This window comes from Lactuca virosa, chromosome 2, assembly GCF_052849685.1.
Source record: "Lactuca virosa cultivar CGN04683 chromosome 2, Lactuca_virosa_CGN04683_v6, whole genome shotgun sequence".
Taxonomy (NCBI): domain Eukaryota; kingdom Viridiplantae; phylum Streptophyta; class Magnoliopsida; order Asterales; family Asteraceae; genus Lactuca; species Lactuca virosa.
Window position 1 is genome coordinate 167942921 of NC_136427.1, and position 1153433 is coordinate 169096353.

Genomic DNA, 1153433 nt, shown 5'->3' on the forward strand with positions numbered 1-1153433 from the left:
CGGCCGACTGGGGAGTAGCGAGTACTCGGGAGTACTCGGGGAGTACTCGGATTCGGTAATTCATGTAGAAATATTTTTTGGAAAATTATATATGTCAAAATCATAAGTTAAAATCATAATTTGATTGAAATATATAACCACAATTAGATACATGTGAATACATAAAAATTGAAATACATATAATTGTCTCACTACGTGGATAATTACTGAAAATTTAAGATATATATGTAGTAATAATCACATGTTTGTGTTAAATAATAAATCATTAAGTGCATTATACATATTAATCTTGAACTTCTTGATTTTTTTCTCTTTTTATGACAATTTTGACCCTTTGACCGAGTTTGACCGATTTTGACCGAGTTGGCCGAGTTTGACCGAGTTTGTCTGATTTTTGACCGAGTTTGACCGATTTTTGGCCGATTTTGACTAAATCCGAGTTTTTTGGCCGAGTTGACATTACTCGCCTCGGTGGAGGGCCAATTCCGAGTAATCGGCCGAGTACTCGGCCGCTTTTGCAACACTGCTTCTAAGATTTCAAAGTATGTTCAAACTTTTAGGATTAAGATAACATCAATTTAATTTCCACGTACTTGAAATCTTTCAGTATTTTGTAATAAAATTGTTTGTAAAATTAAAATTTTGAGTTCGACACACCCAAGTTGGACAAAAATGGTGAGTACTTTAAGTAATTGTTTATTTTAAGAATTTTGTATTTGTGTGATGCGATTCGGATCATAGTTATCAGTTATCACTCGCTTTTTCAAGTCTTACACATAAGGGAGGAGGGAGTCATTCCCTCCCAACCCACCGAATCCACTGCCACATCACTTTTTCTCTTTTGATTTTCTTCATCTTTCCGAACCCACAACACACGGAAATCATATCTTTTTGAACCCACTCAACCCACTCAATTAAAAAAAATACAAAACAATCAAATGTAAAATCTTAATTAGCAATAGAGTTATCGGCGGTACCATACCGCTTTAACGAGTGGATTGATTGGTTTCACTAACCCACTTCATCATCTCTTTCTACTTTTTCTTTCTTATTTTCTCTTGTACCATGTGTTTTAAAACTTGTATCTTAGTTGTTTTGTATTTTTTTTAATTGAGTGGGTTGAGTGGGTTCAAAAAGATAGGATTTACGTGTGTTGTGGGTTCGGAAAGATGAAGAAAAATAAAAGAGAAAAAGTGATGTGGCAGTGGGTTGGGAGGGAACGACTCCCTCCACCCTAATACGCAATCAAAATTATATAGATGATATAATTAATGGGGCTTTTGGTCAAACAAAAAAGTCATTGTAATAATATCAACACAAAAAATGAAAAATAAGAAAAAAATTAAAATTAGCATATTGGGCAGGGGCTGCGCGAACGCAAGCCCCCTCTGTCACATATTATGATGTAGGGTCGACCTTAAAGCAGCGCCCTTTCAAAGTGAAATGAAAGTCATTACTGTAGGCCATGGTCCATCTTGACCAACCATTGACCCCATCCAGGTAAGTATCTGAACCAATAGCCTCGCTCCCTTTTTATATACCTCCTTCTCCTTTTCCATTTATTCCTTCTGTCGATGTGGGAGCACACCAAAGTGCATCTCAACATTCAAATTCTGAAAATCTCATTGGCTTCTACACCTTACTTATAATAGCTTGCCGAAACGCATTAATACTTCAAACCATGATACATTATACTTTTCATTTAATAAAAAATTATAAGCTTTGATAAACACGACAAGTTTTTCTTTTATAAAGCGTAATATAAGCCAAAATAATGATAGGTTGTGTATATCCTAGGACCTAGGGACTATAATTTTAAGTTCTTTTTTGTAAATGAGAATCCTTTTTCTATTTTTTCATTTGGAGAGGTCAGTAATCTGTGATTTCAACACATCATTGGAAGCATACAAAAGAAAACATTGAACTAGTATGAGATGGGTATGGAATGAGCCATTGAACTTGGAGCATAGACTCTTTGACGTTTGATGAGTGTGTACTTAGTTGAGTCCATGCAATAAGAAATTTTAAGATATTAATCAAATTTTCAAATATATAAGTCGATACTTGATTGAAAACAAAATTGTGTGAATAGTGAGTTGTTTTCTTACAACCAAATTTTCACTTATTTGTAAATATTAAAACTGTAAAATAAAAATTGAAATAATTTACAATTAATGGAAGGTATTGACGTCTTTTGGCTTTGCTATTGAAGTGATATGCTCGTCTTATGTTATTATATTGTGTTGAATGGTGGTACCTTCCCTCTTTTATTGTAGACATGTATGAAAGTAAGCAAACTTCCATGTACACCTCTCGTCCTCTCCTCTCCAGTTCTATAACTAGGCTTCCTGGAAGGCAAAAAAGAGTAAAAAAAAAAGTAATTAAAGGCCCACTTTAGGCTTATGTCTATCATGAACAAGTGAAGTTGAATAATAGTAAATTATCATTTTATCTTTCTCTTTACAGGTGATGTTGAATAAAAATATGACTTTATTTTTGAACGGAATGAGGGTAAGGGTTTGTTTCTTTTGGAATTAATGAGCTTAATGGGTTAAATTGTTAATATGGACAACTATATATAATATATAGTTGTTTTCTTCTTTACTTAATCCTAAGATAATGACTTGATGAGGGGAGTGGAAAAAAACATGGCTTAATGTATTTAGACATTAACCTTTTCCCTAGTTTTCCTTTATTTTTTCTTCCATAATGGTTTTTGATCCTTCTGACCCTGTTCTTGATCCAATGTGGAGACTGGGTATGTTCGTTATACCCTTCATGAATCGTTTAGGAATAACCAATTCAAGGGGTGGTTGGAGTATGGTGGGGGGGGGGGGGGGGGGACTATAACCAATCCAGGTATGGAGTTATGAAGGTGTGGCCATAGCGCATATTGTGTTTTTTGGGTTGTGTTTTTTGGCAGCTATCTGGCATTGGGTGTATTGGGATCTAAAAATATTTTCTGATAAACGTACAGGAAAACCTTCTTTGGATTTGCCCAAGATATTTGGAATACATTTATTTATTGCAGGTGTGGCTTGCTTTGGTTTTAGTGCATACGTAACAGGTTTGTATGGTCCTGGCATATGGGTGTCCGATCCTTATGGACTAACAGGAAAAGTACAAGGTGTAAATCCATTGTGGGGCGTGGAGGGTTTTGATCCTTTTGTTCCGGGAGGAATAGTCTCTCTTCATATTGCGGCAACATGTTGTCGTCATAATTGATGAATATTATGCAATTTGTATTTTTATGTATTGCTAAATGCTCATTTGGGTTTATTTAGACGATTAATTCAGTTAAAAAATCAACAAACTTTATGCACACAACACTTTATATGGACAAAAGAAACAAATCTTATGTATATGACACACTTTATCTAGACAAAATAAACAAAAATTATGTATACAACATTTTATCTAGACAAACATCATTACCCATTCAGCTACTTTATCCATGCATAACTTAGTACGGAAAAAATGAACAACCCCAAAATTGACCAAATTGATTTGGAATTAAAATAACACTTTTGGAGTAGATGTAAGTAAATGATTGTTTTACCTTTCTATATATAAATGATGTTAAATAAAAAACAACATTTTGTATGGAAACCGTTATAAAATAACATTGTGAATGCCAAGGTGTTGAAAACGCTCAAGACACTTACCTAGTAGTGTAAGCCTCGCGTAGCGTGGTGACTGAATTAAGTGTGGTGAAAAAAGCATCATATCGGGCTAGATGTATCGTGTCAGGGTTTGGATCTACTTACCATATCATTCATGTATCTACCATATATGTTAACTAGATAAACTTTCTAGAGTTATTTCAATGATGAGGATGATGGCACGTCTTTTGCACATACATAAAAAATCCATCCCATCTCACATTTTTTTGCTGGAAAATTACACATTTTGTCCTACTAACATCGGTCTCGGTCGTAATATTATATAAGATTTTAGGGGTATTTGAGTATGATTTGTGTGTCGATGGATAAAAACGTTTAGGGCATCAAGGTTATTTAACTAGATGATATAATCATTATATTTTGTTTATTTAGATCTTCGTTTGCTTTTGTATGTATAAAAATGTTTATCCAGATCTTGAAATTTCTAGCCGTAGAAGATAATTAGGGAGGAGGAGGGGATTGTAAGAGACAATTGGGGAAATGGTTGTTGATTGATACTTAAAAATGGTTCATGGAACTAAGAAAACGACAAATAAGACAAATAAGTAGAAAAATGGTAATTTTACACTTATTTGATGAGTGATATGTAACAAAATTAGATCAAAGAACTTGCAAGACAAATAAACTATTTGTATCAAATTTTTTAAAGACAAAACTTCATACATGGTCCATATGGTTTCATAATATATGGGATATAGTCCCTAACTTTATAAAACCGCATAGAAGGTCTACGTGGTTTTCAATTTCTATCGTGGTTGGTCCCTCATCCATCTAAAAAGACTTATTTACCCTTTTTAATTTATTTTATCTTTTTCTTTTTGATTAATTAGAATTTATATTAATTATTATATAATTATTTAAAAAGAAAATGCTTATAACTTATTACCACAATTGTAAACCACCACTACAACCATCGTCCACCACCATTACCACCCCAATCCACCACCAGCAACACCACCGCCCACCACTACCACTCGTACCCAACACCAATTAAGATGGAAAGATATCATACCTAGGGCTCCCATAATAACAAAAATAATTTTCAGATGTAAATCGTTCAAGAAACACAACATAAATGAACACTAGTACAAAAATGACCTACGGTCACACTTTTCGAAAAACGGCTTGTCACACTTTTTATTAAAAGTGTGGCCAAAGGTCACTAACAAAATTTAGAGACTGTTTTTGGATACATTTAAATTAATTTGTGTGACCATTGTATAGATAATCAAAACTTTAACCACACTTAATTATACCAAATGTGACAAATATTAGTCACACTCGAACATTGAGGCCATAGGTCACAATCAGCCACATGTATCGATTAAAAATTGACATACCTTTTTTATACGAGACAATAGATAAACATAGTGTGACATGAGGCAATTGTATGTGTGTCAATAACTTGGTGCCTTTTTTGTTACAAACAGAAAAAGTAGCTAAAAGGTGATACATATGGTCACACTAAATATTTGTATGTCCATGGGGCGGTTCTGTACTAGTTGTACTTAGTAAACGCAAGAAAACAAGTTAGTATTGGTTGTTTATGGTCATGTACCTTTTATTTTGTGTGTCAAAATATGATGAATTGGCTCTAAGAAGAAACAAATATTGTGAGTGTATGTAGCATTTAGTTATGATTACAATTATTATATGTGTCTATATGTAAATATACTTATAAAAGAACAATAATGCCTTATGGGTATAATTATGGGTCGTTCATTGAATATGTTACTATAATTATGTAATGTTCATTCTGGTTGTACTATTGTATTTGTAAGTTTAAAGAATAGTCTTCATAAAACGAAAATTTGTTGTTGTAAAACTGAAACTGTTTCCTGGTTAAGTTATTATACAAAAAAATGACAATTTTAGACATTTTGGACGACTGGTAAATTTGACCATATTTTTTTTTATATCATTTGGCAGAATTGAAAATGAACAAAAAGGTCAATCATGCCATTTTACAAAAGTACATTGCTTTATTTGCATTTAAAGGGATGTATACATAAATGAAAGAAATTGATTGGTACTTTTGTAAAGTTACCTTAACATAAACAATTTCTGAAAAAACCAAAAAAATGAATAAAATCAAAAACAAATAATAATATAGTTGTATTGGATGGTGGAGTTTCGGTAACAACCATAAGAAAGGACCAAATTGCCCTTTTGTCATGTATTCTTTTAATTGCACCATATCATACACCATTAAAAAATGAAAAGAATACAACTTTCTTTAACAGAAAAGTATGATAAATAAATGAAAAGAATACAACTTTGTCTAACATTACATAACGAAAGTACATTGTTATCATATGCAGTTTATGTTATAACATGTCATCCACTATTACAGTAACAAACTAAAAAAATTAACTTTGTTTTATAACAGTATTACAACAGAAAAGTTTGATGGTATAATATGGTAAAAAGAGATTAAGGAAAGTATATCGTCATTTTTTGTCATTTGAGTAAAAAATTAAGTGTGTTATAACAGTATCAAACATGATTTGACAGCAATGTATGCTTGAAATAGTACAATTAAAAGAATATAAACATTAACTAAAATATTATAAGTATATATATATGATATATCTAATTAACACCACTTTTTAAACTCAAATAAATTATAAGGGTAATATTGTCAATTTGGGACAGAAAACCCATCGTGAGTAGTTACTAGCATGCACACTGAAGAAAACTTCCAAGAAACATTTTCTTATTCTCCACGTAAGTAAATATCCTTTTTCTAACAATCGAGAGCCAAACACAAAGTTCTGCATGCATCCGTCAAGACCTGCATCGAAATGATTTATCTTTACTCTATTGAAACATTGTTACTTATTACAAGTAAATACTTTAAAATGAATGTGTTGTTATCATTGACCAAAACCAATAAAACTAACTTTTACAATCAAAATGAAATTAAGGGTCTACGAGGTTATATGTATGTGTTTTGAAATTATCTTAAAACAAGATACTCCTTAGAATCCCTACACGACATAACTATTATTGGTATGTACTTGACCCGAGAGTAACATGGTCCATTTGGGTTGATCGTTACTATGCCAGGTGTCACACCCCCAAACCAGACGGCGGAAACGCCCGGGGGTGGAGGACTTCATTTGTAGTATCACAACACATGTAATATAGTAATCATAGTACAAACAACCATTGTATTAAAAAGTATAAATATTTACATGTGTTTCACTTTGTATACTGAAACCAAAAAGTTATACAAAAGATAAAGACAAAACATAAACTGCTCCATCTTCAAAAGCTCGGGTGTACCTGTCTACGGGTTCCCTGAGAATACAAGTAGTTTGAAAAGAGAGTATCAACATAAAGTTGAGTAAGTGCATAAGTATTTATGTTTTGTAAGAATGTTTTCTGTTTCTTGAATATGTAAACTGTTTCTAGAAAATCCTATATTTTCTGTTGTATATGAAAAGTAGTTGTATATGTATAAAACTGTTCTGTTTGTAAACCAATGTTCTGTATCTTGTAAACTGTATCGTGTAAACTGTATTGTGTAACTGTATCTTGTAAAATGTATCTTGTAAACTGTATCATGTAAACTGTATTGTGTAACTGTATCTTGTAAACTGTATCTAGTAAACTAGTACTTTGAAAATGTACTTAAGTTTAGGTAATTATACACTAACGTATTATTAATACCCTTTTAATGAGTTATTATAACCATACTAACTAGATGGCCTGACCCAACGCTATGTATGCGTTGAAAGTTGATGATAACAATTGTCACTCACAGGCGTATATGCCTGACTGTAGCTAGCAGTCCGAGTGCGGGGTTGTTAATCCCAATATAGATCTATGCACACATTGTTTCGATCCCCTGCTGGAGACTCTGGTTATAATATAAGGACTTTACTGTATCGTTTAAAATGAATTAAACTAATTGTATTCTTTGACTCATAAAAGCGTATAACGTTACATGTATAACAGTTATGAAATCCCAATCATTATGAAATGAATGATTGATAGTATATCCTTGAATTAGTATTCTTAACATGTATTTGAATGAATGAATACACTTGAATAGTTTTGAATTAAACCTTTAGTTTTGTAAAACAATGTACTCTAGTATGCTAGTGTCGTGAATTAATGTTCTGTGTATCATAAATTATACCTATTATAATTTATATGTATTTTCTGAATTGATAACGAGTATTCATGTATGGGATCCTTTGCTCAACATGTACAAAGGGTAATTGAATCTAATTGAATAAACTTTTATACTTGTATACATATACAAATATATATAACTAAATTTTAAATGACACTTGGACAAACAACTGATACTTGTGATCCCACATCCAAACAAGGAAAAGGAACCAAAGTGGGTTGTCAGTCCTAAGTCTTTTAAACCTTATTTATATAAATATATGTACACTAGTATGATTTTTGGGGAAAAATATAAGTTTATAAAACATTTAAAAGAAGTTTCATATTTGGAAATCCATTTTTGTGACTTGATGTCTTTTTGAAATAACCACTTAAAACCACTTGATTTGATAAGATGTTTGAAACCATTTGTTTTGATAATTGTATTCCATTTGAAATCATTTGTTATAACACAATATCTTTGTGTTATACTTGTATTCCCCCCCCCCTTTAAAACAGTAAAAACTATGAAAATGTGGGGGTATGAACTCACCTGTTGTAAGTTACTCAAATGTAAGATTGGTGTAGGATGCTAAGTGTCAAGTGAAGACTTGAGCACACACTGATCCTATTGAACATATATGACACATATATGTTTATAATTAGTGAATAAACAACTAATCATGAAAGGTGACACCCTATTAGACTAGGAAACTCTAGGTTTTAAGTACTACAATCACATATGATTGCATACTAAGGGTGTATGGCCATTCTAATGAGTTTACGGCCAACATGTAAGTCTTATATGAGTTTACGGCCTAGGGTTTTACGGCCCTATGAGTTTACGGCCGTAAACTCATAGTATCTTGTACCATTTTGTGATTTAAAGTCCTAGGTTCTTCCTTGAGGTGTTCTAGACTTAGTTCCAAGGCTTAGTAAGAGGTTTAGGGTTCATTTACACCCTTAATTAGGGTTTACGGCCCAAGGAGATTGCCTTGGCCGTAAACACCTTTTGATCTTGATTTCTTTATGTTTTAAAGTAGTATAATCAGTAAGTATTACACAAAGGAAGGTACTCAAGGGTTTAGAAGCCTTTAGGAGTGTTTAAAGTCAACATATGCTTCATTATATGGGTTTACGGCCAAGGGAGATTGCCTAGGCCGTAAACTCCCTTTGTTCTTGTCAATTGGATGATTCCTAAGTGTTCTTCATGTATTTCGTGTATATAGCAAACTTAGGAGAGAGTACTTACAATATAGAAGCTTGATAGGGTGATTAAAGTCCAAAAACACTAGTGTGTGTTCTTGGTGTTCTTGGTGAAATGAAGAACACTTGAAAATCTAGCAAAATGGAATGATTTCATGGATGAAATCATGTATAATCACTAGATAAGGAGATGTAACAACAATTCAAGTGAAAGAATTCTTACATTTTTGGAAGATCAAAGTGAAGATCTTATGATACTTGAGAGAGAATATTGGGTGTTCTTGACTAGAAATGGAAGAAATGGAGAAAAGTGATGTAAACTCATGCTTATGGCATGGGTTTACGGCCTACACATGAGTTTACGGCCCAACCATGTGTTGGCCGTAAACTCCTCTTAATGAGTTAAGAGTTTGATTAAGGCACAATGGACTCAAGTAGATACTTCCTAATACCCGATTCTTGAATACACTAGGTTTAGAACACTTAAACAGACTCTAAACAATGCTAAAAGATAGCAGAAACAAGTTTGTCTTTGATTGAATTGACTGCAAGTACAAGATATAAATTTCGGGTTGTCACATCAGGTAGGGGTGTTGGTACGGGTTTAGGACCAAATTGGGTGTATAATAGGTGTATGGGTTACAGGTGGTCGGTTGGTGATCCGGGTTGATCATTACTATGTCACGTAAGGGTGTTGGTACGGGTTTAGGACCAAAATGGGTGTATAATAGGTGTATGGGTTACAGGTTGTCGGTTAGTGGTCCGAGTTGATTATTACTATGTCATGTAGGGGTGTTGGTACGGGTTTAGGACCAAATTGGGTGTATAATAGTTGTATGGGTTTCAGGTGGTCGGTTGGTGGTCCGGGTTGATCATTACTATGTCAGTTTGGGGTGTTGGTACGGGTTTAGGACCAAAATGGGTGTATAATAGGTGTATGGGTTACAGGTGGTCGGTTAGTGGTCCGGGTTGATCATTACTATGTCAGGTAGGGGTGTTGGTACGAGTTTAGGACCAAATTGGGTGTATTATAGGTGTATGGGTTACTGGTGGTCGGTTGGTGGTCCGGGTTGATCATTACTATGTCACGTAGGGGTGTTGGTATGGGTTTAGGACCAAAATGGGTGTATAATAGGTGTATGGGTTACAGGTGGTCGGTTGGTGGTCCGGGTTGATCATTACTATGTCGGGTAGGGGTGTTGGTACGGGTTTAAGACCAAATTGGGTGTATAATAGCTGTATGGGTTACAGGTAGTCGGTTGGTGGTCCGGGTTGATCATTACTATGTCAGGTAGGGGTGTTGGTACGAGCTTAGGACCAAAATGGTTGTATAATAGGTGTATGGGTTTTAGGTGGTCAGTTGGTGGTCCGGGTTGATCATTACTACGTCAGGTAGGGGTGTTGGTATGGGTTTAGGACAAAATTGGGTGTATAATAGGTGTATGGGTTTTTTTTTCTAACTTAATATAAAATAAAATAAAAAATCTTAACAAAGTTGTCACACCCCCAAACCATATGGCGGAAACGTCCGGGGGCTTGGTGTGACTTGACCTTTGTAGTATTATTAAATAGTATATAATTGAAACATAACATCATCATCATCACACATGTAATATAACAACATACATTATTTACATCGAGTATTGTGTTTTGAATATTACATGCCCAAAATAGTTAATGTATGATGAAACAAAATATACAAATATCCATTAATTCGTTCCGCCCAACCTGCTCAACGGTTTCCTGAGAATACATGTTAATTTAAAAAGTCAACATAAAAATGTTGGTGACTTCATAAGCATGTTTGAGAAATGATTTGTCTAATTTTATAACCACCAGAAAATCCTATATTTTCTGAAAACAATTTAGTATGTTTGTGTCCGATCTTGTATTAATGCGTGTGTGTTATTGTTTACTAGAATGCAAAAAGATAATGTAAAGAGAATGCCCCCAGACAACCCGATGTTGTCTGTAAAAGAGAATGTAAAGAGAATGCCCCCAGACAACCCGACATTGTCTGTAAAACAGAATGTAAAGATAATGCCCCCAGACAACCCGATGTTGTCTGTAAAAGAGAATGCCGGTATATCAACCCCCAAGGTTGAGTACCGGTGCGAGTATGTTCCGGAGTAATCCAATGAGAAAAGAGAATGGTCTCCCGTAAATTTATAACGTTAATTTCTCTAAGTGAGTCGTTATAACCATACTAGATACTGACAATTTCGTTTGTCTTGGCGTTTATGGGTGCCGATGGAATAAGGTAAGGTTTTCGTCACCCTAGACTGGTTTAGTCTAACTGTAGCGAACAGCTCAGGTGTGGGGTGTCATCACCGTATAGATCTATACACAAACCCCCGTTCTCCCTCCAACAGACTCTGGTTATAACTACAGGCTACAATCGTACACTCAATAGGTGTCAACCGACACGTCTCACTAGATCCTTAATCAAATTTACACGAAGAGAAACATATAAAGCACATTCCAGGCCAAATGAACATGTAAGTGAACGACTAAGGCCCACTAAACATGTAAATCATTTCTAGGTTCATAAGGAATGAGATTATATAACCTGGGCCCAAAATATATGTAAAAGGACAACTAAGGCCCATTTCACATGTATGATATTTACAGGCGCAATAAGCACGCAAGGAGTATCCAAGGTTCGTCGAGCATGTAAATGGGTCAACAGGGCCCAATAAAGATGTAATGAATATTCAGGACCTATCAAGCATATAAATGGGTCACTAAGGCCCAATAACATGAGAATGGCAGAATTAGCCCGTTTGTTATTTTATTGCTTGTTTTAGTTCAATTATTTACCAAAATGACATAAAAGGCCCACTTTTTGTAAAAATAACATTTTTAACTCACTTTTGTCAAAAATATCATTTTTGGCTTGATCTTTATAAAAATGTGCATTTTCGGCCCATTATAGATAATTCCATCTTTTGGGCCCAAATTTTAATAAATTCACATTTTTAGTCCCTTTTATCAAAAATTTACATTTTTGGCACAACATTGTTGAAAATGACATTTAAGCCCATAAAAGTACAAAAGTACATATTTTTGGCCCAAAGTCGTGAGAAGTCCAAATATGGCCCATTTTTTAAAATGTTTACATTTTTAGTCCTTGTAGGGTCTCAAATATTGCAACTAACCATGTTTAGCAAAAATAACCCTTTTTGACCCCTAATAACCGTGAGTTGCGTAATTAAGACCCATCTTTTGTGAAAATTGGCATTTTTGGCCCATTAAAACCGTAAAGGCCCATATAGAAGCCCATTTGTGAAAATCTGCACTTCTGGCCCCTTTAAGACCATAAATATCATAAAGATCCATTTTAATTTAAAAATGACTCTTTTGGTCCTCTCAAAACCGTGAGTTACATAAGAACCTCACTTTTTGTTTATTTGGTCAAAAATGGCCCGTTATACGATATTGGTTAGTTTTCACATATTTTTAGCATGTTTAATCCTTTCCACCACATAGTATGTCACATAAGATGGTTTAGTTTACAAACATCACCAAATATAGTAGATATTTCGAGTTTGGTAAAGATCTAGCATGTTTTCATAACCTAAACACAACATATAACATGAAAACACACATATGCATGCATAAACACATAGATATACACAAAACAACTTGTATTCTACCCAAAAACATAGTGAAAACCGAAAATAGGGGGTATGAACTCACTTTGGTTTGTTGTTCTCGGTTTGATGAAGAGTTTGAAGGAGATTTCGGCCCTAGATGTTTCCTTGAGGAGATTTTTGAGATCTATGAAGTTCTAAGAGCATGGATCATGAAATGATGTGGGTTAGGAAGAGATTTCTAGAGTAAACTTGAATCAAAAGTTATAGAGTTTCACAATAACTTACCAAGGTTGTATGAGTTTTGATGGAGGGCTCTTGATGTACCCTTAAAACTCACGAGAGTTAGGAGGATGGAGGAGAGGAGTTCTTGTTCTAGAGGGGAAAGGATGAGAGAATCTTGAGTTTGAAATGAAGAGTGATGGTGGGGAGGTCCTTATGGCTGAGAATTTGAAGAGAAGAAAGGGAGAGAGAAAAACCTTGCATAGAAGTATGGGATTTACCTTGTTGTATGGTGGTTATTGTGCATGGATTACTACCATGCAACATTGAGGTGTCAAGATTTCAATCCCCTTATCATCTCTTCTTTTCTTCCTTTTTTTCTTTTATATCACAAAACCGAGAAGGGAAAAGGAATGAAAGAGTTTGGGCCTTTTCTTGATTTGGTTCGAGATTATGAGGCCCATAATAAAGGTTCTCGGCCCATTGGGCCATTCTTGAGGGTTCACGGCCCAAAGGTGGTGAAAGGGTGGGGTTTACGACCCAACTATCATGAGAAGATGGGTTCACGACCCATCATGGTTCATTAGAATAGTTCACGACCCATCATGGCCCATGATAAATAAGTGAGTTGTTTTAGACCCAACATGGCCCAATTGCTATGGTTTGACGAATGTGGGCCCAACTAGAGCCCAAATGGGTTTCATTGGCCCAAAATCATCAACTAAGAGTTTTTCTGGCCCATTAGGCCTAATAAGAGGATCCTAGTCCATAATAAACTTGAACCGTGATTTTTAGGGTTTCAGACCCATAGTTTAGTATATGAGATGTATTGTATTAGGTTTTGAACTTCCCTCAGAAGTTTTGATTCAAATGGATGATTTTGATTGAGCATAGAGTATGATATCCACTTAGATTACAAGTCTTACAATAGTTGATGGTTACATGAAAACATAATTTCCTAGCTAAAAATGCTAGTTGTGACATCATCCATCCGTTAGAGGGAATTTCGTCCCGAAATTCTTTTGAAAGGTAGGATCATAAACGAGAGAATAAGTGAGGGTACTTTTGCTTCATCTGGTCTTCGCGTTCCCATGTGAATTCTGGTCCACGCTTAGCGTTCCATCGTACCTTCACAATCGGAATGCGACTCTGTTTAGTACGCTTCACTTCCCTATCCATTATCTTGACCGGTTCTTCGACGAACAGGAGATTCACGTTTATTTCGATATCTTCTAGAGGAATGAAAAGGGTTTTATCTGTTTAGAACTTTTTCAAGTTCGAGATGTGGAACACAGGGTGTACGTTGCTGAGCTCCGAAGGTAGCTGCAGCTTATAAGCCACCGGACCAATTCGGGCAAGAATCTCGAACGACCCGATGTATCGCGGATTTAGTTTTCCTCGTTTCCCAAAACGGATCATTCCTTTCCAGGGAGAGACCTTTAATAGTATCGATCTCCGACTTGGAATTCCAGAGGTTTTCGTCGTTTGTCAGCGCAACTCTTTTGTCGATCACGTGACGCTTGAAGTCGGGCTTTGATTTGGATTATCTTCTCTGTAGTTTCCCGAATGATTTATGGCCCTGTAAGAGTGCTGCTCGATGATTGCCCTCTTGCCAGCTGTGTATCACCCACCTCAGCCCAGCAGAGAGGCGATCTGTATTTACGACCATACAAGGCCTCAAAAGGAGCAACCTTTATGCTTGTGTGATAGTTGTTGTTGTATGAGAATTCAATCAAGGGCAAGTGAGTATCCCATGACTTGCTGAAATCGATCATACGGGCTCGGAGCATGTTTTTGAGTGTTTAGATGCTTCGTTCGCTTTGGCCATCGGTTTGAGGGTGGTAAGCAGTGCTCATGTCTAGTTGTGTCCCCATATCCTTCTGGAGTGACTGCCAAAACCGTGAAGTAAATCTACTATCACGATCCGAGATAATAGATATTGGCACTCCGTGAAGTGTCACAATCTCTTTGATATAAATTCGTGTTAATCTTTCCATCTTGTACGATTATTTTATTGGCAGGAAATGAGCGGATCTAGTTAACCTATCGACAATCACCTAAATAGCATCCAATCTGTCTGTTGTCTTAGGTAATTTGGTTATGAAGTCCATAGTAATCCTTTCCCATTTCCACTCAGGTATCACTAGTTGTTGTAATAATCCCGAGGGCTTTTGATACTCCACTTTCACTTCGGCGCAAGTGAGACACTTGCCCACGTAAGTGGCGATCTCTGCCTTCATATTTGGCCACCAATAATGTTGCTTAATATCCAGGTACATCTTATCCGAACCTGGATGGACGGAATGTCGCATTCTATGAGCCTCGTTCATGACTATCTCTCTGAATCCCCCAAGTTTAGGGACCCATATTCTATTCATGAAGTAGTAAGTTCCGTCCTCCCTGGCTTCAAAGTTTTTATCCATCCCATGCAGTGTTTCATTTGTAGCGTTCTCCGACTTCAATGCATCTGATTGGGATCCCTTGATCTGTGAGGTTAGGTGGGAGTGGATGGTTATTGATAATATCTTCAACCGGCGACCTGAGTATTCTTTCCTGCTCAGGGCATCAGCTACCACATTAGCCTTTCCTGGGTGGTACTTGTTGGGTTTTGAGCATTCTAACACTCATATGGTGTACATGCAACCCTATAAACCTTGGATCTATGTTTTCTGTATTATACATGCAAATATTAACTATTCCAAGGTTTCATCCTAACTAGCATATTATGAAGCACCTATACTACAAAGTTCTAGTTAGATGACATACCTTTTGATGTAGCTTGATGTCTTCAAGCTTTAAGAGCTTAGCCCCAATAGTATGGAAGCCTCAAATGGAATCACAAATCACCAAAACACCTTGGAAGAACTTGAGAGAATATGTATGCACACTAAAATCGGCCCACTCTTATTTTCACACACTTGTGCCAATTTTGTGAGCCAAGGACCCCTTTATATATTATGGAGGATTAGGGTTACATCCATGTAAACCCTAATACCCATGACCTTTCATTTACATAGGATCCATGGGTTAAAAGCTCCATGGACCATCCATGAAAGCTTAGCCCAACCTAAATGAACTTGGCCCATTCCATATATATAAGAGTCCATATTTAATTAGTTCTTTTTGATAACTTAATTAATTCTAAATTAATTCTTGATCAATACTAATTAAATAATATGATTCCATATTAATATATTAGAACTTATAATATATTAATATAAATCATAAATATACTATTCTCAAAAGACTATCCATATAAATTGTGTCGGTGAAGTGCAACCCAAATGGACCATGCCGGGTCGGGTCAAGTACATACCAAATATAGTTATGGACTTAGACATTAATCCAACAGTCTCCCACTTGGATAAGTCTAAAACTATTATTGAGTATGACTTCAAAACCTAACTGGCAATCGTAGCTCTTAAAGCCGCTGTCGAACTCTGACCTTGTCAATGACTTGTCCATTAGATAAGGGATCATATATTCATCCATTCTAGATATCAATGGACTGAGACATGGATTATAATCATTCTCTCTGTCTATTTGTTGTTTCCCGATTTTCGATTTATGATGACTGACTGATTGAACAAATCAAATCAGTCCTGGCTTGGCCAAGCACTCACATGTGTCATCGCTAAATCATCGAGGGTCCCACATATATCGCTTTTATCCCGAAGGTAAAAGGAATGGATAAACTTCGACTCATATGGCTTGTTCTACTACTTGTTGAATCATACACAAAGGCACGTTTTATAACATCGAGTTACCAAATGCGTTTTCGTGAAATCAATGTATAACCAACTCATAGTAACAACTCATATCTCTAGGTTTGAAGAATATAAGATATTATCGTCTCATGATCACTCGTGATAAAATCCATGAAGTGATTCAAATGAGCGCGGGTTGAATCCAATACTCAGAACTTATGAGCACTCATGAGTGTTGTAGCACGACTTTGTCCACCAACTTGGACCTCTACAAACCAACCCATGACAGTCTTGATTCATATCTACTTCCAACATATGACCGACTGTGGATGGTTTGAATAACTTAATCATTCAGGAAGAGCGACTTAGTTATTCTGGAAGTCAAAACATGCAAAGTGAAACACAAGAATAAATGAATCAAATATGGTATCAAACCCTATGAATATAAATAAACACTTTTATTTATCACCATACTGATTACTCATTATTCATTGCTTCGGTTTTATCAACTTTATACTTGAATTAAAAACACTAGTTGTCCCATGCTCCAAGCATGTACACTATGTTTTTCTTAAACAATAGCTTTGCCATGCACCAAGTATGCACTCTATGTTTGTCTATGATCCTTACTTTGTGAAATAAACCAATTGAACATAATTTCAATGATTCTAATTTCACACTCCCAAATCCTTATCGAAAAATGTGAGAATTTCAAATTCCTATCATTTATCGAAATCTGTTTAGATTTTAAACTTATATGCACTGACCCTCTTGTAATGAATGTGTACAAAGTCACAAAACTTGTCAACAATCATTACAGGGCATTCCAATGAAGATCAACTTCATGGAAATTAAGTCTCATATTCAAAGTACATAGCTTTGAACATGCTTCTTGCATTAAGTTTTTCTAATCTTACACAGATAACTTCCACCTATGGAGACAACTCCATATTCCCATTTTGACTACCCCTTCTGAACAAGAGTTGCCTCTTTTCAGATTAGGTCAATATGGTCCTTCCAAAGTTAACACTATACTTCCAACTGTCCTTGACCAACCAATCTTTGGTAAAGCCTTAGATTGTCCTCGACAATTTCTTAATCACTTTAGTCATATCCAGTTCTAGATATTTTCCTCTTAATGCCCCCGGGCATTTGGAAAATTTAGAAAGGATGAATATTATAGCACATGCAATCGTTCCTGTACCCAAAGCAAATGGGACACGATTCATAATGTCTCACGTAAAGACATGATTCTAGACCAGTCTTTTGCTACAATATTTTTTATTTGCCATGTTCTCAAGATTTGACTATGAACAGGGATGCCGTAATCATAATCGAATTTTGAGAACGCAATATATAGAATTTCCTTAAGTTGAACCAATCCAACATGAAATTCATATATATATATATATATATATATATATATATATATATATATATATATATATATATATATATATTCTTGACTAAAGATGATTAAAATCTCAATCTAAGCTTAAAATCTCACTCTAAGCCTTTTAGAATTGACATGAAGTATAATATCCTCTCCCTTAATTATAGCAAAACAACTTTTTCAACCCCTGCAACCTCACGAATTGAAATTTTGTTTTCTATAATTAACATTGCTAACTTGCAATACTTATCATAATTATCATGCTCCCACTAACATGATGCTTATTAGCATAACACTCATGCTCCCACTAGCTTTGACATGTATCCAGAAAACAGCTGGACTTCTAGAAGTCAATACTTTATTGACTTTCTTACCAAAGTTTAGATTTCTGATACTAGATTGCTTTGATAAGACTTTATCAAAATCATAAACCTTATTTTAGACAGCTCACAGGTGTGTCTAAACAATTTCAGAACTATGAAAAGGGATGTCGTAATCATAGTCTCAATTGTTTAGATTTTTGCCATTTCTCATAAGTCCATGTCAGTGTGTCGGATAACCATGCACGCTCCACTTAACGACTTTGAGAATGCAAAGATTACAATTGCTATCTTACTTAAAATCTACTTGGTGCAAGTGTTTCCTCACCATCATTTTCATGAATAGGAGAGAAACCTTATGACCCTTAGATTTTATGGTGTATGTGTTCTTATCCATGTGAATTTGTCAAAACCATAATCACAAGACTAGGTTAGTGACAAATCCTAACTCATATGGATTGAACTTATGCAATCTTAACCTCTTGCCACCTGGCAGCACAAGGGCCTGCCATTGCTTCCATGTAGTTATGCAAACAATTGAGAACATGTAGAACTCAAATGTTATAGCCAACTTAAATGGAATGGGCACATAAATGTCAACACGATAGGTTATAAACCTCTAGTTGTGTGCTAGTGATGAAATACAGGTTTTATTCTTGATTAGTTCTTGAAACCATTTCAGGATCTTTTAGACTCCCACTGTCTTCTTGACCAATAAGACTTTCTTGCCAAATATTCAAGAAGTAGTGTGGATTCTTAATCAAGACAAACACTTCACACAATTGGCCTTAGTTGGTCTTTGTTTTATCCAAAACATCACAACTTACCAATTTCAAATGTACAAGAGTAGAAAACTTTTACTCTTACATTTGACAAGTGTTATAAACCTTCTTTAAGATGTGTCACTCAAATTACAACCTTGGAGTATGTCTCTAAGATTTGTTTTGGAACGAAGTATGACTCATCTTCTTGATTTGACCACTTCAACAATTCATGACTTTTCTTCTTAGCTATCAGAATGCACTTAGAGGATGAATTGTGATATGGTCTCATAATCTTTAAGATGACCATTAAACATGATACTAAAGTACTCTCCCATATTTTCAGATTTGAGAAACTTTTATTCTTCTGCCTAATTTGATTCTTCTTATTCGTTCTGCTATACATTGGAACTTTTCCAATGTCTCAGACTTATACTTAAGCTTGTAAGTATAACCATATTTACTAAAATTTAGTAAATCATGACGAGTAGTCTCATCGATCTTTTGTGGTGGACTCTGATCAGTGCACAAGGATGTGTACTTGATCCCTTAGTCCTTCACTTGACTCACATATACATGTGAACAAGGAACTAGTCTTAAATTTTCCAAAAATGAAACTTCTCATTCATCATACTATACAACTTGCATGATTCCAAGTTTCGGTCCAATTGAAACTTGGGTGATGAGAATCTTTCCTTACTTGGTAAATTTAGACACTACCACAAATGAAAGAATCAAATTCATTTTTCCAATGTTGCTAGAAACATACAAACATCAAGTTTTCATAAATGCCATTGCAAGGAGATATAAAATAAAGTAAAACTTTTATTTATTTATAAAAATACGGAAAAACTTTTCCTTATAATGCAACTTGAAATGAAAACTATGCTATTACATGTTTCCTAGCAATCTATCATAACTCCTAAGAAGTAGCTCAAGAATCCGATCTTCAACCAAGCGATAGAAATCCATATTCGCGATCAGATTCAACATACTCTTTTCTTTAAGTTTCCTTCCCTTTTCTTGATCCTACTAAATATCAAAATGCAACCGAGTCACATTTTGTATTAAGAATCATCAACTGGTAACTTAATAGAGTTAGATAGTGGACCTACCTGAAGCAGAGTCAAACTGTTTATTCTTCTTTCTTTCAGGTAGCTTGGGCAGCTTCGTTTCCAATGCCCCTTTTCTTCACACTGAAAACATATAGACTCTTTGGGAATGGTACAAAAGGCTATTCCAGACTTAGACTTTCACTTTACCTTCCGGTCAACCGGGTTGACCAAGGCCGAGCCCTTTCCATTGGGAAGAGAAAGCTTTTCTGGACTTCCAATGTTACCATTGTCCATGTCCATGGAAGTTTGAGAAATAGACCTTCCATCCATATTTGCTTGACTATTGCACCAAATCATTTCTGATTCAGCAACAATAAGAAAATAAGAAAGATCCATTAGGGTCATGTCGTGATCTGTCACATAGTTGTCTTTCTATATGACTCAGGAAGTGACTGAAACACCCAGTCAATAGCCAACTTCCTTAGGACAACGACACCCAACATTCTCAACCTGTCACTGTGTGACTTCAGTCCTAAGACATGAGTGCACACAAGACTTCCAATTTGATGTTTTATTGTGAGTAGGGATTGAGTGATCTTGAACTTTTCAAGTCTTTAAGCTTGTGGGTCAGGGAGAATAATTGGAGGAGGTGGAGAAAGAGAAGTATGACTTCCATGAGCCAAACTCAGGAAGTCATATTCATTAGGAAAGCTTGGTTTGGGAAGATCATTGTTGTCTAAACCAGACATCAACAATGGGAGAAATTCACGTAAAGTTGATTTAAGTCCTTAATATAACACCCAATATGATATATTAAGGCTAGGACCCAACAAACTATTTTATAACTTGGAAGAGGGATGCCGTAATCCAAGCTATAAAATATTTGAAGGTAGGTGAATGGCGATTCACCAATTTCCACCAAGATAAACGAAATGTATTATTAGGTTTTAATTGGTTTTGAAACTCCTAGATTCTTTTGAGATTCATTGAACTTTTCAATGGCATGTTTCAATCTCGAGTGTGCCCTTCAGGTTTTGTGACTGGGATGCCGAGGATCACAAAACAAGGTGTGAAGTAACCATGCAAATATACTTGGTACCCTTAATATTTACCCCTCAATCGATGTGCCGGTTAACCACACACGCTCCAACGATACTATGATAAACCTTAAGTTACCATTTGCCTACCTTGTTAAGTCCAGGTTAGTGTGCCGGTTAACCACACACGCTCCACTAACAGCTTAAACAAAGTGCAAAGTGTAATTTCATGGATTAGCACCTTATTCACATTTTCCTAAGTAACTAAGATTGAGAATTTATAAGTGTTTAGTTACTTAGTATTTATCATTATACTTATAATGAAGGGAGAATTATAGTCCTTGTCCTACCTGTTCGGCTAACGACCCTCCACCGGTCAAGGAAGCGGTGAGTGAGAGTGGACACCCATTAAACTGCCATTTTATAGGCAGTAACCTTATACCCCCCTTATAGACCGGCTTCGTGAATGAGACCTACTAATGGTAAGACGAATTGCTCTTATACATATAATATATTAAACTTTTAATATTATAATAGTATAAGGGTGTATTTTAGACATTTAAAATACTTGGTGGTTTAATCTATTAATTAAACTAGACTTTTAATTTAATTAAACTCAAACCATATATTTATGGATTTAATAATACTCTTTTAATTAAACGCTTTAATTAACTATTAATAAAGTCCATAAGAGTTAATTTGAACTATTCAACAAAACATCATAATTCCAATTATTAAACTCAAAATTAAAACCATTTAATTAATTGTTTAAGTTATGAACCCAAGAGTTTTAGAATTCAATTCTTTTTTTCATAAAAAACTTTTCTCAAATTCCAAACTTGAGGGTAAGTTTTGTAATTCTTGAAAACCTTTGGATTCCATAACTTATGAAATTAATGGTGTTTTATGATGAAACTTTCCATGTTCCATAACTTAAGAACAAGTTATGGAATTCTTTAAAACATTAATACCAAATTTTGTAACTCCATAAAAACTTTGAATCAATTTTTTTTAAAAAAAAAACCTTTCATATCCATAACTTATGGAAGTTTCAAAAACCCTTAAGATCACACCTTTAAAAAAAACTTTTGATCTCCAAAATTTTATGACAAAATATGTAACTCCTGTTTTAGATCAAACTTTTAAAACTAATAAAATAATCATATCATTTTATCTTTTACTAAATTTGACCTAATTCAACTCATATAACAAATGATTCAAATTTTACAAATAATTCGTTTTTCACAAAACAAGTAATTATCTTAAAATTTGACAAACGTCATGTTTTTTTTTCCTTTTTTTTTTCAACTTGAAAATAAAACATTTGCATCAATATAACAGAAAACAACCTGGCTCTGATACCACTGTTGGGTTTTGAGCATTCTAACACTCCTATGGTGTACATGCAACCCTATAAACCTTGGATCTATGTTTTCTCTATTATACATGCAAATATTAACTATTCCAAGGTTTCATCCTAACTAGCATATTATGAAGCACCTATACTACAAAGTTCTAGTTAGATGACATACCTTTTGATGTAGCTTGATGTCTTCAAGCTTTAAGAGCTTAGCCCCAATAGTGTGGAAGCCTCAAATGGAATCACAAATCACCAAAACACCTTGGAAGAACTTGAGAGAATATGTATGCACACTAAAATCGGCCCACTCTTATTTCACACACTTGTGCCAATTTTGTGAGCCAAGGACCCCTTTATATATTATGGAGGATTAGGGTTACATCCATGTAAACCCTAATACCCATGACCTTTCATTTACATAGGATCCATGGGTTAAAAGCTCCATGGACCATCCATGAAAGCTTAGCCCAACCTAAATGAACTTGGCCCATTCCATATATATAAGAGTCCATATTTAATTAGTTCTTTTTGATCACTTAATTAATTCTAAATTAATTCTTGATCAATACTAATTAAATAATATGATTCCATATTAATATATTAGAACTTATAATATATTAATATAAATCATAAATATACTATTCTCAAAAGACTATCCATATAAATTGTGCCGGTGAAGTGCAACCCAAATGGACCATGCCGGGTCGGGTCAAGTACATACCAAATATAGTTATGGACTTAGACATTAATCCAACAGTACTTGATCTCGCATTCGTAATCATTTAACAGCTCAACCCACCTTCGTTGCCTCATGTTCAACTCCTTTTGGTTTAGAATGTGCTGGAGGCTTTTGTGATCAGTGAAGATGGTGTATTTTGTACCGTAGAGGTAGTGCCTCCAAATCTTTAGGGCGAAGACCACAGCTCCCAGCTCGAGATCATGGGTGGTGTAATTTACTTCATGCGTCTTTAATTTCCTGGATGCGTAAGCTATCACCTTTCCACGCTGCAAAGGACACAGCCTAAACCTTGGTTCGAAGCATCGTAATAGACCACGAAGTCTTCAGTTCCCTCTAGTAAGGATAGCACTGGTGCACTACAGAGGGCTTTCTTCAAGGTTTGGAAGTCAACTTCTTGCTTTTCCGTCCAGTTGAATGATACACCTTTTTGTGTCAAGGTGGTGAGGGGTTTGGCTATCTCGGAAAAATTCTGGATAAACCTTCGGTAGTAGCCCGCGAGACCCAAGAATTGTCGGATTTATGTTGGTGTCTTCGGGATCGCCTAGCCTTCAATGGCCTTGATCTTGGAAGGATCTACGTGAATCCCTTCCTCGCTGACTACGTGACCCAAAAAGTTTACACTGCGAATCCAAACTCACATTTGGAGAGTTTTGCATATAATTTCTCAGCTCTTAGAGTTTCCAAGATTTGATGGAGGTGTTGACCATGCTCATCTTCGCTTCGGGAGTATATAAGAATATCGTCGATGAAGACGATCACGAAATTATCAAGGAATGGGCGGCAGACTCGATTCATGATGTCCATAAATGCTGCGGGGGCATTTGTTAGACCGAAGGGCATCATAACAAATTCGTAATGACCGTATCGAGTTCGGAAAGCAGTTTTTGGTTCTGTTGAGGTTGAGATCTGCAATATCGCGTGGTATGACCCTTTCTGTTGCAACTTGTGCAATGCATCTCCCTTCATTCCCCATGGTGGTGTAAACTGCATTTGTTACACTTAGGGAGGGTTCCTGGGTATTGTCTGGTAGTAGTTGGTGTAGACGAGGCTGGAGCATGTGGTGGTGTGGTAACCTGGGCAGTAGCAGTGTGGATTGCTACTGTTTGTTGCTTCTTTGTTGACTATTGGGTTTGTCGCCCTTTTCGCTTGTTGTTCTTGCCTTTCTTGTTATCACCTTCCTTCTTGACTTCTGTTTCTCCTGCTTTGGCACGTTTATTGTTTCCATGGTCGTATAACTTCTTGGCTAGTCTCTTAGCACTGTCATATGTTTCCGGGTTCGCTGCGATTACATTCCCTTGAATTGGAGAGGTCAATCCCCAGATGAATCTTTCAATCTTCTTCCCTTCGGACGTGATCATCCCTGCACACAAGAGTGACAACTCACTAAACCTCGAGATGTATGCATCAATGTCGGAGTTTTGGACTGTGAGATTCCACAGTTTTTGCTCCATCTTCTGGATTTCTCCCCTTGGACAGTACTCGGCCATCAGCGTCTCCTTAAGCTCTTCCCATGACATAACATTTGCCACAGGGAGTGTCATGGCCTCCACGTGACCATTCCATAAAGAGAGAGCTTGATCGACGAATGTGCAAGCTGCAAACTTCACCTTGCACTCCTCAGGACATCCGCATATCTCGAATACCGATTCCACCTTTTCTATCCACCTTTTCAGAGTTATCACGCCTCCCGCCCCGTTGAAGGTTCGAGGCTTGGCGTTTGTGAAGTGTTTGTAGGTACATGTTCTTGTGGGTCCTTGGTTCATCCCCTGGTTTGAACTTCCAGCCCCTTGCCCGTTACCTCCACCGTTGTTCCCGTGGTGAATATGATCCAGTGCTGCTGTAACTGCAGCTGAAACTGCTGCTTGAAATGCAGCTGAGTCCATTTCTGGTGGAGGCGGTGGTGGTGGTGTTGCGTTGCGGTTTCTGCGTATCGGTCTTTGAGGCATCTTTCTGTCATGGAACGGAAAGATGTTGAGTATCCAGTGTATTCTAGTTTCACGATTTCTTGATTATAGACAGTGTCGGTGATTTGGTTGTGTGTAAGTAAGTAAGTGCATGCAATCAACATGTAGTAAAAGTAATAGAACACATAGCAGATAAGAACATCATGAGAAATATATAGTCGTTTTCATTAATGATAAACTTTTGAGTACATGAAAATTTGCCTACATAAGGCATACAATACATGAAATGACATAAAATCCGATAGAGTAACGACACAATGAGTAGTGTAATCACTTAATCATGTAGTCGATAGTACATAGAGTAGTACATAAAAGAAAATCATAATGGTAGTAGGTAGCAGATGAACGGGTACTAGCTGCGACGAGAAGGGTCTGCTGGTGCTGACGACGAGGTAGATGCACCCTGAAGTCTGGCCAGGTGGTGCTCGGTGGCCCGAAGCCAGGCTTCCAATGCTATCTGCCGCGCCTGGTAGTCCCTGACTACCTCATGTGTCATCCTTTCCGCACGCTCAACCGCGACTCTCATGGCAACCATTTGGCCAATGGTTGCCTGCGCCTGCTCGCCGATGTCGCGTGTCCTCCTCATTATCACAGGCAGGGCTCGGTCGGTAGGTCCACCATGACTCAAGTCGTAGTAGTCCCGGTTCATACCAAATGGAGGTCGTACCCCTTGCTGGCGGCTCCACCTCCAGATCTCGTGTGCCCTTGGGGGCGTAGGACCATTGGGGTACATCCTGTATGGGGGCACCCTGGCCAAGTATGGATGATTGATGACTTCGGACTCCGCGTCCGGGTCATCCGCGTCGCTGCCATCAGCCTCCTCTTCATCTGAGTCAGCTACCGGTTCTGCGGGTCCTCCTATAGGCTCTTCCTCTGGCTCCAACCATCCATCATTCCCCTAGTTGGGGAAGTAGGGATCTCCTGGATGGTGGAATCCGGCCATAGTGTCTACACGAGGGGTGAGAAACGTGTAAAGAAAGTATGTAGATAGCATTCCAAAATACTCCTATGGTATTTTTAATTGTTTAAGTTTAAGTTCCTTAGAGTTTTTGGATATGAGGTAAGCTTCTAGATTTATTTCCCACCATGATTACTCCCAAACACATGTTGGTCATATTTTGAATAAATATAGTTGATCAGGCTATATTTATCCCCAATATGACTACATAATTGTCCGGGTTTAACCACGGTGTTCAATTTCCTCCAGAGGCTTTTAGTGTTATGGTATTAATGCACACCTAGGTATTATATTTTTTATTTTTTTTCAGAGTGTTTTAGTCCCATTGTATTTATAGTTGCATATCTTGTATGATTAGATATGCCAGTTCACTATAAACAATGCTCTGATACCAATCTGTCACACCCCCGAACCAGACGGCAGAAACGTCCGGGGGCTTGGTGTGACTTCACCTTTGTAGTATCATCACATAGTATATAATTGAAACATAACATCATCATCATCAAACATGTAATATAACAACATACATTGTTTACATCGAGTATTGTGTTTTGAATATTAACATGCCCAAAATAGTTAATGTATGATGAAACAAAATATTCAAATATCCATTAATTCGTTCCGCCCAACCTGCTCAACGGTTTCCTGAGAATACAAGTTAATTTAAAAAGTCAACATAAAAATGTTGGTGAGTTCATAAGCATGTTTGAGAAATGATTTGTCTAATTTTATAACCACCAGAAAATCCTATATTTTCATAAAACAATTTAGTATGTTTGTGTCCGATCTTGTATTAATGCATGTGTGTTATTGTTTACTAGAATGCAAAAAGATAATGAAGAGAATGCCCCCAGACAACCCGATGTTGTCTGTAAAAGAGAATGTAAAGAGAATGCCCCCAGACAAACCGATGTTGTCTGTAAAAGAGAATGTAAAGAGAATGCCCCCAGACAACCCGATGTTGTCAGTAAAAGAGAATGCCGGTATATCAACCCCCAAGGTTGAGTACCGGCGCGAGTATGTTCCCGAGTAATCCAATGAGAAAAGAGAATGGTCTCCCGTAAATTTATAACGTTAATTCCTCTAAGTGAGTCGTTATAACCATACTAGATAATGACAATTTCGCTTGTCTTGGCGTTTATGGACACCGATTGAATAAGGTAAGGTTTTCGTCACCCTAGAATGGTTTAGTCTAACTGTAGCGAACAACTCAGGTGTGGGGTGTCATCCTCGTATAGATCTATACACAAGCCCCCGCTCTCCCTCCAAGAGACTCTGGTTATAACTACAGGCTACGATCGTACACTCAATAGGTGTCAACCGACACGTCTCACTAGATCCTTAATCAAATTTACGCGAAGAGAAACATATAAAGCACATTCCAGGCCCAATGAAAATGTAAGTGAACGACTAAGGCCCACTAACCATGTAAATCATTTCTAGGCTCATAAGGAATGAGATTATATAACCTGGGCCCAAAATATATGTCAAATGACAACTAAGGCCCATTTCACATGTATGATATTTACAGGCCCAATAAGCACGCAAGGAGTATCCAAGGTCCGTTGAGCATGTAAATGGGTCAACAAGGCCCAATAAACATGTAAAGAGTATTGAGGACCTATCAAGCATATAAATGGGTCACTAAGGCCCAATAACATGAGAATGACAGAATTAGCCCGTTTGTTATTTTATTTCTTGTTTTAGTTCAATTATTTACCAAAATGACATAAAAGTCCCACTTTTTGAAAAAATAATATTTTTAACCCACTTTTGTCAAAAATATTATTTTTGGCTTGATCTTTATAAAAATGTGCATTTTCGGCCCATTATAGATAATTCCATCTTTTGGGCCCAAATTTTAATAAATTTACATTTTCAGTCCCTCTTATAAAAAATTACATTTTTGGCACAACTTTGTTGAAAATGACATTTAATCCCATAAAAGTCCAAAAGTACATATTTTTGGCCCAAAGCCGTGAGAAGTCTAAATATGGCCCATTTATGAAAATGTTTACATTTTTAGTCCTTGTAGGGTCTCAAATATTGCAACTAACCATGTTTAGCAAAAATAACCCTTTTTGACCCTTAATAACCGTGAGTTGCATAATTAAGACCCATCTTTTGTGAAAATTGGCATTTTTGGCCCATTAAAACCGTAAAGGCCCATATAGAAGCCCATTTATGAAAATTTGCACTTTTGGCCCCTTTTAGACCATGAATATCATAAAGATCCATTTTTGATTTAAAAATGACTTTTTTGGTCCTCTCAAACCGTGAGTTACATAAGAACCTCACTTTTTGTTTATTTTGTCAAAAATGGCCATTTATACGATTTTGGTTAGTTTTTACATATTTTTAGCATGTTTAATCCTTTCCACCACATAGTATGTCACATAAGATCGTTTAGTTTACAAACATAACCAAATATAGTAGATATTTCGAGTTTGGTAAAGATCTAGCATGTTTTCATAACATAAAAACAACATATAACATGAAAACACACATATGCATGCATAAACACATAGATCTACACAAAACAACTTGCATTCTCCCCCAAAACATAGTGAATATCAGAAATAGGGGGTATGAACTCACTTTGGGTTGTTGTTCTCGGTTTGATGAAGAGTTTGAAGGAGATTTCGGCCCTAGATGTTTCCTTGAGGAGATTTTCGAGATCTATGAAGTTCTAAGAGCATGGATCATGAAATGATGTGGGTTAGGAAGAGATTTCTAGAGTAAACTTGAATCAAAAGTTATAGAGTTTCACAATAACTTACCAAGGTTGTATGAGTTTTGATGGAGAGCTCTTGATGTACCCTTAAAACTCACGAGAGTTAGGAGGATGGAGGAGAGGAGTTCTTGTGCTAGAGAGGAAAGGATGAGAGAATCTTTAGTTTGAAATGAAGAGTGATGGTGGGGAGGTCCTTATGGCTGAGAATTTGAAGAGAAGAAAGGGAGAGAGAAAAACCTTGCATAGAAGTATGGGATTTACCTTGTTGTATGGTGGTTATTGTGCATGGATTACTACCATGCAACATTGAGGTGTCAAGATTTCAATCCTCTTATCATCTCTTCTTTTCTTCCTTTTTTTCTTTTATATCACAAAACCGAGAAGGGAAAAGGAATGAAAGAGTTTGGGCCTTTTCTTGATTTGGTTCGAGATTATGAGGCCCATAATAAAGGTTCTCGGCCCATTGGGCCCTTCTTGAGGGTTCACGGCCAAAAGGTGGTGAAAGGGTGGGGTTTACGACCCAACTATCATGAGAAGATGGGTTCACGACCCATCATGGTTCATTAGAATAGTTCACGACCCATCATGGCTCATGATAAATAAGTGAGTTGTTTTAGACCCAACATGGCCTAATTGATATGGTTTGACGAATGTGGGCCCAACTAGAGCCCAAATGGGTTTCATTGGCCCAAAATCATCAACTCAGAGTTTTTCTGGCCCATTAGGCCTAATAAGAGGATCCTAGTCCATAATAAACTTGAACCGTGATTTTTAGGGTTTCAGACCCATAGTTTAGTATATGAGATGTATTGTATTAGGTTTTGAACTTCCCTCAGAAGTTTTGATTCAAATGGATGATTTTGATTGAGCATAGAGTATGATATCCACTTAGATTACAAGTCTTACAATAGTTGATGGTTACATGAAAACATAATTTCCTAGCTAAAAATGCTAGTTGTGACAAAAGTGTTTACACGGAAGAATAAATGTTAGTAAGGTACGTGTGTAATATAATTGGGTAAATCAATGGTTTATATATTTAGGGCATATAAATGATTATGAAAAATTAGTAAGCTAACTAGACCTTGTTCTTATTTTCGTTTTATTATACTATTTTCCCATTGTATATATATAATTAAATGTTAAATATTTTTTATTTCCAATAGTCATATAGTTGTATCCTAACATAAAATTGTTAATATACAAGGACCAAATATGTAATATTTCTATTAATATCAAATAACTCGTAATAATGTTTCAAAAGCTAGAACATGTTTCCAAACCACGATTTATGCTTCTCATCGCGTGGGATCACTATCAGATCAAAATTTGGAAAACATTTGAATTCGTCAAACGAAATTACGCAAATGATGGGAGGCAAACATTTTTTCCATATTGTTTTTGGGCTCCAAATCAAGGCGGGAACTCGTAATGTATCTCACCGCCAAAACTATGAAGATCAATCCATCAGATCAAGGAAATTCTGGTAAATTTGGTAACAACCCTCAATTTAGGACGTACTAACATTGTAATATTTAAAGGACCTTGATTTTTTTCCACCATTCTATCATTTTTCTCTAGGTTATATACCGATTGGACTATAATTCTGTTCATCAATCGCCAACATTCATCACGCATTCTACTGTAAGTATATTGTTTGTGTATGGTGTCAATGTTATTGATTGTACTGATTAGGGGATTATACATAAAACAGAAAATTTTCATTCTTCATATTACTCTCCTTGTTGCACACCAAGTGTTCGATGAAATGCGTTTGTGAAAATTTGTCTGTAATATAATTTACTCATACCTTTTCATTAAACATATAAATAATCAAACTTATTTCCTATGTTTCATGTCAACAGAAGAATCATGGAGGCGAACAAGGAACAACATGAGGATATGCCCGACTATGATATGGAATATGAGCAAGATGATGGAACCCAAGTTTATGATCCGGACACAGAAGATGGTGAAAAAAAGGGCATTGACTACAATAGCCATTCATATTTGGAAGAAGAAATCCAAAACACAATTCCTACAAGGTCAAATAGGAAGAGGGGCATGACTCGATTGCCAAAGCTGAAGACTGAGTATGTCAATTCTGGTGGTAGAAAAAAATGTGTCAAGTTTGATGAATTCGTTAAGTTTACAAGGAAGAATAATGCAGTGTTTGTTAGTTATTTGGGAGATCTTGTCCGCGAGAAGGTGGGATTAAGTGCTCTTTGCTGGAAGAAAGTAAAACCGGCAGTGAAGGAGAAACTATGGGAAGAGATTACAGTAAATATTTTTTACTTTTTTTTAATTGCATCTCATATTTTATTAACAAATCATGTATTAAATACTAACATATTCATTATTTTTTTCATTTTAGCGCTTTTTTGAAGTTGATGAAACTGGAAAACAATTTGTGATAATAGGCTTGGTATTCTTCTACGGAACTTCAGAAGGAAATTGTATGCAGATTACATCATGCCACATCTAGGCAATCCCAAAAGCTTGCAAAAATCCTCGTTCATTATCGTGCACTAATTACTAAAAAAGAGGATTGGAACAAATTCATGACATATACGCAATATGAAGAGTTTAACGCTACAATTTTTTTTTCCAAAACTTCTTCATTTATTTATCATAAACTTACCAAAAAGTGTTTGACAAATCTTTTTTTTACAGGTTGTGTCACAAAGGACTATCAAAGCGTGAAAGATGTCAAAGTATGCTCATCGGATGGGACGAGGGGGGTATACTACTCTTAGGCGGAAGTTGGTAAGATTGATCTTTAGCTATATGATCCTATTATATTAACTTCATAGCATTGTAGTTAACAGGATTTTGCTTTATATTGTTTACAATTTATTTTTTTTATCAAGATTGAAGAGAAAGTAATTTCAAAGGAAGAAATTCCCCCAAGGTCAATTATGTGGTGTAAAGGACGTGAAAGTAAAGGAGAATTTAAGGATGAAGATGTTAAAATCATGGTGGATAAACTAGTAACTTCACTAAACTTTTTTATTACTTTTACTGTAAATATTTTAATCAATTTTATTAGGACAATAATTATTAATATTTTGTGTGCTAGATGGAACATGGAAAGCAGATAAAAGGACAAGTAAATGTTGAACCAGGCACAGATGCCATGACCTTAGTTTTTGGCAAGGAAAAGGGCGGATTTTTAAAGGGTGTCGGCACGGGAGTCACTTACAACAAATATTTCAATGTTCGTTGCAGCAAAGGATCATATAAGGAGGAAATTAAATATCTTAAAGTTGCACTGCAGAATGGAAAACTTGAGCTTGAGAAAAAAGATGTTGAACTCAAGGCTTTGTCTATAAAGGTTAATGAACAAGATCAAACACTAAAGCTAGTTTTGGCTCATCTTAATGCAAAAGGAGCTGACTTACCAAATCTGTCTTATACAATTGTAAGTCATATTATTAACAACATCTATTGTCAATGTTACTTGTAAATTGCATTTGTTATATACATTTTCCCACTTTCTTTATATTTGCTAGGGTATTTCAAGTGACAAGATTATTGAAAGTAGTGAAACTCCTGTTAGTCTCAAAACCAAGGAACCATCAGAACTTGTAACACCAGTATGTTATCATCTTATAAGATCATCATTGTTATATTTTTTTGGGTACTAATTTCTGCTTTTCACTTGGGACTTTAACTTATTTAGGTAATTGCAAAACCCACCAAGAAATCAGTTCTAACCAAATCTGCAACTGCAACTCCCGATACACAATTGCTTTCCATGAAATCTGCAACACTAGTATATACTAACTTTACAGTTTTCAATTTTTTAATTTATCTTTTATATTAAAATATAATTTTAGATATATGTCGTAAATCTTTATATTAGGTAAATACAAAACCCACCAGAAAAGCTGTCGAGTCTAAGACTACCACTATTAGTCTTGAGATACCAACAGTTGCACCAAATAAACCCCTTCACCAAGTCAGTGTTTTTTTTCATGCTGAATATACATTTTTGTCTTTTTTTTCTGATTCTAATATTACTTCTCATTGTAGCCAATCAAGTGTAGTCTATCATATCCGTATAAAAGGAACATCGTTGCTCGTGGTACCATTCACTTATCATCAGAAAGACAATTCATTCATGGAGTTCCTCTACAAAATGATTGCTATAAAGTTTCCATTGATGAATTGGTAAAAAAAGATGCATTTCTACCCCATAAAACTGGAGAATTCACAACAGTTGAGGACGCATTTAAAAGTTTTGTTCCATGGCCAAAATACCTTGTGCAAGCCGATTCAAAGGTTTGTTTATGTTAACTTCTTTGTGCATTACACTTTTTTTCTTCGTAAACTTGTATACTAAGTTTTTAATAAACTCATTTTTTTTGTTTCAATGTTGTTGGTATAGGTACCAGATATTATATCACATGAAGACCATCAACTTCAAAACTCAATGAAAAGGAAACCAACTTACATATCATCTGATACCCTTCTCAAGAACACAATTAGCAATACTAATAAGATGAATGTCTAGTTATTTCTAGGTTTTGGTTTGTGATGTGTTTGCTTTTTTACCATAATTTAAATACTTTCAATTAGTACAATTTTCTTTTTTTGGTATTTTAATTAGGAATACATAAATGTTGGGAGGGAATTAGGATTAGAACAAGCTCCGTTTTGAGAAATCACAACTCCCTTGACTTGAGAAATCATAAAAGAAATGAGATTATATTTAAATGTTATGCCTAAGAAATCACAATTCCCTGACACTTGACCTTTCTTTTGATAATAATTATTAAGAGCAAAACTGCAATGATCCTTGACTGTAGTAGGATTAGAACCATAACACCGTGATTTTCACCCAATTTTTTTATTTAAAACATTTATTTAACCAAAATACGTTAGCGGAAGTCTTATTTTGAATTTTATGAAAACATCACCAATTTTACTTTACTACCAAAAATAAACCTTCATCAAAATCAAAGTTCATAAAACCAACTCAAAACAAGTTCTCAAAAACCAAGTGTAATGAAAACTCAACGACGTGACCAAATTGATATCATTACTAAAAATAAACTAAATATAACTACACAAGGTTCCTCATCGTCACAAGGCCATCACTCTATTCTACATGTACCAATTTAACGCAAACAACAAGCAAATAAACAAGTGTCAGCATACGCTAAGTGAGTTAATCATAAGTACGATGTTATGGAATGTACATATCCCAAATGGGTCAAACAAAACATCATATAAACATGCATCCAATCAATCACATAGCATGGCATCAAATATATCCCATAATTAACACAATAATGCTCAAACAATATCATTATTCTTTAGAGATTTTACATTTAGTTACTCTTCATTAATCATCTTTGTAAATAGTTATTACTTCATCGGTAACAATTACTTTCTTCTTAATCACCTTTGTAATTGTTGTTATAACACATCATATTTATGGGTCTATATATTCATCAATGACTCCAAGGTAAGCATCTCGTTCCCTACTAACATGACCGACACAACCCAACACACTAAGTGAGGCCCGACTCTCAACCGTAACATTGCCCCCGGTTGTTGTTGCATTCGCTACTCCGACATTGCGTATACAAGTACACATGTTGTTGTTAAGGATCTATACAAGTGGTGCCAATTCCATCATGTTACACATCCTAAATCCCATGTGGTGTTTTCGCAAATGTTCCATCAATCGTCAACACTACTCCAGTCCTAGAAACCATGAACCATGCCCCGAGTGGTTCTAGAAAAAACACTCGGTGACAGTGTTGGTTTAAGCTCTTATCCTATAGATATCTTTCAACCTACTAGGTCATAATATAATCCTAATAGGGTACACACCTACGTCTAGGTTGCTACCCTCGTCCCTTTAAGTGCATTCCCCTTTTTAATTAATAAGTTATTAATCCGATAGATAAGGAAATTACACATCTAACCTCCCTAAGTAATCATGCATAATTATTATCGTCTTTTGAGAGCATATTACTTCTCAAGTTGTTCATTATGTAGATATATGAATTGGTTATTACAAGTTATCCATTTTAAATCAACATACAATATCATCCACATATAATCATTGCATCATCATGACATATCACATCACTAGCATGCTTGTTCTAAACATCATAAACAAATATTTCCAATAGATTATATCATGCATACATCACATACAAATAACACAAAACCGTCTTTTTATCATGGACCTAACACACATCTCACGTTAAAAACAAGAATGTCGCATATAATGCATCCTAAATTCTCATATACAGAAAAAGAACCACCATTACCAGTAGCATATTATACAAAATAGGGATACATGCAACATATATAACGTAGGTTTATTCCAATCCATCTAAGATATGGAATTCCCTAACGAAGTACTTAAATTCCACTAATATTAACTCACATTTGTCAAAAATCTCCATTTCCACACTTCAAATCTTGAAAGTACTTGAGGTATCACGATCCACCTAATACAACACAAAAAAGTATATTAATAGATGCTTTCAAGGTTAAAAATGGTTATTCTGTATCCTAAACATATAGACGAATTACTAGACTAAAGTTTCAGATTTTGACCTAAAAAAGCAGCATGTTCAAGGCCATCTTAACACAACCAAATCCTACAAAAGTTACAATCTTTTTCCATTTTCCAGTAGCTTAGACTTTTAGCTTTCCATTGACTAATTGTTCAGATTTTCCATTTTGTTGAGTCGTATCTAGAGATGAGAATCACAAATGAATACCATTTGAATCATATAGAGTTCAAAATTGAGCATTGTTAAACTCTCCACCACTATCACATTAAAATGTTTGAATGCCAAAACCTCACCACTAACCACAAATGCAGTTAATCCATTTTCAAAACCGCTTGGTGCGGTTATTTTTGCGGTGCGGTTTTTTTCTGGTTATTAACCGCATGGATTTGGTGCGGTTATTTTGTGTGGTTTTTACCGTAGTTTAGAGTTCAAACGGTTTTAAGAGTTCAAACATATTACTTTGAATAATAAAAAAACCATAAATTATAAGACAATTAACTTAAATCACAAACAACTAATATCTTAAAAACATCAAATCACTAGTAATTAACAATAAACATCTTAAAATTGTCAAATTTCACCATTTTCCAAAGTTAAACATAATAAAAGATCAACACTTTTGTCTTCTAGAATTTTATCGTTCTTTTCATCCATGAAACTTGTCTTATTTTTAATTTTTAATATATTAATAATTAATAAAAAAAATTGTATATAATATATGCAGTGCGGTGCGGTTTTTAAAAACTTATAACCGCACCGAACCACAAAATTGCGGTTTTTGAAAAACAAAAAATCACACCATCGGTTTTTATTGTGGTTGCGGTTTTTGCGGTTAATTTTAGTTGCGATGCGGTTTTTGCTCACCCCTACATCCATAGAAAATGAGAGGACTGGTCAAGGAACAAAACATAGTATTTAAAACTACTAACACTTAATAACAATGAAGTCCGTATATCCAAGTGAATTATTTGAAACAGAAAAGACGCAATAGTATTAGATAAAGTAACATGCACGCTAATATGTTTTCCTTACTTACACACTTCGACGAAAACTAGAGACTTTTGAGTTGTTACATGGAATCAAAATATTATTAAGTGGATGTTGAAAAACTTGATGATTAGGATGTCTAAATCATTGATGCCAAAGAGACAAGAGTAATGTTACATGAGGTAGTAACATAAATTTTAGATCTATCACTAACCAATACCTAAGGAGTAATATAATGATTATTACTACTATAATTGAGTATACATGCACCAAAATGAAGATGAGAAATGACATATGAATCCTGTACCACATGTAGTTGTTTGGATCATCAAACGACATGGAGTTGCACATTTTTATAAGACAAGTAGCCAAATATTGAGACTCTTGTTGCAATGTGTGACAACCCGAAACTTTTTCCGTTTCTGTTATACGATTTCCGTTAATAAAATTTGAATTTTATTAATTTTCCGTCAAACTTCTTGATTTAGAAAATCATCTAGTTTTATATATTTAAATTTATATATGGGAATTGGAACCAAATCACGCGAAAACCCGAATGTCTCGAAAAATCAAACAATTTCTGGCCTTAGTGAGTTTACGGCCGTAAACCCGTGTACGGCTGTACACTCGTTTACGGCCAGCGTCGGGTGGACCCCCACCACCGACCACGAAAACCCCCTATAAATACATGTCCCTACCCTTCATTTAGACTTTTCTGGCCAAAAACTCTCTCCTCCTCTCTCTAGACTCTTGACCGTAAACACCAAAACCCCCCCCCCTTATTCTTCTGGAAATCATAGAGAATCACCATTGGGAGTCGTTTCGGAGCATTTGGAACGCCTTTTCATCGAAATCCAACGCCACTGTTCTTGAGTTTACGGTCGTACACACTTCATATCTTCAAATCTTAAAAAGTCGTAAACCCGTTTACGGCCGTACACTCATCGAATCTTCAAAGACCGTAAACCTCAGTTCACGGCCGTAAACTCTTCACGGCCGTAAACCCTGTTCACGGCTGTAAACCCCATTCACGGCCGTACACACTTTTTAAGTGGAGCATTTGGCTCAAAAACCCGTTTTCCTCGATTCAATCAAGTCCCAGTAATATTCCTTAACCGAACACAAGTGTTTTTCTAACACTTTACTTAACGAAATAGCTAATTTAGATGCATATATGTATTTATTGATATTAGGATTCCGTTAAGCTCCACGTACAACGACCCGAGGATCTTCGTTTCCAGTCGACGTTTTCACACATCAACTGTGAGTTCATACCCCTACACTTCTATGATTTTTAATGCTTTCGGGGGGGGGGGGGGTATAAGTCAAACACAAATGATTTTAACAAGTTTAAAACTTATGCAATTGATACAGTCAAGCAATTTCCACGTTTTATAAAATATTTAGTATTTAGATAATTTATCCCTATTGTACTATGTTGAGCATAAGGTACACTTTTATCTTGGAAACCTAATTGCATAATTTTCAGAACAATTTACAAATCAAGTACACAACATTTCAAGCAAACTATAATGGGTATAGTTTGGGGAAATTCAATACACATCTTTTACCGAATTCAAATTACATACATGGGTAAACATATAAACTATGACAGATTTAGTTTATGATATACATTACTACAAGAGTACAACATTTAATAATTATTTAAGATTATTACCTTATACAGTATACAACAGATTCAAATACAAGAGAACAACACAGAACCACACATAAACTAGTTAATATAGGATTGTGAGACAACACTTCAATTGCACCCTTCGGGGTATATGTTAAATCCTATCATAGTATAACCAGAGTCTCCTGGAGGGATAGCGTGAGATTTGTGAATAGATCTATTTGGGACTGACAATCCCACACCTGAATTGCTAGCTACAGTTAGGCAGGCATGCCTGGGGTGACAAATGTCATTTAACCGACACTTGAAGAACGCCGTAAAGGTCACTAGGTCATATCAAACATGGTTATAAAACTCACCATAGTATAAACTAACCATTTGTTTACGGGATTTCATTTTTCATTAGTTTTATTTTAAATAATGATACTACTATACATACTGGTGATAGCCAGGGTTTACATACAGAACATATTATACAAAGGTTTTTGTACAAGAATACACTCATACTACGGTTGATAGTAATTTGAATACAAACTAACGTTTTTCTATACTACAACAGAATACAGTAACAAACACATATGTTAGAAAATATCGGATTTTGTTGCAAAACATACAAACATTTTACAGACTCAAAGATTGGTTTTCTCTACAAAAACATGCTTATGAACTCACCAGCTTTATGTTGATACTCTTTTCAAAATTGCTTGTATTCTCAGGAAATCAGTAGACAGGTACCTCGGCAGACTTTTGAGAAGACGGAACGTATAGAGTCACGTCTTTCTATTTTGATTTTACTTTTGATATATATACAAGATGTGTTTCAAACAGATGTAAAAACCTTTTTCATATATGTATTCAATGTTTGGTGGTGTTTACTATGATTACTATGATACAATTGTTGTGATACTATACATGACGTCATCCACCCCCGAACGTTTCCGCCGTTCCGGTTTGGGGGTGTGACAGATTGGTATCAGAGCTCTTGTTTATAGTGAACTAAGTATACCGAACCTTACATGGTATACAGCTATAAACACTAAGGGGCTGAAGCGCTCTGAACTAAAAGTATACTTTTAATATATAAGTATTTTATAAGAAGTATACAAGTATACATACGTACCAAAAACAGTAACATAATTAGATCAAAACAAAAGTATTTGGATGTTGGACACTGCGGTTAAACCTGGTCAGTTATGTAATCATGTCTAGGGTCAATATAGCCTGATCAACTATATTTATTCGAGACATGACCAACATATGCTTGGGAGTGACTGTGGTGTTGCAGCAAGCCTAAAACTTACCAAGTATATATACATCAGGTATCGATAGAACAAAACATACAACTTAAAATACTATAGGAGTATTTTAGCTAGAGCCAAATACAATATAGAGATTCATTCCAAGGGTTGCTACATATTTCTTCTTAGTGATAGTTTACTTGCATTAGTAACCCTTCTCTATTTATCGCTTCGTAGAACACTTTATCTATCAGGCTGAGATATATTCTTGTGTTATATCTCTTGATTCTAAAATTCTAGAGGACTTATCATCCTCATTTTCTTCATTCTTTTTAGAACAAGATGCCTCCCAGAAAGAGACCCAACAGGAAGAACAACGACCCTCCACCGCCACCACCTCTACAGGTCGATCATGCCATGTTCCAGGCAGTAGTTACAGCCGCCATGACTGCAGCAATGGCGCAAATCAATCAGGGCAGCTCTGGTGGATCAGGAGGTGGACCAGATCCCCAAAATCTTAGTGGAGGCCAGGGACACCAGAATGAGTGTTCCTATAAAGACTTCATGAATGCCAAACCCAAATCCTTCAACGGGAATGGAGGAGTCATTTCCCTAACCCGATGGTTCGAGAAGATCGAATCCATTTTCAAAATTTGTGCTTGTTCGGAAGAAAACAAGGTGAAGTTCGCTGCCTGCACCTTCACCGACAGAGCACTAACCTGGTCGAATGGTCGTGTCAAATCCCTAACCCTGCCGGTAGCAAATTCCATGGGTTGGGATAACCTAAAGGAACTCATGCTTGCTGAATACTGCCCAAGGGGCGAGATGCAGAAGTTGGATCATGAGCTCTGGAACCTGAAGATGAAGGGTTCCAACATTGCTTCCTACACAGCTAGATTCTGCGATCTGGCTCTCCTCTGTCCGGGAATGGTCACCCCGGAAAGCAAGAAAATTGAAAGATACATTTGGGGATTGACACCCCCAACTCAAGGAAATGTATTGGCTGCTATGCTTACCACCTTCGACAGCGCCAAGTGTCTGGCGCAGACCCTGATAGATCAGGGGGTTGATTTGGATAAGGTAACAGCCGCTCCCGAACCACCGAAGGAGAGTGGTGGGAAAAAGAAATTCTGGAACAAACGCAAGGGCCAATCTTCGCAGGAGCCCTCCAAGAAACAACAAACAGTGGCAGTCCACGCTGCTACTACTCCTGCTGCAGTTCCCACTACTCCAACAACCCCCAGCCGCTATGCTGGAAACCTACCCCTATGCAGCAAGTGCAACTACCATCATCATGGACAATGTCGGGAGATGTTGTGCAACAGCTGTGGTAAGAAGGGACACACGGCTCGATACTGCAAGGCACCAGTCCAACCAACCAATCAGACTCCTGGAGCAGGCACCGGTCAAGCCTGTTATGGCTGTTGAGAGGTTGGGCACTTCAAAAGAAATTGCCCCAAGGCAACAACAGCTGGAAACACAGGGAGGGTGCTAACTATGGGCCAGGAGGAAGCAGTCGTTGATCCTACTATTGTTACGGGTACGTTCCTCCTTGACAACTCTTATGCATGCATTCTTTTCGATTCTGGTGCGGAGAGGAGTTTTGTTAGTCATGCATTCAAACATCTACTCAAGTGTAAATCGCAACCTTTAACTGAAACATTTACCGTCGAGATGTCTAACGGAAAGAAAGAGAGCACTAACGACATATTCATAGGCTGTACCCTTACCCTAAGCGATCATTCCTTCCCCATCGATCTTATGCCAGTTTCTATAAAAAGCTTTGATGTTATCATTAGTATGAATTGGTTGAGCCCCAATCGTGCCGATATCCTTTGTTACGAAAAAGCCATCCGTCTCAATCTACCCTCAAGCGAAGCTCTCAGTTTACGGTGATAAACTCAGCTCAAACCTTCGTATCATTTCCTACATTCCAGCCCAGAAATATCTGCGAAAGGAATGTCATGCATTCCTAGCCCAAGTCATTAACGAAAAACAGGAAGTTAAGGACCTCGAGAGCATCCCCGAAGTCTGCAACTTTCCTAATGTCTTCCCCGAAGATCTTCCAGGAATCCCTCCCGAACGCCAAGTCGAAATCCGTATCGACTTAATCCCCGAAGTTACTCCCGTAGCTAAATCCCCATATCGTCTAGCGCCGGCAGAAATGCAAGAGTTATCCAGTCAGCTCAATGAGCTGCTCAGCAAAGGATTCATAAGGCCAAGTTCCTCACCCTGGGGAGCCCCGATCTTATTCGTGAAAAAGAAAGATGGATCCTTCCGAATGTGCATAGATTATCGAGAACTGAACAAGCTGACCATCAAGAACCGTTATCCCTTGCCCAGAATCGATGATCTCTTCAATCAACTTCAGGGATCCAGTTACTTCTCAAAAATAGACCTAAGATCAGGGTACCATCAGTTGCGAGTTCATGAGAAAGATGTTCCCAAGACAGGATTCCGAACTCGTTATGGACACTACGAGTTTGTAGTAATGCTCTTTGGTCTAACCAACACACCGGCGGTATTCGTGGATCTGATGAATCGGGTGTGCTGCCCTTTCCTCGACAAGTTCGTAATCGTGTTCATTGACAATATACTGGTCTACTCTCGGAGTGAGGAGGATCATAGATGGCACTTGAGACAGGTGCTAGAAACACTAAGGGCGGAGAAACTTTACGCAAAGTTTTCAAAGTGCGAATTCTGGATCAGAAAAGTAACCTTCCTTGGTCACGTGGTTAGCGAGGAAGGCATACATGTGGACCCTTCCAAGATCAAAGCGATCGAGAATTGGTCAGCACCGAAGACGCCCATAGAAATCCGTCAATTCTTGGGTCTCGCTGGCTATTATCGCAGGTTTATCCAAAATTTCTCCAAAATTGCTAAGCCTTTAACCACCCTGACATAGAAAGGTGTAACCTTTAATTGCGGAGAAAAGCAAGACACTGCGTTTCAAACATTGAAGCAGACCCTATGCAGCGCACCTATCTTGTCCCTGCCCGAAGGGACGGAAGACTTCGTTGTCTACTGTGATGCATCCAATCAGGGCCAAGGCTGTGTGCTCATGCATCGAGGAAAGGTTATCGCCTATGCCTCGAGGCAGTTGAAAACACACGAAGTCAATTACACAACTCACGATCTAGAGTTGGGAGCAGTAGTTTTCGCGTTAAAGATCTGGAGACATTATCTCTATGGAACCAAGTGCACTGTCTTCACCGACCATAAGAGCTTACATCATATCTTCGACCAGAAAGAGTTAAACATGAGACAGCGGCGATGGGTAGAGCTACTCAGTGATTACGAGTGTGAAATACGCTACCATCCCGGCGAGGCCAATGTGGTAGTGGATGCCCTCAGCCGAAAGGAGTATTCAGGTCGTAGAGTGAAGGCACTGACAATGACCATCCATTCCCAATTATCTGCACAAATCAGAGAGGCTCAACTGAAGCCTTAAAACCAGAGAACATGCCGGATGAAGCATTGAGAGGAATGGGAAAGAACTTAGAGGTCAAGGGAGATGGAGTTTACTATTTCATGAACCGGATCTGGACCCCAAAGTACGGTGGGTACAGGGAGGTTGTCATGAACGAAGCTCACAAGACTAGATACTCCGTTCACCCAGGTTCAGATAAGATGTATCTGGATCTCAAACAACTCTATTGGTGGCCGAACATGAAAGCAGAGATCGCTACCTTCGTGGGCAAGTGCCTGACTTGCACCAAGGTGAAGGTAGAATATCAAAAGCCCTCAGGTTTACTCCAACAACCAGAAATACCTGAGTGGAAGTGGGAAATGATTACAATGGATTTCATCACAAAATTACCCAAGTCTCCGAGTGGGCACGACACCATCTGGGTAATTGTTGACCGACTGATTAAATCCGCCCACTTCCCGCCAATCAAAGAAAACTTCAAAATGGAGAGACTCACACGAATCTACATCCAAGAGATAGTTCGTCTGCATGGTGTGCCTGTGTCCATTATCTCCGATCGAGATAGCAGGTTTACCTCGAGATTTTGGCAGTCACTGCAGAAAGCTCTTGGAACTAAGCTGGATACGAGCACAGCTTACCATCCACAGACAGATGGGCAGAGTGAGAGGACCATTCAAATATTGGAAGATATGTTGAGAGCTTGCGACATCGACTTTGGCATGTCGTGGGACACTTATCTACCCTTGGTCGAATTTTCCTATAACAACAGCTACCATACCAGCATCAAGGTTGCGCCGTTTGTAGCCATGTATGGCCGTAAGTACAGATCCCCTCTGTGTTGGGCTGAGGTGGGCGACACGCAACTAGTCAAGGGTCAAGTCCCTGATAGTACTCTCACAGGCCCAGAAATCATCAGAGAGACTACTGAAAAGATCGTACAAATCCGGGAACGATTAAAAGCTTCAAGAGATAGACAAAAGAGCTACGCCGATAAGAGACGAAAACCCTTGGAATTTCAGGTTGGTGACCGTGTTCTTTTGAAGGTCTCACCCTGGAAAGGCATGATACGCTTCGGAAAGCGTGGAAAGCTGAATCCAAGATACATTGGGCCATTCGAGATCCTCGCTAGGATCGGTCCCGTAGCATACAAACTTCGTCTACCCCGAGAACTTAGCAACGTACATCCCGTCTTCCACGTGTCGAACCTAAAGAAGTGTCTGTCCCATGAGACACTTGTGATTCCCCTCAACGAGATCGAACTAAACGAGAGCTTACACTTCGTATAGGAACCCGTAGAAATCATGGATCGGGAAGTCAAACGAACGAAACAAAGTCGCATACCGATAGTGAAGGTCCGCTGGAATGCCAAGCGAGGACCTGAATTCACTTGGGAACGCGAAGACTCAATGAAACAGAAGTATCCCCATCTCTTCTCGAGCCCATGATTTGTATTCTATGTTTGAATTTTGGGACGAAATTCCCTCTAACGGGGGGATGATGTGACAAACCGAAACTTTTTCCGTTTCTATTATACGATTTCCGTTAATAAAATTTGAATTTTATTAATTTTCCGTCAAACTTCTTGATTTATAAAATCATCTAGTTTTATATATTTAAATTTATATATGCGAATCGGAACCAAATCACGCGAAAACCCGAATCTCTCGAAAAATCAAACAATTTCCGGCCTAAGAGAGTTTACGGCCGTAAACCCGTGTACGATCGTACACTCGTTTACGGCCAGCGTCGGGTGGACCCCCACCACCGACCACGAAAACCCCCTATAAATACATGTCCCTACCCTTCATTTAGACTTTTCTGGCCGAAAACTCTCTCCTTCTCTCTCTATACTCTTGACCGTAAACACCAAAAACCCCCTTATTCTTCTGGAAAAGAGAATCACCATTGGGAGTCGTTTCAGAGCATTTGGAATGCCTTTTCATCGAAATCCAACGCCACTGTTCTTGAGTTTACGGCCGTACACACTTCATATCTTCAAATCTTCAAAAACCGTAAACCCGTTTACGGCCGTACACTCATCGAATCTTCAAAGACCGTAAACCCCAGTTCACGGCCGTAAACTCTTCACGACCGTAAACCCTGTTCACGGTCGTAAACCCCATTCACGGCCGTACACACTTTTTAAGTGGAGCATTTAGCTGAAAAACCCGTTTTCCACGATTCAATCAAGTCCCGGTAACATTCCTTAACCGAACACAAGTGTTTTTCTAACACTTTACTTAACGAAATAGCTAATTTAGATGCATATATGTATTTATTGATATTAGGATTCTGTTAAGCTCCACGTACAACGACCCGAGGATCTTCGTTTCCAGTCGACGTTTTCACACATCAACTATGAGTTCATACCCCTACACTTCTATGATTTTTAATGTTTTCAGGGGGGATACAAGCCAAACACAAATGATTTTAACAAGTTTAAAACTTATGCAATTGATACAGTCAAACAATTTCCACGTTTTATAAAATATTTAGTATTTAGATATTTTATCCCTATTGTACTATGTTGAGCATAAGGGACACTTTTATCTTGGAAACCTAATTGCATAATTTTCAGAACAATTTACAAATCAAGTACATAACATTTCAAGCAAACTATAATGGGTATAGTTTGGGGGAATTCAATACACAGCTTTTACCGAATTCAAATTACATACATGGGTAAACATATAAACTTTGACAGATTTAGTTTATGATATACATTACTACAAGAGTACAACATTTAATAATTATTTAAGTATAATTATTACCTTATACAGTATACAACGGATTCAAATACAAGAGAACAACACAGAACCACATGTAAACTAGTTAATATAGGATTGTGAGACAACACTTCAATTGTACCCTTTGGGGTACAGGTTAAATCCTATCATAGTATAACCAGAGTCTCCTGGAGTGAGAGCGTGAGATTTGTGAATAGATCTATTCAGGACTGACAATCCCACACCGGAACTGCTAGCTACAGTTAGGCAGGCATGCCTGGGGTGACAAATGTCATTTAACCGACACTTGAAGAACGTCGTAAAGGTCACTAGGTCATATCAAGCATGGTTATACAACTCACCATAGTATAAACTAACCATTTGTTTATGGGATTTCATTTTTCATTAGTTTTATTTTAAATAATGATACTACTATACATACTGGTGATAGGCAGGGTTTACATACAGAACATATTATACAAAGGTTTTTGTACAAGAATACACTCATACTACGGTTGATAGTAATTGGAATACAAACTAACGTTTTTCTATACTACAACAGAATACAGTAACAAACACATATGTTAGAAAATATTGGATTTTCTTGGAAAACAAACAAACATTTTACAGACTCAAAGATAGGTTTTCTCTACAAAAACATGCTTATGAACTCACCAGTTTTATGCTGATACTTTTTTCAAAATTGCTTGTATTCTCAGGAAATCAGTAGACAGGTACCTCGGCAGACTTTTGAAAAGACGGAGCGTATAGAGTCACGTCTTTCTATTTTGATTTTACTTTTGATATATATACAAGATGTGTTTCAAACAGATGTAAAAACCTTTTTCATATATGTATTCAATGTTTGGTGGTGTTTACTATGATTACTATGATACAATTGTTTTGTAACTATACATGACGTCATCCACCCCCGAACGTTTCCGCCGTTCTGGTTTGGGGGTGTGACACAATGTACTATTGAGCTAGGTCCAAAAGGAGAAGCAGTAGATTAGGATGAGTAGTTCTATCATATCCCGTGTTGGTTGGGCTGAAAACCAAGAGGAAAAGGTGTGTCTGATGGTTGACACATACGTCGAGCCACTAGTTTGTAGGCAGGACTAACAACGTGGGAGGCAACAAGTCTACTGAGGATGGAAACAACACCATACGTGGTGCGATAGAGATGGGTTACTGACCCATGGATTGTGGCGAAGACTCAACAGTTTGAGAAAAAATGGGATAAATTGAGAGGGTGCCACCTATATCCCCATCCAATGAGGGTCGTCGGCCAACAGCGAGGGCAAGAGAGAAGGAAAGTATAAATTTGAAGAAGGTAGAGATTTACTTCTCTTATACTTTGTTATATATATATATATATATATATATATATATATATATATATATATATATATATATATATATTAAATTCATGGGATAAGTATGACTATTGAATAATATATGTAGATATTACATTCATGGGATAAGTATGACATGGGTCTACATACATAAATAGAAATTAGGCTCAATACACTTTACATAGTAAATAATACACTAACATCCCCACATGCCACTTCAGTTAGCTTCACGAATTCTTAGGCCTCACATGTTACTATTTCTGTTGGTGCAAGAATATTCTCGCATCACTGACTCACTGTCCTAGTTACCGACCTCCTACAAGGTCTAAAATTCTAGTGGATACCAAATATTGCGACAACCTTCACTCACCTCAAGGATTCCATGGCTAACGTTCTGATGCTCTATCTTCCTGACTTTACCAAATGGGTTGACATCAAGGCTAATGCCTCGGGCTCGACCATTGGAGTCGTGTTATTCAAAGGGAACCATCTAAGTGCTTATTTAAACAAGAAAACAACCCTCGTATTATCGTTTTGTTTGCTTATGCCCGAGAGCTCTATATTATCATTGATTCCATTCGTAAATGGTGTCAGTACCTACTTAATCATTGCTTCTGAGTGTACGATAAAACTATAGTCTTTTTCATTCGCTTACAAATGGTAGACAAGCACATGACCACTATAAATGGATCTTAAAACTAATCGGTTAAGACTTTGATATCCTCTACAAGCAGGGCCGACCCCGAGATTTAGGAGACCCTGTGCGATTTAACAAAAAATAGTCCCTAAAATTTGAAAGATCTTAAATTTAAGCAAAAAAATTATAAATTTTAATTTTCTATTGCAAATACATAAAATTAAAATTCCATTCAAAATAATACAAAAAAGTTGGATTCTACTTGACAACAACCATCCTCCTGATATTCGTTGAAATAAACTTTTCAATAATATCTTCATAAGTAACTTTATCCAACATGTTATGCCCAATCGTCATCAAAGCCAATCCATTAAGTCGTTCTTGAGTCATTGTAGATCTTAAGTAGGACTTTAAAATCTTCAATTTTGAAAACTCCGTTGTATAGATGCAACATTAATAGGAATATTCAACATTATTCTATACGCATTAGATGTAATAGGCAAACAACCAACACGTTTTAAAAAAATTAGAATATCAATTGTTGTCATTTTTTCCTCAGGCAAGAGATTTTAAAGTAATTTTAACTCAACATATAAGTCATTTCCATCAATATCTGATTGTTCATCATTTCTGAGTGAAGTTTCAAGAAACTTACAACAAGACTTTAAGGTTATATCATCTAATGAAACTATTTTTTCTGGATTAAACAAAAAATTAAATATTTTATCATATTGTTGATATTGTTCAAGCCGTGTAGTTAAAGAAGTAATTGCTTGATCAACAATATAATTAAAATATTTAACCCTAAATTTCTCTTGGGCGGATTGTGAAAAACTACAAGTAGTATCGTTTGGAATCTCATCAAAATGTTTTTTTATTTTAGGTTCATGTTTTTGTAAAACATTTAAAAAACATTTTTCTCTATATTTCTTAAAAAACGAAATCATCCCCTTTATTTTTTCCATAGCAACATCAATAAGCATATCTTTTGATTGTAATTGTTTGCTAATTAAATTATCAATATTTAACATTTCATACCAAATTACTAATTCCAATATAAACTCAAAGTTGCCAAGTTCATTTTTGCTAAAGATTTAGATTCGCTTGTTATTTTTGGATCATTATCGTTTTTGGCTACTTGAAGTAAAGTTTTTTGTATATCAAAATTTTGAAATCTTGTACTTTAACACTATCAACACGACTCTCCCAACGAGTGGTTGACAATGATTTAGGAGTTAACCCTTTTCACATTATCTTTTAAAAATTTTCATCTCTTAGCTGAATATGCAAAATTGTATAGATACGTTGTATTCTTCCAAAAAAACTTTAGCTTTATCACAATTATTAGCCATATCACACAATGTTAAGTTCAAACTATGACAACCACAATGAGTATATATCTAAAAGTTTTTTTTGCACTCCTTGATGTTTTTGTTTAATATATGATCCATTATTATAATCTTGTCCACGTACACTATTAATGTCATGATCAAGCAAATTCAATTTATTTGTAAAACATCAAAAAGTCATTGGCCAGTTGTATCGTTTACATCTAAAAACCCTAAAAAACGATTCTTCCACGCAAACAACATTTGACAAGACATCCACATATCTTAAAATAATAGCCAATTGCTCTTGGTGACTTATATCGGGAGTACAATCAAGTATTATAGAAAAATATTTTCTTTATTTTTTATCTTTTTAATAATCATAGACTTAATTTCTGAAGAAATCAAACGTATTAATTCATTTTGTATCCTATGCCCAAGATAATGTTTATGAACACCAATTTCATTTGTAATACGTTGTATATGGTCATAAGAAACCATATCAAATTCAGCCAACATTTCAAATAAGCCTAAGAAATTTCCATTGTTATCTTCATACAATTTCTCATTAGTACGACGAAAAGCTAGATTATGTTTAGCAAGAAATTTCAGAACAGAGATAATTCTCAACAAAACTTGTCTCCAATGAACCTTTTCTTTTTCTAATTGTTTTTTGTCGCATTATCAATAGTTTGATTTTTTTGTAATCTTAAACGCAAATTATACCAAGTATTTATATTTTTAACATGTTACATACTAGTTTCATGCTCTTTAATTCTAGTGTTAAGATGTATCCAATCCCTAAAACCTTCATTTTCTAATTGGTCATTTTCACACCCTTTCTGAAATATTTTACAACAAATACAAAAAAATTATCAATTTTTTTAGAATAAATAAGCCAGTCTCTATCACATTTTCTCCTCATTTGGTAAACTTTTAGTATAATATGTTGCAGAAAGTCTTCTTAAATATTTATCTTTATGACCTTTTATAATGAATAAATCTCTTTTAGGACCTTTCAATGCTAAAATATTTATCAAGTTAGAATCAAGATCATCCTAATTTCTTGGATCAAATATATCAAAAGTGTGAAAATCAACATTAGGATTATCATTAACATCAACATTATCATTAACATTATCATTAACATCAACATCAACATTATCATTAACATTATCATTAACATCAACATCAACATTATCATTAACATTATCATTAACATCAACATCAACATTATCATTATGATTAACATCAACATTATCATTATGATTAACATCAACACCAACATTATCATTATCATCAAGATTAGCTTCATTAACCGTTTGTGTTTCATTTTCCGAAAAGTTTTGTGTTTTTTTTTGTTATAAACTTATCCATAGATTCCGCTTGAGTTTTATTATCTTCTTATATTTTTTGTTTCTTCTTATGTTTTTCAAATCCAGATGCATATTTTTTTTATTCTAGGAGGCATCGTAAATTATAGAAATGAAAGATATGACCTCATTTGCAACTTGCGATTTGTAGATTTCTTCTTGGTTCAAAATTTCCACACTTCAAATCACCAAGAGAAGGAATCAAAACTACAAAAAAATCAGAATCCAAATCAGAAATCAAATATCACATAAAAAATAATAATAATAAAGAAATCACATCAGATAAGAAAAGAACAAGTGTATCATTATCAAGGAAAAAAAGAACAATGATATCATCTCAGAAATCTATAAATTACCTTATGATTTTCGACACTTCAAATCAGAAAACAATGTTATGCTTATAAAAAAATCAGAAAATCTGCAATATGAGATCAAAATTGTAACATCCCAAAATAAGGTATGTGATGTATTCTTGAATCTTTTCGTAAAGTGTCAAAATTAGTCCTTAAAAATGAAAAGTTGGCAAGCGTAGTACGTGGGGTGTACGCATGGGTACGCGCAGTGTACTCATGCGCCATGCATAATCGCGAAGGACCACCTAGTACGCTGGGCGTACTCATGGGTACGTTGGACGTACTAGGCTCATATGTAAAACCCTAATTTTGAGTTAGTCCCTATATAAAGAACATTATGGTCTCATTCTAGCCATCCTTATCAGCCTCCAACCCTCTCTAAAACCCTAATCTCGTGTGTGTGCCTTGTGTGGGTCTTTTTGCAAGTTTTAAGTATTTCTTGGCCCTTGCAGTTGAAGAAGGAGGTTAGAGAAGAAGTTGCTAGCAAGCTTAGAGATCCAGAAACTTCCCACCTTTGTGCATCATTTTCAGGTATAAAGCTTATACCTTGACTAGTGTTCTTCTAGATCTCCTTAGTTTAAGATCTATGAGCTTAAGTCCCCAAAATTTGGACCTTTTTGAGTTCGAGACACTCCAGAGAGTTTAAGTTGTCCTTTCATGCATCTTAAGGCACTTAGATTGGTAAAAATGCTTGCTTGATCTTTTCATTAAACTCATACACAAGTAATGTGGTTTGGAATGAATGAAATGATGTTTTAGCCTCTCATAGCCATGCAAAGGCTTAAAGCCCACGACTTTTTGGATTAAGGGATTCTAAATAAGTTAGATTTGTAGTTGGGAAGATTGTCTTAACGGGCTAAGACATCAAAATGGTGGATTTGATGGTTCATGGAGTACGTCGTGCGTACTCCTAGCTACGCGCAGCGTAGCTTGGCTCGACCCCGTTGCACGCTAATCTTGTTGTACGCCTAGCGTTAGGAGTGGTACGCCCATTGTACTCGCTGGGTGTTGACTTTCTGTTGACTTTCGTTGACATTGACCTTTGGTCAAATTTTGGGGTATTGGGGCTGAGGGAAGAGAAAAAATAGTCATTTTTGACCTTAGTGGATTTAACCTTGGATTTTGGACTCGTGAGTAGTTGTAGACCTTAATTATAAATTAGGGTTAATTATTTTGTTCACTAGGCGGAGTCTAGATCCGGCAGTTCGGGTGCTAGGTTTTTCGTGTCATCAGTATCAGGTGAGTCTCCTCACTCATTCTCACTAGTGTGGTAGAATAGTTGTATCTGAGATGATCAGTTGGGTCTTGCTGCTTTTACTATGTATTGTTGATTATATGTGATTGAGACTGCTAATAGTCTCTAGGGTGGCTGATAACCCATCGGGCATGCTGTTAGCTCATTGGGACTGCTGATAGTTCCCTGAATTGTTGATAATCCATAGTTGTTTATTTTATGTTGTGTTGTTCGTGGTAGTTTGGGGAACTCAGTAAGCTTTATGCTTATAGTTGTTGATTATATGTGGCACGTACTTCTGAGGACCGTGGGAAACCGAAGGTCTGATTGTACACACTCGCTGAGATGTTTGCTACTGGGACGGATGTGAAGTCTTATATTGTGGAAATGAATGTTTTGAATAATTATGTATTGTAAACTTGTTTTGTGAAATCCTGATTTTGGTAACTTAAAAATGAAAATTTTGGTTTGAAATTTGAAGTGTTACAATTTGGTATCAAAGCCCTGGTTTGAGGGATTTAGATGAACCTATGGGTGATTCCAAACGCTAAATAAGGATCTGAACATTTTAAGAACTTAATAAAGAAATGAAGACTTTTACAGGAGAAAAGCCCAAAGAAGCAGTGTGTACAATCAACCGGCGCTCGAGTGGCAGTTTTCCAAAATTCCTCAATTTATATTTTTAGTAATGTAGTGCAGATATGTTTATATTATGAGGTGATGGAATCGCATGCTAGCTAAAGGTAGGATAAGGGATCTTGCAGAATTAGGATGAAATGTTGCCTGATTGTAATGCCTTAGCCTAGGAGTTCATTCTTGTGAGATTGAACCTGTCCTTACTATTTTCTTGTGTATGCTACATAGTTGTGTATGGTTAGGATTTTAGAGCCTTAGAATGCCTAATTTAGCCTTTCTTCCTGTTCCTTGTTTGGTTATGGATTTGAGGAAGAATCATTTATTCAAATGTCCATTCAGTCTCGTACTATATACAATTGGCATGCACAAAGCAAATGGCGAGGACAGTAGAGGTCTCAGGAGGCGGAGCAGTACTGGGAAGCATTCTAGAGTTAGTGTTTAGATGCTTAGTAATGGTACCAAGGAACCTACATGACAAGTTCTTAATTGATGTGAGGAAGTGGAGTCATTGTGACTTAGGGTCTTGAGGGTGTGGCTCGAGAAAAATACAGGTTAGTGTGGAAGGTAGTATTAGGCCCACACTACTGGAAACAGTGGGTCTGTACGTGGCTCGAGGAAAAACCTAAAGGGACTAAATAGCTTGTAGGGATGTGATTGTTGGTAATTGCGTTTTAGCTTGTTGCTGATAATTTTTATTGTGTGTTTGAGTATTGTGGTTACTCGAGGTTCAAGCTCCAATGACCTCGATAGGGCGAGTGCTAGTGATGATGAGATCCGCAGGATCGTTGCCGCAGAGGTGGCCGCGGTAATCAGAGAGCCTATCTCGGAGATGTTTGGGTATGTTAAGACCATACTGATTAAGACCTTTGATAAGTGTTATGCCGTTGTCACTGAGGTTGTTGCTGCCGCAACCACCGGAATTCTCGCTGCTACGAGACCGTAGGGGGGTGATTCGTTGTGGTATTGGGAGGTCACCAACACGAAGCCACCCGAGTTTGATGGGACCCAGGATCCGATTGCCGCTATGAGATGGATCTTTGATGTTGAGGGATGTTTCTATACCTTCTCCTGCCCAGAGAATTTGAGGGTTCGATTCGCATTAAACCTGCTTCGCTTGGGAGTGAAGGACTGGTGAAAGTTTGTGACAGCTGACTACACGCCTGCAGAGCATGTTGCGATGACTAGGGAGAGGTTTAATATGATGTTCAGGGATAAGTTTGTACCCGCAGTTGATCGAGAAAGGTTAGTCCAAGAGTTCCTGTCTCTCAAGCAGAAGACAGAGACGGTGACTGAGATCACTAGGATGTTTCATGAGAGGGCATTGTTTTGCCCTGGGCAGGTATCGACAGAGCAGGCTCGTGTGCCCCGGTATTTGAGTGTTATGAGGAGGGATATCAGGGAGTTTGTGGCAAATACCATGTATAAGACAATGGTTGAGCCGCAGACCAATGTCAGGAGGAGAGAGATCGAGCTGGAGACTCAGGCTAGGGAGGAAAGGGAGGCCCAGGGGAAAGACATGAGGCGAGTGCAGTTGCAGACGATGATTAAGAGGGCTAAGACCGCTTATCAGAGAGTTGGAGGCCAGAAGGGCCGCACTTGCGGGAAGTGCGACAAGGTTCACGAGGGACCATGTCGGTCCGGGTCGGCTTGCTACCTATGTGGCAAGGAGGGGAATATGGCTAGGGAATTCCCCAATGGATTTTGAGTTTGTTTCAGCTGCAACCAGACGGGCCACATGAAGGCCAATTGTCCACAGCTTTCATCCAGGGTTGTTCAGACTCCCGTCCCAGCGACACTACGTATCACTGACGGCTGGCAGGGAAACGTCGCGACACCGAGAGCTCGGGGCAGAGCATTTCAGTTGACAACATAGGAGGCTCGTGCAGCTCCAGATGTCGTTGCTGGTATGTGTTCTTCTCTCTCTCTCTCTCTCTCTCTCTCTATATATATATATATATATATATATATATATATATATATATATATATATATATATGTTGATTTATTTCTTTGTTGCTTATATTGTCGATTGTATAGGTACGTTCCTTGTGAACTCTGTGCCTGCGCTTCTGCTGTTTGACTCGGGTGCGAGTCGATCTTTTGTGTCATCATCTTTTAGTCACAGTTTTAGTATTCCACGAGAGACCTTGAGCAGGCCCTTGAGAGTCTCGATACCTGATGAGCGCCATGTTTCAGCTACTGATGTCTACCGGGGTTGTGTGTTAGAGATCTTAGATGTTGGATATCCAATATAACTTGTCCCTATCTCAATAGGGGATGTTTGTGTAATCGTAGGTATGGATTTTTGAGCTGGTATGGGCTCTGATTGACTACGGGCATCACTTACTGATAGTCTGGGATGCTAGTAGGGGAGTGTTGACTATCTATGGCGATGGTACTAGATCGGGATCAGCCTTCTTTTTTTGTCGCCGGGGCAAGACAGAGTTTACAACATGCGTGTTTGGGTTTTATGGCATATGTAGTATATAATCGGGTTGAGGAGAAGGGATCAACTTCTGTTTTTGATGTTCAGGTGGTATGTGATTTTCCTGATGTTTTTTCTCGAGGAGTTACCGGGTGTACCTCCTATGAGGCAGGTGGAGTTCCGGATCGATCTGATTCTGGGTGCGGTGCCGATCGCCAAGGCACCGTACCATCTTGCACCTCCTGAGATGCAGGAATTATCCTCTCAACTGCAGGAGATGTTGGGTAAAGGGTTCATTAAACCGAGCAGTTCTCCGTGGGGAGCCGCTATCCTTTTCGTCAAGAAGAAGGATGGTTCGCACCGAATGTGCATTGATTATCGGGAATTGAACAAGCTGATGGTAAAGAACCGTTACCATTTGTCGAGGATAGATGATCTATTTGACCAGCTTCAGGGGGCATCTTGGTTTTCGAAGATAGATCCCGACTATCATCAGACGAGGGTACGAGAGGAAGATATTCAGAAGACGGCCTTTCGAACTCGTTATGAGCGTTACGAGTTTGTGGTGATGCCTTTTGGGATCACCAACGCACCAGCAATGTTCATGGACCTCATGAACTGGGTGTGTAGGCCCATGTTGGATTGATCAATGATCGTTTTTATCGATGACATTGTGGTATATTTGAAGACTAGGGAACAACATGAGGAGCATCTTCGAGAGATTCTTGGGGTTTTGAGGATGGAGAGGCTTTATGCCAAATTCTCCAAGTGTGATTTCTGGTTGCGAGAGGTTCAGTTCTTGGGGCACCTCTTCAACCAGAATGACATTTTGGTCGATCCAGCCAAAATCGAGGCGGTGATGTAGTGGGAGGTTCCGAGATCTCCATCTGAGATTTAGAGCTTCCTTGGTTTGGCAGGTTATTATCGGATGTTCATTAGAGACTTCTCCAAGATTGTTGTTCCTCTCACTAAGTTGACCAGGAAGGATGTTGCCTTTAGTTAGGGGCCTGAGCAGCAGGCATCATTCGAGACTCTTCGCCAAAGGTTGTGTGAAGCCACAGTGCTTGCTCTCTCGGAAGGAGTTGATGATTTTGTAGTCTATTGTGATGCATCCATTGCGGGATTGGTGTTGGGCTTATTAGTATTGTGTCAAATATGTTTTGTATAGGTTTATTTATCTCGAGATGGGCCTATGCATTCTTGTGTTTTTGCTTATCGTCTAGCCTATATATATTGCATGCATGTATTATTAGGGTTAACTTTTTGGTCGCCCTACCTAGCTCTTATAGAGAAGTTCTCTCATTGAACTCTTCTAGAGTTATTATAATCAAAGCATTCAGCACTATTTTGATCCTTGTTCTTGTCATTTAATTGACGTTATTTACTATAGAATCTACCGATCTTTGTTTTTATTCTTACAATTGGTATCAGAGCGGCAGATAGTGTAACACATTCACTACTCTTCTGACGAGTTTTTGCTAGGGTTTATCATTTTTCTTGGATCTGTTCTTGGTGTATCAATCACATCAATTGGTTGTAGGCTCCAGATCTAGATCTCTAGTTTTTACCTAGATCTCGATTCGCGTTTTACACATCTGATTCTATATCTGTTTAAGTGAATTCTTGACACCATGCATAATGAAGATCCTCATACTCTTTCTTTCAATCTCTCTAGTAGTATTGGATCTACTACAAGGATTCCAATCCTCTTCCCGCGGGATTATGAAGTCTTGGCATTGTACTTTGAAGTCTATGTTCTTGGTATTGAAGAACATGGTGCTATGATATGGCAGGCAATGACTCAAGAGACATTCTCGCATACAGGCACAAGAAGAGTAATCAAGACTTTAGCTCACTACAATGCGCTCATTATTGAACAAACAAATGCTCCACAATTTGAAAAAGATAAGCTCATGTGCATCATAAAGGCGATGAGAATCATACGGTTTGCTCTACCTCCATACACTTTTCTCATCGTAAGTTCATATACTACTATTAAGGAAATATGGGATAGGCTAAAGGAACTCTATTCGAGTGACGCTGATTTGGAACACTCTGTGGAAACACTGCTCTTATCAGAGTTAGGAGCGTTTGCACAAAAATCTGATGAAAAACTAGATCAAACGTTCAATCGATTTAATCATTTGTTAAGCAGGATGCTGAAACACAATCTCAGGCGTGAAGTGATTGAGCAAAAAGTCACGTTCATGAATGGTTTGAGATTCTAGTGGAAAGCCATTGTCTCCATTGTGAAGGCACAAGAACAGTTCAAGAGCTACTCATTGGCAAAGCTTGTGGGAATTCCGAGATCCAATGAAGACGAAGTAGGTGAAGATTGTTTCTGGCATGGGATCCCTAACATTGGTTGCGAAGGCAGCTGAAGATGATTAGGAATTTGATATCTCAGATAGTGAGATCTCTAATGAAGAGAAGGCTTTGTTAGTTTCCAACCCTAAGAAGTTCTTCAAGAAAAACTTCTCTCGTTACAGGAACAAGTATAGGCATGTTGGTAATTCCAGTTTCGAGAAGGCTAGAGATGAGAGTTTCAAGAACTCTCAAAATTATGAAGAGAAAAATGAGAAGAAGCTTCTGGGTGATTCTAGATATGATTGCAATTATTGTCATGGCAAAAACCACTTGACAAAGGAATGCATGCTCAAGAGGTTGAATGAGAAGAAAGAGAAGGAGAAGGATGAAGCCTACTATCTTCAGAAGATAGAAGATCTTAGGAAGAAGAGTGCAAAGTCGACACTTATCATTTAGGAAGGAAGTGATGAAGATGGAAGAGTTGAGGTATGGTCTACGGACTCTGAAGATGATGAGGTCAGGAAAACCACACATGGTGGGTGCTTTGTGGTAAATTCAGAAGAGCAGGTTTATAAGAGCAGTTGTCTGATGATTCAAAACAACCTTTCAGAACAAAGAGGTTATGCTACCGATGGGTGTCAGGTTTCTGAAAACTGTTTTTCTATGAAGCATGTTTCATAACAAGTGAAAGAATGTGAGAAGGTGATCGATAAGGTACACTCTATACTCAAATATATTAATATTTCCTGTTACCCGTTATGAATCAGAACTGGACGATTTAAATTATACTATTTCTAACTTTAGTGATAGTTTAAAAAGAACTCGTCTAAGTAATGCTAATCTAAATGATCAACTCCAAGTCCTTTCACAATGTCCCAAAAGGTCTTCCTTAGTTAATGGGCCCAAAGTCCATATCCAAAATCATTAATGGGCCTCATGGCCCAATTAAAGCTCAGTCATAACATCCATGGCCCAAAATAGATAAACGGGCCCACTAACCCCAAAACATGACCAGGCCCAATGACTAATTGAGGCCCAAAAGCTCAAAGGCCCAAAACAAATCCAAGTCCAACTGATGTGCGTACGCCCGACGTACCAGACCGGTACGCGTAGCGTACTGAGTCCTTGAGCAGTACGTGCGACGTACACTAACTTACGCCCATCGTACAAACAGATTAAGCACTTCCTTCCACTAAGTGATTAATACTCGATGTTCTAACGTCCAAAACCATATCTGAGCTCATTAAGACGTCCTAGGGCATAAAGTTGGCAACTTTATGCCCTTGCATGCTCTATAGGACTGAAAAACTTCATTCTTCACATTAGGACTTCATATAAGGTTCCAAACTCTTGCATGGAGTCTAGATACTCTCCAAGCTAGCACCTTTATGCATCTAGCATGCTCACGAGGCTCAAATCTGACCATTTCAACCTCTGGAGTTGCTCAACTCTCAACAGAAGGTCCAAAACAAACAAAAGGGACCATAAAGAAAACCCTAACTAGATCTAAAGAATAAAAAGGCAAGATCAAAGCTTTATACCTCCAGAAGCTCCTCAAGGTGAACTAGATATAGATTCTTGAAGCCCATTGCCACTCCAAGCGTGCTTGACAACTTCTTCTTCTTGAATGGACACTAAAATGGTCACAAATGCACTCCTTAAGCTCAAAACACACTCTCAAATGGTATTAGGGTTCAGAGACGTTTGAAGGTGAAAGAGGTTGATTAGGGTGAGGATCAAATAAGATAAGGATGCTTATATAGGTCTCAAGTCTGGAAATTAGGGTTTGGAGATCCGTCACGTACGCCCAGCGTACGTGTTGTCCCTCCGCGATCATTCTTGCAAAGTGCGCTAAGTGTACCCATGAGTACGCCCAACATACTTAAGGGGCTGATTATGCAACATTTAAAATTTTCAAGGGCTTCCAAGGTAATACCTGATTTGGAGTGTTACAGTGAGTTTCCCCCAAAATACCAACCCAATACAAAACCAGAGTAATAATCATAAACAGCATGCATAAGAGCCTTCAGTCTGACTGGAACGCCCCATTGGCCTGCAGTCTATCTGGTATGCTCACAGAACCTGCAACATGACTGGTACGCCACACTGGGACTTCAGCCTATCTGAAACGTGCTCCGGGCCTTCGGGCTGACTGGTACGCCCCACTGGCCTCAGCCTATCCGGGACGCCATGGGTCTGTTGGCCTTCAGCACAAAGCAGGACCGCCTCAACCCACCCACTAACACACATCATATATAACATATCAAATACTAGCTAGCATGCACAGACAGCCACATAGATCTAGCAGATCACTACTATAGCATCATCCTATAAACTAGGATACATATTTAGCATATCAATGCACATAGCATCATACAATAAACCAGGATTCAATCCAAAGGGTCGGCCTTGGTGCCTTAGACCCTGTTATTATAGTGAGGATAACTCACCTCACACTGTTGAAATCACACAGAAAGTCTCTGGCTGCTAGCTCACAAAAATCCCCACACTAACACAACGTAAAATCATCCAATCAAGACTGGGATTACAATCCAAGCTGATAGTCCAAAATTAGGGTAAACGGCTACTTTACCCTTTTTCCTTAGTTGGGCTAAGACCCAGGCCCAAATCTTGATCCAAAAGGCCCAACCATTAATTAACCATCCAAGGCCCATTATAGGCCAAATTTTCCAAATTGGACCCAACTCCATCTTGGGCTTTTCCCTAAGGCCCAATCCTTCACTTGACCCAAAACATCAACACTCAGATGGCCCAAGGAGTACCCAAGCATCTAAGCCCAAAAAGGTGGCCCAAACTCGAAGCCCAAAACCGTAAAGCCCACAGACTGAGTACGCGGGGCGTACTCAGTTGTACGCTGAGCATACACGCATAGGGGTTTGTATGCTGCGTGTATTGGCTTGTACGCCCAGCGTACTCCTCTGTTAAGCCAAAAGTCCTATTAAGCACTTAATACCTTAAGATAAGGTACCAAAACGTAGATCTGACTTCCATGAGCTAAAATAACACGTAAAGTTGCTTACTCTACATTAATGCATGGCTACATGAAGCTATTTAGCTTAGCAATGACTTAAAGAATGGATTAATGCATGAAAGGTGACCAAAACCCCATAAAGTTGGCACCTTTGTGCCAAGGAAACCTCTAACAAGGTTAGATCTAGAGAAATGATCCATCAAGTCGACCCAAACCATAAATCCATGAAAGAAAGGGACCAAAGTGAACCAAATCAACCTATAAAGGAAACTAGTCATTAACAAGTCAAGGTTTGATCTTTATACATTGAGAAGCTTGCAATTTGATGAAGATTTATTGATCTCAAATCTCATACCAAGCTATGAACTTTACTCTCTTATTGATTCTTCAAATATGGACCCAAAACACACAAATTTCACTTTAAAAGCTCAAAGACGCTAAATGGAGGCTAAGGGGACGATTAGGGTTTTATGGAGGTTGAGGGACACATGATGAGGCCAACCCTAAAAGGTTAAGGATGAATATATAGGGTGCAATACCCTACATTAAGGTTTCTGGAAGATCCACGTACGCCCAACGTACCATAGAATACACCCAGCGTACGCACCCGCTTGCCCCGATTCATCACTAGCAAGTACACTGAGCATACCAAGTGGTACGCCCCATGTACCAGCTTAAGGGCCAAAAGCACACAACTCGATAGATGAAGGGGCAAAATCATACTTACCAAAAATCGGGGTGGTACATCCATGGTGGTGTATTATAGGCAATCAATATAACCGACCAAGTACTGTAAGTACTATTAAAGTTTTCGAATGGATTAAAGCCATCAACATCCAAACCTGGATGAACTTTTCTAGATTTTTTGGAAAACTCTAAATATCTCAAATAAAAATCTTCCCATGACTTCCGATCAACTGGATGACACATCATACCATCCGTTGAGCGTCCAATGTTATGCCAACTCATATCTTTAGTTGTGATATTGGAGCTATACATTTTTTGAAGCCTTGGAGTCAAAGGAAAACCGCAACACTTTTTGTGGTACTTTCTTCCCCTTTGTGGATGCGTCCACCCATCTAATATCCTTACAAATCGAGAAATTTTGCATGGAATCATTCTCCTTCCAAAACAAAGCACAATCAATTTTGCAAGCGTGGATGGATTGATATCCCTGGCCCTATCTTTTTCAACTTCTTCATAGTGTGAGGTTGGAATCTTTCTCTTTGGGAAAGCAACTCTTAGTAACTCTACAAGTTAGTCAAAAAAACTATTTGTCCATCTATTGATCACTTTAATATACAACAACTTTTCCTTAAATTTTAGGGAAGACATTTCATTACAATCATGGCATAACTCGGTATTGAGCTCCTCAAACAAAACATCAAATTTTGGGTCTATACCTCATCCCTCCTCATCTATATTTTCTTTATTTGTATTTTGTTTCTCCATAACATCATCAATTACATCAAACATGTCATTAGCTACTGGAGTGCTTATTCTTGGAGTGGAATTATAGCCTAAATCCGAAGTAACATGTTTCTCACCATGATGATCTCACATAATATATTATTCTAGAAACCCACGGTCATGTATGTGGGCATAAAATGTAGGCAAAACAGTCGTTACATATTTACACACTTTTTGCACTGGCAACGTACTTTGCCTTCATAGTTGACGTGTTTCTCAGCAATCTTCATAAAGTTGTTAAGACCTTTCAAGAATTTTGATGACATTTGGTTCTTCTCTCTAATCCAATTATTATCGTTCGTCATTATTGTTTCATAATTAAAAATTACCTTGTATACATGTTATTGAAAGTTATATTGTATTTGGGCTATAAACATACGTTAGAGTTTAAAGTTTACTCTACGAGAAGTAAAAATCATATGAAATGGATAAGAGTATTCACAAGTATATAAAGAAATATATACACGAGAAGTAAAAATCAGACGAAATGGATAGAGCATTCACAAGGGTAGGCTTCTAAACCCATTTTTTTGTATCATATCTCATATGTAGATGTGTATTGCATGATTATTTGTTTGAAAAAAATTCGGCAACATTTACCCTTTGCTCCCAAGTATATAAAGAAATATATACCCGAGGAGCAAAAAGAAAATGACAAGAAATTTTTCTTAAATAAACAATCATGCAATACATATTCACATCCTAAATGAGATAAAGTATTCAAAAAACTGTCATAAAATGGGGATAACCCGAAATTAATTTCTAAATCAATTTTGGGCGAGTATTTGTAGGATTTTGATGATTATAAAGAAGAGACTTAAACTAAAAATCAATGATTCAACATGTTTTCATACTTTTGTTAATATAGCATCATACTTTTGTTTATTTTCTATTATAGCATCGTACTTTTTATATTATATCACCTAATATTATGTTTAAATAATGTACCGTTTAATTTTATTTTCTTATTAAATTCATCCTTTTATTAATTAAAGTAATACCTTTGGAGTTAGGTTTCTTTAATAGCATCACATTTTTATTAGATTCTACATAATGACATTATACTTATATATATATATATATATATATATATATATATATATATATATATATATATATATATATATATATATATATATATATATATATATATTAATTTTTTTTGTTATAAATATGAATAAGAAGTGAAAATAGAATGCTTTAATAAACAAACTAATAAAAGTATGTTTCTATTAATAACCTTATCCAATTAGGTTTTCTTTAATAACAATGTACTTTTATCAGTTTTTTTGCTAAAGCTTTCTATTTTCATTTTTATATTATTTATAACATCTTATTTTAGTTTTTTTTCTATTAAAGCATTATACTTTAAATATTTTTTATATTTTCTATTATAACAATTTACTTTTGTTTTATTATTATTATTATAACATTATACTTCAAAAACTCATATTACATATTTAAGTTAAAGTCATAATGATTACAATTAAGTCATTAAAATATTAAGCACCTTCAAACCATATTATCATGAAAATAAAAAGATATTAAACACTTACCTATTAAGCACTTTACAATATAATCCAATAAGTGTTCACTTACAAAACAAATTAAACACTTATCATGAAAATAGAAACACATTAAGCACTTTATCAATTTAACACTTTATCAATTAATCACTAAGCACTTATCATGAAATTAAATAAAAACACTTTAAACACTTATCAATTAAACACTTTATCACTTCATCTTCTTTATCACTTCATCTTATATGTACTCAAACTAGTAAACCTACACAACTAACACAATCATACATATTATACATTTTATACATCCAAAACAACCACTCAACATCAACAATTACTTAATCAAAGATTCTAAATACATAAAAACATCACCTAATCGAGGACAAAACTAAAATAAAAATATAGAAATCTTACATTCTTCTTGCTATGGTGCCCGGATTCCGGTGGCTGGCTGTAGACGGTGGTCCTCTGGTGGTGGCTGGTGGTCACTGGAAAAAACCCCAAAGAAAAAAAAACTTGAAAATCACAAAACCTTACTTGTGGTCGGCGGTGAAGGAGAATGGTTGGAACTCGATGTTGTCGTCAGTGGTCCTCTGGTGACTGGCTTACCGGAAAACAAAGCAAAAAAAAAAAACAGCAAAATCTCAAAATCGAAACGAAAAAAAATGAAATTGGAAAATAGAAGTGACCTAGAAGTTACCTTCGGTTGGCGGTGAAGGAGAGTGATCGGAAGGGTCATTTGTGTAGAGTTCCCCGGTAGAGAGATCGAGAGAGAATGAGTGTGGGTGTGCAACTACTAATGAGGGTCGACTGACTTGTTCCTTGAGATTAAACCCTATGTCGACAACATGTCGTCGGCATAGGGTTAAAGTAAACGGCGTCATATCCTACTTCTCGTAAATAAATAAAAAATGTCGTTTTCTTTTTTCTGCAACATGAATTATAAATAAATAGAAATTATATTTTCCGTAACTTATGCTGATGACATGTCGATGACATAGGTTTTGAGAAAACCAAGTAACCCATTTCGTTCCCGCCTAAGCTATGATGACGACATGTCGGCGACATAGAGACCCAGGTCAAACAAATTTGGTCAACCCTATACCAACGACATGTCGTCGGTATAGCATACGTTGTAGCGACAACATGTTTCGTTGGCATAGATGTCTTCGACACATGGGTCTTTTCTTGTAGTGTTCGTACCACAGATGATGAAGCTATATGGGTGAACTTGCAAAAATGCATTGCAACTATCCTATCCTTAGTATTCCTAGTTGTTGAGAGCCGGCCCAAAAGGAACCAGATTTTGCCAGCCCGCTACCAGAATTAGCTCAACGATATTTGGATAAATCAAAGGGGTGTTGGCGTATTGCTGTCTAGTCTTCATCCCTCCTGAATTCGTGTTTCATGGCCATCATCTTGCTATTTCCTAGGATAGTTGCTTAAAATTAGGATGTACGATTTGTTTAGTTTTCTTTTAAAACCTTGTTTCATGACCATCATCTTGATGTATCAGATAATTTGATCCATGCGTTCTCATCTTCTTCCTTCTGTGGATCTGACAAAACAACTCAAAAGTGAAAGAAGGATCGGTAGTTGCTTCATATTTGTTCCAAGTCCAAAGTGGTTCGAAGTACCACTGTACAAATTACAATTTACTTCATTACATAATTTATTTTTCATATAGATTGATACATAACACTTGCTTAAAACTGCATATTAGCCCACAAGTCTCAACCCTCCTAAATCCTATGTAACAGAAAAATTATGTTGATTGATTATGTGGAACATTTTTTGCCACATGAGTCCCACTTCTGCACATCAAAATGCGATTATAGACTATCATAATTCGTGTACAAAGAAGTATTAAAAGGCCGTTGATTACATTAATTTAAATTAATAAACATACACTATCAACTAGAATCAAGAAGATAATGCTATTGGCAATGTAGATTTATTTTGTTCGTTACAAAATAAAGAAGACAAAAAATTTGAACTTAAGTATTGGGTAGGGGCTGCGCGAACGCAAGCCCCCTCTGTCACAAATTATGATGTAGGCTCGACCACTTGGGCCGACCTTAAAGCAGCGCCCTTTCAAAGTGCAATAAAAGTCACTACTCTAGGCCATGGTCCATCTTGACCAACCATTGACCCCATCCAGGTAAGTATCTGACCCAATAGCCTCGTTCCCTTTTTATACACCTCCTTCTCCTTTTCCATTTATTCCTTCTGTCGATGTGGGAGCACACCAAAGTGCATCTCAACATTCAAATTCTGAAAATCTCATTGGCTTCTACACCTTTACTTATAACAACAGCTTGCCGAAACGCATTAATACTTCAAACCATGATACATTATACTTTTCATTTAATAAAAAATTTATAAGCTTTGATAAACACGACAAGTTTTTCTTTTATAAAGCCTAATATAAGCCAAAATAATGATAGGTTGTGTATATCCTAGGGACTGTAATTTTAAGTTTTTCTGTAAATGAGAATCTTTTTTCTATTTTCTCATTTGGAGAGGTCAGTAATCTGTGACACGTCATTGAAAGCATACAAATGAAAACATTGAACTAATATGAGATGAGTATGGAATGAGCCATTGAACTTGGAGCATAGACTCTTTGACGTTTGATGAGTGTGTACTTAGTTGAGTCCATGCAATAAGAAAATTTAAGATATTAACCAAATTCTCAAAAACATAAGTCGATACTTGATTGAAAACAAGATTGTGTAATAGTGAGTTGTTTTCTTACAACCAAATTTTCACTTATTTGTAAATATTAAAACTGTCAAATAAAAATGGAAATTATTTACAATTTATGGAAGGTACTGACGTCTTTTGGCTTTGCTATTGAACTGATATGCTCGTCTTAAGTTATCATATTTTGTTGAATGGTCGTGCCTTCCCTCTTTGCTTGTAGACATGCATGAAAGTAAGCAAACTTCCATGTACACCTCTCCTCTCCAATTATATAAATAGGCAAAAAAGAGTAAAAAAAGTAATTAAAGGACCACTTTACGCTCATGTCTATCATGTACAAGTGAAGCTGAATAACATTAAATTATCGTTTAACCCTTCTCTTTACAAGTGATGTTCAATAAAAATGTGACTTCATTTTTGGACCGGATGAAGGTAAGGGTTTATTTCTTTTGGAATTAATGAACTTAATGAGTTAAATATTTAATATGGACAACTATATATAGTTGTTTTCTTTTTTACTTAATCCTAAGATAATGACTTGATGGGTTAAGTGGTAAAAAACATGGCTTAATGTATTAAGACATTAACCTTTTACCTAGTTTTCCTTCATTTTTTCTTCCATGTTGTCCTGTCATAATCGATGAATATTATGCTATTTGTTTTTTTAATGTATTGGTAAATGCTCATTTAGGTTTATTTAGACGATTAATTCAGTTAGAAAATAAACAAACTTTATGCATACAAAACTTTATCTACAAAAAAGAAACAAATCTTATGTATATGACACTTTATCTAGACAAAAGAAACAAATTATGTATACAACATTTTATCTAGACATACATCATTACCCATTAAGCTACTTTATCCATGCACAACTTCATACAGAAAAAATAAACACCCCCAAATTGATTTGGAATGAAAATAACACTTTTGAAGTAGATATGAGTAATGACTATTTTACCCTTCTATATATAAATGATGTTAAATAAAAAACAACCTTTTGTATGGAAACCGTTATAAAATGACATTGTGAATGCCAAGGTGTTGAAAACGCTCAACACACTTACCCAGTAGCGTAAGCCTCGCGTAGCATGGTGACTAAATTGAGTGTGATGAAAAAAGCATCATATTGGGTTAGATGTATCGTGCTTGGGTTTGGATCTACACACCATATCATTCATGTATCTACCATATCCGTTAACTAGATAATCTTTCTAGAGTTATTTCAATCAGTGTTGTAAAACTCGCCGAGTTGGCCGATTACTCGGCCGAGTACTCCCTACCCGACCCCTTACCGAGGCGAGTTACAGAATCTGAGTACTCCCCGATCGGCCCCTTACTGAAGTGAGCAATGTTGTAAAACTCAACCAACTTGGTGATTAATTTGTATAATATACATAATGATTTATTATTTAACACACACACATGTGATTATTACTACATATATATCATAAATTTTCAGTAATTATTCACGAAGTGAGACCATTGTGCGTTTTTCAGTTTTTGTGTATTCACATGTATCCAATTTTGTTATATCTTTCAATCAACTTGTGATTTTAACTTATCATTTTGACATATATAACTTCCCTAAAAATATTTCTACATGAAGTACCGAATCCGAGTACTCCCGAGTATTCGCTACTCGGCAGTCGGCCGAACAGGTACCGAGTAGCGAGTTCTACAACCTTGATTTCAATGACGAGGATAATGACAAGTCTTTTGCACAGACATAAAAAATTCATTCCTCATTTTGGCTTGTCACGTTGTGACCACCCTATGGTCACATCGTGACACTCGATTTTCCCCAAAAACCAAGTTTTTGACTCCTTAATGCCCTAAACCGAACTATTCTAGAAAACGAGTGTTACAGATCTCCCCCGTTTAAATTAGATTTCATCCCCAAAATCATTCCTTACAACTTACTCTGTCACACCAAACGACCCAACTTCCTTAATTCTGATTAGACTGAGAAGTTATCTCATACAAACGACCACTATCTAACATTGCTATCAAAGCCCAATATTAGCAGAGATCACATAACTTGACGAAGAACAAACCTTAACACTCTGCCCTCAACCAACAAAATAAAATTCACTTGCTCTACCCGAAAACTGAAAATCCTATACTATGTCTGACTTCCAGGCAGACATAACCATCTTATACCACATCCATAATAACTCCACTCTAAAACCCAAACCGAATGAATCCTTCCCACCCTGAATTATCACGATGATAACTAGAAAACAAATAACCTGACCATTCACTGATGTCGATAACCTTGAACCTTAAAACAAAGGTGAATCCCACCACAAGTCTCAACCGTTGGTGCCAAATAAATACATAACTCATATCCTGATAACCAAAAAATCGCATATTCAATATATCCGAGATCCCCTGATTCCACGTTGGCCTTCTAATAAACTAGGATGCAGAATCCTTAGTCGTTTGTCGAGACTGAAAATCTCACGCACGGTTGCACATTAAGACTCCGCCTAAGAGTCTAACTGATAAAGGCTACCCTAGCCTATCTGCCACAAGGATCCAACCCGCTGGTCACGAAGCTTCCTTACTCCAAACTTGCTCTAGCACCCCAACCATGCCAGACACTATTGGTTCCCACGCTCATGAGGCATATACTTACTGATTCACGATACACTGTGACGCCATTTAATCCACTTCAACGCTAAGATCAAAAAACAACATGATCTTGCCAACGTTCCATCACTTTCTTGTAGAGTTACCAGCAATACGACATGCCCTGAGCATAACCTCAGATGTCTAAATGGTCCGCTCACCCAAGATAACATATCCAATCAAGCCTTGCCCACGAGTCTCACCCCAGGTAGCATAACTGAATGGGCCTCACCCACGGGTCTCATCCAAGCTAGCATAGCCAAACGGGCCTCGCCCTTAATTGGGAGCTATACTTGTCTGACTATCTGTATTGTCTTAACAATCCTCCTACCTGAACAAGGAGCAGCTAAATAACAACAATGAGCCTGAATGAACCCGAATGAAGGTTGTGATCCCCTCACAGTCTTACAACCATTCCCACAACGGCCATACTCATCCTAGCGGATACTACGAGCCAACTGTAACACTCCAAAAATCCAAGGAAATTTAAATTTTTCAAAATCAACCATTCATCAACATTGTTTACAAAAATAGTCATTTTTTTCAAAAGCATTATTTCAAATCAGAGTTTTTACCTAAGACCGAGTAACATAAAATAGGAAGTTGTGTACGATCACGCCTTTGCCTTCCCATAATCCTCTAAAGTACCTGAAACGATAAAATAAAACTGTAAGCCAAAGCTTAGTGAGTTCCCCCAAAGTACCAGCACACCACATAACAAACATGCATATAATATGAGCATCCAGCCTGGCTGGACTGCCTCGCAGGGCCTACAACCTATCTGGACCGCTCTACGAGCTTTCGACATGACTGGAACGCCTCGTAGGGCCTACAAAATATCCGGACCGCTCCACGGGCCGCCGGCCTGACTAGACTACCTCGTAGGGCCTACAGCCTATCCGGACGTCCCCGTGTGTCTTGGCCTACAGCACAAAGCAGGACCGCCTCAACCCAACACAACATGTCGGCATATGAAACAAATAAGCATAAACACAAAACCAATAAATGCAGATAATCATACGGTTCTACTGAACAGACACAAACTATCATATCACTATCCTGACCAAAATGAATAAATAGTCTAGTGAGACGACATTGGGACGACATTGACTCCATAACTTTAAAAAATTCATAATCACCATTAAGAACATATTAGGAAGTGTTCGTAACAAGATTTTGACAACCATTAATCATCAAAAAACACCAAGGTCACTGGAGGTTGATCACATATAATCACTAGAACTGAGAGTAGAAAGGAACATGATCAATGATATCAATTGGAAAACAATTCACTTCCAAATTTACACCAATTCAACAAGAAATTGGAAGAAGAACACAATAAGAGGAGAAATCAAGATTTTTACCAGTTGAGTGATTGAATTACACACTCTAAATGCACTCCAAAGTCGACGAGTTCTCCCTCTCTTTCCTAGCGGTCGACGATTACAACCACAAGCCCAAGGAAAGAATCGATTGATTTTTTTCTTTATTACTTCCTTATCGCCGCAATTGCAAAAGGACAACCCATAATCGATTGAGAAGCCTCTAGAGTCGAACGCGATGAACAAAACAGACGATGCCTTCAAGTCCATTAACACATTGATTAAAATTATGGAGGTTATGATTTAATTTTGCAATTAGGTCCCTCAAGTGTCATTGGTAAATTCCAGACACCCCAAACCCTAATAAGATAACAATTGAAGTTTCCTTTAATAACACTTTGGCCCCTCAATTCCTATTAAACCTTTTACTAACCAGAAATTATCTTAAATATCCCCAAATTAAATATATTGGTCATTATTTTAGGTATAATTTATCACCTTTTTTTATTTTAATTCATTAAAATTTATAATAATAAAACCGAAATCGACGATTACAACCACAAGCCCAAGGAAAGAATCGATTGATTTTTTTCTTTATTACTTCCTTATCGCCGCAATTGCAAAAGGACAACCCATAATCGATTGAGAAGCCTCTAGAGTCGAACGCGATGAACAAAACAGACGATGCCTTCAAGTCCATTAACACATTGATTAAAATTATGGAGGTTATGATTTAATTTTGCAATTAGGTCCCTCAAGTGTCATTGGTAAATTCCAGACACCCCAAACCCTAATAAGATAACAATTGAAGTTTCCTTTAATAACACTTTGGCCCCTCAATTCCTATTAAACCTTTTACTAACCAGAAATTATCTTAAATATCCCCAAATTAAATATATTGGTCATTATTTTAGGTATAATTTATCACCTTTTTTATTTTAATTCATTAAAATTTATAATAATAAAACCGAAATCGCCAACGAAAATTAATATCCAAGTAACGGAAACTAACATCGTTAACGAAAGGATTTTTGGGTCGTTACAAGAACAAGCCCCATTTTGAGATATTTATGAGCACAGTCAGTGCCATGTCCACAAGCATAATCAATGTTCTTTTGAAGAAATGTGTCACTCAGTGCAGTGTTGCATACATGATAAGCTGCATTTGTTTTTGTAAAAGAAAAATAGACATGAAATATATCAAATTAGGGTTCAAACTGAAAATCTAACAGGAATCCAATCGAGAGAAAAAAGAGCACAAAATCTCATTTGAAGGAAGGAAGCAAACTAGAGAAATACCGAAAACTAAAGTTGAATGATGCAATCCTCGAGGAAGATGATTGGGGAGGTTGCAGTGTCGGTTGGGGGAGTCAGATCGTCGGAGATGACACCAACATCACCTATGGGGGAGCCGCATCAATAGGAAAGTCGACTGAAGCTAGAAGATGGTTTTTAGATTAAGAAAGAGAAATGGGAGAGAAATAGAAGTGGAAGGGTTGGTGTGGAAGATCAAAGAGATGGCGGCGGTGGATAGAGAGAAGAAGATGGGAGATAGAGAATGAATTGTGATGGTGGTGTCAGATGGAAGAAGAAGGGTAAGGGGATGCTATTATTTTTTTTTTCTAATTTATAATTATTTTTTCTTAAGAAAAACATAAAATAAATTAAAAAGGGTATAAAAGTCTTTTTAGGTGGGTCAGGGACCAACCACGATAGAAATTGAAAAGCATAGGGACCTTCTATGATGTTTTTTTAAAGTTAGGGACTATATCCCAAATTTTGGGAAATCACATGGACCATTTATGAAGTTTTGTCTTTTTTAAATTTGGATTGAAACTAAGAAAATATGCCAACCATGGTCATCTATGTAATTTACTTTTATTTTGTCACATTAATCAACATATAAAACTGGTTTGAAGAGTAGACTACATTTTTAGTTCCTATGGTTGTAACATCCGCATTTTCAACCCAAATTTTTTATTTTTATTTATTAAAATATATCAGCGTATAGTTACATTATGTGGAAACATGTTGCGAATGTTCTTGTGTACAATCTAACCTTGCCCTTCTCACAAATCATTTGAAGTACATGAAAAACATTTATGATCAACTGGGTAAGCACGAAGCTTAGTGAGACCCCCCAAAATACCATATACCACAATACATATATCGGGCCCCGCCCACTAAGCATATAAACGGGCCCCGCCCAAACTACTTAATGGCCCCGCCCAACCTACTTATAAATGGGCCCCGTCCAACCTACTTAATGGGCCCCGCCCGATCTACATGATGGGCACGCCCGACATACATACATAATGGGCCCTGTCCAACATACACACATAAAGACTCACTTTTAGGCTCTACTATAGGCACATAGAGGCTACACTTTCTACTATACTAGCTTCGAACACACTAACATTAAGCACATAGAGACTATATTATCGACTTTATATCCTATCTGTCACACCCCCAAACCAAGGATGGCGGAAACGTCCGGGGGTGGAGGACTTCATGTATAGTATCATAACAACAATTGTAATAGTAATTGAAGCAAAAACAACCAACATATATATAATTGAAAAAGTTACATCATTGTATGAATTACATGTTTACGAATCAATTACAATATGTTGACAAAATTATGAAATAGTAGACGCCTTAGCATCCCATCCTCAAAAGCACTTGATTACCTGTTTAATGATTTCCTGAGAATACAAGTTGTTTGAAAAAGTGTCAACACAAAGGTTGGTGAGTTCATAAGCTTTTGTTTGGTATTATTAAAAGCCTTTCGTTTGTAAAAGTAGTATTTGTGTTAGAAAATCCAATATTTTCCTTAATGTGTAAATGTAGTGTTAAAACCCAAAGACCGAAATGTACAAGTAATTTGTCATATTTATAGTAAAACAATGCAAGTTTAAATCGACATAAACTCGTTAAATTTTAATGAAGTTCCCGTAAATTCCAATGTTTATTAATACTTTATGTGAGTTTATTATAACCATACTATGACCAAGGTTGCCTAAAACGACGTTCTTCAGGCGTCGGAAATGTTATGACATTTGTCACCCCAGACCTATCGGTCTAACTGTTGCATGCAGTTTAGGTGTGGGTTTGTCAAACCCAATATAGATCTATACACAAGTATCACGCTCTCCCTCAAGGAGACTCTGGTTACAATACAGGACTTAATGGTAATTTGAAGTAAATGTCTCACAAAGTCATTAACGGAATTACGTGTTATGAAAACTTGGTACCGTATGGCCGTACCTTGCTTAATGAAAATATCCTTTGTATAAATGTACCCTTTTTAAATGTATGTTTTATGTAATGTATCATAAACTATACCTATTATAGTTTATCAACCAAGGGTAGTACGTAGCAATGTATGCAAACTATATTCAAAATAGTTTATTAAATGTTTGAATGTATCGATTGTACTTTGATTATAATCACTTGTTATTCTTTATATTTTATATGACCAAATCCATTTGTAAACTGATGTGTGTCTAAATATTAAGATAAAATGTCATATATTGCAATAACATATAATCACATAAAGATATACACCTTGCTCAACATGTTACAAGGTGAAATGAAATTAACAGCAACTTTTCGTTGAAAACAGTTTCTGTTACTGTTCTTAGAAAATTTATAGAAAAATCATCAAAGCTCTAAATCCAAATCCGAAAATTTTGAGAGTTTGGAATATGAGTCTAGTTTGTTCGTAAATTTTATCATGATTTTTAGTGATCTCTAACAGAGGTGAAAATGTTCATAATCACAGACTGGTCCGGGTTTGCCTCTGAAATGACAGACAGTTTTGTAAAAATCACCATAAATTGTAGAAAAATCATATGGAGATGTGCAAGTAGCCATTTTAAAGCTAAGAGTTTGAACTACTTGCACCTGGAACAGTTTTGAAAACTAAAATATTTAAGTTGACCAAAACAGTCCGTGATTAACGTCCATCTTTTCTGATGTAATCTGTTAGAAAACGTTTAATTGTGTTCTTGATGATTTTACTTGTATTCCCCCCTTAAAACTTAAGAAAAACATGTAAATGTAGGGGTATGAACTCACCTTATGTGGTTTCAGTAGATGAAAGTGAGAGAGAGGAAGTGTTCAACCCAAGAACACTAAGAAGATGTCTTGATGATTCGAGAATCTAACACCGAATAAGATGGAACTTGTGTAAGATATCAATGATTTGAGTAGAATGGAGTTTAATAATTATGTGAATGATGAAGATACTTACTAATTGAAGAAAGAAATCCCTGGAGAAAGCCTTGAAGTTCTTGAAGTTGAGAGAAAAGATGAGAGAATTTTGGAGAGTGTTCTTGGTTGCTAAGTGTAGAATGAAAGAGTTTTATGGAGAATGAGGAGAGAGGATCAATCCTCCAGCTCTTACAACGTGGGAAGAGCTGGAGATTGGGTGTAAAGGTCCACTAAGGAGACAAGGGGTAGTGGGAAAGAGTGGCTAATCATAGAGTGAGGTGGTGGTGGTTTGCTTTTGCCATAAATTAAGGAAAAGCAAATATTCCCTCAATAATTAGTTCAACCACTAATTCTTTTAATATATTTTATAAAACCCTGGAGATTTATATATTTTGGGGCCTTAGTTTATAAAATAAAGTTTTGGGTGAAAATCCCACGTTAAAATAATGAAAAACGGAGTTAAAACGAAGTCGTAGTCGAAAAACCGGTAAAAAGGGGCCGTCTGCGAGACCTCTCGCATGGGGGCCGAAGATGCGAGGCTTCGGACTGCTGGCTTCGGTCCTAGTCTCGTGAGAAGCCTCGGCTTCGGATCAGAGGCCTTGGATGCGAGGCTTCGGTCCTGAAGCTTTGGTTTCGGGTCCTTAAAGCTATTTTACTCGTTTTTACCCCGTTTCAAGCGGTTTTTGACCCGGTTAAGGGTCGAGATGACCCAAATGATTACAAAAAGTTAAAGTAACTTTTGAGAGAGATTTCAAATAGAAAGAGATAGAGTGAAAACGATTTAGAGAGGTTTCGTTTGTGATTAATTTGAGTGTCCGGCTTCACAACGCAAGGTTCGTAAACCCCGTTAAACCGTATTTTAGTGTCGTACACAATCCCGATGATTGTGCAATAGTGTTTTATCGCTTTGGTTCGTTGTTTAGCACTGTTAAGGCTAAGGAAAATCAAACACATGAACTTTCCAAATGATGATTTCTCATTAAAATAGCGAATTGTATAGTGATTACATAACGTAAACCCTAACATACAAGGGTTATTGGAGTTGACCGGTTTGACTTGTTGACTTTGTTTGACTTTGAATTGACCGAAATTTGACGGTTGTCACATCATCCCCCCGTTAGAAGGAATTTCGTCCCGAAATTTTCATTTTGACTGGGATTTCAAGAGTTTGGGAAGAGATGTGGATACTTTTGTTTCATCTGATCCTCGCGTTCCCAGGTGAATTCGGGTCCTCGTTTAGCGTTCCAACGGACCTTCACGATGGGAATACGACTTTGTTTCGTTCGTTTGATTTCCCGATCCATGATTTCGACTGGTTCCTCCACGAAGTGGAGATTTTCGTTAACTTTGATTTCGTCGAGTGGTATTACAAGTGTCTCATCAGACAAACACTTCTTTAGGTTTGATACGTGAAATGTGGGATGTACTTTGTCGAGTTCCTGAGGTAATCGAAGTTTGTATGCTACTGGCCCAATCCTAGCAAGGATTTCGAATGGCCCGATGTACCTTGGATTTAGTTTCCCGCGTTTGCCGAATCGTATCATTCCTTTCCAAGGGGAAACTTTTAGTAGTACTCTATCACCCACCTAGAATTCCAAGGGTTTGCGTCGTTTGTCTGCGTAACTCTTTTGCCGATCGCGAGACGCTTTCAGTCTTTCTCGAATTTGAACGATCTTTTCTATGGTTTCCCTTATGATTTCAGGGCCAGTGAGGGTGCTATTAGAGACTTGCCCTCTAGCTAGCTGTGCATCCCCCACCTCAGCCCAACACAGGGGTGATCTGCATTTGCGACCGTAAAGAGCTTCGAATGGAGCGACTTTGATGCTAGTATGATAGCTGTTATTGTAGGAGAATTCGATAAGCGGTAGATGGGTATACCATGCTTTACCGAAGTCTATCACACAAGCTCTTAACATGTCTTCCAACGTTTGAATGGTTCGTTCGCTCTGTCCGTCGGTTTGTGGGTGGTAGGCCGTACTCATGTCAAGCCTAGTTCCCAATGATTTTTGTAGAGACTGCCAAAACCGTGAGGTAAATCTACTATCTCTATCGGAGATAATGGATATCGGCACACCATGGAGTCGTACAATCTCTCTGATGTACGTTCTAGTCAGCTTCTCCATCTTGTCGGTTTCTTTTATCGGTAGGAAGTGTGCTGATTTGGTCAATCTGTCTACGATTACCCATATGGTGTCAAGCCCGCCCGATGTCTTAGGCAGCTTGGTTATGAAGTCCATGGTTATTCGTTCCCACTTCCACTCGGGTATATCCGGCTGTTGTAATAGCCCGGATGGTTTCTGGTATTCGATTTTGACCTTAGCGCAAGTCAGGCACTTGCTCACATAGGTAGCAATCTCAGCTTTCATGTTCGGCCACCAGTATAATTTCTTGAGGTCTAGATACATCTTATCCGACCCGGGATGGATGGAGTATCGAGTCTTGTGTGCTTCATTCATGACGACATCTCGGAGTCCACCGAACTTCGGTGTCCAAATCCGGTTCATGATATAACATGCTCCATCATCCTTGACTTCTAAGTTTTTATCCATTCCCCTTAATGTCTCTCCTGCCACCTTTTCTGGTTTCGAAGCTTCCAGTTGAGCTTCCTTGATTTGTATGGTCAGGTGGGAATGGATTGTCATTGTTAAGGATTTTACTCAGCGGCCCGAGTACTCCTTCCTGCTTAGAGCATCGGCCACTACATTGGCCTTGCCCGGATGATAACGAATTTCGCACTCGTAGTCATTCAACAACTCTACCCATCTCCTCTGTCGCATGTTGAGCTCTTTCTGATTGAGGATATGCTGAAGACTTTTGTGATCAGTGAAGATAGTGCATTTCGTGCCGTAGAGGTAGTGTCTCCAGATCTTCAAAGCGAATACCACTGCTCCTAATTCCAGGTCGTGCGTAGTATAATTAACCTCGTGCGTCTTAAGCTGTCTTGATGCATACACGATAACCTTCCCTCTCTGCATGAGCACACATCCGAGGCCTTGATTCGAAGCATCATAGTACGCTACGAAGTCCTCGGTTCCCTCTGGGAGAGACAAGATCGGTGCGCTGCATAGGGCTTGTTTTAACGTTTGGAAAGCAGTTTCTTGTTTATTTTCCCACTTGAATATCACACCTTTCTGCGTCAAGGTGGTGAGTGGTTTCGCAATCCTGGAGAAGTTTTGTATAAATCTTCGGTAGTAGCCAGCAAGCCCAAGGAATTGTCGAATTTCGGTTGGCGTCTTGGGTGCTGACCAATTCTCGATTGCCTTGATCTTGGAGGGATCCACATGTATGCCTTTCTCACTTACCACATGTCCAAGGAAATCCACTTCTCTAATCCAGAATTCACACTTAGAGAACTTAGCATAAAGCTTCTCCGCTCTTAGTGTCTCTAGCACTTGGCGTAGATGTAGGCGATGCTCTTCTTCGCTTCGCGAGTAGATCAAGATATCGTCGATGAATACGATTACAAACTTGTCTAGGTAGGGTCGACACACTCTATTCATTAGGTCCATGAATACCGCAGGTGCGTTTGTTAAACCGAAGGACATCACCACAAACTCGTAGTGCCCATAGCGAGTTCTGAATGCAGTTTTGGGAATATCTTCTTCTTGAACTCGTAGCTGATGGTAACCTGACCTTAGGTCGATCTTTGAGAAGAAATTTGCTCCTTGGAGTTGGTTGAAAAGGTCGTCGATTCGGGGTAGAGGATATCGGTTTTTGATGGTGAGTTTGTTTAGTTCCCGATAGTCGATGCACATGCGAAAGGATCCGTCCTTCTTCTTTACAAAAAGGACTGGTGCTCCCCAAGGTGAGAAGCTTGGTCTGATGAACCCTTTGCTCAAAAGCTCGTTCAACTGACTGCACAACTCTTGCATTTCTGATGGTGCGAGGCGGTATGGAGCTCTGGCTACGGGGGTAGCTCCGGGTATTAAGTCAATTCTGAAATCGACTTGTCGTGCGAGTGGTACACCAGGAAGATCTTCTGGGAACACATCCGGGAAGTTACACACTTCGGGGATGTCTTTGATGTCTTTCACATCCTGTTGCTTGTCTACTACGTGGGCTAAGAAGGCATGGTACTCCTTCCGGAGATACTTTTGGGCTTTGATGCATGAGATGATTTGTAAATTCGCACTAGGTTTGTCACCATAGATGAGAAGGGTTTCGTCATTTGGTAGATTGAGGCGAACGGCCCTTTCGTAACATAGAATGTCGGCACGGTGAGGAACTAACCAATCCATCCCGATGATTACGTCGAAGCTTTTTATGGTGACCGGCATCAGGTCAATTTTAAATGTATGGTTGTCTAGAGTGAGAGTACACTCTGAGTATATATCGCTAGTGCGTTCTACTTTCCCATTTGCCATTTCTACTACATAAGTATCCTTTAGTGATTGGGGATTTTGTTCAAGTAATTGTTTATATTGGTGGCTCACGAAACTCCTCTCCGCTCCACTATCGAATAGTACGCATGCATAAGAGTTATTGAGGAGAAACGTACCGGTAACCACTGTGGGATCCTCGACTGCTTCCCCATGTCCTATTGCCAGGACTCTTCCTACTCCACCAGCATTAGGGGCTTGTGCTTTGGGGCAGTTTCTTTTGAAGTGACCTGCGTCTCCACAGTTGTAGCAGGTTCGGGTTGCCCCCGTACTGGCGACTTGGTTGATTGGTCGAGCCGGCGCTTTACAGAAACGAGCAGTGTGCCCCTTCCTGTCGCAGTTGTTACAGTGCATCTCCCTACAAGCACCATTGTGGTGAAAGTTGCACTTGTTGCACTTAGGTAGGGTTCCCGCATATGGCTTCGGTGGTGCTGGAGTGGTAGCAGTAGTGGCAGCATTAGTGGCAGCATGGACAGCAACAATTTGTTGCTTATTAGCGGGATCCTGTGCTGGTTGGCTCTTCTTTTCGTTCCAGAACTTCCTTTTGTTGTTTCCCCCTTTTGATTTATCAGTGGTGGTGGTTGTAGTATTATGACCGGCTCGGTGGTCAACAAGTTGTTGTGCCAGCTCCCTGGCACTGTCAAAAGTAGTTGGCCTTGAAGCCAGGACACTACTTTGCACTTGGAGAGACAGTCCCCAAAGGTATCGCTCCACCTTTTTCTCCTCCGGAGTAACCATTGTTGGGCAGAGGAGAGCCAATTCATTGAATCGGGTGGTGTAGGTTTCAAGGTCGGAGCCCGTCATCCTGAGGTTCCAAAGTTCTTGTTCCAGCTTTTGAATTTCACCTCTCGGGCAGTACTCCTTCATCATCAACGTTTTTAGTTCTGCCCAGGTTATGGAGCTAGCCACTTCGAGAGTAAGTGACTTAATCCGGCAGTTCCACCAAGTAAGGGCCCGGCCGGTGAAAGTGAAGGCTGCGAACTTAACTTTGCTCGCTTCGGGGCAAGAGCACACCTGAAAGACTACTTCGGTCTTTTCAAACCATTGCATCAAAGTGATGACTCCCCCGCTCCCATTGAAGTTGTCGGGTTTGCCATTGGTGAAGTCTTTATATGAACACTCTCTTGCACGCCACGTACTGTCTCCGTGGTTAGAGTTTGTAGCACCCGATCCAGAACCACCCGCTCCGTTTGTCCCTATCTGCAACATTGCGGCCGCTACGGCTGCTGTTACTGCAGCCTGGAACATCGCAGGATCAAACTGTGGAGGCAGCGGCGGAGGAGGTGTTGCTGTGTTGCTGGAAGGTCTTGGTCTTCTCCTTGGCGGCATGGTTCTGTCATAAGTCGTAAACCAATGTACTTTTAGTAAAAGTGTTTTTATAGGAAGAGAAATCTTTTATACATAAAGTATATTATTACGTTGTTTTCCGGTATGTTTACGATACATACGATTTTATACTTTTAATTGACCCACATTGGGTTATGAGGTAAAATGAAAGTATAAAATATTTTATTTGAGTTTCCTTGTTTCCAAGTATATGACTGTTTGTAAAAGTTTCACATATACTAATTTAGTCGGGACATAATTAATATATTATATTTTAAAATGATCTTTATCGGTTACTTAATTAGTTGCAAAGTGCATACCAGTCATATGTGATTAAGATATAATAGTCCTTCGAATAGATGACCCTAACTCCAAGACCACAACCAAACAAGGACAGGAAGTGAAACAAAGATACATAAATTCTAAGTCTATAGCATCTTAGTTACATATGACCTTAGCGCATCCACTTAGCAGCTATTGATCTATAAATAAAGACCTATTTAATTCTCAGATAATTTATTATAGTAACACAAAATACTCCTATAGTATTTGTAAATGTTTAGTTTTGAGTTCTTAAAGTATCCTTTGTAGTCTGTTATTAGGTTTGTTAGATTTGTTGTCCATCCTGACTATCCCCCGGTATATGCAAGTCAATTCCCGGACAGATATAGTTGATCAGGCTATATCCTTCCCAGATTTAATCCACATATACTAAGGCATACTCAAAATGTTCAACTCTTCTTCTTTTGCTTTATGTTTTCGCTAGTTATGATACCATGCGAGCATGTAATGTATGTATGTATACTTTAATCAAGAAAATCATTTATTTTCTAAGAGTATATTTATTTGAAAAATGCACAAATCAGAGACTATTAGTCCCAATTGTGTTTATAGTTTGTATATCTTATTTGGTTTGATATACTTAATTCACTATAAACTGTGCTCTGATACCAATCTGTCACACCCCCAAACCAAGGATGGCGGAAACGTCCGGGGGTGGAGGACTTCATGTATAGTATCATAACAACAATTGTAATAGTAATTGAAGCAAACACAACCAACATATATATAATTGAAAAAGTTACATCATTGTATGAATTACATGTTTACGAATCAATTACAATATGTTGACAAAATTATGAAATAGTAGACGCCTTAGCGTCCCATCCTCAAAATCACTTGATTACCTGTTTAATGATTTCCTGAGAATACAAGTTGTTTGAAAAAGTGTCAACACAAAGGTTGGTGAGTTCATAAGCTTTTGTTTGGTATTATTAAAAGCCTTTCGTTTGTAAAAGTAGTATTTGTGTTAGAAAATCCAATATTTTCCTTAATGTGTAAATGTAGTGTTAAAACCCAAAGACCGAAATGTACAAGTAATTTGTCATATTTATAGTAAAACAATGCAAGTTTAAATCGACATAAACTCGTTAAATTTTAATGAAGTTCCCGTAAATTCCAATGGTTATTAATACTTTATGTGAGTTTATTATAACCATACTATGACCAAGGTTGCCTAAAACGACGTTCTTCAGACGTCGGAAATGTTATGACATTTGTCACCCCAGACCTATCGGTCTAACTGTTGCATGCAGTTTAGGTGTGGGTTTGTCAAACCCAATATAGATCTATACACAAGTATCACGCTCTCCCTCAAGGAGTCTCTGGTTACAATACAGGACTTAATGGTAATTTGAAGTAAATGTCTCACAAAGTCATTAACGGAATTACGTGTTATGAAAACTTGGTACCGTATGGCCGTACCTTGCTTAATGAAAATATCCTTTGTATAAATGTACCCTTTTTAAATGTATGTTTTATGTAATGTATCATAAACTATACCTATTATAGTTTATCAACCAAGGGTAGTACGTAGTAATGTATGCAAACTATATTCAAAATAGTTTATTAAATGTTTGAATGTATCGATTGTACTTTGATTATAATCACTTGTTATTCTTTATATTTTATATGACCAAATCCATTTGTAAACTGATGTGTGTCTAAATATTAAAATAAAATGTCATATATTGCAATAGCATATAATCACATAAAGATATACACCTTGCTCAACATGTTACAAGGTGAAATGAAATTAACAGCAACTTTTCGTTGAAAACAGTTTCTGTTACTGTTCTTAGAAAATTTATAGAAAAATCATCAAAGCTCTAAATCCAAATCCGCAAATTTTGAGAGTTTGGAATATGAGTCTAGTTTGTTCGTAAATTTTATCATGATTTTTAGTGATCTCTAACAGAGGTGAAAATGTTCATAATCACAGACTGGTCCGGGTTTGCCTCTGAAATGACAGACAGTTTTGTAAAAATCACCATAAATTGTAGAAAAATCATATGGAGATGTGCAAGTAGCCATTTTAAAGCTAAGAGTTTGAACTACTTGCACCTGGAACAGTTTTGAAAACTAAAATATTTAAGTTGACCAAAACAGTCCGTGATTAACGTCCATCTTTTCTGATGTAATCTGTTAGAAAACGTTTAATTGTGTTCTTGATGATTTTACTTGTATTCCCCCCTTAAAACTTAAGAAAAACATGTAAATGTAGGGGTATGAACTCACCTTATGTGGTTTCAGTAGATGAAAGTGAGAGAGAGGAAGTGTTCAACCCAAGAACACTAAGAAGATGTCTTGATGATTCGAGAATCTAACACCGAATAAGATGGAACTTGTGTAAGATATCAATGATTTGAGTAGAATGGAGTTTAATAATTATGTGAATGATGAAGATACTTACTAATTGAAGAAAGAAATCCCTGGAGAAAGCCTTGAAGTTCTTGAAGTTGAGAGAAAAGATGAGAGAATTTTGGAGAGTGTTCTTGGTTGCTAAGTGTAGAATGAAAGAGTTTTATGGAGAATGAGGAGAGAGGATCAATCCTCCAGCTCTTAGAACGTGGGAAGAGCTGGAGATTGGGTGTAAAGGTCCACTAAGGAGACAAGGGGTAGTGGGAAAGAGTGGCTAATCATAGAGTGAGGTGGTGGTGGTTTGCTTTTGCCATAAATTAAGGAAAAGCAAATATTCCCTCAATAATTAGTTCAACCACTAATTCTTTTAATATATTTTATAAAAACCCTGGAGATTTATATATTTTGGGGCCTTAGTTTATAAAATAAAGTTTTGGGTGAAAATCCCACGTTAAAATAATGAAAAACGGAGTTAAAACGAAGTCGTAGTCGAAAAACCGGTAAAAAGGGGCCGTCTGCGAGACCTCTCGCATGGGGGCCGAAGATGCGAGGCTTCGGACTTCTGGCTTCGGTCTGCTGGCTTCGGTCCTAGTCTCGTGAGAAGCCTCGGCTTCGGATCAGAGGCCTCGGATGCGAGGCTTCGGTCCTGAAGCTTTGGTTTCGGGTCCTTAAAGCTATTTTACTCGTTTTTACCCCGTTTCAAGCGGTTTTTGACCCGGTTAAGGGTCGAGATGACCCAAATGATTACAAAAAGTTAAAGTAACTTTTGAGAGAGATTTGGGAGAGATTTCAAATAGAAAGAGATAGAGTGAAAACGATTTAGAGAGGTTTCGTTTGTGATTAATTTGAGTGTCCGGCTTCACAACGCAAGGTTCGTAAACCCCATTAAACCGTATTTTAGTGTCGTACACAATCCCGATGATTGTGCAATAGTGTTTTATCGCTTTGGTTCGTTGTTTAGCACTGTTAAGGCTAAGGAAAATCAAACACATGAACTTTCCAAATGATGATTTCTCATTAAAATAGCGAATTGTATAGTGATTACATAACGTAAACCCTAACATACAAGGGTTATTGGAGTTGACCGGTTTGACTTGTTGACTTTGTTTGACTTTGAATTGACCGAAATTTGACGGTTGTCACACTAACACGCATAGATATGTTTTGTAATACATAGTATAGTGAGGTAACTCACCTAGACAATTACTCTGACGATTGACAATTATCCGGGTGACCCAAATGGCGATCCAACTGGCACGTGACGCGCCTAACAATATTAACCTATAAAACTATGACTTATTAATCTCTAAATCTTTCATTAATCCCAATAAATACTAAAAGTTCTATGATTCATCCTCTGCTGTGAGAATGAATCCCTTATTCGTGAAGGTACGAACCTAGATGGTTCTCTTGGCTATCTGAGACGTACCTGGGAGTTTGGAAAATTCCTAAATCCTATCAGACGCTTGGAAGGAAAGACCAACCCTTCATTGAGAAGCAAGAAACTCATAGCCTATGGGTAATCTAATAGAAGACTTCATTTTTATCTTACCCACTCAACTAACAACCTTCGCCTATTCACGCTGCAACTCTCTTGGACCTAGACGTTGAAATTGAAAGTCGAACTACTTTTTGCACTTTCTTCTTAAGGGTCGGTTCTCCCCTACTTAGTTTCGACATATCATCTGCTTCTACTCGTAACTAGTCGAAGCCTAAGCCGTACCTGCCTACGTGATTTTGTGACTCCTTTTGAATTTGAAGAAACTCATGATTATCATATCCAATGAATTTCAATATTCTTATCAAAGTACTACTAATTGTGCCTACCGTAAGGGGCCTTCTTACATGGCACAACCAAAACATGATAAGGTTGTGATAAGCATAATGTTGTATACGAATGCAATAATGCACACGTATGTCTAAATGGTATAAGGGGGTATTACTAAAGTAGTCGAACTACTAGCAACAACAACAATTGCTGAATTCACTCTATCCTTCTCGTTTCTCCGGGATAATCTCATTTTCGTGTTACAATTCCCCTCTTACTTCTTGCGACTAAAGTCAGTACTATATTGAACGAGGTTCTCAGAGCCAACTCGCTTATGCAATTCTACATTATTCGGACTTGATCTTTTATGGCTACTTGGGCCCAAACTTAGAGTCACTCTCCTAGACATCACCATACCATAGGTGATTATGTAGACAACACAAACAAATTCATTGTGTTAGCTACACTATTTGCCTAACTACTAGTGTCTTAGTTACGTTGTGACTTTTTGAGACAACCGTCAAAATTTGAGACAGATCTAGATTTAGATAAACTTAGTTGCACGTATAGGCACGACACATACTAGACTTTGTAACTAGAAGCTAAGTTATAACCTACTAGAAACTTGGAAACAAGTAGAATTGAAAAATAATGTACTTAGATTTCATATTGGTATGTAAATTCTACAACTACTTAACTGTAATGACTATCCATATTCGGGTCATTCCTTGAATGGACATCTTTGCATGAATCATGTAGACACATCATTCACTTGACCTAGAAGTAAAAATTAGGTCAAAGTCTCATAGAAACTTAAGCCAAAGTTGAAAACTAGGACTAATATACTTGATTCCTCAATTTCACTTGAATCTCGGAATCACTACATAGAATGTCAATAATCTGATTTCAATCAAACTGTGTAACTTTCTACCAAATATAATTATTTATTTTGAGAAATTTGATTTTTTTTCAAATATTAAACTCAATTCATTATGGTGTTAACCAATTTTATTTGGTTCAAAACAATCCAAGACATTCTACATCCATTGTGATATTCCAAAATGCCTAAACTTTATAACAAGTGTCAAAATTTTATAAAATAAATGCAAGTTTTATAAAATTTAAACTTTCCCCAAAACTTTATATAAAACATATTTAATTATTTACATATATCATGAGATCTAAATTATATTATGAACAATAATTTATAAACATTAGCTTAGGAGCCAAAATGTCATAAAATTCAATACAAGATTTTATATTTTATAAACATAACCCCCAAACCTTATAAATTATATAAATAAAATAATGAATGCTAGAAAATACTAATTCTCTCTTCAAAATCAGGTTCACATCTCTTCCCCCAAGTCACTTCTTCCCTAACCCTAATCATTTTACTCATTCCCTCACTCCACCTCTTTACTTCTCTCTCTAAAAACGTTTCTCTCACTTGTCTCTAGAAAATCGGAATTTAGATGCAGAATAATTGGGAGAGATTTTGAAATTCAATTCTTCATGAGTTCATAAGCATCGCTGCATTTTTGTGGATGATTTTGGTGGAGTATAACCCCAAAGAGATGACGAGAGAGATGAGCTATCCAGAGAGATATAATCTCTCTTTTCTTCTCTCTAAAACCATCATTATTTCCCTATATGAACTAGCTCCAAAACCCACGAAATTTCCAACAAATATCCCTCATTTTACTGAAGAATGTTCATCATTTGAAGTTGATCTTCATGGTAAAATCAATTTACTTACATTTTGTTCACCTTTTTTTCAAAAATATCAAGTTGTCTTGCATTTTTCTTCTCCATAAACACTTTTCTTTGAGATTATTCACATGCATGTTCATGCATGTCGAATTTGATGATGATGGTGGTAGGATTTCACCTAAAAACAACATGCATGTTGTTAGAAGGTGAAATCCAATGATCAAAACCTAAATCAAATCCATCAACTTGAGTTTTACAAGTTTTAAAGATCCAAAACCACACGATTTCAAGTTTTTCATTTAGAAACATCATTTTGAACAAAATAAGTTAATTAATGGTCTTCAAATCATAATGCATGTGACGAACATCAAGCTTAAAGGCTTGATTATCAAAGTATGTTGTTAAAAAGCTTTCAAATATGTCATAAAAGATTTATTCACAAATAAATACCTAAATCTTCTTTTCTGCTCAAATCCGATTTTTCCCAGAATCCAGACAACAAAACAAGATGATCTGGAAATTTTCAGAAAATAAATCATTTTTCTCAATTTATTGTTATTTTTGCAAGAAAATAGAGCAATAATTCATATAAAATACTTTTTTGGTCAATAAATTCTGGTAAATTTCGGATATCACCTATGCACTAAGTAAAGACTTTTCATGAAGTTTCATGCATTTCTAAGGCAGTTTTCTATTGATTTCTAATTTATTTATTTTTTAAGAGAAATAAATAGAAAAACAACGTTATGAATGTCAAAAGCCACATTTCATAATTTTAGCATTCTCTAGACGTCATAAAGACCCCATGAAAAGTTTTCCAGATTTTTCCAAGACAATTTCTTATTTTTCCCGATTTAATGAATGTTTAAAGGATTAAATTGATGAAAAATAGCTACACTTATAAAAAATTTATGAAACTGCATCAAAATATCTTACATTACATATAAATCATAAATAAAAAGTTTAGTGAATTTTACCTACTGTTTAATAATTTTTCACGAATTAATGTTTATTTAAATGAATAAAACAAAGAAAAATAGTTAAACTGTTTGGAAACCTACTTTTATTATTTTTTCCAAATTATATGGGGAATTTTCTTAACTGATTGATATTTTTCATGAATTTATATCTATCTACATAATTAAATATTGGAAAAATGGTTATACATATCTAAAATCCATGAAAACTTATCTGGAAACCTTTTAATACCTTTAGAACCAAAATCCGAAGTTTGGTAATTTTTAGTAATTGTTTAGTATTTTTCATGATTTTATGATTATTCAAGAAATTAAAATGATGAAAAATAGTTAGACAAATCGAAAATTCAAGAAAATTTATATTGGGATATTTAACTTCAGTTAGAATTAAAATACAAAGTTTGGAAAATTTTGGAACTAAATTGATTTAGTTTTTGAATAATTAATCATTGAAACACCACCTAAAATGTTAAATTTTAACATTTCAATAATGGGGATTTCCACTTGAATTTGTTATACAACAAATTCATTCATAGAAATCTAAATTTCATAGAAAAATATTTGTAACTTATCAATATCAAAATTTTGACATAATATTGGCGTAATTCTATTGTAGAAGTTAAGTATGCTAGTGTTAGATTTCGATTAGAGACTCATTAGTGTGTAACATCGTTGTAGGAACCAATAGTGGTACAAGTGGAGCGTAGTTCAAGGCACCATTTGCATTATCTCAAGGCATTGTGAGTATTCACGCCTTCCCCTATTTTCGGGTTTTATGTTTTGGGGTGGAAAAGCATGTCCGAAAAACTATTTATTGTTCGTTGTATTTAAATTGATTTGTATCAAACTTGATTGCTATATTTTGTTATGTATGTCTATGCAAATTGAAACATGAGGCCTTATCGTCTTAAGTCCCTTCCGTTACACTTTACTCTAACCATTAACTCTTTGAGCCAATGGTCATTATGGATCGCGCTATTAGGAATTGACAACTCCTCACTCGCCCGATTGCTTGAGTGCATGATACCATATTAATCTATGGAACGATAAGCATAGATCTTGATAGGGCATCAGTCATAGGCTTGGTTATGAACTCATTTTTTGCTCATATACATACAAACTTGTTACTTATTATAGCAATAAACTTTTTTTCTCATTATAACAACGAACTTTTGTTACTAGAAACTTATTTACTTGTCTTAGCAATGAACTTGTTTGCTCCTTGTATGTAACATACCAATTTTCAAGGCCAAAAATTTCATTTTTAATTAAGTAACTTGTAAAATAGTTTACCAAAAACATTGCCAATGTTATATCAATTTATAAAACCATAACAACGTGTCTCAAAACCATATCAGCAATAGTAATAAAAATCAGAGTACAATCCCAGAAAACTCAATGCGGAAATCATGTGTGTGTGTAATGCGCTGCTACACCGCCGGCTCCTTCCCCTTAGACGAAGAGGTACTTGAAACCAAAACTAAAAACCGTAAGCACAAAGCTTAGTGAGTTCCCCCATCATACCTATACCAAATAATGCATAATCCTCGGTATCTTTCAACCGGTAGCTGTCAGGCATAGCCGGGAGCTGGACTCCCCCTAGGTATCTTTCAACCGGTAACTGGGAACTAACCTCCCCTTCGGTATCTTTCAACCGGTAACTGGGAACTAACCTCCCATTCGGTATCTTTCAACCGGTAACCGGGGCCTATTTCACCCCTACTACTGCTAACACATATTAAACATAATAATAATATCAAGCACATTAATCATATCAAGCACAGTAAGCATAGCACATATCAATCCTAGATAATTATCACAAAGACAATTATCTATCCAACACCCTCACTTGTGGGCCGACATTGTGGCCGTAGACCCACCCCTACTAGAAGGAAACTCACCTCGAAGTCGTGCAGTGTCTGCACTGATCTCGGTGTGGAAATCGACTCTCCCCGACTCCTCAATCCCTACACGACAACTCTTCTAAGTTATCAACTCATACTCGTAACCCTTACAAGGTTAACTCAATTAAAGTCAAAGTCAAAGTCAATCCATGGTCAAAGTCAACTTTTGTTCAAAGTCAACATCTGGTTGACTCGACTCGCCGATTTGTCCCGTCAACTCGTCGAGTCCCCATATCCACAAAAGCCATAATCCCGTCCCTACTCGTCGAGTCTGGCAAGAGATCGACGAGTTCGCCTTCAACAACACATCGGACAATCTTCAACCGACTCGCCGAGTTCGTCCTTGAACTCGCCGAGTTCATCTTCATCCATACCAAGATGTTTAGCTTATGGCTCGCCGAGTTCCCTTTGAACTCGCCGAGTCCGTCTTCATGTGGCTAGGACATTGCCTTGAACTCGTCGAGTCTGTTCATCCACTCGCCGAGTCCTATGATTCCCAGGTCCCTAGTGAACCTAAACAACTGGGGGAACCTTCGATCTTAACAACTGGTCCATAACAGAAAGGATTTGGTGGAAAATACACACTGACTCGCCGAGTCCCAAGAACGACTCACCAAGTCCCTCTATGTCCAAAACTATACAGTCGATTATAATGGGTCTTAACGCGTCAAAACCATAGATCTGGCCTCCTAGGGTCCATTTTATACGTAAAGCTTCAAACTTGATGTACATGCATGGGGCCTTTGGCTCAAAAAGCCATAAAAGGAGGTCTAAAAGATGCATGGGTCTCTCCTAGCCATAAAGTTGGCACCTTTATGCCATGAGAACCCTCCAAAGTCCAATATCTGAAGCCATATCTCCACATTACACCCTACAACCCGAAAATGGATTAGAAATGCCCTAAAGGTACCAAAATCCAAGCCCTAAGTTGATTAAGCACATGGAAAGTCAAGATTGAAGCTTTTTACCTTAAATGAGCTGGAATTGGAACACAATCTCTGGACCTTCTAGCTTCAACTTGAACTCCCAAGTTCCTTCCTTCTTCTCAAGCTTCACAGCCTCCAAAAATGCACAAAAAAAGGCTTAAGAGCACTCAAACAAGGCTAGGGTTTCAGTTTAAGGTATTCTGGAAGTGTGAGGGACGATGGAGGCTGATATGGGAGGAGATAAGTTGTTTAAATAGGGTGCAAACCCTATATATTAGGGTTTTGTCCAGACAGCTCCTACTCGTCGAGTCGGTCTTCCGACTCGTCGAGTAGGTCACTTAAACCCCAGATCAACAGTCGAGTCTACTCGACGAGTTGGGCCTCCAACTCGCGGAGTCCCAGCGTAAATTTCAACATTTCTTGAATTTAAATACGTTCCAGGAATCGGGTGTTACAAATCTCACCCACTTATTTTAGACTTCATCCTCGAAGTCTGTTGCTGAATCTGGAAAAAGCTCGGGGTAGTGCTCGCTCATCTCGTCCTCCGGCTCCCTGGTCCATTCCGAGCCCTTGCGGTGCTGCCACTGTACCTTTACCTGCTCCACTCTCTTGTTCCTCAGATCCTTCGACTTCCTGTCAAGGATCGCCACTGGCCGCTCGATGTAGTTCAGGCTGTCATCCACCTGAATATCCTCTAAGGGTACCACTGCCGAATCGTTCACCAGACACTTCTGCAACTGGGAGACGTGAAAAGTGTTATGAATCTGACTGAGTTCGGCTGGCAGGTCCAGCCTATATGCCACCTTGCCCACTCGGGCTACAACCCTGAAAGGTCCAATATACCTGGGGCCCAGCTTGCCCCGCTTCCTGAATCGAATGACGCCCTTCCAAGGTGACACTTTCAGGAGTACCATATCCCCGACCTGGAACTCCAGGTCTGATTGACGCTTGTCGGCATAAATTTTCTGCCGACTCTGAGCAGTTTGAAGCCTGCTCCGAACCTGCTGGATCCTCTCTGTAGTCTTGAGTACCACTTCGGTACTCCCCATGACCCTCTGACCAACCTCACCCCAACATATCGGGGTCCTGCACTTCCTCCCATACAACATCTCGAAAGGAGGACAATCAATACTCGCATGATAGCTGTTATTATAGGAGAACTCAACCAAAGGAAGGTAAGTATCCCAACTACCTCCGAAGTCTAAAACACATGCCCGCAGCATGTCCTCCAGAGTCTGGATGGTCCGCTCACTCTGACCATCCGTTTGCGGGTGAAAAGCAGTGCTGAAATGCAGACGAGTACCCAACTCGTCGTGAAACTTCTTCCAGAATCTGGAAGTAAACCGCACGTCTCGATCCGAAATCACAGAGACTGGCACTCCGTGCCGAGCTACTACCTCTCGAATGTAGATATCGACCAACTTCTCGGCCAAGATGCTCTCCTGGATCGGTATGAAATGGGCACTCTTGGTTAACCGATCCACGATGACCCAAATCGAATCCACTCCCCGTGCAGTCCTGGGAAGCTTTGTGATAAAATCCATAGTAATATCTTCCCATTTCCACATGGGAATGTCCAACGGCTGCATCTTGCCGTGCGGCCTCTAGTGCTCGGCCTTGACCTTCCTGCAGGTCAGGCATCTCTCAACAAACCAGGCAACGTCCCTCTTCATGCAGGGCCACCAATAATCAGGACGAAGATCCCTGTACATCTCCGTCGCCCCGGGATGAATAGAAAACCTGGATTTGTGCACCTCCTCCATCAATACCTGGCGCACACCCCCATGATATGGGACCCACACTCTATGGTGTAGCATCAACAGTCCACGACTGTCATAATCAAAGGAGGAAACCTGACCCACAATACGCTCGCTCTTACGGTGTTCTTCCTTCATGGCCTCCTGTTGGGCCTCCCGAATCCGCTCCAACAGCGGAGTCACAACCGTCTGTTGGATTAGTGTCTAAGTCCATAACTACATTTGGTATGTACTTGACCCGACCCGGCATGGTCCATTTGGTTGCATGGCATCAGAACATTTGGATAGACCGTTTTATGAGAAGAGGACATTTGTGACATATTAATATATTATAAGTTCTAATATATTAATATGATATCATGTTATTTAATTAGTATTGATCAAGAATTAATTTGGACTTAATTTAGTGATCAAAAAGAGACTAATTAAATATATGGGGATTGATTGTGTATTTTTTCCATTCTTATATATGTGGGCTTATGATCCATGATTCCTTATGTTGGGTTTAACTCATGTGGTGACCCATGGATACTCCATGGAGGTTAAAACCCATGGAGCATAAGGAATGGGTAAAGTCATGAGTTACATGGTGTAACCCTAATGTGCACACTATATAAGGACCCCTTTAGCTCAAGAAATTCGCACTAGTGATATAAAGAGGATGGCTAGCCGATTTGAGCAGGAGTGTCTTCTTTTCATGGTTATTCCAAGTGTTGATGATGTTGTGTGAACCATTTGAGGTGTCACACTTGGGGCACTCGACTCTTAAGCATCAAGGAATCAAGCTACATAAAAAGGTATGTCTTCTAACTTGTTTTATTACCTAAGTATCAAAGATTGTATGCTAGATAGGGTAATACCTTGGAATAATCATATTTGCATGTATAATAGAGAAAACATAGAAGGTATTTAGGGTTGCATGTACACTTAGGAGTGTTAGAATGCTCAAAACCCAACAGTGGTATCAGAGCCCAGGTTTGTTTTCAATTATACTTGATGCAAAGTGCTGAAAAATGCTGAAAAAATCGATTTTCGGGCTGTCTGGGCACTGGACTCGCCGAGTCCATGAGGAAACTCATCCTACTCGTCGAGTAGGTTCATACACTCGACGAGTAGGACCCCCCGACAGCATATTTTCGAGTTTTTTGGCTGGAATTGGACTAGGAACATTACCCTAAGCTGTTTTTCAACTTATAAACCTGTTTTTGATGTGGTAATGTTCATGCTAATCCAATTTCAAAGATAATTGTCAATAGATTCATATTTTGTATTAAGTTTTATGGTTAGGCTAATTACATTAAAAAGTTTGATTAAATTATCTTGTTCTTTTGAGTTGCTTAGATTAATAGGAAAAGTTATGTGAAATTGTTGTTTTCAATCCAAATTAATCTAAGAGTTGATTCTAAAATGTGTTTTTGTAACTTGTCCTCAAGTTATATGAAAAGTCACATTTAAGATTCATAAAACTCATAAATATTTCCATAGGTTATGAATAAAGAAAAGTCATATTCTTTTAATAGTTTAAAGTCTTCCATAACTTGTCCTCAAGTTATGGAACTTGAAGAGTTTTTTGAATTAAAACTACTTTAAACACATAAGTTATGGAATTGAAAAGTTTTTAAATAGTTCAAAACTTGCCCTCAAGTTTTGGAATTTGAAAAGTTTTCTTTCATGAATACTTTAATTCCAAATTAAGCCCTTAGGATTTTAAAAGTTAAAATTCAACCCTTATACTTTATAATATTATAAGTTAATAATATATATATATATATATATATATATATATATATATATATATATATATATATATATATATATATGTATGTATAAGAGCAAGTCGTCTTACCATTACCAGGCCTTATTCACGAAGCCGGTCTATAAGGGGAGTATAAGGTTACTGCCTATAAAATGGTAGTTTAATGGGTGTCCACTCTCACCCACCGCTTCCTTGACTGGTGGAGGGTCGTTAGCCGAACGGGTAGGACAAGGACTATAATTCTCCCTTCATTAAAAGTATTAATGATAAATACTAAGTAACTAAACTCTTATTAATACCCAATCTTAGTTACTTATGAAAATGTGAATAAGGTGCTAACCCATGAAATTACACTTTGCACTTTGCTTAAGTTGGTTAGTGGAGCGCGTGTGGTTAACCGGCACACTAGCTTGATTTAACAAGGTAGGCAAAGGGTTTCTTAAAGTTTATCATAGGCCGGTGGAGCATGTGTGGTTAACCGGCACATCGGTTGAGTGATAAACATTTAAAAGTACCAAGTAATTTGCATGGTTACTTCACACCTTGTTTTGTGATCCTCGACATCCCAGTCACAAAACCTGAAGGGCACAATCGAGATTGAAACATGCCATTGAACAGTTCAATGAATCTCAAAAGATCTAGGAGTTTCAAATCCAATTAAAACCTAATAAATTATTTCGTTTTTCATGGTGGAAATTGGTGAATCGTCATTCACCTACCTTCAAATATTCTATAGCTTGGATTACGGCATCCCTCTTCCAAGTTATAAAATATTGTGTTGGGTCCTAGCCTTAATATTTCATATTGGGTGTTATATTAAGGACTTTAAATCAACTATCTTGAATTTCTCCCAAAAGATGTCTAGCTCAGACATCTATGATCTTCCCAAATCTCTTACTTCCTCCACCTCCTCCAATTATTCTCCCTAACCCACAAGTTCAAGGTCACTCAAGCCCTATTGGCAAGCAAGGTCTATGTGTGCTCACATCTTGGAGATGAAGTCACATATTGACAAGCCGGGAGAGTTGGGTGTCAAATTCTTAAGAAAGTCGGATGTTCAATCACTTTCTAAGTCACATAGTTAGTTCCTTTAGGACTACTATGAAACAGACTATGACATGACCCTTAATGATCTTATCTATTTGCTTTGTGCTGCTGAATCATAAATGATTTGCGGACTGATAGAGCAAATTTGATTAGAAGATCAACTTCCCAAACTTCCATGGATTTTGAAAATGGTAACATTAGATATCCAGTAAAAGCTTTCTCTTCCCAATGGAAAGGGATCGGCCATAGTCAACTCGGTTGAACAAATGGTAAAGAGAATGGCTAAGTCTGAGATAGTCCTACCAAAGGGTCCAAATGTGTCGATTGCCAAAGGAAGGGGCATTGATTACGAAGCTGCCTATTTACCTAAAAGATCATAAGGTTGATCAAGTCAAGAAGTTTGACTCTATTTCAGGTAAAGTCCACTATCTAACTCTGTTAAGTTTATATTATGAGATTCTTATTACATGATGTGACTGGGTCACATGTTGATGGTTTAAGAATCAAAGAAAAGTGAAGAAACTTAAAGGAAGCATATGCTGATTCTGATCGCGAAGATGAATCTCAATCGCATGGTTCAGTGATCAGAATTATGAGCTGTTGCTCAGGAGTTATGATATATTGCTTAGGAATAGATAACAACAAGTTTTTCATATGCTTTTGCACTGTAAGGATAAGTTTTCCGTAAAGTTTTAAAATTAAAGGATTTTTTGATTTTATTTATTCTAAGTATCCTTACAATGGCATTTGTGAAAAATTGTTGCTTATATGATTCCAATGATAGAAATATTGGAAAATGGATTTGTTTCTTCCATTTGTGGTAGTGTCTAAATTTACCAAATAAGGAAAGATTCTCATCACCCAAGGTTTCAGTTGGATAGAAACTTGCAAATCATGCAAGTTGTATAGTATGATGAATGAGAATTTTCATCTTTGGAAAATTAAGATTAATTCCTTGTTCACATGTATATGTGAGTCAAGTGAAGGACTAAGGGATCGAGTACACATTCTGGTGCACCGGTCAAGTCCACCACAAAAGATCGATAAGACTATTCGTCATGATTTACTAAAGTTTAGTAAATATGGTTATACTTACAAGTTTAAGTATAATTCTGTAGCATTGGAAAAGTTTCGATGTATGGCAGAACGAATTGAGAAGAATCAAATTTGGCAGAAAGATAAAAGTTTCTCAAATCTGAAAAGATGGGAGAGTACTTTAGTATTAGGTTTTGTGATCATCTTAATGATTTAGAAATCATATCACAATTAGTCCTCAAAGGAAATCTTAGTGCATTCTTATGGCTAAGAATAGGAGTCATGAATTGTTGAAATGGTTAAATTAAGAAGATGAGTCATACTTCGTTCCAAAACAAGTCTTAGAGTCATACTCCAAGACTGTAAGTTGGGTGACATATCTTAAAGAAAGGTTTAAAACACTTGTCAAATGTAAGAGTAAAAGTGTCATACTCTTGTACATTTGATATTGGTAAGTTGTGATGTTTTGGATAAAACAAAGACCAACTAAGGCCAATTGTGTGAAGTGTTTGTCTTGATAAAGAATCCGTACCATCTCTTGAATATTTGGCAAGATAGTTTTATATGTCAAGAGGACAGTGGGAGTCTAGAAGATTCTGAAGGTATTTCAAGAACTAATCAAGAATAAAAACCTGTATTTCATCACTAGCACACGACTAGAGGTTTATAACCTATTGTGTTGACATTTCTGTGCCCAATCCAGTAAAGTTGGCTATACATTTGAGTTCTACATGTTCTCAATTGTTTGCATAACTACTTGGAAGCAATGGCAGGCCCTGTACTGCCAGGTGGCGAGAAGTTAAGATTGCACAAGTTCAATCCATATGAGTTTGGATTTGTCACTAACCTAGTCTTGTGATTATGGTTTTGACAAATTCACGTGGATAAGAACACATACACCATAAAATCTAAGGGTCATAAGGTTTCTCTACGATTCATGAAAATGATGTTGAGGAAACACTTCCACCAAGTAGATTTTAAGTAAGATAGAAATTGTGATCTTTGCATTCTCAAAGTCGTTAGTGGAGCTTGCGTGGATAAACGACACACTAACATGGACTTATGAGAAATGACAAAAGTCTAAACAATCGAGACTATGATTACGACATCCCTTTTCATAGTTCTAAAATTGTTTAGACACACCTGTGAGCTATCTAAGATAAGGTGTATGATTTTGATAAAGTCTTATTAAAGCAATCTCGTATCAGAAATCTGAACTTTGGTAAGAAAGTCAATAAAGTATTGATTTCTAGAAGTCCATCTGATTTCTGAGTACATGTCAAAGCTAGTGGGAGCATAAGTGTTATGCTAATAATCGTCATGTTAGTGGGAGCATGATAATTATGATAAGTATTGCAAGTTAACAATGTTAATTATAGAAAACAAAAGTTTCAATTGAAAAAAAAAGTTGTTTTGCTATAATTAAGGGAGAGGAAATTGTACTTTATTTCAATTCTAAAAGCTTAGATTGAGGTTTTTTAATCATCTTTAGTCAAGGATATATATATGAAGGATATATATATGAATTTTGTGTTGGAATGGCTCAACATAAGGAAATTCTATATATGAGTCCATTATTTGCGTTCTAAAATTCGATTATGATTACGGCATCCCTTTTCATAATCCGAATTACGAGAACTTGGAAAATAGACATAGAAATATGATAGCAAAAAGACTGGTCTAGTATCATGTCTTTATGTGAGACATCATGAATCGTGTCCCATATGCTTCAGATATATGATCGATTGCATGTGTTATAATATTCATCCTTTCTAAATTTTCAAAATGCTCTGGGCATTAAGGAGAAAAAAAAATCTAGAATTGGATATGACTAAAATGATTAAGCAATTATCGAGAACAATCTAAGGTTTACCAAAGATTGGTTGCTCAGGGACAGTTGGAAGTATAGTGTTAAATTTTGGAAGGGCCATATTGACATACTCTGAAAGGAGGCAACTCTTGTTCAGAAGTGACAGTCAAAATGGGAATATGGAAATGTTTCATAGTTGGAAGTTATTCAATCTGTGTGAGATTAGAAAAAAAAAACTTATTGCAAGAAGGATGTTTTCATGGAGCTGATCTCCATTGGAATACTCTGGAATATCTGTTGACAAGTCTTTGTGACTTTGTGCATAATCATTATAAGAGGATCAATGCATATAAGTTTAAAATCTAATAGATTTCGGTAAATGATAGGAATTTGGAATTCTTACATTTTCGATAAGGATTTGGGAGTGTGAAAAGAGGATCATTGAAATTATGTTCAATCGATCTAGTTCACAAAGTAAAGATCATAGACAAACATAGAGTGCTTACTTGGTGTATGGCAAAGCTATTGTTTAGAAAAACATAGTGTACATGCTTGGAGCATGGGACAACTAGTGTTTTTAATTCAAGTATAAAGTTGATAAAACTGAAACAATGAATAATGAGCAATCAGTATGGTGATAAATAAAAAGTGTTCTACTTATATTCATAGGTTTTAATACCATACTAGATTTAATTATTCTTGTGTTTCATTTTTGCATGTTTTGACTTCCAGAATAAACTAGGTCATTCTTCCCGAATGACTAAGTTATTCAAACCATCCACAGTCGGTCATATGTTGGAAGTAGATATGAATCAAGACTGTCATGAGTTGGCTTGTAGATGTCTAAGATGTTGGACATAGCAAAGAGGTGCTACAACACTCATGAGTGCTCATAAGTTCTGAGTATTGGATTCAACCTGCGCTCATTTGAATCACTTCATGGATTTTATCACGAGTGATCATGAGACGATAATATCTTATATTCTTCAAACCTAGAGATATGAGTTGTTACTATGAGTTGGATATACATTGATTGCGCGAAAACGCATTGGTAACTCGATGTTATAAAACGTGCTTTTGTGTATGATTTAACAAGTAGTAGAACAAGCCATATGAGTCGAAGTTTATCCATTCCTTTTACCTTCGGGATAAAAGCGATATCTGTGGGCCCCTCGATGATTTAGTGATGACAGATGTAAGTGCTCGGCCGGGCCGGGCCTGGACTGATTTGATTTGTTCAATTAGTCAGTCGTCATAAATCGGAAATCGGAAAACAACAAATGGACAGAGAGAATGATTTATAATCCATGTCTCAGTCCATATGATATCTAGAATGGAGGAATATATGATCCCTTATCTAATGGACAAGTCATTGACGAGATAAGAGTTCAGTTACAACGTCAGAGTTCGACAGCGACTTAAAGAGCTACAATTGCCAGTCGGTTCTTGAAGTCATACTCAATAATAGTTTTAGACTTATCCAAGTGGGAGACTGTTGGATTAGTGTCTAAGTCCATAACTATATTTGGTATGTACTTGACCCGACCCGACATGGTCCATTTGGGTTGCATGACATCAAAACATTTGGATAGACCGTTTTATGAGAAGAGGACATTTGTGACATATTAATATATTATAAGTTCTAATATATTAATATGAAATCATGTTCTTTAATTAGTATTGATCAAGAATTAATTTGGACTTAATTTAGTGATAAAAAAGAGACTAATTAAATATATGGGGATTGATTGTGTAAATCATTCATTCTTATATATGTGGGCTTATGATCCATGATTCCTTATGTTGGGTTTAACCCATATGGTGACCCATGGATACTCCATGGAGGTTAAAACCCATGGAGCATAAGGAATGGGTAAAGTCATGAGTTACATGGTGTAACCCTAATGTGCACACTATATAAGGACTCATTTAGCTCAGGAAATTGGCACTAGTGATATAAAGAGGAGGGCTAGCCGATTTGAGCAGGAGTGTATTCTTTTCATGGTTATTCCAAGTGTTGATGATGTTGTGTGAACCATTTGAGGTGTCACACTTGGGGAACTCGACTCTTAAGCATCAAGGAATCAAGCTACAAAAAAAGGTATGTCTTCTCACTTGTTTTATTACCCAAGTATCAAAGATTGTATGCTAGATAGGGTAATACCTTGGAATAATCATATTTGCATGTATAATAGAGAAAACATAGATCCAAGGTATTTAGGGTTGCATGTACACTTAGGAGTGTTAGAATGCTCAAAACCCAATACCGTCATCCTCATACAGATATCTTTGATCGGCGCTGCCTTGCGGCTAAGTGCGTCGGCCACGACATTGGCCTTCCCCGAGTGGTAGAGGATCTAGAAATCAAAATCCTTTACTACATCAAGCCACCGATACTGTCTCATATTCAGATTTGGCTGATCCATGAGATACCTCAGGCTCTTGTGGTCTGTGTAAATGGTACAACGAACCCCATAGAGGTAATGACGCCAAATTTTGAGGGCGAAAACAACAGCCCCCACCTCCAAATCATGGTTCGGATAGTTCACCTCGTGAGGCTTCAGCTGCCTCGAAGCGTAAGCGATAACATGCCCTCTCTGCATCAATACCGCACCCAAACCCGAGATGGACGCATCGCAATATACTACAAAATCCTCCATGCCCTCCGGCAGGGCTAAGATTGGCGTCTCGCACAATCTCTGTCTCAACGTCTCAAATGCGGCCTGCTGCTCAGGCACCAGTGAAAGACCACGACTTTCCTCGTCAGCCGGGTTAGGGGCACGACTATCTTGGAGAAGTCCTGAATGAATCTCCGATAATAGCCTGCCAGCCCCAGAAAGCTCTGAATCTCAGATGGAGACCTCGGAACCTCCCACCTCATCACGGCCTCTACCTTGGCCGGGTCAACCGAAATCTCATTCTGGTTGACAAGGTACCCAAGAAACTGCACCTCGCGCAACCAGAACTCGCACTTGGAGAACTTAGCATACAAGTTCTCCCTCCTTAAAGTATCAAAAACCTCCCGCAAGTGCTCCTCATGCTGCTCCTGCATCTTGGAATAAACCAAGATGTCGTCAATGAAAACGATCACAGACCTATCCAACATCGGCTGACACACGCGGTTCATGAGATCCATGAACGCGGCAGGAGCATTGGTGAGCCCAAAAGGCATCAACACTAACTCATAGTGACCATATCGCGTCCGAAAAGCAGTTTCTGCACATCCTCTTCTCTGACCCTCATCTGATGATAACCTGAACGCAAGTCAATCTTGGAGAACCAAGATGGTCCCTGTAGCTGGTCAAAGAGGTCATCAATCATCGAGAGTGGGTAACGGTTCTTCACCATTACCTTATTCAGCTCCCGATAATCTATACACATCCGGTGTGACCCGTCCTTCTTCTTCACAAATAAAATCGGGGCTCCCCAGGGTGAACTGCTTTTTTTAATGAATCCCTTGTCTAACAGCTCCTGTAGCTGTGTAGACAACTCCTGCATCTCAGGAGGAGCCAACCGATATGGTGCCTTGGCTATCGGAGCCGCACTAGGAACTAAGTCGATCCCGAACTCTCGTACCACTGGCACAATGCCCACCGTCGCCTTACCCGCCTCCCGGGTATCCATAAAATATTCGACATATCCTGTGCAACCCTGCTGGAGGTAGCGCCTAGCCCTCGCTGCTGAACATAAGGCTGGTCCTCGCTGTGGCCTCTCGCCCTGAACCACCAGCTCTCCCCCACTTGGGGTCCTGATCCGCACCAACTACTGCGTGCAGTCGATCACCTCCCCATTGGGGCTTAGCCAATCCATGCCTATAATAACCTTGTTCCCCCGTAAAGGTATGGGAACCAAGTCTACCAGGTAGCGCTCCTCGAACAATCTCAAAACACAATCCCTGAAAACCGTTGATGCTCGCACTGACCGGTCGTCCGCAATCTCGACCTCTGGAGGGCAATCCAACATGCCCGAGGACTCAGGAAACCTCTTGCTAAGCGCAAGAGAGACAAACGATCGGGTAGCACCCGAATCAAACAACACCTGAACTGGAATACCGTTCACATGGAACGATCTTGAACAGAGCACATAACATAACATAACATATCAAAATCACAACGACATAATATAAAAGTTTAGAGAGAAGAAATCATACCCGTCACCACATCGGGTGTGGCGCGTGCCTCTTCGGCTGTCAACTGAAATGCTCGGCTCCGCACCACTGGAGCCTCTGCCTTGACCTTCCGGCCATTCGCAACTCGTGTTGTCGCTGGAGTCGGCGCCACCACCGGCGCTGCTGCTGATGCTGCTGACAACCTAGGGCAGTTGGCCTTTTTATGGCCCCTCTGATTGGAATGGAAGCAAATCAGGTCTGATGTCTGAACTGTGGGGGCGGGGGCAGTACAATCCCTACCAAAGTGCCCCGTCTTGCCACACTTGTAGCAGCCTGATCCCGACCCAGTGCGACAAACTCCCTCATGTGACCTACCGCATTTCCCGCAGCGGTCCCGACCCTGCTGGCCCTTCGACCTAGCGTCGAATCCCTTGGGTTTCTTCCCTGAAACCCCAACAACCTGTCCCGTCTCTGCTTTCCTCTTCCTGAGGTGCTCTAAATCAATCTCCCGCTCCCTTGCCCTGGCAATCATGGAATCCAGAGTCAGGCAAGCAGAATAGCTGACATGCTCCCTAATGTCAGCCCTCAACATATCATGATAGCGGGTCTTCCGCATCTCCCCATCCCCTGTGTACTGAGGTACCAACAAGGCCCTCTCCCGAAACTTGGCGGTGATCTCCGCCACAGTCTCAGTAGTCTGCCTCATATCAAGAAACTCTCTGGCCAACTGCTGAAGCTCCACAGTCGGCGCAAACTCAGCCCTGGACCTGGTCACAAAATCTGACCAAGTCATAGCCTCAATGGCTGGGGCCCCCAGTGAATCACTCACTAACTCCCACCAATCTCTGGCTCGATCCCTCAAACAACCCGCAACAAAGCGGACCTTCGACCCCTCCGGGCAGAAGCTCGTCAACTGTGCAGACTCGATGTCTGCAATCCATCTCCTGGCCACAATGGGGTCCTTCACCCCATGAAAGTCTGGCGCACCACTCCCCCGGAAGTCCTTGAAGGACAGAGTGCGCGTACCAGACTGGCTGGACGCCACGTCACTCCTGAATGCTCGTAGGCGATCCTCCATCAGCTCAACAATCCCCTCCTTGATCGACCCGAAAATGATAGGAGTCGACTCAAGGATACCTCTAGTGATCTCAGACGCGATGAACTCGCGTAAACCGTCATCAACCTGCTCGGATCCCGCACCCGAGCCCGACCCTGATCCTGACCCAGATCCTGCTCCATGTCGCGTAATCGCCATACTGAAAATAAACACATAAACTTCAGGATCATACATATCCTCGAGAGGTATCGCACACTCTCCAAGTTTCTCGGTTCTGTCTCATCCTTCCTTGATTCGAGTACGGATCCTCTGCTTCCAGTAGTACGGGCCCATACTACCTTCCACATATATTCGTACTTTCCTCAAGAACTGCCTTGACTTCACCAAGTCCCTTTCTACTAATACAACTTCCCAACTAAGCTCATCCTAGGCTTTCCTAGGACACCCTCCGACCTACTCTCCGCCATCAGCTGCACTAGGAGTCCCTACCACCTTTCCCTAACTAGCTTGCAAATACTGTTACATATTCGCCTACCAGTTAGTTAAAGCTAGCCAGAACCCTTATAGCACAAAGCAAGCAGCATTCGTGCATTGAGTAACCAAATCAAGCATAACCTAATCAGGCTTTCATACTTTTGAATAACAGCCCTAGCATACAGCTCAATAAGCTCATACAACAGGCACATAAGGCATCTTTCCTAGATCCTTAGTTCTATTCTAGCATACAGTTCTCAGAATCATATAACATGCATACAAGGTGTCTTCCTAGATCCTTAGCCCTAATCTAGCATGCAGTTCTCAGAATCATATAACAGTAACAAGCATACAAGGCATCTTCCTAGATCCTTAGCCCTAATCTAACATGCAGTTCTCATATTCATATCATATAACATAACGTAACAAGTATGTGTATCTTGGCGAAAACTTACTTGAGTTCGGCCGGTCGCACGCATCACACACCTCGTTCTTTCTCAAAATTCTTTAACTTAGATTTTTAGAAAACTATTTTCTTGTAAAAATCCTTCAAGTCCTCGATTTGAGTCCAGACACCCCCGAAGGGGTGTCCGAATCCTTCAAACCATGGCTCTGATACCAACTTGTAACATCCCAATTTTCAAGGCCAAAAATTTCATTTTTAATTAAGTAACTTGTAAAATAGTTTACCAAAAACATTGCCAATGTTATATCAATTTATAAAACCGTAACAACGTGTCTCAAAACCATATCATCAATAGTAATAAAAATCAGAGTACAATCCCATAAAACTCAATGCGGAAATCATGTGTGTGTGTAATGCGCTGCTACACCGCCGACTCCTTCCCCTTAGACGAAGAGGTACTTGAAACCAAAACCAAAAACCGTAAGCACAAAGCTTAGTGAGTTCCCCCATCATACCTATGCCAAATAATGCATAATCCTCGGTATCTTTCAACCGGTAACTGTCAGGCATAGCCGGGAGCTGGACTCCCCTTCGGTATCTTTCAACCGGTAACTGGGAACTAACCTCCCCTTCAGTATCTTTCAACCAGTAACTGGGAACTAACCTCCCCTTTGGTATCTTTCAACCGGTAACCGGGGACTATTTCACCCCTACTACTGCTAACACATATTAAGCATAATAATCATATCAAGCACAGTAAGCATATCACATATCAATCCTAGATAATTATCACAAAGACAATCATCTATCCAACACCCTCACTTGTGGGCCGACATTGTGGCCGTAGACCCACCCCTACTAGAAGGAAACTCACCTCGAAGTCGTGCAGCGTCTGCACTGATCTCGGTGTGGAAATCGACTCTCCCCGACTCCTCAATCCCTACACGACAACTCTTCTAAGTTATCAACTCATACTCGTAACCCTTACAAGGGTAACTCAATCCAAGTCAAAGTCAAAGTCAATCCATGGTCAAAGTCAACATCTGGTTGACTCGACTCGCCGATTTGGCCCGTCAACTCGTCGAGTCCCCATATCCACAAAAGCCATAATCCCGTCCCTACTCGTCGAGTCTAGCAAGAGCTCGACGAGTTCGTCTTCAACAACACATCGGACAATCTTCAACCGACTCGCCGAGTTCGTCCTTGAACTCGCCGAGTTCATCTTCATCCATACCAAGATGTTTAGCCTATGGCTCGCCGAGTTCCCTTTGAACTCGCCGAGTCCGTCTTCATGTGGCTGGGACATTGCCTTGAACTCGCCGAGTCTGTTCATCCACTCGCCGAGTCCTATGATTCCCAGGTCCCTAGTGAACCTAAACAACTGGGGGAACCTTCGATCTTAACAACTGGTCCATAACAGAAAGGATTTGGTGGAAAATACACCTCGACTCACCGAGTCCCAAGAACGACTCGCCGAGTCCCTCTATGTCCAAAACTATACAGTCGATTATAATGGGTCTTAAGGCGTCAAAACCATAGATCTGGCATCCTAGGGTCCATTTTATACGTAAAGCTTCAAACTTGATGTACATGCATGGGGCCTTTGGCGCAAAAAGCCATAAAAGGAGGTCTAAAAGATGTATGGGTCTCTCTTGGCCATAAAGTTGGCACCTTTATGCCATGAGAACCCTCCAAAGTCCAAGATCTGAAGCCATATCTCCACATTACACCCCACAACCCAAAAATGGCTTAGAAATCCCCTAAAGGTACCAAAATCCAAGCCCTAAGTTGATTAAACACATGGAAAGTCAAGATTAAAGCTTTTTACCTTAAATGAGTTGGAAATGGAACACAATCTCTGGACCTTCTAGCTTCAACTTGAACTCCCAAGCTCCTTCCTTTTTCTCAAGCTTCACAACCTCCAAAAATGCACAAAAAAAAGGCTTAAAAGCACTCAAACAAGGCTAGGGTTTCAGTTTAAGGTCTTCTGGAAGTGTGAGGGACGATGGAGGCTGATATGGGAGGAGATAAGTTGTTTAAATAGGGTGCAAACCCTGAATATTAGGATTTTTTCCAGACAGCTCCTACTCGTCGAGTCGGTCTTCCGACTTGTCGAGTAGGTCACTTAAACCCCCGATCAACAGTCGAGTCTACTCGACTAGTTGGGCCTCCAACTCGCCGAGTCCCAGAGTAAATTTCAACATTTCTTGAATTTAAATACGTACCAGGAATTAGGTGTTATATTGTAGCAATGAACTTGTTTGCTCCTTGTAGCAATGAACTTGATTGCTCATTATAGCAATGAAACCTGTTTACTCGTTTTAGTAACGAACTTTATTTCCCATGAGAATATGAACATTGCATCTCATTTGGGCAACATACTTTATCTCTCACGATGAAAACAAACTTTGTTTATGCAAACTTATTTACTCATTTTTGCAATATACTTTTATTGATGGAAACTTCTATCAACACTTTGATTACGATTCATGAAACCAATATTATTTTTAACTTGTGAACTCACCAACTATTTCGGTAGTTGACCGCTCATTTTACGTGCTTATTCAGGAATCATCTAGTAATAGGCACCTAGAGACACATCACTTGTAGGAGCATTTGCATGTGTTGTATTTCAAATACATTGTAATTTATTGTGAAAAGTTGTTCAAACTCATTGTAAATTGTAATGCTTTTTAATACTATGGTTGGTGTTGTCTTTATCTTTTGCTATGAAACCATTTGTACTGTCACGCTCCGTTTTTCCGCTTTAGCGGGGTGTGCCACTTTTCATGAGCCAAGTGTGAGTGTTATGCTTCGAGTAGTATAGACCACTGCTACCTTTCACACTTACTCATACTTGTCCCAAAAATTGTCTGTCAGTTTCCAAGTCACTTCCAATACTACACACGATGACCACTAAACATATATATGTATGTGTCCCATCAGTACATACAACAGGTTTTCCTAGACTCCACTAGGACTTTTCATCTTTACAGATGGCCTACCTTTAGAATATATGCCCTATCGAGCATATATTAAACTTCCTAGACTCTCATTCTAAGATTCTTTTCCACTTCATTTTACTATTAGCTAAGGGAGAACTTCTACTAATATTAACTAATTATCGGACGAATATGATTACATGCCTCTAAAATCAAATAGTTTGTCGACTGAATCACTAAAAGATCAGACACTACGACGGTTCGACTCATACGAGAGTTGGACAATAACGCCAAATCAAGCAATCTAAAACTATTTAATTCTAGGAGCATGGAACCTAACATATTTTTCAAATATCTAATTAATATTAATATAGGTTCTTACTGTTGAGAGAAAAACTTGAGACACTTGAACAAACGTTAGAACAAGTACAGTTGCGGAATAGTTTATCTCAAAGGATCTAAAAGCTCAACAATAATAAAGAGTTAACGAGTTAGATAGTTAGAGAGTTAGTTGCGGAAATGTAAGGAATATAAATGACAGCAGGTGATATATCAAGTATACACATAAGTTGATTCATAACATGGAATGCATTCAGACCAAGTTAGTAAGTGAGATCGAACTTAGTGATTAAGTCACTAATGACTTGCTCCGAAGAGTAATAATATTCAGTAATGTTCTAGTGAACTTTGAGGGTAAGGAGAGATTTAAGGTGCGTAATCAGATAGAGATGAGAGATATATTTGATAGCATAGAAGTTGTGATAGATTGTAGAAGATGTAGAAAAGTTGTATTGAATCAGAAAGATTAAGTCCTTTAAATAGAGACTCATGAGTTACATTGATCAAATCTCTAAGAGTAGCCATGCAAGGCATACCGGACAATAGAGAGTATTACAATAAAAGTAAAGTAATCTAGTAAGTGAGAGTGACTTCGATTGATGATGACTTCGGGTGCGGTTGCTGAAGGAGACCTGACTGCGGATTCTAGAGAGCTGCGGTAGCTGAAGTTCAAGAGGGTCACTTTTATGATTCAACAATTTCCCCCTAAGTGACCTCTTTTGTTGGATAAGGTGTCTAAGTCCATAACTATTTCTGGTATGTACTTGACCCGACCCGACATGGTCCATTTGGGTTGCATGGCACCATGCAATTGGATAAACTAAAATGAGAGAAATAACACTTATGGTTTATTAATATATTATAAGTTCTAATATATTAATAATATTATTTAATTAGTTTGATCAAGAATTAATTAAGTGATCAAAAGATAACTAATTAAATATATGGGTAGATTATGTAAATCTTCCATATCTTATATAGTGGGCTAAGAGGCTCCATGGATTATCAAGTTGGGTTCCACCCATAGGATGCTCCATGGATGCTCCATGGGAGTTACAAACCCATGGGTCATGGAAATGAAGAGTCATGACACATTAGGGTTTACATGGTGTAACCCTAGATGTGCCAACACTATATAAGAAACCCATTCTCCACCAAAATTGGCTACACAATAAGAAACAAGAGGGCTAGAGCCGATTTTGCAAGTGTAAGATTCTCTCAAAGTTTACTCCTTTGCATTTGGTGTTGTGTGAAGCATTTGATGCATCACACTTGGGGTGCTAGGCTCACAAGGTTTCAAGGATCATAATCAACAACAAGGTAAGTTATTCTATCTTTCATGCAAGTTAAAAATGTTCCCCATGTATGCTAGATAGGAATATAACCTTGGAATTCAACTTTGCATGATTATTAGACAAACATAGATCCAAGGTTATTAGGGTTGCATGTACACTTAGGAAGTGTTAGAATGCTCAAAACCCCATCAGTGGTATCAGAGCCTAGGTTTGTTTGTTGTTTTTTTTGGTGTGCAAACAGCTTGAAAAAAAATCGTTTTTCTGTTTTCTGCTCGTATGAAAGTTTGCACATTTGTTGCTGGAAATGGACTAGAAACATTACCCTAAACTGTTTTGATGTTTTAAAGCTTGTTTTAGATGGTGTAATGTTTATGCTAATCCATTTACAATGGCAATTATTAAAATTACAAGTTTTTTTTAAGTGTAATTTTTGATTCTTGAAAGTGTTCATATTCATGTTCTTGAACTTATGAAGATTAGATGATCATAGGAATTGTTTGTAACCTTCATGGTAGTTTAATTCATGATCATAATGTGTTTTAATGGAGTTCATAACTTGTCCTCAAGTTATGGAAAACCAAAAGTCTCACTTTTATTAAAGCCATTAAAAGAACACAAGAGTTATAAAAATGAAGAGTCTTCATTTTTATTACTCAATTAATTCATAATTTATAAGAAATGAAAAGTTTTGGAAGTTTACAAAACTTGCCCTCAAGTTTTGGAACATGTAAAGTCTTGATTAAAACTTTAGTTCCAACCCTTAGAATTTTAAAAGTTAAAATTCAACCCTTATACTTTATAATATTATAAGTTACTAATATATATATGTATAACGTCAAGTCGTCTTACCGCTAGTACGCCTCATTCACGAAGCCGGTCTATAAGGGGGGTATAAGGTTGTTGCCTATAAAATGGCAACTTAATGGGTGTCCACTCTCACCCACCGCTTCCTTGATCGGTGGAGGGTCGTTAGCCGAACGGGTAGGACAAGGACTTATAAATTCTCATTAAAAGTATGATGAATATTATAAAGTAACTAAATGCTTTTATTAAATTCCCAATCTTAGTTACTTTAGGAAAATGTGAATAAGGTGCTAATCCATGAAATTACACTTTACACTTTGTTTAAGTCGTTAGTGGAGCTCGTGTGGTTAACCGGCACACTAACTTGGACTTAACAAGGTAGGTAAAGGGTGACTTAAAGTTTATTATAGGTCGGTGGAGCTCGTGTGGTTAACCGGCACATCGATTGAGTAATAAACATTGAGTGTACCAAGTGATTTGCATGGTTACTTCACACCTCGTTTTGTGATCCTCGGTATCCCAGTCACAAAACTTGGAGGGCACACTCGAGATTGAAACATGCCTTTGAAAAGTTCATTGAATCTCAAAAGAATCTAGGAATTTATAAGAACCAATTAAAAACCTAATATCTATATTTCGTTTTTCATGGTGGAAATTGGTGAATCGTCATTCACCTACCTTTCAAATATGTTATAGCTTGGATTACGGCATACCTCTTATAAGTTATAATATATTGTGATTGGATCCTAGCCTTAATATTACATTTGGGTGTTTTATTAAGGACTCTCTTAATATCTAAACTAATCTTGTTCTCTTCTTTCAGATGTCTTCAAACAATGCTGCTTCTGGCTCTAATCCTAATGGCTCCTTTACCCTTATGAACTTGTATGGGAAAGTCACTTTTGATTGATCCAACTTCAATGAATGGATCAGAAACATCAGGATGATTACCCGCTACGAGGACAAAGAATATGTCCTTGACAAGGAGCTTAAGGAGATTGATGAGACCACTGCAACTCCCCAGGAGATCGCTGACTTCCGGGCACATGAAAGGGATGCTACAAAAGTGGCATGCATCATGTTGGCCACCATGACAGCGGAACTCCAAAAGTCCTATGAGGACTTCTACCCTTTTGAAATGCACCAAGATCTGATGGAAAGATACCATCAAAGTGCACGACAAGAGAGGTATGAAATCATATGCTCTATCATAACAACCATGATGAAGGACGGGGAATCCGTCACGAGCCACATGCAGAAAATGCAAAGGTATGTGGATCGGTTGCTGAAGCTTAATGTGAACTTCCCTGAGGAGCTTGCAATAGATATCATTTTGCACTCCTTACCATCGTGCTATGATCAATTCCGCATGACATATCACATGAATAAGGAAGAGGTCACACTCAGCAAACTTCAGGGACTCCTCAAGACCGCAGAAACAGGTCTTAAGGGTAAGTCGGTTGTTAACACTCCTACTCCAAACTCCGCCCCGGTTTTGGCAATCGGGAAAGGTAGAGGGAAGAAGAGGAAGAGCTCTTCGAAGGGTACCAAGGCTAGGACCCTTGATGGCTCTTCTTCAAGTGGAACCAAGAAAGGTTTTGTCACTCCTTCTTCTGACCCTAAAGAGGCTGAATGTTTCTATTGCCATGAAAAGTCACATTAGAAGCGGAACTGCCCAAAGTACCAACAAGATGTGAAGGATGGGAAAGTTAAACCCAACCATGCAGGTATTTACACTATCTTATCTAATAACTCACCCCATTCTAACTCTTGGGTCCTTGATACCGGTTGTGGTATTCATATCTGTTCTGATTTGCAGGGACTAAGAAGAAGTGAGAATGTGGAGCTTGGAAGAATAAACTTAATCATGGGGAATAGGAAAGCTTTACCTGTCACCAAGATTGGAGTTTATACTTTATCGCTAAGTAGTGGGTTTAGTTTAGATTTGAATAAATGTTGTTATTCGCCAGAAATGGCAAGAAATATTATTTCCTTTCATGCATTGTATAAACAAGGTTTCACCTTTTCATTTGATAATGAAGTTGATTCGATTAATGCTTTCTTTAATAATGTTCTTTATTTTAAAGCATTACCTTGTGATGGTGTGTATGAAACTGTATCTGTAGTTGATAACTTAGGAAATAATGTATTGTGTATTGATTCTGTTAATGATAATAACTTGGATAAAGCATCATTATGACATTGTCGTCTTGGACATATAAGCAAGAAACGCATAGGCCAATTCCAAAAGGATGGAGTATTGGAGTCATTTGACCTAAAGTCAGATGATAGTTGCGAATCATGCTTACTTGGAAAAATGACAAAGTCACCCTTCACAGGTTCTTGTGAGAGGGGTGAAGGTTTGTTGGATCTTATACACACGGATGTGTGTGGGCCCTTCAAACATGCCACAAGGGATGCTAATCGTTATTATTTGACTTTTACTGATGATTACAGTAGATATGGATATGTCTACTTAATCACGCATAAGTCAGAGACTTTTGAGAGGTTTAAAGAGTTTAAACAGGAAGTCGAGAATAAATTAGGCAGGAACATTAAGATGCTTCGATCCGATCGAGGTGGTGAGTATCTTAGTTCAGAGTTCCTCGACTATCTTAGGGAATGTGGGATTGTCTCACAATTGACACCTCCCAGGACACCACAGTTGAATGGTGTAGCTGAGAGGCGTAATCGAACCTTGTTGGATATGGTTCGTTCCATGATGAGTCGAGCTTCGCTACCAATCTCATTTTGGGGGTATGCCTTAGAGACTGCCGCCCATATCCTTAATCTAGTTCCCACAAAGAAAGTTGCCAAAACTCCTCATGAGATGTGGACTGGTAAAGTACCCAAACTAGACCACATTAAGATTTGGGGTTGCGAGGCTTTCGTGAGACGCGAGACTCATGATAAGCTCGAACCTCGAAGTGAGAGGTGTATTTTCATTGGCTACCCACATAAATCCTTTGGTTACCTCTTCTACAGACATAGTGAGAATGTGGTCTTTATAGCTAGGAGGGCTTTCTTTCGAGAGAGAGAGTTCATAAGCCAAGGAGACAGTGGGAGGCAAGTTGACCTTGAAGAAATTCAAGAGTCAAGTGGTGAAGGAACTTCAAACCCTAGTACTCAACTTGAGGAGGAAACTCCTGTTGAGCCAATTGACAAGTCTGTACCTCTGAGGCGTTCCACAAGGGTTAGGAATGCACCTGAGAATTACTATGGATTCCATATTACTGCGGAAGGTGATACACTTATCAGTGATGAGACACTGATAGGTTTGGATGAACCTAACAGTTACGCGGAAGCCATGGCAGGCCCTGAGTCAGCCAAGTGGAAAGAGGCAATAGACTGCGAGATACAGTCCATGTATGACAATCAAGTTTGGAACTTGGTTGAGAATATACAAGGTCGTAAGACTATAGGGTGCAAATGGATCTTCAAGAAGAAGACCGACATGGATGGTAATGTACACACTTATAAGGCACGACTGGTTGCAAAGGGTTTCTCACAAACTCCGGGAGTTGATTATGATGAGACCTTTTCTCCAGTGGCCAAGATTAAGTCTATTAGGGTTCTATTAGCCATAGCTGCATTTCATGACTATGAAATATGGCAAATGGATGTCAAAACCGCTTTCCTTAATGGAAAGTTGGCTGAGGATGTTTACATGAGTCAGCCAGAGGGTTTTGTCAATACAGAGTACCCTAATAAAGTGTGTAAGCTTGAGAAATCCATTTATGGGTTAAAGCAAGCACCTCGCAGATGGAATCTTTGCTTTGATGAGAAAGTCAAAGAATTTGGCTTTTCTAGGAGTGAAGATGAATCTGGTGTATATGTCAAGGCTAGTGGGAGTATAGTTAGCTTTTTGGTATTGTATGTGGATGACATACTACTCATAGGAAATGACATCCCAACTCTGCAGGAAGTTAAGTCCTGGCTTAGGAAGTGTTTCTCTATGAAGGACCTAGGAGAAGCTGCCTATATTCTAGGGATAAGGATCTTGAGAGACCAGAGTAAAAGACTAATTGGACTTAGTCAGAGTACCTACTTGGATAAGGTGCTGAAGAGATTCGGCATGCAGGAATCCAAGAAAGGAGAGTTACCCATCCAGAGTAACGCCAGATTGAGTAAGACACAAAGCCCTAGTACTGAGGCTGAGATAGCAGAAATGAGTCGAATACCTTATGCTTCGGCTGTAGGATCGATCATGTATGCTATGACGTGTACTCGACCTGATGTAGCCTTTTCTTTGAGCATGGTTAGCAGGTATCAGGGGAACCCTGGCAAGGCACACTGGACTGCGGTAAAGAATATCCTCAAGTACCTACGGAGGACTAAGGACTGGGTCCTTACCCTCGGTGGGAGTGAAGACTTGAGAGTTGTAGGGTATAGTGATGCTAGCTTTCAGACTGATAGGGATAATTTCCGCTCTCAGTCAGGCTGGGTCTTTACCTTAAATGGAGGAGCAATTTCTTGGAAGAGTTCCAAGCAAGAGACAGTGGCTGATTCAACTTGCGAATCAGAGTATATAGCAGCTAGCGAGGCAGCAAAGGAGGTGATATGGCTGAAGAACTTCATTGGAGACCTTGGAGTTGTACCAGCTATTAAAGAGCCAATGGAAATTTTCTGTGATAGTGAAAGTGCAGTTGCCTTAGCCAAGGAACCAAGGGATCACGGGAGATCCAGACACATCGACAGAAAATACCATTTCATCAGACATCGAATAGAAGAAGGACTCCTCGTGGCAAAGAGGGTATCATCAGATGAGAATCCAGCAGATCCCCTCACGAAGGGACTGACTCGGGTTAAGCATCTCCAGCATGCTCGGAGCATAGGGCTGAAGGATGATATTAGATTTAGTAGTTAGATAACCTTGAAATTTGTAAAGTGTAATTGACATTAGATGATGAATAAAAGGTGTTTTATTTATGAGTAAAGTGTTGCTATCTCTTGTCGATCGTTTACTATATTTCTTTTGCATGTTTTGACTTCCAGAATAATTATGTTTGGTATATCATATTATTCGAACCTCCACAGTAGGTCATATGTCAGAAGTAGGTATGAATCAAGACTGTCATGATTGGTTGCAGAGGTCTAAGTTGTTGGACATGGCTACAACACTCATGAGTGCTCATAAGTTCTGAGCATTGGACTCAACCCACGCTCACTGGAATCACTTCATGGAATTTATCTCGAGTGATCGTGAGACGGTAATATCATATAAGTCTTCAAACCTAGATATATGATTTGTTACTTATGAGTTGGTTATGCATTGATTGTACGAAAACCCATTGGTAACTCGATGTTATAAAACGTGCTCTTGTGTATAATTCAATGAGTAGTAGAACAAACATATGAGTTGAAGTTTATCTGTTCCTTCTTGGATTAGAAGCTGATATCTGGGCCCCTCGATGATTTTGTTTTGACCTATGTACCGGGCCCGGTCAGAACTAAGTTGATGTGTTCAATTGAGTTCTATGTCAAACAAATCGGAAATCGGGAAACAAACTGCTGGACACAAAGTAAGACACTGTTCCATGTATTTGTCCGGCTGATATCTAGAATAGAGGATTATATGATCACTTATCTTAAATGGCGTATCATCGTCTTCTCAGTTCCGAGAGACCTTGAAAGAGCTACGATTGCCGATCGGTTCCTGAAGTATTGCAGTTATAGTTATTAGACTTATCCAAGTGGGAGACTGTTGGATAAGGTGTCTAAGTCCATAACTATTTCTGGTATGTACTTGACCCGACCCGACATGGTCCATTTGGGTTGCATGGCACCATGCAATTGGATAAACTAAAATGAGAGAAATAACACTTATGGTTTATTAATATATTATAAGTTCTAATATATTAATAATATTATTTAATTAGTTTGATCAAGAATTAATTTAGAATTAATTAAGTGATCAAAAGATAACTAATTAAATATATGGGTAGATTATGTAAATCTTCCATATCTTATATAGTGGGCTAAGAGGCTCCATGGATTATCAAGTTGGGTTCCACCCATAGGATGCTCCATGGATGCTCCATGGGAGTTACAAACCCATGGGTCATGGAAATGAAGAGTCATGACACATTAGAGTTTACATGGTGTAACCCTAGATGTGTCAACACTATATAAGAAACCCATTCTCCACCAAAATTGGCTACACAATAAGAAACAAGAGGGCTAGAGCCGATTTTGCAAGTGTAAGATTCTCTCAAAGTTTACTCCTTTGCATTTGGTGTTGTGTGAAGCATTTGAGGCATCACACTTGGGGTGCTAGGCTCACAAGGTTTCAAGGATCATAATCAACAACAAGGTAAGTTATTCTATCTTTCATTCAAGTTAAAAATGTTCCCCATGTATGCTAGATAGGAATATAACCTTGGAATTCAACTTTGCATGATTATTAGACAAACATAGATCCAAGGTTATTAGGGTTGCATGTACACTTAGGAAGTGTTAGAATGCTCAAAACCCCATCATCTTTAACTTCTCTTCAGTTATCAAGTTTTAGGAACTTGATCAGAATCCACCAAAACTTTCTGATATTCTCCAACCATGTGATCCTTCTTAAAATTTCGAACTTGACTTCGGCAGTCGTGTGGTTTGATCTTTCAACTGCGGTTCGACAAATTTCAAGCTGCTTCCTTGTGAGGCGATTCATGGCAGTCATAGGAATGAAGTATTTGATTTTATCGACCTTCCTTTTGAAAATGACTCCGAGCTCAGGGAAGTTTGTTGCACCTAGGGATCTTTCTTGATAACCTTCGGTAGGCATCGGTGCAGGATCGAGTGGTGGTAGATCGAACTTTTTAGAAATTGTAGGGTAGATGTCTGCATCAATCTTTGCAAAGTCACAGACAGTTTCCCTCAGAAATGTGCTCGCCCTTTCAAGTGTTATCTTCATCTTCGGATACTTCTCGCTTTTGTTTTTGAACACCTTTGCTATCAGGAGGACTTCTTCTGGATTCATACATGGGAAGTCAGCTTGGGTGCGGACATAGTCCTGATTCCTTCTTGTAAGAGTGTATTGACTGAAGTGAGCTTTCATGAATTTACGAGGCTTAAAGTTCTTGACTGCGGATGGTCTATCATTAGACCAGATTTTCTCTATGGAAGAAGCATGCTTGGCATAGAAACGGTTAAGTCTTTCGAATTCCATAGGCAGTCTCTTGTGATCGGGTAGGCTACGGTCAAACTGCTCAAATACAGTGAAGTACTTGGCATTTGGGGATATTGGAACATCCCAGTAACCATCAGAAGGGGGTTCAGCAGAGGTAAGGTAGGGTTTGTAGTCATCATCCAGCAGTCTTCGGTGAGGATTGATCCAAGAATTGACTAAGGATTCATCCATGGTAATGTCGAATCCGTTCTCTCTCCAGATGAGTTCATCAAACTTGGCTGCTTTCCAATCTGCTTTCTTCTGTTTCGTAGTGGGAGAGTCGTCGGAGTGCTCGGATGACATATTGGATGCAAGATTCTTGAAGTGAGGAGGAGTCTTCGGTCGCTCAGTAGAAGTTTCTTGAGTTATTTTCTGTTGCGGTGGAGACTGACGCGGTGGTGTTTGATGAGTAGATGGTTGCGGTGAGGGAATTTTTTCAGTTATGATGGGGGGGGGGGGCTTCGATGATGAGAGACGCTGTTTGAGTGATGGTCTTCATCACTTCCCCCTCTTGAGGAATGCAACACTGGAGCATCCTCAAGCCATTGTTTGAGACCATCAACTTTGGCACATACCTCCTGGAATTGAGCTTTAAGAACATCAGCCAGTTGCTGATTGTTTGGGATGGCAGTGTTGAAAAGGAGTCGATGAATCTCCTTTGTGAGTTGAAGAATCTCCGGGCCATGAAAATTTGACGATAAAGATCGTTGAAGTCTGTTGATTGTGGATTGAAGGACTGAGATGGCGGACTCATAAGCAGTGTGAGTTTCTGCTATCAGCTTTTGGGAGTGAGTAGATTGGTCCGTAATGGCTGCTTGTAAGTCTGCCTTGATTGCGGATACCTCAGAGATGAGGCGCTCCGCAATAGCCATGAAGTGCTTGTGATCAGCTTGGCGACTTGTATCCAGGGATCGGATTCCCATTTCAACTTTCAGGGAAATGCGCTCAGCAACCAGTCTTTCACGGGTTTCCAATCTTTCAATTCGTTCAATTAAGGACTGCGGTCCTGGAATGTCTTCAGGTTGCGGTCGAGTGGGCTTGACCGCAGCTAGGATCTGGTCGACTTTGGCTTGCAGACTCATAAATTCTTTTCTAGTCACAACATTCTTCTTCTTCTTCTTCTTCTTCTCTTTGGGCTTGGAGGTTGAATGGTGAGAGCCACTAGATTCTTCTTCTTCATCAAACATCATCAAATCATCATCAGAAGGTTTAGGTTGATTTATCTCATTGAGATCGAAATCGTCGAATCCGAAGGTAGGACCAGAGCTAACTTCAATTGCGGTTCCCTCTTCTTGAGAATCTCGAACAGTTGGAGTGGGAGTTGGAGGGAGCTTAGATGTACCTTCACCACCATGAGTGGACTGAGCCTTGCGGATTGTCTCAGCCATTTCGGTCATCCACTCTTGTACTTTGAGAATGGTGGCTACGGTATTAGCATTGTTGATTGCGTCCGCCCAACTCTTGGCTACAGATTGGATCTCCTGTTGTTTTTGTTGAAGTTGCTTGATTTGCTGATCCTTTATTGCTTGAAATGCCCTACGGAAAGCGGCATATTTTTTGACATCGGAGTCAGGAAGGCGTGACTGCAGTAGCTGCGATGCGGTGCCAAGGAGGTAAGCTAGCCGCGGTTCGAAATGCAGTGGAGCGCTTGCGGTCCGGCGCTGTGGTCCGAGGGAAGACTTCGGTCAGAAGTAAGAAGCGATCCGAACCGAGGGCAACTGAGGGTTTTTTGGCTGCGGTTCTAAGGCTACTGACCGAGGCTGCGGATAGGGACATTGAGGACCTCAGATCAAAGGCTGAGAAGGGTTGCGGGTAGGCTTATAAGGGGACTCCGATAGGCAGTTTTTGGCTGCGGTCCGGGGGGCTGAGAAGGGCTGAACAGGTGACGAAAAATGCTATTTTTTCATGAAAAATGGTACCGCAAAGGCCATTTATTCATATTTTAATAAGGGAATCTTTTTATAAAGCATTTTAAGTCAACATGTGGTCTTGGGAAGGCAAAAGGAAGAGTGTGCAGGGGGTTTTTAAGGACAAAAGGTGATGGGAAAGGACAATGTCACATGGTTTTTTGTCTTTTTGAGGGAGCAAATAGTGGAATACTCTTTACCCAAAAGAGTAAAAAGGACAAAGTGCTTTATGCAAACAACAACTTACGTCCATATTTCTTCAAATTAAGATTCACAGCAAGAATAAAGAGGAATAAAAGCTTCATACCTCAAGAAGATTTTCAAGTTGCTGGGTAAAAAAAGAGCACCACTTCAAAGAAAATAAGCCCATTAATTGTGTCTTCTCATCCAAGAATAAAAGAACTTCTGGAGCAAATTCTTCAACAATTTGGAGACCACAAAATTAATTTCTTCTCCCATTTCTTCAACAGCAAAAATAATAAACTTTTAAGAACATCTTCTTCCAGCAATAAATAGAACGAGCAGCAGCAACAATAATTTATTTTACTAAGATAGAATCACCCAGAAAATAGAACTAAGAACGAACTTCATAAAAAAAATTCCGGTAAGAAACCCGAAATTTTTTTCTTGCAGAAACACGGAAAAATCACAAGATAATCACCGAACGGGAGTCGTTCCCTTGAAATAATCGTGAGATCTTCAAGGTACGGCTCTGATACCAATTGTAGAGACCCATTTTTTATAACGAACGGTGAGTGCGGAAGAAGGATATCTCGAGATTAATCGTGTTTTTGGAAGTATGAACACGAAGAACATATTATGAGTTCGTTGAAGAAGACTAAGAACAAGAGAGAATAATAATAATATTCATGAAGATCATGGTGGGAGAGAAACTCTCCCTGGGTGGGAGAACCCACCAACTTTCTCTATCTAGAGATTACATTGTGAGAAAAGTGTAACTCTAAGAAAACTAAATGAGCTAGCTAAAATAATAAATAACCAACTCTCCCTTTATATAGGAGGGAGAGTATTTACACCATAAATACATAAAGGGAAAATACAACCTAATAAACACTCATTATTTGTGGAGCATTTCCATGCACCAACAATACCGGAGTGTAATGTAACCAGGAGTCATTCGAATCATCACCGTCAAATCCTTGGAAACGCACCGAGGTGTCCCTCGGGTCCACGAATCCTTGCACATTAGTGCTCACCGTGCCTAAACCACCTGTAAAAGATGTAAGCAGAGTAGGATTTCCTGAGCTTCCTCGGTCTCCTTGACCAGTGGTCAAGTTTGGCCTCGGCTCAGTTCTGGCAAAGGCTGAAGAAGTGCCTTGCGGTTGGGAAGGTGTTTGTAGTGTTTGGGTTACAGACAAAAATATGGAGTTCAACTCCTCAGGAGAAAAGAAGTGTAGACGAGAAGCCCTAGAGACCTTAGGGCGAGAACCAGTTCCATCCCCTTGGGAGTGAGATGGGGGTGAGTCTCCACGTTGAGATGAAACAGACTCACTTTCTAAGTCTGAGTGGAATTCGATAGTGGTATTGAATGGGTTTGCGGCTACCCCAAGGACTACCGGAGCCTTTTGAGAGGCTTCAGTATCAGTCCGGTCACGCATTTGGCCTGTGGGATTGGTTTTTCTTTTCTTAAGGATGGAGATGGGTTGTGCATCATCAGAATCACTTTCAGAGGGATAGTGAGGTTGATGTTCGGATGATTCGTCATCTGAGGGCACAGTTGGGGTGATTTTTCTTTTCTTTGAGGGTTCAGTTAGTTTGGGAGTATCTTTCTTCTTTGGGGTTCTTTGTTTCTTGGAGACGTTGCGGGGGCCTTGATGGGCTGAGGCTAACTTCTTTCGTCTTTGAGATAAATTGGATAGAGTGGTGGAGGATGGGACTGTGGTACTACCAGGGATGGTGAGTGCGGTTGTGGCTTGTAGAGGCGGGGTAGAAAGGTATGGGCTAATACCTTCCGTAGCCTCTATATGGTCTGTGACTTCAGGGGTTTCAATACCAAGAGTAGATAGAATATGGGTAGCCGTCGGATGGGTCCAAAAATAGATTGATCAGTAGAGGGATTGTACCTTTTCAGATCTTTGGTGATGAAGAGATTGGTGTCGTTGCCCATGCTAAGTCCTGCATCTGCATGAAGATCTGAGATGCATAGTGACCAGAACCTAGCAAAAGTGAGTTCGGTAGGGCTTTCTCTTGGACTTTCTTTGGGAATGTACTGCAGGAAGTCATCCCATAGTATTTGACCGTAGTTAACGTCGTGGCCAGTGAAGATACTCCATACCAGCTCCAAAAGTTTGAGACCCATATTATCAGTGCCTCCGGTTCGGCCTGACAGACTACGGATGACAAAGTGACAAACGAATTGCCACACCGCAGGCAGCTGATTTTTCTTGAACTTGCCTATTCCTTTGATTTTCTTCTGATAACCCATTTGGTAGAGGGCAGAAAGGATGTCCGCCATGCTTGGAGTGAAAACCTTGGTTGAAGGATGAACAAGCAGATTGATGGCAGTGAGGAATTTGTCCTTGGTCAGAATGACCAAAGAATCATTCACCAAATTGAGATGCACCTCTTGAAGATTTTCGAGGGGTCAATATGCAGAAAAGGTGCATTTGAATAGAGTTGAGATGGGAACCACATCTATGAATGAATCGAAGGGGCCAAACAGGGGGTGATTGTTCAGGAACTTGATCATTAGCTTGATCGGAGCATTATAGGAGGAATGCTCTTCAAACACAACCCTAAAATTTCTTGAAGCAATCGTAGGCATTTGGTTTCTTGTTGCAGAATCAGAGCCAGTTGGGTTTGCAGAGGCAGAGGCTTTGGAGAGTTTCTTCGAAACGCCGAATTTCACCATTTTTGAGAGTTTGAGGAAGGTTGCAGAAACAGAGTGCAAGAAAGATGGAGAGTAAGTTCGATGTTCAGAAAGCGTAAACTTTTCTTGGGGAAGAAGATGAGGTTTTATAGTGGGGGTTTTGGAACGGTAATTGATTTTTACCCTAGGTGAAATAAGATAAGGTAAAAACGTTTGGATGTTTTTTTTCTTGGATTGGGAGATGAAATCTCAGCCACAGATTAATAAGAGGTTTTAATATATTTTTCGAGATTTACCAAAAAGGGTTGGCATTTAATGAAGTGTCAGTCAAAAAATGTCACGTCTGAAGAACGTGTGGTGAGGGTGGGTTTAATCCGTTGTGTAAAGGGGAAGGTGTAACGGATTGGACGTGTTGGGGGTATTGGAAGGGACAGCTTAAATGATTTGTTTATGGAAAAACGTTCTTTTTGTCATCATACCTAAAATAGGTCTGACACAAGGTTTATTCAAAAAGGGAAATGGGACAGTTACACAAAGAATGTTTTTTTAATGATTTTCTTATTTAATGAAGGATCACTAAATAGCACACCATGAATCAAGAATTAATGAAATAGTTTAGAAAACAATCAATGTGGTTGCGGATTGAGATTTCATTGCGGATGGATCATTTGTCATTGCGGATGATTGGATGACTACAGTAGAAGAACTGAGGAGAACACTTGAAAAAAAATTAGTAACAACAAACAATAAGGACCATTGAGAGATAAATATGATATATGGTTGCGGTACATAGATTGCGGTACACATGATATACCAAAACCATCTATAATAAGTAACTTCAGTTAGGACCGCAACAGAGACCAAGGATGGTCTGCGGTACCAATCAATTCAAAAAGAATTGTGGGTCCGGATTCTTCATTCCTAACATTTGTAAGAAAATGTTGAGTTTTGTAGAGTCAAGTGCCTTTGTGAATATATCAGAAATCTCTTCATGAGTATGGACAAAAATAAGTTCAATGTTACCTTTCAGAATGTGGTCTTTGATGAAGTGATACCGTAGTTCAATATGCTTTGTCTTGGAGTGCTGAATTGGATTGTGAGAAATCGCTATAGCACTTTCAGAGTCACAGTAAATTGGTATCCGCAGCATTCTGTATCCATAGTCCATAAGTTGTGGTTTTCATCCATAAGACTTGTGAACAACAGCGGGTTGCGGCCACATATTCAGCTTCTGCAGTAGACAATGATACACAACTTTGTTTCCTTGATGACCAGCTGATGAGTCTTCCACCCAGAAATTGACATCCACCGGAGGTGCTTTTTCGATCTAGTCTGCATCCGGCATGATCCGCATCAGTGAATGCCTGTAGGCTGAAATCATTCCCTGTGGGGTACCATAAGCCAAGAGTCTTGCTACCCTTTAAGTATCTTAAAATCTGCTTGGATGCGGTCATGTGTGACATTTTTGGGTCAGCCTGGTACCTTGCGCATACACCTGTTGCAAAAACAATGTCTGGTCGGCTTGCGGTGAGGTACATCAATGAGCCAATGATACCTCTATAAGTCTTGTGATCCACGGATTCGCCAGAGGGATCAGCAAATATCTTATATCCGAAGGCCATAGGGACCTTAGCCGAAGAACAGTTGTCCATTGAATATTTCTTTAATAGTTCAGTGGTGTATTTCTCCTGATGAATGAATATCCCTTGAGGGACTTGTTTCACTTGAAGTCCTAGAAAGAAGTTAATCTCTCTATTCATGCTCATTTGGAATTTGTTGGTCATGAGCTTAGCGAATTCATCCACCATTATTTGATCAGTTGGACCGAAGATGATATCATCCACATATATTTGTACAAGCATAAGGTGATCACCATTTGCTTTTCTAAATAAAGTGGGATCAATCACTGCTCTTTTGTATCCGGACGAGACAAGAAATTCAGAGAGAGTCTCGTACTACGCTCTTGGGGTTTGCTTTAGACCATAGACTGCTTTTTCAAGCTTGTAGCAGTGGTCTGGGAATTCAAGACTTTCAAAGCCCGGAGGTTGCTGAAGATAAACCTCCTCTTTTAATTCACCGTTAAGAAAAGCACTTTTCACATCCATTTGATGAACCTTGATGTTCTTGTGAGCTGCGTATGCTAGGAAGATTCGGATGGCTTCCATTCGTGCTACCGGAGCATACGTTTCATCATAGTCAATACCTTCAAGTTGACTATATCCCTTGGCAACTAGCCTTGCCTTGTTTCTGACGACCGCACCAGATTCATCCAACTTATTCTTGTACACCCATCTAGTACCAACAATGGTGTGACCTTTAGGCTTCGGAACGAGCTGCCATACTTTGTTTCTTTTGAATTCTTCTAGCTCTTCTTGCATTGCGGATATCCAGTCTAGTTCTAGTAATGCTTCTTTGATCGTTCGGGGCTCAACCAAGGACATAAATGTTGCGTAGTGACAATGATCAGATAAGTCCTTGGAAGATCGAGTCTGGATACCTGCAGATGGGTTGCCGATGATTTGACCTGGTGGGTGGTCCTTCGTCCATACGTGTAGACGGGGTTGCAGATAATCAGCAGCTGCGATAGAGGGAACATCTTCAATATCTGAAGATTCTGTGGTTGGAGATGGCAGTTCCCCCTGGACTTGATAACATTCTGCTGAATTGTCTTGAACTGGGAAGGTGGGTTCAGAGTTTGCTTGGGCAGATGGAGAAGGTTCCCCCTGGATTGCGGATGGGAGTGTGATAATCCTCGAGTCTGTTCTTGTGTCAATGTTCTCTATGATTTCATCATCCGAGTCCGAAGAAACGTTTGATGGTTGAAAGTCTCTGCAGATAGGGATCGGAGCTACATCTTCTAGTACTGGAACCTCGATGGTTGTTGTATGGTCCGGAGTTGAGTTTTCCCCCTCAACCGGCGAGGTGGAAGTATTTATTGATACCTCATCGGACGGTGTAGGACCAGATACGTCAGCATGCTGCTGTTGAGCTTCCGGGGACACAAGAACTTCGGATAACTTGGTTGTTTCTACAGGGTCGAAGAGATCGTCATAGTTTACTTCAACTAGGTTGAGTGGACCCGAAAAGGAAGGAATATCACTTTCTAGGATTGCTGTGGTTTCGGTTGATGGAGCAGTGTTGCGGATGTGATAGCCATCGAATTTCACATCGAAGCTTTCAATTATCAGCCTTGTGCGTCTAATGAGAACCCTATAAGCAACTTTGTTAGTGGAGTAGCCAAGGAATATGCCTTCATCAGACTTCGGTGCGAATTTGTTGAGGTGATCTCTGTTGTTGATTACGAAATATCTACACCCGAATATATGAAAGAATCGGACATTTGGCTTGCGGTTGTTAAGGCCCTCATACGGTGTTTTGCTGAGACGTTTGCACACAATGCTTCGGTTCTGTACAAAACAAGTTGTGGCCACTGATTCGGCCCAGAAGTAGAGAGGAAGGTGTGCGAAGTTGAGCATAAATCTGACAACTTCTACTAGAGTGCGGTTCCTTCGCTCTACTACCCTATTTTGTTGCGGTGTGTAAGGAGCTGAGAAGTTGTGAGTGATGCCCTTTGAAACCAAGAAACTATTTAGAAGATGATTAGTAAACTCGGTTCCATTATCACTTCGGATACGTCGTACTGGTAACTTGATCTGAATTTCAATTTTCTTGATGAAATTGATCATGATCTGCGGAGTTTCTGATTTGAGTCTTAAGAAATAGACCCAGGTGAACCGTGTGAAGTCATCGACTATAACCAGTATATATTTCTTGTGATGGAGACTGGCTACGGTAGATGGACCGCAGAGATCAATGTGTAAAAGTTCTAATGGTTCAGAAATTGAGGAGTCAATCACCATGGGGTGAATTGCTTTGGATTGCTTTCCACATTCACATGCAGGACAGAGAGTATCATTGCTGAACTTGAGGATTGGAAGACCTCTGACTAGTTCTCCGGTGACCAAATTGTTGATGTATCTGAAGTTGAGATGAGCTAGCTTGCGGTGCCATAGCCAACTGACTTCGGATACTGCTTTGGATAGGAAGCATAATTACGGTTTGCCTATGATCAGAGATACATCCAGAGGATACATAGTACCTTCGGATCGGGACTTGATCAGACATGTGCTCCTATCACTTGTCATTACATAGCAAAATTGGTCATCAAATTCAACTCGATGGCCTGCCTTACATAGTTGACCAACACTGATGAGATTGTGTTTAAGGCCTTCTACATAAGCTACCTTTTGAATAGAGAAGTTTCCCGTAGTAAGAACACCATAACCTCGGATTATCCCATTCCCATTGTTGCCGAATGTGACATTTCCACCATTGCAAATTGGCCTGAAATCCCGAAGGTATTCTAACCTTCCGGTCATGTGCAAGGAGCAGGCACTGTCAATTAACCATTCTTCTTCTTGTTCCTCCTTGCACAAAGCCTGAGAATTACACGGTTAGTTTAGGCATCCAAACTAGTTTGGAGCCTGGACCAAAAGCTGAGTTTCTAAGTGATGCATGAACTGAGGTTGCAGGGACTGGTTTCGTGTCAACTTTTAATCCTAGTCCTGGGTGTTTGTATTTTTTGGAGTGTTGCGGTTTTTGGAAAAGTTACAAGGTTTCTGAAAGGAATTAGATTTGACATGAGATGAACCGTTTTGACAACTACACTGACATTGACATGCTGAAATCTTGTCTTTTGTTCTGACACTTGGTTTGGTCAACGGTCTAAAGGATGAAGTAGACTTGTGACCGGTTCGAGGTTGGTAATCTCTGACATTTGTGCTGTTGGAATTTGAAAAAGTTTGTTTCGAAAGGATTTAGCACGTGTGGACTCTTTGGACCTTTTTGTTGGATTTGGTAAAATGCCCTTCCACTTGTTAAAACTTTGATGTGATTTTAAAAGTGTTGGAGTGGGTAAAATACCCTTCCATTTCGGATCATCTGAGGAATAGATTTGAAAACCATTGCTTCGAAAAGACCTTACACCTTTTTGGGTTGTGTCAGATGAGTTAGGAATGACGGTTGAAACTGTACATTCCTTTTTGCATGTTTTCTTGATGGGAGAGTTTTTTGAAAAATAGTGAGAGAAAACAAACTTTTCTGGACTCTTAGATTTTGGAAATCTGATATGTCTTTTGTTTTTAGAAAAGTTTTGTCGATTTGTGCCTCGGGATCGAATTTCCTCTTTGAAAGCCTTTTTTGCTAAAGTTTTTGGAGAACCGCAGTCATTAGTGTTCAGATGCGGTTTCCTGGAAGCCTTTGAAATTTTTTGAAAACGAGGACTTGATTCATCCGAACTTGAAGATTCAGGGTTTTGAGAGCATTGATCCACTTCAAATTTTTCTATGGGTAATTCATGATGAATTGGCTGAAGAGTCACATAGCCTTTTATTGATGGCTGCGGTAAGGATGATTTGACTACGACAGTAAGTCTGAGTTGGGACTACAATGGGACTTTTGTGGGACTTCTGTGGCTCATGACTATAGTAAGAGACACTGCGGTCTGAGGGCAGAGATGGGAAGTCCTGTGAGACTTCGGGACCCTCTATGACAATTTCTTCATCAACAACTGATGAGGTCTGAGAATTTGGATATATTGTGCCACAGATAGGGATTTGATCACATGTGTGACCCGAAACCTCAGGCACGATTTCCTCTATGACACAGTTATTACTTAGATTATGAAGTCTACCGAAGTGTGTTCTGATATCTTTGGGAAAGGTCTTGTCATTGACTGGAAAATGAAATTCTCGGTCCGGAGGGACATACAGTCGATCTTTGTTGAACCGGGGTGAGGAATCCTTTGCGGTAGGATATCCATTGGACCAACCCCATTTGTATGTATTGTCCACAGTTCCATTATTCACCAAATTTTCAATAGCTTCACTTTCATTGAACAATTTTTCTATTAAAAGATTTAAGCGTACAATCTCACTCTGAGCTAAATCTCTTTGGTTCAAAGCTATCTCTAGTTGTGTTTCACTTAACATTCTTGCATCTTTTTCTAACTCTAAGTCTTTTTCTAACATAGCCATTTTGAGTCTTTTGTTGTCCAGTCGTCCTCTTACATGAAACATCTCTTGGGACGCTATGTTCTTCTCATCTAAGGCTTTGTTATAGTCTGTAAGGACGGCAACACATGTGTCATTAAGATTGTCTATGAATGGTTGACAGTCATGCATGCTATAGTTTAGAGTTTGAATCATGAGTTTTACCTGTTCGACGATGCTTAGTTTTCCATCCTTTGCCATGTAGCAGTAGTTCTTTTCCAGCTTTGTAGACTCATCATCATCCGTAGTTGCCAGCATGCAAATTTTGCCTTTTCCTTTGACATTGCTGATGGCTTCCTCTTCATCTCCGGATGACCAAACTTGATGGTCTCTTTTGACATGGGTTACGTATGCCCTAGCCTTTTCTTTTTCTTCCAATTCTTGAGCCATTCTAAGGTAGAATGCTCTGTCTTTCACTACATTTTCCTTGCAATCTCTTGCAAAATGATTCTCTTTGTTGCACTTGTGACAAATCACAACATCATTTTTGTCTTCTGAGGGAGTACCGGAGTCAGAGGTTTGAATGGATTGCGGTGCCTCCTTTGGTTGAGTATTTTGAGTTTGCGGTGGTGGATGAGAACTTTTGGGATATCGTGAATGGTTGTTCTGCGGGTTGAATGAAGGTTGATTCTGTGCTTGCGCTATAAGAGCAAGTGGTCCTCCGAAGTCAGCACAGTCTTTGAGTACGGTTGATTCTTGTGCTTGCAGTTCCCCGTAGAGCTTGTAGAGGGACAAAGAATGAATCTTTCTATCCCCTTGGAGTATCATCTTAGCAGTAGTCCAATGTCTTCCCAAACCGTTGAGAAACTGAAGGTTTGTTTCATGGTTGCTGCGGATGGTGCCAGCATTTGATAACTTGGTGACTATCAGATTGAACCTTTTAAAGGAGTCTTCTAAACTTTCGCCAGTATGAGCTTTGAAATTGTTGAACTCATTGAGTGCAGTTGTAAGCTTCTTGTCTTGAGCTTGTTCTGAGCCTTCGTACAAATTCTTGAGAACTTCTCAGATCACTTTTGCTGATTTGCAGTTTATGATAATGTCGAAGTTGTCAGGAGCAACTCCACAAGAGATTTCATAAAAAACAACATCATCATTTTCCATTTTATCGAGATCATCTTTGGTGGGACGGTTCATGACTGGTTGTCCTCCTCCTAGTCTGGCGGTGGCGCCATCGGTTTGAACTGGTGTAAGAACAGGGTCATGTGGTCCTTCTTCTACGGATCGCTATACATCTCTACCAAGTCTCCTTAAGTATCTTTCCATTCTCTGAGACCAGTGATGATATTCATTTGCAACCAGTATTGGGGCTCGATTCGAACCACCAACACTGTTGGAGACATTCAGAGATAATGCTTGTGCCATTTTTCCTTGTTTTTTAAGTTTTTTTTTAAGAAATGAGCTTCAGCGGTATAGAAGGCCCTTTGAAAATCAGAGTTTTGTTTTCAAAAAGCAACCACTATGGCTCTGATACCAATTGTTGAGACCCATTTTTATATGAACGGTAGATGCGGAAGTAAGATATCTCGAGATTAATCGTGTTTTTGTAAGTATGAACACGAAGAACATATTATGAGTTCATGGAAAAAGACTAAGAACAAAGAGAGATAATAATATTAATGCATAAAGAACATGGTGGGAAAGAAACTCTCCCTGGGTGGGAGAACCCACCACTTCTCTCTCTCTCTCTAGATTACATTGTGAGAAAAGTAATCTCTAATCTAAGAAAAAATGAGCTAGCTAAAATAAGAAATGACCAACTCTCCCTTTATATAAGAGGGAGAGTATTTACACCATAAATACAATAAAGGGAAAATACAACCTAACTATCACTCATTATTTGTAGAGCATTTCCATGGTGATTATCTGCAACCATGTGACATTGTCCTTTCCCATCACCTTTTGTCCCGTAAAAACCCACCTGCACGCTCCTCATTTTTGCCTTCCCAAGACCCACTTTTGACTTAGAATGCTTTATAAAAAGATTCCCTCATTAAAATATGAATAAATGGCCTTTGCGGTACCATTTTTCATGGAAAAATAACATTTTTCGTCATATATTTAGCCCTTCTCGGAGCCCAGAACTGCAGCCAAAAACTGCCTACCCGAGTCTCCTAAGAAGTCTCTCAGCATCCCTTCTCAGCCACTGATCTGAAGCCATACCCGCAGCCTCTTGGTCCGTAGCCATGAGACCGCAGCCCCTTCCCTGCTGACCGAAGTCCATCCTTGAATGCTGATAGAAGATCTCGGACCGCAGCCTCGGACCGAAGCTCGGATCCGCAGGCTCTCGCCACTTCTCGCCGGACCGTAGCTGCTATCCACAATTCGGACCGCAAGCACTCGCACCGCAGCTGGCCTCCTTGCACCGCAGTCAGCACCATTCGCACCTAGTCTAGACCCACAACCAGACCACCTCACCGCACCCACCTCCACCCGCAACCTCCTTTCCCTCCCAGCAGACTTCGGATCTCCATCCTTCTCCACCCTCCTTCAGCCCTTCCCCCCTCCTTCCTCCCTTCCCTTCTTCCTTCTTCCTCCTCCCCTCCCTCCTTATTTCCTCCCCTCTCATCAGCCCCCCCCCCCCCCCCCCCCTCCTTTTTTTTAACCCTCTTATTTTTTTTAAACTTCATTTTTTTTTATTATTCAGCCTTTTTTTAACGACAATTTTTTTTATTCAGTCAATTTTTTTTAACACCAATTTTTTTTAACGCCAATTATTTATTATTCAGCTAATTATTTTTTTTAACACCAATTTTTTTTACACCAGTTTTTTTTATTTAGCCAATTTTTTTTATTAAAACCAATTTTTTTTATTACACCAATTATTTTTTTAACACCAATTTTTGCCACAACCAAACCTTGGATTGTCACGTTGGTTCATTTCATGCCGGTTATTATTGAAAGAATACTCCTACCGCAGTCGGACTTCATATTATTTTTTGTGATGCTTGCACTGCAACGACGATTGATCAACAAAGTTGTTTCGCATTCTTCACTTTATGGGATTTTATGACTTGTCACTCTTGATTTTTGGTTGACGAATCATGTATCTTGAGCATGTGGACTTTACTCTCTATTGAAGACCACTTCAAGTGTTCCGGCACCGCAATTTGGATATTTGGATATATTTTTGGCACAACAGATTATTCTCAGCACAGCTTCAGCAACTATGTCACCCGCCTCCTCATGACGGCAAGAGTATCTCTTTTACTCTTTCTCGTTTCTTATCTAGACCCTTCATACATATAGGGAGAGCTTCTCTATTAGCTCTCGGCATTGCTAGACCATGTTTTTGGACTCACAATATTTTTATCCAGACTTCATTTTATGGATGCTTCACATTTTTAGCAGGTTATTCTTTGAAGAATTTCGGTGTATTATGATTCGAGAACTCGAGATGTTTTTCAGACTTTTTGAAGCCGAAGTGTTTCTTTTATTGGATCTTCTACTTGCTCATGGTGACCTCCTTCTTCGGGTGATTATGACTGGTTTGAAGATTTGGATCTTATTTTTTCTCCTTCATTGGTTGTGCTTTGAAGCCGAAGACCTTCATTATTAGAGATTCATGGCCAGTTTCAGACTTCACAGACACTTCAGAGTTTCAGAGACATTTCAGCACTTGATTTCATTTTATTACCACACTTGCTAGTCGGATTACTGTATTATAGCCTTGTATCACTTATTGGATCAGTCATAATTTGTAAGCATTTAGGGAGAGAATGTTAGAGCATGGAAATGCTCTACAAATAATGAGTGATAGTTAGGTTGTATTTTCCCTTTATTGTATTTATGGTGTAAATACTCTCCCTCCTATATAAAGGGAGAGTTGGTCATTTCTTATTTTAGCTAGCTCATTTTTTCTTATATTAGAGATTACTTTTCTCACAATGTAATCTAGAGAGAGAGAGAAGTGGCGAGTTCTCCCACCCAGGGAGAGTTTCTTTCCCACCATGTTCTTCATGCATTAATATTATTATCTCTCTTTGTTCTTAGTCTTTTTCCATGAACTTAGAATATGTTCTTCGTGTTCATACTTACAAAAACACGATTAATCTCGAGATATCTTACTTCCGCATCCACCGTTCGTATAAAAATGGGTCTCTACACTTGCTAACAATTAACAAGCAAATCTCTAAGTTCTAAGGCATCTTAAGTATCAGGAAATTCTATTTAGTAGTTCCTGAAAAGATCCCTAGCCTACATACTGGTATACACTTCTAACATTTTACATATCAACAATCATAACATATATGAATATTTTGGGAATCACTTTCCTTACGAGGTTTGGCTGACTGTAAGTATCACATTCTTTCGTTTTTGTATTATTCTTTTTTATGAAAAGATTTATTAATTACTCAGATCCTCAGTTTGAATCTTGAATCACACGAGTGTTCATCCAATTCTATCAAACCAGGGCTCTGATACCAACTTGTAACATCCCCATTTTCAACCCAAAATTTTCATTTTTATTTATTAAAATCTATCAAAGTATAATTACATTATGCAGAAACAAGTTGCGAATGCGCGTATGTACAGTTGAACCTTGCCCTTCTCATGAATTATTTAAAGTACCTGAAAAACATTTATAATCAACTGGGTAAACACGAAACTTAGTGAGTTCCCCAGAATATCATATACCACAATACATATATCGGGCCCCGCCCAAACTACCTAATGGACCTCGACCAACCTACTTATAAATAGGACCCATCCAAACTACCTAATGGGCCCCATCTAACCTACAAAATGGGCCATGTCCGATCTACATGACGGGCCCTACCCGACATACATATATAATGGGTCCCGCCCAACATATACACATAAAGACTACGCTTTTAGGCTCTACTACTACAGGAACATAGAGGCTATACATTCTACTATACTAGCTTGGAACACACTAACATTGAGAACATAGAGAATATACTATCGGCTTTATATCTTAACACACATGGATATGTATTGTAATACACAATATAGTGAGGTAACTCACCTGGACAATTACTCCGATGATTGATAGTTATCTGGGTGATCTTGTTGGCGATCCAACTGACGGGTAACACGTCTAAAAGTATTAACCTATAATACCATGTCTTATTAATCTCTATGAAGATCTGGTAACGAAAGCTAGATCTTTCATTAATCCCAATCAATATTGAGAGTTCTATCAAATAAGGACCAACCAGACATGACAGTTGGGAGGCAGGACTATTTCAGCATATAGCCTTTCTAAAATCTAATAACCAAGCCAACATTAGCATTCTAGACACATCTCCCGTAATTAGATCAATCAACATTATAACTGGAACTGCTGATAAATCTTATTTATATATCCATTACAACGACTATGAATATAAATATAAGTTACACTTAAATCGTAGTAAGTGTAGCCTAACTTACAGAGAGTTTGTAGCGAAAACTGGAAAAGTCACGGCTAGAACTTCAACCTGAACACTTCCTCTCGAAGACTCCAGAGATTTGCCAACATATTCTAGATACTACAATTTTTTGGACCGAAAGAGAGGAAATTCGAGAGAGAGAGAGAGAGAGAGAGAGTGTGTATGGAGGGTGCGGAGAAGTGAATGGGGGGGGGGTGCAATGTTATTTATAGACGTATTTGACCATGCACACCACACTCTTAAGGGGACGTCTCTCCAACCGTTTTGTGCCATGTGCCATCTTCTCTGTAGTTCGCGTTGACACCTTCTAGAAGCCCACGCCGCACAATACACAAATTTTGTAATTTCCGTAACTTCTTCATACGAGCTCCATTTTCGACGTTCTTTATATCCACATGTAGCTATCGAAGGGATCTGCAAATTTCATTTAGTCTCTATTGGCTAATTCTCAATTTATATTTAAAATTATATTTTATAGGCTTAGACTGTTAAAGTCATAAAAATCATAACTCTTTCATACGATATCTGTTCTTGACTGTCTTTATATCGACAAATAAGTATTGAAATGATCTTCAACTCTCGTTTAGATTGTTTTTCCTAACAATCAACCGATCGTAATTTTAGTTTTTGTGTCGTACTCTGTTGTGCTGAAACTTCTAAAAATCATAACTTTCTCCTACGAAGTCAGATTTAGCCGTTCTCTATATGAACGCTCTCGGTTTTGTGATTATTACGACTTCCGTCAAGACCATTTATCCTAAATAGTCATCTATCAAAAACGTCAATTTACGTAACTGGTTGTTTATTATCGTAAGACGAAAATGGGGTGTTACAATGGTTTACACCTTCCAATAGGTTTAGTCCTAGTTATTAAAAACTGATGTTAATGGTCATCATGGTTGCACCAAATGGACTTTTTTCTAGTGGTATTAATAGTTTACGGATTGGTGCCCCTCTGCCAAATGTTAAGGGTTCAAGTCTTGCTTGAGACGAGAGGTTTATAATAAGAGTGGTATAGTGGGTGTGTGTGTAGTCGTTCTAAAAAATAGTCATCATGGTTGCAAAATCTATGAGCTTTGGTCCCTTAGTCGATTATTATGCATATCCATCCATTATGTACATGTAACATGAACACTTTACCCTTAATTTTAATCTTTATATTAGAGTAAATTATATATTTGGTCCCTATGGTTTACAATCGAATTCGATTTTAGTCTAAATTTTACCATTCTACCCCTTTTGTATTTTTTATTATGTTTATTTTAATTAATAAATTGATGACCCCACCTACCCCACCCTACCAACCCTCACCACCATTACCCTACCAATCACCACCACCACTAATGCAAACACTAGTGATCCATTATATTACCCCTACCACCACTACTTGCTGTTTCCAGAAAGACAAACCAACCGCCATCATTTAATACCGATATCACCACCTCACCCCACCATCCTACTGTCAGAAGAGAACCATCCACCATCGACATCATCATCATTTTTGTCACCATAACCACAAACCACCACACTACCATCACCACTGAAACCATCTAACCCGTCGATCATCAATACTATCATCACCATACAATGGAAATCCCTAAATCAAAAATTAGAATTAACAATGAAAAATAAGAAATAGACTAAGAGATGGTCATCACCTATAGAGTAAAAAGATATTGTATGATGGTGGTGTTGGACAACAACAAATACGATAGGCTAGAGAGATCTAGTGATGGAGGAGGAGGTTATTGTTAGAGGTAGCATGAGGTGGGAGAGACAAAGTAGATCTGATATGTTCTAACGTTAGAGACCGAAAGTATCAGGTAGCACTAGAGAGAGAGTGGTTGATAGTGGTTCCTCACTTGAGATGGATATGACATTGTTGGTGGATGGGGGCTAAAGAAGGGGAGAGGTGAGGCATAAATGGAGGGCAGGGTGGTATTCGGTTGTTGCAGGAGACATATAGGAAAAGGGAGAATGTGGTTGAAGGTTGTCTCCAACGGGATGGGCACGATAGAAGAAGAGAGAACCATAGTGAAGGACTAAAGATGAAGGTGATATTGATGGGCTAGAGGCCTTTTGGGTTTCTTTATTTTTTATGGAAATTGTCCCTTAAGGTATAGGAAAGTACAAATTAATCCCATTTACTTTATAACTTTTTTTAAATTTGGTTTGAGGAAATCCTACCATTTTACACCCATTTAATGGAGACCCTTCGTGATAATATCCACAAGGACCACCAATGCAACTTTAGAAACCACATAGACGAGCCATGTCGAAAAAAATCAAAAGTTGGATTGAAAGTGCAAATCGATAGATACCACATGGACCAAAAGTTTAATTTACTCTTTATATTTTGTCGTTTTATTGATTTAAGGACCTTTCTTTGTAAATTAGGGAAAGTAGTAGCTTCCCCTGTCAAATACAAGGCTAAAATGGCAGCTCCCTCTAATCGGACCCCCTATCTTTTTGGCACTGATGACAGATCCAAGGAAGTCCACCATATCTGCTTCCATCCCCTGCTCTGGCAAGCACCATCTCCTCTTCATTTACAGATCCATCGCATCCTCTATTTTTCTCCCACTAATGCTAAACATTTATCGCTGTTATTTTCCTCTAATCATCGCTAAACCTTTGTCGCCTTACCTTCTTTTAACACGACCACTTACAATTTAGATCGACATAGAGGAAGAGGGGAGGGGTTGATTCTTGATTGTGGCAGTGACGGTGGCTTGTTGCACACAAAGAGTGTGCGGGGAAGGGTTATAGGTTTCTTAACAGTAATGAACTCTAGCGTAAATTATTAGGAAATACAAACCAATCTAGGAAAAGATGCAATGATAATATACAACTAACAACAATGCAATAAATTATGAAGAACAACATATTAATCAATTTTATCAAGTATTAGGCTCAAGATGAAACTTTGAACTAGCATATTAGGCAGGGGCTACGGGTGTGCAAGTCGTCACTACCACAAATTATGATGTAATCTTAACCACTTGGGCCGACCATATCATAACATATCTCCAGAGTGCAATGAAAGTTACTAACCTAGTCTGTAATCCATCTTGACCACCCACTCAACCCATCCAGGTAAGTACGTTTACCAATTGCCTCATTTTTCTTTTATAATACTTCCACCGCCTTTATCTTTTTCCTTGAAGTGATGTAGGATCCCATTACATTGTATATTCCCACACAAGCTCCTTCCATTCCACACCTTTGGGTGGTGTTTGGATCATATAATGCTTATGAAGGAACCAAAATCTATGAAAGAATTGGAAACTGTTGGGAATTATAATCCAATTTCATATTCCATTTGGTTGGCAGAAAATGGAACTAGAATAATGTAAAATGACAAAACTGTTTTTCTTCTTTTGTTTGCTTAATTTTAATTTATTTTATAACTCATATGTCAAGCTATATTATATAAATTATAAAAATAGTAAATGATGGTTATGGTGGTGGTGCAGAGGTGGTGGATGACAGTGGTGGTGGTGGTTGGGGTGGTGGTGGCAGTGGTGGTGTTGGTGAGTGGTGGGTAGTGGAGGTAGTGGTAGTTGTAGTTGTGGGTGACAGTGGTGGTAGTTACAGTAGTGGGAAGTGATAGAGGAGATGGTGGTGGGTGATAGTGAAGGTGGTGAGTGGTGGTGATCGGTGGGGATGGTGGTTGCGGTGGTGGTGGTGGCTGTGGCGGTGGTGATAGTTGCGGTGGTGGAGATGGTAGCAGAGGTGGTGGGGGGTTTTGGGTAGTGATGCTGGTGGTGGAGGAAGTGGTGGCAGTGGTTGGTGGTGGTGGAGGTGGTGGTGGGTGGTAGCTAGGGAGGTGGTGTTGGTGAAAACGGCAGAGGTGGTGGCAATGGTGCTGATCTTGGTGAAGCATTTTCATATGGGTTGTGCTATAAGTACCCCTTAACCAAATTTATCCTCCCTAACACAATCTAATCAATTTTTTGACATTTGATTTGACATCATTGTTTTGTTTATTTTCTTTTTCTGACATTTGATTTGACATGATTAGACTTTATATATATATATATATATATATATATATAATAATAATAATAATAATAATAAAATAAAAAAGAATTAAAAAGTGATTTTATATAGTTGTTCGAATTTATAATGTCGTCCGATTTATAAAATGTTGTTCGAAATTTATAATAATAATAATAATATTATTATTATTATTAAAATATAAATAAAAAATAATTAAAAACCGATTTTATATAGCCGTTCGAATTTTATAACGTCGTCCGAATTTATAATGTCGTCCGAATTATAAAACATTTGCTTGAAATTTATAATAATAATAATATTAATATTAAAATATAATAATAATAATAATAATAATAATAATAATAATAATAATAAAAAATAAAAATAAATTAAAAACAACAAAAAGACAAAATAGGAAAAAAAGAAAAAAAAACAACAAAAGACAAAAAATCAAATCAGGGGTGAAATTGGAAAAAGATGGGGTACTTATAGAAAACCCCTATAATATGTAACTAGTTGTGAGACCCATGTATTACATGAGTTAATTTTTTTTTAAAGTTAAATATAAATGTCAAAATATTTAAAAACTTTTAATTTATAAGAAAAATAATGAATTATTATAATGGAAATGTTTTTTATCTTTTAAATTTAAACAAATAATTTAAATAAATAAAAGAAACTAATGAGCTTTAAATTTAGGAATTTTGAAATTAAAAGGTAAAGTTCATTAATGAAATTGATATCCATTTATTACTACATTTATTGCAATTATTACATTAAAATATTATGTAAAATTTAATAAAATAAAAAATCTCATAAAATGACATGTGGAAAAAAATAATTCAAAATAACCACAAAATGACATTTGACAAATTGAATGAGAGTGTGACAAGTGGCAAAAAAACATTCATTTATTAGAAAGGATGCTAAACATAAAAAGGATAACATGGTGATTTGATATTTCCTTCTTGAATTGCATTTTAATACCATCTTTATTGATGGGATGAATTTCCATCTATCAATGAAAAGTTCACCTAATTTAGGAATTAATCTTTATAAAATCTTGAACCAACACGGAAATGTGGTGGTGTAATTGGAGTTCAATTACAAAGGATTTCTTGCTAACCAAAGACCATCTTGCTATCAAAACATCAAACATGATGCATTGACATTTTCTTTTTAAATACTTCACATATCAGTTCCTTAAAATGTTCTTTGTCTCTAATAAATAGATACAATATTCTTTTATAAATATAGTTATAAGCCATAGAACACAATAAATCAAACTCAAAACAAAGAAATATAGTTAGGGAGAATTCCGTTTATATCCTTATAAACTTTCATAATTATGCTTGTAAAACTTCAAATTACATGTATATTCGTATAAAACCTATAAACTCACTCACACACACACACACACACACACACATATATATATATATATATATATATATATATATATATATATATATATATATATATACCTAAATACTTAATTTAATCATATTTAATATATTTAGAAATTAAAAACAATATCTTTAAATTAGATTAGAACTAATTACTAACATACTTATTTGAAATCCCTCCCACAAGATCGGAGGATGCGTGTGGGAAACTCCCCTCACTTTTCCCCTGCCACGTCACCCTTTCCCCCCCAACTTTCCTTTCCCTCACCACAAGTCAGGGAGTGTGCGAGAAACTTCCTTCACTTTTTGTTTTTTGTTTTTTTTAAAATAAAACTAATTGATTTTGATGATTTATAATTTTTTTTAAAATAAATAATAAACATAAAATTTAATTAAAAATAAAAACCAATTCATTAATTAAAAACAACATTAAAAGATACATTAAAATAAGCAATATTAAAAATTAAAAAAAAAACTACTAGAAAGCAACAAATATTAAAAAACCACAACCTAGAAAACATAATTAATATTCGAATTAAAAAAAACAAAATACGTCACTCGGAATTACCGTCCTCGGCATCGACCTCATCATCATTGACGTTCTCATCAACGTCATTATTGTCATCGAAATTCTCACTCTCGAAGAACATATCCGAATCGTCATCTGCTTCGTCAAACAAATCATTGTTCAAATACTCTGTCGGCGGCTGAATATGATCCCTGTAAACGTGCTCCACCAAATCAGCACGAAGGGGGTGCTAAATGTAGCGATTGTGTACTTCTCTTATATTTGCCCTATACTCTTGCGTACCAACAACCACTCCTTCGACATTTGGCAAAACTTTGTTTTCGTTGTATCGGCATATCTCTCTTCCATCTTTTTCAAGAATCATACTATGCAATATGATGCATGCATACATTACGTGTTGCAACCTTCTTACTTCATATGACCATGCCCCGACTGCTAGTACTTGCCAACGCCTCTTAAGTACACCAAATGTTCGCTCCACGTCCTTCCTAGTTGACTCTTGCGCCTCTTTAAACTTTTTTATTTTTGCGTCGTTAGGATATGTAAACGATTTCACAAAAAACAGATATGGGAGGATATATACAGTCAGTAAGATAGTACCTACGCTTATATGCTACCCCATTTACTTGAAAAGGTACATCGTGCGACTTTCCAAGGTATATATCATTGAATACCGACAACTGGTTTAGAACATTGATGTCGTTGTTTGCACCAGTTGGACCAAAGAATGCATGTCATATCCAAAGATCATGTGATGTGATTGCCTCTAGAACGATCGTCGGCTCTCTGTGGTCGCCTTGCATGTACTGACCATGCCATGCATTGGGGCATAATGACCAACCCCAATGCATGTAATTGATACTACCTAGCATTCCTGGGAACCCATGCTTACCTTCATGCACAGTGTACAATTGATGGACATCGTTGATAGTTGGTTTGCACAAATATCGTTGCCCGTAAACCAAAGTAATAGCTTCACAGAACTTGTACACACACTCCGACACGGTACGCTCAGACATCCTAAAATACTCGTCCCATTTGTCTGCGCCCATGCCGTATGCTAACTGACGAATTACGGTCGTGCATTTTTGAATTGGAGAGAAACTTTTTTTTCCCTCTCGCATCTAGTTTCCATTGAAATATGGAAACGACCTTCCATATTGCCAACAATACGTAAGAAAAGCTCCTTCCTCATCCGGAAGTGACGTCGAAACTTTTCATCGTACACGACGTCATCTGCAAAGTAGTATTCTATAAGACGATTGTGTTCGGCTTCACGATTTCTACACAATTGCAGGTTTTTTGTTTTAGGTCCTGGACGTGATGTTTGGTCTCGTCAGTTTTGTAAGTACGCAACAGTCTTCGCCATGATGGAACCGATAAACATTGCATCCTCTAGAGCCATTGAATCGGATGATGAAGATGATGACATTATGTGTTAGTGTTTTTTTGGAGAGAGTATGAAGAAATGGGTTAAAAATAATGTTGGGGTAGGGTGGTATCTATAATGGGGGAAAGAAAAAAATTATATATATATATATATATATATATATATATATATATATATTTCTAGCCGTTGCAATAAAATAATAATAATAATAATAATAATAATAAAAATTCAGCCAATCACAAGAAGAGAGAGGGTACGACAACCCCTCCCCCACCTCCTCCCCACACCACCATTCCTGCACCGACGGTGGGGTGTTCTGGTGAGCGGGAAGAGCTCCCACACTCCTTCCCTCGCCCACACCGTCCGATCTAATCATGATTTTTTGTCACTTCATATTGTACATAATCGATTAGAAAAATCCAATGATTGTATATACTAATTGCTTGGTAAACAATATATTTTATCTCCTATATAGGAGACCTGCATTATTCTCTTCTAAACAATTTTGTTCTTTCTCTAGTTCTTCATTTATATGTAAATCATGGAAAAACTAATTTCAATGTGGGAATCAATATTTTGTAAGGATTTATTAAGCAAATAGGTGGATAATAGCAATGTGGGAGAAGGGTAATAGTGTAATGTTACAACTTAATTATTATGTTTGTAACACCCTAAATCTAGTATGACTTGAAACCCTCAAGAATTTACATTTCAGCATAATTGGTCCTTTAAGTACGTTGGCCGTACTTAAGTGTACGCTTAGCGTACTATGCATGGTTGGTCGCGGAGGAGCTGGACGTACGCTGGGCGTACCAGCAGTACACTGGGCGTACGTGCCAGGGGTCCAAAACCCTAATTTTCGGACATGAGGCCTATTTAAGCGACCTTAAGTCCCTTGGATTTAACCCTAGAGAGCCTCCACAGCTTTAGAACGTCCTTACACTCCAGAGAAACTTGTGAGACCATTTTTGAGATTTAAAGAGTGCATTTGTGGCCCTTTTAGTGTTCATTCCAAGAAGAAGAGGACGCTAAACAAGCTTGGTTCGAGTTGGTGCTTCAAGAATCTGCATATTGGTAATCTTGCAAAGCTCCTGGAGGTAAAAAGCTTGCACCTTTCCACTTAAGTCTCTAGATCTAGCTAGGGTTTTCTAGATTTGTTCCTTTTGTGGATTTTGGACCTCCATTTGTGAGTTTAGCAACTCCAGAAGATGGGAATGACAGATCTGAGGTCCCTTGGTCCCTTAATGTCATAAAAATGGAGTCTTGGTGGGGTTTTGGACCTCATGCATGGGTTAAGAGCCTTGGAAAGGTCTTAATGGGGGTGTTGGGTGCATATATGGCATGCAAGGGCATAAAGTTGCCAACTTTATGCCTTAGGACGTCTTATTCAGCTTAGATATGACTTTTGGACGTAAAGGAATTGTGTATTAAGCACTTAATGGAGAAAGTGCTTAACCTGGTTGTACGCTGGGCATAACCCAGTGTACGCCACGCGTAGTCCCCAAGACCCCAGTACGCTGCGCGTACGCATCACAGTTGGGCTCAAATCTGTTTTGGGCCTTTGAGCTATTTGGGCCTCGTTTGATTATTGGGCATGGTGTATTCTGGGAATTATGAGTCATATCATCTGTTATGGGCCATGGACATATTGATTGGGCTTTATTGGGCCAAGAGGCCCATTAAGAATTTTGGACTTTGACCATAGGCCCATTAACAAGGGATGGATAGTTGGGCCTTATGGAAGGGTTTGGAGTTTGGGTTTCCCTTGGTTAATTAAAGTCCTAACATTGTTAATATTATTATTCCGCACGGGAGGTTTCAGACCATTAGGAGAACAACTTTTGTATTCAGCAGGCAGATGTGAGTCTTCTCACCATATCCATGGGGCTAAGGCACCAAGGTCGACCCATTATGTGAGTAGGATTTATGTATTAGTCATTTTGTGATTTGATATGATATGTGATGGTGTGTTTTGGATGTAAGAGCATGTGGGGTATCCCATGACAGTCCTAGGTAAAGACCATGTGGGGTAGCCCATGACATTGGATGTAAGACCATGTGGGGTAGCCCATGGCAGTCCTAGGTAAAGACCATGTGGGGTAGCCCATGGCATTGGATGTAAGACCATGTGGGGTAGCCCATGGCAGTCCTAGGTAAAGACCATGTGGGGTAGCCCATGACATTCTTACATGTTTTATGTATGCATGGCTTATGTGATATGTGCGTAGCTTTAATTAGCTAACAGGATATACGTATGTGTATTGTATGTGGTATGCTCTGGGGAACTCACTAAGCATTTCGCTTACAGGTTGATGATTTGTTTCAGGTATATCTGAGCCCAAGGGCAAGGGCAAGGCATGATGACGCATCGTGCATTCTATCTCTCTTTCACTGATATGTTTTTGGGGACACTCTGATGATTTAAAAAAGTTGTAATGAATACTGATTTGAAAACAATTATGTTGGGATTTCATGGTTTATGCAAATGTGTTTTATTAATTTAAAAATGAAAATTTCTTTGAAAAAAAATTTGGTCGTTACAATGTTAATAACAATATATCAATATAAAGAGGTTGTTTCTTTTAATATATTAAATATGATTAAATTAAGTAGTTGGGTATATGTATATATGTGAGTTTATAAGTTTTATAAGGATATATATGTAATTTAAATTTTACAAGGATATAGACGTAATTATGAAAGTTTATAAGGATATAAATGAATTTTTGTCTGACCATTTCCTTCTATTAATCAGATTTTTGGCTTTGACTGGTGAAAAATATTGACTAATGTAATTTAACTTTTCTATTTAATGTATATTTTATAACGTGTCAATACCTAATTGAAGACAAAGTGGTGTGAATGATAAAGATCAAAGAGTTGTTCTCCAACAATCTTTTATCATCATGAATTTGATATTACAACTAAAAAATCGAGATGGGACATAAACTCTTTCTTCATAGACTGGGTGTTAGGATCAATGTCTTAAAACCATAATTAGAGGTTGTTTGGTAAATCACGTTAAATGTTGAATTGAATGGTTTCAACCTCTTAATTGATAAGAGAGGATAATGTTGCTTAACCGTTTAGAGGCAGTTCCAAAGCTTCTAATTCGTTTGAAGGTCGTTCTAAAGTCTAAGGTATTATTTTGGCATGTATTCATATTAGGTTCATTAGAAGTAATAGAGTAGATAGCTTGGAAATTAAGAAGACTTTTATTTTGGGAATCACTTTAACTATGGTCGTGATGATTGTAAACAAATTCATCTTTAATTTGGTTGGCCTAGGTATCCAATTCCCACTCAATGTATATACACTTAATAAAAATCTTTTGACGAACAAAGTTAATGTAACCTTGAAAAAACTTTGTACTTTCTCCCCCTTGACTGCCCACTTTATCTTAGCTTTTTGACGAAGGTCCTTGGAACCTTTGTTATCCAATTCCTCTAGTTTCTTTCTAGCCGAAAACAAGTATTCAACGTCTATTGATCATTTCAATCTCCTCTTTCTAAAGCATCTTTGTAACATCCCAAATTTCAAACCATTTTTTTTGTCATTTTAAGAATAGAATATAATGTCAAACTTCGTTCCCAAGAGTAATATAAAAGCCCTTTTTGTTTAATCAGTGTAAAACATACTTTCCAAAACAGAGTAGTATCATAGAATCAACTGAAGTCTAATTCATAAATCAACAGCGATGTGCGTGCGGTACAATCAAGTTGATTATTTCTTCTAACAATAAAATTGCATTCTTGGAAAACATTCAATCCATAACTGTAAGCATAAAGCTTAATGAGTTCCCCAATATACCACATATACATTACACATATAATGAATACATATAGGGCTCATAGTCAACACCTCAGTGGGCCTATGGGGTCATAACCATCACCCTAAAGACATGTTAAACTTCCAGACGACTCATAGTCAGCACTTATGTAGGCCTATAGGCACAAGATCATCATCCTAAAGACATGTTAAACTTCCAACCACCATCAGCTCATAGTTAATACCTCAGTAGGCCTATAGGCACATGACCATCATCACAAAGACTTCTTATATTTCTAACTACCATCCTAATGGGCCTGAAGGTTTTCAGCCAACTTCCCCTAGGATTAACACATACCAAGGAAATAGATTAATCAGCCTAAACACACAGTCGTGCCCTAATAGTACCCATACAACCTATTACACTAGACATACAATGTCATATACAATATAGTGAAAAAAGTCACCTGGATCTAGCAACAAAGTCTCAACAACAATCTCTTCAAACAAAACAGCTAGCACAAACCACCAAAACATCAATCCGAGACCAATCCTTAGATAAATACTTAAATCCATCAAAGTTTGACCAAAATTCAAGCCGACCAAAAGGTCAACGGTAACGGTCAACGGTTAGGCGTGTCGTAACAATTACTTGACGCATCGTGCTTCACAAAACAACAAAATAGTCGTGTTTGGTTCAAAAGGTATGCCCCGACACATTTTATATAGTATCAAAATATTGGTTAATGGACTTTTTTTTATTGTTTCTTAATTTGATTTAATGCCAAAAAACATGAATAAAAACGTAAATTCCAACATATTTCTAATTTTTACCCACAATTATTTTAACCGCATAAATGCATTCTTGTGCAATGCGTTATAATTAGTTCTAAATGACAAATGATAGAGGAGTATGTGAGCATATCTCCTAAATAGGGGAATATGTGACTTCACGACCCATTAACCCTGAGTTTAAACTATAAGTAACTTTATAAATCAATCATAGTGGAATAATTAGAAAGTTATAACTTACAAATTGCTCTACTCTAAATTTTAATGGGAGTTTTAAAGTTATTATTACCATTACAGATTAATAGTAATTCTCATGAAAATACTATCTAGTTGTTATATGTTTTAATCAAAACAAAACCCCTCATTACTAATTATAATCTTTTAAAGCAATTGCAACCTTTATTTTTAATGTGCTATAAGGTGTATATAACGCATTTTTTCCAGGTTGGCTGTGGTTTAGGTGGAATGCTTAGTCCTTTTGTGGTCTGAATACAGGTATATAATATTTATACATTTTATGGGGATTGACTTAATTCTATACAGATCATAACATTAATTTATTACAGGAATGCCTTATCTACAAAAACATGTCAAAGGACCAAAGTGGCTTTTACAAGTTAAATATTTTTCCATTTAAGCCTTATTTACAAAAACATGTCAAAGGACCAAAGTGGCTTTTACAAATTAAATATTTTTCCTTTTAAATTTTCTTTATGGAAATGTACGTGTTATGAGTCTAACTCGTTTTAAAATTCTATTTCATGTTTTGCCTTTTTGGAATGGAATTAACCATTCCAGAAGGAACGTGATTCCTTCCGTTTTGTTAATTTGAGGTGCTATTTTTTCATCTTGGCATGAAATAAAAAATTATAATATTATACATATTTATTTGAGCAAGTCTTAAGATATTAATTTTCTTTTCATATTTTTTCCTCAATTTAAATTTAAATAACAATTCTATTTTCTAAATAACTAGAAAATACATCTTTCATTATAATCTTATAAGCGTTTTAATGAACTCCTATTTTGTTCAATACTAGGTGTGAGAGCTGTATACTATACGGGTTGTTTAAAACAAAATATTATATACGAAGGAGTAAACGGAAAGTTTATTTATATTTGAAATTTGAAATAAGTGAAAATTATGAGAAAAAATTAAAAATAAATAAACGTGTGAAAAATAAATAAATTAAAATTACGTGTTTAGTTGTCAGACCCGTGTACTAAACAAGTTAATTATAACAAAATGTTAAATACGAAGGTTTAAAATGTAATTTATTAGAAATTGAAATTGAAACTGAAATTTAAAATTTGAAATTTGAAATTAATATAGTTATTATGGTATATTTAATTTATGGAAACTAAATTAATGATATATTGAAGAATAAAAAATAAGGTAAATGACAAATGACAAGTGACAACCGGATAATATATATCTCTAAATTACCACAAATTGACATTTGACAAATTAAAGGAAATAATGACATGTGACAAAATTATTTTCATTTATTATGGAAACTAGTTGTGAGACCTATGTATTACATGAGTTAATTAAAATAAGGTTAATTACAAAGGTCAAAATATTTGAAAACTTTGAATTTATAAGAAAATAAGAAAAATAATGAATTATTATAATAGAAATGTTTTTTATCTATTAAATTTAAATAAATAAATTAGAAGCTAATGAGCTTTAATTTTGAGAATTTTGAAATTAAAATGTAAGTTCATTAATAAAATTGATATCTATTTATTACTACAGTTATTGCAATTATTACATTGAAATATTATATAAAATTTTATAAAATAAAAAAACTCATAAAATAACATGTAGAAAAAAAATTAATTCAGAATAACCATAAAATGACATTTGACAAATTGAATGAGAGTGTGACAAGTGGCAAAAAAAAAAACCTTAATTTAGTAGAGATAATTTTATTTTTGTAAATAAAAGTTGCATTAATCATAATTAAATAATGTATTAGACTATTGTATTTACATTAATCTTAATTAAACTTCACATTCCTTTTACATATAATACATAAACTCCATATCATTATGGATTGTAATCACCCATTCCATGATTCCATTACCTTGTCCTTGTCATGCCATTCCATTCCATCATTCCATCCAACCAAGTTGGCTGATCTATTTAATTTTACAGGATATGGGCTTCCAAATTTCACACAACTGAGTGCGACGTCATATTATGCTGCATCAAGTGCTTGCCACTATGGTATTTTATTAATTACAAGATACATTGAAGACATTTATATGACACGTCCACAACAACAATGGCTTTGGTGATTCCAGCCTTTCTGTTGTAAAACATGATCCGTTTTGGCCCTTCTAGTGTAGATATATATGATATTGTTTTTGAACTGGAATTTGGACGCTTATAGTTCTATAATAATTGAATAATGGAACTGAAATACAAAAACATGTTAAATGTATTCAATATTTTACATGTTTAATCATGGACAATTAAGCCTGAATTAATTTTGGTTTTTAATAACTATAATGTATCAAAGCACCTCATATTATTTCTAAACGAGTGTAATCAACCATTACTTAGGATATAACTGACCCCACAATCAAAGAAAATTCAGAAATAAGATATTGACAACCCCGGATTTATCCGAAAAAATGCGGATTTTTGGATATACCCGTTTAATCTTCAAAAAATCAATTTTTTTTTTTTGAAAAATATGATCATATAGCTACGTTTACCTCTAACTGATAGGACCCCCAAAAGACCATTTTGACCATTTTCCTCCTCTACAGGTAGTATAAATAGGTGCTGTTTTATTTAGTTTCAACACATTGTTATTTTTATAAATAACGCTTACTATTCTTAACCTTAGCATATATAGTTCAATACATATCGACGGAAGGCAAACGGGCAAAAAAAAAATTCTTAACAATTTTTCGCAATATCAAAGTTTCGACTTCTTTCTCTAATTTTGAGACTGAGATGTCATTTTTCACAAGCTTCCTCTTCTGTTCACATCGGTAGTACTGGTGTAACTTCAAAAAATTATACGAATGATGTGGTGGAGCCGGTTCGTTGATTTTAATGTTCTGTACGAAGAGTAATTAGGATCCCTAATATATATTTTTTATATATATAAGCAGAATTTAAATACTACGATAAGATTCGACATCTAACAGACCATCATTAATTATATTAGTGACTAATATTAAAAAGAGAAAAACTATTCATTTACAAATAAGCAACGACTGATAACCGAAAGAACCGAATGATTCTAAAACTTTTTTTGCGACAAACTAAGTCCCTTGCTAATTCCGTCACTAAGTCCCTCGACTGATTCCAGAAAGTGCTTCCATTCGACCACTTCGACAAGTCATGACTTACGAAAATTATCTTAACAAAGCTTCAGCAATATTATACTTCTGTAAGTCGTACTATCTTATACAAGCAAATAATAGCATCATCAACAGACTCATAGCACACATAAAGCCTATTTTAGATAACATGTTTTTAATATCTGTAGTGTTCCACCAACTATTAATATAGTGTGTCCGACTAAAACATTGCTCCAGAGTTTCATTTAAGGAGAGAAATGAAGGGAAGTGGAAAGATTGGTAAAAAATCATTGGTCCTGAGTTTAGTTATTGGAAGGAGGAGAATAGAAACGAAATTGTCCTTCCAAATCGCGAGAAATTGGAAAAAAATGAAAGAATGATCATCCATTTTCTTTTTGTTTCTCTCATTTTATTTTCTTTCCTTTTATCCCCTTAAAATTGAAAGGTTTATTAATTACTATTTATGACACCTCTAATGCTAAGCAAGCAAATTCTTGTTTTTTTTGTCACCACACAGATGAAACACCATTAGGAACGAAGTACGCCACACCTACTAGATATAATTAAGATTGTTTCATGTTTGAAAGTAATTTACGAACAAAAAAAATATTGTGTAAAACCTTTTCATGATTTGTTATCAGAAAAGGTCGGAGACATTGCAATCCTGGGGAATGGGATGCACTCAAAGATTTCTGCAATATGTTATACTTTTGAAAGAAACAAGAATCTAAAAAAGATTATTTATTACCATAAAAGTATACAAATTGTCATCTAGTGACATGATTTAATATCGGGAAAATACCGGCTATAATCAAATTTTGGAGGGTAATTTCAAATTTTAGACATGAAAAATGATATTTCCGGGTATAGACATGCATTCCGCGGAGAACCCTCTGTGGACCTCCGCGAAACAATGAAATCTCCGCGAAACGTAGAATGGTGTACTTTTTTATTCATTAAATATTAGTCCGCATAGATATCTCCGCGGAGACATTAGGCCCTCTGCGGAGGGATTGGTTTGGTTGTTCATTTAATCATCCACAGAGGAGGTTAAGAGGGGCTCCGCGGAGGCCTTAAAATCTCCGCGGAATGGGTGGTTGCAAGGCTATTAGCGACGGTTTTATTGTGATATAAACAATATTTTTTTTTTCATTTTTTTTGATCTATTTGCAATATTAGATCGGTTTTAGTGTTAGAAATTTGTTTTCAAATAAAATATGAGTTTTGTTATTTTATGTACGGGGGGTTTTGGCAGATGAGTAATGAGATTAACACCTACGTCAAACCAAAGTTTAACAACTTAGGTTTACTGCTTCCGCCAAATATTGATCGTTGAATATTGTTTGATTTGGTTAAAAGTAAGGCTAATGCGTTCAATAGTAATATATCATTTTCATTTCAACACCCGGTTCATGGGTATGTTATGAATATTGTAGACGAACCAGATGTTCATCAACTTAGAAATGTAATGTCTGAAACGAAGGAGATTGTACATTTGTATTTGGAGGTGTTTGAGGGATGGGTCGAACAGACAGAAGCGGTTGACAAGATTTTACCATACAATGTTGAAAACATTGTATCTGATAATGTTGAAGAGTGTCCACAAGAAGAAATTGTGGCAGTGAATACGGTGGAAGAAGAAAATTTATATGAGTTAGGAAGACTGCGTGACAAAACTTTGTCAGACGATGAAGAGTCAAATGAAGGCTGGTCAGAAGATGAGTTTACACATGGAAAAAAAGCTTCATACATCTTTTACGGTATGCCTCCCATACCTCATTGTCCTGATCCTATTGTTGAACCTGTACCATTTTACAGTTTAGGTCCCAATGATGATATGTTCGTTCGTCAAACGTAACAAACAACAACTAATATTTGCTTTGAGTCTTAAAGCAACCAGAGAAAAGTTTCAGTTTAAGACCAAACATTCTAACAAAAACCGTTACGAGGTATATTGTGAAATTGAGAACTGTACTTGGCGTTTATATGCAAAACGCATTGATCCGACTGATGAATTTGAAATCAGGACTTTCAATAACGTGCACACATGTTCGTCATTACAGATACACCTAAATCATAAGCACGGAAATAAAAAAGTGATGAGTAATATATTGCATGAGATTATGGGGAAAACTCGTTCTAAGGTTTGGAGGCCTAATGAAATATCAAGGGATTTGAATGCTTTGCTGGAAATCAGTGTAAGTTACAAACAAGCTTGGCGTGCAAAACAATATGCTATGGAACTGTTGTTGGGATCCTCTGAAGAATGTTTTTCCAAACTTCCTATTTATTTTCACAATTTGAAGAGGCATAATCCCGGTAAGTGGCCTATATACAAACAGATTCTGAAGATTGTTTCGAGTTTTGTTTTTATGCCATTGGGCGCACGGTAAATACAAAAAACTTGTTGTTATTTAATATATACTTATTTGTAAAAAAATGTAGAGTGTTTTTGTGTTCCATTTTAATATATTGTAGATACGAGCGTTCAAACGTCTTTGTCGTAAAGTCATAATTATTGATGGTGCCCATTTGAAGGGGAGTTTCAAGGGAACCATAATGCATGCAGTAGCTATGGATGAGAACAGCCAGATAGTGCCCCTTGCGCACAGAATATGCAAAAAAGAGAGTGGTCTTACTTGGACATGGTTTCTTGAAAAGTTGTATGAAAGCGTTGGTGATTGTCAAGATTTGACCTTTGTAACTGATAGGGCCGATGCAATTCGGGTTAGTATTGAAAATGTTTCCCCACACGCTTATCATGGTGTGTGTGCTTGTCATCTATTAGGAAACACAGTACACCGGTTTGGGAAAAATGATAAAACAAAAGTGTTGTTTTGGAGGCTTGTGAGAGCTTACAAAAGAAATGTATTTAAAGATTTGTGGTATAGATTTAGTTCTACTAGGCCACAAATAGCGGCGTAACTAAGTGAAATTCTACGTGCTAAATGGACTAGAGCATATTCCCCATCAAAACGGTACGATTATATGACCTCGAATAGTGCATAGTCCATGAATGCTTTATCTGTAGATGCAAGGAAGATGCCTATAATACCCCTTCTTGAGTTCTTCCGTCGTCTTTCACAGGAATGGTGTAACAAGCGTCGCATCGATGGAGGTATGGCTTTAATTTGGACTTTAATTATGTCGAATAATAAGTTAATTTATATATATATATATATATATATATATATATATATATATATATATATATATATATATATATATATATATATATATATATATATATATATATATATATATTGTTTACAGGGAAACATTCAACAGTGCTAACAGAGTGGGCTGAAAAAGTAGTCAGCAAAAATGAAGAGCGTATGACAGGATGGTCTGTTTCAGGTGTTTCAGATGTAATATATCAAGTGCATGATTTCAAACATGGTGGCATAGTTGATCTGAGGCAAGAGACTTGTACATGCAAATATTGGGAAGGAACTGGTTTGCCTTGTGGTCATGTCGTAATGGTCTTAAAGCACTTGAAAAAAACTAACTTTGGACATCTGGATATAGACGCTTACAAAATGGAAACGTACTGAAGTACGTATGAGGAGGTGGTTTACCCCCTTCCAGAACTGTGTGATTGGGAGATTCCTACTGAGATGATGGTTGTTAAACCCCCGATAATAGATACACGTCAAGCTGGTAAACTGAAAAATAGAAATCGTATCCCGTCACAAGGTGAGGAACCTAAAGTAAGAAGGTGTAGTAGATGTGATAGTACAACACATAACGCAACGACTTGTCCAGCATTGGTCCCAATGAAGCAAAAGAAGCCTAGTAAAAGTAGCGCAACGTCAAGTAGTAAGACAAAAGGGAAAGGGACGCAAGGGACACAAGGGACTCACGAGACGCATGGGACACAAGAGACACGCTAGACGCAAGGGACAGAAAGAGAAGACTATTGTTCAATGTTTGATTTGAATGATTGATGTTGTATGTATAATTAAGTATGTTATGTTTTGGAAGATGTTATTTGTGTACTTTGAAATGGTGTGGTTACTTTAAAGATTATGGGTAATATTATGATTATATTAGGGCATCATTACTAGTAGAGTAATAACTAAAACTCGAAGAGAATACATATAACAAACCAAAAACACATAATAAACGTACAACGACAGTAATTAACTTAAGGGAATTGCAATGGATACTTATCTTTCTCCATTGTTATATAGTCGTCCCTAATTCTTATTTTATCTTCAAAACGGTCCTTTTGCCGCCCAAGATCTATCATTTCAGCATCCTTCTCAGCAAGCCATTTTTCAGTCATTTTGATAGTCTTCTTAGTCTTTTTTATCCATTCCTCACGATCTTTGATTTTTTTTTATTAATCTGCATCCTTTCTTCAACCTCTTTGCACTATGCCGCAATGAAGTCACGATGTTCAGTGAGAGCCCGAGATGAGTCTTTATCTTTTTTTTGTTTTTCAGCCCATTGTAATTGTTGCAAATTATCATCAGACATATAGGGCTCTCTCATGTTTGGTGATGGGGCAAGAAAATGGTCGATTGGATCACAATAGTAACAATCAAGTTCGTTGCACGAGCAAATATAGAAATTTGAAGATGAACTCATATTAAAATTCAAAATAATTTGTAAATCTTTACCAAAAATTCAACGATCATCCATGACAATATATAGACCCTTCAACTCCGCAGAGAGTTGCTTGTCAGTCCTCATAGCTATTTGTCAGTCTGCAGAGCTGTTTTGTCAGTCCGCAGAGCTGTTTGTCAGTCCGTAGATGTGACAACCGTCAAATTTCGGTCAAGTCAAAGTCAAACAAAGTCAACAAGTCAAACCAGTCAACTCCAATAACCCTTGTATGTTAGGGTTTACGTTATGTAATCACTATACAATTCGCTATTTTAATGAGAAATCATCATTTGGAAAGTTCATGTGTTTGATTTTCCTTAGCCTTAACAGTGCTAAACAATGAACCAAAACGATAAAACATTATTGCACACTCATCGGGAGTGTGTACGACACTAAAACACGGTTTAACGGGGTTTACGAACCTTGCGTTATGAAGCCGGACACTCAAATTAATCACAAACGAAACCTCTCTAAATCGTTTTCACTCTATCTCTTTCTATTTGAAATCTCTCCCAAATCTCTCTTAAAAGTTCCCATAACTTTTTGGAATCATTCGGGTCATCCCGACCCTTAACCGGGTCAAAAACCACTTGAAACGGGGTAAAAACGGGTAAAATAGCCTTAAGGACCCAAAACGGAAACTTCAGGACCGAAGCCTCTCATCCGAGGCCTCGGATCCGAAGCCTCTCATCAGGACCGAAGCTGAAGCCTCTCAGGAGACCGAATCCGAAGCCATCAGACAGCAGCCTCGCATGCGAGGGTCCGAAGTCTCGGCCCCCATCCGAGAGGTCTCGCAGACGGCCCCTTTTTACCGGTTTTTCGACTACGACTTCGTTTTAACTCCGTTTTTCATTATTTTAACGTGGGATTTTCACCCAAAACTTTATTTTATAAACTAAGGCCCCAAAATATATAAATCTCCAGGGTTTTTATAAAAATATATTAAAAGAATTAGTGGTTGAACTAATTATTGAGGGAATATTTGCTTTTCCTTAATTTATGGCAAAAGCAAACCACCACCACCTCACTCTATGATTAGCCACTCTTTCCCACTACCCCTTGTCACCTTAGTGGACCTTTACACCCAATCTCCAGCTCTTCCCACGTTCTAAGAGCTGGAGAATTGGTCATCTCTCCTCATTCTCATTAACTTCTTTCATTCTACACTTAGCAACCAAAGAACACTCTCTAAAATTCTCTCATCTTTTCTCTCAACTTCAAGAACTTCAAGGCTTTCTCCAGGGATTTCTTTCTTCAATTAGTAAGTATCTTCATCATTCATATAATTATTACACTCCATTCTACTCAAATCATTGATATCTTACACAAATTCCATCTTATTCGGTGTTAGATTCTCGAATCATCAAGACATCTTCTTAGTGTTCTTGGGTTGAACACTTCCTCTCTCTTACTTTCATCTACTGAAACCACATAGGGTGAGTTCATACCCCTACATTTACATGTTTTTCTTAAGTTTTAAGGGGGGAATACAAGTAAAATCATCAAGAACACAATTAAACTTTTTCTATTAGATTACATCAAAAAAGATGAACTTCGATCACAGACTGTTTTGGTCAACTTAAATATTTTAGTTTTCAAAACTGTTCCAGGTGCAAGTAGTTCAAACTCTTAGCTTTAAAATGGCTACTTGCACATCTCCATATGATTTTTCTACAATTTATGGTGATTTTTACAAAACTGCCTATCATTTCAGAGGCAAACCCGGACCAGTCTGTGATTATGAACATTTTCACCTCTGTTAGAGATCACTAAAAATCATGATAAAATTTACGAACAAACTAGACTCATATTCCAAACTCTCAGAATTTGTGGATTTGGATTTGGAGCTTTGATGATTTTTGTATAAATTTTCTAAGAACAGTAACAGAAACTGTATACAATAAAAAGTTGCTGTCAATTTCATTTCACCTTGTAACATGTTGAGCAAGGTGTATATCTTTATGTGATTATATGTTATTGCAATATATGACATTTTATCTTAATATTTAGACACACATCAGTTTACAAATGGATTTGGACATATAAAATATAAAGAATAACAAGTGATTATAATCAAAGTACAACCGATACATTCAAACATTTAATAAACTATTTTGAATATAGTTTGCATACATTACTACGTACTACCCTTGGTTGATAAACTATAATAGGTATATTTTATGAAACATTACATAACACATACATTTAAAAAGGGTACATTTATACAAAGGATATTTTCATTAAGCAAGGTACGGCCATACGGTACCAAGTTTTCATAACACGTAATTCCGTTAATGACTTCTGTGAGACATTACATGACACATACATTTAAAAAGGGTACATTTATACAAAGGATATTTTCATTAAGCAAGGTACGGCCATACGGTACCAAGTTTTCATAACACGTAATTCCGTTAATGACTTTGTGAGACATTTACTTCAAATTACCATTAAGTCCTGTATTGTAACCAGAGTCTCCTTGAGGGAGAGCGTGATAGTTGTGTATAGATCTATATTGGGTTTGACAAACCCACACCTAAACTGCATGCAACAGTTAGACCGATAGGTCTGGGGTGACAAATGTCATAACATTTCCGACGCCTGAAGAACGTCGTTTTAGGCAACCTTGGTCATAGTATGGTTATAATAAACTCACATAAAGTATTAATAAACATTGGAATTTACGGGAACTTCATTAAAATTTAACGAGTTTATGTCGATTTAAACTTGCATTGTTTTACTATAAATATGACAAATTACTTGTACATTTTGGTCTTTGGGTTTTAAGACTACATTTACACATTAAGGAAAATACTGGATTTTCTAACACAAATACTACTTTTACAAACGAAAGGCTTTTAATAATACCAAACAAAAGCTTATGAACTCACCAACCCTTGTGTTGACACTTTTTCAAACAACTTGTATTCTCAGGAAATCATTAAACAGGTAACCAAGTGCATTTGAGGATGGGATGCTAAGGCGTCTACTATTTCATATTTTGTCAACATAATGTAATTGATTCGTAAACATGTAATTCATACAATGATGTAACTTTTTCAATTATATATATGTTGGTTGGGTTTGCTTGAATTACTATTACAATTGTTGTTATGATACTATACATGAAGTCCTCCACCCCCGGACGTTTCCGCCATCCTTGGTTTGGGGGTGTGACAGATTGGTATCAGAGCACAGTTTATAGTGAATTAAGTATATCAAACCACATAAGATATACAAACTATAAACACAATTGGGACTAATAGTCTCTGATTTGTGCATTTTTCAAATAAATATACTTTTAGAAAATGAATGGTTTCTTATTAAAAGTATAAATACATGCATACATGCTCACATAGTGTCATAACTAGAAGAACATAAAGTAAAAGAAGAGGAGTTGTACATTATGGGTATGCCTTGGTATATGTAAATCAAGTCTGGGAAGGATATAGCCTGATCAACTATATCTGTCCGAGGAGTGACTTGCATATACTGGGGGATAGTCATAATGGGCAACAAATCTAACAACCTAACTACACCCTACAGGGAATACTTTAAGAATCGAATCTAAACACCTAAAAATACTATAGGAGTATTTGGTGATACTATAACCAACTTATGTGAAAACTAAAGACCTCTATTAGTAGGCCTATGATAACTGAGTGCATACGCCAAGGTTATACATAATTAAAGATATTATAGACTCAGAATCTATGACTATTGCTCTACTTCCTGTTCCTTGTTTAGTTGTGGACTTAGAGTAGAGTCATTTATTCGAAAGTCTATTCTATCTCGAATTATGTATAACTGATATGCACTACGTGATTATAGACGTAATTAATAAGGATCACCCCTATAAGTAATTATAAGATTAGGCGTCTATTAATTATCTCTTCTACCCCTATTCTCGCACGAGCAACATGATGTGTAAATTTTAACGCCCGTACAAAACCTACTTCTACCCACTACCATAACTCCGTCTCCAAGACGTTAACAGAAACACCAAGAATAGTTCACTAAAGTGCGAAATTATACATGTGTATATAAATGGTAAGGATATTTACTAAAAGGTTTATCAATGAAATAGGCATGCATTTTATTTCATTGAATCTCACTACATGGTATTACAAACAAGTTACAACTGGTAACTCTAAGATTCTTTAGGTGTACCTCGAAGTTATGTGTAATTAAGGAATGATTGACCTAGAAATGGTGAGTCCGCCTTAGGACCTGTTCCTTGTTTGGTTGTGGACTTAGGGTAGACTCATTAGGATCAACAGTCTAATAAAATTTTAATTACACATAACTGGGGGCATGTCAAGTGAATCTTAGGGGTGGATCAGACATGGAACAAATCACAAGATTATAATCAAGTTATTCCTACTAAATTCATAAGTCTATTTATATAGACCTCTGGTATAGAGTCGTCGGCGTAGTCGTGTCGGCAATCTAGAATATGGCTAATACAAACTATAATACCCAAATTATATAAAATTTTCTGCATTAAAAATCAATAGACAAATACATAAAATGAAACTAAAAAGGGTATCAAACTATCAAGAGAAAAACACATACAATGTAGATTAAAATCCACTAATTATAACAAAATGGCTAAGGATTGTTAAGTCCTCTCTTCTTATAAATAGCTTTGAAGCAAGCTTGCCTAAGCTTCTTTGTTCTTTCTGTCAATTCCATACCTGGCAATTTCTCCATCATCTTCTTGTGCACTTCTAACGTCTCTATCTCCTCCTTTAATCCCAACTCCTAATTTTTTTTTAAAAGGTAGATGCAATATATTTTTCATGTGAGTTCACAAAATTTACAATGAGTTAAGTTTATATAAATATAAATCAGGAAATCGTAGTAAATCAATTGATTTGATATGGCATATGCCTAGGACCTATGTTTAGTTATAAAGAAACTAACAATTAAAATTTTAGAAAATACCAAAACTACTTTGGTTACCAAGTGCATGAGTAATGTATAGAAGGTTATTATCATAATTTACCTTGGCATTTTCAATGAGGGATTGAAGGCTCTTAAGTTTTCTATGAGGCCATCTGTTTATGTTTAGCTCTCTGCATCTTTTCTTCAACACTGTTAAACTTATCCTTAGTTCCTTTGCTGCTATGATTATTGGCATCTCAAAGTACTTCTCTATCTCTTCAAACTCCAATGGTCTCAATCTCTTTGCCACCTTCCGGCCACCGTGATCAGTGGTGGCAGCACTAGAACTACATGTAGCCTCACCACCGGATTTACAGTCTTCACTGAAACTAACCAATGGTAAATTACCATCCTCCCAACAATCCCATAAGCTTATATCTTCAAGGGGATCAAGATCGTGAAACTCATTTCTAGAAATGATGTTTTGATCTTTGTTAAGTACTGTGGAAACGTTCTGATCGAGCACTTCATGTAATTTTTCCGACAACTCGTAATCATGATGGTTGAGCATGTCACCACTGCAAAAATGAAAAAAAAAACTCAAGATAATCAAATCCAACACGATGAAAGACTCTTTTTGATCACTACAAATCCAAACCATGTTTTGATCAATGTCGACAAAATCACTTTTCTGTGCGTAAGATGGTGTAATGAGTGACGTTTATAGATACCTGAAAAGATCTTGATGATCAAAGTACTGAAACCAATCGAGGTCATCTATGGGGTTTTGATGATCTGCAGGTGGATCCATTTGTGAGGGAGAAGTTAAAAGTCGCGGTAAGAATGTGATGATTTATATAAGTAAAGTGGGAGAAGTAATTAATAGCAAATTGTTGGGAATGCAACAAAACAAGTTAAGCACTTCTGAAAAAAAACTTGATAAATGATTTCGGTAACACTCGCGGAATAATAACTAGTGAAAATTACAAATGAAATGGAATATATATAGTCTATGATGTTATGGTTATTGTGTATCTAACAAATGAAGAGAAAATGAACATATATATATATTCTTTGAGCCGTAACCTTCTTCTTCAATTCACACACATATACGGATATGTTGCTGCAAATTATGACTTGTGTGCCTCATGCATTTAATGCATCACATGCCTACTGCATATTCTTGACTTTGAAGCTACGTACCAGTTTCCAATTTCCCCAGTAGCACAGTTTTCATTAGAAAGTACTCCAAGTCTTCACACATGAACCAGTTAGAAAGTACTCCAAGTCTTCACACATGAACCAGTTAGAAAGTACTCCAAGTCTTCACACATGCAAATTATGACTTGTGTGTCGCTATAGGTATGTCGTTGGCTCTTGTTAAAAACCTATAGCGACAACAAGTCATCGTAATAGATTAAACCTGTGGTGACAACAAGTCATCGTAATAGATTAAACCTGTGGTGACGACAAGTCGTCGCTATAGGTAACTAATAAAACTTTATTTTTTTTACCCCGAGAATATGATTGACAAAATCTATCCGACGAGACCCTCGTGATACCTCTTGACGAAATTGAAATCAACGAGAGTCTCCCCTTCGTGGAAGAACCGGTAGAAATCATGGATCGAGAGATCAAAGAACAAAGCAAAGTCGTATTCCTATTGTGAAGGTCCGCTGGAACGTTAAACGAGGACCCGAATTCACCTGGGAACGTGAGGATCAGATGAAACAAAAGTATCCACATCTCTTCCCAAACTCTTGAAATCCCAGTCAAAATGAAAATTTCGGGACGAAATTCCTTCTAACGGGGGGATGATGTGACAACCGTCAAATTTCGGTCAAGTCAAAGTCAAACAAAGTCAACAAGTCAAACCGGTCAACTCCAATAACCCTTGTATGTTAGGGTTTACGTTATGTAATCACTATACAATTCGCTATTTTAATGAGAAATCATCATTTGGAAAGTTCATGTGTTTGATTTTCCTTAGCCTTAACAGTGCTAAACAACGAACCAAAACGATAAAACATTATTGCACACTCATCGGGAGTGTGTACGACACTAAAACACGGTTTAACGGGGTTTACGAACCTTGCGTTATGAAGCCGGACACTCAAATTAATCACAAACGAAACCTCTCTAAATCGTTTTCACTCTATCTCTTTCTATTTGAAATCTCTCCCAAATCTCTCTTAAAAGTTCCCATAACTTTTTGGAATCATTCGGGTCATCCCGACCCTTAACCGGGTCAAAAACCACTTGAAACGGGGTAAAAACGGGTAAAATAGCCTTAAGGACCCAAAACGGAAACTTCAGGACCGAAGCCTCTCATCCGAGGCCTCGGATCCGAAGCCTCTCATCAGGACCGAAGCTGAAGCCTCTCAGGAGACCGAATCCGAAGCCATCAGACAGCAGCCTCGCATGCGAGGGTCCGAAGTCTCGGCCCCCATCCGAGAGGTCTCGCAGACGGCCCCTTTTTACCGGTTTTTCGACTACGACTTCGTTTTAACTCCGTTTTTCATTATTTTAACGTGGGATTTTCACCCAAAACTTTATTTTATAAACTAAGGCCCCAAAATATATAAATCTCCAGGGTTTTTATAAAAATATATTAAAAGAATTAGTGGTTGAACTAATTATTGAGGGAATATTTGCTTTTCCTTAATTTATGGCAAAAGCAAACCACCACCACCTCACTCTATGATTAGCCACTCTTTCCCACTACCCCTTGTCACCTTAGTGGACCTTTACACCCAATCTCCAGCTCTTCCCACGTTCTAAGAGCTGGAGAATTGGTCATCTCTCCTCATTCTCATTAACTTCTTTCATTCTACACTTAGCAACCAAAGAACACTCTCTAAAATTCTCTCATCTTTTCTCTCAACTTCAAGAACTTCAAGGCTTTCTCCAGGGATTTCTTTCTTCAATTAGTAAGTATCTTCATCATTCATATAATTATTACACTCCATTCTACTCAAATCATTGATATCTTACACAAATTCCATCTTATTCGGTGTTAGATTCTCGAATCATCAAGACATCTTCTTAGTGTTCTTGGGTTGAACACTTCCTCTCTCTTACTTTCATCTACTGAAACCACATAGGGTGAGTTCATACCCCTACATTTACATGTTTTTCTTAAGTTTTAAGGGGGGAATACAAGTAAAATCATCAAGAACACAATTAAACTTTTTCTATTAGATTACATCAGAAAAGATGAACTTCGATCACGGACTGTTTTGGTCAACTTAAATATTTTAGTTTTCAAAACTGTTCCAGGTTCAAGTAGTTCAAACTCTTAGCTTTAAAATGGCTACTTGCACATCTCCATATGATTTTTCTACAATTTATGGTGATTTTTACAAAACTGCTTATCATTTCAGAGGCAAACCCGAACCAGTCTGTGATTATGAACATTTTCACCTCTGTTAGAGATCACTAAAAATCATGATAAAATTTACGAACAAACTAGACTCATATTCCAAACTCTCAGAATTTATGGATTTGGATTTGGAGCTTTGATGATTTTTCTATAAATTTTCTAAGAACAGTAACAGAAACTGTATACAATAAAAAGTTGCTGTCAATTTCATTTCACCTTGTAACATGTTGAGCAAGGTGTATATCTTTATGTGATTATATGTTATTGCAATATATGACATTTTATCTTAATATTTAGACACACATCAGTTTACAAATGGATTTGGACATATAAAATATAAAGAATAACAAGTGATAAAATCAAAGTACAACCGATACATTCAAACATTTAATAAACTATTTTGAATATAGTTTGCATACATTACTACGTACTACCCTTGGTTGATAAACTATAATAGGTATACTTTATGAAACATTACATAACACATACATTTAAAAAGGGTACATTTATACAAAGGATATTTTCATTAAGCAAGGTACGGCCATACGGTACCAAGTTTTCATAACACGTAATTCCGTTAATGACTTCTGTGAGACATTACATGACACATACATTTAAAAAGGGTACATTTATACAAAGGATATTTTCATTAAGCAAGGTACGGCCATACGGTACCAAGTTTTCATAACACGTAATTCCATTAATGACTTTGTGAGACATTTACTTCAAATTACCATTAAGTCCTGTATTGTAACCAGAGTCTCCTTGAGGGAGAGCGTGATAGTTGTGTATAGATCTATATTGGGTTTGACAAACCCACACCTAAACTGCATGCAACAGTTAGACCGATAGGTCTGGGGTGACAAATGTCATAACATTTCCGACGCCTGAAGAACGTCGTTTTAGGCAACCTTGGTCATAGTATGGTTATAATAAACTCACATAAAGTATTAATAAACATTGGAATTTACGGGAACTTCATTAAAATTTAACGAGTTTATGTCGATTTAAACTTGCATTGTTTTACTATAAATATGACAAATTACTTGTACATTTCGGTCTTTGGGTTTTAAGACTACATTTACACATTAAGGAAAATACTGGATTTTCTAACACAAATACTACTTTTACAAACGAAAGGCTTTTAATAATACCAAACAAAAGCTTATGAACTCACCAACCCTTGTGTTGACACTTTTTCAAACAACTTGTATTCTCAGGAAATCATTAAACAGGTAACCAAGTGCATTTGAGGATGGGATGCTAAGGCGTCTACTATTTCATATTTTGTCAACATAATGTAATTGATTCGTAAACATGTAATTCATACAATGATGTAACTTTTTCAATTATATATATGTTGGTTGGGTTTGCTTGAATTACTATTACAATTGTTGTTATGATACTATACATGAAGTCCTCCACCCCCGGACGTTTCCGCCATCCTTGGTTTGGGGGTGTGACAGATTGGTATCAGAGCACAGTTTATAGTGAATTAAGTATATCAAACCACATAAGATATACAAACTATAAACACAATTGGGACTAATAGTCTCTGATTTGTGCATTTTTCAAATAAATATACTTTTAGAAAATGAATGGTTTCTTATTAAAAGTATAAATACATGCATACATGCTCACATAGTGTCATAACTAGAAGAACATAAAGTAAAAGAAGAGGAGTTGTACATTATGGGTATGCCTTGGTATATGTAAATCAAGTCTGGGAAGGATATAGCCTGATCAACTATATCTGTCCAAGGAGTGACTTGCATATACTGGGGGATAGTCATAATGGGCAACAAATCTAACAACCTAACTACACCCTACAGGGAATACTTTAAGAATCGAATCTAAACACCTAAAAATACTATAGGAGTATTTGGTGATACTATAACCAACTTATGTGAAAACTAAAGACCTCTATTAGTAGGCCTATGATAACTGAGTGCATACGCCAAGGTTATACATAATTAAAGATATTATAGACTCAGAATCTATGACTATTGCTCTACTTCCTGTTCCTTGTTTAGTTGTGGACTTAGAGTAGAGTCATTTATTCGAAAGTCTATTCTATCTCGAATTATGTATAACTGATATGCACTACGTGATTATAGACGTAATTAATAAGGATCACCCCTATAAGTAATTATAGGATTAGGCGTCTATTAATTATCTCTTCTACCCCTATTCTCGCACGAGCAACATGATGTGTAAATTTTAACGCCCGTACAAAACCTACTTCTACCCACTACCATAACTCCGTCTCCAAGACGTTAACAGAAACACCAAGAATAGTTCACTAAAGTGCGAAATTATACATGTGTATATAAATGGTAAGGATATTTACTAAAAGGTTTATCAATGAAATAGGCATGCATTTTATTTCATTGAATCTCACTACATGGCATTACAAACAAGTTACAACTGGTAACTCTAAGATTCTTTAGGTGTACCTCGAAGTTATGTGTAATTAAGGAATGATTGACCTAGAAATGGTGAGTCCGCCTTAGGACCTGTTCCTTGTTTGGTTGTGGACTTAGGGTAGACTCATTAGGATCAACAGTCTAATAAAATTTTAATTACACATAACTGGGGGCATGTCAAGTGAATCTTAGGGGTGGATCAGACATGGAACAAATCACAAGATTATAATCAAGTTATTCCTACTAAATTCATAAGTCTATTTATATAGACCTCTGGTATAGAGTCGTCGGCGTAGTCGTGTCGGCAATCTAGAATATGGCTAATACAAACTATAATACCCAAATTATATAAAATTTTCTGCATTAAAAATCAATAGACAAATACATAAAATGAAACTAAAAAGGGTATCAAACTATCAAGAGAAAAACACATACAATGTAGATTAAAATCCACTAATTATAACAAAATGGCTAAGGATTGTTAAGTCCTCTCTTCTTATAAATAGCTTTGAAGCAAGCTTGCCTAAGCTTCTTTGTTCTTTCTGTCAATTCCATACCTGGCAATTTCTCCATCATCTTCTTGTGCACTTCTAACGTCTCTATCTCCTCCTTTAATCCCAACTCCTAATTTTTTTTTAAAAGGTAGATGCAATATATTTTTCATGTGAGTTCACAAAATTTACAATGAGTTAAGTTTATATAAATATAAATCAGGAAATCGTAGTAAATCAATTGATTTGATGTGGCATATGCCTAGGACCTATGTTTAGTTATAAAGAAACTAACAATTAAAATTTTAGAAAATACCAAAACTACTTTGGTTACCAAGTGCATGAGTAATGTATAGAAGGTTATTATCATAATTTACCTTGGCATTTTCAATGAGGGATTGAAGGCTCTTAAGTTTTCTATGAGGCCATCTGTTTATGTTTAGCTCTCTGCATCTTTTCTTCAACACTGTTAAACTTATCCCTAGTTCCTTTGCTGCTATGATTATCGGCATCTCAAAGTACTTCTCTATCTCTTCAAACTCCAATGGTCTCAATCTCTTTGCCACCTTCCGGCCACCGTGATCAGTGGTGGCAGCACTAGAACTACATGTAGCCTCACCACCGGATTTACAGTCTTCACTGAAACTAACCAATGGTAAATTACCATCCTCCCAACAATCCCATAAGCTTATATCTTCAAGGGGATCAAGATCGTGAAACTCATTTCTAGAAATGATGTTTTGATCTTTGTTAAGTACTGTGGAAACGTTCTGATCGAGCACTTCATGCAATTTTTCCGACAACTCGTAATCATGATGGTTGAGCATGTCACCACTGCAAAAAAAAAAAAACTCAAGATAATCAAATCCAACACGATGAAAGACTCTTTTTGATCACTACAAATCCAAACCATGTTTTGATCAATGTCGACAAAATCACTTTTCTGTGCGTAAGATGGTGTAATGAGTGACGTTTATAGATACCTGAAAAGATCTTGATGATCAAAGTACTGAAACCAATCGAGGTCATCTATGGGGTTTTGATGATCTGCAGGTGGATCCATTTGTGAGGGAGAAGTTAAAAGTCGCGGTAAGAATGTGATGATTTATATAAGTAAAGTGGGAGAAGTAATTAATAGCAAATTGTTGGGAATGCAACAAAACAAGTTAAGCACTTCTGAAAAAAAAATTGATAAATGATTTCGGTAACACTCGCGGAATATAAACTAGTGAAAATTACAAATGAAATGGAATATATATAGTCTATGATGTTATGGTTATTGTGTATCTAACAAATGAAGAGAAAATGAATATATATATATATTCTTTGAGCCGTAACCTTCTTCTTCAATTCACACACATATACGGATATGTTGCTGCAAATTATGACTTGTGTGCCTCATGCATTTAATGCATCACATGCCTACTGTATATTCTTGACTTTGAAGCTACGTACCAGTTTCCAATTTCCCCAGTAGCACAGTTTTCATTAGAAAGTACTCCAAGTCTTCACACATGAACCAGTTAGAAAGTACTCCAAGTCTTCACACATGAACCAGTTAGAAAGTACTCCAAGTCTTCACACATGCAAATTATGACTTGTGTGTCGCTATAGGTATGTCGTTGGCTCTTGTTAAAAACCTATAGCGACAACAAGTCATCGTAATAGATTAAACCTGTGGTGACAACAAGTCATCGTAATAGATTAAACCTGTGGTGACGACAAGTCGTCGCTATAGGTAACTAATAAAACTTTATTTTTTTTACCCCGAGAATATGATTGACAAAATCTATCCGACGAGACCCTCGTGATACCTCTTGACGAAATTGAAATCAACGAGAGTCTCCCCTTCGTGGAAGAACCGATAGAAATCATGGATCGAGAGATCAAAGAACAAAGCAAAGTCGTATTCCTATTGTGAAGGTCCGCTGGAACGTTAAACGAGGACCCGAATTCACCTGGGAACGTGAGGATCAGATGAAACAAAAGTATCCACATCTCTTCCCAAACTCTTGAAATCCCAGTCAAAATGAAAATTTCGGGACGAAATTCCTTCTAACGGGGGGATGATGTGACAACCGTCAAATTTCGGTCAAGTCAAAGTCAAACAAAGTCAACAAGTCAAACCGGTCAACTCCAATAACCCTTGTATGTTAGGGTTTACGTTATGTAATCACTATACAATTCGCTATTTTAATGAGAAATCATCATTTGGAAAGTTCATGTGTTTGATTTTCCTTAGCCTTAACAGTGCTAAACAACGAACCAAAACGATAAAACATTATTGCACACTCATCGGGAGTGTGTACGACACTAAAACACGGTTTAACGGGGTTTACGAACCTTGCGTTATGAAGCCGGACACTAAAATTAATCACAAACGAAACCTCTCTAAATCGTTTTCACTCTATCTCTTTCTATTTGAAATCTCTCCCAAATCTCTCTTAAAAGTTCCCATAACTTTTTGGAATCATTCGGGTCATCCCGACCCTTAACCGGGTCAAAAACCACTTGAAACGGGGTAAAAACGGGTAAAATAGCCTTAAGGACCCAAAACGGAAACTTCAGGACCGAAGCCTCTCATCCGAGGCCTCGGATCCGAAGCCTCTCATCAGGACCGAAGCTGAAGCCTCTCAGGAGACCGAATCCGAAGCCATCAGACAGCAGCCTCGCATGCGAGGGTCCGAAGTCTCGGCCCCCATCCGAGAGGTCTCGCAGACGGCCCCTTTTTACCGGTTTTTCGACTACGACTTCGTTTTAACTCCGTTTTTCATTATTTTAACGTGGGATTTTCACCCAAAACTTTATTTTATAAACTAAGGCCCCAAAATATATAAATCTCCAGGGTTTTTATAAAAATATATTAAAAGAATTAGTGGTTGAACTAATTATTGAGGGAATATTTGCTTTTCCTTAATTTATGGCAAAAGCAAACCACCACCACCTCACTCTATGATTAGCCACTCTTTCCCACTACCCCTTGTCACCTTAGTGGACCTTTACACCCAATCTCCAGCTCTTCCCACGTTCTAAGAGCTGGAGAATTGGTCATCTCTCCTCATTCTCATTAACTTCTTTCATTCTACACTTAGCAACCAAAGAACACTCTCTAAAATTCTCTCATCTTTTCTCTCAACTTCAAGAACTTCAAGGCTTTCTCCAGGGATTTCTTTCTTCAATTAGTAAGTATCTTCATCATTCATATAATTATTACACTCCATTCTACTCAAATCATTGATATCTTACACAAATTCCATCTTATTCGGTGTTAGATTCTCGAATCATCAAGACATCTTCTTAGTGTTCTTGGGTTGAACAATTCCTCTCTCTTACTTTCATCTACTGAAACCACATAGGGTGAGTTCATACCCTTACATTTACATGTTTTTCTTAAGTTTTAAGGGGGGAATACAAGTAAAATCATCAAGAACACAATTAAACTTTTTCTATTAGATTACATCAGAAAAGATGAACTTCGATCACGGACTGTTTTGGTCAACTTAAATATTTTAGTTTTCAAAACTGTTCTAGGTGCAAGTAGTTCAAACTCTTAGCTTTAAAATGGCTACTTGCACATCTCCATATGATTTTTCTACAATTTATGGTGATTTTTACAAAACTGCCTATCATTTCAGAGGCAAACCCGGACCAGTCTGTGATTATGAACATTTTCACTTCTGTTAGAGATCACTAAAAATCATGATAAAATTTACGAACAAACTAGACTCATATTCCAAACTCTCAGAATTTGTGGATTTGGATTTGGAGCTTTGATGATTTTTGTATAAATTTTCTAAGAACAGTAACAGAAACTGTATACAATAAAAAGTTGCTGTCAATTTCATTTCACCTTGTAACATGTTGAGCAAGGTGTATATCTTTATGTGATTATATGTTATTGCAATATATGACATTTTATCTTAATATTTAGACACACATCAGTTTACAAATGGATTTGGACATATAAAATATAAAGAATAACAAGTGATTATAATCAAAGTACAACCGATACATTCAAACATTTAATAAACTATTTTGAATATAGTTTGCATACATTACTACGTACTACCCTTGGTTGATAAACTATAATAGGTATACTTTATGAAACATTACATAACACATACATTTAAAAAGGGTACATTTATACAAAGGATATTTTCATTAAGCAAGGTACGGCCATACGGTACCAAGTTTTCATAACACGTAATTCCGTTAATGACTTCTGTGAGACATTACATGACACATACATTTAAAAAGGGTACATTTATACAAAGGATATTTTCATTAAGCAAGGTACGGCCATACGGTACCAAGTTTTCATAACACGTAATTCCGTTAATGACTTTGTGAGACATTTACTTCAAATTACCATTAAGTCATGTATTGTAACCAGAGTCTCCTTGAGGGAGAGCGTGATAGTTGTGTATAGATCTATATTGGGTTTGACAAACCCACACCTAAACTGCATGCAACAGTTAGACCGATAGGTCTGGGGTGACAAATGTCATAACATTTCCGACGCCTGAAGAACGTCGTTTTAGGCAACCTTGGTCATAGTATGGTTATAATAAACTCATATAAAGTATTAATAAACATTGGAATTTACGGGAACTTCATTAAAATTTAACGAGTTTATGTCGATTTAAACTTGCATTGTTTTACTATAAATATGACAAATTACTTGTACATTTCGGTCTTTGGGTTTTAAGACTACATTTAGACATTAAGGAAAATATTGGATTTTCTAACACAAATACTACTTTTACAAACGAAAGGCTTTTAATAATACCAAACAAAAGCTTATGAACTCACCAACCCTTGTGTTGACACTTTTTCAAACAACTTGTATTCTCAGGAAATCATTAAACAGGTAACCAAGTGCATTTGAGGATAGGACGCTAAGGCGTCTACTATTTCATATTTTGTCAACATAATGTAATTGATTCGTAAACATGTAATTCATACAATGATGTAACTTTTTCAATTATATATATGTTGGTTGGGTTTGCTTGAATTACTATTACAATTGTTGTTATGATACTATACATGAAGTCCTCCACCCCCGGACGTTTCCGCCATCCTTGGTTTGGGGGTGTGACAGTAGAGCTGTTTGTTAGTCCACATAGTTGTTTATGAATTCGCTGTCATCCATACATTATAATTATTTATTAAAAGGTAAAAATTATTTATTAAAAACTAAACAACGCCAACGGACCAAAACTAAGGTTAACATAGAACTGAATACAAACAAATATTCGTTGTCATTCATACATTACAGTTCAAGTAAATTGTCGTGGAGGTAAGACGACAACACTTTCAACTGGTGTTTCCCAATGCATAAGGATTGGAATAGGATTGACTGTCTCAGTTTGAAAACCATTTCGATACACCGCGATACTTAACTTCAAATTGACCATTTGATGGATTTCTTCAATTTCAAGCCTTTGTAGTGATGCTATAGCATGCTCACAAGGTATACCGCATTTTTGCCATTTCCCGTAACTACAAATACCACGGTCTGATTGCACGGATTCGATGGTTAAATACTTACTCACTTCATATCTGCCGCCAATAATATGCCTAACCCTACAACCATCAGAGTGAATAAATCTTTTTTGAAGCACCTTAAGTGTATAAGGGGTTAGAAGACCATGAAAATCCCCTGTGAAATTAACTAAATCATAAAATAAAAATTATGATGTCATAATGTATAATAACATATCATTTGACCATTTAAATGATGTCATAAAGTATAATTACCTCCGAATGCAGCATGTTGAACATACACTCCATGCATCGAGTCATGGATCATTTGAATGATTGTTGTTATTGGTAACTCATGCCTATTTGTTCTTATCCAATTGACAACATCGGGAGTGTCAATGAATTTAACATTGAAATGTACTTTTGGGAAAAAAAGCCCGTACCCATTTTGCAATGGGAATATTTTCAAGCCACTCAAGATCATTCCCATTCACCTCATTTTGTAAGTTGTTTAAACATGCATAAAAATCAGACATATTATACGTATTACAAGTCTTCCAAAACAACTGGTCTACAACTGTATTGCTTCCGGTGGAAGCGCGTGTTTTCTCAGCTATATTTTTACAACAATAGCCATGATATGAATCAGGGTAGACTCTCTGAACTGCAAATTCTATGGAATCAGATATATGGCTTATGAAACCAACTTCCGTATTGTCACCTAAACATTCTTTAAGTCTTCTCATGAACCATAACCATGACTCGTCACAGTTTATGGTTACCAAAGCAAACGCTATGAGAAGGGGTTCATGATTTCCATCTAAAGCAACCGCAATGTACATGGATGTTATGTATGTCACAATTAGAGGTACGTGACCAACGAATATGCTTGGTATCATAGACATGAGAAACGTACGAATCTGCAAGTAAAGATAATAATATTAGCTATATAAGAACTTCAAATAACAAAATATTTAGTATGAAGGATTACATACCACGCATCCCTGTGCCACAAAACAAAATTGGAAACGACTGTACAAATCTTTCTTAATGCACGTGCATGTGTTAGGATTGGTTCTTTGCATATTATGAAAAAAATTTGGTAGGTTGGAGAAACGTTTTTTGAATACCTCATTGACTGAACTCATTTTCACAACTTTCGACACCTTCCAAAAATGAAAATGGTTGTCCAATTTTAAAAGGAATCTGTATTCATTATTCCGCAGAACTGTTTAGGCAATCCGCAGAAATGACTTTTCAGTCCGCATAAGTTACTGAATTGGCAGTCCGCGTAAGTAAATGAGTTGCCAGTCTGTGTAACTGACTTGACAGTATGCATAACTGACTTGTCAGTCCGCATAGCTGACTTGATAGTCCGCGTAACTGACTTGTCAGTCCTCATAGATTACTTGATAGTCTGCATAGCTGACGTGTTAGTCCGCATAGCTGAATTGGCAATCTGCATAACTGATTTGTCAGTCCGCATAACTGACTTGTTAGTCCGCATAGCTGAATTGGCAGTCCGCGTAACCTATCTTGTTATATAATATAACTTGTATCTATATGAAATTCACATCTTTTATCCACAAAAGCGATCCTTTCACAAAATGGCGTCCAATGTTCCAACTTCTTCTAATGCAGCAAATCCGTCAAATGCGTCAGCTGCAATAAATGGTACATCTCCATGGACGACAACAGAGGTGTTGGTCATAACATGTTGCTGAATTACCGTTTACGAGGGTCTACCAGTAATGGCTCCCCTTATTTGCCTTTTTGGTGATGAATGGTCCCACCTAATAACTTTGTTCAACTATGAGGTGGGACAAGGACAAGAACGGCTAAAACCCGATATTGTTAGTAAATGGATGGATTTAAAGACTAAAGTCACATGGTTCAATCGTTGCTACAATTATGAGAAAATGCGACGCTCTAATGCAGACAATGAAGAACTTTTTGAAGACGTGAACGGATATTACCTGTGCGATTTTGATGGAAATGATTTCGAGTATACAGATGTTTGGAATCTCGTTAAAAATAAACCTTTTTTCATGTAGATGACTCTTTTATTTGTAATGTTTTATGTTATTTGTAATGTTATTTTTTCTGTTATTTGTTAGTAAATGGATGAACTCAATGTTTTTTGTTTCAATGTATCGTAATATTTGTTGGTGCATTATGTTTCAAAAATTAAAGGATAAATAACATAATAAAAACGCAAATAAAAACTCAACCATATTACATATAAATAAAGCCATACAACCGCAATACAAACCGCAATACTAGTTAAAAATACAGGAGATTTTTCAAAATATTCCAAGGGGCTTCATAGTCAAAACTCTCTCCGTTGCTAATGGATTTGTATTCTTCTTTAGCCGCCTCCACGATGTCTTCCTCAGTATCATTCACACGTGGGTCATCAATCTTCTTATAAAGATCGTTGAATAACACAACTTCTGTTTTTAATTCATACCATTTTGCTGCTATATCAAGCGTGTTGCGATGGTTTTCTAAGGTGGTTTCAGCATCAGTATTGAAGGTATTGGCTAAAATGACCCAAAACATTGTATCATCCAAACTGCTGTTCTCGTAGACATTAATATATACACGAGTTAGAAGCAAATACTCCTCAACGGTCCATGGGTTTGAACCCATTGTAAAAGATACAAAGTAGATGAAGTGATATAGATTTGATGAAATGATAGACATTTTTGAGTCATTTTATAGTAAAACAACTGTCCGCGGAAGTGAATTGGGAGTCCATGAAACAAATATAATAACAAAAATAAATAAAACACATATTTGTATTAAACAAAATTACTAAAAACAGGTATTTCATTTAATATATACAAAGTTCCTAAAATCAAGTTATATAGTATCCCAAATAAAATTTGTCATCCTATTTCTGTAGAGAAATCCCGCATCTCTACGTGGCTTATCAATCTTCACCGGTACCCCTGAAAAAATCATTTCCATAAACATGCATACGAATACTCCACAATCCCCTCTATTTAAAATATATTCCTGCTGTGGCGCGTCTATAGTATCAACAAACTGAATAGTTGCCTTGGCTTTGTGTCCATCGGGGAAATCGTTCCAGTATTAAATCACATCTAGCTCTGAGATAATACTATCCTTAAAACTTGTGAATCCTCCATCAGTCAAGTACTTTGAGAAGTAATTCATAGATCGTGCTAAATCATAAATCTGTACTTTCCAGGTATTTAAATGTAGCACTGCCAAAAACCAATGGGCACCAAGAACGTTTATAGGGAATAGAACCTGCAAACAAAAAAATTTAAATACTCATAAATTTAGTAATATTATATATATATAAATAAATAATTATTAATGTATACTTTCCAGGTATTTAAATGTAGGACTAACCATATCCACAACCTTCCATTTAGGATAACCTACAACACCATTTGCTACATTCCTAAAAAAATGATTTTCCGGATTGCAAATTGAGTTCTTGAGGGTATATCGTCCACCTTGCGTTCGCCAGCCGTCTTTCCATGAGCAAGGCACTTCATATCGCAATATGCTGTATATTTTAAGATAAAAATGTTACAACTATTTATATAAATTATCGTCGAAAAATAATTAAAATTTAATGAATATTACCGAAGAAATTAACCACCCACAGTCAGTAACTGCAAGTAACCTCGACCAAAACTCCACATCCAGTGGGAGTATATGCAGCCTGTCTTTAGTGTTGAGGTTGGAAGATATCATATTCCATTCTTTCCAAAAACTCAATGTACTAGCAACATGAAGACTCTCCAACAGGAGATGATTTGAAACGTCATTACTCTCTTCATTCACAATGTCTTCGTTTGCTTTTTCAGGACTCTCCACTGCTTTTTCTCTTTGTTTTGGTGATTTTCTTCAATTTTGGTGTGGATTGCATCTAAAAAATTAACATGTTAAATAATTATCAATAACATAATATTTTATAAATACACCAAATTTAAAATATGAGTTTTGTACCACTGTGAACGGCGTCCGCTGATACCATGCAACACCCCTCTTTCGTTGCAGCCTAACAATAGGAGTCACTGTTTTTTTGTGATGTTCACCCACGTCCGGTGACGGCTCAACATGCATAGGTGTACGCGCAACTTCCCCCTCCAAACCATGAGTAGATATATCATCATAGTCCAAATGTGTACCATGGTAAAATGGTTCTTCCTCCTCTTCATTTACCATCTCCTCCTCTTCTCCAAACCCTGTATGTGGTTCATCTTTTTTCTGTAATACACGGTCTACTTTAGAAGTTAAGTCAGCCACAACGCCTAGTAGACGCTTCACTAATGCCTTTGTGTTCGTCTTCTTCTTATTCTTCTTATTTACCGACCTTTTTGATGTGTCGCTTGACATATAAGTTCTTTCTACTACAGGCTGTTGCGAGGAAGAAGCATTTGTGGCAGATTCAGTCGAATATGTTTCTGACTTGTACTTCTTTCTTCGAGGAGGCGAGACAACAATAGGTGGACTATCTGGGACCGGATAATGTTGCCGTGGGGGAGACTCTTCATGGTTAAGAGTCCAATTGATGTAGCGAATATAAAACGACAACATCAGCTCCGTTGGGTTTGCCACGACAGAAATAGGTTGGTTGTTAGGCTGCAAAAATCAGATTGTTAGTTTAACATGAAAAAACATTGGAATTTGTAATTATATATAATCCTTAATATAAAAAGCATACCACATACACATTGATTATTCGACGACATTGAAGCCAAGATAACAGTGTTTTACTTCTCCACGACCTCATCCGTGGCAATTCTGTCGGCATGCGTAAATAAAACTGGGTTGCCTCTGGGAACGTCTCCAAAATCCATATCTATGGAAAAAAGGTAAATATCATGCTATTATAATATAAAAATGAAAATACAACGGTATTATATACTACAAACCGAAGTTCAATGTTATTATCGTATAAAAAATAAAAGTATGATAACTATTTAAATTCATTACAAACTAACCTTAAACGGAAACATAAAACCGACAACGGTATACTTGTGTACTTTCTTGGATTCGGGATTGGCCTGCTTGAATAGTTTTTCTATTTTCTCAAACATTCCACGCATCAAGCCCGAAGTATAGGTCTAGAAATACGTACCCCGTGCAAACCTGCAATTTTCAATTTATTTATTATAATAATTATTATTGTATTTATACACAATATGTAAATGTAATACCTGTTCCAATCATCTATATTATCAGCAAGCTTGTATACTGCCGTGGGAATGTCCGTTTTAACGTCTCGTCGTCCGTGGAGACCTTTCAACATAAAAACAAGTTGGATAAGCATTACATCATCTTCATCCTGAAATGACAAATAATTCGGAGACATAATGTAATCTTCTAAATCTTTCAGTCGCAAACGTGCATCAGAAATGTCTGGGAACAACCGAGCACGAAGATTTGAATTTGACCGACCTTTTTTTCATGGAGTAAATCCACATAAGGACCAACTTTTAAACCACAAATCAGAATATATTCAGTTTCACCAAAATCCAACTGAATCCCCTCTATCTCAAAAAGAAACCTCCTCATTTCAAACACTTGTTGAGACCTTACTTCATGCAACATCATCAAATGCACAAGTAAGGGGTCACCATGTGAGATATGCATTCCTAAGAATTTTCCAAATGGCGAAGCTTCAAATAACAGTCGTTGTGATTGTGTAGGCGCGGAAAATAATCTTTAATGATCGTACCCACCACGCCTTTTAAGGTTAAATCTGCTTTTTGATTGAGATCATCGTGCTACAAAAATATACATTTAATTTCATATAAAACGTTAGTAATTGAAAATAAAAAACAAGGTTTCAAAATTACTTTTCTAATTCTGTTTATGAAATAAATAGCAACATACTTTTTATATAATAATAAATACCTCATATGAAAGGGCAATTTTTTTTTGGAAAAAGCTATATTTTCACGTCATTCCGCGGAGGCTAGAGGTCATTCTGCGGAGACCCTTCTACGGAGTGACCTACATCTCCGCAGAGACTCAATTTTTGGGTGTTTAACTCATTCCGCGGAGAGATACATCATTCTGTGGAGGATCCGCTGCGGAATGACGCACCTCTCCGCGTAATGGATCTTCCCAAAATCGACTCTCTGTTAATCCTAACATCTACAAAATCCCAAATCTAAATCTGTATATATATTCATGGTAATCAATCGGATTTTCGTAAGATTTGAATCATAAATACGACATTACTCAAAAGAGGGGAATGTGAGAAATACCCGTGAGCCGTATCCATCGGCAAAAATATCGGGGAAATTGCGATCCATCGGTGCCGACTTTACTGTTTCACGTCAATTACGCCGGAAAATGACGTCATTTGATGTCGTTGTCGCCGGGATTGAAGTCGTCGCCAGAAAAAGATCGAAATACACGGTGGGGGACCAAAGAGGGGACCGATACGGAGAGACGTTCAAAGTCGAAGAGGAATCGGGGACCAGTAGGGGACCAAAGAGGGGGAACCGTTTTTGTCAAAGAGGAGAGGGTGAAATTACGAAAGTACCCCTCTCCGCGGAGGAATCTTCATTCTGTGAAGGTCCACAGAGGGTCCTTCGCGGAATGTATGTCTATACCCGGAAATGTCCCTTTTCATGTCTCAAATTTGAAATTACCCCCCAAAATTTGATTATAGTCGGTATTTTCCCTTTAATATCGCTACCCAAATGAACCTTACGGTTTTAATATATATATATATATATATATATATATATATATATATATATATATATATATATATATATATATATATATATATATATATATATATATATATATATACTAGGCGAATGCCCGCGCGTTGCGCATAAACACTTATATAGTTGAAGTTTATACAAATATATGTTTTTTTAAATATAACAATAAAATTATTGTTAAATATGATATAATAATTCGTATACTAAATTGATATAATATATTTATTATTTTAAATTATATCAATTTAGTATACAAATTATTATATAATATTTAACAACGTTATTGTTATATTTAAATTATATTATAATATATACATCTATTATAACTGCATAATCTCAATCGTTTGATTGACTTCTACCCGCGAGTTACACATAAATAAAATTAAATGTAATATATGGTTTAATGTTATTTATAGTTGTTGTAATTGTTAATTAATTTATTAAAATTTATTTGCTTAATGTTTTAATTTCTATCATTATAATTATTTAAAAGATCAAACATTGTTTTTTTGATTTTAAACGTAACAATATACTCATTCATATAGAGTTATTTTTGACCATTGTTATTGTAAGTTATTTTAAGCTACTTATTTGAAAACTTTTAACGATTATAAAAATATTTTTAGGAAATAATTGAGATTACAATTTAGTTTTTGCATTTATCACTATAATTGATCACTTTTAACTATTTACAAAATATTATTTGGTTTTTTAAGTGGAACTGAAAGTTACATTTAGTTGACACTGTAATGTTATATTTAAATTAACAATTTAAGTATTTTCTCCAAACTGTTAAAAAGTTGTAGCTTTAAACTGATAATGGTTTACATACAACAACATTTTAAATCTAATAAATTAAGTATAATATGTTAAAAGTTAAAGACATAACTTTATAAGTATGAGTAAATATATTATTTTAAAATTGAAATTTAGTTTATTTATGATTACATTTTAGGTTTGATATTGATTTAACCTTATTAACCAACTTATAATCATTATTAGAAAGATACAACAATTTATCACTTTTAGCTATTTACAAAATATTTTTTTGGGTTATTTAAGTTAAACTAAAATTTATATTTAAGTTGACCCTGTATTGTTTTATTTAAATTAATAATTTAAGTATTTTATAGAAATTGTTCCAAAATTATATCTTTAAAATGATAATGGTTTACATCCAACAATATATTAAAACTAATAAATTAAGTATAATATGTTAAAAGTTAAAAAACATAACTTTATAACTAGAAGTAAAAATATTATTTTAATATTGAAATTTAGTTTATATATGATTACACTTTAGGTTTGATATTTATTTAACCTTATTAACCAACTTATAATTATTATTAGGAAGAAATTGAAAAGTCATGGGAGTTTCAAATGAGTGTGGTGAAAGGAAAAATGTTTCCTTTATAAGTATACTAGACGAATTCCCGCGCGTTGAGCGACGCAGGTTAAAAATATATTGTTAGAATATAGTTTTCAGACACCTTTTAGTTAATTCGATTCATCAATTTAGGTTCTTTTATTATTATTATATTTAATGTTTTCCTTTTAACTATGTTAAAAAATATATATTGAATTTTTTTTAAACATTATTTGATATTTTACTTTAGGTTTTAAATTTTACACTAAATTTTTAAGCTTATTTGATATATTAATGTATGTTATTTATTTAACTATATATTGAAGTTAACAAATTAAGTATATCATATTGATAAGTCACAAATTCTTCCATTTATGATAATGTTTACAACTAAAAGCATATTTAGGTTAATAAATTAAGCATATTGTATGGAAATATGAAAAGTGGGGAGTTTCAAATGAATGTGGTGAAAGAAAAAATGTTTCCTTTATAATATAGTATGATATGATATGATGATTATAATTTTAATTTTTAAGTCATTATGATATATACAATTATTTGATAATTTTATAAAGCGTTTAAAACTGTGTAAATTATATATCAAACGTATGATAATCTATATATAACGGGTAACAAAATATATGAACAAAATATGAACTACAACTTTTAGTAACATAAAAATACAAAAACATCTATTATAACATTTGTATTAAAATACAAAAACACTAAAACATTTATTAACTTTTCATATTTAAATCACAAATCTCTTCAAATACATTAATGTTTTTTGATGAGTTAAAACTCTTTTAGATCGATAAGATTCTCAACAAATAAAACAGAAAGCCAACCAAAGAACAAACACACAATGAATCAAACGGATGTCGAGTGATTAAAACAACAACACCTCAGAAGAGCTCGATGAAGAACTTCTACTTTAGAGGTGTGTTAGGGTTACAATACTTGTTAAACAAAATAATCAAGAAGCGTAACTAATGTGATGCATGCATGCACCATAAATACTAAACCTTAAATTCAAACACATGGTTGGACAGGCCCAAACCGTGAATATATTGTACTATACTACCGAAGCCAATGGTGCAACCCATAGACTCAACAATCTCCCCCTTTGCGCCAATTGAGGCGAGAGATCACTTCGGTTGAGTAACGGTGGTTTTCTTCATAGTCTTGAAGAGCTTGGGTATGATGGCAAGAAGAGTTTGGCGAAAATTAATATTGTAACGACGTAATTTTACAAAACAATTTTTCATTTTTAAATCATACTTTCAATCACATGAAAAATCACAAAACATAATGTATCACTATGTCATAACAAAGCATGTCCCCAGAATCTGAATAACATAAACTCCATAAGTGTGTACGGATCATGCCGGCGCCTTCCCGCGATCCTCGCTAGTACCTGAAACACATAACACAACAACTGTAAGCATAAATGCTTAGCGAGTTCCCCAAAATACCACATACCACACATATGCCTTTCCAGGCCATAACTCTGTAGGATCTTTCGATCCATGTGTCTCAGGGACTTCCGTCCCAAATCCCGGTAGACCTTCTGGTCCTACCCGTATGGACCTTCCGGTCCGTAACCTCTTGACCTTCCGGTCCATATCATCTTGACCTTCCGGTCCATACCATACATAACATACATAGCACATACATATCACATAACCGCATATAGCATATACATCTCATAGCATACAAGACCTTCCGGTCACACATAAGTACCCTTCCAGGTACAGTATAGTGAGAAGACTCACCTCGGGTAACTCGGTAATCTCGAACTCGGTAAAATCTGCCCTAGCCTCCGCCTAATCACACGGAATAAGCACTCTAATCAATACAACTCTCAAGGCTAGACTGTTCCCTCTCTTAGCACTCTCAGAAGGGTAAAAGACCATTTTACCCCTCTCATGGCTCAAAGACCCAAATGTTAACCAAACCCTAAAAGTCAACAAAAGCCAACTCTCAGGGTTACGCTGCGCGTACCGAACCTGTACGCTGGGCGTACCCGACGACCTCACAGAAACGGGGTGCACGACCCCTTACGCCGCGCGTACTGGGATTACGCCCCGCGTAACTCCCAGTTTCAGACTCTAAGCTCTTGAGGTCTTAAACAGTTAAGTCCCACGTCTAACTTCTAGATCTGACCATTTCTAAACCTCTTAATCCATAAAGTTGGTGACTTTAAGCCTGTGCATGGGTGGACAAGTCACTAACACCCATAACATTCCATTTCCCAACTCTAGAAAGCTCATAATTCAAGCATGACCTCATAACAACGACCAAGATGGAATTTTTATGGATCTATAACACAAATATCACTGAAATGGGACATATCTAGGTCCATGGAGTACATTACACTCATAAAGTCTCCACCTTTGGGACTTTTAACCCTAGAAATGGTCCATGCAACATTAAACCAAATAAAGAGGAAAGTTTTGAACTTTATACCTCTAGATGAAGCTCCTTTCTCTGAAGATCTCAGATCCAAACTTGCACTTCAAGCCCTAGCCTCCACAAGCTCTTCTCCTTCTTCTTCACTAACACACCAAGACACTTTTAGCTCCAAAATACACACACTCAAGCTAAGGACGATGGAAGGCTCTCTCTTAGGGTTTCAATCTCTGATATGGAGGCTGAGAAATGAGCCTTAGCATCCTTTAAATAGTGCACAAGCCAAACATTTAGGGTTTGCATCTGGACCCGTTACGCCCAGCGTAACCCTGGGTACGCCCAGCGTACCCAGGCGAGGCCGCGTCCAACTTAAGAGCATGAGTACGCGCAGCGTACTCATTTGCTACAAGAACTCTCTCAAGGGACCAATCTTGACAACTTGACAAAATGGAAGGGTTAAATAGCTTTACCTGAATTTCGGGATGTTACAATTCTCCCCCACTAGAACCAGACTTCGCCCTCGAAGTCTCATACCGAAAACAACTCCGAATGCTGCTCCCGCATCTCTGACTCCGTCTCCCAAGTCAGCTCGGACCCCCTCCGATGCTGCCATTGGACCTGAACCAGAGGCACCTCCTTGTTCCTCAGAACCTTGATCTTCCGATCCCGGATCGCGATTGGTCTCTCAGCATAATTCAGGCTCGCATTCACCTGAATATCCTCCGGCGGTACCACCGTCGACTCGTCGGCTATACACTTCCTCAACTGAGACACGTGGAAGGTATCATGAATCTAACTCAACTCCGTAGGTAGCTCCAACCGATATGTTACCTTGCCCACCCTGAACGGACCGATGTACCGGGGCCCCAGCTTGCCCCTCTTCCTGAATCGGATCACTCCTTTCCAAGGGGACACTTTCAAGAGTACGAAGTCCCCCAGCTGGAACTCCAGCTCGGATCGTCGCCGATCCGCATAACTCTTCTGACGACTCTGAGCCGTCAGTAACCTCTGTCTAACCTGCTGTATTTGCTCTGTCGTCTGCAGCACTATCTCAGTGCTACCCATCACACGCTGTCCTACCTCTCCCCAATAAATGGGAGTCCGACACCTCCTCCCATACAACAACTCGAAGGGAGTCATACCAATACTAGAATGGTGGCTGTTGTTGTAGGAAAACTCAGCCAACGGAAAGTACGTGTCACAACTTCCTCCGAAGTCCAACACACATGCTCGAAGCATGTCCTCGAGCGTCTGAATCGTCCGCTCACTCTTTCCGTCCGTCTGGGGGTGGTAAGCGGTACTGAAGTGCAATCTCGTGCCTAACTCCTCGTGGAACTTCTTCCAGAACCTGGAAGTGAAACGTACATCTCGATCTGACACAATCGAGATCGGTACTCCATGACGCGATACTACCTCCCTCACATACAACTCTGCCAACCTCTCAGCAGAAAAGTTCTCACTGATAGCAAGAAAATGCGCGCTCTTCGTCAGCCGGTCGACGATCACCCAAATTGCATCGACACCCCTCGCGGTCCTCGGCAATTTGGTGATGAAATCCATGGAAATCTGTTCCCACTTCCACTGGGGAACCTCAAGCGGCTGCAACTTGCCATGCGGACGCTGGTGCTCGGCCTTAACCTTGCGACAGGTCAAGCACCTCTCGACAAACCACGCGACATCCCTCTTCATACAAGGCCACCAATAATCTTTCTTTAGGTCCAAAAACATCTTCGTGACCCAGGGATGGATCGAGAACCTCGATCTATGCGCCTCCTCCATCAGAATGGTACGTGCCCCGCCTGCATGCGGCACCCAAATTCGACCCTGAAAGGTCATCATTCCTCGACTATCGGTAACGAACTCGGACACCTGCCCGATCACCCGCTCCCTCTTGCGGTTCTCCGGTATCACGGCCTCTGCCTGGGCCTCCCGAATGGTGTCCAACACCGGGGTCATCACTGTCAATCTCATACAAGTGCCTCGAATCGGGGCACTCTCCGCCCTACGGCTCAGCGCATCAGCTACAACATTAGCTTTGCCCGGGTGGTACAGGATCTCACAATCGTAATCCTTTACCACATCCAACCATCTCCTCTGGCGCATATTCAGGTTGGGCTGATCCATCAGATACTTCAAACTCTTATGGTCCGTGTATATGGTACACCGAACCCCGTACAAATAGTGACGCCAGATCTTGAGGGCGAACACCACTGCCCCCAACTCCAGATCGTGGGTGGGATACCTCGTCTCATGAGGCTTCAGCTGCCTCGATGCATACGCTATCACATGCCCTCTCTGCATAAGCACCGCACCCAACCCCGATATCGATGCGTCACAATACACCACAAAATCCTCCATCCTTTCCGGGAGGGCTAACACAGGGGATTCGCATAACTTCTGGCGAAGTGTCTCAAACGAGGTCTGCTGCTCTGGACCCCATGAAAAAGCAACACCCTTCCAGGTCAACCTGGTGAGAGGCACGACAATCTTGGAGAAATCTCTGATAAATCTCCGATAGTAGCCGGCCAATCCCAGAAAACTCCTGATCTCGGTGGGAGATCTCGGCACCTCCCAACTCATAACCGCCTCAATCTTGGTTGGATCGACCAAAATCCCATCGTGGTTGACGAGATGCCCCAAGAACTGGACCTCCCGTAACCAGAACTCGCACTTGGAGAATTTGGCATAAAGCCTCTCCGTCCTCAATACACCGAGAATCTCTCTCAGATGCTTCTCGTGCTGCTCTCTAGATCTCGAATACACCAGTATATCGTCGATGAACACGATCACCGAACGATCCAACATCGGTCTACACACCCTGTTCATGAGATCCATGAACGCTGCCGGTGCATTGGTGAGCCCGAAAGGCATCACCACGAACTCGTAATGCCCATAACGAGTCCTGAACGCCGTCTTCTGGATATCCTCATCACGCACTCTCATCTGATGATATCCAGACCTCAGATCAATCTTGGAGAACCAAGACGCTCCCTGCAACTGATCGAACAAATCGTCGATCCTCGGTAATGGGTAACGGTTCTTGACCGTCAACTTGTTCAACTCCCGATAATCAATACACATCCGGTGTGAACCATCCTTTTTCTTGACAAAAAGGATCGGCGCTCCCCATGGCGAGCTACTCGGTCGAATAAACCCCTTTCCCAGCAGCTCCTGAAGCTGGGAGGATAACTCCTGCATCTCTGGCGGCGCAAGGCGATAAGACGCCTTGGCGATAGGCGCTTCCCCCGGAACCAAATCAATGCGGAACTCTACCTGCCTCTCGGGAGGCACACCCGGCAACTCCTCGGGAAAAACATCCGGGAACTCACGTACTATCGGAACGTCATCCATCGAACTTGGCCTCCCAGCGGCCTCTCGTGTGTCCATCACATAGGCTACAAACCCGCTGCAGCCCTGCTGCAAACTCTGTCTCGCTCTGGCGGCTGAACAAAACGCCGACCCACATCGGGTACCCTCGCCGTACACCGTAAGTACTCCCCCACTGGGGTCTCGTATCGTCACCAACTGTCGCTCGCAGTCTATGACAGCCCCAAATCGGCTCAACCAATCCATGCCCACTATGACACATACGTCCCCCATCGCTATCGGGAACTCAACACCGAAGATCTCGAGTACACATCCTCGAATCACATCCGTAGCATACACCGCTCGCTCGTCAGCTATGGAAACTCGTAAAGGTCATCTCAACGCCTCTCGTCGGCTACTGATGTGTCGACTAAACGCTATCGACACAAATGATCGACTCGCACCCGAGTCAAATAACACTAAGGCAGGTACATAACTCACAAGAAAAGTACCTACGCATATCATAATATAAGCACAATATCTCATCTCAGCATAAATAAATAAAGAATACGTACCAGCCACAACATCGGGCGCTGCGCGGACCTCCTCCGCTGTCAACTGGAAAGCTGTCCGACGAGCCTTCGGTGCCTCGGCCTTCGCTGGCCGAATCTCGGTAGCCCTAGCAGCAGGTGCAGATACCTGTGCTGATCCCTGATGTAGCTGCGGGCACTCGGCCTTCCGATGGCCAGTCTGGTTGCAATGAAAGCAAACCATGAACCCCTTGGGGCAATCCTTGGCGATATGCCCCTCCTTGTCACATTTGTAGCAAGCAACCGATCGACAGACCCCATCATGTCCCTTGCCGCACTTCACACAAGTGCGGCCCTTCTGGCCTCCAGATCTCGTATCAGCGGACTTTGTCCGCTTGGCTGCCGGCTGAGACTGTGCCGGCCGCCGATCCATCCTCTAAGACTCGGCTTCCTCCCTGGCCTATGTCTCCAACTCAATCTCCCTCTTCCGGGCATTTGCCTGAAGCTCAGCAAATGTCCGGTAAGTCGAGTTCGACACGAACTCCCGTATATCCCTCCTTAAAACGCCCAAATACCGGCTCATGCATGCCTGCTCAGTAGACACCTGCTCAGGGCAGAACATCGCCCTCTCGTGAAACTTCCTGGTAACCACAGTAACCGAATCAGTACCCTGCTTGAGGGTCAAGAACTCCTGAACCAACCGTTCCCTCTCCACAGGGGGAACATACTCATCTCTGAACATGGTGGTGAACCTCTCCCAGGTCACCACTGAAATCTCTGCAAGAGTGAAGCTCGCCGTCACGAACTTTCACCAATCCTTCGCTCCCAAGCGAAGCTGGTTCAACACGAACCGTACCCTCAGATGCTCCGGACATGAACACGTGTAGAAGCATCCCTCGATATTAGAAATCCATATCATCGCAGCGATCGGATCCTGCGTCCCGTCAAACTCTGGTGGCTTCGTGTTGCTGAACTCCCAAAGCAACAACGAGTCACCTCCCTGAGGTCTGGCAGCAGCCACTGCTGCAGTAGCCGCAGCAGCCGCAGCCTCAGTCACCGCTGCGTAACGCTCATCAAAAGTCTCAATCAATATGGTCTTGATAGACCCAAACATCTCCGGAATCTCGGCCCGAATCGCCGCCTCCACCGCATCGTGGATCATCTGACGAAGCTCCTCGTCACTCACGCCGCTCGGCTCAGGTCTGTGGCGTGTCCCAACCATACTGCCTCTGAAATACAACATAATAATATCAGAGACTCGCTCGAGCGTACTCGCACTCGATAACTCAACCCTACTTGTTCTCTAGTACCCAAAGGATTCTTACTTAGAGTGCGCACTGCTCCGGTGTCTTCAGTAGTACGGGCCCTATACTACCGTCCACACCGCATCAGTATTCACCCTAAGTCCTCCTCCTTGGATCCCAGATCACGAGTACTCTATATCTCGCTGGCATAGGCTACCCTTTGGTAGACCTCTCATCAGCTCCACACTGCTACCTACTCGCTCTCAAGCATCACATAGCAGCAAAATCCTTCCTAGGCTAAGGCATCACAAAATCAGGCCACTCTAGTCCTAATATGAATACCTAGCCAACTCTAGCATGCATATCATATCATAACATATCTCATAACACATAATGTAAGGGTATTTTGGGAAATCACCGTTCGGGCGCTGGCTGATCGTACACACTGCTTCCTTCCGCCTTTCTCAAAGTCTTTTGCTCTTTTAGAAAAATTGTTTAGTTTATGAAAAACTTTCTCAATTCCTCAGTTTGAGTTCAGGTTCATCCGAAGATGCACCCGAATCCCTCAAACCAAGGCTCTGATACCAACTTGTAACGACCTAATTTTCAAAACAATTTTTCAGTTTTAAATCATACTTTCAATCACATGAAAAATCACAAAACATAATGTATCACTGTGTCATAACAAAGCATGTCCCCAGAATCTCAATAACATAAACTCCATAAGTGTGTACGGATCATGCCGGCGCCTTCCCGCGATCCTCGCTAGTACCTGAAACACATAACACAACAACTGTAAGCATAAATGGTTAGTGAGTTCCCCAAAATACCACATACCACACATACGCCTTTCTAGGCCATAACTCTGTAGGATCTTTCGATCCATGTGTCTCAGGGACTTCCGTCCCAAATCCCGGTAGACCTTCCGGTCCTACCCGTATCGACCTTCCGGTCCGTAACCTCTTGACCTTCCGGTCCATATCATCTTGACCTTCCGGTCCATACCATACATAACATACTTAGCACATACATATCACATAACCGCATATAACACATACATCTCATAGCATACAAGACCTTCCGGTCACACATAAGTACCCTTCCAGGTACAGTATAGTGAGAAGACTCACCTCGGGTAACTCGGTAATCTCGAACTCGGTAAAATCTGCTCTAGCCTCCGCCTAATCACACAGAATAAGCACTCTAATCAATACAACTCTCAAGGCTAGACTGTTCCCTCTCTTAGCACTCTCAGAAGGGTAAAAGACCATTTTAGCCCTCTCATGGCTCAAAGACCCAAATGTTGACCAAACCCTAAAAGTCAACAAAAGCCAACTCTCCGGGTTACGCTGCGCGTACCGAACCTGTACGCTGGGCGTACCCAGCGACCTCACAGAAACGGGGTGCGCGACCCCTTACGCCGCACGTACTGGGATTACGCCGCGCGTAACTCCCAGTTTCAGACTCTAAGCTCTTGAGGTCTTAAACAGTTAAGTCCCACGTCCAACTTCTAGATCTGACCATTTCTAAACCTCTTAATCCATAAAGTTGGTGACTTTAAGCCTGTGCATGGCTGGACAAGTCACTAACACCCATAACATTCCATTTCCCAACTCTAGAAAGCTCATAATTCAAGCATGACCTCATAACAACGACCAAGATGGAATTTTTATGGATCTATAACACAAATATCATTGAAATGGGACAGATCTAGGTCCATGGAGTACATTACACTCATAAAGTCTCCACCTTTGGGACTTTTAACCCTAGAATGCAACATTAAACCAAATAAAGAGGAAAGTTTTGAACTTTATACCTCTAGATGAAGCTCCTTTCTCTGAAGATCTCAGATCCAAACTTGCACTTCAAGCCCTAGCCTCCACAAGCTCTTCTCCTTCTTCTTCACTAACACACCAAGACACTTTTAGCTCCAAAATACACACACTCAAGCTAAGGACGATGGAAGGCTCTCTCTTAGGGTTTCACTCTCTGATATGGAGGCTGAGAAATGAGCCTTAGCATCCTTTAAATAGTGCACAAGCCAAACATTTAGGGTTTTCATGTGGACCCGTTACGCCCAGCGTAACCCTGGGTACGCCCAGTGTACCCAGGCGAGTCCGCGCCCAAATTAAGCGCATGAGTACGCGCAGCGTACTCCCCAGTACGCCCAACATACTCATTTGCTACAAGAACTCTCTCAAGGGACCAATCTTGACAACTTGACAAAATGGAAGGGTTAAATAGCTTTACCTGAATTTCGGGATGTTACAAATATACCACCGAAGCATATCTGAAAACATCTTCTTATCAGCTGCACTGTTCTGATTGCACCTGTATATGATATCGAGAATATGCTCCAAGCAAGAAGTGGAGAACAAGTGTTTGTCAACAAGAGCGAACATGCATTTTTGACCTTCGCCCCTGATGAACATGACTGTATGAAACAGTGGGTCGATTTTACCCTTCATCATCAAGTTGATGTCGCTTGCCTTCCCAATTGGCTTGATAGTGGGCTTCTTTCTTAAGGCAGAGGCGATTTCCTAATCCATCTTTGCGACTTCAAGAATATAACACACCAGCATTCGCTTGATGTGATCTATGATAGGCTCATACTCTTTTTGATTAGTCAGAAAAAATATTGTTCAGGAGAATCCAGTCATGAGGATTCCAATTTGGCAAATCAGCTAGGGAGATCATGTGAACCGAACTGTCTGAGCCTCGGGTCACTTTGAATTTGATATTGATAAACTTCCTTGCCGAAGTGGGTTTCAACACCTTGACTGTTGTGATCTTCTATTTACTCCAAGTCAGGTATTGAGGTTGAGAGAACGTAAGATAGTACTCGATTAGGTCTCGATCAACCTTCGGGTCAGGAGAGGGGATGGCAACTGTTGACTCAAAACAATGAAATGAACGCCTTTCGGGTGATTGGCATATCAAATTGAGAATCCTTGGAATTCTCAAGATCAAAAGAAAGGACCGGTTTGAGCCAATATGTACTTGGAGATTCAATTACCTCCTTCAGAAGTTTTTCCATCGTCCACAGAGGGAACATAGATTTCCTTCGTTCTAAAACCTCGTTCGCTTCTTTTTGTTTCCTTTCCCTTTCAGCTTCGTCACTTGCTTTACGAAGCTTTTCCTCAAGCTCTCGATCAGTTCGCTTGATTTTGAGGTCTTAGAATTTGGAACCTTTTTCTTCTGTTTCAGCCACATCATCTATTTCATCCTCATCATTATCACCAATTTTATTCTTTCTATTGTCCTTCATACTGCTCGAAGCTTCATTACCCTTCGGTTCAACATTGACTTTCGGTTGGGTGATGGGTTTGCTTTTTGGAGGTTGTTGTGATTGACCCTGGGTGACATTTTCTCCCCCTCGTTTTGGAGGGACAACGGAATCCGGAACACCTTCAATCCTTCTTAGAATGTCTAGAGCAGATCTCAACTTCTCAGCCAAGTGGCGTCGAACCGAGATAGTAAGGACCGAGTCATGTGCGTCCAAAAGATGTAAGAGAATGGAATGCACATCACCAACAGAAGTTTTGACCACTGCTCACTCTGACTTGATTTCTTCAATGTCCTTGGTCGACATCTTAAGCTTCAAGTTCTGAGTTTTAAGCTGAGCAGTTCGACGATCCAGCTCATCCATTATCTTGTTTTCCACAGCTAGTTCGGCTTCGAGTTGAGTAAGACGGTCATCAACCGATGTGTGAAGCTCGGTGTTGACAGATTGGATAGCTTGGCGTGCCTCCTCAAAGTGTTTCTTTTCAGCCTGAAGCGAGCAGGTAAGATTATCAACAAAAGCATTCACCATTTGAGCATTCTTCTGAGCTGCAGCCTGAAGAGAATCAAGAAAAACTTGAGCATCAGAAATTAGTTTTTCGACTTTTGCGGTCGCTTGCTTGCAATCTTTTGTGGATTCTTCAATTGCACTAGAAGCTTTCTGGTATGAGGAAGTGGAAGCATCTATAGCTTTGACAACATTAGAAATGGAAGTGTCATGCTCCTTAACGAAAGTTTCCAACAGAGCCTTGATTGAAGCTTCAGAGTACGCCCCACTTGGAGTAGAAGAGGAAGAAGAAAGCAATTGGTCAAGCTTGTCATTCAGATCCTTTAAATGCCTCTTCGTGATAGGAGCGTCATCACCATCATCATCGCTTTGAACACGATATGGGCTTAAATATACAGAATCAAATTCCATTTCTGCTCCGCCAAGAACAGTGTTCGATGCGTGTGAGGGAGGTGGAGATAAAGGTTTTTAGGTAATTGGGGGTTCAGATTCAGAAGTAGGTGCCCCCGTATCAGATACGTTGACACGAACGTGAGGTTCGTTTGTAGTAGTAGTAGTTGTGGTAACTTCGGTGAATAAAGGGGTTGGAATTGGAATTGAGGTTGTAGTGGGAGATGAGATGGGAGGTGGGCACAGAGCAATGGTAATAGGAACCGATTGTGTAGGAGAAGGAGGAGGTGAGTTTCGGTTACCTTCATGATTTGGTGAGGGTGGAGGCGAAATACCTTGAAGCGAACTCTCGTTTTGAGAAACGTCACCATCACTAGACTCTGGTTCGGGCTGTGGATCAGATGGAACATATTCAGAATCACTGGAAGAAGGAGCCTTCGGCTTGTATGCCTTCTTCTTGGTCTTGCGTTTCTTTGGAGCAGAAGGAGCTTCTTGTTCAGACTTTCGCTTCTTGGGAGTAGAAACTTTAGAGGATTGACCTTCCTTCTCCCCTTTTCTTTTAGGCTTCTTGCCTCTTTTAGCTGGTTTATCTGCTGCGTCTAGGGAGCTTTGCATTTCGGGAGTTAGCTGCCTTGGCCCTGAAGGAGGTAGCTTCTTGTACTCAGTTATCACTTTGATTTCACCGGAAACACACCTGTACATGGATTCCGGAACCGAACCAATGAACATAAACTTCGATGGATCAGAAACTATTATCTTCGTCGTGTGGAAGGTAGCAATAGACGACATTAATGAGTCCGCCATTGTTGGAATTTTAAGCTTCTCCATCGCCAATTGAGTAACAAGAGTCCAAAACCTAGAACAAGAGATTTCAGAATAGCGTGAAGTGGAACTAAGACTTTGAACCAGTTGAGACCATAAGATAGACCCAAAGTCCATGTTGACCCCAGTGTACAGACCGTAGAGAAGGGTCATGAACGCCTTGCTCGCCCCATCTGAACCTGCAACCCGCACCGATAAACCTTTGAAGAGTAGTGTAAAAAGACCATTCCACTGAGGAGGAAGGCATGATTTCTTGAACTTTGTGACAGTGGTGAGAATCTCAGTGTACCCCATATCATAGAACATTGTGAATAGTTGGGTGTTGGTAATGGAATCAGGGTTGATCATGGAGTCGTCGATAGCAATCCTTAGCAACAAACAAAACCTAGTCTTTGAAATCGACGCCTTTTGATTGAAGATCTCAAAGAAAATTCTCTCCCTGACTTTATCGTAGACAACAGTTGAGTAGACCTGAGAAAGTAGCGACATGGGAACATACTCCACCTTGGTTAGGGCAACTACAAGTGGTGAATATTTGAGGCATTCAACCACTTGCAGTATGTAGGGATCATACTGGAAAGGTGAGAGATCAATGATGAGGTTTTGATTCGGTTCAATGATGAGAAGAGAGGACTGAGCACTGTGTTCATAAATAGAAGAGGAATCCGCCATTGTTGAACCTTGAAGAAAAAGATGAACAGTAGAGAGAGAATTCGATGTATAGTGCTTGAGAGGATTTGTAAGTGGTAATATGGGACACGGGGTGTGAGAAAACCTTATATACCATTTCCAGGAGAGAGAAAGAATCCGTAGTAATGATGTTACGATCTTCTGAATCGGCACCTGAAAAAGTGCGATTTGACAGTTGTGTTTCCCTAGGGAGACGTCATCAGGCGTGATGTTAAGAACCGTTTCAAATTCACGCGCCCGTTGAAAATCTTATCCAATGACTCGATTTGAAATCTTATGTCGTTACCGCCTCTTCAACTTCGAAAACTTTTCAAATTCCTTTTCAAACAGTGACAAACCCTTTCGCTTCATATAAGGCTGGCAATGTTCGCGCCTTAACATAGTGTACCACCATAGCATTTACAATCGAAACAATAAATCTGAAAAATTGCCATTAGTACCACAAACAAGAATTGGGAAAATCATAAAGATCTTCGTGCAAGAGTGTGCCAATAGAAAAGAAATAAAGCAAAGTATTTGGGGGATTTAAGTGATGTCTATTTAGACACGAAACTATGGATCTCGGGCACGAATCGTTTCCTTCAAAGTCAAGAGAGATTTAGAAGTGTCTATGTGGTTTCCCGTTGAACTACGATCAAATATTTATTAAGAAACATTGAAAGACATCTTTTCAAATTTAAGCTATAAGGGGTGGCTTAGCTTCAACCGAACTTCAGTACTTTACATAAGACCGAAAGTTGGATGAAGTACTTGTGAGACCAGTGTAGCCTATTAAACAAGTGGGTTAGATAATATATTCAGTGACTTGGTGATATTTGTAGAAATCTCAAAAACAAAAATAAACTGGATCTTATGGGATGAAATGCCTTGGTGTCAGACAGTTTCATAAAGATCGAACAAAAATTAAAAAGAGATTTCTTGGTACCTTCCACTAAAGTGGTTTCGTTAATATGTGGGTGAAAACTAGAACATTTGATTGTTCACTGTCAATTCGTTATAGGTATTGGATTTTGTGTTTCACTTAGCACGTGGTAAAACGAAGCTAAGATCATTAACACAAATGTTGTGTAACCATAAACCTCAGTGGTAAATTCTGAGAGTCTCAAGGGTTACGATTATGAACCGAAATGAGATGGAGAAAAGTGATAAGGAGGTTAAAGAACCGAAAGTACCTCTGCTATATAGTAAGGACCGAGCAGACAAGTCTTAACTCAATGTGAGACGAGTAAGGTAGCTCATGACATAAGTGATTTTATCAGCCTGATTGGGAAGAATTGATTTGTGTATATCAAATCATTAAGGCTTCACTTGAAGTCTTTGAGGCTTTGGTCAACATACAGGAGCATGCTTCTAGGGACACTAAGCTAGTACAAAGATAAAGAAATGTATACCTGTCCCAGCTCCACCATTTGAATGATTCATGATACCTTTCAGTGATATTTTTGGAATTTTTGATTTTGATAAAAAGCAACAAGAACAACAAAAAGAAATATTTTTGGATTTTATGAAATTTTCTGAGAAAGAAATAAAAACAGAAAAGAAAATATTTTTGAGTTTTATGAATTTTCTGAAAAAGAAATAAAAACAGAAAGGAAAATATTTTTGAGTTTTATGAATTTTCTGAAAAAGAAATAAAAACAGAAAGGAAAATATTTTTGAGTTTTATGAAAAGAAATGAATTAAGAAAAGATATACATAGTGTACAAAGTATACAACCGAAACCTCACCTAAAAGTAGTGAAGCGAAATGGACCGAGCGTTCGGTTCAGTTCGGTTCCCGAAAAATCAGGAGCTGAAATAGACCAAGCGTTCGCTCTATTTCGCGTTCGGTCCATTTCAGTTCCTGAAAAATCTGGAGCCGAAATAGACCGAGCGTTCGCTCTATTTCGGTTGTTCAATTTTAATGAGGCTAAAGTAGTTTCGGTACTGATTCAGCTTCCATCATTCCTAAGCCTTGGAGTATTTTATTAAAACTTACTTCAGGTAAGGCTTTCGTAAAGATGTCAGCTAGTTGATCAGTAGATGTAACAAAGTGGATTTCCACATTCCTATCTTCAACATGATCTTTAATGAAGTGGTATCTCAGTGCTATATGTTTTGTTTTGGAGTGTTGCACTGGATTGTGACATATTCGAATAGCGCTTTCTGAGTCACAATAAAGTGGAATCTTCTTCATGTTTAGGCCATAGTCTCTAAGTTGGCTTTGTATCCAAATGACCTGTGAAGTACAAGAGGCAGCCGCAATATACTCAGCTTCGGCTGTAGAAAGAGACACACATGTTTGCTTCTTGGATTTCCAGCTAACGAGTTTTCCATCAAGGAATTGACACCCGCCAGTTGTGCTCTTTCGGTCTAAACCACATCCTCCAAGATCAGCATCAGAGAATGCTTAAACGAAAAATCCTGATTTAGCAGGATACCATAGACCAAGAGATGAGGTTCGCTTCATAAATCTGAAGATGTTCTTAACAACCACCATATGAGGTTCGCGTGGATTAGCTTGGAACCTAGCACAATAATAAACAGAAAACATAATGTATGGTCTACTAGCTGTTAGATACATTAGAGACCCTATCATTTGCCGATAGAGGGTCATATCAACAGCCGGTGTCTCCAAAGATGGGGTTAACTTCGTTCCAAATGCCATAGGAACCTTTACTTTGGAATCTCCCATCATGCCAAACTTAGCCGGTCGGGTCTTTGTGTAAGCCTACTGATTGATGAATATGCCTTCGGGTCCCTGTCTAATATTCAAGCCAAGGAAAAAGTTAATTGGACCCATTGAGCTCATCTCAAACTTAGTCTCCATCAACTTCCTGAATTCAGCTGTTAGGCTGGGATTCGTGGAACCAAAGATGATGTCATCGACATAAATTTGGACGATCATTAAGTGGTCACCCTCTTTATTGCAAAAGAAGGTTGGGTTAACCGAACCTTGTTTAAACTTTGACATTTTTAGGAATCGAGTAAGGGTTTCATACCAGGCTCTAGGAGCTTGCTTCAAACCATAGACGACTTTATCCAGAATATAGCAATGATCAGGATACCTTTCATTCATGAAACCTGGTGGTTGCTCAACATATACAGTCTCCTCTAGTTCTCCATTCAGGAAGGCACACTTGACGTCCATTTGAAATACTTCCAAGTTTTTATGTGCAGCATATGCCAGAAAGATTCGCACTGATTCTAACCTTGCTATAGGAGCGAAGGTTTCTTCGTAATCTATACCTTCTTCCTGACAATATCCCTTAATAACCAGCCTTGCCTTGTTGCGAATTACGTTCCCTTCTTTATCCATCTTGTTCCTGAATACCCATTTCAATCCAACCACAGATGCATCCTTTGGTGTAGGGATCAGTCTCCAGACTCGATTTTGCTCAAACTCATTGAGTTCGTCTTTCATGGCCTGTACCCAATCGGAGTAATCAAGTGCATTATTCACTGTTTTCGGCTCAATCTTGGAAACAAACGAATTAAACATGCAAAATTCTACTTGAGAGAATAAAGCAGTTTGCTTCGCTTTCAGTTGAGAACGTGTGAGAACTCCCTCAGATGATTCGCCAATTACTTGAGTTTTTGGATGATCGCGTGTCCATTTAACGAGTGGAGGATAAGCTGGATCATAAGCAAGATCCAATTCAGCATTTATTTCTTCTTCGAATTCTGATTGAGAATCTTCGTCATTTGTATTGTTATTCTCCCCCTCGAATGACGAAACTAACTCAACATCCGGTTCAAAATTCTCCCCCTCGATTGAAATTTGATGGGTTATTATTGGAGATGGATTCTCCCCCTGGAATGGCAAATCAGGTCGCCTTGGTGTAGATGAACCCTACCCCTGGAATGTAGAACATCTATGAGTAGGATCGCTCGAACTTTGGGGTTCGCCTTGATCTTGAGGTGCGCTTGAGCTGTGAGGTTCGCTTTGATCTCGAGGTTCGTCTGAGCTTTGAGGTTCGCTTGGACCTGGCTGTTTGGTTGGTCCTTGATGTTCGCTTTCTATTTCTTTTGCTGCTTCATCGATAATTTTCTTCAAGTTGTTGATCTTGTTGTCAGCTGCCTTTGTCTCAGAATGAATTGCTCTCTCTGGTTCATCAAAGAGCAACACGTATTCTTCAAATAGATTGGAAACTGAAACCGAGACTTGTTCGGATTTTGGAAAGATTTCCTTCGTTGGTCCTTTGCTTGATTGAAGTTTCTTCACGTAATCATCATCAAAGGTGACATAGTAGGTTTCTTCAATTTTATTTGAACTTTTATTCAGAACCCTATATGCCTTGGAGGTCAGAGAGTAGCCCAGAAAGATCCCTTCATCCGCCTTCACATCAAACTTGTTTCGGTTTTCTTTAGAATTGAAAATAAAGCACCGTGAACCGAACACATGGAAGAACTTGACATTTGGCTTGCGATTATTCAAAATTTCATATGGTGTTATTGAAAATCGCTTGTTGAGGAAGGTTCGGTTCTGGGTATAGCAGGCAGCTGCAATTGCATCAGCCCAGAAGTACAGAGGTAGGGAAGCGAAACTGAGCATGGTTCGGGCCACTTCACACAACGAACGGTTTCGCCTTTCAACTACGCCATTTTGTTGTGGAGTATAGGGAGTAGAGAAGTTGTGAGACACTCCCTTTTCGGTAAGAAATTCTTCAAACTCTTGGTTTTTGAATTACAGCCCATTGTTACTTCGGACATTTCTAACCACCTTTCGCAGTTGAAGCTCCACTTGCTTAATAAAGTTCTTGAGCTTTGGTGTCGCCTCTGATTTCTGTTTAAGAAAGAAAACCCAGGTGAAGCGTGAAAAGTCATCAACTATAACTAGAATGTACTTATTACCACCAATGCTTTCTATGGTCGAAGGACCACATAGATCGATGCGAAGAAGCTCAAGAGGTTCGATGATCTTTGTGTTGACAATTGTGGGATGACTCTTTCAGCTTTGCTTTCCGATCTCGCATGCTGCACACAAGTGTTCTTTATCAAATTTGAGAAGTGGAAGTCCTCGTACATGATCACCGATAACCAGCTTGTTGATATCCTTAAAGTTGAGATGTGACAGCCTTCGGTGCCATAGCCAACTTTCGTTAGAGTGTGCTTTCGTTAAGAGGCATACAACTGGCTTTCCTCGAATTGGGTTAAGATTTAGAGGATACATTTCCCCTTTTCTCTTGGATTTTAACAGGACAGACTTCATCTTCTTTTCAACAATCTCCGAACCTTCAAGCCAGTTCCCACAACCAGTTGAGAGACACTGATGAGATTGTGCTGCAATCCCTCTACATATGCTACTTTACGGATTGAGAAATATCCATTTGTGATCATTCCATAGCCTTTTATTGTGCCATATGAGTTGTTACCATATTTGACACATCCACCATCTTTTAGAGCCCGAAACTCCCTCAACTCTTCCCTTCTTCCTGTCATGTGATGAGAGCAGCCACTATCTATGTACCATTCGTCGTCGAACTGCTCGTCACTGATAACCTGCAAAAATCAAGCAGATTTAGGAACCCAAAGTTTCTTGGGTCCACGTGAGCCTTTTACAGAACAGGGAATAGCAATTGAAAGATCAACCATATAAGTTCTTTTTATTAGAGTGGTTTCGTCTTTCCTTTTGATGGTAAAGACCTCGAGTTTGTTTAAATCAGGTTGAGGATTTTTATTTTGAATCTTAACGAACTTGTTTTGGTGTTTCCTAGGGTTAGCTGACGTCTTCTTTGTTTGCGTTTTGTCTTCAGAGACGAGCTTCCCTTTTCCCTTGTTATCCTTGACATCCTTGTTAGGATTCTGCTTTGGTCGAGAAGGAGGAGTATGAGATTTAGAACCGAAGTTGGGCTTTCGGTTCTTGTCACCACTTGATCTGGGAACGAAACTGCTTTTTCGGTTCTTGTCGATGCAAGATTTGGGACCGAAACTGGTATTTCGGTTCGCTTGACTGCAGGATTGGCAGTGAGTGCATGGATCAGAATTATACTTTGATCCTGCTTTCGCCTTGAGATTTGACGCCTTTTCTGTGCGAACATAATTGGAGTTTTGGGAGTTCCAAAAACTGCTTCCTTTCATTAAAATTCTTTTGATATCTTCTGTTCCGCTGGCGTTTTTGTTCAGCAAGGTGCTGTTGAGACTTGTGTATGTTCGCCCTTGGCTTCGGTCTTTCAGCATGAGTTTCGCTCTTTAATGAAGAGGTTTTGCTTGCAGCTTTCATGAGTTCGCTTGGAATTTCTTTAGTACCACTTGTGCTTGGTACATCAAAGCTTGTAGGCTTGTTGAGTGGTTCTGCCACGTATCTGCCTTTAACCCTCCATGAGGTTCTCTCTGATAAACCGACAGTCTCATCTGCATTGTCGATTGGAGCAGACCAAAAATAATTATCACAACCGCCTGTGTTATCTTCGTTTACTATGGCTGTAAGTTCGGCTGTGTGTTTCTGAGTAACCCCTGACGTGGTGTATACCTGATTTGGTACAGTTTGCACCTTTTGATAAACCACTGCCTTCGGTTTCAGAACTTTGGATTTATCTTGGGACATTCGAGCGAACTCAACCGAATTCTCAGATATAAGACCTTTGGTAGGTTCGGTTTCGCTTTTGATATATTCTGAACAGTCAACCACATCCTCTACATAAATTTCACTCATATCACTGTCCTCGTCAAATTCATAAGTGTTTTCAACGTTTATTTTGTTTTCTGAACTTAACTTGTCATTCAATGAGTCAAATTTCTGCATGGTTTCGATCTTTATTTTCAATTTATCATTCTCGTCCAAATGATTTTTAAGCATGTCCTTATGGTCTTTGGACTTGATAAAGGACTCGATTTTGTCCAGACCAACCTTGTAGGCGTCAGAGATTTTATCTAAAGAAACAATAGATTCACACTTATAACCATCAATATCAAATTCGTCCTCCTTTAACTCCAGGAAGGGCAAAATCATTTTGTGAATCTTTTTGCTGATTTCACAGTCTAAATGCAATTGAGTAATATTAGTATATAAACGTTTAGCAATCAAGCAAAAAATGTTTCTTTGATTCATAAGCTTCAAGTTATCACGTTGCAAATAAATAACTTCATCTCTCGTCCTAACTAACTCTAACTCCGTCTTCTCTATCCACATCCTTCGCTCCTCATTCGTAGATGTCACCTTGCTAATTTGATCGGTTAGGTTAGCATTTGTGAAGCGTGTTTGCATTAGACTACCACTTAAACTAGAAAATTTGAATTTCAAATCGTTTAATTCCTTTTCATATTTTGTTACAGGTATTTTAAGTGATTCGAGAATGGATTGTACCTTCTTGATCAACTGATCACAGTCGTTGATCCTCCCGCTCACAGGTTTGGCAGCAAAACGCTTATCTTCCTTCTGATTCGCCTCATCATACTCGCCTTCGGTTGTGTAGCCCCCTCATTTGTGACACTCCAGCTGTCACCATCAAGCATCTCCCAGCAAACTCAGTACTTTGTTCTTTCGCCACAAATGCCTTGCCATGCGTGGGTTTACGTACTTCTTCATCTTCAGAGTCTGTAGACCAGACCTCTACGCCACCGAACTCATCATCAACAACGTTCTCCTGCACAATCAAAGCATTCATAGAACTGTTAGAGGCTTTCTTCTTCTTTATCTCCTCCAGCTTGTGCATATGGTATGCTTCATCATCTTCACCCTCCTTCTTCTCCGATAGCTTTCTTAACATGCAATCTTTGGCAAAATGGTTTTTGCCATGGCAGAAGTTGCAATCGTATCCGGAGTCTCCTACCAGTTTGCTCTCCTTCTTCTCTTCTTCTTTCTGAGGATTATTTTTGATTTCCTCTTTCGCCTTTTCTGAAGTGTAGCTTCCCTGCCAGTTTCGGTTCTTGACAACAGGGAACTTTTTGCGAGCAAACCGCTTCGGGTTGGAAACCATCATTGCATACTCTTCGCTTGTCAGATCACATTCAGACATTTCTGACTCTTCTTCATCTTCTGCCACATTCTTCGCCTTAGAGAGAAGGGCCAAGGATCCCATACTAGGCACCACTTTCGCTTCCTTTGTCACAACACTTTCATGAGACTTGAGAATACCCACCATCTTCGCCAATGAATAGGTTTTAAACTGCTCGTGAGCCTTCACAGTTGATACCATAGCCATCCATTCGGGTCTTAAACCATTCAAAAATGTGACCTTCTGTTCGATCACTTCTCTTCCAATACCGTGCTTGATCATCTTTCTCAAAAGATGGTTGAAACGATCGAATGCCTGAATAAGCTTTTCATCTGGCTTTTGTTGGAAAGCACCGAACTCAGAGAGTAATAGAGTTTGGATAGAATGCTCTAGGTCTTTATCAGTGGAATACAGCTCTTTAAGTCTATCCCAGATCTCTTTTGTCGTGGTGCATGGGCTTACCAAACGAAAAGTATCGAACTGTAAAGCAAATCAGATCATTCTCATGGCTTTAACACTACAAAACAACTTATCTTTTTCGTCTTGAGTAATCTTCTCCACATCAGTTAAGAGTTTGTTGTACTCCTTTTGAGTCTTAATAGTTCTATTTGTTCCAGAATGAACAAAAAGACCCAATGTTATTGCTTCCCAGATAAGAAACCATTGTCTTCGGAACCAACGACGTAGTCCTCAAAGTGATGCGTCCAGACTTCATAATCTTGAGTGTATAGAATCAGGATTCTGGTTGTGGATCCAATACTGTTGGAGATATTGATCGGATTAGTTTGTGAATCATCGTGAGACATGATGACCTTTTTCAGAATGTTTGTCAAGAATCAGACTTGTAAAGATTAAATAGGGTAATATTGAGATCTATGAACAACGTCAATGAAAGAATGACGGCTCAACAGATCCAATAAAAGCGGAAACCCTAAGAAAACTCTTCAAACATAAGAGATGCGTATGATTTACAGAGCCTCCTGCTCTGATACCAATTGATGAGTTAAAACTCTTTTAGATCGATAAGATTCTCAACAAATAAAACAGAAAGCCAACCAAAGAACAAACACACAATGAATCAAACGGATGTCGAATGATTAAAACAACAACACCTTAGAAGAGCTCGATGAAGAACTTCTACTTTAGAGGTGTGCTAGGGTTACAGTACTTGTTAAACAAAATAATCAGGAAGCGTAACTAATGTGATGCATGCATGCACCATAAATACTAAACCCTAAAATCAAACACACGGTTGGACAGACCCAAACCGTGAATATATTGGACTGTACTACCGAAGCCCAATGGCGCACCCATAGACTCAACATTTTTAATGAGCAAAACTTTACAACCTTATAAAAGAAAGGAAAATAAAAAGTTATTAGTGATTACTAATTAATAATCATAAGTTAAAAACTCTTGAGTTGTAACTAATAAATATACATAAATTAGAAAACTCTTGAGTTGTAGTGTGAGTTTCAAATGAATACGGTACTTGTAAATGTGTATTTATTATTATTATTATTATTATTATATTCATCTAAATAATTTGTTTTGATGCATCATTTTAATCCCTTCAATTATTAAACATAAAGATATTTAATTATAAATTTATAACATACATAGGTGCATATATATGTTAAACAAATCACATATAATATATATTTTCGTAAATGTCATATGTAATTCTTGTCGTAGTAATATGGATAAATTACTTTAATATGAAGAACATATCATAATAAGTCATCATAATTACATATCAAATGTTCAAAATTATGTTATCTTTTAAATATTGGCTTGTAAATATGTTGTGTAGGATAACCCAACAAAAAAATAATAGAAAATAAACATAATCAAAATAGAAAAACTACAATCAAATAAATAAGAACATTGGGTGGTTGAATATATAAATAAAAATGTTACATAAATATACGTTTAAATCAAAAGAAAAAACTAACATTCGTCTACTTTGCTCAAACAAAAAAAAACCTATATCCGTTTTCTGAATCTTCTTTCTTTATTTTACACCATTCAACCATAGAAACTTGATGACGATTCTTCACTAACCTGCAATCAAAATGTTTTTCTTGAAAAAGAAGAATGAGAAAGATATTCGAAGCAAAACATTGATGTTTGGAGAGTTACATTCAAGATTGAGTAATACATACAAATCACATATAAAAATCAAATGAGAAATTGAATATAAAGAAAGAATAGAAAAGCTTCATTTGTTTTGGTTGAAAGAAAAATTCATATTACAATTACCATCGTTGCGACATAGCCAATTTCTTCAAATCATCATATTTGGATCGTGAATGCTTCAACTATATGAAAACTTTTGAATCATAATATCTTCAACCAAATGACGACTTTTTGTAAGAAAAATTTACTAATATAACTACATATATAATGAAGGTGAAAGGGTGTGGAGGTTTCAAATGCATGAGGTGTTGAACTTATAGAGTGTGTGATTTTCTTAGAATGAGATTATGTGTGATTAATTACTTTGAAGTTGAAAGGGTGTGGGAGTTTCAAATGCATGAGGTGTTGGCAAATTTTTATGGGGGTTTCAAATGCATGAGATTCAAGTAAAAATGCTAGCTTTATAAGTATGTATGATGATGATATAGATATAGATATAGATATAGATATAGACTAGGGAAGTCTTAAGGCCGTCCTAAGGATGGCCCAATATGGTCATAGATAATATAGAAATGTAACTAGAAATAAAGTTAACATGTGTAATCTATATATTTTGGTAAGAAATATATAAATAAATAATTTATAAAATACTCATTTAACAAATAATTTATAAAATTATATTACATATATATTTTGAAACTTAAATGACAAAAAATTTGGGAACAAAATCCAAGTTTTAGAACTTCAGAGAATCGAATCACTGAGAACACAAAAAGGGATGAAAGCTCCACTGTAAATGCACTCCAACTCTATCATGTCCTCATCTTTTTTCTTATGCCACCTAAATACAACATCAATCATCGAGAATGGCCATTGTAAATAAGCTTTGCTACCAAAATCATATGAACTCTCTCACATTGTTCTATCCTTACGATTTGAGGAAGAAAAGAAATAAAGAATGCCAACCACATTCAATGTATATTTGATGAAAACTTATATTTCATAAATTGATTTGTTTGCAGACATAAACAAACCAAACAAAGATTTAAGAAAATTGTTTTTAAGAGTTCTTTAATGAGCTTATTTATTTCATTAGAATACCATAAATGCAACTAAAAACATAATCAATACCTGTTAAAAACGTCATTTATTTTGTTAAAAATAATATAAATGAAACAAAAAGATATAACCAACACTTGTTAATGAACTTGTTTATTTCATTCCAAAGAGGCACATAAGAATCCCGATGGAGGATTTTCTATTCACTGAATATCAAAAAAGAAAACGAAATTGGTACATGGTAGGATCACAACCATCACAAATGGCCAATCTGGGCTCCCTGCAACTATCCAAAACAACCCCACAACACAAACTCTTTAATAATGAAGTTAGTATTGGTTGTATCCATACCGGGTAATCGAAATTATTCCCTCCAAAATGTCATAAGAAACCACATCATTTCAACATTTAATTTCAGTTGTGCACAATGAATAAGATTTTATTTCAAAGGTAATAAATGCCCTTGTAAACAAAAGGGTAAAATAGGCAGTTACAGTAAGATGGTTCATTCGGTCCAAAAAAAAGAACATGTTTGAATTTATACCTGCCAAAAGAAATTGCTTTTTCCCATTGTAGTCATCAAGAATAAACGAAATCTTTCAAAGTTAATTGTAAATGCCCTAATAAACAAAAATAGTAAAATCTTCAATTTTTCGCAGTTAGATGGTTCAGTCGCTCCATAAAAAAGAAATAGAATTTTGGACATATAAGAAAACCTGATTTTTTTCCCATTTAGTCATCAAGAATGAATTTTTTTCTTTCATAGTTACATATAAACGCCCTTGTAAATAGAAGGGTAAAATAGCATTTACTCGAACTCATAATTGTTCATTCGGTCGAAAAAAGAAACATACTATTGAGTGTTGAACATATAATTATGAAGCGAAACCTATTTTCCCCATTTACTCACCAAGAATGAACACGTATTTTCATAGGTTACTTATAAATTCCCAAGTAAACGCAAAGGTAAAACAGCCTTTTACTCGTATTCAAAAAGTTCATCCAGTCCAAAAAACAAACTTAATGTATAAAACACTTACTCTAGAAAAAATTTCTTTATCCACTAAGCAAATAATCCACTATAAAGAAAAATTTCACATGCCTGGATATGACTTGCAACATTTTCCCTAGTAATTCCACCCATATTTGTCAAATTAAGAATCCTTTTAGCCACATCTTCTGCATAACTTCCACCAAAAAAATCAAATTTTAGTCATTTTTATACACACCCGACATGTAAAATTAGTTAATAACGAAAATGGACTCACTCTCAATCACCCATATAATTAAAAGCAACAACAAACTTTCTATGAAGATCAATCTACCAAACAACACGAGGCTTCTTTTGAGCCTATGGATCATCACTTTCAAATTAAGAATCCATTTTCAGTTCCTTGATCTGATTTATCATGATCGTTGTTTGAATTTTACTTTGGCTTTGATTTTGATTTTGACTCGCCTAATCACATGTTGCATTATGTTCCTTAACTACTCAACGTGAACTGGCTTCACTAAATAATCACAAGCACCACGAGTAATCAATTTCGTTATACGCTTTGGGACACTGTTTTCTAATAACACTGAAAAGACATTTTGAAAAACTTCAAATTTACGAGAATACCCTTGCTGAAAAAAAAACATTTTATTATATTTAACAATATGATTATCTTTTTGCACAGTAGCACAAAATGATCACCAATTTGTTTCATTGCGAATGTAAAATTGGTTTCTGGAAGGTCGTTCCAACCACAAAAAAACCCATAAAATTGAAAGTGAAAATTTCATTTTGAAAACAAAAAAATACAATATCGAAATTAATATTGTGAAATTGTTTTATAATAACAAAATTGTTCATCTGATAGTGAAATTATTCATATAGTTGGAAAATTGTTGATAGTTGAGACCAACGAGTTCTACAAGGTTGAGACCATCCATGTCTATCATATAAACATCACTAATGATCAATTTGAATATGTTTATGTTTTCCCTTAGCATCTACAATGCCGTTATCGCTTAATATGTGGTTGCAACTGTGAAAAAAAGTTCAAAACGAATTGATTGTTAACATATAAAGAAATTTTAAGGTCAATGAATTGAAACCCCATTAGGAAGGTCAATTTTAAGCAATTCAATTTGAAGCACAAAAAGTTGGGAAAAAACACAAACCTTGATCTTTGCATTTTCTTAGAAGTCCATCTGATAACTTTAAGCAAGTTTTTGTCAACAAAAAGAACTCCAATACCAATGTGAAACCTGTCAAATTCATTACTAACGAACATCACTGAGAATTAGTTCAAACAATTCTAGCTAACGTTAAACATGGTAGGAGCATAGGATCTAAACAATTCTAGAGATAGATGTGTACTATGAAATTTGAAAACCTGAAATTAGGCTTCAATCCAAGTATAACACAATCAAACAAAAACCCCCACCTGAAACTTTGATATAGAGTTCAAAAGTTACTAAAACACTGAAGCAGGGTCCAGCAGAATAGAAAACATGGCCAATGGTTATGAAGAACCGATCCTCAGAGAACTCGATTTATGATGACCTATCCACGATAAAGAAAACACGTCTAAGTCATGATAAAAATCTAAGGGATTGATAATTATAGCAAAATGATAATGTTTTCTTATTTTGATTACTGTGGTGGACTATGGTTTTCAAATCTTACCAGCAAAAGGAATAAATATTGCAATTGAAAAAAGAATCAAGAAATCACATCTTGAAGGAAACTTAAAAAATAGATACAAACCTAATCTCCAACGATTCCTCATCACTGAAACAAATCAAAAGAATGAGGTTGACGTTTTACATCCAATTCCTGCATTTTATACGAAAAACATCAATTAAAAACCAAAATACACAACTAAGTAAATCAATAAAATAAAATTTTCAACCACCATCGTTACACTCGTCCTTCTTCACCACTGATATGTCGTGCGATTGTGGAGATGATGAGGGTCGATGGTGATGGTGGTGGTCCGTGTATGTGGCAGTGGCGATGACCCTTTAGGGTTTTCCTGATATATATATATATATATATATATATATATATATATATATATATATATATATATATATATATATATATATATATAGAGAGAGAGAGAGAGAGAGAGAGAGAGAGAAGAAGAAGAAGAAGAAGAAGAAGAAGAGAGTGTGGATTTTTTTGGAGATGTCAACTGGAAGAAGAAAGGGGAAGCGGTGGTATGGGGATTGGGGAGACTTATGGGAGTAAACGAAGAAGTAGAGTACAGATGTCCCTCCAGACTTCTTCAACATTAACGACTAAGCTTCAAAAATAAAGAAAATGAAAAAAAATAGAAAATGAGAAAACAAGAGAGAGAGAGAGAGAGAGAGGTAAGTTTAATTGAGAAAATAAAAAATATTGAGAATGGGGGAATCATTCTCAACCACTCATTTATTTTTGCCGCAAAAGTCTCTATCGTACCGGCGGAAATGGGAAAGGAATACACGTGTGTTTTTCAACAAAACATGTTTCCTTAAACTATACTAATCATTACCTTAATATATATACAAAAACATAACTTTTTTCGTTTTTTTTTTTAATTTTTAAGGAGATATTTTTATCGAAAAATGATTTTAAATATATAAAAATTCATAATTTTTTATTCTCTATAAATAGACATCCATATTGATCTAGTTTTAAGATAAAATAAAAAATTTGTTTTTTTATAGTTTCAACTATTGTTATTCATAAGTGAATAAAAATGCATCGGATTTTTTACTATAGTACATTCGTTATTCACTTATGAATAATTCACTTATGAATAAAAAGTATGATTAATTTTTTACAGTTTAAATATCATTCATATATGGATATAACATATAATAAAACTCTTTACAGTTATATCAACTCTTGTCACATGTTATATTCACATATGAATAAAACGTGTGTTAGCTTTCCTTCCAAGTTATATTCATATATGAAGAACACATTTATCATAATTTTGTTACACTTCATTTGTTATTCATATATGAATAAGTAGCTCAAAATTTCAAAACACTACGTTTTTTTATTAACATACTACTTATTCGTATATAAATAACGAATGAACTGTAACAAAAATCTGATAACTGTTTTATTCATATATGAATATAACATACAACAAAAATTAATACACGTTTTATTCATATATAAATATAACATGTGACGAAAGATGATGTAAAAAAATATATTTTAGGTAAGAAAACTTTATTACGTGTTATATTCATATATGAACGATACTTAAAATGTAAAAAAGTTAAGCATACGTTTTATTCATAAGTGAATAACGAATGTACTGTAATACTCCCTCCGTCCCAAAATTATTGTCCACAAACAAAAAACACACAGATTAAGAAAGTATTAATTACCACTAACTTTATACAATAAAATGACAGTTTTATCCTTACTTTGCATTTAATGTTCCATTAAATGATTAGTTGGTTAAGTGATAATGAGGAGGTAATTTGGTAAAAATGTTATTTATTTTTATAAGTGGACTATTATTTTGGGACAAACCAAAAAGGAAAGATGGACTATAATTTTGGGACGGAGGGAGTAAAAATATGATGTATTTTTTATTCACTTATGAATAACGAGAGCTGAAACTTTAAAAAAATTAAATTTTCTTATTTTATCTTAAAACTATATCAATATGTATGTCTATTTATAGATAATAAAAAATTATGAATTTTGATATATTTAAATATTTTTCGATAAAAATAGTTTTCTAAAACTAAAAAATTAAAAAAAAGCATGTTTTTGTGTATATTAAGGTAATGATTAACATAGTTTAAGGAAACATGTTTGGTTGGAAAACACATGTGTATCCGTGACCCATTTTCGCCCATACACCTAAGTATTTTGCGGCAAAATAAATGTGTGACTGAGAATGATTCCCCTATTCTCAACCTTTTTTTTCTCAATTGAACCCTCCTCTCTCTCTCTCTCCCCCCCCTCTCTCTCTCTCTCTCTATATATATATATATATATATATATATATATATATATATATATATATATATATATATATATATATATATATATATATATATATATATATATAGGTAAAAGATCAAATGAGAACCACTAAAGCTTAAGAACCATTTCATTAAGGGTATTGTTGTCTATTTAACATAAACAATACAAAAACACACAAAAGCTTCATTTTAAAATCAGATCTATCTTTTCAAATGACAAATCTTTTCAAACTCTCTAACCCTTTTTTAAGAACACACATTCCCTATTACCACCACCACCACCTACTGCCGCCGACAACAGAGAACCACCGTCGGAAGACCGCCTTCACCCCTCTCCACTCTTGTTGTTCTACCACCGCCTCCGCCAATCTCGATGTCTAACTTTATGTTTTTACGGAAGCCTTCAAATATGCGATTTTTTGGCGGCCTCTAGATCTGCGATTTTCCGGCAGCCTTCAGATGTTCGATTTTCCTACCGATGTTGCACTAGATCTTCCAGATCCGTGATTTTTTGACCGCCGCCACCTCCTACGTCTCTCGATTCTGCTCTGCGACGATGACGAACAACAACACGTCCTCGTATCAGGTCTGATGCTAGTTGCTCTGGTGAAACACAACGAACTCGCATCCATCTCTTTATGCATGATCTCTGGTGACAAGCCACTAGATATGTATAAGATCTGATATGTTTTAGTTCTAACATCAAGGAACGCCACCATTACCTTGAACCGCCACCACCACTGATGTCCCGCTGCTCCGGTTAAGCTCTTTCAGGTTACCTGCAGTTCTTTTTATCTGGTATTCAGTTGCACACCACCAGATCTGCATCATATCTGATGTGTTTGATGTATTAGGTGTGGATATGGTGGTTATTATGTAGTTCCTGGTGGTTGACGGTGGTTCCACCAGCAGATCTGATTTGTTGCACCTTCTCCTCCTCTTATATTCCTCATGTAGTTTTTCTCTATCATCGCTGTCGCACGATACCAGATCTACATAGATCTGATCAGATCTGTAATTTAGATGTGATTTTATAAAGTCTTTTGTTTTCTAACAAGTTTCCTCGCCTCAAATCGTCTGAAAAGCCACCAAATGTCATCAACCTCTTAGATCTAAAGCTAAAGACGCACCAATTTATCAGATGTAGTTAGATCTGGTTGTTCTTGGTGTATTTCCAGGCATAAATTTGGCGTTTATGGAGCATTTCATAGTGTCCAACGTTGGTTCCACCACTGCATCAGATCTATTCCACAACCACCGCCTCATTCTCTTTATTATCTTTTTTATCTGATATGTACACTGGTGCTGGTGTTTTGATAAAGAAGTTCTGGAAATAATGTGCACATAAGGTGTTTGATGAAAAACAATATTCGAAGAGTCTAAGGAACATGAAAATCGCAGATCTGTAAATCACCCCAGATCTGGAAACAATGTGCACACAAGGTGTTTGATGAAATGCCTCAACGAGATCTGTACGTTTTAAGTTATGAATAAGTGTTTAAAATTTTGTGTTAAGTTATGAACTAGTCTCTGGGATGTGTATTATAGTATGAATTATGATTTTTTGATGCATTAATTTCTGAATTAGTGTCTAAGATATTGAGTTAAGATTTGAATTAATGTCTAAAATGTTGTATTAAACTGCGACTTCTGATTTTTTTTATTCAGATATGAATTTTATACCTGTAAATGAGTTATGAATGTAGTGTATTTAACAACGAATATGTGTTTTTATGTATTAATTTGTAAATATGTAAGTTGTTAAGTTGTAAACGTGTATTTTTTTATACACTAAGTTGTGAATTAGTGTCTGAAATATTGAACTAATTTGTGCATTTTTTTTTCTGAAATATTGAATTAAGTTGTGAATTAGTGTCTGAAATATTAAATTAAGTTGTGAATTAGTGTCTGAAATGTTGAATTAAACTGTGATTTCTAATTTTTTTTAATCTATATCTGATGCTTTTTAGGGAATGATGTTGGCGGTGTTGACATTTACGCTTGGTGGTGGTGATGGTTGATGGCAACGTATGGTAGTTGGCGATGTTGATGCTGCTGGTGGTGGTAGAGTAATGATATGTTCTATTTCTCACTCATCTTCTTCGATGATTTCAGATAAGTTATCCTCTTTTATGATTCATGTATATATTTTTCTTTTGATGTTTCCTTATGAAATATGAAATAATTTATGTATGTATTAAATTATAAATGAGCTGTTTGTACACTTGAATATGAGATTATACTTGTAAATAGCTTTTGAATGTGTTGTATTATACTGTGAATATGTTATGTTAAGCTATAAATTTATTTACAGCTTAGTATAATAAATTCACAATTTAATGGACAAAAATGCATCCAGATATAAACGTATAGCTTTTAGTTTTAAGTTAAAGAATGTAGTTATGCATATATATTTTGTGTGTATTAAAGTATGAACTATTGTATTAAGCTATGAATTTTGTGTATTAAACTGGTAAATAATTATATTAAGCTGTGAATTGACTTTATTAAGCAGTGAATTTTTTATGAATTTTGTTTTTGCTTCTGAAATATGAGAAGAAAGAATCATTATACACGTAAATGCTTTTCTTTAATTTTAAATAAATTATAAAAAAAAATTGTGAATATTGTGTAAATTAAACTTTGAAAAAACACCAACCTCTAGATCTAAAGGTAAAAATATAAGTTTTAAGTTAAGAATATAACATTTTTATGTACTAAAATTTTAATTTATAATATTAAGCTTTAAATTTTATATATTAAACGATAATTGACTATATTAAGTTGTGAATTAATTGCATGTTGTTGTGATTTTTCTATAATTTTTGTGTTAAAATATGAATGATTTATGTAAGAATTTTTGTATTAATTTCTTGTGAATATATTTATTTTTTGTGTTGTATAAGTATGTAAGAATGCATTAGTTTTTAAAATCATTTTGCATTAAATTCAAAATAAGTGAATTAATCAGTTTATTAAACTATGAATGTAGTATTTAACATGTCTTTATGACCGACAATTATGACATACATACATGACATTTATTTTTGACATACATTTACGATTGACTTTGAATGTCATAATTCATAACATTTTTGTAAACATGACAGACATTTACGACTTCAAATTACATGTTCTATACACCATGATTTTTGACATAGTTTTTATGACATACTTTGTATGTCATGGTTTTACATTTTTTATTATATATATATATATATATATATATATATATATATATATATATATATATATATATATATATATATATTCTACCAAACCTTAATCAAACTAAATTACAAATTTATTGTCTAAATTACATGAACTATAGTGTTAAATTCAAAAATACGTTCCGAATTCAGTAAAAAGTAATTGTCAAATACATATCACTTGTAAATAAAGTTTATGATACAAGTATCCCATTTTTCACGCATCCTATCAAGCTCGACATCTGTATATTCATTCTTCCCCCAAAACTGAGACACAAATTAACATTTTAGCAAATAAGCTATTAAACAATTATATATGTAAATATTCTAAAAGACTTCAAGTCCATCAATTAATTATTGGATTTACTTACTTCATTATTCAACACTTCAAGTCCTTCATCAACAACAATTTTCATGAAATTATGAACTTAAGAACATAATACCCACATTGCGTATAACTAGGCTGTCACACCCCAAAACCGGAACGGCGGAAACGTTCGGGGGTGGAGGACGTCATGTTTAGTATCACAAGACATGCATCATAGTAATCAAAGTAATAAACAGCCATTTCATTAGAAAGAAAGTGTTTACAAAGTATGTGGTTCACATAACATAGACTACAAAGTAAATAACAAAATAAGACATGAAGCTATACTGCTCCATCTTCTGAATCCCAGTGCGCATACATGTCTACTGGTCTCCTGAGAATACAAGTTATTTTGAAAGAGTAGATCAGCATTTAAGATGGTGAGTTCATAAGATTTTAGTGATGTAAGTAAGCTGTAAGAAAGTTGTAGTAAGTTGTAAGTTCTGTTTAGAAAAGTTCGCCTGTTCCTCCAGAAAATCCTATATTTCCTGCTTTGATGAAAGATAAGTAAAAAATGACTCTACAATCCTTTCTATGAGTACTAAATGGATACAACTTATATAAAACCCCGAGTAAACAAACAATTAGTTGTGTGTACCTGCCCTAAGTCCACAACCAAACAAGGAACAGGAAATGAGGCGGAAGGCACACCTCCCATTGTTTGTTAGATCATCGTTGTATATAACCCTGGCGTATTCACTTGGTACTCACGGAGTTAACTGTAATAGTTCCTTTATATTTGATGAAGAGATTCTTTAAGAAAACCCTTATTTCTTTTAGTAAAATAGTAACCACAGTGATTCCTTCTATAATCACTTACTTTATACTAGCTATATATAATCTAATATCGAACAGATAGTTAATTGTGTGAATCTGCCCTAAGCCCACAACCAAACAAGGAACAGGAAATGAAGCGGAAAGAACACATCCAACTACCTATCGGGTTTTAATTATATATAACCCTGATGTATAAACTAAGGTATTATAGAATTAACCACCATGGTCCTTTAAGTTATACTGGTTTAATAAAATGGATTAAACCCTTTACTGGTTAAGTTTCTAGTTTTGAATACCAAATGTTCTATTTGAAAAGTATGTTTTGTACTAGAAAACTGTGCATTGAATTAGTGTCCTATAACCTGACCCATACTTAGTACCCCTTATGATTACTTGGTGTATACAGAATATATATATAGCTAAGATCGAATAGATAGTTGGCTGGGTGAATCTGCTCTAAGCCCACAACCAAACAAGGAACAGGAAATGAAGCGGAAATCACACATCCTACTACCTGTCAGATCCGATTAATATATATCCCTGGTGTATAAACTAAGGAATCATAAAGTTAGCATTATAGGCCCCTCTCTACTGAATGTACTAGACTCGACTGTTCTGTTTGTAGTTTGAAAAGATGTAAGCTTTCCCTAGTTTATAACTATCTTAACTCGAAAATAGTTTGCATTAACTTTCAAGTGGAACTGTCACAATATGAAAGTAATGGGAAAAATGAAAGTATACATTTGTCTTTTAAATTGACATACTGAAGTACTTGTTCATGTTACTAGTATGCTATGAGCTTGGTATATATTCATTTGTTTTATTTATTAATATCTGGTACTTTGTAGATGTACCCCTTTATAAATAAATCCGGTACTTTGTAGATGTACCCCATATATATATATATATATATATATATATATATATATATATATATATATATATATATATATATATATATATATATAGATATAGATATATGTATAAATCATGGCATATTGTAGATGCACCATATACATATAACCATTATACTACTTTTATTATCACCTTTTGTTTAGAACAATGAGTTAGTGATACGTTCCCTTCCTAGGTTAAGGGGAATCCTTAGTATAATTAATTTAATCATGATTTGTTCTTCTGTTATAGTATCTTAGTATGTTCTCTTTGTATAGTGTATAGTATGTCTCTCTGTTGTATTGTATCTACCTCCCTGTTTCTTTTTATAGTATGATCTAACATCTAGTATGAACTGAACCCCTAAACTATACCTACTATAGTTTACTAGCATGTTTACTTGAACTGTTATTGAAAAGACTCATTTATCTACTAAGTTATGATTGTACTTTAAAAACGGTGTTTTATTAACTATAAAGTAACATAACTTAAAAAGAGTTTTTGAAATGTTTTGATCACTTATAAAAGACATAAGTAATCTTTTGAAAGATGTTTATAACAAACATTTACACAATTATCATTGTGTTCAACTTGTATTCCCCCCCACCCCCTTAAAAGCATTCAAAACAGTTTAAAAGATTGATTATAGGGGTATGAACTCACCTTATGTGGGTGATTCAATCGAATATGTGCGTAAGGATGAGAAGTTCCACGAATGAATTCCCAAGACACAAACGAGTCCTAATGCAATATAATGGCATATAATGGCATGAATTTAGTGTTTTAAACAACTAACATGCTAGGAAACACCCTTAGGGACTTGGACTAAGTGTTAGAATCACATGTGATTCATCAAAGGGATGTTTATGGCCACCAATTGGTGTTTACGGCCATGGGTTTACGGCCATGGAGTTTACGACCGTAAACTCATGGTAAAATGTGCACAAGAGGGTGATTGAATGATAGGGAAACTTGTGGGACTATGGCTCAACAGGAGAATGAGCAAAACTAACCTTTTGGAAGGTTTTGAGGTGTTTACCGCCACACCAAGTGTGTACGGCCGTGAACACTCCAAATGGTGTCATTTGGGTCTTAAAGAAAAGGGGTTTCAAAGGTTCAAGTGTTCTAATGGATAGCAAGTGTCTAGAAGTGTTTAAGGCTCAAGACATGACCAAAACAAGGGTTTACGGCCATAACCAAGAGTTTACGGCCGTAAACTCTTGAATTTTATGAGATTGATGATGTTTCAAGACTATGATCTAGTGTTTAACTTGTCTAACTAGATGATAGATGGAATACTCACACTTTTGAGGGCCTTTGAGGAGTTTTTGGCCACCAAGAACAAGTGTGTGTTCTTGGTGTTCTTGGTGAAAGATGATGATTATGGAGATCTAGACAAAAGAGTTGATTTTTGTGGATGAAATCAAAGGATGTTACATGATTAAGAAGAATAACAACTCAAAGATGGAAGAACACTTATGTTTTTGAAGATCTAGGATGAAAGGCTTGATGATACTTGAGAGAGAATGGATGTTATTGACTTGAAAGTGTAAGAATGAAAGAAAAGTGAAGGAAATAAGAGTTAAGGGGGGAGTTTACGGCCAACCTTGAGTTTATGGCCGTAAACTCATGTGTTATGGCCGTGAACTACTTTTGGTGGTGTTTAAGGCTTGAATGTTGTACAGTGACTCTAGCAGGTACTTCCTAACACTCATTCCTTGAATGTACTAGGCTTAGAACACTCAAACAGACTCTAAACAGTGCTAAAAGATAGCAAGAGCGAGTCTGACTTAAGGTTGATTGTACTGACTTTACAAGGCAAAAATTTTCGGGTTGTCACATCATCCCCCTGTTAAAGGGAATTTCGTCCCGAAATTAGCTTTCTTAGCAGTACTACTGGGGTTGTGCTCCTCTGATTGGCGGAATACCCACTCGTAGACCTGGAAACTTTGCCCTAATGTTCATGATGAGATTCATACTTGGTCCATCTATCATTACCTCGTATATACAAGTCGTATATAATTAGGATTAGTAAGACGATCGGATGTGCGACTCTGGCCCAGGTCCACAACCAAACAAGGAACATGAGATAAGGCGGAAGCACACATACTAAATCTGCGTAATCATAATCATATACCACCCTCGTGTATACACTGAATAATGATAGGTGGGCTGTATTCGTCCTTAGCCTCTGTGCTTGAACTTGGTCTGCTGGACGAGTGGTATTTCGTGAAGGTCTGCGGAACATACGGCGGCAAGGCTTCGGAGGGCAAAGTACTCTTCGCATGAGTACTTCGGGGTTTAGAATACGAGGGACAAAACTGAGGTCTAGGACGGACTGTCGTTACGAATGACGAAGGTTTCGTGAATTTGACGGTCGAGGCGATAGAAATATATGAACTTAGTATGGTGAGGGCCACGCCAATTCATGATGAATGATAGCAACGGACTCTTTACTGAACAAAGGTTTGGCCGATTTGAAAGAAACGTTTGTTATATGATGATGTACCCCTAGTGTTTTCGACAATGTACTCTTTGTATACTTTCTAGTGGTTTCTGTTTTCCCCTTGATGATACACGACACGAAACGAAATTGGGACGAAATCGAAATTCGAATTCGTGTTCGTGTTGTTTAAAAAAAACGACGTCGTGTCGTGTCGTGTTCGTGTTTGAAATTAGAAACGATAACAACACGACTAAAACACGATATATACACGACTATAACACGGTATTAAAACGAAATGAAACATGCTATAAAACGATACTAAAACGATAATAGCACGATAATTTCATTTTACACTATTGAATAATAGGTATTTAATAAAAAAATCATAATAGGTATTTAAATTTATGCATTAAACTAATTAAACAATAAAGGATTCAAGACCTAGGCTAGGCCTTTCCATCGACTTCTTTGAAAACCATACAGACTCTTAGAAATTCTAATTGGCGTTTTCCATTTCCCCATTCTCAATACTCAGTAGAACCATAAACCATTGATGGCAGTGTTATTTTCAAACCATACTCAATCGATTCGATTAAAGGATTCTCCAGTTCATTATTGGTTTTTAAACTACCATCTCTCAACCACAAGTCGACAATCGGCAATCGCAAAACCCAAATGCTCTAGCTGTTTCCTGTTCTTGCTTCTCAAACACAACCGCTTACTAAACAAATTTCGCTTTTGGTTCAGCCGTTCAGACAATCGCAATCGACTCATATACTTGCTGTATTGGTTCTCAAATCTCAACCACAATCGACGCAAGAAAGATAATTTTTTTCATGTGGCGTTAATTTCTTGATTGTTGGATTGATAATTCTTGATTGATTTTGTGATAAGGAGAAACTGTATACATATTTTCTCTTGATTACTTCTTATATTACTCCATATTTGCTTCTGAGATACCTGATTTTACTTATACTTCTAGTCTTCTTGATAAGAAATTGACATGAAGAGGGCAAAGCTTGATAAAACACATAATAAGAAAAAGGCAAAGCTTGATAAAACAGATACACATTCTGCTGCTGTAGCTCCTCAGGTATTTCATTATTTTTTTTAACTTTTCCCCATATAAATTATATAATTTCTGAAAACAGACCCTCCTTTTTTATTTCATGATGTTGAACTTGAAGAAGAAGCTGATGACATTGATGTTGTGGAGGTAGATGTTAAAGTAGAGGGTGAAGAAGATCATGTAAAAATGGAAAGGGAAAGGTGGTCTGAGGTATGGAAGTATTATACCAGACTTCCAATTGGTATAGATGGTAGGGAAATGGCTGAATGTGATAGGTGCAAAAAAAGATACATTTGTGAAACAAAAAATGGGACAGGTAGCTTGAGAAATCACATTCCAAAGTGTCCAAGAAGGGACAACAGTGACATAACACAATTCATTTTTGCAAAATCAGGTGGTTCCATTTCAATAAATTCCACAGTTTTTAAACCCGAAAGATTTCGTGAACTTATTAGTGAAGCTATTGTCAAGCTCAAGCACGACCTTCCCTTTAAGTTTGTAGAGTATGAGGGAATTAGAGAAATATTTAGTTGCTTAAATGAAAAAGTTACCACAATTACTAGAAACACTGCTAAAGAAGATGTGCTGAATTTGTTTAAAAGAGAAAAAGGAAAACTCAAGAAATTGTTTGAGTTACTTCCTGGTCGGATTTCATTAACTGCTGATTTGTGGTCTTCTATTAACACAGACAGTTTATTGTGTGTTAATTCTCACTTTATTGATGAGGAGTGGAAGTTGCAAAAAAGAATTTTGAACTTTCAATATATGCCACCTCCACATAATGACGTATGTTTAACTGAAACAATATCTACTTTATTGCCCAATTGGGGGATTGATAAAAAGTTGTTTACAATCACGTTAGATAATGCTGCAAGTAATGATACTTTTGTCAATCTCCTAAAAGGTCAATTATGTAATGAAGGTGCACTTCATAGTAACGGGGATTATTTTCATGTTCGATGTTGTGCTCACGTGTTGAATTCAGTTGTGCAAGATGGCTTGAAGGATATTGATGAAGGGATTGTCAAAATTAGAGAATCTATCAAGTACGTGAAGGGATCCTCGATAAGGAAAAGAAACTTTCTGAATTGTGTGAAACAGGTTAATTTGAATCCAAAAAAAGGCTTGCGACAAGATGTTCCAACTAGATGGAATGCTACTTTTCTTATGATTGAAAGTGCTCTTTTTTATCGTCGTGCTTTTTTCCGTTTAGCACTAAGTGATTCTAATTACTTAGATTGTCCAAGTAATGAAGAATGGGGTAAATTAGAAAAGATTGTCAAATTTTTGGAAGTATGTTATGAAGTCACATGCATTTTTTCTGGAAATAAGTATTGCACAACAAACTTATATTTTCCTTTGGTTTCCACGGTTGAAAGAACTTTAAAAGAAGAAATAGAAAGTTCGGATACGTTTATGAAGATAATGGCTTGCAAAATGTATGAGAAGTTCTCTAAATATTGGTCCGAGTATAATCCAATTTTGGCCATGGCTGCAGTTTTGGATGCACGTTATAAAATGCAATATGTTGAGTTTACTTACAAAAAATTCTATGGAAGCAATTTTCGTGAGCATAGTTATTGTATTCGGGAGAAGTTACATGATCTATTTGGTGAATACGTTATTGAATCACCCATGTCTTATAGAGCATCAACCGTTTCAACAAGTGATTAAAGTAAGAAGTTAGTAAAAGCACGAGAGAAATGCTACAAGTAAGAAGTTGTTTTCAGTAATTAATTGTTTTTTATAATTAGTTTATTTCATAAGTTTTTTAATTTATACTAATTAATTTTCTGTTTTTATAGGAGTTCACAGTGTATGAAACTAAGGACTTTGCTTTGTCTCAAAAATTACAATTAGAGATGTATCTAGATGAACCAAGAAGTGACATAACTGAAGATATAAATGTACTTTCTTTTTGGAAAACTCATCAATATCGTTATCCGGAACTTGCTTCCATGGCTCGAGATATTTTGAGCATCCACGTCTCCACGGTTGCATCCGAATCAGCATTTAGTAATGGTGGTCGTGTTCTTGATCAATATCGTAGTTCGTTGAAACATGAAAATGTTGAAGCTCTAATTTGTGCAAAAGATTGGTTGTTTGGGATTAAAGGTAATTTGTATTCTTCTTGAAACATTTGTATAAAGTATTTAATATTTTTTAATATGTTTTTAATATTGTTTGTAGGTGATGAAGAGTTATGTTTACAAGATCTTACAGAAGATGTTATGAAGTTGGATAGCAATGCCAATGGTACACATGAAGAAATGGAGTCACAAGCTTGAAGACATTTAGCAATATGTTATGACGTTTTATGTTATTTTCTGTCACTAAATGCGTATTTATTATGTTTAATTTAACTTTTTTGCAAGAACTATGAATGACATTATGGAATTGTTTTTTTTTTGGTAAATTATTTCGTGTTATCGGTTTTTTCGTGTTTTCGTGTTTTTTATTTTTTCGTGTTCGTGTTAACGAAAACAAACACGACATCGTTTCGTGTCGTGTTCGGGTTGAGGAAAAATAATTCGTGTCGTGTCGTGTTAGATAAAAACACGGAACGACTGCCCGATTTGCCACCCCTATATAATTAGGATTAGTAAGACGGTCGGATGTGCGACTCTGCCCCAGGTCCACAACCAAACAAGGAACATGAGATAGGGCGGAAGCACACATACTAAATCTGCGTAATCATAATCATATACCACCCTCGCGTATACACTAAATAGTGATAGGTGGGCTGTATTCGTCCTTAGCCTCTGTGCTTGAACTTGGTCTGCTGGATGAGTGGTATTTCGTTAAGGTCTGCGGAACATACGTCGGCAAGGCTTCGGAGGGCAAAGTACTCTTCGCATGAGTACTTCGGGGTTTAGAATACGAAGGACAAAACTGAGGTCTAGGTCGGACTGTCGTTACGAATGACGAAGGTTTCGTGAATTTGACGGTCGAGACGATAGAAACATATGAACTTAGTATGGTGAGGGCCATGCCAATTCATGACGAATGATAGCAACAGACTCTTTACTGAACAAAGGTTTGGCCGATTTGAAGGAAACGTTTGTTATATGATGATGTACCCCTAGTGTTTTCGACAATGTACTATTTGTATACTTTCTAGTGCTTTCTGTTTTCCCCTTGATGATAACACTTCTACGTATTGTACCGCAATGAGCGAGTACGTACAATGAATGTCCTTTGATAACTAGTGTTGACACTTTATACTACGATCCTCCTTGGTACCACTATGATCGCCTGTCATATACAAGTTATGAATAATTAAGATGAATAAGACGGTCAACTGAGTAACTCTGCCTCAAATCCACAACCAAACAAGGAACAGGAATTAAGGCGGAATCACTCACTCTAAGTCTGCAAAATCTTAGTTATGCACAACCCTGATGTACATACTAAGCCATCGTAGCTTCTCTGAATGGATCTTTTAGTTCTCTTGAATACTGTGACTTATTCCGATAAGTGAGTTATTATAATTACTTTTAGGTTTTTTCCCCATGTTTTAATCTTATATAAATATAAATTAATTTTTAAAGTAATTACTATTTCGAAAACGTACCAAAACTTCAAAAGCGGGGTTCCTCGTTGTTCCCTTATGTCTTGTCGTTAGATTCCTCCATTTTCTCCGTTACCTCCCTCTGTTGGGCAGTCTCTCTTGGCATGCCCCGTTTCACCACATGCATGGCATACCTATACTATACCGGCATCGGTGGTTGAAGTGATGTGCTGAGTCGGAGCTCCACAGAAACGAGCTCGTTCGTCTTTCCTCTCTGTTGGGCAATCCCTCTTAAAGTGTCCAGATTTGCCGCACTTGTAACAAGCCTGGTTTTCTTGGGGAATTGGACGTGCCGGCGTCCTGCAGAAACTGGAAAGGTGCCCTTTCCTATTGCAGTTGGTACACTGTATCACCCGGCAAGCTCCGTGGTGGTGGTAAGTGCATTTGTCGCACCTTGGGAGACTCCCATCATATTGTTTGATGGAGGTTGTAGTGGCAAATGAAGTGCCAGATGTTATGACTTTTATTGTGACCGCAGGGGTAGTCACGGGCTGTCGCCTCTGGGTAAAACCTTGAGTCGACTTGTTCTTCTGTCTATCCCAGTATTTTCGCTTCTTGCTCTTAGGCTTGTGGTCTGGGGTGTCCTTGTCAGCAGCCACGCGTGGGTTCCCTTGATTACTATTGTGATTAGCATAACTAGCACCGTTTCCGCATCCGCTAGCGTTATTAGTATTGAACTGTGCCAAAACGGCTGTCACAGCAGCTGTGACTGCAGCCTGAAAAGTAGCGGAGTCTATTTGTAGAATTGGTGCTTCGCCTATTGGTTGGTTCCCTCCTTGTGAAGACATGAATCTGTTGCATGGCGAGGAATGATCTCGTGAGTCTAAAGCAGTGGATATAAGCCAAAAGCTGAAAGACAAGGTTATCCTACTTCTGAGTGTATCGGGTCCTGACTTCCACAGGGTTCTGGAAACAATTCATAAAAGAGTCTATACCAAATAAACTTTATGAATTAGAAATGGTTATCCTCGAATAAATATCTGTGACCTGAATAACTGTTACCAGTTGCATGTAAAGAAAATAATCCTAACACATAATGTGAGCAGTGTTTCCACTAACTCATTAAGTTCTACAAGATTATTATTTATTAGTGTGACGCATAAGACGTTTTGGTTACTTCGGTTGATCCTTCTTTGAAAACTTCTCAGGAACTTGCTCTTGTTCCTCCTTGACTCTTCTGTTGACCGCTATGAGGAAGTGGTTACATCTATCTGGGTTTGTCGTGCGAGAATGGAAGTGTCTAAAGAATCTATGAGATTTAAGTGAAACATTATGGGGTGATCCTTACAGAGTTCTCCTATAATTTCACAATGAATACAAGTTGTATATAATTTAAGATTAAATAGACCTTCGAATAAGTGATCCTACTCCAAAACCACAACCAAACAAGGAACAGGTAGTGAAGCGTAGATCACAAATTCTAAGTCTATAAAATCTCAATTATATAAAACCTTGGGAGTATACATTGCAAGATTATAGACCTTCTGTAAGGGTCTTTTAAGTTATCACATAAGTTATTTATATAGTGCCTAAAATACTCTTATATTATTTTAATGTAATGAACTTGGTATGTTTTAAACTTGTTATCGTTTTAGAGTATCATAAAATACTCCCATAGTATCTTATCCTTATGTTCTGATCTAGAATTCCCTTGAATAGAGTTAGGTAAGTTTTAAGACTGTTGCAACACCACATCACTCCCAAACACATGTCGGTCACATCTCGAATGAATATAGTTGATCAGGCTATATTGATCCTAGCTGTGATTACATAACTGTCCAGGTTTGACCGCATTGTTCAACCTTTAAATACTTATGTTCTGTTCTTCTTGTGATACTTGTTCTAGTATGTATATATGTATAAGCATGTATGTATACTTTTATAAGGTATTGTTATATATTTAAAATATATTATTATCCAGAGCACTTCGGCCCCATTGTATTTATAGTTGTATATATTTTATCGGTTGATATACTTAGTTCACTATAAACAATGCTCTGATACCAATCTGTCACACCCCAAAACCGGAACGACGGAGACGTTCGGGGGTGGAGGACGTCATGTTTAGTATCACAAGACATGCATCATAGTAATAAAAGAAATAAACAGCCATTTCATTAGAAAGAAAGTGTTTACAAAGTATGTGGTTCACATAACATAGACTACAAAGTAAATAACAAAATAAGACATGAAACTATACTTCTCCATCTTCTGAATCCCAGTGCGCGTACCTGTCTACTGGTCTCCTGAGAATACAAGTTATTTTGAAAGAGTAGATCAGCATTTAAGCTGGTGAGTTCATAAGATTTTAGTGATGTAAGTAAGTTGTAAGAAAGTTGTAGTAAGTTGTAAGTTCTGTTTAGAAAAGTTCGCCTGTTCCTCCAGAAAATCCTATATTTCCTGCTTTGATGAAAGATAAGTAAAAATGACTCTATAATCCTTTCTATGAGTACTAAATGGATACAAGTTATATAAAACCCCGAGTAAACAAACAATCGGTTGTGTGTATCTGCCCTAAGTCCACAACCAAACAAGGAACAGGAAATGAAGCGGAAGGCACACCTCCCATTGATTGTTAGATCATCGTTGTATATAACCCTGTCGTATTCATTTGGTACTCACGGAGTTAACTGTAATAGTTCCTTTATATTTGATGAAGACATTCTTTAAGAAAACCCTTATTTCTTTTAGTAAAATAGTAACCACAGTGATTCCTTCTATAACCACTTAGTTTATACTAGCTATATATAATCTAATATCGAACAGATAGTTAATTGTGTGAATCTGCCCTAAGCCCATAACCAAACAAGGAACAAGAAATGAAGCGGAAAGCACACATCCAACTACCTATCGGTTATTAATTATATATAACCCTGATGTATAAACTAAGGTATTATAGAATTAATGTCACACCCCCAGCCATCTGCGGAAACACCGGCTAGTGTAACGTCATTCTTCGTATCACAGTTATATAACATACATTGAACAGTACTAAGAAAATACATACCTTTATTGATAATTGAAAGTTACATAACTATTTTTCTAAAACCTATTACATAATATCCGACTATGGCATTCTTCTTAATGAACAGAAAGGTAATAGTAAAACTTCTTCTGTTCGAATACATACCTGCTTTTCAAGTTCCTGAAAACACATGCATTTTAAAATACGTCAACATAAAGTTGGTGAGTCCACAAGTTTTGACTCCATAAAATAATACATTTTCCACGTTCAAAAGTATAGTTTTGAAAGTATCATTTTGATTCTCCAACGTTTAGTATATATATCCTAGGTATAATGGTCTACTTACCAAATAAATATATACCTATAAGTCTCATATTTTATAAATATAAATGTTTGTAATTCCATACAAACGAAAGTTGCTACGTATAAATCTTATTTCAATTCTATACGAATATGTGTGTTAGGTATAATTATTTACTTAATATACAAGTAGTACCTAGGGTATAAGTAGGGGGAAACTTATACTTAACATTAATACTTGTATACGACAAAGTATAATGTTTCTAACAATTTGCTACCTTGAGCCTGTAACCGCTGCTATGACATAATACCTCTGATAAAACCCACTCATGATTTCCATGAGGAAAACCCACTCATGATTTACATGAGGACAACCCACTCATGATTTACATGAGGAAAACCCACTCATGATTTCCATGAGGAACACCACACGCTTCATCGACGCCAGAACAATAACAAGTAAAAGGATAGTTCGTCACTTGCTTAAGGTTGACTGTAGCTAACAGTCACAAGTGGGGTGGTCAACCCGTATACTAATTATACACGACTTCCTCGCTCACACGGGATTAACAGTTACAGTTCAGAGGATTTCCGCTAAGATCCCCAATCTTAGTTGATGAATACAATTACTCATGTAGACTTCGACGACTTCCTATAGCTCTAACAACAAAAGCATCTTCATGTCTAAAACCCTAAGTTACTAGACTATGCTTTTAAACATTACTCCTAACTTCATAACATTTAGGTAGTATAACAGCTATATCTTGAAGTAAAACTAGGTTTTATCTTGACCTAAAACCAATAATAACAACATATAGCTTCCTAGTTTTATCTTGACATAAAACTATCAATAACAATATATAACATACTAAGTTTTATCTTGACATAAAACTAAGAATAACAACATATAACATACCAAGTTTTAACTTGACCTAAAACCAATAATAGCCACATACTTTATAACTTAACATATAGAACTTCCGAATATAACTTCGGAACTATATCGCACACAACATATATATAGAATCCTAAGTATAACTCAAGATCTACATTAGTAAAATAACATGCCGACAGGTTGATAGTAGTTGTATATATTCAAAATATTATATTTAGAACAACTATACCCCGACTATTATAACTATATACTATCATATAGACATAATAATAAATTGTATATAATATTTAGCATGCGTTTTCCCCCAAAATATTAGAAAGTGGGGCCGTGAAACTCACCCTAGTAGCGTGATTTTATGTAATCTAAGCAAAAACAGTCAGCGTACAAGGTCGTCGGGGCTCGGGATGCAAAATGGCTTCAGCAAAGGAGAGAGGAGAAAGAAGTTTAGGTGTAAGAATGGCTGATGTTGGACCTGCTATTTATAGTAGGGATTTTGGACCCCCACGTCGTGGGTTTTATAAGGCCTACGTCGTGACTTAAGATCTTATCCCCGTAGACTTGCCATTTGCGTCCCTAGCTTCGGAAGGTGGCCATGTGACACATCACGTCGTGGGATATCTTTGCTCATGTCGTGAGTTTGGATCTTATCCCCTCGAAGCCTCGTCACACACCTTCTAGATTCCGAGATTGGATAAATGACTCCTCACATCGTGAGTTTTGTGCTCACGTCATGAACTCAGTCATATTAGGGTTTCTGACAGCTGAATCTTTGGAAGGTCGTAACTTTCACATACGAACTCCGTTTTTGACGTTCCTTATGTGCACGCGTAGGTATTTACAAGTACTACAACTCTCTTTTAGACTCCAATAGCTAATTCTATGTCTATTTTAAATTTCTCTTATTATAGAGATTTATAGTGTTCGGTTTATCATAACTTCTTCATGCGAAGTCAGATTCAGACATTCTCTATATTTTTGGAATCGTATGGACCTATATTTTGAGTTGTATCATATATTTGTATTAGAATTTATCATGAACTACATAGCACTCTTATCACATTACTAGTTTAACAGAATCATATTACATGATTGGTATAATCACATGTGATTGTCTATGGACCTATTTTGACTAGTGTTACATTCTCCCCCCGTTAGAATAATTTCGTCCCGAAATTTATCTTATGGATGGGGTTTCGTCAAACAGTTGGGGGTATTTTTCTTTCATTTGTTCTTCATGTTCCCAAGTAAATTCAGGTCCTCGTAAAGAGTTCCATCAAACTTTTACTGTGTGAATACGACTTTGCTTTAATCGTTTGACTTCTCGATCCATGATCTCAACAGGTTCTTCTACAAAGTTGAGTTTCGTATTGACTTGTATCTCTTCGAGAGGTATAACAAGGGTGTCATCGGAAAGACATCTTTTGAGATTTTATACGTGAAAAACATCGTGCACATTACTTAGCTCTTGAGGCAACTTAAGTTGGTATGCGACATAACCAACTCTTGCTAGAATTTCAAAAGGTCCTATATACCGTGGGTTTAGTTTTCCTCGTTTTCCGAATCGAATTACGCCTTTCCAAGGAGAGACCTTCAACATTACTTTATCTCCAACTTGGAATTCTAAAGGCTTACGTCTTACGTCAGCATAGCTTTTTTGACGATCACGCGCAGCCTTTAATTGATCCTTAATTTGCATGATCTTTTCAGTTGTCTCATGGATTATTTCTGGTCCAGTATGTAAGGTATCGTCTGTACGTTCTCTGGCCATCTGTGTATCTCCAACTTTTGCCCAACATACTGGGGAACGACATTTTCGTCCATAAAGAGCCTCAAACGGTGCAGCCTTGATGCTGGTGTGATGACTATTGTTGTAGGAAAACTCAATTAACAGTAAATGAGTATCCCACGCATTTCCAAAGTCTATTACAAAGGCTCAGAGCATATCTTCTAAAGTCTGAATGGTTCTCTCACTCTGACCATCAGTCTGTGGATGGTAAGCTGTACTCATATCTAGACGTGTTCCTAAGCATTTTTGTAGAGATTGCCAAAATCGTGAAGTGAATCTATTATCTCGGTCAGAAATAATAGAATTTGGAACTCCATGCAATCTGACAATTTCCTTAAGATAAACTCTAGTCAGCTTCTCCATTTTGTCGTTCTCCTTAATTGGTAAGAAATGGGCGGACTTAGTCAACCTATCGACTATTACCCAAATAGTGTCGAACCCACTAGGAGTTTTAGGTAACTTAGTGATGAAGTCCATTGATATCTGCTCCCATTTCCATTCAGGTATTTCCGGTTGTTGAAGCAAACCTGAAGGCTTTTGATGTTCTGCCTTTACTCTAGAACAAGTAAAACATTTGCTCACATAAGTAGCAATTTCTGCCTTCATGTTTGGCCACCAATAATGTACCTTTAAATATAAGTACATTTTGTCAGAGCCTGGATGTACGGAATATCTGGACTTGTGGGCTTCTTCTAAGACCAAGTCCCTGACTCCACCGAACTTAGGCGTCCAAATTCGGTTCATAAAGTGCCGCGTTCCGTCATCTCTTTGTATAAGTTGCTTTTCCATTCCCCGCAAAGCTTCGTTCTTGATGTTTTCTTATTTTAGAGCCTCAAGTTGAGCTTCTCTAATTTGTGCGGTAAAGTTAGAATGGATAGTTATAGTTAATGCTCGTCCCCGTCGGGTTTTAATATACTCTTTCCGGCTCAAGGCATCTGCTACCACATTTGCCTTTCCGGGATGATAACGAATCTCACATTCGTAATCATTCAATAATCCGACCCATCTTCGTTGTCTCATATTAAGATCTTTTTGGTTGAAGATGTGCTAGAGACTCTTGTGGTCGGTAAAAATAGTACACTTAATACCGTATAAGTAATGTCTCCAAATTTTTAGTGCAAAAATTACAGCTCCCAATTCAAGATCATGGGTAGTGTAGTTATTCTCATGCACCTTAAGTTGTCGTGATGCATAGGCGATAACTTTTCCGCTTTGCATCAACACACATCCCAATCCTTGATTTGATGCATCGCAGTATACAACGAAATCTTCTGTTCCATCTGGAAGGGATAGGATTGGTGCACTACACAACATTTGCTTAAGTTTCTGAAAAGCAGCTTCTTGTTTGTCTTCCCAGTTGAACTTTGTATCCTTCTGGGTTAGTGTTGTAAGTGGCTTGGCTATTTTGGAGAAATTCTCTATGAATCTATGGTAATAGCCAGCAAGTCCTAGGAATTGACGCACCTCTGTTGGTGTCTTTGGTGCTTCCCAATTCCTGATTGCTTCAACTCTGGATGGGTCAACATGAATTCCTTCGTTGCTAACTACATGACCTAAAAATTGTACTTCTCTAATCCAAAACTCACATTTGGAGAATTTAGCATACAACTTTTCTTTTCTTAGTAGTTCCAAGATTATTTGCAGGTGTTGACCATGTTCTTCCTTGGTTCGTGAATATATCAATATATCATCGATAAATACAATCACAAATTTATCCAGGTATGGTTTGCAAACACGATTCATGAGATCCATAAACACTGCTGGGGCATTGGTCAATCCAAAAGACATAACTAAGAACTCATAATGACCATAACGAATTCTAAATGCTGTTTTTGGAATGTCGTCTTCTTTTACTTTGAGTTGATGGTATCCTGATCTGAGATCTATCTTTGAGTAGTAGCTGGATCCTTGCAGTTGATCGAAAAGATCATCAATTCTCGGAAGCGGATAACGATTCTTGATCGTTAGCTTGTTCAGCTCCCGATAATCAATAAACATTCGAAAGGATCCGTCCTTCTTCTTGACAAACAAGATTGGTGCTCCCCAAGGTGAAAAACTTGGTCGGATAAAGCCTTTGTCAAGAAGTTATTGTAGTTGGATAGACAATTCTTGTATTTCAGATGGAGTCAACCGATAAGGAGATTTCGCTACTGGTGCTGCTCCTGGAATTAAGTCGATTCGAAACTCGACTTGACGTACGGGAGGTTTACCAGGTAGATCTTCAGCAAACACGTCAGGGAAATCACATACTTGAGGTATGTCCTTGATTTCTTTTGTCTTTCTCTTCCTATCTACAATGTGGGCTAAGAATGCACTACATTTCTTATGTAGATATTTCTGGGTCTTAGTACAAGAGATGGCTTTGAGGTTCTTCCCAGATTTATCACCATATATAATCAGGGCTTTGCCGTTTGGTAAGGGTAGTCGTATGGCTTTCTCATGACATAGAATTTTGGCGCAGTGTGAAGATAACTAATCCATGCCAATTATGACATCAAAACTACCGATAGGCATTGGCATGAGTTTGACGTGAAAAAGGTAGTTATTAAGAGTTAACAGACAGTTTTCTAGGATTTCATGTGTTTTCTCAGTTTGACCGTTAGCAATTTCTACTTCATAGATTTCTTTTAATTTACTAGACTCATGACTTAACAATTTTCTAAATGTCGGAGTTATAAAACTTCGATCTGCTCCAGAGTCGAAGAGTATAGTAGCATATAAATTATCTATGAGAAACGTACCAGATACGACCGAAGGGTCCTGGATAGCTTCTCTGCTTCCTATCACGAACGCCCTGCCACACCCTATGCCTCCTTGACTCCTTAACTTTGGACATTCTTTCTTGATATGTCCAACCTCTCCACACTCATAACACTTTCTTCCTTCACCATGGCCTGCTCCAGTATTTGTTCCCTGATTCACTGTTGCAGGGGTTGTGCTCCTGCAGTGACTAGTAGTATGTCGCTTCTTCTTGCACTTCGTGCAGACAAAACAGTCACCTGGATGATGACGGTTGCACTCATTTCACCATGAAGATTTTGATTGCGTAGGTACTGCTGTCGTGGCTGCATAATTGATTGCCACTTCTTGTCTTTTCTCAGATGATTGTTTGGGATTCTTCCTATTAAACTTGCGCTTGTTTGTTCCAGATTTCGGAGACTCAGCCTTTGAGACCACCTCTGTTCCTTGGATCTCTGTGAGGGTTAGCTGATGAGCTATTCTCTTGGTGCTGTCATAGGTCGTAGGCTTTGATGCGACCACCAGGCCTTTGATTTGCGATGCTAAACCCCAGATATATCGCTCAATCTTCTTATATTCAGGGGTTACAAGTGCTGGACACATTACTGCAAGATCATTAAATCTAGCGGTATAAGCTTTTATCTCTGAACCCTTCATGGTTAGGGTCCACTGTTCTTGTTCCAGTTTATGTGTCTCCTCCCTAGGACAATACTCCTCCACTAGCATCATTTTTAGCTTCTCCCCTTTCATGGAATTTGCAGTATCAATTCCCATTGTATTCACATGGTTGTTCCACCATGTGAGTGCTGCATCAGCGAAAGTACATGCTGCAAATCGTACTTTACAATCATCTGGACAGAAGCTTATTTGAAAGACAGACTCTGTCTTTTCTATCCACCTCGTCAAATTAACTACCCCTTCATTTCCATGAAAGCTTTTTGGCCTGCAATTCATAAAATCTTTGTAGGTACACGTTCTAGCGGTCCCTACATGGTCTTCATTTCTAACTCCATCTCTTGTGACATTAGATAGAGCCGCAACAATTCTTTGAGCTATGATTTCTTCCAGTTGTGTTGTACCTATTGGGGGGTTTGGTTCTGATGGTTGTTGTGGTGCTGATGGTTGGTTAGGGTTTAGCCGATTACTCCTTCTAGGCATTTTGTTTTAGTTCCTAAAATAATAAGAATTTTATAAGTTTTGTTAATTATTTAATACACAAGTACTAAATACTTCAATTATTCTTCGAAGTGTAAAACATAATGGACAACACAATGATTACTGTAATATATGCTTCATATACCAGCGGTTACATCAGTTTATTTAGGTTTATAAGAGAAAAGTTTCTATAAACATTGCAAAATTTGCAAGGTTTTCTACATCCTTGCTATAAACTTTCCTCTTTTCGCCTTAACTAGTCTGATTTCTCTATTTACACAACCACTAGTTTTAGCTTATCTACCAGAAACCTAAATGATGACCTAGCACGTCAGTGACATTAACCACTTGCTCCTCAAGTGCTTGAGTTCTCTGCTCAAGACTTCCCGTGCGTTCTTCATTTCTTGAGGTTTGATTGTAGAGTTCTAACTCTGCAATCCTTGCATCGTGAGTAATCATGTCGTTATAGGCGAAATTTATACGATGATGGACATCCATCACCGATTCCTGATCTCGCATCCTTTGTCCTTCTAGCCTTCCTACTCTTCCAGAGAGATGAGTAGCCCTTCCTTCTACAATTTCCATCTTATCTTCAGTTTTCACACTTTTCTCAAACAATTGAGATAAAGTGTTATCTTCAGAAGAATGTGGGAGATGTGGTGGAGATGATTGACCAGTCTCATACATCTTGGCAGCTCTTTCTTCCGCCACCCACCTATCAACGGTTTGTGCGATCCGTGCAGGTTCATCTTGAAATCTATGACTTCCTGAAGATGTCGCCTTCTGACTCTTCTTAATATTTTTCCATATCGGTATGGATTTACATGCCGTGCATTTCATTTTTACTCCTCCTGGAACTTTACGGTAAAGAGTGTTCAGTGGTGGTAAAGATGATGCCACCGACTCTGTCTCCTCCATGGATTCGCTTTCTTCCATTGGTTCACTCTCTTCCCATTCGTTGGAGGGTAAAGGTGCTCCATCGTCAGAAGGTATTGGATGAAAGGTGGTTGGATTTATAGGGTAGTAAGGATCGCCTACCATCATGGGGAATGAAACTTCCTCTTTTTCATCCGTATCCTTGATGATTATCCATTCTCGTGAATGTGCCATGTCGAATTCCTATACGTTTTGGATCACCAAGAGTTTTAGTCTATCAAATATTACTCCCAAATTAAATAGTTCATATGATCTGATCATAATAAAACGTAGTTGCGCACCTACACCTAATTGTGATAGGATATACACACATATAAACTTTAGTTGGAATATTTGATCTAAATCCTTGAGATCAAAAACATTCCGGGTATTAAGGTGTATTCTCATCGCGGGTCTGAGTCTTTATATATATATGACTCTATATTCTTATTTATTGTATTCACGCTTTAACTATTATTTGTTAGTTCAGGTCTATCTGATAAGGCTCCGGCCAGTTAGGACAGTCGAAAGGGCAAGATCATTTTAGCATATAGCCGTTCTGGAATCCAACAACCCAAATCGACATGTCTATCCTTGACACCTCTCCCGTAAGTAGTCCTTCAGTAGAATAATTAATAATACTTTTTATTGTAGGCTAAGGGATATACCTAAACCTAATAGAGTAAGCCCTAAACTATAGCCGTGCTTTCCTAAGAAAGTACTAGTTCACTATAGTTAATAGCTCTGATACCAATTTCTGTCACACCCCCAGCCATCGGCGGAAACACCGGGTAGGGTAACGTCATTCTTCGTATCACAGTTATATAACATACATTGAACATTACTAAGAAAATACATACCTTTACTGATAATTGAAAGTTACATAACTATTTTTCTAAAACCTATTACATAATATCCGACTATGACATTCTTCTTAATGAACAGAAAGGTAATAGTAAAACTTCTTCTGTTCGAATACATACATGCCTTTCAAGTTCCTGAAAACACATGCATTTTTAAAATACGTCAACATAAAGTTGGTGAGTCCACAGGTTTTGACTCCATAAAATAATACATTTTCCACGTTCAAAAGTGTAGTTTTGAAAGTATCATTTTGACTCTCCAACGTTTAGTACATATATCCTAGGTATAATGGTTTACTTACCAAATAAATATATACCTATAAGTCTCATATTTTATAAATATAAATGTTTGTAATTCCATACAAACGAAAGTTGCTACGTATAAATCTTATTTCAATTCTATACAAATATGTGTGTTAGGTATAATTATTTACTTAATATACAAGTAGTACCTAGGGTATAAGTAGGGGGAAACTTATACTTAACATTAATACTTGTATACGACAAAGTATAATGTTTCTAACAATTTGCTACCATGAGCCTGTAACCGCTGCTATGACATAATACCTATGATAAAACCCACTCATGATTTCTATGAGGAAAACCCACTCATGATTTACATGAGGACAACCTACTCATGATTTACATGAGGAAAACCCACTCATGATTTCCATGAGGAACACCACACGCTTCATCGACGCCAGAACAATAACAAGTAAAAGGATAGTTCGTCACTTGCTTAAGGTTGACTGTAGCTAACAGTCACAAGTGGGGTGGTCAACCCGTATACTAATTATACACGACTTCCTCGCTCACACGGGATTAACAGTTACAGTTCAGAGGATTTCCGCTAAGATCCCCAATCTTAGTTGATGAATACAATTACTCGTGTAGACTTCGACGACTTCCTATAGCTCTAACAACAAAAGCATCTTCATGTCTAAAACCCTAAGTTACTAGACTATGCTTTTAAACATTACTCCTAACTTCATAACATTTAGGCAGTATAACAGCTATATCTTGAAGTAAAACCAGGTTTTATCTTGACCTAAAACCAATAATAACAACATATAGCTTCCTAGTTTTATCTTGACATAAAACGATCAATAACAATATATAACATACTAAGTTTTATCTTGACATAAAACTAAAAATAGCAACATATAACATACCAAGTTTTATCTTGACATAAAACTAATAATAGCCACATACTTTATAACTTAACATATAGAACTTCCGAATATAACTTCGGAACTATATCGCACACAACATATATATAGAATCCTAAGTATAACTCAAGATCTACATTAGTAAAATAACATGCCGACAGGTTGATAATAGTTGTATATATTCAAAATATTATATTTAGAACAACTATACCCTGACTATTATAACTATATACTATCATATAGACATAATAATAACGTGTATATAATATTTAGCATGCGTTTTCCCCCGAAATATTAGAAAGTGGGGCCGTAAAACTCACCCTAGTAGCGTGATTTTATGTAATCTAAGCAAAAACGGTCAGCGTACAAGGTCGTCGGGGCTCGGGATGGAAAATGGCTTCAGCAAAGGAGAGAGGAGAAAGAATTTAGGTGTAAGAACGGCTGAAGTCGGACCTGCTATTTATAGTAGGGATTTTGGACCCCCACGTCGTGGGCTTTATAAGGCCCATGTCGTGACTTAATATCTTATCCCCGAAGACTTGCCATTTGCATCCCTAGCTTCGGAAGGTGGCCATGTGACTCATCACGCCGTGGGATATCTTTGCTCACGTAGTGAGTTTGGATCTTATCCCCTCGCAGCCTCGTCACACACCTTCTAGATTCCGAGATTGGATAAATGACTCCTCACGTCATGAGTTTTGTGCCCACATCGTGAACTCAGTCATATTAGGGTTTCTAACAGCTGAATCTTCGGAAGGTCGTAACTTTCACATACGAACTCTGTTTTTGATGTTCTTTATATGCACGCGTAGGTATTTACAAGTACTACATCTCGCTTTTAGACTCCAATAGCTAATTCTAAGTCTGTTTTAAATTCCTCTTATTATAGAGATTTATAGTGTTCGGTTTATCATAACTTCTTCATGCGAAGTCAGATTCAGACATTCTCTATATTTTTGGAATCGTATGGACGTATATTTTGAGTTGTATCATATATTTGTATTAGAATTTATCATGAACTACATATAACTCTTATCACATTACTAGTTTAACAGAATCACATTACATGATTGGTATAATCACATGTGATTGTCTATGGACCTATTTTGACTAGTGTTACAATTAACCACCTAAGGTCCTTTAAGTTATACTGGTTTAATAAAATGGATTAAACCCTTTACTGGTTAAGTTTCTAGTTTTGAATACCAAATGTTCTATTTGAAAAGTATGTTTTGTACTAGAAAACTGTGCATTGAATTAGTGTCCTATGACCTGACCCATACCTGGTACCCCTTATGATTACTTGGTGTATACAGAATATATATATATATATATATATATATATATATATATATATATATATATATATATATATATATATATATATATATATATATATATATATAGCTAAGATCGACTAGATGGTAGGCTGGGTGAATCTGCACACATCTTACTACCTGTCGGATCCGATTAATATATATCCATGGTGTATAAACTAAGGAATCATAAATTTAGCATTATAGGCCCCTCTCTACTGAATGTACTAGACTCGACTGTTCTGTTTGTAGTTTGAAAAGATGTAAGTTTTCCCTAGTTTATAACTATCTTAACTCGAAAATAGTTTGCATTAACTTTCAAGTGGAACTGTCACAATATGAAAGTAATGGGAAAAATGAAAGTATACAGTTGTCTTTTAAATTGACATACTGAAGTACTTATTCATGTTACTAGTATGCTATGAGCTTGGTATATATTCATTTGTTTTATTTATTAATATCCGATACTTTGTAGATGTACCCCATATATATAAATCATGGCATATTGTAGATGCACCATATATATATATATATATATATATATATATATATATATATATATATATATATATATATATATATATATATATATAACCGTTATACTACTTTTATTATCACCTTTTGTTTAGAACAATGAGTTAGTGATATGTTCCCTTCCTAGGTTACCGGGAATCGTTAGTATGATTAATTTAATCATGATTTGTTCTTCTGTTATAGTATCTTAGTATATTCTCTTTGTATAGTGTATAGTATGTCTCTCTGTTGTATTGTATCTACCTCCCTGTTTCTCTTTATAGTATGATCTAGCATCTAGTATGAACTGAACCCCTAAAGTATACCTACTATAGTTTACTAGCATGTTTACTTGAACTGTTATTGAAAAGACTCATTTATCTACTAAGTTATGATTATACTTTAAAAACGGAGTTTTATTAACTATAAAGTAACATAACTTATAAAGAGTTTTTGAAATGTTTTAATCACTTATAAAAGACATAAGCAATCTTTTGAAAGATGTTTATAACAAACATTTACACAATTATCATTGTGTTCAACTTGTATTCCCCCCCCCCTTAAAAGCATTTAAAACAGTTTAAAAGATTGATTATAGGGGTATGCACTCACCTTATGTGGGTGATTCAATCGAATATGCGCGTAAGGATGAGAAGTTCCACGAATGAATTCCCGAGACACAAACGAGTCCTAATGACATATAATGGCATGAATTTAGTGTTTTAAACAACAAACATGCTAGGAAACACCCTTAGGGACTTGGACTAAGTGTTAGAATCACATGTGATTCATCAAAGGGATGTTTATGGCCACCAATTGGTGTTTACGGCCATGGGTTTACGGCCATGGAGTTTACGGCCGTAAACTCATGGTAAAATGTGCACAAGAGGGTGATTGAATGATAGGGAAACTTGTGGGACTATGGCTCAACAGGAGGATGAGCAAAACTAACCTTTTGGAAGGTTTTGAGGTGTTTACGGCCATACCAAGTGTGTACGGCCGTGAACACTCCAAATGGTGTCATTTTAGGTCTTAAAGAAAAGGGGTTTCAAAGGTTCAAGTGTTCTAGTGGATAGCAAGTGCCTAGAAGTGTTTAAGGCTCAAGAGATGACCAAAACAAGGGTTTACGACCATTACCAAGAGTTTACCGCCGTAAACTCTTGAAGTTTATGAGATTGATGATGTTTCAAGACTATGATCTAGTGTTTAACTTGTCTAACTAGATGATAGATGAAATACTCACACTTTTGAGGGCCTTTGAGGAGTTTTTGGCCACCAAGAACAAGTGTGTGTTCTTGGTGTTCTTGGTGAAAGATGATGATTATGGAGATCTAGACAAAAGAGTTGATTTTTGTAGATGAAATCAAAGGATGTTACATGTGATGGGTTTTTAGCATTTTAACACTCCTATGGTGTACATGCAACCCTAGAAACCTTGGATCTATGTTTGACTTAGATACATGCAAATAATTATTTTTCCAAGGTTCTTATCCTAACTAGCATGGCATGGGGTACTTGAATCAAATAAAACTAGTAGAATTACTTACCTTGTAGTAGTAGTTGATTGCTTGGAGTTTGAGAGCCTAGCACCAATAATGTGGATGCCTCAAATGGAAGTCACAAATCACCACAAACTTGGACACTTGAGAGAATAGTCACAAACTTCTTGAAATCGGCCCTCTTAGTTTACACACATCAACTAGTGCAATTTCAAGAACCAAAGCCTCCTTTATATAGTGTGGTGGATTAGGGTTACATCCATGTAAACCCTAATACCCATGTCTTTTCATTTACATGAGATCCATGGGTTAAAGCTCCATGGAGTATCCATGGACTTTCCATGCAAGCCTAGCCCATTCCAAATAAGCATTAGCCCACACTATATAAATACAAGAGCCCATATTTAATTAGTCATACTTTTGATCTCTAAATTAATTCTAAATTAATTATAGATCAACACTAATTAAATAATATGATTTTATATTAATATATTAGAACTTATAATATATTAATAAATCATAACTTATACTATTCTCAAAAGATTATCCGTAAATTGTTCGGGTGAAGTGCAACCCAAATGGACCATGCCGGGTCGGGTCAAGTACATACCAAATATAGTTATGGACTTAGACACTATCTCCAACAGTCTCCCACTTGGATAAGTCTAATAACTATAGTTGCAAGTATGACTTCAGGAACCGATCAGCAATCGTAGCTCTTAAAACTCTGTTGAACTATGAAGCGCCATTTTAGATAAGTGATCATATAATCCTCTGTTCTAGATATCAGCCGGACAAATACATGGAACATGGTCTTGCTTGTTGTCCAACATTTGTTTCCCGATTTCTGATTTGTTTGACATAGAACTTAACTGAACACATCAATTTAGTTCTGACCGGGCCCGGTACATAGGTCAAAACAAAATCATCGAGGGGCCCAGATATCGCTTCTAATCCTAGAAGGAACAGATAAACTTCGACTCATATGTTTGCTCTACTACTTGTTGAACTACACACAAAGGCATGGTTTATAACATCGAGTTACCAATACGTTTTCATGCAATCAATGCATAACCAACTCGTAGGCAACAAATCATATCTCTAGGTTTGAAGACTGATATGATATTACTGTCTCACGATCACTCGAGATAAATTCCATGAAGTGATACAAGTGAGCGTGGGTTGAATCCAATACTCAGAACTTATGAGCACTCATGAGTGCTGTAGCCCCGCTTTGTCTAACATCTTAGACCTCTACAAGCCAACCCATGACAGTCTTGATTCATATCTACTTCCAACATATGACCGACTGTGGAGAGTTTGAATAATATGATATAAACCATAACATAATTATTCTGGAAGTCAAAACATGCAAAAAGAAATAATAGTAAACGATTGACAAGAGATAGCAACACTTTACTCATAAATAACAGCTTTTATTTATCATCAAATGTCAATTACATTTTACAAATTTCAGGATTATCTAACTACTAAAACTAATATCATCCTTCAGCCCTATGCTCCGAGCATGCTGGAGATGCTTAGCCCGAGTCAGTCCCTTCGTGAGGGGATCTACTGGGTTCTCATCTGATGATACCCTCTTTGCCACGAGGATTCTTTCTTCTATTCGATGTCTAATGAAGTGATATTTCTGTCAATGTGTCTGGATCTCCCATGATCTCTTGGTTCCTTGGCTAAGGCAACCGCACTATTGATGTCAAAAAAAATCTCCATTGGCTCCTTTATAGATGGTACAACTCCAAGGTCTCCGATGAAGTTCTTTAGCCATATAGCCTCCTTTGCTGCCTCGCTTGCTGCTATATACTCTGATTCACAAGTGGAATCAGCCACTGTCTCCTGCTTGGAACTTTTCCAAGTAATTGCCCCTCCGTTTAGAGTAAAGACCCAGCCCGGCTGAGAGCGGAAATTATCCCCGTCAGTTAGAAAGCTAGCATCACTGAACCCTACAACTCTCAAGTCCTCACTGCCACTGAGGGTAAGGACCCAGTCCTTAGTCCTCCGTAGGTACTTGAGGATATTCTTTACCGCAGTCCAGTGTGCCTTGCCAAGGTTCCCCTGATACCTGCTAACCATGCTCAAAGCAAAGGCTACATCAGGTCGAGTACACGTCATAGCATACATGATCGATCCTACAGCTCAAGCATAAGGTATTCGACTCATTTCTGCTATCTCAGCCTCAGTACTAAGGCTTTGTGTCTTACTCAATCTGGCGTTACTCTGGATGGGTAACTCTCCTTTCTTGGAGTTATGCATGTTGAACCTTTTCAACACTTTGTCAACATAGGTGCTTTGACTAAGTCCAATTAGTCTTTTACTCCTGTTTCTGAAAATCCTTATCCTTAGGATATAGGCAGCTTCTCCAAGGTCCTTCATAGCGAAACACTTCCCAATCCAGGACTTTACTTCCTGCAGGGTTGGGATGTCATTTCCTATGAGTAGTATGTCATCCACATACAGTACCAAAAAGCTGACTATACTCCCACTAGCCTTGATATAGACACAAGATTCATCTTCACTCCTTGAAAAGCCAAATTCTTTGACTTTCTCATCAAAGCAAAGATTCCATCTGCGAGGTGCCTGTTTTAATCCATAAATGGATTTCTCGAGCTTACACACTCTACTGGGGTACTCTGTACTGACAAAACCCTCTGGCTGAACCATGTAAACATCTTCAGCCAACTTTCCATTAAGGAAAGCGGTTTTGACATCCATTTGCCATATTTCATAATCATGAAATGCAACAATGGCTAACAGAACCCTAATAGACTTAATCTTGGCCACTGGTGAAAAGGTCTCATCATAATCAACTCCCGGAGTTTGAGAATAACCCTTTGCAACCAGTCGTGCCTTATAAGTGTGTACATTACCATCCATGTCGGTCTTCTTCTTGAAGATCCATTTGCACCCAACTATCTTACGATCAGGTACATTGTCAACCAAGTTCCAAACTTGATTGTCATACATGGATTGTATCTCGCTATCCATAGCCTCTTTCCATTTAGCAGCCTCAGGGCCTGACATGGCTTCCGTGTAGCTGTTAGGCTCATCCAGATTTACCAGTGTGTTTTCACTGATAAGTGTCTCACCTTCTGCAGTAATATGAAAACCATAATAATGCTCAGGTGCATTCCTAACTCTGGTGGAACGCCTCAGAGGTATAGATTCTTCAGTCGGCTCAACAGGAGTTTCCTCCTCAGGTTGAGGGCTAGGGTTTGAGGTTCCTTCACCACTTGACTCTTGAATTTCCTCAAGGTCAATTTGCCTCCCACTGTCTCCTTGGCTCATGAATTCTCTCTCTCGAAAGAATCCTCTTCTTGCTACAAAGACCACATTATCACTGGGTCTGTAGAAGATGTAACCAAAGGATTTCTGTGGGTAGCCGATGAAAATACACCTTTCGCTTCGGGGTTCGAGCTTATCGTGAGTCTCGCGTCTCACGAAAGCCTCGCAACCCCAAATCTTGATGTGGTCTAGATTGGGAACTTTTCCAGTCCACACCTCATGAGGTGTTTTGGCAACCTTCTTTGTAGGGACTAGATTAAGGATATGGGTGGCAGTCTCTAAGGCATACCCCCAAAATGAGATTGGTAGCGAAGCTCGACTCATCATGGAATGAACCATGTCCAACAAGGTCCGATTGCGCCTCTCAGCTACACCACTCAACTGTGGTGTCCTAGGAGGTGTCAATTGTGAGACAATCCCACATTCCTTAAGATAGTCAAGGAACTCAGTACTAAGATACTCACCACCACGATCGGATCGAAGCATCTTAATGTTCCTGCCCAACTGATTCTCCACTTCTTGCTTAAACTCTTTGAATTTCTCAAAGGTTTCTGACTTATGCTTGATTAGGTAGACATATCCATATCTACTAAAATCATCAGTAAAAGTCACATAGAACCGATTAGCATCTCTTGTGGCGGTTCTGAAGGGTCCACACACATCCGTGTGTATGAGGTCCAACAAACCTTCACCCCTAGCACAAGTGCCAGTAAAAGGTGACTTTGTCATTCTACCAAGCAAACAAGATTCACAACTATCATCCGACTTTAGGTCAAATGACTCCAAGACTCCGTCCTTTTGGAGTTGGCCTATGCGTTTCTTGCTTACATGTCCAAGACGACAATGCCATAAGGATGCTTTATCTAAGCTAGTGGAAGAGTTAATACACAATACATTATTTCCTAGATTATCTACAACAGATACAGTTTCATACACGCCATCACAAGGTAATGCTTTAAAATAAAGAACATTATTAAAGAAAGCATCAATACTACCATTATTATTATCAAAATAAAAGGTAAAACCTTGTTTATACAATGCATGAAAGGAAATAATATTTCTTGCCATTTCTGGCGAATAATAACATTTATTCAAATCTAATGTAAACCCACTATTTAGCACTAAGGAATAAACTCCTATCTTGGTGACAGGTGAAGCTTTCCTGTTTCCCATGATCAAGTTTATCTTTCCCTGCTCCACATTCTCACTTTTTTTTAGTCCCTGCAAATCACAACATATGTGAATACCACAACCTGTATCAAGGACCCAAGACTTAGAATGAGGTGAGTTATTAGACAATATAGTGTATATACCTGCATGGTTGGGTTTTACTTTCCCATCCTTCAAATCTTGCTGGTACTTTGGGCAGTTTCGCTTCCAGTGCGACTTTTCATGGCAATAGAAGCATTCAGCCTCATTAGGGTTAGCAGAAGGAGTGACAAAACCTTTCTTGGTTTTGCTTGAAGAGGAGCCTTCAAGGGTCTTACCCTTGGTACCCTTAGAAGGGTTCTTTCTCTTCTTCCCTTTGCCATGCCCGATTCCCAAGACATTGGCCGCAGTTGGAGTAGGAGTAGGAGTAGTAACAACCGACTTACCCTTTAGACCACTTTCGGCGGTCTTTAAGAGTCCTTGAAGTTTGCTGAGGGTGACTTCTTCCTTGTTCATGTGATATGTCATGCAGAATTGATCATAACACGATGGCAAGGAGTGCAAAATGATGTCTATTGCTAACTCCTCAGGGAAGTTCACATTCAGCTTCAGTAAACGGTCCACATACCTTTGCATTTTCTGCATGTGGCCCGTGATGGGTTCACCATCCTTCATTCGGGTTGTTATCATGGAGGAGATTATTTCATATCGCTCTTGACGAGCACTTTGATGGTAGCGGTCCATCAAGTCCTGGTGCATCTCAAAAGGATAATAGTGCTCATAGGACTTTTGGAGCTCGGCTGTCATGGTGGCCATCACGATGCATGCCACTTTTGTAGCATCTCTTTCATGTACCTCATATTCAGCAAGCTCTTCAGGAGTAGTAGTTGGCTCGGGTACCTTCAGCTCCTTGTCGAGAACATATTCTTTGTTCTCATACCGAGTGACCATCCTGATGTTTCTGATCCAATCTGTAAAGTTGGACCCATCAAAGATGACTCTCCCACAAAGATTCATGAGAGAGAAGGAGCTAGTAGGGTTTGAGCCAGAAGCATTGTTATTGGAAGACATCTGAAAAGAAGAGGGAATAGATTAGATTAGAATAGAGATAGTCCTTAACAAAACACCCAAATGTAATATTAAGGCTAGAACCCAACACAATATTTTATAACTTAGAAGAGGGACGCCGTAATCTAAGCTATAAGATATTTGAAGGTAGGTGAATGACGATTCACCAATTTCCACCATGAAAAACGAAATATTTAATTAGGTTTTTAATTGGTTTAGAAACTCCTAGATTCTTTGAGATTCATTGAACTTTCTTTAATGGCATGTTTCAATCTCGAGTGTGCCCTTCAAGTTTTGTGACTGGGATGCCGAGGATCACAAAACAAGGTGTGAAGTAACCATGCAAATTACTTGGTACCCTTAATGTATTACCCCTCAATCGATGTGCCGGTTAACCACACACGCTCCATCGATACTATGATAAACATTAAGTCACCCTTTACCTACCTTGTTAAGTTCAAGTTAGTGTGCCGGTTAACCACACACGCTCCACTAACGACTTAAACAAAGTGTAAAGTGTAATTTCATGGATTAGCACCTTATTCACATTTTCCTAAAATAACTAAGATTGGGAATTCAATAAAGTTTAGTTACTTTAGTATTATCATTATACTTTTAATGAGAATTTATAAGTCCTTGTCCTACCCGTTCGGCTAACGACCCTCCACCGATCAAGGAAGCGGTGGGTGAGAGTGGACACCCATTAAGTTGCCATTTTATAGGCAACAACCTTATACCCCCCTTATAGACCGGCTTCGTGAATGAGGCGTACTAGAGGTAAGACGACTTGATCTTATACATATATAAATATTATTAAACTTATAATATTATAAAGTATAAGGGTTGAATTTTAACTTTTAAAATTCTAGGGGTTGGAACTAAAGTTTTTTAATATGACTTTACATGTTCCAAAACTTGAGGGCAAGTTTTGTAAACTTTCAAAACTTTTCATTTCTCATAACTTATGAGTTAATGGTTATTAAAAATGAAGACTCTTCATTTTTTGTAACCTATGTGTTCTTTTAATGGTTATTTATAAATGTGACTTTTGGTTATCCATAACTTAAGAACTAGTTATGGACTCCATTAAAACACATAAAGATCAAGAATTAATCTAATCAATTATTAGCACATAATTTCTATGATCTTCTAAACTCATATGTTTATGAATGTTCATATCAAAAATTTCAAGAATCGTAAGTACATATACAAAACTTGAAATTTTGATACGAGCTTTTGAACAAAACTACGATTTTCAAGTTTTTTTTTTTTTTTTTTTTTGCATCGAGTATCAAATAAACAAACCAGGCTCTGATACCACTGATGGGTTTTCAGCATTCTAACACTCCTATGGTGTACATGCAACCCTAGAAACATTGGATCTATGTTTGACTAAGATACATGCAAATAATTATTTTTCCAAGGTTCTTATCCTAACTAGCATGGCATGGGGTACTTGAATCAAATAAAACTAGTAGAATTACTTACCTTGTAGTAGTAGTTGATTGCTTGGAGTTTGAGAGCCTAGCACCAATAATGTGGATGCCTCAAATGGAAGTCAGAAATCACCACAAACTTGGACACTTGAGAGAATAGTCACAAACTTCTTGAAATCGGCCCTCTTAGTTTACACACATCAACTAGTGCAATTTCAAGAACCAAAGCCTCCTTTATATAGTGTGGTCGATTAGGGTTACATCCATGTAAACCCTAATACCCATATCTTTTCATTTCCATGAGATCCATGGGTTAAAGCTCCATGGAGTATCCATGGACTTTCCATGCAAGCTTAGCCCATTCCAAATAAGCATTAGCCCACACTATATAAATACAAGAGCCCATATTTAATTAGTCATACTTTTGATCTCTAAATTAATTCTAAATTAATTATAGATCAACACTAATTAAATAATATGATTTTATATTAATATATTAGAACTTATAATATATTAATAAATCATAACTTATACTATTCTCAAAAGATTATTCGTAAATTGTTCGGGTGAAGTGCAACCCAAATGGACCATGCCGGGTCGGGTCAAGTACATACCAAATATAGTTATGGACTTAGACACTATCTCCAACAACATGATTAAGAAGAATAACAACTCAAAGATGGAAGAACACTTACGTTTTTGAAGATCTAGGATGAAAGGCGTGATGATACTTGAGAGAGAATGGATGTTCTTGACTTGAAAGTGTAAGAATGAAAGAAAAGTGAAGGAAATGAGACTTAAGGGGGGAGTTTACGGCCAACCTTGAGTTTACGACCGTAAACTCATGTGTTATGGCCATGAACTCCTTTTGGTGGTGTTCAAGGCTTGAATGCTGTACAGTGACTCTAGCAGGTACTTCCTAACACTCATTCCTTGAATGTACTAGGCTTAGAACACTCAAACAGACTCTAAACAGTGCTAAAAGATAGCAAGAACGAGTCTGACTTAAGGTTGATTGTACTGACTTTACAAGGCGAAAATTTTCGGGTTGTCACATAGGCTGAAAGGGACACTGTACAACTAGATAATAAACTGATCAATATAAAACAATAATATATTAGGCAAATCCAATTGAAGTTAAAGTTGTAGTTTGTGCTAACGATAACATTTATCATGTTGACATTTACCTTTTTCTTTGATCCACTTTGTCTTGCGTGCAAAGAGAAAACTGTACAAAAAATTGGATGAAATATATCAAAGAAAATAATTTAATGTTTAAATAATTTATATTACTTACGCTTCAATCATCCACTTCAAGTATGTATCAACATCAAGTATCAACATTAAGGGGCCTTAGAGAACCAAGGTAATAAAATGTTGTTTGCATGTCTAGTACTGCTAGCACCCAATGACGACTGTAAACCCAAAAACCAAATAAACTTCGGAAAATAATTTAGAAAGAAGCATAAATGCAAGAAATTATAAAGTACATTATGGTAATGGAATATTAAATACAAGAAATGACAGCTTACATTCTATTTATTTATGCTAAAGGAAACTTAAATGCAAGAAATAGCAAATTACATTGGTATTTCTTTCACTTGGGGACATATAAGGACTTGTGTAATAAAAATAAGTAAGTTATGTTTTTCTAAAGTCAAATCAATTAAAGTTTGCTGCTATTTCTTGCAATTTAACAAAAAGAAGGCCTAAAGGCATGAAATAGGAACTTCTATTTATTTACTGTAAAGGAAGCTTAAATGTAAGAAACAACAAAGTATATTGCTATTTCCTGCACTTGGGACATAAAAGGACTAGTGTAATAAAAAGAGTAAATTGTCCTTTTTTCCAAAGTCGAATAAACTAAAGTATGTTGCGATGTATTCCATAGTAGATTTATGTTATAACATCATACTATTTTTTTCATTCTATTTAGATTAATTCAATCAAATGGATATTTTACAAATTTACCCATTGGAAAAAGAAAAGGTAAACATGAACTAAGAATTATAGAAGAATAATAAACATATAGAAAAAGTTGTAGAGCCTATATCACTCCAATGAAAATGTGAAATCATAGATGTAACCAATCTGTGTTGTAACAAGTTCTTGCATAGACTATAAATAATCTATTACTCAAAATGAAAAAAAGGAATAATCATTTGAAAAATTACAGCAAACTCACCGATAATAGCTACTTTAAAAATCAGTGGTTTAACAAATTAAGAAAGATCATTGCCAATCTACAAATGGACAAAAAAAGAACAAATCAAGAACACATCATGTGAGATTCAAAACTATATAAAAACAATTGAACTTAAAACTGAAATATTCATTAAATACCTTCCAAAAGCCTCCGCATCAAAACCTGTAATTAAAAAAACACTATAATCTTTTAATAGAAACTTGAATTAATAGTATCAAATTTAGTATATGCATGTTATTGTACACACCTTCCACCAACACTAAGATGTAAAGCCCTTAAAAGCCATGATTTAGGTTTGTAAAGCTCCCCTGCCCAGTATATTTGGAATCTGAAGGGAAAAAATGGAACTAGCATCAGTGGATTCATCCAAGAGAAGAAGATACCTAAAAAGGAACAAGCAAATATATTATAAAAAGCTGGAAGTAAAAGGTGATCAAATTATTTATGGGTAATTACTAAGCAAGATAGATTAAACATAGGTTATCATATTTATTTTTTCATTAAGTCATTTCTATAAGAGTGGAATACATAATGGTTAAATGCAAGAAATCCCAAAGTACTTTTTTTGTTATCTTTATTATATATAGCATCATACTTTCATTTTTTTCCATTACAAAATTATAGTATGAAAAATCTACCCAATTATAGTAATGATATCAAAATATGAAACATTTTTAGTGCTATGATTGGATAAATTTCTCAAAGTATAATGCCTTAATAAGTTAAATTTGAAAGTACAATGCTATAATTGGTTAGATTTCTATAATGCCTTAATAAGAAAATGATTGAAAGTGCATTGGTGTAGTAGAAAGAGAAATAGGAATAAGATGCTATAATTAACAAAGAAAATTATGTCGCCTTTTTACACTTAAACCTACAAATAAAAACCTTTTTTTGACTGAATATTAGTAAATGACCGTTTATCTTCTCATATAAGGCTATAATTATTCTTACCAACCTCATAAACTGTCACACCCCCAAACCAGAACGGCGGAAACGTTCGGGGGCGGAGGACGTCATGTACAATATCATAACAATGCACAATAGTAAAACAAGCAACAACATCATCCATTACATTAATAATATAGTTATTACAAGTGTGTTCTGTGTAAAGTTTGTAAGACACCAAAAATATGTAATCAAAATAAAGACGAGTCTTGAATATGCTCCGTCTTCTTAAAACCTGGTTATCTGTACCTGTCTACTGGTGACCTGAGAATACAAGTTATTTTGAAAGAGTAGATCAGCATTTAAGCTGGTGAGTTAATAAGTATTTTTGTGTCAAATGTTTGCATTAGTTTTATGAAAATGTTTGTAAGTGTTTTGATGTAAATGTTGGTATACTTCCTAGAAAATCCTATATTTTCTACTAAAATGGAAAGTAGTCTTCTACCAAGACCCGACTGTTTTGTATGTTTGTTCTCTCGTAAAAATGAATGTTTTCCCAAGTTTATGACTATCTTTACTAGAAAATAGTTTGCATTACTCGATGTGAGAATATCACTATATGAATGTAATGGAAAAATGAAGATGTAGAGTGGTGTTGTATAAAATAACTACTAAAGTACTAACTACCCTAAAACCAATTAGTTAAATTAAGGTAAAATGTGATGAGGTTATAACCATTCTTGATTGACTAGTATAAAACATGACGATCTAAAGACATCGAAAAGACTCAATTACTTAAATTAAGGTAAAATATGATCCTTCCTGTTCTAGTTATAGTATGTTTGTTCCTTTCTGTTCTAGTTATAGTATGTATGTTCCTTTCTGTTCTAGTTATAGTATGTATGTTCCTTTCTGTTCTAGTTATAGTATGTAAGAATTGACTCATGTATGAATTGACTCATGTAAGTTTCACTGTTCTAGAAGTAGTAAGTAGTAATCCTCTAAACTATACCTATTATAGTTTACTAGTATGATTGTTTGACTGTTACTGATTTATAGAAAAGACTCAATTACTCACCAAGAAACTAAGTTAAGTATAATCTTTAAAAGTGGGTTTAATATTGATATATGTATTTAATAAGTATAACTATGATTTAACCGACATTCTGACTAGTGATCCTATGCCAAGCCCACAACCAACCAAGGAACAGGAGTCAAGGTATCTAGCAATAGTCCTAAGTCTGTTAAAGCATACTTATATGTAAATAGATAGACAAATATGATTTGATATAAAAGAAGATTATATAAGCTTTAAAAGAGTTTTAACAAGTTTTGAGTATAAGAAATCCTTTTGGATGATTTTCTCACATGTAAATGATTAACACAATTTCATTGTGTTCTACTTGTATCCGGCCCCCGAAAAGCATTTAAAAGCATTTTAAAAGTGTAGTTGTAGGGGTATGAACTCACCTGTAGTGAGTGATTTGAATGAAAGATCGATATAGGATGCTAAGTATGCCAAAGTGAAGTCTCAAGCACAAACGGATTCTACTAAGCATATAATAACACATATATGTATACAATTAGTGTATATAACAACTAACATGTAAGGGAAACAACCTTAGGAACTAGGAAACACTTTCAATGAAGTGTTAGAATCACAAATGAATGGTTGAAAGGTGTTCAAGACCAAACAAGGAGGGTTCACAGCCCTTGGTTTATCACAACCCTATGAACACTTGATGTGTTCACGACCCTATGATGACGATAAGGAGGGTTCACGGCCAAATGATGAAGGTTCACGGCCTATGTGGTGTTCACGGCCAAGAACACTTGAAGTGTTCACGACCCATGCTTGAATCTATGAAGGGTTCACGACCCTATGAAGGGTTCACGGCCGTGAACTCTTGAAGATCTTGCAAATAAGTGTTGTATCAAGGGTGGACTGAAGTGTTACAAAGGGACAACTAGAATAGGGATGAGATACTTACGTTTTTGAGGCCTCTAGAAGTGATCACGGTTGAAGATAGTTGAGATAGAAAGGAGGTGTTCACGGCTGGAAGGGAAGAAGTGAAGAGAAAAATGGCTAACACTTCAATATATATGGGAAGAGTGGTTCACGGCCCAAGGATGGGTTCACGGTCATGAACCTCTTTTGAAGATGTTTCCAGCTCGAATGAAATCCACTTATCTCTTGCTAAGACTTCCTAACACACAATCCCTAAGTGTACAAGGCTTGGAACTCATAAAATGACACTTATCAAGGCTAAAAAGTAACAGAAACAAGTCTGACTTTTGATTGATTGAATTGAGTTTACAAGATAGAAATTTCGGTTTGTCACATTATCCCCCTGTTAAAGTGAATTTTGTCCCGAAATTAGAGTTTAAGAAAATACAGATAGAATCAGGGAAAATATGAGGATATTTAAGTTCATTTGATCCTCCCGCTCCCAAGTGAATTCGGGTCCCCGCTTTGCATTCCAGTAAACCTTCACTATCGGGATACGACTTTGCGTCGTTTGCTTGACCTCCCGGTCCATGATTTCTACTGGTTCTTCCACCAAGTTGAGGCTCTCATTGATCTCGATTTCATCAAGTGGGATAACAAGAGTCTCATCGGATAGGAACTTTTTCAGGTTCGAAACGTGGAAGGTAGGGTGTACGTTACTAAGTTCTTGAGGTAGTTTGAGTTTGTAAGCTACAGGGCCAATCCTAACGAGAATCTCAAAAGGCCCTATGTACCTTGGATTTAGCTTCCCACGCTTTCTGAAGCGTATCAAGCCCTTCCAGGGTGGCACCTTCAATAGAACACGGTCACCAACCTGGAATTCTAGCGGTCTCTAGAGGCTTTCAATCGTTCACGAATCTGAACAATCTTCTCTGTTATTTCTCGAATGATTTCCGGACCTGTGAGAGTGTTGTCAGGAACTCGTCCTTTAGCTAACTGCGTGTCACCCACCTCAGCCCAACACAGAGGGGATCTGCACTTCCGGCCATAGAGGGCTTCAAATGGAGCTGCCTTTATGCTTGTGTGATAATTGTGATTGTAGGAGAACTCGACAAGGGGTAAGTAAGTATCCAATGCCTTTCCAAAGTCAATCACACTGGCTCGCAACATATCTTCTAGGGTCTGGATGGTCCTCTGACTTTGTCCGTTGGTTTGCGGATGGTAGGTTGTGCTCATGTCCAGCCTAGTTCCTAGAGACTTTTGTAGCGACTGCCAGAATCTTGAAGTGAATCTACTGTCTCTATCAAAGATAATAGATATGGGAACACCATGCAGTCGTATAATCTCCCAAATGTAAGTTCTTATTAGTTTCTCCATCTTGTCGGTTTCTTTGATAGGCAGGAAGTGTGCGGACTTAGTTAACCTGTCTACGATCACCCAAATGGCATCGAGACCACCCGTTGTCTTGGGCAATTTGGTTATGAAGTCCATTGTGATCCGCTCCCACTTCCATTCAGGTATTTCCGGTTGTTGTAGTAAACCTGAGGGTTTTTCGGTATTCGACCTTAACCGTGGCGCAAGTAAGACACTTACTCACGAAGGTAGCAATCTCTACCTTCATGTTAGGCCACCCGTATAACTTTTTGAGATCCAGATACATCTTATCTGAACCTGGGTGGACGGAATATCGAGTATTGTGCGCTTCGTTCATGACCACGTCTTTGAAACCACCGAGCTTCAGTGTCCAGATCCGATCCATGAGGTACAAGGCTCCGCCACCCTTGACTTCTAAGTTCTTATCTATCCCTCTAAGGGATTCACCCTCCACATTTTCAAGCTTCAAGGCTTCTAGCTGAGCCTCCTTAATGTGTGTGGACAGATGTGAATGGATCGTCATAGTCAATGCTTTGACTCTACAACCAGAGTATTCTTTCTGACTTAGAGCGTTAGCTACTACGTTGGCTTTACCGGGATGATAACGAATTTCGCATTCGTAGTCATTGAGTAGCTCGACCCACCGTCGTTGTCTCATGTTGAGCTCCTTCTGGTCAAATATATGTTGAAGGCTTTTGTGGTCTGTAAAAGTCGCGTACTTCTAGGATGTTCTTTATGTATTTCGCCTCTTGGCTCACATCAACCACATGAGAAAGGAATGCATGACATTCCTTCCGTAAGTACTTCTGGGCTTGTATACTTGAGATGATTCTAAGGTTCGTGCCTGGTTTGTTGCCATAGATAACTAGGGTTTTGTTAGACGGTAGATGAAGACGAACGACCTTCTCAAAACACATGATGTCAACACGAAGAAGACTCAACCAATCCATGCCGATAATGACATCGGAACTTTTAATTGAGACAAGCATGAGGTCGATTGGAAATGAATGGCTATCTAGAGATAGGGTACATCCTACGTATATCTAGCTAGTGCTCTCAGTCTTTCCTTAGCCATTTCTACGGTGAACGGTTCTTTAAGTGCTCGTGGTTTTTTTTAAGTAAGTGTTTAAAGTTTTGGTTCACAAAGCTCCTCTCCGCTCCACTATCAAATAGTATGCATGCAAAAGAGTTATCGAGGAGAAACGTACCAGTGACCACTGTAGGGTCTGCTACCGCTTCCTCATGGCCTATTGCCAAAACCCTTCCCACTCCGCCAGCGTTCCCTGCCTTCAGGCAGTTCCTTTTGTAGTGACCAACCTCACCACACCCATAGCATGCATGGCCCACTCCAACGCCAGGGACCTGGGTGATTGGCCTAGCCGGAGCTTTGCAGAAACGGGCAGTGTGCCCCTTCCGGTTGCAGTTTGTACACTGCATTTCACAGCAGGGTCCGTTGTGGTGGAAGTTGCACTTGTTTCACTTTAGCAAGCTCCCAACATACTGTTTCGCTGACGCGGAGGCAACAGGTGCTGCCGCGGCATTAACAGCCACATTCTGCTGCTTCTTGGCAGAGTTCTGCACTGCGTTGCTCTTCTTCTTATCCCAAAACTTCCGCTTGTTGTCGGATGTTTTGGCTAGTTCTGGGCAGCAAGGGTTGTTGTTGGTGTGCGGACTCCATGATCGATGAGCTGCTGTGCCAATCGCTTGGCACTGTCGAAGGTAGTGGGGTTTGAAGCTAGCATATTCCCCTGAATTGGAGGCACCAGCCCCAAATGTAGCTCTCGATCTTCTTTCCCTCAGTGGGGACTATTCCCGGACATAGAGCCACCAGATCGCTGAACCTGGCAGTGTAGGCTACTATGTCGGAGCCCTTCATGGTTAGGCTCCAGAGATCCTGTTCAAGTTTCCGAACTTCGCCCCTTGGGCAGTACTCCTCTATCATCAGCTCCTTCAGAGCTTCCCAGCCCATCACATTAGCCACTACGAGAGTAAGTGACTTGACATGGCTATTCCACCATGTGAGGGCTCTGTCCGAGAAGGTGCAGGCAGCAAATTTTACTTTGCTTCCTTCCGGACAGGAGCAGATCTCAAAGACCGACTCAGTTTTCTCGAACCATTACGATAGAGCAATGATTCCTCCAATCCCGTTAAAGATTAGGGGTTTGCAGTTGGTGAAGTCTTTGTACAAACACTCTATAGAGCGCCTGTGAGCATCACCTTGAGTGGAGTTAAACACTCGATCCTCTCCCGCTAGTACCGCTGACATTGAATTGAGCTAAGGCTGTCGTAACAGCCGCAACCACTGCAGCTTGGAGAGGTGCTGGATCATATTATGGGGGAGGTAGTGTCACACCCCCAAACCTGAATGGCGGAAACATTCGGGGGCGGATGACTTCACGTAGTATCATAACAGTTGAATATTTGTAAGGAAAGTAAACCCAACCATCATAAATATAATAAAAAGTTACATTGTTGCATGTAATACATGTTTCAAAAGAATATTACAAATATGAGGATTTAAAATGTTTTGATAACAGACGCCTTAGCGTTCCTTCTCCAAAAGCTAATGGTTACCTGTATTACTGATTCCCTGAGAAATACAAGTAATTTTGAAAAAGTGTCAACAATTAAGTTGGTGAGTTCATAAGCGTTTTTGTACTAAATTTGTATGTATTTCGGTAAAAATAACTGAACGTGTTTTCCAGAAAGTCCAATATTTTCTATGTATGTGTGATCGTTTGAAAAAATTCCAAAGGCTGGAATGCAATAATATCTTTCATGCTAAAATGGTGAAAGTGGTTTTACACATATATAATGTAATTACTGAATGCATTTAAGAGTCTCGTAAATCAAAATATTTCGATATTCCATGTGAGATTTATAACCATGCTATTGACCCAGACTGCCTGTAACAACGTTCTTCAGGCGTTGCAGTGTTATGACGTTTTTCACCCCAGACCTGCCGGTCTAACTGTAGCTAACAGTTTAGGTGCGGGATTGTCAATCCCGTATAGATCTATACACAAATATCACGCTCTCCCTATAAGAGATTATGGTTTATAATACATGACTTGAAATGCGTACTTGAGAGTACGGTGAAGCCGGATGTCTCACAAAACTTAGTATCAATAGATTTACGGAATGAAAAGTCCACATTTCTTGTAAACAAAAGTGTTTCCTTTTTACAGTGTTTATGTAAAGATGTTATGAATAACTCGTAAACTATACCCATTATAGTTTTTCAAAAGCGTGTTCCATTTGGTGATAAAAACTCGATGTAATACCAACTTTGCATGTAAAGTGTAACGTTGGTATTAATGTTGTTTAACATTTATAAACAAAATGTAGGTAAAGTATTTGAAGCCACATATAACGATGAGTATTTTAACATAAGTTTTTCTCGTGTTTCACTTGTATTTCCCCCCTAAAACATGAAAAAGACGTGAAAAGGTAGGGATATGAACTCACTTGGAAAGTGTGGTGATTTGAAGAAAACAAGATTTTCTCGGGCGGCACTTCGACCGGAAAGTGGTGAATTTTTCGGGAATCTCAGAGCTTTGGGCCTTCGTCGGGACTTGGATACGGAACTGGGGCGTCAGGGTAATCTCGGGATAGTAGAAGTATGAAATTAGGGAGAGAAATTGAGGAATGAGCAATTAAAAGTCAGAAGTCTCGCATGCTATTTATAGGAGGGCTGCCAGGCTTCGTACGCTGGGCGTAATCCGAAGTATGCGGGGCGTACCCTCGTACGCGGGGCGTACGTCAGCGATGACGTCTCCGGTCGCCGGTCTTCGGATGGGACGGTAGTAGAGGCATAGGGGCGACGTGGCCGATCCGAGGCCTTGCATTGGGTACGCTGGGCGTACTCCGAAGTACGCTGGGCGTAACCCTTCGGATAAGCCTCGAAGTGTGTGCCCAAAACTTCAAAAATGCGTAACTTTTGCATACGGTCTCCGTTTTTGACGTTATTTATATCCACGTGTAGGTGAGAATATACTCTACAAATTTCGTTTAGACTCTGTCGGCTAGTTTTGAATTAAATTTTTAATATTATATTTTTAACAGGCCGGGACAGGATAAATCCGTTAAAAATTCATAACTTCTTCATCCGAGGTCCGTTTTCGTCTATCTTTTTACCGTTGTACTACTATTATCGAGATCTTCAATTCTCATTTAGTTTGCGTCGGCTAAAAATTGCTCGATCTCTATTTCGAGTTTTTTAGCTGTCTACTGCTATATCCGACACTTATAAAAATCATAACTTCCTCATACGAAGTCAGATTTGGGCGTTCTTTTTATACACGCTCACGGTTTAACATAATCTACGACTTTCGTTTTGATACTTAAGGCTAAAAAGTATTTTATTGAAATTTCAGTTTTTACGCTTAACAGTGTTTTACCGGTTGTGTCGCGGATTTTCGATTGGTCATAACTTCTTCGTTATAACTCGGATTTGAGTGTTCTTTATATTTCTGAAAAACTTGACACAATATCTAACACTTTCTGTATCCCAATTGAGACTTTAGAACGCTTCATTTTTGACGCTATTTTTATTAATTTAAAATAGTTTATAATATTTGACTTTTTGAACATTACATTGACTCGACATATCGGGTTGTCACATCATCCCCCCGTTAGAGGGAATTTTGTCTCGAAATTTATTCTACATTAAGTATTTAATGACTAGGGAAAAGATGCGGGTATTTTTGTTTCATTTGATCTTCGCGCTCCCAGGTGTATTCAAGTCCTCGCTTGGCATTCCAACGGACCTTCACAATGGGTATGCGACTTTGTTTTGTTCTTTTTAATTTCCCGATCCATGATTTCTACAGGCTATTCCACGAAGTGGAGACTCTCGTTGATTTCAATTTCGTCCAGAGGGATGACGAGGGTCTCATCGGATAAACACTTCTTTAGGTTCGACACATGAAAGGTAGGGTGTACGTTATTGAGTTCCTGCGTTAATCGAAGTTTGTATGCCACCGGGCCGATCCTGGAAAGGATCTCGAAGGGTCCGATATACCTTGGGTTTAGTTTCCCACGCTTTCCGAAACGTATTAATCCCTTCCAGGGTGAGACTTTCAAGAGCACCCGGTCCCCAACCTGGAATTCCAAGGTTTTCCGTCTTTTATCCGCATAACTCTTTTGTCTGTCTCTTGAAGCATTTAGTCGTTCTCGGATTTGGACAATCTTCTCGGTAGTTTCTGTGACACCAGTCAAGTTTTGGTCAAAAATAAATTGATCAATAATCGTAATTGGGATGAACCAAGTGATAGAGTTTGTAACAAGGTTTCCAAAAACATAAAGAACACTGAAATCCGAGTTATAACGAAGAAGTTATGACCAATCGAAAATTTGCGGAAAAACTGGCAAAACACTGTTCAGTGTAAAAAGTGAATTTTCGATAAAAGGATTTTTAGCCTTAACAATCTAAATGAAAGTTGTAGAATATGTTAAACCGAGAACGTTCATAAAAAGAACGTAAAAATCCGACTTCGTATGAGGAAGTTATGATTTTTCGAAGTTTCGGTTTAGCAGTAGACAGCTAAAAATTCGAAATGTAAATCGATCGATATTTAACCGATGCAACTTAAACGAGAATCGAAGGTCTCATCAAAAGTAGCACAACGGTAAAAAGACAGACGAAAACGGACGTCGGATGAAGAAGTTATGAATTTTTAACGGATTCCCGTCTCGGTCTGTTTAAAATAATAATATTAAAAATAAAGTCAAAATCAGCCGACGAAGACTAAATGAAAGTCGTAGAGTATGATTTTACCTACGCGTGCATATAAAGAACGCCAAAAACGGAGCTCGTATGCGAATGTTATGATTTTCGCAAGTTTTTGGCACAAAAATCAAGAAAATATGGAAAACCGGGCAAATTCGCATGAGTCACCTCGGACACGTCACCTCGCATGCGAGGCCTCCACGTGTTCGCTTCTCATTGGACCGCAGCCTCACGTGTCGTCTCCTGATTGGTCCGAAGTCGTCACCTTCTTTCCCCATTGGACCGAACTTCGGTCCACTTAGAAGAGGCCACCTGTCCGAAGTCACGTGCCTCGCACATGGTCCGAAGCCACCGCCTCGCCACAGGGTCCAAGCCTCGCACGTGTACACTCCGCATGTCCGATGCGTGTCCTACTAACTCCTCGCGCTCGCCAGGTGGCTGCTGACTCCTCTTCTCGGACCGCACCCTCGCACCCCTATATAAAGGGTGCGAGACTCCTCGGCTAAGAGGACTTTTTCACCCCATTTTTCACCCAATTTCACATTTTCACCCCCTCGACTTTCTCACGACCCCCCAAGGCCCCGATATCGTGTCTAAAGCCCGAAGCAAGCCTCAGAGCCCCGTAATTCTTGAGAAGTCATCCTCTCTCCTGTCGAAACTCTGCTCGGTTTGAGCCGGTTTTTCGTCAAACAAACTATTTCCAGGAAACGAAACGCTGCCCGAATCACCGCCTATCAAAGTGAGTTCATACCCCTATAATTTACCTTTTCAATGGTTTTTAAATACTTTTTAGGGGGGGGGGGGAATACAAGTTTAACACAATATTAAATTGTGTTAATAACTGTATGTGATAATAATAACACAAAATGATTCCGTATGCTTTTAAGAATTATCAAATACTTCCAAAATAACGTGAAGCCATGTTAAATCTTTAAAGTCATGTAAAAACTCCGTTAAATTCTTTGAAAAATGTTTTATAAGCTATTTCAAAGTATAAATGCCAAAATCATGTTTATATATGTATAAATATATAAATAAGATTTGAAGGGCTTAGGACTAATGAATTATCCTATATCCTTTTCCTTGTTTGGATGTGGAATTAGGGTTGTATTGTTTGTCCGAAGGTCGTTTCCTTCTTAATTATATATATATTATACATATATGAGTACCAAAGGTTACTCCTTTTGGTATCTTCACCTTTGTATCAGGCTGAGCAAAGGTGTTCATCCATGAGAAACCATGCTAATCAGATAGAACATATAAATTATAATAGGTATAATTTATCATTCAAAACTAAAGATACAAGTATGAATTACAACTGTATACTTTCCAAGGAAATTACCAAAATTCATTCAACTATACCAAGATATGTATAATACCTTTAATATACGAATAACATATTAAAGAAGTAAAGATACATCATACCTAGTTTGCATTAACAGAGGTACAATACAGAGTACCAGGGTTAGCAAACACGTGGTAATGTCGGGTTTGCATTAACAAAGGTATGATATACAAAGTACCAGAGTTAGCAATCATGAGTAATAATACATCATACCGGGTTTGCATTAACAAAGGTACAATATACAAAGTACCAGAGTTAGCAATCACGGGTAATAATACATTCTGCCGGGTTGGCATTAGCAAAGGTACTATACAGAGTACCCGAGTTAGCAAACTCGAGGTAATAATACATCTTACCGGGTTTGCATTAACCAAGGGTACGATACAAAGTACCAGAGTTAGCATTCATCGGGTAATAACAATAATACATCGGAAATCTCGTTGAAACAATAAATTTGTGAGACCCTTCACGATGTGCTTATCTAAGTACGACCTTTTTAAGTCCTGAACTATTAGCCAGAATCTCTTGTAGGGAGAGCGTGAATTTGTGTATAGATCTATATGGGACTGACAATCCCGCACCTTTACTGTTCGCTACAGTTTGGCCGGCAGGCCTAGGGTGTCAAATATCATACCTTTCCGACGCCTGAAGAACGTCGCTGCAGGCATTTCCGTCATATTAGTATGGTTGATAGGACTCACATGGATAAAACAACGAGTGAATTACAAAGTAATATACTTCTCTTATAACAGTAAGAAAAGTTAATTACATCTCGACCAGATATACCTTCAGTAGCTTTTACTTACAATAAGAGCTATGTATCATGAAATCAAGTATTGTACTTCTGGTTTTGAACATTTAAAACCACAAGGCAGTATTATGAATAATAGAATACTCTCCATGATTAATACTAAGGTTGTTACTGTAGAATCGATATAACTAAGAACACTTTTACAAATGAAACGGTTTATGGGATTAAACCACTTTTACAAATGAAACGGTTTATGAGATTAAACCACTTATACAAAGGAAACGGTTTATGGGATTAAACCACTTATTAAATGAAACTTAGTCATTCAATCATTGTAAACTAGTATAACATAAAAGACCTTTAGTGGTTAATTCTATAATTCCTTAGTTATTACATCAGAGTTGTACATAAGTAATGTCCGATTGACAGTGAAATGTGTGACTTCCGTCTTACTTCCTGTTCCTTGTTTGGTTGTGGGCTTAGGGCAGATACACCCATTTAACTGTCAATTCAATATTATGTTATGTATAATCAGTATAAACTAGGTAATTACAGAGGGAAACTATTGAGGTTATCAGTTAATCACCTCAGGAAATATGGGATTTCCTGGAGAAACCAGTGAACTTATTCAAAGAACTTAGGGTATACTTAACAGAACTAAAATACTTATGAACTCACCAGCTTAAATGCTGATCTACTCTTTCCAAATCACTTGTATTCTCAGGAATCCAGTAGACAAGTACACTCCTGAAGCTTTTGAGAAGACTACCTAGTACCGTACCGCAACTCTTGTCTTCTGTTGTACCTACTTTAGTGTTTGAATATGTAATGTTTGAACACTTATGTAAAACTTATACTTATTAATGCAATGGTTGTTTGTACTTTGATTACTATATTGCATGTGTTGTGATACTTACCTAAAGTCCTCCGCCCTCGAACGTTTCCGCCATTCTGGTTTGGGGGTGCGACAGATTGGTATCAGAGCAGTGTTTATAGTGAACTCAGTGTATCAGTCATAAAAGATATACAAGTATAAACCCATTGGGATAAAAACACTCTGACCAAGAGTTATAATTTAAAAATATATCAATATTTTATAAAAGTATAAGTACATGCAGAGTACATATACCAGAATGAGTATCACAAGAAGAACAAAACTAAAAGTATTTAGATGTTGGACATTGCAGTTAAACCTAGACAGTGATATAATCATATCTGGGATCAATATAGCCTGATCAACTATATTCATCCAAGATATGACCACCATGTGTTTAGGGGAGTGATTGTAGTGTTGCAACTGGTCTAAAACTTACCTAAGTACCAGAAGAATTCTAGAACCAAACATAAAGACTAAAATACTATGGGAGTATTTTAGGATGCTATAACAAGAAAACTGGGAACTTGTTAAGTTCTTGTATCTAGGAGTCCAAGAATCAAACTCATAACTAAAATAACATGGAGGTATGTTTCATACCTTTGGGAAAATGTTAAAAAGATCTGTTCTGATAGGTCTATAATTACTAAGTGGATACGTTAAGGTTATATATAGCCGAGATTTTATAGACTTAGAATATGTGATTTTCACTCTACTTCCTTCTCCTTGTTTGGATGTGGTTTTAGAGTAGGATTACTTATTCAAGGTCTATTTGATCTGGATTATATATAATCGGTACCCACCATGTGATTATAGAAGGACCAGAAAGAATCACCTTCGTAAAAATTTTCTCATAGATTCTTTAGACATTCCCATTCTCGTATAAACCCGTTAGATAAACATAGTTACTCCAGCAATCAATAGAAGAGTCAAGGAGGATCCAACATAATTTCATTAGGGGAATCCCAAGAAAGAAACATATGTGAAGTACATAAACTATAGAAATCATTTAGTGCCTTTACCCTATTAAGGACACCAATGAGATATTCGCATGAACTTACAAGATTCAAAATCTTCATTACGAAGTAATGGGGGTCAGTGTCAGAATCGGAAGTAAGATAGCTCGGGAATTAAATATACCTATAGAGGAGAAGGATACCCTATAGATACCAGGAGAGAACAAATCATTACCACCCAGAATAGAACAAAGGGAAACCACGCATGATTCATGTGAAGTGTTCGAGCACCTTTTCATCTAAGTAATAACTTGTAAATCGGTTCAACCTAGTGAGTTAGTGATTTCGTTACTCACATTTGGTTTGGAGCTTATCCTCTTTTCCTGTCACAGCTAATAACAATAAATCAGATCACGAAATCTTAATTGATTGTGATTACTTCTCAAATTCATAAGTCTATTTTATATAGACACCGTTATGAATTGTTTTCGAATATTTTCGAAAATTGGGAAACGATATCCACCAAACGAAGGTAACTTAGTTCGGATGATACCCGGTTCCTAACCATTCTAGAAACTTAACTATGTTCCTTACCAGGACTGCATCATAGGGATGCAGGTCCAATCATTGAGAACAATATAACAAAACAAAAGATTAATACATAGATACAAATGGTTAGAATACATCTAAAGACACGATAGTCGCTCACGAACTCATTTTCTTATCATGTAACAGAATCATGCCACCAAATAAGTGTAACCAACCCACCAGCGAAACACCAATCCTTCAGATAGATGCGGCTACGTTTCAAGCTGCGGTCACATCAGATGTAGCAGCTGTCATGGCACACCTTAATGCTAACAATACAAATGTTAGTAATAATGCTATCGGTAACCCCGATCGTGGTGATGGCCAAGTACAGCAACGAGCACCTACTTGTAAGAACACCTCGAACCTTAAGCCTAATATCCTTAAACGAAAGTTCGAGAACAAGGAAGGGAGTTGTTCAACTCAAGAACCTAGCAGAGGACAACGAACTGGGGCAGTCGATACCCCCATCAGCCCTGTTATTCTAGCACCAACCAAGCCGTACTTAGGAAACCTCCCACACTGCAGCAAGTGCAACTACCATCATCATGGAGTTTGCCGAGAGCTGCATTGCAATAGATGCAACATGAACCGGCATACCGCCCGCATATGTAGAACTCCGGTCGAGTTCATCACTTCAACTGCCAATGCTGGAACCATTCCCATATGTCACCTTTGTGGCAAAATAGGACATTACAAAAGGGATTGTCCAACAGAGAAGAACGACGGGGGAGCAGGAGGATTTTGATCCCAATACATGGGAAAACATCAAAGAACCTTGCTATATTTTGGTACGCTTCCAAACCCCGATAATTATCTATAATTACATATATAAAAAATTTGAAACCCTAACAGGTAAGCTACGATAACTTAGTATATACATAAGGGTCATTTATAATTAAGATTTGTAGACTTAGAGTGAGTAATCCCGCCTCATTTCCTGTTCCTTGTTTGGTTGTGGATTTAGGGCAGGGTTGCTCAGTCAAAAGTCTTACCAATCTTAATTATACATGACTTGTATACACCAAGCGATTATAGAGAGACCTAGTAAAGATCGTTTCATGAAAGTTCATAATTTCAAATTATCAGGACCCTCGTATTGGTAGTACCCGCCAAATTCGAATCAAAAGGGGTTCGTAGTGATAATAACAGAATAAAACCAGAAGCACGGAAAACTTAGGTACATAGGATATCATCCTAGTAATCATTCGTCCCAGAACGACTTAATATCTATTTCGTCGAGAAAATTCTGACATCCCCATTCGACATGGTTTGGCCTGGCCCTTACCATGTGAAAATTCTTATGCTGTATAAGAGAACTTTTTCCTTAATCAGCCGTAAGATGAAATTATTCCAATCCATAACGCAAAACCCTTAGGTTGTCTCTCATTTCAAAACTTCAGAAGTACTCATGCGAAGAGTACCCCGCCATTCTAGCCTACTCAGTAGACAGGAAACTTCAAACGAAAAGCACCGAAGTAGTCTTGGAAGTCAGTAACTACCGAAGTACCTCAATAGATCTCATAGGAAAATCATCGAACCATAGGTTAAGTTCAAGAATAGAGACTAAGAACTCATTGAGTTAATCTATCGCTACTAAGTGTATACACGAGAGTGGTATATACGTTAGACTTAACAAGATTAAGGATGTGTGATTCCGCCCTATCTCCTATTCCTTGTTTGGTTGTGGACCTGAGGGAGAGTCACCTATCCGAACGTTTTGTGAAATCTAGATTATATACGACTTGTATACACGAGGTTATGGTGGATGAGCCAAGTATGAGTCTAATCATGAACTTCAGAGCAAAAGCCAGCATCATGTATTCTACCAGGTAGAATTCAACATGAGACCACGACAGTGGGTCGAGCTACTAAATGACTACGAATTTGAAATTCATTATCATCTCGACAAAGCCAATATAGTAGCTGACACCCTAAGTCGGAAAGATTACCCAGGTCATAGTGCCACTCACGGACTATGATAACCCTTTCAAATCTCTCCACACAAAGTAAGGAGGCTCAACAGGAAGCCTTGAAACCTGAAAATGTGGTAAGTAGAGAAGATAACTAGAACGTGTCAGTGTACGGTATGCCAATATCTGTTATCTCCACTAAGATAATAGAATCATCTCCCAGTTCAGGCCGTCACTCAAAAACCTCTAGGAACCAGAGTAGTCATGATTCTATGGGATCGGCTATGGTAAAGAATGGGATATCCATTTACCAATTAGTCGAGTCCTTTATCACGCTAGCATTCAAGTTGCTCTATTCGAAACCTTCTGCAGTCAAAAGTGCAGATTCTATCTGCACTGGACTAAAGTAGGTAATACGCAACTAGCTAGAGATCCAATTTCCACACAGCACCCTTGTTGATCTGGAATTCATCCGAGAAACTACCAAAAACAAAATACGAATCAGGAAGCGCCATAAAGCTTCCAAAGTTAACCAGAGAAGCTATGGCTTCGATAAAAGAAAACCCTTGGAATTCCAGGATTGATGACCTTGTCATGTGAAGGTCTCACTCAGGAAGGACAAGATGCGCTTGAGAAAGCGTGAAATACAAAACTCAAAGTACGTAGGACCATTTGAGGTTCTTACCAGAATCGGTCTTGTACTTTTAAACTTAAACTACCACCAAAAACTTAATAACATTCATCCCATCTTTCACATATCTAATCTAAAGAGGTGTCTACCCGCTGAAACACTTGTTATTTCACTCGATGAAATCAAGTTAAATAAAAGTCTACACTCTGTAGTAGAACCAATGAAAACCATGGATGGGGAAATCAAAATAACCAAGCAAAGTCTTATCCCGTTAGTGAAGGTTCGCTGGACTACAAACCAGGGACCTGAATTCACTGGGGAAAGGAAAGATTAGACCTAGTCCATGAGTATCACTTTAGACTTAATTTCGGGATGAAATTCCCTCTAACGGGGGGATAATTTGACACCAGTCAAGTTTTGGTCAAAAATAAATTGATCAATAATCGTAATTGGGATGAACCAAGTGGTAGAGTTTGTAAAAAGGTTTCCAAAAACATAAAGAACACTGAAATCCGAGTTATAACGAAGAAGTTATGACCAATCAAAAATCCGCGGAAAAACCGGCAAAACACTGTTCAGTGTGAAAAGTGAATTTTCGATAAAAGGCTTTTTAGCCTTAACAATCTAAATGAAAGTTGTAGAATATGTTAAACCGAGAACATTCATAAAAAGAACGTAAAAATCCGACTTCGTATGAGGAAGTTATGATTTTTCGAAGTTTCGGTTTAGCAGTAGACAGCTAAAAATTCGAAATGTAAATCGATCGATATTTAGCCGACGCAACTTAAATGAGAATCGAAGGTCTCGTCAAAAGTAGCACAATGGTAAAAAGACAGACGAAAACGGACGTCGGATGAAGAAGTTATGAATTTTTAACGGATTCCCGTCCCGGTCTGTTTAAAATAATAATATTAAAAATAAATCAAAATCAGCCGACGAAGTCTAAACAAAAGTCGTAGAGTATGATTTTACCTACGCGTGCATATAAAGAACGCCAAAAACGGAGCTCGTATGCGAAAGTTATGATTTTCGCAAGTTTTTGGGACAAAAATCAAGAAAATGTGGAAAACCGGGCAAATTCGCATGAGTCACCTCGGACACGTCACCTCGCATGCGAGGCCTCCACGTGTTCGCTTCTCAGTGGACCGCAGCCTCGCGTGTCATCTCCTGAATGGTCCGAAGTCGTCACCTTCTTTCCCCATTGGACCGAACTTCGGTCCACTTAGAAGAGGCCACCTGTCCGAAGTCACGTGCCTCGCACATGGTCCGAAGCCACCGCCTCGCCACTGGGTCCGAGCCTCGCACGTGTACACTCCGCATGTCCGACGCGTGTCCTGTTGACTCCTCGCCCTCGCCAGGTGGCTGCTGACTCCTCTTCTCGGACCGCACCCTCGCACCCCTATATAAAGGGTGCGAGACTCCTCGGCTAAGAGGACTTTTTCACCCCATTTTTCACCCAATTTCACATTTTCACCCCCTCGACTTTCTCACGAACCCCCAAGGCCCCGGTATCGTGTCTAAAGCCCGAAGCAAGGCCCAAAGCCCCGTAATTCTCGAGAAGTCATCCTCTCTCCTGTCGAAAATATGCCCGGTTTGAGCCGGTTTTTCATCAAACAAACTATTTCCGGGAAACGAAACGCTGCCCGAATCACCGCCTATCAAAGTGAGTTCATACCCCTATAATTTACATTTTCAATGGTTTTTAAATACTTTTTAGGGGGGGAATACAAGTTTAACACAATATTAAATTGTGTTAATAACTGTATGTGATAATAATCACACAAAATGATTCTGTATGCTTTTAAGAATTATCAAATACTTCCAAAATAACGTGAAGCCATGTTAAATCTTTAAAGTCATGTAAAAACTCCGTTAAATTCTTTGAAAAATGTTTTATAAGCTATTTCAAAGTATAAATGCCAAAATCATGTTTATATATGTATAAATATATAAATAAGATTTGAAGGGCTTAGGACTAATGAATTATACTATATCTTTTTCCTTGTTTGGATGTGGAATTAGGGTTGTATTGTTTGTCCGAAGGTCGTTTCCTTCTTAATTATATATATATTATACATATATGAGTACCAAAGGTTACTCCTTTTGGTATCTTCACCTTTGTATCAGGCTGAGCAAAGGTGTTCATCCATGAGAAACCATGCTAATCAGATAGAACATATAAATTATAATAGGTATAATTTATCATTCAAAACTAAAGATACAAGTATGAATTACAACTGTATACTTTCCAAGGGAATTACCAAAATTCATTCAACTATACCAAGATATGTATAATACCTTTAATATACGAATAACATATTAAAGAAGTAAAGATACATCATACCTAGTTTGCATTAACAGAGGTACAATACAGAGTACCAGGGTTAGCAAACACGTGGTAATGTCGGGTTTGCATTAACAAAGGTATGATATACAAAGTACCAGAGTTAGCAATCACGAGTAATAATACATCATACCGGGTTTGCATTAACAAAGGTACAATATACAGAGTACCAGAGTTAGCAATCACGGGTAATAATACATTCTGTCGGGTTGGCATTAGCAAAGGTACTATACAGAGTACCCGAGTTAGCAAACTCGAGGTAATAATACATCTTACCGGGTTTGCATTAACCAAGGGTACGATACAAAGTACCAGAGTTAGCATTCATCGGGTAATAACAATAATACATCGGAAATCTCGTTGAAACAATAAATTTGTGAGACCCTTCATGGTGTGCTTATCTAAGTACGACCTTTTTAAGTGCTGAACTATTAGCCAGAATCTCTTGTAGGGAGAGCGTGAATTTGTGTATAGATCTATATGGGACTGACAATCCCGCACCTTTACTGTTCGCTACAGTTTGGCCGGCAGGCCTAGGGTGTCAAATATCATACCGTTCCGACGCCTGAAGAACGTCGCTGCAGGCATTTCCGTCATATTATTATGGTTGATACGACTCACATGGATAAAACAACGAGTGAATTACAAAGTAATATACATCTCTTATAACAGTAAGAAAAGTTAATTACATCCCGACCAGATATACCTTCAGTAGCTTTTACTTATAGTAAGAGCTATGTATAATGAAATCAAGTATTGTACTTGTGGTTTTGAACATTTAAAACCACAAGGCAGTATTATGAATAATAGAATACTCTCCATGATTAATACTAAGCTTGTTACTGTAGAACATATATAACTAAGAACACTTTTACAAATGAAACGGTTTATGGGATTAAACCACTTTTACAAATGAAACGGTTTATGGGATTAAACCACTTATACAAAGGAAACGGTTTATGGGATTAAACCACTTATCAAATGAAACTTAGTCATTCAATCTTTGTAAACTAGTATAACATAAAAGACCTTTAGTGGTTAATTCTATAATTCCTTAGTTATTACATCAGAGTTGTACATAAGTAATGTCCGATTGACAGTGAAATGTGTGACTTCCGTCTTACTTCCTGTTCCTTGTTTGGTTGTGGACTTAGGGCAGATACACCCATTTAACTGTCAATTCAATATTATGTTATGTATAATCAGTATAAACTAGGTAATTACAGAGGGAAACTATTGAGGTTATCAGTTAATCACCTCAGGAAATATGGGATTTCCTGGAGAAACCAGTGAACTTATTCAAAGAACTTAGGGTATACTTAACAGAACTAAAATACTTATGAACTCACCAGCTTAAATGCTGATCTACTCTTTCCAAATCACTTGTATTCTCAGTAATCCAGTAGACAGGTACACTCCCGAAGCTTTTGAGAAGACTATCTAGTACCGTACCGCAACTCTTGTCTTCTGCTATACCTACTTTAGTGTTTGAATATGTAATGTTTGAACACTTATGTAAAACTTATACTTATTAATGCAATGGTTGTTTGTACTTTGATTACTATATTGCATGTGTTGTGATACTTACCTAAAGTCCTCCGCCCTCGAATGTTTCCGCCGTTCTGGTTTGGGGGTGCGACAGTTTCCCTTATGATTTCCGGGCCAATGAGAGTGCTATCGGGTACTTCACCTCTAGCAAGTTGCGTGTCACCCACTTTAGCCCAACACAGAGGTGATCTGCCCTTGCGGCCATAGAGGGCTTCGAATGGGGCAACCTTGATGCTAGTGTGGTAGCTATTGTTGTACGAGAACTCGACCAATGGTAAATGGGTATCCCAAGCTTTACCAAAATCGATCACACAAGCTCTTAGCATATCTTCCAAGGTCTGAATGGCTCTCTCACTCTGACCTTCGGTCTGTGGGTGGTAGGCAGTACTCATGTCTAGCTTCGTTCCTAGAGATTTTTGTAGTGACTGCCAGAACCTCGAGGTGAATCTATTATCTCGGTCCGAGATAATGGATATTGGTACACCATGCAGTGGTACAATCTCCCTGATGTATGTTCTAGTTAGTTTCTCCAACTTATCCGTTTCCTTTATTGGTAGGAAGTGTGCGGATTTGGTTAGCCCGTCGACGATCACCCAGATGGTGTCAAGTCCACCCGCTGTCTTGGGTAACTTGGTTATGAAATCCATGGTTATCCGCTCCCACTTCCACTCAGGTATTTCGGGTTGTTGCAATAATCCCGAGGGATTTTGGTACTCTACCTTGACAATGGCACAAGTCAAACATTTGCCTACATAGGTAGCAATTTCGGCTTTCATGTTTGGCCACCAATACAATTTCTTGAGGTCCAGATACATCTTATCTGAACCGGGATGTACGGAGTATCGAGTCTTATGGGCTTCATTCATGACAACATCTCTGAATCCGCCAAACTTCGGCGTCCAGATCCGATTCATGAAGTAACGAACTCCGTCATCCTTGACTTCAAGATTCTTATCCATTCCTCTTAAGGCTTCATTCGCCACATTTTCGGATTTCAAGGCTTCTATTTGAGCTTCCTTGATTTGTGTGGACAGGTGTGAATGGATCGTCATGGTTAAAGATTTCACTCGGCGGCCCGAGTATTCCTTTCGGCTGAGGGCATCAGCTACTACATTAGCTTTCCTCAGATGATAACGAATTTCACATTCGTAATCGTTTAGTAGTTCTACCTACCGTCTTTGTCTCATGTTGAGTTCCTTTTGATTGAGGATGTGTTGAAGGCTTTTATGATCGGTGAAGATTGTACATTTTGTGCCGTAGAGATAGTGCCTCCAGATCTTTAGAGCGAAAACGACTGCTCCTAGTTCGTGATCGTGCGTGGTATAGTTGACCTCGTGCTTCTTGAGTTGTCTCGAGGCGTATGCGATGACCTTCCCTCGTTGCATTAGGACACATCCAAGTCCCTGGTTTGACGCATCACAGTAGACCACAAAGTCTTCTGTTCCTTCTGGCAAAGATAATATAGGTGCGCTGCATAGGGCTCGCTTTAGTGTTTGGAATGCAACGTCTTGTTTTTCTCCCCAGCTGAAGGTTACACCCTTCTGAGTCAGGGTGGTAAGTGGCTTAGCAATCTTCGAGAAGTTTTGTATGAACCTCCGGTAATACCCGGCAAGGCCCAAGAATTGTCGGATTTCCGTTGGAGTCCTTGGAGTTATCCAGTTCTTGATTGCTTTGATTTTGGAAGGGTCCACGTGTATCCCCTCCTTGCTAACCACGTGACCTAGGAAATCTACTTTCCGAATCCAAAATTCACACTTTGAGAATTTCGTGTATAGCTTCTCTGTCCTTAATGTTTCCAAGACCTGTCGAAGGTGTTGGCTATGTTCCTCCTTGCTCCTTGAATAGATGAGTATATCATCTATGAAAACGATCACAAATTTGTTCAGGAAAGGACGACATACTCGGTTCATCAAGTCCATGAACACCGCCGGCGCATTTGTCAATCCAAAGGGCATCACTACAAACTCGTAGTGATGATAGCGAGTTCGGAATGCCGTTTTGGGAATGTCTCCTTCCAGGACTCGCAGCTGGTGATACCCAGATCTTAAATCGATCTTTGAGAAGTAGCTCGCTCCTTGTAGTTGGTCGAACAGATCGGCTATGCACGGTAAGGGATATCGGTTCTTGATCGTGAGTTTGTTCAGTTTCCGGTAATCGATGCACATTCGAAAAGATCCGTCCTTCTTCTTTACGAACAGTACCAATGCTCCCCAAGGTGAGAAGCTCAGTCTGATGAATCCTTTGCTTAGAAGCTCATTCAGCTGGCTGGATAATTCCTGCATTTCTACCGGTGCTAGACAGTACGGCGATTTTTCTACCGGGGTAGCTCCGGGAATCAAGTCGATTCTGAACTCGACTTGACGTTCTGGTGGGATTCCTGGAAGATCTTCAGGGAAAACGTCAGGGAAATTGCAGACTTCCGGAATGTCTTGAATGTCTATCACTTCTCGTTTCTTGTCTACCACGTGGGCTAGGAAGGCATGATATTCTTTGCTCAGGTATTTTCGAGCTTTAACGCAAGAGATGATTTGTAAATTGGTACCGGGTTTGTCACAATAAATGACAAGAGTTTCGCCACTTGGCAGATTTAGGTGAACAGCCCTTTCATGACACAGAATATCGGCATGGTGAAGGCTTAACCAGTCCATACCGATGATGACATCGAAGCTTCTTATGGTGATCGGCATTAGATCGATTTGTAAAAAGTGCTCATTTAGAGCTAGTGTGCAGCCTACATACAAATCGTTTGTGCTTTCTGTTTTACCGTTTGCCATTTCTACTGTAAATATCTTATTGAGTGCTTGGGGTTTTTGATTAAGTGTTTGAATTTATGACTCACGAAACTTCTCTCCGCACCACAGTCAAAGAGTATGCATGCATAAATGTCGTTGAGGAGAAACGTACCCGTAACCACTGTGGGATCGACTATTGCCTCTTTCTTCCCTATTGCCAGCACTCTTCCTACGCCGCCATCATTCTTTGCCTTAGGGCAATCCCTCTTGTAGTGCCCAGTTTCCCCACACCCATAACATGCCTGGCTCACTCCAGCACCAGGAACTTGGGTGATTGGTCGCGCCGGTGCTTTACAGAAACGGGCAGTGTGCCCTTTCCTGTCGTAGTTTTTGCAGTGCATCTCTCGGCAATTCCCGTTGTGATGGTAATTGCATTTGCTGCACTTTGGTAGGTTCCCAGCATATTGTTTTACCGGCGTAGGGGTAACAGGGACAACAGTGGGGGCAGTAGCGGCATGGACCGCCACTATTTGTTTCTTTGAAGGTTCTTGCGAATTTTGACCTTTCCTCTTGTTCCAAAACTTCTTCTTGTTGTTGTTGTTGTTGGCATTGTTGTTATTGTTGTTGCTTCCTTTGGTTGGTTTTGGGAAGACGGTCGTGACATCTTGGCAGACCCCATGATCAACGAGGGACTGTGCCAGTTGTTTGGCACTATCGAACGTCGTGGGTTTGGAAGCTAGCACACTTCCTCGAAGCTGGGGTGACAACCCCCAAATATACCTTTCCACCTTCTTGCTTTCTAGGGTCATCATCCCTGGGAAAAGTATCGTCAAGTCACTGAACCTATTCGTATAGGTTGTGATGTCCGAGCCCACCATTGTCAGGCCCCAAAGCTCCTATTCAAGCTTCTGGATCTCGCCCCTTGGCCTGTACTCTCGCAGTAGCATTTGCTTCAGGTTCTCCCAACCCATGGAGTTTGCCACCACCAGAGTTAGTGACTTGACGTGGCCATTCCACCACGTTAGGGCTCGTTGGGAGAAAGTACAGGCAGCAAATTTTACTTTGCTCTCTTCGGGGCATGAGCAGATTTCGAATACGGCTTCCGTTTTCTCTATCCATTGGGATAGAGCCATTACTCCCCCGGTTCCATTGAAGGGGATGGGTTTGCTGTTCGAGAAGTCCTTGTAAGTACATTCCCCAGAACGACCCTGGTTTTGGCCATTAGTAGAGGTATTTTTTCCTCCTCCTGATCCGTTGTTACTCATTTGTGCCATTGTTGCGGTAACGACAGCCGTTACAGCAGCCTGAAAAGTAGCAGCATCCATCGATGGAGGTGGTGGAGGTGGTGTTGGTGCTCCTGTAGTATTGAAGCGTCGGGGATTCCTTCTTGGCGGCATGATTCTGCCATAAGTTAAGAGACGAATTTTTGATAAGTCTTCAGAAATGATTATGGAAAGTCTTAGTATTATATGTTTTGTGTTCTGAACATTACTGAAATTTGTAAGTTAATGGAAACTCACAATAATAAGTGTATGATTTCCTTAGTATTTTAAGAATTTAATGGAATACTCAAAGAAATAATAAATGCGTGTCAATCTCATTGATATTAATATTTGATACAACGATCAGGAAAATTTGACCTTATATAGGTCTAGGGTACATCAATGAAAATGGGAAAATTTGACAGCATTCGGGCCCCCGAATTGTGCACTCACAATCCGTCGGGTTTACATTTAAAAAGAAAGAGTAACACCAACACTTAGTCGATAAGTATATATACATAGCGCCAATAGTACGCGCTCTACTCCGAGCGGGTGGCACGCTGCGGACCATGGTATGTGGTTGTGGAAGTCTGAGCTCGGGCTACTTGGCGTTCAGCCTCGATGATGCGCCTCTCCATTGCTGCTTGGCTTTTACGGAACTCCCTTACGTCGGCTCTAGCAGCAGTAATGTCCTTCTGAAGGGAAAAGGTGTGCTCTATTGTCCGCTCGTGTTCTTCGTCCAGACGACGAAGACATACCGCAGTGACAGCAGCGGTGGCCCCGATGTCCAAGATTTGGCTGGCATTCACTCTTGCTTGCTCGCCTTGGTTGGCAATGCGACGAACCATGACAGGAGTGCCCTGTCAGCCGAACCCCCGTTGCTGAGGTTATAAAAGCCTCGTGCCATGCCGTAGGGTGGGCGTTACCCTTATTCCCTGCTCTATCGCTTCAGATCCACAGCCCAGCGGGGCGCCGGGCCCTGAAAGTTCCTTTGGGGATTTGCTGCTCCTTGGGGAGGATTGTAGATCTCTGGTTCCGAGTCAGTGCTCCCACCATCTCCTCCCTCTTCTGAATCTTCATCTGGGTCTTCCTCGGGATCCTTTTCGGAATCCTCTTCTGGCCCTTCCTCGGGAATCTCTTCGGGATCTTCCTCTGGGTCCTCCTCGATCCAGCCTCCATTACCCTGATTAGGGTAGTAGGGATCCCCGGGAATGTGAAATCCTGCCATTTCGTCTGATCGAGAATAGAGGTACGAGAATTATATATAAAACTTGGGAGTAAAAAGGTAATTTTTGATAAGTAAAATTTTTATTTATTTGACGATTCCTAATTTTAACTAAATATCGAGGTTCGCACGATTATTATAGTTCTTATGGTTTTATAAAATACTCCTATAGTATTTCAAATCTGTAAGTTTGATTCTTGTATTTTCTTTTGGTAAGTTTTTGACTTGTTGCTCACTACGACCATTCCTCGACATACATTGGTCACATCCAGGATAAATATAGTTGATCAGGCTATATTTATTCTCGATCTGATTACACACCCCGAGGCCTAATCGTAGCATCACAACTTGCGTTAGTACTTTTGTAAAATTTTAGCTATGATACGAGACCGATGCATGCGTGTACTTATACTTTTATAAAAATAAATATATATATCATTTTAATTTATTAAAAGTATAGTTTGTGAAAACGTTTTGTCAGAGGGTTTTACTCCCTTTGCATTTATAGTTTGTATATCTTATGTGGTTCGATATACTTAGTTCACTATAAACAACGCTCTGATACCAATCTGTCACACCCCCAAACCTGAATGGCGGAAACATTCGGGGGCGGATGACTTCACGTAGTATCATAACAGTTGAATATTTGTAAAGAAAGTAAACCCAATCATCATAAATATAATAAAAAGTTACATTGTTGCATGTAATACATGTTTCAAAAGAATATTACAAATATGATGATTTAAAATGTTTTGATAACAGATGCCTTAGCGTTCCTTCTCCAAAAGCTGATGGTTACCTGTATTACTGATTCCCTGAGAAATACAAGTAATTTTGAAAAAGTGTCAACAATTAAGTTGGTGAGTTCATAAGCGTTTTTGTACTAAAATTTGTATATCTTTCGGTAAAAATAACTGAACGTCTTTTCCAGAAAATCCAATATTTTCTATGTATGTGTGATAGTTTGAATAAGTTCCAAAGGCTGGAATGCAATAGTATCTTTCATGCTACAATGGTGAAAGTGGTTTTACACATATATAATGTAATTACTGATTGCATTTAAGAGTCTCGTAAATCAAAATATTTCGATATTCCATGTGAGATTTATAACCATGCTATTGACCTAAACTGCCTGTAACAACATTCTTCAGGCGTTGCAGTGTTATGACGTTTGTCACCCCAGACCTGCCGGTCTAACTGTAGCTAACAGTTTAGGTGCGAGATTGTCAATCCCGTATAGATCTATACACAAATATCACGCTCTCCTTACAAGAGATTATGGTTTATAATACATGACTTGAAATGCGTACTTGAGAGTACGGTGAAGCCGGATGTCTCACAAAACTTAGTATCAATAGATTTACGGAATGAAAAGTCCACATTTCTTGTAAACAAAAGTGTTTCCTTTTTACAGTGTTTATGTAAAGATGTTATGAATAACTCGTAAACTATACCCATTATAGTTTTTCAAAAGCGTGTTCCATTTGGTGATAAAAACTCGATGTAATACCAACTTTGCATGTAAAGTGTAACGTTGGTATTAATGTTGTTTAACATTTATAAACAAAATGTAGGTAAAGTATTTGAAGCCACATATAACGATGCGTATTTTAACATAAGTTTTTCTCGTGTTTCACTTGTATTTCCCCACTAAAACATGAAAAAGACGTGAAAATGTAGGGGTATGAACTCACTTGGAAAGTGTGGTGATCTGAAGAAAACAAGATTTTCTCGGGCGGCACTTCGACCGGAAAGTGGTGAATTTGTTCGGGAATCTCGGAGCTTTGGATCTTCGTCGGGACTTGGATACGGAACCGCGGCGTCGGGGTAGTCACGGGATAATAGAAGTATGAAATTTTGGAGAGAAATTTAGGAATGAGCAAGTAAAAGTCGGAAGTCTCGCATGCTATTTATAGGAGGGCTGCCAGGCTTCGTACGCTGGGCGTAATCCGAAGTACGCGGGGCGTACCCTCGTACGCGGAGCGTACGTCAGCGATGACATCTCCGGTCGCCGGTCTTCAGATGGGATGGTAGTAGAGGCATAGGGGCGACGTGGCCGATCCGAGGCCTTGCATTGGGTACGTTGGGCATACTCCGAAGTACGCTGGGCGTAACCCTTCGGATAAGCCTCGAAGTGTGTGCCCAAAACTTCAAAAATGCGTAACTTTTGCATACGATCTCCGTTTTTGATGTTCTTTATATCCACACGTAGGTGATAATATAATCACAACTTTCGTTTAGACTCCATCGGCTAATTTTGAATTAAATTTTTAATATTATTTTTTTAACAGGCCGGGACAAGATAAATCCGTTAAAAATTCATAACTTCTTCATCCGATGTCCGTTTTCGTCTGTCTTTTTACCGTTGTACTACTATTGTCGAGATCTTCAATTCTCGTTTAGGTTGCGTCGGCTAAAAATCGCTCGATCTCTATTTCAAGTTTTTTAGCTGTCTACTGCTATATCCGAAACTTATAAAAATAATAACTTCCTCATACGAAGTCAGATTTGGGCGTTCTTTTTATACACGCTCACGGTTTAACATAATCTACGACTTTCGTTTAGATACTTAAGGCTAAAAAGTATTTTATTGAAATTTCACTTTTTACGCTTAACTATGTTTTACCGGTTGTGTCGCGGATTTTCGATTGGTCATAACTTCTTCGTTATAACTCAGATTTGAGTGTTCTTTATATTTCTGAAAACCTTGACACAATATCTAACACTTCATGTATCCCAATTGAGACTTTAGAACACTTCATTTTTGACGCTATTTTTATTGATTTAAAATAGTTTATAATATTTGACTTTTTAAACATTACATTGACTCGAAATATCGGGTTGTCACAGGTAGTGGTGGTTGAGTTGGAGTTATCAGAGTATTGCATCTCGTTGATCGACGGGGAGGCATCTTTCAACTGATAGTTTACAAAGATGAAGATAATAGTAAGCATTCAATAGTGAGAATAACGAGAGTGATCCATGAACTAAATCACCATAGTTCAACTAATAGATGAGAGAGTGATTGCAATAGAGATCTACCAATAGAAGGATGAAAGTATTTGGACAAAGATTTCCCCAGGAGATTAGATGTCTGTCAATATCATTGGTATTAAAGATGTGATAAGTTCGGGAAAATTGACCTTAGAGTAGGTCTTACATCATACTAGAATTGAGAAAATTTTGACAGCACAAAGACCTAACAGACTGAAAGTTCAAGGTCTTAACATAAGCAGGCGATTAATACTAGAGTCTATACATAGACCTAAGCTATATCCAAAAGAGAGAGTAGAGTAGGCTCTACTCGCGAGGAGGGTTGTTCTGGTTGCTACTTGATTCAGCCCTGGATTCAACCAGCTGCTGTTCCGTTTCTCATGCACGCCTTTGCAGTGCCACCTGGTTCTTACGAAGATCCCTAAATTCGAATTGGCAGGCATTTAGCTTTACCTTTAGGGCGTCAGTGCGATTCCTCTCTAAGTTCTGGTCATCGGTCAGATGATGGAGACGAACTGTGTTGATTCCGGAGTTAGCACGAATCTCCATGACTTGGTCGAAGTTTGCTCTTCCCTGCTCAGCATTGCGAGCAACACGACGCCCCAAGATAGGGAGGACTCTGTCTGCTGAGCCTCCCTCATTCAGATTGTAGAAGCTTCGGTCGCCATTGTAGGGAGGTGGTCGTCCATGCTCGTGGCCCTACCTTCCCAAGTTCACCACCCACAGAGGCGTCGAGCCTTGAAAAGCCGGACGAGGGTTAGGATTTTGAGCAACTTGGGGTGGATCATAGACCTCGGGCTCTGAGTCCGAGTCTTCCTGGATTTCCTCTTCGTTCTCTTCATCAGATGCTTCCTCGAGGTCTTCTACTGCTGGGACCACCGGGTTCTTTTCTTCAGGTTCTGCTTCAAGCCATCCACCGTGCCCTTGATCGGGAAAGTACGGGTCGCCAGGGTGATGGAATCCAGCCATGTTATCTAAGCGAGAAAAGGGATCTAAGAAACATACAATAGACGTACTACTTAAGATAATTATAGGATGATCCTTACCACTTACTTCAACATTTGTGTAGTGCATACCAGTCATATGTAACCAAGATAGAATAGACCTTTGAATAAGTGACCCTAAATCTAAGTCCACAACCAAACAAGGAACAAGAAGTAAAGAAAAGATCACAGATTCTAAGTCTATGACACCTTAGTCACATATAACCTTAGCGTATCCACTCAGCAACTATTGACCTACTAGTAAAGACCTTTTAGTTTTCACACAAGTAGTTATAGTATCACAAAATACTCCTATAGTATTTTAAGTTTATGTTATGTTCTAGAGTTTTCATTGTAGTAATGTTGGTAAGTTTTTAGACTTGCTACAACACCACAACCATTCCTAGGCACATGCTAATCACTTCTCGGATATATATAGTTGATCAGGTTATATCATTCCCAGACCTGTTTATATGTCCCCAATCCTACTTGTGGTGTCCAACAACCATAATACTATTGTTCTGTTCTAGTATGATACTGATCCTAGTATGAATACAGGTATGTATACTTTAGTAAAATATTTTATTATTTAAAAAGTATAAACTCTTGGTCAGAGTGTTTTAATCCCGATGTGTTTATAGTTGTATATCTTTTATGGGTTGATTTACTCAATTCACTATAAACAAAGCTCTGATACCAATCTGTCACACCCCCAAACCAGAACGACGGAAATGTTGGGGGGCGGAGGACGTCATGTACAGTATGATAACAATGTACAATAGTAAAACAAGAAACAACATCATCCATTGCATTAATAATATAGTTAATACAAGTGTGTTCTGTGTAAAGTTTGTAAGACACCAAAAATATGTAATCAAAATAAAGACGAGTCTTGAATATGCTCCGTCTTCTCAAAACCTGGTCATCTGTACCTGTCTACTGGTGACCTGATAATACAAGTTATTTTGAAAGAGTAGATCAACATTTAAGCTGGTGAGTTCATAAGTATTTTTGTGTCAAATGTTTGCATTAGTTTTATGAAAATGTTTGTAAGTGTTTTGATGTAAATGTTGGTATACTTCTTAGAAAATCCTATATTTTCTACTAAAATGGAAAGTAGTCTTCTACCAAGACCCGACTGTTTTGTATGTTTGTTCTCTCATAAAAATGAATGTTTTCACAAGTTTATGACTATCTTTACTAGAAAATAGTTTGCATTACTCGATGTGAGAATATCACTATATAAATGTAATGGAAAAATGAAGATGTACAGTAGTGTTGTATAAAATAACTACTGAAGTACTAACTACCTTAAAACCAATTAGTTAAATTAAGGTAAAATGTGATGAGGTTATAACCATGCTTGATTGACTAGTATAAAACACGACGATCTAAAGACATCGAAATGGTATGACATTTGTCACCCGTAGACCTGCAGGTCCCACTATAGCTAGCAGCAAGGTGTAGGATGGTCAATCCCATATAGATCTATACACAAACTCACGCTCTCCCTCCAGGAAACTCTGGTTACAAAATGTGGCACAAACAATATATTGCTATGCCATGAAGTTGTGGCTCACATTATTGTTATCTTGTTCTTGTTCTAGTATGTATGATCCTTCCTGTTCTAGTTATAGTATGTATGTTCCTTTCTGTTCTAGTTATAGTATGTATGTTCCTTTCTGTTCTAGTTATAGTATGTATGTTCCTTTCTGTTCTTGTTATAGTATGTAAGAACTGACTCATGTAAGTTTCATTGTTCTAGAATTAGTAAGTAGTAATCCTCTAAACTATACCTATTATAGTTTACTAGTATGATTGTTTGACTGTTACTGATTTATAGAAAAGACTCAATTACTCACCAAGCAACTAAGTTAAGTATAATCCTTAAAAGTGGGTTTAATATTGATATATGTATTTAATAAGTATAACTATGATTTAACCGACATTCGGACTAGTGATCATACCCCAAGCCCACAACCAAACAAGGAACATGAGTCAAGGTATCTACCAATAGTCCTAAGTCTGTTAAAGCATGCTTATACGTAAATAGATAGAAGGATATGATTTGATATAAAAGAAGTTTATAAAAGCTTTAAAAGAGTTTTAACAAGTTTTGAGTATAAGAAATCCTTTTGGATGTTGTTTTTCACATGTAAATGGTTAACACAATTTCATTGTGTTCTACTTGTATCCCCCTAAAAGCATTTAAAGCATTTTAAAAGTGTAGTTGTAGGGGTATGAACTCACCTGTAGTGAGTGATTTGAATGAAAGATCGATATAGGATGCTAAGTATGCCAAGTGAAGTCTCGAGCACAAACAGATCCTATTAAGCATATAATAACACATATATGTATAAAATTAGTGTATATAACAACTAACGTGTAAGGGAAACAACCTTAGGAACTAGGAAACACTTTCAATGAAGTGATAGAATCACAAATGAATGGTTGAAAGGTGTTCACGGCCAAACAAAGAGGGTTCACGACCCTTGGGTTGATCACGACCCTATGAACACTTAATGTGTTCACGGCCCTATGATGAAGATAAGGAGGGTTCACGGCCAAATGATGAAGGTTCACGGCCTATGTGGTGTTCACGGCCAAGAACACTTGAAGTGTTCACGGCCCATGTTTGAATCTATGAAGGGTTCACGGCCCTATGAAGGGTTCACGACCATGAACTCTTGAAGATCTTGCAAAGAAGTGTTATATGAAGGGTGGACTCAAGTGTTTCAAAGGGACAACTAGAAGAGGGATTAGATACTTATGTTTTTGAGGCCTTTAGAAGTGATCACGGTTGAAGATAGTTAAGAGAGAAAGGAGGTTTTCACGGCTGGAAGGGAAGAAGTGAAGAGGAAAATGGCTAAAACTTCAATATATAGGGGAAGAGTGGTTCACGGCCCAAGGATGGGTTCACGGCCGTGAACCTCTTTTGAAGATGTTTCCGGCTCAAATGAAATCCACTTATCTCTTGCTAACACTTCCTAACACACAATCCCTAAGTGTACAAGGCTTGGAACTCATAAAATGACCCTTAACATGGCTAAAAGGTAACATAAACAATTCTGACTTTTGATTGATTGAATTGACTTTACAAGATAGAAATTTCGGGTTGTCACATAAACTCAATTTCACATATCTTTAATCAATCAAGATACGAGTAAACGACCATTTTACCCTTTGAATTCATAAAGATATCTCCCTTGCTTAACCCATCTTGACATAACTTATACATTAAGTGAAACAGAATTACTCATATACATTAAGTCATTAAGTCAAAATAAAACCTAATATGACAATATTTGGTTCTGGGAAATCATTCCCAAAACTTTCACTGACCTTATTAAGATCGCCTTGGAAAAATGTTGCATTGTGTAGACCATTTAACATAGCATTCTAACGAGCAGCAAAAACAGTTTCAACAACTACTTCATAACCATAAACATGTTTTACCCTGAAATAACAAATCCAAATTTTAAAAACAAAAACATATTTAACAATGTTGATACAAATTACTATAGAGTAGTAAAATAATTAGTTATAGTTCAAAGGATAAACGCAATGTTCCTAAGATCAATGTGCTTTTACATATACTAGAGGCTTAAAAACCAACCTAAAAACCCCAGTGCATGCAATATTATTCACCTAAACAACAATAGATATTAATATTAAAGAATTTGGTTTGTTAATAATAAACAAAGTTGAAGCTAATTATTTTCCAAATTCCAATAATAACCCTTAACAACTAGGCAAATTGAATTACCTGCACAAGCAATCCAACTCCTAGTCTAGTCTCGATATCAAGTATTATACTAGGGTTTCCATCCCAATTCATTTCCAACTCCATATTTATTCCTTCACCCCCATCTTCAATAATAGAAACTCCTAAACAATATAAACAATTGATAATTAAAATTCAAGAATATGTGGAATCTTCTTACTATGAAAGGATAAATGCAAATGGTAATACTATCAATTAGCCGAACCTGTAAACCAGGGGGCCACCGTGCCGGGGGTAAACTTGGAAAATGACAAAAAGGACAACACCATTGGTCTGTATTGTTCAAGAGTTGGCTCCAAATTAGCCTTTATAAGCTCAGATGAACAATAGAAACTCCTAAACAATATAAACAATTGCTAATTAAAATTCAAGAATATGTGGAATCTTCTTACTATGAAAGGATCAATGCAAATGGTAATACTATCAATTAGCCTAACCTGTAAACTGGGGGGCCACCGTGCCAGGGGTAAACTTGGAAAATGACAAAGAGGACAACACCACTGGTCTGTATTGTTCACGATTTGGCTCCAAATTAGCCTTTATAAGCTCAGATGCTGGCTACAAGACAATCCAAAAACACATGATAAGCATATTACCATAATGATGGTGAATAGAGGGGTTTAAAATTTAAAACTGACCTCATCAACATAGGGCCAGCTCTTTGTAAGATGAGCATTAAGACAGGTCAACTGGAAGATTAAACAGAATAATCAGTCCCTAAAGAAGATAAAAATAAAGTGGAGGGAAAGTACATAAGCAGGAAATACTAAAACTGTAAGAAAAAAAATCACTTTCGTTTATTTGAAGTGTAATAAATCAGTTTACCCACATGTTGCTTCTGATTTCAGTTTATACTAACCCACAGACAAAAGAAATACTAAAGTTGTAAGAATCGAACAACACAACTTGCATCCGTCATTTCGTTCTTCATCTTCCCCTATCAAATACCAAAACCCAAAAAATAAACCTAAACATCCAAAAATATTTCTGTCTTACCGATTTCAGCCAAGAACACTGAAACATCCCAAAAATACGGTCCAAAAAATTCGTTTAAAAATCATTTAAGAGAATCATAATTTATCAACATCACGATAAAGTAATAAGTTATGTATCTCAATCATCATAATAAAATAATGCATTAAAATCATGTCTTAAAATATCAGAGTCTAAACATCCCAGACTGAAATTTGTGGTGTGTGCCATGCAGTCATCCCGAGCTCTTCCCTTTGCTAACGGAAGTACCTGAAACCAAAATTGAATATTGTAAGCACGAAGATTAGTGAGTCTCCCGAAACTACCGTATACCATACATATAATCACATAATAATATACATTGGGCCTTGCCAGCTACATCGGGCCCCGCCCGACATCAGACAGAAGTCTGACATCGACCCCGCCCGGCATCGGACCGAAGTCCGGCATCGGGCTTCGCCCGACATCGGACCTAAGTCCGGTATACATATATCATATCAACAAGCATATAATATAAACACATAGCATAAACATATAAACATTCCTCGGGCTTGCCCCGACATCGGACCGAAGCCCAGTACACATAAACATAACATATATGCTAAACATTTCTCGGGCTTGCCCCGACATCGGACCGAAGTCCAGAAACATATGAACGAACACATGCAAGAATCACGAAGACATCAAGAATACAAACATTCCTCGGGCTTGCCCCGGCATCGGACCAAAGTCCGAAAACATATGAACTACATCGGGCTAACCCCGACATCACTAACATACATAAACGGGCCGACCTTGGTGCCTTTGACCCGTTCCTACTGGAAGAGGACCCACCTCTCAAGCTGGCTGCTGAAATCTCGAGTGAGGAATCTCTAATGGATGCTCCAACGACTCCCCGACTATCATTATCACAATAATCACTTGATCAAAAACTAAGAATCCTTCTAAGGGTAAAATGACCATTTTACGTCTGGTTAAAGTCAATAATCTGGTCAAAGTCAACCTTCTGGGTTGACCCAACTCGCCGAGTTGCTCCCTCAACTCGCCGAGTCCTAGAATCCTGAAATTGTGATCTAACTCGTTGAGTCACCCCCCTGACTAGCCGAGTTCCCTGGCTACTCATAGTCGCGATTTAGCGAATCAACTCGTCGAGTCCCTTCATAGACTCGTCGAGTTCTACCTTAAGCTGAAACGAGACAACCCGACTCAACTCGTCGAGTTCCTCTTTCGACTGGACGAGTTCCTCTATTAGTTTGGGCCATCTTAACTTATTAAGCCTCTACTCTCCAGATCCAAGGTCCATACATTATCCAGATACTGGAAATGCCTTTTTAAGGGTAAAGTTTACAACTTTACCCTCTAATAATCCTTATTAATAGGTTTAGCTAAAACCCTAGTTCTTTTAGGACATAGATCTTTTTCCAAAAGCTTTACTACTCCAACCCAAAGTATGAAAACCAACATCCAGGTCCTAGACACCAAAAGTATACATAAAGTCTCAGACTTTCCTTCCATGCATGGCCTTTTGGGCTTAAAGAGGCCAAACCATCACCTTAGATCTTGCATGGGGGCTTCAATGGCATAAAGTTTGCACCTTTATGCCTTAACAACCCTTAATGATCCCAGATCTGAAAGGATCCTTGCTTGGGACTTCCATGTCCCAAGGGTCAAGCTTCTTGAACCAAAACCCTCAAAAAGTGGAAATATGGAGATCTAATGAACTAATAGACAAGTTAGAGACTTGATTACCAGAAAGTGAAGGGAATGAGATGTTGCTTCTGGATCTACAATCTTCTCTTGGAGTCCTCTAACTTCTTTTTCTTCTTCTACAAGCTTCAAATCACACAAAATCACTCAAAAATGGCTCACACACTCACATAAAGCTCTAGGGTTTCGTGGATTAGGGTTTGGGACTTGGAGGCTGGAAATGAGGCCATAAGGTGGGGATTAAGTTGCTTAATTAGGGTGCAAATACCCGGAATTAGGGTTTCATGCTGGCAGACCTACTCGCCGAGTTGAAGGTCTCAACTCGTCGAGTAGATGGCTTAAAACCCGCGTTCAAAACTCGTTTATACTCGACGAGTCTCGGGGTTCCAACTCGTCGAGTAACTCTACTAAAAAGAATATATTGTAAATAAATGTGTACCAGAAACCAGGCATTACAAACACAAGAACACTTTCTTCTTGTTCTAGGGTATACCTACAAATAGAAACAACAACATCACATTTTTGTTTCCTTCCCTGTCGAACTAAAACCAAACATCAAACGCGTACACAAGTATTCTTCATCTTCATTCTGTCGATTCAAGGAACCCAAACACCCACTTAGGTTATATCTACTACTGTTAAACAATAAAGTCAATCCAAAAACCCCATTGATTTCCATCAAAATTAACAAAAAAAAAAGAAGAGAAAAAGAAAGAACGAAGGAGCTGCAGAAGCAACCCCATACAATTACCTGTCTCTTCTTGAACCACCGCAAATTCGTTCTTCTTCTTATATCGAGCACCGCTGCCAAAACCCCCATCGGAGCTTCTGTTTCCGATTGCCTTGCTCCATCAGGACAAATGTCCTCCTTCCTGTCGACCAAACGCCTCTTCATCTTCGTGACCGACCCAAGGACCGAGAGCTCCTTTTCCCTCCCTTCTCACTCCCGTTCACCAACCCCACAGCAACGTCACTGCTTCTGCCCACGTCTTTCTTCGGTGTAGTCAACCACCAGAGCTCGACACTCGAGTGTGATGGGTCTAAAATCACCAGACGAGAAAGAGAAGGCCTCACTGCCTTCGTATCTTCTCCCTCTTCGCGATCGTTTAGGGCTTCCGGATTAGCCGCTGCGAGCCTTCGCTCTCCTCTCTTCCCCGGTCGAGCCAGATGCCGATAATGGCCTCTGACGACGACCTCCCTACTGATTGTTAAAGAACCATCGAACCCCTCCCATTTTTTTCGTGTTTCCTTCGTGTTTTCCTCCTCACTATGATCGTTCATAAGCTCGTCCGTTTGTATGCCCCTTTTCTTTCCTGATCGTTGAAGTCAAGGGAAATTAAAAGCCCTAAATTTTCCTTAGTTTACTCTTTTAAACAAATACAGTCCCTCCACAAGATTTCGTTTTATAATAGCCCTAAAATCATTTTGCATTTATAAAATGAGCAAAATACACCCTCACTTGATCAAGTTATACAAAATGAGTATCGATCAAAGTGAAACGAGTAACGTGGCAAACAGAGGAAAAATAGGGAAGTGAGTCAGCTGTGCCGGTTGAACCAAAAGTGAAAATAATGTAAACAATATAAAACAGAGACAAATTATAGCAACAGAGCAAAATTAGGTGATCAAAATATCAACAACTAAAAAGCAGGGACAAATTATGGCAAGGGAGCAAAGTAATGTGGTCAAAATATGAAACACAATAAAACAAGGACAAATTATAGCAACCGAGCAAAATAAGGTGATCAAAATATCAAAAACCAAAAAACATGGACAAATTATGGAAGGAAGCAAAGTAATGTGTCAAAATATGAAAGAAAAGAGGTAAATTGTTCTTAATTGTGTTAGGAATTAAAGTAATATACTAATATATATATATAATGTTTTTTTGTGTATCCTATTAACTCATAAAAAACAAATCAATTCATACATTAAAATGCTCCTTGTTTCTTTTTTATTTAAAATTTAACAAATTAACCTACGACATAAATTTATGACAAACAGCTTTGTCCATCATAGACCATTTATATTTTATGAAATATGACAGACTTTAATGACATACATTTTTATGTCTGTCTTAAAACTGTTGTACGTCGTAATTCATCTGTTAAGGAAAGTATTTTTTCTAGTGGTGACACTCTTGCTTTTATGATTACTAAGACTTTCATTTAGATTACTTAGGTTAAAAGCAACCGATATAAGATTCACTTTTTATGATACCCATAGCCGTGTTAGTTTAATCACGAAACTTTGAAGAAGCATAACTTCTTCATACGAAGTTGGATTTCAACACTCCTTATATCCACGAGATATTCATTATGACTACTACATCTTTAGCTAATATTATTTACTATATCTTAAACGACTAGCCTGAATTTGTAGCGGTTATATTGAAACATTTTAAACATAAAATCATAAGCAGAAAGCTTAGTGAGTTACCCCAAAATAACACATACAATACATAACATCAGACCCTGCCCATCCAACTAACAAACCTCACCCATATAATCTGCCTACCCACATAACGAGCCCCACCTAACGTAACGGGCCCCACCCAACATAACGTTCCCCACCCAAAACAACGGGTCCCGCCCAACACACATGTAAGAGTCACAAAGATAATCTAGCATCCTACATAATATAGTGAGAAAACTGACCTCACACTCGAATCAGATCAACCACAACTTGAATTGACAAGAAATTAGTGCTACAACCCACCTATGTAAATATTCAAGGTTGAATCTAGGGTTTGAAACCTTATAAATGGAAATGAAGAAGATGATGATTGTGTACTAAAATCGAGTTAAAATAAGTGTTTATGAGCTTGATTAGTATGGTTTGACAAACATTTGAGCAAAGAATGGCCGATTTAGGATTTTGTCCAAAATATGATTTTTTGGCTAAAAATTACAAGTGATGTATTAATGGATTAAGATATGTATGAAAGGCTTAATGTATGTATATGGTCTAGGTGGTAGCAGGGAAGGATTTGAAGCCTCCCAAAAGAAGCTTTGGAAGAGGTGCAAGTAGGTTGCTATTATTCAACCTAAGGTGAGTTTATACTTCTCTTTGAGAGTATGTTTATGTGTTAAAGAGCATGTGTAAGCATGTAATTGTGTGGATGCAATTAACGATCACATCATTGTTAGATTTTATATGTTTCACAACTTATGTTATGTTTTGTGATGTGTATGTTATGCATGGAATAAGTAGAGTAAGGGATCCCTATGAGAGTATGTTAGATTATGCACGAAAATAAAGATGATGATGATGACCGGTGGCTCACCACTTGGTGTATGTGCACATGTTTGGTCAGTTATGTGACAAACATATTATGTTATGTATGATTATGTTGTTTATGTTTATGTATAACTCACCAGACTTATAGTTTAACAGCTACTGTTTCCATGTGTTTAGCAGGTTCTAGTAGCAAGCATTATAGAAGGAGAACTTAGAACCATCAAGGAATATGGTATAGGCATTTGTTTTTCGCATTTATCCTTGTTTGCATTGTTATGGTTATGATATGAAATTGGTAACACTCGTAAATGTTTTGCTAAGAAGAATTTTAAAGCTTTTGAAACTCTAGTTTTTGGTATGATCTACGTATACTATGATTTTATTCCCAATATTTAAGTATTAAATGTTTCTAAAAAGTACGGGTTGTGACAGTTTGTATAAGAGCCATAGTTGAAGCAAATTAGCTTGAACTGTCCCTACCTAGGCTTAAACTATGTGAGAAAAAGAAAGAATCAAAGTGTTTTAGAGCCTTTTTATTTAATACTTATATGAAATTTAATTGTTATATTACATGAATCAGCTTATTCATGTTAATTCGTTTATGGTTGAGAATGGTTCGTACTACAAGCATAATAGATCCGCAAGAGGGAAAAAGGATGCCTATATGGAATCCACAGCAAGTCACTATGGAAGCTATTAAGAGGCTTCTTGATTAGTTGAAAGAAGAGAACTACCAAGAGATGAATCAATTGTTGGATGCTCGTCTAGGAGCACCCAGACAACCGCCATAGATTGCTGAGGTCGCACCGTCTGCTGCATGTACACCATCTGTTATGGGTGCACCGTTTGTTATATGTTCACCATTTGTTATCAATGTGTAGTCTACTATCCACATGTCTAGAAGTCAAGGGTACTCTCTTATTGCGCACCATCCATCCCAATCAAATAAGAAGAGGGGATGCTCTTTCAGGGCATTCATGGAGTTCAAGCCAAGTGAGTATGATGAGAGTCGTGACCCGAAGATGACTATGAATTTAATCGTAGAAAGAAACTGAATTCTTAGTGCTAGTGGATATTGAGATAATCAGGCAGTTACTATGATGCTCAAGTACTATGCGATCAAGCCCTTATTTGGCGGGAGAGGGTATGCCAGACAATGAGAGATGATGCTAAAGAAAATATGTCTTAGAATGAGTTTATGCAATGGATAAAAGGATAAGTATTTTGCTTCTTATAGCATTGAGAAGATGGTTGATGAATTCTTTTACTTGAAGAAAGGAGACCTATCTGTGGAAGAGTACACGAAAGACTTTTCGGATAGAATGTTGTTTATTGGTGATGTTCTTCCAACTACGAGGGGTCGCATTAGCCTCTTTGTAAAAGGGCTACCTGCTGAGTATGAGGTTGAGGTGAATAAGGCTGACACCCTAGACGATGCTATTTTGGTAGCTCAAAATATTAAGGACATGATTATAAGTAAGGCACGGGAAAAGCAAAGGGTTGGGGAAAAGAGATCTCAAGTTGATCAAGGTATTTCAAGAAGAAGATTCGAGGGTATAGCGGGAATTCAAAGAAATGGGAGACTCCTACTTGCAAGAAATGTGGAAAGATGCATTAAGGAGAGTGTAAGTTAGGAAGGAAGGCATGGTATAAGTGTGTTGATCCCAACCACAAGTCTTTTGAGTGCAAGAAAGAGGTTCGTGATGTGAAGTGCTAGTCATGTCATGAAAAAGGCCATATTAGCACAACTTGCCCGAAGAGGAAAAGTGAAGTGGTAACCCATAATGCTAGGAAGAAGGTGGAGCCCACAAAAGTCAAAGCTTGTGTGTTTTAGTTGATTGTCGAGGAAGCGAATGAAGCTCAAGCGGTGGTGTCAACAGTATAATACTTGTAAACTATTTGTATGCAAGTGTTTTATTTGATTCGAGTACGGATTATTCTTTTGTGTCTCATAAGTTTATAAATAAATTTAGTAGACCTCTAGTGCCCTTCGAAGAAACTTATGTGATAGAGGTAGCATCCGGAGAGAATGTTATTATAAGTCACAGTTATCATGGTTATATCATAAAGACAGACATGCAGAAGTTTGATATTCTTTTATTGCCAATTTGTGTTAGAGGGTTTGATGTGATTCTCGTTATGGATTTTATTGAGAAGAACCATGACAAGATCGCTTGTAATAGTAAGTTAGTGTCGGTGGAAGCACCAAGCGCAAGAAAGATAATTATATACGGGAAGAGGAACCGGCATATGCAAAGTGTAACCACAACAATTAAAGCTCATAAGTGCGTAAGAAAAGGTTGCGGGTAGATTTTGGAATATGTGGTAGATTCAAGGAAAGAAAAGTAGAAGTTGGAGGATGTGAAAGTGGCTAGAAATTTCATGATTGTTTTTCCCGATAATCTGGAATGCTTTCCCTACCATGAAAAATGGAATTTAGCATTGATTTAATTCATGGTGCTAGCCTGATTACCAAACCTCCTTATCGCCTAGATCCTTCAGAAATACAAGAGTTGATGTATCAACTTCAAGAGTTATTTTATAAAGGTTTCATCCGAACGAATTCTTCACCGTGGGGTGCTTCGGTGTTGCTCGTAAAGAAGAAGGATGGTTTTATGCGGATGTTATAGATTACCGAGAGCCAGTGTTGCAGAAATCGGCCTTGGAGGCCGATTAATCGGCGATTAATCGCTTGGCGGCCTCGAACCGATTACGATTAGGTTGCTTGGCGGAAATTGGTCAAAATCGGTCAAACTCGGGCTTGGCGGTCCTCGGCGGTCATAGGCGGGAAATATTTAAAAAATTCAAAAAAAATAATTTTCAAATATTACACCAAAATTTTAAAATTTTAAATTTTTAAGCTTTCAAATTTTAAAATATTATACTAAAATTTTTAAAATTTTAAAATTTTAAAATTTAAAATTTCCAAATACTTAATTTTTTAGGAAATATTAATTTTTTAAATAATTTTATTAATAATTTAGGGTCCCCGATTAATCCCCGCCGAGTCTGATTAATCGCTTATTGCCAGTCGACCGCCAAGCTACCGCCGAACGATTTTTATAACCTTGACGAGAGCTCAACAAGGTTACCATAAAGAATTAGTACCCGTTGCCAAGAATACATGATCTTTTTAACCAATTGCAAGGATCGAGTTATTTTTCAAAGAATGATCTCCATATTGGGTATCATCAAGTGCGGGTGAAGGGAAGTGATAAGGAAACATTTAGAACCCATTATGGTCATTATGAATTCCTATTGATGTCATTTGGTCTTACTAATGCTCCTGTTATATTCGTGGATCTCATGAATCAAGTTTGTAGACATTTCCTTGATAATTCGATTATCATCTTCATTGATTCCATTCCTATCTATTAGAAGACCGAAGAAGAGCATGAGAAGAATCTCCATGAAGTGTTGCAAGTTTTGAAAGATGAAAAGTTGTATGACAAGTTTTTGACATGTGAATTTTGGCTTCGAGATGTTCAATTCCTTGGGAACATTGTGTCTAGTTCCAGAATCGTGGTAGATCCCTCAAAGGACGCCTACAGATTTCATTGTTTTATGGTTTTTGCCGAATACTACCTTCGTTTCATTCAAGATTTCTCTCGTATTGCTAGTTCCCCCACCAAGTTGGTAAGAAAGGAAGTGAAGCTTGTTTGGGACAAGATCAAGAAGAAGCATTTGAGATGTTGAAAAAGAAGTTATGCGAAGCTCTGATGTTAGGTTTTCCAGATGGGACTGAAGATTTTGTGGTGTATAGTGATGCGTTGGCTAAAGGTCTTGGTTTGTGTTTTGATGCCGCATGATAAGGTAATTGCCTATGCTTCTAGGCAATTGAATGAGGCCGAGACGAGGCATTATTTGTATGACACGCAGTGCAATACTCTTTGCTTTGATGATTTGGAGGCATTATTTGTATGGCATGCAGTGCTCTAAATTTTTCTTAGAAGATTTGGAGGCATTATTTTTTATGGCATACAATGAAATACATTGATCATAAGAGTCTTCAACATCTTTTTTCGTAAAAATATTTGAATATGAGGCAACAAAGTTGGTTAGAGTTGATCAGTGATTATGATTGTTATATTATTTATCATGCCGACAAAGCGACCGTGGTAGCGGATGCGTTGAGCTGAAACGCGCCAAAAGTTCGTGTAAAATGAAGATCTATGAGAATTGATATATTGTCCACTTTTTGGAGCAAGTTAGATTGGACCAAGCGGATGCGTTGAAGCCCAAAAATGTCACAGAAGAAAAGTTGCAGAAAAGTATAGAGTTTATAGAGAATGTTCGAGGGTTGAAGACGTTCAAGAATAGAATATGGGTCCCTGCCTTTGGAGATTCTCGAAAGATGATTTTAGAGGAAGCTCATAAGTCCTAGTATTCCATTCATTTAGTAAGTATGAAAAATTATCAAGATTTGACATTGATGTATTGGTGGCCAGTATGAAGACAAAAGTTTCTGAGTTCATATCTGAATGTTTGACTTGTGCTCAAGTCAAGTTTGAGCACAAAGCTCCGTATGTGAAATCAGAGTCTCTTCATATTTCAGCCGGAAAGTGGGACGAGATCAAGATGGATTTTATTATAGGATTGCCGAACACGAGTCGAGGTTATTGTTTGGGCCAAGATCCTTAACCCTATTTAGGATCCCAGATCTTCAAGATCTTCTAGGATCCTGGACCCTATTCAAGATCCTGACCATTGTTATTATTATTTCCTAATACTTCTAGCGAATATATTTCTATTTCTTTTTCTCACATGTGTAGAAATGGTCAACATAAGACTCATCCTCAATGAGGAATCACTTCAACTAGGCTTAAGACCCGAGAATACCAAGTCAAACAACATGCACATACTCATTCAAGTGTATCCCAAAAATATCAGACTTATTATTATATAGTATAGACTATAAATACACCTTTAATACACACACTACATACATAATTAGCTCTGTTACTACATTTGTATTCGTATTACCATCACTACTACTATAATTTCACATTCAAATCAATAAAAACAACAAGGCAGGTGATCATTATCACCTCCCAAGGTTTTATGTTAGACACCCTATAAAGGATCAATGGCTTTCCTTGTAACTCACTTTTCTTACTTTGATCATTATTCGATACTCGGATTACCTTAAACACCATAGACTTTCATTCAATTTGGTTAAATAATACTTGATTAATTTTTGACCAAAACAATTTGGCGCCCACTGTGGGGCCGTAGGGTTCACAATCATCCAAGAATAAAGTCTACCAAAACAATCTTATCATATTCCTCTGTACCTCCCATTTCCTCTAAAATCCTTCCACCACCTCCAACCGGAGCTCCAAAAAAGACCCCTGAGACACCGAAGAATAACACATCTCTGGTCACTACCGAAGGATTTCAGGATCCTCCTGTAGTGATTTCCAACAATGAGCTCTTTGCTATGACGAAGAGACTGGAATGGCAAATTATTCATCAGCAGGTGAACAACAGGACGTTGCTCAAGGAAATATTGAGAATGAGGGAAGATACACATAAACCCCAAGAAGCAGCACCCTCGATCTTGCAGCCCAAGATCCTGAATTTTGACAATACAAGATCCTTAGGAAACCACCAGGAAATAGGTCATCAACACCGTCGCCTGCTCCCATCTGAGGTGCAACTCCAAAAGAGCGAGCCAATGTGATCCAGGATCCCGACGAAACCTTCATCACTCCCAATAATAAGGATTCTGGTAACTTCGTGAATAATAAACTTTTAATACTAACTCTATGGACCTTGATGCAGGAATGAGCCAGATCATCGTCGAGGAACTTCAGTTGTTAAGGAAGATGATCTCAAGTGTGCCCGGAGTAGTCCAACCTATACCAGAAGTATCCCCCACGAGCCACATGCTCTCAAGATTTTCTCCTGCGATAGCTGATACTGAAGTCCCGAAGCGCTTCCAAACTCCCAACATGAAGCCTTACGATGGAACTACGGATCCAGAAGAAGTTGTGGCACAATATAGAGAAAGAATGGAGATCAACCCCATTCCTACACATTTGAAGGTAGCTTTCCTATGCAAGGGCTTCACTTCGACCCTCATATGATTAGCCTTAAAATAGCTTCTTGTAGCAGAACATTCAAAAAAATCACTAGTGATCTTTACTGGGTAGTTCAGGATCCTAAGGAATCCCTTAGGGATTTTGTAAACATGTATGGTAGGGAGGCTCTGAGTATCCCCAAAATCGATATGGAAACTTCCGTAGAAATCTTCAAAAATAGGCTTAAAGAAGGACTCTCCTTTCTACGAAGATCTTTTAATGACTCCATGCAAAAGAATAGACGAAGTAAGAAACAGAGCACTAAGGTTCATAAGGATCGAAGAAGACAAGGAGATCCAAAAGAAGAGCAAGTCACCAAACTCATATGATAACTCCAATAAGAAGGCCGACACCTCAACCCAAAGATCCTATTAGTCGAAACAGTATTCCAAACATGATCATCATAGGGTTAATTTCCTTGATTATGTAGGAGAAGAAGAAGAATTTCCCAAAATCTATTGCTTTTCTATGGATATTTCAGGTTTAATACTTGTTATGCAAAATCATGGCGACAAAGCTATTGGGTTTTGTGTACTATAACACTCCTATGGTGCACATACAACCCTAATAGCTTTGGATCTAAGTTTTCTCTAGTTATACATGCAAAAATATTATCCAAAGCATGAAGCCTATCTAGCATACAAATATGGTACATGAATCATAAAAATTGGTTAGAAGAATACCTCTTATTTATAACTTGTAGTTGTTGGCCTTTCAAGAGCTTAGCACCTCAAGTGTGATGCCTCAAACAAGTCACAAACACCAGGAACAAATGGAGAATAATGAGAGAGGTTATGGAGCACACAAAATCGTCCATCTCATAGAATGATCCACCATTGGTCCGATTTTTGGCTTTAGTGGGTTACATATATAGTGTAGAATTCCAAGAGTTATATGTAACCCTAATTCTTACACTTAGGCTTATGATCCATAACTTATTTGGACTAATAATTTATGGACTTTAACATAAGCTTAGCCCATTACAAATTAATCATGGATCATTAGCCCAAACCATATGTCTCACTGATTTACATAATCAGTCCCCGTTAATTTAATTAGTCTTTTTTTATCACTAAATTAATTCCAAATTAATTCTTGATCAATACTAATTAAATAATATAATTTCTCAATTAATATATTATACTTATAATATATTAATAAATCACAAATAACCTCTTACTGAAATATCCATCCTGTCAAATTGTTCTAGTGAATGCAACCTGAAACGGACCATGCTACTATCGAGTCAAGTACATACTAATTATAGTTATGGGCTTAGACACCTAATCCAACAGTCTCCCACTTGGATAAGTCTAATAACTATTATTGCAAGTACGACTCCAAAATCCGATTAGCAAATTGTAGCTCTTAAAAGCCGTTGTCAAACTCTGACGCATCCATTAGATAAGGGATCATATATTCCTCCATTCTAGATATCATATGAACTGAGACATGGATTACGACCATTCTCTCTGTTCATGTGTTGTTTCCCGATTTCCAATTTATGACGACTGACTAATTGAACAAATCAAATCAGTCCAGGCTTGGCCAAGCGCTTAGGGTTGTCATCACTAAATCATCGAGGGGCCCACAAATATCGCTTTTATCCCTCTTAGGGTAAAAGGATCAGATAAACTTCAACTCATATGCTTGCTCTATTTACTCCTCAAATCACACACAACAATATATTTTATAACACCAAGTTATTGGTGCGTTTAGATATCATCAATGTGCAACCGACTTGTAAAATGCAACTCATATCTCTCTGTTTCAAGAATATAAGATATTATCGTCTCACATCACCCGTGATAAAATCCATGAAGTGATTCAGATGAGCGTGGGTTTAATCCAATACTCAAATCTTATTACAGGAGTACTCATGAACACTATAGTAAACTTGTGCTATGTCTAAGACTTTAGACAATCAACATACGAATTCATGACAGTATTACCTCATTACCTACTTCCAAAGTATGATTCACTGTGGATGTTTGAATAATCTTATTATTCAGGAAGTCAAACTATGCGAAGTGAAACACAAGAATAATCGAATCCAATATGGTCTCAAAACTTTTGAATATAAATAAAACACCTTTTATTTAATCACCATATCGATTACACATTATTCATTGTATAATGTTTGGACTGCTCAACTTAATACTTGAATTAAAACAATAGTCATCCCATGCTCCAAGAATGCACACTATGTTTACCTATGGTCCTTACTTTGTGAAATAGATCAATCCTAAACATTTCCAATGACACCCATTTCACAATTCCAAATCCTTATCGTAAGTGTAAGAATACCAAGTCCTTGCCACTTACTGTAATCTGTTAGATTCTAAGCTTATATGCAGTGATCCTTATGTAACGACTATGTACACAAGTCACATAGACTTTTCCAATTACACAAATTTCCCTTGGAGATTGTTACAAGACAATTCCATAGATAGGAAGTCTTATATTCAAAGCACATTCCTTTGAACATCCTTCTTGCATAAAAGTTTCTAACTTACTCATAGATTCTTGATATCCAACTCCCATTATGGAAACTTTTCCATAATTGCCATATGACTATCCATTCTAGATAGAATCCTATCTATTCAGAATTATATCAATATGGTCCATTCATTACTATACTTCCAACTATCCTTAAGCAGCCAATCCTTAGCGAACCTTAGATCGTCCTTGACAGTTGTCTAATAACTTTAGTCATATCCGGTTCTAGTCATTTTTCCCTCTTAATTCCCTAGGCATTTGGAAAATTCATAACACATGAATATTATAGCATATGCAATCGATCCTATATCCGAGGCAATGGGATATGATTCATAATGTCTTACATAAATACATGATCCTTAACCAGTCTCTTGCTATAATATTTCCATATAGAATTTTCAATGTTGAATCATTTCAACATGATATTCATCTATACTCATGACTAAGTTTGATTAAAACTTCAATTTAACTTTTAGATTCGAAATAAAGTATAAGTATCCTCTCCCTTATTATAGTGAAACAACTTTTCAACCTTTGCAATTTTGCAAATTAGAACTTTGTTTCCTATAAATAGTATTGCTAACTCGCAACACTTCACATTATAATCATGCTCCCACTATCATGATAATTATATTCTTACCAGCATAACACTTATGCTCCCACTAGCTTTGACATGTACCCAGAAATCAGCTAAACTTCTAGAAATAAATACTTATTGACTTTCTTACCAAAGTTCAGATTTTCGATACGAGATGCTTCGATAAGACTTTATCTAAGCTCATACACCTTTTGTTATAAAGCTCATATGTGTGTATAAACTATTCAGAACCTACATAAATAAGTTCCAAATGTTCGGATTATTTTCCATTTCTCACAATTCGAACTCTGAAGAGGGATGCCGTAATCATAATCGAATTTGAGAATGCAATTAACACAACTGCTCTCTTAAAATCTTCTTAGTGAAAGTGTTTCCTCACAATCATTTTCATGAAGTGAAGAGAAACCTTGTGTCACTTAGATTTTGTGGTGTATATGTTCCTATCCATGTGAATTTTTCATTATCATAAGACAAGGTCTATGACAAATTCAAAGTCATATGGACTGAACTTGTTCAATCTTAATTTCTTGCCACTTGGCAGCACACGGGCCTACCATGTCTTCCAAGTTGTTGAGCAGATCACCCCTGCTGATCAATGAACTTTCACTGATCAAGGTGCTTTGCCTTATGCAAACAATTGAGAACTCATAGAACTCACATGCATAGTCAACTTTAACTGGAATAGGCACAAAAACAAGAATATGTCAACACGATAGGTTACAAACCTCAAGTCGTGTGCTAGTGATAAACAATAGGTTTATTCTTGATTAGTTCTTGAAACCTTTTGTCACACCCCCAAACCAGACGGCGGAAACATACGGGGGTGGAGGACTTCATTTGTAGTATCACAACATATGCATTATAGTAATCAGAGTACAAACAACCATTGTATTTAAAAAGTATAAGTATTTACATGTGTTTCATCATTATATGCTGAAACCAAATAGTTATACAAACGAAGAAGACAAGACATAAATAGCTGCATCTTCTCAAAAGCACTGGGAGTACCTATCTACTGGATCCCTGAGAATACAAGTAATTTGAAAAGAGAGTATCAGCATAAAGTTTAGTGAGTGCATAAGTATTTATGTTTGAATGAATATTTTCTGTTTCTTGAATATGTAAACTGTTCCAGAAAATCCTATATTTTCTGCTGTATATGAAAAGTAGTTTTAATTACATAAAACCTTTCTGTTTGTAAACCAATGTTCTGTATTTGTATTCCTTTTGTAAACTTGTAACTGAGAGTGTGTTTGGTTTCATCAACTGTTATTGTAAACTGTAATGTAATACTCTAAATTGTATCTTGTAAACTAGTACATTGAAAATGTACTTAAGTTTAGTTTATTATACATTAACGTATTGTTAATATCTCTTATATGAGTTATTATAACCATACTAACTAGATGGCCTGACCCAACGCTATGAATGCATTGAAAGTTGTTGATAACAATTGTCACTTGTAGGCGTGTATGCCTGACTGTAGCTAGCAATCTGAGTGCGGGGTTGTTAATCCCAATATAGATCTATACACACATTGTTTCAATCCCCGACTGGAGATTCTGGTTATAATGTCAAGACTTTAACTATGTTGTTTAAATGAATTAAACAACCTGTATGAAATGACTCATAAAAAGCATATAAACATTACATGTATAATACTTATGAAAACCCAATCATTCTGAAATAAATGATTGACAATATGTTCTTGAATTAGTATTCTTAACATGTATTTGAAAGATGTATATCCTTGATTAGTTTTGAATCAAACCTTTGTTCTTGTAAAACAATGTACTTTAGTATACTTGAATCGTGAATTAATGTTCTGTGAATCATAAATTATACCTATTATAATTTATATGTACTTTCTGAATTGATACCGAGTATTCATGAATGCAACACCTTGCTCAACATGTTACAAAGGGTATTTGAACTTAATGAACTAACTTTTATACGTGTATAGATATACAAATATATATAAGTAAAATTTAAATGACACTCGGACAAATAACTGATACTTATAATCCCACATCCAAACAAGGAAAAGGAACGAAAGTGGGTTATCAGTCCTAAGCCTTTTAAATCTTATTTATATAAATACATATATATACAAGTATGACGTCTGGGAGAAATATAAGTTTATAAAAACATTTAAAAGAAGTTTGATAATTTGAAATACATTTTGGTGACTTGATGTCATTTTGATACAACCATTGAAAACCATTTGATTTGATGATAACTGAAATCCATTTTGATAAGATATTTGAAACCATTTGTTTATAACACAAAATCTTTGTGTTAGACTTGTATTCCCCCCCCCCCCCCTTAAAATAGTAAAAACTATGAAAATATGGGGGTATGAACTCACATGTAGTGAGTGATTCGAGTGAAAGGTCGATATAGGATGCTAAGTGTCAAGTGAAGTCTTGAGCACAAACGGACGCTATTAAGCATATAATGATATACATATGGATATAATTAGTGCATATAACAACTAATTATGATAGGAAACCACTTTAGGGACTAGGAAACACTTGAATTGAAGTGTTACAATCACATGTGATTGCTTTAAAGGGGTTTACGGCCACATAAGGGGGTGTACGGCCAAAATGTGTACGGCCAATGTGGTGTACGACCATTGGGTGTACGGTCATGGAGTGTACGGACATAGAGTGTACGGTCATGGAGTGTATGACCATAGAGTGTACGGTCATGGAGTGTACGGTCATAGAGTGTATGGTCATGGAGTGTACGGCCGTACACTCATGGATGAAACATGCAAAAACGGGTGTTTGATCCATGGGGAAACTAGTGTGTCAAATGTACAACAAGAAGATGGACAAAGTTCTCATTTTGGAAGGTCTTGGGGTGTGTACGGCCAATGACCTATGAAGGGTTCACGGCTGTACTCCCTTCAAGATCATGAAGGGATGTTGAAACATGATGAATTAAGGCTTGGATCTATTGGTCTCTCAAGTCTAACAAGGTACATGAAGAATCACTTACCACTTTTGAAGATTAGAAGGAGTGTTCTTGATTGTAGTTGAGAGAGAATGGATGTTCTTGAGGTGAAAGTGTGAGAAAGTGTGAAAGAATGAGGGAATAGCTTATATATGGGTTTGGGTTCACGGTAACCTTGGGTGTACGGCCGTACACTCATGTGTACGGCCGTACACTCATGTGTACGGCCGTACACTCCTCTTGAAGGAGTGTTTGGCCCGAATGCAATACGAAGAACTTAAGTTAACTCATACCTAAACCCAAACCTTGAATGCACTAGGCTTAGAACACTGAAACAGACCCTAAACAATGCTAAAAGATAGCAGAAACCAGTCTGACTGAGATTGAATTGAAGGACTGTATAAGATAGAAATTTCGGGTTGTCACACCTTTCAAGATATTTAAGACTCCCACTGACTTCTTGACATATAAGATTCTCTTGTCAAGAAACAATCCTTGACAAATAAATATTCAAGAGTTAGTGCGGATTCTTATCAAGGAAAAACACTTCATGCAATTGGTGTTAGTTGGTCTTTGTCTTATCCAAGACATCACAACTACCAATTACAAATGTGCAAGAGCAAGAACCATTTATACTCCACATTTTATGAGGTTTTATAAACCTACTTAAGATATGTCACTCAAGGAACTATCTTGGAGTATGACTCTAAGACTTGAATTTGGAACGAAGTATGACTCATCCTTTTGATCTAACCTTTTTAACAATTCCCGATACCTCTTCTTAGCCATAAAATTGTACTAAGGTGTCCTTAGAGGATAAATTGTGATGTGGTTCTATAATCATAAGGATGATCATAAAACATGATACTAAAGTACTCTCCTTTCCTTTCAGATTGGAGAAACTTTTATCTTTCTGCCTAATTGATCTTCTTATTCGTTCTGCTATACATTGAAACTTTTTCAATGATTCAGAATTATACTTAATCTTGTAAGCATAATCATATTCACTAAACTTTTAGTAAATTACGGCGAATAGTCTTATTGTTCTTTGTGGTGGACCTGACCAGTGCACAACCAAGTGTACCCGATCCCCTAGTCCTTCACTTGACTCACATATACATGAGAACAAGGAATTAGTCCAAATTTCTCAAAGACGAAAGTTCTCATCCATCATACAATACAAGTTGCATGATTTCAAGTTTCTGTCCAATTGAAACTTTGGTGATGAGATCATTTCCTTATTTGGTAAATTTTGACACTACCACAAACGAGAGAATCAAATCCATTTTCCAATATTGCTAAAAATAGATAAACACCAATTTTCACAAATGCCATTGCAAGGAGATATAAAATAAGATAAAATCAAAATTTTCTTTATTTATAAAGTGCGGAAAAACTTTTCTTACAATGCAAGTACATATGAAAACTATGTTACTACATATTTCTAAGCAATTTATCATAACTCCTAAGCAACAGCTCAAAAACCGATCATCGAACCATGCGATCGAAATCCATCTCTTCGCGATCAGACTAAGCATGCTCTTTCTTTAAGTTTCCTTTCTCTTCTTCGATCCTACAAAACATCAAAATGCAATCTTATCACATCATGTATTGAGAATCTATAAATAGGAACTTAATAGAGTTATATAGTGGACTTACCTGAAGTAGAATCATACAATTTGATTTTACCCTCTCTTAGATCTTTCAGGTAGTCAGGGCAGCTTCGCTTCCAATATCCTTTCAAACGACAATAGAAACAAGTGGACTCTTTGGCATTTGCACATGGAACTATCTCACAACTAGCTTTTCTCTTATGGTCAAATATTTTGACCATAGCCAATTCCCTTCCCATAGGAGAAGGGATTTTTTCTGGACTATCTATGTCATTGCCTATGTCCATGACAGCTTGGGAAGTAGATCTTCCAATCAAATTTGCTTGACCAGTGCGCCAAATCATTGCAGATTCATCAATAATTAGCAAATAGGCAAGATCGATAAGGGTCACTTCATGATCTGTGATATAGTAGTCTTTAACAAACTGACTATACGACCGGAAAGTGACTGAAGAACCCAGTCAATAGCCAGCTTCCTTGGGAAGACGACACCCAACATTCCCAGCCTGTGAATGTGTGACTTGATGTCCAAGACAAGTACACACACAGACCTTCCATCTTGGTGTTTGCTAGCCAATAGGGCTTGAGTAACTTTGAACTTTTCAAGTCGATGAAGACGTGGGTTAGGGGGAATAATTGGAGGAGGTGGAGGAAGTGAAGTATAATATTGTGGAATATCATCTTCATGTGGAAAGCTTTTTCCAACAGGATAAGGCAGACCATAGTTGTCAACACTAGACATCTATGAGGGGAGAAATTCAAGTTAGTTGATTTAAGTCCTTAATATAACACCAAAATGAAATATTAAGGCTAGGACCCAACACAATATTCTACAATTCAGAAGAGGGATGCCGTAAGCCAATTGTAAAATATTTGAAGGTAGGTAATGACGATTTACCAATTTCCACCATGAAAAATGAAATTGAATATTAGGTTTTAAATGAATTGAAATTCCTAGATACTTTTGAGATTCATTGAACTCTTTCAATGGCATGTTTAATCTCGATTATGCCCTTCAAGTTTTTGACTGGGATGCCGAGGATCACAAACAAGGTGTGAATAACCATGCAAATTATCTTGGTACTCTCGAAGTAATTTATCGCCTAATCAATGTTCCGGTTAACCACACACACTCCATTGATCTATGAAAACTACGAGCTACCCATTGCCATCCTTCATTAGTCCCATATTAGTGTGACGGTTAACCACACACGCTCCACTAACGACTAATAAGGTGTAATGTGCAATTTCATGGGTTAGCATGAAATTCACATTTTTCCTAAGTAACTAAGATTGGGAATTTATAAGGGTTTAGTTACTTTATAATTCATTATACTTTTAATGAGGATTTAAATGTCCTGTCAAAACCCATTCGGCTAACGACCCTCCACCAGTCAAGGAAACGGTGGGTGAGAGTGGACACCCATTAAACCACCATTTATAGGCAGTAACCTTATACCCCCCTTATAGACCGGCTTCGTGAATGAGGCCTATTAACGGCAAAACTGACCTTTTACTTATGCATATATAATATATTAAACTTTTAATCTTATATAGTATAAGGGTGTATTTTAAACTTTTAAAATACTTTGTGGTTTAATCTATTAATTAAACTATACTCTTAATTTAATTAAAATTGAACCATATGATTATGGATTTATTAATCTCTTTTAATTAAACATTTAATTAATTTAATGAAATCCATAAGAGGTAATTTGAAATATTCAAAAGATATGAAGGTTCTAAACATAAAATACAAAAATTAAAACTATTTAATTAATTTTAAGTTATGAACCCAAGAGTTGCACTTATTGAAAACTTTTCAATGTTCCATAAATGTGACTTTTCAACTTTCAAAACTTGAGGGCAATTTTTGAACTCTTGAAAACCTTTTGAGTTCCAAACTTTATGACAAGATTTGTAACTCCATAAAAAACTTTTGAGTTCCAGAACATAATGGCAAGTTTTGTAACTCCTAAAAACAATTAGATCAAATTTTAAAAGCAATAAAATAATCATAATTTTATCTTTTATAAATTTGACTTAATGCAACTCTTAAAGCAAGATAACTTAAAATAAAAATATTACAAACAATTAGCTTATCATATAAACTAGTAATAATTTCAAATTTTGACAATTTATCTTTTAATTGGATGGGACAATCATTACCATATCAGAAAAAACAGATTTTATGATACAAAACAGTTTAAGGTAATGATCCAAATCCCATTCTGGCCAAAAAACCCGAAAATCTGCCAACAGACTGCTGAACTCGTCGAGTCGGATAATAGACTCGTCGAGTTCACCCTGGCAGAGTGTAGAATTTCATTTTTTTCAGCTTTGAACAATTCACTAATGCATTTATATAACATAAAACTACCCATGGCTCTGATACCACTGTTGGGTTTTGTGTACTATAACACTCCTATGGTGCACATACAACCCTAATATCTTTGGATCTAAGTTTTCTCTAGTTATACATGAAACAAAATTATCCAAAGCATGAAGCCTATATAGCATACAAATATGGTACATGAATCAAAAAAATTGGTTAGAAGAATACCTCTTATTTGTAGCTTGTAGTTGTTGCCCTTTCAAGAGCCTAGCACCTCAAGTGTGATGCCTCAAACAGTCACAAATACCATGAACAAATAGAGAATAATGAGAGAGGTTATGGAGCACACAAAATCTTCCATCTCATAGAATGATCCACCCTTGGTCCGATTTTTGGCTTTAGTGTGTTACATATATAGTGTAGAATTCCAAGAGTTATATGTAACCCTAATTCTTACACTTAGGCTTATGATCCATAACTTATTTGGACTAATAATTTATGGACTTTCACATAAGCTTAGCCCATTACAAATTAATCATGGATCATTAGCCCAAACCATATGTCTCACTGATTTACATAATCAGTCCCCGTTAATTTAATTAGTCTCTTTTGATCAATAAATTAATTCCAAATTAATTCTTGATCAATACTAATTAAATGAATATGATTTCTAAATTAATATATTATAATTATAATATATTAATAAATCACAAATAACCTCTTACTGAAATATCCATCCTGTCAAATTGTTCTGGTGAAGGCAACCCAAAATGGACCATGCTACTATCGGGTCAAGTACATACCAATTATAGTTATGGGCTTAGACACCTAATCCAACAAAAGAGAGATGGCCAAGAAAGGGAGAAAAGTCCACCGGCTGGAAAGATAAGTCCAAGTGGTGTCCATACGACGAAGAGTTTGTTCATGTTACAGAATATTGCATAACCCTCTGGAAGGAGATCAGTTACCTCATAGGCAAGGGATATCTCAAAGTGATCCTTGGGAGAAGAAAAGAAAGATCCAAAGAAAGGGATCAGGATTATCATAAGATCCTAGAAAAACCAGGATTCGCTCCTATAGATGCCAAGGTAATCAATATTATCTCTGGAGGTTCTGACCTTTGTGGCACCTCTTATTCTGCAGCAAAAACGGATGCAAAGTGTCGAAAACGAAGAAAGAAGCAAGGCATTAAAAGAATACGTTAATCACAAACGAGGAGGAGATCACCTTCAACGAAACAGATAGAGCGGACGTCCAAGATACCCATCATGATGGATTAGCAATCACTCTTTACATCGCCAACCACTTTGTCAGAAGGATCCTGGTCGATGGAGGATCCTCAGTCAACATTATACTCCTGGATGCTTTAAAAAGAATGAACATCCCAGAGTCTGAAATAGCCAAAAGATCCTCAGTGCTAATAGGATTCAGTGGCGAAACAAAGCATACGGTCGGCAAAATAAAGCTGCCTATCTACATAGATGGGGTAAACTATATGCAATTTTTTTAAGTAATTGGTACATTATATGCCTAAAATGTTATATAAGGTAGACCGTGGATCCACGACATCAAGGTGGTCCCATCAACATACCATCAATGTGTGACGATGCCCACTCCATGGGGGACATTGAAGATCATAGGTGATCAACAAGAATCCAAGGAGTGCTACAACACCTCGATGAAGACTTCCACAGTCCCACAACAAGCATAGCAATTAAAGCAAAGGGCATAACATGTACTAGAAGCCGAAGAACATGATACAAAAGAAGTGCCCCTAGTCCTTAAGGATCTAGATATGAAAGTACTCATAGGATCCTCAATGCCAAGAAATATACAAAAGAAGGAAAACCTTCGCATGGAAACATGAAGACATGACAGGTATAGAAAAAAATATTATAACTCACAAACTTATCATTGATCCTTCTTTCAGACCCATGTATCAAAAAAGAAGGAAATATGCACCCAAGGGGAACCAGATCATCCAAAAAGAAGTGAAAAAACTTCTTAAGATGGGGATGATCAAGGAAGCCAAGTTCCCAAGGTGGCTAATCAACGTGGTCATCATATAAAAGAAGAATGGTAAATGGCGAGAATGTGTGGACTATATGAATATTAACAAGGCTTTCCCTAAGGATCCTTTCCCCTACCACACATAGATTCCATGATAGATGCTACGACTATCCATGAGTTATTAACATTCATGGATGCATCACCAGGGTTCCAAAAAATTTAAATGGAACCATCTGACCAAGATGATACTACATTCATAACCCCAACAAGTATATATTGCTATGCCCTTTGGTCTTACAAATGTAGGTGTAACATACAAAAGGCTAGTTAACTGGATTTTTAAGTACAAACTAGGGACACCATGGAAGTCTACATCGATGACATGGTGTTCAAGTCAAAGGAAGTTGAAGATCACATCAAGCATCTTGAAGAAGCTTTGAACAGACTAGACAAATACAACATGAAGCTGAATCCAGTCTAATACGATTTTGGAATGAGATTAGGCAAGTTCCTTGGGTACATGGTAACTAAAAGAGGAATAGAAGCAAGTTTGGAAAAAATAAAGGCCATCATTGATTTAAGATCCCCATCCTTGACAAAGGATATTCAAAGGCTAACATGAAGAGCAACAACCCTAAACAAGTTTACCTCAAGATCCTCTGAGAGGTGTAAACATTTCTCTGAAATCTTGAAGAATAACAAAAGGATTGAATGGACTAAAGAGCACAAATATGATTTTCAAGAACTTAAAAAATTATTTAAGTTCAACACCCTTATTGGAGAAATCATTAGATGAGGAACCTCTCCTTCTCTACATTTGAATGTCCTCTAATGTTGTAAGTGCGGTTTTAGCCAATGATCTGAAAAGGGATAAATGCCCCATCTACTATGTAAGTAAAAGCCTCTTGGATCCTAAGACCAGGTACTCCCGCCTTGAAAAACTAATACTTGCATTAGTAACTGCTTCCACGAAATTAGGACACTATTTTGAAACACATACTATACATGTAATAACTAATTACCCCATTAAAAATGTTATGAAAAAACCAGAGATGTCTAAAATGATGACAAAGTCGTCCATGAAGCTAAGAACATATGACATCAAATATGAACCAAGATCGGCAATAAAATCACAAGCAATAGCAGACTTTGTGGATGATTTCAGTGTAGATCCAGAACCTGAAGCAAAATTGGAAAGCGAGGAATTCCAATGGGAAGATGGACGCTCTTCACAAAAGGGGCATCCAACCTAAAAGGAACCGACCTTGGGATCATACTAAAATCGCCACATGGAGACATCCTACCCCATACACTCAGTTGTGAATTCAAGGCAACCAACAATAAGGCTGAATACGAAGCACTGATCATGGGATTACAATTGGCCAAAGATCTTCATATCAAGGATCTTCAGGTATTTGTTGATTCATTATTACTAACTAATAATTTTAATGGACTCTATGCAGTTAAAGGACAAAAACTAGAACTATACCTCTAGATCCTCAAAAACATCCTTCGAATTTGAAGCTTTTAGCCTAAGTCAAGTTCCTTGAGAACAAAACACTGAGGCAGGCGCATTGACCAACCTAGCATCTTCCCTCAGAATCCCACAAGAAATCATGATCCTGACATCCAGGATCCCCCGCAAAGCTTAATATGCTAGATCCAACCCATTGTGGACTGTCTCCAGAATGCCACGATTCCAAAAGAAGACAAAAGTGATAGAGCATCCCGGATGACGGTCTCATAATTTGTGATGATTCAAGGGAAATTATACAATAAATCCATGGATGTTCCATACTTTAGATGCTTGGAGAGTCAAGAAGCTACCTAAGTACTAAAGGATATACACGAAGGATATTGTACCAATCATGTTGGTTGCAGATCCTTATGCTCCAACGTTTTAAGGACGAGGTACTACTGGCCAACAATGAAGAAAGATGCCTTCTTACACGCATAAATATGTGATGCTTATCAAAGGCATAAAAACATCCGTCATCACCCAGCAAAACCTGTACATCCTATCATCTCCTCTTGGTCATTCATGAAATGGGGAATGGTTATAGTTGGCAAGTTACCAAAAGCTTCTGGTGAAAAGGTCTTCATGCTAGTAACGACAGACTATTTCTAAGAAAGGATAGAGGCTGTAGCCTTTCTTCAAATACAAGACAAGGAGGTAGTCTCATTTATCGAATGTAATATCCTGACCATGTTCGGGATCACTTTCGAGATCATATGTGACAATGGATCCTAATTATTAAGCAAAAGTACTAGAGGCTTTTGCACGATTTGGGGAATTATATTGATAACTTCCACTCCTGTTCATTCTCAAGCTAATGATCAACCTGAATCCAACATCAAAATCATAATCAACAATTTGAAGAAAAGATTAGACAAAAAGAAAGGAAGATGGGCAGAGGAACTCCCTTTCCTCCTATGGGCAGATAGGACCACTTAAAAAACAGCCACTGGCCAAAATCCGTACCCCTTGGTGTTTGGAACAAAAGTCATGATCCTAACATAAGTGGTGATCCCAACGACAAGATATCATTTACAAGATCAATAGAACAATGATGGGATCCTAGCCTAGGATCTTAACACTATCGATGAACTAATGGATCTTGCTAGGATCCGCATTGTTGCTCATCAACAAAGGATCGCTAAAGAATACAATAAGAACATTTAAGTAAGAAGATTCCAAATAGGTGACTTGGTCCTTAGGAAGACAATCCAAAATACCAAGGATCCCAATGTAGGTAAATTAGCACATAAATGGGAAGCACCATATCTCATCGATTCAGAAGCAGGAAAGCATGCATATTGGTTGGCTACCCTAGAAGGAAATTGTTGGGAATAAAACCCTAATTGAGATTTGATGAACAAGATGCGGAAAATAAGAACAAACAAAAATATGAAGATTATGTCGAATGATCACTCGATTTAATAAATTATGAGGAACAGATTACACTTTAAGAATAAGAATCTAACTCTACAAGAAACCTCACAACATGGCAGCTATATTTTGTCTCATTCTTAACCCTAAGTATGAATAATACATGACTATTTATAGGGAAAAGACAAGTATTGGGCTTTTAACCTACACTTCATCAAGGGGGCCCATTGCCATCATCCATGGAGTACTTTGAAACCCTACAAAAATGTCTTGCCAAGATCCTAGAATGCTATACATCTAAAAGTATACTTCATGTAAGTTGTATTAATAATTTTCCAACAAGCCCAAGTTACACACTCTTTACCTGTTACTTTTATCCAATTCTTTCATTTATTTTTTCAAAGACCATTACTGACTTAAGCATCGAAGGGGAGTTAGCTAAGCTAAAGCCCACCCCAATCTAATGTTTGCAATGTGCTGGAAACCAAGGATCCTAATAACCATGAATAGAGACTGATCATCTCTCATATGATTAAGGGTACATAATACTCTCTAAGGTTTAAAGAGTTAATAAACTCTTTCATACAAGTTAAGGTTTCTACACCTCACTTGGACACACAATATCTAACTATGGGATATGAATAAGGGAATCATTTCACACTTTAGTGACTTGGCTACCCTTTTATTTCTGAACATATGTTAAGAACTTAATGTTTAAATCTAAGGTTTATAACATTATCATCTTATCTTACAAGTTCCGATTTTCCCCAATTATTATGGGATTTTTCCCAGTTATTATCTAAATATGGATTTTCTCTAGTTATTATGGGATTTTACCTAGTTATTATCTAAAGTGGGATTTTCCTCAGTTATTTTGGGACTTCCCCAGTAGGGACCTTCCCTAGTGATTTTCTAAATAGTATCTTTCCCAGTGGGAAACCAAAGTTAGGATCTTCAAAGATCTCCTAACATGGATCTATCTCTGCGTAAACTCCAAAGATCATATAGAACTAAACGGATCATAACTGAAGACTTCTCCTAAGGCAAGAGGCTATAAAGCCTATAGATCACTAGGTTCTATCTATGCTTATTTCTTAAGAACTATTTCCCTATATTATAACTGAAGGTTAATATGTATAAGTATCCTAACCGCTCTAAAATATTTAGCAAATAATTAACTATTACAGATCATTAAGATCCCAAGAGTTCTTGTGGAACCTGAACTCTTTAGGATCCTAACCATCTGAAGATCCTCAAAAATGCTACTGCTACAATCAAATCAAACACGTAAGCAAAGACATATAAATGTCAACATCCAAATGCATAAAAGAAAGGGTTGCCCATCAACACCACAAAAATATATTGTTTATGTTAGGGACAAGAACCTCGACCCAATTTAGGATCCCGAATATTCACGATCTTTTAGGATCCCCACCCATTCTTAAGATCTTGACCATTATTTTTTTTATTTCCTAAGACCCCTAACGGTCATATTTCTATTTCTTTTTCTCACATGTGTAGAAATGGTCAATATGAGACTTATTCTCAATGAAGAATCGTTTCAACTAGGATTAAGACTCAGGAATACCAAGTCAAGCAACGTGCGTAAGCTCATTCAAGAGAATCCCAGAAATATCAGACTTATTGTTATTTAGTCTAGAATATAAATATGCCTGTGTTACACACACTACACATACGATTAGATCTTCTATTACATTTGTTTATGTATTTCCTTCAACATTTATCAAATCTCACATTTGAATCAATAAAAACAACAAGGCATGTGATCATTATCACCTCCCAGGGTATGATGTTGAAGATCCTAAAAAGGATCAATGGCTTTCCTTGTAACTCACTTGTTTTACTTTGATTACAATTCGATATTTACATCAACTTAAACACCACAACCTCTCATACAATTTGGTTGAATAATACATGATTAATTTTTAACCAAAACAATTTGGCACCTACCATGGGGATGTGGTGTTCACAATCATCCAAGAATCATGTCTACCCAAGCAATCTTATTCTCTTCCTCTATTCCTCCCATTTCCTCTAAAAGCCTTCCACCACCTCCAAGCGGAGACCCTAAGAAGACTTCTGAGGCACCAAAGAAAAACACCTCTCCGATCACTACCCAAGGATTTCAGGATCCTCCTATAGTGATTTCCAACAATGAGATCTTCCATATGATGAAGAGACTGGAATGACAAGTTACTCAGCAATAGGAGGGCAACATGACGATGTTAAAGGAAATAGAAAAATGAGGATAGAGATACATAAATCCCAAGAAGCAGAACCCTTGAACTTGCACCCCAATATCCTGAACTTAGACAATACATCATCCTCAAGAAACCGCCGAAAGATAGGATCCTCAGCACCAACACCTGCTCCTACTTCGGGCACTACTCTTAAGGAGCGAGCCCATGTGAGCCAGGATCCCGATGAAACCTTCTTCACTCCCAACAACAAGGATTCAAGTAACTTCATGAATAATTCTACTTTTAATACTAACTCTATGGACCTTGATGTAGGAATGAGCCCGATCATGGCCAAGGAACTTTAACAATTAAGGCAGGTGATCTCAAGTGTACCAGGAGTGGTCCAACCAATACCAAAAGTATCCGCCACGAACCACATGATCTCAACATTTGCTCATGTGATAGCTTATACTGAAGTCCCAAAACACTTCCAAAGTCCCAACATGAAGCCTTACGGTGGAACCACGGACCCCGAAGAACATGTGGCACCATACAGGGAAAGAATGGAGATCATCCCCATTCCCATATATTTTAAGGAAGTTTGTCTATGCAAGGGTTCTGGTTCAATCCTAACAGGATTATCCTTAAAATGGCTTCTTAACATTCCTCCTTACTCTATTACTTCATTTTCTCACTTAGTTAATCTTTTTAACAATCAATTTTCTTGTAGCAGAACATTCGAAAAGATACTTTACCGGGTAGTTCAGGATCCTAAGGAATCTTTTAGAGATTTTGTGATCTGGTTTGGTAGGGAGGCTCTGTGTATCCCCGACATCGATATGGCCACTGTCGTAGAAGCCTTAAAAATGCGCTTAATTAAGGAATCTTCTTTCTACCAAGACCATGTAATGACTCCATGCAAAAGAATGGATGATATAAGAAACATAACACTAAGGTTCATAAGGCTCGGAGAAGATAAGGAGATCCAAAATAGGAGAAACCCACCACACTCATACGATAACCCAAATAGGAAGTCTGATTCCTCGGTCGAAAGATCCTATAATTTCAAACCATATTGCAAACCCGATCATCATAGGATTAATGCTCTTGAAGATATAGGGAGGAAGAATAATTTCCCAAGATCACTAACTATTCCTTTTTTGTGGATGTTTCAGGTTTAATATTTTCTACGCATGATCTTGGCGACAAAGTGAGATGGCTAAGAAAGGGAGAAAAGTCCACCACCTAGAAAGATAAGTCAAAATGGCATGCATAGCACGAGGACTTTAGTCATATTACAGAAGATTGCATATCCCTCAGGAAGGAGATCAATTACCTACTCAACAAAGGATAACTCAAAGAGATCCTAGGAAGGATAAGAGAAGGATCCAAAGAAAAAGGATCAAGATCCTCATAAGATCCTAGAGAAACCATGATCCCCTCCTGTGGATGCCATGGTAAAGAATGTTATCTCTAGAGGATCTGACATTTGTGGTATCTCTTATTCTGCATTAAAAAAGCATGCAAAGTGTCGAAAACAGAGAAAGAAGTAAGGCCTCAAAAGAATACGTCAATAAAAAATGAGGAGGAGATCACCTTCGAGGAAACAGATAGAGCGGACAACCAAGATAACCACCATGATGGATTAGTGATCACTCTTTAAATCCCTAACAATTTTGTCGGAAGGATCCTTTTCGATGGAGGATCCTCACTCAACATTATACTCCTGGATGCTTTAAAAATAATGAACATCCCAAAGTCCAAAATAGTCAAAAGATCCTCAGTGCTAGTAGGATTCAGTGGCAAAACAAAGCATACGCTCGGCAAAATAAAGGTTCCTATCTACATAGAGGGGTTAAATTCTATGAAACGGTTTTGTGTAATTGATAACTTATCCTCATATAGCGTTATATTATGAAGGCCCTGGATCCATGACATGAAGGTGGTCCCTTCAATATGACATCAATGTGTGAAGATGCCCACCCCACAGGGGACATTGAAGATCATACGTGACCAACAAGAATCCAAGGAGCGCTACAAGACCTCGATGAAGACTTCCACAGTCCCACGACAACCATAGCAATTAAAGCAAAGAGCACGAAATATACTAGAATCCGGAGAACATGATACCTTAAGGATCCCGATATGAAAATAATCATAGGATCCTCACTTCGAAAAAACAAATAAGAAGATATAATAAGGTTCCTGAAAGAAAGAAAGAATACCTTCGTGTGGAAACATGAAGACATGACATGTATAGAAAAAATATTATAACTCATAAACTTAACATTGATCCTTCTTTCAGACCCATACATCAAAAAAGAAGGAAGTTTGCACCCGAAAGGAATCAAATCATCCAAGAAGAATTAGAAAAACTTCTTAAAACATGGATGATCAAGGAGGTCAAGTACCCAAGATGGCTAGCCAACGTGGTCGTCGTACAAAAGAAGAATGGTAAATGGAAAGTATGTGTGGAATACACAGAGCTTAACAAGGCTTTCCCTAAGGATCCTTTCCCCCTGCCACACATAGATTCAATGATAGATACTAAGCCTGGACATGAACTATTAACATTCATGGATTCATCAGCAGGGTTCCAACAAATTCATATGGAACCATTTGACCAGGTGAATACCGCATTCATAACCCCAACAGGTATATATAGTTATACTGATATTCCCTTTGGTCTTAAACATGCAGGTGCAACATACAAAAGGCTAGTTAACTGGCTATTCAATGATAAATTGGGGGACACTTTGGAAGTCGACATCGATAAAATGGTGGTCAAGTCAAAGAAAGCTGACACAACTAGCATTTTTGGATAGGAAATTTCGTCCTCATGTAAACAACGACTATTGTGAGACTTGTGCTAACACACTAAAGTTTACATTATGATTCCTAATGAGCCATGTATTGTTATAATGCAAATATCTCTACGTATCTCAAATCTCTCCCAAATCTCTCTATGTACCTCAAATCTCTCTCTAATCTTCCCATGAAGTTTTCTTAGTCGAAAACAACACAAAACGAAAGGAGAAATTGAAAGAGCAAGCTCATTTCGGAACCTCCTGCTCTGCTTTGGAATTACCTTGATCCAGAAACCCCCCACTTCGGAACCATCAGAAATGGCTCCGGAACTAATGTGCTTCAGAACTCAGCATGCCCCGGACAATCTCGCTCCGGACGAACTACTGATCCGAAACTGCTGACTTCGGAAGGTCTCACATCACTCCGGAAGGACAAGCCACCGAGCCATCTCGCACCAGAACCTTTCGCATCTCGGAAGAAGCCACTCCGGAATCTAAGAAGAGCTTCGGAACGCCTGGTTGACTCCGGAACCTCTTGAACTCACTCCAGAACTCCCTAAGCACTTCGGACCCTTGCAGATTCCGGACCTACTCTCCGGATTTTAGACCATTTCGGACTATTTCTTCACTGTAAAGGATTTTGACATCGGGAATCCCACCAAACTCGTATTTTTCATTACTTAGACCCCTTAAACCTTTATTTTAGGCCAAGCTTGAGTATTTAAAACATATTTACACAAAATAATATTTAGTATTTATAAAAGTAATATATTATATCATAAAGTGATAAGGAGGTTTGACTTTATGATTTGATGTAATCTTTCATTCCCCATGCATTCACGGATCCTCATAATTTATCCAGCAAGCAAACATGGTTTAACTCACAGTTCTCCAAGCACACATCAAATCAAATTCACTTCTTTTATTTAAAAGAAGAACTCCTTTTTGCTAATCCTCACTCTTACCTCATTTCACTCCCTGGAGATTTCATACTTCCTGAAAAAGCCTTTCCTCACCCCATTTAACAACTAAACCAAACTCCTCTCAAGAACAAGTGGATTCTCCCAATAATCTTTATCTGCAAGGTGGTTCTTGGAAATTAGGTGAGCTATTTCGAAATGTCCTAGTATTCCTACATATTCTTTTGTTAAAATCATCTCATTTACACACAAGGTCCTATTCTAACCTCCTTAGACTAATCTAGTCTTCAAGGAGTTCAACAAGGGCATTCTAGTGCTTAGGATCAAGATCTCTTCACTACACTTCAAAAACCCCACAAAACCAACTCAAGGTGAGCTTCATACCCCTATCTTTTGAGTTTTCAATGTTTTTGGGGGAGGATACAAGTCAAAGGTCTTGTGAAATAATCTAATATTTGTTTGTCTATATTTTTATGTTGTGATCTATGTGTTTAAACTCATGAAACTCCTTATAGAAGTCCAAAATTCGAGATTTTGGTGAAGTCCTTAGAACTTAAACTATATTTCACTAACTATTGTTGAATTGAAGTAAAAAAATAGTATTTATATGAATTATCATTCATATAATCTTACACCAAAAGTCACAAGGATTGCTCAAGGAAATTGTTTAAACAAAAGGTTGGAACTAATATTTTGAAAATATTGATATCTTGGGCTATTTTCGGCCATATATATATATATATATATATATATATATATATATATATATATATATATATATATATATATATATATATATATATATATATATATATATATATATATATATGAATTTTTGAACATGAAATAGATTTGACGAATCATTGAACATCTAAATTTCTAAAGGACCAAAAATGGAATTTTTGGATAAACAAGGGCCTTTTTGAATGTTTCATAAATATAAAGCCATAATGAACATTTTAGAAGAAACGGGCCATTCTCAACAATGCACCTAGTTTTGAATTACTCATGACACCTTTAACTAATATTGAGTCATTTTTGATAATTATGATTCAAAGTAGATTAATTTCAATAAACGAAAACGATAGATCTAGTCAACGAGTACAACTATCATTATTTATCTAATAAATAATGGATTTCAATGATTTGCTCAAAAATTTATTAGTATTCTAGTCAGACGAATCTCAAAAGAACCTAAATATAAATATATTAGTGTACGTCTAAAGTTCTGTAAGGAGTTATAGCCAGAGTCTCCTAGAGGGAGAGTGGGAATTTGTGTATAGATCTATAGGGGGTTGATACCCTGCACCTTCGTTGTTCGCCACAGCTAGACCAGCCAGTCTAGGGTGACAAATGTCTTTAAACAAACGCGGGCGCCTGCGAAACGCCAAGACAAGTCTCCGTCATATTAGTATGGTTATAACGACTCACTAAAATATGTTATTGTATTTAGAAATGTATGTAAGGAAAACCTCATAAATAAAATTTGCACATTGTGTTCACTGCCCCTATGCTTGGTAGTGATGGTCCGCATTTGTTGTGATTGACCATCCACTCAACTTGTGCGGAATGTCCACAATCGCCTGTTGATGTTTCACACCTCTCCAGTCTTAGGGTTTTAAGATCACCATTTGTATATAAGAAAATATAGGATTTTCTGGGGAAAAACGATTTTATACGATTTCGAAAAGGATAAACTAAAACGCACATTCAATTATACTTGATAAGAAAACAAGATTTACAACTATTTCCCTTTTAGAAAATAGGGGATTTTCTGGAAACTATTTGCTATTACTACTCAAAAGAACTACTCCCAAATACAACTCACCTTTATAACTTATATTGCTTTCCAAAAATCACTCCTTATAATGATGAATGAAAAGTAATGACATGCATGCATATACCCATGATTTCAAAGCAAGACTTCAAACGATTTTATAGAAAATATCGAATTTTCTAAAAGTACAACGAGAACGATTCTAAACAAGTGTAAAACTATTTTATACAAAAATTCTTATGAACTCACCAACTTTTTAGTTGACGCTTTTCAAAACGACTTGTATTCTCAGGGATCTAGTAAGCAGATAAAAGGGACGCGGATGCAGGACTATTTTGCTGCACTTTGGAATTTATTTACTTATGTCTCTTTTGTATAATTTGATGGACAAATACAATATGTAAACAATGTAAGTTTGTTATCTCAATGTATAATGTTTGGATTTGCTCTGTTTCATTTATATTCAATTGTTATGATACTGCACAATGAAGTCACACGCCTCCAGACGTTTTCGCCGTCTGGTCCGGGGGTGTGACAGATTGGTATCAGAGCATTGTTTATAGTGAACTAGTATATCAAGACATACAAGATATACAACTATAAATACAATGGGACTAAAACACTCTGACTAAGAATATATTTTTCAAATATCAGTATAAATATATACCTACATGCATACGTTCTAGGAGCAGTGTCATAATAAGTATGTTATAAGAGTAGTGATGAGTTGAACACTACTTGTGACAACCCGAAATTTCTTTCGTTCAAACTGTTAAAAATAAATCAATTCAGAATTTATTTCTGCTCTTGTCAGCATTATCTCGGGTCTAATTAAATATTTTGAACTCAGTACAATCAATTTTTGGGTTCAAAAACGAGGTTTTCTAAGTCAAAGCATAGCATCCGGGCCAAACACCCCTTCGAGAGGAGTGTACGGCCGCAAACTCGAGTTTACGGCCGTACACCCCCACCCCCACCCCTTGGCCGAAAACTCACCCCTATATAAGGGATGAGTGGCCTTCATTTCACACTTTACACATCTCATAAGCTTTCTCTCTCTACTCTCTCTCTATAATTTTCGAGTTTTGCTCAAGGATCTTCAAAATGTAAGTGATTCTTCACTTCTATTGTGTTTCAATCCCTTTTCTAGTGATGAATCCATGTTTCATCTCATAAATTTCATCTTTTTCTAGATTTTCTCTCTCACCAAGAACACCAAGAACACACACTAGTTCTTGGTGGCTAAAAACCTCATTCCAAGCCTCTTACAGTAAGTAACTACTCCCTATGCTTGTTATCTACGAGAAATCATTGATTATCACCTAAAAATCGACCCAAATCATGAACAAGAAATGGTTTTACGGCCGTACACCCTTCAATGGCCATAAACTCCATTTTTGGTCGATTATTGGCCTTTAAACCCTACTTTGAACCGTGCATAAGGCTTAGAACATTTCCAAGAGGCTAGAAAGGACCCTGAAACACCAAAAATCACACTTCTCACCAAGTGTTTACGGCCGTAAACTCATGGGCCGTAAACCCATGGGTCGTAAACCCATGGACCGCAAACACTTGGGCCGCAAACTCATGGACCGTAAACTCCTGATTACGGCCGCAAACTCTCCATTTTCAATCACGTGTGATTCTAACACTTAGTTTCAAGTGTTTCCTAGTCCCTAAGGTGGTATCCTTCCATAACAAATAATGTTATGTCCTCATCTAATACATATATGTGTTACCATATGTTAATAGGATCCACTTGCGTACGAACATCAGTTGACACTCAGCATCCACACCGACCTTACGCTCGAATCTTTTGAACTGTGAGTTCATACCCCTACGCTTTTCCGTATTTTCCATGTTTTCAGGGGGAATACAAGCAAAAGTACAGGGAAACTTGTGCTCAAAACATATTATTTTGCTTAAGATAACTATATGTTTAGAATGCTTTTAACACATAAAACAGTTTTACCAAAGGATTAAGAAATCAACTCGTAGAAACAGTTTTCAAAACTAAAGCAACGAATTCCTGAATCATATCGTAAAATGTGTTATTTTATAAAGGATTCATACAAATCTTAAACAGGATTATCAGTATTATCACATACAAATTGTTATTCTAAAGTTGGAGACACGTCCTTGGTAACACCCCCACAGAAACTGGGTGTAGGATTAGCACTTATAACCAGAATCTCTTGTAGGAAGAACGTGACTATTGTGTATAGATCTATATGGGACTGACAATCCCGCACCTCGTTGCTAGCTACAGTCGGACCGGCAGGTCTACGGGTGACAAAGTCATAAAAAGATATTGGCCCCGTTACGTGTCATATCAAGTCTATGACACTCACAACCTAGATAACAGTAACTTACATTTGTAATAATGAAACAAGTGAACTAACCTCAAAGTAATAACCGATTTGATTACTAGAGGGGATTAATAACACCCTTAGGATTAGTTCACCACTTATTTATTAGTTTTACTTATGTAATAAGGCTAATACACCTCACAGGGAACAAACAAGGTTTTTCAAGAAAGCTACGTCTAACGATACAAGTATGGTAGATACTTGTACATCTCAGACAAGAACAGATAACCAACTATCAACTTTTAGGGAAAATATAGGATTTTTCCGGGATAACTCAACCTTTCATAAACGGACTGTTTAACAAATAACTAATGGATAATCAAACATCTTTCATAAGAAAATACAGGATGTTCTTGGGAAACACTTTTCAAATGATCATAGAAACATTTTTCACCAGAACTAAATACTTATGAACTCACCAGCTTTATGCTGATACTCTTTCAAACTGCTTGTATTCTCAAGGCAGCAATAGACAAGTACTTTTATCAACTTTTGGAGAAGACAGAGCATTTAGAGTCACGTCTACTCTTATGTACAAACTATGTTTGCAAACAGATGTAAATAATCATATTGTAATGTAGTGGTTGTGTTTACTTTGATTACTATGACACAACTGTTGTGATACTAAGCATGACGTCACCCGACTCTGAACGTTTCTGCCGTTATTTCTGACGGTTCGGGGGTGTGACAGATTGGTATCAGAGCTATTGTTTATAGTGAACTAAGTATACCGAACCTTACATGGTATACAACTATAAACACTAAAAGGGGTTGAAGTGCTCTGAACTAAAAGTATACTTTTAAAATATAAGTATTTTTACAAAAGTATACAAGTGTACCTACATACCAGAAACAGTATCATGAGTAGAACAAAAAAAAAGTATTTGGATGTTGAACACTGCGATTAAACTTGGGCAGTTATGTAATCATGTCTAGGGTCAATATAGCCTGATCAACTATATTCATTCGAGACATGACCAACATGTGCTTGGGAGTGACTGTGGTGTTGCAGCAGGCCTAAAACTTACCAAGTACCCATACAACAAGATGTCAGTAGAACAAAACAGACACCTTAAAATACTATAGGAGTATTTTACTAGAGTCAAATTCATTGCAGAAACTCACTTCCAAGTGTTGCTACTCATTCCTTTTAGTGATAACTTAATTGTATTGGTAGCTTTACCTTGTTATCGCTTAGTAGAACACTCTAGCTATCATCTAGAGATATACCTTGTTTCATATCTCTTGATTCAAAAGTCTGAGGGGTTTGTCATTTTCTTCTTCCTGATATAGTACAAGATGCCTCCATAGAAAAGACCTAACAGAAAGAGCAACAATCCTCCAACAGATCCAGCTCCTCCACCTCCTCAGTTCGATCCCGCCATGTTTCAGGCAGCTGTTACTGCTGCTGTGGCTGCTGCGATGTCACAGATAAATCCTGGTGGATCTGGCAGGCCGGGAGGTGGTACTCATCCCCAAATTCATGAAGGTAGTCAGGGACACCAGAAGGAGTACTCCTATAATGATTTCATGAACGCAAAACCCACATCTTTCGAAGGAAATGGAGGTATTATTGCCCTGACTCGATGGTTCGAGAAGATCGAGTCCATTTTCGAAATTTGTTCATGTTCTGAAGCGAACAAGGTGAAATTCGCTGCTTGCACTTTCACCAACAGAGCGTTGACCTGGTGGAATGGTCGGGTCAAATCTTTAACCCTGCCAATAGCAAATGCTATGGGTTGGGAGAGCTTGAAGGAGCTCATGCTAGCTGAGTACTACCCACGAGACGAAATACAGAAACTGAAGCACGAACTCTGGAACCTAAAGATGAAGGGTTCCGACATTGCTGCTTACACTTCTAGGTTTGAAGATCAAGCACTTCTTTGCCCGGGTATGGTCACCCCGGAAAGCAAAAAGATTGAGAGATACATTTGGGGACTGACACAACCAACCAAAGGAAATGTCTTGGCTGCTCGACCAGCTACATTTGATAGCGCCAAGTGTCTGGCGCAAACTCTGATCGATCATGGAGTCGATCTTGATGAAGTGACAGCCACTCTTGAACCAGCTAAAGGAAGTGGTGATAAAAGAAAGTTCTGGAAGCAACAAAAGGGTCAGTCTTCGCAGGAGCCCTCCAAGAAACAACAAACTGTGGCAGTCCACGCTGCTACTACTCTTGCTACAGTCCCCATTACTCCAGCAAACCCCAGTCGCTATGCTGGGAAATTACCTCTGTGCAACAAGTGCAACTACCACCATCAGGGACAGTGTCGAGAAATGTCATGCACCAGCTGTGGCAAAAAGGGACACACAACTCGAGTTTGCAAAACACCAGTCCAACCAACCAATCAGGCATCAGGAGCAGGCATTGGTCAAGCTTGTTACGGTTGTGGTGAGGTCGGACACTACAAGAGAAACTGCCCCAATACAGCAACAGGTGACAACACAGGAAGGGTGCTGGCAATGGGCCAGGAGGAAGCAGTCGTTGATCCCACAGTTGTTTCGGGTACGTTCCTTCTCAACAACTCTTATGCATGCATTCTTTTCGATTATGGTGCTGAGAGAAGTTTTGTTAGCCAGACATTCAAACATCTTCTCAAACATAAACCCCAACCTCTAACCGAAACATTTACCGTCGATATGGCTAACGGTGAGAAAGAGAGCACTAACGACATATTCGTAGGCTGTACCCTTACCCTAAACGATCATTCTTTTCCGATCGATCTTATGCCAGTTTCCATAAAAAGCTTCGATGTCATCATCGGCATGGATTGGTTGAGCCCCAATCGTGCTGATATCCTTTGTTACGAAAAAGCTATCCGTCTCAATCTTCCTTCTGGTGAAACCCTCATGATTTATGGCGATAAACTCAGCTCGAACCTCTGCATCATCTCGTTCATCAAAGCCCAAAAACTTCTACGAAAGGAGTGCCATGCATTCCTTGCCCACGTCATAAATGAGAAACAGGAAGTTAAAGACATCAAGAGCATCCCCGAAGTCTGCAACTTTCCTGATGTCTTTCCCGAAGAACTTCCGGGAATTCCTCCTGAGCGTCAAGTCGAGTTTCGCAGCGACTTAATCCCCGGAGCTACCCCCGTAGCTAAATCCCCATACCGCTTAGCGCCAGCTGAAATGCAGGAGTTATCCAGTCAGCTCAATGAGTTGCTCAGCAAAGGATTCATAAAACCGAGTTCCTCACCCTGGGGAGCCCTGATCTTGTTCGTGAAAAAGAAGGATGGATCCTTTCGGATGTGTATTGATTATCGAGAACTGAACAAGCTCATTGTCAAAAACCGTTACCCCCTTCCTCGAATCGACGACCTCTTCGATCAACTTCAAGGAGCCAGCTACTTCTCCAAAATAGACCTAAGATCAGGTTACCATCAGCTGCGAGTCCATGAGAGCGATGTTCCTAAGACAACATTTCGGACTCGGTATGGTCACTATGAATTTGTAGTAATGCCCTTCGGTCTAACCAACGCACCGGCAGTATTCATGAGCCTGATGAATCGGGTGTGTCATCCTTTCCTGGACAAGTTCGTCATCGTGTTCATCAACGACATACTTGTCTATTCCAGGAGCGAGGAAGATCACAAACAACACTTGAGATTAGTGCTAGAAACTCGAAGGGAGGAGAAGCTTTACGCGAAATTCTCCAAGTGCGAATTCTGGATTCGAAAAGTAACCTTCCTAGGTCACGTGGTAAGCGATGAAGGCATACACGTGGATCCCTCAAAAATCAAAGCGATAGATGTGACAACCCAAAATTCCTAACTTGTACATTCTTCATTTTTATCAAAGTTAGCCTCGTTTTTGCTATTTTGTAATGAAGTTTTGGGTCTTTATGGATGTTTTAGGCTTAATATAACCTTGATATGAGTCATAGGAAGGGTGAGAATGTGTGTAGCATCACTAAATCAGGCCAAACACACCCATCAAGGTGTGTGCGGCCACACACCCGAGTGTGCGGCCAGCCAGCCGCACACAACCGACCGCACACCCTCCCAGCCTCACACTCTAGCCTATATAAAGGACCCTAAGTCAACCTTACACCCTTTTCCCACTCCTTCAAAGCTGGAACATTTTCTCTTAAGGGTCCTTCAAGTTTTCTTCTCCAATCAGCAATACAAGTAAGTAAACATCCTTAGATCATTACTACAACACATTAGAAAGCCTTTTCCTCGAGTTTGATCCATGAAATCATCATTCTAGATGATCTTCATGTGTGTACGGCCGCACACACATCATGTGTGACCGCACACACATCTTTTGGTTCTAAAATGGGCTTAAACACTCATCCAAGCATAGCATTGACCAAAACACCTTCTTAGGATCATCACAAAACCTTGGAAAATCGATTTGGACACATTTCTATGGGAGTGTACGGCCGCACATAGGCCTGTCCGCACACCCCTGGCTGCACACACACAATGTGCAACCGCACACACCCTTTTAATGGTCCAAACTGGCAACAAACGCCCATTCCGGCTAAGAAATGGTCAAAACACCTTCACTAGAACATTCCTAAGGCTTGGAAACACGTTTTTGACACACTTCATAGTGAGTGTACGGCCGCACACAGGCTTGGCCGCACACTCTGGCCGCACACACACAAAACCCATGCTTTTGTGGCCTTACACTCCAATATAGGGCCATACACCCCTTATGTGCAACCATATGAGTTGGTAACACTTAGTTTTAAGTGTTTTTATGTCCTTAAGGCATGTCCCTATCACCATCAGTGGTTATATACATTAATGTATTCATATATGTGTTATTACATGAAAATAGGATTCGTTTGTGCTCAAGATATCAATTGACACCCGGTGATCCTATATCGACCTTTCATACGAGTTACTCACTGCAGGTGAGTTCATACCCCCTTAATCAACCTTTGAAATGATATTAAATGCTTTTATGGGGGGGGGGGGAATACAAGTTGAAATATTCTAGTTATTGCTTTAATCACATGTGATTAATGACTAGAACAAACAGAAAGATTTACTACTACTTTCAAGTTACTATCAAAATTATGGTTTTCAAGCGTTTTAAAACCTTGTATTAAAGTTTTAGATACTAAAACTGTTTCCAAAACTCTTTTAAATTTGCAATGTTTTCGAACTCATATCTACACTAATATATTTATATAAGTAAGACTTGAAGGACTTAGGACTGATAGCTCACCCTATTTCCTGTTCCTTGTTTGGTTGTGGACTTAGGGTATCTTGTTATTTGTCCGAATGTCGTTGAAATCTTAGTTATATATCACGTATATATGTGTTGGATATAAAAACTTTCACTTCAGTTCAGCACCTTTGTGTAGCAAAGGCATACCCACAACATTACTATTTAACTATAATAGGTATAGTTAAGGTTTTACTACTCACTGCTACTATTACAACGACACATACAAGAGCCAGTACGGTTATGAGTCAAAACACACTATATACTATACAAGAGAACATACTATACACTATACAAGAGAACATACTATACACTATACAAGAGAAAACATTACTCCACTATGACATACTACATAAACATTTGAATACTATAAACAGAATGTGACATACTACCTCTCGATACGACACTTTATTGTGCTATCACCTTGTAACCAGAGTCTCCTGGAGGGAGAGCGGGCATTATGTGTATAGATCTATACGGGACAGACACTCCCACATCCCGACTGCTAGCTACAGTCCCAGCCGAAAGGCCAAGGGGTGACAAAATGTTACCTCACTACATATGACCTGGTGGGTCATCAGTTATTCAGCCGTCGATCAACATGGTTACATACGAGTTCACATTCAAACCTTTAATTAACCAATTAAGAATTAAAGGCAAAATAGACTTTTCGAGGCGTATTGTTCATTTAATACCACCTGGAGTCTACATGTTACTACTTTAGACTCCCCGAGGTGTATTGTACATTTAGTACTACCTGGAGTCTGTATTTCATTACACTGTGATTTTGTCACATACACGTTTAAATAAACTATATTTTTTTTATAATGATAGTTTCACTGAGGAAAAACTCTTACTCTACATAAGGAACAAATACACAAACAATCGGGTCTTGGTAGAAGAATACATTTTTACTGGAAAATATAGGATTTTCTAGGGAGTATACTATTTACAAACATTTGAAATCAGTCACTACATTAAGTTATTACAAACATTTTCATACAAGCAATGACACTAAATACTTATGAACTCACTAGCTTTATGCTGATAAACTCTTTCAAAATAACTTGTATTCTCAGGTCATCAGTAGACAGGTACAGATGAAGCTTTTGAGAAGATGGAGCACATACAAGACTCATCTTTTCTTTTGATTATACTTTTGAGTGCCTTACAAACTGTACAGAACACGCTTGTATTATAATTATTATATTAATGCAATGGATGTTGTTGCTTGTCTTTACTATTATGCATTGTTATGATACTGTACATGACGTCCTCCACCCCAGAACGTTTCCGACGTTCCGGTTTTGGGGTGTGATCGTTTGGTATCAGAGCATTGTTTATAGTGAATCGAGTATATCAACCCATAAAAGATATACAAACTATAAACGCAACGGGATTAAAACACTCTGACCAAGAATATATATTTTTAAATAATAAAATATTTAACTAAGTATATATATATACATCTATTCATACCAGGGTCAGTATCATACTAGAACAGAACAAAGGTATTATGATTGTTGAACAACACAATTAGGCTTAGAGACATATAGTCAAACCTAGGGGGGATATAGCCTGATCAACTATATTTTCCGAGGAGTGACTAGCATGTGCCTAAGAATGATTGTGGTGTTGCAACAAGTCTAAAAACTTACCAACACTACTACAACAAGAACCTTAGAACAGAACTTAAACCTAAAATACTATAGGAGTATTTTGTGTTACTATAATTACCAATGTGCCAACTAAAAAGGATCTTCATTAGCACGTCTATTAACTATTCTTTTCCCCATTCTCGCGTAGATAACATGGCTGGCTTCCATCTCCCTGGCGATCCGTATAATCCCAACCAAGGCATTGGTGGATGGCTTGATGATGAGCCAGAAGATGATCACCCAATCCCTTTGGATGATCACCTCGCAGAATGCTTTTCGGAGGGCTCCGACTCCGAACCAGAGGTCAACAACCTACCCCAAGAATTTCCAATTCCAAACCTCAACCCCCGTCTGACATTTCAAGGTCCCACTCCCTTGTGGGCAACAACCTTGAATCGATGGAGTGATGAGCAAGATCAGCCCTTACCTTTCAACGGAGACCGAAGCTTTTACAACATAAGCGAGGGAAGCCCAGCTGACCGAGTCCTGCCCATTGTGGTCCGCAGGATTGCTCAGAATGTCGAGCAAGGTCATGCAGCCATCGACCGAGTAATGGAAGTTGACGCAAACTCTGGCCTTAACACAGTCCGCATTCGCTGACTCGAAGAGGCTATGGATAGGACCAGGAGAACCAATGAGACTCTGTAGCAACAGTTACCTGCATCCCGAGCTGAAGTCAATGAACTCCGAGTGCGTCAGAGGGCGCATGAGCGATATCTTCAGGAAGTTGTACGTCAACTGGCAGATCTGAGGGTTCGCCCGAGGGATACCCGCCGCCGGTAGAAGATGTCGATTCATCTTTCTCTTTTGATTAAGGAATAGCCTTTCTTTTCCATTCCCTATGGAGCACTTGTCTGTAAACATTTCTAACTTTGAAAGTACTCCAACTAGACTTCTAAGCTGCCAACATTTTCCTTTATGGTTTGATGTAAGACCTACTGTTAGGTCATTTTTCCCGAACTCATTTTACATCATTAATACCAGTAATATTGGCAGTCATCTAATCTATGGGAAAGTCTTTACCTTTGTGATTCCCTACTCTATTGTTATACCTCTATCTGATAGTTAGACTATGGTGATTTAGTCTATGAAACACTCTCATCATACTTACAATTGATTCTTACTATTATCATCATCTCCATCCACTTTCAGTAAAAGATGCCGCCTCGCCCTCGTCCGACCAAGGGCAGACCTGCAAATCAAACTCCACCACCACCACCCCCTCCGCAGTTCGATGCGGTGATGTTTCTGGCAGCTGTGACCGCAGCGGTGACCGCCGCCATGGACCAAGTAAACTCTGGTGGTGTTAGTGGAACAGGGACTGGCACAAACTCCAGCCATGGTGAAATCCATCCACGTGCACGGGAGTGCACCTATAAAGACTTCATCAGCTGTAAACCTGTGTACTTCAATGGAACCGGAGGGATCATTCCACTGTCCCAATGGATCGAGAGAACATAAGCAATCTTCAAGATGTGCTCATGCCCTGAAGAAAGCAAAATAAATTTCGTGGCTTGCACCTTCACCGAAAGGGCCCTGACGTGGTGGAATGGCCATGTCAAATCACTCTCACTGGTAACAGCCAACGCCATTGGTTGGGATACACTAAAGGACCTTATGACAAGGGAGTACTGCCCGAGGGGCGAAATTCAGAAGCTCGAGGAGGAACTGTGGAACCTCAAAATGAAGGGTTCCGACAAAGTGGCTTATACAGCCAGGTTCTGCGACCTGGTGACCCTATGTCCCAACATGGTCCCCACCGAAAGCAGGAAAATTGAAAGATACATCTGGGGTCTGGTAACCCCATATCGAGGGAACGTTCCAGCATCACACCCTGCGACCTTTGATAGTGCCAAGGAATTGGCCCAAAGGCTCATCGATCATGAGGTTCCTTCTTTTCCAACAACGACTGCAACTACTGCCCAGCACCAACCGACGCGACCGACAACAAAAGGAAGCGTTGGGACCGAAAGAAGGGCAGATCAAATCAACCCTCTTCCAAGAAACAACAGACGGTGGCTGTCCATGCTGCCACCACCCCCGTTGCCCCTGTACCAGCTAAACCATATGCAGGGAACCTACCCAAGTGCACCAAGTGCTCCTTCCATCATAACGGCCCCTGCCGGGAAATGCACTGCACTAATTGCGAGCCGAAGGGCCATACCGCTCGGTTTTGCAGAGCACCACCCAAACCCATCACCCAGGTTCCCGGTGCAGGAGTGAGTCAAGCCTGCTACGAGTGCGGCGAGACAGGGCACTTCAAAAGAAACTGTCCGAAAGCTGGGAATGCGGGAGGAGCAGGAAGACTACTTGCTATTGGCCACAATGAAGCCGTGGCAGACCCCACAGTAGTCACGGGTACGTTCCTTCTCGATAACTCTTATGCTTGTATCCTATTCGATAGTGGGGCAGAAAGGAGCTTCGTAAACCAAAAATTTAAACACTTACTTAAACAATCACCGCAAACACTAAAAGAAACCTTCGTCGTACAAATGGATAACGGCAAGATAGAGAGTTCTAACGAGATTTACATAGGTTGTACCCTCACGCTAGATAACTATTCATTCCCGATCGACCTCATACCCGTATCGATCAAGAGTTTCGATGTCATTGTGGGCATGGACTGCTTAAGTCTCCATCGTGCCGATATTTTGTGCTTCGAAAAAGCAGTCCGCCTGAACTTGCCGAATAACGAAACCTTGTTGATCTACGGAGACAAACCCAGTACGAGCCTTCGTATCATCTCGAGTATTAAAGCCCAAAAGTACCTGCGTAAGAAATATCGTGCATTCCTGGCGCACGTTGTCGATACCAACCGGAAAACGAAAGACCTAAAAGACCTCCTCGTAGTGCGCGAATTTCCAGACATCTTTCCGGAAGAACTACCAGGATTACCCCCGCAGCGTCAAGTCGAGTTCCGAATCGACTTAGTGCCAGGAGCTACCCCCGTAGCCAAATCACCCTATCGTCTAGCACCTGCTGAGATGCAAGAACTGTCCGGTCAACTTAACGAACTGCTCAGGAAGGGCTTTATAAGACCAAGCTTCTCACCCTGGGGAGCACCAGTCTTGTTCGTAAAGAAGAAAGACGGATCGTTCCGTATGTGCATCGATTACAGGGAGCTCAACAAGGTTACAGTTAAGAATCGTTACCCTCTTTCTCGCATAGACGATTTATTCGACCAGCTGCAAGGGGCGAGCTACTTTTCTAAGATTGATCTAAGATCCGGGTATCACCAGTTACGAGTGCTTGAGGAGGATGTTCCGAAGACAGCCTTCCGAACTCGTTACGGACACTACGAGTTCGTGGTGATGCCATTCGAATTGACCAATACCCCCGCAGTATTCATGGACTTGATGAATAGGGTATGTCATCCTTACTTGGATCAGTTCGTCATCGTCTTCATCGATGATATACTTATCTACTCTCGAAGTGAGGAGGAGCATAGTGATCATCTGCGACAAGTCCTAGGAACCCTACGATCGGAGAAGCTCTATGCGAAATTCTCTAAATGCGAATTTTGGATCCGAAGTGTCGAATTCTTAGGACATGTGGTTAGCGAAGAAGGAATCCATGTGGACCCTTCCAAAATTAAAGCCATCGAGAACTGGTCAGCACCGAAGACGCCTACAGAAATACGTCAATTTCTAGGCCTCGCTGGCTACTACCGCAGGTTCATTCATAACTTCTCTCGAATTGTGAAACCCCTTACTACATTGACCCAGAAAGGCGTGGCCTTTGACTGGGAAGAGAAACAAGAGAAGGCGTTCGAAACGCTGAAGCGAGCCTTATGCACCGCACCAATACTATCCCTCCCTGAAGGGATGGAAGACTTCGTCGTATATTGCGATGCATCCAGTCAGGGAATCGGCTGTGTTCTGATGCAACGAGGTAAGGTCATCGCCTACGCCTCAAGACAGCTGAAGACACACGAGGTCAACTACACCACACACGATCTCAAATTAGGAGCGGTTGTATTCTCCCTAAAAATCTGGAGACACTACCTGTATGGTACAAAGAGCACTATCCTCACAGACCACAAAAGCCTACAACACATATTCAATCAGAAGGAGCTCAATATGAGACAACGACGATGGGTAGAGCTACTCAATGACTACGAATGCGAAATTCTTTATCACCCGGGTAAAGCCAACGTGGTAGCAGACGCCCTAAGTCGGAAAGAATATTATGGTCGAAGAGTCAAGTCATTAACAATGACTATCCATTCGCATCTATCCGCACAAATTAAGGAGGCTCAGTTCGAAGCCTTGAAAGCTGAAAATGTGGCGGGAGAATCCCTGCGTGGAATGGATAAGAACTTGGAAGTCAAGGGTGACGGAGCCTTATATCTCATGGACCAGATCTGGACACCGAGACACGGTGGCTTCAGAGACTTGGTCATGAAGGAATCACACAACACTCGATATTCCGTCCACCCAGGTTCAGATAAGATGTATCTGGATCTTAAAAAGCTATACTGGTGGCCTAACATGAAAGCAGAAATTGCTACCTTCGTGAGTAAATGCCTTACTTGCGCCAAGGTCAAGGTCGGATACCAGAAACCATCAGGTTTACTTCAGCAACCGGAGATACCTGAGTGGAAGTGGGAGCGGATCGCTATGGACTTCATAACCAAGCTACCCAAGACAACGGGTGGGCTTGATACCATTTGGGTCATCGTCGACAGATTGACCAAGTCCGTGCGCTTTCTACCCATCAAAGAGACCGACAAGATTGAGAAGCTCACAAGAACATACATTAGGGAAATAGTACGACTGCATGGTGTCCCTATATCCATTATCTCCGATAGAGATAGTAGATTCACTTCAAGGTTCTGGCAGTCACTACAAGACTCCTTAGGAACGAGGCTGGATATGAGCACAACCTACCATCCACAGACCGACGGGAAAAGTGAGAGAACTATCCAAACCTTGGAGGACATGTTGCGAGCCTGTGTGATCGACTTTGGAAAGGCATGGGATGCTCATTTACCCCTTGTCGAGTTTTCCTACAACAACAGTTATCACACGAGCATAAAGGCTGCTCCCTTTGAAGCCCTCTATGGCCGGAAGTGCAGATCCCCTCTGTGCTGGGCCGAGGTGGGTGACACCCAGTTAGCTAGAGGACGAGTACCTGATAGCACTCTCACACGTCCGGAGATCATTCGGGAAACGACAGAGAAGATCGTTCAGATTCGTGAACGATTGAAAGCCTCTAGAGACCGACAGAAAAGCTACGCAGACAAACGAAGGAAACCTTTGGAATTCCAGGTGGGAGACCGAGTCCTTTTGAAAGTCTCACCCTGGAAGGGCTTGATACGATTCGGGAAGCGTGGAAAGCTAAATCCAAGATACATAGGGCCTTTCGAGATTCTCGCCAGAATCAGCCATGTAGCTTAGAAACTCAACCTTCCCCATGAGCTTAGTAACGTACATCCGACCTTCCACGTTTCGAACTTGAAAAAGTGCTTATCCGACGAGACTCTTGTGATCCCACTCGATGAGATCGATATCAACGAGAGCCTCAACTTCGTGGAAGAACCAGTAGAGATCCTGGACCGAGAGGTCAAACGAACCAAACAAAGCCGTATCCCGATCGTGAAGGTTCGCTGTAACGCCAAGCGAGGACCGGAATTCACTTGGGAGCGCGAGGATCAAATGAAGCTTAAATATCCTCATCTTTTTACTTAGTTATTTGTAATAACTTAGTTGCTTGAACTCTAATTTCGGGACGAAATTCCCTCTAACGGGGGGATGATGTGACAACCCGAAATTTCTAACTTGTACATTCTTCATTTCTATCAAAGTTAGCCTCGTTTTTGCTATTTTGTAATGAAGTTTTGGGTCTTTATGGATGTTTTAGGCTTAATATAACCTTGATATGAGTCATAGGAAGGGTGAGAATGTGTGTAGCATCACTAAATCGGGCCAAACACACCCAGCAAGGTGTGTGCGGCCGCACACCCGAGTGTGCGGCCAGACAGCCACACACAGCCGACCGTACACCCTCCCAGCCTCACACTCTAGCCTATATAAAGGACCCTAAGTCAACCTTACACCCTTTTCCCACTCCTTCAAAGCTGGAACATTTTCTCTTAAGGTTCCTTCAAGTTTTCTTCTCCAATCGGCAATACAAGTAAGTAACATCCTTAGATCATTACTACAACCAAATTAGAAAGCCTTTTCCTCGAGTTTGATCCATGAAATCATCATTCTAGATGATCTTCATGTGTGTACGGCCGCACACACATCATGTGTGACCGCACACACATCTTTTGGTCCTAAAATGGGCTTAAACACTCATCCAAGCATAGCATCGACCAAAACACCTTCTTAGGATCGTCACAAAACCTTGGAAAATCGATTTGGACACATTTCTATGGGAGTGTACGGCCGCACACAGGCCTGGCCGCACACACACAATGTGCAACCGTACACACCCTTTTAGGGGTCCAAGCTGGCAACAAACTCCCATTTCGGCTAAGATATGGTCAAAACACCTTCACTAGAATATTCCTAAGGCTTGGAAACACGTTTTTGACACACTTCATAGTGAGTGTACCGCCGTACACAGGCTTGGCCGCACACTCTAGCCGCACACACACAAAACCCATGCTTTTGTGGCCTTACACTCCAATATAGGGCCATACACCCCTTATGTGCAACCATATGAGTTGGTAACACTTAATTTTAAGTGTTTTTATGTCCTTAAGGCATGTCCCTATCACCATTAGTGGTTATATACATTAATGTATTCATATATGTGTTATTACATGAAAATAGGATTCGTTTGTGCTCAAGACATCAATTGACACCCGGTGATCCTATATCGACCTTTCATACGAGTTACTCACTGCAGGTGAGTTCATACCCCCTTAATCAACCTTTGAAATGATTTTAAATGCTTTTATGGGGGGGGGGGGGAATACAAGTTGAAATATTCTAGTTATTGCTTTAATCACATGTGATTAATGACTAGAACAAACAGAAAGATTTACTACTACTTTCAAGTTACTATCAAAATTATGGTTTTCAAGCGTTTTAAAACCTTGTATAAAACTTTTAGATACTAAAACTGTTTCCAAAACTCTTTTAAATTTGCAATGTTTTCGAACTCATATCTACACTAATATATTTATATAAGTAAGACTTGAAGGACTTAGGACTGATAGCTCACCCTATTTCGTGTTCCTTGTTTGGTTGTGGTCTTAGGGTATCCTGTTATTTGTCCGAATGTCGTTGAAATCTTAGTTATATATCACGTATATATGTGTTGGATATAAAAACGTTCACTTCAGTTCAGCACCTTTGTGTAGCAAAGGCATACCCACAACATTACTATTTAACTATAATAGGTATAGTTAAGGTTTTACTACTCACTGCTACTATTACAACGACACATACAAGAGCCAGTACGGTTATGAGTCAAAATACACTATATACTATACAAGAGAACATACTATACACTATACAAGAGAACATACTATACACTAGTACAGAGAAAACATTACTCCACTATGAAATACTACATAAACATTTGAATACTATAAACAGAACGTGACATACTACCTCTCGATATGACACTTTATTGTGCTATCACCTTGTAACCAGAGTCTCCTGGAGGGAGAGCGGGCATTATGTGTATAGATCTATACGGGACAGACACTCCCACATCCCGACTGCTAGCTTCAGTCCCAGCCGAAAGGCCAAGGGGTGACAAAATGTTACCTCACTACATATGACCTGGAGGGTCATCAGTTATTCAGCCGTCGATCAACATGGTTACATACGAGTTCACATTCAAACCTTTAATTAACCAATTAAGAATTAAAGGCAAAATAGACTTTTCGAGGCGTGTTGTTCATTTAATACCACCTGGAGTCTACATGTTACTACTTTAGACTCCCCGAGGTGTACTGTACATTTAGTACTACTTGGAGTCTGTATATCATTACACTGTGATTTTGTCACATACAAGTTTAAATAAACTATATTTTTTTTATAATGATAGTTTCACTAAGGAAAAACTCTTACTCTACATAAGGAACAAATACACAAACAATCGGGTCTTGGTAGAAGATTACATTTTTACTGGAAAATATAGGATATTCTAGGGAGTATACTATTTACAAACATTTGAAATCAGTTGCTACATTAAGTTATTACAAACATTTTCATACAAGCAATGACACTAAATACTTATGAACTCACCAGCTTTATGCTGATAAACTCTTTCAAAATAACTTGTATTCTCAGGTCATTAGTAGACAGGTACAGATGACGCTTTTGAGAAGATGGAGCACATACAAGACTCATCTTTTCTTTTGATTATACTTTTGAGTGTCTTACAAACTATACAGAACACGCTTGTATTACAATTATTATATTAATGCAATGGATGTTGTTGCTTGTCTTTACTATTATGCATTGTTATGATATTGTACATGACGTCCTCCACCCCAGAACGTTTCCGCCGTTCCGGTTTTGGGGTGTGACAATAGAGAACTGGTCAGCACCGAAGACGCCCACAGAAATTCGTCAATTCTTGGGTCTCGCTGGCTATTATCGCAGATTTATCCAGAATTTTTCCAAAATTGCCAAACCCTTAACCACTCTGACTCAGAAAGGCGTACATTTCTATTGGAGTGAAAAGCAAGACACTGCGTTCCAAACGTTGAAGCGGGCCCTATGCAGCGCACCTATCTTGTCACTGCCCGAAGGGTCGGAGGACTTCGTGGTCTACTGTGATGCATCCAATCAGGGCTTAGGATGTGTGCTCATGTAGCGAGGAAAAGTTATTGCTTATGCCTCGAGACAGCTGAAAGCACACGAGGTCAACTACACAACGCACGACCTGGAATTGGGAGCAGTGGTCTTCACATTGAAGATATGGAGACATTACCTCTACGGAACGAAGTGCACTATCTTCACTGACCATAAGAGCCTACATCATATTTTCGATCAGAAGGAGTTGAACATGAGACAACGGTGATGGGTTGAGCTACTCAGCGATTACGAGTGTGAAATACGCTACCATCCCTGCAAGGCAAATGTGGTGGCGGATGCTCTTAGCCGAAAAGAGTACACAGGTCGCAGTACGAAAGCACTAACTATGACTATCCATTCCCACTTATCCGCACAAATCAGAGAGGCTCAGCTGGAAGCCCTAAAACCAACGAACGTGACGGATGAAGCCTTGAGAGGAATGGATAAGAACCTAGAGATCAAGGGAGACGGAGTCTATTATTTCATGGACCGGATCTGGACCCCAAGGTTCGGTGGTTACAGAGAGGTTATCATGAACGAAGCTCACAAGACTAGATACTCAGTTCATCCAGGTTCGGACAAGATGTACCTTGATCTCAAGAAACTGTACTGGTGGCCAAACATGAAAGCAGAGATCGCTACCTTTGTGGGCAAGTGTTTGACTTGCGCCAAAGTGAAGATCGAATATTAGAAGCCCTCAGGTTTGCTTCAGCAACCGGAGATACCTGAGTGGAAGTGGGAGAGGATTACTATGGATTTTATCACCAAATTACCCAAATCTCCGAGTGGGTACGACACCATCTGGGTAATAGTCGACCGACTGACTAAATCTGCCCACTTCCTGCCGATCAAGGAAAACTTCAAAATGGAGAGACTCACACGAATCTATATCCAAGAGATAGTCCGACTGCACGGTGTGCCAGTGTCCATTATCTCCGATCGAGATAGCAGGTTCACCTCGAGATTTTGGCAGTCCCTACAGAAAGCTCTTGGAACTAAGCTGGATATGAGCACAGCTTACCATCCTCAAACAGATGGGCAGAGTGAGAGAACCATCCAGACTTTGGAAGACATGTTGAGAGCATGTGTCATCGACTTCGGTAAGTCGTGGGACACCCATTTGCCCTTGGTCGAGTTTTCCTACAACAACAGTTACCATACCAGCATCAAGGTTGCGCCATTCAAAGCCCTCTATGGCCGCAAGTGCAGATCCCCTCTGTGCTGGGCTGAGGTGGGCGACACGCAGTTAGCCAAGGGGCAAGTCCCTGAAAACACTCTCACTGGTCCAGAAATCATCCGCGAAACCACAGAAAAGATCATACAAATCAGAGAACGACTGAAAGCCTCACGAGACCGACAAAAGAACTACGCCGATAAACGACGAAAACCCTTAGAGTTCCAGATTGGAAAGCTAGAAAGGCATGATACGCTTTGGTAAGCGTGGAAAGCTAAATCTAAGATACATAGGACCCTTTGAGATCTTCGCTAGGATCGGTCCCGTAGCCTACAAACTTCGCCTACCCCGAGAACTTAACAACATTCATCCTGTCTTCCACGTTTCGAATCTTAAGAAATGCTTATCCGACGAAACCCTTGTGGTCCCTCTCGATGAGATTGAAATCAACGAGAACCTAAACTTCGTGGAAGAACCGGTCGAAATCATGGATAGAGAAATCAAACGAACGAAACAAAGTCGCATCCCGATAGTGAAGGTTCGCTGGAATGCCAAGCGGGGGCCTGAATTCACTTGGGAGCGCGAAGATCAGATGAAACAGAAGTATCCGCATCTCTTTCCTAATTCATGATTTGTATTCTATGTTCGAATTTCGGGACAAAATTCCCTCTAACGGGGGGATGATGTGACAACCCGAAATTTCTTTCGTTCAAACTGTTAAAAATAAATCAATTCAAAATTTATTTCTGCTCTTGTCAGCATTATCTCGGGTCTAATTAAATATTTTGAACTCAGTACAATCAATTTTTGGGTTCAAAAACGAGGTTTTCTAAGTGAAAGCATAGCATCCAGGCCAAACACCCCTTCAAGAGGAGTGTACGGCCGCAAACTCGAGTTTACGGCCGTACACCCCCACCCCACCCCTTGGCCGAAAACTCACCCCTATATAAGGGATGATTGGCCTTCATTTCACACTTTACACATCTCATAAGCTTTCTCTCTCTACTCTCTCTCTACAATTTTCGAGTTTTGCTCAAGGATCTTCAAAATGTAAGTGATTCTTCACTTCTATTGTGTTTCAATCCCTTTTCTAGTGATGAATCCATGTTTCATCTCATAAATTTCATCTTTTTCTAGATTTTCTCTCTCACCAAGAACACCAAGAACACACACTAGTTCTTGGTGGCTAAAAACCTCATTCCAAGCCTCTTACAGTAAGTAACTACTCCCTACGCTTGTTATCTACTAGAAATCATTGATTATCACCTAAAAATCGACCCAAATCATGAACATGAAATGGGTTTACGGCCGTACACCCTTCAATGGCCGTAAACTCCATTTTTGGTCCATTATTGGCCTTTAAACCCTACTTTGAGCCGTGCATAAGGCTTAGAACATTTCCAAGAGGCTAGAAAGGACCCTGGAACACCAAAAATCACACTTCTCACCAAGTGTTTACGTCCGTAAACTCATGGGCCGTAAACCCATGGGCCGTAAACCCATGGACCGCAAACACTTGGGCCGCAAACTCATGGACTGTAAACTCCTGATTAAGGCCGCAAACTCCCCATTTTTAATCACGTGTGATTCTAACACTTAGTTTCAAGTGTTTCCTAGTCCCTAAGGTGGTTTCCTTCCATAACAAATAATGTTATGTCCTCATCTAATACATATATGTGTTACCATATGTTAATAGGATCCACTTGCATACGAAACATCAGTTGACACTCAACATCCACACCGACCTTACGCTCGAATCTTTCGAACTGTGAGTTCATACCCATACGCTTTTCTGAATTTTCCATGTTTTCAGGGGGGGAATACAAGCAAAAGTACAGGGAAACTTGTGCTCAAAACATATTATTTTGCTTAAGATAACTATATGTTTAGAATGCTTTGAACACAGAAAATAGTTTTACCAAACGATTAAGAAATCAACTCGTAGAAACATTTTTCAAAACTAAAGCAACGAATTCCTGAATCATATCGTAAAATGTGTTATTTTATAAAGGATTCATACAAATCTTAAAAAGGATTATCAGTATTATCACATACAAATTGTTAGTCTAAAGTTGGAGACACGTCCTTGGTAACACCCCCACAGAAACTGGGTGTAGGATTAGCACTTGTAACCAGAATCTCTTGTACGGAGAACGTGACTATTGTGTATAGATCTATACGGGACTCACAATCCCGCACCTCCCTGCTAGCTACAGTCGGACCGGCAGGTCTACGGGTGACAAAGTCATAAAAAGATATTGGCCCCGTTACGTGCCATATCAAGTCTAAGTACGGTTATGACACTCACAGCCTAGATAACAGTAACTTACATTTGTAATAATGAAACAAGTGAACTAACCTCAAAGTAATAACCGATTTGATTACTGGAGGGTATTAATAACACCCTTAGGATTAGTTCACCACTTATGTATTAGTTTTATTTATGTAATAAGGCTAATACACCTCACAGGGAACAAACAAGGTTTTTCAAGAAAGCTACGTCTAACGATACAAGTATGGTAGATACTTGTACATCTCAGACAAGAACACATAACCAACTATCAACTTTTAGGGAAAATATAGGATTTTTCCAGGATAACTCAACCTTTCTTAAACGGACTGTTGAACAAATAACTAATGGATAATCAAACATCTTTCATAAGAAAATACAGGATTTTCTTGAGAAACACTTTTCAAAGGATCATAGAAACATTTTTCACCAGAACTAAATACTTATGAACTCACCAACTTTATGCTGATACTCTTTCAAACTGCTTGTATTCTCAGGGCAGCAATAGACAGGTACTTTTATCAACTTTTGGAGAAGACGGAGCATTTGGAGTCACGTCTTTTACTTTTGTTATATACTATTATGTACAAACTATGTTTTCAAACAGATGTAAATAATCATATTGTAATGTAATGGTTGTGTTTACTTTGGTTACTATGATACAACTGTTGTGATACTACGCATGACGTCACCCGCCTCCGAACGTTTCCGCCGTTATTTCTGACTGTTCGGGGGTGTGACACTACGGGTAGGCCCCGGGATATGTAATTAGACTTTGAATAAATGTAGCATGATCACTACATTTATCTGAAGTGTAACTAGCATATGCTGGGAAATAGTCGTAGTACATACCAAAGGAAGTCCAGAATCAAACCTAAACAAATAAAATACTATAGGAGTATTTTAGGAACCCATAGAACCTCCCACACCCAAATCCCCCTACGTAGCCCTCATGCCTCCAGGATCCCACAGACAACACAGTTGAAATTTGTAACACCGTAATTTTTTTCAAACAAATTTTTCATTCTAAAATCGCATACTTTTCATAGCATATTGTATAGAAATCTCGTTTATTCAAATTACAAAACACAACTCCATTAGTAATCCAAGATCCTCAAAACATAACTCTCTCTCTGGTGTGTACAATCAAGCCGGTGCCTTCCCGATATCCTCTGAGATACCTGAGACACATAACACATAACACGGTAAGCACGAAGCTTAGTGAGTTCCCCAGAATACCACATATAACACATATTAGCCACTCGAGGCTATAACTCTGTGGGCCCCCTGGCCCTAACTCTGTGGACCCTCTGGTCCTGACTCTGTGGACCTTCCGGTCCTAACTCTGTAAACTCTGGAATACACATAGCATAAATCACATAGAAATAATGCAGTACAACACATCACATACATAGCATATAAGATACTCTGTCACATAACTCTATTACCACTCAAGGTAAATTATAGTGAGAAGACTCACCTCGCATGATGTCGGATACCCTCTCGTGCTCGATAATCCGACCTAGCCTCCTCCTATCAAAATGATAACATCTCTAATCAAAATCCTCTCATGTTCTCATCCCTAATAATGGGTACAAGACCATTCTTCCCCTCTCTGACCTCTCTTGAATCAGCTTGACCAAAACCCCAAGGTCAACTGAAGTCAACTCTAGTCAACGGTCAAACTTTGACCAGACTCGTCGAGTGCACTCGAGTGACTCGGCGAGTCCGTGCGTGTCCTCTGAATCCTCAAAAGCCTTAATCGACTCGTCGAGTTAACCTTTCACTCGACGGGTTACCACTGGTCACGAATCGCAGGGCAACCCGACTCGACTCGTCGAGTCCCCATACGGACTCGGCGAGTTCCCTCCATGGCAACACTCAAAAGACCTTCTGATGTCAGATCTGTTTCTCTAACTTATAGATCTGACCTTCTTACACCCAATAATCACGTAAAGGTTCAATCTTTAAGCTCATTAAACCCTCTTATGCCCTTATATGAAGAAATACCTCCTAAAATGGCAACCTAGATCCATAACCCCAAAGGGACTGCATAAAGCTGGAAGATTGGGACTCTCTAGACCTCTTAAGGTCCAGATCTAAAGCTTATTCCACATTGGAACCTCATATGCATCATATACAATCCAAGAAAGGGTAAAGAAAACCCTAGATTCAAGGATTTTACACAAAAACAGAAGGAAGGGGCGAAATACTACCTCAAAATGGAGATCCTTGCTTAGATGTCTCAGCATAATAACCTCCTTTGGTACTTCAAGCTGAATCCCTTCGCTTCATTTGAAAAACCACACCAAAATTACTTGATTTCATCATAAGAACTCTTCCTTGGTTCCAATGGCGATTTAGGGTTTCTCACAGGAGATATGAGGCGCACCCAATGTCATAAGTTCCTTTAAATAGGCTCCACCCCCGGAACTTAGGGTTTTCTCTGCCCAGTACCTACTCGGCGAGTCCATCCTTGGACTCGTCGAGTCCGCTCATTAAATCCATGCGGCAATATCGACTCGACTCGGCGAGTTGGTCCCTCAACTCGTCGAGTCCCTCCTCAAATCTCAAGATTAACATACACAATCATGTCCCTGGAAATCTGGTCATTACAATTCTCCCCCACTTGAATCAGATTTTGCCCTCGAAATCGCTCCTCCTCCACATATAGATCTAATTCAATAACCAAACAACACCATCGAAAGGGTCTCATACCACACAACTATCTTCCTCTCTGGGCACCTGAATCCAAATAGGAACTCCTCCCTAGAAAAGGACAGACCCATTTGCCACTATGCTACCCCTTCTGACTCTCAAGCATCTGGAACTCTAGTAGCCTGACACACAGCCAGACCGCCCTCTCCAGTTGTCACCACGTTATTCGCTCCTCAAATAACAAACCCCGATAGCTCACTGCCCCTCTGATTCTCTAGTGGGAACCGATAAAACAAGTCCATGCCCAGAACTGGCTACCGATCACTCGTCCCAGACATGATAAACAATCCAGATCATAAACCAAGGAGTGGAAGGATCACATCACACCAGGGACTCATCCACTGTACTGCAATCACAACCCTTCTGAACAACGAACCCTCAACATCCTGTCCTCAGACACGAACAATGACTATGCTTGTTAAGAAGCGTCCCCCGACATCTGACAAATATAAACCTCAACTCCCTTCTCAATATCCTTTTCAAGACTGAGCACCAGGTCATCTCCCGATCCAGCAATTGAACCTCCAAAGGTTACCTATTGCGTGTACCAAGATGCCTCACTGACTTCCTAATCAATGCAACTATCTCTGCCCTGTGTGACACACAAGTCACGAAGTTCGCTTCACCTCAAGCGAATACGAAATTCGACTCACTCTCGACCTCTGCCGTCTACTGCTCATTAGTTCCATGCGTTTTGCGGTTTTATCATACCAACGAGTTGACCCACTCAGGTCTAAGACACCAGATGGAACCAATACCCCCTTCCAAAGGAATTCATATCTGAATATGGAATCTCATTTTGCCTACTCAATACACCACTAGGATCGAACTCAACTCGAGAGTCTGGTCCGTCACAGAGTTGGAATCACTCATCCCAACGAACCACTCAACTCATGACTCATGACCTGCAACCCATGCGTTCCCCACTTATCCACTTCCCTTTGGTTGCGACAACCACTACTCATTTCAGAATATAAGGACTCCCGACAAATATGGAGACCCCAGTCTCTTTCCTGATCTAGCCCCCAGGCTCCCAAATACTCAACCCAGATAAGGCTACTCAAGCCTAATAACTCTCCTGCGTCATGCTCTGATCAACAAATAACGCGGCTCCCTGCCGCACCGTGACACCCTCTTACTGACTAGTGGGTACTACGGCTCCCCGCAGTATCACAACACCCCCTCGCTGACTAGTCAGTACTACGGCACCCCGCAGTATCACAACACCCTCTCGCTGACTAGTGAGTACTACGGCTCCCCGTAGTATCACAACACCCTCTCGCTGACTAGTGAGTACTACGGCTCCCCGCAGTATCACAACACCCTCTCGCTGACTATTGAGTACTACGGCTCCCCGCAGTATCACAACACCCTCTCGCTGACTAGTGAGTACTACGGCTCCCCGCAGTATCACAACACCCTCTCGCTGACTAGTGAGTACTACGGCTCCCCGCAGTATCACAACACCCTCTCGCTGGCTAGTGAGTACTACGGCTCCCCGCAGTCTCACAACAACCTCTCACTGAATAGTGAGTACTACAGCTCCCCACAGTATTACAACACCCTCTCGCTGGCTAGTGAGTACTACGGCTCCCCGCAGTATCACAACACCATCTCGCTGACTCATTGAAACTGCAGCTCCCCGCAGTCTTACCGCACTTACTCTTACCACTTCACAATCTCATCCTCAGGTTGACACCATACTGCGATCATTAACTCATGCTCTGCAGCCCAGCATAGATTGGTACACACACACACCCATCCGGGCTAAGCATCACTACTTCGGACGACCACCGTCGTGACAAAACCTCTTTTTCTCGCTGCGATTCGCATTCTCAAATAAATCTATTTGATGCCAATTAGTTGAAGGGCCCCCACCGGAACCATAGACACTTGATACACCACTCGTCATCTCAAACTCAAACTCAAAATAATCCGAGATTTTAGGACATTAAACTCGGATACCCCAGAATATCATCACAACGCCTCGCAGTGTCTTGACTCTACCACTGATCTCATACTCATGGCATCATACTCAGATACCGTATTGCTTCCTTGGAACCTCGCAACCGGTCTTTCTCTCGTGCCACTTGTAATCCCGGAATACTCCATCTCCCAATTTAAAACACGGAGAAATTGCCAACGACTCAGAACACGAGTTGGCAATCCGAAACTTCCTTCTCTATTGCTCAACACTCATGCAGGAATACTCATAATGACCCTGAAGTTGGTTGCCCAATCAACTTCTTCCCTTCCCATACTGCATATAATAGCTCATATTCTGAACCAGAAATTCTCAACCGCCGAACTAACCTCACAAGCCAACCACCTCGAATTCACCATTTTAGCCTTGAAGGATTCCTAACCACCATAAGGTCTCCGACCAACGGCCACTTGCCGTGGAGACACTCATCCTTTCTCAAACACATACCACATGCACTATCTCACTCTGCACCTCTCATTGACCACCAATAACCCTGGTCTCAGGAATCCGTACCGTAGGCCTCTCTATCCAGTTCTCTAATCGCTCTTGAACAAATCTCTTATCTCCTCAAAAGTACCCGGTTCTCCTCCATTCAGGGTTCGAACCATCACCAATTGGTTCACCAACAATCTATCCCACAGACTGTTTTTACCGATCACATCGCTCCTACTCTTGGAAGGTGATACATAATGCTCGATGATCTCCCCGATGGAGGTCAAGCAATTCCAAATACCCCGAATCTCCGATGAAATCCTCAGAAACTTCTCATCATGACTTCCTCTAGTCATTCAGAATCTCGTACCATCCCACTACCGGACATCTCAACTGTCCAGTCGCAACCCTGACTCTCAGTCTGAAAATAACGAACTAACATATTCCTCATCCTTGACTCTTCAACCAACGTTCCATCACGTGGGTTGTAATAAGAGTGGAGTCCTCATTACCACACTCAATACTCATCATAGACAATAAGAGCCACCGCTCCAATATCCTCTTCTTGATCGTCTGCCGCTGCAGCTAATACATGCCCTACTATGCTCAAATAGGGTTTATCCTTGTCCTTAATCATCTCAGTCCCCGCTGACAACCTGCTCATGCTCTAACATTACCTCTCGGCAGACATAGTGCCCAAAATACTCTGATGAAAGATCGTAACCAAAGCTACCCCACAGGGCTCACCCCCAACCTTGGAAACCGAAAATCTCAATACCTCTCCTGTTTCTCACAGGAACATAAATAACACCGCTCAGGTCACAGAAAATGACATCTCCACCATCGGCTGATTGCTCAACTCATGTCGTAATCCTCCATAACCGCCATCTCTACTTATTCTTGAGTCTTGCGACTCCAAATGGCATCTCACCAACAATCCCTCGGAGCTAACTCAATTTCCCTTTTAAGGGATGCTTCACTAAAACTCGTTCATCATGGCCCTCTAGCCCCATACTCTTTCACCTCTGACCTCAGTCTAACCATACACCACGGAATAACTGGTAGAACCAATGACACTAACTGCCACGGGTTATGGTACTCAAACCATGTGGCCACCTCTCGATCTGCTATGAATCATGGTACCCGAACCATGTTATCTCTTCTTAATCTGCTACGAATCATGGTACCCGAACCATGTTATCTCTTCTCAATCTGCTACAAATCATGGTACTCGAACCATGACACCACCTCTCGATCTGCTACAAATCATGGTACACGAACCATGAAATCACCTCTCGATCTGCTACAAATCATGGTACACGAACCATGAAATCGCCTCTCGATCTGCTGCAAATCATGGTAATCGAACCATGGAATCACCTCTTGATCTGCTACAAATCATGGTACACGAACCATGAAATCGCCTCTCGATCTGCTGCTTAAAACCTCCGGAATGTTCCCTGTATCGAGTATGGGTCCTCTACTTTCAGTAGTACGGGCCCATACTACCTGCCACATCTACCCATACTTTCCACACGTACCATCCTCGAGTTCCTAAGTAGCTGCTCGACCTTCTCAATCACCAACCCCGTCATGCGTGTTCGCTCCTCTGCGAAATATCTTACTCTGTCAGCGTACTCATCTGACTAGGGTCACCCTTTCCTTGGCTCTTCCTAGGTTCTCACGCTTCTCCGCCATCAGCTGTTGAAGAACTCCTTATGATGCCAACCATCTACCTCCTGAATATCGTCATATTCACTTAGTAGTTGACTCTCATCATCAAGAGTTCCATAAAGCATGAAGCAAGCAGCATTCGGGCATCGAATAATCTCTACTAATATGTAAAACCACTCTAGGTCATTACCCACTTGCTCTCCTCATACTCTAAGGATACCACCGAACCCAAGCAACTTTACCCCACGCGGGCATCTAACTACCCTCTCAGCGGACTCCACAATTGCTCATCTAGGTATCTCTCCTAAATTACTCCTCTACTCAAATCCCTCTCTAAAAAGATTCCTGCTGGATACTCTTACTCAGCACATACTCGAAAACACATCACAAATAACAGTAACTCCTAGGCTAAGGCATCACAAATCAGGCCACTCTAGTCCTAACATATGAAATTGATGGGTTTGAGCCATAAGAACTTTCCTATGTGCACATGCAAACCCTAATTGCTTGGATCTAGGTTTCTCTAATTGAACATGCATTGAATCCAAGACTTGCAATACTAGATCTAATGTAATATATTGAATCTAATCATATGAAATCAGATCTGAAAGAATACCTTGAATTACTTGCTTGATACTTCTTCTTCTTGGAGCTTAGAGTCACAATTGTCACTCCTCTAATGGCTTACAAACACCAACTAGCAAGAAGATGATCTTGAGAGAGAGGGAGGAGGGATAGAAATCGGCCCTAGGGTTCCTTGGCTTGCAAGAGTGCTGATTTCTTCACCCCAAGGGTTCTATTTATACCATGAGCTATTAGGGTTTCTCCTTTAACCCTAATTGAATGACTTAGGCCCTAAGCAATCCAAGATCCTTCTAGATACAAGGCTTGGACGAAATTAAGGTTCCCAAGCCCCTAAATTTCGTTCACCCTAATATCCATAAGGATACATAGCCCAAAATACAACTATCACACATTTGACAGTTTATGCCCTTTATTCAATTAACCTCTCTAAGTCACCAAATTAATTCTTAATTAATATATGACTTATATTAATCAAATAATATTATTATTTCCTCAATATATTATTCTCATAATATATTAATAATATTTCTTCTCTCTTAACAAATCATCCTGTCAAGTTGCTATGGTGAAGGCAACCCAAAAGGACCATGCATAACCGGGTCAAGTACTTACCAAATATAGTTATAGCCTTAGACACTAATCCAACAGTCTCCCACTTGGATAAGTCTAGTAACTATATATGCAAATATAATCCGATTAGCAATCATAGCTCTCAAAGACGCTGTCAACTCTGATCTTATCAGTATCCTGTCCTTTAGATAAGGGATCGTATAATCCTCTGTTCTAGATATCGTGCGGACATTTACATGGAACATGGTCATACTTATTGTCCTACAATTTTTTTCTCGATCTCAGATTTACTTGACATAGAACTTAATCGAACACATCAATTTAGTTCTGATCGGGCCCGGCACACAAGTCAAATCAAATCATCGAGGGGCCCTGATATCGCTTTTACCCTCTTAGGATAAAAGGAACAGATAAACTTCGACTTATATGCATTTATTATCCACTAATCAAATTACATACAACAATACGTTTTATAACATCAAGTTACTGATGCGTTTGTGTATTATCAATGCATAACCAATTAACAAACAATAAACCATATATCTTGGTTTTAAGACTATATGACATTACCATCTTGTGATCACTCGTGATAAATTCCATGAAGTGATTCCAACAAGTGCGGGTTTATTCCAATGCTCAAATCAAGTTCATAAGCACTCATGAACGTTGTAGCAAACCTTTGCTATGTCTAATACACTTTAGACAATCTACACACCAATTCATGACAGTCTTCATTCATATCTACTTCCAACATATGAACGACTGTGGACTATTCGAATAATTCGATTATTATCAAATAATTAATTACTCAGGAAGTCAAAACATGCAAAATGAAACAATAGTTAAACAATTAACATAAGACAGTAGCTTTACTTATAAATAATACTCCTTTATTTAATCATCAAATGTCAATTACATTTATCTATTACACGTTTCCAAACTATCTAATCTAAACTAATATCGTCCTTCAGCCCAATGCTCCTAGCGTGCTGCAAATGCTTAACCCTGCTGAGTCCCTTCATAAGCGGATCTGCTGGGTTATCCTCTGACGATACCCTCTTTACCACGAGGTGTCCTTCTTCTGCTCGATGTCTAATAAAATGATATTTTATGTCGATATGTCGAGATCTACCATGATCCCTCGGTTCCTTGGTCAAGGCAACCGCTCCTTCATTATCACAGAAGATTTCCATAGGCTCCTTTATGGTAGGCACAACTCCAAGATCACCAATGAAGTTCTTCAACCACATAGCCTCCTTTGACGCTTCACTCGCTGCAATGTACTCTGATTCGCACGTTGAATCAGCTACTGTTTCTTGCTTGGAACTTTTCCAAGTCACTGCTCCTCCATTGAGGGTAAAGACCCAGCCCGACTGCGAACGGTAGTTGTCCCTGTCGGTTTGAAAACTGGCATCACTATACCCTCGCACCTTTAAGTCATCACTCCCTCCGAGGACTAAAAACCATTCCTTGGTCCTCCGAAGGTACTTAAGTATATTCTTGACCGCAATCCAATGAGCTCTGCCCGGGTTCCCTTGATATCTACTGACCATGCTCAAAGCAAAGGCCACATCAGGGCGAGTACAAGTCATAGCGTACATGATTGAGCCAACTGCGGAAGCATAGGGTATTCGGCTCATCTCAGCTATCTCGGCTTTTGTACTCGGGCTTTGAGTCTTACTCAATTTGGCATTACTCTGTATCGGTAGTTCTCCCTTTTTCGAGTTTTCCATACTAAAACGTTTTAGTACCTTATCCAAGTAAGTATTCTGACTAAGTCCTATTAGTCTCTTACTTCGTTCTCTCACTATCCTTATTCCTAAAATATAGGAAGCCTCTCCGAGGTCCTTCATAGCGAAACACTTCCCGAGCCAGGACTTAACCTCCTGCAGAGTCGGGACGTTGTTTCCTATGAGCAGTATGTCATCGACATACAAAACGAGAAAGCTAACTATACTCCCACTGGCCTTGACATATACACATGATTCATCTTCACTTCGTACAAATCCAAACTCTTTGACTTTCTCATCGAAGCAAAGATTCCATCTGCGAGACGCTTGCTTAAGCCCATAAATGGACTTCTCAAGCTTACACACTCTATTGGGATGCTTTGGATCGACAAAACCCTCTGGCTGAGCCATGTAAACATCCTCAGCCAACTTCCCATTAAGGAAAGCGGTTTTTACATCCATTTGCCATATTTCATAGTCATGAAATGCAGCAATGGCTATCATCACCCTAATAGATTTTATCTTCGCAACTGGTGAGAAGGTTTCGTCGTAGTCAACTCCAGGAGTCTGAGTGAAACCCTTCGCAACCAATCGCGCCTTATAAGTGTGCACGTTCCCATCCACGTCGGTCTTCTTCTTGAAGATCCACTTGCATCCGATCGTCTTACGACCTGGTACATTGTCAACCAAATTCCAAACTTGGTTGTCATACATGGACTGAATCTCACTGTCCATCGCCTCTTTCCATTTTACAGACTCTGGGCCTGCCATGGCTTCCTTATAGCTATTAGGTTCATCTAGATTTATTAGTGTACCATTACTAATATACGTGTCCCCTTCGGTAGTAATATGAAAACCATAAAACTGGGGACGAACTCTAACTCTTTCGGAACGTCTAAGAGGTAAGGACTCGTCAATTGGTTCAACCGGATTTTTCTCCTCGGGTTGAGCGCCAGCGTTAGAGGTTCCTTCATCGCTCGACTCTTGAATCTCTTCAAGATCGACTTGCCTCCCACTGTCTCCTTGGCTTATGAGTTCCCGCTCTCGGAAAACCCCTCTCCTTGCAACGAAGACAACATTGTCACTCGGCCTATATAAGAGATATCCAAAGGATTTCTGTGGGTAGCCGATGAATATACATCGCTCACTACGAGGTTCGAGCTTGTCGTGAGTTTCTCGTCTTACGAAAACTTCACAGCCCCAAACCTTAATATGTTCCAACGAGGGAGCTTTCCCTGTCCACATCTCGTGAGGTGTTTTGGCAACCTTCTTTGTGGGTACTAAATTAAGGATATGGGCGGCAGTCTCTAAGGCATACCCCCAGAATGAGATAGGTAGTGAAGCACGACTCATCATGGAACGAACCATGTCTAGCAAGGTTCGATTACGCCTCTCAGCTACACCATTCAATTGTGGTGTCCTAGGTGGCGTCAATTGTGAAACTATTCCACATTCCTTGAGGTAGTCGTGGAATTCAAGACTTAGGTACTCTCCACCTCGATCAGATCGAAGCATCTTGATTTTCCTGCCCAATTGATTCTCCACTTCTTGTTTAAACTCTTTGAACTTTTCAAAAGTTTCTGACTTGTGCTTGATTAAGTAGATATACCCATATCTGCTATAATCATCTGTGAAAGTCACATAGAAGCGATTTGCATCCCTGGTGGTGGATCTAAAGGGTCCACATACATCTGTATGTATGAGATCCAATAAACCCTCACCCCTCGCACAAGTGCCAGTGAAGGGTGACTTGGTCATCTTTCCAAGTAAACAAGATTCGCACGTGTCATCTTCCCTAAGATCGAACGACTCCAACACTCCATCCTTTTGGAGTTTGGCTATGCGCTTCTTGTTGACATGTCCAAGACGACAATGCCACAAGGATGCTTTATCCATACCATTGGAAGAATCCATACACAACACATCATTTCCTAGGTTATCTACAACCATAACAGTTTCATAAATTCCATTACAAGGCATTGCTTCAAAATATAAAACACCATTTAGATAAGCATAAATCGAACCATTCTCATTATTAAACGAATATCTAAATCCTTGTCTAAATAAACCATGAAAAGAAATGATGTTTCTTGCCATATCTGGCGAGTAGCAACAATTATTTAAATCTAAATTCAAACCATTCCTAAGCTCTAAAGAATACACTCCAATCTTGGTGACAGGCGACGTTCTTCTGTTTCCCATGATCAGATTTATTCTTCCAAGCTCCACATCCCTATTTCTTCCTAGTCCCTGCAAATCAGAACAAATGTGGTAACCACACCCTGTATCAAGAACCCAAGAAATAGCATGAGATGAATCATTAGATTTAATTGTGTAAATACCTGCGAAAGATGGCTAGATCTTCCCATCCTTGATGGCTTGCAGATATTCCGGGCAGCTTCTCTTCCAATGCCCTATTTTGTGGCAATGGTGGCACTCTGCCTCCTTTGGGTTTGGGTTGGGCTTAGCAGGATCAACCTTGGTCCCACTAGAAGAGGAACCATTTTGGGACTTTCCTTTGTGGTGGTTCTTTGAAAAAGCCTTCCTCTTCTTGTCCCTTCCCTGTCCAATAGCCAAAACAGGAGCAACGGGTGGATTGGGAGTTGGTGCAACAGACTTGTCCTTGAGGTTGCTCTCAGCAGTCCTCAGGAGCCCTTGGAGTTTGCTTAGGGTGACCTCTTCCTTGTTCATATGGTAGGTCATCCTAAATTGGTTGTAGCATGAGGGCAAGGAGTGAAGAACAATGTCGATAGCCAAATCTTCCCCAAAGTTGACATTCAACTTGCGAAGACGATCAACATACCTTAGCATCTTTTGCAAGTGCACAGTAAGAGACTCTCCACTTCCCATTTTAGCAGTAATCATATTCGTTATGATTTCATAGCGCTCTTGCCTCGCACTTTGGTGATACCTCTCCATCAAGTCTAGATGCATCTCATAATGATACATGTCCTCATAGGACTTTTGGAATTCTGAGTTCATTGTGGCTATCATGATGCAATGGACCTTCGTTGCATCACGCTCATGGTTCTCAAAGACAGCCATTTCTTCAGGAGTAGCAGTTTCTGGATTGATCTTTTCGAGCTTCTCATCGAGAACATACTCTTTGTCCTCGTAACGCGCGATTGTGCGAATGTATCTTATCCATTCGCTAAAGTTCGTTCCATCGAATGTCACTTTTTGACAAAGGCTCATTAGAGGAAATGAGCTAGCAGCTGCGTTGTTTGCGTTAGACATCTACAAATAGAAAGAACAAAGTTTGATTAGATTAAGTCCCTAATTAACACCCAAAAAGAAAATTAGGGCTAGGACCCAACAACATTATTTACACATTAGAAAAGGGATGCCGTAATCCAACATGCAAATAATTTGGAGGTAAGTGAATGACGATTCACTAATTCTTCATCATGAAAAACATAAGCTTTAAGTTTTAAATGTATTGAGAATTCCTAGATTTCATTGAGATTCATTGAACCTTTCAATGACATGTTTAAATCTCGATATGCCCCTCTCGTTTGTGACTGGGATGCCGAGGATCACAAAGTGGGTGTGAATAACCATGCAAATGTACAAGGTGCCCCCACTGTTACAGTTACCTATTCAATGAGCTGGTTAACCACACACGCTCCATTGAACTATAACAAACAATGAGTCACCCTTTGCCACCTTTGCTTAGAACCCAATTAATGTGCCGGTTAACCACACGCGCTCCATTAATGTCTTAGCGAGGGTACAAAGTGTAATTTCATGGGATTGCATCAATTCACTTTTCCTAAAGTAACTAAGATTGGGAATTTTATAAAACATGTTTAGTTACTTTATATAGATTCATTATACTTATTAATGAGAGGAGGTTTGCCCTATCCTACCCGTTCGGCTAACGACCCTCCACCAGTCAAGCAAGCAGTGGGTGTGAATGTACACCCATTAAGCGCCATTTTATAGGCAGCAACCTTATACCCACCTTATAGACCGGCTTCGTGAATGAGGCCTACTAACGGTAAGACTAGCATTGTAAATCATACATATATATATATATATATATATATATATATATATATATATTAAGCTTGTAATAATATAATAGTATAGGGTTGAATTTTAAACTTGTAAAATTCTAGGGATTTGAAATTTAAAATTATCCAAATTAAACTTTTAATCACAAAATTTAAAATTTCAAAGCTTGAGGACAAGTCTTGAACTTTTTCAAAGCATAAGGATCAAATAGCAAATAATATAAATCATCTAATTAGATTATCTCAATTTGATCTTATTTAATGTTACTTGCAAAACAATTTACCAATTCAATTCAAATAATCAACAATTATCATATAAGGAAATTATTATTCAACTAATTGGTAATTATCTTTTGTTAGGTCAAGAATATACTCATATATATGATTAAAATCGGATTTTAATGACCCAAAATAGTTAAGGCAAGTATCCTCAAGTAAAACAGCAAGAAATCCCGAAATTTCCTCCTTCTAACGCTCGAACTCGCCGAGTACCTCTATGGACTCGCCGAGTACCTCTATGGACTCGCCGAGTCCACAGTGGAACTCGCCGAGTACAGCAGTCAGAATCACAAAATCGAATTTTTTCAAGCAACAAGCAATCAACCAATGCATCAATTCAATAGAAATCAATCAAAGCTCTGATACCACTGATGGGTTTGAGCCATAAGAACTTTCCTATGTGCACATGCAAACCCTAATTGCTTGGATCTAGGTTTCTCTAATTGAACATGCATTGAATCCAAGACTTGCAATACTAGATCTAATGTAATATATTGAATCTAATCATATGAAATCAGATCTGAAAGAATACCTTGAATTACTTGCTTGATACTTCTTCTTCTTGGAGCTTAGAGTCACAATTGTCACTCCTCTAATGGCTTACAAACACCAACTAGCAAGAAGATGATCTTGAGAGAGAGGGAGGAGGGATAGAAATCGGCCCTAGGGTTCCTTGGCTTGCAAGAGTGCTGATTTCTTCACCCCAAGGGTTCTATTTATACCTTGAGCTATTAGGGTTTCTCCTTTAACCCTAATTGAATGACTTAGGCCCTAAGCAATCCAAGATCCTTCTAGATACAAGGCTTAGACGAAATTAAGGTTCCCAAGCCCCTAAATTTCGTTCACCCTAATATCCATAAGGATACATAGCCCAAAATACAACTATCACACATTTGACAGTTTATGCCCTTTATTCAATTAACCTCTCTAAGTCACCAAATTAATTCTTAATTAATATATGACTTATATTAATCAAATAATATTATTATTTCCTCAATATATTATTCTCATAATATATTAATAATATTTCTTCTCTCTTAACAAATCATCCTGTCAAGTTGCTATGGTGAAGGCAACCCAAAAGGACCATGCATAACCGGGTCAAGTACTTACCAAATATAGTTATAGCCTTAGACACTAATCCAACAGAAATACCTAGCCTATCTCTAGCATCCATAATATCTCATAACATATCTCATAAATATCTCATAATACAACGTAAGGGTATTTTGGGAAATAACCGTTTGGGCTCTGGCTGATTGTACATATTGTTCCAACTCGTATTCTTTTAGAAACTCTTGCTCGCTTTAGAAAAATCATTTCTTTGAAAATTTTTCTCAAATCCTCAGTTTGAGTCCAGATTTACCCGAAGGTGCATCTGAATCCCTCAAACCAAGGCTCTGATACCAACTTGTAACACCGTAATTTTTTTCAAACAAATTTTTCATTCTGAAATCGCATACTTTTCATTGCATATTGTATAGAAATCTCGTTTATTCAAATTACAAAACACAACTCCATTAGTAATCCAGGATCCTCAAAACATAACTCTCTCTCTGGTGTGTACAATCAAGCCGGTGCCTTCCCGAGATCCTCTGAGATACCTGAAACACATAACACATAACACGGTAAGCACGAAGCTTAGTGACTTCCCCAGAATACCACATATAACACATATTAGCCACTCGAGGCTATAACTCTGTGGGCCCCCTGGCCCTAACTCTGTGGACCTTCCGGTCCTAACTCTGTAAACTCTGGATTACACACAGCATAAATCACATAGAAATAATGCAGTGCAACACATCACATACATAGCATATAAGATACTCTGTCACATAACTCTATTACCACTCAAGGTAAAGTATAGTGAGAGGACTCACCTCGCATGATGTCGGATACCCTCTCGTGCTCGATAATCCGACCTAGCCTCCTCCTATCAAAATGATAACATTTCTAATCAAAATCCTCTCATGTTCTCATCCCTAATAATGGGTACAAGACCATTCTTCCCCTCTCTGACCTCTCTTGAATCAGCTTGACCAAAACCCCAAGGTCAATTGAAGTCAACTCTAGTCAACGGTCAAACTTTGACCAGACTCGTCGAGTGCACTCGAGTGACTCGGCGAGTCCGTGCGTGTCCTCTGAATCCTCAAAAGCCTCAATCGACTCGTCGAGTTAACCTTTCACTCGACGGGTTACCACTGGTCACGAATCGCGGGGCAACCCGACTCGACTCGTCGAGTCCCCATACGGACTCGGCGAGTTCCCTCCATGGCAACACTCAAAAGACCTTCTGAGGTCAGATCTGTTTCTCTAACTTATAGATCTAACCTTCTTACACCCAATAATCACGTAAAGGTTCAATCTTTAAGCTCATGCAACCCTCTTATGCCCTTATATGAAGAAATAGCTCCTAAAATGGCAACCTAGATCCATAACCCCAAAGGGACTGCATAAAGCTGGAAGATTGGGATTCTCTGGACCTCTTAAGGTCCAGATCTAAAGCTTATTCCACATTGGAACCTCATATGCATCATATACAATCCAAGAAAGGGTAAAGAAAACCCTAGATTCAAGGATTTTACACAAAAACAGAAGGAAGGGGCGAAATACTACCTCAAAATGGAGATCCTTGCTTAGATGTCTCAGCATAACAACCTCCTTTGGTCCTTCAAGCTGAATCCCTTCACTTCATTTGAAAACCCACACCAAAATTACTTGATTTCATCATAAGAACTCTTCCTTGGCTCCAATGGCGATTTAGGGTTTCTCAGAGGAGATATGAGGCGCACCCAAGGTCATAAGTTCCTTTAAATAGGCTCCAACCCCGGAACTTAGGGTTTTCTCTGCCCAGTACCTACTCGGCGAGTCCATCCTTGGACTCGTCGTGTCCGCTCATTAAATCCACGCGACAATCTCGACTTGACTCAGCGAGTTGGTCCCTCAACTCGTCGAGTCCTTCCTCAAATCTCAAGATTAACATAGACAATCATGTCCCTGGAAATCCAGTCATTACAAAATTCCTCACCAAGACCTCTACTAAGCTCCGACAATAACCGACGGGTGGGTTGAGGAGAGTCTAGAGTGAATTTTAAAGAACACCAAGTAATGGACTAAGAAGGGGGAGGACTCTGGTAAAGGGTCAGACAAGGATGAAGACACTGGAGAAATTCTTAGCAAATCATACCCTATCAAAGGTAGACAGGAAACCTTCCACCTCTTCCTCCCAACATACGTAAACACCCAATGTAAATACTCCTGGAGTAGACATACCTAGTAATAAAATATAGCCCATGCAAATATCCTTTAAAAGCTATAATCGAGCCATCCAGACCTTATTTACCTTTCTATGTTCATAACTCAATCTAAACTCTGATTAAGTTTCTTATACTCAATCGATAACAACTACATTTGGTATCCGAGCAGGATTCATATAGTTGATCTCAGATTTTCTCTAGTTTTCACAAGTTTTTGAGTCTCGTTCTAGATTCAAAATTTCCACACTTTTGATTCTGAAAATCTTTTCAGATCATTTGTATTGATTCGATTTTGTTCTTTGTTTGTTAATCGAGTGTTCTGTGTTTGTTCACTGGAAATTTCATCCATCAGATCTTAAATTTATGAAGCTTTTCTCAAATCTCGTCTGTACAACAATGGCTAACTTTAATATGAACACAATGACAGGGTTTTCTCATCTTTTGGGGTCTTCAACTAAATTTCCTATGTTAATTCCCGAGTACTATGAACAATGGGATGACAGGATGGAGGATTATCTCACAGGGATAGATGAAGATTTATGGAGGTGTGTTAAGAGCGATAATTTTCGTCTGTCGATGCTTTCTGAAATCGGTAATGCTGGTTCTTCAACAGATGTTGCTACTCAAACTGCAAAGTTTAAAGCTAATGATAAGAGATGTATGCGTGATTTGCGAGGTGCTCTTCCACCTGTTGTGTATAACTATGTTCGTGGATGTTTTTCTGCTAAAGAAATTTGGGACACATTGAAGGAGAAGTAACAAGGAAGTGAGAAAACGAAAAGAGTATCGTTAAAAAATGTTTGCTTGAATTAGGTGAATTCAAACATAATGAAGCTGAGAATATTGAGCTTTACTACGATCGTCTGAATGAATTAATCTTCAAGTGCAACATATATGGTGTTAATAGGTCGAAAATGGAGTACAACTTGACTTTCCTAATGGGGCTTCGTAAGGTGTGACGCAATGTTAGTTTGATGATAAAAACACAACAATGTTTCGAAAACTTTTCTCTCAATGATCTTTACAATAAGTTGAAGGCTCATGAATGTGAAGTCAACGAGATTGCTGAGGAAAGAAAAATAAGTTTGGGAGGTCCTCTAGCATTGATGTCGAAGGTGACAAATAGAGAGACTGGGATTGAATCAACTGAGATTGAAGGTTCGGAAGATTAAGGCCTTATTGTCAATTCTAATGACGAAGTTGTGGCTTTCTATTCAAACAATAAGGTGAAGAAGTTTTACAATAAGCCATTTAATTCGAATTCTAAAACAAATGAGTTGAAAGGAAGTTCATTTGTGAAGAGTGTGTGAGAGGAGAAGAAAAAGGAGAAGAAGGAAGTTAAGTCTGAGGATGCAGAGAAGGAGAAAAAGCTTAAGGGTGACTCTGGATTTGATTTCCATTATTGCAATGGTGCGAATCACATGTCAAGTGATTGTATGTTAAGGAAAAGAGATGAGAAGAAGAATAGGGTGAAAGACGAAGCATACTATGTGGAGAGCCTTGAAGAGGTAAGAGCAAAGTCGAAAGGCATGTCTTTGGTGGCAAAAGGGAGTGGTGATGAGGAAGGCACATATTAGATCTGGTCATCTGGATCAGACGATGAGGAGATGTGAATTCCAACACATGGTGCTATGTATGCCAACTTCGAAGAGGAAAGTGTAGAAGAAGAGGTGGTGACTGGCACATGCTTCGTCACTACTATTGTTGACAAGTCTCCTATGACTTCTAAGGTACGTCCTCTTCTCGAATCCTTTGAAATTCCTTTTTGTTCATATGATGATGTTTTGTCTGATTTCGATAATACGCTTTCTTGCTTCCATGACATGCTTAATTCTATTAGTAGTGACGCTGAAAAATCCAAATCATTACTAATAGATTGTCAGAAAAGACTGGAGTCGTAGAGCAGTAGAATAGATAATATAGAAATACAATTGACAAATATTATGTGTGACGGAGATAGTCTTCGTACTGATAATTGTATTTTGCTAAAACAGAGAAATATATATTGTAATTCTGCTAAGCGCCTTTATGGCAAATTGAATGCTTTGCATCATTCGTCAGACATTAACAAAGAACAACATAGGAAGCTTTTTCCCTTTTTAGCTTTCGAAAGGGAGAAAATTGATTCGACTTTCTATGACTGTGAGAGAAAAATATCTGAGTTTGACAAGGTCCCAAATGATTCATATTCATATGTTATAGTTAAAATTGATGAATGTTTAGATGCAAATGATCTTGTTGATGTTGTGAATAAGACCTTGACCACAAACGAACAAATGTAAATTTTGAAAAGAACTGAGAATTCGACATCTGACTCTCAAACCAATTATGCTGATATCGAAGATGATTCTGATAATATCAGTGAAATTGAGGAGGAGGAAGTTGTTGACTGTTCAAAGTTATCTGTCATTAATGTCACTTCAATCAACAAGGGTAAAGAAAAATGTGATGAATCTTTGGTTAAGAATAACACTAACCAACCCTTAACTTCGAAATTTCATGATCCTGACCATGTGACTGTCGAAGATAGTCAAACCGATAGTGAAAATGATGAAAATGTTTCTAAGGAATCAGATATTCCAAGGGTTGTTGTTGATAAGGTGTATGAGGAAACAGAGAAATTTCAAAACGTAATGAAGGAAAAAAAGTCCTCATTATCTTGAGTCGAACTCTGTTGTGTATCCAAACTTCAAATGCACAGATGAAGTTGTCTTTCCAAATCAATTGTTTGTTACGACAGGGAATGGAGAAAAGGTCAACCCTGAGATCAACAAAATTGTTATTGAAGACAACAAAGCATTTTCGAAAGAAGGGTTTTTCTCAAATCAAAGCACGGTCGAAAACAATCTTAACAAAAACTCATCTGTTTTTCAAAGGCAAAAATCAAAAAGAGTTTAGGAGGTTAAGAAGGAAAAAGTGAATCATGATCAACCCTCAAATAAATATATTTTGTTTTATGAACAAATTCAAAATATTTCAAAATATGAAGGAATTTCGATGACAAAAGCAAGGAAAAAGGTTTATTGGCAAAATTTTGAATCATGAAAGAAACAAATGTCTTGTTATCCAAATCATCTGAAAACAAAATGGTTGCACAAGTTAAGACTTCTTTTCATAATAAGTCTTTTGTTTAGAAAAAACCCACTCAAAAACAAAAAGATGTTTAAAAAAGTCAATTTAACATTCAAAAGCCAATTCAAAAACCGAATGTTCAAAAGTCAAGAAATGAAAATTTTTTCAAAAACAAATAACAAAAGACTTACGTTCCTAATCAACAAAATGCAAGGTTTTCACAAAATAGTTTTCATGGAAATGATTTATCTTAAAAATTAACAAAGATATTTCACTCAAGCTCAAAATCAAAAGAACGTTTTCTAACACACAACAAGTTTTTAATCGAACAAGTGTCGGTTATAATAAACTTTTTCAAAACCGTTACAAATCATATGTTAAACCAACGTTTCCAAATAGAAATTTTGAAAAGTTAAAAGTCAATGGGAAACGAAATGAACCTTTTAAACCCACTCAACCTCAGTTTCCAAATCCAGTATCGAAGCAACTAGTTAAAGCATCGTTTGTCAAAGGGAAATCTGATGTGAAGAACATTAATCACTGGCTTGAAGGAAAAGGAAAGTTTTATCAATCAGGAAAATTTTCATGAGAGGAGATTACGTATGCTTATGAAAGCAACTTAAATGAGTCTCAAACTGGAAGTTCTTCATCACAAGAATCGAATTCATCGGTTCAAAAGTGAAGAGCTATTCTGAAACCAAGGGTTGAGGTTAAACGAACCACTGAAGAAAAAGGAAAAGTCAGTGTTGATTCTAAACCTATCGATGATTTCATTTCGATTCCTACGTCTGTTGAAGTTGACTTAATTGATAGTTTGAAATCAAAAGTTCGTAATTGGGTTTTATGATCTTCGTTTCATAATGCATTTTCGTCTAATCACCAAGGACCCAAAAAGCCTTGGGGACCTAAAATTTTCCACTGATTGCAGGTTTTATGTAACGATAAATACGATGAAAATTGGTATATTAATAGTGATTACTCTCGTCACATGACTAGTAGGAAGGAGAATTTGAGAGATTTTCGAAGCCTGGAAAATGTTGGAGTAGTGAAGTTTGGGAATAACAATAAATGCAAAGTCAAGGGATATGGAAAAGTTACGAATGGAAAATTCACGGTTAATCGAGTGGCATATGTTGAAGGACTTCAACGTAACTTGATAAGTGTTTCATAACTTGTTGTGGGCACTAGAAATCAAGTAGTCTTTGACAAAGAACGAAGTGTCATTTCGAATAAAGAATCCAAAGAAGTGTTACTCAAATAAAAAAGAAAAGGAGATATGTTCAACCTGGATATCAAACCAATCATTGCTATTCCCTTGGTATGCTTGTTTTCGAAGGCCTCTTCTGATCTAAGCTGGTTATGGCATCGAAGACTCTCTCACTTGATTTTCAAATATCTAAAAAAATTCATGGTAAATGATCTTGTTAGTTTTGGATTAGGTGTCTAAGCCCATAACTATAATCGGTATATACTTGAATTGATAGTAGCACAGTCCTTTTAGGTTGCCTTCGCTCTAGCAACTTGACAGATGACTTTTGGAGAGAGAGGTTGAATTTATTATTTGGAATAATAAATTGATATAAATGATTTATTAATGTATTATGGGAATAATATATTAATTAGAAATCATGTTGTATAATTAATATTTAATTAGAAATTAATTTTGAATTAATTTTGGGATTAAAAGAATTAATTAAAAATACTGGGGTTGTTTTGCAACTTACTGATAGTTGTGAATTTGGGCTATTGGACCCCTTAAGAAGGAGTGGAAAAAAATTATAGGGAGTCCCTATAAGTTTTTGTCCATGGCTCTTTGCTAAGGAGTCCATGGGTTGCTTAGGCCTTAAGCTATGAATTAGGGTTTCCTCCAGCAAACGCTAGCTTTGGGACTAAGCAATCAACAACTATATAAAGACCCAACCCCTTAGAATTTCGGACCCCATGCTATCTAACCCTAGTAGAGCAGAAATTTTGGTGCTATCTCCTCCTCTCTCCTCTCATCCTCTTGCAAAGAGTGTTTGTAAGCCGTTAGAAGTGTCATATTTGAGGCACTTGCTCTCAAGAGTTCAAGATCATCAAGGTATTGTTGTTATTGCTACATAACAATAAACGTATGGATCTAAACCCTAATTTTGTATATACTTCGAAATTTGTGTTAACTTCCTAGGGTTTCTCTTTTGTATTCAAGTTTGCATGTTCAACTAGTGAAAACCTAGATCCAAAGCATTAGGGTTGCATGAACACATAGGATTTGTTGTTATGCTCAAAACCCATCAGTGGTATCAGAGACTACGATTAGTTTGGTGTTGAATGTGATGCAATTGTGAATTGTCCAAAGGAGAAGGGAACAGAATCGTCATTTTGTTCATCGAACTTGACGAGTTGGCATCAACTCGACAAGTGCATTGCCTAGACTCGACGAGTTGAGCTGTCAGATCCCAGATTTTCGGCTTTGACAAATCTTTCATGGATTGATTAGGATAATTACCTTAAATTCGTTTTAATGGTTTAAAATTGAAAATATTTAATCAGTAATCTTGTATCCTTATCATGAATTCATGATTGGGTTAAATTTTTGATAAAGATAAAATTAATTTGTTAATTTAATTATTAAAAAAAATTAACCTAGTATTTTTGAAAAGTCTTAAAATATACCCTTGGTTTCGAAATTTAAAATTTAAATTGAATAGTTTAATTTTGGAAATTCTAAAATTTTGAACCGTAGTATTTTAAATGTTAAAATACACCCTTATATATATATATATATATATATATATATATATATATATATATATATATATATATATATATATATATATATATATATATATATATATATATATATATATATATATATATATATATAGTAAAATTAAAAGTTATTATTTATATATATGGATAAGAAAAGGTCAGTATTACCATAGTAGGCCTCATTCACTAAGCCAATCTATAAAGGGGTTATATGGAAACTGCCTATAAAATGGCGGTTGAATGGGTGTCCACTCTCACCCACCGCTTCCTTGATTGGTGGAGGGTCGTTAGCTGAACGGGTTTGATAGGACACTAAATTCTCATTAATAAGTATAATGAAATAAATAAAGTAACTAAATGTTTTCATAATATTCCCAATCTTAGTTACTTTAGGAAAATGTGAATTTGATGCTAATCCATGAAATTGCACATGCACTTTATAAAGTCGTTAGTGGAGCGTGTGTGGTTAACCGGCACACTAATATGGACTAATAAAGGGTGGCAATGGGTAGCTCGTAAATTATCATTGATCAATGGAGCTTGTGTGGTTAACCGACACATTGATTAGGTGATAAATGACATCGAGAGTACCAAGCTAATTTGCATGGTTATTCACACCTTGTTTGTGATCCTCGGTATTCCAATCACAAATGGAAAGATCATAATCGAGATTAAACATGCCATTGAATAGTTCAATGAATCTCAAAAGATCTAGGAATTTCATTTAAAACTTAATTCATTCAAAATTCGTTTTTCATGGTGAAATTGGTAAATCGTTATTTACCTACCTTCAAATAATTTACAATTGGATTACAACATCCATCTTCTAAATTGTGAATTATTGTGTTGGGTCCTAGCCATATTATTTCATTTGGGTGTCATATTAAGGATTTCCTTATCTAATCAAAACTTGTCCTTCTTCAGATGTCTACCTCAGACAACGCTTCTAGTTCCTCCAACAACAACAACGACAACAACTCCTCAAACACCTTCTTGCTCTTGAGAATCTGTTCGAAGGTCACATTCAATGGCTCCAACTTTAATGATTGGATGCGCAACATTAGGATGGCCTTGCAGTTCGAGGACAAGGAATATGTTCTTGACAAATTTGCTTTAATGTATCAATCAGATTCACTTAATGGTGCGGAATCCCAATCAAGTGAATGATGCAAGATAGAATAGAGAAGAAGAACAAGAACACGATGAATCTTCAATGCACACAATAATATTCAATAATAATCCAGTACACAAGATTCACACACACACATACACACACACGTTCTCTCTCTTTTCTCTCTCTGAAACACGTTCCTTGTATGTGGCAGCCCCTAATTCACGTTCCACCCTCTTCTACCTTCACTCCTCTCTTCCTTACACACCCCTACGAAACACTATTTATACATATGGACCCAAAGTACAAAGCCCAAACCGAAAACCCAATAGCCTGAGGTCCAAACAACAAATAAACTCATGGGGATTTCGGCCCTAGACCAAAAGCTATATTAGTCCTAGAAAAGAAAAGTATAAACCATAAATTTAGACCTAACAATATGAATCTAAAGCTACTCCTCAAGAAATAACTTAGTATAGGGCCTACTGCAAAGATGCTACCAAAGTGTCATGCATCATGGTGGCAACTATGACTCCTGAGCTACAGCGGTTTTATGAGGACTATTGGCCTTATAAGATATGTGAGGACTTGATGGAGAAGTACCATCAAAGAGCTCATCGATAAAGGTATGAGATAGTAAAGTCATTCATAACCAGCAAGATGAAGGACGGAGAGTCCGTCATGACCCACCTATAGCGCATGCAACGCTATGTGGACCGTTTGCTGAAACTCAACCTGAATTTCAATGAGGAATTGGCTATTGAAAAAAGTCTTGCACTCATTTCCTTATTGTTATGATCAGTTCATCATGACATATCATCTGGACAAGGAGGAAACCACATTGAGCCAGCTTCAAAGCCTGCTGAGAACCGCTGAGAGTGGAATGTAGGGAAAATGTATTACCTCCACTCCTACTGCTGCTGCTCCAGTCCTGGCAATTGGGCAAGGGAAAGGGAAAAAGAGGAAAGCTCCCTCGAAGAAGAATTGGAAGGGAAAGTCCCAAGAAGGGTCTTCTAGTAGTGGACCCAAAGGAAAATCTAGTACTGACGCCCCTCCCGCCTCGGATCCAAAGGAGGCAACATGCTTCTACTGCCAAGAGAAGGGGTATTGGAAAAGAAGTTGTCCCAAATACCTGTAGGATATTAACTTGGCAGGTATTTACACTATTCTATCTAAAAACTCATCACATTCTAATTCTTGGTTCCTTGATACATGGTGTGGTTTTCACATTTGCTCCGACTTGTAGTGACTAAAAGAAAGTAGGGATGTGAAGCATGGGAAGATGAACCTGATAATGGGCAATAGGAGATCGTCACCTGTTACCAAGATCAGCGTTTATTCAGAAGTACTTAATAGTGGGTTTTGTTGAGACTTAAAGAATTGTTGCTACTCGTCAGAAATGACGAGGAATATTATTTCTTTTCATGGTTTGTACACACAAGGTTTTAGATATTCTTTTAATAATGAGAATGGTTCTATCAATGCTTATTATAATGGTGTATTTTATTTTGAAGCATTACCTTGTGATGGTGTATATGAAACTGTGATGGTTGTAGGCAATTTAGGAAATAGTGTATTGCAAATTGATTCGTCTAATGCTTTAGATAAAGCATGCTTGTGGCATTGTCATCTTGGACATGTCAATAAGAAACACATTTCCCAACTCCAAAAGGATGGAGTGTTGGAATCATTTGACTTAAGGTCAAATGATAAATGCGAATCTTGTTTGCTTGGAAAGATGACTAAGTCACCTTTCACTGGTTCTTGTGATAGAGGTGAAGGATTGTTGGATCTCATACACAATGATGTGTGTGGGCCCTTTGGATCCACCACATGGGATGCAAATCGATTCTATGTGACTTTTACTGATGATTATAGCAGATATGGCTATATCTACTTAATCAAGCATAAGTCGGAAACCTTTGAAAAGTTCATAGAGTTCAAGCAAGAAGTCAAGAATCAATTGGGCAGGAAGATAAAGATGCTTAGATCTGATAGAGGCGGTGAGTATCTTAGTATCGAGTTCCACGACTACCTCAAGGAATATGGAATTGTTTCACAATTGACACCTCCTAGGACACAACAACTTAATGGTGTGGCTGAGAGGCGTAATCAGGACTTGTTGGACATGGTTCGTTCCATGATGAGTAGAGCTTCACTTCCAATATCATTCTGGGGGTATGCCTTAGAGACTACAACCAATATTCTAAATCTAGTCCCAACAAAGAAGGTTGCCAAAACACCTCACGAGATGTGGACAGGGAAGATTTCCTCATTGGCACATATCAAGGTTTGGGGTTGTGAAGCTTTTGTTAGGCAAGAAACTCACGACAAGCTTGAATCTCGAAGTGATCGATGTATCTTCATTGGCAACCCACATAAGTCCTTTGGATACTTGTTCTTCAGACCTAGTGAGAAATTGGTCTTCTTAGCACGAAGGGGAGTCTTTCGGGAGAGAGAACTCATATGCAAAGAGGACAGTGGGACTATAATTGATCTTGAAGAAATTCAAGAGTCAAGCGATGAAGGAACCTCTAACACTAGCACTCAACCTGAGGAAGAAATTCTTGCTGAACCTATTGACGAGTCATTACCTCTTAGAGGTTCCAGTCGAGTTAGAATGACACCTGAGTTTTATGGTTTCCATATAACTACAGATGGTGATACGTTTATCAGTGATAGTACACTGATAAATTTGGATGCCAAGTGGAAAGAGGCAATGGACAACAAGATCAAGTCCATGTATGAAAACCAAGTTTGGAATTTGGTTGATAATATACCAGGTCGTAATACAGTTGGGTGCAAATGGATCTTCAAGAAGAAGACTGACATGGATGGAAAGGTACACACCTTCAAGGGTCGACTGGTTGCGAAGGACTCAAACCCCAGGGGTTGACTATGATGAGACATTCTCACCAGTGGCTAAGATTAAATCTATTAGCGTTATGTTATCCATAGTTGCGTTTCATGATTATGAAATTTGGCAGATGGATGTCAAAACTGCTTTCCTTAATGGACAGTTGGCTGAGGATGTTTACATGAGTCGGCAAGAGGGTTTTGTGGATGCTAAGTACCCAAATAGAGTGTGTAAGCTTGAGAAATCAATTTATGGATTGAAAAAGCTTCTCGCAGATGGAATATTTGCTTCGACGAGAAAGTCAAAGAGTTTGGTTTCTCTAGGAGTGAAGATGAGTCATGTGTATATGTCAAAGCTAGTAAGAGTATAGTCATCTTTCTAGTATTGTATGTTCATGACATACTACTCATAGGAAACTACGTTCCAACCTTGCAGGAGGTTCAATTCTGGCTTGGAAAGTGTTTCGCTATGAAGGATCTGGGAGAGGCTGCTTATATTCTGGGAAAAATGATTTTAAGGAATAGGAGTAGATGACTAATTGGACTTAGTCAAAGTACTTACTTGGATAAGGTGCTAAAGCATTTTAGCATGGAAAATTCCAAGAAAGGATAGTTACCTATCCAGAGCAATACCAAACTGAGTAAGACTCAGAGTCTGAGTACCGATGCAGAGATAGCAGAGATGAGTCGAGTTCCATATACTTCCGCCGTTGGATCGATCATGTATGTTATGACATGTACTCACCCTGATGTGGCTTTTCCTTTGAGCATGGTTAGTCGATATCAGGGAAACCCGGGTAAGGCTCACTAGCTAGCGGTTAAGAACATTCTTAAGTATCCGCGAAGAACTAAGGATTGGGTCCTTGTACTTGGTGGCAGTGATGACTTAAGAGTTAATGGGTATTGTGATGCCAACTTTCAGACAGACATGGACAACTTCCGTTCTCAATCTGGTTGAGTGTTTACCCTTAACGGAGGAGCAGTGACTTGGAAAAGTTCCAAGCAGGAGACCGTAGCTGATTCTACATGTGAATCAGAATATATAGCTGCGAGCGAAGCGTCAAAGGAGGCTATATGGTTGAAGAACTTCATTGGAGCCCTTGGAGTTGTACCAGCCATTAAGGAGCCGATGGAAATTTTCTGTGATAATGAAGGATCGGTTGCCTTGACAAAGGAACCAAGGGATCATGGGAGATCTAGACATATCGATAGAAAATACCATTTCATCATACATCGCGTAGAAGAAGGACCCCCCCCCCCCTCGTTAAGAGGGTATCATCAGAAGAGAATCATGCAGATCCCCTCACAAAGGGTCTGAGTAGGGTCAAGCACGTTCAGCATGCGAGGAGCATTGGTCTGAAGGATGATATTAGTTTTAGTGATTAGATAGATATTTAGAAAATTGTAAAAATATAAATGTAATTGACATTTGATGATTAAATAATGGAGAATTATGTATGAGTATTGTTTGCTATCTTTTGTCAATTGTTTATCATTGTTTTTCTCTTTCGCATGTTTTACTTCCCGAATAATTGGATTATTCAAAATATCCACAATCGATCATACTTTGGAAGTAAGTAATGAATTAAGACTATCATGAATCATGTTGTAGATTGTCTAAGTGTTTAGACATAGCAATGGTTTGCTGCAATGTTAATGAGTACTTTTGAAATGGGGATATTAGTATTCAATTAAACTCACACTCATAGAATTACTTCATGGAATTTATCACGAGTATTTATGAGACGATAATATCGTATAATCGTTAAAGCAATATATATGAGTTGTTGTTTACGAATTGGTTGTGCATTGATAATACGTAAAGGCATCAGTAACTTGGTGTTATAAAATGTATTGTTGTGTACAATTTTATGAGTAAATAGTACAAGCATATAATTCAAAGTTTATCTGTTCCTTTTACCCTAAGGGGAAAAGCGATATCTTGGGCCCCTCGATGATTTGGTGTTGACTTATATGTCAGGCCCGGTCAGGACTGAATTGATGTGTTCAATTAAGTTCTCTGTCATTACAAATCAGAAATCGAGAAACAGACTGTTGGACAATGAGAATGATTATGTTCCATATCATTTATCCACATGATATCTTGTAGAACGGAGGATTATATCATCCCTTATCTTAAGGACACGTAACTGACTAGGTCAGAGTTCGACAACGGCGTTTGAGAGCTACAATGTGCTGGTCAATTTTTGAAGTTGTACTTGTAATTATAGTTATTAGACTTATCCAAGTGGGAGATTTTTGGATTAGGTTTCTAAGCCCATAAGTATAATTGGTATATACTTGAATTGATAGTAGCACAGTCCTTTTGGGTTGCCTTCACTCTAGCAACTTTACAGAATGACTTTTGGAGTGAGAGGTTGAATTTATTATTTTGAATAATAAATTGATATAAATGATTTATTAATGTATTATGGGAATAATATATTAATTAGAAATCATGTTGTTTAATTAATATTGAATCAGAAATTAATTTGGAATTAATTTTGGGATTAAAGGAATTAATTGAAAATACAGGGGTTGTTTTGCAACTTATTGATAGTTGTGAATTTTGGCTACTGGACCCCATAAGAAGGAGTGGACGAAAATTATAGGGAGGCCCTATAATTCTTTGTCCAAGGCTCTTTGATAAGGATTCCATGGGCTGCTTAGGCCCTAAGCTGGGAATTAGGGTTTTCTCCAGCAAACCCTAGCTTTGGGACTAAGCAACGAACATCTATATAAAGATCCAACCCCTTATAATTTCGGCCCCCATACGATCTAACCCTAGTAGAGCCAAAATTCTGGTGCTATCTCCTCCTTTCTCCTCTCATCCTCTTGCAAAGAGTGTTTGTAAGCCATTAAAGGTGTCACATTTGAGGCACTTGCTCTCAAGAGTTCAAGATCATCAAGGTTTTACTGTTATTTCTACATAACAATAAAGGTATGCATCTATATTTGCTTGCATGTGTATGTGTTGTATGATATGTGTGTTAAATGTTGTGAAGTTCATGCTAAGAGTCCATGAACTTGAGATTGTTGGTTGAATCTCAAGTTGTTGGACTTAGTTAACTAGATATGTGGTAAAAATGAAAACTAGTTTCTAAAGAAAATATGTTTCATTTGATGCATGAAAAATATCACAAGGATTAATCCAAGAAAATGTTAAACAAATTTTTGGCATGAAAACTTGGAAAATGGTAAAAATATGAAGTTTCACTAATAATGGGCTATTTTCGGCCATAAAGACAACCATGGGCCATTTTTGAACACTTTTGTAAAAGTGGGCCGAAATGGGCTTTATAGTAAATATGGGCCTTTTTGAACACTTTTGTAAAAATGGGCCTAAATGAATATTTTAGTAAAAATGGGCCATTTTGACAATTTCGGTATTATTGGACCATTTTCGACATTCTTGGTAATAATGGGCCATTATTGACATTTTAGATAATATTGGGCCACTTTTGGCATTTTAATAAAATTCGGGCCTTTATTGACAAGTTTGGTAAAATTAGGCTATTTATGACTACAACGATGAAGATGAATTATTTTTGACACTTATTGTAAAATGGGCTATTTTTGTCACTTATAATTTATAGGTCGAAAATACACTCTATTAGCATTATTTATAACGTTCAATAATGGAATTCAATATTCGCGTAAATTTCCGTTAAGGCTCTTGTGAGACGCTCCTTCACTCGTACCTATCTAGTGTACATAGTAAGACATGTAGTTAGAACCAGAGTCTCCTGGAGGGAGAGTGAGATATTGTGTATAGATCTATACGGGGTGGACACCCCCACACCTGAGTTGCTCGCTACAGCTTGACAGGCCAGTCTAGGGTGACAATTATCTTTAGAAACTGACGCCTGAAGAACGTCAAGACAGTCGCTCTCGTCATATTAGTATGGTTGTAACGGCCCACATAGAGAATAACAACATTATATTAAAATTTACGCAATACATATACTTTACTCACGTTACGAAGTACGAATCTATGCGTCGACTATTTTTCATCAAATTTCACTACTCGGGTCTTAGGGTTTAAGAACATATTTTTTCGTATAAAAGAAAATACAGGATTTTCTGGGAATCACTCTCTATACATTTTCAAACAAGATAAACAAGGGATATACATGCATTTATACATGATTTGAAACGAGACTTACAAACTATTTTTACAAGAAAATATTGGATTTTATGGAAGTTTACAAACTATTACAAAGTTTTCTCACAAACATGCTTATAAACTCACCAACATTCTATGTTGACGCTTTTCAAAACGACTTGTATTCTCAGGAACTCAATAAGCAAGTGGACAGCTAAGGAGATTTGGATATTTGTTGTATTTTTGAATTATCATACATTATGTTATTTTGGGATGTATCTCATAAACAAATACAATGATGTAAACCATGTATGCTGATATTGTAATGTATGATGATGATGGTTTCTCTGTTTCATTTATATACAATTGTTATGATATTACAAGATGAAGTCACCCGCCCCCGGACGTTTCCGCCGTCCCAGTTCGGGGGTGTGACATCTTCTCATATCGAGTTAAGAGTTACATGCTTGGTCCATATATAGCAGATGTACACTTCGTTTCTTAACCAATCTTTTTCATCAACATATTTCTTCATGATTCACACACATCACTTGCATATCCTCGACATCTCTGGTGAAATCCAACCAGAATGAAGATATCGCACAAGTCTGTGTTCATGATTCTTATTCATGAGACTGTGATGTCGATGAAACCCAACATTTCTAACTCATAAAGGAATTGACGGTGAACATTGTTCAAGTTTTTAATGAAACATTTGTTTATGTACCAAACTTTGATATTCAAAATCATATTCTTTCGTTATGTGTGATCTTAATAAAATGATCAAAATCCAAGATATTTTTAACACACAAGATCCAGGAAATCATCATTTTTCTTTGAATATGATTTCAGTCTGAATATCTTCTTGAAATCTCGTTACTTGATAATTTTTCCAACACCACTTGTCACTGACTACACTGGTTATACAAGTAATTTTGCCCCTTGTAGTCACACTTATGTTAAGTCGTGATATTGGACAAGATTGTGCCAACCAACGAAGCATTATACAAAAGAAGCCCTTCGATACTCCTCTATGAGTATTCGATTGTAATTCATGGGATACCATACAAGCTGTTTGACATCTCTCTTGATGAAGAACGAAGTGATCTTTGCCTAGGATCTTACTGATTTTATGTCAGATGTTATTTGACATCACATAACCAATTTTTGTTTTATTATTTTTGTTCTCATCTCATTCTTTGGTACACTGATGCACACATTGAAATCCTTGAGGTTATAGAACTTAACCAACTCAGGATGATGATTTTGAACACTTTGGCATATGACTTTGCTTCTCAACCCAAAAGCAAAAGAGCCCAACCTCCATTTCGAAGGTTCACGGACAGTTCTTATTTTCTTAGGGAATACGGAACGACTGTTTGATGTGACGGTTTGGTTGCTTCACGGTTTTCAAGGAAAAAGTGTACATCACTTTCAGACGTGCAGACCTTTACAGCTACAGGCCTAATCTTCAAGGAAACACGTGGCATGATTTTAATGACTAACCGCTTCAACTTCAAACTTGGGGTTTACGTATAAAAGGGTTTGGGATCATCTTATTCGAACTTTATGTGATCAGAATGAACATTTTCCCCAATTCTCTTTCCTTTTATTTATGCTATTCTCAAATCTTCAAGCCCTAACAATTGCACTACCAACATGAATGTTCATCCTTCTCAAACAACAGATGATGCCACATCACAACCTCTGATGAAGATCCAAAGTACCAACTACAAAGTTCAGCCAGATGTTAGGAAGTATCCAGAAGAGTTGAAGATGCTAATTGTGGCGTTGAATCACTCGGTGTTATCTACAGTGATGTCGTCTTCCTTTTCTGTACCGATGACATGGTTATCACTTGTTGGGTCAACTTCTGTTTTTAACAAGACGACCAAGGTGGTTACCTTTCAACTTACCAACGAGAAGAAGTACAAGTTATCCAAGAAGCAATTTGCCCAAATCTTGAACATCCCTAGCGCTGAACCTTTCTATGCGGTTATGAATGAATGGGTTGTTCATATGTTCAAAGAGATGGGTCATCAACCACCTCTTATCAGAATGAGTGATTTCAAGAAATCATCCCTCCCATGTATCTGGAATTTCCTCTTTGGAATTTTTCTTCGATGCTTGACTGGTCGAATTGTTGGGTTGGATAAGGCAAAGCTCGAGGTGTATGTTATGGTTGTTGGGTTGTACTATGATCTACAAGTCGATTATGCAACTTAATTGTGGAAGGAGTTTGGAAATAGTATTGCTAACACTAATGTTGTGAATGGTGTATCTTGTGCTCGTTATTGGAGTCTGATCTTGAAGTATGTGTATGAAAAAGAAGGTATCATGGTTCCAGAAGATGATCCAACGGCTGATTTTGTGTTGTATCAACATCCCAAGGAAGTGGAGGATGATCGTGCGGTTTTCCCAAATGTTGCAAGGTTCCCAAATGTTGCAAGGATCCCAGATACGATGCTTCGAAAGGTTGATCCAGCTGATCCAGTTCTTGTGGCGTATCTACAAACAATCAACCCTTCTATTGAAACAGGTGTTCTACTGGCAAAAGGAATTGCAGGAACTTCAAAAAGGGGCAAAAATTAAAAGAAGGATATCAAGTCTAGTCCATCGAAGCCTACTCATGTTCCTACATCGAATAAGGTTAGTCCATCGAAGCCTGATCCTGTTACTATTCAAAAGGATGTTGTTAAGCCTGTCCACGAAGAATCTTCTAAACCAGCAAAGGAGGTTGTACCTTCGAAAACTGGTGTTCTCAAGAAGTTGAAGAAAATGGCACATAGGCCTCGTCATTCTCCTGAAAGGCAGCCTATTTTCGAACCTGATCCTGAGCCATCTATTTCTTCTCCTAAAGAGACTTTTGTATCAAAGCTTAAGAAAATTCACAAACCTTAGATCAATCGAAAGGGGGTGATTATTAGGGAAATTCCTGCTCCTGTTTCTCCATCTTCAAAGAAACGAAGAGCTAGAGATATGGTGAAGAAAATCCACAAAAAGCGAAAGCAAGTGGATGATAATATGGATGAGGTTGTTGCTGAGACAGAGTTTGAAGATAGTGGTAAGTCTCAATCTCCACTTCGTTATGATAATATTGGCTTCGAATCATTTCAGAGGGGCCCCCCTTTTATGTCGCATGTCGAGGCGACAGGAAGTTCTGGTGGCAATGTGGAAACATCTAATGTAGACACAACCACTAATCTGAATGATCATTCTCTTTTATCCGTCCCTGAGCAGACTTCGGACATACCACCCAAAGTTTCCATTGCCAAGTCCAATAAGGAGGAGGTTCGAACTTCAGGAATCACTGTGGACATATCTAATATCGACACAAATGTCAACATGGGTGACGGGGTGTCAACACACGAAGCCCATAGTACTTCGAATGTTACAACTTCTTATGTTCCTGTATCAATACTTGTTTCTTCTACATTCAAAACCACTACCATTGATACCACCATTTTATTCACCCATTTCTGCAACCTTACCTCAGTCGACCACTTCACCCATTTATCAACAAGTTCTCAATCACCCAATCACCTCTTTGTTTCCTTCCGAATCCACTGAAGGACCAAAATCCATTCTTGATGACAACACAGAAGATGATGATGTTTGTGTGTCGTTTGCTGACATATAATTCGATCCGGAAGAGGAGAACATTCCCGATCACATGCTTATGTATGGTAAGAAATTTAAGATCCTCAATTGAAAGCTTAATTCGTTGTTACAACTTGAAGCAGATGTTGGAAATCGAAATAGTGTTTCTGGGATCGAAGTCGATGTCATGCTTAAAGCTCAGGAACTTCGGTTGAAAGACATGATGGATCGAATGGATAAGAATAATGAAATGCTTGTGAAGTCTTAGTCTGAATCCTTTAATAACGAAGTAAAAGATTTGCGAGCCATTGCCAAAGAACGCCATCTTTTATTCATTGAAGTTGTTCAAAAAATTAAGGAGGATGTGAATTTCAAAATTGAAGAGCTTCGTCAAGAAATGACGAAGGAGGTTGTTGAGGTTGATCAGAACTATTCTAATCTTCATAAAAAGGTTGATATAGTTGCTGATGCAATTAAGGAGATTGTTGAGCTTACTAATTATCTTGTTACTAAAGTTGATTGAAGTCTGAAACTGATTCCAAGGAGTTTGTTCATCTGCTAGAGTTATTGGAAGGCTTGAAGGAGCTGATTTCGAAACTTGCTGTTCCTACTACTTCTTCAGTTTCTCAAGAATCGTTATCACAACTGTTCTCTAAGTTGGAGTCTCATCTAAAGGCTGATCTTGATCCTCTCATGAAATTTTTTAATTTAATGCCCACGGTTGCCCCACATGTTTCCACAGGGGTGTAAAGGGGAGAAAAGGGTGTTGGTGCATCAAAGTATTCAGATCAAGGCAAAGTTGTTGGTAAAGTAATAAGCACACAAATTCCCACTTCATTTCCAGTGTCTACAACAAATACTTCGACAACCATGACTTCGAAGCCTTTATCTAAAGGTGTTGTTATTGGTTCACCTGTTGGTGGATCAAGTTTGAAGCCACCTCAGTCAACAGAAGAAATGAAAGGAAAAGGAAATGGTATTATGACTCAACCAACTGCAGAGGAGAAGAAAATGGCTTTAGAAAAAGAAATAGAGAAGCAAAGACAGATTCAAAGCGTCTTAAAGCAAAGGCAGGGTGATCCTCCTAGTCTCGAAAAGGGTGATCCTACAAAGCCTTACTGTTACGAGGACATAGAAGCATCAATTTTCAGTGGAGTTATGCATGAATTCAATAAATTTCCTACAAAGAGCTTTGATATCGAAAACTCTGATTTTAATCAGCTGGACTTTCCTATCAACGAGATGATGTTCATTTATGCCCAATATCAAATAGTTGATAAGTTTGAAGATAAGGAAGAATTTAAAAGAATGAAGCTTAGATTCCATGTTGTTCTTGGAAAAAGAGAAGAAGAGATTTGGTCTTTGGTAAAGATAGTAAAAGTTCTGAATATCTCAAAGGATGTACTATTCGAAGGGGTACTACAAAATTTTAGATTTCATGTTGTTCGAGCCAACAATGTTGCTTTCGATTTTTCAGTAGCAGATTTTCCATTAATGAATCTCAATGATCTAGGATCTTGAAATGTACAGATGTTTCGAAGCTTCAGTTGAACAACAAAGAAGATTTTCTACATGGGTTTGCTCACATAAATATGTTGTTCGATAATTACTATGATTTTCTTGCAATGACAGATGTGGAGCTTGCACTTGCAATAGAAAAACAAATCACGGTTCCACAGTCCTTGTTGAATAAAGTTTGGGATTTGAAGAATTACGATGATGGTGAAATTTGTCTGAAATCCGTGGGAATTGTTTCTGTTAGGAAGAATAAGAACAACAAAAATACAAAGTTCTTATTCAGTGTTGAATATGTGGAAAGATATATGAACTCTCAATATACGAATCTGCTTGTTCGTATAAATAACTGCAAGAAAAATACTGAATGGGACAAAGCTAAAGTTCGAAAAACAATCCTTTGGTACATGGAGGTTAGAAGAATTCTTCATCAAGCAACCAAGATGCTAATGACTTAGGATTCGACACTGCTCACAAAGGGGGAGAATGTTGTGATCGAAATTAGTTGTGAGGTGTCAAAGTTTCCTTATTTATGTATTAGTGTCGAATTCTGTTTGTATGTTTGCATAAGAGCGCATCTTAGTGTCGAAGCGTTAGTGTATAAGCCCTTGTGTATTTTGTGTATGCTTCTGTAATCCCTATAAATAAGTGATAGGTACTAGTGTTAGAGTAACTTTTGAGCCTTTGCGACTTTACTCTAAAACTTTCTTTGTATCTTTCAGAAGCTATAATCGAGCCATCCAGATCTTATTTACCTTTCTGTGTTCATAATTCAATCTAAACTCTGATTACGTTTCTTATACTCGGTCGATAACAACTTCAAGGTATTCGTTGATTCCTTTTTCTTAACTAATCATTTTAATCGATCATATGCACTAAAAGGCGAAATACTAGCAGTATACCTCCAGATCCTCAAAAAACTAGCCTCCGAATTCGAATATTTTAGCCAAAGTCAAGTTCCCATAGAAGAAAACGGCATGGCAGACGCGTTGGCCAGCCTAGGATCTCCCCTCAGGATCCTGCCAGAAATCAGGATCCTTATAACCCATATATTGATCTCAGTGATAGAATATCCCTTCATCAAACCGAACAATCCCAACGGCCATGATCAAACAACCAACGTAGCAACAATCGAAGATCCAGATCTCCAATCGCTTCCTTAATATCCTAATCATCAGGATCCCGACATCCAGAATCCTCCGCAAAACTCAAGATCCTGGGTCCAGCCCACGATGGAATATCTCGAAAATGGCATGATTCCAAGAGAAGGGAAAACTGATAGAGCATTCTGGATGAGGGTCTCATGCTTTGTGATAATCCATAGGAATTTATACAGGAAATCCATGTTTGGTCCTTAATTGAGATGCTTGGAAAGTCTTGAGGCTACCGATGTACAAAAACTTACATGAAGGAGATTATGGTAATCATGCCGGGGGTAGATCTTTATGCTCCAATGTGTTAAGAATTTGGTACTACTGGATAACAAAGAAGAAAGATGCCTTAATATACGCACAAAGATGTCATGCTTGTCAAAGGCATAACAACATCCTTCATCAACCTACAGAACCATTACATTCTATCATTTCCCCTTCGTCATTCATGAAATGGGGTATGGATATAGTTGGCAAGCTACCAAAAGCTCCTGTTGAAAATGTATTCATGTTAGTAATGATAGACTACTTTTCGAAATGGATAGAGGCTAAAGCCTTTGTTCAAATACTAGACAATGAAGAAGTCTCGTTTATCAAACGTAATATCTTAACATGATTCGGGATCCCTGCTGAGATCATATGTGACAATGAATCCCAATTCATAAGAAAAAGGACTAGAGACTTTTTCATGAGTTGGGGAATTAAAATGATAATGTCAACTCCTGTTCATCCTCAAGTTAATGATTAGTCAACAATCTGAAGAAATAGTTACACGAGAGGAAAGGAAGGTGGATAGAAGAAGTCTATTTCGTCCTATGGGCGGATATGACCACTTTAAAAACAACCACTGGCCAAAATCTATACTCATTGGTGTTTAGAATAGAAGTCATGATCCCTACTGAAGTAGTGATCCCAAAGACAAGATACCAATTGCATGATCAAGAGAACCACAATAGGATCCTAACCCAGGATCTTGACACTATCGATGAACTCAGGGATCTTGCTAGGATTTGCATTGTTGCTCATCAACAAAAGATCACTAAAGCATACAATAAGAAAATTAAAATATGAAGATTCCAAATAGGTGACTTGATCCTTAGGAAGACATTCTAAAATACCAAGGATCCCAATGTAGGAAAATTGGTGTCTAAATAGGAAGGACCATATCTCATTGATTCAAAAGAAGGAAAGGGGACATATTGGCTAGCTACCCTTGAAGGAAACATCTTGCCAAGATCCTGGAATGCTATACATCTAAAAGCCTACTTCATGTAATTTGTTTTAATCATTTTCCAACAAACTCAAGGTACATACTCTCTACCTGTTACTTTAATATGATTCTTTTATTTCATTTTTCAAAAGCCATTATTGATTTAAGCATCGGAGGGGCGTTAGCTTGCATGCTAATGTTTGCAACGTGCGGGAATCTAAACATCCTAATAACCATGAATAGAGACTGATAATCTCTCATAAAATTAAAGGTCCTTAATCCCCTCTAATTTTTAAAGAGTTAATAACCTCTTTCAATGGATATAAGGTTTCTACACCTTGCTTGGACACACGATATCTAGCTATGGGATGTGAATAAGGAGATCATTTCACACTTTAGTGACGTGGAAACCCTCTTAGTTCTGAACATATGTTAAGATCCTAAAGCTTAAATATAAGGATTATAACATTATCATATTATCCTATGTTAGGATCCTCCCCACTAAAATCCTAAGGTTTATAACATTATCATGTTATCTTATGATTTGGGATTTTCCCCAGTTAGTATGAGATTTCCCCCTGTTATTATTTGAAGTGGGATTTTCCCCAGCTATTATGGGATTTTCCCTAGTTATTATTTGAAGTGGCATTTTCCCCATCTATTATGGGATTTTACCCAGTTATTATTTGACGTGGGATTTTCCCCAGTTATAATGGGATTTTTCCTTAATTGTTACTTAAAGTGGGATCTTCCCCAGTAGGGATCGTCTATGGTTGTTTGCTAAAGAAATATTTCTCTCAGTTGAAAAGGAAAGTAAGGATCTTCAAAGATCTCTTAATAAGGATAGTTCCTTATGCATACTCTAAAGATCATATGGGATCATAACTCACGAATTTTCTTAAATTAGAAGATTGGCAAACTTAAAGATCGCCAGATTCTGTCTATCTTTAAAGCTTCCTACGAAGGGTTTATTCTCATGAAGATCTTAACTATTTTAAGATCCCAAATCAATAACTAATTATTTCTAGTTATTTGGATCTTTAGAGTTCTTGTAATACATGAACATTTTGGGATCCTGATTGCATAAGGATCCTAACTGCTCTAAAATATTTGATAGATATTTAACTGTTGCAGATTGTTAAGAATCCTAACCATCTGAAGATCCTCAGAAATCCTATTGCTGAAATCACATCAAACATGCAAGTAAGGAGAAATTTGAAGAAACTATAACATAAAGTTAAAAAGGGGTTTGCCATAAACACCACAAAAATATTTTGCTTACAAACAAATATGTAAAATTATTTTTACTAATCAAACCTAACATCAGGTTTGATCACCCCTAACTGGGGCTTTCTCTGTCTTCTTCTTCTCTTCCTCATCCTTCTTTTTCTTCTCTCCTTCTTCTCATTCTCTCACTTCTCCTACAGGATCTTGACAAGTATTGACAGGCCTACCAGTGTATTTAGATAGAACCTTACACCACCTAGTTACGTCCCAGGATCCTGCGTGCTTGATATCCTCAGCCAATTTGATTTTTGCTTCCCAAACCAACTCATCGGCACTACTCCTGGCCTTAGCTATCACCTCTTTGACCTTCTCCGTATGTTTCTCTTCTCTTTCTTCCTTCTCCTTGACTAGTTTCTCCACCCTCTGTAAAAGATCCTTGTTGACTACCTCTTATTCTCTCAAAGCTTGCTCTATCTGGTTGAGCTTAGCCTTGAGATCCTTGAATGAATGGGAGATATGATCAACCACTTATAAGAAGAAACGGTTAGAAAACTGAGGACGGGTATAATGATACTATAGGGGTACTTACATATTGCAAGAAGGAGAGCAGATTTTTCAACGTTTCATCCACCTCGAGATTCTCTAGGTTGAAGACTTCAACTGATTTCCTTTTTCGGGATCCTGGAGTCTTGATAGATAAATCTACAGGAGCCTTCTTGGAAAGGAGAGATGATTTTTCTTTCTTGGCCACCAATTGGTCACTGGACATGGCAGAATCAAGGTCGACATGGGTAAAACGTTCACCATACGATTAGATGTGAATCTTAAAGAATAGCAGGAAATTTTTTGTCAGTTCAGGATCCTTCTTATGAAATGAATTAAAATCTAGGATCCTTACTTGTAGCCATGGGGATAATGGTAGTTAAACTTTTTTGGTCGCTAGGATGATCAAGCTTGAATGTTCTTTCAATCTCAGGCACAGCGAGAAAATCCTCAATCCTATTTCGGTATATTCGGCAGGAGGAATAAGCTCTTGAAACTTGAAAGTTGCAAAAAATCAAACAAACTAAGAAGTGTGAATGCCAGGATCCTGAGCGTAAAAATATGAAACCCTACCCTTTTTAACCTAAGACTGTGGCAAGTGACTTCCATCGGGAATGGAGTCGCATTTCACGAAGAAGTATTTTCTTTTCCAAGACTCATCGTTATGCTTGGATTTTAGAATGAGGGGTCTTTTGTCAATTTTGACTTTCAACAAGAAACGAGAGTTCCCACAGGTCGAAAGGTCATAGACGTAAGATGGTTCATTCAAACCAATACTGAGATCCATGGAGCGGTTCAATCGCTCGATACAGTAGAGGATCCACCAAACTGCTGGAATGACTTGAAGATACGAGATTTTGGTAATCTCGAAGAATTCAGAAATAATCCCAGGAAAGGGGTAAGAAATACCTAGGGTGAAAGGGCATTCGGGAAAACAGACCCAAGATGATGGAATGAAATCCGATTGAATCCTTGCATCGAAAGCTCTAAAAAGGCAACAGCAGGAAAAGCCCCAACCGGTTTCAGGGCTTCGATATTGTTCTCATTGAAAGTACAAGTTTCCTAGCAAGACAAGGCCTTTTGATCGATAAAATCGGCATCAGGAATGGTGATGACGTTTGTACGAGAGCGAGTTACCTTTTTACCCATGAATAAAGATAAGGAAAGAAAAGAAGGAAAGCAATGAGGATGGTACCTTCAATAGTATTCGATGAAGGTCTAGAGGGAGCTAAGAGAGTAAGGTGAAAAAAAAGAATAAATATTCTATTTATACATGAATCATGGAAAGGTGGAAGGATGATTTAGCAGATTACTTCAACGGCTAGAACTTCAGAATCTTTATTTCTTTAACTTCATTTTAAATTATACCTTTAAATATTTTAAATTAAACCTGATGTTCCACATGTATAATTTTGTGGCATTTGTTAGCGCCAAGATCCTCAACCCTATTTAGGATCCCAAATCTTCAAGATCTTTCAGGATCCTGACCATTATTATTTTTATTTCCTAACACCCCCTAACAGTTATATTGTCACACCTCAAAACCAAGAACGGCGGAAACTTTCTGGGGCGGAGGATGTCATGTATACTATCACAACAATGCAAAGTAGTAAACAAGCCACAACATCATCTATTGCATTAATAGTATAATTTTAATTACAAGCGTGTTCTTGCATAGTATAAAACAACATAATGAAATAAAAAATGATTCTTGACTGCTCCGTCTTCACAAAACCTGGTCGTCGTACCTGTCTATTGGTGACCTGAGAATACAAGTTATTTTGAAAGCGTAGATCAGCATAAAGTTGGTGAATTCATAAGTATTTAATGTCATTATTTATATAAGTATCAATGAAAAGGTTTGTAAGTAAAAGTGTAAACGTTTGAACTTCCTAGAAAATCCCATATTTCCTACTAGTATAAAAAGTAGTCTTCTACCAAGACCCGAATGAAAGTAAGTAAATAGTCTTCTAACGAGACTCGCTCAACGTAAGTAAGTAAGTAGTCTTCTCACGAGACCCGCTGTAAGTAAGTAGTCTTCTCACGAGACCCGCTATAAGTAAGTAGTCTTCTCACGAGACCCGCTGAAAGTAAGTAATAATGTGATTGATGGTCCCCATACTAAAAGTTCTCCTTAGAAGAGATTCTGGAAATTAAAGGTGACTTCCGCAACGAATCGCTAGGTCGAAATCCACATTTATATTACGTAAACATATATATACCCAAAACTATACCTATAATATCTTACTAGAAATATATGAACGTATACCTTTGCTACCCAAAGGTACTAAACTGACTGACTAGAACTTTTATGTCTATATATGTATACATAATATATAACTAATATTTAGATGACCTTCGGACAAATAACTGGATACCCTAAGTCCACAACCAAACAAGGAACAGAAAATAAGGCGGGTTAGCAGTCCTAAGTCCTTTAAACATTACTTATATAACTATACATATATAGGCATGCTTTTAACAATTGTACTAGAAATAGTAAATAGTATCTCCTAACTATGCCTATTATAGTTACCTGTAAGGTATGTGAATAACCGAAAGTATGCCTTTGCTACCCAAAGGTACTGAACTGACTGATAGAACTTTTATGTCTATATATGTATACATAATATATAACTAATATTTAGATGACCTTCAGACAAATAACTGGATACCCTAAGTCCACAACCAAACAAGGAACAGGAAATAAGGCGGGTTAGCAGTCCTAAGTCCTTTAAACATTACTTATATAACTATACATATATAGGCATGCTTTTAACAATATAAAAGTATAAAATAAGTTTTGGTAAAATCCTTGAAAAGTTTAATAAATAAGAAATCGATGACTTGATGTCAGTTTATAAAATGATTCGAAAGCAGTTTGTTTGATAAGAACATTTTAAAGTGTAAGAAATCATTTAGAAGTAGTTTACTTGGTAAAACAGCTAAAAGTGTAGTAAATCTATAGTTTGATAGTTATTAATCACATGTGATTGATATGATAACTATCATGATTCAACTTGTATTGCCCCCCCCCCATAAAAGCATTTAAAAACATTTAAAAAGGTTAATTAAGGGGTATGAACTCACCTGTAGTGAGTGGATCGGATGGAAGTGTCGGACAAGTGCTAGGTGTCAAGTGAAGACTTGAACACACACAAAGATCCTAGTTAACATATAATGAAACACATATGTATATAATTAGTCATTTAACAACTAATTAACCAAGTTAAGACACCCTAGGACATGGAAACACTTTGATTCAAGTGCTATAGGTATCGAAGGGTTGTATCTAAAGGTTGTATGGCATGGTATTGGAGTTTATGGCCCAAGGACCACTCCTTATGGAGTTTACGGCCTAAGGTCAATTCCCCCATGAGTTTACGGCCGTAAACTCATGGTACTAAGTGCCATTGGGTGTTTTGAGGTCTTATAAGTCAAGATTGAGCATCCAATGATCAAGTCCAAGCCTTAGGAAGCATTAGGGGCACAAAATCACCCCTTTGTAGAGTTTACGACCTAAGGACGATTTACTTATGAAGTTTACGGCCGTAAACTTCATGTGGACATGTTTTCTTTGATGTTTAAGGTCTTTAACACTTCAAGGATGTGATCTAGGCTAGGTTCTAGGCATAAGGAAGGAAATTAGGGCAACATTGCACCCTTATAGGGAGTTTATGGCCTTGGGAGATCCTTGGCCGTAAACTCTCATTCATCCATTGATTCCTGATGTTTCTAAGGCCTAAACATGTTAGACCTAGTGTACAACGAGTTAGAACAAGAGTACTTACGATCTAGGGGCTTGAATGGTCGGTTTTGACCAGGAACACTAGTGTGTGTTCTTGGTGTTCTTGGTGAAACTTGAAGATCTACACAAATGGAATGATTTCACGGATGAAATCATGTAAGATCACTAGATCAAGTAAGATATCAACTAGTTAGGACAAGAAACTTACGAGTTTTGAAGATCGAGGACGAAGATCGGGGTGATAGTTGAGAGGATTTCAGCCAAGGGAAAGGAAGGAATGAACAAATGGCCAACATTTCACCATATAAGATGAGTTTACGGCCCACATGGAGTTTACGGCCGTAAACTCCATTGTGGTGGCCGTGAACTCATGGTTAATGTGTTTTAGGCTTGTTCTTTGTGCTATAGCTTCAGCAGATAAACCCCGACACTTATCCCTTAAGTGTACAAGGCTCAGAACATTTAAACAGGTTCCAAATTGTGCTAAAAGTTAGCAGGAATGAGTTTGACTTTCAATGAAGTGTTTGACTGTACAGGATAGAAAATTTCGGGTTGTCACATCATCCCCCCGTTAGAGGGAATTTCGTCCCGAAATTCAGATTCGAAAGTGAATACTCCTGAATCATGAAAAGAATAGGTTCTTCTGTTCCATTTGCATCTCCTGTCCTGATCGATGGGAAGTTCTAAGTTTGGCTTCTAAGTTTATCTGTATGGTAGCATAATTACTCGTTGTCTGGAGACAGTCTCCGTCCTGAAATTCATTTTAGAACTCATACATGGTTCATCAATCACCGCCTCGGGTATACGAGTCGTATATAATTAAGATTGAAAAGGTAGTCGAATAAATGATTCTTCTCTAAGCTCACATCCAAACAAGGAAAAGAAGTTAAAGTGGAATCATCAATTCTAAACCTGTAGAATCTTGATTATGTACCACCCTAGCGTATACTTTCCTCCGTGATAGGTTCACCGTATGGGCCTTTGCATTGAACTTGACGTACTGTACGAGTAGTTATTCGGAGAGGTTTGCTGACGTTACTTCGGGAAGGCTATGAATCATAAGGTACTCTGTGCATGAGCACCTTGGAGTTCTGGAACGACGGCTTCGCTAGAGTGTCGATTACAAGAAAAGGATTTTCACTTGAAACTGGCACTGTGAGGATCAAATCGACTCAAGTTAAATGACGATGTCGAACTACTCGAAATTTCAAGCGTTAGACTGGATCAAAAGGTGTTACAAAACAATACGGTGCAATCTATGAAAGAGTTTTCGGTACTTTAGTTTCAGCTATGCTATTACAGCTGTGAACAAAGTATACCGCAAAAAGCCAGTACAGGCAGCACGAGAGTCCCTAACACTGATGGGATCTCGCAAAAGATAAGACTCTAGTTGCACTAGTTTTTAAAAGTTTAGGAGTCTAACATAAACGCTACTGAACATAATAGATTTTTAACGTGAGTCCGGAGTAGTCTCTCCTGCGGCGGTGATCGTTAGCATCCTTCCGTCTGTGCCAGCATTCGCTGTCCCCGGGCAGTTTCTTTTGTAGTGACCCACCTCGCCACAACCGTAGCAAGCCTCGCCCACACCAGCGTTGGGTACTTGGTTGATCGGTCTTGCTGAATTCTTGCAGTAACGGATGGTGTGTCCCTTTTTGTTGCAGTTTAAGCACTGCATTTCCGGACAAGGTCCATGATGGTGATAGTTGCATTTGTTGCACTTTGGGAGATTACCAGCATAAGGCTTTGCTGGTAATGGGTTAGCAGAGACTATTGTAGGTACTGTAGCAGCATTGACTGTAACTAGTTGTTGTTTCCTTGAGGATTCTTGTGAGGACTCGTCTTTCCTCTTGTTCCAACCTTGCTTCCTGTTGTTGTTTCTTTTTTGTTGATCTTGTACAGCAATTATTGAGTTCTGATAGTTTCCGTGGTCAATAATAGATTGTGCTAGTTCTTTGGCACCATCGAAAGTATCAGACCTTGATGCTAACACACTTGACTGAATTTGGGGAGACAGTCCCCAAATATACCTCTCTATTTTCTTGCCCTCAGGAGCAACCATATCCGGGCACAGAATTGCCAGATCACAGAATCTACTCATATAGGCTGATATATCAGTACCAACCATTCTAAGATTCCAGAGTTCCTGCTCGAGTTTTTGTATTTCTCCTCGTGGACAGTACTCTCTCATCAGCATGATTTTTAAGTTCTCCCAGCTTATCGAATTTGCCACTATTAGATTCAGTGCCTTAACGTGGCCATTGCACCATTTAAAGCTCTTTCTGAAAAGGTACAAGTAGCAAACTTGACCTTGTTGTTCTCTAGGCAGGCGCAGATCTCAAAGACTGCTTCTGTCTTTTCTATCCATTGTCTTAATATCATAACCCCTCCAGTTCCATTAAAATTCAGGGATTTGGCATTCGTAAAATCTTTATAGGTGCACTCTCGTGGGTGCCCATGACTCTCGCCATGGTTTGAAGGAAATACCCCAATCCCCAAACCAGTAGCGCCAGAAGTATTGATATGTGTCATGGCAGCCGCTACAGCCGCCGTGACTGCTGCTTGGAACATAGCAGTATCGAACTGAGGAGGTGGTGGTGGTGGGGGTGGTATCGGTGCTTCAGTACCATTGTTACTTCTTGGATTTCTTCTAGGAGGCATCTTTCAACTATAAGTTGAAAATAATCGGAAAATGATAAGAATCCAATAGTACAGAAAATGAATGTGTCCTCTGAACTAAATCGCCATAGTTCAACAACAAGAGATAGTATGAATGGTATTGGGTTCTAATGATAGAAGAATGAAAGTATTTGGACAAGGATTGTCGGGAACCAATCCAACTGTCAAAATCATTGATATTTAAGATGTAATTATAAAGACTTTAAGCCTACCACAGAAGGTGAGTAGTGTATTCACCAACTCACTAGTAAATTGGGCTCTTAATTATTAACGTGACGCGCATGGTTTTCTGCCACTTCGTATGACTCGCGAGTGGTATCCTCTGTTCTCTGTCCTATTCCTGACGAAAGCAATCTGATGTCCACTTATATCCCTTTGGTATCTTTTGGCATCCTACTAGCTTCGTACTCTTTTTTTGTTCCCTTCTCGAAGTTCTCTCTGTTGACTATTTTAGTGAGGTGGTGTCTCTAGTCAAGTTATCGGTGCGAGAATGGGAATGTCTAGAGAATCTATGAGAATACTCAATCTATTTCTAGTACAAATTTTAACTTGAGATCCTTATTGAATCTTTCTATAATCACATAGGGTATACAAATTATATATAACTCGGATCTAATAGTCATTTGAATATGTGATACTACTCCAAATCCACATCCAGACAAGGAAAAGGAAGTGAAGCGAAATCACACATTCTAAGTCTATGAGATCTTTATTATATATAACTCTAGGATGTATACACTTTGCCATTATAGACCGATCAGTAAGGGTCTTTTAATTCCCATATAATTATTTACAGTTATTGAAGATACTCCTATAGTATCTCTGTTTTGGGTTTGGTTCTTAGGTTTCTTGTTACTGTACACTTTTAGTATTGTTATTGGGTAGTATCTCAAAATACTCAGATAGTATTTTACTTTATGTTTTGTTCTAAAGACTCCTTTGGACCTAGTATTTGGTAAGTTTTAGGTTTGTCGCAACACCACTATCATCCCCGAACACACGTTCACCATATCTCAAATAAATATAGTTGATCAGGCTATATTCATTCCAGATATGATTACATAACTGCCTAGTTTTGACTGTTGTGCCCAACAATTAAATACTTTTGTTATGTTCTAGTATGATACTGTATACTTTTAGTTAAGTATTTTAGTACTTAAAGGTATAAAATCTTGGTTAGAGTATTTTAATCCCATTGTATTTATAGTCTGTATATCTTTTATGGGTTGATATACTCAATTCACTATAAACAATGCTCTGATACCAATCTGTCACACCCCAAAACCAAGAACGGTGGAAACGTTCTGGGGCGGAGGACGTCATGTATAGTATCACAACAATGCAAAGTAGTAAACAAGCAACAACATCATCCATTGCATTAATAGTATAATTTTAATTACAAGCGTGTTCTTTCATAGTATAAAACAACATAATGAATAATCAAAATAAAAGACGAGTCTTGACTGCTCCGTCTTCACAAAACCTGGTCGTCGTACCTGTCTATTGGTGACCTGAGAATACAAGTTATTTTGAAAGCGTAGATCAGCATAAAGCTGGTGAATTCATAAGTATTTAATGTCATTATTTATATAAGTATCAATGAAAAGGTTTGTAAGTAAAAGTGTAAACGTTTGAACTTCCTAGAAAATCCCATATTTCCTACTAGTATAAAAAGTAGTCTTCTACCAAGACCCGAATGAAAGTAAGTAAATAGTCTTCTAACGGGACTCGCTGAAAGTAAGTAAGTAAGTAGTCTTCTCACGAGACCCGCTGTAAGTAAGTAATAATGTGATTGATGGTCCCCATACTAAAAGTTCTCCTTAGAAGAGATTCTGGAAATTAAAGGTGACTTCCGCAACGAATCGCTAGGTCGAAATCCACATTTATATTACGTAAACATATATATACCCAAAACTATACCTATAATAGCTTACTAGAAATATATGAACGTATACCTTTGCTATCCAAAGGTACTGAACTGACTGACTAGAACTTTTATGTCTATATATGTATACATAATATATAACTAATATTTAGACGACCTTCGGACAAATAACTGGATACCCTAAGTCCACAACCAAACAAGGAACAGGAAATAAGGCGGGTTAGCAGTCCTAAGTCTTTTAAACATTACTTATATAACTATACATATATAGGCATGCTTTTAACAATTATACTAGAAATAGTAAATAGTATCTCCTAACTATGCCTATTATAGTTACCTGTAAGTTATGTGAATAACCGAAAGTATGCCTTTGCTACCCAAAGGTACTGAACTGACTGATAGAACTTTTATGTCTATATACGTATACATAATATATAACTAATATTTAGACGACCTTCGGACAAATAACTGGATACCCTAAGTCCACAACCAAACAAGGAACAGGAAATAAGGCGGGTTAGCAGTCCTAAGTCCTTTAAACATTACTTATATAACTATACATATATAGGCATGCTTTTAACAATATAAAAGTATAAAAGAAGTTTTGGTAAAACCCTTGAAAAGTTTAATAAATAAGAAAACGATGACTTGATGTCAGTTTATAAAATGATTCGAAAGCAGTTTGTTTGATAAGAACATTTTAAAGTGTAAGAAATCATTTAGAAGTAGTTTACTTGGTAAAACAGCTAAAAGTGTAGTAAATCTATAGTTTGATAGTTATTAATCACATGTGATTGATATGATAACTATCATGATTCAACTTGTATTCCCCCCCCCCCCATAAAAGCATTTAAAAACATTTAAAAAGGTTAATTAAGGGGTATGAACTCACATGTAGTGAGTGGATCTGATGGAAGTGTCGGACAAGTGCTAGGTGTCAAGTGAAGACTTGAACACACACACAGATCCTAGTTAACATATAATGAAACACATATGTATCCAATTAGTCATTTAACAACTAATTAACCAAGTTAAGACACCCTAGGACATGGAAACACTTTGATTCAAGTGCTATAGGTACCGAAGGGTTGCATCTAAAGGTTGTATGACATGGTATTGGAGTTTATGGCCCAAGGACCACTCCTTATGGAGTTTACGGCCTAAGGTCAATTCCCCCATGAGTTTACGGCTGTAAACTCATGGTAGTAAGTGTCATTGGGTGTTTTGAGGTCTTATAAGTCAAGATTGAGCATCCAATGATCAAGTCCAAGCCTTAGGAAGCATTAGGGGCACAATATCACCCCTTTGTAGAGTTTACGGCCTACGGACCATTTCCTTATGAGTTTACGGCCGTAAACTCCATGTGGACATGTTTTCTTTGATGTTTAAGGTCTTTAACACTTCAAGGATGTGATCTAGGCTAGGTTCTAGGCATAAGGAAGGAAATTAGGGCAACATTGCACCCTTATAGGGAGTTTACGGCCTTGGGAGATCCTTGGCCGTAAACTCTCATTCATCCATTGATTCCTGATGTTTCTAAGGCCTAAACATGTTAGACCTAGTGTACAACGAGTTAGAACAAGATTACTTACGATCTAGGGGCTTGAATGGTCGGTTTTGACCAAGAACACTAGTGTGTGTTCTTGGTGTTCTTGGTGAAACTTGAAGATCTACACAAATGGAATGATTTCACAGATGAAATCATGTAAGATCACTAGATCAAGTAATATATCAACTAGTTAGGACAAGAAACTTACGAGTTTTGAAGATCATGGACGAAGATCGGGGTGATAGTTGAGAGGATTTCGGCCAAGGGAAAGGAAGGAATGAACAAATGGCCAACATTTCACCATATAAGGTGAGTTTATGGCCCACATGGAGTTTACGGCCGTAAACTCCATTGTGGTGGTCGTGAACTCATGGTTAATGTGTTTTAGGCTTGTTCTTTGTGCTATAGCTTCAGCAGATAAACCCCGACAGTTATCCCTTAAGTGTACAAAGCTCAGAACATTTAAACAGGTTCCAAATTGTGCTAAAAGTTAGCAGGAATGAGTTTGACTTTCAATGAAGTGTTTGACTGTACAGGATAGAAAATTTCGGGTTGTCACATATATTTCTATTTCTTTTTCTCACATGTGTAGAAATGGTCAATATTAGACTTATTCTCAACGAAGAATCCTTTAAACCAGGCTCAATACTCAGGAATACCAAATCAAACAACGTGCATAAGCTCATTCAAGAGGATCCCGAAAATATCAAACTTATTGTTATTTAGCCTAGGATATAAATATACTTATATTACACACACTACATAGACCATTAGTTCTTCTATTACATTTGTATCCGTATTGCTTTCAACATTTCTATAATCTCACATTTGAATCAATAAAAACAGCAAGGAAGGTGATCATTATCATCTCCTAAGGTTTTATGCCAGAGATCCTAAAAAGGATCAAGAGCTTTGCATGTAACTCACTTGTCTTACTTTGATTATTGTTCGATATTTACATCAACTTAAACACCACGACCTCTCATACAATTTGTTTGAATAATACTTGATTAATTTTTTACCAAAATAATTTACAGACAAGATGTTCAATTGTTTTTACTAATCAAAATTAACATTAGGCTTGATCATGATCCTATGTGCTTGATATCCTTTGCAAACTTGATTTTTGCTTCCCAAACTACCTCGGTTGCACAACTCCTGGCCTCAACTATCACCTCTTTGATCTCTGGCGAATGCTCCTCTTCCCTTTCTACCTTCTCCTTGACCAGTTTCTCCACCCTCTGTAAAATATCCTTGTTGGTCACCTATTGTTCTCTCAAATCTTATTCCGCATGGCTGAGCTTGGGCTTGAGAATTGATATCCTCGGAGGAATGAGAGATTTGATCAACCACCTGTAATATACAACGATAAGAAAACTAAAGGAAAATATAAGAAACTACAAGGGTACTTATAGATTGAGAGAATGAGAGCAACTTCTTCTATGCTTCGTCTACCCCAAGATTCTCCAAGTTGAAAACTTTAGCTGATTTCCTTTTCTAGATGTTGGATTACTGACAAACAAATCTATGGGAGCTTTCTAGGAAAAAAGAGAGGAGTTTTCTTTCTTGACCACCAATTGGTCACTGGACAAGGCAGAATCAAGGTCGGCAAGGGTAAAACATGCACCAGAACAAATAGATTTGAATCCTAAGCACAACAAAAACGTTTTATCAGTTCAGGATCCTTCATAAGAAATGAAATAAAATTGAGGACCCTTACCAGTAGCCATGGGGATAATGAACTTTCTTGGTACCTAGGATGATCGAGCTTGAATGTTATATTAATCTCGGCTAGGGAAAGGAAATTCTCAATCCTATCTTCAGTGTCTTCAGCAGGGGGAACAAGCTCTTCAAACTTGAAAGCTACCAAAAAAAAAAGTCAGAAATGTGAACGCCAGGATCCTTAGCATAAAAATATCGTATCTAAAGTGTGAACTCCTTGAATGTTCTATTAATCTCGGGTAGGGAAAGGAAATTTCTTGCATAAAGTGTGAACTCCATTCGCATGTAGAATTGGGGGGGGGGGGGCAATTGTTAAGGCCAAGATCCTCAACCCTATTCAGGATCTTGGATCTTCAAGATCTTCCAGAATCCTACCCATTGTTATTATTATTTCCTAATACTTCTAACATATATATTTCTATTTCTTTTTCTCACATGTGTAGAAATCGTCAACATAATACTCATTCTCAACAAGGAATCGCTTCAACCATGCTTAAAGCCCAGGAATACCAAGTCAAACAACATGCACATACTCATTCAAGAAGATCCCGAAAATATCAGACTTATTGTTATTTACTCTACACTATAAATACACCTATAATACACACACTACGGATAGAATTAGCTCTACTATTACATTTGTATTCGTATCACCATCACCACTACTGTAATTTCACATTCAAATCAATAAAAACAATAAGGCAGGTGATCATTATCACCTCCCAAGGTTTTATGTCGGGGATCCTATAAAGCATCAAGGGCTTTCCTTATAACTCACTTATCTTACTTTGGTTATTATTCGATACTTGCATTACCTTAAACACCACAGCCTCTCATACAATTTGGTTGAATAATACCCGATCAATTTTTGACCAAAACAGTTATGATCCAATATTCTATGTTGATGAGGTAATAAGATGGCATGGAGTTCCATTGTCGATAGTGTTGGATCATGATCCAAGATTTACCTCAAAGTTTTGGCATGCATTACAAGAAGAGTTGGGGTCAAAAATTCTCATGAGTACATCGAACTATCCCCAAACCAATGGGCAAAGTGAGCGAACTATTCAAATAGTGGAGGATATGTTAAGGGCTTCGTCTATCGATTTTAGTGGTAAATAGGATGATCACTTTCCATTGGTAGAGTTTGCTTTCAATAATAGTTTACATTCGAGTATTGGAATGCCCCCGTATGAAGCTTTTTATGTAAGAAGGTGTATGACACCTTTATGTTGGCTAGATGTGGGTGAAAAGAAGCTTACGTGACTAGAATTAGTGAGGATCACCAATGAGAAGATTAAGATTGTTCAAGCTCACATGAAAGCGGCTCAAGATTGACAAAGAAGCTATGTGGATTTGAAAAACAAGCCTTTTGAGATGAAATCCTGCGATTCAGTTATGTTGAAAATATTACCTTGGAAGGGAGTAATGTGTTTCAAGAAGGAAGGGAAATTGAGTTCCAAGTATATTGGCTCGTTCAAGAGAAAAACAGATCTCAAGCTTTTAAGTTAGATTTACTCCTAGAACTTAGAGGTATACATGACGTGTTTCATGTGTGCTATTTGAAAATATATTTTGGAAAAAGAAGAAGAAATTATTTCATTAGATGATGTAAGAGTTGATGCTTCAAACTGATTGACTGATGAGCCGGAAGCGATACTCGGGTATCATACAAGAAAGTTGAAGAATAAAGAAATCAATCTCGTGCTTGTTAATTTGAAACACTCTAGGATCGGATGAAACGTGATAAATGAAAGAAGACATGAAAAGAAGGTTTCCTCAATTAGCACTTGATAAGATTCCAAGGACGAAATCTTCTTAAGGGGGATGGAATGTAAAAACTGATATTTTTAAGTTAATATAATGTGTAGTAGAATTTCATTTGGATTCTAATGACATTATGGTCCTTTTTATGTTGTTATGACGTGTGAAATGTTTCGGATATTTTTTGTGCATTTTTCATGTGTTATAAAGCTTTTAGAATGTGTTATGTTGGTTTAGAATATAATGGAATTGGTAAATGGAAGTTTGGAATGGAAAAGAATTAAAAAGGAATGAAATTAAGGAATCCAGTGCCATCACGATGCGGTATAGGGATCTTTGTGGTGTGGAGATCAAGGCGGTGATTTGGTTCATTTCTCCATCGTAAGTCATAGGCAATGTATTTTGATCCATGGTACGACGTATGGGTGCCGCGACGTAGCAGGAAAAGCACATTGCTATTCAGATTAGTTTCCATGACGTGGAAAAATGGAAAATGACGACGTCATTTAACCCTCTGTGGCCCGGTGAAGTTTGTCCGCGACACCATTTCGAACATATTTAAATCCGGACTTATGGTTCATTTGTTCAAAAATCAATATACTTTCTTGGACATCATTGTTTCCGATGATGTCAAGGTTCAAGAGAGTTCAAGTGGCTATTTTTCTTGTTAGAGGCAAGGTAAGAGCATCTCAAACCCTTGTAGTGTTTGTTTTCTCCATTTTCAATCATTTGAAGGTTTTAATGGTGAAATTTGGATTTAGGGTTTTGATGCTAGATTCTTCCAAGTAATCTTGCTAATAATGTGTGACTAAGTGTCTAGAAACTTAATCCATGGTTTGTATGAAGTTTTGATGGTTAAAATTCATGATTTGATTATAGGGTTTAAAATCCTAGAAATGGAAATAAAGAAGATGACGATTATGTAGTATAATCCAGTTAAGATAAGTGTTTATGAGCTTGATTAGTATAGTTTGACAAACATTTGAGGAAAGAATTCTCAAGTTAGGTTGTTGTCCAAAATATGATTTTTTGGCTAAAAATAACAAGTGACGTCTTAATGGATTAAGGCATGTATGAAAGGCTTAAGTATGTATATGGTCTAGGTTGTAGCGAGGAAGGATTTATAGCCTCCAAAGTGAAGTCTTGGAAGAGTTACGAATAGGTTTCTATTCTTCAACCTAAGGTGAGTTTATACTTCTCTTTTAGAGTATGTTTATGTCTTAAAGAACATGTGTAAACATGTAATTATAGGGATGTAATTAGCAATTACATTACTGTTAGATTTTGATATATTAGGTAACTTGTGTTATGTTGTATGACGTGTATGTTAAGCATGAAAAGAGTAGAGTAAGGGATCCCTAGGAGAGCATGTTAGATTATGCATAAAAACAAAGATGATGATGATGACCGGTGGTTGACCACTCTATCTATGTGTAGATTCTTGGTAACTTATGTGACAAACAGATAGTGTTATGTATGATTATGTTGTTTACGTTTATGTATAACTCACCAGAATTATAGTATGAAATATATTGTTTTCATATGTTTAGTAGGGTCTGGTAGCAAGCATTAGAGAGTGTGGACTTAGAAGCACCAAGGATTATGGACTAGACTTTTGTTTTCAACATTTATCGTTGTTTGCTTAGTTATGGTTATGATATGAAATTGGTAACACCCATAAATGTTTTGCTAGGAAAACTTTTAAAGCTTTTGAAACTCTGGTTTTTGGAATCATTTATGTAAACTATAATATTATTCCCAATATTTGAAATATTAAATGTTTTTAAAAAGTACGGGTCGTTACAATATTCATCTGTGAATCTTTAATTATATAATCGCATGTGCATATCTCATGATAAAACCACATGTGAATATGAAATGATATAGTCAAATGTGAATCTTACAGGATATACACCTATGTTGATATGCACATGATATAATCATATGTGAATCTTCCATAATATAATCAAACGTGAATATCACATGGTATATTCAAAAGTCAAATTTTCATGATATAATCACATCTGAATATCACACGATATAATCACATGTGATTAGCACATCATATAATCAGACGTGAATCTCACATGTGAATATTTCATTATATAATCATAGGTGAAACTTAAATGATATAACCATATGTGAACTTCACATTCATGATAAAATCACATATGAATATCATATCATATAATCAAATGTGATTCTTATATTGCAAGGTCAAGCCTTATGATCTGATGAGTCACAATACTGTCACATACTGACCACCAACACCAACGGCAACATCGACACAAGGCTTGAAGTACCATTGTCAGCGTGTAACAATTTGCACTGTTGTATTTCTGTTGTATGTAATTATAGTATTATATTGTATTTTAGATAACTGATCTGATATGTTAGTGACAACGATAAATTTGCATATTTAGAATAGATTAGAATCGATACCTTGATTGAAGGGATGCACTATAATTGATTAGTAAATAATCACGTATTAGTGTAAAAACCTAATGAGGTCTTTGTGACAGGTTTGTTCCAATTGCTTTGTGCACCCATTCTCCTGGTGAGAACTTTTCTTAGTCAAAAACCATATTGGTGATAATCTTTTTGTTCTTTTGTTCTTCATTATATATTATTTGTATCCGTTCAAACAAACCTTCAAGTGGTATCAGAGTGGGTTTTTTGATACATTCAAGTAAACATGTCCTCTTCATCACATTAAATTCAAAAGTCCTCTGGTACAAACAAAATTCCTTTGTTCGATGAACACAGTTTCTCCATGTGGAAAGCAAAAGCCTTAGTTGTTCTTGAAACCATGGACTATACATGCTTGACATTGTCAATAATGGACCACATGTTCCAATGTATCAATCTATGATTGATAATGTGGCCACTCGTGAAAAAAAAAACCGAAACTAAAGTCCAGTTGTGGTGAAGAAGATAAGAGGCTCGTAAGTCTAGATGTAAAAGCAAGGGATGCTACAGGAAACTCCCTTCCTTATCACATCTACAACTTTATTTAGAATTGTGATTCCGCTCAAGATATGATGGTGATGCTTACCGTAGCATACAAATGCATTATTGAAGTCCAGGAAACTACCATCAACAACCTAAACCGGAGATATGAGCATTTTTTTGCTCAACAAGGTGATACATAGACTCAAAAGTTTAATAGGTTTAACTGTTGGTGAATGATAGGCACAAGTTAGGCACTATTAAGCATTCAACTCAGTTAGTGTTGATGTTCTTAGACTCCTTGGATAAATGTTGGGAACATCATGTTGATGTTCTAAAAAATAGTGAGAAAATCAACTCAATGGACCTTAATTCACTTTTTGGATATTTGCGGAACTACAAGGAAACTAAGGATCTTCATAAAGACATCTTGAAGGACAGCATCAAAGAAAAATATTTGGCTCTAGTTTCTATAAAAGAGACATTTGGACATGTAAGTGACTCCGATTCATCGGATCAAGGTGAATGTCAAGATATATATCCAACTGAGCTGTTTACCAGCACTACTCTCATTGTTAAGCACTATGAAGAAAGCAGAACAAATGGATCCAGAAGATTCCAGTTCAAGGGAAATAGCTCAACGATAAAGAATGTGTATGAAAGAAAGGATGAAGGTAAGTGCTTTAAGTGTGGAAGCCCTGATCATTTTTTCAGTGAATGCAAAGAAAAAAGAGAGACTCAAAGCAACGATAGCTATGAGGCTTTATACAAAAAGCGGATGGAATATTTGGAAAAAGAAAACATCTCTCTCCCAAAAGCCTTTATTCTCAAACAGAAGAGATCAGAGAAATAGGATGAGGAAGAAGAATCCTACAAATATGAAGGACCAAAAAAATAGTGTATGATGACCCTCATCAACTAAGCTCATCCTAAAGAAAATGGTAGCAACCTCAACAAGTTTTGATGCTGGTCATCCTTAAGCTGAAAAGGATTCAATGATCCCTAACGTTCTTTTTATGTTTTCGTGAACTACCTTCACTTATTTTAATTATGTCTTTTGTTGAACAATTAATGCTTTACGCTTTTCGTATTTTTGTTGCTTTGCTTTCGTTAAAAGAAAGAATAACATGAAAACACAAGTACTATTATTTTCTTTTGTTTTCAAAGTAGTATACATTGCTTTCTTATTTCTCAATGTAATTTTTACTAGTGTTTCCTTCCCTTTTTACTTTTTAAATCTCAAGACTTCTCGTGTCTTGCATTTCAAGCTAACCTAGAAGAAATACCAGCTCAGCAACTGTAATTGTCAATTTGTAGATGGTGACGAGTGATTGTTGCAATGAGGTTTCCCACTTGACACTGAATTTGAAAACTTTGTGGTATTGAAATATGTTGTAATTGATCTAAGTGTCACCCCAATTTGCTTCATCTGATGCAACAGGGGATGTGAAGGAAAAAAATGCATTAAGTCTTCTTCTTTTTGATGATGCCTCTTTCTCCCTTCATCCCTTGTCATGGACGTGAGCAGTAATGAGTCTTACTTTCATCTACTGGCTCATTTTCCATTAAAACCTCAAGTATGTTTCTGTTGATTTCAATAACTCAATGGTTAGAAAGATTTGAGCCACTTAACTCAGTAGTCACAAAGACTGTGTTTCTCCCCCCCCCCCCCCTCATGGTATTGATCTTGAAGCTTGAAAATTTCTCAGGATTATCCTTTCTTCTAAGGATAAGTACTCTTCTTCTTTCATGACTTGTTTTGAAATTTCTACGTATAATCTGAGATGCTAACAATTCTTCCTATATAATCGTCTTTCAGATGGCAGGTGTATTGAAAAGAGGAACTACTTTTATAAGCATTCATTTGAAAAGATCTTCATATCAAATTTTATGATTCTTCTAAAAAAGTTGCATCTGGATCTTGATGATTCCCCTAAAAAAGCTGCACATTTCCTTTTTGAATTATTCTTCTTTGACTATTTTGTTTGCACTTATCTGTTTTCCTATTTTGTCATGTACCATGTTTCTTGAATTAATTGTGAAAGTTAATTCTAGTCTGAAATTGTACTCTATGATAGAAGGATTAAACCATCTTTTGTTGACGAGTCACTCACTGTCAATGATTCACGCTGATTTCACCTCAGCATGATTAAGATATCCTATTTCTTTCCTACAAGTCTTCTTTAAAGAACTTGATGACTCGCTATGAAATACCACACACTAATGAAAGTTTGATCTTTTGTGCCGATGGTTAGACTATGTACCAGAGTTCATCACACGCACCAACCAATTCTTACCCTACTTTCTTCTTTATGGTTTTATTATTCAACGTATGATACCATACCCTGATGAGAACTTGATAATTTTTCTGACGATGGTTAGACTATGTACCGTAGTTTATCATACACAACAACCCATTCTTACCCTACTTTCTTCTATAAAAGTTTTATGATCCAAGGTATGATACCAGACGCTGATGAGAACTTCACAAATCTGTGTCGATCGGTATATCATGTTTCGTGATGTATTACACGCACCTACCCACTGTCGCCCTAAAAACCATTCATAAAAGAAGTTAATGATTCACTTTATTTTCCATACACTGATAAAACTTCGACACTCTATGTCGATGGATACATTTAAAAACAAATGTGTATTACACGCATCATTCCATTCTTGTCCTTATTCTTTAAATAAAAAAGTTCATGATTCAGTGTCTCAAGCCAAAAGCTGATGAGACCTCGCAATACTATATCAATGATTTGTAGTAAAATCACATGCTATTAGGAGACATCACAATCCAGTCTATCTTTCTGCCGCATCTCACGATACGCAGACTGTTTTCGTTGCCACTTATGTTACTTTGATTTCCCCTCGTAAGTCATAAATGTTGATTCTACTGATGCCGAAAAGGTGGAGAACTATAGTTGGTTGCTTTTACTTTGCTTTTACTTCTAAGGGGGAGATTTCTCATCTCAGGCGGAGCTGAAGCTAGATGCAAGTTTTTTAAGTTTTTCAAAATTATGTTTTGACACCATAAGATAGGGCAAATTGTAAGGTCAAGCCTTATGATATGATAAGTCAAAATACTCTCACACATTGACCACCAGTGCCAGTGCCAACGACAGCATCAACACAAGGCTTAAAGTACCAACATCAGTGTGTGGCGATTTGTACAATTCTATTTCTGTTGTATATAATTATAGTATTATATTGTATTTTGGATAACTGATCTGATATCTTGGTCATAAGGATCAGTTTGCATATTTATAATAGATTAGAATTAATCTCTTTATTGAAGAGATTCTCTAGAATAGATTAGTATATAATCACGTATTAGGATAACACCCTAATGAGGTCTTTATGACGGCTTTGTGCCAATTGCTTTGTGTACCCGTTCTTTTGGTAAAAAATCATATTTGTGACAATCTTTTTATTCTTTTATTCTTTATTATATCTTGTTTGTGTCTGATCCAACAAACCTTCATATATGATATAATCACATATGAATCTTTTATTATATAATCACACGTAAATCTTAAATGATATAATCACATGTGAATTTTGAATTTCATATTTATATATTTTATGATAAAATCACATGTGGAAATCCCATTATATAATCACAAATGAATCTTAAATGATATACTCACATGTCTATCTTACATGATATATACATATGCATTTTGTGTGTGTTCTTGCATTAATCAATGTTTTTTTTTTAATTTTCTTGTAAATTTAGAAGAATTTGTGGAAAATATTAAAGAAGTGAAAAATATAAATTGAAGAAAATATGACAATTTTGACACGAAGAAATGAGAACACTTTGTAATTCTATAGCATTTTTTATTTTTTATATTTTATTTTGTATCAAATAAAATACTTGTACTATTGTGTTTATAGATTATTAAATAAAAATGTATTTTTTTTATGTTTTACTTACGTATATTGTGTGTGTCTATATATATATATATATATATATATATATATATATATATATATATATATATATATATATATATATATATATATATACACACACACTTGAAAAATATGCATTGGAAACGTTGATTTTTTTTAAATTATATATTTTTTCTTTTTAAAAATTGTTCCATTTTTTAAATAAATTACTGCTTATTAAAAAAAATTACTTCTTTTAAAAAAAACACAAAAAAATTACAGTTTTAAAAAACATTCATATTTTCTATAAAAAAAACTAAGAATTGGCATTTTTATAAAATTTGAAAGATATTCTTTAAAAAAAATCCAAAAATTATATTTATTATGTTAGTTTTTAGGCATTTTTATTAATATTTCCAATAACACAAAAAATTAAAAATTAAATGATATTTGTAAGATGACAATAATGTCTTTAATGGTTTAATTTTTATCGAACGTTTCACTTTCAGTTCTTGCGTACTCATGAATATAAATGGATCTCAACCATCTATATATATATATATATATATATATATATATATATATATATATATATATATATATATATATATATATATATATAGACACACACACAAATTAGATGTATGTTCGCGCAAAGCAGCGGCGATAAATAAATTTTTTGGTCAATAGTTTTTTACAAGTAAATAATTATTAAATTTTCTTATTAGTTATTATGTAATAAAAAATTATCACTTTTAAATAAAATATTTTTGTTCATACCTTTTAATTATATTGTCTGTTTATATTATTTATGTAAATTAATTAATATTTGTGTCTAGTTTATGAAATATAAATTAATTTAAATACATGATTTTAGTATTTTAAATTTTTTATTTTTCTCAAAATTTAATTTTTCAATTACTTTCCTTAATTCAAGTTTTTAATTTTTGGAAAGTATTAATGAATTATTTTTGCTTAATTGATTTGTAGAAAAAAGTTTGTAACTTATGCCTCTTAAAATTCAGGATATGACTAATATGATTATATATATATATATATATATATATATATATATATATATATATATATATATATATATATATATATTAAGGTTGTAAAAGTCGGTAGACGGGAGTCAGACGGTCGACTAAGGTTAAGCGTCTAATCAGTCTAGGCGGGGATTAATCGGCGTCTAGGTAGAGACCAATAACTGAATTAGAATTTATTTCTTCAAAAATTAAATATTACTTATATCTTAACAAAATTAATAAATATAATAAATGTTTATAAGTATTTCCTTATTTTAATATAATAGATACAATCTATTCAAAAATTATTTATGTATTAAGAAATAAATATTTGAAATGTTAAAAATTGAAAATTGAAATATTGAAATTTAGGAGTATTATTTGAAATTTAAAACATTTAACTTTTCAAATTTTAGAATTTTAAATTTTTTTGGTGTAATATTTAAAACTTTTAAAAATTGAAAATTATGGACGTCTATGCCACCTAGACCGATGTTTGACCGTCTCCGCCTAATTTGACGGCTTAGCAAAAATCGTAAGCAGTTGATGTCCGCTTAACGCTTATGCGCCGCCTAATCCACCGTCTAGCCCGCCATTTACAACATTATATATATATATATATATATATATATATATATATATATATATATATATATATATATATATATATATATATATAATGTTGTAAATGGCGGGCTAGACGGTGGATTAGGCGGCGCATAAGCGTTAAGCGGACATCAACTGCTTACGATTTTTGCTAAGCCGTCAAATTAGGCGGAGAATGTCAAACATCGGTCATTCATTGACTATAAATCAGATTTCTTTAATGTAAATATTTATTAATTTATGATCATTAATCATTAATATTATTAGGCTAAAGGTTATGATAATGTTTTTTTTGCCTATTAAAATATAATGCCACATAAGCATCATATAAGCTTTTGCAATTCCTATCATTTTCTGCCTATATGCCTATGAGTGGTGTGTGGTGACATCTTTACCTATCAAAAAATACAATACTTAGATATGCAATTTATTTTACATGATGCATAAGTATTTCAATATTTATATCACAACTTTTCAGCCGTAGTACCAAAGTAATGTGCAAATAAAAATTAGAGTAAATTATAGAAATGGTCTTTATATTTTGGTCACATTCTAGTTTTGGTACCTAACCTTAAAAATTGATAATTTGCATCAATATGGTTTATAAATATTACAGTTTTGTTCTTTGCTTAATATAAAAACACTAACTTATCCTATCTTTTTGTTTCTCATTTTCTTTTAACAATTTATTATTATTATTATTATTATTATATAACAATTTTATTTGTTCTTTATTTTAATAGAATTTGTATAGATTTCTTATTAAATTATTTTTATTTTGTTAAATTAATGATATATATATATATATATATATATATATATATATATATATATATATATATATATATATATTATTCGAATATACGATTTCATCTATTTTTTTTACGTATTGTTCATTCTTGTTATATAACATTTTTTTCATGTTTTACTCGAATAAAAAAATTAAAATACAACCCCGGATAACTATCAAACATCAAATATAATTATTTAATGTTATTTTTTATGTGTTTTTCGTTTATATCATTCGTTTACTTGCTTTACTTTTTTTTTTATTCAGCTTTTAGAGGTTTTATTGTTACTTTTTAAATGAATAATCTTAAATATTATGATAAACAATTTTCATACTGTCATAAAAACTATCGAAATAACAACTATAATTTATCAATTATTTGTTAAAAGAATAATCTTAAGTAAAATCTACCTCTTCTTAATACCCATTAACTTTATATTGTCTGAATAAAAAAAATGTAAAGCACATAAAGTATATATATAATCTCAAAAAAAATCTACAGCTTGTTAATACCAATTAAGTAACACTAAAACCTCTTAAATCTGAATAAAAAAAAAAGCAAAGTAAAGCTCATAAACGAATGATGTAGACGAAAAACACATAAAAAACAATATTAAATAATTATATTTGATTTTTGATAGTTATCCGGGGTTCTATTTTAATTTGTTTATTCGAGCAAAACATTAAAAAAAACGTTATATAATGTGAACGAACAAAACGTAAAATTAATATTAAATCGTATATTCGAATAAGACGTCAAAAATATTAAAAGATTTTTTAAACCACAAAAAATAAAGATAAATAAATAAAGCTAAGAATAAATAATAGTAAGATATATATATATATATATATATATATATATATATATATATATATATATATATATATATATATATATATATATATATATATATATATATATATATATATATATATACTAGCCGTTTACCCGCGCCAAGCGCTAGGTGCAAATATTTTATTCAGAAATTAATTTGTAGAAATGATTATTTATTTTGTACAAATTGTTTACTGAAGCTAAACAACAGACGACGAATAGTTTACTTTTATCGAATGTTTTCGTTCCGGATATTAGTTTCCGTTTTTATCAAACGGCTAAAAGTTTCATTTCAAAAATAGTTTCTCTTTCGAAAAAATATCATATTACAACGAATACGCAGTTTTCTTTTAGCAATTAGTTTCCAACCTACATCAATAAGGTATGCCATCAAAATGAAAATATGTGTGTGTGATGAATAAGGTATGCGATCAGTAAGCAATGTATTAAAAAAAAAGATAATTGTATTAAAACGCTTCAAAATGAAAATATGTGTCAATTCTTTGATTTTTTTCTTAAACAATTTTAAGTAATATCCGGTAGTATAACAAATACAAACTATAATTCCAAAAAAAAACACCGACTTTTACTCCAAAGAGCCCACTATAGCCTTTATTCTAATTTAACAAAAAAATCTCTTATTAAATCCCAAGTTCTATTACTTCATTCCCAATACATTTTACTACCCTTTCATCACTTGTTAAAAGAAAGAGTAACACAAGGTACAACTTCATATATAAAAGCCACTTAACAATTTGATTTTATTTTTGCCAATTAAAACGCATCCTCCGTTCGAAGTGTTATAAAAAAAAGATAGTCACGCCCTTCAATCCACTTACTTTTGAATTGTGGAACATAGAAGGCAAAATAGTTAGAACTTGAATTGACTGTCACCTCCAACCAATTTATGCAAAAGGTAATTTAAAAATAATATTAATAAACACCTACAATTTAAGAACATTACAAATAATCAATTTATCATTAAAGTGATTAAGATATAATATATAAACTAAGTTAGTTTTATGAAATTATGAATCGATGTAACAAAGAGTTGAGGCCACAAAACTAACTGGGATGTTGTAATACACCTGAAGCCTCCAAACATCTTGAAATTCCATCTAACAACTAAAATCAAAATCAACCAAAATTATCCCCAAATTCACCATTTAACCGTTAAAATCAAAATCAACCAAACCATATTCCAGAACATTATTCAATAAAACTCAAAAGAATCCAAACCAAACTGGCATAAGCCAAGCCAACATTCTCATCAAATGAAGAACTTCATCTGAGAATTTAACTATATTAGGGAAAAGAATAAAGACACTTATGATTTACCAGTCAAACCTTAACATTTGAACCAAAAATTGATGAAAAAATCTTATCAACAAAGGGAACAATTTAAAATTAATTATAATTTTGATTGTCTAATTATTTAGATGGTTGGAACAATCATAAAAACATTGCCTTTTTCATTACTTTCCTTACATGTAGTTTTTGTCTCATGCATGTCGCACCTATATATGTTGCTATGCAAGACAAAATACATCTCTCTAGACAGCAAAAAAAGAATAAAAACTCATCTCTAAAGTTTTCAAGTATAAACATACACATCTAAGCCAAAATATACAATGTACTTTAATTGCAAGAAATACAAATGTAGTCTATTAAGGTAAAATCTACCAAATTTTATCATATTACACTGAAATTTTTAGTGGCTACATTTATTAAAAAAAAGACATCAATAGATTTCAAGCTGGATAGTATTCAGGACATCATCACTAAAGAAAAATAAGCAAAGACGTGTTGAATCACAATATAGATCCGCTGTAATCTTACTACATCTTGGCAACGTACATCCCCCAACTCTAAACCACCATTCCCTACTCATACCTGGTGCACTTCAGTTTTTCGAGTCTGCAAACCAACAAAATTATATCTAGAAACAATCAAGATCATGGAAAAAAATAGATATTAACATGCAGAATACACAAGATACCTGACAGATTTAGGCATATGAAAGTTTGGTTGCACAAAATTCTAATGAATGTATTAGGCAATTTGAATTTGATTGAACTTCAAATATAAACCCATTTGAACCACAAAATTCAGACATTATAAAGGTATAAATAGAATGAGATGTTGACCTGACAGTGTTTTCAGGATATGAAATAGGCTACAAAGAACACATACCATGAAAAATGTGGATTTGCCAGATCCATTTGCTTTAAATGACTACTTTGGTTAACCAAAGAGTCATCGATGGCACTTACTCCCTGTCCCTACAACATCAAATACATATAAAATCAAATGAGATGAAGCAATGATGAATATCAAATAATTCAGAATCCCCTTTCTAGTGGCTAAACCAACATCAAATAAATACAAATAAATATAAAAACATGAATGAACAATATGAAAATGGGTAAGCTTCTTAATTAGAGCAAGAGAAGCAGGTGTAAATCTTCAAATTGCCTACACAACATGAGAAGGGATTAGCTTCTTAACATCAATGGTTGATGAACTTTCTAGATTCGCACGACCTAAAAATCAAACTAAAAATAGTAAATACTAAAATAGTGAGGAAATCTGACCGAAATCAAACTTCAATAACTACAATCTGGACAAATGTTAAAAATCTATGGAGGTCTAATGTAAAAATCAAAATTTTGTTCTTGTCAACTTTGAATCCCCTTTCATTTTTTCTTACCACCATCATCAAGTTGGTCCCATTTGTGTGCATGAAATTTGTAACAACTTAGGTTTGTAAGCCATTGCTGAAATCAAAAACTCATTCAAACTTGTAATATTATAGAACCAAAAATAGTAAGCGTTAAAACAAAAACTGAAATCAAACTTGTAATAGTAAGCGTTTACATATCTTTCGGCTTCCCCTCCCAGAATTCATAGTTGCTCAAAATAAATATCATCTCATATTATCAAATACATATACACATCAACATATGGTAAAATCGAAAATCAAAAGGAAAAAGAGACATTAAATGAAATGGTGGAAGGCAGAGTGCGATAGTGATGGCTAATCAACCTAAGTCGATGATTTTGATAGGAGGCAGTGGGGTTGAGAGAGAATAGGGATTAGAAAGTGATAATTCTTTCAAACTTCAAATGAGGGTTGAAAGATGTCATCCTCTACAAGGAGAAGGGGGTTCCAAAAAAATTGAAATCAAAATTGAATATGATACCCGGTAATCAAAAGAGTTTTGATATCTGATATTAGAGACTACATTTGATTTGAATCTAGATGACTTACCTATTTGGCATACATGGAGATCTCGATATATTTTTCATCCACTTCTTAACAGATGAATGACCATCTACTTCGTTCACAAGTGTTTCTGCAGATTCAAACCTATATTGATCTTGCACCACCTAGTTAAAAGATCATGTAAATATGTGTATGTCTTAAAGGAATTTCATCGAACAGTTGGTGGGCAACGGCTAAGCATTCCTTTTTCTCCTCAAAAACACGCACACACACATACAAAGTAGCATATGAGTAAAGGCCTAAGTAATATGTTTTTTGTAAAAGGAAACCGACAAATAGAATAAGAAGCAAGTCACTTTATTTTTTGCTTGGATCCATTTTTACCTTTTTCATCCTCAAGGAAAGCGTAAGAACAGTGAGGTCGACTATGGCTCCAAAAGCAACATTGAAGGTAAATCTCAAAGCTCATCGATGCCCCATGCAACAAAGAATGTTGAACAAAATAATTCGAGATTTTCATTTAATAGAAACCAAAATCCAGTAGAAAAGTTGACTGGACAAAGAAAAATGGTTTGGATGTAAATGGTGGTCTCTATAGAGATTATAAGATTATGAATCACAATAAAAAGAAAAATCGATGGAGAATAAAAATCAAAAGAAAAATCGTTACCAAAATTAAAATCTGGGTTTTCCTTCCTTATTAGGCTTCAATCAATCTGGGTTATTGTTCTTTTCCAAGCACCAAATTGGAGTTTCACTCGATACTTCATTGAGGCGTGTATATCCAATAACGATGAGAGAGGAGATGTTGTTATGTACAGTATAGTTGGTGTTGACAGATTCATATGGCTGAAAATGGGAATACCAATTCAAAGGCCACATGACTTTTTCAATTGTTTGAACAAAATAAGATCGATGGCTTTTTAATGCATAAAGTTATTGTACATGTTGCATTTGGTCATGTACCTCTTAACAGATGAATGACCATCTACTTCGTTCATAAGTGTTTCTGCAGATTCAAACCTATATTGATCTTGCACCACCTAGTTAAAAGATCATGTAAATATGTGTATGTCTTAAAGGAATTTCATCGAACAGTTGGTGGGCAACGGCTAAGTATTCCTTTTTCTCCTCAAAAACACGCACACACACATACAAGGTAGCATATGAGTAAAGGCCTAAGTAATATGTTTTTTGTAAAAGGAAACCGACAAATAGAATAAGAAGCAAGTCACTTTATTTTTTGCTTGGATCCATTTTTACCTTTGTCATCCTCAAGGAAAGCGTGAGAACAGTGAGGTTGACTATGGCTCCAAAAGCAACATTGAAGGTAAATCTCAGAGCTCATCGATGCCCCATGCAACAAAGAATGTTGAACAAAATAATTCGAGATTTTCATTTAAGAGAAACCAAAATCCAGTACAAAAGTTGACTGGACAAAGAAAAATGGTTTGGATGTAAATGGTGGTCTCTATAGAGATTATAAGATTATGAATCACAATAAAAAGAAAAATCGATGGAGAATAAAAATCAAAAGAAAAATCGTTACCAAAATTAAAATCTGGGTTTTCCTTCCTTATCAGGCTTCAATCAATCTGGGTTATTGTTCTTTTCCAAGCACCAAATTGGAGTTTCACTCGATACTTCATAGAGGCGTGTATATCCAATAACGATGAGAGAGGAGATGTTGTTATGTACAGTATAGTTGGTGTTGACAGATTCATATGGCTGAAAATGAGGAATACCAATTCAAAGGCCACATGACTTTTTCAATTGTTTGAACAAAATAAGATCGATGGCTTTTTAATGCATAAAGTTATTGTATATGTTGCATTTGGTCATGTACCTCTTAAAATTCAGCCTATGACCAAATTTGCATAATAAGTAATAAAGATATATATATATATATATATATATATATATATATATATATATATATATATATATATATAGACACACACACACACATAGAGGGAAAGAGAGAGATAGGTTCAAATGTGGATTGACATTTATTGTGCGGACGTGTGGACAATGTTATTCCGTGAGAATAACAAAGAAAATATATTGTTTGATAATGTGAATACGTTCAATCTTACATAACTATTGTCATTATCACATATTCTCATTAATTAAATCGTCTATAAGGTTATTATAGACTTTTTTTTATTCTCATTATGTCAGAATGTTTATTGAGTCGTATTCTGTAAAAATGAAAATGAGTAAAAAAATGATACGTGAGAACAAAAATGAATAAGAATTAATGAGAATGCAAGAAAATGACTATAGTTGTGATGTTGAACGTATTCACATTACTAAACAACCTATTCTCTTAGTAATTCTAATAGAATAGCGTTGTCCACACGTCCGCATAATAGTTGTCCATCCACATTATAACCTAGCTGATGTGAATTATGACAATTGATTTGGCATGCGGAATTAAAGAACACACAAACAACACATGGTGATTTGGGTGTTTAAGAGATGCATTCGATTATGAAAGGTGTTTACAAAAAAGGATCTAGATCTAAATCTACATAATTAACACACACTAACACTCTCAATGTTACATCTCTCAAGCACACCTCTATAAGTGGTATGAACCCACCTTATATAGAGGTGCTTACATGGTTCTCTCTCTCTCTCTCTCTTTTTTTTTTCTCTCTCTCTCTATCTCTCTATCTATCTATCTCTCATGTCACAAGGCTACTTTACCACATGCAGGTGGGTCTGCAAAAGTCAAACCATTTACAAAGTCATACATGGATAACTTTGTACCCAACATTATCCCCCTCAAAGTTAGGAATGGATGACTCGCTTCAAATCTTCCAAACTCGAGCAACTTCACGAACCGAGCCTCAAACGTGACACATGTAGAGATAAACATCAAACCTTCAATTCTTCCATGATTCTTCAATTTGGGTTCTAGAATGTGAGACCATACGAACCGAGCATCAATGGATAATTAGGAGTTTCTAAATTTCCAAATAATCACCCTAAAGTTGAGCATAAAAGCACACCCCAAAAATCATCAATAAGTCCAAACCCATCATGAACCGAAATCACTTCCGAATCTACAATCGAGTCATTTCATAAACTTCAAATACTCGAGGTCACTTCGGTCTTCAAGTTCAAATAATATGAAAAATTCAACTTTCAAATTTCCATATCTAAATCTCTCTCCCTTTTTATAATCAAAAAATGATTATACAACCAAAAAGGCAATGAGAAAGTGCTCAATTCGGAAATTTTCCATCCAAAACTCCCCCTTAACATATGGCATAAACATTTTTCTTCAATCCGGAAAATCCAAAAAATCTTCAATTTTCAGCTTCGTTTACGAACCGCCTTTGACAAAATTTCATAAATTTGGGTAGAAATTGTCAATTTCAAAATTGTGCAGCGACCCGGTGCCCCCAACATAGCCAAAAATGCGAAACTCCCCCCCCCCCTTATTTGCGAAACTGGGTAGAAAGCGTCAATTCACATTAACTGCAGGGGCCTGTTTCAAAAATTATCCCATTTCTAAAAATTTTAGCCCAATGTCGAAGTTGGGTGAATTCTGCCAAATCTTCAAAACTTCAGGGACCGACTTCGAAACTTCTGCACAATTCTTCAAACTGTCGAAAATTAAGTCCTTATTTCGAAATGGTTATAAACTGACAAACCATCAAAATTTAAGGACCAATTTCGAAACTTTCCATTATCTTCTTCAATTCGTTACCAGTAGTCGACCATTGACTCAAAAATGTTCGACCTTCGCTTTTCAAACAAAAATCTTCGACCTTCCCAATTTGTTATCAAACTTTCGAAACATTTTAACCCAATTCATCAAAACCTTCGAAATTCGCCACATAGTCTCGACTCCAAAATCTTTGAAAGTATGTACTCAAGAAATAGCCAAACCATTTGTTAACAAAACCTTCGAAATCACGTCCCACAACTATCGACATCGAAAGTCCCAGTTCCAAAATCATCGACATCTATTCACTGTGAAACTTTCGAAATCAAGACACCAAAATCCGATTACCACACCTTCGTTATCAATCTCGTTCTTATGTCGACTCCAATACACCATCTGTTCCTGATGTCGACTCCACATAGCTTTCGACTCAACCAAAGCTGATTTCAGTCAAAATCAATCCTTAACTCATTAGCCGACATACGATTCCAGTTAAATTCGACCTTCGATTGTGAGTGAGAGACTTTTGACTAATAACGAAACCATCTACTTGCGATTCTTCATTCCGATTAAGAATCATACAGTCAAACAGTGAGAAATTGATTCCATTCAAACGTTTTTGACTTTTAGGTTGACTATTCTTCAAGCACAAACTCACTTTTCTTCTCGATTCACATTCGATTTCCAAATCAAGATCAAAACGAAAATCAATTACCACAACATAGATACTTCACTTCCCTCGATTCGAAACAAGTTTCAATCGATTCAGATTGATGACAATTGACAATCGATTTCGAATTCAGAGACTGACTCCGAGCAATAATGTTTGACTTTCAATCGACTCAAACAAAATAAAACAAAATCAAAATCCATTATTGACACCAAGTCGAGTTCGACTATTAGACGTCAACAACTTTTGACTCAAAATCGATTAACACAAACTTGATTCTGTGATTAATTGTCAAACTCCAATCAACATTATTAGGATGCGAACGAAACTATATCAAAGACGTTCGATTTTCAAACAACTCTAATGAATATTTGACACAGATGAAATCGAAATAGATTATAGACCACATCGAAAACTAATTTGATTTAAATTTCCGATCCAGTCAGTGAATAAGAACGAACGTCGGATGTTATTTGGGGCTCAAAATGATAAAACATGAACAATATTTGAATTTTGATTTTGGGCTCAAGATATGGATCAGTGAATTAGAGTCGAACCAAAAGGTTTGGGCTCAATATGAATTCGAATATGAACAGTATCAAATCCTAAAAGTGAATCAAAATGATTTTTGGATAAATCTTGATTTTTCAATTGAATCAAATCGAACAAACGAATATGAGATTGGATCGGACTTTGATCAACGAAAAATTTTATTGGATCATAACAAATAGGTTTTTCAAAAAAAAAAATTGATCCAATGAGTCAAAATGATCAAAAATTCAAGAACGTATGCACAAATCAAAGAGATTTAGAGAGATCATCGAGAGACTCACCATAAACGTTCCAATTGTGATGATTGTTTCCAAATCGAGAACCGTTTCTTCAAAAATTACTTCAATCTTCGAAGACCCGCTCTGATACCAATTGATGTGAATTATGAGCATTGATTTGGCATGCGGAATTAAAGAACACACAAAGAACATGGTGATTTGGGTGTTTAAGAGATGCATTCGATTATGAAAAGTGTTTACAAAAACGGATCTAGATCTAAATCTACATAATTAACACACACTAACACTTTCAATGTTATATCTCTCAAGCACACCTCTACAAGTGGTATGAACCCACCTTATATAGAGGTGTTTACATGTTTCTCAATGTCTCTCTCTTTTTTCTCTCTCTCTCTCTCTCTCTATATATATATATATATATATATATATATATATATATATATATATATATATATATATATCATGTCACAAGGCTATTTTACCACATACAAGTGGGTCTACAAAAGTCAAACCATTTACAAAGTCATACATGGATAACTTTGTACCCATCACTATATATATATAGGCTTAGGTTCTATGGAAAACAAAAAACCCTAAAAATCATAAAAATGCATAAAAAAATACTTAGAGATTACAAATATTTTTTTTGATTTTATATTATAAAATATCGCAACTTTTTTTACATTTTCGCTGAATTTTTTTTTGAAAAAAAACCAAAAAAAAATCGATTTTTAGCGAAAATGTTAAAAAAGTTGCAATTTTTATATATAAAAAGTCAAAAAAAGATTTGTGATCTCTAAGTATTTTTTTATACATTTTTAGGGTTTTTTAGGGTTTGTTTGTTTTCCATATAACAGTTCTATATATATATATATATATATATATATATATATATATATATATATATATATATATATATATATATATAATTTAGATAATTAACTTAAAAAAATAAAAATAATTTTATAAGAAATCTATATAAATTCTATTAAAATAAAGAACAAATAAAATTGTAATAATAATAATAATAATAATAATAATAATAATAATAATAATTTGTTAAAAGAAAATGAAAAATGAAAAGGAAAGGTAAGTTAGTCTTTTTCTATGAAGCAAGGACCAAAACTGCAATATTTATAAAACATTGGTATGCAACCTATCAATTTTTGAACTTTGGAACCAAAATTACAAATCTTACTAAAACACAGGGACAATTTCTGTCATTTACTCTAAAAAAGTTATCAATGGCAGAGAAACTAGTCATGCCACCGGCAAACTAATCCATATCAGCCCGTTGACACCCTGCATACATGTCAACTAGAAACTTGTTTAAAGTACTTGACGGCCCAAATCAGTTATAATATGATGATATTAACATTAAGTTCAACCCTAAGTCGGTTATAATATGTTGTATATTTTGCAAGGTTCTAAATAACATAAGGCGTGACTTGGCAGCAATCTCAAGCCTCAAGCTTTTCCGAGCCTTGGCGAGCCACGTCGTTTGTAAAGCGTGACTTAAGGCGGCAATTTTGTATATATGAGTCAAGGCGGCGTTTTGGTAAAGCTTGGCGGCACATACAAGCCTTGGAGCCATGACGAGCTTTTTAGAACCTTGATATTTTGTCATATCGAAATCTTGATCTTTGTCGGTGATCTGCTTCATTAATCACAAGTATTTTCCGCTTCTTGTATTTTAGGTTGTTTTACTACCATAAATGCTTGTTTTATTGATATATCTTTTTGTGACTTGTTGAACATGTTAATCGATGACATATAAAAAAAGGCAGGCATGTGTGTATTGAATAGTAAGTGGTAGTATGAAGCTTTTTATAGGAGGTGTAGGACCAATGTCAGGGGTGTTTTTGAGTCGTAAATAGGGATGGTGGTCCTCTTCATAATGTATGCACTCTTCATTCGTCTTTATTGTTCCCTCTTTTTTTTGTACATTTATCAGTCTCATTATGGCATTCTACTTGTGGACCTATTCCTTAAATTCTATTTTATGGATAATTAAATGACATTAAAAATTACCATCTTTAGAAACACACCCACTTGGACCCAAGGTTACTTCAACCATAATAATTGACATGTCTATAACGCTATATCAAAAGAAATGTTGACTATTCCTTAATTTATTGATATAAATGATTAATTAATGACAAAATAATAAAATGATGGAATAATTTAATATAATTTTTTTAGAATACGAGGAATGTATTAAAAAAACTAGCAAAAAGTTAATATAAACAGGTACGAAGCAAAGAAAGATACATAGGGTTGAAGAACTAACCAACTCACTTCATTATATATTTTTCATTTATTATAAATAAGGACAATGATTGAGAAACAATGTTGTAAAAAAGTTCTTTTCATTGGTTATTTGTTCCAAACAACAAGTTGTTCCAAATAATAAAAAAACATAGTAAAAATTAGTACATCAAATGTTTCTTTTTAACATAGGTAATTTTTGAGTTGTGCGTCTAAAGAATCCAATCTAAAATGGAGTTGGGAAAAAAATCAATCAAGATCCCCCCATCTAGTTCCATATGAAAACATATTTTTTCGTAAAAATTTAATGATTAGTATTTCTATTAACATTTTTCTAGTTTTTATTAATAATTATGAGTGCAACATCATCACACATATGCATAGCGACAAATATGCAGAGTTTGTTAAGGTAGTTAGTTAGTAGTGGTTATTAGAAGTTAGTTTCTTCTTTTTATTAGATTAACTGTCATTAGATCCTCTTGTATATAAGCTTTTGTAATCTGTTTTGTTAATCATTCAATGAAGATCATTTCTCTTTCTTCAATTCAATGAAGATCATTTCTCTTTCTTCAATTCAAGATGGCATCAGAGCTCTTTCTTCATTGATTTCTGAAAGATCCCCTTCTCTAAACTTTACAATATTATTACTCCAAAGATGCTACATGCATATTCATAATATAATTTACAAAAGTCTGGATACAAACCAACTATTTAGATTTTTACAAAGTTTTATATATTACATAATTTCCCAGGAATTTATATACTAAGTACAAAAGTGATTATATTAACTATTCTACACCTTCTTACAGTACATGACTATTCTGGATATTTATCACCAGTAATAGTTAAACACTGAAATAGATAAGCGGGTGACGCTTAGTGAGTTCAAATACAGTTACAATTTAACGCTATGTCATATATATATATATATATATATATATATATATATATATATATATATATATATATATATATATATATATATATATATATATGACAGGAGCAAAGAGGGACAAAGAATAACAAAGACATATGTGTATCATATGACAGGCTTTCCATATCAACCAATGATTTGATTCAAAGATTTACGATCAATGAGATACAACAATTTCAACATGATATACATTAATAAGACTTCAGCCCAAGTGGCACAGAAAATAAACGATTTCTGATTATCATTTTGCTAGAATATACAGGCTTTCAGCCCTACGTAGCCCGATGCCAATACCAAAAGTGATACGAGTCATGCTCTACATGGCTAAAGACACAAAGCCAATACCAGAAGTGATACGAGACATGCTCTACATGGCCAAATGCATAAATCCAATACCGGGATAATACGAGATATGCTCTACATGGCCAAAGGCTCAAAGCCAATACCAAAAGTGATACGAGACATGCTCTACATGATCAACGCTATAAATCCAGAATAACACAGGAAAGCACATTGAACATATAACACATAACATATAATTGTCCCTATATTGAACTCACCGTGAAATAACCGAATGATAAAATGATAATTTGGGCATCACTTCGTTTCTAAAAATGACTTTCTTTGACGAAACCGGAGATTTTAGTTGAAAACCGGGCTATGTGTGGGCAGAGTTTCGACTGAAAATATTATTTTCTCGGGGTCTTCGGTGTGCCGGGACTTGCTTCGGGTGTTGGGGTAGTTCCCTAGGCTTCGGGGGGTGTTAGGGTAATTTGAGAGAGAGTAGAGGGTGAAAGAGAGTGAAAATTGTAAACAAAATTCGGAAGGCTCGCTTTCTATTTATAGTATCCGAAGTCCAGCATTACGTTGGGCGTACTGCATAGCGGTGCTCTACGTTGAGCGTAATCTAGTACGCGGCGCGTAGGTGAGATGTGGCTTCTAATCGGAACCCGGGCCTCGGATATGGCACAGTTAGGACACGCGTCCATCATGCGAAGGCGTTAGGTGGCTAATACGTGTCTTCGTAGTACGCTGGGCGTACGTACGAAGTACGCTGGGCATACTTCTCCGGTCCAGCCTCGTAATTTGTGCCATAAACTTCAAAATTTCATATCTTTGGCATACGAGCTCCGTTTTTGACGTTCTTTATATCCACGCGTAGGTGAGATTATAGTCTACAACTTTCGTTTAGATTCCATTGGCTAATTTTGACTTTATTTTTAATATTATATTTTTAACAGGCCGGGACAGGAGAAGTCCGTTAAAAATTCATAACTTCTTCATCCGGCGTCCGTTTCTGTCTGTCTTTTTACCGTTGTACTACTATTGACGAGACCTTTGATTCTCATTTAAGTTGTGTCGACTAAAAATCACTCGATCTTTATTTCGAGTTTCGGGCTGTGTACTCTGTGCCGAATCTTAGAAAAATCATAACTGCCTCATACGAAGTAAGATTTGGACGTTCTTTTTATGAAAATTCTCAGTTTAACGAATACTACGACTTTCATTTAGATCACTAAAGAGAAAAATTAGTTTATTGAAAACTCACTTTTTACGTCATATGGCGTCGTGCCGGTTCTGTCGCGAAACTTCAATAAGTCATAACTTCTTCGTTATAACTCGGATTTCAGTGAGGTTTTCGCCTAAATGTTTATAACGAGATAATCTACAACTTTCAATAACGTTATTTTTACTTATTTCCAACTTTATATTTTTCTTAATTTCAATAGTTGACTTTTGATCAGAATCTCATAAGACTTCCAATATTTCCCGAATGATTCTAAACATAGTTTTACTTCAAATATCATAAAACTATCTTGTTAGAACTCAACGCTCAAAATCATATAATATTCAATAATATTCACTAACAAGCTTACAAAATACGATAATTACACTAGGTTAATAACGTGTATGTTGCAATTTCTTTGTCGATTCTTCTGTTCTCGATAATTTGATTTTCATATTTTCCTTCATTCCATTTGCTCGATCCTTTGTTTCTAAATGGTTGAGTCATATAGCAACAATCAGTTCAATCAGAATCATATCAATCATTTAGATTTATTTTATCCTTGTCTATTTGATCATCCTGGCATGCTTCTCATGTCAAAATTCTTTGATGGACCAAATTACAACTCCTAGAGCAAATCTATGCTTATTGAACTTTCAGATAAGAACAAATTTGGTTTTGTTAATAGAAATATCAAGAAACCATATTAGGATCAACCAAACTTCGATTTATGGCAAGGTGCAACAATATGGTGACATCAAGGCTTCTTAATGTCTTATCCTGTGATATCGTTGAATCTATCTTCTATTTTTCCACATCTCATGAAATCTGGACTTATCTTGATGATCGTTTTAGAAAATCAAATGGAGCCAATATTTATCAGTTACTGTAGGGTTTCAAAGTACTCCATGGATGATGGCAATGGGCCCCCTTGATGAAGTGTAGGTTAAAAGCCCAAGACTTGTCTTTTCCCTATAAATAGTCATGTATTATTCATAATTAGGGTTAAGAGTGAGGCAAAATGTAGCCGCCACGTTGTGAGGTTTCTTGTAGAGTTAGATTCTTATTCTTAAAGTGTAATCTGTTCCACATAATTGAATAAATCGAGTGATCATTCGACATAATCTTCATATTTGTGTTTGTTCTTATTTTCCGCATCTTCCCCAAAAGATCCAATTTCTTTTTGTTTTTGAGATTTCTATTACTTCTTTCGTCACTATAAATTGTATCCCACCTACTTGTTCAACAGACCACATCGGTCTCACAAGTATTTCTACCAACGATCGATCTTATGTTAAGTATTGATGTTCGGTTGAAGATAAGCTACCCTTAGCCTACAAATTAAAAGAAGCCTTTCAATGTTTCTCTACAAACACTTGATCGTTATTTCTCGGGAACCCACACAAGCACTTCAAGTCTCTCTTGACTTTGAAGGAAGCGATTCTTGCCCGGAATCCCCTGCTTTATGTCTTCTAATAGACATCACTCACATCCAATACACATTTTGCTTTATTTCTTTATCTTTTGTCACCCGATTGCACGAAATTTTTTATTTTCCAACATTCTGGTTGTAGTTGGTTCGGTTTTTGTTTATCTTTTGGAGCGAAGCTGAATTTCAAACAACGAATTGAGGATAAGATTTTAAGCACGTGAATTTGAACGGTTACTAAAACCACGCGTGCTAACATATACCTGGGAGAAACCAACCTGTCGCATCGCGCTTTTTCAGGCGATGTTTCAGTGATCTCATCATTATGATGACGATTCTTTCTCTCTCTTGGCAACGGTATATAAAGGGGTTCTAATTACATTTGTCTCTTTCACCTACAACAAATTCTCTATATCTCACGTCGATTAAGCGTTCTTAGATTTCATTATTCTCGATTTTTGTTTGGATCGCCAGTCGCTTTGTTCTTGTTCTTGTGTTTTGTTCTTAACGTCGATTTTGTTTAACGATTGATAATGATTTTTCTGAAAGTGAACCATCCTTTGTTATCATCGACTAAGATATGGATCCAGAATTGTTCTTCGATGTTATTGGGTATTCTTGTTGATAAATTGTTTTTTTTTTTGAATCGATGATGAACAAACAAAGAACAGATGGAGTTTGTACTGTTTTTTGAATGAATGTGATGTTTAATCTAGAAATCCATCTGAAATTGTGTTGAGGAAAATATATTTTGTTGTTTGGCGTTAATTGTTGTCGATGGTCAATGCCAAAAGTCAAAATTGGAATTATGGATTTTTTTTGAACGGTGTTCTCCTCTGTGATTATGATTGGAAAGCAGTCGGGTTTGTTCAAATGAATGTAAAACGACGTTGAGGTTACAATTGGCTTCTCCGAATTTCAAACCAATGGTTTCACAATTACGTGCTTCACAGATTGTATGGTATCGTATATGAAATAGGTCTCGATTTTGATCTCGCAATTGATCTTAACTTTGCTTGCGTCGATGTTGACTGGGTCTCACAAGCAATTTCCTTCTCGCAAGATTTTCGTAATTAGAACATACGGCTTTCGGAATTGGTACTCATTCAGAATCGGAATTGAACATATTGCTCGGAATTGGAACTCGGGTCTTGCAATCGGAACTTAAATCAATAGGATCATTTGTTCAGAACTTGCTCTCGGAATTTGATCAAATCTCCAATCTTGGAAATTGATCTCAAGTGGATTGGCATGATTCGGAACGAGAGGGTTGCTCGGAATCGGAAAAGTTGATTGGAATTATTTGGCATTCGACACTATCAACAAATTTTCTTTTCGGAATCGGAGTTCTTGTTTGACGAATCGATGTTGCTGTTTGCTTTTATTCGTTCCAATTGGGAAGATGACTGCAATTTACACATTTGGTCCCTGTAACTTTACCATCATGGCGGTTTTAATTTAATTTCCAGAATTTGTTACAAATCAAAGGGAAAATGATGCAAAATTTCTATTTAAGTCCATGACTTTCAGCAAATGACAGTTTATGCCCAAGATTCATAATTGTTTGCAAATTTAAGGGCTGATGAACATACTTGGGTTTTTAATGCACATATTTTTTTGTGAATAGTAATTTATGGATTCCAACAAGTCTTGGCGGTTCGAAAGGTCGTTTTTCGCGATAACGTCAAATTTTTTCGACTATTTCGGATTTTAAACTTCATTATTTATTCCATTTTGTCGTGGGGGAGCATAGTAATTATTTATCCATTCAAGATCATTCTCATGACCATTTGAAGGCTTTATAATCAAGTTTTTGATTATATCGGGGGAGAATTTGGTATGGCCATTCGAAATTGGATTTGTGACTTTTCAAATTTGAAGATTTTTGATAAAGCTTGTGGTAGAATTATGAAGGTAGCTTTTACAGTAGCAGTTCTTCATCGAGCTCTTCTAAAGCTTTTGCAGAGAAGTATCTTTTACAGTAGCAGTTCTTCATCGAGCTCTTCTGAGGACTTGTTATATCTCCGACTTCTATTACTTTCTCGATCAAGTGGCGTTATGAAGCTTAAAATTTAGGTTGTTACATGATAATTTTTGGTGGCTTATATCATTAACTTATTTGAAGATCATTGTGATTTGGATGGGGAGCTCTTCAAAGACAAGACGTGATTTGGTTTCTTTGTTCGGAAATGGGTTTTTATGGCGGGTTTGGTTTTCATGAAGATTTTTTGGGATTACATTCGAAAATGAAGTTTAAAGACATTACTTCAGTGCTTGATTTATATATCCTAGAGCCCGTGTTTGAAGACTATTAAAGAATCAAGATTTGTGGATTGCTTCATCTATTCCTCGTTGCAAGATCTTTTTATTTGCTAGATGCTTGTTTTGGAAGTTAAAGCATTGTCATATATTCCGTACTTTGAGGGGGAGATTGTAGGGTTTCAAAGTACTCCATGGATGATGGCAATGGGCCCCCTTGATGAAGTGTAGGTTAAAAGCCCAAGACTTGTCTTTTCCCTATAAATAGTCATGTATTATTCATAATTAGGGTTAAGAGTGAGGCAAAATGTAGCCGCCACGTTGTGAGGTTTCTTGTAGAGTTAGATTCTTATTCTTAAAGTGTAATCTGTTCCTCATAATTGAATAAATCGAGTGATCATTCGACATAATCTTCATATTTGTGTTTGTTCTTATTTTCCGCATCTTGTTCATCAAATCACAATTAGGGTTTTATTCCCAATAGTTACAAAAGGAAATTTCAGATGTTTTACTAGGAGCAAGTGATCTTGCATCATATTACAAAAAAATGATGCAATTATGGGATGATTTAACTTCGTTAACTTCATTTCCTTCATGTTTGTGTGGAGCTGCTCACAAGATTCAAGAATTTGAACGAAACCAAAGGTTGATCAAATTTCTAATGCGGCTGAACCATGATTATACAAACGTAAAGGGGAATATTCCCATGATGACACCCTTACTTACATTGGCTCAAACATATGCTCTCTCGATTCAAGACGAGAAGCAGCGTGAGGTACAATCTACTTCTGTGTTCGTATTTGAATCTTCTTCTATGCATGCTAAAAATGGAAATAGAGGAAATTATTCTAAGAAAAATTAGGAAAAAACTAAGAATTTGGTGTGCACTCATTGTAAAAAGACAAGACATATTGCCAATAAATGCTATCGAATCGTTGGATTTCCAAAAGATTTCAAGTTTACAAGAGGAAGAACTATTGCTGCAAATGCTAATGAAGCAAACACTGAATTCAAAAATGAAAATTTTTTAATTGAATCCGATGAAAAATTAATATCAATAAGTTAGTGGACAGTGTCAACAATTAATGTCCATGATGAATGTTGTTAAAAATGGTGGAAGCAATTCAAGTGGTGGAAACAATTCAAATGATATAAATGAATCTCTAGATATTGATAATTCCTCTAATACTAATATTGCTCGTAATTTCTTTTCCTCATATAAGGCTCCAAATAATTGTCATATTCTAACCACTTTCAATGCTAGCTGGATTAGAATTAGGAGATAGAAACATATGTGTTGTAACATCTAAAATTTTCAGGAATTCATTTTTGACCCTAGTTTGTGATTTGGTTGCAAAATTGGTCCCTAAAGGCATTTTCGTAAAATTTGGGCGCAGCATGGGTATGCTGGGTGTACACCTTGGTACGCTGGGCGTACCTGGCCCGGTACCTGTATGTTGGGCGTACGTTGGTACGCAGGGCGTACACAGTATTGGACCAAAACCTAATATTTAGGGTTTATGCATTATTTAAGCATCGTTATAGCCCAAAAACCTTTCTTCTTATCAACCTCCACTCCTAGAATCGACCTACCTTGCTAAACATAGCTTATTTTCAATATTTTGAGCTTTTGAGTGAGTTGTGAGCTTTCTTGCTTGTGAAGGAGGATCATCAAGGAGGTGACTTTTCTCTCAAGACTTTGGATCAAACACTTTCTCTCCTTTGTGTACCATTTGGTGGTATAAAGCTCCAAACTTGGCTTATGTTTCTTTAGATCTTAGTTAAGCCTTGATTTTCATCCTTTTGTCCCAAAACCAAGAGCTTTGTGATCATGAGGTACTCCAAAGCCTTTAAGTTTTCCTTTCAGATGTTCTAGGATACTCTAAGTCATAAAAATGCAACCTTGGATCTTGGTTTGTCCCCATGCATGAGTATCATTGTTAAAAAGGATGGAGGAAGTTAGGTTTATATTGTTGGGCACTTTATAGCCATGTAAAAACATAAAGTTTGCAACTTTATGGCCTTAGAGGTCTTATTAAGCTCAAATCTGAAGTTTGGACATAAAGTCTTAAGGCATTAAGACCTTAATGATAGTTTTGTTTCAAGGTGTAATGCACCATGACCGCGTTCCTTTTCCCTTCAGACTTGTACGCAGGGTGTAGAATATTGTACACGGGGCATAAGGCCCGGTTCCAGAAATGGGCCATTCTTTGGGCCTCAAATCGTTAGGCTTTTCTTGTTGGGCTTGGACCATAGCTTTTATGGTATTGATTCACTTCTGGATTTGGGCCCATGTTAGACTTTGGATAACCTTTGTGGTTTGGGCCTAGGATTTTTGGGCTAAATGAAAAAGGGTAAATTGTCCCTTTTACCGTGGATGTTGGACAAGTTAAGTAGATTTTCAGTTATGCTTTATGTCCCAATTATTAATTGGGGCTTTGTTTGTTTAGTTAGCCCGTGGATTTTTCCGGTCCTGTAGCCCGAGCATTTATCTGATTTTTCAGCAGTTGAGGTGAGTTTTCTCATTATATCCATGGTTCGAAGGTACCAATGTCGGCCCATTACTTGTTATGTGGAATGCTAGTTGTCTATGTGATGCTTGTATGAAAGACCAGGATTTGGCCCTCAGTAATTGTATGAAAGACCAGGATCTGGCCCCTATAAATTGAATGAAAGACCACGATCTGGCACTTGGCACTCGCATGTAAGACCGGGTTTTGGTCCTCGGCATTGCAAGGAAAAACCATGGGGTAGCTTTATGCTTTGATGGGTTACGAACGAAACAAACAACAAAAAAACTATATGCTTACAGTTTATGTTTATGGTTTTAGGTACTTCCAGTTCAAAAGGGAAGGGCCCGGCGTGATGGCACAACATCCTCCCATCATGAATTCCACATTTGATATATTTGTACTCTGATGTTTTGGATATTACGACTTAGTGTTAATTTTGAACAATTAATGAATGATTTGATAAGCTTTTAAAAGAAAATTTTTATTACTGTTTTTGGGTCGTTACACGTGTCATGATTAATTTTTATTGTTTCACATTCGTAAGCTTGATAAACCTCAATCAATCACTCTTCCAAATGGTCATTGAACACATGATTTTGAAACTTGAAAAAAATCCATTATTTATAATGTGATTCTAAATAATATGTTGCATGTTCCTTTGTTTCATTATAATCTACTATCTATTGGAAGATTATGCAAACAATTCAATTCGTTTGTTGTACTCTCATATCAATATTGTTTCTTGATACATGACCCCTCTCTGAAGTGGTCTCTAATTCTTGGTAAACATCAAGTTGGACATTATATTTTTCAATAAAGATCTCAAGGGAGTATCACCACTGCATTGTCTGTTGTTTCAGAGTCAAGAACTTCTAGGTCTTTTTTTTCTTTGGTGAGTCTCTTTGTAATGTTATGTTTACCGATGATATTGTTTCTTTGTTGCACAAACATCTTGGACATTTACCTTTGGGTAAACTCAAAACATTGAGTTTCATGGATAAACATCTTTGTTTTGGTGATCTTGCTTGTGATGTTTTTCCAAATGCTAGACAACACAAGCTCCTTTTAAGCAAAGTTTCATTCACACTTTTGCTCCTTTTGAATTGATCCATATATACACACTGGGACACAATAATTCCAAGACTTATGTTGTTCAATCCTATTTTATGACATTGGTTTCCGATTTCACAAGATCCACCTAGACTTATCTCTTGAGACTCAATTCGATAAGAAAGTAAAAACAATAAGATTTGACAATGCTTTTGAACTAGGTTCAAGCAAAGAAGGATTTCTTTTCATACAGGAAAAGGGGATTATACATCAAAAAACATACAGAAACTGCCCACAATAGAATGGTTTAGTGGAACGTAAGCATAAACATCTATTGGAGACTTCCAGAGCTCTTTTTTTTTTCAATCTAATATTCCCATTAAATTTTAGGGTGATTGCCTTCTGACTGCCACCTATCTAATCAACAATTCCATCAAGAATTTTGAAGGGAAAAACTCCATTTTCTCTATTATATGGAACATATCCCAAATATTCATATTTGAAGGCATTTGGGTGCTTATGTTTTGCTAAGACTCTTAAGGAGAATATGGATAAGTTCAAACCAAGAGCTAATCCTTATGTCTTTATAGGATATGCTTTAGGTAAAAATACCTATAAACTCTATGATTTAACTACACACAAGATAGTTATTTTAAGAGATATTAATTTCCATGTAAATGTATTTCCATACCAGTCAAAAAGCATGGATCAAAATTTTGTTTCCACTTTTACCCCTCAAGATCATTTTGGTTATTGTGAAGATGATATTTTGAACTCAAATTCAAATCCTTTTTTATCTTCAAATCAATCATCATCTCCTTTTAGTTCTCCAAATCAGTCACTAAATTCTATTCCAAACACAAATCAGCCATCGGCGTTTATACCAAATAAAAATGAACCACCTAATATTAGAAGATCCGAAAGAACTCATCATGTTCCAACAAAATTTCAAGATTACATTTTTGGTAGCATTGTTGATGAATGCAATCCTACTATAACAGATGTCTTATCATCTGATTCAGTTTGATTTACTTCTCTCAATGCTAAAAGTAAAGGCCTTATTAAGCATGTTGATATTCTATTTGAACCTTCAAGTTATGAAGAGGCTGTTAATCTATAAGAATGGAGTGATGCAATGGATAAGGAATTTGAGGCATTACAAGCTAACAACACTTGGATTATTACAAATATTCCTAAGGGCAAGAAACCAATCAATTACAGGTGTGTAGACAAGATTAAATACAAGGAAAATGGAGAAGTAGAAAGATATAAAGGAAGACTTTTTGTTAAAGGATACACTTAAAAAGTTGGCATTAACTATACTGAAATGTTCTCATCAGTCGTGAAAATGAAAACTATTTGTCCCTTGATTTCCATTGCAGTGAAACATGACTGGAAAATGCATCAACCGGATGTGAATAATGCATTTCTGCATGGAGAAATAGATGAAGATGTATACATGTAATTTCCATCTGGACTTGTTGTTGAAAAACCCAATCAAGTATGCAAACTTCAAAAATCCTTGTATGGATTAAAACAGACATCTAGACAATGGTATGCCAAGTTGTCATCCGCCCTAAAATATAAAGGTTATAAAAACTCAAAGAATCATTACTCTCTATTTTATAAGTCCATGGGAACAGTTGTTACATATGTTGATGTGTATGTTGATGACATCATGGTAACTGGTAATAATAATGAAGAAATTCCTCAATTAAAAATGTTTCATGATGAAATATTCAAGATTAAAGATCTGGGTTTCCTTAATTTCTTTCTAGGAATTAATGTTCTTTATTCACTTGATGGAGTTGTTCTAACTAAAAGGAAGTTTGCACAATATTTGTTGAAAGAATTCAATTGCAATGGAAAAGTAGTTTACCCTCATCCTTCAGGTGCAAAATTAACCGTTAATGAAGGAATGCTTGTTTCTGATCAAGAAAGTTATAGAAGAATTGTAGGAAAACTAAATTTCCTTACAAACACCATACCAAATATTTCTTTTACTGTCCAACACTTAGTCAATTTATGGCTGATCCTAGAGTTCCACATATGGAAACAACTCTACATACTCTATAATATATCAATAACAATCCTGATCAAGGTTTGTTTTTTTTTAATAAAAGGGATGATTTTACCCTTCAAGCATATTACGATTCTAACTGGGCAGCATGTATTCATTCAAGAAGGAGTCTGAGTGGATTCTTCATTATGATTGGTGGAAGTCCTATTTCTGGGAAATTCAAGAAATAAGTAACAATTTCTTTAAGTTTAGTAGAAGCAGAATATAGAAGTATGCGAAGAGTTACAACTGAAATGGCCTAGTTACCATGATTACTTCATGAAATGTTTGTGCTAAATGTAACTCCAATTCTAATTAAATGTGATAATCAAGTTGCAACATACATTGCTAAGAATCCATTCTTTCATGGATGTATAAAGCATGTGGACCTGGATTGTCATGATGTTCGAGAAAAAAATACAAGAGGGCTTGATTTATTTGCATCATATTCTAAAAAGCTTACAACTTTTTGATTTGTTGCCACACCCCCGACCGAGGCGGCAGAACATGCCGGATGATGTGACTAATGTTTATGGATCACATGTAATCTGGATATATAGCACAAGTACAACATTAAACAAAACAACATTTGTATTCCATCATTAAGTTTGAATGCAATGTTCTTACAGATAATAATAATACACGAATTGCCTTAATAGGTAGATAGACATAACAAAAACTAGTTAACTAGATTGCATGAAATCCATGATTATCTATCGTCTGAAATGCTTGAATTACTGGTTCCCTAAGAATACATGTAGTTTTAAGGGTCAACACAAGGTTAGTGAGAGTTACAGGTTTTCTACTAACAACAGTATGATACTTTTAAAAAGTCTAAAAAGTATTTTCTTTGTAAGCATAACCATACTTAAAACAGTGTTTGTAAATAAGCTTTGAAAAACAAAATGTATCTTTGCATAAGTAAATCCATACTTAAATAGTTTTGAAAGCAACAAAGCCCGTGGTTTGTAGTAAAAGAGAGAGATTCTAGTTAATATTTTTAGTTATTCCTATAACCGAGTTGTATGACTGAAGGTACCCCCCTACAATGCTTCATTGTACATCATAGTAACGATAGTAGATACTGATCACCCGCTTTGGCTGATCAGTCGAGGTTGTAGCTAGCAACTGCATGTAGGGATGTCAACCCCGTATAGATCTATACATACGTATCTTACTCCAAAGATTTATGGTTATAGTAGTGTGGGTATGCTAAGTTTTTAGACTTGGCTAATAAATATATTTTCAGTAAAAATCTATTAACTAAGGTATATGATTAGCTCTCAGCCATAACTTATAAGTGGATAAGTTACTAGGTATAATGAATTGTATAAGGTTTATAGAAGTCGTGTATAGTTGGTATGCATTTATAGTATGAGGTACTCGCTTTTATAACGAAGTATGTCTCAAGAAATGTTTATGTATAAACTTTATAAATGTTCATGCCTAGCTTGAATCGTTAGAAATACTACAAAGTTTTTATGAAATGAAATGTCACATAAAGTCATAGAGTTTTGTAGTAAAAGGCATATGTTATTTTTATTAGTTGTATCATTTAAACAACATAACATACGTAAATATTGAGATTTAAAACTAGTTTATGTGTTCATAACATATAAATGTTAAACCAATAACTTAAAAACTATAAAAGAGGGGTCGTACCACTCACCTTAAACATATAAAAGAGGGTTCATAACGCTCATTTGCATAAACTAGCACAAGTAAGCACATATATTCTCCGCCAAAGCATATAAAAATATAAAAGAGGGGTCGTAACACTCAACTTAAAGTGTAACAACCCAAATTTCCAATAAAAATTTTCATTTTAAATAACCAAGAAATTTCCAAAAGATATAAAAATTTCCAAACATATTTGTTTTCAAAATTCATAACATCAGATAAATTATTCATAAAATCAGAGTGTCCTAAATGAAACGCCAGAGAGTGCATTCCGCGCCATCACGTCGGGACCTTGCCCTTGACCCGGAAGTACCTAAAACAACCAACAAACTGTAAGCTAATGCTTAGTGAGTTCTCCAGAGCATACCCCACATAATCCACATAATCACATAAACCATATTAGCTATATCAGCTACATATACCACATAAGCCATGCATACAATCATATAAGGATGCCGTGGAAACCCTCAAAGGTCTTACTCCAGGATGTCGTGGGCTCCCCCCAAGGTCTTATATCTACATGACATGGGCTCCCCCTATAGTCTTTACCTGGAATTCCATGGGCTTCCCCCCCCACCCCCATAGTCTGATATCCAACTACCACGGGCTCCCCCCAGGGTCTTCCATGTAAATGACACAGAGTCAACAAGCATACCACATATCACAGAAACATAACTATCATACTAGATAACACATATATACCCATATAGTGATGCTGTGGAATCCCTCCAGGGTCTTACTCCAGGATGTCATGGGCTCCCCCAAGGTCTTATACATACATGCCATGGGCTCCCCCATGGTCTTTACCTGGAATGCCATGGGATCCCCCCGTGGTCTGATATCCAATTGCCATGGGCTCCCCCCGGGTACTTCCATATCTAACCAATTAAGGTACTAACACTCCTGTATACATACATACTAGGCATATCAATAATGATTCCTCAATAATCATCACAACTAACTGAATGGGTCGGCCTTGGTGCCTTCGACCCATTGGTATGGTGAGGAAACTCACCTCTCAAGAAATGATGACCGGTAAAATCAAGTCCCAGCTCACAGCTTCGAACTCAACTGCCTACAACCACCATGTAACTACTTCATCAGAATCCCGAAATACCAAAGACACCCTCAAAGTCAAACTTGGTCAACCATGGTCAAAGTCAAGGTCAACAGTCAAGGTCAACAATCCATGTTGACCCAACTCGTCGAGTGCATCTAGCAACTCGTCGAGCTCCTTCAGTCTTCAGAAAACCGAAAAAACCCTAGCCAACTCGTCGAGTCATCCCCACAACTTGCTGAGTTCGCTCAGCAATCAGAAAGGTCGGGGGACCACGATCCAACTCGCCGAGTTGGATAAGCAACCCGTCGAGTTTTCCTAGTCTTAACTCATTCACTCACTTTCAAGCGAGTCTAATGCCTCCAAACCATAAATTTGGTCCCCTAGGGCTAAGATACCATGTAAAGTTCCTAACTTTACGTCCATTCATGGTATCAAGAGGCTAAAAACACTAAAAATAAGATTCATAAGAGACCTAGGGCATGGAAGAGGCCAATACTTGATAAAGATGGCAACTTTAAGTCTCAAAAGGCCATGAAATGTCTAGATCTTAAGTCATAACTTCAAGACATGATCAGATCCAAGAATGACTCCAAAATAAGCTACTAAAGGCCATAAAATTCTTAATGAAGAGATCTATCAAATAAATGGTCAACGTATCGACTTTATACCTTAATATGGCTGCCACAACAGAGGAATTCCCGGATCCAAAGCTTCTCCCTTCAACTAAGAAACATCAAACTTCAAGCTCTTTCAAGAATGCACCAAAAATCACTCTCCAAGCTCATACACACACAAAATGAGAGAACAAGCATGAACTAGGGTTTCTTTGGACAAAGGGGGTGGTGAGGGAGGCTAGCAATGAGGCTTAAGGCATTTAAATAGGGTGCAACCCCTAAAAATTAGGGTTTTCCTTTCCAGCATCTACTCGTAGAGTTGGTGCCTTCCAACTCGTCGAGTAGACCCTAAATCCCGCGTCCATAACGATCCCTACACAAACAGTTGGAGCTCCCCAATTCGTCGAGTTCCAGCCCAAAACCCTAAAGTGTTGAGAAATAAATGATACCTGAATCAAGAGTTACATAAAGTGTGATTTGTCGGTTAATTTCGAGAAACTTGGCGTGAGAACCGCAAACTTCACGCTTTCAAATTGAATCGTCGGGACTACTTTTGTTACCTATTTAACCAAAGGGGGAAATTTTGGTATAAGTTAATAAGTATGGCATTGTTTTGTAACATAACTAAACTACAAGGTTGATTTGTTAAAGTAAATAAATGAATGGAACCGATTTTGTTAACCATTTCCAAATGAGGGACTGAAATGCTTTATTTTAAACCCAATATTGAGATTTGGACTTGTTTTGTCAAGAATTTGCTTGGAGGGGTTGTTGTAAATAAATAAATAAAAATCAATGTTTGAGAGTTGGGACTTATTTTGTTAAGAAATACCAAAGGAGGGGCCATTGTATTTAATTTAAATCAAGGTTTGGGAGGATGAGAGTTGTTTTTCAATCTATTTCAAAAGGAGGGGTATTTGTAATTAAATTAAAATGAAGTTTGAGACTTCATTCCTTCACCTTCTGTGCTTTTTCTTTGGCGATTGCATGCAGAACAAAAAAAGAAATCGAGTCTTCGACCTTTGATGGGTTACAAACGAAACAACCAAAAAAAAAATATTGATGGTGGTTGATACTCATGGTGGCAGTAGGCAGTGGTGGCGGTTGGACAACAACATAGGGAGTGGTCGGCAGTAGGATGGCGAAGTTGTGATGCAGCCTCCTGAAGCCTTTGTTCGTTGACTGTGATCGGTGGGGGAGGTAGTAGTGGGTCGAAGGATGTGTTTGGGGTGGTGGTTTGGTAGTGGCTTTATGGTGGTGGAAAGGTGGTGTTGTGCTAGTTATTTTGCAACTCAAGAAGGAGGAGTGTAGAGGGGAGGTAAAGCTGGTGAGTTTTGACGAAAATGAAGAAGTTTTGCCTTCTATTTATAGCCTATTGAAGACATGCATCTTGTGGAAGCTCATACATACAATACACCGTATACTTGTACCTTGAAGGAGAAGTGTGTGTGAGCAAGGAAGAATTAGAAGGGAAGAAGTAAGGTGGTGTAGAGGTATGGCTAGTCACGTGGGCATGAGCAAACAAAAAGAAATCATATTTTAGCCTCTTCCAAACTCATGTGGGCCCCATAATGATGTCATAATCCCACTAATTGCCCAAAACAATCATTGTTTGATGTATTGAGATCCCAACGTCGAATAATTTTTCCGAAAGTTTCATTTGATAGAGCCAACTTTAAGGATTCCATAAACCCGAATGGATTAATTTTTTGAGTTGTAGAACTCCGGGAAATGGCGTTTAAAGTTTCGCGTCTAAATGGCTTGAAACGCTCGATTTTTTGATATTTGCAAATATTTTTTCTAATAATGTTTCGAGTATTAAATTAAATATTAGACCACAGCCTGAGTAGAAAACTACTCTTGGAATTTAATTCGGAGGTGTGCAAGTGCCTCAACATATCGATTCGGTTTTAGCAGTTTAAAGAAAATCAATGTTTTAGTGGTTTGTTTTCTTATAATTGTCATATCTTTTGCATACAAACTCCGTTTTGGACTTTCTTTATATTTTTAGAAACAGGGGAACATGTACTATGAGATTAAAATGTTTTTTTTTTCTCAAAACTACATAATACGAATTTTCAGTTTATCAGACGCATTAACTAGGGTTGCAGTTTGAACTATTTGATTCGTTTGCCAGTTTTCACTTTTGGAAGTAAGATACCATCTGGTATCTTATAATAGTAGGAATGGCATTATTTATTTTTCAAAAGATGCACTAAAACTCAATGAGTCAAATTACAAAGAGATTTACTATGGCTTGACTGTCAACAATATTTGACCTAAATTCCGGGATGTCATATTACATCCCCGTTAAGGTAATTTCGTCCCGAAATTATTAAGTTCTAGGCTACTTTGTTCTACTATCATTTCGTTCAACTAGTGGTGGGAGCACCACTGAAGAGTTGTGGGTACTTTTGTCTCATCTGATCCTCATGTTCTCAAGTAAACTCCAACCCTCTACGAGAGTTCCATCAGACTTTTACCATAGGTATGCAAATTTGTTTGAGGTTTTTGATTTCTCGATCCATGATCTCTACCGGTTCCTCCACGAAGTGAAGATTATTTTTGACCTCGATCTCATCGAGTGGAATGACGAGCTTCTCATCAGAGAGACAATTCTTAATATTACACACATGGAAGGTATCTTGGACTTTGCTAGGTTCTTGAGGTAATTTAAGCTAGTAAGGCACCAGAACAACCCTTGGTAGGATTTCGAAAGGTCCGATGTAACAGGGGTTTATTTTACCTTGTTTTCCAAATCTAATGACACCCTTCCATGGTGAAATCTTTACCAGGACACGACCTCCCACTTTAAATTCTAGTGGTTTGCGTCTTATGTCAACATATATTTTCTGTCGACTACGTGCGACCTATAATCGTTCCTTTATCTGAACGATCTTCTTTGCTGTTATAAAATCTTTGTATGGCTTAGACGGAGGTTGAAACTCTATGTCCCCTAGGAGATCCGGATCGAGACCTTGGTGTGGATTGATTCATATATTTACTCAATTATGGGAGAAGGGTATTGATATCCAGTCCCTCTTTCCTGTCAGGGTTGGTGATGGGAACCATACAAATTTTTTGCAGGATTTATGGACTGGAGAGGCCCCTCTTGCCGGAAATTTTCATAGAATTTTTGCTCTGGATACTATTAGACAAGCTATAGTTAGAGATCGTCTGACCTTGGGTGAGATCCTGTTACTTTAAGACGTAGTCCTAGAGGTGGTATTGAGTAGGAGTAGTGGGATGCTTTTATTTCACTTTTGCAGGATTTTCAATTGCAATCGATTCCTGATAGATTTGGTTGTTCTATAGATGTTTCAGATACTTTTTCTATTTCCTCTGCTTATTTGTTCTTAGATGGGAGTATGCTTCACTCTGGAGGTGGTGAGACTTGATGGAATAATTGGGTTCACATAAAGATCAACATTCTTTTATGGAGGATTTAGTTACTCAGTATTCCTACTAGAGAGAGACTATCTTATAGGGGAATCTTAGTGGACTCGATTTTATGCCCTATATGTTCCCGTTCGGTGGAATCTTTTGATCACCACTTTGAAAAATGTACTGAGTTGATGGAGATTTGGACGCGCATTGCTATATGGCGGGGAATTCATATTCCGACTCAGATTAACTTTCACACCCTTATTAAGTGGCCAAATTATGTTGCTTTGAGAAAGGGTCAACGAAAGGCCTTTGATGCTGTGGTTATGACATCTTTCTGGTGCATGTGGAATTTTTGTAATTCGACAGTTTTTGGAATGGTTATGCCTAGGAAATCCATGCTTTCGATAATATTGTTTATAGATCCTTCTTTTGGATTTCTAATAGGTGTAGTAAAGCCAAGATTAGTTGGAGCTTTTGGCTTCATAATCCGACTTCTGCCACTTTTTTATTGTCATGATTTCTTTCTAGCATCTTGCTAGTTTTTTAATAAAATATTCCACCGTTCCAAAAACAAAAAAACTATTGAAGGTCGATTAACTCTTATTAAAATTGTATTGGACAACCTCTCTAATTATTATATATTGTTTAGATCCCATGATGTAGTTTTTATATTACTTTAATCCATTTGGGGTAGATTCTTTTGGGGAGAGTATGGTAAAAGAAAAGAAAATCAACCGGATAAAGTGGGAAAATGGTAATGACATCAAACTGTAATGGTGGTTTGAGAGTTAGAAGTTTATTTGCTTTTAAATATGCCCTTCTGAAGCACTTAAGACGAACATAGGATATGTTGTTTTAAGGAGGTCTAAAGGAAGATCTTAGTATTAAGTGTTACACCATGATATTTTTCAAACAAATCGAGAGGATTCTTGCTCTCAATATGCCTATGTATTTGTTATGAATGTAGGTGAGGTTAATTAGCGTACTTCCAAGTAGAGCACATACACAGTCTAGTATAAAGTTGATGTATGTAGGAAACTCAAGAAGCACCCTGAATGAGGAATTTCATTGCAACATTGAAGATCCATTGGAGATATATTGTGAAAATACTAAAGATATAACGATAGAAAAGGATGCGAGAGTAACTATAAAATCAAGACACAAAGCAGGGAGGCTATCAAGACTAAGAAGGTTGTAATCATTAATGTTCACATATATCATAATTTAGTATACCCGTTCATGAAGGCTATGTCGGCAACTAAGCATGAGAGTCATATCACATTGATGAAAATATAGACATAGATCGGAAATGATCGGACTGAATGGTAATAAAGAACAATAAGAACAATCTATTTTCTTAAGAATTTTCACAAATTCATTCATAAACTTTATTAAATCTCAAAACTACCTAATTCTACGACGATTATCTGATTATAATAATCTATAAACCCTAATTTGACCCCTAATTAGGGTAGAAATCATCTAATATAAAAACAATATAAATTCAAAAGATTTTATCAATCAAAAGACAAATCCCAATAAAGATAAATCTTAACAAAAAAAACGTATAATAACATATTATTAATAAAAATAAATCTTCAAACTAATGTTGAGATTCCCTGCATCATTGTCTCCCTCTTGAAAAAGACTCGTCATCGAGTCTTGGTCTCTAATTCCACTTACCCGTGGCTTCCAAAGGGAAGCAACTCCCACACTTTAAAATGAGCATAAATGTGGCAAGTAGAAAAACACTCTCAATCAAAGATGTTTCGGGTATACATATTAATTGCTTCAATTATTTCTTTAGTAGCCATTGGAAGAAAATCGTGTTTATAAATAATATAAAACCTAAAAACACTTTATGGAGATTATTGCCACTGGTTTCAATAATCACAAACTTTGGTGATAATATTTGATTTTGAATACCAACTTCTTCTTCAAACGTTTCACCTCTGTCTTTGGTGTTGTAGACAGGTTCCGTATCATAAATGAAATCGGTGTCATAGAAAAGACAACTCTCATCTTCATCCTTCTTGTCCTCAAAGAGTGGGTCAGATTCAGACAAACTTGAGAGGTATAACTCTAATCCCACTATGAAACGTCCGATTTTCACATCTTTTTTTTTCAATTTTAATTAAGGTAAAAGACCATTTTCATAAAATCCAAGTGAAGAAAACTCATTGGTTTGAAATACAATTATATGAAAACCGGAATAATATTAGTTAAATGTGGAACGCCAATGCTACTGATGAATATGTACAGTCACACCTTTGGCTTTTCATGACCATTAGAAGTAACTGAAAAACATTAAATCCACAACAGTAAACCAAAACTTAATGAGTTACCCCAAAATACCACACAACGCAATATACATCTAAGCATACACGTATCACCATTTAGTCCATGACTGGTCTGCCTGTCACACATGCACATATCGGCCTTCATACCACGACTAGTCCACCTATCACACATATACACATCGACCTTCTGTCCATGTATGGTCTGCCTCTATACTACAACGATAGATCTTGAAATAAATGCATAACTTTACGTAATTAGAGATAAGATACACAGTCGAATAGATAATACTACTCTAGAGCCACAACCAAAGAAGGAACATGCAAGCAAGCCTAAATCAAGAGTTCTCAAGATATCTTACATAATTACCTACAACTCTATGACATTTACCACAACGATCGCTAGCCTAATGATACTCAAACCAACATACCACTACTCCTATATCCTATCATACAAGGATATACACTAAAACACATAGTATAATGGTGAAACAAACCTGAATAGAAGACCCAAGGAAGCACACCAACACCCTTACTCCATGCACCGATCACTCCCGCGAACTGACTAGCACCAAACAAAACCAAATTAACCAATAACCCAAGTCATGCAAGTTTCACCCAAAGTGAAACTAGTCAAAAGTCGAAAAAATTCAACGGTCAACAAAGTCAATGGTCACCACGATGTGGAGACATCTTCGCCACATCTTGGGCATTCCTGTACAAAATAGTCGACATATAAGACACCACCACGTCGTGGCAAGCCGTTGGCCATGTCGTGGTTTCTGGCATATTACATTTTCTTCATTAAGAGCATTATCCTTAAAGATATAAGCTCATAAATTTAGATCTAGACCTTTTTAATGACTTAATGGATAAAGTTTCCAACTTTATCCATTGGGACTTCATCACAAGGAAAGATCTATAACCCTAAGTCCATTAACCCCGTAATAAGACCAAAACTTGTGCATGGACAGAAGCTAACTCCAAACATGAACCCTTTCTCATTTCTCAGAAACCTAATGACCATTAGAGAGCCATCAACAAGCTCTGGTGTTCCTCAAACTCCCAAAGCATCCAAGAAAGGGACGAATATCCTCTCAAATGAACTCAAATTTGAAAGAATAAGAATAAGGGTCAAGGTATGGACTTTATACCTCAAATAACTCTGAAATCAGAAGAGGATGATGGTTCCAAGCGAACTCCTTGCTTCTTTGCACCAATATGAAATTCCTTCTTCCTCAAGCTTCACCAAAATCCCAAGAATAAGCTCTAAATTAATAAAACAAGCTCTCAAACATGCATGAAGGCTAGGGTTTCGTGTTTAAAGGTTGGAGGCAAAGAAGGATGCCCTAATTCATGAGCTAAAACATTTAAATATGGAGAAAACCCTAAAAATCATGGGCTTGGGCTACAACAACTTCCACATCGTAGCCTCCCTCTTGCCGCGTCATGAAGGCCATCAGATACGCATTCCTTATAATTGGCATACCATGTTGTGGTCCTCCATACACCACATCGTGGCATAAGTATTTTCCAAAAAATCTTACCTTCGTTCCCTTTAAATCCTCAACTGATTCAATCTAGAAATCGGGTATTACAACTCTCTCCCACTTAAATTAGATTTCGTTCTCGAAATCTGTACTTACGAATTACTCATTAAATACTCGCAATCCCATTGTTATTTTCTATAAGTCGACTACCTTCTACATAAGTTGACACTATTCCACTTTCTATGATTTGGGATTAGCAATAAAAGATCCCCGAGCACATGCACAACTCCATTTTTGAATAATACATGTAAAGGTCGAATTTCCATCCCACTGTGGCTCTAGAAAAATACTTAAAACAAACGACCATTTTCCAAAATAGGTGCCAACTAAACCCTTAACGAGTACACACAGCCTACCGACGAAATGAATACCCGACATATCAACAATCATCTAGGAAAACTACTCTGTATCCATAATTCGAAGAGTATTGAAGCGTTCCTGAATTCCAGGAAGACAAGGCCTCCCTCACACATCAACCATTCCCTAATTGCCGCACTGAGTCATTCACACTTTGACTTCTAACATGCCTAACGACCGTTTTGACAAAGTACAACGATCCTAACGTCACTTAAAAATCCTCTCTAACGACTCTCGGGCATAACCTGGTCCATCAGCGACTAACGACTCTTGCGATTCCCCCGATCCGTCTACTATTACGACTCTCATGCTCACCCCGATCCATCAACCATAACGAGTCTTGGGCTCACACCGATCCGTCAACCACAATAACTCTCGAGGAAGTTTACTACCCATCAGGCCGTTGACTCGTGACTCGAACCTCCAGTTATTAATCAAATAAGAACAAACAAAGAGATCATTATAACTATCCTAAACTAAGATTCCTAACATTTCGAGACTCTAAACATGACAAATCTGTGACAACCCGATATTTCGAATCAGTGTAATGTTCGAAAAGCCAAATATTATAAACTATTTTGAATCAATAAAAAAATTAGCGTAAAAAACGAAGTGTTCTAAAGTCTCATTTGGATTGAATAAAATGCTAGTTATATTGTCAAGGTTTCCAAATATATAAAGAACACCCAAATCCGAGTTATAACGAAGAAGTTATGACCAATCAAAGATTAGTAACAAAACCGGTAAAACGCTGTTAAGCGTGAAAAGTGAAACTTCAATAAAATACTTTTTAGCCTTAGATATCTGAATGAAAGTCGTAGATTATGTTAAACCATGAGCATACATAAAAAGAACGCCCAAATCTGACTTCGTATGAGGAAGTAATGATTTTTCTAAAGTTTCAAAAGAGCAGTAGATAGCTAAAAACTCGAAATAAAGATTGAGCGATTTTTAGCCGACACAACCTAAACGAGAATTGAAGGTCTCGACAATAGTAGTACAACGGTAAAAAGACAGACGAAAACGGACGTCGGATGAAGAAGTTATGGATTTTTAACGGAATTATCCTGTCCCGGCCTATTTCAAATATAATATTAAAAATTAAATTCAAAATTAGCCGACGGAGTCTAAATGAAAGTTGTAGAGTATATTCTCACCTACGCGTGGATATAAAGAACATCGAAATCGGAGCTCGTATGCGAGAGATATGAATTTCTGAAGTTCGAGGCACGCACACCAACCTTATCCGAAACTCACGACGTGAGCAAGAGACTCACGACGTGAGCAAGAGACTCACGACGTGAGTCTATGACTGATGTGTGCCAGAACTAGACCACCAGGCGTTGCGTCTACAGACCAGACTCACGACGTGAACTATCCCATGTTCACGACGTGAATCCCGAGAATGCACCCTATAAATAGCATGCGTGGGTTCCGGGCAAAGTTGCTCATTTTCTCTCTTTCTCTCACGTTTCTATCTCGTTTTGCGTGCAAGTAATATCCCGAAGTCCCGGTTTCATATCTAAGCCCCGACGAAGGTCCGAAGCTCCGAGATTCCCGAAAAACTCTCCACTTTCCGGTCGAGGTGCCGCCCGAGAAAATATCGTTTTCTTCAAATCACGCACTTTCCCGGTGAGTTCATACCCCTACATTTTTACGTTTTCTTTAGTTTTCAGGGGGGGGGGGAATACAAGTTCAAAATACCAAAGTTATCTAATACATGTTTAAGAGTTTTCCTACACCTTGTAACATGCTGAGCAAGGTGTGTATACGGTTTACACTTATCATTTCAAATGTCGATTTGTGGAAATACAATGACTTGCATAAAAAGGTTTCATCCAAACACACACAACACTTTTTTATAAACTATAATAGGTATAGTTTGAGCACTTCGTTAGACATAGAAACAATTACTCAATCGACTCACAAAACAAATATTTCATCGCACGCTACGTGATCTTGTATTAGTTAAACTCGCGAGACATTCTCCTTCGGGGTACTACTAAGCACCACAGAAAAGTCCTGTAGTTATAATCAGAATCTCCGGGAGGGAGAACGTGATAGTTGTGTATAGATCTATACTGGGTCTGACAAACCCGCACCTAAGCTGCTTGCAACAGCTAGACCGGCAGGTCTGGGGTGACAAGTGTCATAACTTTCCGACGCCTGAAGAACGTCGTATTCAAGTTCATCTAGTCTTTAGTATGACTATAACATCCCGCATGGAATCTTAACACAGCATACAAATCACGGAAATTCTAAGGTTTTATACAAAGGAGTTTTATTTAAATATAAAACTCACGCATGAGTATGACGACTTACTTACACCTACTAGGCCTTGTTTCAATTCAGTTTACAACAAATCTTTTAGAAAATATTCGATTTTCTGGAAACAAACGTGTAACAAACGTTAAGAAAACAACATTTATTTTTATAAAATACTTACGAACTCACCAACTTTATGTTGATACTCTCTTTTCAAAACAACTTGTATTCTCAGGTAATCAGTAATACAAGTAACTGCAAGATTTCTGAAGTCAAGACGCTAAGGTGTAGATTCTTTTGCTACATTTTGTCATCATATGTAATTTAATTGGAAACATGTAATTTTTGGAACATGTATTTTGGAAACAATGTAATCCTTTAAATTATATCTATGATGGTTGTGTTTTACTTTCTTCACTATGGTTATGATACTGAGCATGACGTCACCCGCCCCCGAACGTTTCCGCCGTTCTGGTTTGGGGGTGTGACAGATTGGTATCAGAGCTTTGTTTATAGTGAACTAAGTATATCGAACCACGGATGATATACAAAATATAAATACAACGGGACAAAAATTCTCTGACGTAGCTTTTCAAAAATACTTTAAAAAAATAAGAATTTATGTTTTCATAAAAGTATTCGCACAATCGCACATTCAGTATCATAATGGCAATAACATAAAAGTATCAAGACAAGTTGGACACCATGGTCCAGCTTCGGGGTATGTAGTCAAATGTTGTATGAATATAGCCTGATCAACTATATTCAGCCAAGATAGGACCAACGTATGCCGAAGAAGGATCATGGTGAGCAACAAGTCTGCAACTTACCAACATTTTTTTTTTCCAAGAATCAAACTTAAAAATACTATAGGAGTATTTTAACACAAAAAGCCTTAATCACAACTTCTTGTTCCCAAGGTTTCTCGTGACATTCCTCCTTACCCCCATTCTCGTACAGGTACAATGGCAGGATTTCATTTGCCAGGTGATCCCTACTTTCCCAACCAAGGGAATGTCGGTTGGATTGTGGAAGACCCAGAGGAAGATTCCGAAGAGGAACCCATGGAGGATGAGGAACCCGTGGAGGATGAAGAACCCATGGAAGAGGAAGAATCCGTAGACGGTGAAGAGGAAGAAGACTCAGATGGAACCGACTCCGAACCCAAAGTTTACAATCCACACCCTGCCCCTAATCCTCCGCGACACTTACAGGGCCCGACGCCCCGATGGGCCGAAACAATACATCGATGGAGCCGAGAACAAGGTCAACGACCTCCGTATGGCATGCAACGAGGCTTCTACGATCTCAACAGAGGAGGGTCAGCCGACCGAGCTCTCCCTGTCATAATTCACCGTGTCGCACGTCACGAAGAGCAAACAAGAGTTAACACCCAACATCTCATGGAAGTTGGTGCTACCAGCCAAGTCAACTCCGTTCGCATTCGCCGATTAGACGACGACCACGATCGGACTCGAGACCGTACCGAGCTTCTTCGACGGGAAATGGCTGCAACCCGAACCGAAGTGCAAGAACTCCAAGAGCACCGAGCCACCCTAGAGGGACGTCTAGATGAAGCAGAGCGCCAAGCGGTGGAATCGAGGGCCGAGATGAGGAACCTCGTGTCTACACTTCGTGATCCTCAGAACTTCAACCACTACAAGTAGTGCTTGCAGTATTCGCCCCAGTTTAATTTAGTTTTGCAGATAAATATTACTTTCTAGTATTTTAAGTTCAATCTCGCGATTTAAGTGTTTACACTTCCGGGATCAGTTAGGCGGCCAAAATTTTCCGTACATTGATGTAGCATAGACCCCTAGTAGGGTCAAATTTTCCCAAGTATTGTATACTAAGTTATATCAATGATATTGGCACGCTATTTACTTTATTAACACTACTCCAATTTCATAACATGGGCTATTTTCAGATAAAAATTTATTGGTGACCAACCTATGATCGCCCGAGGTATAAAATCAAAGTTGTATGTAATTAGGGCCATGTCGACCTAGAAATGATGGTTCCGCCTTGGATCCTGTTCCTTGTTTGGTTGTGGGCCTAAGGCAGACCCATCAGATTCGAAAGTTTATTTAATCTTAATTACATGTGAATATTATACATCAAGTGATTGTGGGTTGGGTCCGGTATGGATACTATCACAGACATTGCATAAGACTCAATACTACCGAAATTCATAAAGTCTATATTTCATTGTTTATAGACTTCTAGTATGAATGCATTCTTACAACATTCTTACAAGTCGGAATCATGATGCATACAAAGAACTAATAATGTTTAGTTTAACACTCGACTTGTATCAAAGACTTATTGTCTTTCCATTCTTGATTTTGTCAGAAAATGCCACCTCGTAGAAACCCTAGGCGCGACGACGCAGCTGAAACTGCACCACCCCCCCCCACCACCTCCTCAGTTCGACCCAGCCATGTTCTAGGCTACGGTGGCGGCCGTAGTGGCAACCGTGATAGCCCAAATTAACCCCAGTAATTCAGGAGGTACAGGCAGTGGTGCCTCAAATTCTAATAACGGGGACGGCCAGGGACGCTCGAGAGAGTGTACCTACAAAGACTTTACTAACGCCAAGCCCAAAACCTTCAACGGAAATGGAGGTGTCATAGCGTTGCTACAATGGTTCGAGAAAACCGAGACCATTTTCGAAATATGCGCATGCCCTAAAGCAAGCAAGGTCAAATTTGCTTCATGCACATTCTCCGAAAGAGCCCTCACCTGGTGGAAGGGTCACGTCAAGGCACTAACACTCACGGTGGCTAATGCTATAACATGGGAAGATCTGAAAACCATGTTAATGAAGGAGTACTGCCCCAGGGATGAGATACAGAAGCTGGAAGAAGAATTTTGGGGTCTTAAAATGACAGGCTCTGACATCCTGTCGTACACCTCAAGGTTCAGCGATCTAGCCATGCTGTGTCCCGGGATGGTTCCCACTGAAAGCAAGAAGGTGGAAAGATATGTATGGGGACTGTCTCAACAACTCCAAGGACACGTGTTGGCCTCAAATCCAACCACTTTCGACAGTGGCAAGGAACTGGCACAACAACTCATCGACCATAACGCCAGTCATGGCACTGTAACGACCACCTCCGAGCAAGAAAAATGGGGAAAAAACAAGAGGAAGTTCTGGGATAAGAAGAAGGGCCAACCTGCCCAAGACTCAGCCAAGAAGCAACAAGTGGTTGCTGTGCACGCTGCCACGACCCCTACCAACCGTAATCCAATAAGGCAATACGCCGGAAACTTACCCAAGTGCAACAAATGCAACTACCACCACAACGGTGCATGTCGTGAAATGCATTGCACCAACTGTAACAAGATGGGGCACACCGCCCGATTCTGTAGAACTCCAGCCCAACCAAATGCACAAGCTGCCAACACCGGAGCAAGCCGAACCTGCTATGGATGTGGAGAAGCAGGACACCTCAAACGTAACTGCCCGAAGGCAAGAAACCCCAACCCCGGCGAAATGGGCAGAGTTCTGGCGATAGGTCATGAGGAAGCCATCGCAGATCCAACTGTGGTTACCGGTACGTTCCTCCTCAACAATACATACGCATGTATTCTTTTCGATGGTGGCGCGGAGAAAAGCTTCGTGAGCCACCAATTTAAACGCTTGCTTAATCAAACACCACAAACACTAAAAGACACATTCACCGTAGAAATGGGTAACGGAAAAACAGAGAACAATAACGACATTTACATCTGGTGTACCCTCACCTTAAACAATCATTCCTTCCAAATAGACCTTATGCCGATCACCATAAAAAGTTTTGATGTTATCATTGGCATGGATTGGTTATGCCCTCACCATGCTGAAATCCTATGTCACGAAAAGGCCGTTCGCCTTAATCTGCCAATTGGCGAAACTCTAATCGTCTATGGCGACAAACCTAGCTCAAACTTTCAGATCATCTCCTGTCTCAAGGTCGAAAGTATCTCTGCAAGGAGTGCCACGCCTTCCTAGCCCACGTCGTAAATAAGAGTGAAGGAATGAAAGACATCAAGGACATTCCGGAGGTCTGCAATTTCCCCGATGTATTCCCGGAAGACCTTCCAGGAGTGCCCCCTCCTCGACAAGTCGAATTCCGAATCGACTTAATTCCCGGAGCTACCCCCGTAGCCAAATCGCCATACCGTCTAGCCCTAGCCGAAATACAGGAACTGTCCAGTCAACTGAACGAACTACTGAGCAAAGGCTTCATTAGACCAAGCTTCTCGCCTTGGGGAGCACCGGTTTTGTTCATCAATAAGAAGGAAGGATCGTTCCGCATGTGAATTGACTATCGCGAATTAAACAAACTCACCATCAAAAACCAATATCCTTTGCCTCGAATCGATGACCTCTTCGACCAACTACAAGGAGCGAGTTTCTTCTCGAAGATTGACCTTAGATCTGGGTACCATCAGCTACGAGTTCAAGAGGAGGATATTCCCAAGACAGCTTTCAAAACGCGCTATGGTCACTACGAATTTGTAGTGATGCCTTTCGGCTTAACCAATGCACCCGCAGCATTTATGGATTTGATGAACCGAGTGTGTCGACCTTACTTAGACAAGTTCGTGATTGTTTTCATCGATGCTATACTAGTCTACTCCCGAAGTAAGGAAGAACACAGCCAACATTTACGTCAAGTCCTAGAGACACTGAGGGCGGAGAGACTGTACGCAAAGTTCTCAAAGTGTGAGTTCTGGATTCGAGAGGTGAATTTCCTGGGACATGTAGTCAGCAAGGAAGGAATCCATGTGGACCCTTTAAAGATCAAGGCGATTGAAAGTTGGGCAGCACCAAGAACACCCACAGAGATCTGAAAATTTTTAGGACTCGCCGGTTACTATCGAAGGTTCATTCAAAACTTCTCCAAAATCGCAAAACCACTCACCGCCCTGACCCAAAAAGGAGTGACATTCGTCTGGGGAGATAAGCAAGAGGCTGCATTCCAAACACTAAAACGAACTCTATGCAGTGCTTCGATGTTGTCCCTAACAGATGGAACCGAAGACTTTGTGGTTTACTGTGATACTTCAAACCAAGGTCTAGGGTGTGTGTTAATGCAATGAGGAAAGGTCATTGCCTACGCCTCAAGACAACCGAAGACGCATGAGGTAAACTACACGACGCACGACCTTGAATTAGGAGCAGTAGTTTTCGCCCTAAAAATCTGGAGGCATTACCTTTACGGCACTAAGTGTACCATCTTCACCGATCACAAAAGCCTCCAGCATATCCTCAATCAGAAGGAACTCAACATGAGACAAAGGCGATGGGTGGAATTACTAAACGATTACGAATGCGAGATTCGTTATCACCCCGGAAAGGCCAACGTGGTTGCAGACGCTTTAAGCAGAAAGGAGTACTCGGGCCGCCGAGTAAAGGCATTAACCATGACCATCCACTCACACCTGTCCGCACAAATCAAGGAAGCTCAGGAAGAAGCCTTGAAGCCAGAAAACGTGACGGGTGAAGCATTGAGAGGAATGGACAAAAATCTTGAAGTCATGGATGACGGAGTTCGTTGTCTCATGAACCGGATCTGGACACCAAAATTTGGTGGATTCAGGGACGTTATCATGAATGAAGCTCATAAAACTCGCTAGTCTGTGCACCCCGGCTCAGACAAGATGTACTTAGACCTCAAGAAGTTATATTGGTGGCCGAACATGAAAGCCGAAATAGCCACCTTTGTGGGCAAGTGCCTCACTTGCGCCAAGGTTAAGGTAGAATATCAAAAGCCCTCAGGACTACTACAACAACCAGAGATACCCGAGTGGAAGTGGGAGCGGATTACAATGGATTTCATTACCAAGTTACCTAAGACCACGGGTGGACTTGACACCATTTGGGTAATCGTCGACAGATTGACCAAATCCGTACACTTCCTACCAATAAAGGAAACAGACAAAATGGAGAAGCTGACAAGGATCTACATTAGAGAAATAGTGCGCCTTCACGGAGTACCGATATCCATTATCTCCGACAGAGATAGTAGGTTCACGTCACGATTCTGGCAGTCACTACAGAAAGCTATGGGAACTAGGCTGGACATGAGTACAACTTACCACCCACAGACTGACGGTCAGAGTGAAAGAACCATTCAGACGTTAGAGGACATGCTAAGAGCTTGCGTGATAGACTTTGGAAAAGCTTGGGATACTTATCTGCCCCTTATTGAGTTTTCCTACAATAATAGCTATCATACTAGCATCAAAGTTGCTCCGTTCGAAGCCCTCTATGGCCGTAAGTGCAGGTCACCCCTGTGCTGGGCTGAGGTGGGAGATATGCAACTAGCCAAAGGACAAGTCCCTAACAGCGCACTCACTGGCCCGAAGATCATCAGGGAAACAACCGAAAAGATCGTCCAGATTCGAGTTGGGGATCGTGTACTTCTGAAGGTATCACCTTGGAAGGGGCTCATACGTTTCGGAAAACATGGGAAAGTAAATCCAAGGTACATCGGACCATTCGAAATCCTCGCCAGGATTGGTCCGGTGGCATACAAACTATGATTACTATAGGAACTCAATCACATTCATCCTACCTTTCATGTGTCAAACCTGAAGAAATGTTTGTCTGATGAGACCCTTGTCGTTCCCTTGGAAGAAATTGAGATCAACGAGAACCTCCAGTTCGTAGAGGAACCTGTTGAAATCATGGACCGAGAAGTGAAGTCGACGAAACAAAGCCGCATCCCCATCGTAAAGGTCAGGTGGAACGCCAAACGAGGACCTGAATACACCTGGGAACGCGAGGATCAGATGAAACATAAGTACCCGCATCTTTTTCCTAGTCCATTAGCTCTGTCTTAGATTAAAATTTCGGGACGAAATTCCCTCTAACGGGGGGATGATGTGACAACCCGATATTTCGAATTAGTGTAATGTTCGAAAAGCCAAATATTATAAACTATTTTGAATCAATAAAAAAAATTAGCGTAAAAAACGAAGTGTTCTAAAGTCTCATTTGGATTGCATAAAATGCTAGTTATATTGTCAAGGTTTCCAAATATATAAAGAACACCCAAATCCAAGTTATAACGAAGAAGTTATGACCAATCAAAGATTAGTAACAAAACCGGTAAAACGCTGTTAAGCGTGAAAAGTGAAACTTCAATAAAATAATTTTTAGCCTTAGATATCTGAACGAAAGTCGTAGATTATGTTAAACCATGAGCATACATAAAAAGAACGCCCAAATCTGACTTCGTATGAGGAAGTTATGATTTTTCTAAAGTTTCAGAACAACAGTAGACAACTAAAAACTCGAAATAAAGATCGGGCGATTTTTAGCCGACGCAACCTAAACGAGAATTGAAGGTCTCGACAATAGTAGTACAACGGTAAAAAGACAGACGAAAACGGACGTCGGATGAAGAAGTTATGGATTTTTAACGGAATTATCCTGTCCCGGCCTATTTAAAATATAATATTAAAAATTAAATTCAAAACTAGCCGACGGAGTCTAAATGAAAGTTGTAGAGTATATTCTCACCTACGCGTGGATATAAAGAACGTCGAAATCGGAGCTTGTATGCGAGAGATATGAATTTCTGAAGTTCGAGGCACGCACACCAACCTTATCCGAAACTCACGACGTGAGCAAGAGACTCACGACGTGAGTCTATGACTGATGTGTGCCAGAACTAGACCACCAGGCGTCGCGTATACAGACCAGACTCTCGACGTGAACTATACCATGTTCACGACGTGAATCCCGAGAATGCACCCTATAAATAGCATGCGAGGGTTCTGGGCAAAGTTGCTCATTTTCTCTCTTTCTCTCACGTTTCTACCTCGTTTTGCGTGCAAGTAATATCCCGAAGTCCCGGTTTCATATCTAAGCCCCGACGAAGGTCCAAAGCTCCGAGATTCCCGAAAAACTCGCCACTTTCCGGTCGAGGTGCCGCCCGAGAATATCTCGTTTTCTTCAAATCACGCACTTTCCCGGTGAGTTCATACCCCTACATTTTTACGTTTTCTTTAGTTTTCAGGGGGGGGGGGGGAATACAAGTTCAAAATACCAAAGTTATCTAATACATGTTTAAGATTTTTCCTACACCTTGTAACATGCTGAGCAAGGTGTGTATACGGTTTACACTTATCATTTCAAATGTCGATTTGTGGAAATACAATGACTTGCATAAAAAGGTTTCATCCAAACACACACAACACTTTTTGATAAACTATAATAGGTATAGTTTGAGCACTTCGTTAGACAAAGAAACAGTAACTCAATCGACTTACAAAACAAATATTTCATCGCACGCTACGTGATCTTGTATTAGTTAAACTCGCGAGACATTCTCCTTCGGGGTACTACTAAGCACCACAGAAAAGTCCTATAGTTATAATCAGAATCTCCAGGAGGGAGAACGTGATAGTTGTGTATAGATCTATACCGGGTCTGACAAACCCACACCTAAGCTGCTTGCAACAGCTAGACCGGCAGGTCTGGGGTGACGAGTGTCATAACTTTCCGAAGCCTGAAGAACGTCGTATTCAAGGCCATCTAGTATTTATTATGATTATAACATCTCGCATGGAATCTTAACACAACATACAAATCACGGAAATTCTAAGGTTTTATACAAAGGAGTTTTATTTAAATATAGAACTCACGCATAAGTATGACGACTTACTTACACCTACTAGGCCTTGTTTCAATTCAGTTTACAACAAATCTTTTAGAAAATATTGGATTTTCTGGAAACAAACATGTAACAAACGTTAAGGAAACAACATCTATTTTTATAAAATACTTACGAACTCACCAGCTTTATGCTGGTACTCTCTTTTCAAAACAACTTGTATTCTCAGGTAATCAGTAATACAGGTAACTGCAAGATTTTTGAAGTCAAGACGCTAAGGCGTAGATTCTTTTGCTACATTTTGTCATCATATGTAATTTAATTGGAAACATGTAATTTTTGGAACATGTATTTTGGAAACAATGTAATCCTTTAAATTATATCTATGATGGTTGTGTTTTACTTTCTTCACTATGGTTATGATACTGAGCATGACGTCATCCGCCCCCGAATGTTTCCGCCGTTCTGGTTTGGGGGTGTGACAAAATCCTTACGGAACTACCTACGCAACCTAAAACTAAGGCCATCAAGAAGAAAATTTTATCAATTGGAAACGAACCTGACGTAGAACTCTCAAGATTAAGAAATCGAAAAAAATCTTTAACTAGAGATTATGCGACCTTGTCCTCCGGTTGTCTAAAGCGGTGGCTGAGATCATTGAGGGGTGGTTCTAAGTGCTTTAGGAAGACCTGCGAGGTCACAACAGGGGAAAACTGTTAGCCATTCTCCGAGAGGAGCTCTCGGAAAAATGCTCTGACGGTCAAGTTAGTGACTGAACTAAGAGTGTATGCTTTGAGCTGAGGAAGAACGACTTACTATTTGACGTGGCGGAGGAGGCCTTTTATACCGAGACCTCTTGCGAAAACATACATAGGACAAGGTCCTCAGATCCAACAGGATCAGGCATCCTGATTGGTTAATCGTGCTCCTCGTTGTGGCAGAGCTAACGATTGGTTCATGTAGTAACAATCTGAGCATACTCCTTGTCGCCTGGAGCTTTTGGGTTTGTCGTGGAGTGGAAGGCTCCCGCTGAGGGCTGAGCCTTCCACGTGGGTGTGCAACTCTATAGGGACGTCCGCAGGTTCAAGACTTCATTGGGGCGGCTACACTGGAAATAGCTTGGCCTAGCTGCCTGCCTTGAGGCTCCTTTAGCATGTCTGAGAGCAACTTATAGCGCATGCTAGGGGTCATGTTATCAACTCCCCTAGTCCAGTAGTTATAGCGTTTTCTAGGCTAGCTATGGCTTTTTGGAATTAACTGCCTATACACACGTCAAGTTGGGGTTTGAGTGATGCCTCGATTTTTCCAGCAATGTGATTGCCCACTATGCCAGGCGGTTACATAATCTATCAACGATTTTGAATATCCTACCCTCCGTATTTCATTATAACCGAGAATCTATTCCTTTTCTACTTACGCTTCCTACTTTGCTCTTTTCTTTCTTCTTTGACTTTCTCTTCTTGTTTTCTTTTCCTCTTCATGGTCAATCATACTGGCATTGTTCCTTCCATCACAAATTTTGAGCTTCCACAAGACACTTATGGTTTCACTCCGACAGACAGAGTGGAGTTTCCGGTTGTAGACTCTGTGATCTTATCTCCTCCTCTGGGGAAGGCCGGTGTTAAACTGAAAACCTTTAGCGTAGGTCTTCGTCTTCCTCTAACCGATTTCCAGGAAGAGTTGCTTCAGAAGAAAGGTTGAAATATTCAGATGCTTAATTTGAACACCCTCAACAAGATGGTGGCATTTCAGATGGTCTTTCGGGCCAATGGTGTCCTTTCGGACTACTTCGTCTTCAAGTTCTTCTTCCGATTCAATGCCACCAGTGACAAGTTCACCTTCTTCGTCCGTCGTGGTTGCCACGTCTTAGTTCCTGATAGCAAAAATCCAAAGAACTTGCAAGACAAATGGTTGTGGGTTAACCAGGAGCGTGTTGGTGGGGGGTAGTACCAGGCGAACAACTTTTTCGATGTGACTCCTAAGATGTTTCCACATCACCAGGCAACCGCTAAACTTCTGAACACAATCCAGATTATTCTTGTAGAATACTCGGAGGTCCTCCTTGCCGGTGTCAGAATGAGTCATTTGTGGCACTCTCGGAGGAAGATGCCTGCCTTTTACACTGTTGTCGACAGTAAGCATTTCTAATTTCATTCTCTTCTTCTTATTTCCCCCACCCTCCTTATTTTTTTGAAACAACTGCGAAGCCGATCTCCACGATGCTCTCCTGGATCCTCATCGTGCCGACCACCTAGGTGCTCCTCCTATTATGATGACACAGCCGCTGAGCGGTTCATCCGTGACCGATGGTGAGCAGACTCTTAACATTCTGCCGACCACTGTTGTTGTGCCACCCTCTCCTACTGAAGTGGTAGAGGATAGCAAGGATGGGATAATATCAAGCATCCGGATGTCCAGGGCTAAACGGAAAGCAGTCTTGGCTATGGGAAAGGCTTCTTCTGATGTTGGTACTGCCAACATTGGTCGGCACGTTCAACAGAGGCGAGGTATCGCTCGTATGTTGGACTCAATCTCCTCTGATCCGGGGGGAGGCGGATTGTGGTGATCCCTGATGACGATATGCAATAGTCCGATGGGAATCAAGGGGCGTTAAAACATCCCGTCGTTCAAGCGAAGAGTGCTTCGAATGCTACCCCCAAGCCTTCTTCTTCTGGAGGTTTTTTAGGTGTCTCGTGTCATTCGACTCCTCCATGGGAGGTCTCACAGGGTCTCGTAGGCCCTAGCACGGAATCTTTGCCAAAGTGGAATCTTTGCAACGAATCTAGGTTATCTGTTTGTGCCAACGCTTTAGAGTTTTCCCGCCACGCTTTTCCTCCAGCTGTTGCCGCTGATATGGATGTCATTGCCAATGTTGCCCTTTCTCATAACATGCAATATGCTTTTCCTATGAATAGGAAGTGATATTCTCCCATTTATGTAAGAACCCATATGAGAGATTAGTCTAGTGAGAGAAATATTGCAAGACCCACTTTGTAATTAATTTCTAGACTAATGAGAGCTTAAACCGTTTTATTTACTCCGTATGTTCTTGATATTGTTTGATTCACATCATCATCATTATTCCGCATTCGTCATCTATCTCGGGATCTTACATGTGGTATCAGAGCGGGTTCTTGAAGTTTTCAAGAAATTGATCAATGATGACATTTTTTATTTGGTGAATCATTAATCAAACTTCATGTTGTAATATTTCCTTCTTTGAGAGTGTTTTTCGTTCTAGAAATCGAATTAATTCTTTGATCTTGATTCAAATTCAATTTTCACTCTCAAAAATTCATGTGATTGTAGCTTTCTCTCTTTAAAATTTCATTCGAAATCACTTTCTCTCTCAAGCAATATTCAAGTTCTTGTGATCTTTTCATTTTTGGATTTGAAATGAATGAAGCAATTTGAGAAAAATGGTTTCTATCGGAAGGAGGTCATCCATATTCATACACTTTTGGAGAACTTCTCTATTCTTTGGTTACTGACTATCTTTAATCATATTCACTCATTTCTTGTGGTGAAAAAGATGAATGTTGAAACATGATTGGTTATCCTCTAGATCATGATAATCATAAAGTCTTGCTCATTCGTTTGGTTGCAACTTATCATGAGAGAAGAAGGAAGAAAAAAGAAGATGAAATCATCAGAGGAATTCGTTGTGATGTTTGCACATATGGTTTCAATGAACTTGCATTTTACCCGGATGTTCCTGAAGATCATAAAGATAATCTTGAAGAAGTTCAACATGTTCATGATGTTATTGAGGTTCAAGACCAGGAAATTCAAAGTAACTCTCATGAAGTGGTAAAAAAATTTTGTTCGATTGGAGTTTAAACCAAAGATTTTTTTTATGCTTGTGATTCATTTGAAGGAATGGTGCCTTATAGAAAGCCTTTAATCCAAGATGCTCAAATGTATCAAACTCCAAAGGAAATGATTCAAAGTTGCCAAGTTCAAGATGTGAAGAATGAGGTTGTTTTTTGTTTCAAATCTTCAAGATCCAATAAGATGAAGAAGAAGAAAAAGAAGAAGATCAAAGTCAAGAAAAATTGGTTACCCAAAAAAATGTCATCAAATGTTGGTTTGATGTCGAAATATGTGATGAAAATTTGAGTTCCTAATCCAAAATCATCGAATGTTGCTATGGTATCGAATTTTAAAGCCAAAATTGTTGAAGTTTCACAAATTCAACATGATGATGAAATTAGATCTTGGAAAAAATGAGAAGAAGCATCTTGGGTGGTACAATGTGCAATTTGGAAATTTATTAGTTCCAAACAAATAGCATACAAGTTCATATCATTCTCATGGATATGATGGTGGATCTTCGACGTCCGATTCATGTATTTCAAATTGGAAAAGAATTTTCAAAGAATTTTAACAAATTTTCAAACGGATTCTGAGAAAAACATGTTAATTTCGAAACCTCGTTTATTTAAGAACCAATAATGAAATGAAGGTGATGTCAATTGAGCCCCAAAAATCGATTCTAGATTACTGTTCATCGATCAATTCTTTTGAAGCCCAAAATTGATTATTTTACTGCTCATCACTTTCAATATGGGGTCTGATTACGAGTAAGTGAGCAATATTGATTGCTAATTTCTAGAATCAATATCAATTTAGCAAAGGTCGTATTTCACCGGATCGTAATTCATCGCAACTCATCTGATTTCTCAATTGATTTGCAAAGGGCTCCGATAATTAGAAGATATCATAAATTTCGATGATCGGTTGGAATCTATGAAATCGCACTGATTTCTATTGGGTTTACACTTGGGAAGAAGAAATCGATAGTGTATCAAGTGAAAGTAGATTGGATTTGAGTAACTGAAGCTGATTGAAATTTCGAATGATTGAAATCGATTTTCTTTTTGTGTGCTCGTATAAGTGTTCTTATTGTGAGGTTGTACTCAAATCTGGGTATTGATGTTGGTTCAATAGTTAAAGGGCAATTAATTGACAAGTTGATTTTTGATTTTGATTTTAAAGGTTCGACATTGATCATTTGGGTTTGTCGATGATTTAAGTCACTATGATCAATGAAAAGTGAATATTCAAACTTCGATCTTGATTATCTGAAAACAATGAAGAATATACAAATGGCATTGATTTCATTAACTAGTTTTCGATACAAGGAGGATTACAAAGTTGTACAAAATTGATTAGGTCCCGTGTGTTTGTATCGACTAGTCGTATTGACAGGTTTCAATTGCAAGTGTATTCGATATTGAATCTTACTTTTCGAGTGAGTGAGCGGGAGATTCGATGTGATGAAATTGGACTCCTGATCTACTGGATTTTGAGAACTCGATACGAGTAGTCATCTATGGAGTTTCTTTTATCGATAGAAAGGATTGAATGGTGTTTCGACTGTGAATGATCGAGTTAGAGTCGAAAAACAAGGTTGTGGAATCGAAAGCGATCATATTTGAGTCAAAAATCAATTCTTGAATCGAAAGTTTGATTGTGAGAAACGAAAGTCAGGTTTTGTGTTCCTTCATCAAATGCTGTGATTTTGAGTGTGAAATGTTTGAAATCGAGTATATCAGTCGAAAGGTGTGTTTTCGATTGTGAATGATTTATTGATGATAGTCGAAAGTCATTTTTCGATTGTTGTTTGCAAAGAGCTTGGGAAAATGATCATATTAGAATCAAACCAAGTATGGAATTGAAAGTTTAAGGATGAGTGTCGAAAGTTGTTATCTTGGGATCAAAAGTTTTTTTTGAGAGTTTGGTCTCGAAAGTCGATTCGAGTCGAGAGTATGAACTTTCGATAGCCGCGTTCAATGGAATTGGGGTAGAAGATGGACCTTTTTTGCATATGGTCCCTCCTCTTTCAATGTTTTGATAGTTTATACCCAGTTTCGAATCAGGGGTGTATTTTTGTGAAGTGGGAAGTTTTTTCTAATACGGTCCCTGAAGTTTATGCATATATGACACTTTACACCCATTTTCGCAGATGGGGTAAAGTTTCGCATCTGGAATGAATTCAGAAGTTGATTCTTCGCAATTGGTCCCTGAAGTACTTGCTAAAATTGCTATTTGTACCAAATTTCTGATTTTCTTGCAACTCTCGCCCAAAAGTCAAAATATTCACAACTTTTGAAAATTTTCTCTTGGCTTTTTGTGTTTTTTTTGGTGCAATATCTTTCGTGGTTTATGAACAATGTGTGTTGATTTTCAAGTCCGAGAAGTCAAATATTTGAAGACATCAATGTATTTTTTGTATTTTATCGGATTGAAGAGTTTCATTTTTGTCACACATCGAGGGGGAGTTTCATATGGATTATTCCTCGAGCGTTTCTCATACCCTTTTGGCATTTTATAATCATTTGTTGATTATAAAAAGGAGCAGAAAATTGAAATGGATATTAGAAAGGATATTCATCTCAAATCAGATTTGAAGACCGGTGTTACTTCGAGGGGGAGTTGGTCTTGATCGCTTGGTGCTCGTTTGGATATTGAAGCCAGGACATCCAACCCTAACTTTGAGGGGGATAATGCTATGGTGGAAAGTTCTCCTTGGATGTGATGTAGGCTTACCCTCTTAGGATTGTGTAATAGGTTGGGCTTTTCCTATAAATAGGAAGTGAGATGCTTAAACCGTTTATTTAAGAACCCATATGAGAGATTAATCTAGTCAGAGATATATTGGAAGACCTACTTTTTAATTACTTTCTAGACTAATGAAGCTTAAACTGTTTTATTTACTCCTTGTGTTCTTAATATTGTTTGATTCACATAATCATTACTATTCCTCATTCGTCATCAATCTCGGGATCCTACAACATTGCAGCTCAAGCCATGTTTTATCCGGTGGCTGGTTCACGACGTATTCTGCGACTTGATGAGTTGGAGTTCATCCGAGCTAGTTTCGTTGCCCGTGAGTTAGACTACAAACTTCAAATTGCAGAGCTCAAGAAGGAAATCCTCAACTTCAACCAGAAGTATGACCTATTGACTTTAGAGAAAGCGGTTGTTGAAGAGATTCAAGTTTCGTTGGATGCTAAGGTGGATTCCTTTGTGCAGGCCAATTAAGGGTTAATGATTCAGAATGAGAGCCTTGAATGGAATGTTGTTGATTCGGACAAGCTGGTTGAGGAAACCCGTCGGGATCGTAATTGGCTTTTGTAGGTGGCGTTTGTGCGCGTCATGGACAAGTTGATTGAGCACCTAGAGTTTACTAGTGGAATTAGCCGAATTCGTCATGCTGCTTTCATTGTTGGGGAAGAGTCTGGTTGTGCTGGGTTGAAGCTGGAAATAGACTCTAGAACTAATAACCCTAAATCCAGTGATTCTCGATCCAGCCAAACCACAGGGTTGGATGATGCACCGCTTAGCTTTTCCATCCTTGACTATGCTGCTCTTCTTGGATTGGGCCAGCTTGACATGGATGGGATAAGGAGACTTTGTCTGTTTGATGATGTTAATGAACCCATGGGTGACCCTGCAGGTAAAGACGATGCTGGCGGCGATGGTGCGAGTATTGGTGGTGGTATTATGCAAAATGTTGGAGAGAATGTTGGCAACGATGAGGAGGTTGGTCGTGGCGGCGAGGGAGCTGGTGATTTGTGAGGTACTTTGTATCGTTGTCCAACCCTTCAGGGTGAAAAACATTGATGAAGCTTTTTATTTCACTTCATTTTTTTGTATGATTTAGGCACTCTGTGGCATGGGCTCTTTTAGGACCTGTGTGGCCATGAATGTAATGACTTATATATTTTAGTAATTTATAGGGTACTCGTGGTTGCATGCTCTTAATGTTTTTCCTTATCTGCTTGTCTTTATTTTTTTGGCTTCTTTGCTAGATGTTTCCCTTAACTGACTAGATGCCTTTCTTGTTACGTGGAACCTCTTTTGGCTTTATGAAATGCATGCTAAACAACTTGGGCGTCTGTTGCCTCATTCTCTTTTACTTTGATTGTTGCACTAAGTATTGTGGTGGTTGTTATATCAGATTTTAAGATGTGCTTAGTTATATAGTTTACCAAGAATACGCTTGGCTTAAGTGTTAGTCGTGCAGATGATATTTTGCTTGTGAAGTGTATACACTATGTATTTAAATGCATAAGGGCTATTTTAAGCCTTTTGAAATAAATATATTAAGTGTTTTGCATTGCAATGAGCGTATTGAGCCATTTTGAAATGAAATATACTAAGTATTTTAAGTTTTATTGAGTACATTCAGCGCTTCTGATAATGAAATACACTAAGTATTTTAAGTTGTAATGAGTACATTGAGCTCCTCTAATAACAAAATACACTAAGTATTTGAGAGGTGCACTAAGCCTGGAATATACTAAGTATTTTCAATTAGCCTGGGTGATGATTCCAGCTAGTATGTCATTTCAAAGTCATTGTTATCCCCCTTGAATGTGGGTACTTCTATGCTCTTTCCCTCTGGATGGGGACATTTTTCATTGCTTCTTTTGGGTGGGTGCTGGCCCGTAATGGATTCTTCTTGGTGGGAACTAAATATGGAACTTCTTGAGGTTCCTAGCATTGCATGTTCTTGGAATCGGCCTTCCTTCAATTATCTCGAGTGTGTAGGGCCCATTTCCGTGTGCTTCAATTATTTTGTATGGTCCTTCCCACGTGGGACCTAGCTTCCCCTGTGGTTGAGCATGGCTCACATCGTTCCTCAATGGGGTCTAGGTTCTGTCTTAGCTCCTCATCATTGTTTTTTCTCTTGGAAGTGCATGGTGCGTGGTGAGCCGATCATCAGTTATGTTGGTAGCATCACTTCTATTCCGTAGGCCAGGCTGAACGGGGTCTCTTTCATGCTTGTCCTAGGGGTCGTACTGTATGACCAGAGTACTCCTGGGGGTTCCTCTAACCAATTTCATTTGGCCTTTCCTAGCCACTTCTTTATCCCATTTACGAGTGTCCTGTTGGACACTTCCATCTGCCCATTAGCCTGGGGGTGTGCTACCGATGTGAATCATTTCTATATCACTTTTTCGGCACACCAACTTCTGAATGGATTTTATGCAAATTGTAATCCATTATCGCTTTCCAGTACTTTGGGTGTTCCGAATCTCTTGATGATGTTCTTCCATAGGAACTTAATCATCTCCTTTCCTGCTATGCACACTAATGGCTTGACATCAATCCATTGAGTGAAGTAGTCCACTACGACCACTAGGAACTTCACCCTTCCAAGGGCCTCTGGGAACGACCCCATAATGTCGATTCCCCACTTGTAAAAGGGCCAATGGTTGGAGATACTTGTTAAGGGTTCCAAGGGAGTTCCTTGCACTTGTGAGTAGTTTTGGCATTCCACGCATGTTCGTATCAACGTTGTTGCGTCTCGGTGGATGTAGGGAAAGTAAATACCCATTTTAGGTATTTTCCCTATGAGAGTTCTTGCTACCTCGTGTGCATCAGCCGGCCTAGCGTGCATTTCGTGAAGCGCCTTCATGCTGCTAGGTTCGCCTACACATCTTAGCCATGGGGTCATGAATCCCTTCCGATATAGAATTCCCCTGACCATCGTCTATTGTGGGGCTTTAATCCTGATTTTACTGGCTTCTACGTGATCATCCAGAAAGATGTCGTGTTGTAAATAATCGACGATTGGCCGTCATCCAGTTGGGTTGTGCCGGGGATAGGGAATGCACATGAAGTTCCTCTATGCTCATTTCTTTGAGAACTTTGACCCAAACCTCTTCGGAAAGGTGGCCGAAACACGTTGGCGCGAGTTTGCTAAGAGCATCTGCCCTTATATTCTCACTTCGTGGTATTTGCCTGATGGTGAAGCTCATGAACGTTTTTACTAGCCTCTGGACAACTCTCACGTATTTCTCCATTCGCTTATCACTTGTTTCAAATTCTCCGCTGACTGGGTTTGCTGCTAATCTTGAATCTATTATTGCTGTTAGTTTGTTTACTCCCATCTTCCTTGCTAGCTGTAGGCTGGCTAGCAAGGCTTCATAATCAGCCTCGATGTTGGAGGTGTTAAAGTCGAATCAGAGTGCGTAGGTAACCTCTTCTCCTCCTGGGCTTGTTAGGATTAGGCCTGCTTCCAATCCCTCTTTACTAGACTCTCCGTCTGTGTATAAGGTCCAACCTTGGTTCTCCGTTTAGCCAAACATATCCTTTTTGTCTTCTCCTTTGGCGATTGTTTCTATTTCATCTAGTATCTCGAGTAGGAAGTCCACTAGCACTTGGCCTTTGATGTTTGTGCGTGAGGGTAGCTAATATTATGCTCTCCCAATTCGATTTCCCATTTTGCTAAACTCCCTGACATCTCTGGCTTAAGAATCAATTGCTTGATTGGGCAACTAGTTACTACCTCTACTTGGTGTGCCAAAAAGTATCGTCTTAGGCGCCGTGCTACATAGATGAGGGCTAACACAAGCTTCTCCAAGATGGGGTAGTTTACCTTTGGACCTTGTAAGGCCGGGCTTACGAATTAAACCGACAACAGTCTCCATCTTTCTCTCTCTCTACCACCAATACAGACGAGATTGCTTCCTTTGAAGCCAATAGGTATATTTGCATTGTTTCACCGGGATCAGGGCTAAGCTTGTCCAAAGCTTCTTTTAATTGCTGGAGCGTTGACTCTGCTACTGGTGTCCACTGGAAATTGTTTTTTTATGCATCCTGTTAGGAAGTAAAGCAGATAACTAGGAAAACTATAAGCACGCAAGGCATAACATTTACGTGGTTCGGTCAAGGTGACCTACATCCACTGGTAGGAGGGAAGTATTCTTATTTTAGAGCTCTCTAATAGAGGTTACAAGTACAATTACACAGAGATTCGCCTATCACTCTAGAATTCAAGATACAAAATGACCTGGCATGCATCCCTATTTATACTTGAGGAATCAGACCTAAAATCCTAATGAGCTAAGCCCATTGGACCATAAGCCTACGAATGGTGAAAACTAATCATATATTGCCGTACAACATCTTCTGGAACATTTTTCCATGTCATACAACCCATGAGCATCAACAACACACATGATAGAGCACCTTGTGCCATAGTGGAGCACCATAATGTACACGTTGCACATCATGAACACTAATGGCCAAACATACATCATGGTGGTACAAAATGGTGTAATCCTTGAGCAATACCAATGTCTGAACATCCTTGAACGATCTTGAGCATCATAGAGGACTTCATGCCATACTTGGCTCATCAGGGACCAAGATGGTCCATCTTGCGCCATGATGGCACAACAAGTATATGGATGGCACAAGCAACTTTAAGTGTGGCACAATAACTTCTAGTTTGGAGCAACATCACCCTATTGGCACAACAATAACATGCATGGCGCAACAAGTCCGTGCTTGGCGCAACAACATAGTCCATAGTGCAACAGGAGTACCCAATGGCACAAGAGGGACACCCCATGGCGCAATAGGGAGTAGCTTGGCGCAAGAAGGAGTGCCCTTAGCGCAACAACATCATTCTTGGTCCAAACCTTCAACAGATGGCACAACAAGGTCCCCTTGTTGCTCCATATCACTCCCAAGTGCTCCAAACATCTTCCGAACCCCTTTTTGTATGATCCGTTCCATTGGCACTTGATCCGTTCCTTTTTAAGACGATCCATTCCTTTCTCTGATGAACCGTTCCTTTGTCACATGCTCCATGAATTCCAAGTGCTCCACTGAGTTCCAAGTGCTCCAAATGCTCCATGAACATGATCCAATTGCTCCATGAATATGATCGAAAATGCTCGAGTCACATTTAACAATCTCCACCATGACTTGAGGATCCTCTGAACTCCACCTCGAACAAGAACTTACTCTCCCTTCCTGACATTCGTTGTTACCTTTAAGTATCACAAGATCCACTTTAAATCTTCCCTAAATTCCTCATAAACCTACGAACCCCACTATCTGCATGAGCCAAATCAGGTCTGGTACAGACCATAGCATACATGAGACTTCCAACAATAGTTGAGCATGGAACCCTACTCTTGTACTTTCTTTCCGTAACACCTGACTTCTGGTATGCCTTTTATTCAATTATTCTTGTGTTTTTCTCTGGGACTCGACCAGTTGGAGGCCCAACTCGTCGAGTAGAGTCGGGACCCGCGGACAGTTTAAGTAATCTACTCGACGAGTCGGGAGACTGACTCGGCGAGTAGGTGCTGTTGAGTGAAACCCTAAATCTGAGGGTTTGCACCCTATTTAAGCGCCTTAACTCAGCCTCCATTGCCCTTATCACTCCCAGAAAGCTGTGTAACGAAACCCTAGCCGTTTTTGTGTGCTCTAAGGCCATTTTGGTGCTTTTGGGTGGTTTGTGAAGCTTGGAAGGAAGGAAGAAGCTTGGGAATTCGAGTTGAGGCTTGTGGATCCAGAGATCTCATTCCATCTTCAGCTTAATCAAGGTAAAATGCCCCTATTTTGGTCTTCCATTTGGTTATTCATCCTTAGGGCTTAGTTTTTGGGTGCATCTAGGGCTTTCCAAGCCATTTTTGGATTTGTGAAGTGTTTCATGGAGTTCTACTTTCAGATCTGAGTCATTGGAGGGGTCTCATGGTATAAAGGTGCCAACTCTATTGCCATGAGAGCTCCATTCATATTGTAAAGCACGTTTTATGGATTTTTGAGCTAAAGAATCCATGTATGTGCACCAAGTTTGGAACTTTACGTATGAAATGGACATTAGGGAGCCAGATCTATGGTTTTGATGAGTTAAGACCCATTTAAATCGACTGTATAGTAATGGTCATGGAGGGACTCGAAGATTCGCTCTTGGGACTCGGGGAGTCGCGGTGTAACGACCACAAAATCCTTTCCGTGGAGGGAACAGTTGTTAGGAAGGAAAGGTCCCGTAGATGTTTAGTCATAAAAGGGACCTGGGAATCATGGGACTCGACGAGTGGATGAACAGACTCGGCGAGTCCAAGGCAATCTCCCAATCTTTGAAGATGGACTCGACGATTTGTTCATACAACTAGGCGAGTCATAGACTGGACACATTTTTATGAGGGAGATGAACTCGACGAGTTCAAGGAGGAACTCGACGAGTCAGATGAAGATGGTCCCGATGTTTTGAATGAAGGAGAACCCGCCAAGTTCTTACTGGACTCGACGAGTGGAGTCCGGGTAGGATCGGGTTAGTGGAGTGTGGACTCGACGAGTTGGTAGACCAACTCGGCGAGTCAGGTCAACTGGGTGTTGACTTTGACCAATTTTGACTTTGCTTGGTTTAGTGTTGACCCCGGTTAGGGTTGTTTGTTCTGTTTGATGACTTGAGGGTTGTCGTGTAGGGATTGAGGGGTCGAGGAGAGCCGACCTTCATGCTGAGGACAGTTCAGACACTACACGACATCGAGGTGAGTTACCTTCCAGTAGAAGTGGGTCTAAGGCACCAAGTCCGGCCCACTAGTAGTTGTTTAGCTGAGATGATTGTCTTTGTGATAAGTTTCTGGTCTGCTATTGCTTGATATGCGAGTATGCTAGTTAGATTGATATGTGACTAAGCTAGTTTGCTATGTTATGCGAGATAGTATCAGTAGGAGGGGACTAGTCCCTGAATCGGTCGTTAGGACCAATGGGTAGGTCGGACACCCCAGATATGTCTGACAGCATGATTGAGATATGATATCATGTGTTAGCAGTAGGGGGTGAAATAGACCCCGTGTTCGGTTAAAAGACCGGAGGGTAGGTCGGCACCCCGGAATAGCTTGACATGGGTAGGTCAGCACCCCAGAATAGCCTGACATGGGTAGGTCAGCACCCCAGAATGGCTCGACATGGGTAGGTCAGCACCCCCTAACTAGTAAACAGATATGCCTGAATTGGTTACTCAATGCACAAATGCCTGAATTGGTTACTCAATGCACAAATGCACAAATGCTGCTTGCTTGAATTGGTTACTCAATGCATAAATGCTTCTTGCTTTGTGCTATAAGGGTTCTGGCTAACTTTAACTAACTAGTAAACAGATATGTAACAGTATTCGCAAGCTAGTTAGGGAAGGAAGTAGGAACTCCTAGTGCAGCTGATGGCGGAGAGTAGGTCGGAGGGTGCCCTAGGAAAGCCTAGGACGAGATTAGTGGAAAAAGGTATCGGTAAAGGGACTTGGTGAAGTTGAAGCAATCCTTGAGGAAAGTACGGATAGATGTGGAAGGCAGTATGGGGCCGTACTACTGGAAGCATAGGATCCGTACTCGAGTCAGGGAGGGCCGAGATGGAACCATGAAACTTGGAGAGTGTGCGAGACCTCTCGAGAGCATGTATGATCCTGATGTTTATGTGTTTATTTGCATTATGGCAATCACACGACATGGAGCGGGAGGTTCAAGATCAGGATTAGGATCAGGCTCGGGTGCAGGATCCGAGCAGGTTAATGACGGGCTACATGAGTTCATCGCTTCTGAGATCACGAGAGGCATCCTTGAGTCGACCCCAGTTATTTTTGGGTTGATCAAGGAGGGGATTGTTGAGCTGATAGAGGATCGCCTCCGGGCATTTAGGAGTGATCTGGCTTCTAGCCAGGCGGGTACACGCACACTGTCCTTCAAGGACTTCAGAGGGAGTGGTGCACCGGATTTTCATGGGGTGAAGGACCCCATTGCTGCTAGGAGATGGATCGCAGACATTGAGTCTGTGCAGTTGACGAGCTTCTGCCCGGAAGGGTCGAAGGTCCGCTTTGCGGCATGATGTTTGAGAGACAGAGCTAGAGATTGGTGTGAGTCGGCTAGTGACTCGTTGGGAGCCCCAGCCATCGAGTTTGCGCCGGCTGTGGAGCTAGAGATTGGTGGGAGTCGGCTATGACTTGGTCAAATTTCGTGACCAGATTCAGGGCTGAGTTTGCACCGGCTGTGGAGCTTCAGCAGCTGGTCAGGGAATTTTTGGATATGAGGCAGACGACTGAGATAGTGGCGGAGATCACCGCCAAGTTCAAGGAGAGGGCCCTGTTGGTAACCCAGTATGCGGGGGCTGAGGAGATGCGGAAGACCCGCTACCATGATATGTTGAGGGCTAATATTCGGGAGCATGTTAGCTATTCAGCCTGCCCGACCCTGGAGTCCGTGATTTCCAGGGCGCGGGAGAGGGAGCTCGATTTGGAGCATGTCAGGAAGAGGAAAGCAGAGTCTGAGCAGGTTACAGGGGTTTCGGGGAAGAAACCCAAGGGATCCGACGTTAGGTCGAAGGGCCAGCCGGGCCAGAGCCGCTGCAGGAAATGCGGCAGGCCGCATGAGGGAGCTTGTAGAGCGGGATCATCCGGCTGCTACAAGTGCGGCAAGACAGGGCACTTTGTCAGAGATTGTACTGCCCCCGCCCCCACAGTGCATATGTCAGACCTGATTTGCTTCCATTGCAATCAGAGGGGCCATAAGAAGGCCAACTGCCCTAGATCGACAGCAGTGTCAGCAGCAGCGCCAACGGTGGCGCCGACTCCAGTGACAACGCTGGTTTCAGATGGCCGAAAGGGCAAGGCAGAGGCTCCGGTGGTGCGGAGCTGAGCATTTCAGTTGACAGCCGAGGAGGCGTGCGCTGCACCCGATGTGGTGACGGGTACGATTTCTTTCTTTTGCTTTTATGATATGACGATGTGATTTTGATATGTTATGTATGTGCTCTGTTTAGGATCGTTCCATGTGAACGGTATCGCAGTTCAGGTATTGTTCGATTTGGGTGCTACCCGATCGTTTGTCTCTCTTGCGCTTGGCAAGAAGTTTCCTGAGTCTTCGGGTATGTTGGATTGCCCTCTAGAGCTCGAGATTGCGGACGACCGGTCAGTGCGAGCATCAGAGGTCTACCGAGATGGTGTTTTGCGGTTGTTCGAGGAGCGTTACCTGGTAGACCTGGTTCCCATACCTTTGCGGGGGAACAAGGTTATTGTTGGTATTGATTGGTTAAGCCCCAATGGGGCAGTGATCGACTTCGCGCAGCAGTTGATGCAGATCTGGACCCCAAGTGGGGGAGAGCTGGTGATTCAGGGCGAGAAGCCACAACGAGGACCAACTTTATGTTCAGCAGCGAGAGCTAGGCGCTACATTCAGCAGGGTTACGCAGGATTTGTCGCCTATGTTATGGATACCCGGGAGGCGGGTAAGGCGACAGTGGGCGATGTGCCAGTAGTGCGAGAGTTCGCGGATGTATTCCCCGAGGAGTTGCCTGGGATACCTCCGGAGTGGCAGGTAGAGTTCAGGATCGACCTAGTCCCTGGTGCGGCTCCGATAGCCAAGGCACCGTATCGGTTGGCTCCTCCTGAGATGCAGAAGTTGTCTACACAGTTGCAGGAGTTGTTAGACAAGGGATTCATTAGACCGAGCAGTTCACCCTGGGGAGCCCCGATTCTGTTTGTGAAAAAGAAGGACGGGTCGCATCGAATGTGTATAGATTATAGGGAGCTGAGTAAGGTAACGGTGAAGAACCGTTACCCGCTTCTGAGGATTGATGACCTCTTTGACCAGCTACAGGGAGCATCTTGGTTCTCCAATATTGATTGGCGTTCAGGGTATCATCAGATGAGGGTCAGAGAGGAGGATATGCAGAAGACTGCGTTTCGGACGCGTTATGGCCACTATGAGTTCGTGGTGATACCTTTCGGGCTCACCAATGCTCCTGCCGCGTTCTTGGATCTCATGAACCGTGTGTGCAGACCGATGTTAGATCGGTCCGTGATAGTTTTCATCGATGACATCTTGGTTTATTCCAAGACGCGAGAGCAGCATGAGGAGCACTTGCGAGAGGTTTTGGGTACTTTGCGGAGGGAGAGCTTGTATGCTAAGTTCTCCAAATGTGAGTTCTAGTTGCGCGAGGTGCAGTTTCTTGGGCACCTTTTCAACCAGGACGGGATATCGGTTGATCCAGCCAAGGTTGAGGCCGTGATGAGGTGGGAGGTTCTGAGGTCTCCATCTGAGATTCGGAGCTTCCTGGGATTGGCAGGCTACTATCGGAGATTCATTTAGGACTTCTCCAAGATAGCCATGCCCCTGACCAGGCTGACAAGGAAAGTCGTGGTCTTTCATTGGGGGCCTGAGCAGCAAGCTACGTTTGAGACATTGAGACAGAGATTGTGCGAGGTGCCAATCTTAGCCCTGCCGGAGGGCATGGAGGATTTTGTTGTATACTGCGACGCGTCCATCTCAGTTTTGGGCGCGGTATTGATGCTAAGGGGTCGTGTTATTGCTTACGCTTCGAGGCAGTTGAAGCCTCACGAGGCGAATTATCCGACGCATGATTTGGAGTTGGGGGCTGTTGTTTTCGCCCTCAAGATTTGGAGTCATTACCTCTATGGGGTTCGCTGTACCATTAACACGGACCACAAGAGTCTGAGGTATCTCATGGACCAGCCAAATCTGAATATGAGGCAGCGTCGGTGGCTTGATGTGGTAAAGGATTATGATTGTGAGATCCTTTACCACCCGGGGAAGGCCAATGTTGTGGCCGATGCGCTTAGCCGCAAGGCAGCGCTGATCAGGGATATTGTATGAGGATGACAGTTCTGACTCCACTGTTGGAGCAGATTCGAGAGGCCCAGCAGGAGGCCATGAAGGAGGAACATCGGAAGAGCGAGCAAATTGTGGGTCAGATTTCCTCCTTTGACTATGATAGTCGGGGATTGTTGACTCTTCACCGTAGGGTGTGGGTCCCTTATCATGCGGGTGTGTGCCAGGTATTGATGGCAGAGGCGCACAAATCTAGGTTCTCTATCCATCCCGGGGCGACGAAGATGTACAGGGATCTTCATCTCGATTATTGGTGGCCCTGTCTTAAGAGGGACATAGCCTGGGTCGTGGAGAGGTGTCTGACCTGCAGGAAGGTCAAGGTTGAGCACCAGAGACCTCACGACAAGGTCCAGCCGTTGGATATCCTGCTGTGGAAGTGGGAGGATATTACGATGGACTTCATTACGAAGCTTCCTACGACCGCGCACGGAGTGGATTCGATTTGGGTCATCGTTGACCGATTGACCAAGAAGGCCCATTTTATTCCAATTCAGGATAGTATTTCGGCTGAAAAGTTAGCCGACATCTACATCAGAGAGGTAGTGGCGCGGCATGGGGTGCCAGTTTCAGTGATTTCAGACAGGGATGTGCGGTTCACTTCCAGATTTTGGAAGATCTTTCACGACGAGCTGGGTACTCGTCTGCATTTTAGCACCCCTTTTCACCCGCAGACGGATGGTCAGAGTGAGCAGACCATCCAAACTTTGGAAGATATGCTGCGGGCGTGTGTTTTAGACTTCGGATGTAGTTGGGATACTTACCTTCCGTTGGCAGAGTTCTCCTATAACAATAGTTATCATGCGAGCATCGACCGTCCTCCTTTCGAGATGTTGTATGGGAGGAAGTGCAGGACCCCGATATGCTGGGGAGAGGTTGGAGAGAGGGTTATGGGGAGTACCGAAGTGGTACTCAAGACTACGGAGAGGATCCAGCAGGTTCGGAGCAGGCTCCAGACTGCTCAGAGTCGGCAGAAAAGTTGTGCCGACAAGCGTCGGTCAGACCTGGAGTTCCAGGTCGGGGATATGGTGCTCTTGAATGTGTCGCCATGGAAGGGCGTCATTCGATTCAGGAAGCGGGGCAAGTTAGCCCCCATGTATATTGGACCCTTCAGGGTTGTAGCCCGGGTGGGCAAGGTGGCATATAGGCTGGACCTGCCAGCCGAACTCAGTCAGATTCATAGCACTTTCCACGTCTCCCAGCTGCGGAAGTGACTGGTGGACGATTCGGCAGTGGTACCTTTGGAGGTTATTCAGGTTGATGACAACCTGAACTATATCGAGCGGCCAGTGGCGATCCTTGAGAGGAAGTCAAGGGATCTGAGGAACAAGAAAGTGGAGCTGGTTAAGGTGCAGTGGCAGCACCACAAGGGCTCAGAATGGACCTGGGAGCCGGAGGATGAGATGAGGGAGCATTACCCCGGGCTTTTTCAGGACCGAGCAGCAGACTTCGAGGATGAAGTCTAAGATAAGTGGGGGAGATTTGTAACACCTGATTCCTGGTATGCCTTTTATTCAAGTATTCTTATGTTTTTCTCTGAGACTCGACGAGTTGGAGGCCCAACTCGTCGAGTAGAGTCGGGACCCGCGGACAGTTTAAGTAATCTACTCGAGGAGTCGGGAGACTGACTCGGCGAGTAGGTGCTGTTGAGTGAAACCCTAAATCTGAGGGTTTGGACCCTATTTAAACGCCTTAACTCAGCCTCCATTGCCCTTATCACTCCCAGAAAGCTATGTAACGAAACCCTAGCCGTTTTTGTGTGCTCTAAGGCCATTTTGGTGCTTTTGGGTGGTTTGTGAAGCTTGGAAGGAAGGAAGAATCTTGGGAATTCGATTTGGGGCTTGTGGATCCAGAGATCTCATTCCATCTTCAGCTTAATCAAGGTAAAATGCCCATGTTTTGGTCTTCCATTTGGTTATTCATCCTTAGGGCTTAGATTTTGGGTGCATCTAGGGCTTTCCAAGCCATTTTCGGATTTGTGAAGTGTTTCATGGAGTTCTACTTTCAGATCTGAGTCATTGGAGGGGTCTCATGGCATAAAGGTGCCAACTCTATGGCCATGAGAGCTCCATGCACATTGTAAAGCACATTTTATGGCTTTTTGAGCTAAAGACCCCATGCATGTGCACCAAGTTTGGAACTTTACGTATGAAATGGACATTAGGGGATAGATCTATGGTTTTGATGAGTTAAGACCCATTTAAATCGACAATATATTAATGTTCATGGAGGGACTCGACGAGTCGCTCTTGGGACTCGGCGAGTCGCGGTGTAATGACCACCAAATCCTTTCTGTGTAGGGAACAGTTGTTAGGAAGGAAAGGTCCCATAGATTTTTAGTCATAAAAGGGACTTGGGAATCATGGGAATCGACGAGTGGATGAACAGACTCGGCAAGTCAAAGGGAATCTCCCAATCTTTGAAGATGGACTCGACGGGTTGTTCATACAACTCGGCGAGTCATAGAATGGACACATTTTTATGAGGGAGATGAACCTGACGTGTTCAAGGAGGAACTCGACGAGTCGGATGAAGATGGTCCCGATGTTTTGAATGAAGGAGAACCCGCCGAGTTCTTGTTATACTCGACGAGTGGAGTCCGGGTAGGATCGGGTTAGTTGAGTATGGACTCAACGAGTTGGTAGACCAACTCGGCGAGTCAGGTCAACAGGGTGTTGACTTTGACCAATGTTGACTTTGCTTGGTTTTAGTGTTGACCCCAGTTAGGGTTGTTTGTTCTGTTTGATGACTTGAGGGTTGTCGTGTAGGGATTGAGGGGTCGAGGAGAGCCGACCTTCATGCTGAGGACAGTTCAGACACTACACGACATCGAGGTGAGTTACCTTCCAGTAGAAGTGGGTCTAAGGCACCAAGTCCGGCCCACTAGTAGTTGTTTAGCTGAGATGATTGTCTTTGTGATAAGTTTCTGGTCTGCTATTGCTTGATATGCGAGTATGCTAGTTAGATTGATATGTGACTAAGCTAGTTTGCTATGTTATGCGAGATAGTATCAGTAGGAGGGGACTAGTCCCCGAATCGGTCGTTAGGACCACTGGGTAGGTTGGACACCCCAAATATGTCTGACATCATGATTGAGATATGATATTATGTGTTAGCAGTAGGGGGTGAAATAGTCCCCATGTTCGGTTAAAAGACCGGAGGGTAGGTCGGCACCCCAAAATAGCTTGACATGGGTATGTCAGCACCCCATAATTGCTTGACATGGGTAGGTCAGCACCCCAGAATAGCTCAACATGGGTAGGTCAGCACCCCAGAATGGCTTGACATGGGTAGGTCAGCACCCCAGAATGGCTTGACATGGGTAGGACGGGCGCCCCAGAATTGCGTGGAAGTATGTATGTTATGTGATTATATGGGATGTGGTATGATGGGGGAACTCACTAAGCTTTGTGCTTACAGTTTTAGTTTTGGTTTCAGGTACCTCTTCGTCTAAGGGGAAGGAGTCGGCGGTGTAGCAGCGCATCACACACACACATGGTTTCCGTAGGGACTTTTCTGCGAATGTACTATGATTTATTTTACTTATGACGATATGACTTCCAGACACATTGTTAAGTTTCTTTTTACAAATGACATGGCATGGGAAATGTTTTGGTAAACTATGTTGTGAATTACTTAATTTAAAATGAAATTTTTGGATTTGAAATTTGGGATGTTACAAGTTGGTATCAGAGCCCTGGTTTGAGGGATTCGGACACACCCTCGGGTGTGTCTGGACTCAAACCGAGGGATTAAAAGATTTTTTTTAGAAAATGATTTTCAAAATCTGAGTCAAAGGGTTTTGGAGAAAGAACAAGGTGTGTGATGCATGCAACCGGCCGAGCTCAAGTAAGTTTTCCCCAAGATACCCATACTTGTTATGATAAGTTATATGATATATGAATCTAAGAAACTACATGCTAGATTAGGGCTAAGGATCTAGGAGGATGCCTTGTATGCCTGATATATATGATTTTGAGAACTGCATGCTAGATTAGGGCTAAGGATCTAGGAAGGATGCCTTATATGCCAGTTGTATTAGCTGTATGCTAGGACTGTTTAGTCAGCAGTAGGATGGCCTGTATAGGTTATGCCTAAATTGGTTACTCAATGGACAAATGCTGCTTTCTTTGTGCTATAAGGGTTCTGGCTAACTTTAACTAACTAGTAAACAGATATGTAACAGTATTCACAAGCTAGTTAGGGAAGGAAGTAGGAACTCCTAGTGCAGCTGATGGCGGAGAGTAGGTCGGAGGGTGCCCTAGGAGAGCCTAGGACGAGATTAGTGGAAAAAGGTATCGGTAAAAGGACTTGGTGAAGTTGAAACAATCCTTGAGGAAAGTACGGATAGATGTGGAAGGTAGTATGGGCCCGTACTACTGGAAGCAGAGGATCCGTACTCGAGTCAGGGAGGGCCTAGATGGAACCAAGAAACTTGGAGAGTGTGCGAGACCTCTCGAGAGCATGTATGATCCTGATGTTTATGTGTTTATTTGCAGTATGGCAATCACACGACATGGAACGGGAGGTTCAGGATCAGGATCAGGATCAGGCTCGAGTGCAGGATCCGAGCAGGTTGATGACGGGCTACACGAGTTCATCGCGTCTGAGATCACGAGAGGCATCCTTGAGTCGACCCCAGTTATTATCGGGTCGATCAAGGAGGGGATTGTTGAGCTGATGGAGGATCGCCTCCGAGCATTTAGGAGTGATCTGGCTTCTAGCCAGGCGGGTACGCGCACACTGTCCTTCAAGGACTTTAGAGGGAGTGGTGCGCCGGATTTTCATGAGGTGAAGGACCCCATTGCTGCCAGGAGATGGATCGCAGACATTGAGTCTGCGCAGTTGACGAGCTTCTGCCCGGAAGGGTCGAAGGTCCGCTTTGCGGTGGGATGTTTTAGAGACAGAGCTAGAGATTGGTGGGATATGGTTAGTGACTCGTTCGAAGCCCCAGCCGTTGAGGCTATGACTTGGTCATACTTCGTGACCAGATTCAGGACTGAGGCTGCGCCGGCTGTGGAGCTTCAGCAGCTGGCCAGGGAGTTTTTGGATATGAGGCAGACGACTGAGACAGTGGCGGAGATCACCGCCAAGTGCAGGGAGAGGGCCCTGTTGGTATCCCAATATGCGGGGCATGAGGAGATGCGGAAGACCTGCTACTATGATATGTTGAGGGCTGATATTTGGGAGCATGTTAGCTATTCAGCCTGCCCGACCCTAGAGTCCATGATTTCCAGGGCGCGGGAGAGGGAGCTCGATTTGGGGCATGTCAGGAAGAGAAAAGCAGAGTATGAGTAGGTTACAGGGGTTTCGGGGAAGAAACCCAAGGGATCCGACGTTAGGTCGAAGGGCCAGCCGGGCCAGAGCCGCTGCAGGAAATGCGGCAGGCCGCATGAGGGAGCTTGTAGAGCGGGATCATCCGGCTGCTACAAGTGCGGCAAGACATGGCACTTTGTCAGAGATTGTACTGCCCCCGCCCCCACAGTGCATATGTCAGACCTGATTTGCTTCCATTGCAATCAGAGGGGCCATAAGAAGGCCAACTGCCCTAGATTGATAGCAGCGTCAGCAGTAGCGCCAGCGGTGGCGCCGACTCCAGTTACAACGCGGGTTACAGATGGCCGGAAGGCCAAGGCAGAGGCTCCGGTGGTGCGGAGCCGAGCATTTCAGTTGACAGCCGAGGAGGCGCGCGCTGCACCCGATGTGGTGACGGGTACAATTTCTTTCTTATGCTTTTAAGATATGATGATGTGATTTTGATATGTTATGTATGTGCTCTGTTTAGGATCGTTTCATGTAAATGGTATCCTAGTTCAGGTATTGTTCGATTCGGGTGCTACCCGATCGTTTGTCTCTCTTGGGCTTGGCAAGAAGTTTCCTGAGTCTTCGGGCATGTTGGATTGCCCTCTAGAGGTCGAGATTGCGGACGATCGGTCAGTGCGAGCATCAGAGGTCTACCGAGATTGTGTTTTGCGGTTGTTCAAGGAGCGTTACCAGGTAGACCTAGTTCCCATACCTTTGCGGGGGAACAAGGTTATTGTTGGTATGGATTGGTTGAGCCCCAATGGGGCGGTGATCGACTGCGCGCAGCAGTTGGTGCAGATCAGAACCCCAAGTGGGGGAGAGCTGGTGATTCAGGGCGAGAAGCCACAGCGAGGACCAGCTTTATATTCAGCAGCGAGAGCTAGGCGCTACATTCAGCAGGGTTGCGCAGGATTTGTCGCCTACGTTATGGATACCCGGGAGGCGGGTAAGGCGACAGTGGGCGATGTTCCAGTAGTGCGAGAGTTCACGGATGTATTCCCCGAGGAGTTGCCTAGGATACCTCCGGAGCGGCAGGTAGAGTTCAGGATCGGCCTAGTCCCTGGTGCGGCTCTGATAGCCAAGGAACCGTATCGGTTGGTTCGTCCTGAGATGCAGGAGTTGTCTACACAGTTGCAGGAGCTGTTAGACAAGGGATTCATTAGACCGAGCAGTTCACCCTGGGGAGCCCCGATTCTGTTCGTGAAAAAGAAGGACGGGTCGCATCGGATGTGTACAGCCTTTGCTTCTGATACAAGCTATTCATCAGCGAGTTGTTTTGGTATTTGTTACAAAGTTTATCCCAGAGCCCAGAAGCTGTTGTTTGATCCACAACCTCCCTCGATACTTTTTTTGTTAAGCTCAATAGTGTGGCACTATGTGCCTTCGTTAGAATGTCCGCCTTCTTCTCATCCGCCATGTCCTTTGGCAGTTTTTCCTCTTCTTCCAGTGCCGCTGCACACCCTTGTTGAACCAGAAGAGCCTTCAGCTTCACCTTCCATAATGTGAAATCATTTGAACCATTGAATTTCTACGAATCAAACTTGTGAGTAGACATCTTCAATCACAAGAATACAAACCACAACTCTGATACCACTTGCTAGGAAGTAAAGCGGATAACTAGCAAAACTATGAGCACACAAATCATAGTATTTACAGGGTTCGGTCAAGGTGACCTACGCCCACGGGTAGGAGGGTAGTATTCTTATTTTAGAGATCTCAAACAGAGGTTATAAGTACAATTACACAGAGATTCTCCTATCACTCTATAATTCAAGACACAAAATGACCTAGCATGCATTGGTATTTATAGTTGAGCGATCAGACCTAAAACCCTAATGGGCCAAGCCCATTGGCCCATAAGACCATGAATAGTGACAACCAATAATATTCCACCATGCAGTATCTTCTGGAACATTCTTCCATGTCATACAACCCATCAGCATCAACAACACACATGATGGAGCACCTTGTGCCATAGTGGAGCGTCATGATGTACAAGTGGCACATAATGAACACTAATCCCCCAACATCCCTCATGGTGGTACAACATGGTGTGATCCTTGATTAATACCAACTTCTGAGCATCCTTGAACGATCTTGAGCATCATAGAGGACTTCATAGCATATTTGGCTCATCAAGGACTAAGATGGTCCATCTTGCACCATGATGACGCAACAAGTGTATGGATGGTGAAAGTGGCTTCAAGTATGGCACAAGAACTTCTAGGTTGGAGCAACATCACCATCTTGGTGCAACAATAACATGCATGGTGCAACAAGGTCGTGCTTGGCACAACAACATACTCCATGGCACAACAGGAGTACCCCATGGCGCAAGAGGTATTCCCCATGGCAGAAGATGGATACTCATGCGCAAGAGGGAGTAGCTTCGTGCAAGAAAGAGAAACCATGGAACGTCAACATCCTTCTTGGCCCAACCCTTCAACAGTTTGTTTCTCCATAAATCTCGTAAGTGCTCCAAACCTATTCCAGGTGCTGCAAAACCCCTTTTGTATGATCCGTTCCTTTGGCACTTGATCCATTCCTTTGTCAGACGATCCATTCCTTTCTTAGATGATTTGTTCCTTTGTCACATGCTCTATGAATCCCAACTTCTCCATTGCGTTGCAAGTGCTCCAAATGCTCCATGAGCATGATCCAAATTCTCCATGAATATGATCCAAAATGCTCGAGTCACATTTAGCACACCCTTTGAGCATTTGGAAAAGTGGCATTGCTTTTTTATGCTGATTTGGAGATGAACCGACTTGGCGCGGTCAGTTTGCCATTTAAACCTTGGTCACCCATTAAGGTTTGTGGAGATGACACCTATATCAATTTGTGCACCTTAATGGAGTTCGGTTGGATCCCTTAGTAATTTCCATTCCTCTGCTCCAAAGGTGCACTTCTCTAGGTTCAGTTTCATTTTGACCCTCTCTAGCGTCCTGAGTGTCTCTTCCACGTCTTCCAACAATCTTCCTTCGTTTGGGATTTCTATGAAATTTCGTCTACATTCACCTCAATATGCTTTCCAATATTCTTTGTGAAAAGTGAGTCGACGAGCTGCTGGTATGTTGCCCCTGTGTTCTTTAGGCCGAACGACATTTTCTGGTAGCGGAATGCCCCGTGGTCCGTGTAAAAGGCAGTCTTGTCCTCATCGCCCTTTGTCATCAAGATTTGATAATACCCCTTGTATACGTTTAAAAATCATTTCAGTTTGAACCCTTGTAATGACTCCACCTACTGGTCGATTTCTGGTAGGAGTAGCAGACTTTGGGGCAGGCCTTAATTAGATTGGAATAATCGACGCATATAATCCACATGCCATCATGCTTCTTGACCTTGAACGGGTTTGCAATCCATGTCGGGTGATAAGACTAAAATCCTTATAGATCGAATAGATTCTGAACAAGTATAATATGACCACGAAGTGAAGTAAGAACACATAATGAATCAACAAAGTGTCGAATGATTAAAAGTCACGCCTCAGATGAACTCGATGAAAAATTTCAACTGTAGAGGCGTGCTAGGGTTTACAAAGTAAAAGATCAGAGTTCCCAAAATACGATGCATGCATGCACCTTAAATACTCAAACCCTAGAATTCATAACGAGTGGACAGGCCCAAGTCGATAATACAAATATTTAACTAATAAGCCCAATGACGCAACACAAAATACCCAACAATTTCTCCTTTGCGTCAATTGAGGCCCAAACCCTTCAGGCTTGGATTCGCTTCTGCACATCATACACCTTCGGAATCATAGCATAAATTGCTTGGCAAACTTTAATGTACCATACAACCATATCTGAGAAGCACTTGATATCATCTTTGTTGTTGCCTTCGAACTTTCTCACCTACTCCAAAATGTACTCAAGGAAGGTTGTGGTGTAGAGATGCTTATCAGAAAGATAGAAGCATCTTTTGCGAAATTCTACTCCAGTTCGTTCCCTAGCAGAATAAACCTCAAACCAATCTCCACTGTAAAGTTTCCCTGGCTTCAACTTTTCAAAATCCTTAGGAGCTTCCTTAAGAACAACAAAAGGCTTCTTTCGCAGGATACCAACAACTTCAACATCCATCTCCCCAATCTCCTGAATATAGGACTTTATCATGTGCTTGAGATGAGACATGACAGGTTCATATTTTTCTTTGTCCTTCAGCAATATATTGTAAAGAATGAACCAGTCATATGGGTTAAGGCATGGAAGATCTACGAGAGTAAACTCGTAGCATTGGCTGGCTGAACCTCTTGCCACTTTAAACTTTGCATTCAGAAAGCTATCATTCTCAATCGGCCCTGTAACCTTTACACCGGTAATTTTGCTCAATGACCAGGCTTTTGGAGTGTTGGCCACTTTAACATATGATCAACTCCGCTGTCAGTGAATGGAGTGTTGGCCACTTTAACAAAAGAATGAAATCTGAAGGCTTTTGGAGTAATTGGCATATCCAGTAGTGAGTCTCGTGTGTTTTGAAGATCAAACGAAACTACTGGTTCTAACCAATACTGGCTTGGAATATCAACAACATCGCGCCGGATTCGCTTCAGGGTCCATTTGGGGAATAAGAGCTTTTTGCTCTGATGAGTAGTCGGTGCTTCTTTCTTAGCCCTTTCTTTTTCTTCAGCTTCACGGATGATTCACTGGTGCTCATCCAGTTCAGCTTCACGGAATTTTCATTTTTTTAAGTTCTTCTTCAGTCGGCTCTTCTTCGTCTTCATTATCAATTATTGGGTCGTCACGGAACAACTTTTCCTTGCCTTTGGGTTCATTCTTGACAATAGGCTTGATAGGAGCTTTAGGTCCTTCTTTTCTTGATCCACCAGCCACACTTTCTCCCCCTTGTTTCGGATGAAAGGATTGATGAGAAACACCTTCAAGGCGGTGAAGCATGGCGAAGACTGGCCTTAACTTTTCTGCCAGATGCTTACGCATGGTGATGGTGATCATGGAGTCCCTGGTCTCAATGATATCTGAGAGCATGCCAGTAACATCAGTTATACAACTTCGAATGACTACCTTCTCAGATAACAGAGCATGGACCTGCTTCTCCGAAGCTTCGATTTTGGTGCTTAACACCTTGGCTTCTTCTGACTTGAGAGTGAGAGAGTCTGTGAGGATACTCTCCTTTACTAGTTCGTCTTTAAGCTGAAAAAGCTGAGACGAGATAGTGGCTTGAAATGATTCATGGTCAGTTTTAAGACCAGTACGAATCTCTTGGAGTTGCGTCTTCTCGGCCTTGAAGAGAGAGCCCGGACTCTTCAATGCTTCATTTGCTGATGTGGTGTTGGAATTGAAAATGGTTTGGAAGTTCTCCATGAAAGAGTTAGTTTCTTCAATTAGTTTATCGACTTTTTCGGTCGTTGACTTTCAAACCTAAGCAGAATCAGCGACAACTTTATTTGATGTTGCAACAGTAGCAGAGTGTTGCTTCATGTTTCGCTCAAAGAGAGAGTCAACAGCTGCTTTGGCGTATGCATTGATAGAGGAAGCTTTGTTAGAGAGAATTAGTTGGTCAATCTTTTCATGTAGGGACCGGAGTTGCCCTTTCGTGACTTGCACCTCGTCTTCATTCTCAGTCCGGATTTGGAAGGGACTGTAAGTAAAACCCCCAAGATCTTCATCTTCGTCATCACAAAAGACCATGTTTGGGTCATTCAGGTTAAGAGGGGAAATGGGAGGTGAAACATGAGTGGAGAAACCTGAAGTTTGAGCCCCCGTATTAGATACGTTGACCGAAACGAAAGGTGGGATGGAAATAGGAATGCTTGTTTGTTTTTGAGAAGAAACTGGTGGTGGTTGAGATGAAATTGGGGGGTGGGCAAGGAGCGATGGTAATAGGAATATTTTTGTGAGTAGGAGAAGGAGGTCGAGTTAGAACATAATCGTTTAAAGGTACCTCTTTTTGTGGAGAAGATGGAGGCGAATCACCACGAAGCGAACCCGCAGATTGAGAACTTTTTCTTTTGCTTGATTCTACTTCAGCTGGATTAGAAGGAACGTACTCAGTATCGCTTGTTGAAGATGAGTTGGGCTTCAGTGTCATCTTTCTAAGCTTTCGCCTTTTTGGAGCCGAAGGAGCTGCACCTTGAGTCTTTCGCTTCTTAGGGGTTGGAGCTTGAGAAGATTGACCTTCTTGAACCCCTTTCTTCTTATCTCCCTTCTTGCATCCCTTTTTGGGTTTATCAGCTTCATCTAAGGAGCGTTGCATCTCATAAGTAAGCTCCCTAGGAGCCGAAACAGGTTGCTTCTTGTACTCAATGATAATTTTTCTAGCCCCAGAAACACATCTATACATAGTCTCCGGAATAGACCCCACAGATAAAAACTTCGAATTATCAGTGATAATAATCTTCGTAGTGTGGAAGGTGGAAATCAACGACATTCATTAGTCTGCCATCACCGGAACATTGAACTTTTCCATTTCGCGCTGCACCACAATCGTCCAGAAACGTGCGCAAGAGATCTCGTTGTGTCGAGACGACGAATTCATACTCTGCTCTAATTGAGCCCAAAGAACGGACCCATAATCAAGGTTCATCCCATGGTAGAGGCCATAGAGGATTGTCATGAAAGATTTGCTAGCACAGTCGGATCCAGTTACTCTCTCAGAGAAAGCCTTGAAGAGAAGACTAAATAGAACATTCCATTGGGGTGGAAGACATGACTTCTTGAACTTGGTGATAGTGGTGAGAAGATCAGTATACCCCATTTGGTAGAACATGTCGAAGATCTGGGCAGTAGTAATAGACTCCAGATTCACCAATGAATCGACATACTTTAGCCCTAGAAGAGAGAAAAACCTAGACTTTGAGACCGAGTGTTTCTTATCAAGAACTTCAAAGATGATCTTTTCCTCCTCCTTGGCATACTTAGCAGATGAGAAGGCCTTCGACAATAGTGACATTGGAACACATTCAACCTTGGTTAAGGCAATAACCAAAGGTGAGTACTTCAAGCACTCGACAATGGGAAGCATGAATGTGTCATATTTGAACGGAGCCAAGTCGAGGATCAAGTTCTGGTTGGGCTTGATGGTGAGGAAAGAGGACTGAGCAGTGTGTTCTTGAACATATGATGAATCGGCCATTGTTGCAGGTTTGTGAAGAAGAAGATGATGAATCAGCCGAAGGAGAAATCGCCTTTAGGTTTCTTAAGAGTATTGAGAGTGGTAAAGAGAAATAAGGGATTTGTGAAAGCCCTTTATACGATTTACCAGGAGAGAGAAAGATCTTTGATGACGTTTGCGTTATTTTCTCTGATGTGACGCCTGGAAAAGCGTGATGTGACAACTGTTACTCCAAAAAAGGTGTCAGGCGGCGTGATGATAGGAACCGTTTCAAATTCATGCTTCTTGTGGTTTGAAATATTATCCATTCCTCCACCTCTTCATATTTTGACCTAACGATTCATATTCCAATTACATAATCTGAGCACCTTTTGCCTTTTGAAATACAAGACCACCATAGCATCGAGAAGCGAAACTGTGAATCTGAAAAACACCATAAGTACCACGAACTAGATTTTTGGAAAATCATAATGATCTTCATGGAAGACATTGCCAAAGAAAAAGAAATAAAGCAAAGTATATCTGTGAGATTTAGTGATGTCATATATGACACGAAACTGAGGATCCCGGGCACAAGTCTCTTCCTTTAATGTCAAGAGAGGCTGAGAAGTGTCTATGAGGTTTCCCGTTGAAGTACGATCAAATGTTTGTTAAGAAACATTGAAAGGCATCTTTTTAAATTCAGGCTTGTGAGGTGGCTTTCGCTTCAACCAAACTACGAACTTGATATAAGACTGAAAGTTGGATGAAGTACTTGTGTGGCTAGTGTAGCCTATAACATCAAGTAGGTTGGATAATTTTTCAGTGACTTGGTAAAATATTAGAAATCTCAAAAACAAAAAACGAAACAGGATTTGGGAAGAAATGTCTTAATTTTAGAAAATTTCATAAAGATTTCGCAAAAATAAAAGAGATTCCGTGAAACAACAAACAAAAGTGGTCATCGTTTGTGTGTTGGTGAAAAACTAGAACATTCAATTGTTCATCGTCAATTCATTAAAGGTGGTTGATTGTGGGTTTCACTTAGCACGTGGTAAGCGAAACTAAGATCATCAACACAGATGTTGTGTAACCGTAAACCTCAGTGGTAAATGCTGAGAGTCTCAAGGGTCACGTTTATGAAACGAAATTGATGGAGAAAAGTGTTGAGGTAGTATAAGAAACGAAAGTACCTCTGCTATGCGAAAGTGACCAAGCAGATAACTCTTAACTCAATGTGAGAAGAGTAAGGTAGCTCATGACTTAAGTGAATTTAGCAACCTGATTGGGAAGAAACGATTTGTATATATCGAATCGATAAGGATTCACTTTAGAGTCGTTGAGGCTTTAGACAACATGTTGCATCATGCATCTAGGGACACCTAGCTAGTATAAAGATGAAGAAATTATACCTGCCTCATAACGCGAATTGAGATCAGCAGCAAATAAGCACCTTTGTGAACAACTCAGTCATATAGTAATATTCGGTTTCTAGATTTTGTGAAAAGTAAAAAGAAGTTAAAAAGTAAAGATAAACACAAAGAATAAAAATATTTTTGTATTTTTGAGTTTCTAAATAAAACAAAAGGAAAATATTTTTGTATTTTTGATTTTCGAAATAAAACAAAAGGAAAATATTTTTGTATTTTATTTTTCTGAAAAATAATTAAAAAACAGAAAGAAAAATCTTTTTGGATATTCTGAAAATAAATAAAAACATAAAATATGCGAAACAAACTTTTAGAATGCATAATATGCAAAAGATACAGGAGTTCCAAACCACGAGTAAGAAGTGAAATCACTAACCAACCGTTCGCTTATAAAGAATGAGTGAAGCGAATAGGAGCGAGGGTTCGTTCCATTTCGTGTCCCGAAAAAATATGAAACGAAATAGAGCGAACGTTCCCCTCATTTCTCTTGATAAAAACTTATGGAGAGAAAGCGAAAGTGACACTCATGGAAGCGAAGGGGGTTTCGGAACTGATTCAGCTTCCATCATTCCAAGGCCTTGGAGTGTTCTATTAAAGGTTGCTTCAGGCAAGGATTTCGTGAATATGTCAGCTAATTGATCAGTGGATCGAACAAAATGAATTTCGCCATTACCATCTTCCACATGATCCTTGGTGAAGTGATACATCAGTGCGATGTGTTTCATTTTTGAGTGTTGCACTGGGTTGTGACATATACGAATTGCGCTTTCAGAGTCACAGTAAAGTGGGATTCACTTAATGTTCGGGCTGTAGTCTCTTACTGACTTTGAATCTATATAACATGTGAAGCACATGACGCTGCAGCGATGTACTCAGCTTCGGCTGTGGATTAGAATTCGTATGTTTGTTTCTTAGACTGTCAGCTGACGAGTTTGCCATCGAGAAATTGACATCCGCCAGTAGTGCTTTTTCTATCCAATCCACATCCTCCAAGATCAGCGTCTGAGAATGCTTGAATGAAGAACCCTGATTTCGTTGGATACCATATACCAAAAGATGAGGTTCGCTTCAGGTATCTAAAGATGTTCTTGACAGCCACCATGTGAGGTTTGTGTGGATTTGCTTGAAACCTGGCACAGTAACAAACGGAAAACATAATATCTGGTCTACTAGCTGTTAGATACATCAATGAGCCTATCATTTGACGATAGAGAGTCATATCAGCAGCCGATTTTTCCATAGATGGTGTTAGCTTCGTTGTGAATGTCATTGGAACCTTCACTCTCGATTCTCCCATCATTCCAAACTTGGATAGTAAGGTCTTTGTGTAAGCTTCCTGATTTATGAAAATGCCTTCTGGTCCCTGTCTTATATTTAGTCCAAGGAAAAAGTTAATTGGACCCATGGAACTCATCTCAAATTTGGTCTCCATCAACTTTACGAATTCAACTGTTAAGTTACGATTCGTAGAGCCGAAGATGATGTCAGCGACATAAATTTGGACGATCATTAAGTGGTCACCCTCTTTCTTGCGAAAGAAGGTTGGGTCAACCGAACCTTGTTTAAATTTGGAAATTTTAAGAAAGCGAGTTAGAGTTTCATACCAGGCCCTTGGCGCTTGCTTTAAACCGTAAACTAGCTTGTCCAAAATATAGCAGTGATTGGGATACTTCTCGTTCACAAAACCCGGTGGTTGTTCAACGTATACGATTTCTTCTAATTCTCCGTTTAAGAATGCGCACTTGACGTCCTTCTGAAATACCTCAAAGTTTTTGTGTGCTGTGTATGCTAAGAAGATTCGAACGGATTCTAACCTTGCTACTGGAGCAAAAGTCTCTTCATATTCGATCCCTTCTTCCTGAAAATATCCTTTCACTACAACCCTCACCCTGTTTCTTACTACATTGCCTTCTTTATTCATCTTATTGCGAAATACCCACTTTAGAACAACTACAGATGCATCCGGTGGTGTGGGAATCAATCTCCAAACCTTGTTTTGTTCGAACTCATTGAGTTCGTCTTGCATAGCCTGTACCCAATCAGAATGATCAGGTGTAGTTTTAACGGTTTTTGGTTCTATCTTGGAGACGAACGAATTAAACATACAGTATTCCACTTGAGAGAATAAAGCAGTTTGCTTCGCTTTTAGTTGAGAGCGTGTAAGAACTCCCGCAGACGATTCACCAATAACTTGTGCTTTCGGATTATCGTTGGTCCATTTTGTCAGTGGATGGTAGTTTGGATCATAGGAAGGATCCAGTTCAGCATTTACTTCTTCGAATTCTGATTGAACGTCCAAATCATCATTCTTATTGTGATTCTCCCCCTCGAATGATGAAACGATTTCAACATCAGGTTTAGAATTCTCCCCCTCTAGTAGACTTTCGTGGGTCATGGTTGGAGATGGGTTCTCCCCCTAGAAAGGCGAATCAGGTTTAGAGAATGAAGACGAACCCTCCCCTTACAATGGTGTGCTATCTTGTGGAGGTTCGTGTGGACTCTGAGGTTCGCTTTCCATTTCTTAAGAAGCATCATCAATTATCTTTTTCAGTTCGTCTACTTTGTTATCAGCTGCTCTTGCTTCAGAAGTGATGGCTTTCTCTGGCTCATCAAAAAGTAGCATGTACTCTTCATACAGATTGGAGAGTGGAACAGTAACTTGACCTGTCTTAGGAAAACTTTTCTCCAATTGACCTTCGCTTGATTGAATTTTCATCATGTAATTGTCGTGAAACATGACATAATAGGTTTCTTTTATTTTCTTTGAGCGTTTATTTAGAACCCTATGTGCCTTGGAGGTTAGCAAATATCCGAAAAAGATACCTTCATCTGCTTTCACATCAAATTTGTTTCGGTTTTCTTTGGAATTAAAGATGAAACACCTGGAACCAAAGACATGGGCAAAATTGACATTAGGTTTACGATTATTAATGATTTGATATGGAGCAAGAGAGAATCGCTTATTTAGGATGGATCAATTCTGGGTAAAACAAGTAGTCGCAATGGCATCGGCCCAGAAATATAGAGGTCGACAAGCGAAACTGAGCATGGTTCTTGCAGCTTCACATAAGGAACGGTTTCGCCTTTCAACTACACCATTCTGTTGTGGAGTATAGGGAGCAGAGAAGTTGTGTGTTACTCCCTTTTCAGCTAGAAATTCTTCAAACTCCTTGTTTTTGAATTCCAGCCCATTGTCGCTTCTAACATTACGAACCAACTTTCGCAGTTGAATCTCCACTTGCTTTATAAAGTTCTTGAGCTTGGGAGTTGCATCAGATTTCTATCTAAGAAAATACACCCAAGAGAAACGAGAAAAATCATCAACAATTACAAGAATATACTTACTACCACCGACACTTTCGATTGCAGAAGGTCCACAAAGATCGATGTGTAGAAGTTCAAGAGGTTCGATGATTTTCGTGTTTACAAGAGTTGGATTTTTTCGACTTTGCTTCCCCATTTCACATGCGGTGCATAGATGATCCTTATCAAACTTTAAGAGAGGAAGCCCTCGCACATGATCACCAAGAACAAGCTTATTGATGTCTTTGAAGTTGAGGTGTAAAAGTCTTCTGTGCCACAGCCAACTATCATCCAAGCGAGATTTTGTTAGAAGGCATATAGCAGGTTTCCCTCGTATTTGATTTAAGTTCAATGAATACATTTCGCCTTTTCGCTGCGACTTGAACATAACTGCTTTCGTTTCCTTTTCTATTATTTCTGATCCTTCAGCATCAAAGGATACCTTCAAGCCAGTCCCCACAATTAATTATGAAACACTAATTAGGTTGTGTTGCAATCCTTCCACATAGGCCACCTTTCGGATTGAAAAATCTCCATTTGTAATCATCTCGTAGCCTTTAATTGTTCCAAAGGAGTTATTCCCATACTTTACACATCCACCATCTTTGAGAGCCCGAAACTCTCTCAGCTCTTCCTTCCTTCCTGTCATGTGACGTGAGCAGCCACTATCAATGTACAATTCATTGTCGAACTGCTCGTCATGTATAACCTGCAAACAAATTAAGCAGATTTAGGAACCCAAAGTTGCTTGGGTCCTTGTGAGCCTTTTAGAGAAAGCGGAAAAATAATGGAGCGATCAACCATATAAGTTCATTTAATCAGGGTGGTTTCATCCTTTCTATTTATTGTGAAAATTTTGATTTCCGTCTTATCAGAGTTAGTCTGTTTTTGCTTAATTTGATTTTTGACGAGATCTTTGTTATCTTTCCTAGGGTTAGTTGTCGACTTCTTAGTTTGTACTTCAGAACTTGGGATCAACTTTCCCTTTCCTTTGACATCCTTGATAGAAGCTTTCATTGGTTGAGAATGGTGAGAATTGGGTTTGTCAACAAACTTCTTAGAAGATGATGATTTGTGAGTGAAACTCCCATTTTGTTTTTGTACACCACACGAATGACAGTGTGAACACTGTTTGGGATTTGCTTGCGAACTTGCTTTCGCTTTTTGATTGGAAGCTTTTTCTTTGCGAATGTAGTTACAGTTTTGGGATTGCCAAAACTACTTCCTTTCGTTGAGATTCTTCTGATATCTCTGATTCCTCCGACGTTTTTGCTCTGCAAGTTTCTTAGAGGATTTGTGAATAATCACCTTTGGTTTCGCTTTACTTTCTTGAGTTTTGTTCTTTACTGACGGAGATTTGCTTGTCTCCTTTGCGGGTTCGCTTTGAACTTCCTTTGTACCACTTGTACTAGCCTTCTCAAAACTTGATGGCTTGTTGATTGGTTCAGCCACATATCTGCCTTTAATTCTCCAGGAGGTTCTTCCAGACAGACCCTTCGTTTCGTCTGCATTATCAATTGGTGCGGACCAAAAGAATTCATCACAACCATCTTTGTTGTCTTCATTAAAGATGGACGTTAGTTCGATGGTTTGTTTTTGTTTAGTCCACTAGTGGCAAACACTTGATTTGGTACAGTTTGGACCTTTGGAAAAATAGTTGCTTTTGCTTTTAGTGTTTTTGGTTGATTTTGAGAAATCCGAGCGAATTAAATTGAATTTTCAGAGATAAGGACTTTTACAGGTTCAGGTTCGTTCTTAACAAATTCGGGACAATCAACCTCATCCTCTACAGATATTTCACTCATGTCACTGTCCTCATCAAATTCAGATGTACTTTCAATATTGATTTTGTTTTCTGAACTCAACTTAGAACTCAATGAGTCAAATTTCTGTACGGTTTCGGTCTTTATTTTCAACCTGTCATTTTCATCAATTAAGTTTTTCAGCATGTCCTTGTGGTCTTTCGATTTATGAAGGATTCAATTTTATCCAGACCAATTCTATAAGCATCAGAGGTTTCATCTGAAGAGACGATAGATTCACATTTGTAACAATCAGCATCAATCTCGTCTTCCTTTAATTCAAGGAAAGGCAAGATCATTTTGTGAATCTTTTTCCTAATTTCACAATCTAAATGCAACTGAGTAATATTAGTATAAAGTCGTTTATGAATTAAACAAAAAATATTCCTTTGTTTCAAAAGCATTAAATTATCACGCTGCAAATAAATATGTTCGTCCCTAAATCTAGACATCTCTGACTCTTTCTTTTCTATCAAAATCCTTCGCTCGTCACTCGTGGATGATATCCTTCTGATTTGATCAGTTAGGTTAGAAATCGTCAGACGAGTTTGTTTTAAGCTACCACTAAAACTAGAAAAGGTAAATTTTAGATCATTTAATTCTATTTCATAGTTAGATATGGGTATTTTAAGAGATTCGAGAATGGAATTTACCTTCTTGATCAGTTGATCACATTCATTGATATGCTCACAGACTGGTTTTTCTGCAAAGCACTTATCTTCTCTTCTCTCTTTCATTTCCTCATATCCATCATCAGTTGTGTAGCCTCTCATCTGTGACACGCCGTTTGTCACCATCAGACACCTTCCAGCGAACTCCGATCCATCTTCTTTCGCAACAAATTCCTTGCCATGTGTGGGCTTGCGAACTTCCTCATCCTCCGAATCAGTAGACCAAATCTCTACTCCTCCAAACTCATTCTCAGCTGTATTTTCCTGCACAATTAAAGCAGGCATTGAGTTATTAGTAGACTTCTACTTCTTGATCTCTTCCAGCTTACGCAAGTGGTAAGCCACATCATCCTCTCCTTCTTTCTTCTCATTTAGCCTCCTCAGCATGCATTCCTTAGCCAATGATTTTTTCCTTGACAATAGTTGCAGTCATAGCCTGATTCACCAACCAGCTTGCTTTCCTGCTTCTCTTCGTCCTTTTGAGGAGTGCTTTTGTTCTCCTTTTTCCCTTTTCTCGGAGCTGTAACTTCCCTGCCGGTTTCGATTCATTGTAGTAGGGAATTTCTTTCTTGCAAACCGCTTGGGGTTTGAGACCATCAAAGCATATTCTTCGCTCGTCAAATCATTATCAGAGAGATCAGTCTCTGGTTCTTCCTCTGCAACACCCTTGCCCTTCGAAATGAGAGCTAAGCACCCCATATCGGATACAACTTTCATTTCTTTCGTCACTACACTTTCATGTGACTTAAGAAATCCAACTAGTTTGGCCAATGAATAACTCTTGAACTGTTCGTGTGCTTTAATAGTTGAGACTACTGCCATCCATTCAGGTCTAAGTCAATTCATGAATGTGACCTTCTACTCGATCACCTCTCATCCTACTCCATGCTTAATCATCTTACTGTGAAGATGATTGTATCGTTAAACGTCTGGCTAAAATTCTCTTCTGGCTTTTGTTTGAAGTCACCAAACTCTAAAATCAGGAGTGTTTGGGTGGAATGTTCGGGATCCTCATCTATGGAATAAAGCTCTTTAAGCCTGTCCCAAATATCTTTCGCATTGTCACAAGAACTCACCAAGGGGAATGTACCGGACTGTAGAGCGAACCTGATAACCCTTATTGCTTTAATATTGCTGATGAGTTTGTCTTTCTCATCCTGAGGAACCTCCTTCATATCAAAGAGTAACTGGTTGTATTCCTTCTGAGTTTTAATGGTTCTTTTGGTTTCAGAGTGAACAAAAGGACCCACAGCAATAGCTTCCCAGATCAAACACCCATTATCTTCTGAGCCAAGAACATAGTCTTCAAAATGAAGAGCCCATACTTCATACTCGTGACGATATAGAATCATAATCCGTGTGGTTGATCCTATGCTGTTTGAGATGTTGATTGGATTGGTTTGAGAATCGTCGTGCGACATGTTGACTTGATTTTCGTACCTGTTAAGAATCAGACTTGTAAGATCGTATTAGGGTTATATCAAGATCTTGGAGTGGAATCAACAAAGTAATGACGGCTCCAACATATTCGATAATAGCGAAAACCCTAATGATTTCTTCAAACAGAAGAGATGCATATAATTTACACAGTCTCCTACTCTGATACCAATTGATAAGACTAAAATCCTTATAGATCGAATAGATTCTGAACAAGTATAATATGAACACGAAGTGAAGTAAGAACACAGAATGAATCAACAAAGTGTCGAATGATTAAAAGTCACTCCTCAGATGAACTCGATGAAGAATTTCAACTATAGAGGCGTGCTAGGGTTTACAAAGTAAAAGATCAGAGTTCCCAAAATACGATGCATGCATGCACCTTAAATACTCTAACCCTAGAATTAATAACGAGTGGACAGGCCCAACTCGATAATACAAATATTTAACTAATAAGCCCAATGACACATCACAGAATACCCAACATCGGGAAGATTACTTCGCGAAGTATCCAAACCTTGGTCAACTTGGCTACATCGACATTGATCGCTTTGTTCCTGTCTCCTCCTTGGACACGTTTATTCTGTTTCACCTCCTTGGTCCCTTTCTTTATCATTAGCTTATGTTTTATGACCTTGCTCTTAACTCCTACCATGTTTGTGGGTGTCCATGCGAATAAATGTTTGCATTTGCTCAATAGGTCAATCAGTTCCTGTCTTATTGTTGGAGGGAGGTTAGCTCCTATGTTGACTGGTTGGTCCTTGTGTTCCATATTGACAATCACCCTTCCACTACGCAACTTTAACCGTGGATTTTTGGCCTTTTTTCATGATTTCCTTTGGATGCATGATCTCATAGCATTGTAATTCTTTTGGTGGTGTGGCAAGGAGTTTCCATGGTCCTTCTATCATGCCGAATTTCACTACTCTGTGTATGGTGGACGATATTGTTCCGAACCTAAACATAGTTGTTTGTCGCGGTATAATGTTGTGTTCTTATGGGTGTTGTATGAGGACGAATTCGATGAGATCCTTCTTCCGCCTTGTCTTATCGTGGCTAGTTAGTGTGAACGATAAGTGGATAGTGCCTAGGGGCCACAGGCCGTGCCCCATAAATCCTGTCAGCTGTCCCGTCGTAGGCTTAAGACCCTCATTCCATCTGTTTGGAAGGAGACTGAAACAATGTTCGTACATGATGTTCCTTGAGCTTCCAGTGTCCACATACACGCTATAGGTAATGGTCAAGATTTCTCTGTCGTCCCCTGGCCTTCCTCTCTTTTCCTGTATGGTCAAGATTTCTTGGGGAGGTCATTTACATTCGTGCCATCCTTGGCATTCTCAGTGTCAAATTTGGCACAGAGGCTTCGTGTGATCTCTATCAGGTTCCCTTTTATTGTTTCTTTTCCATCTCTCGCTTTAAAACTGAGTAGTTGATGGTATCATTAGTCTTTTTCTTGTGGTGTTCGCAGTAGCGTCCTTTTGCCCCTTTCCCACCTGTCTATCAACGACAACATATATGTCCGATCGTCACCCTCTTCTTTCGTCTGGCGAGAATGGCCTGAAGCGCCCCTGTGGGCGCCTTGTTCGTCCAAAGTGTTTGCTTCCTCCTTGACTCTCTTGATGGTAGGTAGGTTGATGATGTAGTTTTGTGGTTGGGGTGGTCAGGAAATTGAGGTATGTTTGCTTTGCTGCCTCTCCTTCCTCCTGCCTTAGGTAGTGTTATGCCTTCTCATTCAACTCGGCTCATGTTTGGGGCTTCTTTCTCACGAGTTTCTGAGATAGGGGTACGGGAAGAAGACCTCATGTGAAAGCTCCTTCTATTAGCCCTTCATCGTGTCTTGGAACATCTAAGGTGGCGTTGGTGAATATCATAAATTATTCTCTCACCATCTCCCCTACTTTTGTTACAACGAATAATGGAGTGCGAGTCTCCCTTGTACTTCCATAGTTGGATAAAGTTCGTCAAGAAAAGATACTTCGGTTGGCCAAAGTTGTAAATGCTTCCTGGGCGGAGTGTCTTAAACCACGTTCCTACGTTACCATCAAACATTATTGGGAAATACGTGCACCAGAACCGTTCATCTAGATTTAGGAAGATCATAGTCCATTCGTACGTATCAATATGGCTTCTTGGGTCTATAGTCTCATTGTATATTTGGAGGTGTGGTAACTTTGCAGTATTTGGAATTTCGTAGTCTAATAGCTCCTTTGCGAAAGGGGATGTCACAGTTCTAGATAGGCCGTCTTGCTTTGGGATCTGAAGGATGTGATTGGTATTGAACTATTGGGTGGTGAGGTATGGTTACACCAACACGTTGTTTTACGCTGAAAAATGTGTTGGAGATGGGCAATAGAAGCTTTTAGGTTGAAATGGTAAGGTAAGTGGAAGATTTGTTGCAAATGGGTGGCCTCTTGTCAATGGCTTGGTTGTCATTAACGGTTGGTACATTAAAAGCAATTGATTTGATGTGAACAATGAAAGTTGTTTTAATGGCGTAGAGAGTGGCATGGTTGTTGTACACGAGATTTCATGGGGGTTAGTAGTTTGTTTGTCGGCGGTTTGGTTTACTAGCGGGGTGGCATTTGCACGAATGTCAATGCTTCACCGGTGACTTGTACTATCAGCGACGTCGTGCTACTGAGAATTGACGTCGCTTGATGCTTGTGGAACAAAAGGTTTGTGGCAGCGTTATGGCAGAGGGTATCGGCTCTTCCATTGTTGCTCTACAAAGCTCGCTTATCGGGGTGTTGATCATCATTGGGCCAACGGACTGCGATGCAGTGGTCACGGTGGTTGTCGACTGACATGATGAGGTGATGGGAGTGATGTCTGGTTCTAATGGTATCATGGATCTGATTTGACTTCTGAGCATTTCGCAAGATTTGTCGGTGTTTTCAGTCTTCATCTTCTAGGTTGATGATTTATGGTTTTTAGTTATCATTTGAAACACCGGACGGCGCCAAATGATGCAACCTTGTCCTCCAGTTGACTGAAGCGATGGCTCTAATCACTGAGGGGTGGTTCTGAGTGCTCCGGGAAGACCTGCGAGGTCACAACTTGGGAAAAGCATCGCCATTCTCCAGGAGGAGCTCCTAGAAAACCGCTCTGAAGGTCAAGTTAGTGACTGAACTGTGAGCTTATGGTTTGAGCTATGGGAGAACAGCTTACTGTTTGAGGTGGCGGAGGAGGCCTTTTCTACTGAGACCGCCTGCAAGTCCGTACGTGGGACAAGGTCGCCAGATCCGATAGGATCAGACGCACTGATTAGTTAATCGAGATACTCGTTGTGCCAGATCTAACGATTGGTTCAGGTAGTAAATCTTTGAGCGTACTCGTTATCTCTCAGAGCCGTTGGGTTTGCCGTGGAGTGGAAGGCGCCCACTGAGGGCTGAGTCTTCCATGCATGTGCCCGACTCTACATGGACACCTGCGGGTGCAAGACTTCATCGAGGCGGCTACGGTGATGTAGCTTGGCCTAGTGGTCCGCCTTGAGGTGCCTTTAGCGCGACTGAACACAACTTCTAGCCCAAGCTAGGGGCATGTTATCATGAGCGGTCTGGCTGAAGAATGGAACATCGTCCGAAGTTCTCCCGCCATGAAACTTCCACTCTCCCCCACTTGGAATATATAAATCATCTGAACATAATTGACATGAAACTAAAGCTCCAAATCGACCTAGTTAGAATACTACCATTCCCTTCTTAAGAAATAAACAAAAATGAAATAACATCGTCCTTCAGATAATCCAACTCATGCTCAAAACCTTCATCAGATAAGAACAAGTAGAGATGCTGTAATATATGTGTTCCATGTATTAATTTTCAACTCTTAAGTTTTTGTATGTTATTTGGCCTTTCCACGACGTGACATTAGAGTGCCACAACATGGCGATCAATTAATGAAGAATACGCATCCGTGCTTAGGCACGGCGTGGCGTTGTGTGACCATGATGTGGTATCCGTGTTGGGCCTAAACCCCTAATTTCAGGGTTGGTGTCCTATTTCAGGACATTAACTCCTAGTGTTGCCTCATTTGGCAGCCTCCACCCTCTGAAAATGAATTCTAATCCAAACTGTCGACCTCTTTTTGTGTTTGATAGCTTGAACTCCATTTTCGTGAAGACTGAAGGAAGAAGGAGCTTTTGAGTGTTTCTTGTGTATGTGTGTGTGATTCCAGCTTAAATCCGACATCTACATCACACTTCTGCATCTTTAGAGGTATAAAGTCTCTACCTTGATCATTAGTTATCTGGATCCAATTGTAGATCATTTTATATGTTTTTAGCCCCAGATCTTCCTGTTCTTGGAGTTTGAGTGATCTCCAGAACCTTTGAAGTGCATTCATAGCTTCTAGACATTGGGTTTGGTTGTAATGTTGGCTTGCATGGGTTGTTGAGTGAACCCATGCCTTGGTGTTGTCATTAAGATCTTAGGAATGAAGATCTTGACTTGTTAGCATGTCCTAATGTATAAATTTGGAAACTTTAATCATCAAGACCTTGGGGCATTTCAGATATGAGTGTCAGATCTATTGGGTTTGATGTAGAGCATCTTAATCCATTAAGTTGTAGATGCCCAGTGCCCAACGATGAGGCTATCACTTTCCACGCCGTGGCGACTGGTGTTTCACTAACTTTCTCATTTGGATGACGCCACGACGTGGACAATGATGGCCACGACATGAGTTTTGACTGATGGCCAAATGTTTTGGTCTTGAAGTCCCACGACGTGGCCTATGGGTGGCCACGACGTGGATGTCTGTCAAGGTGATTTTGACCGTTGACTTTGGAATATGGTTGATTTTTGGCCAATTTAGAGGATTAAGGGTGTAGACTGAGTGAGTACTTCTATTGTTACTAAGTGTTACGTAGTACTAGTCTTCACTGTGTAAGAGCTGACTTGTTTGAGATGCTATATGTGAGGTGAGTCTTCTCACTATATTACCTTTGTAGTAGTGTATGCATGCTGATCAGCTTGGTCTTACTTGTTGATGTGGTTGCGGTAATTGTGTTGCTGGTATATCTTTGGAGGCTGTGAGGCCATTGGACTATTGATAGTCCCAAAGGTTGTTGATAACCCCTAAAATGTATTGTTAATCCACGGGGTTGTTGATAACCCGTAATTGTGTACTTGTTGAGTTGTATGTAATATTTTGGGAACTCACTAAGCTTCGTGCTTATAGGTGTGGATTAAATGTGTTTCAGGTACTTCAGATGATCACAGGAAGGCGAAGGCTTGACTGTACACTCTGGCTTGCAGATTATATGATTTTTTGTATTTTGATACACTGATTTGGGATTACTGTATTGGATTTACCTAATATTTTTATGACTCAGTTTTTATAATATTTTATGTTTTCTCTATTTAACAATGAAAATTTTCATGGTAAAAATCATTATGTTACAAGTTGGTATCAGAGCCTTGGTTTGAGTGATTTGGATGAACATTCTTGGGATTCCAGACTCAAACTATGGATATGAGAGTTTTATAAAACCTTTTACTAAATAAAGGAGATTTAAAGAAGAACACAGGAAGCAAAGTGTAAAGTTTGTCGGAGCCCAAAGAAGTGATCTCCAAAAATATTTATAATTATATCGTATGTTGTATTAGAGTTGTTATTGTAGCTGGTAGAAATGCATGTTAGATGATAGGCTAAGGATCCTTCAGGACTTGCAATATAGGGTTTCCTGATTGTGTGATGCCTTATAGCCTAGGCGATTCTTGTGAGTGTTTTGCTAGGGTTGAAATTGAGATTACTAATTGCTTCGTATGTACTGCATGATTGTACATAATTAGGCCTTTATAGGCTTAGAATGCCTGGTTTAGCCTTATTTCATGTTCCTTTTTTCGTTTTGGATTTTGAAAGAAAATAAAATGATCAGTAGATTCTATATTATGAAATGAATCATTGATATGGAACGATAATGATTGAAAATAAGTTGAACTCCATTAATCTCAACAATAGAACAATTCGTGCGATCAAAACTATTCTTTATATGTTGGAAGAAAACGTTACAAAAGTTGTTTTATAAAAGACAAATACATACGCTATACATAGACAGCAATTTCAAAAAAATACATGCCCATTTTGGAATTGCAACAACACAAAATTCCGAAAACTACCATTTGACACAACATAAAAATATGAATTAACAATCTCCCAAATTGTGTCAAATCGTAATGAAGCCTTCTTTATTGCCTTTGAGCGTCGAAAATCTTCGGCATAATCTTCAGAAGGGTTGCCCGGAAAGATACATACCAACGAATCATGTCCGAAACACAATTGACATCAGCAGCTGAGTTGGTCATGTTCGCGTCGACCCTTATAAGAATGGATTTCAGAGCACTTGTAGAGTACAAATGCTTATCGCTCAAAAAGAACATGTAATTCTTAATTTCATCTCCCTCATTCATTTTGTATACGATGCTCCAGTGCTTTTTGCCTAAGAGTCCTCCCTTTAGTTGTTGGATGTCTGCTGATTGATCAAATGACTTCAAGATTGGTCTCTTTTTAGAACAAAAGCTATTTCAACATCCATCTTCGCAATCCACATAATATAACACTTAATCATCCTTTTCAAGTGTTCATAGATGGGCTCATGTTTCTTTATATTTTTCGCAACAATGTAAAATAACGAGATCCAATCATAGAGGTTCATAAATGGCAGATCAGCCAAAGTGAACACGTAAATAACATGATTGGAACTTTGAAATCCTTTGAATTGAACATTCAGAAAGTCTTCTGTTTGAACCGTAAAACAAACCTTCAGTCCCATGATTCTTTTAAGACTCCATGAATCGTGTTGCGGTTTCGCATATTTCAAATAAAATGAAAAGAACTTTTGCTTTACAGCCTTGTTGGAGATCAAGTATTTCTCTATCTTTTCAAAGCATCGGAAGAGAAACGCCCTTGGAGTGACGGGGAAATCCAACTGAAACTCTACATTGTTCTTTATGTCAAAGGAGGTTGTTGGTTTCATGGGCCCGTCTGATATGCATCTCCTCCTTGTTGTGAAGAAGCCCCACTTCTCAAAACACCCTTAATTTCATTAAGCATTGCGAAGACGGGCTTGAGCTTTTCGGAAAAAATATGACCCACATAGTCTGTGAATGGAGCATCTCAGGAGTCAAATATTTGCATCAAACGTTGGTTGATTTCGAAGTTGTGTCCTTAAACCAAAAGCTTTTCTTCTTCAAGCTTCACAATATTGGGCGAAGCATTTTTCAGTTGTTCTAGGAGAACCTTTGTTTTCTGAGTCTGTTTATCCAAGGCATCCATAATTTTATTCCCCGCCGCCAAATCATTCTGTAATCTAAGAATTCTTTCAGAGAAGGATGTATGAAGATCAGCGTTGTCTTTTTGAATACCAAACCGAAGAGTAGAAAGAGCCTCTTTTTCTGTTTGTAATGAAGTTCGAAATCCTTCAATCACCTTGTTCATATCGGCTACATTCTTTTAAGAAGAAGTTCGGAAGTCAGTCATGAACTCCTTGACTTCCTGTTCCAATTTTTGGACTTTTTCTATAGCTTCGGAGATTTTTTGTTTAGAAACTTGATTAGCCTTGGTTGTTTCTTCAAGCACTTTTGCATTGGTTGATGTAAGCATTTCCACAGTGGCTTTATGCGTTGTCAACATATATTCCCATTTGGATGAAGAAAAGGCGTTTGAATACTCCAGAACGGAATCAAGCTTTTCATTCAGTTGCTTGAACTGACCTTTTGTTATCGGATCGTCGTCATCGTCACTATTGATATTTACAGTTAATGGTTGGAAAACGAAGTAAACAATTGGTTCTTGATCATCTTCGAACATGATATCAACATCATCATGGAAAGCAGGAAAAAAGGAAGAGGGTTCCGATAATACACCAATATTGGCATTTGGCCCCACATCAGATGTGTTACCAGGGATGCCTGAAGTCCTAATCTCCTCCGAAACGGATTTGATAATAGGACCTTCTGGTGGAGTAGAGACAGTTGATATTGTAGGTATGGTTGAGTCTGTGAAAATTGCTAAGGAAATTAGGAATAAGATTCAAGGAAGAGATGTTTCAACAGAACTCGTTTGTGGTAGAGCAGAAATGGATGATATCATAATTGATGAGGTGATGGTGGTTGATTGAATGGAGGTGGAGGTGGAGGAGTGGTGAGATTCATAAATGGATTCTTTATGATAGATTCAAAAATATCAGGTTCCGAAGTATTAGCTGAATTATCTACATCGTTTCAGAAAGTGTTTTCCTCCTGAACTTCTGTCACAATTCTTTCCTCGGATTCATCTTGAAGCACCGGAGATGGAGACTTTGGTTTCGGAACCGTCTTCTTTGATTTCTTTGTTACTTTGATACCATCGGAAGGAGCAACCTTGGCCTTCCTTTTACCTCTGCGTTTCGGTTTGTCACCTTCATCAATGATTTTATTTAATTTCTCAGGGATGGGACAAACACCAGAATAGGGTCATTTAGGATAATCCCTAATAATGGTGTTGTCTAGCGGAACTTTCTCCAACAAGGCTTCCAAAATAGATCCAACGAATCCAAACTTCTTGGGATCCGACATGAGAAATGTAGTGGTTTGAAGCGTTGGAATTTCAGCCATAAGAGAACCTTGCATCTGAGGAACCCTGTAGTGAATAAGGGCTCTTTTGACAATGATCGACCAGAAGCGAGCACATGAGATTTCAATATGACGAGTAGAGGAACTGGTGCTTTGAACACGTTGAGCCTAAATTATAGACCCAAAATCCATGTTGGCACCATGGCATAACCCATAGATCAATGTGTAGAAGAGCTTGGTTGCACTGTCAGAACCTGAAACCCTTTCTGACAGACTTTTGAATAGGAGAGTAAATAATCCATTCCACATTGGAGGTAAGAATGATTTCCTGAACTTCGATAGTAAGGAGATATCACCAGTGTAGCCTATTTGAAAGAACATCCATATCAAGTATGTGGCAGGAATTGATTCAGGATCAACACTAACTTCAGTCGTAACAAGCCCTAGAATTTGCAGAAATTAGGTTTCGTGATCGAGGTTTTGTGGTTCGAAACTTCAAAAATAATCACATCTATAGCCTTTTGTAGATCACAGTGGATAAAGCTTTGGCAAGATGAACGAGAGGAACATCTTCAGACATTGTTAGAGCCTTCATCAATCGTGAGAAATTTAAACACTCGATTAAAGGTCTGATCAGAGTGTTGTAGCGAGAAGCATCAAGGTCAATCATAAGATTCTGGTTGGGTTTGACATTCAACATGATCATAGAAGTGGATTGATCGGCAACGAAACGTTCTCTGAGGAAGCCGTGGAAGATTGAAGAAGAAGATGAACAGTGAATGGCTTTGATTTTGCTTGAAAATTCATGAGCAGTGTTTGTGGTGGGAGAAAATAAACCGTTTGAAATCCTTATATATCAAAGAGGATGAGTGGAGAGAGAAACCACCGTTTCACGTTCCCATAGCATCGAAAAATCAACCAATAAAAATTTGCAAGCTCATCAATCTGCTGTCAAATACCATTATAACAGACACACGTATGTCAGGTAAATTCAAAAGTCGCGCCATGATTTGAATTTTCCAATACCATGGCAATGTCTTTTCAGAATCACCATTTTCGGAATTATCATGTTCGGAATCATCGATCTACCCTCCAACTTTGCATAAGCTAGAATAGTATCTATTGGAATTACGACCAATATCCATTTTTTAGAAATCAAATGCTTAATCGGAAAAGAAACTAGACTTTGTAAAATCACAAGGGTTTTAGTGCAAGAGTGTGCCAAAGAAAAAGAATTAAGCAAATTTAAATTGTAGGTTTTGTGATATCAAAAAATTTTGATATGAAAAGCAGGTGGATCCCGGGCAACGATGTCCTCCTTCTAAGTCAAGAGAGACTCTAAAGTTCTTGTGTGGTTTCCCGTTGAATTACGATCATGAGTTTGTTGAGAAACTATGAAAGGCATCTTTTATAAGGCTTGAAGGGAGGTTCAGTGTCAAACAGATTCCGAAACTTAACATAAGTCCGAAGATATGATGAAAGAAGTACTTGTTTGACCTGTGTAGCCATAAAAACAAGTAAGCTTTGGATATTCTTTGAAGTAAATTGGCATTTCGGAAAATGTTCATTAAGAAATATAAAAAAAACCTGGATCTTTTGGGAAGAAATGAATTAGGTCAAGAATATTTCAATAAGATCACCAAAAGGAAAAATAAGATTTCGAACATTCAAAGGTACAAACCAAAAGGTTTTATTCATCAATTCAGTTGGTACATAAATAGAACAATAAATTGTTCACTGTCAATACATTGGGTACAAAATCTAGAACAATAAATTGTTCACCGTCAATTCAGAAAAGGTATTCCGAGTTTTGGGTTTCACACGAAATCATGGTGATAACAATTTCAAGATCATAAACGTAGATGTTTTGTAACCTAAACCTCAGTGGTAAATCTGAGATTCTTAAGGGTTACGATGCAAAATAATAGATTGGGAGTTGAATGGTTGGGAGTTTCCTAAAAATCAAGTTAGCAATGATTTTGCGATCAATTACTAGAGCTTTTGTAGTCCTATACTGAAACTAGTTGTGTTCCAATAATCAAGGGACTACGTGGAAGTTGTGATAAGATATGGTAGAAAGAAGTTATGATACCAATTGTCAATTCGTTGTTGCAGACTAAAATACATGAATGAATTTCAATGCTTTGAAAAGAAAATACTTTTGATGTTTTTGATTTTTCAGATTACTACAATGATGAAAATATTTTTGAGATTTTTGAATTTCTGAAAAAGTAAATACAAAAACGAATAAAATATTTTTGGAATTTTGATTTTCTGAAAAGAATAAGATAAAAAAAATATTTTTGGATTTTTTCTTTTCTGAAAAAATTTACAAAGATAGTAGATTCTGAAATCTGAATGAACAGTTACTTCAGACCTACTCCGAGGATCGGAACAAGTCGAAAATGAACAATTGATTCTGATAGCTTTCGAAGATCGTAGCTATTCGAAAGTGAACAATTAATTCCAATAGCTTCCGAAGATCAGAACCATTCAAAATGCTATAGTAACATGGACGATTACGATGTTGATTTTTGGGAACAGAGTCAGCTTCAATCATTCCTAATCCTTGTAAAATCTGATTGAATGATACTTCTTGTAAGGCCTTTGTGGAGATATCTACTAACTGATTTGATGATTGGACAAAGTGAACTCCCACATTCCCATTTTAGCCATGGTCCTTAATAAAGTGATATCGAAGTGCTATATGCTTTCTCTTGGAGTGTTGCATTGGATTGTGACCTATTCGTATGGTGCTTTCAGAATCACAACATAATGGAATTTGTTTCATATTGATTCCGTAGTCTCTTAGTTGATTCTGAATCCAAACCACTTGTGATGTACATGATGCTGCTGCAATATATTCTGCCTCATATGTAGATAAGGATACACATGTTTGCTTCTTAGATTGTCAGCTTACAAGCTTGCATCCGGAAACTGACATCCACCTGATGTGCTTTTTTGATCAAGGCCACAGCCCCCTAAGTCAACATCGAAATATGCTTGGCCAAAGAATCCTGAATTGGAAGGATACAATAAACCATGGGAAGTAGTTTGTTTTAGATATCAGAATATGTTCTTTACCGCCAACATATGAGGTTCTCAAGGATTCGCTTGAATCCTGGCATAGTAAAAAATAACAAACATTATGCCAGCACGATTGGATGTCAGATATAATAAAGATCAGATCATTAGAAGAAACAATGTAATATCCGCTTCTGGTTTGCCTAATGAAGGAGTGAGTTTTGTTCCGAACGCCATAGGAACTTTGAACTTTGAGTCACCCATCATTCTGAATTTGGCCAGCAAAGTCTTCGTGAAAGCTTCTTGATTGATGAATATTCCCTCCGAACTCTGTGTTATATTTAAACCAAGGAAAAAATTAATTGGACCCATAAAACTCATTTCAAATTTTGTCTCCATCAATTTTCGGAAATCAACAGTTAAACAGGGATTAGTGGATCCAAAAATAATTTCATCGACATAAATTTGAACTATCATAAAATCGTCACCCTCCTTCTTCAGAAAGAAGGTAGGATCAACAGAACCTTGTTTGAATTTAGGCTGTTTTAGAAAACGAGTTAGTGTTTCATACCATGCCCTTGGAGCTTGTTTAAGACCATATGTAACTTTGTCCATAATATAACAGTGATTCGGAAATTTTTCATTCACAAAAACTGGAGGTTGTTCAACCTAGACTCTTTTTTTTCAAGTTCTCCATTCAGAAATGCACACTTCACATCCATTTGATATACTTCAGAGTTTTTATGAGCATCGTAGGCGAGAAATATGCAAACTGATTCAAGTCTAGTCACAAGTGCAAACGGTTCTTCGTAATCGATGCCTTCTTCTTGATAATATCCTCTGACTACTAGACGTGCTTTATTGCGAATAACATTCTCTTCTTTATCCATCTTGATTCTGAATACCCATTTCATACAAACCACATATGCATTTTTTGGAGTGGGAACCAATCTCCACACTTTGTTCCGATCAAATTCATTAAGTTCTTCTTGCATTGCTTGAACCCAATCTGCATGAGCAAGAGCAATTTCAATGGTTTTTGGTTAAATTTTTGAAAAAAAAAGAAATAAACCTGCAGAATTCCAATTTAGAAAATAATGCAGATTGCTTCTCTTTTTGTTGAGCACGTGTGAGAACCCCTGAAAAAGTTTCTCCAATCACTTGAGATCGAAGATGATCTTTAGTCCATTTTGTTAGTGGTGGAAAGTTCTGATCGTAGACCAGATCAATTTCAACAACGATTTCTTCAAATTCAGATTGAGCATTCGATTCATTATTTTCATTATTCTCCCCGTAGAAATTTTCATTTGAACCATCATTCAGATCTGAGCTCTCCCCCTGGAGTTGAAAATCTGGATCAATATTCAGATCTGAGCTCTCCCCCATGGATTGGAACATCATGAGGTTCTGATGGAGTTGGTATTTTAGGTGCATTCGGAATAGGTTGCTCGTTACGAGTCTATATTTTATCCATCTTGCTTCTAAATACCCATTTCATCTACAATCTTTAGTAATTCATCCTCATGATTATCCTTAGCTTTTGATTATGAGGAAATTGCCCTTTCAGGTTCACCAAACAAATTTTGAAAATCCTCATATTGATTCATAAGAGGAATAGTCTAAGAATTTGTGGATGGGAAGATTTCTTTAGTTTGATAATCACCCTTTTGATATTTCTTCATGTAATTGTCATCAAACATAACGTAATACCTTTCTTCAATATTTTTTGATCTCTTGTTAAGAATACGATATGCCTTTGATGTTAATGAATATCCCAAAAAGATTCGTTCATCAGCTTTCACATCAAATATGTTCCGATGTTTTTTGGAATTAAATAAAAAGCACCTGACTCCAAACACATGAAAGAATTTAACAATAGGCTTACTTTTGTTCAGAATTTCAGAAAGAGTGATCTGAAAACGTTTGTTAATATAAGAGCGATTCTAAGTAAAACAAGCAGTTTCAATAGCGTCAGCCCATAAATACAGAGTAAGATTCGCAAACGATAGCATTGTCCTTGCAGCCTCACAGAGAGAATGATTTTGTCTTTGAACTACACCATTCTGATGTGGAGTGTAAGGTGTAGAAAAATTGTGAGAAATTACTTTGCTTGTTAAGAATTCTTCAAATGAATAATTTTTGAATTTTGAACCGTTAACATTTCGAATTTTCCGAACTGGCTTTCACAATTATAGCTCAACTTGTTTGATGAAATCAATTAGCTTTTGAGTTGCTTCAGATTTATGTTTAAGAAAGAATACCCAAGTAAATCGAGAAAAAACATCAATAATAACCAAAATATATTAGTTACTGCCAATGCTTTCCATAGGTGAAGGACCACAAAGATCAATATCGATTAATTCCAATGCTTCAATGATCTTGGTATTCATTATGGAAGAATGACTATTTCTGCTTTGTTTTCCGAGCTCACAATCAGCACGTAAGTGTTCCTTTTCAAATTTTGGAAGATGAAGCCCTCGAACTAGATCACCAACAACAAGTTTGTTGATATCTTTTAATGTCCGATACTCTCTTAATACAGATTTCCTTCCTGTCATGTGATGAGAACAACTGTTATCAATATCTCATTCCGAATAATACTGCTCGTTACGCCTAACCTGCAAAATTTAAAAATGTTTAGGAACTCATACGAATTTGGGCCCATGTGAGAATTGTTGGATTAGGTGTCTAACCCTATAACTATAATTGGTATGTACTTGAATTGATAGTAGCATAGTCCTTTTGGGCTGCCCTCAAGACTAGCAAGTAGACATGATGATTTTGGAGAAAGATGTTGATTTATTATTTGGTTAATTAAATGAAATAAATAATTTATTATTATATTTTGAGAATAATATATTAGTTAGAAATAGTACTATTTAATCAGAAATTAATTAGAATTAATTTTAGGATTAAGAGAATTAATTAAAAGTGCAGGGACTAAATTGTAATTGTTCAACAATTGAGCAAGATCCAATCTAGAACCCTCCATAGGCTATGGACGATTTTGACAAGCCTTAGGGTTTCTAGAATAGTCTTTATTGGTTAATCAGTAAAGTGGATAATTACCCGGTTTAAGATAATCTTGGATTTGGGCTTAGATAGGGTTTCCTGATTACACTATAAATAGGGATGATAACCTATGATTTTCGGCAACTTGTTCTTGAAGAGCACCAACCGAAAATTTCAACCTCCCTCCTCCTTCTTAATCATTCTTCTATTTCTAGTGTTGGGTGTAAGCCATTAAAGGTGTGACAATTGTGACATTGGTTCTAAAAGTCTCAACAACATTAAGGATTTGGATTGTTATTGCTATATAACAATCAAAGGTACGTTTTGTAACCCGAATTATGCAATTTTGATTATATACCAGTGTTCTAGGGTTTCTACATTGTTTTTCACATTGTATGTTCAATTAGAGAAAACGTAGATCATATTAGGGTTACATGCACACATAGGATTGTTTGTTATGCTTAAAACCCATCAGTGGTATCAGAGCGTAGGTTTAGTAAACCTATGCTCTGATACATGAACAAGGAGGAGAAAGCAAAATTTTCATTCTGTTCATCAAACACGCCGTGGTGTTCTTCCAACAAGGCGTGTTGAACTGCGAAATCGACCAAACACGGCGTGGTGATTGCTCACCACAGCGTGTTTTGCTGTCATTTCCTAAAAATTTGATTTTTCAATTATCTCATGGATTGATTAGGATAATTACCTTAATATTGTTTTAATTGGATAAAACTGAATATTTTTAAAATGTAATTTGATATCCTAATCTTGAATTAATGAATGGTTTTATTTTTAATTTAATTAATTGAATATTAATTTTGAAATTTTAAAATACAACCTTGTATTTTTGAAAAAGTTTTAAAAGTACACCCTTATATTATATGTAACATTAAAAGTCTAATACTGCTATATATATAAGACAAGTCATTCGAACCGCTAGTACGCCTCATTCACGAAGCCGATATATAAGGGGGGTATAAGGAAATTGTCTATAAAATGGCGATTAAATGGCTGTCCACTCTCACCCACCGCTTCTTTAATTGGTGGAGGGTCGTTAGCGGAACGGGTTTGAGAGTTCACTTAATCATCATTAATAAGTATAATTATCTATAAAGTAACTAAATACAATTTTTTAAAATCCCCAATCTTAGTTACTTTAAGGAATAACGTGAAATTGTATACTAATCCATTAAATTTCATATTGTAATTTGTAGGTTGTTAGTGGAGCGTGTGTGGTTAACTGGCACACTAATAGGGACTAATAAAGAGTGGCAATGGGTATCTCGTAAATTATCATTGATTAATGGAGCCCGTGTGGCTAACCGACACATTAAAATGAGATGGTAAATGACATCGTCTAGTGGTTTGATTTATTGAGTAATGAAACGAGATCAAAATTGACAAGAATTAAGAACACTGAGAGTAAATTAGATCTGGTTTTAGTTCATATATGCTTTCAAGATACAGAGAGAGTTTACACAGAATTGTGGAAAAAGTTCTATCTAGTCTAAGTATCATTCCCTATTTATAGGAAACAGAAAGCAAACAAAAAATACAAAGGACTTCGACATTACAGATTCGAAACTAACATTGCCTTTGTAAATAACATTACAAAACTTTCCACACCTTACAACTAAACTTCTACCCTTACAATCTCCCCCTTTGTAAGCAGTGTCGAAATCAAGTTGTCAAAACTTGAGCAACCAAATGTAATGTTCTTCGAATCTCCGCATACCAGATCATGACCATCTTCAACTCTGCCTTATCCCCTTCATTGTTCTTCTTACAACTGTTCATACGCACAATTAAGTTTATATAGTGAGCAGTTGTGTATTTTTCAACATCAATTGATTGAAATAAGAACTTTTTTTGTTTTCCCTTCATGCTCTTTCCCACGAAAACAACTCCAAAAGGCTTCAGGCATATTTCACCATCGACATACTGCTTCAAATCAGCTTGACTCTTCAACACTGATTGTGGAACAATGATTTCCTTTCCTATTGACAATGCTAATTCAACATCAGTCAATGCTTGACAATCATAGTAATTATCTATGAAAATCTTGATATGGCCCAATCCCAGATGTAACACTTCTTTACTTGTTCCTTGGAGTTTCGAAGCATCCATGTCTTTGAGTATGTTTGCGACTTGAATCAGATCATTCAAATTAAGGGAAAATCAGCAATCGAAAAGTCAAGAGAAACATTGTTTGCCCTCACAACATGGTATCAAAAATTTTGAAGCATATTTTCGAACATCACATCCTTTGTTATGCTTATCACTCGAACAATCTTCACAAGTGACCATAACTCCTCCTGATCTTTTCCCAACATAGCATGAAATCTCAGCTTCATATGGATAAAATCATCTTTATCGTTGAATTGATCAACAATCTTGTACTGAGCAGTAAGAAACATCATTTCATTGATTGGAAAATCAAGTTGATTCATATCAGACTTCTCGATAGAATAACCTTTCCTTGGCTTCTTCTCGAACTCATGCATCTCATTGTAAGCAAATCTGGCTTCAATATTCTCATAACTGTGTAACTTCTTTGGATCACCTTTGTCCATTGTAGGAGGATCATTTTTATGAAGTATCAAAATACTCTGAATTTGACGCTGCTTCTCTATTTCCGCTTCAATTTCAGCTTTTCTTTCTTCCTTAGACTTTTCTATAACAAGCCCTTTTCCTTTCCCTTTATCTGTTTCATTTTGTTTGGGTTTCGTAGAACTCCCTTCACCAGTAGACCCAATTACAATGGCTTTAGCAATTGGCCTTGTAGTAACTGTAGTTGCCATCACCAGTTCAGCCTTCAAAAATATTGGTTTTGTTGTAGGAACTTGAATTTTGAAAACCTTTACAACAACCTTTGTTTCTTCATTCATTTTCCCAGAAATACTTTCTCCTTTACCAACTCCTTTCTTTTCTCCCCCTTGCACCCCTGTGATAACATGCGGGGCATTCGTTGGTAAGAGAGTGACAAACTGAGACAATGGAGCCAACATGTTTTGAATTGCAGTCTCGAATGAAAAAAACTTCTGATTTAAAAACTTAGGAGTTAAGAGAGATGAAGAGCCAGACTTCGAAATAAGCTCCTTCAATTCTACAAGCATGGTATTAAGTTTACCAAAACTGGTAACATCTGCAGTTGCTTTCTTATCAAACTTTGGAACAAAAGATTGATCTGTTTGGACAAACATAGTAACACCAGTTGAAATAATATCGACTTTCTCAAGGATAGAAGAATACTTTTTGTCCAACTCACTGAGCTCTGTAGACACACTCACTTTCATCTCTTCAAGCTTTTGATTCACATTTTCACGAACTGTTTTTACATCTTGCACAAAAAGAACATGATGTTCCTTGGCAACATTTTTCAAATCCTTGAGCTCCTCATTAAAAGTCGAAGACATAGACTTCACTCTCAACTCATTATTTTGATCCATAAGATCAAGCTTCTCTTGAATTCTAGATTCTGAATCTTGTATCAACACATTCAAATTATTCAGAAGATGTAGCTCTTATGCTTTGACCATAACATCTACTTCAATACCAAAAATAGAATTCCTACCTCTGCATCTGCTTGTGATTGCAACAAAGAGTTAAGCTTTCTGTTGAGAATCTTGAACTGTTTCCCCGACATAAGCATATGGTATGGAATGTTTTATTCTTCAAAATCAAATTCTAAATCAGCAAATGATCCTCCAAATCCTCCATCATCAGTATCATCATCATTCATTGGTTTGGGTGGTTCAGTAGATTGAGACGAAAATAGAGATGTAATGGATTAACTCATGACTAAAGCAAAATTAGGTGAATGTGTGGTTGTAGAAACAGTGGTGACAAATGGTGGTAAATAAGTAATGGTAGTGATGACTGAGGTTTCGAAAATACCTTGAGTAGAAACTGGATTTTCATTGTTCGAGACTCCTTCACCCATATTGACATTTACATATGTATTAGATACGTGTGTAAAAATGCCCGAGGTTCGAACCTCCTCATAAGATGATTCGGTTAATGAAACCTCGGGTGTTGTGACCAAAATCTCCTCAGGAGTTGAGACTTTTATAAATTCACCAAGAATAGTAGATGTGTCCACTAGAGAAGTTTTCACAGAGCTACTTGAAATTCCTATCTCCTCGGTATTCGACTTGACAAGAGATTTCTTCTTAGATGAAACATCACCCATTGGTGTTTCTGGAACTTCTTTCTCTTCCATAGAATCTTCCTGAAGAATCAACTTTCTCTTCTTACTCTTCTTTGAAATATGCTTAGCAACGTCCTCATCCCTTCGCTTCTCTGAGGATTGAGAAACAAGAACAGGAACATCACGAATAACAAGACCTTTCCGTGTAACATGTGGCTTTCGAACCAATGAAGGAGAAAATCTAGAAGATCTTTCAGGAGAATTTCGTGATCTATGAGCTTTCTTTTTGAGACGCTTGAATACACCAGTTTTCGAAGGAACAATTTCCTTTGATGGTGCAGCAGTTGCAGGCTCAACACTTTTCTCTAACTTTTTTTTGAAACTTTAATCACTACTCCAGCCTTCTTCTTTTGTGATTGATCAACTTTTTCTTCAGGAACATCAACAATTATCTTTTGTTTTTGAGATTTCTTCGAAGAACCTTCATCACGTTTTGCCAACAAAACACCAGTTCCATCATTTGTGTTTATAGTGAGCAAATAAGCCTCCAACACTGGATTCGAAGGATCAACCTTCTTGAGCATCCCATCTGGAATCCTAGTAATTATAGGAAAGATACTCACATCATCTTCAATCGTCTTTGGATAATGATACTTCACGAATTCTGCTTTAGGCTCATCAGTAGGCACCAAAATACTTTCCTTTTCATAAGCATATTGAAGAATTAAACTCCAATACCTTGCACATGAAACCCCATCTACTGCATTCATGTTTTCAACACTCTTCAAAAATTCTTTCCATATCTTAGTCGCATAGTCAACATGTAGATCATAGTAAATGCCTGCGACCATAGCATACACTTCCATTCGTCCTTTGTCTAAACCAACACTTCGACTTTTGAGGCATCGAAGGTAAATCCCAAAAAGAAAATTCCATATAATGGGAAGACCGGAATTCTTGAATTCACTCATCTTTAAGAGAGTAGGTTGATAACCCATCTCATTGAACATGTGTAACACTTGTTCATAAGTGACTTTGTAGAAAGGTGGAGAATTAGGGATTTCAAGGATCTTGTCAAACAACTTCTTGGTAAGACGAAACTTCTTATCAGTGATCAGATTGAAGGTCACGGTATCCATCGTCTTGCTGTATGAGGCAGTAGAACCAACCATGGACAACCAAGACATTGGTACTTCAAACGAACTGAAGATCGCAGTCGATAAAACGGAATGTTTCAAAGCAACGATGAGCATCTTGAGTTCTTCAGGGTACACAGTGACATCACCATCCACTTGATAATTGGTACTCTGGATCTTCATGATGGGTTGAGAAGATGCGTAGTCAGTAGTGTTGGATTGAAGAGCAGCCATGATTAGGGTTTGTTTGAAAGCGTTGAAGAACAAAGAGATAAAGAGAGCATGGATCGTATTGAGAATTTTTAGTTTCGCGTAAAATTTGAATGCAGACCCAATTGCCCCTTTTATATGTATCCCTATTTTGAATTTCAAACGGTCACCATCAATAAACAAAACACGTGTCCCTTGAAAATCGCACCACTAGCCGTCATACACGTCATGTCAGAAAAAATAATTAGAACAATTTCCATGAAACGCACACAGTTACCAAGCCGTCACTTCAAAAGTATTTTCGTCTATTCTGATGGATAAGAACAAAACCTTCAAAATGGAGGTAGGGCTCTTTCGCTTTTGGGTTTGAAAACAAAGTCATGTGCCAGACGTTTGAAATCATCAGCCTTAGTTGGTAATACTCAGAACCTCAAGGATTTCGTGAGTGCAGTGTGCCAAAGAAAAAGATAAGAAGCAAAGTAAGAAAAATACGGATCTGTGATGTCAGAAATATAATTTCGTCATAAAAGTAGATAAATCTCGGGTTACTTCGCTAATCATCAAGAGAGATGATCATCAGCTTGTGTGGTTTCCCGTGAATTACAATCGGATACTTATTGAGAAGTGTCAAATGCTTCTTATAATATGGCTTCAAGGGTGGTTTAAAATTTTGTTACAAAGAACACTCAACATAAGTATGACAAGTTATAAACGAAACTACTTGTTTGACCAGTGTAGTCAGTGACAAGTAAGCTTTGAAAAGTTTGTGTTGAGAGAAAAACTTTGAGACACACTTGAACAAACGTTAGAACAAGTATAGTTGCGGAAGAGTTAATCTCGAAGGATCTAAAAGCTCAACAATAATATTAATAAGTTAGAGTTAGAGAGTTAGAGAGTTAGTTGCGGAATAGAAAAGAAATGGAAATGACAACAATTGTTATATCAAGTATACACATAAGTTGATTCATAACAAGGAATGCATTCAAGCCAAGTTAATAAGTGAGATCAAACTTAGTGATTAAGTCACACAAGACTTGCTCCGAAGAGAGATTGTAATCAGTTATATTCTAGTAAGATTTGTGAGTAAGAAGAGATGAGTAATTAGAGATAGAAAAGATAACTTCAGAAATGTGTATTCAGAATGATAGATCCGTAATGAATACAAGAGAATGAGCTCCATTTATAGAGACTCAAGGAGTTACATTAGATTCACTCTCTAAGAGTAGCCATGCAAGGAATACTGGACAATAGAGAGTATTACAGAAAGACAAAATAAACTAAGTAAAGAGTGACTGCGGTTGGCTTTGATGACTTCGGATGCTGAAGAGGGAGCTTGACTGCGGTAGCTTGTTGACTGCGGTAGCTGAAGTTTAAGAGGGTCACTTTTCATGATTCAACAATTTCCCCCTAAGTGACCTCTTTAACTTTTTGTTCAGCTATCAAGTTTAAGAAACTTAATCAGGATCCACCAAAACTTCCTGATGTTTTCCAACCAAGTGATTCTCCTTAAAATCTCGAACTTGACTTCGGCAGTTATATGCTTTGATCTTTCGACTGTGGTTCGGCAGATTTCAAGTTGCTTCCTGGTGAGGCGATTCATGGCAGTCATAGGAATAAAGTATTTGACTTTATCAGTCTTCCTGTTGAAAATGACTCCGAGTTCAGGGAAGTTGGTTGCACCTAAGGATCTTTCTTCATAGCCTTTGGTAGGCATCGGTGCAGGATCGAGTGGTGGTAGATCAAACTTCTTGGCAATGGTGGGGTAAATGTCTACGTCGATTTTAGCAAAATCACAGATAGTCTCTTTCAAAAACATACTAGCTCTTTCAAGAGCTATCTTCATCTTCGGGTGTTTCTCCGACTTGTTCTGGAACACCTTTGCTATGAGAAAGACTTCTTCAGGATTCATGCAGGGGAAGTCAGCTTGGGTGCGGACATAGTCGTGTTCCCTTCTAGTGAGACTGTATTGGATGAAGTCAGCCTTCATGAACTTCCGAGGCTTGTAGTTTTTGACTGCGGATGATCTTTTTTTAGAACAGATTTTCTCAATGGGAGAGGAATGCTTAGCATAAAAATGGTTAAGTCTCTCGAACTCCATTAGCAGTCATTTGTGGTCTGGAAGGCTGCGGTCAAATGGCTCAAATACTGTGAAGTATTTAGCATTTGGGGAGATTGGAACATCCCAGTAGCCATCCGAGGGGGGTTCAACATATGTGAGGTATGGTTTGTAGTCATCATCCAGCAGTCTGCAGTGAGGATTCATCCATGATAGTGTCAAAGCCGCATTCTCTCCATATAAGCTAAGCAAGTTTAGCTGCTTTCCAATCTTTTTTTCTTTGGGTAGTGGCAGGAGAGTCGTTTGAGCTTGGAGAGGACATGTGCTCCACTAGGTTTTTGAAGTGAGGGGGAGTCTCTGGTTTCTCAGGAGTGATCTCTTTTTGCGGTGGAGTGTTATGAGGTGGAGTATGATGAGATGGTTGCGGTGTAGGAATTTTTTCTGTAATGATGGGGGGACTTTGATGTTGTGAGATGGAGTGATTGGAGTGATGGACTTCTTCTTCACTTCGCCCTCTTGATGAATGCAACCCAGGAGCTTCCTCAAGCCATTTTCGAAGGCCATCAACCTTGGCAAAAACTTCTTGGAATTGAGCTTTGAGGGCATCTGCTAGTTGTTGATTGTTGGGGATGGTGGAGTTGAAGAGCAGCCTGTGAATTTCCTTGGTGAGTTGAAGGATTTCTATTCCATGGAAGTTGGTTGACAGAGATCGTTACAGGCGGTTGATTGTAGCTTGAAGGACTGAGATAGTGGACTCATAGGCAATGTGAGTCTCAGCTATCAGCTTTTGAGATTGGGTGGCTTGATCCGCAATGGCTGCTTGGAGATCTTTCTTGATTGCGGTCACCTCATAGATGAGGCATTCCGCAGCAGCCATGAAGTCCTTGTGATCTGCTTGTCGATTGTTGTCAAGGGACCGGATTCCTATTTCAACTTTGAGGGAGATGCGCTCAGCAGCCAATCTCTCACGATTTTCTAAGCGCTCTATCTGTTCGATCAATGACTGCAGTCCGGGGGTGTCTTCTGGTTGCTGTTGAGTTGGCTTGACCGCAGCAAGAATTTGATCAACCTTTTCTTGCAGGCGTAAAAATTCTTTCCGTGTGACAGCATTCTTCTTCTTTTTCTTCTTTTCTTTGGGCTTAGAAGTGGAATGGTGAGAGCCACTGGATTCATCTTCTTCATCGAACATCATAAGATCATCATCAGAGGGAGAGGGCTTGTTTACCTCTTGTAGATCAACATCATCAAGACCGAAGGTGGGAGCAAAGCTGACTTCAACTGCGGTTTCTTCGTCTTGTGATTCTTGGACAGTGGGAGTTGGAGGGACTTTGGAAGCATTTTGATCAGCAGTTGCTTCTTGAGTCTTGCGGAGAGTTTCTGCCATCTCAGATATCCAGTTTTGAACTTTCAATATGGTGGCTACGGTATTGGCATTGTTAATTGCATCTGCCCAATACTTAGCCACAGCTTGGATTTCTTGTTCCTTCTGCTGCTGTTGCTTGATTTGTTGATCTTTGCGTGCTTGGAATGCCCTACGGAAAGCGGCATACTTCTGGATGTCGGCTTCAGATACCGGAGTGTAGTTTAACCATGAGTCATTCGAGTCTTCACCGTCAAATCCTTTGTATCGCACCGAAGTGTCCTTCAGGTCCACGGATCCTTGCACATTAGTGCTCACCGTGCCTAAACCACTTGTTACTGATGTAAGAAGAGTAGGATTTCCTGAGCTTCCTCGGTCTCCTTGACCCGTAGTCAAGTTTGGCCTCGGCTCAGTTCCGGCAAGGGCGGAAGAAGTGTCATGCGGTTGCGAAGGTGTTTGAAGTGTAGGGGTTACGTTCTAGAGGATGGAGTTCAACTCCTCAGGTGAAAAAAAATGCAGTCGGGAAGCCCTGGAGACCTTAGGGCGAGAACCATTGTTATCCTCTTGGGATTGAACTGGGGGGGGGGGGGGGAGTCTCCACGAGGTGTTGAAACAGACTCACTTTCTGAGCTTGAGTGGTATTCGATGGTGGTGTTGAATGGGTATGCGGCCACCCCAAGTACTACCGGAGCCTTTTGAGAGGCTGAGGTATCAGTCCGGTCACGCATATGGCCAGTGGGATTGGTTTTTCTTTTCTTAAGGATGGAAATTGGTTACGCATCCTCATCAGAGTCACTGTCATGTGTGGGTGCGGATGATTTGGTTTTGCGTTTCTTTGAGGGTGCGGATGGTTTGGGAGCATCTTTCTTAGGGGTTCTTTGCTTCTTGGAGATGTTGCGGTGGCCTTGACGGGTTGAGGCCAGTTTATTTCTTCTTTGAGAAAGATTTGAAAGAGTAGTGGATGAAGGGACTGCGGTACTTCCAGGGGTAATGATTGCGGATGGGGTCTGAAGAGGCGGGGTAGGAAGGTATGGGGCAATACCTTCCATAGCCTCAATATGATCTGAGACATCAGCAGTCTCAAGACCAAGAGTGGTGAGAATGTGGGTTGGAAGTCTGCGAATCCGTCCAAAAATAGATTGATCAGATGATTGATTGTACCTTTTGAGATCCTTGGTGACAAAGAAGTTGATGTCGTTGCCCATGCTGATCCCTGCATCCGCATGGAGGTCTGAAATGCAAAGGGACCAGAACCTTGCAAAAGTGAGTTCGGTTGGGTTCTCCCTTGGGTTCTCCTTGGGAATGTATTGCAGAAAGTCGTCCCATAGAATCTGACCGTATTTCACGTCATGACCTGTGAAGATACTCCACACCAGCTCTAGAAGTTTGAGTCCCATATTATCTGTCCCTCCGGTTCTGCCGGATAGACTGCGGATGACGAAATGGCAAACGAATTGCCAGACCGCAGGCAGTTGGTTTTTCTTGAATTCCCCAATCCCTTTAATCTTTTTCTGATATCCCATTTGGTAAAGTGCAGAAGTGATGTCCGCCATGGATTGTGTGAAAATTTTGATGGAAGGATGAACAAGGAGGTTAATGGCAGAAAGGAACTTTTCTTTGGATAGAATGACCAAAGAATCGTTAACCAGGTTAAGATGTACTTCTTGTGGATTTTCGAGTGGTCGATAGGCTGAAAAGGCACATTTGAATAGGGTTGGGAGTGGGACAACGTCTGTGAAAGCATCGAAGGGGCCAAACAGGGGGTGATTTTTTAGAAACTTGATCATCAGCTTGATCGGAGCATTGTAGGATGAATGATCTTCGAACACGGCTCTGAAGTTGCTTGAAGCAATCGAAGGTGTGAGATGACGTGAAGCAGAGTCTGAACCAGTAGGGTTCACTGATCCAGATGCCTTGGATTTTTTCTTGGATACACCGGATTTCACCATTGTAGGAGTTTGAGAGAAAGTGTAGAAAACAGAGTATGATAATGGAGAAAGGATTCAATGTTCAGAGAGCGTAAACTGTGCTTGGGGAAGAAGAAAGGTTTTTATAGGGGCTTATAGGAGCGGGAAACATTTTTTTTATTTATTTACCCTAGGTGAAAAAAAGATAGGGTAAAAAAAAATTGGGGGTTCTTTTGATTTTGGAAGATGAAATCTCAGCCACACATGATGAAACGGTTTAAATTTTTTTTGGATTTTACCAAAAAGGGATTTGCATTTAATGAAAAGTCAGACGTACATCATCACGTCAGGTGATCGTATGGTGAGGGGAAAAGAAGTTGTAACGGATGGGACGTGCTGGGTAAGAGGAAAAGACAGATTAAGGATGTGTTTATGGAAAAACGTTCTTTTTGTCATCATACCTAAAATAGGTCTGACACAAGGTTTATTCAAAAATAGAATGAGACAGTTTCTTAAGGAATGTTTTTATTTAATGTTTTATTTAATGAAGGATCATTAAATAACACACCATGAATCAACGATTAATGAAACAGTTGAGAAATTATTAATGTGATTACGGATGGAAACTTCATTACAGATGGTTCCTTTGCTATTGCGGATGGATCATTCATTGCGGATGGGTAGATGTATGACTGCAGTAGAAGAAACTGAGGAGACCACTTTGTACAAGAAGTTAGTAACAACAAACAATAAGGACCACTGAAAGATAAATATGATATATGGTTGCGGTACATAGACTGCGGTACACAGGATATACCAAAACTATCTATCATAAGTAACTTCAGTTAGGACCGCAACAGAGACCAAGGATGGTCTGCGGTACCTATCAATTCAAGAAGAATTGTGGGTCCGGATTCATCATTCCTAACATTTGTAAGAAAGTGTTGAGCTTGGTAGAGTCAAGTGCTTTTGTGAATACATCAGCAATCTCTTCATGAGTATGGACAAATATGAGTTCAATGTTACCTTTCAGGATGTGGTCTTTGATGAAGTGATACCGTAGTTCAATATGTTTGGTCTTGGAGTGCTGAATAGGATTATGAGAAATCGCTATAGCACTTTCAGAGTCACAGTAAATTGGTATCCGCAACATTCTGTATCCGTAGTCCATAAGATGTGTCTTCATCCATAGGACTTGTGAACAACAGCTGGCTGCGGCCACATATCCAGCCTCTGCGGTAGACAGAGATACACAACTTTGTTTCCTTGATGACCAGCTGACGAGTCTTCCACCCAGAAATTGACATCCACCTGAGGTGCTTTTTCGATCTAGTCTGCATCCGGCATGATCCGCATCTGTGAATGCTTGAAGGCTGAAATCATTGCCTGCGGGGTACCATAATCCAAGAGACTTGCTTCCTTTCAGGTACCGTATACACCTGTTGCAAAGACAATGTCTGGCCTGAGGGATCAGCAGAGATCTTATATCCGAAGGCCATGGGGACCTTAGCCGAAGAACAGTTGTCCATAGAATATTTCTTTAACAGTTCAGTGGTGTATTTCTCTTGATGAATGAATATCCTTGCGGAACTTGTTTCACTTGAAGTCCTAGAAAGAAGTTAATCTCTCTATTCATGCTCATTTTGAACTTGTTAGTCATGAACTTAGCAAATTCATCCACCATTCCTTGATCAGTCGATCCGAAGATGATATCATCCACATATATTTGTACAAGCATAAGGTGGTCACCATTTGCTTTTCTAAATAAAGTGGGATCAATCACTCCTCTTTTGTATCCGGACGAGACAAGAAATTCAGAGAGAGTCTCGTACCATGCTCTTGGGGCTTGCTTCAGAGCCTGGAGGTTGCTGAAGATAAACCTCTTCTTTTAATTCCCCATTGAGAAATGCACTCTTAACGTCCATTTGGTGTACCTTGACGTTCTTGTGGGCTGCGTATGCTAAGAAGATTCAGATGGCTTCCATTCGTGCCACCGGAGCATACGTTTCATCATAGTCAACACCTTGAAGTTGACTGTAGCCCTTTACAACTAATCTTGCCTTGTTTCTGACTACCGCACCAGATTCATCCAGCTTGTTTTTGAATACCCATCTAGTACCAACAATGGTGTGACCATGTGGCTTCGGGATGAGCTTCCACACTTTGTTCCTTTTGAATTCTTCTAGTTCTTCTTGCATTGCGGATATCCAATCAGGTTCTAGTAATGCTTCTTTGATCGAACGGGGCTCGACTGAGGACATAAATGCTGCATAGTGACAATGATCAGATAAGTCCTTGGAAGATCGAGTTTGGATACCTGTGGATGGGTTGCCAATGATTTGACCTGCTGGGTGGTCCTTCGTCCATACGTGTAGACGGGGTTGTAGATGATCAGCAGCTGCGGTAGAGGGAATATCTTCAATATTAGAAGATTCTTCGGTTGGAGATGGCAGTTCCCCCTGGACTTGAGAACATCCTGCAGAATCATCTTGGTTTGTTGGAACGAGAATGGAATTTTCTTGAGCAGTTGGAAGAGCTTCCCCCTGGATTGCTGATGGGAGTTCCTCTGGAACCTGAGAAGGTTCCCCCTGGACTGCGGATGGAAGAGTGATAATTCTAGAGTCTGTTCTTGTGTCGATGTTTTCTATGTTTTCATCATCCGATTCGGAAGAAACGATGGATGGTAATGATTCTCTACGGATGGGAACTTGAGCTGTATCAAGTATGGAACCTCGATGGTTGTTGCTTGATCCGGAGTAGAGCTTTCCCCCTCAACCGGAAAGGTGAAAGTATTGAGAGATGCTACTTCGGATAGTGAAGGACCAGATACATCAGCGTGCTGCTGTTGAGCTTCTTGAGACACAAGAACTTCGGATAACTTGGCTGTTTCTACAGGGTCGAAGAGATCGTCATAATTGACTTCAATAGGATTTAATGGACCCGAAGTGGTAGGAATATCACTTTCTAGGATTGCTGTGGTTTCAGTGGATGGAGGGGCGTTACGGATGTGAGAATCATCAAATTTCACATCGAAACTTTCAATTATTAGCCTTGTACGTCTGATGAGGACCCTGTAAGCAACTTTGTTAGTGGAATAGCCGAGGAAGATGCCTTCATCAGACTTCGGTGCAAACTTGCTAAGATGATCACGGTTGTTGATCACAAAACGTCTACACCCAAAGATATGAAAGAAGCAGACATTTGGCTTTCTGTTGTTAAGGCCCTCATATGATGTTTTGTTGAGACGTTTGCACACAATGCTTCGATTTTGAACAAAGCATGCGGTGGCTACAGCTTCAGCCCAGAAGTAGAGAAGAAGGTGTGCGAAGTTGAGCATGGATCTGGCTGCTTCTACTAGAGTGTGATTCCTTCTCTCTACTACCCCATTTTGTTATGGTGTGTAGGGAGCTGAGAAGTTGTGAGTGATACCCTTGGACACCACGAAACTGTTGAGGAGATGATTAGTAAACTCGGTTCCATTATCACTACGGATGCGTCGTACTGGCAGCTTTATCTGAAGTTCTATTTCCTTGATGAAATTGATGAGAATCTGCGGTGTTTCTGACTTGAGTCTGAGGAAGAAAACCCATGTGAAGCGTATGAAGTCATCTACTATAACCAGTATGTACTTCTTCTGATGGAGACTGGCTACGGTTGATGGACCACAGAGATCAATGTGAAGGAGCTCTAGTGGTTCAGAAATTGAAGAGTCAATCACCATGGGGTGACTTGCTTTGGATTTATTCCCACATTCACATGCAGGGCAGAGAGTATCATTGCTGAACTTGAGAATAGGGAGTCCTCTGACTAGTTCTCCAGTGAGCAAATTGTTGATGTATCTGAAGTTGAGATGAGCTAGCTTGCGGTGCCATAGCCAGCTGACTTCAGATACTGCTTTGGATAGGAAACATAATTGCGGTTTGCCTACGATCAGAGAGACATCCAGAGGATACATAGTACCTTCGGATCGTGATTTGATCAAACATGTGCTCCTATCACTTGTCATTACATAACAAAATTGATCATCAAATTCAACTCGATGGCCTGCCTTACATAGTTGGCCAACACTGATGAGATTGTGTTTAAGGCTTTCTACATAAGCAACCTTTTGAATAGAGAATTTCCCCATAGTGAGAACACCGTAACCTCGGATGATCCCATTCGCATTGTTGCCGAATATAACATTTCCACCGTTTCAAATTGGCCTGAAATCCCGAAGGTATTCTAACCTTCCGGTCATGTGCAAGGAGCAGGCATTGTCGATTAACCATTCTTCTTCTTGTTCCTCCTTGCACAAAGCCTGAGAATTACACGGTTAGTTTAGGCATCCAAACTAGTTTGGAGCCTGGGACAACAGATGAGTTTCTGAATGATGCATGGACCGAGGTTGCAGGGACAGGTTTCTTGTCAACTTTTAATCCTAGTCCTAGGTGTTTGTGTAGTTTTGGAGTGTTGTGTGTGTTTGAAAAGTTACGAGGTTTCTGACTCCCACTAGATTTGACATAGGATGAATCTTTTTGGCAACTACATTGACATTTGCAGGTTGAGATTTTGTCTTTTGTTTTGACATTACGTTTGGTCAGCGGTTTAAAGGATGAGTTGGGCTTGTGACCGGTCCGAGGTTGAAAAGATCTGACATGAGTGTTGTTTGGTTTCTGAAAAGTTTGTTTTAAAAAAGGTTTAGCACGCGTAGATCTTTGTGTTCTTTTTGTTGGATTTGGTAGAATACCCTTCCACTTGTTAAAATTTTGATGTGACTTTAAAAGTGTTGGAGTGGGTAAAATACCCTTCCATTTCGGATCATCTGAGGAATAGATTTGAAAACCATTGTTTCGAAAAGACTTTACACCATTTTGGGTTGTGTCAGATGAAATAGGAATGACTGTAGAAACTGTACATTCCTTTTTGTATGTTTTTTTGATGGGAGAGTTTTTCAAAAAGTAGTGTGAGAAAACAAATTTTTCTGGACTTTTGGACTTTTGAAATCTGACATGCTTCTTGTTTTTCGAAAAAATTTGTCTATTTGTGCCTCGGGAGCGAATTTCCTCTTTGAAAGCCTTCTTTGCTAAAGTTTTTGGAGAACCCCAGTCCTTGATGTTCAACTACGGTTTCCTGGAATTCTTAGAAAAACTTTGAAAACGTGGGCTTGATTCATCCGAACTTGAAGATTCAGGGGTTTGAGAGCATTGACCTACTTCAATGTTTTCTATGGGTAATTCATGATGAATTGGCTGAAGAGTCACAGTTCCTTTTACTGATGACTGCGGTAGTGATGATTTGACTATTGCAGAGTAAGTCTGAGTTGGGACTTCAGTGGGACTTTTGTGGGACTTTTGACTACAGTGTGAGACACTGCGGTCTGAGGACAGAGATGGAAAGTCTTTCGAGACTTCGGGGCCCTCAATGACAATTTCTTCATCAACTACGGATGAGGTTTGAGAATTTGGGTAAATGGTGCCACAGATAGGAATTTGATCACATGTGTGACCCGAAACCTCAGGCACAATTTCCTTAATGACACAATTATTGCTTAGATTATGCAGTCTACCGAAGTGAGTATTGATGTCTTCGGGGAAGGTCTTGTTATTGACTGGGAAATGAAATTCTCGGTCTGGAGGGACATACAGTCTCTCTTTGTTGAACCGGGGTGAGGAACCCATTGCGGTAGGATATCCATTTGACCAACCCCAATTGTATGTATTGTCTACGGTTCCATTGTTTACCAAATTTTCAATAGCTTCACTTTCATTGAACAATTTTTCGATTAAGAGATTTAGGCGTACAATTTCTCTCTGAGCTAAATCTCTCTGGTTCAAAGTTATCTCTAATTGTGTTTCACTCAACATTCTTGCATCTTTTTCTAACTCTAAGTCCTTTTCTAACATAGCCATTTTGAGTCTTTTGTTATCTAGTCGTCCTCTCACATGGAACATCTCCTGGGATGCAATGTTCTTCTCATCTAAGGCTTTGTTATAGTCTGTAAGGACGGAAGCACATGTGTCATTAAGATCAACTATGTAAGGTTGACAGTCATGCATGCTATAGTTTAGAGTTTGGATAATGAGTTTTACCTGTTCGACGATGCTTAGAGTTCCATCCTTTGCCATGTAGCAGTAGTTCTTGTCCAGCTTCGTAGACCCATCATCATCTGCAGTTGCCAGCATGCAGATTTTCCCTTTTCCTTTGACACTACTGATGGCTTCATCTTCGTCTCCGGATGACCAAACCTGATGGTCTCTTTTGACATGGGCTACGTATGCCCTTGCCTTTTCCTTATCTTCCAACTCTTGAGCCATTCTAAGGTAGAATGCTCTGTCTTTTACTACATTGGCCTTACAATCTCTAGCAAAATGATTCTCTTTGTTGCATTTGTGGCAAATTACAACATCAGTCTTGTCTTCTGAGAGAGTACCGGAGTCAGTGGTTTGAGTAGACTGCGGTGTCTCCTTTGGTTGAGTATTTTGAGATTGCGGTGGTGGATGAGAACTTTTGGGATATCGAGAATGGTTATTCTGGGGACTAAAGTTACGGTTGAATGGAGGTTTGTTGAACTGTTGATTCTTGCGGAAGGAAGGAGGTGGTAGACGGTTGAAATGTTGGCTAAACATAGCAATAGCCTTCTGAAATTCTTCCTCATCGTCATACTCTGAGTCAGCTTCGTATGTCTGCGGTCGTGTGTCATACGAGGGAGAGTAAGATTGATTATGAGGAGCTTGTGCTATGAGAGCAAGTGGTCCTCCGAAGTCAGCACAGTCTTTGAGTACGGTCGATTCTTATGCTTGCAGTTCTCCATAGAGCTTGTAGAGTGACAAAGAATGAATCTTTCTATCGCCTTGGACTATAATCTTAGCCGTAGTCCAATGTCTTCCCAAACCATTAAGAAACTGAAGATTTGTTTCATGGTTACTGCGGATGGTGCCCGCATTGGACAACTTGGTGACTATCAGGTTAAACCTTTTAAAGGAGTCTTCCAAGCTTTCGCCAGTATGAGCTTTGAAGTTGTTGAACTCATTGAGTGCGGTAGTAAGCTTCTTGTCTTGTGCTTGTTCTGAGCCTTCGTATAAATTCTTGAGAACTTCCTAGATCTCTTTTGCTGATTTGCAATTTATGATAATATCGAAGTTGTCAGAAGCAACTCCACAGGAGATTTCATACAAAGCAACAGCATCATTTTCCATTTTATCGAGATCATCCTTGGTGGGATGGTTCATGATTGGTTGACCTCCTCCTAGTCTGGTTGTAGCGCCGTTAGTTTGGACTGGTGTAAGGACTGGGACATGTGGTCCTTCTTCTACGGATCACCATACATCTCTACCAAGTCTCCTTAAGTATCTTTCCATTCTTTGGGACCAGTGATGATATTCATTTGCTACCAGTATTGGGGCTCGATTAGAACCACCAACACTGTTGGAAACATTCAGAGATAACGATTTTGCCATATTTTTTGAAGTTTTTTTTGTTTTAAGAAATGAGCTTTAGTGGTATAGAAGGCCCTTTGAAAATCAGAGTTCCGTTTTCAAAAAGCAACCACTATGGCTCTGATACCAATTGTTGAGAGAAAAACTTTGAGACACACTTGAACAAACGTTAGAACAAGTATAGTTGCGGAAGAGTTAATCTCGAAGGATCTAAAAGCTCAACAATAATATTAATAAGTTAGAGTTAGAGAGTTAGAGAGTTAGTTGCGGAATAGAAAAGAAATGGAAATGACAACAATTGTTATATCAAGTATACACATAAGTTGATTCATAACGAGGAATGCATTCAAGCCAAGTTAATAAGTGAGATCAAACTTAGTGATTAAGTCACACAAGACTTTCTCCGAAGAGAGATTGTAATCAGTTATATTCTAGTAAGATTTGTGAGTAAGAAGAGATGAGTAATTAGAGATAGAAAAGATAACTTCAGAGATGTGTATTCAAAATGATAGATCCGTAATGAATACAAGAGAATGAGCTCTATTTATAGAGACTCAAGGAGTTACATTAGATTCACTCTCTAAGAGTAGCCATGCAAGGAATACTGGACAATAGAGAGTATTACAGAAAGACAAAATAAACTAAGTAAAGAGTGACTGCGGTTGGCTTTGATGACTTCGGATGCTGAAGAGGGAGCTTGACTGCGGTATCTGAAGTTTAAGAGGGTCGCTTTTCATGATTCAACAGTTTATCAAGTAATGAAGGTTGAGAATGATAGTCAAACATAAATCATATTCTTGAAACCAAATTTTGACCTATATCTTGTTGGGAAACAAATGTCGTGGGTTTCGAACATTTTATCAAGATTACTATTCAAGAAAAGAGTATGATTTTGAGTATCGAATATAGGTACTGAAACAAATGTTTCGTCATTTCTGGAACAAAGTTCTCCGCCAATTCTTTAAAATGGTTCGACATTTAGGGTTTCACTTTCATCACGGTCTCATGATGTTAGATCATAAACACAAAACTTTGATATGTCTAGATCCTGATTGGTTTTTACAAGAGATCTCTTGGACATATGTCATTGTGTGTGAGTGTGCAAGAATTTTGGGATAAAAAAGATTTGATAAAAGAAACAAGTGTACCTCTGCGTTGATTTGACCTCGCAGTAAACTTTTAACTCATTTGAGAAGAGTAAGGTAGCTCAAGGACTAATGTGAAGATAGCCTGATTGGGAACAAATTTTCGTGATGAAAACTTCATTAAGCCTTTGAAAACACACATTGAGTCAAAAGAGGCTTAGGTCAACATGCTGCAGCATGCTTCTAGGGACAACCTAACTAGTGCAAAGTTTTTCAAAAAATATACCTGACCTAGAACTACAAGCCTGAACCATGGATGTTCTTTGCCAAAAGTTGCATTAAGAAAATGAAATACAAACACCAAAAACAAGAAAATCTTTTTGTAGTTTTTTATTTTTCGAAATTTAAAATAAAAAACAAAAGTAAAATCTTTTTGTTCTTTTTGATTTTTCGAAAATGAAAGACAAAACAAAATGAAAATCTTGTTGGTATTTTTGGATTTTTCGAAACAAACAACAAAAAAAAATATTTTTGGTATTTTTGGATTTTTCGACATGAAAGTAACAAACAAAACAAAATTTTGTACAAAAATCACAAAAATTTGTGATTAAGTGGTGTGTACATAATGTGGAAATCGAAGGGTGTCGAAGCGCTGAACATGAACAGTAACCTCTGAATGACATGCTATCTTCTCTGTACGACCATTCAACACCTCTGAATCGACACTCATGCACCTTTCTTTTGTCATTCTTTCGAAATCAATCCAGGAACTGAATTGCCTTCAATCATTCCTAGACCTCCCAAAATTCTCACGAATGATTTTTCATCCAATGGATTTGTGAAAATATCAGCAAGTTGATCAGTGGTTTTCACAAAGTGAACTTTGATATTGCCATCCTCAACATGATCTTTTAAAAAGTGATAGCGAAGAGCAATGTGCTTGGTTTTTTAATGTTGCACAGGATTGTGACAAATACGTATGGCACTTTGTGAATCACAATACAACGAAATTTTCTTCATGTTGATTGCATAATCACGAGTTGGCTTTGAATCCATATGATTTTGTGAAGTGCAAGCTACAGCAACAACATAGTCTGCTTCTGCTGTGGAAATCGAAACACATGTTTGCTTTTTCTATTGCCAGCTTACTAACTTGATTTCCAGTGCCCACAACAAGTTGCGAAACATTAATCAAATTATGTTGAAGACCTTCGACATAAGCAAATCGGTTTACAGTAAACTTACCATTTGTGACTTTACCATATCCCTTGACTTGACACTTTTGATTGTTACCAAACTTCACAACATCAGCATTTTCCAAACTTCGATAATCACTTAAATTATCTTTCCTTCCAGTCATGTGACGCGAGCAACCACTATCGATATACCATTTTTCATCATATTGCTCGTCACATAAAACCTGCAATCAGTGGAAAATTTTAGGTACCCAAGGTTGTTTGGGTCCTTTGTGATTAGTTTGAAACACATTGTGAAATGAAGATCCTAAAATCCAATTATGAACTTTAGATTTAACACTATCAATTAAGTCCACTTCATTTGGTAAAGGTTCAAAAATATAATATTTTGAAAGTTTAGGACTTTCACTTACTTTCACCTTTGTCGTCTCAGATTGTGGCTTTGTTGCCTTTTCTTTCGAAACAGGGTGCCATGCCTTAATTGAAGATGTCGAGTCTTTCGATGATGAACTAACATTCGACATTTCGTTCAAATACTTTTCATAAGCATTTTTGATTTGTTGTTGAGAGTATTTTCCTGTTTGATAAGACTTCCCTTTGCCTTCAAGCCAATGATCGATATTTTGCACATTTGATCTAGCCTTGGTATATGAAACTTTGAAAGCTTGTTTTGCTGAGGGATTGGGAAAATTTGGTGGTTGTGGTGTGAATTTGACATTTCGTTTTGAATGAACTTTATCAAATTTTTGTGTTTCAACCTTTGACTCAAAACACTGTTGAGACTTCTTCAAGGAGAATGAATTGGTTTTAGATGAAAATGATTTTGAAAAACCATTATTGAAAAACGTTGTTTGATTATTAGAATTAGACTTCTTCAAACATGAAGAATTTGGCGAATTTGAAAATTTCTTTTCATGAAGTGTTTGACTATGATTTTGAGACAAAAACTTTGTTTCTTGATTTTTGATTTTTGATTTTCGAAAAGTCATTATGTGATGTTGATTGAGACAAATGCTTTTTAGACAGAGCGGGATTTTTCTTTATATCTGAACTTGATAAAGACATTGTCTTAACCTTTTCAGACATTTTCTATTCAGTTGTTTTCATTTTCAAATCGTTTTGTTTCATTCGAGACTCAATAATTTGCCAAAATATTTTCTTTCGTGCTTGTCTCTTTGAAATTCCATTCTCTTTCGAAAAAATTTCAATTTGATCTTTAAATTCTTTCGAATTTATTTTCACATTCTGTGAGTTAACTTCCAATTACATTTCAACTTCGTTCGACATTTTTGATTTTTCAACCCATGTTCGTTGAGGTTTTTGTCTGTGAAAAGTATATGAATTCTTTGTTAGAGTATTTTCGACAATGCTTTGATTAGAGAAAAAACCTTCTTTTGAAGTTTGCTTATTATTTTCTTCTACCAATTTGTTAAATTCAGGCTTGATGTTATCAACATTCCGAATAGTAACAAATACTTGATTTGGAAAGATGAGATCATCAGAGCACTTGAAATTTGGATAGACTAGCGTATTTGTTTCGAGATAATGAGCACCTTTTTCTTCCAACACTTTGTCGAATTTTTCTGTTTCTCCAAACACTTGATCAACAACAACTCTCGGAATTTTATTTTCTTTCGAAACATCAGTTGTTGAGGTTGTGCCTTTCGAAATTTCATTATTATCCTCCTCGTCATCACTACTATCAGTTTGACTATCTTTGACACTTACATGATCAAAATCACAAACTTGCGAAGTGGAGGCTTGATCAGTGTCAGTCTTAGCTAACGAATCATTATATTTTTCTTTTCCTTTACTTAAAGATGTGACATTAATGACATACAACTGAGAACAATCGACATCTTCAATTTCAATGATTTCGCTAAAAATTATCAGAATTATCTTCAATATCAGCAAAATTAGTTTGATTGTCAGATTTCGAATTCTCAGTTCTTTTCAAAATTTTAAATTGTTCGTTATTGGTTAAGGTGTCATTCATAATGTCAACAAATTCATTAGAATCCAAACATTCATCAATTTTCACAATTCCATATTTATATCTATTATCTGGAACTTTATCAAAATCTGAAATATTCATCTCACAATCATAAGAAGTTGCATCTACTTTTTCTCTTTCGAAAGCTAAAAATGGTAGAAGCTTCCTATGTTGTTCTCTACTAATTTCAGACGAATGATGTAATTCAGTTAATTTTCCATAGTCTCTTAACAGAATTACAATATATGTTCCTCTGTTTCAATAGAATCTTATTGTCAGTGCTAAGATTATCTCTATCTACCATAATATTTGTTATCTGCAACTCTAAACAATATATCTTAGTCTTCTTTGTATCCAGGATTCTTTGAGTTTCTAGTAACTGAGTACTAGCTTTCTTAGCTTCATTGCTAGCAAAAATAACAAGATTATTCACATAAGTAACAGAAGCATCAAACTCAGTTAATACAGAATCATATGCAGATGAAGGAATGTTAAAGGATTGAAGTAGAGAACGTACCTTCACATTTATTGGTGCATTATCTCCTGACTTCGAAACAAAGCGTCTGCCTATTACATCCTCTTCTTCGACATCCTCATACTTTTCATACATGGCGCCATGGGCTGGATTTCTTATATCTTCGTCATCTAACCCCGATGACCATATCTGATACTTTCCCTCATCTTCATCTTCTCCTCTAGCCACAAGTGAAAGATTTTTCGACTTTTTCTTGACCTCCTCCAGCTTCTCAGAGTAATAAGCTTCATCCTTCACTTTATTCTTCTTTTCTTCTTTCTTTCTCATCATACAATCATTAGCCATGTGGTTTGCTCCATGACAATCTATCCCTGAATCACCCTTCAGCTTCTTCTCTTGTTTCGAATCCTCAGCCTTTACCTCTTTCTTCTCTAACCTCTTCTCCTCACTAACCTTCCCAGAATAACTTCCCTTCGTTTCTCCAGACTTCATATTCGCATTAAATGGCTTCTTGTAAAACTTCTTTACCTTGTTGTTGGAGTAAAATGCAACTGCTTCATCGTCCGAGTTGACAATAAGACCTTCTTCCTCAGAACCCTCGTTCTCAGCAAATTCTTGGGATCCAACATGAGAAATGTAGTGGTTTGAAGCGTTGGAATTTCAGCCATAAGAGAACCTTGCATCTGAGGAACCTTGTAGTGAATAAGGGCTCTTTTGACAACGATCGACCAGAAGCGAGCACATGAAATTTCAATATGACGAGTAGAGGAACTGGTGCTTTGAACACGGTGAGCCTAAATTATAGACCTAAAATCCAAGTTGGCACCACGGTATAACCCATAGATCAATGTGTAGAAGAGCTTGGTTGCACTGTCAAAACCTGAAACCCTTTCTAACAGACTTTTGAATAGGAGAGTAAATAATCTATTCCACATTGGAGGTAAGAACGATTTCCTGAACTTCAATAGTAAGGAGATATCACCAGTGTAGCCCATTTGCAAGAATATCTTGATCAAGTATGTGCCCGGAATTGATTCAGGATCAACACTAACTTCAGGCATAACAAGCCTTTTGAATGGGAGAGTAAATAATCCATTCCACATTAGAGGTAAGACTGATTTCGTGATTGAGGTTTTGTGGTTCGAAACTTCAAAAATAATCACAACTTTAGCCTTTTGTAGATCATAGTGGATAAAGCTTTGGCAAGATGAACGAGAGGAACATCTTCAGACATTGTTATAACCTTCATCAATAGTGAGAAATTTAAACACTCGATTAAAGGTCTGATCATAGTGTTGTAGCGAGAAGCATCAAGGTCAATGATAAGAATCTGGTTGGGTTTGACATTCAACATGATCATAGAAGCGGATTGATCGGCAAACGAAACATTCTCTGAGGAAGTCGTGGAAGAGTGAAGAAGAAGATGAATAGTGAATGGCTTTGATTTTGCTTGAAAATTCATGAGCAGTGTTTGTGGTGAGAGAAAATAAATTGTTTGAAATCCTTATATATCAAAGAGGATGAGTGGAGAGAGAAACCACCGTTTCACGTTCCCATAGCGTCGAAAAATCAGCCAATAAAAATTTGCCAGCTCATCAATCTGCTATCAAATACTATTATAACAGACACGCGGATGTCAGGTAAATTCAAAAGTCGTGCCATGATTTGAATTTTCCAATACCATGACAATGTCTTTTCAGAATCACCATTTTCGGAATTATCATGTTCGGAATCATCGATCTACCCTCCAGCTTTGCATAAGCTAGAATAGTATCTATTGGAATTATGACCAAGATCTATTTTTTAGAAATCAAATGCTTAATCGGAATAGAAATTAGACTTTGTAAAATTACAAGGATTTTAGTGCAAGAGTGTGCCAAAGAAAAAGAATTAAGAAAATTTAAATTGTAGCTTTTGTGATATCAAAAATTTTTGATATGAAAAGCAGGTGGATCCCGGGCAACGATATCCTCCTTCTAAGTTAAGAGAGAATATGAAGTTCTTGTGTGGTTTCCTGTTGAATTACGATCATGAGTTTGTTGAGAAACTATGAAAGGCATCTTTTATAAGGCTTGAAGGGAGGTTCAGTGTCAAACAGATTCCGAAACTTAACATAAGTCCGAAGATCTGATGAAAGAAGTACTTGTTTGACCTGTGTAGCCATAAAACAAGTAAGCTTTGGATATTCTTTGAAGTAAATTGGCATTTCGGAAAATGTTCATTCAGAAATATCAAAAAAAAAACTTGGATCTTTTGGGAAGAAATGACTTAGGTCAAGAATATTTCATTAAGATCACCAAAAGGAAAAATGAGATTTCGAACATTCAAAGGTACAAACGAAAAGGTTTTATCCGTCAATTCTGTTGGTACATAAATAGAACAATATATTATTCACTGTCAATACATTGGGTACAAAATCTAGAACAATAAATTGTTCACCGTCAATTCAGAAAAGGTATTTCGAGTTTTAGGATTCACTCGAAATCATAGTGATAACAATTTCAAGATCATAAACGCAGATGTTTTGTAACCTAAACCTCAGTGGTAAACCTGAGAGTCTTAAGGTTTACGATGCAAAATAACAGATTGGGAGTTGAATGGTTGGAAGTTTCTCGAAAATCATGTTAGCAATGATTTTGCGATCAATTACTAGACTTTTTGTAGTCCTATACCGAAACTAGTTGTGTTCCAATAATCAAGGGACTACGCGGAAGTTGAGATAACATATGGTAGAAAGAAGTTATGATACCAATTGTCAATTCCATGTTGCAGACTAAAATTCATGAATGAATTTCAATTCTTTGAAAAGAAAACATTTTTGATGTTTTTGATTTTTTAGATTACTACAATGATGAAAATATTTTTGAGATTTTTTGAATTTCTGAAAAAGTAAATACAAAAACGAATAAAATATTTTTGGAATTTTGATTTTTTGAAAAGAATAGGATAAAAAAATATTTTTGGATTTTCTCTTTTCTGAAAAAATTTACAAAGATAGTAGATTCTGAAATCTAAATGAACAGTTACTTTCGACCTATTCCGAGGATCTGAACAAGTCGGAAATGAACAGTTGATTCTGATAGCTTTCGAAGATCGTAACCATTCGAAAGTGAACAATTAATTCTGATAGCATCCGAAGATCAAAACCATTCAAAATGCTATAGTAACATGGACGGTTACGATGTTGATTTCATAACAGAGTCAGCTTCAATCATTCCTAACCCTTGTAAAATCTGCTTGAATGATACTTCTTGTAAGGCCTTTGTGGAGATATCTACTAATTGATTTGATGATTGGACAAAGTGAACTCCCACATTCTCATTTTAGACATGGTCCTTAATAAAGTGATATCGAAGTGCTATATGCTTTCTCTTGGAGTGTTGCACTGGATTGTGACCTATTCGTATGGTGCTTTCGGAATCACAACATAATAAAATTTGTTTCATATTGATTTTGTAGTCTCTTAGTTTATTATGAATACAAACAACTTGTGATGTACATGATGCTGCTGCAATATATTCTGCCTCATATGTAGATAAGGATACACATGTTTTCTTCTTAGATTGCCAGGCTTACAAGCTTGCATCCGGAAACTGACATCCACCTAATGTGCTTTTCCGATCAAGGCCACAGCCCCTAAGTCAACATCAAAATATGCTTGCACAAAGAATCCTGAATTGCTTGCACAACATATGAGGTTCTCGAGGATTCGCTTGAATCCTGGCACAGTAACAAACAACAAACATTATGCCAGGACGATTGGATGTCAAATATAATAAAGATCAGATCATTAGAAGAAACAATGTAATATCCGTTTCTGGTTTTCCTAATGAAGGAGCGAGTTTTGTTCCGAACGCCATAGGAACTTTGAACTTTGAGTCACCCATTATTCTGAATTTGGCCAGCAAAGTCTTCGTGAAAGCTTCTTGAGTGATGATTATTACCTCCGAACTCTGTCTTATATTTAAATCAAGGAAAAAATTAATTGGACCCATAAATCATTTCAAATTTTGTCTCTATCAATTTTCGGAATTCAGCAGTTAAAAAGGGATTAGTGGATCCAAAAATAATATCATCGACATAAATTTGAACTATCATTAAATGGTTACCCTCCTTCTTCGGAAAGAAGGTAGGATCAACATAACCTTGTTTGAATTTAGACTGTTTTAGAAAACGAGTTAGTGTTTCATACCATGCCCTTGGAGCTTGTTTAAGACCATATGCAACTTTGTCCAGAATATAACAGTGATTCGGAAATTTTTCATTCACAAAAACTGGAGGTTGTTCAACGTAGACTCTTTTTTTCAAGTTCTCCATTCATAAATGCACACTTTACATCCATTTGATATACTTCATAGTTTTTTATGAGCATCATAGGCGATAAATATGCAAACTGATTCAAGTCTAGTCATAGGTGCAAACGGTTCTTCGTAATCGATGCCTTCTTCTTGATAATAACCTCTGACTACTATACGTGCTTTATTGAGAATAACATTCTCTTCTTTATCCATCTTGTTTCTGAATACCCATTTCATACCAACCACAGATGCATTTTTTGGAGTGGGAACCAATCTCCACACTTTGTTCCGATCAAATTCATTAAGTTCTTCTTGCATTGCTTGAACCAAATCTGCATGAGCAAGAGCAATTTTAACGGTTTTAGGTTCAATTTTTGAAATAATAGAATTAAACATGCAAAATTCCAAGATTGCTTCTCTTTTTGTTGAGAACATGTGAGAACCCCTGAAAAAGTTTCTCCAATCACTTGAGATCGAAGATGATCTTTAGTCCATTTTGTCAGTGGTGGAAAGTTCTGATCGTAGACCAGATCAATTTCAACAATGATTTCTTCAAATTCAGATTGAGCATTCGATTCATTAATTTCATTATTATCCCCCTAGAAATTTTCATTTGAACCAACATTCAGATCTGAGCTCTCCCCCTGGAGTTGAAAATCTGGATCAATATTTGGAGTTGTAAATCTGGATCAATATTCAGATCTGAGCTCTCCCCCAAGGATTGGAACATCATGAGGTTCTGATGGAGTTGGTATTTTAGGTGCATTCGGAATAGGTTGCTCGTTACGAGTCTGTATTTTATCCATATTGTTTCTGAATCCCCATTTCAACTACAATATTTAGTAACTCATCCTCATGATTATCCTTAGCTTTGAATTTTGAGGAAATTACCCTTTCAGGTTCACCAAACAAATTTTGAAAATCTTCATATAGATTCATTAGAGGAATAGTCTTAGAATTTGTGGATGGGAAGATTTCTTAAGTTTGATAATCGCCCTTTTGATATTTCTTCATGTAATTGTCATCAAACGTAACGTAATACCTTTCTTCACTCTTTTTTGATCTCTTGTTAAGAATACGATATGCCTTTGATATTAATGAATATCCCAAAAAGATTCGTTCATCAGCTTTCACATCAAATATGTTCCGATGTTTTTTGGAATTAAATAAAAGGCACCTGACTCCAAACACATGAAAGAATTTAACAATAGGCTTACTATTGTTCAGAATTTCATAAGGAATGATCTGAAAACGTTTGTTAATATAAGAGCGATTCTGAGTAAAACAAGCAGTTCCAATAGCGTCAGCCCAAAAATACAGAGTAAGATTCGCAAACGGTAGCATTGTCCTTGCAGCCTCACAGAGAGAATGATTTCGTCTTTCAACTACACCATTCTGATGTGGAGTGTAAGGTGTATAGAAATTGTGAGAAATTACTTTGCTTGTTAAGAATTCTTCAAATGCATAATTTTTGAATTTTGAACAGTTATCATTTCAAATTTTCCGAACTAGCTTTCACAATTATAGCTCAACTTGTTTGATGAAATCAATTAGCTTTTGAGTTGCTTCAGATTTATGTTTAAGAAAGAATACCCAAGTAAATCGAGAAAAACCATCAATAATAACCAAAATGTATTAGTTATCGCTAATGCTTTTGATAGGTGAAGGACCACAAAGATCAATATGCATTAATTCCAATGGTTCAATGATCTTGGTATTAATTATGGAAGAATGACTATTTCTGCTTTGTTTTCCGAGCTCACAATCAGCACGTAAGTGTTCCTTTTCAAATTTTGGAAGAGGAATCCCTCGAACTAGATCACCAATAACAAGTTTGTTGATATCCTTGAAGTTCAAATGAGAAAGCCTTTTGTGCCCCAACCAACTATCATCCGAAGACGCTTTCACAAGGAGAGAAATAGATGGTTTCCCTTGAATCAGATTTAGATTGAGAGGATACATTTCTCCTTTCCTGCTTGACTTCAGAAGAACTACTTTAGATTCCTTTTGAATGATTTCTGAACATTCTTCATCAAAAGATACTTTGACACCTGTACCTATAACCAATTGAGAAACGTTAATTAGATTGTGGTGCAAACCTTCAACGTAAGCTACCTTCCAAATTGTGAATTCTCCATTAGTTATCATGCCATATCCCTTTATTTCTCTAGTGCCATTGTTTCTATATTTCACTTTTCCTCCATCTTTCAATGTCCGATACTCTCTTAATACAGATTTCCTTCCTGTAATGTGATGAGAACAACTGTTATTAATATATCTTTTCGAATAATATTGTTCGTTGCGCATAACCTGCAAAATTTAAAAACGTTTAGGAACGCATACCAATTTTGGCCCACGTGAGAATTGTTGGATTAGGTGTCTAAGCCCATAACTATAATTTGTATATACTTGAATTGATAGTAGCATAGTCCTTTTGGGCTGCCCTCAAGACTAGCAAGTAGACATGATGATTTTGGAGGAAGATGTTGATTTATTATTTGGTTAATAAAATGAAATAAATAATTTATTATTATATTTTGAGAATAATATATTAATTAGAAATAGTAATATTTAATAAGAAATTAATTAGAATTAATATTGGGATTAAGAGAATTAATTAAAAGTGCAGCGACTAAATTGTAATTGTTCAATAATTGAGCAAGAGCCAATCTAGAACCCTCCATAGGCTATGGATGATTTTGATAAGCCTTAGGGTTTCTAGAATAGTCTTTATTGGTTAATCAGGAAAGTGGATAATTACCCAGTTTAAGATAATCTTGGATTTGGGCTTAGCTAGGGTTTCTTGACTACGCTATAAATAGGGATGATAACCTATGATTTTCGGCAACTTGTTCTTGAAGAGCACCAGCTGAAAATTTCAACCTCCCTCCTCCTTCTCAATCATTCTTCTATTGCTAGTTTTGGGTGTAAGTCATTAGAGGTGTGACAATTGCGACATTGGTTCTCAAAGTCTCAACAACATTTAGGATTTGGATTGTTATTGCTATATAACAATCAAAGGTATGTTTTATAACCCTAATTATGGAATTTTGATTATATACCAGTGTTCTAGGGTTTCTACATTGTTTTTCACATTGTATGTTCAATTAGAGAAAACGTAGATCATATTAGGGTTACATGCACACATAGGATTGTTTGTTATGCTCAAAACCCATCAGTGGTATCAGAGCGTAGGTTTAGTAAACCTACGCTCTAATACTTGAACAAGGAGGAGAAAATAAAATTGTCATTATGTTCATCAAACACGTCGTGGTGTTCTTCCAACACGGCGTGTTGACCTGCGAAATCGACCCAACACGGCGTGGTTATTGCTCACCACGGCGTGTTGTGCTGTCATTTCCTAAAAATTCGATTTTTCAATTATCTCATGGATTGATTAGGATACTTACCTTAATATTGTTTTAATTGGATAAAACTGAATATTTTTAAAATGTAATTTGATATCCTAATCTTGAATTAATGAATGGTTTTATTTTTAATTTAATTAATTGAATATTAATTTTGAAATTTTAAAATACAACCTTTTATTTTTGTAAAAGTTTTAAAAGTACACCCTTATATTATATGTAACATTAAAAGTCTAATATTGATATATATAAGACAAGTCAGTCGAACCGCTAGTACGCCTCATTCACGAAGCCGATATATAAGGGGGGTATAAGGAAATTGTCTATAAAATAGCGATTAAATGGGTGTCCACTCTCACCCACCGCTTCTTTAATTGGTAGAGGGTCGTTAGCGGAACAGGTTTGAGAGGTCACTTAATCATCATTAATAAGTATAATTATCTATAAAGTAACTAAATATAATTTTATAAAATCCCCAATCTTAGTTACTTTAAGGAAAACGTGAAATTGTATGCTAATCCATGAAAATTCACATTGTACTTTGTAGGTTGTTAGTGGAGCGTGTGTGGTTAACCGGAACACTAATAGGGACTAATAAAGAGTGGCAATGGGTATCTCGTCAATTATCATTGATTAATGGAGCACGTGTGGCTAACCGACACATTAAAATGAGATGGTAAATGACATCGTGTAGTGGTTTGATTTATCGAGTAATGAAACAAGATCAAAATTGACAAGAAGTAAGAACACCGAGAGTAAATTAGATCTGGTTTTAGTTCATATATGCTTTCAAGATACAGAGACAGTTTTGACAGAATTGTGGAAAAAGTTCTATTTAGTCTAAGTATCATTCCCTATTTATAGGAAACAGGAAGCAAACAAAAAATACAAAGGACTTCGATATTACAGATTCGAAACTAACATTGCCTTTGTAAATAACATTACAAAACTTTTGACACCTTACAACTAAACTTCGACCCTTACAATCTCCCCCTTTGTAAGCAGTGTCGAAATCAAGTTATCAAAACTTGAACAACCAAATGTAATGTTCTTCGAATCTCCGCATACCAGATCATGACCATCTTCAACTCTACCTTATCCCCTTCATTGTTCTTCTTACAACTGTTCATACGCACAATTAAGTTTATATAGTGAGCAGTTATGTATTTTTCAACATCACTTGATTGAAATAAGAACTTTGTTTATTTTCCCTTCTTGCTCTTTCCCACGAAAACAACTCCAAAAGGCTTCAGGCATATTTCACCATCAACATACTACTTTAAATCAGCTTGACTCTTCAACACTGATTGTGGAACAGTGATTTCCTTTCCTATTGACAATGCTAATTCAACATCAGTCAATGCTAGACAATCATAGTAATTGTCTATGAAAAGCTTGATATGGCCCAATCCCAGATGTAACACTTCTTTACTTGTTCCTTGGAGTTTCGAAGCATCCATGTCTTTGAGTATGTTTGCAACTTGAATCAGATCATTCAAGTTCATTAAGGGAAAATCAGCAATCGAAAAGTCAAGAGCAACATTGTTTGCCCTCACAACATGGTATCAAAAAATTTGAAGCATATTTTCGAACAGCACATCCTTTGTTATGCTTATCACTCGAATAATCTTCACAAGTGACCATACCTCCTCCTGATCTTTTCCCAACATAGCATGAAATCTCAGCTTCATATGGATAAAATCATCTTTATCCTTGAATTGATCAACAATCTTGTACTGAGCAGTAAGAAACATCATTTCATTGATTGGAAAATCACGTTGATTCATATCAGACTTCTCAATAACCTTTCCTTGGCTTCTTCTCGAACTCATGCATCTCATTGTAAGCAACTCTGGCTTCAATATTCTCATAATTGTGTAACTTCTTTGGATCACCTTTGTCCATTGTAGAAGGATCATTTTTACGAAGCATCAAAATACTCTGAATTTGACGCTGCTTCTCTATTTCCGCTTCAATTTCAGCTTTTCTTTCTTCCTTAGACTTTTCTATAACATGCCCTTTTTCTTTCCCTTTATCTGTTTCATTTTGTTTGGGTTTCGAAGAACTCCCTTCACCAGTAGACCCAATTACAATGGCTTTAGCAATTGGCCTTGTAGTAACTGTAGTTGCCATCACCGGTTCAGCCTTCGAAAATATTGGTTTTGTTGTAGGAACTTGAGTTTTGAAAACTTTTCCAACAACCTTTGTTTCTTCATTCGTTTTCCCAGAAACACTTTCTCCTTTACCAACACCTTTCTTTTCTCCCCCTTGCACCCCTGTGATAACAGGCGGGGCATTCGTTGGTAAGAGAGTGACAAACTGAGACAATGGAGCCAACACGTTTTGAATTGCAGTCTCGAATGAACAAAACTTCTGATTTAAAAACTTAGGAGTTAAGAGAGATGAAGAGCCAGACTTCGAAATAAGCTCCTTCAATTCTTCAAGCATGGTATTTAGCTTACCAAAACTGGTAACATCAGCAGTTGCTTTCTCATCAAACTTTAGAACAAAAGATTGATCTGTTTGGGCAAACATAGTAACACCAGCTACAATAATATCAACTTTCTCAAGGATAGAAGAATACTTTTTATCCAACTCATTGAGCTCTGTAGACATACTCACTTTCATCTCTTCAAGCTTTTGATTCACATTTTCACGAACTGTTTTTACATCTTGTAGAAAAAGAACATGACGTTCCTTGGAAACACGTTTCAAATCCTTAAGCTCCTCATTAAAATTCGAAGACATAGACTTCACTCTCAACTCATTATTTTGATCCATAAGATCAAGCTTCTCTTTAATTCTAGATTTTGAATCTTGTATCAACACATTCAATTTATTCAGAAGACGAAGCTCTTGTGCTCTGACCATAACATCTACTTCAATACCAAAAATAGAATTCCTACCTCTGCATCTGCTTGTGATTGCAACAAAGAGTTAAGCTTTCTGTTGAGAATCTTGAACTGTTTCCCCGACATAAGCATATGGTCTGGAATGTTTTCTTCTTCAGAATCAAATTCTAAATCAGCAAATGATCCTCCAAATCCTCCATCATCAGTATCATCATCATTCATTGGTTTGGGTGGTTCAATAGATTGAGACGAAAATAGAGAAGTAATGGATTGATTCATGACTAAATCAAAAGTAGGTGAATGTGTGGTTGTAGAAACAGTGGTGACAAATGGTGGTAAAGAAGTATTGGTAGTGATGACTGAGGTTTCGAAAATACCTTGAGTAGAGACTGGATTTTCATTGTTCGAGACTCCTTCACCCATATTGACATTTACATACGTATTAAGTACGTGTGTAAAAGTGCTTGAGGTTCGAACCTCCTCATAAGATGATTCAGTTAACGAAACCTAGGGTGTTGTGACCAAAATCTCCTCAGGAGTTGAGACTTTTATAGATTCACCAAGAATAGTAGATGTGTCCACTAGAGAAGTTTTCACAGAGCTACTTGAAATTCCTATCTCCTCGGTATTCGACTTGACAGGAGATTTCTTCTTAGATGAAACATCACCCATTGGTGTTTCAGGAACTTCTTCCTCTTCCATGTAATCTTCCTGAAGAATCAACTTTCTCTTATTACTCTTCTTTGAAATATGCTTAGCAACATCCTCATCGCTTCGCTTCTTTGAGGATTGAGAAACAGGAACAGGAACTTCACGAATAACAAGACCTTTCCGTGTAACATGTGCTTTTCGAACCAATGAAGGAAAAAAGTTAGAAGATCTTTCAGGAGAATTTCGTCATCTATGAGCTTTCTTTTTTAGACGCTTGAATACACCAGTTTTCGAAGGAACAATTTCCTTTGAAGGTGCAGCAGTTTCAGGCTCAACACTTTTCTCTGACTTTTTTGAAACTTTAATCACTACTCCAGCCTTCTTCTTTTGTGATTGATCAACTTTTTCTTCAGGAACATCAGCAGTTGTCTTTTGTTTTCGAGTTTTCTTTGAAGAACCTTCATCACGTTTTGCCAACAAAACACCAGTTCCATCATTCGTGTTTATAGTGAGCAAATAAGCCTCCAACACTGGATTCGAAGGATCAACCTTCTTGAGCATCCCATTTGGAATCCTAGTAATTGTAGGAAAGATACTCACATCATCTTCAACCGTCTTTGGATAATGATACTTCACGAATTCTGCTTTAGCCTCATCAGCAAGCACCAAAATACTTTCCTTTTCATAAGCATATTGAAGAATTAAACTCCAATACCTTGCACATGAAACCCCATCTACTGCATTCGTGTTTTCAACACTCTTCAAAATTTATTTCCATATCTTAGTCGCATAGTCAATAGGTAGATCATAGTAAATGCCTGCGACCATAGCATACACCTCCATTCGTCCTTTGTCTAAACCAACACTTCAACCTGTGAGGCATCGAAGGTAAATCCCAAAAATAAACTTACATATACTGGGAAGACCGGACTTCTTGAATTCACTCATCTTTAAGAGAGTATGTTGATAACCCGTCTCATTTAACATATGTAACACTTGTTCATTAGTGACTTTGTAGAAAGGTGGAGAATTAGGGATTTCAAGGATCTTGTCAAACAACTTCTTGGTAAGGCGAAACTTCTTATTAGTGATCAGATTGATGGTCGCAGTATCCATCGTCTTGCTGTATCAGGCAGTAGAACCAGCCATGGACAACCAAGACATTGGTACTTCAAACGAACTGAACATCACAGTCGATAAAACGGAATGTTTCAAAGCAACGATGATCATCTTGAGTTCTTCATGGTACACAGTAACATCACCATCCACTTGATAATTGGTACTCTGGATCTTCATGATGGGTTGAGAAGATGCGTCGTCAGTAGTGTTGGATTGAAGAGCAACCATGATTAGGGTTTGTTTGAAAGCGTTGAAGAACAAAGAGATAAAGAGAGCATGGATCGTATTGAGAATTTTTAGTACGCGTAAAATTAGAATGAAGACCCAATTGCCCCTTTTATATGTATCCCTATTTTGAATTTCAAACGGTCAGCATCAATAAACAAAACACGTGTCCCTTGAAAATCGCACCACTAGCCGTCATACACGCCATGTCAGAAAAAATGATTAGAACAGTTTCCGAGAAACGCGCACAGTTACCAAACCGTCACTTCAAAATTATTTTTGTCTGTTCTGATGGATAATAACAAAACCTTCAAAATGGAGGTAGGGCTCTTTCGGTTTTGGGTTTGAAAACAAAGTCATGTTCCAGACTTTCGAAATCATCAGCCTGAGTTGGTGATACTCAGAACCTCAAGGATTTCGTGAGTGTAGTGTGCCAAAGAAAAAGATAAGAAGCAAAGTAAGAAAAATATGGATCTGTGATGTCAAAAATATAATTTCGACATAAAAGTAGATAAATCTCGGGCAAAGATTACTTCGTTAATCATCAAGAGAGATGATCATCAGCTTGTGTGGTTTCCCATGAATTACAATCGAATACTTATTGAGAAGTATCAAAGGGCTTCTTATAATATGGCTTCAAGGGTGGTTTAAAATTTCGTTACAAAGCACACTCAACATAAGTATGACAAGTTGTAAACGAAACTACTTGTTTAACCAGTGTAGTCAGTGACAAGTAAGCTTTGAAAAGTTTATCACGTAATGAAGGTTGAGAATGATACTCAAACAGAAATCATATTCTTGAAACCAAATTTAGACCTATATCTTGTTGGGAAACAAATGTCGTGGGTTTCGAACATTTTTTCAAGATTACTATTCAAGAAAAGAGTATGATTTTGAGTATCGAATATAGGTACTGAAACAAATGTTTCATCATTTCTGGAACAAAGTTCCCCGTCAATTCTTTAAAATGGTTCGACATTTAGGGTTTCACTTTCATCACGGTCTCATGATGTTAGATCATAAACACAAACTTTTGATATGTCTAGATCCTAATTGGTTTTTACCAGAGATGTCTTGGACATATGTCATTGTGTGTGAGTGTGTAAGAATTTTGGGATAAAAAAGATTTGATAAAAGAAACAAGTGTACCTCTGCGTTGATTTGACCACGCAGTAAACTCTTAACTCATTTGAGAAGAGTAAGGTAGCTCAAGGACTAATGTGAAGATAGCCTGATTGGGAACAAATTTTCGTGATGAAAACTTCATTAAGCCTTTGAAAACACACATTGAGTCAAAAGAGGCTTAGGTCAACATGATGCAGCATGCTTCTAGGGACAACCTAACTAGTGCAAAGTTTTTCGAAAAATATACCAGACCTAGAACTACAAGCATGAACCATGGATGATCTTTTCCAAAAGTTGCATTAAGAAAATGAAATACAAACACTAAAAACAAGAAAATCTTTTTGTAGTTTTTTTTTCCGAAATTTAAAAGAAAAAACAAAAGTAAAATATTTTTGTTCTTTTTTATTTTTCGAAATTGAAAGACAAAACAAAATGAAAATCTTTTTGGTATTTTTGGATTTTTCGAAACAAACAACAAAAAAAAATATTTTTGGTATTTTTAGATTTTTCGACATGAAAGTAACAAACAAACAAAATTTTGTACAAAACTCAAAAAAAATTTTGTTTAAGCGGTGTGTACATAATGTGGAAATCGAAGGGTGTCAAAGCGCTGAATGTGAATAGTAACCTCTGAATGACATGCTATCTTCTCTGTACGACCATTCAACACCTCTGAATCGACACTCATGCACCTTTCATTTGTCATTCTTTCGAAATCAATCCAGGAACTGAATTGCCTTCAATCATTCCTAGACCTCCCAAAATTCTCACGAATGATTTTTCATCCAATGGATTTGTGAAAATATCAGCAAGGTGATCAGTGGTTTTCACAAAGTGAACTTCGATATTGCCATCCTCAACATGATCTTTTCTATAGTGATAGCGAAGAGCAATGTGCTTGGTTTTTGAATGTTGCACAGGATATTGAAAATGTGTATGGCACTTTGTGAATCACAATACAATGGAATTTTCTTCATGTTGATTGCATAATCACGAGTTGGCTTTGAATCCATATGATTTTGTGAAGTGCAAGCTGCAACAACAACATACTCTGCTTCTGCTGTGGAAATAGAAACACATGTTTGCTTTTTCGATTGCCAACTTACTAACTTGATTTCCAGTGCCCAAAACAAGTTGCGAAACACTAATCAAATTATGTTGAAGACCTTCGACATAAGCAACTCGAGTTTACAGTAAACTTACCATTTGTGACTTTACCATATCCCTTGACTTGACACTTTTGATTGTTACCAAACTTCACAACACCAGCATTTTCCAAACTTCGATAATCACGTAAATTCTCTTTCCTTCCAGTCATGTGATGCGAGCAACCACTATCGATATACGATTTTTCATCATATTGCTCATCACATAAAACCTGCAATCATTGGAAAATTTTAGGTACCCAAGGCTGTTTGGGTCCTTTGTGATTAGTTTGAAACACATTGTGAAATGAAGATTCTAAAATCCAATTATGAACTTTAGATTTAACACTATCAATTAGGTTCACTTCATTTGCTAAAGGTTCAGAAATATAATATTTCAAAAGTTTAGGACTTTCACTGACTTTCACCTTTGTCTTCTCAGATTGTGGCTTTGTTGCCTTTTCTATCAAAACAGGGTGCCATGCCTTAACTGAAGATGTCGAGTCTTTCGATGATGAACTGACATTCGACATTTCGTGCAAATACTTTTCATAAGCATTTTTGATTTGTTGTTGAGAGTATTTTCCTGTTTGATAAGACTTCCCTTTGCCTTCAAGCCAATGATCGATATTTTGCACATTTGATCTACCCTTGGTATATGAAACTTTGAAAGCATGTTTTGCTGGAGGATTGGGAAAATTTGGTGGTTGTGGTGTGAATTTGAATTTTCGTTTTGAGTGAACTTTATCAAACTTTTGTGTTTCAACCTTTGACTCAAAACACTGTTGAGACTTCTTCAAGGAGAATGAATTGGCTTTAGATGGAAATGATTTTGAAAAACCATTATTGAAAAACCTTGTTTGATTATTAGAATTAGACTTCTTCAAAGATGACAAATTTGGCAAATTTGAAAATTTCTTTTCATGAAGTGTTTGACTATGATTTTGAGACAAAAACTTTGTTTCTTGATTTTTGATTTTCGAAAAGTCATTATGTGATGTTGATTAAGACAAATGCTTTTTAGACAGAGCGTGATTTTTCTTTATATCTGAACTCGATAAAGACATTGTCTTAACCTTTTCAGACATTTTATTTTCAGTTGTTTTCTTTTACAAATCGTTTTGTGTCTTTCGAGACTCAACAATTTGCCAAAAGATTTTCTTTCGTGCTTGTCTCTTTGAAATTCCATTCTCTTTCGAAAAATTTTCAATTTGATCTTTAAATTCTTTCGAATTTATTTTCACATTCTGTGAGTCAACTTCCACTTGCATTTTAACTTCATTCGACATTTTTGATTTTTCAACCCATGTTCGTTGAGGTTTTTGTATGCGAAAAGTATATGATTTCTTTGTTAGAGTATTTTCGACAATGCTTTGATTAGAGAAAAAACCTTCTTTCGAAGTTCGATTATTATTTTCTTCTACCAATTTGTTAAATTCAGGCTTGATGTTATCAACATTCCCAATAGTAACAAATACTTGAGTTGGAAAGATGACATCATCAGAGCACATGAAATATGGATAGACTAGCGTATTTGTTTCGAGATAATGAGCACCTTTTTCTTCCAACACTTTGTTGAATTTTTCTGTTTCTCCAAATACCTGATCAGCAACAACACTTGGAATTTTATTTTCTTTCGAAACATCAGTTGTTGAGGTTGTGCCTTTCGAAATTTCATTATCATCCTCCTCATCATCACTACTGTCAGTTTGACTATCTTTGACACTTACATGATCAAAATCACAAACTTTCGAAGTGGAGGCTTGATCAGTGTCAGTCTTAGCTAACGAGTCATTATATTTTTCTTTTCCTTTACTCAAAGATGTGACATTAACGACATACAACTAAGAACAATCGACATCTTCAATTTCACTGATTTCGCTAAAATTATCCGAATTATCTTCAACATCAGCAAAATTAGTTTGATTGTCAGATTTCGAATTCTCAGTTATTTTCAAAATTTTAAACTGTTCGTTTTGGTTTAGGGTTTCATTCACAATGTTAACTAATTCATTAGAATCCAAACATTCATCAATTTTCACAATTCCATATTTATATCTATTATCTGGAACTTTATCAAAATCTGAAATATCCATCTCACAATCATAAGAAGTTGCATCTACTTTTTCTCTTTCGAAAGCTAAAAATGGTAGAAGCTTCCTATGTTGTTCTCTACTAAGTTCAGACGAATGATGTAATTCAGTTAATTTTCCATTGAGTCTCTTAACAAAATTACAATATATGTTCCTCTGTTTCCATAGAATCTTATTGTCAGTGCTAAGATTATCTCTATCTACCATAATATTTGTTATCTGCAACTCTAAATAATCTATCTTAGTCTTCGTTGTATCCAGGATTCTTTGAGTTTCTAGTAACTGAGTACTAGCTTTCTTAGCTTCATTGCTAGCAGAAATAACAAGATTATTCACATAAGTAACAGAAGCATCAAACTCAGTTAATACAGAATCATATGCAGATGAAGGAATGTTAAAGGAATGAAGTAGAGAACGTACCTTCGCAGTTATTGGTGCATTATCTTTTGACTTCGAAACAAAGCATCTGCCTGTTACATTCTCTTCTTCGACATCCTCATACTTTTCATACATGACCCCATGGGTTGGATTTCTCATCTCTTCGTCATCTGACCCCGATGAACATATCTAATACTTTCCCTCATCTTCATCTTCTCCTCTAACCACAAGTGAAAGATTTTTCGACTTTTTCTTGACCTCCTCCAGCTTCTCAAAGTAATAAGCTTCATCCTTCACTTTATTCTTCTTTTCTTCTTTCTTTGTCATCATACAGTCATTAGCCATGTGGTTTGCTCCATGACAATAATGACAATCTATCCATGAATCACCCTTCAGCTTCTTCTCTTGTTTCGAATCCTTAGCCTTTACCTCTTTCTTATCTAACCTCTTCTCCTCACTAACCTTCCCAGAATAACTTCCCTTCGTTTCTCCAGACTTCATCTTCACATTAAATGGCTTCTTGTAAAACTTCTTTATCTTCTTGTTGGAGTAAAATGCAACTGCTTCATCATCCGAGTTGACAATAAGACCTTCTTCCTCAGAACCCTCTTTCTCAGCAACTTCCTTCTCACTTTCTCTACCACTAATCTTCGATACCAGAGCTAAAGGACCACCCAGACTGATCCTTGACTCTTCTGCCAGTTCATTCACTTCTGTTTCATGAGTTTTTAGCTGGTTGTAAACATCATTCAAGGTAGAAAAATCTAAGCCATGTTGTGTCTTAATCATCAAACTTACACTCCTCCATTCTTTGCGAAGACCCATAACAAAAGTAATGTTGTATTCCATGTTAGTCCTTTTGATTCCATACCTTGTGCACTTGTAGACAAGCTCGTTCAGACGATCGTAATACATTTCAGTCGTTTCTCCATCTTTCTACTTAAATTCTCGTAATTCAGTTAGACATTGTTTGACCGAGCTAATTTTGGTCTTCTCACTCCCCTGGTACTTTTCCTTCAACGTATTCTAGAGCTCTTTTGAAGTTTTGCAAGTGCGAACATGATTATACACCATAGGAGGAAGAGCATCACGAAGCTCTGTCATGCATTTCTTCTCATAATTCTTCAACCTATCATTTTGTTTAGTGACACTTAGATTTGATGAAGAAGTGCCCATGCTTTCAACAGAAGAAGGTGGAATTACATCATTAGTAATGCATTTCCATAGCTCTTCATCTATGCCATTCAAGTAATCCTCCATTCGATCAGCCCATTGATCGTAATACTCTGGAATAAGCATTGGAATCTTCATAGACGACCCAAGGAGATGAGAATACGATGTCATCGTGTTCATGTTAAAATTCGCCATGGATGTACGGACGAATTTTCAGAAAAACTTCAGAAAATTTGAGAATTAATGGGTGAATTGAACAGAAAGAACAAGAAGACCACTCGATTAAACAAACTAGTTGCAAAATCGAATCACAACTGAAGATCAAGGATGATTTTCAGTATCATAGGTGCGGAAATTTTTGAATCCAATATGAGACTCAAAATACGATTGATATAGAATGAAAATCAGATCATTGCAATATGATTCCTACTCTGATACCAATTGTAGTGGTTTGATTTATCGAGTAATGAAACGAGATCAAAATTGACAAGAAGTAAGAACACCGAGAGTAAATAAGATGTGGTTTTAGTTTATATATGCTTTCCAGATACAGAGAGAGTTTAGATAGAATCGTGGAAAAAGTTCTATCTAGTCTAAGTATCATTCCCTATTTATAGGAAACAGAAAGCAAACAAAAAATACAAAGGACTTCGACATTACAGATTCGAAACTAACATTGCCTTTGTATATAACATTACAAAACTTTCGACACCTTACAACTAAACTTCGACCCTTACACATCGAGAGTACCAAGCTAATTTTTCATGGTTATTCACATATTGTTTGTGATCCTCGGTATCCCAGTCACAAATAGAAGAGCATAATCGAGATTAAACATACCATTCAAAATTTCAACGGTTCTCGAAAGATCTAGGAATTTCATTTAAAACTAATTTCGTTAAAATTTTGTTTTCGATGGTGAAATTGGTAAATCGTCATTTACATACCTTTATATAATTTGCAATTAGATTACGACATCCTTTTTCTAAGTTGTAAGTTATTTAGTTGGATCCTAGCCTTGATATTTCATTTGGGTGTTATATTGAGGATTGTTCTTACCTAACTAAAATTTTCCTTTCTACTCTTTCAGATGTCAACTCCTACCGATGCTTTTGGTTCCTCCTCCAACAACAACAACAACTTCTCTCTATTGAACATTTGCGCAAAGTTTCAATTGGATGGCACCAGCTACAATGATTGGATGCACAATATTGATATGGCGCTTCATTTTGAGGATAAAGAGTATGTTCTCGAGAAACCGCTCTATGAGATCGATGAAACGAAGGCCACTCCTGAAGAAGTAGCTGCCTATAAGAAACACTACAACGATTCAAAAAAAGTTGCTTGCGTCATCGTGGCTACAGTGACTCCAGAAATGTAGAGACATTATGAGGATTACTGGTTGTACGAGATGAACAAGGACCTGATGAAAAAGTACCATAAGCGAGCTTGTCAAGAAAATTATGAGGTGGGAAAGTCCCTCATGGCGTTCAAGATGAAGAATGGTGAGTCTGTAAGCAACCATATTTCAAGAATGCAACGATATGTGGATAGGCTCACCAAGATGAACGTGAATTTTGATGAAGAGTTGGCAATCTACATAGTGTTGAACTATCTGCCAAATTGTTATGATCAATTCATATTGACCTATCATTTGAACAACAACAAAACTACTTTATCACAATTGCACAACCTCCTGCGAACAGCTAGAGCGGGAATGAAGGGAAAAGGTGTTGCCTCTACTCCTACTGCTGCTCCTGTTCTGGCCATTGGTCAAGGGAAAGGGAAAAAGAGGAAAGGTCCTCCCAAGCTGAACTGGAAGGGAAAGTCCCAAGCTGGGTCGTCTAGTAATGGACCCAAAGGAAAGTCCAGTTCCGATGCGCTCCTTGTTTTCGATCCAAAGGAGGCCACTTGCTTTTACTTAAATTACAAGGGGCATTAGAAACGAAGTTGCCCGAAATACTTGCAAGATATCAAGGATGGTAAGGTGAAGCCAACCTCGGCAGGTATTTACACTATTTTATCTAATAACTCTTCATATTCTCATTCTTCGGTCCTTGATACAGGATGTGGGTTTCACATTTGTTATGATTTGCATGGGCTAAGAAGAAGTGAGAATATGGAGCATGGAAGGATGTACTTGATCATGGGGAATTGGAGATCTTCACCTGTTACCAAGATTGGAGTTTCTAGCTTAGTGCATAATAGTTGGTTAGGGTTAGATTTATTAAATTGTTGCTACTCGTCAGAGATGACACGAAACATCATTTCATTTCATGATTTATTTAAACAAGGTTTTAGATATTCTTTTTATGACAAGAATGGTTCTGTTTCTATTTATAAAAATGGTGTGTTTTATTTTGAAGCCTTACCTTGTGATGGTGTGTATGAAACTGTGATGATTGTAGACTATTTAGGAAATAGTGTTTTCCATATTTATTCTTCTAACGGTATAGAGAAAGCATGCTTGTGGCATTGTCGTCTTGGACATGTTAACAAGAAACACATGGCCCAACTCTAAAAGGATAGAGTGTTGGAATCATTTTACCTAAGGTCAGATAATACATGTGAGTCTTGTTTGCTAGGTAAGATGACAAAATCACCTTTTACTGGTTCTTATGAAAGAGGTGAAGGATTGTTGGATCTCATACAAACAGATGTGTGTGGGCCCTTTAGATCCACCACAAGGGATGCAAATAGATTCTATGTGACTTTTACTGATGATTATAGCAGATATTGTTATATCTACTTAATAAAGCATAAGTCAGAAACCTTTGAATAGTTTAAAGAGTTTAAACAATAAGTCGAGAATCAATTACGCAGGAAGATAAAGAGGCCTAGATCTGATAGAGGCAGTGAGTATCTTAGTATCGAGTTCCACGACTACCTCTAGGAATGTGGAATAGTTTCACAATTGACTCCTCCTAGAACACCACAACTTAATGGTGTGGCTGAGAGGCGTAATCGGACCTTGTTGGACATGGTTTGTTCCATGATGATTCGAGCTCCACTTCCAATCTCCTTCTGGGGGTATGCCTTAGAGATTGCCGCCCACATTCTTAATCTTGTCCCAACAAAGAAGGGTGCCAAAACACCTCACGAGATGTGGACAGAGAATGTTTCCTTATTATCACATACCAAGGTTTGGGGTTGTGAAGCTTTCGTTAGACAAGAGACTCACGACAAGCTTGAACCTTGAAGTGAGAGATGTATTTTCCTCGGCAACCCACAAAAGTCTTTTGGATAATTGTTCTACAAACCTAATGACAATGTGGTCTTCGTAGCATAAAGGGGAGTATTTCACGAGAGAGAGCTCATATGCAAAGAGGACAGTGGGAGTACCATTGATCTTAATGAAATTCAAGAGTCAAACGATGAAGGAACTTCTGAAAATACTAGCGCTCAACCTGAGGAAGAAATTCCAGTTGAACCAATTGACGAGTCGTTACCTCTTAGGTGTTCTAGTAGAGTTAGCGTTCCGCCTGTGTTGTATGGTTTCCATATAACGACAAAAGGCGATACATTTATCAGTGATAGTATACTGGTAGTTTTGTATGAACTCGCTAACTAGAAGAAAGTAATGGCGGGCCCTGAGGTTGCCAAGTGGAAAGAGGCAACGGACAACGAGATCAAGTCCATGTATGAAAACCAAGTTTGGAATTTGGTTAACAATGTACCAGGTCATAAGATAGTTGGGTGCAAATAGATCTTCAAGAAGAAGACCGACATGGATGGAAAGGAACACACTTTCAAAGCTCGACTGGTAGCGAAGGGCTTTACTTAAACCCCAGGGGTTGACTATGAGACCTTCTCACCAGTAGCTAAGATTAAATCTATTAGGGTGATGCTAGCCATAGTTGCATTTCATGACTATGAAATCTGGCAGATGGATGTCAAAACTGCTTTCCTTAATGGGAAGTTAGTTCAAGATGTTTACATAAGTCAACTAGAGGGTTTTTTGGATGCAAAGTACCCCAATAGAGTGTGTAAGCTTGAGAAATCAATCTTTCGATTGAAACAAGTTTCTCACAGATGGAATCTTTGCTTTGACGAGAAAGTAAAAGAGTTTGTTTTCTCTAAAGTGAGGATGAATCTTGTGTATATGTCAAAGATAGTGGGAGTATAGTGACCTTCCTGTTTTTGTATGTTGATGACATACTTCTTATATGAAACGACGTTCCAACTTTGCAAGAGGTTAAGTTTTGGCTTGGAAAGTGTTTCGCTATGAAAGATCTAGGAGAGGCTGCTTATATTCTGGGGATAAGGATTTTGAGAGATAGGAGTAAAAGACTAATAGGACTTAGTAAAAGTACATACTTGGATAAGGTACTAAAACATTTTAGTATGGAGAATTCCAAGAATGGACAATTGCCAATACAGAGCAATGCCAAACTGAGTAAGCCTCAATGTCCGAGTACCGATGTAGAGATAGCAGAAATGAGTAGAGTTCCATATGCTTCCGTCGTTGGATCCATTATTTATGCTATGACGTGTACTCGCCCTGATGTCGCTTTCTCTTTGAGCATAGTTAGTCGTTATCAAGGGAATCCAAGTAGAGCTCATTAGATAGCGGTCAAGAATATTCATAAGTATCTACGAAGAACTAAGGGTTGGGTCCCTATGCTTGGTGGAAGTGATAACTTAAGAGTAACTGGGTATAGTGATGCCAGTTTTCAAACAAACAGAGACAAATTTGGTTCTCAATCTAGTTGGGTGTTTACCCTTAATGTAGGAGTGGTAACCTGGAAAAGTTGCAAACAAGAAAGGGTGGCTGATTCTACCTGTGAATCATAGTACATAGCAGCAAGAGAAGCATCGAAGGAGGCTATATGGTTGAAGAACTTCATCAGAGACCTTGGAGTTGTTCCATCCATCAACGAGCCAATGAAGATTTTCTGTGATAATGAAGGAGCGGTTGCCTTGACAAAGGAACCATGATATCATGGCAGATCGAGACATATCGATTTAATCAGACATAGAGTAGAAGAAGGACACCTCGTCGTAAAGAGGGTATCATCAGAAGATAATCCTGCAGATCCCCTCACAAAGGGTTTGAGTAGGGTTAAGCACTTTCAACATGCAAGGAGCATTGAACTGAAAGATGATATTAGTTTTAGTAGTCAGATAGATATTTAGAAACTTGTAACAAAGTAAATGTAACTGACATTTGATGATTAAGGAATGGAGATTTATTTATGAGTATTGTTTACTATCTTTTGTCAATTGTTTATTATTGTGATTCAATTTTGCATGTTTTTCTTCCAAAATAATTGGATTATTTAAACATCCATAGTCGATCATACTTTTGGAAGTAAGTAGTGAATCAGGATTGTCATGAATTGGATTGTAGATTTTCTAAAGGGTTTAGACATAGCAATGTGTTGGTGCATGGAAATGCTCCACAAATAATGAGTGTTTATTAGGTTGTATTTTCCCTTTATTGTATTTATGGTGTAAATACTCTCCCTCCTATATAAAGGGAGAGTTGGTCATTTCTTACTTTAGCTAGCTCACTTTTTCTTAGATTATAGATTACTTTTCTCACAATGTAATCTTTAGAGAGAGAAAAAGTTGGTGGGTTCTCCCACCCAGGGAGAGTTTCTCTCACACCATGTTCTTCATGCAATATTATGATTATTCTCTCTTGTTCTTGGTCTCTTTTTATGAACTCATAATATGTTCTTCGTGTTCATACTTCCAAAAACACGATTAATCTCGAGATATCTTTCTTCCGCATCCACCGTTCGTTATAAAAATGGGTCTCATCAATTGTTATCAGAGCCGTACCTTGAAGATCTCACGATTATTTGAAGGGAACGACTCCCGTTCGGTGATTATCTTGTGATTTTTCCGTGTTTCTGCAAGAAAAAAATTTCGGGTTTCTTACCGGAAATTTTTTTATGAGTTCGTTCTTAGCTCTATTTTCTGGGTGATTCTATCTTAATAAATAAATTGTTGCTGCTGCTGCTCGTTCTATTTATTGCTGGAAGAAGATGTTCTTAAAAGTTTATTATTTTTGCTATTGAAGAAATGAAGAAAAATGGGAAGAGAAATTAATTTTGTGGTCTCCAAATTGTTGAATAATTTGCTCCAGAAGTTCTTTTATTCTTGGATGAGAAGACACAATTAATGGGCTTATTTTCTTTGAAGTGGTGCTCTTTTTTTTACCCAGCAGCTTGAAAATCTTCTTGAGGTATGAAGCTTTTATTCCTCTTTATTCTTGCTATGAATCTTAATTTGAAGAAATATGGACGTAAGTTGTTGTTTGCATAAAGCACTTTGTCCTTTTTACTCTTTTGGGTAAAGAGTTTTCCACTATTTGCTCCCTCAAAAAGACAAAAACCATGTGACATTGTCCAATCCCATCACCTTTTGTCCCTAAAAACCCCCTGCACACTCTTCTTTTTGCCTTCCCAAGACCCACCTTTGACTTAGAATGCTTTATAAAAAGATTCCATTATTAAAATATGAATAAATGGCCTTTGGGGTACCATTTTTCATGAAAAAATAGCATTTTTCGTCACCTGTTCAGCCCTTCTCAGCCCCCCGGACCGCAGCCAAAAACTGCCTACCGGAGTCCCCTTAGAAGCCTACCCGCAACCCTTCTCAGCCTTTGATTCGAGGTCCTCAATGTCCCTATCCGCAGCCTCGGTCAGCAGCCCTAGAACCGCAACCAAAAAACCCTCAGTTGCCCTCGGTTCGGATCGCTTCTTACTTCTGACCGAAGTCTTCCCTCGGACCGTAGCCTCGGACCGCAGCGCCGGACCGCAAGCTAGCTTACCTCCTTGGCACCACATCGCAGCTACTGCAGTCACGCCTTCCATGCGTCCGCACCCAAGTCAGTCCATCCGCGACCAGCTCCCTCGTCCGCACCGCAATGACCCTCCCACCGCAACCACCTCCCACCGCAACCACCTCCCACCCAAGCCACCCTCTCTCATCCGCAACCAACCTGGACCCGCGACCAGCTCCCCATCCGCACCCAACCCTTTACAACCCGTAACCAGACCACTCCACCCGCAACCCTCCTGACTTCGGCCCCTCCCTCCTCCTTCGCCCAGACCTCCCCCCTCTCTCCTTCTTCCTTCAGCCCCTCCCTCCTCCTCCTCCCCCCTTCTTTCCACCTTCTTTTTCCTCCCCTCCCTCCTCCTCCTCCCCCCTCATTTCCACCTTCTTTTTCCTCCCCTCCCCTCCTTTTTTCCCCTTTTTTTAAAAAACGCTCTTTTTTTTTCTCAAGATTTTTTTTATTTAGATTTTTTTTTCTACATTATTTTTTTTTTCAATTAATTTTTTTTTCAGCCAATTTTTTTAGCCAATTATTATTTTTTTACACCAATTATTTTTATTTAGCCATTTTTTTTATTAAAACCAATTATTTTTTTATTACACCAATTATTTTTTTAACACCAATTTTTGCCACAACCGAACTTTGGATTGTCACATTGGTTCATTTCATGCCGGTTATTATTGGAAGAATATTCCTACCGCAGTCGGACTTCATATTATTTTTTTGTGATGCTTGCACCGCAAAGGCGATTGATCAACAAAGTTGTTTCGCATTCTTCACATTATGGGATTTTATGACTTGTCGCTCTTGATTTTTGGTTGACGAATCATGTATCTTGAGCATGTGGACTTTATTCTCTATTGAAGACCACTTCAAGTGTTCACCGCAGTTTGGATATTTTGATATATTTTTGGCACAACAGATTATTCTCAGCACAGCTTCAGCAACTATGCCACCCGCCTCCTCATGACCGCAAGAGTATCTCTTTTACTCTGTCTCGTTTCTTATCGAGACCATTCATACATCTAGGGAGAGCTTCTCTATTAGCTCTTGGTATCCGACACTCTCCATCCGATGATTTGTTAATTTTTGATATCCGGTCATTGGTTATCAAAAATAGGGAGAGAATATCATCCGGATTTGGTTATTATGATTGTTTGAGTTTGGATTTTTTGAAGACTTCTGAAGACGATTATTTATCTAGTGATGCGACGTGGCACTTATTTTTGGTCTTTACGGATCAAATTTTTGGCATTACTCGATGTTTTCCGATTCAAATTATTTATTATTCGGACTCTACCACAGGATGATTTTGTGATCGCATCCGGTTCAGATCTTATGGTTTCACGAGTTTGGATTTGTGATATGTTGAAGACGAAGATTATTTTGGCGATGTGACGTGGCACTTATTTTTGGTCCTTGGATCAAATTTTCGGCATTGCTAGACCATGTTTTTGGACTCACATTATTTTTATCCGGACTTCATTTTATGGATGCTTCACATTTTTAGCAGGTTATTCTTTGAAGAATTTCGGTGTATTATGATTCGAGAACTCGAGATGTTTTTCAGATATTTGAAGCCGAAGTGTTTCTTTTATTGGATCTTCTACTTGCTCATGGTGACCTCCTTCTTCGGGTGATTATGACTGGTTTGAAGATTTGGATCTTATTTTTTTCTGCTTCATTGGTTGTGCTTTGAAGCCGAAGACCTTCATTGTTAGAGATTCATGGCCAGTTTCAGACTTCACAGACACTTCAGAGTTTCAGAGACATTTCAGCACTTGATTTCATTTTATTACCACACTTGCTAGTCGGATTACTGTATTATAGCCTTGTATCACTTATTGGATCTCTCATCATTTGTAAGCATTTAGGGAGAGAATGTTGGTGTATGGAAATGCTCCACAAATAATGAGTGTTTATTAGGTTGTATTTTCCCTTTATTGTATTTATGGTGTAAATACTCTCCCTCCTATATAAAGGGAGAGTTGGTCATTTCTTACTTTAGCTAGCTCACTTTTTCTTAGATTATAGATTACTTTTCTCACAATGTATTCTTTAGAGAGAGAAAAAGTTGGTGGGTTCTCCCACCCAGGGAGAGTTTCTCTCCCACCATGTTCTTCATGCAATATTATGATTATTCTCTCTTGTTCTTGGTCTCTTTTTATGAACTCATAATATGTTCTTCGTGTTCATACTTCCAAAAACACGATTAATCTCGAGATATCTTTCTTCCGCATCCACCGTTCGTTATAAAAATGGGTCTGTACACAATGGTTTGCTGCAAAATTCATGAGTACTTTGAAATAGAGATTTAAGTATTAGATTAACCCACGCTCAGAAAATTACTTCATGGAGTTTATCATAACTAATTCTAAGACGATAATATCTTATAATCTTTAAACGGAGATATATGAGTTGTTGTTTACAAATTGGTTGTGCATTGATAATGCGTAAATGCATCAGTAACTTGATGTTATAAAACATATTGTTGTGAATGATTTGATGAGTAAATAGTGCAAGCATATAAGTCAATGTTTAAAAAGTTCCTTTTTGCCTTTAAGTTTGGGCCCCTCGATGATTTGTTGTTGACTTATAGTGTCGGGCCCAGCCCGGACTAAATTGATGTGTTCGATTAGTAGTTCTTTGTCATTACAAATCAGAAATGGGGAAATAAAGTATTGGATAGTGAGATTGATTTTGTTCCATGTCATTTGTCAGCATGATATCTTGCAGAACGGAGGATTATATGATCACTTATCTTAGGACACGTAACTGACTAGGTTAGAGTTCGACAACAACTTTGAGAGCTACAATTTGCTGATCGATTTAAAAGGATATACTGGCAACTATAGTTATTAGACATATCCAAGTGGGAGACTACTGGATTAGGTGTCTAAGCCCATAACTATAATTGATATATATACTTGAATTGATAGTAGCACAATCCTTTTGGGTTGCCCTCAAGACTAGCAACTAGACATGATGATTTTGGAGAAGGAGGTTTATTTACTATATGCTTAATTAATTGAAATAAATAATTTGTTAATATATTATGAGAATAATATATTAATTAGAAATAGTAATATTTAATTAATATTTAATCAGAAATTAATTAAAATTAATTTTGGGATTAAAAGAATTAACTAAAAGTGTAGGGACTGAATTGTAATTGTTCAATAGTTGAGCAAGAGGCAATCCAGAACCCTCCATAGGCTATGGACGGTTTTGACAAGTCTTAGGATTTCTAGAATAGACTTTATTGGATAATTAGGAAAGTGGACAATTACCCGGTTTAAGATAATCTTGGATTTGGGCGTATCTAGGGTTTCCTGACTGCGCTATAAATAGGGATGATACCCTATCATTTTCGGCCACTTGTTCTTGAAGAGCACCAGCTGAAAATTTCAACCTCCCTCCTCCTTCTCAATCATTCTTCTATTGCTAGTGTTGGGTGTGAGCCATTAGAGGTGTGACAATTGTGACACTTGTTCTCAAAGTCTCAACAACATTAAGGATTTGGATTGTTATTGCTAAATAAAAATCAAAGGTATGTTTTGTTGTGACAACCCGCTATTTTGTCTCTTATAAAAGTCAAAATATCAAATTGAAGTCAAGTTTATTAATTAATTAATTTAATAAGTTTAAATTAATGTTTTTGATACATAAAAAACAGTTAGTAAAAATATTGTAGAAATAAGAAGTAGAAACCCATGGAAAACCGAGGATTCTCGCATGACCGAAAACCCTCGCAGCATTCTTCTTCTTTCTTTTCTTGGACCGCAAACCGAAGGAAGCAAACTATGTTTTCGGCTGCAAACTCCTAGGACTGCAAACCGTTTGCATCCGAGAACCTCGGACCGCAAACGTAGTAGAAAACCACCCCGGAGGGTTTCCTCCTCGGTTTCAGCAGCCTTATCTTCTCGATTAGTGTTCACAACCGAAAACCCTTCCTCGGTTTGTGTTTACATCCGAAAACCCACCAATATATATACATGATGTCCAAATATTTCATTCAGTCTTACACACTTCAACCGAAAATCACACTTTTCCCTCAAGGATCTTCAACCAAAGCCTCCCCTCTCCTCTCAAGAACATGCGAAGCCTCTTATTTTCTTGAATCATCATACGAAAATCACTTAATTCTTATTAGAATCTTACAAGTATCAACTATTGATCTTGTTTTCATTACAAAAACACCTTCCAATCCCCTTATTTTGGGACGAAAACACCAAAATACATAAGATTTCACGAAGAACACGGAATTCTAAGAATTATTGTAAGTCTTTTTACAATAATTAAGTGTTGTCTAACACTTTAAACTTCATTAGATTATCTAATTTATACTTGATTTTATGTTAATATAAATTAGGATACGGTCTTTATCACGAGTTTTAACTTGTGGATTTAGCACCGTTACACTATTTCGCTTTATTTCATTTTCCTTGTTTGGATGTCAGCTTAGGGTAGAGTTATTTGTCCGAATGTCGTTTCAATTTTAATTATATATATATATATATATATATATATATATATATATATATATATATATATATATTAATTTTTTGTACTCTATTAATAAACATCAACACCGATTAAAAAAAAAAACCTCGAACAGTGTAGATTCACATTGTGAATCTAAACTGTAAATATTTCAATTTTTAATATTCACAATATGAAAAATATCGAACAGTTCAGATTGACATTGTGAATCTGAATTACTATTATGCACACTGTGAATCTGAGAAGGTTCACAAAAAAAAAAAATAATAACTCGATCAGTGTAGATTCACACTGTGAATCTAAACTGTAAATATTTCAAATTTAAACATTCACAATGTGAAAAAGCTCCGATCAGTTCAGATTAACACTGTGAATCTGACATATTATTATGCACACTGTGAATCTGAGGAGGTTCACAATGTGAATCTGAACAGTTTTACAATATGAATCTGAACAGGTTCACAATGTGAATCTGAACTGAAATATCGTTTTTTTTAAACATGAATATGAATCTATGTTTAAAAAGTACAAAAAATATGAATTTTGATATATTTATTACTTTTTTTTCTATAAAAAATAAACTTTAACTTTTTTCATTAAAGAAAATGAAGTGAGTTTTTTTCGAAAAAAAAAAGTTCGTTTTTTATATATCATCATGCATCTCTATGGAAAGAGGACGAAAAATCGTGAACAACTGTATATTCGGTTTTTTTTTTTTTTGATAAAAAACATGGCATAAAAAAAATTTAAACGAAAAAAAGTGGTGGGTTTTTTGTAAAGGGTGGATTTTTTGGTATAATCTAGTGTGTGTGCGTCCAATGTAAAAGTGTACATCTATTTCCTTGGCCGTTGATCGTTATGATTTCCGACGCTCACGATTGGTTCCTTGGTTCCTTGGTTAATTATGGTTCTCTATTGAACCTCACCCTATATATATATATATATATATATATATATATATATATATATATATATATATATATATATATATATATATATATATATATATATATATATATGAATATAAAAGTTATTTCAATCAAATTTATTACCCTTTGTAACATGCCGAGCAAAGGGGGTACTTTCATGAATATTAACATATCAAACATAACACACACATAAATTATAATATGTATAATTTATGGAACTTTAGTACTATTTTTACTAATCAGTTATACAAAGTTTAACGGCACACTCTCGTATAAATACTTTACATTCAAGTATACTAGAAAAGGATCATACTATCAGTCTATTTATTTCATAATGACTTTTTATCATTATTATATATGTAATCGTCAATATGCTTTTTGTGAGACAATGTTCAGTTGCATATTCATTTAGGAAAAACTATTAAAGTCCTGATGATTATAACTAAAATCTCCAGACAGAGAGCGAGACAAATGTGTACAGATCTATACGGGATTGACAATCTCGCACTCAGACAGCTTGCTACAGTTGGGTTGGTATGCCTATGAGTGACAAATGTCGTTAACGGTTCCGACGCCTACAAAGCGTCATATCAGGCCATCTAGTCATAGTATGGTTATAATAACTCACAAAAAGATATGAAAAAATACGATCAGTGTATAATTTATTAAACCAAAGAGTACGAATACAAAGTACTGGTTTTACAATAATACGATTTACAGTATTACATTACAATTTACAATTACAACTGGTGGATCCAGGCATACTCACTTTTATAGGGTTTTCAAAGAGTACAATTACAGAACTTGGAAAACATAAACAATACAAAAAACATTCTTTTTACGGTTTTATGGTATTAAAACTACTTTTCAGTTATATTAGAAAATATTGGATTTTCTGGAACAATAAACATGATTACTATTTCAAGAAACAAACAGCAAACTTCTAAACATAAATACTTATGCACTCACCAACTTAAATGTTGATACTCTCTTTTCAAAACACTTGTATTCTCAGGGATAGAGTAGACAGGTTCATCCCCAGGACAATAGAAGAAGATGGAGCAGTATAGAGTCAGGTCTTCTATCTTTTTATATATAATTTTTGATGTCATATATATAATGACTTGAATACATATGTAAAACTTATACATTATTAATACAATGGTTGTTGTACTTTGATTACTATGATGCATGTGTTGTGATACTTAACATGAAGTAATCCACCCCCGGACGTTTCCGCCGCTCCGGTTTGGGGGTGTGATATTTGTAACCCTAATTATGCAATTTTGATTATATACTAGTGTTCTAGGGTTTCTACATTGTTGTTCATATTGTACGTTCAATTAGAGAAAACGTATATGATATTTAGGGTTGCATGCACACATAGGATTGTTTGTTATGCTCAAAACCCATCAAATTTCGTTTGAACGGGAAAATCTTTGTTTTTGTCAACCCAAAATGATTTTCTTATCAATGTATTGTTCATCCCTTTTTTAATTTTAAAAACTTCAATTTTGTTGTCACAAAGATTTATTTCAACAAAATCGGATTTTCTTTGAATACTTTCTTTGTATTTTGAAGCCATCTTTTCCGAAAACTCATTTTCTTCCTTTTCAACTTCGTTTAGTATTCTTCGAGAGTAATTTCTGGATCCGAAACAACTTTGTTTTCAACATTAAAATCTTTTGATCTAGCAACCGGTTTTGAAAATTGTGACTTTGGTGAATAACTCGATTTCAGTTTCGGAATTTGAGATGAATCATTATTTTGATTATAAGATCTTGATGAATTGACAGAACTTTGATTTGAATTCATTCAAGTTTTCTTCAAAAATTGTTTTCTTCAAAAATTGTTTTCTTTTAATCAAATTATTTTTGTATCTCGCATTCATTTTTCTTTTCTTTGCAATTATTTCCTCAACAGATTTTCGATTATTTTCTTTAGGTTTTTCTTTTCTAATTGGTATTTCATTATTTTCCAATGAAGTTTCACTTGAAACTTCTTTTGTACCACTTGGTCCAGCCACATCATAACAATAGTTCACATGATTTAATGATTCAGAAAAGTGTTTTCCTTTTGATTTACAGGAGGTCATTTCTGAGAGACCTTTCGTTTCATCAGCATTATCAATTGGCTTTGACCAAAAATATTCATCACACCCTTTTGCATTATCAAGACCAACCATGGATGTTAATTCAGAAGTGTCATTTTTGTCCAGTCCTTTTTTTACAAAAACTTGATTTGGTGTTTTCTGAATTCTTGGAAAAACTGTTGCTTCTTCTTTCAAAATCTATGAACCCCTTATTTTCAACAATTTGAACAAATTCAGTTGAATTTTTAGAAACTAAATTTTTATTTGGTTCATCAAGATTTTTCATAAAAGTGGAACAATCAATTTCGTCTTTTACGGATATTTCACTCATTTCGCTTTCATCAAATTCAGAAATATTCTTAGAATTAAGAGTATTATACAAATTCAATTTTTTGCATAATAAGTTATATTTCTGCATAGCACTCATTTTCATTTCTTTTTTATCTTCTTTGGTTAAGATATCTTTCAACATGTTTTTATGTTCTTTGGACTTAATATATTCTTCAATTTTATCAATTCCAACTCTGTAAGAATCAGAAACATCATCTAAAGACACAATTGATTCACATTTATAACATTCAGCATCAATCTCATCTTCTTTCGGTTCAAGAAAAGGAAAAATCATCTTATGCAAGCCCTTACCTATTTCGCAATCTAAATGAAGCTAAGTTATATTGAAGTACAAATGTTTAGCAATTAAATAGAAAATATTTTGTTTTTTCAAAAGTACTCTATTATCTCTCTTAAGCAAAATAACATCATCTCTAGATCTATTCAGATAAACTTCGAAGGCTTCTATTCTTATCTGTCTCTCCTCATTCTTAAATGTTATCCTGTTCAGATTATCATTCAGATTAGAATCATAACGTGATGTAAAAATATTAAGAGATTTAAGAATAGAGTGTACCTTTTCGACAACCCTCTCACATTCACTCACTTGCTCATTGATTGATTTCATAGTAAAACAGCTAACTGAAGATTTTCCACCATCAGTGGCGTATTCTTTCCCTTCTGAAATGCTATTATGAACCATCAGACACTTTCCTGCATAACCTTGCATTTCAGATTTCACCATGAGGCACTCACCACGAGCAGGTTTCCTTCATCATCTTCTAAGTCAGTGGACCACACTTCCACTTTTCCATCACCACTATCCTCTTGTACCATCAGCACATATTTCACAGTTGTTGTATTTTTCTTTCAGAGTTGTTCGATTTTCTGAGTGTAGTAAGCTTCATCTTTATCCTTCTCCTTCTTCTCATGTTGTTTACGTAGCATTCACTCTTTTGCGAAATGATTCTTTCCATGACAATAGTTGCAGTCCTATCCAGAATCACCTAGCAACATCTTCACTTTCTTCTCATCGTCATTCTGAGAATTTTTATAACTCTACTCTCTTGTCTTCTCGTAATTGGATTTGCCTTGCTTATACTTGTTTCGGAAACGAGAAAAATTCTTCTTAAAGAATTTCTTTTGGTTAGACACCATTAGTGCTTTATCTTCCTTAAAGAGATCATCATCGCAAATGTCAGATTTGGAATCATCAGCAACTGACTTCTTTTTCTTATCAACTTTAGCAACCAACACCAACGATCCAACACCAAAGACTAGCTTCGCTTCTTTTGTGACTTCATATTCATGTGATTTCATAATTCCCACCAGTTTTGCCGGGGAATAGTTTTTTTAACTATTCATGAGCCTTAATAGTAGAAACTATTGATTTCCATTCAGATCTGAGACCGTTTATGAATGTTACTTGTTCTTTAATAACTTTTCATTGAAGCTTGTATTTAAGCATTCTGCTCAACAAGCGATTAAAGCGATTGACAGTTTGTTCTAGATTCTCATCTGGTCTCTGCACAAAGGATCCAAACTCTGACAAAAGTGTCGGTTGCAGAGAATGTTCCAAGTCGTCATCACCATAATATAATTCCTTCATTCTGTCCTAGATTCCTTTTGCAGTGTCGTATGAATTGACAAGACAAAAAGTATCAGGGGGGAGAGCAAATCAAATGATTCTCATTGCCTTCAAATTACACAGTAGCTTGTCCTTCTCATCATTTGGAATTTCTGTATTTTTAGCAATGATTGCATCATAGTTATCCTGAGTTTTGACTTCTTGTCTGGTACCTGAATACATTTATGTTTCAACCGTCATTGCGTGCCAAATGCTAGATCCATGTGTTTCAAATCCAATCACATAATATTCTAAATGAAGAGCCCAAACTTCGTAATCTTCAGGAAAAAGGATAGGAATCCTTGTTGTTGTTCCAATACTACTAGGAAGATTGAATGAAAGAGAGTGAAGATCATCCTTAGGCATTTTAGTGAGAATTCAATGAAACAGAACATAGAATCAGATGTGTAAGCTTGACTTGAGTTAAAGTGAAAACGAGAGATTTAGATCTGAGATCTATAATAAATTTGCAACGAAGAGATTGCAAAATGCAGAAATGATTGAGATAACAAAAAAAAATATGAGAAAACTTGAAAACCCTCAATGACAGCCTCAACTTGACAGAAGAAAAGTGATTAGATTACACTATCTCTTGCTCTGATACCAATTGAAAGAAAATAAAATGATCGATAGATTCTATATTATGAAATGAATCATTGATATGGAACGATAATGATTGAAAAGAAGTTGAACTCCATTAATCTCAGCAACAGAACAGTTCGTGTGATCGGAACTATTCTTTCTATGTTGGAAGAAAACGTTACAAAAGTTGTTTTATAAAAGACAAATACATAAGCTATATATAGACCAAGAAAGACAGCAATTCCGAAAATAGACATGCCCATTTTAGAATTGGAACAACACAAAACTCTGAAAATTACCATTTGACACAACATAAAAATATGACTTAACAGATTTGAGGCGAAATCTCTTATTCGAATGTCTATAGAGTTTGAGTTATGTACAATTGGTTTGGGTGGAGCCATTGACAAGGTTAGCAGAGACTTCTCACAGGTCGAAGCTTTAGCCGAGTAGGGACCAAGGATGAGTGTCTAGAGTGTAGATGCGGATCCTTGAGCATGTAGGTGTATGTGTTCTCTTTATGTGAGGGATAGTGTTTTGTGGTTCGGGACCTTAAGAGGAGAGATAAGTCAACTATGGATAGGTGTGGGAGGTATTATGGGCCCATACTACTGAAAGCACATGATCCATATATGTTTTAGAAGGAATATCAGGGGAGTGAGTAGTTGATCGAGTTATGTGTTCGTATGTATTTATAGTATGGTTTTGATTTTTTTCCCTTGTGTATTTCAGTATCATGTTCACCCAAGGTTCAAGCTCCGGTCATCCGGAGAGGCAGGGTATCAATGATGATGAAATTCTTAGGATCATTATTGCGGAGGTGGACGCAGCAGTTTGGGAAGCTAACCCGATGGTATTTGGGTCTATCAAGACCGTGATGACAGAGATGTTTGACGAGCGCTACGTTGTTGTCACTAAGGTTGTTGTTGTTGCATTCACCGCAACTGTTTCCACTGCGAAGTCCAATGGAGGTGATTCGATGCAGTATCGAGAGTTCAACAACATGAAGCCCCAGGATTTTCATGGAGTACATGATCCGATTGATGTGATGAGATGGATCAATGACGTTGAGGGTTGTTTCTATACCTATTCCTATCCGGATGATTTAAGGATTCGCTTTGCGTCGAACCTACTTTTCTTAGGAACTACGAAATGGTGGAAGTTTGTGACTGCTGATTTATCACCTTCAGAGAAAGCTACAATTACTTGGGATCGGTTTGTTGAGATGTTTCGAGAGGAGTATGTTCCTTTGGTGGAGAGCGAGCTATTGGCATAGGATGACCTGTCGCTTTGGTAGATGACAGAGATGGTGACCAGGATCACCTAAATGTTCTATGAGAGAGCTATGTTTTGTCTAGAGTATACATCTACTGAGTTGGCACGAATGACCCCGATACTTAAGCATGGTCAAGAAGGATATCAGAGAGTTCATGACTCATTTCCAGTATCGTACATTGGTTGAGCTACAACCCAATTTCAGAAGGAGGGAGATTGTGAAGGAGATGCAGGTGAGAGAGGTCGAGGTGGATACACAAATAAGAGATAGGAAGTCATTATTGTCACAAACGAAGGCTAAGTAGGCACAAACAACTGATTGGAGAGTAGGAGGTATTTGATGGATCAACCCAATTTGAACATGAGGTGGCGGAGATGGCTTGACGTAGTGAAGGACTATGACTGTGAGATTTTGTACCATCTAGGTAAGGCAAACATGGTGTCTGATGCACTGAGTCACAGGGTGGTTAGTACTCCGATTCGAGATGTATGTCTGAGGATGATAGTAGTGACTCTACTATTGGAGATTATAAGGGTTGCTCAGATGGAGGCCATCATGGTGGAAAATCAGAAGAGTGAGCTAGTACTTGGTCAGATGTCAACTTTTGATTATGATATTCAAGGATTGATGACACTTCATGGCAGGATCTGGGTGCCTTATTCAGATGGGACCCGACCGATTTTTATGAATGATTCACACATGATTCTCTATCCACCCAGGTGCGACAAAGATGTATCATGATTTGAGATGCAATTATTAGTGGCCTTGTATGAAGAGGGATATAGCCTAGTTTTTGGAGCAGTGTCTGACCTGCCAGAAAGTGAAGGCTGGGCATCAGTGCCCTCAGGACAAATTACAGCCATGGGAGGATCTGCTATGGTAATGGAAGCAGATCACCCTAGATTTCATCACAAAGTTACCTAGGACTGCAAAGGGTTTGGATGCTATCTGGGTGATTCTTGATCGATTGACCAAGATTGCTTACTTTCTAGCCATATAGGAGAGCTCGTCGGCTGAAAATTTATCGGACATTTATTTTCGCGAGGTGATTGCTCGTAATGGGGGTGACTTACTTGATTGTTTCAAATAGGGACTTTCGTTTCTCTTCCACATTTTGGAAGAGGTTCCATGAGGAGTTGGGTACGTAGTTGGAAGAAGTTCTGATTGATAGCTAGGGTGGGTAAGGTAGCCTACCATTTGGACTTACCGGGAGAGCTCAGTCAGATTCATAAAACCTTCTATATATCACAGTTGTGGAAGTGTGTGGCAGACGAGACCATTGTAGTACCTTGGATGATATAAAGGTGGATGACCGCCTAAATTATGTTGAGCGGCCGATAGCAATTACCAACAGGAAAAAAAAGGCCTAACGAAACAAGGTAGTGAAACTAGTAAAGGTTTAGTTCCAGCATCGAAGGGGCTCCGAGTGGACTTGGGAGCCCGAGGAAGATATGCGCGAGCATTACACGTATCTATTCACAACTGAGGACTTCTAGGGAGAAGTCTGATTCTATTAGTTTTCAAGTCTTAAACTATTATGTGTTATTTGGCCTGACCACAACGTGGAATTAGAGTGCCACAGCATAGCGATCAGTTAATGAAGAGCGTGCATTCGTGCTTGGCCACAATGTGGCATTGTGTGGCCACAACATGGTAGTTGTTTTGGGCGTAAAAACCTAATATCAAGGTTGGTGCCCTATTTAAGGACACTAACTCCTAGGGTTACCTCATTTGGCAGCCTCTACCCTCTTTAAAAGAATTTCCATCCAAACCATCACCCTCTTTTTGTGGTTGAGAGCTTGAAATCCGTTTTAGTGAAGTTTGAAGAAAGAAGGAGCATTTGAGTGTTGCTTGTATGTGTATGTGTGTGTGATTCCAACTTAGATATGGCATCTACATCTCATTTATGCATCTTTGGAGGTAGAAAGTCTCTACATTGATCATTAGTTCTCTTGATCTAGTTCTAGATCATTTTACAAGTTATTAGCCCCAAACCTTCTTTTTCTTGGAGTTTGAGTGAACTCCAGAACCTTTGAAGTGTATTGATAGCTTCTAGACCTTGGGGTTGGTTGCAAAGTTGGCTTGCATGGGTTGTGGAATGAACCCATGCCTTGGTATTGTCATTAAGATCTTAGGAATGCAGATCTTGACTTATTAGCATCTCCTAATGGATAAAGTTTGAAACGTTATCCATCAAGAGCTTGTGGGGTTTCAAATATGAGTGTTAGAGCTATTGGGGTTGAGGTATAGCATCTTAATCCATTAAGTCGTAGATACCAAGTTCCCAACGGCGTGGCTATTAGTTGTCATGGCATGGTAACTAGTGTTTCCATGACTTTCTCTTGTGGATGACGCCAAGACGTGGCCAATAATGGCCACAACATGAGTTTTGACTGGTGACTGAATGTATTGGTCTAGGAGTGCCACGTCTTGGTCTGTGGGTGGCCATGATGTGGATGCATGTCTAGTTGAATTTGACCATTGACTTTGGAATATGGTTGATTTTTGGTCAATTTAGAGGATTTAGGGTGTAGACTGAGCGAGTACTTTTATTGCTGGTAGGTGTTACGTAGTACTATTCTGTGTGAGAACTGTCTTGTTTGAGATGGTATCTGTGAGTTGAGTCTTCTCATTATACTACTTGTATAGTAGTGTATGCATGCTGATCAGCTTGGTCTTACTTGTTATTGTGTTTGCTGTAACTGTGTTGTTGATATCTCTTGGGCAGCAATGAGGCTATTGGACTACTGATAGTCCCCAAGGTTGCTGATAACCCCTAAAATGTACTGTTAATCCATAGGTTTTCTGATAACCCTTAATTGTTTACTTGTTGAGTTGTATATAATATTTTGGGAACTCACTAAGCTTCGTCCTTACAGGTGTGGATTAAATGTGTTTTGGGTACTTTAGATGATCGCAATAAGGCGAATGCTTGACTGTACACTCTGGCTTGCCAATTTTATGGTTTTCCGCATTTTGATACTATGATTTGGGATCATTGAATTAGATTTACCATAGATTTTTATGTCTCGGTTTTTATAATATTAGATGTTTTCTCTTTTTAGAAATGAAACTTTTCGTGGTAAAAATAAATATGTTTGAAGTTGGTATCAGAGCCTTGGTTTCGGGGATTTGGATTAACATTCATGGGATTCCAGATAGAAACTAAGGATATGAGAGTTTTATAAAACCTTTTACTAAATAATGGATATTTAGAGAAGAATAGAGGTAGCAAAGTGTACATTCAGCCGGAGCCCAAAGAAGTGATCTCCCAAACGATTTATAAATATATCGTATGTTGTATTAGAGTTGTTATTAGATGTGGTAGAAATGCAAGGTAGCTGACAGGCTAAAGATCCTTCAGGACTTGCAAGATAGGGTTTCCTGATTATATGATGCCTTATAGCCTAGGAGATTCTTGTGAATGTTTTGTTAAGGTTGAAACTAAGATTACTAATTGCTTCGTGTGTACTGCATGATTGTACATAATTACGATTTTCAGGCTTTGAATACTTGGTTTATCCATATTTGTTGTTCCTTGTTTGGTTGTGAATTTGAGGTGGAATCTCCTATTCAAATGTCTATAGAGTTAGCATATACTTATCACAGGTCGACGTTGTAGTTGAGTAGGGACCTAACATGAGTGTCTAGAGTATAGATCCGGCTCCTTGAGCACATAGGTGTATGTTTTATCTTTTGGTGAGGGGGATTGTTTTGTGGTTCGTGACCTTGAGAAGAGAGATAAGTCAACTATGGATAGGTGTGGAAGGTAGTATGGGCCCGTACTACTGAAATCACATGATCCATATGTGTTTTAGAAGGAATATCAGGGGACCGAGTAGGTTATCGAGTTATGTGTTCGTATGTATTTATAGTCTGCTTCTGATTTTTTTCCTTTGTGTATTTCAGTATGGTGTTCACCCAAGGTTCATGCTCCAGCGACCCGGAGAGGCAGGGTATCAGTGATGATGAGATCCGTAGGATCATTGTTGCGGAGGTGCCCGCAACGGTTAGGGAATCTATCCAGGAGGTATTGGGGTCTATGAACACCATGATGACACAGATGTTTGACGAGAGCTACGTAGTTTTCAGTGTGGTTGTTGTTGTTGTAGCCACTGCAATTGTCGTCGTTGCAAAGTCCTATGGGGGTGATTCGATGCAGTATCGGGAGTTTAACAACATGAAGCCCCCGAAGTTTGATGGACTACATGATCTGATTGATGCAATGGCGTGGATCAATGATGTTGATGGGTCTTTCTATACCTGTTCCTGTCCGGATGATTTGAGGGTTCGCTTTGTGTTGAACCTACATTGCTTAGGAGCGAAGGACTGGTGAAAGTTTGTGATTGTTGATTTATCACCTACGGAGAAAGCCGCAATTACTTGGGATCGTTTTGTTCATATGATTTAAGAGTAGTATGTTCCTTTGGTGGAGAGGGAGTGATTGGCTTACGAGTACTCGTCGCTCCGGTAGATAAAAGAGATGGTGAGCGAGATCACCCAGATGTTCCATGAGAGAGCTATTTTTTTATACATTATACATCTACTAAGATGGTGCGGATGACCCGATACTTGAGTATACTCCAGAAGGATATCAGAGATTGGTTGAGATGCAAACCAATACTAGAAGGAGGGAGATTGAGAAGGAGTTGCATGTGAGAGAGGTTGACGTGGATACACAGAGAAGAATAAGGACACCAGTACAGTCCCAACCGGCAACTAAGCAGGAAAAGCCCATTGATTCGAGAGCAGGAGGTATCTGATGGATTAACCCAATTTGAACATTGGGCAGTGGAGATGGCTTGACGTAGTGAAGGACTATAACTGTGAGATCTTGTACCATCCTGGTAAAGCTAACGTGTTCGCCGATGCGTTGAGTCGAAGGGCAGTTAGTACTCTAATTCGGGGTATATGTATGAGGATGACAGTAGTTAATCTAGTATTGGAGACTATCAGGGTTTCTCAGATGGAGGTTATTAGGGTGGAAAATCAGAAGAGTGATCAAGTAATTGGTCAGATGTCAGCTTTTGATTATGATAGTCAAGGATTGTTGACACTTCATGGTAGGACTTGGGTGCCTTATTCAGATGGGACCACACAAATTTTGATGGATAAGGCACACATGATTCTCTATCTACCCAGGTTGGACAAGTATGTATCATGATTTGAGACACAATTATTGGTGGCCTTGTATGAAGAGGGATTTAGCCTGGTTTGTGGAATGGTGTCTGACCTATCGGAAGGTCAAGGCTCAGCATTAGCGTCATCATGGGATATTGCAGCCATTGGAGGTTCCATTGTGGAAATGGGAGCAGATCACCATGGATTTCATCACAAAGTTACCTAGGATTGCAAAGGTTTTGGATGCTATCTTTATGATTGTTGATCGATTGACCAATATTGCTCACTTTCTAGCCATACAGGAGAGCTCGTTGGCTGAAAAGTTTGCCGACATTTATGTTTGCAAGGTAACTGATCGCAATGTGGTGACTACTTCGATTGTTTCAGATCATGATGTCTGTTTCTCCTCCAGATTTTGGAAGACGTTCCGTGAGGTGTTCGGTACCCAGTTACACCTTAGCACCAACTACCGTTCACAGACGGACGGACAGAACGAGTGGATGATCCAGAGAGTGCTCAAGACGATGAAGCTTATTCAGCAGGTTAGGAAGAGACTTCAGATAAACCTAATTTTCCAGAAAAGCTACACCGACCAACGATGATCTATGATGAAATTTCAAGTCCGGGTTATGGTACTTCTGAAGGTGCCGCCTTGGAAAGGTGTCATCCAATTTAGAAAGCGGGGCAAGCTGGGACCCTAGTTTATTGGTCCTTTCCGAGTGATAGCTAGGGTGGGCAAGGTAGCCTACCATTTGGATTTTCCAGAAGAGCTCAGTCAGATTCATAGCACCTTCCATGTATCCCAGTTGCGGAAGTGTGTGGCAAACGAGACCATTGTAGTACCCTTAGACGATATAAAGGTGGATGACTAATTAAATAATATTGAGCAGCCAACAGCGATTACCGACAGGAAAATGAAGGGCTTGTAAAACAAGGTAGTAAATGTAGTCAAGATTTAGTGGCAGCATCGAAAGGGCTCTGAGTGGACTTGGGATCCCGAGGAGGAGATGCACGAGCATTACCCCGATCTTTTCACAACTGAGGGCTTCGATGGAGAATCCTGATTCTAGCGGGGGGGGGGGGGGATTGTTACTTCCGTGTTCCAGGTGTTATTTTTCAAGTCTTAAACTATTATATGTTACATTTTCCCAAGCCATGGTGTGACATTAGAGTGCCACAACGTGGTGATGTGTTAATGAGGAACGCACATCCATGCTTGCCACAACATGGCAGCTGTTTTGGGCCTAAAACCGTAATCTTGGGGTTGGTTCCCTATTTAAGGACACTAACTCCTAGGGTTGCCTCATTCGGCAGCCTCCACCCTCTTAAAACAAATTCCCATCCAAACCATAGCCTCATTTTTGTGTTTGAGAGCTTTAACTCCATTTTTGTCAAGGTTGAAGGAAAAAGGAGCTTTTGAGTGTTGTTTGTGTGTGTGATTCCAGCTTAGATCCTGCATCTACATCTCATTTATGCATCTTTTGGAGGTATAAAGTCTCTACCTTGATCATTAGTTCTCTAGATCAAGTTCTAGGTCATTTTATGAGTTTTTAGCCCCAAATCTTCTTGTTCTTGAAGTTTGAGTGAACACAATAACCTTTGAAGTGCATTGATAGCTTCTGGACCTTGGGGTTGGTTATAAAGTTTGCTTTCATGGGTTATTGAGTGAACCTATGCCTTGGTGTGGTCATTAATAACTAATGGATCAAGGTCTTAGCATGTCCTAAAGGATAAAGTTGGAAACTTTTCCATCAAGACCTTGTGTGGTTTAACATGTGAGTGTTAGAGTTGTTGGGGTTGAGGTATAGTAGCTAAATCCATTAAGTTGTGAATGCCTGGTGCCCACGAGGTAGCCATCAGCTGCCATGATGTGGAGACTAGTGTTTCCACGACTTTCTCCTTTGGACGACGCCACGACGTAACCAATGGTGGCCATGGCGTGGGTTTTAACTGATAGCTGACTTTTTTGGTCTTCCACAACGTATCTTAGAGGTGGCCATGACGTGGAGGCCTGTCAAATTGACTTTGACCATTGACTTTCGACTAGAGTTGACTTTTTGGTCAATTTTGAGAATTTAGTGTGTAGACTGAGTGAGTACTATAGTTGTTGCTAGGTGTTATGTAGTACCAGGATTCACTGTGTAAGAGTTGTGTTGTTTGTACTACAGTCTGTTAGGTGAGTCTTCTCACTATATTACCTGTGTAGTAGTGTATGCATGCTGACCAACTGGGTCTTACTTGTTAATGTGTTTGTTGTAACTGTGTTGTTGATATCTCGTAGAAAGTTGAGAGTGCACGACACTACTTTTAGTCCCTAGAGTTAATGATAACCCCTGAAATGTGTTGTTAATCCACATGGTGTCTGATAACCTGTAATTGTTTACTTGCTAAGACGTATGTAGTATTTCGGGAACTCACTAAGGTTCGTGCTTACACTTGTGGATTAAATGTGTTCCAGGTACTTCAGATGATCGCGGGAAGGCAAAGGCTTGATTGTACACTCTGGCTTGCAGATTTTATGATTTTATGCATTTTGATACTCTGATTTGTGATGACTATATTGAATTTATGTGGGACTATTATGACTCGGTTTTATAATATTGGATGTTTTCTTTATATAAAAATAAAAATTTTTGTGGTAAAAATCAGTGTGTTACAGATGTCAAATTAAATGTTCTGAGACTATGTCACCTGATCATTACTGTCTACCAAGAACCTAGTATCACCTCAAACAAAAATACATACATAATACAACAATCACCCTGAAGGAAGACTTACAAAAGGAAAACCCAATACATAAATGAAAAATAAAATAAATTGAAACATATCTACAATCCTCATAGTTACCACTCTGTAATCCTCTACAACAAGCTGGTAGGCTCTCCCTTCAACCCTAGGCACCTAATCTCTCCACTGACATCCATCTGGCATCTGCCATGAAAAAGGTGTAGGTTTTTGCACAGCACCGACAATGAGAAAGAGACAATGGGCCTTGATATGGACCACTTGATCGCAATGAAAAAAAAAGTTGTGCACTCTGCCTGTGATCCCTGCCGAAATGCCACTCCCTTCCACATTTGTAGCATGTAAAAGATTGGCACACTCCATCATGAAACTTGTCACACTTACCGCACCCGAAACTCTTATTCTCTGTTGCACCTGATCTCGAGTCATCAGACTAGAACCATTTGGCCACCGATTGCAACTGCACTGAAACTGGCCTCTACTCCTCCCTCTGGATCTTTATCTCAATCTCTCTCTTCATGGAATTCAACTATAATTTAGTGAAGGTCTGATATTGGGTGTACGCCACGAACTCTCTAATGTCTTTCTTAAGTATAGTCAAGTAACGGGTCATCTACACATGATCCGAGGATGCATACTCAAAGCAGAATAAATCCCTCTCATGAAGCATCTTGGTAATCTCGGTCACAAACTCTGTCGCCTTCTTAAGTGTCAGATACTCCAATGGAAACCTCTTTCTCTCCACAAATGGAACATACATCATCCATGACATCTCGAAAAACTTCTACCAATTTATTGTGGTTGGCCCGGCATGCAAAAAGGTATGATTCGCAAACTTTATCCAATCCTCCACTCCCCAACAAAAAAGGTTCAACACAAACTTCACTTTCTGGACATCCGGACATGAACAGGTATAAAAACATCCCTCTTCTGATATTCACACCTTCATGGTTCAGCTTGTTCTACAGTCCTGTTGTAGCTTCCCTCTTCTTACTAACCTTCATTCAACACTGGTTCATCAACTGGTGTAATGACTTCTCTCCTATTTCCTTGAACTCCCGAAAGAATGGAGTCTATGCTCCTATCTGTCCTGCGACGATCTGTGCCCAAAAGGCTCCGAGTCGCTCATCCAAAAGCTCCATAATCCCATCCTTGATGGTACCAAGATTCACAGGGGTAACCTCCATAATACCCCGAGTAATCTCTGATGTGGTAAACTCACGCAACCTCTCATCAATTGGTTCGGTACAAGAACCCGAACACGATCTAGAAGCTCCTCCTTGAGTTCTCACAATACTCAACTAAAATACAAACATACAAACGATCAACATAAACTCGAGGAAACTTTCACTCTATAGGCCCCTTAGAATTATTGAGACCGTCCTTTATTTGATTGTAGATCCTATGCTTTCAGTAGTATGAGCCCAATAATTCTTTCCACACCTATATGTACTTTCCTTACGAACTATCCAAAATCCGCTAAGTCATCCCACTAAAACCATATACACAATCCCTATGCTAAACATGATACATATCCCACTACGACATTCCCCAGGCTCTCTTAAGAATTCTCAACTCGACCGCCTCTACAATACTAAGAATCTCAACCAACACCGTTGTTTTCCTTGTGCATGCAAATTGTACACAAAATGGGATCACATAGACCGTCAAATGATTATTCTACCCTAAGTCCACAACCAAACAAGGAACAGGAAATAAGGCTAAACTGGTCATTCTAGGGCTATACGAAACTATTCTTATACAATTTTTAAAACATACACTGATAAATTAAATCCTGAGTAACAAATAGCATCCAATCCTAATAGGGTAAAAGGCATCACACAACTCAGGTGATTCTAACATACGACTCCTGAAGGTATCCTTAGCCCTACTCTAGCATGCAATTCACATATCAGACATAGTAATCATAACATATGGGTATGGGTATTTTGGGAACCACTTACTTGAGCTCGGCTGATTGTAAGCATCAGACCCCTTTTCCTTTGTAAAAAACTCATTTTAAAAAATTCATTTTTTCTTTTTGAAAAGATTATCAATTCCTCAGTTTCAGTTCTGAGACACCTGAAAGTGTTCCTGAATCCGGCAAACCAAGCCTCTGATACCAAATTGTAACATCCCAAATACAGAGGTAAAAGTTTTCAATTTAAAAATCATCAATCAATACAATCGGTTCAAAAAAATCCACCACAAAACAGTATATCACAATCATCCGAGTAAAATGGGAATCAATGCGAAAACATAAGGGAGGATGTTATGTGATCACGCCAACCCCTTCCCTTTCGTACCGGAAGTACCTGAAACCATTAACAATAAACTGTAAGAACAAATCTTAGTGCGTTCCTCGAAAACCACATATCATATATATAGTTGGGCACATCCTTGGGGTATATTCCAACCCAATCATACAGTAATAGGCCCAGCCCTGAGGTATGTTTCAACCCGAACATGCAATAATGGGCCTAGGCATGTGGTATATTTCAACCCAAACATACAATCATGGGGCCAACCCTAGGGTATATTTCAACCTAATCATACATGCAAGAGTCACAAAGAGAACTAGCCTCCAACATAACACAATCTAGTGGGTTGGCATTGGTGCCTTCGACCAACAAGTACATCGAGAAGACTTACTTAGCTAATGCATTCAAAACTCAACGACTTGAAAAACAAGAGACAGGTGCTAAGTGCCACCTATATAGCCACAAAATATAAATACATAGGCCAACTTTCTAAAACTAGAAATTAGACTAAAAGTCAATGAGTCAAGAGTCAACCCTTAAAGTCAACGGTCAAAACTAAGATCAAAATTACCAATAGTAGTCCTTTACACTGTGGTCTTCCTTGGTCACGTTGTTAGCACAAAGTGAGAACTTAGTTGATGACTCCCCAATTACCACGACGTGACAGCCTACGACCAGGCTGTGGGGACGGGTCTAAACAACTCAAGGAGCTTAAATCGTTTTATTCTGATTTGAAGAGCTCCAAACCTCAGATCTGATCCTTTCCAACGTCTTAATATATAAAGTTTCCAACTTTATCCCTTAAGATATACCTTTAGGTATGTATCTCAATTCTAAAGACCAAAAAGGCAACTTAATGCTTAGGACTAGACCATTAAGCACTTAATCAATGAAATCTTCAAACCAAAACTTCCAGAAACACTTTACGGGTCCTTTTGAACTCTGAAAATGTAAACTTTATGGACATGCATAATCCATGCATGTCTTTCCCATATTTAGGTCAAAGATGAACTAAAAACCTAACTTCAAGTAAAGGCTCCATATCACTATCATTTCTGAGATCTATGAGATATAATGCTCTCGGGGCATAGATAAACCACAAAGTTGAAACTTTATCACTTCAATCCACTCAAACCACCTCAAAGGGACAATAATATGCCATAAAACCTAGATCTATGAAGAAATACAATAAAAGGTGGAAACTTTAGGACTTACAAATGGTCTAGAAGATGCACACAAGAGAATGGGAGGTTTGCTTCCTGAATAAATGCACTAACTCTTCTTCTTCTTCCTTCAATGCCACCAATAACTTTTAAAAGTGAGCACAAAGGCTTACAAGAGGATTAGGGTTTGCAATGGAGTAGTTTGAGGGTGATAGCGGCTGGGGGCGGAGGAAATCCTAGCCTTAACTTCCTTTAAATAGGGCTTAAAGTCCGAAGATAATCATTAGGCTAGCACGACACGCCTTTGGCCGTAGCAGTGTTTCGATATTTACTTGCCTTTTTCGAATTGTAGGATACTCATTAGTCATTAAATGTTATTTTATCTTATTAAAATTTGAACTTTAAGACTATATAAGTATAAAACCCTAATTCGAAAATCGGGGACGTAATAAAAGGAAACTAATATTATTTAACTATAAGATAATTAAGATAATAATTTATCCTTAAAATATTTAATACAAATTTATTAAATATTTATTTAAAATATAAACATTAAATCTAAATTGGTTTAAAGGAGTAATTAGTTAAAGTTAAATTAAGATAATTAAATTTAAACCTTACACAGAAGTATATATATATATATATATATATATATATATATATATATATATATATATATATATATATATATATATATAAGAGTTAATATACAATGTGTAATACATAAATGTCAGTCGAATCAAGAGTAAACCTCATTCATGACGCCACACAATAATAGAGGTATAAGGAAACAACCTATAAAATGACTGTTGAATGGGTGTCATTTTCACCCACCTCTTATTTGATAGGAAGATAATCATATTAAAATTATTATTTATAAGAACTAGAACATTCTACAAAATACCATTCTAGTTACTTTAGGAAAAATGTGAAGTTGTATGCTAATGCATGAAAATGCACATTGTTTCTTTGTAAGTCATTAATGCAGAGTGTGTGGTTAACCGACACACAAATTTGGGACTACAACGATGAAATGATGGTACAAAATTGACATTTATGGTTCTTGATGGAGTGTGTATGGTTAACCGACATGTCAATGTGAGATCATAAATGACATCAGTGTTGTCACATGGGTTTGCATGGTTATCCACATCTTGTTTGTGATTCTCAGCATCCCAGTCACAAATTGAAGAGCATAATCTGATATTGAACATGTTATTGAATAGTTCAATGAATCTTGAAAGATCTAGGAATTTTATAGAGATTGGAACTAGTATAGTGCTTTACCCACCTAAAATAAATTCGAAATTTCATTATGACATCCCTTTTCTTATTTTGAATTGTATTTTTTGGATCCTAGCCTTTAACGTTAAATTCAGTTAAAATACTAAGGACTGAATCAACTAACCAAAATCTTTATCTCTTATTATAGATGTCTGTAAAAGGCGATCTTTCTCTTCCTTCTAGACCAACGCATAATTTTACTATATTGTCAATTCTATCAAAAGACAAGCTTATTGGTCAAAACTACATGGACTGGATCCATAATTTGAAGATGACACTTCGCTATGAGAACAAAGAGTATGCTCTCGAGAAATATGTTCATGAAATTGATGAAGCAACTGCTACTATTGAGGAAATTGAGGAACATAAACAACACATTGACAATGTCACTAAGGTCGATTGCATTATGATTGCAACCATGGCTAATGATATGCAAAAGTGCTACGAGGACTATTGTCCATACAAAATGAACTTGAATCTTGCTTAAATTTTCCACAAGAAAGCGAGACAACGACAATTATAAAGTCGTCAAAGCCATTATGGATTGCAAATTGAAAGAAGGGGATCTATTTGTGCTCATGTGCAAAAGATGTAGAGGCACGTTGAGAGACTAGTGAAGCTCAATGTGAATTTTGACAAGAAGCTTGCCATTGATATGGTTCTCAACTCCTTCCCAAGTAGTTATGAACAGTTTATCCTAAGTTACCATTTAAACAAAACCTGAAAGGACATTGATTGAGCTCCATAATCTATTGCAAATTGTTGAAGCTGGAATGAAGAAGTCTCATTCAAACAATTCTACAAGTTCCCCTGTCATGGCTATTCATCAAGTCAATGGAAGAAAAGGAAGGCTTATTCCTAACCCAAATGGAAACAGAAAGCCCACATGTAAGAGACTAGTGGTGGATCAAAGGGAAAATTCAACATTGATGCTCCTCCTATCAGTGATCTGAAAGAAGCCGTGTGGTTTCATTATGGCCATAAGGACATTGGAAGAGAAGCTTCCCCATGTACCTGCACGATGTGAGAGAAGCTAAGGCTAAGGTGACTGGCTCTACACCTGGTATGTACTCTATAGAAATCATTAACACTAATATTTCAAATTCTTGGATTCTAGATACATGATGTGGTTTCCATATTTTTTTCTCATATGCAAGGACTTAGGGAAAGTGAAGAGGTCGAGCATGGGAAGCTAAACCTAATCATGGGGAATAGGAATACATCAGCTGTTACCAGGATTAGGACTTATGAACTTGTCTCTGATAGTGTTAGGGTTGATTTGTTGTTCATCAGAAATGACAAGAATCATAATTTCTTTTCACGTTTTATTTAGACAAGGCTATCGTTTTGTGCTTGGAAATAATGATAGTGTGATTATGGTGTATAAAAATGGTGTTTTTATTTTAAAAGTTTATCCTTGTAATGTCTTGTATGAAACTATTATGGTGTGATTCTGGTGTATAAAAATGGCGTTTTGTGCATGGTTTGTTCCATGATGAGCTGTGCTTCACTCCTAATATCATTATGGGGGTATGACTTACAGACAGCCAACCATATCCTCAATCTTTTTCCTACCAAGAACATTACCAAAACTCTTCATAAATATGGACAAAGAAACCTCCATCGCTTAGACATATCAACGTAGGCGTTTTGAGGCTCTTGTTAGGCTCGAGAGCCAAGACAAATTGGAACCTACAGCTGAGAGGTATATTTTTATTGGTCATCCACATAAGTGTTTTGGATACTTGTTCTACAGACCTTCTAATAATGTAGTCTTTGTAGCTCGAGGAGGAGTATTTTATGAGAGATAGATATCATATCCAAAGAGTACAATGTGAGTACAACTAATCTTGAAGAAGTTCAAGACTCATCCAATAAAGGAACCTAAGATGAAACTAGCTCTCAACCTAAGGATGAACCTTTTAAGCCCATTGACAACTTGTTACTTCTTTGTCGATTTAGAAGAGTTAGTATGTCACCCGAGTTTTATGGTTTCCATATAAAAACGGATGGGGACACATTTATCAGTGCTAACACATGGATAAATTTGGATAAGATGTCTCACTACAAGGAAGCAATGGCACGCGTTGAGGCTACTAAATGGAATGAGGCAACGGATAGTAAGATCCAATCCATGTACGATAACTAAGTATGGACTTTGGTTGATCATATGCCTGCTCGAAAGATAGTAGGTTGTAAATGGAACTTCAAGAAGAAGATCAACATGGATGATAATATACATACTTTCAAAGGATGGTTGGTTGCAAAGGGCTTTACTCAAACCCAAGGGGCTGACTATGATGAGAACTTTTCACTAGTTTCTAAGATCACATCAATGAGAGTAATGCTTGCCATAGTACCTATTCATGATTCTAGAATATGGAAAATGGATGTTAAAACTACTTTCCCTAATGGGAAACTAACCGAGAATGATTACATTGCTCAACTATAAGGTTTTGAACATGCCAAATTCCCTAATAAAGTGTGCAAGCTTGAGAAGTCTATCTATGGACTTAAACAAGCATCGCGCAGCTGGAATCTTTGCTTCCAAGAAAAGGTTAAAGATTTTTGATTTTGTAGAAGTGAGAATGAGTCTTGCATGTATATCAAAGCTTGTGGGAATGTAGTGACCTTTCTAGTTTTAGATGTTGCTGACATACTCCTTATAGGAAACAACGTTCCAACGTTGCAAGAGGTGAAGTATTGGTTTCAAAAATGTTTCTCTATGAAGGATCAAGGTGATGCAACGTAGATCCTTGGGATAAGGATTTACAAAGATAGACAGAGGCGTTTCCTTAGGATTAGCCAGAGTACCTACTTGGATAAAATATTGAAAGGGTTCTAAATGGTGAATTCCAAGAAAGGGGATTTACCCATGCATCATACTGTAAAATTGAGCAAGACTCAATGTTCCGGTAGTGATAAGGAAATATATGAAATGAGTTGAGTCCCATATTCTTTGGCTATAGGATCAATGATGTATGTTATGTCATGTACTTGAACTGATGTGTCTACAACAATGAAAAATATACTCAACTATTTGCGAAAAGAAAAACATGTGATCTTAGGTTTTGGTGGCAAGGATGAACTTAAAGTGAGTCGTCATAGTGACGTTAGTTTTCAAACAGATCGGGATGATGGTTATTTGCAATCTAATTTGGATACTTCTATTGAATAGTTGATCACTAACTTATAAGAGTTCCAAGCAGCAAATGGTGGCTGATTATACTTGTGAATCAGAGTACATCACAATAAGCAAGGCATCAAAGGAAACGACATGGTTAAAGAATTCCAGTTGATACCTTGGAGTTGTTTCATCAATCCAATAGCCCAAGGACATTTTCTGCGTCAAAAAAGGTGTTGTTTCTTTGACTAAAAAACCAACGGGTCATGGGAGATCAATTCACATTGAAAGAAAATACCATTATCTTTGACATCAAGTTGAAGAAGGAAAACTTGTAGTGAATCGTGTATCATCAAAGGAGAATCCTCTTGATCCTCTAACAAAGGGTTTAAGCATGATCAAGCACTTCCAGCATGCTAGGAGCATTGGCCTAAGAGATGATATTAGATTTTAGATTTTAGTAGTTAGTTGATACTTTTGAAACAATGTAAAACAATAAATTGTAATTGAATGGTGATTAATTAATAGAGATTTATTTATATTCAAAGAGTGTAATACCATAGTCAATTAATTTATTCTTTTGTTTCACTTTGCATGTTTTACTTCCTTAATATTAATTTATTTGAAATACCGTAGCCAATCATGATCTACGGAGTAAGTATTGATTTAAGAATGTCATGGAATATTTGTAGATTATGTATCGTGATTGGATCTTTTATATAGATTGCTGCAATATTTATGAGTACTTAGAAAATAGGGATTTTAACTATTGGTTAAACATGCATTTAGATATTACATCATGGATTCAATCATGTGTAATTCGAAGATGATAATATCTTCTATTCTTTAAACAGAGATATATAAGTCATAGCTTGTAAGTTTGTTGTGTATTGGTTTTGCATTAACGCATCCGTAACTGGATGTCATCAAATGTAATTCCATGCATGACATGGTATGTAAAAGGTATTATTGTATAGTGAAAGTTTATTAGTTCCTTTTTCCTATTAAGGAAAAGCAATATCCTTAAGCCCCTCGATGATTTAGTGTTCACATTGTAGTGTTGGGCCCAAACAAGACTAAATTGATGTGTTTAATTTCTAGTCTAATGACATCATCACAAATCAGGAAATCAAAAAACAGTTGATTGCACCGTAATATGGATTTCCATCCATGTGTTGTGTCCATATGATATCGTGTAGAACGAAAGGGATATCTAATCACTTATCTGAGGGTTGACGTCTTATTTAATCAAAGTTGGGTTGTGTCTTTGGAAAGCACCATTTACTGGTTTTTCAAAGACTTATACTTGCAAATGTAATTAGCGACTTATCCAAATGGGAGACTATGGGATTAAGTGTCTAAGGTCTTAACTAAATTGGTATAATCTTAGTGCTAACAAGTAAAGTCCTTTCTGGGTTTCCCTCATAACCACGAAATGGCTTGGATTGATATTAAGAGAGAGAGAGAGAGAGAGAGAGAGAGAGCGAGAAAGAGAGAGAGAGATAAGTGGTTGTTAATACAAGAAAGTGGCCCTCGGTAGCTAAGAAAGGACCCAAAGACCAAAATCCTTTGTGAACCAGGGAGGAGAATGCCGAAGACTGTTAACCATCAGTGGAACCCGAAAACGAGAAGAAAAGACACGAAGATATATTTTAAACATGAAGACTGAAAAAGAAACGAGTTACTTTAACTGAATATGCGTGTAAACCTTGTATTATCCGGTGTACCTTTTAGAGTGACCGAAGTCAGTAGCTTTTTAATAATATATTATTTCTTTGTAATTTTGGATCTCTATAAATAGAGTGTCCCTCTTCATGTTTATGTACCAATTCCAGATCTTATCAATGCAAGATATATTCCTCTCAATACTATCTAAGTTATCTGATTGATACTTTATCGTAGTCCCTTTTCACTTAAGTTGTTCATTATTTACTAACTTGTGTTTGAATGCAAACCATGTTACAATTTAACTAAGTGTCTACTTGTGTATGCTTATTGATATAAATTGTTGCTATTTGTAACACCAGTCAATTTTAGATCAAAATTAAACTTTTCTAAAATATTAATTGGGATGAATAAAGTAGTAGATATCGTAGCAAGGTTTTCGGAAATATAAAGAACACTAAAATCCGAGTTATAACGAAGAAGTTATGACCAATCGAAGATCCACGCCACATCCGGTAAAACACTGTTAAGCGCAAAACGCAAAATTTCAATAAAATACTTTTAAGCCTTAGGTATCTAAATGAAAGTTGTATATATCATTAAACCGTTAACGTACATAAAATGAACGTCCAAATCTGGCTTCGTATGAGGAAGTTATGATTTTTCTAAGTTTCTGATATAGCAGTAGACAGCTAAAAACTCGAAATAGAGATCGAGCGACTTTTGGCCGACACAATCTAAATGAGAATAGAAGATCTCGACAATAGTAGTACAACGGTAAAAAGACAAACGAAAACGGACGTCGGATGAAGAATTTGTGAATTTTTAACGGACTTTTCCTGTCCCGGCCTGTTAAAAATATAATATTAAAAATAAATTCAAAACTAGCCGACGGAGTCTAAATGAAAGTTGTAGAGCATAATCTCACCTACGCGTAGATATAAATAGCGTCAAAAACGGAACTCGTATGCGAAAGATATGAATTTATGAAGTTCGGGGCACAAACTTCCACATATGTCAGAATTCACGTCGTGAGTACTGAGTTCACGACGTGAACAGGTTGATTGACCCTTCCAGAGCAAGTTGACAGATGACGCAAGCCATGAGCGAATCGGGACCAAACATACGATGTGAGTTATGCAAAACTCACGATGTGAGATTTGAAATTTAGGCTATATATAGAAATCGAAGCCTTCGGACTGTGGTTGCTAAAATCCATCCTCTCTCCTACTTCTACACACTGTTAAGCCCCTCTAAACCACCCCGAAGCCCTGGTAACACTCCTAGCACACGACGCGAGTCTCGACGCCCTGAAGTCCCCGAGAAAAACATTATTTCCAGTCTAAGTGCTTCCCGCGTGAAGCTCGTTTCTTCACCAGAAACCCGCAGTTACGTTAAGAAAGATCTCTCCTAGAAACGAAACGCTGTCCAAAACACCCTTATCAAGTGAGTTCATACCCCTAAACTTTTCCAAACTTTTTATATGTTTTATAGGGGGAGAATACAAGTATAACATAAGGAAACTTGTGTTATAAACTGTTGATTATGTTTTTCTCATACTTTACGTATTTATTACATGAAAATATCGACTTCGGTTAATAAACATCATTATCAAACTTGTAAACTTCTAAATGTTGTTAATAACAAGGTACCATTATACGAATAATATGCATACAAACTATGATAGGTATAGTTGTATGGAAATTACAGGTTAGTTCACTTAAAAAGGAAAAACGATATAAAAACAAGCATATAAATTGTGATAAGTATAATTTATGAGTCAATCCATTCTTTCTATCGTAGAAATTTATAAATAAAAATTTTTATTTTTATTTACTAAAAGGTTTTTCAACATATTACTTGTGAACTCGTTGTTAGCAAATCATATGTGAGACAACGGCTTTGTTTAGTATCAAACGAAAGTCCCCCACTTATAGCCAGAGTCTCGTGGAGGGAGAACGTGAATTTGTGTATAGATCTATACGGGACTGACGATTCCGCACCCTGACTGTTAGCTACAGTCTCTGGGGTGACAAATGCCAACATCGATACTGACGTCTAGTATGGTTATAAGAACTCGCACGTGGAAACAATGACTCATGCACGTAGTAATACACAACTCAATCAAGCTCAAGGGATAATAATTATATGATTACTTCGTATTTACTTCAGAGTTATATATGGTTTTTATTCGATAAACAGTGGAATGTGTGACTTCCGCCTCATTTTCTGTTCCTCATTTGGTTGTGGGCTTAGGGCAGAATCACCCAATCGACTGTCTGTTCAGATCTTAGTTATATATAACTTGTAGGTACTAAGTAATCATGTTAGTGTATTATCAAGACCTTCAGAATTCAGGGTAATCACATCTTCAACTAGTTTTACTTAATAATAAAACTACAAATTATCGAACTAAGTATGACATATTTACTTATGCTTTTCAGTCTTGATTTATAATAGATTGAACTCGATTTATGGAAAATATAGGATTTTCCGGGATTAACGTTATCACTTTCCAAATACATAGTATTACAAATTCATTCTTAGGGAAAATATAGGATTTTCCGGGTTTAATACATTTATTTTAGACACAACGAATCTTAACTCATTTCATAGGAAATATAGGATTTTCTGGAGTAATACACGAACTTTATCTAAGAACAATGAGCTTACTTTTTAAAACAAAATACTTATGAACTCACCAACTTAAATGTTGATACACTTTCCAAATCACTTGTATTCTCAAGGAACAAATAAACAGGTACTCGTACAAGTTTCGAGAAGACGGAGCATAGTAGCTTCAAGTCTTTGTTTTGGTTATCTACTTTTGAAATCAAACAATCTATGTTATGTATACAATGTAAACACCTTATTATCAATACAATGGCTATTGTTTCTTGGATTACTATTTTACATTTGTTTTGATACTGTACATGACGTCCTCCGCCCTCGAATGTTTCCGCCATTCAGGTTTGGAGGTGTGACACTATTACATCCCTTACTTTTCCGCAATCTAAATTTTATTGTTGAGCTAACAAAAGGTTCATTGAGATTAATTCACATTTCTGCAATATATTATCTCGTTATTAAGTTCTTTTCTCAACAATTGGTATCAGAGCCAGAGTGGTTGCCTTTTAACAACATTCAAAAATCGAAGCTTTTTCTTAAAAAAAAAAAAAAAACCTCTGATTCAAAAGGCCTTCTTTATTACTAAAGCTCATTAAAACAAGGAAAATGGGCACAAGATTAATTTTAAAGCTTTTCAAACGGTGTTGGAGGTTCTAATAGAGCTACAATACTTGTTGCAAGTGAATGTCATCGTTTGTTCCAAAGAATGGAAAGATATTTAAGGAGACTAGGAAGAGATGTTTGAAGATCTGTAGAGAAAGGACCTCATGTCCCCATTCTCACTCCCATTGCTGCTGGTGGTGCTCAGGCAAGACTCATAGGTGGTCCGACAGCCATGAACAGACCTTCCAACAATGATCTCGATAAGATGGAGAAAGATGAAATTGCCTTCTATGAAATTTCATGTGGCGTCCCTCCAGACAACTTTGATATCATCATCAACTGTACATCTGCCAAAGAAATTTGGGAGGTACTCAAAAATCTCTACCAAGGTTCTGAACAAGCACAAGACAAAAATCTCACCATTGCTCTCAACGAGTTCACCAACTTCAGAGCACTACCTGGTTAAAATCTTGATGTCTCCTTTAAGAGATTTAACCTCATGGTCACTAAACTCTCAAATGTTGGTACCATCAAAAGCAACCATGTAACGAATCCGCAGTTGCTAAATGGGTGCGGAAGACAATGGATGACTAAAAAAATGATAGTTCAAAGAGATAGGAAGATCCAGACTCTTTCTCTGTTCAAACTCTATGGTGAACTTCAGGCTCAAGAATCCACAATCTTGAAAGAATGTGCAGATATGGGTGGATCACTTGCTCTAATGGCTCAAGCTCCACTGCAGTATCCCTATCCAGAAGGGTCATCATATCAACATCCATATGACAATTCACTGCAGTCATATGAGCCACATATGGAACTAGATGATGGGGAAGATTTCCAAAATGCCCTAGCCCTCCTCAGTCAACAGTTCAATCGAATCCCACCACCCACTTTTCGCATAAATCAACAGTTCACTAGACCACCTTTCAAAAGAAATTACAACCCGCTGAACAACTATCAACGATACCCTAGAAATCCTCATCACCAACATCAGCCTCGGAACACACCTCTAATGATTTTGAATCACAAAGAAATTCCGCAAACAAACAAAACACTAAACTCCGGTACTAATACCGAAGACAACAAAGATGGAGTTCTTGTATGCCACAAATGTCACAAGGAAAATCCCTTTGCAAGATAAGGAGAAGGAAAAAAGGAAAGCATGTGTAGCTCAAGTTCGTAGGGATCATCAGGTTTGGTCTTCGGGTGATGAAGATGAGGAGCCTGAAAACAAAAAAAAAAGAGAAAATATACGCATGGTTGCAGCAAGTGAAGAAGATGGCTCAACCAACCTGAAGAAAAACTATTGGTACATGGCAAGGGAAGGGACCTTCAGCATCGTTGAACATATCAAACTTTTGATTCAATCTGATAACTATAGCATGCATGATTGTGAATCTCACCTAGAAATACTTGTTGGGTTTTGAGCATTCTAACACTCCTACGGTATACATGCAACCCTATAAACCTTGGATCTATGTTTTCTCTATTATACATGCAAATATTCAATATTCCAAGGTTTCATCCTAACTAGCATAATAAGAAGTAACTATAATACAAGAATCTAGTAGAATGACATACCTTTTGATGTAGTAGCTTGATTCCATGGAGCTTAAGATCCTAGTGCCTCAAGTGTGACACCTCAAATGGTTCACACAATACCACCAACAACTTGGAATAACTTGAATGAGAAGTTCTTATGCTCAAATCGGCTAGCCCTCATGTGTACACACCTTAGTACCAATTTCTTGAGCCATGGGGTCCTTATATATTGTGGCTACTAGGGTTACACCATGTAACTCATGTCTTTCCATATTCTTCATGCTCCATGGGTTAAAATCTCCATGGAGTATCCATGGGTTACTCCATGGGTTTAACCCAACATGAAGAAATATGGATCATAAGCCCACATATATAAGAATGAATGATTTATACAATCAATCCCCATATATTTAATTAGTCTCCTTTTAATCACAAAATTAATTCCAAATTAATTCTTGATCAATACTAATTAAATAATATGATTTCATATTAATATATTAGAACTTATAATATATTAACAAATCATAAATATCCTTTTTCTCACAAAAGTCTATCCAAATTGTTCTGATTCCATGCAACCCAAATGGACCACGCCAAATCGGGTCAAGTACATACCAATTATAGTTATGGGATTAGACACCAATCCAACAGTCTCCCACTGGGATAAGTCTAAAACTATTATTGCGTATGACTCCAAAACCCGAGTAGCAATCGTAGCTCTTAAAAGCCGCTGTCGAACTCTGAACAAATCAATGACGCGTCCATTAGATAAGGGATCATATATTCCTCCATTCTAGATATCATATGGACTGAGAAATGGATTATAATCATTCTCTCTGTCCGTTGTTTGTTTCCCGATTTCTGATTTATGACGACTGACTAATTGAACAAATCAAATCAGTCCAGGCTTGGCCAAGCACTTAGGGGTGTCATCACTAAATCATCGAGGGGCCCACATATATCGCTTTTATCCCTTTATGGGTACAAGGAATGGATAAACTTCAACTCATATCCTTGTTCTACTACTTGTTGAATCATACACAAAGGCATGTTTTATAACATCGAGTTACCAATGCGTTTTTGTACAATCAATGTATAACCAACACATAGGCAACAACTCATATCTCTAGGTTTGAAGAATATAAGATATTATCGTATCATGATCACTCGTGATAAAATCAATGAAATGAGTCAAATGAGCGTGGGTTTAATCCAATACTCAGAACTTATGAGCACTCATGAATGTTGTAGCAACTCTTGCTATGTCTAATACCTTGGACATCTACAAACCATCTTCATGACAGTTTTGCATTAATACCTACTTCCAACATGGTCTCAGAACTTATGAATATAAATAGAACACCTTTTATTTATCACCATATGGATTACACATTATTCAATGCATACTGTTTCAATTATCAACTTGATACTTGAATTAAAACAATAGTTGTCCCATGCTCCAAGCATGTACACTATGTTTTCTAAACACTAGTCATGCCATACACCAAGTATGTACACTATGTTTTTCCAAACATTAGTTATGCCATACACCAAGTTTGCACACTAAGTTTGTCTATGATCTTTACTTTGTGGAATAGATCGATTGAACATAATTCCAATGATTCTTATTTCACAATCCCAAATCCTTACCGCAAATGCAAGAATTCCAAATTCCTGCCATGTACCAAAATCTTGTTAGATTTTATACTTATATGCACTGATCCTCTTGTAATGATTATGCACAAAGTCACAAAGACTTGTCAACAGTGATTACAAAGTATTCCAATGGAGATCATTCCATGGAAACGAAGTCTCAAATTTAAAGTACATTGCTTTGAACATCCTTCTTGCATATAGTTTCCTAATCTTACACATATTTAATGAATAACTTCCACCTATGGGAATATTTCCATATTCTCATTTTGACTATCACTTCTGAACAAGAGTTGCCTATTTTTAGAATATGTCAATATGATCCTCTCCAAAAATTCACACCATACTTCCAACTGTCCTTGAGCAACCAATCTTTGGTAAACCTTAGATTGTCCTCGATAATTGCTTAATCAAATTAGTCATATCCAGTTCTAGTACTTTTTCCCTCTTAATGCTCTAGGCATTTTGAAAATTTAGAACAGATGAATATTATAGCAAATGCAATCGACCATATATCTGAAGCACATGGGACATGATTCATGATGTCTCACATAAAGACATGATACTAGACCAGTCTTTTGCTATAATATTTCTATTTCTATTTGCCATGTTCTCATAATTCAAATTATGAAAAGGGATGCCTTAATCACAATCGAATTTTTGAACACAAATAATGTTCCCATATATAGAAGTTCCTTATGTTGAACCATTCCAACATAACATTCCTATATATACTTGACTAAATTTGATTAAAATCTCACGATCTAAGCTTTTAGAATTGAAATGAAGTATAATTTCATCTCCCTTAATTATAGCAAAACAACTTTTTCCCAATTGAAACTTTTTGTTTTCTATAATTAACATTGCCAACTTTCAACACTTATTATAATTATCATATTCCCACTTGCATGATGATTATTAGCATAACACTTATGCTCCCACTACCTTTGACATGTACTCAGAAATCAGCTGGACTTCTAGAAATCAATACTTTATTGACTTTCTTACCAAAGTTCAGATTTCTGATACGAGATGCTTTGATAAAACTTTATCAAAATCATACACCTATCCTTAGATAGCACACATGTGTGTCTAAACAATTTCAGAACTATGAAAAGGGATGTCGTAATCATAGTCTCAATTGTTTTAGACCTTTGCCATTCCTCACAAGTGCATGTTAGTGTGTCGGTTAACTACACACGCTCCACTAACGACTTTGAGAATGCAAATATCACAATTGCTATGTACTTAAAATCTACTTAGTGAAAGCGTTTCCTCACCATCATTTTCATGAATCGGAGAGAAACCTTATACACTTAGATTTTATGGTGTATGTGTTCCTATCCATGTGAATTTGTCAAAACCATAATCACAAGACAAGGTTAGTAACAAATCAAAACACATATGGATTGAACTTGTGCAATCTTAAATTCTTGCCACCTGGCAGCACCAGGGCCTGCCATTGCTTCCAAGTTTTTATGCAACCAATTGATAACTCTCAGAACTCAAATGCAAAGCCAACTTTAACTAGAATAGGCACAAAAATAGGAATATGTCAACACAATAGGTTATAATCCTCAAGTCGTGTGCTAGTGATAAACTATAGGTTTTATTCTTGATTAGATCTTGAAACTCTTTCAGGATCTTTTACACTCCCATTGTCCTCTTGACATATAAGACTCTCTTGCCAAGTACCATGCCTTGTCAAACAAATATTCAAGAGATAGTGCGGATTCTTATCAAGACAAACACTTCAAACAATTGGCCTAAGTTGGTCTCTGTTTTATCCAAAACATCACAACTTACCAATTTCAAATGTACAAAAGTAGGACACATTTTACTCTTACATTTGACTAGTGTTAATAAACCTTCTTTAAGATATGTCACTCAAGTTACAATCTTGGAGTATGACTCTAAGAATTGTTTTGGAACCAAGTATGACTCATCTTTAGATTTAACCAATTCAACAATTCACGATTCCTCTTCTTAGTCAAACATATGCACTAAGATGTCCGTAGAGAATCAATTGTGATATGGTTTCATAATCATTAAGATGATCATAAACATGATACTAAAGTACTCTCCCATCTTTTCATATTTGAGAAACTTTTTATCTTTCTGCCTAATTTGATTCTTCTCATTCGTTCTGCCATACACTAAAACTTTTTCCAATGTTACAGAATTATACTTAAACTTGTAAGTATAACCATATTTACTGAACTTCAGTAAGTCATGACGAATAATCTTATCGATCTTTGTGATGGACTTGACCAGTGCACAAGAATGTGTACTCGATCCCTTAGTCCTTCACTTGACTCACTTATACATGTGAACAAGGAACTAGTTTTAATTTTCCAAAGATGAAAATTCTCATTCATCATACAATACAACTTGCATAATTTCAAGTTTCTATCCAACTGAAACTTGGTTGATGAGAATCTTTCCTTATTTGGTAAATTTAGACACTACCACAAATGAAAGAATCAAATCCATTTTCCGATATTGCTATTAACAGAATCATATAAGCAATAATGTTTCACAAATGCCATTGTAAGGATACTTAAAATAAATAAAAACGAAACTTTTCTTTTATTCAAAACTTGCGGAAAAACTTATCCATACAATGCAAATGCATATGAAAAACTATGTTGTTATCTATTCCTCAGCAATTTATCGCAACTTTTAAGAAACAGCTCAAAAATGCTGATCACTGAACCATGCGATCGAAATCCATCTTCGCGATCAGAATCAGCTTACTCTTCTTTAAGCTTCCTCTCTTTTCTTTGATTCTTAAAACTTCAACATGTGACCCAGTCACATCATGTAATAAGAATCTCAAAATAGGAACTTAATAGAGTTAGATAGTGGACTTACCTGAAGTAGAGTCAAACTTTTTGACTTGACCAACCTTATGATCTTTCAGGTAAATAGGGAAGCTTCGCAACCAATGCCCCTTCCTTTGGAAATAGGAACATATGGACTCTTTGGGAATGGTTCACGGGACTATCTTGGACTCAGCCTTTCTCTTTACCATTTGGTCAACCGAGTTGACTATGGCCGATCCCTTTCCATTGGGAAGAGAAAGGTTTTCTGATTTCCAATGTTACTATCATCAATGTCCATGGAAGTTTGGGAAGTGGATCTTCTAATCAACTTTGTTTTACCTGTGCTCCAAATCATTGTTGATTCAGCAGCACCTAGAAAATAGAGAAAATTGTTAAGGTTCGTGTCATAGTCTGTTTCATAGTACTCCCAAAGGAAACTCACTATGTGACTTAGAAAGTGATTGAACAACCAACTTTCTCAAGACCTTGACACCCAACTCTCCCGGCTTGTCAATATGTGACTTCATCTCCAAGATGTAAGCACACATAGACCTTGCTTGCCAATAGGGCTTGAGTGACCTTGAACTATTCAAGAACTTGTGGGCTAGGGAGAATAATTGGAGGAGGTGGAGGAAGAGAAGTATGATTTCCATGAACCAACCATGGAACATCATCTTCATTAGGAAAGCTTGTTCCTAGGGATTTGGGAAGATCACAGTTGTCTGAATCATACATCTATAATGGGAGATATTCAAGTTAGATGATTTAAGTCCTTAATATAACACCTAATATGAAATATTAAGGCTAGGACCCAACACAACATTTTATAACTTGGAAGAGGGATGCCGTAATCCAAGTTATAAACTATTTGAAGGTAGGAGAACGATGATTCACCAATTTCCACCATGAAAAACGAAATAATTTATTAGGTTTTAATTGGATTTGAAACTCCTAGATCTTTTGAGATTCATTGAACTTTCCAATGACATGTATCAATCTCGATTGTTCCCTCTCAAGTTTTGTGACTGGGATGTCGAGGATCACAAAACAAGGTGTGAATAACCATGCAAATATACCTGGTACCCTTAATATTTATCACTTAATCGATGTGCCGGTTAACCACACGCGCTCCACCGATCCTATGATAAACATTAAGTTACCCTTTTCCTACCTTGTTAAATCCAGGTTAGTGTGCCGGTTAACCACACACGCTCCACTAACGATTTAAGCAAAGTGCAAAGTGTAATTTCATGGGTTAGCACCAAATTCACATTTTCCTAAAGTAACTAAGATTGGGAATATATAAAAGGTTTAGTTACTTTATATTTATCATTATACTTATAATGATGGGAGAATTATAGTCCTTGTCCTACCCGTTCGGCTAACGACCCTCCACCAGTCAACGAAGCGGTGGGTGAGAGTGGACACCCATTAAACTGCCATTTTATAGGTAGTAACCTTATACCCCCCTTATAGACCGGCTTCGTGAATGAGGCCTACTAACGGTAAAACTGACTTTGTTCTTATACATATATATATTATTAACTTATAATACTATAAAGTATAAGGGTTAAATTTTAACTTTTAAAATTCTAAGGGTTTAACTTGGAATTAAAGTATTCATGAGGGAAAACTTTACAAATTCCAAAAATTGAGGGCAAGTTTTGAACTATTCAAAAACTTTTGGATTTTCATAACTTATGAATTTAATTAAGGTTTTAAAAACTTTAATGAAGAGACTCTTGAACATCCATAACTTGAGGACAAGTTATGGAGTTCATAAAACAAAAAGACTCTTTAATTTTGTAACCTATGCATTTTAATGAATCTTTAAAAGAAATGAATTTTGGTAATCCACAACTTGAAGACAAATTATGGACTCCATTAAAATACATTTAGATCAAGAATTAACTAACAAGTAATTTGCAAATAATTCCTATGATCTACCAAAACTCATAAGTGTATGAACAACCATATCAACAATTTCAAGAATTACATAAACACACATAAAACTTGAAATTTTGATAACAAACTTGAAATTGGTTTACGATAATCATTACCACATCAAAAACAGGTTTATAAGTCCAAAACATTTTAAGGTAATGATTCTAGGCCAATTCCAGCCTTAAAACTCGAAGATATGTTGTCAGGGGGTCCAACTCGTCGAGTGCAAGAACCAACTCGACGAGTTGGATGAATTTAGGCATGGACTCGTCGAGTCCCTTAATGGACTCGGGGAGTCAGCTGACCGGACAGCATATAAAATTCGATTTTCAGCAATTTGCATCAAGTATAAAAGAAAACAAGCCTAGACTCTGATACAACTATTGGGTTTTGAGCATTATAACACTGCTATGGTGTACATGCAACCCTATAAACCTTGGATCTATGTTTTCTCTATTATACATGCCAATATTCAACAGTCCAAGGTTTCATCCTAACTAGCATAATAAGAAGTAACTATACTACAAGAATCTAGTATAATGACATACCCTTTGATGTAGTAGCTTGATTCCATGGAGCTTAAGATCCTAGTGCCTCAAGTGTGACACCTCAAATGGTTCACACAACACCACCAACAACTTGGAATAACTTGAGTGAGAAGCTCTTATGCTCAAATTGGCTAGCCCTCATGTGTACACACCTTAGTACCAATTTCTTGAGCCATGGGGTCCTTATATATTGTGGATATTAGGGTTACACCATGTAACTCATGTCTTTCCATATTCTTCATGATCCATGGGTTAAAACTGTTGGGTTTTATACAAACAATCCTATGTGTGCATGCAACCCTAGAGTTGGATCTATGTTTTTGCTATTAGTTATACAACTTTATGAACACAAAAGAACCCTAGCATGCATCTACTATTTTCAAAATTGACATAGGAGAATAGAATACATACCTTTTGTTGTTATGTAGTAATAACAACTAGTTCCTTGAATTTCCTTAGCTCTTGAAAGCAAGTACCACAAGTGTAGTACCTCTAATGGCTCAAAAACACACTTTGAGTGAGAGGATGAATATGAGAGAGAGGAGGAAAGGTACTAAGCTCCAAAATGCGGCCCTAGTAGGGTTTTCCCAAGGGGTGGGTCGAATTCTAGTACCTTAGGGTGCTATTTATACTTGAGGCTAGCTAGGGTTTCAAGGTGGAAACCCTAATCCCTTAGCTTAGGGCCTAAGCAAGTCCATGGACTCCTTTCCTAAAGCCCTTGGACGAAAACTCCTAGGTCCTTCTAGGATTTTCGTTCAAGCCTTAATAAAGGTGATCCAATAGCCCAAAGTCTCAACTATCAAATAATTACAAAACAGCCCCTGTACTTTTAATTAATTCCTTTAATCCCAAAATTAATTCCTAATTAATTTCTGATTAAATACTAATTAATAATATGATTCCAAATTAATATATTATTCATATAATATAATAAATAAATCATATTTATGCCCTAATCAACCTCTCTCCTCAACTGTCATCCTATCTAGTCACCCGTGTGAAGGCAACCCAAAAGGACCATGCTCACAATCGGGTCAAGTACATACCAAAATAGTTATAGACTTAGACACTAATCCAACAGTCTCCCACTTGGATAAGTCTAATAACTATTCTGCGTATGACTTCAGAACCTGATCAGCAATCGTAGCTTCCAAAAGTCGCTGTCAACTCTGATCTTATCAGATACGTGTGTCCTTTAGATAAGGGATCATATAATCCTCCATTCTACAAGATATCGTATAGACATGAGACATGGATTGAAATCGTTCTCTCAGTCTATGTACCGTTTCCCGATTTCTGATTTATGACGACTGACTAATTGAACAAATCAAATCAGTCCTGGCCCGGCCGAGCACTTTCCTTTGTCATTACTAAATCATCGAGGGGCCCACATATATCGCTTTTATCCCACCTTGGGTAAAAGGAATGGATAAACTTTGACTCAAATGCTTGCTTGCACCTACTAATCGAATCACACACAACAATAAGTTTTATAACACCAAGTTACTGATGTGTTTACTTATCATCAATGTGCAACCGACCAGCAAATAACATCTCACACGTCTCGGTTTCAAGAATATACAATGTTATCGACTCACCAATCACTCGTGATAAAACCATGAAGTGATTCAAGTGAGCGTGGGTTTTAATCCAATACTTTAATCTTATCAAAGCACTCATGAACTCTGCAGCAAACTTGTGCTATGTCTAAACACTTTAGACAATCTACAGACAGATTCATGACAGTCTTCCTTCATACCTACTTCCAACGTATGACCGACTGTGGAGGTTCGAATAACCTAGTTATTCTGGAAGTCAAAACATGAAAAATGAAACGCAATAATAATATTAATCCTATATGGTCCCAAAACTTTTTGAGCGTAAATAAAAACACTTTTATTTAAACACCATATTGATTACTCATTATTCATTGCTTACTGTTTCAGAAAATCAACTTATTACTCGAATTATAACCACAATTGTCCCATGCTCCAAGCATACACACTTTGGTTTCCTATGGTCCATACTTTGTGAAAAAGATCAATTGAAAACTTTTCCAATGAAACTCATTTCACAATCCCCAATCCTTATTATTAGTATAAGAATACCAAATTCTTGCCACTTTTAGAATATGTCAGATTCTAACATTTTATGCAATGATTCTTTCATAATGTCATAGCACAAAAGTCACCAAGACCCGGCTAATGAAATTACAAGGTATTCTATCGGAAATTGTTACAAGACAATTCCATAGACGTGAAGTCTCACATTCAAAGTACATTCCTTTGAACATGCTTCTCGCATAAAAGTTTCTAATCTAGACATATTTCTTAATATCCAACTCCCATTAATGGAAACATTTCCATATTTGCCATATGACAACTCATTCTTAATAGAATCTTATCTATTCATAATAATGTCAATATATTCCATCCAGTACTATACTTCCAACTACTCACAAGCGACAAATCCTCAGTGAACCTCAGATCGTCCTTTGATAGTTGTTTAATTATTTTAGTCAAAACCAGTTCTAGTCCCTTTTCCCTCTTAATGTCCTAGACATTTGGAAAATTTTAGAATGGTCAAATATTATAGCATATGCAATCGATCCTATACCCGAAGCGTATTGGACACGATGCATAATGTCTCACATAAAGACATGATACTTCATCATCCTTCTGTCATAATATTTTATGTGCCCTATTCCCACAATTCGAACTATGAAGAGGGATGTCGTAATCATAATCGAATTTTGAGAATGCACTATGTATCCTTGACTAAATTTATTAACATTTCTCGATCTAAGCTTTAGAATTTTGAAACGAAGTATAATATTCTCTCCCTTATTTATAGCAAAACAATTTTTCAACCCTTGCAACTTTGCAAAATGAATCTTTGTTTTCTATAATTAATATTGCTAACTTGCAATACTTACCATAATAATCATGCTCCCACTAACATGACGATTATTTTCTTACCAGCATAACACTTATGCTCCCACTAGCTTTGACATGTATTCATAAAACAGTTGAACTTCTAGAAAACAATGCTTATTGAATTCCTTAAGTTCATATTTCTAATACCTAATGCTTTCATAAGCCTTTATCTAAGCTTTTAAGCTCATACACCTTTGCCTTAGATAGCTCACATGTGTGTCTAAATAATTCAGCATTTATGTTACTATGTCCCAAATGTTCAGATCAATTGCCAAATCTCACAATTCGAACTATGAAAAGGAATGCCGTAATCATAATCGAATTTGAGAATAGAATTTTCACAATTGCTATCCTCTTAAAATCTCTCTTAGTGAAAGCATTTCCTCACAATCATTTTCATGAAGGAGGAAAACCTTATGACACTTAGATTTTATGATGTATGTGTTCCTATCCATGTGAATTTGTCAAAACGAAAGTTTGCGACAAATCCAAAACCATATGGACTGAACTTGTTCAATCTTGATTTCTTGCCTTATGGTAACATGAATGCCCACCATGTCTTCCAAGCAACTCACCCTTTCATATCAATGTACTTTTCATTGATCAAGGTGCTTTGTCTTTATGCATTCAAATGAGAACTCATAGAACTCACACGCATAATTAACTTAATTGGAATGGCACAGAAAAAGAGTATGTCATCCACGATAGGCTTTAAACCTCAAGTCGTGTGCTAGTGATGATCAACTAGGTTTACTCTTGATTTGTTCTTGAAACTTTTCAAGACCATTAAGACTCCCACTGACTCCTTGACATATAAGATTCTCTTGTCAAGAACCATTTCTTGACAAACAAATATTCAAGAGTTAGCGTAGCCTTTTGTCAAGTTTAACACTTCACACAATTGGTCCTGGTTGGTCTTTGTCTTATCCAAGACATCACAACTTACCAATTTCAAATGTGCAAGAATAAGAAAACTTTTCGAAATTCCACATTTGTCGAGTGTTATAAACCTACTTAAGACTTGTCACTCATGTCAGAATCTTGACTCTAAGACTTGATATTGGAACGAAGTATGATTGACTTCTTGATTTAACCATTTCTATAATTCTTGATTCCTCTTCTTAGACATGCAATTGCACTAAGACTCACTTAGAGGATCAATTGAGATATGGTTCTTAATCATTAAGACTTATCATAAAACACAATAAAAGGTACTCTCCCTTCTTCTTAGAATAGAGAAACTTTTATCTTTCTGCCTACTTGATTCTTCTTATTCGTTCTGCTATTGATTGAAACTCTTTCAATCAACTCAGAATTATACTTAATCTTATAAGTATAATCATATTTACTAACCTTTAGTAAATCATGATGAATATCTTTATCACTCTTGTGGTGGACTTGATCAACGCACAACCTAATGTACTCGATCTCCTGGTCCTTCTCTTGACACTTTGCCAAAGAATTAGTCTAATTTCCAAAATATGAAGTTTCTCATTCATCACGCAACCAAGTTGTATGATTCCAAGTTTCTGTCCAATTGAAACTTGGGTGATGAGAATCTTCCTTTATTTGGCAAATCCTCAACAATTCACAAATAACATAATCAAGAATCACATCCAATTCAACATTGCTAAAATTAGAAATACATAAACATCCATTTTCACATATGCCATTGCAAGGATAAATAAATAGGACGAAATCAAAATTCATTTTATTGCGGAAAAACTTGTCCTTACAATGCAATTCAAATGAAAACTATGCTATTTCAATTTCTAAGCAATCTATTCTAACTCTAAAGTAGTAGCTCAAAAATCCGATCTTCAAGCAATGCGATCGAAATCCATTTCTTCACGATCAGATTCAGCTTACTTCTTCCCTTAAGCTTCCTCTCTTTTCTTCGATCCTACAAAACATCAAAATGTAATCTTATCACATCATGTATTGAAAATCAAAGAATAGGAACTTATAGAGTTAGTTATTGGATTTTACCTGAAGTAGAGCCATACGTCTTGACTCTCCCATCTCTTAGATCTCTCAGGTAAACAGGGCAGCTTCGTCTCCAATGCCCATTCTCTTGGCAGTAGAAGCAGATGGACTCTTTTGGAATGGCACAAGGAACTATCTCAGAATTTACCTTTTCTGGATTTCCAATGTCACTATTTTCAATGTCCATTGAAGTTTGGGAGTTTGATTTGCCAGACAAATTTGATCGATTAGCATGCCAAATCAGTTCTGATTCAGCAGCTATAAGCAAATAGGTCAAATCAATGAGGGTCACGTCATGGTCCATCATATAGTACTCTGTAACGAACTCACTATATGATTCAGGAAGTGACTAAAGAACCCAGTCAACAGCCAACATTTCTGAGATATCAACACCCATCATCCTTAACCTATCAATGTGTGACTTCGTCTCTAAGATGTGTGCACACACAGGTTTCCCATCTTCGTGTTTACTTGCCAATAGGGCTTGAGTGAGCTTGAACTTTTCAAGCCTTTGAACTTGTGGGTTAGGGAGAATAATTGGAGGAGGTTGAGGAAGTGAAGCATGACTCTCATTTCCTTGATCGTATCGTGGAACGTCATCTTCATTTGGAAAGCTTGTTCCAAGGGACTTGGGAAGACCATTGTAATATTTAGACATCTACAAAACGGGAGAAAATTCAAGTTAGTTGATAAGAATCCTTGATGTAACACCCAAATGAAACATCAAGGCTAGGATCCAACACAACATTCTACAACCTAGAAGAGGGATGCCGTAATCTAGTTGCAGAATATTTGAAGGTAGGTAAATGACGATTTACCAATTCCCACCATGAAAAACGAAAAAGAAATTTAAGTTTTAAATGAATTGAAACTCCTAGATCTTTTGAGATTCATTGAACTTTTCAATAGCATGTTTAATCTCGATTATGCCCTTCTATTTGTGACTGGGATGCCGAGGATCACAAACAAGGTGTGAATAACCATACGAATCACGTGGTGCACCCATTTGCTACTATCACCAAATCAATGTGCCGGTTAGCCACACACGCTCCATTGATCTATGATAAACATCGAGCCACCCTTCGTCATCAATGTCAATCCCAAATTAGTGTGCCGGTTAGCCACACACGCTCCACTAACGTTTGACAAGGGTACGAAGTGTAATTCCATGGATTAGCATACAAATTCACATTTTGCCCTAAAGTAACTAGAATTTGGGAATTTGTAAAAGCATGTAGTTACTTTGTACTTCATTATACTTATAATTGAAGGTTTCGTCCTATCCTACCCGTTCGGCTAACGACCCTCCACTAGTCAAGAGTGCGGTGGGTAAGAGTGGATACCCATTCAATCGCCATTTTATAGGCAATTTCCTTAAACACCCCTGATAGACCATCTTCGTGAATGAGGCCTACTAACGGTAAGACTGACTGTTTACTTATACATATATAATATTAGACTTTTAATGTCATATATATATAGTATAGAGTGTATTTTACACTTTTAAAATACTAGGTGGTTTTATTAACTTTCTCTTTTAATTAACTTAACAAAACCATAAGGGTGTAATTTGAACTTTTTCAAAATACGAGGGTTTTAGAATTTAACATTTCAAAATTATACTTTTAATCAACTTTTTAATTCCAAAACTTGAGGGCAAGTTTTGAACTTTTCAAAACAATTAGGTTTAAAAAATTTTCGAAAAATTAAAATCTTTTAATCTTAAATATTAAAATTTGATTTAATAATTATCCAAAATTAAAAAATTAATTTGAATTATTAAATCTTGGAGGATATCTATTAAATTAAACAATTAATTTAACCTAATCTCTTAAATCCCCTAAAATTCGAAATTATGGGATTGGATAATTCAAAATCTTTAATTACCAAATTTAAACACTTAAAAGATAATTACAAGATATGGCATTATCTAAATCCCTAAAAATTAGGATCTAATCTTGGGGAGGAGGCCAATTTCGAAATCCTAGGGTTGGATAACCCTAGAATTCGAAATCTTGGAGGCTAAGGAAAGGATTTTGGGAAACCCTAACCAAATTTCGAAATTTAGGGTTTATGAACCCTAATTTCGAAAATCATTCCTTTAGGGTTTATTGGCTATAAACCCTAATATGTCAAATTCATACTTTTGTATAGAATCTAATTGAAAACAAAAACCAATGTCTCTGATACCACTGTTGGGTTTTATACAAACAATCCTATGTGTGCATGCAACCCTAGAGTTGGATCTATGTTTTCGCTATTAGTTATACAATTTTATGAACACAAAAGAACCCTAGCATGTATCTACTATTTTCGAAATTGACATAGGAGAATAGAATACATACCTTTTGTTGTTATGTAGTAATAACAACTAGTTCCTTGAATTTCCTTAGCTCTTGAAAGCAAGTACCACAAGTGTAGTACCTCTAATGGCTCACAAACACACTTTGAGTGAGAGGATGAATTGAAGAGAGAGAGGAGGAAAGGTACTACGCTCCAAAATTCGGCCCTAGTAGGGTTTTCCCAAGGGGTGGGTCGAATTCTAGTACCTTAGGGTGCTATTTATGCTTGAGGCTAGCTAGGGTTTCAAGGTGGAAACCCTAATCCCTTAGCTTAGGGCCTCAGCAAGTCCATGGACTCCTTTCCTTAAGCCCTTGGACGAAAACTCCTAGATCCTTCTAGGATTTTCGTTCAAGCCTTAATAAAGGTGATCCAATAGCCCAAAGTCTCAACTATCAAATAATTACAAAACAGCCCCTGTACTTTTAATTAATTCCTTTAATCCCAAAATTAATTCCTAATTAATTTCTGATTAAATACTAATTAATAATATGATTCCAAATTAATATATTATTCATATAATATATAATAAATAAATCATATTTATGCCCTAATCAACCTCTCTCCTCAACTGTCATGCTGTCTAGTCACCCGTGTGAAGGCAACCCAAAAGGACCATGCTCACAATCGGGTCAAGTACATACCAAAATAGTTATGGACTTAGACACTAATCCAACAAAAACCTCCATGGAGTATCCATGGGTTACTCCATGGGTTTAGCCCAACATGAAGAACTATGGATCATTAGCCCACATATATAAGAATGAATGATTTACACAATCAATCCACATATATTTAATTAGTCTCCTTTTAATCACAAAATTAATTCCAAATTAATTCTTGATCAATACTAATTAAATAATATTATTTCATATTAATATATTAGAACTTATAATATATTAACAAATCATAAATATCATTTTCTCACAAAAGTCTATCCAAATTGTTCCGATGCCATGCAACCCAAATGGACCATGCCAAATCGGGTCAAGTACATACCAATTATAGTTATGGGCTTAGACACTAATCCAACAAGACTTAATGAAACTTGTGTTTCCGTCCTTATAGGCTACAAAAAAGCTTTAGATGAAAACCACATAGCAACCCAAGAGCTGTATCACTTGAGAGGAAGACTAGAAGACAAGAAGCTTAATGTCACAATGTTAGAAAAAGACTTGTTAGAAAAGGATGTTAGGTTACTTAGTGAGACTCGGTTATAAACTGCTTTCAATCAACGTGATTTAGCTAGCAAGGAAATTGTACGTCTGAATCAATTAATTGAAAACTTGTTTAATGAAAGTGAGGCTATGGAAAATTTAGTTATCAATGGGACTATTGATAACACATATAATTGGGGATGGTCAAATGGCTACTCTACAAAAAAGAAATCTCCTCCTCGGTTTGATGCTGAACATCCATACGTTCCACCAGACCAGACCTTTCATTACCCAATCAATGACAAGACCTTTCTCGAAGACATTTGATGTCACTTAGGTAAACTCTATGACCTCAGTAACAACTATGTGATTGAGGAGATACGTCTAGAATCCTCGGGAAACTCAGAAAGTTTTTTGTTTATCATTGGTACGATTAGTTCCGATTCCCAGTCCAGTTCCGGAATGGACGAGGAAATTGTTGTGGAAAGTTCTGAATCATTCTAAACCTCTTTTGTTGATGAAGAAATAATTTTAGAAGGAACATCTCACCCCTCCAAGACAAGTCACAACAAGGACTTACCTCTGACCTACTCTACGGTACTTCAATCCTCATTATCAACAAATGTTATCCTGTACACCCCAGTCAAGTGCACATCGACTCTTCGGTCTCTCCCACATGAACTTGACATTAAGAAATTTGATTTTAGACAGTTATCCCAAAATCATGAACTCTATAGTTTCAATGACTCAACACCTAGGTCTCTGTCTAGATCAAATAACCTTAAAAGTCCCCAAGTAAATGCTTCCGACGTTGTCACACAAAAACTTGAGGCAAAAATGGCTCTAAAAAATGAAGTCAGATCCCGACTTTATAGGCGGGAAGCTGAGTCAAAAGTTAAATCTTTCGAAACTCGGGCCAAATTTTCAAATGAAAGGAATTTGGACAAATCCACCAGTGCAAAATCTTTACAAAATAACACTACAGTCGATCGATCTTGTCAAAAAGCATGTAAAGTGTCTAAATCTTTCAAAACCAATAACACTGTACCCACCCAAAACAAGGTCAAGTCTTTTTCACAAACTTCCTTAAATGAATAAAAAATGAAGGGTAGTTTTCACACTCCACACTTTTCAAAATCCAATCAATCCATCAGGAAGTCAACACCTATATTCAGGTCCCTTAGCAATCCTTCTTCAAATCTAAAGGATTCTTTAGTAACTCACAGGCTAAGGACAAGGTAAAAGGAGCAAACATCCCATACAAATACATCACCCTCCAGACCTTTGACTAAGTCCATTATGTGGGTCAATGAATAGAAACTCACTTGTCACACCCCAAAACCGGAACGGCGGAAACGTTCGGGGGTGGAGGACGTCATGTACAGTATCACAACAATGCAAAGTAGTAAAAAAGAAACAACATCATCCATCGCATTAATAATATAATTTAATACAAGTGTGTTCCGTCAAGTTAAATAGACACCAAAAACATAAGTCAAAATAAAAGATGAGTCTTGAACGAGCTCCATCTTCTTAAAACCTGGCACCGGTACCTGTCTACTGGTGACCTGAGAATACAAGTTATTTTGAAAGAGTTTATCAGCTTTAAAGCTGGTGAGATCATAAGTATTTTAGTGTCTGTATTTGTATGAAAGTATTTGTAAGTATGTGATGTGTAAGTTTGTAAAAGTTTGTAATTGTTTGAACTCTCCTAGAAAACCCTATGTTTCCTACTAAAAGTAGCCTTCTACCAAGGCATCGAGTGTTTGTGTGTGTGTCTCTTGTAAGAGTATGTATTTTCCCAAATCCGACTATCATTAACCAAAAATATAGTTTTTACATTACTGTTTATTGTGTGAAGATCACAAAGTGAATGCAAATGGGAAAATGAAATAGTACTGTAGTGTTGTATTAAGTAACTACTGCTGTACTAACTCCTTAAACCAATTGTTATTTAAAGTACCATGTGATCGACCTGTACCATACTACCGACTATAAACACGACGATGTAAGACGTCGAAAGAAATGACGTTTGGCACCCGTAGACTTGCAAGTCCCACTGTAGCGAGCAGCAAGGTGTAGGATAGTCAATCCAATATAGATCTATACACAAACTCAACGCTCTCCACTTAAGGAGATTCTGGATACAAAACGAGCCATGACAGGTGATGCCATCCCCCGTTACGTGGCTCACATAACTGTATTATTGCACTTGTATATGTATTGTATGTACTAGCTGTATTGTATGTTCTTTCTCTGTCTAGTACGTATGTATGTTCTCTCTGTATGGTATTGTATGTTCTCTCTGTATGGTATTGTATGTTCTCTCTGTATGGTATTGACTCATGTATGAACTGACTATTTGTATGTTTCACTGTTCTAGTAATAGTATTAGTATCTCCCTAAACTATACCTATTATAGCTTACTAGTAATGTTGTTTGAATGTATGAACATGTGTGTATACCTTTGCTACCCAAAGGTATTGAATAGAAAAAAGTAACCTTTTATATCTGTACACATATACATGATATATGACTAGGATTCAAACGACCTTCGGACAAACAACCGATACCCTAAGTCCACAACCAAACAAGGAACAGGAGGTAAGGTGAGCTATCAGTCCTAAGTCCTTTAAATCCTACTTATATAACTATATCTATATAGATACACATTTAACAGAATATAAGTTTAAAAGAGTTTAATAAAAGTATTTGACATGTAAAAGAGTTTAATAAAACAGTTTGAAGTAGTTTGTTTGATAACACAATTTGAAAAGTAAGAAATCCACTTGTTTGGTAGTTATTAATCACATGTGATTGATATAATAACTATAATAGATCAATTTGTATTCCCCCCCCCCATAAAAGCATTTAAAATAATTTAAAAGGTTGATTTAGGGGTATGAACTCACCTGTAGTGAGTGGTTTGGATGAACGGATGCTATAGGATGCTAAGTGTCAAGTGAAAACTTGAACACACACAAGGATCCTAGTTAACATATAATAACACATATATGTATCCAATTAGTCATTAAACAACTAATTAACCAAGTTAAGACACCCTAGCACATGAAAAACACTTGATTTAAGTGATATAAGTACTAAGGATTGCATCTAAGGGTTGTAGGACCTTGCAATTGAGTTTAGGGTCCAAGGGGACACTCTTTTGGAGTTTACGGTTTTGTGACCAACTCCCTTGGAGTTTACGGTCGTAAACCCATGAGTTTACGGCCGTAAACTCATGGTACTTCTACCATTTTGTGTTTTGAAGTCTTAAAGGTCATAAGGAAGCATCCTAACTTCATGTCTAAGCCTTAGGAAGTGATTGGGGCAACATTTCACCCCTTTGTAGAGTTTACGGCCCATGGACCACTTCTCCATGAGTTTACGGCCGTAAACTCTAGTGGTTCATGGTCTTTTTGATGTTTAAGGTCCTAATCACTTCAAGGATATGATCTAGACTAGTATCCAAGGCTTGCTAAGGGACTAGGGCACACAATGGCCCATTCATTAGGGTTTACGGTCCAAGAACATGTTGGACCGTAAACACCTTTGATCTTGTGTTTATTTATGTTTTCTAGTTGATTAAGAAGTGTAACAAGTCTTATAACACACTAGGGTATGAGTACTTACAATAGATAAGCTTGAAAGGGTGTTAAAAGTCCAAGAACACTAGTGTGTGTTCTTGGTGTTCTTGGTGAAACTAAGAACACTTGAAGATCTACACAAATGGAATGATTTCACGGATGAAATCATGTAAGATCGCTAGATTAAGTAAGATATCAACTAATTAGGGCAAGAAACACTTACAAAGTTGAAGATCAAGAGGGAAAATCGGATGATACTTGAGAGGATTTGAGTTCTAGTTCTTGAAAGTGTGAAAAAAATGAGTAAAATGACTAAGTGTCATATATATACTCTTTGGAGTTTACGGCCGTAAACTCCAAACTCTTGGAGTTTTGAGACCTTACTGATGCACAGTAAACCCTAGAGCATCCTCTCTCCAGTTATCTCCTGAAGTACTAAGCTTTAAAACACACAAACTGACTCTACACAGCTCAAAAGTTAGCAGAAACAATTCTGACTTCTATTGAAGTGAATGGTTGTACAAAATAGAAATTTCGGGTTGTCACATCACCTTTGGCTTCTATCCATCGGCAAAAAGGACACATGAAATCCCAACTTGAAATGTCACAAGAACGTGAAACATCATGGACACAAACACATGTGGAGAGAAAAATCTCTTCATCACTCCCATAACAAAGCATATCAAGTCACCATCCACATGCATACACTTGATAGCAATGTTTCCTATGTTACTACGGGCCCTAAACTTGTTTGGCTGCCTAAATTAATCAACTGACTATGTAGGCTATGTGTGAGGAGTACCATGAAGAAGAATGGTTAATTGATATTACCTACTCCTTGCACATGACGGGAAGGATAGACTACCTTCGTGACTTTAGGCCAGTCATTGGTGGCAGACAAGTCATCTTCGGGAATAATGCAAATGGGATAATAAGGGGATATGGTGTGTTAACTACGGGAAGCTTCCTCATTCAACGAGTAGCTTACGTAGAGGGATTAAAACACAATTTCGTCAGTGTTGGTCAATTGTGTAAAGCTGGTCATCGGGTAGAATTTGACAACCAGTTTGTTATATCATGACAAATGTTAGAGATAAGTGTTTGATCAAGTCCAAAGCCAAAGGAACAATGTACCCACTAGACATCCCTTTAATCACTGACAAACCACAACTATGCTTCTTGTCAAAGGAAGTTTCCATGGTAAGTTGGATGTGGCATCGGAATCTTGCACATCTAAACTTTAGATACATTAACAATTTAGTGACCGGAGAGCTGTTTCGAGGACTGCCAATTCTGAAATTCAACAATGATACTCAGTGTCCATCACGTGAGTGTGGTAAACAAGCCAAAGGAAGTCATCCTCTGATAATTGATTCATCAATTGTTGAACCTCTGGAGCTCCTTCATATAGACCTCTGCGGTCCTTCAACTGTAGCCCGTCTTCATCATAAAAAATACATTATGTTTATAGTTGTTGACTACACTCGTTTTACTTGGGTCTTCTTTCTAAAACTGAAGTTAGACACACCGTAGACTCTAATCAATTTCATCAAAGAGATAGAGCTACAAATCAAGCTTTTAGTTAGAACTAATCAACTTCTGAATAGCTTTTTAGTATCCAAAGGAATCAGCCATAACTTCTCAACACCATACACACCGCAGCATAATGGAGTAGTGAAGAGGAGGAAGAGAGCGTTGGTTAAAGCTGCTAGATCAATGCTCAAATTTTCTAACTCACCTCTCTATTTTTGGGCCGAAGCAGTGGAAATAACATGTTTTGTTCAGAATCGAAGTATCATTTGCAACCGTCTCAACAAAACACCATATGAAGGTTTGAACAACAGAAAACCCAATGTACATTTCTTTCATATTTTTGGTTGCAAGTGTTTCGTGATCAATAATAAGGATCATCACAACAAATTTGCACCAAAATCTGATGAAGGCATCTTTTTGGGTTATTCAACAAATAAGGTTGCATATCGTGTTCTTATCAGGAGAACAAGACTAATAGTTGAAAGCTTCATTGTCAAATTCGATGACTATTATATATCCGCAACACTGCTCCCATTAAAGAAACGAAGTTCATCATGGAGAAATACATAACACCTTCATCAGAACCCTTAAACATAGTTGAAGTTAACTATGACGATCTCTTTGAACTCCCAGAAACTGCACATCTTTCAGAGATACCGGTGTCTCGGGTAGCACAATAATAACACTCAGAAGTATATGGACCAACCATTTCTGAAGGAACTTCATTCAATACTTTCATCTCGCCGGTTGAGGGGGAAAGCTCAAATCCTTTGGAAATCGCAACCATCGACGTTCCAGTACTTGAGGATGCTTCTCCGATACCCATCTACTAAGTGACTAATCAATCAACTGTCTCTGAAGATTCTGAGGATGAAGAAGTGGAAAACAGTTATGTTGAAGGGAATCCAAGAATAGTAAAGCACTCATCGGTTCAGGGGGAACCATCATCAGTCCAGGGGGAACCTTCATCTTCAGCTTCTGAATTAATCCCAACAGTTCATGACTTATCTGCGAGATGTTCACAAACTGATGGGGAACAACCTTTAACGAATAGACCTGAAGCCTCCTATGAAATAGAGGACATTCCCTCTAATGCAGCTGTTGAACATCACCAATCTCTCTTACATGTCTGGATAAAAGATCACCTACCTGGCCAAATCATCGGAAATCCATCTGTAGGTATATAAACTCGTTCTTATTCAGATTTAACTAATAATTGTCACTATGCAACTTTTATGTCATCAACCAAACCCAGACCCACAAAAGAGGCACTTCTGGAGCATGATTGGATTGTTGCAATGCAAGAGGAACTGGCAGAGTTTGAAAGAAACAAGGTTTGGAAACTTGAACGGAAGCCGAAAAGACATACTATAGTTGGAAACCGATGGGTCTACAAGAAACAATTTGATGAATCAGGTGTTGTGATCCGCAACAAAGCCCGATTGGTAACCAAAGGGTATAGTCAACTAGAAGGAGTTGATTAAGATGAAACATATGCTCCGGAAGCAATGATGGAAGCCATAGGCATCTTTCTCGTGTATGCGGCACATAAAAACGTCAAAGTTCATCCAATGGACGTAAAAAATTTCTTTCCTCAATGGAAAATTGAAAGAAGAGGTGTATTTACAGCAACCTCTAGGCTTCGAAAATTTAGATTTTCCAAACCATTGCTATAAGCTGGAGAAAGTTGTCTATGGTTTAAAAAAAACACCAAGAGCTTGGTATGAAACTCTTTCAGAGTTTCTTGTCAACTCCAGGTATAAACGAGGTGATTAAGGAATGGTGGATGACTTTGCTAGGCTCATGACCAACAAATTCCAAATGACCATGAATAGAGAGATTATTTTCTTTCTAGGTCTTCAGGTCCCTCAAGGAATTTTCATTTATCAAGAAAAGTATACCATTGAACTGCTGAAGAAATTCCCAATTGACAACTGCTCCTTGGCAAAGGTTCCCATGGCCTTCAGATACAAGATCTCAGCTGACCCTACCGGAGAGTTAATTGATCAAAAGATATATCGAGGAATGATCGGTTCCTTGATGTATCTCACTGCAAGTAGACCAGTTATTGTCTTCGCCACAAGTGTATGTGCTAGATACCAGGAGGATCCAAAAGTATCACACTTGACTGCAGTTAAGCAGATATTCAGATATCTCAAAGGGAGTAAGGCCTTAGGTCTTTGGTATCCAGCGGGAAATGACTTCAGTCTACAAGATTTCACTGATGCAGACCATGCAGGGTGCAGACTCGGTAGAAAAATCACCTCGAGAGGATGTAAATTTCTAGGTGGAAGATTAATGAGTTGGTCCTCAAGGAAACAAAATTGTGTCTCACTTTCCACTGCAGAGGCTGAATATGTTACCGCAACCAGTTGCTGCTCTCAGGTCCTCTGGATGAAAACACAGCTCATGGATTACGAGCATAGGATGCTACGGGTACCCATCTATTGTGATTCCGAGAGTGCAATAGCCATTTCACACAATCTTATTCATAACTCAAAGACGAAACACATCAAATTACGGTATCACTTCATCAAGGATCATATCCTCAAAGGTAATATTGAACTAATCTTTGTTCCATGTCACGAGAAAATAGTTGATGTCTTCACAAAAGCACTTGACTCCATAAAACTTAATGGCTTTTTAAAAATGTTAGGAATGATGAATTCAGACCCTCAGTTCTTCTTGAAAGGATAAAAACCGAAGATCTCTTAATCTTTAGGTGTAATTAAATCTGCTTCTTTTCTTTTTAAATTAAAAACTCAAAAAATAATAAAACCTCTTGAAGCATTTTTATTTACTTTATCTATTTAATTTCTAGAATAACAGATGTAGTACAAACTTCATAAGTTGCTCCTCAGTATGCTCTGTATACCGAAGATCATTTATGATCTATGTAATCCTTGGGTCTCCTTATTATTTGTAGCTCTAACCTTGTGATCAAGTTGTTTTTCAGTAACCACTTCCTGCAGACTCACTCAACAACCCGAAGTTATCTCTCATCAGACCTATAAAAGTTACTTATGTGCTATTTAGTGAATCTGAAGCATCAAATCTTTCAAAACAAAATGTTTTATTCTTCTTCATTAAATTTTTCGCACATGTAAATAGGTTGCTCTTCAAAAGACTTTTCTCAACCATGTCTATTTTTGGCTAAAAAGATAAACAATTTAATTTCCCTTAAAATAAATCTTTTTCGAAAACCTTTTACTCAACCAATCCCATCAAGCAACCGTTGGGGTCACATCCATTCCTCTCCTCTATTTTATTCAACAGAGAAACGGTTTTCACCCCACGATGGTCCGACACATCATCACGCACCTACAACTGCATTAAATGCTCTCTTTTTTGGGAAAAAATCTTAATTTAAATTAAACTGAAAAATGGTAAAAACCCAAAAGTTTTTTTACCAGCTGTCATTAAATTGATGTTAATCCTTTTTGGATTCCGAACGTATAAAAATCATTTTCTCTTCCAAAGAAAACTTACGCTTTCTGAACTCTCAAGACGATCATCACTCTCTTCATCTTCTTGCAAAAACCCTTTCTAGCAGGGTCTTCAAATCGTTTTCAGCTAATCATGGTGAAATCAGGTGCTTCTAAGAAACAATCTAAGCCTTTCGGCTCTGCGAAACCAACTAGTTTCGGTTCAACCATCGAGAATATCAGTCCTTCCATTGCTACAAGCAGTTACAGGGGAATCTTCGATGATCATGATAGTTACAATGACTCCATCAAGCTCATGATCAGATATCTTCTAACTCATCTAATGTTCAGCGCTGTCGACTCATTCACAGAAGCGTTTCCCCAGGCAATCCAGTTGAAATGTGCTTTTTCTGCATTCAGACCTCTAGATAAATTTCATGAAGTTCATCTCAGAATGATCAATGATTCTTTGGTTGTTCTAACCAAATAGAAGTTCTTGGAAGCCATTAATCTTCGAATTCCTCCATCCACTGAGTTCTGTACACCTAGCAACAATGACATCTTTGCTACTCTGTACCAATTGGGGTACCAATCCAAGCTGAAGGGGATTACTGAATTAAAAAATGGGAAGTTACCATCTGTTTGGCAATATGTTTGCCATTATGTTATCTGTTGTTTATCTGGAAGAATCGGTGGAACGGATAACATGGGTAAGCCACTCCTGGACATTGTATGGAGCATCTTCACGGGAAATGCGGTGAACTACGGAAACATCCTTTGGGATGATTTCCGTCAGTATGTCAGCAAGGGGACCACAAAGGAAGGAATTATGGAGCTCATTGCGGCAAGATACTGGTCCCTGTGCCTGATTTATTTACACAAGGATGCACAACTCAACCTCGGCAACGACACCAATCTCTTCTCCTGTAGAGATCTAAAAAGGTACACTCCTTCTAAAGTCCAATAACTCTTTGGTCAAATTAGACACCTTCCAATGCACATATTAGAGTCTATTAGACAAAGTGACCTTCAGGTAGCTGATCATATCCATGCTACTAGCGGTATTTCCCCATACCGCTCTACCCCGCTTAGCCCCACACAATTAACTGAGGTACAAGTCGTGCAGCCCAAGCCAAAAAGGTTCAAATCCCTGGCTATCAAGAAAACACCTTCAAATGTAGTAACAAAGGGTGTGAGTGCTTCCAAGAAAAGGAAGGTCTCCATTGAATAGTCGATTCCCCATTTACAACCATCTCCCACCAAAGCACTTGATCAACCCGTAAATGCAGTTAATGACAGTTAGATTGAGCCCCCGGAATCAGGAGATGTTTTCAGGAGAAAGAAGCTGAAACTCACCCCTCCCCACATCAAAAGTGTTACAAGGAAAATATTTGAGTCTCTGGAAAGACTCTGATAGCCATTGGAGTCCATGCTGACTCACCCGCGGCAACCTCATCCGTCCACTCAGATACAGTAATCATATCAGTTTCATCTGAACATGGAGACATAAGCAATCTCGATTCCAAGTGAATCTGGATGTCGTTAATAAAGCTCTCCAGGGCCTCGCGTCCGCACTTTGTAACCCGCGAGGAGCTTAACCCCATTTTATTGAGTATCACACATACACTGCAAACACATGTCGCACATCAGGATCCTTTTTTAGAGACCCTTGCCAGAACAGGGTCGAGGCCATACTTGGTTTTAGACCAAGGAGACCAAGGAAGCCCTGGAAATCCTTCGCCATCGAAATTACGACAAAACGGCATAGGAGTGGGGAGCACCATTATGTCATGATCCATTGACCCGAAGGACACCTCGGTGTGAAAAGGAATTGACGGTTATGCTTCGGATGATAGCTGGTCTCGGTACCGACCAACCACAGAATCAGGGTTACGGAAATTTGAAGCCTTTAAAAGGGAAATCCATGCCCGCAAATCAAAGAAAATTCAATAACAACAACAAAAGGAGGATTCTTTTCTCTAAGTTGCCAAAAATTGGGCCACAGCAATCAAGAATGCAAAGACTGTGCACGACATCCTGAAAGCTCAGGAATGGATGTCCAATAAGGAACAAATAGTTCTCAAGTTCAGGCCATGGAAGCCAATGTATTTGGATCCAAGCCTCCTCCCTCCAGCACTGAAGTGCATGATTCAAATGAGGGGTGAATGGAGATTGAGATAAGTACAAAACCAATTTTTTGGTGGGATGATGAAAATCATGACGAAGTCCAACAACCTCGTCACTCTGACAACTTCATTATGGTTCTTGATGATGAAGAATCAAGTGGGCTGCACCATTCCACCTCAAAGCCAAAGCAGAAGATGAAGAAGAAGATGGAAATATCAAGGAAAACATTCCTTGATCTACAATCCAGAGTTGATCAAATCCTAGTTGCAACCACATTAGCAACCTCACAGACAATCACAGACTCATCTTATCGGACACTGGCTGACCTAGTAATTCGTCATCTTGACAACCAAAGAACAGCTGATCATCGAGAATTCATCTCAAAAGTCGAAGCACTTATCAAAGAGGTGAATGATCTCAAGAATGAACTTCAGGAAACTCTGCTCGATCAAGAAAACAAGTCTCAACAGCTCATCAATGAGACTCATACTACATATGAAACGAGATATTCGGTTCTACATGCCACCAATAAAGGATTGTGGCGATCTCTCCGAGGAAAGGAAAGTGTTGATGAAAGTATTCTACTTACCAAGGGGATTTATCAAAATCTCTTCAATCCCGACATGCCAACCAACAAAGAATTAGGTGCTCAGATGGCAACCCAATTCAATGGAACCTTCAAGAACCTTGATGAGCTAAAAGAATGGTTTAAGGAGCAGATGGAGCCTGCTTCCTCAAAAGGGGGAAGTGATCCTAATCAGGGGATAAGGATTGAAACTATTTCATCCTCAGGATCATCAAAGTCAAAATCTCCCTCTGTAAACAAGACCAAACTCCTCATCGACATCTATCTCCATCAGAACATATCAAAGAACCAACTCCTCCCAAAATCCAACTTCTCCTCGGCATACAACACCACCACATTCTCCTCGGTATATAACACCACCAATGTCTCCTCGGCCTTCAAATCGTCCTAACTTGAAACATTTAGAGGAAGATGTATCATCGATTCAGTCCACTGAGTCCCCAGCCACAGTTGAAAGAAAACAAGACTGGAGAGCTGCAAAATTTGCAGATGATATATGGATAGCCCAAGGTTTCGATACTACCTTTGATGAAACCCTGATCAACTCTTGGGTGAATCCTACCTATAGACTTCTGGATTCAGACTATATTTCATGCCTCATTTATGCGGAACCTCCTCAAGATGGGTACTGGGATATTCTTATCTCACCCAACTCAAAGTACTTCCCGGTCTTCAAATCTTCTGAGCTTACCATCCCTGATGAACGGAGACTACCTATGGAATTCAAAAGGTTGAATCTGTTTCATTTCAGACATGGTGACAAATTTGAAAACATTTGGTTGAATGACAGACCGGAGGCAGTGAAAACCTACAAAGCTAGGAAGTTTATGAAGAGTGAATTCTTCCAATACACCTTATCTCGTAAAGGGTGCGACTACATAAGAACACTGGCAGATTTTGTGTTCATGAATCCAAAAGAAATCTTTTTAATAGCCCGAGTATTCCAATTAAAGGCTGAGAAGTACCTGAATATGAAGATTCCATACGAAAGAGCATGTGAGTTTCTAAAAGCCTTAGTATGTGACTTTAGGAAAATAGATGCTAAAATCCATCCAGTACTTGCTCATAAATTTGACTTCCCTCCATTCGAAAAAGTTCCAACAATCACTGAGGGATTTCAAAATGAACCTCGGGGAAACAAATTTTCCGAAGCTTGGGATTGTTTACAAGAAGTCCTAATCGAGTCCGAAGTTCTTCATCCTAACCACTGCTATTCATCGTCTAACCCAGAAACAACTGGAAATCACCACGACTGTGGTTCAGAAATCCAAATACACCACTAATGATGTACAATTTGAAATAAAAAGAAGAATCAAATGGCTCTATGAAGTTAGGAATTTGGTGGATTCTCATCAAATATCTCAAACTTAACAATTGAATAATTTAGCTGCGAGGTCACTTTGGGGGAAATTGTGGATATAAGAAAGTGACCCTCGGCAGGTAAGAAAGGACCTGAAGACCAAAAGCCTTTGTGGACCGGAGAGGAGAATGCCGAAGACTGTTAACCATCAGTGAAACCCGAAGATGAGAAGAAAACACTCGAAGATTTCTTTTGAACATAATGACTGAAAAACAAACAAGTTACTTTAACTAACTATGTGTGTAAACCTTGTATTATCCGGTGTACCTTTTATATTCACCAAAGTCAATAGCTTTGTAATACTATATTATTTCTTTGTAACTTTTGGACCTCTATAAATAGAGTGTCCGTCTTCATGTTTATGTACCAATTCCAGATCTTATCAATATAAGATATCTTCATCTCAATACTATCTAAGTTAGCTGATTGATACTTTATCCGAGTCACTTTTCACTTAAGTTGTTTATCATTTACTAACTTGTGTTTGAATGCAAACCATGTTACGATTCAACTAAGTGTCTACTTGTTTATGATTATTAATATAACTTGTTGCTATTTACATTCCTTACTTTTCTCCAATCTAACTTTTATTGTTGAGCTAACAAAAGATCCATTGAGATTAACTTACATTTTCGCAACATATTATCTCGTTATTAAGGTCTTCTCTTAACAGTGATTTATTAATATATTATATGATTAATATATTAATTAGAAATAGTTAATAATAATTAAGAATTCATCAAAATTAATTGAAATTAATTAAAGGGTGTGATGATTAAATTGCAATTGTTTAATAGTTGAGCAAGGAAGGCGGTTCTAGATCCTTCCTTGCTATGGAAGGTTTCAAAGTATGTCCAGAAGAGTTCTGAATCAAATTAAAATACTATTATTTTAATATTAAAATATAGGGTTTCAGGGTTATCTTGCATCAATATAAAGGGTCATAAACATTTGAAAAAGCAACCCCTCATCCCTACGTAAGCATAAATCAGATTTCTTGTAACAACGTAAATTTCAAAACAATTTTTCACTTTTAAAGATATAATTTCATTCATAAATATTCTCAAATCTCAATGTATCACATATCAAATCCATAAAAACACATCCCAAGATCAAAATGTATAAAACTTCAATAGTGTGTACGGATCATGCCGGCGCCTTCCCGCGATCCTCGCTAGTACCTGAAACACATAACACAGCTACTGTAAGCATAAATGCTTAGTGAGTTCCCCAATATACCACATACAACACATACGCCTTTCCAGGCCATAACTCTGTAGGATCTTCCGATCCAAGTGTCTCAGGGGACTTCCGTCCCGAATCCCGGTAGACCTTCCGGTCCTACCCGCATCGAACTTCCGGTCCGTAACCTCCTGACCTTCCGGTCCTTATCATACATAACATACATAACACATACATATCACATAACAGCATATAGCACATACATCTCATAGCATACAAGACCTTCCGGTCACACATAGGTACCACTCTAGGTACAGTATAGTGAGAAGACTCACCTCGAGTAACTCGGTAAATCTCGAACTCGGTAAAATCTGGTCTAGCCCCCGCCTAATCACATAGAATAAGCACTCTAATTAATACAATCCTCAAGGCTAGACTAATCCCTCTCTTAGTACTCTCGGAAGGGTAAAAGACCATTTTACCCCTCTCATGGCCCAAAGACCCTAACATTGACCAAACCCTAAAAGTCAACAAAAGTCAACTCTAGTCAACGGTCAACTTTGACCAGACTCGCCGAGTGCACTCCGGCGACTCGGCGAGTCCACGCGGGTCCCCTGAATCCTTCTAAGCCTCACTTGGCACGTCGAGTCCCTCCTCTACTCGCCGGGTTACTCTGCAACGAATCGCGGGGCAACCCCGACTCGACTCGTCGAGTCCACTTATGGACTCGGCGAGTTGCTCCCATAACAACTCTCAAATGAACTTCTGAGGTCAGATCTGCTTCTCTAAACTATAGATCTGACTGCTCCACGACCAATAACCACGTAAAGGTCGAAACTTGACTCACATGCAATGCACCCAAGGCTTTCCTTGGTGAAATGGCTTCTAAAATGGCAACCTAGTCTCCTTTCCTCCATAAACCAACATAAAGCAGAATGGGGAAGGCTCTCTGGACCTCTATGGGTCCAGATCCGAGGTCTAACACAGCAAGGGACCATTAGCTCAACTTTTCAAGCCCTAAAAGGTTATAGAAAACCCTAGGTCGTAGATCTTAACCCAAAACAGAAAGGAAGTTCGATTTGATACCTCAATAGTGTAGATCTGAACTTGAAAACCCTGGATCCACAGCTCCCTTGACCTCCTCTTGCTGGAAACAACTTCTCCTTTGCTAAATCACACCAAAATCGATCAATATGGCCTTATCACTCTCTCAACTTGCTCAAGCTCTCAAAGGGCACTCTCTCAGGACAGGTAGCCACACAAGAGGGCTATAAGGTCCTTGAAATAGGGCTCAGGCCCGGGGATTTAGGGTTTCAACCTACAGCGTGGACTCGTCGAGTCCCCCCTTTCTGACTCGTCGACTCCGCTCATTAATCCAGTTAGCAAACGCGATCCTACTCGACGCGTCTGAGCGTCTACTCGCCGAGTCCCTCCATAAAACTCAAGATAAATAATTAAAATAAGATAGTTGGGAATCCGGATGTTACAATTCTCCCCCACTAGAATCAGACTTCGCCCACGAAGTCTCATTCTACAAACAGCTCTGGGTGTAGCTTCCGCATCTCCGCCTTCGGCTCCCAAGTCAGCTCGGACCCTTTTCGATGCTGCCACTTAACCAGGACCAGTGGCACTTCCTTGTTTCTCAAAACCTTGATCTTCCGATCCACCACCGCGACTGGCCTCTCAACATAATTCAGGCTCGCATCCACCTGAATATCCTCCAAAGGTACCACCGCCGACTCGTCGGCTATACACTTTCTCAACTGGGATACGTGGAAGGTATCATGTATCTGACTCAACTCCGCAGGTAGCTCCAACCGGTATGCTACTCTGCCCACCCTCGCGGTCACCCTAAACGGCCCAATATATAGGGGCCCCAGTTTGCCCCTCTTCCTAAACCGAATCACTCCTTTCCAAGGAGACACCTTCAGGAGTACGAGATCTCCAACCTGAAACTCGATCTCGGATCGTCGCCTATCCGCGTAACTCTTCTGGCGACTCTGAGCTATCAACAACCTCTGCCTGACCTGCTGTATCTGCTCTGTCGTCTGAAGCACTATCTCAGTGCTGCCCATCACTCGCTGCCTTACCTCTCCCCAACATATGGGAGTCCGACACCTCCTCCCATACAACAACTAGAAGGGAGGCATACCGATGCTCGGATGGTGACTGTTGTTATAGGAAAACTCAGCCAACGGTAAATACGTGTCCCAACTCCCCCCGAAGTCCAACACACATGCCCGAAGCATGTCCTCGACCGTCTGAATCGTTCACTCGCTCTGACCGTCCGTCTGTGGGTGGTATGCAGTACTGAAATGCAGCCTCGTACCCAACTCCTCATGGAATTTCTTCCAGAACCTGGAAGTGAAACGCACATCTCGATCCGACACGATCGAGATCGGTACTCCATGCCTCGATACCACCTCTCTCACATACAACTCTGCTAGCCTTTCAGCAGAAGAGCTCTCACTGATAGCAAGGAAATGAGCGCTCTTCGTCAACCGGTCAACGATCACCCAAATTGCATCGACACCTCTCGTAGTCCTCGGCAATTTGGTGATAAAATCCATGGAAATCTGTTCCCACTTCCACTGGGGAATCTCAAGTGGCTGCAACTTGCCATGCGGCCGCTGGTGCTCGGCCTTGACCCTGCGACAGGTCAATCATGTCTCCACAAACCACGCAACATCGCTCTTCATACAGGGCCACCAATAGTCTCTCTTCAGGTCCAAATACATCTTAGTGGTCCCGAGATGGATCGAAACCCTCGATCTGTGCGCCTCCTCCATCAGAATGGTACGTGACCCGCCCTCAAATGGCACCCAAATCCGACCCTGAAAGATCATGAGCCCTCGGCTATCGGCAACGAACTCAGACACCTGCCCGATTACCCGCTCTGTCTTGCGGTTCTCCGGCTTCATGGCCTCTACCTGAGCCTCCCGAATGGTGTCCAACACCGGAGTCATCACCGTCAACCTCAAACAAACATCACGTATCGGGGCACTCTCCTTCCTACGACTCACGGCATCGGCTACAACGTTAGCCTTGCCCGGGTGGTACAGGATCTCACACTCATAATCCTTTACCACATCCAACCATCTCCTCTAGCGCATATTCAGGTTGGGCTGATCTGCGACATCCCCTAATTTCTCGGCCAGAAAAGACCGATTTAATTTATGCTTTTAAAATAATTTCAGAGTAATCATTTGATTAAAAGTGTTGTGGAATTTGTTCCGAGATAAACATGATAACTATGTTATCAAATCATTTCCGAAGAAATGAATTTTATTCACATAAACCATTGGGATGTCATTGTCGATACAAAAACATAAGCATAAAAAAAACTTACATTCATTTAAACTAGTGATCTACTTCTCTTTTAATCTCTCGGTGTAAAGCAACATCGTATCAATACCTATGATACAAATAAACTGAGTGGGTCAGGCTTGGGAGCCTGGTGAGCATATAGGGTTTTCAACCCACAATAAATAATAAACTTATTAAGTTCTCAGTCAATAATAAATTTATTAATTTCATCAACCCAAAAATAACCCTAATTACTCATTCCCATTATCCTCACTTTACGTCCCTAAAACAACTATCACAAGGGACCTAGCCTAAGGATTATCACTAGGGGTGACAACATTGCTTTGGGGGTTCCTCAGCAAGTTATGTCAAATAAAACAAACATCGGGGTGACAACATTGCTTTCCCTCAGCAAGTTATGTCAAATAAGACATCCTAACATAAAACAACCAACAAGTTAACAACATTGCTTTCCTTCAGCAATTTATGTCAAATAGGCACGAAGTCACATCGTCGTCATGTGCTAGTCCATAGCTCTTATTCATCGATGGTATTTCCCACGGGAGTCCCCCCCCCCCCCCCGCAATACATGTCAATGGGTTTTCCATATACTAAGTCCATAGCTCTTATTTATCGACGGTATTTCCCACGGGAGTTTTCCCCGCAATACATGTCAATGGGTTTTCCATACAGCTGATGAACATACTTAAGGGGTTTCCCCAGCCTTACATGCCCTAAAGGCACTCATGAGGGGAATAGAGTACAGCGAATGAACACTTAAGTCCATTAACACCTACAGGTTACGAGCCTGCTAGTGTGCCACAAACCACCAAAACAGTCGATGGTTGTCATCCATACTCTGCTGAATGACGGGGGTTTTAGAGTACAACAAATGAACACTCAAGTCCATTAACACCTACAGGTTACGAGCCTGCTAGTGTTCCACAGACCATAAAAATTCTCCATGGTTGTCATCCATACTCTGCTGAATGACGGGGGTTTTAGAGTACAGCGAATGAACACTCAAGTCCATTAACACCTACAGGTTACGAGCCTGCTAGTGTTCCACAGACCATCAAAACAGTCCATGGTTGTCATCCATACTCTGCTGAATGACGGGGGTTTTAGAGTACAGCGAATGAACACTCAAGTCCATTAACACCTACAGGTTGCGAGCCTGCTAGTGTTCCGCAGACCGTCTAGAACAGTCCATGGTTGTCATCCCTACTCTGCTGAATGACGGGGGTCAACGTTGGGTAAGGGCTTTTCTCATATTGCACCACTCACGCCAACATCTGGGTAAAAGCTTTTCCCATATTTCACCACTCACTCTCAACTCATGATCTATATCACTGATCATCTCATCTATCCAACTCACCTTTCATCACACACCCACTATTTAACTCATGATCTATATCACTAACTCATGAAGCTCGTCCGATCACTTCATAAAAGAACAAAGACTCCAAAGCTCTTCCAAATAAAAGTATAGGGAAAATACTGATAAAGTACTCCCGTACGCTCCCGTACCCCGACACGTAATAGTGTCAAAAGGAAGAACTAATGGATGAACACATAGTTCAAAAATACCTAATGAACATATAGTTCAAGAACACTTTATGAACATATAGTTCAAACATACGTACCGATTACAAGTCTACTAACGTTCCACTGGACTATCTAAAATAGTCTGTGACCGTTGTTTATACTCTGCTAGATGACTAGATCATCTTAAACATCGATACCCCTCATCACTCTTATTTCATCACACATCATCTAATTCATCTACCCATGTTTTACCCAACATATTTGTAGATAAAAATATATATACAGTTTAAAACTTGTATAAAACATCAATTCAACAGTCACCTCAAATAAACAATTAATATATTACACATAGCACGTATTTTAAGGTAAATACTTCATATCTATGTGTAAGGTGAAAGTGACTATACACTCACCTGATTTAATGAAAATCGGGCAGCAATTCGTTTCCTAAAACGATCGTTTCTAATAAAACCGGGAGTTTTATTGAGAAACCGGGCTCTGCGAAAGGTCGGGATTCAAAACCGAAAAGATAAATTTTCCGGACCTTCAGGCACTCCGGGATGTGTTCCGGGCGTTGGAAATGATCTCGGGGCATCGGGGGAGGTCAAAATAAGCAAAATATTGAAAAAGGGGCCAAAATTGCCAATTTTCCAACTTTAGCCGGGAGGGTTCGCACCCTCTTATTTATAGTGTCCGAAGCTGCTGATCCAAAGGCTGAGAAGCCTCCACGCGTCAGCAGATCCGAAGAGGGCAGATGGCTTCGCACGTGGCCTGCGCATGCTAGGGCCTCGCTGGCGTCTTCTTATTGGACCGAAGCATGGGTCCGACGAGGGAAGCTCGTGGCTTCTGCGAGGGTTCGGACACAAGGAAAAGAGGGCACGCGTCGGATGACTTAGCCACATTCCGGACAGGTGGCACATGCGAGGCGAAGACACGTGGCCGAAGTCCACGTGTGCGAAAATTCCCGGTTTTGGCATTATTCCTCGATTTTCGCGCCAAAACTTCTAAAATCCATAACTTTCGCATACGAGCTCCGTTTATGACGTTCTTTATATGCACGCGTAGGTAAAATTACGCTCTACAACTTTCGTTTAGACTTCGTCGGCTAATTTTGAATTTAATTTTTATATTATTATTTTTAACAGACCAGGACAGGAAATCCGTTAAAAATTCATAACTTCTTCATCCGACGTCCGTTTTCGTCAGACTTTTTACCGTTGTGCTACTATTTACGAGACCTTAGATTCTCATTTAGGTTGTGTCGGCTAAAAATCACTCGATCTAAAATTCGAGTTTTTAGCTGTCTACTGCTAAATTGAAACTTCGAAAAATCATAACTTCCTCATACGAAGTCAGATTTGGGCGTTCTTTTTATACCTACTCTCGGTTTAACGAACACTACAAGTTTCGTTTAGATCACTAAGGCTAAAAAGTAGTTTATCAAAAACTCACTTTTTACGACATTCGGCCCCGTGCCTGTTTTGTCGCGAAACTTCGACAGGTCATAACTTCTTCGTTATAACTCGGATTTCGGCATTCTTTATATATCTGTAATCCTTGTCACGCCCACTACAAGTTTCTTAATAGATATCGGCTTTATCTAATATTTAGTTTTGACGCTCATTTTTATTCTTAATTAATTAAACCCTAATAATTAAGCATAAAACACATAATTCACATAAAATTTACATAATTCCTTTTCATTTCTTTTAAATGAGTTACAAAGGTTAACCTAGACCATTATGTCAATATTAATGCCTAGCCTAGAAACACGGGCGTTACAACTCTCTCCCCCTTAGAATGATTCCGTCCCCGGAATCACACATCAGCAAACAAATACGGGTAGCGACTCCTCATGTCACTCTCCGTTTCCCAGGTGAGATTTGGCCCATTCGTATGCTTCCAACGCACAAGCACTAAATCGACCATTTTTATATCACAACTTCCTACTCTTACGGTCAACGATTGCCTCAGGTTCTTTAATCAACCTCTTGTTTTCATCCAACCTTAATTTAGAAATAGGAATTATGTCGGGCACATCTCCCGTAAATTTTCTTAAATAACACACACGAAAGGTGTTATGAATACCCTCCAGTTCTTCCGTTAATTCTAGCTTGTAAGCTTGATTCTCGATTCTCTGAAGAACTTTAAATGGTCCAATAAACCTTGGACTCAATTTTCCCCTCTTACCAAATCTTATAAGTCCCTTCCACGGCGAGACTTTAAGTAGAACCGAATCTCCAACTTCGAATGATATCGGTTGTTTTTTCTTGTTAGCATAGCTCTTTTGAGCAACTAACCTCCTTTCCCTAATCACTTTCAACTTTTCAGCAGTCTGATGGACTATTTCAAGTCCCATAAACTGCTTTTCCCCAGCTTCCAGCCAACAAGACAGCATTCGACACTTTTCCCCATACAAAGCGTGATAAGGTGCCATCTTGATGCTTAAGTGGAAACTATTACTATAGGAAAATTCTACTAGAGGTAAGTGTTTACGCCAGTTACCTTGGAATTCTAGGGTACATGCTCTCAGCATATCCTCCAATGTTTGAATTGTTTATTCGCTCTTACCATCGGTTTGTGGGTGGTAAGCTGTATTCAAACACAACTTGGTACCCAATTCCGCTTATAGACTCCTCCAAAACCTTGAGGTAAAACGGCTGTCACGATCGGATACAATCGTTAACGGAACACCGTGAAACCTCACAATTTCCTTCACGTAAGAATTCACAAGTTTATCCATAGACCATTTCTCGTTGGCTGCTATGAAATGTGCACTCTTAGTGAAGCGATCAACGACCACCTAAATCATGTCGTGACCGTTCCTTGTTCTGGGCAGTTTAGTCACAAAATCCATGGTGATGTCTTCCCATTTGCCCATAGGTATAGGCAAAGGTTCTAAACTCCCATACGGTTTCTGATGTTGTGCCTTAACCCTAGCACAAGTTACACACTCGGCCACATACTTAGCAACATCGAGCTTCATCGTCAGCCACTAGTAATAGGGTTTTAGATCCCTATACATTTTCGTACTGCCGGGATGAATCGAGTACATGGTCTTGTAAGCTTCTTCCATCAGAAGATCTCTTACTCCTCCCATCTTAGGTACCCAAATCCTATCTTTGAATACCTTCAATCTTTGACTGTTTGTATCAAACACTAACATTTTTCCCAAACGTTCCTTCTTTCGGTCATTTTTCTCTAAAGCTTCCTCTTGCGCTTTCTTTATACTTTCCACAATTGTCAAGACAACTTCAATTCTCAACGCTCTTGGCCTTTTCTTTTCAAGATTTACCTTCCGACTGAGAGCATCAACAACAACATCTGCTTTACCAGGGTGGTAAAGTATCTAACAGTCGTAGTCCTTGAGTAACTCTAGCCAGCGCCGTTGCCTCATGTTCAATTCCATCTGATTAAAGAGATATTAAAGACTCTTATAATCAGTGAAAAGTTTGCATTTAGTACCATAAAGATAGTGCCTCCCTATCGTTAAGGCGGATACTACCACTGTCAACTCCCGATCATGAGTGGGGTAGTTATTTTCATGCTCCTTCAATTGCCTCAATGCATATGCTATCACTTCATCCCTTTGGGTCAGAATACAACCTAACCCAACTTCTTTAACAACGAACCCGATACTTCTATTGATCGTTTTGATCATCCTTTACTTCGATTTGACTTAAGTCAACTGCTACATCAAACTTGGTTCTCTAAACCACATAACAAACTCAATGTAGTCGGACTCAATTTGATATGACCTCTAAGGTCGGAATAACAATCATCTTCTTAGTCATTACCGAAATGATGGTAACGACAGAATAGAATAAGACGGAATCAATTACTAGTTCCTTGGTAACCTTATGACTTTCCCTGATCCAAGTGTGAGTCATGTGCTTCCAGTAGTATAGATCTCTACTACTATTCACACCTACTCATACTCATCCCAAGTACTGTCTCGCAGTCCCCAAATCCTAAAATCACAAAACAATTTAACACATACGAATGTGTCCAATTAATCACAAAATTTTCCTAGACTCTACTAGGACTTCTTCCATGCGTATCTTCAGTCGTCAATTCTACTTCAACTTGGTTGGTGATGGAAATTCCAAATGATGGGACAACTTCAGGAATTACACCAATCGTTCCATCATCCTGTCAATCGAAGGTGTACTTAAGACGTACCATACTCCTCTAAACGTTTCATTATTTTATCAAACATATTCTAAGACAAGATACCACCCTTACGATATCTTCTGATAGGTATCATTCACTATCATAAGCTTTTCATTTCCTCCATCTACTCAATTCTCTACGCGTCTTCACCATAACGTTTTGTACACCCAATCAGACGTTCGGTGTACCGGGCGAGAATTTAAGATAGGAAAGCTTTATTTACGATAAACGTATAAATCTCCTTATCACTTCGAAACATTTACATGTTAGTTCTAATATTGTAATCATACGCATAGAATCCTACACACATAAGGTTTCCAGATCCGGTCGGCAACAGACCATAGATCCGAACAAATAATAGCATATAAGGCACCCTTATAGCTATAACATAAAATATTTAACACATAAAACATTTTAGGCATCTTTCCTAAAATAAACTTATGCTCGTGCCTAAATTATGGTAGACACTCATCTCACAATCATCACTTAGCATTCTAAGTTTAAGTCTAGAAATCCTACAATTTCTTAGTTCGCTTAAACTAATGCTCTGATACCAACTGTGACATCCATTAATTTCTCGGCCAGAAAAGACCGATTTAATTTATGCTTTTAAAATAATTTCAGAGTAATCATTTGATTAAAAGTGTTGTGGAATTTGTTCCCAGATAAACATGATAACTATGTTATCAAATCATTTCCGAAGAAATGAATTTTATTCACTTAAACCATTGGGATGTCATTGTCAATACAAAAACATAAGCATAAAAAAAACTTACATTCATTTACACTAGTGATCTACTTCTCTTTTAATCTCTCGGTGTAAAGCAACTTCGTATCAATACCTGTGATACAAATAAACTGAGTGGGTCAGGCTTGGAAGCCTGGTGAGCATATAGGGTTTTCAACCCACAATAAATAATAAACTTATTAAGTTCTCAGTCAATAATAAATTTATTAATTTCATCAACCCAAAAATAACCCTAATTACCCATTCCTATTATCCTCACTTTACGTCCCTAAAACAACTATCACAAGGGACCTAGCCTAAGGATTATCACTAGGGGTGACAACATTGCTTTGGGGGTTCCTCAGCAAATTATGTCAAATAAAACAAACATCGGGGTGACAACATTGCTTTCCCTCAGCAAGTTATGTCAAACAAGACATCCTAACATAAAACAACCAACAAGTTAACAACATTGCTTTCCTTCAGCAATTTATGTCAAATAGGCACGAAGTCACATCGTCACCATGTGCTAGTCCATAGCTCTTATTCATCGACGGTATTTCCCACGGGAGTTCCCCCCCTCCCCCCCCCCCCCCCCCCCCGCAATACATGTCAATGGGTTTTCCATATACTAAGTCCATAGCTCTTATTTATCGACGGTATTTCCCACGGGAGTTTTCCCCGCAATACATGTCAATGGGTTTTCCATACAGCTGATGAACATACTTAAGGGGTTTCCCCAGCCTTACATGCCCTAAAGGCACTCATGAGGGGAATAGAGTACAGCGAATGAACACTTAAGTCCATTAACACCTACAGGTTACGAGCCTGCTAGTGTGCCACAGACCACCAAAACAGTCCATGGTTGTCATCCATACTCTGCTGAATGACGGGGGTTTTAGAGTACAGCGAATGAACACTCAAGTCCATTAACACCTTCAGGTTACGAGCCTGCTAGTGTTCCACAGACCATAAAAATTGTCCATGGTTGTCATCCATACTCTGCTGAATGACGGGGGTTTTAGAGTACAGCGAATGAACACTCAAATCCATTAACACCTACAGGTTACGAGCCTGCTAGTGTTCGACAGACCATCAAAATAGTCCATGGTTTTCATCCATACTCTGCTGAATGACGGGGGTTTTAGAGTACAGCGAATGAACACTCAAGTCCATTAACACCTACAGGTTGCGAGCCTGCTAGTGTTCCGCAGACCGTCTAGAACAGTCCATGGTTGTCATCCCTACTCTGCTGAATGACGGGGGTCAACGTTGGGTAAGGGCTTTTCTCATATTGCACCACCCACGCCAACATCTGGGTAAAAGCTTTTCCCATATTTCACCACTCACTCTCAACTCATGATCTATATCACTGATCATCTCATCTATCCAACTCACCTTTCATCACACACCCACTATTTAACTCATGATCTATATCACTAACTCATGAAGCTCGTCCGATCACTTCATAAAAGAACAAAGACTCCACAGCTCTTCCAAATAAAAGTATAGGGAAAATACTGATAAAGTACTCCCGTACGCTCCCGTACCCCGACACGTAATAGTGTCAAAAGGAAGCACTAATGGATGAACACATAGTTCAAAAATACCTAATGAACATATAGTTCAAGAACACTTTATGAACATATAGTTCAAACATACGTACCGATTACAAGTCTACTAACGTTCCACTGGACTATCTAAAATAGTCTGTGGCCGTTGTTTATACTCTGCAAGATGACTAGATCATCTTAAACATCGATACCTCTCATCACTCTTATTTCATCACACATCATCTAATTCATCTACCCATGTTTTACCCAACATATTTGTAGATAAAAATATATATACAGTTTAAAACTTGTATAAAACATCAATTCAACAGTCACCTCAAATAAACAATTAATATATTTACACATAGCACGTATTTTAAGGTAAATACTTTACATCTATGTGTCAGGTAAAAGTGACTATACACTTACCTGATTTAATGAAAATCGGGCAGCAATTCGTTTCCTAAAACGATCGTTTCTAATAAAACCAGGAGTTTTATTGAGAAACCGGGCTCTGCGAAAGGTCGGGCTTCAAAACCAAAAAGATAAATTTTCCGGGCGTTGGAAATGATCTCGGGGCATCGGGGGAGGTAAAAATAACCAAAATATTGAAAAAGGGGCCAAAATTGCCAATTTTCCAACTTTAGCCGGGAGGGTTTGCACCCTCCTATTTATAGTGTCCGAAGCTGCTGATCCAAGGGCTGAGAAGCCTCCACGCGTCAGCAGATCCGAAGCGGGCAGATGGCTTCGCACGTGGCCTGCGCATGCGAGGGCCTCGCTGGCGTCTTCTTAGTGGACCGAAGCCTGGGTCCGACGAGGGAAGCTCGTGGCTTCTGCGAGGGTTCGGACACAAGGAAAAGAGGGCACGCGTCGGATGACTCAGCAACATTCCGGACAGGTGGCACATGCGAGGCGAAGACACGTGGCCGAAGTCCACGTGTGCGAAAATTCCCGGTTTTGCCATTATTGCTCGATTTTCGCGCCAAAACTTCTAAAATCCATAACTTTCGCATACTAGCTCCGTTTTTTACGTTCTTTATATGCACGCGTAGGTAAAATTACGCTCTACAACTTCCGTTTTGATTTTGTCGGCTAATTTTGAATTTAATTTTTATATTTTTATTTTTAACAGACCGGGACAGGAAATCCGTTAAAAATTCATAACTTCTTCATCCGACGTCCGTTTTCGTCAAACTTTTTACCGTTGTGCTACTATTTATGAGACCTTTGATTCTCGTTTAGGTTGTGTAGGCTAAAAATCACTCGATCTAAAATGTGTGACAACCCGATATTTCGAATCAATGTAATGACCTAAAAAGTCAAGAACTGTAATCTCTTTTGATATAATGAAATTAACGTCAAAAATAAAATGTTCAAAAGTCTCTATTGGGTTGCTTAGAATGATAGTTATCATGTCAAGGTTTTCAGAAATATAAAGAACACTAAAATCCGAGTTATAACGAAGAAGTTATGACCAACCTAAGATTCACAGCAAAAACCGCCAACACGGTTAAACGTAAAACGAAAAATTTCAATAAAATACTTATTAGCCTTAGGTATCTAAATAAAATTCGTAGATATCATTAAACCATGAACATACATAAAAAAAGAACGCCTAAATCTGACTTCGTATGAGGAAGTTATGATTTTTCGAAGTTTCGGGATAGTAGTAGACAACTAAAATCTCGAAATAGGAATCGAGAGCCTTTTGGCCAAAGCAACCTAAATAAGAATCGAAGATCTCAACAATAGTAGTACAACGGTAAAAAGTCTGACGAAAACGGACATCGGATGAAGAAATTACGGATTTTTAACGGACTTTTCGTGTCCCGACCTATTAAAATTATATAATTAAAAATAAATCAAAACTAGCCAACGAAGTCTAAATAAAAGTTGTAGAGTATATTTTCACCTACGCATGCATATAAAGAACGTCAAAATCGGAGCTCGTATGCGAAAGTTACGGATTTTACAAGTTCGAGGTGCACAAGCCAAGACGATTTACGCCCAGCGTACCCTCGTACGCCCAACGTACTCGGATGCTAGGCTCCGGATCGTCCACGTCGCCCCTCTACGCCTCTACGCCCCTGTCCCATCCGAAGTCCGTCAGTCGATGATGCGGTCATGCATGACGTCCGGTACGCCCCGCGTAACCTCGTACGCCCAGCGTACCGAGGGTCTTCAGCCCCTATAAAAGGGATGCGAGGGTTCCGGGCATAAGTGCTCATATCCTCTCTTTCTCTTGCGTTTTTACTCCGTTTTGCGTGCAAGAAATATCCCGAAGCCCCGGTTTTTCTACCCAAACCCCGAAGAAAGGTTTTACACTCCCGAGATTCCCTAGAATCCCGAGAAATCCGCTTTCTCCTGTCAAAGTTCTGCTCGGTTTTCGTCTCACTTTCTTCAATCTATCAGGTGAGTTCATACCCCTATAATTACGTTTTCAAAATCTTTGTAAATGCTTTTATACACTTTTAAGGGGGGGGGGGGATACAAGTAAACACACGATTATCCTCGTGTGAATAACATAAATCTTTTTCTATACTTTTTGTTATAATCAATCATATGTGATTTATAACTATCATACGAAAACATTCTCATACAACATATCATAATAACACTTGTCTTTTTGGAATGAAATATGTTGTTATATAACCATCAAACACTTTATTTGTATATTGAAAATAAATGTTCAATAATGTTATGCTTTCATACAAAGTCGACATTACACTAGGGTTTATCATACAAACGAATCACACTTTTGGCAAAACTATAATAGGTATAGTTTACAAGGAAATAATGAGATTTTATATACTATAAATTCTAAATCAAGGAAATACTTTCATATACAAGAACGAATGGACTTTTCATACGTAAATCTATTTGATACTAAGTTTTGTCAGACATTCGACTTCACGTACTTTCAAGTATGCAGTTAAAGTCCTGTATTATGTACCATAATCTCTTGTAGGGAGAGCGTGATACTTGTGTATAGATCTATACGGGATTGACAATCTCGCACCTAAACTGCTAGCTACAGTTAGACCGGCAGGTCTGGGGTGACAAATGTCATAACATTCCAACGCCTGAAGAACGTTGTTACAGGCAGTCTGGGTCAATAGTATGGTTATAAAACTCACATGGAGTATTAAGAACACGTTGATTTACGGGGTTACCAAATGCCTTAGCGATTTTATACATACACAAATCTACCATTTTAGGCATGAAAAACACTATTGGAACTTTTAAACTACCACACACATATGGACAAATATTAGATTTCTAAAAGCAAACATTCAAAACAGTCGAGTCTTGGTGGAAGACAACTTTTATACTAGTAGGAAATATGGGATTTTCTATGAGTTTTCAAACATCTGCAAACAATTTCATTCAAACTTATACAAACATTGTCATTAAATACTTATGAACTCACCAACTTAAATGCTGATCTACTCTTTCAAATCTACTTGTATTTCTCAGGGATTCAGTAATACATGTAAACTGCAGCTTTTGGAGAAGTGATGCTAAGACGTCAGTTTTAAAAACTAAGTTTTGTCATCATATTGTAATTTGTTTTTGAAACAAGTATCATACAACAATGTAACTTTTAAATTATATATATGATGGTTGTGTTTACTTTCTTTACTTTGTATTCAACTGTTACGATACTACATGAAGTCATCCGCCCTCGAACGATTCCGTCGTTCTGGTTTGGGGGTGTGACAGATTGGTATCAGAGCATTGTTTATAGTGAACTAAGTATATCAAACCACATAAGATATACAACCTATAAATGCATAGGGGACTAAAACTCTCTGACAAAACATTTTTACACCTAAACCGCGTTTCATGTAGCTTGAATTACTTGGGTCATAAAAGCACAAGTACATGCATACAAAGAGTCATTTTCATAGTAGAACTATACAAGAGATATTAAGACAAGTTGGACACTACGACTAGGCCTCGGAATATGTAATCAGATTTGGGACGAATATAGCCTCATCAACTATATTTATCCGAGATCGGACTAATGTATGTCGAGGAATGGTCGTAGTGAGCAACAAGTCAAAACTTACCAAAATGACACTAATATCAAACATACAAACTTAAATACTATAGGAGTATTTGGTAAATACAAAAGTTTAAACTTACATGTTTAGATTCATATGTTCTTAACATTTCTAGACAATTCTCATACCTCTATTCTCGTACAGACACAATGGCTGGATTCTATCCACCAGGGGATCCCTACTACCCGAATCAGGGCAATGGAGGATGGATAGAGGAGGACCCCAAAGAGGATGAGGAACCTATAGAGTTGGAGGAAGAAGATGACTCTGGAACAGACTCAGAACCAGAAGTAATCAACCCACCAGTCGCTCAACCTCCCGCAGTTAGGAGAAACTTTCAGGGACCAACTCCCGTTTGGGGAAGTCACCTTCACCATTGGAGCCAACAACAAGGATTACGTCCTCCCTAAGGCATGTGTCGGGACTTCTATGACGTAAGGAATGGAGGTTCTGCCGACCGAGCACTCCCAGTCATGGTGGGCAAACTAGCCAACCAGTCCTATCAATCCGGGGTTCAAGCTAACCGGCTTCGTGAAGTCAACATGGAAGTACAAGTTCACACTTCCGACCTCCGTCGACTAGACAGGTTGCAGGATGACGCCCAACTCCGCACCGACGCACTCCAAGCACAACTGATTGCAGCCCTCTCTGAGATAAGGGAACAGCAAGCCGCCTTCGATAGGCGTCTTATGAAAGAAAAGCAATCAGACACGGAGTCGAGCTCCAAGTGCAACCTACGTCGCAAGTAGTACTTGCCCAAATCCCAAAATTTTGTTATAGAATAGGAACTCGGCTAAATGTCTTACTTTTCTTTAAACTTCTGTATCGGAGACCCTTAGAGGGGTCGAAATTTTCCTAAATTCAAATGTAACCCAACGTATGTTTAATATATATGAAGAAATTCCTTGGTGTATTAATTCTTTGAATACCACTCAGATTCATAAGTTTATCAACCACTATGCAAATTTTTATTATGAGTCAAGCTCAAAACCTTGGGTAGGTCAGCCAAATTCATAGATTGATAAACATAGCAAATTTATTTACACACAACTTCCAATCATTAAAAGACTTATGTTCTTCATTCTATTTCTCTAAACAGAACGATGCCACCCCGTAGATCTACACGTCGTGTCAACAACACAACACCTCCACCACCACCACCTCCATTAACGGATAACGCCACCTTGATAGCTGCTGTAACAGCTGCAGTAACAGCAGCAATGGCCCAGATGAGTAATAATGGGTCCGGAGGGGGAGTAAACAGCTCTACAAATGGCCAACGTCAGGGTCGTTCAGGGGATTGCACCTTCAAGGACTTCACCAATAGCAAGCCCATGACTTTTAACGGATCCGGAGGGATAATGGCTCTATCACAATGGATAGAGAAAACAGAAGCGGTTTTTGAGATCTGTGCATGTCTGGAAGTGAGCAAGGTAACATTTGTTGCTTGTACATTCTCCGAGAGAGCTCTGACGTGGTGGAATGGCCATGTCAAGTCACTAACTCTGGTAGTGGCAAATTCTATCTGCTGGGAGAATCTAAAGCAAATGTTAATGCAAGAGTATTGTCCAAGGGGCGAAGTACAAAAGCTAGAACAGGAACTTTGGGGCCTTACTATGGTAGGCTCGGACATCACAACCTAAACCAATAGGTTTAGTGATTTGGCAATCCTTTGCCCAGGGATGGTTGCTCTAGAGAGCAAGAAGATCGAAAGATACATCTGGGGACTGTCACCCCAGATTCAAGGAAGTGTACTAGCTTCCAAACCAGTCACTTTCGATAGCGCCAAACAGTTGGCACAAGCTCTTGTTGACCATGGAATCTGTCAAGGCTTCGCAACTGTTGTTCCGGAGCAAACCATAGGAAACAACAACAACAACAACAACAGTACCAACAACAACAGCAAGAAGAAATTTTGGAACAAGAGGAAGAGTCAGTTTTCACAGGAATCTCCCAAGAAACAACAAATAGTGGCAGTCCATGCCGCTACTACCCCTACTGCTGCTCCTATTACCCCTACACCAGCGAAGCAATATGCTGGGAACCTACCGAAATGCAGCAAATGCAATTTTCATCACAACGGAAATTGTCGGGAGATGCACTGCAACAACTGCAACAAGAAAGGGCACACTGCCTGTTTCTATAAGGCACCAACACGACCAATCACCCAAGTCCCTGGAGTCGGTGTGGGCCAGATATGTTATGGGTGTGGTGAGGCTGGACACTACAAGAGAGACTGCCCTAAGGCAAGGAATGTTGGCGGCATAGGAAGAGTGCTGGCAATAGGGCAGAACGAAGCAATAGCTGATCCCACGGTGGTTACATGTACGTTTCTCCTCAATAACGCTTATGCATGCATACTCTTTGATTGTAGTGCGGAGAGGAGTTTCGTGAGTCATAAATTCGAACACATACTAAAACAGGACCCTCAATGACTCAATAAGATATTTACAGTAGAAATGGCAAATGGTAGAACAGAAAGCACAAACGATATGTACATAGGCTGCACACTAACTCTAAACGAACATTCATTTCAAATCGATCTAATGTCGATCACTATAAAGACCTTTGATGTCATCGTCGGTATGGATTGGTTAAGCCTACACCATGCCGATATACTTTGTCACGAAAGGGTCGTTCGCCTAAATCTGCCAAACGGAGAAACTCTTGTCATTTATGGTGACAAACCCGGTACAAATTTACGAATCATCCTTGCGTCAAAGCCCAGAAATACCTGCGTAAGGAGTACCATGCCTTATTAGCCCACATGGTAGATAAGGAAAAGGAAGCAAAAGATCTCAAAGACATTCCAGAAGTCTGCGATTTTCCCGATGTCTTCCCTGAAGATCTTCCAGGAGTCCCACCAGAACGACAAGTCGAGTTCAGAATCGATTTAATCCCCGGAGCTACCCCAGTAGCTAAGTCGCCATATCGTCTAGCGCCAGCTGAGATGCAAGAATTATCCAGCCAATTAAATGAACTACTCGACAAAGGATTCATCAGACCGAGCATCTCACCTTGGGGAGCGCCAGTCCTGTTCGTAAAGAAGAAAGATGGATCTTTCCGCATGTGCATCGATTACCGGGAGCTCAACAAGCTCACTATCAAGAACCGATATCCCCTACCATGTATCGACGACTTGTTCGACCAACTCCAAGGAGCGAGTTATTTCTCGAAGATCGATTTGAGATCCGGGTATCATCAGCTGCGAGTCTTGGAAGGAGATGTCCCCAAGACAGCCTTTCGAACTCGTTATGGTCACTACGAGTTTGTAGTGATGCCCTTTGGATTAACAAATGCACCGGCAGTGTTCATGGACTTAATGAACCGAGTGTGTCGTTCATTCCTGGACAAATTTGTGATCGTGTTCATAGACGATATACTCATTTATTCAAAATGTAAAGAGGAACATGGTCAACACCTCCGACAAATCTTAGAAACTCTGAGGAAAGAAAAGTTGTATGCAAAATTTGCAAAGTGTGAATTTTGGATTCGGAAAGTAGATTTCCTAGGTCATGTGGTTAGCAAATATGGGATACACGTGGACCCTTCCAAAATTAAGGCAATCGAGAACTGGTCAGCTCCCAAAACCCCAACGGAAATCCGGCAATTCCTGGGTCTTGCTGGCTATTACCGAAGATTTATACAAAACTTCTCGAAGATCGCTAAACCACTTACCACCTTAACCCAGAAAGGAGTGACTTTCAATTGGGAAGAAAGACAAGACGCTGCATTCCAAACACTGAAGAAAGCACTATGCAGCGCACCCATATTGTCCTTGCGAGAAGGAACAGAAGACTTCGTGGTCTACTGTGATGCATCTAATCAAGGTCTTGGATGTGTTCTAATGCAACGAGGAAAGGTCATCGCCTACGCCTCGAGACAACTCAAGACGCACAAGGTCAACTACACTACACACGACCTCGAACTAGGAGCAGTCGTTTTCGCCTTAAAGATTTGGAGACACTATCTCTATGGCACAAAATGCACAATCTTTGCCGATCACAAGAGCCTTCAACACATCCTCAATCAAAAGCAACTCAACATGAGGCAAAGACGATGGGTTGAATTGTTGAATGACTACGAATGTGAAATTCGTTATCATCCAGGAAAAGCGAATGTGGTAGCTGATGGTCTTAGTCGAAAGGAATACTCGGGCTGCCGACTGAAATCCTTAACCATGACGGTCCATTCACACCTGTCCACACAAATCAAGGAGGCTCAGAGGGAAGCCTTGAAAACAGAGAATGTGACGGGTGAAGCCTTAAGGGGAATGGATAAGAATCTTGAACTAAAGGGCGACGAAGTTCGCTACTTCATGGATCGGATCTGGACACCGAGGTTTGGTGGATTCAGAGACGTGGTCATGAATGAGGCTCATAAGACTCGATACTCCGTGCATCCAGGTTCGGACAAGATCTATCAGGACCTCAAGAAACTGTACTAGTGGCCGAACATGAAAGCAAAGGTCGCTACCTATGTGGGCAAGTGTCTGACTTGCGCCAAAGTCAAGGTAGAGTACCAAAAGCCATCAGGATTACTACAACAACCCGAAATACCCGAGTGGAAGTGGGAACGAATAACCATGGATTTCATAACCAAATTACCCAAGACAGCAGGTGGGCTAGACACCATCTGGGTAATTGTCGATAGATTAACAAAATCCGCACACTTCCTACCCATAAAGTAAACCGATAAGATAGAGAAGCTAGCTCGAACTTACATCCGAGAGATTGTACGACTGCATGGTGTACCAATATCCATTATCTCCGACAGAGATAGTAGGTTCACCTCTCGATTTTGGCAGTCGCTGCAAAAATCTCTTGGAACAAAACTAGACATGAGTACCGCTTACCATCCACAAACCGATGGTCAAAGTGAGAGGACCATACAAACCTTGGAAGATATGCTAAGAGCCTGTGTAATCGATTTTGGTAAAGCCTGGGATACCCATTTACCACTAGTCGAATTCTCATACAACAATAGCTATCACTCCAGCATTAAAGTTGCTCCATTCGAAGCCCTCTATGGCCGCAAGTGCAGATCACCACGGTGCTGGGCTGAAGTGGGTGACACGCAACTAGCCAAGGGACAAGTACCCGACAGCGCTCTCACAGGCCCGGAAATCATAAGAGAAACAACTGAGAAGATTGTTCAGATTCGGGAACGACTAAAGGCTTCAAGAGACAGACAAAAGAGTTATGCGGACAAAAGACGGAAGCCCTTGGAATTTCAGGTCGGGGACCGATTTCTATTAAAGGTCTCGCCCTGGACAGGGTTAATACGTTTCGGAAAACGTGGGAAACTAAACCCAAGGTATATCGGACCATTCGAGATCCTTGCAAGGATCGGTCCGGTAGCATACAAACTTCGACTACCGCAGGAACTCAATAACGTACATCCTACCTTTCACGTGTCAAACTTGAAGAAATGTTTGTCCGATGAGACCCTCATCATCCCCCTAGACGAAATCGAAATCAACGAGAGTCTCCACTTTATAGAGGAACCAATTGAGATCATGGATAGGGAAATTAAAAGAACAAAACAAAGTCGCATACCCATTGTGAAGGTCCGCTGGATTGCAAAGCGGGGACCTGAATATACTTGGGAGCGCGAAGATCAGATGAAACAAAAGTACCCGCATCTTTTTCCCTAGTCCATAAATATTTACCTTACATTTAATTTCGGGACGAAATTCCCTCTAACGGGGGGATGATGTGACAACCCGATATTTCGAATCAATGTAATGACCTAAAAAGTCAAGAACTGTAATCTCTTTTGATATAATGAAATTAACGTCAAAAATAAAATGTTCAAAAGTCTCTATTGGGTTGCTTAGAATGATAGTTATCATGTCAAGGTTTTCAGAAATATAAAGAACACTAAAATCCGAGTTATAACGAAGAAGTTATGACCAACCTAAGATTCACAGCAAAAACCGCCAACACGGTTAAACGTAAAACGAAAAATTTCAATAAAATACTTATTAGCCTTAGGTATCTAAATAAAAGTCGTGGATATCATTAAACCATGAACATACATAAAAAAAGAACGCCCAAATCTGACTTCGTATGAGCAAGTTATGATTTTTCGAAGTTTCGGGATAGCAGTAGACAACTAAAATCTCGAAATAGGAATCGAGAGCCTTTTGGCCAAAGCAACCTAAATGAGAATCGAAGATCTCAACAATAGTAGTACAACGGTAAAAAGTCTGACGAAAACGGACATCGGATGAAGAAATTACGGATTTTTAACGGACTTTTCGTGTCCCGACCTATTAAAATTATATAATTAAAAATAAATTCAAAACTAGCCAACGAAGTCTAAATAAAATTTGTAGAGTATATTTTCACCTACGCGTGCATATAAAGAACGTCAAAATCGGAGCTCGTATGCGAAAGTTACGGATTTTACAAGTTCGAGGTGCACAAGCCGAGACGATTTACGCCCAGCGTACCCTCGTACGCCCAACGTACTCGGATGCTAGGCTCCGGATCGTCCACGTCGCCCCTCTACGCCTCTATGCCCCTGTCCCGTCCGAAGTCCGGCAGTCGATGATGCGATCATGCATGACGTCCGGTACGCCCCGCGTAACCTCGTATGCCCAGCGTACCGAGGGTCTTCAGCCCCTATAAAAGGGATGCGAGGGTTCCGGGCATAAGTGCTCATTTCCTCTCTTTCTCTTGCGTTTTTACTCCGTTTTGCGTGCAAGAAATATCCCGGAGCCCCGGTTTTCCTACCCAAACCCCGAAGAAAGGTTTTACACTCCCGAGATTCCCGAGAATCCGGAGAAATCCGCTTTCTCCTGTCAAAGTTCTGCTCGGTTTTCGTCTCACTTTCTTCAATCTATCAGGTGAGTTCATATCCCTATAATTACGTTTTCAAATGCTTTTTAAATGCTTTTATACACTTTTAATGGGGGGGGATACAAGTAAACACACGATTATCCTCGTGTGAATAACATAAATCTTTTTCTATACTTTTTGTTATAATCAATCATATGTGATTGATAACTATCATACGAAAACATTCTCATACAACATATCATAATAACACTTGTCTTTTTGGAATGAAATATGTTGTTATATAACTATCAAACACTTTATTTGTATATTGAAAATAAATGTTCAATAATGTTATGCTTTCATACAAAGTCGACATTACACTAGGGTTTATCATACAAACGAATCACACTTTTGGCAAAACTATAATAGGTATAGTTTACAAGGAAATAATGAGATTTTATATACTATAAGTTCTAAATCAAGGAAATACTTTCATATACAAGAACGAATGGACTTTTCATACGTAAATCTATTTGATACTAAGTTTTGTCAGACATTTAACTTCACGTACTTTCAAGTATGCAGTTAAAGTCCTGTATTATGTACCATAATCTCTTGTAGGGAGAGCGTGATAATTGTGTATAGATCTATACGGGATTGACAATCCCGCACCTAAACTGCTAGCTACAGTTAGACCGGCAGGTCTGGGGTGACAAACGTCATAACATTCCAACGCCTGAAGAACGTTGTTACAGGCAGTCTGGGTCAATAGTATGGTTATAAAACTCACATGGAGTATTAAGAACACGTTAATTTACGGGGTTACCAAATGCCTTAGCGATTTTATACATACACAAATCTACCATTTAGGCATGAAAAACACTATTGCAATTCAGTTTTGGAACTTTTAAACCACCACACACTTATGGACAAATATTAGATTTCTAAAAGCAAACATTCAAAACAGTCGAGTCTTGGTAGAAGACCACTTTTATACTAGTAGGAAATATGGGATTTTCTATGAGTTTTCAAACATCTACAAACAATTTCATTCAAACTTATACAAACATTGTCATTAAATACTTATGAACTCACCAGCTTAAATGCTGATCTACTCTTTCAAATCTACTTGTATTTCTCAGGGATTCAGTAATACAGGTAAACTTCAGCTTTTGGAGAAGTGATGCTAAGACGTCAGTTTTAAAAACTCATTTTTGTCATCATAATGTAATTTGTTTTTGAAACAAGTATCATACAACAATGTAACTTTTAAATTATATATATGATGGTTGTGTTTACTTTCTTTACTTTGTATTCAACTGTTACGATACTACATGAAGTCATCCGCCCTCGAACGATTCCGCCGTTCTAGTTTGGGGGTGGGACAGTATGCTAGATAGGGTAATACCTTGGAATATTAGCATTTGCATGTATATTAGAGAAAACATAGATACAAGGTATTTAGGGTTGCATGTACACCATAGGAGTGTTAGAATGCTCATAACCTAACAGTGGTATCAGAGACAGGTTTGTTTTCGATTATACTTGATGCAAACTGATTTTTCGAAGCCAAGAATCTGTCAGGACCTGAAACTCGACGAGTTCTGGAGGAAAACTCGACGAGTTCATGTATTAGAGCATGAACTCAACGAGTTCCATGAAGAACTCGACGAGTTTGTGTCCCAAAATGCATATCTTCGTGCTTTTTGGCTGGAATTGGACTAGGAACATTACCAAAAGCTGTTTTTGGACTTGTAAACCTATTTTTGATGTGGTAATGTTCATACTAATCCAATTTCAAAGATAATTGTCAGTAGATTCATGTTTTGTATTAGTTTAAGTGTTATTCTAATTACATGAAAAAGTTTGATTCCAATTACCTTGTTCATATGAGTTGCTTAGATTAATAGAAAAGGTTGATTGATTATGTGTCTTTGATCCATTTTAATCTAAGAATTGATTCTAAAATGTGTTTGTGTAACTTGTCCTCAAGTTACATGAAAAGTCACATTAAAGTTTCTTAAAACTCATAAAAGTTGGCAATGGTTACAAAATGAAGAGTCTTGTCCTCATTAAATGGATTTATGACTCCATAACTTGTCCTCAAGTTATGGAGGTTCAAGAGTCACTTCATTAAATCATTAAAATGTGTAACCTTAATTAGTTCCATAAGTTACAAAAAAAAAAGAGTTACATTCTTTAATAGTTTAAAATCTTCCATAACTTGTCCCCAAGTTATGGAACTTGAAGAGTTTTTTAATTAAAACTACTTTAAACACATAAGTTATGGAATTAATTAGTTTTGAATATTTTCGAAAGTTGCCCTCAAGTTTTGGAATTTGAAAAGTTTTCTCTTATGAATACTTTAATTCCAAGTTAAGCCCTTAGAATTTTAAAAGTTAAAATTCAACCCTTATACTTTATAATATTATAAGTTAATAATATTATATATATATATATATATATATATATATATATATATATATATATATATATATATATATATATATATATGTATAAGAGCAAGTAAGTGTTACCATTAGTAGGCCTCATTCACGAAGCCGGTCTATAAGGGGGGTATAAGGTTACTGCCTATAAAATGGCAGTTTAATGGGTGTCCACTCTCACCCACTGCTTCCTTGACTGGTGGAGGGTCGTTAGCCGAACGGTTAGGACAAAGACTATAAGTTCTCCCTTCATTAAAAGTATTAATGATAAATACTAAGTAACTAAACACTTATAAATTCCCAATCTTAGTTACTTAGGAAAATGTGAATAAGGTGCTAATCCATGAAATTACACTTTGCACTTTGTTTAAGTCGTTAGTGGAGCGTGTGTGGTTAACCGGCACACTAACCTGGACTTAACAAGGTAGGCAAAGGGTAACTTAATGTTTATCATAGTATCAATGGAGCGTGTGTGGTTAACCGGCACATTGATTGAGGGGTAAACACTTAAGGGTACCAAGTAATTTGCATGGTTACTTCACACCTTGGTTTGTGATCCTCGGCATCCCAGTCACAAAACCTGAAGGGCACACTCGAGATTGAAACATGTCATTGAAAAGTTCAATGAATCTCAAAAGATCTAGGAGTTTCAAATCCAATTAAAACCTAATAATACATTTCGTTTATCTTGGTGGAAATTGGTGAATCGTCATTCACCTACCTTCAAATATTTTATAGCTTGGATTACGGCATCCCTCTTCTAAGTTATAAAATAGTTTGTTGGGTCCTAGCCTTAATATTTCATATTGGGTGTCATATTAAGGACTTTAGATCAACTATCCAAAATATCTCCCAAAAGATGTCTAAGTTCAGACATCTATGATCTTCCCAAATCTCTTGGAACTTTACTTCTTTCACCTCCTCCAGTTATTCTCCCTAACCCACAAGTTCTTGAACAGCTTAAGGTCACTCAATCCCTATTGGCAAGCAAGGTCTATGTGTGATCACATCTTGGAGATGAAGTTAAGTATTCACAAGCCGGGAGAGTTGGGTGTCAAAGTCTAGAGGAAGTGGATGTTCGATCACCTTCTAAGTCACATAGTGAATTCCTTTGGGACTCCTATGAAATAGAATATGACAAGACCCTTAATGATCTTAACTATTTGCTTGGTGCTGCTAAATCAGAAATGATTTGGTGTACTAGTAAAGCAAATTTGATTAGGAGATCAACTTCCCAAAAACTTTATGGACAGGGACAATAATGACACAGGAAATCCAGAAAAGCATTCTCTTCCCAATGGAAAGGGATTGGCCATAGTCAACTTGGTTGACCAAATGGTAAAGAGAAAGGCTAAGTCTGAGATAGTCCCATGTACTATTACCTAAGGGTCCATATGTTTCTATTGCCAAAGGGAGGGGCTTTGGTTACGAAGCTGCTAAACTTACCTAAGGATGGTAAAGTCAATAAGTTTGACTTTATTTCAGGTAAAGTCCATTGTCTAACTCTATTAAGTTCCTACTTGGAGATTCTTATTACATGATGTGACTGGGTCACATGTTGATGTTATAAGAATCAAAGAAAAGATAGAAAGCTTAAAGGAAGTATATGCTGATTCTGATCGCGAAGATGGACTTCGATCGCATCAGAATTTTTGAGCTGTTACTTAGGAGTTATGACACATTGCTTAGGAATAGATAACAACAAGGTTTTCATATGGATTGTAAGGATGAGTTTTTCCGCAAATTTTTTAAAATAAAAGGAAATTGTTTATTTTATTTATTTTAAGTATCCTTACAATGGCATTTGTGGAAAAAAAGATTTGTTGCTTATATGATTCCATTGCTAGTAATATAGGAAAATGGTTTTGATTCTTTCATTTGTGGTAGTGTCTAAATTTACCAAATAAGGAAAGTTTCTCATCACCCAAGTTTAAATTGGACCGAAACTTAGAATCATGCAAGTTGTATAGTATGATGAATGAGAATTTTCATCTTTGGAAAATTAAGACTAATTCCTTATTCACATGTATATATTAGTCAAGGGAAGGACAAAGGGATCGGGTACACTTGGGTGTGTGATGGTCAGGTCCACCACAAAGAATATTCGTCATGATTTACTAAAGCTTAGTAAATATGGTTATACTTACAAGTTTAAGTATAATTCTGAAAACATTGAAAATACTTCAATGTATGGCAGAACGAATGAGAAGAATCAAATTTGACAGAAAGATAAAAGTTTCTCAAATCTGAAAAGATGGGAGAGTACTTTAGTATCATGTTTATGATCATCTTAATGATTAAGATACCATATCACAGTTGATCCTCTAAGGTCATCTTAGTTCATTTTTTTTTACTAAGAAGAGGAGTCATGAATTGTTGAAATGGTTAAATCAAAAAGATGAGTCATACTTCGTTCCAAAAAAATTCTTAGAGTCATACTCCAAGATTCTAACTTGAGTGACATATCTTAAAGAGGGTTTATTAACACTAGTCAAATGTAAGAGTAAAAGGTTATCTACTCTTGTACATTTGAAATTGGTAAGTTGTGATGTTTTGGATAAAACATAGACCAACTTAGACCAATTGTGTGAAGTGTTTGTCTTGATAAAGAATCTGCACTATCTCTTGTATATTTGGCAAGTGAGTCTTATATGTCAAGAGGACAGTGGGAGTCCTAAAGCTCTTGAAAGTTTCAAGACCTAATCAAGAATAAAAACCTGGAATTCTTCACTAGCACATAACTTGAGGTGTATAACATATCGTGTTGACATTTCTGTGCCTATTCAAGTCGACTTTGCATAGTAGTTCTGAGAGTTCTCAATTGGTTGCATAGCTACTTGGAAGCTATGGCAGGCCCTTGTGTAGCCAGGTGGCAAGAACTTAAGATTGCACAAGTTCAATCCATATGAGTTTGGATTTGTCACTAACCTTGTCTTGTGATTATGGTTTTGACAAATTCATATGGGTAGGAACTCATACACCATAAAAATCTAAGTGTCATAAGGTTTCTCTCCGATTCATGAAAATGATGGTGAGGAAACACTTTCACTGAGTAGATTTTTAAGTAGAGTACACTAACATGGACTTATGAGAAATAGCAAAGGTCTAACCAATTGAGACTATGATTACAACATCCCTTTTCATAGTTCTTAAATTGTTTAGACACACTAGTGGGCTATCTACAATAAGGTGTATGATTTTGATAAAGTCTTATCAAAGCAATCTAGTATCAGAAATTTGAACTTTGGTAAGAAAGTCAATAAAGTATTGATTTCTAGAAGTCCACTAATTTCTGAATACATGTCAAAACTAGTGGGAGCATAAGTATTATGCTGATAATCATCATGTTAGTGGGAGCATGATAATTATGATAAGTATTGCAAGTTAGCAATGTTAATTATAGAAAACAAAAGTTCAACTCGTGAGGTTGCAAGGGTTGAAAAAGTTGTTTTGCTATAATTAAGGGAGAGGAAATTATACTTCATTTCAATTCTAAAAGGCTTAGATTGAGATTTTAATCATTTTAGTCAAGAATATATATATGAATTTCATGTTGGATTGGTTCAACTTAAAGAAATTCTATATATTGCGTTCTCAAAATTCGGTTATGATTACGGCATTCCTCTTCATATTCAAATTTTGAAAACATGGCAAACAAAAATTATTGTAGTAAAAGACTGGTCTAGAATCATGTCTTTATGTGAGACATCATGAATCGTGTCCCGTTTGCTTTGGGTACAAGATCGATTGCATGTGCTATAATATTTATCCTTTCTAAATTTTCCAAATGCCTTGGGGCATTAAGGGGAAAAAAAGGTCTAGAATTGGATATGACTAAAGTGATTAAGCAATTGTCGAGGACAATCGAAGGTTTTACCAAAGATTGGTTGCTCAGGGACAGTTGGAAGTATACTCTTAATATTGGAAGGACCATATTGACATATTCTGGAAAAGAGACAACTCTTGTTCAGAAGTAGTAGTCAAAATAGGAATATGGAGTTGTCTCCATAGGTGGAAGTTATATGTGTAAGATTAGAAAACTTAATGCAAGAAGGATATTCAAAGCAATGTGCTTTGAGACTTCGTCTCCATGGAATTGATCTCCATTGGAATAACCTGTAATGACTGATGACAAGTCTTTGTGACTTTGTACATATTCATTACAAGAGGGTCTGTGCATATAAGTTTAAAATGTAAACAGATTTTGGTAAATGTTAGGAATTTGGAATTCTTACATTTTTCGATAAGGATTTGGGAGTGTGAAAAGAGAATCATTGAAAGTACGTTCAATCGATCTATTTCACAAAGTAAGGATCATAGACAAACATATAGTGCATACTAGATGTATTGCAAAGCTATTGCTTAGAAAACATAGTGTACATGCTTGGAGCATGGGACAACTAGTGTTTTCTAAATTCAAGTATAAAGTTGATAAAACTGAAACAATGAATAATGAGTAATCAGTATGGTGATAAATAAAAAGTGTTTTATTTATATTCATAGTTTAATACTATATTAGATTCATTTATTCTTGTGTTTCATCTTGCATGTTTTGACTTCGAGAATCAATTAGGTTATTCTTCCTGAATGACTAAGTTATTCAAACCATCCACAGTCGGTCATATGTTGGAAGTAGATATGAATCAAGACTGTCATGGGTTGGCTTGTAGAGGTCCAAGTTGGTGGACAAAGTGGTGCTAAAACACTCATGAGTGCTCATAAGTTCTGAGTATTGGATTCAACCGGCGCTCATTTGAATCACTTCATGGATTTTATCACGAGTGATCATGAGACGATAATATCTTATATTCTTAAAACCTAGAGATATGAGTTGTTACTATGAGTTGGTTATACATTGATTGCACGAAAACGCATTGGTAACTCGATGTTATAAAACGTGCCTTTGTGTATGATTCAACAAGTAGTAGAACAAGCCATATGAGTCGAAGTTTATCCATTCCTTTTACCTTCGGGATAAAAGCGATATCTGTGGGCCCCTCGATGATTTTGCGATGACACATATGAGTGCTTGGCCAAGCGAGGACTGATTTGATCTGTTCAATCAGTCAGTCGTCATAAATCGGAAATCGGGAAACAACAAATAGACAGAGAGAATGATTTACAATCCATGTCTCAGTCCATATGATATCTAGAATGGAGGAATATTTGATCACTTATCTAATGGACAAGTCATTGACAAAGGTCAGAGATTATCGGCAAGGTCAGAGTTCGACGGAGGCTTTTGAGAGCTACGATTGCCAGTTGGTTCTTGAAGTCATACACAATAATAGTTTTAGACTTATCCAAGTGGGAGACTGTTGCATTAGTGTCTAAGTCCATAACTATATTTGGTATGTACTTGACCCGACCAGGCATGGTCCATTTGGGTTGCATGGCATCATGCACTTGGATAGACTAAATGAGAGAAATAAGACACTTATGGTTATTAATATATTATAAGTTCTAATATATTAATAATAAGAATAATAATATTTAATTAGTATGGATCAAGAATTAATTTAGAATTAATTATGTGATCAAAAGAAGACTAATTAAATATATGGGTTCATTGTGTAAATCATCCCATAACTTATATAGTGGGCCAAAGCTCCATGGATAATCAAGTTGGGTTAAACCCATAGGATGCTCCATGGAGGTTACTTAACCCATGGGTCATGGAAATGAAAGGTCATGACAATTAGGGTTTACATGTTGTAACCCTAATTGTAACATACTATATAAGCATCATATTATTCACCAAAATCGGCCACTAGTGTGTGTAAAAAAAGGGCTAGCCGATTTCTTGAAGTGTGGATTTCTCTCTAAGTTATTCCAAGAGAATTTGATGTTGTGTGAGCCATTTGAGGTGTCATATTTGAGGCACTAGGCACTCAAGCCCCATGGAGTCTAGCTACACTACAAAAGGTATGTATTCTATCTATATTATTACCCAAGTATCTATGATTGTATGCTAGATAGGGTAATAACTTGGAATATTAGCATTTGCAAGTATATTAGAGAAAACATAGATCCAAGGTATTTAGGGTTGCATGTACACCATAGGAGTGTTAGAATGCTCATAACCCAACATGTATATGGTACACCGGACCCCATACAGATAGTGATGCCAGATCTTGAGGGCGAACACCATAGCCCCCAACTCCAGATCATGAGTAGGATACCTCGCCTCATGAGGCTTCAGCTGCCTCGATGCGTATGCTATCACATGCCCTCTCTGCATAAGTACTGCACCCAACCCTGATATCGATGCGTCACAATACACCACAAAATCCTCCATCCCTTCCGGGAGGGCTAACATCGGGGCTTCGCATAATCTCCGGCGAAGTGTCTCAAACGAGGTCTGCTGCTCCTGGCCCCACGAAAAAGCAACACCCTTCCGGGTCAACCTGGTGAGAGGCACGACGATCTTGGAGAAATCCTTGATAAATCTCTGATAGTAGCCGGCCAACCCCAGAAAACTCCTGATCTCGGTGGGGAATTTCGGCACCTCCCAACTCATCACGGCCTCAATCTTGGTCGGATCGACCAATATCTCATTCTGGTTAACGAGATTCCCCAAGAACTGGACCTCTCGTAGCCAGAAATCGCACTTGGAGAATTTGGCGTAAAGCCTCTCCGACCTCAATACTCCGAGGATCTCTCTCAAATGCTCCTCATGCTGCTCTCTGGATCTCGAATACACCAGTATATCGTCGATGAATACAATCACCGAACGATCCAACATCGGTCTGCACACCCTGTTCATGAGATCCATGAACGTTGCCGGTGCATTGGTGAGCCCAAAAGGCATCACCACGAACTCGTAATGCCCATAACGAGTCCTGAATGCCGTCTTCTGGATATCCTCATCTCGCACCCTCATCTGGTGATATCCAGACCTCAAACCTATCTTGGAGAACCAAGATGCTCCCTGTAACTGATCTAACAGATCATCAATCATCGGCAGTGGGTAACGGTTCTTGACCGTTAGCTTGTTCAACTCCCGGTAGTCAATGCACATCCGGTGTGAACCATCCTTTTTCTTGACAAAAAGGATCGGCGCTCCCCAAGGTGAGCTACTCGGCCTGATAAATCCTTTCCCCAACAGCTCCTGAAGCTTTGAGGACAACTCCTGCATCTCTGGTGGCGCAAGGCGATAGGGCGCCTTGGCGATAGGTGCCGCTCCTGGAACCAAATCGATGCGAAACTCCACTTGCCTCTCGGGAGGCACACCCGGCAACTCCTCGGGGAAAACATCCCAAAACTCACGCACTATCGGAACATCATCAACCGAACTCGGCCTCCCCACGGCCCCCCGTGTATCCATCACATAAGCTACAAACCCAATGCAGCCCTGCTGTAGACTCTGTCTCGCTCTAGCTGCCGAACAGAACGCTGACCCAGATCGGGTACCCTCGCCGTATACCGTAAGTACTCCCCCACTAGGGTCTCGTATCGTCACCAACTGTCGCTCGCAGTCTATAACAGCCCCAAATCGGCTCAACCAATCCATGCCCACTATGACACACACGTCCCCCATCGCAATCGGGACTAGATCTATCAGGAACTCAACACCGAATATCTCGAGTACACATCCTCGAATCACGTCTGTAGCACACACCGCTCGCTTGTCAGCTATGGAAACTCGTAGAGGTCGATTCAACGCCTCCCCCTGGATACTGATGTGCTGACTAAACGCTAAAGACACAAATGACCGACTCGCACCCGATTCAAATAACACCAAAGCAGGTACAGAACTCACAAGAAAAGTACCTACGCATATCATAATATAAGCACAATATCCCAAACTCAGCATAAATAAATGAAAGAATACATACCAGCCACAACATCGGGCGCTACGCGGACCTCCTCCGCTGTCAACTGGAAAGCTCTCCCGCGAGCCTTCGGTGCCTCGGCCTTCATCGGCCGAACCTCAGTGGCTCGCACGGCGGCAGGGGCCTGTTGTGCTCCATGTGCTGTCCCCCGCAGCTGCGGACACTCGGCCTTCCGATGGCCTGTCTGGTTGCAATGAAAGCAAACCATGAACCCCTTGGGGAAATCCTTGGCAATATGCCCCTCCTTGCCACATTTGTAGCAAGCACCCGATCGACACATCCCGTCATGTCCCTTGCCACACTTCCCGGAAGTGCGGCCCTTCTGGCCTCCAGATCTCGAATCAGTGGGCTTTCCCTGCTTGGCTGCCGGCTGAGACTGTGCCGGCCCCCGATCCATCCCCTGAGACTCGGCCTCCTCCCTGGCCTGAGTCTCCAACTCAATCTCCCTCTTCCGGGCATTTGCCTGGAGCTCAGCAAATGTCCGGTAGGTCGAGTTCGATACGAACTCCCGAATATCCCTCCTCAGAACGTTCAAATACCGGCTCATGCGTGCCTGCTCGGTAGACACCTGCTCAGGGCAGAACATCGCCCTCTCATGAAACCTCCTAGTGATCACAGTAACAGAATTAGTGCCCTGCTTGAGGGACAAGAACTCCTGAGCCAGCCGCTCCCTCTCCACCGGGGGAACATACTCGTCTCTGAACATGGTGGTGAACCTCTCCCAAGTCACCTCTGAAATCTCTGCAAGAGTGAAGCTCGTCGTCACGAACTTCCACCAGTCCTTCGCTCCCAAGCGAAGCTGGTTCAGCGCGAACCGTACCATCATATGCTCCGGACATGAACACGTATAGAAACATCCCTCAATATCAGCAATCCATCTCATCGCAGCGATCGGATCCTGCATCCCGTCAAACTCTGGTGGCTTCGTGTTGCTGAACTCTCGGTACAGCAACGAGTCACCTCCCTGTGGCCTGGCAGCAGCGACGGCTGCGGTGGCCGCTGCAACAGCAGCATCAGTAAGAGCGGCGTATCGCTCATCAAAAGTCTCGATCAACGTGGTCTTGATAGACCCGAACATCTCTGGTATCTCAGCTCGGGTGGCCGCAACCACCTCCTCATGAATCAATCGGCGGATCTCCTCGTCACTGACACTGCTGCTCTCAGGTGTCTGGCGTGTCCCCACCATGATGTATCTCTGAAATACAACATAAAATATCAGAGACCCGCTCGATTATACTCGCACTCGATAACTCAACCCTACTTGTTCCCTGGTACCCAAAAGATTCTTACTTAGACTGTGCACTGATCCGGTGTCTCCAGTAGTACAGGCCCTATACTACCGACCACACCGCATCAACATTCACCTCAAGTCCTCCTCCTTGGATCCCAGATTACAAGTACTCTACATCTCATAGGCTACCCTTCGGTAGACCTCTCATAAGCTCCTCACTGCTACCTACTCACTCTCAAGTATCTCATAGAAGAAGAAATCTCCCTAGGCTAAGGCATCACAAATCAGGCCACTCTAGTCCTAATATGAGTACTTAGCCTACTCTAGCATGCATAGCATATCACATAATATCTCATAACACATAATGTAAGGGTATTTTGGGAAATCACTGTTCAGGCGCTGGCTGATCGTACACACTGCTCCGTTCTACCTTTCTCAAAATCTTTTATTCTCTTAGAAAAATTGCTTCTTTTATGAAAAGTTTCCTCAAATCCTCAGTTTGAGTTCATATACGCCCGAAGGTGCATCCGAATCCCTCAAACCAAGGCTCTGATACCAACTTGTAACAACGTAAATTTCAAAACAATTTTTCACTTTTAAAGATATAATTTCATTCATAAATATTCTCAAATCTCAATGTATCACATATCAAATCCATAAAAACACATCCCAAGATCAAAATGTATAAAACTCCAATAGTGTGTACGGATCATGCCGGCGCCTTCCCGCGATCCTTGCTAGTACCTGAAACACATAACACATCAACTGTAAGCATAAATGCTTAGTGAGTTCCCCAATATACCACATACAACACATATGCCTTTCCAGGCCATAACTCTGTAGGATCTTCCGATCCACGTGTCTCAGGGGACTTCCGTCCCGAATCCCGGTAGACCTTCCGGTCCTACCCGCATCGACCTTCCGGTCCGTAACCTCCTGACCTTCCGGTCCATGTCCTCTTGACCTTCCGGTCCTTATCATACATAACATACATAACACATACATATCACATAACAACATATAGCACATACATCTCATAGCATACAAGACCTTCCGGTCACACATAGGTACCACTCTAGGTACAGTATAGTGAGAAGACTCACCTCGGGTAACTCGGTAAATCTCGAAGTCGGTAAAATCCGGTCTAGCCCCCGCCTAATCACATGGAATAAGCACTCTAATTAATACAATCCTCAAGGCTAGACTAATCCCTCTCTTAGTACTCTCAGAAGGGTAAAAGACCATTTTACCCCTCTCATGGCCCAAAGACCCTAACATTGACCAAACCCTAAAAGTCAACTCTAGTCAACGGTCAACTTTGACCAGACTCGCCGAGTGCACTCCGGCGACTCGGCGAGTCCACGCGGGTCCCCTGAATCCTTCTAAGCCTCACTTGGCACGTCGAGTCCCTCCTCTACTCGTCGGGTTACTCCGCAACGAATCGCGGGGCAACCCCGACTCGACTTGTCGAGTCCACTTATGGACTCGACGAGTTGCTCCCATAACAACTCTCAAATGACCTTCTGAGGTCAGATCTGCTTCTCTAAACTATAGATCTGACTTCTCCATGACCAATAACCACATAAAGGTCGAAACTTGACTCACATGCAATGCACCCAAGGCTTTCCTTGGTGAAATTGATTCTAAAATGGCAACCTAGTCTCCTTCCCTCCATAAACCAACATAAAGCAGAATGGGGAAGGCTCTCTGGACCTCTACGGGTCCAGATCCGAGGTCTAACACAGCAAGGGACCATTAACTCAACTTTTCAAGCCCTAAAAGGTTATAGAAAACCCTAGGTCGTAGATCTTAACCCAAAACAGAAAGGAAGTTCGATTTGATACCTCAATAGTGTAGATCTGAACTTGAAAACCCTGGATCCACAGCTCCCTTGACCTCCTCTTGCTGGAAACAACTTCTCCTTTGCTAAATCACACCAAAATCGATCAATATGGCCTTATCACTCTCTCAACTTGCTCAAGCTCTCAAGGGGCACTCTCTCAGGACAGGTAGCCGCACAAGAGGGCTATAAGGTCCTTTAAATAGGGCTCAGGCCCGGGGATTTAGGGTTTCAACCTACAGCATGGACTCGTCGAGTCCCCCCTTTCCGACTCGTCGAGTCCGCTCATTAATCCAGTCAGTAAACGCGATCCTACTCGGTGAGTCTGAGCGTCTACTCGTCGAGTCCCTCCATAAAACTCAAGATAAATAATTAAAATAAGATACCTGGGAATCTGGATGTTACATTTCTCCCTCTACTTCTCTCCATAATATCGGTCCTAGGGTTTTGGGTGTGACATATTAGAGGCTACCACATTACTGGAGCTAGTCTTTCCAAGGAGATCTACAATAGAGTTTCTTGTGTCAATTGTTTGTTGCTAAAGGTATGATTATAACCTAAGTAAATTTTAATTTTAATAGGTTAGATGTTGTTTAATAAAGTATGTTGTTATAACTAAAGAAAATTTCAAAGATTTTTATGTTACATGTACCCCTAAGTGTTTATGATTAAAATTTAATGTGCAAATCTTTTTGTTGTAAACTAGAAAACCTATCACCTTTCTAATTCTCTTTCTCTTTCTCTTTCTATTTCTCTTTCTCTCTCTCTCTCTCTCTCTCTCTCTCTTGTTTCTAAGTTGAAAAACACATCCCTCTCTTTACTTTTGTGTCTGCACTTTTGGTATCCATAGGAAGCAGAAGGTGTTGTATTGTTACTTGGATCATAGTCTTGGGTGCTACTACATTAGAGTGATTCTCCTCTGTGCTCTAACTCATCTAAGAGAAGAAGAAACCATCTCATACACTTCATAATGTAAAGGTATACTCGATTCATGTACTTTTTGTATGTCATGTTGCTAAAAGTTTTCTATAAAAATATCCTTTGTGTTTTATGATGATCATATGTTTCTCTTCTTCCGATTCTATCTGTATGAAAGTCATCATAAACCAACAGTAACCCACACGATGAGGTTGTCTTAGTTTCTTAATATGGTTTACTCAACATTATAGGTTTATAAATGATATTTTGATTTGAATTTCATTATACATTATTTAGATCATCTGCAACAACATATATTACTTTTTACAATGAATCATGGTTTTACACCACGGCACGTGCCAAGGCGTGCCATGATGTGAGGCAAGGTGTAGCCATCTCGAAAATGTCCAAGACGGATTTGTTAATCTTAGAGCCCAAATAACATGTTAAGGTGCTTTTTATCGCATTATGACATAAGTTTTTTTGGAGGTGCGATTTTATTTTTCTGATTAGGCATGAAACAGATGAGTGTTTGTTAACTTTTTCATATTAAGTGTGATATAAAACTTCTAAAAACTTGATGTATTTCATATAATTATATAAATATGTGATTTACCGATTTTAATGTATATACAGTTTCCATGTATTGAAAAACATCATAACTTGAGGCTTGACATTGTCGCTACGTTACACCTCATGTCATTTTAAGCCTAGATATTAATAATAGTCTCTTTGTCATTTATATTCTTATTGACCAAAATCGTTGTTACTAGGAAAATATTCATGTTGAAATAAAAAGGGAGATGAAAGTCGTTATAAATTTATCTTTTTGAATTAACATAACATTTATACAAGTTTATGTATCTATTTGATTGAAATTATCATATAACTGTTGTTCATATATATATATATATATATATATATATATATATATATATATATATATATAGTACACACAATATACATAAATAAAAGTTGAATCATTAAAAAATTATATAGTAAAGAATGAACTGTTATTGTACGTTACATTTTTCATTTCATAAACAACTGAGCAAACAAATCAAATAGAAGCTTGTTTGATGAAAGAGAATACAAATCAGAGATCTAAACAATCTGATCATGATGTAAACCAACAACATACAAACAAAGAAAATGTTTATGAATGTCATCATAGAGAGTTTGAAGGATATCAAACAACTTAGGGATTGTATGGTAGTTGTTAATTGAATTAGTTTTTATTGAGTCAATGCCTGACTAAGTTAGACGCATCCACAAATCTGTTTGAGTAAGCGGCCTCTAAGAGGAGTTTAGAGGCTTGTAATTGTGATATCAAACAGTCTGAATTTGACTGAGCTAGACCCGAACATATCCTCTTACCAGACCAAGTAAGAAATATATCAAAGAACACCCTTACTTTGACATACTCGGTGATACATAAGTATCACTATATTCATCATTGACTATTTATAATGACATAGTAGTGGAGAAGCAAAAGAAATGCGATGACTCTATCCGATATTGATTTTATGCTGAGAGTAAATATAAATAGTCAACATTTTACCACTTATTGTGAACTCATGAGCATAATTTATGGTATTCTTTTAATAAATTAGATATAAATTTAAACCACGAATTATATAAATATTACTAATGGGTAATGACTTATAAGGGTAACTATGTTTCAAATTGTTTTAAAAACTTATCGGATTTAATCTATTACTACATTGGAAACAACAAAATAACCCTACGTGTATCTAGCAATCAATGCACACTGGTTGTAAAGTGGAAACAAAAGAATAACCCTATGTGTACATGCACAGTAAAGGATCTACATTTCAATCTATTATTGCAACTAGGAAGAAATACATAATAGCATAACTATTTTGTAGCTAGAGTCTTTCTAACTTATGATTTTATCCTTACCACCTTGATTAGATGGTAGGACCCATAGTAGGAATCCCTGTAATGGAATCACATCCAAGATTCTAAAGGGAAGTTAGCGAAAAATCAAGCCAAGGAGCAAGGAGAATGAAAATCCCTAGCACCATATTTATAACCCTAGATCCTTATCCATGTTTCATCTCCCATCCCATGTGGGATGGAGTGAATTTCAAATCTCCTTTATCGTTAAGGGTTCAGGAACATTCTAATTAGTCAATATTTTATTAATTAAAACCGTTTAATTAATTTTAAAATAATTTCCAATTAGATTTACATTTAATAATCACCAAATCAGATAAATACTTATACTGCATAAGGTCTCAAATTTAAACCAAACCAAACTAAGTGTGCTCAAGCCAATTTATTTGAAAATCTAATGCCTTTGACTTTATCTGATTGGAAGACTTGGTAAGCAAAATTGGCTTAAGGAATGGATCGGCAAGATTACCTTCCAATATGACTCAATTGAATATGAAGTCTTTATACTCGAACAACTATCAATGTGATCATACTTAACAGAGTAACTGTCATGTGAGCTTGTGTGACTTGGAATCCATACTTGATAAATTTGCACTAATTTTCACAAAGAAACTCCAAAATAACCATCCATGATTAAGTTTCAACACCGATGTCACTAGTTTTCTTTGCAATTTAACAAACTTCAATATACTCTAAGTTTGTTGTTAAATACACTATGGTGTATTACTTAGTACTCTATTGTTAAATCTACTATGGTGTATTACTTGGTACTCATTCAAGCTAATACTTCACGATTCAATAAAAGCACAAATCATGATTGCAAACAGAATTGTCTTTATTAGTGTGCAACATAACATCAATGTAACCTTTACATTGATCTCTTCCATACTAACAAGAGCATATCCTATATCCTACTAGGACACTTGGGAATGCTCTTAATTTCGATTCATTGATTCTCACCAAATTGATCTAATCTGACATGTCATGCTCAAGGAATACGAGTCATCAGGTCTACAACATGTCAGGCAATATATGATCCATCCTATAGCAGAAGCATGTAGGACTTGACTCATTTTCCGTAGCTCCATAGTAGAACTAGGATATTAGTATTTCTTAATGTCATGCCATGCATTATTAAGAAAAAACTCTTTTAGAGTTTTGCATCTTGAGTTTCCTCAAGATTTTATGTTCTTTCGATTAATACAATGAATCACTTAGATCTATAGATGTTATTCTGTCTGAAACCGACTTGAATCAGACCGGAAACTACTAAATCGAAAATTGAATAAGCCTTAAACTAAGAACCGGGAACTGAACCAAATAGCTTAATCGGTCCTTATTCAGTTTGGTTCACTTTTATTAATAAATATGGTATCTAAAACGGTGTTTGGATTGTAACCGGACCAGAACTGAATAAATTGAAAATTGAATAAGCCTTATACTAAGAATCAACAATCGAACAGAATAGCTTAATCGGTCCTTATTCGGTTTGGTTCCAACTCGGTTTTTCAATCCAAACGCCCATCCCTACTTAGGTCATTATCAATAGACCCTTATATTTAGTATGTGTGTTGCTCTCCCATGCGTTTCAAAGCGAAACAATTACCAAACCAAGCCAAGTTGTTACACTTGTTAGGTTAGAAAATTGTTTCATATGAATTGTATATTATACATTACAAGGGTTACAACAGCGCTCCCAGTAGCATTGACATATATATATATATATATATATATATATATATATATATATATATATATATATATATATATATATATATATATATATATATGGCTTATCTACATTTATCAGAATTCAAACTCTTGAATTCTACCATTCAAACAAAGATTCCAATCGCTCCCACTTCTTTGACATATGTATGGCTCATCTTTGTTTCTCGAAATTTAAACTCCTAGAATTCACTCATTGAAGCAAAGATAACAATTTGTGAGATTCTCGATTTAGTGCATAAATGAACTTCGTAATCTTAGACATCCTTCACAATGTAACGACGTAAATTTTCAAACCAAAATTTTCAATTTAAAACACATATATCGCAATAATAAAATTCCAAAATGTCACAAAGTCAAATCATCAATTCTCATAATTAAAACAGTATGTATCAAACTCCAGGATCCTCTAAAACATAACTCAATCTCTGATGTGTGTACAATCAAGCCGGCGCCCTCCCGCGATCCAAATAAGAACCTGAAACACATAACACGTAACACGGTAAGCACGAAGCTTAGTGAGTTCCCCAAAATACCACATACAACACATATTAGCCACTCGAGGCTATAACTTTGTGGACCCTCTGGTCCTAACTCTGTGGACCCTCTGGTCCTAACTCGGTGGACCTTCCGGTCATAACACTGTAAATTCTGAAACACACATAGCATAAATCACATAGAAATAATGCAGTATATCACATCATATAAATAGCATACAAGGTACTCTGTCACACAACTCTAATTACCACTCTAGGTAAAGTATAGTGAGAAGACTCACCTCGGATGATGAACAACCCCTATAAACGCAACTGCTACGCACTGGCCTCTAACTCTGTGCCAAATCCACAATTAACCCAATTAGGAACTAAGTCCAGACTCTCACTCATTAGGTCTAAAGGAAGACCACTAACCGGCCCATTAATAGCCTAAAACCCATTGGGCCCACCAAGGCCCAATAATAAATGGGCTCTCCCGAGGCCCAACTCTCAAGTCCAAGAGGCAAGCCTAACTCAAGGGCCCAAGGCACATATAAATATTCCTCTGCTCCAAATCTCTAGCACAACAAGCCCAGACTCTAGGCCCAACAATTAAGGCCCAATATAAGACTTAGCCCAAAAAGTCCACAGTGGGGTTACGCGGGGCGTACCTCCCTTGGTACGCTCAGCGTACTCCAGTGTACACGAATCCTGATCGGGGACACAACCTAGTACGCGGGGCGTACTAGATTTACGCTCAACGTACGCCCATATTTAATTTTTCTACTCTTTTGGTCTTAATCAGTTTAGACCTTGACTCATATCACAGATCTGGACTCCCTAAAGGCTCTTACTCCATAAAGTCAATGACTTTAAGCCTTTGCATGGCTGAAAAGGTCACAAACACCCAAAACTCTCATTCTCTTGTCTCAATATGCTCCTAACTCATGCATGGCTCGATTTCAACATCCAAGACCTGATTTTTATGAATCCTCTCCACTAGAAACACTTAAAGGGACATATAATAGGCTCTAGAGTTCAACAACCCATAAAGCTTCAAGCTTTGGGACAAAAAACTCTAAAATGGACCCATAACAAAAACTAGCACAACAATAACCAAGTTTCAAACTTGATACCTCTGGAAGATGCACCAACAAGAGAAAAACATAGATCCAAAAGCTAGATGCTCAAGCTATTCTCTTTCAAAGCTCCTTCTTCTTCAAAAGCCAAACATAACAAGTCACCACCCCCACTAGATCCACATGAGAAAACCATCAAGATTCAAACTTTATGCTTTCTGGAGCTAGATCAACATGATTAGGGATTGGATCTACAAGCTCCAAGCCAAGCAATGCTTCCTCAAGGAACTCCTTCTTCCACAAATATGCACCAAAAACTCACTAAATCACCAAAATGCTCAAGAATCACTCAAATGGAGGCTTAGGATCGATTTCTAGGGTTTAGAGGGATGGAGTCTGAAGATATTAGGGTTAGGTTATAAGATAAGGAGCTTAAACAGGGTCCAAGACCCTAAAATAGGATTCAGGTCTGATTAGTGTACGCGCAGCGTACATATGGTACGCCCAGCATACTCCAAAGAACATTCGCGACTACCCTTGGTCAGTACGCCCAGCATACTCCAAAGTACGCCCAGCGTACTTGCTTCTGCACTAGTACGCCCAGCGTACGCTTTGTGTACGCCCAGCATACTCGGCTAAGCCTGCAACCACAAAACGTCTGAAGGCCATAACTTCTTCGTTATAAATCCGTTTTCGACGATCCTTATATCCATGAAAAGGTAACGAGAAGCCCTACACTTCTATCAACTTTATTCCTCCTGAAGCCTACTCGAACTCAGATCCAAAATTCATGAAAAGCCTGCACCAGCACCTTTAACAATACATTTGGGCTCTAAAGCACACACCGAACTCTTTTATCACACAACCTACCTTACCCATATCCCAAAAAGGCCTAAACCTTTATCCTTCAAAGCCTCAAAGCCTTCTCATACTCGGATTAAGGCCTACGGGCCCTAAATCAGAAAACAATCTGGAACAGGATGTTACAATTCTCCCCCACTTAAATTAGATTTCTCCCTCGAAATCGTTCTTTTTCTTCGCATAGATCGAAACAAATAACCCGAGATGCACAACCGGAAAATCTCTTAAAATTCAACGATCCTTTTCTAAATACATCCGAAACCAAATAGAAATTCCCAAGCCGAAGAAGGACGGACCCCTTTTTCCCGTGGAGGTATCTGCTCTAACTCTCCCGAACTGGAAAACTATAGTGGTCTGTCTCCCCGTCAGGCCGCCCATGCACAATATCACCCTGAAAATCGATCATCGAATAACAGACTCGGATAAAACACTCCCAACTTCGAGTACCAGGTCAGCTCCCGACCCAACGGTTGAACCTCCAACGACTACCCCTTGCACACCCAATAAAATGACTTTACAACCCTCCTGTTCACAATAGCTATCTCATCTCATCACGACACGCAAGTCACGTACTTCGCTTTTACCCCAAGAGAATACTACAACTTATCTGAAATCGTCTCTCCTTCGACCTTTGTCGTCTACCAACCACTGATTCCATGCGTTTCACGGTCCTTCCCATACCGACGAACTTACTCACTCTGGTCTAATACATCTGATGGAGAACAATACTTCTCAAAATGAACCCATCTACGAATCTGAAACCTCATCTTGCCTACTAAACACACGGACGAATCTAGACTCAAGCTCTAGAGTCGGATTCAACAACAGAATTGGACCCACTCAATTCCAATCTTGTACTCAACTCATGTCCCAAGATTCGCAATTCATGCGCACACCACTTCTCCTATTCACTTCGGTTGCGACAACCACAACTCGATTCAGAACATAACGATTCCCGGCAAAAATGGAGACCCCAGCCTTGCCCCTGGTTCGACCACCAAGCTCCCAAAAACTCAATATAAGGGTTACCCAAGCCAAAAACTCTTCTGCGTCATGCTCTGGTCAGAGGGTACTTCATCATAACACCCTCTCGCTGGCTAGTGAGTACTACGGCTCCCCGCAGCATCACAACAACCTCCTGCTGACTAGTGAGTACTACGGCTCCCTATAGCATCACAACAACCTCTCACTGACTAGTGAGTACTACGGCTCCCCACAACATCACAACAACCTTTCGCTGACTAGTGAGTACTACGGCTCCCCGCAGCATCACAACAACCTCTCACTGATTAGTGAATACTACGGCTTCCCGCAGCATCACAACAACCTTTCGCTGACTAGTGAGTACTACGGCTCCCCGCAGCATCACAACAACCTCTCACTGACTAGTGAATACTACGGCTCCCCGCAGCATCACAACAACCTTTCACTGACTAGTGAGTACTACGGCTCCCGTAGCATCACAACACCCTACTGCGTCCACTAACTCATGCTCCGCGGACCAACATCGATAGGTGCTCACACTTATCCAAATTATGCATCATAATTTCTGACGGCAACCGTCACGACCAAACCCCTTTTCGCTGCAATCCATATCCTTAAATAACGCCATTAGCCGAAGGGCTCCCACTGGAACCATAGATACTTGATACACCACTTGCCGTCTGAAACTCAAAACCCAAAATAATCCGAAATCCAAGGCATTAACTCGGATACCTCGGTACACCATCATAGAACGTTACGATGTCTTGCCTCAGCCACTGGTCTCCTACCTACGACATCATACTCTGATACGCAACATATCCCCGTAGAGTTCCTTTCATCACTGATCTTCCTGTCACGCAACTCGAAATTTCATAATATTCCAATTCTCAATTAAAACACGGTAAATGGTCAATGACTCAGAAAATGTTGACGACCATCCGAAACTCCCTCCTATAATGGTCAGAACTCATGCAAGCATACCCATAACGACCCGAAAGTTGGTTGCCTAATCAACTCCTGTCCTTCCCAACTGTATATACCTTGCTCTGCACCTCGCCTCGACCACCAATAACACTGGTCTCATGAATCCGTTCCGCGGGTCTCTATATCCAGTTCTCTAACCGCTCTTGAACAAATTTCTGATCCCCTCAATAAAATACCCGGTTCTCCCCCACTTAGGGTTCGACCCATCACCGATTGCCGCATTAACAATATATCCCACAGACTGTTTCTACCAGTAACATCGCACCTACTCTTGGAAGGTGCTACGCAATGCTCGATGATCTCCCCGCTAGAGACCAAGCAACTCCAAATACCCCGAATCTCAGATGAAATCTTCAGAAACTTCTCATCACGACTGCCTCTGGTCGTTCAGAATCTCATACCATCCCATTACCGGACATCTCAACTGCCCAAAAGTAAGCCTGACTCTTGATCTGGAAATAATGAACTTTCATACTCCTCATCCTCGACTCCTCAACCAACGTTCCATCACGTGAATTATAATAAGAGCGGAGACCTCATTACCATACTCGATACTCATCATAGACAATAAGAGCCACCACCCCGATATACTCGTCTTGATCGTTCGATGCTGCAGCTAATACATGCCCTACTATACTCAAATAGGGTGTATCCTTGTCCTTGACCATCTCAGTCCCCACTGACAACCTGCTCATGCTACATCATTATCTCGCGGCAGACATACTGCCAAATACTCTGGTGGAAGATCGCCACCAATACGGAAATAGCACAACTCTGGTCACAGAAAGTGACATCTCCTCTATCGTCCGATTGCTCAACTCAGACCGTACTCCTCCATATATCACCATTTTCTACTCATCCCTGAGTCTTGCGACTCCAACTGGCATCTTACCAAACATCCCTCGGAAACTAACTTGATTTCCCACTCAAGGTATGGTCCATCGAAACTCATTCAACATGGCCCTCTGGCCCCATACTCTTTCACGTCTGATCTCAGTCTGACCTACCACATCGGAATAACTGGTAATCCAGAAGCACTAACCGTCACGAGTCTTGGTACTCAAACCATGTGACCACCTCTCGAGCTGCTATGAATCATGGTACCCGAACCATGTTATCTCCTCTTAATCTGCTACAAATCATGGTACCCGAACCATGTTCTCTTTTCTCAATCCGCTACGAATCATGGTACTCGAACCATGACATCACTTCTCAATCTGCTACAAAGCATGGTACTCGAACCATGACATCACTTCTCAATCTGCTACAAAGCATGGTACTCAAACCATGACATCACCTCTCAATATGCTACTTAGAACCTCCGGAATACTCCCTGCATCGAGTAAGGGTCCTCTGCTTTTAGTAGTACGGGCCCATGACATCACCCCCTAGGCTCTTCCTAGGTCCTCACACTTCTCCACCATCAGCTGCTGAAGAACTCCTAATGATGCCAGCCTTCTACCTCCTGAATATCGTCATATTCACTTGGTAGTGACTCCCATCATCGAGAGTTCCACAAAGCACGAAGCAAGCAGCATTCGGGCATCGAATAATCTCTACTAACACGTAAAAACCCCTCTAGGCTATTATCCTACTTTCTCTCCTCATACTCGTAGGATATCACCGAACTCAAGCAACTTCACCCCCACGCAGGCATCCGACTACCCTCTCGGTAGACTCCACAAATGATCATCTAGGTATCCCTCCTAGATTACTCCTCTACTCAAATCTCTCTCTAAAAGGATTCCTGCCGGATACTCTTACTCAGCACATACTCGAAAGCACATCACAGATAACAGCAATTCCTAGGATAAGGCATCACAAATCAGGCCACTTTAGTCCTAAAATATGAAATACCTAGCCTATCTCTAGCATGCGTAATATCTCATAACATATCTCATAATCCAAAACTAAGGGTATTTTGGGAAATCACCGTTCGGGCTCTGGCTGATTGTACACACTACTCTTTCTCGTCTTCTCTTAAAAACTCTTGTTTGCTTTTAGAAAAATCATTTTCTTGAAAATTTTTCTCAAATCCTCAGTTTGAGTCCAGATTTACCCGAAGGTGCATCCGAATCCCTCAAACCAAGGCTCTGATACTAACTTGTAACGACGTAAATTTTCAAACCAAATTTTTCAATTTAAAACACATATCTCGCAATAATAAAATTCCAAAATGTCACAAAGTCAAATCATCAATTCTCATAATTAAAACAGTATGTATCAAACTCCAGGATCCTCTAAAACATAACTCAATCTCTGATGTGTGTATAATCAAGCCGACGCCCTCCTGCGATCCAAATAAGAACCTGAAACACATAACATGTAACACGGTAAGCACGAAGCTTAGTGAGTTCCCCAAAATACCACATACAGCACATATTAGCCACTCGAGGCTATAACTCTGTGGACCCTCTGGTCCTAACTCTGTGGACCTTCCAGTTCTAACTCTGTAAACTCTGAAACACACATAGCATAAATCACATAGAAATAATGCAGTGTATCACATCATATAAATAGCATACAAGGTACTCTGTCACACAACTCTAATTACCACTCTAGGTAAAGTATAGTGAGAAGACTCACCTAAGATGATGAACAGCCCCTATAAATGTTGCTGCTACGCACCGGCCTCAACTCTGTGCCAAATCCACAATTAACCCATTTAGGAACAAAGTCCAGACTCTCACTCATTAGGTCTAAAGGAAGATCACTAACCGGCCCATTAATAGCCTAAAACCCATTGGGCCCACCAAGGCCCAATAATAAATGGGCTCTCCCGAGGCCCAACTCTCAAGTGCAAGAGGCAAGCCCAACTAAAGGGCCCAAGGCACATATACATATTCCTCTGGTTCAAATCTCTAGCACAACAAGCCCAAACTCTAGGCCCAACACTTAAGGCCCAATATAAGACTTAGCCCAAAAAGTCCACAATGGGGTTACGCGGGGCGTACCTCCCTTGGTACACTCAGCGTACTCCAGCGTACACGAATCTTGATCGGGGACACCAACCTAGTACGCGGGGCGTACTAGATTTACGCTCAGCGTACGCCCATATTTACTTTTTCTACTCTTTTGGTCTTAATCAGTTAAGACCTTGACTCATATCACAGATCTGGACTCCCTAAAGGCTCTTACTCCATAAAGTCAATGACTTTAAGTCTTTGCATGGCTGAAAAGGTCACAAACACATAAAACTCTCATTCTCTTGTCTAAAAAATGCTCCTAACTCATGCATGGCTCGATTTCAACATCCAAGACCTGATTTTTATGAATCATCTCCACTAGAAACACTTAAAGGGACATATAATAGGCTCTAGAGTTCAACAACTCATAAAGCTTCAAGCTTTGGGACCAAAAACCCTAAAATGGACCCATAACAAAAACTAGCACAACAATAAGCAAGTTTCAAACTTGATACATCTGGAAGATGCACCAACAAGAGAAGAACATAGATCCAAAAGCTAGATGCTCAAGCTATTCTCTTTCAAAGCTCCTTCTTCTTCAAAAGCCAAACATAACAAGTCACCACCCCCACTAGATCCACATGAGAAAACCATCAAGATTCAAACTTTATGCTTTCTGGAGCTAGATCAACATGATTAGGGATTGGATCTACAAGCTCCAAGCCAAGCAATGCTTCCTCAAGGAACTCCTTCTTCCATAAATATGCACCAAAAACTCACTAAATCACCAAAATGCTCAAGAGTCACTCAAATGGAGGCTTAGGATCGATTTCTAGGGTTTGGAGGGATGGAGGCTGAAGATATTAGGGTTAGGTTATGAGATAAGGAGCTTAAATAGGGTCCAAGACCCTAAAATAGGGTTCAGGTCAGATTAGCTAACGCCCAGCGTACATATAGTACGCCCAGCGTACTCCAAAGAACATTCGCGACTAACCCTGGTCAGTACGTCCAGCGTACTCCAAAGTACGCCCAACGTACTTGCTTCTGCACTAGTACGCCCAGTGTACGCTTTGTGTACGCCCAGCGTACTCGGCTAAGCCTGCAACCACAAAACTTCTGAAGGTCATAACTTCTTGGTTATAAATCCGTTTCCGACGATCCTTATATCCATGAAAAGGTAACGAGAAGCCCTACACTTCTATCAACTTTATCCCTCCTGAAGCCCACTCGAACTCAGATCCAAAATTCATGAAAAGCCTGCACCAGCGCCTTTAACAATACATTTGGGCTCTAAAGCACACACCGAACTCTTTTATCACACAACCTACCTTACCCATATCCCAAAAATGCCTAAACCTTTATCCTTCAAAGCCTCAAAGCCTTCTCATACTCGGATTAAGGCCCACGGGCCCTAAATCACAAAACAATCTGGAAGAGGATGTTACACACAACCTAGCTTGGTTAGAATATGTGTTTATTCTCTATTCAAGCTTGTTTCTTTTTGAAGATCCACTTATGCCTAACAGTTAAGACTAAGTGATTGATCAACCAAGTTTCAACATACATGGATTGAATCTTGCTCTCCATGTCCTCCTTGCATCTTGCAACCATTAGGGCCTACCGAAGCTTTCGATAGCTGGTATACTTTAATTGATATCTACTAGTGACCCATTTACCTCAGTAATATAGTATCTATATAACTAGGTGTATGGTGTCGTCTGTAAAGTTTATAAGGAAGAGGTGGATATATATCAATTTCCTCAATAGCTATTTCAATATCGAATTGAATGATAAGGCCAACTTTGGGTTTTTAGATGGTTGACTCTTTAATCTTATTAAGATCAGTATGGCTCCTACTAGCTCTTTTGGATATCAGCTCCCTTTATTGGAATATTGCCCTTCGAGCAACAAACATTTTGTTCTCAGAAGGTTTATATTATCCAAATTCATCTTGGGATAACCAATGAGATAACACATCTTTATTCTAGGTTCTAGATTGTTAAGAGCTTCACGAAGAGTGTAAGCCTCCTAATTTTAGACTTCTATATTTTCCAATCGAGGATCAACCCTGATCCACATCTCATTGAGTGTCCTGAAAACCTTCTTAGTTGGTGCAACACTAAGGAATATTGAAAAACTATTCATGGTACCATTCACGAACTATTTATAAGCATCGCACAACTCATCAAGTACCAAATCAAACAATGATTTTTTCCACTATCCAACTAAAACTATTTGTGGAAGTGTTTTGGGTAGAGATAGCTCATGAAACTCTTTCAAAAATGTTGGGTTTATATTCAAAATAGTCCAATTATAAACACAAAATTAGATGTAATTGGCATTATAAGCATTTTTGTTTGAATAAACTAAAACTATTTTATCTCCACCAAGGATCATTTTTCAAGAACTTAGAAAGATTAAAAAACCAAAGAAGAAGAAAGTATAACAAAATTTAAAGACTTTGGTTCCTTTTGGCAATTAGGAAGTTGATAAAGATGGATTTAAGCTATAAATTAAGCTCTCTATAATGTATCCACCAAGCAAGCTTTGCACCGTCAAAATATGCTAGTAAACACTTGTTATAAAGTTGTTCTTAAGCTTTAACACATATACCAAATAAGTGCTTAAAAAGAAGCAACTTTATGGACCAAGAAGATGCAACAAAATTTTCAAGACGTGAGAGGGAGGAAGCCCTCTCATTCTTGGATTTGTAGAGAGAAAGGAGAAGTCTTTTGTGCCAAAAACTAGCTCTAACTTTTGCTAATATGCCTTTCTTTATAAATGCAAGTGTATGAAAAATCCAAGACACAAAATCAAAATTATAAAGTAAGGTATGATCTTCTTACAAGCATGCGAACATCTATTAAACAATAATAAAATAAATCCGATACATTATCCCCCATGATGAGTGAAAGAGACAAAACTCAATTTCTCATCACTTTATCTTTAACTAGTTAGTTACATTCCAAGTATACGATTACTCAAAGTGACCAAATCTTTGTACATAACTTAAATAATTATACCATATGATATATATTAACAGTTTTGTTCTCTTTATTATTATTTCCTATAAATAATAATTCTCAATGTATTGGTAAAACGTTGTTTACTAAAATAATGTTTTTCCAATTAAATACAAGTGTTGATATTTACTAATAATCAATTTATACTAATAAATAATCAATTAGTGGTAACTTGATATAAGGTGTGACCCTATAGGATCATATGTTATTAGAAATATCATTCTATAATGAATCTTAGGCATACAAGATCTTTCAATCTCCAACTTGCACAGGACTCATCACAGATTGATATTGATAGTGGTGACCCTCTAACAAAATTTCATTTCCCCTAATAACATATGAAGAAGAATGATATTCATCAACATCCAATTCACAAAAGGTGAAAGCTTCAATTATGGTAAGTTTATCAGTTATACCTTTGTTACATACATCTTGTTAAACATGAGACTTGGATCACAATCAATCTTATTTGGTATTCAACTTTGGGTATCATGATAGATGTCTAACTCTCAACACATAAGAGAAAAAAATCCCATCTTGACTACACAAGCCTCTTGCATAGTTCACACCATACTTGAAAATGGATTTTACAACTACCCGTTTAAGGATCAACATTTGACCATAACTAAGTGCAACACTCCTTACACTTAAGTCCTACTATGTATCTCAGGTTTTAAGGATACAAAGATAGTACCATTTAATCAATTATCGCTCATAATTGTGATCTATGAGATTATTTTCATGTGGGTGCGTTCAATACTAGTTCTCTGATAAGTACCTATGAAACTTAGTTACAACCACTTACTTACTTTCATCTGGTGAGAGTCAACCAATCTAATTCATATTACTTCATAATTTCTCCCATAATTATAACTGACTATGAACTTGTAGAGTAATAAGACTATCCATGGGTTAAACATGTTAATATAGAAGTCAACGAGTATAGATGTGATGATCATATCCCAATATATCAATACAATATAATCGTTGTTGTCTTAATGTTTCAATATTCAAATCAAAATCCCATTTATAGAAGAATGAAGTCCTATAGCTGAAGTGTGAGCACTCATACTTAGCTTAAAAGGAAGGACTGTATTAGTGTGTGTGACTAAATTTAATTTCTATGAATTCGCGAATATTATTATCTCCATATTTGACTTTACTCTAAGTATAGTTAAATATCTTGAAGAATATGATTGGTTCTCTCACATGATATAGAGTCTCTTATATTGATTAAGTATACTCTTGAAACCACAAAAATATTTCAAGTTTAACCCTGAATGGAAGGACTCAACCTAGTGTTTTAATGATCTAGTTCATACAATCATAATTCATTTCACCTTCTGAAGTAGCAATATATTCTTATTTAGTAGATTGTACGATTATGTTTTGCTTGGACCTCATTCCTACAAAACTTACTCTTCATTCTATAATGAAGTCATAATCCAATTATAATTCATAATTATATATATATATATATATATATATATATATATATATATATATATGTTTTGAAGTTAGCTCCTTGTGTAGCTCTTAACATAAAGATATTCTTCTAAACTGAATATCTCATAAATATTCTCTTAGTTCTTCTTAGTGTTTTAATGATCTAGTTCATACAATCATAATTCATTTCACCTTCTGAAGTAGCAATATATTCTTATTTAGTAGATTGTACGATTATGTTTTGCTTGGACCTCATTCCTACAAAACTTACTCTTCATTCTATAATGAAGTCATAATCCAATTATAATTCATAATTATATATATATATATATATATATATATATATATATATATATATATATATATATATATATATATGTTTTGAAGTTAGCTCCTTGTGTAGCTCTTAACATAAAGATATTCTTCTAAACTGAATATCTCATAAATATTCTCTTAGTTCTTCTTAGGTACTCTTAGAATATTCTTATGGTCATCCGGTTACTTACCCATGTATCCAATTGGTATCTTATGATATGTTCACCAGATAATCATGTACCTAGCCTTGTGTATAATATGACATAAATGATGGATTCATTTGCCAATAAAACTGAATATAAATCATTTTATCTAGCTTAAACCTATTTGTTAGGTCCTTTTTAAGGCGAGCTCAAAATGCTGCCAAGTGACAATGTCAAGAATCCTCGAAAGGAATCTTCTATCTTGATCTCTTTCAAGATATTGTCAACATATGCATAAAGACTTTAAAACTTTGTTATCCATCTTTATCTATCTCTATAGATTTTACATTCCAAGAATATATATTGTCATTCCTAAGTCTTTCATTCTAGAAATACATTCTGAGTCAAGGTGAAAACGCTCGGCATGGTCAGAATGTAAATTCTCATGATTAAGTATGTCTCAATCATACAAGATTAGGAATATCACTATTGCTCCCACTAGTTCTTAGTATAACAAAAATGTCACTTTCATTTTGATATAAAAGTACACCTTGTATGCATATATTAAAATGATGATTCCAACCTTGAGATGTTTGCCTTATATCCATAAGTGGATCTTAATCCCTATACATTTTGTTAGGATAACATGGATTAAGAAAACCTCGAGCATAATCTATATAGATATCTTCAAGTAGATGTCTACTAAGAAAAGCAGTCTTTCTTGAAATCTATTAGCTATATCTCATATTAAGAATACGAATTTATAGTAAATAATATCCTTGTTGAGCTAATCATAACAGCTTGTAAAAATGTTTGATCATAGTCAATTTCCTGAGTATGATAAAGACCATAGCCAATTACACGAGTATGAAAAAATCCTTTATGACAAGTCTTGCTAAATGTGTATAAATATTCATGTATTTATTCTTTTTAAAATAATCTCGTACTCCTTTTAGCCTTGCTATATGGTGGAAGATTAATCAAGCCCATACTCGATTATTATACATGGATTACATCTTAATTTTCATGACTCAAAGTCATTAAACAGATTTAAGATATGATATTGCATTTGGTAGATGATGGATTTTCCAGAAACCATTAAGAGAACTCATCAATGGAAGATTCAACATTTCTCAATTCATAGATGATTTCTACCACTAATGCGAATATTTTCTGTTTATGAGTAGCTATGATTCATGTTTAATAAATTGTTGTTAAAACTAGTGCCAACTGTTACAATATCAAGGTATTTTTCTTGAGCTACTCCAAGTTCCATATGCCTCCCACTTGCTTTTTCATTAGAAGTTTGTTTTCTGCTAACCCGACATTCAGAGGAATAAGAGAAATTATTCTTGGTAGGTTTGTATATATAACAATCCAAAAAACCTTCTAGAGTATTTTTCAAATATGTATGTAGTAGATCTTAGGGTTATAAGCTTTAGTATGATATATGATTTAAATCATAAAACATTAAATGAGATAAGGATGAAGCCTTTCCATGTTGAATCTTATTAAAAGTGTTTTATCTACTTATTAGTTGGTAATTTTATTCGAAGTAAGTAATAGTGATTAAGGTATAATCCCAAAAAGAATAAAGAAGGATAATTTCCACCGATTAGAAAGTAAACTTTAGCCAATAAGGTTTAATTCATCCATTATTGTCACTAACGCTTTAGATGGTTCTACTGGTTTATATCTCAACTTTATACATTTGAGAAATTCAACAAAGATTTCATAATTATGTTATAACATGTAAAATATAATAATAACTACTATAGTTGTTAATACCTTTGATTGGTATCTTACATTAAATCTTAGACATTCACTAGAAATAAAATCATACATCACACCGTATAGTTCCTTAATAATTATTTTTTCTATAGATTTGTGAAAATATCATTAGTAATATTTTATATATAAATAAGATCCACATATGTCAAATAAACTGCTTTATTTTCCTTCAAAGATCCCTTTCATGAAGTTGGAGTATACGTATTTCACTTGTATAATAAGGATAACAATGTTTTAGATAACCTTGATTCAAAACAAGTTCAAGTCAAAAGTGTTTACATATAGAACTTGTTATTTAGAAAACTTTGATATTTACTTGATAATTCTATTATGAGATCTAGTCTCATAAATAAAACTTAATCATTTCAGAATATGAATATTATCGTTATGAAAAATGATTTAAGTAAAAACCATTTCATGAAACATTGTATAAGAAATTTGAATCATAAGACCATAGGCCAAACATTTGGGGAAAAAGATTTGTCTTTTGAACCTATGAATATTAGCAATGGCTCGATATTAATGATCAAATTATCTTCTCTATGTTTTCTTACTTTATTTTAGTCACGACACATTCTTGCAAATGTCAATACTTAATCTAAAATATTAGAAGTAATATTCCGATGGTATTAAGGATTGATATATTTGATTGAAGACTAAACATTTGAGAGAACAAGTTGTCTTTTGATCCTATGGATAGTACATCGGCTCGTAATCCATTTTCAATTTATTTTCTCTATATTTCAGTCTTTTACTTTCCTTAAGATATATTGGGAATTTATGATTTATTGGCCCTTCTCTTGTTTTGGAAACGAATACACAATCAGAACATGTCTCAAAATAAGCCTTCCTATTCTCCTTCGCGTTTGGGGTCGGATTAGGTATGCCAACACTAATCTCATTTTTAACCATCGGCAACTGGCTTTCTTCTTCTTGACATTTCTATTCATGATATTAAATATATGGGAGTAGTCGAAGTTGGAGTTTCTACGATTGGTCATGTTGGTTCCTAAAGGAAACCTTAACATGCCATATAACTCCTCCATGGGCAAGTCAAAATTATTTGTATCAAAATCAGAGTGAACTGATCATATGTACCTGTCATCTAGTTTACTAACCCTAGCCAACTCCTAACTCAATGAAATTTCATTTTACTTCAAAATGTCAGTATACAATGTACACTTGATAAGTACTCTTTCTAATACATTAGAATGCAATGGTTGGAGAAACATGAAGAGAGATTTATCAAATGCACGATCTTTCTTTTCGTTTATGAGAACTATTCTCAAACTACGAATTTGGACAAGATTTATCATCCTAATAGCTTATCATTTCAGAGGTTTTATTGTAGTAGATTCTAGTGGATACGATTATAGGAATCATTCAATATAAATTTCCATTATAGTTTGTTTTATTAATCTTTAAAAAATAATTACCCTAAATAAAATTATTTAACAAGGCTAGGATCCATATTTGGTTGTATGATATTTAAAGGGTTGTTGTAAACACAACACAAATTTATTTAGGTAGGCACTACTAATTGCCAATTAAAATCATTATGAAATTCCCAAATTTTTGAGATTCATTCACTACCAACGGCATGCTAATCTTGGATTATGCTCATCTTAAATCATATGATGGGGTCACCACGGATCATAGAATAGATGGTGAATTAACCATGCAAAAATTTGTGGTGCTCAGGTCAAGTGACAGTTCAGATTCGCAAGTTCCAACTCATTCTCAACTACTCTCTTATATTGATGTCCCAGTTAACCACACGAGTTGCATCAATAGATCATAAAGAAAATGTGCATATTTGATGGGTACATAATATTTTGTTTATTAATAAGCAATAGTTTTTTTTATAATTTTAAAGACGGGGTGAGGGTAATAAGCAAGAGCCTTTAAAAACCGACCTCATTAAGGCTCAACAATTCCTCCTTAAACCACTCTTATAGCATTAGAGTTGGTGAGCCTAGTTTTGGTTTGACTGATAACTATTTAATTAAAAATTTAAGAACACAACTTGTAATGATCTCATACATATATATATATATATATATATATATATATATATTTTAAATTTAGTTTCATATTATTAATTCTAATTATCATGCGAGGACCCATGCTAATAAGTAATATTAATATTCAAATTTATAAATTACAAACTATAAACAATATTTAAAACAATTAAAAGTTTAAATTTTAAATACTATTTAAATAACATTTTGTATCTTTGCCAATTTCGTTTTATGGGTTTGTGCTTATGTAAACTCTAGCTTATGGCACAAGGAAAAACAAAAACAATAATTTCGCACCTAAAAACGTAAAATTAAAAAACCATAATCTAAACAAACAATATTCAAAATTATTTGAATAATAGTGCAAGTAATCATGAACCTAACTCTGATGTCACTGATGAGTTTTCTAGCGATCAATACACACTACTTAAGCAGCGGAAACAACAAAATAACCTTATGTGTACATACACCCTAAAAGGTCTAGGTTTCAATCTATTAGTGCAACTACTAAGAAAGATATAATAATATACCTCTTTTATAGCTATAGACTTTCTGGCTTGCGATCTTGTCCTTACCACCTTACTTGGATAAGAGGACTTATAATCGGAATCTCTTTATTGGAATCACATCCAAGACTCTAAAGAGTAGAACCTAAAATTACTAGGATAATGATTGATCTCAACAAACCTAAAAGGATTTGGAAATCGTCCCATAGAAGGAAAGAAGTGAATTTAGCGAAAAAAACAACCCAATGAGCAAGGAGAATGAGAATCCCTAACACCCTATTTAAATCTTTAGATCCTTATCCAAAGTTCATCTCCCATGCCATGTGGGATAGAGTGAATTTCAAATTTCATCTCTCATCTAATTGGGATGGAGTGAATTTCAAATTTTCTTTTATCATTAAGGGTTCTGGAACATTCCAATTAGTCAATCTTTAACTAATTAATTTTCAACCCATTTTATTAATTAAAACATTTTAATTGATTTGAAAATAACTTCCGATTGATTTATTAAACTATAAAAACAATAAAAACTTATTTTTTTGTTTATTTATTTTTCTCAAATAGGTCATGGAGGCAACCAAAAAAATCTTGTTATTATTAGAAATATTATCAATAGTTAATCACCTTCTATATTATTTCCAACAAAAACATCATCCAAGTTTGGTATGTTAAAAAAACATCATCCAAGTAATGTCTTTGTACAAAAAAACACAAACGAACTACACACATTGTTAAAATGTCACCTTACGGTAACCGATATTTGTAGGTGATGGCACGATAAAAAATAACTAAGAGAAAAAAACAAGGGAAAATGATTAAGGATGGTAACTATTTTTGAAAATCGTTTAAAAATATCATCCACGTTTTGTTTGTTCAAAAAACATTATCCATGTAACATTTTTGTACAAAAGACGCCAACAAAGTATATGTTTTGTTCAAATGTTAACAAATGGTAACCGACTCCCTGTTTATTGACGACATTTCATAATATTTGGTGGCATGACATTAACTGAAATATATATATATATATATATATATATATATATATATATATATATATATATATATATATATATATATATATATATATATATTCCACTTTTATACATCGATTTAGGACTTCTTCATGAACGAACAACCTCTTTTCCTATGATAATTTCTTCTTTCACTAAATCGATGATCTCAAACTCAAGCTCGTACATTTCAAAGACAAAGAAGAAGAAGTCATTCGTTTATGTAATGTCTTTGTATAGAAGAAGAAGAAGTTAATAATTGATATATATTCATCCTTTATACATCAACTACACACCATCCATGTAATGTCTTTATACAAAAGAAGAAATCATTCATTCATTCAATTAAAGTGATGTCACCAAATATTATACCATTTCACCAATAAAAGGGTACTTGTTTACCGGTGGTTAACATTTAACCAATATATATAGTTCGTTGGTATTTTTTGTGCAAAAAAATTACTTGGATGATGTTTATGAACATACTAAATCTTTGATAATGCTTTTTGAACAATTTTGAAACATTTTTACCATCATGAGTCATTTCTCTTAATTATTTTTTATTGGTAATATTTTGCCCCTACAAATGTCGGTTACCATAATGTGATATTTAAATAGACTCTGCAATTTGTTGGTGTTTTTTTTGTACTAACACCTTACTTGGATAGTATTTTTTAAACAAAACAAACTTAAATAATGTTTTTTATACGATTTTCAAGCAAAATTACTATAGTTCAGCAAGAGCTTTTACTTGGGAAACTGTAGGTGTCCATACAACGTCAAAGTTTGTGGTTGTTTTTAGATAAAAGATAAAACAAAAAATTATTATAAGTATATAATAGACTTTTATATAATCATTTTACGAATAACACTACGTTATTGATTTTCGTTTTAGTTATATTTTTTAATCGTTTTAAACATCTTATATAGAAAAGAAATTCAACAGTTTAAGGAAACTTTTGACAGCCAAAAGTGCTTTTATAGAAACAACTTTTTGCATAGATTTCTAGGTTTCATCATTGATTTTGTGTTTTTACTAGGAAGGATTGTTCTCCACATCTCATTATTTCTTTTCATATAAAGCAATATAATAATATAACTCAATTTACTTTTAATTTCGTTTTAGATAGCGTATTTTTTTCTACGTTATTTACAACAATTCTAGGTGTTTTTTTTTTTTTTTAAAATACAACATATTCTTAAACTACTCCTAAATCCACCTATGTTTAAGACAAGACTTGAACACTTAATCTCAATGAAGGAGGGCAACACATGATAACGCTGGGCTAGAAGCCCTCTGGTAATTATAGGTGGTTTGATCTTTAAATATAACCTAATATAATAAATAAACCATAAAAAGCATTATGGATAAATGATATTCAGAGGGATGTTGAATAACAAAATAAAAAGATCATTAAAACGAGATTTTTTTTTCTTTTTAGATTATGTTGATATTATACGTAAAGAATACATTGCCACAATAATAGTTTACCAAAAGATAAATCATTATTATTGTTAGCATAATAAATCTATTAGATCCGTTTTTGGTTTGGGGCTTTATAGGTAGACCTTTAGCCAGATTTTAACCTAATTAGGCCATAGCGTGCACCCAATACCACATACCGTGGTAGAGTGCGGTATACCGGAAACACTGCGCCACAAATGTGGTTGCCTTGCCGCATGATACACTTTTGCCGCACCCAATTCTCTTTTTTTGCCCGTTGAAATGTTGTTGTCGGCTGTTTATCAATTTTCCTATAAAATTAACACTCATTTCTCATTTCAAAATCACCAACAAACACAAAACTCTCTTTAGACTTACAAAATTTGTTATATTGTGTTGCGGGAACCGGGGTTTATCAGAGACGTCATGTGCACAACACTTGCATATTTGCAAGAAAATGAAGTCGAAAGTTCGTGCCCAAAAAAAAGAAATCATTCTTTACGAATAAATTGTGAAGCCGGCCACAACAAACTTGGGAACGGCTTCATTGCCGATGATGCAGTGTACGCGGAAAAATTCAGGTGTTGGTTCCAAATGAGTAATGTATTATTTTTACGTATTGTTGATGATATACGAAATCGATTTCCATATTTTCGACAGCAGATTTATGGAAGAGGTAAGCAAGGTTTCTCCACAATTCAAAAATGTACAACTGCAATTCGTCAACTAGCATTCGACATGAGACCGGACTCATGGGATGAGTATTTAAGGATGTCAAAGCGAACGACGCGGATTGTGTATACAAGTTTACTAAAGTTGTGATTATCCTCTATCGCAGTAACTGTGACATTCCTAATTTTAGAAAAGACCGTTTTATTTATATTTATATTAAAATAGAGTTTGTTTATAGATGCATAATTTGTCCCATAAAAAGTATTTTCGAGGAATAGTCTTTCATTGATTATTATAAACTTTGGGATGTTATAACTGATACAAGAAACATAAGCACAAATAATTATTATAGGCCTTATAATAACTAATTGCACTAATGGCCTATACTCCTTGAATCTCTCAGTGGATTATATCTTCGTACTAATACATGTGATACAAAGACACTGAGTGGGTCAGGCTTGGGAGCCTGGTGAGTAGATAGGGTTTCCAACCCACAATATTATTATTATATTGTTTTAAGTACTGTTGTAAAAATCCTGAATAGGTCCCGATTAGTCTCTGATTAAACCCTAGGCGCTACTTGACCGACTAAAGGGCGCATAACGATTAATCTCTGCATATATAATGAATGAAACAATATACAACGATAAAATTTAAACACTTTGAAGAAGTTCTTTCTTAATAGAAACTATTTGAGGTATAATTAGTGTTGTATTAATCATATTAACCTATTTTGTTATGATATTAGTGGTATTTACGAACTTTGACATGATATTAGTGATACTTAATTTTTTAAAATTCAACAAATTAGGAATTAACGGTCCCTGATTAATCTCCGTCTAGCCGATTAATCCCTTAACCCCATCGACTAGTTAACGTCGAGCGTTTTTACAACCTTGATTTTAAATAGATATAACACAACAAACAAACTAATTCTGATTACCCATTCTCGTTATTCTGACTCTTCGATCCTAAAATGATAATCTCAAGGGACCTATCCTAGAGGATCTTTGTAACAACGAGTAGACAACATTGCCTCGAGGATTCCTTAGCAATAGATGTTAGTAAAGCAACCATGATAGGGATAGAGTACTCGAATGAACCTACAATCCATGCTCCCGGATAGTATGATTCATTAATACCTACAAATTGCGAGTCTATTAATGTTCAACTGGACTGTGTAGAAGAGTTCGTGGTTGTCATCAATACTCTGCTTGATGACTGCTCTTAGTTGGGCATGGTCTCTCACCATTATCTCTGGTATGGTCTATCACCACTATTCTATCTCTGGCATGGTCTCTCACTACTATTTTCTCCGGTATGGTCTCTTATCAATATTTTATCTCTAGCATGGTCTCTCACCATTATGTTATCTCTTTTCTCTCTCTACCTTTTTTACCCCGATACAACATAAGTATTATATATATATATATATATATATATATATATATATATATATATATATATATATATATATTATTACGAGTAAAATCAGTATCTCATTTAGCATAGATATCGGGAACACAATTATTAACCACACAGGGCATCTAAAGAAAATTAAACACTTGGTATCTATTGGTAAGCTGAAAGTAATTATGCACTCACTAGTTAAAGTGGATGGCCGGAAAGTTGGACAGCGCTTCGCTTCAGCACTTAGCCTTTCCTTCGATGTGACCTAGATATGATTTATACCAAGTATTAGTCTAATATTCTTGGTGACTAATGATAGTCTAGATTCTTCACTAATCCCAATGTCTATATTAAGTATATCAAGTCATGAACAACAAAGTAGGATAATATCAGAGGTAGCATCCCTTTGGTATGTAGAGTATACTGTTTCGAAATCCCACTTTAAACACCTCATTAACTCCAGCCTTGACAACATCCCTATAAGTAGATCAATCAGTATAATGACTTTGAATTACTGATAAATCTTATTTATAAGCACCATACCCAACACATGAGTCGATTGTTAGTTAGGGATGCTTTATAGATCAGAAAATAGGTTCATAATAACATTTATGACTTATAAATATAAATTACACTAAGATAAAGTTGAGTGTAATTTAACTTACAGAGATTTCCTACAAAAAAAGTCTTGAAATTGCATTAACAGAACTCCGCCCTGCTAGTTACTAGATGGCGGGCTCTCATGGACCTTAAGGCTTCACTAGATACCTAAAACTAAGGGAAAATGAGGATAGAATCGAAGGAATTCGAGAGAAACAAGAGAGAGAGAGAGAGAGAGAGAGAGATTGAGGAAATTTGTGGAAATGTTCTGAATCTCGACTTCTATTTATACACGAAAAAAGAAGGTGCACGCCGCACACCCTCTCTCGGCGTGCCGCACAAGTTGTCGGGTGGCGTGGCCTTATCCTTACCTTGCATATGTCGCAATTGTTGGATTAATGTCTAAGTCCATAACTATATTTGGTATGTACTTGACCCGACCCGGCATGGTCCATTTGGGTTGCACTTCACCGGCACAATTTATATGGATAGTCTTTTGAGAATAGTATATTTATGATTTATATTAATATATTATAAGTTCTAATATATTAATATGGAATCATATTATTTAATTAGTATTGATCAAGAATTAATTTAGAATTAATTAAGTGATCAAAAAGAACTAATTAAATATGGACTCTTATGTATATGGAATGGGCCAAGTTCATTTAGGTTGGGCTAAGCTTTCATGGATGGTCCATGGAGATTTTAACCCATGGATCCTATGTAAATGAAAGGTCATGGGTATTAGGGTTTACATGGATGTAACCCTAATCCTCCATAATATATAAAGGGGTCCTTGGCTCATAAAATTGGAACAAGTGTGTGAAAATAAGAGTGGGCCGATTTTAGTGTGCATACATATTCTCTCAAGTTCTTCCAAGGTGTTTTGGTGATTTGTGATTCCATTTGAGGCTTCCACACTATTGGGGCTAAGCTCTTAAAGCTTGAAGACATCAAGCTACATCAAAAGGTATGTCATCTAACTAGAACTTTGTAGTATAGGTGCTTCATAATATGCTAGTTAGGATGAAACCTAGGAATAGTTAATATTTGCATGTATAATAGAGAAAACATAGATCCAAGGTTTATAGGGTTGCATGTACACCATAGGAGTGTTAGAATGCTCAAAACCCAACAGTGGTATCAGAGCCATGGGTTGTTTTCTGTTATATTGATGCAAACGTTTATTTTCAAGTTGGAAAAAAAAGGAAAAAAAAAAACATGACGTTTGTCAAATTTTAAGATAGTTACTTGTTTTGTGAAAAACGAATTGTCACACCCCCAAACCAAGGATGGCGGAAACGTCCGGGGGTGGAGGACATCATGTATAGTATCATAACAACAATTGTAATAGTAATTCAAGCAAACACAACCAACATATATATAATTGAAAAAGTTACATCATTATATGAATTACATGTTTACGAATCAATTACAATATGTTGACAAAATATGAAATAGTAGACGCCTTAGCGTCCCATCCTCAAAAGCACTTGATTACCTGTTTAATGATTTCCTGAGAATACAAGTTGTTTGAAAAAGTGTCAACACAAAGGTTGGTGAGTTCATAAGCTTTTGTTTGGTATTATTAAAAGCCTTTCGTTTGTAAAAGTAGTATTTGTATTAGAAAATCCAATATTTTCCTTAATGTGTAAATGTAGTCTTAAAACCCAAAGACCGAAATGTACAAGTAATTTGTCATATTTATAGTAAAACAATGCAAGTTTAAATCGACATAAACTCGTTAAATTTTAATGAAGTTCCCGTAAATTCCAATGTTTATTAATACTTTATGTGAGTTTATTATAACCATACTATGACCAAGGTTGCCTAAAACGACGTTCTTCAGGCGTCGGAAATGTTATGACATTTGTCACCCCAGACCTATCGGTCTAACTGTTGCATGCAGTTTAGGTGTGGGTTTGTCAAACCCAATATAGATCTATACACAAGTATCACGCTCTCCCTCAAGGAGACTCTGGTTACAATACAGGACTTAATGGTAATTTGAAGTAAATGTCTCACAAAGTCATTAACGGAATTACATGTTATGAAAACTTGGTACCGTATGGCCGTACCTTGCTTAATGAAAATATCCTTTGTATAAATGTACCCTTTTTAAATGTATGTGTTATGTAATGTATCATAAACTATACCTATTATAGTTTATCAACCAAGGGTAGTACGTAGTAATGTATGCAAACTATATTCAAAATAGTTTATTAAATGTTTGAATGTATTGATTGTACTTTGATTATAATCACTTGTTATTCTTTATATTTTATGTGTCCAAATCCATTTGTAAACTGATGTGTGTCTAAATATTAAGATAAAATGTCATATATTGCAATAACATATAATCACATAAAGATATACACCTTGCTCAACATGTTACAAGGTGAAATGAAATTAACAGCAACTTTTCGTTGAAAACAGTTTCTGTTACTGTTCTTAGAAAATTTATAAAAAAATCATCAAAGCTCTAAATCCAAATCCGCAAATTTTGAGAGTTTGGAATATGAGTCTAGTTTGTTCGTAAATTTTATCATGATTTTTAGTGATCTCTAACAGAGGTGAAAATATTCATAATCACATACTGGTCCGGGTTTGCCTCTGAAATGACAGGCAGTTTTGTAAAAATCACCATAAATTGTAGAAAAATCATATGGAGATGTGCAAGTAGCCATTTTAAAGCTAAGAGTTTGAACTACTTGCACCTGGAACAGTTTTGAAAACTAAAATATTTAAGTTGACCAAAACAGTCCGTGACTAAAGCCCATCTTTTCTGATGTAATCTGTTAGAAAAAGTTTAATTGTGTTCTTGATGATTTTACTTGTATTCCCCCCTTAAAACTTAAGAAAAACATGTAAATGTAGGGGTATGAACTCACCTTATGTGGTTTCAGTAGATGAAAGTGAGAGAGAGGAAGTGTTCAACCCAAGAACACTAAGAAGATGTCTTGATGATTCGAGAATCTAACACCGAATAAGATGGAACTTGTGTAAGATATCAATGATTTGAGTAGAATGGAGTTTAATAATTATGTGAATGATGAAGATACTTACTAATTGAAGAAAGAAATCCCTGGAGAAAGCCTTGAAGTTCTTGAAGTTGAGAGAAAAGATGAGAGAATTTTGGAGAGTGTTCTTGGTTGCTAAGTGTAGAATGAAAGAGTTTTATGGAGAATGAGGAGAGAGGATCAATCCTCCAGCTCTTAGAACGTGGGAAGAGCTGGAGATTGGGTGTAAAGGTCCACTAAGGAGACAAGGGGTAGTGGGAAAGAGTGGCTAATCATAGAGTGAGGTGGTGGTGGTTTGCTTTTGCCATAAATTAAGGAAAAACAAATATTCCCTCAATAATTAGTTCAACCACTAATTCTTTTAATATATTTTATAAAAACCCTGGAGATTTATATATTTTGGGGCCTTAGTTTATAAAATAAAGTTTTGGGTGAAAATCCCACGTTAAAATAATGAAAAACGGAGTTAAAACGAAGTCGTAGTCGAAAACCGGGAAAAAAGGCTGAATCTGCGAAGTTGCTCGGTCCTGGGCCGAGGTTCGGACCTGAGGCTTCGGACCTGAGGCTTCGGTGCGAGGCTTCGGTCCTGAGCACTTCGGATGCGAGGCTTCGGTCCGAGGCTTCGGTCCTGAGCACTTCGGATGCGAGGCTTCGGTCCTGAAGCTTCGGTTTTGGGTCCTTAAAGCTATTTTACCCGTTTTTACCCCGTTTCAAGTGGTTTTTGACCCGGTTAAGGGTCATGATGACCCGAATGATTACAAAAAGTTAAAGGAACTTTTGAGAGAGATTTGGGAGAGATTTCTAATAGAGAGAGATTGAGTGAAAGAGATTGAGAGAGAGTTCTTTTGAGACCTTTTTGAGTGTTTGGCTTTGAAACGCAAGGTCCGTAAACCCCGTTAAGCCATGATTTAGTGTCCTACACAATCCCGATGATTGTGCAATAGTGTTTTATCGCTTTGGTTCGTTGTTTAGCACTGTTAAGGCTAAGGAAAATCAAACACATGAACTTTCCAAATGATGATTTCTCATTAAAATAGCGAATTGTATAGTGATTACATAATGTAAACCCTAACATACAAGGGTTATTGGAGTTGACTGGTTTGACTTGTTGACTTTGTTTGACTTTGAATTGACCGAAATTTGACGGTTGTCACATCATCCCCCCGTTAGAAGGAATTTCGTCCCGAAATTTTCATTTTGACTGGGATTTCAAGAGTTTGGGAAGAGATGTGGATACTTTTGTTTCATCTGATCCTCGCGTTCCCAGGTGAATTCGGGTCCTCGTTTAGCGTTCCAACGGACCTTCACGATGGGAATACGACTTTGTTTCGTTCGTTTGATTTCCCGATCCATGATTTCGACTGGTTCCTCCACGAAGTGGAGATTTTCGTTAACTTCGATTTCGTCGAGTGGTATTACGAGTGTCTCATCAGACAAACACTTCTTTAGGTTCGACACGTGAAATGTGGGATGTACTTTGTCGAGTTCCTGAGGTAATCGAAGTTTGTATGCTACTGGCCCAATCCTAGCAAGGATTTCGAATGGCCCGATGTACCTTGGATTTAGTTTCCCGCGTTTGCCGAATCGTATCATTCCTTTCCAAGGGGAAACTTTTAGTAGTACTCTATCACCCACCTGGAATTCCAAGGGTTTGCGTCGTTTGTCTGCGTAACTCTTTTGCCGATCGCGAGACGCTTTCAGTCTTTCTCGAATTTGAACGATCTTTTCTGTGGTTTCCCTTATGATTTCAGGGCCAGTGAGGGTGCTATTAGAGACTTGCCCTCTAGCTAGCTGTGCATCCCCCACCTCAGCCCAACACAGGGGTGATCTGCATTTGCGACCGTAAAGAGCTTCGAATGGAGCGACTTTGATGCTAGTATGATAGCTGTTATTGTAGGAGAATTCGATAAGCGGTAGATGGGTATCCCATGCTTTACCGAAGTCTATCACACAAGCTCTTAACATGTCCTCCAACGTTTGAATGGTTCGTTCGCTCTGTCCGTCGGTTTGTGGGTGGTAGGCCGTACTCATGTCAAGCCTAGTTCCCAATGATTTTTGTAGAGACTGCCAAAACCGTGAGGTAAATCTACTATCTCTATCGGAGATAATGGATATCGGCACACCATGGAGTCGTACAATCTCTCTGATGTACGTTCTAGTCAGCTTCTCCATCTTGTCGGTTTCTTTTATTGGTAGGAAGTGTGCTGATTTGGTCAATCTGTCTACGATTACCCATATTGTGTCAAGCCCGCCCGATGTCTTAGGCAGCTTGGTTATGAAGTCCATGGTTATTCGTTCCCACTTCCACTCAGGTATATCCGGCTGTTGTAATAGCCCGGATGGTTTCTGGTATTCGATTTTGACCTTAGCGCAAGTCAGGCACTTGCTCACATAGGTAGCAATCTCAGCTTTCATGTTCGGCCACCAGTATAATTTCTTGAGGTCCAGATACATCTTATCCGACCCGGGATGGATGGAGTATCGAGTCTTGTGTGCTTCATTCATGACAACATCTCGGAGTCCACCGAACTTCGGTGTCCAAATCTGGTTCATGATATAACGTGCTCCATCATCCTTGACTTCTAAGTTTTTATCCATTCCCCTTAATGTCTCTCCTGCCACCTTTTCTGGTTTCAAAGCTTCCAGTTGAGCTTCCTTAATTTGTATGGTCAGGTGGGAATGGATTGTCATTGTTAAGGATTTTACTCGGCGGCCCGAGTACTCCTTCCTGCTTAGAGCATCGGCCACTACATTGGCCTTGCCCGGATGATAACGAATTTCGCACTCGTAGTCATTCAGCAACTCTACCCATCTCCTCTGTCGCATGTTGAGCTCTTTCTGATTGAGGATATGCTGAAGACTTTTGTGATCAGTGAAGATAGTGCATTTCGTGCCGTAGAGGTAGTGTCTCCAGATCTTCAAAGCGAATACCACTGCTCCTAATTCCAGGTCGTGCATAGTATAATTAACCTCGTGCGTCTTAAGCTGTCTTGATGCATACGCGATAACCTTCCCTCTCTGCATGAGCACACATCCGAGGCCTTGATTCGAAGCATCACAGTACACTACGAAGTCCTCGGTTCCCTCTGGGAGAGACAAGATCGGTGCGCTGCATAGGGCTTGTTTTAACGTTTGGAAAGCAGTTTCTTGTTTATTTTCCCACTTGAATATCACACCTTTCTGCGTCAAGGTGGTGAGTGGTTTCGCAATCTTGGAGAAGTTTTGTATAAATCTTCGGTAGTAGCCAGCAAGCCCAAGGAATTGTCGAATTTCGGTTGGCGTCTTGGGTGCTGACCAATTCTCGATTGCCTTGATCTTGGAGGGATCCACATGTATGCCTTTCTCACTTACCACATGTCCAAGGAAATCCACTTCTCTAATCCAGAATTCACACTTAGAGAACTTAGCATAAAGCTTCTCCGCTCTTAGTGTCTCTAGCACTTGGCGTAGATGTAGGCGATGCTCTTCTTCGCTTCGCGAGTAGATCAAGATATCGTCGATGAATACGATTACAAACTTGTCTAGATAGGGTCGACATACTCTATTCATTAGGTCCATGAATACCGCAGGTGCGTTTGTTAAACCGAAGGACATCACCACAAACTCGTAGTGCCCATAGCGAGTTCTGAATGCAGTTTTGGGAATATCTTCTTCTTGAACTCGTAGCTGATGGTAACCTGACCTTAGGTCGATCTTTGAGAAGAAATTTGCTCCTTGGAGTTGGTCGAAAAGGTCGTCGATTCGGGGTAGAGGATATCGGTTCTTGATGGTGAGTTTGTTTAGTTCCCGATAGTCGATGCACATGTGAAAGGATCCGTCCTTCTTCTTTACAAAAAGGACTGGTGCTCCCCAAGGTGAGAAGCTTGGTCTGATGAACCCTTTGCTCAAAAGCTCGTTCAACTGACTGGACAACTCTTGCATTTCTGATGGTGCGAGGCGGTATGGAGCTCTGGCTACGGGGGTAGCTCCGGGTATTAAGTCAATTCTGAAATCGACTTGTCGTGCGAGTGGTACACCAGGAAGATCTTCTGGGAACACATCCGGGAAGTTACACACTTCGGGGATGTCTTTGATGTCTTTCACGTCTTGTTTCTTGTCTACTACATGGGCTAAGAAGGCGTGGTACTCCTTCCGGAGATACTTTTGGGCTTTGATGCATGAGATGATTTGTAAATTCGCACTAGGTTTGTCACCATAGATGAGAAGGGTTTCGTCATTTGGTAGATTGAGGCGAACGGCCCTTTCGTAACATAGAATGTCGGCACGGTGAGGAACTAACCAATCCATCCCGATGATTACGTCGAAGCTTTTTATGGTGACTGGCATCAGGTCAATTTTAAATGTATGGTTGTCTAGAGTGAGAGTACACTCTGAGTATATATCGCTAGTGCGTTCTACTTTCCCATTTGCCATTTCTACTACATAAGTATCCTTTAGTGATTGGGGATTTTGTTCAAGTAATTGTTTATATTGGTGGCTCACAAAACTCCTCTCCGCTCCACTATCGAATAGTACACATGCATAAGAGTTATTGAGGAGAAACGTACCGGTAACCACCGTGGGATCCTCGACTGCTTCCCCATGTCCTATTGCCAGGACTCTTCCTACTCCACCAGCATTAGGGGCTTGTGCTTTGGGGCAGTTTCTTTTGAAGTGACCTGCGTCTCCACAGTTGTAGCAGGTTCGGGTTGCCCCCGTACTGGCGACTTGGTTGATTGGTCGAGCCGGCGCTTTACAGAAACGAGCAGTGTGCCCCTTCCTGTCGCAGTTGTTACAGTGCATCTCCCTACAAGCACCATTGTGGTGAAAGTTGCACTTGTTGCACTTAGGTAAGGTTCCCGCATATGGCTTCGGTGGTGCTGGAGTGGTAGCAGTAGTGGCAGCATTAGTGGCAGCATGGACAGCAACAATTTGTTGCTTATTAGCGGGGTCCTGTGCTGGTTGGCTCTTCTTTTCGTTCCAGAACTTCCTTTTGTTGTTTCCCCCTTTTGATTTATCAGTGGTGGTGGTTGTAGTATTATGACCGGCTCGGTGGTCAACAAGTTGTTGTGCCAGCTCCCTGGCACTGTCAAAAGTAGTTGGCCTTGAAACCAGGACACTACTTTGCACTTGGAGAGACAGTCCCCAAAGGTATCGCTCCACCTTTTTCTCCTCCGGAGTAACCATTGTTGGGCAGAGGAGAGCCAATTCATTGAATCGGGTGGTGTAGGTTTCAAGGTCGGAGCCCGTCATCCTGAGGTTCCAAAGTTCTTGTTCCAGCTTTTGAATCTCACCTCTTGGGCAGTACTCCTTCATCATCAACGTTTTTAGTTCTGCCCAGGTTATGGAGCTAGCCACATCGAGAGTAAGTGAATTAATCCGGCAGTTCCACCAAGTAAGGGCCCGGCCGGTGAAAGTGAAGGCTGCGAACTTAACTTTGCTCGCTTCGGGGCAAGAGCACACCTGAAAGACTAGTTCGGTCTTTTCAAACCATTGCATCAAAGTGATGACTCCCCTACTCCCATTGAAGTTGTCGGGTTTGCCATTGGTGAAGTCTTTGTATGAACACTCTCTTGCACGCCACGTACTGTCTCCGTGGTTAGAGTTTGTAGCCCCCGATCCAGAACCACCAGCTCCGTTTGTCCTTATCTGCGACATTGCGGCCGCTATGGCTGCTGTTACTGCAGCCTGGAACATCGCAGGATCAAACTGTGGAGGCAGCGGCGGAGGAGGTGTTGCTGTGTTGCTGGAAGGTCTTGGTCTTCTCCTTGGCGGCATGGTTCTGTCATAAGTCGTAAACCAATGTACTTTTAGTAAAAGTGTATTTATAGGAAGAGAAATCTTTTATACATAAAGTATATTATTACGTTGTTTTCCGGTATGTTTACGATACATACGATTTTATACTTTTAATTGACCCAATACATTGGGTTATGAGGTAAAATGAAAGTATAAAATATTTTATTTGAGTTTCCTTGTTTCCAAGTATATGACTGTTTGTAGAAGTTTCACATATACTAATTTAGTCGGGACATAATTAATATATTATATTTTAAAATGATCTTTATCGGTTACTTAATTAGTTGCAAAGTGCATACCAGTCATATGTGATTAAGATATAATAGTCCTTCGAATAGATGACCCTAACTCCAAGACCACAACCAAACAAGGACAGGAAGTGAAACAAAGATACATAAATTCTAAGTCTATAGCATCTTAGTTACATATGACCTTAGCGCATCCACTTAGCAGCTATTGATCTATAAATAAAGACCTATTTAATTCTCAGATAATTTATTATAGTAACACAAAATACTCCTATAGTATTTGTAAATGTTTAGTTTTGAGTTCTTCAAGTATCCTTTGTAGTCTGTTATTAGGTTTGTTAGATTTGTTGTCCATCCTGACCATCCCCCGGTATATGCAAGTCAATTCCCGGACAGATATAGTTGATCAGGCTATATCCTTCCTAGATTTAATCCACATATACTAAGGCATACTCAAAATGTTCAACTCTTCTTCTTTTGCTTTATGTTTTCGCTAGTTATGATACCATGCGAGCATGTAATGTATGTATGTATACTTTAATCAAGAAAATCATTTATTTTCTAAGAGTATATTTATTTGAAAAATGCACAAATCAGAGACTATTAGTCCCAATTGTGTTTATAGTTTGTATATCTTATGTGGTTTGATAAACTTAATTCACTATAAACTGTGCTCTGATACCAATCTGTCACACCCCCAAACCAAGGATGGCGGAAACGTCCGGGGGTGGAGGACTTCATGTATAGTATCATAACAACAATTGTAATAGTAATTCAAGCAAACACAACCAACATATATATAATTGAAAAAGTTACATCATTGTATGAATTACATGTTTACGAATCAATTACAATATGTTGACAAAATATGAAATAGTAGACGCCTTAGCGTCCCATCCTCAAAAGCACTTGATTACCTGTTTAATGATTTCCTGAGAATACAAGTTGTTTGAAAAAGTGTCAACACAAAGGTTGGTGAGTTCATAAGCTTTTGTTTGGTATTATTAAAAGCCTTTCGTTTGTAAAAGTAGTATTTGTATTAGAAAATCCAATATTTTCCTTAATGTGTAAATGTAGTCTTAAAACCCAAAGACCGAAATGTACAAGTAATTTGTCATATTTATAGTAAAACAATGCAAGTTTAAATCGACATAAACTCGTTAAATTTTAATGAAGTTCCCGTAAATTCCAATGTTTATTAATACTTTATGTGAGTTTATTATAACCATACTATGACCAAGGTTGCCTAAAACGACGTTCTTCAGGCGTCGGAAATGTTATGACATTTGTCACCCCAGACCTATCGGTCTAACTGTTGCATGCAGTTTAGGTGTGGGTTTGTCAAACCCAATATAGATCTATACACAAGTATCACGCTCTCCCTCAAGGAGACTCTGGTTACAATACAGGGCTTAATGGTAATTTGAAGTAAATGTCTCACAAAGTCATTAACGGAATTACGTGTTATGAAAACTTGGTACCGTATGGCCGTACCTTGCTTAATGAAAATATCCTTTGTATAAATGTACCCTTTTTAAATGTATGTGTTATGTAATGTATCATAAACTATACCTATTATAGTTTATCAACCACGGGTAGTACGTAGTAATGTATGCAAACTATATTCAAAATAGTTTATTAAATGTTTGAATGTATCGATTGTACTTTGATTATAATCACTTGTTATTCTTTATATTTTATGTGTCCAAATCCATTTGTAAACTGATGTGTGTCTAAATATTAAGATAAAATGTCATATATTGCAATAACATATAATCACATAAAGATATACACCTTGCTCAACATGTTACAAGGTGAAATGAAATTAACAGCAACTTTTCGTTGAAAACAGTTTCTGTTACTGTTCTTAGAAAATTTATAAAAAAATCATCAAAGCTCTAAATCCAAATCCGCAAATTTTGAGAGTTTGGAATATGAGTCTAGTTTGTTCGTAAATTTTATCATGATTTTTAGTGATCTCTAACAGAGGTGAAAATGTTTATAATCACAGACTGGTCCGGGTTTGCCTCTGAAATGACAGGCAGTTTTGTAAAAATCACCATAAATTGTAGAAAAATCATATGGAGATGTGCATGTAGCCATTTTAAAGCTAAGAGTTTGAACTACTTGCACCTGGAACAGTTTTGAAAACTAAAATATTTAAGTTGACCAAAACAGTCCGTGACTAAAGCCCATCTTTTCTGATGTAATCTGTTAGAAAAAGTTTAATTGTGTTCTTGATGATTTTACTTGTATTCCCCCCTTAAAACTTAAGAAAAACATGTAAATGTAGGGGTATGAACTCACCTTATGTGGTTTCAGTAGATGAAAGTGAGAGAGAGGAAGTGTTCAACCCAAGAACACTAAGAAGATGTCTTGATGATTCGAGAATCTAACACCGAATAAGATGGAACTTGTGTAAGATATCAATGATTTGAGTAGAATGGAGTTTAATAATTATGTGAATGATGAAGATACTTACTAATTGAAGAAATAAATCCCTGGAGAAAGCCTTGAAGTTCTTGAAGTTGAGAGAAAAGATAAGAGAATTTTGGAGAGTGTTCTTGGTTGCTAAGTGTAGAATGAAAGAGTTTTATGGAGAATGAGGAGAGAGGATCAATCCTCCAGCTCTTAGAACGTGGGAAGAACTGGAGATTGGGTGTAAAGGTCCACTAAGGAGACAAGGGGTAGTGGGAAAGAGTGGCTAATCATAGAGTGAGGTGGTGGTGGTTTGCTTTTGCCATAAATTAAGGAAAAACAAATATTCCCTCAATAATTAGTTCAACCACTAATTCTTTTAATATATTTTATAAAAACCCTGGAGATTTATATATTTTGGGGCCTTAGTTTATAAAATAAAGTTTTGGGTGAAAATCCCACGTTAAAATAATGAAAAACGGAGTTAAAACGAAGTCGTAGTCGAAAACCGGGAAAAAAGGCTGAATCTGCGAAGTTGCTCGGTCCTGGGCCGAGGTTCGGACCTGAGGCTTCGGACCTGAGGCTTCGGTGCGAGGCTTCGGTCCTGAGCACTTCAGATGCGAGGCTTCGGTCCGAGGCTTCGGTCCTGAGCACTTCGGATGCGAGGCTTCGGTCCTGAAGCTTCGGTTTTGGGTCCTTAAGGCTATTTTACCCGTTTTTACCCCGTTTCAAGTGGTTTTTGACCCGGTTAAGGGTCGTGATGCCCCGAATGATTACAAAAAGTTAAAGGAACTTTTGAGAGAGATTTGGGAGAGATTTCTAATAGAGAGAGATTGAGTGAAAGAGATTGAGAGAGAGTTCTTTTGAGACCTTTTTGAGTGTTTGGCTTTGAAACGCAAGGTCCGTAAACCCCGTTAAGCCATGATTTAGTGTCCTACACAATCCCGATGATTGTGCAATAGTGTTTTATAGCTTTGGTTCGTTGTTTAGCACTGTTAAGGCTAAGGAAAATCAAACACATGAACTTTCCAAATGATGATTTCTCATTAAAATAGCGAATTGTATAGTGATTACATAACGTAAACCCTAACATACAAGGGTTATTGGAGTTGACCGGTTTGACTTGTTGACTTTGTTTGACTTTGAATTGACCGAAATTTGACGGTTGTCACACGAATTATCTGTAAAATTTGAATCATTTGTTATATGGGTTGAATTAGGTCAAATTTAGTAAAAGATAAAATGATATGATTATTTTATTAGTTTTAAAAGTTTGATTTAAATGTTTTAAGGAGTTACATATTTTGTCATAAAATTTTGGAGCTCAAAAGTTTTTTTTAAAGTTGTGATCTTAAGGGTTTTTGAAACTTCCATAAGTTATGGATATGAAAGTTCTTTTTTTAAAAAAAAAATAATTGATTCAAAGTTTTTATGGAGTTACAAAATTTGGTGTTAATGTTTTAAAGAATTCCATAACTTGTTCTTAAGTTATGGAACATGGAAAGTTTCATCATAAAACACCATTAATTCCATAAGTTATGGAATCCAAAGGTTTTCAAGAATTACAAAACTTGCCCTCAAGTTTTGGAATTTGAGAAAAGTTTTTTATGAAAAAAAGAATTGAATTCTAAAACTCTTGGGTTCATAACTTAAACAATTAATTAAATGGTTTTAATTTTGAGTTTAATAATTGAAATTATGATGTTTTGTTGAATAGTTCAAATTAACTCTTATGGACTTTATTAATAGTTAATTAAAGCGTTTAATTAAAAGAGTATTATTAATCCATAAATATATGGTTTGAGTTTAATTAAATTAAAAGTCTAGTTTAATTAATAGATTAAACCACCAAGTATTTTAAATGTCTAAAATACACCCTTATACTATTATAATATTAAAAGTTTAATATATTATATGTATAAGATCAAGTCGTCTTACCATTAGTAGGCCTCATTCACGAAGCCGGTCTATAAGGGGGGTATAAGGTTACTGCCTATAAAATGGCAGTTTAATGGGTGTCCACTCTCACTCACCGCTTCCTTGACCGGTGGAGGGTCGTTAGCCGAACAGGTCGGACAAAGACTATAATTCTCCCTTCATTAAAAGTATTAATGATAAATACTAAGTAACTAAACCTTTTATTAATTCACAATCTTAGTTACTTAGGAAAATGTGAATAAGGTGCTAATCCATGAAATTACACTTTCCACTTTGTTTAAACCGTTAGTGGAGCGTGTGTGGTTAACCGGCACACTAACCTGGATTTAACAAAGTAGGCAAAGGGTAACTTAATATTTATCATAGTATCGGTGGAGCTCGTGTGGTTAACCGGCACATCGATTGAGGGGTAAATATTAAGGGTACCAAGTATATTTGCATGGTTACTTCACACCTTGTTTTGTGATCCTCGGCATCCCAGTCACAAAACCTGAAAGGCACACTCGAGATTGAAACATGCCATTGAAAAGTTCAATGAATCTCAAAATATCTAGGAGTTCAAATCCAAGTAAAAAACCTAATTAAATTATTTCGTTTTTCATGGTGGAAATTGGTAAATCGTCATTTACCTACCTTCAACTATTTTATAACTCGGATTATGGCATCCCTCTTCCAGTTATAAATAGGTTGTTGGATCCTAGCCTTAATATTTCATATTGGGTGTTATATTAAGGACTTTAAATCAACTATCTTGAATATCTCCCAAAATATGTCGAGTTCAGACATCTATGATCTTCCCAAATCTCTTGGAACTTTACTTCCTCCACCTCCTCCAATTATTCTCCCTAACCCACAAGTTCAAGGTCACTCAAGCCCTAATGGCAAGCAAGGTCTATGTGTGATCACATCTTAGAGATGAAGTCACATATTGACAAGCCGTGAGAGTTGGGTTTCAAAGTCTTGAGAAAGTTGGATGTTCAATCACTTTCTAAGTCACATAGTGAGTTCCTTTGGGACTACTATGATACATACTATGACATGAACCTTAATGATCATATCTATTTGCTTGGTGCTGCTGAATCAACAATAATTTGGAACGATAGTGAAGCAAATTTGATTAGAATATCAACTTCCCAAAAACTTTATGGACAGTGACAATGGTGACACTGGAAATCCAGAAAAAGCATTCACTTCCCAATGGAAAGGGATTGGCCATAGTCAACCCGGTTGACCAAATGGTAAAGAGAAAGGCTAAGTCTGAGATAGTCCCATTACCAAAGGGTCCATATGTTTATTTTGCCAAAGGAAGGGGCGTTGATTGCAAAGCTGCCAAATTTACTGTAAGGATGTTAAAGTCAATAAGTTTGACTCTACATCAGGTAGAGCCCATTATCTAACTCTGTTAAGTTCTATTCTGAGATCCTCATTACATGATGTGACTGGGTCACATGTTGATGTTTTAAGAATCAAAGAATAGAGAGAAATCTCAAAGGAAGTATATGCTGATTCTGATCGCGAAGGTGGATTTCGATCGCATCAGAATTTTGAGCAGTTGCTTAAGAAGTTATGATATATTGCTAAGGAATAGATAACAACAATTTTCCATGATGAATGAGAACTTTCAAGCATTGGAAAATCAAGACTAATTACTTGTTCACATGGATGTGTGAGTCAAGTGAAGGACTAAAGGGATCGAGTACACATTCTTGTGCACTGGTCATGTCCACCACAAAGCTCGTTAAGACTATTTGATTTACTAAAGTTTAGTAAATATGGTTATACTTACAAGTTTAAGTATAATTCTGAAACATTGGAAAAGTCTCAATGTATGGCAGAACGAATGGGAAGAATCAAATTAGGCAGAAAGATAAAAGTTTCTCAAATCTGAAAAGATGGGAGAGTACTTTAGTATCATGTTTGTGATCATCTTAATGATTTAGAAATCATATCACAATTAGTCCTCTAAAGGTCTTCTTAGTGCATTCTTATGACTAAGAAGAGGAGTCATGAATTGTTGAAATGGTTAGATCAGGAAGATGAGTCATACTTCGTTCCAAAACAATTCTTAGAGTCATACTCTAAGATTGTAACTTGAGTGACATATCTTAAAGAAAGGTTTAAAACACTTGTCAAATGTAAGAGTAAAAGTGTCCTACTCTTGTACATTTGAAATTGGTAAGTTGTGATGTTTTGGATAAAACAAAGACCAACTAAGGCCAATTGTGTGAAGTGTTTGTCTTGATAAAGAATCGGCAACATCTCTTGAATATTTGGCAAGATAGTCTTATATGTCAAGAGGATAGTGGGAGCATAAGTGTTATGCTAATAATCATCATGTAAGTGGGAGCATGATAATTATTGTTAGTGTTGCAAGTTAGCACTGTTAATTATAGAAAACAAAAGTTTCAATTCTTGAGGCTGCAGGGATTGAAAAAGTTGTTTTGCTATAATTAAGGGAGAGGATATACTTCATTTTAGTTCTAAAGGCTTAGATTGAGACCTTAATCATCTTTAGTCAAGAATATATATATGAATTTCATGTTGGATTGGTTCAACTTAAGGAAATTCTATATATTGCGTTCTCAAAATTCGATTATGATTACGACATCCCTCTTCATAGTCAAATTTTGAAAACATGGCAAATAAAAATATTGTAGCAAAAGACTGGTCTATAATCATGTCTTTATGTGAGACATCATGAATCGTGTACCATTTGCTTTGGGTACAGGATCGATTGCATGTGCTATAATATTTGTCATTTCTAAATTTTTCCAAATGCACAGAGGCATTAAGAAGGGAAAAGGTCTAGAATTGGATATGACTAAAATGATTAAGCAATTGTCGAGGACAATCTGAGGTTTACCAAAGATTGGTTGCTCAGGGACAGTTGGAAGTATAATGCTAATTTTGGAAGGACCATATTGACATATTCTGAAAAGAGGCATCTCTTATTCAGAAGTGATAGTCAAAATGAGAATATGGAGTTGTCTCCATAGGTGGAAGTTATCTGTGTAAGATTACAAAACTTAATGCAAGAAGCATGTCCAAAGCAATGTACTTTGAATATGAGACTTAGTTTCCATGGAGTTGATCTCCATTGGAATACCTTATAATGGCTGTTGATAAGTCTTTGTGACTTTGTACATATTCATTACAGGAGGGTCAGTGCATATAAGTTTAAAATCAAAACAGATTTCGATAAATGATAGGAATTTGAAATTCTCACATTTTTCGATAAGGATTTGGGAGTGTGAAATTAGAATCATTGAAATTATGTTCAATTGGTTTATTTCACAAAGTAAGGATCATAGACAAACATAGAGTGCATACTTGGTGTATGGCAAAGCTATTGTTTAAGAAAAACATAGTGTACATGCTTGGAGCATGGGACAACTAGTGTTTTTAATTCAAGTATAAAGTTGATAAAACCGAAACAATGAATAATGAGTAATCAGTATGGTGATAAATAAAAGTGTTTATTTATATTCATAGGGTTTGATACCATATTTGATTCATTTATTCTTGTCTTTCACTTTGCATGTTTTGACTTCCAGAATAACTAAGTCGCTCTTCCTGAATGATTAAGTTATTCAAACCATCCACAGTTGGTCATATGTTGGAAGTAGATATGAATCAAGACTGTCATGGGTTGGTTTGTAGAGGTCCAAGTTGGTGGACAAAGTGGTGCTACAACACTCATGAGTGCTCATAAGTTCTGAGTATTGGATTCAAACCACGCTCATTTGAATCACTTCATGGATTTTATCACGAGTGATCATGAGACGATAATATCTTATATTCTTAAAACCTAGAGATATGAGTTGGTTATACATTGATTGCACGAAAACGCATTGGTAACTCGATGTTATAAAACGTGCCTTTGTGTATGATTCAACAAGTAGTAGAACAAGCCATATGAGTTGAAGTTTATCCATTCCTTTTACCTTCGGGATAAAAGCGATATCTGTGGGCCTCTCGATGATTTAGCGATGACACATGTGAGTGCTTGGCCAAGCCAGGACTGATTTGATTTGTTCAATCAGTCAGTCCTCATAAATCGAAAATCGGGAAACAATAAATGGACAGAGAGAATGATTATAATCCATGTCTCAGTCCATATGATATCTATAATGGAGGAATATATGATCCCTTATCTAATGGACAAGTCATTGACAAGGTCAGAGTTCGACAGCGGCTTTAAGAGCTACGATTGGCAGTTAGGTTTTGAAGTCATACTCAATAATAGTTTTAGACTTATCCAAGTGGGAGACTGTTGGATTAATGTCTAAGTCCATAACTATATTTGGTATGTACTTGACCCGACCCGGCATGTTCCATTTGGGTTGCACTTCACCGGCATAATTTATATAGATAGTCTTTTGAGAATAGTATATTTATGATTTATATTAATATATTATAAGTTCTAGTATATTAATATGGAATCATATTATTTAATTAGTATTGATCAAGAATTAATTTAGAATTAATTAAGTGATAAAAAAGAACTAATTAAATATGGACTCTTATATATATGGAATGGGCCAAGTTCATTTAGGTTGGGCTAAGCTTTCATGGATGGTCCATGGAGCTTTTAACCCATGGATCCTATGTAAATGAAAGGTCATGGGTATTAGGGTTTACATGGATGTAACCCTAATCCTCCATAATATATAAAGGGGTCCTTGGCTCATAAAATTGGAACAAGTGTGTGAAAATAAGAGTGGGCCGATTTTAGTGTGCATACATATTCTCTCAAGTTCTTCCAAGGTGTTTTGGTGATTTTTGATTCCATTTGAGGCTTCCACACTATTGGGGCTAAGCTCTTAAAGCTTGAAGACATCAAGCTACATCAAAAGGTATGTCATCTAACTAGAACTTTGTAGTATAGGTGCTTCATAATATGCTAGTTAGGATGAAACCTTGGAATAGTTAATATTTGCATGTATAATAGAGAAAACATAGATCCAAGGTTTATAGGGTTGCATGTACACCATAGGAGTGTTAGAATGCTCAAAACCCAACAGCAATCTCGTAGGTTGTCCGATGTGCGTAGCGCCTTCTATCTGTGCACACGAAAAATTCTAAATTCTTTAAAATATCATATCTTCTTTATACGAGCTCCGTTTTCGACGCGTTTTAAATCCACGTATAAGTATCGGTAAGATCTACAACTTTCATTTAGACTCTGTCGGCTAGTTTTGAATTTATTTTTAAAGTTATATTTTTAAACGGCTTAGACTGTTAAAGTTCGTTAGAAATTCATAACTCTCTCATATGATATACGTTCTCGACTGTCTTTATATCGACGAATATGTAATGATAGACCTTCAACTCTCAATTAAATTGTTTTTCATAAAAATAAATTAAATGAGTTTCAGTGTCGCATACTGTTGTGATAAAACTTCTAAAAATCATATCTTCCTCTAAAGAAGTCAGATTTGGAAATCTCTATATACACGCTCTCGGTTTTACGACTACTACGAATTTCGTTTAGATTACTAAGGCTAATAAGTAATCTATCGCTAATTCGCAAATTTATGTCGCGCATAGCCATATCGGTTTAATCACGAAAGTTCAAATAAATATAACTTCTTCATATGAAGTCAGATTTTTGAGTTTCTTTATATGTACGCAATACTTGTCACATATACAATAACTTTGGTTAAGATTATTTATCCTAAATAATCTTCTATCAAAAAGTCATTTTCAATGCTTATTATATCTTAATTGCCTAGCCCGAATCTGCGGATGTTACAGTAACTATGTACGCAATCTTACAATTAACAACATCCAACAACTATATACAACACATTAAAACAAGCATGGGTTCCCGAGAATGCTTGATAATATTGATTGTATTCATTGGGGGTGGTTAATGTGCCATAATGTGTGGCACGGTCAGTTTATGAGAGGTGATCAAAAGTAACCATAAATAAATTTATAAGTAGTGGCGTAGAATGACCTTTGGATATGGCATGTATTTTTTGGTTCAGCGGGTACCAACAACGACATCAATGTTCTAGACCAATCGCTGATATTCAATGACATCTACCTTGGGTCGTCATACAAGCGTGTGTATTACCTTACTGATGGAATATATCCCGCGTTAGCAGTATCTGTGAAATCATTCACTTGTCCAAATGAAGAAAAGCAATTAAAGTTTAAGATGACACAAGTATCTGCTAGGAAGGATATCGAGCACACAATCGATGTCTTAAAGAGATGCTGGCAGATACTCGCAATACTGGCACGATGTATGGAGCGCATACGAATAAGTAGCATGATGCATGCATGTATCATATTGCATAATATGATTTTAGAATATGGGGGAAAGCAATTTGCTGCTAAAACGATAATGAACATTTACAAATGTCGAAGGAGTTCGTATTGGTTCGGAGGCGTACATGGAAAACAAAGTAGAAGTATACAACCGTGTTGTACACCACAACCTTCGCGTTGATTTGGTGGAACACATCTTCAATGCTCGAACGAATCACGTTGTCGACTATTTTGTTGAAGACGAGTTGTTCGATGATACAAATGACGAATCAAAAATGTTTGAAGGAAATTCAGACGAGAATTTTGATGATGTGTCCAGCGACGATGATTAGATGTTGCATATTATTCAACTATGTTTCGATAATGTTTTTTTTAATTTGGTATTTATTTTGTTTAATTAACATATTATTTTCATGTTATTATTTTTAACTAATTACATTATATTCAATTAAAAAAGAAATTAAAGTGTGGTATTATACCCACTAGTTTTCTAATGTGAGGAAAAAAAATGATGTAGCAGTGCAAAATTATTGGATAGGGGTTATAACACCTACCAACCTTAGATTTTCTATATATATATATATATATATATATATATATATATATATATATATATATATATATATATATATATATAAAATCTTTTACTTTCATTGTAACTTTACTCTTTTGTCTTTCAGTAATGAAAATCTAGCAGTATTTTTTTATTAGTTGATATGGTATCAGAGTTATATTTAATTCGTTGTTTTTTGATTGTTGGGGGTGACTTGTACGTGAGGCTGTGGAATTATGTGTATTATTTTTGGATCTGTTTTTGTATGCCGTTTAGTTTTTTTTGTTTGATTTATCCATTTTTCAAAAGGTTGTGATTGTTGTTGTTTCGTCCATTTTATTGTTTAGTGATATCTCACTGTTGCCGCGAAAATACATTTTTCGTCGATTTCTCGCTCCGATTATTATAATCGTCTCACGAATTTTGAACAAAGAGTAGTTTACAAAAATTGTTTAATGGTTGCTAGCAATATGGCTCCAATAGATGATTCTCTTCATTCCATTAGTATTCAACTCTATGGCAAGAACTATGCCTACTGGAGTTATGTTATGAAAAAAAAAATTGTGAGTGAATAATATATAGGGAATTTTGACATGTACAAAGAGCAAACCAACAGATGAGAAGGCTGCAAGTTATGCAACCTTATTAGACTTGTGGGAGACTGATAACTCAAAGATTATCACTTGGATTAACAATATATGTAATGTGGTCTATTGGTACATAGTTGGAAAAGTATGACACAACAAAAGAAGTTTAGGATCACTTAGGTAGACTATACATACAATTTAATTTATAAAACTGTATCAGTTATAGTTTGATATTCGAGCCCTCCAACAGAACAATCTAAGTATTTAATAGTTTTATGCATCTATCTCTGATCAGTGGGATTAGTAGGCTCTTACTGAAAATGTTGATCTAAAATCCTTCTAGCCTTACATTTCCAAAAGGGATGAGCAACAATTGGTTCAGTTTTTGATGGATTTACGTTCTGATTTTGAAGGCTTAGCAAATCTATCTTGCATCGCATCCCTCTTCCTATTGTTGATTCAGTTGTTAATGAATTGATTGTTGAAGAAAATTGCATCAATTCTCAAGTTGACAAATGGTATAAGACAGCCTCTACTCCAACTATCTTTTCCATTTCATAACAACCTTAGAACTCAAATCATAATTTTCCTAAAGTTGCATTTGATGACTGTACCTTCTGCAAAAAGAAAAACCTTTGGAAGTCTCAATGTCCCTTGTTGTTGAGCAAGGGAAATCAGCAGCAACAACAAACCAAACCACCTAGACAGTTTCAGGCTCTACAACAAAACAAGTCTTCTAGAAAGTTTCATCTACACCACTTATTCCTACCATTTCGTCCACCATAGTAAATTAATAAATCAATCTTCTCTCTCTAAAATTCATCCTATTCAATTACCAGGTTTGAGGGCAACCCAAAAGGACTGTGCTACTATCAATTCAAGTTTATACCAATTATAGTTATAGGCTTAGACACCTAATCCAACAGTCTACCACTTGGATAAGTCTAATAACTATAATTGCCAGTATAACTTCTAAATCGATCAGCAAATTGTAGCTTCCAAAAGTCGTTGTCGAACTCTGACCCAGTCAGCTACGTGTCCTAAGATAAGTGATAAAATATTCCTCCGTTCTACAAGATATCGTATGGACATGAGACATGGATTAATATCTATGTCCAAGATTTTTTTTCCCGATTTCTGATTTATGACGACTGAAATTAGACTACGAATTGAACACATCAATTCAGTCCAGGCTTAGCCAAGCACTTCAGATGTCGACATCAAATCATCGAGCGGCCTACATATATCGTTTTCCCGTTAGGACAAAAGGAATGGATAAACTTCGACTTATATGCTTGCACTATTTACCCATCAAATCACGCACAACAATATGTTTTATAACATCAAGTTACTGATGCACTTACGTATTATCAATGCACAACTGACTTGTAAACAACAACTCATATATATCGGTTTCAAGAATATAAGATATTATCGTCTCAGAATTACTCGTGATAAAAATCCATGAAGTAATTCTCTGAGCGTGGGTTTATCCAATACTCAAAATCCCCATTTTGTAAGTACTCATGAGCATCGCAGCAAAACCATTGCTATGTCTAAAACCTTAGACAATCTACAATTCAATTCATATCAGTCCTAATTCGCTACTTACTTCCAAAAGTACGAACGACTGTGGATGTTTGAATAATCCAATTATTCGGGAAGTAAAACATGCGAAGTGAAACACAATAATAACCTAATTAACTATGGTCTCAAAACTATTGAATATAAATAAAACTCTTATTATTTAATCACCATATTAATTAGACCTTATTCATTGTATAATGTTTCGAGTAATCAACTAAACACTTGAGTTAAACATCAGTCATGCCATGTTATAAACATGCATACTATGTCTCTCTATGGTCCTTCCTTTGTGAACAGATCAACTGGACACTATTACAACGATGCTCATTTCACTAATCCAAATTCTTGTCGCTACTAGAATGTGTTAGAGGTCAACCTTACATGCAATGATCTTTTGTAATGTAGAGGCTTCAAAGTCACAGAGACTTTGCCAACAATATTACAAAATGTTCCATTGAAACTTTGTTACTTGAAACAATTTCGTGGTAACGAAGTCTCAAACTCAAGATACAATTCTTGAACACCTTCCTTGCATTAAAGTTCCTAACTAACATGTAGATTTCAATAACCAACTCCCACTATGGAACATTTCCATATTCCTATATGGAAATGTTACTTGAAACAATTTCGTGGTAACTAACATGTAGATTTCAATAACCATCCATTTTGATCAAGAATCATCCCAATCTAAAACATGTCACTATCGTCCTTTCAACCAATACTATACTTCCAACTGTCCTCAAGCAACCAATCCTTTGGTATAACCTTAGAATTTTCTTTGACAGTTGTTCAACAACTTTAGACACATCCAGTTCTAGTCATTTTCTCTCTCAATGCCCTAGACATTTGGAAAATCAGAACAAGTGAATATTATAGCATATGAAAACGATCCTATATCCAAAGCATATGAGACTCGGTTTATAATGTCTTACATAAAGACCTGATATCTGATCAGTCTCTTGCTATAATATTTCCATATATTGAATTTCCTATGTTGAATAATTTCAACATGATATTCATATATATGTCCAAGACTAAGTTCCATTAAAACTTCAATCTAAACTATTAGACTTGAAACGAAGTACGAGTTCCCTCTCCCCTAGTATTTTCTGTAGCAAAACAATTCCCAAACTTTGCAATTTGTAAACTAGAAATCTTTGTTTCCAACAACTAGTATTGCCAAATTGCACACTTAGCGGCACAAAAATTATGCTCCCACAAGCTTTGACATGTATCCAGAAATCAACTGGACTTCTAGAAATAAATACTTTTTGACTTTCTTACTAAAGTGCAGATTTCTGATACGTAATGCTTTGATAAGTCTTCAGTCAGACTTCTCAAGCTTATATACCTTTCATTAGATAGCATATGTGTTAGGATTAAAATCGTTAATGATCGATTAGATTCAAGAACAGGTAAATCAATAACACAACAATGATTCAAGAATGTCGAATGATTAAATGTCACGCCTCAGAAGAACTCGATGAGGAATTGCGACTATAGAGGTGTGATTAAGGTTACAGTGTTAAGATCAGAGTTAACTAAAATATGATGCATGCATGCACCTTAAATACTCTAACCCTAGAAATAAATACGAGTGGACAGTCCCAACTCATTAGTACAAAAGACTAAAATAAAAAGCTCAATGACGCAACTTCTAATACCCAACAATCTTACCTTTTGCGTCAATTGAGGCACGAAACCATTAGCCTTGGATTCGCTTCTGCACTTCATAAACCTTCGGAATCATACCAAAAATGGCCTGGCGAATCTCAATGTACCACAAGACCATATCAGAGAAGCACTTGAGGTCATCCTTGTTGTTGCCTTTGTATTTGCTTACCAGATCCACAATATACTCGAGAAAGGAAGTAGTGTACAAATGCTTATCAGAAAGGAAGAAGCAACCTTTGCGAAAGTCTGCACCAGTTCGTTCCGTAGCAGAATAGACCACGAACCATTCTCCACTATAAATCTTCCCCTACTTCAACTTTTCAAAATCCTTAGGAGATTCGTTGCGAACAACAGAAGGCTTCTTTCGCAGCAACCTCAACATCCATCTCCCCGATCTCTTGAATATAAGACTTTATCATTTGCTCGAGATGAGACATGACAGGTTCGTATTTTTCTTTGTCCTTCAGCAACATGTTGTAAAGAACAAACCAGTCATTGGGGTTAAGACATGGTAAGTCTAAGAGAGTAAATTCGAAGCACTGGCTGGCTGATCTTCTTGCCACCTTGAACTTCGCGTTCGGAAAGCAATCAGTCTCAATCGGCCCTGTAACTTTCACAGAAGTAATCTTGCTTAATGACCAGGTTTCGTAATGTGGCTTCATATGCTTCAAGTAAAAAGAGAATAGCATATGATCAGCCCCGCTGTCAGTGGATGGAGCATTCGCCACTTTGACAAAGGAACGGAACCTGAAGGCTTTTTGAGTGATTGGCAGATCCAGTTGCGAGTCTCGTGTGTTTTGAAGATCAAACGAAACAACTAGCTCTAACCAATACTGGCTTGGAAGATCAACAACATCACTCTGGATTCGCTTCAAGGTCCATTTGGGAAACAAGAGCTTTTGATCTGAAGATTAGCTTGAGTCTCTTTCTCAGCTCTTTCCTTTTCTTCAGCCTCACATATGATTCGTTGGTGCTCATCCAGTTCGGCTTCACGAACCTTTCGCCTTTTCAGTTCTTCTTGTTGAGCATCAGCGCTACTAGTTGATCTAAAACCAATTGGTATTAAAAAGGGCGCAACCTTACCCATATAGAGCATTCAGCCCTCTAGGACCAGACATTCTATTGCGGCACTCCAGGCCATCGTGCGAGGACTTGGTCGATGCCATTTCTGACCCCCAACAATCCCCCCCCCCCCTCATAAATTTCTCCCTGAGATAACAGAACCCTCGCCACTGGCTCTGATACCACTTGTTAGGATTAAAATCCTTAATGATCGATTAGATTCAAGAACAGGTAAATCAATAACACAACAATGATTCAAGAATGTCGAATGATTAAATGTCACGCCTTAGAAGAACTCGATGAGGAATTGTGACTATAGAGGCGTGATTAAGGTTACAGTGTTAAGATCAGAATTAACTAAAATACGATGCATGCATTCACCTTAAATACTTTAACCCTATAAATAAATACGAGTGGACAGGCCCAACTCGTTAATACAAAATACTAAAATAAATAGCCCAATGACGCAACATCTAATACCCAACAATATGTGTGTGTGTGTGTTTGAACCCTTTCATAACTTATAGCCATAAGTCCTGAATGTTCGAACAGTTCCTTGCCATTTCTCACAATTCGAACTATGAAAAGGGATATCATAACCATATAAGAACTTGAGAACGCAATTATCACAATTACTAACCATAATGATCAAATGTTTAAAATCTACTAGCAAAAGTGTTTCCCCATAATCATTTTCATGAATTAGGGCGAAAACTTTTTCCACCTAGATTTTATGGTGTATGTGTTCCCATCCATGTGAATCTTATCATTTACATCCTACAATCACAGGATAAGGTTGAGAACAAAACCAAAATCAAATTTAGTTTTTCCTTTTCATGGACTGAACTTTGCTTATTTTTAATTTCTTGCCTACTGGTAATACAAGGGCCTATCAGTGCTTCCAAGTTGTTAAGCAGTTCACCCATATTGACCACTGTACTTTCACTAACCAACATGCTCTGCCTTTTGTAGTCAAATGATAAACATAGAACTCATAATCATTTCCTACTCAACTAGAAGGTGCATAAAAACAAGAATATGTCAACTTGACACGATAGGTTATCAACCTCAGGTCGTGTGCTAGTGATAACTAATAGGTTTATTCTTGAGTGACTCTTGAAACTCTTCAATTTCAATTAGACTCTAACTAACTTCTTGAAATATAAGTTTCTCTCTCAAGGAGCATTCATTGATGAGCAAAAACAAATATTCAAAAGTTAGTGTGGATTCTCGACAAGAAAAAGACTTCATGGGATTGGTCTTAGTTCATCCTTTGTTTTAACGAAAACATCAACAACTTCCAATTCCAAATGTAGTAGAGTAAGAGAACATTATTACTCCACATTTCATGAGGTGTTATAAACCTAATTAGTATGAAACAAGCTTCAAGATACGATTTATAGTTACTAGAGTATGACTCTGAAATTTTAATTGAATATGAAGTATGAATCATCTCATGACTGAACCATTTCAATAATATCTAATTCCTCTTCTTAGTCAAACAATCATACTAGGATGTTCTTAGAGGATCAATTTGTGACATAGTACCACAATCATTAAGACGATCACAAAACACGATACTAAAGTACTCTCCTTTCCTTTCAGATTGGAGAAACCTTTATCTTTATGCCTAATAGATTATCCTTATTCGTTTTACTATTCTTTGAGAACTTTTCAGAGTGTTAGAATTATGCTTAATCTTATAAACACAACCATGTTTACTGAAAGCATCAGCAAATCATGACGAATAAAGTTGTAATCCTTTATGGTGGATCTGAATAGTCCACATCAATGTGTACTAGATCTTTTAGCCCTTCACTTGACTTACATAAACATGTGATCCAGGAATTAGTCATAATCTTCCAAGATCAAGATTCTCATGCATCACATAATTCGAATTACATGACTCCAGGTTTGTATCCAATTGAAACTTGGGTGATGAGAATTCATTTTCACTTGGTCGATCATGACACTACCACAAACGATATAATTAAGAATCAAATCCACATTTAACATTGTCAATAATAGAAATGCAACCACCAATTTTCATAGATTCCATTGCAGGGAAATATAAAGTAAACTAGATAAAACAAAATTTACTTTTATGGATAATAAGTAGAATTTTTTTTCCTTACAATGCAAAAATATGAAAACAATGTTTCTAGACATTTCCTAAGCAATCTATTAGATTATCATAACTCCTAAGAGTAGCTTCCAAAATCTGACAATCAAACTATGTGACTGAAATCCATCTCTCACGATCAGATTCAGCTCACTCTTCTTAAGCTTCCTTCTTTCTCTTAGATCCCGCAAAACATAAAAATATGACTATCACATCATGTATTAAGAATCTATGAATACGAACTTAATAAAATAATGGAGTTAGATACTATATGTACCCGAAGTAGAGTCACACAACTTGACTTTACTATCTTTAAGATCTTTCAGGTAGTCTGGGCAGCTTCGCATCCAATGCCCTTTCAATTGGCAATAGAAACATATGGACCTTCCACAAATAGCGCATGGGACTATCTCAGAATTAGCCTTTCTCTTTACCATATGGTCAAATGATTTGACCTTGGTCGATCCCTTTCTATTGGGAAGAGAAACCTTTGTGGACTACCATTGTCAAACATTGTCAATGTCCATGGAAATTTTGGAGACAAATCCTTCAAACATTTTTGCTTGACTTATGCTCTTAAGCATTTCTTCTTCAGCAACAATCAACATGTATGTTAGATCAATTAGGGTTACATCGTGGCCCATCACATAGTAATCTTTAATGAACTGACTATATGATTCTGGAAGCGAAAGTAGAATCAAGTCAATGGCTAGCTCCCTTAGGAAAACGACACCCAATATACCCAATCTGTCAATGTACGATTTAATTTTTAGAACATGCGCACACACAGACTATCCATCTTGATGTTTGCATGCCAACAGGGCTAGTTTCGTATTTTTCAGCTTGAAGAAAACATTACTTAGGGAGAGTCATTGGAGGAGTAGGAAGAGTTGGAGAAGCATGATCTCGAGTTCCACCATTGCTCGAAGAAGGGAACATTCTTTCACCTTGATCAACATGTAGAAGATCATCTTCAGATAGAGGAAAAACATTTCCAGAAGAACGAGGAAGACCATTATTGTCTGAGCTTGACATCTATAATAGGAGAAAAGAGAATTCAAGTTAGTTAATTTTAATCATTAATTATTAACCCATAATTTAAATTAAGGCTTGGATCGATATTTTCGATTCGAAATTGGAAGAGGGATGCTGTAATTTAATTCGAATCTATTTTAGGTAGGTAAAACATTAACCAATTTCAATCTCATGAATCTCCAAGATCATTTGAGATTCATTGAATCTAATCAATGGCATGTTTAATCTCGATTATGCTCTCACTTTTGTGACTGGGATGCCGATGATCACAAACGAGATGTGAATAACCATGCAAATTAGCTTGGTACTCTCGATGTCATTTATCATCTCCCTTTAATGTGCCGGTTAACCACACGCGCTCCTTTAATCAACGATAATTTTCGAGACACCCATTACCATCCTTTATTAGTCTCATATTAGTGTGCCGGTTAACCACACACGCTCCACTAACGACTTATAAAGTGTAATGTGCAATTTCATGGATTACCATCAAATTCACATTTTTCCTAAAGTAACTAAGAGTGGGATTTTAGAAAATAGTTTAGTTACTTTTCATCATTATACTTTTAAGGAGGTTATGTCCTATCAAACCCGTTCGACAAACGACCCTCCACCAATCAAGGAAGCGGTGGGTGAGAGTGGACACTCATTCAACTACCATTTTATTGGCAGTTTCCTTATACCCCCTTTATCGATCGGCTTCGTGAATGAGGCGTACTAGCGGTTCGACCGACTATTCTTATACATATAATACATATTAAATTTTAATTATATACATAGTATAAGGTGTATTTTAAAACATTTTAAAATGCCAAGGGTTTAATCTTTTAATAAATTAAACTTTTAATTTAATTAAATTTAAACCAATTATGGATTTATTAATTATCTTTTAATTAATCAATTAATTAAACTAATAACAACATCCACAAGGGTGTATTTTAAACTTTTCAAAATACTAGGGTTATATCTTAAATTTTCAAAATTAATATCCAATTAATTAAATTGAAAAATAAAACCATTTATGAATTTTAGATAATGATATCAAATTACATCTCAAAATATTCAGATTTATACAACTAATTTTTTTTATAAAAGGTAATTATCCTAATCAATCTCATAACACATCTTAAAATCGATAATTTTGGATCTAATAGCTTACCACGTCGTGGTAAAAATTACCACGTCGTGGCAAGGCAAAAACGCAGGGCTCCACGTCGTGGTGAAGAACACCACGTCGTGGTGGCGAAACAAAATGCAGGTTTTGTTTAGCTTCTTCTTGTTCAAGTTCATATTAGTATCAATTCAATAGAAAACTAAACCTAGGCTCTGATACCACTAATGGGTTTTGAGCAAAACAAACAATCCTATGTGTGCATGCAACCCTAAATAAGATCTATGTCTTCTCTAATTGAACATACAATATGAACAACAAAGTGCAAACCATGGATCTCTAGTACATAATAAAAATACATAATTAGGGTTATGAAATATACCTTTGTTTGTTATGTAGTAATAACAATCTTAATCCAAGATTGAAAACCTTTGGTTGCAAGCGCTACAAGTGTCGCGCCTCTAATGGTTCACACCCAAACCCTAGCAACCAAGGAAAAATATAGAGAGAGAGGAGAGTAGAGGAGAATTTCGGCCCTAAGCCTCTTGGAAGAGTAAGTCACAAAATTCTAAACCCTAATGGGTTTATATAGGAGTCTAGGAAGGTGTTGGATAAGGCAGATATTTCCAAGATAACCCTAATCCCTTAGCTTCCTCCCTAAGGCATCCAAGTCACCCTTAGAGCCCAAGGAAACCCTAAAATCATTCTATATTTCGTTCTCCCCATTTATGGGAGGTTCTAGAATTTCCTAATGCGTAACTATTAACCATTGTCACCTTTAGTCCTCGTACTTTTAATTAAAACATTTAATCCCAAAATTAATCCAATTAATTTCTGATTAATTATTAATTAAATATTACAATTTCTAATTAATATATTATTCTCATAATATATTAACAAATCATATATTTTGATTTATAATTAATTTATTAACCAAATAATAAATTAATAAATTGTCACGTTTGAGGGCAATCCAAAAGGATTGTGCTACTATCAATTCAAGTTTATACCAATTATAGTTATGGGCTTAGACACCTAATCCAATAATTCAATCCTACGACATGACTCAGTCAGAATTTCAAACTATTAATTCTTTTAGTATTGATAGTGATGACGTTTTTTTAGATGATTCCATGGATTTAGATAGCCGTCCAACTTAAGATCAACTACTCGTTGCTACAGATTTGCCAACTGTTGACCAGGATCCCCAACCATTGAGGCCAAAAAGGCTTAGTCGTAATTGAAAATCCACCCAACTTCCAGAGTTTGTTTATTCATGTTACTCGCCAGATTTTGCATCTTTCATTGCAAATATACATTGTCTCTATGAACCAACATACTACAAAGAGTTTGTCGCTGACCCCCTTTGGCAGAAAGCTATTGTACGAAACTTATATCTCTTTACCAAAATCATACGTGGAATTTGGTTACGCTCTGCCTGGAAAGCACATCATTGGTTGTCGTTGGGTATACAAGATCAAAACCAAATCTAATGGGTTTGTTGAATTTTATAAAGCCAAACTTGTTGCGAAAGGATATTCGCAAAAGTATGGTATGGATTATGAGGAGACCATTGCTCAAGTTGCAAAAATGACTATTGTTCGCACTCTGATTGTTGTTTCTTCTCTTCGACAATGGAATATTTATCAGATCGATGTCAAGAATACATTATAGACTGGTGATCTTCATGAGGAGGTATACACGTGTCCTCCCTCATGAATTCCTCACCAACTAGGTGAAGTTTGTCGACTTCGGAAATCATTGTATCGTCTCAACCAAACCTCCATGTGCTTGGCTTGAGAAATTTTTTACGGTAGTTACTTTGTTTGGTTTCGTCGTAGTAATGATGATTCAGCTTTATTTGTTAGATGTAAAAGTGTAGTTAAGATCCTGTTTTCCTTATATCTTGATGAAATGATTATGTAACATTCAGGTTTTGGTAAGTTTCAATTTTAGCCCCTAATGCAAAATTTATTTCAAAATTGGTCCCTTGGTTAGTACATGGGGTGTACTCATTGGGTACGCTTAGCGTACTAGCTATAATCTGGTCACAGGACTTAACCACATACACGAGGCGTACGTGGAGTATACATGGCGTACGTGAGTCTGAGCCAAACCCTAATTTTTAGGGTTTGTACCTTATTTAAACCTCATTATAGCCTCATTTGGACGTGTTTAACCAGCTCCTTGTCCCAGAGAACGAAACCCTAAGTGTGTTAGTGAGTTTGTAAGCTTGATAAAGAGATTTTGGTGTGTTCTTGTGCATTTTGAAGTTGAAGAAAGAGATTGAAGACTCATTCCTTGGAGTGGAGCTTAGAGATCCAGAGTTAGGATCATCATTTCAAGCCATTGGAGGTATGAAGTTCTTAGCTTGATAACTCCTTTGTATAGATCTATTTTGGGTTGATAATGTCTTGTTTTGGCCCCTTTTGGCTGGTCCTTGTGAGCAAAGATTATTCCATAAGATTAGCCTTTAAATTTGGATGTTTTAAGGGTCCCTTATGCATAAAAATGTATCCTTTATGGGTTTTGTGCATCCATGCAAAGTTGATGTACCATTATATGGAGCTAAGATGCTAAATTTGGATTTTTAGAGTATTGTAGCCATGTAAAGGCTTAAAGCCTTCGACTTTATGAGTTAAGACCTTAGTATGAAGATATCTTGTGGATTGCATAGTGAGTTCTGAATTGATTAAGTCATTTAGCCAAGGAATTGGGACCAGCACAGTACGCGGGCGTACTTCTGGGTACGTTGAGCGTACGCTGGTGTGGGCCGAAGTAGATTTTGGGTTTTGCATTTTTGGTCCATGTTTTAGACTATTAAGTTTTGGGCCTTTGTAGGGCCACTAGACTTTCGTTGGGGGCCTGAGTAGCGGGCAACTTTTGAGACGCTGAGACAAAGATTATGCGAGGCACCGATTTTGACCCTGCCGAAGGGTGTTGAGGATTTTGTGGTTTACAGTCATGCGTCGATCATGTTTTTAGGGGCAGTTCTGATGCATAGGGGTCGCGTGACCGCTTACGCCTCGAGGCAGCTGAAGCCTCATGAGGCGAAATATCTGACACATGATTTGGAGCTGGGGGCTGTGGTTTTCGCCCTCAAGATTTGGCGACATTACCTCTATGGGGTCCGTTTTACTATTTACACGGATCACAAAAGCCAAAGGTATTTGATGGATCAGCAGAATCTGAATATGAGGTAGCGCCAGTGGTTGGATGTGGTGAAGGATTATGATTGTGATATCCTTTACCATCCAGGGAAGGCCAATGTGGTGGCCGATGCTCTCAGCCGCAAGGCGGTCGCGACTCCGATCAGGGATATTTGTTTGAGGATGACCGTGATTACTCCGGTATTGGAGCGGGTTCGCGAGGCTCAGATCGAGGCTATAAAGGAAGAGCATCGGAAGAGTGAGCGAATTGTTGGCCAGGTGAATTCCTTTGATTATGATAGTTGTGGGTTGTTGACTCTTCATTTGAGGTTATGGGTTCCGTATTGGGGCGGTATGTGTCAGGTTCTGATGGAGGAGGCGTACAAATCGAGGTTCTCCATTCATCCCGGGGTGACGACTATTTATAGAGATCTTCGTCCTGGTTATTCGTGGCCCTGCATGAGGTTTCATGTGGCTTGGTATGTGGAGAGGTGCTTGACTTGTAGGAAAGTCAAGGTCGAGCATCAGCGAACTCACGGCAAGATACAGCCGTCGGATATTCTCGTTTGGAAATGGGAAGAGATTACCATGGACTTCATTACGAAGTTGTCTCTGACCACTTGTGGAGTGGATTTGATTTGGGTCATCGTGGATCGATTGACCAAGAGAGCACATTTTGTTCCGATTCAGGGAGAACTTGGTTGACTTATACATTAGGGAGGTCATGGCATGGCATGGGGTGCCAGTCTCTATAGTTTCAGACAAGGACGTCCGGTTTACTTGTAGATTTTGTAAGCAATTCCACGACGAGTTGGGTACTTGTCTTCATTTCAGCACGACCTTCCATCCACAGACTGACGGTCAGAGTGAGCGGACTATTCAGACCATAGAGGATATTCTTTGGGTGTATGTTTTGGATTTCGGTGGGAGTTGGGATACGTATCTTCCGTTAGTGGAATTTTCCTATAACAACAGCTATCACACTAGCATCGACCGACCTCCTTTTGAGATGCTCTATGAGAGGAAATAAAGGACCCCGATTTGCTGGGGTGAGGTTGGTCAGCGAGTCATGGGGAGTACCGAGGTGGTACTCAAGACCACTGGGTTGATACAACAGATTTGGAGTAGACTCCTGACCACTCATAGTCGACCGAAGAGTTATGCTGACAGACGCTGATCAGATCCAGAGTTCCAAGTGGGGGATATGGTTCTCCTAAAGGTGTCACCTTGGAAAGGTATCATCCGATTCAGAAAAGGGGCAAGCAGGGCCCCAGATACATCGGTCCTTTCAAGGTTTTTCCCCGGGTGGGCTGGGTTGCATATCGCTTTGATCTTCCTGATGAGCTCAGTCAGATCCATAACACGTTCCACGTCTCTCAGTTGCAGAAGTGTTTAGTGGATGATTCCCCAATGGTTCCATTGGAGGATATTCAGGGTGGATGACCTCCTGAACTATATTGAGAGACCGGTGGTGATCCTTGATTGGAAGATGAAAACCTTGAGGAACAAGGTTGTTGAGTTGTTGAAAGTCTGGTGGCAACATCACAAGGGTTCAGAATGGACGTGGGAGCCAAAGGATGACATGAGGGAGCATTATCCAGAGTTATTTGGAGCAGCAGATTTCGTGGACGAAGTATGATTCAAGTGGGGGAGAATTGTAACATTCAAGTTTTGGTAAGTTTCATTTTAGCCCCTAATGCAATTTTTTTTTTTCAAATTTGATCCCTTGGTTAGTATGTGGGGCGTACTCATTGGGTACCCTTAGCATACTAGCCATAATCTGGTCCCGAGACTTAACCATGTACACGGGGTGTACGTGGAGCATGCATGGCATACGTGAGTCTGAGCCAAACCCTAATTTTAGGGTTTGCACCCTATTTAAACCTCAATATAGCCTCATTTAGACATGTTTAACCAACCTCCATCTTCATTGTCCCATATAACAAAACCCTAAGTGTGTTAGTGAGTTTGTGAGCTTGATATAGATATTTAGTGTGTTCATGGGAATTTTGAAGTTAAAGAAGGAGATTGAAGATTCATTCCTTGGAGTGGAGCTTAGAGATATAGAGTTAGCATCATTATTTCAAGCCATTGGCGGTATAAAGTTCTTAGCTTGATAACTCCTTTCTGTATATCTAGTTTGGGTTAATTATGTCTTGTTTTGGTCCCTTTTGGTTGGTCCTTGTGAGAAAAGGTTATTCCAGAAGCTTAGACTTTAGATCTGGACGTTTTAAGGGTCCCTTATGCATAAAAATGTCTCCTTTGTGGGTTTTGTGCATCCGTGCAAAGTTGATGTACCATGCAAAGACTTAAAGCCTTCGACTTTATGAGTTAAGACCTTAGGATGAAGATATCTTTTGGATTGCATAGTGAGTTCTGAAGAGATTAATTCATTTGGCCAAGGAATTGGGACCATGCCAGTACGCGGGGCGTACTTTGGGTACGCTGAGTGTACGCTAGTCTGGGCCGAAGTATATTTTGGGTTTTGCATTTTTAGGCCATGTTTTAGACTATTAAATTTTGGGCCTTTGTATGGCCACTAGACTTTTGATTTGGGCTTGTGACTACTGTATTGGGCTTCCTTGGATTTTAGGCCCATGATGGGTTTGGGCCTAATTTGGAAGATTGGGCCATATAATAGGCTTTAGGATTTGGGCCTTTGAATAGTTGAGTTGGGCCTTGGTTTTGGGTCAAGTTGGATAAAAGGTAAATTGATCTTTTACCCTGGTTATGGGCCAAGTAGCTTAGACTTTTGGTTATGGGTCGGAGTCCAATTAATAATTGGATGTTATTGATTTTGTTAGCACGAGGATTTTCCAGGCCAGCAGTCAAATATTTATTCGGGTGATTCAGCAGCTTGAGGTGAGTTTCCTCACCGTGTTTAGCGGGTCGAAGGCACCAATACCGGCCTATGGTTTATTATGTTAGGATGCTAGATGTCTGTGTGATTCTTGCATGTGTTATGTGTTAGTATGCTTACAGGGAAAGGCCCGATGCCGGGCAGGGCCCGATGACTTTACTGTATGCTATTATCTTTGTGATTATTGATTGTGTTTATATGATTATATGATTATATGTTTATATGTATACCTGGCGGGGCCCGATGTCAGGCGGGCCTGATGACTGACAAATTTGTATACCGAGCGAGGCTCGATGCCGGGCGGTGCCCGATACCGGGCGGGGCCCTGTATGAGTTTATTATGTATGGTATGTGGTATTTGGGGAACTCACTAAGCTCCGTGCTTACGATTTTCATTTTATGTTTCAGGTACTTCAGGTTTAAAAGGGAAGAGCCCGAAATGATTGTAGAGCATACACCACATTATTTCGCATTTTGTGACTTACTCTGATATTTTATGATGTATTGATACACTTTGTTCCACCTTGGTTTCATGATGATGTTTTGGAATACAATTTTATTATTTTAAAAAAGAAAAATTTTGGTCTTATTTTTGGGACGTTACATATTATTATTGTTGATGATCATGATGGTATAGAATCTTGAAACATGGTTTGGCTTATCGATTTGCTGTGAAAGAATTGGGCTTACTGTGTTATTTCTTGGGGACTGAAGTTGATCAATCTCCAAAGGGTTATTTTTTTTTATCTTAAACAAAATATATATCAGATTTATTTAAGCGCACGTGGCTCTCAGATAACCGGATAACTGATACACCTCTAGAAAAAGCAATGCCAAGTATTCTCTAACTAACGCTATCCTCCTAATAGACCAGAGCTGTTATCGTACCTTTTTCGGATTTTGGTTTATCTTACTGTCACTAGACCAGATATTACTCATAAAGTTCATGTGGTTAGCAAGTTTGTCACAGCTCCTTCTATTGTTCATTGGAGAGTTGTTCTTTATATTTTAAGATAGCTTCGTGGTACTCAGATTTGAAGCCATGGGTTTCCCTCCACGTCATCTCTTGAACTACATGATTATAGTGATGCTAATTGGGATAATGATGTTTTTGAACACAAATCCACTGCTAGGTATTATATTTTTCTTGGAGATTCGTTGATTTTGTGGAAGAGTAAGAAACTAGATGTTGTCTCTCGATCACCTAACAAATCTGAGTATTGAGCTATGGTTGCTGCCACTTGTGAGATTGTTTGGTTAACATGGCTTCTTGCAGATATAGGTCTTCACATTTCTCAACCCATCCCCTTTGTACTCTGACAATGAGAGTGAAATAATAATTGCCAAGAATTATGTGTTTCATGAGTGGACAAAACATATTGAGATTGATTGCATTTCACTGTCAGCACCTTCAACACCGGACTATTTCTTTACCTCATGTTTTATCCACCTTGTAGATTGTTGATATGTTTACGAAGACCTTTTCTACTCCAAGATTTTATTTTTTGTCTAGCAAACTCTCAATGTTTATTGTGGTCGCACTATGAGTTTGAAGGGGGATGTTAGCCCAATAAATCTATTAAGCCCATTTTTGGTTTGACCCCTTTTAGCTTCGCCATTTAGTTAGATTTAACCTAATTACCTTTTATATATATATATATATATATATATATATATATATATATATATATATATATATATATTCCTTTCATTTCATTGTAATTAACTCTTTTATCATTCAATAATAAAACTCTATCAATATTTTATCTATTAATGTACAAATATTATATACATTCTACATTTTTCTTCTAAAAATGATTTAGTTTACTTGCATTTGTTTCAATTTCTTTGTGTTTAATTAAGTATCAAGAAAATATTGTTTTTAGTTGATGGTTAGGTATAAGAGACTCTTTTTATAAATTTTCTTAGGCCAGGAGAGTCATGTCATTTTAATTTTCGGTAGCATTGTCACTGTGATGTCAATGATGTCAATGATGTCAATACTGCCAATGTTATACTAAGACCAATAGCGACGACAAAAATCACAGCTATACATATCCGGAGTCGTCGTAAATACTTTTAGCGGTGATATATCGCCGCTACTGTCATGTCGTTAATACTTTATAATCGCCGCTAATACAGTTAGTTTATCGGCGATATATATGGCCGCTATCGATACGCCGATATTGCCTTTCACCTAGCTATTTCTATCGCGGATAATATCTCGGTTATGATTGTTGCTTTCCTCTCTAGTTATTTTGCCTCTCAATCAAACAAATGAAAAATAAAGCTTTCAAAGGTATTTTTACTTTAATAGTTAGCAGCGACATTGGAAATTACTCAAGGCAAAACTTCCCACCACCTCTTACTTGACCTTTAGCGACGACATCTAGAAAACGTGGTCGAATCCTAGCCACTGGAACGCTCTAACCTATCAACGTTCCGGATTTACCGAGTGCAAAGCACATAGATCAAGACCCTTAGCTTTAGCGGCGATATGAGTATTGATGCAAAGCGTGTTTGCTTTGTATTGCCGCTAATACCCTTGTTGTCGCTAATAGTGTCGCCGCACAGCCAAAATTTTTGTAGTGTGTGATGACATTAATTAAAATGACATTTTTAAAAAAATTGCATCAAAAGCCGCATGGAAAGAATTCTCTCTCTCTCTCTCTCTCTCTCTCTCTCTCTCTCTCTCTCTCTCTCTGTGTGTGTGTAGTGCATTGCGATACGTCCTCTCTCTCATTGGCAACGGTGTTTGTTGAGCATGCTACGGTTGTCCAGCCCACTCCCCTAAGCCTATATATGAGCATGTAAAAATGACAAAATCTGCATTAATTTATATAAAATTATAATTGTATTTTATAATATTTTTTTTTTTTTTTTTTTATAATTGTATTTTCTAAATAATTACTATTTATTTACTTATATGAAGTTTGGTTGTGTTTATACATGAAAACTATACTTATGATTTTTAACTGTAAACCAATATTTGTCAAGAAACAGTCATAATTAATGACAACTATCCATTTGTTATAACCTTTTCCAGATGATTTTTATAAATGGCGCAACCTTCTTTATAAATGACTGGATGTGATTTCTCGAAATAATATAGAGGTTCTGAATAGCGATAAATGCAGGAAGAGGCTGATAAGTGACAAGTGCGATTGTTCCTATAGAATATTTTTAATTACTAGAAATGCTTAAGATTTTAAAAATTAAACTATAAATTAAAAATATGTCGGCCACAAAAAAATTAAAATCAACTTGACAGATTTTCTAACATCGTTCTAAATTCAAACTCAATTGACAAACTGAAAACTTTATGCTGTACTTTAATAACTATTTTTTTTAAAGAAAAAAAGTCTTTGTATATGCTACAGAATTCACGATACCAATAATACAACGGCAATTAATGGACATAACTCACATAAGCAAAATGATTAAAAACATAAATACCCTTTTGGTCGTTTTTTGCAATCATTAATACCTTAATATATGATTCCTCTTATCACATACTAACAAACATAGGATAATTAAAATGTTCACGTGTGGTTTTGGTAAGATCTAGGGAAACATTTTGTTCCAAAATTGTGGTAGTTTATGGAAGGTGTATCTGCAGAATTCCAAAACAATGTACATTTAGAAGACTAAAAGAGAAATGTACAACTACAGAAGCCCATAACTAGCAACTGACACTTGTACTTTTTGCATTCTGGATATGGTTATAGCACAAGCAATAACAGCACCTGTGCACCACCACCATTGAAACCTCTTCTTGAACTTCATCAAAAATGGCATCTTATTATGGCCTCATTTCCAATATCAAATGTTCTTTTGATTTTGGTTTCTTTTTTTTCTAAGATTTTTGGATCTGGGGGGGTTAAGAGTTTGAGATGTTGGTAATTACGATGTAATGATCATCACATAATGATTGGAATTTAGTAAAATAACAACTATATGTACTTTATTAAATAGAAAAAAAGGAATTGATATTATAGATGTAAATCCAAACTAACTTGATCTTGAACACTAGGCTTCTGTTCATACGGATATCGGATCTGAGAATTACTCCCAGTTCCAATTCTTGACACCTTCAAGCTGTCAGAAAATGTCGAGCTTCTAGCCGTCGGATATCTCCACACGGTCAACGGACTGCCATTGATGGGTGTTTGATGAGAGCTTGAAGTTGTAATCCCTCCGTAAAACCTGTTACTGTTGTTGGTAATGCTAGTAGCACTGTAAAGATTACTGGCAGTATTTGGGCGCCAGGAAAGTGGTTGTTGTTGGTGGTAGTAGGGTGGTACGTGGGTGGGTGCGGCGGTGAGACGGTGGTAATTCATAAGACCGTACATTTGTGCCTCCGTGAAGCTTCCATGGAACATGGTGGACTGAAGGTGAGCTCGTTTGGCGTGTTGTCGTTCTCTTTTATGTGCGTTTTGATGGCCTCCTAAAGCTTGAGAGGTTGGGAAGTTTCTGCAACAGTAGTGGCACTCGAATTTCCGGTTACTTTCTCCGGTTTCTTTAGATTCCTCCTGGACGACGGCGGCGGTGTCGTTTGAATCTGACTCGTCGTTGATGATGACGATGGATGAGTCGGCAGAAGCACCGGCGCCACCACCAAATTCTTTCCCAAAGAGCCTAATGCTTTTTTCTCCGAGCAGTGAGGGGCGGATGAAGGGAAGCTGAGAGAAAGACTCCACGTTCATGAAATCGTGAGTCTCTTTGTCAGCTTTTTCCATAATCGTGGTGGATGAAGAGAGGAGGACGGCGGCGATGTGGTGGTGTAGGAGAACTGTCGGGAGGATGGAGAAAAGCAGGGTTGTAACTTATATGTGTGATGAAGGGTTACTATAAAGGATAAAAGGAGCAGGATTAAAGAACATCTACCAGACAAAAAATACAAAAGTGTATTATACCTATAAATTATTTAAATATAAGTTACAGTACTAGTAAAGGGAAAATGACTTAAAAGCCCAACGAAATTTCCAAACCATTCAAAAAACCTCAATCATGTTTTGTTTGTTCAAAAAACCCAACGAACTTAACATTTTGTCTAAAAAGTCCAACAAAGTTCCAAACCGTTCAAAAAATCTCAATTTTGTTTTGTTTAAGTTCGTTGGGTTTTTTTGAACAGTCAAAACATGATTGGAGTTTTTTAAACGTTTTGGAAACTTCGTTGGTCTAACAAGTCATTTTGCCGATACGGTGATAAACCACGTCATCTGTTTCTCTTATTTGACTTTCAGGAAAATGTAACTTAGTTGGGCTTATTAGATAAAATGTTAAGTTTGTTGGGTTTTTCTGAACAGACAAAACATGATTGAGGTTTTTTGAACGCTTTAAAAACTTCGTTGGGCTCATAAGTCATTTTCCCTACTAGTAAATTATATAAAGGAACAATCACAAAGTGATGAACATGATATAGTCCATTTAACATTGACCATATTTTAAATTTATAAAAAAAGGAAAATCATAGTGCAATATATTAAGGGAAATTGAGTAATTTAAATATATTTTTGTATATTTTAAAAGGTAATACCTATTTGCTTTTCTTTTTGTTTTTTTTGTTTTGTTTTGTTTTTTTTTTTTTTTTTTTTTTTTTTGCAAACTAACGACTCTCTTCAGAATGTGTATGTTGGAGAGACGTAAACATGCAAAGCTACTATAGCTCAATGTTATATATATATATATATATATATATATATATATATATATATATATATATATATATATATATATATAGGGTTAGGTTATTTTGTTTCTTACATTTATTGTGTGCTATAATTCACCAATAAGAATTTAGTAAATTAAATAATTATTTAATTAAATAAATATAGATATTAAATGATTTCCATAATTATATGTATATTAAATGATATTTATAATTATAATTCTCTTTTTATGGAAACTAATTAAATCCGTCATTAATGTCAGCAATAACATTTTTTCAGAATTAATTCGCATCTGGGTTTTTATATATGAGTTCGTATTTTATTTCAGGACTCACTTACTTAAAATACAATAAAGTTGCATGGAATATGAAGAACGAAAGTGTATTCTACTAGAATACACTCTCATTTTGTTGGAATACACTCTCATTCTTATAGATATGAATTTATTCTGAAAGAATATTATTGTTGACATTAATGACGAATTTAATTGGTTTCCATAAAAATGAGTTATTAGTATGGATAACTTTTAATATACATATAATTAATACTAAAATCTTATTGGTGTATTCTAGCACACAATAGATGTGATAAACATTTGAACCTACCTCTCTCTCTTTCTATATATATATATATATATATATATATATATATATATATATATATATATATATATATATATATATATATATATATATATATATATATATATATATATAGCATTAGGTATAAAATTATCAAAATTGATTTTATTTTGATTGAAAAACAACTTTTTTTTCATTGTTAGCTTCTTCATGTTGTCTTTAAACTTAAAATATTTTTTATTTCGTGATTCAACCACAACATCAATGTACTTCGAATGTGTTTTTTTTATTAGACCTCTAATAGACTTTATAACTTCCTCCAACATTTACCTTATGCCTACTTGCATTGTTTTTATTTGATGAGTTATGGAAAAAGGTTTATTGTGTTTTTTAATTTACAGTTTCAATCTTTCACTATAATTTTCTATATTGAAAATTTTTATATGTAGACCTACAGCTAGTTGTTAAATTATTTTTATAAATGGATTGTGGTGCAAAATCAAATTTATAAACTCCATAAAAAATATAGAAATTCTACATAAACTCTAATAGAGGATTTTAGACATATGGTAGAGAAATTTGATTGCATTTTATTAATACTATGTAGCTTTTTACAGTTCTATACTTAATATTAGGCACATAACAGTCACATATTCTCCATGCCATATATATATATATATATATATATATATATATATATATATATATATATATATATATATATATATATATATATATATATATATATATATATATATATATATATACAGAGAGAGGGGAGAGAGAGAGAGAGAGAGAGAGAGAGGAATGATCATTATAAAACTAATATAAACTCATAGAACCACATAACCATATTTATAACTTTATGATCATTTTGAAAATACTTTAGATTAAAAGGGTGCACGATAAAATTGTGCACCCTCACATATTAAATCAAACATGTATAAGGGTATAATGGGAAATTCACATCTATTTCCATCTTGAATCCTAATAAACCTTGTAAACGTACACATTGTATTATTCAATACAAAATACCTTTATCCTTAATCTCTTACTTATGTCTCTTCTTAAAACCCTAACCCACCGGCCGATCAACACCAATTCCATCATTAATCCTTCACTAATGACCTTTGTCTATACTTCACGAAGCTTGTTCACTACTGGGATCATGGTGGAGCTGAGTAGTGGTTGTTTGGGTGAACAAAGGATAAATTTTCGACCAATCCAAAGAGGTCTAGCGTCGTCACCTACATTAACGTATCCGACAGTGAAGGCCACTCCATGTGCTACAACGCTTGTGGCATCTTCAAAAAATCGAAATAAACAAGTCATCCTCTTCGTTTTTCTTGGAATTGAAGGCACCATTTTTTCGCATCAATATTAGAGGGTGAGTTAAGATCGATTGTTAGAAGAAGAAAAGACAAGGGGACATTTATTTACGATCGATTTTTGCTTCTGAGGTTATGTCTACTCACGTAATCGACCTAAATATGAAGGAATTTGTGGCGACTGGTGGTTTTGTTTTATGTTGGTGCAAAATAGAAATTGACTCGACAATTTAAAATCGTTCTTGATACAAAGATGAGGAAACATGGTTGGGAACATTCGTATCATCCTCTTAAGGTTAGTTTGATCTTGTCCATATGCCATTGTTGAAGTTTTTTTTTCATTTTTATGGTTAATGAAAATTTTGGATTTTGGTGCTTGATTTCCCAATAATGTTTTACATCTCCTATGTACACGCCATTGTTTTAGGGTTTATGAAGATGTATTTATATGTGTTTTGTTTTTGTTAGATCGTAAGACTTTTAAGAATGAAACCATATCAAGACTTAATCAAGAATGAACACACGAATGTAAATAAGATTTGACTTTTGATTTAGAGAGTAAAAGGAATACAATTACAGTTATACAATACTTCTTTTCAAAAGATTCTCTCTACTACTAACTAACTGTCATTATATATGACACATAAGGAAGTTAGTTATGCTTCTAACTAATAAGGTTAGGACACCTAGGCATAACACATCTATCAAAATAAACTAACATAAGTTGCGAACATAAGTACAAAAAATACAAAAACAAACATGTTGTTTGCAGTTACAAGTAAAACTATTACATCAAACACCAAACACTATTTCGCATACAAACTCAAAAACAATTTTAAAATACGAACCCCAACAATCTCCCCATTTGTATTAAGTTGCAAAATAGATATTCACTTTAATTTTTCAAAATTTTTCAAGAATAATTCCAATCACAATAATGTGAACCCTTATCCACCAACGAATAAATTCAGAGACCCACTTGGTATATTCAATGGAGTTTGAATTGCACATCTATGTTCTAATAAGGATCCCATTGAGTCTTTCTGAACTAAAGAAATGTTTATCATAAATATAAAACATCTTGTTCTGAACATCTTTGTCTTCAAGCACTTTGTAAACAATTCCTAATGATTCTTTCTGAATGAATCCTTCACGTATTCCACTAAGATCAGATGGTTGTATATACGGTTTTACACTTGTATTCTTCTTCATAACTCTGGCCACTTAAACATCCATTTTACATAACTCCGTGCGATAAGATTTGATCATTCTATTTAAGTGTTGGAGTTGTAAACAAAATTTAGATTCACGCTTCTTTAACATTCCATACATAACAAAAAAATCATGTGGATTCATGGAAGGTAAATTAGTAAAAGTAATAATTGTTTGTTAGCACCCCTTAGAATTGTGATTTTGTAGTTGGTCAATTCACATAGATGAATTTCTTCTATATTCTTCACACTAATTATTCTCTTTAGAGACTAAACATTGTATTGTGGTTGCGAATGATCCAAATAGAGCTTGACTAACTTCTTATTCGCATTTCTATTTGACAAAGCAACTCTAACAATATTCTGAAAACATTTAAAAAGAAAAGCTCGTGATGTCATTGGAAATCCAACTAACAGTCAATAGTGTTTTCAATCACAAATGAAGAATGTGGTTGAAGCCAAAAAATTTTAACTTTCTCAATGGCTTCTTTTTGAATTCTTTCCGTAGTCCATTCAGGCCAAATAAGTTTTAATGATGTTTTTGTAGCTTTACGTTCTTTTTTTCTCTGCATCCTGCATATCCAGCTAAATCTAAAGTTGTTTGATTTTCTCAATCTCTTCATCTTTCTTTATACGAGCTTCTTTCTCTGCTTCTTCATTACTAGGATCAACTTCATTTGGTGTAAGAATTCTCACATTGTTTTGCAGCATCCCCAAAAAAATTTAAGCATTAGGAACCATATCGTCTATTCTCCTCTTCAATGACCGATTGCTAATAGTAATCTTCGAAGCATCAATCCTTTTAGACATATTAGGAATAACATATTTACTTTTGAGCTTAAGTTGAGAAGGTTCTTCTTGAACAATATTTTCCACATCCTCTCCCCTTGTTGCGAAGTAGCTCTGCTACTCGGAACACCGGAAGAAGGTAAAAAATGGGAAAGAATAGGAGCAAATTTCGCATCAAACATTTGAGATAGATAATCAGCACATGCAACATCTTTGTTTCCCATAATCCGAACAAGACGTTGATTTATCACAAAATTTCTCCCTTTCACTAATGCAAGTTCCTCATCAACATTGTCAAAAGACTTCTTGACTTGTTTCAGTTCCGACTTCATAGATCTTAACTTGTTGACTTTTTCTGCTAAAAGATCAGCCATTTTTGCTTCTGTATCATAATTTCAACAAGATTGTTGATGGCAGAAACACCATTTGCATGATGAGTAGAATTTACAGAAAGAATGACATCTTTTAGAGTTAGAATGTTTGTGAGAATAGAATTAACATTTGAAAGTGCATAATTGGTTTGGAAATTGCTTCAGAAACCTTTGAATTTGTCTCAATGATCAAATTCTCTTAAGCATCAAACAATCTCTTACTTGAAAAAATAATTATTCTCAAGGTGTTCTCATGAACGGTCGTCAAGTTCTGAAAGTTTGTAGGAGAAAACAAGTTTGCCCTACTAACAAGCGCATTCAATTCCCTATTCAACATCTCATAGTCTTTCTTAGTGATAGGAGCAATAAAAACTTCATCATCCATATCACTTTCATCAACTATAAGAGAAGCAACCAAAATAGGTTTAACAAATGGTTGATATGAATCATTAATATAAAGTTACTCATCATCTTGAACAACAAACTCAACATCATTTTCCGAATGATGTTCTAAATTAGGAATAGGTGGAGTTTGTGTTTGCTCAGAATTGGTAGTAGAAGTTGGTGGAACAATAGTGGCCTCTTGTTGAATGGTAGAAGGATTAGTTGTAGACTCTGTAAATATAGATGGTGGTAATGGAATTGTAGTAGAAACAGATGAAATAGGTGGTTGTTGAGTTAGAATAACTGTAAGTTTAGTAGAAACAGAAGTGTTAGAAATAGGAATAGTTGTTCGTGATGGAGACGTAGGAAGGATAATAGGAGACTAAGAAAGATTGATGATAAGTTCATTCATGATTTTATTTCTAATATCATGTTCAGTATGAACAGAAGTAGTGTTCGTAGTATCTTCATGAATGAAGTCATCATCATTACTAATAACATGAACGTTTGCATCAGAATACCTAGTAGTATCTTCATGAATGAAGTCATCATCATTACTAACATCATTGATCGTATTTTCATCATCATCTTCTTCATCAACCACAAAGACTTTTGATTTCTTCTTCTTTTGCCTCTTTGATTCCTTAGCTTTCACATGAGCTTATTCATTAAGAACTTTCTTTTTTCTCTTTCCACCGGTTCTCCGTGGAGCATTCCTAGCCTCTAAAGCTGTTTGTATAGACGAAGACATATGTCTAGCATCATATTTGGGAATTTTTCTATAAATCGAAATAATCTCATTATTCTCTGGAACCTTGTTGAGCATAAAATCTAGAATATCCCCAACATAGTGAAAATCCTTCGCATTGGTTGTTCCAAAGGTAGTTGTATTCAATGTCGAAAATTTGGCCATTTGAACATCTGCTGTCCGGGCTAGTTAATTTAGAGACGACAAGCGTCAAAAATGACTTTCTGATGGAAGATTATTCAGAAGGAGTAATCTTAACTAAGTTGTAGCAGTCGTGACAAGGATTCCGAATATATAAATAATGCCGAAATCTGAGTTATAACGAAGAAGTTATGACCTGTCGAAGTTTCGCGACAGAACCAGTACGACACTGGGTGACGTAAATAGTGAATTTACGATAGAGCGATATTTAGCCTTAGTAATCTAAACGAAAGTCGTAGAATACGTTAAACCGAGAACATACATAATAGGAGCGTCTAAATCTGACTTCGTATGAGGAAGTTATGATTTTTCTAAGTTTCAACTTAGCAGTATGTAGCCCAAAGTTTGAATATGAGATCGAGTGATTTCTAGCCGAAACAATCTAAACGAGAATCGAAGATCTCGTCGATGGTAGTCCAACGGTAAAAAGACAGACGAAAACGAACGTCAGATGAAGAAGTTATGAATTTCTAACGGAGTTTTCCTGTCCCGACCTACTAAAAATAATATAATAAAAATAAAGTCAAAATTAGCCGACGGAGTCTAAACGAAAGTTGTAGAGCATAGTATCACCTACGCGTGGATATACAGAACGTAAAAAATGGAGCTCGTATGCAGAAGTTATGAATTTCTGAAGTTTTTAAATAAATAAAATAAATAAATAAAATTATAAATTCGGAGCTTATCCGAAGTCGTGACTCGTCCGGTCTGATCCACCCAGTACGCCCAGCGTACTAGGCGTACGCCCATCATACATGTCGACAGCGGAGTATGCCCATCGTACTCTTTGAGTACGCCCAACGTAAATCGGGGTTCAGCACCCTATAAATAGAACACGAGGGATGCCGATCTTGTTTGCTAATTTTCCACTTCTTCACCCTTTTTCTTTCTTCTACATGGCAAGAAATACCCCCGAACCCCCGGTATCAACCCCGACACCCGAAGCAAGTCCTGAAGCCCCGAAGATCCTGAAAAATAGAGTTGTCGAGCCGAAACTCTGCCCGCGAGAAGCCCCGTTTTTGGAAGATATCCCGGTTTCATCGAAGATTATTATTTTAAGAGCCATAGTGTTGTCCGAGCATCGTCTAATCAAGTGAGCGTGTAGTTACTTTCTTCTAACACATAGATATGAAGTATTTGCTATGAAATACGTGCTATGTGTTTATATATTGTTTGTTTACTAGAGATGGATGTTGAATTAATGTTTTATACAGGTTTTAAAAGATTTAAACTGTATATGTGTTTGCATCCACAAATATGTTGGGTAGAACATGGGTAGATGAAATAGTTGATGTGAGACGAAATAATAAGTGTTTTTGAACTCAACGTGTTCATTAGGTATTTTTGAACTCAATGTGTTCACTTGGTGTTTTTGAACTCAATGTGTTCGTTAAGTATTTTTGAACTCTATGTGTTCACTTGGTGTTTGAACTCAACGTGTTCATTAGGTATTTTTGAACTCTATGTGTTCACTTGGTATTTTTGAACTCAATGTGTTCATTAAGTATTTTTGAACTAGATGTGTTCACTTGGTGTTGTTGAACTGAGTGTGTTCACTAAGTGTTTTAAAACTAAGTATTCACCAGATGTTTTGAATTAAGTGTTCACTAGGAGTGTTAGAACTAGGTGTTCGTTAAGAATGTTGAACTAAGTGTTTACCGGTTGTAATTTGAGGACCTTAGCAGTGGTGGACTTGTGTCAATTCCTTAGGTTAATCCTTAGGAATAAATGAATAAAGGATAGTTGATTTTTAGGGTAAATCCTTAAGAAATAAAGGAGATAATGGGGATGGGTAATTTGGATTGATTGATTGATTGACTGATTGATTTATGATTGAATATAATAATTATATTATTGTGGGTCGAAAACCCTATATGCTCACCAGGCTCCCAAGCCTGACCCACTCAGTTTTCTTTGCATTACAGGTAATGGCACAAGAGTATAAGTTGGTTGACTTGACGGGAGATTTTGGATTATAGACCAGTAGTTGTAAATAACTGCTGTAAGGTTAAATTGTACTGTTTATGCTTTTTGGTCTGTATCGGAACATGACATCCCGAAGTTTTATTATTTAATGAAAAGTACATTCTCTTTGAGAAATGTTTTGATAAAGTTTTATCATATTTTGTTTGGGAACAAATTCCGCAACTGTTTTCTTTAAAAAGATTACTCTGATTTTAAAAACAAAGCATAAACAAATTGGTCTTTTGTTGGCCGTGAAATTGGGGATGTCACAGTTGGTATCAGAGCATTAGTTTAAGCGAACTAGGAATTTGTATGATTTCTAGACTTAAACTTAGAATGCTAAGTAATGATTGTGAGATGAGTGTCTACTATATTTTAGACACGAACACTGGTATATTTTTGGAAAGATGCCTAAAATGCTTTTATGTGCTAAATGTTATATGTTTGCCATTTGTGAAATTGTTTGTTCGGATCTATGGTCTGTTGCCGATCGGATCTGGAAACCTTATGTGTTTAGGATTCTAAGCGTACGACTACGATATTAGAACTAGCATGTAAACGTTTCAGAGTGATAAGGATGATTTGAACGTCTATCGTGAAAGAAGATCTAAATTCACCTTATTCGGTGTATAGATCAAAAATGGCAAGAACCAGAAGTGGAGCTGGAAACGTCAACGAAAATAGGAATCAAGCACCTGTGATTGAGGAAGTAGTTGTTGCAGCAGCAGTAACTGAGCCGATAAAAATGGCTGGAGTACAATTGATGATTCAAACGATGTTGGATCGTCAGATGGAAGAAACTAGACGCCTGCTTCGGCAGAATCATGAAGAACTTTCAATACAAGTTGAAGAGCCCGAAGTGAATGGAGGCCAGTCGGAAGGAGGGAACTATAGTGGGATCGTTGGTCAAGCTGATCCGCCAGTGATTAGGAGAAACAACCAAGACGACGGGGTCGAAAGAAATGGATGCAAGTATAAAGATTTTCTAACTTGCAAGCCATCGACTTTCACGGGAAAAGAAAACCCAATTGGAGTTATGGATTGGATATCGGAGATGGAGTTGGGGTTCATAACATGTGGTTGCAAGGGCAAGCTACAAACCACATATGCAGTGCGTCAGTTCAGAGGCAGCGCTGTTCGCTGGTGGAACACTCTGGGGAAAACCATAAGCCCCAACGAGCCACTACAACTGACTTGGGCAGAATTTTTGGTGCAATTCAAATGAAAGTTCTGCTCGGCCCAAGATCTGCTAGAACTAGAGAACCAATTCCTGACATTAAAGAAGGACAGCATGTCCATTGATGAATACACTAATGCCTTCACAGATAAGATGGAGTTTGCTCTGCGCATTGTCCCAGACGAGCTAGTGAAGATAGATAGGTATGCAAAGGGACTACCATGGGAGTACACAGTGCCAGTACGCTAGACACCTACCCTTGAGGCGGCCATCTGGGTTGCTAAGTCTGTCGAAGAAATGATCAAGGGCAGAACCACCAACAAGGTTGAAGTTGGTGAGAAAAGAAAGTTTGAGGGATCCCCAAGATCCGACGAGAAGAGAAAATTATCAAAGTCTGGTTCGAAAAAGTTCGAAGGAGGAAGAGATGAAGCAAGATGGTGTGATTGTTGGGTTTTGAGCATTCTAACACTCCTATGGTGTACATGCAACCCTATAAACCTTGGATCTATGTTTTCTCTATTATACATGCAAATATTAACTATTTCAAGGTTTCATCCTAACTAGCATATTATGAAGCACCTATACTACAAAGTTCTAGTTAGATGACATTCCTTTTGATGTAGCTTGATGTCTTCAAGCTTTAAGAGCTTAGCCCCAATAGTGTGGAAGCCTCAAATGGAATCACAAATCACCAAAACACCTTGGAAGAACTTGAGAGAATATGTATGCACACTAAAATCCGCCCACTCTTATTTTCACACACTTGTGCCAATTTTGTGAGCCAAGGACCCCTTTATATATTATGGAGGATTAGGGTTACATCCATGTAAACCCTAATACCCATGACCTTTCATTTACATAGGATCCATGGGTTAAAAGCTCCATGGACCATCCATGAAAGCTTAGCCCAACCTAAATGAACTTGGCCCATTCCATATATATATATATATATATATATATATATATATATATATATATGTATATAAGAGTCCATATTTAATTAGTTCTTTTTGATCACTTAATTAATTCTAAATTAATTCTTGATCAATACTAATTAAATAATATGATTCCATATTAATATATTAGAACTTATAATATATTAATATAAATCATAAATATACTATTCTCAAAAGACTATCCATATCAATTGTGCCGATGAAGTGCAACCCAAATGGACCATGCCGGGTCGGGTCAAGTACATACAAAATATAGTTATGGACTTAGACATTAATCCAACAGTCTCCCACTTGTATAAGTCTAAAACTATTATTGAGTATGACTTCAAAACCTAACTGGCAATCGTAGCTCTTAAAGCCGCTGTCGAACTGACCTTGTCAATGACTTGTCCATTAGATAAGGGATCATATATTCCTCCATTCTAGATATCATATGGACTGAGACATGGATTATAATCATTCTCTCTGTCCATTTGTTGTTTCCCGATTTTCGATTTATGATGACTGACTGATTGAACAAATCAAATCAGTCCTGGCTTGGCCAAGCACTCACATGTGTCATCGCTAAATCATCGAGGGGCCCACATATATCGCTTTTATCCCGAAGGTAAAAGGAATGGATAAACTTCGACTCATATGGCTTGTTCTACTACTTGTTGAATCATACACAAAGGCACGTTTTATAACATCGAGTTACCAAATGCGTTTTCGTGCAATCAATGTATAACCAACTCATAGTAACAACCCATATCTCTAGGTTTGAAGAATATAAGATATTATCGTCTCATGATCACTCGTGATAAAATCCATGAACTGATTCAAATGAGCGCGGGTTGAATCCAATACTCAGAACTTATGAGCACTCATGAGTGTTGTAGCACCACTTTTTCCACCAACTTGGACCTCTACAAACCAACCCATGACAGTCTTGATTCATATCTACTTCCAACATATGACTGACTGTGGATGGTTTGAATAACTTAATCATTCAGGAAGAGCGACTTAGTTATTCTGGAAGTCAAAACATGCAAAGTGAAACACAAGAATAAATGAATCAAATATGGTATCAAACCCTATGAATATAAATAAACACTTTTATTTATCACCATACTGATTACTCATTATTCATTGTTTCGGTTTTATCAACTTTATACTTGAATTAAAACCACTAGTTGTCCCATGCTCCAAGCATGTACACTATGTTTTTCTTAAACAATAGCTTTGCCATACACCAAGTATGCACTCTATGTTTGTCTATGATCCTTACTTTGTGAAATAAACCAATTGAACATAATTTCAATGATTCTAATTTCACACTCCCAAATCCTTATCGAAAAATGTCAGAATTTCAAATTCCTATCATTTATCGAAATCTGTTTAGATTTTAAACTTATATGCACTGACCCTCCTGTAATGAATATGTACAAAGTCACAAAGACTTGTCAACAGTCATTATAAGGTATTCCAATGGAGATCAACTCCATGGAAACTAAGTCTCATATTCAAAGTACATTGCTTTGGACATGCTTCTTGCATTAAGTTTTCTAATCTTACACAAATAATTTCCACCTATGGAGACAACTCCATATTCTCATTTTGACTATCACTTATGAATAAGAGATGCCTCTTTTCAAAATATGTCAATATGGTCCTTCCAAAATTAGCACTATACTTCCAACTGTCCCTAAGCAACCAATCTTTGGTAAACCTCAGATTGTCCTCGACAATTGCTTAATCATTTTAGTCATATCCAATTCTAGACCTTTTCCCTTCTTAATGCCTCTGGGCATTTGGAAAAATTTAGAAATGACAAATATTATAGCACATGCAATCGATCCTGTACCCAAAGCAAATGGTACACGATTCATGATGTCTCACATAAAGACATGATTCTAGACCAGTCTTTTGCTACAATATTTTTATTTGCCATGTTTTCAAAATTTGACTATGAAGAGGGATGCCGTAATCATAATCGAATTTTCAGAACGCAATATATAGAATTTCCTTAAGTTGAACCAATCCAACATGAAATTCATATATATATTCTTGACTAAAGATGATTAAGGTCTCAATCTAAGCCTTTAGAACTGAAATGAAGTATATCCTCTCCCTTAATTATAGCAAAACAACTTTTTCAATCCCTGCAGCCTCACGAATTAAAACTTTTGTTTTCTATAATTAACATTGCTAACTTGCAACACTAACAATAATTATCATGCTCCCACTAACATGATGATTATTAGCATAACACTTATGCTCCCACTAGCTTTGACATGTACTCAGAAATCAGCTGGACTTCTAGAAATCAATACTTTATTGACTTTCTTACCAAAGTTCATATTTCTGATACGAGATGCTTTGATAAAACTTTATCAAAATCATACACCTTTCCTTAGATAGCATGTATGTGTGTCTAAACAATTTCAGAACTATGAAAAGGGATGCCGTAATCATAGTCTCAATTGTTTAGACCTTTTGCCATCTGCTTCAAATCTACTTGGTGGAAGTGTTTCTTCACCATCATTTTCATGAATCAGAGAGAAAACTTATGACCCTTAGATTTTATGGTGTATGTGTTCTTATCCATGTGAATCGTCAAAACCATAGTCACAAGACAAGGATAATGACAAATCCAAACTCATATGGACTGAACTTATGCAATCTTAACTTCTTGCCACCTGGCAGTACAGGGCCTGCCATTGCTTCCAAGTTGTTATGCAACCAATTGAGAACTTTCAGAACTCCTATGCAAATCCAACTTTAACTGGAATGGGCACAGAATATGTCAACACGATAGGTTATAAACCTCAAGTCGTGTGCTAGTGAAGAACCTCAGGTTTTATTCTTGATTAGTTCTTGAAATTCTTTTTAGGATCTTTAAGACTCCCACTATCCTCTTGACATATAAGACTATCTTGCCAAATATTCAAGAGATAGTGCGGATTCTTTATCAAGACAAACACTTCACACAATTGGCCTTAGTTGGTCTTTGTTTTATCCAAAACATCACAACTTACCAATTTCAAATGTACAAGAGTAGGACACTTTTACTCTTACATTTGATAAGTGTTTTAAACCTTTCTTTAAGATATGTCACTCAAGTTACAATCTTGGAGTATGACTCTAAGAATTGTTTTGGAACGAAGTATGACTCGTCTTCCTGATCTAACCATTTCAACAATTCATGACTCCTCTTCTTAGTCATAAGAATGCACTAAGAAGACCTTTAGAGGACTAATTGTGATATGATTTCTAAATCATTAAGATGATCACAAACATGATACTAAAGTACTCTCCCATCTTTTCAGATTTGAGAAACTTTTATCTTTCTGCCTAATTTGATTCTTCCCATTCGTTCTGCCATACATTGAGACTTTTCCAATGTTTCAGAATTATACTTAAACTTGTAAGTATAACCATATTTACTAAACTTTAGTAAATCAAATAGTCTTAACGAGCTTTGTGGTGGACATGACCAGTGCACAAGAATGTGTACTCGATCCCTTTAGTCCTTCACTTGACTCACACATCCATGTGAACAAGTAATTAGTCTTGATTTTCCAATGCTTGAAAGTTCTCATTCATCATACTATTCAACTTGCATGATTCCAAGTTTCGGTCCAATTGAAACTTGGGTGATGAGGAACTTTCCTGATTTGGTAAATTTAGACACTACCACAAATGAAAGAATCAAATCCATTTTCCAATATTGTTGTCAGTGGAATCATATAAGCAACAATTTTCCACAAATGCCATTGTAAGGATACTTCAAATAAATAAAATTAAACAATTTTCTTTTATTTTAAAACTTTACGGAAAAACTTATCCTTACAATCCACATGGAAAATTGTTGTTATCTATTCCTTAGCAATATATCATAACTTCTTAAGCAACTGCTCAAAATTCTGATGTGATCGAAATCCACCTTCGCGATCAGAATCAGCATATACTTCCTTTAAGATTTCTCTCTATTCTTTGATTCTTAAAACATCAACATGTGACCCAGTCACATCATGTAATGAGGATCTCAAAATAGAACTTAACAGAGTTAGATAATGGGCTCTACCTGATGTAGAGTCAAACTTATTGACTTTAACATCCTTAGGTAAATTTGGCAGCTTTGCAATCAACACCCCTTCCTTTGGCAAAATAAACATATGGACCCTTTGGTAATGGGACTATCTCAGACTTAGCCTTTCTCTTTACCATTTGGTCAACCGGGTTGACTATGGCCAATCCCTTTCCATTGGGAAGAGAATGCTTTTTCTGGATTTCCAGTGTCACCATTGTCACTGTCCATAAAGTTTTTGGGAAGTTGATCTTCTAATCAAATTTGCTTTACTATCGTTCCAAATCATTGCTGATTCAGCAGCACCAAGCAAATAGATATGATCATTAAGGTTCATGTCATAGTCTGTTTCATAGTAGTCCCAAAGGAACTCACTATGCGACTTAGAAAGTGATTCAACATCCAACTTTCTCAAGATTTTGACACCCAACTCTCCCGGCTTGTCAATATGTGACTTCATCTCTAAGATGTGATCACACATAGACCTTGCTTGCCATTAGGGCTTGAGTGACCTTGAACTTGTGGGTTAGGGAGAATAATTGGAGGAGGTGGAGGAAGAGAAGTATGACTTCCATGAGCCAAACTCGGGAAGTCATATTCATTAGGAAAACTTGGTTTGGGAAGATCATTGTTGTCTAAACCAGACATCAACAATGGGAGAAATTCACGTAAAGTTGATTTAAGTCCTTAATATAACACCCAATATGATATATTAAGGCTAGGACCCAACAAACTATTTTATAACTTGGAAGAGGGATGCCGTAATCCAAGCTATAAAATATTTGAAGGTAGGTGAATGACGATTCACCAATTTCCACCAAGATAAACGAAATGTATTATTAGGTTTTAATTGGTTTTGAAACTCCTAGATTCTTTTGAGATTCATTGAACTTTTCAATGGCATGTTTCAATCTCGAGTGTGCCCTTCAGGTTTTGTGACTGGGATGCCGAGGATCACAAAACAAGGTGTGAAGGAACCATGCAAATATACTTGGTACCCTTAATATTTACCCCTCAATCGATGTGCCGGTTAACCACACACGCTCCAACGATACTATGATAAACATTAAGTTACCCTTTGCCTACCTTGTTAAGTCCAGGTTAGTGTGCCGGTTAACCACATACGCTCCACTAACAGCTTAAACAAAGTGCAAAGTGCAATTTCATGGATTAGCACCTTATTCACATTTTCCTAAGTAACTAAGATTGGGAATTTATAAGTGTTTAGTTACTTAGTATTTATCATTATACTTATAATGAAGGGAGAATTATAGTCCTTGTCCTACCTGTTCGGCTAACGACCCTCCACCGGTCAAGGAAGCGGTGAGTGAGAGTGGACACCCATTAAACTGCCATTTTATAGGCAGTAACCTTATACCCCCTTATAGACCGGCTTCGTGAATGAGGCCCACTAATGGTAAGACGACTTGCTCTTATACATATAATATATTAAACTTTTAATATTATAATAGTATAAGGGTGTATTTTAAACATTTAAAATACTTGGTGGTTTAATCTATTAATTAAACTAGACTTTTAATTTAATTAAACTCAAACCATATATTTATGGATTAATAATACTCTTTTAATTAAACGCTTTAATTAACTATTAATAAAGTCCATAAGAGTTAATTTGAACTATTCAACAAAACATCATAATTCCAATTATTAAACTCAAAATTAAAACCATTTAATTAATTGTTTAAGTTATGAACCAAAGAGTTTTAGAATTCAATTCTTTTTTTCATAAAAAACTTTTCTCAAATTCCAAAAATTGAGGGCAAGTTTTGTAATTCTTGAAAACCTTTGGATTCTATAACTTATGGAATTAATGGTGTTTTATGATGAAACTTTCCATGTTCCATAACTTAAGAACAAGTTATGGAATTCTTTAAAACATTAACACCAAATTTTGTAACTCCATAAAAACTTTGAATCAAATTTTTTTTTTTAAAAAATAAACTTTCATATCCATAACTTATGGAAGTTTCAAAAACCCTTAAGATCACAACTTTAAAAAAAACTTTTGAGCTCCAAAATTTTATGACAAAATATGTAACTCCTTAAAACATTTAGATCAAACTTTTAAAACTAATAAAATAATCATGTCATTTTATCTTTTACTAAATTTGACCTAATTCAACTCATATAACAAATGATTCAAATTTTACAAATAATTCGTTTTTCACAAAATAAGTAATTATCTTAAAATTTGACAAACGTCATGTTTTTTTTTCCTTTTTTTTCAACTTGAAAATAAAACATTTGCATCAATATAACAGAAAACAACCCATGGCTCTGATACCACTGTTGGGTTTTGAGCATTCTAACACTCCTATGGTGTACATGCAACCCTATAAACCTTGGATCTATGTTTTCTCTATTATACATGCAAATATTAACTATTCCAAGGTTTCATCCTAACTAGCATATTATGAAGCACCTATACTACAAAGTTCTAGTTAGATGACATACCTTTTGATGTAGCTTGATGTCTTCAAGCTTTAAGAGCTTAGCCCCAATAGTGTGGAAGCCTCAAATGGAATCACAAATCACCAAAACACCTTGGAAGAACTTGAGAGAATATGTATGCACACTAAAATCCACCCACTCTTATTTTCACACACTTGTGCCAATTTTGTGAGCCAAGGACCCCTTTATATATTATGGAGGATTAGGGTTACATCCATGTAAACCCTAATACCCATGACCTTTCATTTACATAGGATCCATGGGTTAAAAGCTCCATGGACCATCCATGAAAGTTTAGCCCAACCTAAATGAACTTGGCCCATTCCATATATATAAGAGTCCATATTTAATTAGTTCTTTTTGATCACTTAATTAATTCTAAATTAATTTTTGATCAATACTAATTAAATAATATGATTCCATATTAATATATTAGAACTTATAATATATTAATATAAATCATAAATATACTATTTTCAAAAGACTATCCATATAAATTGTGCCGGTGAAGTGCAACCCAAATGGACCATGTCGGGTCGAGTCAAGTACATACCAAATATAGTTATGGACTTAGACATTAATCCAACAATGATAAGTGCAAGAAGAAACATTTGGGAAGATGTGGCAAGGAGGTCACATGTTTCAAGTGTGGAAAGTCTGGGCACTATGCCAATTAGTGTGCATCTAGTATGAAAGTGTGTTATGAGTGTAACGAAAAAGGGCATATCTCGATCAATTTCCCAAAGAAGAAAGAACCAGGAAAGCCAAAGGCATTCCACATGATCCTTGACGAAGCAGATGTCAATACGAGAAATCAAGGATGAAAACTTCGTATTAAGATATGGCTAGTATCTGGAAGTGTAGCCTATTAGCGGCATAGTGTAGGGTGAAGTTGAACCTTTGTGTAATCGTTTCAAGATATAATATAAACCCTGGTTTTGATATCTATGTGATATTTATGGTTTGGATGTGTATGTGATCTCTATGGTGTTAATATATGATGTGTTGGATAATTGTGTGATTTTTGTTGTTGTTGATGGGTTTTGAGCATTCTAACACTTCCTAAGTGTACATGCAACCCTAATAACCTTGGATCTATGTTTGTCTAATAATCATGCAAAGTTGAATTCCAAGGTTATATTCCTATCTAGCATACATGGGGAACATTTTTAACTTGAATGAAAGATCGAATAACTTACCTTGTTGTTGATTATGATCCTTGAAACCTTGTGAGCCTAGCACCCCAAGTGTGATGCCTCAAATGCTTCACACAACACCAAATGCAAAGGAGTAAACTTTGAGAGAATCTTACACTTGCAAAATCGGCTCTAGCCCTCTTGTTTCTTAGTGTCCCTAATTTTGGTGGAGAACATGTTGCTTATATAGTGTGTCACATCTAGGGTTACACAATGTAAACCCTAATGTGGCATGACTCTTCATTTCCATGACCCATGGGTTTGTAACTCCCATGGAGCCTCCATGGAGCATTCAATGGGTTTAACCCAACTTGATTAATCCATGGAGCCTCTTAGCCCACTATATAAGATATGGAAGATTTACATAATCTACCCATATATTTAATTAGTTATCTTTTGATCACTTAATTAATTCTAAATTAATTCTTGATCAAACTAATTAAATAATATTATTAATATATTAGAACTTATAATATATTAATAAACCATAAGTGTTATTTCTCTCATTTTAGTTTATCCAATTGCATGGTGCCATGCAACCCAATGGACCATGCCGGGTCGGGTCAAGTACATACCAGAAATAGTTATGGACTTAGACACCTTATCCAACAGTCTCCCACTTGGATAAGTCTAATAACTATAACTGTAATACTTCAGGAACCGATCGGCAATCGTAGCTCTTTCAAGGTCTCTCGGAACTGAGAAGATGATGATACGCCATTTAAGATAAGTGATCATATAATCCTCTGTTCTAGATATCAGCCTGACAAATACATGGAACAATGTCTTACTTATTGTCCAGCAGTTTGTTTCCCGATTTCCGATTTGTTTGACAAAGAACTTAATTGAACACATCAACTTAGTTCTGACCGGGCCCGGTACATAGGTCAAAACAAAATCATCGAGGGGCCCAGATATCAGCTTCTAATCCAAGAAGGAACAGATAAACTTCGACTCATATGTTTGTTCTACCACTCATTGAATTATACACAAAAGCACGTTTTATAACATCGAGTTACCAATGCGTTAACGTGCAATCAATGCATAACCAACTCATAAGTAACAAATCATATCTCTAGGTTTGAAGACTTATATGATATTACCGTCTCACGATCACTCGAGATAAATTCCATGAAGTGATTCCAGTGAGCGTGGGTTGAGTCCAATGCTCAGAACTTATGAGCACTCATGAGTGTTGTAGCCATGTCCAACAACTTAGACCTCTGCAACCAATCATGATAGTCTTGATTCATACCAACTTCCGACATATGACCGATCATGACCTCTGCAACCAATCTGTTCTAGATATCTCCTGTGATCCCTTGGTTCCTTGGCTAAGGCAACTGCACTTTCACTATCACATAAAATTTCCATTGGCTTTTTAATAGCTGGTACAATTCCAAGGTCTCCAATGAAGTTCTTCAGCCATATCGCCTCCTTTGCTGCCTCGCTAGCTGCTACATACTCTGATTCACAAGTTGAATCAGCCACTGTCTCTTGCTTGGAACTCTTCCAAGAAATTGCTCCTCCATTTAAGGTAAAGACCCAGCCTGACTGAGAGCGGAAATTATCCCTATCAGTCTGAAAGCTAGCATCACTATACCCTACAACTCTCAAGTCTTCACTCCCACCGAGGGTAAGGACCCAGTCCTTAGTCCTCCGTAGGTACTTGAGGATATTCTTTACCGCAGTCCAGTGTGCCTTGCCAGGGTTCTCCTGATACCTGCTAACCATGCTCAAAGAAAAGGCTACATCAGGTCGAGTACACGTCATAGCATACATGATCGATCCTACAGCCGAAGCATAAGGTATTCGACTCATTTCTGCTATCTCAGCCTCAGTACTAGAGCTTTGTGTCTTACTCAATCTGGCGTTACTCTGGATGGGTAACTCTCCTTTCTTGGAGTCCTGCATGCCGAATCTCTTCAGCACCTTATCCAAGTAGGTACTCTGACTAAGTCCAATTAGTCTTTTACTCTGGTCTCTCAAGATCCTTATCTCTAGAATATAGGCAGCTTCTCCTAGGTCCTTCATAGAGAAACACTTCCCAAGCCAGGACTTAACTTCCTGCAGAGTTGGGATGTCATTTGCTATGAGTAGTATGTCATCCACATACAATACCAAAAAGCTAACTATACTCCCACTAGCCTTGACATATACACAAGATTCATCTTCACTCCTAGAAAAGCCAAATTCCTTGACTTTCTCATCAAAGCAAAGATTCCATCTACGAGGTGCTTGCTTTAACCCATAAATGGATTTCTCAAGCTTACACACTCTATTAGGGTACTCTGTGTTGACAAAACCCTCTGGCTGACTCATGTAAACATCCTCAGCCAACTTTCCATTAAGGAAAGCGGTTTTGACATCCATTTGCCATATTTCATAGTCATGAAATGCGGCTATGGCTAACAGAACCCTAATAGACTTAATCTTGGCCACTGGAGAAAAGGTCTCATCATAAACAACTCCCGGAGTTTGTGAGAAACCCTTTGCAACCAGTCGTGCCTTATAAGTGTGTACATTACCATCCATGTCGGTCTTCTTCTTGAAGATCCATTTGCACCCTACAGTCTTACGACCTGGTACATTCTCAACCAAGTTCCAAACTTGATTGTCATACATGGACTGTATCTCGCTGTCCATTGCCTCTTTCCACTTGGCTGACTCAGGGCCTGCCATGGCTTCCGTGTAACTGTTAGGTTCATCCAGACCTATCAGCGTCTCATCACTGATAAGTGTATCACCTTCCGCGGTAATATGGAATCCATAGTAATGCTCAGGTGCATTCCTAACCCTTGTGGAACGCCTCAGAGGTACAGACTTGTCAATTGGCTCAACAGAAGTTTCCTCCTCAAGTTGAGTGCTAGGGTTTGAAGTTCCTTCACCACTTGACTCTTGAATTTCTTCAAGGTCAACTTGCCTCCCACTGTCTCCTTGGCTTATGAACTCTTTCTATCGAAAGAACGCCCTCCTAGCACAAAGACCACATTCTCACTAGGTCTGTATAAGAGGTAACCAAAGGATTTCTGTGGGTAGCCGATGAAAATACACCTCTCACTTCGAGGTTCGAGCTTATCATGAGTCTCGCGTCTCACGAAAGCCTCGCAACCCCAAATCTTAATGTGGTCTAGTTTGGGTACTTTACCAGTCCACATCTCATGAGGAGTGTGACAACCGTCAAAATTGAGTCAAGTCAAAGTCAAACAAAGTCAACAAGTCAAAACCAATCGACTCAATTAACCCTTGTATATTAGGGTTTACACTATGTAATTACTGTACAATGCAATATCTTAATGAGAGAAACATCATTTGGAAAGTTCATGTGCTGAATTTCCTAAGTAAACATTGAACCAAAACGATAAAACATTATTGCACACTCATCGGGAGTGTGTACGACACTAAAACACGGTTTAACGGGGTTTACGAACCTTGCGTTGTGAAGCCGGACACTCAAATTAATCACAAACGAAACCTCTCTAAATCGTTTTCACTCTATCTCTTTCTATTTGAAATCTCTCCCAAATCTCTCTCGAAAGTTGCTTTAAGTTTTTGTAATCATTTGGGTCATATCGACCCTTAACCGGGTCAAAAATCGCTTGAAACGGGGTAAAAACGGGTAAAATAGCCTTAAGGACCTGGAACTGAAGCTTCAGGACCGAAGCCTCTCATCTGAGGCCTCGGATACGAAGCCTCTCATCAGGACCGAAGTTGAAGCCTCTCAGGAGACCGAATCCGAAGCCATCAGACAGCAGCTTCGCATGCGAGGGTCCGAAGTCTCGGCCCCCATCCGAGAGGCCTCACAGACGGCCCCTTTTTACCGGTTTTTCGACTACGACTTCGTTTTAACTCCGTTTTTCATTATTTTAACGTGGGATTTTCACCCAAAACTTTATTTTATAAACTAAGGCCCCAAAATATATAAATCTCCAGGGTTTTTATAAAAATGTATTAAAAAAATTGGTGGTTGGACTAATTATTGAGGGAATATTTGCTTTTCCTTATTTTATGACAAAAGCAAGCCACCACCACCTCACTCTATGATCAGCCACTCTTTCCCACTACTCCTTGTCACCTTAGTGGACCTTTACACCCAATCTCCAGCTCTTCCCACGTTCTAAGAGCTGGAGGATTGACCCTCTCTCCTCATTCTCCATAAAGATCTTTCATTCTACACTTAGCAACCAAAGGACACTCTCCAAAATTCTCTCATCTTTTCTCTCAACTTCAAGAACTTCAAGGCTTTCTCCAGGGATTTCTTCCTTCAATTAGTAAGTATCTTCATCATTCACATAATTATTAAACTCCATTCTACTCAAATCATTGATATCTTACACAAATTCCATCTTATTCGGTGTTAGATTCTCGAATCATCAAGACATCTTCTTAGTGTTCTTGGGTTGAACACTTCCTCTATCTCACTTTCATCTACTGAAATCACATAAGGTGAGTTCATACCCCTACATTTACATGTTTTTCTTAAGTTTTAAGGGGGGAATACAAGTAAAATCATCAAGAACACAATTAAACTTTTTCTATCAGATTACATCAGAAACGATGAACTTCAATCACGGACTGTTTTGGTCAACTTAAATATTTTAGTTTTCAAAACTGTGCCAGGTGCAAGTAGTTCAAACTCTTAGCTTTAAAATGGCTACTTGCACATCTCCATATGATTTTTCGACAATTTATGGTGATTTTTACAAAACTGCCTATCATTTCAGAGGCAAACCCGGACCAGTCTGTGATTATGAACATTTCCACCTCTGTTAGAGATCACTAAAAATCATGATAAAATTTACGAAAAAACTAGACTCATATTCCAAACTCTCAGAATTTGCGGATTTGGATTTAGAGCTTTGATGATTTTTCTATAAATTTTCTAAGAACAGTAACAGAAACTGTATACAACAAAAAGTTGCTGTCAATTTCATTTCACCTTGTAACATGTTGAGCAAGGTGTATATCTTTATGTGATTATATGTTATTGCAATATATGATATTTTATCTTAATATTTAGACACACATCAGTTTACAAATGGATTTGGACATATAAAATATAAAGAATAACAAGTGATTATAATCAAAGTACAACCGATACATTCAAACATTTAATAAACTATTTTGAATATAGTTTGCATACATTACTACGTACTACCCTTGGTTGATAAACTATAATAGGTATAGTTTATGATACATTACATAATACATACATTTAAAAAGGGTACATTTATACAAATGATATTTTCATTAAGCAAGGTACGGCCATACGGTACCAAGTTTTCATAACACGTAATTCCGTTAATGACTTTATGAAACATTACATAACACATACATTTAAAAAGGGTACATTTATACAAAGGATATTTTCATTAAGCAAGGTACGGCCATACGGTACCAAGTTTTCATTACACTACACGTAAATTCGTTAATGACTTCTGTGAGACATTCGATTCAATTTATAATAACTCACATGTGGTATTAACAAACATAGAATTTACGGGGATTTCACTAAAATCAAACGAGTTTATGTCGATTTAAACTTGCATTGTTTTACTATAAGGAACGAACACTACTTGTACATTTCGGTCTTTGGGTTTTAAGACTACATTTACACATTAAGGAAAATATTGGATTTTCTGGAACGAACACTACTTTTACAAGAAAAGGCTTTAATAACTCACATGTGGTATTAACAAACATAGAATTTACGGGAACTTCACTAAAATCAAACGAGTTTATGTCGATTTAAACTTACATTATTTATTATAAGTAAGAAAAGTTACTTATACATTTCGGTCTTTGGATTTAAGACTACATATACATTTTAAGGAAAATATTGGATTTTTCTAAAACAAATACTACTTTTACAAACGAAAGGCTTTTAATAATACCAAACAAAAGCTTATGAACTCACCAACCTTTGTGTTGACACTTTTTCAAACAACTTGTATTCTCAGGAAATCATTAAACAGGTAACCAAGTGCTTTTGAGGATGGGACGCTAAGGCGTCTACTATTTCATATTTTGTCAACATATTGTAATTGATTCGTAAACATGTAATTCATACAATGATGTAACTTTTTCAATTATATATATGTTGGTTGTGTTTGCTTGAATTACTATTACAATTGTTGTTATGATACTATACATGAAGTCCTCCACCCCCGGACATTTCCGCCATCCTTGGTTTGGGGGTGTGACAGATTGGTATCAGAGCACAGTTTATAGTGAATTAAGTATATCAAACCACATAAGATATACAAACTATAAACACAATTGGGACTAATATTCTCTGATTTGTGCATTTTTCAAATAAATATACTTTTAGAAAATGAATGGTTTCTTATTAAAAGTATAAATACATGCATACATGCTCACATAGTGTCATAACTAGAAAAACATAAAGTAAAAGAAGAGGAGTTGTACATTATGGGTATGCCTTGGTATATGTAAATCAAGTCTGGGAAGGATATAGCCTGATCAACTATATCTGTCCGAGGAGTGACTTGCATATACTGGGGGATAGTCATAATGGGCAACAAATCTAACAACCTAACTACACCCTACAGGGAATACTTTAAGAATCGAATCTAAACACCTAAAAATACTATAGGAGTATTTGGTGATACTATAACCAACTTATGTGAAAACTAAAGACCTCTATTAGTAGGCCTATAATAACTGAGTGCATACGCCAAGGTTATACATAATTAAAGATATTATAGACTCAGAATCTATGACTATTGCTCTACTTCCTGTTCCTTGTTTGGTTGTGGACTTAGAGTAGAGTCATTTATTCGAAAGTCTATTCTATCTCAAATTATGTATAACTGATATGCACTACGTGATTATAGACGTAATTAATAAGGATCACCCCTATAAGTAATTATAGGATTAGGCGTCTATTAATTATCTCTTCTACCCCTATTCTCGCACGAGCAACATGATGTGTAAATTTTAACGCCCGTACAAAACCTACTTCTACCCACTACCATAACTCCGTCTCCAAGACGTTAACAGAAACACCAAGAATAGTTCACTAAAGTGCTAAATTATACATGTGTATATAAATGGTAAGGATATTTACTAAAAGGTTTATCAATGAAATAAGCATGTATTTTATTTCATTGAATCTCACTACTTGGTATTACAAACAATTTACAACTGGTAACTCTAAGATTCTTTAGGTGTACCTCGAAGTTATGTGTAATTAAGAAATGATTGACCTAGAAATGGTGAGTCCGCCTTAGGACCTATTCCTTGTTTGGTTGTGGACTTAGGGTAGACTCATTAGGATCAACAGTCTAATAAAATTTTAATTACACATAACTGGGGGCATGTCAAGTGAATCTTAGGAGTGGATCAGACATGGAACAAATCACAAGATTATAATCAAGTTATTCCTACTAAATTCATAAGTCTATTTATATAGACCTCTGGTATAGAGTCGTCGGCGTAGTCGTGTCGGCAATCTAGAATATGGCTAAATACATAATACAAACTATAATACCCAAATTATACAAAATTTTCTGCATTAAAAATCAATAGACAAATACATAAAATGAAACTAAAAAGGGTATCAAACTATCAAGAGAAAAACACATACAATGTAGATTAAAATCCACTAATTATAACAAAATGGCTAAGGATTGTTAAGTCCTCTCTTCTTATAAATAGCTTTGAAGCAAGCTTGCCTAAGCTTCTTTATTCTTTCTGTCAATTCCATACCTGACAATTTCTCCATCATCTTCTTGTGCCCTTCTAACGTCTCTATCTCCTCCTTTAATCCCAACTCCTAAATTTTTTTTTAAAGGTAGATGCAATATATTTTTCATGTGAGTTCACAAAATTTACAATGAGTTAAGTTTATATAAATATAAATCAGGAGATCGTAGTAAATCAATTGATTTGATGTGGCATATGCCTAGGACCTATGTTTAGTTATAAAGAAACTAACAATTAAAATTTTAGAAAATACCAAAACTACTTTGGTTACCAAGTGTATGAGTAATGTATAGAAGGTTATTATCATAATTTACCTTGGCATTTTCAATGAGGGATTGAAGGCTCTTAAGTTTTCTATGAGACCATCTGTTTATGTTTAGCTCTCTGTATCTTTTCTTCAACACTGTTAAACTTATCCCTAGTTCCTTTGCTGCCATGATTATCGGCATCCCAAAGTACTTCTCTATCTCTTCAAACTCCAATGGTCTCAATCTCTTTGCCACCTTCCGGCCACCGTGATCAATGGTGGCAGCACTAGAACTACATGTAGCTTCACCACCGGATTTACAGTCTTCACTGAAACTAACCAATGGTAAATTACCATCCTCCCAACAATCCCATAAGCTTATATCTTCAAGGGGATCAAAATCGTGAAACCCATTTCTAGAAATGATGTTTTGATCTTTGTTAAGTACTGTGGAAACGTTCTGATCGAGCACTTCATGCAATTTTTCCGACAACTCGTAATCATGATGGTTGAGCATGTCACCACTGCAAAAAAAAAAAAAAACTCAAGATAATCAAATCCAACACGATGAAAGACTCTTTTTGATCACTACAAATCCAAACCATGTTTTGATCAATGTCGACAAAATCATTTTTCTGTGCGTAAGATGGTGCAATGAGTGACGTTTATATATACCTGAAAAGATCTTGATGATCAAAGTACTGAAACCAATCGAGGTCATCTATGGGGTTTTGATGATCTGCAGGTGGATCCATTTGTGAGGGAGAAGTTAAAAGTCGCGGTAAGAATGTGATGATTTATATAAGTAAAGTGGGAGAAGTAATTAATAGCCAATTGTTGGGAATGCAACAAAACAAGTTAAGCACTTCTGAAAAATTGATAAATGATTTCGGTAACACTCGCGGAATATAAACTAGTGAAAATTACAAATGAAATTGAATATATATAGTCTATGATGTTATGGTTATTGTGTATCTAACAAATGAAGAGAAAATGAATATATATATATATATATATATATATATATATATATATATATATATATATATATATATATATATATATATATATATATATATATATATATATATATATTCTTTGAGCCGTAACCTTCTTCTTCAATTCACACACATATACGTATATGTTGCTGCAAATTATGACTTGTGTGCCTCATGCATTTAATGCATCACATGCCTATTGCATATTCTTGACTTTGAAGCTACGTACCAGTTTCCAATTTCCCCAGTAGCACAGTTTTCATTAGAAAGTACTCCAAGTCTTCACACATGAACCAGTTAGAAAGTACTCCAAGTCTTCACACATGAACCAGTTAGAAAGTACTCCAAGTCTTCACACATGAACTAGTTAGAAAGTACTCCAAGTCTTCACACATGCAAATTATGACTTGTGTGTCGCTATAGGTATGTCGTTGGCTCTTGTTAAAAACCTATAGCGACAACAAGTCATCGTAATAGATTAAACCTGTGGTGACGATAAGTCGTCGCTATAGGTAACTAATAAAAATTTATTTTTTTTTACCCCGAAAATATGATTGACAAAATCTATCCGACGAGACCCTCGTATTACCACTCGACGAAATCGAGGTTAACAAAAATCTCCACTTCGTGGAGGAACCAGTCAAAATCATGGATCGGGAAATCAAACGAACGAAACAAAGTCATATTCCCATCGTGAAGGTCCGTTGGAACGCTAAACGAGGGCCTGAGTTCACCTGGGAACGCGAAGATCAAATGAAACAAAAATACCCACATCTTTTCCCAAACTCTTGATGTCCCAGTCAAATGCAAATTTCGGGACGAAATTCCTTCTAACGGGGGGATGATGTGACAACCGTCAAAATTAAGTCAAGTCAAAGTCAAACAAAGTCAACAAGTCAAAACCAATCGACTCAATTAACCCTTGTATATTAGGGTTTACACTATGTAATTACTGTACAATGCAATATCTTAATGAGAGAAACATCATTTGGAAAGTTCATGTGTTGAATTTCCTAAGTAAACATTGAACCAAAACGATAAAACATTATTGCACACTCATCGGGAGTGTGTACGACACTAAAACACGGTTTAACGGGGTTTACGAACCTTGCGTTGTGAAGCCGGACACTCAAATTAATCACAAACGAAACCTCTCTAAATCGTTTTCACTCTATCTCTTTCTATTTGAAATCTCTCCCAAATCTCTCTCGAAAGTTACTTTAAGTTTTTGTAATCATTTGGGTCATATCGACCCTTAACCGGGTCAAAAATCGCTTGAAACGGGGTAAAAACGGGTAAAATAGCCTTAAGGACCTGGAAATGAAGCTTCAGGACCGAAGCCTCTCATCCGAGGCCTCGGATACGAAGCCTCTCATCAGGACCGAAGCTGAAGCCTCTCAGGAGACCGAATCCGAAGCCATCAGACAGCAGCTTCGCATGCGAGGGTCCGAAGTCTCGGCCCCCATCCGAGAGGCCTCGCAGACGGCCCCTTTTACCGGTTTTTCGACTACGACTTCGTTTTAACTCCGTTTTTCATTATTTTAACGTGGGATTTTCACCCAAAACTTTATTTTATAAACTAAGGCCCCAAAATATATAAATCTCCAGGGTTTTTATAAAAATGTATTAAAAGAATTGGTGGTTGGACTAATTATTGAGGGAATATTTGCTTTTCCTTATTTTATGACAAAAGCAAGCCACCACCACCTCACTCTATGATCAGCCACTCTTTCCCACTACTCCTTGTCACCTTAGTGGACCTTTACACCCAATCTCCAGCTCTTCCCACGTTCTAAGAGCTGGAGGATTGATCCTCTCTCCTCATTCTCCATAAAGATCTTTCATTCTACACTTAGCAACCAAAGGACACTCTCCAAAATTCTCTCATCTTTTCTCTCAACTTCAAGAACTTCAAGGCTTTCTCCAGGGATTTCTTCCTTCAATTAGTAAGTATCTTCATCATTCACATAATTATTAAACTCCATTTTACTCAAATCATTGATATCTTACACAAATTCCATCTTATTCGGTGTTAGATTCTTGAATCATCAAGACATCTTCTTAGTGTTCTTGGGTTGAACACTTCCTCTATCTCACTTTCATCTACTGAAATCACATAAGGTGAGTTCATACCCCTACATTTACATGTTTTTCTTAAGTTTTAAGGGGGGAATACAAGTAAAATCATCAAGAACACAATTAAACTTTTTCTATCAGATTACATCAGAAACGATGAACTTCAATCACGGACTGTTTTGGTCAACTTAAATATTTTAGTTTTCAAAACTGTTCCAGGTGCAAGTAGTTCAAACTCTTAGCTTTAAAATGGCTACTTGCACATCTCCATATGATTTTTCGACAATTTATGGTGATTTTTACAAAACTGCCTATCATTTCAGAGGCAAACCCGGACCAGTCTGTGATTATGAACATTTCCACCTCTGTTAGAGATCACTAAAAATCATGATAAAATTTACGAACAAACTAGACTCATATTCCAAACTCTCAGAATTTGCGGATTTGGATTTAGAGCTTTGATGATTTTTCTATAAATTTTCTAAGAACAGTAACAGAAACTGTATACAACAAAAAGTTGCTGTCAATTTCATTTCACCTTGTAACATGTTGAGCAAGGTGTATATCTTTATGTGATTATATGTTATTGCAATATATGACATTTTATCTTAATATTTAGACACACATCAGTTTACAAATGGATTTGGACATATAAAATATAAAGAATAACAAGTGATTATAATCAAAGTACAACCGATACATTCAAACATTTAATAAACTATTTTGAATATAGTTTGCATACATTACTACGTACTACCCTTGGTTGATAAACTATAATAGGTATAGTTTATGATACATTACATAATACACACATTTAAAAAGGGTACATTTATACAAAGGATATTTTCATTAAGCAAGGTACGGCCATACGGTACCAAGTTTTCATAACACGTAATTCCGTTAATGACTTTATGAAACATTACATAACACATACATTTAAAAAGGGTACATTTATACAAAGGATATTTTCATTAAGCAAGGTATGGCCATACGGTACCAAGTTTTCATTACACTACACGTAAATTCGTTAATGACTTCTGTGAGACATTCGATTCAATTTATAATAACTCACATGTGGTATTAACAAACATAGAATTTATGGGGATTTCACTAAAATCAAACGAGTTTATGTCGATTTAAACTTGCATTGTTTACTATAAGGAACGAACACTACTTGTACATTTCGGTCTTTGGGTTTTAAGACTACATTTACACATTAAGGAAAATATTGGATTTTCTGGAACGAACACTACTTTTACAAGAAAAGGCTTTAATAACTCACATGTGGTATTAACAAACATAGAATTTACGGGAACTTCACTAAAATCAAACGAGTTTATGTCGATTTAAACTTACATTATTTATTATAAGTAAGAAAAGTTACTTATACATTTCGGTCTTTGGATTTAAGACTACATATACATTTTAAGGAAAATATTGGATTTTTCTAAAACAAATACTACTTTTACAAACGAAAGGCTTTTAATAATACCAAACAAAAGCTTATGAACTCACCAACCTTTGTGTTGACACTTTTTCAAACAACTTGTATTCTCAGGAAATCATTAAACAGGTAACCAAGTGCTTTTGAGGATGGGACGCTAAGGCGTCTACTATTTCATATTTTGTCAACATATTGTAATTGATTCGTAAACATGTAATTCATACAATGATGTAACTTTTTCAATTATATATATGTTGGTTGTGTTTGCTTGAATTACTATTACAATTGTTGTTATGATACTATACATGAAGTCCTCCACCCCCGGACATTTCCGCCATCCTTGGTTTGGGGGTGTGACAAGGAGTTTTGGCAACTTTCTTTGTGGGAACTAGATTAAGGATATGGGCGGCAGTCTCTAAGGCATACCCCCAAAATGAGATTGGTAGCGAAGCTCGACTCATCATGGAACGAACCATATCCAACAAGGTTCGATTACGCCTCTCAGCTACACCATTCAACTGCGGTGTCCTGGGAGGTGTCAATTGTGAGACAATCCTACATTCCCTAAGATAGTCGAGGAACTCTGAACTAAGATACTCACCACCTCGATCGGATCGAAGCATCTTAATGTTCCTGCCCAATTGATTCTCGACTTCCTTTTTAAACTCTTTAAACCTCTCAAAAGTCTCTGACTTATGCTTGATTAAGTAGACATATCCATATCTACTGTAATCATCAGTAAAAGTCAGATAATAACGATTAGCATCCCTTGTGGCATGTTTGAAGGGCCCACACACATCCGTGTGTATAAGATCCAACAAACCTTCACCCCTCTCACAAGAGCCTGTGAAGGGTGACTTTGTCATTTTTCCAAGTAAGCATGATTCACAACTATCATCTGACTTTAGGTCAAATGACTCCAATACTCCATCCTTTTGGAGTTGGCCTATGCGTTTCTTGCTTATATGTCCAAGACGACAATGCCATAATGATGCTTTATCCAAGTTATTATCATTAACAGAATCAATACACAATACATTATTTCCTAAGTTATCAACCACAGATACAGTTTCATACACCATCACAAGGTAATGCTTTAAAAAAAAGAACATTATTAAAGAAAGCATTAATCGTACCAACTTCATTATCAAATGAAAAGGTGAAACCTTGTTTATACAATGCATGAAAGGAAATAATATTTCTTCCCATTTCTGGCGAATAACAACATTTATTCAAATCTAAACTAAACCCAATACTTAGCGATAAAGTATAAACTCCAATCTTGGTGACATGTAAAGCTTTCCTATTCCCCATGATTAAGTTTATTCTTCCATGCTCCACATTCTCACTTCTTCTTAGTCCCTGTAAATCAGAACAGATATGAATACCACAACCGGTATCAAGGACCCAAGAGTTAGAATGGGGTGAGTTATTAGATAAGATAGTGTAAATACCTGCATGGTTGGGTTTAACTTTCCCATCCTTCACATCTTGCTGGTATTTTGGGCAGTTCCGCTTCCAATGTGACTTTTCATGGCAATAGAAGCATTCAGCCTCTTTTGGGTCAGAAGAAGGAGTGACGAAACCTTTCTTGGTTCCACTTGAAGAAGAGACATCAAGGGTCCTAGCCTTGGTACCCTTCGAAGAGCTCTTCCTCTTCTTCCCTCTACCTTTCCCGATTGCCAAAACCGGGGCGGAGTTTGGAGTAGGAGTGTTAACAACCGACTTACCCTTAAGACCTGTTTCTGCGGTCTTGAGGAGTCCCTGAAGTTTGCTGAGTGTGATCTCTTCCTTATTCATGTGATATGTCATGCGGAATTGATCATAGCACGATGGTAAGGAGTGCAAAATGATATCTATTGCAAGCTCCTCAGGGAAGTTCACATTAAGCTTCAGCAACCGATCCACATACCTTTGCATTTTCTGCATGTGGCTCGTGACGGATTCCCCGTCCTTCATCATGGTTGTTATGATAGAGCATATGATTTCATACCTCTCTTGTCGTGCACTATGATGGTATCTTTCCATCAGATCTTGGTGCATTTCAAAAGGGTAGAAGTCCTCATAGGACTTTTGGAGTTCCGCTGTCATGGTGGCCAACATGATGCATGCCACTTTTGTAGCATCCCCTTCATGTGCCCGGAAGTCAGCGATCTCCTGGGGAGTTGCAGTGGTCTCATCAATCTCCTTAAGCTCCTTGTCAAGGACATATTCTTTGTCCTCGTAGCGGGTAATCATCCTGATGTTTCTGATCCATTCATTGAAGTTGGATCCATCAAAAGTGACTTTCCCACACAAGTTCATAAGGGTAAAGGAGCCATTAGGATTAGAGCCAGAAGCAGCATTGTTTGAAAACATCTGAAAGAAGAGAACAAGATTAGTTTAGATATTAAGAGAGTCCTTAATAAAACACCCAAATGTAATATTAAGGCTAGAATCCAATCACAATATATTATAACTTAGAAGAGGTATGCCGTAATCCAAGCTATAACATATTTGAAAGGTAGGTGAATGACGATTCACCAATTTCCACCATGAAAAACGAAATATAAATATTAGGTTTTTAATTGGTTCTTAGAAATTCCTAGATTCTTTTGAGATTCAATGAACTTTTCAAAGGCATGTTTCAATCTCGAGTGTGCCCTCCAAGTTTTGTGACTGGGATACCGAGGATCACAAAACGAGGTGTGAAGTAACCATACAAATCACTTGGTACCCTCAAGGTTTATCACTCAATCAATGTGCCGGTAAACCACACACGCTCCACCGATGCTATGGTAAACCTTAAGTCACCCTTTACCTACCTTGTTAAGTCCAAGTTAGTGTGCCGGTTAACCACACACGCTCCACCAACGACTTAAACAAAGTGTAAAGTGTAATTTCATGGATTAGCACCTTATTCACATTTTCCTAAAGTAACTAAGATTGGGAATTTAATAAAAGCATTTAGTTACTTTATAATATTCATCATACTTTTAATGAGAATTTATAAGTCCTTGTCTTACCCGTTCGGCTAACGACCCTCCACCGATCAAGGAAGCGGTGGGTGAGAGTGGACACCCATTAAGTTGCCATTTTATAGGCAACAACCTTATACCCCCCTTATAGATCGGCTTCGTGAATGAGGCGTACTAGCGGTAAGACGACTTGACGTTATACATATATATATATATTAGGAACTAATAATATTATAAAGTATAAGGGTTGAATTTTAACTTTTAAAATTCTAAGGGTTGGAACTAAAGTTTTAATCAAGACTTTACATGTTCCAAAACTTGAGGGAAAGTTTTGTAAACTTCCAAAACTTTTCATTTCTTATAACTTATGAATTAATTGAGTAATAAAAATGAAGACTCTTCATTTTTATAACTCTTGTGTTCTTTTAGTGGCTTTAATAAAAGTGAGACTTTTGGTTTTCCATAACTTGAGGACAAGTTATGGACTCCATTAAAACACATTATGATCATGAATTAAACTACCATGAAGGTTACAAACAATTCCTATGATCATCTAATCTTCATAAGTCCAAGAACATGAATATGAACACTTTCAAAAATCAAAAATTACACTTAAAAAAAACTTGTAATTTTAATAATTGCCATTGTAAATGGATTAGCATAAACATTACACCATCTAAAACAAGCTTTAAAACATCAAAACAGTTTAGGGTAATGTTTCTAGTCCATTTCCAGCAACAAATGTGCAAACTTTCATACGAGCAGAAAACAGAAAAACGAATTTTTTTTTCAAGCTGTTTGCACACAAAAAAAAACAACAAACAAACCTAGGCTCTGATACCACTGATGGGTTTTGAGCATTCTAACACTTCCTAAGTGTACATGCAACCCTAATAACCTTGGATCTATGTTTGTCTAATAATCATGCAAAGTTGAATTCCAAGGTTATATTCCTATCTAGCATACATGGGGAACATTTTTAACTTGAATGAAAGATCGAATAACTTACCTTGTTGTTGATTATGATCCTTGAAACCTTGTGAGCCTAGCACCCCAAGTGTGATGCCTCAAATGCTTCACACAACACCAAATGCAAAGGAGTAAACTTTGAGAGAATCTTACACTTGCAAAATCGGCTCTAGCCCTCTTGTTTCTTAGTGTCCCTGATTTTGGTGGAGAACATGTTGCTTATATAGTGTGTCACATCTAGGGTTACACCATGTAAACCCTAATGTGGCATGACTCTTCATTTCCATGACCCATGGGTTTGTAACTCCCATGGAGCCTCCATGGAGCATTCAATGGGTTTAACCCAACTTGATTAATCCACGGAGCCTCTTAGCCCACTATATAAGATATGGAAGATTTACATAATCTACCCATATATTTAATTAGTTATCTTTTGATCACTTAATTAATTCTAAATTAATTCTTGATCAAACTAATTAAATAATATTATTAATATATTAGAACTTATAATATATTAATAAACCATAAGTGTTATTTCTCTCATTTTAGTTTATCCAATTGCATGGTGCCATGCAACCCAAATGGACTATGCCGGGTCGGGTCAAGTACATACCAGAAATAGTTATGGACTTAGACACCTTATCCAACAGTTGTATGGTGACTTGGTTTAACTGCGAGACAATACTTGGGACGAGTATGAGTAGGTGTGAATGGTAGTAGACGCCTATACTACCGGAAGCACAGGACTCACACTTGGATCATGGAAAGTCACAAGGTTACCGAGAAGCTAGTAATTGATTCCGTTTTGTTCAAGTATGTCATTACCATTGTTTCGGTAATGACTAGTAAGATGGTTGTTATTCCGACCCTAGTGGTCATATCAAACTGAGTCCGATTACGATGAGTTTGTTACGTGGTTCAGAGAACCAAGTTCGATGTAGCATCAGACTGAGGTCAGAAGATTGAAATCAATGCGACCGATAACATCGCACTCGTTGATAAAGAAGTTTGTAGCTAGAGATGCTACATGCTAAAATATGATTATATCACATTAGAATATGAGGGAAGGTATATTCCATTCTGGAATTTGACTCTAAGAGACTTGAGTCTAAACGTTGCTTCATACGATGAGAGGTCGTTAGAACATGGCCCATCGGTCTGTTACAATAGATAAAGGAAAGTACTTATCCAAAGAAGAAGAAGGAGTCCTCAATAAGGATTTATTTTGTAACTTCAAGGTTACGACTGAAAGTCCTACATAGTACGAAGAGCAGATGCAGGATTGAGCACTACCTGCTATCGAGAAGTCCAAGAGTTAGATACTCTTTCGAGGAAACATAGAAGTTACGGTTATTACCTAGGATGAAGAGATAACTTATGGAATCATTATACAAGTCCTATTTCGTTGATGATTCCGAGACATAATCATCCAAAGGGGGAGATAATTGTAACGCCCGCAGATCTGGGCTAGGAAATTTAGAGACGACAAGCGTCGAAAATGACTTTCTGATGGAATATTATTCAGAAGGAGTAATCTTAACTAAGTTGTAGTAGTCGTGACAAGGATTCCGAATATATAAAGAATGCCGAAATCAGAGTTATAACGAAGAAGTTATGACCTGTCGAAGTTTCGCGACAGAACCGGTACGACACTGGGTGACGTAAATAGTGAATTTACGATAGAGCGATATTTAGCCTTACTAATTTAAACGAAAGTCGTAGAATACGTTAAACCGAGAGCATACATAATAAGAGCGTCTAAATCTGACTTCGTATGAGGAAGTTATGATTTTTCTAAGTTTCGACTTAACAGTATGCAGCCCAAAGTTCGAATATGAGATCGAGTGATTTCTAGCCGAAACAATCTAAACGAGAATCGAAGATCTCGTCAATAGTAGTCCAACGGTAAAAGACAAACGAAAACGGACGTCAGATGAAGAAGTTATGAATTTCTAACGGAGTTTTCCTATCCCGGCCTACTAAAAATAATATAATAAAAATAAATTCAAAATTAGCCAACAGAGTCTAAACGAAAGTTGTAGAGAATAGTCTCACCTACGCGTGGATATAAAGAACGTCAAAAATGGAGCTCGTATGCAGAAGTTATGAATTTCTGAAGTTTTTAAATAAATAAAATAAATAAATAAAATTATAAATTCAGAGCTTATCCGAAGTCGTGACTCGTCCGGTCTGATCCACCCAGTACGCCCAGCGTACATGTCGATAGCAGAGTATGCCCATCGTACTCTTTGAGTACGCCCAGCGTAAATCGGGGTTCAGCACCCTATAAATAGACCACGAGGGCTGCCGATCTTGTTTGCTAATTTTCCACTTCTTCACCCTTTTTCTTTCTTCTACTTGGCAAGAAATACCCCCGAACCCCTAGTATCAACCCCGACACCCGAAGCAAGTCCCGAAGCCCCGAAGATCCCGAGAAATAGAGTTGTCGAGCCGAAACTCTGCCCGCGAGAAGCCCAGTTTTTGGAAGATATCTCGGTTTCATCGAAGATTATTATTTTAAGAGCCGTAGTGCTGTCCGAGCATCGTCTAATCAAGTGAGTGTATAGTTACTTTCTTCTAAAACATAGATATGAAGTATTTGCTATGAAATACGTGCTATGTGTTTATATATTGTTTGTTTACTTGAGATGGATGTTGAATTAATGTTTTATACAGGTTTTAAAAGATTTAAACTGTATATGTGTTTGCATCCACAAATATGTTGGGTAGAACATGGGTAGATGAAATAGTTGATGTGAGACGAAATAATAAGTGTTTTTGAACTCAACGTGTTCATTAGGTATTTTTGAACTCAATGTGTTCACTTGGTGTTTTTGAACTCAATGTGTTCGTTAAGTATTTTTGAACTCTATGTGTTCACTTGGTGTTTGAACTCAACGTGTTCATTAGGTATTTTTGAACTCTATGTGTTCACTTGGTATTTTTGAACTCAATGTGTTCATTAAGTATTTTTGAACTAGATGTGTTCACTTGGTGTTGTTGAAGTGAGTGTGTTCACTAAGTGTTTTAGAACTAAGTATTCACCAGATGTTTTGAATTAAGTGTTCACTAGGAGTGTTAGAACTAGGTGTTCGTTAAGAATGTTGAACTAAGTGTTTACCGGTTGTAATTTGAGGACCTTGGCAGTGGTGGACTTGTGTCAATTCCTTAGGTCAATCCTTAGGAATAAATGAATAAAGGATAGTTGATTCTTAGGGTAAATCCTTAAGAAATAAAGGAGATAATGGGGATGGGTAATTTGGATTGATTGATTGATTGATTTATGATTGAATATAATAATTATATTATTGTGGGTCGAAAACCCTATATGCTCACCAGGCTCCCAAGCCTGACCCACTCAGTTTTCTTTGCATTACAGGTAATGGCATAAGAGTATAAGTTGGTTGACTTGACGGGAGATTTTGGATTATAGACCAGTAGTTGTAAATAACTGCTGTAAGGTTAAATTGTACTGTTTATGATTTTTGGTCTGTATCGGAACATGACATCCCGAGGTTTTATTATTTAATGAAAAGTACATTCTCTTTGAGAAATGTTTTGATAAAGTTTTATCATATTTTGTTTGGGAAAAAATTCCACAACTGTTTTGTTTAAAAAGATTACTCTGATTTTAAAAACAAAGCATAAACAAATCGTTCTTTTCTGGCCGTGAAATTGGGGATGTCACAATATCCCATCTGATGATAAACCATAAGAATATCCGAAGAAGAAACCAATTCAAGGTTAGAGAAATTATCACCAGATTTGAACCCTGGTAACTTGCAGAACGCCATCTTGGTAATAGCAATTTTATGCCCTTGAAGTTCAAAAGCCATAGTATCGTGCATCTTGTTGTACCTCACTGAAGAATATGCCAAATTGAAGGCTGAAAAAGGAACTTCTTCATAATGAGTGAGATCCTTACTGAAAATCGAGTGATCCAGACATTCGACTGTAGGTTGAACAACAATTGAATACTTAGTTGCATGAAGATCATCAATTAGGTTTTAATGCGGCTTAACAATGAGATAAAGTGATGAGGTAGATGGATCCATGAAAGACACATGATCAGTAGAGGATTTCATTGATGATGAATGAAAGAAGAACACTGAAATAATTCTTGAGAGTAGCAGAAATACTTCGAATTCTCTAGAAATGTTTGAATGTGTAAAGAGAGTAACAATGTAGAACAAGGATATTTATATGGGAGAGACTTTCAAACATTTTGTTTAAATTTGAAAATTTCGGGTTTCAAGGAAATATGACCGCCAAATGCTCACCATAAGTGTTTGTGTAATCCCATGTCATACTTGAGTAACACGCCCATCATCATGTTCGATCGGTTTAATAGAAATACGCTATCTTAGCCAATCTTTAACATAAATAAATAGATGAATATTAATGTGTTTGCAGAACACTCTTCACACTAACATCAATGAGTCTATTCATAATAATGAAACATGCAAATTCGGTTTCAACAGTTTCATAATCAGTGATCCACCATCCAACATTGAATATATTGAAATATAATACATTGGAATTATGAACAAGATTATCATCTTACAATGTTTCTTTTCGGAACTACAACCAAGGTAAAGAAGAGTTTCATCCAATCATGGGTAAAATGAATAGAATCATGAACTAGACCTTGTTAAATCTTGGTTTAAGTTGGTTTGAACTGAGACCTCAAGGATTTCAAGTGAAAGTGTGTGAAAAGTGTGAGAGAAGATATTAGAAAGAAATTTGTTGATAGGGACCTCATACGTACCATGGTACAAATGATATATATTCATAAGCCCAATATGTGCGAAGCCATGCCTTAGGTTGTTTTGTACCTAAAACCTCATGGACGCCAAGTGATGTATGTGATTTTGGTAGAGAATTGAGATTTTGGAAGGTAGGTGTAACGCCCGCAGATTCGGGCTAGTCAATTTAGAGACAATAAGTGTCGAAAATGACTTTCGACAAAGGATTATTTAGAATAAATAATATTAAACAAGTCTTAGAATATGTCACAAGGTTTCCGTACATATAAAGAACGCCGAAATCTGAATTATAACGAAGAAGTTATGGCCCGTCGAAGTTTTACGACAAAACCGGCACGACACCGCGTAACGTAAAAAACTAAATTTTTGATAAACTACTTTTTAGCCTTAGAGATCTGAATGAAAGTTCTAGAACACGTTAAACCGAGATAATGCATAAAAAGAACGCCCAAATCTGACTTCGTATGAGGAAGTTATGATTTTTCTAAGATTTGGTATAGCAGTGCGCAGCCCGGAATTCGAATTTTAGATCGGTCAAATTTTATCCAATGCAACCTAAATGATAATTGAACATCTCATTAATAGGAGCTCAACGATAAAAATACAGACGGAAACGGAGTCCGTATATAGAAGTTATGAATTTTACGCAGTCATTTAACAGTATAATCTTCTCATACTGTTAAATTTAATATCGGTCGAGAATTAGCCAACAGAGTCAAAACGAAAGTTATAGATCTTATTTTTACCTACGCGTGGATATAATGAACATCGAAAACGGAACTCGTATGCGAAAGTTATGAATTTTCAAAGATTGGCTATTTTACCTGCTATGTTCGGCGCCACGTGTCAGCACCAAGCTTTGCCTTGGAGGCTAAGCAAGCTCACAACGTGAGCACTAAAAACTCACGACGTTAGAGGTCTCCTGGCAGCCAATAATTAGAAACACAAACCCTCTTCATTCCTCACACCTTACCCATTCTTCCTTCACTCTATACACTCTCTAATACCCCCTAAACCCCCCAAAAAGCCTAGGGATCGCCCCTACCGCGAGAAGGAAGCCCCGGAGCTCCCGAAGACCCCGAGAAAAATAGTTTTTCGACTCGGAAACGCTGCTCCAGCGAAGCCCGGTTTTTAATAAAACCTGTTGTAAGTGAGATACGCCTACCATACTTTAAATATAGCTTATATATATATATATATATATATATATATATATATATATATATATATATATATATATATATATAATAGTTATTATGAACCTATAAATAAGATTTTATCAGTGATTCAAAGTCGTTATACTGATTGATCTACTTACGGAGATGGTGTTTAGGCTGTGATCCAAGTAGTATACTTCGTATACCAAATGGACCCTACCTCCGATATGATCCTACCTGGTTGTTCCTTATCTGATAGATCATGAAGTAGACTTTCAGTTAATGATCAATCTAGACTAATAATTAGTCGCAGTGAATATTAGACTAAAATCTAGTAGTAATGATACTAGGTTTCGTCAAAGGAAATCATATTGTTAAGAAGCGAAGCGCTGCTCGAATTTCGAGTCGTCACTTTAACAAGTGAGTGCATACTTACTTTCCTCTTACACATAGATATGTAGTATTTTATATAAATTACATGCTATGTGTGCATATTATCTGAATACTTGATGTGTATGCTGGATGAATGATTTTATACATGATTTAAACTGTATATGTATTTTATATACACGAATATGTTGGGTAAAACTTGGGTAGATGAATGAGGAGGGATGAAAAAATAAACATTGGCGATTATGGACTTAGTGCCTGAACCCTGTCGACTATGGACTTAGTGCCTATGGTATAAACCCTGACGACTATGTAGACTTAGTGCCTAAACCCTGGTGACTATGGACTTAGTGCCTGAACCCTAGCGACTATGGACTTAGTGCCTATTGTATAAACCCGGGCGACTATGCAGACTTAGTGCCTAAACCCTGGGTACTATGGACTTAGTGCCTGTTGGATAAACCGTCGCGACGATGGACTTCATGTCGATTCCTTAGGATAATCCTTAGGAAAGAATGAATGAGGAATAACTGATTCTTAGGGTGAACTTGAACACCTATGTAATCGTTTCAAGGAATAATATAAATCCTTTGTTTTGTTCTCTGATGTGTTAAGCTATTATGTGATTTCCATGTATGGTGACTTGGAAAAACTGCGAGACAATACTTAGGACGAGTATGAGTAGGTGTGAATGGTAGTAGAGGCCTATACTACCGGAAGCACAAGACTCACGCTTGGATCAGGGAAAGTCACAAGGTTACCAAAAAGCTAGTAATTGATTATGTTTTGTTAATGTATGTCGTTACCATTGTTTCGGTAATGACTAAGAAGATAATTATTATTTTGACCCTAGCGGTCATATCAAATGAAGTCCGACTAAGACAAGTATGTTACATGGTTCAGAGAACCAAGTCCGATGTCGCATCCGACTTAAGCCAGAATATTGAAATGAAAGATAATCAAAGCAATCAGTAGAAGTATCGTGATCGTTGTTAAAGAAGCTTGTAGCTAGAGGTGCTACATGCAAAGAGATGATTATATCACATTAGAACATGAAGGAAAGTATAGTCTATTTTTGAATTTGACTCTAAAAGACCTAAGTCTAAGCAATGCATCATACGATGAGAGGTCATTAGAACGTAACCCATCGGTCTATTATGATAATCGAAGAAATAAATTTATCTTAAGTTGTTAAGAAGAAGGAGGAGTCTCTAATAAGGGTCGAGATTGTGACAGGAAGGTCATGATTGAAAGCCGAATGTGAGACAAAGTACGGGTGCAAGATCAGGCACCGCCTGTAGTCAAGAAGTCCAAGAGTCAGATACTCGTTCGAAGAAACATAGAAGTTACAATTATTACCTAGGATGAAGATATAACATATGGAATCATTATACAATCCATGTTTCATTGATGATTTCAGGACATAATCATCCTAAGGGGAGATAATTGTAACGCTTGCAGATTCGGGCTTGTCAATTTAGAGACAATAAGTGTCGAAAATGACTTTTCGACAAAGGATAATTTAGAATAAATAATATTAACCAAGTATTAGAATATATCACAAGGGTTCCGTACATATAAAGAACGCCGAAATCCGAATTATAACAAAGAAGTTATGGCACGTCGAAGTTTTACGGCAAAACCGACACGACACCGCGTAATGTAAAAACTGAATTTTTGATGAACTACTTTTTAGCCTTAGAGATCTAAATGATAGTTCTATAATACGTTAAACTGAGATCGTGCATAAAAAGAACGCCCAAATCTGACTTCGTATGACGAAGTTATGATTTTTCTAAGATTTGGCACAGTAGTGCACAGCCCGGAATTCGAGTTTTAGATCGATCTATTTTTAGCCAACACAACCTAAATGATAATTGAAGATCTCATTAATAGGAGCTCAACGATAAAAATACAGACGGAAACGAAGTCCGTATGTAGAAGTTATGAATTTTACGCAGTCATTTAACAGTATAACCTACGTGTGGATATAAAGAACGTCGAAAATGGAATTCGTATGCGAAAGTTATGAATTTTCAAAGATTGGTTGTTTTACCAGGCTTTTCCTTGGAGCCTAAGCTAGCTCACGACGTGAGCACTAAAAACTCACGACGTTAGAGGGCTTCTGGCAGCCTATAATTAGAAACACAAACCCTCTTCATTCCTCACACCTTACCCATTCTTCCTTCACTCTATACACTCTCTAATACCCCCCCCCCCCCAAAACCCCCCCAAAAAGCCTAGGGAACGCCCCTACCACGAGAAGGAAGCCCCGGAGCTCCCGAAGACCCCGAGAATAATAGTTTTTCGACTCGAAAACGCTGCTCCAGCGAAGCCCGGTTTTTAATAAAACCCTTGTAAGTGAGATACGCCTACCATACTTTAAATATAGCTTATATATATATATATATATATATATATATATATATAATAGTTATTATGAACCTACAAATAAGATTTTATCAGTGATTCAAAGTCGTTATACTGATTGATCTACTTACGGGGATGGTGTTTAGGCTGTGATTTAGTGAGGTGTTTAAAGTGGGATTTCCAAACAGTATACTTCGTATACCAAACGGACCCTACCTCCGATATTATCCTACCTGGTTGTTCCTTACCTGATAGATCATGAAGTAGACTTTCAGTTAATGATGAATCTAGACTAATAATTAGTCGTAATGAATATTAGACTAAAATCTAGTGGTAATGATACTAGGTTTCGTCGAAGGAAATCATATTGTTAAGAAGCGAAGCGCTGCTCGAATTTCGAGTCGTCACTTTAACAAGTGAGTGCATAGTTACTTTCCTCTTACACATAGATATCGTAGTATTTTATATAAATTACGTGCTATGTGTGCATATTATCTGGATACTTGCTGTGTATGTTGGATGAATGATTTTATCATGATTTAAACTGTATATGTATTTTATATCTACGAATATGTTGGGTAAAACTTGGGTAGATGAATGAGGGGGATGAAAAAACAAACATTGGCGATTATGGACTTAGTGCCTGAACCCTGGTGACTATGGACTTAGTGCCTATGGTATAAAACCTGGCGACTATGTAGACTTAGTGCCTAAACCCTGGTGACTATGGACTTAGTGCCTGAACCCTGGCGACTATGGACTTAGTGCCTGTTGTATAAACCCTGGCGACTATGCAGACTTAGTTCCTAAACCCTGGGTACTATGGACTTAGTGCCTGTTGGATAAACCGTGGAGACGATGGACTTCATGCCGATTCCTTAGGATAATCCTTAGGAAAGAATGAACGAGGAATAGTTGATTCTTAGGGTAAATCCTTAAGAGTAAAGAAGATAATGGGGATGGGTAATTGGGTTAATAGTTTGATGATTAAACATAATAATTATATTATTGTGGGTTGAAAACCCTATGTACTCACCAGGTTTCCCAACCTGACCCCCTCAGTTTATTTGTATCACAGGTGTCGATATGAAGTTACATTACATTGAGAGATTAAGGAGATGTAAATCACTAGTGATAATGAATGTAAGTTCTGTTTATGCTTATGTTTCTATATTGACGATGACATCCCGATGTTTTAAAAATGAATAAAATACATTTATTCCGAAATGCTTCATAACCTATTTATCATGTTTTTCTGGGAACAAATTCCGCAAATCTTTTCTTTAAAAGGTTACTCTGATTTTCAAAATAAAGCATAAACAAATTGGTCTTTTCTGGCCGTGAAAATGGGGATGTCACAGTTGGTATCAGGCATTAGTTTAAGCGAACTAGGAATATGGATTTATTTCTAGACTTAAACTTAGAATGCTAAGCGATGATCGTGAGGAGTGTGTCTAATAAAATTTAGGTAATACACTTGAATAGACACAAACACTAGCTTAATTAAGGAAGATGCTTAAAATGCTTTTATGTGCTAAATGATTTGTGATGCCTTTTACTATCGGTTGATCGGATCTATGGTCTGTTGTCGACCGGATTTGGAAATTTTATGTGTTAAGATTTCTAAACATTTAATTACGGTATTAGAACTGGCATGTAACTTTTCAGAGTGTTAGGGAGAACTACACGTCAAATCTTTCCTATCTTAATTCTCGTCATTACACACCGAACGTCTGATTTGTTATATAGATCGAAATGGCAAGAACCTGAAGCGGAGTCGGGAATGCGAACGGAAAAAGGAATCAACAACCTCAACCCCAAGTGATTGAGCAAGTACCTGTAGTGGTAGCTACACCTGAGCCAATCACGATGGCCGGAGTGCAAGCAATGATCCAGATGATGTTAGATCGTCAAATGGAAGAAACAAGGCGTTTACTTCAACAGAATCGGGATGAACCTACGGTGCCTGTTGAATAGCCCGAGCTGAATGATGGGCAGTCGGAGGAAGGAAACTACAGTAGGACAGTTGGTCAAGCTGAACAGCCAATGGTTAGAAGAAATATCCAAGACGGAGGAAACGACGGACGGGGATGCAAGTATAAGGATTTCATGGAATCCAAACCACCGAATCTTTCTGGAGCCCAACACTGATGGAAGTTATGTACAGGATCTCCGAGATGGAGACAATGTTTGAGAGTTGCAAATGTAGCAACAGACAGAAAACCGCTCTCACGGTTCCCCTATTAAAGTCTGGAGTACTGAGCTGGTGGAAGCTACTAGCTAATACGATGCCCAAGGGAGAAGCTAGCAAGATGTCTTGGGAAGACTTTTTGGTGCAACTGAAGATGCAGTACTGCTCTGAGTAGGATCTACTGGAGATCAACAACGAGTTTCAAAACCTAAAGAAAGGAAGAATGAGCATTACCGAGTATGTTGCAAGTTTTACGGAGAAGATGAAGCTTGTTCCTTACCTAGTTCCAACGGAACTCTCCAAGGTCAACAAGTTTGCCCATGGATTACAAACGAGGCAGCAAAGCCAGATACACCACCAAGGCCAAGGGCATTCCACATGATCCTCAACAAAGCAGATAACAACGCGAGGAATCGAGGATGAGGACTTCATATCCGAAGATCGATTTATGCAGTATCCATGCAGATAGTATCATATGATGTCGCATATTAGAGGCATAGTCTAGGGTGAACTTGAACACCTATGTAATCGTTTCAAGGAATAATATAAATCCTTCGTTTTGTTCTCTGATGTGTTAAGCTGTTATGTGATTTTCTTGTATGGTGACTTGGAAAAACTGCGAGACAATACTTAGGACGAGTATGAGTAGGTGTGAATGGTAGTAGAGGCCTATACTACCGGAAGCACAAGACTCACGCTTGGATCAGGGAAAGTCACAAGGTTACCAAGAAGCTAGTAATTGATTATGTTTTGTTCATGTATGTCGTTACCATTGTTTCGGTAATGACTAAGAAGATAATTATTATTTCGACCCTAGCGGTCATATCAAATCGAGTCCGACTAAGACGAGTATGTTACATGGTTCAGAGAACCAAGTCCGATGTCGCATCCGACTTAAGCCAAAATATTGAAATGAAAGATAATCAAAGCAATGAGTAGAAGTATCGTGATCGTTGTTAAAGAAGCTTGTAGCTAGAGGTGCTACATGCAAAGAGATGATTATATCACATTATAACATGAAGGAAAGTATAGTTTGTTCTTGAATTTGACTCTAAAAGACCTAAGTCTAAGCAATGCATCATACGATGAGAGGTCATTAGAATGTGACCCATTGGTCTATTATGATAATCGAAGAAAGAAATTTATCTTAAGTTGTTAAGAAGAAGAAGGAGTCTCTAATAAGGGTCGAGATTGTGACAGGAAGGTCATGATTGAAAGCCTAATGTGAGACAAAGTACAGGTGCAAGATCAAGCACCGCCTGCAGTCAAGAAGTCCAAGAGTCAGATACTCGTTCGAAGAAACATAGAGGTTACGGTTATTACCTAGGATGAAGATATAACATATGGAATCATTATAAAAGCCCTGTTTCGTTGATGATTTCAGGACATAGTCATCCTAAGGGGAGATAATTGTAACGCCCGCAGATTCGGGCTTGTCAATTTAGAGACAATAAGTGTCGAAAATGACTTTTCGACAAAGGATTATTTAGAATAAATAATCTTAACCAAGTCTTAGAATATGACACAAGGGTTCCGTACATATAAAGAACGCCGAAATCCGAATTATAACAAAGAAGTTATGGCCCGTCGAAGTTTTACGGCAAAACCGGCACGACACCGCGTAATGTAAAAACTGAATTTTTGATGAACTACTTTTTAGCCTTAGAGATCTAAATGAAAGTTCTAGAATACGTTAAACTGAGATCGTGCATAAAAAGAATGTCCAAATCTGACTTCGTATGAGGAAGTTATGATTTTTCTAAGATTTGGCACAGTAGTGCACAGCCCAGAATTCAAATTTTAGATCGATCCATTTTTAGCCAACACAACCTAAATGATAATTGAAGATCTCATTAATAGGAGCTCAACGATAAAAATACAGACGGAAACGGAGTCCGTATGTAGAAGTTATGAATTTTATGCAATCATTTAACAGTATAATCTACGCGTGGATATAAAGAACGTCGAAAACGGAAGTCGTATGCGAAAGTTATGAATTTTCAAAGATTGGCTGTTTTACCTGCTGTGTTCGGCGCCACGTGTCAGCACCAGGCTTTGCCTTGGAGCCTAAGCAAGCTCACGACGTGAGCACTAAAAACTCACGACATTAGAGGGCTCCTGGCAGCCTATAATTAGAAACACAAACCCTCTTCATTCCTCACACCTTACCCATTCTTCCTTCACTCTATACACTCTCTAATACCCCCTAAACTCCCCATAAAGGCTAGGGAACGCCCCTACCACGAGAAGGAAGCCCCGGAGCTCTCGAAGACCGCGAGAAAAATAGTTTTTCGACTCGGAAACGCTGCTGCAGTGAAGCCCGGTTTTTAATAAAACCCGTTGTAAGTGAGATACGCCTACCATACTTTAAATATAGCTTATATATAAATATAAAATAGTTATTATGAACCAATAAATAAGATTTTATCAGTGATTCAAAATCGTTATACTGATTGATCTACTTACGGGGATGGTGTTTAGGCTGTGATTTAGTGAGGTGTTTAAAGTGGGATTTCCAAACAGTATACTTCGTATACCAAACGGACCCTACCTCCGATATGATCCTACCTGGTTGTTCCTTACCTGATAGATCATGAAGTAGACTTTCAGTTAATGATGAATCTAGACTAATAATTAGTCACAATGAATATTAGACTAAAATCTAGTGGTAATGACACTAGGTTTCGTCGAAGGAAATCATATTGTTAAGAAGCGAAGCGCTGCTCGAATTTCGAGTCGTCACTTTAACAAGTGAGTGCATAGTTACTTTCCTCTTACACATAGATATGTAGTATTTTATATAAATTACGTGCTATGTGTGCATATTATCTGAATACTTGCTGTGTATGCTGGATGAATGATTTTATACATGATTTAAACTATATATGTATTTTATATCTATGAATATGTTGGGTAAAACATGGGTAGATGAATGAGGAGGGATGAAAGAGTAAACATTGGCGACTATGGACTTAGTGCCTGAACCCTGGCAACAATGGACTTAGTGCCTGTGGTATAAACCCTAGCGACTATGTAGACTTAGTGCCTAAAGCCTGGTGACTATGGACTTAGTGCCTAAACCCTGGCGACTATGGACTTAGTGCATGTTGTATAAACCCTGGCGACTATGCAGACTTAGTGCCTAAACCCTGGTGACTATGGACTTAGTGCCTGTTGGATGAACCGTGGCAACGATGGACTTCGTGCCGATTCCTTAGGATAATCCTTAGGAAAGAATGAACGAGGAATAACTGATTCTTAGGGTAAATCCTTAAGAGAAAAGAAGATAATAGGGATGGATAATTGGGTTAATTGTTTGATGATTAAACATAATAATTATATTATTGTGGGTTGAAAATCCTATGTACTCACCGGGTTTCCCAACCTGACCCGCTCAGTTTATTTGTATCACAGGTGTCGATATGAAGTTACATTACATTGAGAGATTAAGGAGATGTAAATCACTAGTGATAATGAATGTAAGTTCTGTTTATGCTTATGTTTCTGTATTGACGATGACATCCCAATGTTTTAAAAATGAATAAAATACATTTCTTCGGCAATGCTTGACAACGTATTTATCATGTTTTTCTGGGAACAAATTCCGCAAAACTTTTCTTTAAAATGTTACTCTGATTTTCAAAATAAAGCATAAACAAATCGATCTTTTCTGGCCGTGAAAATGGGGATGTCATAGTAGGTAAGATGGGTGTTGCATCACATTACCCATGGTGATATTAGAAAAATCATAACACATAATTTTATAACACCATATGTTTCAAGTTGGATTTACCCGAAACCTTAGGGTGTTTTGCGAAATATGAATTATATATGGACAAAAGAATGTTATCTCATGATGTTTGTACATTGAAACATAAATCATTTCTGCCGTCAATTCATCGTTTCATACTATAATTCACAAACAAATTCACCGTCAATTCATTTTGTTTTAAAAGATAAAACTTATGTTCAGGTTTGTATATACCCAAAAAGTTATTGGTTTTAAGTTTAGTTAAGAATAATCATATTACCTCTGCTATAAAATAATGACCAAGCAGTCATCTCTAAGCTCCGAACATGAGTAGAGAAAGGTAGCTCCATGATTTCTGTTAATATAGCTATTAGGAAGAAATCCTTAGAACAAGAAATTTCATTAAGGGTTTGCAAACAGAGAATCTTTGATTCTTTGGTCAACATGCTACATCATGCTTCTAAGGACACTTAAGCCGTAATCCCTTAACTAACTTTGAATCCTAATTATTTGTGATGTGCATGAAGCAATAACAATGTATTTAGCTTCAGCAATAGACAATGAAACACATGTTTGGTTTTTTGATTTCGAACTGACCAATTTTCCATCCTTGAATTGGCATCCACCTGTTGTACTCTTCCTATCAAGTCGACTCCCACCATGATCAGCATTCAAATAAGCATGCACAAACAACCCCATATTATATGGGTAGCATAATCCCAAATAGGTAGTTCTACGAAGATATAGAAAAATATTCTTTACTGTTGTCATGTGAGGTTCTCGTGGATTTTCTTGATATCTAACACAATAACAAACAAAAAACATAATATTAGGTAAAATTGTTGTTAAATAAAGCAAGGACCTAATCATTTGTCAATACAGAGTAAGATCAGATGCTAGTGTGTCAAGTGAATAAGTGAGATTGATTCTGAATGCCATGGGTGTTCTGACTTTTGAATCACCTTTCATTCCAACGTTGTAAGCAATGAATTGGTAAAAGCTTCCTAATTTATGAAATTCCCCTCTTTTCTTTGTCTTATATTCAATCCAAGAAAAATGTTAATTGGAACCATTGATCTCATCTCAAATTTAGTCTCCATTAGTTTTCGAAATTCAATAGATAACTTTGGATTAGTTGATTCAAAAATAATATCATCAACATAAATCTGGACAATTATCAAATGATCACCATCTTTATTGCAAAAGAAAGTGGGGTCAACTGAACCTTATTTAGATGTATATTGTTTAAGAAATCGAGTTAGAGTTTCATACCATGCATAAGGAACTTGTTTCAAACCATATACAACTTTATAAAGAATGTAAATGTAGCAACAATTTGGATATTGTTCATTAATGAAACCTGGTGGTTGTTCAATGTAGACTGTTTCTTCATGTTCATCGTTAAGAAATGCAAACTTCACATCCATATAGATCACTTCAAAGTTTTTCTGAGCGACATATATTAGGGAAATACGAACGGATTATAATCTTGCCACCGGATCGAATGTCTCTTTGTATTTAATACCCTCATCCTGGCAATTACCTTTAACAACAAAACATGCTTTTTTCCGAACAAAATTTAATTCTTTACCTCTTTTTTTTTGCGAAAAACCAACTTCATACCAACAATATAAGCATTAAAAGGTGTTGGAATTGGCCTCCAAACTTTATTTCTTTCCAATTCTCTTAATTCAACTTGCATTGCTTCAACCCAGTCTGAATGATCAAGTGCAATTTTCACCATCTTCAGTTCGATTTTTCAAATGAATGAATTAAACATATAAAATTCTTGATGTTTATTCAACATTACTTTTTTTTTTGCTTTTGCTGAGCACGAGTAAGAACTCCTGTTGAAGTTTCACTTATAACCTGAGATTTTGGATAATATTTAGTCCATTGCACTAATGGTGGGAAATTAAGATCATATTCTGGTATCATTTCTGAATTAACATCTTCAACTTCTGAGTCATCAACGTCGTTAGTATTCAAAGTCTCCCGCTGGACAATGTCATCATGCTCACGATTCTCCCAAACTTAAGATGTTGTGTTTTATCTTTATGTATCTCCATTCGTTATATCACAAGAAGTAGACTCAGGTTCATATTCTTGAGAAATAGGAGTATCTAAGTTCTCCCCCTCGGTCAGAACATCTAACTGATTTGTTGATATAGGTTCCTCCCTCTCAACTTGAACTTTAATGTTTTCCAATGCATCATTAACAAGTTTTAACAACTCATATTGTTGATTATTAGTCGCCTTTGCTTTACAAGAGATTGCCCTAATAGTTTCATAAAAGAAAAATAAGAATTACGTATCAAAAGAAGTAATTGGAATATAATTTAAGAAAGATGAAGGAAATATATCTTCGCATTGTTTAACATCCTTCAAAAATGATTTGATACATTTATCATCAAAATTAACATAAACTCTATTCTAGTTTCCTTGTTAGCTTATTATGAACACGATAAGCTTTGGAGCTGAGAGAATAGCCCAAAAATATAGCTTCATCTGCTTTTACATCAAACCTATTTCTATGTTCCTTTAAGTTGTAAAGAGAGCACCTGGAACCAAATACATGAAAGAATTTCATATTAGGTTTCAGATTATTCAATATCTCACGGAGAGTAATTAAAAATTGCTTATTAATGTATCTTCTATTCTTAGTAAAGCAAGTAGTACCAATTGCATAAACCCAAAAATAAAGTGGAAGATTTGCAAATGAAAGCATTATCCTTGCAACTTCATATAATAAGCACTTTTTTCTTTCAGAAACTCCGTTTTGTTGTTGAGTGTAAGGAGATGAAAAATTGTGACTAATGTCTTTGTTTGTCAGGAATTCTTCAAACATTTGATTATTGAGTTTTGTTCCATTATAACTGCAAATTCTCCTTATTGTCTCTCGTAGTTGTAGCTCAACTTACTTCACAAAATCTACCAACTTCTAGTTCATTTCTTATTTCTGTCTAAGAAAGAAAACTCACATAAATAAAAAAAATCATCAACAATAACAATTATATACTTATTACAACTAATGCTATCAATAGACGATGGTTCACATAAATCAATGTGAAGTAGTTCAAGTGGCTCAACAATCTTAGTATTTGTTAAATGTGACTCGAGCGTTTGGAGCATTCTCATGGAGCATTTAGATTATACTCATGGAGCATTTGGAGCACATGGAAATCAATGGATCACTTGGGGTTCATGGAGCATGTGACAAACGAATCCCTTGTTCAACCCAGGGAAGAAGTGTCTGGTGATGCTCATTTCAGGAAAGACAACTTGAAGAAGCTTCTGGAGAATGAGCTTGTGATGAACGATTTAGAAGCTGAAAAGAAGATAACAAGGAAGGAGATTCAGAGTGATATAAGAACGAGATGGTTATACATATCTCAATTCATTGAGAAAGTCTTACGGTCGTTCTATCGTGATCAATACAAATGTGTTGGTACTTCTTTGGTGGATCGAGGCAATCGAGGGAAAGCTCATTGGGAAGTGGTCAAGTGGATCTTGCGACACTTGAAGGGAACGTTTGATGTTTTTCTGGTGTATGGTGCAAATACACGACATAGGTACTTGGATGGATTGATAGACTTGGACCATGAAAGTGATCTGGAGATAAGAAGATCACTGGAAGTTGGTATTGTTCATAGTCTTCTTTTGAAGGTGGAGAAACCTATCATGTTCTATGACAGGTTATGCATTCAAAATTCTGGTGCGAAGGAGTATCCAGAAGACATAGTGACAGGGATATTACCTAGAGAGAAGTTCAAGATTTTCTTGGATTTGGTTGATGTTTGTAGGAGGTAAGCCCCTTCGGGGCTTGATGGCAAGAAGGTAGAGGAATTTCTTGTTTGAGGTGGAGTTTAGAGGATGCTCAAGTTACGGTGGAGATTGTTAAATGTGACTCGACCGTTTGGAGCATTCATTTAGATAATGCTTATGGAGCATTTGGAGCACATGGAAATCAATGGAGCACTTGAGGTTCATGGAGCATGTGATAAAGGAACGAATCATCTAAGAAGGGTATCGATTGTCTGAAAAAGGAACGGATGATATAAAGGGGGGTTTAGAGCACCTGGAAGAGGTTTGGAGCATTTGGCAGTGATATGGAGCAACATGGGGACCTTGTTGCACCATCTGATAAAGAGTTAGGCCAAGAAGGATGTTCTTGCGCCAAGCATATCCCTCTTGCGCCATGGAGAGTCCCTCTTGAGCCTTGAAGAATCCTTATTACACCAATTAGGTTCTTGTTACGCCAAGCATGTTCTTGTTGCTCCAAGACGGTCCTTATTGAGCCAAGATGACGATGTTTCTCGAAACTAAAAGTTCTTGTGCCACTCTTGATGCCTGTTGCGCTATCCTTGCACATGTTGCTCCATCATGGTTCTGTTGGGTTTTATGTACTATAACAGTCCTATGGTGCACATACAACCCTAATAGCTTTGGATCTAAGTTTTCTCTAGTTATACATGCAATAAAAATTTCCAAATCTTTAAGCCTACAACTAGCATACAATTTTACATATGAATCATAAAAAACTAGTTAGAATATTACCTCTTGTTGTAGCTTGTTGAATTTTGCCTTTAAGATCTTATCACCCCAAGTGTGATGCCTTAAACGGTTCACAAACACCATGAACAATTGGAGAACAAATGAGAGAGGTTATGGAGCACACAAAATCGTCCATCTCTTAGAATAATCCACCATTGGTCCGATTTTTGGCTTTAGTGGGTTACATATATAGTGTAGAATTCCAAGAGTTATATGTAACCCTAATTCTTACACTTAGGCTTATGATCCATAACTTATTTGGACTAATAATTTATGGACTTTCACAAAAGCTTAGCCCATTACAAATTAATCATGGATCATTAGCCCAAATCATATGTCTCACTGATTTACACAATCAGTCCCCGTTAATTTAATTAGTGTCTTTTGATCACTAAATTAATTCCAAATTAATTCTTGATCAATACTAATTAAATAATATGATTTCTCAATTAATATATTATATTTATAATATATTAATAAATCACAAATAATCTCTTAATCAAATATCCATCCTATCAAATTGTTCTGATGAAGACAACTCAAAATGGACCATGCTACTATCGGGTTAAGTACATACCAATTATAGTTATGGGCTAAGACACCTAATCCAACAGTCTCCCACTTGGATAAGTCTAATAACTATTATCGCAAGTACGACTCCAAAATCCAATTAGTAATCGTAGCTCTTAAAATTCGTTGTCGAACTCTAACGCGTCCATTAGATAAGGGATCATATATTCCTCCATTCTAGATATCGTATGAACGGAGACATGGATTATAATCATTCTCTCTGTTCATCTGTTGTTTCCCGATTTTCGATTTATGACGACCGACTAATTGAACAAATCAAATCAGTCCAGGCTTGGCCAAGCGCTTAGGGTTGTCATCACTAAATCATCAAGGGGCCCACATATATTGCTTTTATCCCTCTAGGGAAAAAGGAACGGATAAACTTCAACTCATATGCTTGTTCTATTTACTCATCAAATCACACACAATGATAAGTTTTATAACACCAAGTTACTAGTGCGTTTACCATCATCAATGTGCAACCGACTTGTAAACTGCAACTATATGTCTCCGTTTCAAGAATATAAGATATTATCGTCTCACAATCACTCATGATAAAATCCATGAAGTGATTCAGTGAGCGTGAGTTTAATCCAATACTCAAATCTTATTTCAAAAGCACTCATGAATATTTGTAGCAAACTTTTGCTATGTCTAACACCTTAGACATTCTTACAAAAACCCATTCATGACAGTTTACTTTCATAACATACTTCCAAAGTATGATCGACTGTGGAATGTTTGAATAATCTTATTATTCGGGAAGTCAAAACATGTGAAGTGAAACAGAAGAATAATCCAATCCAATATGGTCTCAAAACTTTTGAGTATAAATAAAACCCCTTTTATTTAGTCACCATATTGACTACACATTATTCATTGTATAATGTTTCGATTAATCAACTTAATACTTTGAATTAAAACAATATGTATCCCGTGCTCCAAGCATGCACACTATGTTTATATATGGTCCTTACTTTGTGAAATAGATAAATTGAAAACATTTCCAATGAAGCTCATTTCACAATTCCAAATCTTTATGACAAGTGTAAGATTCTAAACTATCATGCAATAATTCCTTTTGTAATGTCGAGGTACCAAAGTCACTGAGACTTTGCCAACGATATTACAAAACTTTCCACTGGAGATTGATAACAAAAAAATTCCATGGAACCGAAGTCTCAAATTTAAAGTACATTCCTTTGAACATCCTTCTTTCATAAAATCTTCTAACCTACACATAGATTCTTAATATCCAACTCACATTATGGAAACATTTCCATATTTTCCATATGACAACTCTATTAATAGAATCTTGTCTATTCATAATAATGTCAGTATGGTCCATCCATTACTATACTTCAAACTGTTCCAAGCAACCAATCCTAAGCGAGCCTTAGATTGTACTTGACAGTTGTTTTAACCACTTTAGTCATATCTGGTTCTAGTCCCTTTTCCCTCTTAATTCCCTAGGCATTTGGTAAATTAGAACATGTGAATATTATAGCATATGCAATCGATCTTATATCCGAAGCATATGGGACACGATTCATAATGTCTAGCATAAAGACATGATACTTGACCAGTCTTCAACTATAATATTTCCATATATAGAATTTCCAATGTTGAAATATTTCAACATGGTATTCATATATATCCATGACTAAGTTTGATTAATACTTCAATCTACACTTTTAGATTCGAAATAAAGTATCAGTATCCTCTCCCTTACTATAGCGAAACAACTTTTCAACATTTGCAACTATGCAAATTTGAACTTTGTTTCCTATAAATAGTATTGCTAACTCGCAACACTTACCATAATAATTATGCTCCCACTAGCATAACAATTATTTCGTCACTAGCAAAACATTTATGCTCCCACTAGCTTTGACATGTATCCAAAATCAGCTAGACTTCTAGAAATCAATACTTTATTGACTTTCTTACCAAATTTAAGTTTTCTGATACAAGATGCTTCGATAAGACTTTATCTAGGCTTCTCAAACTCATACAACTTTCCTTAGATAACTCATATATGTGTCTAAACTATTTCTGACTTTTTTCCATTTCTCACAATTCGAACTATGAAGAGGGATGTCGTAATCATAATCGAATTTGAGAACGCAATTAACACAACTGCTATCTCTTTAAATCTATTTAGTGAAAGTGTTTCCTCACAATCATTTTCATGAAGCGGAGATAAACGTTCTGACACTTCGATTTTATGGTGTATGTGTTCATATCCATGTGAAACTATCATTTCCAACCATTATCATTAGATAAGGTCTTTGGCAGATTCAAACTCATATGGACTGAACTTGTTCAATCTTAATTTCTTGCCACTTGGCAGCACAAGTGCCTACCATGTCTTCCAAGTTGTTAAGCATATCACCCTTACTGATCAATGAACTTTCACAAATCAAAGTGCTTCGCCTTATGCAAACAATTGAGAACTCATAGAACTCACATGCATAGTCAACTTTAACTGGAATGGACACAGAAACAAGAATATGTCAACACGATAGGTTACAAACCTCAAGTTGTGTGCTAGTGATAAACGATTGGTTTATTCTTGATTAGTTCTTGAAACTTTTCAAGGTCTTTAAGACTCCCACTGACCTCTTGACATATAAGATTCTCTGTCAAGAAACACTCCTTGACAAACAAATATTCAAGAGTTAGTGCAGATTCTTATCAAGGAAAAACACTTTATACAATTGGTCTTAGTTGGTCTTTTTCTTAAAGACATCACAACTACCAATTCTAAATGTGTTATAAACCTACTTAATATATGTCACTTAAGGAACAATCTTGGAGTATGACTCTAAGACTTGATTTTGGAATGAAGTAAGACTCATCTTAATTGATTTAACCATTTCAACAATTCCTGATTCCTCTTCTTAGCCATACAAGTGCACTAAGGTGTCCTTAGAGGATCAATTGTGATATGGTTTTCATAATCATTAAGATGATCATAAAACACAACACTAAAGTACTCTCCTTTCCTTTCAGATTAGAGAAAATTTTATCTTTCTGCCTAATTTTATTCTTCTTATTCGTTCTGCTATTCATTGAAACTTTTTCAGTGATTCAGAATTACACTTAGTCTTGTAAGTATAACCATATTTACTAAACCTTTAGTAAATCACGACGAATAGCCTTTATCATTCTTTGTGGTGGATCTGACCAGTGCACATCATTGTGTACTAGATCCTTTTATCTTTCACTTAACTTACATATACATGTAAACAAGCAATTAGTCTCAATTTCCCAAGTACCAAGATTTTCATACATCACATGATTCAAGTCATATGATTCCAAGTTTCTGTCCAATTCAAACTTGGGCGATGAGAATCTTTCCTTACTCAGAAAATTGTGGCACTACCACAAATTACATAGCTACAAATCAAAACATTTTCAATATTGCTATTAATGGAAACACATATAAACAACAATTTTCACAAATGCCATTGCAAGGAAACATAACATAAGAGAAAATAAAATTTTTTCATTGTTTATAAAAAGTGCGGAAAAACTTGTCCATACAATGCAATTACAAATGAAAACTATGTTAATACATATTTCTAAGAAATCTATCATAACTCTTAAGTAGCAGCTCAAAAATCCGATCATCGAACCATGCGATCGAAATCCATCTCTTCGCGACCAGACTCAACTTACTCTTCCTTTAAGCTTGCTTTCTCTTCTTCAATCCTACAAAACATCAAAATGCGATCTTATCACATCATGTATTAAGAATCTACAAATGGAAACTTAATAAAGTAAGATAGTGGATTTACCTGAAGCAAAGTCAACCACTTTGACTTTACCATCCTTGTGATCCTTCAGGTAAATAAGGCAGCTTCGCAACCAATGCCCCTTCTCTTGGCAGTAGTAACAAACAGAATCTTTTGGAATGGCACATGGGAGAATCTCAGACTTAGCCTTTCTCTTTAACATTTGGTCTAATGGTTCGACCATGGCGATCTCTTTCCATCGGGAAGAGAAGATGTTTTTGGACTTCTAATGTTCCTATTGTCAATGTCCATGGAAGTTTGGGAAGTAGATCTTCCGATCAAATTTGCATTACCAGTGTGCCAAATCATTTTTGATTTAGCAGCAATTAACAAATAGGTAAGATCAATAAGGGTCACGTCACGGTCCGTCATATAGTAATCTTTAATGAACTCACTATATAACTTAGGAAGTGATTGAAGAACCAAGTCAACAGCCAACTTCCTTGACACAGCGACTCCTAACATTCCCAGCCTGTCAATGTGTGACTTCATTTTCAAGACATGTGCACACACAGACCTTCCATCTTCATGTTTGCTTGCCAATAGGGCTTGAGTGATCTTGAACTTTTCAAATCGATGAACATGTGGGTCAGGGAGAATTATTGGAGGAAGTGGAGGAAGTGAAGTATGATATTGAGGAATATCATCTTCATGTGGAAAGCTTTTTCCAAAAGATTTGGGAAGACCATAGTTGTCAGAACTAGACATCTACAAGGGAGAAATTCAAGTTTAGTCGATTTAAGTCCTTAATATAACACCCAAAATGGAATATTAAGGCTAAGAGCCAATACAATAACTTACAATTCAGAAGAGGGATGCCGTAATCAATTTGTAAAATATTAGAAGGTAGGTAAATGACGATTTACCAATTTCCATCATGAAAAACGAAAATGAATTTTGGTTTTAAATGAATTGAAATTCCTAGATTCTTTGAGATTCATTGAACTTTTCAATGGCATGTTTAATCTCGATTATGCCCTTCAAGTTTGTGACTGGGATATCGAGGATCACAAAACAAGGTGTGAATAACCATGCAAATTAGCTTGGTACTCTCGAAGACATTTATCACCTAATCAATGTTCCGGTTAACCACACACGCTCCATTGATTTATGATAAACTACGAGTTACCCATTGCCATCCTTCATTAGTCCCATATTAGTGTGTCCGTTAACCACACACGCTCCACTAACGACTAATAAGGTGCAATAGCATCAAATTCACATTTTTCCTAAGTAACTAAGATTGGGAATTTGTAAATGTTTAGCTACTTTGTTTTTTCATTATACTTTTAGTGGGAGTTTGAGTCCTATCATACCCGTTCGGCTAACGACCCTCCACCAATCAAGGAAGCAGTGTGTGAGAGTGGACACCCATTCAACTGCCATTTTATAGGCAGTTTCCTTATACCCCCTTTTAGATTGGCTTCGTGAATGAGGCCTACTAACGGTAAGACTGAATTTTTAATTATACATATATAATATATCAAACTTTTAATTTTATATAGTATAAGGGTGTATTTTACACTTTTAAAATACTTGATGGTTTAATCTATTAATAAATTATACTCTTAATTTAATTAAACTTAAACCATATGATTAATAATACTCTTTTAATTAAACATTTAATTAACTATTAATAAAGTCCATAAGAGTTAATTTGAACTATTCAACAAAACGTCATGATTCCAAATACTAAATTCAAAATTAAAACCATTTAATTAATTTTCTAAGTTATGAACCCAAGAGTTTTATAATTCAATGTTTCATACAAAAAACTTTTCAAATTCCAAAACTTCAGGGCAAGTTTTGTAACTCTTGAAAACTTTTGGATTCCATAACTTATGGAGTTAATGTTTTATTATGAATGTGACTTTTTATGTTCCATAACTTGGGGAGAAGTTATGAAAATCTTCAAAAAACTTTTTGAGTTCCAAATTTGATGACAAATTTTGTAACTTCTTAAAAAAAATTTGAGTTCCAAAACTTGATGACAAGTTTTGTAACTCCTTAAAAAACATTTAGATCAAATTTTAAACTTATAGAATAACCATTTTATCTTTTACCAATTTGATCATAATACAACTCTTGTAGTAAGATAATTTCAAATAAAATTACACTAACATTTAGTTTATCATATAATCTAGTAATTATTTTATAATTTGACAATTTATCTTTTAATTAGATGAGGATAATCACTACCATATCAGAAAAAATAGATTTAATGACACAAAACAGTTTGTGGTAATGATCCTAATCTAATTGTGGCCAAAAAACCCGAAAAACTACAAACAGGTGATCCAACTCGTCGAGTCGGATAAAGGACTCATCGAGTTCATCACTGATGAACATGGACTCGTCGAGTCCTTCTGTCAGAGTGCAATTTTTCAAAATTTTCAACTTTGAACAATTAATCTATGCATCTATATAACACAAAACACCCATGGCTCGAATACCACTATTGGGTTTTATGTACTATAACAGTCCTATGGTGCACATACAACTCTAATAGCTTTAGATCTAAGTTTTCTCTAGTTATACATGCAATAAAAATTTCCAAAGATTTAAACCTACAACTAGCATACAATTTGACATATGAATCATAAAAAACTAGTTAGAATATTACCTCTTGTTGTAGCTTGTTGAATTTTTCCTTTAAGAGCTTAGCACCTTAAGTATGATGCCTCAAACGGTTCACAAACACCACGAACAATTGGAGAACAAATGAGAGAAGTTATGGAGCACACAAAATCGTCCATCTCTTAGAATAATCCACCCTTGGTCCGATTTTTGGCTTTAGTGGGTTACATATATAGTGTAGAATTCCAAGAGTTGTATGTAACCCTAATTCTTACACTTAGGCTTATGATCCATAACTTATTTGGACTAATAATTTATGGACTTTCACATAAGCTTAGCCCATTACAAATTAATCATGGATCATTAGCCCAAACCATATGTCTCACTGATTTACACAATCAGTCCCCATTAATTAATTAGTCTCTTTTGATTACTAAATTAATTCCAAATTAATTCTTGATCAATAGTAATTAAATAATATGATTTCTCAATTAATATATTATACTTATAATATATTAATAAATCGTAAATAACCTCTTAATAACATATCCATCCTATCAAATTGTTCTGATGAAGGCAACCCGAAATAGACCATGCTACTATCCGGTCAAGTACATACCAATTATAGTTATGGGCTTATTCAATTACTCCAACAGGTTCAAGATGGGTCATTTTGGTTCCTTGATGAGCCATGGTATCCCTGATGAGGTAAGTATGCTATGAAGTCCTCTATGATGCTCAAAATCGTTCAAGGATGCTCAGAAGTTCCTATTGCTCGAGGAATACACCACCTTGTGCCACCATGATGGATGTTGGGCCATTAGTGTTCTGCTGCGCCAATTGTACATCATGATGTTCCACTATGGCACAAGGTGCTCAATATGTGTATTGTTGATGCTCATGGGTTGTATGACACGGAAGAATGTTCTAGAAGGTGGTGCATGGTGGAATATGATTGGTTGTCACAATTCATGGGCCTATGGGCCAATGGGTTTGGCCCATTACGGTTTTAGGTTTGATATAAGTAGGGATGCATGCAGAGTCATTTGAAGTGTCTTGTATATTGAATTCTAGAGTAATATATGAATCTCTTTGTAATTGTACTTATAACCTCTGTTTGAGAGCTCTGAAATAGAGAATACTTCCCTCCTGCCCATGGACATAGGTCACCTTGACCGAACCATGTAAATACTGTGGTTATAGTTTTGCTAGTTATCAGCTTTACTTCCTAACAAATGGTATCCGAGTTGTGGTTTGTATTCCTGAGATTGAAGATGTCTACTCACACGTTTGATTTGGAAAATTTCACTGGTTCAAATGACTTCATATTTTGGTAGGTGAAGATGAAGGCTTTTCTAGTTCAACAAGGATGTGTAGTGGCATTGGAAGGAGAGGCAACGCTGCCTAAAGACATGGCGGCTGAAAGGAAGGTGGATATTCTTGAAAGAGTGCATAGCGTTATTCTATTAAGCTTAACAGATGAAGTACTGAAGGAGGTCGTGGATCAAGCAACTGCTTCTGGGCTCTGGGATAAACTTTGTGACAAGTACCAGAACAACTCACTGACGAACAGGTTGTATCAGAAGCAAAGGTTGTACACTCTCAGAATGTTTGAAAGTACCCAAGTGAAAGATCATCTAGACAACTTCAATATGATCATTTTGGACCTACAAGGAGTGAACGTAAAGATTGAAGATGAAGATCAAGCACTTATCCACTTATGCTCACTACGCAATTCTTATAAGAATTTTGTTGTTACCGTGTTTTATGGTAAAAAAATGATCATTGTGAATGATGTGAAGGATTCTTTGATGTCCACGGAACTGAAAAGAAAAGTTTAAGTTGGATAAGAAGTTTCAGTTCTAATTTGTTTGCAGGCAGAGGAAGAACATCAGATAGAGGTGAAGGTAACAAAGGGAAGTCAAGATCCAAATCTAAAGCCAACATCAAATGTTATAACTACAAGGAAAAGGGGGACTTCAGAAGAGATTGTCCATTGCTAAAGAAAGGGAATAATGGTGTTGGACCAAGCAACAACAATGCTACTATGGTTAATGAAATTTTGATGAAAGGGATGATGGTGAAGTTTTGACAGTACATACATCTAGTTCTGTTGATGCTTAGGTCTTAGACTCTGGAGCATTCTATCATATGACATGTAGTCGCGACCGGTTTGACTCCTTTAAAGAGTGGAATGGCACAATCAAGACGAGTGATGATTGGGTGAGTAGTATCAAGGGTAGTGGCACGGTGAAGATCAAGATGCATAATGGTATGGTCAGGAAACTCGATTGTTGGTTCGTTCCTGAACTTCGAATGAATTTGATTTATCTTGGCACTTTCGCGAAGGAGCGATTGAAATATTCGGGAGATGGGGACTGGTAAAGATTCTCCAAAGGTTCTCTTGTAGTCATGAAGGGAAGGATGAATCGTCATGGGGTTTATATTCCGTATGGCTGTACGATTCGGGTAACGGTGACTATATCCCACTCCATGGAACAGTACGATGATGAAATAAATTTGTGGTATCATAAGTTAGGACATTTAAGCAAGAAGGAGTTATTTGGTGGAGATGCAACTAGAAAAGTTGAACCTGGTGAAGCTTGTGCTCAAGAGATACAAAGTCGGGTGAAGTTTAGTTCGGTTCAACACTCAAGCAAGGAGATTCTTGAGTGTGTTCACTCAGATCTATGGGGTCCCTCTATTATGAAGTCTCATGGTGGATGTCAATAATTTATGATTTTTGTTGAAGATTACTTAAGGAAGAATAGGGTGTATTTTCTGAAGGCAAAGGATGAAGACGAAGTGTTTCGAAGGTTCAAGGAAGAGAAGACAATGGTTGAGAAACAGACCGGGAACCATGTCAGGTCACTCAGAATAGAAAATGGGTTGGAGTTCGGCAAGGCTTAGTTTGACAACTTCTACAAAACATAAGGTACTGTGAGGCACCACACTGTACGACGAACACCACAACAAAGCGTAGTGGCAGAATAGATGAACCAAACACTAGTGGAGCATGCTCAGTGCATGCGATTATCTGTTGATTAATCGAAGCAATTATAGGCGAAAGCAGTCAACACTTCTTGCTATCTATAAAATAGATCCCCATCATCTGCAACTGATTGTAAGACTCTTCAAGATGTCTGGTTTGGGAAACCCTCTAAGAACATTGTTTTACGAGTGTTTTGATGCTCTACTTATGCTCGTGTGAATGATGGTAAACTGGAGTGCAGGTAAATGAAGTGCATATTTCTAGGATATGCATCTGGAAGGAAAGGTCATCGTCTGTGGTGTAGAGAAGAACAAACTGCAAAATCCATTATTAGCATAGATCTGACCTTTGAATCTGCTATGTGTAACCAGAGAGGAGGTAATACAAGTGTTGCAGGGAACGATCAGGATGCTAGCCAGAAGGTGGAGTTTGAAACAGAAGCTCCACATAACTTTTTGATAAATGAGGAACAAAAGGGTGGCATGGAACAACATAGGGATAAGGAATCCCTTGTTCAACCTAGGGAATAAGTGTTTAGTGATGCTGATGTCAGGAAAGACAAATTGAAGAAGCTTCTGGAGAATGAGCTTGTGATTAATGATTTAGGAGCTAAAAAGAAGATAACAAGGATGGAGATTCAGAGTGATAGAAGAGCGGGATAGTTATACATTTCTCAATTCATTGAGAAAGTCGTACGGTGGTTCTATCGTGATCAGTCCAAATGTCTTGTTACTTCTTTGGCAGTTCGATGAAATCGGTGGAAAGCTCATTTGGAAGTGGTCAAGTAGATATTGCGACACTTGAAGGGAACTTTTGATGTTTTTCTGGTGTATGGTGCAAATGCGCGACATATAGGCTTGGTTTGATTGATAGACTTGGACCATGAAAGTGATCTGGAGATAAGAAGATCATTGTGGTTGGTCTTGTTCATAGTGTTCTTTTAAAGGAGGAGAAACCTATCATGTTCTATGACAGGTTATGCATTCAAAAGTCAGGTGCCTAGGAGAATCTAGAAGAAATGGTGACAAGGACGTTGCCCTAAGAGAAGTTCAAGATTTTCTTGGATTTGGTTGATGTTTGCAAGAGTTAAGCCCCTTCGGGGCTTGATAGCAGGAAGGGAGAGGGAGTTCTTTTTTGAGGTGGAGTTCAGAGGATGCTCAAGTCAATGTGGAGATTGTTAAATATGACTTGAGCATTTAGAGCATTCTCATGGAGCATTTGGATCACGCTCATGGAGCATTTGGAGCATATTGAAATAAATGGAGTACTTGGGATTCATGAAGCATGTGACAAAGGAACAGATCATCTAAGAAGGTTATGGATTGTCTAACAAAGGAAGGGATCATATAAACAAGGGGTTCGAGCACCTAGAAGAGGTTTGGAGCACTTAGGTGTGATATGGAGCAACAAGAGGACCTTGTTGCGCCATCTGATAAAGAGTTGGGCCAAGAAGGATGATGTTGTGCCAAGTCATTCCTTCTCCCTCTTGCGCCATGGAGAGTCCCTCTTGCGCTATGAAGAAGACTTATTGTGGAAAGTAGGTTCTTGTTACGCCAAGTAGGTTCTTGTTGTGCCAATATGGTCCTTGTTGCGCCAAGATGGTGATGTTGTTCCAACCTATAAGTTCTTGCGCCACTCTTGATGCCTTATGTGCTATCCTTGCACATGTTGTGCCATCATGGTGCAAGATGGGTCATTTTGGTTCCTTGATGAGCTATGATATCCCTGATGATCCAAGTATTCTATGAAGTCATCTATGATGCTCAAGATCGTTTAAGGATGCTCATAAGTTGGTATTTCTTAATGAATACACCATGTTGTGCCACCATGATGGATGTTGGGCCATTAGTGTTCATGATGTGTCAATTGTACATCATGATGTTCCACTACGACACAAGGTGCTCCATCATGTGTATTGTTGATGCTCGTGGGCTGTATGACATGGAAGAATGGTCTAGAAGTTGTTGCATGACGGAATATAATTGGTTGTCACAATTCATGGACATATGGACCAAGGGGCTTTGCCCATTAGGGTTTTAGGTTTGATCCCTCAAGTATAAATAGGGATGCATGCAGAGTCATTTGAAGTGTCTTGTATCTTAAATTCTATAGTGCTAGATGAATCTCTGTGTAATTATACTTGTAACCTCTGTTTGAGAGCTATGAAATAAATAATACTCCCTTCCTGCTTGTGGTCGTAGGTCACCTTGACCGAACCATGTAAATATTGTGTCTTGTGTGCTTATAGTTTTGCTAGTTACCCGCTTTACTTCCTAACAATATTCATAATGGATGAATGACTTTTGCGACTTTGCTTCCCAAGTTCGCATGTAACACATAAATGATCTTTATTCAAATTTGAGAAGCGAAAGTCCTCGCTCTAAATCACCTGTAACAAGTTTATTGATATTTTGAAATTAAAATGCAAAAGCCTCCTAGCCACAACCAACTATCATCCGAATGATCTTTTTCAAGTGAACAAACTGATGGATTTCCTTCTATAGGCATCATATCTAATGGATACATTTCACTGTTTCCTTTTTAATATAAAAACACTTTTTTAAGTTTCCTTTTGAGTATTCAGAACCATCCACATCAAATGATACTTTTAATCTCGTACCTATAACAAGTTGAGAAATACTTATTAGATTATGTCATAACCTTTTATTTCTCCTTTTGCATTATTCCTATAATCCTCTATTCTTGCATCCTTCAAGCTTCTAAATTTTCTCAATTGCAATTTTCTTCCAGTTATATGACAAAAGTAACCACTATCGATATATCATTTAGAATCATACTGATCGTCATGAATCACCTACACAATTAGGTCAGTTTAGGAACCTAAACCATCTTCGGCCCTGGTGAGAAGTCAGATTTTGAATTTGCAATGGGAAAAATCTTGGTCTTATCATCCCCAACACCCCGCTCCCTAGTTGTAGCAAAGAAAAGAAGAGAAGAGAAAAGAAAGTAATGAGAGGAAAGAAGAGAAAAGAAAGGAAAAGAAATTTGTCTTTTGTGCTCCCGAGTTTGAGAGAAATGGAAGGAAAGTTAAACATTTTGTTCTTTATTTTCAAATCCTTCCAAATCGAAAGGAAAGTTAGGAGGGAAAATGATCCTTCCACTTCCTTCCTTTAATGAAAATCGGGAGCACCAATTTCTCTTACTTTCCTCTCACTTCCACCCATTTCCTTTCTTTTCTCTCCTTAAGTTGAAATCGGGAGCAAGGTGCAAATGATTTCATAGCAGAAACATTATTCACATTTTGCACCTTTTTAAAACTTTAGTCTTATTGTAACAAATATATATCTTAACAAATGGAATTTTTGTGTTCCATGAACGATTTTTCTTTTCGAATCATGTTTTTAAAAAATGCCCTTTACTTTTTCTTTTGCTTTGCTTCAATTTCCTTCAAAATAAAATCTTTATTTGAAATAGCTTTTTCTTGATCAAAAATATATTTTGAATCCTAATTCTTTAAAGAACTTGGTTTCTCAATATTTTTGTTTGATTTGTTCAAAGAAGAATTTGGACTAAAATTAGGTTTTGCATTTACAACTTTATGTAAATAATTTTTCTGATTATGAGACCTTAATGGTTTGTTATACTTTTAATTTTGAACATGATATGATGAACAAGAACAAGTATGACCACCATCTTGAGTTTTAACATGATTCATAAATCTATTCTTTTGTTTCCAAAATTTCCTTCTTTCTTTCATCAACTTGTTGAGTCTAGCTTTTCTTTCCTTTCTTCATTTATTTGCTTTTCATTTGTTTTTTATTTTCCTTTCACATATTTTGATTCAAAACTATCCTTTGAAGCAACGATCTCATCTTGATTTTAGAACTTTCTTCAACAACTTGTTCACCAGATGTTTCATTCAATGGTTCATATATGTATCTACTCTTCACCCGCAATGAAGTTTCTTCAAAAAGACATATGGTTTCATGATTATTGTCTATAGGTTTGGACCAAAAATTATTTTCACTTGGAACTTCATTATTAGTCTTAACTATGGATGTCAAGTCATTCGTATCTGATTTGTCAAGTCCTTTGGTAACAAACACTTTATTTGGTGTACATTGGACTTTTGGAAAGACAACAATCTTTCCTTTCAAATTTTCAAATGCTTATATTATGAATAAATCATTCAAATTCAATCGAGTCTTCAAATATCTAGTTCCGTTTTGGTTTTTCAACTGTTTCTCAAACATAGAACAATCAACTTCATCCTCAACAGAGATTTCACTCATCACACTTTCATCAAAATTCGAATCTATTATACCCTCATGATATTCTTTTGATTTTAACCTTTTACACAACAATTTCTATTTTTCATTTAAATTCTTTTTGATTTGTTGTTTACATTCATCAGTTATCACAATTTTCATCATTTCCTTTATATTTTTAGATTTCAAAAATTCTTCAACCTTTTCTAGACCAACTCTATAGGCATCACCTAAAGATTCATCACATGTGATTTAGGATTCACATTCATAACAATGATAATCAATTTCCTCTTCTTTAAATTTTAAGAAAGGAAGCATTTACTTATGAACTTCTGTTGCAATTTCATAATTCAAATACAATAGAGTGATAAGTCTATATAATCTTTTCGCGATAGCACAGAAAATGTTTTGTTGTTTCATCAAAAGTTTATTATTAGAATTTCTAATGCAAACATCATCTTTAGATATTCTTCACTCTAACTCCAACTTTTCTATCTTAAGCCTCCTCTCCTCAGACTTAAATTGAGACATGCTAATAGTATCATTAAGATTAGAAATTTTCAATCTATTCCATTTAATACTTTTACCTAATTCACAATTATTCTCTTGTAATTTAGTCAATTTATCATTATAAGCAAAAATAAGGATACTCAAAGTTTAAGAATAAAATATACCTTCTCTGTGACTTTGTTGCATGAATCCATGAGTTCTATATCACTTTTAGTTGAAAAGCATGAACAATAGGAGTCCAAATCATCAGAATTGTCACCATTCTCCAAAGAGTTCTCACGATTCACCGAGTCTATGCTTTTCACTATCAAACATTCCACACCCATCACACATGCATCACAATTGTTAGTAAAAAAACACTTCTCGTGAGTAGGCCTGTGGACTTCTTCATCTTCAGAATCATTGGACCATATTGTGATATTTCCATCATCACTATTCTCTTCCTCAACCATCAACTCTTTTCATGGAACTTATAACAACCATCCTTGGCAAAATGATTTTATCATTGCAGTAATTACAATCATATCTAGAATCTTCTATCAGATTTTTCTCCTTCTTCTCATTATCCTTTTGATATCCCTTCGCATTATCTCCTATGTTTCGTTCCGAATAAGAACAATTTCCTTTATGTCCACTTCATCCATTGTCTAATCTTGATGAATTGCTTCCCTTGAATCTTCCAAAGTTCTTTTTAAAAAACATTTTTGTATTTCTAACCATTAATTCCTTTTCTTAACTCGTGAACTCATCATTGGTATCATCAAAATTTGGATCAATAACAATTTTGACTTCTTTTCTTTTACATTGTCACCTTTTTCAACCAAAGAGGTCCATCTTTTGGAATTATCTTCACATCCTCCATAACTTCTACATCACGACCCATTAGAATTCCAATCACTTGAATCATATTATAGTTCTAAAATTGCTCATGTGCCTTCATAGTCAACACAATTGATCTCCATTTCGAATGTAATCCATTTAGAATTGTAACCTTCTGTTTAATTACTTCCCTATCCAGTTTATGTTTTAGCATTTTACTTAGAAGATGATTGAACCTTTCTACTAATTTATCCAATGTTTCATCATCTTTTTGCATGAACGAGCCAAATTTAGAAAGCAAATTTGTCTGGATCGAGTGAAGTTGATCTTCATCACTTGAGCATAATTCTTTTAATCCATCCCAAATCTATTTTGTTGTTTTAAGAGAACTGATCGGTCTGAAAGTATTTGGAGCGAGAGCAAATGTTAATTCTCTTTTTGCTCTGAGATCATTGCGAAACATATCTTTCTCATCCTGTTGGAGTGCATTCTTTTCAATAATTTTTCATGTAATCACTTTGACTATAAACACTTGTCCATGTTTTAGTATACATATGTGGTCTTGTAGTAATTGATTCCTATAGGTTAGGTCTAACCTCTTCAATTCTAGTGATGTAGTCTTCAAAATGCATAGACCAAACTTCATAATCCTCCGGAAAAAGAATTGGAATGCGATTATTAGAACTAATACTGCTAGGAAAATTGACAATTGACAAATCGATTTTAGACATGATTTCAAGAAAAAATGGAGAAAGAATCAATTCGCACAAACAAAATTCAAATCGAAACACGTAATTTGAACAAAGAACTTTAGATCAAATTCCAAACACTTGCAAAATGAGGAATAGATCTAAGAAATTCTCAGAGCAATACAGAAAACACAAAGAACACCCGAAGAACAAAATAATATGTAGAGATTTGAAAATGAGCTCAGAGAAATTCCCGCTCTAATACCGCTTGTTAGATAACAAGATTCTTCAAGAATGAAATCATATCATGAAGTAATCAAGAATGAACACACAAATGTAAATATGATTTGAATTTTTATTTGGAGAGTAAAAGGAATTCAATTATAGTTGTGTAAGTCTCATTTTCAAAAGATACCGTCCACTACTAACTAACTTTCCTTATATATGACATATAAGGAAGTCGATTATGCTTTTGACCAATAAGGCCAGAACACCTAGCCAGAACACAACTGTCAAAATAAACTAACATACGCCGCGAACATAAGTACAAAAAATACGAGCACAAACACGTTGTTCGCAATTACAAGTGAACTATTACATCAAACACCGAACAATATTTCGCATCCGAATTCAAATATAATTTTACAATACAAACCCTAACAGTTTTAAGTTTTGACGGTAGTTATTTCTTATAATATTCACAATTATTGAAATTTTCTGGAGTATTATAGATTTTGTATTTGAGTGTCTTATTTCACAACAATATGTTCATCTACTATCATTTCAATGTCATTTTTAAATTTGTTAATGTTTTTTTTAGAATTTTTGCTTCAAGTGTTTAATATTGACATCAATTTTTTTTTTCATATAGTACACATCCTTGATGAATTTTTATGTTTGTTTTAAAAAAAATTTGTTTTATTTCACAAGAATGTATTTGTCTACCATAGGCAGTTTTAGTTTCCATGGGAATTGAAGTGAGTGACCTTGACTTGGTCAACATCAAGGAATTCTATGAACAAAAAATGTTGTTTCTTTAAGGTTGAGAAAATCCAGTGAAATGAACAGGCTAAAGTTATACTTTTCTTATGTAAAGGTCTTTCCAAAATTCAAATAAATGAAGTTTTAAAGGTGCAAAAGTGGTGTTGGACGCAAGAATGAAAAGACAAAAAGTGTGGTGGTTAGTACTATTTTTGATAATTTATAGTTTTGTTGATAGCCAAATGTTTCTTTAGCTAACTGTAATGGAAGAATATAGTTTGCTTTCATTGAAAATATAATCATAGTTCTTAATGAAGTAGACCTTTTTTACTTGAAGTATAGTTGTTGGGGTTTTTTTTTTATAAATTTTCATAACTAAACATATGTATGTTAAGAAATGAACTTTAATTTATTCGATAACATGTATGATGGTTATATTTTTGCATGTTGAGTATTAAATATGGATGAGGCATAACCAATTTCTGAGATTTTGTGTAAATATTTATTTCTTGACATAGGTACATTATATATATATATATATATATATATATATATATATATATATATATATATATATATATATATATATATATATATATATATTGAACATTTTACGGTTATTTTTCATCCTCAGCGTTTTGTACAAGCATTTTATGCGTTAAACCCGACCAAAATCAAATAGATCTATATGAGCAACAGTTGAGAGAATTTAGGTTCTTCCCCATCCGCAATCACCTTCTTACGTTCCTTCTTTAACCTCCATGAGCAGTTGCAAAACATCATATGTTTTGTAACCTCCTACACCACGTTGTCTCCTTAACCTTTCTTCTGCTTCTACAACACACCTCCCTTAGTCTGTTGAGTTCAACTCCTTCCTTACTTTCTATCGATTATGCTTATAAGCTTTTTTCAGGCATTATAAGAAAGGTATCCTACCATTTCCATCTATTCTTTTTTACTGCTTCTACCCTGTCGATCTATTTTTCTCTCCCAAATTATTTATTCTTTATTTTTTGATTTATTGTAGAGAATAAGAAGATACGAGGAGCGATGGTGTTGGGTGGAGGTGAATGAAATATAGAACATGATTGGTGACTAGGTAATCAATAGGTATCTTTCGCCCCTATTGTCATTTTTTTTATTCCTTGATCTTACTCCTAATTTGTTTTGATTTATTGTTGTAGGTCTGAAGTATATTGATTGAAATCAGAAGACTAAAACCATTACAATAGTCGTCAATGTTCCAACTCGCATTTGAATGTCCATGAACTATTTTTGTTCCTTCACTACTATATTTTTGGAGGTTATGTGATTTGCCAAAATTGCTTGTAGAGGTTTTAGGAAATCAGTGAAACTTAATGGAATTTATCCAATCTAGTTTAAGTTTCCGTCTCTCTCCTATTTCTCGATTTATCATCCCATCATCTGTAATTCTCTGCCAATGTCTTATAAATGGTTAATCCAATAGATAAATAAGAACGAGATTCATGTCGACTCAACTTTTACCAGTCTACTACTAGGGTGTACCATCCCTTTCATCAATGTCTTTTTATAGCGATGATGACCTAAAGGAAAACTCTAGTTTGCCACATGTCTTTACTTAACGAGACAACTATTTCCTATTGAAGTTAAAAACCATTTCGATTTGCTAATGTTTTCACTGATTCTATCTCTAGCTAACATTCTTGACCTACATTCTTTTTTATTTTAATATATTTGGATATTTTGTAGCTTCTCTCTAATCATAGATGTTCAAAACATGAAAGAGAGTGAGTGCATTCACCATCATTTCTCTTATATTATGTACAAAACATTTTCTAATGGTCTTCTATAAGTCCATAATGTTGTAAATGATACTTAAATCATATTACGTGATTAAATCATATTAATAATCATATTAATTGATAAATAATTAATTAGTGTTTACTTGTTATGTGTTGTGAACCCGTAGGATCATATGTTATTTATATATATATATATATATATATATATATATATATATATATATATATATATATATATATATATATATAGGAACCACATCCAAAACCGGAATAAGCATTGCGGAAAGTGAATTCCGAACCTGTGGCTTCCGATGTTTCAGACATAGACTTTTAAGTCTATCTACTATGCATTCAACAAACTAGGTAAGGTCTACTCTTTAATTTAGTTGAATTTTATTTTACAAAGGATTTTTGTTTCCCAGCAAGTCCGAAATACAAGGAACAAGTCCATAATATGTTAATTGTTAGTTTTAGCCCTATAATTTCCTTAAATTGTATTACTCCCACTCCTTCGAGTTTGGAATGACAAGAACATTACCCATTACAAGACATTCAATAATGAGTAAATAGTCCGGAATATAAAATCAATTCCATAATGCTTGTTCGGAATGATACTTACAGTACGGACTGACAAGAACATATCTGTTTCTTTTTGTTTCTATTATTGTTAAAATAATTTTGAAATTCAATTGTGTTAAACCAATACGTTGTATTAATCCGAAGAGCAATTTTCGTGGATGTTGTTAGAAGAAATGGGGTTTTACGGATGAAGAAATTAATTTCCGTTTATAGAAGCTTTCAAAATTGTGTCCAATAAAGGTAAACTTTAACCAAAAAAAATTATACATTTTTTAGTTTTATGGTACTACATTTAAATTTTGTTGTATTTTTTTTTTAAAATTTTTTTTGCAAATAAAAAAATTAAATGCAAAATTAGAAATAAAAAAATAAACAGTATACCACCAAGGGAACATATAAAATTAAGAAGAAAATCAAAGAGGATGTTAAAGATTAAATTGAAAGTAGACAGAACTCCAAAAGATGGATCAGTGCAAGTTTAGATAAATTTGTTATTTTACAGTAGTTGTCATTTTATAATTTTTTTTATAGATACGTTTGCGCAAGTTAGTTTTATTTTTGGAACAATTTTTTAATACGTTTTTTTTTAATTTTTTTAAGCACAGTCTCCGACATCCAGTGACTCAAGTGATGAGTATGTATTGCGAATAGAATATAAAATACTACATCTTGAAGATGAGCAACAACGTCTTGCCGATATGACTGTGTTAGAACAATTTGTCATTATCGATGTGCGAAGTAAGGAAGGGTAATACTGGAAATCTCATTACTGTATTTAGTGAACATAAGGGGCATCATCATTACGATGTCCGAATATATACGATAGTTTGTGAATATGATGAACCTCATTGAAGAAGTACATGGGACAAGTGAAACAATAGAAGAAAGAATGTAAATGACTGATATTGTGTTCTACCTAACTGAGACCTATAGATAATTGTTTGAAAATCATGTAGACACTTCTTGTTTGCACGGGATGCACGTTGTGAGTTATCCTGGAAATGTACTATAATTTTGGATATTGTAATATTATTTTAAACTTAAATATGTAAAATAAATGGCATAGTTTTCTTAAATGGCAGTGCTTTTCATTAGCATTGGTTGAACAATCGTTACAAAAGCTATTACATACTGATATTAGTTTTCACAAATTAGAAAATTGTAAGGGATACATATTTTGGTGATGATCGATAAAATATCCTCTACCTCTAACAATAGTGATATGATGGTTTCGTTCGGTCTGAAGCTTATCAATCTCCTCATTTAGAGCTCGAACCCACTTCTTAGTCTCATTGACATTTTTTTCATAGTTTCAACAACCCATTTTTATTTTTCATTTACTTGTTCTACTAGATCGTCTACACGTTGATTGAGTATCTGACTGATTGTAGAGTCCTTTTCATTGGCTTCTTCGATGACCGCCATAGCTTGGAAAATGTCATCAAACATTTTATATGGGGGACGGAAATCTAAGACATCAAGAAATAGGTTAATATCAAAACAAACATAACAATCTTCTTCTTCATAATGCCAAACACCAAATTTAGATGAACTCATTTTTAAGTTTTTACATTGCTAATGTTCTTTATTTATAAAGGATGGTAGATGTATATCAATAGTGTGATGTTTTAAGATTTAATAAATGAATGTGTGTACGGAATGTTTGTCCAGAAAGTGTGTCTGGAATTTGTGCTCGTGACTGTGTGTCTGAAATGTCAGGAAACTATGACTTGAATTATTCATTATCCGGAAAGTGTGCATTAGATTGTGTGCCCTTCAATGTGTTGGATTAAGGTGTTTAAGCCAATAACTAAATTGATATGTTCTTGAATTAGAAGAAAAATCTTTTTTTGGGTTGCCCTCATACCCGATAACTTAATAGAATGACTTTTGGAGAGACATGTCGATTTGTTAATTTATTATATGATTAATATATTCATTATAAACAGTAATAATTAATTAAGAATTAATCAAAAATTAGTTGGAATTAATTTTGGGTTAATTAGAATTAATTGGAAGTGCAACGATTAAGTTGTAATTGTTCAATAGTTGAACAATAGAGACATTCTAGAACACTCCTAGCATGGCCGTTTTTGGCTATGGATTTTATGGTGTCAAGAATGCTCCTTATTAATAATTAAAGAGTTGGATAATTGACATATTTGAAATATTATTATTGTATTCAAATTAGGGTTATCTAAGTTCGTTATTAGATATAAATAGGACCCCTAAGGTCTCATATTTTCGTCGACTGTTCCCAAGCATCATAAGCCGAATTTGTTCACTAAGTCTCCCCTTTCTCAAGTCTTATAGTTATTAGGGTTTTGGGTACAAGCCATTAAAAGCATCCATGCTTTTGGTTCTTGCTTTCCAAGGAACTCAAAGGAGATTTTGGTTGATTAATTGCTACCTTAATCAAAAGCTATGTAACCCTAAACCTTCTTGTAATTTCTATTATACTAGGGTTTCCTAGGGTTTATTGATATTCATAGTTTATAGCTATCAATAGAGAAAACATAGATCCTTTCTACGTTACATGTGAACTTAAGGGTTTAAAAGTTTTCCGCCACATGAATTTTTTACGTAACGGTTACGGATGATTATAGCAGCTATGGTTATATCTACTTAATCAAAAACATTTGAAAATTTCAAAGAGTTTAAGCACAAATTCGATAATCAATTAGGCAGGAAAATAAACATGCTCAGATCTGAAAGAGGTGGTGAGTATCTTAGTATCGAGTTCCATGACTATCATAAGAAATGTGGAATTATTTCACAATTGACTCCTCCCAGAACACCACAAATCAACGGTGTGGCTGAGAGGTGTAATTAAACCTTGATATATATTGTTCGTACCATGATGAGTCGAGCTTCTCTTCCTATTAATTTATGAGGGGTATGCCTTAGAGACAACCGCCCATATCGTGAATCTTGTTCCAACAATTAAGGTTGCTAAAACACCTCATGAGATATGGACAGGAAAAACTCCCTCACTCGCACATATCAAGGTCTGGGGTTGTGAAGCACTTGTAAGACGAGAGAGACACAAAAACTTGAACCCATAGTCGTGAAGTGTTATTTCATTGGCTACTCACAAAAGTCCTTTGGATACTTGTTCTACAGACCAAGCGAGAATGTGGTCTTCGTAACTCGAAGATGAGTCTTTCACGAGAGAGAGCTCATATTCAAAGTGGGCAGTGGGAGTGCTATTGATGTTGAAGAAATTCAAGAAGCATCCAACGAAGGAACCTCAAATAACACTAATACTCAACCCGAGGAAGAAATTCCAGTTGAGCTAATTGACAACTCATTACCTCTTCGTCGATCCAATAAGGTTATCATGCCACCTGTGTTATATTGTTTCCATATTCATCAGATGGTGATACGTTTAAGTAGTGATAGAACACTGGTAAATTTGGATAAGCCAACTAACTATAAGGAAGAAATGCCAGGCCCCGAGGCTACTAAATTGAAGGAGGCAATGGAGAGTGTGATTCAGTCCATGTATGATAACCAAGTGTGGAACTTGGTTGATCATGTACCTGGTTAAAAGACAGTTGAGTGCAAATGGATCTTGAAGAAGAAGACCGACATGGGTGGGAAAGTACACACTTTTAAAGCTAGGCAAGGGCTTTACTGAAAACCAAGGGATTGACTATGATGAGACCTTTTCACAAGGAGCTAAAATAAATTCTATTAGGATTATGTTTGCTATAGCTGCATTTCATGATTATGAAATTTGGCAGATGGATGTTATAACCACTTTCCTTAATAGGAAGTTATATGAGGATGTATATTTGAGTCAGCCAGAGGGTTTTATGCATGCCAAGATTCCTGATAGAGCGTGTAAGTTTGAGAAATAAATTTATGGATTGAAACAAGCATCTCGCAGCTGGAATCTTTGCTTCTATGAGAAAGTCAAATAGTTTGGGTTCTTTAGAAGTGAAGATGTGTCTTGTGTATATGTCAAAGCTAGTGGGAGTATAGTGACCCTCCTAGTCTTGTATGTTAACGAAATACTCCTTATAGGAAACAACATTCGAACTTTGCAAGAAGTTAAGTCTTTGATTGGAAAGTGTTTCCTATGAAGTATCTAGGGGAAGCGATCTATATTCTAGGAATAATGATTCATCGGGATAGAAAGAATCATATGATTGGTCTTAGCCAGAGTCATATTTGGATAAAATAATGAAGCGTTTCAGTATGGAGAATTCAAAGAAGGGAGAATTGCCCATTCATAGTACAATTAAGTTGAGTAAGACTCAAATTCCAAGTACTGATGAAGAGATAATTGACATGAGTCATGTCCCATACTCTTCGGCTATATGATCAATCATGTATACAATGATATTTACTCGCCCTGATGTGTCTTACGCTTTGAGCATGGTTAGTTGATTTCAGGGAAATCTTGGCAGAGCCCATTGGATTGCATTGAAGAATATTCCTATGTATCTACGAAGAACAAAAGACATGTTTCTAGTTCACGGCGGCAGTCATACGTTAAGAGTAAGTGACGCTAGCTTTCAAACATAACGAGAAAACTTTTGTTCGTAGTCTGGCTAGGTATTCTTATTAAATGAGGGAACGGTTACTTGGAAGATTTCCAAGCAAGACACGATGGCTGATTCCACCTGTGTGTTTGAGTACATTACAGCGAGTGAAGCATCAAAGGAAACGGCTTGGTTGAAGAACTTTATCGATGATCTCAGAGTCATTCCAACTATTCATGAACCCATGGAACTCTTATTTGTTAATGAAGGTGCAATTGATTTAACAAAATAGCCAAAGGATCATGGTAGATCCAAACATATAGATAGAAAATACCGTTACATTCGGCATCGGGTAGAAGGACACATTCTTTTGAAGAGATTATCATCAGCATATAATGTTGCAAATCCTTTCACAAAGGCTCTGAGCAGAGTCAAAGACCACCATCATGATACGAGCATAGGTTTAAGAGACAATATTAGTTTAAGTAGTTAAGTAATATTTTTGAAATTCGTAATAAAATAAATGTAATAGATTTGGTGAATTAATAATAGAGAATTATTTATGAGTATCGTACTGTCTTATTCAATTATTTATTCTTATGCTTCTTTTTTCATGTTTAAACTTTCCAAGTAATTTGAATTATTCAAACTTTCACAATCGTTCATACTTTTAGATGTAAGTAGTGAATTAATTCTATCATGAATTGATTGTAGATTGTCGATTGAGGTTAATACATTGCAATTTGAATTGCTACAATTTTCATGAGTACTTTGAAAATAGGTATTTTAAGTATTGAATAAACCCGCGCTTAGAGATTACTTCATGGATCTTCTTATGAGTAATTCTCAGACGACAATATCTTCTATTATTCAACGGATATATATAAGTTGTAATTTATGAATCGGTTGTGTAGAAGTATTACGTAAACGTATTAGTAACTTGATATTATAAAACGTAGTATCATATATCATTTGGTAAGTAAAGGTTCTAGTTATGTAGTCAAAGTCTATTCGCTCCTTTTTCCCTAACAGGAAAAGCGATATCATTGGGCCCCACGATGATTTGATGTTGACATTATAAGTTTTGAGCCCAACCAGGACTAATTGATATGTTCAATTTGAAGTCCAATAAAGTCTTTAAAAATCGGGAGGTCGAGAAATTGAATCTTAGATAGTGAGATTGATTCTGATCCATGACTCGTGTCCATACAATATCTTAAAGAATGAAGGAATATCTAATCACTTACCTTAGGGTTGACGACTGATTTGAATCAGAATTTGGCACTGGCTTTGTAAAGTATTGTTTGTTGTTTACTTCAAGGTCTATACTTGCAATTATAATTACAGACTTATCCAAGTGGGAGACTGTTGGATTAAGGTGTTTAAGTCAATAACTAAATTGGTATATTCTTGAATTAGAAGCACAATCCTTTTTGGGTTACCCTCATAACCGATAACTGAATATAATGACTTTTGGAGAGAGAGGTTGATTTGTTAATTTATTATATGATTAATAAATTGTAACAAATGATTTATTAATATATTATATGATTAATATGTTAATTATAAATAGTAAAAATTAATTAAAAATTTATCAGAAATTAATTGAAATTAAATTTTGGTTAATTAAAATTAATTAGAATTGTAGCGACTAAGTTGTAATTGTTCAATAGTTAAACACATATGATTCTAGAACACTCCTAGCATGGCTAGTTTTGGCTAGGGCTTTTAGAATTTCTAGAATGCTTCTTATTGATAATTAAGGAGTTGGATAATTGTCATATTTGAAATATTATTATTATACTTAAATTAGGGTAATCCAAGGCTTCCTTATTTGCTATAAATAGAACCCCTAGGGTCTCATAGTTTCGTCCACTCTTCCCAAACTTCGTAGAGCCGAAATTTTTCTCTAAATATCCCCTCTCCTCAAGTCTTCTAGTTATTAGGGTTTTGGGTACAAGCCATTAGAGGCATCCAAGCTTTGGGTTCTTGCTTTCCAAGGAACTCAAATGAGATTTTGGTTTATTAATTGCTACATTAATCAAAATGTATGTAACCCTAAACCTTCTTGTAATTTCAATTACACTAGGGTTTCCTAGGGTTTCTTTATATTCATAGTTTATAGCTATCAATAAAGAAAATATAGATCTTTTCTACGGTTCATGTGAACTTAAGGGTTTAGGAGTGTTCCGCCACATGGATTTTTTATAACGTAGATAACCCATCACAATGTTTATGACCCATTATAAATAAAAGATTGAAATTGAAGAATGTATAAATACAACTCTGGAATAACAATAAATCAACCCCTGCAATGGACTACACGAGAAGTGATCACGCTTGTTCGAGCTTCGATAATCATTGATGATGATATTTTAATCACCAATTTCCAAAATATGATGTATGGATCACGTTGGGTCCGCTTGAAAAATATGTTTCGTTATGAGTTATATTGTATTGAATATCAAACAGAAGAAGTGAAGATTAAGTTTAAAGACATAAGATCAAATATGAAAATTTCATCAAAATTTATCACAAGATCAACAATGAATTATTAAATGAAGATGAAGAAGTAACTTTGCAGCTGGCTAGAGTGCAATATAAAAGTAAAAAATAATGTGGTTGATTTTAACATACTTGAAAACTTTTAAAAAATGCCTCATATTTTTATATTATGTATTTTGTTATTTGTAGGTTAAAAGTCAAAGGATATGCAACAAAAAAAATTGGTTTTTAACCCGCTCTTTTTTTTGTTAAATTTTTTATATCTTTAGAAGAATCATTATATAAAACTTTATATTTATTGAAAACCGGAAATTTGTTATGTTTAACCTATACATAATTTATTTTAATGATTTAACGATAAAAAAACTTTGAATTCTCAATACATAAACAACTTTAGCTAGAAAAATATTGTTTTATGGTTATATGATTATCATTATTAGGAACACTGTACAATTTTATTTTATTTTTGAAAAAACATACTCTAGTTAAAGTTGAAAACAAATAGTTTTGCGGTTAAAGAAAAACAAACCAAACTTGAGTGTTCTTTTTAGATTGAAAGTTGACTAAAAAATCCAAAATTTGTTTAAAAGATGTTTTACGTCTGGTATTTTAGATGTATTTTCAAAACATATTTTAAAATATAAATAGAAAAACAATGTATGATAAGATGGAGTTAAACAGTTGTGGTCCATAGATATATAGATGTATTAAAAGGACAATAGTTTAGAATGTGTGAAAGAGGACGAGGGGGGGAGAGATCTATGATCAAGATTGGTACCATGAGTTGTTCTTGCTTCTTTAAAGCTGTGTTGGTTGTTTTGGTGTTAATTTCTGACTGGTCCTCCATCCAAGTGTTACCCAGTTTGGATTTATTTCCATTCAATTTAATTTCTATACTTTCTATAATTTATATTTATAAGATCTAAGTAAATTGTTATATAAGTTGACATGATATCGTGTTTATTTTCTATGTTTAACTGTTAAAACCCTTGTTTATCATCTAGTTTGATAAAAAAAAATCATTCTAATTAGACATTTGTATAAAAAAGTAATTCTGATTTTACATTTGTATGGATAATGAATATGTTGAGCAACTAGACTTTGAAAACTTTTAAAAATATTTAGTTTTTAACAGAAAAACTAAAATCAAAGAAAGAGTGTATACACAGACTTTTAATCTAAAAACTTTTTTAAATGGCTTTTGAAAAAAAATAATATTTTTTTTAACAAATGAATTTTATAAAAGCTAGCAATAATAGACAAAAACAATTACAAGGTAATGGCCAATATATTGACTTTTGTAGCCTAAATGCCAATTTAATTACTGTAGTTTTTTCTAAATCTACGAACCAAGCAATTAAAATACCACAAAACAGCTAGATCAAAAATCGCGTCTCTACGTCTACATTATTTATGGGGATAATGACATGAAAGGGTAACGAACTTTCAACTTTGTTCACATTTAGTCAGTAAATTTTTTTTCGTTATCTATTTGTCTTTGAACTATTGAAATTGTTCACATGTTACCCTTATGACCGGCTGTTACCGGTTATAAGGGTAAAATGTGAACAATTTCAATAGTTTAGTGGCAAATAGATAATGAAAAAAAGTTTAGTGACAAAATGTGAACAAAATCGAAAGTTCGTTTCCCTCTAAAAAGTTCAATGACTAAATGTGAACAAACTTCCTCTTGTATTATGTTTTAGCAAATTATTTATTTTTGTTAAATTGTAGCAATATTTGTTGATGAAGAAATCTATGAAATAAAAAAACAAAACCCTGAAAATATATTTAAAAAAACAAAAAACCGAAACCGAAATAAAAAACCAATGGTTTGACATTTTCTAAAATAAAAAATCAAAATTTCCAATCTGATTTTGGTTTTACAAAAAAATGAACCATTCTCACTGATGTGAATTATGACAATTGGTTTGGCATGCAGAATTAAAGAACACACAAAGAACACGGTGATTTGGGTGTTTAAGAGATGCATTCGATTATGAGAGGTGTTTACAAAAAAGGATCTAGATCTAAATCTATATAATTAACACACACTAACACTCTCAATGTTACATCTTTCAAGCACATCTCTACATGTGGTATGAACCCACCTTATATAGAGGCAAGGTTGTAAAAATCGTTCGACGGTAGCTTGACGGTCGACTGGTGTTAAGGGATTAATCGGTCTTGGCGGGGATTAATCGGGGACCATATATTATTAATAAAATATTAAAATTAATTAAATATTAATATATCTTAAGAAAAAAAAGTACTTCAAAATTAGAAAATAAGAAAAATTGTAATTTAGAAATTTTGAAATACGAAAATATGAACATTTTGGTATAATATTCGAAATTTTGAAAATTTGAAAACTTTGGAGTAAAAAAAAGTTGGTTTTTTGAGTTTTTTTTTAAATTTTTTTTTAAATTTTTTTTTAAATTTTTAAATTTTTTTAAAATTTTTCGACATTTTTTCGATTTTTTTGACTTTTGTTGACCGATTAATCCCGTCAAACCCGATTAATCCTAAATTTCCGATTAATGCCCTAATCCTCGACGGTTGGAGAACGCCAAGCGATTAATCCACGATTAATCGTCGATTAATCCCGATTTCTGCAACCATGTATAGAGGTGTTTACATGTCTCTCTCTCTATCTCTCATGTCATAAAGGGGGAGTTTTGGATAGAAAATTCTGAATTGAGCGCTTTCTCATTTCCTTTTTGGTTTTATAATCATTTTTCGATTATAAAAAAGGGGAGGAATTTAGATATGGAAAACCGAAAGTTGAATTTTTGTAAAACCAAAATCAGATTGGAAAATTGTGATTTTTTATTTTGGAAAATACCAAACCATTGGTTTTTTATTTCGGTTTCGGTTTTTCGTTTTTTTTAATATATTTTTCGGGGTTTTGTTTTTTTTTTTTTTTATTTCATAGATTTCTTCATCAACAAATGTTGCTACAATTTAACAAAAATAAATAATTTGCTAAAACATAATAAAAGAGGAAGTTTGTTCACATTTAGTCATTGAACTTTTTAGAGGGAGACGAACTTTCGATTTTGTTCACATTTAGTCACTAAACTTTTTTTCGTTATCTATTTGCCACTAAACTATTGAAATTGTTCATATTTTACCCTTATGACCGGTAACAGCCGGTCATAAGGGTAAAATGTGAACAGTTTCAATAGTTCAATGGCAAATAGATAATGAAAAAAAGTTTAGTGACTAAATGTGAACAAAGAAAGTTCGTTACCCTTTCAAGTCATTATCCCTTATTTATATGTAGAGTAGACCAACGCATTACGAAATCTCCAGGGCACTCACAACTCCTGTCTAATCATTGTTTCTAATGTCGCATATTTTTTGCAGAAGTCAAAAACAAGATGTCAATCCAGTCCATAATTTTAGAAGTTTTTAGTTTTAGTTTTATATGTTATATCATTTTATCTATTTTAAAACGTTATAACTAATGTATTTTACATAAAAAAAATAGTTATATTTTATTGTTTTCTGGGCTAGGTTTGTCAAATATACCCAATATATATGTACGTACTTGAGAACATGGCGTGGATCCACAAATAAAAACCAAAGGTTGCACAAATTTTTTAGGGGCTGCAAACTACAAAAAAAACTCATTTCCGAAGGTAGTTTCGGTCACAAAATCGTCACTAAACGGCGAATTTATACTAAATTCACAATTATCATATTTTGTGATGAATTGCCAACGGATTCGTGGCAGACTTCTGACGGATTTTCGACGAATTATTACTAAATTTACATTTGACCGGAAAATTTAAAGATATCTTCTACTATCCCCTACAACATATTAGATCTTGTTTTATCACATAAATACACGTACATATCTCCCTATCTAATAAAAGAATATTTTTATATTTCTTTTGACATATGTTATCTTATTAGGCCTCATAATTAATGCATATTTTATTCTCATTTTTGTCATGTGTCACCATATTATATATCCTAATTAATGATGTCATTTGTAAACCTATTGATTTTCCATTTCAAATTTCAAATTTTAAATTTTCCATTTTAATTACATTAAATTAATAACATTAAAATAAAAATTAAAATAAACTTAATACAAATTATAAAGTGATATAATTTCACATATTTATTTAAATCAATGATTAAAATTTATATAATAAAAAAATATCTTAATTAATAATTTATTTAAAATAATTAATTAATAATTTTTAGTTTTATTTTAAAAGTTTAATTAATTATATAACCGTGGTTTCCACGGATTATAAACTAAGTAGGTATATTTGACAAACCTAATTTAGTGTATTGCACCACGTGTTTATCGATTATTGAGCACAAAAAGTTCATTGGATGTAGTTTAGTAAAGGATAAATCAAATATATATAGATATTATATATATTTAGTCTTTCCATATATACATTGAGTAAGGTGCATTAAAAAAATAAATTCTGATACTAGGACATCTATATTTGGAATTATTTTGTCATGAGAAGAAGTGGACAACACATCTGAAACTCCCGACTGTCTTCAAGGATTATGCTACTTTCGGCTATCGCTGCGCTTCTCTCTAAAATGCATGCAAAGTTGTTTCCCTTGGATTTTTCCAGGTAATTATCTTGTTTTCATTTTGAAATTCTATATATGCACTGTACAATGTTAAAATTCAAAAGCAAATCAAAGTTAACCCCCTGAGATGAATTTATTTTTGTCTTTATACTTATAGATCAACATGAGTCGGTTTTAGAAAATTAGAAAACATGTTCATATGTGTATCTTTTTTTTTATTGATTTTAATTTTTAGAAAACGTTAGCGGTGGTAGGGTAGGGGTGAGATGTTGCAAATTATGATGGATAATTGCAAGTTGATAATTTCCTTCTGTGTCCCACATTGGTGGGATGAAGAAACTTTTGTGGGTTAATACGTTTATTCTCTTGATGGACCTTCAATTGTTTTAGTGGATCAAATGGATAGGTCAAGCCCAACCATGTGCCTAGCTTGGCCCAGAAAATGATGCGAAAGCACGACATCATGTGATTTAGGAGTTTTTATTTTTGGTGATGTTCGGTCAAATCGGGTTTGACCAACGCGGTCAAACATTTGGATATGAGCATATAACAATATCCACCAGATCTTTTATTAAGGGCTTCTATGGTTTTTCTGTCTACTATAAATAGGACCTCTTAGGTCCCATTTAGACGACCAAAAATTCGCAGCTTTCTCCTCTCTTTCAAGCAGTCACAACTTTCTTCCATTTCTGAGTATTCGTTTTGCATTTATGATTTTCCACTGATGTTGGAAAACTGAAAAATCAGTGTAGGAGTTCGATCAGTGTAGTTTTCTCCGATTAAGATCAACTTCAAACATGTTGGTTTTAATTATTGTTTCGTCTTTATTTTCGTCCAACAATAGGACAGTCTGATTCTACTATTTTCTTATAATCAGTTCTGATCGAGAAGGATCATTCTGATTTCTGGATGAAACTTGGTAATAATATTAATAATAATTGGATTTATTATTTTGTGACATATCAATGTTTAATCATCTATATTAATCGTTGGTTGTTTGTGATAATGTTTAGGTACTTAATCATAAATATTATCTATCCATTCGTTTATTTAAATAATTCGTGATTAGTTCATAACTCTAACTATTGGATTGTTTAAATCATACTCACCAAGAAGGTATTCTTGAGACGAAGAAATACCCATCCTCAAATTTTAAGATGAAATATCTTGGAGAAGTTGATACAATTCTCCGTATCAAGGGAAAAAGGACAAGAAATCAGATTTTTCTAAGTGAATCTCATTATTTAGAGAAACTTTTGGCTAAGTTTCAACATTTGAATATTAAGGAATACAACATTCCTTTTGATACAAGTGTGAAACTAAATGTGAGTTCTGGTCGAGTAGTGGTTCAACTAGAATATACAAGTGCAATTGGAAGCATTATGTATGTAATGCATTACACTCGACCTAGCATCGCATTCGCTGTAAGAAAACTGAGTCTGTATATTGTCAATCCAGGGACGAAGCACTGGAAGGCAGTGGGTAAAGTACTCGGAAACCTAAAAACGACAAGTACCTATAAGCTGATGTATTTGTCATCTAACAAAATACTACAAGTGTATTCTGATGCTAGCTAGATAAATCAAGATAGTCCTTTAAAATCCAAAAATGTTTAGATTTATACTCTAGCTGGTGGTGTTGCTTCTTAGGCGAGCAAGAAACATGCATGCATAGCTCATTCAGTGATAGAAGCAAAGCTAATTACCTTAGCAGCAGCGAGCAAAGTTGTAGATTGGATTCGAGATCTACTCAAGGATGTCCGTTTGTGGGATATTCCAATGCCATCAATATCCATGTATTGTGACATTGGGGCCACACTGTCTAAATATACAATGTAGTATATAATGGGTAGTCGAGACATGTAGGTCCGAGACACAATTTTATGAGATAACCAATTGAAAGTGGTACCATCAAAGTTGTTTATGTCATGCCAAGTAGAAACTTGGCAGATCTGCTTACCAAACCTCTGATGAGAGGTTTGGTTACATCTAGCTCGAGAGTCATGGATCTAAAACCACAATAGAATTGCTTCGTGATGGAAACCCAACTTGGCATTAATTCTCCTAATTCTCAAGTTGAAAAGGTAACAATGAAATCACTAACGATATAAGGTACTATCATTAATGATAGATCCAAGTGAGTTAGGATAGTACGTTGTTGTTGAGAATGAGGTTGAGTTAAGCCTTATAACAAAGTTTTAGAGACATCTTAGCAATGAAGATGTTGTAAAACTTTGACTATATGGTCTAGAGGTGGTGTCACCTCAAGTGAAGATTAGTGGTTTATCTTCTAAAGGGTAATGAAAAGGATTTATGGTGCATGACCATATTAGCGCTCAACGAGAAAGCGAAGACAACTAGTGATATGTAATGGTAAACTGGAAGGTTATTAGGTTCATGGTTTAAACCTATAAGAATACCATTGAATTAGTCTCTTCTTATTTGTCTTCATTAAACTAAGGTTTAATCTTCATGACACCCAAGTGACATCATCTGTCTGAGTGAAAGGAAATTTTCTAACTTGGTGGGTGATTGTTGGAAATTATGAAGGATAATTGCAAGATGGTAATTTCCTTCTATCCTACATAGGTGGGAGGAATAAAATTTTGTGGGTTTATAAGCTGATTCACTTAATAGGTCTTCAAAGGCTTTAGTGGATCAAAGGGATGTGTCAAGCCCAATCGTGCACCTACCCTAGCCTAGCTTATGCCACAAATACAAAAAAATGGTGCGATTATGGCGCACATGGCACTTCGCACGATGCATCAGTTGCTGGGAGCTGAGGAGGTTTAATTTTTGGTGAGGTTCGGTTAAATCGTGTTTGAACGAACCAGTCAAATTGTTGACATGTGTTAACTTTGTCAATGAGAAGATGAAAACTTCTAGAATCCTATGGAATGATGGGATAAATCTCTCGTTTGAATTCAGATAAGAGTAGATAAAGATATCAGATTCGAATTCAAATTGCCAAATTCATTTTTAGGGGATTTGTAACACTTGAATTTGATATGTTCATATTTAACCCTTCTTATTTTTAAAGCATTGCAAATTTGGTCATTTTGGCTAGTACGCGGGGCGTACTATAGAGTACGCTTGGCATACTAGCTGAAGATTGATCGCTGACATCGACCACATATGATGGGCGTATGTGGGTTATGCTGGGCGTACGCTGGCCAGGGGCAAACCCAAATTTTTAGGGTTTGTGCCCTATTTAAGCAACATTAACCCACCTCTTGGACATTTTAGACCATCCTCCACATCCTCAAACCCTAATTTTGTCCCTTAGACTTTGTGTGGTGCTTTTGAGCTCTTTTGAAGCATTTTGAGCGTGTTTGTGCATCTTGAAGAGGAAGGAGAAGATTGAAGACTCGTCCTTTGGAGAGGAGCTTAGAGATACACCATTAGCATCTTGATTTTGTGTCTTTTGAGGTATAAAGTCCATAGCTTGTCAACTCATTTCATAGATCTATTCCTTGGCTTGTTTTTGGCTAATTTTGTCCTTCTTGGTTGGTTCTTGTGAGGTAATGTCGTTTATGGAGTTTAGCCTTTTAGATATTGACATATTAAGGGTTCATTAAGCATAAAGATGCAAACTTTATGGTGTTTGTGGACTCATGCACGTAAGAGTATGGGGTGGGGGCTGAATGGATTAAGTAGTTTTTGATGAGGGTTGGCTAATTGGGGAGTATGCTAGGCGTACAAGCTAGTACGTTGCGCGTACTATCCCTAGATGTGACAACCCGAACCTCTTTCAGTCAACGAAAGTCAAATCTCGTTAAATAAAAATTTCAAATTTTATTTATTTTGTCAATTTTGTCAAGCTCGTAAGGGTTGAAAACAACTTAGATTATATAAATTAAATTTGTATAAGTGTCGGGACTAAAATCGTGCGAAAAATCAAGTTTTTCTTCGAAAATCAGCCAAGTCTCGTTCATCCCGGTGTTTACGGCCGCAAACACGTTTACGGCCGTAAACCATTCACAGTTGGGGGCCCCACCTCCGACCGTAAACCCAACCTATATATATATATATATATATATATATATATATATATATATATATATATATAGAGAGAGAGAGAGAGAGAGAGAGAGCTAGGTTCAAGTATTCTAACTATTATTGTACATCTATCGTATGCTATGAGAATGATAAAGAAAATATATTGTTTGATAATATAAATACGTTCAATCTTACATAACTATTGTCATAAACACACATTCTCACTAATTAAATCGTCTATAAGGTTAGTATACACTTATTATTATGATTCTCATTTCTGTCAGAATGTTGTCAGAATGTTTTATTGGGTCGTATTCTGTCATAATGAAAATGAGTGAAAAACGATTTGTGAGAACAAAAAAAAAAAAAAATTAACGAGAATGCATGAAAATGACGATATTCTTGTAAGGTTGAACGTATTCGCACTGCTAAACAACTTATTCTCTTAGTAATTCTCATAGCATACGATAGATGTACAATAATTAGTTCGAATAGAATAACCTAAGCCTATATATATATATATATATATATATATATATATATATATATATATATATATATATATATATATATATATATATATATATATATATATATATATATATATATATATATATATATATAGCTGATTTTTCCCCTCATTTCTACACTACTGGCCGAAAACTCAACATTCTCTCTCTAAAACCACCAACCGAAAACTCAAGTTTTCTCTCATCTATCCTCCGAAGATCATCCAATCCACCTTGGATCTTGTTTTGGAGCATCAAGCATTCATCATTTCATCAAATCAAGCACTCTTCATTCTTGGGTTTACGGCCGTGAACCTTCAAATCTTTATATTTTCACCAAGAACACCAACAACATCAAGAACAACCTTCAAATCTTCAAAGGCCGAGATCAGTTAACGGCCGCAAACATTCAAGGGACGCAAACCATTCAAGGTCCGAAATCAGTTCACGGCCAAAAACCATTCACGGCCGCAAACTACCCTAAATCGTGAAAGTTGGCTGTTAACCCACTTTTTCCACTTCGATCGAGTCTCGGTAACATTCTTTAACCAAAAGCAAGTATTTTATAACACTTTAACTAATGGGTTGGCTAATTTAAATGCAAATATGTGTTTAATTATTATTAGGTCTCCGTTAATTTCCGCGTACATCAACTTGAGGGTCCTCATTTCCAGTCTCGTTGTCTGGCACATACACGCAACCAACTGTGAGTTCATACCCCTACATTTTTACTACTTTTAATGTTTTCAGGAGGAGAATACAAGTAAAATACTAGAATTTTGTGCTTTTATACAAAATGATTTCAAACGGATTTAAAAACCTTTGCAATTGATACAAACCGAGAAAACACTACATTTTATAAAAATATTTAGATATTATAATCCCTTATGTAACATGCTGAGCATGAGGGTCATTTTCAATATACAATGATAATTGCAAGGTTTTCCGTACCATACATATTATACATTCAAACTTTGTTGATATACTTTGGAAGCATCATCAAACATTTACATAATTCAAGGCATACAAGTAAACATACATACAAAACTATAATAGGTATAGTTTGGGTTCAATACACCGTATTCAAGAACCGTGCATCATAACGAATATATAAACTATGGTAAAACAAGTTTATGGTATATAATACTATTTTTCGAATACAAGAGTACTTTATTAAATAATTATTTAAGTATAATTATTTTTACTCTACAAGACATACGTATAGATTCAAATACAAAAGAACATTACATTACACGTAAACTAGTTAATATAGGGTTGTGAGACATTACTTCAATTGTACCCTTCAGGGTGCGGGCTAAATCCTATCATAGTATTACAAGAGTCTCCTGGAGGGAGACCGTGAGATTTATGAATAGATCTATTCAGGATTGACAATCCCACACCTAAACTGCTAGCTACAGCTAGGCAGGCATGCCTGGGGTGACAAATGTCATAACGTCCGACGCCTGAAGAACGTCGTAGAGGTCAATAGGTCATATCAAGCATGGTTATACGAACTCACAACAGTATATACTAACCTTTTTGTTTACGAGATTTCATTCTTCAATAATTTTATTTTAAGTAATAAAACTACTATACATACTGGTGTTAGCCAGGGTTTTCATACAATGCATTACTTACATTACTGGTGGTAGCCAGGGGTTTCATACAAATACTTTCTTACACAAAAACAAAATTCAATAACAAACTTACAATTGGTTTTAGGGTTTAAGACTACTTCTCATTAGTAAAGAAAATATTGGATTTTCTTGGAAACATACAAACATTTTCACAGCTTCATCAACAGGTTGTCATTACAAAAACATACTTATGAACTCACCAGCTTTAATGCTGATACTCTTTTCAATATCACTTGTATTCTTAGGAGATCAGTAGACAGGTACTTCCGCAGGCTTTTGAGAAGATCGAGCGTATAGAGTCACGTCTTTTATATTTTGCTATACTTTTGATGTATACAATTATGTATCAAATTGATGTAAATACCTTATATATTCAATGTAATGGTTATGTTTTTTTTAATTAATATGATGCAATTGTTGTGATATTATGCATGACGTCCTCCACCCCTGAACGTTTCTGCCGTTTCGGTTTGGGGGTGTGACACCAGAGCATGTACGCTAAGCGTACGAGCTGAGTACGCCCTGCATACTCAGTAGATTGGCTTCAGAAGTTTAGGCTTCTTGGTTTTGGGCCATGTTTGGACTCTAAGTGATTAGGGCCTTGTTTGGCCATCAGGTCTATTTTGGGTTGATCCTTTTATTTTGGGTTCACTTGGTTGAAGGCCACGAAGGGACTTGGGCTCAATTTTCCATATTTGGGCTTTCGGTAATTATTTTGGAATTTGGGCCTTTTGGACGGCTGGATTGGGCCTTGGCCTTGGGCTAAATTAGGTAAAGGGTAAAAAGTTCTTTTACCCTAGTTTGGACTCTTAGTGTGAGTCAGGATCCAATTATTATTGGATGTTATTTTGTGATTGATAGCACATATATTTTGTCAGGACAGCAACTAGAGATTTATCTTTGAGATTCAGCAGTCTGAGCTGAGTTTCCTCACTGGGTAGAAGGCACCAATTCCGACCCATGGTTATTATGTTAGGATGCTAGATGTCTATGTGACTCTTGAATGCGTTATGTGCTGGTATGTATACCGAGCGGGGCTCGATGCCAGACGAGACCTGATGACTGTATTGTATGCCATTTCCTTGGTGATTATCATATGTGTTAGCATGATTATGTGTTTATATGTTTATATGTGTACCGGGCGGGGCCCGATGTTAGGAGAGGCTTAATGAATGACAAATATGTAACTCGAGCGGAGCTCGATGTCGGGTGGGCCCGAGGTCGAGTGGGACTTGATGTCGGGTGAGTCCCGATGTGGGTATTTTGGGGGACTCACTAAGCTTTGTGCTTGCGGTTTTCAGTTTATGTGTCAGGTACTTCTGGATCGAAAAGGAAGAGCCCGAGATAATTGCAGGGCACACACCACTTTTTTCTGCATTTTGAGATTTACTCTGATATGATATGATGTAGTGACATACTTTGGTCTATATGGGTTGTTTGACAATGTTTTGAAGTATCGTTTTATTTAAATTAAATTTGAAATTTTTGGGACGTTACAAGTTGGTATCAGAGCCTTGGATTGAGGGATTCAGACATACTCTCGGGTGTGTCTGAACTCAAACTGATGGTTTGGTAAAGTTTTTCAAAAAGAATTTTTTTTAAAGAAAAGGGTTTTCTAAAACAAAGGGTTTGGTGCATGCAATCGACCGAGCTCAAATAAGTTTTCCCATGATACCCGTACATGTTATCCGAGATGATCTGATTTGTGAATCTGTAAATCGCATGCTAGTTAGGGCTAAGGATTTGCTCAATATTTTCATGATAGAATGCTAGAAGAGATGTCTTTGTATGCCTATTGTATGAGCTTGTAGACTCTCATGCTAGTACTGATTAGTCAGTGCTAGGATGGCATGATTAGGTTCTGATTATTTGATGCTCGAATGCTGTTTTCTTTGTGCTTTTTAGGAGTTCTCAATAGTTTCAGCTAACTAGTAAGCGAATATGTTAAGTTACACATTAATGAGACAAGACAATTTTAAAAGGGTAGGTTTTAATTCTATTGCGCAGCTCTTGTTTGAGTCCAACCGGTGTAGTATGAGACCTCTTATTCGAAGAATTATCTGGGTTTGGTGATATGTAATTGTATTCATGAGCTAGTTAGAGGAAGTTAGCGGGAGTTCTTTCTATAGTTGATGGCAGAGAGTGGTGTGGAGTTTGCCCTAGGAAAACCTAGGAAGAGATCTAGTGCTCAGAGCCTTATCTTAATGAGGGTTAATTGTATGGATATAAAGTGCCTTGGCGGATTCAAGGAGATCCTTGAGGAAAGTACGGATAGATGTGGAAGGTACTATGGCCCCAAAATACTGGAAGCAAAGGATTCATAATCGAGTCACAGAGAGCTGCGGTGAAACCAGGAAGCGTGTAGAGTTTGTGATCCCTCGATATATGTTGATGCATATTCTGATGGTTTATATGGTCTAGTTTCGATATGGTCAACCTGCGAGGCATGCCGGTTGGCAGTTCTGGTGCTAGGAGGGCTCAGGCTCAGGTTCTGGAGCCAACCAGTTGGATGACTAGAAGAGGGTTTTCATTTCATCTGAGATTACACGTTGTATTCTTGAGCAGACTCCTGTGATCTTTGGTACGGTCAAGGAGGGCATTCTAGAGATTTTGGAAGATAATTTGAGCTCCTTTTGTTCTGAGATGGTGGCCTTGGTGGGAGCGTGTTCTTTGAAATTCAGCGAGTTCCGGGCGTGTGGGACTACTACAGGGAGAAGGACTTGATAACGAGTAGGCGATGGTTAGAAGATGTTGCGAATGCTTTCCGCACCAGCAGTTGCCCCGAGGGGGCGAAGGACAGTCTTCCTTCATGTCTTCTGAAGAACAGGGAATGAGATTGGTGGGAGGAGGTTGGGCACTCTGTTGGTGATGAGGCGATTGATTCCATGTCATAGTATGATTTTGTGACCAAGTTCAGGGCTGAGTTTGCTCCAATTATTGAGGTGCAACAGTTTGCGCGAGAGTTTCAGGATCTCCACCAAACTATCGAGACGGTGGTTAAGATCACCACGATGTTTCGGCAGAGGGTGATTTTGGTTCCACACTATTTGGAGGACGAGGAGATGAAGAAGACGAGGTATCCCGAGATGTTGAGGAGTGATATTCAGCAGTTTGTGAGTTGATCCAATTTCAAGACACTGGAGGATATGATAGCGAGAGCCCGAGCGAAGGAGATTGATATTGAGATGGAGATGAGGAGGAAGTCAGATCAGGCTCAGGTTTTAGGGGGATTGGGCAAGAGGCCCAAGGTCCAGGATTCGAGATCGAGAGGCTAGCAGGTCTAGATCCATTGTGGGAAGTGCGGCAGGACGCACGAGGGACCATGCAAGGTGGGTGGTTCGGGATGCTTCATGTGCGGACGGACGAGTCATTATAGCAGGGATTGTACTGCTACCACCACCACCCCAGGATCTAATATGATTTGCTTTCATTGCAATCAGAGGGGCCACAAGAATACCCAATGTCTGAGTTTGGCTGCTGCAAGACCGGTGTCAGCACCCGCTCCTACGACTCTTCGGATCACTAACGGCCGCCTGGGCAAGGCAGATGCACCTGTGGTGAAGAGCAGGGCTTTCCAGTTGACAGCCGAAGAGGCTTTCACGACACCTGATGCGGTGACGGGTATTTTTCTTCTCCTTAAGTCTTTATTTATATTCAATTGCTTGCTTAAATTAATGTGTTTTATTTTAGGATCGTTCCTCGTGAACAATATTTCTACTTTGGTATTGTTTGATTTAGGGGCTACCTGATTCTTTGTATCTCTAGCGCTTAGCAAGAAGTTTGTTGGAGCTTCGGGGGAGCTGTATTGTCCTTTAGATGTCGAGATTGTAGATGATTGAACTGTCCGGGTAGCGAGGGTTCATCGGGGTTGTATTCTTTAGACGTTCAGTGAGCAGTATCTTATTGATTTGGTTCCCATCCCTTTGCGAGGGAACAAGGTTATTATGGGTATGGATTGGCTGAGCCCCAATGGAGGAGTGATTGAGTGTGAGCAGCAGTTTGTTCGGGTTCGAACCCCAAGTGGGGGAACGTTATTGGTTCAGGGAGAGAGAGCTCAGAGTGGGCCGCATTTGTGTTTTGTAGCGAGGGCGAGGCATTATGTTCAGCAGGGTTGTTCCAGATTTGTCGCCTATGTTATGGATATCCGGGATAAAGGGTTGTTCCAGAGTTGTTCCAGATGCACCTCTATGGGGTCCGTTGTACTATTTACACGGATCACAATAGCCTATGGTATCTAATGGATCGTCAATTCTGAACATGAGGCAACTCCGGTGGTTGAATGTAGTGAAGGATTTTGATTGTGAGATCATTTATCACCTAGAGAAGGCTAATGTGGTGGCCGATGCTCTATGCCGCAAGGCGGTCGTGGCTACGATTAGGGATATATGTTTGAGGATGACTGTGATTACTCCGCTGTTGGAGCGGATTCATGAGGCTTAGTCTGAAGCTATGAAGGAAGAGCACGGAAAGACTGAGCGTATTGTGGGTCAGGTGGCTTCATTCGATTATGATAGTCGTGGGTTGGTGACTCTTCATCAGCGAGTTTGGTTTCGTATTGGGGCGGTGTGCATTAGGTTTTGATGGAGGAGGCGTACAAGTCTAAGGTCTCCATTCATCCCGGGGAGACGAATATTTATAGGGATATTTGTCCTGATTATCGGTGGCCATGCATGAAGAGTTATGTGGCTTGGTATGTGGAGTGGTGCTTGTCTTACAGGAAAGTCAAGGTCGAGCATTAGCGACCTTACGGCAAGATGCAGCCGTTGGAGATTCCCATATGGAAATGGGAGGATATTACTGTTGGGTTTTGGTATAATACAACATCCTATGGTACACATACAACCCTAAATACCTTGGATCTATGTTTTCACTAATTATACATGCAAATGGTTTCCAAGGTATTGAACCTATAGCTAGCATGCAATTGTCATACAAACTACATAAAATACTAGATAGTGTAACATACCTTTTTGTGTGGCTGGAAGTCTTGATGTATTTGGCCTTAAGAACTTAGCCCCAATAGTGTGGAAGCCTCAAATGAAGTCACAACACATCAAGGACAAAGGTAGGACTTAAGAGAGAATCTCCATGCACTCTAAAACCTTCATGAACTCCAAGAACATGCACACACTCTAGGGTGTGACCAGGGGGTGGCGGTTTTAGGTCATAACATATGTATTTATATGTGTTGAATTCTAAGAGTCATGAGTATAACCCAAACCCATATCCATGGATCTTATGATCCATGGTTCATGTGGCCTAACTCTTTATGTATCCATACATAAACTTGGTCCAACATGGATCATAAGCCCAACACATATAAATATAACTAATTACCATAATTAGTCCCCATAGTTTTAATTAGTCTCTTTTGATCACTAAATTAATTCCAAATTAATTCTTGATCAATACTATTTAAAACATATGACTTCATAGAACTTTTAATATATTAATAAATCATATATAACCTCTTCTCTCAAAAGTCCATCCTAACAAATTGTCCTGATGATATGCAACCCAAATGGACCATGCTACTCTACGGTCGAATACATACCAATAATAGTTATGGGCTTAGACACCTAATCCAACAGTCCCCCACTTGGATAAGTCTAAAACTATTATTGCGTATGACTCCAAAACCCGACCAGCAATCGTAGCTCTTAAAGCCGCTGTCGAACTCTGAGCAAATCAATGACGCGTCCATTAGATAAGGGATCATATATTCCTCCATTCTAGATATCATATGGACTGAGACATGGATTATAATCATTCTCTCTGACCATTTGTTGTTTCCCGATTTCCGATTTATGACGACTGACTAATTGAACAAATCAAATCAGTCCAGGCCCGGCCGAGCACTTACGTTTGTCATCACCAAATCATCGAGGGGCCCACAGATATCGCTTTTATCCCTTTAAGGGTAAAAGGAATGGATAAACTTCGACTAATATGCTTGTTCTACTACTTGTTGAATCATACACAAAGGCACGTTTTATAACATCGAGTTACCAAATGCGTTTACGTGCAATCAATGTATGACCAACTCATAGGCAACAAGTCATATCTCTAGGTTTGAAGAATATAAGATATTATCGTCTCATGATCACTCGTGATAAAATCCATGAAGTGAGTCAAATGAGCGTGGGTTTAATCCAATACTCGAATCCTTATTCCAGGAGTACTCATGAATGTTGTAGTAACTCTTACTATGTCCACTACCTTGGACATCTACAAACCCAATTCATGACAGTCTTGCCTTAATACCTACTTCCAACGTATTATCGACTGTGGATGGTTTGAATAACTTAGTCATTCGGAAAGAATAACTTAGCAATTCTGGATGTCAAAACATGCAAAGTGAAACACAAAGAATAATACTAATCACTCTATGGTCCCAAGCACCTTTGAGAGTAAATAAAACACATTTTATTTAAACACCATATTGATTACTCATTATTCATTATATAATGTTTCAAATAATCAACTTTATACTTGAATTAAAACAATAGTTGTCCCATGCTCCAAGCATGTAAACTATGTTTTCTAAACACTAGTCATGCCATACACCAAGTATGCACACTATGTTTATCTATGATCTTTACTTTGTGAAATATATCAATTGAACATGATTCCACTGATGCCCATTTCACAATCCCAAATCGTTATCGCAAATGTAAGAATTCCAAATTCCTACCATTTAACGAAATCTATTACATTCTAAACTTATATGCATTGATCCTCTCGTAATGACTATGCACAAAGTCACAAAGACTTGTCAACAAACATTACAGAGTATTCCAATGGAGAGCATTCCATGGAAACGAAGTCTCAAATTCAAAGTACATTGCTTTGAACAACCTTCTTGCATTAAGTTTCCTAATCTTACACAAATTTGAAGAACAACTTCCACCTATGGAAACTATTCCAGATTCCCATTTTGACTATCACTTCTGAACAAGAGTTACCTCTTTTCAGAATATGTCCATATGGTCCTTCCAAAATTAACACTTATACTTCCAACTGTCCATGAGCAACCAATCTTTGGTAAACCTCAGATTGTCCTCGACAATTGCTTAATCATTTTAGTCATATCCAAGTCTAGATCTTCTCTCCTCTTAATGCCTTAGGCATTCGGAAAATTTAGAAAGTATAAATATTACAGCACATGCAATCTATCCTATATCCGAAGCATATGAGATACGATTCATGATGTCTCACATAAAGACGTGATCATAGACCAGTCTTTTGCTACAATATTTTTTATTTGCCATGTTTTCAAAATTTGACTATGAAGAGGGATGTCGTAATCATAATCGAATTTTCAAAACGCAATGTATATAGAGTTTCCTTCTGTTTGGCCATTCCAACATAAAATTCATATATATATATATATATATATATATATATATATATATATATATATATATATATATATATATATCCTTGACTAAAGATGATCAAAATCTCAATCTAAGCTTTTAGAATTGAAATGAAGTATAATTTCCTCTCCCTTAATTATAGCAAAACAACTTTTCCCAATTGAAACCTTTTGTTTTCTATAATTAACACTTAACATAATGATCATGCTCCCACTTACATGATAATTACTAGCATAACACTTATGCTCCCACTAGCTTTGACATGTATCCAGAAATCAGTTGGACTTCTAGAAATCAATACTTTATTGACTTTCTTACCACATATCAGACTTCTGATACAAGATGCTTTGATAAAACTTTATAAAAAAACATACACCTTTCCTTAGATAACTCACATGAGTGTCTAAACAATTTCAGAACTATGAAAAGGGATGCCGTAATCATAGTCTCAATTGTTTAGACCTTTGTCATTTCTCACAAGTCCATGTTAGTGTGCCGGTTAACCATACACGCTCCACTAACGACTTTGAGAATGCAAATAACACAATTGGTATCTACTTAAAATCTACTTAGTGAAAGCGTTTCCTCACCATCATTTTCATGAATCGGAGAGAAACCTTATGACACTTAGATTTTATGGTGAATGAGTTCCTATCCATGTGAATTTGTCAAAACCATAATCACAAGACAAGGTTAGTGACAAATCCAACCTCATATGGATCGAACTTGTGCAATATTAATTTCTTGACACTTGGCAGCACAAGGGCCTGCCATTTCTTCCAAGTTGTTATGCACCCAATGCAAAACCAACTTTAACTGGAATGGGCACACAAACAGGAATATGTTAACATGATAGGTTATAAACCTCAAATCGTGTGCTAGTGATAAACTACAGGTTTTATTCCTGATTAGATCTTGAAACTCTTTCAGGATCTTTTAGACTCCCACTGTCCTCTTGACATATAAGACTCTCTTGCCAAGAACCATTCCTTGACAAACAAATATTCAAGGGATAGTGCGGATTCTTATCAAGACAAACACTTCACACAATTGGCCTTAGTTGGTCTTTGTTTTATCCAAAACATCACAACTTACCAATTTCAAATGTACAAGAGTAGGACACCTTTTACTCTTACATTCGACTAGTGTTAATAAACCTTCTTTAAGATGTGTCACTCAAGTTACAATCTTGGAGTATGAATCTAAGACTTGTTATGGAACGAAGTATGATTCATCTTTTTGATTTTAACCATTTCAACAATCCACGATTTCTCTTCCTAGCCAAACAAATGCACTAAGATGTCCTTAGAGAAACAATTGTGATATGGTTTCATAATCACTAAGATAATGATAAAACAAGATACTCAAGTACTCTCCCATCCTTTCAGATTGAGAAACTTTTATCTTTCTGCCTTATTTGATTCTTCTCATTCGTTCTGCCATATATTGAAACTTTTGCAATGTTTCAGAATTATACTTAACCTTGCAAGTATAATCATATTTACTAAACCTTAGTAATCATGACGAATAGTCTTATCGATCTTTGTGGTGAACTTGACCAATGCACAAGAATGTGTACTCGATCCCTTAGTCCTTCACTTGACTCACATATACATGTAAACAAGGAATTAGTCTTAATTTTCCAAAGATGAAAATTCTCATTCATTATACAACTTGCATGATTCTAAGTTTCTACCCAACTGAAACTTGGGTGATGAGAATCTTTCCTTATTTGGTAAATTATGACACTACCACAGTCGAAAGAATCAAATCCATTTTCCAATATTGCTATCAATGGAAACATATAAACAACAAATTCTCACAAATGCCACTGTAAGGATATTTTAAAATAAAATAAAACCTTTTCTTTTATTTTAGAACTTTGCGGAAAACCTTATCCTTACAATGCAAATGCATGTGAAAAACTATGTTGTTATGTATTCCTAAGCAATCTATCACAACTCTTTAAGTAACAGCTCAAAATTCTTCCTTTAAGCTTCCTCTTCACTTTGGTTCTTAAAACATAAAAATGTGATCTAGTCACATCATGTAATAAGAATATCCAAATAGGAACTTAATAGAGTTAGATAATGGACTTTACCTAAAGTAGAGTCAAAACTTTTGACTTTACCGTCCTTACAGACTATCAGGTAAATTTGGCCAGCTTCGCCATCAATGCCCCTTCCTTTGGCAATAGAAGGTTTGGGAAGTCGATCTTCTAATCAAATTTGCTTTTACCAGTGCTCAAAATCATTGCTGACTCAGCAGCACCAAGCAAATAGGTAAGATCATTAAGGGTCAAGTCATGGTCTGTCACATAGTAGTCCCAAAGGAACTCACTATGTGACTTAGAAAGTGATTGAACATCCAACTTTCTCAAGACTTTGACACCCAACTCTCCCGGCTTGTCAATACGTGACTTCATCTCCAAGATATGATCACACATAGACCTTGCTTGCCAATAGGGCTTGAGTGACCTTGAACTTGTGGGTTAGGGAGAATAATTGGAGGGGGTGGAGGAAGTGAAATTCCAAGAGATTTGGGAAGATCATAGATGTCTAAACTAGACATCTACAATGGGAGATATTCAAGTTAGTTGATTTAAGTCCTTAATATAACACCCAATATGAAATATTAAGGCTAGGACCCAACACAATATTTTACAACTTGGAAGAGGGATGCCGTAATCCAAGCTATAAAATATTTGAAGGTAGGCGAATGACGATTCACCAATTTCCACCATGAAAAACGAAATAATTTATTAGGTTTTAATTGGTTTTGAAACTCCTAGATCTTTTGAGATTCATTGAACTTTTCAATGGCATGTTTCAATCTCGATTGTGCCCTCTCAGATTTTGTGACTGGGATGCCGAGGATCACAAAACAAGGTGTGAATAACCGTGCAAACTCACTTAGTACCCTTAATATTATCACCTAATCGATGTGTCGGTTAACCACACACGCTCCACCGATCTATGATAAACATTAAGTTACCCTTCGCCACTCTTACTAGTCCATGTTAGTGTGTCGGTTAACCACACACGCTCCACTAACGACTTGGTAAGGTACAAAGTGTAAATTTCATGGGTTAGCACCAAGTTCACAATTTCCTAAGTAACTAAGATTGGGAATTTATAAGTGTTTAGTTACTTAGTATTTATCATTAATACTTTTAATGAAGGGAGAATTATAGTCCTGTCAAACCCGTTCGGCTAACGACCCTCCACCAGTCAAGGAAGCGGTGGGTGAGAGTGGACACCCATTAAACTGCCATTTTATAGGCAGTAACCTTATACCCCCCTTATATACCGGCTTCGTGAATGAGGCCTACTAACGGTAAGACTGACTTTTACTCTTATACATATATATAAATATTAAACCTATAATATTATAATAGTATAAGGGTTGAATTTTAAACTATTAAAATTCTAAGGGTTTAACTTGGAACTAAAGTATTAATGGGGGGAAACTTTACAAATTCCAAAACTTGAGGGCAAGTTTTGAACAATTCAAAAACCTTTTCAATTCCATAACTTATGAATTTAAAGTAGTTTTAATAAAAACTCTTCAAGTTCCATAACTTGAGGACAAGTTATGGAAGACTTTAAAAACATTTAAGGAAAAATAAACTCTTCATTTTCATAACCTATGAGTTTAAAGTAGTTTAATGAATAAACTCTTCAAGTTCCATAACTGGAGGACAAGTTATGGAAGACTTTAAAATCATTCAAGAAAATAAGACTCTTCATTTTTCCTAACTTATGGAAATATTATGAGTTTTAAAGGATCATAAATGTGACTTTTCATATAACTTGAGTACAAGTTACAAAAACACATTTTATGAGCAACTTTAAGATTAATATGGATTGAAAACAAATTATCACATAACTTTTCTATTAATCTAGACTAACTCATAAGAACAAGACAATTCAAATCAAACTTTTTCATGAAATTAGCCTAACCATTAAACTAATACAAAACATGAATCTATTGACAATTATCTTTGAAATTGGTTTAGCATGAACATTACCACATCAAAAACAGGTTTACAAGTTCAAAAACGGCTTAGGGTAATGTTCCTAGTCCAATTCCAGCCAAAAACATCAAACAGCAAGCTGTCAGCACCCAAAACTCATCGAGTTCCTTGGGGAACTCGTCGAGTTCATGCCCAAAATGATGAACTCGTCGAGTTTTTTGCATAAAATCGTCGAGTTTTATGGTCTGGACAGTTTCAGCTTTGAAAAAACAAGTTTGCATCAAGTATAAGTGAAAAAAGCCTAGTCTTTGATACCACTGTTGGGTTTTGGTATAATACAACATCCTATGGTGCACATATAACCCTAAATACCTTGGATCTATGTTTTCACTAATTATACATGCAAATGGTTTCCAAGGTATTGAACCTATAGCTAGCATGCAATTGTCATACAAACTACATAAAATACTAGATAGTGTAACATACCTTTTTGTGTGGCTGGAAGTCTTGATGTATTTGGCGTTAAGAACTTAGCCCCAATAGTGTGGAAGCCTCAAATGAAGTCACAACACATCAAGGACAAAGGTAGGACTTGAGAGAGAATCTCCATGCACTCTAAAACCTTCATGAACTCCAAGAACATGCACACACTCTAGGGTGTGACTAGGGGGTGGCGGTTTTAGGTCATAACATATGTATTTATATGTGTTGAATTCTAAGAGTCATGGGTATAACCCAAACCCATATCCATGGATCTTATGATCCATGGTTCATGTGGCCCAACTCTTTATGTATCCATACATAAACTTGGTCCAACATGGATCATAAGCCCAACACATATAAATATAACTAATTACCATAATTAGTCCCCATAGTTTTAATTAGTCTCTTTTGATCACTAAATTAATTCCAAATTAATTCTTGATCAATACTATTTAAAACATATGACTTCATAGAACTTATAATATATTAATAAATCATATATAACCTCTTCTCTCAAAAGTCCATCCTAACAAATTGTCCTGATGATATGCAACCCAAATGGACCATGCTACTCTCAGGTCGAATACATACCAATAATAGTTATGGGCTTAGACACCTAATCCAACAATTACCATAGATTTCATCATGAAGTTACCCTAGACTGCACGCATAGTGGATTCGATTTGGGTCATCGTGGATCGTTTGACCAAGAGTGCGCATGTGGTGTCAGTTTCCATGGTTTTCGACGGGGATGTCAGGTTTACTTTTAGATATTGGAAGAGATTCCATGACGAGTTGGGTACTCGTCTCCATTTCAGTTCAACATTCCATCCGTATACCGATGGTCAGTGCGAGTGGACGATTCAAACATTAGAGGATATGCTTTGGGTATGTGTTTTGGACTTTGGTGGGAGTTGGGATACGTATCTTCCATTAGCATAATTTTCGTATAACAACAATTATCACGCCAACATTGATCAGCCTCTTTTTAAGATGCTCTATGGGAGGAAATGTAGGACCCCGATTTGTTGGGGCGAGGTCGGTCAGCGGGTTATGGGGAGTACCGAGATGGTACTCAAGACCACTGAATTGATCCAGCAGGTTTAGAGTAGGCTTAAAACAACTCAGTGTCGGCATAAAGGTTATGCTGACATACGTCGATCAAATCTAGAGTTCCAAGTGGGGGGATATGGTTCTCCTGAAGCACCTTGGAAAGGTGTCATCCGATTCAGGAAGAGGGGCAAGCTTGGCCCCAGGTATATCGTCCCTTTCAGGGTTTTGGCTCGGGTGGGCCGGGTTGCATATCATTTTGATATTCCAGATGAGCTCAGTCGGATTCATAAAATGTTCCATGTCTCTCATTTGCGGAAGTGCTTAGTGGATGATTCCGTACTGGTACTGTTGGATGATATTCATGTGGACGACCGCCTGAATTATATTGAGAGACTAGTGATGATTCTTGATCGGATGGAGAAAACCTTAAGGAACAAGGTTGTTGGGTTGGTGAAGTTGCAATGGCAGCATCACAAGGTTTTAGAGTGGACTTAGGATCCGGAAGATCAGATGAGGGAGCACTATCCAGAGTTGTTTGGAGAATCAGACATCGAGGACGAAGTTTCATTCAAGTGGGGGTGAATTGTAACACATGAATTTGGAATGTTCATATTTAACCCTTCTTATTTATAAAACATTGCAATTTTGGTCCTTTTGGCTAGTACGTGGGGCGTACTAGCTGAAGATTGATCGCGGGCATCGACCACGTACGCTGGGCGTATGATGGCCAGAGGAAAACCCTAATTTTTAGGGTTTGTGACTTATTTTGAAAGATCTAGTATTCTCAAAAATCATATTAAAGTGATATTGCTAATTAACATATGCTACTAATGGGTCACACCAACAACAACGTGATATAAGTGATTATTTATTGGAAATTCATTTTAATAAATATTCAATAAACTCTTATAATTAAATTGGAAATTATTTATTTCATGGAAATAATAATTTTCATTAGCAAGTAACATAATATATCATATGATATGATTTATTAAGTCATGTACAACATTTTGGACAAAATTGACTTTTGTCTTTTACCAAAAGGTTAAGGTTTATATTTTATAAAAGAGTTTATAAAATTACCATGTTTGAATTTCTTTTTTTATATAAAAACCGAGAGCATGCTTGCATATATGCAAGTTATGGTTCTTTGATTATATAAAGGAAAAGAAATCATCCTTTAGAAGCATGCATGGGCACTCTTATGACAATAGGGACAAGGTTGCTTAAACTAATAAAACCTTGTGATTAAAGACTTCACTTTAAGACAATATATATTTGAGGCTTGCATTCTTGAAATGTTGATCCATTCTAGCCTCTTAAAACCATAACATGCTTAGAGCATGTTACTCTCTCTCTCTTTTATTCATCATTTCTTGAAGTTAGTTACATCTTCATGCCCTCTTTAAGTTCATATTGGTTATGAACTTAAAGCTTAAGGGTTTAAGAGTTTATGGACTTGCATCTACATCAAGTTGAGTCATTGTTGGTGTCTCAAAGATTCCACATTCTTCATCAACTTCTAAGCCTCCAAAAAGGACCCAAAGAACTACAATGGTTGTCATGTCTTCACCTATTCTTTGGTTGGTGTTTAAATCTTTCTACAATTTGTAAGGAGATCCTTGGTGGGTATAAAATGTTATGTTATATTCAAAATTTTAAGTCTTCTGTTGCCATATTTTTCTAGTTTAAGAAACTATGTTTGAAATAAAACCCAACAATTGGTATCAGAGCCTAGTTGTAAGTTTGGTTTGATTTTCATTTTTTTTTATTTTTAGAAATCTTAGTTTTTGGAGAATATGGGTAACTTGTTCTTATATAAAAATAAGTTCATACATATTTTTCATGAAAACTTTATAATTGTTATTTTTTTATGTAACAAAAGTTTCATGCATCTTTTGTCATGTGAAGTTGTCTTAGAAAAACAATGGTTGTTTTATGTGTATGTTGATGTATATGATGTGCATAAACTAGCCAATGACCATTGTGTTTGTTGCGTTGTTGTGTTGGTTGTTTCATAAAAATGGTTGTAATAATTTATTTATTCATATGGTATGTAATAAATTAAATATATTAGTTTTTCTTGTTTATTTTTGTAAAGTAATAGATTAGTTTTTATAAATAATTTACTTGTACAAAAATGTAACAAGAAATGAAGTTGGAACCATTTTTGAAGACAAAAGATCAATTTTCGAGTCTAAAAGTTGTGCAGGATTTTCAGTGACATTTGCTGAAAAGTGTCACTAATGCTGTTTACAAAGGGCTGTTGGACTTTTAGCGACAGTTGCTGAATTTTAGCCTTCAAGAAGTTTTTCCAATCTTTTGGAAGCAATGGATGTTTACTTAAGCGGGAGCTTCTAATACAACATTAAAAGAAGTTTTTTGGTCCCCTTAAATGTCCATTTAGGAATGGACTTGACATTTTTTGTGTTGGCTCACAAAAAATGTCCATTAAGTTTGAGTGCGTTTGAACCTTTTATATCTTTAATAAAACTTCATTTTATTACTTATATATTTGGAGTTTGTATAAGTTACAAAAATCACCATTTTAAAACTTATAATGGAGTATTTCAAGGCTAAAAGAATCACCTTGTGTGATCCAGGATGCAAGGCTAAAAGAATAACCTTGTGTGATCCAGGATGCCCATGTTTTATGGACTGAACACGTTTAAGCCCAAGAAATCTACTAAAGCCCACATAGATGGATCTTGTTTCATTTGTGAAGAAACTAGACACTGGAAGACGATTTACTCCTCTTATTTGGAAAGAAAGTCTGGAAGAGACTAGTGTACTTCTTGTATCTACTAGATAGAACTCATACTTTTCATATAACACTTCGGTACTTGGTACTTAAATGTCAATCTAGTATTTGTAAATGGCTTGCAGATATTTACTGAAGAGTACCAGCTGAGCACAATCAAGTTGGAACTACACTCTCGGAGTTTAGTTTATTATTTATGCTTAGAACATAAATTACTTGTAATGCAAAACAATATTTTTTTTTGGAACAATGTATGTTTTAATTTAGCACTTCTAAATTTATGTCTCAGTTATTTTATTTAAATGTTTGATCATTTAGTTAATCGTTTTTCAATACGATAATATTCATATTATGAAATGATTAACTTCTATTTATGAGTCTAGATCACTTAATAGAATTATAAAGTAAATATCAACATTTCAAAAATAAAATCAAGTCTATATATAAGCACTTTTGACTTAAACTTATTTTAAATCAAACTCATCTTTGATATTGTTATCTTCATTGTATAAATGACATTCACATATTCCAACTTCAAGAAAGGGATCTTGAAGGCAAATAATGTAGTTCATTTGACATATGTGAACCTTATTTATATGAAAAATGATTCCTAATGATATTTTCACTAAAGTGTAGAGAAAATAATTAACGAACTATACACTTTCGTGTATGACTTTCTTTCTAATGAATGTCTGAGATTAAGCACAAGATACCAAATCAACTTTATTAACAACTATAGTAGTTTAAATTATATTTTACATGCTAAATCATAATTGTGAAATCTTTGTTGAAGGTTCCAAAAGTTGAGATGAAAACCGGTAAGAACCATCTAAGCCCTTAATGATAATAAATGATGAATTAAATCTTACTTTGTATGATTTACTTTCTAATCAGTAGAAATATCCCCCTTTTATTTCATTGGGATAACACCTATAACACTATTAATTGTACCTTGAGTACAAATACCAACCAATAAGTAGATTAATCACTTTATATGACTTAGTATGGAAAGGCTGCATCCTCATCTTACTTAATGTTTTGTGGATTTGAAGTCGATGTTGGACTAAAGCTTCCAAACCTAAAATCTACTAAATACATATTTGTGTAATACTCTAAATGTGGCTTAGATTATCATATACAACCGACCAAGAATAAGTTCTCTTATTCTTGTGAAATGTAAGTCAGTGGAAAACAAGATTTTAATGACAAAGCAAGTGGGAGGCACATGGAACTTGAAGCAGGTCAAGAACCATAACCTTATGTAGTAATAGTTGGCACTAGTTTTAACACGGATTGTTAAACTTGAACAATAGCTATTTACGAACACAAATTGTTCGCATTAGTGGTAGAAATCATCTATGACTTGAGAAATGTGGAATTTCTCATTGATGAGCTTTTATTGATGGTTTCTGGAAAATCCATCAAATACCAAGATGTTATGTCAGATCTTGAATCTGAAAAAATGAATTAGATTCATGAACATGAGATGTAATCCATGTATGAGAATCAAGTATGAGCTTGATTAAAATTTATCCCTATAGCAAGGCTAGAAGGATAAAATGATCCCTATAAATTACATGGATAACCATACACATTTAAAGCAAGACTCGTAGTAAAAGGATTCTCTCATACTCATGTTATTGACTATGGTCCTCATCATACTCATGACATTGATTGTGATCAAACCTTTTTCACAAGTAGTTATGATTAGATCAATAAGGATATTATTTACTATAAATTCATATTCTTAGTATAAGATATAGCAAATAGATTTCAAGAAATACCGCTTTTCTTAATAGACATCTACTAGAAGATATTTATATAGCTTAGCCTGGAGGTTTTCATAATCCACGTTATCCTAAACGAAACATGTAGCGCTTAAGATCCACTTGTGGATATAAAGCAAACATCTCAATGTTGCAATCATCATATTATGTAAAACCACAAGGTATGTTTTTACATCAAAATGAGTAGAACATGTGTGGTACTAAGAACTAGTAGTAGCATAGTGAAATTCCTAATCTTGTATGAGTGAGACATAGTTGATCATTTGAAGTCACATTATGACTAAGCAAGGTCGTTTGCACCTTGACTCGGGAAGTGTTTCAAAAATGAAAGACTTAGGAAAAAGAAGATACATTCTTGGAATGTAAAATCTATAAGGAATAGATCAAATGAATGTTAAAAGTTTCATGTCCTTATACATATATTAGCAATATATTGAAAGGGATCAAGACACAAGATTCTTTTGGAGAATTCTTGGCATTGTCATATGACACCATTTTGAGCTAGCCTCAAAAGTACATAGCTCATGGGCTTGAACTAGATGAAATGATTTATATTCTATTTGCTTGGCAAATAAATTCATCATTTACGCCATATTATGCATAGGTCATGGTATTTGATCATATTATAAGCATGTCATAGGTTACTAATTGAATACATGGTTAAGTCACTGGATGACTAACAGAGCATTCTAAGAGCCCTTTAGAAGAACTAAGAGAATGTATGAGAAATAACTAGTTTAGAAGGATCTTTATGGAAAGAGCTACACAAGATGTTAATTTCTACACATATATAAATAATTATGAATTATAATTGGATTTTGACTTCATTATGGAATGAAGGGTAAGTCTTGTTGGAATGAGGTCCAAGCAAAACACAATGACACAATCTACTACAAAATAAGAATACACTACTTTAGAAGTTGAATTCAAATATGATTGGATGAATGGGATCATTGAAAAACTATGTTGATTTCTGCCATTCAAGGATCACATAGAAATCTTTGTGACTTTGAGAGTATACTTAATCAAGCTAAGAGACTCTATGTCACGAAAGAACACCAATCATATTCTCCAAGATATTTAACTATATTTAGAGTAAAGTTCAGTATAGAGATGGTCACACTTCAGCTGTAAGACTTTATTATTCTAGAAATGGGATTTTGATTTGGATTTAGTATTTGGATATTAGAACATTATAACAACAACTATTAGGTAATATTAGGATATATTGGGATATAGTCATCACATTAATACTTGTTGTGTTATATATTAACATGTTTAGTCCATGAATAATGTTATTATTCTAAAGGTTCATAGTCGGTTATAATTGTGGGAGCAATTATAAATTAAGACTAATATGAATTCGATTGGTTGAATCTCATCAGATGAAAGTAGGCAAGTGGTTGTAACCAAGTTTCATAGGTACTTGTAAGAGAACTAGTATTGAACTAACACGCATCAAGATCATCACATGGATCGCTGTGATGAATCATACTTGATTAAAAAGGTACTATCCTTGTATCCTTAACACCTGAGATACATAGTGGGACTCAACTGTAGGGAGTACTATGCTTTGATATGGTCAAATGTTGTTCCTTAATCGGGCAGTTATAAAAGCCATTTTTAGGTATGGTGTGAACTATGCAAGAGGCTTATGTAGTCAAAATGGGATTTGATCCTCTTATGTGTTGAGAGTTAGACATCTAAGGCGCCTTACCAAAAGTTGAACAACTAGTGAGATTGACTGTGATCCATATCTCATGTTGAACATGATGTCTGTAGCAAAGGGAAAACTGATAAACTTACCTTATACACCAATTGTAGCTTTGAGCTTTCTGGGAGTTGGGCGTTGATAGAATGGTACAAATTCGTATGTTGTTGGGGGCAGTGAAATGTTGCTAGACGTTCACCACTGTCTATATCAGTCTAATACAAATCTTGCGCAAGTGGGAGATTGAAAGTTCTAGTATGCTCAAGAATCATATTAAATTGATATTGCTAATTAACATATGCTACTAATGGGTCACACTAACAACAACTTGATATAATTGATTATTTATTAGAAATTTATTTTAATAAATATTCAATAAACTCTTATAATTAAATTGGAAATTATTTATTTCATGGAAATAATAATTTTCATTAGCATGTAACATAATATATCATATGTTATGATTTATTAAGTCATGCACAACAGTTTAGACCAAAAGGACTTTTTGTATTTTACCAAAAGGTTAAAGTTTATATTTTATAAAAGAGTTTATAAAATTACCAAGTTTGACTTTCTTTTTTATATAAAATCCGAGAGCATTCTTGCATATATGCAAGTTATGGGTCTTTGATTATTTAAAGGAAAAGAAATCACGCTTTATAAGCATGCATGGACACTCTTATGACAATAGAGACAAGATTGCTTAAAGTACTAAAACCTTATGATTAAAGATTTCACTTTAAGAAACTATATATTTGAGGCTTGCATTCTTGAAATGTTGATCCATTCTAGCCTCCTAAAATTGTAACATGCTTAGAGCATGTTACTCTCTCTCTCTCTCTCTCTCTCTCTTTGTCTTTTGTTCATCATTTCTTGAAGTTACATGCATCTTCATGCCCTGTTTAAGTTCATATTGGTTATGAGCTTAAAGCTTAAGGGTTTAAGAGTTTATGGACTTGCATCTACATCAAGTTGAGTCATTGTTGGTGTCTCAAGGGTTCCACATTATTCATCAACTTCTAAGCTTCCCAAGAGGACCCAAAGAACTACAAAGGTTATCATTTCTTCACCTATTCTTTAATTGGTGTTTAAATCTTTCTACAACTTACAAGGAAATCCTTGGTGGGTATAAAATGTTATGTTATATTCATAATTTTAAGTCTTCCGTTCCCATATTTTTCAAGTTTATGAAACTATTTTTGAAATAAAACCCAACATATTTAAGCAACATTAACCCACCTCTTCGACATTTTAGACCAGCCTACACATCCGCAAACACTAATTTCATCCCTTAGCCTTTGTGTGGTGCTTTTGAGCAATTGGGAAGCATTTTAAGTGTGTTTTTTTTGCATCTTGAAGAGGAAAGAGAAGATTAAAGACTCATCGTTTGGAGAGGAACTTAGAGATCCAACTTTAGCATCTACATTTCATGGCTTTTGAGGTATAAAGTCCATAGCTTGTCAACTCATTTCATAGATCTATTCCTTGGCTTGTTTTTGGTTATTTTGGTCCTTTTTAGTTGGTTCTTGTGAGCTAAGGTCGTTTATGGAGTATAGCCTTTTAGATATGGAACATATTATGGGTTCCTTAAGCATAAACATGCAAACTTTACAGTGTGTGTGGACTCATGCATGTGTTAAGTCATTTGTTAAGCTCTATTGAGCTCTAGAGCCCCATTAAGCCATGCATGCAAGTAAAGTTGCCAACTCTACGTGCTAAGTCATCTTTTGGGTTAAGATCTAAGAGTATGAGGTTGGGGCTGAATAGATTAAGCAGTTTTTTATGAGGGTTGGCCAATTGGGGAGTACGTTGGGCATACAAGATGGTACGTTGTGCGTACTAGCCCCAGGGCATGTACACTAAGTATACAAGATAAGTACGCCCAACGTACTCAGTAATTGGGTTTCGGAAGTTTGGGCTTCTCGACTTTGGGCCATGTGTGGACTCTAGTTGATTAGGGGCATGTTGGGCCACCATGTCTATTTTGGGCTGTTGCTTTTATTTTGGGTTCACTTGGTTGAAGGCCACGAAGGGACTTGGGCCCAATTTGGAAAATTGGGCCATATTTGGGCTTTGCGCTTTGGGTGATTATTTTGGAATCTAAGCCTTTTGCACGGTTGGATAGAGCCTTGGCCTTAGGACAAGTTGGGTAAAGGGTAAAAAGGTCTTTTACCCTAGTTTAGACTCTTAGTGTGAGTCACAATGCAATTATTAATTGGGCATTATTTTGTGATTGATAACGCGGGGATTTTAGCGGGCCAACATCCAGAGATTTATATGTGAGATTTAGTAGTCTGAGATGAGTTTCCTCACTGAGTTTAGCGGGTCGACGACACCAATGTCGACCCATAATTCTTATGTTAGGATGCTAGATGTCTGCATGACTCTTGCATATGTTATGTGCTGGTATGTATACTGAGCGGGGCTCGATGTTGGGCGAGGCTCGATGACTTTATTGTATACCATTGGCTTTGTGATTATCGTATGTGTTAGCATGATTATGTGTTTATATGTTTATATGTGTACAGGGCGGGGTCCAATGTCAGGCGAGGCCTAATGACTGACAAATCTGTAACCTGAGCGGGGCTCGATGTCGGGCGGGGCCTGCGGCCGAGTGGGACTCGATATCGGGCGAGACCCAATGTGGGGTGTGGGCCTAGTATGTGTTTATTTATGTATGGAATGTGGTATTTTGGGGAACTCACTATGCTTTGTGCTTGCAGTTTTCAGTTTATGTTTCAGGTACTACATGATCGAAAAGGAAGATCCCGAGATGATTTCAGGGCACACAACACCTTTTTGCGCATTTTGAGATTTACTCGGATATGATATGATGTAGTAACATACTTTGGTCTATTTGGGTTGTATGACAATGTTTTGAAGTATCGTTTTATTTAAATTAAAAATGAAATTTTTGGGTCTTATTTTTGGGATGTTACAAGATTCTATGGTTTTTTTGTCCACTATAAATACGACCTCTTAGGTCCCATTTAGGCCGTCGAAAATTCGCAACACTCCCCTATATCTCAAGCAGGTGTAGCTTTCTCCTGTTTTTGAGTATTCTCTTTGCGTTAGCGTTTTCCATTTTTGTTTGAAAACTAATAAATCTGCATTTAATGTGGATCTTTTACTCTGTTGCTTACATCCCTAGAAGCAAAGAAAAAAGCTTTAAGGAAATGAGTCTGATCCGTGCAGTTTTCTTTGATCAAGGCCAACTTCAAACTGGTCAGTTTTAATTATTATTTCGTCTTTGATTTCGTTCCACAACAAGTTTGTCTACATCTACTCCTTTCTTATAATCAGATCTGACTGAGAAAGATCATTTTTATTTCTGGATGAAACTTGGTATTAATCTTAATAATAATTAGATCTATTATCTTGCGACATATCAACGTTTAATCATTTATATTAATCGTTGGTTGTTTGTGATAACATTTGGGTATTTAATCATCACTATTATTTTTCCGTTTTTTATTTAAATAATTTTTAATTAGTTTATTATACTAATTATTGGGTTGTTTAAATATCAAGTATGAATTTAAACATGCGGTGGTGTGACGGAAGTGGAAGTCGTGGGGGTGGCAACAAATTTGACAGTGTTGGTGATGATGGTTTAATTTCAACTATTAAAAAGGGTCGTGCGTTTCACGGGTAAGGTTTTTTTTACCCATAGTGACAATGTACTTACATTTCTATACACATAGTTGTAACATCATTGCAATACTTTTCTGATAATTGCAATGTACTTGTATTTCTTTACTTACAATAGGAGTTTTGTAACAAACAAAATACATTGTCCTAATTGCCAGCCAAATATAAGTACGTTTCTATAAATGCATCACACCAGTTGTAAATCGAGTCATTGGATGAGCTGCTATAGGTAATGCATTGATGGCTTTATACAAACGATCTGCACCAACAAACGAAAGTCACCGATAAATAATAAGTTCATTCATTTTGAAGAACTTTGGAACCTAGGATTTGTAATTGTGAGTAAATGGATCTGTATTCCCAAGATTAGGTATTCCATATATTGAAGAAAAAAACATGAAAACCTACTTAAGAGAAAAAAAAATGAATACATAACTTAACAGGAGCATATTATATATGCGGTGAAGTCTCTACATTTCATATTCTTCCTTAGAATTAGAGCATACCAAGTGTTTGTATTTTGAAGCTCCCAATCAATTATCGAATATTTTTATGATAATGATGTATTACCATGAAACGGGGTAGAGGCTTTGGAAAAAGTAAAATTAAAGATGTTAAAATGATCTTCAACTTCGATCTTGTCCAAATATGCCTGAAAATATTTTTCAAAGTCATATCTGATATATATCTAATAATTCGAATGTGCAACATAATAATCTATTTAATATTGGATAAAAAGAAAAATGTAACATTACATACTAACTATAACTTTAAAGAAATGTGCCATATATATATATATATATATATATATATATATATATATATATATATATATATATATATATATATATATATATATATATATATATATATATATATATATATATATATATAAGAAAGGATTACTGTGTTTGTGAAATAGCTGGAACATGACATGTGATAAGCCTTTCTAAAAATGACATAAAATGGAAAAAAGGACTACTTACTGTTCCATGTGGCACCATAAAATGGAACAACTGAAATCACCCAAAACCAAATGTATTTCTTCCACGCATAGCAGTGCTTCCAATAGCCAAAGCCTCCAACTGAATCACAAATCAAGAAATTATAAATTGAAAAGATCATTTAAGAAAGGATTTAAATAATGCGGAATCATGAATTCCAATGTGTGTGAGTATAGTCGAACCTTGCCCTTCTCATGTGACAACCCGAAAGTTTTGGATCAAGCAAGGTATAAATTGTAACCCTATTACAATAAAACCTTGAAAACCATAAGGGCATAAGTGCATGTACATGGCTAGGTACACTTTGGAAATCATGGATAAGATAACCTCTTGAAAAGTAAACAAGTTTATCAAGGCAAAATTAGACCAATAGATTGGAATAGTAATCATGGATTCAAAATATTGTCTATTAGTATTTAGCCTAGTATCCCACCCGCCCTAGAACATTTGAAAGCCATGAGTGCATTGATTTATAAGCTAACATATATGTATTTAAATATGTGTAGATAAGATTTGTGGAACCATGTTTAAACACGCCAGTAAGCCAAAATCAAAACCTCCACTATCCTTATCTTCTTTCATCTCCTTTTCTTCTCTCAAGAACAATAGCAAAGAAATCCTCCAAGATCATCACTTTCAAGTGGTCCTTAGATCTTTGTATGTATTTTCTACATTTACTAGTGAGTCTACACATTATAATGTTGATTCCAATCTATTTACATGTAATATTATGTGTAAACGTCCTTAGGGTAACATAAGCTTCAAAGAGTTCATCAAACACTTCAAGTGTTTTAGGCTTGAAATCTTCACTTCATCACTTCAAATCATCCACCAAACCAAACAAGGGTGAGTTCATACTCACATATTTTCAAGCTTTTTTCCAGGTTTTAAGGGGGGGGGGGGGGATACAAGTAAAACTTTGTTTATCCCATAAATAATTTAATGTTTTTCATCTTTTGTTAAAGATAAAATATTATTTACATAAGTTATGGTTTATACTGGTGTAAATATTTGAGATATGCTTATTGTCTAGAGCAAACATAATCTATGATGTAAAATCATACGAAAAGTATGATTTGTAAAACTACATGTTTTTTTGGGAACTTATACTAAAAGATAACTTTACTAGCAAAAATGGCACCTTATAGTCACTTACGAATCTAATGGGTTTTAACACTAAAGTATTATGTTTTGATTTCATATTTTCATGCTAGAATACACCTTTATATTTTTATAAAAGACTATATAAATAGTTTCAAATCGACTGGATAAACTATAAATGGTTATAGTTTGGAAACCACACCTTTCGAAGATACGTATAATTATTTAAAGGCATAATTAGCTTATTTTACAAGTAAAAATGGAGCCGTAGTTCACGTAAATCTCTTAATGCTCTTATGAGACTTCCCTTCGTCGTACCTACCTAGCGTACACTATAAGTCCTGTAGTTATAACCAGATTCTCCTGGAGGGAGAGCGGGGTAATTGTGTATAGATCTATACGGGGTTGACACCCCCACACCTGAGCTGTTCGGTACAGCTAGACGGGGCCAGTCTAGGGTGACAAATATCTTACCGAAACTGACGCCTGAAGAACGTCATGACATGTATTTTAGTTGTATCAAGCATGGTTATAGCGACTCACGTAGGGATTAACGAAATGATTTTCGGTTTACTAAAAGCTTATACTTCATTAGTTTTATTGAAAGAAATGAAAGTATAAACTATTTTTTTGTATGATATTTACTTCCATCTTGGTCTTAGGGTTTAAGACCACAGTTCACATTTAAGAAAATATTGGATTTTCTGGAAATATACATTATTACTTTAAGGAAAAGATACAAATGAATTACTTTCAACTTCAGTTCATATTAAGAAAATATTGGATTTTCTCGAAATATACATTATTACTTTATAAGGAAAAGATACAAAGGAATTACTTTCAACTTCAGTTCATATTAGAAAATATTGGATTTTCTGGAAATATACATTATTACTTTACAAGGAAAAGATACAAAGGAATTACTTTCAACTTCAGTTCATATTAAGAAAATATTGGATTTTCTGGAAATATACATTATTACTTTACAAGGAAAAGATACAAAGGAATTACTTTCAACTTTAGTTCATATTAAGAAAATACTGGATTTTCTGGAAAGATAGTTTATTATTACTTTATAAGGAAAAGATACAAAGGAATTACTTACGATTTCAGTTTATACTTACGAAAATATCGGATTTTCTGGAATTATACGAAACCATCTTTTCGCAAAAACAATTATGAACCCTTTTTATGCAAAAATGCTTATGAACTCACAAACTTAATCGTTGACACTTTTCAAAATCACTTGTATTCTCAGGAACTTCGTAGACAGGTACTCAACCCCTCCCGAGGGCCGGCGTCTTCACCTTATGTTTATCTACATTTTAGTTATTTATATTTAACTTTTGAACAAACAAAGTGTTGTAAACAATGTAATCTTGTGTTATCAATGTATGAACGCTTGGGTTGCTATGTTTCATTACTATTCAATTGTTATGATACTATACATGAACTAGTATATCAAACCAATGTTTATAGTGAACTAGTATATATAAGTATAAATATAATGGGACTAAAACACTCTGACTAAAAGTATACTTTAAAAGTATATGTATTATATAAAAGTATATATACATACTAGAACAGTGTCATAATAAGAACAAAGCAAAAGTATTTAGAAGTCAGACACTACAGTCAAACCTAGATAGTTATGTAATCATATATGGGATAAATATAGCCTGATCAACTATATTTATTTGAGATACGACTAACATGTGTTTGGGAGTGGTAGTGGTGTTGCAACAAGTCTAAAAGTTACCAACTCCACATGTAAAGGAACATCAGAATCAAACCTATAATTAAAATACGATAGGAGTATTTTACGTGCTATAAATAACTGATATGAAAAGTAAAAGACCCTTACTGGTAGGTCTATAAATGCAGAGTGTATACTCCCAGGGTTATATATAATTCAAATTTCATAGACTTAGAATTTGTGATCTTCGCTCTACTTCCTGTTCCTTGTTTAGTTGTGGTCTTAGAGTAGGATGACTTATTCAAAGGTCTATTTAATCTTGGTTATATATAATCTGTATACACTACGTGACTATAGGAGGACCCGGTAAGGATCAGTTAAAAATTTCAACAAACATACCTTTATTAATCTCATAGATTCTCTAGGCCTTCCCATTCTCGCACAAACAACATAGGTAGAAGTAGAAATTCCACTAGAACGGTCAATAGAAGTGTAAGGAGCTGGAGAAATCATCAAGGAACCTTACCCTATCAATAGCAGACATAAGAGACTCGCTCAAACATTCGGAGTCGGGCTCTCCATTATGAAGTAATGGAGATTAGTGACAAAACTCAAAGCATGATGAAGCGAAGATTCAAAATATCTGCGAGAAAAAAGAAAACCATACGAATGCCTGGAGGAAACCACTCACGAGGCATGCGAGGCGGCAGAGCACCTCATGCGTCACGCTAATAATTAATAAATAACCTAGTGAGTTAGTGATTACGCTACTCACACTATGTGTTAGTATTATCGCCTCTCTCATCGTAACTAGTAATAATAAATCAAGCGAGAGACGCCATCCCAAAACCTATAAAACCCAAGCCAACTTAAACTTTTGATATCTATAATCTATTTGAGTAACTTAACATTTGTACAATGCCGATTTCTACTCTCTACCATAAATACATCATAAGGATGTAGGTCGAAACATTGAGAATCGTACAACAAAACATGAAGTTTATATGTAAATATAAATAGATAAAATACAACTAGAAATGACCATAGTCACTTACGAGCTCGCTTCTTATCATGCAATAGAATCATGTCTTCCCATGGAAATAACCAGCACACCGGCGAAACACCAATTCTGCAGATAGACTTCGCAACATTCCAAGCCGCTGTAACAGCTGCCGTGACAGCTGTCATGGAACAACTCAACACCAATAACACAAACGAAAATGGAAACAGTGTCGACAATTCCAACTGTAGTAACAACCATGGAAACCAACGAGTGACAACTTACGAAGACAGCCCAAACCCCAAACCTAAGAAGATGAAACGAAAGTCTGGGAGTAAGAAAAAGGGACAGGCAACTGAAGAGACCTCGAAGAAACAACAGATTGTTGTTGTTCATGTTGACACAACACCTGCCACACCAACACCAGTGAGACAATATTCTGGGATTTGCCCAAAATGCAACAAGTGAAACTTCCATCACTATGGAGCTTGCCGAGAGTTACATTGAAATAGGTACACCAAGAAGGGGCACACCACCCGTTTCTGCAGGACTCCGGCCTATCACACCACTCCAACCTCCAATGTTGAAGTAAGCCCAGTATGCCATACATGCGGTGGAACAGGACATTTCTAGAGAAATTGTCCAACGGAGAGGAATGACAGAGGAATGGGAGGAGTTTAACAATAGGACGTGAATAAGCAACGAGGAACCCTACTAGGATTTCGGTACGTTTCCAAACAACGAAAAATTAAGCATCAAATTTCACTAATTTTTTTGCCAAATAAAAACATAATAATAAATTAGTCCCGCATCTGAACAAGCCATATTATTCATAGAAAAACTAAAGAGCCTTATAGGTGAGATATGATGGCTTAGTGTAAACGTAGGGTCGTATATATCTAAGATTCTACATACTTATAGTGTGTGATTCCGCCTTAATTCCTGTTCCTTATCTGGTTGTAGAATTAGGACAGGGCCACTTAGTCGACTGTCTTTTCAATCTTAATTATACACGACTAGGTTGCATCAAACTATCATAGAGAGACCTAGTAGAAATCAGACTACGAAATATCATCATTATATGTCAAAGTACTCGTACTACTAGAACACCCCAAATCCAGTACAAAATAGTCACAGCAGTAATAACGATGATGACACTGGTAGCGTTAGAAACATGAACATAGAACACACTATCGTTCTAAACAATCATATCCCTCCCAAATCGACCTAACATATGTAACAATAAGAAGTCTAACATCGTCACTTGACATGGACTGGTTTGATCCTCACCATACCAATTTCAAGCACTACAAAGAGACCTTTCGTCTTACCCGATCGATTAACAAAACTCTTTAAACCTATAACGACAAATCCCCGAACCATCTCTAGCACCTAGGCTCATGAGTACTTATGTAAGAGATACCACGCTCCTTCCTAGCCCCATAATAAAGATGGGAAAAAAGAAACAAAAGACATCAAGGGTATCCTAGAGGTTTATAACCTCCCCGAGATTTCCAGAAGTTCATCCAAGAGATATCTGTTGGATTTAGTGTCTAAGCTCATAACTATTATTGCGATGTACATGACCCGATTTTAGCATCGTCCTTTTGGGTTGCCTTCACCAGTGCAATTTGATAGTATAGACTTTTAAGAATAAGGTTATTTATGGTTTATTAATATATTACACGTATAATATATTAATATGAAATTATTTAATTAGTATTGATCAAGAATTAATTTGGAATTATTTTTGTGGTCAAAAGAGACTAATTAAATATATGGGGATTGATTATGTAAATCAATGATTCTTTTAGTGTGGGCCAATGATCCATGATTATTTAGATGGGCTAATCCAATGAGATAATCCATGGATACTCCATGGAGGTTAAATCGGTGAAGCATGAAAATGTGGAAAGTCATGGGTCATTAGGGTTTACAAAGTGTAACACTAGCATGTGCAACACTATAAATAGAACCCTCATGAACCAAAATCGGTTACACCTTCCTTTTGAGCTAAGTAACTTATTCTCTCAAGCCTCCTCTTGCATATTGGTGTTTGTAAACCATTAGAGGCATCACACTTGAGGTGCTCAAGCTTTCAAAGGTCAAGAACTACTAGTCCTTCTAAAAGGTATGTCATCTAACTACATGTATTATTCATTTGGAAATTTGTATGCTAGTTAGGACAATGCTTTGGAAAATTAAAAATATGCATGTATCATTAGAGAAAACATAGATCCAAAGCATTTAGGGTTGCATGTGCACCATAGGAGTGTTATAGTGCTCAAAACCCAACAGTGGTATCAGAGCCTAGGGTTGTTTTCTGTTATATTGTTGCATTGTGTTATTTTCAAAGCTGGGAAATCTGCCAATTTCATTTCTGCATGCCCACCACGATGTAGCAATAATTACCACGACGTGGTGATGCATCTGTTTGCAGAATTTCGAGTTTCTTGACCTGGTTTGGATTAGGAACACTACCCCAAATTGTTTTGCATCATTGGAAATATTTTTTATGATATGGTAGTGCTTATACTCATCCAACCACAAGATAATTGTCAAACTTTTAAAAAATAACGGTTGGTTTATATGATAAACAAAGTTGCTTGCAAATTGTTGACTTAGAATTATCTTGTTTATGAGTTTGGTTAGATCATACATGAATTATGTTATAATTTTTGTTGTTAGAAAATGATCTAAATGAATTTTAATGACATCAATAACTTGTCCTCAATTTATGAAAAATGAAAGGTCTCATACATTAAAATCCAATTAAACTCATAAGTTACGAATGTGAAAAGTTTTGACAAGTTTCAAAACTTGCCCTCAAGTTTTTGAATTTGTAAAGTCATACTTATGAAACTTTAATTCCAAACCCTAGAGTTTTAAAAGTTAAAATTCACCTGTTATACTTTATAATATTATAAGTTTAATAATATATGTATAAGACAAGTCGGTCTTACCGTTAGTAGGCCTCTTTCACGAAGCCGGTCTATAAGGGGGGGTATAAGGTTACTGCCTATAAAATGTTGGTTTAATGGGTTTCCACTCTCACCCACCACTTTCTTGACTGGTGGAGGGTCGTTAGCTGAACGGGTAGGATAGGACATTAATTCTCCCTCATTAAAAGTATAATGATGAAAAATAAAGTAACTAAACTTTTATTAAATTCCCAATCTTAGTTATTATGGAAAATGTGAAAATGGTGCTAATCCTTGATATTACACTTTGCACCTTGTTAAGTCATTAGTAGAGTGTGTGTGGTTAACCGACACACTAATTTGAGACTGACATTGTGTGCCAAAGGGCAACTTCATGTTAATCATAGATCAATGGAGCGTGTATGGTTATCCGACACATTGATTAGGTAATCTGTAACATTGGGTGTACCAAGATAATTTGCATGGTTATTCACTCCTTGTTTGTGATCCTCGACATCCCAGTCGCAAACTTGAAGGGTACAATCGAGATTTAAATATGCCATTGAAAAGTTAAATGAATCTCAAAGGATCTAGGAATTTCAATCCAATTAAAACTTAATAATCTATTTCATTTTTCATGGTGGAAATTGGTAAATCGTCATTTACCTACCTTCAAATAGTTTACAATTGGATTACGACATCCCTTTTTGCAATTGTAGAATATTGTGTTTGGTCCTAGCCTTAATATTTCATTTGGGTGTACTATTAAGGATTATCATCTAACCTAAACTTTGTTCTTCTTCTTTTCAGATTTCCGTCCCAAACAATGATTCCAACCCAATCCCTTCAGGCTCTTTCTCCCTCATGAACCTATGTGGGAGGGTCATTTTCGATGGCTCGAACTTCAATGACTGGAATCAAAACATTTGAATGGCTATTCGCTATGAGGACAAAGAATGTGTCCTATATAAAGAGCTCAAAGAGATTGATGTCACCACTTCTACTCCCGAACAAATCGCTGAACACACTACTCATGAGAGGGATGCAACAATGGTGTCGTGTCTAATGATTGCAACCATAACTGTTGAGCTGCATAAGTCCTATGAGGACTACAATCCTTTTGAAATGTATCAAGATTTGATGGAAAAATACCATCAAAGTGCTCCGCAGGAGAGGTATGAGATCATTGCCTCCATGATCACAACCAAAATGACGGATGGTGAACCCATCACGACCCGCTTGTAGAAGATGCAAAGATTCGTGGACCGCTTGCTTAAATTAAATGTCAATTTTGATGAAGAGTTGGCCATAGATATTATTCTACACTGTTTACCTTCTTGTTATGATCAGTTTCGTATGACCTATCATATGAACAAAGAGGAGGTCACTCTTAGTAGGATTCAAGGCCTTCTTAGGACTGCAGAAAGCAACCTGAAAGGAAAGTCGGTTGTGTTTAATCCTACTACTACTTCTGGCCCTATTCTGGCAATCAGAAATGGGAAAGGAAGGAAGAGGAAGGCTCCCTACTAGATCCACAAGGGAAATTCTCTTGATGGATCCTCTTCAAGTGGGACCAAAGTTGGTTCTGCTAATCGCTCCTCTAATCTGAAGGATGCAAAGTGCTTCCACTGCCATGAAAAAGGGCACTGGAAACGAATCTTCCCCAAGTACTTGCAGGACATAAAGGATGGCAAGATCAAGCCCTCCTTTGCATGTATTTGTATAAACAAGGTTTTACCTTTTCTTTTAATAATGAAATTGGTAGTATTAATGCTTATTACAATGGTGTATTTTATTTTAAAGCATTACCTTACAATGGTATATATGAAACTATGATGGTTGTAGATAACTTAGGAAATAATGTGTTACACATTGATTCTTCCAATGATTTGGATAAGGCATGCTTGTGACATTGTTGTCCTGGACATGTCAACAAGAAGCGCATAGCCCAACTCCAAAAGGATGGAGTTCTGGAGTCATACGACTAGAAGTCAGATGACACTTGCGAAGTGGAGAATCAATTGGGCAGGAAGATAAAGATGTTGCAATCCGATCGAGGAGGAGAGTATCTTAGTATCGAGTTCCTTGACTATCTTAAGGAATGTGGAATTGTTTCACAATTGACGCCACCTAGAACACCACAACTTAACGGTGTGGTTGAGAGGCGAAATAGAACCTTTCTAGACATGGTTCATTCCATGATGAATCGAGCTTTGTTACCTATCTCATTCTGGGGGTATGCCTTAGAAGCTGCCGCTTGTATCCTTAATCTAGTCCGTACCAAAAAGGTTTCTAAAACACCTCATGAGATGTGGACAGGGAAGGTTCCCTCGTTAGACCACATCAAAGTTTGGGGTTGCGAGGCTTTCGTGATACGCGAGAATGACGGCAAGCTCGAAACTCGGAGTGAGCGATGTATTTTCATCGGCTACCCACCGAAATCCTTTTGATATCTCTTCTATAGACCGAGTGACAATGGTGTCTTCGTCGCGAGGAGAGGATTCTTTCTTGAGAGAGAACTCATATATCCAAGGGGACAGTGGGAGGTAAATTGACCTTGAAGAGCTTCAAGAGTCAAGCGGTGAAGGAACCTAAAACACTAGCACTGAACCCGAGGAGGAAACTCCGGTTAAGCCAATTGACGAATCTGTACCTCTGAGGCGTTCCAGTAGAGTTAGTGTTCCACCTGTGTTATATGGTTTTCATATAACAGTTGAAGGTGATACATTTATCAGTCATAGCACAGTGGTAAATCTGGATGAACCTAACAATTACAAGGAAGCCGTGGCAGGCCCCGAGTCTGCTAAATGGAAAGAGGCTACGGACAGCTTGATTCAGTCCATGTATGGCAATCAAGTTTGGAACTTGGTTGACAATGTACCGGGTCGTAACACAGTCGGGTGCAAATGGATCTTCAAGAAGAAGACTGACATGGATGGGAAAGTACACACATATAAGGCGCGACTGGTTGCGAAGGGCTTTACTCAAACTCCTGGAGTTGACTATGATGAGACCTTCTCACCAGTAGCGAAGATTAAATCTATAAGGGTTATGCTAGCCATAGTTGCATTTCATGACTATGAAATATGGAAAATGGATGTCAAAACCGCTTTCCTTAATGGAAAGTTGGCTGAAGATGTTTACATGTGTCAGCCAGAGGGTTTTGTCAATGCAAAGTACCCTAATAGAGTGTGTAAGCTTGAGAAATCCATTTATGGATTAAAATAAGCATCTCGCAGATGGAATCTTTGTTTTGATGAGAAAGTCAAGGAGTTTGGATTTTCGAGAACCGAGGATGAGTCCTGTGTATATGTCAAACATAGTGGGAGTGTAGTGAGCTTTCTGATATTGTATGTAGATGACATACTGCTCATAGTAAACGAAATCCCAACCTTGTAGGAGGTTAAGTCATAGCTTGGGAAGTGTTTCGCTATGAAGGACCTCGGGGAAGCTGCTTATATCCTAGGGATAAGGATATTGAGAGACAGGAGTAAAAGGCGAATAGGACTTAGTCAAAGTACCTACTTGGACAAGATGTTGAAACGTTTCAGCATGGAGAACTCCAAGAAAGGTGAGCTACCTATCCAAAGCAATACCAAATTGAGTAAGACTCAGTGTCCGAGTACAGAGGCTGAGATAGCATAAATGAGTCGAATACCATATGCTTCCGTAGTTGGCTCGATCATGTATGCTATGACTTGTACTCGCCCTGATATGGCCTTTGCTCTGAGCAGGTCAGTAGATATCAAGGGAATCCTGGTAAAGCTCATTGGACTGCAGTTAAGAACATTCTCAAATACCTGCGGAGGACTGTGGAATGGGTCCATATCCTCAGTCGGAGTGATGACTTGAGAGTGACAGGGTATAGTGATGCCATCTTTCAAACCGACCGAGATAATTTCATCTCTCAGTTGAGCTGGGTATTTACCATGAATGGAGGAGCCATGACATGGAAAAGTTCCAAGTAGGAGACTGTAGTTGATTCAACGTGCGAATCAGAGTACATAGCAGCAAACGAAGCATCGAAGGAGGCAATTTGTTGAAAAACTTCATCGGAGACCTTGAAGTCATTCCATGCATAAAGGAGCCTATGGAGATTTTTTGCGATAATGAAGGGGTGGTTGCTAACCAAGGAACCGCGAGATCATGGTAGATCTGGATATATCGATAGGAAATACCACTTCATAAGACATCAAGTAAAAGAAGGGAACCTTGTGGTAAAGGGGATATTGCCAGAGGATAACCCAGCAAATCCTCTTACAAAGGGACTGACTAGGGTTAAGCACTTGCAACATGCAAGGGGCATTGGGCTAACGGACGATATTAGTTTTAGTGGTTAGATAAATGGAAACTTGTAATAGCTAAATTGTAATTAACATTTGATGATTGAATAAAAGGAGTTTTATTTATAAGTAAAGTGACTGTCTTGTGTCAATTATTTACTATTGTTTCACTTTGCATGTTTTGACTTCCAGAATAATAATAACTATTCAAACTATCCACGGTCGATCGTACGTTGGAAGTAAGTATTAAAGAAGATTGTCATGAGTTGGCTTGTAGATTGTTGAAGGAGTTAGACATAGCAAGAGTATGCTACACCATTCATGAGTGCTCCTGAAATAAGATTTGAGTATTGGATTGAATCCGCGCTCACCTGAATTACTTCATGGAATTTATCATGAGTAATTGTGAGACGATAATATCATATAGTATTCAAACCAAGATATATGAGTTGTTGACTACAAGTTGGTTGTACATTGATGGCACGAAAACGCATCAGTAACTTGATGTTATAAAACGTGTTGTTGTGCATGATTTGATGAGTAGTTAGTACAAACATATAATGTGGAAGTTTATCTGTTCCTTTTATCCTAAGAGGATTAAAAGCGATATATTGGGCCCCTCGATGATTGTGTTGTGACTATGTGTCGGGCCTGATCAGAACTAAATTGACGTGTTCAGTTAAGTTCAATGTCAGACGAATCGGAAATCAGAAAACAAATTGCAGGAAAATAAGTATGAATATGTTCCTTGTGTTTGTCCGCATAGATATCTTGAAAACAGAGGAGTATCTGATCCCTTATCTGAAGGACACGTCGCTGACTAGGTCAAAGTTCGACAGTGGATTTTTGAAAGCTTACGATTGCTAAGTCGGATCCTGAAGTCGCATTAGCAGTAATAGTTATTAGACTTATCCAAGTGGGAGACTGTTGGATTTGGTGTCTAAGCCCATAACTATTACTGGGATGTACTTGACCCAATTGTAGCATGGACCTTTTGGGTTTCCTTCACCGGTGCAATTTGATAGGATGGACTTTTGAGAATAAGGTTATTTATGGTTTATTAATATATTCCAAGTATAATATATTAATATGAAATTATTTAATTAGTATTGATCAAGAATTAATTTGGAATTAATTTTGTGGTCAAAAGAGACTAATTAAATATATGGGGATTGATTATGTAAATCAATGATTCTTTTAGTGTGGGCCAATGATCCATGATTACTTAGATGGGCTAATCCAATGATATAATCCATGGATAGTCCATGGAGGTTAAATCCGTGAAGCATGAGAATGTGGAAAGTCATGGGTCATTAGGGTTTACAAAGTGTAACACTAGCATGTGCAACACTATAAATAGAACCCTCATGAACCAAAATCGGTTACACTTTCCTTTTGAGCTAAGTAACTTATTCTCTCAAGCCTCCTATTGCATATTGGTGTTTGTGAACAATTAGAGGCATCACACTTGAAGTGCTCAAGCTTTCAAAGGTCAAGAACTACTAGTCCTTCTAAAAGGTATGTCATCTAACTACATGTATTATTCATTTGGCAATTTGTATGCTAGTTAGGACAATGCTTTGGAAAATTGAAAATATGCATGTATCATTAGAGAAAACATAGATCCAAAGCATTTAGGGTTGCATGTGCACCATAGGAGTGTTATAGTGCTCAAAACCCAACAGTGGTATCAGAGCCTAGGGTTGTTTTCTGTTATATTGTTGCATTGTGTTATTTTCAAAGCTGGGAAATCTGCCAATTTCATTTCTGCATGCCCACCACGATGTGGCAATAATTACCATGACGTGGTGATGCATCTGTTTACAGAATTTCGAGTTTCTTGACCTGGTTTGGATTGGGAACACTACCACAAACTGTTTTGCATCATTGGAAATGTTTTTTATGATATGGTAGTGCTTGTACTCATCCAACCACAAGATAATTGTCAAATTTTTAAAAAATAATTGTTGGTTTATATGATAAACAAAGTTGCTTGCAAATTGTTGACTTAGAATTATCTTGTTTATGAGTTTGGTTAGATCATACATGAATTATGTTATAATTTTTGTTGTTAGAAAATGATCTAAATGAATTTTAATGACCTTAATAACTTGTCCTCAATTTATGAAAAATTAAAGGTCTCATACATTAAAATCCAATTAAACTCATAAGTTACGAATGTGAAAAGTTTTGACAAGTTTCAAAACTTGCCCTCAAGTTTTCGAATTTGTAAAGTCATACTTATGAAACTTTAATTCCAAACCCTAGAGTTTCAAAAGTTAAAATTCACCCGTTATACTTTATAATATTATAATTTTAATAATATATGTATAAGACAAGTCGGTCTTACCGTTAGTAGGCCTCATTCCCGAAGCCGGTCTATAAGGGGGGTATAAGGTTACTGCCTATAAAATGTTGGTTTAATGGGTGTCCACTCTTACCCACTGCTTCCTTAACTGGTGGAGGGTCGTTAGCTGAACGGGTAGGATAGGACATTAATTCTCCCTCATTAAAAGTATAATGATAAAAAATAAAGTAACTAAACTTTTATTAAATTCCCAATCTTAGTTACTTTAGCAAAATGTGAAAATGGTGCTAATCCTTGATATTACACTTTGCACCTTGTTAAGTTCTTAGTAGAGTGTGTGTGGTTAACATACACACTAATTTGAGAATGACATTGTGTGGCAAATGGTAACTTGATGTTAATCATAGATCAATGGAGCGTGTGTGGTTAACCGACACATTGATTAGGTGATATGTAACATTGGGTGTACCAAGCTAATTTGCATGGTTATTCACTCCTTGTTTGTGATCCTCGACATCCCAGTCACAAACTTGAAGGGTACAATCGAGATTTAAATATGCCATTGAAAAGTTAAATGAATCTCAAAGGATCTAGGAATTTCAATCCAGTTAAAACTTAATAATCTTTTTCATTTTTCATGGTGGAAATTGGTAAATCGTCATTTACCTACCTTCAAATATTTTACAATTGGATTACGACATCCCTTTTTGCAATTGTAGAATATTGTGTTCGGTCCTAGCCTTAATATTTCATTTGGGTGTACTATTAAGGATTATCATCTAACCTAAACTTTGTTCTTCTTCTTTTCAGATTTCCATCCCAAACAATGATTCCAACCCAATCCCTTCAGGCTCTTTCTCCCTCATGAACCTATGTGGGAGGGTCATTTTCAATGGCTCGAACTTCAATGACTGGATTCGAAACATTCGAATGGCTATTCGCTATGAGGACAAAGAATGTGTCCTATATAAAGAGCTCAAAGAGATTGATGTCACCACTTCTACTCCCGAACAAATCGCTGAACACACTACTCATGAGAGGGATGCAACAATGGTGTCGTGTCTAATGATTGCAACCATAACTGTTGAGCTGCATAAGTCCTATGAGGACTACTATCCTTTTGAAATGTATCAAGATTTGATGGAAATATACCATCAAAGTGCTCCGCAGGAGAGGTATGAGATCATTGCCTCCATGATCACAACCAAAATGACGGATGGTGAACCCATCACGAACCACTTGCAGAAGATGCAGTGATTCGTGGACCTCTTGCTTAAATTAAATGTCATTTTTGATGAAGAGTTGGCCATATATATTATTCTACACTCTTTACCTTCTTGTTATGATCAGTTTCGTAAGACCTATCATATGAACAAGGAAGAGGTCACTCTTAGTACGCTTCAAGGCCTTCTTAGGACTGCAGAAAGCAACCTGAAAGGAAAGTCGGTTGAGTCTACCCCTACTACTACTTCTGCCCCAGTTCTGGCAATCGGACATGGGAAAGGAAAGAGGAGGAAGGCTCCCTACTAGAGGCACAAGGGAAAGTCTCTTGATGTATCCTCTTCAAGTGGGACCAAAAGTTGGTTCTGCTAATCGCTCCTCCAATCTGAAGGATGCAAAGTGCTTCCACTGCCATGAAAAAAGGGAACTGGAAACGAAGCTGCCCCAAGTACTTGCAGGACATAAAGGATGGCAAGATCAAGCCCTCCTTTGCATGTATTTGTATAAACAAGGTTTTACCTTTTCTTTTAATAATGAAATTGGTAGTATTAATGCTTATTACAATGGTGTACTTTATTTTGAAGCATTACCTTACAATAGTATATATGAAACTGTGATGGTTGTAGATAACTTAGGAAATAATGTGTTACGCATTGATTCTTCCAATGATTTGGATAAGGCATGCTTGTGGCATTGTCGTCTTGGACATGTCAATAAGAAGTGCATAGCCCAACTCCAAAAGAATGGAGTTTTGGAGTCATTCGACTTGAAGTCGGATGACACTTGCGAAGTGGAGAATGAATTGGGCAGGAAGATAAAGATGTTGCAATTCGATCGAGGAGGAGAGTATCTTAGTATCGAGTTCCTTGACTATCTTAAGGAATGTGGAATTGTTTCACAATTGATGCCACCTAGGACACCACAGCTTAACGGTGTAGTTGAGAGGCAAAATAGAACCTTGCTAGACATGGTTCATTCCATGATGAATCGAGCTTTGTTACCTATCTCATTCTGGGGGTATGCCTTAGAAACTGCCGCACGTATCCTTAATCTAGTCCCTACCAAAAAGGTTTCTAAAACACCTCACAAGATGTGGACAGGGAAGGTTCCCTCGTTAGATCACATTAAAGTTTGGGGTTGCGAGGCTTTCGTGATACGCGAGAATCACGGTAAGCTCGAAACTCGGAGTGAGCGATGTATTTTCATCGGCTACCCACCGAAATCCTTTTGATATCTCTTCAATAGACCGAGTGACAATGGTGTCTTCATCGCGACCATAGGATTATTTCTTGAGAGAGAACTCATATGCCAAGGGGACAGTGGGAGGTAAATTGACCTTGAAGAGCTTCAAGAGTCAAGCGGTGAAGGAACCTAAAACACTAGCACTGAACCCGAGGAGGAAACTCCGGTTGAGCCAATTGACGAATCTGTACCTCTGAGGCGTTCCCGTAGAGTTAGTGTTCCACCTGTGTTATATGGTTTTCATATAACAGCTGAAGGTGATACATTTATCAGTGATAGCACACTGGTAAATTTAGATGAACCTAATAATTACAAGGAAGCCGTGGCAGGCCCCGAGTCTGCTAAATGGAAAGAGGCTATGGACAGCGAGATTCAGTCCATGTATGACAATCAAGTTTGGAACTTGGTTGACAATGTACCGGGTCGTAAGACAGTCGGGTGCAAATGGATTTTCAAGAAGAAGACCGACATGGATGGGAAAGTACACAAATATAAGGCGCGACTAGTTGTGAAGGGCTTTACTCAAACTCCGGGAGTTGACTATGATGAGACCTTCTCACCAGTAGCGAATATTAAATCTATAAGGGTTATGCTAGCCATAGCTGCATTTCATGACTATGAAATATGGCAAATGGATGTCAAGATCTCTTTCCTTAATGGAAAGTTGGTTGAAGATGTTTACATGTGTCAGCCAGAGGGTTTTGTTAATGCAAAGTACCCTAATAGAGTGTGTAAGCTTGAGAAATCCATTTATGGATTAAAACAAGCATCTCGCAGATGGAATCTTTGTTTTGATGAGAAAGTCAAGGAGTTTGGATTTTCAAGAAGCGAGGATGAGTCCTGTGTATATGTCAAAGCTAGTGGGAGTGTAGTGAGCTTTCTGATATTGTATGTAGATGACATACTGCTCATAGTAAACGAAATCCCAACCTTGTAGGAGGTTAAGTCCTAGCTTGGGAAGTGTTTCGCTATGAAGGACCTTGGAGAAGCTGCTTATATCCTAGGGATAAGGATATTGAGAGACAGGAGTAAAAGGCGAATAGGACTTAGTCAAAGTACCTACTTGGAAAAGATGTTGAAACGTTTCAGCATGGAGAACTCCAAGAAAGGTGAGCTACCTATCCAAGGCAATACCAAATTGAGTAAGACTTAGTGTCCGAGTACAGAGGCTGAGATACCATAAATGAGTCGAATACCATATGCTTCCGTAGTTGGCTCGATCATGTATGCTGTGACTTGTACTCGCCCTGGTGTGGCCTTTGCTCTGAGCATGGTCAATAGATATCAAGGGAATCCTGGTAAAGCTCATTGGACTGCCGTTAAGAACATTCTCAAATACCTGCGGAGGACTATGGAATGGGTCCTTATCCTCAGTGGGAGTGAGGACTTGAGAGTGACAGGGTATAGTGACGCCATCTTTCAAACCGAGAGAGATAATTTCATCTCTCAGTTGGGCAGGGTATTTACCCTGAATGGAGGAGCCATGACATGGAAGAGTTCCAAGCAGGAGACTGTAGCTAATTCAACGTGCGAATCAGAGTATATAGCAGCAAGCGAAGCATCGAAGGAGTCGATTTGTTGAAAAACTTCATCGGAGACCTTGGAGTCATTCCATGCATAAAGGAGCCTATGGAGATTTTTTGCGATAATGAAGGGGTGGTTGCCTTAACCAAGGAACCGCGAGATCATGGTAGATCTGGATATATCGATAGGAAATGCCACTTCATAAGACATCAAGTAGAAGAAGGGCACCTTGTGGTAGAAGAAGGGCACCTTGTGGTAAAGGGGATATTAGCTTTAGTGGTTAGATAAATTGTAACATACACGTTTTGAAATCGTGTTATGTAATTTGAAAAGTTAATAATATTATGAAATATTATATAAAATTGAGTGTTGAGTTCTAACATATAGTTTTTACTAGAAATGAAGTAAAACTATGTTTAGAATCACTCATAAAATATTGGAAGTCTTATGAGATTCCAATTAAAAGCCAAATAGTGAAATTTAGCGAAAATATAAAATTTCAAATAAGTAGAATTTTATTGTTAAAAGTTGTAGATAATCTCGTTAGAAACATGTAGGCGAAAACCTCGTCGAAATCCGAGTTATAACGAAGAAATTATGACCAATCGAAGATCCGCGACAAAACCGGCTCGGCGCCGAATGACGTAAAAAGTGAGTTTTTGATAAACTAATTTTTAGCCTTAGTGATCTAAATAAAAGTCGTAGTATTCGTTAAACCGAGAAGTTCGATAAAAAGAACGCCAAAATCTGACTTCGTATGAGGAAGTTATGATTTTTCTAAGTTTCAGCTTAGCAGTAGACAGCTAAAAACTCGAATTTTAGATCGAGTGATTTTTAGCCGACACAACCTAAACGAGAATCGAAGGTCTCGTCATTAGCAGTACAACGGTAAAAAGTCTGACGAAAACGGACGTCGGATGAAGAAGTTATGAATTTTTAACGAATTTACCAGTCCCGGTCTGTTAAAAATAATAATATAAAAATAAAGTCAAAATTTTCCGACGAAGTCTAAATGAAAGTTGTAGAGCATAATTTTCTCTACGCGTGCATATAATGAACGTAAAAAACGGAGCCCGTATGAGAAAGTTATGAATTTTACAAGATTTGGCACAATTTTCGAGAAATTTCGCATGAGTCATCTTTGGACACGTCAACCTCGCATGCGAGGCTTACACGTGTCGGACATGTGTTCGCTTCTGATTGGACCGCAGTACGCGTGTTACCCCCTGATTGGTCCGAAGTGCTGGGCCGAACCGAAGAGTTGCCGCGTCCTCCGACCAATCCGAAGCTCGCATGTGTCCTTCCGAGCCTCGCCCTGCTGCCAGCTGGTCCGAGCCTCGCATACGTGCCTCTCGCTTCCTAGCCTTGGATCCGAGCCTTCGGACCTCCTCCCCTATAAATAGGAGCCATGCGAGCCTTCCCGGGTATTTTGAGAAATTTGCCACTTTCACCCCCCTTTTCAATATTTTTACTACCTCGACATCCCCTGAAGCCCCGATATAATTTTTAGCACCCGAAACACGCCCCGAGATTCCCGAGAAGCCCGAAAAATTTATCTTTTCGGTTTCGAAGCTCTACCTTCGCAGAGCCCGGTTTTCAAGAAAACTCCCGGTTTTCAACGAAGAAAGTGAATACTCCAGTATCTCCTCGTGAGGAGCGACTGATCAGGTTAGTAGCCATACCCCTGAGGTTGGTGGAGGTCCTCAACCTGAGGAAGTGAATACTCCAGTATCTCCTCGTGAGGAGCGACTCTTGGGTAAACTTACCGGTGTTATTCGACAGACTCTTGAAGAACACAAAAAGAGTGGTGATAAAGGAAAAGAGAAAGCCACTGGAGAATCTTCAAAAGGAGAGGTGAAGCGTCCCTCGTTCAAAGATTTCAAGAATAGTGGTGCTACGGAGTTTTCAGGTGTTCTTAATCCCATTGTCGTTCTTACCTGGATCCAGAACACAGAGAAAGTGTTTCGTATTTCTCACGTGGATAATGAAGACAAGGCTAATTATGCTTCTGCTATGCTCGTCGGAGAAGCCTTGGTCTGGTGGGAAGCAACATATGAAGCTCTCAACGAGTATGACCAGGAGAATTTATCCTGGGAGATGTTCAAAACTCGTTTGCTAGAGAAGTATTGTCCTCTAGACATGAGGAGGAGATTGGAGAAAGAGTTTCTGGAGCTTAAGCAAGAAGCAATGACCGTGAATGAGTATGAAACTCAATTTAATCAAAGAGCACGGTTTGCCGCAAAGTATATCCCCACTGAAGACGATAAAATTCAGTTATTCTTGGATGGACTGCAGTATGAGATCCACGATTTTGTAGCTAATCGGGATGTTCTGTCCTTTGACAAAGCTGTTGAGTATGCTCGAAAGCGTGAACATGACTTAGAAATACGTGATGCCACTTTTTCTGTTCCAAAGCATCCACATATCGATCAAACTGTTCCTGTTTCCTCTATTCCACCAGCTCGATCTGTTCAATCTGATTCTAATACAAGAGAGCAATCTCAGAGCGCCGTTCGTGGTCGCGTTAGATCACAATCGTTTTCAATTCAATCGCCATCATGTCACATTTGTGGAAGGAATCATCCGGGCCAATGCAAAATAGACAAGGAATCCGTTGTCTGTTATGGATGTGGAGAAACGGGTCACATAAAGCCAGCTTGCACAAGGAAGGATGTTACTTGTTATGCATGTGGTATTACTGGCCACAAGAAGCGTTTTTGCCCCACTCTTACAAGTCAAATGGCGGGGTGTCAAGCTTCCGTTCAACAACCAAAGAATACTCCAAAGGAGGAGGTGCCAAAAGCTAAGGGCCGTGCATTCCAGATTACCACAGAGGAGGCACGCGAGGACCCGAAGGTTGTGACGGGTACATTTCTCGTAAACTTTAGATCTACTCACATCTTATTTGATTGTGATGCCTCAGATTCTTTCGTGCCTTATAAATTTGCATATTCTTTTCAAATTGTATGTTACGCAATTGTCCAATTGTTTCATGTAGAGAACATAGGAAATATATCATTACTTGCTGAGAAAGTCTATATAGATAGTGTCATAGGAATTAAAAGTTATAACCTTTCTTGTTAACCTGATTCCCATCTTCTTGCCCAGCTTTGATAATGTTCCCGGCATGGAATGGTTGTTAAAGAACACGCTCAGGCGTGAAAAGTTTCTGTTGGTGCATGGAAATGCTCCACAAATAATGAGTGTTTATTTGGTTGTATTTTCCCTTTATTGTATTTATGGTGTAAAAACTCTCCCTCCTATATAAAGGGAGAGTTGGTCATTTATTACTTTAGCTAGCTTATCTTTTCCTTGGTTAGAGTTACTTTTCTAACAATGTAATTCTAGAGAGAGAAAAAGTTGGTGGGTTCTCCCACCCAGGGAGAGTTTCTCTCCCACCATGTTCTTCATGAAATATATTATTCTCTCTTTGTTCTTAGTCTTTTCTTATGAACTCATAATATGTTCTTCATGTTCATACTTCCAAAAACACGATTAATCTCGAGATATATTTCTTGGGACGAGTATGAGTAGGTGTGAATAGTAGTAGAGGCCTATACCACTGGAAGCACAGGACTCACACTTGAATCAGGAAAAGTCACAAGATTACCAAGAAGCTAGTAATCGATTCCGTTTTGTTCGAGTATGTCATTACCCTTGTTTGGGTGATGACTAAGAAGATGATTTTCGTTCAGACCTTAATGGTCGTAAAGAATTGAGTCCGACTAAAATAGATATGTGAAGTGAGGTGATTGGTTCAGAGAACCATGTCTCGTGTAGTGGCGAAATTTCAGTCAGAGAGTTTAAGAATGAGATGGTCAGATGGAGAGAAAAATCCGAACAATAGAAGATATGCTTTGTACATATGTCTTGAAGTGAAGTTGGTGCTTGTCAAGTAGAAACACCATCGAGGCCCAAACTATACTTAGGGAAAATAAGAATGAGATAAGAGCGAAATATCCTCATTTGTCTAAATCGTTGTGATTTCGGGGACGAAATCCTCAAAAGCAGGAGGTATTTGTAACATACACGTCTTGAAATCGTGTTATGTAATTTGAAAAGTTAATAATATTATGAAATATTATGTGAAATTGAGAGTTTAGTTGTAACAGATAGTTTTTACTAGAAATGAAGTAAAACTATGTTTAGAATCACTCATAAAATATTGGAAGTCTTATGAGATTCCAATTAAAATCCAAATAGTGAAATTTAGCGAAAATATAAAATTTTAAATAAGTAAAATTTTATTATTAAAAGTTGTAGATAATCTCGTTAGAAACATGTAGGCGAAAACCTCGTCGAAATCCGAGTTATAACGAAGAAGTTATGACCAATCGAAGATCCGTGACAAAACCGGCTCGGCGCCGAATGACGTAAAAAGTGAGTTTTTGATAAACTACTTTTTAGCCTTAGTGATCTAAATGAAAGTCGTAGTATTCGTTAAACGTGAAGTTCGATAAAAAGAACGCCAAAATCTGACTTCGTATGACGAAGTTATGACTTTTCTAAGTTTCAGCTTAGCAGTAGACAGCTAAAAACTCGAATTTTAGATCGAGTGATTTTTAGCCGACACAACCTAAATGAGAATCGAAGGTCTCGTCATTAGCATTACAACGGTAAAAAGTCTGACGAAAACGGACGTCTGATGAAGAAGTTATGAATTTTTAACGGATTTACCAGTCCCGGTCTGTTAAAAATAATAATATAAAAATAAAGTCAAAATTTTCCGACGAAGTCTAAACGAAAGTTGTAGAGCATAATTTTCTCTACGCGTGCATATAAAGAACGTCAAAAACGGAGCCCGTATGAGAAAGTTATGGATTTTACAAGATTTGGCACAATTTTCGAGAAATTTCGCATGAGTCATCTTTAGACACGTCAACCTCGCATGCGAGGCTTACACGTGTCGGACATGTGTTCGCTTCTGATTGGACCGCAGTACGCGTGTTACCCGCTGATTGGTCCGAAGTGCTGGCCCGAACCGAAGAGTTGCCGCGTCCTCCGACCAATCCGAAGCTCGCAGGTGTCCTTCCGAGCCTCGCCCTGCTGCCAGCTGGTCCGAGCCTCGCATACATGCCTCTCGCTTCCTAGCCTCGGATCCGAGCCTTCGGACCTCCTCCCCTATAAATAGGAGCCATGCGAGCCTTCCCAGGTATTTTGAGAAATTTGCCACTTTCACCCCCCCTTTTCAATATTTTTACTATCTCGACATCCCCCGAAGCCCCGATATCAATTTTAGCACCCGAAACACGCCCCGCGATTCCCGAGAAGCCCGAAAAATTTATCTTTTCGGTTTCGAATCTCAACCTTCGTAGAGCCCGGTTTTCAAGAAAACTCCAGGTTTTCAACGAAGAAAGTCATATTTAGAGCCGAAGTGCTGCCCAAATTACTATTTTAACCCCCGGTTATTTCACGGTGAATTTAATATATAGGAACAATTATATGTTATGTGTTATATGTGCTATGTGCTTTTCAGTGTTATTATTCCGGGTTATTTTCCCGTGTTATTTTTATTTCTGCTATTTATGATAGCAAAGCTATACCTTTGACCATGTGATCAGTTTAAGAACTCAGATTCATGGTGGTACTCGTATGTAGCTTCTGGCCATGTAGAGCATGTCCCCCAGTAAGTGAATGACTCTATTCTATGGCATTGGCATAAGGTTAGACAGGGCATACGTAGCCTCTGGCCATGTAGAGCATGTCTCCGTAAGAGAATGAATTCTATTCTATGGCATTGGCAGATGGTTAGACAGAGCGTGAAAACCTGTAATCTACCGAAATGTTCAAATCAGAAAGTGTATGTCTTCTGTGCCATTTGGGCCAAAGTCTTATTGATGATTATCAAGTATGGAAATTGTTATGTCTCGTTGATTGTATATCTTTGAATCAAATCATTTATTGATATGGAAAGTTGGTCACATGATTCACATATGCCTTTGTTGTTCCTTGTTCCTCTTTGCTTCTGCCATATTGAAGTATATATATGGCATAACGTTATATTGTATCTATTATTGAACTCACTAAGCGTCACCGCTTACCCCTCTCAATGTTTAACAAATTTGCAGGAGATAAGTAACCAGTATGGTTATATACTATCGGAAGATGTAGAATATATTTGTTTGCTATTACTTTTGTACTTCGGTTTATGTATGTGTAAAATTATAATATCCTGGGTAGTTATGTAAAATATTAAAACATAGTCGGTTTGTATCCAATCCTTTGTAATCACTTTATCAATGTAAGATATTGTTTTATAAATATGCATGTAGCATGTTTTGGAGTAACTATATTGTCAAGTATGAAAGTTTGGGTCTTTCAGAAATATGAAAGTATATAAAGGGTTATTTTCAATCATGGTATCAGAGCCAGGTTTAAGTGAACTAAATTCCACGGATTATTATTTAGACTTAAACTATTGGAAGTTCAATATATGAACTTAATCATTGTAAGTATAGGGATACAAACCATAGGAAACATTTAAGTAAAAGTATTAGGTAATAATAAAGCCTAATATTCTAAAATACAAAGTTACTCCATATTGAAGTGCAATGGCTGATCAGGTTAGTAGCCATACCCCTGAGGTTGGTGGAGGTCCTCAACCTAAGGAAGTGAATACTCTAGTATCTCCTCGTGAGGAGCGACTCTTGGATAAACTTACCGGTGTTATTCGACAGACTCTTGAAGAACACAAAAAGAGTGGTGATAAAGGAAACGAGAAAGCCACTGGAGAATCTTCAAAAGGAGAGGTGAAGCGTCCCTCGTTCAAAGATTTCAAGAATAGTGGTGCTATGGAGTTTTCAGGTGTTCTTAATCCCATTGTCGTTCTTACCTGGATCCAGAACACAGAGAAAGTGTTTCGTATTTCTCACGTGGATAATGAAGACAAGGCTAATTATGCTTCTGCTATGCTCGTCGAAGAAGCCTTGGTCTGGTGGGAAGCAACATATGAAGCTCTCAACGAGTATGACCAGGAGAATTTATCCTGGGAGATGTTCAAAACTCGTTTGCTAGAGAAGTATTGTCCTCTAGACATGAGGAGGAGATTGGAGAAAGAGTTTCTGGAGCTTAAACAAGAAGGAATGATCGTGAATGAGTATGAAACTCAATTTAATCAAAGAGCATGGTTTGCCGCAAAGTATATCCCCATTGAAGACGATAAAATTCAGTTATTCTTGGATGGAATGCGGTATGAGATCCGCGATTTTGTAGCTAATCGGGATGTTCTGTCCTTTGACAAAGCTGTTGAGTATGCTCGAAAGCGTGAGCATGACTTAGAAATACGTGGTGCCACTTTTTCTGTTCCAAAGCATCCACGTATCGATCAAACTGTTCCTGTTTCCTCTATTCCACCAGCTCGATCTGTTCAATCTGATTCTAATACAAGAGATCAATCTCAGAGCGTCGTTCGTGGTCGCGTTAGATCACAATCTTTTTCAATTCAATTGCCATCATGTCACATTGGTGGAAGGAATCATCCGGGCCAATGCAAAATAGACAAGGAATCTGTTGTCTGTTATGGATGTGGAGAAACGGGTCACATAAAGCCAGCTTGCCCAAGGAAGGATGTTACTTGTTATGCATGTGGTATTACTGGCCACAAGAAGCATTTTTTCCCCACTCTTACAAGTCAAATGGCGGGGAGTCAAGCTTCCGTTCAACAACCAAAGAATACTCCAAAGGAGGAGGTGCCAAAAGCTAAGGGCCGTGCATTCCAGATTACCACAGAGGAGGCACGCGAGGACCCGAATGTTGTGACGGGTACATTTCTCGTAAACTTTAGATCTACTCACATCTTATTTGATTGTGATGCCTCATATTCTTTCGTGCCTTATAAATTCGCATATTCTTTTCAAATTGCTTGTTACGCAATTGTCCAATCGTTTCATGTAGATAACATAGGAAATATATAATTACTTGTTGATAAAGTCAATAGAGATAGTGTCATAGGAATTAAAAGTTATAACCTTTCTTCTTAACCTGATTCCCATCTTCTTGCCCAGCTTTGATAATATTCCCGGCATGAATGGTGACTTGGAAACTGCGAGACAATACTTGGGACGAGTATGAGTAGGTGTGAATAGTAGTAGAGGCCTATACTACTGGAAGCATAGGACTCACACTTGAATCAGGGAAAGTCACAAGATTACCAAGAAGCTAGTAATCGATTCCGTTTTGTTCGAGTATGTCATTACCCTCGTTTCGGTGATGACTAAGAAGATGATTTTCGTTCAGACCTTAATGGTCGTACAGAATTGAGTCCGACTAAAATAGGTATGCGAAGTGAGGTGATTGGTTCAGAGAACCATGTCTCGTGCAGTGGCGAAATTTCAGTCAGAGAATTTAAAAATGAGATGGTCAGATGGAGAGAAAAATCCGAACAATAGAAGATATGCTTTGTACATATGTCTTGAAGTGAAGTTGGTGCTTGTCAAGTAGAAACACCATCGAGGCCCAAACTATACTTAGGGAAAATAAGAATGAGATAAGAGCGAAATATCCTCATTTGTCTAAATCGTTGTGATTTCGGGGACGAAATCCTCAAAAGGAGGAGGTATTTGTAACATACACGTCTTGAAATCGTGTTATGTAATTTGAAAAGTTAATAATATTATGAAATATTATGTGAAATTGAGTGTTGAGTTCTAACAGATAGTTTTTACTAGAAATGAAGTAAAACTATGTTTAGAATCACTCATAAAATATTGGAAGTCTTATGAGATTCCAATTAAAAGCCAAATAGTGAAATTTAGCGAAAATATAAAATTTTAAATAAGTAAAATTTTATTATTAAAAGTTGTAGATAATCTCGTTAGAAACATGTAGGCGAAAACCTCGTCGAAATCCAAGTTATAACGAAGAAGTTATTGTTGGATAAGGTGTCTAAGTCCATAACTATTTCTGGTATGTACTTGACCTGACCCGGCATGGTCCATTTGGGTTGCATGGCACCATGCAATTGGATAAACTAAAATGAGAGAAATAACACTTATGGTTTATTAATATATTATAAGTTCTAATATATTAATAATATTATTTAATTAGTTTGATCAAGAATTAATTTAGAATTAATTAAGTGATCAAAAGATAACTAATTAAATATATGGGTAGCTTATGTAAATCTTCCATATCTTATATAGTGGGCTAAGAGGCTCCATGGATTATCAAGTTGGGTTTCACCCATAGGATGCTCCATGGATGCTCCATGGGAGTTACAAACCCATGGGTCATGGAAATGAAGAGTCATGACACATTAGGGTTTACATGGTGTAACCCTAGATGTGTCAACACTATATAAGAAACCCATTCTCCACCAAAATAGGCCACACTAAGAAACAAGAGGGCTAGAGCCGATTTTGCAAGTGTAAGATTCTCTCAAAGTTTACTCCTTTGCATTTGGTGTTGTGTGAAGCATTTGAGGCATCACACTTGGGGTGCTAGGCTCACAAGGTTTCAAGGATCATAATCAACAACAAGGTAAGTTATTCTATCTTTCATTCAAGTTAAAAATGTTCCCCATGTATGCTAGATAGGAATATAACCTTGGAATTCAACTTTGCATGATTATTAGACAAACATAGATCCAAGGTTATTAGGGTTGCATGTACACTTAGGAAGTGTTAGAATGCTCAAAACCCATCAGTGGTATCAGAGCCTAGGTTTGTTTGTTTTTTTTTTTTTTGTGTGCAAACAGCTTGAAAAAAAAATCGTTTTTCTGTTTTCTGCTCGTATGAAAGTTTGCACATTTGTTGCTGGAAATGGACTAGAAACATTACCCTAAACTGTTTTGATGTTTTAAAGCTTGTTTTAGATGGTGTAATGTTTATGCTAATCCATTTACAACGGCAATTATTAAAATTACAAGTTTTTTTTAAGTGTAATTTTTGATTCTTGAAAGTGTTCATATTCATGTTCTTGAACATATAAAGATTAGATGATCATAGGAATTGTTTGTAACCTTCATGGTAGTTTAATTCATAATCATAATGTGTTTTAATGGAGTCCATAACTTGTCCTCAAGTTATGGAAAACCAAAAGTCTCACTTTTATTAAAGCCATTAAAAGAACACAAGAGTTATAAAAATGAAGAGTCTTCATTTTTATTACTCAATTAATTCATAAGTTATCAGAAATGAAAAGTTTTGGAAGTTTACAAAACTTGCCCTCAAGTTTTGGAACATGTAAAGTCTTGATTAAAACTTTAGTTCCAACCCTTAGAATTTTAAAAGTTAAAATTCAACCCTTATACTTTATAATATTATAAGTTACTAATATATATATGTATAACAACAAGTCGTCTTACCGCTAGTACGCCTCATTCACGAAGCCGGTCTATAAGGGGGGTATAAGGTTGTTGCCTATAAAATGGCAACTTAATGGGTGTCCACTCTCACCCACCGCTTCCTTGATCGGTGGATGGTCGTTAGCCGAACGGGTAAGACAAGGACTTATAAATTCTCATTAAAAGTATGATGAATATTATAAAGTAACTAAATGCTTTTATTAAATTCCCAATCTTAGTTACTTTAGGAAAATGTGAATAAGGTGCTAATCCATGAAATTACACTTTACACATTGTTTAAGTCGTTGGTGGAGCGTGTGTGGTTAACCGGCACACTAACTTGGACTTAACAAGGTAGGTAAAGGGTGACTTAAGGTTTACCATAGCATCGGTGGAGCGTGTGTGGTTTACCGGCACATCGATTGAGTGATAAACCTTGAGGGTACCAAGTAATTTGCATGGGTACTTCACACCTCGTTTTGTGATCCTCGGTATCCCAGTCACAAAACTTGGAGGGCACACTCGAGATTGAAACATGCCTTTGAAAAGTTCATTGAATCTCAAAAGAATCAAGGAATTTCTAAGAACCAATTAAAAACCTAATATTTATATTTCGTTTTTCATGGTGGAAATTGGTGAATCGTCATTCACCTACCTTTCAAATATGTTATAGCTTGGATTACGGCATACCTCTTCTAAGTTATAATATATTGTGATTGGATCCTAACCTTAATATTACATTTGGGTGTTTTATTAAGGACTCTCTTAATATCTAAACTAATCTTGTTCTCTTCTTTCAGATGTCTTCAAACAATGCTGCTTATGGCTCCTTTACCCTTATGAACTTGTGTGGGAAAGTCACTTTTGATGGATCCAACTTCAATGAATGGATCAGAAATATCAGGATGATTACCCGCTACGAGGACAAAGAATATGTCCTTGACAAGGAGCTTAAGGAGATTGATGAGACCACTGCAACTCCCCAGGAGATCGCTGACTTCTGGGCACATGAAAGGGATGCTACAAAAGTGGCATGCATCATGTTGGCCACCATGACAGGGGAACTCCAAAAGTCCTATGCGGACTTCTACCCTTTTGAAATGCACCAAGATCTGATGGAAAGATACCATCAAAGTGCACGACAAGAGAGGTATGAAATCATATGCTCTATCATAACAACCATGATGAAGGACGGGGAATCCGTCACGAGCCACATGCAGAAAATGCAAAGGTATGTGGATCGGTTGCTGAAGCTTAATGTGAACTTCCTTGAGGAGCTTGCAATAGATATCATTTTGCACTCCTTACCATCGTGCTATGATCAATTCCGTATGACATATCACATGAATAAGGAAGAGGTCACACTCAGCAAACTTCAGGGACTCCTCAAGACCGCAGAAACAGGTCTTAAGGGTAAGTCGGTTGTTAACACTCCTACTCCAAACTCCGCCCCGGTTTTGGCAATCGGGAAAGGTAGAGGGAAGAAGAGGAAGAGCTCTTCGAAGGGTACCAAGGCTAGGACCCTTGATGTCTCTTCTTCAAGTGGAACCAAGAAAGGTTTTGTCACTCCTTCTTCTGACCCTAAAGAGGCTGAATGCTTCTATTGCCATGAAAAGTCACATTGGAAGCGGAACTGCCCAAAGTACCAGCAAGATGTGAAGGATGGGAAAGTTAAACCCAACCATGCAGGTATTTACACTATCTTATCTAATAACTCACCCCATTCTAACTCTTGGGTCCTTGATACCGGTTGTGGTATTCATATCTGTTCTGATTTACAGGGACTAAGAAGAAGTGAGAATGTGGAGCATGGAAGAATAAACTTAATCATGGGGAATAGGAAAGCTTTACATGTCACCAAGATTGGAGTTTATACTTTATCGCTAAGTATTGGGTTTAGTTTAGATTTGAATAAATGTTGTTATTCGCCAGAAATGGGAAGAAATATTATTTCCTTTCATGCATTGTATAAACAAGGTTTCACCTTTTCATTTGATAATGAAGTTGGTACGATTAATGCTTTCTTTAATAATGTTCTTTTTTTTAAAGCATTACCTTGTGATGGTGTATGAAACTGTATCTGTGGTTGATAACTTAGGAAATAATGTATTTTGTATTGATTCTGTTAATGATAATAACTTGGATAAAGCATCATTATGGCATTGTCGTCTTGGACATATAAGCAAGAAACGCATAGGCCAACTCCAAAAGGATGGAGTATTGGAGTCATTTGACCTAAAGTCAGATGATAGTTGTGAATCATGCTTACTTGGAAAAATGACAAAGTCACCCTTCACAGGCTCTTGTGAGAGGGGTGAAGGTTTGTTGGATCTTATACACACGGATGTGTGTGGGCCCTTCAAACATGCCACAAGGGATGCTAATCGTTATTATCTGACTTTTACTGATGATTACAGTAGATATGGATATGTCTACTTAATCAAGCATAAGTCAGAGACTTTTGAGAGGTTTAAAGAGTTTAAAAAGGAAGTCGAGAATCAATTGGACAGGAACATTAAGATGCTTCGATCAGATCGAGGTGGTGAGTATCTTAGTTCAGAGTTCCTCGACTATCTTAGGGAATGTAGGATTGTCTCACAATTGACACCTCCCAGGACACCGTAGTTGAATGGTGTAGCTGAGAGGCGTAATCGAACCTTGTTGGATATGGTTCGTTCCATGATGAGTCGAGCTTCGCTACCAATCTCATTTTGGGGGTATGCCTTAGAGACTGCCGCCCATATCCTTAATCTAGTTCCCACAAAGAAAGTTGCCAAAACTCCTCATGAGATGTGGACTGGTAAAGTACCCAAACTAGACCACATTAAGATTTGGGTTGCGAGGCTTTTGTGAGACGCGAGACTCATGATAAGCTCGAACCTCGAAGTGAGAGGTGTATTTTCATCGGCTACCCATTGAAATCCTTTGGTTACCTCTTCTACAGACCTAGTGAGAATGTGGTCTTTGTAGCTAGGAGGGCTTTCTTTCGAGAGAGAGAGTTCATAAGCCAAGGAGACAGTGGGAGGCAAGTTGACCTTAAAGATATTCAAGAGTCAAGTGGTGAAGGAACTTCAAACCCTAGCACTCAACTTGAGGAGGAAACTTCTGTTGAGCCAATTGACAAGTCTGTACCTCTGAGGCGTTCCACAAAGGTTAGGAATGCACCTGAGCATTACTATTGATTCCATATTACTGCGGAAGGTGATACACTTATCAGTGATGAGACGCTGATAGGTCTGGATGAACCTAACAGTTACGCGGAAGCGATGACAGGCCCTGAGTCAGCCAAGTGGAAAGAGGCAATGGACAGCGAGATACAGTCCATGTATGACAATCAAGTTTGGAACTTGGTTGAGAATGTACCAGGTCGTAAGACTGTAGGGTGCAAATGGATCTTCAAGAAGAAGACCGACATGGATGGTAATGTACACACTTATAAGGCACGAATGGTTGCAAAGGGTTTCTCACAAACTCCGGGAGTTGATTATGATGAGACCTTTTCTCCAGTGGCCAAGATTAAGTCTATTAGGGTTCTGTTAGCCATAGCCGCATTTCATGACTATGAAATATGGCAAATGGATGTCAAAACCGCTTTCCTTAATGGAAAGTTGGCTGAGGATGTTTACATGAGTCAGCCAGAGGGTTTTGTCAACACAGAGTACCCTAATAGAGTGTGTAAGCTTGAGAAATCCATTTATGGGTTAAAGCAAGCACCTCGCAGATGGAATCTTTGCTTTGATGAGAAAGTCAAGGAATTTGGCTTTTCTAGGAGTGAAGATGAATCTTGTGTATATGTGAAGGCTAGTGGGAGTATAGTTAGCTTTTTGGTATTGTATGTGGATGACATACTACTCATAGGAAATGACATCCCAACTCTGCAGGAAGTTAAGTCCTGGCTTGGGAAGTGTTTCTCTATGAAGGACCTAGGAGAAGCTGCCTATATTCTAGGGATAAGGATCTTGAGAGACCGGAGTAAAAGACTAATTGGACTTAGTCAGAGTACTTACTTGGATAAGGTGTTGAAGAGATTCGGCATGCAGGACTCGAAGAAAGGAGAGTTACCCATCCAGAGTAACGCCAGATTGAGTAAGACACAAAGCCCTAGTACTGAGGCTGAGATAGCAGAAATGAGTCGAATACCTTATGCTTCGGCTGTAGGATCGATCATGTATGCTATGACGTGTACTCGACCTGATGTAGCCTTTTCTTTGAGCATGGTTAGCAGGTATCAGGGGAACCCTGGAAAGGCACACTGGACTGCGGTAAAGAATATCCTCAAGTACCTACGGAGGACTAAGGACTGGGTCCTTACCCTCGGTGGGAGTGAAGACTTGTGAGTTGTAGGGTATAGTGATGCTAGCTTTCAGACTGATAGGGATAATTTCCGCTCTCAGTCAGACTGGGTCTTTACCTTAAATGGAGGAGCAATTTCTTGGAAGAGTTCCAAGCAAGAGACAGTGGCTGATTCAACTTGCGAATCAGAGTATGTAGCAGCTAGCGAGGCAGCAAAAGAGGCGATATGGCTGAAGAACTTCATTGGAGACCTTGGAATTGTACCAGCTATTAAAGAGCCAATGGAAATTTTCTGTGATAGTGAAAGTGTAGTTGTCTTAGCCAAGGAACCAAGGGATCACCGGAGATCCAGACATATCGACAGAAAATACCATTTCATCAGACATCGAATAGAAGAAGGACTCCTCGTGGCAAAGAGGGTATCATCGGATGAGAATCTAGCAGATCCCCTCACGAAGGGACTGACTCGGGTTAAGCATCTCCAGCATGCTCGGAGCATAGGGCTGAAGGGTGATATTAGATTTAGTAGTTAGATAACCTTGAACTTTGTAAAGTGTAATTGACATTAGATGATGAATAAAAGGTGTTTTATTTATGAGTAAAGTGTTGCTATCTCTTGTCAATCGTTTACTATATTTCTTTTGCATGTTTTGACTTCCAGAATAATTATGTTTGGTATATCATATTATTCGAACCTCCACAGTCGGTCATATGTCAGAAGTTGGTATGAATCAAGACTGTCATGATTGGTTGCAGAGGTCTAAGTTGTTGGACATGGCTACAACACTCATGAGTGCTCATAAGTTCTGAGCATTGGACTCAACCCACGCTCACTGGAATCACTTCATGGAATTTATCTCGAGTGATCGTGAGACGGTAATATCATATAAGTCTTCAAACCTAGAGATAGGATTTGTTACTTATGAGTTGGTTATGCATTGATTGCACGTTAACGCATTGGTAACTCGATGTTATAAAACGTGCTTTTGTGTATAATTCAATGAGTGGTAGAAGAAACATATGAGTCGAAGTTTATCTGTTCCTTCTTGGATTAGAAGCTGATATCTGGGCCCCTCGATGATTTTGTTTTGACCTATGTACCGGGCCCGGTCAGAACTAAGTTGATGTGTTCAATTAAGTTCTTTGTCAAACAAATCGGAAATCGGGAAACAAACTGCTGGACAATAAGTAAGACATTGTTCCATGTATTTGTCCGGCTGATATCTAGAACAGAGGATTATATGATCACTTATCTTAAATGGCGTATCATCATCTTCTCAGTTCCGAGAGACCTTGAAAGAGCTACGATTGCCGATCGGTTCCTGAAGTATTGCAGTTATAGTTATTAGACTTATCCAAGTGGGAGACTGTTGGATAAGGTGTCTAAGTCCATAACTATTTATGGTATGTACTTGACCCGACCCGGCATAGTCCATTTGGGTTGCATGGCACCATGCAATTGGATAAACTAAAATGAGAGAAATAACACTTATGGTTTATTAATATATTATAAGTTCTAATATATTAATAATATTATTTAATTAGTTTGATCAAGAATTAATTTAGAATTAATTAAGTGATCAAAAGATAACTAATTAAATATATGGGTAGATTATGTAAATCTTTCATATCTTATATAGTGGGCTAAGAGGCTCCATGGATTATCAAGTTGGGTTTCACCCATAGGATGCTCCATGGATGCTCCATGGGAGTTACAAACCCATGGGTCATGGAAATGAAGAGTCATGACACATTAGGGTTTACATGGTGTAACCCTAGATGTGTCAACACTATATAAGAAACCCATTCTCCACCAAAATAGGCCACACTAAGAAACAAGAGGGCTAGAGCCGATTTTGCAAGTGTAAGATTCTCTCAAAGTTTACTCCTTTGCATTTGGTGTTGTGTGAAGCATTTGAGGCATCACACTTGGGGTGCTAGGCTCACAAGGTTTCAAGGATCATAATCAACAACAAGGTAAGTTATTCTATCTTTCATTCAAGTTAAAAATGTTCCCCATGTATGCTAGATAGGAATATAACCTTGGAATTCAACTTTGCATGATTATTAGACAAACATAGATCCAAGGTTATTAGGGTTGCATGTACACTTAGGAAGTGTTAGAATGCTCAAAACCCATCAGTGGTATCAGAGCCTAGGTTTGTTTGTTTTTTTTTTTTTGTGTGCAAACAGCTTGAAAAAAAAATCGTTTTTCTGTTTTCTGCTCGTATGAAAGTTTGCACATTTGTTGCTGGAAATGGACTAGAAACATTACCCTAAACTGTTTTGATGTTTTAAAGCTTGTTTTAGATGGTGTAATGTTTATGCTAATCCATTTACAACGGCAATTATTAAAATTACAAGTTTTTTTTAAGTGTAATTTTTGATTCTTAAAAGTGTTCATATTCATGTTCTTGAACTTATGAAGATTAGATGATCATAGGAATTGTTTGTAACCTTCATGGTAGTTTAATTCATGATCATAATGTGTTTTAATGGAGTCCATAACTCTTTACCTTCTTGTTATGATCAGTTTCGTATGACCTATCATATGAACAAGGAGGAGGTCACTCTTAGTAAGCTTCAAGGCCTTCTTAGGATTGTAGAAAGCAACCTGAAAGGAAAGTCGGTTGTGTCTACTCCTACTACTACTTCTGCCCCTGTTCTGGCAATCGAGCATGGGACGGGAAAGAAGAGGAAGGCTCCCTACTAGAGACGCAAGGGAAAGTATCTTGATGGATCCTCTTCAAGTGGGACCAAAGTTGGTTCTGCTAATCGCTCCTCCAATCCGAAGGATGCAAAGTGCTTCCACTGCCATGAAAAAGGGCACTGGAAATGAAGCTTCCCCAAGTACTTGCAGGACATAAAGGATGGCAAGATCAAGCCCTCCTTTGCATGTATTTAGATTATTCAATCTAATAACTCATCACATGCTAATTCTTGGGCCCTTGATACAGGTTGTGGATTTCAGACTTTTCTGATTTGCATGGACTAAAAAGAAGTAGGGATGTGGAGCACGGGAAGATAAACTTAATCATGGGAAATGGGAAAATGTTGCCTATTGCCAAGATTGTATTTTATTCTTTATGTTGGATTAGGTGTCTAAGTTCATAACTATTCTGGGATGTACTTGACCTGATTAGCATGGTCCATTTGGGTTGCATGGCATCATGCATTTGGATAGACTAAAATGAGAGAAATAACACTTATGGTTTATAAATATATTATAAGTTCTAATATATTAATAGGATTATTTAATTAGTATTGATCAAGAATTAATCTAGAATTAATTAAGTGATCAAAAGATGACTAATTAAATATATGGGTTAATTATGTAAATCATCCATAACTTGTATAGTGGGCTAAAGGCTCCATGGATTATCAAGTTGGGCTAAGGTCCATAGGATGCTCCATGGGAGTTACAAACCCATGGGTCATGGAAATGAAGAGCCATGTTACATTAGGGTTTACATGGTGTAACCCTAATTGTAACACACTATATAAAGATCCATATGTTCACCAAAATCGGCCACTTAAGCTAGAGTGAGAGGGCATAGCCGATTTTCTAAGTGTGTGGCATTTATCCCAAGTCATTCCAAAAGCATTTGGTGTTGTGTGAGACATTTGAGGCATCACACTTGTGGTGCTAGGCTCACAAGGTTCTCAAGGAATCCAAACTACTACAAAGTATGTTGTTCTAGCTTACTTTATGTTTAAAAGTTCCCCATGTATGCTAGATAGGATTATGAACCTTGGAAAGCAATTTTGCATGTATCTTAGTCAAACATAGATCCAAGGTTTATAGGGTTGCATGTACACCTTAGGAGTGTTAGAATGCTCAAAAACCCAACAGTGGTATCAGAGCCTAGGCTTGTTTGCTTGATATTTGATGCAAATTAGTGAAAAAAGCTAAAAAACTTGCTGTCTGGACAGTGGACTCGCCGAGTCCATGGGGGGACTCGACGAGTCCAAGCACAAACTCATCCTACTCGTCGAGTAGGTTCATGCACTCGACGAGTAGGAGCCCCAGAATGCAGTTTTTCGACTTTTGCTGCTGGAAATGGACTAGAAACATTACCCTAAACTGTTTTGGTCTTATAAAACTTGTTTTAGATGGTGTTATGGTTATGCTAATCCATTTTCAATAGCTATTATCAAAATTTCAAGTTTTATATGCTTAATTTTATGATTCTTGAAATTGTTGATATGCATGTTCATGAACTTATGAGTTTAGAAGATCGTAGGAATTATTTGTAACTTGCTTGTTAGTTTAATTCTTGATCATTATGTGTTTTAATGGAATCCATAATTTGTCCTCAAGTTATGGATTACCAAAAGTCATTCTTTTAAAGTCCATTAAAGAAACACATAGGTTACATAAAATGAAAAGTCTCTCATTTTAATAAACCATTTAACTCATAAGTTATGAAAGATGAAAAGTTTTGAAAGTTACAAAACTTGCCCTCAAGTTTTGGAACATGTAAAGTCACATTAAAAACTTTAAATCCAAATCCTTAGAATTTTAAAAGTTAAAATTCAACCCTTATACTTTATAATATTATAAGTTAATAATATATATATATATATATATATATATATATATATATATATATATATATATATATATATATATAAGAGCAAGTCAGTCTTACCGTTAGTAGGCCTCATTCACGAAGTCGGTCTATAAGGGGGTATAAGGTTGCTGCCTATAAAATGGCAGCTTAATGGGTGTCCACTCTCACCCACCGCTTCCTTGATCGGTGGATGATCGTTAGTCGAACGGGTAGGACAAGGACTAGAATTCTCCCTTCGTTAAAAGTATTAATGATGAATATAAAGTAACTAAACCTTTTATAAATTCCCAATCTTAGTTACTTTAGGAAAAAGTGAATAAGGTGCTAACCCATGAAATTACACTTTGCACTTTGCTTAAGTCGGTTAGTGGAGCGCGTGTGGTTAACCGGCACACTAGCTGGACTTAACAAGGTAGGCAAAGGGTAACTTAATGTTGATCATAGTATCGATGGAGTGTGTGTGGTTAACCGGCACATCGATTGAGGGGTAATACATTAAGGGTACCAAGTAATTTTCATGGTTACTTCACACCTTGTTTTGTGATCCTCGGCATCCCAGTCAGAAAACCTGAAGGGCACACTCGAGATTGAAACATGACATTGAAAGTTCAATGAATCTCAAAAGATCTAGGAGTTTCAAATCCAATTAAAACCTAATAATTTATTTCGTTTTTCATGGTGGAAATTGGTGAATCGTCATTCACCAACCTTCAAATATTTTATAGCTTGGATTACGGCATCCCTCTTCCATGTTATAAAATATTGTGTTGGGTCCTAGCCTTAATATTTCATATCGGGTGTTATATTAAGGACTTTAAATCAACTATCTTGAATATCTCCCAAAAGATGTCTGGTTCAGACAATTATGATCTTCCCAAAACTCTTGGAATAAGCTTTCCTAATGAAGATGATCTCCCGTGACTGGATCATGGAAATCATACTTCAATTCCTCCACTTCCTCCAATTATTCTCCCTATCCCACAAAGTTCAAGGTCACTCAAGCCCTATTGGCAAGCAAGGTATATGTGTGATCACATCTTGGAGATGAAGTCAAATATTGACAAGCCGGGAGAGTTGGGTGTCAAAGTCTTGAGAAAGTTGGTTGTTCAATCACTTTCTAAGTCACATAGTGAGTGTTCTTTGGGACTACTATGTAAAAGACTATGAGATGACCCTTAATGATCTTATCTATTTGCATGGTGCTGCTGAATCAGAAATGATATGGAGCTCTGGTAAAGCAAACTTGATTAGTAAATCAACTTCCCAAACTACCATGGACATTGACAAATTGGTGACATTGGAAATCCAGAAAGCTTTATCTTCCCAATGGAAAGGGATCGGCCATAGTCAACTCGGTTGACCAAATGGTAAAGAGAGAGGCTAAGTCTGAGATAGTCCTGTGTACCATTCCCAAAGAGTCCATGTGGTTCTATTGCCAAAAAGGAAGGGGCATTGGTTGCGAAGCTGCCTTAACTACCTGAAAGATCTGAGAGAAGGTCTAGTAAGAAAGTTTGATTCTGCTTCAGGTAAGTCCACTATCTAACTCTGTTAAGTTCCTTGTTGATGATTCTTAATACAAAATGTGACTCGCTTACATTTTGGTGTTTTGCAGAATCATGCAAAGGGAAGGACACTTAAAGAAAGAGTATGTTGAATCTGATCGCGAAGATGGATTTCAATCGCATGGTTCGAAGATCGGATTCTTGAGCTACTACTTAGAGAGTTATGATAGATTGCTAGGAAATATGTAATAGCATAGTTTTCATTTAAAGCTACATTGTAAGGAAAAGTTTTTTTCCGCATTTTTATAAATAAATAAAAATTTGATTTTATTTTAGTTTATATCTCCTTGTAATGGCTTTTATGGAAAATTGATGTTTATATGTTTCTAGCAATAATGAAAATGTGAATTTGATTTTTTCATTTGTGGTAGTGTCTAAATTTATCAAATAAGGAAAGATTCTCATCACCAAAGGTTTCAATTGGACCGAAACTTGGAATCATGCAAGTTGTATAATATGATGAATGAGAACTTTCAGCTTTGGAAAATTAAGACTAATTCCTTGTTCACATTTATATGTGAGTCAAGTGAAGGACTGAGGGATCGAGTACACATTCTTGTGCACTGGTCAAGTGCACCACAAAAGATCGATAAGACTATTCGTCATGATTTACTAAAGTTTAGTAAATATGGTTATACTTACCAGTTAAGTATAATTCTGAAACATTGGAAAATTTTCAATGTATGGCAGAACGGATGAGAAGAATCAAATAAGGCAGAAGGATAAAAGTTTCTCAAATCTGAAAAGATGGGAGAGTACTTTAGTATCATGTTTAGTGATCATCTTAATGATTAAGAAACCTGATCACAATTGGTTCTCTAAGGACAACTTAGTGCATTCTTATGGCTAAGTAGAGGAATCATGAACTGTTGAAGTGGTTAAATCAAGAAGATGAGTCACACTTCGCTCCAGAAAAAGTCTTAGAGTCATACTCCAAGATTGTAACTTGAGTGACATATCTTAAAGAAAGGTTTATAACACTTGTCAAATGTAAAAGTCAAAGTGTCCTACTCTTGTACATTTGAAATTGGTAAGTTGTGATGTTTTGGATAAAACAAAGACCAACTAAGGCCAATTGTGTGAAGTGTTTATCTTGATAAAGAATCCGCACTATCTCTTGAATATTTGGCAAGTGAGTCTTATATGTCATGAGGACAGTGGGAGTCTTAAAGATCTTAGAAAAGCTTCTAGATCTAATCAAGAGTAAAAACCTATAGTTTCTTACTAGCTCACGACTTGAGCTTTATAACCTATCGTGTTGACATATTCCTACTTCTGGGCCCATTCCAGTGAAAGTTGGCTTTGCATATGAGTTCTGAGAGTTCTCAATTGGTTGCTTAACAACTTGGAAGCAATGGCAGGCCCTTGTGCTGCCAGGTGGCAAGAAGTTAAGACTGCACAAGTTCAATCCATAAGAGTTTGGATTTGTCACTAACCATGTCTTGTGATTACGGTTTTGACAAATTCACATGGATATGAACACATACACCATAAAATCTAAGTGTCATAAGGGTTCTCTCCGATTCAGTAAAATGATGGTGAGGAAACACTTTCACTAAGGAGATTTTAATTAGATAGCAATTGTGATATTTGCATTCTCAAAGTCGTTAGTGGAGCGTGTGTGGTTAATCGGCACACTAACATGGACTTGTGAGAAATTGCAAAGGACTAAACAATTGAGACTATGATTACGACATCCCTTTTCATAGTTCTGAAATTATTTAGACACACATGTGTGCTATCTAAGGAAAGGTGTATGATTTTGATAAAGTTTTATCAAAGCATCTCGTATCAGAAATATGAACTTTGGTAAGAAGGTCAATAAAATATTGATTTCTAGAATCCATCACATTTCTGAGTACATGTCAAAGCTAGTGGGAGCATAAGTTTTATGCTAATAATCATCATGCAAGTGGGAGAATGACAATTATAATAAGTGTTGCAAGTTAGCAATGTTAATTATTGAAAAACAAAAAAGGTTTCAATTGGGAAAAGTTGTTTTGCTATAATTAAGGGAGAGGAAATTTTACTTCATTTCAATTCTAAAAAGATTAGATTGAGGTTTTAATCATCTTTAGTCAAGGATATATATATATATATATATATATATATATATATATATATATATATATGAATTTCATGTTGGAATGGCTCAACATAAGGAAATTCTATATATGGGTCCATTATTTGCGTTCTAAAATTCGATTATGATTACGGCATCCCTCTTCATAATCTGAATTATGAGAACTTGGCAAATAGAAATAGAAATATTATAGCAAAAGACTGGTCTAGTATCATGTCTTTATGAATCGGGTCCTATATGCTTCAGATATAGGATCGATTGCATGTGCTATAATATTCATCTATTCTAAATTTTTCCAAAAATGACTAGAGCATTAAGAGGGGAAAAGTACTAGAACTAGATATGACTAATTTGATTAAGCAATTGTTGAGAACAATCTAAGGTTTACCAAAGGTTGGATGCTCAGGGACAGTTGGAAGTATAGTGCTAATTTTTTGGAAGGACCATATTGACATATTCTGAAGAGAGGAAACTCTTGTTCAGAAGTGATAGTCAAAATGAGATTATGGAAATATTCCCATAGGTGGAAGTTATTCATTAAATCTATGTAAGATTTGGAAACGTAATACAAGAAGAATGTTCAAAGCAATGAACTTTGAATATGAGACTTCGTTTCCATGGAGTTGGTCTCTATTGGAGTACTCTGTAATGTCTGTTGAAAAGTGTTTGTGACTTTGTGCATAATCATTACAAGAGGACCAATGCATATAAGTTTAGAATCTAACAGATTTAAGTAAATGGCATGAATCTGGGATTCGTGCATTTGCAGTAAGGATTTGGGATTGTGAAATGAGTATCATTGAAATTATGTTCAATCGATCTATTTCACAGAGTAAAGATCATAGACAAACTTAGTGTGCATACTTGGTGTATGGCATAACTAATGTTTAGAAAACATAGTGTACACACTTGGTGTATGGCATGACCAGTGTTTAGAAAACATAGTGTACATGCTCGGATCATGGGACAACTATTGTTTTAATTCAAGTATAAAGTTGATAATTTGAAACAGTATACAATGAATGATGTGAAATCAATATGGTGATAAATAAAAAGGTGTTTTTAGTTATATTCAGAAGTTCTGAGACCATAGTTGATTCGATTATTCTTGTGTTTCACTTTGCATGATTTTGACTTCCAGAATAACTAAGTCGCTCTTCCTGAATGACTAAGTTATTCAAACCATCCACAGTTGGTCATATGTTGGAAGTAGATATGAATCAAGACTGTCATGGGTTGGCTTGTAGAGGTCTAAGATGTTGGACAAAGTGGTGCTACAACACTCATGAGTGCTCATAAGTTCTGAGTATTGGGTTCAACCCACGCTCACTGGTATCACTTCATGGAATTTATCTCGAGTGATCGTGAGACGGTAATATCATATAAGTCTTCAAACCTAGAGATATGACTTGTTGCCTATGAGTTGGTTATGCATTGATCGTACGAAAACTCATTGGTAACTCGATGTTATAAAACGTGCTTTTGTGTGTGATTCAACAAGTAGTAGAACAAGCATATGAGTCGAAGTTTATCTGTTCCTTCTTGGATTAGAAGCGATATCTGGGCCCCTCGATGATTTTGTTTTGACCTATCTACCGGGCCTGGTCAGAACTAAGTTGATCTGTTCACTTAAGTTCTATGTCAAACAAATCGGAAATCGGGAAACAAACTGTTGGACAATAAGTAGGACATTGTTCCATGTATTTGTCCGGCTGATATCTAGAACAGAGGATTATATGATCACTTATCTTAAATGGAGTATCATCGTCATCTCAGTTCCGTGAGACCTTGAAAGAGCTATGATTGCTGATCGGTTCCTAAACTTATTCTTGCAGATATAGTTATTAGACTTATCCAAGTGGGAGACTGTTTGATTAGGTGTCTAAGTTCATAACTATTCTGGGATGTACTTGACCCGATTAGCATGGTCCATTTCGGTTGCATGGCATCATGCATTTGGATAGACTAAAATGAGAGAAATAACACTTATGGTTTATTAATATATTATAAGTTCTAATATATTAATAGGATTATTTAATTAGTATTGATCAAGAATTAATCTAGAATTAATTAAGTGATCAAAAGATGACTAATTAAATATATGGGTTGATTATGTAAATCATCTATAACTTGTATAGTGGGCTAAAGGATCCATGGATTATCAAGTTGTGCTAAGGTCCATAGGATGCTCCATGGATGCTCCATGGGAGTTACAAACCCATGGGTCATGGAAATGAAGAGCCATGTTACATTAGGGTTTACATGGTGTAACCCTAATTGTAACACACTATATAAAGATCCATATGTTCACCAAAATCGGCCACTTAAGCTAGAGTGAGAGGGCATAGCCGATTTTCTAAGTGTGTGACATTTCTCTCAAGTCATTCCAAAAGCATTTGGTGTTGTGTGAGACATTTGAGGCATCACACTTGGGGTGCTAGGCTCACAAGGTTCTCAAGGAATCCAAACTACTACAAGGTATGTTGTTCTAGCTTACTTTATGTTTAAAAGTTCCCCATGTATGCTAGATAGGATTATGAACCTTGGAAATCAATTTTGCATGTATCTTAGTCAAACATAGATCCAAGATTTATAGGGTTGCATGTACACCTTAGGAGTGTTAGAATGCTCAAAAACCCAACACTTTATTGCTTAGTTGTGGGTTAAATTTAGAATTGAATAATTGTTGTTACTCGTCGGATATGGCGAGAAATATTATTCCCTTTCATAGTTTGTATAAACAAGGTTTTACGTTTTCTTTTAATCATGAAATTGGTAGTATTAATGCGTAGTATAATGGTGTATTTTATTTTGAAGCATTACCTTGCAATGGTATATATGAAACTGTGATGATTGTAGATAACTTAGGAAATAATGTGTTACACATTGATTCTTCCAATGATTTGGATGAGGCATGCTTGTGGCATTGTCGTCTTGGACATGTGAACAAGAAGCGCATAGCGCAACTCCAAAAGGATGGAGTTTTGGAGTCATTCGACTTGAAGTCGAATGACACTTGGGAAGTGGAGAATCAATTGGGCAGGAAGATAAAGATGTTTCAATTGGATCGAGGAGAGTATCTTAGTATCGAGTTCCTTGACTATCTTAAGGAATGTGGAATTGTTTCACAATTGACGCCAACTAGGACACCACAGCTTACCGGTGTGGTTGAGAGGCGAAATAGAACCTTGCTAGACATGGTTCATTCCATGATGAATTGAGCTTTGTTACCTATCTCATTCTGCGGGTATGCCTTAGAAACTGTCGCCCGTATCCTTAATCTAGTCCCTACCAAAATGGTTTCTAAAACACCTCACGAGATATGGACAGGGAAGGTTCCCTCGTTAGACCACATCGAAATTTGGGTTTGCGAGGCTTTCGTGAGACTCGAGACTCACAAAAAGCTCTAAACTTGGAGTGAGCGATGTATTTTCATCGGCTACCCACCGAAATCCTTTTGATATCTCTTCTATAGACCGAGTGACAATGGTATCTTCATCGCGAGGAGCGGATTCTTTCGTGAGAGAGAACTCATATGCCAAGGGGACAGTGGAACGAAAATTGACCTTGAAGAGCTTCAAGAGTCATGCGGTGAAGGAATGTGAAACACTAGCACTGAACACGAGGAGGAAACTCCGGTTGAGCCAATTGACGAATCTGTATCTCTGAGGCGTTCCAGTAGAGTTAGTGTTCCACCTGTGTTATATGGTATTCATATAACAACTGAAGGTGATACATTTATCAGTGATAGCACACTGGTAAATCTGGATGAACCTAACAATTACAAGGAAGCCATGGCAGGCCCCGAGTCTGCTAAATGGAAAGAGGCTATTGACAGCGAGATTCAGTCCTTGTATGACAATCAAGTTTAGAACTTGGTTGACAATGTACCGGGTCGTAAGCCTTTTGGGTTGCCTTCACTAGTGCAATTTGATAGGATGGACTTTTGAGAATAAGGTTATTTATGGTTTATTAATATATTCCAAGTATAATATATTAATATGAAATTATTTAATTAGTATTGATCAAGAATTAATTTGGAATTAATTTTGTGGTCAAAAGAGACTAATTAAATATATGAGGATTTATTATGTAAATCAATGATTCTTTTAGTGTGGGTCAATGATCCATGATTATTTAGATGGGATAATCCAATGCGATAATCCATGGATAGTCCATGGAGGTTAAATCCATGGAGCATGAGAATGTGGAAAGTCATGGGTCATTAGGGTTTACAAAGTGTAACCCTAGCATGTGCAACACTATAAATAGAACCCTCATGAACCAAAATCGGTTACACCTTCATTTTGAGCTAAGTAACTTATTCTCTCAAGCCTCCTCTTTCATATTGGTGTTTTTGAACCATTAGAGGCATCATACTTGAGGTGCTCAAGCTTTCAAAGGTCAAGAACTACTAGTCCTTCGAAAAGGTATGTCATCTAACTAGATGTATTGTTCATTTGGAAATTTGTATGCTACTTAGGACAATGCTTGGGAAAAATGAAAATATGCATGTATAATTAAAGAAAACATAGATCCAAAGCATTTAGGGTTGTATGTGCACCATAGGAGTGTTATAGTGCTCAAAACCCAACAGTGGTATCAGAGCCTAGGGTTGTTTTCTATTATATTGTTGCATTGTGTTATTTTCAATGCTGGGAAATCTGCTAATTTCATTTATGCACGCCCACCACGATGTGGCAATAATTACTACGACGTGGTGATGCACCTGTTTGCAGAATTTCGAGTTTCTTGACCTGGTTTGGATTGGAAACACTACCACAAACTGTTTTGCATCATTGAAAATGTTTTTTATGATATGGTAGTGCTTGTACTCATCCAACCACAAGATAATTGTCAAATTTTTAAAAAATAATTGTTGGTTTATATGATAAACATAGTTTCTTGCAAATTGTTGACTTAGAATTATCTTGTTTATGAGTTTGGTTAGATCATACATGAATTATGTGATAATTTTTGTTGTTAGAAAATGATCTAAATGAATTTTAATGACCTCCATAACTTGTCCTCAACTTATGAAAAATGAATGGTCTCATACATTAATATCCAATGAAACTCATAAGTTATGAAGGTGAAAAGTTTTGACAAGTTTCAAAACATGCCCTCAAGTTTTCGAATTTGTAAAGTCATACTTATGAAACTTTAATTCCAAACCCTAGAGTTTTAAAAGTTAAAATTCACCCGTTATACTTTATAATATTATAAGTTTAATAATATATGTATAAGACAAGTCAGTCTTACCGTTAGTAGGCCTCATTCATGAAGCCGGTCTATAAGGGAGGGGATAATGTTATCGCATATAAAATGGTGGTTTATTGGGTGTCCACTCTCACCCACCGCTTCCTTGACTGGTGGAGGGTCTTTAGCCGAACAGGTAGGATAGGACATTAATTCTCCCTCATTAAAAGTATAATGATAAAAAATAAAGTAACTAAACTTTTATTAAATTCCCAATCTTAGTTCCTTAAGGAAAATGTGAAAATGGTGCTAATCCTTGATATTACACTTTGCACCTTGTTAAGTCATTAGTAGAGTGTGTGTGGTTAACCGACACACTAATTTGAGACTGACAATGTGTGGCAAAGGGTAACTTGATGTTAATCATAGATCAATGGAGCGTGTGTGGTTAACCGGCACACTGATTAGGTGATCTGTAACATTGGGTGTACCAAGCTAATTTGCATGGTTATTCACTCCTTGTTTGTGATCCTCGACATCCCAGTCACAAACTTGAAGGGTACAATTGAGATTTAAATATGTCATTGAAAAGTTCAATAAATCTCAAAGGATCTAGGAATTTCAATCCAATTAAAACTTAATAATGTATTTTGTTTTTCATGGTGGAAATTGGTAAATCGTCATTTACCTTCCTTCAAATATTTTACAATTAGATTACGACATCCTATTTCGGAATTGTAGAATATTGTGTTGGGTCCTAGCCATAATATTTTATTTGGGGTGTAGTATTAAGGATTATCATCTAACCCAAACTTTGTTCTTCTTCTTTTCATATGTCTGTCCCAAACAATGCTTCCATCCCAATCCCTTCAGGCTCTTTCTCCCTCATGAACCTATGTTGGAGGGTCATTTTTGATGGCTCGAACTTCAATGATTGGATTCGAAACATATGAATGGCTATTCGCTATGAGGAAAAATAATGTGTCCTAGATAAAGAGCTCAAAGAGATTGATGTCACCATTGCTACTCCCGAACAAATCACTAAACACACTACTCATGAGAGGGATGCGACAAAGCTGTCGTGACTAATGATTACAACCATGACTGCTGAGCTGCATAAGTCCTATGAGGATTACTATCCTTTTGAAATGTATCAAAATTTGATGGAAAGATACCATCAAAGTGCTCCACATGAGAGGTATGAGATCATTGCCTCCATGATCACAACCAAAATGAAGGATGGTGAACCCATCACGGCCCACATGCAGGAGATGCAGAGATTTATGGACTGCTTCCTTAAATTGAATGTCAATTTTGATGAAGAGTTGGCCATAGATATTATTCTACACTCTTTACCTTCTTGTGATAATCAGTTTCGTATGACCTATCATATGAACAAGGAGGAGGTCACTCTTAGCAAGCTTCAAGGCCTTCTTAGGACTGCAGAAAGCAACTTGAAAGGCAAGTCAGTTTTCCTCTAGGCGGTGTCAACGACAGCCGCGCGGTTGGTTTATGCACACCAGCTCGCATGCAAATTTAGCAATTCTTAAAAAGTTCATATCTTCTTCATACGATCTCCGTTTTCCACATTCTTTATATCCATGTGTAGCTATCAACAAGATCTACAACTTTCATTTTGACTCCATTGGCTAATTCTCATTTTATTTTTAAAGCTATATTTTTAATAGGCTTATACTATTAAAGCCCATATAAAAATCATAACTCTCTCATATGAATTTCGTTCGTGGCTATCTTTATATCGATTGAATCCTATGCATGAGATCTTCAAATCTCGTTTAGATTGTTTTTCCTAACAATCGACCAATTTCTTTTTCGGTTTTTGTGTCATATACTATAACATTGAAACTTCTAAAAATCATAGCTACGTCTTATTAAGTTAGATTTGGACGTTCTATATACGCACGGTCTCGGTTTTGCAATTACTACAACTTTCGTCAAGACTATTTATCCTAAATAGTCTTATATCAAAGACGTTTATTTATGTGATTGGTCATATATACTATAATCCAAAAATAGGGTCTAACAATAACGACCAAGAAATTTGAGGATTGATTTACTCTATGTATGAGTAATACTAAGAAATTTGTAGTTCACTCCATGATGATTCTATAGATATAAAGTTTTTCAAAAATGAAGATCGTATAAGAATGTTATGGCTGTCTAAAAAGTATGTTGCCATTCAATAAGGTCAGTAGAAAAATCTTAAGGCGACGGGCACCTCCTTAAAAGACCGATGCATCCATGGTTATTTAGCAAAACTTGTTTTGATCATTGAAGGAAATGTAGCAGAATGAGGGACACGTTGCGTCTCTGGAATTAATATGTGGAATTGTATGTGGTGCATCCTTGGGAAGGCGCGACGCATCCACCGACTATTTAGCCTATAAATAGTGATCATTTCTCATTCATTGCACGTTTTGTCCGAGAATTGTTATGAGCTATTACATGATGTCGTATAGCTTTCGAAAGGACATTTTAACTTCAGTATGATGAGTCGATATTCAATGTTGTTGAGAGATGATTACAACTTAAAGATGGAACCTGAGAGGTCGTTTGTTAGGATTAGGACTGCCATAGGGCTAGGTTATCCTCTTGATAGTTAATATTTAATTTTATTTACGTGAGTATTAAGTCATGACAAGTTTATAAACCCGATATAGTATTGATAAGTGACGGGTTGATAAACCTGATATAGTATTGAGTTATGACGGGTTGATAAACCTGATGTAGTATGCGAACTTACAATACAATGTTGTTATGGCGGATTGGCAAGAAAAATATAAAGGGGTTTCTATAGTGGAACTTTTGATTGGATAACAAGGTTGTAACCTCAACTTTATAGGATTGTTTGATTTGTGAGATTGGACTCTCGCTTAAGGAATTAAGCTGTGTGGCAATAGTTTTTGTAGAGCATAGTGATTTGGTGACAAATGGTTACCCAAGTATGTTAGTGATTAGGCAAAGGTAATTATAATAGATATGATAAATAATATCCTAAGACTATTGAAACAAGTTTTTCCATATATGTTAGACTTGTGGTTGAGCTAAAAGACACGAGGCTAAAGTTCGGATCAGAAGTTAGTCTTCATTAACTGTCCAACTGAGTACATGTGGATTTTTCCCATTATGGGATACATGTCATATGAGTAATGTTTTATGTGAAAATGGTTTGTGAAAGATTCTAGTCTGAAAAGAAATTAGTTTTAGCTAGCAAATATATACTTTCGAATAAATGAACTCTTTTATGAGTATCGGTTAGCTACATATAGATTGATTTATTGATTATCTGAAAAGTATTGTCATTTTATGTGACCAATTTTATGTTACTTCATGTGACCAGCCCCATGACGGGTCTAGTGTTATGTCACTTCATGTGACTAGATCGATGAAGGGTCTACTGTTATGTCACTCGTTTGACTAGCCCACTGAAGGGTCTAGTGTTATGTCACTTCGCATGAACAACCCAATGCAGAGTCTAATGTTATGGCACTTCGTGTAACCAAACCAATGAAGGTTCTAGTGTTATTTCACTTTGTGTGACCAACCTAATTAAGGGTCTAGAGTATTTGTTTGCATGTGACCAGCCCACAGAAGGGTCTAGTGATTTGTCACTATGTGTGCTTAACCTAATTAGGGATATATACATACATATATATATATATATATATATATATATATATATATATATATATATATATATATATATATATATATATCTGTGTGTGAGTGTATCATGTTGCATGACTATTAGGGATGGTCCTTATGGACACCAGTTTCAGTAGATAACAGAGAGTCTGGAAGGCCTATCCCTAATCGGTATTATCAACTGATTTTGATAATGATTTGTGTTTAAACCCATGTAGCTCACGAGACAATGATTTTCTTACGTATTTGTTTACTTTCCATATATTCCAGGTATTGAGATACATGTTGGAGAGCTAATTTGGGATTGATAGCATGGAGCCAAATAATGGATAGGTATTGGGTGTAGCTTCCTTGTCGTAAGCAACCTTGCTACTTAACTATGGTTTATTATATCGATTATAGTACCCGAAGGAATGTTTTTTCAAATGTATTTGTAAATGAAATTGAAAAATTTCTGGACCACATTTTGTAAATAAGACCCATTGATAGAAAATGTTTTTTAAATCATAGTATTTTAATGTATAAAAGATGGGGTGTTACAAATTGGTATTAGTGCCATAGTTTAAGAGAATTAGGTTTGGGAAGTCCATATATAAAGTGGTTTAAGTCCATTACTAGTGATATTAGTAGTTCCTATGAGTTATAACAAGGTTTCCTTAGTGAATGAGTGAATTGGCATTTTGCGAAGTGACATATGAAGTGGCTCTCATTGTAAGAACATATTACGAGCAAAGAGGGAATTGATGTCATTGTTATTATGAAAGAATGATGCATCCAATGGGATGTGTCTCTTAGTATGTGAACAATAGTTAAAAAATGTGTCCCTAATGAAAGAGAAAAAGTTAATTTTAGGATCATGGGCCAGGATGGCTAAAGTTATTATTAAACACTAATATATCTTGTGAGTGACATATTATTATGTTCCCTATCAGGGGATAATAAAGAATTTGATAAACTTTGCTATCACATTATTAAGTTCTAGTAACTAGAAAGATGTTGAAACAAGCATTCAGATAGATTATTCATATGGTGATGATACCACTAAGAAAGAAATAGGAAAGTAAGCCCTAGAAAACTGTAATAGATCTTGATATCTTTGTATAAGGACTGCAAGCAAATGCCTCATGGAAAGAGTCCATAAATGGTTTTTAGAATGACTTGAGGGTCAGTAAGTGTACCTATAGGAGCAGAAGTTAATTAACATCGATAGATTTTGCATGGACTTGAAGAAGAGAAGGTACATGGTTGTATAAAAGGTTTATCATTAAAGTGGTCGAGATAGTTGGAGCTTGCACCATGTTTTTCAATTCTTTGGTGATAACAATGATTAAAGGAAATCAAAAAGGGAAATAAAATGGACATGAAGATCAAGAGAAATTTTGCAACAAGTGTCATGGTAGAAACTCAAGAGAAGGTTTAATGAGAATTTTCCAATGTTACCATTTTGGGAATTAAGGGATGCGAGAAAATGATTCAATACTTTAGAAAAAGTAGGACATAATATATGTCTTTTCGGAGGACATAATTAATAATGTGTCCATAAAATAAAATTGTGAATGGGTGTAAAGAAATACAAATGGAATGGCGACTCCATAAAGGAAAAAATGTTTGGACCTGTTAGATTATAATGACATGTATATATAGAATAATGTTTCTCATATGTATAACTATTAGTAAAAGGGTAGTATTGAAGCTTATTTGTAATAAGGGGTAATTAAAATGAGATTGTGGGGTCGTCCAGACTCATGAGATTTTATCTTACTCCTGATAAGAGTCTATGGTTGGGCATAGGGTTCCGGTAGAGAGAATCATATACGTGCTAAAATACGTCTTTCTGATGTATCAGTTATGAATTTCAAAAGTGAAAATGCGGAATAAATAGAAGCTGATTAGGAATCCCATGGGAAGTATAAGGAATTGATTCCCAAATTCTCATGAAGAGAATATAATTGAGAGAAAACGGAAATTAGAAAAACTTTTGAATCAGGGAATAGAGTGCTGAGGTTGAGACTATATTAGTATAGTGTGCATGCAGTGCTATGACATACGTATCACTACAAACACCTGGTACTCATTATGGCTCCACGGAACCATGAAGCTACCCTAGGATTGATTTAGGTTGGAAAGTTCTAGTAGGATATGCTAGAATATTAAGAATATCTGGATTGAGTCTTTGGATCTCAGAATTAGTGTGATAGTAATTTGTAAAATGTTCAATGTACAAACATTATGTGATTATTGAGTAACGGGTCGTAGTTAGATGTGACAGTCTCGGTTGAATGTGACATGATCTTGTTTTATACATTCCAAAAGGACTCAGAAAGATATTTGAATATGATGGTATACCCAACTATAAAATTTGAGTAGTGCAGTTGAAGTGCAATTGGTATATAACCCACCACAAAGTGATTGTATAGTGTTCGTATTTTTTATTAGGTCAAATTTGATGATTTTAAAATTCTATTTTTATCAATGAATGTTTGAGGAAATCGAGAAAAAGTAAATGAATAATCCTAGAATAGATGAAAATATTTTATCGAGACAAATTTTTCTGTAGAAAAGTAAGTTTTGACCAAGGAAATCACGGTGAATTGATTTCATCAAAAATATTAAGACCGAATATCAGGCTTGATCCAATGGAAGAAATAAGGATTAAATCTTAAGACATGTCGATTAGAAAGAGTTTTGATGGTGAGAAGCAGGGAAGACCTACGAGAGTGAAGTCATGACAATAGTGTTGTAGTACTAAGATGCATGACTTCTAGTGATTATGAAATATTTATTCTGTAGTTGGAGTTAAAGATTGAACCATGGCAGGACAATAATTATCCTGATGATACATAGTCAGACTAACCAAACTTCTAGTGTCGAATGGAATAGTTTGAAAATAATTCATTATGATATAAAAAAATAAAGAAATCAGAAGTGGAAATGTAATTTCCTTTAGTTTGTGCAGAAAAGAGGGTCAGGAGCACGACCAGTAAGAATAAATCAGACACTTTGCCTAAGTCAAAAATGAAGTTTTGGAGAGGATGTAGTTTAATATATTGGGAATATAGATCCTAGTAAAGAATAAATGCATGTCAGGAAGAATGTTACTTCTTGATCAAACACTATAGGAGCAAGGATATACCTTTTTGTCGGGGGGGGGGGGGGGGTGCTCGGATGGATTAGTTATTTCCATCAAGGCTTAAGATTTAACATTTTGGTTAGAAGGGCCGAGAGGGAAGATTGCTTCCTCGATATCCTCTTTAAGAGGATAGTATTTTCAGTCTCTTGATTATGTTTGATAAAACACGCATTAGTCATGATGATCATGAGTTTAATTGGAATGTTTCATCAGACAAATGAGGAATAGATTTGACTAAAAGGTTTAGAGTTTACTTAAATTTCCATGATCTTTAAGTTCTTTCAGAGTATATCTCAATAACGGAGACTAGAGAGGGGAACCAAGGAAATGAATAAAGGAAATTGTGGAGTAATGAAATCTATCAGGATATAAAACAGGTAGAATTACCTAGCATAAGAAAGGAAATGATCTATAGTTACCGACCTTGTAGAGTTAGTACTAATAAACCCTACAATAAAGTGAGGGTACTATCAAGTAAGAAATACTGGGACGGAGATCTCAATGAAATGAAAAGATTGAAAAGAAGGCTATGGATGTGAGGAGAAATGTACTCTGGTTGAGTACTTCTCGGAGACCTTATAGGTCGACAGTTGAGATAACTGTCATGTACATAACAAATGTTTAATGAAAATGATATGGTCGATAAGGGGATTTTTGTGGAATCTTCATTGATAGTTTCGCCTTTCGGGTATGTCAATGTGTAGGTTATGATTAACCTAAGTATTGAGTGATAAATACTATTTTGTGGTTCCTCTGTGGAGTGACATATACTGAGAACGAGTAACCCTTTTTGTGGGAAAGGAAGATGATGATTACGTGTGAATAATAACGATACATATAGTATCGATAGAAAAGCTAATTCCCCGTAGGGAACATATCATCAAGTTGGTGATAGATAATGCAGGTAGATGACCATTCTATAGAAATAATGGTAAAACAAAAGTGAAGATCGTGTATAAAAATGGTACAAAAGGTACAAGTAACAGGGTTGACGCCCTTGAAAATCATAAGATAGAGATACAAATGTCAAGTTAACAGTTGGAGATTGTTATCAGTAGGGCTTGTATATCCTATTGATACAAAAAGGATTCAAGTGTGGTAGATACACTAAGCAAATGGTAATAACACCATCAATATTGTGGGTGTATGAAACCCAATGTGAATAGTTGGAGAAGAAAAATTGTGTCTAATGTGGATGCAAGAAAATAAAGTATATTGTTATAAAGTTTAAACCAATTATAGATCAAAAAAGTGATTAGAGGCTTTATGGAAAGATTCTGAGGACAAAATCCTCTTAAGTAGTAGAGATTGTAACGGCCTGGAAATTTGAGAATCGATTTACTATATGCGAGAGTAATAATGAGAAAGTTGTAATTCACACTATGCTGATTATGGGGATATAAAGTTTGTCGAAAATGAAGATTGTATGAGAAAGTTATTGCCATTTGAAAAGTACGCTGCCATTCTAAAAAGTCAGCAAAAAAATAAAAAGGCGTCGGGTGCCACCTTAAAAGACGAGGTACGCCCAGGGTTAATCAGCGAAGCACATGTCGATCATAGAAGGACATATGGTAGAACGAGGGACATGTGGCGTCTCCGTAATTGATACATGAGCTTAGGCGTGGCACGTCAACAAACTATTTAGCCTATAAATAGTGATCATTTGTGATTTGTTCCACATTTGGTCCAGTGAGGGTTATGAGCTATTGCGTGATGTCATATAGCTTTTGAAAGGACGTTTTAATGTCGGTATGATGAGTCTAGATTTGAAGTTGATGAGTGATGATTACGGCCTAGAGACGGAACCCGATAGTTCATTTGTCATGATGGATTGAGAAACCTGATATAGTATTGATCCGTGATGGGTTGATAAACGCGATGTAGTATTGAACCGAGACAATTTAATAAACTCAACGTAGTATGTGAAGTTACAACACATTGTTGTTATGAGCGGAATAAGAAGAAATAGATAAATGGGTTTTCGTAGTGGAACTCTCGATTAGATAACAAGGGATGCAAACCCAAGTTTACAAGAGGATTCAATTTCTGATATTGGACTAATGGCTTACGGAATTAGGCCGTTTGGTAATAGTTTTTGAGGACCTTAGTGATTTGGAGACATATGTTTACCCAAGTATATTAATGATTAGGAAAAGGTCACTATAATTGATATAATAAATAAGCACCTAATAGTATTGAAACAAGTTCCAAGGAACTTGGTATTTGTCCATATAAGTTATACTAGTGGTTGAGCTAAGAGATAGCACGAGGCTAAAACCCAGATCAGAAGTTAGTATTCACTGACTGTCTAACTAAGTACACGTGGATTTCCCATTTTGTGATATGTGGCATATTAGTTATGTTTTATGCGAAAATGATTTCTGAAAGATTCAGGTTTGAAAATAAATGAGTTTTAGCTAGCGAATATATACTTTCAAATAAATAAAGTCTTTTACAAGTATCAGTTAGTAGCTATAGATTGATATATATGTCTATATATGTATATATATATATATATATATATATAGAGAGAGAGAGAGAGAGAGAGAAAGAGATTTTGAAAAGTATTATCGTTTTATGTGACTGGTGTTATGTCATTTCGTGCGAAAAGCCCAATGAAGTTTCTAGAGTATTGTCTCTTTGTGTGACTAGCCCAATGAAGGGTGCAGTGTTATTCAATTTCATACGACCAACCCACCAAAGGGTATAGTGTTATTTCACTTCATGTGATCATCCCAATGAAGGGTGTAGTGTTATGTTACTGTGTGACTAGCCCAATACAGAGTCTAAAGTATGGTTATTGCATATGACTTACCCAAGGGAGTGTCTAGTGATATGTCACATCGAGTGAGCAGCCCGATGAAGGTTCTATAGTTCATCACTTCGTGTGATTAACCCAATTAGCGATATGTATATATTTATCACTTTACGTGACTAGCCCAATTTAGGTTGGTCCTTATGGATATCAAATTTAACAAATAGCTGAGACTCAAGAAGGCCTGGGGTTATTTGTATTGAATATAGACATCCAAAAATATGTTTTACATCTATTTATAGATTCATTTCAAATTATGTTATTATCAAATTATTTCGATAATGATTTGTTTTTAAACCCATGCAGCTCAAGAGATAATGATTTCCTTACATATTTGTTTAAAAGTCATGCATTACAAGTATAGATATTGGGTGTACTTCCCATTTCATAAGAAACGTTGTTACTTTACTATGGTTTATTATATCGATTCTAGTACCCGAAGGAGTATGTTTACAAATGTATTTGTTAATGAAATTGGTTAATTTCGATATCACATGTTGTAAATGGGACCCATTGATTGAAATTGTTTATAAATCATTGTATTTTAATGTATAAAAGATCGAGTGTTATAATGATTCTATCGGTAAAATGTTGGTACCGTCGCACTTGTTTGTATAAAAACATAAAAGTTCGGTGTCACTGTACATACCGGTCATTTAACGTTTATTTACAAAATGTAGTTTTTAAAGGTAAAAAATGAAAAAAAAGTAAAGGGGCTATAAATTTAATATATATCAATCACCAATTGTATTGTAAAAAAGTAGTTATCGTTGCATTTGTTGACGAAAAGCGTTCACCTTTTGGCAACGATGGAGAACAAGAAGTTGGAAAAGATGTTTATGGAAGAGGTCATCACACGGCATGGTGTACCATTAGCTATCATTTCTGATTTGATAGTCGGTTTTCTTCTAGATTCTCCCAGAGACTCCAGGAGGATTTGGGTACGAGATTGCATTTGAGCTCTGCTTATCACCGCCAGATAGATTAGCAGAGCGAGAGGAGCATACAGACTCTCGAGGATATGTTACGAGATTATATTGTCCAATAAGGTGGGAGTTGGGATACATGTTTAACTTTGGTGGAGTTTTCCTTTAATAACACCTACCATTCTAGTATACACATGGAATCGTACAAGATACTCTACGAGAGGAGATGGGAAACTCATACGTCTTGTTTGGAGTCGAGAGAAAGTATTTCGCGAGCTCAAATATTATGCAGATTACCGAAGATAAAGCAACGATACATTGAGATCATTGGTGGGCGGCTTGTGAAAGACAAAGAAAAGTATGCAAATATGAAGCAATATCAGAAGAACTTTGAGGTGGGCGAGAAAGTCATGTTGGCAGGGTATTATCCGATTTAGTAAGTGAGGAAAGTTAGGACCTCGTTTTATTGGTCCACTTGGGTTGTTGGAGCAGCTCGATGACCAGTCTTACAGACTGGAGTTACTACCAGATTTGGAGGGAATCCACGACGTGTTACATGTCTACTACATGTGGAACTGTTTAGTAGAGGTGCCTAGTATTCTACCGTTAGACGAGTTTCATGTCGATGAATCGAGGAGCTTGGTGCAGGAATCTGAGGCAATACCATAGCGCGAGCCCAAGAAGTTGCGCAAGAAGATAGTGAATTTGGTAAAGGTTATGCGGAAGAAAAAATATGGTTGTGACATGACTTGGGAAAAAATATGTGCTTGGTGCTCGATATCCCCACTTATTCGTTCCGTTTTCTGATTTCGAGACAAAATCCTCTAAAGGAGGGGAGGATTGTAACGACTTCAATTTCCTAATCCGTGATCGGGGTAGTTCCGTTATGTTTCCTTTTTAAGTTACTATTTTTCGTTTGTTCAAAGTTCAATTTTGGGTGACAAGGTGAAAGAAAATGATACTTGATCATATACGTGGATCAATGGGTTATTTCCTAAACTTTGGAGGGCCTAAAATGAAAGTCATCATGTATTTAAAGACGCTAAACCCTAAAATCTGGGAATCATATCATTTTTCATACACTAAACCCTAATGTGTAGCCTCCAAGTCCCTTTGAAGTGAGTTCATAAGTTTGGTTTCCATTCTTGAAGTTTTAGTGAAGATCCAAGAAGGTGGTATGGTGTTTTTGGTGCTTTTCAAGAGGAGTTTCTTCTTGTACAAATCAAGTCTTCCTTCTTTCTTATTTCTCCTAGAAATTCATCATATTTCTAGAGGTATGAATTACTTTCTTACAATCCATATCTATTTTCGAGTCCTTGCCTTAATCCTTGAAGTATTTGGTGATGTTTGTCAAAAAATAGAAATATAGATAGAATTGTTAAACCGTTTTATGAGGGCTGTAGAGATAAATCTGCTCCAAATTAGACAATTCCCAAGAGACAGAAAATTGTAGGAAATCGATTCTAGTTTCCATAAAATTCCAATAACATCATGTTTGGCGTTGTAGATTCTATTTTACGCTCTAAACAGTAAATAGGGTCAGGATGTGAAACTTTAGTATACAAAACTTAGACTTTGTTTTATGTTTTTATTGCTTGTTGCTAATTAGGATTTTATGCAACCTTTAGGGTGCGTAGTGGTCTATTTCAAATTGTATTCTTGAATTCTTTTCTTCTCATAATTTGGATATTAGGCGAGTCTTTTTTTGTGGTTGTTTTACTACATGAGTTTTAGGGATTTACATGTATTAATACATGTCTTTGTTGGATTTGGTGTCTAAGCCCATAACTATAATTGGTATGTACTTCACCCGGTAGTAGCATGGTTCTTTCGAGGTTCCTTCACCAGTGCAATTTGATAGGATGGTTTTATGAGAATAAGGTTATTCACAATTTATTAATATATTATAAGTATAATATATTAATATCGTTATTTAATTAGTATTGTCCAAGAATTAATTTGGAATTAATTTTGTGGTCAAAAAAGACTAATTAAATATGGAGGGATTGATTATGTAAATCAATAATACTTATAGTATGGGCTAAGTGATCCATGATTATGTAAGTGGGCTAAACCAATAATATAACCCATGGATACTCCATGGAGGTTAAACCCATGGATCATAGGAATGTGGGAAGTCATGGATCATTAGGGGTTACAAAGTGTAACCCTAGCACTTGCCACAACTATAAATAGCCCCCTCCATGCTCCAAAATCGGTTGCACCTTAAAAAGAGACAAGTAACTTATTCTCTTAGAACCTCCATTGCATATTGGTGTTTGTGAACCATTAGAAGCATCACACTTGAGGTGCTCAAGCTTTCAAAGGTCAAGAACTCTACCCTACTCAAGAGGTATGTATCCCAACTATGTTTTGAATATATATAGCTTCAATTGTATGCTAGCTAGGGTGAATGCTTTGGAAAAAGAAAATGCATGTATAATTAGAGAAAACATAGATACAAAGCATTTAGGGTTGCTTGTGCACATAGGAAGTGTTATATTGCTCAAAACCCAATAGTGGTATCAGAGCCTAGGATTGTTTTCTATTATATTTGGTGCTTGCTTGTTTTCAAATTTGAAAAAATCGAGTTTTCTGCATTCTGACTGATGAACTCGCCGAGTCCACTGGGTAACTCGACGAGTCCATGCAGAAATGAAGCTACTCGACGAGTCCAATTCATGGACTCACCGAGTTGGCTGTTCAGAGTGCAAAAATTCATGTTTTTGGCCAATATTGGATATAATCATTACCCCAAACTGTTTTGAATCATAAAAATATGTTTTTTAAGATATGGTAGTGATCATACTTATCCAATTGAAAGATAATTATCAAAGTTTTAAAATAGTTGTTGTTTTATATGATAAACCAAATTGTTTTAAAATTGTTGATATAGAATTGCCTTGTATATGAGTTTAGTTAGATCAAGAATTATATGATAATTTAGTTGTTAGAAATATGATCTAATTGATGTTTAATGACCTCCATAACTTGTCCTCAAGTTATGGAAAATGAAAGGTCTCATCATCTAAATCAAATTAAACTCATATGTTATGAATGTGAAGAGTTTTGACAAGTTTCAAAACTTTTCCTCAAGTTTTGGAATTTGCAAAGTCTCATTAAATGAAACTTTAATTCCAAACCGTAGACTTTTGAAAGTTAAATTCAACCCTTATACTTTATAATATTATAGTTTAGTAATATATATATGTATAAGAAAAAGTCGCTCTTACCGTTAGTAGGCCTCGTTCACGAAGCCAGTCTATAAGGGGGTATAAGGTTACTGCCTATAAAATGGTGGTTTAATGGGTGTCCACTCTCACCCACCGCTCCCTTGACTGGTGGACGGTTGTTAGCCGAACGGGTAGGATAGGACACTACTTCTCCCTCATTAAAAGTATAATGATAAATATAAAGTAACTAAACTTTTATTTAATTCCCAATCTTAGTTGCTTTAGGAAAAATGTGAAAATGGTGCTAATCCATGAAATTACACTTTGCACCTTGTTAAGTCGTTAGTGGAACATGTGTGGTTAACCGACACACTAATTTGGGACTGACAATGTGTGGCAAAGGGTAGCTTGATGTTAATCATAGATCAATGGAGCGCGTGTGGTTAACCGGCACATTGATTAGGTGATTTGTAACATTGGGTGTACCATGTTAATTTTCATGGTTATTCACACCTTGTTTGTGATCCTCGACATCCCAGTCACAAACTTAAAGGACGCAATCGAGATTTAAACATGCCTTTGAAAAGTTCAATGAATCTCAAAGATCTAGGAATTTTAAACCAATTAAAACCTAATAAGTTGTTTCGTTGTTCATGATGAAAATTGGTAAATCGTCATTTACCTACCTTCAAATATTCTGCAATTGGATTATGGATTTCCTCTTCGCAATTGTAGAATATTATGTTGAATCCTAGCCTTAATATTTCATATTGGGTGTAATATTAAGGATTCTCATCTAATCTAAACTTTGTTCTTCCTTTTCATATGTCTACCCAAAACAATGCTTCAACACCAATTCCTTCAAGCTCTTTCTTCCTAATGAACCTATGTGGGAGGGTCATTTTTGATGGCTCAAATTTCAATGACTGGATTCGAAACATCAGAATGGCTATTCGTTATGAGGACAAAGAATATGTCCTTGATAAAGAGCTAAAGGAGATTGATGTCACCACTGCTACCCCTGAACAAATCTCTAAACACACTACTCATGAAAGGGATGCGACAAAGGTGTCGTGTCTTATGATTGCAACCATGACTGCTGAGCTGCAGAAGTCCTATGAGGACTACTATCCCTATGAAATGTATCATGATTTGATGGAAAGATACCATAAAAGTGCTCGGTAGGAGAGGTATGAGATCATTGCCTCCGTGATCACAACCAAAATGAAGGATGGTGAACCCATCACAGCCCACTTGTAGAAGATGCAGATATATGTGGACCGCTTGCTAAAATTGAATGTCAATTTTGATGAAGAGTTGGCCATAGATATAATTCTACACTCTTTACCTTCTTGTTATGATCAGTTTCGTATGACTTATCATATGAACAAGGAGGAGGTCACTCTCAGCAAGCTTCAAGGCCTTTTAAGGACTGCAGAAAGCAACCTTTAAGGCAAATCGGTTGTGTCTACTCCTACTACTACTTCTGTCCCTGTTCTGGCAATATGACAGGGAAAGGGAAATAAGAGGAAGGCTCCCTCCAAGAGCCGCAAAGGAAAGTCCCTTGATGGATCCTATTCTAGTGGGACCAAAGCGGGTTCCGTTAATCCCTCTTCCAATCCGAAGGATGCTGATTGCTTCCATTGTCATGAAAAAGGGCACTAGAAACGAAGCTACCCCAAGTACTTGCATGACATAAAGGATGGAAAGATCAAACCCTCCTTTGCAGGTATTTACACTATTCAATCTATAACTCATCACATTCTAATCCTTGGGTCCTTGATACAGGTTGTGGATTTCACATTTGTTCTGAGTTGCAGGGACTAAAAAAAAGTAGGGATGTGGAGCACGGGAAGATAAACTTAATCATGGGAGATAGGAAAATGTCGCCTGTAACCAAGATTGGAGTGTATTCTTTATTGCTTAGAAATGTTTTAAATTTAGATTTGAATAATTGTTGTTACTAGGCCGATATGGCGAGAAATATTATTTCTTTTCACAGTTTGTACAAACAAGGTTTTACCTTCTCGTTTAATAATGAAGTTGGTGCAATTTATGCTTATTATAATGGTGTATTTTATTTTGAAGCATTACCTTGAAATGGTGTATATGAAACTATGAATGTTGTAGATAACTTAGGAAATAATGTGGCATTATCGTCTAGGACATGTCAACAAGAAGTGCATAGCCCAACTCCAAAAGGATGGAGTTTTGGAGTCATTCGACTTAAATTCGGATGACACTAGCGAATCTCGTTTACTTGGAAAGATGACCAAGTCACCCTTCACTGGTAATTGTGAAAGGAGTGAAGGTTTGTTGGACCTCATACACACCGATGTGTGTGGACCATTCAGAATCGCCACAAGGGATGCTAACTGCTTCTATGTGACTTTTACTTATGATTATAGTAGGTATGGATACATCTACTTAATCAAGCATAAGTTAGAAACCTTTGAAAGGTTCAAAGAGTTTAAGTAAGAAGGGGAGAATCAATTGGGCATGAATATAAAGATGCTACGATCCGATCATGGAGGAGAGTATCTTAGTATCGAGTTCCTTGACTATCTTAAGGAATGTGGAATTATTTCACAATTGACGCCACCTAGGACACCATAACTTAATGGTGTGGCTGAGAGGCACAATAGGACATTGCTAGACATGGTTCGTTCCATGATGAGTCGAGCTTCGTTACCAATCTCATTCTGGGGGTATGCCTTAGAGACTGCCGCCCATATCCTTAATCTAGTCCCTACCAAAAAGGTTTCCAAAACACCTCACGAGATGTGGACTGGGAAGGTTCCCACACTATACCATATCAAAGTTTGGGGATGTGAGGCTTTTATGAGAAAAGAAACTCACGACAAGCTCGAACCTCGGAGTGAGTGATGTATTTTCATCGGCTACTCGTAGAAGTCCTTTGGATATCTCTTCTATAGACTGAGTGATAATGTTGTCTTTGTTGCGAGGAGAGGAGTCTTTTGAGAGAAAGAGAACTCATATGCCAAGAGGACAGTGGGAGGCAAATTAACCTTGAAGAGCTTAAAGAGTTAAGCGATGAAAGAACCTGAAACACTAGTACTCAACCCGAGGAGGAAACTCCGGTTGAACCGATTGACAAGTCCGTGGCTCCGAGGTGTTCCAGTAGAGTTAGTGTTCCACCTATGTTATATGGTTTTCATATAACAGCTGAAGGTGATACATTTATCAGTGATAGCACACTGATAAATATGGATGAACCTAACAACTACAAGGAAGCCATGGGAGGCCCCGAGTCCGCTAAGTGGAAAGAGGCTATGGACAACGAGATTCAGTCCATGTATGACAATCAAGTTTGGAACTTGGTTAATAATGTACCGGACCGTAAGACAGTTGGGTGCAAATGGATCTTCAAGAAGAAGACCGACATGGATGGAAATGTACACAAATATATGGCACGACTGGTTGCGAAGGGCTTTACTCAAACTTCGGGAGTTGACTATGATGATACCTTCTCACCAGTAGTGAAGATTAAATCTATAAGGGTTATGCTAGCCATAACTGCATTTCATGACTATGAAATATGGCAAATGGATGTCAAAACCGCTTTTCTTAATGGAAAGTTGGCTGAGGATGTTTACATGAGTCAGCCAGAGGGTTTTGTCAGTGCAGAGTACCCTAATAGAGTGTGTAAGCTTGAGAAATCCACATATGGATTGAAACAAGCATCTCGTAGATGGAATCATTTTTTTGATGAGAAAGTCAACGAGGTCAGATTTTCGAGAAGGGAGGATGAGTCCTATGTATATGTCGAAGCTAGTGGCAGTATAGCTACCTTTCTGGTGTTGTGTGTGGATGACATACTGCTCATAGGAAATGACATCCCAACTGTAACTCCCCGATTCTCGAGTATCAATTTATGGTTATGAATTCTCATGAATTCAAGATCTACTCGACGAGTTGGTTGCCTGACTCGTCGAGTAGCAGCGGGTTTGGGCCTTGTGTTTAAGTGACCAACTCGCCGAGTCGGAAGAGTGACTCGACGAGTTGGAGCTGGAGGGTGAAACCCTAATTTCCGGGGTTTGGCACCCTATTTAAGGGATTATATACCTCCCTTAGTTCCTTTGCATCCTCTTGAGAGTCCAGAAACCCTAATTCGTGTGTGTGCTCCATATTAGTGTAAATTTCAAGCTTGGAAGGAAGACCTTGATGCAAGAATCTTGAATTCTATCTCAGGTAGCTTCATTTGAGGTATGAATTCTTGATTTGAGGTCTATCTCAGGTAGCTTCATTTGAGGTATGAATTCTTGATCTTGGTCTCATTCCTTTCTAGATCTCTTTGGATGAAGTTAGGGCTTCTTGGCTTGGTTATGAAGCTATTATTGGGTATGAGCTCACATCTGAAGTTGTTACTTCAGATCTGAACTCTCTTTGATTTGTAAGTCCATAAAGCTATCAGCATTGGCAAGTATGAACCCCTCCTTAAGTGTAAAACCCCATTTCAAGCTTGGTTTTGGCATTTTTAGTCATTAGAGCCTTGCATGCACGTAAAGTTTGCAACTTTACGTGATAAGCATGCCCTGGGAAGTTGGATCTGCAGTATGGAGCCTTAGCATGGCTTAAAAAGCATCTGTTTGGATGAAGGACTGAAGGGACTCGGCGAGTCGCATGGTAGACTCGGTGAGTCATATGAAGAAGGTCATGAACTCGACGGGTTGGATGAACAACTCGGCGAGTCCGATGAAGATTGCCTTGGACTCGACGAGTGGCATGGTGACTCGGCGAGTTGGAAAGTTATGCAAGGAATTCGGCGAGTAGCTGAGGGTACTCGGCGAGTTGAGGTCAACATGGACTGTTAACGTTGATAGTTGACTTTGACTTTGACGAAGGGTTGACCGTTTTGACTTTGAGGATAATTGGTAAGCGAGTATTTATGAATTGGATCATTGATGGTTATAGGTGTTGGAGTTTGGGGCAGTGTTTCAGGAGCGTGATTTCGTGGTTCAGTCCGGCATTGCAAGGTGAGTTATCCTCACTATATCAGCAGGGTCTACGGCACCAAGGCCGGCCCTTTATCGGATTTGTATCCGGGTAATTACATGATATGTTTCCTGATCTGTAGATCTGCGTTCTGGTAGTTAGGACGGTATTCTGTTTAGTGACCTGGTTTAGGTCGGTATCCTGGTATATAGGATGATGCTATGTGAGTGACCGGTTAGGTTGGTATCCTAGTTATAGGATGTTGCTATGCTATATGATCTGTTAGATCGGTTTGGTTGCCTATAGACTGTTATGTGATTATCTGTTATATGTGCACATGTTTATTGGTTTTGGGGAAAGGGTTGAGGCTGGTCCTGCTGTGTGCAGTAGGCCAAGACACCCTGGGCGGACCGGGTAGACTACAGGCCCGGGCCAGGCAAATCTAGTCAGGCCGAAGGCCCGGCGAGCGGTCCCGATAGGCTGAAGGCTCGAGAGGGCGGTCCAGACATGCTGAGGCTCGGAGAGTGGACCAGATACACTGAAGGCCCGGTGCGGGTGGTCCAGTCAGACTGTAGACTCAGAGAGTGGACCAGGTGGACTGAAGGCCCGGTGCGGGCGGACCAGTCATACTGTAGACTCGAGATGCATGACTGTTCTCTACTTATTGATATGTTATGATCATGGTTATATGAGGTTGGTATTTTGGGGGTAACTCACTAAGCTTTCGGGCTTACAGTTCCAGTTTATTGTTTCAGGTTCAGCGGATGGCCGCGGGTAGGCGAAGGCGTGACCGTACACTTCCTCGATTGACAATTATGATTTCTGGGAACTCTGATGTACAAATTATTTTGAAAACAAATTGTAACAATTGAATGGTTTCAAATGGTTTAAAAAGTTTTAAATTGGCTCGAAAAATATGGGTGTTACACCAACCTTACAGGAGGTCAAGTCCTGGCTTGGGAAGTGTTTTGCTATGAAGGACCTCGGAGAAGCTGCCTATATCCTGGGGATAAGGATATTGAGAAACAGAAGTAGAAGACTAATAGGACTTAGTTAAAGTACCTACTTGGACAAGGTGCTGAAACGTTTCAGCATGGGGAACTCCAAGAAAGGTGACTTACCTATCCAAGGAAATAGAAAACTGAGTAAGACTTAGAGTCCGAGTACAGAAGCTGAGATAGCTGAAATGACTCATATACCATATGCTTCTGCAGTTGGTTCGATCATGTATGCTATGACTTGTACTCGCCCTGATATGGCCTTTGCTTTGAGCATGGTCAGCAGATATCAAGGGAACCCTGGTAAAGCTCAGAGGACTGTGGGTAAGAACATTCTTAAGTACCTACAGATGACTAAGGACTGGGTCGTTACCCTCAGTGGGAGTGATGACTTAAGAGTGACAGGGTATATCGATGCGAGCTTTTAGACCGAAAGAGATAATTTTCGCTCTCAGTCGGGATGGGTGTTTACCCTGAATGGAGGAGCAGTGACATGGAAAAGTTCCAAGCAGGAGACTGTAGCTGATTCAACGTGTGATTCAGAGTACATATAAGCAAGCGAAGCTGCGAATGAGGCGATATGGTTGAATAACTTCATCGGAGACCTTGGAGTTATTCCATCCATAAAGGAGCCTGTGGAAATTTTCTGCGGTAATGAAGGGGCGGTTGCCTTAACCAAGGAACTGAGAGATCATGGAAGATCCAGACATATCGACAAAAAGTACCACTTCATAAGACATCAAGTAGAAGAAGGGAGCCTCGTGGTGAAGAGGATATCGTCAGAGGACAACCCAACAGATCCCCTTACAAAGGGACTAACTAGGGTTAAGCACTTGCAGCATGCGAGGGCGATTGGACTAAAGGACGATATTAGTTTTAGTGATTAGATAAACCAAAACTTGTAAAAGCTAAATTGTAATTGACATTTGGTGATGAGTAAAAGGAGTTTTATTTGTAAGTAAAGTTACTGTCTTCTGTCAATTATTTAGTATTGTTTCACTTTGCATGTTTTGACTTCCAGAATAAATAAGATTTATTCAAACTATCCACATTCGTTCATACTTTGGAAGTAGGTATGAATTGTAGGATTGTCTAAGGAGTTAGGCATTGCAACAGGTTTGCTACACCGTTCATGAGTACTTCTGAAATAAGATTTGAGTATTGGATCAACCCGCGCTCACTTGAATCACTTCATGGAATTTATCACGAGTGATTGTGAGATGATAATATCATATGTATGTCTTCAAACCTAGATATATGAGTTGTTGACTATGAGTTAGTCATGCATTGATGGCACGAAAATGCATCAGTAACTTGATGTTATAAAACGTGTCGTTGTGCATGATTTAATGAGTAGTTAGTGCAAGCATATAATGTCGAAGTTTCTCTGTTCCTTTTATCCTAAGAGGATTAAAAGCGATATCTTGGGCCCCTCGATGATTTTGTTTTGACCTATGTGTCGGGCCCGATCAGAACTAAATTGATGAGTTCAGTTATGTTCTATGTCAGACAAATCAGAAATCGGGAAACAAACTGCTGGACAATAAGTATGACATTGTCCCATGTATTTATCCAGCTGATATCTTCAGAACAAGGAGTATATGATCCCTTATCTAAAGGATGCGTCATTGACTAGGTCTGAGTTGACAGCGGCTTTTGGAAGCTTACGATTGCTGAGTCGGATCCTAAAGTCACATAGGAAGCTATAGTTATTAGACTTATCCTAGTGGGAGAGTGTTGGATTTGGTGTCTAAGCCCATAACTATAACTGGTATGTACTTGACCCGATAGTAGCATGATCCTTTTGGGTTGCCTTCACCAGTGCAATTTGATAGGATGGCTTTATGAGAATAAGATTATTTACGATTTATTAATATATTAATATGGTTACTTAATTAGTATTGCCCAAGAATTAATTTTGTGGTTAAAAGAGACTAATTAAATATGGAGGGATTGATGATGTAAATCAATAATACTTATAGTATGGGCTAAGTGATCCATGATTATGTAAGTGGGTAAACCAATAATATAACCCATGGATAGTCCATGGAGGTGAAACCCATGGATCATAGGAATGTGGAAAGTCATGGATCATTAGGGTTTATAAAGTGTAACCCTAGCACTTGCCACAACTATAAATAGCCCCTCCATGCTCCAAAATCGGCTGCACCTTAAAAAGAGACAAGTAACTTATTCTCTTAGAACCTCCTTTGGATGTTGCTGTTTGTGAACCATTAGAGGCATCACACTTGAGGTGCTCAAGCTTTCAAAGGTCAAGAACTCTACCATACTTAAGAGGTATGTATCCCAACTATGTTTTGAATATATATATAGCTTTAATTGTATGCTAGCTAGGGTGAATGCTTTGGAAAAAGAAAATGCATATATAATTAGAGAAAACATAGATCCAAAGCATTTAGGGTTGCATGTGCACTTAGGAAGTGTTGTGGTGCTCAAAACCCAACACAAACAACACTAAAGCAAGCAAGGAATTCAGTAGGAACCTACCTAACTGAGGTAGAAATATATAAGCATAACACAATACATAATCAGCATGATAATTAATAGAAACATACCAGTCACAACATTTGGAGCTGTTCTGGCCTCCTCGGCAGTGATCTGAAAAGTGCGACCTCAGGCCCTCGGGGGCTCCACCTTCCCCTAGCGCCCAATTATGATCCTCAAAGTAGCTGGCGCGAGGGCCTGAGCCAGCTTTGCGGCGAGCAATACATAGTTGACCTTCACATGGCCAACCTGATCACAATGATAGCAGATTCTGGTACTCTGGAAAGGGGCCAACTGGCGGCAATCCGTCGCATAGTGCCCCTCACTGCCACATTTGTGGCATACACCTCCTGATCTGTTGGGTTAAAATATTGGTTTATACTTTGCTTTTCTAAGCATTTATTGTTTTTATTATTTGGGCCGAAAATAGTATTGGATTTTTTGTAGCTTGGACCGAAAACCCATGTGTTTTCGGTCTAGCATCGGGTTTGGGCCTTGAGTTTGCAGCGCATATATATATATAGAAGTAAGGGGTGAGGAGGGGGTGTCGCCTAGAGGAGAGTCATAGGAGAGGAGCATATTGTAGAGAGAGAAACTAGAGAGAAGAATAGTGTGTGTGAGAGAATCTAATGTGTATGGAGCATCACTCATATCTTTGAATAGATCATAGATTCAAGTTATTCTTCTTCTCCTTCTCTTCTATTTTGATCTGGCATCATCCGTTTGATTGGGATTCCGCACCATCAAACGGATCTGATTGATACACAAGCAGATTGGGGACTTACAAGTGGTATCAGAGCAAGGATTGTATCAATCAATTTTTCCAGATCTAGATCTTATTTGATCTTATTTTTAAAGGATTTCTACGTTTTTGGATAGATCTCTGAAAACTAGGGGGGTTTGTTCTTTGCATTTTTGATAAAAACGAGTTTTGGATCGACTTTTGGAGCAAAAAGTGTGAAAACCGTCGTTTTTCTTCGCATATGTTGAAGGTGTACGGCCGTAATCGCGTGTACGGCCAGTTGAAGGTGTACGGACGTAGACCCGTGTACAGCCGTAGACCCGTGTGCGGCCTCGGAGTATACGACCTCGGTGTACGGCCATAATCGTGTGTCCGACTTCGGAGTTTACGGCTCAGTAGCGTTTTCGGCCAGCAAGCTCCAGCCTCATTCTCGGCCAGCAATGTCTAGCCCTCGTGTTCGCACTCACGCGTGTAGCCATCACAAGCAGCGAATTATTCAAAAGTGTTTTTGGGGGTTGCAAGGATCGAACCCGGGTCCTCAGGATCATCAACCCTCCGCCTTTACCAGCTTATCTAGCTTGCTAGATGCTTCTTTCCTTCCTTTTTTAATTCAAATATTATATCTTCGGTTCCTAATTTCGCATTTTTAACACATTTAGCCCAAAAAAATCAATTTCTTTTAATTTTAAAATCCATTTTCAAATAAAAATTTTAGTTTTTAATTTTTGACTTTTATTTTTTGACGTTTTCCTTAAATTTTGACTTTGACTTTAAAGTTTGACCTTTGACTTTAAACTTTGACTTTCTTGTTTGACTTTGAAATTTTCAAATTTAGCTTTTTGGTTTGACTTTGAAGTTTGACTTTTAAGTTTGACTTTTTATATTTGATTTTTAAGGTTGACTTTTGAGGTTTATAGTCAAAGGGCATTTTTGATAAAAATGAGTTCCTCAAACATTCCGGTCAATGAAGTTTCTTGTTCTCAAACTTGCATTAAAACAATTAAATTTTTGTGTGACCAAATCGAGTTGATTAAAAGAGAAAATGAGGACCTTAAATACGAAGGATATACACTTAGGAAAGGTCAAAAACCATTAAAAGCACAATTAGAAGCCAAAATCAAGGATTTCCGAAAACTGAAAGAAGATTATAGCAACAAGTGTGAGAATTATGATCACATCAAAAGAAAACTTGCTGTTGTAACTGAAGAACTTGACACTTTGAAAATTAAGTGTGGAAAAACAGATGTTAGTTTCAAAAATTATACTGCGTCAAGTAAGACATTCGAGTCCTTATTTGAAAAACAATTGAGTTTTAAAGATAATCAAACCAAGGGTCTAGGGTATCACAGTGTTCCACCGCCTTTTAATAACAACTATACCCCACCCCTTGAGACCAATAAGTAAGAAATTGAAAATGAAGCACACCTTCAGTATGGCCAACCTACTTCAGCTTCAGTTAAGACTGAACAATCAGGGCCTACTGAGGTCATTAAGGTGAATGTTTCTGATGCTTCTACTTCATGTGCATGCAAAGTAGTAGAGGATGAGAACAAGGAGAACTCTACTGAACAAACAAACGACCCCTTGAACTCTAAATCTGTTGCTTCTAATCAACCTGCTGTTGGTAAATAAAGGCCACCAAAACAAGCAAATCAGAGTGTCTGCTGCAACTGTGCTTGTGGGAACAATAAAAGACAAGGAAAGGATACGCCACCAGGGGCAGGAAGAAACAACTTCACAGTGAAGAAAAAGACATGTTTTCACTGTGGAACACCTGCACACATTGCCAGAAAGTGTCCTAATCGCGCATACGCTCCCTACTATGCACAAGGGTGGCAGAACGCGCCATGAGGGAGATTTTCCAAAAGAAATCCCTCAAGGTCACATTCAGACAATGGCGACTGGAATGCCACGAAGGGCAAGAGTTCAACTTCCAAGGCCAAGAATCCAAATCCCAAGGTCAAGAAGGGAATGCCAGCCAAGAAGCCAAATCCAAGAGATGCTCCAGCGAAACCAAGACCGGCTAGGTCAAAGTCATCTCGGCAACTGACTTCAAGTTCAAAATCAAGTGCCGAGGAACCCATACGATCGAAAAAGAAATGGGTTAAACCCAACTACAGATGGGTACCAAAGGTTCAATCTCCTAAATCACCTAATGATTCTAATATTTCTACATCTTCTGTTTGTGATGAACAGGATATGTCATGGGAGAAAGTACCGTTCATTGATGACAAAGGTCAACCCAGTTTCAAAATGGACTGGGTTCCAATGACCAACTAATCTCGCTCTGTGCTGGAGCAGCTATGGAGGCATATCATCAGACTTTGGTTTGTTGATAGTGATTGTTCCAGGCACATGATAGGGTACATCTCTCAACTGTACAACATTCAGAACTTTGTTTGAGAGTATGTGTCCTTTTGCGAGAAAGGAAGAAAGGAAAGAATCACACATGGGGTTTATGCTTAATGACATGAAGAATTTCCGGATCTGTTATGAGATTATGCGTGCTGTTCTCAGACCTTCTGGATACAAATTCAATCGGTGACTTACGGTTTGATTTTTCTTCTCGATACTCCTGAGTTTATCTTACACTGTTTCATTTTGAAAAGAATTATTTTATTTTCTTATATTTTTTCGCTAGTAGTTTTTATTGGGAAGTGATATCAAGAAAGTGATAATAGGCAGTCTAAAACATATGTAAGGGACTGAATCTGAATTGTCTAGACTCTGTGTTCAATGTGCTGGTACGCACGAAGGATTTGACAGTGTGGATTTAGATAGGATTGTTTGGACTGACCATACGACGCTCGGGTAGATGGAGCAGTGAGATAAACACGGGAACCTACAGGATACACTAAATTAATACGCATCTAGAACAGTGGTTTAACTTTTCCTTGATGTATGGACTTATGTCCTTAATTCTGGTTCTGATAGGGCAACTGGGGGGTTCTGATAAAGTAGGTCTGTAGAAATTATTTTCTTGCTTTCTATCTGTCAGTCATATGTTGCTTCCTCTGCACGATTGGAAGAGATCTGATCTGGAATGCAACATATGCAACTCTATTTCTACGCATCTCCTTATCTATGAAATTCTTTCTATCTGTTAGCCATATGTTGTCCCCTCTGCGTGATCGGAAGATCCGACCTGGGACACAACATATGCAATATTCTATCTCTCAATCCCTCTATCCTAGTTAGCCATATGTTGTCCCCTCTGCGTGACTGAAAGAGGTCCGACCTGGGACACAACATATGCACCTATCTCTAAATCTGACTTCCTCCTTAATAATTGTTTACTCACCTAAAGTAAGGAGTTCTTTGGAAGTTCTTGATAACCAGAGTATATCGGGAAGTGGGGAACACGTTCTAGTGCAACTAAAATTGAACCATTTAGAGGTTGTCTGCAGATCTCGATGCTTAATTTAAGTGGACAACAATACCCGTGGTCGTCGTCAGCTAAATGGTATATTAGAAAAGTTTGTCAATATTCTTCGTGTTTAAGTGGACCACAATACCGACAATTGACCAGATCTATTCATGAAGGTGAAGGTACAGATAAACAAAGTTAAGTTTGTCTCACAAATTTGATCCCAATTATTTTTGTTTTTGTTAAATTTGTTCATAGTTTTCCTCTATGCACAAATTTAGGGGGAGAATTAAAAAAAATAAAAAAAATCAAACAAAAATCAGAAAATTCAAAAATTAAACAAAAATCAGAAAATTAAAAATCCAAAAATAGTGTTATATTTTGTTTTATTTCTTGTTCAGAAAAATCAAAAATCCAAAAATATTGTGTGCTAACTTTGTTTTTAGTTTTGTTTTTATCCTTTAGTTTTGTTTTGTCTTGATAAGTGATTTCAGGTGTAGATGAGACTCATGGATACTGTATCGAGACTTTCTGAGCCAAGGCTTCATCCATAATCATCGAAGAATTCTCATTCGAAGGAGCAAGAAATGAAGATTGTTCTTTCAACATTCAATCCTTCAACCCCAGAAGCAAGGTGAAGCTGTACTTGAAGATTAAGTGACGGATTGCATTGAAGCCTCCTCAATCAGTCTGGTGCTATCTTAAACCTGCTGAAGTGATCCAGAAGATTAGTTCTCTATTATTCTCTCTGAAGATTCTCAAGCTGAAAGCGCTATATTTCAAGAATTTTTTCAAGAAGCCTCCTCACCCAATGTGCATTGAATGTCAAATTCTGAAGAAAAGCCCAACTGCTCCAGATGAAGTCATTTATTGATGATTCATATGTTCATCTTGAAGCTGTGAACAATTTAAAGTTTAAAGCTGAAGCCAAGCTCACAATGAAGATTGACAAGAAAAGCCAACTACATTTTAGGGGGAGTTTGTTGGATCAATTAGAAAAGAAAGCTATAAACATAGGGGGAGATTGTTGGGTCAAAAATATGGTTTATACTTTGCTTTTCTAAGCATTTATTGTTTTTATTATTTGGGCCAAAAATAGTATTGGATTATTTGTAGCTTGGACCGAAAACCCATGTGTTTTCGGTCTAGCATTGGGTTTGGGCCTTGAGTTTGCAGCCCATATATATATAGAAGTAAGGGGTGAGGACGGGGTGTGGCCTAAAGGAGAGTCATAGGAGAGGAGCATATTGTAGAGAGAGAAACTAGAGAGAAGAATAGTGTGTGTGAGAGAATCTAATGTGTATGGAGCATCACAACATCATAAATTCAAGTTATTCTTCTTCTCCTTCTCTTATATTTTGATCTGGCATAATCCGTTTGATTGGGATTCTGCACCATCAAACGGATCTGATTGATACACAAGCAGATTGGGGACTTACATGATCGACAAACCCCGTCATGAACCATTCCGAACATCCCACAAGTGCGGTCTCGTTGACCCCCAGACCTAGAATCAACGGCTTTGAATCGCTTCGGCGCTGGCTGCGACAACACTGGGGCCGGTCGCTGCTCTCTCATTTGTAGCTCTATCTCAATTTCACGCCGCCTAGCGGCCTCCTGTATCTCCAACAAAGATTCATATCGCTGGGTGGAAACAAACTGCCTGATATCCGTCTTGAGCATGCTCAAGTAATGGGTCATCTTAGCCTGCTCCAAAGCAAACATATGGCAAAACATGGCCCTCTCAGTAAAGATCTTAGTGACCTCCGTCACGAACTCCGATCCCTCTGCTCAACATAATACGATCTCGTAACAAGTCTCCAATAATCCTTCTCTCCGGACCATAGACAGTTTAGAGCGCACCTGACCTTTTTGTCTGTTGGGCAAGAGCAGGTGAAAAAGCATCCCTCAACATCAGATAGCCACCTCATGAATAAAATTGAGTCCTGAACTCCATCGAAAGTCGAGGCTTCGTATTGTCGAAGTCCCAATACTGAAAAACTCCACCCGATCCAACACCTGCAACTGCAATAGCTGCGAAAGCTGTAACAACATTTGTCTCAGCAACGGCTGCATATTTTTCATCAAAGAACTCCATCATCGTGATCTTAATAGACCCAAATAACTCCGGAATATGATCCCTGACAATAGTCACGACCTCCTCACGGAGAATCTCCCTAATCCTGTCATCCAACGCAGCTGACCCACCGTGACTGCCAGCTCCTGATCCTGATCCGGACCCAGTGAGAACTCGCCTTATCATCACAATATTGAAAATAAACCATGGAATATCAGATAACATTCATATCAAAATAGGGAACCAACTCCCAATAAAGCCCTAGGGGTTGTGTCTTCGCTATTACGTGTACGAGTCTTGTGCTTCCAGTTGTACGGGCCCATACTACCTTCCACACCTACCCACATTTTTTGCAGAGGATCATCACAACAACCCTAATGATACATACTAGCATAAACATACAGTCGATCCTCACATCCTAGAGGAAAGGCTAATCATCTCAGAACTGGCCGGCTGACCCCACACAGGCTATCCATGAAACTTCCGCCAACCCTGCAGCACTCATGTATGCTACTCATACATAACGTTGAACCCCATAGATAGTCGATTATCTGATCCTACCCTAAGCCCTTCATTAAAAAAGAACAGGAAATAAGGCCAAATAAAACATTCTCTGGCTATAGAATCTTAGTTATGCATGGCCATGATGCATACACTAAGGAGCTATGGTAATGATGTCAATTCCATGTAAGAAGAACCCTAGGCTATCAGGCATCATAAAATCAGGATATTCTATCATGAAAATTCCTAAAGAACCCTAGCATATCACTAGCATGATGTTCTAACATATCACAATATCAAATAACAGTGTGGTAATTTGGGGTCTACTTACTGGCTTCGGCTGATAGTACACATGGCATCCTCCACGACTATTTTGAAAACTTCAAAAAAAATGTTTTGAAAAAAAAATCATTTCCTTAGTTTGAAACTGGACTCACATGAGTGTTTCATCCAATTCACTCAAACTAAGGCTCTGATACCAACTTGTAACATCCAAAAAATTTCACAAAAATTTTAAACTTTAAAAACAATCCCAAATCATCACTTGTTTATAAAATAGTTTTCCAAAACATGTCAATTATCACAGTTTTCCGAAAATCACAAACAAAACATGAGGAGGTACACGATCAAGCCTTCGCCTTCCCGCGATCATCTGAGGTACCTGAAACATAACCCAAAACCGTAAGCCCAAAGCTTAGTGAGTTTTCCCCAAAGTACCAACACAACACAAAACCAAAATAATAATAATAAACAACATGCATACAGAGCCTTCAGCCTGTCTGGAACGCCCCACCGGCCTACAGTCTAGCCGGCACGCTCACAAAACCTTCAACATGACTGGTACGCCACATCGAGCCTTCAATGCATCTGGACCATTCTCCGGGCCTTCGGCCTGACTTGTATGCCCTATTAGCCTTCAGTCTATCAGGGACGCCCTGGGTCTGTTGGTCTTCAACACAAAGCAGGCTCGCCTCAACCCAACCACACATACACTGTGTTGACACAAATATATATATATATATATATATATATATATATATATATATATATATATATATATATACATATATATATATATATATATATATATATATATATATATATATATATATATATATAATAGTTAATCATACAATTAACCAACCCATAACAAACAGACAGATCTTACAGATTACTAAGCATAGCATCATCCTATCTAGCAGGATACAGATCTAGCGGCTCACTATAATACCCTATCATGCAATAATCAAGATAACAATTCAAAAGGTTCGGCCTTGGTGCCTTCGACCCAAAAGTACAGTGCGGAACACTCACCTCGCACTGCTCAAATCACACTGAAAGTCTCCGACTGCTAGCTCACTAAAATCCCCGCACTATCACAACATAAAAATCATCCAATTTAATACTTGGATTACACTCTAACCTGATAGTCCAATATTAGGATAAATGGCTACTTTACCCTTTTTCCTTAATTGGGCTAAGACCCAGGCCCAAATCTTGATCCAAAAGGACCAACCATCAAATAACCATACAAGGCCCATTATTGTCCCAATTTTTCAAATTCGGCCTAAGTCTATCATGGCCTTTTCCCCAAAGCCCAATCCCTCACTGGGCCCAAAGCATCAACACATAGATGGACCAAAGAGGACCCAAGCATCTAAGCCTAAAAAGGTGACCCAAACTCGAAGCCCAAAAACGCAAAGCCCACAGACTGAGTACGCAGGTTGTACCCAGCTGTATGCTAGGCGTACTCGCAATGGGGCTTGTACGTTGTGTGTACTGGCTTATACGCCCATCGTACTCCTCTGCTAAGCCAAAAATCCCATTAAGCACTTAATACCTTAAGATAAGGCTCCAAAACATAGATTTAACTTCCATGAGCTAAAATAACACGTAAAGTTGCTAACTTTACAGTCATGCATGGCTACATGAAGCTATTAAGCTTAGAAATGACTTAATGCATGAATGATGACTAAAACCCCATTAAGTTGGAACCTTTATGCCAAGGAAACCTCTATCAAGGCCAGATCAAATGATATTATCCCATCAAGTCGACCCAAACCATAAATCCATGAAAAAGGGACCAAAGAGAGCCAAATCAACCCATAAAGGAAACTAGACATTGAAAAGTCAAGGTTTGAACTTTATTCCTTATGAAGCTTGCAATGTGATGGAGGGATTTGGATCTCAAGTCTCCCACCAAGCTATGAACTTCACTCTCTTCTTGGTTCTTCAAGGATGGACCAAAACAACACCAATTTCTCTTCAAAAGATCAAAGATGGAAAACTGGAGGCTAAGGGGATGATTAGGGTTTTTTGGAGGTTGAGGGATAAAACATGAGACCAACCCTAAAGGTTAAGGATGAATATATAGTGTGCAACACCCCACATTAGGGTTTCTGGAGGGCACACATACGCCCAAAGTACATAAGCGTAAGCCCAACATACGCACTCGCTTGTTCTGATCCAACACTAGCCAGTAGGCTAAGCGTACCAAGTGGTACGCCCCACGTACCAGCTTAAAGGTCCAAAAATGCAAATCTTGAAAATTAAAGGTGTAAAAGCATACATACCAAGATCAGGGTATTACAGTTGCTCAGTTTTCCAGATGGGGTCATTAAATCTGTGTGGAATCTAATTTTTGGCATATCGTGCTGGTCGGGTTGGTATTTGGATGGATTCGACTGGAGTCTTAGCAGCATTTCTGGATAACTTAAAGTTTTTATCAAGATAGTTACGTATTGAAGAACTCTGTTCAGTCTCTCAAGGCATGGAATCTTATTTCGATCGTTCATGAGGATGTCTTATGTGAACCCGGGTACTTCACCCTTATTAGGTAAGTTTAGGGGTTCCCTAAGGGTGTTGGTGCATTGTTGGAAGTCGGGAGACTCCCGAACCAGTTGATTTGGATAGAGTGAGCAGTTAAGCAATGTTAGGAGTATCAGTCGTGCATCATAAAATCTATTGTGGAATGTTGCATTAAAAATCTCATTTTTTCACGAGCCGTTATTAGGGGTTTGGTTACCAAGGTTGGGTATCAGGTATGCAGTCTCGAGTCATGAAGTTCGTTTTGAATGTCTCGTGTGATTTGCCAAGTGGGGGTACACCTGAGCTGATAAGGGTCAGATGCAATGTGAAAATTCTTGAATTGTTCATATTTACTCAAAGGAGCAGTGGTTGGTAATGGCGTGTCAGGGAGTCAAGGGTTTATTTAAGGTTTTTGGTACATCTTATGAATTTGAATTGGTTGAAATTCGCGATCGATGTGTTCTAAGTACTTTATTTTGTGTGTTTGGTGGCGTTCTTAGTAAAGGACAAGGGGTGGGTTCATCGAATGGATGAGTATCAGTCCCGGAATATGGGTCTTGAAGTCTAGATCTGATGGGTTCCCTGTCTCGGGAAGCATATCGATAGAGTTGATTTGGTGATTGTAGCTTCGATAGTCCCCGACTCTGTGGTTCTCACTATAAGTTCGGTCCTATAGCTAGGAAGTTGTGGAATATGCTGACGTTGTATGTATTTGTCTACAGTGGTTATCTAATTAAGGCTAGTGTTGGGAGTCGCCTTGTTTTCGGAGGAAGGGTTCAACAACTGTGAATGGCCAGGTGTCTTGATTCTCAGTGGTATCCGCAAGGTAAGTTTGGGTCGGAAGGGTTCTGTATTGTTCGGATTTTAAAGAGAAGTCATAATAACTGCGTTCCAAGATAGTTTTGCCTTCTTTTAAGTAAGTCAAGGTATTGGAATTCCGAATTTTAGGAGAATTATGATGGTTTTCTTCAGTGGTAAAAGTTAACAGGTCAAGGACTCGTTATTGGTCAGTGTTCGTGAGTTTTGTTAAGATTCGGTTAAGGATAGTATGGGAAGGCAGTCACCTAAATGAGCTGACTTTTATTTCAGATCAGGTTCTGGGGAGGACCGTCTGAGTGGGCCGAGGTGGAGATGTGGGAACACTAACCTGGGTCAGTTGCAGCAACGAACTTCGACGACGAAGTCTAATTTAAGTGGGGGAGAATTGTAACATCCCGATATTGAGGTATTTTATATTTTAAACCTATGTATGAAAGAATATTACATGTTTGACCCTTGGGTTTGAGTACGTGTGCTAGAATGGCCCATAGTAGCAATATGGTAATTCTGACCAGGATTTATACGCTGAGCGTACGTTCTGTACACTAGGCATACTAGGGCGCGACCCAGTATGCTAGGCATGTAACTCGTACGCGGGGTGTACGTGAAGAAAGTGTAAACCCTAGTTCTTAGGGTTTGGTCCATATATACACATCATTATCTCTCTTTTCTCATTCCTTCACCAACCTCCCTCTGTGAAAATCGATCCCAAGCAAACCTAAGTAAGAAGAGTGCATTTTGATCCCATTGGTGTACTTTGGTGGTTATCTTGAAGAAGAAAAAAGAGGTGAGAATATCTTGGAGCTTGGAAGAATCTTGGATCTGAGATTATCTTCTTGTTAGCAACCTCCAGGAGGTCTAAAGTTCACAACTTGACCACTCCATCCTGTAGATCTAGCCATTTCTTCATTTAGGGCACTTTTGGTACCAATTATGGTGATTCTTGAGCATGGCATGCTCTTGACCCAATAATTCATCCTTCTAGACCTTATGAGGGGTCTTGAGTCATAAAAATGTGGTATTGATGCTTAGTTTTACTCCATGCATGGTATAGAAGGTCTTAAGGCATTTAGATGTTAAAATTTTGTATATTAAGCACATAATAGGTATGCAAAGTCATAAAGTTGGAAACTTTATGACTCTTAGGCTTATTTTAGCTTTGGATCTGACTGTGGACATGAAACTTTGGAGTATTAAGCTCTTATTGGGGAAAGTGTTGAACAGGCGTGTACGTTGGGCGTACCAAGTGGTACACTGCGTGTACACGGTCAGCATCCCGTAATCTTGTGAACCACTAAGTACGACCCACATACAGAAGAGTACGCCCAACGTACTCGGTTGGGTCGACTCGGCCGGGTTGGCTCGACTGGGTTGACTCGGCTAGGTATTGACTTGACTTCTAACCGTTGACCAAGTTTGACCATGGGTATTTTGGGGAAAATATTATTAATGGATAATGTTTTGACATTTAGGACTTGGGTTGAGCCGATATTTGGGAGCCGAGTAATGATCAGCTTTTCGTCAGTCTGTGAGGTGAGTTTCCTTACTGTACTTATGGGTCGAAGGCATCAAGGTCGGGCCATTGGATTGATATCTTTGTTTTACCGTATGATATTATGCTATTGTGATCAATTAGATCTGTATCCTGGTATATATGATTTTGCTATGTTGTATTGATGTGTAAGATCTGTAGGACCATGTGTATGTGCTAGCTATTGATTGTTATGGTATATGTCGACATGTGATGGTGTATCAGGTTGAGGCGGTCCGGATAGGCTGTAGGCCCTGCTAGGCGGTCTAGTTAGGACGAAGGCCCGAAGAGTGGTATGGATAGGTTTTAGGCCCTGCGAGGTGGTCCAGTCATGTCGAAGGCTCAGAGAGCGGTCCAGATAGGTTGTATGTCCTGCGAGGCGGTCTGGTCAAGCTGGTTGCACATGATTGCATGTTGTGGTTTGTGATGTTTATGTGGTGGTACTTTGGGGGAACTCACTAAGCATTGGCTTGCAGTTTTAGTTTTGTTTCAGGTACTTCAAAGGACTGTGGCAAGGAGAAGGTGTTACCGTACACATCCTAATTTTATGTTGTTGATCTTGGGAGACTTTGTTTTTGAATAATGTTTTGAAAACAATGGTTATGTTAACATTTCTTTTAGTAAATAGGTTGTTTTGAAAAGTTTAAAATTCATTGTGATTTTTTAGCCATTACAGGAAGACTGGACTTTTTGAAATCACCAATTAGCTTGATAACTGGTATGTATCCCATTTCATTCGACATTGTCAACACTTGATCAGTTATAGGAGTTTCAAACTAAGAATCAAAATCTATGTGTAGAATTTGAGAAAAATTCTTCTTCATAAGGTTCTTCTTTCCTTTGTTATCGATTTCAAACATATTAACATCACGGGAATTATTATAAACAATAGATGAACAAGCAATTAACAACCACCTCAATGGAATTGCATATGATACCGTGAGAGCATAATGAAGAATAGAATCATTCATGCATTGAAACAATATTTGAAGATTGTTTGGGCACTGAGTAATATTAATATTGAACAACATGTTGTTGGATTGAATCTTCAATTGAGGAAGAAAGGATTCCACATCATCCATAGACATCATATCAACCACATCAATGAATAAATTTGATGAATAAACGATAGAAATTTTGAGAGTAATAAAAATTAGGGTTCATCTAAGAGAGTGATGGCCAAAGTGAAAGAATTAAAAAGACCTGTTAGTTTAAATGATGCATTTGAATTGCCATTTTTCAGTTTGAAACGTTGAAAAATAGGAAACGACCACATGGAAAGTAAACGGTTGAATTGACTCCGTCTTTTCCAAAAGCATATGGAAACAATAAGTAGACAATAGATGAAATGATCAATTTTCCTCGAGTGGTGGAACTGTTAAATCAAAAGATAAGACTTACTATAGACATTTATTCATATCGAAAGAGTAATATCGAAAATACATCAAAATAAGGACATAAAGAAGAGCATCATTAAAATGTCATGTGAACATCGAAAATTTGGATATGTCAAAAATATTTTTGGATTTTTGAATTTTATAAAACGCAGAGAAAATCCTTTTTGATTTTTCAACTTTTATAAAATGTAGAAATAAAGAAAGAAAAATTGGTTTTTCCGTTTTTGTAAAATGCATAAATAAAAAAATAAAATAAAATAAATCTTTTTGGTTTTTCGATTTAGAAGACCAAATATTTTCAAGAACTCTGAGAACGGCTGTCATTATTGAAAATTCTTCAACACACAAACTTCAAGAATCTAGAATTTGAATCTTTCAAAAGATTTAAGAGTAATTGAGTTAAATAGAAAGAACATTGAGTAATATTTGGAAGTCCAATATGTTTCGAGTAAAATGACTTGAAAAGGCTTACCTAAAACATTGATTAACAATATTTGGAAGTCCAATATCCTGTGTGAAGGAACACCTAAGAAAAATTGATTTGGGGAATAAATAATTTTCCTTGTGATAAGATAAAACTAATTTTTCAGACCGAAAAAAAACTTTTCTTATACACTAACCATCCTATACTCAAGGTGCTATATGATTTATCTTGCAAAAACTTAGAACTCATTTTCGACCTTATGACACCCAAGTATCCATTAATCACTTTATATCTTCTTTAGTGTGAGGTACCGTAGATGTGTATTATTTGATAAGAGAATTCAATAATTTATATTTTGAAGTAGAATATCAATAGTTTATCTTTTCCATATATCATCATTCCCATTCCGCGAAACACAATGAGCCATAAATTCATAAAAAGGTCTTTCATGAGAAGCATGAGATTTATCTTTGAGCAAAATCCTCGACCTATCTTATAATAAGATCCTTATGTTTAAGACAAGAACTTTCTTCTTTCAAAAACTTTAATTTATCTTATGACAGATAAATTATGCACTCTTAGTCGTAAGAACTACATATATGAGTTCATACTAATGAGTTGATATGAACAAAGAATGTTACGAGAGGCTACAAGCCTTATCTCAATATCTAATGCACAAATATATATATATATATATATATATATATATATATATATATATATATATATATATATATATATATGAAGAGATGATAAAACCAAACCTTTTGTATGATTAATCTTGTTAATTCCATACGTTCAAAACTGAAGATTTTTATTCATGTATTGTGAACAACTTTCGAAAAATGAACATGATGCTTTTAATGGGACAAAACAAGTAACATCTTAGAGGAAAAGAGACCAGAAAGAGGATAAAAATAAAAAGAAAAAATATTTTTCAGTTTTCAATGAATAACAATGAAAAAAAAATTAAAATCGGTATGAAAAGACAAAAAATCGACATGGAATGAATTTTCGATATGATGACAACCAAGATGAAGAATATCGAATGCGAAGCATATTGAAGTTTCCATGATGAACAATAACTTTGATGTTGAATGCATAAAATTTCAACAAAAGAAATATATTAGAAGAAGGTATATAGAGATTGAACTTAGTTGGATTGAGGAGCATAACATGATTCCATCATGCCAAAGCCTTGAAAGATTCACAAAAAGAATTTATCATCAAGACCTTTGGTAAAAATTTCAACAACTTGATCTTTTGTTTTAACAAAATAGCTTCGATGTTGCCTTCTTCAACATGATCGTTGCTGAAATGATATCAAAGCACGATGTGTTTTGTCTTTGAATGTCAAATTGTATTACGAAAAATACATATGGAACTTTGAGACTCACAAAAGAGATGTATTTTCTTCATGTTGATTGCATAGTCATGCAATTGACTTTGAATCCAGATTATTTGAGAAGTACAAGCAGCAACAACAATATATTCAGCCTCGGCCATTGATATTGTAACCCTTTTCTACATCTTAAATTACAAAATCACAAGCTTTCCATGGAAAATTGACAACCTCCCATAATACTTTTCCTATCCAATTGAAAACCTCCTAAATTAGGATCTGAATAAGCTTGAATCAAGAATCTCATATTTGCTTAATACCATATCCTATGTGTGAGAGTATGATTTTGGTATTAGAAGACATTTTCGACAACAAGCAGATGTGGTTCTCTTGGATTTTCTTGACACCTTGCACATATACGCACAACAAACATGATTTCAAGTCTACTAATAGTTCAGTACAATAAAGAACCAATCATTCTTTGATGGTTCTTTAAATCAATTGTAGGCATATCAATTGATTGACTAAGCCTTGTGCCAAATGTCATTGGTACTTTTGCATGACAACATTTTTTGATTCCAAAATTTTCAAGAAAGCTCTTTGTATAAGGTTCTTGATTGATGAAGATTCCTTCTTTTCTTTGTCGAATATTCAACGGTAAGAAAAAATGATATTTCCCATCATGCTCATCTCAAACTTTATATGTATTAAATTTTCCAAATTCTTAGACAAAGTAGGATCAGTAGAACTAAAAATAATATCATCTACATAAATTTGAACAAGGATGAGATGATCCCCTACTTTTTTCTAAAATAATGTGGGATTAACTTATCGTTGTTTAAACTTTAAGATTTTTAAAAAATTTGTCAAGGTTTCATACCAAGCCCTTGGTGTTTGTTTTAAAACATAAACAACTTTATCAAGAATATAACAATTATTAATAAGTTTCCATTCACAATACCTGGTGATTGTTCAACATATATAGTTTCTTCGAATTCACCATTTAAAAATGCACACTTAACATCCCTCTGATAAACATCACACTTAACATCCATCAAGTAAACATTAAAATTCTAGACAATTGCATAAGCAAGAAAAATCTAACAGCTTCGATTCGATCAGTAGGAGCAAAAGTTTCATCATAGTCAATACATTCATGTTGACAATAACCTTTAACAACAAGTCGAGCATTATTTCTTAGAACAATTCGTTCTTTATCAACTTTATTTATAAAAAAACATTCTAAGCCTAAAAGGAAATATTTTCTGGTGTAGGAAGTAACCTCCATACTTTGTTTCATTGAAATTCAACCAACTCAAAGTGTATTGTTGTAACCCGATCTGGACGTTCTAAGGCTATATTGAAAGTTTTAGGTTCAATTTTAGAAAAGAACACATGAAACATGAAATAGTCTTGTTGAACATTTATAATTTCATTCCTTTCTCTTAATTGAGCCCATGTCAACACACCTTATGGGGGGTCACCAATGACTTGTTCATTAGGATGGCTTCTTGTCAATTTCTCCAAAGGTGGATACGATGGATCAAAATCAAGATCAGCATCCCAAAATTCTTCTACAATAGAATTAGAATCATCAATATCAATTTCTACATTATGATGAATAGATTGATTTTGGGATTCATCAAATTTTGTATGTTATATTGTAAGATTTTGCTCCCCCTTGATATTTGCATTCGATATAAAAATGTTTTGCTCTATTTTGGTATTTGTGTTGGATATTGAAATGTCTTACTCCCCCCTCTATATTTGCATTAGATATCGAAATGTTTTGCTACCCCTATATATTTTCATTGGATATCGAGATGTGTGGCTCCCTTCCAATATGTGCATGTGATATTGAAATACTTGGCCTCTCCAAGATATTTGCATCATCAAAGTTGATTGAATTTCCTTTAACAATGGGAGATGAGTTTTCTAAGGAGAATGTAGATTCATCAATATGTTTTGACGCTTCAGAAACATAATTATTTGGAGCATGAATCTCTGATCAAATAGCTCTATGAGATATACCAAAAATTAATTCAAAATCCATATTGAAAGTAAGTAAAGGATTAGAGTAGACTTGATTATCAGGAAAAATAGAAGTTTGTGAAAATTCATCGTTAACTTTCTTGATGTAATGATCAACAAAATTAAGATTAAAGGTTTCTTCTATTTTCATTGTTGTTTTTTTCAAAACGTTATATGAAACTGAATTATGCGAGTAACCCAAGAAAATTCATTCATCTACTTTTTTTTAAAAAAATTTGGATTGATGATATTTAAAATTCATGATAAAACACCAGCATCCAAAAACTTGGAAAAATGTCACATTAGGGTTTCATTTGCGAATAATCTCATAAGGGGTGATATTAAATCTTCAACGAAAAATGAAAATTTTTGAGTAAAGCATGTTGTCGAAATTGCTTCAACTAAATAGTATAAAGGAAGATTTGCAAAATTTAGAATTGTTCTTGCTGCTTAACACAAAGATCAATTTCTCCTTTCAACAACTCTTTTTTTTTTGTGGTTTATATGGTGCTGAAATTTTGCATAATCCCTTTTTTCTTGTACAAATCCATCAAGAAATGGCTTCTTTAATTTAGTTCCATTATCGTTGTGAATCCTTCTAACACTTCTCTTTAAACTTATTTCAATAGACTTGATGAAATTGATCATCTCTTGTGTCGTATCAGATTTCTCTTTTAGAAAATAAGCCCAAATAAACCGTGAAAAATAATCAACATTTACAAGAATATACTTTTACCACAAGAGATTCAATAGAAGGACCACGTAAATCAATATGTAACAACTCTAATCAGGAAACAATCTTTGAGTCAATAGTTAGTCGATATCCTTATCGATGTTGTTTTCCTTGTTTGCATGGTTCACATAAAGAATCATTGTTATATTTCAAAACAGGTAAACCTCGAAAAAGATCATCAAGCACAAGTTTATTGATATTTTTTAAATTTACATGTGAAATTCTTATATGACATAAACAACTGAGGTGATATGTAGTGTTGGACAATAAGCATATCGAAGGAACACTAACAACATGTTTCATATCGAGAGTGAAAATTTCTCCTCTGTGTTTTGACTTTAACAAAATTTATTTTTAAAAGTTTATTCAATATTACACTACCATCTGCATAAAAGGTCACTTGATTTCCTGTACCTACAACCGATTGAGAAACACTAATCAAATTGTGTTGTAATCCTTTGTCACACCCCCAAACCGGAACGGCGGAAACGTTCGGGGGGCAGATGATGTCATGTACAGTATCACAACAATTGAATAATAGTAATCAAAGTAACAACAACCATTGTATTGATAATATAGAGTTTACATTGTGTTCGTAACATTGTTTGTATGACACCAAACGTGTATAGCAAAAACTATAAGATGTAATGCTATGATGCTCCGTCTTCTCAAAACCTGTAAGTATAACTGTTTACTGGTTCCCTGAGAATAAAAGTGATTTTGAAAGTGTATCAACATTTAAGTTGGTGAGTTCATAAGCATCTTTGTATTAGAAGTCTATCTTTGTTCTTTGAAAATGTTAGTGTGTTCCTCCAGAAAATCCAATATTTTCTTTTGTAAATGAAATGTAGTCTTAAGCCATAAGACCAAAATGTATGTGTGTTATTGTACTCTGAAATAGTATACCATAGTCTAATTATTAAATAAAACCATATAAATGAATGCTTTCCCATAAATGTCTGTTGTACTGTATTTGGAAAATAGTGTACTATATTGTATTTGTATGAAAACCCTTTGTATGTATGTGCCTGGAATCCATCAGTTGTACGTTATAGTAGTGGAATGTAGTTCTATTATTATAATAAAACCATTGAAGTTAGGTTTGTCTCGTAAACCTAAAGGTTTAGTTAATGCTTATTGTGAGTGATATTATAACCATGCTAAAATGACTAGTTGCTTGCGCGACGTTCTTCAAGCGTCGGAATGTTATGACATTTCTCACCCCAGATCTGTCGGTCTAACTGTAGCTAACAGTTTAGTTGTGGGATTTTCAGTCCCGTATAGATCTATACACAAATTCATGCTCTCCCTCCAGGAGACTCTAGTTATAATTCAGGACTTTAGCGTGTACTCTAGATGGTACGATGAAGTAGTGGCTCACAATCCTGTATTAACTTGTTTACGTATAGTATGTAAATGTTCTCTTGTTCTTGTAAATGTATGTATTCCCTTTTTGTAGTGTACTCGTAGTGTAAAATAATTATACTTAAATAATTATTTTCTTATTTTATCTTTGAACATAGTAAAATAGTGTAAATGTTCCACAAACTATACCTATTATAGTTTAATATGTATTTTCTTGTATTGTTTCTTGAACTAGTAGAGGAGTATGTAATGAAAATATTTCTGAAAATACCCCTTTGCTCAGCATCTTACAAAAGGGTTTAAGTTTTATTTAAATAAGTTTTATACTTATATATATATATATATATATATATATATATATATATATATATATATATATATATATATATATATATATATATATATATATATATATATACAAGTCATATACAATTGAGATTGAAAAGACAGTCGGACAAGTGATTTTACCCTAAGCCCACAACCAAACAAGGAACATGAGTTATGGCAAAAACACTAGTCCTAAGCCTGCTGAATCTTATATATATATATATATATATATATATATATATATATATATATATATATATATATATATATATATATATATATATTTGCTTTGGTAAAAACAACAATTGAAACAGTTGAAATAATTTAGGATAGCTTGAAACAATTTAAAATAGTTTGAAATGGTTTGAAATCGTTTGTATGTTAACACAAGATCCCTTGTGTTTTACTTGTATTCCCCCTTAAAAGCATTGAAAATAGTGAAAACGTATGGGTATGAACTCACCTCGAATGTGTGTTCTTGTTTGGATACGAAGTGGTAGTGATGATCCTCGGATTAGGACTCGTGTGCATAGTCGTATCCTAATAATAATTATAAACGATATCGTATTTAAATTAATTAAATAATAATTAAAGTAATAATTTAAAGTGTTAGACAACACTAAATTATGTAAGAAATACTTACAAAAATCCATAGGAATTATTTGAAGGTGTACTTGGTGTTCTTGGGTGAAAACTTGAGGATTTGAAGGAAAGTATGAATGTTCTTGAGGAAAATAAGGAGATTTGAAGGAATCTGGGCAAAATCTTTTAAAGATATGGTGTTTACGGATGAGTATTGAGAGCAAAATAAGGATGATTTCTGTGTGAAAAGTGATTTATGAGATTTGATTTCGGTAATATACTCATATATAGGAGGGTTTTTTGGTCCTAATGGGCCTAAATTAAGTGATTTCGGTCCTTAAGGCCCAACCAAGAAGGCTCTTCGGTCAACAGGGAGATTTCGGTCAAGCGTTCTCGGTCCTAGGGTGGGGTCTCGCAGGGGGTTTTCGGCCGAAGAGTGATTTCGGTTTTGGGTGAGTTTTGATTCCTTTTACCGAAAACACATAAATAAATATAACTTTTCATTATTAAATCAAATGATTCTTAATTATTTGCCCCTTGTTTGATTTAGTTGACTTGCTACGATTTTTGGTTTGACTTTGTTTGACTTTTATTGACCCGAAATAAACGGTTGTTACATTATCCCCCCGTTAGAGGGAATTTCATCCCGAAATTATTTCTATAGTGAGTACTCATGGACTAAGGAAAAGATGTGGGTATTTTTGTTGCATCTGGTCTGCTCGCTCCCAAGTGAATTCGGGTCCTCGCTTGGCGTTCCAACGGACCTTCACTATCGGTATGCGACTTTGTTTCGTTGTCTAGACTTCCCTATCCATGATTTCTACTGGTTCTTCCACGAAGTGTAGGCTATCATTTATCTCGATTTCATCGAGTGGAATCACAAGAGTCTCGTCGGATAGACACTTCTTTAGGTTAGACATGTGGAAGCTAGGGTGTATGTTATTAAGTTCTTGAGGTAGTCGCAGTTTGTAAGCTACTAGGCCGATTCTAGCAAGAATCTCGAATGGTCCAATGTACATTGGATTTAGTTTTCCATGTTTTCCGAAACTTATCATGCCCTTCCAGGGTGAGACCTTCAACAGAACGCGGTCACCAATCTGGAATTCCAAGGGTTTTCGTCTCTTATCTGCATAGCTCTTTTGTTTATCTCTAGAAGCTTTCAGTCATTCTCGGATTTGAACGATCTTCTCTATCGTTTCCCCAATGATCTCCGGGCCAGTGAGAGTGCTGTCAGGAACTTGCCCTCTAGCTAGTTGTGTGTCATCCACTTCAGCCCAACACAGAGGTGATTTGTACTTACGGCCATAGAGGGCTTCAAAAAGGGCAACCTTAATGTTAGTGTAATAGCTATTATTGTATGAGAACTCGACAAGTGGCAAATAGGCATCCCATGCTTTACCAAAGTCGATCATGCAAGCTCTAAACGTATCTTCTAAGATTTGAATAGTTCTCTCACTCTTCCCGTCAGTTTGTGGGTGGTAGGTTGTACTCATGTCCAACCTAGTTCCCATAGATTTTTGTAGTGATGGCTAGAACCGTGAGGTGAATCTACTGTCTCTATCAGAGATAATAGATATTGGCACACCATGCATTCGTACTATCTCTCTAATGTAAGTTCTGGTCAACTTCTCCATTTTGTCAGTTTCCTTTTTTGGCAGGAAGTGTGTGGACTTGGTTAATCTGTCTACGATTACCCAAATGGTGTCATGACCACCCGTTGTCTTGGGCAACTTGGTTATGAAATCCATAGTTATCTGCTCCCACTTCCATTCGGGTATTTCTGGTTGTTGTAGTAACTGAAAAGCTTCTGGTATTCTACCTTGACTTTGGCGCAAGTTAGGCACTTGCCCACATAGGTAGCAATTTCAGCGTTCATGTTCGGCCACCAATAGAGTATCTTGAGATCCAGATACATCTTATCTGAACCTGGATGAATGGAGTATCGAGTTTTGTAGGCTTCGTTCATGACAACATCCCTATAGCCACCAAACTTTGGTGTCCAAATCTGATTCATGAGATAACGAACTCTGTCACCCTTGATTTCTAAGTTCTTCTCCATTCCTCTTAAGGCTTCACCTGCCACATTATCAGGTTTCAAGGCTTCCAGATGAGCGTCTTTGATCTGTGTGGACAGATGTGAATGGATGGTCATGGTTAGGGCTTTTACTTTGTGGCCTGAGTACTCGTTTCGACCGAGGGCATCTGCTACTACATTGGCTTTGTCGGGATGATAATGAATCTCGGATTCGTAGTCGTTGAGTAGTTCTACCCATCGTCGTTGTGTCATGTTAAGCTCCTTTTGGTCGAATATGTGCTGAAGACTTTTGTGGTCGGTGAAGATGGTTCACTTTGTACCATAAAGGTAGTGCCTCCAGATCTTCAGAGAAAACACTATTGCTCCCAACTCAAGGTCATGGGTGGTGTAGTTGACCTCGTGTGTCTTTAGCTATCTCGAGGCATAGGCAATAACCTTTCCTCGTTGCGTAAGTACATAACCTAGCCCTTGATTGGATGCATCGCAGTATACTATGAAATCTTATGTCCCTTCTGGAAGAAACAAGATAGGTGCGCTGCATAGGGCTTGCTTCAGCGTTTGGAACATAGTGTATTGTTTCTCTCCCCAACTGGAGGTTACACCCTTGTGAGTCAGGGTGATAAGTGGCTTAGCTATTCTGGAGAAGTTCTGTATGAACCTGCGGTAATAGCCAGCAAGGCCTAAGAATTGATGGATTTTTGTTGGCGTTCTTCGTACTGACAAGTTCTCGATAGCCTTAATTTTGGAGGGTTCCACATGTATTCCTTCTTCGCTGACCACGTGACCAAGGAAATCTACCTTCCTAATCCAGAACTCGCACTTTGAGAACTTCGCATATAGCTTCTCCGCCCTTAATGTTTGTAGAACTTGTCTTAGGTGCTGACTATGTTCTTCCATACTTCATGAGTAGATAAGTATATCATCTATAAATACTATCACACATTTGTCTAGGAAAGGACGGCATACCTGATTCATTAAGTCCATGAACAGTACGGGTGCATTTTTTAGTCGGAAGGGCATTACTACAAACTCGTAATGACCATAATGAGTTCAGAATGTTGTTATGGGAACATCATTCTCCTGGACTTGTAGTTGGTGATATGCGGATCTCAGGTCGATCTTTGAAAATTAGCTTGCTCCTTGGAGTTGGTCGAACATGTCGTCTATTCTCGGTAGAGGGTATCGGTTCTTAATGGTGAGATTTTTTAGTTCGTGGTAATCGATGCACATGCGGAAAGATCCATCCTTCTTCTTCACGAACAGGACCGGTGCTCCCAAGGGTGAAAAGCTCGGTCTGATGAATCCTTTTCTGAGCAGTTCGATTAGTTGGCTGGATAATTCATGCATCTCTGTTGGTGCTAGACGATACGGGGATTTGGCTACAGGGGTTGCTCCAGGGATCAAGTCGATTCAAAACTGGACTTGGTGTTCAGGAGGAACTCCTGGAAGATCTTCGGGAAAAATGTCGGGAAAATTACAGACTGCGGGAATGCTCTCGAAGTCTTTTACTTCTTGCTTCTCATTCACTACATGTGCTAAGAATGCGTGGTACTCCTTGCGTAGGTATTTTTGGGCTTTGGCGCAACAGATGATGAGAAGATACGTACTGGTTTTGTCGCCATAAATGACGAGGGTTTCGCCACTTGGCAGATTAAGGCGAATGACCGATTTTTAGCCAACACAATCTAAAAGGGATATGTAGATCTAATTAATAAGAACTCAACGATATAAAGACAGACGAAAACGGACGTCGGATGACAAAGTTCTGGATTTTGAACGGACTTTACCTGTCCAGGCCTGTTAAAATATAACTTTAAAAATAAAGTCAAAATTAGCCGAAGGAGTCTAAACGAAAGTTGTAGAGTACGTTGCCACCTACGTGTGGATATAAAGAACGTCGAAAACAGATCTCGTATACGAAAGTTACGGGATTTGGATGTCAGAAATAGGCTGATGCGAGGAGAGTGCGTAGCTTAATCTAGACCATTGCTTGCTCCCCACGGCCTCGCTTCGGATGACTGACAGTTGCCCCATCGTACGTGCAAACTAGCTTCGTATGCGCAACATACTCCAAGGAGTACGCCCAGTGTAGTCCGAGGCCAACTCCTATAAATAGGTACAAGGTTCTCCTCAATTCTTCACACCTTCATCCTTCTTTCTCTCTCAACACTCCAAAACTATCTCTCTCCATCCCTAGTACTTCCTAAGTGCTAGAGGCTAGTCCCGGAGCGCTAGAAGTCTCCGAGAAGAAGAGCTTTCGGCTCGGAAGTTCTGCCCCCGTAGAGCCCAGTTCCTAGCCAAACCTCCTACTACGTGAGTTATTCTTACCCTACTTTAAGTATAACTTAGGTTTAAATTCAATATCGTTTTTATGAACCTATAAACAATATATGTATTATAAAATATAATATACTAAGTGTTATTATAATATTGATGAGTTAAAAACTCTTGGATCGATAGATCTTTGACAGGTAAATAAGCAAAAATAATTAATACTGAAACAAACAATGAATCAATCCTTATGTCGAATGATTAAAATGCAGTCACACCTCAGTAGAGCTCGATTAAGAACTTCCACTGTAGAGGTGCGCGAGGGTTTACAGTACACTTGATAGAATAATAATGAAAGCGTTAATGATAAGATTGCATGCATCTAACTTATATACTAAACCCTAAAAATTAAACACACGGCTGGATAGGCCCAAACCGGTGACATATCTGGACTAACAACCGAGCCCAAGACGCAACACAATTGGCCCATCAATCTCCCCCTTTGCGTCAATTGGGGCGAGACTTCACTTCGGTGGAGGTTGAGGAGTTTGCTTCACAACCTTGAACAACTTTGGAATAATGGAAAGAAGAGTATGTCTGAAAGCCATATACCACCGAAGCATATCTGAGAACAGTTTCTTGTCAGCCTCACTGTTTTGATCACACCCATGGATAAGCTCAAGAATGAGCTCCAAGCAGGGATGTGAAAATTGGTGTTTGTCAGCAAGAGCAAATAGGCACCTTTAACCTTCACCTCTAAAAAACATAACAGTGTGAAACTGTGGGTCTATTTTACCCTTTACCATTAGCTTAGTGTCACCTGCCTTCCCAATTGGCTTGATCAAGGGCTTCTTTCGTATAGCATTGGCAATCTCTTGATCCATATTTGCTACTTCATGAATGTAACACACCAGCATACACTTGATGTGACCTATGATTGGCTCATACTCCTTCGGGTTGGAGAGTAAGATGTTGTTCAGAAGAATCCAATCATGTGGATTCAGATTCGGCAGATCAGCAAGCGAGATTATATGAACCGAACCGTCTGATCCTCGGGTCACTTTGAACTTGATATTAATAAACTTCCCTGCTGCAGTAGGTTTCAGTACCTTAACTGTTGTAATCTTCTTGCAACTCCAGGTCAGGTACTGAGGTTGAGAGAACTCATGATAGTAGTCGAGTAAGTCTTGATCAACTTTCGGGTCAAGAGAAGGAATCGCCACTGTAGACTCAAAGCAATGAAAGATGAAAGCCTTACGAGTGATTGACATATCGAATTGAGAGTCTTTAGAATTCACAACATCGAACGAAAGAACAGGTTCTAGCCAATGCGAGCTTGGAGCTTCAATTACCTCCTTTCGAAGCCTTTCCAACGTCTACAGAGAAAATTTCAATTTCCTTTGATTAAGCAGATTCTCTTCTCTCTCTTCATTCTCCTTGTTGATTGCTTCAGTAACTTTTTCTTTAATCTCCTGAGTCGTGGGCTTGGCTTTGTGAAAAATTGGGTTAGGAGTCATTTCCTCTATATCATCAACATCGTCCTCATCATCATCATCATCAACAATTTCTTTTCCCTTATCTTGCATACCCGAACCCGAAGCTTCTTTCCCCTTTAGTTCAGTAACCACCTTCGGTTTTTGTGGTTTCGGTTGTTGAGGTTTCGGTGGTTGAGATGAAGACTTCGTTCCTTCTCCCCCTTATTGCGGAGGGATAGCAGACTCCGGAACACCCTCAACCAAATGACGTCGAACCAAGATCGTAAGAACTGAGTCGTAGTCTTCGAGAAGATGAAGAAGAATCGAGTGTACATCACCCACTGAGATTTTGACCACAAACCGCTCCGAACGCAGTGCTTCAAGATCTTTGTTCGCTTGATTGAGCTTCAAGAGTCTGAGTTTTAAGTCTGAGTTTGAAGTTTATTCAAACGCTCAGAGACAGATGCTTGATGTTTGATATGATCAGATGTAAGGGTCTGTCGAAGTGACTCAAAGTGCTCTTTCTCTTGTTGAAGAGATTGAGTTAGGGTTTTAACCGAGGCATTGACTTTGTTGGCATTTTGCTCTGCAGCACCCTGTAAAGATTCAAGAAAGTGATTGGCATTAGAAATTAGTTTATCAACTTTTTTGGTCGCTTCGGTGCAGACTTTTGTTGAAGCATCAATGGCTGAGGTGGCTTTTGTGATTGAAACATTGTGTTCCTTAACCCAGGTGGCCATCATGCCTTTAATAGTAGATTTTGAAAGAGAATCCTGAGTAGATGAGGAGGCCATAAGCTTGTCTAGCTTTTCATTCAGCTCCTTGAGATGACGCTTGGTGACAGGGGCATCATCATCATCATCACTTTGCACCTGGTAGGGACTGTAGTAGAAAGAGTCAAATTCGACTTCCTCGCCCCCAAGAACTGTGGCGGTTTTTGTCGATGGGGTAGGAGAGAGAGGTTTTGAGATAACCGGGGTTTCAACCACTGAAGTACGAACCCCCGTATCAGATACGTTGGCACGAACCTCAGGTTCGGTAGTGTGGGTAGCCGGGGCGGTGGTTGCTTCAGAGTAAGGGTGAGCAAAAACCGATCCGAAAACCCAAAAAACCGAAAAAACCGCATAAACCGAAACCGAAAAACCAAAACCGAATTGAAAACCGATGGTGCGGTTTTTCGTTTTGCAAAAACCAAAAATACTCGGTGCGGTGCGGTTTCTAGTCTCGCAAAAACCGCAAAAAACCGAACTGCACCGCATATATCTATATATATATATATATATATATATATATTAAGTGTTGATATTTGTAAGAACCAAGAACTTAGACAATTAAAATTTCTATAAATATAAATATCTATCTTATCTATCGGATGATGATTGTATATTTTTAACATTTAAATATGAAGAGTACTAGTGATATAGTATCATTTTTATGAATACATTAATAGATATTATCGTATGTACTTGTGAAACAAATATTATATTAAATTCGTATTATATTGATTTCAAACCAAGAGGTGGTGATATCGGTTTATCTCCAATAAATGATTAGCACTCCTCATCTTAGTCAAAGTAACTCGCCGAGTTACTTGAGTTTTAGTAAAAAGGCAAAACGAAAAAAAAAAATAAAAAAAAAATAAACTAACAAAAAACCGCAAAAAAACCCGAACCGCAAAAAACTGCAATAAAAAACCGCAAAAACTGAACCGCATAAAAACCAAACGGTGCAGTTTCTAAATTTAAAAAAACCGAAGTTGTGGTTTTCGGTTCGGTTTTGGCCAAAAACCGCACCGAACCACACCATGCTCACCCCTACTTCAGAGAATATTTGAGTAGGTATTGGAGTAGTTGTTGTGGGTTGGGAGGTGGTAACTGGTGGGATTGGAGTTGTTGAAATTGGGATTGAGATAGGTGGAGGTGTAATAGGATGTGAGCGAACTGGTACCTCGTGTATAGGCGAGACTGGAGGTGTACCACCACGGACCGAATCGTCATCATCGGAGTCTGAACTTTCACTTTCGCTTGATGGAAAGTTCGGTTGCTGATCCGAGGGAGTATAGTCTGAATCACTGGAGGAAACACGTCGTAGATTCCTAACCAGTTTCTTAACCTTTTTCTTCTTTGGTTGAGAGGGAGCTTCCTTCTCAGATTTGCGCTTCTTTGGAGTAGTTACCTTAGACATTTGAGCCTCCTTCTCCTTCTTTTTCAAATCAGGCTTTTTGCCCCTTTTCGCTGGTTTATCTGCTTCCTCTATTGACTTGATCATCTCCGGCGTCAAATCCCTTAGCCCGGTAGATGGAAGCTTCTTGTATTATTGGAACAGTTTGCTTGCATCAGGCACACAAGCATACATGGAGGCTGGAATAGACCCGTTGAAGGAAAACTTGAGAGGATCGGTGATGATGATCCTAGTCGTATGAAAAGTAGCGATCGAAGAAAGTAAGGAGTCTGCCATAATTGGGACGTGAAACCTTTCCATAGCCTAATGCGTAACTAGAGTCCAAAACCTGCCACAGGAGATTTCAGAATGACGTGAAGCAGATGAAAGACTTTGCACCAACTGAATCCAAAGAACAGATCCATAATCCAGGTTGATTCCAGTATAAAGACCATAGATAAGGGTCATGAAAATCTTTCTAGCCCCATCTGAACCAGCAACTCTCTCAGACAGGCCCTTGAACAGCAGAGTGAAAAGACCATTCCATTGGGGAGGAAGGCAAGACTTCTTGACTTTTATCACAGTCGTGAGAAGCTCCGAATACCCCATATTGTAGAACATAGAAAAGAGCTGAGCAGTAGTGATGGAGTCAGGGTTGACCATGGAGGCGTCATAAGGAAGCCTTAGCAGGGAGCAAAACCGATTCTTCATGATCGATGTCTTTTGATCAAGAATGTCGAAGAAAACCCTCTCCTTTGTCTTGTCGTAAGTTGCAGTAGAGTACACCTGAGACAGAAACGACATTGGGACGGATTCAACCTTCGTTAATGCGATAACAAGTGGGGAGTACTGGAGACATTCCACCATATTAAGCATATATGGATCATACGCAAATGGTGTGAGATCAATTAGAAGGTTCTGATTCTCCTTGATAGAGAGAAGAGGTGATCGACCAGAAGTTTCTTGGACTGAAGATGATTCTGCCTTTGTTGAAGCTTGAATAAGAAGGTGATGAACAGTCGAGGAAGAATCGCCGATATTCTCCTTTGAAAAGTATGAGAGTAGTAAAAAGGGTAAAGGTAATTTGAGAAAACCCTATATACTGTCAATCAGGAAAGAGAAACAAATCGCAATCAAATCACAAGCGAAAAAATTTCAATCGACGCCTAGAAAATCGTGATTGGACAACTGTTACAGCGAAAAAGGCGATGACAAGCGTGACATCAGCTATCGTTTAAAATTCACGTGCCTTTCCATGTTTATCTCAACCTTATCGTTCCAAATTCCAGACCCTTCAAATTCATGCTGACTCATCCTTTTGCTTGTAAGAGACGCCATTCCATCATAATGAAGCAAAGCAATATTTCTAAAATAAGATTATTGAAACCAAACCAGACTTTTGGAAAATCAAAAAAATTTGTGCGATAGTGTCAAAGATATAGAAATAAAGCAAATAATTTGTGAGATATATGTGATGTCTAGGAAGACATAAAACAGTGGATCCCGGGCACGAATCTCTTCCTTCAAAGTCAAGAGAGACTTCAAAGTGCTTGTGTGGTTTCCCGTTGAATTACGATCAAATGCCTATAAAGAGACATTGAAAGGCATGTTTTTATATAAAGCTATTAAGGTGGCTTTCGCTTCAATCCATACATTGGTACTTGAGATAAGACCGAAGATGGAAGAAGTACTTGTGAGACCGGTGTAGCCTGTTAAACAAGTAGGTTTGGATCTATTTCAGTGATTGGGTGATAGGAAGAAATCTCAAAAACAAAATAAAACTGGATCTTATGGGACGAAACGTCTTGGTGTTAGATAGTTTCATAAAGATCACGCAAAAATAAAAGGAGATTTCTTGAGGTAACAAGTAATATCTTGAACGTGTATACGATCACCATCAATTCATTTAAGGTGTTGGATTTTGGGTTTCACTTAGCACGTGGTGAACATATCTAAGATCATCAACACAGATTTTGTATAACCATAAACCTCAGTGGTAATTGCTGAGAGTCTCGAGGGTTACAATTGTGGAACGAAACGAGATGGAGAAATAAGATAAGGTGGTTAAGAAGTCGTAAGTACCTCTGCTATTTGAGAATGACAAAACAGAAAACTCTTAACTCAAAATGAGAAGAGTAAGGTAGCTCATGACTGGAGTGAATTTAGCAGCCTAATTGGGAAGAAACGATTGGTGTTGATCGAATCATTAAGGATTCACTCACAGTCTTGGAGGCTTCAGTCTACATACAGCAGTATGCTTCTAGGGACACTTAACTAGTACAAAGATAGAAATATCATACCTGCCCTAGCTCCAATTGATATAGCTTCTGTGATCTTCAAACAAAATAGAGAAAAGAAACAAGAACGAAACGCAAAAAGAAAAAAAATAAAATATTTTTGGAGTTTTGGAATTTTCTGAAAAAGAAAAAAATAAAATATTTTTGGAGTTTGTGAAATTTTCTGAAAAATAAAAAAATAAAAAAAACAGAAAACGAAATATTTTTGAATTTTATGAAAAGAAAGAGAAAAACATAGAATAAATTAAGATGCAATAAAGTGTACAAAAGATACAACCGAAATGTCACCTTTGTTTATGAGGCGAAATGGACTGAGCGTTCGGTTCATTTCGGTTCCAAAAAATAGGACCCGAAATAGACCGAGCGTTCGCTCTATTTTGCTTCCTACTTTTAATGAGGCGAAAGCGATTTCGGTACAGATTCAGCTTCCATCATACCTAAGCCTTGTAAGATTTTATTAAAACTTGCTTCAGGCAAGGCTTTTGTAAAGATGTCAGCTAATTGATCAGTGGTTCTTACAAAATGTATTTCGACATTACCATCTTCCACGTGATCCTTAATAAAATGATACATCAGTGCTATGTGTTTTGTTTTGGAGTGTTGCACTGGGTTGTGACATATCCTAATTGCACTTTCAGAGTCACAATATAATGGAATTTTCTTCATGTTCAGGCCATAGTCTCGAAGTTGACTTTGTATCCAAATGACATGTGATGTACATGATGTTGCAGCTATATACTCTGCTTCGGCTGTAGAAAGAGACACGCAGGTTTGTTTCTTCGATTGCCAGCTGACAAGTTTGCCATCAAGGAACTGACATCCTCTAGTAGTACTCTTTCGATCCAGTCCACATCCTCCTAGATCGGCGTCAGAGAATGCCTGAACAAAGAACCCTGAATTTGCCGGGTACCATAGACCGAGAGAGGAGATTCATTTCAAATATCGAAAGATGTTCTTCACAGCCAACAGGTGAGGTTCGCGTGGATTAGCTTGAAACCTAGCACAATAACAAAAATAAAACATTATGTCCGGTCGACTAGCTGTTAGATACATCAAGGACCCTATCATTTGACGATAGAGGGTCATGTCCGAAGCCGGTTTGTGCAGAGAAGGTGTTAACTTCGTCCCAAACGCCATAGGAACCTTCACTTTTGAGTCTCCCATCATTCCAAACTTGGAAAGCAAGGTCTTCGTGTAAGCCTTCTTATTGATAAAAATGCCTTCGGGTGCCTGTCTAATATTTAAGCCAAGGAAAAAGTTAACTGGACCCATTGAGCTCATTTCAAACTTAGTCTCCATCAACTTCCTGAATTCTGCTGTTAAGCCAGGATTCGTGGAGCCGAAGATGATATCAACAACGTAAATCTGAACAATCATAAGGTGGTCAGCCTCTTTCTTACGAAAGAAGGTTGGGTCAACCGAACCTTGTATAAACTTTGAAATTTTTAGAAATCGAGTTAATGTTTCATACCATGCTCTTGGTGCTTGCTTTACACCATAAACCGCCTTATCCATAATGTAGCAGTGATTTGGATACTTCTCGTTCACAAAACCTGGTGGTGGCTCCACATACACCGTTTCTTCTAATTCGCCATTTAGAAATGCACACATGACGTCCATTTGATATACTTCAAAGTTCTTGTGAGCAGCATAGGCCAGAAAGATTCTTACTGATTCTAACCTGGCCACTGGAGCGAAGGTCTCTTCGTAGTTTATCCCTTCTTCTCTACAATATCCCTTCATAACCAGCCTCGCTTTGTTACGAATGACATTCCCTTCTTTGTCTATTTTGTTCCGGAATACCCATTTCAGTCCAACTACATATGCATCCTTTGGTGTAGGAATCAGTCTCCATACCTTGCTTCGCTCAAACTCGTTGAGTTCGTCTTGCATTGCATGTACCCAATCAGAGTGATCGAGTGCAGTGAAGACAGTCTTCGGTTCAATTTTAGAGACAAACAAATTAAACATGCGAAATTCCACTTGAGAGAATAATGCAGTTTGTTTCGTTTTCAGTTAAGAACGAGTAAGAACTCTTTCTGATGAATCACCAATGATTTGGGTTTTTCGATGATCTTTTTGTCCATTTGGTGAGAGGAGGGTAATTTGGGTCATAAGAAGGATTCAACTCAGCATTTACTTCTTCTTCGAATTCAGATTGAGAATCATCATCATTTGTATTTGCATTCTCCCCTTCAAATGATGAGACAGTTTCGCCTTCAGGCATTGACTTCTCCCCCTCAACCGGACGTTCGGTTGATATGGTAGTTGATGGGTTCTCCCGTTGGAATGATAATTCAGGGTTATCGGATGAAGATGAACTCTCCCCCTGAAATTTAGAACTTTCTTTTGGAGGTTCGCTTGGACTAGGTTGTTCGGTAGTTCCCGGTTGTTCTTCTGCCATATCCTTCGCTGCTTCATTAATGATTTGCTTCAAGGAATCAATCTTATTGTCAGCAGCCTTTGCTTCAGAGTAAATGGCTTTCTCTGGTTCATAGAACAATGACATATATTGCTCAAATAAATTCGAAATGGAAATACTAACTTGACCAGACGTTGGAAAGATTTCCTCCATTGAAGCTTCGGTTGTTTGAACCTTTTTGACGTAGTTATCATCGAAGGTGACATAATAGGTTTCTTCAATTTTCTTGGAACGTTTGTTCAGAACCCTATATGCCTTGGAGTTTAAGGAGTAGCCAAGAAAAATCCCTTCGTCAACTTTGACTTCAAACTTGTTTCGATGCTCCTTTGAATTAAAAATAAAGCATCTGGAACCGAACACATGGAAGAACTTGACATTTGGCTTACGATTGTTCAAGATCTCATATGGAGTAACAGAAAAACGCTTGTTGAGAAGAGATATGTTCTGTGTGTAGCAAGCAACAGCTATAGCATCAGCCCAGGAATATAAAGTTAATGAGGAGAAACTGAGCATGGTTCGGGCTGCTTCACACAACGAACGGTTTCGCCTTTCAACGACACCATTTTGTTGTGGAGTGTAGGGAGCAGAAAAGTTTTGAGATACTCCCGTTTCGGTAAGAAAGTCTTCGAATTCATTGTTTTTGAACTCCAGCCCATTGTCACTTCGAATATTTCGTACCAGCTTTCGCAGTTGAAGCTCTATTTGCTTGATAAAAACCTTGAGCTTTGGTGTAGCCTCTGATTTCTGTTTAAGAAAAAATACCCAGGTGAAACGAGAAAAACCATCTACTATTACTAGTATATATTTGTTACTACCAATACTTTCAATAGCCGAAGGTCCACATAAAACTATATGTAGAAGCTCAAGTGGTTCGATAATCTTCGTGTTGACACGTGTTGGATGACTTTTCCTGCTTTGCTTTCCCATTTCACATGCAGCACACATATGTTCTTTATCAAACTTGATTATTGGAAGTCCTCGCACATGATCACCAAGAACTAGCTTGTTGATGTCTTTGAAGTTAAGATGTGAGAGCCTTCGGTGCCATAACCAACTTGCGTCTGAGTGTGCTTTCGTTAGCAGACACACAGCTGGTTTCCCTCGAATGGGATTGAGGTTCAGTGGGTACATTTCGCCTTTTCTTTTGGATTTTAATAGAACTTTCAGTGGGTACATCATCGAACGAAACTTTCAGTCCAGTTCCCACTACCAGTTGTGAAACACTGATGAGATTGTGTTGTAAGCCCTCTACGTATGCCACTTTTCTGATTGAGAATTCGCCATTTGTGATAATTTCATAGCTTTTTATTGTGCCAAATGAGTTGTTGCCATATTTGACACATCCACCATCCGTAATAGCTCGAAACTCCTGAAGCTCTTCCTTTCACCCTGTCATGTGACGTGAGCAGCCACTATCAATGTACCATTCGTCGTCGAACTGGTCGTCACGCATAACCTACAAAAATCAAGCAGATTTAGGAACCCAAAGTTTCTTGGGTCCATGTGAGCCTTTTACAGAACAGGGTATAACAATAGAAGAATCAACCAAGTAAGTTTGTTTTATTAGGGTTGTTTCATCTTTTCTTTTGATTGTGAAAACTTTGATTTTATCATCTTTTGACGTTTCAACCTTAGGCTTAGGAATTGGATCGTTATTGTTTTCTAACTTTTGGTTTTGTTTCCTTAGGTTAGTATTCATCTTCTTTACGTCTCCTGAGACAATCTTCCCTTTTCCCTTCACATATTCTTTAGGATTGTGCTTTGAGTGAGAGGAATGTGTTTTAGAAGCGAAACCTTGCTTTCGGGTCCTTTCACTTGTGGATGAGGAACCTAAACTGCCTCTTCGGTTGTTGAGTTGTGAGCCGAAACCACTCTTTCGGTTTCTATCTCTTCTATTTTGGGAACCGAAATTTCCATTTCGGTTCGCTTGGTTACATGAATAGCATTGAGTACAAGAGGTGGCTTGATTCTTTGACATTCCTTTATCCTTAGCATTTGAACTCGTGTCCGATCGAACATAATTTGGGTTTTAGGACTACCAAAACTGTTTCCTTTCAATGAGATTCTTCTTATATCTCCTGTTATCTTGATGTTTCTTTTCAGACACATGTTTGGGAGTTTTGTGGATGTTGGCCTTGTTGGATAAGGTGTCTAAGTCCATAACTTATTTGGTATATACTTGACCCGACCCGGCATGGTCCATTTGGGTTGCACTTCACCCAAACTATTTATGGATAATTTTATGAGAATTGTATACTTACGATTTATTAATATATTATAAGTTATAATATAATAATATAAAGTCATGTTACTTAATTAGTTTTAATCTTGAATTAATTATGAATTAATTTAGTGATTAAAAGGAAGACTAGTTAAATCATGGGCTATTATATTTATATGGTGTGGGCTAACACTCATTTGGGAATGGGCTAAGCTTATATGGAAGTCCATGGATTATCCATGGAGCTTTTACCCATGGATCCTTGGAAGAGGAAAAGACATGGGTTATTAGGGTTTCACCCTAACCATGTACACTATATAAACAAGCTTATGTTGCATGAAAAACACCCTTATGTGTGGGTAAGTGTGGTGGCCAAAATCAAGAGTTAATATACTCTTTCATACATTTTCCAAGTTTGTGGTGATTTGTGATTTCCATTTGGGGCATTAACATTATTGGTGCTTGGCTCTCAAACTCCAAGGAATCAAAAATCAACAAAAGGTATGTAATTCATCTAGTTCTTTTATGGTTAAAAGTACCCCATGCCATGCTAGATAGGTTATAAACCTTGGAAAATAATATTTTGCATGTATCTTAGACAAACATAGATCCAAGGTTTAATAGGGTTGCATGTACACTTAGGAAGTGTTAGAATGCTCAAAACCCAACAGTGGTATCAGAGCCTAGGCTTGTTTGTTTGATACTTGATGCAAAATAGTGAAAAAAGTCGAATTTGTTGCTGTCTGCCTGATGAACTCGCCGAGTCCATGGGGGGACTCGCCGAGTCCATGGGGGGACTCGCCGAGTTCATGAGTAAACTCATCCTACTCGGCGAGTAGGTTCGTGCACTCGGCGAGTAGGAACCTCAGAATGCAGATTTTCAACTTTTGCTGCTGGAAATGGACTAGAAACATTAACGTAAACTGTTTTGGTGTTTTAAAACTTGTTTTTGGTTGGTGTAATGGTTGTTCTAATCCATTTACAATAGCATATATCAAAATTTCATGCTTTGTATGTGTTCATATAATTTTTGAAACTTTGATAATCATGTTCATGTTCTTATGAATTTAGAAGATGATAGGAATTATTTGCTGAATTGTTTAGGATTAATTCTTGATCATTTATGTGTTTTAATGGAGTCCATAATTTGTCCTCAAGTTATGGATATCCAAAGGACACTTCTTTTAAACACACACTTAAAACACATAAGTTACATGGAAATGAAGAGTCTTCATTTTTATGAACCTTTAATTCATAAGTTATGAAATGAAAGGTTTTGAATAGTTTCAAAACTTGTCCTCAAGTTTTGGAATTTGTAAAGTTACACACACTTTAATATACTTTAATTCCAAACCCTTAGAGTTTTAAAAGTTAAAATTCAACCCTTATACTATTTATAACATTAATGGTTAATTATTATATATATGTATAAGATCAAAGTCGTCTTACCGCTAGTACGCCTCATTCACGAAGCCAGTCTATAAGGTGGGTATAAGGTTGTTGCCTATAAAATGGCAACTTAATGGGTGTCCACTCTCACCCACCGCTTGCTTGACTGGTGGAGGGTCGTTAGCCGAACGGGTAGGACAAGGACTTATAAATTCTCATTTAAAGTATGATGAATATTATAAAGTAACTAAACCTTATATAAATTCCCAATCTTAGTTACTTTAGGAAAATGTGAATATGGTGCTAACCCATGAAATTCACACTTTGTACCTTACCAAGTCGTTGGTGGAGCGTGTGTGGTTAACCGGCACACTATCTTGGACTAGTAAGGATCATGAAGGGTGACTTAATGTTTATCATAGATCGGTGGAGCGTGTGTGGTTAACCGGCACATTGATTAGGTGATAATATTAAGGGTACCAAGTGAATTTGCATGGTTATTCACACCTTGTTTTGTGATCCTCGGCATCCCAGTCACAAAACTTGAAGGGCACAATCGAGATTGAAACTTGCCATTGAAAAGTTCAATGAATCTCAAAAGAATCTAGGAATTTCAAAAAACCAATTAAACCTAATAATTCATTTCGTTTTCATGGTGGAAATTGGTGAATCGTCATTCACCTACCTTCAAATATATTATAGCTTAGATTACGGCATCCCTCTTCTAAGTTATAATATATTGTGTTGGATCCTAGCCTTAATATTACATTTGGGTGTATTATTAAGGATTCGATATATCTAATCTGAACTTGTTTTCTTCTTTTCAGATGTCTTCCAACAACAAAGCTTCGGGCTCTAACCCTACTGGCTCCTTTTCCCTCATGAACCTTTATGGGAGGGTCATCTTTGATGGTTCCAACTAAATGGATTGGATCCGGAACATCAGGATGGTTACTCGTTACGAGGACAAGGAATATGTCCTCGATAAGGAGCTAAAGGAGCTTGATGAGTCCACTGCTACTCCTGAGGAGGTCGCTGAGTATCAGGCACATGAAAGAGATGCCACCAAGGTGGCATGCATCATGATGGCCACCATGACAGCTGAACTCCAAAAGTCCTATGAGGACTATTACCCTTTTGAGATGCATCAGGATCTGATGGAAAGGTACCATCAGAGTGCTCATCAAGACCGGTATGAAATAATCTCCTCCATGATCACTACCCCTATGAAGGATAGCGAACCAATCACGAGCCACATGCAGAAAATGCAAAGGTATGTGGACCGTCTAATGAAACTGAATGTGAACTTCCCTGAGGAGTTGGCAATTGATATCATTTTGCACTCCTTGCCATCGTGTTATGATCAATTTCGTATGACATACCACATGAACAAGGAGGAAGTCACACTCAGTAAGCTTCAAGGACTTCTGAAGACTGCCGAAAGTGGTCTTAAGAGTAAGTCGGTTGCTACTCCTACTCCTACTACTACCCCTGTTTTGGCTATCGGGCAAGGCAAAGGGAAGAAGAGGAAGCACCCTTCGAAGGGTACCAAGGGAAAGTCCCTTGAAGGCTCCTCATCTGGAACCAAAGGTGGTTCTATCACTCCTTCTGCCATCCCTAAGGATGCTGAATGCTTCTACTGTCAAAATAAGGGGCACTGGAAGCGAAACTGCCCAAAGTACTTGCAGGATGTCAAGGATGGAAAAGTGAAACCATCCCATGCAGGTATTTACACTATATTGTCTAATAACTCACCATATTCTAATTCTTGGGTTCTTGATACAGGTTGTGGTATTCACATCTGTTGTGACTTGCAGGGCCTAAGAAGAAGTGAGGATGTGGAGCACGGAAAGATAAACTTAATCATGGGGAACAAGAAGGTTGCAGCTGTTACCAAGATTGGAGTTTATACTTTGTTGCTAGATAGTGGGTTAAAGTTAGATTTGAATAAATGTGTGTACTCGTCTGAAATGGCGAGGAATATTATTTCCTTTCATGTTTTGTACAAACAAGGTTTTACCTTTTCTTTTGATAATGAAGTTGGTAGTATTAATGCTTTCTTTAATAATGTTATTTATTTTAAATCATTACCTTGTGATGGTTTGTATGAAGCTGTATCGGTTGTAGATAATTTAGGAAATAATGTATTATGTATTGATTCTTCTACTAGCTTGGATAAAGCATCTTTGTGGCATTGTCGTCTTGGACATGTAAGCAAGAAACGCATAGGCCAGCTCCAAAAGGATGGAGTCTTGGAGTCGTTCGACCTCAAGTCGGATGATAGTTGTGAGTCTTGTCTACTTGGAAAACTGACAAAATCACCCTTCACTGATACTTGTGCAAGGGGTGAGGGTTTGTTGGACCTTATACATACTGATGTATGTGGACCATTCAAAACCGCCACAAGGGATGCTAATCGCTATTATGTGACTTTTATTGATGATTTTAGTAGATATGGTTATGTCTACTTAATCAAACATAAGTCAGAAACTTTTGAAAGGTTTAAAGAGTTTAAACAGGAAGTAGAAAATCAATTGGGCAGGAACATTAAGATGCTTCGATCCGATCGAGGTAGTGAGTATCTTAGTACTGAGTTCCTCGACTATCTTAAGGAGTGTGGGATTGTCTCACAATTGACACCTCCCAGGTCACCACAGCTGAATGGTGTAGCTGAGAGGCGCAATCGAACTTTGTTGGACATGGTTCGCTCTATGATGAGTCGAACTTCGCTACCAATCTCTTTTTGGGGGTATGCCTTAGAGACTGCCGCCCACATCCTTAATCTAGTCCCTACAAAGAAGGTTGCCAAAACACCTCATGAAATGTGGACTGGGAAAGTTCCCAATCTAGACCATATCAAGATTTGGGGTTGCGAGGCTTTCGTGAGGCGCGAAACTCATGACAAGCTCGAACCTCGAAGTGAAAGGTGTATTTTCATCGGCTACCCACAAAAATCCTTTGGTTACCTCTTCTACAGACCCAGTGAGAATGTGGTCTTTGTGGCTAGGAGAGGGGTCTTTCGAGAGAGAGAATTTATAAACCAAGGAGACAGTGGGAGGCAAATTGACCTTGAAGAAATTCAAGACTCAATTGGTGAAGGAACCTCAGACACTAGCAATCAACTTGAGGAGGAAATTCCTGTTGATCCAGCTGACGAGTCTATACTTCCAAGGCGTTCCACAAGGGTTAGGAACACACCTGAGTTTTATTATGGATTTCATATTACTACGGAAGGTGATACATTTATCAGTGACAGTACACTGGTAAATCTGGATGAACCTAACAGTGTTAAGGAAGCCATGGCAGGCCCAGAGTCTGCTAAATGAAAGGAGGCTATGGACAGCGAGATAAAGTCCATGTATGACAATCAAGTTTGGAACTTGGTTGACAATGTACCAGGCCGTAAGACAGTCGGGTGCAAATGGATCTTCAAGAAGAAGACCGACATGGATGGGAAGGTGCACACTTATAAGGCTCGACTGGTTGCGAAGGGGTTTACTCAGACTCAGGGTATTGATTATGATGAAACCTTTTCACCAGTAGCAAAGATTAAGTCTATTAGGTTTATGCTAGCCATTGCTGCATTTCATGATTATGAAATATGGCAAATGGATGTCAAAACCGCTTTCCTTAACGGAAAGTTGGCTGAGGATGTTTACATGAATCAGCCAGAAGGTTTTGTTAGTGCAGAGTACCCCAATAGAGTGTGCAAGCTTGAGAAATCTATTTATGGATTGAAACAAGCATCTCGAAGTTGGAATCTTTGTTTCGATGAGAAGGTCAAAGAGTTTGGTTTCTCAAGAAGTGAAGATGAGTCATGCGTGTATGTCAGAGCTAGTGGGAGTATAGTTAGCTTTTTGGTACTGTATGTGGATGACATACTACTCATAGGAAATGACATCCCAACCTTGCAGGAGGTTAAGTCCTGGCTTGGGAAGTGCTTTGCTATGAAGGACCTTGGAGAAGCTACCTATATCCTAGGGATAAGGATATTAAGAGAAAGGAGTAAAAGACTAATTGGACTTAGTCAGAGTATCTACTTGGATAAGGTGTTGAAAAGGTTCAACATGCAGAATTCCAAGAAAGGAGAATTACCGATCCAAAGCAATGCCAAACTGAGCAAGGCTCAGAGCCCGAGTACAGAAGATGAGATAACTGAGATGAGTCGATTACCTTATGCTTCCGTTGTTGGTTCGATCATGTATGCTATGACTTGTACCCGTCCTGATGTGGCCTTCGCTTTGAGCATGGTCAGCAGATATCAGGGGAACCCTGGCAAGGCTCATTGGACTGCGGTAAAGAATATTCTCAAATACCTGCGGAGGAATAAGGATTGGATCCTTACCCTTGGTGGGAGTGATGACTTGAGAGTAGTAGGGTATAGTGATGCTAGCTTCCAGACTGATAGGGATAACTTCCGCTCTCAGTCGGGCTGGGTCTTTACCTTAAATGGAGGGGCAATCACTTGGAAGAGTTCCAAACAGCAGACTGTAGCTGATTCGACTTGTGAATCAGAGTACATAGCAGCGAGTGAAGCGGCAAAGGAGGCGATATGGCTGAGGAACTTCATCGGAGACATTGGAGTTGTACCAGCTATTAAGGAGCCTATGGAGATTTTCTGTGACAGCAATAGTGCGGTTGCCTTAGCCAAGGAACCAAGAGATCATGGCAGATCCCGACACATTGACAGAAAATATCACTTCATAAAACACAAGATAGAAGAGGGACTCCTCGTGGAAAAGAGGGTATCATCAGATGAGAACCCTGTGGATCCCCTTACGAAGGGACTGACGAGGGTGAAGCATTTGCAGCATGCGAGGCGCATCGGGCTGAGGGACGATATGTTACAGATTAGATAGCCTTTTCTGAAACTTGTAAAATGTAATCGACGTTTGATGATGAATAAAATTTGTGATTTATTTATGAGTAAAGTGTTGCTATCATTGTCAATTATTTACTATTGTTTCAGTTTTGCATGTTTTGACTTCCAGAATAATTAATTTATTCAAACTCTCCACAGTCGGTCATATGTCGGAAGTAGGTATGAATCAAGACTGTCATGAATTGGGATTGTAGATGACTAAAGGTGTTTAGCCATAGCAATGGTTGCTACAACATTCATGAGTACTCATAAGTTATGAGTATTAGAATAAACCCATGCTCACTTGTATCACTTCATGGAATTTATCTCGAGTGATCGTGAGACGGTAATATCATATAAGTCTTCAAACCTAGAGATATGAGTTGTTACCTATGAGTTGGTTGTGCATTGATTGCACGTAAACGCATCAGTAACTTGATGTTATAAAACATGCCTTTGTGTGCAATTCAATAAGTAGTAGAACAAGCATATGAGTCGAAGTTTATCTGTTCCTTCTAGAAATAGAAGCGATATCTGGGCCCCTCGATGATTTTGTGTTGACCCATGTACCGGGCCCGGTCAGAACTAAATTGATGTGTTCAGTTAAGTTCTTTGTCAAACAAATCGGAAATCGAGAAACAACTGCTAGAAAATAAGTAAGACATTATTCCATGTATTTGTCCGGCTGATATCATGAGAGCAGAGGATTATATGATCACTTATCTAAACTGGCGCTTCATAGTTCAACAGAGTTTTCGAGAGCTACGATTGCCGGTTGGTTCCTGAAGTAATATAGGCAAATACAGTTATTAGACTTATCCAAGTGGGAGTCTATTGGATAAGGTGTCTAAGTCCATAACTTATTTGGTATATACTTGACCCGACCCGGCATGGTCCATTTAGGTTGCACTTCACCCAAACTATTTATGGATAATTTTATGAGAATTGTATACTTACGATTTATTAATATATTATAAGTTATAATATATTAATATAAAGTCATGTTACTTAATTAGTTTTAATCTTGAATTAATTATGAATTAATTTAGTGTTTAAAAGGAAGACTAATTAAATCATGGGCTATTATATTTATATGGTGTGGGCTAACACTCATTTGGGAATGGGCTAAGCTTATATGGAAGTCCATGGATGATCCATGGAGCTTTTATCCATGGATCCTTGGAAGAGGAAAAGACATGGGTTATTAGGGTTTCACCCTAACCATGTACACTATATAAACAAGCTTATGTTGCATGAAAAACACCCTTATGTGTATGTAAGTGTGGTGGCCAAAATCAAGAGTTAATATACTCTCTCATATATTTTCCAAGTTTGTGGTGATTTGTGATTTCCATTTGAGGCATTCACATTATTGGTGCTTGGCTCTCAAACTCCAAGGAATCAACAATCAACAAAAGGTATGTAATTCATCTAGTTCTTTTATGGTTAAAAGTACCCCATGCCATGCTAGATAGGTTATAAACCTTGGAAAATAATATTTTGCATGTATCTTAGACAAACATAGATCCAAGGTTTAATAGGGTTGCATGTACACTTAGGAAGTGTTAGAATGCTCAAAACCCAACAGGCCTTCGGTTTCGGTCTTTTATCATGAGTTTTGCTCTTTAACGAGGAGGTTTTGCTTGTTACCTTAACTGATTCACTTTGAATCCTTTTGTTACCACTGGTTGATGGCTTATCAAAATGTGTTGGCTTGTTGAGTGGTTCAGCCACATATCTGCCTTTAACCTTCCATGATGTTTTCTCAGATAGACCGACCGTTTCATCAGCATTGTCTATTGGTGACGACCAGAACAATTCATCATATCCTTCAACATTATCTTCGTTCACTAATGTTGTGAGTTCGGCTGTTTGCTTCTGTGTAACGCCGGTAACTGTATAAACTTGATTTGGCGTGGTTTGGACCTTCTGATATACCACGACCTTTTCTTTCATAACTTTGGACTTATTTTGGGACAATCGAGCAAATTCAACCGACTTTTCAGAAATGAGATTTTTGGTAGGTTCGGGTTCGCTCTTGAAAAATTCAGAACAGTCCACCTCATCTTCTATAGATATTTCACTCATATCGTCATCCTCATCAAATTCAGAAGTATTTTCAAAATTAATTTTTGTTTTTGAACTCAACTTGGCATTCAACGAATCAAATTTCTGCATAGTTTCGGTTTTAATTTTCAATTTATCATTTTCGTCCAATAGATTCTTAAGCATGTCCTTGTGGTCTTTGGACTGGATAAAAGATTCAATTTTGTCAAGACCAATTTTATAGCCAGGAGAAACTTCATCAGATGAGACTACAACTTCACAATCATAAACATCAGCATCAATTACGTCCTCCTTTAATTCAAGGAAAGGAAGAATCATACTATGAATTTTCCTGCCTATTTCACAATCCAGATGCAATTGAGTGATCTTTGTATATATAGACGTTTAGCAATTAAATAAAAAACATTTCTCTGTTTTAAAAGCTTCAAATTATCTCTTTGCAAATAAATTGTCTCATCCTTAATTCTAATTAACTCTTTCTCCTTTTGCTCAATCCACATTCGCCTCTCCTCACTCTTCAAAGACACCCTAACGAGTTGATCAGTTAGGTTAGAATTTGTGAGGCGATTTTGGGTTAAACTTCCACTTAAACTAGAAAATTTAGATTTTAAGCTGTTCAATTCTTTTTTATAGCTCGTGACAGGGATTTTTAATGATTCGAGAATAGATTGTACCTTCTTGATCAACTGGTTGCACTCATTGATCTGCTCACCAACAGGCTTGGCAGCGAAGCACCTGTCTTCTCGTTCCTTCACTTCATCTTCTTCCTCATCAGTGGTGTAACCCCCTGTCTGTGACACTCCAGCTGTCACCATTAAACACTTTCCTTCAGCAGCATACTCATCTTCCTTCGCCACGAAAGCTCTGCCATGTGTAGGCTTTCTCACCTCTTCATCCTCTGAGTCAGTAGACCAGACTTCAATACCACCAAATTCATCATCTGCAACATTTTCATGCACAATAAGAACATTCATAGTGTTATTTGCAGCAACTTTCTTCTTCTTAATCTCTTCTAGCTTTCGTAGGTGGTATGCTTCATCGTCTTCACTCTCATTCTTCTCTGTCGTCTTCCTCAACATACAATCCTTGGAAAAGTTGTTTTTTCCTTCACAAAAAGTGACAATTAAATCCTGAGTCACTTGTCATTTTGCTCTCCTTCTTCGGTTCTTCTTGCTGTGGAGTGATCTTCACTTCTTCCTTTGCCCTTTCTGAACTATAGTTTCCTTGCCAGTTTTGGTTCTTAATGGTGGGAAACTTTCTGCAAATGAACTTCTTTGGTTTTGAAACCATCAAATCATATTCTTCATTGGTCAGATCAAATTCAAAGAGGTCTAAATCTTCTTCTTCTTCAACAGCATTCTTTCCTTTGGAAATTAGGGCTAAAGAACCCATGCTAGAAACTACATTCGTTTCTTTAGTCACTGCACCTTCATATGACTTTAGTATCCCCACTAGCTTCGCCAAAGAGTAAGCCTTGAATTGTTCATGGGCCTTTACAGTAGACACCACAGCCATCCATTCGGATCTTAGGCCATTCATGAATGTGACCTTCTGCTCTATAACTTTCCTCTCTATGTCATGCTTTATCATTTTGCTAAGAAGGTGATTAAAGCGATCAAAGGCTTGGATAAGCTTGTCTTCAGGTTTCTGCTTGAAGTCTCCAAACTCTGAAATCAATAGAGTCTGGATCAAATCCTCAAGATCCTCATCGGTAGAATACAGCTCTTTCAACCTGTCCCACACCTCTTTCGTTGTCGAGCATCAATTAACCAACCGAAAGGTGTCAGACTGTAGGGCAAATCTGATCATCCTTAGCACTTTAATATTACATACAAACTTCTCCTTTTCATCCTGAGGAACATCTTTAACATCAACCATAAGTTGGTTGTACTCCTTTTGAGTCTTTATGATTCGGTTTGTGCCAGTGTGAGCGAACGGACCTACAGTGATTGCTTCCCAGATTAAATATCCATTGTCTTCAGAACCAATCACATAGTCTTCAAAGTGATGCGTCCATACTTCGTAATCTTGAGTATATAGAATGGGAATCCTAGTTGTGGATCCAATGTTGTTTGAGATACTGATAGGGTTTGTGTTGGAATCGTCGAGAGACATGATGATGATATTTCGAAAAACCTGTTCAAGATCAGACTTGTAAACAAAGTTAAGGTAAAATCGAAATCCAAGAACAACGTCAATAACATGATGACGACTTCTAACAGAGATCAATATTAGCGGAAAACCCTGAAACCTTCTTCGACAGAAGAGATGCGTATAGATTACACAGTCTCCTGCTCTGATACCAATTGATGAGTTAAAAACTCTTTGATCGATAGATCTTTGACAGGTAAATAAGCAAAAACAATTAATACTGAAACACATAATGAATCAATCCTTATGTCGAATGATTAAAATGCAGTCACACCTCAGTAGAGTTCGATTAAGAACTTCCACTGTAGAGGTGTGCTAGGGTTTACAATACACTTGATAGAATAATAATGAAAGCGTTAATGATAAGATTTCATGCATGCAACTTATATACTAAACCCTAAAAGAAACACACGGCTGGACAGGCCCAAACCGGTGACATATCTGGACTAACAACCGAGGCCCAGACGCAACACAATTGGCCCAACAAATATCTTTTGACTGCTCGCGGTATGTGGAATCTGGTTTGAAGGGCCGCATAGGGCTGTTAGATTTCAGAAGTACTATAATGTCAAAATGGTCCTGCCCTCCGATGTTTCATGTCTGGCCCTTGTCTGAACATAGTGGTTAAAAAGTATTGTGTAACACTTATAAAACAATATCGCTTGTAAATAGTCGCAGTAAATATTAGACTAAAATCCAGCGGTAATGATACTAGGTTTCGTCGAATGAAAATAGAATTGTTAGAAGCGAAGCGCTGCCCGAGTTTGGAATCATCACTTTAACAAGTGAGTGCATAGTTACTTTCATCTTACACATAGATATGAAATATATAATATAAGTTACGTGCTATGTTTTCATATTATCTGTGTACTTGATATTTATGTTGGATGAACCGTATATGTATTTTATACCTATAAATCATGATGGGTAAAGATGTGTAGATGATAAAGATTATGAAAGATGAAATAAATGATGAGTGGCCTCGATGTTTAAGATGATCCAGACATCTAGCGGGGTATAGATGACGATCATGGACTATTCTAGACAGTCTAGTGAAACGCTAGCAGGCTCGCAACCTATAGGTTTTTTTGAACTAAGTGTTCACTAGGTGTACTCCATCCCCTTCATTGTTGCATTTTTGACATATATTGCTGAGTAATCTCCTATGTAGTGTTGTCATCCTGATGATGGGAATGGGTAATCGGGTTGATTGATTTGATGAAATTAATAAACTTATTTATTGTGGGTTGAAAACCCTATGTGCTCGCTAGGCTCCCAAGCCTGACCCACTTAGTTTCTTCTACATAAGTAGTGGCAAGAGAGCACAGGAGTGATGAGCTGATGAGAGATCAATTGATTATAGGCCACAAGAATAAATAGATGTTGTAAGGCCTATGTTGTTTCTGTTTATGCTTTCGATTTGTATTGACAATGACATCCCGAGGTTTTTAGTATTATGCAAATACATTTTTTCGTAAATGCTTTGAAAAATTCTTTATCATATTTTTGGGAACAAATTCCGCAACATATTTCTTCAAAAGTATACTCTGATTTTCAAGTAAATCATAAACAAATCGGTCTTTTCTGGTCGTGAAATTGGGGATGTCACAATGATGTTCTTAAGAACGGTGAGAAGATCGATTCCATGGATCTTAATTATTTGTTCGGTAATCTATTAAATTATGAAGAGACCAAATATTTTCGTAAGGAAATCATGAAGGAGATGAGCAAGGAAAAGTTTGTTGCACTGATGTCTCGAAAGGAAGCAATAAAGAACATCAGTAACTCATAAAAGTCGGATCAGGGTAAAGAATGTGATGAAGATCTCACCGATGAACTTGTTACCAGTTCCACACTTATCCTGAAGCGCTATGAAGAGAGCAGAGAAAATGGGGTTAGAAGAGCTCAATTCAAGGGAAGCAACTTAGCATGAAGATCAACTTCCGATAAGAAAGCTCAGGTAATTGCATTAATTATGAGAGCCTTGACCATTTTGCATGGTATTGTAAGGAGAAGAAAGAAGCCCAAAGTCCTGAGAACTATGAAGCTTTGTACAAGATGTTGGTGGCTTATATGAAGAAAGAAAACATCTCTCTACCAAAATATTTCATAGCAAAACAAGAGGACCATGAAGAATGGGTGGATGAAGAGGAGACATCTGAAGATGAGGCACTAAATGTTAAAAATCTCATGGTTCTTGTAAATGATTCCCCTGATGGCTTTTGTGACGTTGATGGTTCGCACATTGATAAAGGATCAAATCCATATCTAGCTCAAACTTGGTACCTAGGCAATTGAAGCTCTAGACACTTGATCGGTAGTCCCTCTTAAAAAAAATTGTAGAGAAGGATGGTCCAATGGTAACCTTTGGTGACAATACTGGAAGAGCTGTTTCAAGTGTTGGAACGTTTGAATGCATAACGATTAAGCTGGAGGACGTGTTTTATGTAGAAGGTCTGAAAGGCAAATTGATCTCCATCAGTCAACTTTGTGACGCTTGTTACAAAGTTCTTTTCAACCATCATGAGGGAAAAGTGTTTGGTTCTGAAAACAAAATCGTGCTTTCTTCTCTCAAGGAGAACGATATTTATATGGTTTGATTTGTTGTTTTTGATGCTGATACTTTATTTTTGTTTTATGCTTCGCAAATTTTAAAAACTTTGAAAATAAGTTGCTACACTTTTAATTTATATTTTGGTTTGTTTACATTTAATTTTTTTTACCAAAAAAGTATACATTGTGAATACGTTTTCTTTCTCTACTAACATTTCCTACATGATCTTCTCTATCAATAGTGACATCTTCTGAGTAATCTACTTTTAACAGATCAGCATGTCATTCCCTGAGTGCATCACTCTCCTTGTGAATCCAGTTGATGCTGACTCTGTATCTTTTCTTCAGCAACAACTAACCTCTCACTGACATTGATGCATACACCGAATGACATGTTACTTATGCTGATGAGACCAGATAGGGATAACTGTGTCACCAAGTGTTCTTCTTCGCACATATCTCTTCTATCTTTAACCATCTATTTTAGTTGAAATGGGATGACGTGAAGTTAGCTGACATGGAGCGACTAATTTCCATAGACGTTGTCACTACAACTTCACCACCTCAAAGATCCAAAGCCGCCTTCAAGGAGACAGCCATCCCACCTTCTTTTCCTTTAGGGATCATAATGAATGGAACCTTGGAGTGTTGTCTTGGTGACTCTTATAACTCGAAGGTTACTAAGATTAACTCCTTGGTTACAAAAATTGGTTCATGCTCCTCGTTTATCTTGGTGAACATGAAGATTGGAATCAATTTGTAGAACCTTAACGACTAAAGACATTTTCTCTCTTTGTTTTCTATGATTTGTGTTATCTGTGTGTGATATGTTTGATCTTATTTGTTCTCTTTTATAGCTGAAATTTCAAGTGGTAGATATCACAGAAAATGGAAGTACATTAATGACCATTCAATTCCAAAGATTTCATGGATCAAGTCTTTTTCACCTTTCTGAAAAGGCTACACATTTTTCTGTTTAAACTATTTTCTTGTTTGACTAATTCTTTTGTTTGTATTCTTATAGTGTTTATTCTTTTACGCTATTTTGTAAAGAAATCCGATAGTGGCAATTTTGAATCCATTATGCAACTTTTGACGCATCATCATCCTTAGAAGCATGGTGTTGTATGTGACCAAATCTCTCTAAGTCTCTCATCAGCGAGACCATCTACTAAGAACATTGAGTCACCCTCTCATGTTGATTGTCTGGCATTGTCTAACTCTCAAAGTGAGATTGTCTGGTCCAAATAAAAAGTTGATAAAAGGCTAGGGTGTTTTTAAAACAAATCATCTTTACCTGAACCTATCCCTGGAAGCATGCATGTCGTATGCATCAAGTCTCATGTTCCGTTGAATCATTGAGAAAAACCCAATGGCTTACCCTGATTGCATAGTCATCATGGTAAGAGATACATGTAAGGTCCTTAAATGACAAAGGGTTGTTCATGTCCCTGACCTCCTAGTTTGAGGTAGACATGGTACCATTGTGAGTTAATGGTGAATCTTTGATTCTAGATTGCAACATACTAAATGATATAGAAGTTTAAAACCACTTCCTGTTGATGAATTAAAACTGTTAATGGTTAATGTTGATTTCACCTCAGGATGACTAAAACAATCCATTCTTTCCATTTTCTTCTTAACAGAGCTTGATCATTCACTATGTAAAACCAGACACTGATAAATGTTTGAAAGTCTATGTCGATGGTTAGTCTATGTACAGTAGGCTATCACATGCATCAATCCATTATTGCCCTTATATTCTTCTTTGAAGTTTTTTGATTCAACGTAATGTACCATACACTGATGAGAGCTTGACAAATCTGTGCCGATAGGTATATCATTGTCCGTGATATATTACATGCACCTATCCACTCTAGCCATTTCTCTTATAATAAAAGAGATTTATGATTCATCGTATGACACCATACACTGATGGGATCTCGCAACACTATGTAAGTGAATGGTAGTTTAAACGCACACTATCAGGAGGCATATCAAACCAACTAGATAATCATCAATACTCTTACTGATTGATTACACTAATGCTGATGACATGTGTAAAGTATCTATCTTATCCAAACGGTAAATTTTTTAAATGACGTTAAAAGTTCCGTCATTATCTTGGGATACGAGATTTTTACAGCGCATATCTCTTCTCTCATGATTACGTAAAAATGAAGAAACTTCTTGCGTATAAACTGGGAATTCACCATTCAAGGTCAATTTTACAAGAGATTCAAAAGGAATTGGCTTTCTCTCTCAAAAAGGCTCAAAATCGTCATCTTCCTTTCAGCTTTCACCATGTCAAAGCCCTTGTACGACTTTGCAACCAACGCTAACATAATCAAAGGTCCTCATGCTTCTGATACTACCATCATCATCCAATCAACAAATGTGGCATTCTCACATGAAATCCCAAAGTAGTTCGTGAATTCTAGAATTGAAAACTTTGTCTAATTTGGCAAAAGCGGTCCACTTCGGTATGCATTATGCGACTTTCCGGGCCCTTTCTACCTTAAGCAAGTACATGAGTTCTACTACACATGTTCTGTTGATAAATGTTGCTTGAACCATCTCTGGAACCATTGGAGATGGTTAATATAGGGTTACTATTGATGTGGAATCCATTCGAACTGCTCTTCGTCTTCCTCAACACAATAGTTACTTTAAAACTATTTCTGAAGAAATCTGCAAGATTGTTCGTGAAAAACTAGGGTATAACTTCAAACTCAAGGTCCTCACTTGTGATCCTTACAGGAACACTCTTCGTCAGTGTTTTAATGTAAGATGGAAATACTTTACATGTGTGATTGGAAATGTATCGGTCACACGACTGGAAGCTTAGATCAACTACATCTCTTTGAGCAAAGGATCTTATACTCCTTTGAATGCAACAAGAAACTGGATTTTTCTCAAATCTTTCTTGATCAAATGATTAAATGTATTATTGGGATTAAGAGACTAGTGCATGTTCCCTACCCACACTGGCTTGGGTTGATATTGTCTCGTGAATAAGGTTATGTTAAAAGTGATGGGATCATCATTCTTATTCCTGCTCTTTCCTCGAAAATCATCAATGTTGCCCCATATAAGGATGATCTGCCTATTACTGCAAGGATGCGAAAGTGGATTGAAAATCCCCATGTGGTTGAATCCTCAGACTCTAAAGAGGACAATGACAATGATGATGCTGGTGATGAAGAAGGTAATGAAAATGAGAATTGTAACGCCCGGTTCCCGTTATGTATTTTTACTTTAAGTTTTTGCATTTTTTACACAAGGACTCGACAAGTTGGAGGCCCAACTCGGCGAGTAGATGCGAATTTTGGACGCGGGTGGAAGAGTCTACTCACCGAGTCGGAAGCCCGAGTCGACGAGTAGACCTGTCCGAATGAAACCCTAAATTTGAGGGTTTGCACCCTATTTAAACAACTTATAGGGTCTCAACTCCAGCCTCCATCGCCCTCAGACTCTCTTCACAAAACCCTAATCGAATATTGGGTGTTCTTGATCCTTTTTATGCCATTTGTGTGTCTTTGAAGCTTGAGAAGAAGGAGGAGGCTTGGGAGATCAAGAGAAAGCAAGTAGATCCAGAGGTTTTGGCACATTTCCAGCTTAGTTGAGGTATATAGCTGATACCTTGACTATTCATTTCTTAGATCTCCATTTAGGGCTATTTTCTATCTTTTCTAAGTCTTAGTGAAGCCATATTCAGGATTGTGAGTATCAGTGGGATTGTACTTCAGATCTTGAACCTTTAGAGGTTCCCATGGCATAAAGATGCCAACTTTATGGCCATGGGAGACCCATGCACCATGTAGACTTCATTTTGGGTCCTTATGAGCTAGTTAACCCATGCATGCACGTAAAGTTTGTAACTTTACGTGCTATATCGATCCTTGGAGGTCGATTTTATGTTCTGGATGCATTAAGCACGACTAAAATCCACTTGGTAGACTTGGACTTTGGGGGACTCGGCGAGTCGCTCATAGGACTCGGCGAGTCGGGTCATGGTTCCCCAACATTTTCTGTTCCTGATCGATCTGGTTGAGTCTAGAAGAGGACTCAACAAAATGAACTTGAATATGGACTTGAAGATCAAAGAAATCGATGAGTTCAAGGCAATGTCCCAACTTATATGAAGAATAACTCGATGAGTTCAAGGAAGAACTCGGCTAGTCAAGGGCTAAACACTTCAACTTGTATCAAGAATGAGTCGACGAGTTCATGGATCAGCTTGGCGAGTCAAGAGCCAAGGGTCCCAATTCGGTATGAAGGAGAAATCGACGAGTTCTTGAAAGACTCGACGAGTAGGATCGAAGTTCCATTATTTTGTGGATTATGGAAATCGACGAGTTGGTGGACCAACTCAGCGAATTGAGTCAACCAGATATTGACTTTGATCAAAAGTTGACTTTGACCAGGGTGTTGACCTTGACTTTGACTTTAACATGAGTTGACCCTTGAAAGGGTTAAGAGTATGAAATGGTAATTAAGGAAGGGTTTTATGTGTAGGAGTTTGAGAGGAGTTGATCCCAGCATCGAGGATAGTTCAGACACTTCACGGCATTGAGGTGAGTTACCTTCCAGTAGAAGTGGGTCTAAGGCACCAAGGCCGGCCCACTAGTAAGAGTTATAGTAGAGATAATTGTCTGGTATGTTGTTGTCTGTTATGATTATGTGGTAGCCTGATATGATTTTAAGTGATAGTAGGGGGAATAGTCCCCATATCCGGTCGATAGGACCAAGGGGTAGGTCGGGCACCCCGGTATGCCTGACATAATGATTATTTTATGCTTTTATATGGTAGTAGTAGGGGTTAAATAGTCCCCGTAACCAGTTGAGATAAACCGTAGGGGTAGATCGGACACCCTGGTATGTCTGACAGGGGTGGGTTAGGCATACCGGTATGCCTAGCAGGGATAGGTTGAGCACCCGGGTATGCTCAGCAGGGTAGGTCGGGCACCCAAATATGCCTGGCAGTATGTGTTATGTATGGTATGTGGTATGATGGGGGAATTCAACAAGCTTCGTGCTTATAGTTTTCAGTTTTGTTTTCAGGTACCTCTTCATCGAAGGGGAAGGAGCTGGCACAGTAGCAGCACATCACACACACAAGATTTCCGCATTATGAGATTTTTGGGATTGCACTCTGACATTATTACTATTTTATGATATGGTTTTAAGACGTGTGATTATGGTTTTATGAAATGATGTGACTCGACGATGTTTTTTATAAATGTTTTTCTAAGTCGTTATATCAAAAATGAAATTTTTTGCCTTGAAATTTGGGATGTTACAAGTTGGTATGAAAGCCTTGATTTGAGGGATTCGGACACACTTTCGGGTGTGTCAGGACTCAAATCGAGGGTTTGAAAGATTTTCATTAGAAAATAGTTTTTCCAAAAAGTTAAAATAAAGAGTTTTGAGAAAGAACAAGGTGTGTGATGCATGCAACCGGCCTATGTTTTCCCCAAGATATGCATACATGTTATGTTATGATATGATATGATTATGAGGACTACATGCCAGATTAGGGCTAAGTATCTAGGAAGATGCCTTATGTGCCTGCTATATGTGCTTATTGAGTTATATGCTAAAATTGATTAATCAGTAATATGATGGCCTGAATAGGATATGCTTGGTATGGTTACTCAATGCGCGAATGCTGGTTGCTTTGTGCTTTTAGGAGTTCTAGTTATCTTTAACTAACTAGTAAACGAATACGTTAAGTTGCATATTGCAGGGGCTAAATAATTTCAGAAGGTTAGGTCTAGCCCTATTGCGTAGCTCTTGTTTGAGTCCAACCATTGTAAGGTAGGGATTCTCATTCGAAGAATTATTTGGTCTTAGTGATATGTGATGGTATCCGCGACCTAGTTAGGTAAGGTTGACAGGAATATGATGGCCTGAATAGGATATGCTTGGTATGGTTACTCAATGCACGAATGCTGCTTGCTTTGTGCTTTTAGGAGTTCTAGTTATCTTTAACTAACTAGTAAACGAATACGTTAAGTTACATATTGCAGGGGCTAAATAATTTCAGAAGGTTAGGTCTAGCCCTATTGCGTAGCTCTTGTTTGAGTCCAACCATTGTAAGGTAGGGATTCTCATTCGAAGAATTATTTGGTCTTAGTGATATGTGATGGTATCCGCGACCTAGTTAGGTAAGGTTGACAGGAATTTCTTATGTAGCTAATGGCGGAGAGTGGTCGGAGAGTTACCATAGGGTAAGCCTAGGATGAGATTAGAGCAACGAGCAGTAGCAGTTGAAGGGACTCGGTGGATTCTAATCAATCCTCGAGGAAAGTGCGGATAGATGTGGAAGGTAGTATCGGCCAGTACTACTGAAAGCAGAGGATCCGTACTCGAATCAGGGAGGGCCGAGATAGAACCAAGGAACTTGTAGAGTGTGTGAGACCTCTCGAGATTATGTATGACCCTGACAGTTTTGTATTTTGTTTCAAAATGGTGGTGATTACGCGTCACGAAGCAGGAGGATCGAGATCAGGGTCAGGATCGGGTTCGGGTTCAGGTTTCTAGCCGTTGATGAGGAACTACGCGAGTTCATCGCGTTTGAGATCACGAGAGGCATCCTTGAGTCGACCCAGGTGATTTTCGGGTCGATCAAGGAAAGGATCCTAGAGCTGATGGAGGCTCGCCTCAGGGCGTTCAGGAGCGACATGGCATCTGGCCAGGAAGGGACACGTACACTCTCCTTTAAGGATTTCAGGGGATGAGGGACCCCATTGTTGCCAGGAGGTGGATCGTAGGCATGAAGTCTGCTCAGTTGACGAGCTTCTACCTTGAGGGTTCGAAGGTCCGGTATGTTGCAGGTTGTTTGAGGGACAAAGCTAGAGATTGGTGGGAGTCAGATGGTGATTCACTGGGAGCCTCAGCCATTGAGGCCATGACTTGGTCGGATTTTGTGACTAGGTTCAAGGCCGGGTTCGCGCCGGCGGTGGAGCTTCAGCAGCTGGCCAGGGAGTTCTTAGATATGAGGCAGACGACTGAGATGGTGGCGGCGATTAGCGCCAAGTTCCGGGAGAGGGCCTTATAGGGGCCTCAGTATGCATGGAATGAGGAGATGCGGAATACCAGCTATCATGACATGTTGAGAGCTGACATTCGAAAGCACGTCAGCTACTCGGCATGCCCCACATTGGAGGACATGATAGCGAGGGCGAGGGAGAGGGATATTGATATGGAGCGCATCCGGAAGATGAAGGAGGAGACGGGGCAGGTTACTGGGGTTTCGGGGAAGAAACCCAAGGTATCCGACTCTAGGTCGAAGGTCCATCAGGGCCGGAGCCGCTACGGGAAATGCAGCAAGCCACATGAGGGGGTTTGTAGACTAGGGTCATCAGGCTTCTATAAGTGCGGCAAGACTGGGCACTTTGGCAAGGATTGTACTGCCCCTACCCCCACATTCCAGACATTAGACCTGATTTGCTTCCATTGCAATTAGAAGGGCCATAAAAAGGCCGATTGCCCGAGACTAGTATCAGCAGCGCCAGTGGCGACGCCAGCTCCAGCGACCCTGCGGATCACGGATGGCCGACAGGGCAAGACAGATACTCCGGTGGTGAGAAGCCGAGCCTTCCATTTGACTGCTGAGGAGGCGCATGCTGCACCCGATATGGTGACAGGTATGCTTTCTTCTCCCTAGCTCTTATTATATGTCGTTTATGATATTTATGTATATGTTTTATGTGTTGTTTAGGATCGTTCCATGTGAATGCTATCCCAGTCCAGGTGTTATTCGATTTGGGAGCTACCCAATCATTTGTCTCTCTTGCACTTAGAAAGAGGTTCCCTGAGTCTTCGGGCATGTTGGATTTCCCTTTAGAGGTCGATATTGCTGACAACCGATCAGTACGGGCATCATAGGTTTTTAGAGATTGTGTTTTGAGACTATATGAGGAGCACTACCTAGTAGACTTGGTTCCCATTTTGTTGCGTGGGAGCTAGGTTATTATAGGCATGGATTGGTTGATCCCTAAAGGGGCAGTGATCGATTGTGCGCAACAGTTGGTACGGGTCAGGACACCAAGTGGGGGAGAGTTGGTGATTCAGGGCGAGAGGCCACAACGTGGACAAGCTTTATGCTCAACAGCGAGGGCTAGGCGCTACCTTCAGCAGGGTTGCGCAGGGTATGTCGCCTACGTTATGGATACTCGAGAGGGTGGTAAGATGACTGTGAGTGATGTACCAGTGGTGCGAGAGTACTCGTACGTATTCCAAGAGGAGCTTCCTGGAAGAACCTCCGGAGAGGCAGGTAGAGTTCAGGATCAACCTAGTCCCTGGTGCGGCTCTGATAGCCAAGGCACCATATCGGTTGGCTCCTCCTGAGATGCAAGGGTTGTCTACACAGCTGTAGGAGCTGTTAGACAAGGGATTCATTAAACCGAGCAGTTCGCCCTGGGGAGCCCCGATCCTATTTGTGAAGAAGATGGATAGGTCGCATCGGATGTGTATAGATTACCGGGAGCTGAACAAGGTAACAGTGAAGAACCGTTACCCACTCCCGAGGATTGATAATCTTTTTGACCAACTACAGGGCGCATCTTGGTTTTCCAAGATAGATTTACGCTCAGGCTACCATTAGATGAGGGTCAGAGACAAGGATGTACAAAATACTGCTTTTTGGACTCGCTATGGCCACTACAAGTTCGTGGTGATGCCCTTCGAGCTCACCAATGCTCATGTCGCATTCATGCACCTCATGAACCGCGTATGCAGACCGACGTTGGGTCAGTCTGTGATAGTTTTCATTGATTATATCTTGGTTTACTCCAATACGCAGGAGCAACATGAGGAGCACTTGCGAGAGGTTTTGGATACCTTGAGGAGGGAAAGCTTGTACGCCAAGTTCTCCACGTGTGAGTTCTGTTTACGCGAGGTGCAGTTTCTTGGGCACCATGTCAATTAGAATGGTATTTTGGTCGACCCGGCCAAAGTGGAGGCTGTGATAAGATGGGAGGTTCCGAAGTCTCCATCTGCGATTCGGAGTTTCCTGGAATTGGCAGTCTATTACCGGAGATTCATTCAGGACTTCCCCAAGATAGTCGTACCCTTGACCCGGTTGACGAAGAAAGTGATGGTCTTTCGATGGGGGCCTGAGCAGCAGGGAACGTTTGAGACATTAAGACAGAGACTATGCGAGGTGCCTATCCTAGCCCTGCAAGAGGGCGTGGAGGATTTTGAAGTGTATTGCGATGCGTCCATTTCGGGTTTGGTCGCGGTATTGACGCAGAGGGGGTATGTTATCGCCTACGCCTCGAGGCAACTGAAGCCTCACGAGGCGAACTACCCGACGCATGATCTGGAGTTGGGGTACCTCATGGATCAGCCGAATATGAACTTGAGGCAGCGTCGGTGGCTAGATGTGGTGAAGGATTACGATTGTGAGATCCTCTACCACCCAGGGAATGCCAACGTTGTGTCCGACACGCGTAGTCGCAAGGCGGCTCCGATTAGAGACATTTGCTTGAGGATGACGGTGGTGACTACACTCTTGGAGCAGATCCGAGAGGCGCAAGTTGAGGGTATGAAGGAGGAGCGTCGGAAGTGCGAGCGGATCATAGGTCAGGTGCCCTCGTTTCACTATGACAGTCACGGGTTACTGACCATGCACGGGAGGGTCTGGGTTCCGTACTGGGGAGGAGTACGACAGTTTTTGTTGGATGAGGCGCACAAATCCAGGTTTTCGATCCATCCCGGGGCGACGAAGATGTACAAAGATCTTCTTCTTTATTACTGGTAGCCGTGCATGAAGCCGGGTGTAGCCTGGTACGTCGAGAGATGCCTGACCTGCAGGAAGGTCAAGGTCGAGCACCAAAGGCCTCACGGTAAGACATTGCCATTGGATATCCTTATGTGGAAATAAGAAGATATTACTATGGATTTCATCACGAAGCTTCCCAGGACCTCACGGGGAGTGGATTCGATTTGGGTCATCATGGATCGGTTGACCAAGAGTGCCCATTTCATACCGATCCAGGAGAGCATCTCGGCCGAGAAGCTGGCCGACATCTACATTCGATAGGTGGTAGCATGACACGGAGTGCCAGTTTCCGTGATCTCCGACCGAGACGTGCGTTTTACTTCCAGATTTTGGAAGAAGTTTCACCACGAGTTGGGTACTCGTCTGAACTTCAGCACCTCTTTTCATCCGCAGACGGATGGTCAGAGTGAGCGGACCATCCATACTTTGGAGGATATGTTGCGGGCATGCGTTTTAGACTTCGGTGGTAATTGGGATGCCTACCTTCCCTTGGTAGAGTTTTCCTGTAATAATAGCTACCACATGAGTATTGCCCGTCCTCCCTTCGATATGTTATACAGGAGGAAGTGCAGGACCCTGATATGTTGGGGAGAGGTTGGACAGAGGGTCATGGGGAGTACCAAAGTGGTACTCAAGATGACGGAGAGGATCCAGCAGGTCCGGAGCAGGCTTCAGACTGCTCAGATTCGGCAGAAAAGTTATGCCACCAAGCGCCGTTCGGACCAGGAGTTGCAGGTCGGGGAAATGGTTCTCCAGAAGGTGTCACCTTGGAAAGGTGTCATCCGGTTCAGGAAACGAGGCAAGTTAGGCCGTAGGTACATCGGTCCTTTCAGGGTTGCATCTCGGGTGGGCAAGGTGGCGTATAGGCTGGATCTGCCAGCCCAGCTTAGCCAGATTCATAGTACCTTTCACGTCTCCCAGCTGCGGAAGTGCCTGGTAGACGACTTTGTAGTGGTGCCTCTAGAGGATATTCAGGTGGATGACAGCCTGAACTACATTGAGCGACCAGTAGCTATCCTCGACAGGAAGTCGAAGGATCTCAGGAACAAGAGGGTCGAGCTGGTGTGGGTGCAATGGCAGCACCGCAAGGGCTCATAATGGACTTGGAGTCGGACGAGGAGATGAGAGAGCACTACCCCGAGCCTTTTCCAAATGCAGCAGCAGACTTCGAGGACGAAGTCTAAAATAAGTGGGGTAGAGTTGTAACATGCGGTTCCCGGTACGTATTTTTACTTTATGTTTTTGCATTTTTTACACAGGGACTCGACGAGTTATAGGCCCAAATCGTCGAGTAGATGTGAATTTTAGACGCGGGTGGAAGAGTCTACTCACCGAGTCGGAAGCCCGACTCGACGAGTAGACCTGTCCGAATGAAACCCTAAATTTGAGGGTTTGCACCTTATTTAAACAACTTACAGGGTCTCCACTCCATCCTCTATCGCCCTCAGGCTCTCTTCATGAAACCTAATCGAATATTGGGTGTTCATGAGCCTTTTTATACCATTTTGCTGGATTAGGTGTCTAAGCCCATGTTGGGTCAAAAATATGGTTTATACTTTACTTTTCTAGTCTTTAATAGTTTTTGGTCATGTAATATGTGTTTGCGGTTGTGTTTACGATTGTAAGGTGTTCACGGCCGTGAACCCATTTGCGACCCATGTCCAATATATATAGTTGTGAGGATGAGAGGACATAGTGTGAGGTGTACATGGCTAGAAAGGAGCTTAAGTGTGTGTACTCTAAGGTGTTCTAGAGAGAGAAAGTAGAGAGAAGAATGGTGTGTGTGTGTGAATCTCTTGTAAGGATCTTCATTCATATCATCAATACATTATATTCATATTATTCTTCTTCTCCTTCTTCCATACTTTGATCTTGCATCATCCAATTGATTGGGATTCCACACCATCAATTGGATCTGATTGATACGTCAAGCAAATTTGGGACTTACAGTTGGTATCAGAGCTTGGATTGTATCAATCAATTTGCCATATCTTGAGCGTTTTTGATCTTTTACTTTAAGCATTTTCATTTTTGGGTAGATTTTGGCAAAATAATGCGGGTTGGTTCTTCGTGTTTTTCATAAAAACGAGTTTTTGATCGAATTTTGGAGCAAAAAGTAGTGAAAAACGTTGTTTTTTCGCGATACGAAGAAAGGTTCTCGGCGTAACTGAAGAAGGGTTCTCGGCCACCGAAGAAGGGTTCTCGGCCTAACTGAAGAAGGGTTCTCGGCCACCAAAGAAGGGTTCTCGGTCCTCCGAAGCAGCTTTCACGGTCCTCCGAGGAAGCTTTCACGGCCAGCCTCGCACGTTTGCGGTCTTCGCTTGTTCACGGTCTTCGCCTCGTTCACGGTCCTCGCCTCGAGTTCACGGTCAGCCTTGTTTGCGGTTGGTCCTCGCACGCATCATCCTCGCAGCAACAAATATTCAAAAGGAATTGGGGGTTGTAAGGATCGAACCCGGGTGCATCGCCTCCTTAGACCACCGCCTTACCATTTGATCTAGCAAGGAACTTGTTACAAGCCTTCGCAATTTAACTCAAATATTAATCTTTCGCATACAATTTTCGAAATTTTAACACTTTTTGCCCAAAAATCAAGTTTTCAAAATTTCAAATTTCATTTTCAACTATCATTTTTGACTTTTGACCTTAAAATTGACTTTGACTTTTAAAGTTTGACCTTTGACTTTAAACTTTGACTTTCTCGTTTAACTTTCAAATTTTCAAATTTAGCTTTTCGGTTTAACTTTTAAGTTTGACTTTTTAAATTTGACTTTTAAGGTTGTGTTTTGAGTTTTTAGTCAAAGGGCTTTTTTGGTAAACAATGAGTTCTTCAAGCATCCCGATCAATGAAGTTTCATGTACTCCATCTTGTGAAGCTACGATTAAATTTCTTCGTGAACAAAATAATTTACTAGAAAGGGTAAATGAGGACCTTAAACATGAAGGATATACTCTTAGGAAAGGCCAAAAACCATTAAAAGAACAACTAGACGCCAAAATCAAGAACTTCCGAAAACTTCAAGAAGAATATAGCAATAAATGTGAAAACTATAACTATATTAAGAGACAACTTGTCGAATTAACTGCCGAACTTGATGCGTTGAAAGCTAAATATAATGATCTTGAATTCAACTTTAAGAAATTTGATGTGTCAAGTGAGGTAGTTGCATCCATGATAGAAAAACAACTAAAATTCAAAGATAATCAAAACAAGGGTCTAGGGTATCACAATGTACCGCCTCCCTTCAATGACAACTATAACCCACCCCTTGAAACCAATGAGGAAGAGACACCTGCTCAGTTTGGCCGACTCCCTGAACCAGCTCCAATCAAGATTGAACAATCAGGGCTAACTGAGGGTGTTGAGATGAAAGATACTAATGATTCTACTTCTTGTGCAGGTAAAGTAGCAGAAGATGAGGACAAAGAGAACATAACTACTTCTAATTTTGTTGATGTTGTTGATTGTCAAACAAATAACTCCTTCAACTATATATCCGTTGCTTTTAATTCAGTCACCTCTAATACACCTGCTGTTGGTAAATACAGGCCACCAAAACAAGCAAATCAGAGTGCCTGCTGCAACTGTGCTTGTGGGAACAATAAGAGACAAGGCAAGGGCACGCCACCAGGGGCAGGAAAAAACAATTTCCCAGTGAAGAAAAAGACATGTTTTCACTGTGGAACACCTGGACACATTGCCAGAAATTGTCCAAATCGTGCATACGTTCCCTACTACGAACAAGGTTGGCAGAACATGCCAAGAGGGAGATACTTCAAAAGAAATCCTTCAAGGTCACAATCACGCATTGGTGATTGGAACGCACAGAAGGCCAAGAATCAAACTCCCAAGGTCAAGAAGGGTATGTTGGCCAAGAAGTCCAATCCAAGAGATGCTCCAGTGAAACAAGATCAATTAGATCAAAGTAATCTCGAAGATCGGCTTCCAGTTCAATATTAAGTGTCGAGGCACTCATCCGCTCGAACAAGAAATGGGTTAAACCCAACTACAGATGGGTACCAAAGGTTCACTCTCCCAAATCTTCTAATGACTCTAATATTTCTTCATCTTCTGTTTGTGATAAGCAGGATATGTCATGGGAGAGAGTACCTTGTATAGATGACAAAGGTTGACCCAGTTTCAAAATGGACTGGGTTCCAAAGACCAACTAATCTCGCACTGTGCTGGAGCAGCTATGGAGGCATATCATCAAACTTCGGTTTGTTGGTAGTGGCTGTTCCAGGCACATGATAGGGGGCATCGCTCAACTGTAAAACATTCAGAACATTGTTTGATAGTATGTGTCTTTTGCGGAAAGGGAAAAAAGGAAAGGATCACATGGGGTTTGTGCTTAACGATGTGAATAATTTCCGGATCTGTTCTGAGATTAGGCGTGCTATTCTCAGACCTTCTGGATGCAAATTCAATCGGTGACTTACGGTTTGAGTTTTCTTTTCGATGCTTCTGAGTTTATCTTAAACTGATTCGTTTTGAAGACAATCCTTTATTTTCTCATGGTTTTTAGTTTGTAGGTGTTATTGGGAAGTAATATCAAGATTAAGTGATAACGGGCAGTCTAAACCAGTGTACGGTACTAGATCTGAATTGTCTAGACTCTGTGTTCAATGTGCTGGTAGGCACGAAAGGATTTGGCAGTGTGGATTTAGATAGGATCGCTTGGACTAACCAAATGACGCTCGGGGAGATTGAACAGTGAGATAAACATGGGAACCCACAGGATACATTAAATTAGTATGCATCTAGAACTGTGGCTTAACTTTTCCTTGATGTACGGACTTATGTCCTTAGTTCTGGTTCTGATAGGGCGACTGGGGGGTTCTGATAAAGTAGGTCTGTAGGAAATTATTTTCTTGCTTTCTATCTGTCAGTCATATGTTGCTTCCTCTGTGTGATTGGAAGAGATCCGACCTGGAATGCAACATATGCAACTCTATTTCTATGCATCCTCTTTATCTATGTAATTCTTTTATCTGTTAGTTATATGTTGTCTCCTCTGCGTGATTGAAATGATCTGACTTGGAACACAGCATATGTAACATTCTACCTCTCAATCCCTCTATCCTAGTTAGCCATATGTTGTCCCATCTGCGTGATTGAAAGAGATCCGACCTGGGACACAACATATGCACTTATTTCTAAATCTGACTTCCTCCTTAATAATTGTCTATTCACCTAAAGTAAGGAGTTCTTTGGAAGTTCTTGATAATCAGGGTATATCGGGAAGTGGGGAACACGTTCTAGTGCAACTAAAATTGAACCATTGAAAAGGTTGTATGTAGATCTCACTACTTAATTTAAGTGGACAACAATACTCATGGTTGTCGCCAGCTAAATGGTATATTAAAAAAAAATTGTCGATATCCTTCGTGTTTAAGTGGACCACAATACCGGCAATTGACCAGATTTATTCATGAAGGTGAAGGTACTGATAAACAAAGTTAAGACTGTCTCAAATCTTTGATCCCAAAAGTCTTATATTTAGTCATTTTTTTTGTTTTTGTTAAATGTGTTCATAGTTTTCCTCTATGCACAAATTTAAGGGGAGAATAAAAAATCGAAAAATCAAAAATCCAACAAAAATCGGAAAATTAAAAAAAAATCAAACAAAAATCAAAAAAATTAAAAATCCAAAAATAGTGTTATTTCTGTTTTATTTCTTTTTTAGAAAAATCAAAAATACAAAAATATTGTGTGCTAAGTTTTCTTTGTTTTAGTTTTTATCTCAAACTTTTTTTGTCTTGAAAAGTGAATTCAGATGTAAATGAGTCTCATGGAGACTGTATCGAGAACTTCTAAGCCATAGCTTCATCCGTGATCAGCAAAGAATTCTCATTCGAAGGAACAAGAAATGAAGATTATTCTTTCAACATTCAATCTTTCAACCCCAGAAGCAAGGTGAAGCTGTTCTTGAAGATTACGTGACAGATTGCATTGAAGCCTCCTCAATCAATTTGCTGCTATCCATGAACCTGCTGAGTGATCCAGAAAATTAGCTCTCTCTATTGTTCTCTCTGAAGATTCTCAAGCTGAAAGCGCCAGTTTTCAAGAATCTTTACAAGAAGCCTCCTCACCCAATGTGCGTTCAGAGTCAAATTTTGAAGAAAAGCCCAACTGCTCAAGATGAAGTCATTTATTGAAGACTCATCAAGTTCATCTTGAAGCTGTGAAGAAATCGAAGATAAACGCTCAAGCCAAGCTCCCAACGTAAGATTGACAAGAAAAGCCAACTACATTTTTGGGGGGAGTTTGTTGGGTTAGTTAGAAAAGAAAGCTATAAACCAAGTGGGAGATTGTTGGGTCAAAAATAAGGTTTATACTTTACTTTTTTAGGCTTTAATATTTTTCGGTCATGTAATATGTGTTTGTGGCTGTGTTTACGATTGTAAGGTGTTTACGGCCGTGAATTGGTTCATGGCCGTGAACCCATTTGCGGCCCATGTCCACTATATATAGTTGTGAGGATGTGAGGTGTACACGACTAGAAATGAGCTTTAGTGTGTGTACTCTAAGGTGTTCTAGAGAGAGAAAGTAGAGAGAAGAATAGTATATGTGTGAATCTCTTGTAAGGATCTTCATTCATATCATCAATACATTAGATTCATATTATTCTTCTCATTCTTCCATATTTTGATCTTCCATCATCCAATTGATTGGGATTCCGCACCATCAATTGGATCTGATTGATACGTCAAGCAAATTTCGGACTTACAGCCTATAACTATAATCGGTATGTACTTGACCCGAGAGTAGCATGGTCCTTTTCGGTTGCCTTCACCAGAGCAATTTGATAGGTTGGAATTTTGAGAAGATGTTATTTATGATTTATTAATATATTATAAATTCTAGTTAATTAATATGAAATCATGTTATTTAATTAGTATTGATCAAGAATAATTTCGAATTAATTTAGTGATCAAAAGAGACTAATTAAATATACGGAGACTGATTAAGTAAATCAATGATTCTTATTGTGTGGGCAAATGATCCATGGTTATTTAAGATGGGCTAAACCAATGTGATAGTCCATGGAGGTTTAACCCATGGAGCCTAAGTAATATGAAGGGTCCTGTGAATTAGGGTTTGCATGGATGTAACCCTAGACTTCGCCACACTATAAAAGGAACCCATAGTCACCAAAATCGGCCCCATGCATTCTATAAGAGCGATAAATGATTTTGTGTGCTAAGTAGCCACTCTCTCAAGTCCTCCTTCGTTCATGGTGTTTGTGAACCATTTGAGGTGCTAAGTTCTTAAAGGCCAAAACTACAAGCTACAACAAAGAGGTAATTCCATAACTCAATTCTATGTTGTTTATGTCAATTGTATGCTAGTTGTAGGCTTAATGATTTGGAAACAATATTGCATGTATAATTAGAGAAAACATATATCCAAACCATTTAGAGTTGTATGTGCACCATAGGATGGTGTAGTATACAAAATCCAACAGTGGTATCAGAGCCTATGATTGTTTTCTATTATATTTGATGCATAACTTATTTTTTCAAAGCTGAAAAACTGTTCTGTCAGCATGTACTCGACGAGTCCATTCTTGGACTCGACGAGTAGGATGTATTTTCTCTTGAACTCGACGAGTCCATAGTTTGGATTGACGAGTTGGATGATCAGACAGTAGTGATGTGAATTATCTTGGCCTGTTTTGGATTAGGATCATTACCACAAAATGTTTTAGTTCATAAAATTTGATTTTGTTGGTATGGTAATGACTATCCTCATCCAATTAAAAGATAATTGTTAAAATTTCAAGATTTGTATTAGTTTATATGTTAGGCTAATTTCTTGAATATTGTTGATGTGAATTATCTTGACTTATGAGTTTAATTTGATCATGAAAATTATATGATATTTTTGCTTGGTAAATTTGATCTTAAATGTTTTTAAAGTCCTCCATAACTTGTCCTCAAGTTATGGAACATGAAAAGTTTTTCCATAAAAGCACATTAACTTATAAGTTATGGAAATCAAAGGTTTTTCAAGAGTTACAAAACTTGTCCTCAAGTTTTTGTATTTGAAAAGTCTCAAATTAAGAAACTCTTGTAGTTAAAAGGTGTAACTTTTGGGTTTATAAATTAAAAAATTAATTAAATAGTTTTTTCATTTTGAATTTTTATATTTAGAACCTTAAAGTATTTGAGTAGTTCAAATTCCACCTTATGGACTTTATTAAATTAATTAAAGTGTTTAATTAAAATAGAATTAATAATTCCACAATGACATGGTTTAAGTTTAATTAGATTAAGAGTATAATTTATTAATATATTAAACCATCTAGTATTTTAAAAGTTTAAAAATATGCCCTTATACTATTATAATATTAAAAGTTTAATAATTATATATATGTATAAGACAAGTCAGTCTTACAGTTAGTAGGCCTCATTCGCGAAGCCGGTCTATAAGGGGGGTATAAGGTTACTGCCTATAAAATGGTAGTTTAATGAGTGTCCACTCTCACCCACCACTTCCTTGACTGGTGGAGGGTCGTTAGCCGAACAGGTAGGATAGGACATTAATTCTCATTAAAAGTATAATGAAAATACCAAGTAACTAAGCACTTATAAATTCTCAATCTTAGTTACTTAGAAAAAATATGAATTTGGTGCTAACCCATGAAATTGCACTTTGCACCTTGTTAAGTCATTAGTGGAGCATGTGTGGTTAACCGACACACTAATATGGGACTGACAGTGTGTGGCAAAGGGTAGCTTGATGTTAATCATAGATCAATGGAGCGTGTGTGGTTAACCGGCACATTGATTAGGTGATCTGTAACACGGAGAGTTTCAAGCTAATTTGCATGGTTATTCACACCTTTTTTGTGATCCTCGACATCCCAGTCACAAACTTGAAGGGCATAATCGAGATTAAACATGCCATTGAAAAGTTCAATGAATCTTAAACAATCTAGGAATTTAAATTCATTTAAAACTTAATAATCAATTTCGTTTTTCATGGTGGAAATTGGTAATCGTCATTTACCTACCTTGAAATATTTTGCAATTGGATTACGACATCCCTCTTCCGAATTGTAAAATATTGTGTTGGGTCATAGCCTTAATATTTCATTTCGGTGTTATATTAAGGACTTAAATAAAAAAAACTTGAATTTCTCCCTTTTAGATGTCTAGTTTTGACAACTATGGTCTTCCTCATCCTTTTGGAAAAAGATTTCCTCATAAAGATGATATTCCACTAAGGCGATCAAGGTGAAAGATTAATCCCTTCTTCGTGCTATAGTGTAACTTCACTTCCTCCACCTCCTCCAATAATTCTCTCTGACCCACAAGGTCAAAAACTTGAAAAGTTCAAGGTCACTCAAGCCCTATTGGCTAGCGAACACCAAGATGGAAGGTCTGTGTGTGCACATGTCTTGGAGATGAAGTCACACATTGACACGCTAGGAATTTTGGGTGTCGTTGTTTCAAGGAAGTTGGCTGTTGACTTGGTTCTTCAATCACTTCCTTAATCATATAGCGGGTTCTTTAAGGACTACTATATGGGAGATCACGACATGACCCTTATTGTTCTAACATACTTGCTTGTTGCTGCTGAATCAGCAATAATTTGGCGCACTGGTAAAGCAAATTTGATTGGAAGATCTACTCCCCAAACTTCCATGGACATTGACAATGGAAACACTGGAAATCCAGAAAAGATTTCTCTTACAAAGGGAAAGGGAAAGGCTAAGTCTGTGATTGTCCCATGTACCATTCCTAAAGAGTGCATATGTTTCTATTACCAAGAGAAGGGGCATTGGTTGCGAAGTTGCCATTTGTACTTGAAAGATTGCAAGGATGGTAAAGTAAAAAAGTTTGACTTTGCTTCAGGTAAGTCCATTATCTGACTCTATTAAGTTCCAATTTGGAGATTCTTAATACATGATGTAATGTAATTACATATTTATGTTTTGTAGTATCGAAGAAAAGAAAGGAAGCTTAAAGGAAGAGTTAGCTGATTCTGATCGCGAAGAGATGGATTTCGATCGCATGGTTCAATGATCAGAATTTTGAGCTGCTGCTTAAGTGTTATGATAGATTGATTAGAAATAGATAACAACATAGTTTTCATATGTATTTGCATTGTAAGGAAAAGTTTTTTCCGTAATTTTATAAAAGAAAATTTTCTAATTTTATTGTATTTTAAGTTTCCTTACAATTGCATTTGTGAAAATTGTTGTTTATGTGTTTCCATTGATAGCAATATTGAAAAATGGATTTGATTCTTTCGTTTGTGGTAGTGTCATAATTTACCAAATGAGGAAAGATTCTCATCACCCAAGTTTCAGTTGGATAGAAATTGGAATCCTGCAAGTTGTATTGTGTGATGAATGAAAACCTTCATCTTTGGGAAATTAAGACTAAATCCTTGTTCAAATGTATATGTGAGTCAAGTGAAGGACTAGGGGACCGGTTACACTTGGTTGTGCGGTGGTCAGGTCCAAAACAAAGAACGATAAGATTATTCATTATGATTTACTAAATTTTAGTAAATATGGTTATGCTTACAAGATTAAGTTTAATTCTAAATCATTGAAAAAAGTTTCAATGTGTGGCAGAACGAATAAGAAGAATCAAATTAGGCAGAAAGATAAAAGTTTCTCCAATCTGAGAAGAAGGGAGAGTACTTGAGTATCGTGTTTTATAATTATCTTAGTGACTATGAAACCATATCACAATTGATCCTCTAAGGACATCTTAGTGCATTTGTATGGCTATGAAGAGGAATCGTGAATTGTTAAAATGGTTAAGTCAAAAGGTGAATCATACTTCCAAAATCAAATCTTAGAGTCACACTCTAAGATGGAGCCTTGAGTGACATAATCTTAAGAAATGTTTATAACACTTATCAAATATAGAGTAAAATATTTTCTACTCTTGTACATTTTAAATTGGTAAGTTATGATGTTTTGGATAAAATAAAGACAAACTAAGGCCAATTGTGCGAAGTGTTTGTCTTGATAAGAAACCGCACTAACTCTTGAATATTTGTTTGTCAAGTAATGTTCCTTAACAAAGTGAATCTTATATGTCGAGAGGTCAGTGGGAGTATTAAGGATCTTGTATATATTGAAGAACTAATCAAGAGAAAACAGTTCATCATCGATGAAAAGTTTTTTCTACCCTTAAGGTTTCCAAGACTTGTCGTAAGTGTTGGCTATGTTCTTCCTTACTTCGGAATAGACTAGTATATCATCGATGAAAACTATAACAAACCTGTCTAAGTAAGGTCGAAAAAAACAGTTCATCAGGTCCATGAACACTGCGGGCACATTCGTTAGACCAAAGGGCATGACTACGAATTCATAGTGACCGTAGCGAGTTCTAAAAGCGGTCTTTGGAATATCAGCCTCATGGACTCGTAGTTGATGGTATCATGATCTCAGGTCAATCTTCGAGAAGAAACTGGTTCCTTGAAGTTGATCGCAGAGGTCATCTATTCGTGGCAAAGGGTATCGGTTTTTAATGGTAAGCTTGTTTAGTTTGCGGTAGTCTATGCACATTCGGAACGATCCATCCTTCTTTTTCACGAACATGACCAGTACTCCCCAGGGTAAGAAGCTCGGTCTATTGAAGCCTTTGCTTAGAAGTTCGTTCAATTGGCTGGATAGTTCCTGCATCTCTGATGGTGCAATACTATACGGGGATTTGGCTACGGGGGTAGCTCCGGGGATCAAATCGATTCAGAATTCAATGTGGCATTCAGGAGGAACTCCTGAGAGATCTTCGGGGATAACATCAGGGAAATCATAGACTTCAGGGATATCCTTGATGCTTTTTACTTCTTGTGTCTTATCTACCACGTGAGCTAAGAAGGCACAATAATCTTTGCGAATATACTTATGGGCCTTGACGCAGGAAATGATTTGAAGATTCGTACCGGGTTTGTCGCCATAGATAATGAGAGATTCGTTACTTGGCAGATTAAGACGAATGGCTTTTTCATAACATAGGATATCATCACGGTGAAGACTTAACCAATCCATACCGATCATAATGTCGAAGCTTTTAATTGAGACATACATAAGGTCAATTTGGAAATAATGGTTGTTTAGAGTAAGTGTGCATCCTATATATATGTCGTTTGTGCTCTCGTTCTTTCCGTTTGCCATCTCTACTATGAATGTATCTTTTAGTGATTTAGGATTTTGTTTTAGTAGATGTTTGGATTTATAGCTCATGAGGCTTTTCTCCGCACCACTATCGAAAAAAATGCATGCGTAAGAATTGTTAAGAAGAAACGTATCGGTAACCACGGTAGGATCTGCTATCGCTTCCTCATGGCCAATTGCCAAAACTCTTCCTACACCGCCAACATTCTTTGTCTTTGGGCAGTTTCTTTTGAAGTTCCCCACAATCATAACAAGCTTGACTTACTCCCGCGGCGAGGACTTGAGAGATGGGATGTGCTGGCGCTTTACAGAAACGGGCAGTGTGCCCCCTCCTGTTGCAGTTTCTGTAGTGCATTTCCCTGCAAACTCCTGTGTGATGGAAGTTGCATTTATTACACTTTGGCAAAGTTCCAGCATATCAAATTGGGGGTGCTGGGGTAGCAGAAATAGTGGCAGGAGTAGAAGTAGGAACAGCAGCAGGAACTATAGCAGTGTGTACTGCCACAGTTTGTTGTTTCTTAGAAGGCTCTTGTGATTATTGTCCCTTTTCGTTTATTCCACAATTTTTTTTGCTGCCTCCTTCCTTGGGCTTTTCAGGAACGGCTGGGATGGAGCCTTGACGAACTCCATGATCTACAAGTGTCTGAGCTAGATGCTTGGCACTGTCGAATGTAAGTGGATTGGCGGCAATAACGTTTCCTTCAGTTGGGGGAGTTAATCCCCAAATATACATCTCCACCTTTTTACTCTCCAAGGTGACCATCACGGGATAAAGTAGAGTCAGGTCACTGTTAGACGACCCGTGCCTTCATCCAAACAGGTGCCTCCTAGGCGGAGAGGAGGGCTTAGGATCGCCTTTGCCACGGGGATGAGGATGAGACAGAGTTGACTCCCGCGGCCTCCCAATAGAAGAGGTAGAAAGAACAGTCTTCTATCTCAGTCTCAATAGAAGGTAAGAGGAAGGGTCTGGCAGTATATGCAGCAATATCGGAGTTCTTCATCGTCAGACCCCAGAGTTCCTGCTCTAACTTTTGTTATTCGCCTCTGGGACAATATTCTTTCAGCATCAAAACTTTTAAATCTTCCCATCTCATGGCATTGGCTACTAGGAGAGATAACGACTTGACATAGCCGTTCCACCAAGAAAGAGCTCTATCCAAGAAAGTGCATGCTGCAAATTTTATTTTGCTAGCTTCAGGGCACACATAGATTTCAAACACCGATTTGGTGATCTCGAACCAGCATATTAGAGTAATGACACCTCCAGTGCCATTAAAGGATTTAGGCTTAGAATTTGAGAAATCTTTATAAGAACACTCCCTTGGGTGTCCACGACTTTCCTCATGATTAGAGTTGTGAGCACCACTACCGGCTCAACTAGTACCATTGGCGTTAATTTGCGTCATGGTGGCAGCTACGGTGGCGGTTACTGCTGCTTGGAAGACAGCATGATCATACTATGGAGGTGGTGGCGGTGGTTGAATTGCTGGATTGTTGTTGAAACGCCTATTTGATTTACGTGGCGGCATCATTTTATTCAAAGTTTACAGAGGAAAATATGTTAAGTTCTCTATAGTAGTTACGAGTCAGGTGAAATTAAAAAAGATATATCTTAGTTCTAAACGTATCATATCTGACTTTCATAGTGTTCTACGATTTACAGTTAAGATCTACTAATATAAGTAAACAACTGCTGATGCCATTATAGCAACACTTGTAACAAATTTGTATAGTTTATTCCATACCAGGTCTCTCTAAAATTACAATAAGTAATCATAGATTACCATAAGTAAGTAAATTGTAATCACGAAGTCATGAAATGGGTGTTAACTAAAATGCTTGTCAATTTCTTTGATATATCTAATACATAGTGTTTTTGGAAAATTTGTCCTTGATACTGGTCTATAATACATCAAAGTTTAAAGGAAAATTTTGATAACATTATGATTCCCTGAATAGTATAAACACCTAGACACAGGGTTGAGTTTATATGTAGATAAGGTAATTGTTGGATAAGGTGTATAAGTCCATAACTATTTCTGGTATGTACTTGACCCGACCCGGCATGGTCCATTTGGGTTGCATGGCACCATGCAATTGGATAAACTAAAATGAGAGAAATAACACTTACGGTTTATTAATATATTATAAGTTCTAATATATTAATAATATTATTTAATTAGTTTGATCAAGAATTAATTTAGAATTAATTAAGTGATCAAAAGATAACTAATTAAATATATGGGTAGATTACGTAAATCTTCCATATCTTATATAGTGGGCTAAGAGGCTCCATGGATTATCAAGTTGGGTTCCACCCATAGGATGCTCCATGGAGGCCCCATGGGAGTTACAAACCCATGGGTCATGGAAATGAAGAGTCATGCCACATTAGGGTTTACATGGTGTAACCCTAGATGTGACACACTATATAAGCAACATGTTCTCCACCAAAATCGGCGACACATAAGAAACAAGAGGGCTAGGCCGATTTTAGAAGTGTGTATTCTCTCTAAAGTCATTCCAAAAGCATTTGGTGTTGTGTGAAGCATTTGAGGCATCACACTTGGGGTGCTAGGCTCACAAGGTTTCAAGGATCATAAGCAACAACAAGGTAAGTTATTCTATCTTTCATGCAAGTTAAAATTTGTTCCCCATGTATGCTAGATAGGAATATAACCTTGGAATTCAACTTTGCATGATAATTAGACAAACATAGATCCAAGGTTATTAGGGTTGCATGTACACTTAGGAAGTGTTAGAATGCTCAAATCCCATCAGTGGTATCAGAGACTAGGTTTGTTTGTTGTTTTTTTTTTTTTTGTGCAAACAGCTTGAAAAAAAAATTGTTTTTCTGTTTTCTGCTCGTATGAAAGTTTGCACATTTGTTGCTGGAAATGGACTAGAAACATTACCCTAAACTGTTTTGATGTTTTAAAGCTTGTTTTAGATGGTGTAATGTTTATGCTACTCCATTTACAATGGCAATTATTAAAATTACAAGTTTTTTAAGTGTAATTTTTGATTCTTGAAAGTGTTCATATTCATGTTCTTGAACTTATGAAGATTAGATGATCATAGGAATTGTTTGTAACCTTCATGGTAGTTTAATTCATGATCATAATGTGTTTTAATGGAGTCCATAACTTGTCATCAAGTTATGGAAAACCAAAAGTCTCACTTTTATTAAAGCCATTAAAAGAACACAAGAGTTATAAAAATGGAGAGTCTTCATTTTTATTACTCAATTAATTCATAAGTTATAAGAAATGAAAAGTTTTGGAAGTTTACAAAACTTGCCCTCAAGTTTTGGAACAAGTAAAGTCTTGATTAAAACTTCAGTTCCAACCCTTAGAATTTTAAAAGTTAAAATTCAACCCTTATACTTTATAATATTATAAGTTACTAATATATATATGTATAACGTCAAGTCGTCTTACCGCTAGTACGCCTCATTCACGAAGCTGGTCTATAAGGGGGGTATAAGGTTGTTGCCTATAAAATGGCAACTTAATGGGTGTCCACTCTCACCCACCGCTTCCTTGATCGGTGGAGGGTCGTTAGCCGAACGGGTAAGACAAGGACTTATAAATTCTCATTAAAAGTATGATGAATATTATAAAGTAACTAAATGCTTTTATTAAATTCCCAATCTTAGTTACTTTAGGAAAATGTGAATAAGGTGCTAATCCATGAAATTACACTTTACACTCTGTTTAAGTCATTGGTGGAGCGTGTGTGGTTAACCGGCACACTAACTTGGACTTAACAAGGTAGGTAAAGGGTGACTTAAGGTTTACCATAGCATCGGTGGAGCGTGTGTGGTTTACCGGCACATCGATTGAGTGATAAACCTTGAGGGTACCAAGTGATTTGCATGGTTACTTCACACCTCGTTTTGTGATCCTCGGTATCCCAGTCACAAAACTTGGAGGGCACACTCGAGATTGAAACATGCCTTTGAAAAGTTCATTGAATCTCAAAAGAATCTAGGAATTTCTATGAACCAATTAAAAACCTAATATTTATATTTCGTTTTTCATGGTGGAAATTGGTGAATCGTTATTCACCTACCTTTCAAATATGTTATAGCTTGGATTACGGCATACCTCTTCTAAGTTATAATATATTGTGATTGGATCCTAGCCTTAATATTACATTTGGGTGTTTTATTAAGGACTCTCTTAATATCTAAACTAATCTTGTTCTCTTCTTTCAGATGTCTTCAAACAATGCTGCTTCTGGCTCTAATCCTAATGGCTCCTTTACCCTTATGAACTTGTGTGGGAAAGTCACTTTTGATGGATCCAACTTCAATGAACGGATTAGAAACATCAGGATGATTACCCGCTACGAGGACAAAGAATATGTCCTTGACAAGGAGCTTAAGGAGATTGATGAGACCACTGCAACTCCCCAGGAGATCGCTGACTTCCGGGCACATGAAAGGGATGCTACAAAAGTGGCATGCATCATGTTGGCCACCATGACAGCGGAACTCCAAAAGTCCTATGAGGACTTCTACCCTTTTGAAATGCACCAATATCTGATGGAAAGATACCATCAAAGTTCACGACAAGAGAGGTATGAAATCATATGCTCTATCATAACAACCATGATGAAGGACGGGGAATCCGTCACGAGCCACATGCAGAAAATGCAAAGGTATGTGGATCGGTTGCTGAAGCTTAATGTGAACTTCCCTGAGGAGCTTGCAATAGATATCATTTTGCACTCCTTACCATCGTGCTATGATCAATTCCGCATGACATATCACATGAATAAGGAAGAGGTCACACTCAGCAAACTTCAGGGACTCCTCAAGACCGCAGAAACAGGTCTTAAGGGTAAGTCGGTTGTTAACACTCGTACTCCAAACTCCGCCCCGGTTTTGGCAATCGGGAAAGGTAGAGGGAAGAAGAGGAAGAGCTCTTCGAAGGGTACCAAGGCTAGGACCCTTGATGGATATTCTTCAAGTGGAACCAAGAAAGGTTTCGTCACTCCTTCTTCTGACCCAAAAGAGGCTGAATGCTTCAATGGCCATGAAAAGTCACATTGGAAGCGGAACTGCCCAAAATACCAGCAAGATGTGAAGGATGGGAAAGTTAAACCCAACCATGCAGGTATTTACACTATCTTATCTAATAACTCACCCCATTCTAACTCTTGGGTCCTTGATACCGGTTGTGGTATTCATATCTGTTCTGATTTGCAGGGACTAAGAAGAAGTGAGAATGTGGAGCATGGAAGAATAAACTTAATCATGGGGAATAGGAAAGCTTTACATGTCACCAAGATTGGAGTTTATACTTTATTGCTAAGTAGTGGGTTTAGTTTAGATTTGAATAAGTGTTGTTATTCGCCAGAAATGGCAAGAAACATTATTTCCTTTCATGCATTGTATAAACAAGGTTTCACCTTTTCATTTGATAATGAAGTTGGTTCGATTAATGCTTTCTTTAATAATGTTCTTTATTTTAAAGCATTACCTTGTGATGGCGTGTATGAAACTGTATCTGTGGTTGATAACTTAGGAAATAATGTATTGTGTATGGATTTTGTTAATGATAATAACTTGGATAAAGCATCATTATGGCATTATCGTCTTGGACATATAAGCAAGAAACGCATAGGCCAACTCCAAAAGGATGGAGTATTGGAGTCATTTGACCTAAAGTCAGATGATAGTTGCGAATCATGCTTACTTGGAAAAATGACAAAGTCACCCTTCACAGGTTCTTGTGAGAGGGGTGAAGGTTTGTTGGATCTTATACACACGGATGTGTGTGGGCCCTTCAAACATGCCACAAGGGATGCTAATCATTATTATTTGACTTTTACTGATGATTACAGTAGATATGGATATGTCTACTTAATCAAGCATAAGTCAGAGACTTTTGAGAGGTTTAAAGAGTTTAAACAGGAAGTCGAGAATCAATTGGGCAGGAACATTAAGATGCTTCGATCCGATAGAGGTGGTGAGTATCTTAGTTCAGAGTTCCTCGACTATCTTAGGGAATGTGGGATTGTCTCACAATTGACACCTCCCAGGACACCGCAGTTGAATGGTGTAGCTGAGAGGCGTAATCGAACCTTGTTGGGTATGGTTCGTTCCATGATGAGTCGAGCTTCGCTACCAATCTCATTTTGGGGGTATGCCTTAGAGACTGCCGCCCATATCCTTAATCTAGTTCCCACAAAGAAAGTTGCCAAAACTCCTCATGAGATGTGGACTAGTAAAGTACCCAAACTAGACCACATTAAGATTTGGGGTTGCGAGGCTTTCGTGAGACGCGAGACTCATGATAAGCTCGAACCTCGAAGTGAGACGTGTATTTTCATCGGCTACCCACAGAAATCCTTTGGTTACCTCTTCTACAGACCTAGTGAGAATGTGGTCTTTGTAGCTAGGAGGGCTTTCTTTCGAGAGAGAGAGTTCATAAGCCAAGGAGACAGTGGGAGGCAAGTTGACCTTGAAGAAATTCAAAAGTCAAGTGGTGAAGGAACTTCAAACCCTAGCACTCAACTTGAGGAGGAAACTCCTGTGGAGCCAATTGACAAGTCTGTACCTCTGAGGCGTTCCACAAGGGTTAGGAATGCACCTGCGAATTACTATGGATTCCATATTACTGCGGAAGGTGATACACTTATCAGTGATGAGACACTGATAGGTCTGGATGAACCTAACAGTTACGTGGAAGCCATGGCAGGCCCTGAGTCAGCCAAGTGGAAAGAGGCAATGGACAGCGAGATACAGTCCATGTATGACAATCAAGTTTGGAACTTGGTTGAGAATGTACCAGGTCGTAAGACTGTAGGGTGCAAATGGATCTTCAAGAAGAAGACCGACATGGATGGTAATGTATACACTTATAAGGCACGACTGGTTGCAAAGGGTTTCTCACAAACTCCGGGAGTTGATTATGATGAGACCTTTTCTCTAGTGGCCAAGATTAAGTCTATTAGGGTTCTGTTAGCCATAGCCGCATTTCATGACTATGAAATATGGCAAATGGATGTCAAAACCACTTTCCTTAATGGAAAGTTGGCTGAGGATGTTTACATGAGTCAGCCAGAGGGTTTTGTCAACACAGAGTACCCTAATAGAGTGTGTAAGCTTGAGAAATCCATTTATGGGTTAAAGCAAGCACCTCACAGATGGAATCTTTGCTTTGATGAGAAAGTCAAGGAATTTGGCTTTTCTAGGAGTGAAGATGAATCTTGTGTATATGTCAAGGCTAGTGGGAGTATAGTTAGCTTTTTGGTATTGTATGTGGATGACATACTACTCATAGGAAATGACATCCCAACTCTGTAGGAAGTTAAGTCCTGGCTTGGGAAGTGTTTCTCTATGAAGGACCTAGGAGAAGCTGCTTATATTCTAGCGATAAGGATCTTGAGAGACCGGAGTAAAAGACTAATTGGACTTAGTCAGAGTACCTACTTGGATAAGGTGCTGAAGAGATTCGGCATGCAGGACTCCAAGGAAGGAGACTTACCCATCCAGAGTAACGCCAGATTGAGTAAAACACAAAGCCCTAGTACTGAGGCTGAGATAGCATAAATGAGTCGAATACCTTATGCTTCGGCTGTAGGATCGATCATGTATGCTATGACGTGTACTCGACCTGATGTAGCCTTTTCTTTGAGCATGGTTAGCAGGTATCAGGGGAACCCTGGCAAGGCACACTGGACTGCGGTAAAGAATATCCTCAAGTGCCTACGGAGGACTAAGGACTGGGTCCTTACCCTCGGTGGGAGTGAAGACTTGAGAGTTGTAGGGTATAGTGATGCTAGCTTTCAGACTGATAGGGATAATTTCTGCTCTCAGTCAGGTTGGGTCTTTACCTTAAATGGAGGAGCAATTTCTTGGAAGAGTTCCAAGCAAGAGACAGTGGCTGATTCAACTTGCGAATCAGAGTATATAGCAGCTAGCGAGGCAGCAAAGGAGGCGATATGGCTGAAGAACTTCATTGGAGACCTTGGAGTTGTACCAGCTATTAAAGAGCCAATGGAAATTTTCTGTGATAGTGAAAGTGCAGTTGCCTTAGCCAAGGAACCAAGGGATCACGGGAGATCCAGACACATCGACAGAAAATACCATTTCATCAGACATCGAATAGAAGAAGGACTCCTCGTGGCAAAGAGGGTATCATCGGATGAGAATCCAGCAGATCCCCTCACGAAGGGACTGACTCGGGTTAAGCATCTCCAGCATGCTCGGAGCATAGGGCTGAAGGATGATATTATATTTAGTAGTTAGATAACCTTGAAATTTGTAAAGTGTAATTGACATTAGATGATGAATAAAAGGTATTTTATTTATGAGTAAAGTGTTGCTATCTCTTGTCGATCGTTTACTATATTTCTTTTGCATGTTTTGACTTCCAGAATAATTATGTTTGGTATATCATATTTTTCGAACCTCCACAGTCGGTCATATGTCGGAAGTAGGTATGAATCAAGACTGTCATGATTGGTTGCAGAGGTCTAAGTTGTTGGACATGGCTACAACACTCATGAGTGCTCATAAGTTCTGAGCATTGGACTCAACCCACGCTCACTGGAATCACTTCATGGAATTTATCTCGAGTGATCGTGAGACGGTAATATCATATAAGTCTTCAAACCTAGATATATGATTTGTTACTTATGAGTTGGTTATGCATTGATTGTACGAAAACGCATTGGTAACTCGATGTTATAAAACGTGCTCTTGTGTATAATTCAATGAGTAGTAGAACAAACATATGAGTCGAAGTGTATCTGTTCCTTCTTGGATTAGAAGCTGATATCTGGGCCCCTCGATAGTTTTGTTTTGCCTATGTACCGGGCCCGGTCAGAACTAAGTTGATGTGTTCAATTGAGTTCTATGTCAAACAAATCGGAAATCGGGAAACAAACTGCTGGACACAAAGTAAGACACTGTTCCATGTATTTGTCCAGCTGATATCTAGAACAGAGGATTATATGATCACTTATCTTAAATGGCGTATCATCATCTTCTCAGTTCCGAGAGACCTTGAAAGAGCTACGATTGCCGATCGGTTCCTGAAGTATTGCAGTTATAGTTATTAGACTTATCCAAGTGGGAGACTGTTGGATAAGGTGTATAAGTCCATAAATATTTCTGGTATGTACTTGACCCGACCCGGCATGGTCCATTTGGGTTGCATGGCACCATGCAATTGGATAAACTAAAATGAGAGAAATAACACTTATGGTTTATTAATATATTATAAGTTCTAATATATTAATAATATTATTTAATTAGTTTGATCAAGAATTAATTTAGAATTAATTAAGTGATCAAAATATAACTAATTAAATATATGGGTAGATTATGTAAATCTTCCATATCTTATATAGTGGGCTAAGAGGCTCCATGGATTATCAAGTTGGGTTCCACCCATAGGATGCTCCATGGAGGCTCCATGGGAGTTACAAACCCATGGGTCATGGAAATGAAGAGTCATGCCACATTAGGGTTTACATGGTGTAACCCTAGATGTGACACACTATATAAGCAACATGTTCTCCACCAAAATCGGCGACACATAAGAAACAAGAGCGCTAGGCCGATTTTAGAAGTGTGTATTCTCTCTAAAGTCATTCCAAAAGCATTTGGTGTTGTGTGAAGCATTTGAGGCATCACACTTGGGGTGCTAGGCTCACAAGGTTTCAAGGATCATAAGCAACAACAAGGTAAGTTATTCTATCTTTCATGCAAGTTAAAATTTGTTCCCCATGTATGCTAGATAGGAATATAACCTTGGAATTCAACTTTGCATGATAATTAGACAAACATAGATCCAAGGTTATTAGGGTTGCATGTACACTTAGGAAGTGTTAGAATGCTCAAAACCCATCAGTAATATCTAACGCATATCCGTAGTCCTAGTTTATATAAAAAATGTGAGTAGTGTAAACACTACTCGTGGCAGGCACTGCCCTGAGTACTGGACTCTGCTACATGGTGCTCTGCTTCCATCAAACGCCTCTCTAATGTAGCCTGATGCTCCCAAAGAGCTCTTATTTCGGTTTGCGCAACAGTCATCTCTTGTTGAAGATTTTTGGTGTGGTTCCTGGTCTGATCGTGGTCTTCATCCAGGCGACAAAAGTTAACCGCAGTAATCTGGGTGGTAGCGTTAATTTCCATGATTTGGTTGACCGATGCTCGTGCTTGTTCCCCGTTATGAGCGATGCGGCGTATTATAACAGGAAGAGCCCTGTCTAATGTGTTGGGTTTTGAGCACTGTAACACTTCATAAGTGCACATGCAACCCTAAATGCTTTGGATCTATGTTTTCTCTAATTATACATGCATTTTCTTTTTCCAAAGCATTCACCCTAGCTAGCATACAATTGAAGCTATATATATTCAAAACATAGTTGGGATACATACCTCTTGAGTAGGGTAGAGTTCTTGACCTTTGAAAGCTTGAGCACCTCAAGTGTGATGCCTCTAATGGTTCACAAATACCAATATGCAAAGGAGGTTCTAAGAGAATAAGTTACTTGTCTCTTTTTAAGGTGCAACCGATTTTGGAGCATGGATGGGGCTATTTATAGTTGTGGCAAGTGCTAGGGTTACACTTTGTAAACCCTAATGATCCATGACTTTCCACATTCCTATGATCCATGGGTTTAACCTCCATGGACTATCCATGGGTTATATTATTGGTTTAGCCCACTTACATAATCATGGATCACTTAGCCCATACTATAAGTATTATTGATTTACATAATCAATCCATCCATATTTAATTAGTCTCTTTTGACCACAAAATTAATTCCAAAAAAATTCTTGGACAATACTTATTAAATAACCATATTAATATATTATACTTATAATATATTAATAAATCGTAAATAACCTTATTCTCACAAAACCATTCTATGAAATTGCACTGGTGGCAACCTAAAAGGACCATGCTACTATCGGGTCAAGTACATACCAGTTATAGTTATGGGCTTAGACACCAAATCCAACATATTGAACCTCCTTTGGAGAGGTTATAGAAGCCTCTTTCCATTCCGTAAGGAGGATGTTGGCCTTGTTCTTGGCTCTAGCTTTGTAATTCTACGGCTCATCTTGGTATCGGTCCTTGAAAATTTTGACTGGCTGCGGGGTATCGATCCGCCTACGGTGGATAGTAGACTTTAGGATCCGATTCGATGCCTTCCGAATCCTCTTCATCTTCGACTCCCATTATTTCTTCAGGATCCTCCTCTGGATCCTCTTCAATCCAACCACTGTTACCTTGATTTGGGAAATATGGGTCTCCATATAGATGAAATCCTGCCATTGTGTCTGTCCGAGAATAGGGATACATGAAAACTCAAGAGTATGGTATATGTTAAAGCCTAGATGTTGTAGTTACGGTTCTTATAGTATCATAAAATACTCCTACAGTATTTTAACTTTATGTTTGGTTCTAGAGTTCTTCTGGTATTAAGATTTAGTAAGTTTTAGACTTGTTGCAACAATACGATTACTCCCAAACACATGTTGGTCATATCTCAAATAAATATAGTTGATCAGGCTATATTTATCCAATATATGATTACATAATTGTCCAGGTTTAACTGCAATGTTCAACATCTAAATACTTTTATGTAGTTCTCATTGTGATACTGCTTCTTGTATGTATGCATGTTAGTATACTTCTTATAAAATACTTAGATTTTAAAAGTATACTTTTAGTCAGAGCGCTTCAGCCCCAGTTTATTTATAGTTGTATATCATTTATGGTTTCATATACTTAGTTCACTTTAAACAATGCTTTGATTCCAATCTATCACACCCCTACACCGGAACGGCGGAAACGTTCGGGGGCGGAGGACATCATGTACAATATCACAACAATTATATAATAGTAATCAAAATACTACAACCATCTATTGGTAAAGTATAAGTTATTACATATGTGTGCAAATCATTGTATATTGACACCAAAATGTATAGCAAAAGTTAAAAGACATAAGTCTATGAAGCACCGTCTTCTCAAAACCTGTGGATACCTGTTTACTGATTTCCTGAGAATACAAGTAGTTTTGAAAAGAGTGTCAATAATTAAGTTGGTGAGTTCATAAGCATGTTTGTAATTAAAATCTGTCGTTTGTTCCTTGAAAATGTAAGTATGTTTTCCTAGAAAATCCTATATTTTTTGTTGTAATATGTTGTAATCAAACGTGTAAATGTTATTGTACTCTGAGATAGTAAAATGTAGTATTAACTCACATAAAACCATGAAAAGTATATTCTCTCTAAACTGGAATAGTATTCTTTTATTATACTTGTATGAAAACTATGTAATTGTAAATATCTGGGTTCACCAATTGTACTTGTAAAATACTGTATTATAGTATTATTATTTAACAAAACTATGTGAAGTTGTTTACTTATGCATACACTAATCGTATTATTCAATACCAAATTCTGAGTTATTATAACCATGCTTGATGACCTAAGATGGCTTGAACACGACGTTCTTCAGGCGTCGAAATCGGTACGACATTTTTCACCTCAGGCCTGCCAGCCTAGCTATTGCAAGCAGCTCAGGTGTGGGATTGTCAGTCCGATATAGATCTATACACAAGTGTCAGGTTCTCCCTCCAAGAGACTCTTGTTATAATTTCAGGACTTGGTTGGTACTTAGATAAGTACGTGAAGTGTGTCTCACAAATGCTATATTGACGGTTACGTATAGAATAATGAAAAGTTACTTTATAATAGATAAACTATAAGTATATCTCATAAACTATATTTATTAAAATTTATATGTTTGTTTTCCGTAAGTTATTCTGAATATGTAAAGTAGTATATATGATCGATAAACTATACATATTATAGTTTATATGTTTGTTTTCCGTATTGTAATCTGAAATTTGAAAAGTAACATGTAAGTTCCATAAACTATACCTATTATAGTTTATATGTTTGTGTTTTACTGAAATGAAAACATTTGTATTGTTAATAATTCGGCATGTTTAAATTGTAAAATCTGTGATATGGTTTTTCCGTGAAATTAACCGTTTATGTCCAAATGGTACTAAAACAATTTGCGAAAATTATATTTTTGTTTAACAAGTTTTAAATCATTTTATACTTATATAAATATAAGATTTATATAATTATGATTAAATAGACAGTCGAATAAATAATTCTACCCCAAGCCCACAACCAAACAAGGAACAGGAAATGGAGTCAAATTATTAATTCTATACCTGTTGAACCCTATATATATATATATATATATATATATATATATATATATATATAATTTTAATAACGACAACAATTAATAAATATTGAAAACATTTACATATTAACTCAAATTTCTTGTGTTACAGTTGTATTCCCCCCTAAAATAGTGAAAAATCATGAAAACGTAGGGGTATGAACTCACATCGTGTGCGTGTTCTTGGTTGGTTACGATGTGGTTGTGATGATTCCCGGGTTAAAACACGTTTTATCAAACATATCCTAATAATTTTAAACACATAATCATATGTGATTAAGATGTTATAATTAATATATGTGTTGTATAATACAAGTTTTATGACTAAAACTTACCATGTTTGTAACAAATTTGATGTGAAGATCTTGTAATCAAAGGAATTTAGCTAATATTTGAGAGAAAATGAAGGTAATCTTGTTTACTGGAAGTAGAAATGAGAATGGTCCCTTTTTGGTTGCTTAAGTATGAAGGAAATATGAGGCAGTTTGAGTGATTTCGGCCAAGAACTCATCCCGAGGAAAGGAGTTTGTGATCCATATTTGTAATTGTAACATATATAGAGTGATCCATGTTGGTTAAAAATCATGTTGGTTAAAAATGACATCATATATGGGCATTATATAGAGTGATCCATATTTGTAATTGTAACATATATGGGAATTATATAGAGTGGTCCATATTTGTAATTATAAATACTAAAGGTCTATTAGTTTTGGATCTTATGTATGATGTTATCATATAAAATAATCGCTAGTGCCCCCAACCAGTAAAATTCTTAGATCTGCCACTGGCTATTGTAAGACCACACCTTATGATCTGATGAGTCAAACCCACCACACGCTCACCACTAGCTCCAATGTCAGCGACAACATGATCAGCGCCAACATAAAGTCAATGATCTTGGTGATCATTATATGTTAGGAAGATATCTTTAGATATTAGGTAGTTATACTCTTTAAATATACAATAGATAATAGATCCGATATATTGGTGATAAGGATCTGTTAATATGTAGATTAAATACAATCCCCTTAATCAATGGACTCACTAGATTAGATTTGTATATATTCAACATTAGGGTAAAAGTCTAATGAATGGCTTGGTGTCGTTAGCGTCTTGGTGACCGTCTTTGTCACAACCTTTATCTTGGTGAGAACAATCCCTTTCTTGGTGAAGGACATCTTTGTGATAATCGTGTTCTTCTATTCTTTGTTTGTTCTTTATTGTTTATACTTGAGTAAAGTTGATCGATGCAAACCTTCAATTGGTATCAGAGCATGTTTTCTGATACATTCAAGTTATCATAGTTCATAAGAATTTTTGCTCTAAGATTTGTTCATAGAAAGTCAGAAATTGTTATTCAGAAAACACAAAAATTAAAACAAGAAGAAACCTCTGTGATACAATCATTCACCAGATCGGATGGCTATTACAAAGATTCATATGATGAAGAAGAAAAGAATTCAGACATCTCAAACTAAATATGATCAGATATTTTCAAAAGTGAGGAGAATAAGAGAAGGGTTCAAAAAGCTTGAAGCAAACGCCTTTTTTTCATATCAGAAATCTGAAGAAGAAATGAGATTAAAATGGATCTCTTCAAGATTTGTTCAGACACTGAAGCATTATGTTTGTTATTATACTATTCAAAGATACCTGCAGGTATGCTTTATCACTAAACGTTCCGCAACCTTATCTTGTACTAACGTTTGTTCAAGTGTTTCTCAAAAAATTTTCTCTCAACAATTTGTATCAGAGCCAAAGTGGTTGCTTTTTAAACAAAACTCTGATTTTGAAAAGCCTTCTATATCACTGAAGCTCGTCTTTCTAAAAAAACAAACAAAAAAAAACAAAGGAAATATGGCACAAGCTTTATCACTAAATGTTTCCAACAGTGTTGAAGGTTCGAACAGAGCTCCAATACTTGTGGTAAATGAATATCATCATTGGTCACAAAGGATGGAGAGGTATCATAAAAGACTTGGAAGAGATGTATGGAGATCCGTGGAAGAAGGACCTCAAGTCCCTGTTCTTACTTCGGTTCGTGCTGACGGTGCTCAAGTTCGACTAGGTGGTGGTCAAGGAGCAATGAATCGACCAACCAAAGACGACTTAGACAAAATAGAAAATGATGCCATTGCTATCTAAGAAATCTCCTGCGGTGTTGCCCCTGACAACTTCGACATTATCATCAACTGCAAATCAGCAAAAGAAATATGGCATGTGCTAAAGAATCACTATCAAGGGTCAAAACATGCACAAGATAAGAAACTCACCACTGCCCTAAATGAGTTTAACAACTCCAAAGCTCTTCTTGGAGAAATCCTTGATGATTCATTGAAACATTTTAATCTCATTATCACCATGAAACAAACCTTCAATTTGTCAATGGTTTGGGAAGACACTGGTCTACTGCAAAGATGATTGTGCAAGGTGATAGAAAGATTCATACTTTTCATTATTCAAGTTGTATGGAGAACTCCAGGCAAAAGAATCAACAGTGCTGAAAGACTGTGCTGATCTCAGTGGTCCACTTTCCATAATAGCTTAAGCCCCACAAACCAAAACCCCACAATAGTCATATCCTGCTGAATCATTCTACCCACTTTCATATGACAATACACCACAGTCATATGAAGCAGATGTTGAATATGATGATGAAGAAGAATTCGAAAATGCCATTTCCGTGGTCAGCCAACAATTCAACAGGATACCACCATCTTCATTTCGAAAGAATCCACAGTTTACTAAACCACCGTTCAACTGAAACTTCAACCCTCAAAACAACCATACAAGATATCCCCGAAATCCCCACCATTCACCTCAACCACAGAATGCACACCATACAAAAGAAGTACCGCAGTCCAACAAACCATCAGACTCCGGTACCATAGCCAAAGAAAAGACTGAAGTCATCATTTGTCACAAATGCAACAAGGAGAATCACTTTGCCAAAGACTATAAGCCAGATGTAATTAAGGACAAGGCATTCTACCTTATAATGGCCCAATAATGGAGGAAAAAGAAATGGGAAGGGCATATGTTGCCCAAGTGAAGAGAGACCATCAAGTGTGGTCATCCGGAGATGAAGATGAAGAAGCTGACAACAACAGGAAAGGAAAAATATGCATGGTCGCAACTGTAGATGAAGATGGATCAACAAAGCTAGAAATAAACTACTTCTACATGGCCAAAGATGGCACCCTCGGCATCATCGAACAGGTAAAAATCATGATCCACTCTAATAACTTCAACATGCATGATTGTGAACCATACTTAGAAAAACTCAATGATACACTTTCTGCCGTCCTTTCAGACTACAACAAAGCATTAGATGAAATGAATATAGCGACCTAAGAGCTGTATCACTTGAGAGGAAGACTTGAGGATAAGAGACTTAAGGTTGCTATGCTAGAAAAGGATCAATTGTTAGACAAAGATGCTAAGTTGTTGTACAAAACTCAGTTAGATTTTACGTTAAATCAAAGGGACTTAGCCAAGAGAGAAAATGTACGTTTAAATCAACTAATAGAAAAGCTTTTTAATGAAACCGAAGCAATTGAAAACTTAGTCAATAATGGATCCATAGATAACACCTATAATTAGGGATGGTCCAATGGGTTCTCTACCGCAGAGAACTCCACTCCCCGGTTCAATGTTGAATGTCCATATGTCCCTCCGGATTTGGAATTTCATTACCTTGTCAATGACAAGACATTTCCCGAAGACATTCGATGTAACTTCGGTAGACCTCATTAATTGAGTAACAATTGTGTTATAGACGAAATTCTTTCTAAAACCTCTAATCAATTACCCGTCATTAACACAGATTGTCCCAATACTCAGTCATCTTCGGATGTAGATGAAGAAATTGTTATTGAAGAACGGGACTTATTAGTCAACTGTTCACCTTTGTCCTCCATAAAGTGTCCCAATGATAAATCACCCTTGATTTGATCTACGGTAGGTCGGTCATCCTTACCGCAGACTACAGTCAAAAGCATAGTGACCATCCAACCCATTTTTCATGAATTACCAATCGAAAACTTCGAATATGGTCAATGTTCACAAAGACCTGAATCTTCTAGTTTAAATGACTCAAGTCCTCGTTTTCTAATACAATCAAAGGTTTCCAGGAAACCGCAGTTGAACATTTCTGACTGCGGTTCTCCAAAAACTCAAGAAAAATTAGCTTTCAAAAAAGAACTCAAGTCCCGAGGTAAAAACCGGGTTACTAACTTCAAAAAAAACTTTCAAACAAGCCAAAAGTTCAAATCAAAAGAGTTTTGAAAAACCCGATGTTGCAAAAAATCTTTATAAAAACAATGCAGTCAAGGAATTAGACAAAAGGGATTGTTCAGAAACAAAAACTTTTTCTAACACTCCTGAAAAATCTAAAAAGGAAGTCAACTCTTTTTAAAGTTATACTTTTCAAAAATATTTCTTGGACGATCCAAAATGGAAAGGGATCTTACCAACTCCTGCTTCATTTAAGTCACATCAATCTGTCAAAAGAACTAAACCTAGGAGTAATTCACGTGCCCAACCTTTTTCAAATTCTAAAGGCACCGCAGTTAGAACCCTCCCACGGACCGGTCACAAGACTCTTACTACACCCTCCGGACCGTTGACCAAGTACAGTGTCTGGATGAATGAGAAAAATCTTTCCTTTGGATTTTATCATCTGAAAGAGTCACGTCTAGTCTAACCCCGTAACACTCCAAAAGTCTCAAAACACCCAGGACTAGGTTTAAAAGTTGACACGAAACCTGTTACTACAACCCACGTGCATGCATCCAATAAGAAAGCTCTACATGTATCTCCGGGCTCCAAACTTGTTTTGGTGCCCAAACTAACCATTTAATTTTTCCGGCAATGTGCAAAGAGGAACAAGAAGAGGAGTGGTTAATCGACAGTGCATGCTATTGTACATGACCAGAAGGTTAGAATACCTTCGGGACTTCAGGCCTATCTGTGACGTTGGACACGTCACATTCGACAACAATGCTAATGGAATCATCAGGCGTTATGGTGTGTTAACAATAGGAAATTTCTCAATTCAAAAGGTTGCATATGTAGAAGGCCTCAAGCATAATCTCCTCAGTGTAGGCCAACTATGCAAAGCAGGTCATCGGGTTGAATTTGATAATGAATACTGCTACATCATGACAAGTGATAGAAGCACCTGCTTGATCTAATCCAAGTCCGAAGGAACGGTGTATCCTTTGGATGTCTCATTGATCATTGGCAAACTGCAGTTGTGCTTTCTATCCAAAGTAGTATCCGAAGTTAGCTGGTTATGGCACCGCAAGCTAACTCAACTTAACTTCCGGTATATCAACAACTTGGTCACTGAAGAACTTGTCTATAGTCTCCCCATTCTAAAGTACAACAATGATACACTTTGCCCAGCTTGTGAGTGTGGAAAGAAAATGAAAGGAAGCCATCCTCTGGTTATTGATTCTTCAATTTCTGATCCATTAGAGCTGCTTCATATTGATCTCTGCGGTCCATCTACCGTAGCCAGTCTTCATCAATATATTGGTTATAGTTTATGACTTCACTCGTTTCACATGGGTCTTCTTCTTAAGGCTCAAATCCGAAACACCGCAGACTCTGATCAACTTCATCAAAGAAATTGAGCTCCAAATCAAGTTACCAGTCCGAAGAATCAGAAGTGAAAATGGAACTGGATTCACTAATCATCTGTTGAACAGTTTTTTGGTTTCCAAAGGCATCAGTCACAACTTTTCAGCTCCCTACACACCACAACAAAATGGAGTAGTAGAGCGAAGAAATTGTACTCTGGTCGAAGCAGCCAGGTCCATGTTAAACTTTGCAAACCTTCCTCTATACTTCTTGGCCGAAGCAGTGGCAATTGTATGCTTTGTTCAAAACCGAAGCATCATTTGCAAGCGTCTCAACAAAACTCCATATGAGGGCCTCAATAATCGAAAACCGAATGACAGATTCTTCCATATATTTGGGTGCAGATGCTTTATGATCAACAATAAGTATCATCTTAACAAATTTGCACCGAAATCAGATGAAGGCTTTTTTCTTGGCTACTCAACCAACAAGGTAGCCTATAGGGTTCTCATTAGACGTACGAGACTGATAGTCGAAAGATTCGATGTCAAATTTGATGACTATTACGTCTGCAACGCATCTCCATCAAATGAAACTAAAGCTATTCTGGAAAGTGATATCCCAGCTTCTTCGGGTCCCTTAAACATAGTTGAAATAAACTATGATGATCTCGTTGACCCCGCAGAGATGGCTCATCTATTTGAAATTCTTGTGTCTCCGGTGGCTCAAGAACAACATGCTGAAGTATCTGGTCCAAACTTGTCTGAAGAATTGTCACACGATACTTCCACCTTGCCGGTTGAGGGGGAAAGTTCAACTCCGGTTCAAGTAACAACCATTGAGGTTCCGGTACTTGAAGACACAGCTCCGGTATCTACAGTAGAGTCACAACTCAATCAAATGTCTCTTCAGACTCTGACGATGAAGAGGTTGAGAACATAGACACTAGATCAGATCCAACGGTTATCACCCAATCATCAATCCAGGGGGAACCATCCTTGGTTCAGGGGGAACTCCCATTTGCAACTGTGGGGGAACCGCCATCAACTGTTGTCGTTCAAATTCCCTCAGTCCAAGATAATTCTACAGGCAGCTCACAAGTCGAGGGGTAACTACCTTCTCCTACCGCAGAGTCATCTGACGTTGAAGATATTCCCTCCACCGTAGCCACTGATCACCAACAAACTCATCTTCACATCTGGATGAAGGATCACCTACCGGGTCAAATCATTGGAAATCCATCCGCAGGTATACAAACTCGATCCTCTAGTGATTTAACGGACCACTGCCACTATGCAGCCTTCATGTCCTCAGTCGAGCCTCGAACCATAAAAGAAGCACTCATGGTGCCCGACTGGATCACCGCAATCCAAGAGGAGTTAGTAGAGTTTGAAAGAAACAAAGTATGCAAACTAGTACCGAAGCCTAAAGGCCACACAATCGTTGGTACTAGATGGGTTTACAAAAACAAGCTTGATGAGTCTGGTGCGGTAGTTAGAAATAAAGAAAGGCTAGTAGCAAAGAGGTACAACCAACTTGAAGGCGACGATTATGATGAAACTTATGCCCCCGTAGCCAGAATTGAAGCAATACGCATTTTCCTAGCGTATGCGGCACACAAGAATATCAAAGTACATCAGATGGATATCAAAAGTGCCTTCCTGAATGATGAACTAAAAGAAGAAGTTTAATTGCAACAACCTCCAGGCTTCGAAAGTCAAGAATTTCCAAATCACTGCTTCAAACTTGAAAAAGCTGTCTACGGTCTGAAACAAGCTTCAAGGGCATGGTATGAGACTCTTTCTGAGTTTCTTGTCACGTATGCATACAAAAGAGGTGTGATCGACCCCATTTTGTTTAGAAGAGCAAATGGTAATCACTTAATTCTCGTCCAAATATATGTGGATGATATCATATTTGGATCCACAGATCAGGGTATGGTGAATGACTTTGCAAAGCTCATGACTGGTAAATTCCAAATGAGCAAGAATAGAGAGACTAGTTCCTTTCTAGGAATTTAAGTCAAACAAGTCCCTCAAGGGATATTCATTCATCAAGAGAAATATACCTCTGACCTGATGAAGAAATTCTCAATGGACAATTGTTCCTCAGCCAAGGTCTCGATGGCCTTCGGATACAAGATTTCAGTTGATCCTACTGGAGAATCAGTTGACCACAAAACTTATCGTGGAATGATTGGGTCATTTATGTACCTCACCACAAGTAGATCGGATATTGTATTTGCAACAGGCTTATGTTCTAGGTACCAAGTTGATCCTAAAGTATCACACTTGACTGTAGTCAAGCAAATTCTCATATTGAAGGGAAGATAAGCGTTAGGCCTTTGGTACCCCGTAGGAAATGACTTCAGCCTCCAAGCCTTCACGGATACGGATCATGTTGGATACAGATTACATCGAAAAAGTACTTCTGGTGGTTGTCAATTTCTAGGAGGAAGACTAGTCAGCTGGTCTTCAAAGAAGCAGAATTGCGTCTCATTGTCTATAGCAGAGGCAGAAGGTCGCAGCCAGCTGTTGTTCCCAAGTTCTATGGATGAAAACTCAACTCATGTATTACGGACATAGATTTCTATGGATACCGATTTACTGTGACTTAGAGAGTGTTATAGCGATTTCTCACAATCCTATTCACCACTCGAAGGCGAAACATACTGAACTCCGGTACCATTTCATCAAAGACCACGTTCTCAAAGGTAACAATGAACTAATTTTTGTTCCCACTCAAGAAGAAATTCATGATGTCTTTACCAAAGCCCTTGACACTACAAAGTTGAATAATTTTCTAGAAATGCTAGGAATGATGAATCCAGACCCGCAATTCTTTTTGAATCGATAGGTATCGCAGACCACTTCTAGTCTCAGCTGCGGTCCTAGAATAATATACTTATCATATATCTTTTCAGTATACCTTGTATACCGCAACCATATATAATAATTATATTATGTGGGTCTTTAATTTATGTTATTTCTAACCTTTTATTAAGTGTTCCTTTCAGCTTCCACTATCGCAGTCACACTGCTCTCCACCACAGTCATCAGAATCCATCTGCAATTACAATAAATGATCCCGCAATCACTTCATAAATTCCCTATGTGCTATTTAATGCTCTTCATTAAATAAAAACTCCTCATAAAAATATTCATTTTGTAGCATACAACGTTTCAGTTTCTTTCAAAATCACGTTTTTGTGTCAGACCTATTTTAGGTTAAATGACAAATAAATTGTTTTTCCAAAAAAGAAATCTTTTAACAAATCTCTTATCCTAGTCTGTCACGTCTCATAGCCTCCAAACTATCTAATCCGTTTCAATTTCTCCCTTTTTACAACGGATAAACCCCAGGCACCACATATTTCTCAAACATCTGATCATGGGTCTGAGAGTCATTAAATGCCCCGCTTTTCCAGTAAAATCTTTTCTTTTTGATTTAATTTTACTTGTGGCTGATAATGGGTAAAAACCAACCATTATCAGCCGTAAATAAGTTAATTCCAATAAAATTTGAATTCTGAAGGTCTAAAAACCCCTTTTCATCCCAAGAACACTTTACGCTTTCTAAATCCCTAATCGAAAATCTTCAGCTTCTTCCCTCTTGCTCAAACAGTTTTCATGCAAGTTCTTCAAAACCTTTTCTGAAACAACGGAGAAATCAAGCATCTCCAAGAAACAGTCAAAGGCCTCAGGGTCGGCTAGACCCACCGGCTCTGATTCAACAATCAAAGATCAATCCCCTTGCCTCGAGCAATTACAGAGCCATATTTGTTGATCATCCTTCCTACAATGATGTCATTAGACTAATGATCCAGTTTCTCTAAAAACACCCACTAGTTGGACCATTCAATGCCTTCACTGAAGTTGTTCCATTACCAACCTTATTCAAATGTACATTCACCGCTTTCTGTCCATCTCACAACCTTCAAGAGGTTCACCTTAATCTGGTGGATGATTCTCTTTCCATTCTAACCAAAGCCAAGTTCTTGGAAGCCATCAACCTAAGGGTGATGTCAACTACAAAGTTCTTCTCTCCAAGCACCAACGATGTGATCTCAACCCTGTATCAGATGGGTTATCAGTAGAAATTAAGAGGAATCGGAGAATTCAAAAAGAACCAGCTACCGGCGGTGTGGTAGTTCGTGTGCCACTTCATCATCAGAAGCCTTTCCGGCAGAACTTGGCGACACCGATAACATGGGTATCAAGCCTTTGGAATTGGTGTGGAGCATATTCACTAGGAATTCGGTCAACTATGATCAAATACTTTAGGACGACTTTCTTCAATATTTCCCCAAAGAGTCTCCAAAAGAAGGTGCAACCGAGCTCACATGTGCTCGTTTCTGGTCACTCTGCATTCTTGATCTACACAAGCAAGCCAAGCTCGACATGGGAGATGATTCAAGTATGTTTTTCACTCGCGAACTTAAAAGGTACACTGCCTCTAAAGATCAATCTATGTTTGGACCCCTTAAGAGAGTACCTGGACACATTTTGGAGTCTATTGGACTTAATACTCTTGAAGTCACAGACCACATTGAGGCTACGGATGGTATTGACCCATACCATTCTTCCCCACCTCATCCTAGTCAGTCTGCCCCTACCGCAACCCTGGTCCCTCCTACCGCATACACGTCAGAACAACCCAAAACCAAGAGACTGAAATCTCTTGCGGTGACAAAGAAGCATCCATTAAACATTGTGAAGAAGGTGCTACCCTTTCTAAGAAAAGAAAAACCAACACCGCAGGCTCTTCTGCTGTGGTGACTGAACCACAACTGGACATTGCTGATGAACCTCATCATGAGTCTTCAACTTCTGGTCAACTTTTTAGAAGAAAGAAACTCAAACTTACTCCAAGTCCTAGCTAAATGTGTGACCCGACTCATACCGCAGTCTCTAACCCGACTCCGGTAGTCGTTCGAGCTACAGCAAGCTCAACTACTCAAACCCCATCTCACCACTCGGATACAGTAAGTGTATCCGTTTCATCTCTACATGGAGACACACCTCCAGTTGAATCCCAAGTGGATCCAACTGAGAAGAGTCTCCCTAAGGTCTCCAGGGCATCACGAGTACACTATTTTGAACCTAAGAAGTTGCGGTCCATTCTTTTTCATGTCACACAAACACTTGAAACACCTGTTGCACCGCAAGGAAATTCCTCCGCCTTAGCCAGAACTGAGCCGAGGCCAGACTTAATTATAGGTCAAGGAGACCGAGGAAGCTCAGGAAATCCTATTCCGCCACAATTACTTACAAGTGGTCTTGGCGTGGGGAGCACAATGGTGCAAGGAACCATGAACCGGAGGGACACCTCGGTGCCATACCAAGGACTTGACCAACTACTGAGTCTGGAATCCGAAAGTATGAAGCTTTTCAAAGGGCATTTAAAGCAAGAAAACAACAACAAATTCAACAGTAACAGTAGAAATAAAATGATCTTAACATGGTTGCTAAGTATTGGGTGGATGCTTTCAGCAATGCAAAGACAGTCCATGACATCTTGCAAATTCAAGATTAGGCATCAAGAATGAAATCCATAGTTCAACAAGCCCAAAATCTTCAAAGTGGTGTTGGTCCCTCTAAGCCTCCTGCAACTGCTGAAATCCACGATTCAAACGATGATGAACCGCAGTTGAGATCAGCTCAGGTCCAATGTTTGGACTTGATGATCTTGATCTTGATGATGTTCAACAACCCCCCAACTCGGATGAATTTATGATGGTGTTTTACGACGAAGAGTCCAGTGGATCCCAACACTCCACTTTAAAGCCTAAAGCCAAGAAGAAGATGAAACTGGTTGTTTCAAGAAAAGAATTTCTAAGTCTTCAGTCCAAGGTCGATCAAATCCAAGCCGCAGTCACCATCAACCAACCGCAACACCCAGATGTCGCAGGACCGCAGTCCTTGGCTGAAAGAGATGAAAGGTTGGAAACCAGATAAAGATTAGTTGCTCAACGAATATCCTTGAAAGTTGAAATGGGTATTCGAGCCCTAGACAACAATCGCACTGTTGATCATAAAGAATTTCTGGAAACTACTGATCGCCTAATCCAAGAGGTCACTGCAATAAAAAATGACGTCAAGACTACTCTTGTCAATCAAGTAGTACATTCAAAACAACTTGTTGATGAAATCCATAACTCGTATGAATCTGCCATTGCGGTTCTTCAAACGACGATTATTGGCCTGAGGCGTTCCCTCACCGCAAACTCAAGTGTTGATGAGATTCTTAGGTTGAAAAAGGAGATTTACAACCTTCTGTTCAACACCAAAATTCCCAACAATGTTCAAATATCTGAGTTGATTAAGTCTCAGTTCGACAAAACGTTTTCAAATATTGATGGCCTCATACAATGGTTTGAGGAGAAACAAATCATTTCTTCCTCAAAAGGGGGAAGTGAACACTCTCATCCACATCAATCTTCTCAGCAACATCAATCTCCTCCAAGAATCCCAATTCCAACTTATGGTCTAATCCATCAAAGTATTGTGACTCTGTAACCAACACCGCAACCTTCTCCTAAACAGACAACTCTGGTGCACTCTTCAAATCAAACTCTACCACAAAAGGAACTGCAACAACACTCTTCACATCAGTCTCCTCCACCGCAACAAGATCCCCCGCAACATGAAGGTCAACATCAATCTCCTCCTCACCAAGAAACTCCTCCTCATCTTAAGAATTTGGAACCATCGATGTCTTCGGATCACACCAATGACTCTCTTACTACTCATCAAAGGAAAAAGGACTAGAGGTCAGCAAAATTCGTTGAACAGATTTGGAGAGATCATGGCTTTGATACAACCATGGTGAAACCCAAATCCATTCTTGGGTTAACCCCACCCGAAGGTTACTTGATGATGATTACAGCCCAGTTCTAACTTATGATGATTACTTAATGATGATTACAGCCCAGTTCGCCCAACTCCAAATTTTGCGCTGTTTTTGAGCCATTTGACCTTTTCCTTCCTTATGATCAAAGGCTACCTCTCGAGTTTGAACGTCTAAACCAGTTTCATGCCAAGCATGGATCTAAATTTGAGAGCATCTAGTGTAACTATAGACCATCAGCAGTGAAAAGCTACAAGATAAGGAAGTTCATGAAGACAAATTTCATTCATTATACGCTTACAAGAATAGGCGATGACTACATCAGGACTCAAGCAAATTTTCCTTGCATGAATCCTGAGGAAGTATTTCTGATTCCAAGAGTCTTTCAAATCAAGGCCAAGAAGCACCCGAAGATGAATATTGCGTACGACAAAGCTTGCAAATTTCTCAAGTCATTGGTGTGTGACTTTGCCAAGATCGATGTGGATATTCATCCTGTGCTTGCCCAAAAATTCAATCTTCCAACTCTTAAGCATGCACCCCTTTTCACTGAAGGTTTTCAAGAAAGATCTTTAGGAGCAACCAACTTCCCTCAACTTGGAGTTTTGTACAACAGAGCTAACAGTGATCTGAAGTACTTCATCCCGATCATTGCAATGCATCGGCTTACTCGCAAACAACTTGAAGCGACTTTAGCTTCGATTCAAAGATCTAAGCATACAACTGACGAAGTGAAGTTTGAGATTACAAGGAGAATTCAATGGCTTTTTGAAATAAGGAAGTGAAGTTTGAGTTGTTGGTTTATTGGTTTTATTCTAAGTGGTTCTCTTGAGGTCAAATCATCATTGCGTAATAATGGTTATAGTGGGATCAATCTTGATTGTCCCCTAGTTATGAAAACTAATGATCTGAATAATGTATCTATAGTTAGGAACAAGTGACTATAAATCTAAGAGTAATTCCATTAAATTATCTATTAGAGCTAGGAATAAGGTAGAATTTATCAATGAAACTTGCTCTCTCCTCGAAAATGATGAGCGTAAGGGTAGGCGGTGGGATATAGCCGATGTTGGATATCCTAGTTATTAGGTTATGTGTCAGAAAATCTATATTCTAGCCATGTTCTCTCTAAGCTTGTTGTTGAGGTATGGACTGATTTAAAGGAAACATATGAAAAATTGATGGTTTCATCATTTATAATGTTTATCAAAACATTAATTCATGTGTTTAAGAAAGTGATAGTCTTTCTGATTATTAATTTCAACTGAATGGCTTTGAAAAAAATTAGATGCTTTAACTAATCTATTTGTGTGTGTGTGTTTGTAAAACTACCAATGGTTTCACAAATCACTCACAACAGATTAAGAATACAATCTTTAATGGGTTTAGATGATTCTTTTTTCTCAAGTAAGAACTAATTTTTAGAACCTATTGCTTCTTCGAAATTTGCTTTCTTCAATTTGTTCTAGAGAAGAACCCTACAAAATAGGATCCTTCTCCAACACTACTTCGAACAAAAATCCTAATTTTGTATATTTTGATAAAGTAAATGATAGTAAAAAAAAGTCCAAACAATAATAATAACAACAATGTTTTTTTGTAAAAATGTGTTAAAAAGGGGGCATACAACTGAGTGATGCTTTAAGTTAATTGGTTATCTTAAGGATTGGAAAGGAAAGTCTGACTCTTTCTAAAAAAAACCCTAAGCCACTAGTTATACTCAAAATTGTTCAAAGATTCAACCTCATACCACTTCTCATTATATTTTTTTGGTTCCTTGTCGTCTTGTGCTAGTGTGAACTATAATAATTCATTTGTTTTCTCTCATGAACAAGTTACTAGAATGCCTAGCATGATTAGTAAAAACCAATGAGGGAATGTAGTAGCCAATATGGTAAGGACATTGACTAAATTTGTTTCAATGTTTGAACCAAAAAAATAGTTGATGCATTAAGGGGTGTTTACTTAATCAATTCCATGCAACATGAACATCCACGTTTAAACCTAAAAAAATAACTAATGTATTCAAGGATGCTTACTGAATCAAACCATTCATGATGAAATGCAAGAATTTAAAAAGAACAATGTATGGACTCTTTCTCCCATGTCAAACGATGAAAACTAAAGTGGGAACAAGGTGGATCTATAGAAATAAACTAGATGAAAATGGAAATGTTACAAGACACAAATCACATGTTGTTACTTAAGGATTTACTCAGACTGAAGGCATGGACTATCATGAAACTTTTACCCAAGTAGAAAGAATTGAGGTTATCTCACTTTTTCTTGCGTATACATCTTATAAGTATATGAAAGTTTATCGAATGGATTTCAAAACTACATTCTTACATGGTGATCTCTAATAAGAAGTTTTCCTCAAATAACCTCCGTCAATATCATGTATACCAACTTAATAAAGTTGCTTATGGAACGAAGCAAGCTCCAAGGGTCTAGTATGATAAGCTATTAGTGACAAGTTGTGTGAAGAATTCAGAGTTGGTATCAGGGGCGGATCCAAACTTGTAATAGTGGGGTTACATGCCCCCAACATACATATTAGATTCTTAAGTTCTATTAATAAAAATTAGGCTATACTTAAAAGATAATATGGGAGGCCTTTAATGGTTGATCAAATGTTAGGTGGTTTTACCAAAAAAAAAAGAAAAAAAAAAGATAAATGGAATAATAGTGTGCTGCTTAATGATAATTTGGTTATATCATCAAGTTTTATTTTTAATGTCTCATAGAAATTATTTTGCCTATTAATATATAAAAATAAATAGACTTTTGGATAATTGTGATTATTTTTGTAGAGCTAGTGACGGTTTACTGATAACTTTATTTCATTAATTATTTATAAATTCATGTTTTTAAAAAAATTGTATTTATTATATATAAATTCATTATGTTAATAAAATTAATGTTTATATCTTTCTTTTTTATTGACAACATATACTCCTAATTTTACATATGTTCCGAACGAGACTTGAATCGTTAACCTTTTAAAGGTTGGTCATGACATCATATCATTAGGCCAAAATCATGTTGGTTAAAAATTATATACAGTGATCCATATTTGTAATTGTAACATATATAGAGTGATCCACGTTGGTTAAAAATGACATCATATATGGGAATTATATAGAGTGATCCAAATTTGTAATTGTAACATATGTGGGAATTATATAGAGTGGTCCATATTCGTAATTATAAATACTAAAGGTCTATTAGTTTTGGATCTTATGTGTGATGTTATCATATAAATTAATCGCTAGTGCCCCCAACAAGTAAACTTCATAAATCTACCACTGGCTATTGTAGGGCCACACCTTATCATCTGATGAGTCAAACCCACCACACGCTCACCACTAGCTCCAATGTCAGCGACAACATGATCAGCGCCAACATGAAGTCAATGATCTTGGTGATCATTATATGTTAGGAAGATATTTTTATATATTAGGTAGTTATACTCTGTAAATATAGAATAGATAACAGATCTGATATATTGGTGATAAGGATCTATTAATATGTAGATTAAATACAATCTCTTTATTCATTGGACTTACTAGATTAGATTTTTATATATTCAACATTAGGGTAAAACTCTAATGAATGGCTTGGTGTCGTTAGCGTCTTGGTGACCGTCTTTGTCACAACCGTTCTCTTGGTGAGAACAACCCCTTTCTTGGTGAAAGACATCTTTGTGATAATCGTGTTCTTCTATTCTTTGTTTGTTCTTGATTGTTTATACTTGAGTATATCTGATCGATGCAAACCTTCAATTGGTATCAGAGCATGTTTTCTGATACATTCAAGTTATCATAGTTCATAAGAATTTTCGTTATAAGATCTGTTCATAGAAAGTCAGAAATTGTTTTTCAGAAAACACAAAAATTTAAAAAAGAAGGAACCTCCGTGATACAATCATTCACCAGATCTAATGGCTATTACAAAGATTCATATGAAGAAGAAGAAGAAGATGAAGAAGAAAAGAATTCAGACATCTCAAGCTAAATATGATCAGAAATTTTCGAAAGTGAGGAGAAAACGAGAAGGGTTCAAAAATCTTGAATCAAACACCTTTTTTCGTATCAGAAATCTTTAGAAGAAATGAGATTAGAATGGATCTCTTCAAGATTTGTTCAGACACAGAAGCATTATGTTTGTTATTATACTATTCAAAGATAACTGAAGGTAAGTGTTTCTAAAACAAATCTTCTTTTGGTCTCTAAAAACCATTTGCAAAAATCTGAAGATGTGGGAAAGAATTTGAATCTTTCAAAGTTTTGGTTAGCAGTCACTCTTCCTCACTACCATTAAGCAAAAGTAAGATCCGTTGTATATTGTTTGTGTAAAGTTTTTTTTTAATTTTCTTTATTTGATTTTCTTTTAAGTGTTGGGTATAGTTATTATTTGTGAATTCATTGTGTCTGGTTTGATGTCAAAAAAAGGAAAATGTTCTAATTTATTAAGAAATGTGAGTGCAGATGAGCAAAGATAATGTTCTAAGTTATTAAGAAAAGTGAGTACAAACGTGTGATCTAGTTCATTCAAATATTTCGTTTGAATGGTTGTATTCCTATGCCTTAGAAACTAGTTGCATTTATATCCATACTACTTGATGGTAGAAGGCATATATCATTTATTCTTATGCCTCTTATTAATATAAAAGAGCATCTTTGTCATTATAAGTTTTACATGCTGATTGTCTCTTATACTGCCATTCCTCTCCAAATGCCAAATGGAGCAAAGTTCTGGAGCCATTAGGAGAAGAATGGGTATTTCGGCCATTAAGGATTTCTGTTTGTGTCAAATGTATTCTATTAAAGTTTTGTTTATTCCGAAATGGGCTTGTCCATGATCAGAATTAGTATCATTGTCTTAGTCTATAAATAGTTTGCATGTAATCTTTTAGGGTTACACTTTTTAGAGGAAAGTACATAGTAGTTCCTCCATGATTACTATTCTAATGTCATCAATAATAATCCTTCAGCACTCTTTTGATCTTCATTGTTTCTCATCTTTAATTCGTATTGCAAATATAAAATCTATCGATCTTTATTGTTTTTATAATTGGTATCAGAGCAGGAGATAGTGTAATTAATTCGTTGTTCTTCTGTCGAGTAAAGGGCTTTGCATTAGGGTTTTATGATTTTCTCAGATCTATTCTTGTTGTCACAATCATCTCAATTGCTTGTTGATTCCAAATCTAGATCTCTAGTTTACCCTCGAACTCGATTATCGTTTACACATCTGATTCTATATTTTGTTTTCTTGAATTCTTGTTATTATGGCTAACGATGATCTTTACTCTCTTTCATTCAACCTCCCAAGTAGCATCGGCTCAATAACAAGGATTCCTATCCTTTTTCCAGAAGATTATGAGGTATGGGCGCTTCACTTTGAAGATTACATTCTTGGAATCGAAGAAGATGGCTCTACAATATGGCATGCAATAACAGAAGAAACATACAAGTATTCAGTAACGACGAAAGAAGTCAAAACCCCGAAGGATTACGATATAATCATTGCAGACAGTCCTAAAACTGATGAGGAGATCAAACTGATGTGCAATCTAAAGGCAATGAGAATTATTTGATTTGCTCTTGCTCCTAAAACATTATGTATTGTTAGTGCATGTGATATTGCAAAAGGAATTTAGGATACACTAAAGAAATTGTATTCGGGTAATGATGACTTGCAACATTGTGTGCAGACCACTCTTCTTTCAGAAGGTCAATCTTGAGCGACGAGTTATTGAACAGAAGGTCATGTTCATGAATGGTCTCAGATCCGAATGGAAGGCAATAGTTTCCATTGTTAAGGCGCACAAACAAATCAAAAGCTATTCGTTGGCAAAACTCTTGGGTATTCTGAAGTCTCACGAAGATGAGGTTACAAAGGAAGCAAAACTTGTCTCTAATATTGGATCCCTGGCGTTGGTTGCTAATGGTAAGAAGTCAACTATTAATTATTCTGAATTTGATTTTTCGGATGATGAACTCTCAAAATAAGGCAAGGTGTTGATGGTATCAAACCCAAAGAAATTCTTTAAGAAGAATTTCTCTTGATTTAGAAACAAATACAAGTGAAACTCAAGTTCCGAAAAGCCAAGTGAGGAGGGTTTTAAGAACTCTCAGAATGGCAAAGAAAATAAAGAGAAGAAGTTGTTGGGTGATTCTGGTTCTGATTGTAACTATTTTCATGGCAAGAATCATTTTGCTAAAGAGTGCATGTTGCGAAGGCAGTATGAGAAGAAGGAGAATGTTAAAGATGAAGCTTACTACGCTCAGAAGATAGAAGAGCTTTGGAAGAAAATTTCATCGGCTGCAAAACCAGTGCAAGAGAAAAGTGATGACAGCAGAGTCGAAGTGTGGTCCACAGACTTTGAGGACGATGACGTAAGGAAACCTACCCATGGCGCGTGTTTTGTGGTGAAGGTCGAAAAGGAAGGCTATGCAGGCAAATGTTTGATGGTTCAGAGTGGCAATGTCGAACCAAGCGGATATGCAATTGATGGTAGAAAAGCATTAGAGAGTTGCTTTGCTGCAAAGACAGTTACAGAGCAGGTGAAGGAGTGCGAGAAGTTGGTCGATAAGGTACACTCGATTCTTAAAACTCTTAATATTCCTTCATCACATTATGATTCTGAATTAGATGATTTACGTTATACGATTTCTAATTTTAGTGATAGCTTAAAAAGAACTCGTATAAGTAATTCTAATCTGAATGATAAACTTAACAGGGTAACTTTTAAGAATGAAAAGAGAAGAATAAAAATAGAAGCATTGGAAGTTGAGCTTACTATATCATGAGATGATATTATTTTCCTTAAGAGAGACAATATAGTACTTTTGAAACAGAGAAACATTTTTTGTTTGATTGCTAAATGTTTATATTTTAATATTACTCAACTTCATTTGGATTGTGAAATTGGTAAAGGTTTACATAAAATAAATTTACCTTTTCTTGAATTAAAAGAAGATGAAATTGATGTTGAATGCTATAAATGTGAATCAATTGTCTCTTTAGATGATGTATCAGATTCTTACAGGGTTGGACTTGAGAAAATAGAAGAATATATCCGGTCCAAAGAATATAAAAACATGTTGAAAGAAGTTTTAACTGAAAAAGATAAACAATAAATCAAATTAAGTGCTATGCAGAAATATGACTTATTATGCAAGAAACTGAAATCGGAAAATACTCTTGATTTTGAGAATATTTCTGAATTAGATGAAAGTGAAATGAGTGAAATGTATGTAGAGGATGAAATTGATTGTTCTGCTTTTGTACAAAATTGTGATGAACCAAAGAAAAACTTAATTTTTGAAAACTCAATCGAATTTGTTCGAATTGTTGAAAATAAAAGTTCAAAAGTTTTGAACGAAAAAGCAACCGTTTTTCCTAAAGTTCAAACAGTTATGAATCAAGTTTTTGTCAAGGAAGGATTGAACAAAAACGATACTTCTGAATTAACGTCCTTGGTAGCTGATGATATTGCGAAAGAGTGTGATGAATTCTTCTGGTCAAAGCCTATAGACAACACAGATGAAACAAAAGGTCTTTCTGAAATAACCTCTTGGAAAACAAATGGGATTAGTGATTAGTGTTTCTCAATTAGGAAGGTATCTTACATTGAGGGCTTGCAACATAATCTGATTAGTGTTTCTTAATTGGTTGTAGGTACACGTCTAAAAGTGTCTTTTGACGAAGAAGGTTCATAAATTATAGAAGGATTTCTCATCTGAACTTCGAGGATATCAACAAGCTTGTGATTGGTGATCTCGTACCCGGACTAACTCTTTTGAAATTCGAAAATGAACACTTAAGTGCTGCTTGTGAGCTCGGAAAACAATGTAGAAAGAGCCATTCATCTATCATCAATACCAAAATCATTGAGCCACTGGAACTACTCCACATTGATCTCTGTGGTCCTTCAGCCATCGAGAGTATTGGTGGTAACAACTATATTTTGGTTATTGTTGATGAATTTTCTAGATTCACATGGGTATTCTTTCTTTGATAGAAATCCGAAGCTACACAAAAGTTGATAGATTTCATCAAGTAAGTTAAGCTACAATTACGAAATCCAGTTCGGAAAATTCGTAGTGATAACGGATAAGAATTCAAAAATCATGCGTTTGAAGAATTCCTGACCGAAAAAGGGATTTCTCATAATTTCTCTTCGCCATACACTCCACAGCAGAGTGGTGTAGTTGAAAGACAAAATCGCACTCTTTGTGAAGCTGCAAGGACAATGGTATCTTTTGCAAATATTCCTTTGTATTTATGGGAAGATGTTATAGCCACCGCTTGTTTCACTCAGAACCGATCCTACATCAACAAACGTTTTCCGATTACTCCATATGAAATTTTGAACAATCAGAAACCTAACGTTAAATTCTTTCATGTGATTGGTTCCAGGTCCTTCTTACTCAATTCCAAAGAAAAACAGAATAAATTCGATGTGAAAGCAGACAAAAGAATCTTTTTGGGGTATTCATTAACATCAAAGGCTTATCGAGTTCATTAAAGGCTTATTGAGTTCTGAACAAGAATTCAAAGAAGATTAAGGAAACCTACTACGTTACGTTTTATGACAATTACAAGAAGAAATATCAAAAAGCAGATTGTCAAACTGAGGAAATTTTTCCATTAACAAATTCTAAGACTATTCCTCTTATGGATTTATATGAGGATTTTCTAAATTCGTTTGATGAACCTGACAAGGCAATTTCCTCATAATCAAAAGAAAAAGTCAATCAACAGGATGAATTGATCAAGATTGTTGACGAAGCTACTAAAAATATAGAGATTCCTCCTGAGCAACCAATTCCGAATGAACCTCAGCTAAAATCTTTTGATGCTCCAATCCAGGGGAGAGTTCCACTCCAAACTTCAATACCGACATTCCTCTCCAGCGGGGGAATCCAATTCCGAATACCGGGTCGTATTCGAACTTCCAGGGGGAGAATAATGAAAATAATGACTTGGATGTACAATCGGAATTTGAAGAAGTGTTTTGTTGAAATTGATCCAGCCTATGATCAGAACTATCCTCCAATGACAAAATGGACCAAAGATCATCCTTAATCTCAAGTGATAGGAGACTCTTCATCAGGAGTTCTTACACGTGCTCAACAAAAAGCAAAGCAAACTGCATTATTTTCTAGAATGGAATTTTGCATGTTTAATTCATTTATCTCAAAAATTGAGCCTAAAACTGTTAAAGTTGCTCTTGACCATGCAGGTTGGGTTCAAGTTATGGAGGAAGAACTGAATGAGTTTCATCGTAACAAAGTATGGCAATTGGTTCCTTCTCTGGAAGATGCATCTATGGTTGGTATGAAATAGGTATTACGAAATAAGATGGACAAAGAAGGGAATGTTATTCGCAATAAGGCACGTTTGGTTGTTAAAGGCTATTGTCAAGAAGAAGGAATAGATTGCGAAGAGATGTTCGCACCTGTGGCTAGACTTGAATCGGTTCGCATATTTCGCGCCTATGCCGCTCACAAAAGTTTTGATGTCTATCAAATGGATATGCAGTGTGCATTTCTGAATGGATAGCTTGAAGAAACATTCTACGTCGATCAAGTTCTAGGTTTTGTGAACAAAAAATTCCCAAATTATTGTTACATTCTGGATAAAGCAGTGTATGGTCTTAAACAAGCTCTAAGGGCACGGCATGAAACTCTAACTCGTTTTCTTAAACAGTCTAAGTTCAAACAAGGTTCTGTTGATCCTACTTTTTTTCAAAAGAAGGAAGGTAACCATTTAATGATTGTTCAGATTTATGTTGATGAAATTATCTTCGGATCAACTAATCCCATCTTAACTGCCGAATTTCGGAAACTAATGGAAACTAAATTTGAAATAAGTTCTATGGGTAAAATTAACTTTTTTCTTGGTTTAAATATAAGATAGAGTTCAGAAGGTATATTCATCAATCAAGAAGCCTTCATAAAGACGTTACTTGTTAAATTCGGAATGATAGGTGATTCAAAAGTCAAAGTCCCTATGGCATTCAGAACGAAACTCATGCCTTCTCTTGATAAACTAGCAGCATATATCACTTGATTTCGTCAGATTATTGGATCCTTGTTATATTTAACCTCTAGTCCTCCTGACATTATGTTTGTTGTCTGTTACTAAGCCAGGTTTCAAGCAAATCCCAGAGAACCACAAATGTTGGCAGTTAAGAACATACTCTTGTATTTGAAGCGAACCACTTCTCTTGGTCTATGGTATCCATACAATTCAGGTTTCTTTGTGCAAGCTTACTCGGATGCTGACTTAAGGGGATGTGGTCTTGATCGGAAAAGTACATCAGGAGGATGTCAGTTTCTGGATCGCAAGCTTGTTAGTTGGCAATCTAAGAGGTGGACATGTATCTCATTGTGTACAGCTGAAGCAAAATACATCGCAGCAGCATCATGACCTTCCCAAGTGGTGTGGATTCAGAATCAGTTAAGAGATTATGAAATCAATGTGAAGCGAATTCCCTTGTATTGTGATTCTAAAAGCGCAATAAGAATCTGCCACAATCCAGTGCAACACTCCAAAACAAACCATATAGCATTACGATACCACTTCATAAAAGATCATGTCGAGGATGGAAATGTAGAAGTTCACTTTGTCAGATCCTTAGATCAGTTAGCTGATATCTGCACTAAGGCCCTACCTGAAGCATCATTTAATCGTATTTTAATTTTACAAGGGTTAGGAATGATTGAAGCCGACTCTGTTCCGAAATCCACTTCGCAATGATCATTTTTCGGAATTTACTGTTCACATTCTGAATGGTTTCGAGCTTAGAAATGGTTCGGAATCCACTATTCATATTCCGAATAGTTCCGAGCTTCGGAATGCTTCGGAATTCTATGTTTACTTCCGACTCGCTCCGATCGTCGTAATGATTTTGAAGTTACTGTTCATTATGGCTTTGGAATCTTTCAACTTTGTAAGTACTTTCTTATTTTCTTTCCTTTTGTATATTTCTTTGTTTATGTTCTGAAGTTTCTGTTTAACTTCGTTATATTCAGAAAATGAAAATTCCAAAAATATTTTATTTGTTTCTGTAATTTTCCTTTTCAAAATTCAAAAATATCAAAAATATTTTCTTCTTTTTAGTATTTTTAAAAATTAAAAAAATCAAAAATATTTTCATTTCTAAATTCATTTCTGATTTTAAGTCTGCAACAAGGAATTGACAGTCGACTTAATCACTTTTCTACCATATCTCATTGCAACTTTCATGTAGCTTCCTTGATTATCGGAACAAAACCAGTTTCGGTATAGGGCTACAAAACTCTAGTTAATGATTGTAAAATTATTGGCAACATGATTTTCGTGAAACTCCCAACCATTCAACTACCAATCTTAATTTTGTATCATAACCCTTAAGACTCTCAGGTTTTACCATTGAAGTTTCGGTAATAAAACATTTGTGTTTATGATCTTGGAATTGTTATTACCATGATTTTGAGTGAAACCCAAAAATCCAAAAATACCATTTCAGAATTGAAGGTGAACAGTTCAATGTTCTATATTTTTACCAAAATGAATTGATGGTGAATAATCATTGCTCTATTTATTTTACCAAGTGAATTGACGGATAAAACTTTTTGGTTTGCACCTTTGTGTGTTTGAAATCTCATCTTTTATTTTTGAGTGATCTTAATGAAATGTTCTCGACCTAAGAAATTTCTTCCCAATAGATCCAGTTTTTTTTTTTGATTTCGTAATAAAGATTTCCAAAATTATCAGCTACTTTCAAAGAATATCCAAAGCTTACTTGTTTTTATGGCTACACTGTTCAAACAAGTACTTCTTTCAGATCTTTGGACTTATGTTAAGTATTGGAATCTGGCTGAAGCTGAAACCACCTTTAAAGCCTTTATAAAAGAATCCTTTCACAGTTTATCTACAAACTGATGATCGTAATTCAACAGGAAACCACACAAGCACTTCAGAGTCTCTTTTGACTCAGAAGGAAGAGATCGTTTCCCGGGATCAATTAGTCTTTCATATCAACATTGCTTGATATCACTAAATCCCACATATTATTTGCTTTATTTCTTTTTCTTTGGCACACTCTTGCACTAAAATCCTCGTGATTTTACCAAGTTTGGTTTCAATTATGAATGGATTTTTTTACAGAGCTGGAAGGTAAAACAACAATTCTGAAACGACTAGTTCAGAACATGGTGAATCTGAAACGTCTAATGGCTTCTGGATAACTTCAATTTTTGGCGCGATTTTTGAATTTCACTGACATGCGTGGTTCTTCTAACGGATTCTGACAATCATTGATTAGCTGTCACGGTTTTATTGGCTGATTTTTCGGCGTACACGAATATGAAGCAGCGGTTTCTCTCACCACTCATCATATATCATATAAAACTGGTTTTCAAACGATTTACTTTCTCACCGCAAACACAATTCTTAAAGTCTCAAAGCAAAAACTCTCTTGCTCTCTACTGTTCATCGTCTCTCTTACAACAATAATGGCAGGATCATCGAAAAACGTTTCGTTCACCGACTAGTCTTCCTCTGTCATCATGCTTTCCGTTAAACCTAACCAAAACATGATCATTGACCTTGATGCATCACGCTACAATGAGCTGATCTGGCCTATGATCCACTGTCTCAAGTTCTCGCCATTGATGAAGACGTTAACCACGGCATAAACTATTTCTCTTGTTCATATATCGAAAACATTCCTAACCGCCATTTACAACAAGTCAGATGATGTTATCAACTTTGAAGTTGCAAACCACAAAACATCGATCTCTAAGCCTCATTTCTCCAAACTACTAGGGCTCACTACATCACAGGTCAGTGTTGACCTTGAATAGATTCCAGACATCTCCATGATAGAGATGTTCTACCAAATGGGGTACTCCAGTGACATCTCCTTGCTCTCCAAGTTTTGGAAGTCTATCTTACCACCAATGTGGAATGGGTTATTTACACTACTATTCAAGAGCCTGTCATAGAGGGCTTCTGTGTCTGACAGTGCTAGCAATATGTTCTACACACTAATCTATGGCTTATACCATGGTATCAATCTTGATTTTAGGGCAGTTATTTGGACTCAACTCATTCAGAGCACAATTTCATCTACTCGCCACACAGAGATCTCATGTGCCCAATTTTGGTCAATAGTGGTCACTCGGGCTCTTGGCCATTTTAAATTTCCTCTCATGAAAGATTTTGTAATGGAAGACATTCTGACACTCCAAACGTCTACCTTTGTGATGTCAGATCCTAGAAACTTCAACTTTATTGGATCGATTCTGGTTGAAATGTTCGAAAGGGTTCCTCTTGACAATGCTATTGTGAGGGAGTATCGGAAGTTACCCTCTTCAGGTGTTCGTCCAATGCCTGCTAATCTGAGGAAGTAGATTGATGAAAGAAACAAACCAAAACATGGTGGAAAAAGGAAGGCAAAAGCTGCTCCTTCTGAAAGCGTCAGGGTTCTAAAGAAGACAAAGAAGCCAACAAAGAAACCAATATCTCCATCTCCGATATTTCAAGAAGAATCAGAATCAAGAAATGTTACAGAGTTTCAGGAGGACAATACAATCAGACATGAGGAAGAGGATACTGCATCAACTTTGGAACCAAGCCGTAGATAATAGATTCCGAAGGTATCTTCTCCGCCATCTTCCACTGTTCCAACTTCTGACATTTTTGGGAACATTCTAAAAGAACCATTTCTGAACCTCACTACTACTCCATCATCACCACCTGTTATTGCACCAACTTTACCCATGTCATTCATACCTACAACATCCATAATTCCGATATCATACATCCATCCCTTACCACCAATGAATTATGTTGTAATTTCTCTTCCTCATATTTCAATCCCTCTATCCTCATCCATCTTTACTAATTCAACCGCTCCTACTACATTATCAGTCTCAACTCTACCGGAAGTCACTGTAATCAAATCCTTTTCGGAGGAGATGCGAACTTCAGCATCCCTGTCAACGTATCTGATACGGGGGCAAATGTCAATATCAATGTGACTTCCAAACCTAGTACAACTACTACATCTCCTTTCAACAAGGATGCAGAGATACTGTTCGGAGATGAACAAGAACCTATAGAGGACTTCATTTTTCAACCCTTTAATATTAACATCAACAGTGATGAAGACGAAGCTCCCATGACGAAGGGACAGTTCAAGAAGTTAGAAGATTAGCTTGACTCACTTTTGGATTCCTCTCTAGCCTTTTCGTCTACTAAGTGGGAAAATCTTCTTACCACCCATTCAGCAACTATGGAGATGCTCACTTCTGCAAATTCAAAGGTCATTGAAGAATCCATTAAGGCTGCTCAAGCCTCACACAAGAAAATCAGTGAAGCTGTGGAAAAGGTTTCACTCTTACAATCCGAAGTCAAAGAATTCATGGCTGGTTTTAGGGCCTCTTCGGATAAGAGTATAGCAGACATGAACAAGGTTATTGAAGCTTTTGGTTCTTCTTTGAAGGCTGAAAAGGAAGCTCTGTCCAAGATTCGTGCTGATATTAAGTTGGACAATGTCGATCTGAATTCCACCATCACCACTCAACATGATAACTTAAAGGCTGACTTGGCTGCAGAGAATAAAATCATGGATGCCCTAGCAGAGAAAACTCAGAAGGCAAAAGTTTGAATGAAAAATTGAAGCATGCCAAATCAGAAGTTGTTAGGCTTCAAGAGGAGAAGTTTTCTATAAAGGCTTGCAATTAAGAAATTCATCAAAGACGGCTGAGAATCATTGAGACCAGATCTCATTCATTCAATGATACAGTACGCCTTGCTCTCTCGAAAAAATTTAAGCTAGTTTTTGCCTTGCTGAATCAGATCCTTGGTGTTTCCAGAAGCGGTGCTCCTTCGAAACAAGGGGGAGAAGAGGAAGTTAAAGTGAAAGATGAAATTAATCAGAAGGGTAATGAAGCTTCTGGATCAAGTAAAGACAAGGGAAAAGAAATTGATGAAGACGATGAAGAAGAAGAGTTGCCCGAATTAGAGAAGCTTGTAAGAAAGAAATGGGAAAAAGAGCTTGATGATCTCATTGCTCTTCGACAGTAGCTTAAGGCAGAAGAGGTTGAAGTCAAAAATTCAGCTTTCATTTAGAAAGTCAAAGTCCTTCTTTCCCACTTGGACTATTCAGCGAATTCTGAAGGAAGCCATCGATCTTCCAGAGCTATACTGGCTGGAACCGAAGACATCATTCAATACTTGCAATGATATCAAATGCATGTTGGACTTTCCCCTCACCCCACGAGCATTTTTGTTCTGATGCTTCCAAAAGATTGAGAAGAATCAAATCTCCAACAACATAATCAACAGAAAACTCTTCAACTTTTATCTCAAGTATGGAAAGCCTCAATACGAGTCCTGGAGTCTAAAGAGGATCCTAGGTTTGAAGGTCGGATTACCTATTGATACTGAAGATTTTCCGAACATTCACTTCAAAGGCTTTTGGGGTTCGAATCATGTGCTTCGTAATTTTACTTTGGCTAATTTGCCTTTCATGAGTCCATATGATTGGATTTTGTTATTCAACATAGTTGCAAAGGATGTGAACAAATACGAGCCCATCTTCATCCATCTGAAGAAGAGGATTAAATGCTACATCATAGAGATTGTGAAGATGGATATAGAGATCGCCTCAGTTTCTTAACAAAAGACCCTTAATGAAGCCATTTGAAGAACCTAAGGACATCCAAGATCTGCCAGGAAGATTAATCGACAAGGAATATTGGAGCATCGTGTATAAGAAGAAGGAGGGTGGTGTTCTGAAGAATCACATGTTCTTTTTAAGAGACAAACACTTGTATTCCACAAGCTCAATGAATCATATTATGGCAAGGGCTAAAGCGAACAATGCCAATACTGATTCGGATTTGAAATGCGTGTCGGATATGATTCAGTGGTATCACGTTGTCAGTGTATCCCTTTTGAAAATAAGGCCCATGGTTTTTGAAGCGCAAAGACAACAGTGAAGACTCTCATCCAATTTGACACAAAGGGGGATATTGTTAGGTCTAAATAATATGTTGTCTCAAATGTATGATATTCAAGTTTTGTTTATTCCGAAATGGGCCTGTCCATGATCGGAATTAGTATCATTGTCTTAGTCTATAAATTGTGTGCATGTAATCTTTTAGCGTTACACTTTTAGAGGCAAGTACAGAGTAGTTCCTCCTTGAGAACTATTCTATTGTCATGAATAATAATCATTCGACACTCTTTTGATCTTCATTGTTTCGCATCTTTAATTCGTAGTGCAAATATAGAATCTATCGATCTTTATTGTTTTTACAATTTCGTGTTATTTCATGCAATGGAGACTGCTCTTGAAGCTCAAAGCAAAATCTATTGCACTCTATTTCCTTTTCTCAAATGGCTAAAAAGAGATAGGTCAAAAGAAGTATAAGAACAATTTGGTAATTTCACTACAAATCTTGGGGGCCAACATGTTCTAAAGAATCAAGTGATTGGGTTTATTGTTTTTCTCACTGGCCCAAGCTTCATAGGGACATAGCTTGGTTTGGACATGAAAACATGTTGGTAAACAAATGTATGTGTGATAATTCAACATTTCAAACATGATCTGCCATTAGAATCTTCCCTCTCATCCAACTTCATTAGCATAAAAATTATTCATCATTCATCAGTTTCACATCAAGTTGATCAGCGGAAAGGAAGATTTCATCCTGATACTGACTCGCTGATCAGCCATTCTCTCTTCAGTGTTATATTTTCTTGGTTGTCTTGAATGAATTAGAAAATACTGCATAAGTGTAATAGTGTTAATCATATGAAGAGTTTCAAATCATGGACACATGACTGTCAAAAGCAAATCAGAAGCTGTCAAAGGTGTGACCGGGTTTCAAACAAAAGATACATACGTCTCCTAGATTTTATTTATCTTTAGCGATTGGTTGTTAAAGGGGTGCGGACTTGTCACTATTGCAGAAAAGGTAGATATGATTAAGTAGAATGGTTCGAGGATGCTTGTGTTCAGCAGGAAAATATGAAAAAAATTTATTATCAATGTCATCGTCCATTTGATAAAAGGGATGGGTAGATTCTACATTAAAGTTGCTACTAGTGATAACCTCTCTTCACGTGAGCCATTAATGGTTCTCATTTTGCTCATCAATGTTGACAGTTGTTGGTTAAAAGGAACAATGACATCATCTCCAATAAAAAGTATCATAAAGCATGAAAATAAGAAATTTACCTAATTGGTTCGAGTGTGTTCAGCTGGATAATGATAAAAACAATGCTAAGGGCATTGTGGGTAATTCAAGGAAGGCACTTTCTGTATGGCGTCTCTTATTTGTTATTCATGTTGGTCCTGCGAGATCTCAAAAATTAGATGACGAAAGTAAAAGTTGTCTTGTGATGGGTTCCTCTTTCAAGGTTTATAGCTAAAGAATGCCTTAACTATAGGGGAATTTTCGTCAGTTTGGAATAAGTAAAGAATCAAGGAAGCAAATTTTAAGTTGTTCTCTGATCAAGGGCTTAAGCAACCACCATCATCTTGCCTGATAAAGTTCCATAAAACAGGTTTGAAGCACACTTGCAGGTTCATGTGGGATCAATTAAAAAAAATAAATAAAAATAAATAACTAATAAAATAATAAAATAATAATAACAACTACAACAACAACGACGACAACAACAACAACAACGACGACGACAACAACAACAACAACAACGACGACGACAACAACAACAACAACAACAACAACAACAATAATAATAATAATAATAATAATAATAGCAATAATAATAATAATAATAATAATAATAATTAAATTAATAATATTAATCATAATAATAATAATAATAATAATAATAATAATAAATGTTTTCCTAAATTTTTCAAATGATATTATTTTCCTTAAGAGAGACAATATAGTACTTTTGAAACATAGAAACATTTTTTGTTTGATTGCTAAATGTTTATATTTTAATATTACTCAACTTCATTTGGATTGTGAAATTGGTAAAGGTTTACATAAAATGAATTTACCTTTTCTTGAATTAAAAGAAGATGAAATTGATGTTGAATGCTATAAATGTGAATCAATTCTCTTTAGATGATGTTTCAGATTCTTACAGGGTTGGACTTTAGCGATATCTCTGATGTTTAAATTATCTATGAACATTAAAACTTATTTACCCCCTAAAGTGTCTAACATTTATGCACTTATTACGTGTTCAAAATTCTTTTATTCCAGGCACTGATTTGAAGTTAAATGAAAGATAGCATGAATGTTTGATCATGCGATGTTTTTAGATAGTTTCAAATGGGTCTTGGTGACAGTCTACCTAACGTGTCAATATACATTTAATTCAAGATTTTCAATCTCATTGCACCACTTTAGAACTATTTGGCAGCGAACTATGTGTTCTAAGATGTCATGCTTTATAAGCCGAAATTGAAGTTGTTGATGAACCACAAGCTTAGGGGAGCAATTAACAGTGAAAAAAGGAACTGAGTTCGAAAATTCACAAGTTGATCACAATGTTATTTGAAGTTGGCTGATTTCTAGAGCGAGCTCTTATATAAGCTCCAACAGGTATAGTCATTCCTTGTAAATGTCATTGTACCTTTCATGATTTGACGGTGGCATTTCATAAGCCAAGTACGTAACTATCGATAATCTATTGTCCCTAGAAGCATGCTTCTATATATGCCTAAATCTCTCTAAGTATCTCATCAGCAAGACCAACCGTTGAGATGAGATTGAGTAACCCACTCACACTGATTCTCTAGCATCATCTAAAATTTCAAAGTGAGATTGCCTGGTCCAAATTAGAAAAATTATCAAAAGGCTTGGGTGTGTTTATTTTCTTGGTTAATCGTCTCTTACCTGACTCTCATCCCTGGAAGCATGCTTGCCATATGCATCAAGTCTCATGTTCTTCTAAAACATCGAGCATAACCCAGTGGCTTACCTTGATTGCATTGTCATAATCGTAAGAGATACTCATCTGCTCCTTACATAGAAAAAGGGTTATTCATGTCATTGACCTTCTAAACTGAGGTATGACATGGTACCATAACGAATTGATGGTGAATCTTTGATTTTATTCTAGACTGCAACTAACTCTACGATTCAAGGATTAAACAACTTCTTGCTTATGGGTTATCACTGTGAATGATTCCCGCTGATTTCAGCTTAGCGTGATTGAGACATCCTACTTATTTCCTACAAGTTTTATTTATAGAACTTAATGATTCACTGTGTAAAACCACACACTGATAAAATTTTGAAACACTGTACCGATGGTTAGACTATGTATCGTAGTTTGTCACACGTACCCACCCATTCTTGGCCTTAAATTCTTCTTTAAAGTTTAATGATTCAGTTTCAAATGGCAGACATTGATGAGAACTTGAACAATCTGTTCCGATGGGAAATCATGTACCGTGATGTATTACACGCACCTACCCACTCTCGCCCTTTATTCTTCTAATAAAAGAAGTTAATGATTAAGCATTTATAACAATATGTTGATGAGACTTCACAACTCTGTGTAAATGATCTATTATTGCAACAACACAATTGTGTGATACACCTATCTTATCGTCTAAGCTTATCTGATGTTTTATTTTTATTTCGAGTTGCTTACTGCCTTTTTAAAAAAATCAAAAATCAAAAAGAAGGTAGTACCTATTGATGTTGTCAAAAGGGGGAGAAATGTCTAGTTCGGCTACAATGTTACTTGATCATTCTTTGAATAGCGAACACTCTTGAAACAAGAAGATTATTTATCTAAATAGTAGCAGACCTTAGATGTTGTTTATCTGGTGGGAAGCTAAATCTAAGGGAGGGGAGGGGGCTGATATCAACATTCTATCATCTCCTTATTATCTATCATTCCACTGCAACTCATAATACGTTGATTGTTTCCGTTGCTCTTACTGCTCTTACTGCTTCTACTGCTGATAACCAAAATGGTGAGGTGGCATATACTCTCAGGGGGAGTATTCATTAAAGCAGAAGCATTCTTAGAATATTAGTTTTGACATCATTATATAGGGAGATTGTAAGGTCACACCTTATGATCTGATAAGTCAAACACGTCGCACGCTGACCACCAGTGGCAATGCCAGCGACACCATGATCCGCGCCAGCATGAAGTCAATGATCTTGGTGATCATTATATGTTAGGAAGATATCATGGAATATTATGTAGTTATACTCTGTAAATATAAAATAGATAGCAAATCTGATATCTTGATGATAAGGATCTGTTTATATGTAGATTAGATACAATCCATTGAATCAAGTGATTCACTAGATTAGATTTATATATATATATATATATATATATATATATATATATATATATATATATATATATATATATATATATATATATATACAACATTTGGGTAAAACCCTAATGAATGGCTTGGTGTCGATAACGTCTTGGTGACTGTCTTTGTGATAACCGTTCTCTTGGTGAGAACAACCCCTTTCTTGGTGAAAGACATCTTTGTGATAATTGTGTTCTGCTGTTGTTTGTTTGTTCTTCATTTTTTATTCTTCAGTGCATCCGACAATGCAAACATTTAGCTATAATGTCAAGAAAATTTAAAATAAGAATGATTAGTGATATGAACTTCTTCTTTAGACTTTAGGTCAAATAGTCTTCAAATGGTATTTTCATCAATCAAAGTAAGTACATCGCTGAATGTAAAGTATCGAATGTGGTGAAGATATTTTGTATCGAAGTATTAGGGTCGAAGAGTTTATGTAGTGTATTGTTATCTATATTGAAGTTTACGTAACTACTATATATCTATGTATCTCAATGTGCACATTGTATTTTGTACATTGATGTCTTAGTCACATTGTACATTTTGAGTCTGTTGATAACACTATAAATAATGTTGTGGTCTTAAGTGTTAAAGGGAGAGCGTTCTTCCATTTCCATATTTGTACAATTGAGATTGCTTCCAAACTATTGAGCTTAAACAAAATTATTTACACCTTGTGTTCATTTCAATATCGTTTGATTCATGCTTGGTTGTCTTAATTTCGCTATGTAATTCACATGGGATCCTACACTAAACTTCTAAAGAAATATTATTTTCATCATTGCAAGCCTACTGAGACTCTAATATTAACTTCACCTAATGTGTGGTCAGACCCATATGGTAAAGATATAAATACTTCAATATATAGGGGAATAATTGGTTTCTTATTGTATTTAACTGCTAGTAGATCTGACATTATATTTTCCATAATTATATGTGTACCTTTTCAAGTTGCCCCTAAAGAATCACACTTACTGATTGTCAAAATGATCTTTATATATCTAAAGGAAACCACCCAATCTTGGTCTCTCTCACCCTAGAGGCTCTTCTTTTTATCTAATTAGATATTCATATTTCTATTATGAAGGTTGTACTTTAGATATGAAATCACATATGGTGGTTTTCATATCTTGGGTAACAGACTTATAAGTTCATCTAGGAAGAAACAAACATTAGTGTCGTGCTCCAAAACTGAAGTTGAATATGTTGTGGTGAAGGATGTTGTGCTCAACTTAGGGATTTTGAATTATCTTCTAAAATATGAGTTGAAGTTGGCAAAGACTCATATTTGTTGTGATAACACTAGTACCATCCAAAAACTTAGAATCTAGTTCAACATTAAAAGAAAAAGCATATTAAATAAGGCACCATTTCATTTATGATGATGTTCGAAAAGGTAAGATCATGTTGATATATGTTCCTAGTGATAATCAGCTTGATGTTCTTCTTCACCAAACCCTTGAGGAACAATAGATAAAATTCCTAATTGTTGAAATAGGAATGATGTCCCACGTTTAAGGTGTGTATATTATTTCCTTAATCTATCTTCCAACCCCTTTCTCCAAAAAATACCCCACTTCTGTTATAGCATCAAGTCATGAAGAAATGTCAAGGTACAACATCAATGTCCACTTGCTATCTCCATCTCACACTATGCATCCCAACTTCACTATGAACTAATAACTTACAATGCCAACTTTTGACGACAATTTTGACTTATGTTGGTACTGCAATGTAGATGGATCATTCTACACATTCTCCGCATTTGACAAGTCAATGAAGGGTATTTTTGGATAAGAAGTATTTTGAAAAAGTAAACTCTTTTGGACCTCGCCAAAGAAGAATGCAAACCATGGGGACAATTTTTTCATTCTTTTTAAATTCATAACATTTGGTAAATTTAAAAATAGATAAATAAAATTAAAATTAACGTTTCATTAAAAAGGTACGCTATTAAAAACATTAATTGAAACCCAAAAACGATAATTAAATCAAAATGTGAAATTCGACCATTCCATTGAATTAGATTTTGTAGTTTTTATTTTCTGTTTAGTTAAATATGAACTTTTCTTTTGAAAATAATTCGCTTTAAGACAAGTTTATAAACTTTATAAAAGCATATTTTTCTTTGTTAACATTTAACAATATCAATATTAAAGAGAAACATTCACAACAACAAATAACAATAACACCAACCTTAGTCCTATATATTTTCCCCATGAGCCATCATAGGGAAAACATGGCTAATTAAAATGAAAATTCAAAACTCCCAATTGTTCCGCCACCAACTCTTGATTAATGCCCGAACTCTATGAGAATCCAAAACTCCACGATCCTCAACTTGGTCTCCCACTTTAGAGCGAGCATTGCATCCAACGTCTCTCCACTAACATTGTCGTCTCTCCACTAAAATAGTCATGTGATTAAAGAAAAATCACAAATCTCTTTCCATATGTTTTTCCTTAATCACTCATAACTTCTTGTCTCCCCCTCCTCTAATATTAGTACTTTCTTTTATGCCACCACTTCCATGATACACAAATTATCCTGACGCTATCACTTTTTGTCCAACACATCTTTTTTAATTGGCGAGATTACCAAATTTTGTGACTGTTGTTCTAATATAATCCTAATGTGTATTTAAGGATGAGGATACCACTTTCTTACCTTTTTCTTATGGTAGTTGCGGTTCTTTAAACATAAACTCTTCATCCTTTGCTTGAATTCGAATGTATATTGGGGCTAGTTAGGGTCAGATGTTTTGGACCTTTTCGATGAAAGAGAGGATTATCACCCATTGCACCCACGATCAACCATTCCGAGTGTGTTTTTTTTTTGTGGGGAAACGCTTTCATTTTGTAGGGTTTTTCATATTCGTTTTGTGTCACCTTTAAAATATCAACTTCTGATCTTTTGCTTGTTGGTGAGTTCTTATTGTTGTTCAAGATGCAATTGAACTTGTTCACTTTTTCCTACAAATCATTAAATTAATCGTCACACTAAGTTCACTTGATACATATTTGAACACCGAAGAGACAATTTGAATCTTCAAGTACTCAGTGCGAAATTGACTTCGCTTGTTGTTGATTTCCACATTCCCTATCTTTTGAAACTTCAATAGACACCTTAGCCAACATGACTTCTTTTTTGCTTCATTTTAGGTGTGTTTTTAGAATGTCTTGTGATATCCCCAATTTCACGGCCAGAAAAGACCGATTTTGTTTATGCTTTATAATAAAATCAGAGTAACTCTTTTAAAGAAAGTGTTGTGGAATTTGTTCCCCAAAAAAAACATAGATAAGATTTTATCAAAGCATTTTTCGAAGAAATGTATTTTCATTAAATTACAAAACTCGGGATGTCATCGTCAATACAGATCAAAAGCATAAAACCAAATACTACATAGGCCTTACAACATTTCTATTTATTTCTATTGGCCTATAATCTATAAACTCGCATCAGATCATCGCATCTATGCTCTTGTGTCACTACCTGTAATACAAGAAAGTGAGTGGGTCAGGCTGGGGAGCCTGGTGAGCACATAAGGTTTTCAACCCACAATAAATAAGTTTATTATTATTTTTATAAAATCATTCAACCCGATTACCCATTCCCGTTATCCTCACTTTATGTCCCTAAGGCATCTATTATAAGGAACCTAGCCTAAGGATTTTCATCGGGACGACAACACTGCTTAGGGGATACCTCAGCAATTTATGTCAAATAAGGCAACCATGAGGGGGATGGAGTACACCGATGAACACATCATTCACAAACACCTACAAGTTGCGAGACTGCTAGTGTTCCACTGGACTGTCTAGAAAAGTCCATGGTCGTCATCTATACTCCGTTAGATGACTGGAACATCGTCAACATCGAGGCCTCTCATCATTTTATTTCATCACACATCAACTATTTCATCTACCCATGTTTTACCCAACATATTTGTATATATATTCAGTCTAGATCTGAAAAGCAAAGTTTAAATCTTACATCCATTATAGATCTTAGGGTATAAAATACATATACATTTTAGATCTGAAAAAAAAAGTTTAAATATTTCATCCAGCACAGATCTCAAGTAAACAGATAATATGTACACATAGCACGTAATTTATATAAAATACTTCATATCTATGTGTAAGATGAAAGTAATTATGCACTCACTTAATAAGGTGGTGATTCCAACTTAAACAGTGCTTCGCTTCTTAAAAATATGATTTCCTTTAACGAAACCGGGAGGTTTGCTTGAAAACCGGGCTCTGCGGGGGTAGGGCTTTACGAACCGAAAAACTCTTTTTCTCGGAGCCTTCGGGCGCTCCAGGGCTTTCATCTAGTGCTAAGGAGGTTTCCTAGGCTTGGGGGTGTTTGAGAGGTTTAGAGAGAGTAAAGAGAGAAAGAATACGTTTTTGGTGTGAAAAGAATGGCTAACCTCGCACCTCCTTATATAGGCCGAAGCCTCGGTACGCAGGGCGTTCCTGCAAGGAGCATAGTGTGTTCCTCTGTATGCAGGGCGTACCCTCGTACGCAGTGCGTACGAGCGGGGTGCGTGTAGCGAGGTTCATAGATTACGTGTCAGATATTGGATGGAGCGACGTGGCCGAACCGAGCCCTACTCTTTGCGAACGCGGGGCGTTCCCTCGGACACAGCTTCACAAATTACACCCTCGGCTTCTAAAATTCGTAACTTTCGCATACGAGCTCCGTTTTCGATGTTCTTAATATCCACGCGTAGGTAGAGATGTACTCTACAACTTTCGGTTAGACTCTGTCAGCTAATTTTGATTTTATTTTTTAAGTTATATTTTTAATAGGCCGGGAGAGGAAAAATCCGTAAAAATTCATAACTTTGTCGTCCAACGTCTGTTTTCATCTGTCTTTTTATCGTTGAGCTCCTATTAACGAGATCTTCAATTTTCGTTTAGGTTGTGTCGGCTAGAAATCGGTCGATCTAATATTCGAACTCCAGGCTGCATACTGCTATTCCGAAACTTAGAAAAATCACAACTTCCTCATACTAAGTCAGATTTGGACGTTCTCTTTATGCACACTCTCGGTTTAACGCATACCACAAATTTTGTTTAGATAGCTAAGGCTAAAAAGCACTTTATCGTAAACTTACTTTTTATGTCAAACCGCGTCGTGCCGGTTTTGCCGCGAAATTTCGATAGGTCATAACTTCTTCGTTATATCTCGGATTTCGGCGTTCTTTATATCTCTGGAATCCTTGTCACGACCACTACAACTTTCTTCATAGATATCAGGTTTATCTAAAATTTTATTTTTAACGCTTATTTTCATTCTTCATTTTTTATATCATTATAAACAAGTATAAAGCACATAAATTCAGATAATTCACATAGTACTCAGATAATTCCTTTTTATTACTTCAAAATGAGTTATATGTATTGACCCTAAGTATTACATCATCGTGTCATTTCTTAGCCTCGAAACATGGGCGTTACAATTCTCTCCCCCTTAGAGTGATTATGTCCTCGGAATCATGCATCAACAAACAAATGCGGATAGCGACTCATCATGTCACTCTTCGTTTCCTAGGTGAGGTTTGGCCCATTCGTATGTTTCCGTCGCACAAGCACTAAGTCGACCATCTTGCGTCGCAACTTCTTCATCTTACGGTCAACAATCGCCTCCGGCTCTTCAATTAGTCTCTTATTTTCATCCATCCTTAACTCATAAATTGGAATTATGTCGGGAACTTCTCCCGTGAACTTCCTCAAATAACATCCATGGAAAGTGTAATGAATACCATCTAGTTCTTCTGGTGGTTCTAGCTTGTAAGCTTGATTCCCAATCCTCTGAAGAACTTTGAACAGTCTAATGAACCTTGGACTCAACTTTCCTCTTTTCCCAAATCGTATAAGTCCCTTCCAAGGAGAGACTTTAAGCAAAACCGAATCTCTAACTTCGAATGTCATCGGTTGTCTCTTCTTGTCAGCATAGCTCTTTTGACGATAATGAGTTGCTAACATCTTTCAGCTTTTCATTAGTCTGATGGACTATCTCGGGGCCCATGAACTGCTTTTCTCCAGCCTCAAGCCAACAAGACGGCGTATGACATTTTTGTCCATTCAAAGCTTGATAAGGTGCCATCTTGATGCTCGAATGGTAACTATTGTTGTAGGAAAACTCTACCATGGGTAAGTGCTCATCTCAGTTACCTTGGAATTCCATGGTACATGCTCTTAGCATATCTTCCAGTTTTTGAATCGTTCTTTCGCTTTGACCATCAGTCTGCGGATGGTAAGCTTTACTTAAACACAACTTCGTACCCAATTCCTCTTGTAGACTCCTCCAAAACCTTGACGTGAAACGACTATCACAATCTGATACAACCGTTAAAGGAACACCGTGAAGTCTTACTACTTCCTTCACATAAGCATTTTCAAGCTTATCCATAGACCATCTTTCATTGACTTCTATGAAGTGTGCACTCTTAGTGAACCGATTAACGACCACCCAAACCATGTCGTGACCGTCCTTCGTTATGGACAGTTTAGTGACAAAATATATGGTGATGTCTTCCCATTTACCCATGGGTACAGGTAAAGGTTCTAAACTCCCATATGGTTTATGATGTTGTGCCTTAACTCTCGCACATATTACACACTCGGCCACATACTTTGCAACATCGAGCTTCATCTTCGGCCACCAGTAGTAGGGTTTTAGATCCCTATACATTTTTGTGCTGCCGGGATGAATCGAGGACATGGTCTTGTGAGCTTCTTCCATGAGAAGATCTCTTATTCCTCCCGTATTAGGTACCCAAATCCTATCTTGGAATACCTTCAATCCTTGATTATTTGTACCGAACGCCAACATTTTGCCAAAGCGTTCTACCTTTCGGTCGTTTTTCTCTAAAGCTTCTTCTTGATATTTTTTGATTCTTTCCACAATCGTTGAGACGACTTCAATTATTAATGCTCCTGTTCTTCTCTTTTCAAGGCTCGCTTTTCGGCTTAGAGCATCAGCTACGACATTTACTTTACCAGGGTGGTAAAGTATCTCACAGTCGTAATCTTTGAGTAACACTAGCCAGCGTCGTTGTCTCATATTCAATTCTTTTTTATCAAAGAGATACTAGAGACTTTTATAATCAGTGAAGAGTTTGCACTTTGTGTCGTAAAGATAATTCCTCCATATCTTTAACGTGAATACTATCGCTGCCAACTCCAAATCATGAGTGGGGTAGTTATTTCCGTGTTCTTTCAATTGTCTCGATGCATATGCTATCACCTTATCCCTTTGGGTCAGAACACAACCTAACCCAACTCCATATGCATCACTATAAACTGCGAAGTCTTCAACTCCTTTAGGTAAAGAAAGAATCGGTGCTTCACACAACTTCTTCTTTAGCTTCTCGAATGCTTCTTCGTGTTTTTCACTCCATGTATATGTAGCTCCTTTATGGGACAAAGTTGTCAATGGAGTAGCTATCGAAGAAAAGCCTTGGATAAACCTTTCGTAATATCTAGCTAATCCCAGAAATCTTCGGATCTCCGTGGGGATTTTTGGTTGTTCCCACTTCATCACAACTTCAATCTTAGCTGGATCAACCATTATTCCTTCTTGGTTGACCACATGACCCAAGAATTGGACTTCTCGAATCCAGAAATCACATTTGGAGAACTATGCGTACAGCTTCTCCTTCTTCAAAACTTCTAACACTTCTAGCAGGTGCTTGCCATGCTCCTTCTGGCTCTTTGAGTAAACCAAAACGTCATCTATGAACACTATTACACATTTATCGAGGAATGGTTTACAAACCATGTTCATCAAATCCATGAATGCTGCTGGAGCATTAGTTAGACCAAATGACGTAACCAAGAACTCATAGTCTCTGTATCCTGTTATGAATGCGGTTTTCTCAATATCTTGCTCTCTCACCTTCAGTTGATGCTATCCTGACCTAAGATCGATCTTTGGGAAATAGCTCGAGCCTTGCAGCTGATTGAACAAGTCGTCAATCCTTGGCAATGGATACTTGTACTTCACCATTACCTTGTTCGCCTCTCTATAATCTGTGCACATTCTCATGCTTCCATCTTTCTTCTTTAGGAATAACACTGGAGCTCCACAGGGTTATGAACTAGGTCTAATGAAACTATTCTCCCATAACTCCTGAAGTTGTGTCATAAGCTCCTTCATCTCTGTCGGTGCTAATCGATATGGTTCTTTCGTTATTGGTGTTGATCCTGGAAACAAGTCTATTCGACTCTACTTGTCTATCAGGGGGCAATCCAGGAAGATCTTAGGGAAAGACTTCTGGATAGTCACACACCACTAGTATTCTTTGTTGGGTTTTGTGTACTATAACACTGCTATGGTGCACATACAACCCTAATAGCTTTGGATCTAAGTTTTCTGTAGTTATACATGCAACAAAAATTTCCAAAGCTAGAAACCTACAACTAGCATACAATATTGGTAATTAAAACATAAAAGTAAGTTAGAAGATTACCTCTTTGTTGTAGCTTGTAGGAATTGGTCTTTCAAGATCTTAGCACCCCAAGTTTTGTGCCTCAAACAAGTCACAAACATCATGAACAATTGGAAGACAAATGAAATAGAGGTTAGGCACCAAAATTGTCCATACTCTTGCAATGTCACTCTTGGCTAAAGGGGTTATACATATATAGTGTAGAATTCCAAGAGTTATATGTAACCCTAATTCTAACACATAGGCTTATGATCCATAACTTATATGGACTAATAATTTATGGACCTTCACATAAGCTTAGCCCATTACAAATTAATCATGGATCATTAGCCCAAACCATATGTCTCATTGATTTACATAATCAGCCCCCGTTAATTTAATTAGTCTCTTTTGATCATTAAATTAATTCCAAATCAATTCTTGATCAATACTAATTAAATAATATGATTTCTCAATTAATATATTATACTTATAATATATTAATAAATCACAAATAACCTCTTACTCAAATATCCATCCTATCAAATTGTCCTGATGAAGGCAACCCGAAATGGACCATGCTACTCTCGGGTCAAGTATATATCAATTATATTTATGGGCTTAGACACCTAATCCAATAGTCTCCCACGTGGATAAGTCTAATAACTATAATTTTAAGTACGACTTCAAAACCCGACTAGCAATCGTAGCTCTCAAAAGTCGTTGTCGAACTCTGATCAATAACGCGTCCATTAGATAAGGGATCGTATATTCCTCCAATCTAGGTATCATATGAACTGAGACATGGATTATAATCATTCTCTCTGTTCATGTGTTGTTTCCCGATTTCCTATTTATGACGACCGACCAATTGAACAAATCAAATCAGTCTAGGCTTGGCCAAGCGCTTAGGGTTTTCATCACTAAATCATCGAGGGGCCCAAAAATATCGCTTTTATCCCATATTGGGTAAAAGGAATGGATAGACTTCGACTCATATCCTTGCTCTATCTACTCATCAAACCACACACAATGATACGTTTTATAACACCGAGTTACCGGTGCGTTTACATATCATCAATGTGCAACCGACTTGTAAACTGCAACTCATATGTCTTTATTTCAAAAATATAGGATATTATCGTCTCATGATCACTCGTGATAAAATCTATGAAGTGATTCAAATGAGCGTGGGTTTAGTCCAATACTCAAATCTTATTACAGGAGTACTCATGAATACTGCAGCAAACTTGTGTTATGTCTAAACACCTTTAGACAATCTACAGACCCATTCATGATAGTCTAGCTTCAATACCTACTTCCAAAGTATGATCGAATGTGGATAGTTTGAATAATTTAATTATTCGGGAAGTCAAAACATGTAAAGTGAAACACAAGAATAATCAAATCTAATATGGTCTCAAAACTTTTGAATATAAATAAAACACGTTCTATTTAATCACCATATTGATTACACATTATTCATTGTATAATGTTTCGATTTATCAACTTTATACTTGAATTAAAACAATAGTCATCCCATGCTCCAAGCATGCACACTATGTTTACATATGGTCCTTTCTTTGTGAAATAGATCAATTGAATACATCTTCAACGAAACTAATTTCACAACTCCAAATCTTTATCACAAGTGTAAGAATGTCAAATTCTTGCTACTATTAGAATGTGTCAGATTCTAAACTATTATGCAATGATTCCTTTCGTAATGTCGAGGTATATAAGTCACAGAGACTTTGCCAACGATATTACAAAGTATTCCTTTGGAGATTGTTACAAGAACAATTCCATGGAAATGAAGTCTCAATTTCAAAGTACATTCCTTTCAACATCCTTCTTGCATAAAAGTTTCTAACTTCCACATAGATTCCTAATATCCAACTCTCAATATGGAAACATTCCCATATTTTCCATACGACAACTCATTATTAACAGATCCTGCATTTCATAATAATGTCAATATGGTCTATTCATTACTATACTTCCAGCTTCAAGCGAGCAATCCTTAGCGAACCTTAGATTGTCCTTGACAGTTGTTTAACTACTTTAGTCATATTTGGTTCTGGTCCTTTTTCCCTCTTAATACCCTTGGCATTCAGAAAATTCAGAACACATGAATATTATAGCATATGCAATCGATCCTATACCCGAAGCATATGGGATACGATTAATAATGTCTTACATAAAGACATGATACTTGACCATTCTTTTGATATAATATTTACATACATAGAATTTCCAATGTTGAAGCATTCCAACATGGTATTCATATATATATATATATATATATATATATATATATATATATATATATATATATATATATATATATATATATATATATATCCTTGACTAAATTTGATTAAAATCTCAATCTAAGCTTTTAGATTTGAAATTAAGTATGAGTTCCTCTCCCTTAATTATAGCAAAACAACTTTTCAAACTTTGCAACTTTGCGAAATGAAACTTTTGTTTTCTATAATTAACATTGCTAAATTACAACACTTACCATAATGATTATACTCCCACTAGCATAACAATCATTTCTTTAGTAGCATAACACTTATGCTCCCACTAGCTTTGACATGTACCCATAAATAAGCTGTACTTCTAGAAAAAAATAGTTATTAACTTTCTTACCAAACTTCAGATTTCTGATATGAGATGCTTCGATAAGTCTTTATCTAAGCTCATACACCATTTATAAGAAAGATCATATGTGTGTCTAAACTATTTTAGAACTTACAACAATAGTACCGAATGTTCAAACTATTTGCCATTTCTCACAACTCGAACTATGAAGAGGGATGCCGTAATCATAATCGAATTTGAGAATGCAAATATCACAAATGCTATCTCCTTAAAATCTACTTTAGTGAAAATGTTTCCTCACAGTCATTTTCATGAAGCGGAGAGAAACCTTTGTCACTTAGATTAATGGTGTATGTGTTCCTATCCATGTGAATTTGTCATAACCATAATCACAAGACAAGGTTAGTGACAAATACAAACTCATATGGACTGAACTTGTTCAATCTTAATTTCTTGCCACCTGGCAGCACAAGGGCCTACCATTGCTTCCAGGTTGTTATGCAAACAATTGAGAACTCATTGAACTCACATGCGTAGTCAACTTAACTGAAATGGGCACAGAAACAAAATTATGTTAACACCATAGTTTACAAACCTTAAGTCGTGTGCTAGTGATTAATAATAGGGTTATTCTTGATTAGTTTTTGAAACTTTTCAAGATCTTTAAAACTGCCATTGTCCTCTTGACATATAAGATTCTCTTGTCAGGAAACATTTCTTGGCAAACAAATATTCAAGAGTTAGTGCGGATTCTTATCAAGAATAAAACTTCACACAATTGGTCTTAGTTGGTCTTTGTTTTATCCAAAACATCACAACTACCAATTTGAATGTGTAATAAACCTTCTTAAGATATTTCACTCAAGTTACAATCTTGGATAATGACTCAAAGACACAATTTTGGAACGAAGTATGACTCTCCTTAATTGATTTAACAATTTCAACATTTCCTGATACCTCTTCTTAGCCATGCAAATGTACTAAGGTGTCCTTAGAGGATCAATTGTGATATGGTTTTCATAATCATTAAGATGATCATAAAACACGATACTAAAGTACTCTCCTTTCCATTCAGATTGGAGAAACTTTTATCTTTCTGCCTAATTTGATTCTTCTCATTCATTCTGCTATACATTGAAACTTTTTCAATGATTCAGATTTACACTTAATCTTGTAAGTGTAACCATATTTACTAACTTTAGTAAATCATGACGAATAGTCTTATTGTTCTTTGTGGTGGACCTCACCAGTGCACATCTATGTGCACCCGATCCCCTAGTCCTTCACTTGACTCATATATACATGTGAACAAGGAATTAGTCCTAATTTCCCAAAGATGAAGGTACTCATTCATCATACGATGCAAATCGCATGATTCCAAGTTTCTATCTAATTGAACCTCGGGTGATGAGAATCTTTCCTTATTTGGTAAATTTTGACACTACGACAAACAAAAGAATCAAATCCATTTCCAATATTGCTAACAATAGAAATATACAAACATCAATTTTCACAAATGCCATTGCAAGGATAAATATAAAATAAGACAAAAATTAAATTTTTCTTTATTTATAAGACGCGGAAAACTTGTCCTTACAATGCAATTACAAATGAAAACTATGTTATTACATATTCCTAGGCAACCTATCAAAACTCCTAGTACCAGCTCACAAATCTAATCATCGAACCATGCGATCGAAATCCATCTCTTCGCGACCATACTTAGCTTACTCTTCCTTTAAGCTTCATTTCTTTTCTTCGATCCTACAGACACATCAAAATGCAATCTTGTCGCATCATGTATTAAGAATCTACAAACAGGAACTTAATAGAGTTAGATAATGGACTTACCTGAAGCAGAGTCAAACATTTTGACTTTACCATCCTTGTGGTCTTTCAGGTAGATACGGAAGCTTCGCAACCAATACCCTTTCTCTTGGCAATAGAAGCAAATGGACTCTTTCGGAATATTACATAGGACAATCTCAGACTTAGCCTTTCCTTTTCCCTTGGAAAGAGAAATCTTTTCTGGACTTCCAATGTTTCTTGTCATTGTCCATGGAAGTTTGGGAAGTAGATCTTCCAATCAAATTTGCTTTACCAGTGCACCAAATCATTTCTGATTCAGCAGCAATTAGCAAATAGGTAAGATCGATAAGGGACATGTCGCGGTATGTCATATAGTAATCTTTAATGAACTCACTATATGACTTAGGAAGTGACTGAAGAACCAAGTCAACAACCAACTTCCTCGAGACAACGACTCCTAACATTCCCAGCCTGTCAATGTGTGACTTCATCTCCAAGACATGTGCACACACAGATCTTCCATCTTAGTGTTTGCTTGCCAATAGGGTTTGAGTGACCTTGAACTTTTCAAGTCTTTGAACATGTGGGTTAGGGAGAATTATTGGAGGAGGTGGAGGAAGTGAAACATGATATCCATTTCCACGATCCAATCGTGAGACATCATCTTCATGGGGAAAGCTTTTTCCAAAAGATGCGGGAAGACCATAGTTGTCAGAACTAAACATCTATAATGGAGAAATTCAAGTTAGTTAATTTAAGTCCTTAATATAACACCCAAAATGAAATATTAAGGCTAGGATTCAACACAATATTTTACAATTCGGAAGAGGGATGTCGTAATCCAATTGCAAAATATTTGAAGGTAGGTAAAATGACGACTTACCAATTTCCACCATGAAAAATGAAAATGAACTATATGTTTTAAATGATTTGAAATTCCTAGATCCTTTGAGATTCATTGAACTTTTCAATGGCATGTTTAATCTCGATTATGCCCTTCAAGTTTGTGACTGGGATGCCGAGGATCACAAACAAGGTGTGAATAACCATGCAAATTAGCTTGGTACTCTCGATGTTACATATCACCTAATCAATGTGTCGGTTAACCACACACGCTCCATTGAGCCATGATTAACATCAAGCTACCCTTTGCCACCCTTGATAGTCCCAAATTAGTGTGCCAGTTAACCACATATGCTCCACTAACGACTTAGCAAGGTGCAAAGTGCAATTTCATGGGTTAGCACCAAATTCACATTTTTCCTAAGTAACTAAGATTGGGAATTTATTAAGCATTTAGTTACTTGGTATTTCATTATACTTATAGTGGGATGTTGTGTCCTATCCTACCCGTTCGGCTAACGACCCTCCACCAGTCAAGGAAGCGGTTTGTGAGAGTGGACACCCATTAAACCATCATTTTATAGGCAGTAACCTTATACCCCCTTATAGACCGGCTTCGTGAATGAGGCCTACTAACGGCAAGACTGACCTTTTTCTTATACATATAATATATTAAACTTTTAATTTTATATAGTATAAGGGTGTATTTTAAACTTTTAAAATACTTGATGGTTTAACCTATTAATAAATTATACTCTTAATTTAATTAAACTTAAACCATATGATTATGGATTTAATAATACTCTTTTAATTAAACATTTAATTAACTATTAATAAACTCCATAAGAATTAATTGAACTCTTAAAAACACATCAAGATGCTAAATCAAATTAAAACTATTTAATTAATTTTAAGTTATGAACCCATGAGTTACACTTTTTGAAAAATTTTCAAATTACTAGGGTTTTTAGAACTCAATGTTTCATAATTAAGACTTTTCAACTTTTAAAACATGAGGGAAAGTTTTGTAATTCTTGAAAACTTTTGAACTCCATAACTTAAGGAGTTAATTTGTTTTATGAAGATGAGACTTTTAAAGTTCCATAACTTATGGAACTCTTCAAAAACATTAAGATCAATTTATTTGTAACTCCTTTAAAAAACTTTTGACTTCCAAATTTCACGACAAAATTTGTAACTCTTGAAAAACCTTTGAGTTCCAAAATTGATGACAAGTTTTGTAACTGCAAAAAACATTTAGATCAAATTATAAACTTATAAAATAACTATTTTTATCTTTTACCAATTTGATCATAATAAAAGTCTTGTAGTAAGATAATTTCAAATCAAAATTTACAAAAAATTAGCTTTATCATATAAACTAGTAATTATCTTAAAATTTGAAAATTTATCTTTTAATTGGATGAGAATAATCACTACCATTTCAGGGTAAACAGATTTTATGATACAAAACAGTTTGTGGTAATGATCCAAATCTAATTTTGGCCAAAAAAACGAAAAATCTGCCAACAGATGATCCAACTCGTCGAGTCTGATAATGGACTCGTTGAGTTCATCACTTATGAACATGGACTCGTCGAGTCCAGCAGTCAGAAGGTAGTTTTTCAGGTTTTTCAGCTTTGAACAATTAGATAATGCATCTATATAACATAAAACTACTCATGGCTCTGATACCACTGTTGGGTTTTGTGTATTATAACACTCCTATGGCGCACATACAAACCTAATAGCTTTGGATCTAAGTTTTATCTAGTTATACATGCAACAAAAATTTCCAAAGCTAGAAACATACAACTAGCATACAATATTGGTAATTAAAACATAAAAGTAAGTTAGAAGATTACCTCTTTGTTGTAGCTTGTAGGAATTGGTCTTTCAAGAGCTTAGCACCCCAAGTGTTGTGCCTCAAACAAGTCACAAACATCATGAACAATTAGAAGACAAATGAGAGAGAGGTTAGGCACTAAAATCGTCCATCCTCTTGCAATGTCACTCTTAGGTCCGATTTTGGCTAAAGGGGTTACACATATATAGTGTAGAATTCCAAGAGTTATATGTAACCCTAATTCTAACACATAGGCTTATGATCCATAACTTATATGGACTAATAATTTATGGTACTTCACATAAGCTTAGCCCATCACAAATTAATCATGGATCATTAGCCCAAACCATATGTCTCATTGATTTACATAATCAGCCCACGTTAATTTAATTAGTCTCTTTTGATCATTAAATTAATTCCAAATCAATTCTTGATCAATACTAATTAAATAATATGATTTCTCAATTAATATATTATACTTATAATATATTAATTAATCACAAATAACCTCTTACTCAAATATCCATCCTATCAAATTGTCCTGATGAAGGCAACCCGAAATGGACCATGCTACTCTCGGGTCAAGTACATACCAATTATAGTTATGGGCTTAGACACCTAATTCAACATTCTTTGCATCTCCTTCTTCTCCTTCTTAGCATCTATCACAAATGCCAAGTACGATGTTCATCCTTTAGACAAACATTTTATGGCTTTCATCAGTGAAATGATTCCAGAATTTACTCTGTGTTTGTCCTTGTACACCATAAACGACTTTTTTCCAGGCAAGTTTACTCTCACAATCTTCTTCTTGCACAATATCTCGGCATCATTGGCACTAAGCCAATCCATTCCTAGTACGACGTCGAAACCATTCAACTCAATGGGTAACAGCTCCTCATGGAATTCGTTTCCGTTCAAGTCGATGATGATGTTTTTAGTGCACTCGCTAACAGGTATGAATTTGCCACTGGCAACTTCTACAACTAGAGCATTATCAAGTTTATCTACAGGTAACGCTAGTCTTCCACCAAATTTGTGTGATATAAAGGAGTAATTCGCTCCGGAATCAAACAATATATTAGTAGGCAATCCATTTACAAGAAAGGTACCTGAAGCGACATCTGTTGCATCCTTTGCGGCTTCTAGTGTCATTTGGAAAGCTCTTGCCTTCAGCTTCAGTGGGATATTGGGCCTTGTTTCCTCCTTCTTCTTCAGGCAGTCACTCGAAATGTGCCCTTCTTCGTTGCACCCATAACAGACTTTCTTGTTGAAGGTGCATTCATTGGTATAGTGCCCAGGCTTTCCACACTTAAAACAGGCGACTTCTCCGTCACATTTTCTAAAGTGCTTCTTTTTTGCACTTCTCGCACCACTTTGCTTCGCTTCCTCCGCCTCCACACTTCCTTGAACCAGACTTGTTCTTCTTGTTGGACCTTGCAGATCCCTCAAACTTCCTCTTTTTGCCAACCTCAACCTTGTTGGCGGCTCTTTGTGACAACTGTCAAATTTAGGTCATTCTCGAACTCATTCAACTTTTTATAAACCATATATGCACATCATGCCATGACCTAGTAATAGAAATTAGGTCACAATATTGTATAAACTAGGATCCAACTAAAATCTAGCACTAATATACTTGACTCTTACGATTCTAGTAAGTTGTCTAGCTACTGTAGGAAATTCCAATACCCGAATTAGAACGGACTCTAAACAATTGTTACAATTAAAAAAAGGTATAAAACCCTAAAAATAAATTAAAATCTTCTAATTTCATTTCAACATGATGGTAAATATCTAACAATGCTCCAAAAGCCCTAAAGAGCCCAAAAATCCAAATTTATAAACTTTAAAACCTAAAAACTCTATAAGATTTGTTATAAACCTTATTATATCAAATTTAAATAATTAAGTTATGGGATATAATCAAAGACATAAAAATTAAATTATCAAACATACATCATATTTTATGAGCTAAAAACAAAGATTTTTAATAAGTTAAGAATTAAATAAAGAAGATTTTTTATAAAAATTAGGGTTTTATAAAAATTCAAAAGAAATTATATAATAATTTAATTATGAGAGAAAAGACCCCTCTCATACTCAAAAAAATCTTCCACCACATCCCATGCTCCCTCTTCACCAAGTCTTTCAATCATTTTATATTCTCTTACACTCCAACTTCCCTTCACTCTCTCTCTCACTCCACTCTTTACCACACTCAAACTCTCTCTTTCTCACTCAAACCCCACTAAATTCTCCAGCCAAGAACATCTCTCAACCTTCAAATCTTCATCTTCTAGGGTTGTTCTTCAAGGTAATCACGAAAATCCTTTATCTTCCTTCACTTTCTTTCTTGTTTTAGAGGTTTTTCTTGCACTTCTCCTTCTTCTACACCATTCTTTATGAACATTCATGAACATATCCATGAATTTCGAGTTTGATGATGGTGGTGGTAGGGTTTCACCCAAGAACAACATGCATGTTGTTTGATGGTGAAATCCAAGGACCAAAACCTATGTCAAACCCTAAAATACGAATTTTTACAAGTTTTGAAGATTCATCTACCTTATGCATTCAAGTTTTTCCTTTGAAAACATCACTATGAACAAAATATGTCCATGCATGGTCTTCAAACCGTGATGCATGTAATGAAAATCAAATTAAAGAGCTTGATGATCAAAGTACATTGTTAATAGTGCATGTAAATGATTTTATTCATAAAAAAAAATCTAGATATCCTTTTCTATACGAAATAAATTTCCTCAGATTCCCAATAAGATGATATGAGCATTTGGAAAATCCCAGGAGTTTTTATCATTTCTTTAATTTATTGGAATTGTTACAAAAAAACAAGGACATAAATCATTTAAAATACTTTCTGAGGTTTATAAATCCTAGGTAAATTCCTGGATGACCCCTAAAGTAAATGATGACATCTCAGTAAGTTTCATCAATTTTGGTTACTGTTTGGTATGGTGTTGAATTTTCTTTTTGTTTAATTCAAATAAATCATCAAACCACATTAGGGAACGTGAAAAGGCTATCTAAGATTTTTCACAGATCCTACCTCATGTGGAATACTCAGAAAAAAAATTCAAAATTTTTCATAATGCATACCTATTTTCCCCGATTTTTGTATTTATAATGGACTAATAATGGGAAAAATAGTTCTACTCATCCAAAATTCATGACAATTTACCATAAGACCTTATAAAATATTATAACTCTAAATAAAAATTTGGATGATTTTTATATTCAGTATGCTATTTTCTTCTATTTTCTAAGATTAAGTACACTTAAATCCACAAAATCGGATTACAGTATATAAAAATCACCATTGGTATTTTTCCCGGATTATGTACATTGTAATGAAGTTTACAACAATTTTGGTAATATACTTTAACTGTTTGATAATTATTCACCAATTAATGATTATTCAAGAGAATAAAACAAAAAAAAAATAGAACAACTAATTCAAAAATATCTTTTATATTTTTCACAGCTTCTATATGTATAATACCAGTGTTACAAAAAGTTTGGGCAATTTTGGAAACTGTTTTCTATATATTTTCATTTTTGTTAGAATAAATGCACAAAATTATAAAATCGGGTTAAACTGTTTAGAAACCCATTTTTATATTTTTTCCAGATTAAGTATGTTTAATGGCAGTATTATAAAAAGTTTAGGAATTTTTATCATCTGGATACTATTTTTCACGAATTTATATTTTTATGAAGGCTTAAAAATTTGGAAAAATAGTTCATCACATCAAATATTCAAGGGAAATTTTCTGGAAGACCTCTACTGTATTTGGAACAAAAATGTAAAATTTGATGAATTTTGGAAATTGTTTGATAATATTTTTGGATTTTTAGGAGTTTAAAACACCTTTAAATGTGTTGAATACCCTCAATTAATATTACAAAAATCTGGAAAATAATATCCAAAATTATCTTAATCACATGAGTTATAAAATATCACCATTTCAGAAAAATTGTTATCCATTTAATATAAAACCAATATTAGAACAAAAATTTGGCATTTCTCTATATGTAGAATTTAGTATATTAGCATTAGATTTCGACATAGAAACTCACTAGCATGTGTTTGATGTTGTAGGATTCCGGTAGTAAGGCATTGGTGTATTCTGAGGCACCACATGTAGCTACTTGAAACATTATGAGTATTCACACCTTCCCCCTATTTTCGGTTTTTATGTTTTGGAGTGGAAAATCATGTCCAAACTATTTATGATTGATGTATTTATATTGAATTGTATCAAACTTGATTGTTATATTTTGCTATATTTTGTTGTGTATGTGTATGTTATTGTTAAAACATGAGACCTTATCGTCTTAAGTCCCTTCCACTTTACTCCAACCATTAACTCTTTGATCCAATGGTCATTATGAATAGCGCTATTAGGAATTGACAACTCCTCACTCGCCCGATTGCTTGAGTGCATGATACCATATTCATCTATGGAACGATAGAACGATAAGCATAGATCTTGATAGGGCATTAGTCATAGGCTTGGTTGTGAACTCATTGTTTATTCATATACATATAAACTTGCTTATTAATTTATAGCAATGAACTTTGTTTCTCACTATAGCAATGAACTTTGTTTCTCATTATATCAGTGTACTTGTATTTATGGAAAGTTTTATACCAAATCTTGATTTTGTAAACTTGTGAACTCACCAACTATTTTCATAGTTGACCCTCGTTTTACATGCTTTTTCAGGAAATAATTAGTAAGTAGGTATAAAGGTTCATCATCATAGAGCATGTTGCATCGTGTGGAAGTTATTTTATGAAGTTATCTTTTAAACAATCTCATTTTGGAAAACTTGTATTTTGTTTTGTTTGAATTATGGGTTGTAAACTTTTAACTACTACTATGGTGATGTATATTTATCTTTTGCAATGAAACCTTTATCGCTGTCATATCTTGCGTTTCCGCTTTAGCAGGGTGTGACACTCTTCCCTTGATCATTTCCTCAACAGACTTGGCAGCCCATATAGCTTCCTCTAGAGTAGGTGTCTGACGTACTGGCACGACATACTCCCATGGAAGTCCCATTGTGTATTTGTCGACTTTTGTCAGCTCGTCTGGAACGATGCGCATAGAAAACTCCATTTTGTCAATGACGACATTGGTGTATTCATCAACAGACATGCTTTCCTTCTTCAATGTCAGGAATTAGTTATCTAGCTCAAGCAGATTTCAAGACGAGCAGTACTTGCGCTTAAAGTGCACCAAAAACTCTGCCCATGTCAGCTGTAGTGGCTCATTGGGGCTTATGGTCTTCCCCAGAGTGTTCCACCAGCGAATAGCGCCACCTCTGAACTAACGTACTGCATATGTGGTTTGTAGCTTGCCCTTGCATCCACATGTTATGAAGGCCAACTCCATCTCTGATATCCAGTCCATAACTCTAATTGCATCTTCTTTCCCAGTGAAAGTCGATGGTTTGCAATTTGTGAAGTCTTTATACTTGCATTTGTTCCTCTCGACTCCTTCATCTTTGTTGTTCCTCCTCACCACTAGCGGTTTAGCTTGACCAACGGTCCTACTGTAGTCCCCTTCTTCTAACTGTCCGTCATTCAATTCTGGTTGTTTAACAGGCACCGAAGGTTCATCCCTGTTATTCAGCAACAGTTGCCTCATTTCTTCCCTCTGTTCAGCCATCATAGCCTGAATCATGGCTTGTACTCCAGCCATCGTGACTGGCTTGGGTGCAGCTTCTACTATCGGCACTTGCTCAATTACTTGGGGACGAGGCTGCTGATTCATGTTCCCATTTGCATTTCCGAGTCCACTTCGGGTTCTTACCATTTCGATCTATACACCAAAGTAGGTGAATTTAGATCTTTATTTACGATAGACGTTTAAATCCTTCTTATCACTCCGAAACGTTACATGCTAGTTCTAATATCGTAATCGAATGCTTAGAATCCTGAACACATAAGGTTTCCAGATCCGGTCGGCAACAGACCATAGATACAATCAAATAATAGCATAAAAGGCATATTTATAGCTATAACATAAATCATTTAGCATATAAAGCATTTTAGGCATCTTTCCTAAAATGAACTAGTGCTCGTGTCTAAAATATGGTAGACACTCATCTCACGATCATCGCTTAGCATTCTAAGCTTAAGTCTAAAATTCCTAGAAATTCCTAGTTCGCTTAAACTAATGTTCTGATACCAACTCCAGCTGTATCCCAAATTTCACAGCCAGAAAAGATCGCTTTTGTTTATGCTTTATAATAAAATCAGAGTAACTCTTTTAAAAAAAAGTGTTGCGGAATTTGTTCCCAAAAAAAACATAGATAAGATTTTATCAAAGCATTTCCGAATAAATGTATTTTCATTACATTACAAAACTCGGGATATCATCATCAATACATATCAAAAGCATAAACCAAAAACAACATAGGCCTTACAACATTTCTATTTATTTCTACTGGCCTATAATCCATAATCTCTTATCAGATCATCGCATCTATGCTCTTTTGTCACTACTTGTAATATAAGAAACTGAGTGGGTCAGGTTGGGGAGCTTGGTGAGCACATAGGGTTTTCAACCCACAATAAATAACTTTATTATTATTTTCATCAAATCATTCAACCCGATTACCCGTTCTCGTTATCCTCACTTTACGTCCCTAAGGCATGTATTATAAGGGACCTAGCCTAATGATTTTCCTCCGGGCGACAACACTGCTTAGGGGATACCTCAGCAATTTATGTCAAATAAGGCAACCATGAAAGGGATGGAGTACACCGGTGAACAAATCCTTCACAAACACCTATAGGTTGCGAGCCTGCTAGTGTTCCACCGGACTGTCTAGAAAACTCCGTCGTCGTCATCTATACTCCGCTAGATGACTGAAACATTGTCAACATAGAGGCCTCTCATCATTTTATTTCATCACACATCAACTATTTCATCTACCCATGTTTTACCCAACATATTTGTAGATATATTTAGTCTAGATCTGAAAAACAAAGTTTAAATCTTTCATCCAGCATAGATCTCAGGATATAAAATACATATACAGTTTAGATCTGAAAAAAAAAAAGTTAAAATCTTTCATCCAACACAGATCTCAAGTAAACAGATAATACGCACATATACCACATAATTTATATAAAATATTTCATATATATGTGTAAGATGAAAGTAACTATGCACTCACTTGATAAGGTGGTGATTCCAACTGGAACAGAGCTTCGCTTCTTAAAAATATTATTTCCTTTGACGAAACCGGGAGGTTTGCTTGAAAACCGGGCTCTGCGGGGGCAGGGCTTTCTGAACCGAAAAACTCTTTTTCTCGGAGCCTTCGGGCGCTCCAGGGCTTTCTTCTAGTGCTAGGAGTTTTCCTAGGCTTGGGGGTGTTTAAGAGGTTTAGAGAGAAAGTAGAGAGAGAAAGAATAAGTTTTTGGTGTGAAAAGAATGGCTAGCCTCGCACCTCCTTATATAGGCCGAAGCCTCGGTACGTTGGGCGTTCCTGCGAGGAGCGTAGTGCATTCCTCTGTATGCATGGCGTACCCTCGTACGCAGCGCGTAAGAGCGGGGTGTGGGTAGCGAGGTTCATAGATTACGTGTCAGACATCGGATGGAGCGACGTGGCCGAACCGAGGCCTGGTCTTCGCGAACGCGGGGCGTTCCCTCGGACACAGCTTCACAAATTACACCCTCGACTTTTAAAATTCGTAACTTTCGCATACGAGCTCCGTTTTCGATGTTCTTTATATCCACGCGTAGGTAGAGACGTACTCTACAACTTTCGGTTAGACTCTGTCCAATAATTTTGATTTTATTTTTAAAGTTATATTTTTAAAAGGCCGGGATAGGAAAAGTCTGTTAAAAGTTCATAACTTTGTCGTCCGACATCCGTTTTCGTCTGTCTTTTTATCGTTGAGCTCCTATTAACGAGATCTTCGATTCTCGTTTAGGTTGTGTCGGCTAAAAATAGGTCGATCTAATATTCGAACTACGGGATGTATACTGCTATTCCGAAACTTAGAAGAATCATAACTTCCTCATACGAAGTCAGATTTGGACATTCTCTTTATGCACGCTCTCGGTTTAACACATACCACGACTTTCGTTTAGATAGCTAAGGCTAAAAAGCACTTTATCGTAAACTCACTTTTTACGTCATATCGCGTCGTGCCGGTTTGTTGCGAAATTTAGACAGGTTATAACTTCTTCGTTATAACTCGGATTTCGACGTTCTTTATATCTCCAGAATCCTTGCACGACCACTACAACTTTCTTCATAGATATCGGGTTTATCTAAAATTTTATTTTTGACGCTTATTTTCATTCTTAATTTATTATATCATTATAACAAGTATAAAGCACATAAATTCACATAATTCACATAATACTCAAATAATTCCTTTTTATTACTTCAAAATGAGTTACATTTGTTGATCCTAACTATTACATCATCGTGTCAATGTTTAGCCTCGAAACATGAGCGTTACATGTCTCATGCCCCCTCATGATGAATAGCTTTCTTTTTTTAGAATATTTGATACTCGCCTCTATCGCCTTTAAAATATTGACTTTGGGCCTTCCACTTGCTCATTATTTCTTCTTATTGTTGAAGATGCCCTTAAACGTGTTCACTTTCGCGTGTAAATCCTTCAACTTTGAGTTCACATGACGCATTGTATGATCACAACCCCGACGTTTTGTTTTGAAATTTTCAAGTACTCAATAGCTCTGCTTGTAGTTGATTTCCACGTTCCCGATCTTTTGCCAAAAATAAAAAGGACAATTGATCTAGTTGGACGACATTTTGGGGTTCCACGTCAGTTGATTCTTGGATTGGATGGATTGGTTGGGTTTCATCACTTGATTCGTTTTAATCGACAATTTGGGTGTCATAAAATTAGGTTTCAGGAATTGATTGTGGAATTTGTTGGAACATGTCAAAAGTTGGTTGATCTTGAGATTCTTGAAATTGATTAAACCAATGTTGTATAAGAAATTGAGAATATTGGGGTTGTTATTGTCCCTATTGGGGATAATATGACATTTGGATTTCGGAATAGAATTTGAAATTTTTTGCAAAACACTTGGCATTGGAGAGGAGAGGAGAGAAGAAGGAGACATCGCACGATTAATTTCTATTTCTTGTTATCGTGCTTCCACTTTTAAGACTTCTACTTTGGTTTGAAACTGTTTTTTAGGATTTGCCACAGCTAGAATCTATTCATGAATATGAAAGGCTAGAATAGAACCGCGAGTGGTTGAAATAAGTTTTTTTTTTTTTTTTTTTTTTTTTTTTTTTTTTTTTGAGGTTGAAATAGATTTGGCGCGACTTCTTCTACTAGTGCCGGACCTAAGTGGATTTGACGTTTGAATTTTTTTTAACGACACTTAATAACATCACAGAGTATTTGGATTTAAAAAATATGTGACATGTTCTTTTTTTTGTTTTTTTTTCTTTTACATATTTGTGAAATATTATTAAAGTTGCCTCCAAAATTGCACCACTAGTTTTATAAATGGTATTATTTTGACTTCGACATTTAAGGACGCTCACACGAATGAGGTCCAGTTTAATTCAATCACTGGCCTAAATGGTCCACTTCTTTGATTTAGATGTTGACTTGATATCAAGTGGTATCTATATAAACGAATGCATACTTATATAAATAATACATACACTCTTTACACAAAAAAGAACCCCCTCAAATGTATCACAAAATACTTGGACCACACAAAATAAATTATTAACTAGATCGTGTCAAAGGTAGGTTTATATATATATATATATATATATATATATATATATATATATATATATATATATAACCTACCTTTGACAACTTAAAAAAATTGGAAAAAAAAAATTAAAAATAAATACAAATAATCAAATCGTTCATAGTACTATTTTGAAGAGAAAAAAAAGTGGAAAAAAAAATTGGATCATTAAAATTGAATCATGGATCATTTTTATGTTTCATGATTCACTTTTTTGATACATAATTCAATTTTAATGATCCAATTTTTTTTTTCAATTTTTTTTCCAATATGGTACTATTCTCGAATTTATGATTTGTATTTATTTTTTCAATTTTTTAAGGTGTCCTCACGAGTACTCACCGAAAAAAGAGTTATCACCGCAACCGGACCATATATATATATATATATATATATATATATATATATATATATATATATATATATATATATATATAGTTTATTTTGTTTCTTACATCTATTGTGTGTCCGTAACCACAATTTTGGACCAATGGATGAATAAAATCAATGCTCATGATCTGAAGGTCTACGATATTACAATATGGTAACATATACCATATAATCACACAAATTTCAGCAGAATGGTGTTTTGGTCAATTAACCTATATTAAAAAAGGATATTTTTGAATTTTAAGGGATAATTAATTACCTTTTTGTTTTTGTTAAATATGGATTTATTAAATTAATTCAAATATTATTCTAATATAATTTCTATTAATAACCGATTTTATTCTGTCAGAATGACAGAGAGTCAAACGTAAACTAGTAAAGATATTTTCGATTTTATTCTTGCAGAATATTGTTCATTCAATATATTTTTATAATTAACATGCTTAAAGATTTATACAACATATTTTACAACATATTTTATTTTTTAAGAATCACTAATTACATTAATTCGTAAAGAATAAGATTAAACAATTATTACATTCATTCTGAAAAAATATGACTAATAATGGTTTAAGCATTACATTTATTCTTAGAGATTAAAACTAAGAATAGTTAAAAAAAAATCATCAAAATCTAACAAAAACATTAATCCATTATGAAAGAATATTATTGTTAAGAAACATTTTATACATTCCGATAGAATACATTCTGTTAAAATACTCTTGTTCTACATTGTTTTCATTTTTCTCCACATCAATGACAACATCTTCAAAACTTAAATCCACAAAAAAAAAGCATAATCAACTTTCAAATATTAAAAAATTCACTGTATTCTAAGAGAATAAAAAGTATAAATTCTGATAGAATGTAGTAGATATTATTAATTCATTTTGTTAAAATTCTGAGAGAATGAAATTTTTTAAATTAATCCAAATAATCGACTTAAGAATATAATTCTTCAACCCATAAAAAGCATAACCAGTTAATAATTAAAACTGATTCTTACGAATATATAAAAAATCAATTACGTACATGGAATTAGTTTTTACAAAAATATAAAAAAAAACATAAGCAGAGGCGGTGATAGTATCTATAAAATAATTTGATTATAAGTAATTTGACTAGAAGTTAAAAATCAATTACCTGGATGGGAAGAAAAAGAATACTTACATTTATTATCTTCAAAAATAAAACTGATAACAAGGATTGAAGATCGGAAATGACATACGACGCTTTAAAATCCTTAAAAAGCATCATCTTCAAAACTAAATATCTTAAAAAACAAACCCACCAAAAAGAAATTCATCAAATTTAAAATGGACCAAATGAGAAAATCATGAGTGTGAACGGCAGAGGCGGCATGAATGCGGAGCTGGTATTCGGCATTTGCCGGCGATAGGTGAATGTGTGTATCTTGTGTGATAATTAGGTGTATGGTTTGTTCCTTAATATATGGGTTTGACTTTGATATTCCTTGTTTAAAAGATAATACATATTTTAATTATCTATCATTAATTAAATATAACAAAGATTATGATTATACCTTTAAATAATTTAATTATTTATTTATTATTTCTTGAATTCTTATTGGTTCATATGTGCACACAATACTTGTTAAAACATTTGAACCTATATATATATATATATATATATATATATATATATATATAAGTGAATATAGGTATGTAAACTTAGATACTCAATCCTACCATACAACGTCGTTTTGTATGATATATATATATATATATATATATATATATATATATATATATACATTGTAACCATTCAAAGTTATTAAAATTCAACTCCTAATTTGATTTACGTCGAAGATTTTTAAGAATTTCATCATTATCTTTCTGTTATATATATATATATATATATATATATATATATATATATATATATATATATATATATAAGTGAATATAGGTATGTAAACTTAGATACTCAATCCTACCATACAACGTCGTTTTGTATGATATATATATATATATATATATATATATATATATATATATATATATATATATATATATATATATATATACATTGTAACCATTCAAAGTTATTAAAATTCAACTCTTAATTTGATTTACGTCGAAGATTTTTAAGAATTTCATCATTATCTCTCTGTTATATAATTTTCATTTGCAACTATATATATATATATATATATATATATATATATATATATATATATATATATATATATATATATATATAATCTAGTAGATGTTCGATAGAAAAATGTGATGTAAAAGGAAGATAATAGTGAAATTTTGAAAATCTTTTACATAAATCAAGTTAGGGTTGATGTTTAAGAACCTTATACGATTACAATGCACATATATGATACAAAGCGACGTAATATGATGGTTTGGATACTTAAGCTTATATACATTTTAAGTTATTATCACTTTTCCGATATATATATATATATATATATATATATATATATATATATATATATATATATATATAAAGAAAGAGAGAGATAGAATCGGGTGAAGACTTTTTTTTCGATGAAAACTCGTACGGACACCTTTAAAAAAAAATAAATAAATAAATAAAAATCTTAAAATCGAGCATAGTACTATATCGGAGAGAAAAAAAAATTGGAAAAGTTTTTTTGGATCATTAAAATTGAAGAATGGATCGTTTTTATGATCCATGATTCACTTTTTATGATCCATGATTCAATTTTAACGATCCAAAATTTTTTTCCAATTTGTTTTTCTTTCCGATATAATACTATGGTCGATTTTATTATTTGTATTTTTTTATATTTTTTTCATATATTTTTTATATTTTTTTAAAGTGTCATCACCAGTCCTTACCCAAAAAAAAGATTAACATCAGAACTATATATATATATATATATATATATATATATATATATATATATATATATATATATATATATATATATATATATAAAATGTTAGGAAAGAATGTTAGGTAGATTATATTAAAGATAGGAAAGATTGTAATATGAAATTTCATTTGAAATGTGAAATGTGAATGGATGGAACAATTCCATTTTTTTGTGCACGTAAGGACAATTAAGACTTTTGTCGAATACAAGCTAAGGACCAAGTTTGAAAGCCATTTAAGTTTAAACATGTCATTTTGTAATTAATGAAATGATTTGTATGCTTATAAAATAAAAGAAATAACAAACTAGATGCTTAAAATTATTTAAAGTGGGACAAAAATAAGAAAATCCTCTTTGATGTTTTATTTCATAAATAGTATGGTAAATTGGTAGAAGCTATGTGAGACTTGTATAATAGCATTAAAATTGAGTAAATAATTTGGCCCTTTTACTTTGAATTCAATGAACTAGCAAAGTAGGTCATTATAGAATTCAATGAACTAGCAAAGTAGGTCATTATGGTTTGAAGAAAGACTAAAGTAAGATGCTATATTGTTTAACCTTGTAATAAACTATAATAAGTTTGGTGTGCGGCATGATATGGATTATGAAACTTGTAATACATAAGAAAATGTTGTTTAAAGATAGTTCCACTTGTGGGAAAAACATTTGGAACCAAAAATAAAAATTTGTGCACTTGTATTAATTTTATAGCATGATACTTAAACATTATTAGTAAAAGAGTTATATTTTGTTGCATGAAATCATTATTTATTAAGGTCATTGTTAAGTCGAGTCGAAAATAAAGTATTTGCAAAAAGAATCAACTCATTTGTAGTTTGAAAAAAAATTAGGTTGGTTTGATGATTATGAAAATGATTGTGCAACCCTGATGTTTATGGCCTTATAAGTCATGATCCATAGACTTTCAAAAGGAACTTAATACACGAAATTTATAATACATACAGTAGTATTTCCATGGATATAAAATTAAAGTCAAACGAAGTTATATAGAAGGAGTAATGGATTCTACAAGATGGAGGACATCAGCTACAAGGCCACACGGACCTCATGAAATCCATCACAAAATTTTGTTGACCATATAAATCAAATAGAAGAATCAATATTTGTAATGCCCGCAAATTTGGGTTATACGTTTAAGGAATAATGATCATGATTATCTATGTTATCGAACAATTAAAATTCTCAAATAGGATACTTGTTCTTCATACGTGTTACGAGTCATACAAATACTTATTAGTATACATGTTATGTGTACAAATATTATGGATATATTATTTGTAGAAAATTTGATTATCATTGAGGAATAAATTAACATTTTAATAAAAGATTATTTATGATGGATAATCTAAAAGAAAGTTGTAGTAAGCAAAATTACGAACCTGTGAGTATATATAGAACACCCAAGTCTGACTTCGTATGAAGAAATTATGATTTTTCAAACTTTTGCATTTGACACGATGCAGTGTGTGTCATAAAATACAAAATGAAAATAGGTTACCCATCAAACACGAGAAAGTTATGATTTTTCAAACATTCGCATTCGACATTTTTATATTGTTTTAATAATAAAATAAAAGTCAATACAATTCCCTTTTTTAAGTAATTGTCAATCATTTTGCTAGATTTTAGGAAATTATGACATAACTTCTACACATACGCACCCCCCCCCCCCACACACACACACACACACATATATATATATATATATATATATATATATATATATATATATATATATATATATAATACCCAACTTATATACATTCAAATATACTAATATATAAAACAATTTTAAAACATCTTCAAAAGTGTTCATTAACTTAGGAGTTAAAACTTCATGTTAAATATATGTTTAGTGAAGCAATGTAATAAACACATACAAAATTAAATACCAAAAGTATGCACTTTACCAATTAAGCTTCACTCCATTGGAGCATCAAAAGACTATATAATCGTCATCTACAAAAGATCATCTCAAAGGCCACCGTATTTGAAGGATATATAAATGAGCATGGAATATATGATATTCAAAATAAAGTATGTGAGATAATAGTGTCTTCTAAGTTACAAGGAATTCAAACAAAATAAATTATCAAAACATTTGATAAAATCTTGTATTTTAATAATACTTAATACATTTTGCTATTTATGTCATACTTATCATAATCTAATATAAAACCTTACGGGTCTTCTTATATCATACACCGATAATTCATATGGTCTATGATTTAAATATTGATTTGATAACCTTAGGGTTGACTATGAAATTGATGCAACTATCAACTTTACCAAAATTGGACGAATAAATCAACCTATTAAGGTAACAACATAGATAGACATCTTCATCGCGAAGGGAGAGACCACCTCAGTAGAGTCTTCACTAATTTTCTTCTTGTGATAACTTTATTGTATAAAACTATTGTATTATTACATAGTCACATTCAATGTGTGTATGCTTGACATATTTCTTATATGCAACTCTACACATAAAATATGTATAGGTTTGCATAATAACAATGTATAAGTTAAAATACATTTATAAATTTTTAAAGAAATTCATGGAAAAATGAATTTAGACTTATAAACAATAAATCAAATACCATATTTTATCCTTTGAAAGAAAGTAGTAATTATAGCAGCTGATCTTAAGAGTTCACAAATAAACACTTAGTATTCTTAAAAGTAAAAGGACCTCCAAGGATGTCATGATATATTTAATCAATTAGTCAGATGAAAGAGTTTATGATCTAAAAGACTCATGGTTTTCTTCTGTAAGGAATTCAATAGATGTTGGTACGTTTGTTTTGGGAGGTCCGCAATAAGAACGTTAAATTTAAATACTTAGGATATACAGATAATTAAATATAATGGTTTTTAAATTGATAATTGGTAATGAAAAGTTGGATATTGTAAGACTACATAAACGGCAGACAATTTGGTCAAAAAATTCAATATATATATATATATATATATATATATATATATATATATATATATATATATATATATATATATATATATATATATATATATATATATATATATATATATATATATATATATATAGGGTCCGGATCGGGTAGGAACCCAAAAAATGGTAGGAACCGCGATAACTAACCTCAACCAATCAAGCTCATTAAGGGTAATTTGGTCAAGTCATAAAACTAATGAGTTGGGCCTTATTAATGCGCGTTCTTCATAAGCTGGTACCATCGACTTCTTCTTAGCATAAACATATGCCATATCCATACCTAAAATCAAATTTCAAGCTTCTTCTGAGTTCGATTCAAAGTACATTCAAGAATTGATCAATATATCATGTTAGATTTACTAAATTAAATCGATATTAGATACATTGATTAAATAAATGAGTTGATTTCAAAAACACATCCATGTTTTCGTACAGAAAAATTAATCAAATCTCTACTTCAATTCACATAAAAACTCATTTTTTTGTTTTGTTCAAATCATTATGATTCGCGTATGTTATTTGAGTTTAATGAAGTGAATTTGTGATTGAAAAAGTGGATTTATAATACAAAATTTCTATGTACTATGTTTATGAATTTTAGGTTAAACATCTGTTTTTTTAGTTGTGATCTTATGTTATCTAATCGAACTTCAATAATGAGTTGCTGAAATAATAATTGATTGGATTCAATTTATTAGTATACAATTGATGCAATGTTTGTGTTTAATCTTCATACAAAAACCTAAAAAAAAAAAATTTGATCTATACTCAGATTTCTTAGTTTACAATCTAAATTTTTTATTATATGTTCATGAGATGTTGTTTAATGTACTTAATTTTATTAGTTTTGATCATTTGTTGTTAGAAAATTTGATTAAAATAATTGGTGTTGATCACATGCTAATGATCGCATGATATTGAGTAATTATATTTTGAGGATCACTTGAAATATGTTAAATAGTATCTTCTGTTGTATAATTTATAAAATTTTGTTTAATTAGTTGATCTTACAACTACAAGAACCGTGATGAATCAACTTTCTAAAGAAATTGAATCTCCAATAAATGTTGATGAAAAAACATTTCAAAAGAAAAGAAAAAGAACAGAATCAGAAAGCTCTAATGAAAGTATAAATCAAAGTGAATCAGAAAGATGTAATCAAGGTATGAAGCAAAATGATTATTTTTAATTAAAATATTTATTTGTTATTAACATTTTTTATGTTATTTCATGTATTGTTTGTGGATTATATAACGGTTACATGATTATATTGTATTTTAAACAAAAAATATTGGATTTTCATCTTCATCTACATCTATATATGTTATAATTAAGAAATCAAATGGAAAACGTATTATACTCCAGTTGTTGATAATGCACCATATTAAAAATAAACTTTTCCAACATTTCTTGATGCCTTAGCTTTTTTACAAAGCATATGCAGCTGATGGGTTTTGAGCACTATAATATCTCTGTGGTGCATATACAACCCTAATGCTTTGGATCTAAGTTTTCTCATGTTATACATGCAATAAATTTATCCAAAGCATGAAACCTACAACTAGCATACAAATTTGATATTTGAAAAATAAAAAACTAGTTAGATGAATAACTCTTTGTTGTAGCTTGTAAAACTTGACCTTTCAAGAGTTTAGCACCTCAAATGTGATGCCTCAAATAAGTCACAAACACCACCAACAATGGAGGATAATGAGAGAGAGGCTGGGAGGCACACAAAATGTCTAGGGTTCTTCTTAGAACTCTTAGGGGCCTTTTTGGTGATGCTAGGGGTTACATTTATAGTGTGGAATTCCTAGGGTTTCACTTGTAAACCCTAATTCACTTCCTTGGGCCTTTAGTGCAATAATCCATATGATAAGCACTTTGGACTAACTCTTCATGGACTCTCACATAAAATTAGTCCACCCTAATCATCATGGATCATTAGCCCAAACTATATATATATATATATATATATATATATATATATATATATATATATATATATATATATATATATATATATATATATATATATTACTGATTTACTTAATCAGTCCCCATTAATTTATTCAGTCTCTTTTGATCACTAAATTAATTTCATATTAATTCTTGACCAATACCAATTAAATAATATGATTTCTCAATTAATATATTATTCTTATAATATATTAATAAATCACAAATAACCTCTTTCTCAAATATCCATCCTATCATGTTGCTCCGGTGAAGGCAACCCAAAAGGACTATGCTAATATCGGGTCAAGTACATACCAATTATAGTTATGGGTTTAGACTTGCCTTCACCAGAGCAATTTGATAGGATGGATATTTGAGAAAGAGGTTATTTGTGATTTATTAATATATTATAAGTATAATATATTAATTGAGAAATCATATTATTTAATTGGTATTGATCAACAATTAATTTAGTGATCAAAAGAGACTAATTAAATTAACGGGGACTGATTATGTAAATCAGTAATACATATAGTTTGGGCTAATGATCCATGATTGATTAGTAATGGGCTAAGCTTATGTGAGAGTTCATGAAGTGTTAGTCCCAATGAGTTATTGGATTAAAAGCCTAAGTGAATGAATTAGGGTTTACAAGTGACCCTTGGAATTCTTCACTATAAATGTAAGCTCTAAGCCCTAAAATCGGATACAAGTGTATTCTAAGAAGAAGCTAGCCGATTTTGGTGCCTCCAAGCTCTCTCTCATTGTCCTCCATTGTTATTGGTGTTTGTGACTTATTTGAGGCATCACATTTGAGGTGCTAAGCTCTTGTAAGGCCAAGTTCTACAAGCTACAACAAAGAGGTAACATCCCTATGGTGCACATACAACCCTAATGCTTTGGATCTAAGTTTTCTCTAGTTATACATGCAATAAATTTATCCAAAGCATGAAACCTACAACTAGCATACAACTTTGATATTTGAAACATAAAAAACTAGTTAAATGAATACCTATTTGTTGTAGCTTGTAAAACTTGACCTTTCAAGAGCTTAGCACCTCAAATGTGATGCCTCAAATGAGTCACAAACACCACCAACAATGGAGGATAATGAGAGAGACGCTAGGAGGCACACAAAACGACTAGGTTTCTTCTTGGAACTCTTAGGGGCCTTTTTGGTGATGTTAGGGGTTACATTTATAGTGTGGAATTCCTAGGTTTCACTTGTAAACCCTTATTCACTTCCTTGGGCCTTTAGTGTAATAAACCATATGATAAGCCCTTTGGACTAACTCTTCATGGACTCCCACATAAAATTAGTCCCTCCTAATCAACAAGGATCATTAGCCCAAACTATATGTATTACTGATTTACTTAATCAGTCCCTGTTAATTTAATCAGTCTCTTTTGATCACTAAATTAAGTGCGGTACAGTTAGTAGTTTTCTGAAACCGCAAAAAAACCGCGCCACACCGCATGTGTTATATACAATTTTTTTTATTAATTATCAATATATTAAATATTAAAAATAAGACAAGTTTCACGGATGAAAGAAGGATAAAATTCTAGACGACAAAAGTGTTGGTTTTTTCTTATGTTTAACTTTGGAAAATGGTGAAATTTGACAATTTCAAGATATTTATTGTTAATTATTAGTGATTTGACGTTTTTAAGATATTAGTTGTTTGTAATTTTAGTTAATTGCCTTATACTATATGGTTTTTTTATTACAAGTAATATGGTTAAATTATTAAAACTGTTTGAACTCTAAACCGCGGTTAAAAACCACACAAAATAACCGCACTAAATCCATGCGGTTAATAACCGAAACACAGAAAAAACAAAACCGCACCGCAAAAATAACCGCGTAACCGCACCGCAAAATAACCGCATCAAGAGGTTTTGAAAATGGATTAACCGCATTTGCGATTAGTGGTGAGATTTTTGACAATAACCGCACCAAACCGCACCGCGCTCACCCCTAGCCCCAAGAACTGCAACTCATGTAACCAGAACTCACGTTTGGAGAATTTGGCATAAAGCCTCTCCCTCCTCAAAGTATCCAGAACCTCTCTCAAGTGATCCTCATGCTGCTCCTTAGTTTTAGAATAGACCAATAAATCATCAATGAAGACGATCATCGACCGATCCAGCATCGGCCTACAAACCCTGCTCATGAGGTCCATGAACACGGCCGGTGCATTGGTGAGCCCGAAAGGCATCACTACGAACTTGTAATGACAATATCACATTCTGAAAGGTTTCTTCTGAACGTCCTAATCCGAAACCCTCATGTGATGGTAGCCTAAACGCAAATCAATCTTGGAAAACCTAGATGCACCATGAAGCTGGTCAAACAAATCATCAATCCTTGGGAGTGGATAACGGTTCTTCACCGTTAACTTGTTCAACTCCCAATAGTCGATACACATCCTGTGAGAACCATCGTTCTTCTTCACAAACATAATCAATGCTCCCCAGGTTGAACTACTCAGCTTGATAAAACCCTTGTCTAACAAGTCCTGCAACTGTATAAACAACTCATGCACCTCATGTAGTGCTAAACGATAGGGTGCCTTGGCTATAGGAGCAGCACCTACTACCAAATCAATTCGAAACTCGACTTTCCTCTCTATAGGAAATATAAGCAGATCCTTAGGAAACACATCAAGATACTCCCGGACGACCGACACATTACCAATTGTCTTCTTTCCTTCCTTTTTAGTATCAAACATGTAGGCCACAAAACCAAAACAACCCTGCTGAAGATACCTCCTAGATCTCGCAGCTGAAGAAAGGGATGGTCCACGCTGAGCACCCACGCCATGAATAATTAATTCTCCCCCACACGGGGTTCAAACGTGTACTAAATGGTGCTCACAGTTAATGATTTCCCCATTGGGGATAAATCAGTCCAGCCCGACAATGATGTTGCTCTCATGCATAGGAATAGGAACCAAATCGATCAGATATCTTTCCTGAAACAGCTCTAAAGTACAACCCCGATGAACCCTCGATACTCTTACTGGACGATCTTCGACTGTCTCCAACACTAACGAATAATCAATCTCCCTATGAGCATCACCAAACCTCTTATTGAGAGAAAGAGATACAAATGATCGGGTGGCACCCGAATCGAAAAGAACCAAGGACGAAACATCATTCACCAAGAATGCCCCTAAACAATCATATACACATTAAGCATATACAATAAAACAATAAATGGGATATGGAGGAGATACATACTAGTAACCATATCCTGTATTAGACGAGCCTCCTCGGCTGTCAGCTGGAAAGCTCGACTCCTCACAACTGGTGCCAACGCCTGACCCTAGCGGTCGTCAGTGATCCTCAATGTCACTGGAGCGAGTGTTGCAACTGCTCTGCTGCCAAACTCGGACAATCAACCTTCTTGTGGCCCCTCTGATTGCAAAAGAAGAAAATTAGACTTGAAACCTGGGTGGTGGAAGTACAATATCTGTTGTAGTGACCATTCTTGCCGCACTTATAGCAGCCCGAACCACCCACCCTACAAACCTCATCGTGCGTCTTATCGCACTTTCCGCAGTGGCCTCGGTCTTGTTGGCCCCTCGATCGATGATCAAAAGTCTCAGGTCTCTTCGTAGGACCCCAACTATCTACACCTACTATGTCTTCTTCTTCCTAAGGTGCTCCAAGCCAATATCCCATTCTCGGGCTCTGGGTATTATATCCTCCAATGTATGATAAATAGAAAAGCTAATAAACTCTCTGATATCTTCCCTCAGCATGTCGTGCTACCACACCCTCTTCATCTCCTCATATGCAGCATATTGTAGTACCAATAAGGCACTCTCCCAGAACATGGCAATGATCTCCACCACAGTCTCAGTCATCTGGCGCAGGTCCTGGAACTCCCTCGCCAGCAGTTTCACCTCGACAGTTGGTGCAAACTCCACTCAAAATCGGATTACAAAGTCAGGCCAAGTCATGGCCTTGATAGTTGGTGCTTCCGTAGCATATCCAACCTCCTCCCACCAGTCCCTGGCTCACTACCTCAAAAAGCCTGTAGCAAACCTCACCTTTGACCCCTCGGCACAGAAGCAGGTCATCTAGGCACACTCCATGTCTGATATCCACCTCATGGTGGCAATGGGGTCTTTCACCCCGAAGAACTCTGGTGCCCCACATACCCATAAATCCTTGAACGTAAGGGTACGGGATTTGTACTGGCCAGAAGACATCCGAGTTCGAAAGACCTGAAAGTCCTCCTCCATCATCTCAATGATCCCCTCCATGATCATCCCAAACATCACCGGGTCGCATCAAAGATACCTCGTTTAATCTTCAATACGATGAACTCGCGCAATGCCTCGTCAATTGATTCGGTAACCATGCCCGAACCAGATAACCAGAACTATATCTTGAATCTCCTACTCCACCACATGTCATCACCATACTTAAACACAATACGCAAACAATCAGTTAACACACGAAGAGGTGCATACTCTAGAAGTTCGTCAAAATCATCATGACTTTCCTTGACTCAGGTACAGATCGTGTGCTTTCAGTAGTACAGGCCCAATACTACCTTCCACACCCAGCTATACCTTCCTTAAGGATCGCCTCAAATCTTCTAAGTCACCTACCTACTATCAAATACTTCACCTGCGTTGAATAGCGGCCTATGCGCTAAAACATCTCCTAGGCTTTCCTATGGTTCCCTTCCAACCACTCTCCGCCATGAAATGTAGATGATACTCCCTCAAATACCTTATAACTGATTGATTTAGTGTCTAAGACCATAACTATAACTGGGATGTACTTGACCCGATAGTAGCATGGTCCTTTTGGGTTTCCTTCACCAGTGCAATTTGATAGGATGGACTTTTGAGAATAAGGTTATTTATGATTTATTAATATATTATAAGTATAATATATTAATTGAGAAATCATATTATTTAATTAGTATTGATCAAGAATTAATTTGGAATTAATTTTGTGATCAAAAGAGACTAATTAAATATATGGGGATTGATTGTGTAAATAAATGATTCTTATAGTGTGGGCCAATGATCCATTGTTATTTAGGATGGGCTAAACCAATAAGATAGTCCATGCATAGTCCATGGAGGTTTAACCCATGGAGCCTAAGTAATATGAAAGGTTGTGGTGCATTAGGGTTTGTATGGATGTAACCATAGCATTTGCAACACTATAAAAGGAACCCCTCATGGCGAAAATCGGTTGCACTTTTGATTCTAAGAGAGTCATAATCGATTTTGAGCTAAGTAACTTATTCTCTCAAGCCTCCTCTTGCATTTGGTGTATGTGACACATTAGAGGCATCACACTTGAGGTGCTCAAGCTTTCAAAGGCCAAGAACTACACCCTACATTTAGAGGTATTCATCTAAACTAGTTTTTATGTTGTATAGCTTCAATTGTATGCTAGTTAGGATGTATGCTTTGTAAAATTGAAAATGCATGTATAATTAGAGAAAACATAGATCCAAAGCATCTAGGGTTGCATGTGCACCATAGGAGTGCTATATTGCTCAAAAACCACTAGTGGTATTAGAGACCAGGATTGTTTTCTGTTATAATTGATGCTTATGGCTTTCCAAAGTTGTAAAAATCGATTTTATGGCTTCTGACTGATGAACTCGCCGAGTCCACTAGCTGACTCGCCAGTCCACTCAATAAATGACCAACTCGACGAGTCAGGTTCTTGCACTCGCTGAGTTGATGGCTCTGGTTGCAGATTTTCGAGTTTTTGGGCCAAAATTGGATTAGGATCATTAACACAATTTTTTTTTTCATCATTGAATATGTTTTTTATGATATGGTAGTGATCATGCTCATCCAATTATAGGATAACTGTCAAAATTTCAAGATTGTTATTAGTTTATGTGATAGGCTTATTTCTTGTAAAATTGTTGATGTGAATTATCTTGACTTATGAGTTTAACTAGATCATAGATAAATTACGTGATAATTTTTTGTTAGTTAAAATGTTGATCTTAATGCTTTTAATGACCTCCATAACTTGTCCTCAAGTTATGGAAAATGAAAGGTCTCATCCATTAAAATGCAATTAAACTCATAAGTTATAGAAATGAATTCTAAGAGTCATCAAAAGATAGTTGTCAAAATTCTTATGATAGTTATTAGTTTATATGTTAAGCTAATTACTTGTATCATTTGATTTGAAACTATTTTGCCTTATGAGTTAGTTTAGATCATAATTAAAAAATTATATGATAATTTCCTTGTTAGAATTGATCTAAATGTTCTTTAATGAGTTCCATAACTTGTCCTCAAGTTATGGAACATGAAAAGTCTTATCATAAATGTTTTAATGAACTCCATAACTTGTCCTCAAGTTATGGAAAATCAAGAGTTCTTTTCATAAAACCAACATTAACTCATAAGTTATGGAAACCAAGAGTTTTGAAAAGTTTCAAAACTTGTCCGCAAGTTTTGGAATTTGTAAAGTCTCACAATTGAAACATTTAATTCCGATCCTTAGAGTTTTAAAAGTTAAAATTCAACCCTTATACTATTATTATATTAAAAGTTAATATATATATATATATATATATATATATATATATATATATATATATGTATAAGACAAATCAGTCTTACCGTTAGTAGGCCTCATTCACGAAGCCGGTTTATAAGGGAGTATAAGGTTACTGCCTATAAAACGGTGGTTTAATGGGTGTCCGCTCTCACCCACCGCTTCCTTGACTGGTAGAGGGTCGTTAGCCGAACGGGTAGGATAGGACATTAATTATCATTAAAAGTATAATGATAAATATAAAGTAACTAAACTTTTATTAAATTCTCAATCTTAGTTATTTTAGGAAAATGTGAAAATTGTGCTAATCCATGAAATTACACTTTGCACCTTGTTAAGTCGTTAGTGGAGCGTGTGTGGTTAACCGACACACTAATCAGGGACTGACAATGTGTGGCAAATGGTAGCTTGATGTTAATCATAGATCAATGGAGCGTGTGTGGTTAACCGGCACATTGATTAAGTGATTTGTAACATTGAGTGTACCAAGCTAATTTGCATGGTTATTCACACCTTGTTTGTGATCCTCGACATCCCAATCACAAACTTGAAGGGCACAATCGAGATTTAAACATGCCATTAAAAAGTTCAATGAATCTCAAAGATTCTAGGAATTTCAATCCATTTAAAACTTAATAATATGTTTCGTTTTTCATGGTGGAAATTGGTAAATCGTCATTTACCTACCTTCAAATATTTTACAATTAGATTATGGCATCCCTCTTCGCAATTGTAAAATATTGTGTTGGGTCCTAACCTTAATATTTCGTTTTGGTTGTTATATTAAGGACTTAAATCAAATATAGATGTCTAGGTCAGACAACTATGGTCTTCCTAAATTCATTGGAAAAGGCTTTCCACATGAAAATGATATTCCACAATATCATACTTCACTTCCTCCACCTCCTCCGATTATTCTCCCTGACCCACATGTTCGAAGACTTGAAAAGTTCAAGGTCACTCAGGCCCTATTGGCGACCAAACATGAAGATTGAAAATTTGTGTGTGCACATGTCTTGGAGATGAAGTCACACATTGACATGCTGGGAATGTTAGGAGTCGATGTCTCAAGGAAGTTGGTTGTTGACTTGGTTCTTCAGTCACTTCCCGAGTCGTATAGTAAGTTTGTTAAAGGCTACTATATGATAGACTGCGACGTGACCCTTATTGATCTTACATATTTGCTAATTGCTGCTGAGTCTGCAATGATTTGGCGCACTGGTAAAGCAAATTTGATTAGAAGATCTACTTCCCAAACTTCCATGGACATTGACAATGGAAACATTGGAAGTCTAGAAAAGGATTCTCTTCCCAAGGGAAAGGGAAAGGCTAAGTCTGAGATTGTCCCGTGTACCATTCCAGGAGAGTTTGTTTGTTTCTATCGCCAAAAAAAGGGACATTGGAAGCGAAGCTGCCCTAACTACCTGGGAATTTTAATCAAATTGTATGGTTCTACTTCAGGTAAGTCCACTATCTAACTCTATTAAGTTCCTGTTTGTAGATTCTTAATACATGATGTTATAAGATTACATTTTGATGTTTTGTAGGATCAAAGGAAGCTTAAAGGAAAGGCATGTAGAGTCTGATCGCGAAGAGATGCATTTTGATCGCATGGTTCGATGGTCGGATTTTTTAGCTGCTACTTAAGAGTTATGATAGATTGCTTAGAAATTTGTAATAACATAGTTTTCATTTGTAATTGCATTGTAAGAAAGAGTTTTTCTGCAATTATATAAATAACGAAAAAAGATTTATTTTATCTTATTTTATATTTCCTTGCAATGACATATGTGAAAATTGATGTTTGTATTTTTTAGCAATATGGATTTAATTCTTTCGTTTGTGGTAGTGTCTAAATTTACCAAATAAAGAAAGATTGTCATCACCTAAGTTTCAATTGGATAGAAACTTGGGATCATTCAACTTGTATTGTATGATGAACGAGACCCTTTATCTTTGGGAAATCAGGACTAATTCCTTGTTCACATACAGAGGTGAGTTAAGGGAAGGACTAGGGGATCGGGTACACTTGGTTGTGCGCTGGTCAGGTCCACCACAAAGAACGATAAGACTATTTGTTATGGTTTACTAAAGTTAGTAAATATGGTTATGCTTACAAGATTAAGTATAATTCTGAGTCATTGAAAAGTCTTAATGTATAGTAGAACGAATAAGAAGAATCAAAGTCGGCAGGAAGATAAAAGTTTCTCCAATCTGAAAAGATGGGAGAGTACTTGAGTATCGTGTTTTATGATCATCTTAATGATTATGAAAACCATATCACAATTTGATCCTCTAAGGACGCCTTAGTGCATTTGTTTGGCTAAGAAGAGGAATCAGTAATTGTTGAAATGGTTAAATCAATTAAGATGAATTATAGTTCGTTCCAAAATCAAATCTTAGAGTCATACTCCAAGATTGTATATTGAGTGACATATCAGCAAATATAGAGTAAAATGTTTTCTACTCTTGTACATTTGAAATTGGTAAGCTATAATGTTTTGGATAAAACAAAGATCAACTAAGATCGATTGTCAAAAGTGTTTGTCTTGATAAGAAATCGCACTAACTCTTGAATATTTGTTTGTCAGAGAGAAACTTATATATCAAGAGGTCAATGGGAGTCTTAAAGATCTTGAAAAGTTTTAAGAACTAATCAAGAGTCAACCTATTGTTACTCACTAGCACACGACTTGAGGTTTGTAATCTATCGTGTTGACATATTCTTGTTTCTATGCTCATTCCAGTTAAGGTTGACTATGCACATGAGCTTTATGAGTTCTCAACTGTTTGTATAAGGCTAAGCACCTTGATCAGTGAAAGTTCATTGATCAGTAAGGGTGAGCTGCTCAATAACTTAGAAGACATGGTAGGCCCTTGTGCTACCGAGTGGCAAGGAATTAAGATTAGATAGGTTCAGTCCAAATGAGTTTGGATTTGTCACTAACCTTGTCTTAAGATTATGGTCATGACAAATTCACATGGATAGGAACATATACACCATACAAAATCTAAGTGTCATAAGGTTTCTCTCCAATTCATGAAAAATGATTGTGAGGAAACGCTTTCACTAAGTAGATTTTAAAGAGTTAACAATTGTGATATTTGCATTCTCAAATTCGATTATGACTACGCCATCCCTCTTCATAGTTCGAATTGTGAGAAATGGCAAAAGGTCTAAACATTTGAGACTTATTGCTGTAAGTTCTAAAATTGTTTAGACACACATATGAGCTTTCTAGTAAAAGGTGTGTAAGCTTAGATAAAGGCTTATCGAAGCATCCCGTGTCAGAAATCTGAACTTTGGTAAGAAAGTCAATAATGTATTGATTTCTAGAAGTCCAGCTGATTTCTGGATTTATGTCACAGCTAGTGGGAGCATAAATGTTATGCAAGTAACAAAGTAATTGTTATGTTAGTGGGAGCATAATTATTATGGTAAGTGTTGCAAGTTATCAATGTTAATTATAGAAAACAAAGTTTTCAATTCGTAAAGTTGCAGGGTTGAAAAGTTGTTTTTCTATAATTAAGGGAGAGGAGCTTATACTTCATTTCAATTCTAAAAGTTTAGATTGAGATTTTAATCAAATTTAGTCAAGGATTTATGTGAATACCATGTTGAAATGCTTCAACATTGGAAATTCTATATATAGAAATATTATAGAAAAAGACTGGTCAAGTATCATGTCTTTATGTAAGAAATTATGAATCGTATCCCATATGTTTCGGGTATAGGATCGATTACATATGCTATAATATTCATGTGTTCTAATTTTCCAAATGCCTAGGGCATTAAGAGGGAAAAAGGACTAGAACTGGATATGACTAAAGTTATTAAACAACTGCTAAGAACAATCCAAGGTTCGCCAAAGATTGATTGCTTATGGATAGTTGGAAGTATAGTAATGGATGGACCATATTGACATTATTATGAATAGACAGGATTCTATTAACAATGAGTTGTCATATGGAAAATATGGAAATCTTTCCATAATGGAAGTTGGATATCAAGAATCTATGAGAAAGTTAGAAACTTTTATGCAAGAAGGATGTTCAAAGGAATGTTCTTTGAATATGAGACTTCAGATCTATGGAATTATCTTGTAACAATCTCCAATGGAAAGTTTTGTAATTGACAAAGTCTCTATGACTTGTGAACATAGTCATTACAAAAGGATCACTGCATATAAGTTTAGAATCTAACAAATTGCAGTAAGTGGCAAGAACTTGGTATTCTTACACTTACGATAAGGATTTGGAATTGTGAAATGAATATCGTTGTAAATGTTTACAATTGATCTATTTCACAAAGTAAGGACCGTAGGTAAACATAGTGTGCATGCTTGGAGCATTGGATAGCTATAGTTTTAATTCAAGTATTAGTTGATAAATAGAAACAATATACAATGAATAATATGTAATCAATATGGTGATTAAATAAAAGGTGTTTTATTTATACTCAAAAGTTTTGGGCCCATATATGATTAGTATTATTCTTGTGTTTCACTTTGCATGTTTTTACTTCCCGAATAATAAGATTATTCAAACCATCCACAGTCGATCATACTTTGGAAGTAGGTAATGAGGCTAGACTGTCATGAGTTGACTTGTAGATTGTCTAGGGCGTTAGACATAGCAAAAGTTTGCTACACCATTTGTGAGTACTCCTGAAATAAGATTTGAGTATTGGATTAACCCACGCTCACCTGAATCACTTCATGGAATTTATCACGAGTGATTGTGAGACGATAATATCATATAATCTTCAAAATAAGATATATGAGTTGTTGACTACGAGTTGGTTGTGCTTGGTGATACGAAAACGCATCAATAACTTGATGTTATAAAATGTATCATTGTGCATGACTTAATGAGTAGTTAGTACAAGCATATAATGTCAGAGTTTATCTATTCCTTTTATCCTAAGAGGATTAAAAGCGATATCTTGGGCCCCTCGATGATTCTATTTTGACTATGTGTCGGGCACGGTCAAAACTAAATTGATGTGTTCAGTTATGTTCTATGTCAGACGAATCGGAAATCAGGAAACAAATTGCAGGACAATAAGTATGACTATGTTCCATAATTTTGTCCGCATATATATCTTGAGAACAGAGGAATATATGATCCCTTATCTAAAGGACATGTCACTAACTGGGTCAGAGTTCGACAGCGGCTTTTGAGAGCTACGATTGCTAATCGGGTTTTGGAGTTGCATTGGCAGCTATAGTTATTAGATTTATCCAAGTGGTAGACTATTGGATTTAGTGTCTAAGCCCATAACTATAATTGGGATGTACTTGACCCGATAGTAGCATGGTCCTTTTGGGTTGCCTTCACCAGTGCAATTTGATAGGATGTACTTTTGGGAATAAGGTTATTTATGATTTATTAATATATTATAAGTATAATATATTAATTGAGAAATCATATTATTTAATTAGTATTGATCAAGAATTAATTTGGAATTAATTTTGTGATAAAAAGAGACTAATTAAATATATGGGGATTTATTGTGTAAATAAATGATTCTTATAGTGTGGGCCAATGATCCATGGTTATTTAGGATGGGCTAAACCAATGAGATAGTCCATGGAGGTTTAACCCATGGAGCCTAAGTAATATGAAAGGTCATGGTGCATTAGGGTTTGCATGGATGTAACCCTAGCATTTGCAACACTATAAAAGGAACCCCTCATGGCCAAAATCGGTTGCACTTTTGATTCTAAGAGAGTCATAATCAATTTTGAGCTAAGCAACTTATTCTCTCAAGCCTCCTCTTGCATTTGGTGTTTGTGACACATTAGAGGCATCACACTTGAGGTGCTCAAGATTTCAAAGGCCAAGAACTACACCCTACATCAAGAGGTATTCATCTAAACTAGTTTTTATGTTGTATAGCTTCAATTGTATGCTAGTAAGGATGTATGCTTTGGAAAATTGAAAATGCATGTATAATTAGAGAAAACATAGATCCAAAGCATCTAGGGTTGCATGTGCACCATAGGAGTGTTATAGTGCTCAAAACCCAACAATAACTACCTCACAAATACAATTACATGTTACCGACACTAGAAAATTCATCGACTGCTACTCCGGTAGGTCCTACCCAACAACGGTTGGACTTAAACAAGAGCTGTGAAGTAGGGTTGAATCTAACCTTCTAAATTTATCTAGTCCCCATAACATGTAACTTAAAATATTTGTTTTATTTTTAGCTGGCATCATCGGGGTCTCTAGAAGCACAAAGCAAGAGACATTCGAGCATCGAGTAGTCCTAACCAGTGCATCACCAAATCAGGCCATTATATCCAAAATCTAAAACCCATACTAGCATGCAGTTCTACAAGCTCAATCAACAGGCATATAAAGGCATCTCTCCTAGCATTCTATCATGTAATCTTGATCAAAATCTTAGCCCAAATCTAGCAAGCAATTCTCATATACTCATATCAAACCATTAACATAACACATGTATGGGTATTTCGGGAAATACTTACTTGAGCTTGGCTGGTTGCAAACATCACACCCGATTTTCTTTGTAGAAATATTCTTAAAAATCCCTCGAGAGTGTGCCGAAATCCCTCAAACCAAGGTTCTAATACCAACTTGTAACGTCCCAAAAATTATAAGTGAAATTTTTTCTTTAAATCGATCAAAACAACCATTCATTCAATTAGAGATCCTATTAGAGTATAAAACATGTCCTATAATCATTAGAGTACAAAACAAGTCAAATCATATGGGACACTGGTGGATGTGGTACAATCATGTTGAGCTCTGTCCCTTGGAACCAGAAGTACCTGAAACCATAAACATAAAACTCTAAGCACAAAGCTTAGTGAGTTCCCCAAAATACCCCATACATTATATACATATTGGCTCGAAGACGTAAGGGTCTATTTCACCCCCGAGTCTATTTCAAATCAATCAGTGTTTTCAGCCGAACGTGTATATTTTACCCCCGAGTCTATTCCACCTCAAATGGTGTTTTTAAACTGAACGAGTCTATTTCACCCACGGATCCATTTCACCCCACATACATATAACATACATGCATATCAGCAAGAGTCACACAGACAACAAGTACTTAATGAACTTGTCTATTCCGCCCTACATACAAAAGCATACATTAATATCAACAACAATCACAAAGACTACTAGAATCCTACACACATAAACCAATGAGCCGACATTGGTGTCTTCGACCCATGAGTACAGTGAAGAGACTCACGTCAATCGTTCAACAAATAGATCTCACACACAAGTTGTCGATGCTGATGTCTCTCCACTAAACATATCCAAAACCAAAACCTAATTAGCAATTAAGATAAATCCCCCAACCTAGCAAGTGCTGATACGAAAATAAATCTTCCATTAGGAAAAAAATAAATTTTCACTTCTAAATCCTCAATCCCTCATAGTTGACCAAAAGTCAAATTGGTCCAAAAAAAGTCAATCGTCAACCTTTTGTTGACTTACGCACGTCGTATGTCTCACTCTGTGTAGGGTACAAAGTCTTATGCTGAAATTTGGCCAAAATGGGGCTACGTTGGGCGTAGCCTAGATTACGCCCACAAGAATGGAGTTGTTAAGCCAATTTCACTTCAAGCTCTTAATCCGTAAAGAAAAATCATCAAATGCTCAAATCTGGTCACAATAAATGTCTAGAGTGATATATTTGATGACTTTATGCCTTTTCATTGCTACATGGAGCTCAAAATCAAACCCTAGCTTTCTAACCTTTCCTAATATCCAAAAACTCTTGAATAGATGAAAGGTAACAATCAAGATCCCATTTTTATGTCCTATCAACCTTAGAAACAACAGAAACTAGCAACCCTAAGGTATGGAGTAGCTCCTACTCACAAGACTCAAGATTATGGGACAAAAGAACATGCAAAACAAGAATCTAAAGAGATCTAAGACATGGACCGAAATGATTCAAGCTTTATACCTTTTGGAGTTAGGAAATGTAATGTAGGTTATGTATCCATAAGCTTGGTCTTCAACAATAAACTAGCTTGGACTCCTCCTTGTTCAAAAGGCACCAAAAATACACAAAAGGTTCAATATTTGATCTAAGGGGTTAGGGTTTCGTGTTAGATGCTCAAGAGGGTGGAGGTTGGTGATATGAAGAGTCTCGAGGGCATTAATTTCCAAAAATAGGGTCCAAGACCCAAAATTTAGGGTTTGCACCCTACGCGGTTATGCCTTGCGTAACATGGGTAACGCCCCACGTAGGACAATAAACTCCCGAGTCCATTTAATCAGTTACGCCCTGCGTAACTGGCTATCTACGCCCCGCATAGAGCCAAAATTCTCAAAATAAATAATCTTAAAAACATGAATAAAAGTACCTGAGAAACGGGTGTTGTAGACTACCAACGAATTTCGGTCCAATGGTGAAATTAGCAAATACATTGGGAGCAGCCATCGTAGTTATCAAATCTCTTAAAGACATGATCCAAAGAAGAACCACCACCCAAGTTAAAGTTAGAAGAGAAGACGATTAATGAAGGATCCTTAGAATCCAACAAAAAGAGTAGGTTTTGAAAACCTAACCCTAACGACAAGAAGCCTGGGGATAACAACGAGTTGAATTGGTGTGAGAAATGTAGAAGGAAGTTGCATATCCAGGATGTTTAAGATAGAAAATAGTCGTCCCATATAAATAGTATTATATGATGTAGCATGATGTAAGAGGCATGAAGTATGGTAAACTTGAATTGCAATGTAATTGTTTTCAAGAAGCAATATAATCCCTAATTATGTTACATTACCCGATGAGTTAAATTACTATATAACTTTCTTGTATGATGACTTTGAGAACTGCAAGGCAGGTCTTGGGACGAGTATGAATAGGTGTGAAAAGTAGTAGAGACCCATACTATCAGAAGCACAGGACTCACACTTGGATCAGGAAGAGTCACAAGGTTAATAAGACACTAATAGTTGAATTCTTTTTGTTTATTTCCGTCGTTACCATTGTTTAGGTAATGACTAAGAAAATGAATGTTATTGCGATCTTAGTGTTCATATCAAATTGAGTTCGAGTAAGATAAAAACTATGAAGTAAGTTACTCAGTTTAGAGAACCATGTTCGACGTAGTGTCCTACTTTAGTTACAAGATTGAAGAGGAAAAACAAAGATGATCATAGTGACCGATATAGGTATTAAGGTCGTCGCTAAAAACTAATCAAACTGTAGCTAGAAATTCTACCTGCTATGATGTGGTCATACCATATTAGAACATGAAGGAAGGTATCTTCCATGTTAGAGTCTAACTCATATAGACCTGAGTCTAGCCATTAAATCGTCCGATAGAAGGTCATTAGAATATGACCATTCATTCGGTTACCGTAGTCATAGTAAAAAAAACTTATCATAAGTTAAGTATGCCCTCTAAGAAGCAAGAGTCTCCGATGAATAACGAATTTAGAATGAAGAGCAGGTGCAAGATTGAGCACCTACAACAGTCGAGAAGTCCAAAAGTTAGAAACTCATTTTAAAAGACATAAGAGTTATGATTATTACCTAGGATGGAAAGGTAAGATGTGAAGTCATTTTACAAGCCCTGTTTCATTGATGATTCGAGGACGTAATCATCCTAAGGGAGAAATAATTATAACGCCTATAGAATAGGGCTAGACGATTAAAAAAAAACAGGATAATTATCCGTCATGATGATAAATAGATATTTTTATATACGATTATTTAGGATAAATATTCTAAAAAAAATAATAGGAATCGTAAAACTGAGAGCGTGAAAATAAGGAATGCGCAAATCTGACTTCATATAAGGAAGTCATAATTTTTTGGAGATTGCAGCATAACAGTATACGACATAGAAACCGAAATTAAGAATGATCGACTATTAGTCAGAACAATATAAACGAAAGTTGAAGATCTCATCAACATCTACCCATTGTTATAAATAAACTCGAGAACGGATATCGTATAAGATTCTTATGACTTTTATATAAATACCGTCAAAAACAAAGCTCGTATGAAGAAGATACGGTTTTCTGAAGTTTTTCGAAAAGCGCCTCGCGCAGGTTGGTATGTGTGGCGCGTAAAGCTTCTAAAAGGGGGGACACGGATGAACCATGTGCTGACATGTGGCAGTAATATGGAAAAGCAGCCAAGTGCACACCGCGCAGCTTGAGAAGCGCGACACACATGACAAAATTTAGCTATAAATAAGAGGCCAAGCCTCATTTCCTCGCTCACACTTTGAGAGCCATTCTCTTTGGATTCCTTTTGAAAATTCTCGAAATTCTCTAGTAAATAGAATATTTTCGCTAGACTTGGAAGTATATGAGAGCCTGCAATTAAAGACTATCGAGTCGGAGTTCTGCCAGTATAATTTTCGGACTTTTGTCAAGAAATTCTCTATAAGTTAAGCTACACTCATATTGATTTCAGTGTAACTTATATTTATGTTCATAGTTGTTATTATGAACCTATAAATAAGATTTATTAGTGATTCCAAGTCATTATACTAGTTGATCTACTTATGGGAGTGATGTCTAGGTTGGATTTCGTGAGGTGTTTAAAGTGTGATATACAAACAGTATACTCTGTATACCAAACGGACCCTACCTCCAATATAATCCGACCTGGTTGTTCCTTACTTGATAGATCTTGATGTAGACATTAGGATTAGTGAGGAATCTAGACTATCATTAGTCATAAGGAATATTAGACTAAGACTTAGTGACATTCATACCTACGTCACGTCAAGAGGAACAGCCAAGGCGTTAGGTGATGCGCTGCCAAATTCATCAGCCATCCATTTGTAACAAATTAGTGCATAGTTACTTTCATCTTACACATAGATATGAAGTATTTACATAATGAAATGTTATATGTGATTATGTGCAAAAATATTATATGTTAGATGAAATAATATAAAAGGATTTTTATATGATTTACCATATATGTATTTTCATATCTATAATTATATTGGGTAGTGATGGGTAATGAAGGATGAATAGAATAATAAGGGAGATAGATGATGACAGACGAAAACAATAATAATAGGCCTTGACTTACTAGTACTAGTGTACTAATCGATGTAATCATCTAACAGAGTATAGATGATGACCATCAGATTGTTGATGATAGTCCTGTGGAACACATACATGTTTATAACCTTTAAGCGATGGACTATGTGTCCATTTGATGTACTCTACTTCCTATTGACATGTGTTGCGAAGAAATCCCTAAAACAATATTGTCAACAATGATGATTTTGATGATCCTTAGGAAATAATATAAAAGAAAACCTACTGATAGGTATTAAAGTGAAATCCCTGAAACAGTATTGTCAGCAACGATGATTTTGATGATCCTTCGGATAGATCTTTAGGAATTAATATAAAATAAAACCTACTGATATAATGATTATGATGATCCTTAGGGTAGATCATTTATAATAAAAATAGAAGAAAATGGGGATGGACAATCGAGTTAACCGTTTGATAATTAAACATATTAACTATATTATTGTGGGTTAAAACTCTATGTACTCACCAGACTTTCCAACCTGACCCACTCAATTTCGTTGTATTACAGGTATCGATACAAATACCCTTATATATTGTTAGGCCAATAACCATTACGTCTATGCTTATGTTTCTTGTATGAGTTATGATATCCCAAAGATTTAAATAATCAATGAAAAACATTTCTTCGGAAATACTTTTTATGGGACAAATTCTGCATTTATTAATAAACTTTGTTTTAAAATAAGCATAAATAAAAATGTTTTTTCTGACCGTGAAAATAGGGATTTTACACACATAGACCCGTGTAGACAACAAAATTGAAAATAGGTCGTAAGTCTAAATACACATATTATTGGTGGATCGGTGACAGGTTGTGAGCCAATTGATGGATCGACGAATGGTCGTGAGCCATTAGTTGTATGTATCTATATGTATTGTGATATAAAATATTTTTTTGGAACACACTAAGCCTCATGCCTAACCAGTGGATTTCAAATGATTTTAGGTACTTCTTCGAACCGTGAGAATGACAATGTTTGACTGTACACACGCATCTTCAGCATTTATTCCGCATAATTTAATTATACTCGTATTTAAATAAAAAATTGTTAAATACAAATTAAAAAGTTTTATCAGGAAAAATGGGATCATAACAAAAAAATGAAACGGTTTCAACGATATTCAAATATACCTAAATTTTTATATTGAAAGCTATGATATAAAATAAAATTAAGTTCACTTATCATGTCATATGTCATTTCAATTTTGAAAACGACAAAACTGTTATTAAAATTGAAACATTTTGATTATATATATATATATATATATATATATATATATATAATGTAATTAAAATTAATTAATTTTCATCGATTGATTTTTAATACCACAACTTTTTAAAATTAAGCAAAATGTTATTTAAAATTAAACTACTACAACTAAATACGTCTTTTTATTTTATAACTAATAATGAGAATTAATTAAATGGTATTGAAATATTTAAATTGTGTGTAGTCAAATAAACGAATATTAAGATAATTTAATGTTTAAATTGAATATTGTACCAAAACCTCTAAATCTATATTAAAATTTTAATTATGTTCGTCCAATATTTTATGTGTATTATTCATATAAGATTAAATATATTGGGCTCTAAGTTATTAAATAAATTGTGAATATTTATCTTAGTATTCGTAAGAGTAATTAAATATATATCTTTAGCCACATTAATGTAATAAAATTTTGTTAATTGCGTTGAAGTGTTATTTTAATATAACTACTCTTCAAATTCCAACCAAATGTATTTAGAACTAAATCAAATAGGTTTTTCGGTCATTATACTAAATTAATACTTAGGAGACTTAATTAAATAAGATTAAAATATTTAAATTATGTTTACTCAATTAAATGAATAATGTAATCATCAAATGTCTAGTCCAAATATTATACCAAAATCTTTCAAACCAATTATTAATAACATAATTATGTGTCTCTAATAATTTATGTGTATTTATTTATATAAGAGTGTATGCTATTTTTTTTTCTACGAACGTATTAATCAAATATATAACAGAAAAGTATATATTTGAGACAATAATTTCATAATTACATTACAAACTTAAGGATGTAGAATTCTAGTTTATAACAATCACATAAATACATAATTTGATTGCACCATATTCTAAAATTAGGTATATTATATCAATAGTTTAAAAGTTATGACATTAAAATGATAATATTATACATAAACAAAATATTTAAACAAATAAACTAAGTATGTTATCTTACATGTTAAATAGTTAGCTTTACAATAATAAAGAAGTTTAATATACTAAAAACTCAAATCAATGCGGTTGAAGATAAATAGATTATCTATGAAACAAAAAAAAAACAAATATACTTTTTTCTCAAGAGTCAATACATATAGGAACTAAAAAATACATATATACAACAAAAGAAATGATCAAACTCCTATTTAGATGCATTCAACATCTGCATCATATCATTTTCATATAACAAAAAGAATATATAATAGGTTTTAAGAATACCGACATAAACATAATGAAAATCATTAACAAATTGACATCAATGTCGGACTTAGGTCCGATGCCGGGGTTAGCCCGATGTGGGTTATATGTTTCCGGACTTCGGTCCGATATCGGGGAAAGCCCGAGGAATGTTTGTATGCTTGATGTCTTCGTGATTATTGGATGTGTTTGTTTATATGTCTCGGGCTTCAGTCCAATGTCGGGTCAAGCCCGAGGAATGTTTAGCTTATATGTTATGTTTATATGTTATCGGCTTCTGTCCGATGTTGGGACAAGCCCGAGAAATGTTTATATGCTTATGTTATGTGTTTATGTTATATGCTTTGTTGATATGTTTATCTGTATACCGGACTTTGGTCTGATGTCGGGTGGGGCTCGATGCCAGACTTCGGTCTGATGTCGGGTGGGATCCGATGTCGGGCGGGACCCGATGCCGGATTTCGGTCCGATGTCGGGCGGCGCCCGATGTAGCGGGCAAGGCCAAATGTATGTTATTATGTTATTATGTGTATGGTATGTGGTAGTTTGGGGAGACTAACTAAGCTTCGTGCTTATAGTTTTCAGTTTTGCTTTCAGGTACTTCTGGTAGCAAGGGGAAGAGCTCGGGATGATTGCAGTGCACACACTATTTGTTTGGTCTGGGATGTTTATACTCTGATATATTTGACAGATGTTTATGATATTTAGAGATACACGACTTGTGATTTCTATGTGATGTTTGATAACTATGGTTTTCTTAATGATTTAAAATGAAATTTTCTGACCGTAAGTTTAGGATGTTTCAAGTTGGTATCAGAGCTTGGTTTGAGGGATTCGGGCACACTATTGGGTGTGTCTGAACTCAAACTGAGGACTTGGTATGAAAAAATTTCAAAAGAAAATCATTTTTATAAGAAGAATTTTTAAAAGAGAAAAGAACTTTCAAAAGAGAAAAGGGTGTCGTGCATGCAATCATCCGAGCTCAAGTAAGTACTCCCAAATTACCCATACAAGTTTATGTTATGATATGATTATGAGAATTGCATGCTAGATTAGGGCAAAGGATCTAGGAATGATGTCTTGTATGCCTGTTATGTGTGTATGAGAATTGCATGTTAGATTAGGGCTAAGGATCTAAGAAGGATGCCTTATGTGCCTGTTATATGTGTATGAGCTTTATGAACTACATGCTAGTACTGAATAGTCAGTGATATGATGGCCTGATAGGGATATGCTTGATTATGTTTACTCAATGCTCGAATGCTGCTTGCTTTGTGCTTTTAAGAGTTCTAGTTATCTTTAACTAACTAGTAAAAAAATATGTTAAGTTACATATTACGAGGACTAAATAATTTCAGAAGGTTAGGTTTGGCTGTATTTCGCAGCTCTTGATTGAGTCTAACCATTGTAGGATAGGACCTTTCATTTGAAGAATTATCTAGTCTTAGTGATATGTAATGGTATTCGCGAGCTAGTTAGGGGAGATAACAAGGACTTCTTATGCAGCTGATAGCGGAGAGTGGGTTGGTGATTACCCTAGGGCAAGCCTAGGATGAGATTAGCGTGAGAACAACAGTAGTAGTAGAAGGGACTTGGTGGAGTCAAGGCAGTTCTTGAGGAAAGTACGGATAGATGTGGAAGGTAGTATGGCTCGTACTACTGAAAGCAGATGATCTGTACTCGAATCAAGGAAGGCTGAGATAAACCCAGGAAACTTGTAGTATGTGAGATCCCTCGGGTTATGATGTGTGTACTAATGTTTGTTATGGTGTATTTTCAGTATGGGGACGCTACGCACTAGGCCAGTCGGCAGTTCAGGTATCAGTGAGGGATCAGGCTCGGGCTCTGGAGCCGAGCAACTCTACGAGCATATGAGAGAGTTCATTTCGTCTGCGGTCACACGCAGTATTATAGACCAGACTCCTGTGATCTTTGGTACGATCAAGGAGGGTATCTTGGAGCTTCTGGATGAGAGACTGAGTGCATTCCACACTGAGGTAGCGGCCATGATGGGGTCGCGCACACTTACGTTCAGGGAGTTCCGAGCTTGCAGAGCTCCAGACTACCATGGGGCTCGGGACCTCATTGCTAGTAGCAGATGGTTGGCTGATGTCGCCAACGCTTTCTGTACGAGTTGATGTCCCGAGGGGGACAATGTGCGACTTGCTTCCTGTCTTCTAAAGGACAGGGCACGTGACTGGTGGGAGGAGGTCGGACGAGCCATTGGAGACGATGCAGTTCTATATGCGATGACCTGGGGTGATTTTTCGGCCAGGTTCAGGGCCGAGTTTGCACCTGTGATCGAGGTGCAACAGCTTTCTAGGGAGTTTAAGGATCTCCAGCCGACGACTGAGACGGTGACCGAGATCACCGCCATGTTCAGGGAGATGGCCCTTATCATTCCGCAGTATGTGGTGGACTAGGAGATGAAAAAGGCCTGATATCATGAGATGTTGCGGAGTGATATCCGTTAGTTTGTGAGTCGGTCCAGCTGCAAGACGCTGGAGGATATGATTACTAGGGCTCGAGAGAGAGAGAGAGAGAGAGAGAGAGAGAGAGAGAGAGAGAGAGAGAGAGAGAGAGAGAGAGAGAGAGAGAGAGAGAGAGAGAGAGAGAGAGAGAGAGAGAGAGAGAGAGAGAGAGAGAGAGAGAGAGAGTTGGATTTGGAGGTGGAGAGGAAGAGAAAGAGGAAACCCGAGGGGGTTCAGTTAGGGGGTTCGGGCAAGAAGCCCAAGGTGCCAAATCACAGATCTAGGAGCCAGTAGGGCCGCAGCCGTTGTGGAAAATGTGGCAAGTTGCACGAGGGGACGTGCAAGGCAGGGAGTTCAGGATGCTTCAAGTGCGTCCGAACTGGTCATGTGAGTCGAGATTGTACAGCTACTACCACCACCACGACAGTAAGCGGTCCCAGTTCCCGAGTTTAGCAGCAGCAGGACAGGTGGCAGCACCCGCTCCTGCTACATTGAGGATTATAGACGACCATCAGGGCTGGATAGAGGCGCCTGTGGCGAAGAGCATAGCCTTTCAGTTGACAGCAGAGGAGGCACGTGCAGCTCCCGACGTGGTGACGGGTATGTATCTTCTCCTTATCTCTTTACTTTGATTGATTATTGCTTATGTTTATGTGTTTCATTATAGGATTGTTCCTTATGAACGGTATATCTGATCTGGTATTGTTTGATTTGGGGATACCCGATCTTTTGTGTCGCTCGCGCTCAGCAAGCGGTTTGTAGGGGCTCCAGGGGAGATGGATTTCCCACTTGATGTAGAGAGAGCAAATGACAAGTCCGTTATGGTCGCAAGGGTTCACCGAGGATGTACACTGCAGTTGTTCGATGAACAGTTTTATGTGGATCTAGTCCTTATTCCCCCGAGGGAATAAGGTTATAGTTGGTAAGTACTGGTTGAGCCCCAATGGGGCAGTGATCGACTGCGAGCAGCAGCTAGTGAGAGTTTGGACTCCTAGTGGGGGAGGGTTAGTGATTCAGGGCGAAAGGTCGCAGGGTGGACCGACTTTATGTTCAGCGGCGAGGGCAAGGCGCTACCTTCAGCAGGGTTGTGCAGGTTATGTCGCCAACGTTATGGATAGTCGGGATAAAGGCAAGGCGACAGTGGACGATGTACCGATCGTGCGAGAGTACCCGAACGTATTCCCAAAGGATTTGCCTGGGATACCTCCGGGGAGACAGGTTGAGTTCAGGATTGACCTAGTCCCTGGTGCGCCTCCGATAGCCAAGGCACCATATCGGTTGGCTCCTCCTAAGATGCAGGAGTTATCTACGCAGCTGCAAGAGCTGCTAGACAAGGTATTTATCAGGCCGAGTAGTTCACCATGGGGAGCCCCGATCCTGTTTGTGAAGAAGAAGGACGGGTCACCTCGGATGTGCATAGACTACCGGGATCTGAATAAGGCAACAGTGAAGAACCGTTATCCCCTCCCAAGGATCGATGATTTGTTTGACCAGCTACAGGGTGCATCTTGGTTCTCCAAGATTGATCTACGATCGGGTTACCACCAGATGAGAGTCAGGGATGACGATGTGCCGAAGATAGCCTTTCGGACTCGCTATGGTCACTATGAGTTCATGGTGATGCCGTTTGGGCTCACCAATGCTCCAGCCGCGTTCATGGATCTCATGAACCACGTGTGCAAACCGATGTTGGACCGGTCTATGATAGTCTTCATCGATGACATCTTGGTTTACTCCAAGACTTAGGAGCAGCACAAGGAGAACCTGAGGGACGTGCTAGAGACACTGAGGAGGAGAGACTTTTTGAAAATTTCTCCAAGTGTGAGTTCTGGTTGCGCGAGGTGCAGTTTCTGGGGCACCTTGTCAACCAGAAGGGTATTCTGGTCGATCCGGCCAAGATAGAGGCCGTGATGTAGTGGGAGGTTCCGAGGTCTCCAACTGAGATTTGGAGTTTTCTTGGTCTAGCGGGTTATTACCGGAGATTCATCCAGGATTTCTCCAAGATCGTTGTTCCTTTGACCCGACTGACCAAGAAGTCGGTAACATTCCGCTGGGGGCCTGAGCAGCAGGCAGCCTTCGAGACTCTCAGAAAGCGGTTATGCGAGGCACCGATTCTGACATTGCCAGAGGGCATCGATGACTTCATGGTTTATTGTGACGTTTCAATCACGGGCATGGGTGCGGCATTGATGCAGCGGGGTTATGTGATAGCTTACGCTTCGAGGTAGTTGAAGCCTCACGAGGCAAACTATCCAATGCATGATTTAGAGTTGGGGGCTGTGGTTTTCGCCCTCAAGATTTGGTGGCATTATCTCTATGGGGTTCGTTGTACCATTTACACGGACCACAAGAGTTTGAGGTCCCTCATGGATCATCCAAATCTGAACATGAGGCAGCGTTTGTGGTTAGATGTGGTGAAGGACAATGACTATGAAATCCTTTACCACCCAGGCAAGGCCAATGTAGTGGCCGATGCTCTGAGCCGCAAGGCAGTGACGGCTCCGATTCAATACATATGTCTGAGGATGACAACGATCACTCCATTGTTGGTGTGGATTAGAGAGGTGCAGGTCGAGGGCCTGAAAGAAGAGCACCGGAAGTGCGAGCGGATCGTAGGCCAGGTGGCGTCATTTGATTATGACAGCCATGAAATGTTGACCCTGCATGGGAGGGTCTGGGTTCCGTACTGGGGCGGAGTACGATAGGTTCTGATGGATGAGGCCCATAGGTCGAGGTTCTCCATCCATCCCGGGGAGATGAAGATGTATCGGGATCTTCGCCCTGATTACTGGTGGCCCTGCATGAAGCGGGACGTAGCATTGTATGTAGAGCGATGCTTGACCTGCAGGAAGGTCAAGGTCAAGCACCAGCGACCACAAGGCAAGATGTAGCCGTTAGACATTCCCATGTGGAAATGCGAAGACATCACTATGGACTTCATCACAAAGCTTCCCAATACTGCACACGTAGTGGATTTTATTTGGATCATCGTGGATCGATTGACCAAGAGTGCACATTTCATCCCGATCCAGGACAGTATATCGGCTGAGAAGCTTGCCGAGATCTATGTCTGCGAGGTGGTGGCACGTCATGGGGTGCCGGTTTCGGTTGTGTCTGACTGAGATATTCGCTTCACTTCTAGATTCTGGAAGCGGTTTCACGACGAGATGGGTACTCGTCTTCACTTCAGTACAGCTTTTCACCCTCAGACGGATGGGCAGAGTGAGAGGACGATTCAGACTCTGGAGGATATGCTACACACATGTGTATTGGATTTTGGTGGGAGTTGGGATACGTATCTTCCGTTAGCAGAATTTTCGTATAACAACAGTTATCATGCTAGCATAGACCGACCTCCCATCGAGATGCTCTATGGGGGGGAAATCTAGGACCCCAATCTATTGGCGCGAGGTCGGTCAGAGAGTCCTGGGGAGTACCTAAGTGGTACTCAAGACTACTGAGATGATCCAGCAGGTCTGGAGCCAGCTCCAGACTACTCAGAGTTGGCAAAAGAGCTATGCCGACAAGCGTCGGTTGGACATGGAGTTTTAGGTGGGGTATATGGTTCTCCTAAAGGTGTCACCTTGGAAAGGTGAGCCATAGTGGTCATGTCGTGAGTAGTACCATTGACCGTTTAACCCGTGTTCTCGAACCTCATGACGTGAGGCATAAGATCTCACGACGTGAGTCAGGCCTGATGGTTCCAAACCCTAAAAATCAAGTATAAAATGGAATGAGGAGGCTAGGGTCGCCCATCCTCAGCCTCTTTCACTCCAAAGTCACTGAAAAACCCTAGATTCAGCCCTCTTGAGTCCTTGAGCCATTTTTGGTGGTATTGGTGTGTTAATGGTGTTTTGTTTTCCTTTAAGAATAAGAAAAAGCTCTTGTGGTGGTTACTTTTGACGAGATAAACCCTTCCTTGTGGATTTTTTTAGATTGTGAGCTTCTGTAAGTCATAAAGATCCTATCTTTTTGAGTTAAGCTTGCTAGATCTAGGTTATGGTTTCCTTCTTTGCATGGGATCTTGGATTATCATGCTTGAAGTCAATAAAGTTGCAACTTTATGGACCATTGAGTCATTTGCTGTATTAGAACCCTTGGATATGGATTTTGGTGCAAGTTTTGGACTCCAAGTTTGAATCTTGATGTTTGCACCCATATTTTGACCTAACTAGTGTTTAAGTCATGCATGAGACATGCATGACTGAAAATATATGATTCTTTTGGTCCTTTAGGCTAGATATGGTATTCTGGAAAGTCACAATTCACATCTTAAAGGATTAAGAGGTTAATGATCACAGAGAAGTATAGTCTCACAACGTGAGCATGACGACTGCCCCGATCTGAAACCCTGAGGCGAGTGAACCGAGTTGACTCGCTGGGTGGACCCAAGTCGAGTTGACTCTCACGACGTGAGCCAAGGAAGGTCACGACGTGAGGACAAAATGATAAGAAAAGTGGACCATTGACCTGAGTTATTTACTTTTTACCTAAGTTGACTTTTTGTCAACTATTGAGAAGGAGGGTAAGTCTAAGGGTTTCACCGCATGATTTCTTAGGTGTGGAGTAGTCTGGAGCAGCTGATAGCGTGAGCATAAATATTTGACTTTCGATTGTGAGGTGAGTATTCCTCCAGTAGGAACGGGTCGAAGGCACCAATGCTGGCCCGTTTATGTATGTTAGCGTATGTTGGACTTAGGTTCGATGTCGGGGTTAGCCCGATATAGGTTATATGTTTTTGGACTTCGGTCGAATGCCAAGGAATGCCTGAGGAATGTTTGTATGCTTGATGTCTTCTTGATTCTTGCATGTGTTTGTTTATATGTGGCGGGCTTCGGTCCGATGCCGGGTCAAGCCCAAGGAATGTTTAGCTTATATGTTATGTTTATATATTACGGCCTTCGGTCCGATGCCAGGACAAGCCCAAGGAATGTTTATATGCTTATGTTATGTGTTTATGTTATATGCTTTGTTGATATGTTTATATGTATACCGGACTTTGGTCTGGTGCCAGGCGGGGCTCGATGTCGGACTTCGGTCCAATGTCGGGTGGGGTCCGACACCGGGCGGGGCCCAATGCCGGATTTTGGTCCGATGTCGAGCAGGGCCTGATGTAGTGGGAAAGGCCCAATGTATGTTATTATGTGATTATGTGTATGGTATGTGGTAGTTTGGGGAGACTCACTAAGCTTCGTGCTTAGAGTTTTCAATTTTGGTTTCAGGTACTAGTAGCAAGAGGAAGAGCTCGGGATGATTGCAGTGCACACACCATTTGTTTAGCCTGGGATGTTTATACTCTGATATATATTTGACAGATGTTTATGATATTTTGAGATACACGACTTGTGATTTCTATGTGATGTATGATAACTATGGCTTCTTAATGATTTAAAATGAAATTTTCAGATCGTAAGTTTGGGATGTTTCAGGGCCCCTCCTTGCCGCATTTGCGGCATGCACTACCAAATCTACAAACTCCCGAATGGCCCTTCCCGCACTCCCCACAAGTGCGTCCGCGCTGGCCCCCAGTCCTAGAATCGGCGGTCTTGGGCCGCTTCGGCGGAGACTGTGACTGCGTTGGGGCTTGCCTCTGCTCCCGCAACTGTAACACAATCTCCAGCTCACGCCGCCTAGCGGCCTCCTGTAACTCCAGCAGTGTATCACAACCCTGGGTAGAAACAAACTGACAGATGTCGGTCCTGAGTAGGCTCAGATAATGTGTCATCTGAGCCTGCTCGGAAGCAAACTCCGGGCAAAACATCACCCTCGCAGTGAACATGCGGGTGATCTCCGTCACCGACTCCGTAACCTGTCTCAAATCCAAAAACTCATGTGCCAGCCGCTCACGCTCCACCCATGGAATGTAGCGAGCGCGAAACATCTCCCTGAACTAATCCCAAGTAACTGCAGCTCTGTGATCATCAGTATACGACCCAGTCATCAACCTCCATCTGTCCTTTGCTCCGGACCTCAGCAGGTTCAGAGCACATCTGACCTTCTGTTCAGCAGGACATGAGCATGTGAAGAAGCATCCCTCCACGTCAGACAGCCACATAATGGCTACAATCGGGTCCTGAACCCTATCAAAAGTCGGGGGCTTCGTGTTATCGAAGTCCCGATACTGAAAAGCCCGGTTGGTCCCACCACCAGCGGAGGCTGCAGTGGCAGCCGTCTCAGCAATGGCTGCGTAGCGCTCATCAAAGTACTCGACCATAACGGTCTTGATAGATCCAAATATCTCTGGCAACTGTGCCCGGAATAGTGTAGCAACCTCATCCTGCAGGATCTCCCAAATCCTGGCGTCCAACTCATCTGGCCTTATCTGACCAATAGTCTCGGGTACTACTGGTCTATCCTGACTGCGCTCTCCGATCTCGATCCGGATCCGATCACAAACCGCCTCGTAGTCACCATACTGAAAATATACCAGAAAGATATCAGACATTCCATATAATAACGCGGAACCAACTCCCAACCAAAAACCTAGGGGTTGTGACTTCCTTGCTACGCGTATGGGTCATATGCTTTTAGTAGTATGGGTCCATACTACCTTCCACACCCACCCATATTTGTCTCAAGTATCATCATAACGACCTAACAATATACATATGCATGGCGAGCGCTTAGTCCTCACTCCTAGAGGAAGGCTAAATATCTCGTAACTGGCCGACTGACCCCGCACAACTCATCCATGAGACTTCCACCAACCATACAACACTAGTGTATGCTAGTCATACATAATGTTGGACCCTATAGACACCCGAATATTCGATCCTACCCTAAGCCCTTCATCAAACAAGAACAGAAAATAAGGCCAAACCAAACATTCTCAGGCTATAAGATCTTAGTTATATACTTATGGGTTTTAGTATACTACAACATCCTATGGTGCAGATACAACCCTAAATACCTTGGATCTAGGTTTTCACTAATTATACATGCAAATGGGTTTCCAAGGTATTAAGCCTATAACTAGCATGCAATTTGACATAAACAATACAAGATACTAGTTAGAGTAACATACCTTTTATGTGGCTTGAAGTCTTGATGTATTTGGTGTTGCTAGAAAGATTTTGGCCTTTAAGAACTTAGTGCCCCAAGTGTTGCCCCTCAAATGGAATCACAACTCACCTAGGACAAAGGTGACTCTTGAGAGAGAATTCCATGCACCAAAACACCTCCATATTTCTCTAAGAAAAGAAGCACTTTCAAGTGGCGATTTTGGGTAATGGAGTATGTATTTATATGTGGCATTTCAAGGGTTATGGGTATAACCCAAATCCATACCCATGGGTATTATGATCTATGGTTCATGTGGCCCAACTCTTTATGTGTCCATACATAAACTTGGTCCAACATGGATCATAAGCCCAACACATATAAATACAACTAATTACCATAATTAATCCCCATAGATTTAATTAGTCTCTTTTGATCACGAAAGTAATTCCAAATTAATTCTTGATCAATACTAATTAAAACATATGATTTCATATTAATATATTATAACTTATAATATATTAACAAATCATATATAACCTTCTCTCATGAGTCCATCCTAAGAAATTGTCCTGGTGTTATGCAACCCAAATGGACCATGCTACTCTCGGGTCGAGTACATACCAATAATAGTTATGGTCTTAGACATCTAATCCAACAGTCTCCCACTTGGATAAGTCTAAAACTATTATTGCAAATATGAATCCAAGATCCCGACTAGCAATCGTAGCTCTTAAATGCCGCTGTCGAACTCTGACCTAGTCAATGACGTGTCCATTAGATAAGGGATCATATATTCCTCCATTCTAGATATCATATGGACTGAGACATGGATTACAATAATTCTCTCTGTCCATTTGTTGTTTCCCGATTTCCGATTTATGACGACCGACTAATTGAACAAATCGAATCAGTCCAGGCCCGGCCGAGCACTTACGTTTGTCATCAATAAATCATCGAGGGCCCACAAATATCGCTTTTATCCCTCCAATGGTAAAAGGAATGGATAAAATTCGACCCAAATGTTCGCTTGCACTTACTCATCAAATTACACACAACGATATGTTTTATAACAACCAAGTTACTGGTTACGTTTACATATGTCAATGTGCAAACGAAGCGCAACTGCAACTCACACGTCTCCGTTTGAAGAATATAAGATATTATCGTCTCGTGATCACTCGTGATAAAATCCATGAAGTGATTCAAATGAGCGTGGGTTTAATCCAATACTCGAATCTCATTCCAGAAGTACTCACGAATGTTGCAACAACTTTTGCTATGTCTAAACACTTTAGACATCTACAAACCCAATTCATGACAGTCTTGATTCATACCTACTTCCAACGTATGATTGACTGTGGAGAGTAGGGATGAGTTATAAAACCGGAAAACCGGACTGGAACCGGAATCGGACCGGAACCGGAACCGGTATAACCGGAAAATGCTTAAACGGTCCGAGTATTGGGTTTCAAAATTACTCTTATCCGGGTTCCGGGTATTTCCAGTATGGGTCCAACGGGTCCAGTTAATCCAGGTTTTTGAACCGGTTTTGTTTAAAAAACCGGAACCGGGTTTAATGGACCGGGTCCGGGTTTAAAAAACTGGAACCGGGTTTATTGTGGAACTTATTTTCCATTGAAAGTACGAAGTAAACCAAAATTTATATTTGCTATGTAACAAATTGATTTATGTACATATAGTATATATAGTATAAAGTTCAAGTTTAAATTTAAATTTAAGAAAAACAAAGTACTTTTAAAGGAGTTTAAATGTCAAAATAAATAAATCAGACCACCCAATTCAAGAAAATTGACTCACACCTTTCAAGTTTGAATTCAATATCAATACACTTCCATATGCTTGTGACTTGCATTTATTGTCAATCTCGTTTGTTTTTATTATAACATATATGAAATCCAATTATGTCATGCTGCTAATTATTTACTTAGTATAAAGCTTTTTAGTAATGCTTATTATGAACACAGTTAACACATTAGCACATCAATTCGTGCGATCCAATTCCATGTGGTGGACTCATCCAAAAAAACATGTTATATTACGAAAGCTGCCCAAAAAAAAAACTTGCCATTTTTTTTATTTTGTTTCTACCGTTTGCACTTTGTAGTAAAGAAAAAAAATATATAAATTGCATTCCGTATAAATTTCAGCCCCCAAAAAATATTATAAATAAGTAGCTTGTTGCCAAAAAAACAAAACTATTTTTTTTTCATAACATGTTATTTTTCCATTTTATATGAGAAGCTAATATGTAATTTTTTGCATTTATATTTTCGGGTTTCCGGGTCCATCCGGGTCTAATACACAAAACCGGTTCCAATTAGTAATTTTCGGTTCCAACCGGTTCCATACCCACTTTACCCGGAACCGAACCGGAACCGGTTCCCGTATACCGGTCCGGTTCTCAGGTCTTATAATCCGTCAATTCCGGTTTTCGGGTTTTCCGGGTCTGGGTCCAATCGGGTCGGGTTTGGACCCACTTACATCCCTAGTGGAGAGTATGAATAACCTAGTTATTCGGGAATTCAAAACATGCAAAGTGAAAACACAAGAATAATCGAATCCAATATGGTCTCAGAACTTATGAATATAAATAAAACACCTTTTATTTATCACCATATTGATTACACATTATTCATTGTATAATGTTTCGATTTATCAACCTAATACTTGAATTAAAACAATAGTCATGCCATGCTCCAAGCATGCACACTATGTTTGTCCAAACAACAGTTATGCCATACTCCAATTATGCACACTATGTTTGTCTATGATCCTTACTCTGTGAAATAGACCAATTGAACATGATTCCAATGATGCTCATTTCACAATCCCAAATCCTTATCACAAATGTAAGAATACAAATTCCTGCCATTTACTGAAATTTGTTAGATTCTAAACTTATATGCATTGATCCTCTTGTAACGACTATGCACAAAAGTCACAAAGACTTGGCAACAGACATTACAAAGTATCCAATGGAGATCAATTCCGTGGAAACAAAGTCTCAAATTCAAAGTACATTCCTTTGAACATCCTTCTTAGATTAAGTTTTCTAATCTTACACATATTTAATGAAAAACTTCCACCTATGGAAACATTTCCACATTGCCATTTTGACTATCACTTCTGAACAAGAGTTGCCTCCTTTCAGAATATGTCAATATGGTCCTTCCAAAATTAACACTATACTTCTAATTGTCCATGAGCAACCAATCTTTGGTAAACCTCAGATTGTCCTTGACAATTGCTTAATCATTTTAGTCATATCCAATTCTAGACTTTCCCCTCTTAATGCCCTAAGCATTTGGAAATTTTAGAAAGGATGAATATTATAGCATATGCAATCGATCCTATATCCGAAGCATATGGGACACGATTCATGATGTCTCACACAAAGACATGATACTCGACCAATCTTTTGCTATAATATTTCTATTTCTATTTGCCATGTTCTCATAATTCATATTATGAAAAGGGATGTCATAATCATAATCGAATTTTAGAATGCAAATAATGTAATTATGACTAAATTTGATTAAAAACCTCACAATCTAAGCTTTTAGAATTGGAATGAAGTATAATTTCCTCTCCCTTAATTATAGCAAAACAACTTTTCAACCCCTGCAACTTCACGAATTGAAACCTTTTGTTTTCCATAATTAACATTGCTAACTTGCAATACTAAACATAATAATCATGCTCCCACTAACATGATAATTATTAGCATAACACTTATGCTCCCACTAGCTTTGACATGTATCCAGAAATCAGTTGGACTTCTAGAAATCAATACTTTATTGACTTTCTTACCAAAGTTCAGATTTATGATACGAGATGCTTTAATAAAACTTTATCAAAATCATACACCTTTTCTTAGATAGCTCACATGTGTGTCTAAACAATTTTTAGAACTATGAAAAGGGATGCTGTAATCATAGTCTCAATTGTTTAGACCTTTTCCATAAAACACAAGTCCATGTTAGTGTGCCGGTTAACCACACACGCTCCACTAACGACTTTGAGAATGAAAATATCATAATTGCTATCTACTTAAAATCTATTTAGCGAAAGCGTTTCCTCACCACCATTTTCATGAATCGGAGAGAAACCTTATGACACTTAGATTTTATGGTGTATGTGTTCCTATCCATGTGAATTTGTCAAAACCATAATCACAAGACAAGGTTAGTGACAAATCCAAACTCATATGGACTGAACTTGTGCAATCTTAACTTCTTGCCACCTGGCAGCACAAGGGCCTACCATTGTTTCCAAGTAGCTATGCAAACAACTGAGAACTCATAGAACTCACATGCATAGATAACTTTAACTGGAATGGGCACAGAAACAAGAATATGTCAACACAATAGGTTACTAAACCTCAAGTCGTGATCAGAATCAGCATATTCTTCCTTTAAGCTTCCTCTCATTTTATTTGATTTTTAAAACATCAAAATGCGACCTAGTCACATCATGTAATAAGAATCTCAAAATAGGAACTTAATAGAGTTAGATAATGAACTTTACCCGAAGTAGAGTCAAACTTTTTGACTTTACCATCCTTATGATCTTTCAGGTAAATAGGGCAGCTTCGCAACCAATTCCCCTTCCTTTGGCAATAGAAACATATGGACTCTTTGGGAATGGTACACGAGACTATCTCAGACTTAGCCTTTCTCTTTACCATTTGGGCAAAATGACTTGACCATGTCTAATACCTTTCCATTGGGAAGAGAAAGCTTTTCTGTATTTCCAATGTTACCATTGTCAATGTCCATGGAAGTTTGGGAAGTCGATCTTCCAATCAAATTTGCTTTACCAGTGCTCCAAATCATTACTGAATCAGTAGCATTAAGCAAATATGTAAGAGCATTAAGGTTCATGTCATTGTCTGTCATATAGTAGTCCTAAAGGAAATCAATATGTGACTTAGGAAGTCACTGAAGAACCTATTAAACAATCAACTTCCTCAAGACCTTGACACCCAACTCTCCCGACTTGTCAATATGTGACTTTATCTCCAATATGTGAGCACACAAAAACTTTGCTTGCGAATAGGGATTGAGTGACTTTGAACTTTTCAAGAACTTGTGGGTTAGGGAGAATAATTGGAGGAGGTGGAGGAAGTGAAGTATGATTTCCATGATCCAACCACGGGACATCATCTTCATTAGGAAAGCTTGTTCCAAGAGATTTAGGAAGATCATAGTTGTCTGAACCAGACATCTACACTGGGAGAAATTCAAGGTGGTTGATTTAAGTCCTTAATATAACACCCAATATGAAATATTAAGGCTAGGACCCAACACAATATTTTATAACTTGGATGAGGGATACCGTAATCCAAGCTATAAAGTATTTGAAGGTAGGCGAATGGCGATTCACCAATTTCCACCATGCAAAACCAAATAGCGTATTGGGTTTTAATTGGATTGAAACTCCTAGATCCTTTGAGATTCATTGAACTATTCAATGGCATGTTTAAATCTCGATTGTGCCCTCTCCAGTTTGTGACTGGGATGCCGAGGATCATAAACAAGGTGTGAATAACCATTAAAATTGACTTGACACCCTTAATATTTATCACCTAATCGATGTGCCGGTTACCCACACGCGCTCCACCGATCTATGATAAACATTAAGTCACCCTTTTCCAATCTTAATAGTCCATGTTAGTGTGTCGGTTACCCACACACGCTCCACCAACGACTTGGTAAGGTACAAAGTGTAATTTCATGGATTAGAACCAAATTCACATTTTCCAAAGTAACTAAGATTGGGGATATATAAGTGTTTAGTTACTTAGTATTTATCATTATACTTTTAATGAAGGGAAAATTAATGTCCTGTCAAACCCGTTCGGATAACGACCCTCCACCAGTCAAGGAAGCGGTGGGTGAGAGTGGACACCCATTAAACTGCCATTTTATAGGCAGTAACCTTATACCCCCTTATAGACCGGCTTCGTGAATGAGGCCTACTAACGGTAAGACTGACATACTCTTATACATATATATATATATATATATATATATATATATATATATATATATATATATATATATATATATATATATATATATATATATATATAAATATTAAACCTATAATATTATAATAGTATAAGGGTTGAATTTTAACTTTTAAAATTCTAAGGGTCTAACTTGGAATTAAAGTATTCATGGGGGAAACTTTACAAATTCCAAAACTTGAGGGCAAGTTTTGAACAATTCAAAAACTTTTGGTTTCCATAAATTATGAGTTTAAAGTAGTTTTAATGAAAAAACTCTTCAACTTCCGTAACTTGAGGACAAGTTATGGAAGACTCTAAAACATTTAAAAATGAGACTCTTCATTTTCATAACTTATGGAAATCTTTATGAGTTTTAAAATTCATAAATGAGACTTTTCACATAACTTGAGGACAAGTTACAAAAACACATTTTCTGAACTACTTTAGATCAATTTGGATCGAAAACGAATTATCACATAATTTTCCTATTAATCTAAACTAACTAATAAGAAATAGATAATTCAAATCAAACAATTTTCATGTAATTTGCCTAACTATTAAACTAATACAAAACATGAATCTATTGACAATTATCTTTTGAATCGGATTAGCATGAACATTACCACATAAAAAACAGGTTTATAAGTTCAAAAACAGCTTAGGGTAATGTTTCTAGTCCAATTCCATCCAAAAAACTCTATATGCTGTAAGGAGCTCCAACTCGCCGAGTGCAAGAACAAACTCGACGAGTTGGATGAGTTTGTTCATGGACTCATCGAGTCCCTCAATGGACTCGTCGAGTCCCCTGTCCAGACAACATAAAACTTCGATTTTCAGCCATTTTCTTCAAGTATAATTGAAAACAAGCATTGGCTCTGATACCACTGATGAGTTTTAGTATACTACAACATTCTATGGTGCACATACAACCCTAAATACCTTGGATCTAGGTTTTCACTAATTATACATGCAAATGGGTTTCCAAGGTATTAAGCCTATAACTAGCATGCAATTTGACATAAACAATACAAGATACTAGTTAGAGTAACATACCTTTTATGTGGCTTGAGGTCTTGATGTATTTGGTGTTGCTAGAAAGATTTTGGCCTTTAAGAACTTAGTGCCCCAAGTGTTGCACCTCAAATGGAATCACAGCTAACCTAGGACAAAGGTGACTCTTGAGAGAGAATTCCATGCACCAAAACACCTCCATATTTCTCTAAGAAAAGAAGCACTTTCAAGTGGCGATTTTGGGCAATGGAGTATGTATTTATATGTGGCATTTCAAGGGTCATGGGTATAACCCAAATCCATACCCATGGGTATTATGATCCTTGGTTCATGTGGCCCAACTCTTTATGTGTCCATACATAAACTTGGTCCAACATGGATCATAAGCCCAACACATATAAATATAACTAATTACCATAATTAGTCTCCATAGATTTAATTAATCTCTTTTGATCACTAAATTAATTCCAAATTAATTCTTGATCAATACTAATTAAAACATATGATTTCATATTAATATATTATAACTTATAATATATTAACAAATCATATATAACCTTCTCTCATGAGTCCATCCTAACAAATTGTCCTGGTGTTATGCAACCCAAATGGACCATGCTACTCTCGGGTCGAGTACATACCAATAATAGTTATGAGCTTAGACATCTAATCCAACATATACGACCGTGACGCATACACTAAGCAACTACAGTAATGATGTCAATTTCATATAAGGAAAACCCTAGGCTATCAGGCATCATATAACCAGACAATTCTATCATGCAATTCCTGAAGATCCCTAGCCTATCACTAGCATGCCGTTCTAACATATCATAATATCAAATATCCGTATGGTATTTTGGGGTCTACTTACTGGCTCCAGCTGATCGTACACTCTGCATCCTTCTTTTGTATTTTGAAAACCATTTGAAAATCATTTTGAAAATATTTTCCTTGGTTTGAGACTGGATTCACACGAGTGTTCCTCCAATTCACTCAAACTAAGGCTTTGATACCTTCTTGTAACATCCATAAAATTCGTGAAAATTTAAAACTTTTTCAAACATTCAAAAACCATTATTTATTACAAAATGTTTTCAAAATATTTCATATTAGAGTATCCCAGAAATCAAAATTATAAAATGTGAGGAGATGCACGATCACGCCTTCGCCTTCCCGCGATCATCTGAAGTACCTGAAACAAAATCCAAAACTGTAAGCCTGAAGCTTAGTGAGTTCCCCCAAAATACCAACGCCATACAAATCATAGTTATATCATAGCAAATAAACAAACATCATGCATATTGAGCCATCAGCTTGACTGGACCGCCTCGCAGGGCCATCAGCCTATCTGGACCGCTCTCCGAGCCATCGGCATGTGTGGACCGTGTTGCGGGCCTTCAGCTTATCCGGACCGCTCGCCGAGCCTCTGGTCTGACTTGTACGCCCTTACCGGGTCTGGAATCTATCCGGTCCGCCCTAGGTTTGTTGGCCTTCAGCACAAAGCAAGTCCGCCTCAACCCATCCCCAATCACACAATCAACATATAATTATTAAAAGCTAGCATATACAAACAGTCAGACCGATCTAACAAATCAGTAATCATAGTGCCATCCTATATACCAGGATACCGACCTAATAGGTCACTAACATAGCATCATCTTATATACCAGGATACCAACCTAATAGGTCACTAAGTATATCATCATGCAATAAACCCGGATACAAATCTGAAACGGGCCGACATTGGTGCCTTCGACCCTGTTAGTATAGTGAGGACAACTTATCTCACAATGTCGATCTGTAATGATAAAATCAAACTCCCGAATCACAGCCACGAACTACACCACCAAAACCACCATAGGACCAAGTCCATCAAAATCCCAAATTACCAAGATACCCTTAAAAGTCCTAGTGGTCAACCCTTAGTCAAGGTCAAATCCAACAGTCAATTTCAACAGTCCATGTTGACCCAACTCATCGAGTGCAGCTTATTGACTCGTCGAGTCCCTTCAAAACTCATAGAATCGTGAAAACCCCAGTTGACTCGCCGAGTTTCCAGACATCTCGTCGAGTCCATGCAGTGTCCAAAATGTCGGGAAAACCCTAACCAACTCGTCGAGTCACCTTGCTAACTCGCCGAGTCCATGCAGAATCCAGAAAGAGAGAACCCCTCATCCAACTTGTCGAGTTAACTATGCAACTCGTCGAGTTTTTTCAGCCATTTCGCATTCAGCTCATTCTAGTCGAGTTCACGGCTTCGAACTACAGATCTGGCTTCCTAGGGTGAAGTTACCACGTAAAGTTGCTAACTTTATGTGCATGCAAGGTCTCATGAGGCTAATATCGTCCATACTAAGCTTAGGAAGAGTTTTAGGGCATGGAGAAGGGCCAAAGCTTTATAAAGCTTGAGGATTTATGTCAAAGAGGGCTTTGAGGAGTCTAGATCTGAATCCATATCCTTGTGACAAGCTCCAACCGAGAATGACCCCCATTTTGCACCAAAATGCCCATAAACTTGTCTAAGAAGAGATCTAAGGGATGGAAAGCCAAGGTAAAGACTTTTTACCTCCAAATGAGTGCCAACACGATGTAGATGCTGGATCTACAAGCTTCTTCCCGTTCCAAGCCTCCAAATCTTCAAGCCTCTTTCAAGTAATGCACCAAACACACTCTTTTAGCCTCATACACACTCAAAATTGGGTTAGATCGATTAGGGTTTGCTCCTGGACGTGAAAAGTGGCAAGGGTGGCTGGGGGAAGGACTTAAGGTCCTTTAAATAGGGTGCAAACCCTAAAAATTAGGGTTTTCATGCACAACCTCTACTCGTCGAATTGGGGTCCTCTAACTCGTCGAGTAGGTTCCATAAACCACATGGTCATAACCGTTTCTACACGACGAGTTGGGGCAGCCAACTCGTCGAGTAGGTCTCTAAAAATGAATATAAAACTTTAAAATTTATACCTGGGAGTCAGGGTGTTACATGTATGTGTATAGCGGGTGGGGTCCAGAGACAGGCGGGGCCTGGAAGAAACAAATCTGTATGTCGAGCGGGGCTCGATGCCAGGCGGGGCCTGATGCCGGACACGGTCCGAAGCCGGGTGGGGCTCGCTATAGGGGCGGGGGCCCAGTATATGTGATTATGTGTATGGTATGTGGTAGGTTGGGGAGCTCACTAAGCTTCGTGCTTACGGTTTACAGTTTTGGTTTCAGGTACTTCCAGTTTCAAAGAAAAGAGCTCGGGATGAGTGCATCGCACACACCATTATGTTTAGCTTGGGATGTTTACTTTGATGATTTGATATGATACTCTGATTGATGTTTGGAATACTATGACTTATGTTTTTGAGGAAAGGATTTTAATAACTATGTTTTATTTAATGGTTTAAAAACGAAATTTTTGGTCATGATTTTTGGAATGTTACATCTCAATTCCATATTTATGCTTCCTTTTATCACATAATCATCAAATCTAAGAGGCATAATAAAGTCTCTCCTAGACCTTCTAACAGACTCACTACCAGATGACTCAGAATTTATTTGACTACTATCCTCAAATGAACTGGACACACCTGGACCAACCTCCTGAGATCGAGTGACATGCACCAAGCCACCTTAGCTTCTAACACTAGTGGGCTCAAAAGGAATAGCAGCACTACTGTTGTTAGTCTGGTGGCACATCACATTGTAACTAGATTCAAGAATTTCATCCATAAAGGAAGATTTTTAGAATATCATCATAGGAACTAGAGTATATAGGACTAGTTTTAACAAATTCATCAAAAAAAGAAGATAGGAAAGCATCATCATTTAAATTCTTTTTCATTTTGAAAGGAAAGACATCTTCATAACATTTTACATCCCTGGAAAAGAAAACAGAAGAACTATCAAGGGTAAATAATGTGTAGCCCTTTTTCTCATTTAATACCCAATAAGGACACATTTCTCAGACCTTTCAACAAACTTACCAGTCAAATTTAATTTTACTACAAAATACAAGCAACTAAAGACACTTAAATTTTCAAATTTAGGTAAACAATTATAAATCATTTCAAAAGGAGACTTTCCTTTTAAAACAAGTGTAGGATGTCTATTTATTAAAAAAACAATTCTCAAAACAACTTCACCCCAAAAATTTTAAAGGTAAAGCAGACTGAAAAAGAAGAGATCTAGCAACATTTAGTAGATGTTTGTGCTTTCTCTCCAAAACTACATTTTGTTGTGGAGCATAAGTATAGGAAGTTTGGTGTGAAACACCATATTTATCAAAAAAAAAAACCTTTAAACTGACAATTAACAAATTATGTACCATTATCAAACCTAACAGTTTTGATATTTGATTTAAAATGTTTTTTTTAACTATGGAACACGGTAACCCAATAAAATAAAACTTCAATTTTAGTTTTCATCAAATATACACATACACCCCTGGTGAAATTATCCATAATAGTAAAAAAAAAATATCTAAAACCATCCATGGTAGCAACTTTGTAGGGACCCCAAACATCTTGGTGAACTAACTCTCCTAAAGAAAAACTCTTATGTTCACTCAAATGAAAATAATTCCTAGACTGCTTAGCTTTATCACACACATCACAAAGAGGAAGAGATTCAAAACCAAAAGAAAGTACATCTTTAAGAACATTCAAAGACTGAACATCTGGATGTCCCTGTCCATTATTCCAAGTAACTTTAAAGACACAACAAGTATTTTTATTTTGAGAAGATGTACTACTTGAAGTATAGGATCCCTCAAGATAATACAACCCTCCAGATTCATTACTATTACCCACTGTCACCTTGGACTGTGAATCCTGAACAACACAATTAAACTCATCAAAAATAACTTGACATTTATTATCTTTTACATAGTTTATGGACAGAGAGAAAATTCACATTAAAGTCAGAAATTACAAAAACATCAAATAAGGCTACTGATTCAGACAAACTCACATTCCCAAATTTTATTAATTTTTGTAGAAGAACCAACTGTTTGATCAACCCTAAGATCTAATTTTGAAACATTAACAACATTATCCAAACGAGATTCATTTTTTGTCATGTAATGGTTTGCCCTTGAATCAATAACCCACTTTTTATTAGATACAGATGAGTTACAACAAATACCTGCCATATTTGATGAAACCTCACTTGTACCATGCTTCTCATTTATGAGAGTCAAAAACTTTGAATATTGTTCATTTGTAAGAATACACTTGTCAGAAGCATTGTTAATTTTTATATCGGACATAGAAGTTTCAACAAAATCAAAAGTAACAAATACATTACCATAAATAGATCTATTAGCATTTTGATTATCATTTCTAAACTTAAAGTACTTAGGATACCCAATGAGCTTATAACATCTCTCAATGGTATGCCCCTTCTGACCACAGTGTTTGCATTATTAATTTGAATTACCACGAAACTTGTTTTTTTTCCTGATCATTAAATTTTCCAGCAAAGGCTGAAGCCTGAGGCTTTGTTGAATTTTGGCCAATAGAACCACCCTTTTGATGCGATTCCTCACGAGAAACAATAGACAAAGCAGTTTTAACAGTATGAAGTGGTTCCATAAGCAATATATGACTTTTAACTTGATTAAATGTATCATCCAAGCCAGATAAAAACTTCATCAGTTTCATTAAATTTGAATGATTATTAAACTGAGTAGAGGCTTCACATGTACGTTCAACCAAATAAACAAGACCATCAAACTCTTTCCAAAAAGCATTAAGTTTACTATAATATTTAGATACATTTAAACCACTTTGAGTAAGAAAATTAATTTTTTGGTGAATATTTAAAACAATTGAACCATCATCTTTTTGGTAAGTCTCATTCAATTCAGACCAAATATCATAAGCAACTTCATTACAAGCATGATTAGCATACAAAGACTCGGAAATTGAACGTAAAATCCAAGAACACATAAAAACATCCACACGTTACCATTTACAAATTTTAGTTTCATCCGCAGTTGGTTTAGGAAAAGTTTTATCAACAAAATCTAACTTATTTCAATCTTTTAGAGCCCTACTAATAGAACTTTTCCATATTCTAAAGTTCTCAGTACCAAAAAATTTAAAGGAAATGGTAGAAACAACACCATTATCAGATGTATGTAAGAAAAGAAGATCATCAAAATTATAATGATCTCGATTCTTTGTTCCAGATCCTGATCCAGGAGTTGGAGCTTCTCCAACCAAGACTAATACAACTTATGTGACAAACAAGTTGAGTTCCCTTGGCTAAACCGACATTTGTACTAGACCAAACTCTAACGTCCTTTCAAAGGGAAGACAAGATAATACAGACACAGGACCAACAACCTTCAATTATCAATACATTGTAGTAATCACACCAATTAAAAAAAACAAGATAACAGATAAAATCCCAAGATAAAACCTGAACAAACAAGAGATAGAGCGTACGATACTTACAATACTCCACAAGATAAAACCTAGACAAACAAGATATAGAGTGTGCGATACTTACAGTGCTCCACAAATATGCTTCGCAACACATCAAAGTAGTTTACCTTAGGTCTATCAAGATTGATAGACTTAACACTAAACATAAACAACATTCAAATGCCAACGAACACCAGGAACCACTCAGATTGCACCGTTTGCGCCCTTGAGGTTGACCGTGGCTTAAAGTTGGTCGTTAGAGGTAACAAGATGTTAGATCTTACGTTTACTCTCAAGCCAATGTGTACTCTCAATCAACAACGTTGTCTGAGATGAAGTTCACAAAACGACAACGAAGAATAGCCATGATTAATTAAACGCAATCAGAACACAAATCGAGAAGAAGGCTCGATGAATACATGAAACTCTAACTCGATGAATAGACGAAACCCTAACTCGAAGAAGAGGATAAAACCCTAACTAGACTCAGGTACAATCAGACGAACAAAAAATAACACATGACTTACACTTGCTCTGATACCATGTTCAAAAGTTTAAACTAACACAAAGAATGAATTATCACAACATCAATAGATCTTTTCTCTAAGGAAAAATAAGATCCAATTGGTTTTTAGGAACCTTACAACTAAAACCTCACCAACATAAAATCTCACACTCAAATAAAAGAACAAAATACAAGACTCTGAGTACAGAATCAATTATGACATAGAAAAGGAAACCCTAATCTAGACGAAGAAGACGAGTGAAAGAACGAGAGCAAAAAATGATGCAAAGTTGTAAGATATGTATTATGATCCTCCTCAGCTGCAAACAAGAAAATATACTCCGAGCCCAATATTTGGTTCAAGTCCGGTTTAACCCAGATCCAAACCCTGAACCATACCCGAAAATGAGTCTGTGTGTTTATGCACACTTCCTAATAGTGAGTCGCAGTCCATAAGAAACATAAAACAACAAACCATACCCTGCACAAGAAATTAACTCACAAAATACATCCTAATAAATTACACTTCTTACCCTGATAATGAATATTTTTAAAAATGTTAATCTTGACAAAAACCTTTGATATTTTAAAACATATTAATTTGAATGACCTCCTTTTATAAGAGATAGATAGATACATATATATAAATATAGATATAGATATAAATATAAATTTGTTATAATGACAAAAGAAATACAAGAATTCTTGCATAAGGCTCGACAAAACACCAAGCCGGGTGCTATGGAGGTTGTGTCCGCTTCTCGGCAAAAACTCATTGTTTCTCTCTCCTCGATAAGGATGAGTCATAGGGTTGACTGAGCTAGGCAACAATTTGGCTGAGGTAGAGCTCGATGAACTCAATACCACTCCCACCAGCTTACAACAAAATATTACAAAACTTTTCTTTTTGCCGAACATGACTTCATCGCACTACACTTGCACATGAGGGGAGATGCATATGCATATTATACTCGCTCGATAGGTCCAGCCTTAATACATGTCATATAGTTTTCTACAAGATATATTCTAAACATCGTAATTAAAACTTTTCTACAAATTAGATATCACATTTTTTTTTTCAAAAATAACAAACCATAAAATCTTGATACATGCCATATAGTTTTCGACAAAATATATTCTAAAATCCTAATTAAAACTTTTCTACAAATTAGGTATCACAATTTTTTTTTTCAAAATCAACAAACCATAAAATCTCGTACATATTTTATGGATGGAGTAATATGTGGTGGATAAATTAAGAAGATTTTCAGATGTATTTTCATTTTGAATCTTCTTTATGAATCATTGAAAATGTCGACATGAGTGATATATGACTTTGACCATAGCTAACATGTTTCGAAATTTGATTTTCACTAGTACATGTCTTTGAGTACTCTTAGTCACACGAACATAACTACATAACATAAAAAATTTAAGCTTTTAAGTCCATACAGCACTTGTCTTGGTGGACCATGGTCTTGAGCCCATGCATTATCAATGTGGTCCTCCTTAACACAAACTACTCACATCATCCATAGATACATGTCCCCATTGTAATTATGGTATATCCTTTCTTTAGACTTACTTAATAATAAAATATTATTGTACGATATATAAGATCATAGAACTATGTTATTTGCATACAAAGATTTCAGCATTCAAATCATGTTATAATGGGTTTGCTCTTACTTCATATACAAAATTACTTATTTGACCTTTTTAATCAACAAAGTCATTAGCGTAGACCGAAGACTTAAGATTAAGATTATTTGGTTTATGATCATATATTTAGAAACATAAACTAATTCTAAGGGCTATTTGACAAATAAAAAATTTAATATTTGTTTGATAAAATTAACCGGTAACTTTTAGTTGTGTAGAACTTTTTAGCAGTTACATTGAAACTTTTAAAAGTGTAAAATTATAATAACTATACACTTTTAAAAGGTTCAAGCTAGTTGCCAAAAACTTTACACAAATAAAAGCTACCGATTAGTTTAGTTTTGTCAAACATGACTTAAATGATCCATTTAATCTAATGACCCCTTAATTTTTAAAAGCTAGTTTATGTTACTAAATATATAATCATAAACCAAATAATCTTAACCTTAAGTCTTTAGTACTCTAAGCTAAATCTTTGTGGAATAAAAAGTTAAATAAAGAACTTTGTTTAAAAGTTAAAAGCTTTTAAAAGCTATTTGAGTTAGTTTTTAAAATTAAAGTTTTTTTTTAGTAAATAAAAGTTTTAGACTCGTATTCTCTCTAATTAATGAAAGTTTTTTTTTTGCCACTTGTCACACTCTCATTCAATTTGTTAAATGTCATTTTGTGATTATTTTGAATTAATTTTTTTTCCACGTGTCATTTTATGAGTTTTTATATTTTATTAAACTTCACATAATATTTTAGTGTAATAATTACAATAAATGTAGAAATAAATGAATATTAATTTCACTAATAAACTTACCTTTTAATTTCAAAATTCCAAAAATTAAAGCTAATTAGTTTATTTTCTTTATTTAAATTTAAAATATAAAAAACATTTCCATTATAATAAATCATTATTTTTTTTTATAAATTCAAAGTTTTCAAATATTTTGACATTTATATTTAACATTTTTTTTTAAATTAACTCATGTAATATATGAGTCTCACAACTAGTCTCCAATATAGTTTTCTTTTTGAATTAAAAACTAAGGATGCGTTTGGTTGTGAACAACTGTTTTCATTTTCTAAGAAAATGTGTTCAGAAAATAGAGTTGAGTTTTCGCTTTCAATTTTCAATGAAAATTTTAGAAAACGCGTTTCGTTGAAACCGGGGGAGTTTTCATTTTCCATCTTAGAAATTTGGAAAACTTTGGAAAACTTTAAAAATCACTTTTATAATTTACATACAATTTGGAAAACTGAAAATTTTCATTTTCTTGGAAAATTTTGGAAAACTGAATGAACAAAACGCGTTTTCAAAATTTCCGTTTTTCTTGGAAAAATTTCCTAGAAAACTGGAAAAATTTTCACAACCAAACGCACCTAAGAAACCCCATGTTTTATTACCAAAAAGTTCGTTAACAAACAAACCTTAGAGTTGAATTATTCCAACCGCTTAATTGGTAATAAAACATGGGGTTTCTTAGGGTGCGTTTGGTTGTGAAAATTTTTCCAGTTTTCTAAGAAATTTTTCCAAGAAAAACGGAAATTTTGAAAACGCGTTTGATTCGTTCAGTTTTCCAAAATTTTCCAAGAAAATGAAAAATTTCAGCTTTCCAAATTGTATGTAAATTAAACTAGTGATTTTTACAGTTTTTTTAAAGTTTTCCAAATTTCTAAGATGGAAAATGAAAACTCCCCCGGTTTCAACTAAACGCGTTTTCTAAAATTCTCATTGAAAATTGAAAGCGAAACTCAACTCTATTTTCTGAAAACATTTTCTTAGAAAATGAAAATAGTTTTCCACAACCAAACGCACCCTTAATCGCTCGGAGATGATCTCTAAATGGTTTTATTCTAACACCATTTTAAGATCAAATTTGTTATTATCGGTAAGCTCGTATCTGTCGTATATGAACCCCATTAGTGTGTTTTAAACTTAATGTTTAAGTAATTTCAAGGTTCAACCTTATGTATTTATCAATTCCAAATTTAAAATACACTTTACCGTAACTAGAAATGGTAATAAAATTTTAGCTTCGAATCGTCTCTTTTGTGTAGAAATTTATGTTCCTCGAAATGTATGTTTCATGGGGTCCTTGATTTGATGTTAACGAATTGAGACTTTTGGAGTTAGATGTGAAAACATGATTTAAATTCAAAAGTCTTTTACATGCATCATTAAATTGTGATAGCAACGGGACATCTAAACTAAAAGGAACCATTTCTTATGGCTATTTTGTAAGGAAGGTCATTTTCTATTTATAGTTTTGAATCATCCTTTTATTTTTATATATTGCATTTTAATTGAAAAAATAATTATGATAACGGTATAATTAAAAGTCTAAAAAGACCTTTTGAAATGGATGAATGAGAACACAAATAAAAATATCAACTTCCGTAACTTTAAAATCTATTTTAAGGTTTAGAATCCGGGGTTAATGACAAAAACTAACAAATAACATTACTTATTTTTCATTTAGAACTGTAACATTATTGAAACAAGCAAAAGCTATAAGATTACATAGAATAAATAGTTAGTCTAAGATTTTGTAACCAACCTATCCAATTTATACAAAGTTTAGTCTTTCTAACGGTAATCCAAAAAAGACTAAGAACCAACAAAATCTCATATTGTCGACTTATGGGGCTTTTTATGCCTAAAAATAAGCTAAGTCTTAAAATTCATTTATTTGTTTGATAATACTTAAAATACTAATAATTTTTTTGGGGTCTAACTATAGTATTAGATCAGATTTCAACATCGTAATTCTATCATATCGGATGCCATTTGACATACCACATAGGATGCAATATCATTTGACATGTTTAAAATTCATCTCAATGGTGTAATGAAATCACAAAAGCGTGTTTATCAATGTTGAATATAACTAAAAGATTATTAACCTAAAGAACAAAGTGTGTACTATTAGTCGTCTTATTATGATATTAACCCTAAAATTAAAATGACTTATGTTAAAATCGGTCATGAAAATTTCACAATGTCATCGTATAGCTCTAAAGCATCAAAATGTGTTAAATTATACCTTAAACTTTTGAATCTTTCATGCTTTGGAATTGGCTATATCTTGTTTGCCATATTACATTTACATGTTGCAATGATGTGGCTATGATGTAGCATGTTAGGTGGAAATGATGACATTTTAATAGTTGGAAGGGGTTTAAACGATGTCGTTTTGGGATTTTTCTTGCATAGGGACTAAGCAAGGTAGTCATTTCACCTTTAGAGTCGTACATGATGAAAACCTTCTCCTCTTTTTGTAACGGTCATGACTCAACATTTACTTACTTCGTTTAGTGAAAAATTGAACGAATGGTGTTCAATTTGAATGTTTTCATGTTAAAAATTCATCTTCTTTGTCAGTTCAAAGTTGCATTCTTCTTTGTTCCAGAAAAATAAAGTCTAAAAGTAAGAGCAAATGTGACTTTGTAGTGGATCTCAACTACCATGGAGTTTTGTTCCTAATCCTCTAACTTATGAAGAATGTACAATCTCTATAATAGAAAATTCAATTTTGAAGATTTGAATGGCGAATATTTAAAGGATTGTCTAAAAATTAGTTAAGGATATATGTGATGCTCAATGCTTTTATGTGCCTATGGAGACTATCAAAAGGGTAAATAGAAGTGGAGGATGATGTTGATTACATTCATTTTCTTGATTATATCTAGACTATTGGAAGTAAGGTTTTTCAAGATGTGTGATGAAGTAGTCATAGAGGATAATGAAATACACATATTGCCTGAAGAAATTCATGACTCAAAATATACATTTCACTTAATGACATTCCCTCGGAACATGACCCAAAAGATAAATCTATATTTTTACAACATTGTTAATGATAAGTTTTTAAGTCAACTTTGTTCTAGTGGTGAAGTCAGATAAGATATAGATGAAACTGAATGTGGTATCGAACATTGAATTATGAAAATCCATGTTTAATGTTCATAATCTTACCCAATATTCGAAGCTAATAAAGCTAGCTTTGGGATTACGATTTGAATATCCAAAATAGTTGAAAGAATTCTTTAAAAACTATTTAGTGGTTAATAGATATAGACTTTCACTGGAAAAAAATGAACACTCAAGATTATTAGTTAGATGTGGTAAAGGGGAAGATAAAGTTCATTATACATTTAGGCTTTGGGCTTCTTGGATCGATGAAAATTAAGAGGCATTTCAAATCAAATCCCTTAACATGAACCACTATTGTTCTAGAAATTTCAATTTAGGTGCTCTCATCATATATATATATATATATATATATATATATATATATATATATATATATATATATATATATATATATATATATATATATATATATAGGCTTAGGTTATTTTGTTTCTACTAACTATTGTGTGCCAGAATGCACAGATCTGGACCACCGGATGGAATAGAATCAAAGGTCATGATCTGAAAGTCTATGATATTACAATAGGGTAACATGTACCATATAATCACACAATTTTCAGCATAAGGGTATTTTGGTCAATTTACTTATATTAAAAAAAGTAAATTTCCAGAATTTAAGGGATAATTAATTACTTTATTTTTAAAAACCTGAATATTTTAAATTAATTCAAATTTTAAAATCCGATTTTATTCTGACAGAATGACAGAATGTCAACCATAAACTAGTAAATATATTTTCGGTTTTATTCTTGTAGAACACATTTCCAATGTAGTTATATTTGGTAATTGACCTGATTTAAGAATAAGATATTATTCATATACATCCAACTTGGGTCTATGATTTTATTCTTAATATACATCCGAAATTATATATATTCTAACAGAATATCATCAAAAATGAATAAAATTCTTAAAAAAATAGCACTCTTGAATATACAATTATTGAACAAATACACTTGATCCTCTTCAATGGTACATATAATCAACTTGATCTTCAGATATATACTTGTTGTTGAACTCGATTCCAAATATTTCTCTTGTATGATCAATATTGAATTCCTTCTCATTGCAATTCTAAAAGAATAAGATACATTACTCGTTAGTATTACCAGTTAAACAAATATACTTGTTGTTAACAAACATTCTCAAAGACATTCTAACAGAATCCATTTATATAAATAAATTCTAACAAAATACATTACAGAATGCACTTAGGGGGTGTTTGGTACAGGGAAATAAGTGCAGGGAAAAGGAATTGATTCCTTTTCTCTTGTTTGGTTAATAAAAAAAGTAAGGAATTGAGAAATAAATCAATTCCTTTTCCATCAAATCTATTCTCTATTTTTAAAGGAGAAAAGGAGATAAACGAGTATCTAGACGTGATCGAGAATCAAAAGAAAAAAAGCGGAGAAATCAAATTTCCCCCTATTCGAACCTCACTACCTACAATCGATCAAGATTTTTCAAACGTGGCTATTGGATTTTCATGCAATCGACGCACGTAAGTGATCAAAACCAATCCTTTTTGCCCTACATATGTCGATAGATAGGATCAAAGTCGGCAGTATAGGATCGAAGTCGGCAGTTGCTCTATTCACGTATTGATAATCTTGATATCAATTCTTCCAATTCAAGGTTTGATTGTTAATTTTGATATAAACTCTTCCAATTAATCTTGATATCAATTCTTTCAATTTAAAGAATTTTGTTTTTTTATTTGTGTTAAAATCTTGCAAAGATCGATTCGTTAAATGTTTAGCAAAGATCAATTTCGTCCCCGAGTGTTTTTTAAGATGACAGAAGAAGAAAAGATTTGTTACATGGAAATGATTGGGGATGGATCAATATTATGATTAGGTTATTTTAAGTTATGTTTTTTTTTTAGCTTTTACGAATATTGAAGTTGACTCTTTGCACATTATGTATTAGATATAGTTATGTTTTTTAGTTGTTAGGAATATTGAATTATATTTTTTGCATATATCTTACATTGCACATAGTTTTTGAATAGTATGATCTGCATATTTCTGTAAAATCTCTTTGTAAGTTATTCTTTTATATTAGACATATGTTTTCCCATACAAGATGTCTAAAAAATAATATTAATTGATTAGAAATTAAATTATTTAGTAAAAATTAATATTAAAATAAAAAAAGTTAAAGACATAAAAGATGCATATTTTGACTAATTAAGATGTACATCATAATGCATGTTTATAAAAAATGTTGTTTGAAAATGAATAAACATGGTAAAAAAAACTCATTTCCATTTCATTGATTAATACAACCAAACAAGAGAAATGATTCTCAAAAACATTTCTCTAGTAGATTCTCAGTTCTACCAAACAGGGGAGACAATTCTCTTTCTCCAGCTTAATTCTCTTTCTCTGCATTTTCATTCTCTGCAACAATTTCATTTCTCTGTACCAAACGCACCCTTAAATCATAGTCTTTTCTTCAATATGCATAAACATTCTAAAGTATGTATAAATGTATTCTGCCATAATTGCTAGCAACACATGTTTTATGTAATATTTATATTCTCAGAGAATGAACACGTGTTTACATTTTGATATGAAAAAAAAAATTAAAGAATAAAATTCGAGTTCATTCTTAGAGAACAATCATTGTAAAAGAATAAAATTAAAGCTTCCCTGCCTTTTTTGGTTGTCTAGGTCTGATCAATTTGCAGGATTACATGTGAACAATATTTCCCTTCTTCATTCTGAAAGAATAGTAGCCTTCCTCAAACAAAAGTCCTCTTTATTCTAAAAGAATATTGCCCTCATTCTGAAAGAATTTACAGGTTAACATTCATTTGGTAAAGCAAAAAAGTTATATTACTGTAGGTGAAAATCAAAAAATATAAAGTTTGAAACCATTTAAAGCTAAAGTTTCCCATTTTAATCACCAGAATTCATAGTAATAAATGAACGTGCTCCACCTAGGGTAGTCAATCTTTGGCCTTTCTTACTACGATTCTTATTGATTTTGAAAGTCGAAGGTTGTGTCCTCACAAAGATCGATAATCACAAAGATTCATGACAGTTTACAAACTTAAAACAAGTAATTCAACACGTCCATTAAAGTAAAATTTAATCAATATATACATAAATCATAAAAAGGGAACTCACTTTGTTAAGGGTATTGATGCCGCACTGTAAATCAAAGTGGAGATAACTGAGAAATCTATCTTCTGAAGAATTAATTATCAAAATCTTCCGATCAATTACCCATGACAAATTGAAAAAGCATTCACACTCTTCAAGTCGTGAGTAACATAAACCCAACCAAATTAGAAATTATTAGGGATCAATCGTGTTCTTAGGTATAAGGGAGGGACGTGAAGCAGCCTTGGGGGAAACAAAACAAGAAGCAACAAAAGTTTTAGGGAAAACGCCGACTCTTGATCAATCGCAAGGAAAGGTTGCAATCGGCGGTGGGAAGTCGCTGATTTTCTTCTCTTTAGTGGTGATGTTCCAGGCAGGAAACGAAGGTGAAGGGTAGACATCAGGAGCGATCCTCAGGGGGGTGTCTCTTGGCGGCTTAAGCGAATGTAACAACCTCCTCATTTTGATTTCATCCTCCCGGTAGGTGAAAAAGAAGAAGCGTAGGAAATATAAGAGAGGATATAAGATAGAGAGAGAGAGACTAGGTCAAATATATTTACTTTATTTCCTTAATTGCAAGATTTCAATTAAATGATTTCCTTAATTAAAAATACAAAAGGTCCAAAATACCCTTTAATGATTTATTTAATTATTTATTATTTCTTGAATTCTCATTTGTGCATTTAGACACACAATAGTTGCTAGAAACATTTGAACCTAGCTCTCTCTCTGTCTCTCTCTCTCTCTCTCTATATATATATATATATATATATATATATATATATATATATATATATATATATATATATATATATATATATATATATATATATATATATATATATATATATATGGATTGGGAAATGTTTTCAAAAGGAATTTCTAGCCAACCAACACATGTCACTAAGAGAATTTAATGCTTTTATCACCAACAAATTCAACATTCATGCTAGTATATTTCAGTGGCGTGGGGAAATGAAACATGCATTGAATGAACTCCAAGAATCTTTAAAGGAACATTATGCCATATTTTATAGTTATAGAGAAAAACATAAATAGTTTAAACATTGTTTCTACAGTGAACATAGAAGTGTTCATTTTTTTTGGAATCTATTTGTTGTTGGTGTAAGTAAGGCTGATTACCACTTTCGTAGTTGCGCTTCTTAAGGAAATGTACTTTGAAAAGTCTATCCAAATAAGAAAATATTTCAAAATAAAAGAACATATGAAAACTTAAAAAACCAAATACATTCAGTTGAAAAATCAAGCCTAATAATTTATCGTACCACGCCTTGAACACCTATAACTGTTGTAGTAGAATCAACATGTCTTCCTGCTACAATTGAACAGGATGGAATGAAGACTTCAGAAATCCTGCTTAGAGCCAGCCCATTAACCCAAGATTTGCACTAAAATATAGTATATATACAATAAATTATGGAAATATTCTTCCAATGAAAGTACGTTACAAATATAACAGTTAATAAAAAAAAGACAAAAACAAAAATAATGTCAGCATATTGACCCAACTTAACACTTGAACAAAAAAAACTCATTTGGACCGAAACCAGCTTATCTAACCTACTATGTCAAATTCGAAAAAAGTATATTATTTTCCCATATATAACCAATTAAGAAAATAAAAACATGAAAAATGCATCTACTTATACATTCTAGTATGCTTCATCTATTCTTTTCCAAACCCATATATCCAATGCTTATTTTATCCCACCAATTAATGGTTATTTGTCCGCTTTCTTTATTCAAACCAAGCTTTGTATTTTGAAACTTCTTAAAGAGGCAGCTGAAAGAAAAGATGCAAAAAATGTTGTGGACTAAATTGACGATAAACAGTTTAGTCAATAAATATTTACTTTTATCTTACAAAAGTAATCTCTTAGGGGACGACAGATATATAGGTTCGCGTCTCAAAACAGACTGGTAAATTAAGTTAGCCAACCTGATGAATGCCACTTTCGAGGTGAAACAAAACCATATGAATGTTGACAAAAATGGGATCCAAAATGTTGACTTTTACCTCTTAGCAAATTCTTCAACTGTGATGTTATTGTCATAGCTTCCCACCATATGAATGTGGGATATGGAACTTGCAGGGTAGTTGATGCGTAACTAATCAGTGAGCGATTTTAGCAAACTGAGAGGTTATCTAAATTCATGTATATCATATAAATTTACAAAAAGATCCCTTAAAATGATTAAGGAAGTGAGACATAGATGTTAACTCAGTACTCGTTGGTAAATTTTTCTTTAAATTTCATTCAAGTTTCAACATCAAGCTTTACTCAGCAACCAACTTTGCATGTATGTTCCTCTCTCATAAGAAACTGAAAAGAGATAATAAATTTAGGTCGAAATGCACAAGGGTTAAAAGTGATGTTAATTTGTAGAACAAAATGACATAATAATTAAGCACATGACAGAAGAACTATGAACAAAAAGGGATCATTACCTTCATTCATTTAAAAGATTCTAATGTTTGTTCTAGGCATCCACTATGGACGTAACCTGTTATCAGTGAGCCCAATTAGCTAGCTTCTCTCTCAGGGTTTTCATCAAACATCTTCTCTAAAACTCCTATCTAACATCTATCTGGCCAACCTTTTTGAATCAAGGTCTAAAATTACCCTCTTAACTGAAGTTGCCCTAATAGTGATAAAGAATGCACACCTATACAACAACCCATGTTTTCTAAAAGATTAAAAAGTAAATATAATATTATACTTAATTAAAATCACAAAAGAATTCAATGTGACACCCAAATTTTTGCAAAAATTTTAAACTTTTAAAACGCATCTTAAATTAAATTAAAACAACTGAAATAGTAATAACATAATCCATCAACTTAATAATCATATAAAATAAGTGCGGAAGTAATAATAATAATAATAAGGTCCCAACAAAAATAACTAGTAGCGATGTCCCGGTGCTCCATGTCAAGCCTTAGCCTCTTTAATCTTAACACCTGGAAAGTTATAAGGGAAACCGTAAGCACAAAGCTTAGTGAATTCAAACACAGACATTGTACTAACATTAATATTTACTAACCCTAATCCATTTTCCATTTATAATTATATGATAAGGGCAAAGAACGAATCAATGCCTATAATACAAGAAGGACTTGTAGGTTTGAACTGCACCGGGAAGATCCCGTATCATTTGGCCCTAATCACCGCATCTCATGATGAGTATTACGTTGGTGATATTACCTAACCACCGCACCGGTAAATCCGTATCCTTTGGTGGTGTCCCCATATCCATAATTAGTTACATACAGTGCACATGTACGAATTAAAACAATGGTTATATAGCATTCCTTTATAATAAATTCAAATAATCACACACGAGCTAACTAGCAAACGCAAACATCAATACAAAGGTGTGAGAGAACTCACCTTGAGTGAGTAGTAAGGATAGCTAACAATCAAATAATGCTACCAAGCTTGAGCAAACTTCAAAACCTCACCTAAGAAGGACTAAAGGTTAGAAAGGAGAAGTAATGAAGCTATGAGTTGAGAAAAGAGTAATCACAGCAAGGTCTCTAAAACAGACCTGCTGTTCAAAACGGATTTACTCCAAAATATAAAACAGAAACATAGCTTTAACAAAATTTTATAGGAAACTATGATTGTTCAGAATTCCAGAACTATAAAGAACTCCTTCTAACTCCAAAATATGAATTAAATATGAATTTTACAAAATGGTGTATCACTTCTGTCTCCAACAATACAGTCAAGTGATGTTGGCCAATTCTACCCAACTTGTGAGTAGACTTCGTCCAAACCAAAATTCAGAGAAGTAAAGGACATACAAATGAAAGCCTCAGAGTTGGAATTGAATGAAAAGCATCTCCCAAGATCCGGATATAAAATTCACATTGTGGACAATCACAGCACTAGTCAAATCTGGTGACTGCCCACTGATCTGGAGTGTGGATCCATTATAACCAATTTTTAATTGGAAACAAAACCTCATATGCTCCCGATCTTAAATTCATAATATAATGAACATATAGAAACTTGGAATCACTCTGGATCCTTTTCCAAGCCTTAGAAATGATGAAAACAAAATGACATATCAGAACAGACCCGAATCAGACCTAACAACAAAGATGTCATTCTTTCCCATAGATAAAGTCCTTATCAGTGAGGTTGGCCTGCTTAAGAACGTTAGCCAACTCAATTTGTGAACTTTGGGAACTGGTTTGGGGTCCATTTGAGTTCTAGAACTCAGGATATGAGGTTTACAAAATGACCACAGATCTGATGGAAAACAGAATCGCAGCCACCCATGATTCCTTTTTGGCTTATCCATCCTTCTCCCTTTGAAACACATTTTAAGATGTGTTCATCATCCCAATTTAGTCCCCATGATCATGGTGGTACTACAAAGGGTTAGGTATCATTAGGATTTCATTTTGCCACAAGATTGTAACAATAATCAACATGAAAATGAACATAAAGCACATAAAATCACCATTCTCCCTTTTAGGGTTTCCATGATCTTTTGCAACATGTAATCCCCTAGATCCATCATCCACCATATATGGGGTGAAGATAGGATCTTGAGATGATGTATAACATACAATTCTATGCAAATAACAAAAGAGATACAAATCAAATAAGAAGGAGAAGAAGTGAAGATGAAATCATAAAACTAGAACAAGGTTATGAATCAAGTTGTAAGAAATGATAAGGAGGTTCATACCAATACGAATCAAGGCTGGAGATGAACAAGAATTAAGCTCCAAACAACAGCCCCTTGGCTGCTCTTGATCCCAAAGAGAGAGAGAAGGGTGGCGTGAGGGCAGTGGCGGAGCCAGGATCAAAGTAAAGGGGTATCCCAATTTTATTTTTAAGGTAACCCAAAAAAAAATTTCCGGGGTACTTGGGCTTCCCCGATTCAATTTCGGTTTTCTAAACCCAAACCTTAATCGAATCTTTAGCTAACCTCAAGTATTGTTATATAAACATGAAGTTGAAGTATATTTTGATACTTGAATCGATGTCGGATTCAAAGTAGATATCAAATGAAGTATGAGGATAACAAGCTTATATAATAGACAAAAATGGTTGAGTTTACATATGTTTGGCGATGTGGGATAGAATAGCTGGGAAAATAAAACAAAAATAAACAAAGAATATGCAAGGACCAAGAATTGAACCTGAGACCTTTACTTCAATAAGGCAGCGCCTTAACCAGTAGCTCTACTATTTGTTTGTGTTTATAATTGAAGGGATACATATATATACATTATAACGAAAAATTGAATAAATCGTAAACAAAAATTACACTATCGAAAAAAAATTGAGGGGTATCCCGGGCTACCCCAGGATCCCCTTGGATCTGCCTATGCGTGAGGGAGAGAGAGAGAGAGAGAGAGAGAGAGAGAGAGAGAGAGAGAGAAAATAGGGTTTAGAGTGTTTTTCTTGTGTGTGTTCCAAATGACTCAATTAACACATTAAGTAACTAGATGGATTTTGCAAATAGGCCCATAGCCCATGGACTTCAATAAAAGGAGTTTACAAGATGATCAAAAGAGTCCAATAACATAAGAAAATCAGACATTGGTTAAATAATTTAACCCAAGGTTACAAGAATAATTAAATTAAAATAACTAAACGTACCGAGAAAAACCGGGGCGTTACAACTCTCCCCCACTAAGAACGGACTTCGTCCTCGAAGTCAACACCTAAAAACAGATCCAGATAGTGAGCCCTCATCTCGCCTTCCGGTTCCCAAGTCCATTCCGAACCCTTCCTATGTTGCCACTGCACCTTAACCAGGTTTATAGTCTTGTTGCGGAGAGCTTTCGTCTTTCGTTCTAAAATAGCGATTGGTTTCTCAACATAATTGAGACGCTCGTCAACCTGTATGTCCTCCAGTGGTATCACAGTGGTCTCATCAACAAGGCATTTTCGTAACTGATACACGTGAAACGTATTATGAATTAGACTAAGCTCTTCAAGCAGCTCTAAACGGTAAGCCACCTTTCCCACACGGGCTATGACCTTGTAGGGTCCAATGAATCGGGGTCCGAGCTTTCCCCATTTTCGAAATCGAATCACACCTTTCCAGGGGGAGACTTTGAGCAACACATAATCTCCCACATGGAACTCAAGATCGGAGTATCTTTTGTCGGCATAACTTTTCTGACGACTCCTCGCTGTAACCAAATGATCCCGAATCACGTGGATTTTCTCTGTAGTCCGAAGCACGATATCGGTACTCCCAAGTACCCTCTGCCAAACCTCACCCCAACAAACGGGCGCCACGAATCATATCTAACAAAGACGACACCATCGTCATCCGGAGCCACTTAGATCGAATCGGTTCGGCAGATTGTTTACGACTGAGAGCATCCGCTACAACATTAGATTTACCGGGGTGGTAGTGAATTTCACAATCATAATCTTTTACCACATCCAACCATCTGATCTGCCTCATGTTCAAATCCCGCTACTCGAACAAGTATTTCAGACTCTTATGGTCAGTGTATATGATACACTTCACTCCATAGAGATAGTGTCTCCAAATCTTAAGAGCGAAAACAACAGCCCCAAGCTCCAAATCATGAGTGGGGTAGTTTCGTTCGTGGGGTTTCAGCTGTTGGGAGGCATAGGCTATCACCCTGTCCCGTTGCATTAACACGGCACCAAGACCCTAAAGCGATGCATCACAGTAAACCACCATACCCTCAACCCTATCAGGTAAGGCCAAAATCGGAGCATCACACAATCGCTTCCTCAGCTCATCAAACGCAAATTGTTGCTTCGGGCCCCAAACGAATTTCACTGATTTCTTGGTCAATCGGGTGAGTGGCAAGGCGATTTTAGAGAAATTTTCAATGAACCTACGGTAATAACCGGCTAAACCCAAGAAACTGCGAATTTCAGAAGGTGTTTTTGGAATCTCCCATTGTTTAACCGCATCAACCTTGGCTTGATCGACCTTAATATCGTGTTTGTTTACCACATGCCCCAAGAACTGAACTTCTTCTAACCAAAATTCACATTTTAAGAATTTAGCATAAAGCCTTTCTCTTGCCAGAGTTTCCAGAATCTCCCGAAGGTGTTGCTCATGCTCCTCTTTGGTCTTAGAATAGACCAAGATGTCATCAATGAACACTATGACCGAACGGTTAAGCATCGGGCTACACACCCGGTTCATGAGATCCATAAACGCTGCGGGTGCATTGGTGAGCCCAAAAGGCATCACCACAAACTCAAAATGCCCATAACAAGTACAGAATGCTTTTTTCTCAATGTCTTCTTCACGAAACCGCATCTGATGGTAACTGCAACGTAAATCAATCTTGGAGAACCAAGACGCTCCCTGAAGCTGATCGAAAAGATTGTCAATACGTGGAAACGGGTACCTATTCTTTATCGTGCGCTTGTTTAGCTCCCTATAATCAATACACATTCGCTGGGATCCATCTTTCTTCTTCACAAAGAGAATAGGAGCACCCCATGGCGAGCAGCTTGGCCGTATAAACCCTTTATCACTTAGTTCCTGAAGTTGATCTTGGAGCTCTTTCATCTCAGGTGGTGCCAAGCGGTAAGGAGATTTAGCTACCGGAGTCGCACCCAACACCAAATCAATGCGAAACTCCACTTGCCGAATAGGTGGCAAACCAGGGAGTTCCTCCGGAAAGACATCACTAAAGTCGGAAACGATAGGAACGTCGTCTAGTGCTATAGCAGAAGAGCAAGAAGCGATGGCCACGCGGGGAATGTCCCCCTGAATGATAAGTTCTCCACCTCTAGGGTTTTGAACACGAACTTGCTTCTTACGACAGTGGATTTCCACATCACACGCATCAAGCCAATCCATGCCTACGATAACGCAGAGCTCTCACATCGCAATAGGGATAAGATCAATAGGGAAATTCAACTCCAGAAAACTCGAGAGTGCAACCCCGATAAACATCGGTGACATAAATAGTGCGGTTGTCGGCAACTTCGACAACCATTGGGTGAGCCAATTTTCCGATACTATGCCCCAAACAATTAATAAACATGCGAGATACAAAAGAATGGGTAGCACCGCTATCTAACATAACAACATCGGGCTCGGAATCTAGCAAATAAGTGCCTGCCACTGTCGTTGTAATCACCGGCTCCTCCGCAGTCATCTGGTGAGCACGACCTCGTGTCACCATAGTGGGTCCCTTAGAGGACGATGCAATTGCAGGATTTGTACCCCCGTCTCCTTTACCAGTCTTCAACTTCGGGCATTCGGGCTTCTTGTGTCCCGTCTCGTTGTAGTGATAGCAGACGAGAACTGCAGAAGTAATATGAGGTGCTGCACTCGCAGGGGGATCCCTACAATTCTTCCAATGATGCCCTGGCTTTTCGCAGTTGTAGCATATCAACGGATTTTTCTCGCCCTGAAGACGTCCTATACTCATACCTTGACTTACTACCCTGCTTTCGCTTTTTCTGGGCATCTCTGGATGTCTTGGAAGAGGTGTCATTAGCCTTCCTCTTGGACTGGGTTTGCAACTCGATTTCCCTCCTCCTCGCTGCATTCATGATCGCGGATAAGGTCGAGAACTCCTGCATGCTAACGAATTCCCGAATCTCGGTACGTAGGATGGCCATGTACCGGCTGACCAACCAGGCCTCGTTCCCAGCAAACGAGGGGCAAAAAGATAGCATCTTCAAGAACTTGGCGTTCAGGTCGCTAACGGACTCGGTAGTCTGCTGTAAGGCCATGAACTCTTGCTGCATCCGCTGCTGCTCCACCTTAGGCACATATTGTGCCTCGAACCTCTCCACAAATTAGGCCCAAGACATGGCCCTCACTTCTTCTTCGCTTAATAGAGCGGTGATGGTGTTCCACCATGTCTTTCCCCTTTTCCGCAGCTGATTCATGGCGATCACAACTTTGTACTGGTCCGGAAACCCAACAATCATGAAGGCGCCCTCAACATCTGACACCCAGTGCTTAGCAACAACTGGGTCGGATTCACTGTTCCAAAGAGGAGGGCTACACTTGCTGAACTTCTCGAAGTAGTATGCCGAATCCCGAACGGGCGGAGCCGGTAACGCTCCCCCGGGAATAGCTGCGAGGCGCTCATCCAGAAGAGCACCGACTTGGTTGATTATGTCATTGGTCACACCCGGGATTAGTTCGTTGAAAGCGTTATTGAATTCCTCAGCGACAATATCCCTAACTTGCTCCATTTGGAGCTGATTAAGTCGAGCAGGCGGAGCCATTGGTATCCGCAGAAGAAGGAAAATATTTGAAACAATTCAGCCTAGATATTTCTAGGAAGACAAAACACTCAGCTTGCCGAAAATTTTTCAACCTTGCCCCGACCCGAAACCGGCACCAGCCCTTCTACTACCTTCCACACAAGTTCCAATTTCGCATTCGCGTCTAGTTTCAAAATTTCCAGTTCGCTCTAGCCGTTAATTTTACAACTCTCTCACATGTTAACACTAAATAAGTGTGTAATCTAACATTTTAAGACTAGTAGAATCCAATTCATAGTCAACAATTTAACATAAACATTTAACATAAGAAATAAGGCTTACTTGGCTGGTTGACTGGCACACCGCGACATCTTCCACTACTAGTCTTCAGAAGGTTTGAAAAATATTTTAAAAAGAAAATAAACTCTTATAGAGCCTCAAATTTGAGTCTAGAACATCCACCAGAATGCCTAATTCCCTCAAACTGTGGCTCTCATACCAACTTGTGACACCCAAATTTTTGCAAAAATTTTAAACTTTTATAACGCATCTTAAATTAAATTAAAACAACTGAAATAGTCATAACATAATCCATCAACTTAATAATCATATAAAATAAGTGCAGAAGTAATAATAATAATAATAAGGTCCCAACAAAAATAACTAGTAGCGATGTCCCGGTGCTCCATGTCAAGCCTTAGCCTCTTTAATCTTAACACCTGAAAAAAGTTATAAGGGAAACCGTAAGCACAAAGCTTAGTAAATTCAAACACAGACATTGTACTAACATTCATATTTACTAACCCTAATCCATTTTCCATTTATAATTATATGATAAGGGCAAAGAACGAATCAATGCCTATAATACAAGAAGGACTTGTAGGTTTGAACCGCACCGGGAAGATCCCGTATCATTTGGCCCTAATCACCGCATCTCATGATGAGTATTACGTTGGTGATATTACCTACCCACCGCACCGGTAAATCCGTATCCTTTGGTGGTGTCCCCATATCCATAATTAGTTACATACAGTGCACATGTACGAATTAAAACAATGGTTATATAGCATGCCTTTATAATAAATTCAAATAATCACACACGAGCTAACTAGCAAACGCAAACATCAATACAACGGTGTGAGAGAACTCACCTTGAGTGAGTATTAAGGATAGCTAACAATAAAATAATGCTACCAAGCTTGAGCAAACTTCAAAACCTCACCTAAGAAGGACTAAAGGTTAGAAAGGAGAAGTAATGAAGCTATGAGTTGAGAAAAGAGTAATCACAGCAAGGTCTCTAAAACAGACCTGCTGTTCAAAATGGATTTACTCCAAAATATAAAACAGAAACATAGCTTTAACAAAATTTTATAGGAAACTATGATTGTTCAGGATTCCAGAACTATAAAGAACTCCTTCTAACTCCAAAAGATGAATTAAATATGAATTTTACACAATGGTGTATCACTTCTGTCTCCAACAATACAGTCAAGTGATGTTGGCCAATTCTACCCAACTTGTGAGTAGAATTCGTCCAAACCAAAATTCAGAGAAGTAAAGGACATACAAATGAAAGTATCAGAGTTGGAATTGAATGAAAAGCATCTCCCAAGATCCGGATATAAAATTCACATTGTGGACAATCACAGCACTAGTAAAAGCTGGTGACTGCCCACTGATCTGGAGTGTGGATCCATTATAACCAATTTATAATTGGAAACAACACCTCATCTGCTCCAGATCTTAAATTCATAATATAATGAACATATAGAAACTTGGAATCACTATGGATCCTTTTCCAAGCCTTAGAAATGATGAAAACAAAATGACATATCAGAACAGACCCGGATCAGAACTAACAGCAAAGATGCCATTCTTTCCCATAGATAAAGTCCTTATCAGTGAGGTTGGCCTGCTTAAGAACGTTAGCCAACTCAATTTGTGAACTTTGGGATCTGGTTTGGGGTCCGTTTGAGTACTAGAACTCAAGATATGAGGTTTACAAAATGACCACAGATCTGATGGAAAACAGAATCGTAGCCACCCGTGATTCCTTTTTGGCTTATCCATCCTTCTCCCTTTGAAACACATTTTAAGATGTGTTCATCATCCCAATTTAGTCCCCATGATCATGGTGGTACTAAAAAGGGTTAGGTATCATTAGGATTTCATTTTGCCACAAGATTGTAATAATAATCAACATGAAAATGAACATAAAGCACATAAAATCACCATTCTCCCTTTTAGGGTTTCCATGATCTTTTGCAACATGTAATCCCCTAGATCCATCATCCACCATATATGGGGTGAAGATAGGATCTTGAGATGATGTATAACATACAATTCTATGCAAATAACAAAAGAGATACAAATCAAATAAGAAGGAGAAGAAGTGAAGATGAAATCATAAAACTAGAACAAGGTTATGAATCAAGTTGTAAGAAATGATAAGGAGGTTCATACCAATACGAATCAAGGCTGGAAATGAACAAGAATTAAGCTCCAAACAACAGCCCCTTGGGTGCTCTTGATCCCAAAGAGAGAAAGAAGGATGGCGTGAGGGCAGTGGCGGAGCCAGGATCAAAGTAAAGGGGTATCCCAATTTTATTTTTAAGGTAACCCAATTTTTTTTTCCGGGGTACTTGGGCTTCCCCGATTCAATTTCGGTTTTCTAAACCCAAACCTTAATCGAATCTTTAGCTAACCTCAAGTCTTGTTATACAAACATGAAGTTGAAGTATATTTTGATACTTGAATCAATGTGGGATTCAAAGTAGATATCAAATGAAGTATGAGGATAACAAGCTTATATAATAGACAAAAATGGTTGAGTTTACATATGTTTGGCGATGTGGGATAGAATAGCTGGGAAAATAAAACAAAAATAAACAAAGAATATGCAAGGAGCAAGAATTGAACCTGAGACCTTTACTTCAATAAGGCAGCGCCTTAACCAGTAGCTCTACTATTTATTTGTGTTTATAATTGAAGGGATATATATATATATATATATATATATATATATATATATATATATATATATATATATATATATATATATATATACATTATAACGAAAATTGAATAAATCGTAAACAAAAATTACACTATCGAAAAAAAATTGAGGGGTATCCCGGGCTACCCCGGGATCCCCTTGGATCCGCCTATGCGTGAGAGAGAGAGAGAGAGAGAGAGAGAGAGAGAGAGAGAGAGAATAGGGTTTAGAGTGTTTTTCTTGTGTGTGTTCCAAATGACTCAATTAACACATTAAGTAACTAGATGGATTTTGCAAATAGGCCCATAGCCCATGGACTTCAATAAAAGGAGTTTACAAGATGATCAAAAGAGTCCAATAACATAAGAAAATCAGACATTGGTTAAATAAATTAACCCAAGGTTACAAGAATAATTAAATTAAAATAACTAAACGTACCGAGAAAAACCGGGGCGTTACATTCAAGAAAAAGTATGTAAGGATGATTGTCTTCAAATTACCTCAACGGAAAAAGGGAAATTTCATATACTTAAGAGGTTGATATACAAGAACTTAGGGTTCGCCAAATCAAAAATAGTCGGTATCTGTGTAGAAGAAGAAACCGAATCTGGAATTGAGTTCTGGTATAGAAGTCAATGGCAAGGAGTTGTTATGAGAGGGGGAAATCGGAGATGCCAGCTAACCTGGATGATAGCCCTAATCATATAGCTTCGATTTGAGGTCGAAGTCACTCGCCCAAAGTTGTGTTGAGAGAGATAGCAAAAAAATCAAAGAGAAATAGAAGAAGAAGAAAGTCTGTATATATTCAAATAAATATAAAAAGATTACCTTCAAAAACACAGCAAGAGGTGGCAACTGGAGCTGTTAATAAGCATAGGCGGCGTGGCACGTTTCATTGGCGCTTCAAACTAAATAACAGGTGGCAAGTAGCTGTGAGGGAAACACGACCATGTTATTAGGTGGATATGGATTCAATTGAGGAGATGGTCGATGCATCTTTCCTTCTATAGGTTCTACGACACCGATTGCTTTGTGGGTGAAGGAGAAGAAGAGGGATTAGAGAGAAAAAGGTAAAAGGGAGAATATTGAGGGAGTTGGGAATGGATACAGAGATAGAAGAAGAGGGATGCGGTGGAACACGGGTAGAAGAAGAGAGATAAAGAGCGTAGTAGAGGGAAAGAGACAGTGGAGAGAAGGTAGTGGGAAGGAAATCAGTAGAACGACACGTAGCAATAGAGTCGATGAGTCACACACCCAGGCATGACCATTCAGCTTGAAGGGCAAAAAAATAAACAAACATTACCATATTTGTGAACTTTGTAAAACTATAGGACAATTTTTGCCAAATCAAAAACATTACTGTAGCTAAAGCCACCCACTTTTAATATATATATATATATATATATATATATATATATATATATATATATAAAATGTCATAGAGATAATTTATAAAATACAAAAGAAATGATAGAAATGTAACGCCAATTTTTGTCCTTTGGTGTTGGAAAGAATTAACCAAATTCAAAATGCACAAAGGTAAGTTTTTATCGTTATAATTTTTATAAACATACATTTCATTTTCACCTTTTTAATGTTTTATTTTATGTTAACAAACATTGTTCAGTAGTTTCATGTGTTTTAATGTTTTAAATTTTGCTAACAATCATTTTTAGTAGTTCCAAGTGGTTATAACCAATTTAGATAAGGAATGGGATTATGGCATATACAATTAACCTTCCACAAATGACCTAATCTTGTAAGATGTAATAAGTGATTGGTATATCATGTTTCAACTTTGTTATAACTAAACAAGAATCCATTAACATACCTTAGTTCATTGTCACCCAATAATATCAAGATGTAAGGTAGGCCAACAACAAAGAAAAAAGAGTTGTCATTAGGGAACAAGGGAAACATAGACTAAGTAAACCTAAAAAGTCAGTGAAATACATTATGTGAAAAGGGATGTGGGCATAATTAATCATCATGCAAGTATGCCACAAAGGTCCTAAAGAACCCCAAGAAAAGTGGGAAATTTAGAGGAAAAAAGGAAAGAAATGGAAAGAAATTTTCCAGGAACTTAAGCATATATTAATACATAACAACGGATGTATATGTATTGTTGGGTTGCTCCAATTTCAATTACTTTCTGATGCCTAGTCGTAGTGCTAATGATCCTCCAGACAAGTATTTTCTAATACCTAGTGGTAGTGGTAATGATCCATCAGACAAATACTTTTTGATACCTAGTGGTAGTGCTGATGATCCCTCAGACAAATATTTTCTAATACCTAGTGGTAGTGCTGATGATCCCTCAGACAAATAGTTTATGATACCTAGTGGTAGTGCTAATGATACCTCAAACAAGTATTTTCTGATATTTTGACATCAGTCAAGCACTGACTGAAAAATTGTCATCGGTCAAATTCTTACTGGAATATCTCTATATATAAATTGAAAGGCTTCTGAAAGTATTTATTCCAAAATTTCAACAGGTCTAAATATTACGAAGAGGGTTCTAACGAAGACTCTTCCACCTTTCATTATTTATTCATAGGTAGAGTTCTACTAATGTTATCTAACTATTTGGCAAATACTGTTACATGTTGCTAAAATTAAATAGTTTTCGACCGTATGATTCCTCTTTATTACAGTTAGACTCATACGAGAGCTGCGTAATAAAGCTGAATCACACTTTCTAAAACTATTACATTCTGGAAACATGTAACCTATGTATCCCCAACAATTAATAAGATGTGTTTCTGAGCTTTTTATTGGTTTTGTGTTTTTAACGAGTGCTTATATCTATAAAACTATATCATCATTTAATTTTTATGTAAGTTATTAATAAAGATGTACCAATTTCTAAAGAAATGTCTTGGGCAACATCGCTCGTTCCAATGAAAGATGCTCTTCCTCAAGCATTATCCTATTGACTTGTCAATTTAGGGCATTCTATTTTGAAGTGTCCAATATCGCCACATTTATAGAAGTTGTGATTTCCACCAATACCAGTTCCTTGGTTTGGGACATAGGTAGGGTACCTACAAAACCTAGTGGTGTGGCCTTTTCTACCGTAGTTATTAAGAATTAGCTCTCTACATGCACCTACATGGTAGTAATTGCACTTACCGTATAACAGAAGATCACCTACATACTGTCTTAATGGAGTAGGTGACGTGATGGTTGCTATGTAGATTTTGTCTAAGTCTTGTTTCTTCCATGATGGATTCTTTAAGTTACCATCAAACTTTCTCTTGCTATTTCATGACTCCGGAAGGTCAACCTTCTGTACCTTAGTGCCTTGATGGATTTCCTGATTGGTCAGGTTAAAGGCCAGTCTCTTGGCAACATCGTACATAGTTGGTCTGGAAGCAATGACTAATCCTTGAATAGGTTGAACTAAGCCCCATATATACCTTTCTATCTTCTTGTGCTCTGGGGTGATAAGGTTGGGACAGAAAGTAGCTAGATCATTGAAGCGACAGGTATAAGTTGCATTGTTTGTAAAATTCATGACAAGTTTCCAGAGTTCATGCTCTAGCTTTTGCATCTCCTCTCTGGGACACTACTCTTCAGTTAGTAGTTGCTTTAGATCATACCAGGAGATGGCATTTCTTGTGCTAATTCATATAGTTTTGACATGTCTATTCCATCATCACAATGTTGCATCCTCAAAGGTATAGGTAGCAAACCTAACTTTGCAATCTTCAACAAAGAAGTCGATCTCAAACACTGACACTATCTTCTCGATTCATCGAGTCAGTCCTATTACTCCTTCATTTCCATAGAAGGGTTTGGGCTTACAGTTCATCAATTCCTTATGAGTACAAGCCCTTGGGTGACTCCCGTTACCACCCTATGTACTATATCCTCTAGTTCCTCTACCTTATCCTAATTCGACATTCCTATTAGCTAGGGCTTCTGATACTCGTTGAGTGATCAACGCATTGATGGTTGTTGTAGCTATGGTTACTGGTTCAGCGTTTAGTTGTGCCCTGGGGTTTCTTCTGACAACTCTTCTATGAGGCATGTTTAGATCCCTATTATAGTTAGCAAAAGAGAGAGTGTTAATCGATGATGCCTTTTTATAGGTACGGTTAGTAATGACTATACATGCATGTTAAAACAAATATCGCAAAAGCTTCTATGTTAGGTGTGGAAAACTTCGACGTACTAAAAAGACTATTTCTAGAGGAATAATGACAATACTATTTTCTTGAATAAACGAACTTCTTCGTGGATCTTAGGGCACAACTTGTCTAGGTAAGTCTACTCTACTAGGTTAGGGAGCTATTGCTCAGCGGATCAAATTCTTATCTTTTTGCTCATAGGCACTTTCCTTTACGGCGATGACTTTTGCTCTTCCAATTATGCCTGGAGCTTCAGTCCTTTTATCCAGATTTCGATTCTCCTCTAACCTTTTGCTTATGTTAAAAACAGGCCAATGTCTTTTTCTTTTATGATTCCCAACTCATCATTGAGGGTGTGAATTAGATCGACGTGACGAATGGATAAGATATGTATAACAGAACTAGGTGACGTTTCGAGGGAAGGGATAGATAATGAAGCCTACACTGATTTTTGACCTCTTTATTCTCATGATGCGAGAAATAATATTTCATTCTGGTTGTTGCCACCAAGTCTCTGGCTTATTATTTGAATGAGATCGGAAAGAGAGGAGGTAGCCCAAATCTTCCAATAGGCGCATACGAAACGTTCTGAAAGAATTGAAAAAGCTCTGAAAAATAAACAACCCGACCTGAGGAACTACCAACAACGGATTCATCGGCTATAGACCAATTCGAAGAGCATTCGTTGACCTCTCCTTAGGGGTCCCAACCCTTGTGGCCCCACAACCTAACATTGATTTTTATCTTTAGATTTTCCTTCTAAATAGAGCAGTAAGAAGGATCTCTTATGCAAGCTTTCTTGATGAAGGGTTAAAGGCTATCGATTTCCTCCTTGAGGAGCAAGGAAGATCAGAGGTCACACTGGAAAGCTATCAACTAACCTGTAAGAAGACTCTTTAAAGATTTTACCTACCCAATAGTGAAATCCTGCAAATAAAGCAAAAACGGCTCCCATAGAAATTACATAATGGAAATGTGCAACCACATAATAAGTATCATGTAGAGCAATGTCTAGCCCAGAATTTTCCGGAACGATTCCAGTGAGTCCCCCTATGGTGCAATCTGAAAGATGAGGCATGAATGCTAGAAGGCAGGGATAGGTATTCAACCAGAAACCTGAACCCTTTAAGTCGTTCCTTCTATGGGTAAGTCAAGTTCAGTTAGAAAGTCCTTCCCTCTCTGCTCATCCTTCCCCGTTAAATTCCTTACTTGGTGGGATTTGTCTCCTCCCCAACATGATCTTCCTTCTCAAAGAACTCTAAAGGGTCCTCGGAGGGATCTTATGACAATTAGGCTGGCTCTCTAGTTGCTTATATGGAATCGTCCTCCTTGTGAGGTTCCATGTCGGGGGGTTAAATAAAATGGAGATATATGAACCTCGAGAAAATAGATATCCTTAGTCTTAAGATAGGATATCACAAATTGATCTTTCTTTGGAAATGGTTTCGTTACCCTGCTTCCAAGATCTTCCATTATCGACGATGATCGTGTTATCTTTCCTAGATAGTAATGGTTGGAATCGTTGGGTTCTAAGTTCTTATTGATGGGTTTTGAGCACTATAAAATCCTATAGTGCACATACAACCCTAATGCTTTGGATCTAAGTTTTCTCAATTTATACATGCAATTTTCATTTCTCCAAAGCAAGAACCCTAACTAGCATACAATTTTGAGATTTGCAACATAAAACAAGTTAGATGAATACCTCTTTGTTGTAGCTTGTATAACTTGGCCTTTCAAGAGCTTAGTACCTCAAATGTGATACCTCTAATAAGTCACAGACAACAAAGAGGAGGCTTATGAGAGAGAGGTTAGGAAGCACCAAAATCGACTAGGATTTCACCTTGGAAAATATTGGCCGATTTTCGGAAGGCTAGGGGTTCAATTTAAAGTGTGGAATCCTTAGGGTTTCTTACATAAAACCCTAATTTACTTAAGCCTTTAAGTATTCCAATAATCCATATGATAGGCTCTTTGGACTAAATCTTCATGGACTCTCAGATAGATTTAGTCCATCCCTAATCAACATGGATCATTAGCCCAAACTATAAGTATTACCGATTTACCTAATCAGTCCCTGTAAATTTAATCAGTCTCTTTTGATCACTAAATTAATTCCAAATTAATTCTTGATCAATACCAATTAAATAATATGATTTCTCAATTAATATATTATTCATATAATATATTAATAAATCACAAATAACCTCTTTCTCAAAAATCCATCTTATCAAATTTCTCCGGTGAAGGCAACCCAAAAGGACCATGCTACTATCGGGTCAAGTACACACCAATTATAGTTATGGGCTTAGACACCTAATCCAACATTCTCCAACTTGGATAAGTCTAATAACTATAACTGCCAATGCAACTTCAAAATCCGATTAGCAATCGTAGCTCTCAAAAGTTGTTGTCGAACTCTAACCTAGTTAATAACGCGTCATTTAGATAAGGGATCATATAATCCTCTATTCTGCAAGTTATCGTGGGGAAAAAGACGTGGAATAAAGTCATACTCATTGTCTAGCTATTTGTTTCCAGATTTCTGATTTGTTTGACATAGAACTTAATTGAACACATCAATTGAGTCCTAACCAAACACGACACATAAGTCAAAATCAAAATCATCGACGGGCCCATGATATCGATTTTAATCCTCTTAGGATAGAAGGAACAGATAAACTTTGACTTATATGCTTGTACTAATTACTTGTTAAATTATACACAACAACATGTTTTATAACATCAAGTTACTGATGCATTTTTGTACTATCAATGCACAACCAACTCGTAATCAACAATTCATATATCTTGGTTTGAAGACTATACGATGTTATCATCTCACAATCACTCGTGATAAATTCCATGAAGTGATTCATGTGAGCATGGGTTTAATCCAATACTCAAATCTTATTTCAGGAGCACTCATGAACTTTGTAGCAACCTTTTGCTATGTCTAAACACCTTAGACAATCTACAAGCCAATTCATGACAGTCTAACCTCATAGCTTACTTCCAAAGTATGATTGACTGTGGATATTTGAATAATCATATTATTCTGGAAGTCAAAACATGCAAAAGTGAAACATAAAATAAACGATTGATAGAAGAGAATAAACTTTATTTATAAATAAAACCCTTATTATTTAATCATCAAATGTCAATTACACTTATTTATAACAAGTTTCTAACTGCCTATCTAATCACTAAAACTAATATCGTCCCTTAGGCCAATGCTCTTAGCATGCTGCAAATGCTTAACGCTACTCAGTCCCTTCGTAAGGGGATCTACTAGGTTATCCCCTGATGATATCCACTTCACTACGAGGAGTCCCTATACTACTCGATGTCTTATGAAGTGATATTTTCTGTCGATGTGCATGGATCTGCCATGATCCCTTGGTTCCTTGGTTAAGGCGACCACACTCTCGTTGTCACAAAAAATCTCCACACGCTACTTTACAGCTGGTACAACTCCAAGGTCTCCGATGAAGTTCTTTATCCATATTGCCTCATTAGACGCTTCGCTTGCTGCTATGTACTCTGATTCGCACGTTGAATCAACTATAGTCTCCTGTTTGGAACTATTCCATGTTACTGCTCCTCCATTTAGGGTAAATAACCAACACGACTGAGAGCGGAAATTATCTATGCCGGTCGGAAAGCTGGCGTCACTATACCCTGTCACTCTCAAGTCATCACTCCCACCGAGGGTAAGGACCCAATCCTTAGTCCTCTGCAGGTACTTAAGAATGTTCTTTACTGCTTTCCAGTGAGTTCTACCAGGATTCCCTTGATATCGAATAACCATGCTCAAGGTAAAAGCCATATCAAGGCGAGTACATGTCATAGCATACATGATCGAGCCAACGGAAGAAGCATATGGTACTCGAATCATTTATGCTATTTCGTCATCAATACTCGGACTCTGAGTCTTACTCAGTTTGGTATTGTTGGATTAGTGTCTAAGTCCATAACTATATTTGGTATGTACTTGACCCGGTTGTAGCATGGTCATTTTAGGTTGCCTTCACCAAAGAAACTGGACAGGATGATTTATGGAGAGAGAGAGAGAGAGAGAAAGGATATTATGGTTTATTAATATATTATAAGAATAATATATTAAAAGAGAAATCATATTGTTTAATTAATATTGGTCAAGAATTAATTAAAATTAATTTTGTGGCTAAAAGAAATTAATTAAATAAAGGGGACTAGTATTGCCAACTATAAGATAATTGGATTTGGGTTGTAGATCCTTATGGATACAGGGGGGATGAATTTAGGGCGGAAGCCCACCTTGAAATCATCCAAGGACCTTATTGCAGAAGGTTCTTGGAGCTACTTAGGGCCTAAGCTATCCAATTAGGGTTTTGACTGAAACCCTAGCAGCACACCTATATAGAGGACCCCAGGGCTTCAGATTTTGGCAACCCCAGAAACCCTAGAGTTCTAAGAGCCGAAATTGTGCCTCTATTCTCTCTCTTCTAGATCATCTTCTTGCCTTGGTGTTTGTGAGCTATTAGAGGTATTACAATTGTGATCCTAAGCTCTTAAAGTTGAAGATTCTTGCTACTTGTGAAAGGTAATCATCTAAACTTGTTTTAGTTGTTAATTTCAAATATTGTATGCTAGATCTAGGGTTTGCAAGCTTTGGATAAATTTTCATGTACAATAGAGAAACCTAGATCCAAAGCTTTAGGTTTTGCATGTGCAGATAGGAATGTTCTTTTGCTCAAAACCAATCAGTGGTATCAGAGCCTTGCTTGGTTTCTATTGTATTTGATGCATTGTATGTTTATTCATTGCTTAAAATCTATTTTTCATGCCTATCGCCTGACAGACTCATTGAGTCCCAATGTGAACTCGACGAGACAAATGAACTCGGCGAGTTCTGTAAGGGACTCGGCGAGTCGGGGAGTCAGACAAAGGGAATTTTGGGATTTTGGCTTATTTTGACTTGGGATAATTACCATAATTGTTTTAATTATTAAAATCCGTATTTTATTGATTCCTTGTGATTATCTTTGTCAAAATAAATGATATTTATCATTTAATTAGATAATTATTGCCTTATTTGATAAACCTTAATTTTTTGAATTATTTGATCAATTATCTTGCATGAAATTGGATTAGGTCAAAATTAGATAATCACCAATTAATTGTTTAATTATATTATTTGAATTTTGATCTAGATAGTTTTGAAATGTTTCAAAACATTCCCTCAAGTTTTGGAATTTGAATTTTGATTAAAAAGTTTAATTTTGAAATAATTAAATTCCAAACCCTAGAATTTTACAAGTTTAAAATTCACCCCTATACTATTATAATATTATAAGAATAATTATTATATATGTATAAGATAAATGCTAGTCTTACCGTTAGTAAGCCTCATTCACGAAGCCGATCTATAAGGGGGGTATAAGGTTGCTGCCTATAAAATGACAGTTTAATGGGTGTCCACTCTCACCCACCGTTTCCTTGATTGGTGGAGGGTCGTTAGCCGAACGGGTAGGATAGGGCAACTAAATTCCTCATTAAAAGTATAATGATTAATAAAGTAACTAAATGTTTTATAAAAATTCCCAATCTTAGTTACTTTAGGAAAAATGTGAAGTTGATGCTATTCCATGAAATTACACTTTGTACCCTTGCCAAGACGTTAGTGGAGCGTGTGTGGTTAACCGGCACACTAATTTGGGTCTAGCAAAGGTGGCAAAGGGTGACTCGTTGTTTGTCATAGATCAATGGAGCGTCTGTGGCTAACCGGCACATTGATTAGGTGGCTGTAACATCGAGGGTACCAAGTATATTTGCATGGTTATTCACACCTTGTTTGTGATCCTCAGTATCCCAGTCAGAAACTTGAAGGACATATCGAGATTTAAACATGCCATTGAAAAGTTCAATGAATCTCAAAAGATCTAGGAGTTTCAATATATTTAAAACTTAATCTTTTTCGTTTTTCATGGTGGAAATTAGTGAATCGTCATTCACTTACCTTCAAATTATTTGCAATTTAAATTACGACATCCCTCTTTTAAGTTGTGAATAATGTTGTTGGATCCTAGCCCTAATTTCACATTTGGGTGTTTAATTGGGGATTCTTATCTTATCAAACTTTGTATCTTTTCCTTTTCAGATGTCGAACTCAAACAATGCTTTAGGCTCGAACTCTTCCGGCTCATTCTCACTCATGAATTTGTGTGTGAGGGTGATCTTCGATGGGACCAATTTTAATGATTGGATCCGCAACATCCGAATGGTTACCCGCTATGAGGACAAGGAGTATGTCCTCGACAAGGAGCTGAAGGAAGTAAATATCAACACTGCTACTCCCGAGGAGATTGCTGCCTTTGAGGCCCACGAGTGAGATGCTACGAAAGTCCATTGCATCATGCTCGCTACTATGACGACAGAACTCCAAAAGTCCTACGAGGACTTCTACCCCTACAAGATGCATCAAGATTTGATGGATAGGTACCATCAAAGCGCAAGGCAGGAGAGGTACGAGATCATCACTTCGATAATCACAACCAAGATGAGAGACGGAGAGTTTGTCACTGCTCATCTGCAAAAAATTCAGAGATATGTCGACCGCCTGTAGAAGTTAAATGGGACTTCAATGAGGAGCTGGCAATTGACATAATTCTTCACTCCCTACCTCCTTGCTACAACTAGTTCCGCATGACCTAACACATGAACAAAGAGGAGATCACGTTGAGCAAGCGTCAAGGCCTGTTGAGGACTGTTGAGAGCAACCTCAAGGACAAATCTGTTGCATCAACTCTTACTGCTGCCCTCGTCTTGGCTATTGGGCAGGGGAAGGGTAAGAAGAGGAAGGCTCCTTCCAAGAGCCACCAGAAGGGAAAGTCCCATGATGGCACCTCTTCTAGTGGAACCAAGGCTGGTCCCGCTGCACCCATCTCCAACCCAAAGGATACAGAGTGCTACCACTTCCATGAGAAGGGGCATTGGAAACGAAGCTGCCCGAAGTATCTACAAGATATCAAGGATGGGAAGATCAAGCCGTCCTTCGCAGGTATTTATACTATTCAATCTAATAACTCATCGCATGCTATTTCTTGGGTTCTTGATACAGGATGTGGTTTTCACATTTGTTCTGATTTGCATGGCCTAAGAAGAAATAGGGATGTGGAGCATGGGAAGATAAACTTGATCATGGGGAACAGAAGATCGTCGCCTGTCACCAATATTGTAGTTCACTCTTTAGTGCTTAGTAGTGGGTTAGGACTGGAGTTGAATAATTGTTGCTATTCACCAGAAATGGCAAGAAACATCATTTCTTTTCATGGTTTATATAAACAAGGATTTAGATTTTCGTTTGATAATGAAAAGGGTTCTATTAATTCTTTCTTTAATGGTGTTTTCTATTTTGAAGCATTGCCTTGTAATGGAATATATGAAACTGTGATGGTTGTAGACAATTTAGGAAATGATGTGTTATGTATTGATTCTTCCAATGGTTTGGATAAAGCATGCTTGTGGCATTGTCGTCTTGTACATGTCAACAAGAAACGCATAGCCCAACTCAAAAAGGATGGAGTGTTAGAGTCATTCGACATTAGGGACGATGACGTGTGTGAGTCTTGTTTACTTGGAAAGATGACCAAGTCACCCTTCACTGGTACTTGTGAAAGGGGTGAGGGTTTATTGGATCTCATACACACCGATGTGTGTGGGCCCTTTAGATCCACCACAAGGGATGCGAGCCGCTTCTATGTGACTTTCACCGATGATTATAGCAGATATGGGTATATCTACTTAATCAAGCACAAGTAAAAAAACTTTTGAAAAGTTCAAAGAGTTTAAGCAGGAAGTGGAGAATCAGTTGGGCAGGAAAATCAAGATGCTTCGATCCGATCGAGGGGGAAAGTACCTTAGTCTTGAATTCCACGACTACCTCAAGGAATGCGGAATAGTTTCCAAATTGACGCCACCTAGGACACCGCAGTTGAATGGTGTAGCTGAGAGGCGTAATCGAACCTTGCTTGACATGGTTCGTTCCATGATGAGTCGTGTTTCGCTACCTATCTCATTCTGGGGGTATGCCTTAGAGACTACGGACCATATCCTTAACCTAGTCCCTACAAAGAAGGTTGCCAAAACACCTCACGAGATGTGGACAGGGAAATCTCCCTCGTTGGCACATATCAAGGTTTGGGGTTGTGAGGATTTCGTAAGACGAGAGACTCACGACAAGCTCGAACCTCGTAGTGAGCGGTGTATTTTCATCGGGTATCCACAGAAGTCCTTTGGTTATCTCTTCTATAGACCGAGTGACAATGTTGTCTTCGTTGCGAGGAGAGGGGTTTTCCGAGAGCGAGAACTCATAAGCCAAGGAGACAGTGGGAGGCAAATCGATCTTGAAGAGCTTCAAGAATCGAATGATGAAGGAACCTCTAACACTGGCGCTCATCTTGAGGAGGAAACACCTGTTGAACTGATCGACGAGTCCTTACCTGTTAGACGTTCCGATAGAGTTAGCGTTCCACCCCAGTTTTATGGTTTCCATATTACTACTGAAGGGGATACGTTTATTAGTGATAGTACACTAGTAAATTTGGACGAAGCTAATAGCTATAAGGAAGCCATGGCAGGCCCGGAGTCTACAAAGTCGAAAGAGGCTATGGACAGCGAGATTCAGTCCATGTATGACAACCAAGTTTGGAATTTGGTTGACAATGTGCCAGGTCGTAAGACGGTCGGATGCAAGTGGATCTTCAAGAAGAAGACCGACATGGATGGGAAAGTACACACTTATAAGTCGCGATTGGTTATGAAGGGCTTTACTCAAACTCCCGGAGTTGACTATGATGAGACCTTCTCACCGGTTGCGAAGATAAAGTCTATTAGGGTGATGCTAGCCATTGCTGCATTTCATGACTATGAAATATGGCAAATGGATGTCAAAACTGCTTTCCTTAATGGGAAGTTGGCTGAGGATGTTTACATGAGTCAGCCACAGGGTTTTGTCGATGCAAAGCATCCTAATAGAGTGTGTATGCTTGAGAAGTCCATTTATGGATTGAAACAAGCATCTCGCAGATGGAATCTTTGTTTCGATGAGAAAGTCAATGAGTTTGGCTTCCTACAAAGCGAGGATGAGTCATGTGTATATGTCAAATCTAGAGGGAGTATAGTTAGCTTCCTCGTATTGTATGTCGATGACATACTGCTCATAGGAAACGACATCCCGACCCTGCAGGAGGTTAAGTCCTGGCTTGGGAAGTGTTTTGCTATGAAGGACCTCGGAGAGGCTGCCTATATTCTGGGAATAAGGATAGTGAGAAACAGGAGTAAAAGACTAATAGGACTTAGTCAGAATACTTACTTGGATAAGGTACTAAAACGTTTTAGTATGGATAATTCCAAGAAAGGGGAGTTACCGATCCAAAGCAATACCAAGTTGAGTAAGACTCAAAGTCCGAGTACCGAGGCCGAGATAGCAGAGATGAGTCGAGTACCTTACGCTTCCGCAGTTGGCTCGATCATATATGGTATGACTTGTACTCCCCCTGATGTGGCCTTCGCTTTGAACATGGTCAGCAGATACCAAGGGAACCCTGGTAGAGCGCATTGGACCGCAGTCAAGAATATTCTGAAGTACCTTTGGAGGACCAAGGAATGGTTTCTAGTCCTCGGTAGGAGTGATGACTTAAGGGTGCGAGGGTATAGTGACGCCAGTTTTCAGACAGACCGAGATAATTATCGATCTCAGTTAGGTTGGGTCTTTACCCTCAATGGAGGAGCAGTGAATTGGAAAAGTTCCAAGCATGAGACCGTAGCTGATTCAACATGCGAATCAGAGTACATAGCAGCGAGCGAAGCATCAAAGGAGGCAATATGGTTGAAGAACTTCATCGAAGACCTTGGAGTTGTGCTAGCCATAAAGGAGCCTATGGAGATTTTCTACGATAATGAAGGAGTGGTTGCCTTGACCAAGGAACCGAGGGATCATGGAAGATCCCGATATATCGATAGGAAATATCACTTTATTAGACATCGGGTGGAAGAGGGACTCCTCGTAGTGAAGAGGGTATCGTCAGAGGATAACCCAGCAGGTCCCCTTACGAAGGGACTAAGTAGGGTTAAGCACTTGCAGCACGCTAGGAGCATTGGGCTGAAGGACAATATTAGTTTAGATTAGATAGCTTTGAAACGTGTAATAGATAAATTGTAATTAACATTTGATGATTAAATAAAGGAGTATTATTTATTAGTAAAGTTACTATCTTGTGTTAATTATTTACCTATTGTTTCACTTTGCATGTTTTGACTTCCTGAATAATAAGATTATTTGAACAGTCCACAGTCGCTTATACTTTGGAAGTAGGTATGAAAGAAGACTGTCATGAATTGGTTTGTAGACTGTCTAAAGTGTATTAGACATAGCAAAAGTTTGTTGCAACGTCCATGAGTGCTTATGAAATAAGATTTGAGCATTGGATTAAACCCATGCTTGCTGGCATCACTTCATGGAATTTATCACGAGTGATCGCAAGACGATAATATCATATAGTCTTTAAACCTAGATATATGGTTTATTGTTTGCAAGTTGGTTGTGCATTGATAATGCGTAAACGCATCAGTAACTTGATGTTATAAAACGCATTGTTGTGCATGATTTGATGAGTGAATAGTAAATACATATAAGTTGAAGTTTATCTATTCCTTTTATCCTAAGAGGGTAAAAGTGATATCTGGGCCCCTCGATGATTTGGTTTGACTTATGTGCCGAGCCCAGTCAGGACTGAATTGATGTGTTCAATTAAGTTCTATGTCAAACGAATCAGAGATCGAGAAACAAACTGCTGGACAATAAGTATGACTTTGTTCCATGTAATTGTCCGCACGATATCTTGAACGGAGGACTATAAGATCCCTTGTCTAAAGGACGAGTCAAAGTTCGACAGCGGTTTTTCAGAGCTACGATTGCTAATCCGATCCTGAAGTCGTACTTGCATTTATAGTTATTAGACTTATCCAAGTGGGAGACTGTTGGATTAGTGTCTAAGTCCATAACTATATTTGGTATGTACTTGACCCGGTTGTAGCATGGTCCTTTTGGGTTGCCTTCACCAAAGCAACTGGACAATATGATTTATGGAGAGAGAGAGAGGATATTATGGTTTATTAATATATTATAAGAATAATATATTAAAAGAGAAATCATATTGTTTAATTAATATTGGTCAAGAATTAATTAAGAATTAATTTTGTGGCTAAAAGAAATTAAGTAAATAAAGGGGACTAGTATTGCCAATTATAAGATAATTGGATTTGGACTGTAGATCGTTATAGATATAAGGGGACAAATTTATGGTGGAAGCCCACCTTGAAATCGTCCAAGGGCCATATTCCAGAAGGTTCTTGCAGCTGCTTAGGGCCTAAGCTATCCAATTAGGGTTTTGACTGAAACCCTAGCAGCACACCTATATAAAGGACCCCAGGGCTTCAGATTTCGGCTACCCCAGAAACCCTAGAGTTCTAAGAGCCGAAATTGTGCCTCTATTCTCTCTCCTCTAGATCATCTTCTTGCCTTGGTGTTTGTGAGCCATTAGTGGTATTACAATTGTGATACTAAGCTTTGAAGTTGAAGATTCTTGCTACTTGTGAAAGGTAATCATCTAAACTTGTTTTAGTTGTTAATTCCAAATATTGAATGCTAGATCTGGGGTTTGCAAGCTTTGGATAAATTTTCATATACAATAGATAAACCTAGATCCAAAGCTTTAGGGTTTTGCATGTGCACATAGGAATGTTCTTTTGCTCAAAACCCATCAGGTATTGCTCTAGATAGGCAATTCTCCTTTCTTGGGATTCTCCATGTTGAAACGTTTCAACAACTTGTCTAAGTAGGTACCTTGACTAAGTCCTATTAGTCTTTTACTCCTATTTCTCAATGTCCTTATCCCTAGAATGTAAGAAACTTCCCCGAGGTCCTTCATGGCAAAACACTTCCCAAACCAGGACTTAACTTCCTGTGAGGTTGGAACGTCGTTTCCTATGAGCAGTATATCATACACATACAATACCAGAAAGCTAACTATACTCCCACTAGCCTTGACATATACACATGACTCATCCTCACTTCTCGAAAATCCAAACTTTTTGACTTTCTCATCGAAACAAAGATTCTATCTGCGAGATGCTTGCTTTAATCCATAAATGGATTTCTCAAGCTTACACACTCTATTAGGGTACTTCGCATCTACAAAACCCTCTGGCTGACTCATGTAAACATCCTCAGCCAACTTCCCATTAAGGAAAGCGGTTTTGACATCCATTTGCCATATTTCATAATCATGAAACGCAGCTATGGCTAGCATAACCCTTATAGATTTAATCTTCGCTACTGGTGATAAGTCTCGTCATAGTCAACTACAAGAGTTTGAGTAAAGCCCTTCACAACCAATCGCGACTTATATGTGTGTACTTTCCCATCCATGCCAGTCTTCTTCTTGAAGATCCACTTGCACCCGACCGTCTTACGACCTAGTACATTGTCAACCAAGTTCCAAACATGATTGTCATACATGTACTGAATCTCGTTGTCCATTGCCTCTTTCCACTTTGCAAACTCTTGGCCTGCCATGGCTTCCTTGTAGTTGTTAGGTTCATCCAAATTTATCAGTGTGGTATCACTGATAAACGTATCACCTTCACTTATTATATGAAAACCATACAACACAGGTGGAACACCAACTCTACTGGAACGTCTCAGAGGTAAGGACTCGTCAACTGGTTCAACAAGAGTCTCATCCTCAGGTTGAGCGCTAGTGTTAGAGGTTCCTTCATCGCTTAACTCTTGAAGCTCTTCAAGGTTAATTTGCCTCCCACTGTCCTCTTGGCATATGAGCTCTCTCTTGCGAAAAACTCCTCTCCTTGCAACGAAGACAACATTGTCACTCGGTCTGCAGAAGAGATATCCAAAGGACTTATATGGATAGCCGATGAAAATTCAACGCTCACTACGAGGTTCGAGCTTGTCGTGAGTCTCTCGTCTTACGAAATCCTTACAGCCCCTAACCTTGATATGCGCTAACGAGGGAACCTTCCCTGTCCACATTTCATGAGGTGTTTTGGCAACCTTCTTAGTTGGGACTAGATTAAGGATATGGGCGGCAGTCTCTAAGGCATACCCCCAGAATGAGATATGTAACGAAGCTCGACTCATCATGGAACGAACCATGTCCAACAAGGTTCGATTGCACCTCTCAGCCACACCATTAAGTTGTGGTGTCCTAGGTGGTGTCAATTGCGAAACAATTCCACATTCTTTAAGATAGTCGTGGAACTCAATACTAAGATACTCACCACCTCGATCGGATCGGAGCATCTTTATCTTCCTGCCCAATTGATTCTCCACTTCTTGCTTAAACTGTTTGAAATTTTCAAAGGTTTCCGACTTATGCTTGATTAAGTAGATATATCCATATATGTTGTAATCGTCAGTAAAGCTTACATAGAAGCGGTTAGCATCCCTTGTGGCGGATCTGAAGGGTCCACACACATCGGTGTGTATGAGATCCAACAAACCCTCAGCTCCTTCACAAGTACCAGTGAAAGGTGACTTGGTCATCTTTCCAACGGCCTTAAGTCAAATGACTCCAACACTCCATCCTTTTGGAGTTGGTCTATGCGCTTCTTGTTGAATCAAATGACTCAAATGACTCAAATGACTCCAAGACGACAATGCCACAAGCATGCTTTGTCCAAACCATTGGACGAATCAATATGTAATACATTATTTCCTAAGTTGTCTACAACCATCACAGTTTCATGTATACCATTACAAGGCAATGCTTGAAAATAAAATTTACCATTATAAAAAAACATTAATAGAACCAATTTCATTGTTAAATGAAAATCTAAAACCTTGTTTATACAAACCATGAAAAGAAATAATGTTTCTCGCCATATCTGACGAGTAGCAACAATTGTTCAAATCTAGCCCTAACACATTACTAAGCAATAAAGAATAAACTCCAATCTTGGTGACAGGTGATGCTTTCCTATTCCCCATGATCATGTTCATCTTCCCGTGCTCCACATCCCTGCTTCTTTTTAGACTCTGCAAATCAGAACAGATGTGAAAACCACATCCTGTATCAAGGACCCAAGAACTAGCATGTGATGTGTTGTTAGATTAAATAGTGTAAATACCTGCGAAGGTGGGCTTTATCTTCCCATCCTTAATGTCCTACAAGTATTTAGGGCAACTTCGTTTCCAATGCCCTTTTTCATGACAATGGAAGCACTCTGCTTCCATTGGATTGGATGAGGGAGTAGCAGAACCACCTTTGGACCCTTTAGAAGAGGATCCATTACATGACTTTCCCTTGTGATTCTTTGAAGGAGCTTTCCTTTTCTTCCCTTTACTATTAGCAAGCGGTCCACATATCTTTGCATCTTTTGCAAGTGGGCCGTGATGGACTCTTCATCCTTCAATTTAGTTGTTATCATGGAGGCAATTATTTCATACCTTTCTTGTTGAGCACTCTGATGGTACCTTTCCATCAAGTCTTGGTGCATCTCGAAAGGCCAGGAGTCCTCGTAGGACTTCACCTTTGTCGCGTCTTTCTCATGAGCCCTATACTCAGCCAGTTGCTCAGGAGTAGCAGTTTCTTCATCAATCTCCTTTAGCTCTTTGTCGGGGACATATTCCTTTTCCTCGTATCGAATGGCCATGCGAATGTTTCGAATCCATTCATTGAAATTCGACCCATCGAAAATGACCCTCCCACATAAGTTCATGAGGGAGAAAGAGCCAGAAGCATTTGAGTTTGAAGTAGACATCTGAAAAGAAGGACAAGTTTCATTAGATAGAAATTCCTTAGTATAACACCCAAATGAAATATTAAGGCTAGGACCCAACACAATATTTCACAATTCGGAAGAGGCATGCCGTAATCCAATTGCAAAATATGTGAAGGTAGGTAAATGACGATTTACCAATTTCACCACCCAAAACTAAAATTTTAAAGAATTAAGTTTTATGAAATTCCTAGTTCTTTGAGATTCATTGTACTTTTCAATGGCATGTTTAAATCTTGATTATGCCTTTCAAGTTTGTGACTGGGATATCGAGGATCACAAACAAGGTGTGAATAATCATGCAAATTTGCTTGGCACTCTCGAGTCATTTACCACCTAGTCAATGTGCCGGTTAACCACACACGCTCCATTAATCTATGACAATTCTCGAGCTACCCTTTTCCACCCTTGTTATTCCATATTAGTGTGCCGGTTAACCACACACGCTCCACTAACGACTTGACAAGGTGCAAAGTGCAAATTCATGGAATAGCACGAATTTCACATTTTTCCTAAAGTAACTAAGATTGGAAATTTATGAAAAACATTTAGTTAGTTTTATAATTATCATTATACTTTTTAATGAGAATTAATGTCCTATCCTACCCGTTCGGATAATGACCCTCCACTAGTGAAGGGAGCGGTGGGTGAGAATGGACACCTATTCAATCGCCATTTTATAGGCAATTTCCTTGTACACCCCACCCCCCCCCCCTTATAGACCAACTTCGTGAATGAGGCCTACTAACGGTAACACTGACTGTCTTATTCATATATATAACTATTAAGCTTTTAATATTATAATAGTATAAGGGTTGAATTTTACACTTTTAAAACTCTAGGGTTTAGAATTTAAATATTTCAAAATTAAATTCCAAAACTTGAGGGCAAATTTTGAAACTTTTCAAAACTTATTGGATCGATTTGAAAAGAATTAAATTAATCATATAATTAACTGTTTCACAAAATCAAGTAATTATCTTAAAATTTGACAAGCATCACTCATTTGGATGTGGATAATCATTACCTTATAAGAAAAATCGAATTTTATCTGTCAAAACAGTTTGTGGTAATGATCCTAATCCAAATCTGGCCAAAAACTCGAAAAATCTGCCAACAAATGATCCAACTCGTCTAGTCAGGCAATAGACTCGTCGAGTGGGCTCAACTCGTCGAGTTCCTTCATAGTACTCGTCGATTCCAACAGTCAGAGGCTAAAATTGAAAATTTTCCAGCTTTGAAAACAATACAATTGCATCAATATAACAGAAAACACCCTAGGCTCTGATACCACTGATGGGTTTTGAGCACTATAGCAATTCTATGGTGCACATACAACCCTAATGCTTTGGATCTAAGTTTTCTCAAGTTATACATGCAATTTTCATTTCTCCAAAGCATGAACCCGAACTAGCATACAATTTTGAGATTTGCAACATAAAACAAGTTAGATGAATACCTCTTTGTTGTAGCTTGTAGAACTTGGCCTTTCAAGAGCTTAGTACCTCAAATGTGATACCTCTAATAAGTCATATACACCAAAAGCAAGTGGAGGCTTGTGAGAGAGAGGTTAGGAAGCACCAAAATCAGCTAGGGTTTCACCTTGGAAAATATTGGTCGATTTTAGGAAGGCTAGGGGTTCAATTTATAGTGTGGAATCCTTAGGGTTTCTTACATAAAACCCAAATTTATTTAAGCCTTTAAGTATTCTAGTAATCCATATGATAGTCCCTTTGGACTAAATCTTCATGGGCCATCACATAGATTTAGTCCATCCCTAATCAACATGGATCATTAGCCCAAACTATAAGTATTACTGATTTACCTAATAAGTCCCTATAAATTTAATCAGTCTCTTTTGATCACTAAATTAATTTCAAATTAATTCTTGATCAATACCAATTAAATAATATGATTTCTCAATTAATATATTATTCATATAATATATTAATAAATCACAAATAACCGCTTTCTCAAAAATCCATCCTATCAAATTGCTCCGTTGAAGGCAACACAAAAGGACCATGCTACTATCGGATCAAGTACATACCAATTATAGTTATGGGCTTAGAAAATTGTATTCTACTATTTATGGCTTTTGAAATTCTTATTCCGCTTAGGTATTATTCGTGTATTTATATTTTAGGAGTGTATTTTACGGAAATGAGGGTATTCTTATCTATAGGGTAGGATGACTGAAAGTGGACTTTCATACTCGATATAGGTTAATCTGATACTGTCCAATCTTAACCTATATAACGGTGTACTTATGACGTAATTAGAATCTTAATGGTTTTACAATTATTAATATATATATATATATATATATATATATATATATATATATATATATATATATATATATATATAAAGTATATATTCTTAGCAAAGACAAAATGGTGGAGTGCCGATATAGTCATTACAAGGGTTGATGGACAGCATAACTTACTACTTATTATATGTTTAAATCGATTGCAGAGAGGGCATAATCTATTACCATTATCCATTTCACGAGAGTAACGATTGGATATAACCTTATCTATATAATAATTATCTTTTCTTTGATATTATTTGATAGGTTATGCTACAGTTAAGTACATGACCTATCCTTACATTTCCTTTTGATATAGTTTATTCCATAATTATTCTGATACGTATATATATTTTACCATATCTATAAAAGAATTGTTAGGTTATTGATATTCATGGCATATCAGGGCAAAGTAACAACTAAATACAATCCTTATCCTAAAATTTGGCCACCATTACGATTAGAAACTAGGTTATTCTAGGAAATAGGAAAGCATAACAACTAGGTATAATCTTAGATATTATAACGACTAGGCATAATATCTTATTTAAATCTTAGATAGGGTAACTATCGAACATAATATTATCCTAACATTGACATGTAGTTTCAAAACTATGGATATATTACACGTAATAATCTTATTTGTACAAACTATTGAAATAGTTTTATAACATGTATTCCCCCCCTCCATAAAACATTTGAAAACGGTAAATGTGGGGGCATGAAACACACCTTTGAAGTGTGCTTTACTAGACTCTAGGATTGAGATTGGTGGCTTCGGGGGGCTTGGGATTGATCGGACTCGAGAAAAAATGATTTAAATACTAAAATTAAGTTTTTCTAGAAGAAATATATAGAGAAAGAAAGGAAATTGGCCGAAAGTGGCAAACGTGGTTCGTGTACTCTTCTGACACATGACCAAAAGTTTTGGTGCTGCGTATGCCCTTTTAGAAGCTAGTGTGTGTCGCGCTCTACGCATCGGGCGCGCGTGAAAACGACTGATTATTATAAAATCTGTAACTTCCTCATAAGAGCTCCTTTTTTTGACATTCTTTATATCCACGCATAGCTATCGTCGAGTACTACAATTTACATTTAGGTTGCATTGGATAGTTCTGAATTTATTTTTATCCCTTATTTTTATATTATTTAATGATTTTGCAAAAATCATATCTTTCTCGTACGGACTCCGATTTGGGTGTTTTTTTCTCAAAATTCTTACCTCGATGAGTACCACGATTATCTTTTTGGTGACTTTAGCTAAAAGTAAACCCTTCTCTTTGTACTGTTTTACGTCACACATTCATTGTGCACGACTGAATTTTATATCTTATAAAAAATCATATCTAATTCTTACGGAATCAGATTTCTACAAAATTTATATTTTCGGGATCGGGAAGACGTGTACTTTTGGAATATGTTATAAGGAACATAACTTTTTGTGTACCTATTTTTACGAATTATGGATGATTTGATTGATTTTTCCTATTTTCTAAATACGAAACTTTATATTTTTATCATACATTGATATATAATATGTATCAAGTCTATCATACTCGATGTTTGTAACTTTTCGTAAATAAATATCTGACAATTTTTGCAATTGTTACAACTTCATCGATGATCTTGGAGTAGTCCCAACCATTCAAGGGCAAATGGCACTTTTATGTGATAATGAAGGGGAGGTTGAAAAAAGAACCAAAGGATCATTGTAGATCGAAACATATCGACCGAAAGTACAATTTCATCAAACATAGGGTTGAAGATGGTCTTCTCCTGGTGAAGCGAGTATTATCAGAAGACAATCATATAGTACCTTTCACGAAGGCTCTGATCAGGGTTAAGCATAACCAACATGCTAGGAGCATTGGATTAAGAAATAATATTAGTTTTAGTAGTTAGTTGATTATTTGAAACTTGTAACAAAATAAATGTAATTGATTTTGGTGATTAAATAATAGAGCATTATTTATGAGTATGTGTACTTCCTTTTTCAATTATCTATTCTTGTGTTTCACTTTGCATGTTTTACTTCCTGGATGATTCGATTAATCAAAATTCCACAGTTGCTCATACTCTTGGAAGTAAGTACTGAATTAAGACTGTCATGAATATATTATAGATTGTCTATAGAGATTAGACATAGCAATAAGATTGTTGCAATATTCATGAGTACTTAGAAAATAGAGATTTTGATTATTGGATAAACCCACGCTTAGAGATTACTTCATGGATTTCATCACAAGTAATTCTAAAACGACAAAATATTTTATTCTTCAAACGAAGATATATAAATTGTAATTTACGAGTCAGTTGTGCATTGGTATTGCGTAAACGCAATAATAACATGATGTTATAAAACGCAATGTCATGTATGATTTGGTAAGTAAAGGATACAATTATATAGTCAAAATTTATTCTTTCCTTTTTTCTTAACATGAAAAAAGTGATATCCTTGTGCACCTCAATGATTTGGTGTTGACATTTTCGTGTTGGGACCAGTCAGGACTAAATTGATGTGTTTAATTAGTAATTTGATGACGTCAACACAAATCGGGAAAGCAGGAATAGACTTTTGGACAATGAGATTGATTATAATCCATGTATGGTGTCCATATGATATCTTGAAGAACTAAGGAATGTGTCATCACTTATCTTCGGGCCAATTTCTGATTTGATCAGAGTTCGGCAATTGCTTCGGAAAGCATACTTTGCTGTTTGATTGGAAGTTATACTGGCAATTGTACTTATAGACTTATCCAAGTGGGAGACTGTTGGATTAAGGTGTCTAAGATCATAACTAAATTGGTATGTACTTGAATTTAAACCAAAGTCCTTTTTCGGTTACTCTCAAAACTAGTAATTGAGTCGAACGACATTTGGGGAGAGAGCTTGATTTATTGATTTATTATATGATTAATAAATTGTAAGAAATGATTTGTTAATATATTATGTGATTATTTTATTAATTAGGAATAGTATTATTTAATTAAGAAGTAATCAGACATTAATTGGAACTAATTTTGGGATTAATTGGATTAATTAAATGTGCAATGATTTAAGTCGTAATTGTTTAAAACTTGAACAAAGGAAGGCTTCCAAAACCTTCCGTAGGTGGATGGTTTTGGAGGAGCCCAATTAGAGTTTCTGGAAGCCTCCTTAGGATAAGCATACTGGATAATATGTTGAATTTGAATTATTATTATTTTATTCAAGATTAGAGTTTCCAGCATTTTCCTATCAGCTATAAATAGGACCCCTTGGCCTGTGGATTTCATCCACTACTTCTAAGAGAATAGCCGATTTTCTCCTCTCTCCTCCTTTCTCTTCCTCTCTCCTCAAGTCTTTTAATTGCTAGGGTTTGGGTACAAACCATTAAAGGCATTAAAATTTTGGTGCTAGGCTTTCTGAAAAAATCAAGGACTGGATCAAGGATTTATTTACAATAATAAATCAAAGGTATTTAAACCCTAACCTATGAATCTAGATTTTAGTATTGTTCCTATAGGGTTCTTGGTGTTCAATTGTTTATTACTATCAATTAGAGAAAACATAGATCCTTTATAGGTTACATGTGCACTTAAGAGTTAAGATTTTCCTCTACACATGCTTTGTTATAACCTGTAAAACCCATCAAAGATTTCTACGAATGGATTCGTGCCTTGAGAGTCAAACTGAAGAAAGATAAAAAATTGTATATTCTTGAAGGCCTTATTCCTGAACCACCTGCTCTGAGCAGTAGACCTGGACATGATACTTGGTCGAAGCATCAATGTGATGTTGAAGATGATTTTAACATCATATTAGGAACAATTATTCCTGACCTTCAGAAAGAATTGGAAAGCTTAGAAGCATATCAAATGTTTTTGTCAGGTGAAGCGGATATTCCTAATGTATGTTTGAACAGAAGATACTTGCATTGTAAAGTAGTACTTGTTTTGTAACAATGTATGCTTGAATTTAGCTTGTCTAAATATATGTCTCATTTAATTGATTAGATGATTCATTATTTAGTTAAGCATTTTTCATAACGATCACCTTCATATTCTGAAATGATTAAATTTCATTTTTTAGAATTAGATCTCTTAATAGAATGATCAAGTAAATATCAAGATTTTATAAACAAAATTATAAGCAAATACTTTAGACACAAACATGATTTGAATCTAATTTATTTATGACACTGTTATCTTTATTATATAACTAAAATACACACATTCCAACTTCAAGAAATTGATTTTTAAAGGCAAATAATTGTTGGGTTTCATTAATCCTAGCAAAGAATAAATACATAGGGATCAAAAACAACAAATATTCTAAGGCAAGTCAAGATCTAAACCTTACAAGGATCTTAATCTAATAAATAAGCAAAATGATAAGAAAGGATAACTAACCTTATAGAAAATCGAATTGCTTGATGATCCCTTGAGATTTTCAAATTCTTGATACTCTTATAAGACATAGCACTCAAAGTAGAATGCGTCTAAATAATTACTCCCAAAAACTAATTACTAGAAAAGAGGAGAGAGTAGAGGGAGAGCCAAAATGTCAAACTTGAGATGGCTTAAATAAAGGATGAAATTTTTGGGATCCATGAGGGGTTATTTATCGCTAATAAATACTTGGTGGATAAGGCGACTGATAAGGATAATCACTAAATTCAAATCATTATTTAATTCAAATTTCCACCTCCTTACATATATGGAATTTTCGGAATCACTAGGGATAATTCCCTAGTGAATTTCGTCCAACCCAAGGAGTCTCCAGAATGTTCCAATTATTCAACTATTGAATAAATACAATTCAGTCCATATACTTCTAACTAATATCAAATTACTTCCAATTGATTCTAAATTAATTCTAACTAGTTTACGATTAATTTAACAAGCTTTAATAAGTTAATGAACAATTTATTTCTCTCTCAAATCATTTCTAGTTCATTTAGCTCTTGATGACAACCCTAAAAGGACTTTCTTATTATTCCTAAAGTTATACCACTTATTTATGACAATGGAAACCCATTTCCAACAATCTCGCATTTGAACAAATCATCAACTACGATCGGTCAAATAGCTTCGAATAACGAACAAAGCGTACCTTTCACAATATTTGTCAATCTTTTATCAAATCAAGAATCAGCCCATAGATAAGTGATAATTTATTCCTTTGTTTCTACAAGATATATGCATGAACTGAATCATGGATTTATGATTTTAACCTTATAGTTCAAAATTATATTTCTCGATTAACGATTTATGATGACCAAATCAGACTGTTAATTGAACACATCAATTCAGTCAGAGTTAGTCGTAGCACTAAGATGTCAACATCAAACTATTGAGGGTCCCATGATATTGCTTTACCCATTAAGGAAAAAAGGAACAAATAAACTTTGACTATATAGTTTTTGTCTACTCGTCATATCACGCATAGACTCACTCGTTATAACTTCGAATTATGGATAGTGTTAGAGTAAGACTAATACACAACCAACTTGTTTTCAAAGAAGTAGATGTCTCTTTGTTTTAAGAATAAAAGATATTATCATCTCACAATTACTCATGATAGAATTCATGAATTAAACTCTCTGAGTGCGTGTTTCTCCAATAGTTAAATCTTTATTAAATACTCATAAACATTAGTCACAATCTCCATGCTATGTCTAATCATTATCGACAAACTACTAACACTTCATGAAAATCATCTCATTACTTACTTCCAAGAGTATGATTGATTGTATAGGTTTGAGTAAATTAATACTTGGGAAGTAGGGATCTAAACAATAAACATGGAAAAACAAAACACAATAGTAAATTAATTGTAAATGGTAACACTCTTGAAAATAAATAATTCTCCATTATTTAATCACCAAAACATTTACAAAATTTGTCCATTGTTATAAATGTTTCAACTAATCGACTAATTACAAAACTTAACATCATCTCTCATGCCAATGCTCCTAGCATGACACTATGTAATTCCTTGGTTATCCTGTTTGTGAACGGATCAAATAGATTCTCCTATGATGATACTTGTTTCACAATAAGATCTCCATCTTCAACTATATCTCGAATGTAATAGAACTTCCTCTTTATATGCCTTGATCTTCTATGATCCTAAGGTTATTTAGTCAGAGCAATTTCGTCTTCTTTATCATAGAATATCTCCATAGGATCTTTATTACTCGGAACAACTCCACGATCACCAATAAAGTTCTTGATCCAGATAGCTTCCTTGGACGCCTCGCTAGCAGCAATATATTTAGACTCATAGGTAGAGTTTGTCGCTACTAATCCACACTGTGACTTGGAGTGTAACATCCCAAATTTCAAGACCAAAAATTTCATTTTTAATTTAAAGATTCATAAAACAGCTTACTGAAAATGCCATCAATGTTATCTCATATCATAAAAACCATAAGTCAACCATCTCAAAAAGATATCATAGGAAAATAATGTCAGAGTACAAATCCCAAGAATCTCATGTGTGGAAAATCGTGTGTGTGATGCGCTGCTACCGTGCCGGCTCCTTTCGCTTTGAAGAAGAAGGACCTGAAACAAAAACTGAAAACTGTAAGCACAAAGCTTAGTGAGTTCCCCCATCATACCATATACCATACAAGAAACATACTGACTAACATATTCGGGTACTTGACTACCCCTTCGGTCCCTTTCAACCGGTAACTGCCTAGCATACCAGGGTGCTTGCCTACCCCTTCGGTCTCTTTCAACCGGTAACTTGCCTAACATATCAGGGTGTTGGCCTACCCCTTCGGTCCTTTCGACCGGTACCTCGCCTAGCATATCAGGGTGTTGGCCAAGCCCTTCGGCCCTTTCGACTGGTACCGGTGACTATTTCACCCCCTACTTCTACCATATAACATCCTAGTACATAAACACATAAGCCATATACTGCCTAGCGTATCAGGGTGCTGGCATACCCCTTCGGTCCTTTCGATCGGTACCGGGGCCTATCCTACCCCTCCTACCACTATCACAGAACATCGTAGCATACTAGCACATAAAGCATAATGGATAGTGACATAATTATCACAAAGACAATCATCTCTACTATAACTCTTACTAGTGGCCCAACATTAGTACCTTCGACCCACTTCTACTGGAAGGTAATTCACCTCAATGTCGTGAAGTAGCTGAACTGTCATCGGCTCTGAAATCAACTCCTCTCAAACTCCTACAAATAAAAATCTCCTTTAATTACTCTTTCATACCCATAACCCTATTAAGGGTCAACTCTGGTTAAAGTCAAAGTCAAAGTCAACATCCTAGTCAAAGTCAACATCCTGATTGACTCAACTCGCCGAGTTGGTCCATCAACTCTTTGAGTTCCATGATCCACAAAACCCTGGAAATCTCGATCCAAGTCATTGAGTTCTTTGAAAACTCGTTGAGTTCCTCATATCCATGATATCGAGAATTTCCCCATTCTACTCGTCGATTCATCCTTGAACTCGTCGAGTTTTCCCTTTTACAGAATCGGGACATTCCAAATCAACTCATAGAGTTCCCCTATGGACTCGACGAGTTCTTCAGTATGTTTAGCCATCTTAATAGATTAAGCTCATATCCTTCAGATCCAAACTCCATACTTCAACTACATACTGGAAATGCCCTCTTATGGGTAAAGTTTCCAACTTTACCCGTTAATAGTCCTTCTTAATGGGTTTAGCTCAAACCCTAGTTCTTTAACACTTAGATCTTGGTCCAAAAGCCATAATACTCCAAACCAAAGCATGAAAACTGAGATCCAGGCCCTAGAGACCAAATGAACACGTAAAGTTTCAGACTTTCCTTCCATGCATGGCCTTTTGGGGCTTAAAAGGCCAAAATGGCACCTTAAAGTTTGCATGGGGCTTCCATGGTCATAAAGTTTGCACCTTTATGCCATGAAACCCCTTCTACACCCCAGATTTGAAAGGTGAATCACTTGGGATGTGCATTTCCCAAGGACTAAGCTACTTGGACCAAAAACTCAACAAAAGTGGAGATGATGAGATCTTAGCACATAATGGACAGGTTAGGAGCTTTTTACCTCTATTGAACCAGAAATGGAGCTCAACATCTGGATCTACTCTCCTCCTACAGGTCCTTGCTCTTTCTTCAAGGATCCTCTTCTTCAACTTAACAAAGAACACACAAAATAGCACAAGAACACTCAAAAGTGGTTTAGGGTTTCGTGGCTAGGGTTTGGGGTGATGGAGGCTGCAAATGAGGCCAACCTTTGGAGGTTAAGGTGTTTAAATAGGATGCAAAACCTTGAAAATTAGGGTTTCACTCTGGAAGCCCTACTCGTCGAGTTAAGGCTCTCAACTCATCGAGTAGACTTCAAGTCCCGCATCTAAATTCCATTCCTACTCAACGAGTTTGGGCCTCCAACTCGTCGAGTCGCCTTGCAAAAATGAATAATTCGATTTAAAATACATACCAGGATCCGGGCGTTAAATGGAGTCATATCTATATATTTGGAAACTTGCATCATTATATCTTTTCACAACCAGCTCTTTTTCACCCCATACACAAGAAACATATCTTTTTTATTTCTAAAATACTGAAGAATGTTCTTGACATGTGTCCAATGACCTAGTCCAGGGTTTTCCTGATATCAACTCACCAACCTCAAAGCATATGAGACATCAGGATGAGTACATGTCATAGCGTACATGATCGATCGTATAGACGAAACATATGGGACTCGATTCATTCTATCTTGTTCCTCACTAGATCTAAGACATTGAGATTTACTCAATTTTACGTTATGATGCATATAAACATTTCCTTTCTTGGAATTTTCCATATTGAATCTTTTCAATACCTTATCCACATAAGTACTCTAACTAAGTCCTATTAGATGCCTAGATATATCTCTATAGATTCTTATAACAAGTATGTATGCCGCTTCTTCCAAGTCCTTCATAGTGACACATTTTTCGAGCCAAGTTTTTACACTTTACAATCGAGGATATCGTTTACTATGAGTAGTATGTGTTAGGATTAAAATCCTTAAAGATCGATTAGATTCAAGAACAGGTAAATCAACAACACAACAATGATTCAATAATGTCGAATGATTAAGTGTCACACCTCAAAAGAACTCTATGAAGAATTGCTACTGTAAAGGCGTGATTAGGGTTACAGCGTAATAATCAAAATTCACCAAAATGTGATGCATGCATGCATCTTAAATAATCTAACCCTAGAAATAAATATGAGTGGACATGCCCAACTCGATAACATAAAAGACTATACTAAAAGCCCAATGATGCAACATCTAATACGCAACAATCTCCCCCTTTACATCAATTGAGGCCCGAATCCATTAGCCTTGAATTCCGTTCTGAACTTCGTAAACTTTGGGAATGATGCCAAAAATTGTGTGTCGAATTTGCATGTACCACAAAATCATATCAGTGAAGCACTTGATGTCATCCTTACTATTCCCCTTGAATCTCTTCACCAAGTCTAGTATATGCTCAATGAAGGAAGTAGTGTATAAATGCTTGTAGAAAGAAAGAAACATCCCCTGCGAAAGTCTGCACCAGTTCGTTCCCTAGCTTGATACACCACTTACCATTCCTTACTGTAAATCTTCCCCAGCTTCATCTTTTCAAAGTCTTTTGGAGATTCCTTACGAACATCAGAAGGCTTCTTTCGCAACACAACGACAATCTCTACATCCATATCCCCAATCTCTTGAATGTAAGACTTGATCATTATTTGGAGATGAGACATGCCAGGTTCCTATTTTTCTTTTTCTTTCAGCAGCATGTTGTAAAGAACTAACCAGTCATTGGGGTTAAGACAAGGTAAGTCTACGAGAGTGAAATCGTAGCACTGACTGGTTGAACCTCTTGCTACTTTGAACTTTGTGTTCGGAAAGCTGTCAGTCTCGATTGGTCCAGTGACTTTCACACCGGTTATTTTGCTTAAGGACCATGTCTCGTATTGCGGGTTCATGTGCTTCAGATAAAAAGAGAACAACATGTGATCAGCTCCGCTCTCTGTGATTGGAACGTTTGCAACTTTCACAAAAGCACAAAACGTGAAAGCCTTTGGAGTGATTGGTAGATCCAATTGCGAATCTTATGTGTTTTGAAGATCAAAAGACACAATTGGCTCTAACCAATACTGGCTGGGTAAATCGACTGCATCATTCTGGATTCGCTTCATGGTCCACTTAGGAAACAAAATCTTCTTGCTTTGAAGAGTGGCCTGAGCCTCTTTCTCAGCTCTTTCTTTTTCTTTAGCCTCTCGGATGATTCATTGGTGCTCATCCATTTCGGCTTCACGAGCCTTTCGCCTTTTTAGTTCTTCTTCATCAGGCACTTCTTCTTCTTCATTATCGATAATGGGCTCCTCATTGAACAACCGTTTGAACCGGAGCAACAGGTTTAACAAGACCTTCAGGTTCTTCTTTTCTTGGAGCTTTGGGATCTACTTTCTTTGAAGCCCCTTCTCCCCCTTGTTTCGGAATGAAGCCAGATTCCGGAACACCCTCTAGCCTATGAAGCAATGAAAAAACAGGTCTCACCTTCTCAAGCAGATGCTTTCGTACTGTGATGGTGAGCATTGAGTCCCTGGTCTCAAGGATATCTGAGAGCATGATTGTAACATCTGTAATACAGCTTCGCATGACAACCCTCTCAGTTAGCAAATCATTTACTTCTTTCTCTGAAGCTTCCAGTTTGGCAGTTAACACCTTTTCTTCTTCTGTTTTGAGGTCAAGAGAGTCCTTGATGTTACTCTCCTTTGCCAGTTCGTCTTGAAGCTTGGAAATTTGAGAGGAGATAGAGGCCTGAAAAGATTCATGGTCAGTTTTCATACCAGTACAAATTTCTTGTAATTTCGTCTTCTCAGATTTGAAGAGAGAACTCAGATTCTTCAGAGCTTCATTGGCTGTAGTGGTATTTGAGTTGAAGGTGGTTTGGAAGTTCTCCATGAATACAGAAGTGTCAGAAATTATTTTTTCAATTTTTTCGGTCGTAGTCTTGCAACTTCAGCAGAATCAGCAACTACCTTGTTCATCTTGTCAGCATTGGCTATATGCTCCTTCGAGAATCGTTCAAAGAGCGACTCAATTGCGGATTTAGCATATGCATCAGAAGAGGAAGTCTTGGTAGAGACAATTGTTAGGATTAAAATCCTTAATGATCGATTAGATTCAAGAACAGATAAATAATGAACACAATAACGATTCAAGAAAGTGGAATGATTAACCGTCACGCCTCAGAAGAACTCTATGAAGAATTGCTACTATAGAGGCGTGATTAGGGTTACAAAGTAAAAGATAAGAATTAACTAAAATACGATGCATGCATGCACCTTAAATACTTTAACCCTAGAATTAATAACGAGTGGACAGACCCAACTCGATAATACAAAAGACTAACTAAGAAGGCCCAATGATACAACATCTAATACCCAAAAATCTGCCCCTTCGCGTCAATTGAGGAACGAACCCATCAACCTTGGATTCGCTTTTGAACTTCATACACCTTCGGAATGATGCCAAAAATGGTCTGACAAACTTCCATATACCACAAAACCATGTCAGAAAAGCACTTAAGGTCATCCTTGCTATTCCCTTTGTATTTGCTCACCAAATCCAAAATATACTCGAGGAAGTTAGTAGTGTACAAATGCTTATCAGAAAGGAAGAAACATCCTTTACGAAAGTCGGCACTTGTTCGTTCCCTAGAAGAATAAACCACAAACCATTCTTCACTATAAATCTTCCCCGGATTCAGTTTTTAAAATCCTTAGGAGATTCCTTGCGAACAGCAGAAGGCTTCTTTTGAAGCACAGCAACAACCTCAACATCCATATCCCCAATCTCTTGAACATAATTCATTATCATTAGCTTGAGATGAGATATGACACGTATTTTTCTTTGTCCTTCATCAGCAAGTTGTAAAGAGCGAACCAGTCATTGGGGTTAAGACATGGTAAGTCTGCGAGGGTGAACTCGTAGCACTGGCTGGCTGATCCTCTTGCCACTTTGAACTTTGCGTTCGGAAAGCTGTTAGTCTCGGTTGGCCCTGTGACTTTCACAGCAGTAATTTTATTTAAGGACCAGGTTTCATATTGTGGCTTCATATGCTTTACATAAAACGAGAATAACATATGATCAGCCCCACAGTCAGTGGATGGAGCGTTCACCACTTTCACAAAGGAACAGAACCTGAAGGCTTTTGGAGTGATTGGCAGATCCAGTTGCAAGTCGCGTGTTTTCTGAAGATCAAACGAAACTACAGCCTCTAACCAATAATGGCTTGGAAGATCAACAACATCCCACTGGATTCGCTTCAAAGTCCATTTGGGGAACAAGAGCTTTTTGCTCCGAAGAGTGGCCTGTGCCTCTTCCTCAGCCCTTTCTTTTTCTTCAGCCTCACTGATGATTCGCTGGTGCTCATCTAGTTCGGCCTCACGAGCTTTTCTCCTTTTCAGTTCTTCTTCATCAGGCACTTCTTCTTCTTCATCAGGCACTTCTTCTTCTTCATTATCAAGAATAGGCTCATCACTAAACAACTTTTCCTTGCCCTTAGGTTCTTTCTTGATAACTGGCTTAACCGGGGCTTTGGGGTTTTCTTTCTTTGATCCACCAGTCACACCTTCTCCCCCTTGTTTCTGATTAAAGCTTTGATTTGAAACACCTTCGAGGCGATGAAGCATTGCGAAGACTGGCCTTAACTTTTCAGCCAGATGCTTACGCATGGTGATGGTAATCATGGAGTCCCTGGTCTCAATGATATCCGAGAGCATGCCAGTAACATCAGTGATACAACTTCACATGACAGCCCTCTCAGATAACAGATCATTGACCTGTTTCTCCGAAGTGTTCAGTTTGACACTTAACTCCTTGACTTCTTCTTTCTTGATAGCAAGAGAGTCCTTGAGGTTACTCTCCTTTGCCAGTTCTTCTTGAAGCTTTGAGATTTGAGACGAGATGGAGGTTTGAAACGCTTCATGGTCAGTTTTCAGACCAGTGCGGATCTCTCATAACTTCGTCTTCTCGGTTTTGAAGAGAGATCCCAGACTCTTCAAAGCTTCATTTGCTGTAGTGGTATTGGAGTTAAAAGTGGTTTGGAAGTTCTCCATGAAAGCAGTGGTGTCAACAATTAGTTTATCGACATTTTCGGTCGTCGACTTGCAAACTTCAGCCGAATCAACAACAGCCTTGTTCATCTTGTCAGCATTGGCTTTATGCTCCTTCGAGATTCGTTCAAAGAGAGAATCTACCGTGGCTTTAGCATAGGCATCAGAAGTGGAGGCGTTGGCAAAGAGAATTAATTTGTCAATATTTTTATGAAGGGACTGAAGTTTCCCTTTCGTAACCTGCACCTCATCTTCAATCTCAGTCCGAATTTAAAAAGGACTGTAAGTAAATCCCCCAAGATCAGCATCCGAAAATGCTTGTACGAAGACGCCTGATTTCGCAGGGTAGCATATGCCAAGTGATGAAGTTCGTTTCAAGTATCTGGAGATATTCTTGACAGTCACCATATGAGGTTCGTGTGGATTTGCTTGGAACCTAGCACAATAACAAATGGAAAACATGATATATGGTCTACTAGCTGTTAGATACATTAATGATCCTATCATTTGACGATAAAGAGTCATATCAGCAGCTGGTTTTTCCAGAGATGGTGTCAGTTTTGTTCCGAATGCCATTGGAACGTTCACTTTAGATTCTCCCACCATGCCAAACTTTGCTAGTAAGGTCTTCGTGTATGCTTCCTGATTTATGAAAATGCCTTCTGGTCCCTGTCTTATATTCAATCCAAGAAAAAAGTTAATTGGACCCATGGAGCTCATCTCAAACTTTGTTTCCATCAATTTTCGGAATTCAGCTGTTAAGCTTGGATTCGTAGAACCGAAAATAATGTCATGAACATAGATTTGGACAATCATCAAGTGGTCACCCTCTTTATTGCGAAAGAAGGTTGGGTCAACCGAACCTTGTTTAAATTTAGACATTTTAAGGAAGCGAGTGAGAGTTTCATACTAGGCTCTTGGAGCTTGCTTGAGACCATAGACTACCTTGTCTAAGATGTAGCAGTGATTTGGACACTTTTCGTTTACGAAACCAGGAGGTTGTTCCACGTATACTGTCTCTTCTAATTCTCCGTTCAAGAACGCACATTTAACATCCATCTGAAACACCTCAAAGTTCTTGTATGCTGCGTATGCCAGGAAGATGAGAACAAATTCCAACCTTGCAACAGGTGCAAAGGTTTCTTCATAGTCGATGCCTTCTTGCTGACAATATCCCTTAACCATGAGTCTCGCCTTGTTTCTTATGACGTTCCCTTCTTTATCCATTGAACCACTTTAAACCTACAACAGATGCATCTGGTGGAGTTGGAATTAGCCTCCAAACTTTGTTTTGTTCAAACTCATTGAGTTCGTCTTACATCGCTTGTACCCAATCAGAATGATCAAGAGCAGTGTTAACAGTTTAAGGTTCTACCTTGGAAACAAATGAGTTAAACATACAATATTCTACTTGAGAGAATAATGCAGTTTGTTTCGATTTTTATTGAGATCTCGTAAGAACACATACAGAAGATTCACCAATAACTTGGGTTTTCGGGTGATCTCTGGTCCATTTGGCTAGTGGAGGGTAGTTTGGATCATAAGAGGGATCCAATTCAGCGTTTACTTCTTCGAATTCTGATTGAACGTCTGAATCGTCATTCACATCTTTATTCTCCCCCTCAAATGACGAGTGGTCCTATTCATCAGGAATTGAAGTATCTTCTGTGAATGGAGGTTCGGGAGACAATTTCGGAGATGATTCATTTGTATTAGAAGGTGGTTCAGACGAAAGAGACGAAGTTTAACCCTCCCCCTACAACAGAATGTTCGTATCTTGTGGAGTCGGTTGCTCCCCCTGAGGACGTGCATTGGAGTCAGAATTCTTCCCCTGGAATGTAGTGCTCGTGTCTTGAGGCATGTTTGTAGTTGATGGGTGATTGTGCATGTCTTTCGTGGCTTCATCAATTATCTTCTTTAATTCATCCACTTTTTTGTCAGCTGCTTTTGCTTCGGATGTGACAGCCTTTTCTAGTTCATCAAAAAGTAGCATGAATTCATCATAAAGATTGGAGATTGGAATAGTGGATGGACTTGGCTTAGGAAAGATTTCCTTCGATTGATGCTCTTTCAACTGAATCTTCTTCAAGTAGTTGTCATCGAACGTGACATAGTACGTTTCTTCCATCTTTTTTGAACATTTGTTGAGAACCCTATATGCCTTGGAGGTCAGCGAATATCCCAGAAAAATACCCTCGCCATCTTTCACATCGAATTTGTTTCGTTGTTCCTTGGAATTGAAGATGAAACACATGGAACCAAATACATGGAAAAACTTAACATTAGGTTTGCGATTGATTAGGATTTCATAGGGAGTAACAGAAAATCGTTTATTCAAAATTGATCTATTTTGAGTGTAGCAAGCAGTCGCAATTGCATCCGCCCTGAAGTATAAAGGCAGACAAGCGAATGTGAGCATGGTTCGTTCAGCTTCGCACAAAAAGCGGTTTTGTCTATCAACTACACCGTTCTGTTGTGGAGTGTAGGGAGTAGAGAAATTGTGTGAGACTCCCTTTTCAGCAAGAAATTCTTCAAACGCTTGGTGTTTGAATTCTAGCCCATTATCGTTGCAAACGTTGCGAACCAGCTTTCGCAATTGAAGCTCACTTTTCTTTATAAAGTCTTTGAGTTTGGGAGTAGCTTCTGATTTCTATTTAAGAAACAACACCCAAGTGAAACGTGAAAACTCATCAACTATAAGGAGAATGTACTTACTACCACCGACACTTTCTATTGCAGAAGGTCCACAAAGGTCGATATGTAGAAGTTCCAATGGTTCAATGACTTTCGTATTTACTATCGTAGGATGACTTTTCCTTCTTTGCTTCCCCATTTCACAAGCTGCACATAAATGATCCTTATCATATTTCAATAGAGGAAGCCCTCGCACATGATCACCAGGCACAAGCTTGTTGATGTCTTTGAAGTTGAGGTGCGAAAGTCTTATATGCCATAGCCAACTATCATCAGAGTGAGATTTCGTAAGCAAGCATATGGCAGGCTTCTATCGTATTGGGTTCAGATTCAAAGGATACATTTCTCCCTTTCGCTCCAACTTTAAGAGAACTGATTTCGTTTTCTTTTCAATTATATCAGATCCTTCATCATCAAAGGATACTTTCAAACCAATCCCTACAACCAATTGCGAAACACTAATTAGGTTGTGTTGTAATCCTTCCACATACGCCACTTTACGAATTGAAAAATCTTCGTTCGTTATCATCCCATAGCCTTTGATCTTTCCAAACGAATTATTTCCTTATTTTACATTTCCACCATCTTTGAGAGATCGAAACTCTCGCAACTCCTCCTTCCTCCCTGTCATGTGACGTGAGCAGCCACTGTCAATGTACCATTCTTTGTCAAACTGCTCGTCACATATAACCTGCAAAAATTAAGCAAATTTAGGAACCCAAAGTTTCTTGGGTCCTTGTGAGCGTTTAACAGAACAGGGAAAAGTAATTCAATATCAACCATATAAGTTCGTTTAACAAAGGTGGTTTTATCTTTCTTAGTTATGGTGAAAACTTTTACTTTATCCCTTTTTATTTTCGTTTCTTTTGAATCAGATTTCTATCGTTTATTTTTTATTTGATTCTTGACGAATTCTTTCTCAACTTTCTTTGGGTTAGAGGTGGATTTCTTGGTTTGAGCATCAAAATCCATGACTAACTTTCCCTTTCCCTTGACATCTTTGAGCGAGGCCTTCATGGGTTGAGAATGATGAGATTTTGGTTTTCATTAGGCTTCTTTGAAAAAGAGGGTTTTGGAGCAAAGTTCCTAGATGGTTTTTGTGGATTAAAAGAATGACAGTGCGAACATTGACCAGGATTGGCATGCGAACGAGCTTTCACATTCTGATTGGAAGTTCTTTCTTTGCGAACATAGTTGGAACTTTGAGATTGCCAAAATTGCTTCCTTTCATTGATATTTCTCTGATATCTCCAATTTCTTTGTCGTTTTTGCTCTGCAAGTTGCTCATAGCTGGAGCGATTGTTTAGTGGTTCTGCCACATGTCTCCCTTTCACTCTCCATGAGGTTCTTTCAGACAAACCCTTCGTTTCGTCTGCATTATCTATTGGACCTGACCAAAAGTGATCATCGCAACCTTCTTTGTTGTCTTCGTTGACGATGGATGTTAGTTCAGTAGTTTGAGATTTGTTCAGTCTTTGAGTGGCAAATACTTGATTAGGAGTAGTTTAAACTTTGGGAAAAATGGTTGCTTTCACTTTTAATGTTTTTTGTTTATTTTGGGAAATACGAGCGAACTCAACCAAATTTTTAGAAATTCAATCTTTAGCAGATTCAGGATCGTTTTTGACAAATTCTAAGCAATCCACCTCATCCTCTACAGAAATTTCGCTCATATCACTGTCCTCATTGAATTCAGATGTGCTTTCAACATTTATTTTGTTTTCTGAACTCAATTTGGTACTCAATGAATTGAATTTCTGTATTGTATCAGATTTGATCTACTTTTTATCATTTTCATCCAAAAGCTGCTTTATCTTGTTTTTGTGGTCTTTGGACTTAATGTATGATTCAATTCGTTCCAGTCCAACCCTGTATGCATTAGAAGTTTCGTCTGACGAAACTATGGATTCGCATTTGTAACAGTCAGCGTCTATCTCATCTTCCTTTAATTCAAGAAATGGTAAGATCATCTTCTGAATTTTCTCAACAATTCCACAATCAAGATGCAACTGAGTAATGTTAAAATAAATCCTTTTAGCAATTAAATAGAAAATGTTACGTTGTTTTAAAAGCATCAAATTGTCTCGTTGCAAATAAATTAACTGATCCCTAGACTTAGACACATCCGACTCGATCTTCTCAATCCACATTCGCCTCTCATCGCTTTTCGACAAAACCCTGCTGATTTGATCAGTTAGTTTAGAGTTTGTTAAACGTGTTCATTTTAAACTATCACTGATGCTTGAAAATGTGAATTTTAGGTCATTTAATTCATTCTCATATCTAGACACAGGAATATTTAGAGATTCAAGAATAAGATTTACCTTGTTGATCAGCTGTTCGCAGTCATTGATTTGTTCACCAACCGGTTTCGCAGCGAAACATCTATCATCCTTTCTTTCACTCCTAGTAGCATTCTCCTGCTTCTGTGACATATCACTAGTCACCATCAAACACCTTCCTACAAACCTTGAACTTTCCTCTTTTGCAACGAACGCCCTGCCATGTGTGGGCTTGCGAACCTTATCGTCCTCCGAGTCGGTTTACCATACTTCAACTCCTCTAAATTCATTCTCAGCCACATTTTCCTGCACAATCAAGGCAGGCATAGATTTATCAGTAGTCTTTTTCTTTTTGATCTCCTCCAGCTTTCGCATGTGGTAGGACTCATCATCTTCTCCTTCTCTCTTCTCATTTAGCCTTCTTAGCATGCAATCCTTGGCTAGATGATTTTTTCCATGAAAATAGTTGTAGTCATAGCCAGAGTCTCCCATGCTCTTTTTCTCCTTCTTATCTTCCTCCTTCTGAGAACTGCTTTTGTTCCCCTCTTTCGCCCCTTCTGAGCTGTAGCTACCCTGCCAGTTTCGATTATTGTTTAATGAGAATTTCTTCCTTGCGAACCTTTTGGGATTTGAGACCATTAAAGCGTACTGCTTGTTTGTAAGATCACATTCATAATGATCTAACTCAGAATCTTCCTCTGCAACAGTTTTGACCTTCGCAACAATAACTAGAGACCCCATTCCAGAAACAACTTTTGCTTCATTCGACACTTCACTTTCATGTGCCTTGAGAATCCCAACAAGCTTAGCTAAAGTATAACTTTTGAATTGCTCGTGCGCTTTGACGGTAGAAACCACTACCATCCATTCAGATCTAAGCCCATTCATGAAAGTAACCTTTTGCTCGATCAACTCGCGTCCAATACCATGCTTCATCATCTTGCTAAGAAGATGATTGTAGCGATTGAACGTCTGGCTCAGATTTTCTTCAGGCTTTTACGTGAAAGCACCAAACTCCGAAAGTAGAATAGTTTGTGTAAAATGCTAAAGATCTGCATCAGTGGAGTAAAGTTGTTTGAGCCTATCCCAGATGGCTTTCGCAATGACACACGAACTAACTAGACGAAAATTATCGACCTGCAAAGGAAATCTAATGGTCCTCATTGCTTTGACGTTGCTGATCAGTTTATCTCTCTCGCCTTGAGGAACATCTTTTACGTCAAGAAGCAGTTGGTTGTATTCCTTTTTAGTTGTGATGGTCCTTTTGGTTTCAGTGTGAACAAATAGACCTATAGTAATGGCTTCCCATATCAAATAGCCATTGTCTTCTGAACCGCGAACATAATCTTCAAAGTGGAGTGCCCAAAATTCATATTCATGAGGAAAGAGAATCAGGATCCTTGTTGGTGATCCAATACTGTTTGAGATATTTATAGAGTTGATGTTGGAATCGTCGTGCTGCATGATGATATATTCTTTGGTACCTATGAAGAATCAGACGTGTAAATTGATATTGTTTGTAGGGTAATACCAATATCACTTCAAGCCGTCAATGTGACAATGAAGACGACTGAACTAGATCCTTTATTAACGGAAACCCTGAAACTCTGTGAACAGAAGCGATACGTATAGATTACACAGTCTCCTACTCTCATATCAATTGTTAGGATTAAAATCCACAATGATCGATTAGATTCAAGAACAGATAAACAATGAAAACAATAATGATTCAAGAAAGTCGAATGATTAATCGTCACGCCTCAGAAGAACTTTATGAAGAATTGCTACTATAGAGGCGTGATTAGGATTACAAAGTAAAAGATAAGAATTAACTAAAATACGATGCATGCATGCACCTCAAATACTTTAACCCTAGAATTATTAACAAGTGGACAGGCCCAACTTGATAATACAAAAGACTAACTAAAAAGGCCCAATGGCGCAACATCTAATACCCAACAAGAATCAATTGGTCAATCTTTTCATGAAGGGACTGAAGTTGCCCTTTCGTAACAAATACCTCATCTTCATTCTTAGTCCGAATTTGGAAAGGAATATAAGTGAATCTCCAAGATCTTCGTCTTCATCATCACCAAAGATCATAGCAGGGTCATCTTGGTTAAGAGGGGAGATGGGAGGTGAAACATGAGTTGAGAAACCTGGATTTTTAGCCCTCGTATCAGATACGTTGACCGAAACAGGAGGTTCGGTAGAGGTAGAAGATGGGATTGTGGAATCAGTAAATAGTGGGGTAGAAAGAGGAATGCTGATTTGTTGCTGTGAAGAAAGTGGTGGAGGGCATGGTGCAATAGTGATTGGAGTAGAAGTGGTTTTAGGCGAAGGAGGAGGATAAGGAACATAATCGTTAAGATTTTGAGTTACCTCAGGATTTGATGTCTGTTCTTCGTTGTGAATGTTGTAATCCTCGTTGCGAACATCCTCGTTGTGAATTTCGTCGTTGCAAACGGGATTATCCTCCTCGATGCAAATGTATGACAGAGTATAAGACCCCGAATCTTCGCTTTCACTAGGTGTGGGAGTCTTTCGCTTGTGAGCCGGATGCTTTCGCATTTTGGGAGCAGTAGCAAAAGTTGTCATTGGTGCCTTTTTTTTGGAAGAAGGTTTCGTAGTTACAAATGGCCCTTCCTTGTCAGTGGATTTCTTTTCTCCCTTCTTGGAACCTTTTTGTTCCCCCTTTTTGGGTTTATCATCCTCAGCAATGATAGCTTGCATTTCATCAGTTAATTCACGAGGCCCAGATGGAGTCAATTTCCTGTATCCCTCCAAGATTTAGCTAGAAGGTGGCACATCTCTAAACATTGCTTCTGGCCTTGAACCAATGAAGGAAAACTTGGAAGAATCTAAAACGATAATCCCAATAGTGTGAAAGGTAGAGATTGAAGCCATCAACATGTTTTGCATCACTGGGAGAGATGGACAATGAGAGTCCAAAAACATGCATAGGAGATTTCACTGTGATGTGTGGTGGAGAGTGTGCTCTGAACTACTTGTGCCCAAAGAACAGGGTCGTAGTCTATGTTCGAACCTGTGTAGAGACCGTAGAGAATGGCCATAAATAGCTTGCTTGCACAATCCGATCCAGTCACCCTTTCAGAGAAACCCTTAAACAGTAAGGTGAAGAGTCCATTACACTGAGGAGGTAGATTGGATTTCCTAAACATTGAGAAGGTGGTTAGGGTTTCTTTATAACCCATTTGATAGAACATTTCGAGAAGAGCAACACTTGTCACCGACTCAGGGTTGATCATGTCATCAGATTGAGGAAGCTGTAGGAGAGGACATAATCGAGATTTGGTGATTAAAGTCTTGCGATTGTGGATTTCAAACGTGATCCTTTGTTCTTCCTTAATGTAGTTTGCTGATGAGTAAGCCTTAGACAGGATTGAGAGAGGAACATTCTCCATTCTTGACAGTGCGATTATGAGAGGAGAATACTTGAGGCATTCAATCATGGGTAGCATGAAGCTGTTGTACTTAACTGGGTCGATATCGATCATTAGGTTTTAATGTTGTTTAACAGCCAGAAGAGAAGAATGTGTTGTTTGATCTTGAGCAGAGATGTTTTCAGATGAGCCCACCATTGATGAAGCTTTGAGGAAGAAGAAGATGAACAGTAGTGCTTTGATCGCTGGAGATTTTGAGAGGATTTTGTGAGTGGTAATGAATAATGAGTCGTCAAAATCCTTTTATACCATTTGATTTGTGAGAGAAATCCGGATAGAGAATGCATCGGTTACTGGAACGTCGCCTGAAAAAACGCGACTTGACAACTGTAGATGTCAGTCTTATACGTCATGCGGCGATAAAGTAGTTGTCGATTCAAATCTTCACACGCCCATTTTAATTCTTATTGTCGCGTTAGCTTTGCCCTTTCGCAGTTGAGAGGATTTCATTTGTCTTGCTTGGAAGTGAACTTCATTGATTGAACTACGAACTTGAAACAAACATAAGTACCACGAACCAGACTTTTTGAAAATCACTAAGATCTTTGTGCAAGAGTGTTAAAGATAAAGAAATAAAACAACACTTTTATGTGGGATTTTGTGATGTCTCAATGAAGACACAAAACTGTGGATCCCGGGAAAAGATATCTTCCTTCACAGTCAAGAGAGACTAGGAAGTGTCTGTGTGGTTTCCCGTTGAAATACGATCAAGTGTTTGATAAGAAAAATTGAAAGGCATCTTTTAAATAGGCTTAACGGGTGGCTAAATCTCCAACCAAACAACAAACTTGATATAAGTACGAATGTTGAATGAAGTACTCATGTGACCAGTGTAGTCATTTGAACGAGTAGGTTTGGAATTATTTTAGTGACTAGATAAAACTTTGAAATCTCAAAAAAAATAAAAATGGATCTTATGGGTAGAAGTGACTTGGAACCAGAACACTTCATAAAGATCTCGCAAAAGAAAAAGAGATTCCTTGGTACTGACCATGAAAGTGGCTTTCATTAATTCCATGGTGAAAATCTAGAACATATAATTATTCACTGTTAATTCAGTTAAGTGTGATGGATTTTGGGTTTCACTCAGTTCATGGTGAACGAAGCTAAGATCATTAACACATATGTTATGTAACCACAAACCTCAGTGGTATAACTGAGAGTCTCAAGGGTTACATTTACGAATACGAAGGCAATGGAGAAGTGTGAAGGTGGTTCCAGAGAAGCGAATGTACCTCTGCTATACGAAAGTGACTAAGCAGACAACTCTTAAGTCAAAGTGAGAAGAGTAAGGTAGCTCATGACTAATGTGAATTTAACAGCCTGGTTGGGAAGAAACGAATGGTAATTCATTAAGGCTTCACATCGATTCAATCGAGGCTTTGGACAACATACAACAACATGTTTCTAGGGACACTTAGTTAATACATAGATAAAGAATTTTATACCAGCCATATCACATGAATTGAGATATGATACTAATCTGTGCCTCCAAGATCTTCTGAAGATATTTTTGGTGTTTTTGAGATTTGTGAAAATAAAAGAAATAAAAATAAACACAAAAAAAATATTTTTGTATTTTGAGTTTTTCTGAAAAGAAATAAAAACAAAAAAGATTTAAAGACAACACAAGGATAGGAAATAATATACATAAAGTACAAAAGGATATTCGAAAATCTGAACCACCGATGAACAGTTGACCGCGAACTACTGCGAGTGTTCGCACCGACTCACACTGTCAAAGTAAACTGCGAATGAACAGTGGACTACGAACTACTGCGAACGTTCGCACCGATTCCAGACACACTCGAAGGTGTGTCCGAATCCCTCAAACCAGAGCTCTGATACCAACTTGTAATATCCCAAAATCTGTGACCAAAAAATTCATTTTTAATTACATAATTATAAAAGCCAATAGTCTAAAAACATCAATAGTGTCATAATCAAAATCAATATCCAAAACATGTCATAACAAAATAACATCAGAGTACAACTCCCAAATATCTCATGTGCGGAAAATCATAGTATGATGCGCTGCGATCATGCCGGCTCCGTTCCTTTTAAAGAAGAAGTACATGTAACCAAAACTGAAAACCATAAGCAAAAAGCTTAATGGGTTCCCCCATCATACCACATACCAAACAACAAATACTTTGCCAAGAATATCTGGGTGTTGGCCTCCCCTTCGGTCTATTCAACCAGATATTGTCGGAGCATATCTGGGAGCTGGCCTCCCCCTCGGTCTATTTCAACCGGATACTGCCAAGCATATCTGGGTGCTGGTCTCCCCTTCAGTCTATTTCAATCGGATACTGCCGAGCATATTTGGGTGCTGGCCTCCCCTTCCGTCTATTTCAACCGGAAACTAGGCATATTTCACCCCTACCACTACCTCATAATATCATAACACATATGCACATAATCACAATAGATAGTGGCATACCAGACAATTATCACAAAGACAATCATCTCTACTATAAACAACTACTAGTGGGCTGGCATTGGTGCCTTCGAGCCACTGCTACCGGGATGGTAACTCACCTCACACTGCTGAAGTCCGCTACAAGAAATCCTTAGCTGATGTCCTGGAAACTCCTCGAGCTATCAATACCAAAATATCACCCAATTAGCAATTGGATCCCAAACCATGAGCCATAATCCATACTTGGGGTAAAATGACCATTTTACCCCTAGTCCAACAAGATACATAACTAAGGCCCAAGCCCAAAACTCCAAAATCCATAAAAGCCCATTCATGGCCCAATATTCCAAATTGGGCCCAACCCCATATGGGCCTTACCCTAAAGCCCAACAATTTCTGGTCCAATGATTTTCCGATAGCCCAAAAGTCCAAGCCCATTGGATCCACTCAAGGCCTAACAAAATTAGGCCCATTAAGGCCAAATTCACCATCCAAGGCCCATTAGGTCAAGCCCAGCAAGGCAAGCCCAACCAGAAGTCCATTACTCTAAAATCCATAGTCCATTTTGAGCCCAAACCAAAGGATAAGTCCAAGACCAAATTACCCAAACATCAAAGAGCCCAAAACTTGCACAGGTGATGCTCACTTCGTGAGCACCTTATGCTTACGTCGTGAGGTCGTGACTTTGGCCTAGAAACTTCCTCGAACACGCTCTCACATCGTGAAGCTTCATTCCTCACGTCGTGAGTCCAGATCTGACCAAAAATGAGCATTAAGCTCCTAATCCATTAAGCTTTAACATGGGACAGTCTACAGGGTCTTCCTTGACCCCAAGGACCATAAAAATCGAAGCTTTTCAATCATATATGTCTAATACATGACTTAAACACCTACTTAGGTCAAGATGAAGGAAAAAGGTCCAAGACTCAAAGTTGGAGTCCAAAACCATGACCAAAATCCAGATCTAAGACTTATAAGACTTAAGATACCATCATGATCCATAAAGTTGCCAACTTTATGGATCTCATGCATGCTAGCAAATATTACAAGCCATAAATTTCATGGAAACTTAGATCTAGCAAGCAAGGAAAGGAAAGTCATGAGCTTGAGGACTTACAAAGGTCCAAAAGCTCCACAACTAGCTGATGATGAAGCCAAGATGCCAAAAAATGCACCACAATGATCTTATTCTTCCTCGATGAGCTTCAAAGACCCCGAAAACTCATGAATAACACCAAGAATGACCAAGGACTTCAATGGGGGCTGAGATTAGCGTTTCTAGAGGTCTTGGAGGTGAAAAAGGATGAGGAGAAGCAACCCTAATCACCTCATACCTTTAAATACATGAAAATAAGGGTTTTGGAGCATCAGGTGCGTCTCACATCATGAGCACTTCATGCTCACGTCGTGAGTCTTAAATGGGCTTGGATAACAAGTCAATAATCACTCACATGAACCACTCCAACTTCAAACGGCCATAATTTCTTCGTTTCAACTCCGTTTTCGACGTTCTTTATATCCACGGAAAGGTCTCAAAGAGCTCTACTTTTCTATCAACTCCTCCTTGCCATAAAACTTTCTGAACAAAATTCTAATTCCATAAAAGGCCCGAACTGTCACTTTACCGATATACCCTTGGTCTCCAAAAACACAAACCGAACTCTCAGATCATCTAAGCTATCTTAACCACACTCAAATGAGTCTAAACATTTATTTCCTAAGACCTGAAGCCTTCTGGAACATATATTCGGGTCACAGTCCCGAATATGAATTGGCTTGAAACAGGATGTTGCAATCATCTTCTTTAGATTTCTGATTTATTGGAGGTATAAATCTCACATTTTGACCTTTTTTCTTCTTGATGCAAGTTTAAGTTCATTTTTTAAGATTATGGTCCCTTCCATGGATGGTCTTGGAGTTTGTTGAACTCCGGAGCTTGTTATGGCCTTTTAAGGTCAATAGGCTTCTGATGAATAAGAAAAAGAGTCATGTTTGGGGTACCTTATCTGCATGTTCAAGGTTTGATCATATTAAGGACTTAATGGACTTATGGTTTTAGATCTTGACTTGGGGTGAGGTCCTAATGGGTAAAGTTGGAAACATTATTCATTAAGTCATTAAAATGGACGAAATCTAAAGTTTGTGTTTAGATCTATAAGGATTAAGCTCTAAATGAAGAATGTGGCATTCTGCAAGTAACCACGATGTTACCAAGGGATTGCAATGATGTGGTGGTGTCCTTCATGTAATTATTTTGTCCTGACATGACCACGACGTGGTCAAGAGGTCTCTACATTGTGGTGAGCATTAACTTGCTTGACCATTGAATTTTGTTGACGACCGTTAACTTTTCAGAAATTTTACTTTGGGATCAAACTTGAAAGACTTAGGTTATTGATTAAGGATCTATCTTTGTTTCGTGCAATTCGATTCGATTCAATTGAGTTTCCTCACTATATTATGTGTTATAGTATATATCCTTGTATTTTAGGATATAAGAGTAGTGATATATTGGTTAGAGTACAATGATGTCTAAGATCATCTAGTTGAGTGCAATAAGGGTTGTATGCAGTTATGTAGGATAGACTAAGAACTCATTATCTAGGCTTTCTTGCATGTTCCATGTTTGGTTGTGGCTCTAGAGTGGGACACCTGTTTGACTGTCTATCTCACCTCTGATTACATATAGCTATACATTCATTAGTGATCTGCTAGTGGTGACGTAGAGTATTGTATGAGGCCTGCTATACAATGAGTTATTAGAAAGGTAGACTAGTGTAGAATGTTGCATGTGTTTATGTTCTTGTTTTTTTGTCTGTTTGATTTATATGTTGACATATATGGTGGAGGGTTGAGGTGGTCCGACTTTGTGCGGTAGGCCAAGATACCCAGGCAAGCCAACGGTGTGCTGTAGGCCAGATGCGGACAAGTTTTATGTTGTAGGCGTGGGAGGGGGTCCATTCGTGGACTGGAGGCCCAAGAGAGCGGTACAAGTGTACTGTAGGCCTTGCGATATGGTCCAGTCGGACTGAAGTCTCTTGTATGCATGCATTGTATGTTTGTTATGGTGTCTGGTATTTTGGGGATAATCACTAAGTGTTGGCTTATATTTGTGAATTAAACTTTTTTCAGGTACCATTCATGATTGTGGGAAGGAAAAGGAATGATTGTACACCCTCATCAGCAACATTGGAGATTCCGTATCTATTATATTTCTCTAATTTTCAAATATATTTATTTTGGAACAAATATGTTTTCTTAACCTGGGTTTTATGGAAATGGTGTTTTAACTTAATTAAAAATGAAAAAAATAAATGATTGTAAAATTGGGACATTACACAACAATGATTTTATAGGTCGTTTCCTTATACCTCTCTTATAGTATGATCTCATGAATGAGGCCTACTCTTGATTCGACTAACAATGTAATTAAATTTTTAGTTGTACATATACTATATATAAACAATTATAATTATATGTAGGGTACATTTTAAACAATTTAAAATTACAAGGTTTAATCATATTATTAACTTTTAGTTAATTAATCTTAAACTAATTATACCCATATATATCAAATTTCAATTTATATATATTTACCAATAATTATTTAACTGTTAATCTATTAACTAAAATAAAATATTATATATTTATCTATCTATCTATCTATCTATACATCTGTCTCTCTCTCACTCTCTCCCTCTCTCTCTCCCTCTCTCTCTCTCTCTCTCTCTATATATATATATATATATATATATATATATATATATATATATATATATATATATATATATATATATAATATTTAAAACTAGTGATGAGGCCCATGCTCTGCATGGATTGGGACTTGGGAGGCTTATTTTTTTTGGATTCAATCAACAGGGTGTCCTTATATGGGAACTGTTGAGCATCAAAGCTACCAGTTGATCTAAAACCAATTGGTGTTAGAAAGGGCGCAACCTTACCCATATAGCGCATTCAACCCTCCAGGACCAGACATTTGGTTGCAGCACTCCAGGCCATCGTGCGAGGACTTGGTCAATGCCATTTCTGACCCCAACAATCCCCCCCCCCCTCAGAAACTGCTCCCTAAGAGAATCGAACCCTCGCCACTGGCTCTGATACAACTTGTTGAGCATCAGCGCTACCGGTTTATCTAAAACCAATTGGTGTTAGAAAGGGCGCAACCTTACCCATATAGCACATTCAGCCCTCCAGAACCAGGCATTCGATTACGACACTTCAGGCCATCGTGCGAGGAATTGGTCGATGCCATTTCTGACCCGAACAGGAACATGCATTGCATTTGAAAGTAAACATTCATAACATTGGTACATAGCCAAAAGATATGAACTACATGGGAAGTGTAACATCCTGTCTTGAGAAATTCTTATTTCAGGATTTTGGACAATAAATGGATCAAGTGAAGCCCTTAGGCTTCAAGAAATAGGGTTTAGAACCCATTGGATGTGGATAATATTGGTTATGTGATCTAAAATCTTAGTATGTGTTTTAGAGTCAAAGGTTAAAATGGGAAAAACAATGTTTCAGACGTCTTTCATAAATTAAGAGTTTTAGTTCGGTATGTGTTGAGTCAAAAGTAATTAGATAGGATTGTGGGGCTCTTCAATACATTTCGGTGGATATAAAGAACACCGAAAACGGAGTTAAATGAAGAAGTTACGGCTGTTTGAAGTTAATCTAGAAAAGGAA

At 37.4% G+C, this 1153433-nt stretch overlaps 4 protein-coding genes, 1 non-coding gene and 1 pseudogene across 5 annotated transcripts; 2 read left to right on the forward strand and 4 right to left on the reverse strand.

Annotated features, from left to right (window-relative positions):
- Window positions 1–1360: 1360 nt before the first annotated feature.
- On the reverse strand, window positions 1361–1508 carry LOC145161876 (U1 spliceosomal RNA; annotated as a pseudogene).
- Window positions 1509–65054: 63546 nt separating this feature from the next.
- Window positions 65055–65215, reverse strand: LOC145161870 (U1 spliceosomal RNA). Its single transcript, XR_013738734.1, has one exon. It is a non-coding gene; the product is annotated as a U1 spliceosomal RNA (small nuclear RNA).
- An 84793-nt stretch (window positions 65216–150008) lies between these two features.
- On the forward strand, window positions 150009–150550 carry LOC145157955 (uncharacterized). The gene is made up of 2 exons (XM_079076927.1): window positions 150009–150114; window positions 150270–150550. Exons 1-2 carry the CDS (start codon window positions 150009–150011, stop codon window positions 150548–150550), a joined length of 387 nt encoding a protein of 128 aa, XP_078933053.1.
- A 17522-nt stretch (window positions 150551–168072) lies between these two features.
- On the reverse strand, window positions 168073–169119 carry LOC145157956 (uncharacterized). The gene is made up of 2 exons (XM_079076928.1): window positions 168699–169119; window positions 168073–168467 (listed from the first exon to the last, which is right to left on the reverse strand). The coding sequence occupies exons 1-2, from the start codon at window positions 169117–169119 to the stop codon at window positions 168073–168075; spliced, it is 816 nt and encodes a 271-aa protein (XP_078933054.1).
- A 537120-nt stretch (window positions 169120–706239) lies between these two features.
- Window positions 706240–707175, reverse strand: LOC145159708 (zinc finger protein 8-like). Its single transcript, XM_079078727.1, has one exon. It carries the CDS (start codon window positions 707039–707041, stop codon window positions 706295–706297), a length of 747 nt encoding a protein of 248 aa, XP_078934853.1. The 5' UTR covers window positions 707042–707175; the 3' UTR covers window positions 706240–706294.
- A 63204-nt stretch (window positions 707176–770379) lies between these two features.
- LOC145157958 (putative mitochondrial protein AtMg00300) lies at window positions 770380–770700 on the forward strand. The gene has a single exon (XM_079076929.1). The coding sequence runs from the start codon at window positions 770380–770382 to the stop codon at window positions 770698–770700; it is 321 nt and encodes a 106-aa protein (XP_078933055.1).
- The last annotated feature ends 382733 nt before the right edge of the window (window positions 770701–1153433 follow it).

Excerpts from the sequence above, each read along its gene's own strand:
- LOC145157955 (XM_079076927.1), top strand. The coding sequence starts at position 150,009 with ATGAATGCTTTATCTGTAGATGCAAGGAAGATGCCTATAATACCCCTT. Across the intron at positions 150,115-150,269 it reads CAAGCGTCGCATCGATGGAG|GGAAACATTCAACAGTGCTA; the intron begins GTATGGCTTTAA and ends TATTGTTTACAG.
- LOC145157956 (XM_079076928.1), bottom strand. The coding sequence starts at position 169,119 with ATGTACATTGCGGTTGCTTTAGATGGAAATCATGAACCCCTTCTCATA. Across the intron at positions 168,468-168,698 it reads ACGGGCTTTTTTTCCCAAAA|TTAATTTCACAGGGGATTTT; the intron begins GTACATTTCAAT and ends TTTATGATTTAG.
- LOC145159708 (XM_079078727.1), bottom strand. The coding sequence starts at position 707,041 with ATGGAAAAAGCTGACAAAGAGACTCACGATTTCATGAACGTGGAGTCT.
- LOC145157958 (XM_079076929.1), top strand. The coding sequence starts at position 770,380 with ATGAAGGGAAGGATGAATCGTCATGGGGTTTATATTCCGTATGGCTGT.